Raw genomic sequence first — 1,153,433 nt, forward strand, 5'->3', positions numbered from 1 at the left:
TGGAGCTGAAACGTGCTTTCTTTAAATGTTGTTGGAAATCTTTCCAAAAAATATACCCAACAAATGTACATGGCAACAGCTGTGAAACGTTGTTACCATTTGGTAGATTTGCCAACAAAATTCAAAGATGTGGCACTTTTTATTCCATCACAAGGTAATTTTACATAAAAAACGAGTATACGCAGAATATTTTGCATCCAAGAATAAACACAAAATAAAATATTTCTACTGGTTTAAGCCGACCAGGAAGAAGTATAAAAGAGGAGAAATGAAATGAGCCATGCTGATACTCAGAAGTAACGGGATACTGTCCTTTTGTTCATCTGTAGCACAGCCAGTTTAGAAGGGAAGTCTCACGTTACTTGATGTGACATTACTTCTTAGTCAAAGAGTATTAGTCTTTGAAGGTTAAACTTAGAAAATTGGAGATAAGAGTAACGGAAACTTCCACATAATATTAGAGCCTTCGAGTCACTATGATCCACTTCTTTTTTGATTTTTTTTATGTCATGGTCCTTAGATAATTTTTACGATTATTTTATCGATATGATATGGAGGAAGTCATATTACAAGATATATATACACACATGAATAGTGCTAATATTAACACTACGACGTTCAGCGACACCACAGTGGTGTGGTGCTCGAAACAGCGGTCAACGGCCGGCCACACCACAGTGGTGTTGTCTGCATAGTATCACTCAGTGACCGGCAACAAAACAGTGGTGCCGGGAGCATAGTATCGCACAGTGGCCGGCGACAGCCCTTTAGTATCTTTTGCATCCTGTAGCGGTTTTGTTTAGGTAACAATAAGTTACACACGTCAACAAGTACGTGCCCTTTCATCATGGCAGACGAAATATACGATACGATTATTTACGATGAATGCGCGGACGTCTTGTCTGTCGTTTCGGACGACTTGGCAGAGCAGGAAAAAGACATTGAATATCAAAAGTATGAAAGTGAAACAGAATACGTCCAAGAAGAATTCGGCGAACGCTACGGTTTCCAACTGATTCGGATGAATCAGAAGAAGACAGTGGACAGTGCTCAGACTTTGATTTACCCAGGACCAATAATAAATATGAAGGATCTCCCAGTCCAAACACATTTCCCAAAAATACACAGAGCGTTGAGGATATCGTAGAATTGTATATTGGGAACGATCTATTTGTATATATTAGCGATGAAACCAACGAGTTCTACAGTCAAAATTGCAATAGAAGGGAACTGGATAAAAAAATGCCAAATTTTTCGACGTTACGGGACCCGAACTTAAAAAAAGGTTTGGGCTTGCTATCCTTATGGGAACTGTAAAAAAAGCAAGGATCGATGATTATGAGTCAACGAATCCGTTGACAGACACACCAATATTTCGCAAAACGATGTCCCACAACAGATTCAGACAAAAATCATTTTTACATTTTTCCGACGGCAACAATAAACCGGATAATGCCGACTGGCTTTTCAAAGTGCAATTTGTAATTGATTATTTTTCCAAATAGTTTAAAGAAACCTTTAATCCAAGTCAAAACATCTCAATTGATGAAGGAATGATACCGTGGTGTGGATGCTTAAATTCGTCGAAAATTACGAAATATGGCATACTCATTCGGATGCTGTGTGATTCGAGTATGGGATACATTTTCTCATTCAAGACATAAAGCAGTGTTGGAACTATTGGCACCTTCTGATGGAAAGTGGCATCACCTCTACATGAATAATTATTATAACAGTGTAGAACTTGCAAAGAAGTTACTTGAAAAGAAAATTTGAGTTTGTGGAACAATACGGCAAAAAATAGGATTTCTGGAAAAATTAAAGCCTGCAAAAGTCAATGTGTTTAAAGCTTGTCATCAACAGAAAGGCTTGCAGAGGTATGGAGAGCTTCGAAAATTAAAACGATACGAATAAGCTCTACAATACATAATGCCACTTTGACTGACACTCAAAGAAAATGCAGAAAAACCAATTACACAATTAAAAAACCCGAAAGTGTATTAGATTACAACAAACACATGAAAGGAGTGGATCGGGCAGACCAACACTTGAGTTATTACCCTATATACAGAAAAACTATAAAATGGTCAAAAAAGGTTTGCATGTAGCTCTTTAATTGCGTACGTGGAAATATAGACCACAAGGGTCTCAGATTTCATGATTTTTTTATTGAAAGTGTCTGATTAGTGGATAAAAGACCATGTACCTCCTTCTGAGCAAAACTTGAGGGTTACCACTACATCGCGTATGTCCCACCATGATCCAGCTGACAGTCTTTATGGTCACATAAAGCAACACCAGCTAATACTTATTTCCGAAACGAATAAACGAAAACGAAAGAACTGCCGTGTATGTTCCAAAAACAAAAAAGGAGAACAACAAACTAATGGGGAATTCTTGTGGAATGGCGTTACATGTTGGAGAATGTTTTGCTGTATATCATACGAAAGAGAAGTACTAAGTACCAAAGACAATGCAAATAAAGAAATGTATGAAACAAACAACTTTTGTATTTATTTACGTATGTATATCTTCGACATTTTATGAAAGTAGGGGAACAGGCTGTTGAATTTGTGAGAACTAACGACGAGATTAGTAAAACTTAACAATTTATATTCTCTCGGTAATGTCAAGAACGGCCGGCGACAAGCCAAGTAATCCGAACTAACGCTGCCGGCGCCAAGCGAATACATTTGTACAAGACATGCGGACGGTAAAGTGTTAATATTACTGAAATTTTTAGTTGTACACATGCAACTCCATTTAGATGTACAATTTTTTTTACCAGTTCTGAAATAGAAACTCGTTCATGGAATAGAAGATGTTGTCCAAAAGAAATGATTTTAAGCTAGATTTAAAACTTGGTCTGCTGCCTGCCAGACACGTTATGTTGTTGGGCAAATGATCGAAGATTTTTTTGCTGAATAATGTACTCCTTTCTGAGCAACTGACAGCTTCAATAATGGATAGGAAAAGGTCATTTCTCCTTCTGGTGTTCTATGTATGAGTATCACTGTACTTCGTAAACTGAGATGGATTATTTATAACGAATTTCATTAGCGAATATATGTACTCTGATGGTGCAGTTAAAATACCTAACTCCTTGAATAGGTGCCTACATGATGTCCTTGAGCGAACACCACTAATTACCCTCACTTTATGTCTAAGTGGTGAGTTATCTCATAAAACTATTCCATAAAACATTATTGAGAGGAAATATGCAAAGTACGTTATGAGGCTGATCTGTTTATTACCAAGACTAGTAATTATATGAAGAGTGAAAGAGGGTGAACGTAATTGTTTAAGAAGCTCAGTAATATGCTTCTTCCAGTAGAAGTTGTCATCAATGTGAACACCCAAAAATTTGGAGAAAACTACCCTGTTAACTGAGCCCTGTTCACATGCTACAGCAATTGTCAGTAAGACTCTATTCAATGTACAGAACTGGATATAGTGTGTTCTTTCAAAACTAAGGGAGAGTCCATTTTCTGAGAATCACTTAATAATTCTTTGAAAGACATCCTTAACAATGTCTTCAGCTGCTTTTTCTGAATGGGATTTATTATAACACTTGTGTCATCTGCAAAAAGTACTAGTTCTGCTTGCTGAACGTTAAGTGAGAGGTCATTCACATGAATAAGGAACAGCAGAGGACCCAAAATTGAACCCAGTGGGACTCCCTTTGTGATAACTCCCCATTCAATAGAATTTACCACCCTTCCAACATTATTTGTGTTATTCAGCACAACTTTTTGCTTTCTGTTCGTTAAGTATGATTCAAACCAGCTGTATGTATAGCTTTCAGTTCTATAAGACCTGAGTTTTTCTAAGAGTGTGAGATGATCCACACAGTCAAATGCCTTGGAAAGATCACAGAAAATACCAACTGACAATAATTTGTTATTTAAGGCTTGTACTGTTTGAAGGGTAAATGTGTAGATAGCATTTTCAGTCAACTAACCCTTCTGGGTTCAGAACTGTGACATGCTAAGTAAATTATTTTCACTTACATGTGAGACTACTCTTGAATGCACAACTTTTTCGAGTATTTTATAAAATGAAGTCAGTAATGGGATTGATCTATAATTATTTAAGTTAAACTTGTCCCCTTTCTTATAAAGAGGTTTGACAATTGCGTATTTCAATCTGTCTGGAAAAATTCTCTGTGCCAGTGAAGCATTACATATATCACTAAGGACACCACTTATTAAATTAGAACAACACTTCGAAATTCTTTTAGAGACTCCATAAACACCACATGAGCTCTTGTTTTTCAGTATATTTATAATTCTCTTAGTTTCAAAGGGCAATGTTGGTGCTATTTCTAAAGACCTAAAGTCCTGAGGAATGACATTTTTAACATACTTTTTTGCTTCTTCAACTGAATCCTTTAACCCTGTTTCTGCTGCTACATTCAGAGAGTGATTGTTAAAAATACTTGCAACTTGTGAATTACCACTCACATCATCATTTAGCTTTATTGCTATGGTATGCTGTGCACTGTCAGGCTGCCCTGTCTCCCGTTTGACAATATTCCAAATAGTTTTTTTCTTATCATCAGCATTATCAATTTCTGTCAGAACACATAAGCTTCTTGACTTCTTAATAACTTTCCTTAAAATATTAGAGTATCTTTTGCAGTAAGCAAGTAACATCAGATCCTGACTTATTCTGGCCTGTCCATGTATTTTCGTCTTCCTCTTACACGATATCTTAATCATCTTATTTATCCATGGCTTACATGACTTTGTAATGGCTTTTTTTGGATAACGTTTCAGCTAAGCAACTCTCAAATATTGAGACAAATTTACTTTGGAATAAATTTAATATGGCATCAGCATTATTTTCTGCGTATACCTCATCCCATTCAACCTCTTCTAGGCTGCTCTTAAAACTCTGTATCCTGAGTGCATCAATAATCCTCCCTGCCTTGTATGAGCCTGCCTGAAGCCTGTAAGGTGCTGTATGTGTTATTTCCATTAACTGTGCGTCATGATCAGATAGCCCTTTAACAACTGGATACAAATTAATTGTTTCTGCCTGAGCACTGTCTATGAAAATGTTATCGATAAGTGACCTACTATCCTGCTGCATATGAGTTGGAAAATTTACAACAGATACTAGATTGAAACAACCAAACAAAGATTCTAGCTCATTTTTCCTATCCGTATCTTTTAAGAAATCTACATTAAAATCACCACAAACCACTACCTGCTTCTTCTTGTCTGACAGGGAGCTCAATAATGCCTTAGATTTTTCAGGAATAGCTGAAAGTTACCTTGAGGGGATCTGTAGACTGTTACAATTACAGTAGAAGTATGTTTCAGTAGCAACTCACAAGCACATGATTCAAGTATCTGATTTACACAAAAGCTATTTGTTTCAATATTTTTGACTTTGTGTCCAGTTATCGCGAATCTCTTGCCCAACGTTAAGTCCCGAGAGACTGGAAAAAAGCGCAGGTGACGCCTGTATATAAGAAGGGTAGAAGGACGGATCCTCAAAATTACAGACAAATATCCTTAACATCGGTTTGTTGCAGGATTCTCGAACATATTCTCAGTTCAAATATAATGAATTTCCTTGAGACAGAGAAGTTGCTCTGCATGCATCAGCACGGCTTTAGAAAGCATCGCTCCTGCGAAACGCAACTCGCCCTTTTTTCACATGATATCTTGAGAACCATGGATGAAGGGCATCAGACGGATGCCATATTCCTTGACTTCCAGAAAGCGTTGGAGTCGGTGCCCCACTGCAGACTCCTAACTAAGGTACGAGCATGTGGAATTGGTTCCCAAATATGTGAGTGGCTCGAAAACTTCTTAAGTAATAGACACAGTACGTTGTCCTCGATGGTGAGTGTTCATCGGAGGTGAGAGTATCATCTGGAGTGCCCCAGGGGAGTGTGGTAGGTCCGCTGTTGTTTTCTATCTCCATAAATGATCTTTTGGATAGGGTGGATAGCAATGTGCGGCTGTTTGCTGATGATGCTGTGGTGTACAGGAAGGTGTCGTCGTCGAGTAACTGTAGGAGGATACAAGATGACTTGGACAGGATTAGTGATTGGTGTAAAGAATGGCAGCTAATTCTAAATATAGATAAATGTAAATTAATGCAGATGAATAGGAAAAAGAATCCTGTAATGTTTGAATACTCCATTAGTAGTGTAGTGCTTGACGCAGTCACGTCGATTAAATATTTGGGCGTAACATTGCAGAGCAATATGAAGTGGGACAAGCATGTAATGGCAGTTGTGGGGAAGGTGGATAGTCATCTTCGGTTCATTGGTAGAATTTTGGGAAGATGTGGTTCATCTGTAAAGGAGACCGTTTATAAAACACTAATACTACCTATTCTTGAGCACAGCTCGAGCGTTTGGGATCCCTATCAGGTCGGATTGAGGGAGGACATAGAAGCAATTCAGAGGCGGGCTGCTAGATTTGTTACTGGTAGGTTTGATCATCACGCGTTACAGAAATGCTTCAGGAACTCGGGTGGGAGTCTCTAGAGGAAAGGAGGCGTTCTTTTCGTGAATCGCTACTGAAGAAATTTAGAGAACCAGCAGTTGAGGCTAACTGCAGTACAATTTTACTGCCGCCAATTTATATTTCGCGGAATGACCACAAAGATAAGATAAGAGAGATTGGGGCTCGTACAGGGAGAGAAGATGCTAGTTGTGGTACGAGGTACCCTCCGCCACGCACCGTATGGTGGATTGCGGAGTATGTATGTAGATGTAGATGTAGTTTTTATATAAGTAGCAACTCCTCCTTTTTCCATATTGACTCTATATGAATAAGATGCTAATTTGTAATCCCTTAAATTTAACTTCTCCATCCCTGTGGTTACATGGTGTTCAGAGAGACACAAAACATCTACAGATTCAGAATTTACCACATTTTATAGGCATACAAGAAGCTCATCGATCTTATTTTTCAATCCTCTGGTGTTCTGATGAAACGAACAAAAGCGCTGGCAGGTCGATAGACACACAAACAAACACAAGCATACACACAAAATTCAAGCTTTCGCAACAAACTGTTGCCTCATCAGGAAAGAGGGAAGGAGAGGGGAAGACGAAAGGAAGTGGGTTTTAAGGGAGAGGGTAAGGAGTCATTCCAATCCCGGGAGCGGAAAGACTTACCTTAGGGGGAAAAAAGGACAGGTATACACTCGCACACACGCACATATCCATCCACACATACAGACACAAGCCTATATATATAATCACACCAAAACACACACACACACACATACACAGGACATAAACAAAAATAAATAATTAAATACAATAAAATAAAATAATATGACACCAAAACACACACACACACACACACACACACACACACACACACAAGCGCACACACAAATGCATACACGAACAGACCACTGATACTTCGATAGTTACACTCATAAGTTTGGCAGTAATATTCGATCTTTGGCAAAAACATTTGACAGTCGGCGACAGAAACCAAAACATTGCATTAAAAAAAGCGTTCAGTGCATAGTGCTGTGGAATGCAGAAAAAACAGCAAATTGGCGCTCATAGGAAGAAGAACAAGACCAAAAATGCAACAGGAGCATAATATGTAAGAAACTGTCTACGCAACCTGTAAGTACAGTTCAAAACATTACTACTTAATAGGAAATACCAACCACCAGAACTGTTTATAACCTATAGGCACAGTGACAAAAAATGTAAATAAAATAGCTAACATATGTACATATTACAGGCCACTGATGATGCCTTGCAGAAAATAAAGGCGAAACGCGTATGGCACTAAAATTGTGTTTTATTCAGTTGCTGTCAGACGGTCCATAAGTGAAAATCATCAACATACCGTACACAAATTTTATTTCTTTGGATACTGCTACAGACATTATGACACTGTTCTGTTTTAATCTCTTTCAATATTCTCTGTCTGTAACCTGACTGTAACCTAAAAAATGTGTCCCTCTGACTCCAGTAATCACAGGTACTTTGTCTTGTGTGCATGTGCTCCCTTTACATTTTCTGCAAGAAGATCAACTAATCTATCCTTTCCCCTCCAATTCAGGTGCAGGCCATGACTAGTGTAACCCCACCTCCCAATTGTATCAACAGGCACAGCGCAGAAATGAGATTTAGTTTCTGCCAACAGTAACCCCCCAGCTGTCTGTTAAGACAGTTGACAGCTGTATTAACCAAGAGCTAGTCATGGCTCTGCAAAACATCCACAAACCTCACACGAGTGTGATTTGTTGCTGCTCCTATTGCATCCAAGTCACACCTAATACTATAGTCCGAATTGCTAGCCAGGCTGTTTCCTGCTCCTCCTATTATAAGAACATGGTCCTCACCATCAAAATCTTTGCACAAGGCCTCTAGGTCTCCTGTAACCTGGCTCAGCTTAGCACTGGTTTTCACAATGCTTTGACCTAGTACTCGACTCCTAGCCTATCCTGTAGCAACTGGCCTACACCTCTTCCACGACTGCTACCTAACAGCAGGACTGTTTTCTTTCTGCTTAACTTTATTCTCGACCCAGCATTACAATTGTTACTACAAGTCCACTGCACCCTACTTTGCTCAAAAGTTGTTGCGAAACGCGTTAGCAAGACAGGAAGATGGAAAGTGTTTCAAAGTGTGTTTTTTATCAAGTGATTCTCAGAATGAATTTATTTCTAGTTGTGCCCATGATGTCAGGGCAGGGAACGAAACTCTCACAAAGCGCCACTGACAGTGTTGGAGGCAAGTAGGTTATAATATGCTATAGCTCGCACAGGATACAGTGACCGATGTACAGTGAGCAGTTTTCGCCAATAGCACTGGGTGAGTTTATTCGTTTGTTCGGAAGGGAAGCACGACAGATATTTTCCACCTTTCTGTTGGTCAGCGGTGACAGAATCGAGGCGCACGCCCTGTAATCTTTCTCAAACGATTTTACGGAAACTATTGCGTAAATTTTTTTTTGCTTTACTTATAGCTTTATATGTCAGGTTCATGATTATGTGCCCATAATTTCGTTAATGGTCATAGTTATTATGATATTTAGGTGGAACTAAGACATTTGGCGAAATTCGGAAAAGTGTGCAATGAAAAATAGAGGTTGCTATGATTTTTCGTTTGGTGTATATAACATAATATGTTCTTGTGTACGAAATTTAGCTAACGTATTGAATTTTTCTTTATACATGGGTAGAGGTATCTATCTGCCATTAATCTCGAGAAAATTGATCTGATGTAGCACATTCATTTGCGATCGCGCCACGTCAGCGATAAGGCCAGAATTAAATATCCACAATATTTCTCATATTTCATTAACAATTTGAGATATCGAAATGAGATTTTGGCAAGCGATAGCACACAAAGAGGAGAGTATTTTACCATATCATTATTATGAAAACATTATTAAAGCACTCCGTCTTCAGGCCGATGCGGTTAGGAGGGGCGTGTGGTCAGCACACCGCTCTCCCGATCGTTATGATGGTTTTCTTTGGCCAGAGCCGCTACTATTCGGTCGAGCAGCTCCTCAAATGGCATCACGAGGATGAGTGCACCCCGAAAAATGGCAACAGTGCATGGCGGCTGGATGGTCACCCATCCAAGTGCTGACCGCGCCCGACAGCGCTTAACTTCGGTGATCTCACGGGAACCGTTATATCCACTGCGGCAAGTCCGTTGCCAAAACGTTGTTACGTATTGTGTTATTCCAATAACTACAGAATTTTCTGATGAAAGAATGTAATCTGTAAGGGCCATCGATAGCAAGGGGGGAATGCTATGGATTTTGGAACAACGTATGTGAAGACATTAAACGTATTTTTGTACTGAGGATGTGGTTTTTCATAAGCTACTAACCTCACTTTTCCTCAGTTGCTCACTTAATAAATTAAATAAACCACTGTTTCAGAATTACCTCGCAGTTGTGTCTGCACAACATGTTAGTGAAGTGAGACTGTGTAAACTCCGCTGTGTTTTGGCAAAAAAAAGCAAATTTTGAAATGGCAACCAGAGAAATGTGTAGATTTTATTACAAATTCGCTAGTCATGATAAGCAATGCATTATTTTTAACTTGCACTGAGATGAAGGAAGCTGTATGTTGTAATTAAGTCAGGCAGTCAGTCAGTCAGGCAGCAGTAGCTGACCAAGACAGATGCAGCAACAGGGAAGTAAACAGCTTTTGTCATTTACGAGTTCCTAACCAGGAATGGCTTTTATTATATCATCTGCATGCTTTAATAGTTCAGTTTCTTGTGTTTCTGCGTGTAAATTTAATATCTAACAGCCACAGCTGTCGCATTTTTATTTGCGTCGGAAAGTAAACCGACTTTGTGACATATTAAAAGTTCCTAGTCAAGGGCAAATTATTTAGTTTCACCTGAGTGCTTCGGTAGATAGGTTTTTGAATATCTGCGTCTTACTAGACACAGTTTGTGCGTTTTCGTCAGGGTCTACATTAGAGTTGCACAGCACGTGCCGATAGTTTATCTGCCTAGTTTAGTTTTCCACTGCCTTTAGTATGGACAGGGATTGCGATTGTTGTGTGTGGATGCGAGCCAAGTTGATGACACGTCGCTCTCAGCTTCAGGCTGTGATGGCTTCGGTTGCACAGCTTGAGGCTGCAGTGGATGGGCACCACTGTTGTCAGCCCGCTGTGGGGATCCAACGGACGTCCAGCATGACAGAGTCCTTCGATCGGTCCTCACCAGGGGGCAAACCCAGTTACTGCTGGCACTGAGGCTGCATCCTCATCTGTGGTCGAGTGGGAGGTTGCAGCCAGGGCAAAGCAGGCAGCGAAAGACTTCCCAGGCGGCCACACGTAAGGCCTCCCCAGTTTGTCTGACAAACAGGTTCCAGGTGCTGTCTGTGGCTGACACTGTCGCTGAGCCAGATGCTGTCGCCTGCCCTGTTTCAGAGGAAACCACTCAGCCTGCAAGATCCAGGCAATCGCGGAGGGTGGGATTATTGGTAGAAGGGAGCTAAAATGTTAGGCATGTTATGGGGCCCCTTAGGGACTTGGCCAACCAGGAGGATAAAAAATCCAATGTGCACTCCATGTGCATACCAGGTGGAGTCATTCCAGATGTGGAAAGGGTTCTTCCAGATGCCATGAAGAGCATAGGGTACAGCCAACTGCAGGTGGTGGCTTACATTGGTACCAATGATGTGTGTCACTTTGGATCAGAAGGGATTTTCTCTGGTTTCGAGCAGCTAACAGAAGTGGTCAAGGCTGCCAGTCTTGCTTGCAAGGTGAAAGTAGAGCTGACCATTTGCAGCATAGTCGACAGGACTGATTGCGGACCTCTGGTACAGAGCCGAGTGGAGGGTCTGAATCAGAGGCTCAGACGGTCCTGCGACTATGTAGGCTGCAGATTCCTCGACTTGCGCCAAAGGATGGTTGGGTTTTGGGTTCCGCTGAATAGGTCAAGTGTCCACTATACGCAGGAGGCGGCTACACGGGTAGCAAGGGCTGTGTGCCGTGGACTGAGCGGTTTTTTAGGTTAGAGGGTCTCGGGAAATCACAAGAAGGGCTTCAGTCACAAAGGGTGCAGGCTGAACACGGGAAAAACGTAGATACAGGTATCATTGGTATAACAGCTTTAAATTTTCGTAGCTGTGTTGGAAAAGTACCAGAGCTCCAAGCGCTAACAGAAAGTACTGATGATCAAATCGTTATAGGGACTGAAAGCTGACTAAAGCCGAATGTAAGCTCAGCCGAAATATTTTTGCGAAGAAGCTAACGGTGTTCCGAAAAGATAGGCTAAACACGGTTGGCGGTGGGGTGCTTATTGCTGTTAGAAGTAGTTTATCTTGTCGCGAAATTGAAGTAGATACTTCCTGTGAGGTAGTATGGGTTGAGGACATTGTTGGCAACCGAAATAAAATAATAATTGGATTCCTTTACCGACCTCCCAATTCAGATGATACAGTTGCTGAAAGGTTCAAAGAAAAATCTTGAGATTGATTTCAAACACATACCTGACTCATACGGTAATGGTAGGTGGTGACTTCAATTTACCCTCGATATGTTGGCGAAAATACATCTACATCTACATCCATACTCCGCAAGCCACCTGGAGGCGTGTGGCGGAGGGTACCTTGAGTACCTCTATCGGTTCTCCCTTCTATTCCAGTCTCGTATTGTTCATGGAAAGAAGGAGTGTCGGTTTGCCTCTGTGTGGGCTCTAATCTCTCTGATTTTATCCTCATGGTCTCTTCGCGAGATGTATGTAGGAGGGAGCAATATACTGCTTGACTCCTCGGTGAAGGTATGTTCTCGAAACTTCAAGAAAAGCCCGTACCGAGCTACTGAGCGTCTCTCCTGCAGAGTCTTCCACTGGAGTTTATCTATCATCTCCGTAACGCTTTCGCGATTACTAAATGATTCTGTAATGAAGCGCACTGCTCTCCGTTGGATCTTCTCTATCTCTTCTATCAACACTATCTGGTATGGATCCCACACTGCTGAGCAGTATTCAAGCAGTGGGCGAACAACCGTACTGCAACCTACTTCCTTTGTTTTCGGATTGCATTTCCTTAGGATTCTTCCAATGAATCTCAGTCTGGCATCTGCTTTACTGACGATCAACTTTATATGATCATTCCATTTTAAATCACTCCTAATGCGTACTCCCAGATAATTTATGGAATTAACTGCTTCCAGTTGCTGACCTGCTATATTGTAGCTAAATGATAAGGGATCTTTCTTTCTATGTATTCGCAGCACATTACACTTGTCTACATTGAGATTCAATTGCCATTCCCTGCACCATGCGTCAATTCGCTGCAGATCCTCCTGCATATTTAATTCCGGAGGTACGCATAAAATGTCATCCGAAATTGTGCTAAATGCATTCTCTGAAAAGTATTTCGAGCAGTTAGTTCATGAGCCCACGTGAATATTAAACGTTTGTGAAAACACACTTGACCCCTTAGCAACAAATAATCCTGAGTTAATAACGAGCATCAAAACCAATTCAGGGATTAGTGGACACAGGTTTGTCGAAGCAAGAATGAATACTGTAATCCCCAAATCCTCGAAAAATAAGTGAAAAATATACCTATTCAAAAAAGTAGATAAAAATTCACTTGACGCGTTCCTGAGAGACAATCTCCACTTATTCCAAATTAATAATAGAAGTGCAGACCAGACGAGTATCGGCAGTAATTGAGAGATTTATACCTAATAAATTAACGAACGAAGGAGCTGATCCTCCTTGGTACATAAAACGGGTTAGAACTCTGTTGCAGAAACAACGAAAAAAACATGCGAAATTTAAACAGACGCAAAATCCCCAAGATTGGCGATCTTTTACAGAAGCTCGAAATTTGGCGCGGACTTCAATGTGAGATGCCTAAACAGTTTCCACAACGAAACTTTGTCTCGAAACCTGGCAGAAAATCCAAAGAGATTCTGGTCGTATGTGAAGTATGTTAGTGGCAAGAAACAAGCAATGCCTTCAATGCCTTCTCTGCACGATAACAATGGAGATACTATCGAAGACAGTGCTGCCAAAGCAGAGTTACTAAACACAGCCTTCTGTAATGCCTTCACAAAAGAAGACGAAGTAAATATTCCAGAATTCGAATCGAGAACAGCTTCCAACATGAGTAACGATGAAGTAAATATCCTCGGAATAGTGAAGCAACTTAAATCACTTAATAAAAGGAAGTCTTCTGGCCCAGACTGTATACCAGTTAGGTTCCTTTCTTAGTATGCTGATGCATTAGCTCCATACTTAACAATCATATACAACAGTTCGCTCGACGAAAGATCCGTACCCAAAGACTGGAAAGTTGCACAGGTCACACCAATATTCAAGAAAGGTAGTAGAAGTAATCCACTAAATTATAGGCCCAGATCGTTAACGTCGATATGCAGTAGGGTTTTAGAACATATATTGTGCTCGAACATTATGAATCACCTGGGACAAAACGGTCTATTGACACACAGTCAACATAGGTTTAGAAAACATCGTTCCTGTGAAACACAACTATCTCTTTATTCACATGAAGTGTTGAGTGCTATTGATGAGGGATTTCAGATTGATTCCGTATTTTTGGATTTCCGGAAGGCTTTTGACACTTTACCACACAAGCGGTTCATAGTGAAATTGCGTGCAGTCCGTAGTAACTGACGGAAAGTCATCGAGTAAAACAAAAGTGATTTCTGGCGTTCCCCAAGGCAGTGTTATAGGCCCTTTGCTGTTCCTTATCTATATTAACGATTTTGGAGACAATATGAGCAGCCACTTTCGGTTCTTTGCAGATGACGCTGTCGTTTATCGACTAATAAAGTCATCAGTAGATCAAAACGAACTGCAAAACGATTTAGAAAAGATATCTGAATGGTGCGAAAACTGGCAGTTGAGCCTAAATAACGAAAAGTGTGGGGTCATCCACATGGGTGCTAAAAGGAACTCGTTAAATGTCGTTTACACGATAAATCAACCTACTCTAAAAGCTGTAAATTCAACTAAATACCTAGGTATTACAATTACGAACAATTGAAATTGGAAGGAACACACAGAAAATGTTGTGGGGAAGGCTAACCAAAGACTGCGTTTTTTTGGCAGGACACTTAGAAAATGTAACAGGTCTACTAAGGAGACTGCCTACAGTATGCTTGTCCATCCTCTTTTAGAATACTGCTGCACGGTGTGGGATCAAAATGGCTCTGAGCACTATGAGACGTAACTTCTAAGGTCATCAGTCCCCTAGAGCTCAGAACCACTCAAACCTAACTAACCTAAGGACATCACACACACCCATGCCCGAGGCAGGATTCGAACCTCCGACCGTAGCGGTCGCGCGGTTCCAGGCTGTAGCGCCTAGAACCGCTCGGCCACCCCGGCCGGCTGGTGTGGGATCCTTACCAGATAGGACTGACGGAGTACATCGAAAAAGTCCAAAGAAAGGCAGCACGCTTTGTATTATCGCGAAATATGAGAGAGAGTGTCACAGAAATAATACAGGATTTGGGCTGGACGTCATTAAAAGAAAGGCGTTTTTCGTTGCGACGAATCTTCTCACCAAATTCCAATCATCAACTTTCTCCTCCGAATGCAAAAATATTTTGTTGACACCGACCTACATAGGGAGGAACGATCATCTAGATGAAATAAGGGAAATCAGAGCTCGTACGGAAAGATATAGGTGTTCATTCTTTCTGCACGCAATATGAGATTGGAATAACAGAGAATTGTGAAGGTGGTTCGATGAACCCTCTGCCAGGCACTTAAATTTGATTTGCAGAGTATCCATGTAGATGTAGATGTAGATGTAGATGCTGGGAGGACTTCATTGCAAAACGATTATGAAATTTTGAGTATTATCTTAGCAAAGCCACAACATGCAGTGTCCTACTCACTTTTTTCTTTCTACGGTATTATTATCATTAAATACAATAAAAGTTCCAAAGACAATCTATCACAGTCTACTCTCTTTCTGACTGAAAATGTGGAAATGAGAATGCAGGAAGTGTATGCCCAAAATTATTACACACTGGAGGCAGCAAATTTAACTTTCTGTGTCAGTTCTGTAATTAAGAAGCCTGTCTTTCCCCACTTTTAATATCCAGAACTAAGTAAACAAATTTCATAGAGGATATTCTGTGACAAACAGTAAATAACTTCCATAGTTGATGGTTTCTATGGTAAGAATAACAGCATCTGAAATCTGAGTGAGGAGCACTGGCTTTTATGCAGAAAACGAAGCATTTGCAAAGACTGCATTACTGACAAGTAATGTTTACATTCTTGCCCTCTAAAACATCAGAAAATCAGCAACAGTGACTCCAATACACCTATATATAAACTATCTACTCTGCGTCATATCACTTCACACTATTTCTTCGCCGTCACTAGCTAAATGGAATGTGGTGACATATCACAGTCTGTATAATTTCCTTGAATTTTCTGTTATACAGGACAACACTGCATCCAACATGCAACCAAAGTTAGTACTGTTAGTAATGGTTCGATGAGACACGTGTGTACACTAATGTGCACTTTGAATCAGCCAATTGATCCATGAACAATTGTTAATTCATTCGAATTCCTCCAGCAGTACCTCACGCAACACATAGTACCATAGTGGAAAAATGATCCTGTCAAAGCACAAACGGCGAACATGCCTGTCTTTAAAAGACTGACAGAAAAATGGGGGAACAGCTGCCTCAATCCTCATTCTGCTTTCCTCACCAAAGTTTTGGTATGGCAGTGCGTTTGTGCTCTTTTAACAAAGAACATTCTAAATCCTTTTATTCAGTCTCTCTTTGTAGTGAAGCCTTCATACTCAGCATCTCCCTCTTACTGCCACTGTCTATATCTCTCTGCCAATGTCTCATTTTTCTTCCATTGATTTACAGTACATCCCACTATCACTATCTATGCTCTCACTTATACTGTGTCCTTTTATCTTTCTTTGCCATTGCTACCGTCTCCACTATATCTCAACAGTTCAAAAATTCAGGGTTTAGAGTCCAACTGATTTCTTGCCTCTATACCCATTTGTTTAAAACTAGATCCTAAACGCACCCTCCCCTGAACCTACATGTTAAAGTTCGCCGGTGTGGGAGGGTCCAGAGCCCCCAAGGCTATGTATGACCTCCACTCACCTCTATTTTTCATTTGCGTTGCCTCCTGTCTCTTTTGCTCCCACTGCGTCATCTCCACCATCTACCTTTCTCTTTGCAAGGTGGCAGTCCATTTTAACCATCTTCCATGGGCATCTCCGCGACGAGACGATTTCAGTGATGTGTCAAATAACATACTTTGAGTGTAACAGACTTAATTTGGATATCAAATGATAATGAAAGTGTACTTGCCTGGTCAGAATACGATACTAGGTAATTCCTTAGTTATCCCTTGTCCTTTTGCATGTACTTACTTTAAGGTAGCAACGCAGACCTGGAAAAGGGAGGAGGCAATGAGCCACAACACAACAATTTTGTTTAAAAGATACTTTGCAGACCTGTGTCGAAGGGTAGGGATGGATCATAAATATCACACCTGCAAGGGACGCAGTGCAGATCTCGATAGAGTTGGGTAGCTTGTTTCACCACAGGGGGCCAACGGCGCCTTTACTGCCTCAGGTGTCTCAAAGGAGATGCACAGTCACACCAAATGGATGGGCTACATTTTTAGAGGTGGAGTGAAAATATGCTATATATATAAATGCTAGGAAGGACACGTCTTTTTGTAGAATGCTCTCTCATTGGCGTAACAGCCTGAAAATTTCGAGTGAAGGGAGTTTGCACCCTTTATGTCATTTCTTTACAGAGGTGGAGTTAGCGGATAGGACGACTAAAATTAATGTTTTGAGAATGGCAGAAATAAGTGCAGTAAGTAGCAGTTATTTAGTTGACAGACTACAAATTTGCAGAGGCAACGTTCTTCACAAAAGGGCAAGAAGTAGCTTGATATAAGCAATTTGCGGACAAGAAAGAACACTCTCTCTCCGAAACGTTGTGTTGATACACAGTGCTTAACGCTCCGTAGGTCGAGGAGAAAGATTTATTCTATGGCCACTTTGATCGCAATGGTCTCTAAATAGGTTAGGTTAAATAAATTGAGAGTATCGTATATTCTTTAAGTGGAGAGATAGAGAAGAGTTGTGCCAGTTAATCTGTTCTTCTAGGGACTGTGAGGGCATCGCTGTGCACGTCGCCCTACCAACCAGGCGGGTGTACACAGCCATTATAGACAGAGTAGAGACAAACAGTCTTCTGATTCACAGAAGAACTCAGTAAGAGTATATGATTAACAGTTCAGTCAAGAATAAGCAGTTTTGTAGGTTTACAGGCAGCACGGAGCAATGCAAGTCCAACGACACAAGTTGCTGGAAATGTAAATGACACACTGCACATTACGTATGATGTTGTCACAAGATGCTTCTTCATCCAGTTCAGTGTTTAGTTTGGAGTACTATGCTAAACCCTCCTTCGTATTGCGTGCATCCAAGCAAGATAGTAATGCTGAACGTCTACATCTACGTCTACATGGTTACTCTGCAATTCACACTTAAATCCCTGGCAGAGGGTTCATCGAACCATTTTCATTCTACTTCTCTACCATTCCACTCTCGAATAGCGCGTGGGAAAAAGAAACACGTAAGTCTTTTCGTTCGAGCTCTGATTTCTCTTATTTTATTATGATTTCTCCCTATTTTCGCATTCAGAACAGAAAGTTCATGATTGAAATTTTCTAAATAGATCGCGCCGCAAAGAAAACCGCCTTTGCTTCAGTGACTGCCACCCCAACTCGCATATCATATAAGTGACACTCTCTCCCCTATTGCACGATAACACTTTTTCGATGTCCTCCATCAATCCTACCTGGTAAGGATCCCACACCGCGCAGCAATATTCCAGCAGAGGACAGACAAGTGTAATGTAGGCTGTCTCTTTAGTGAGTTTGGCGCATCTTCTAAGTGTTCTGACAACAAAGCGCAGTCTTTGTTTCACCTGCCCCACAATATTATCTATGTGGTTTTTCCAATTTAAGTTGCTTGTAATTGTAATTCCCAGTCGAATTGGCAGCCCTTAGATTTGTGTGATTTATCGTACACCCAAAATTTATCGAATTTCTTTTAGGACCCATGTGGATGACCTCGCACTTTTCTTTGTTTAGTGCCACATTTCACACCATACAGAAATTCTCTTTAGATCACTTTGTAATTGAATTGATCGTCTGATGATTTTACTAGATGTTGATTGTTAGCTGTGCATGCCATATGCCACAGTGAATATACCGAAATGAAACTCAGTGAAATACAAGTTATTAATTTATTGAATATTCATTTTTACTTACAGATTTTCGCATTAAATGTTGAAAGTGTCCCCCTCGTTGTTGAATACACAATTCAGTTCGTCTAATTGGGTTCCAGACACAACCTATAATATTTCTTCTGTAATAGAAGCAGTGAAAGTGGATATTATAGTTTTCAATTCATCGATGGATTTTGAATGGTTTTTATAGACAGTTGCTTTCGCTGCACCCCAGAAGGAAAAGTCAGGTGGTGTTAGGTCAGGCCATCATGGAGGCCAAAGTCCCTGTGAAATTATGTGATCACCAAAAACATCAGCAAGCCGTGACATTGAAACGCGAGCAGTATGCACAGTTGCACCATCGTGTTGAAAATAACTGTACAGTATTTCACTTAACACAAGTTCTCCTATGAATGGTTACAGAATATCACTGCAGTTTCGTTGAAAAAAATGGGACCCACAATCATACGGCATGCACGGCTAACAATCATACAAAACTGCGGAGAGACTTTTTGAACACCCCATACATTTAAAGAGTGGGTTTTATACATACCAGTGTTTAATATTTTATTATATAATGGACTGCAGTATGGCTCCAACATGATGTGAACAAAGTACTGAGTAGGATCAGATTGATTAGTAACACGAATTCATTTGCATGTTTCAGGCATTTTTAATTTTTGATAATAAATGGACTGAAACCCTCAGATATTGCAACAGTGGCAAAATGCATTTCATGTGAAGTATACTTCAAGTAACATATTAGAGTTTTTTGCTTAAATATATATTTGTGGTAGGCTTATACATTGTTCAATAGCTCTGTGGAGTGTGTGTGAAACAATTTAGGGAGCAGCGATGGCCAATATTTATGTGATATGTGATTCCACTAGCTAAGCCCAGTGACAAATAAGGCACTTGAGCTATTAAGAGCCAAATAAAAACTGTAAAGAAAACCTATAAATCTTGCATGGAACATTATTGGGGGAGATGTATCTGTAGCAAAAAAATTTGCACTGGACTGGCAACTAAACTTACCTTAAACAAACCAATTTTTCATGGGATGTGATGGTAGCCTATGACAATTGATCCTTTTAGTACTTCTGGGTGTAATTTTAAATAAAAAAGGAGAAAATTTTTTGCTACAGAATTCTAAAATATTTGTAAAATGCAGATTCATCTTCCATGGTGTCACTGAGTGAGTGAAATTTCCCTTCTGTACCATGTAATGACGTCATTTTTTGGACTTGCACTCTTCTTTGTGTTGTTTCGCACTTTGGAGTTTCTCCTGTAATATAAAATCAATCCCCGTACTCTGCAAACCATGTGAGTCTGATAAATGTTATTTTCATTTAAATGTGGACTACAAGTTGATGCGTGCACTTTCAGCAAAAAAATGGTTAAGAATCACCTTGTGAAGACAGAAAATCCCACGAGAAAACCGTTGAGGAAAGCTGTGCGAGCTGAGGTCACATGACCTGAATTGACTTGATGTGATGGACAGTGTGAATACACCCTGATGTGAGAGTGCCATGACTTCACAGCATCTTGACAGCCAGTGTGAATTGGCCTTTAGTCTGGCTCCTCTGTAGTCACCTGTCTGGTATGGTTTGACCTGTCCAGTATAGTCCACTGTGTCCTCAGAGCACACAAGCCTCACCATCATATCAATATCACATACTCACAGCTTTTTGTTTTGCTTTTTTAATTTTTCAAATTTTTCTCTATTAATTATTTTTATAGTGCCATCTTTTTATCTTGTTTCACTTTTAAAAATGTTGTTTGATTTTTACCATTTTATCGTTTTTATAATTTTTTGTTCTATGGTTACACACATTATATTCACACACATATGAGACTGTCTACACAAACACATGAAAAATAACCGTAAATACTTAATGCAGTGCACAAAACAATAATAAACATAAACACTATGCCAAACAAAATGATATGATATGACAATATTATGCAGATAAATTTAAAAGGTGAATAATTCATGTGACAAAATAACAGATTATTGGACGGTATACCTCTTGTTATTACATCTGGCCTTAAAAGTCTTGACATTGCTCATTTAAAGTGTGCAATAATAGAAATTGTAAACCACAAAATCACCACTAGAAAAAGTCATGTGCATAATTTAGGTGGGAAATGTTGCAGTAACTAATTCAAATTAAGTATGAATATGACTGGTTGAAATAAGCAGAACTGTGAAACAATGTGTCCACAGCAAAATAGTATCAACTTTTCTGTCTTGTACGAAAATTGACAACTTAAGCTTGTTTTGTTTTGTACAAAATGTATTTTCTACAAGGTAGCGTAATAGTTTTTGACAAAAACGCAGTAAAACTTACTCTACTGCTTATAAATAAGTTGACCTTTGCCTGACAATTATTTTTATAGCAATTTTGGTCTTAGTAAGATTTCCTGTATAGTCACTGATAAGCTTTAAATGCACGATCGAACTTTATATAATTTTGTACAGGGCTGGGCATAACTCCAACTTGGTGTATGCATTGTTTTGCTTCCCCTGAGATTTTTTGATGATTTGGAGCCACTGGCAAATAAAATATTTATCATATAAACAGTGAAAAGATAATCAAGTATAATAACCAGTTGTTTAATTACATCAAAATGCAGCACTTAAAATGCAATGTATTTCTACAAAACATATTTTCATATGTAAATGAGTGATTATTTACATGTAAGACCCGAATGACAAAATACTTTTACAAACGCTTCTTATAATTACCATAAGAATATATTTTTAGTACCATCTGTATCACTTTACACTGTCTAAGGACGTGTGATTCGCTTAAAACCGGATGTTATGTACACCTTATGTGCAGCTTGAGAGTGTTATATTGTGGCAATGCATTAAGCGCTCACAAAATAGGACGACCATTAATTACATGTATTTGTCTACTTCTTACACAATTAAAAATCGAACAAAAAGTGTGTTTTTTGCAAGTAAATTCGGAATGAAGCTAGATTTTTGAAAGCAAGTTTTAAATTATACCATAAGATAGTATTTTTTAATTTATTTGATTCGCTTTAAACCGTTTCCATGCATTCAGTTAATGTAAGAATACGTTCTGTGTGCTACAGGTAGTTTCACTTTAAACCATCATATCTCGACCATAGGTGAACATTATTGGAGAAAAAACTTCGTTTTGACTTTATCCATTTACAGTCATTAACGTTTAATGGTTCAAATGGCTCTGAGCACTATGGGACTTAACTTCTAAGATCATGAGTCTCCTGGAACTTAGAACTACTTAAACCTAACTAACCTAAGGCCATCACACACATCCATGCCCGAGGCAGGATTCGAACCTGCCACCGTACCGGTCACGTGGTTCCAGACTGTAGCACCTAGAGCCGCTCGGCCACTGCGACCGGCATTAATGTTTATATCAACATTGCTTTTAACAATGTATTGGGCATAGCGGCGAAATTAAACGGTTCCATCTAAATCATATGTAAACGCTATCTTAAAAAAATCGCTTAGTATGACATCGCTTATTGCATCTTATCTCATAAAACGAGTTTTCGGAGAAATAAATCGGTTGTAGGGTGCAATGTTTATTTTCGTTTGTTACATATTTGGGGATTACTATTACACCATTCATCACAAGAATAAACCAGATGTAAACATTACGCCATGTATTCTTCCGTGTTTGCTTGAATCTCATTGGATTTCGTTTCACATGGAGCGCTAGTCAAGCTATGACCAGTACTGTTAAGTACGATCATAAGGATACGTTTTATGATATAAGGATACTTTTATGCTGTGTTACACGAACATAGACTGTGAGATAATGTGGCACAATAGCTTTACTGGCCCATTAAACTTGGACAGCACTGGCCAGCCAGTGGTCCAACTAACTTGGAATGGTGTGAGCAGTTGCAGTTCAGATGTTAAAAGAGACGAGCAAAGAAACATAGCTTTGAATGTCATTGACTGCCATGATGAAATGTGTTGCTATGCCAAATTTAAATTACGAATATTACTTCTGAAGCCAAATTGATATTTTGCATCAGATGTCTTCTTTTGAACATGTAGAATTAAGTTACTTGATAAAATGTCAATTTATGACTGATCTGGACTGATAACAGGCATGAGCCATATATGGCTCATGTGGCCCAACAACAAAATTTTAACACAACTATAATCTGCGGCCACATGAGCCACATGTGGCTCACACGATTTAAAACCACAATAGGTATAAAAAATCGTTTTCAAGAAATGATTCAAACACATAGTTTATTTGACTATATTAGCTACATATAATATTATTTACAATTTTTTACTTGGTTTGACAATAACGTTGATGAGATAAAGATCTTAGAATATTCTACTTCTTCAACACAACATTGTAAACGTCAATAAAACACTTGTTGCACATAAAACTGTCACGTTTATTGCATTTACTGCACACCTCTTCACTTTCTATCTTGTGTCCTTTGCAGGCACTTATAACAGCTCGAACATCTTCTTCAACTTCTGTGTTTTCGCCCCTCTACTGTTACAAGGCGATGTTCATGGAACGGTTGTAGTGTTTCTCATGGTTGTGGGTCATCCCTATGTGTGGTATAAATCACGAAATCATCTTTCCATTTGATCATGGAGATTTTTTGTTGCTCTGTGAACATACTGTTGGCCCTTTTTTCAGTTTTTCAGATATTACAGTTTGTGGGTTACCTTTTCTGTTGCTCCTAAGAGTGCCAACAAGGTGGGTAGAGGCATTTATTAGTTGTGCAGCCAATGATACACTACTGTACCAATTGTCACAATGCAGTGTCCTCCCATTGTGCAACAAAGGGTCAAGTAACTCCGTAAGTACTTTTTGTGGAACACAAACACCTGTAGTTGCTTCCTTATGAGCATAGACTCTGAGGTTCCATTAGAGCCAGATGGAAGGCAAAGTTTGAAGACCTTTACCCATACCTATGACTTTTCTTGGATACATATTGCTAAAATGACAGATGCCCTCTAAATGAGATAATTGTCTCATCAATACAAATTTCCTCTTGAGGATAAATCGTGTCCTTGAATATTGGTACTATCAGGTCTAAGAGAGGTTGGACTTTGCGGAGTCTATCCCCCTCAAGTCTAGTTTCATTATTAGAAGCATGAAATAATCTGAGGAGTATTTCGTACCAATTACGTGACATAATGGAGCTAACCTTGCTCCAATAGCAAGCTAAATTTGGCATTTTTACCAAGCCCATCAACATTATAATGCCACAAAAACGTTTCATGTCTGCTATATTTGTTTCTTTCCATTTCGTTAGCCTGGAACTGCGACTAAGTTGTTGAGAATAAATATTTTGTTTTGCATATCGATTTGTTTCAGCCACAAGAAACTCAAACACGTCATTATCAATGAAATGAAAATAGGCTTCTTCTGGTGAACAATTTCTCAACACATCCAAAACATCATTTGATAAAGGAGGGGAAAAGCACTAGGATATATCTTTGGCTCCTCAGTAGCATCTGCTCATATTAGTGATATTCCCATCTGGCATTTCATCAGAGTCATTTTCGGAATTGTAGCTGTCATGTATAACACGTCTGCAGCTCGTGGTCCTGCAGTAGCATTCTCGCTTCCTGCGCACGGGGTCCTGGGTTCGATTCCCGGCGGGGTCAGGGATTTTTCTTGCCTCGTGATGACTGGGTGTTCTTGTGTCATCTTCATCATCATCACTCATCCTCATTACGGTCGGAGGAAGAAAACGGCATATCACCTCCACTAGGACCTTCCCTAGTAAGGCGGTGCGGGTCTCCCGCACCGTTCCCCTACGCTCTGTAAAGAAGCATGGGACTTCATTTCCATTTTACATGTATAACACTCACATCCACATCATTTTGCAACAGTGCATGTTTTGAATAATTATGGTCTGTAGAGTGGGAAGGGTCTTGTGGGCCTAATGTATTTTGTGGAGAGATAGGATGAAAAGGAAAGTGTTATCTAGATTAGAGGTATCACAGATATTCAATTCCTCAAAGTCATTCTCTTTGAAATCACGTTCAATAAACTTCTGTTAATTTGTACGGTCTGTAACACAATGTTTATTATCAGGCTCATAATCAGAGTCGCTGTCTGTCTTATCAAAAATTTCACTTTCACAACTAGGTAAGCTATCTTGCGTAGCCTCACTCACTAGCTTTAAAGTTCTTCAAAGGTTTGTCTTCTTTTGGCCATAATAACAAACTAGGAAACTAATAAAATACATAAATGCAACCTGAACTAGCATACACAACCAATCAGCAAAGCTAACAAAGTACTACCATAGCTGAGTCGTTGTTAAGTATATCTCTGACAGTTGCAGTTAGGTATCACCATGGCTACCAACTGCAAAAATACACTCCTGGAAATTGAAATAAGAACACCGTGAATTCATTGTCCCAGGAAGGGGAAACTTTATTGACACATTCCTGGGGTCAGATACATCACATGATCACACTGACAGAACCACAGGCACATAGACAGAGGCAACAGAGCATGCACAATGTCGGCACTAGTACAGTGTATATCCACCTTTCACAGCAATGCAGGCTGCTATTCTCCCATGGAGACGATCGTAGAGATGCTGGATGTAGTCCTGTGGAACGGCTTGCCATGCCACTTCCACCTGGCGCCTCAGTTGGACCAGCGTTCGTGCTGGACGTGCAGACCGCGTGAGACAACGCTTCATCCAGTCCCAAACATGCTCAATGGGGGACAGATCCGGAGATCTTGCTGGCCAGGGTAGTTGACTTACACCTTCTAGAGCACGTTGGGTGGCACGGGATACATGCGGACGTGCATTGTCCTGTTGGAACAGCAAGTTCCCTTGCCGGTCTAGGAATGGTAGAACGATGGGTTCGATGACGGTTTGGATGTACCGTGCACTATTCAGTGTCCCCTCGACGATCACCAGTGGTGTACGGCCAGTGTAGGAGATCGCTCCCCACACCATGATGCCGGGTGTTGGCCCTGTGTGCCTCGGTCGTATGCAGTCCTGATTGTGGCGCTCACCTGCACGGCGCCAAACACGCATACGACCATCATTGGCACCAAGGCGTGCATCCGTGCGTCGCTGCGGTCCGGTCCCAGGTCGACGGGGGGCACGTGCACCTTCCGCCGACCACTGGCGACAACAACGATGTACTGTGGAGACCTCACGCCCCATGTGTTGAGCAATTCGGCGGTACGTCCACCCGGCCTCCCGCATGCCCACTATACGCCCTCGCTCAAAGTCCGCCAACTGCACATACGGTTCACGTCCACGCTGTCGCGGCATGCTACCAGTGTTAAAGACTGCGATGGAGCTCCATATGCCACGGCAAACTGGCTGACACTGACGGCGGCGGTGCACAAATGCTGCGCAGCTAGCGCCATTCGACGGCCAACACCGCGGTTCCTGGTGTGTCCGCTGTGCCGTGGGTGTGATCATTGCTTGTAGAGCCCTCTCACAGTGTCCGGAGCAAGTATGGTGGGTCTGACACACCGGTGTCAACGTGTTCTTTTTTCCATTTCCAGGAGTGTATTTAGTGCTGCGAACATGAGAGTGTTCAGTGGAGCCACCACTTTTAAACCCGTAGTTGAAACGCATTATCAGTGAGCCCTATGAGGCTCATGAGTCCTCTAAACACAACTTCGCATGTGAGCCAGTTATGGCTCACACTGCCCACAGGACAACATATACATGAAACAAATATGGCTCATGTGGCGTCACAACCTGTGTAACTGTGAGCCACTCGTTCCCACCTGATATAGTATTCTAATTACAAATAAGAGTGGTGAAAATTTCTAACTTAAACATAGGCTAATTTTTCTGAGCGAGCTGTGTGCAATGCGGAAGCATACTACAGGGATTTCACAGTAGTGTTGATTTCAGTCAGTGGTCTTTCTAAGATACTTATCTACCTGTGTGGTATAAAACGATGGACACAGTCCAAATAAAGAAGATTTTGTTTCTCATTTTAGCCTTAAAAATTAAATTGTTATGTTTTCTTAATTTAAGAACTTTTATAATGTCTTTCACAAAACATTGATAGTTAAGAATTTCTGTTTGAAATTAAAAAAGAAGTTTTGCGTCCAATATGTAGTTAGAAACAAGAAGGCGTGCATTATTCACGAAAAACAGTGATGAGTTTTATAATTACTAGATGCAGGTATTCAAAACTGAACGAGAAAAAAATGACTGTAAGTAGATTTGAACCAAATCATCATTAAGTGCATATGGTTACTATTCTAATACGTACAGACTGTGCAACCTCTTTTATTTGCTGATCTCATTTTGTTCGTTATTGTTTGTTGCATTTATTCGGAGCGGACGTCCCATAACACATGTTCAAGTTCATCATTGATCTATTCACTCAGTTATTTTATTACAGGGGCAGCTAACCCTCTGACCAAACAATGTGGATGTATGTATCAACTGTATTGCATACAGTGGCTGGGAAAACTTCAAAGCCGATTAACTCCGTAAATTTATGAAAACACTTTAAGAACAGCCTATTTCTCAGCAATTTTTAACTGTATTCCACACAGGTGTTTCACTGCAGAACAGAAAACAAACTGAACCATTTTCATATTCACATTACCAGCACGACAATCAGAGCATAAAGCAGAAGAAACTGTGACTGCACACGATTTTTTAAATAAAAACTACTTAGCTAAAGCGCGATTAAGAAAAACGATGATGACTCTTAATACATTTGAATATCATAGAATTTCATTTAACGTAACTTAGTGATAATATATCTAGTACACAAGTAGAACCTACTTCCAAGGGCGTAACAACACCAGTGTACGTGTGCTATGGCTTCTGACAAATCTTCTCGTATGTGTTTGTTTACATCATGTTTATTCTTATGATGAACGGATTATAACAACGTCACACTACTTTTAAACTCTTGTTTTCTGTAGATTGTTGGTTTCAAATTAGTGTGTCTGTGTCAGACAGACAATGCAAGCATCTCTTTAAATACGTCGTAAAAAGGAGGGAAGTATTTAATGTTGAAGAAAAGTTACACATAATACAGCAAATAAAAAATGTGGAGATAAACGTTAGCATCGCGGTGTTGGTTGTGCCACACTCAACAATTTCTACAATGAAGGAGGCGATATAATCTGAACACAAAGATATTGAAGAAGCTCTACTTACAATGTTTAAGTGAGAAAGATCAAATAATGTCCCACCGATCGATGGACCTAGTCTTCAAGTGAAAGCCAATAAATTTGCATGTCTGTTGGGAAACCCAAACTTAAATTACTCTTCATCTTAGATAAAATGTTTCTGAGTTCTCTATAATATTACTGCCAGGAAAATTTTTGGTGAGGCTGCTGGTGTACTTGATGGCGTAACAGACTTTGCTTTGCTTTGTGTGAAGGTTACAAGCCAGATGATATATTCACTGGAGATGAAACATGCTTGCTTTACAACATGCCTCTAAATAAGACTCTGAAATTTAAAGGTGAACAGTGTTTGGGTGGGAAAATGTCTAAGGAAAGAATCACTGTTATAGGTGATGCAAACATGGCAGGGTCATATAAAGAAAAGCTTTTGGTGATCGGAAAATCGAGAAAACTTAGATATTTTAGTAACATTTAGTCCCTACCTGTAGTTGATGAAAACAATGCAAAATCTTGGATGACGTCTGACTTTTTGAAAAGTGATTGAGTAACCAGACTCACAACTGAACGCAAAGAAACTAGAAATAGTTCTCCAGGTCGATAACTGTCCCCCCCTCATCCAGTAGTCGACAATTTACATTGTATACAGTTAGTAGTTTTATCATCGAACGTCACTTCAGTTCTGCAAACTATAGACCAGGGAGTTATAAAATTCTGAAAATACAGTACAGGACACTATAGGTTATGAAAATGTTATAGAGAATCGAAGAAGGTAAAGAATCAGTTCTCAACGTTCTTGATGTAATTTTAATGATATCGGTAATGTGGGAAAATGTCACCGAGAATACAGTTATCAGTTGTTTTAAACATGCAGGTTTCAGAGGTCGTTCTTCTCCACCCAACAGTGAGGGCGCCACGTTCTCAGCAACAGCTGATGGTGCTGATGATAAAGATGACGATGATGTAACTCTGATGGAATTAGTGCAAGAACTTTGTTCATGTTTGTCAACTTGTGAAATAGAAGACTTCACCTAGGTAAACAGCAGTCTTATTGTGTATGCCTCAGCAAGTGAAGAATAAATTGTAACTGACATCCATAGCCAACACATGACTGGTGAAGATGAAAATGAACAAGAAGAACAGTTACTTGTGCCATTACTTAAAGAAGTTCTCAGTGCAGTGAAAACATTACAAAAATTTCTTATTTTCAAAGACGAGTCTAACACAAATGACAATATCCATGTTTGAAAACGAATGCATTGTGAATGTGTATGCATTTCTTAAACGCAAAAAGGAAAGAAAGATAAATGATTATCTAACTAGGACGGTGTATTGTAGTATGTGTTATAGTACAGCATTTTAAAATTAATACAACTGGTTAAAAAACTAAACAACACTTTCCTTGTCTGTGATTGTAGAAAGCTAGAAAATTAAATTCCAATATGTTTTTATTTCAGTGCACAGAAGCAAAATAATAGTGTATTCGTTCTTGATGTTTTATGGTTATCTGTGTTGGATATTTTCGATGTGTTATATACAGTGCATCACAAACGTGCATCATTTTAAAGAGAAAAGTAGGAGAAAATGTAGGTCTTTGTGTCATTGTTTTTATAGAATACTGCTTCCTATTTTGGTACTGTCGATTAATTTTCACAATGCAGTTACTGGAACAAAGTTGTGTCATAAAGTGTTATAACGCACTTACAGAAAGTTACAAACATGCTCAACATTCTCTCTCATTCATTATCAAAGACAGCATTTGACTTTATTGAGCAATTTACATTCCTGCTGCTTCTGTTTTCTCTTATTCGACGTTTTTACATTTTGGTGGCAAGTTACTGTTGTATATACTGCATAAAATAAGAAAAATTCCTCGTCATTCCCTCTCCACAAATACTCTGTTGGAAATACTATAGGTGTACTATATTTTTGCTATGTTTTAAAGTTTTAATTCTATGACACCCTAAAATTCACAGATATGAAACTTTTACCGAAAAAAGAGGCAAACACCTTGTTTGTTCCACTATCAGCTGTAACGAATATAAACTGTCAGTGACTTTGAGATTGTTATAACCAGTTTCCATTGTATCTGTCTTAGTTCGAAGTTTGTACTGATACATACAATTTTAAAGTATAAAAATGGTGCACTTCAAAAACCTACCAAAAAAGTGTGTTTTTCCTTGCACATAAAATTCAAACGAAGCAAGATTTTTTCAGATGGTTAAAACATGTCTTACACCAAAATACGATACACCAGTGGACCGAATTTGAATCATCAGTCGTGCTCCAATCTGGAGGATGACTGTTTTCACATGTAATATCTGAATGGTGCATATACAAATAGTGCCATTAACTGAGCATTAATTTGAGCCCAATTAAAATCTTATGCAAAACGAATTAATCGATTCGCACAAGCTGCCTTGCCACCATCTTCAGTTTGTCATTCAAATATTTCTTAATATATCGTAACATAGCTACAATAAAACAGTTGCTCGAATGGCTATGTGAATGGCTGCTGCTCCAGGCTAAATCAGAAACTCTTTACCCTCTGTTCATCTCAAATAGTAACTGAGCATCAAACCCTGCTCCCCACCTGCCCCAAACTGCAATTCTGCACATGGACTTTTCATATGTATTTGTTACACAGTATATAAATAAACATACTAAAAAGAATGTAATACATATCATATACAGGGTGTCCCAGCTATCTTGTCCACCTAAAATATCTCTGGAACAATAACGGCTATTGGAAAACGACTTTCACCGGTATCAATGTAGGGCTGAGGCCCATGAATGCACATATTTGGAAACATTCTAAAACGAAAGCATATGTGTTTTTTAAGACAAACTTATGTTTTTTTAAATGGACTTCCTATATTTTTTCTTCAGCAATCCATAGCATGACAAAGCACATACACAATGGCGTAGGTTGCATCGCAATATTCCCATTACATCCCGAGATATTAAGACGCGAAGTTGACGCTTGAAACACCCGACATGCGCTGCTAGCGCACGTCCTGAGGCTCAGGCGTGAACCCCATGCCGCCCGTAATCGCGCAGCAGACCGTATTATTCGTTTCGGACCTCTTGATAAGTATGGAAGTGTGATTACGCATGTCAATCACATCGCGATTACGGGCAGCATGGGGTTCACGCCTGAGCCGCAGGACGTGCGCTAGCAGCGCAAGTCGGGTGTTTCAAGCGTCAACTTCGCGTCTTAATATCTCGGGATGTAATGGGAACATTGCGATGCAATCAACGCCATTGTGTATGTACTTTGTCATGCTATGGATTGCTGAAGAAAAAATATAGGAGGTCCATTAAAAAAAACATAAGTTTGTGTTAAAAAACACATATGCTTTCGTTTTAGAATGTTTCCAAATATATACATTCATGGGCCCCAGCCCTACATTGATACCGGTGAAAGTCGTTTTCCAATAACTGTTATTGTTCCAGAGATATTTTGGGTGGACAAGATAGCTGGGGCACCCTGTATATATATACACCATATGGTTCTACAGTAGGAATACAAAAACACCTGCGTATTTGAATGCAACACTGTGTAAAAGTTTCAAAGGAATCAGTGAAGAAATTTCTGTGATTTAAGATCCTGAACAAAGGATATATTTTGTTAGCAACTTTATATATATATCGTTAATCTATGAAAGTTCTTCACCAATTGCTTTAGACTTTCGGCAGAACATCAAAAGTCTAAAGCAATTGGTGAAGAACTTTCATAGATTAACGATTTTATACCAATGAACATTTACATATATATAAACAAATTGCAAATATTGTTTTGCTGAACACACACATCTGAACCATATCGGTCAAGACCAACATCGATATCATGGCGCAACATCATCTACTGATTAAATGTGCCTTTGCTCTTGTTCTTGCTATAAACTGAGGTTAATAGATCAGTGTCATTTAAGAAAACTGCATGTATGCATCAAAGATGTATGCATGAGCAGTACTATCAAATTAATGAGTTTGCAAGAGGTCATTTATAGGCATGAGAGAATGTGATGCATCCATCCAAGAAATTTTTACCCTTGTGGGATAAACGTTTTGGCAGTGCAACGAGTGTGTGCAGAATGATTTATGGAAGGCTGTAGAAAGCGACAAGATAGGTCAGGCTGCAGCACTCAGGCCACTCTCCATCAAGATCAGCAGCTCATCCAAATGGATCTGCATCCTCAGCTCTAGCACAACCGTGGAACAGCGTAACACATCATACACTATTGGGGGACAGTCTGTCGCAATTTATTATGGCATTGGTTACATGCACCTGGTCCACTATTCTGCTTATCTTTGGCGAATGGGCAGAAAAATGCTAGATGACAATGCTGTATGGAATGACATCACTGGGGACAGAAACGGTATCAGACAGTGTTTTCAGATGAATACAGGTTCTGTTTGTTTGAAAATGATGGCTGCATTTTGGTTCGCCAAGGACTGGGGGAGTGGCATTACAGTGACCGCATTCGCAAAAGACATACAGCGCCAGCTCAAGGCCTTGTGGTATGGGGTGCTACTGGGTACAGCTACATATCACAGTTGGTGTTTGTCCAAGTCACTGTGAGCAGTCTGACCTGTGTGAATGACATCCTGCGACTCATAGCCATATCCTTTCTGCACAACACCTCAGAAGTCATTTTTCAGCAAGACAATGTATGACCACATGTTGCTTTATGAATACATGCCTTCTTGATATCACAGCATGTCGGCCTATTGCCGTGGCCCACCAGATAACTAGACTTGTTGCCACTCGAATATGTGGGGGATATGATGAAACAACAGGTGCAGTCCTGTGACCACCTCAGATGAACTTTGGAACCTGGTAAATGCAGCATGGATGGCTATACCACAGGTCGCCATTTGCGTCTTATATACGTTGATGCCATCATGTATGGAACAAGTTATCGGGGCCTGTGGCGGATACAGTGCCTACTAGGCAACAGGACACATGCTCAACCAAAGTCACTGAAATGCTAATCATTTCTGCAGAACATACTGATGTACATGTCCTGTGAATATGAATGTCTTATCTCTAGTCATTCAAGGTGTTGTTTTCTTCTGAACATACATGTATTGCTAGCAAAATATTATGCTCTTTGTTAAGAATCTTAAAATCTCCAAAAGTTCTTCATGATTCCTTTGAAATTTAATGCAGCGTTGTATCCTAATATGTGATTGTTTTTATATTCGTACTATAGATCCAAATGGTTAATATATATTATATATATATATATATATAATTGTTATTTAATATGTATATTTACCATGTAACACACACACACACACACATATGCAGTTAGGTACTTCAGCAGATACATAAAAATACTTGTGAATTGGAATGCAACATTGTGTCGAAATTCTGAAGCAATTGGTGAAGAACTTTCAGAGATTAACGATTTTAGAGAAATGAACATTTACATACATATACATAAAAATGTAAATATTCGTTTGTTGAAAATCGTAAATGTCTGAAAGTTTTTCACAAATTGCTGCAAAATTATTCAAATATGTGCATGTTCTTATATACTGTGACCTATTTTGATACATCAATATATAAATAAAAATGTAACACACATAAAGGGGAAAAAATCTCAAAAAGTTCTTGACCGATTTACTTTGAATTTTTACACAATACTCTAATGAACATTTGGATAGATGTGGATTATATATTGTAATGTATTATAAAAGTTGTTAGCTAATGGGAAAGTTGTATTTACAGTTCATCAGCTGATGATTAGTATACTACTAGAGAATTTGACTATGCAATAAGAATGAACAAGTCTCAAGGTCACAGAGATGGAGGAGGGCAGATGGACAAAAGAATGGGAGAAAATGGAGATAGGAAGCAGAAAGGAGGAGATGGATAGAGGGAGAGACAGGAAGAGACAGAAAGTAAAGGAAAGGAGAAGATGGAATAGAAATGAGTATAAGGTAGGGACAGATAGAGGGGGAGAGAGAAGGGGCAGGAGGAGTTGGAGAAACAGAGTGGAGAAGAAGATGGGCAAATAAAGTGGGCAGAAGGTGATGGATAAAGAGAGGAAGGAAGGGAGAGGATATGGACAAAGAGAAGAGGAGGAGGAGATGGACTGGGATGGGAGGAAAAGGAGATAGGACATATATCCCATTCCCATACATGTTATAAACATGTGCTTTCTGTTTTCTTTCTTTTTCACTTAACCAGAATAAGCCACAGGAAGACATGCTTGGGAACAGCTAGTAGACAATAAAATTAATTTCAAACATAAACTGAAATCATACCCGTTTAACAACTCCTCTTACTCTAGAGAATAATTTTTAAGTATGTTCATGTGTCTGGGTGACGGGGAAGATGTTTTTGAAGTAGAGAACATAGTCAGGTAAACTCATTACACGTAAAAAAAAGAAATAACAGAAAAAGTAGCTTCAGACAATCATGTAAATGGGCAGGATGCTGCCAGTTTTTCACTGAGAAAAAATGTATCGTTGTAAAACAGGCTCATTACACTTCATTGATTGCATTTACGATTCCTACGGTCCCTAGAACATACGAATAATTAAACTATCCCAAGGATAATGGTGAATTTGGGTAGTACAGTACATGATCGAAAATCGTGTGACACAAACTTCACAGATTTAAGACTACAGACGAGAATATTAAAATAGCCATGAAAAAAACACGTTCCTTTGTTTAATCGAGGTAAATGTAGATAGAGATCTACGAAAATATCGCTTGTATATCATATACTTCTAAAAGTAAGAATAGTCTGTTTCTTTGAAAAAAGTCTTTGGTAAATAAAATACATGGAATCGTTCAAGCTATTTTCATTTATTGGAATCATCCAATGAATCTGTTCCATAGCTTTGCATATTGACCAGGACTTTGTACAAAGAATGTCCTGGTATCTGAAGTGGGCTTGAACAAAAATAGCTTCTAAGAAATGGCTGCCCCATCTGTCTTTATCAAAGAATGTTAAATTTTAATTTCGTTGTTATTGTACGTAATAAACTACTCCTGTCTGAAATAAAATTGTCGGGGTTATGCATATGCTGCAGTATTGTGGATTTTAGTATACTTACTATATGAATCTTCGGGCGTTCATAGCGTCATTGTTAAAGACTCTTCATTTATAGAGAAAAGTTTACTCCAATGATAAGATACTTTAAAGACAGTAAATCAACAATGGCCAACTGAGCTTGTTTCTGTAGCAAAAATGTCAGTATGCATACACCTCTCAGCGATTTGTACGCATATTCTTATAACGTTTTAGTTGATTATTGGAATAAAATGGTTATTAAGCATTACAGGCAATGAAGCTGAATTTGCTGTCTGTTACTTTCGCGAAGCAAATTAAATAGCTCATAAACAGATGAAATTCCAAAGATATTAAAAAGCGCTCCAAGATAAATCTCCATTACGGGTAACTTTTGAATGTAGTCATAAGTAATAAAGACGTTTTTCCACATGCAGCGAAAATGCACATACAACTTCCTACTCCCACACCGGGCAGTCATGAGGTCTGTAGGTACACTCAAGTGGCTCAGTGTCATGCCAGTTGTTTTGACAATAAGAAATATCTTCCGTGTAAATCTTTCACTGGCCACATGCATCACTGTCTAAGGTATTACAGATCAGCAACGTTAAAGATGTTACTATCAATTAGCTTCAGTAGCTACCGCTAGGTGGATCTGCTCTCGTGCGTTGGACAGTGTCAACTGTAATGAAGGGCGGGAGGGCACGCGAACTATCAGTATGTCGTGTAAAGAATATGAAGACAATGTGTTATCGTTAGCTAAAGACTGGTGCTCAGATGTAAACAGTGAAACATTTACTTCTTTGCTTCAAGAATTGATTTTTCATCTCAGTGGAAAACATAAAGGTTTGTTGACACTTTCTTGTGTTTTTTGACATTAGAAAGCGACATTGTTGAGAATGATATGTATTTCTGAAACACATCGTGGTCATTATTTCTCAGTTCCGTTTGACCTAGTAACTGTCTTGAACTGTTTGCAGTAAATTTTACGTTAGTCATAGTATTCTCAGTGAAAATTGAAAATGATTGTTGATGCCTTGATATGGGTACTTTCCGGTGAGATTTCATTTGAATGAAACAATATGTGTCTACTGAAGAAATACGGTTGTCTAGACGATTTGTAAACTTGAATTTTTGAAATTCGCCCCTTAACATACTGAAGTGACATGTTTTATTTTTGCTTGCTTCGGTTATGTCTGTTTGTTGACAGTATTGTTCTTTTTGTAAATGACAGTAGCTGATAATAGGTAGTCAGTTTGGAGATGGGCATTGATATGATACCCATTAATTTATTGTTTGGGAACTTAATTATGCGGGACTAGTGTAGCAGGGGATACAACCCGTCGGCTTTGGACATTGACGTCACAAGTCGCCAATCGAGAAGCGATTCTTCTTAGTGTTGTAGCTCCCTTCAGTGGCTGATAAGTGTTTTTTGGCTTTTTTAAAAAAAAAATCTCACGAGATAGACTAAACAGATCCACTTTATTAAGCAATCAGTAAAAAAACGAAACTGAAACATAACAGCAAAAGCGAAAATGGTAAACTGCTATCTGGCGACTTGTGACGTCATTGTCCAAAGCCGACGGGTTGTATCCCCTGCTGCACTAGACCCAATTATGCCCATTGCAGGCAGGTTTTGCGTAACCACTGTGGAATTTTATACGATCTGACATTAAATTTGTATTCCACGGTACGTGACTTGCCCCTTGGCCAGACGTATTCAAGTTGCGCTATTGCAATTTGCGTGACTCGCAGTCAGTGTACAAACTTTATCCAGATAGCTTTAATCCAGGGCAGTGGGATATATTGCCAAGAACTGGATAGTGAGCATGAGATCAGAGCTATATGGGTTTAACTTTTTGTTTGCATATGGAGTAAGTGTCAAGTAGGCCTACGTTGTAAGTTTTAGTATAGTGGAAAACGACTTGGAGTTTATCGTTTGAAATAACTTTTGCTTTTTTAACATAAACATGTTTGAAGGGTTTAGAGTTTCTGAATCTGAATTAATGAAGGACTGGTCAAGAATGTCATATGTTACTGAGTCCATGTGTAAATTTTTAAAACCAATATTTTATTTATATTACCGTTAGTGGAATAGTGTAAGCAAATGTGTGAGACTGTAAATGCAATATTCATGCCGAAAGTGTAATTGGGACACATTTTGCTCCCTTTACACCACCATCACCCCCACCCACCTCAAATGTGCCAACAGTCAGATGTTTAGTGTAGCTTGAGTTCTAGTTCTCGAGATGACTGGGTGTTGTTGTGTTGTCTTCATCAACATCATTCATCCACATTACGGTTGGAGGAAGGCAATGGCAAACCACCTCCACTAGGACCTTGCCTAGTAAGGCGGCACGGGTCTCCTGTGTCGCTCCCCTACGCTCTGTAAAGAAGTATGGGACTCATCATCATCATGATCATCGAGTTCTAGGTGGGATTGGAAGATGACAGTTTGGTTATGAGTTGCTGAAGATAACCTATGTGAACGTGAGATAAATTTGTGGTAACAGGTCGCATGCTTAGATTCCTCCGTTCACACCATATTGAATGTACTCTGCAAGCTAAATTCAGAAAAGCTACATTAGATGCTAAACAAATTTCTGACAGGCATTTCATTGTGTTTTGTTTACCACTGTGATAGGGGCCTACATCAAATCCAAAATATGCAGGGGGGGGGGGGGGCATAACGTAACTCTTACTATATTTACTTGACCTTGGACATGCAATGGTAATAGACATATCAAGCTGTGCAGTAACATGTAAATATAAGTGTAATCGCATAATATATGTGTTAAAAATGTTCAATTTTTTTCTCAAAACTCACAGTGACATAGGCTATATGTATTTCATGCTGTGCTACTTTGCTTGCATATCACTGTCCACACTTCACCTATTCTACTTCTCCCATGAAAGGCTGATTTCTGTGATTATTTGTGTACTTGCATGTGACTGAACAAAGAGAAACGTTAGCAGCAAAAATATTTTTTAAAGCCATGTCTTTAACACAGTATACATTTTTGTCTAGTTATGAAATTTATTACAAGAGCAATTGGTATATTTTTGAAGTGTGACGTCGTACATTGTGTAGACGGCAATATAGATGCTTTTGTTTGAAAGTTTCAGTGCGTATGTTGGCTGTGTTTAGTTTATGGTATGTAAAATATGAAACTTCGTGGCAGATTAAAACTGTGTGCCCGACCGAGACTCGAACTCGGGACCTTTGCCTATAACATCTCTTTATGGTATGTAGTTTATTTCTTTTAGGTGATGGCATAGATTATGTTGTTTACTGGAACATAGCTCAAATAGAGATGTGATCCATTGAAGGGACTGATGTGTTGCATTGTGTTATGTGCTAGATCTGTGTGTGTTTTTATGCTTCTCATAACATTCTGAGATGCAGTGTAGTCCAAGGCATAGGTTGGGTAGTCATGTCTTGTTTATATGCTTATAATATATTGCATAGTTACACTCATTACCCTGATTGAAACTGTATTTTCTCATTGTGGTCTGATATTTTTTTTGTCTCTTATGGGTTTGAAACCATTAATGACAAAATCATTCCCAGCTCGGAACCCCTTTTTATCCTGTAGATCTAGGAAATTATCGTATTTTATTTTGCTAATGGCTTTTAGGGACATCAACCATATGTTGTTTCTCAAGGTCGTTTTAATGATGTCAGTGTGTTGGAATGTTATCACGCTATTAACTAATACCAAAAGTTGACATTTTTGGTGTAGAGAAATGTTAGACACAAGTCCTCCACTTTGATTGGTGACATAGGAAACATACAATAAACTCTGTAAACAATATGGTGAGTGTAATGTAATGCTATTGGCAGTTTTTTCAAAAGGGCTAAGGTACAGATCAGTCTGTAAATCTATACTCAGTCTAAGCTACAGATCAATCTGTTTCGGTTTTTCGTTTGCCCACATTCATGGGCTTCGCCAATTAAGAACAAAACTATAATTATGTGCACCAAAAGTTACATGGCAGTAGCTCTTAATCTTTACGTCAGTGGCCAAAGCCAATGATCGAACATTGCTCTTGACCCAACATTTTGATTGCAGCAAGTCAGGTAAGCCAGTGAACATGGATGTGGAATGAAGATTATGGTAAATAATTGAGCTGTGACGTACCACTAAGCCTAGATTAGCCAATGTCATTGTTTTCTCCGTATTTAATTCTCATCATGATAAATATTAACCTTTTTTTGAAAGTATTAATAATTTCCAATGTTCACTTCACATTTAATGTGCACATTTTTTATAAGCAACTAAAATTGCAAGGTAAATTGAGAAACATACTGTGTAGGTGATAGGGAAACATTTGACAAGTGTTTCAGAACATATTATTTACCCTACTGGAAAATGAAAAAGAAACACTTTGACTTAAGTGATACGGGGGGGTTGTAGTAAGAGTAATCATTTAAAACAGATTTTTGAAACTTTGTTACTATACATTCTTGGGATAGTTTACGTCTTATCTTCGAGAGACTTCCAGTTCAATTCCTTCAGTATCTCTATGACAATCTCCTACAGATTAAACAAACCTGTGTCCATTTGTGCTGCCCTTCACTGTATATGTTCGGCATCCCCTGTTAGTCCCATTTGGTATGGATCACACACACTTGAGCAATATTCTAGAACGGGTCACACGAATGATTGTAAGCAGTCTTGTTTGTAGACTGATTGCACTTCCCCAGCATTCTACCAATAAACCTGCTTCACCCACGACAACCTATGTAATCAACCCATTTCACATCCCTACAAAGTGTTATGCCCAGGTATTTGTACAAGTTGGCTGATTCCAACAGTGACTCGTTAATATTATAGTCATAGGAAAGTATGTTTCTTCGTTTTGTGAATCTACAGTTTCACATTTCTAAACATTTAGAGTGAGTTGCCAGTATCTCCACCACTTTGAAATCTTACCAGTATCTGACTGAATATTTATGCAGCTTCTTTCAGATAGTATTTCATTATAGACATCTGCATCATCTGCAAAAAGCCTGATTTTATTATTCATAGTGCCTGCAGGGTCGTTAATATACAACCTGAACAGCAAGGGTCCCAGCACACTTCCCTAGGACACACCCGAAGTTACTTCTACATCTGGCAATGACTCACCATCCAAGATCTACATCCACAAGGATACTCTCCAAGTCACACTTAAGTGCCGGTCAGAGGATTCATTGAACTACCTTCACAATAACTCTCTATTATTCCAGTCTTGGACAGCACACAGAAAAAAACGAACACCTATACCTTTGTGTGTGATCTCTGATTTTCCTTAGTTTACTGTGATGATCGTTTCTCTCTGTGCAGGCTGGCGTCAACAAAATATTTTCACATTTGGAGGAGAAAGTTTGTGGTTGAAATTTTGTGAGAAGATTCCACCAAAGCGAAAAACACATTTGTTTCAGTGATTTCCACCCCAAATCCTGTATCGTGCCAATGGCACTCTGTTCCCTATTTCGTGATAGGCCTAATACAAAACATGCTACTCTTCTTTGAACTTACTCATTGTACTCTGTGAATCCTATCTGGTAAGGATTCCAGACAGCACAGCAGTATTCCAAAAAGAGGACGGAGAATTGAAGTGTAGGCAGTCTCCTTAGTAGATCTGTCACATTTTCTAAGTGTTCTGCTGGTATAACGCAGTCTTTGATTTGCTTTTAAGTTTTGTGTAATTGTAATTCGGGGTATTTAGTTCAATTTATGGCCTTTAGATTTGGTTGATTTATCCTGTAACCGAAGTTTAATAGATTCCTTTTAGCACTCATGTGGATGACCGTGCGCTTCTCATTATTTAAGGTCAATTACCAAATTTTGCATCATACACATATCTTTTCTAAATTGTTTTGCAGAGGGCCTTGGGGAACACCAGAAATCACTTATGTTTTACTCGATGACTTTCCATCATTTACTGTGAACTGTGACCCCTCTGACAGGAAATCACAAGTCCAGTTACATAAGTGAGGTGGTATTCCTTAAGCACAAAATTTCACTGCAAGCTGCTTGCGTAGAATAGTGTCAGAAGCCCTCTGGAAATCTAGAAATATGGAATCAAGTTGAAATCACTTGTGAATAGCACTCAACCCTTTGCGTGTGTAAAGAGCTGGTTGTTTCGCAAAAACTATGTTTTCTTAAATCCGTGTTGACTGTGTGTCAGTAGACCATTCTCTTCAAGGTAATTTATAGTGTTCGAACACAGTATATGTTCCAAAATCTTGCTGCATATTGACATTAGTGATACGAGCCTGTAATTTAGAGGATTACGCCTACTACCTTTCTTGAATATTGGTGTGACCTGTGCAATAGTCCAGTCTTTGGGTACAGATCTTTTGTTGAGGGAGCGGTTTTATGTTGTTGTTAAGTATGGAACTATTGCATCAGCATACTCTGAAAGGAACCTAATTGATATACAGTGTGGACTGGAAGATTTGCTTTTATTAAGTGATTGAAGTTGCTGCACTACTCCAAGGATATCTACTTCTAAACTACTCATGTTGGCAGCTGTTCTTGATTCAAATTCTGGAGTATTTACTTCCTCTTCTGTGGTGAACAAATTTCGGAAGGCTGTGTCAAGTAACTCCGCTTCGGTACCACTGTTGTCGACAGCATTTTTCATTGCTATCGTGCAGAGAAGGCATTGATTTTATTTTGCCTCTAGCACACTGTACATACGACGAGAATCTCTGAGTTTTCTACCAGGTTTTGAGACGATGTTTCGTTATGGAAACTATTATGAGCATCTTGCATTGAAGTCTGCACTAAATTTCGAGCTTCTATAAAAGATCACCAATCTTGGAGATTTTGCATTCATTTAGATTTGGCATACTTTTTTTTGTTGCTTCTGCAACATGTTGCATACTCCCTACCAAAAAGTTCTCAGTCCAGTCACAAATTTCACCTGATACCTCATTGATCGTACTTTTGACAGTAAGCATAGATATGGTACTGAATCAAATGCTCTTCGAACATCAAGAAATCCTGCATCTAACTGGTTGCGTTGGTCCAAAGTTTTCAGCAGGTCATCAGAAAAGGTGCGAGTTGGGTTTTACATGGTTGATATTTTTGAAAGCAGTGCTGGTTGATGGTTAGGAGGACATTCTGTTTAATATATCTCATTATGTTTGAGCTCAGAATATTCTAAAACAATCGATCTCAAGCGTATTGGAATGTGGATCATGTCTACTACCTTTCTTGTAGATGGGTGTGACCAGTGCCATTCTTAAATAACCGAGTACAGTTTTTTGTTCGAGGGATGTATGATAGTTAATAGTTAGAAGAGCGGCTATCTAAATCGCAAATCCAGTATAGAATCTGACAGGGAATACACTGGGGCCTGTAACTTTGTTCAGTTTTAACGACTTCCACTGTTTCTGAACACCGCTGACACTAATACTTACTTCATTCATCTTTTCAGTGCTACAAGGACTAAATTGGGAACACTTCCTGGGTGTTCCTTTGTAAAGGAACATGTGAAAACTGAGGTCCAGTGTTTCAGCTTTTGCTTTGTTACCCTCAATTTCAGTTCCTGTATCATTTTTTAGAGATGGGGCACTAACTTTGGTGCCAATAACAGCCTTTACATACAAACAGAATTTCTTTGAGCTCTGTGAAAGACCACTTGACAATATTCTGCTACAGTAGTCACTGAAGGTATCACGCGTTGATCTCTTGGCAGCCAAGTGAATTTCATGCAGCATCTTTCTATCAACTGCTCTATGCTTTGTTCTACACCAATTATGCACTAATCTCTGTTTCATTAGAAGTTTCTTTACAGCGACTGTATACAGTGGAGGTTTCCTCCCATTGTGGACTGTTTTGCTGGATGCATATCTGTCCAGTGCATGGTCAACTATTCTTTCAAACTTGAGCCGTAGTTCCTCTACATCCTCCTGCTCTGTGCTGAAAGTTTCAAGTTCCTCTTTGAGATATGACACTACTAGATTTTTTAATCTAGTTCACTGAACATCTTTCTGCTTGTTTTAATTGTACTTTGGTAATCATTGTTGCCACAATGGTGTCATGGTCATTGATACCAGTTTCTATGTGGACATTCTCAAAGAGGTCGGGTGTATTTGTTATCATTAGATCCAAAATATTTCCATGGTGAGTGGGATTCGTATCTGTGTGTTCTTGGTAGTTTTCTGAGAAAGCATTTAGTAAAGTTTTGCAGGATATCTTATCACTGCCACCACTAACAAAACTGTAATTTTCCAAGTTAATTATTGGATGATTAAAGTCTCCACCGATGATTACAGTATCATTGGGGAACTTATCTTCAAGTGAACTGAAGGTGTGTGTGTGTGTGTGTTTTTTTTTTTTTTTTTGTTACATCAGAAGAAGAGTCGGGTGGGTGATAGAAGGATCCAGTTATCATTTTATGCCCACCCCTGATATGGAGTCTTGCTTAGTCAATCTCACGTGCACATTCAGTTTCTACCTTTGTGGATTTGAGTTCCTTGTCTACTGTGACAAATACACCACCTCCATTTCCCATTACGTACCTAGTATAATGTAAGCTTCACTGCTTTTCATGAGCAATTCAAACTGGGCACTTTGAATGGTTTGGCAGTGTACCATTATGATTGTGGTTGTAGATTACGGTTTCTCAAATAAAATTGTATGGTATTTGGCAGAGGTATAACTTTTGAAAAAGACTATTTTTTTTTTATTTGAAGATGGAAGCACTGATAATTGAATCATGATGCAGACTGTTCAAATGGACAGTATAAAGCAGAAGATTGAGGACATCAGAATGGAACTAATTTTTAGGAAACTGAACAAGCTGCTGGAGATAACTAAGAGCCTGTAAGTTCAGAAGAGGTGAAGGAAACAGAATCTCAACAGAAAAACGATAGATTTACAAGAAAACCTGGATGACTACTAATAGCAATGAATGTAGGAGCATTTATTGGAAAATTTACCTCAGAATCTTGTAGGTGTGAAGGATCAGCATGATGAAGAAGAATGGGTAAAAGCAGTAAAGGAAGGATTTGACTCTGTCATCCAACAGAACTTGGGCTTATGTACCTCTTCGAAAAATGAAACAGCAAGTAGGTGTTCAAAATAAGCTTGAAATATTGAAAGATATGAGGCACGTTTGGTTATTAAAGGTTCTGCACAGTTAATGGGGTATAACTACAAGGAGACGTATGTCCCAGTTGCTTGACTCACTACATTGAGAAATTTTCTTAGCGTGATGAATGAACATGATCTTTTTGTGGAAAAAATGGATGTACATAATGTGTTCTTACATGAAGAACTAAGTATAAAAATTACATTAAAGTGTCCTATAGTGTTAAGAATAAGGAAAGACTTGTATGTAGAATCAATAAAGGAACTGTACATCTGAAAATTTTAGAAAGGTAATCGGTTGTCAACAGTCTGAAGTTAATTGGTGTGTCTGTGTTGAAAGCTCTGATGAGTCTGGTATGTATCTGCTGCAGTAGATATTCTAATTGCTGAGAGCTTTAAAAACATACTCACAGATATTAAAAATAAGCTAAAAACATCATTTGAAATGCGGGACATTGGTGAACCAAAATTCTTCCTGGGACTTGTGTAGAGAACCAATGGCAATCTGTTTCTTAGTCAGTATGTGTATCTTCTAAACTTATTGAAAAGATTCAATATGGAAGATTGATGGAAACCAAACTCATTGAAAATGCTTGTGGAAACATAGTTAAAAAAAAAAAAAAAAAAATCCAGAGAATTAATAGATTGTTTGATGGACGCTTGATGTCTCTGTTATGAGAAGGAAAACTCAAATTGCTCTTCTCTGCTATGCTAATTATGACGGGGAAAGGGAAGAGCACCAAAGTTCTGCAACAAGATACATCGTCCATGTTTTTGGAGATACTGCTTCTCAAGTTACAAAGATGCATACATCTGTTTCACTATCTTGAACAGAGCAAAATATATTACTTTGTCAACAGCTACAACAAAAGCTGAGTGGTTGAAAACTGTCCTTGAAGAATTTAAAATATTTGTGGAAACTGCAACAATTTATGAAGATATTTGCTCATGCATACATCTGTTACAGAAATAGGAACATAAATGAGAGAGGCATGTAGATATTGAAAATAATTTGATAGTTGTAGATTGAGGTAAGTCTGGCTGTTCAATATATCAGCTCCATGCAACAAATGGCAGATATCTTCACAAAAGACTTATGAATGTACATTTCAATAGACTGTGTCTTCTCAATATGGGAATAATGAAATTGAGAGATATTTGATGCTTTAATGCCTGTGCTTGTATTCATCATCATCATCAGCCAATTCAATCATTAAATGATGTGGCCTCTTCGAGTTGTGGATTCAGGTAGGCTTTCAGCAGTCTTCTCCGAGTGGGATGGTCTTGGGCAGTTCTCTGGCAGGTGTTACCAGCGATCTTCTTGATGTCTTTGTCCCATCTGTCTGTGGTCTTCCTCTAGGCCTCCGGTGCTCTCTCGGACTCCACTCCAGTACTAGTTTCGTTCATCTGTTGTCTTTTCTTCTTGTGATGTGGCCAGCCCACTGCCATTTCAAGGAACCTACTGTCTCTAAGATGTCATCAACCTTCGTCACAGACCCAATGTCATCTGCCCTCTTCCTATTCTTTCTTGTATAACCCAGCATTGATCTCTCCATGGTTCTCTGTGCTGTCGTAAGTTTCCCTTTTGTAAATGAGTTCAGTGTCCACGTCTCGCAGCCATACGACATCACAGGAAGAATGCATTGATCAAATACTGCTTTCTTCAGATTTACTGGCATTTTTGTTTGAATACTGCTGAATTCTTCCCAAATGCTTGCCAGCCAAGCTTGATGCGTCGATAGATTTATGGCCTTATGTCTCCCTTCATATTTATAATCTGGCCAAGGTAGACATATTCACTGACATCTTCTAGTAGACTGTCCTTGACTTTCACATCTCCAGCTGGGACCCATTTGTTGGTCATTACTTTTGTTTTGGAAAGGTTCATGTTCAAGCCAACCAGCTCACATTCCAATGCAAGATCTGTAACTAAGTTTTGGAGATCTGCGAAGTCCTTGGCCAGTAAGGCAATATCATCAGCAAATCTCAAGTTTGTAAGCCTTCTTCCATTAATTCTAATTCCCTTACCTTCCCAGCTCAGCTTTGACATAGTCATTTCCAATACAGCAGAGATCAGTTTTGGGGAGATGGGATCACCTTGCCTGACACTCCTCATTATGTGGAATTCTTGAGTTGATTCGCCGATGTTAACATAAGCTGAAGAATTCTCGTAGATTTTCCTGAGCACTTCACCGTATGTTGCTCCCATTCCTTGCTCACTCAAAGCTTGGAGGACAGTTACATGGCTAATGGAGTCAATTGCCTTTTCAAAGTCAACAAAGGCAATGCAGAGAGGCAGTTGGTATTCATTCGCTCTGCTTATCACTTCACTAACGGTCAGAATGTGGTCAATAGTGCTAAAATTGCTTCGGAATCCTGCTTGTTCTATAGGTTGGGCTGAGTCTAGGGTGGAACTAATTCGGTGTAACAAGATCTTTGTGAAAATTTTGTACAAAATTGAGAGCAAGCTGGTAGGACGGTAGTTCTTAATATTGTGAATACTTCCTTTCTTGTGTATCAAAGTAATCTTAGCCTTGAAGCATAGTGCAGGCAGGAAGTAAATACTTTTGCCAAGTGATTTATTGTTACCTCTCCTGTTAGTTTGAGGATGTCAACACTGAGCTCATCACCCGGCACTGTTCCCTTCTTCATGCTATCTAGAGCACACGTGACTTCCGATGGGAGTATATCTGGAACACTAGGTACATCATTTAATTTAGATACACTCAAATTTTCCCTTGGATTGCTATACAAATTGCTATAAAAGTCTCTGATGAACTTCAAAACCACCTCCTTTTCAGTGATTCGACTATCATTTCCATCGAGTGCGATTCTCTGCTTTTTACAGATTATGAGTTTGCGTTTGGCCGACTTTAAACTTGTCTTGTTCTCGAAGCTTGCTCGTAAGGTGTCTTCAGTGAATTTCTGTATGTCAGTTTTTAATTCTCTTCGCACTGCCTTACATAGTTTCGGAATATGCTACCATGTCGCAATTGGTTTTGGATTTTCATTTCTCTCCTCTGTTGTAAAAGGGTTTCAGTTTTGGCACTGAATTTCTTTGGTTGTTTGTCTTTTTTGGCGTAGGCCACCGACTTCTTGTGCACTTGAAACAATAATTTCCGCCAAATCACCATCTTTAGTTACGTGGAACTTGCTTTGGAGGACTTCTTGGAATTTCGAGGAATGTTCTTCCAGGGTTTTCAGGTTGATTACCCTTCTCTTCCCATTCATAAGTTTATTCCTTTCATTTCTTACATTGAGTTCGGCCCTTGCTCTCACAAGACGGTGATCACTGCCAGTGTTGAACTGATTTAGCACTGATATGTCTTTTACAATCTGCGGAATGTTTGACAGAATAAAGCCTATCTCATTTTTGACACTGAAATTTGGGCTCCTCCAAGTCCATTTTCGCTCAGGGTGCTTCTTAAAGAACATATTCATGATGGACATAGTGGTGTACTCAGCGAACTGGACTAATCTCTCACCTCTATCGTATCAGTCGTCAATCCCATAGTTGCCCACCACTGTGTCGCCTTGTTTCTTGGTGCCAACTTTTGCATTGAAATTGCCAATGAGCATCTGGAACGGACAATCGCTACCTTTTTTACAGGTGCTATCCAGACTTTCATAAAAGGATTCAATTTCTTCGTCAGGGTGTCTTGAGGTGGGAGCGTACAGCTGAACAGTCTGTATTTTATCCTATTCGACACCTTCAGGGCCATTCGAACTGTCCTGCTGGAAGTTCCTTCTAAGGCAGATACTCTATCAGCAATATTCTTGTTGATCAAGAGCCCAACTCCATTGAGTTTTGCTTCTGGGTCGCCACAAAAGTAAAACAAGTTGCCAGAGTGCAAACGGAGACAGTCTTCCCCTTTTCGACGTACTACGCTTAAACCAACAATACTCCAGTTGATTTTTGTAAGCTCTTTCTCAATCTCTTCTAGTCTGTCATTGCCTATTAGAGAGCGACAGTTATATGTACAGACTTGAAGAGTCTGTATCTTCTTCTCGGCACCTCTTGGTGTTTGGGACACCGAAGTTGCTCTCACCCGGAGATCCGACTGCGGGGCCATTACTCCGGAAAATTTAACATTAGTGTCACACATCATAACTCGAAGGTGAGAAGCATGATCGCCACGCTTGCTTCAGAACGGATTGCCGATATAATTTCCAGGCCGCCCCTGACATGGGGTACAGACGCCTTTGGTAGGCCGCTCCACTAGAGTACAGACGCCACCACATTGCTAGTTTTGATCCACCCTGCTTGTAGTATATCACAAAAAACATGTCATTTTTGAAACCCTTTAGTGAACCTATAAAATTGAGGGGGTGGGGCTCCTGAAGTACGACTCTTAATCTTATTCTCCTAGCCCCACAAGGCACAGTCAGTTTTTGGCTTCATCATGTAGCCTCCTCCACACAGCATTCTGTCCTTGGCATCTTCTTCCTTTGCTCCATTTATTTAAAGATCTTTGGCCACCTGGTCTCTCAATCTTATTTTTGGTCTGCCTAAAGGTCTTCATTCTTCAGGTTTCTTCTCTTGGCACTTCCCTCAATATTAATCCCTTCTCTCTTCTGCCCACATCAGTCTCTTTGTCTTGGCTTCTGCAACATCATCTAGTTTGTTATACAACTCCCTGTGTTCCCTGTCCTTTCCCTTCACTATTCTCCTTCCTCATGATGTCCAAATATCTTTCACAGCATTTAATTTTCAAATTTCTATATGTTACTCACTGTATATGTGTCTCCTTTTGCCCCATGTAGTAATACTGGTCTGATTATAGTTTTATATATCCATATTTTGGTTTCTCTGGAAACAATTTTCGGTGACTAGTTTGTTGAGTGAATGTGCCACTCTGGATGTAGCTTTGACCCTTCCTTCTCTTTCTTGTACATCATTTATGCCGTTTACTACTGCTCCCAGACATTTAAACTCATCTGTTTTTCAAACACATGTTTATCAATCTGCAGAGCTTCTCACCTTTTTGTCTTATAATGTCTTTCCCTCCTCATGATTTTTTTCCCTTATCATTTATCTGTAATCCAACTATCTTTACTGCTTTAAATAACATTCTTACAAGTATTTTCAGGTCATCCAGATTATCAGTGATTAGTGGTGCATCATCTGCAAAGAGCAGTATGTTCATTGTTATTCCTGTTTTAATTCGCTGTACTGCTTTGCTTGCTGCATCCAGTGCTTCCTATATTATAATGTTGAATAAGGGGTGTAATATTCCATGTCATAGTTGACCCCTGTTTTTATGACCAAGACCCTGAAATATTCTCCATGCATTTTCACTGTCCCTTTTGAGCTTTTCAGTGCAACATTTACAAGATTTGTAATCTTCTTTGGTATTCCTAACTTCAGCATTGTCTCTCACAACTTTTCTGTGTGTATACTATCATTGGCGTGCTTAAGCCCAACAAACAGTATTGTAATTGCATTGCTGTATTCACAGTATTCTGACATGGCATCTCTCAGTACATATATGTGGTCAGTAGTGGATCGATTATTTGTAAATTCCACTCATTTCTCTTCCATTATCTCTTTTAAATGTGGTTCCAAGTATTTTGTCGATAATCTTGAACAATACTTTGTAGGCTGTGCTAATTAATGAGATGGCCCTATAATCCCTGCATTCTTGTTTCTCACTTTTTTATGGACTGATACTTTGGTCACTTGTGCCCACTCATGTGGAATTCTTTTTTTGTTCCACATGTTGGCCACAAGTTTTTGTATTTCTTTCACAGTTGTATCTTCTCTCTTCCTAAGTAGTCCATCTGTTATTCCATCTCTCCCTGGAATTCTGTTTTGTAGTATTTTATTGTATATGTGCTGTCTCTTTCATTACTGGCAGTGCAACTAAGGGATCCGAGTTCTGATATTTATGCTGTTCCACCATTTCTGTACTTCCATCTTCAATATTTAGAAGCTCCTCAAAATATTCCTTCCAAACTTCCGTACATTTTGCTCTTTACAAAACTGTGTTGTCACTTTCATCTTTAATGCCATACATCCGTGGTGTATATCCTTTTCTGAAGAACCTAACTGACCTGTAAAAATCTCTTACATTCACTGTAGTTGTATCCTTTTCTGCTCTTTTAATTAGACTATCTACATGTTCTCATTATTTCCTTCTGAGCAAATTTTTAGTTTTCAATTCATATGCTTTTTTGTTTTTGTTGCTATCTTTCTGTAGGTGTTTGTCCTTTGCTAATCTTATTTTTTCACTTTTTGCTCATATCCTTATGAGAACTGTGGGTTTTTCTTCCTTATTGTCTTTTTCCATTCACTTCTACTGCTGCTTCTTCCACATTTGTTTTTTATCGTTTCCCACTGACCATCAGTGTCGAGATTGTCTTCCATTGTTAGAACCTCAGATCTGCTTTGAAGCTTACTGACAAACTCCTGAGCCTTGTCATTGTCCTTCATATTGTTTATGTCAGTATTCCATTCTTTTATGCCCTCTCCTCCCCTTGGATTTTATATATAGCTGTCCATTGACATAATTCTGCTGTGACTAAATAGTGGTCTGCACCTGTCTTGGCCCTGTTAGTGTGACCTATTTCCTCTTTGTTTTGCTACATGTATTTCTCTCAGTCTTTTATTTTAATTCAGTATGTTGTCATGTTTTTAGTATTTGCATACTTAGAGAAAGCTATTGACAGCGTTGACTGGAATACTCTTTCAAATTCTGAAGGTGGCAGGGGTCAAATACAGGGAGCGCAAGGCTATTTACAATTTGTACAGAAACCCGATGGCAGTTATAAGAGTTGAGGGCATGAAAGAGAAGCAGTGGTTGAGAAGGCAGTGAGACAGGGTTGCACCCTATCCCCAATGCTATTCAATCTGTATTTTGAGCAAGCAGTAAAGGAAACAAAAGAAAAATTTGGAGTAGGAATTGAAATCCATAGAGAAGAAATAAAAACTTTGAGGTTTGCCGACGCCATTGTAATTCTGTGAGAGACAGCAAATGGCCTGGAAGAGCTGTTGAACGGAATGGACAGTGTCTTGAAGTGAGGATATAAGATGAACATCAACAAAAGCAAAACAAGGATAATGTTATGTAGTTGAATTAAATTGGGGGAAGCTGAGGGAATTACATTAGGAAATGAGACACTTAAAGTGGTAGATGAGATTTGTTACTTGGAGAGCAAAATAACTGATGATAGTCAAAGTACAGAGGATATAAAATGTAGAATGGCAATGGTACGGAAAGCCTTTCTGAAGAAGAGAAATTTGTTAACATAGAGTATGGATTTAAGTGTCAGGAAGTCGTTTCTGAAAGTATTAGTATGGAGTGTAGCCATGTATGGAAGTGAAACATGGACGATAAATAGTTTAGACAAGAAGAGAATAGAAGTTTTCGAAAAGTGGTGCCACAGAAGAATTCTGAATATTAGATGGATAGATCACATAACTAATGAGGAGGTACTGAATAGAAATGGGGAGAAGAGGAGCTTGTGGCACAACTTGACTAGAAGAAGGGATCGGTTGGCAGGACATGTTCCGAGACATCGAGGGATCACCAATTTAGTATTGGAGGGCAGCGTGGAGGGTAAAAATTGTAGAAGGAGACCAAGAGATGAATACACCAAGCAGATTCAGTAGGATGTAGGCTGCAGTAGGTACTGGGAGATGAAGAAGCTTGTACAGGATAGAGTAGCATGGAGAGCTGCATCAAACCAGTCTCTGGACTGAAGACTACAACAACAACATGTTGTCCATAGTAGTGGTTGTGCTGTAATTGTGATTCTAATAAACTGTTATTACTTGTCAAACTGTGGCTTCCTATTTATTAACTAGAAAATATTCACAGAAGTTTATAGTTATAACAACAATGGGATTTATTTCGCATAGTTTTAATTCATTATTTTCGGTATGATATTCACATATATTTTATTAATTCCATAACAACAATGGGATTTATTTCTCGTAGTTTTAATTCAATATTTTCAGTATGATATTCACATATATTTTATTAATTCCATTTAGGGACAACATATTTCCTTAGCCAACCTGTATTTTATTTTAGTGTATCTATATGTATTCTTCCAGTATTTTCTTCTTGATGGATATTATGTTGCCTTGATGGGTATTATGTTGCTCATTTGGATATGATTTTCGTGTATCATGTGTCCATAAATTGTAACCCCCAGGAATTTATAGTTAGTTTTTGGTAGCCAGTGATAGTTCGGAAATGAGGGCATAATTTTTGCCCAATCAAATTTAAACTGGACTGTATGATTGTTGCCTGTAATCTCACAGTGGGTGAAAGGTGACCATTTCAGAATTTAGTCGTGTTTGGTACATGGATACCTACATGTTGTAATAGTAAAACTGCCAAACAGCACATTTCTAGCTCTAAGCACTTCTGATAAATTCAGGTTTTGAGGAGTCAAGAGTGTGTTGCTGGTCATTAGTCAGGCACCAATTCCCCTATTTTCCGAGACCTACTACTCAGTAATGAGATGACCTATGGACCTAAATTTTTTTCTGCATCTAGTATCTAGGACACTAAATTGATATAACATGTAAAAAGTAGGATACATCATTCAGATTTTTATATGAAAAATGTTGTCAAATGCACTTTTTTATCCTAACTACCTTTATTCATTGGTAAAAAATAAAATGAAATCACCATTTACACTTGCCATTTACATTCAACACCACAAGACACTGGTAAATAAAAACCAAGTGTATTCCTTGAAAAACTGTTCCTGAAATATTTGTGGTTGACCTGTAGATCACAACTGTAAAGAGATGAGAGCTGGAAAAGTTTATCAATCATTTTACTCTGTGTATATTTTGTACTTCACTATTAATTGTCTTTTCAGTGTGTGGAATTACAAGTGGCATCTTGGGTTCACAATAGAGGTGATATATCCTTATTCTGTTACTGTAAATATAAAAGATACTTCAGTGACACATAAGAAAAGGTGCTAGCAATAATGAGAGACACTAGCAACTTTACCGGTATATACAAATATAAAAATTCTGTGAATAAAAATTTCATAAACAAATTCTAATATAAAGAAGGAAACTGTAATTTCAAAACTCTTCTACCTTGCATATAACTTTGTTTTCCGTGACATCTTGATGCAAAAACAAAATGAGTTCACTTAAAGGTGAGAGATATGATTTTTTTCATGGCATTTATTGTCAAGCTTGTACAACCAAGCACTGTGTCTTTATAATGATACAGCCACCTTTCATATACCATTAAAGAAGGAAACCCAAAGAGCATCATTCATCTTGTGTCATGAAAGGAATTGTGATTCAGCAATAGGCATTCAGTTAATCTCAACATCTTTAAATTCATGTGATGCCTTGGTAATGTGTCCTGTGTACCATTTACTATTGTAATTGAAAGCTACATACTGCCCAACTTGCAGCTGTTTTACAAAACTTTTTCATGAACTTCCATTTGCATCTGTTAGAAATCTCTTCATTAGAAACGTGTTGGTAGCAGTAACTAGAAATGCATGGTATGATCATGTTCATGGAACTCTCTTCACTGTACTGTAACTGTGTTTTAAGAGAACTTCGTATGATTTGATCTGTGAAGAAAAGATCATCTTAATGCCTTAGCACATCAGCACAACCATTTTAACAATGTAACTGAGTTCCTTATACGGAAATATACAAGTCAACTCGCAGTCAACGGATTCAAGTTTCATCACTTGCTCTACCTTCGTGAGCACTGTCAGGGTAGCATCTACTAGTGGCATGACAGAGCACATGGTATGTGTAGGAAGAAAAGTTAAAGAGAGTAGTGATGTAATTGCTACTCTGGAACACAGAAGTGGTCAAAAGATGTTACCTGAAATTGTGAAACAAGATGTAATGACATTTTACAAAAATGATAATTTTTCGACACTTCGTGCAAGGAAGAAAAGATTGTTTCTGCCATGTTAAATAACTGGCAGATCCACATGAAGAAAAGTCTTATTTTAGTTAACCTGGAAGAGTTGTACACAAAATACAATATGTTAACGTGTTCTTTGTTTCTTTGCCTTTAGGCCAAATTGTGTGAAAGTTTTTCAACAAACAGTTACAATACAATAAGGACAGTTTCGGAAGATTGTCAAATCCTGTATTTCCAGTCATTGCTACTGACGCCTTTCTAATGAAGAGACTTCAGACATACATAAATGGGAGCACTGTTGCTGTGAACGCTTATGAATATGCTTTGTGGGAACAGCTGTAAGTCAGACAGAATTCAGCTTTCAAATACGATGAAATCTGTACGTGGGACACATTTCCCAGGCATCACATGGATTTAAAGATGTTGAGATTAACTGAATGCCTATTGCTGAATTAAAATTCCTTTCATGACCCAATAGGAATGATGCTGTTTGGATTCTCTGCTCCAATGTTATATGTAAGGTGGATGTCTCATCATTATAAAGACACAGTGTGTAGTTGTGTAAATTAGACAATAAAGACCACGAAAAAACCGTATCTCTCACCTTTAAGTGAACTCATTTTGTTTTTGTTTCAAGATGTCAAGGAAAACAAAGTAATATGCAAGATGGAAGAGTTCTGAAAATGCTTTATATTTGAATTTGTTTTTGAAACTGTTCTTCGCAGAATTTTTATGTCTGTATATACTGATATGTATTTAAAAAGTGTTAATGTCTCTCATTATTGCTAACACCTTTTCTTATGTTTCACTGTAGTATCTTTTTAATTTACAGTGAGAGAATAAGGCTATATCACCTCATTTGTGAACCCAAGATGTTACTTGTTATTCCTTAAACTGGAAAGACAGTTAACAGTGAAATACAGCATACACACAGAGAAAAATGATTGATAAACTTTTTCAGCTCTCATCTCTTTACAGGACTATCACAAATATTTGAGGAACTGTTTTTCAAGGCACATGGCGTTTATTTACCAGTGCTCTATAGTGTTGAATGTGGATGGCATGTGTATGTGGAATTTTCGTTTTATTCTTTGTCGATGAAAGGTTTTAGTTTTTAAAACTTATAAATATTCAGCATGTAGCCATATTTACAAATTAATTTGTGATGGGAAATGACTCATTCCACATCTTTGATTAGATTAGATTCTTCTCATTGGTCTGGAACAAGTCAGAAAGCATAACATTAAAACACTCAAACATCTGAATGAAATACTCACTTTCCTAATCATTTGTCAGGAGATTGCCAAAATATGTGAATATATTACAGTAAATTGGAACGGCTATTATCTACAGAATTAAGACACTGTCAGACCGAAACACAGTTATGAACTTATAATAAATTTATTATACACACGATACCTAGTCTTGACTGTTGTAACCAAACGCTGTCAAAACTGAAATCTATGTACTGAGCTGTTGATTGACTACACAGGGAAACCTCTACTTTACGTTTTTGTGTGGTCTACACCAAAACAAAAAAAAATAATTGCAAAATTGAGGAAAACACAACATACGAGGGCTATCCACAAAGTACATTACGTTTTGGAATTAAAAATAAATAAAGTATTGGAAATTGTTTTTATTATATACAGATGAAAGCCACACTTAAATACTACTTTTCTACATAGTTGCCATTTAAATTAAGGTACTTATTGTAGCAATGAACGAGCTTGGAAATTACTTCGTTGTAAAATTCGGCCGCCTGCGCCTTCAACCACGTGGTTACCTCTTCTTTTGGGACAGAAAAGGTGTGATTTTTGTGGATTTTCTGGAAAGAGGCACTACAATAAACTCTCAAAGGTATTGCCAAACTCTGCACAACCTCAGAAGAGCAATACAAAACAAGCGCAGGGGAAAGTTGGGCTCAAAGATCTTGCTGATTCACGACAACGCCCGGGCCCACACGGCAAATGCCACTCGTGAAGTTCTCGAATCTTTTAAGTCGGAGTTCGTTTCCTCATCCGCCGTACAGTCCCGACCTGGCACCGAGCGACTTCCACTTATTCCCAGCAATGAAGAAGTGGTTGGCTATGCAGCGTTTTGATGACAACGCACAGCTACAAGAAGAGGTAACCACGTGGTTGAGGGCGCAGGCGGCCGAATTTTACGACGAAAGAATTTCCAAGCTCGTCCATCGCTACGATAAGTGCCTTAATTTAAATGGCAACTATGTAGAAAAGTAGTATTTAAGTGTGACTATCATCTGTATATAATAAAAAAAATTTCCAATACTTTATTTGTTTTTAATTCCAAAACGTAATGTACTTTGTGGATAGCCCTCGTATTTTAAAGACTTTCGTGTTCAAAACTGACCTGACACAGTTGTAACAACTACATACACTCCTCCTGTATATACTTTGCACTGCACACACCACACACTGTAGATTATAAAATTGGCAGCAGTGGTAGAGGGCATGAAGCGAAACTGTAGCACCTGAAATTTCTTTCAAATTTATATTTTACACATTGTACAAAAATTCACTGAGCTGAGTGTTAATAAGCTTGTAATGTCAGTTACGGAAGTAAAGTCATTTCTTCACATCACTGTTTCTCTCATTTAGCATAAAATAACACTTTAATGATGGTGAGTACATGAAGTGCAGACCACAAGAAAAGCATTAAACAGTAACAGCAATGATGACAGAGTATGTCATCAAGCAGATGTCTGCATTTATGCTTGTCACTTAACCATTTAGCTGCTGTGATGTTTTTAGTTAATTCAAGATGTTCATCAATTTTTGCTTTTTTTCTGGGTGAGAACAAAGGATGATCTCTCAAAAACGTGTCTCTTGAACATAAAATTTGTGGTCATAGTATGTTGGAAAACAGCTCGATTACCTTGTGACCACATATCAATTTCAGTTTTTTGATGAGTTTTTACTTGCTGTTACGCATCTGTGATTTTTTAAAAACTGATGAAGTTCATTACCACAAATTAAAGTATAAACATTGTCTTGTACATTTAATGTCCTTCACTTGGACAGATTTTATACAAAGTGAGAGGATTGTGATTTTTAATCATATATGCCAATTGCATGGGGGGGGGGGGGGGGGTTTAAAATTTTCCAGAATTCTGCATTTTCCTCAATTTTGCATTTTTTTAGTGTAGACCACACAAAAATGTAAAGTAGAGGTTTTACTGTGTTGTCAATCAATAGCTCAGTACATAGATTTCAGTTTGGACAACATTTGGTTACAACAGTCAAGATTAGGTATCTTGTGTATGATAAATTTATCGAAAGTTCATAACTGTGTTTCAGTCTGACAGTTTATTAATTCTGTAGATAATAGCACTTCAAATTTATCGTAATATGTTCACATATTTTGACAATCTCCTGACAAATGATTAGGGAAGTGAGTATTTCATTCAGATGTTTGAGTGTTTTAATGTTATGCTTTCTGACTTGTTCCAGACCAATGAGAATAATCTCATTTTTGGGTCTATGAAACGAAAACAGAATCTAATCTAATCGAAGACGTGGAATGAGTCATTTCCCATCACAAATTAATTTGTAAATATGGCTACATGCTGAATATTTATAAGTTTTAAAAAATAAACAGTTGTGAGTTAGTAATTCCTACCCACCACCTTCTACACATTATAACAACAGAAATCCTTCTACGGAATAAGAGGAGTTGTCAAGGGGAATTTTTTTTAGTTTGTTTTCTAATTTACTTTGCTGTCTGCCAGACATTTTATACCACTGAGTATGAGATCAAAAATTGTTGTTGCAGCATTGTGGGGCCCTTTTTATGCTAAAAGACAACACTAATGTGTGGCAGTGAATGTTATTGTTTCTTTTGGTATTGTTATTATTCCTATCACTGTTCTTCAGAACTGCAGTCATTTAATTAAACAAACTTCATGAGGGAATAAGTATGTTGCTGTTGCTGTAGTGGGCTTCAGTCCAAAGACTGTTTTGATGCAGCTCTCCATGCTACTCCATCCTGTGCAAGCCTCTTCATTTCTGAATAACTACTGTACCTACATCCTTCTGTATCAGCTTAGTGTATTCATCTCGTGGCCTCCCTCTATGATTTTTACTGTCCACGCCTCCCTCCAATATGAAATTGGTGATCCCTTCACGCCTCAAGAGTGTGTCCTACCAACTGATCCCTTCGTCTGGTCAAGTTGTGCCACAGATTCCTATTCTCTACAATTCTATTAAGTACTTCCTCATTAGTATTGTGATCTGCCCATCTAGTCTTCAGCATTCTTCTGTAGCACCACCTTTCGAAAGCTTCTATTCTCTTCTTGTACAAATAAGTTATCATCCATGTTTCACTTCCATACATGGGTACACTCCATACAAATATTTTCAGAAAATACTTCCTGAGAGTTAAATCTATACTTGATGTTAAAAAATTTCGCTTCTTCAGAAATGTTTTCCTTGCCACTGCCAGTCTACATTTTATATCCTCCCTACTTCGACAGTCGTCAGCTATTTTGCTTCCCAAATAGCAAAACTCATTTACTACTTTAATTGTCTCATTTCCTAATCTAATTCCCTCAGCATCACCTGATTTATTTTGACTACATTCCATTATCCTCATTTTGCTTTTGTTGATGTTCATCTTATATCCTCATTTCAAGACACTGTCCATTCCGTTCAGCTGCTCTTCCAGGCCCTTTGCTGTCTCTCACAGAATTACAATGTCCTAGGCAAACCTCAAAGTGTTTATTTCTTCTCCATGGCTTTTAATTCCTATTCCGAATTTTTCTTTTGTTTCCTTTACTCTTTCAAAATACAGATAGAATAACATCAGGGATAGACTACAACCCTGTCTCACTGACTTCTCAACCACTGCTTCCCTTTCGTGTCCCTCAACGACCATCTGGTCTCTGTACAAATTGTAAATAGTCTTCGGCTCCCTGTGTTTTACCCCTTACTGCCTTCAGAATTTGAAAGAGAGTATTCCAGTCAACATTGTCAAAAGTGTTCTCTAAGTTTACAAATACTGGAGATGTAGGTTTGCCTTTCGTTAACCTATCTTTTAAGATAAGTTATAGGGTCAGTATTGCCTCACGTGGTCCAACATTTCTATGGAAACGAAACTGATCTTCCTTGAGGTCAGATTCTCCCAGTTTTTCCATTCGTCTATAAAGAATTAGTGCTAGTCTTTTGTAACCGTAACTTGTTAAACTGATAGCTCGGTAATTTCCACACCAATCGACACCTGCTTTCTTTGGGACCGGAATTATTATATTCTTCTTGAAGTGTGAGGGTATCGTCTGTCTCATTTATCTTGTTTACCAGGTGGAAGAGTTTTGTCATGGCTGGCTCAATCAGTAGTTCTAATGGAATGTTGTCTATTCGTGGGGCCTTGTTTTGACTCAGGTCTTTCAGTGCTCTGTCAAACTCTTCACACAGTATCATATCTCCCATTTCATCTTCATCTACATCCTCTTCCATTTCCAAAATATTGCCCTTACGTACATTGCCCTTGTATAGACCATCTGTATACTCCTTCACCTTTCTGCTTTCCCTTCTTTGCTTGGTACTGGTTTTCCTTCAGAGCTCTTGATATTCGTACAGGTGGTTCTCTTTTCTCCAAAGGTCTCTTCAATTTCTGTAGGCAGTATCCATCTTACACCTAATGATACATGCTTCTACCCCCGTGTATTTGTCCTCTATCCATCCCCACTTAGCCATTTTGTATTTCTTGTCGATCTCATTTTTGAGATGTTTGTATTACTTTTTGCCTGCTTCATTTACTGCATTTTTATATTTTCTCTGCTGTCTTCGCTATTGCATCTCTCAAAGCTACCCATTCTTGTTCTACTGTATCTCTTTCCTATGTTCTTGTCAATTGTTCCCTAATGCTCTCTCTGAAACTCTCTACAGCCTCTTATTCTTTCAGTTTATCCAGGTCCCATCTCCTTAAATTGCTACCTTTTTGCAGTTTCTTCAGTTTTAGTCTACAGATCAGGACCAATAAATTGTGGTCAGAGTCTACATCTGCCCCTGAAAATGCCTTGCAATTTAAAACCTGGTTCCTAAACCTCTTGTCTTACTATTATATAATCTGTCTGAAACCTTCCAGTGTCTCCAGGCCTCTTCCATGTATACAGCCTTCTGTCATAGTTCTCAGGCCTCTTCCACATATACAATCTTCTGTCACGGTTCTTAAGCCAAGTGATACTATGATTAAGTTAAGCTCTGTGCAACTACTTTCCCTTCTCTTCCTTTTCTTACTGCCGAGTTCCAGTCCCCGATGACTGAAATTTTCGCCTCCCTCAACTATCTGAATAATTTCTTTTATTGCATAATACATTTCTTCAAGCTCTTCATCATCTGTGCAGCTAGTTGGCATATAAACTTGTACTACTGTGGTAAGCATGGGCTTTGTGTCTGTCTTGGCTACAACAATGCATTCACTATGCTGTTCACAGTAGCTTATCAGTGTTCCTATTTTTTATTCATTATTAAATCTACTTCTGCATTAGCTTATTTTTTGATTTTGTATTTATAACCATGTGTTCACCTGACCAGAAACCTTGTTCCTTGTGCCACATAACTTCACCAACTCCCACTATATCTGACTTTAACCTGTCCATTTCCCTTTTTAAATTTTCTGACATACCTGCCCAATTAAGGGATCTGACATTCCATGCACTGATCCATAGAATGCCGGTTTTGTTTCTGCTGATAAAAACGTCCTCCCGAGTAGTCCCCACATGGAGATCCAAATGAGGGACTATTTTACCTCTGGAATATTTTACCCAAGAGGACAACATCATGCAGTAAAACTGCATGTCCTTGGGAAAAATTACAGCTGTAGTTTCCCCTTGCTTTCAGCCATTCCCAGAACCAGTACACCAAGGCCGTTCTGGTTGGTGTTACAAGGCCAGATCAGTCATTCAACTGTTGTCCTTGCAGCTACTGAAAGGCTGCTGCACCTCTTCAGGAACCACATGTTTGTCTGGCCTCTCAACAGATATTCCTCCGTTGTGGTTGCACCTATGGTACAGCTATGGCATGCAAGCCTCCTCAGCAATGGCAGGGTTCATGGTTCTTGGGGGTAAGGGAATAAATATACTTGGAAGAAATTGTCAGAATGCTCAGTTCCTTAAAGAGAAGTCTACATGGTACCCTAAGCTACACACTGTGTGGTGGCGTGCAGAGTATGTATGTAGATGTTGATTCTTGCAAAACATTTTTGGGCAATGGAGACTCCTTTTCCTTAAAGATTGGTTTCCATATGATATTGTTGGCTGACAATATGCAAGATATGTGAAGATAATTACTTGTCTCTACCAAGATTTGCAATGATTCTAAGTGCAAATGTGGCTGACCTAAGTAATTTAAGCAGTTTAAAAATGTGCCTTTTCCAGTTCAATTTCTCATCACTACGGACATTTAAAAATTTTGAAATAAGTGGTGTAGCACCTCTAGATGTGTCCTTTTAAAACTGAGAGTAAGACCATTCGCAGAAAAACCAGTCATTAACACTTTTAAGAACTTTTATTTACCATTTCTTCTGCTGCTCTGTCTGTGCTTGGTTATAACACTAGTGTCATCCACAAAAATAACTAATTCTGTTTATTGTATATTAGATGGGATGTCATTTACATGTATGAGTAACAATGGGGGACCTAAGATTAAGCCTTTGGAACCCCAAACGATTTCTCCTCTTTCAGAAGAATCATCCCTGATTGTGTTGGTTGAATTACTAAAATATGACGTTATCAATTGGTTACCTGTACCATCAGTTCCACAATGCCTCAGTTTAGCCAGGAAAATACTGTTGTGTCTCACAATCAAGAACCTTAGATAGGACACAGAAAATACCAACCAGGGGGTATTTTGTTATTTAATGCTTATAAAATTTGGTGCGTGGATGTGTAAATGGCATTGTCAGAAGAGCAAACATCAATTTACTGAGGATATTATTGCTTAGGTGGTATTCTAGAATACATAACCTCTGAAAAATTTTTGAAAATTTTGCCAGTAGTGAAACAGATTGGTAGTTTTTGGCATCTCTCCATATCAAATAGAGTAGTAGTTCCTAACCTGGGTAATTACCTGAGGCGTAAAAATAAAACAGTTTGATTGTGTTTGTCACGGAGTTAGATTATTAAAAAAAATACTGATATTACAATTTTTTAAGACTCTTATCACTGATTATATAAGTTACAATAATAATTTTTCTCATTTACCAGGATTAACGTGTGTCATGGTGTGTCGGAGGTTACAGCTTGTGAAACAAGGAGGAACTTCTTCTTCACATACTCCACTGACTACACACATGATTTGTGTTTGTATCATCCATCTGTGATAGTAAAAGTGAGACAGATGTGTATCAAATGCCAAATTCCCATGAAAATGAAAATGGCTTCTCTACCTTGTAGATAGCTCTTACAATGGAACAAAAATTTTTCGTCACTCACTTTGAAACAGAGAAATAAACTAAGTGACAGCACAACACAACAATAACTACACAATGGCTGCTACAGTGCTGTACACAGTATTATTATTATTATTAAGCAGCAGTGGTCCGACACAAGGCATTGGCAGAAGTCTTCTGATTTCTGCCAGTTAAGAAGTAAGGAATCCAGCAACACGTGTTTTATAAACGATAAGTACAGTGCACGCATTTTAGCCTGGGTGATTTTAAATGGGGGCTCAGGGTACAGGTGAAGCTAGTACCATTCAGGGAATATGGTGCAGGTAAAACTTTGTTTTGTAACAAGAGTCTTCCCTCCCTGTGCATTGTTAGCTTTTATTTATGAGGATGAGTTGAAAAATAAAATAAAAGAACTAAATAGTCTTGGAGCAAGACTTACAATGTGCACTGACTGCATATTTAAAAGGTTGTTAGGAATATGCAACAACAGTTGGCTCATCGATTCATTAGTTTGTCTTTTAAAACACATTAAAAAACTAAGTAGCATTTATTTTTTATTATCATAAAAATAAATGTTCAAAGAATTTTTTTCTGATTATGAAGATTAGATAGCTGCTAATGTTGGTATTAGTGGAGGGAGGGTGGGGTAGGGGTAGGGGATACTCATTGTACTTAGGGGTAATGGCTAAAGAAAGGTCGGGAACCCATTTTATAGAGGGATTTAACAATGGCATAGTTCAATCTATCCGGAAATATACCATGGATTACACCATCAAATCCAGATGAGCTTTTATTTTTAAGAGACTATATGATTTTCTTAATTTCAGAGGGAGAAGTTGTTGATACATTCATATGACTGAATTGTATGAGAGTTACTTTTTCAACATATTGATATGATTTTTCTCTTGAACTGTTTGTCTCTCTACTTTCTACTTAGAAATTATTATTAAAAACATTTGCTACCTGTCACCTATCATATATAGACCTTTCATTTAATTCAATAGTAATGTTACTATGTTCTTTGGCCAGTTGTCTCTTGTTTTACCACATTCCTAATAGCCTTTAGTCTGTTGTCGGAATTACAGATTTCTGACATTACATGCATGTTCCTTTTTAGCAGTTTGAGTATTTCTTTGTAGTGTCCCAACTACTGCAGAATTTATACTTGTTCTTGTTTAGAGAGACGTTTACCTTTTCTGTTCAAGATACCTTTAATTCTCCAAATGATCCATGGTTTTTTTTACATGGCTGTGTGATGTCTGATTAGCTTATGCGGAAAGCTATTTTCAAATAATAATATGAATTTATCATGTAATAGATCATATTTTATGCCAGTAGTTGGTTCATTATAAATTTCATCCCAGGTCATATCTCTTGTGAACTATTCTTAAAAAACATTTGTCTTCTACTGTGTGCTGACAACTAGTTACAAATGCCTAGTATCAATTATCAAATTTCAAATCCTGCTGAAGCTATTGCTTCCTCAGTGATTTTACAAAGATCGATTGCTTCATCACTATTTGAAACTTGATAGCGTAATAGATGTTTACCATTCACAACTGGCTGTCAATAAATTGTAAGCTGCAAGTGAGACTGTTTGCCTTTAAGAAGATGACTATTTGACAAATTCTCCATAATTAACATTAAAAAAAAAAAATCCACCCCATTTCCATTAAATTCATGAACTATCTTTTTGTCAAGTTGTTCCATAAAATTTCATAATATATTTGTTTTATGTCAACTGATTTTACTTCTGTTTATTGCATTTTGCTGTTTAAATGTCTTCAATGCAAAGGAATGTGTCCTATTACATAGTTCTGTTTCTGTTTGTTCATTTTGCACTGTTTCTTGATCACTTTTCTCATTTCCTGTTTGCACTGGATTCTAAAATAAATACAAGGACCAACTAATAAAATTTCATGCTATCATCGTCATCATCATCATCATCATCATCATTATTATTTATATTATTTATTTATTTATATATTTATTTGTAAATTGTGCAGTCGTTGTTGTTGATTGTGGTAGTAATATTAGATTCTCACTGCTAAGCTGCATTCATTAGTTATTAGACCAATTTATAAGGTTCTCCTTCTTAAACTTGAATATTATGTATAATTTTTCTTCCTATTTATTAAAAAAAGGGACAAACAAACCATAGCTCATTGTTAATCATAGCAGGGAGTGACAGATGTTTTTCTATTATTGTCTGTGACATGCTGTAGGATTTCAGTGAAATTGTTATTCAAACTATTAAATTATTGCAGAGTTTGTAAGAAATATCATTGAAGTTAAAAATCATTATCTTATTTTAAAGTATAGCATATTCAGAATTTTTTCCAGATCATGCTCACTAATTTGCTATTTTTGTTTATTTTCGTTCCCAGATGAAGTGTTCCGTCTGTTTCAAAAGCAATTACAAAAGCTTAGACAAGGATGTAGCTATGATTCACTGGATGAAGCTGACGAGTTCAGCATAGCAGAGGAAGTAAAAAATAAAATTGCAAGTAGTCATGGAGAGAGAGAAGCAAATCGTTTCTCTGGTATTTACCGGCATCTTCGAGGATGTGTAAGTAACAGTTCATAATATGTCACTTTTGTGATTCGTTTCCCCTAACTGTTCCCAGACCTGAAAATTGATGTACAATCCTTATTTCTACATTTCAGAATTTGAATTATACCAATCTGTTTATTTTGGTTCTTCCAATTTTTTTAAAAGTATGCATATTTTCATTTCCCCATTTTTCTTGCTCCTTGTTGCTGTGGCCACATGACAATAAAAGCAAGAAAATAAATTTGCAACATTAGCTACTCATCACACTTCCAACTGATGCAGTATAGTTGAAACATAATGTATGCAGTGAAATTTATATAAAGAGGAAGCAGAACTTTGATAATTTTCTTCTCTGTGCTGATATTGATTGGCTAAATTTAAAAATTTTATTCTTAATTTAGGGAAACTAGAAAACACCAAAAGATTAAGCCAGAGTAATCACTTGCTGTTATGGCCAACTTTAGTTATTGAGTCACAACAAAAATGTTCAAGTGGATTTGTGTGAATGGTGTGATGATGTAATTTCTATAGTTTTCTTCAACTAAGAGAAGCACAGAATTTACAAAGTTTCCCAGACAAATAGAAAAGAACTATATCCAGTGCCAGTACTTGGCAGACATGCAATGCTGATAAGTAACATTATTTTGAGCACTCATGCAGGAACCAGGAAAAAAGAAATGGCTGCTTTTCTGACCTAAGAACTCTTACCTTTGAGAAAAGTTATTTATTGACAGTTGCGATTTGTTTGGTAAACCTTGAATTCTCGGAGAAATTTATTTTACCTAGAAAAATCAAGTAGGCATAAGTCACAGAGATAATAAATTATTTTGTTACAAACGCCTTGTGAGATACTAGTTCAGAGAACAATGTGTTGTAGATACTTCACATTGGGAAGAAGTAGTAGTGCACTGAGTAGTCATAGTGTCCATTGCTTGGCTCCAACTGCCTTTAGTGTCCTCACGAGTCTTGGGAGTCTTCATTTTTGTGTCCAGGTACATATAGCTTTGGTTGATTGATGTTAGTGCCAGGTGTATGTTAGGAACTAGTACTTTGATTATGTGTTTGTTGAGAAGCAACCACCTTTTTGTTTCAACACATCTTTGTAAAATGTTATTTGTAATTGTTGCTGATTATTTCCAATTCCAGTCTCATACAGTATATTCAAAGGAGTATCAACATGAAAAACTTTATATTCTGATTATCCTGGTGTGCACATGGTTGCAGAATTCCAGTGACACACAAAGGACAATTCTGTACACGTAACAAGGAGTAGTGTGAAAATACATCTAGAGTTTACCAGCACTCCACAAATATATGCTTAACTCATATTTCTCAATTTGTTGTCATTTGATGTGAAACTGTTCTGGTATTTCAGCATAAAAGTCCATTTGGTTTCTACACATTGCCCTGACCATAATTTTGGTAAATGTTATGGAATAATTTGTGAAGCTTGAAAGAAATGTTCAAAACAATGACATTTATTCACATTAAGAGTAAAGTTTGTTTACTGAGGTTTCAGAACTCAGAAGAAACTGAAACTGGAGAAAACCAAGGTGACAGAATTCAATCAGTTTGAAGGAAAGTTTAAAGCAACGCATCAAGAACTGATCTAAAAACTATACATACAATTTTTGGTTACTTGTTGACAAAAGCTGCAGGTTGTCTTGCTCGCAGTTTGATTGAAGCTAATTCTGATTTAACACTGCTGAAGGATTTGTAACCTAAATATTGTTTTTCGAACAGTAATAAAATATACCAGTGTCGTATACAGGGTGAAGATATGAAAAAAAAGTTATTATTCCAATTTGTTTTCTCGGAGGGGTATATCCACTGATACCACCCCCGAGCTGCCACCCCACACCATGCCTGGGTGGCGGGAGACAACTTCGAAATCTTTAGCGGGAACCCTTGTTTTTTTATTGCAAATCACAATTCTACAGCAAAATCTACATACATTTTATCTGAAATATTTTCTTTATTTCACCACAGATGGGAGGAAAAGAAATGGATTCACAATCGTAATTTACAACATGCTACTCAGTGACCCCTGAATACCTAATGGCACGTGGAACCCCAACACCATGCTGTGAAGCTATTCATAACTTCTAATTGGAAAGCCCATTTGCAATGATTTATTTCTTCGGCATGTCAAAGAGGGGACTACTTGACGTGCACTGTGACTGTGTAATGAACTAAGGCAGATCATAACTGCAACTGGAGCTCACACTTCGTAAAGCGTGCAGACATAGGACAGATAGCGGCTCTAAACGTTACTATACTTGTGCAGTGTTTATTGCCTGCACACCTACCTGTGATTTGGAGAACAGACGTGCAAGTGGATGATGAATTTTGCAAACACAGAAGAAATAATTGAAATTATCCTGATTTACGGAGAATGTAGGAGAAATGTTGAGGCTGCTATTGCCTTGTATGCCAAGTGTTTCCCAGGGAAAGTTCACTCTTGCTCATTCTTTTACAAGGTTGTAAATGCCTTTATATCAGAAGTGCCCCACAATCCACGGATAAGAACCCGGCAATTACACCGTAGATAGTATTGCCACAATACTGCATCATCATAAGTATCATCCATACCATGTGACACTGCATCAAGAACTTCGTGGCTTTGAATTCCATAACCAGATAGTATTTTGTGAATGGGCACATCAACAAATGCAAATGACGCCCATGCTCTTTGCCAAGGTACTATTTTCCAATGAGTCTAGATTCACAAACCACGATAGTGTTAACCGGCATAACATGCATTACTGGAGTGTAGACAATCCTCACTGGTTATGGCAAGCTGACCATTGGCATCCATGATCAGTTAAAATAAGGTGTGGCATCATGAGGAACAAACTCATTGGTCTGGATTTCATTGACAGTACATTGAATGGATGCAAATACAGAAAACATTTGGAACAGGAACTATTGGTAATACTGTTGGATGTTCTACTTCACGTTTGACAAAATATGTGGTTTCAGCATGGCGGTTGCCCAGCACATTATGAAATTGAAGCATGGGAGGTATTTGACCATGTTTACACTAGTTGGTGGGCCGGCAGAGGTGATCTTATTAATTGACCTGCTAGGTCGCCAGATTTGACATTGCTGGATTACTTACTATGGGGATATTCACAAGATAAGGTCTAACAGCAAGTGCCAACAGGCTGTGAAGACGTGGTTGACCACATCAGAAATTCCTGTGCTGACATTCCTGCAGATATGCTTCAAACCTTTGCACGGTCATTTAAAATTGGATCACTAAGTGTATTGAAGTTGGCGATACTACATTGTAACACTTACTCGATTTGGAAAAGGACAGCAGCGTTCATCTCGAGCCATGGCCACAGTGGCATGTCGAGCAGCCCGCTCTTCCATATGTTGGAGGAATACAACATTGTGAATGGGGTTTCCAATTAGAAGTTATGAAGTATTGGCCTACCCTCGCAGCACGGAGGTGGGGTCCCATGTGCCATTGATCATTTGGGGGCCATTGACTAGCTTGTTGTAAATTACAATTGATTACCAATTTCTGTTCCTCCAATTACAGCATCATCTGTGTTGAAATGAAGAAAATACTTCAGAATAAATGTATATAGATTTTGCCGTAGAACCGTAATTTGCAATAAAAAAAAATGAGAGTTCCCATTGGAGATTTCAAAGTTGCCATCTGGGCACAGGATGGAGTGGTGGGTCGAGTGTGCTATCATTGGATGTTCCCCTCAGAGACAAACAAATTGGAATTATAACATTTTTTCATCTGATGATGTGTAGTTTTTGAGATATTTCAATGTCTTCAGTTAAAATGAACATCCTGTATATCTTGTTTCTGTCTTAGTTGGCCTTTTAATTTGCAATGTTGAGTGATAGTACAGGAAATCTTGGGCGCACACACAATGAAAATTCAAGGAATTTTAGTGTTTCTGGTTGGAAGAACACAAAAATCTAAGGGAACTATTTCAATGGAATAAAATTACAGTCAGTAAGCAGATCCTATGTGTGATTCATATAGTGTTATAAGAGTTATTGCTGTGTGTTGCATGGAATCACTGAGTTTAGTCACAATTGACATTTACGGTAAATCACAAGTTGTTAAGTCATTTTGTGAGAAGTGAAGACACTACTAGTATTGTGAATACACACACCCAAAGCTGTGTCTCTGAAAATTTCAGTGTAGCACCATATATTTTTTATAGAGAGAATACCTTCAGAGAAATAGACTAAAGCTCTTTTGGTACATTTTCATTGTGGGAAAAAGATTAAAGGTGATCTCATTAGTTCGACAGCTAATAAGAGGCAATATGAACTCAATACATGATAAAAGTTAAAAGATGTTGTTGAAATGTAAAGCTTTGACTTTGTGGTTTCCTTTTGTACAATGTTTGTGTAATATTAATTTTAGGAATTGGGAGACGAAACTCCACTGAAGCATATGTTAATACTTTTAGTTCTGGGCAATTAAGGTGTAGTTCATCTGGCTGATAGTATGCTTTTTCGTAGTTTTCTGAATTTTATGTAGCAGGTTCAGCTGGGCAGAATATAAGCCAGTTTATAGCATTTGAAAAGGAGGTTCTTTTTTCTACAAATCCCTGTGAAGAAACCTAGTTATGTCAATGATTTTTTTTCCTTACACGGAAATGAAAATGCTAAATCTACTGAGCAAGAACCAGCTTGTCTTGCCCCCTTTTTTATTAAGGAAACTACAGTAAACCACCAACAGTAACACAGTTTTCAAAACCAAAAATCAATAAGGATCCCTTGTGCGGATCAAGCAAATAACAACTAATTCCTATAATCTGAGTTCTCTCCCGACTCTATACCCGTACAACTGTTCCACATTGAAGTCGGCTGTTAGCAGCTGGTAGATAACCTAACACGACAGAAGCGACGTCTCACAATTGTTGCAGAAGAGAGGATGGTTGTGGTTGCACACCACTGGACCAGCCGATCTTCTCCACATTCGGCAAGTCGATAACTGCCTGCTGAATGGCCGGGTGCTGGATTATCTAGACCTGGGCGGAAGGTTATTTCTGGGTCTATTTGCACACACTTGACTACCAGGAAATAATTTGTTGATTGTTGCACCTCCTTCTGCTGCTGGTTGATGCCCTCTGATGGACGTTGGCTCTCCCTACATGTTTGTTGTCAACTGTGGTAATTGTTTGCAAACGCTCTTGCGTCGGCCAGACTTCGCAACAGAGTCAGCAACCCACATCGGTGGTTTCTCTGCAGAGTTACCACAGCAGTAGATGTCTGTGGTGACTGAGGCAGTCCTCCATCCCACCCCTCCCAGAGGAGAGGCAAAGGCACGTCTCAATGTCGGTCCCAGGTTCTGCTGGTGGAACGGGACCACAGGCGGTGGCGGAGGTGCCGGTGGCGGGGAGGGGGTCTCATCGACATCCATAGGTGAGTACTCGCCCATGGAGACTCTGCGAAAGCCTTTAGCGACGGCTGCAATGACAGCAGCTGTGGCGGCGGCAGCTGCAAAGGGACGTCCCATGAGCCTCCAGCCTCCCGGAAGACCCCAGACCGAAGGCACGGCACCAGAGACAATGGCAGTGCCGGGCTCTGCCCACGACAGTGCCATGGCTGGTTGAAGTTCTTCCAACAGAGGGAACCATCGTTGAGGACGACGGTCGCCGTGGTGCGGCAGAGAAGCATGGAGATTTTGGTGGGAACCCAGCGAGGCCAACCCTTGGGAAACACCAGTGCCCAGACTGGATCTTGCGGAGAGAATCACAGCCACGGTGAGACAGGAGCAACCGGATGAGGGGAAGCAGGGAACAGTAGCGACAAGGGCGTCCAATGAGGGCATCCGTGCGGCTTCTCCGCCAGAGAGGACCCTTCAGGACCAGAAGAACAATAAGTAGATGGGAAGAGGTAATGCTGACACAGTTTGGCCGTCTGCAATTTAAACGTGCAAACAATCCTTTCAGCCAAAGCATTGGATGTGTTATGGAATGGCACCGTATGGAGTAACTGGATGCCCAACATAGCACAGAAGGAAGTAAACTCTGCCGATGTCAGCTGCGGACCATTGTCCATCACAATTGTCTCCGATAGACCCTTGATGGTGAAAATATGAGGGAGGTCTTGAACGATGCGAGCGGCGGTCATCGAGGACATGTGTGCGACATACAGAAAACCATTGGCGGCATCCACCAAAATGAGCCAGTAGGCCCCTAGAATTGGACCTGCAAAATCCAGATCGAGCGAAGACCATGGGGCAAGGGTCGGAGGCCACGGAAGCAGGCATCATGGTGGCGCCGACTTCTGACGCTGGCTGGAGGCGCAGGAACCCACCATGTGGGTGATGTAACCTTTCATTCCCCACCAATAGGCATGTTGGTGGGCGAGGCGCACTTTGTCAGGACAATACCCCAGTGCTTGACATTTAGGAGCAGGAAACCCTCCGAAGGAGGGGGGACAGTATCACAACACGCCAACGATCAGTGTTGCCTAAGAGAACAACAACCCCGTAGCGGACCACAAAGTTGTTCCGATGAGTCCAGAAGCCCCAACCTCTAGGTCGAATACTGACGATCGGAGGGCCACCCAAGTTGAACGTGGTGCAAAATCGTCCAGAGAACTGGGTCCAAGGGCATGTGCCGTATGATGAGCCGGGCGTCCATTGGCAATGCAGCAATGGTGGAAGAATCCTCGGCATCCAGATGAAAACAAGCAACCGGATCAGCACTGACGCCAGAATCCGCCTCTACAGGAAGTCGAAAAAGATTGGCGTTGGCATGGAGGCCTGTGGCCCGGTAATGGATGTCGTAGGTGTACCCTGCAAGGAACAATGCCCAGCACTGCAGGCAGCGATGCAGCAGCGAGGTATCGGGGTAGGGATGGCGGATGTGGTGCCAAACATGGAACCAAGGGCTTGCAAAGGCTTGTGGTCCACGTAGAGCGTGAACCGGCAATCGTAGATGAAGTTGTGGAACTTCTTGAATCGAAAGACGAAGGCTAAGGCCTCCTTTCCGATGTGGCTATAGCTGTGCTGTGCATGTGATAGGGTTTTTGAGGCGAAAGCTCTGGGCGCTCGACACCAATAACAATATGAGACAACACAGTCTGCAGCCCATAATCTGACTCATCAGTGGCCAAAATAAGAGGCTTAGTGGGGTCATATGGGACGAGGCATGGTAGAGTGAGAAGGGCAGATTTGAGACGCTGGAAAGCCCGATCACATTCCGGCGACCAGGTCCAGGGAACATTTTTGCGAAGCAGGTGATGCAGAGGCTCCGCCAGATCCGCAGCGTGTGGGATGAAACACCAATAATTGTTGAGTTGACCCAAGTCGGATTTGAGCTGTGATACGTTTGCCAGAACTGCTGAATGGTCTCTAGGTATTGCGACTTTGGGCTAATGCCTACGGTGCTCAAGACATGGCCGAGAAAGGTCACTTGTGGCACCGAAAATGGACATTTGGCCCTATTGCCCCGCAACCCCACAGCCTGCAGAACCTCGAAAAGTTGCCAAAGATTCTGAGCCAAGTCCAGGGTCGAGATTACTGTGACTTAAGATGTCTAAGTAATTGGCAGTGCTGGGGACCTCCTTAGTCACAGACTCCACAAAGTGTCGAAAGATGGCTGGAGTCCTGGCAATCCAAAATGGCATGCAGTTGTACCAGAAGAGCCCAAAGGTAGTACTGATGACAAGGATCTCCTGAGAGGGAGTGTCGACCAGCAGCTGGAGGTATGCTTCCCTATGAACAATCTTGGCGAAGATCTTCCCATCTGCCAACTTGGACAGAATATCATCGACCTTCAGGATAGGGCAAGAGAGGATGACAGACTGGGCATTGACGGTGGACTTAGTCACCACATACCTGGAGGGACCCATTTGGTTTTTCGAGGATGACAGTGGGCGAAGCCCAGCAACTACATGGTGAACTGGTGTCAGAACGCCCGCCTCCTTGAGGTGACTCAGTTCCTTGTGGAGGCTGTCCTGCAGGGCGAAAGGCACTGGATGAGCCTTGTGAAACTTGCAAACTGCCAAGGGAAGTAGTTCTACATGTGCTTCGCAGCCACACACACCCGTAGAAGAATCAGGGAAAACATTGGGAAAGGAATCGAAAAGCTCAGGTAAAAGAGCGTCAGGGGACAGAGTTTGGACCGCCAGGGCCGAATCATGTATCTCAAGGCCAAGAGAATGAAAAAATACCACACCTGTGCCAGGAACCACCCCTGCATATGGATAATGTCATTACTATAGCTCTTCAGTTGGGTTGGGAACGGGCGGAGCATTGAGGCATCCAAGCAGCAGTGTGTTGCCATCAATAATAGTAGCCGAGGACCCTGTGTCCAACCTGAAACTGTGAGTAGCTCCTTTGATCTGTACAGTTAGATCAATGGACCCCACTGCGTGGGGAAGCACCGTCTGGACAAAGGAGACACTCGGAAGCTGGTCAGAATCCTCCAAGACCAAGTCCAGAGGGTCGCAACGCTGGTGGTCCACCTCTAGTGACGAAGAGGAGCGGCAAACGTCGGTTCAATGACCCTTCATCCTGCCAGCAGAACAGACTGCCCGCCGGAAATGACAACTACAGCACTGGTGCGTAACGAAGCAGTGACGAAAGGAGGGCAATCTCCGATATTGCTAAGCGCGATAACGCGTAACCTGGTCAGGAGGAGGAGGAGGCAGCGGCGGCGGCGGTGGTGGTGGTGGGGCGCCCGCTGCTGGCCATAGATGGGGTGGCTGTGCAGCAAAGACCTGTGGCGAGGCCTGGGGCACCACAGACAAACGGGAAGACTGTTCGTAGGGGTGAGTGACTGCCAAGACACCTGTCCAAGAAGGGTTCCTTCAGCTTCAAAAACGTGTTCAAGAAGGGATCCTTCAACAGATCCGTTTTCAGGGCATTGTCAGGAGCGTGGACATGAATCATGGCGCGAACGAGGGCTGAACCATACAACAGCTTACACCCTGGGGTCGCACAAGAGAACCAGCAGTCCCAGGAGAGCCCTTCAAGGCAAACAACCCATTCCTTTAAGACTGCGATGGACGCTTATGACAGCTGAAGAACTTGTGGCAAGCAGCTGCGACATGGACCTGCGCACCAAAATATTCCGCTAAACAGGTGGTCAGCTGTACGTAAGGGAGGGCATGAGGTTCTACCTCTGGATGCAACTGCTGCACTAAGTGCGCGCGCGCACACACACACACACACACACACACACACACACACACACACACACACACACTCTCTCTCTCTCTCTCTCTCTCTCTCTCTCTCTCTCTCTCTCTCTCTCTCTCTCTCTGCTTCAGCTGTCAGAAACTGCAGCCTTGTGTGTGTGCGTCGTTTATTTTTGACGAAGGCCTGGGCTGAAAGCTTGTTTGTGACAGTCTTTTTGTCGTGCCTATCTTCGACTCAGAATCTCACTATATGGTGGGTATCAACTTTTCCTTTTCATAATAATATAAGTACAATGAATTATGGATCTGTGAGGTATAGCATGCATGGTGTGCTCCTGACAGTGGAAGAAGATGAACTAGATAAAACTGGAGCTACATCTTTTATTTTTCACCTATATAGACAATTGATAAAGGTCTCCCATTTGAGTGTTCATTTACTACTACAAGTCAGAAAGACTTATAATTGAGACCATGGTTCAGTAATCTTGGCTTGGATTTCTGTAATTTGAACGAATCAGTGTATGTGTGGACATTGAGACTAGTTCCTTGTGCATTATTACTGCTATTTTTTTTTACAGTGCAGTGTGGGAGTATCCTGTGTGGTCCAGTCAGTCCGTACAGAATTACTGCAGTAGATAATGAATGGCTAAACTCTGTACATGTGTTGATGTCATGTACTGCTTATTCATATTAACCCCTTAACCTATAGCCATGCATGAGACTCATGGTACAGTATTCAGGGCAAATGTAATTATCACGAGGCTGACCTGTGGTACTTCGGTCAGGCAAAATGTAAACTTGATGTGCCTGGCCCATGGTATGACGGTCACAACTTGTGATGTGCCACACCACACAAGACACTGGCCATTTCAAGCTTGTGATAGATTATTATTACCTCTTCGTGTCACCCTCAGTTACATATTACTCTTAATCACGTTCACACTTCGAAATATCTGTTATTGAATATTAGAGGTGTATCCCACAAAATGTTTTCGAAACATAAATGTGATGAGGACAGTGAGTGTTATATGTTGATACTCCTGCTACCGACAGTGACGGTAGTGACACCGTAAGTCCTGTATGATAAAAATGCAGGTGGTTAGCTATTGAAGATGACACTGCTGATGGAGATCAACTACCAGAGCCCTGGATTTGGAAGAAATGTGAAATAGTTCAAAAATCTGGAACTGTGAACTGACTTCTGGCATAAAAGAGACAACTTACATCAGGTAGGATTAAATAAGGAACTAGATACACTGAAGAGCCAAAATGTAGTGTGAGGAGGGCTATGCGACAGGCGTTAGTTGAATTCGAAAGTAAAGTTCTATGTACTGACTTGGCAGAAAATCCTAAGAAATTTTGGTCTTACGTCAAAGCGGTAGGTGGATCAAAACAAAATGTCCAGACACTCTGTGACCAAAATGGTACTGAAACAGAGGATGACAGACCAAAGGCCGAAATACTAAATGTCTTTTTCCAAAGCTGTTTCACAGAGGAAGACTGCACTGTAGTTCCTTATCTAGATTGTCGCACAGAAGACAAAATGGTATATATCGAAATAGATGACAAAGGGATAGAAAAACAATTAAAATTGCTCAAAAGAGGAAAGGCCGCTGGACCTGATGGGATACCAGTTTGATTTTACACAGAGTACGTGAAGGAAATTGCCCCCTTCTTGCAGCGGTGTACCATAGGTCTCTAGAAGAGTGTAACGTTCCAAAGCATTGGAAAAGGGCACAGGTCATCCCCGTTTTCAAGAAGGGACGTCGGACAGATGTGCAGAACTATAGACCTATATATCTTAACGTCACCAGTTGTAGAATTTTGGAACACGTATTATGTTAGAGTATAATGACTTTTCTGGAGACTAGAAAACTACTCTGTAGGAATCAGAATGGGTTTCGAAAAAGACGATTGTGTGAAACCCACTTCACGCTATTCGTCCACGAGACTAGGAGAGCCATAGACACGGGTTCCCAGATAGATGCCGTGTTTCTTGACTTCTGCAAGGTGTTCAATACAGTTCCCCACAGTCGTTTAGTGAACATATGGACTATCAGACCAATTGTGTGATTGGATTGAAGAGTTCCTAGATAACAGAACACAGCATGTCATTCTCAATGGAGAGAAGTCTTCCGAAGTAAGAGTGATTTCAGGTATGCCACAGGGGAGTGTCGTAGGACCGTTGCTATTCACAATATACATAAATGACCTTGTGGATAATATTGGAAGTTCACTGAGGCTTTTTTCGGATGATGCTGTGATATATCGAGAGGTTGTAACAATGGAAAATTGTACTGAAATGCAGGAGGATCTGCAACGAATTGATGCATGGTGCAGGGAATGGCAATTGAATCTCAATGTGGACAAGTGTAATGTGCTGCGAATACATAAAAAGAAAGATCCCTTATCATTTAGCTACAATATAGCAGGTCAGCAACTGGAAGCAATTGTTGTTGTTGTTGTTGTGGTCTTCAGTCTTGAGACTGGTTTGATGCAGCTCTCCATGCTACTCTATCCTGTGCAAGCTTCTTCATCTCCCAGTACCCACTGCAGCCTACATCCTTCTGAATCTGCTTAGTGTATTCATCTCTTGGTCTCCCTCTACGATTTTTACCCTCCACTCTGCCCTCCAATACTAAATTGGTGATCCCTCGATGTGTCGGAAAATGTCCTACCAACCGATCCCTTCTTCTAGTCAAGTTGTGCCACAAGCTGCTCCTCTCTCCGATTCTATTCAATACCTCCTCATTAGTTATGTGATCTATCCATCTAATCTTCAGCATTCTTCTGTAGCACCACATTTCGAAAGCTTCTATTCTCTTCTTGTCTAAACTATTTATTGTCCACGTTTCACTTCCATACATGGCTATACTCCATACAAATACTTTCGGAAATGACTTCCTGACATTTAAATCTATACTCGATGTTAACAAATTTTTCTTCTTCAGAAACCCTTTCCTTGCCATTGCCAGTCTACATTTTATATCCTCTCTACTTCGACCATCATCAGTTATTTTGCTCCCCAAATAGCAAAACTCCTTTACTAATTTAAGTGTCTTATTTCCTAATCCAATTCCCTCAGCATCACCCAACTTAATTCGACTACATTCCATTATCCTCGTTTTGATTTTGTTGATGTTCATCTTATATCCTCCTTTCAATACACTGTCCATTCCGTTCAACTGCTCTTCCAAGTCCTTTGCTGTCTCTGACAGAATTACAATGTCATCGGCGAACCTGAAAGTTTTTATTTCTTCTCCATGGATTTTAATACCTACTCCGAACTTGTCTTTTGTTTCCTTTATTGCTTGCTCAATATACAGATTGAATAGCATCGGGGATAGGAAGCAGTTAATTCCATAAATTATCTGGGAGTATGCATTAGGAGTGATTTAAAATGGAATGATCATATAAAGTTGATCGTCGGTAAAGCAGATAGCAGACTGAGATTCATTGGAATAATCCTAAGGAAATGAAATCTGAAAAGAAAAGAAGTAGGTTACAGTACATTTGTTCGCCTACTGCTTGAATATTGCCGCCTACTGCTTGAATATTGCTCACCAGTGTGGTATCCATACCAGATGGGGTTGACGGAAGAGATAGAGAAGATCCAACAGAGAGCAGCGCGCTTCGTTACAGGATCGTTTAGTAATCGCGAAAGCGTTACGGAGATGATAGATAAACTCCAGTGGAAGACTCTGCAGGAGAGACGCTCGGTACGGGGTTTTGTTGAAGTTTCAACAACATACCTTCACCGAGGAGTCAAGCAGTATATTGCTCCCTCCTACATATATCTCCTGAAGAGACCATGAGGATAAAAACAGAGATTAGAGCCCACACAGAGGCATACCGACAATCTTTCTTTCCACGAACAATACGAGATTGGAATAGAAGGGAGAACCGATAGAGGTACTCAAAGTACCCTCTGCCACACATCGTCAGGTGGCTTGCGGAGTATGGATGTAGATGTAAATGTAGAAACTGGTACACCTGCCTAATATAGTGTAGGGCCTCCACGAGTGTGCAGAAGTGCCTCAACACAATGTGACATGAACTTGAATAATGCCTGAAGTAGTGCTGGAGGGAATTGACACAATGAATCCAGCTGGGCTATCCATAAATCCGTAAGCGTGCGAGGGGTGGAGATCTCTTCTGAACAGCAAGTTGCAAGGCACCCCAGATATGCTCAATAAGTTTCATGTCTTGGGAGTTTGGTGGCCAGCAGAAGTGTTTAAACTCGGAAGAATGTTCCTGGCGCCACTTTGTTGCAGTTCTAGATGTGTGGGTTGTTGCATTGTCCTGCTGGAATTGCCCAGGTCTGTCGGAATGCAAACTGGACATGAATGGATGCAGGTGGTCAGACAGGATACTCACATACGTGTCACCTGTCAGTCGTATCTAGACGTATCAGTAGCCCCATATCACTCCAACTGCACATTCCACCACCATTACAGAGCCTCCAACAGCATGAATAGTCCCCTGCTGACATGCAGGGTCCTTGGATTCATGAGGTTGTCTCCATACCCATACACATCCATCTGCTCAATACAATTTGAAATTAGACACATTTCCAGTTACCATTAGTCCAACGTCACTGTTGATGAAGCAAAGTGAGGCGTAAAGCTTTGTGTCATGCAGTCATCAGGGGTACACGAGTGGGCCTTCAGCTCCGAAAGCCCATAACAATGATGTTTTGTTCAATGGCTCACATCCTGACATTTGTTGATGACCCGGCATTGAAATGTGCAGCAGTTTGCGGAAGGGTTGCACTTCTGTCACATTGAACGATTCTCTTCAGTTGTCGTTGGTCCCGTTCTTGTACGATCTTTTACTGGCCCCAGCGATGGTGGAGATTTGATGTTTTACCAAATTCTTGATGCTGATGGTACTTTAGTTAAATGGTCACAGTGGAAAAATCCCCACTTCATTGCTACCTCAGAGATGTCGTGTCCCATCGCTCGTGTGCCGACTATAACACCACATTCAAACCCACTTAACTCTTGATAATTACATTGTAGCAGCAGCAACCAATCTAACAACTGCGCCAGACACTTGTTGTCTTATATAGGCATTGCTGACTGCTGCACTGTATTCTGCTTGTTTACCTTTCTCTGTATTTGAATACACATGCCTGTACCAGTTTCTTTGGCTCCTCAGTGTATATTTAATATAATATTTGATAACATGTTCTAGTAGAATATTGTAACCAAGACTAGCCAGTTCACAGAACAAATACGAACAAATCCAAACAGAGTAGGAAGAATTGTCAGCAATTGATTTCCTGTGAGTGGTAATGCAGGAGTAGGTTTAATAATGAATAGGAAAATAGGAATGCGGGTAAGCTACTACAAACAGCATAGTGAACGCATTATTGTGGCCAAGATAGATACGAAGCCCACACCTACTACAGTTGTACAAGTTTATATGCCAACTAGCTCTGCAGATGACGAAGAAATTGAAGAAATGTATGATGAAATAAAAGAAATTATTCAGATTGTGAAGGGAGACGAAAATTTAATTGTCATGGGTGACTGGAATTCGAGTGTAGGAAAAGGGAGAGAAGGAAACATAGTAGGTGAATATGGATTGGGGCTAAGAAATGAAAGAGGAAGCCATCTGGTAGAATTTTGCACAGAGCACAACATAATCATAGCTAACACTTGGTTTAAGAATCATGAAAGAAGGTTGTATACATGGAAGAACCCTGGAGATACTAAAAGGTATCAGATAGATTATATAATGGTAAGTCAGATATTTAGGAACCAGGTTTTAAATTGTAAGACATTTCCAGGGGCAGATGTGGACTCTGACCACAATCTATTGGTTATGACCTGTAGATTAAAACTGAAGAAACTGCAAAAAAAGTGGGAATTTAAGGAGATGGGACCTCGATAAACTAACTAAACCAGAGGTTGTACAGAGTTTCAGGGAGAGCATAAGGGAACAATTGACAGGAATGGGGGAAAGAAATACAGTAGAAGAAGAATGGGTAGCTTTGAGGGATGAAGTAGCGAAGGCAGCAGAGGATCAAGTAGGTAAAAAGATGAGGGCTAGTAGAAATCCTTGGGTAACAGAAGAAATATTGAATTTAATTGATGAAAGGAGAAAATATAAAAATGCAGTAAACGAAGCGGGCAAAAAGGAATACAAACGTCTCAAAAATGAGATCGACAGGAAGTGCAAAATGGCTAAGTAGGGATGGCTAGAGGACAAATGTAAGGATGTAGAGGCCTATCTCACTAGGGGTAAGATAGATACTGCCTACAGGAAAATTAAAGAGAGATAAGAGAACGACTTGTATGAATATCAAGAGCTCAGATGGAAACCCAGTCCTAAGCAAAGAAGGGAAAGCAGAAAGGTGGAAGGAGTATATAGAGGGTCTATACAAGGGCGATGTACTTGAGGACAATATTATGGAAATGGAAGAGGATGTAGATGAAGATGAAATGGGAGATATGATACTGCGTGAAGAGTTGGACAGAGCACTGAAAGACCTGAGTCGAAACAAGGCCCCCGGAGTAGACAACATTCCATTGGAACTACTGACGGCCTTGGGAGAGCCAGTCCTGACAAAACTCTACCATCTGGTGAGCAAGATATATGAAACAAGCGAAATACCCTCAGACTTCAAGAAGAATATAATAATTCCAATCCCAAAGAAAGCAGGTGTTGACAGATGTGAAAATTACCGAACTATCAGTTTAATAAGTCACAGCTGCAAAATACTAACTCGAATTCTTTACAGATGAGTGGAAAAACTAGTAGAAGCCAACCTCGGGGAAGATCAGTTTGGATTCCGTAGAAACACTGGAACACGTGAGGCAATACTGACTTTACGACTTATCTTAGAAGAAAGATTAAGGAAAGGCAAACCTACGTTTCTAGCATTTGTAGACTTAGAGAAAGCTTTTGATAATGTTGACTGGAATACTCTCTTTCAAATTCTAAAGGTGGCAGGGGTAAAATCCAGGGAGCGAAAGGCTATTTACAATTTGTACAGAAACCAGATGGCAGTTATAGAGAGTCGTGGGACATGAAAGGGAAGCAGTGGTTGGGAAGGGAGTAAGACAAGGTTGTAGCCTCACCCCGATGTTGTTCAATCTGTATATTGAGCAAGCAGTAAAGGAAACAAAAGAAAAATTCGGAGTAGGTATTAAAATTCATGGAGAAGAAATAAAAATTTTGAGGTTCGCCGATGACATTGTAATTCTGTCAGAGACAGCAAAGGACTTGGAAGAGCAGTTGAATGGAATGGACAGTGTCTTGAAAGGAGGATATAAGATGAACATCAACAAAAGCAAAACGAGGATAATGGAATGTAGTCTAATTAAGTCGGGTGATGCTGAGGGAATTAGATTAGGAAATGAGACACTTAAAGTAGTAAAGGAGTTTTGCTATTTGGGGGGCAAAATAACTGATGATGGTCGAAGTAGAGAGGATATAAAATGTAGACTGGCAATGGCAAGGAAATCGTTTCTGAAGAAGAGAAATTTGTTAACATCGAGTATAGATTTAAGTGTCAGGAAGTCGTTTCTGAAAGTATTTGTATGGAGTGTAGCCATGTATGGAAGTGAAACATGGACGATAAATAGTTTGGACAAGAAGAGAATAGAAGCTTTCGAAATGTGGTGCTACAGAAGAATGCTGAAGATTAGATGGGTAGATCACATAACTAATGAGGAAGTATTGAATAGGATTGGGGAGAAGAGAAGTTTGTGGCACAACTTGACTAGAAGAAGGGATCGGTTGGTAGGACATGTTCTGAGGCATCAAGGGATCACCAATTTAGTATTGGAGGGCACCGTGGAGGGTAAAAATCGTAGAGGGAGACCAAGAGATGAATACACTAAGCAGATTCAGAAGGATGTAGGTTGCAGTAGGTACTGGGAGATGAAAAAGCTTGCACAGGATAGATTAGCATGGAGAGCTGCATCAAACCAGTCTCAAGACTGAAGACCACAACAACAACGGTAATGAAATTAAGATATTTTGTTTTGTCCATAGTAATGACGCACTTGGGAATTCAACTGTTTTGGTCAAAGAGGGCTGTTATGGAAACACTCGTTTTTAGAAATTTAAGTGTAGTTCCAGCAAAAATGTTGTCAAAGAGCTATCCCAATTTGTTACAAAGAGAACACACTTATACCTTGATAATTGATACACTTCACCAAAATTATTTATGACACCATTGCAGATTTGTCCAGTACACTGGAATAGAAAGAATGTGCCCAAAGATTTCTGTTAAGTAAAATTAAATTGAAAGGATGGTCGGGGGGGGGGGGGGGGGGATGGGGGAGTACAGAAAGAGGAGCTGTGTTCATGTTACAATAACAAAACGAAAAACATTAGAAATGATGGTGATCCAGTTGGGAAAAAACAGAGTTACATCGATTATAGGATTGCAATAAAATCACTAATGAAGAATATATCAAAACCATATTGTAAAGGACAAGGATGATTATCATGCAGGAATTTACAAGGGAGACTGCATGCGAAACATTGGGCCATTTTCCTAAGCATATTCACCCAACAGCACAAAATCAAGACTGTAAAGTTTGCGTGAGAAATAAGAGGTAGTGAAACAACATGGAAGAGTAAAAGATGCAAAGTTCCATTACATGTCCCTATAAGTTTCGAATGATATCACACTCTTGAAGATTACTGATTTCTGTTTGTGCTTTTTGGAAGAGTGCTATTTATGTGCATTGTGAATGAATTCAGGTATTGGGGATACATGGTATTGATTTATATTATATTGTATTAATTGATAATAAATCTTTTGTGACATTCCTAACACAACAATTACATAAACTTGTAACTGCTTATGAAATATTTCATAAAATTAAACCAATTAAATCAGTTGGATCTTACACATGTACTTAACATTCCATAAGTTGTGTGCAGTTGCTATACTATGTTGTACTGGTTTGCAGAACCATTGAATGGCTCAAAGGCTAGGGGATGGTGATTATATTTTGGGTCCTGGCCATTGGAACTGGAACTTACATTGCTGATTAATGGGTTAAGGAATATGAAAGCTTGTTGAGAAATGGTTTTAACAACTTCGGAAAAGTGTGCTGAACATAAAATTTCTGAATTCAGTTTTCTCTATCTAGAAGTGTTTTTAGAATCTTAGCTTTTCAGCTCATGCAAATACCACAATAACTTACATTTTATTTACAATATATAATTAATGATTGTTTTGTTTCTTTATTACAGACGCTTCTAACCAACTTGAGAAACACCTTGGCCTTCATGCAGAGAAGCGCTGTACAAGAATCAGCGGATGATGCAAATTCATCATTTGACTCACAAAATTTATCATTGAGAAATATTACTATTCGTAGTTCATCACAGGTAGCTTCCAATGTCACAATTTGTCTTGCTAATTATACAGGGTGATTATAATTAAAGTTAAACTTACAAACCACTGTAGAAATAACACAACTGGTCAGAATGACGTCAAATTGCAATGGGCTATTATTGGAGAAGGTGGAAAATGTGTGGCAGAAGAAAAATAAATAGTTACAAAATGTAGCATCATTATTTAATAGTGGTCAACTACAAATGACAAATGAATCATAACAACAATGCCTAAAGTGTACGTTTTACGTTAAACAAACTACTACGTAGTGTGCGTAGGTGTACAGGTTTGATGTTGTTAGTTACGTAAGCCCATCCACCACGGCAAGGTCATATCACTTTGGATGGGAAAAACTGTTTTTAATTGTCCTGAGGCCAAAAACTGCACAAAAAGCATGTATCTAAATCAAATGAAATTATTGATTTCCATGTGACTGGCACAAAACATGTTCAGTATGCTGTCCACTGTTCTTTACAAACAGTTGAAATTAAGAAACAGCATGTTCCACAGCTGATCAAAGTGTTTCCAGGGTCACATTCACAATGTGTTGTGCAGTGCGTTTCTTGAGTGCAGGTAAGTTTGCAGTCAGGACACTGAACACATCTTTCAGATAGCCTCTCAGCCAGAAGTCACACGGATTAAGATCAGGTGATTGAGACGGAAAGGCTGTACAGAAACGGCAGCTGATAATTCTAGCATTTCTGAATTGGCGCTTCAGCAGCTGCTTAGCTGGATTTGCAATGTACGGAGGTGCGCCATCTTGCATAAAAATGATCCCATCCACATATCCCTGTTGTTGGAGAGCTGGAATGACGTGGTTGCGCAAAAGACACTCATAGCGCTTACCAGTGGCGGTACAGGTAACAGGACTGAAGCACCTGCCTCTTCAAAAAAATATGGCCCTATGATAAATGATGCCATAAACCTGCACCACACAGTGACCTTTTCAGGATGAAGAGGTACTGGTTGATTTGCATGTGGATTTTCCATTGCCCATATTGGACAATTCCGTGTATTGACATATCCTGTCAGATGGAAGTGGGCTTTGTCTGTCCACGGCCAGGACAGACAATCTTTGTCCACTTTCATGTGAACAAGAAATTCTAAAGCAGAGGTCTCTCTTGCTGGCAGATCAACAGGAACTACCTCGTGCACATGGGTAATTTTGAATGGACAGCAAAGAAGGATGTTTTGTAGGACTTTATGCACTGTGGTCACAGGTATGTCCAGTGTTCGGGCAGTTCTCTGTGCACCTCACGTTTGCACACCACCACTTGTCTCCTACTGCATTGCTGTGGCCACTACTTCCACTGATGTCGAATCAATTCATTTCCTACCTCTACCAGGTTACACACCAAAAGAACCCGTCTTTTCGAATTTCCGAATCATTTTTTCCAGACCCACGGCAGTTATCAGACCAACACCTCTTTTCGAACTGTTCAGTGTCCAGAACTTCTGCAGACTGACATGTGCACATTAATCGTTCTTATAGTACAGCTTTACAAGCAGAGCGCAATCCTGCATTGTGACAGTCATGGCGAACGTCGCGGATGCGAAAGGATGAAAAGCCTTGTACCCGGCATGTTTATACCAACTTCAGTGGGTCGTGCGCAGGACAGGTGTTTTCATTTACGTATTCTGACACATACAGCACCATAAATTGATCAATTTTCACACTATTTTTTTTCTTCTGCCATACGTTTAAAATCCATCTCTGATAATATTCCATTACAGTTTAACGTCATACTGACCAGTGGTTTATTTCTACACCGCTTCGTCAGTTTAATTATAATCACCGTATACAACTGATCATAATTAATATTTTTAATAAGTCATTTTTTGAATCTGGCTAGTTTTTATTTGAAACAAGACTTTATTGTCATTGAGTCAAGTATCTGAGTGTAGGATACAACTAAACAACAATGTACTGTCTATCAGTTTGTTGTTTTTGTATGTTTTGGTAACAGTGAAGAAATTGGCCAAAGTATATGGTTTAGTTCTAAAAGCTTGTGGCATTTTCTCGTAATTGCAGTATGACTCCCCCCCTCTGTTCTGAAGTAAAACTTTTTGAATGAAATAACTTTCTACAAAAATTTGTTTACTCTTTAGAACAGCATAAAATTGTCATGGACTGTGTAAAATCTCCAAGAAATGTGTAACACCTTTTAAAAATAGTGTAAAATCTCCTGTAACAGTGTTAATGTGATAATTGATTACAAAGCTGAATTCATTTCTTCAGGCCAACAGATAATCAACTGAGAAACAGATATTAATTTGCACCTTTTTAACCCTGTCACAGAAGAAAAGTAGACGTACTGCTCAGGGAAACCTTGTAGGATAATAAACTCTCCTGCCTTCCAGAACAAACAGTGGGATCTTTGTCTACATCAGTAAAAGATGAGATCTGTCTGTAGGAGGTGAAACTTTGGAAGAAAGAAAGCTACAAATGTGTAAGAATTTTTAATGACAGGCCAGGTGAATCTACTGAAGAAAGATACCTGCTTGCAAGAGGATCAATGTAAACAGGAGGACTTGAGAATGATGAACTGATAATTGTATAGAGCACAAAAGCAATCATTGTGGCGAGCATTAAATTGGCAATGTTACACTTCCACATAGCTTGACTAAGTATCAGCACACTGAAAACTTCGTTTGTGAGTTGGCTAGTCAAAGCAAAAAAAGGTTGTCTATTCTTAAGATTTAGAATAAAAAGTTCTCTATATATGCTCAGTTTGACATGGAACAAAAATAAGAAGAACTTAAGTAAAGCTTGAAATGAGATTGTGATTGCCAAAACCCTTTCTAATACCAAACACTGTGATTTTCTAATCTACATGATGCATTTATTAAGCTATAAGACACCCCTAATCATATTATCTTACTCTTCTGCTATTAATTTTGTCTTTGGCCTAATTGTGAAACTTGCCTCAAGTGTTCCTCCAGTATCACATGCTCAAGTTGCACATCTGACAAATCCTGTATTATCAACATAACAGTAAACGCATGTGAACTGTCAAGTGATCTGTTAGTTATACCCATAGTATGACTGGCACCAAGTACCACACACAAATAAATTGTTTCAGACAACTTGTTCTAGCAACATTAAAAAAAAGACTGTACTACCTGTTTCATCTGTTGGGTCATTGGGTCATCAGAATCCTCCCTTTGGTGGGTCCCCCCCCCCCGTGTGTGTGTGTGTGTGTGTGTGTGTCTAATCATCTGTCGCAGTGTCTGCCACCACCTTATTTCGTGTACGTACATAATATGTTTTTTACTTCATTTCTTGTATCCCAGCATTTGCTTTCTCGCACACTTCAGTCATTTTCATACATACTATTACATTTACTGTACCTACATTTTTCTGTGCAATTTTGTAATGTGTTTCTTGTTCATCTGTTCTTCCTCTTAACCTTTGGCTTATTATCTACAGTAGTCTGGAGCATGAATTTTTCTTGTTTATCCATTGTAACTCCTTTACCATGTCCTTTATTTTACATCTCTTCAGATCCAGAATGTATAGTTATCCTGTTGCTAATATAATAAATTTCTGTCTTTCTCAGACATGTTCCTGGTGATTATATTTTGGCATTTGGAGAGCATTATTTTTAAATTGGTAAAAATGTATGCACCCTTCAGTTTTTCAGAAATACGTGTAGAATAAAATAGTGTCATAGAGAATATAGCAAGCATTACAAATAACAATTATTTTTGTTTTAAAATTAGTGCTGTAGTTATGTGTGGATGAAATTAAACTCTTACATACACTGTTGTGATGAAATAATATTTATAGGACTAAAAAACTAAGGCAAATTTCTGTCTCTGTCCAACATGTTCAGTGGTTTGTGTTTTATAATTTAGATAACGAATTCTTTAATTTTTAATTATAGTTTGTTTGCATACTGTATAAAATTTATGTACTTTTGATCTGCAGGCTTCACGAACACCATTTGCATCAACATTGCAAAGACACCCAGACATGTTTGACACTGTGTCCTCTCTTCCATCCAATTTTGCTTCTAACACTTTATCAGGTAGGCTCTAATGCTTGTAAATTGTTGATTATCTCTCAGTTATGCCTGGTATGCAATTTAATAAACTACAGTCCTTTTAATATGAGAATTCTGTGCTATTTAATGTTAAGTCCAGTTTGTCTCGTGGAGAGAAGGTTGTTAATATTAGTTAATAACTATGCCATTTTTCATTAGTTTAAAATTCTGACTTGCCTGTCCCTTAACATAGACAAATGTAATGTATTGCGAATACATAGAAGGAAGGATCCTTTATTGTATGATTATATGATAGCAGAACAAACACTGGTAGCAGTTACTTCTGTAAAATATCTGGGAGTATGCGTGCGGAGCGATTTGAAGTGGAATGATCATATAAAATTAATTGTTGGTAAGGTGGGTACCAGGTTGAGATTCATTGGGAGAGTGCTTAGAAAATGTAGTCCATCAACAAAGGAGGTGGCTTACAAAACACTCGTTCGACCTATACTTGAGTATTGCTCATCAGTGTGGGATCCGTACCAGATCGGTTTGACGGAGGAGATAGAGAAGATCCAAAGAAGAGCGGCTCGTTTCGTCACAGGGTTATTTGGTAACCGTGATAGCGTTACGGAGATGTTTAATAAACTCAAGTGGCAGACTCTGCAAGAGAGGCGCTCTGCATCGCGGTGTAGCTTGCTCGCCAGGTTTCGAGAGGGTGCGTTTCTGGATGAGGTATCGAATATATTGCTTCCCCCTACTTATACCTCCCGAGGAGATCACGAATGTAAAATTAGAGAGATTAGAGCGCGCACGGAGGCTTTCAGAAAGTCGTTCTTCCCGCGAACCATACGCGACTGGAACAGGAAAGGGAGGTAATGACAGTGGCATGTAAAGTGCCCTCCGCCACACACCATTGGGTGGCTTGCGGAGTATAAATGTAGATGTAGATGTATTGTATTTGTGTTCTGTTATGTTGTCTTGTTACTGAATCCCATAAATTCTGTGCCACAATTCTGTTTATTTTCTCAAGATCTTAAAAAAAAAAATTATTTTTAGCTATTCTTTTTTTCTTTTTAAAGTCCTGTCTAGGTTTACGTTCAGTAAAAAGGGTCATAAATTCCCTTCCCCCTTTAGTTTTCCTGTCTTCTCCATATAATGAACTCTAAATTGAACAGCTAAAGATCCTTGCTATATTTTCCTGTCAGTTCCTTTATTGCTCATTACAGTTTGGCAGTATGCTTATACTCTCTTTCTATAATGTAATGAAGAAATACGCTTAATGCTTAATTGACCTTTTTTTCTCTCTTTGATTTGCAAATCACTGTCATTCGTGATATGTTTTGATCCTGTTTTACACAGATATTTCCTGTCCAATGGTTTTTACTTTGTATTAGTTCAACTGCACCATTATAAAAATAATTCGAACCACAAAATTGTTTTTGTTTTCATCATTGTCTTAGCCTTCACTGTCAGGGTTATATTTCGAATTTTGATTCTCCCACAGTCTTCAAAATTGACTGAAATATTCCAGGAGTTATCTCAAAATCCAAGAACTATATGTTGCTGTTTGGATACATTCATTTTCGTTCAACCTGATTAATAAAGAAATGAAACATCAGCTCTGTGGAGAGCAGGATGTGATGAGAGAAGCAACAAGCAGAGGATTGGATAAGTAGAACATTTCAGTGTAATAGATCAGCCCATTATTAGGGCTTTAGAAAAGGGAGCCACTTGTGAGAACTGTTGCTGTGTACCAGTTGACATGCAATGACTTCAGTTTTCTGTGATGACATGATCTTAGCTCGGAGAGTCAACATCTTTAACAGCCAGTAACCTGTTGCAGAGAATGACCTTGGCACTTCCTTAACCATTTGGTTGACTGGGATTCTTCCTTCAAGCATCGGTACACCAGAATTAAACAGGTGGGAACTTGCTCTACTGTATGTGTTTGGTTGCTGTTGGCCATCTGACCTCAGTTTACATTCATCATTTTTATTGTGTACCTTTGTTTCACACCTTTCACTGTCCCCTCTTGTTTCTCCCTCACCTCTTTCATTTCTGCCATAGCTCTCCTAACTCTTCATATTTATTTATTTTTCATTTTTTTGTTTCACTTTTGAGATGTTTTAGTAAATATTTTGTTTATTTAGTCAGGATGGCACATTACGTTTCAGCAAGTCATTACCATCGACAGATGTGATATGAATATTCACAGAATGTTTCATACAAAGCTATAGAAAATAAATTATTATATAAGAAAAACATCTACACAATTGTACACAAGTTTATTTAAATACAGATACGGTTCACTGATAATATGTTAAACTGAAAATGAAGCTTGTTAGTATAGCCTTAAAATGTGGTATCACAACAATGAGTGGGGAGGAAGGAGGTTAGCTAACATTCAGTGGCAAGTGGTGCATGATTAAATTTTCGTATTATCTGCCAGTTAGAATAATAAAATTTAAAGCAATGATTTAGTGAAAAAATGGATTATCATTAACAAAAAATAGTAGTGCAGATTCATGGTACATGTATAAAAAGTTTAGTATTAACCATTTAGAAAAATTATCTTGTCTTATTTTCTAATGACACTATGGAATAGGAAAAATACAGTAATGTAGTAAGGAAAGTTCTGGCAGAATACATGTAGCTTAGGAGTAACAGAGAGTACCCACCAAGTAGCAGAAACATTGAGTTGTCGAGAGGTGCACCACACAAAAAGGAAATGTCTCCGGATGGCGCAACTGTCTTGTAAGCAGCAGATTCCAAGTTCAAATCCCAGTCTGTAACACATTTTCAATCGTCGCCATTGATTCCTCATAATGCAGTGGCATCAATTGTTCCTCCCTTTCCCTTTCTCTCTCCCCCCCTTTCACTTATCAGCAGTCTCTTTCCATGTCCTCCATGCTTGCTACTGTGAGATTCCTGCAGGAGGTGGAATGTAATTGTGCATCTGCACTGAAAGGGGTTGATTCATTGTGAATGCGTGGTGTCTGTTTTTTCAGACATGTCTGGAAGAACAGACACTACACATTCATGTAACACTGAATTGTGCCACTGGACACAGGGCCAGGCTTGCAGTTTGGCAGATATATTGGGATTGACGAGGAAGTTGTGTTGGGTGGTTTGGGTGGAGGGAGAAAGAGGTGAGAAGTAGAAGGAGGTGTTGGGGAGGTTAGCAAGTGGCTTGCAGGGGGGCAGTAGGTGTGCAGGATAGGAATGGGGGAGGGGAAGAGGTGACGGATGTGTGGGTTAGCCATGTGAAACATGAGCACCAGATCCTTTAAAGATGACTGGAAGATGTTGATTGGGAGCAGTGAGAGAACAGAGTAAGGGGAAACTGTTGGGTAGATCATATGGAGGCTGTGGGTTATCAGAAACTGAGGTCATGAGGCTTATGGGAGTAAAGGATGTGTTTTGGCTCAGGAAAGCTGGTTTAGGAGGGAAGGAGCCAGGTAGCATGGGTTGTGAAACAGCCACTGAACTCTTACCATCTTGTGCTCAACTTTGTTCTTGGCCACAGCTTGGTGGTGACCATCCATTCTGTTGGACAGCTTGTTGGTAATGCCTATTGCCAAAATTGAAACCCTTGTCGTCCAACACCTGGATGAACACTCCAGCCACCACCTCCATAAATTTTAAAACTTGTTGGCATCCGACTCCTGCCGTGGATCATCATCTATCCTCCCCCCTCAGCCTCTGCTAACCCACTGCCCTCTCACCCCAGCCAATCAGTTTCCATTCCCTTTGTTATGTCGTCCTCTCCCAATCCACACCTCTATGCCATCTTAAATCATGTGGTGCACCTCATTGGCTCCAGTATCTGTGTGTCACATGTCTAGCTCGTGCATATGCCACCTGTCCCTCCCACAGTCCTAGCCTGCACATCAACTGCTCCCTCCGAGCAGCTAGCTCTGTGCCCCCAACCCTCCTCATACTTCCCGATTCTCTCTCCCTCTACCCACATGATACAAACTTCACTCTAGTCCATCTGCTGAACTGAAGCCTGGCAGTGTGTCTTGTGTTGGGACAATGTAGGTGTGTGTGTGTGTGTGTGTGTGTGTGTGTGTGTGTGTGTGTGTGTGAATATCATCTCGGTTATATGACTGGCTTAATGGTTCCTGTCAGGAAGGTCACAATCATAGTAATAGATAGGAAGTCATAAAGGGAAACAGAGGTGATAGTAGTCCACTAGGAAGTGTTACAGGCCCTCTGCTGTTCCTAACCAGTATAAATGATTTAGGAGACAGTATGAGCAGTCTTTGTGGATTGTTTTCAGATGATGATGATGATGATGATGATGATGATGTCATTTACTGAGGCAAGTAGCACAGTGGTTAGCACTTTGAGCCCGTCCGGCCACCCTGATGTATGTTTTCTGTGATTTCCAAAAATCAGTCCAGGTAAATAATGGGGTGCTTCCTGTGAAAATGCATGGTCGATTTCCTTTCCTTTCCTGTCCTTCCTAAATCCGAGCTTGTGCTCAGTCATTGTCAACGGGATGTTAAACACTAATCTTCAGTCCTTCATTTGATGCTCTCAAACACCAAATAGTGAAGTCGTTAAAAGATCAAGATATCTGTGTGGTGAAAGAAGTGGCAGATGACCCAAAACAATAAAAAAAGAGAGATCTGCCATGTGGTTACTAAAAAGAGTCCTTTAAATTTCAGTTGCACGAAGTTAAATGTTGTTGACTCAGCTATATTCCTAGGGATTATAATTACAGACAACAAACAACTTAAATTCTAACTGTCACATAGAAAATGTTGCGAGGAAGATGAACCAAAGACTGCATTTTATTGGCAGAACACTTAATAGATGCAGCAGATCTACTAAAGAGACTGCTGTGCAGTATGGGATTCTTGCCAGATAAGATTGAGGACACCTAAAAATTTCAAAGAAGGGCACCTCCTTATGTATTATCATGAAATAGAAGAGTGTGTGTCATGGATGTGATATGCGAGTTTTGGTTCCTGTCATTAAAACAGACATTTTTCACTACAATGAGATGTTTTCACGAATTTTAAGTCGCCAACATTATATTCCAAATGGGAAAAAATATTCGGCTGACTCCCACCTACGTACCTGGGGAGAAATGGCCATTGTAGTAATAATATGAGAAATCAGAGTTCGCATGGAAAGTTTTAGCTATTAATTTTTCCCATTTACAATTCTGGAATGGAAGTTGAGAAATAGCCTGAAAGTGGTTTGATGAAATATCTGCGAAGATGGTAAGTGTGAATTCCAGAGTAGTCATGTAGATGTAGATGTTCTCTGGCAGAAGACATCTTCTTACTGTTGCTGTAGGACAAAATCTTGTCTGTAGTGGAACAGGATACCAGCCCAGCTGAATGTTACTCCTGGCTCTGTTGTTCCCTCCCTTTTTCCCATCTGATAAACTTTTTTTTTCATATATATGGAACTATTTTCTGTAATTGTGGATGGTATTCTTAATGAATATTCACATTAAATGGCCTGCCCCCCTCCCTGACAAAAACTTAAACCATCCAGAAGGGAGGGATAAACAAAATGAAACTTGCAGTTTACAAAATCAAGTCCCATTTACAGAGAACATGGCAGTGTGAGTTCATTTACAGGTCAGAGGAGCAGCAACATCATACTGGTTAGGCATGCACTGATTATGTTAGGAAGAGTGTCATAAAGCCATCGGATCCACTCCTCAGGTAAGATGACCTTCAACTATTGTAACTGACTCTTTATATCCTGGATAATAATGGCACTAAGACAAAGTTGATTTCTGAGCTGGTCCCACACGTGTTCTATGAGGAACAGATATGGCGATCTTGGTGGCCACAGGAGTACCTCAACATCACACACACAGTTTATAGGGTTAAATGCCATGTGTTAATGAACATTGTCCTGTTGAAGATGGCACCACAATAGTGTCACACAAGAGGCAACACATGAGGATGCAGGATATCCACAATGCACTCTGTTCCCCAATCACTATCAACTGAGACCTGAAGTTATACCCGATGTCTCTTTACACCATGACGCCAGGAGTAACATCGCTATGTTTTTCCAAAACATTGGAAGAATGGGACCTCATCCCAGTTCGCCACTATACTTGCCAATGGTGATCATCTGGGGTATTGCAGCACTGTTGTTCAGTGCTGAATGCAAAGCGATGCCATTCACCAGCTGTCCATTGTTTCTGCTTACAGCACCACTTCAAGCACATCAATTGGTGGTGTGCTAGTGGCATCCTGGAACATGGCATGGTAATTCCCTAGTCCAGTTGTTACTAATAACTGATCAGTGGTGTAGGATGATGTAGAATGTTGCAGAGAGTTCGTTACTTGTTCTCACATGGTGGTGGTCAGATGTGGCTGACCTGAACCTTGATGATTAGTATGCCTGTCCTGTCTTTCCCGTGAAATTCAGCATTGGTTCACTGCCCCGCAAAGCTGTACATTGTACTATTCGACCAGTCAGCCAAAATTGAGGCATACCTTGAGGCCCCTTTCAAAACTGTCAGGGGCAGATAATTTTGTCTAAAATGAGTATGGGATAACTTCGTGTCCTTCATAGTGCTCACTCAACATCTGATGCTGTTGATGCTCTTTACCCAACCAAGCCTTGTAACAACAGTAAACATGAACAACACTTTTGCACTCTGGTGGGCATTCCACCTGTTATTCAGAACAGTAGCTCTGTTATAATTTATGTACCCACAAATAATACAAGGGTGATGTACTTGAGGACAATATTATGGAAATGGAAGAGGATGTAGATGAAGATGAAATGGGAGATAAGATACTGCGTGAAGAGTTTGACAGAGCACTGAAAGATCTGAGTCGAAACAAGGCTCCGGGAGTAGACAACATTCCATTAGAACTACTGATGGCCTTGGGAGAGCCAGTCATGACAAAACTCTACCATCTGGTGAGCAAGATGTATGAGACAGGCAAAATACCCACAGACTTCAAGAAGAATATAATAATTCCAATCCCAAAGAAAGCAGGTGTTGACAGATGTGAAAATTACCGAACTATCAGTTTAATAAGTCACAGCTGCAAAATACTAACGCGAATTCTTTACAGACGAATGGAAAAACTGGTAGAAGTGAACCTCGGGGAAGATCAGTTTGGATTCCGTAGAAATGTTGGAACACGTGAGGCAATACTAACCTTACGACTTATCTTAGAAGAAAGATTAAGAAAAGGCAAACCTACGTTTCTAGCATTTGTAGACTTAGAGAAAGCTTTTGACAACGTTAACTGGAATACTCTCTTTCAAATTCTGAAGGTGGCAGGGGTAAAATACAGAGGGCGAAAGGCTATTTACAATTTGTACAGAAACCAGATGGCAGTTATAAGAGTCGAGGGGCATGAAAGGGAAGCAGTGGTTGGGAAAGGAGTGAGACAGGGTTGTAGCCTCTCCCCGATGTTATTCAATCTGTATATTGAGCAAGCAGTAAAGGAAACAAAAGAAAAATTCTGAGTAGGTATTAAAATTCATGGAGAAGAAGTAAAAACTTTGAGGTTCGCCGATGACATTGTAATTCTGTCAGAGACAGCAAAGGACTTGGAAGAGCAGTTGAACAGAATGGACAGTGTCTTGAAAGGAGGATATAAGATGAACATCAACAAAAGCAAAACGAGGATAATGGAATGTAGTCAAATTAAATCGGGTGATGCTGAGGGGATTAGATTAGGAAATGAGACACTTAAAGTAGTAAAGGAGTTTTGCTATTTAGGGAGTAAAATAACTGATGATGGTCGAAGTAGAGAGGATATAAAATGTAGACTGGCAATGGCAAGGAAATCGTTTCTGAAGAAGAGAAATTTGTTAACATCGAGTATAGATTTAAGTGTCAGGAAGTCGTTTCTGAAAGTATTTGTATGGAGTGTAGCCATGTATGGAAGTGAAACATGGACGATAACCAGTTTGGACAAGAAGAGAATAGAAGCTTTCGAAATGTGGTGCTACAGAAGAATGCTGAAGATAAGGTGGGTAGATCACGTAACTAATAAGGAGGTATTGAATAGGATTGGGGAGAAGAGAAGTTTGTGGCACAACTTGACTAGAAGAAGGGATCGGTTGGTAGGACATGTTTTGAGGCCTCAAGGGATCACAAATTTAGCATTGGAGGGCAGCGTGGAGGGTAAAAATCGTAGAGGGAGACCAAGAGATGAATACACTAAGCAGATTCAGAAGGATGTAGGTTGCAGTAGGTACTGGGAGATGAAGAAGCTTGCACAGGATAGAGTAGCATGGAGAGCTGCATCAAACCAGTCTCAGGACTGAAGACCACAACAACAACACCCACAAATGGTGTGTACATGTACAACATTACATTGACATCCGATCATGTCTTCTGGGTGCCTCACAGGTTGTGTCAAATAGAGTATGTCAGTGACACTGACTTGCTGAAAACAGAAATGTGAATTTTATTGCTATTAGTGAAAAATAAAAAAAGAATTACACTAAAGACAAAATGGATCATACGATGTGTTAGTCCTTACATTTACCTACTTCATCTGTACCTGTAGTGTTTTTGCCATCATTGGCTGTTTCTCCTCCATCAATTTCATTTTCTATATTGTGTATTCGTTTTTACCTATTTTTGTTTTATCTGTGCTTCCACTTTTAGTATACCATTGCTCCAATTTATATTTTCCCAACTTCATTCCTAATCATTTCTAACTTGACAGGTTTTCAAATTTCGGCTATTGTTAATTTTTAACTTTAATTGTTGTTTTGTATGGTGCTGCCCTGCCGTGTTCCTCCAAACCTTTCGTGCAAATTTCTGTGACTATACATGAATAGTTTCATTTCATCCAACCCTTTCCTCTATGTTGTCAAATGTTGGAATTTTATCAACTACTAGAGCTTTGCGTAAACTTCTTTCTTTCTTTTCTTGTTTCCTGCTTTTTTTCGTGTGTGTATCTGTATTGGCCTATTAAGTAACGGTTTTATTCAGGTTTTTAGGCTCCTTGTTTAAATGCATGAACAGCTATGAACAATATTCTGTCTTTTTAATAGGAATCATTGCCAAATTAGATGTGGCATTTAGTACAAGTAAGTATCTCTGATATTATTTGAGTGATCGCCACTGTTAAGCTCCTATTTCATATTTGATGGTTAATAACTCGCATAATTTTTAATGCATGAAAAGTATTCAGTACATAAACTTCTCCAAAAAAGTTTTGCACCACTTGCCTTTCAGCAAACTTGTGTGGGCATAGAACCAAGGGGAGCATGGGATGCTGTAATGAACCTTAAGAAACTGTGAATTAAAAATAAAACCTTAACCATAACAAAGTCAATCTGTTTGAAAGTAGACATCTGTAAAATCAAAATTTACTGCTGAGTAAATTCATTTCCACGTTGCTCCACATGCTTAGATCTTCCTTGGCATATTGTTATTAAGGTAGTTAAGATGTTGCTGCCCAAGCCTATCCCTCTCCTTGATTGCAATTATAATGAAATCATCCAGTGTGTGACGAGGGTTCATACAACAACTCACTGCAAGTTTCTACTTGCACCAAGGATGCTCAGTTGAGTTTGTCAGGTATCACAGGCCTTTGTTTTGTTGGTAGCTGTCTCCTGGAGGAAGTTGTTCACAAGACAGGCTCTATCTCCTTTTTAATTATTGTCTGAAGAAAGATGAACTCTTTGCTGAAAATTTTACTGTAGAACTGACCAGTAAATTGAAGGATCTTGTACTCCACTGACCTGTAAGTACATTTGGTGGCAGTGAGCAGCTTCTGACATTCATAATAAAAAGGATTTGAATATAAATGGTAATTACACCCGTGTATAGTACAAGCTCTTCCGAGCAGTATGGTGGGGGGAGAGAGAGAGAGGAGTGAGGAGTGTGTGTGTGTGTGTGTGTGGGGGGGGGGGGGGGGGCGCGTGTTGAAGTGTGGTGTGTCAAGGAAGGGGAGCCAACTTGTTTGTGTTGTACTCTATTCTGAAAACGGTACAGCCATGAGTGAACAAAAGGTTCCTTTGCCTGCTGTGCAATGTTTTATGATAATGTTTTTGGCCCATGAAGGTGTTAAATCCTTGGACATTTTGACTTGTTTGATGGCTCGATTTGAGGATGCTGCACTGTTTATTTGGGTCAGACAATTTAAGGGTGGTCGAGAAAGTGTTGAAAATGAAGGTCATGTTCGATGCTCATGGTTAAGTCTCACAAATAGCATCATCTGTGCTGTTCGAGAGATTATTGAAGGTGCTCGCTAGTGCACAGTTGAAGAAATGGCAGCAGAAGCGGGTATCAGCATCAGTGAGTAGCTTGGCATTAAAAAAATTAATGTGCAATCGGTTCAGAAGTTGTAAATGGAACAGTAAAGGCAGGTCAGGTTGGAGATATGTGAGGCACTTCTGAATCAATTTTTGCAAGAAGGGGAGACTTTTTCGAGGCACTTCGTCACATATGGAGAGACATGGGTCCAGCATTACACTCCAGAATCCAAAAAGACGAGTAAGGAGTTGCGAAGAAAGAATAAAGCCTGCCCCGTGAAAGCGAAAACCCACCTCTTAACAGGAAAAGTTCTTGCAACTATGTTTTTTGACTGCAGAGGAGTGTAACTGATTGACTATCTTCACAAATGACACATGGTGAATGCAGCTTACTGCTGCTAGTTGTTAACCTCAGAAAATGCCTCCTACTGAAACAAAGATGAGGAATTGCATCAGAGATGTCAGTCCTCTCCGTGACAATGCTACGCCTCACACTGTGAATTTGACAAGGGACAAATTGGAGGACCGGCACTGGGAGACCCTCGACCACCATCCCTATAGTCTATATTTGTTCTCCACCCGACTATTTTTTGCTCACATCCTTGAAAAATCACTTGAAAGGTAACGATTTTAAAACAATGAAGACATCGATGAACATGAGCAAAATTGGTTGATGACGTGGTTTCAAACTTTTTATTAACCAGGCATGTTCAAGCTTTCAAATCACTGAAAAAAGTCTGTAGAGCATGCAGGAGGCTGTGTAGAGATAAACTGAAGGCTTCAGTTGTGTAAATGATTAATCATAAATGTACAAAAGTAATTATCATGTATATTTGAATCGCTCTCGTATGATATCAGCCAGAAATTTGACTGGCCCCTGAGGCATGTACACTTTTCATGACAGTCATCAAGCATCACATAAATTCTGCACTTGTTGGTGTAGAGAACCTGATGCCATTGACTTGGTTCCATTTTCGGTGTTCGCTTGCTTTTTTTCAACTTATGTATGCGTAATACACAATGTGGATAGATTGTTTCTGGTGTTGTTTGATAATGGATGCCTCAAGTCTAAATTGTGTGGGATGGTTGTGTACACTCTTGTGTCATCACAACCCTCCTAGTTGCCTCCAAAAACAGCAGCATGCAGTTCTGTTCCATTCTCCGGAGAGTGCTTATGGGCCACGGTTTGTAAATAGTGGTCATCGTCTAGTGTTACTGGCATGGTTGACCATTTCGAGACAGATTTTCATTGTTTTGTGTCTCACAGTAGCAGTTGAATATTAGACTGATTTATCATCTTGCATTCCAGTTTGGTAGCCAGCTTCTGGTGCTGACAATCTGCCTTACTGTAGAGTGACAACGCATACATGGCACAATCTTGAAATAATGCTTTGAGGCCTTTGATAGAATGTACAGTGTGCAAAAGCCGTATTGTCATGTTCATGAGTAGACACACAGATCACACCTGTAAACTGCACTGAGAATGCATTCTAACTTTAGTAACTTTTTCGTGTGGCGTAGATAGTAATTTCTCATGGTAAAAAAAATTAGAAAAATGTTCTCAAATGAAAAAGTTAAACAGGTCTTGAGAGTGGTGCAAAACTTTTTTTCCCAATGGTATTTCTGTTGTTTGTTGTATGTGAAATTTCTGTAAATGTTTTGCTTACTAAGTGCACTAAACAAATGTTATTCCGTAGATGCTTACCATTCATCCAGAGCCATTTCATATGCTCATGACTTGCCACAAGGAACCATTGCTCACCTAAATGGGTGTCCAGTAGTAATGCCTGTACCACCACCGTCCAGAAACCCCTGTAAGTATATATTTGCTCATAAGCAGTGTTGGGTCCTTAAGTCTCCTAATGGTTATGTATTGATTGCTTAAGTCTGTATTAATTTTCCAAACCTTATCATGTCATCCCTCCTTTACAGGCAGACAAACAAATCTGATAATGAAACATAGTGGGGAGATTTAAAACTGTTAATGCATACTATCTGAAGGGTAGAAACACTATAGCTATGATGAGTGCAGTCTTTTTTTCAAATTGTCAGAACATAGTAACTTCATTCTTCACAAAATTACGTGTATTAAATCTCTCTAAATAATATTTGACTGCAAAAATCCAAGGCTATAGGAGTTTATGATGTCATGGTGGAAGCTCTTTTTCTCAGTGCCATATATTCCCCCCTGATCATAATTGTATGCAGTGAAAAAGTACTTGTTGCATATAGAAGAAGTGTTCAGACGCAGTTACTGAATGATGACAAACAAATAAGCTGAGGATTATTCAGATCAGAATATCGCTGTTATAACTAAGTATCATCTTTATAGTCTTCAGGGCAACCTCTGATTGTGAAAATTGGCAAATACTGTGGAGTCCAATTAAAGCAGAACGTATGTGTGGAAGGTTGTACAAGTTCTGATTTTCCTTATTTTATTGTGATGGTCATTCGTCCCTACCTAGGGGAGGCAGCAAATATTTTGGCATTTGGAGGAGAAAGTTGCACATTTTAGAAAAGATTTCAGTCATTTGGCTATGAACTGACAGTTCCATTAGAACAGGTTACTCTGTAGCTATGACTTATGATCAGTAAATGAGAATATTGCTTGAAACTGCTCATTTTGATATAAACAGTGACCGGCAGACAGAAAATAAGCCTACTTCCAGTCTATCTCAGTCATTGATAAAAGCAACCATTGGATTGTTACAAGTATTTGCTAAACCCTTCCAAGACAGACACTAGTACTATGCATAAACAACTAAAAGATCTCTCATTTGTTCTCCTAAACGCAACACATATTTTGCCTAAGCAACCCCTGAACTAAAATCCCAGTCAGACATGTTAACTATGTAATCATAGCCGACTGTCTGTTCAGATATATTAATAAGTCTGTCGCACAATAGTAACACATTTCAAGAAATGATCATCAACAATTTATAATATATGCGAGAATAACATTGTTTACCCACTGTTTTTGTTTGCCGTAAGAACATTTCAGATCTGGATAAGTTCCTCAATACATCCTAAAGTTGGATAAGGGCCTTTCCACATGAAGTGTCCTAGGGCTTCCAGTTCAACCATCTTCAGTTTTGATGAATTTTGTACATGATGTACCTTAGGCCCCTACATGAACTTATGCACAGTTTCAGGCTCACCCGTAACTTGGTTGAGATGCTAGAACCACTTCTGTGAAGACCACTTTTACCAAGACCAAAAAGTCGTGAAAAAATATTCAAGTTTGGCATTCCACTGTTTCTAATGTGAAAGAGCTAGACTCTTGCTTCTGGGTATAGTGGTACAACTTTTTGTGCTCTACACACAAATGATGGAAGCAGAGTTCAGAAAGCAATGCATTTGGCATAATCTCAGTTCAAAGTGGGCAACAAATCATGTCACGAGCAATGCGTCCCATACTTTAACGAGGCATAAGTAGTGGAGAAAGTGCGCTATGGACCTGGTCTTTTGCCAATTACTGTCTGTCTGAGTGTTTAATATATCACAAATTTGGGCCTGGCTTGTGTGTTTATTTACTGTGCTACTATTCTGTAAATTTGCTAAAAAACATGAATGTATCAAAATATACCTGTGTTCAAAATCATGTGTCTCAAGATGGACACTTACCACATTACATTCATTAACACCATTCAACAGAGCACATTTCATTCTACTGAAAAACTTATTTTCATTTTGGTGTCACTTTGGGTAAGGCGAAAAAATTGCGGCTTCAATTTGAAGTTTTGTTGATTATGTCTGCAGTGTTTAAATATTCATTTTGGTATTTATTTGGTGATTTTAAACCTGTTTGTGACAGATTCCTTGCTAAATTTAACCATTTAACTGTACTAGAGACTGCTACATAATTTTTGTTAAGATAATTGCTTATTAATTTTATTTCTTTTCTTTATTTAGGACTCAACAATTTGATATTAGTGCCTGAAGCATATCAAGTTGTTGCTAAAATGGAAAAACAAGATCAAGTTAATGTATTTCAAAATATGAATGAGAAAAATTATCTGTAATTTGGAAATGAAGGATTGCATGATTCATCGCTGTGAAGTATATTCAGGAACAGAAGCTCTAAAGAAATATTTGGAAAGCGCTTTTGCAGATATTGATCCCGAGGATACAATTCACTTCAAACAGTGGACTAATACTGGCAGAGATGCACTTCAAACTAGAGAAATGAAAGTTGACGAATTCATAGAACTATTAGTTACAAAACTTTTGGCCCTTTCTACTCACCACAAGATTGCAAAGCACTAGAGCAAGCAATTGCAGTTCACTAAAGAAGGTCTCAAGCCAAGAGAGTTGATTATATTAATGGATTTTGCTGAAAATTACCCCTTTATTGTCCAAAACGCAGTTCAAGGATTCCATTGGGAAACTAGTCAAGCTACAATACATCCATTTGTCATTTATTACAAAGATAATGAAGACCTAAAAAGTGTCAGCTACTGCATAATCAGTGATAGCCTTCGACATGACACAGTTGCAGTGCACATGTTTTAAACATACTTCATCAAATCCCTAAAGTGCATTTTTAAAGAAATTAAGCATATTCATTATTTTAGTGACGGTTCTGCTGCACAGTACAAAAATTTTAAGAGCTTCCTAAATCTTTGCCATCGTAAAGATTTTGGCATTACTGCATAATGGAATTTTTTCAGAACGAGCCATGGGAAATCACCATGTGACAGAATTGGGGGCACAGTTAAGCGTTTAGCAGCAAGAGCTATCCTTCAGCATCCATATGACAACCAAATCTTAACACCAACTGATAAAAAAAAGAGGCATGGCACTGAATTTATCTATATTACAAAATAAATTATTGAAGAAGCAAAAATTGATCAAGAAAAATGTTTTGAGGATGGATACTGTCTTTAGTACAAGAAACTATCACCATTTTGTGCCAATTGATGAAAAGCGACTTTAGATCATAGAGTATCAAATGATACAATGTCCTTTATAGCAAATGTTAACTGATATGCTAAAGCTGCTACTAAACATGTTGCCATTACTGAACTGCAGCCTGGCCAGTATGTCGCTTGCGTTTATGATGGAAAATGGTGGATAGGAAATATCTGTGAACATTCACGTGAAGGAAAAAACACCTTGATTAATTTCATGCATCCTCGTAGAGCTGCTCAATCATTTCACTGGCTAGCTAAAAGAGACATATGCTGGATTCCACAACAACAGATAATTGCAGTCATACCAGTTCCAGCTGCTTCAATGATGGGGTGGCAATACAGTTTGCCAGAAGCAATAGTTTTGGACATCTGCAACAAATTTAAAGCATCTAACAGCTAAAGAATTCTGCATTATGGCTTGGAAACCACAAAGAGACCCAAACGAAGCCTGGGAATCTGCTAGATACCCACATTCAGGCTGGGAACCTGAAGTAAAAAAAAAAAAAAAAAAACTATGGCTGACCTTGCATGGCTATGGGGTGTGGCCCATTGGCGATGGGGCTACCAGATGGACCAATGAAAGGATTTTTCTTGAATTACAAAAAAATTCAAAAGTTTAGGTGCAATTTTTGCACCTTACCCAAAGAGACACCAAAATGAAAATAAGTTTTTCTAATAGAATGAAATGTTGAATGGTGTTAATGAATGTAATGTGGTAGGTGACCACTTTGAGACCCATGGCTTTGAACATGGGTATATTTTGATGCATTCATGTTTTTTAGCAAATTTACAGGATAGTAGCACAGTAAATATACACATAAGCCAGACCCAAATTTGTGATATACTAAACACTCAGACAGTAATTGGCAAAAGACCAGATCCATAGTGCTCTTTCTCCGCTACTTATGCCTCATTAAAGTATGGGACGCATTGCACGCGACATGATTTGTTTGCCCACTTTGAACTGAGATTATGCCAAATGCATTGCTTTCTGAACTCTGCTTCCATCATTTGTGTGTAGAGCACAAAAAGTTGTACCACTATACCCAGAAGCAAGAGTCTAGCTCTTTTACATTAGGAACAGTGGAATGCCAAACTTGAAGATTTCTGGTCTTTGTAAAAGTGGTCTTCATGAAAGGGGCTGCAGCACGTCAACCAAGTTACAGGTGAACCTGAAACTTTGCATAAGTTTATGCTGGGCCCTCATGTACATATTGTACAAATATAATCAAAATTGAAGATGGAGCTGGGACGTTTGACACGGAATGACCCATAACATAGCAAAAACTCTCAAGCATGCGGTCCACAAGTAATCCTATACAGTCTTGTGTACATTTCCCATCTTCATAAAAGCTTATTTGACTTTCTTTGAGTGTGTAAAATAATTTGATCTCCAACTATTACATCATTATTGTAGTTGCGTGACATTTTTCCCTCTAAATACGTCTCTTCCTGCACTTGTTTTGTTAGACTGGTGACAGCTATTCTTTCCCTTTCTTTGAGTGGTAGTTAAGCACAGTTACGTTTTAGAAAAGGTTTCATCCATCTGTTTTGATCCTTGTTTTCTATTACATTAATTTGTGTAGTGAGTAGCCCATAAAATAGGTTGTAGACATACATTCTTGCATTTATAACTTGCCTTCATGTTCTAGCATTGTAAACAAGCTTTTAAGACGTTCTGTATCGGTACTTCTCCACATGTTATGGAAGTACCAGTTTTCGAAAATATATTTATTCTCAATATGCTTAGGTGTGCATGCTAGTTATTCAATTGTTTCAAGCTTTGTCTTATAAAGTGATGCACATTGAGCTTGCTGTTCAACTCATAGTTTAGCTGATGCTTCACCCGAAACCAATCAGTACATGCATCTTTCACCTGACTGACTTTTTTGCACACATCCAAAATATATATATGGTATTTTCCATCCCTCATCAACAAAATCCAATGTCAGCATTTGCTTGTCTGTGATAGATATTTCTGGTGAACTTTTCAGTGCATCTGTTAACTATATTCTGCCCTCCTCTAATGTAAACAACCTCTAAACTGCACTATTCAAGATATAGAGACCATCATCCCAGTTGAAAATGCAATAATTTGTTTGAGATTCTTGTATCTGTATCCTGCATGCAGGAGAGCATCTGTGAAGTTTTGAAAGTAGGAGACAAGGTGCTGGCGGAATTAAATCTGTGAGGACAGGTCGTGAGTCGTGCTTGGGTAGCTCAGTTGATAGAGCACTTGCCCGCGAAAGGCAAAGATCTCAAGTTCGAGTCTCAGTCCGGAACACAGTTTTAATCAGCCAGGAAGTTTCATATTAGCGCACACTCCGCTGCAGAGTGGAAATATCTTTCTGGAAACATCCCCCAGGCTGCGGCTAAGCCATGTCTCCGCAATATCCTTTTCTTCAGGAGTGCTAGTTCTGCAAGGTATGCAGGAGAGCTTCTGTGAAGTTTGGAAGGTAGGAGATGAGGTACTGGCAGAAGTAAAGCTGTGAGGACGGGGCGCGCGTCGTGCTTGGGTAGCTCAGTTGGTAGAGCACTTGCCCGCGAAAGGCAAAGGTCCCGAGTTCGAGTCTTGGTCCGGCACACAGTTTTAATCTGCCAGGACGTTACCTTTCAATATATCTACAAAGCATGCCTTCCCTGTTGTATGGTTTTGATTTGAAAACTTTTTTGCATTTTCTCATGCATGTCATATGATCTATATTTCGATAGGAATGCATGCTCAAATTAGTTTGACATGTGTCAGCTCCTGTTGCCCATAAAGTGGAATCTTGTTGCGTATAATCTCTAACAAATCTGATCTTTTATTTTCTCTCCAGTTTTGTGGCAGTACACACTGGAAATATTTTATGAAAACCATTGGGTTTGCTTCATACCTCCTGGCCTGAGATATTGTCTTCCAGAATGTTTGTTGTCACAAGTTGTCCTACTTCTGTACAAATGGTAGTTCTTGCAATATTTCCTCCATTTGTGTTATTGCCTGCTTAAAACCTCAACTGATTCAGTTCAGATCAGATACTTGGTATTGTGAAGTCACAGACTTTGGAGTGTTGGGACGCCTTTTTCTTTCGCTTGGGTTTAAGTTCACTGACATTTCATTTTGTATTGTCCATTTCATTTTAAATGCAAATATTTTAGACTAGGCTTTACTGTGACTTTTACTGATATCAAATGAAACAAGTTTACTGTTACCAGTCAGTGTTTCTTTATCTCCATCACACATAAATTGTAATAGTTTGTAAACAAAGATTTTTTGTTTACAAAATATGACAGTTTACATTTGATGTGCTACGGCAGTGAAAGGAACCTGTGACCACTGAACATAGTGTCACAAGTTCCCCAAAATTGTAACACAACACACACGTATGTCATGTACAATTGTAAATCCGCCTGATGATGGAGGTTTAAACCTTTGGAACGCATCTTGGAGATAAATAAACAGTGACTGGTAACAGTAGAGTAGTTGTTCCGTTTGTTATACATTTCAGCTGTGACTGCATTTTTGGCTGTTTTTCAGTTTCTTGCCAATGACCTGAATCCTATCCGCATTCTCCAATATTTTGTGTACACATTCCTCGTTTGTTTTCAAGTGTATCTACTTGCATTCTGATAATTTCTACAACACATTTCTCCATCCTTGTCTCGTAATCTTCAGACCTCTCCTCAGAATCACTGTGCAATTCTTTGGCTTGTGACTTCCCCACTCGGAGAATTTTTACTTCTTTTTTAGTTAGGTATTGTATTGCTGATATTGCTCTTGCCTTCTCCAACTCAATCTTCTATCACAAGCATGTTCATTTCAGGATACTGGCCCACAAACAGTGTGCTAGGATCATTTCTTTGTAATTCTTTTAGAAGCAGTGACATCAAGTGACAATGTGCTTCAGACAACATTGTAGTAACTGGTGACATTCAGCCTCTTACAAATGGGATAAAAGTGAAGGCCTCTACATATTGGTTGTTGAAGGGTCCATAAATACCCGCCATTATTCCAACAGCATACAGTATACATTCATATTGATGAATGAACATGTTTTACAGGTTGGTTAATTACATCTTTTGTAGACCTACCTCTCTGGGAACTGTATTGCCACTCATTATTTTATATACTATTTAATGGCACTGCACTATAAGATGTGTGATCATAAAAGCAATGGGAATATTTTAATATTGGGTCATTCCACACCAAGTGGTCTAAAACTGAAAAAAGTTCCCACCATCATGGTCTCCAATTTTCGTCAAATTTTAACTGTAGCTTTAGTCAAGTGTTGAAGTAAGTTTCCCAAGATTTCAGGCCTCTAGCTGCAATAGCTGCTGATCTAGACCCCCTTGTCTGAAGTGTACTTAGTCCGTGTGCATGCAACATAAAAAAAATGTCATATTTGGAGTCTAATAAAATCGAAACTAATTCATAAGAATGGTTAGTAAGATGCGACCCTGTACAGTTTTTTTTGCTGATTCCAACGAAATTATGTATAACATTACTCATGCAAACCCCGGTCAAATAACTCGACTCAAAGTATACTTCAAAATTTGTCGTGACACAACGCGACAAATTTTGACCAATATTAAGACTGCAATGATTTCCTTGCAGTTGAAGATATGGACTTGAACTTTTGGCCAAGCTTCATGCTTGTGCTAGACATAATGCAGCCGGATTTGCAATGATCCAGGCCATATGGTCGCCCTGCAGTATCTCTTCAAATTAGGCAGTGTCAGCACAAACGGTAAAATTTACCAAAGTTTCAAGCCAATTACTAAAAAATAGTTGGCCTGAATCTGCTTGTGAATAGTATCACCTAAAAGAGAAACTCTTGCTCTACAAGACTGACATTTGTTTTTTTTGCAACGCGACCATTAAGTACTCATTAACTCACATCAAAGTTGTTATATTTTGTATGCGCGATGCACTAATTTTTCTTCATTTCTAGGAATTTGAATCTTAATAGTCGCTTAGAATTACTGATATAATTGGATATTTCATTCGTGTTTTATTCAGTGATTGGCCAGTGAGAGATGTCAGAAGTTAATGAAGAAGAAGAATCGTTGGCCCCCTGTTCAATTGGAAAAGATGCTGCTGCATCGAAGTGCCATGTTATCTTCTATGCTAAGAAGACTGGATTCAAAGCGTTTAGTGATTTCACAGAATGTGACCAGAAATTGCTTGTTTCGCGTTCAGAAGCCAAACTTGACGAAAATTCCATCATTTGCTTCCACCATGAAGCCCTCTTCCTACATGAATATCAAGCGATGCAAAAGAAATGTTGCAATCCATTCAAGAAGAGGAATCACAATGTAAAAGCTGGACTTAGACTGCTTGATAATGAAACAGCTGCCAAACTTTGCCTGTTAAAGAAAAAAGAAGTGATTGATATAAAACCTGGTCAGAAGCTTTGCCCTCGCTGCATGTCGGCACTGAACCAAAAGCTAGAAGATTCATCATCACTATCAACCCAATCTGAACAAGATTTCACAACGGATGAAACTGAACCAGCCATCAACAAAAGTTTATCATTTATTGGTGCTTCACCATTGAAAAGAAGACAACTAAGTAAAAGAGATAAGCAAAGCTATGCAAAAAGAAAGATCTTGGATGCACAAAGTTTAATTGGGAATCAAATTGCTGCTGCTGTAGGAATCAATTACGATGAACAGCCAAGTTCAAGTAAAAGTCGCCCATGCAATAATTGTGCAGATCTTGATAATCTTATAGAAGAGTTGAAAGAAAAATGTAAAGTGTCAAATCGTAGGACAAAAGTTCAAATATTGACCTTGGTTCCAAGAAGCTGGACAATTAAAGATACGACAACAGCATTTAATGTATCAGAAAGAATGGTAAAGCAAGCGAGAAAACTGAAGAATGAGCAAGGTGTTCTAGCTTTTCCAGCAAATCGGCAAGGAAGGAAGCTTTCAGATGAAGTTGTCCAGAAAGTACATGACTTTTTTCAAGATGACGAATTCAGCAGACTTTGTCCAGGGAAGAAAGACTGTGTGCCTGTGAGAATTTCAGGAACAAAGGTGTACAAGCAAAAGCGGTTGTTGCTTTGCAATTTGAAGGAAATGTACGTGTCTTATCAGAAGCAAAATGGACCAGAAATTGGCTTCTCAAAGTTTTGCGAGCTTAGACCAAAATGGTGTGTTACAGTTGGCTCTGCTGGAATGCACTCAGTTTGTGTCTGTACAATACACCAAAATGTCAAGCTTATGCTCACTGGTGCATCAATCAATGAAGACTACAAGGAAATTCTTAGCAAAGCTGTTTGCAGCTTGGAAAACAAGGATTGTATGCTTCACCGTTGTGAAAACTGCCCTGGTCCAGAAGGTGTAGAAGCAGTTATTGCAACATATTTTGAAGATAATGACCCTGAAGAACTGATTGAGTACAAACAATGGATTCATACCGACAGGGATACTTTAGAAACAAAGCAGCTTTCAACAGAAGAGTATGTTGAAGATATTGCAGCAAAAATTTGGAACCTGTCTTGTCATCACTACATTGCCAAGCATCAAAGCCAGCACCTGAAAGCTCTCAAAACTGATTTGAAAGAAGGCGAATTCATAATACTAATGGATTTTGCTGAAAACTATTCATTTATTGTTCAAGATGCAGTGCAAGGCTTTCACTGGGAAAACAGTCAAGCAACAGTTCATCCATTTGTAGTCTACTACTGTGAAAACGAAGAGGTGCAATGTGTGAATCTTTGTGTTATTAGTGACTGCCTTCGACACGATACGATTACTGTCCATGTTTACATTGGAAAAGTAATCAATTACCTGAAGATGCAATTTTCCAAAATAAGCCACATCCACTACTTCAGTGATGGTTCAGCTGCACAATATAAGAATTTCAAGAATTTTCTCAACTTATGCTATCACAAAGAAGATTTTGAAATAACAGCAGAATGGAATTTCTTTGGAACAAGCCATGGAAAGTCGCCTTGTGATGGCATTGGAGGCACAACAAAACGGTTGGCAGCAAGAGCAAGTTTGCAACGTCCATATGAAAACCAGATTCTAACACCCAAAGATCTTTTCAACTTCTGCAATGATAATATCAATGGAATCAAATTCTTTTTCATCAGCAAAGAGGAAGTTGAAGAAGAAAAAGCTTCTCAAGAAGAAAGATTCCTGCAAGGGCACACTCTAGCTGGCACAAGAGAAAACCACCATTTTTTGCCCATTGATATGACGACAATTAAGGTCAGTAGAGTTTCTAATGATGCGACATCTTTTTTGGCCAAAATTAGTGCTGCTGAAGTAGTAGTTCAAGTCATGGATCTTCAGCCTGGGCAGTATGTTGCTTGCATTTATGAAAAGAAATGGTGGATTGGAAACATCGTTGAAATCTCAGTCGAACAGAAAGATGCTTTCATAAGCTTTATGCATCCTCATGGTCCTGCAAGTTCATTTTATTGGCCCTTAAGACGTGATACTTGCTGGATTCCAGAACAACTTATCATTGGTGTTATTCCAGCTCCATCAGTGACATCATCTGGTCGGCAATACAGTTTTCCTGAAAGCATTCTCTTGCAAATCAACGATGCTTCCAGAATGATGAAGTAACTGAGGAAGACAGGCTTGGGAACCTGCATAAAGAAACCCACAATCAGGCTTGGGATCCTGTGGTAAAGACACCCTGTAATCAGGCTTGGGAACCTGCAGTAAAGATACCCACCCGTGGCTGTTACTGCATGGCTATCGGGCGTGGCCCCTATGGCGATGGGGATGCTGGTTTTATTGTGATAACCAGTAATGGCTCAGCCATCATGGACCAACGCAGGGCACTGCGCACACAAAATATAAGATACTTTGACCTGAGTAAATAAGCACTTAATGGAAGCGTTGCAAAAGAAAAATATATCCATCTTGTAGAGCAAGAGTTTCTCTTTCAGATGATACTATTCACAATTAAATCCAGGCTGACTATTTTGTAGTAATGGGCTTTGAACTTTGGTAAATAAAGCCATTTGCGCTGACACTGCCAAATTTGAAGAGATTTTGCAAGGCGACTATAAAGCCTGGGTAGTTGGAAATCCAGCTGTATTATGTCCAGCACAAAGATAAGACTTGGTAAAAAGTTCAAGTCCATATCTTTATCTGCAAGGAAATTATTGCAGTCTGAATATTGGTCAAAATTTGTCGCATTAAGTCACGACAGAATTAGGGGTACACTTTGAGTCGACTTGTTTGACCGGATTTTGCATCAGTAATCTTATAATTAATTTCGTTTGAATCAGCACAAAAAACTGTACAGGGTCTCATCTTACTAACCATTCTTATGAATTGGTTTCAATTTTATGAGACCCCAAAAATGGCATTTTGTCTGATGTCGCGCGCATGCGAACTTACTACCCTTCAGACAAGGGGGTGTAGATCAGCAAGTATTGCAGCTAGAGGCTTGAAATCTTGAGAAACTTAATTTAGCACTTGACTAGTGCTACAGATAAAATTTGAAGAAAATTGGAGACATGATGGTGGGAAGGTTTAGACCACTTGGCATGGAATGACCCTATTGTGGGATTTATATATCTAATTTTTAATTTTATTTTGTCTTGGTGGTACACTTGTCCCTGATGAGTGATTGCATCTTCATCTATTTTGAATATTAAGTTTATTGTTGGTGGTTGGAAAGGTTGCATGTGACTTTGAGTGCTCACTGAATTTTTCTTTCGAAGAGGATGGATCAGAGAGTCTGCATTATATTTTGCTTGAAAATTGGAATACATGTAATGACTGTGTCCTTTGACGAATCTTCTGTGAGTAAGAGAGTTAATGAGTGACATAAATGTTTCAAAGAGGTTGAGACATGGTTGACGACGACTGCCCTGGACACCCCAGCGCATCAATTCCTGATGATGATGTGGAAGAAGTAAGGAAAATAGTTCCAGCAAATCGCAGAGAAGTTGCTGATATCAGCATGTCTTTGTCTAATGCCAAGCAATTTTTTCTGATGTTTTGGGCTTGAAACGTGCAGCTGCAAGGTTTATTCCAAAATTTTTGAATTTTGACCCAAAACTCTATTGTGTAGACATCACTCAGAAATTGCTGAACGAAATCAACAATGATCACAAACTTCTAAAAAAAAAAAGGTTATAACAGATTTGACATCGACAGCAAGGTCCAACTGTTCTATTGGAAACTGCCTGAAGAGCCAAGACCAAAAAATATTCAACAAATTCGATCACCTGTGAAGGTTCTTCTCACTGTTTTCTTTGAATAAAATGGGATAACGCATCACGAGTTCCTGTCTTATGGTTGAATGGTCAATGAGGAATACTACCTGGAATTATGTGCTGTTTTTGTGAAGCAAATCCAAAGAAAATAACCAGAATTGTAGCGAAACCACTTGTAGAAATTGCATCAAAATAATGCTCACGCTCACATCTCAGTGCTTGTTTGTGATTTTTTCGGAAAAAATAAAGCGTTACATTGCACAAACCACAGCATTTACCGGTCATGGCCTCCTGTGACTTCTTTCCATTCCTGAGGCTGAGGAGAAACATGAAAGGGTATTTTTTTGCCACCATTGATGAGATAAAAACAGATTCGCAGAAGGAGCTGAACACCATAACAAAAAGTGACTTCCAGAAGTGCTTCCAGGATTGGAAAAAGTGCTGGCACAAGTATATTGTATCTGAAGGGGATAACTTCGAAGGGGACAAAGTTGATGTTGATAAATAAAGATTCTTTAAGAAGAAAAGAAAAATTCTCATTACTTTATCACACGTCATGTGGTCAGCATGCTTAAAATTTTTCTGCCAACAGAAAAATATGCTATACAACGATCCGTTTGACAAACATTCTGAGGGATCACTGTCTGAAGGCCTATCTGTCGACATACAATCAGTTTTACAGGATTGGGAAAGTTAAGACATAGAAGACACATACTGTTCATTGAGGGAATGGTGTACAAACATGGAAATTTCATAAGCATTAAAGATTGAAAGAACTTCATTTAGGATGACGTTGTCCAACTTGAAGGCTTGCAGTGCTACTTCCTTGTCTGGATCATAATGAATTACGATTTCACATGCTAAAGATTCTGAATACAACTGTTTACAGTCGATTGTCACAAATAAAGCGATACTTTTGAGAGAGATCTTTCAAATCTGCCACCCAAGCCACATAAGTTTGACAGAATTGCTTGTGACGCTGCAAAATTAGAGCATAACAGCAACCAGAGGACACTTTTTCTCATAATAGGAAGACAACCTATTACAAATTACTGTAAAAGATAATATATCTTAGATTCTAGAAGAGGATACAATATATTAAGGATAAAGAGCTACTTGAGATTATTAGCTGGAAACAACTGCACTGAATAACAACCTGAGAGTGGAGGAGATATCTGTGATGGAATCTGTGCTAGTCTTCTTCTTGGTCAGGTTTGGAGGTTGCTGCACTGGAGGGGTGGCCTGCTGTGTTAGTAGATTCTAGTAGATTGTTGTAGGGAGTGGTCTTGTGTGTGTTGCTCAGTCTGTTGCTGCCATTGCAGATGCCACAACTTCAAGATTTCTAAGTCCGCTGTTGCAGACATAGAGCAGAGTTTAAATCCAGTTGATGCTCTAACTGGAGTCTCCATCAGCACTGATGTTTTCGACACTGAATAGGTGAATACTCTGTTTTATTCACAAACACAGTCAGAGTACAGTAAGTACTGTTCATGCTGAGTCAAAAGTCCACTAGCACCCTAAACAGAACAGTATGTTAACCAGAAAGTCCAGACATCTAAAGCCAAATTATTGTACGCAAATAACAAAGTCTACCAAAGTTGCAATCCAGCTAGAATCCAAGTCCAGTGGCCATTGCAGGTTTGACGAACAGGCAAGTGATGTCACAAACTGCTACACAGTTTGAAGGAAGTGGAATGGCCGATGCTGGCCCCTTAATATTGGCCATGCTCCGTAATTGAGGGCACCACTGTACTCACTGCAAATGTCTCCTAGTGCTGGCTGCGGTGCCTTGTGAGTGCTGCCTAGCACTGGCAGTCTTGTACGTCAGTGATAGTGGAGTCTCCTTAGCAATACCTGAGTTGGAGCCTAAATCTCCATTAGGCCAGGATAAGAGCGTTCAACTTTATGCATTTGTACCCAAAATGATATTCACGAAAATGAAGATAATTGTACAATTTGATTTGTAGAGGATAAAGAAAAATGTTTGTGCTGAAATTATAGTTCAGTTTCTTTGTACTAAATTATTTGATTTTGGCGATTATTCTACTTGCGATTATGTTTACTGCTACAGAAATAGCGATTTGATTAGTTCAAAATCATAGTAAGTGTCAAAAATGTAAGTGTAATAATATGTCAAACAAGGGAAAGGCAACCTTGCACCTAGAGCAGATCAATGCCTGGAACTCAGTAACACACAACAGAAAACAGCATTCATACTAGCTTTTGAGCACTAGCTCTTTGCTCAGTAATAGTACACACATTCACACACACAACCACACAGACATCCAAACGCATGTTCCTGTGGCCATGGCAAGAATCGCTAAGTTTTCATCTCTTATATCGAGAGCTGTGTTCACATATTTCCAACTGGTGAAATAAGGATAAGGTTCTCCATTTAATATTTAGTAGGAAACACATCTTAATATTCTGCAAAATTATATTTCTGTGGCCATGAACCAGTTTTTGGCTCCCTAGACCATTTCTGAGAGTCATGACTAAATAAATATAATTTTGCAGAACATTGGGAAGTGTTTGCTAATTATTATTATTGTTACTACTACTACTACTATGTTCTCTGCTAAGAAGTGACAGAAAATACAGTTCCGCCCACCCCCATATGCGAGCAAAAAGCTTTTCCTCAAATATTTTCAGTCTGCAGGGTAAGATTATAATTTTATAAATTTGTAGCGAATGGACATCATTTGGTGTTCCATAAGCAACTGATAACATTCTCTTGGCAGTGCAATGTACATGTGTGTAACACACAACACTTCTTTCCTGTAGCATAAGTGTGTAAGATATGCTGTTGGAGATTCCTCACAATATACTATTGTATAATATTCACATTGCAGATAGATGAGGTGCTTATTTTATTTGCTAAGAATTCAACATTTGGATTCCAACTTACATTCATAACCAAGTTTAATAACAAGAATTTGGTTGCTTAATAGTAGCTTCTATTTCAATAACATATGGTACGTTGTGTGGTCCATATTTGTAAAGTTCTTGTTGTCGTCTTGTTATATGCTTCTAACCATTTATTGCTGAAGAAAATCCCACTGATGCTCCCATCAGTGTTCAGGAACTTCAGAATGCTTTCATGAGTGGTTGCCCTATATCTATACATGCTTTGTTAACTGAATTTTCTATCAGTGCTTGACAGGATGTGACAATAATATTGAATAGGCAACACTGTAATGTGTTATGTACACTCCTGGAAATGGAAAAAAGAACACATTGACACCGGTGTGTCAGACCCACCATACTTGCTCCGGACACTGCGAGAGGGCTGTACAAGCAATGATCACACGTACGGCACAGCGGACACACCAGGAACCGCGGTGTTGGCCGTCGAATGGCGCTAGCTGCGCAGCATTTGTGCACCGCCACCGTCAGTGTCAGCCAGTTTGCCGTGGCATACGGAGCTCCATCGCAGTCTTTAACACTGGTAGCATGCCGCGACAGCGTGGACGTGAACCGTATGTGCAGTTGACGGACTTTGAGCGAGGGCGTATAGTGGGCATGCGGGAGGCCCGGTGGACGTACCGCCGAATTGATCAACACGTGGGGCGTGAGGTCTCCACAGTACATCGATGTTGTCGCCAGTGGTCGGCGGAAGGTGCACGTGCCCGTCGACCTGGGACCGGACCGCAGCGACGCACGGATGCACGCCAAGACCGTAGGATCCTACGCAGTGCCGTAGGGGACCGCACCGCCACTTCCCAGCAAATTAGGGACACTGTTGCTCCTGGGGTATCGGCGAGGACCATTCGCAACCGTCTCCATGAAGCTGGGCTACGGTTCCGCACACCGTTAGGCCGTCTTCCGCTCACGCCCCAACATCGTGCAGCCCGCCTCCAGTGGTGTTGCGACAGGTGTGAATGGAGGGACGAATGGAGACGTGTCATCTTCAGCGATGAGAGTCGCTTCTGCCTTGGTGCCAATGATGGTCGTATGCGTGTTTGGCGCCGTGCAGGTGAGCGCCACAATCAGGACTGCATACGACCGAGGCACACAGGGCCAACACCCGGCATCATGGTGTGGGGAGCGATCTTCTGCACTGGCCGTACACCACTGGTGATCGTCGAGGGGACACTGAATAGTGCACGGTACATCCAAACCGTCATCGAACCCATCGTTCTACCATTCCTAGACCGGCAAGGGAACTTGCTGTTCCAACAGGACAATGCACGTCCGCATGTATCCCGTGCCACCCAACGTGCTCTAGAAGGTGTAAGTCAACTAGCCTGGCCAGCAAGATCTCCGGATCTGTCCCCCCATTGAGCATGTTTGGGACTGGATGAAGCGTCGTCTCACGCGGTCTGCACGTCCAGCACGAACGCTGGTCCAACTGAGGCGCCAGGTGGAAATGGCATGGCAAGCCGTTCCACAGGACTACATCCAGCATCTCTACGATCGTCTCCATGGGAGACTAGCAGCCTGCATTGCTGCGAAAGGTGGATATACACTGTACTAGTGCCGACATTGTGCATGCTCTGTTGCCTGTGTCTATGTGCCTGTGGTTCTGTCAATGTTATCATGTGATGTATCTGACCCCAGGAATGTGTCAATAAAGTTTCCCCTTCCTGGGACAATGAATTCACGGTGTTCTTATTTCAATTTCCAGGAGTGTATTTAATACTAGATTGTTACTCACCACATAGAGGAGGTGTTGTGTCACAGGCCCATTGAAAAAGACTGCTAAATTATTAAAGCTTTTGGACTAAGTCCTTCTAAAAAACACACACACAGAATGTCAGTGCCCCAAGGCAATTTAACCGGACTGCTACTGTTCGTTCATCCTTGACCTTCCACTGTTTAATATTAGATTGTGTATTACTCGAAGTACAGAGAAGTGTGGAAACTTATATATTAGGAACTCGTAGCCAATCTTACTACTTGTCTACAACTTAATATATCATCTTAACTATTAGAAATCTTGTCTGAAGTGAGCAATCGTGTGTGTAGAGGGACTAACATTTATTATATTGTTTTGTTTGATGATGTGAATATATCAATTTTGTTGTACTTGTTGTTCACTGAAACATGTTTTTATTTTTCTAAAAATATTTGAATCTTCACATAATTCCTTCAGTTATAAGCTGTTTAGTTTCATTCTTTGAAAAGTTGCTTTAATTTTTCAATTGTAATATTTCAGATAAGATGTCAGTATCAGAAACTGTCTTGATCCAAGAACTGATATATTGCTTTCAAGGAATAGGAGGAAAAATCTTAATAGAGGATCCTGTCTCTCAAGGCTTCAAAATAGATCCAAAGGTATGTTAATCCAAAAGCTGTGACTAGAGAATTCATTAACCTCGAAGGAATTACATATTTTCTTAAAGAATTTCTTTAGTTTTGTTTATTTCTGGATGTTGGTGGAAAATTGTTCGTAGCCATTTGTAATTTTGTCTTCATTAGATTGGTAGTAGACATCATTATACAAGAGGGAGTTACCAACAGATGCAGTGAAAAATATAGCTGTTAATTGTTTAGAACTGTAATCCTGTGGGGGAAAGATATATGTTGGTCTTAATGCAATAAAATATTTTAATGTGTTACTTCTTCTAGTAACCTGAATGCAGGTCTTCATTTTCTGATGCAGCACTGAATTTGCATCAATCAACACAAAAACACTGCAGTTTTTTTGAACAATATTGACAATCCCCCCCCCCCCCCCCCCTCCCCTTCAGTACCTGCTGCACTCCAGGCTCTTAGTTCTGTTATAGAGTCCACTGGAAACCTTTTCATTCAAAAGTTTTGTTTATAACTGATGCAAGGGCACAAATTTGCAGATTTATGAATAGAGTGATAATATTCTTTGAAACATGGGTTTGGCACATGTAAAGTGCTAGCAGTTAACAGCAAAATAACATGAGTAATACTCCTTAGAAAGCAGTGTCTACAAAAATATTGAAAATTCCTGGATGGAATAATATGTACGGCAACCACTCATTGATAGCAGATTGATGCATGGAGCTTAGGAACACATAACAGAAAATAGCATTCACACTTGCTTTTGAGCATTAGGTCTTTTTCAGCAGAAATACACACATTCACACTTTCAGCCAAACAGACATCTAAATGTAAAATCTAATGAACAGAGCAACACTGATTATTGATAGCACTTGCCCGAGGTAATCATTATTCATATTCTTGTGATTTCCAGCATTTCAGCCACAAGTATGAAGAAATAACATTAAAATATTTATCTTGCGCACTTTTGTCAAAACGTACTTTACCTCATCATTACTAAATCCTTAGACTGCATAAACCTGGGGCCATTGGTGGTGTTATATGCAAGCTGTGTTATCGCTGTGTTAGAATGATCACCACAGAGCTTTATAAAGAATAAAAACACATTTTACGACATGTATTGTAACGTAAGTCGGTAGGTTAGTGGGCCCTGCAACACAGAGTTCAGGCTCTTCCTCTTAAGTAAGAGCTCCTCATTTGTATTTCTGTCCACAAATGGTGTAATGCAGTGAAATAATTGTAGTATGCAAGATACATGTGCAAAATTATGAGTGCCATTTGCTTTTTTTCTCCATTCCAATGCTACTGGTACCTATCAATTCACATTCTTGAAAGATACTGGCCAAGGTATTTTATGCATTGAAATTTACTACGTGTGTACAATCTTCCATGTTGTAATATGTGTTGTTGGCTGGGGTGAAGTGTTTTGAGTTGGTTATTTTCTGTTATGTAAATATTTCCAAGGAAAAGAAAATACTTTGATGCATGCCTTATGACTTTGTTTGCTCATGAAAATACAGTAATTGATAACATTTTGTGGACTTACTGGACAAAAGTAAGGCAGAAGATACATAATGTAGAAAACACCTTTGAAACTATAGCGTTTGAAATTTTTGAACATTCCTCCTCCAAGAAAAACCACAAGGTTGGAAATCATGAACAAAAAGGGTAAGTTATACTTATATAGTGGGGAAAAAAGTTCTTATAAACTTTGGATCAAGACAGGCACAAGGCGCAGGGAAAAAGACTGAAGTAATAATTGACATAAGTGTGGAAGTTGTTTAGTAGAAATAGGAAGATTAGAAAATTTGGAAAATACATGGAAAGATCTAGAATACAATGGACAGATAGGCAGGAACAAAAGTGGAAAGATAGATAAGAACAGAAGTGTTCACAATTTGTAACGCAGCCACTCACTCTGACCAAGTTAATCATTTAATAAAATGTAATAACGTGCATAAGCATTTGGAAACAAGGCATTGGTTCTGAAAAGTATTGGATAGTAAAGGCAATGCCTACAAATAGCAGCCCAGTTCGCAGCTCTGTTAATTAAGGGTATTGTCATAGGTGTTGATTAATAGTGCAGATAACAAAACTGAAATGCTTAAAAGTCCTTACAGATTCAATCAAATAAAGGAATAATGGCACTTTCAGACCAAAATAGACAACATAATTGTTCAACTAGTTACTTATTGAGTGGTATAAGTAATTGGCAAGTGCACATGCTCTGCAAAACCACTTAGGTGTAAGAAAATTTACAATTGCATAATCATTCTAGGTGAGCAGCATTTTATTTGTGAGTATATTGAGTCTCATTTCTGAAGGCCCTTTGTACCTATGGTGGTAACAACATAGCTGTGAAATGATATTTTTCTCTTCACAAATTCAATTTTTGTTTCCAGCGTGAGTGCCATTTCAGCACTGTCTACCACACTGAACATTCGTGTTTTCTTTTCGTGTGATATGCATAGTAAATCATTAAGTGTAGATCATAAATTTTGACCCTTGGATGTTTCCCAAGAAATTATCAAGTACAATTATAAACACGAACTCCGCAACTTGTAATATGAATGGCATCATGTTATAATGATAATATTTTCCTGCAGAGAGGACTGCAGTTTAATTTCGTGATTCTGCCCAGATGATAGTTGCCAGTGTCCATGTGTAAGAACTAATAGGGTCATACACTGTGAAACTTTTGCAATGCTTGATATAAGTAGTCCGGTTGGTCTGCCACTCATTTAACAAAGGCATGTGCATTAGTGACGACACTTTTATTTGCTAATATAATAAGTTTTTGGTTGTTAAATAGACAGTTGGTCCATTCCACTACACCCTTTCTGCCATTTTATTGATCTCCTTCTACACCACCTCTGTTTTGGTTAAAGATACAGGGTTCAGTTGTACATAATACATTTTCTATAGCATCTAGAAAATACTTGTAGTCATGCATTAATACTTGATTTTTCAGGCAAAATCACATTTGTTTTGCAACAATATCTGATACATCTTCTAACACTTTTCCATTGTGATGTCTTGAACATTACTTCCAATTTGATGAACTTCATTATATGAGTGGCGATCCCCATGCAGGTTTCCGACACAGTAACATTATTCTCCATTATCTAAACCAACATTTCTTGGTATCCTCACAGTGTGGATAGATTTGTATGACTATCTTCCCAAATTATACTGTTTATTAAATTTTACATTTATCTGGTTGTCCTGACTGCAACTCAGTGCTCTAATTTTTTCAACTAATAATCATTTGCTGATTAAAAAGTTTTGGTTCCCAAAATTTTGGTTGTGCTCTAATTTGGTACAGTCATAAACTTGTGTTCAAAACCCACATCATTCATCTTTATAACAAAAAAGACCTGTTTTTTTATTATTTATTGATTTGCTATTACTGTCAGTAGTAACTGTAACTTAAAAACTTGCATCGGAGACTTCTGCTGAAGCAAGTTCTTTAAAACAAGGATAACTTGTGTGTAATGGTGCAGATATCTTTAGCAATGAAAGTTAAAATGTCCACATTTACTCTATATATTTTCTTTGGGATTCTGTTTAGTTAACACAAATCTGTACTTGACTTGTTACCTTCCCGCAGTAAGTCTTGTACAGCAGTAACATTGCTCTACGAGGGACCACATAACTCTATTTTGTGTCTAATGTGCAGGTTTCTTCACCCTTGTTTCCACGACTATTGTAGCATCCATCTATTGGTACTGCATAAGTTTGTTATGTAAGTTAATTGGTTTTCCGTCTTCTTTCTCTACCATGTTTTTTGCTCTTTTGAATTTATACAAAAAAAGGAAGAAAAAATGACTGGAATCAAAATTAATGGTATTCATATTGACTACATTAAATCAAGAGATAAAAATTACGGAAGCTAAAAAATAAATACCAAGAAGACAGAATTATTAATGATTATAGACATGAAAAGAGGTGGATGTAAGAATGACCAAAATAGGCAGTGAACAACTGAAGAAGGAAGCAACGAAATTTTACTATCTAAGTAGCACTGTGGAGAAAAACAGTAGATGTCTCGAGGAAATCAAGAGAACAGCACTGGCTGAAAGTACTTTCCAGAATACGAAGAACATTCTGTTGAACAAGGACATCATCTTCCACACTAAGAAAAAAAATTATAAAGACCTTCGAATGGTTTGTCCTGACATGCAGATGTGAAACCTGGATGTTAGCAAACAACAGGGGAGAGCTCACCTTTGAAGCAGAATTAGAACAACTAGCTGGAATGACAGAAAAATGAATGAGATGGTTCTACAAGAAATAGGAGAGAAGAAAGAACTACTGAAAATTATAGAACAACACAAAGAAAAGCTCGTTGGAAACTTAATTAGACATGATATTTCTTTATGTAACATTTTTGAAGACAAGACTGTAGGTAAGAAAATGAGGCGACATCTGAGAACATCATATTTCAAATAAATGTGACCAGTGAGATGATGTTTTCTAAGAAAAAGAATAACAATTCATGCTGCATCTGCCTACAACTTTGTTGAAGCCACAATGCAGTAATTTCACCATATCATTTCATAAACTTTATAATCTACATTTTCCTGGATGATTTGTACCTAGTCATCAAATGTGTACTCATTCTGGCCCACAGCACTAGTCTGCTCATGAAGTCGTCATTACTTACTTGGTGTAATTTGACTGTGACTTAAACAAAGCCTGTAGATGCTTCTCATCTGTTAGATGATGTACTTGCCCTCATTCTTGCTAGAATCATTTGGGATGGGTACCATCTTCCTTTGATCACTCCTTTCTTCCCCGAATTAGATTCCTCCCTGTGCCCTTGACACACGTAGCTAACTCGTCATACACCTGTGTTGCCTCCACCAAATAATAGGATCTGCCACTTCATTATCCCGAATAATGGATGTTTTCTTCATTTTCAGATCTTGTACAGTAATCCACATTTTGTTGGACAACCCTGTTTTCATTCTCATTTACTACCGTTTCTATTTTGCTTCAATTTTGTGCATTTTTATTTCCTCCACTCTGTATTTTGGGGTCGTCTGAGATCTGTTGGTTGCATTTTCCATGTAGCTTTCTCATACCTCCTCTTTTTTAAGCTTTGGTTGGAGCCCATAAATAGTGTAGCTGCTGTTTTTGTGTTTGTCTTCCCTCAAGTTTGTAACTCTTATTTTTAAACTCTATTCTAAGAGGTGCTTGAGTTCACCATCTACTTCTTGCATTTTTCTCCTTCCTGTATTTGGTTGGTTGTTCCCTCGTTTGTTCCTATTATTCCCATTTCTGTCTTAACAATTTCTTTGTCTGTGATTTTCAGGCCAGTCCTTCCCTATTTCTAATTATCACTTTTCCCTGCCAAATTTCTTTGTCTTCCACATGTTCTAAAAACTTAGTGAAATACTTCTTCCTCTCCATTTTTCATTTGGAATCATCTGCCAGTTTCTACCAGGGATTTAAACTCTGACTCTGATCTTTTGTCATATGAATTGTCCACTTTCTTTAACCAGCTTCTCAAAAATTTGTTTTGTGTTATCATTTGGTCTGTCAGCACAAATTCTTCAGGAACACTTCGATTCTACTCAGATCAGAATTCTTCTAGAAAGTAGTCTCTGAATTCATGGAAAGTAATTACATTCATAGATGGGTTTAATCCCCACCTCTTTATTGTTCCCTCCAACAATGACATTAATATTTTTTGACCCAGTCACAATTTTTTAAAATAAAAATCAACAAGGTACCATCTACCCAGTTTTTTTTTTTCCCCCCGTGTAGGTTGAAACCACCACCTTCTGAAAGTACAGTGTATGATTTCTAAAAGATAAAAGATTGCCACAAAATGCTGTTATCTTGCTTGATAACCCTCCTGCGCGTCCCGATGAGAGAATTCTTATATCTGGCGATGGTCTCACTGTACCTTAGTTTTTACCTCCTAACATTACTGCTGTTATACAGCCAATGGGCCAAGGTGTAATTGCATCAATAAAATGGCTCCATAGTGTTATTCTACTGAGAATGCTGGTTAATAAGAGTGATTTGGTGGCATTCAGGAAGAAGTTGACAATTCTGTATGTCATACATGGTATTTCTGATGACTGTCAGGAAGTCAAGCCACATAACACTGGCTTGATCTTGGCGACAAATTCCTCCAGATATAGAAGAAAGTGGTTTTCAAGATTTCAGCGATGAGTAAATAACAACTGCACAAGTAATGAATCAGACTATGGGTTTAAATGGTTTTTCAGGTGGTGATGAAGGCAACTTGAATGAGAGGCTGACAATTGATGCTTATTAACCTGGCTTCCAGTACATGAGTTATGCCAAAATTGTGACTGCTGCTTCACAACAAAACAAAGAAGAGGACACTGGACGTGAAAGTGGGGAACAAAGTCAGTGACATTTTCAGTCATTGTACTGCATTGCAATGTGTTGATGTCCATCTAAATTATATGGGCCACAGGGTTTCAGTAAAATGACACTATTGCTGCAAGAAAAATTTGAAATGCCAGGCAAATAAATATGAACTTCTATCAGAAGCAGACCAACCTCGCAGACTATTTTAAGGAATAAACAGGACTACATTACGTACACAGAGAGCTTGGATAAACTTTCGAATAAAACTGAATGTAAGAAAATATCTTGATTATTTGTGTTTTTCGGTTATTTGTGCGTCTTCTCTCCCACATTACCCCAAATAATCAGGAGTAAACAGTATTTTGATGCAGTGCACATAGTAAACCAATTATGTCAAACTCATTGATTGCACTAGGTTTTCTCCATGTTGACCACTTCGGTCTTAGTTCCAGAATGGTTACTGGCAGCACATCTACTATTGTGATTTTCCATTAACATAAATACAGTTATTTGTTGACTTAAGAATGCAGTTCTGAAACATTGACATCTGGTCACTTTATATCAGTAACATTGCCAAACTGAGATTAACATGCTGACCCCTTGAAGGTACAGGGTAGAGCCCAGTAAAAAGAAGACTCATTTTCTTTGGCACTTCTCACCTTCGTTTTTTGCTCAGTCTGTGTAAGGTGCATACTTTTATCCCTACAGATTGGCAATGCCTACAGTAGTCTGGGCAGTGGAACATACCATTTGTACATCTAGTCACACTGAGCCACAAATACCATCAACCCTATGATCAGGTTAATCAGTTATGGCTAATAGGGTGCCTATTTGTTTGGAAATAGTCATTGTTCCCAAAATGTAAAGGAAGTAAAGGCAGTGCATAAAACTTGCTGTCAGATGGACAACTGTCCTGCATTAAATTTAGAGTGTTTACCATAGCTTTTAATAATATTGATTAATTATGTAGATCACAACAAAACTGAAAATTGTACAAAGTGCTCACAATCGCAGGAAAATAAAAAAAAGGAAAGAATGATGCAGACAGCAGTCTAAACTGAACAGCCACACAGTTCATCCAATTAATAGTGGCATTAGTGATTTGAAAGGGCAAGTGCTCTGCTGTATGTGCATTGCATTTCAGGAGAACTTTTAAATCAATGATTTCATTATTTTCTATAGTAAGCTTGAGACTGGCAGTCTCATACTCATACAGAGAAGTATTGAACCAGCTCAGACTACAGTTAAGAGAATATTTGACCAAATTACTGTATTTATTAAATATTTGTTTCATGTGTGAAATATTTTTTTGTATTTATTGATGAATGGTAAAAATGAATGAAGAGTAGTGATACTGAAATTACAATAATAAAGTTTTTATCAAAACTGTTATTCAAAAACCATACAAAATTATCATTAAAAGTGCCTCACACATTCTGTTATGTAATTAATCACCATCCTTGTTGATGATGATTGCCTCTTGGTGGAATAGATGATTATTGGCAACAGTAATAACACTGGGTCCTATAACCGGGCTGCTGAAATGTGTCATTTCAAGGTCATTCCCCAAGCACCGTAAAGTTGGCAATATAACCGACAAAGCAGTAGGGAACGTGAGGCGCTGTGTCTTCTGAACCAATAACAGCACCGCAACAAAAGCCAGCTCCGGCGTTGACGCTACCACGTTGCCGGCTTCCGTTTAAACATTGTATAAGATGTGCTACTTCAAGACTTACAAGATACTGAAACTTTTCTCAGGGGGGAAACCGTTACTTAAGATGGCAGTAAAAAGTATTGGCTTATGTTTTTAAAAGTTAGGACAAAACATCTTACTTGAGAAAGCTCACGTCGTTGCAGCTCACAGCATTTTTTTACGCAAAATAGTGGGAAAGGATATACACTCGGTCATATGGTTACTCAAAACTTGGGTCAATGCTGGAGAATCAGTTGATAAATGCTGAACAGATGATACTCCAAATAGCAGTGGTCATCAGCCCAACAGGAAGAGGATTCCAGTTAATTGTGGCCCATGCTGGATCTTCGAACGGCTTTGTGCCTGAAGGAGTTTTAGTTTTTCAGTCGAGAAAAACCAGTGACTAACATGGGGATATGGACCACCCATGCTCTCTACAGTGGTTTAAAAATTTGTTGCTCCAGTTTAGTTTTCTGACAGTCTTTGTAATGGACACTGCACCATACCATCTCGTAATTTTAGACAAAACTCCCATCATTAGTGTCCGTAAAGAAATGATGGTGCAGTGGTGGCAGGCGAGAGACATTGCTGTGGACATTAGCATGACAAAGCTGTTGTTATATTTGCTCGTAAAACAGACTAAGCCTATGACACCTAAATACATCAAAGATGAAGTTGCAAGTGAACAGTGTCATGTGGTAATTAGGCTACTGCCGTATCACTGCCATTTTAATCCAATTGAATTGGTTTGGAGTGATGTCAAGGCATACATTAGAAGCAACAAGACCTTTACAATAACGGAAGTAGAAAGACTGATATGCAAAGGTCTTGCTATAGTAAATGTTGCCTCACGGAAGAAGAAAATAGACCATGTTGCTGAACTCATAACAGAAGCACAGACTATAGATGGAATTATAAATGAAGAGAAACAGCTCATGATTTCTCTAGACAATGATGATAACAATTTCGGCGCCAATTCCGATGATAGTGAAGGGGAACTGTATGGAATTGTGCCACTGACATTGTAAATTAGTGAGTGTAAATGTATACAGAATTAATTCTTTCGCTCTGCAACCGAGTAGGCTATGCATGTTTTGCTTAATTTCTTTCTCCAAGTTTGGATACCGTGTTCTTTGGTATGCTTAGATTTACATTATCAATACGACATTTTATATGTAGCTATCATCGTAACAATTTGGAATGACTTTTCATAGATATTGCCGTAACTTCGGGTGTTTTTTGTTTCCTGGTTTCATAAACTATCAAACGCTTCGTCTCCATTGCTGTTCTCTCCATTGTTAGAAAAACATACTTTATTGTACTTACGTACAAACTTTGATTGTAGTTTACATTTACAAAGTATACTTCAGAGCTGTTGGCGTTTGGGGTGGAAGCTATTGCAACCTCGCAATCGCAGTATAGCCGATAACAAGCGAGCTGTCAAGTGACACGTTTCACCGGCCCAGGTATATATATTTTACTGGCCATGATGGCCCACTGCAGTGAAATATGACAAATTTATTGGGCCTACTTCTTCAAAAGTCTTGCCCCCTCACTTATCATGATGTGCTCTACACTTTTTGCGAACAGCTACTGGTGATGTGAGTGTAAAGTAGAACGTGAAGAAAGAACCACAGTTAATCTGAGACCAGGCATACCTAACCTATGGTCAGAAAGGGATCACAAATGAGAAGACTGAATTATTTGTGATTCCCGAAGTGCTACCAGCAGTCCATTTAGCACATTGACTAAGCATATGGAGTTAAAAAGAAAGGGATAGAATGGTTGAGCAGCTCCTTGTAAGAGACACATTTATGACGTCAGTGAAAGTTACGTTTGAGGTGGGATAAAGTGTGATGCCACTTGACTCTGTGGATAACTTTAAACGAGTGATTTAGAGTGATAATCACAATATAACCCATGCAATCTGATGGAAGGGTTCAGATTTAGCGAATACCTGGATAACATTATATGTCATCATGTATAATGTTAACAGTGAAATAAGACTCGAGGTGGTTTTATAGTATGGGGGTGTATTTTTGTTCTTAGGGTTAGGTCCCCATACTGAATTTAATGAAACGATAAATGTGGAAGGATATGAACACCCTTTATAATATTGTATATTGTCATAAAGCAACGTCTGTGAAGCAACAACATTCTTGAAATGGATTAGGCTGCCCAGAGTCCTGACCAGAACCTCATGGAACACCTTTGGGATGGAGCTGGAATGTTGTCTTTGCTCCCGACTCCAGTGTTCAACATAAATATCTTCTCTGGTTCCGGGTCTTGAGGAAGGATGGGCTGCCGTTCCTCCACAGACATTCAGATACCCCATTAAAAGTGTCCCTAGTAGCGTTCAGGCCCTCAGAAATATGATGGGTGGACACACCCCATATTATTTTCCACTGGCAAGTGTCCAGGTGCCCTTCTTGATCAGATATTGTATTTTATGCCTCATATCTATATGCGATTGGAACATCTTTTTATTCCCACTAGAGAATGCAAACAATAGCACAAGAGTTCAGGGGTGTGACCAGTAAATGAAGCAAAGCACAAAGGAAGTTTCAACCTCAAAACTGCAATGATGATGATAAAAAAAATTGAAAAGAAGTTTTCTGAAATTAATATAGAAAAACATTGTGAAGTGATGGACAGATGAAGTTACTGTGGAAATTTATGACACTGCATTTCCTTATAGTTACTAATATATTTATCTTTCTGGCTAGACTTCTTACTATGTGTTGTTGCCATATTGATTGCATACCTGGAGGTACTTAATTAATGTTTAATAAATCTTTATTGATGACACTTCTAAAATTCAGAGTTTTCTCCAGTTAGGAGACTACAGAATGTTCTTCGCCCTGTGAAACACTTTTAACACAAAGTTTTCTTTGTCATCTGACTTATTTAAAGATGAAAGTTGTAACATCCAACTTATTTTTCAACAGAAGATATATGTAAATATAGAGTCATTAGGACTGACAAGATTCTTTCTGCAGGTGGACCTCCGTCCATCGGTCCGGCAGCAAGTACTCCGTTTGGCGGAGGTTGGGTGGCTGCACAACCAAGTGCGACAGTTCTGTGATGCTACGAGACCGGCTGGACTTGTTAACCAGAGCCTTGTAGCTGCCCTACATGATGAACTGACAGAATACTACAGATTGATTGCTGTACTGCAGTCTAGGGTATGAGTCTCAAAAATTTCTCATGATGAAGTACTGTTTATCCACAGGAAGTTGATATTCAAAAATGAAATTGTTATCAAACGTACTTGATATTGAACATGTTAAAATATTTCAATAATTTGTCCTCGAACGGGAGTTAAGATGATCGAATTTCCTTGTGCATAGATCCATGGCCATAATAAGCATTTTGATTTTTTCAGTGTGTCTATCACAAAACAAACTTTTGCCATCTTTGGCTGTTTAAAATTTTTAAAACAGATATTCATTAGTTTCATCATTAATTATGCACTGACTTTGTTATGATAACCCCACAAGGTTCCAGCTTTTAACATGGAAAGTGGTAGACATTTTCAAGACTACAAGATTGAAGAACACACATAGCATTTACAACATAGAAGTAATTTCGCAGAAGTTTGTTTAAAATCCATCACAAAAATACCTCAATTTTTAGTATAGTGAACATGCTATCATTAAATGTATGTTATTCTGCTCAGGAGTATGCCACGCTGATCTTGATTCTGTTTTTAATCCAAACATATCTTGATTGATTTAGTCTTACAAAGAGACAGTGTGAATGTGCCCACACTGATTTGATTCGTATTGACAGGGTATGTAGGACACGACTAGGACTTTAACATATGTAAATAGGAAGATGGAACTTTCAACCATTTTTGAGAAAATTGGTTTGAAAATCATAGGCGTGCTTGTGCTGTATGCTTTGTAGGGCCTCTAGTGTTAAGAGGATCCTCAGCCAAGCTAGTAAGTACTTAGTTTCATATGTGCGAGGTGTCTGCATCAATTCTCACTGCCAGTAGTTTATTTTTCAGTTCCATGTAATTCTAACAACACATTTAATATGGGTTTGAGAAGTATCAGTATTTGGTCTTTCATTTACTTTTTTCCTAATCTGTAACATGAAGAAAGCAGAAAAAGGTTTTTTTTCTTAAGGAGATTGGAAATCGAAAAATGATACACTTCAACTTACAATCAAATCATTGTATCCATTTTATTTATATTACTGTATCTAATTTGTGACAAGTATAATGTATAACCTATGCAGCACTGCACAAATCAGGTTGATACTGATCGTAGAAACATGGAAAACAATAATTATCATGACATATAGAATATGTAGGGGTTGCTGAACTTTTGTATGTCCGTGGGTTTTTCAGTGTGTCTGTTGCAAAGCAAACTTGATTTACATTCAGAAACAGTTCTCGGGCATCACACAATTTCACAGCATATCATGTATATCGAAGCATAGTACCAAATGTTGGTGTAGATAACACTCAAAAGGTAGTAGCACCTGCAGTGAGATTCGATCTAGATACTTCGCGCTTATGAAACTAAGCGCTTACTCATTTGGCTGCAAACTCATTGCTTATTAATGACCCTGCGAACTATATAAGCAAGCTAAAATTTTCAAGCCCTTTTTTCCTCCCTGGTTGAAAGTTGTACTTCCTTCTTACACAAGTTAAAATCCTAGTTGTGCCCTATACTTCTTGTCAATACAAATCAAATCTGAGAGGGTAGGTACATATGGCTCCCTTAATAGTGTAATCCAGGACTTGCCCTTAGTCTTGGAACTATTGTATTTTGTATAAGGAAGAAGACACTAATAAACAGATTCTGTAATCTCTGCAATGTGTAATCAAGATATTCCTTGAATAATGGGTGAATAGTTACAATCTAAGGGGTGAACCTGTAGTGGGTGAGGCATAAAGGACGGATGTTTTTTTTTTAAATAAAATAATTTTAAAATTTACTCAAGCTTCAAAAAAAAAATTTTGTTTTACACCCAGAATTTAACTCCAATGATGTTGCCATGTTACAAAATTAATGCTTGAAAACATAATCTCCCAGGTGAAGGCCATTTTCAGCTTCTCAAGCCACTCTTAAAAGTTGGCATCCACTCTCTTCATCATTGCTCTGTCAATTTGAACAACACACACGAATCCTGATCACACTTCAGACTAATGTGCATGTAACAGTAATGCACCAGATGACTGCAGCATGCCAACGAAACATGTCATGCTAATAAATATTAGTAAAAGGTGACTTGATAGCAGTAAAAATTATTTCGTAAATGTATAATGCAGTTGTTGACCTATATATAGCTACGTTCAAATGTGCTTCTTCAACTGAACCTATGAGTTGAAACAAACGTATCTCACCCATGCATGTCAACTGAAAATAGCTTGTACATGATGCATCTTAAAGATAAAATATTATAGAATTGTTCATGTAATTGTAAATCTTGTGTGTGCACATGTAGCAAATATGTTTGTAAGATTTGTTTCTTAAATTTTCGTATCCTTAACCCTTTCATTGATACAGACATGCTTGCTACAGGCCATGCCAAGTGCAGTGTCATTATGACCTGAGCAGACTACCTGCACCAGGACTCTCTCATCCATGGCCACTTCCTGCATGCTGCATTACCTGTACCATCCATCTACATCTACATTCATAGTCCGCAAGCCACCTGACGGTGTGTGGCGGAGGGTACCTTGAGTACCTCTATTGGTTCTCCCTTCTATTCCAGTCTTGCATTGTTCGTGGAAAGAAGGATTGTCGGTATGCCTCTGTGTGGGCTCTAATCTCTCGGATTTTATCCTCATGGTCTCCTCGCGAGATATACGTAGGAGGGAGCAATATACTGCTTGACTCCTCGGTGAAGGTATGCTATCGAAACTTCAACAAAAGCCTGTACCGAGCTACTTGAGCGTCTCTCCTGCAGAGTCTTCCACTGGAGTTTATCTATCATCTCTGTAACGCTTTCGCGATTACTAAATGATCCTGTAACGAAGCATGCTGCTCTCTGTTGGATCTTCTCTATCTCTTCTATCAACCCTATCTGGTACGGATCCCACACTGCTGAGCAGTATTCAAGCAATGGGCGAACAAGCGTACTGTAACCTACTTCCTTTGTTTTCAGATTGCATTTCCTTAGGATTCTTCCAATGAATCTCAGTCTGGCATCTGCTTTACCGACGATCAACTTTATATGATCATTCCATTTTAAATCACTCCTAATGCGTACTCCCAGATAATTAACGGAATTAACTGCTTCCAGTTGCTGACCTGCTATATTGTAGCTAAATGATAAGGGATCTTCTTTCTATGTATTCGCAGCACATTACACTTGTCTACATTGAGATTCAATTGCCATTCCTTGCACCATGCGTCAATTCGCTGCAGATCCTCCTGCATTTCAGTACAATTTTCCATTGTTACAATCTCTCGATATACCACAGCATCATCCGCAAAAAGCCTCAGTGAACTTCCGATGTCATCCACAAGGTAATTTATGTATATTGTGAATAGCAACGGTCCTACGACACTCCCCTGTGGCACACCTTAAATCACTCTTACTTCGGAAGACTTCTCTCCATTGAGAATGACATGCTGCGTTCTGTTATCTACGAACTCTTCAAGCCAATCACACTATTGGTCTGATAGTCCATATGCTCTTACTTTGTTCATGAAATGACTGTGGGGAACTGTATCGAATGCCTTGTAGAAGTCAAGAAACACAGCATCTACCTGGGAACCCGTGTCTATGGCCCTCTGAGTCTCGTGGCTGAATAGAGCGAGCTGGGTTTCACACCGTCTTTTTCGAAACCCATACTGATTCCTACAGAGTAGATTTCTAGTCTCCAGAAAAGTCATTATACTCGAACATAATACGTGTTCCAAAATTCTACAACTGATCGACGTTAGAGATATAGGTCTATAGTTCTGCACATCTGTTCGACGTCCCTTCTTGAAAACGGGGATGACCTGTGCCCTTTCCCAATCCTTTGGAACGCTACGCTCTTCTAGAGACCTGCGGTACACCGCTGCAAGAAGGGGGGGCAAGCTCCTTTGCGTATTCTGTGTGAAATCGAACTGGTATCCCATCAGGTCCAGTGGCCTTTCCTCTTTTGAGCGATTTTAATTGTTTCTCTATCCCTCTGCCGTCTATATCTGTATCTACCATTTTGTCATCTGTGCGACAATCTAGAGAAGGAACTACAGTGCAGTCTTCCTCTGTGAAACAGCTTTGGAAAAAGACATTTAGTATTTCGGCCTTTGGTCTGTCATCCTCTGTTTCAGTACCATTTTGGTCACAGAGTGTCTGGATATTTTGTTTTGATCCACCTACCGTTTTGACATAAGACCAAAATTTCTTAGGATTTTCTGCCAAGTCAGTACATAGAACTTTACTTTCGAATTCATTGAACGCCTCTCGCATAGCCCTCCTCGCACTACATTTCGCTTCGTATAATTTTTGTTTGTCTGCAAGGCTTTGGCTATGTTTATGTTTGCTGTGAAGTTCCCTTTGCTTCCATAGCAGTTTTCTAACTCGGTTGTTGTACCACGATGGCTGTTTTCCATCTCTTACGATCTTGCTTGGCACATACTCATCTAATGCATATTGTACGATGGTTTTGAACTTTGTCCACTGATCCTCAACACTATCTGTACTTGAGACAAAACTTTTGTGTTGAGCTGTCAGATACTCTGAAATCGGCTTTTTGTCACTTTTGTTAAACAGAAAAATCTTCCTACCTTTTTTGATATTTCCATTTACGGCTGAAATCATCGATGCAGTAACCGCTTTATGATCGCCGATTCCCTGTTCTGCGTTAACTGTTTCAAATAGTTCAGGTCTGTTTGTCTCCAGAAGGTCTAATATGTTATCGTCACGAGTCGGTTCTCTGTTTAACTGCTCAAGGTAGTTTTCAGATAAAGCACTTAAAAAAATTTCACTGGATTCTTTGTCCCTGCCACCCGTTATGAACGTTTGAGGCTCCCAGTCTGTATCTGGCAAATTAAAATCTGCACCCAGAACTATAACATGGTGGGGAAATCTACTCGAAATATTTTTCCAAATTATCCTTCAGGTGCTTAGCCACAACAGCTGCTGAGTGAGGGGGCCTATAGAGACATCCAATTACCATGTCTGAGCCTGCTTTAACCATGACCTTCACCCAAATTATTTCACATTTTGGATCTCTGTCAATTTCCTTCGATACTATTGCACTTCTGGTGCTGTGCTGAATGTTTTCTAGGTAGCTTGCAAACCTAACACTGTAGAATCCATGTACCCACACTCCCCGTTTGTCTGTGCTCAAAGTGCATGCTAGCACAATAATTCAGACACAAACTCTTCACAAGGGAAATGAATTGCTTGTGGGTAAACACTTCTGATGCATCTGAATACATTCCAAGTACATAAATAAAGTTATTTGTTCTCTAGAAAACTTCAAGGCTGGAAATCAATGTTTCCAATTATGAAATCTTTCCTTTATGTCAAAAAAATTTGATCAAGTTGTCGAGAAATGTATCTGTAGACCTTTTTATTAACTGATGCTGTGTATTTACTTTGTGCATGAAATAGATATTGCTGCATATAAAAAGATCGGTCTGTCTGTTGCCAGCACACTATTTCATCTGGAGAGACACTTCAAGCTTGAAACCTTTTAGCTTTTGAATTCTTTCCACAATGTGCAGTATTCATTTTCAGTCTTTTTATATGTCCATTGACAACTTTCCCCGTCAAAAATCATGACACCTGAATATTGTAGTCTATATTATGTAATATGTCTGTGTGTAATGTGTGGCTGCCGGAAGTTTCATTGTTGTGTTTATTAGTTATTGTCCAGTGCTGTGTTGAATAGAACATTGTGTCGCTCAGTTTGCGAATTTCGAGATGGAGGAACACATCTGCATTAAATTTTGCATTAAACTCAAGAAAACTGTACAGAAACACACCAAATAATGCAGGAAGCCTGCAGTGATGAGTGCTTAAACTGTACTCAGCGCTACAAGTATGGTTCACACGGTTTAAAAATGACTAGACAGAAGTTAAAAATGACCCTCATTCAGGATGCCAGATGAATACGTAGAATTTTTGTTGTGCTGGTGCAATGGGTGCTGTGTAATTACATCGTGAACAAAATAGATGTAGCAACATCTGAAACAGAATGTGTGTTTCTTGCCACCCTGCTTCATCATTTGGAGGGACGCTCCAAAGTGAGGAAATTTAATTGTTTGAATACTTTTCTAAATAGTCAGTATGTATTCCCAGTCCTTCCTTATGTGTTCATACGAGTATCATAGCCAGAAAATCAGAGTAAGTGAAAATAATTGTTCGACACAGTGGAATAATTTCACGACATTGTAAAGTGATGAATAAGCATAGGTTTTGTTTAACTGGCGGAATGAATTCTTCTTATATATGTTGTGTACAGAATAAATATTGTAGCATTTGAAACACCACATCTGTTTGTCGCCAGCATATTTGATCTTCTGGAGCATCATTTCGGACTCGGAAAGTTCAGCTATTTAAATACTTGTTTAAATACACAGTATCTATTTTCAATAATGATCTATATTCCTAAGTATATTTCACCGTAAAAAAAAATCATAATATTAAAATTTAATTTTATATGTTCAGTGGTAATAATTTTAGTGCATTGTAAGTAAATGTATATTTGAGTTTTTTTCCCAGCAAAGTGTATGCTGTGAAAGTACATTTTGTACAGAAAATATATTTTAGCATTGGAAACACCACGTCTGTTCACTTGCCAGCAAACTATTTCATCTGTAGGAACTGTTGAAATACTTTTTGTGCTCATTGTATTTCATCCTTTTTTGGACAGTCACTGAGACAGTTAAAATAGCTTTTCATATTGTCTTTTTCTACATTTTTGTATTTTTTTAAAAATAATTTATTGAGAAATGTCAAATATGAGATCTGTTCAAAAAATTCCAGAAGAGTCATAATTTCACACCAATGGTGTGTTGGAGCAAAAGGCAGTCGGCATCCCTGCACACATCTGTGTTTAATGCGTAACTCCTGGAAGTTCATCATGTGTCTGTTAGTTATTGTTCAGTGCTGTATTGAACAGAACGTTGTCGCACAGTTTGTGAATTCCGAGGTGGCGGGTTTAGAGGAGCAACGGGTCTGCGTAAAACTCGAGAAAAGTTCACAGACACACACACACCAAATGATGCAGAAAGCCTTCATTGATGAGTGCTTAAACCATACTCTGTGCTATGAATCATTCTCATGGTTTAAAAATGGCCAGACAGAAGTTAAAGATGTCCCTTGTCCAGGACACCATTAGATGTCTATTGACAATGCTCGTATCAAGAATGTCAATGAAATTGTGCTTGTAAAGGTCTGTTCAAAAAATTCCAGAACATTCAAAATTTCACACCAATGGCGTGTTGGATCATGTCATGAAATCCTTACACAGCATCTTGTAATGCATCTCATTGCCACCACGTTTGTCCCACTGCTCATTAGTCGAGACCAGAAAGACCTTTGTCTTGCAGTCTGTGAAGAGCTTGTGGATCACGCAAACGAGAATGAGATGCACCTTCAGAGAATCGTAATTGTTGATGAGACATGAGGCTACAGTTATGATATTGATACAAAGGTTCAGTCTTCATAATGGGTCGAGAGAGATAGATTCTCTAAGAACAAAAACAGCTGATCAGGACAGGTGAAACGTCAAAATCATACCGATAGTTTTCTTTGACTTCGAAGGATTAGTTTATCATAAATTCGTACCACAGGGAGAAACTTAATCGATGGTACTATCGGGACGTTTACAAAATTCATCTTTTGATTTGGGTTATATTACTAAGTAAGTTGTACACTAATGAGTAGACAAAGTAAAAATGCCATGTTGAAGACACAGTTCTTCTGGCGGTATAAATTACAGAATATTTTGCTGTGGCAATTGCTGGTGGTGTCATTGGGCATTGCACTGACTGAATGATACTCAATTATTATTTTATTTCATTTATATAATACTATGGGACCATACAAGCCAAAGGTACTTGGAACTATTTGGTACATAGTTTGCAGAATGCTGCTTTGAAAATTTATAAACAAAGAATTAAGGAATTAATAAGCCACAGAAAAATAGACTACAAATAAATGACACATTGCAGAGAAAAGTTTTCAACTATTGTGAGACACTGTGCAGAGTAGAAGTGGGGTGTCACAAGGAAACCTTTTAACTTGCATTTGAACACTTGAGGTTTGTATTGTTGACAATAAATCTCATGATAGAGTATACGTACAGTGACAGTAGAATTAGAATTCCAGGACTCTGTAACAACAGCCTATATAAAGTTCGTGAACCAATGCTGCTGGTCAGCCTGACCATCTGTTGCCTCAAAATACAGTACCATGTACGATAATGGAGTGAAAGTAAACAGGCTTTTGCACCTCGGTGACAATGACAGCTGAGATATTACGGTGAAAAGTCCACAGCTCATGCTCTAGTGGCTAGCGTTGCTGCCTCTGGGTCACGGTGTCCCGGGTTCAATTCCTGGCCAGATTGGGGGTTTTCTCTGCCTGGGGACTGGGTGTTTGAGTTGCCCTCATTATTTCATCCTCCTCATCATCATCATTCGTGACAGTAGCTAAGATTGGACTGTGTAAAATTGGGACTCTGTACGAGCGCTGATGACTGTGCAGTTGAGTGCCCCACAAACTGAATATCACCACCACCACCACCACCATCACCTTTTGGTGAAAATAGCAGCATTCAGTTTCAGCACAAGCTCATGAACATAATGCTTCCAAGAAAGCGTATCATGTACCCACAGTCATAGGAATTTAAAATTGTTTACAGTTAAGTATTAACCTATTCTCAGAAAGCAACATACTGATGTTACTGGCTACACATTAGCTACATCAAAATATTACATTCCATGTCTTTCATGGTAACACTCTTTGTCAGCTGCAAAGAGAAGAATTTTTTTCACTCGTGTATCTGCAGTTTGTTTCCTATCACTGCACCATCATAATGATTGGGTTCTGAAACACTGCTACAAAATGAGTTAGTAAAATGTACAGCGAAACTCATTTATCGCAATACACACAAACCATAACACCCAGGTCAGGTTAAACACCAAAATGTATCAGTCTTAGCTGAGATTAAGTCCTGTACACTGTATAGTCACTTCCAGGAAATAAAGACTGTCAGGAGCCAAGTCAGTTACCAAAGTCACTTACAACGTAGTAACATCGACTGTAGTTTGTAGCCACTCCTCAGTAGACCCTCCTCTCCATCCCTCTGAAGCTGAAAGTTCACAAAAGAATGGGATGGTGGTGTTCAAAAATCTACACAACACCAGTAGTTGAGTTGATATTAAAACACACTTTAGTTCTTACATAATCCAACTATTAACTACGATGAAAAGTTTTTACACTACAAAACATATTTAGCATAAGTTCACAGGCCAGCACTCAAAATAGTGTTGGCAAGTAATTTGTTCTATTGTGGCACAAGATTGCCACTTCACTTTTATCCAAAAATGAGGCAGTTCAACTTTAGCACAGTTTCCAGATGAAGCACGTGAAAAAGGAAGGGTACCCGTATAAATACAGACGGAGCACCTGACGCATAGCAATGGCTACCTGGTAAAGCATAAGTGCTAAGCTGACGACTCAAACCAAACTACTATAGGTGTATCGTCATTTATTCAACCTAAATTGTGTCTCGTATTACAATGGACCAACTTTGTTTCAATTTTGAGATGCGGCCTTAAACTTTTCTCTCCCCTTGAATTTCGAGTCTCAAATTTCGGGTGCGGCTTAGATTCGGGAAAATTTTTTTTCCTTGATTTCGAGTCTCATTTTTCAGGTGCGGCTTAGATTCAAGTAAATACAGTATGCATTTTAAAACCTGCGCTTACCAGACTTCTTTGCTTCAAGTAATCATTCTTGTCATATCCCTGAATACGACTTCATCATGTAGACAAAGACTATTGAACCACCAGTGTAGACTTCGTCCTATGGGTAGGGACTGGAAAATGAAGCATATATTTTTGGTAAAATTTACATCTATTTTTTATAAAACAGGTCTATTTTTGTCGAAATTTACATCTTTTTTTTATTTAAAAAGGTTGTCATGCTACATAAGTGAAGGCAAACAAAGCCGTGGTTCTTTGAAATTGACAGTTAAAAAAATTGCTAATAGGGAACTTCTTGATTGGAATGTTTGATTTCGTTAAAACTTCAACACCATTTTCTACCGAAATGGCCTTTTTTTCATTCAACTGTATTTACCCATTCAAAACTGGTTGTTTTGTTGAAAAACAGCAGCATTTTCCCTCGTGTGAACTGAATGTGTCTCCAATTTAAGGTGTTTCTGGGCACAAATTCTGCAGACTATTTTGACATTTCATGGACATTTCTAGCTCTGTAACCCATGTGTGACAATGCTACAGGTAGAACTGACAGCATAGAAGTTGAACCAAACGTGCGGTAACTCTTATTTTAGCATTAGGGGAAGAATTATGGCGCAGTCAAAAAACGTTACTGGTTTCCTTTTCCAATCACTACAGCGCAGAGTGAGAACTACGGGTTGTGGTGGCAGATGGTCACAAACATAAACATGTGAGAATTTTGACCACCAGAGGGGATAGGAGAGATGGGGCGAAACAAGCCTCTCCCTTTCTCAGGCATCCACCTGCAGCAGAACTGGCACATTGTCAAAGTCAGAGAGATTGCCAATATCTTCTGATTGCCAGATGACGTACAATACCAGCAACTGAAAATTGGTTAAATTTTTTACATTTATGCGCAAAAATTAAAGCCATTTCAAACTCTAATCTCTGATAAAATACTTCATCTGGATACAGTTCACTATCAAATTGTGACTATTCATTAATTTTGCATTTTCAGGCAGAATTAACATGTATTTTGCATTTATCGTAAAATGTGAATTTTTGCAGTCCCTACCTAAGGGTCATGACTTTTGAATAATTCTGTATATCAAGAAAAGCAATAGACCCAGAACAGAACCGTGTGGCACCTCCAACTTTAAATGGCCCCAGTCAGATTCAAATCTCTTCGTTGTTGACACTGTAGGACATCCTTCTGCGGCCTGCCTTCCATATATGAATTAAACCATTGTTGATTTTTTTCCTAACCCCATAATGTTCAAACTCATGCAAAAGTGTTCCATGGCCTACAGAGATTTTGAATGCTCATTGTTGCCAGTTAAGAAAACTATGTTCTGTGATTCAAAAGCAATTGTGTTGTAGTTCACAATGGGAAGTATGTCCACCTGACAGAAATACCTATTGCAAGAATAAGAATAACAATCGGTGGCATATTTCCATATGTCTGCTTGTGTCTGTATGTGTGGATGGATATGTGCGTGTGTGCGAGTGTATACCTGTCCTTTTTTCCCCCTAAGGTAAGTCTTTCCGCTCCCGGGATTGGAATGACTCCTTACCCTCTCCCTTAAAACCCACTTCCTTTCGTCTTCCCCTCTCCTTCCCTCTTTCCTGATGAGGCAACAGTTTGTTGCGAAAGCTTGAATTTTGTGTGTATGTTTGTGTTTGTTTGTGTGTCTATCGACCTGCCAGCGCTTTTGTTCGGTAAGTCACCTCATCTTTGTTTTTTTTTATATATATATATATATATATATATATATATATATATATATATTAATGTACATGACGATTTCAGTTTCGTTTACGAACATTTAAAGTGAGTTTTACTTCCAAGCCTTTCGTGTAAGCATGACGTGCAATTTGTAGTGCCGGCACTGTAACTGGTAGTCGTGCCTTGTCCCCCCCCCCCTCCAATGGCTCCTCTCCCCTCGCCAGCCAATGCTTGCTTCCTCCTCTCCCTACACTCCCCTCACAACTCTGCCATCTTACAGTTAACGCACTGTACTGGTTTTCCTTCTGAGCTCTTGATATTCGTACAGATGGTTCTCTTTACTGCAAAGATCTGTTTAATTTTCCTGTAGGCAGTACCTATCTTATCCCTAGTGAAACATGCTTCTGCATCCTTACATTTGTCCTCTAGCCATCCTTGCATAGCCATTTTGCACTTCCTGTCGATCTCATTTTTTAGAAGTTTGTTTTCTGTTTTGCCTGCTTCATTTACTGCATTTTTATATTTTCTTCTTTCGTCAATTAAATTCAATATCTCATCTGTTACCCATGGATTTCTACTAGCCCTCATCTTTTTACCTACTTGATCCTCTGCTGCCTTCACTATTTCACCTCTTAAAGCTACCCACTCTTCTTGTACTGTATTCTCTTTCCTCTGTTCTTGTCAATGTTTCCTAAAGCGCTCTCTGAAGCTCTCTACAATCTCTGGTTCTTTCAGTTTATCCAAGTTTTAGTTTAAAATTTATATCCACATCTGCCCCTGAAAGTGTCTTACAATTTAAAATTGGTTCCTAAATCTCTGTCTTACCATTATGTAATCTATCTGAAACCTTCCAGTGTCTTCCAGGCCTCTGCCCTGTATACAATCTTCTGTCATTATGCTTAAACCAAGTGTTCGATACGATTAAGTTATGCTCTGTGTAAGATTCTACCAGATGGCTTCTTATTTCATTCCTTACCCCCAGTCCACATTCACCTACTACTTTTCCTTCTCTTCCTTTTCGTACTATCGAATTCCAGTCCTCCATGACTATTAACTTTTCAACTCCCTTAACTATCTGAATAATTTCTTTTATCACATCATACATTTCTCTAATCTCTTCATCTGTGCAGCTAGTAGGCATATAAAATTGTACTGCTGTGGTAAGTGTGGGATTTGTGTTTAGCTTGGCTACAGTAATGCATTCACTATGCTGTTCATAGTAACTTATCCGTGTTCCTATTTTTGTAATTCATTATTAAACCTACTCCTGCATTACCCGTATTTGCTTTTGTATTTGTAATCCTGTATTACTTGACCAGAAATCTTGTTCCTCATGCCACTGAACACTAGTTCCCACTATAACTTTAACCTATCCATTTCTCTTTTCAAATTTTCTAACCTACCTGCCCGATTAAGGGATCTGACATTCCACCCTCCAATTCGTATAATGCCAGTTTTGTTTCTGGTGATAATGAAGTCCTCCTGAGTAGTCCCTGCCCTTAGGCCAGAATGGGTTAGACCAGAATGGGGGACTATTTTATCTCCAGCATATTTTGTCCAAGAGGACGCCATCATTTAACCATACAGCAAAGCTGCATGTCATTACGTCTGTAGTTTCCCTTTGCTTTCAGCCGTTCACAGTACCAGTACAGCAAGGCCGTTTTGGTTGATGTTACAAGGCCAGCTCACTGTCATCCAGACTGTTGCCACTGAAACTACTGAGAAGGGTGCTGCCCCTCTCCAGGAACCACATGTTTGTCTGGCCTCTCTAGAGATATCCCTCCGTTGTGGTTGCAACTATGGTATGGCTATCTGCTGAGACACGTAAGCCTCCCCACCAGTGTCAAGGTCCATGGTTCACAGAGGGATCTTTTAACATATTTGAAGAAAATCCAAGCTGTTTGACAACCCTGTTGAATTGCATTCCGCCTGCAGATCACTGCTTGAATCTGAAAAAGCTCCTCTTCATTGGGCAAGAAATAGAATGTAGGGACACGTAGTGATTGGCGTGGAGTCCATCCTGATCTAGGGAAAATTAGAGCAGTCACAGATTCATGATGTAATTAGTTTTCTCAGAATGTGCTTGTACTATTGGTGATTCATAAATGATTAATTTATCAAGAAACATCTCTTGCAAGAACTACTGCAGGGAAGTGCCAAATTTTTGTGGAACAAATGACAAGAAAGACCTTTCCATACATTTCCAGTTCTAGCATTGTTTCACTGAAATACCGAGTCAGAACTTCACACTGACACTATAGGTTTTTTGGATAGTAATAGTTCTAGCACAGATGCAAGAAGGTGCTATAAAGGTGATTGCTTGTGCTTGCAGAGTACACTCGAGTTCTTAGATGAACTAATCCGCAACTGAGAGAGAATCCCTTGCAACAAGTTCTTGCAGTATTTAGTTGCCAGATTACTCACCATTGTGACGGATCACTATTATGTATGTTGGTTGACTCGTGAGATGGACACTAAAGTTTCAGGAGTACGTTGTCCCAGTGGTATACAAAAATTGCACAAACAAAAGGACACTGACTATCTTCTTGAGGTTTCCTTCAGTGGAACATAGCATTGCAGACAAAATCCCAGTCATCACTGCGTTAACTGATATTGCTTCTGAACAGAGGGAAGATCCAGCATTTCTGAAAACCATAGATGCCTGTAAGAATGTGGAACTGACCAAAAGAGGGTCCCAATTAACAAACAGAACATTTTGTAAGAGAAACTATGACCCGATGGGGTGGAAATGGTTTCTCGTCATTCCAGCTCATCTGTGACCAGCGAACATGAAGTATTTCCATGATGCCCTAACATCTGGTCACCTGGAATTTTTGAAAACTTAAGACAGACTCAGACACAGGTATTACTAGCCCAGTTGCTTCTGAACCATTAGACTCTATTTGAGCCACTGTTAAGAATGTCAATGATAGAAGCATGTGACACTGTTGCCTATGGGCCATCTGCTGCCAATACTGCCTGGAGCAGCGACATTCCACTGAATGGGATTTGATTTCTTGGAGAAATTCCTGAAGTCAACAAATGGGAATCAGTAGATAATGGTCTACACTGACTACCTTGGCTGCTATGGAATCACCAAAGCTGTATTGACTCCCAAAGAGACAGAAATTATTAAGTTGCATGCAGAACACATCATTTTGAAGTATGGAGCACCTCTGAAAAAAGTTTTCAGCCAAGACTATATCAGAGATAATTTCGTGTTGCTACATCACCCTCAGGATGACAACTGCGTACATACAATCTACAAATAAATGCCTTCATAGAAGGTTTTAATAAAATGTTGGCAAACATGCTCTCAATATACATTAATGTTGAACAGAGAGAGTGGGATACAGTACCGCCCTTTGTGACATTTGCATAGAACATAGCAAAGCAACACACTTCAGGCTTCACACCATTCTTTGTGCTCCACAGTCTTGAGGCCAAAACAACAATGGATACACTGTTCCAATTTCAACCGAATGATTATGTGAAGCACCTCACCACCAGAACTGAAAAAACAAGGCAGCTGGCTCGCATACGGACCCGTAATGCCCAGGAGAAAGATCAAAGTTGCTGTAATACCAAGTGCTGGCCAGTGAGATACAGCCTGGAAGACTTGGTATGGATTTTTATGAGACTGTTGGGAAAGTTACCAAAGCTTGTCGGACATTACATATGAAGTAGAGGATTATGATCCTTTATCAAGGAAGGGGGGGAAAAAAGAGCCCAAAGACATAGTCCATGTCCTCCACATGAAACCATATTATAGTTCAGAGGCTAAGATCGATGATGGGGCGGTTCAGGGAAACTAAAATTCCCTTCAACAGTCGCAAAGCTTTTCTGGAAGGGGCTACCTTTGAGGATCATCATAGTGTAGATGATGTAACAACACGACCAGGACACAAGGATCCACTAGTGCACCATGCAGAGGACCATTGACAAGATCTAGAGCCAGGGTGCTGCGGTTTGCTCCAATGAGAACTTCTGAAACAGCAGGTTGCTGCAAGCAGAGGAACCAACGCCGTGAGAATTGGTGCGTGTAGTGTAGTGTTTAATGTCACTACTTAGTGGGGTGTTGCGGGTTGCGAGATCAAACTTGAGACCAGCAATTACTTTTTTATAGTGTTTATCATTTCTGGAAGATTCTTGAAGTAACTTACACAGTGCGATCAAAAGTATCCGGACATCCCCAAAAACATAAGTTTTTCATATTAGGTGCATTATACTGCCAGGTACTCCATATCAGCGATCTCAGTAGTCATTAGACATTGTGAGAGAGCAGAGTGGGACGTTCTGTGGAACTCAAGGACTTTGAACATGGTCAGGTGATTGGGTGTCACTTGTGTCTTATGTATGTAAGTGAGATTTGCACACTCCTGAACATCCCTAGGTCCACGGTTTCTGATGTGATAATGAAGGGACATGTACAGCCCAAAAGTGTACAGGCTGACTTCGTCTGTGGACTGACGGAGACCGCCAACAGTTGAAGAAGTTTGTAATGGGTAATGGGCAGACATCTATCCAGACCACCAGACAGGAATTCCAAACTGCATCAGGATCCACTACAAGTACTATGACAGTTAGGCGAGAGGTGAGAAAACTTGAATTTCATGGTCGGATGGCTACTCATAAGCAACACTTCATGCCAGTAAATGCCAAACGACGCCTTACTTGGTGTAAGGAGTGTAAACATTGGACGATTGAGCAGTGGAAAAAGGTTGTGTGGAGTGATGAATCATGGTACACAATGTGGCGATCCGATGGCAGGGTGTGGGTATGGTGAATGCCCAATGTCGTCTGCCAGCATGTGTAGTGCCAACAGTAAAACTCCAGAGGCGGTGGTGTTATGATGTGGTCGTGTTTTCCATGGAGGGGGCTTGCACCCCTTGTTTTGCATGGCACTATCACAGCACACGCCTACATTGAGGTTTTAAGCACCTTCTCACTTCTCACTTCCCACTCAGAGCAATTCAGGGATGGTGATAGCATCTTTCAACACGATCGAGCTCCTGTTCATAATGCACAGCCTGTGGTGGATGGTTACATGACAATAACATCCTTATAATGGACTGGCCTGTGCAGAGTCCTGACCTGAATCTTATGGAACTTCTTTGGGATGTTTTGGAATGCCAACTTTGTGCTGGACCTCACCGACCGACATCGATACCTCTCCTTGATGTAGCACTCTGTGAAGAATGGGCTGCCATTCCCCAAGAAACTTTCCAACACATGCTGAATGTATGTCTGTGAGAGTTGAAGCTGTCATCAAGGCTAAGTGTGGGCCAAACCCATTTTAAATTCCAGCAATACCAGTGGAGGGTACCACGAACTTGTAAGTTATTTTCAGCCAGGTGTCCAGACACTTTTGATCACATAATGTAATACTATCTCCACACCATATAATTTTGCAGTCCGACTAGTCAGTCAGTATCAGTGGAATGTGTAATTACAATGCATTTGTGCTATCAATCCACAGTTGTACCACATGCATAATTAACCATAAATTTGCTGACTCAAGAAAATCTGCCACTCCCATACAAAAAATGAAGGGTGATTTTTTTTTCCCACCACCTGCAAACTCTAGGGATTGATCAATGAGAGGGTATGAAACAAATAAGGTCAAATGAACTTATGTTCAGAAAGCCTTGATTTCTATTCGGAGTCTGTTTATTAAATCATACACTGTTACAGAGACAACAATCTAAAATGTGCTGTACAATGCAGCCACAGTTACAGTATGGCTTGAAAATGGTTTCCATGTGCTTCAATGCATGCATGTACAAGCCATAGCATATTGTGTCTCACATGTTCACATTGGCCAGGCTGCATCCGAACAGTGTCAAAGGCAGCTGCTCCAGTGTCTCCACATCTGGAATTGGCTGTGCATACACGATAGTTTTGAGGTGGCTCTATAACCAGAAATCGTGCAGGTTGAGATCTGGTGAACGAGCAGGCCATGCAACTGGACCCCGTCGGCTGATCTCTCAATCAGGAAAGACACCATTGAGATGTGTCCGGACATTAATAGCAAAGTGGGCTGAAGCATGATCATGTAGAAGCCACATAACCCTTCGAATCATCAATGGCACTTCTTCCAGTGTGGGAGGCAAAGTCACCAGCAAGAAACACCTATAGTTCCAGCCTGTTAGGTGATATGGAAGGATTATGGCCAGGACATGGTCGCCAGTTGTCCTGGGCCCACACATTCTGGCTGCACGGATGCTGATGATTTGCTGTCACCATACCATGGGGTTTCTGCGTACAGTGCTACAGATGACTGTGTAGTGGCTGTTGCCAGGAGGTAGAATGTGCTGTATTAAAAGGCGAGAACTTTACAAATGATTTATTGTCCTCGTTGCCTCCGTGCTGCTCCGAGGAGCCACTGAGCGGCCTGCTGACAACTGCAACTGCAAGATGGTCTTCTCTTTGTTCCCTTGCCGGCGTGGCTTAGGAGGCAGCGACGACAGGCACCCGCGATCTGCAGCCAAATCTGCGACCCTCAGCCCAGATGTCACCGGTGGTAGTGAGCTGAAGAGTGGCCCGCTGCTGGCTGGCTATGGACCCTGCGTGGGCCTCAGAGGGTCGAATCTACGACCGCCATGGACTGGAATGCTGGTGCCCCATCTGCTGCTGCGTGTGGCTGGTGGTGTGACACATCCTGCCATTCAGGAGAGCTGCCACACTTGAATGAATATCATTAGAAAACAGCACCTATTCATACTCGGCTGTGCGCCTCTGTTTTGCTAAGCGTGCCGCTTCACGTCACATACTCATGACATGCTAGGTTGGGCAGTTGCCCCTTCTGCCTGCGACTTGCAACATGAAAACTGCTGTGTGTGCCCTCTCTGGCTGTTCTACGCCCCTGGGGCCTCTATTTGCTTTTGGAACTGCTGCTATGTGTAACTACTGCAATCCGGCCCGCACCTGGCTGTACCTTGTTCTCAGAATATTGCACAAAACTAACTATCCCTCTCCTAAACGGTGGTGCCGCTACATTATTCCCCTCTTCGGAAAGACCCGGTGCCCGTGTTGACCCTTAAGTAGCTCTTAACTTGTTTGGGTCGGCACCTATGACATATTTCCTTACTACTAGAAAACTTAAATGTGGTCTAGTGCCCTCTTAAAACCAGGGAGGGAAAAAATAATATTCCTTACTGGACGACCACTGCTCGATCAACCCCTTACCTACATGTCTCACACCCTCGGTATCCAATCCACTGGGACTTGGACTACCCCTGATTTCCTTTTGGACTTAGCTCTCCACTTGATCAGAAAGACAACAACACTTAAGAAAGTTAAGGCTGCGGTGACACTTGGCACAGAGGTGTTCAAAATGATTGTTATTTGCCGTTGCCTTTCCTTATACTGAGCGACATATTGCACAAGCTGTTCGGCTGATGTGTGCCCCGTCATGCTCTAAAATAAACTGGTTTACGAATCTCAACAGACTTGACTCCAAGGTTTGATTTAACAAGATCAGATTCTGCCTTGGCAAAAACTATTAAAGTGGCTTCTGACCAGTTCAGCTGTGGCTGTGTAACATTCAGTTGCGAGACTCCTGATATTGACCCTGGCAAATGGAAGGTGGTACCATTATGTTATGCTTACCAAGGGAGGCCACGACATTGGAATGCGGATTTACTGCAAACTTCGTACAATCGTAGTACTCCATGAGGACAACAAAATGTGTAAGCAGTAGTGCGTACTTCTCAAGCATTATTGAGAAAATCACAAGAAAATTTCGGTCATCGAATATATATCTGTGCGTGGCCAGTTTAACCATGAAGCGGCTGCAGCCGAGCCGTGCCAGCGCGGTAGCTCAGCGTGTTCGGTCACAACATTAGCTACCCCTTATAATAAAAAAACTAAGGTAACGGATCGCCGAACAAACTGAACGGGTGTCATCGGACGGCCGCCCTGAACAAATTCAATGAACATTATACAGCAAATTTTTTTTAAGTGTTTGGCATTCAAGTCGCTGGATCGAATTATATTACAATTGATATAATGGGGAAACTATGTGTAATTGGATGAAATTTTATTAAATTTACAATGTTATTTGGCAGTCTATTAATTTTTATTATTGCAAATAATATAATATTAACTATCGACTAGTAAACGACCAAATGCATAAAGTCATACTGAACATGTATGCTTGTCCGTGATTTGAGAAATCCCTTATACCTGGAAGGAGCCCGAAACGACTTGTTGCCTCCAAGTTTTGACCGGCACAGACGGCTTTCGAAAGATGTACAGTTAATCATCGCTAAGACATTACAAATACAAGTTGCAGGATGGTATTTTTCGTAAAAACATGGAAAACATGAAGTTAAACGGCACAAGCTGCATTGAATAAATGCTATGTTTCCGCATACGCAAGGTCTTTTGACATTTTCTATGGTAAAACAAACCTTGTTAACATTTTCAAAAACCTCTCTTTCAGATGATAGTTTAGAAGCAAACCATGCATAACGCAGTATTTTCTTACAAATCGGTGCTGATAATTGGTTATGCAGTATCAAGTGTATTTTAATAGCGTCTTCTGAGAAGCAATTTGTCGTTCTCTTTCGATTAAATATGAACAGTTTGGAAGACACGGACAAGTATACATTGTCAATATCACTTTATGCGTTCGGTCGTTTACTAGTCGATAGTTATGAATATTATATTATTTGTGATAATAAAAATTAGTAGACTGCCAAATAACATAAATTTAATAAAAGTTTATCCGATTACACATATTTTTCCCATTATATCAATATTTATTGTTCAGGGCGGACGTCAAATGATGACACCCGTTCAATTTGTTCTTTCATCCATTCAGTTTTTTTTTTTTTTTTTTTTTTTTTTTTTTTTAATTAGAATATTGGAAAGGGAAGTTAACGCTCTGACCGAACACGCTGAGGTACCATGCCATCACCACTCGGCTGCAGCCGCTTCATGGTTAAAATGGCCTCGCACAAATATATAACGCTCTGACCGAACAAGCTGAGGTACCATGCCATCACCACTCGGCTGCAGCCGCTTCATGGTTAAAATGGCCACGCACAAATATATGTTCGACGACTGAAATTATCTTGCGATTTTCTCAGTAACGCTTGAGAAGTACACGCTACTGCTTACACATTTTGTTGTCCTTATGGAATACTACGAGTGTACGAAGTTCACAGTAAATCCACATTCCAAACGTTGTGGCCTCCCCTTGTTAGTTCCGTCGATTAGAATTCCGCTCCCCTCAAACTCTGTACGTTTCGTTTCTGCAAATACTACCCGCTGAAAACAACTTGATACTCCTACCTAATTCTCGTAGGTGGAGAAGATCCAATGCATCCCGAACCGTTGCAAGCTCAATTTTGGCTCTGTGATAATGTTCCTTGGACAGTCTTTTTCCTTCCCCCCCTGGCTAAAAGTAACTGCACCGTGCATGTGCCCCATATTTATAGCTTCACAGATTTTTCTGCAACATTCACTATTTTTGATCCAAACCCAACACAGATTGTGTGACTACTTTCATCGTTAAATTTACATTATATGAACTGGTGCAGTAAACATGACTTTCCTGACCCAACACTGTCGATAACAAAAAATTTAAACAGGAAATCGTACAACACTGACATGTTCAACACATATTTATTACGGCTTTGTTGCAAAATTTACTCAGACTCATTTATTTCTCCAGAACTGCATTTGATTTCTCATCCAACAACACTCCACATACATTAGATGATATACTTCCCTTTTCAGTGACCTGAGGACAGGGATCACCATCACCTTTCCTCCCTCTTCAAAAGAACTGCTGTCCACAGCAGGCTATATTCGAAAATACATACAACATATAAAAATACAATGCCTAATTAATCTATGCAAACCCAATGATACATAACATGAAAACAAATCAAAAAGAAACTACAAATACTCTACTACTTCATGGATTGCAAAGCATACGGTACTTCATGCTGTACTGTATCTTCCTAGTTTTCTCTGTGCTTAGCACCTCTCTTTACTCTCTCTTTCTTCCTCTTTCCTTTCTGTGACATGCCTGAAATCACATTCGGGCAACCCTTTAATGGCCGTAACTGCCCAATGTGTACTATAGTCATTCTAGTTGGCAGCTGAAGCTTAACATGTGATTTCAATAACTTGGTAGGGCCCTTGGTACCTCGTGAGGAATTTATTCGTTTTCCCTTTTTGGGTGTAGGGGCTGGACAACATTACCCATTGCCCCACTCTATATTGCGATAAACTTCCTTTCTGCTTCACTGTGTCTCCCTGCCTTTGGAAAGCCTTTGTAAAGCCTTTGTATTTGCCTTTTGTACCCGTTTCGAAACACCCCGAATTGTCCTTGCGAATTGACATAGAGATTCATAGGTCCTTCCTTTCTGTAGCTTCACTAAATCAAACGGTGATGGCATTTTCTGTCCGTACCACTACCTCATATGGAGACAAACCGGTATTTGTATGGACTTTGTATGCGCATACAATATGCTTCAAATACTCGTCCCACTGACGGTGATGAGAATCCACATAAAAACTCAGCATCTTCCTGATTGTTCTTGTACTCGTTCTGTCTTCCGTTCGCCTGTGGATGCAACACACTCATCCTCAACTTCTTTACGTTCAACAATTTACACAGTTCCTTCATTAAATCAGACATGAAGTTGGTCCCTTGGTCAGTAATTATTGTCTCTGGTACACCAAACTTCAAAAGTCATTTGTTTACTAACACTTGTGTGACCATTTCTGCCTGTTGATTTGGCATAGCCACCATCTCCACATACCTTGAAAAATGGTCTATTATTGTCAGGATGAATCTGTTCCCCGATGGTGTTCCCCTAAAAGGTCCTAAGACATCGATCCCCAGCAAAGAGAATGGACATGTTGCTTCTGGTAATCGTCGTAGCTGTATCTGTTTCTGACTCAAATCTGCTTTCTGTGCACATGGTACACAATTCTTGACATACTGACCCACATCTGCTTTCCTACCTCTCCACCAATATCTCTCCACCACTCTCCTATTTGTCGCTCTACACCCTCCATGACTAGATAGCACGTGATCATGTGCTTCCTTTAAAACCTCATCCCTCAACTTCACTGGCACTACTACCCTTGGCCCTAACTTCGTTTCGCTGCACAGAAGACCGTGGTACATATTAAATTGTGGCTGTGTCCAATACAATTTACAATCGTTGTCCGCGTCCTGTAATTCTTGCCATACTGCTAGGTCATAACCTATGACTTCTACTTTTGCCACCTTCCTACTTAGTGCATCCACATTACCGTGCTTCTTCCCAGGCTTGTGCACCACCTCGTAGTCAAATTCACTAAGCCTCACAGCCCATCGAACGAATCTAGTGGACGGATCCTTCAACCTCAACAACCACTTCAAAGCAGCATAATCTGTCACTACCCGAAATCTTCTCCCATATAAATAACATTTAAAATATGTGATTCCATAGATTACGCTAAACATCTCCCTCTGTGTTGTTGAGTAATTCCTCTCTGCTGCAGTCAAGTGCCTAGACGCATAGGCTACAAGATTTTTTTTTTTTTTTCCCATCAATTTTCTGACTAAGAACACACCCCAATGCTTGATTTGATGCACTGCATGCTAGTATAAACTCCTTTTCAAAATATGGAAACACAAGAACTGGACTTGATGCCAACACTTCTTTCAGTTTGTCAAACGCTTTCTGACACTCTTCCATTACAATCGCGTCAATGGCAGTACTAAATCTGCAAAACCCTTCACAAACTTTAGATAGAAATTGCAAATTCCGGTGAATGACTACAGTTTCTTAACCGTTTTCGGTTCCCGAAAATCCCTTACAGCCTGTACCAACCTCGAATCTCTTCACACTTCATCCTTACTGATAATATGGCCCAAATATATTACTTCTTCTAGTGCAAAATGACATTCCTCCAGGCTCAATGTCAAATGAGCTGCTCTTAACATCATAAAGACTTCCCTGAAACACTGTCTTTGTTGCTCCATACTACTTGAAAACACTATAATGTCATCCAAATAGACAAGACATTTTCGTGGTTTCAGACCCCTCAAGACACTGTCTAGCAACCTCTGAAACGTTGCCGGAGCATTTCTCAAACTGAGTGGCATTCTAATGTACCGGTAATGGCCTCCAGGTGTAGGGAAAGCAGTTTTTGGATGATCCTGATCCTCTGGAGCCATCTCTTACTGATGATTACCACTTGTCAAATCCATCACAAAAAAGTACTGGCACTGTCCTAAGTGATCCAAAGTCTCTGATATGTTTGGAATGGGGTATGCGTCAGTTACTGTCTTATTATTGAGGTATCGGTGATCACAACAGAACCTGTGTTTCTTAGTTCCATTAGTAGATTTTTTAGGCACAAAGACAATGCCCGCTCCCCAGCAACTATTACTATGCTCTATAATACCATCCACAAGCTGCTGATCAATGAAATCTTCCACAGTCGGCTACAAATACCTCGGTATTCTGTATGGTTTACGGTAAACAGGTGCTTCATTCCCTCTTGGTATTCTGTGTTGAACTAATGGAGTTGTTGGTAACGGACCTTGTGGAAAAAACAAATCCTTAAATTCCCACAATAATTCTTCCATATGCTCTCTTTCTCCTCCTTTCAGATGCTTAATTTTGTCACGCAATGCAGTTGTGGTTGATCACTTCGCCTGCCTCTCGAACACCTGTCTTTGTCGTCTGGCACATCCAATTTTGCTACTAAAACTCCTTTCCTTAAATTCGCATCTACAGCGCTAAAATTGTCCACATTCACGGGAACTACTCGCCCGTCGTTTCCCTCCCGTACGTGTACAACACTACGTTTCACAAAACAACCCAGTGAACCCAAAACTTCATTATCCTCCAATGGTTCAATAACACATACTGTACCCACAGGCAGATTCGGCTCCACACTTACCCAAAGTGACTTCCCGGTGCCACCAGACACACATTCATGTGAATTAAGCCTTAATGCTAATGTACACTGTTCAGTTGGTTTGTTCATTACGTTCAACGATCCTCGCGACAGCTCTGCATTGACAACAGTTTCTCCTAGCGGAAATAACATTCCACCGTATTCCACAGTTCGTTGTCCAGGGTCAATTTTGGCATGGTGTTGTTGCAAGAAATCTACTCCTAGGATCATATCGTAGCCCTTGCTTACCCATGGAACTGCCTCCATGCATGCATGAAATCGGATTTTCTCTATTCAAAAGTCAACTGTCACCGACCGCAAAGGTGTGACCACCTTATTCCCCACTCCATGCAACCTATAATGTGGTGGGTCTAACTTTCTCCGTCCCATTATATTCCTAGTAGCCACCGACACTTGCGCCCCTGTGTCCAACAAAATCTTAAACTTTTTAGTTCCTATGGGTCCTACCACTGAACATTCCACCTCTGCATAGGTATTCGTAGCATTGAAATTAAACGGGAGCTCCCTTAGGTGGGTCTTGGGGCCCCCTCTGCCGTTTAGCGCTTGTCCACTTCTCCTCTCTCCATCTTCCATGCTGCTGATTTCCACTCCTTCCTCTATTCCTTGGTGACTGGGTACATTGCCTCTGCACATGTCCTGTATGACCACACTTATAACATTTTATACCCGCTGTAAACACTGTTTGCCTCTCACGTACACATGTTGCCATGTCTATTTCCTCACATTGAATTGCCAGCTGAATGACTGAATACACTTCTCGTGACATATGCGCCGGTAACCCTCTCAAAAATACATAAAGTGCTCTTTCCTCGGCCTCCTGCAACTGAGCACCATTTGCCTCATTACTCTGATCCAACTCGTAAGTATATACATTAATTTCCCTTATTCTGTCCGCAAATTTCTCTGTCTGTCTCTTCGTCATTGTACTCCTCAACTTCTCCCTAGAGTACAGAGCCCTGTTCTATTTCTTGCACCTTTGTAAAAGCCTCCCCCCCCCCCCCCTCCCCCTTCAACCACTTAAACTGTCCTACCTTCCTTAAGGCCTCAGAACACCTTACAAATATCTTCACATCACCCGTTAATCTAATCTTGGCGACATGTAGCAACTGTTCATCAGACCAACATTCATCACAGCTGAAATTTCCAAGTCCTCCACAGACAGACGCACATCCTCAAATGCCTTGCCAGAAAACGGAGTAATCAAACTAGCGGCAGCTGGATCAATCTCCTGCACCCTAGGCAACAATGACTAATCAGATGCAGTTTCCCGCTCACTTCTAGATGTGAATTCATTTCTCAACTGTATATTGTCTGCTGTCAATTCTGCTATCTTTTCCATCAAAATCCGCACCGCTTCTGGTTTCGACACACCTTGCATCCCGGACTCTACCATTGTGTTGGTTTTGTTCCCATTTAGTCCTGAAACAAAACCTGATTTCCTATAGCTCTGTATCATCATACTCAGTATCATCATAAACCAAAACAAAAGTAATTAAATGCCACGAAAAAAAAAAAAAAAAAAAAAAAAAAAAAAAAAAAAAAAAAAAAAAAAATCTTACTGCCCCAAATACCCTAACACCTACTCTGACAACAAAAAAATACTATGCCCATGCAAAACACCTAAATTGTGGCTTGACAGGAGCCATACTCGAAAAAACAAAACAAAGGCAAGAAAACATCCAATACTCAAAAGAAAACTGGTCAAAACTCACCACATCTTGTGAATGTAATGCAGGTGGGCTCGAATGTCGTACTTGACAGACGACGTCCACTATTCTGACACCAAATGTAGTGGGTGATGCCAGGAAGTAAAATGTGCTATAATAAAACTTGGCGGGAACTTTGCAAATAATTTATTGTTTCCAACCACAGTGCCCTCGTACACCTCAGTCTGCGTCACAGGGCCCCGCAACGCTGAGGAAGCACCCCAGCGGCCTGTGCAATGCAATGTTGTGTCGAGCCGGCCTTGAACGCCAGCAGAGTTGCATCGTCATCAGGGTGCCGCAGTTAACTCAGCGGTCTGTGTCCTTGCCAACTCAGCTGTCCCCGTCCTCGTTGCCTCCGCGCCGCTCTGAGAAGCCACCGAGCGGCCCGCTGACAACTGGGTCAATCCATTTAAAATCGCCCAATATGAATAAAATTTGTTGCTCAACATTTTGATTTTCTTGATTTTTTTTTTTTTTAATCGTGACTTCCCTATAGGCAGGCATTCACAAAACACTGTTTTAAAAAATTTTATAAGTCATAGTTTTTTTCTGGCCTCAATTTTTACAATGGCAATTGGGCAAATTTTAGTGGAAATCGACGTTTGCGGAAAGTTTAATTGCCAAGTTATTTTAAAAGATATCAGAATAATTCAAAAACCAGTGTGCTGAGCACGAAATGAACTTCAGGCATAATTTTTTTAAAATTTTTCTATCATGCAAGAGAGACACTCAAACTCTTTCTGTAAAGACTCTGAAACAATTTATCAATCTTCACTTTTTAAGGCCTTCAATTTTCATGAAGGAAGAGAGAGTCACTAATAATATGTTATCCCTGCGTTGTGCATTTACATAACTACCTGCAGTAAAAGTTGCAGTCCTGAGAATGCATTCTTGTTTTTTCTAGAGCTTTTCAAAAATAGCCAAAACCCTTCTAACGTCAATTTTCGCAGGTCAGTATCTAAAAAGGGACTGAATGTTCTTTATTCTCATGGGAATATCTCTCAAAAAAATTATGACTGAGACTCAACTACATTGAGAGTAATAGAGCAGCAAATTTCAGTAAAAACGCTACCCCTCTACATGCTCGTGCAGTGCCAAGTTAGCAAACAAGGGCTTGAAATTATTACAGTTGACATTGGTCAAATGATGTTTAAATCATTACATACAATAAATGACCAAATATTTCTACTTTTAAATAACAATGGGCAGAGATAACAATTGGTAAGAGTTCTAATTCTTAAAATTAACGGTACATTTGTTGTACTACACTTGCGTACAGAATACACATAATAATGTTTCTCCATGTATACAGATTTAAAACTTCAGTTGTAACTACTTGCCAGCTGCAATTTTCATTAGGGAGTTAAACAAACACGATATTTCATTGCATAGTTTATCTGTTATGTTGTGTGTTCTACCAGACACTGTTGTTAGTTTCAGTGGAGTCATCTTTCGTACTATTTTATTTGCAGGCACCCAAGCAGTGTCATTTTTGGGAAGTTGAAAGGCAATTCTTGGACCAGAAGGGTGAAAGAAATGCACTAAAACATCATTGTTATCTTCACTTTTCTCTTCAATTTTTCCAAGCCACCACTTCTCATCATACATACAAACAACTAAATCGTTATTTGTAAAAGATGATACATTTGTAAAAGGCATTGAAGTTTGATGATCATCAGAGTTGGAGCCTTTGGAAGTAACAAAACATCTTATTTGATTGTCGCTTATGGGAACATATCTGTGATAGCTTCTTGTTTCTTTCAATGGTGAACAACAATCAAATCTCTGTCAGCTTTGTTTTGATTTGTTCAATTTCAGTTGAAGAAACAAATATATATCGAATTCCAGTAATATTCTGTTGACAGTATTTGAACAAATCATGTGGAGCCAGGCTTTGTTCTGTGTAAGGCCTTTGAAGGGAAGCTCGTGTAACTTCTCTTTTTGTTGTTCCGCCTATCCCATCGCAAGAATTCTTTCCGTGTGATGAGGCAAAGAAATTCCACTCTGCTGGTAAACCAAAGTCATTTTTGTGTTGGCAGATATTAAATAAGTTTTTCTTATTTTTGTACTGGCTGCTTGCACCATCACTAAAGTAGATTATCTTTTCAACATTATGTATGATATTCGTAATTTCTCTAATGAGGTGATGTTGAAATGCATACACAGTCGTGGTATTATGTTCTAGGTGGTCATTAATTACACAAATAGATTTGCAACACACGTTGTCTTCTTTTTTAAAGTGGATGACAAATGGATGCAGTGTCGGTAAATGTATAGTTTTCTGCAAAATCACCGATCACTAAACAGTGGGTTTCTTTCAGGTTTTCTTTCGTTTCCTTAAAATATTGGGCTTGGGCTTTTGAGATAAAGTGATTTTAAAAGCACCAGCTTATCGACAAGAGACTGTAAAAATTCCTCACTGGGCATTACCTGTGTAATAAGCTCAACTCGTATCAGTTTGTACCCATTGTTTGAAAACTACTTCATCAGGCAAGATGTCAAGTTCATTTTTTAAGATATCAAGTAGGGTATCTAGTCCAGGACATCCTGCACATATGTCAAGCATACATTTTTCATTATCAATATCACATACCATGAAAGCTATCAGGTCTTTATAATTTGCATTAAGCTTTGCTCCTTCCATCATAAGCTTCGTGTTTTGATGATGCTTGCAAACGCATACAGTACGAGTTCCTGATGAACCTGGAAGAACACACAACTTTGGTCGTAGAACACAAAACATAGAGCGGCCAATTTTGTTATCTGGGTGTTTTTGTTAATAGAGGCTGTAGAGCTCATTCAGCGAGAGAAGAATTAACCTTTTCTGCTTCTGCACCTTAACATTGGGTCATTCCATGCCAGGTGGTCTCGAGGCTCCCACATGACCGTCATGGATTTTGATGAAATTTTGTATGAACATTCACACATGTTCTCAATGAACACTGGTAAAGTTTCAGTTTCAGAAATTCAATACTTTCGGAGATAGTCACTTGTTTAAGACCATAGCACAGCTTTCTATAGTGCGTCCTTGAATTTTCAGCAACTTTGAGATGAGATATCTCTCTAAGTATTTGCATGAAAGAAACAAAACTTGGCCATCTTATACAACTTTTAGAGCTCTATAAAATAAAAATTAAGAAAAGGATTTCTGAGCAATTTTCATATAGATAATTTGAAGCAAAGTTGGGCAAAAAAATAGCTGTTTAAAAAAAATTGCGAACTTTAGTTTTTTGTATCTCCAAAAGTAATTTTGGGATGTACATGAAACTTTGCACACCATAACTCACCAACACAAGGTCTTAGAATATAAAATTTCATTCTCCTATTGCTTTCCATTATTTCACAAATCTAGGGTAAAGTTGACAATTTTTCAAAAAGTGCTAAAAATGGGTATTTTTAGTCAAATTTTTCAAAAAAGTGTTTTCTCCAGACTCTTCTAAACTATGGTCATTAGAAAGAGCATATTCTAAACTGTCTAGAAAAGTGGATTTGGTTTTGCAATGCAGGCATATAAGGCCCTAAAAAGTAGCATCATCAAAGAGGCGCACTGGAAGTTTGAACACATTTTTCTGGCACTCAAATTATACCTGAAATCTTTTATTTTGCCTTATACATGTTTATTAATCTCTGGGATAAGTGAAATAAGAAGTCCTGATGAATAGGACCTAGCTTAAGTCCGAATAGTAAAACAATAAAAATAGAAACAATAATATTTCTTAATTGTCACCCCCCCCCCCCCCCCCCCCCCCCCCCCCCACACACACACACACACACAATTATTATTAAGAATGAATGTAAATCGTAAAATTTATTTGCATAATCATCTAATTATTAGTTGCCTGTTTAATGAACAACACCAGCTTGCTGATGGAAAAGAAGTGTATAAATGAGTTGCTATGGTCCATGGTGGCTTAACCACTGCTAGTTTCATTTCACCTGAGGAAACCAGCATTCCATTGCCATAGGGGCCACGCCCAATAGCTTAGCAACAACAGCCACGGGTGGGTTTCTTTACCACAGGATCCTAAGCCTGATAGTAAAATTATTTAAGTGCCATGTGTAAAATTAGAAGGCACTCTTTGGTTCCTTAGAGTGTTTCCTCTAACCTATTTCAAATTTTGATATGCTACATTAATTTTCTGATGAATATCAAGAGGAATGGTGTATTGCTGGCCAGACGAATTTACTGGTGGAGCTGGAATAACTGCAATAATGTGGTGTTCCGGAACCCAGCACTTTTCACTTCTTGGTGGCCAATGAAATGAATTTGCTGGACCATGTGGGTGCATAAAGTTTATTAATGCACCCCTTTGCTCTGTGGAGGTCTCACAGATATTCCCAATGCACCACACGTTTTCATAGATGCATGCAACATATTGTCCTGGTTGGAGAGCAGAGATTAATATTCCTCCTTCATTACTGTGATCCATTTTAGCTAGAAAAGATAAACAATCATTTGAAACTCTGCTGACCTGAATTGTTGTTTCATCAATAGGTAAAAAGTGATGATTTTCTCTAGTGCCTGCTACAGTTTGTCCAAGTTTAAATCTCTCTTCTTGTGACACAATATTTTTTTCAATTTCATCTTTACTGACGAAAACAAATTTAATTCCATTAATGTTTTCAGAGCAGAATTGAAACATATCTAGGGGAGTAAGAATTTGTCCATTAACTGGCCATTGCAAGCTTGCTCTTGCTGCTAACAGCTTTGTTGTACCGCCAATCCCATCACAAGGTGATTTCCCGTGACTAGTAGCAAAAAAATTCCATTCGGCTGTCATTCCAAAATCACTCTTATGATAGCACAGATTTAGGAAATTCTTGAAATTTTTATATTTAGCACCGGAGACATCACTGAAATAATGAACGTGGGATATCTGTGCAAACCGTGCTTTTATATATTTGATGAGCTCCTTGATAAAAACGTGAACTGTTATAGTGTCATGCCGCAAACAACCACTGATAATGCAAAAACTTAAAGATTCTACTTTCTCATTTTCACGAAAGTAAATAACAAATGGATGAATTGTTGCTTGACTATTGTCCCAGTGGAAGACTTGCACAGCATCCTGAATGATAAAAGAATAATTTTCTGCAAAATCCATTAGGACAACAAGTTCTTCGTCTTTCAGATGATATTTAAGGCCTTTAAGATGCAAGCTTTGATGCTTGGCAATGTAATGATGGCATGACAGACTCCATATTTTATTTTTTTTATCTTCAATAAATTCATCCACTTCCATTTGCTTCGTGTCCTGTGTGGCCCGATCGGTATGTATCCATTGCTTAAACACAATAACTTCCTGTGGCTCATGATCTAGGAAATAGCTGGCAATTTCAGATGATATAACTTCGGGCCCAGGACACCTTTCACAGTGATGTAGCATGCACTGTTTGGAGTTCAAACTGTAAACTGCCTTGCTGAGAATCTCCTTATAATTTTCACGTATACCAGCTCCGCTAAGCATAAGCTTAACATTTTGGTGAATTGCACAGATGCAAACTGCATGCATTCCAGCTGATCCTACTGTTACGCACCATTTGGGTCTAAGTTCACAAAACTTTGAGAACCCTGTTTCTGGACCATTTATATTCTTATAGATAACATACATTTCCCGTAAATTGCAAAGTTTCTGCCTGTATGTCTTTCTATCTAAAAGTCTAACTGAAATACTATCTTTTTTTCCAGGGCACACCCTACTATACTCATCATCTTCAAAAAAATTTCGCACTCTACTAGCTACTTCTGTTGGTAATTTCCTGCTTTGCCTATTTTTGGGAAGTGCCAGAATGCCCTTCTCTGCCTTAAGATTCCAAGCATTTTTCACCATTCTTTCAGACACGCCTAACTGAACTACTGTTTGTCTGACTGTCCAACTTACAGGTGCCAAGGTTAAAATTTGCATCTGTTCTTTATCAATTGCATTGTGCATCTTGGCTTTCAGTTCAGTCAGCAAATGTGCATAGTCGGCACAGTTTCCACATTCCTTAATTTAATTTCACTAGCATCTTCAATTTGTTGGTTTACTCCCATTGCATTTACAATTCTGTTTTTAATCACATTTTGAGCCTTTTGAATTTTCTTCTTCACATATTGGGGCTTATCTCTGTGGCTTGCTGTTCTCTTCAGGGATGAAATACCGATAGACAATAAGCTACTATTTAATTCTTCTTTTGGTGTAAAGTCCTCATCAGAATGTGATGATGAGGCTGATAAAGCTTCGTCCAAGTGTTTATTTAAGGTAGTCCTGCAAGCCGGACAAATTTTCTGACCTGGCTTTATGTTAGTATCAAGCTGCTTCTTCAACATATCAGAATCCTTATTAGCTGTTTCAGTATCAAGAGTGCGAATTCCTGCCTTAACATTGATCCACCTTCCCAAAGGGATTGAAGCTTTTTTTTTTTTAACCTCTCATATTGTGTCAATAACAGGGCTTCATGGTGTAGGCAAACTTGAGAGGTATTGTCCAGCTTTGCTTCAGAACGTCGGACCAACAACTCTTTTTCCTCATCACTAAAATCCGCAAACCACTTTAAAGCAGCTTTTTTGGCAAAGAAAGTGACATGACACTTTTGTTCCACCATCTCCTTGCCCAATTGAGCAGGAAGGTATGCTGTTCCCTTCTGCATCCATCTCTAATCAGTAACTAAATAATGTATTTGGCCTCTAAGTGCAAATTATAATCTGCTTAAATTTCAGACAAATTGCTACTGAATGAAATTATACACGATGTATAATACCAATGAAAAAATCTAATAAGAGATATATGCTATAAAAGACAACTTTTTGTAAATTAGATTACAAACTTTGATGGTCTTACGAATCACTTAACAAGCCACACTTTCCACAAATGTCGATTTCCACTAAAATTTGCCCAACCGCCTTTGTAAAAACGGCTGCCAGAAAAAAATTATCACTTGCAAAAATTTTTAAAACAGTGTTTTGTGAATGTCTGTCTATAGGGAAGTCATGGTAAAAAAAATCAAGAACATCAAAAATGTTGAGCAACATCACCTGGGTGATTTGAAATGGATTGACCCAACTGCAAGGTGGTCCGCGCTGTGTTCCCTTGCCGGCGTGGCTTAGGACGTGGCGAAGACAAGTGACCGCGATCCACTGCCAAATCTGCGACCCTCACCCCGGGTGACACTGGTTCGTGTTGGAAGCCTGGACGGCTGCCCATGGTAGTGAGCCAAAGAGTGGCCCGCCGCTGGCTGACTACGGACCCCGCGTTGGCCTCAGAGGGTTGAACCTACGACACGCTGTGGACTGGAATGCTGGCGCCCCATCTGCTGCTGCGTGTGGTTGGTGGTGTGACACGCCTCGCCGTTCAGGAGAGCTGCCACGTTTGAATGAATCTCGTTAGAAAACGGCGCTTATTCATACTGAGCTGTGTGCCTCTGTTTTGCCAACCAGACCGTTTCACGTCACGTTCTCATAACACACTTGGTTGGCCAGTGGTCCCTTCTGCTTGCGACTTGCAACATGAAAACTGCTGTGTGTGCCCTCTCCGGGTGTTCTACACCCCTGTGGCCTCTATTTGCCTTTGCAACTGCTGGTATGCGTAACTCTCTGCAATCCCGCCCACACCTGGCTGTAACTTGTTCTCAGAATATCGCACAAAACTAACTTTCCCTATCCGAAACAGTGGTGCCGCTACAACTGTTATGAACGTTGAAGATACCTCTCCATGTGAAGGTGGCTTCATCTGTGAATACGATGGATGACACAGATCCCCGAAATCACAGTTGCCTGGTGAAGAAACCATAGACAAAACTGCTCCGATGCGGAAAGAAGTCTGTCGCTAATAAGCTTTAACGTGCTGTAAGTGATATGGTTAGCAACAGTTGTCATGGAGAATGATCCACATGGTTGTCTGGCTAATCCTGTAACAGCAGTCCAAGTGCCTTGTACTGACATGTCAGTTGCATTCCACAGTATTAATCACATTTTCCCCCAAGTCTGATGTCTGAACATTTTCGGTATGTCCTTCATGATTTCCTGTTTCCTGAAATGACCTTGCCTCAGACAAATGGCAAAATACTGCTGCAAACATTGAACACAGTGCTTTTGTCGGCGGGTATAGATCTTACGATACAGCCTTGCTGCCTGCCACCCATTGCTGTTTGCCTTTCTGTAAGTAAACACCACGTCTGCAAGCTCTCGATTCGAATAAGGAACCGTTGTGTACAACACTTTATTTCATCTGCTACAAGGTGAATCAGTAAGAGAAGTGACTCAGGCACAACATTACCAATTACTATGGCAGTAGAGAGTGCTAAGGCATGGCATATGAGGAACAGTGATTGTTTCTAGGAGGAAAACCATGCATACTGTGACTGTGGCTGCATGGTACAGCACGTATTAGAACACAGTCTCTGTTACAAAGTATGACTGAATAAATGGTTTCTAGCATGGAATCCATGCATTGCCGGTCCGTATCCTCTCATCAAACAATCTCTATAGTTTTATACAGGATTTTTTCAACCGTTTACATTGCGTAACAATTCTGATAGTGCACTAAGATACTGCTGAAGTTAGTAGTAAATGAACTACACAAGTACACAGCAATGTGACAGTATTACAGACCAATAATACTGACCTATAAAAAATATTCACCATCTAAACAGACTCATATTCATAAATATCACCATGCACTTCATTAATAAAAAAACTCTTATCGCTTGAAATAATGTATGAATACTGGAATGTTTCATATCACGTCAGCACTGTGGTAATGCAGCCAAAAATACACAAACAAGCAAAATTGAATTAATTGATAAACAGCCAGAATACTTTTACTTTAATAATTACTGTTTCACATTAGCAATTTTTAGAATGATGGTTTCTTAGATATGCAAAGCAATTCAGAAACCAGATCTGATTCCAAAACTACATAAAGTACTGATAATTTTTGTTTATTGGAATAACTAGGAGACAGTGGCAGGTGGGGAGGCATCAGAGAGAATAGATCGTCAAAGACAATACTACAGTGGTAGCAGTGTGCCACTTTCAATCCAGAGATGATGGGGACGGAGTGAGAAGTAAGATAGATTATTAAGACCTTTGATCTGGTGGTATCCTAGTGACATGATTTATGATACAATTTTAAAGATATCATGTAACATGAAGAATCACAATCTGTCATAACTTTCAAAATCAGTCCCCATCCCCTCCCCCTTCCCACACACACACACACACACACACACACACACACACACACACACACACACACACACACACACACACACACACACCCTCTAAAATATATGAAAACAATGAACGAATTGGCAAAAGTAAATGACACCTGTTCTAAGGCTTTTGATCCCAGTGAAGACCTACTTTCAGCAAAATAATTCACCAGTCTATGACAAAGCAAGCTGGAATATTTTTTACTTCCCCTCTTGTTTTACCATCTGCCTCCTTAAAATTAATTTTTTTTTATGTCTGACTAATTAACATACATGAGTATAATCTGCATTTTCATAAAAGAGAAAGGTTGGCCCTCAGTATTAAAAAATATACAACTAGATCTAATTTTGTGCTTAGTTTTATGTATGTTATTGATTTTCTAATTTATTTTGAAAATTCCTAGTTACTATCTTTCATTATTGGGCAATATCTGTAATTGTTTCGTAACTTAAATTCTATTATTGTTGTTGTTGTTGTTGTTGTTGTGGTCTTCAGTCCTGAGACTGGTTTGATGCAGCTCTCCATGATACTCTATCCTGTGCAAGCTTCTTCATCTCCCAGTACCTACTGCAACCTACATCCTTCTGAATCTGCTTAGTGTATTCATCTCTTGGTCTCCTCTACGATTTTTTACCCTCCACGCTGCCCTCCAATACTAAATTGGTGATCCCTTGATGCCTCAGAACATGTCCTAACAACCGATCCCTTCTTCTGGTCAAGTTGTGCCACAAACTTCTCTTCTCCCCAATCCTATTCAATACTTCCTCATTAGTTATGTGATCTACCTATCTAATCTTCAGCATTCTTCTGTAGCACCACATTCTCTTCTTGTCCAAACTATTTATCGTCCATGTTTCACTTCCATACGTGGTTACACTCTATACAAATACTTTCAGAAATGACTTCCTGACACTTAAATCTATACTCGATGTTGACAAATTTCTCTTCTTCAGAAATGATTTCCTTGCCATTGCCAGTCTACATTTTATATCTTCTCTACTTCGACCATCATCAGTTATTTTGCTCCCCAAATAGCAAAACCTCTTTACTACTTTAAGTGTCTCATTTCCTAATCTAATTCCCTCAGCATCACCCGACTTAATTCGACTACATTCCATTATCCTTGTTTTGCTTTTGTTGATGTTCATCTTATATCCTCCTTTCAAGACGCTATCCATTCCATTCAACTGCTCTTCCAAGTCCTTTGCTGTCTCTGACAAAATTACAATGTCATCGGCGAACCTCAAAGTTTTTATTTCTTCTCCATGGATTTTAATACCTACTCCGAATTTTTCTTTTGTTTCCTTTACTGCTTGCTCAATATACAGATTGAATAACATCGGGGAGAGGCTACAACCCTGTCTCACTCCCTTCCCAACCACTGCTTCCCTTTCATGCCCCTTGACTCTTGTAACTGCCATCTGTTTTCTGTACAAATTGTAAATAGCCTTTCGCTCCCTGTATTTTACCCCTGCCACCTTTAGAATTTGTTGACTTACAAACAAATATAAATTCTATGACAATTATAAACATTCGGAGGAACAACTGATAGTATTCTTAAAGGATCTAATTGTTTCTATTCAAAGACATGTTAGCAAAGCTAGTCCTTAATTAATTCCAAAGTAATTTCCAGTTTTGTCAAAAGTATTGTTTGCGTAACTATTATGTTAATTTCATCATTTGAACAAATACTTCGGCCTAAACCTTGTAGTAGAAGAAACTGTTAAAAGGAACGAATTTTTCAATGTATTCAGTTAATTTAATGAGTTAGCTTTTATTTGTGATTTCTGTAACTTAAACATCAAACAGTGTTTTGTTTCAGTGCCTATTATTGTGATAATATATAAGGTCCCGATTTTTGGTTCAGAGACAGTCAGTCCACAGCCAAGTTTCACATGAGGATCCTGTATTGGTTAGATCAACAACAGTGTCTCCGTGAAATAAGTGTAACACAATTAGGCCATGTGATAAAACAGTGCGTGTCTGTTTCATACGTACCTTATTATTTTACAAGAACTGTGAAACGTGTGGTTAGGTTTTTACTGCTCATAGATGTTCAATAGTAAACTATTGTAGCAGTATGTGGATGTTTGCCTGCGAACTATTAATGAAGCTTATTGAAAGTTAAATAATAGTGCACTGGCCATATAACTGTGTATTATTGGAGGGGGGGGGGGGGGGTGAACAGAGAAAGTAAATAACTGTGAAACACAAATGTGCACCTGTCATCCACCTCATTTAATATAGACAGTGTTGAACCCCCCCCCCCCCCCCCAAGTTTTCAGCCAATATAGCAACACAGAACCTCGACACCGAGGACAATCAACGAAGAAATAAAGGAAACGAATGTCACAAGTCTATCAATTGTGACTCATGTCAGAATGATTTGAAATACTCAATAGGGGATGCCACGATGTTGGGATAACAGATTTACTTTGAACTTTGTACACCTTTTGTAGGCATTAAAACAGCAGAATGTGAAAGTAGTAAGGTGCACTAACCTGGCAATTTCGAAACAATCACAAAAGAAGTGTTACGCATGTATTTTGTCAGTCGTGTATCTGTGCAAAAGGGGGATAGTGTATGAATTCATTATGGCCATGTGGTTAGAATTCGCGCGTGGCAAGAGGGTCGTGCATGAGGTGACCGTTTGAATCCCACCAACACTTATTTCTTAATCTATATTTTATTTATATGACATTTGAGAGGTAATAGAATGGAAAAAAATGCATTTTCATGATGTGGTAGTGAATTTCATATGTTATTTGATTATCTACTATTTGTAATTAAATTTACAGGGACGAGGGACAGGCTTGGAAAGCCCAGGTTAAACCGCGTAAGTAATGATGCAAATGACATTATTCACCATCAGTAATATAGTAAGTCACAGTATGCCAGACCAAGAGAATCACTTGTCGGATGTGTTTCCGACATCACACGTTGCAGTATGTTGTTTGTCATGCAGGCATGCAAAACATAAATTGAAACTTCATGCAAATACACATGCTTTTTTTCCCCATTACATTACCTCTCAAATGTCATATAAATTAAATAACAAGACCAGTGATGAAAAAAATATAGATTAAAAAGATAAGTGTTAGTGGGACTCAAATCATCACCTTGTCCATGTCCCTCTTGCCAGGTCTAAACGCTAACCACATGGCCACAGTGCATTTTGGCACTTGACCCCTTTGCACAGATATGCAATTGCCATAATAGATGCGAAATACTTCTCTTGCAATTTTTTCGAAATTGCTAGAGTAGTACACCTTACTACTTTCACATTATGTTGTTTTAATCACCTACTAAAAATGTACAAAGTTTGAAGTAAATCTGTGGTTCCAACATCATGGCCTCCACTTGTCAGTATGCATGTAAAGGTACATCCCCGGATTCCAGTATCACCTGATCTCAATGTTGTAGAGGGAGACACGTGGCATAGATCCTGTTTTGACATTCTCCTTGAGCAATATCAGCATAGCGTGCAAACACTTCTGCTTTGTACCGACTGTACTGAGATCAAGTGACACTACGTTTGAAATGAGAGAAGGTGAAAAGAGAAAGCGGGGAATATATAAAATCTTGAGGAACAGTGCAATAATTAAGAACAATTTATATGGGCATTAGTTTTCAAATTATGGCAGTGCACATGCCTAGGAAGTACACTCTGAAAACAGGACTAAGTCACAAGAAATCAGCACTGTTGGAGAATGGTGTTGTGTAACAGTGTTTTTCTGGTTGGAAAATCTTGAGGATGATCACATCGTAGAGCAGGATATATGAGGATCATTTCAAAAGTCCTGCATATGGCACATGTGCTACCATACTGTGACATGATCGGGTTGGAATTCATGTAAATTGTGAGTGAGACTTTAGGCATGATGGTCTTGTATGTGTTTTGTGGTTTGCATGGGAAGATGAAACCAGCAGTTGTACCTCAAAATTGATTCACTATGTGGAGAGAAACCAATGTAAATTTATAACACTCTGGGACATGTGAGTGGGAATAGCGTAGTGTATCACAGCCCGGTATTATCACAGCCCGGTATATCTCAGTAATGGGCTCATTTCCGTGAAGTTTGGGTGAGCACTGAGGGCAACCCAAGTAATGGAAGGCCATGAGCTGCAACAGACTACATCTCTCAGGTTATTGTTAATCACCTGGTGGGAAAGACTCACCAAATACATCCGAGGAAATTACATATGAGGCTATAATGTCTGTCACTTCAGTTTACAGAATCATAATTGAAAAGTTAAAGATCGGAAAAGTTGCTGCCAGGTAGGTTCCGCATGATCTGAATGAAGAGCAGAAAGCAGGTTGCAAAAGTATTACAGAAGAATTGCTTCAGTGTTATCAAACAGAAAGAGAACAGTTTCTGAAAGGAATTGTTGCACCTCTATGGAAAACATCCTCATACGATTGAGGTGACCTGATTAACCAGACAACTCAACAGTGAAGTTGCACTGTTTGGAATATGGGTGTTGACAAAATGCTGGTAAGCTGTCATAAGCAAGAATGGGGATTATATTGAAGGACCGTAAATGTATTTTATGAAATAAATTATTTTCTTCAGTTCTATCTTACAGTGGCAGTACTTTTGACATTGCTGTTGTATGAAAGACAGTGAAATGTATCAGAGCAAGTATAGCTATCTTAAGCTGATATGCTACACTGTGGTTGATTCACTTGTGTTGTCTTGACAGCTGTCGGTGGTTAAAATATTGCACATATAATTGCCGTTTTTAGGTAAGTATCTGTTTGCAGTGCTGCTGTAAAACTAAAACTGTTGGATTTGTTCATTGTATCTTTGGCTAGATACTGAAATTTCACTGTCTATGAACTAAAGCTAAGGCAGCTTATTGATGGAAATGAGTCTTAAAAGTGCCAGTTGTTATAGGCTTTTTATTCCTAAGAGTAGTACTATTGACATGGGATGTTGAAACTTTGCTTTATTATCACGAAGCAGAAAAAAATGCAATCCATGCAGTGGCAACTTACATGCTCTCCTAACAAAGAGAAAAAAATTAAAAAGGTATGTAGCACCTTGTGGTGGAAAAGTTATGTTAGTTGTTCAATGCAAACATTATTAGATACAGCACTACCACCTTAGTGAAAACACACACACACAGAAACTGGGGGCAGTAGTTGTTATATGTATGTCTCCAGTTCGCAGTTGGTAGCTGAGGCTGCATTAAAAAAAATCTATTGTTTCATAATCAAGCCAAAGCACATGTGTTACCACTGTTCAACAACTTCCATGTCCACATCTCACGGTCTAGTGGCTAGAGCTGCTGCCTCTGGATCACAGGGTCTCGGGTTCGATTCACAGCTGGGTTGGGGATTTTCTCTGCCGGGGGATGGGGTGTTTGTGTTACCCTCATCATTTCATCATCATCATCATAATCATCATTCATGACAGTGGCCGGATTGGATTGCAAAAAAAATTGGACTGTGTAAACATTGGGACTTTGTATGGACGCTGATGACCGCACAGTTGAGTACCCCACAAACCAGTTGTCGTTATCATCATCCATTTTAGATATTGTATCATTCGACTTCCAGTTCGTTGTTAGTTTGCTTTGGACTATTATGTTTTTGGCAACTCTTAGGTGGCAAATGTTTCATAATAATGACTAGCTGATGTGGTACTTAGTGATTCTGTGTGCAACTAAAAATCTAGTATATTCTTTTAAAGCTGTGCTGCTAAAGAGGTTTGATGAATGACAGCATACTTGTGGAAGGAAAGTGATACAAGTGGTGGACACATGGTCTTCAGAAGTCACCTCTAAATTGTCTTCATAGGTGCATAATTTACTAATAAAGTTAAATAATATCTTCAGTGTAGACATGTTGACGGTGCATTTATAGTGTGGCCCCGTGGTGAAAATAAAGTACAAGAATTTTTAAACCATCTGAATTCCATCCATAGGTATATCCAGTTTATAATGGAAAAAAAGAGAGGATGCGTTCCACTTTTAGATGCTTCGGTTTGGTGCAAAGATGATGGCAATATATTGGAAACCAAGACATACGGATTTATATTTAGGTTCAAATAGCTGCCACTATCTTTCCCAGATGATGATGATGAAAGCAGTCTGCGGGATGAACTCCTACACTTAAAGAGGGTTTAAGAAGCCAGTTGATGTTCTCCACAGCAGAAACACAACATGCCACGAATGAAACCGAAGGCTGGCATAAGGAATGCAGAAGAAGACACAGAAAGATTTAAATTCTTGTTTTTCCTGCCATATTTGGGTAGTCTATTCTCAGCAAACACAGAGTGAAAGTGGTTTTTTGCCCGCCATTGAAAATAGCAGCACTCTTGAGTTATGTTAAACATGATTTGATATCCATAAAGCTGAGGCTTACAAGATCCCTTGGGGGGTGTGACCTTTCATAAATCGGACAGACAACTCTTAAAGTCCGTGAAAGAAGCGTGGAACACTACAGATACAACCGGCTCTTGTAACAGGGCACTCTATTGATACTGGTCACTCTGTATTGCATGAAAAAGTCGAAATTGTTGTGTATACTTCTTCTTTATTCAAGATGAAGCAAAAGCTTGAATTAGGAAAACCTGAGGAAGGAAATTGGCCACACCCTTTTCAAAGGGACCACCCAAGCGTTTGCTGTAAGTTATTTAGGGAAATTAAAGAAAGTCCGGATGCTCAGGACAGGGATATGACCCATCTTCCTCTTGAATGCTAGTCCCATGTACTAATCAATGCCCCACCTTGCTGATGTTCACTAAAGAGTTCATGGGTCATCCAATTCTCTTCAGTTAATGTATATCGCACACATTTCACTAGATTTTGCCTTATGCTTTGTGTGGACTACAATTTCTTGTTACAGTAAATCATTCCTAACTGGACAGTAGCCATTCACTCCCAGTCCTACACTGGAACGTGGTCATACAGAATCTCTTGGCCTTGACAGTGGTATAATGATCACTTTGGCAACACTTAGTACTGGCAAACAATAAAAAAGAATGCTCACAGTGCTTGCACTGCTGTTTACAAGATCGCCAGTATCGCCTTCCATACATCATACAGACAACTCGCAAAGTCCATGAAAGATGTGGAGGACACCACAGGTATAACGGTCTCTTACAACCCAGTAATTCAGCTGTGACAAAGTGCGGTGTTGGTACTGGTCACTCTGTGTTGTACTAAAGTGTCAAAATTTTAGCGTCTACTTCATCTTTCATTGTTTTGGGTCTCGGTGATGAAAGAAGCATTTGAAATTCATTTGGTGATGAATTTATTTAATAACAGTAGTGGCTTCAACTTGAATAAGTCATGGAATCCAGCACTTTCTGTAATAAACTTTCAAATACCTCACCACAGTGCGGTTTACAGTGATACAGCCACATCTCGGGAAGGATCGACTGTGCAGCCACGGATATTATTCATGCACATGTGTATTTCTTTGCTGCTGATCAACATCGCTGGCACTTGTGTATTTGTGGCCACATGTGCAATGGTGTGGTCCATGAGTTTAAAAGGATGGAGTAAGTATTGGCGCGTCAGTCTGAAAATGGCTGAATGATATACAGCTGAAATATTAGAAGAAGAAGAAGAAGAAGAAGCAAGAATAATTTATTTGGCTGCACAACGAGCATGTAATGGAGCAGTTATTGTGCTGCATAGCATCAGTGTTTTTTCTGACAACCAGTTTTAGTCAGTCTTCACAGAATTCATCACTCACAAAAACATGTTAATGATTAAATTCTGCAAACCAGTTGTAATCAGTCTTTTCTGATGATGATTGATTACCAAATGTTGGAAGAAGCAATTCGTGATGGTTGTTGTTGAGTTAGGCTTTTATGACAGCAAAAACTTTCACAGTAAATTTCAATTTTTCACAGAATATTTCTTTAAATGCTCTTTATAAATGAAGTACTCTGCAATTTATGAGCTTCCATTTTTTATAGTAACAAATTTAAAACAATAGTAATGTCACATTTAAATAGAGTTGCATGCTTGTTGTTTGTAAATTAAAATATCAAGGCTACATTCGTATTCAATCATTTCATTGTATTCTCTTATCTCTCTTCCCTTGCATTCTTACAGCCCACACTATAAACCCAACCACTTGCGTGCCATGTCAGATTGTTGCATTCATTGTAATGGCAGTTTTCCCGCAGAAAGAGAACAAAGGAAAAATAATTTGGGCAATTAATTAACTGAAAGTAGGCAACAGGAGAACACATGAAAAGATACATAAGTGTTAAAATTAATTGCAAAAATTACTGTCAGGTATGAGAGAATGACAATCTGCATGCCAAGTGGCTGTAGAAACTGACACATAGTCAGGCACAATAAATATTAACTTTAATAACCAGTGCCATTTTATATGATACCTGCCCTTGATGATAATATCATTTTACTGGTTTTCTGTACAGATATTGTTGTCAGAAATATGTCATTTAACTTGTTGGGGATAGACTAATTATTATTATTATTATTATTATTATTATTATTATGTTATGGTTAGTCAAATTAACAACTGTGAGTCTTTGATAAAAATACTCTGTATTGTATCCAGCTTCAACATGCTAGAAACTTTTTGACATTGTTGTGCCCATTTTTACCTAAAATTTAGGTAATGTATGACTGATCATTAGTAACCATAAAGTTTAAATAACGCTTCTTTGAGAATCAGTATCCTTAGTTCTGTTCTATTTGAAAGTTGTGAGACTAGGTCAGAGCATGGAGTCATGCTCTGCGTTTGTAGATAGCACACCGTGCCTCGTACATGTCCACTGCAGCGCTCGGGGGTCACAGCACCCAGTTACGACACCTGAAGATGGGCATTTAAGAGCCCGAAACCGGTCGTGTGATAATAAAAGAACTTTCCATCTGTAGTGGTATTTTCATCCTCTGCTTTTTTATGATTAGTTTCTCATTTATTCTGTGTACACTTCTGTTTTATTTTCACAAAGTAAACTCTCTTTTCTTTATCTGAAAGTTACAGAAGCAGTCAGAGGCTGTAGTTGATTCACCGCTAGCAGAAGAGCAACTGCCATCACTAACATTGAGTCAATTGGCAGTATGTGTACGGAGCCCCACACTGAGGTTGCAGCTGTTGCTGTCACTGGCAGAAGCATGCCGTGGCCGTCGTGGTGGTGCTCTGGCATCCTGTGTACATAGTTTTTTGCAGCACGGTGATCCAAATTTACGCCGTAGTGTACGCACACTCTTGGCAGCAGTAAGTTATATAATTTTGTATTGAACATTTTTCCTTCAATTTTGTCGTAATTCAGGAAAAATTGCCTTGTACTTTAAATTTCCAAGTGTGCTCTATAATTTATCCAAACCCACTAATATATGAATGCTGCATGAAGACAATGTTCTGACTTTTGAAACTTCAGTGTGTTCAACAAAAACTTAAACCAATTTTAAATTTGTATTGTCAGAATTGTACATCCTGCTATAATGGATGAATGGTCGTGAAATGTATCACCTTGCAGACATCCACATTACCCATAATGACAAACATAATTTATTTAATTTTAATTAATTTTGTTTTTATTTAATTATTTCCAACACATATGTTGGGGCAGTAGTCATATTGACATGTAGAGAGAAATATTAAGTAACCTACCCTTCTAATTCTGAACTTGGGGAATGGACCACTTAAAGATGGTTATTCTTCATATTATAAAACTATCCCCATCATTGTGCATACCCAAGTCTTTGAAACTTAAGTTCACTTTTGTATATTTACAAATTAAAACCATGAAGGTAGTAGCTAAACTCACTGCAACAGTATACTGATTTTTGCTCACTTTCTCCATTTATTAAATGTTGACTCTCTGGTTTTAGTTATGCATGCTAGTCAAGACTGGTTGCCTTCCCAGATCGACCAACAGTTGCAGTTGCACTTTTGATGTTGTGCCGAGTAGGCGTGGGCTTGTTTAGATAACCCTCTGATTGATGGTAGCCACTGTTATCGATGATATTTCTTGCCTCCTCCTGTCTCACACACACACACACACACACACACACACACACACACACACACACACACGGGGTGCCTCAAAATAAAATGAACGGTACAACTGCAAGGTGTTACAGCATCCAAGCTAACTAAATTATTCACGCCCTGTTTGGCTTATGTGAGACACTATCTCACAAAAGTTTTTATGCCATTCAGTCAACTTCAACATGGGTGCCTTTGGTGACATGCATGACATCCAGTCTGTATTCAACCTCTATCCACACTCTGTGCAACACATCTGCATTAGCTGTGGCAATGGCAGCAATGATTCAGTTTTTTAAAATCATTGAGTTGGTTGATAGGCTTTTGAAACGATCCCCATAGAAAGAAGTCCGTTGACTCAATGATTTAAAGAACTGAATCCTTGCTCCCCAGTTCATCTTTGGATTTCTGGGAGGCACTGGTTTATCAAACAACAACAGGATCTCATGTCCCTTCGTGTGATCACAAGAGCAAGGAAGTGCAGGCATACAAGTTCACACTTCTTTAGCAACAATGACAGAAGGATATATATGAATATGTGGTAACCAAATAGACCATCTTGTGACGAAGCAAGCTGGGATAATTTTAATTCCCTTCTTGTTTTGCCATCTGCCTCCTTAAATTCATTTTTTCACTTATAAAAATTTACCATTAACATACATGAATATAACCTGGAAACACTTGGTTTAGAACATCTTGCACAGTCTGAGCCCAGTGTAACAGTGTTGTTGGAAAACAGCTGTCTTGGAGTCAGCCGGTTGTAATGCAAACAGCTCCAGCATGTCTAGCTAACTGTTAGAATTAACTGTTTTAAAGATAATAAAAATGGTCCCACAATGCTATCAAACATCAAACACCCCACACATTGGGCTACCACTTACCTATTCTGTCACAATATGTGGATTGGTTGTGTCCCAAATGTGAACATTGTGTTTGTTTACCTTAGTACCTTTGTTGAATGTTGCTTCGGCGGAAAATGTTCCATTTTTTAGAAAATTTCCATCCTCCTCTAAACAGTGAAGAACATCCACAGCAAATTGTGTATGTTACAGCTTGTTGTCTAGTGCCAATGCGTTCAGCAGCTGCAGTTGGTGTGGGCACATCCATAAATGAGTCCGAAGGACCCGGTGAAGGGTCACTCGAGGGATTTGCAGCTCCTACGATGCCCTCTGAACAAACATTCTGTGGTGAATGTTGAAAAGTCAACAGTATCTGTACTGTGTTGGCTTCACTTGTTCCAGTATCACTAGCATACTGAAGTCTGTGACAATGGGTGCTTCCTGTACTGTTATTAGGAAGTTCCTTTGAATCTGTAGGTCTGATTTGATCTGAATAAACTATTCCACCTACTGAGCTTTTTCTTGAAGTGGTGTCTTTATACTTCAGTCACGTCAACCTTGAACACAAAGAAATGAAACTTAATGAGCTTGTCTCCACATAAGCCAAACGTGATGTGAATATCTTAAATGGTTTGGGTTCTTAATACATTGAAGTTGTAGCATACCTTTTGAGACACCCTTTACTTATAGCAGGTATTTCTTCGTTTGTTGTCCTCAGTGTCGATGTACGGGCTGCTACACTGGCTGAAAAATTGGTTGTGGAAGTACAACTACAGTCTGCTATAAATGATGTAGCCAACAGTTGCACAGTTGCGTAATACACAGTTATTTGGCCAGTGCAGTATTGTTCTAACTTCTGATAAGCCTCATTAATAGTTAGCAGGCAAACATCCACATACTTCTACAATAGTTTCCTGTTGGACATCAACTAGCAGTAATAACATAGCTATGGAATAACCAGGTGCATATGGTACAGACACTGTCATTGCTGTAACACATGGGCTATTACTGTAACACTTATTTCACTGTTAAGTTGAAATGTTGTTGTTCTAACCAACATAGGTTTCTTGTCTGAAGGTCGGCCATGGACTGACTGTCTCATGGCCAAAAATTGGGCCCTTATATATCCTCACAATAATAGGGGCCGAAACTACACATTGTTCGAAGTTAAATGTAGAGAAATTACAATTAAAACTTAACTTCTTAAATTACCTGAATACATCAAAAAATTGGTTCTTTTTAACAGTTTCTTCTACTAAAAGAGTTAGGTCTAATTATTTGTTTAAATTGTGAAATTAACAAATATAGTTATGCAAACAATACTTTTTACAAAACTGTCAATAACTTTTGAATTAATTAAGGGCTGGTTTTGCTAATATGTTTCCGACTAGAACCAAGTAGATACTTAAAGAATATGAGTATTTCGCCTTCCAAATGTTTACAATTATTACAAAACTTATATTTGTTTATGTGTCAACAGTAGAATTGAAGTTACGAAGCCATTACTGATTTCACCGTATAACAGAAGATACTAACTAGGAATAGTCAAAATAAATTAGGAAATCAATTACATACATAAAACTAAACACAAAATTAAATCTGGTGTTATATTCTTTAAAACTGAGGGCTAATCTTTCTCTTTTATGAAAATGCAGGTTATATTCATGTATGTTAATGGTAAATTGTTATAAGTGAAAAAACGAATTTAAGGAAGCAGATGGCAAAACATGAGGGGAATTAAAATTATCCCACCTTGCTTCATCACAAGATGGTCTATTTGGTTACCACATATTCATACATACCCTTTGTCATTGTTGCTAAAGAAGTGTGAACTTGTGTGCCTGCACTTCCTTGCTCTCGTGATCACACGAAGGGACACGAGATCCTGTTGTTCTTTGATAAACCAGTGCCTCCCAGAAATCCAAAGATGAACTGGGGAGTCAATGCCAGTACGCCAGCTTGATCAGTTGTATCTCCCGTGGAGTAATATGACACAATTTTTGTTATTTTGGTAACACTCCACAGGACTGCCATTTTTATTCTAATTGCCACTTAACCCAAAAAAAACTTTAAAAAAGGGAAATATCACACTCACTACATTTTCTTATAAATGACTGTGAATATTAATAATAGGTCTTGGTTTAAGTAACAGACCAACTCCTGTAGTGAAGCAAAGCAGTTTATTTCCTATGATTCAGTATACAATTAACATTTTTCTCAATAATTATATTACTATATATCTTAGGAGAATATCTCTTATTGTTGGAATAGTCAAGGTAGAGGCTTACTTCTATGTCTACATATCCATTTAGTTTGATATGACAAGATGTTTGAAATATGTTGGTTATTATTATTATTTTGCATCACTGGTAACACGTTTGTCCTACTCTTTTATCTTACAATTACTAATAAAAGAGGAAAAGGCTAATGATAATAATAACAGTAATTAGAAAAGAGCTGTATCATTTATTGTGCTTTTAGTGTAGTTATGCTCCAGATGTGTTCAGTAAGAAAAGCTACTTACTTTTGCAGGTATGTCGTCCCATGTATGTAATGCTAAGTCGGTGGATTTTGGATGGGGAATTGGAGGATCCTTATAATGAATTCTTCATAGCTGCAAATCCTGATGTGAAAGGAGACCGCTTATGGCACGATAAATATTATGTTCAGTAAGTTTTTATATATAGTATATGGCTTAGGTATTATTATCATTGAAATGCAGTTAACTAATATTAACTTTCTTTTCCATACAGGGAAGCTCTTGTACCAAGTTTCATATCTTTGGCACAAGCTCGCAAAATTCTTGCTACGGGCAAGAGCATAAACTTCCTTCGTGAAGTGTGCCAAGACCACACGCCTATAAAAGGCCGTGAAGCCCTCAGGCTCGCTTTGGAAAGCACCAACGGTATAATTTTTCTTACCTATTGATAAAAAAAGGCCAAATAAATTACTTAAAGACTTGTTAATTGATAATTTGTAACATATGACACCTCAAGCAGATATGGAAATACTGCTGGGGCTCATGGATCTGATCATATAGAGTTAATGTCAGACATAACATTAAGCAAAATCAACTTTATTCTTCTTTTCAGTTTTTGAATACTGTTTGAGGCATTTTTATTTACTGTGTCTGTGAAATTAGTTGTTAGTCAATTAATGTGAATAGCTTTTTACTACAGCTACATCTGTTAAAAGCAACAGATGGTGTTCTCAGATAGTGAAAAGAGTAAAGGGAAACCATTACTTCATTGTTGTGGCAGTGCAGCTCATCTATCTAGCCATATATTGATGTAGTGTTCTCAGTAATTTAGTCTATTACAGTGCAATAGTAATGCTGTTGTCACATTTTTGTCATCAGGTAAATTATCAAAACTATTTTATTGCCCAGTAAATTTTTGTTGTGTATACAATGCTTGCATACATGAACCTGAAATTGTGTTGGCTGTTATGGTGGTGCTGTCATAAGCTCCATGGTGTTCATCAGTCAGTTGTATTAAAGCAGTGAATATGTGTCAAGAAATGGAAAGTCTGCAGTGGAATAACAAAAATGTGAAAAAGATAATTTCTTCTCACCACATAGAGAAGGTGCTGAGTAGCAGACAGACTGATGCATTGTTGGCTCCAGTATAAAATGAGAGAATTTGTGAAAATCAAATTAGCAGATGTTTATAGTCTCTTTCTGAATGAACAATCAAGCAAATGTCTTTGTTGATGGTGGCGAGCATTCTTCCTATTGCATTGGATACACATCTACAAAGAATGCATTGATTTTGAAATAAAATTAACTCCTGAAGTTCCTATCATTTTCAAGCCATAATAATTAAACACAACCATGTATTCTGTGGACAAAAGTGAGAGCAGCAGACTCGTAGTTTGAGACAGTCTCCAGATCATATGTAGTTTGTGCTTGCTCAAAATGATTGCAAGTCACTGTTAAATGATCCACAAATAATCACAGGGACACGCCTTTCTTATAGCTGAACGAAATCAGTAGCTGAACACGAATTGCATTTGGCACTTTGCATCTCTTTACCATGATCTGCTGAGCTCACATTTCCAGCTAGCTTTTGTGAAACAAATATTACAAAAAAAGTCATAAAGCATGCACTACTTTATAATTGCGTGGAGTACATTACATTTTTTGAATGAAACACAAATATAACCTGCTTTAACTTAATTATAAATCAAAACTAATTCTACTACAGAGAGATACGTCTGCTCAGTTTGATGGAGTCAAGAGAAAAGAGTACCATTTATTGAGAGGAGCTTTACTCCGTGCTTATATTTTATTATAAAATATTTGAAAATACATTTCCTGCAATTTGTTTCAGCCAAAGGCTTTTCTCTGATATCGTTGATCTGAATTCACCGTTCACACATCCTTTATTACATTTTTCTTAGACATGAAGTGTTTACTTAAGGAAAGAGCACACATTCGCACAAGAAAATTGCTTTGAAATATTTTTTATTTTGGGCCATTCCGTGCCAAGTGGTCTAATACTGAGAAATGTTCCCACGTGACCGTCATGGATTTTGATGAAATTTTGTATGAACATTCACACATGTTCTCAATGAACACTGGTAAAGCTTCAGTTTCAAAAATTCAATACTTGCAGAGATATAGTCACTTGTTTGAAACCATAGCACAGCTTCCAATAGTGCATCCTTGAATTTTCAGCAACTTTGAGATGAGATATCTCTGTAAGTATTTGCATGAAAGAAACAAAACTTGGTCATGTTATACAACTTTTAGAGCTCTTTAAAGTAAAATATTAAGAAAAGGATTTCTGAGCAATTTTCATATAGATAATTTGAAGCAAAGTTGGGGAAAATAATAGCTGTTTAAAAAAATACGAACTTTAGTTTTTTATATCTCCAAAAGTAATTGTGGGATGTACATGAAACTTTGCACACCATAACTCACCAACACAAGGTCTTAGAATATAAAATTTCGTTCTCCTATTGCTTTCCATTATTTCACAAATCTAGGGTGAAGTTGTCAATTTTTCAAAAAGTGCTAAAAATGGGTATTTTTAGTCAAATTTTTCAAAAAAGTGTTTTCTCCAAACTCCTCTAAACTCTGGTCATTAGAAAGAGCATATTCGAAACTATCTAGAAAAGTGGATTTGGTTTTGCAATGCAAGCATATAAGGCCCTAAAAAGTAGCATCATCAAAGAGGTGCACTGGAAGTTTGAACACATTTTTCTGGCACTCAAATTAGACCTGAAACCTTTTATTATGCCTAATAAATGTTTATTAGTGCCTTGAATAATTGAAATAAAAAGATCTGGTAAATAGACAGTGAGACTGTCAGAAAAACTTGAAAACTATGAGAAATAGCCCTTCTGCATAAAACTCTTCTCATTTGTAAAAAAAGAAAGAGAGAGATCGTAAAGAATTCAACGAATAATAGCTTCATATTTTTTGTACTTATCAAAATTGTAAATATTTACAAGTTGAAAATGAAGACCTAATTTTTGGATTCAATTGTATAAAACATTTTTCCAAAAAAAGAATCGGTTTGCTTGAATCGTGCATCAAGTGTGTAAATTTTCCAATCAATATTGCAGAGATTTTAATACCTAGGTGTTGTAACCTGTGAATTTTTGTCTTAAAGTTGTTAGGGAAACGTGTGAAATTGGTTGGTTAAACATCTAAAAGTTTTAATTTTGTATTTAATCACACTTAAATGTAGCCTACTACCTTGGTAAATACGTAACCACTAGTTTCACAGAGAAAATTCACAAGAATCACTGTTTATAGAAAATATAATGGCAACAATTACTTTAACAATCAGATTGTTTCATTATTGTGAGCCTTGTTTGAACAATCAGTATTTCAGTGGTGTGTTTGCAGCATAGTGAGTGGGTTCTCTTGACTCAGTGTGGCTTGTTAAGTGATTCGTAAGAACATCAAAGTTTGTAATCTAATTTACAAAAAGTTGTCTTTTATAGCATATATCTCTTATTAGATTTTTTCATTGGTATTATACATCGTGTATAATTTCATTCAGTAGCAATTTGTCTGAAATTTAAGCAGATTATAATTTGCACTTAGAGGCCAAATACATTATTTAGTTACTGATTAGAGATGGATGCAGAAGGGAACAGCATACCTTCCTGCTCAATTGGGCAAGGAGATGGTGGAACAAAAGTGTCATGTCACTTTCTTTGCCAAAAAAGCTGCTTTAAAGTGGTTTGCGGATTTTAGTGATGAGGAAAAAGAGTTGTTGGTCCGACGTTCTGAAGCAAAGCTGGACAATACCTCTCAAGTATGCCTACACCATGAAGCCCTGTTATTCTATTTTTATTCTTTTGCTATTCGGACTTAAGCCAGGTCCTATTCATCAGGACTTCTTATTTCACTTATCCCAGAGATTAATAAACATGTATAAGGCAAAATAAAAGATTTCGGGTATAATTTGAGTGCCAGAAAAATGTGTTCAAACTTCCAGTGCGCCTCTTTGATGATGCTACTTTTTAGGGCCTTATATGCTTGGATTGCAAAACCAAATCCACTTTTCTAGGTAGTTTAGAATATACTCTTTCTAATGACCATAGTTCAGAAGAGTTTGGAGAAAACACTTTTTTGAAAAATTTGACTTAAAATACCTATTTTTAGCACTTTTTGTAAAATCGTCAATTTCACCCTAGATTTGTGAAATAATGGAAAGCAATAGGAGAATGAAATCTTATATTCTAAGACCTTGTGTTGGTGAGTTATGGTGTGCAAAGTTCCACGTATATCCCACAACTACTTTTGTAGATATAAAAAAACTAAAGTTCGCATTTTTTTTAAACAGCTGTTTTTTCGCCCAACTTTGCTTCAAATTATCTATATGAAAATTGCTCAGGAATCCTTTTCTAATATTTTACTTTAAAGAGCTCTAAAATTTGTATAAGATGGCCAAGTTTTGTTTCTTTCATGCAAATACTTACAGAGATATCTCATCTCAAAGTTGATGAAAATTCAAGGACGCACTGTAGAAAGCTGTGCTTTGCTCTTAAACTAGTGACTGTATCTCCGTAAGTATTGAATTTCTGAAACTGAAACGTTACCACTGTTCACTGAGAACATGTGTGAATGTTCATACAAAATTTCATCAAAATCCATGAGAGTGATGTGGGAGCATGGAATGACCCTTTTTATATTCAAGAGAGATGGCTTTCTTCAATTAATTCTTCAAGACACAACAAAAAGACTGCTGTATTTTTTGCTCATGGACAAAAAAAGTCCTGTTTCAGACAGAAAACGATCTCTCACACACACACACACACACACACACACACACACACACACACACACACACACACACACACACACACAGAGAGAGAGAGAGAGAGAGAGAGAGAGAGAGAGTATTCGATATTCTTGTCCGTTCCTACACCCCTGTCCCCAACCCCTTGCCTCATGACTCATATCCCTGCACTAGATTTAGATGCAAGACCTGTCCATACATCCTCCCACCAACACCTACTCTGGTCCTGTCACTGGCATCTCATATACCATCAAAGGCAGGGCTACTCGTGAAAGTAGCCATGTGATCTACAAACTAAGCCACAACCACTGTGCTGCTTTCTGTGTGACCATGACAACTAAAAAGCTGTCTGTCCACATGAATGGCCACTCCCAAATTGTGCCCAGGGGACGACTGCTGAACAACACATGGCCCAAAACGATCAGCTACACTTCAGTGACTGCTTCGGATCCTATGCCATCAGGATCCTTCATAACACCACCAGCTTTTCTGTGCTGTGCTGTGCGAACTGGCCCTACAAAATATCCTTCATTCTTGTAACCCTCCTGGTCTCATCCTTTGATAGTCCCCATCATTCAATCCCTTCCCTCCCCCCACTCAAAACTTTGCAAGCCTTCTATTCTGCCAGTGCACCTACTAGTCTCTTCCCCTTCTCCATGCCTCCCTTCTCCTCTTTCCCCTTCTTCCACACAGCCTCCTGACTCTCCAACTAGCATTCATATCCTTCCCCTACCACATTCCTACTTGCTCTCATAGCAGCACAGTGTCTCCCCACCCCTCCTCTGCTATCCCTCCCTCTTCTTACCCCATGCCACTTCTGTACTTCTGCCACCCACCCTGACTGCTGCTCACCGCAGATGCAAGCAAAGCCTGCAGTCTGGTCTAAGCAGCCATAGACAGTAGCTTCTGAAGAAGGGTGTTTCTGTCTGAAAGCTAAGAGTTTAACAGTCTTATCATTGTGTGTATCAGCACCTCCTTTAAGAGATGAGCAATCCATCATATTCATATTGTTGAAACTATATCTATGCTGTTAAAGTAGGTGTATCATTTAAGATGCATAATGTGTTTTTTTTTTGTATTGTCGTTACAGAAGAAAATATTGAACTAGTATTTGCCCTATATGATGTTTCAAAATAATATGGCAGTTGAAATGAGCGGATAAAAAATAAGTCCAGACTCGCATTTGGGAGGACGGCGGTTCAAATCCGCAGTTGGCCATCCTGATTTAGGTTTTCCGTGATTCCCCTAAATCATTTCAGGTTAATGCCGGGATGGTTCCTTTGAAAGGGCACAGCCGATTCCCTTCCCCTTTCTTCCCTAATCCGAGGTTGTGCTCCATCTCTAATGACCTCATTGTCCACGAGACGTTAAACACAAATCTCCTCCTCTTCCTCCACTTCTAGCAATCATGTGCATAGAAGCATTTGGGTTTCATTTCTGCATTCTAATGCAGCTTAAAGATAACAACTCAAGTTGAGACATTGAAAGGTTGATAGGCGCTTAAATAAGACAAGCTTTTGGATGATGTCTTCCATCAAAGCTAGCCAATACAGAAAACATTGTCCCAGCTGAGTACATTGTACGGGCTCAAGTTGATGAGAGGTTTCACTGGGTTGAATGGACGAAGGTGAGAAAGAACACAAGGAGAGTTGGAGGGAAGGGTGGCTGAAATCTGGGAGTAAGTGCAGGATATAGGAATGTGGCACTGGTGAGTTCCCTCTGGCGTGGGCAGGGAAAATTACATGTGTTGCAAAGTTATGTGGAGAAGTGAATTGGGAGGATGAGATAGAACAGAGGAAGAGGGAGGTGGAGGAGGAAGAGGTCTGAATGTACAGGGTGACAATTACTAACCTACGTTAAATAAAACTGTCATAACTTCCGAACGGTTCGTATTAGGACATTCAAACTGCATGGTGGGCTGCGGGGCATGTAGTAGGAAGATAGCTCAAAACAGAATGTGAACAACCAATGGATCACTTTTCCACACTGTGTGTCATCATCCTAAAGAAATGCACTTAATTGTTACATGTTCTTTGAGGGTTCTGTGCATAGCAGCTCTTCTGCACTAAAGGTAAAGCAATCCTCAATCTGAAGGTGGGTTTGAATTCTCGAGTGGTTTCCTAGGTATGGTTCTGTTGGAGACTGTATCTTGTTGCCTTCCTCCAAGTAGAGAACTTTCTTATCAGTCAGTTGTAGAGGGACCTACAGCTTAATGTGGACTCTGAACCACAGTATGACATGACACACATTCACTTTAAAAAGTCATTACTGAAAATCAAAGAAGAGGTAAGTGACACAAAAAAATCCTTGTACCAATTGGGGATTGAACTGTAGACCAAACCAAAAATTCTTTTACAGTATCTCAAAAACATACAGTTTCAGTTTTGTTGTCATTGCTGTGTTATAATTATTCCAATTACAGTTGGTATTGCATTGGACACTTTCAGTTTTGCTTTACAATGATTTACTTGTTTCTGTTGGCAGTGGAAGCACTCTTTGTTGAGGACCAGGATGGAGAGCTGCAGGCAATGCTAGAACAAGCTTACCGTGAAACGTCTCGTCGTGTTTTGGATGTTCTCAACACTCAGTACAAATTCATGGACCACCTGCAAGCTTTAAGGAGATATCTCCTGCTGGGGCAAGGGGACTTCATTAGGCACCTTATGGAGTTACTTGAGTAAGAGAAAAAGTTTTTTGAACTTGCAAATTCTAGGAATTCAGTTGTCTCACTATTTAGTAGTTCTTGCTCTGTCTTGTTAGATGAATTTATAAATAACAGTTTTTTTAGTTATTCTTTAGTTTAAATTTGATTGCACCTTCTAAAAGAAAGGCAAACTAGAAGTTCATAGGTTATAAATAACTTAAAACTCCAGTAATGGTCTAGGAACTGTTGGCTGAATTTAACTGTATTCCGTAAACAATTGTTGTAACATTACTATAAGTACAAATGAGTTATATAAATGTAGGTGTTGTGAGTAGGGTTCCCATTTGCCCTGATTTTTCCTATAACATTCCTGATTTTAAACAAAAAGTCTCAGTGTCCCCAAATCCTCTTTGTTGGGGATCCGTTCTTAACTAATCACCGGTCCTGACACAATGCTTTGCCAGAAGTTTTGCAAAATTGGCATTACACTCCATTCACATGCAAAAACTAAATTTTATTGGTTCTCAAGTTTGATGTAATACGTAGATGCTTTTGGTAACGCAGTGGCTCCCTCAATCTTTTAAACAGTTGTATGTGTATTCTAATTTTGGTGTGTTGTATTGTAGTATGGTAGTTTAACATTCCCATTGCTTGCAGCAGTGGCTTTGATAAACATTATTTTAATGTTATCTGTGTTAATCATGGGAAAACGCTGTGAGAATTGGCATTTATGAAAGGACATATGGTGAGTGCTGAATGTACAGTTTATGGTGCCAAATTTAGCGTTGGGCAGTGAGGATGAGCTTACACAGTATATCACATGAATTCCAAAAAACATAAAGCTGCACCTCAGGTAAACTCTTCAAGATCGAAAATTTATAACTGCTCATCAGTGAAGGTAGTTTCACAATGGATAGGTAACATTTGGCACAAGAAACCAAATTTGCATATCTTGCAGTGATGTGCCACCAAAGTTTCAGATCCATGGACTGCACCACTGACATAATTAAACCACTGTTTAATAAGTAGTTCTTGTGTTGAAGATGAAAACCATTAAATTATTGCAAACAGGATTGTGCTATTTGCTATGGAGCAGATAGTGAAGAAACTGAAAGAAAGACAGTTTTTCTCGATGGTGATACAGTCTTCCAACGATGAAAACTACACTCTGATTCTTTAGAGGTTAGATTGTAACATCAGGGTAAACACATTGTAGTGATAGTGTTGGAAATTATGAACTCTGATGTTGGAAGGAAGTGTAGAACATTTGTCATTGTGTGTCTTAGAAGTGTTGAAAAAGTTTGATTTTAACGAAAAGGTTGTTGCAGTTCTGCCTGACGATGTAAATGTGAATAATGGAGGAAAGAAAAAGAAAGGTAAAAACGCTCTTTATTTTAAGTCACAAGAACAGAGTTAAAATAATTTAATAAGTTAGGATGTCCAGCTCAAATTATGCTTAGTGCTGTGCAAACTGGCACCGATGGCATATCAATGTGTACACGGAAAAACATTCTGTGATTTCACTGAATTGGTATACAGAAACTTTTAGATCATAGTAAGATTAGATTGTTGGTTATCTCTTCTACAAGCTATTGAAGGGGTCATTAATGTTTTCCAAAGCATTAAAATCGTACTTCCTACCCCTTGACGCGTGTCCTGTCACTCTGAAGAGTTTTGCCTAAGTTGACCCTCCTTCATCACCCTCAGAGACTTTCAAGTTGGTTTGTGCTTTCTCCAACAGTATTTTTGCACTGACAGGGTGTATTCGCCCCGGGACAACTGGGAAATCTGGGAAAAACCCGGGAATTTTTTCATCTGGGAGAAAACCGGGAAAACTTGGGAATTCTTCAGAATTCCATGAACTTTTTATTGTTTTAGTTTTCAATTAAATTTCTGTAATTTTGACTGGTAAGAATTGATTTTCTAACAAATAATATTACTCTGTTCCGAAAGCAAATGCGCCATTTACAGTAACAAAATATTGTGTGCAAACAAGTGTCTGCCAACAGCAAAATGTGTCAAAGGCCGTAGGACAAAGACTATGTATGCAACAGCCCGCCTGGCTAGCAGTGTGGTCTAACATGCTGCTTTCCGAGCGGGAAGGCGTGCCAGTCCCTGGCTCGAATCTGCCCAGCAGATTAGTGTCAAGGTCTGGTGTGCCGGCCAGCCTGTGGATGGTTTTTAAGGCAGTTTTCCACCTACCTCGGTGAATGTGAGCTGGTTCCCCTCATTCTGACTCAGTACGCATAGACCATAATTACTCTACCATGCAAACATTTGGGGTTACACTCATCTGGTATGGGACGTTCCCCAGAGGGGAGGGGGGTACTGGGGGCCGAACCACACAATAACTCTGGGTTCGGCAACAGGCAGTGGTGTGGCGGGTGTTTCAACTTCACATGGAGTACATTGTCTTCATTTTATTAGATGAACAAATGGTTTCACTAGGCAATGTTTGAATTCTTCAATAGATACGGAGAAATCTCTTCTAATCCTGCAAATTTTTTGTTTTTGAAGCTGTCAATAAACTGCAACTGTCATCCATGCATACTGCCTGTAGTGTGCAGTAGTTCTGTTCATTAGTGGACTCAAATTTGTGTTGTGTATCTATCTGTGCAGACATCATTTTCAACAGTATCTGTAAAGTAATTATTGTAAATATTTCTAACCAAAAGGCGATCAGAAATTACCATATTTACTCGAATCTAAGCCGCACTTTTTTCCGATTTTTGTTATCCAAAAAACCACCTGCGGCTTAGAATGGAGTGCAAAGTAAGCGGAAGTTCTGCAAAATGTTGGTACGTGCTGCTACAACTAACTTCTGCTGTTGAATATATGTAGCGTTACACAGGCATGCTTTGCAGGCACAAAGGTAAATACTGGCGCCAAAATCTCTACTTCAGTAAATAAATTTTTAAAAAAAGGGCTAGAAGACGAGCTGTTTTCTCCACCCCGAGTTTCGACTACCTGCATTTTCATACATTATCCAACGAAGTAAATAGAAATTCCGTATTCTACAGCTTTGAGTGTAGTTGTCTTTCAAATATTCATAGCAACAAAAATAAATTTCTTTACACTAAAATACCAACAATTCACAAGGCTTTAGGATTGTTGCACGAGTTGATACGCTGGGGCTCATTAAGATTTCACGTAGCGGCACCTATTGCTTCGTGGAATTTTGTGAAGAACTTTCATTATAGTGCCAAATTCAGGAGGGGAGTTATTTCTTTTGCGGAACAAAGTTCTAACTGTGCTGCAGGTTAGTGATATGGGATTGATGAGAGCAACGTCAGGTGATGGCGACTGCAGAGAGACAAATTACTTGAATGTTCAAGTAGCAGGAAAGCATTTAGTCGCCAAAGTGTGACCAATATCATGCACTAGAAGTGATTTTAAATGAATTTGTTCAGGAACAGCATCAGAAATTCCTGCCTGTGAATGATGAAATTTTAAAAATTAAGGCACATGAAATTGCTAGAGAGCAAAAAATCAAAAATTTTAAGGCTAGTCGCAGCTGGATTGATCTGTTTATGAAGCACTGGGGTTTTACACTTCGGATGCAAACTTCAGTTGCACAGAAGCTGTCGAAAAATTATGAAGAAAAACTTGTGGAATTTCAGCGCTTTATAATTAGGCGGCGCACAGAAAAGCAATACCTTCTTGGTCAGATAGGAAATGCTGACCAAACTCCCATATATTTTGACGTGCCGTCAAATTATACGGTTGACACCAAAGGAAAGAAAGACATAAGTGTTCTTACAACAGGGGGTGAAAAACAGTGGATGTTCGTCATGCTTGCTTGCACAGCATATGGACATAAATTACCCCATTCAGAATTTTCAAGTGAAAGACTTTATCGAAATTGGAAGTGTTACTAAAATTTAACTTTAATTGTACGAACAAACAAAACTGGGTGGTTTTCGAACAACATGGTGCTGGAATGGATTGGGCGTGTGTGGAATCGTCGTCCTGGTGTAATGCTTGCTTTACGCAGTCTGTTGGTATTAGATGCGTACGCAGGCCATACAACACCTGCAGTAAAACAAAAATTAGAGGAAAGCAAAACGGACTTGGCAGTAATTCCAGGTGGGATGACTTCAATTCTGCAACCACTTGGCGTCTGTTTGAATAAACCATTTAAGGGCAGGCTTAAAGGCATGTACACAGACTGGCTTTCGAAAAGCGACAGACAACTGACGCCAACAGGACGTGTAAAACATGCAAGTATGTCGCAAGTGTGTCAATGGTTTTATGATGCCTGGAAGTATGTTCCAAATCAGACTGTGCAACAAGCATTTAAAACATGTTCGATATCCAGTGCACTAGATGGTACGGAGGACGGTGCTCTGTATGAAGAAATGAGCAACAAAGAATTGAGTGATAGCGATTCAGAATCGTGACTGAGATTTTAAACATTTCGTATCAGATTTATTACAAACCTAATAAAATTTTGTTTTAATTTTCAGCATTTAATTTCTAAGTTATTTTCATTCTTATTTTATAAGTGTTGCACAGGATAGAAAAGTGTGGAGTGCTGCATCAAACCAGTCTATGGACTGAAGATGACAACACACTTTGCGTTAGAACTCATCACTAAAAATCTACTACGAAAATCTAATTGGCAAGACTGTTTGAAATATATGTCAATATGGCCAACTCTACATTCTGAATTTTTTTCCTACCTGTGACAAGAGACAGTTGCTAATACGAACTTTCATGAATGGTGAATCACATGCAGTATTCTCTTCACCATAAGAATTATATGAATGTAAACACTATGCCATGTATTCTTTCATGTTTGCTGCTATCTCATTTAAATCCTGTCTGCCTAATAAATTACGAAACTAGAGTGAGACAACAGCAAACGCGGAAGAATATACATATCATGTCATGTTTATATTCGTATTATCCTTATGCTGAATAGTGATACAGTCAAAAATGAAGCATGGCAACTGACTAGATTTTTAAATCTAAGAGGATTCTAATTTCTGTGCAGAATGTAATGTGCTAAAGAGGTCTGCAAAGATTTTCAAATGGAGAAACATTTTCGCTGTTTCACTAATGAGACAATTCCTCTTTCTTTTTTTAAAAAAAAGTGGCGGTAGCGAGCACAAAAGCAAGCCATGCTGCAAGCAGTGAGAGGTTGTAAACACACATAATAATGTGACAAACAACGCATGACACACTACAATAATCCATTTTCAGCTTAGAGTGATGTAAACACCTTATCAGATCAAAGCAAAATAAGCAATTGATTCAAACCAGACAAAGCACATGAAAAAGGAAGGGTACCCATATAAATACAGATGAAGTGCCTGACGCATAACAATGGCTACCTGGTAAAGCTTAACTGCTAAGCTTACGACTCTAACCAAATTACTGTAGCTGTATCTTCATCCATTCGACCTAAATTGTGTCTCACACTACAATGGACCAACTTTGTTTTGATTTGGAGGTGCGGTCTAAAATTTTGAGTCTCAAATTTCAAGTGCAGCTTAGATTCGGGAATTTTACTTTTTATTTCGAGTCTTATTTTTCAGGTGGGGCTTAGATTCGAGTAAATGCGTTATTTCATTATTCACAGTTAACTCTTCATTACTAATTTTAGTTTTTATTACATTGTTTCTGATTTCAGTTACATCTGACCAGGAAAACTTCGCCCGTGTTTCATATCAGATGGCAAATTCTTTCTGCTTTAAATATCCTGACTTTTTTCTGGTACTGATACTCGCACTGCTTGTAGAGTTCTTTATGTAACTCGGGGTCTCCTTCTGTGTGACTTGCATTTACTGACAGGAATAGAAATATTGTTGACTGCTTAATGAGAGAAAAATAATTTAACACTTTTGTAAATCTATACGAGAGAAGGAAAGTTGCTACTCACCATATAGCGGAGATGCTGAGCTGCGATAGACACAATAAAAAGATTCACACAATCATTGCTATCGGCCATTAATGCCTTTGTCAACAGTAGAGTTTCAGCTCTCTGAGACTGCAGATGTGTGTGCAAGTTGTGCTTACTTGTGTGTGTGTGTGTGTGTGTGTGTGTGTGTGTGTGTGTGTGTCTACTGCTGACAAAGGCCTTAATGACCAAAAGCTATGATTGAATCTTTTTATTGTGTCTATCGCGGCTCAGCATCTCCGCTATATGGTGAGTAGCAACTTTTGTAAATCAGATACGCCTGCAATTTGAGAATGATGCTCGATGTAGTCGTTAGTCATGGCGCACAAAAGGGATTTACATTAGTGGGAGAAGTACAAACAGATTATTCCCTTGTGCCATGTTGCATGATTATGGTTAGTTTTACAATCTAGAAAAATAAATAAATAGATATGTCTTGCTTGAGATCAGTATGCCGGAGGCACAGGGTCTCTCTGAGGAGCTGACCTGGAGAAAACTATTATTCCTTTTATGTTCATGAAATCGGAAAGTTAAAAACTGCAAGCTATTGAAAAGGATGAGAATTGCCCTATTTCTTTATGTACTGCACAAGTGGCAATGTTGACAAAGTCCAAGCCAGCTAGGAATTAATTCGTTTTCACTTACTTCCTATTACAGCCTTGAAGAACCACTAAACCCCGTCACCTTCTCTACAATAAAAGGTACCATAGGACAATAATAATTTTGTACATTGATTTCTTCACTTGAATGGTTATTATTAAATAATGAATGGACATACTCCCAAGCTCTATTCAAAGTAAAAAAATTAAAGATACCATAAATACATTACATTACCATATCTACTATTTTTCTAAAGATATCATAATATTCCATCTGGCACTGAAATTATTTATTGTAACATTTTAATCTCCAAGTATGATGAGATGTACATTTTTGTGACCTGACATTTACTCAAAACTCCATTGAGTGATTTCAGGAAAACTTAAAAATTTCCACAGGAGGATCTATACATACCTACAACCAAGAAATTTACAGCGCAAATCACAAATTTTGGTATTGAAATTTCAGATTTATAAACACAAAATTGTTCACTCAAAGCACTTCTTCCATGTAAGTTATAAGCTTCCATATTTTTGAGTAAATGACAATGACAAAACCTTCATTATGTATCTACAATAGAATGTTTCTAGGGTATAGCCTTCCAGTTTAAAATAATGAATATTATCTACTGATTTCTGGTGTTCTGTAAGAACTACAACACGTTGGGCTAATCGTGTGATAAATGATTCAAAAACATCTATTTTCTTTCCTAAATCCTGTACATTATAACGCAAAAATCGCGGATAATTCTCATGCGAATTTCAGCCTGTATGAATCACATACACTGACATTGTGTACTGTAACACAGCGGGAGAGTTTTATTGTACTAAAAAACATCACTCTTGTCCTGCCAATGTATTGCGCCACTGACTGGGAATTTCATGATTGATTCTGCCAAGAGTTAGGTAATTTTGTCCTTGAGAAGAATGGCCACTGGCAGAACACTGCAAATTCAATTTACTGTTTCCTCTTTCTTTGATCCATGTTATCATGAAGTCCTTCCCTAATCTGTTAGGACGGAGACCAGAGAGTTTGTGGACATTGGCTTGACTGTTCAGACACAGAGAATTAAACAAACCTCTGTAAGAACAATCCTATGATGCATTATATGGCTGTTAAGATTAACAGCAGGAAACCTGTGGGGTACTTGCCTCACTGCAGTTTTATTAAGTGGAGTTGACTTCCGTACCATCTTGGGGGACTACGAAAGGATCATTAGAAACACATGTGCGCGGGCCAAGGCCTCCCCCCCCCCCCCCCCCCCCCCCACACACACACACACACACACACACACACACACACACACAATGAGTGCTGAAAAACAAATCAAACATACTCTCAGTGGATTTTTTTCCCCCATCAGGAAGTGCCACAAGCCACAGAACAAACTAGTTTTGCAGAGAATAGTGTAAGTAAAAAAAAAAGTATAACAGAGCACAATGCAAGAATGTGTATTTACAAAATTTCAAGGCGACGCAATAGCTTGTCAGTATTTACTTTCAGGAGACAGAATTCTAAATACTGCAGGTAGATATGCAAAAAACTATCATAGCTTTCGGAGCTGCTAGTTCAGAGTTTCAAATTCATCACACGGTTATTCAGTGGCACACATCTTGGCAGGAACTGTTGACATCATGCCAGAGAATGGTGCTTTTTACAGGCCAAGAATCCGGGCCAATTTCCCCTAATAATCAAAACAGACAGCAGCACCTCAGCAAGGCTATTGTAAGCTTTAAAGATAGCATGGATGTGGTCACAACAAAACTACAAAAGGTCTGGAAGTGGCAGGAGACAGAGAGATGAAGAACATAATGAAAAAAATCAGCAACATCAAAAAAGAGAGGATGACCCAAAGAATAAACGTAAGGAAATGAATTCTGTATGTTGCAGGCAAAAAGGAATACAGGGCTCTACAGCCTCCTGCTTTTGCAACATCTTTTGCATCAACCTTAACGAAGTTAGTAAGTGAAGTCAACATCTCCAAACAGACTAAGTAACAGAAGACTGCAGAATCAGCTGTGCCACAAGTGTGCATGCAAAACTACCAGGACAGTGAGTATATAACCTTTCACTGTGATGCCAGTAGACACCAATCCGCTTCCTTTCCAGTGGTGGCCCTGCTGGACGATGACCACATGCTTCTTCTCCCCTTTTGCTATATGGGCCACAAAATAAGTGACGATGGCCGAAATAAAGAGGAGATGAAATGCACACTGGCAATAAAAAGAATACGGCTCTGAAAAAGATGGATATTTTAACATCTACAACAGATTTGTGTTAGGATGTTTTTTCTAGGAATATTTGTGAGGAGTGTAACCTTGTATGGAAGTGAGACATGGATGAGAAGCTGTTAAAACAAAAAGAGACTAGAAACTTCTGAAAAATGGAGCTGTAAAAGAATATTGGAATACATTGGTAGATTGAATAACAAAGAGAGGCTTGATGGAAGTTGAGTGATAAACATGGGCTCAAGGTATCTCGGGCTGGAGAGGCAGGTGGCTGCTGACCCTGACCAGGGTGGCAGAGACAAAATTAGTTTTAATGACACTGCAGAATGCTGTGGATGGAGGCCACAGTATTTAACATGGACCTGTAGTGACCATAGTTTATCACATGGATCCAGGTTAGGGTGCATCCATATTGCAGGTCCATCCAGAAAGGGGAGCGACAACATGCACTGGTTGTGGGAGCAGCATGTCGGTGCGAGTGAGGTGAAGGATACCATGAAGCCACTCTGACAGACTGCAGCGTTTTGCTCGAGTGGCCCTGTAAGTTGGCAACATACTACAGAGGGCATTAGGTACAGTTTTGGACACTATTTCCGTGGGGAGTTGGGTCTTGAAAATGTGGACAAAGTATTCTGCATGACTGTTGGAGGCCGGATGAAATGGAGCAGTTAGAAGGTGTTGAATTCCATTGAGGCACAAAATTGTTTGAAGTCATGAAATGGGAGTGCCATCCCCTTATCAGAAACCAAAGGGCGTGGGGTACCTTCAGTGGTAAAGATATTTTCCAAGGTCACGGTAGTAGTGGGAGAAGTGATCTGGAATACCTAGAATTGAAAAAAATTAACGTTAACAACCAACCGCTTGCAGCCCAGAAGGGCCAGCAGAATCTCTGTGAATATGCTTAAATTGCTCTGCAACATTGGGCCAGGCAGAGAACTGCGAGGGAGACGCAGTTGATGGGCTTGATAGGTAGGACATCAGTGGACAAGGTTCAAGATGTAATATTGGGCCAGAATAGGTATTGTTGCATCAAACGTTATATCCTGGATGTGCTCCAGTGCACAGCGTGCAGGAGATGCAGCACTCATTGCTGAAGAAAGAAGCAATTGAGACACAGCAATGGACATTGCCAGAGAACCAAACAGAATCCCTTGATTTGTGTGCAGTTGATTTCACCATAGACAGAGGGTCAAAGCTCGGGGTCAGGAGGTGTGCCTGTCCGCCTATATTCCACAGAGTGAGTGAGGCAGCCTAATGTTGAGTCTTCAGGTGGCAGCTGTGTTGTCGTATTATGTTATGGGCAAAACTGAAAAGGCCGAAACCAAACCTGAATGAAGCTGGAAACACACCACTTGGTATTGGTCAAAAGCTACGTCAGGTTACATAGGGGATTTGGATAGGGTGTATGCTTTAATGTGTAATGTTGCTACCCAATAGTGGACAGAACAGTGAACATTAGACAGGTAAAGCACACAGTGCTGCAGGCAATTCCCAGTCCATTCCGTTGAGCTACGCTTAGGGCCATAGATTGTGAGCGGTGGTTAGTGATCCATGACAAGATGAAATTTCTGTCCATTAAGGAATAATCCAATTTTTGGGCTGTGTAGATTATGGCAAGAGATTCCTGTTCTGTCAGAGTAGCACAGCTGGAAAGCAGGTAACATCTTAGTATCACATGCAATAGGGTGCTCTGTGCCATCAGGATATTTATTGGGGAGGACGACATCTTATACAGGCCGGGGGACACATCAGTTGCTATTACCAGCAGCGTAACAGGTGTTGTCATGGATGATAGCTGCTTAAGGCAATCTTTCCAAGTCTGGAAAGTATATTGACAATGAGGTGAACATCCGAAACGCATGCCTTGGTGTCATAGCTGGTTCACTGGGTAAAAGAGCTCAGCTAGAATTGCAGTGAGAGGCCATAAGAGTTGGTCTTACCCACAGACACTTCAAGATCTTTCACATTTGCAGGTGGCTACATGTTATCAGTCATGTGACAGAATGTTCTGTTGGTTTGAGTCCTTGGGCAAGAATTTGAATCCCAAGTATGTCAAGAACAGTTTCTTGAAAGAACACTTGTTCATCTGAGTCCTTTTGCTGCCATCCTCTGGAACAGGAGTTCGAGGTTGTGCAGGTGGTTCTGAGGAGTATAACTTGAAACGAAGATATCATCAAGGTATGCAGCACAGTTTAGAATACCTTGTAGTAATTGATCCATGAAGTATTTTAACATGGCAGGGACTGAGGAAATTCCAAAAGGTAACTGATTATACACTGAGGTGACAAGTCATTGGGTGAGGGTGAGTCCTCACATGGTCCAGTGCGGTGCAGACCACACGAATCCATCGACCTAGATTGTCACTGTACAAGCTGGTGGTGGCTCCATAATGGTGTGGGCTGTGTTTACATGGTACGGACTGGGTTCTCTGGTCCAACTGAACTGGTCATTGACCGGAAATGTTTATGTTCAGCTACTTGGTGGCCATTCGTGGACTTCATGTTCCCAAACAACAATGGAATTTTTATGGCTGGCAATGCGTCATGTCACTCGGCCACAATTATTCATGATTGGTCTGAAGAACACTCGGGACAATTCGAGCAAGTGATTGGCCACTCAGATCACCCAGTATGAATCACATCAAACATTTACGGAACATAATTGAGAAGTCATTTCGTGCACAAAATCCTGCACCAGCAACACATTCATAATTAAGGACAGCTATAGAGACAGCATGGCCGTGAGGATAGGTTGTGAGTCGTGCTTGGGTAGCTCAATTGAAAGAGCACTTGCCCGCGAAAGGCAAAGGTCTCAAGTTCGAGTCTCAGTCCGGAACACAGTTTTAATCAGCCAGGAAGTTTCATATTAGCGCACACTCCGCTGCAGAGTGGAAATCTATTCTGGAAACATGCCTCAGGCTGTGGCTAAGCCATGTCTCCGCAATATCCTTTCCTCCAGGAGTGCTAGTTCTGCAAGGTATGCAGGAGAGCATCTGTAAAGTTTGGAAGGTAGGAGACGAGGTACTGGCTGTGAGGAGGGGGCGTGAGTCGTGCTTGGGTAACACAGTTGGTAGAGCACTTGCCGGCGAAAGGCAAAGGTCCCAAGTTCGAGTCTCGGTCCGGCACACAGTTTTAATCTTCCAGGAAGTTTCATATCAGCGCACAGTCCGCTGCAGAGTGAAAATCTCATTCTGGAAGCATGGCTCAGTATTTATGCAGAGGACTTCCAGCTACTCATTGAGTCCACACCACATTGCGTTGATGCACTGTGCCAGGCATATGGAGGTCCAGCATGAAAAAGGAGGTATCACATGACCTTTGCACCTCAGTTTAATGGTCGAGACAGTGTGACCTGTTCAGCAATAGGTAATTTTGTGATGTTGCGTTCAAGGGAATTTGAAAATATATCTCTGAGGTCAATTTTACTTAATAAGGTGCTGTGGCCTAATTTTGCAGGGTGTTCATTTGGGGTCAGTATGGGGGTAAGTTTCCACTGCAGCTTTTGCGTTTATCATTAGAAGTCAACAAGATTACAAGAAGTCTCAGAGTGCAGTTGGGTTAGTTTACTGTTACCAGTGGTGTGGCGCTTTGACCATGGAGAACAGGCTTTAACACATCTATGAGTGAGGCTGTTCATTTCTGTTGTGAGGGCATCCTTTAGAGCCAGGAGTGCCAGGTGAGATTTGGAGGATCACTGGATAACTATCTCTTGAGAGTCGTGAGCTTCGAAATCAGTTCCTTTCCCTAGCCCAGGTGAGAATATTTGAGCATATCTGCCACAGGGAGTCTTTGGAATGGTGCCAGGTCTTCCGGATTACAAGGTGTGTGTCGTCTGATGAACTGTGAACCTGTAAAAGTGTGGAAAGAGTCTACCCCAAGAGCACTGTCACATTGTGGTCACGTACCATAAGAAAATTTACTGAATGAGAAACATGGTTGTGTGTGTGTGTAAAACTGCATAGGCCCATGTGTTTGTTTCTGTTGCCTACAGAGATGGTAACCCTGAACTTAAATCGATGGATTGGTTTAACAAGGTCACATAAACACCACTGGAGAGGTGTAACATCACTGAAAGATTGCCGACAAACACACCTGAGTATATTGGGCTGCATTTTAAGAAGTTTGCCCTTCCGTAGATTTATTTCCACAGATTGGGGTGTGTTTGTGGTGGGGCTACTAAAAGTTGCCAGAAAGCTGACATCACATCTTCCATCGTCTACTAACTCTGGCCTGCATGGGCAGTTCATAGGTTTGAGCTATCTGCTTACTTCCACCAGAGACCTGCAGAATGTGTCTCCTCAGTGTGTGGTTCCCCACTTCCAAGTTGGGAATAAGGTGCATTATAACGTCCTTCATTGGAGAGTCAGCGTACTTCTGCTCACACACACATTCAAAATTGCAATTCCTACATAATCCTTATCGATCGGTGGCCAAACCCACTTCAGTTTGATTGGAGCTGTTTTTTTGCTGCCAAAATTCTAATTAGTTGCAATAACATGTTTCTTCATCGAAAAATGTTCATGTAGTTACGATAATATTCTGTGAAACTCAAGTTATGCTGGATTCATTAGTTGCTGTAGTTTCTGTATTGGATTACACACCTCAGAATTTCCTGCAAGTGTGTTGTCATTTGTCTTTCCACGTCAGAAATTTTGGAAGTCATAAATTGTAACTGCAGTTGTTTGTGATAATCGTCCCACTCTTCAGTCGGTTTGTTGAAGGATGGAAAAGCCATAAACATATGTATGGCACAGAATACATACCTGTTGCATTTGCTAACGATTTTATTGCCTATAAAATTGCTGCCGCTTGCTCTTGAAAAACCCACATTGTTTGCATTATCAATAGTTATAGTTACTTCGTGATTGAAGACTCGTTCAATTGACTAATCACAAAGTGTTCACAAAATCCAAATGGCACATGTCACAGATCCTGAGTCATCTCGATTTTTGTGAAGGTGATCTTCACTCAAAACTAATGGAGACTCGCCCTCGTTTATTCTAAAAATTGAGATATGTTAAAGAAAGCTCCCCAGAGTAGGTGGTGGTGCAGAAGGCCATGGGTGAAGACCACGGAATACAACATGTACCCTTTGTAGACAGAATTTGTCCCGGGGATGCAGATTCAGGGGCATCTGAAATAGCAGGGCCACCCACAAAGGAGAGACCTCAGTGACAATGGACATTGGTGCCTGGTGCAACATGTCCGGATGGGTGTGATGAAGATGGCTATGAAGCCATTCTGCCAGACTGTGGCCTTCAATTGGGGTGGCCCTATAAGTTATCAAGAAACTACATAGGGCAGTGTTGTACATTATTTCTTTCAGGATCTGGGACTTGAAACTGCGGCCAAAGCATTCCACGTAACCGGGTGAAAGGGCACAGTATGGAGATGTTAAAACCCATTACAGGTAAAAGACTGTTTGAAATCATGGGAGGTGAACGCTGTCCTGTTATCTGAAACCAAAGTGCAAGTATGCCTTCAGTGGGTAAGATTTTTTCCAAGGCCAAGGCAGTTATGTGAAATTTGACCTGTAATATTCAGAATACAAAAGGGAAATGAGAAAACAAATCCATCACAACCAACCCCATGGATTTGTGAGCACTTCACTATGTCAACTCTGTGATAGAACTGCAAGTGGCTCAGATTGATCCTGGGCTGGCTTATAGGCAGAATTCTGATTAGGTGTGGTCTCTTCAGAGGGTGGTCCTGTGACAAGCACCATTTGACTAGTGGCGCCACAGCGGTCGACAGTAATGTTACACCTGCTATTCAGTGTCCAAAGTGACATTGGATGACACCACTACACTTCCAGTCCATCTGTCACTAATGTGTAATCATTGTTTGTAGTTAATTTCAGCCATATGTTGTTTCAGTGTGCGACCCTGGTCTTCACAAAATACAAGCAAGCCCAGTGGATTCAGTGTGTAAGCATCTACATCTACATCTACATCCATACTCCGCAAGCCACCTGATGGTGTGTGGCGGAGGGTACCCTGAGTATCTCTATCGGTTCTCCCTTCTATTCCAGTCTCGTATTGTTCGTGGAAAGAAGGATTGTCGGTATGCCTCTGTGTGGGCTCTAATCTCTCTGATTTTATCCTCATGGTCTCTTCGCGATATATATATAGGAGGGAGCAATATACTGCTTGACTCTTCGGTGAAGGTATGTTCTCGAAACTTCAACAAAAGCCCGTACCGAGCTACGGAGCGTCTCTCCTGCAGAGTCTTCCACTGGAGTTTATCTATCATCTCCGTAACACTTTTGCGATTACTAAATGATGCTGTAACGAAGCGCGCTGCTCTCCGTTGGATCTTCTCTATCTCTTGTATCAACCCTATCTGGTACGGATCCCACACTGTTGAGTAGTATTCAAGCAGTGGGCGAGCAAGCATACTGTAACCTACTTCCTATGTTTTCGGATTGCATTTCCTTAGGATTCTTCCAATGAATATCAGTCTGGCATCTGCTTTACCAACGATCAACTTTATATGATCAGTCCATTTTAAATCACTCCTAATGCGTACTCCCAGATAATTTACGGAATTAACTGCTTCCAGTTGCTGACCTGCTCAGTCCATTTTAAATCACACCTGATGTGTACTCCCAGATAATTTATGGAATTAACTGCTTCCAGTTGCTGACCTGCTATTTTGTAGCTAAATGATAAGGGATCTATCTTTCTAAGTATTCGCAGCACATTACACTTGTCTACATTGAGATTCAATTGGCATTCCCTGCACCATGCGTCAATTCGCTGCAGATCCTCCTGCACTTCAGTACAATTTTCCATTGTTACAACCTCTCGATACACCACAGCATCATCTGCAAAAAGCCTCAGTGAACTTCCAATGTCATCCACAAGGTCATTTATGTATATTGTGAATAGCAACGGTCCTACGACACTCCCCTGCAGCACACCTGAAATCACTCTTACCTCAGAAGACATCTCTCCATTGAGAATGACATGCTGCGTTCTGTTATCTAGGAACTCTTCAGTCCAATCACACAATTGGTCTGATAGTCCATATGCTCTTTGTTGTTGTTGTTGTGGTCTTCAGTCCTGAGACTGGTTTGATGCAGCTCTCCATGCTAATCTATCCTGTGCAAGCTCCTTTATCTCCCAGTACCTACTGCAACCTACATCCTTCTGAATCTGCTTAGTGTATTCATCTCTTGGTCTCCCTCTACGATTTTTACCCTCCACACTGCCCTCCAATGCTAAATTTGTGATCTCTTGATGCCTCAGGACATGTCCTACCAACCGGTCCCTTCTTCTAGTCAAGTTGTGCCACAAACTTCTCTTCTCCCCAATCCTATTCAGTACCTCCTCATTAGTTACGTAATCTACCCACCTAATCTTCAACATTCTTCTGTAGCACCACATTTCGAAAGCTTCTATTCTCTTCTTGTCCAAACTGTTTATTGTCCATGTTTCACTTCCATACATGGCTACACTCCATACAAATACTTTCAGAAACGACTTCCTGACACTTAAATCTATACTCGATGTTAACAAATTTCTCTTCTTCAGAAACGCTTTCCTTGCCATTGTCAGTCTACATTGTATATCCTCTCTACTTTGACCATCATCAGTTATTTTGCTCCCCAAATAGCAAAACTCCTTTACTACTTTAAGTGTCTCATTTCCTAATCTAATTCCCTCGGCATCACCCGACTTCATTCAACTACATTCCATTATCCTCGTTTTGCTTTTGTTGATGTTCATCTTATATCCTCCTTTGAAGACACTGTCCATTCCGTTCAACTGCTCTTCCAAGTCCTTTGCTGTCTCTGATAGAATTACAATGTCATCGGCGAACCTCAAAGTTTTTATTTCTTCTCCCTGGATTTTAATACCTACTCCAAATTTTTCTTTTGTTTCCTTTACTGCTTGCTCAATATACAGATTGAATAACATCGGGGAGAGGCAACAACCCTGTCTCACTCCCTTCCCAACCACTGCTTCCCCTTCATGTCCCTCGACTCTTATAACTGCCATCTGGTTTCTGTACAAATTGTAAATAGCCTTTAACTCCCTGTATTTTACCCCTGCCACCTTTAGAATTTGAAAGAGAGTATTCCAGTCAACACTGTCAAAAGCTTTCTCTAAGTCTACAAATGCTAGAAATGTAGGTTGGCCTTTCCTTAATCTTCCTTCTAAGATAAGTCGTAAGGTCAGTATTGCCTTACGTGTTCCAACATTTCTACGGAATCCAAACTGATCTTCCCCGAGGTCGGCTTCTGCCAGTTTTTCCATTCGTCTGTAAATAATTCTCGTTAGTATTTTGCAGCTGTGACTTATTAAACTGATAGTTCGGTAATTTTCACATCTGTCAACACCTGCTTTCTTTGGGATTGGAAGTATTATATTCTTCTTGAAGTCTGAGGGTATTTCGCCTGTCTCATAAATCTTGCCGACCAGATGGTAGAGTTTTGTCAGGACTGGCTCTCCCAAGGCCGTCAGTAGTTCAAATGGAATGTTGTTTACTCCCGGGGCCTTGTTTCGGCTCAGGTCTTTCAGTGCTCTGTCAAACCCTGCACACAGTATCGTATCTCCCATTTCATCTTCATCTACATCCTCTTCCATTTCCATAATATTGTCCTCAAGTACATCGCCCTTGTATAGACCCTCTATATACTCCTTCCACCTTTCTGCTTTCCCCTCTTTACTTAGAACTGGGTTTCCATCTGAGCTCTTGATATTCGTACAAGTGGCTCTCCTTTCTCCAAAGGTCTCTTTAATTTTCCTGTAGGCTGTATCTGTCTTACCCCTAGTGAAATAAGCCTTTACATCCTTACATTTGTCCTCTAGCCATGCCTGCTTAGCCATTTTGCACTTCCTGTCGATATCATTTTTGAGACGTTTGTATTCCTTTTTGCCTCCTTCATTTACTGCATTTTTATATTTTCTCCTTTCATCAATTAAATTCAATATTTCTTCTGTTACCCAAGGATTTCTACTAGCCCTCGTCTTTTTACCTTCTTTATCCTCTGCTGCCTTCACTACTTCATCCCTCAGAGCTACCCATTCGCCTTCTACTGTATTTCTTTCCCCCATTCCTGTCAATTGTTCCCTTATGCTCTTCCTGAAACTCTGTACAACCTCTGGTTTAGTTAGTTTATCGAGGTCCCGTCTCCTTAAATTCCTACCTTTTTGCAATTTCTTCAGTTTTAATCTACAGTTCATAACCAATAGATTGCGGTCAGAGTCCACATCTGCCCCTAGAAATGCCCTACAATTTAAAACCTGGTTCCTAAATCTCTGTCTTACCATTATATAATCTATCTGATACCTTTTAGTATCTCTAGGATTCTTCCATGTATACAACCTTCTTTTATGATTCTTGAACCAAGTGTTAGCTATGATTAAGTTATGTCCTTTGCAAAATTCTACCAGATGGCTTCCTCTTTCATTTCTTAGCCCCAATCCATATTCACCTACTATGTTTCCTTCTCTCCCTTTTCCTACTGTCTAATTCCAGTCACTCATGACTATTAAATTTTCGTCTCCCTTCACTACCTGAATAATTTCTTTTATCTCATCATACATTTCATCAATCTGTTCGTCATCTGCAGAGCTAGTTGGCATATAAACGTGTACTACTGTAGTAGGCATGGGCTTCGTGTCTATCTTGGCCACAATAATGCGTTCACTATGCTGTTTGTAGTAGCTTACCCGCACTCCTATTTTTTTATTCATTATTAAACCTACTCCTGCATTACCCCTATTTGATTTTGTATTTATAACCCTGTATTCACCTGACCAGAAGTCTTGTTCCTCCTGCCACTGAACTTCACTAATTCCCACTATATCTAACTTTAACTTATCCATTTCCCTTTTTAAATTTTCTAACCTACCTGCCCGATTAAGGGATCTGACATTCCATGCTCCGATCTGTAGAATGCCAGTTTCCTTTCTCCTGATAACGACTTCCTCCTGAGTAGTCCCCGCCCGGAGATCCGAATGGGGGACTATTTTACCTCCGGAATATTTTACCCAAGAGAACGCCATCATCATTTAACCACAGTAAAGCTGCATGCCCTCGGGGAAAAATTACGGCTGTAGTTTCCCCTTGCTTTCAGCCGTTCGCAGTACCACGACAGCAAGGCCGTTTTGGTTATTGTTACAAGGCCAGATCAGTCAATCATCCAGACTGTTGCCCCTGCAACTACTGAAAAGGCTGCTGCCCCTCTTCAGGAACCACACATTTGTCTGGCCTCTCAACAGATACCCCTCCGTTGTGGTTGCACCTACAGTACGGCTATCCGTATCATTGAGGCACGCAAGCCTCCCCACCAACGGCAAGGTCCATGGTTGATGGGGGGGAGGGGGGGGGGCATATGCTCTTACTTTGTTCATTAAACGACTGTGGGGCACTGTATCGAACGCCTTGCGGAAGTCAAGAAACACGTCATCTACCTGTGAACCCGTGTCTATGTCCCTCTGAGTTTTGTGGCTGAATAGCATGAGCTGGGTTTTACATGATCGTCTTTTTCGAAACCCATGCTGATTCCTACAGAGTAGGTTTCTAGTCTCCAGAAAAGTCATTATACTCGAACGTAATACGTATTCCAGAATTCTACAACTGATCGACGTTAGAGATATAGGTCTATAGTTCTGCACATCTGTTCGACGTCCCTTCTTGAAAACGGGGATGACCTGTGCCCTTTCCCAATCCTTTGGAACGCTACGCTCTTCTAGAGACCTACGGTACACCGCTGCAAGAAGGGGGGCAAGTTCCTTCGCATACTCTATGTAAAATCGAACTGGTATCCCATTAGGTCCAGCGGCCTTTCCTCTTATGAGCGATTTTAATTGTTTTTCTATCCCTCTGTCATCTATTTTGATATCTACCATTTTGTCATCTGTGCGACAATCTAGAGAAGGAACTACAGTGCAGTCTTCCTCTGTGAAACAGCTTTGGAAAAAGACATTTAGTATTTCGGCCTTTAGTCTGTCATCCTCTGTTTCAGTACCATTTTGGTCACAGAGTGTCTGGACATTTTGTTTTGATCCACCTACCGCTTTGACGTAAGACCAAAATTTCTTAGTATTTTCTGCCAAGTCAGTACATAGAACTTTACTTTCGAATTCATTGAACGCGGCCCACATAGCCCTCCTCACACTAAATTTCGTTTCGTGTAATTTTTGTTTTTCTGCAAGGCTTTGGCTATGTTTATGTTTGCTGTGAAGTTCCCTTTGCTTCCGCAGCAGTGCCTGCTGTAACAGTTGATCATACATAATTGGTATACTGTGCGGTAGCATGGCTTGATTATAATGGTGCCATCAACCACTTAGTAATTATTATTAGTGAGTGGACAGTGACCAGAATGTAATCAATCAATTGTACTTTTTTTATTTTATTTTATTTTTTATTTTTCCTGTTTGTGCACTTACATTATAGTAAAGACTGAAATAATTGGATTTACTGTTCTAAGCAACTTCACACAATACATAACTTTAATATCCTTCTCTGAAGAAAACAAATGGGAGTGGGAGAGCTAACATTATCAAGTTTCAGGGAGAGAACTGTGTATTAATTTATTTTTCGTCATTATAATGGAATGAGATTGAAGAAAATAGTTCTCAAAACAGACTGAAGTGTGTATTGGACCAGGATTCAAACACATAAAAGGTGTGTTCAGAAACTATGAAACTTCTTCTTTCCACTATAAACCAGTGAAGTGTGGAAGACTTTTTGTAGTGGATTTATAGTGGTGACATTCATGTACAGTTGTGAATTTTTCCCACCAGTAGAAAGCATCCTTAATTGACAGTCAACCTATGAGTTAGCTTGTGTAGTGAGCACTCAACTGATTCCAGTAAATTGTAAAATGATGGAATAAATTGAGCTGCGATATTGCATCAGATTTTATGAAAAGTTCAGAGATACCCAGGCGTAAGATTCAACAGGTTTTCGGTGACGATGCAGTGTGCGAGTCATGGAAAAAGGAGTGGTACATTCGCTTCAGGGATGGTCATTCATTACCGGACAGTGAACCATGTTTAGGCAAACTATCAACAAGCTGAAATGGCAAGTCATTGAGCAAGTTTGGACTTTGATTGTGGATGACCATCATATCAGAGCACCAAGACTAGCAAATGAGATGGGGGAAAGCACTGGATTAGTATGTTCAGTTTTAACAAATGATTTGTGCTTGAAGAGAGCGTTCACAGATGTATGTCTGCCAACCAAAAGTTGGCTACTCTTTGTGCACACTTGTTTTAAGTGCCTTTCACAGGAAATACTGTTACTGCTTGACTATCCACCCATAGCTCATAACCGGACTTAAAGCATCAGTCTACCCGACTCTGTTAATTTCCAAACTGCACAGGCAATTCCTGCAATTCTAACACAGATTGTAAGCATTGGCGGATGGAAGCTTTTGAGTTAATTGTGCTGTGTGCTTAGGCAACTCAGCTAATGAGAACATTCCTACTGACCCAATCAAGGGTTCAGATTTGAATCTCTTAAAATGTGTTGCAGAGTGAAAGATATATTATGAAAAGAATCCTATATTCTTCAAAAACTATATGATTGTTGATCTCATTTCATCATTAATGTTATTTTTATTACCTCTCCTCTAGTAAGATTATTTAGCACCATCAGATAGATCTCCCTTGCTCCTAAATGTAAAAATAATAGAAAATGTTGGTCAACAGGTACTGTAGAACCAAGGACAGCTTTCCAGATCCATGTGAAAGAACTATCAAAAAAGAACAGTGCTACCTGAATGAAACTTCTGCATGCAAAAAATGTGTTGAGGTTGTTTTAAGGATCATGCCCTCTCATATTAAGGTCAAAAATATTTGAAGACTGCCTATGTCTTTGTTGTGTGAGGAATGGAAGTCTCAGTGTATGCAGTTTACTTCTGTGCATCAAAACTCTCAGCCTATAAGGAAATTTTGTGAGCTGTTGCACATTGTGTTTCAGACCTGAGTTGGCAAAGCCTGCCTCACAGTTGTATCCTCACTGTTTATCGGGGATCCTGGACTCTGCTGTTCGTTCTACTAATGCCCAGTACGAAGATGAAGATATTCTTCAGAGGTTGGATGTGAGATTACTCGAAATGTCAAAAGGAGATACTGGTTGGGATGTTTTCACATTGGACTACCACGTTGTCGGTCCAATAGGAACAGTAAGTCTTCCTTATTGTGACTTTTTTTTAAAGTTGTTGCTTAGAAAATGGCCATTAATGCAATTAGAATTATTTTAAAAATGTTTTAATTATTTGGTTCTTGATTCCAGTTGCCAGCTGTTGCCACTCGTATTTATGTTATTAAATATGGTACTTCATAATTAGTGTCATGGTGGAATATTTATAGTAGATATTGTCATTTCCCTCTTCTCTCAGTGTTTGATGCAGAGAGCTAATTGCAGTATCTCTTATCACAACTTTATAGCTGATAATGTAGACAGTGGGAATTCATGTGTCTATTTCTTTCCGACTTATATGGTAGGTATAAGTGCAGCAGGGTGATTCCACAGTGAAATTACAACTTGGATAAAAGTGTAACATATAGTCCAAGGAGATCATTACACAAGTTGTTGTTTTTTAATATATTCTAATTCCTTGTACATTAATGCACTGAACTCAACATTGTATATATAATGCTGAGTTCTATGCATTAATGTAGAATGGAATAATGCTGTGGCATACCATTTAACAAGATGCACAAGGCAGTATAGAAATGTCACTTCTGGAAAGATATCTGGTTGAAAGTTGCATCCTGATTGTAGTCTACCAGCTTCCACAGGAATTGAAACTTAGGTTTTTGTCCCATTTGTAGTACATAAATCTTTAAAAATCTTGGCTGTGATCTGTGGGATATAAGGTACAGTAGTGTGCAGCAATCTGCCAATGGCATATTTCGTTTTTAGGATTCCTGCTTTCGTTTCCATCGTTGTTGAGCATGTATTTACCAAATATGTAAAATGCATGAATGGCAATGGGTGCACCAGGAAAATTAATATAGGTGCAGCCCCATGGGCAGATGGTATTTGCAGACTACAGAACATAATGTCAGACTGGAGCTTCCTGATTGGCTGTGTAAATTTCAAAGTGGCAAATTAGCATTCAGTGGTTGTTTTTTGCTCGCAGTGAAGGAGGTGCTTAATGCAAGATAATCTCCAAAGGGTGTAGTTTAATAATTGAAGGCTTTTTGCTCATACTGCCAATGTAATTACTACTCCGTTTGTAGTGATATGACATCTTCAGTCCCTCAGGCCGTAGAGCATTTGTATCTGTGGAGCATTACTATTTATTTTAGTTCTGCCATATGGGCCTGCTTCAAAATTAGATCCTGATCCATTTTACTAGCTAAGCAGGCAGCTTTTATAATGAAATCCTGTAATGCCTCCATTATCTTTGTAGGGCTCATATGTATCACATATTTCATTTGGCTCTGCTGGTAATGTTAACAGTGTGTTGGCATTTGTGTACTGTTGTTTGGCCGGTGATGGAATTAATGGAAACACACGGGATCATCAATGAAAGGTTCAGCTCCTTGAACGCTTCCTCATACCGAAATTCATCAAACTATGACTGTGGCCTCCCTTTCACTATAATGTAGTTGGCAGTACAGCTGTAGACTCTTATTTAAGGGTTTTGACGTCGTCGTTTATCTTACCAAGAAACATATACACATAACATACACATGTAACATACATAACGCGGTTAAAAAGAATTTGAAAGTTTTTAATGTCCTGGATAAAGACGTCTATGGGTTGTGTATCTTCTTTTTATAATATGTAGTCTAGATATAAATGTTGTATGGCCTTTTTGCAGTTTTCATCCCAATTAATTTGATTTTAAAGTTACAAATAGCAGTGCACGATGTTTGGACATTCGAGACTGTTAGTTGATAGTACTCATGGAATCTTCACAGATATTCAGTGCATCATTTGGTATTTTGATCATGACAACTCAAATGGTCCATTAACTGGTATAGAATTGCTTTATAACTCCCATTGGTTCTACTGGTTGAAGTTAGCCCTAAACTAATTAGTTGTGATGTTATGGTGATGATGATTTCTGTAAATGCTTATAGCATCCTATGTATTATGTGTACTGGCAAACGGCACATTCTCACAACAAAACTTCAAAATGCAAACAGCACAAAAAATCTATCTTTACACAAAGGAATCAAAGAATTGACTACAAAGATGCTCATAAGCAGCTGAAATTGTCCTGACTACTGTCAACCAATTGGCAACTGCTGCGAGTCGCTGTGTTGGGAAAACTTACGAGAGTTGTGCACCTGTGATACCGGTACCAGAGGTACGTCAAGTACCTGTCTCCTCTGCAGAAAATAAAGGATCCGTCATAACTCGTCCACCTGACTGCGAGTGACACATCAACGGTAGATCAAGGCGTCCTGTACAGGAAGGAGATCAGGGAGGGCTCAGGGTTTTGTACCGAACCCCCTAACCAACAGCTTTGAGGTACTGTCTCTCACTGAAACTGAGCAAGTGGACTCACTTGACCTGTTTTGGGAAAACCTGTTGCATCCAGAGTCAAGAGGAGGCAAACACAATAGGGGTCTATTAATTATTGTCAGTTCGAACATACGACAATTGATGGTACCCCTTAGGGAAATGGTAGCAAGAGACAGGAAAGGACACCATGTGCACTCAGTGTGTATGTCTGGGGACCTCATCCAACATGTTGAAGAGGCTACACCAACAGCCATTAACAAAACACGGTGCAACCAACTGCAGATTGTGGCACACGTTGGAACAAGTTATGCTTGTCGTTTGGGATCCAAGATCATACTTGGGTCATTTCAGGTACTGGCAGAGAATATTGAGAAAACCAGCCTTGCACATGGAGTTTCAACTAAGCTCACAGCGTGTACCATTGTCCCCAGAACGGATCGTGGTCCTTTGGTCCTGAGGCGAATGGAAGGACTGAACCACAAGCTAGGCTGCAACTTCGTGGACCACCGTGGGGTTGAAAACTGTAGGGTCTCCCGAAATGGGTCAGGTGTGCACTATACATCAGAGACTCAGATAGCTGACTGTGTGTGGGGTGTACACAAGGGCTTTTTAGATTAAGTGACTTTCCATCCAATCCGTATAAAGATAGCTTTAGGAAGCACAGAAGTATCAGTGTAAAAGCGAAAGAAATGCCTCCCACAGGTGAGAATATTAAGACCGTAATGGTAACCTGTTGAAGCATGTGCAACTGAATGCCAGAGTTTGAAATGTATTTGGAAAGCAGTGAAGCTCACATAATACAAGATACAGAAGCTGGTTGAAACCTGGAGTTGATAGCATCAAGATTTTGGGGGGAAATTTAAGTGTATATTGAAAGGATAGGCAAATGGGAAATGGAGGTGGTGTATTTGTTGCAGTAGATAAGAAACTCATATCGATCGAGATAGAAATTGAAACTGCATATGAGATTGTTTGGGCAAGACTCAGTATCAGGGACAGGCATAAAATGATGATTGGATCCTTCTGTCGCCCAACCGACTCATCTCCTGATTTAACCAAAAACTTTAGAGAGAACCTTAGTACATTTGAATGTAAGTTGCCCAGTCTTACTGTAAACAATGGTAGAGACTTAAAGCATCCAACAATTAATTGGGAAATTTACAGTTTTGTTAGTGGTGGCCATGATAACACGTGCTGTGAAACATTACTAAATCCCTTCTCTGGAAAAGTACCTAGAACAGGTAGTTAGAAGCTCCACTCATGATGGAAATATATTGGATCTAATGGCAACAAATAGAACTGATCTCTTTGAAGATGAAGATGTACACATCGAAACCAGTATGAGCGACCATGATAGGGTTGTGGCGACAATGATTACCTAAGTACAAAAGACAACTAAAACAAGCAGAAAGATATATAAGTTCAGTAAAATAGATGAAAAAATTAGTAGTGTTATATCTCACTGAGGAACTTGAAACTTTCATTACAAGGCAGGAACTTGTAGAGGAACTATAGCTCGGTCTAAAAGAATAGTTGAGCCTCCACTGTATATATACTGAGCAGAACAGTCCATAATGGGAAGGAATCTATGGTATGCAACCACTGTAAAGAAACTTCTAAGAAAGAGAAATTACTTCATAATACGTCTAAAACAAAGTGTAGGGCTATAGATAGAGAGATGCTGAATGAAACGCTTTTAGCTGTCAAGACAGCAGTGCATGATGCCGTCAGAGACTACCATAGCAGAATATTGACCAGAGTTAGTGTCCAGTCCCTAGCAAATAGACAGAAATTGAAATTGAGGATAGTAAAGCAAAAGCTGAAACATTTAACTTTGTTTTCAAATTTTCCTTTAATTAAGAAAATCGAGGAGAATTGCCCCAATTTAATCCTCATACCGCTGAAAAAATGAATGAAATAAAAACTAGTGTTAGTGGTGTTGAGAAACAGCTGAAATTGTTAAAATTGAAAAAGGCTCCAGAGCCCAATGGAATCCCTGTCAGATTCTATACTTAATTGTGGCTTAGTTAGCCTCTTTTCTAACTGTAATCTGTTGTAGATCCCTTGAAGGAAAAAACATGCCTTGTTCTTGGAAAAAAAGCACAGTTCACACTCATCTACAGAAAGGATAGTAGAAGTGACACACAAAACTACCATCCAGTATCCTTGACATCAATTTGGTGTAGGATCTTAGAACATATTCTGAGTCCAAATGTAATGTGGTAACTTGAACAAAACGATCTCCTCAATGCCAGCCAGCAAGGATTACGACAACATCATTCGTGTGAACCCACTTGTGCTTTTCTCACGTGACATTCTGAAAACTCTGCATTAAGGCAGACAGGCAGATGAGGTATTTCTTGATTTTGGAATAACATTTGACTCAGTACCTCAGTTATGCATATTGCCAAAAGTACTGTGATTGGATTAAGGACTTTTTGGTGGGAAGGACGCAGCATGTTATCTTGGATGGAGGGTCGTCATCAGATGAAGAAGTAACTTCAGGTGTACCCCAGGGAAGTGTGTTGGGACCCTTGCTGTTCCTTTTGTATATTAATGACCTTGCAGATAATATTAATATGATGGGGGATCAAATATAAACGGGATTTTTGTTCCTGAACAGTTGGTAGGACTGCCCCACACCTCCGCTATGCTTAGGCAGGACTGTTGGAAGTGAGGAGAGTGTGCTGTTAGATATTTCCTGCCATTTCGTCAGTTACACTCGTGATGTCTGAGCAACAGGTGCACCCCTTCATTGCACAACACGTAATTATCAAATTTCTTGCTCATGAAGGAGTTACAGCGGCGGAAATTTGCCAAAGATTGACTGCACATTTTGGTGATTAAACATTATCAAGGTCGCGTGTGTTTGCTTGGCATAAAAAGTTCAAGGAAGGACAAGAACGTGTGGAAAATCAGCAACACGATCGCTGTCCTCGGACCAGCATTACAGACATAAACATTTGTGCAATTAAAGACAATTAAAGACATTATTGGCGATGATTGACAGGCGAGAGTATCAGAAATTGCACAAAAAGTCAGAATCAGTTATGGGAGTTGTCAAGCAATCATCACAAACAACCTACATTTCCGTAAAGTGTGTTCCAGGTGGGTCCCTGAAGTTTTGACCAAAAATCTAAAGTTGAGACGTTTGGAGATCTGTCAGAGGCTTACAGCAAGATTTGCGGAAGAAGGTGATGGATTTTTGAGTCGGATTGTCACCTGCGACGAAACATGAGTTCACCACTACACTCCAGAATCCAAACAAGCCAGTAAGGAGAGGCGGAGGAAAGTGGAGGTAGCACTAGTGAAAGCTAAGACTCGACTGTCAGCTGGCAAGGTTCTTTCAACCGTGTTTTAAAATGTTGTCTTTTTTTTTGCATGAGCAACACACAATCAATGTGATATTTTGCATGAGTGATGCACAGTCAGTTCTGCATACTACTGTGAACTGTTGAACAAGTCGAGAGTTGCAAATTGTCGCAAAAGACGAGACCAATTGATTTGACAGGTCATCCTCCTCCTCCATGACAATGCGCAACCCCATACTGCAGCTCTAACTGTCTCCAAGCTACAGGAAATGAAATGGACTGCATTTGATCATTCTCCTTACAGCCTGGACTTGTCGCCCTGCGATTCCTATTTATTCGGACCACTTAAAGAAGCTCTAGGAGGGCGACGATTTGTAGATGACGAGAGTGTGGAAGACTTCATGCACAACTGGCTGGTGACACGACCCAGTTCTTTTTATGATGAGGACATCAAAAAGCTGCCCATACGCTAGATCAAATGCATTTCCAAGGCAGGAAACTATGTGGAAAAATAAATTGCAATTGCCTTGAGTTTTTCAATAAATGAAATTAAATAAAAAATAAAATCTCATTTATATTTGATCCGCCCTCGTAGTAACATCAGGCTTTTTGCAGGTGATGCAGTTATCCATAATGAAGTACTATCTGGAAGAAAGTGCATAAATATTCAGTCAGATCTTGATAAGATTGCAAAGTGGTGCAAAGATTAGCAACTTGCTTTCAATGTCCAAAAATTTAAAATTTTTCACTTCAGAAAATGAAAAAGCATAGTATCTTATGACTATATCAGTGAGTCACTGTTGGAATAAACCAACTCATACAAATTCCTGAGTGTAAAATTTTGTAGGAATATGTAATTAAATGATCACGTAGGGTCAGTCATGGGCAAAGCATGTGGTAGACTTCAGTTTATTAGTAGAATAGTGGAGAAATGCAGCCTACAAAGGAGATTGCTTACAAATTACTCGTGTGAGTGGTTCTGCTGCTAGAGTGTGTGGGACCCCCAAATAGGACTAATAGGGGATATTGAACATCTTCAGCGAAGGATAGCACGAATGGTCAGGTTTGTTAAGCCATGGGAGGGTGTCACAGAGATAGTGAAGGAACTGTACTAGAAGATTCTTGAAGAAAGACATAAACTATCGCGAGAAAGTCTATTAACAAAGTTTCAAGAACCAGCTTTAAATGCTTACTCTAGGAATATTGTACAACCTCCTATGTATCGCTCACGGCATTGTGGTCATAGAGAAAAAAACATTGGTTTAATGTTGTACGATATTGTAGAATATTTCACCTTCCCCCCACCTCCCCCCTTCCCCCCTCCACACACACACACACACACACACACACACACACACACACACACACACACACACACAAAAAGAATTTGCACTATTTGTACAGATGTAATGTATTTTGTCTTCTAAATTGACACAAGGCTTCACAAACTTAGAACAACAACCAGGCACTTTCAACAGTTGGCAGAATTCTCAGTACTGAGACAGAAATGGAAACACACACATTGTGGCTCTTAAGTTTTCAATCCTCAATCCTGAGCTGTGTTCTGTATGTAGTAATTCCTTGTACATATTTTGAATATTTTTCAACAATTACATCTGCAGAATATTTAAGCTACAGAAGAATAACCAATAAACTGAGTTTTCGAGGTTCTCATTCAAAAGAGAGTAACATGACACAAGAAAACTGAGTCCATTAGCCAGTAACTACAAATTCAGCACACATGACTTAACAAAGAGCACCATTCACATTCTTTGTAATAAAAATGTTGTTTGCCAGTGTTACTCCAAGCCATACTTTATTTACGTATATGTAAATCATATGTGAACTAAATTAAACAAGTGCCAAAAATTGGGCACTAATGTTGACCAACATTCCTTGATATTCCTTTCTGCACCATGACAACACATATATAACTCTCACAAGTGTGGATGCCATGGTTGTATTGCCTGTCACTCCTTCAGCAGCATTGGTTCATTGTTGGTGCCCATTAGTGACTGCCCCTTGTAATCTACTCAGCCCTTCATACTTCCTTCTATTGTCCACATTAAAATCTTTTATGAATATTTGAGAGAATCGAAGATTACCATAAACTTCCTAGTTTACATAGCATGTCAGGTTGAGTTGACTCCAGTTCTTCTTGTCTAGGGGTCTGATTCAGCTGAAAATGTCACACCTTGGGTCCTCACGGTTGGATTAAACTAAATAAATTTGAAGATCGTTGTTGCACAATTTTAGTTTTTATGTAACTGTATTTTCTCACATTTTAGTATATCATACAGTCTTCTGATTTTTCACATTAACAAGGCAGAAATTACATTATTCGCACAAAAATACGTCCAATCACATCAGAGACATGCTTAGGACTCCCGTAGTCTGCAGAAATAACAATATTCCAAAGGGTTTACAATTTTTCTTAAAAGATGAATTTCTACTTGTTACTGTTACATTATTAATTTCGATTATTAGTTCATAATTAAATCCAGAAATAAACATAGTAAACAGTACTGGATGTGTAATTAATAATAGAAATTTTAAGTGTGCCAATATTTCATAATTTCAAATGTTTCTAAATAAGAATAATTTTAATTGTACATTAAGAACTAGTTCTTATCGATTATAACATCGAAACTAAAATATTTTATAAAGTAATTCCTTATTGTAAATTTCGCTTGAAGTATAACGTACTGTGTATAAAATTATTTGAAAGTTTTCAGAAAAGCAACTGAGATAATATTGACCTGTCCAAAATTGAAAAAATAATACTGGTAATGACAGCTATTGTTGAGGAAAAGTAATGCTAGAGGAGGGTGTCCCATTACACTGTCCATATCCCCTCATTTTCGTGAGGAGGATGGGAAAGAATGCCATCTGCAGGTTTCAGAACCTTTACTATGTTATCCTAGCCGAAAATAGTCCATTCTGCCTAGCCTACTTAACAAATGCCGTTTATATTATTTATAAGTCATTAATAAAGTATATCTTTTTATGCTTCTATGAATAGGACAAGTGCGAGTAGGACGCACAGTCTGAGTGTTCAGCGCAAACTTAATTAACAATAATAATTTCGTGTGGTTCCATAGCCTGGTTGTCACTTTGCTGACTTGTGTGTCTCTAGCCTAACCAAGTGTTGTTTCCGGTGACTCCACAAGTCTTTGAGAGACAAAGGCTAGGTTAAAACAAAGACTGAAAAATCTGTGGTCTGATTAGAGAATCCACAACCTCTTGGTTTCCAGGTATGTGCATTACTGCTAGACCACCAGGCCTGAATGTCTAACAACAGTTCCGTCTGTAGGTTGCGGTGAATGAGTTTGTGAGTGTCAAATTGTCTGAAATATGTGACCATATAATTTGATTGCGTTGACTTAGAAGCTTAAATTATTTACACCACCAAGGGACCTCAGGTCTTAGTATTTGACATAAATTTCAACTTTATACTTCTACCCGCTCCTGAGAAAAAGGGGTCTTAACAGTCAGACAGACAACTAAATGTTCCTATAAGGGTTCAGTTCGTACGGAACACTAAAAATTAAACCTTTATTGTGTCAAAACAGTGATCTGTTAAAATATTCATTTGTACGAGGATGAGTCAAATGAAAATCTTAAATTTGTAAAAACAAATCGAAATTTCGCGCCATTACCCTGTAAGTTAGTGTGCTACAGACAGCATGCAGAATGGCCTGTAGCTGGCAGCATAGTGCAGATGCACACATACCGTCGCAGTTTCAGTATAAAGATGGCTGCCTCGCTTGCAACTTGCACCAGGGAAGAACAGCATTCTGTTATTCGGTTTATGCGTAGTGAAGGTGTGAAACCTATTGAAATTCATCAACGAATGAAGGTTCAGTACGTTGATGCACGTTTGTCACAGCAGCAAGTCTACGAATGGAGTAGGAAGTTCGCAAATGGTGTGACTTCAGTGGAAGATGCTCCTCGTCCAGGTCAGGCACAACGAGTTGTGACTCCACAGAACATTGCAGCAGTTGCAGCCATAGTGAAGGAAAACCGCCGAGTGACATTGCAGCATGTTTACAGATTAGTCACGGGTCAGCACATCACATTGTACATGATGCGCACCAGTTTCACGAAGTGTCTGCAAGATGGGTGCCACGACAGCTGACTCCTGAAACGAGAGAATGACGTGTTGATACTTGTGAAGAACTTCTTCGGCACTTTGAACAAAAAGGTGATGGCTTCCTTGCAAGAATCGTCACTGGGGACGAAACCTGGGTTCACTTCCACCAACCGGAAATGAAGAGAGCGAGCAAGGAATGGCGCCATTCCTCATCACCAAAACCAAAGAAGCTTCGAACAGAACCATCAGCAGGGAAGGTTATGCTGACTCTCTTTTGGGACATAAAAGGCGTCATTTTGGAGCATTACATGCCTAGAGGCACCACTTTCACCAGTGCATCATATACAGATCTCCTAAAAAATCATCTGCGGCCTGCAATCAAATCAAAGCGAAGTGGATCGCTGTAAGCAGGTGTCCTTTTGCAACATGACAATGCAAGGTCCCCTACTGCCCATACAACAGTCGCAACAATCACAGACCTGCATTTTGAGTGTCTTCCTCATCCACCATACTCACCAGATCTTGTCCCAAGTGATTTCCATGTGTTTGGACCACTCAAAGATGCAATGGGAGGAAAGAAGTTCCATTCTAATGAAGAGGTACGCCACGCGGTGCACGAGATTACCAAAAGAATTTTTTTCTAAAGTAATCTATGCACTTTGTAAGCACTGGAGGACTTGCATTGAGCGTGGGGGAGATTATGTTGAAAAGTGATACAGCTTTGTACCACTTCTGCACAATAAATAATATCTATAAAAAATATTTAAGGTTTTCATTTGACTCACCCTCATAGAATACTTACTTATTTACAAATCTACATCTACATCTACATTTATACTCCGCAAGCCACGCAACGGTGTGTGGCGGAGGGCACTTTACGTGCCACTGTCATTACCTCCCTTTTCTGTTCCAGTCGCGTATGGTTCGCGGGAAGAACGACTGTCTGAAAGCCTCCGTACGCGCTCGAATCTCTCTAATTTTACAATCGTGATCTCCTCGGGAGGTATAAGTAGCGGGAAGCAATATATTCGATACCTCATCCATTTCCTCATCCAGAAATGCTGTGTATCGTTCCAAGACTGGTTTTCTTTCCCACCTTGGACACACTGAGTTACTAGTGAATTTCAAGCAACATTAACAGTTGCCAGTATAATATTGCTAGCTCAAATTTTTCTGAATAATACCCTGAGTTGACATATTGTAATGTATTTAGATCAATTAATACTGTAATACACAAAAAAATCAAATCTCTTCTTTCTAGACACACTTTTCACTCATGTTTTAATACTTATTTTAAAAATCCCTCTTTATATTACGAAGTCATAAGTATTTTATTCATTTAATGTCCTTTGATAATATTTTTTGTAATTACGCCCTCCATTTCCATCCACATTCTTCAAATTACTGAAATACTTTGTGCATCTTACTCATTACTCTCGACATTAGCCTGTAAATCTTCTCCTTCAATGACAGCATCAAGAGCATAAGCATTTTTAATTATAGGTGTATAGTACACCAGAGGAGTAACTAATAGCAGAGAAATAAAAATCTGGAATTTGCACTGCCGCATTTTGAGGACCTCTGCTCACCAAGTACTCTGTGTTCTTTCTCTCAACCAGACCCACCACATACCTCTTTAGATCTAAATCCTGACAGGTTCCTATATTTTGTACATACAATATTGACCAATATTTCTTATCAAGTGATTTACCTGCCATCTGTAATGGATTGTTGTACACACCATGACAGCCTTCAATGCTCGTAAACTAAAGTCCTTTTGATTCCATCCCTCATTGTATCTTGCCGTGGCAGAGACATTGGATAGGGTTTCACATGGAAAAGTTTGAGGCATTTTACTTGTAGATGAAACTTGGAAACCTTTGCTGTTTGAGTTTCCTCTGAGAACGAAAATTCATTTCTTCCATTGTAAGTTCATCAAGGTATGCAGGAGAACTTATGTGAAGTTTGGAAGGTAGGAGATAATGTATTGACAGATGTAATGCTGTGATGGCAAGTTGTGAATTGTGTTTGGATAGATAAGTTGATAGAGCAGTTGCCTCCTGCGAAAGGCAAAGATCCCAAGTTCAAGTCCCAGTCCAGCTCACAGGTTTAATCTGCCACAAAGTGCCAAATCAATGCACGCTCTGCTACAGAGTGAAAATTCATTTTGGAATTTATTTTGTGTTGACTCTCTAAACAGATATTCTTGTTGTTGGTTTGTTATCCCTTGTAGCCAATCAAACTCGACTTCTGCAGATGGGATTTAGATGGTTCATGGCTTCCATATCTTCTAACAAACGTGTCGCAACTTGGGTTTTTAGGGTCCAACTCATCATCTCCATTACTAGTCAAATATTAGCCTTTTCTGTAAACTATTTTCAGCTGTCCTGTAGTGATTATTCCCCACTCTGAAAATGCTGTTTGTATACTTTCTGTGGATTTATTAATGTGACGAACTGCATGCTTTCAGTTGGATACGATGAAAATAAGTTACCAGAAAATTTGCTTAAAAACTGAAATACATGGTATTGATCTTCTACAATAATAATTATTTTATGTAACTGGCTTTCAGCTTTCTGGACCACCCTCAGAAAACTTGTACAAATACTGTATACTTCAATTTTTATTTGTCTTTGTCCTTCCAAGTATCAACAAAATATTCCCTGAACGAAATCAAAAAGATCTTTGATACCATAATATTTGAACTTTTGTCGAAAATTGTGACTGCATTATAAAAGGCTTTTAACAAGTTGCAACATCACTTTGTTAGTTAAGTCCTGTTTTGTATAATTTGTAAATTTAAAAATGGCATGTTCTGTGGAGAGAGCCCCATCAAATCCAGATTGAGACTAAGTGTTTCATTTCAGAATAGCATTGTTATTATTCTTGTGCAGATAATCTTTTTCACTACCTTCTAGAGGGAGGTAAGCAGTGGTATTGGTTGATGATTATTAATCATCTCTCTTATTTTTCTTGTGAAGGGGTCTAACAATAGCATGTTTCGGTATTTTTGGAAAAATATGAGGGTTGTCTGTAAAATACAGTTCCCATAGATCTACAATCATGGGGAACGCTATTACACGGGATCCAGCAACACAAGCATGTAACTTGGTTCTACCTCTGGTATTTCCTGCCCCGGTGAGCTGTCTGCAAAGCTCAATCTTGGCTTGCCAGCCATTAGAAATGGAGATCCCTCTCATGTGTCATGCCACGTGCGAATTACGCTCTATGATTCATTTCTTGTGTGCAGAAAAGACTGCACCAGTCCACATTCATTCCCAGTTGTGTGAAGTATGTGGAGAAATGTGTATGAGCATACAACGTTTGTGCAAATGGTGCATAGAATTCAAAGATGGACCTACAGACGTCCACAACAAACAGTGCTCTGGACGGGGATCAGTTTCGGGTGAAACAGTTGCGAAAGTGGAAGAAGCAATGCTGAAAGATTGAAGGTTGATGGTTTGGGAGCTCTTTGAGATGATCTTTGACGTTAGCAAGACCAATGTTGACAAAATTTTGACCAACCATTCAGTATATTCCAATGTGAGTCCCGAGAATTCTTACGGAAAATCACAAACGGAAACACATGGATGTGGCCTGCAAATTTCTTTGCAAATGAACCAGCAGAAACATCCAGCCTCACCAAAGCTGCAGAAGTTTAAATGAACACAGTCTGCTGGCACAGTAATGGTGAGCATGTTCTGGGACAGAAAGAGGCTATCGTTGGGTAGTCTTGCCTACCGGAACAACAATCAGTGCAGACCACTGCTGTGAAATGGTCAAGAACCTTTGCTGCATGATACAAAATGAGGGGAGGCATGCTCACGAAGGGAGTGTGTTTCCATCAGGACAATGCTTGTCCACATATCACAAACAATCTCTTCAACAAATTTGGATGGAGTGTACTTTCACACACCTGCCTTGCAGCCTAGACATGGCCCTCTCTTTCCTGAATTGAAGAAACACATGGGTGGGATGCATTGCACAACCAGAGAGGAGCTGAAAGAAGAGGCTTTACACTACCTTTGTGGCATGGCAGGAGAGTTGTATGATGCAGACATACAGAAAATGGTACACCATATGCGAAAATACATTGATCTCAGCTGTGATTGTATTGACAAATAGGTAAAAGTTTGAGTGTAGCATTCCACACATGTATTATATATTGCCAATAAACATGTTTTTCATTGTGAAAAATAATTGGGAACCTCTTTTGTTATGGACAACCCTCGTACTATGTATGTATCGTGTATGTGATTGAATACATTGCATTAAAAGGGGGGGGGGGCATTTTAGTTAATTCACTTATCTTCAATTTCGCGAGAGTTGTGGATTTAACAAAGTAAATTTTTGATGTGTTGAGTTGTCAAAAAGCATAAAACTAGACGGAAAATATTGCTAGTTCATGGACGGATCTTTCTTCAACGGATCTTTCTTCAGAGCTAGAGAGTCGGATGGCTACCATGTCATGGCTCGTTACTTCGTACCAGCACTGCAGATCAACTGGAGTTAGGGTTTGTTTTGTGTAGAGTGAGTAAGGAGAGAAATAAGGTGAGTAGGGGGAGAGACGGTTGGAGAAGAGTGACTGATAGTCAGGAGGGACAGGCAGCAGATTAACATAATTGGAATGCCACACCAGTGGGCTCATTTTGGTCATTTGGGGGTGGAGTTGTATGCAGTGCATAGTTACATGGAGGAACGGATTAAGGAGGTGGAGGACATAGAACAGAAGATGATGATGCAAGTATAGGATGAGTAAAGTTGTGGGCATGGGCTAGCAGAGATGAGGCTGGAAGGATTATAGGCTCAAAGGATGTGACCCAAGGTTAGCTTCCACCCATGTAATTCAGAAAAATTGATGTTTGGGGCAAGGATCCAGACCATACAGGCTATGAAACAACTTTTGAAATTGATAAATCTGCAAAATGTTTTGCCGCTGGATGGTGAACTCTGTTTGTGGCCACAGTTTGGTGGTGCCGATTCATCCATGTGGATAGCAGGTTTGTGGTCATTCCTAAGTAAAATATTTTGTGGAAGTTACAGCATATCTGCCGGCCGCTGTGGCCGAGTGGTTCTAGGCGCTTCAGTCTGGAACCGCGCGACCACTATGGTCGCAGGTTCGAATCCTGCCACGGGCATGGATGTATGTGATGTCCTTAGGTTAGTTAGGTTTAAGTAGTTCCAAGTTCTAGGGGACTGATGACCTCACATGTTAAGTCCCATAGTGCTCAGAGCCATTTGAACCATTTACAGCATATTTCATATATGATATTGACATGACAGGGATTACACGTTGCCCTGCCTCTGATAGAGGAGGACAAGTTTTGGCGGAAATATAGCATGATATGGTGTTGGACAGGTGTTGCACCTGGATCTTCCTCAAGCATATGACCCTTATGGCAAGACATTGAGAGCAGGTGTATGAGGGCTGTCTGAAAAGTTCTCACCCTCGCTCAAAGATCGCAGCACTTCTCACTTGATATTGTTTTTATTTTTTTTATTTTTTATTATTTTTTATTTTGCCCCCTGTTATGTTGATATGTTTGTTAGTAGATGGCACGTAAAACTGCAAGTCACTCAAGGCAACAGTTGACTGTAGGCAGTCTTTTGAGGCAGTTGTGGTGTGTGGTCCTAAAAAATGTAAAAAAATCGACTATCATACTGTGATTAAATTCTTCCTAAAAGAAGATTTAACATCAACCAAACATTTGTGGCTTGTAAATGTGTATGGGAGATCTTCATCTTCAATTTCCACCATGAAAAAATAGGCAGCAATTTCCCCCATGAAAGCATAGGTGGCAGAGTTTAAATGTGGCCGTGAAAGCATCCAAGATGATCTATGCCAAGGACGTCCAAAGAGGTGCAAGCACACTGGAAATCACCGACAAAGTGCATGATATTATTTTGGAAGATCTATATGTAAAGGTGTGTGACATTGCTAATGCTTTAGCAGTACCAAAGGAATGTTGGTCACATCTTGCAGCAGGAACTGAACATGGAAAAAGCTTTGATCAAGATGGATGTTGCATCTGCTCGCAGTCTATCACAAACACATTTGCATGACATTTTCCGAAAAGTGCATGGTACATTTTAAGAACATGATAGTAAATGAAAAATAGATTCATCACTATGCACCTAAACTGAAACAGTGGTTTATGCAGTGGATAGAATCCGGTTCTTCAGCTCCAAAGAAGAAAAGGATTGTATCTTCAGTGGAAAAGACCATGGCAAAAATATTTTGGGGGTGCAAAAGGAATTTTGTAGATTGACTGCCTTGAAAAATATAATACCATAGCTGGAGAGTACTATTTGACTCACCTTATATCTAGACTGTATGTGAGGATTCATGAAAACAGACTCAGATTAAAGAAGAAAAAAATTATCTTCCATCAGGATAAGGCACATGCTCACAAAAGCATTGTGGCATTGGAGAAACTGAAGAATTTGCACTATGAAGTGCATTCATCTTATTCCTCAGATTTAGCTTCCTTGGACTTCCACCTATTCTCAAAACTTAAGAAATTCCTCACTGATCAGCACTTTTCATCCAGTCCAGAAGCCATTGCGGCTGTAGAAGGGTAGGGGTACTTTGCAGCACTTTCGGAGAACACTACTGAGAGGTGATAATTGCAATGGAATACTGCTGGATGAAGTGTATTGATATTAGAGGAGATTAGATTGAAAAATTTTCTCTGCAGAAATGGGGTGCTAAGTTATGGTCCTCTATGTTTAACATGTGATTCTCGGTATTTACACGATGCACAGACAGACATAATACATCCACTTGCTTTTGACATTCTAGAAATCTAGATGATATAAGCAGATAAGTAGTTTGTTAACTTTATTTTTTAGTCCTCCAATCTTCTGTAATTGTAAAGTTATTCTAACACAACATTAATATCTTGACAGTAAGAAAATATGAAATAATACATCAGTTTTATTTAAATTGTATGTAATGAATGACAGTTTAAACAACAAATACTTTGAAAGGTGGACATCTTTTCAATACTAGTAAATGATAATGTCTTTCCTCAACAGGTTTTTGCTATGAACATGTCTTCCTACTTGATGCTGTTCAATGCTCTTTGGCGAGCAAAACGAATGGAATTTGTGCTAAGTCTGGCTGTCAAGCGACAGCTAACAGCTGCTAAGCAGATGAGATGTCTGCCTGGAATGAAGCCTTTATTGCAGAGATTACATCTCCTTATCTCTGAAATGGTGCACTTTGTACATCAAGTGCAGTACTACACACTATTTGAGGTGCTGGAATGCTCCTGGGAGGCATTCAACAAAGAAGTCCAGCAAGCAGAAGGCTTGGATGATGTCATTAGAGCACATGATGCGTTCCTGGCAACAGTTCGTGCGGGGGCTTTCCTAGATGAAGGAACACAGGTAAGATATTGGAAAATGAGAGAATCTCTGCTCTCGTAGACAAACACCTTCAACCTATTACCTGGAACCTATCCTTCTATATAAAGGATACCAACCATTTCCTCGACCGACTCTCCACAGTTCCTCTCCCTTTACCACTCGGTGCCCTGCTCGTCACTATTGATGCCACCTCCCTGTACACTAATATTCCTAATGCCCATGGCCTTACTGCATCGAACACTACCTTTCCAGATGCCCTATGGATTCCAAACCAACAACCATCCTCCTCGTCTCCATGACCAACTATATCCTCACCCACAATCACTCCTCCTTTGAAGGCATTACCTACAAACGAATCTGCATGGCACCATCCTATGCTAACCTATTCACGGGCCATCTAGAGGAATCCTTCCTAAAAACCCATAATCGTAAACCCCTCACCTGGTTCAGATTCATTGATGGCATCTTTACTATCTGAATTGAAGGTGAGGGCACCTTATTCTTATTCCTCCAGAACCTCAATAACTTCTCCCCCATTTACTTCACCTGGTCCTACTCAACCCAACAAGGCACCTTCTTAGATGTTGACCTCCGCCTCAGAGATGGCTACATCAGTACCTCCGTCCATATCAAACCTACTAACGACAAGCAACACCTCCACTTCGACAGCTGCCACCCGTTTCACACCAAGAAGTCCCTTCCGTACACAGCCTAGACACCTGTGTTTGTCACATCTGCAGTGATGAGCAGTCCCTCTCTAAATATATCGAGGGTCTCACTGAAGCCTTCACTGATCGTAATTGTCCTCCCATTCTTATACAAAAACAAATCTCCTGTGCCTTATCTTTCCAGTGTCCTACCACCTCCCAAAGTAGCACAGTCCGGCCAGAGGAGCATTCCCCTCGTAACTCAGTACCATCCGGGACTGGAGCAACTGAATTACATTCTCTGCCCCTGTTTCGATTACTTCTCACCGTACCCTGAAATGAGAAATGTCCTACTCACTATCCTTCCCACCCCTCCTACCAGGGTATTCTGTCATCCACCGAACCTACACAATACAGGGTGAGTCACCTAACGTTACCGCTGGATGTATTTCATAAACCACATCAAATACTGACGAATCGATTCCACAGACCGAATGTGAGGAGAGGGGCTAGTGTAATTGGTTAATACAAACCATAAAAAAATGCACGGAAGTATGTTTTTTAACACAAACCTACTTTTTTTTTTTTTAATGGAACACTGTTAGTTTTGTTAGCACATCTGAACATATAAACAAATACGTAATCAGTGCCGTTTGTTGCATTGTAAAATGTTAATTACATCCGGAGATATTGTAACCTAAAGTTGACGCTTGAGTACCAATCCTCCGCTGCTCGATCGTGTGTATCGGAGAGCACCGAATTACGTAGGGATCCAAAGGAAACAGTGATGGACCTTAGGTACAGAAGAGACTGAAACAGCACATTACGTCCACATGCTAACACCTTTTAATTGGTCTTTTTCACTGACGCACATGTACATTACCATGAGGGTATTTAGTGGAACATAATCTCCCTGTAGAGTAAAGCGATGAGTTGCCTCACATTTCATCTGTGGGACTGATAAATAGTGTGCTTCCAGGAGTTTAGCTAAGTTAGTATTTCTGTTTTTGCACGATATTCTGTTGAATGACCCACCCGCCTCCCTTAGGTGGTGTAAGTTGTGCTGTTACGTGTACTTGCTGCCTGGTTTACAACCAGATTGCGAACAAACAGTGGCATGAGACCAATAATAATTCACAGTATGACTAGTCCACGCAGCAAGTACACAAAACATAACTCACAGCACATGAAGAAAACAATATGGTTGGTTGCCAAAATATTTTGCAAAAATTAAAATACAAACTTAAACTGAATACTGAGAAGGACCCATTGATCAACCACACTAAGAAACATGAGAGGTCACGTCTCACTGTTTCTCCTGACAAATGCCAACTTTTTTGGAAAATAAACAATTTCCTGTAATCCCTTTTGCTGCTCTACATCCATGTTTGTCAACAGAGGATATGACAGAGCACCACCCAAAGAAAAAATAATCAGTTAACAACAGATAGTTGGTCACAAGATGTAAGTCAAATACACAACTGCTCACATTTCCACAGAATTGAATGTTGTTGCTATTTACAAAGACAGATTTTTGTAATGGAGACAGTTATCACTTACGGCTGCAAATCAGATCAGTGTAATTCAGAGTTGCTGTACAGGAAAGCCATTGAGGTAAATCAGACAACAAACTTATTTGTTTGGTTTCAAGTGTGTATTCTGTACTACACACTTGCCTCTGATCCAGAAATAAAAGATACTAACTTTTTCAACTTAACTAATGGTGAAACTGAAACATAGCAAAATACTTTCCTTTTGAAAAGTTTAAAATTCCTTATTTTGACAACTTGCTTTCCTGATAGCTGAGTCTCCATAACAAGTCCTAATCAAACACACAAAAAGATAAATACATTACGTAACTTTTCTAACGGAGAACTAAAAAAATTGTTTATTATGACAAATTCATTTTTCAATATCAAACAATGGAAAATCCAGGATGGAATATAACAATACGAGAGAAGGAAAGTTGCTACTCACCATATAGCAGAGATGCTGAGCCGCAATAGGCACAATAAAAAGATTCACACAATCATTGCTTTCGGCCATTAAGGCCTCTGTCAGCAGTACACACACACACACACACACACGCAAGCGCAACTTGCATACACATCTGCAGTCTCGGAGAGCTGAAACCACACTGCGAGCAGCAGCACCAGGGCATGATGGGATTGGCGACTAGGTGGGGGTAAGGAGGAGGCTGGGGCGGGGAGGGGGAAGGATAGTATGGTGGGAGTGGCGGACAATGAAGTGTTGCATTTTAGATGGAGGGTAGGAGAGAAGGTGTGGAGAGGGGGAGGAGATAAGTAGCAGAAAGGAGAGAGATAAAAATATAAACAAAAAAAATAAAAAGTAAAACAAATTAAAAAGACTGGGTGTGGCGGTGAAATGACGGCTGTGTAGTGCTGGATGGGTGAGGACAGTGACTAACGAAGGTTGAGGCCAGGAGGGTTACGGCAACATGGGATGTATTGCAGGGAAAGTTCCCACCTGCGCAATTCAGAAAAGCTGGTGTTGGTGGGAAGGATCCATATGGCACAGGCTGTGAAGCAGTCATTGAGATGAGAGGTATCATGTTTGGCAGCGTGTTCAGCTACAGGGTGGTCCACTTCTTTTTTGGCCACAGTTTGTCGGTGGCCGTTCATGCGGAAACACAGCTTGTTGGTTGTCATGCCTACATAGAATGCAGCACAGTGGTTGCAGCTTAGCTTGTAGATCACAGACTGGTTTCACAGGTAGCCCTGCCTTTGATGTGATAAGTAATGTTACTGACCGGACTGGAGTAGGTGGTGGTAGGAGGATGTATGGGACAGGTCTTGCATCTAGGTCTATTACAGGGGTACGAGCCATGAGGTAAGGGATTAGGAGCAGGGGTTGTGTAAGGACGGATGAGTATACAGGGTGAGTCACCTAACACTCCATCAGAAGAAATGTCAGCTTCTCAGTACACTGGCTTTGAGAGATGAAAGACTCCCAGCGAGACAGGCACTGGTTCAACAGGTCATTTGGTGCTGAACGGCACAAGTCCTGAAACAAACAAACATAGCTCGTGAGGAGGTAGCATGTGAAGCCGTCCATTTGATCAGCAGCCTACATATTCACTGTTGGTAGAATATGAAAAAACTAATCCTGCTTTCATAAGGGCAGTAGGTTGTCGAGAGTTTTTGCCAGTGGTTTTCCCTGGATGAGTGGCCTTACTGGCCCACGCATAATGTGGGGGTGCTGCCATGGCAATAACTGTTTGTAGACATTAAGTCTCATTATGATATCAATATAATAGAAGGAAACATTCCACATGGGAAAAATTATGTATAAAAGCAAAGATGAGGTGACTTACCGAACGAAAGCGCTGGCAGGTCGATAGACACACAAACACAAACATACACACAAAATTCAAGCTTTCGCAACAAACTGTTGCCTCGTCAGGAAAGAGGGAAGGAGAGGGGAAGACGAAAGGAAGTGGGTTTTAAGGGAGAGGGTAAGGAGTCATTCCAATCCCGGGAGCGGAAATACTTACCTTAGGGGGAAAGAAGGACAGGTATACACTCGCACACACGCGCATATCCATCCACACATACAGACACAAGCAGACTCTACTTTCTGAATTTTTTCCTACCTGTGAGAAGAGATGGTTGCTAATAGGAACCTGATGAAATGTGAATCACGTGCAGTATTCTCTTCACCATAAGAATAATACGAATATAAACATTATGCCATGTATTCTTTCGTGTTTGCTGCTATCTCATTTAAATCCTGCCTGCCTAATAAACTACGAAACTAGAGTGAGACATCAGCAAACGCGGAGGAATATACGTATCGTGTCATGTTTATATTCGTATTATTCTTATGCCTAATAGTGATACAGTCAGAAATGAAGCACGGCAACTGACTAGATTTTTAATTCTAAGATGACTAATTTCTGTGCAGAATTTGATGTGCTAAAGAACCGGCCGCAAAGATTTTCAAACGGAGAAACATTTTCGCCTAACTCTCGTTCAGAACATGTTCTTATAATACGCAGTCTATTATTTGGTTCTTGTTGATCATTATCAAAGAAAGCAGCAGTGTAAGTAACAACAAATAGCAGTCTCTTGCCATTGTTTCGCTAGTGAGACGATTACTCTCTCTTTTTTTTTTTAATTGTAAGCGGCAGTAGCGCGCACAAAAGCAAGCTATGCCGCGAGCGGCGACAGGCCGTAGACACGCACTATCAGAATGCGACAAACAATGCGTGACACAGTACAGTAATGAATTTTCAGCTTAGAGTGACGCAAACACCTATAACAAAGAAAACACCACTTATCAGATCAAAGCAAAATAAGCAATCGATTCAAACCAGACGAAGCACGCGAAAAAGGAAGGGTACCTGTATAAATACGGACGGAGCGCCTGACGCATAGCAATGGCTACCTAGTAAAGCTTAACTGCTAAGCTTACGACTCGAACCAAACTACTGTAGCTGTATCGTCATTCATTCGACCTAAATTGTGTCTCATTATTACAATGGACTAACTTTGTTTCGATTTGGAGGTGCGGCCTAAAACTTTACTCTCCCCTTGAATTTCGAGTCTCAAATTTCCGGTGCGGCTTAGATTCGGGATTTTTTTTTTTTTTTTTTTTTTTTTTTCCTTATTTCGAGTCTCATTTTTCAGGTGCGGCTTAGATTCGAGTAAATACGGTAGTTGTTACTACTTGAAACATCGGTGTACTCTTTAATGCCCACTTTTTGCTGTGGATATGGGTCTCACACAGAGAAATCTCAAAAAGAAATCCACAAACACGATCACTAAGTAAGTGCACCTCAACCTGTACAGCAGAGTAGCTGTGTTGAACTATGATTCATTGACCAGAAATTGGTGTATTTTGTTAGAATCAAAACGTGCAATACCGCTAGTGCATCCATTTCACATTCTGTTCCCTAGGATGTGTCTTATTTTCCAAGGTGATTTTTTACCCCTAGTTTGGTTCACACGTATCAAAAATGAGTTATGTGTAATTTGGGTTCCATAGGAAAAGGAGAAGCTGAGCCCCTAGGCCCCTACATTTGAGGGAGAGTGGGAGGAATCGCGTAAAAGTCTCGTTTACTTTTGTCTGAAGCAATATTACATTATAGTAGCTGATTAACCAACTACTTGCAGTATTGTTGTATTAACTTAAATAATTCAATTTATGAATTTCTTTGTGTACAATTTGTGCAGAGGAAATAATATGAGAAAATAAAATTTTCTTTTATAAATCCATATGCTTTGATAAAGGTTGCTTTTTATGCCCTGGCAACTTACAGTAACATGCAACCTGAGGGGCATACTGCTTCTGTTTCTGGTTTTTAATTTTTTTCTTTATATATATATATATATATAAAAACAAAGATGAGGTGACTTACCAAACAAAAGCGCTGGCAGGTCGATAGACACACAAACAAACACAAACACACACACAAAATTCAAGCTTTCGCAACAAACTGTTGCCTCATCAGGAAAGAGGGAAGGAGAGGGGAAGACGAAAGGAAGTGGGTTTTAAGGGAGAGGGTAAGGAGTCATTCCAATCCCGGGAGCGGAAAGACTTACCTTAGGGGGAAAAAAGGACAGGTATACACTCGCACACACGCACATATCCATCCACACATACAGACACAAGCAGACCATATATATATATATATATATATATATATATATATATATATATATTCCTTCCTGAGCTAGATGGCTCCTCCTTATTTTAACTTTCAGTGTAACAATTAGTTCTGGAATGTTGATGAAATCTCCATTTTCGTGCCACTGTGAAAAATCTTTCTTAAGGAGCTCATCATTCAAGCCCAAACAAGGAAAACAAACTGTTCAACCCCATTATTTATAATTTCTGTGATTTGATTGAGTCCTACTTGAACCCTTTTAATACTTTCATCTGATGGGTCATCCTCCTGATTCAGTGCAGGGCCATTTTATTTTTGAACAAGAAGACAAATTAGCATTAAAAACTGTAAGGTTAGAGATGCGGGAGACAAGCACCATAAATTATATTACAGTTTGTATAAGGTGGCATGAAAGACATATTACAATTAACAACCTGATGTTTATAAAGCTTTGAAAGAATGCTAAAATCAGTATATAGTGCTTTGGCTGCAGAAGCAGCAAAGAACAATATTCTCTCTCTCTCTCTCTCTCTCTCTGACAAGGAAAGTACTGATATCACAAATATCACTCTTTTCTTGTAGTGATAATTCAAATTCATGATGCAACACAAATGTTTTCCAGCAGTAAATGTATTTTGCCATCAATTTGTGTGATGGATAGCCCCTGAAACAAGTAAATATACTTGGGAGCTATCGTTGCTTGACATCCTCTTCTGTATGGGGATGAAATTTTTGAGATAGTATTGTCAGCTGGTGTTCCTGGAGTTCCATCAAAATGAAGTAACTGCGACGCAACAATACTGAACTTGATGTCACCAGTCCTGATTGTATTTACTTTGACACAACACCTTAATCATACTACAGTACATCACCTAAAATTCTGCAGAATTATCAGCAGGTGGTTTGTACTTACACTACTACATTGTTGCTTACTTCCATCTGATTCAGAGTGACATGCATAGTGATGTTGGTTGGGCATTTGCTCAGGGATTTTTCCAAAGCAATTTTAAATGCCCAAAATCTTGGCATTTATAATAAAAGTACTTTTTAAAGTTTTCAGTGGTAGAATGTATAATTTACCAAATAAAATAAAAGATGGCACGATACTCTTGATATGAGAAATTAGGAAATGTTTACATTTAAACATACATATATCATTCATTGCCTTAATTACAAAGGACGAAAGGAAATAAGAGAGAAACGTGTTTTTCAACTAGCATTCCAACTTGGTTGTACCAAGGAATGGCGCATGTTACTGAATGCTGTTTATCATTTACAGTGTTCTTTTTATTTTTACCAGTTCTTCTCTCTCTCTCTCTCTCTCTCTCTCTCTCTCTCTCTCTCTCTTACACACACACACACACACACACACACACACACACCATGTTGAAAAGGTTTTCAGTGGGCGGGGGAGTGCTTTATTGTCAGATGTAGCAACATTTTCAGCAGACTGTAGTTTTCTATTCTGCTCCTTTCTTTATCTACTTTCATGTGTGTGCACTGCTATGAAGATAAAATGGAAGCGCTAACATAAAAAAGGTTTAATAACAAAGAATCAATGCCCAAGATACTGGAATGTTTTGATTCCAATACTATGCGATTCCTACAGAATCGCCTATTCTTGAACTTGAGGATTCGGAAACTGCATTTGATTTATCCATAATTAAAATCAGTATGAATAAACATTTTTTTACTCTGATTTTTTGCAGTAGTATAGTGTAAGTAAAAGTAATAACCTACAGGCTACCTACTTAATATAAACTATACTTTATTTCATGAATCACTTTTAAACTTGAGTTTTATTTTCTTTTCTTGTTGTGTACTACCCCAAGAATTGACGTCATTAAAATGTATAGTTATATTTACAGTCCAACAATGGAAACTCCCGGATGGAATATAAGAACAAGGTACCCCTCCATATCAAACCTACCAAACCACTTCAACAGCTGCCACGCACTCCATACCGAGAAGTTCCTTCCATACAGCCTAGCCACCCATGGTAGTGAAGACTGATCCCTCTCAAAACACACCAAAGGCCTCTCTGAGAGCTTGATAGACCGTAATTATTTTACCCCATCCCCAGCCTTGTACAAAAACACATCTCCCATGCTTTATCTCTCCCCAGTCACCCACCCACCTACCAAAGTCCTATCGTCCAGCCACAAAGGAGCATTCCCCTCATGACTCAATACCACTCAGGACTGAAGCAACCGAAATACTTTCTCCGCCTGGGTTTCGACTATGTCTCCATTGTGCCCTGAAACGAGGAATATCCTACCTACTATACTTCCCACCCCATCCACAGTGGTATTCAGCTGCCCACCGAACCTACAAAATATCCTCGTCCATTCCTACACAACTCCTGCTCCCAACCCCATGCCTCGTGGCTCACATCACTGTAATAGACATAGATGCAAAACTTGTCCCATTACATCCTCCTACCACTACCTACTCCTGTGCGTTCACAAGCAACACCTATCCCATCAAAGGCAGGGCTACCTGTGAAACCAGTTGTGTGATCAACAAGCTAACCTGCAACCACTGTGCTGCATTTTTTCACGCACATGACAACTAACAAACTGTCTATCCACATGAATGGTCACCAACAAACTGTGTCCAAGAAACAGCTGGACCACCCCATTGCTGAGCATGCTGCCCAACACAGTGTTCTTCATTTCAGTGAGTGCTTTACAGCCTGTCCCATCTGGATCCTTCCCACCAACACCATCTCACCATTTTTTGTGAATTGTGCAGGTGGGAATTCTCCCTGCAATATACTCCCATAGCCTTCCTGGCCTCAACCTTTGTTAGTCTTTTACCATATGCTCTAACCTCTTCCCTGTTCCCATTTCAGCACTACACAGTCTTCTACTCCACCAGCACACCCACAGTCTGTTACATATCTCCTTTTCCGCTAGCCCCCCCCCCCTCCCCCCCTTTCATGTAACCTCCCTTTAATGTCCCCCACCCCTATCCAGCTGTCCCTCCAACTCCTCGCCCCACCAGCCTCCTCCTTAACCCCACCATCTGGTTACATCTCCCATCGTGTGCAGCTGCTCTCAGTGTGGCCTCAGCAGTGAGAGACTGCTTTCTGTGTGTGTGTGTGTGTGTGTGTGTGTGTGTGTGTGTGTGTGTGTGTGTGTGTGTGGTGGGGGGGGGGGGGGGTGTTCTACCTCCGCCAAAGGCCTTGTTTTCTGACAGTCTTTTTTGTTGTGCCTATATGCGACTCAGCAGCTCCGCTACATTGTAGTAGCAACCACCCTTCCATAATATTATTATATTTACAGTCAAATTTATTTCCCCTAATAAATCTTTCCTAACTCTCGAGTAGCTTTTTCAGCTTGGTTACTCAGCCACTACAGAAGCAGTGTTGCAAAACTTCTTTTCCAATACAAAATGTCAGGTTAAAACTTTTTTACAAGTGCTGCTTATCAACCTTTAAAATGCTTAAATACCTGGGCATTTGTGAATTTTGAATATTTGTTCCACCGAACTTCCAGGCATTTTATATCACTAGACATGCCTGAATCCACGAATGGACCACAGGGTGGCTATTTGTTACCCATTATACTTATGTTATTTACTTCAGTTTCCTTAAATGGAAGTATTCTCATGTCACAGATCACATTAACTGAGTGATATTACCCAAAAGTGTCCCAAAGACAGGTAGAGAAATGGCAGCACCAGCTGACCCATTCCCTTTCACGATCCGACAGGGACCGTCCCACAGTCTTTTACTTTCAGGAGAAGGTAGCAGTCATAGCAAGAACGTCTTTGTCATCAGTTCATTTATGGAAGAAAATTTATTTTTCTTAAGTATTATTCTTGTGAAATAACTGCAAGCAAGCAGCCAAATGTTAAACAAACGTTAAGGTTTTTTTTCTACAATTTGCTAGTGTATAAACTAATGATGCATTGAAGTGCCTCACTATATGTGCAGGATGTGGTGATTTATTGGGAAAAGGCACAATTTTCAACACAGAAGATGATAAACTGCGTACCAGATTTAGAAGTTTCATACCAACAACTTGTTATCCTTCAAATCATTTTCATCATTTTCTCTCAAATTAAACTGCATATGGAAACATGTAGAAAGATATAAAACTGCTAGCTTTAAGAACCAGGGGCTCCTCCTTTCATATGAGAAGAAAGGATTGAAGGTAAAGAGACTGATAAAGCTTAAGAAATCAGGATGGGTGACATCAAGTTTCAGTAATGTTGTATCATAGTTACTTCATGTAGAACAAGTGCCAGGAACATTAGCTGACAGCACTGTCTCAGTCAGAGAAGGTAGTAGACAAATCATAAACAAGTGGAAATACATCATAAACAACCCATAAGAGGGTGACCACAAGATACAAGAAACTGGTTAAAGAGCATGAAAAAGTAAATAAAAGGAAAAGAAATGATCAAAAAGTAAGTAGTTCAAAAAATTACTGTGAATTGTGACCACGTAGTTGGTGAGAACCTAGCGCATACTTCGGAGCAAGATTTCATATGTGAAATTTGGAGGCAGTAGTATTGAGGAGGAGTATTCAGGTGGCGCATGTGGTGAGACAGCCAATACAATCACAAATGCCAGGTGAACAGCAATCAGTTACTTTACTATTGATTTGATGTAGCCAATCGACCAAACTTACATAGACAAAAGAAAAAGAAAAACAACTGCACATCTGCAGATGTATGATGGGCCACCCCAGACATAAAAAGATCAGAAAATAGTTTTGGGGTGTTTCTTCTTCTAGTGTTTCTGTGCAATACTGACCATTTATCTGCACGTGAATGGTGACTTAACCTCATTTATAGCTCTTCCTCATACTTACTATCTTTATTTGCTAGAGTAGCTGCTGCTGTTACCCAAAATGCTGATTGAGAATATTGTGGGGGATTGGATTATATTCAATGACAGAGTCCCTAACATGGCTGTATAAAAGTTGTCCCCCAGAAAATTTAATTAAAATTTCCATTAGTATTGAATATCATTGACTCATCATACTCAAAAATTATTGTGTGTGTGTAGAAGAGAGGGGGGGATTCAATAAAAACCAATGATTGAAAGCGTTCAGCAGACACCTATGGCTGTTGGTTTCTTCTGCATAAGGCAATTAAGATTAAGCAAATTATCTTGATTTGGTAAAATAGCACAAATTAAAAAATGTATAAGTTACTTAGTTTGTCTCTTCGTGATAGTTCTCCCAGAAGTTCCTTTTTGTTTGCTGAATATCCAGTTCAGTGGTTCCTGGCGTGAGAGGAGAGCTGCAAGTATTCCAGTTCATGTATTAATTTTTTGGCGTGATAAGCTGCAGGGCTTTCTTGTAGTCATTATCTGCATTATTTGTTGTTACATTTAGAATACCACAACACATCACATAAATAACAAGTTTCTTTTCCATATCAATGCGCAGTGCCTAGCAACAATCTTCCTAAAAATGGCCACTTGCAACCTCCAGCCTCCAAGCAGAACTGAGAAGTGTTACCTAAAACTGAACTGGGTTGATACTTGCAAAAAAGTTACATAAAGACTAACAATGATTATTTCACTGAACAAAGGTATTAAAATGTATTGATCTATACATGCAAAGATAAAGTGATGTGTGTTTATTATAAGGGGATCAAAAAGTTAAATTCAGGATGGAATGAAACAATATTACAAAAAGGAAAGTTGCCACTTGCCATATAGCAGAGATGCTGAGTCATAGATAGGCACAACAGAAAAGACTGTCACAAATAAATCAAGCTTTTGGCCTTTGTCAAAAATAGACCACACACACACACACACACACACACACACACACACACACGGGGGCAACAGAAACCACACTGTGAGCAGCAGCACCGGTGCATGATAGGAGTGGCAACTGGGTGGGGTAAGGAGGGGGCTGGGTGGGGAGGGGGAGGAATAGTATGGTAGGGGTGGCAGACAGTGTAGTGCTGCAGGTTACACAGAAGGCAGGGGAGAGGGAGGGGGGAGTATTGAAAAAGGAGAGAAGTAAAAAGACTGGGTGTGATGCTGGAATGACAGCCGTGTAGTGCTGGAATGGGAACAGGGAAGCAGGTGGATGGGTGAGGACAGTGACTAATGAAGTTGAGGCCAGGAGGGTTACAGGAATGTAGGGTGTATTGCAGGGAAAGTTCCCACCAGCACAATTCAGGAAAGCTGGTGTTGGTGTGAAAGATCCATGTGGGAACACAGTAGATACGACAATGAAAAATGCACTACATTGTAGAGCATCTCAAAGAATTTATTTATTCATCATCAACACACCTTTACATGTGAACCATTTATAGCACGAAGAATACAGAGTCCATATTAAAGTTCTTTGTAACATTTCCTCTGTTATTGTTGCAATCGCTTTAGTGATACGATGTTGCAACATAGGATTATTGTCCTCTTCGGTCGCATACACGCGGTCCTTCATGAATCCCCACGTGAAGAAATCAATCGACATAACATCGGGTGGCTAGGCAATGGATCCTTCACGTCCGATCCAACGATTGGGAAATTTCCTATCCAGGAACTTGCGAACAGCCATTGACCAATGTGACGGAGCTCCATCTTGTTGAAAAATGATGTTGGGTTGCAAGTCTTGTATCTGAGGGTACACAAACTCCTCCAAAATGTCCACATACACTGACCCATTCACAGTTTGTTCCATAAAGAAGAACGGTCCAACAATCCTGTCATGCATTAGCCCGCACCAGACGTTTAGTTTAGGGCTATCACTAACATGTTCAATGACAACGTGCGGATTTTGCGAACGCCAAATCCAAACATTATATCTATTAAACCATCCTGATAGATGAAAGGTTGCCTCATCTGAGAATAAACATCTTTCCAGGGAGCTGGCATCCATATCAATACATTGCAGCAGATCCACAGCAAATTGTTGTCAGCGTGATTTGTCGTTTGGTGTCAGATGTTGCAGAATTTGCACTTTGTAAGCACACATACAAAGACGATGGTGAACTACACAATGCAATGTTGATCGAGGTACATCAAGTTGCCTTGATGGTTGACTAATTGACTTACGTGAGCATCTGAGAAATGTTTGTCTGATGTCCTCCACTGTCTCTTCTGAAACTCTGTAACGTGCACCGTCAGAATGTTTCAGATCACTTCCTGTTGCCAGAAACTTCTTATATCACTCCTTGATTGTTTTCACATAATGTGGATCACATTCATACACACGACGATAATTTCTTTGAACAGTAAACAGTGATAGTGTTTCTGCAAACAACACTACCGCTTGCGCATGCTGCTGTGGAGTCACCATTTTCACTTCATGCGACTGTACTGTGCTCTGGCGATCATACTGCACTCTGGTGACCATACTTGGCACTTCTGACGCAAGAATATAAATTCTTTGAGATGCTCTACAATGTGGTGCTTTTTTCATTGTCGTATCTACTGTGGTTTTTCTCTCCTGGGTCCTTCAAATCAGGGAGGTTTGAGTGGAACACCCTGTATTTTAAAAATTTACACGGCGGTCACTAGCTCAATCTAGTTTTGATGTCTCACAGATTGACCACAACCTAGAACTGCATGCAGTCGCTAACTGAGGGGCCACTGCCTAGCAAAGTCATTACAGAAGAGGAACAGGAACAGGCAGACGGAGTCAATGTCCCTGTGTGCGAGCCCCCGTTTAACCTCCTCCGCTGACATACCGAATGCGTCGGCAACAGTTAATTTAAACTACGCGAGCTTTTAGTGGCACGTCCATTGTTTGAGTTTAGCTTTCTATTTACTTGTACACAGTTGAACGTGTTAACGTGTTGTGCACCATGCTGCCCGAAAAGATGAAACATTGTTTCGTGGATAACTGACCATCCTGGAACATTTACATTTGACGGAATTTTTTTATATTATCGAGTTTGGGAGAAAAACTTTTCGCGCAAACAAAAAGTTTCAAATAGACCAGCATGTCAAGACAAGTCTTCATATCGCAGAAATGCAGAAGAAAGGACCATAACAACAACTTCTGACAGCAGCAAGTTGTTGTAGCAGGGATTTGTCCAGAGGTAACCAAAAAAGTTGGTTTAACATGGATCTGTGCGAAGCATTCATTGCAAGCAATATTCCTCTTTACAAACTTAACAAACCTTATCCTCAAACGCTTCCTGCGCAATTATTGCTTAAATCAAAATATACCAGATGAATCAACATTGTGTGAAAATTACATACCAACAATTTACATAAATGTTCTGGAAGAAATACCCAATGAACTCGAGGACAACATTATCTGGATTTCAGTTGATGAAACTACAGACACTTGTGGCCGTTACATTGCAAATTTAATTGTTGGTGCTTTAAAAAAAGAGCCGCCTTCTTCCTATCTAGTGACCTGCAGAGACATTGAAAAAGTAAATCATTCTACAATCGCCACATTTGTGAATGAGGGTATTAGAAAAATATTTCCAGAATCTCCTGCAGATGAAAGGGTGTGTGTTTATTTCAGATGCCGCTGCCTATAGGATCAAAGCAGGAAAAATCCTCAGAGTATTTTATCCCAATTTGATTCATGTGCATTGCTCAAGGAGTACATCACCTTGCTGAAGAAGTACGTTCCACATTTGTGAATGTAAATAAACTGATTTCATCCACAAAGAAAGTGCTCCTAAAGGCTCCTGCTCGCATCAAGACCTTGAAAGAAAAACTATCAAATGTGCCTTTACCTCCAAAACTAGTGGTAACTCGTTGGGGTGGAGGGGTAGTAAACGACTTTGATAGTTCAGAGGCTTTGGCAGTTTTCCAGTGCAGGGGAGCTTTTAATGATTCCATTATTAAAGAAGACATTGCTGTGATAGCGCTCATTTTTCCCATATGCCTGCAAGTAATAAACAACTTGAAACTCAAGGTTTGGTGTTGAATGAATCTATTCAGTCAATGAATAAAATTATTCTAGTGAACTCCTCATTACCGGAAGTATTTCCAAGAAAACTTAAAGAAAAGTTTAAAATGTTTTCAAACAATAATGCAGGCTTTGAACACTTGTGCCGAATTGATAGTTTTATTAATGGGATGGGTAAACTTTTACCATAAACAATAAGTGCCAACATAGCACCCAAATTCAAATACTGCCTAGTTACCTCAGTTGATGTAGAATGGTCCTTTTCTGCATATAAAAATGTTTTGAATGATCGAAGATACAATCTTACTACTGGACATTTGGAACAGTACTTGGTCGTTTATGTTTACAGTAGAAAATGTAAAATAAACTAATGTCTTAGTCCAATAGTATTAATTAAAAGTTAATGCTGTTCAAAAAAATTCAAGATATTATTTTTAAGTAAAATATTAGAGGTTTTGAGTGTGCACCTTTGCGTGCGATACATCTCGAAGTTCATCCTGTATATATAGATAGTTTCCTTGTGACTCACTCGCGTTGCATCTGCTTTTTACTGACAACAATAGCAAAGAAGGAACAATACTTGAAACACAGTATGCATCCCCATTCCCAAATTTTTAGAAAATAATTGCAGAAATCCCCTCTTCCTAACCTTTACCAGAAAGTGCTCCCCAAAATTAAATTATAGTGGGCAGTATTTCAACTACTAGAAACAATATAACTATTACTTCTTAGTGAACACTACAGTAATTATAGTAAAGCTGCCTCAGATTATTAAACAAAAACTGCTGCAATTTGATTCCAGAGTTTGGCAGCCCAACTGCGGTCTGTGTATGACTTGATGCTACAGCTCCAAGGCCTAGAAGAACAGCTACACAATAGAGCATCAGTGGAGCTGGAAGCTCGTAAAGAGTATGAGAAGCTAGTTGAAAAATCTGGCACAAACATATCAATGGAGGAAAGGGAATCTACACGAGTTAATGAATTTACAAATAAATACCTGCCTCACATGCGCACTCAATTGAGTGTACTGGCTAAAAGCTATCAGGTAACATATTTTAGCATTGATAAATGATGAGAACTAAGTTTCCAAGCCATCCTTATAATGTAGGCATTCAAATTTGGTTGTGTGTGTTGAGTGCACTATAATTGTAAAACTGGTTGATTCAATGTCAAGAGGTCACATTTATGATCAACAGAATGTGCAGATATTTAAATTAAGTAACTCACTTACTGAGATTTTTATGAGCTGTTTGTTGTTTATAAGTTTCCAAATCTATAATCAAATATTGAATATTTAGTTCCATGTGCTTTGCCAAATAACTTCGCTGCCTTCATTAGCTGAGGTGGTGCAAGGGTTCTGACAGTCTTGAAGTCAATTTTGGGTATGTCAGTCAGAACCTTTGCCACTGTCAGATGTTTTTCATGTACAATTAGGTAACTTCTACTATGAAGTAAAAAGTTGCATACACAGAACAAAGTTTGGATTTATTATCCAATTTACAACATGAACTCAAACACTTTGACATAGAAAACCTGACAGTTCTGGTTCCCCTTTTTGTATTATAACATTAAAACAGAGAACTTCTTGAATTGTTGTGAAGTCAAACCACAGAACTTAACTGTGGAGGACTTCATAATGCAGCCCATGGTGCTACAGACTCCAGGGAATTACATTGAGTGGCAGTCTTTCATCACATCACAACGATCCAGGAGCACCTTAAACATAAAATAAAAAACACACAAATCCAGAATCGTATTAATACTTCAGCTAAGAATACCCGAACCTATTTGAATGTCCTATAATCAAGACTATTCATGATTACTCAGTTGTACCCACAACAGGGGACCAAAAAGTTTCTGTTCGAAGGTTGTGCAGTCCAGAGTTGGTATGCCTGTCAGGCAAAATTGCCGTGAGGATTGAGGCAATTGTCCCACCAGTGCACCAGGTTAGAGATACTTGTTTGGTAAAATATTGTGTACTGCTACATGAAGAAGTTCATTATATCATCATCAAGGGTACAGTTGTTTTACTCATTGCCCCCAGTTTATTACCAAATTTTACAGACTAAAAGAAATACTTCTGTCATCGAAAAATTGCCTTCAAAATTCAGGAATATCTTATACTCAAACTTAATTAAAAAATGTCCAGTGTTTAATTTAAAATTCCCATTAATCTTAAAAATGGCCATATGTTTGATGCTGTGGGAAATCTGTCTCCATCTGCCAATATTGAATTCAAGTGGCAGCAGCAGTGCGTCGATACAACCAACATGAGTTGTGGGGATTCACAAACTTGCTAATACTGTCTCCCTCACACTCCACCATCACAGATCCAGAACACTGTCTAGCCTATGATGCATCATTGCAGTCAACAGAGCCAGTGAACTTGAATTGAAAGTGATTTGTGTTATCGGTAACAGTAGGATATTTTTGTTAGTAGCTAGTTTCACAATGGAAAAAAATAGAAGGTATTCATATGATATGGGCTGTTAATTGAAAGTAATAGCATATGCAGAACAACATGGATACAGAGTAGCTGAGTGGTGTTTCAGACCTCCACCAACAGAGGGGGGGGATTGCGGTTGGTGGGCTACTAAACAAGAACTGATAAAAAAAGAGGGAGACTAAATATGGAAATAGAGGACTGAATACAAAATGGCCAAAACTTGAAGATGACATATTAAAATGAATTCAAGGACACCATCAAAATGGGATTGGAATTAATGCAAAAATGATTCCGATACATGCTTGTAAGATAGTGCTAGAGTGGAACTTAACAGACCTTAAGGGTGCTACAGGTCTATGAAGCATAATGGACTTAACGTGCAAACCAAAATATCTCAGAAAATTCCACAAGAGTATAAGAAAAAATATTATCTTCCATCACTTTATTTTTCACCATCGAAAGAAAACCAGTGTGGAACTAAGCCAAATAGTGCATATAGATGGAAGTCCTCTGGCATTTGATGTGCCGAATAACAGAACTGTTGCCTTGAAAGGTGCTAAAACTGTATCTATAAAAACAAGTGGACATTAAAAAATGCACTACACTGTTGTCCTTTCATGCTGTGCTGACAGTACTAAACTTAACCCAGTGATCATTTTCAAGCACAAAACAGTCAGAACCTTCCGAAGTACTGCTAGGTGTTGTTGCTCACATACATAACAAGGTTTAGATGGGTGAGGCTGGTATGAAATTATGGATTAACAGTGTGTGGGCGAGAAGGAAAGGTGTTTTATTGAAGAATAGTTCTCTTCCCATGCTAGATCGCTTTAATAGTCATTTGAAAAATTCTGTGAAAGAGAAATGGAGACAGAGAAATACAGAGCTTGCTGTTATTCCAGGAGGACTTATTTCACAATTGCAACCTCTTGATGTGTCAATAAATAAATCATTTATAGTGCATATGAGAGAGAAAGGAACAAATGGCTGATTTATGAAACACAACATTAATTCATACCAAAAATTAAAACGGCATGCAATCAAACAAGTGTATCAGTGCATAAAACAGTCATGGTTTAAAGTGAAAGAAGACATTGTTGTTTAATCTTTCAAGAAGTGCAGCATAGTGATGCTCTTGATGGCAGTGAAGACAATCTTATACATGAAGAGGACAACGAAGAGGAAGAAGAAAGTTCAGATGACGATTTTCAGGGATTTTAAAGGTCAGTTTGGTTTTATTAACTAACTTCTTGTTGTTTAGTCTGTCTTTGCGGTCTAATGGTAACATGTAAAAATGTTACTTCTTAAAAAATTACGTAAAAATTAAGACACTTCCTATAGACCGTAGCGTCTTATTGATCGTAAAATACAGTAATCCTTTTGCTGCTAATACACTTGCTCTCTGCATTATGTGCTGAGCACGAATTCGTGCTGTACTGTTCACCAAATGCTGCTAGCTATGCTGAGAGACAGCTTTCGTGCTGTTATGAAGCACTTATCATCTGATTCTAAGAAAACTATGTGGTGAAAAAGTTGATTTTCTCTCATCTTACAGTCCAATATCTTCAGTCTTTGAAGGAAGGACTGAATTTCTTTTCGTTATTCATCATAGTTACTGCACTGCATCAAATTAAGTAAAACATTGCATGTAATTTTAAAGACATTATTTGGTTCAGTATATGTCAGACGGTTGTGTGCAATGCACCCATTTTCGTCCATGTACGTCAGGAATCATGTGGTCAAAACAATCATCATACTTAATAAACAGTTCAAGACAGTGAAATGAAGTTTCTTTGCAAATGTTAGCATGAACAGAGGCTTGTATGCTGTATGACATGACTGACAGACAAAACTTTTTATTTGCTGAGATTTGGAAGTTACTTGCCCTTCAGCAGTGAGTATGATGAGTTAACTTGTCAACAGCAGCCAGAGGTTTAAACACACCTGCACACCCCCTTCCCGCTGAGGGAGTCTACAACTCGTTTGTGGATACGTGCGCGGCAAACACGGAACCCCAAGCTTGTGCAACTATCTTTCTTTTCTGGGCTGCATACCTTCCCTCTCCACATCCCTCCAAGGGCCCCCCCCCCCCCCTCCCAGCCCTTTCCCTTCTCCCTCTCTTTGGGAGTGCATTTTATGCCTATGCCCGGAAACAGATGCTTGTGACCGAATGAAGTGGTTTCTCTTCCTTTACCTCTCCAATTAACATATCTATCCTTACTTTGTTCTTCTCTTTCCTTGATTCTTCTCTTTCCCTGATTCTTCTCTTTCCCTGATTCTTCTCTTTCCCTGATTCTTCTCTTTCCCTGATTCTTCTCTTTCCCTGATTCTTCTCTTTCCCTGATTCTTCTCTTTCCCTGATTCTTCTCTTTCCCTGATTCTTCTCTTTCCCTGATTCTTCTCTTTACCTGATTCTTCTCTTTACCTTCTTCACTGGTGCCGCATTTGAGAACTCTTTCCTCCCTGTGCATCTCTGAAGCCCGACTCGTGTGTTCCCAAGTGTAGTCGATGATGGAGTAATTCGCAATTCCCCGCCCCGGGTACATACCACCTAATAAAGGCCAGGCCCAAGGAGGGGTGATTACTCGAGCTGCTACCCTCCGAACATGCCGATTGGTCCCTCCGTCTGATTCTCAGGAGGTGTGACGTAAGGTGTGGACAATCACCTAAGGTGGGAGTGCCCTCACAGAGGGCCCCCGCTAGGAAGGAGCATGGCATCGGAGATGCCGGTAATTATGGGGGATACTTTCGCAATGGTTTCTTCTACTTCTACTACTTCTGCCCACGAGAGAAAGGTAGATGATTCTCAGCCACAGAAAATTCTTCCATCAGTTCCTAGTTGTTTCTCGGCCTGACGAAGGTCAAGACTTGTCAACAGTCAACCCTTTCATTATTCAGAAAGGTGTTGACACGATTGCAGGTCCTGTAAAGTCATGTTCCCGGTTACAAAATGACACCTTGTTGTTAGAAACAGACAGTGCCCTCCAGGCACACAAATTGCTTCGAACTATACTGTTACACACCTTCCCTGTCCAGGTGGAAGTGCACCGTACTTTAAACTCATCGTGCGGGGTGGTTTATACAAGATCTCTCAATGGATTATCAAATAAGGACAGTCAAAGTTACCTGTCTGATTAGGGAATAACGGGCGTACATCGAGTAATGAAAAGGATTGCGAAGGAACTGGTACTAACTCGCACTCTCTTCTTGGCATTTGACAGAGTTTAGCTCCCATGAAACATTAAAGCGAGGTATGTGATAATTTCAGTTTGCCCTTACATCCCCAACCCTACGTGTTGCTAGTGGTGTCAGAGGTTTAATCATACCAGCCAGTCGTGTTCCAATACGGCCAAATGCGTTACCTGTGGCAGGGATGCCCATGAGGGTGATTGTCTACCTCCATCCCCTCGTTGCATCAATTGTGTGGGCGACCACGATGCTTCCTCTAGAGATTGCCCTGTTTTTAAAGACGAACGAATTGCGAGGAAATCCAAGTGAAGGAAAAGGTGTCCACCTTTGCTGTTGATAAGTTACTTGCCAGCAGAAAGCTCACTGTGCTCCCAGTGCGTAAATATAACACTGTCCTTGCCTCTCCTCGACCTACTAAGGAGGTAGCCATGCAGACTTGTGATCTCACCTTTAGCACCACAGTCGTCAGATCAGCCAACCCAAAGATCGCCTGTTCAACCTCCCCACTATCACCCGCTCACTCTAAGGCTCAACCTTCATCGGCTCCTGCTAAATCACAGGCCCCAAAATTGGACACCCAGGCTTCCAAAAAAGAGCCTACTCATGAAGATTTTTTATGTGCCCAGGCCCCACAACCACCAACTCCTCCTCCATCTCAACGTCCTGCTTCCAAGATGTCTCATAATAAAAAAAGTTCCTCTCCTTCTCTGCCATGGCGTGTCTCTTCTACAGTGCCAGCCAGAGGTAGCCAACCTCGACCGTCCCTCGTGTCGCCGAGATGCACCGCTGGAGGCCGATCAACCAGATGATCACTGGCAGCAGGAGCTGTCCCCGGACAACCTATCGATCAATATCTTCTGCCTCCTGCTGAATGCCACTCCATGCCACCGGCCACCGTCTCTCAGCGATCACTGAGTTGACAGCAACAGTGGTGTGATTTTCCCTTTTTTTTTTTTTTTTTGTGTCCACACTATGTCAATTATCCATTGGAATATCTGCAGAATTTGCTCCAATTGGGATGAATTGTCAATCCTCTTACGATCCTACTCCCCGGTCATCTTCTGTCTTCAAGAAACAAACCTACGTCCCCATGATAGCTTTGTCTTCCCTAATTTCCAATCGATCCAATTTGATCTCCCCTCTGTTGCTGGCTTTCTGGCACACGGGGTCTTATGATTCTTCTCCATGATACTATCCATTATCACCCAATCCCCTTACACAGTTCCTTCCAAGATGTCGCTGTATGTTTTTTGCTTTCCTGATTCACCTTCTCTCTTTGTACCATATATGTTCAATTGTCCACACCAATGGTAAGAGCCGATCTCCTTTGGCTCCTTGGTCAGCTCCCACCGCTTTATTTGCTGGTTGGAGACTTCAGTGCCCACCACCTCCTTTGGGAATCTCCGGGTCTGTATCCGAGAGGTCCCCTATTGTTTGACCTCTTCCACCAAGCAGATCTGGTTTGCCTCAACACGGTTGAAGCTATGCTATGTTTTTGTCTGCCTCCACGTCAGCCTACTGTCATTTGAACCTTTTGGTCGGTACAGATCGGCTAGCTCGGTGCTTTAAATTGTGCGCTCTTGCTGATACACACATGCGTGACCATTTTCCTTGTGTCATTCAATTGTAGCCACAACTGCCATCTCTGCACCCAAGATGCTGGAAGTTTTCCCATGCCGATTGGACACTTTTCTCGTATCTAGTAACATTTGATGACCGTGAATTTCCTAGCATTGACAATCGGTCGCTCGTGTTGCAGAACTTATTCTTACAGCTGCGGAATGTTCAACACCTTATACCTCCCCTTTGCCCCGGTGCCCCCAGTTCCTTGGTGGAACGAGGCGTGCTGTGACGCAATACACGAGCAGAGATGTGCCTTTGCATTTTCCACCATCATCCTACATTGGCCAGCTGTATTGGCTATAAGCAGATACATGCACAATGCCATCTCATCTTATGTGATAGCAAGAAGGCAGGCTGGGATTTCTTTACCAGCTCCTTTAATACCTTCACTCTCTCATCTGTACTTTGGAGTCGAATTCAACGGTTATCCAGCACATCTAGTTTTTCCACGATATCTGGGCTAACTGTCGCACAAGATACCTTAGTGGACCAAGGCGCAATTTCTAACCCATTGGGTCAACAATTTGCTGATACTTCAAGCTCTTCTAATTACCCACCAGCCTTTCTCCCAAAGAAACAAGCCATGAAAGTGCGACCTCTTGCTGTCTCCCCTCAAAATCGCGAAAGCTATAATACCGTTTTTTCTATGTGTGAACTCGTGACACGCACACTCTTCTTCTCACTCTTCTGCCCCAGGACCAGATGGCATCCATATCCAAATGTTGCTGCATTTTTCATACTCTTCTCTGCATTTCTTCCTTCGCCTTTATAATCGAATTTGTACCAACAATTTCCCATAAGATGGTGGGAAGCTATCATCATTTCTGTTCCAAAACCTGGAAAGGACAAACATCTCCCCTCTAGCTATCGCCAAATCTCTCTCACAGGTAGTGTATGTAAGGTTTTGGAGCGTATGATGGCTGGAGTCCCGAAATCTTTTAACAAGTGCCCACAGCAACTGCGTTCTGCAGTTGACCATCTTGTTACTCTATCAATTTATATCATGAACAATTTCCTAAGGAAACGACAAACAGTAGCTATATTTTTTTATCTGGAGAGGGCATACGATACCTGTTGGAGAACAGGCATCCTCCGCACACTGTTCTCTTGGGGCTTTCGAGGTCTGCTACCCCTTTTCCTCCGTGAATTTATGACAGAGTGCACATTTAAGGTGCGAGTGAACTCTAATCTATCCTGTACTTTCTCCCAAGAAAACAGAGTGGCCCAGGGCTCAGTGCTGAGTGTTGTACTGTTTGCCATTGCCATAAATACAATTATGGAATGTCTCCTTCCTGATGTCTCGGGCTCCCTCTTTGTTGACAATTTTAGAATCTACACTCATTTGCATCACCTCGGTTCTGAGAGTTCCGGAACCTGTACAGAAGATTGGAATAGAGATCAACATAAACATCATTTCCGCCCTTTGTATTGCTCATGAAAACCACACATTGCTTTGTTGTACCACCATACAGTGAGACCTACAGAGGTGGTGGTCCAGATTGCTGTCCACATACCCAGTAGCATGTCCTCTTGCATTGATGCATGCTTGTATTCATCGTGGCATACTATCCACAAGTTCATCAAGGCACTGTTGGTACATATTGTTCCACTCCTCAACGGTGAGTCTGTGGAGTTCCCTCAGAGTGGTTGGTGGGTCACGTTGTCCATAAACAGCCCTTTTCAATCTATCCCAGGCATGTTCAATAGGGTTCATGTCTGGAGAACATGCTGGCCACTCTAGCCCAGCAATGTTATTATCCTGAAGGAAGTCATTCACAAGATGTGCATGATGGGGGCACGAATTGTCTTCCATGAAGATGAACGCATCGCCAATATGCTGCCAATATGGTTGCACTATATGTCGGAGGATGGCATTCACATACCGTACAGCCATTACAGTGCCTTCCCTGACCACCAGTGGTGTACGTTGGCCCCACATAATGCCACCCCAAAATATCATGGAACCTCCACCTTGCTGCACTCGCTGGACAGTGTCTCTTAAGTCATTCAGCCTGACCGCCTTGCTTCCAAACATGTCTAGGACAACTATCAGGTTGAAGACATATGCGACACTCAGCGGTGAAGAGAACGTGATGCCAATCCTGAGCGGCCATTCCGCACGTTGTTGGGCCCATCTGTACTGCACTGCATGGTGACGTGGTTGCAAAGATGGACCTCCCCATGTATGTCGGGAGTGAAGTTGCGCATCATGCAACCTGTTGTGCACAGTTTGAGTAATAACATGACATCCTGTGACTGCACGAAAAGCATTGTTCAATGTGGTGGCATTGCTGTCACGGTTCCTCCGAGCCATAATCCATAGGTAGCGGTCATCCACTGCAGTAGTAGCCCTTGGGCAGCCTGAGTGAGGCATGTCATCAAGAGTTCCTGTTTTTCTTTATCTCCTGCATGTCCGAACAACATTGCTTTGGTTCACTCAGACACACCTGGACTCTTCCCTTGTTGAGAGTCCTTCCTGGCACAAAGTAACAATGTAGATGCTATCAAACCGTGGTACTGACCGTCTAGGCATGGTTGAACTACAGACAACACGAGCCGTGTACCTCCTTCCTGGTGGAATGACTGGAACTGATCGGCTGTCGGACCTCCTCTGTCTAATAGACACTGCTCATACATGGTTGTTAACATCTTTTGGCGGGTTTAGTGACATCTCTGAACAGTCAAAGGGGCTGTGTCTGTGATACTATATCCACAGTCAACGTCTGTCTTCAGGAGTTCTAGGAACTGGGGTGATGCAAATTTTTTGTGTGTTTATCTCTCAACAGACCAGCCTTCTTGAATGACATCTTCAGGGGTTCTTTGATCGCCTCCACTCATGGAACATTGAAACCGGCTTCCAATTTTCTCCCAGTAAGACCGTCTGTGTAAATTTTTGGTGTCGTACAGAGTATTATCCACCTTCCCTTCATCTAGGCCCTGTTGACCTTCCGTTTGTGGATGTCGCCGAATTCTTGCGACTTATATTTGCAGAAAACTGTGTTGGTCTTTCCATGTTGCATATCTTTCAGCTTGCTGTCTGTGATCCCTCAACACCCTCAGTGTTCTGAGTGGTACCTCCTGGGAAGCGGACAGAGTGGTCCTACCTACTCCACCTATATCATGCCTTGGTGCACTCAAAATTGGACTCTGGAAGCATAGTTTACTCCTCTGCATGGCCGTTTATTCTTTGTCATATACATTCTGTCCACCACCATGGATTGCATTTAGCGTCTGGAGCTTTTTACCCTAGACCTATGGGGAGCCTTTATGCTGAGACTCCTGAACCTCTGCAGTCCAATCGTCAAGCTGTTCTTGTGAGTCAATACGCTGTTCATCTGTTTTCAGTGCCTCCTCATCCAACCCATGCCCTTTTTTTCGGCACCTCCTTGGATTTAGAGTATGCAGGCAGCCATCCCTCTCTGCTACCACCGGGAGTCCGCTTCCATCAACTGCTACATTCACTTTCCTTCCAATTTCCTAAATTTTTCCTGACAAATGGGGGAATGACACCACCTTGGTGGACTCGCATTCGGAAGTATGACGGTTCAATCCAGTCTCCAGCCATCCTGATTTAGGTTTTCCGTGATTTCCCTAAATCGTTTCAGGCAAATGCCGGGATGGTTCCTTTGAAAGGGCACGGCCGATTTCCTTCCCAATCCTTCCCTAACCCGAGCTTGCGCTCCGTCTCTAATGACCTTGTTGTCGACGGGACGTTAAACACTAACCACCACCACCTTGGCTTCGGCCCTGGTCCTGCCTTCTCCGTGCTCTTTGTCAGCCTCCCAAGGATGGTATCCCCCCTATAGTTTATTGTCAGGTATTTGCTGCTCTATGCGCGCAAATGGAGGATGCCACGTTTATTTACATGGATGGCTCCAAGGCCACCTTTGGTGTCGGGAGTGCCTATACTATTGACGACAACCCTATTAGATTTCGGCTTCCTGACCAGTGTTCAGTTTTACTCTGGAGCTTTACACTGTTCTCCAGGCTGTCCAATACATCCATCGCCATCAGCGGACACAGTATACTGTATGCTCAGCTCTCTTTTCAACATCCAAGCTCTTTATCCTGCCCACCCTCTCGTCCACAGGATTCAGGCTGCCTCCACATGGTCCACTTGGAGGGCATCTCTGTGGCATTCCTCTGGGTCCCAGGGCATGTTGGTTGACGAAGAAACGAGGCAGCCAATATAGTGGCAAAGGCTGCTGTCTCTCTTCCTTGGCGCGCTGTTCGCATAGTTCCCTTTGCCAATCTGCAGACCAGTGTGTGTGCCATAAAAGAGCAACACTATGACAGATCATCGTGTTGCTCTTTTATGGCACACACATTGGTCTGCAGTTCAAAGTAATAAATTGCAGGACGAAACCTCTTCCCTGTGCTTGGACCTCTTCCTCCTGGCCTTGTCATCGGAAGAGGTCATTTTAACTATACTCCGGATTGAGCACTGTCTTTTTAGCTATCGACATCTTTTAAGTAGCGATCCTCCCCGCTTTGTCCCCACTGATCTCAATTGTGGACAGTGAGACACCATATACTTCAGTGCCCCTATTTTAAATTGCTGCTCACCCGTTTACAGCTGTCGCCTGATATATCTTTCCTTTTAGCAGATGACGCGGGCTCAGCCGATTGCATCCTTGAGTTTATTAGTGTTAGTGAGATGACATCGGTCATTTGAAGCTCTTTTTGAGGAAAACATCCCCCCTTCAATAGCACTTTTCTAAGATTTCCATCCGTTTTTAGCTTCGCTTCTTATTGAGTTTCGCTCCCACTGCTGCTGATTTAAATTCCTGTTTTCACCCTTCACTTGAGCTACGGAATGGGTGCTTACGACCATAGCTGTTTTGCGCCCTAAAACCATAATCAAAAACACCTGCACCCTTACAGTGCTAATGTGTCCTAATACATTTGATGTTACCATTTAATACGGTATTGATAATGTATTTACTGTGGAATGAAACTTCAATGCTACAGTGGAATGTGCAACACTGTATTCTGTTGGACTTGAACCCAGATAATTGTCTTCAACAAAGCTCAGACCATAGCTTGCTAGTACGCTCTTAACAGCAACGGCACTTTTTGGCATCATATGGGGGGTGAGCATGTTGGTTGAGTGTGCAGTTTACTGCATGCACTGACATTTCCCCAGGCATTCCTGAAATGTGGAATTGTTTGTGTTAAAAGTCTCATGTTATTGTGTAGGCTATAAATAGTGAATATATAGTGTATGATTTGCTGGATTTATTGTACTTGAAGATTATCATGTAACTGCAGCCATCTTTTAATGAAGGTAAGCAATACAGAAAGTATATAAGGTTGAAAATGTTGTTACATTATTTGCTTTTGCACTTAAGTTCTGTGCATCACTGATATTGTTGAACATTTGTGCTAAAATCCCATTGATCCCATGACATTTACAAACATCCCACCTAGATCAAAGAACAAACTAAACTTTGAAAAGCTTCAATGACTGTATTACATATTGCAGTGAAACAATACTCCAACTCATTCACACACAAAAAGTTTATAGTGATTTATAATTTTGACTTTGTTTGGTTTAGGCTACTAATATCCAAGCAGGTATATTATTACAAGTATCAAAATACCAAGCAGTTGTGACACACAAAAATTTCACATAAACTGGATACATGAAAATCATATTGAAAGATATAACATTCTGTGAAAAATAAAACTCAGTAAATGTGTAGGTATATTAAGCAAATAATGAAAGGTGTGTTTGTACAAATTCAATTTAGCCATGTTAATCATTCAGAACTCTAAATTATGCTAAGTACTTTTCTAAACATGAATGTCAAGTGTAAATAACCAAAATGCTCAAATATTGTTCCCTGTCTTAGAAAGCATATTATGTGCAAATAATTAAAATTGAAATGTTAATGTAAGTTAACAGCATCAACATTGGCATGAGTTTATAGATGACACAGACAGCATCCAGAAATTGCATAAATAGGATATTAAGCGCCTACATCTATTTTCTTGCCTTTCATTTTACATTTTAAAATGTTCCCAGCCAAAATACTATTACTAGACAAGATAATATATAGAGAATGATAAATTAGGCCTTCTCAGTGAAAGTGTGTGCTATGAGAGAGAAAAGAAATATGCAGATAGACACTCACCTGCATTATAATGCTTTGTCCCTTTCTTAATACTGGACTGTACTCACATTCACTGCACTGACTAACACTGAAACTTCTTGGCAAAAAGTTGGCGTGCGGGAATTTGCAAGTAGCTTCCTGTAGTTGGGGTGACACTGAAGCTTCAATCCGTTAGCTGTGTGGCATTAGGTGATTGTATTGGCCCCATGAAGTGACCTCGTAGTATGGTAGTGAGTGCCCCCACTTTTTGCACAAGCTGTACTTTTATCTGCAAGTGTGCCCCGAATTATACATGAAAGGGCACAATCCATCTTTGGTGATGTAGTCAATGAGCTGCTGCTCGTAGACGTGTGTTGTCATTTAATGAAAGAGAAGGTGGTGTCTCTCCCCCCCCCCCCCCCCCCCCCCTTCCCAGCAGGAATGTGTGTGTTTAGGCAGCACTAAGCATAGTCAGCTGTTGATCTGTGGCTGTCTGCTGATACTCCCCTGTGCCCACCTTGCACGCACCTGACATCATCTCACTTCTCCAGTGGGCTCTATGAAAGCATCATGGTGCCAGATAGTTGTGTACATGACACATCATGACCAGCTACTCCATCCATGCTTGTTCTGTAGAGCTACCAAGCAGTTGAAGTACCACAAATGCCAGCTTTCGTGTAACTTTGGTGCTTACGCATGCAGAACTAAATTAACTTACTTTCTCTGGCTCGGTGAGCTCAGTTTACTACAGCATAGTGTGATCACTGCATAGTATGTTCCTAGCTCACAGTGGTCCAGTATGGCTTAGACCAAACACTCCTTACAGATCTTCCTGTCACAAAACTAAATCTTAACTAGCTTCGCCTGGGCATTGCTGCTACTGCCTAAACTGACATTAAATACTGCAAAGTTTGTACCTGATGACCATCTCTTGTGTACAAAACCAGCAGCAGATTAAATGAGATCACGATGTTTTCCTTGTCATGCTAGCTGTATACAGTTAATTGTGCAGTGTCACTTATTTCCTTTATTCGCCCTTTGCTTTGAATGTCTTGGTGCAATCTTCTTCTTCTTCTTTTTTTCCACTTTCTCCTTGCGAGTATCACATGTGTCCACATTGCTCTTTTACATCTGCATTTCAGTTTATTTTGTATCTTCTTTCGTTGTTGTGCCTTTCTCACAACCCCATTCGAAATTTTGTTGTCCACCCTCATTCCACTCTAGTGTTCCAACTTAATGCATTCGGAACTGGTGGTGGATTTTGCAGTGTCATCTTTCTTCCTGTATTCTTACTATTTTCAGTCACTTTGTGTAGATAAACCCATTCCCTTTCCAACTCTTTTATCTTTGGTTTAGCTGTTCCTTCTTTTTGATAGAAAAATTTGTACTTTAATATTTATTTGCCTCATATAAACCTCTCATTTCTTCTGTTTCAAATTATCATACTTCTTTTTCCTAGCTCGGATATTTTTTTCAGGCCATTGAAACTTTTCTTTAATTTAGAAAAGTCAATTAGACTTGATTGTTGTGGTGCAGCATTCAGCTTCCACATGTCTAGTTTGCCAGTATTTGTGTTATCTCGATACCACTGTTCAGTTGACATTTGTGGAGTTGCAGTACCCTCTCGATTTACCGCTACTGCCTACCATCATCATATGAGGGTCAAAGGATGGTCAAAAACTGCCTGAAACTGGTTACTATATCAAAATAAATGTTTTTGTTGTCAAGATTGTTTGTCTACATTTTTAAAGTACTTTTAGCCAGACCGCTGTTTCTCCACGAGAAATGTCCTCAAAAATTAATCATAAATATTGGGAATTTTTTTAACATCCCCCTTGTGGAGTGAGGGTATATTCTCATTGAAGAAGCCACTCACTGTAAAGTGATTGCAGTTTAATCTTAAAAGGTTTGTTCACAATGATGTCTATTACATGAAGCTTTTAGATCGATCTTTGAGGAATTATTACCTTGCCATTAAACCATTAACTTCCTGTGTGAGATGTCCCCTGAAAGAATCGAGTGCCATCATTTTCCTTCTGTTATGAAAAGAGCCTGGTATTCTGCTCCAAACAGTCTTCAGCTGATCTACCATCAGGTCATTTTTCATCCATCCCATTTCTTGGCACCTACAAGTAAGTCCTGAAAGCTGTTTTCCTTTGACGCCATTTTCTTGTGAAAAATCACACACGCGGGGAACTTTGTTCCATGTGATAGTGCACCCAGCATTATTGTTATTCTGGTCCTTGGAATGCCAGCACTTTTAACACCCTTCATATCAACAGTAAAATTTGAAGACATATAAAAAATATATGTCTGATAATTGCCACAGGACGTTGCTGAGATAATGTAAGCCCACCATCATTGTCACGCACCAGCCAGTACTTTGGTTTCAGTAACACATCCAGTTGGAAAACTCCCTTTATTTCTAGCACGTACTATACGGTAATATCTTAAGTAATTGGGAAGTCTTCATAGTGTTTCTCCTACACATACTTAACACCAAGCTACTCCAATTTGTGGAACCTTCCCTGCTTCGGCCCCATGGAAGTTTGGTGTGTGGAACTGGTTTCCTTTAATTTATTATTTATCTGATGTCTCCTGTGAACATTTGCTTCTGTGACACCAAATTTTCTTCCTGCTACACAATTGTTTGTGGCCTCTGCTTCATGGATAACCATTAACTTAAAATTAGTATCTGCCAGAGCCAGTTGTGGACCGCAAAATCGAATATCTTCATATCTCAACAGAGTCACAGCTGTATTTGTGCCAATTATTGAGTGCTATGATTTACTTCTGCACTGATAATATAAGCAGACTGAATTATGACAGTACGCTGTCCACTCAACTACCTACAGCTGAATCACCAGAACTCGTGTAGCATTTCAGATTAACACTGTAGGTGGTCTTAAAAATCAGCCGTGCCATAGAGTAATAGCAGCTTTGGCACTGTTGTTGAAGCTAATGCTCATTTGTTGTGATGCTTTTCAAGTGTTCTGTACAAACATTTTACAAATTATGAATTTGGGAAAAAAAACTTGTCTTTTAGTTAGATAAGTACAGCAAGTGTATTCTCACTATATATGTGTAAATAACCTTCTCAGTATCAAAACCCTTTTGAAATCCAAACTGTGAGTGTGGCAATATATTATTTGAAGCCAGCTGGTTAAGGAGCCACTTGGATATTTTTCAGCGTAAGAGTATTTGTTAAAACAATGCTTAGTTTCTCAAAGGACATTAATATGAATTTTGTTGATAATTAGCCAAAACCTTTCTCAGAAACTTATTACTCATGCTAAGTAATAGTTCATACTTGCTGCCCATTCTATAATTTCATTTATGGCTTGCCTGTTGGTTCATTGTACTACATCCTCTTGTAAATTTTTTTTGTTGTTCCTCTGTGGTTGATGATAAATTTAGTGAACCTTGTCATGCTGAGACTGATAAGTATAGTTTGACTTCTCTGTATCCATTAGTAGAGCAATTACAGCACTGTTTCAGTTTTGGGGAATTCTTGTCCTTCACAAATACTCAGTAAAATTATTTATTAATTCCTTTTGTATTCCTTTGCCTTTAGCTATAATCATTTCAGTTGAAGCACCATCGTCTCCAAGCACTTTTGCCTTCTTCATACATCAAATGGTAATATACACATCATTTGGCATATTTCTCGAGCCTAATTATTTTCATTGTTTACTGTCTGTTTTTTATTCACATCCTGTAGTACACAAACACATAAAGATCTTTGAATGCTTGTACCTTTTTATTTTATTTTTTTCTGTTAGTTACTGTGCCAACTGTCATGTTAATCTTTCAAGCCAGTTGTTTCCATGCTCATGCCTAGCCTACTGGTGCTAGTTTATGAGGCAGCATTTTATTTAAATTACTCAAACAGATAGATTATTTGTCAGAAAGTGATTAAATTTTCAGGAATTGTTAACAACTGGTCTTTATTACGTTTAAACCGTACATGATTACTTAAAATGAATTTCAGTGTAGTATTCTTACACTCTTCAAAACATAAGTTTATGCCACAGTCTTTTACTGTGAGTTTTCCTACAGTTCTATTACGAGACACAGCCTAAAATTTTTTTATACATCTGTTGTTTTCTGAATGGACCATTAAGAAAATAAATACTTCGTGCACTAAAATATTTGTTGGCTTTCTAAATATTTTCATTCACCAGTCTATACATTTTTTTTTTCCACAAGTATAGTTTGTAGTTCCTGATTTCTTTCAACTTGCTCGCCATCCAACAAATATCTTAATGGTGCATCAGCACAGGTATCACTACACTTAACCGATAAAAGTTTTACAGTAGCTTCTGGTATATTTTCAAAGACGTTATGAATATATTCGTATAATTCGCCATATTCTATCGTGTACCTACCACCTCTTTCTTAAAACCCCTACCTTTTCTTTAATAGTTGGCTTCCTCTTTTTGAAATTTTCTTTGCATCACTTCATCTAATAAACTGAGCCCCAAAATTAATTCCACTGCATTGAAAAATGATGCTACTGTTACACAAAAATGACCTCAGAACAGAGAAATAACTTCGGTAGCTCTGAACCTCACTTTAACTTGCTTTCAGTCATACTGTCCGCTTTGTGACTTAAGAAACTATCTTCCCACCACCTGTTTTGTGACTCAAGAGACTATATAAAACTACGTACTGATGATCTGTTTAGAATTGAATCTCTGCATACTTGTAGAGGCATAACAACCACACTCAATTATTGCATTATCGTTTTTGTCATCATCATTCCAAAAACTGCTTTCAGGCAGCCCTCCACACTGGTCCATCCTGTGCAGTCTTTTTCATTTCTGCATGACTACTGAACATTTGCAACCTCCGTGAACTTGAATGTGCTTACAGTACTCAAATCTTGATCTGTCCCAAGAAATTTTAACACCTTTCACCCTCCCGTCCCCTACACACGTTTTCTTTCATTACCAAACTGATAATTCTTTGATGGCTCTGAACCTGTTCTTAAAATTGACCCCTTCTTTTAGTCAAGTTGGTGCCACAAACATATTTTCTCCACGTTCAATTCACTACCCCTCCATTAGTCATGTGATCTAAATTTGATGAATTATTATGCTGTCTGTTAGACAGAGGTATGGGATTATTAATTTGTGGTGATTTTAGTGTACATTTCTTGAATGAATCTAGAGGATATCGAGGTTCTTCAGACCATGTACAGTTTGATCAGCCATAAATTTCCGTACAAAAATTGCTCAAGATAGTCGTACCCAGATAATGTACTAATTCAACAATCAGACATTAAAAAAGACACACACCTATCTGTGATAGATTATTCAGATGAGAGTGCGCAGTTAGTCACATAGCATAACTTAGCTCTATGTACAATTCGGACACAGTCTGAGAAACAAGTGAGGTTGATTAATGACAAAACTACTGAATATTTTAAAGAAAGCTTAAAATATGTTGACTAAAATAAACTTAAATATAAATTCAACATTAATAGTGTGTTCTGCCAAATTGTTGTTGCCATTTTATGCACAATATGTCGACGACTGATGCAGCTGTCCTCTATAGGTGCTTTGAGTTTTGCTCTTACATATACTCACACCACTATTTATAGCCAAGTTCTACAGTTATAGTGTGGCTACATGGAACAGAAAAGCTTCAAGAATTTGTGGAACATTTAAATTCCATCCATTGTAATATAAAATTCATGACTGAACATGAAAAAGAGGTCCAACTGCCATTCCTCTATCTGTTAAGTAAGAGAAAACAGGTGGATCTACGGATTGTAGTGTGTTTGAAACCTACACACACTGACCTATGTCTCCATGCCTCGAGCCGTCATGTTCTGTCACAAAGAAATTGGGTGCTAAAGACTTTGGTCTCTACAGTTTGAAAGCAACAGTGAAGGAGAAATGCAAGGTACATCAGCAACATACCTGAGTAAAACAACCAAGCAAATCAGCTGTCTCTAAGCACTGCTTCAAATACAATCATGAAATGAAATAAAATAAGATCAGTATTGTGGTGCAAATGCCAATGTTCAGGGGCAGCATTATTAGGGAGTCCATTGAAATAAAGCTGTCAGAAAACCTAATAGACAGGAACAGTAGTTTTCATTTATGTAATACTTGGGGTCCGGTATTCAATTTATTAACATCTCATTGCCCATCACAGCCACCAGAGTTGGATAATGCTGAGAGAATTTGTGTTACACAGAATATCAATGCGAGTTCTAAAAACCAAGACATCAAAAGGTGTAATGGAATCAGACTCTGCTATAAATGGCATTGTGAGACCAAAAGTAGACCACAGTCTGGTCGGAGTTCAGGCAGTAAGTGCATGTAACAGCAAAACTCACAACACTTGAAGAAGACAGCTGGGTAAGTTGTTCAAATATAGTGCATAAATGGAAACAACAACCTGGCAGAACATCAGGAAGCACCCTACTTATCAATTGCACCGAGAAAAACCTGCAAGATCATATCACTTAACTCCACAGGTAGGAGATGTTCCACAATGTACTTTAGTTGGACAAGTTCCACCAGTAAAAAAGGTCAACTTCTCAATACATTGACCTTCATAACAAGGTGTTGGGATGAACAAGTTATAGTTATGTTCACTATAATCAAACATCACATTAATACACCAGTGACAAATAGTAATATGCACTACACAAGCTTGGCTCTAGTGCAAGAGAGAATTTGGGACACCCGACAAATGCTAGATGTCACTTCAAAAGAGCTTCTTCCTGTCTATCTTAACCATGACAGCTGAACACTCTGCAGATTCCTGGGAATGGTTGACAATATGACATGGTCACCAGCAGAATCAGTGCAGGTGAAAAGGTGTACATGCCAGAAAGCAAAATTTGATTGCTTGCACAAAAAGCCAAGACAAAATGCATGGAGCCATACTGTAATTAATCTCAGTTAAACACCAGGATGAGGATACAATGAAGATCCTTGTGAATGGGCTAAATTTTGCACCCACTCCGAAAATGCTATCAATAGCACATTACAGCAGAACTGTGGAGCATGTTGTAGCTTCTCTCCCACCAAAAGCAGCAGAAGTAGTTCACAGCAAAACCTTCAGAGGCCTTACCATGGTGGCAATGCTAAGATCAGACATCTTCAAGGGAAAATGAGTAGCATTGACAAATCTTCAGGAGGACAAGGGAACTGTAGTTCTACCAGTTGACAAGAGCAACTAGATGGTCCTAATAAGATGATTTTTGACCTTTTGAATGACTTGCGTAGGCCCTATGAATAAAAGTAAGAGGAAGATGATGACTCTTCCCATTGAGTGAAGGTCCCCACATAACATCATTAAGAGTCTTAAATACACAAGTAGCAGTGCCCCCATGACTGTATGGTCTACCTAAAATACACAAGGAAGAATTCCTCTAAGAGCTATAATTAATAATACAGGTGCACCTACATACCAGCTCACAAAATACCTTAAATGCATTCGTACAGAATATGTGGGGAATGCAAACACTACATCTGCAACTCCACTGAATTTGTACACCATCTCAGTCAGTTGCAGTTCCAGGCTAAATATGTTATGATTAGCTTCAATGTAATCTCCCTCTTATTAGAGCTCCACTTGGATTCGTTGGAACTAACCACAGAAAATTCCTATGATTGTTTTGCAGAAAATTTTTGGGATTTTCGGGCATCTACTTATTTCCTATTTCATGAAAAAATATTATGACAAACCGATGACATGGCGATGGGTAATCCGTCATCACCTAGTCTTATCTTGTGGCAATTGACAGTGAAAAAGATTCTTATTATCGTAGGCTTTAATATTCGACATGCATAGCAGGTTCATATATCATCAGATTTAGTCTGAGTAGTGAATATGAAATTCTGCCTTCCAGATCAGATCACAAAACTTATCCTTTTTCTGTCTTAAATATTTCAGTGATAAGGATGAGGAAATAATTCACACAAATACTTTAATAACAAATGTCTGTGGCTTTATTAACAGTAAAATTAAAGTCCGTCAGCTTAGAATGCTTTCCACGTAGTTATATCGCAAAGATAAATTAAGCTTTTGGCTTGAAATAATATATTCTAATAGTCAGTGATTAGAACGAAATTGACTTTAGCATTGTTTGAATTATGTGTGGAAATGTCCCTGGAATCTTAACTCGACCAATAGTCAAAGATATGGAAAACGCTTAAAATTACTTGAAATACATGATTTATTATAATTTCCCTGATGTGTTGGTTAAGAGAAGAATGGACAGATCCTTGAGTCACATTGTTGTTGTTGTTGTGGTCTTCAGTCCTGAGACTGGTTTGATGCAGCTCTCCATGCTACTCTATCCTGTGCAAGCTTTTTCATCTCCCAGTACCTACTGCAACCTACATCCTTCTGAATCTGCTTAGCGTATTCATCTCGTGGTCTCCCTCTACGATTTTTACCCTCCACGCTGCCCTCCAGTACTAAATTGGTGATCCCTTGATGCCTCAGAACATGTCCTACCAACCGATCCCTTCTTCTGGTCAAGTTGTGCCACAAACTTCTCTTCTCCCCAATCCTATTCAATACTTCCTCATTAGTTATGTGATCTACCCATCTAATCTTCAGCATTCTTCTGTAGCACCACATTTCGAAAGCTTCTATTCTCTTCTTGTCCAAACTATTTATGGACCATGTTTCACTTCCATTCATGGCTACACTCCATACGAATACTTTCAGAAATGACTTCCTGACACTTAAATCAATACTGGATGTTAACAAATTTCTCTTCTTCAGAAACGCTTTCCTTGCCATTGCCAGCCTACATTTTATATCCTCTCTACTTCGACCATCATCAGTTATTTTGCTCCCCAAATAGCAAAACTCCTTTACTACTTTAAGTGCCTCATTTCCTAATCTAATTCCCTCAGCATCACCCGACTTAATTAGACTACATTCCATTATCCTTGTTTTGCTTTTGTTGATGTTCATCTTATATCCTCCTTTGAAGACACTGTCCATTCCATTCAACTGCTCTTGCAAGTCCTTTGCTGTCTCTGACAGAATTACAATGTCATCGGCGAACCTCAAAGTTTTTATTTCTTCTCCATGAATTTTAATACCTACTCCGAATTTTTCTTTTGTTTCCTTTACTGCTTGCTCAATATACAGATTGAACAACATCGGGGAGAGGCTACAACCCTGTCTTACTCCCTTCCCAACCACTGCTTCCCTTTCATGTCCCTCGACTCTTATAACTGCCATCTGGTTTCTGTACAAATTGTAAATAGCCTTTCGCTCCCTGTATTTTACCCCTGCCACCTTTAGAATTTGAAAGAGAGTATTCCAGTCAACACTGTCAAAAGCTTTCTCTAAGTCTACAAATGCTAGAAACGTAGGTTTGCCTTTCCTTAATCTTTCTTCTAAGATAAGTCGTAAGGTCAGGATTGCCTCACGTGTTCCAGTGTTTCTACGGAATCCAAACTGATCTTCCCCGAGGTTGGCTTCTACTAGTTTTTCCATTCGTCTGTAAAGAATTTGTGTTAGTATTTTGCAGCTGTGACTTATTAAGCTGATAGTTCGGTAATTTTCACATCTGTCAACACCTGCTTTCTTTGGGATTGGAATTATTATATTCTTCTTGAAGTCTGAGGGTATTTCGCCTGTTTCATACATCTTGCTCACCAGATGGTAGAGTTTTGTCAGGACTGGCTCTCCCACGGCCGTCAGTAGTTCCAATGGAATATTGTCTACTCCGGGGGCCTTGTTTCGACTCAGGTCTTTCAGTGCTCTGTCAAACTCTTCACGCAGTATCATATCTCCCATTTCATCTTCATCTACATCACATTGTTTGTGCAAAACCTACACACACTGACTCTTCTCCACACCGCAAGCTATCACCAACCCTTACAAAGAAATTTGGTGCTAAAGACTGGAACACAAAAAGAAAAGGAGTGCTCGCCAAAGAATTACAACACCTGCAAATAATTTTTCAAAGGAATGGGTACTCAGGTCATCAAATGGAATGGGCAATGCAATCAAAATGAAGAATGTCTGGAAAGAGGTTGAGACTGAAACTGAGGAAGAGAAACCACTACCTTAACCCTGCACTATATCCGGAAAGTTCCATACATTTGTATGGAAACATGGCAGCCAGTGTGTTTTGCTCCTTTCATTTAAGATAAAAAGTATTTTTTGTAATGGTGAAGACAGTCCAAGTCTCCAAAAGCCAAGTGTGTGTTGTATTCCGTACAGATGTGGCATGTCCTACATGGGACAGACTATCAGAACAGTAGAGGAGAGATGTAAAGAACATCAGTGACGTGCCTGTGCACGACTAAAACAAGCAAGCAAATCAGCTGCCACTAAACAGTGCCTCAAATATAATCATGAAATGAAATATGATGAGATCTGTACAATAGTGCAAACACAGTTTCTGGGACAGCATAATTAAGAAGTCTATTGAAATAAAGATGTCAGAAAACCTAATTAACAAGGATAGGGTTTTAAATTTAAATGATGCTTGGGGTCCAGCAGTCAGTTTATTAAAATTTTGTCAGCCATCACATCCACCAAAGTTGGAAAATGGTGAGAGAGTGGGTGTTTCATAGGATATCTGTGAAAGCGCTGGAAAAGAAAACAGCATCAAAGGGGGATAGTGGGCGACAGGAATGGAACTCGACTGTAAACAGCAGCATGAGACCAACAGTAATTCACTGTTTGGTTGGAGTCCATGCAGCAAGTGCACATATCAGCAAAACTCACAGAGTTGAAGATGATGCTAGGTCACTTCTCAAAATATTGTGCATAAAATGGAAACAACTCAGTGGATCACCCGGAAACGCACTGTTAATAAGTCGCGCTGAGAAAACCTGGCAGATATAATAAATTCAACATATTTCTTCAAGAGTTTGTACTCATTTTTGAAAATAATTTTCCTAAAAAAGGTAATTACATGTAATAATAGGAAATTATTAAAGAAATCTTGTGTTGAAATACAATTATCAGAGTCTCTTCATAACGAAAAATGGTTTTGTACAAAATAGCCAGCGTAAGTAATGACCCAGAAATATTTTCTTATTACAAACAGTACTGCAACATATTAATCCTTTTGCTGTCAGCCATTTTCAATGCTAAAAGTGTCAAATGTTGTTATACTGTCATGCAGTGTTCTATTTAAATTGCCATATATTATGCTGTATTAAATTTAAAAATGTGAAAAAACACTACTTACACACAAAAGTGTGTAGTTTATTACGGTATACCCAGATTATTATACTTCTTCAGTTCAATTGTTCGTAACTGATGAAATAAAAATAATTTTCTTAAAAAAAATGTGAATTTGATTTTGTTTCCATATAATGAACACTGCACATGATTTAAGGAAAGCTCACCAGCTTTCCTAAAATACATAATTTCTGAGTAAAATGGCATAATAAACATGGAATGATTGATATTATTTACAGGAATAATAACAATCTGCATGATGTTTGCAGTTCTGTATAGCCTAACATTTGTGTTTTGGATCAGAATATTGTTTACCAAATCATGTAAATGCCTTAGATGGTTTTGTGCTTCAGTATGAAAACAATGTAGCTCCATCTTTGAGTCCTGTATTCAGTAACCATGCTATAAAAACCCTTACCTCAGCTATTGTGACAGTCTTCTTTTTTTATGTGTGCTGGGCAAACAAGCAACATGTTTAGAAATAAATTGTTTAATTGAGTGACTTGTTCTGGTAACAGCTAGTTGAAGTAACACTGCAGTGAAAAATAAGTTGAAATATTCAATTGCTGAATATCCCACTGGTGGCATATGCTTTGGTCAAATTACTTCGTGAAATGGATGTGGTATCAGCTGCAGTGTACTGTGTGTTTTCCAGTCTGCCTTCACTTTTAATCAGAATACCAGCAGGGATATCACTGTTACTTTCTGAACCAGTGCTACTTTCACTAAAATATTCTGTATCACTAATATTTTCCAGTTACTCACGAATTTCATTGTTGGACACATTTTTAAAAAATAAATCATGAAAGTGTATCAAATAAACAGATTGAATAATTAACTTAAAGAAAACAATATTAAATAACAATACTGGACATAATCAACAATGTTGGATGAAATAACGAAAAGTAAACAAGTATCTCAAAACACAATGTCGTCGGCAAACAAACAATGTAGTAGCAAAGTTATCGATCGACGATATTTCACTGCAACAATACTCAGAAGTTGATAACTATCAATGTAAATGTAAATCAGAACCTTGGGTTTCAATAATGAGCACAGTAGCTATTATAAGCTAAGAAAAGTAAACAAAGTACCGACGAATTGGCACTCTGACAGTACTGTCATCAGTAGGAAGTAACAATAGAGTGTTACCTTGACATTCAGAGGGCTAAGAAAGATTGTTAAAGAAATATAGGAGTGTGCATATCTTGTCTGAATATGATGGATCAGACAGCAAAATAAAATCAATATATGAGAAGGAAAGTTGCTACTCACCATATGATGCTGAGTCACAATGGGCATAATAAAAAGATTCACACAATCATAGCTTTCGGCCATTAAGGCCTTTGTCAGCAGTAGACACACATACACACACACTCACGCAAGCGCAACTTGCACACGTCTGCAGTCTCAGAGAGCTGAAACTACACTGCGAGCAACAGGGCATGATGGGAGTGGCGACTAGGTGGGGGTAAGGAGGAGGCTGGGGCGTGGAGGGGGAAGGATAGTATGGTGGGAGTGGCGGACAATGAAGTGTTGCATTTTAGATGGAGGGTAGGAGAAAAGGTGTGGAGAGGGGGAGGAGATAAGTAGCGGAAAGGAGAGAAATAAAAATATAAATAAAAATGATAAAAAAGTAAAAGAAATTAAAAGACTGGGTGTGGCGGTGAAATGACGGCTGTGTAGTGCTGGAATGGGAACAGGGAGGGGGCTGGATGGGTGAGGACAGTGACTAACGAAGGTTGAGGCCAGGAGGGTTACGGGAACATAGGATGTATTGCAGGGAAAGTTCCCACCTGCACAATTCAGAAAATCTGGTGTTGGTGGGAAGGATCCATATGGCACAGGCTGTGAAGCAGTCATTGAGATAAGGGATATCATGTTTGGCAGGTGTTCAGCTACAGGGTGGTCCACTTCTTTTTTGACCACAGTTTGTCGGTGGCCGTTCATGCGGACAGACAGCTTGTTGGTTGTCATGCCTACATAGAATGCAGCACAGTGGTTGCAGCTTAGCTTGTAGATCACATGACTGGTTTCACAGGTAGCCCTGCCTTCGATGTGATAGGTAATGTTACTGACTGGACTGGAGTAGGTGGTGGTAGGAGGATGTATGGGACAGGTCTTGCATCTAGGTCTATTACAGGGGTATGAGCCATGAGGTAAGGGATTGGGAGCAGGGGTTGTGCAAGGATGGATGAGTATATTGTGTAGGTTCGGTGGATGGCGGAATACCATGGTAGGAGGGGTGGGAAGGATAGTGAGTAGGACATTTCTCATTTGAGGGTACGGTGAGAGGTAATCTAAACCCTGGCAGAGAATGTAATTCAGTTGCTCCAGTCCTGGATGGTACTGAGTTACGAGGACAATGCTCCTCTGTGGCCGGACTGTGCTACTGTGGAAGGTGGTAGGAGACTGGAAAGATAAGGCACGGGAGATTTGCTTTTGTACAAGAATGGGAGGACAATTACGATCAGTGAAGGCTTCAGTGAGACCCTTGGTATATTTAGAGAGGGACTGCTCATCACTGCAGGTGCGATAAACACGGGTGTCTAGGCTGTATGGAAGGGACTTCTTGGTATGAAACGGGTGGCAGCTGTCGAAGTGGAGGTGTTGCTGGTGGTTAGGTCAACATCTAAGAAGGTGGCTTGTTGGGTTGAGTAGGACCAGGTGAAGTAAATGGGGGAGAAGTTATTGAGGTTCTGGAGGAATAAGAATAAGGTGTCCTCACCCTCAATTCAGATAGCAAAGATGTCATCAATGAATCTGAACCAGGTGAGGGGTTTAGGATTATGGATTTTTAGGAAGGATTCCTCTAGATGGCCCATGAATAGGTTAGCATAGGATGGTGCCATGCAGATTCGTTTGTAGGTAATGCCTTCAAAGGAGGAGTGATTGTGGGTGAGGATGTAGTTGGTCATGGAGACTAGGAAGGAGGTTGTTGGTTTGGAATCCATAGGGCGTCTGGAATGGTAGTGTTCGATGCAGTAAGGCCATGGGCATTAGGAATATTAGTGTACAGGGAGGTGGCATCAATAGTGACGAGCAGGGCACCGTGTGGTAAAGGGAGAGGAACTGTGGAGAGTCGGTCGAGGAAATGGTTGGTATCTTCTATATAGAAGGATAGGTTCCGGGTAATAGAGATTCTCTCATTGGGGGCACAATAACTGGCCACAATGGGGTGTCCTGGGTGGTTGGGTTTATGGACTTCAGGAAGCATGTAGAAGGTGGGAGTGCAGGGAGTGGTAGGAGTAAGTAGAGAGATGGACTCTGGGGAGAGGTTCTGGGCTGGGCCTAAGGATTTGAGTAGTGACTGGAGATCCTGCTGGATTGCTGGAATGGGATCACTGGCATGGTTTGTAGGTGGAAGTATCTGACAGCTGACGGAGTCCTGCTGCCACGTAATTCTTGCAGTTCAAAACTACGGTGTTGGAGCCTTTGTCTGCAGGTAGAATCATAAGATCGGGATCAGTTTTTAAATGGTGGACTGCGGTTCTTTCTGCGGATGTAAGTTTAGTATGCATGTTGAGGGATTTGGGGAATGATGGTGAGGCAAGGTTCGAGGATAAGAAATTCTGAAAAGTTAACAGAGGGTGGTTTGGAAGCAGTTGGGGTGGATCACAGTTGGATGGAGGAGTGAACTGAGTTAGGCAAGGTTCAGTGCTGGTCTCTGGTTGAGTCTGATTGGTCAGGTTGTTGGTGAAAAAGTGTTTCCACTGTAGGGACCAGGAGAAGGAGAGAAGGTCTTTAACTTGTTCTGCATAGTTGAATTTGGGAGTGGGGCAAAAGGTGAGGCCTTTGGAAAGGACTGATATTTCTGTGGGACTAAGGCCCCGGGAGTAGACAACATTCCATTTGAACTACTGATGGCCTTGGGAGAGCCAGTCATGACAAAACTCTACCATCTGGTGAGCAAGATGTATGAGACAGGCGAAATACCCACAGACTTCAAGAAGAATATAATAATTCCAATCACAAAGAAAGCAGGTGTTGACAGATGTGAAAATTACCGAACTATCAGTTTAATAAGTCACAGCTGCAAAATACTAACGCGAATTCTTTACAGACGAATGGAAAAACTGGTAGAAGCGGACCTCGGGGAAGATCAGTTTGGATTCCGTAGAAATGTTGGAACACGTGAGGCAATACTAACCTTACGACTTATCTTAGAAGAAAGATTAAGAAAAGGCAAACCTACGTTTCTAGCATTTGCAGACTTAGAGAAAGCTTTTGACAACGTTAACTGGAATACTCTCTTTCAAATTCTGAAGGTGGCAGGGGTAAAATACAGGGAGCGAAAGGCTATTTACAATTTGTACAGAAACCAGATGGCAGTTATAAGAGTCGAGGGACATGAAAGGGAAGCAGTGGTTGGGAAAGGAGTGAGACAGGGTTGTAGCCTCTCCCCGATGCTATTCAATCTGTATATTGAGCAAGCAGTAAAGGAAACAAAAGAAAAATTCTGAGTAGGTATTAAAATTCATGGAGAAGAAGTAAAAACTTTGAGGTTCGCCGATGACATTGTAATTCTGTCAGAGACAGCAAAGGACTTGGAAGAGCAGTTGAACGGAATGGATAGTGTCTTGAAAGGAGGATATAAGATGAACATCAACAAAAGCAAAACGAGGATAATGGAATGTAGTCAAATTAAATCGGGTGATGCTGAGGGGATTAGATTAGGAAATGAGACACTTAAAGTAGTAAAGGAGTTTTGCTATTTAGGGAGCAAAATAACTGATGATGGTCGAAGTAGAGAGGATATAAAATGTAGACTGGCAATGGCAAGGAAATCGTTTCTGAAGAAGAGAAATTTGTTAACATCGAGTATAGATTTAAGTGTCAGGAAGTCGTTTCTGAAAGTATTTGTATGGAAGTGAAACATGGACGATAACCAGTTTGGACAAGAAGAGAATAGAAGCTTTCGAAATGTGGTGCTACAGAAGAATGCTGAAGATAAGGTGGGTAGATCACGTAACTAATGAGGAGGTATTGAATAGGATTGGGGAGAAGAGAAGTTCGTGGCACAACTTGACTAGAAGAAGGGATCTGTTGGTAGGACATGTTCTGAGGCATCAAGGGAACACAAATTTAGCATTGGAGGGCAGCGTGGAGGGTAAAAATCGTAGAGGGAGACCAAGAGATGAATACACTAAGCAGATTCAGAAGGATGTAGGTTGCAGTAGGTACTGGGAGATGAAGAAGCTTGCACAGGATAGAGTAGCATGGAGAGCTGCATCAAACCAGTCTCAGGACTGAAGACCACAACAACAACAACAAGGCTTCTGGAGGAAAGGTTCATGGCTGTGTTGCGGGTCTGTTTAGGATTTGAGTTCTGTGTGGTGGTGGGAGGGAGTTTCGGAGGGTGGGGTAAGTGTAGTAGGTCTGCGAGACAAGGTTTGTCAGCTATGAGGGGTCGTGAGGGAGGTTTGGAGGTTGTTGTAGAAGTGGTGGACAGTGGTACTCCAAGGTGGGAGTAGGAAGTGAGCAGGATGGAGAGCTTTTTTAGGTGGCATTGTGCATGTTGCTTAAGTTCCTGCAGGGAAAGAGTTTCAATGTGTGTTATGGGTTCCAGGAATTTGGTATTACATAGCAGGAGTATTTTGCGGATGGAGAGAAGGTACTGCAAGAAGATTTGGGCTTGGTTGATATGGTTTTGCAGGACTATGTTGGTGAGGGCTAAGGACTGGCGGAATCTGAACAGGTGGAGGTCATTGTGGAAGGAGGGGTGGCAACCAGGGATGGGTAATTTGATGGTAAGGCCATTAAGGGGGATTTCACGAGTCAAGCAACAACGCAGGAACAGTATGTGGGACTGGGATCTGGCTAGGGATAAGGAAACTTTTCTGTATTGACGCAGATGAGAGGAGCAAGGATCCATGTTGGTGCAAAAATGTGAAAAAATACGTAAGAAAGTAGAATTCTGTCCGAAAAATTATCCAAAATTACACCCAAATATGTGTAAAAAGTACTAAATGGATGCACGGGGGAGGGGGGGATTAAATCTTAGGAAGACAACGATAGTGGAATGTGAAAACTTACTAAAATTGGTGAGAAGTCACAAAGGTCAAAGTAGAGAATAACTAATCATTAATAAATATATGTATATTACTGTGGGTAGCAGGTTTGAGGGTGGATAAGCGTAGAGAAGGGGGACGGCAGATGAGGTGGATTTTGTGGGTGCGAACAGGTATAGAACGGAGAAAGTGTGGGGGATGGGGAGGGGTTCGTAGATAGAGATGTAAGATCTTGTGGCACAGGAAAAGTGCGGGAGATAACCTGCAAAAATATGGGCACTGGCACAGGGAGTGTGATCAGCTTGAAGGTACAGGCTTAATATATTGGTGGGAGTAATGTGGGACATCAACATTGTGCCTATCACGACTCAGCATCTCCGCTATATGGTGAGTAGCAACTTTCCTTCTCTCGTATTGTTACATTCCATCCTGGATTTTCCATTGTTTGATTTAAAATCAATATGTGATATTTTTAAAACAGAGACAGAGAATGGGAGCATTACAAAAGACAGTTCATGTATAGCATCAGAAAGTTGGTGAAAGTGGTCCAGAACAGGAAACAAAACAATACACAAGAAGCAGTACAGAGGATGTTCTGTTGTACATTTGATACAACCACAAGAGGAGATTTTACTTATCGCCAACCTTAACTATTTGTAGTGCACTGAGGGAAACACTGTGAGAGGAGAACACCAAAACATTGATAATGATAATTGACAAGAACACACACAAATCGGCTCAGACAGCACATCCTGAAGTTCAACTACTATTCCAGAAGGTAAGGCTGGATAGTAAGCAGCTATTGTCCCACTAGAATTTTCAATGGAGACAGGCTGGTATGGGCTCACTACACGGAGACAATGCAGCACAAAGTACACAAGTAGAAGACTGTTTTCTTGGTAGACTTCGAACTACCTGCCCTGCTGTGGGGGCTTACTCATATCACTTCTCTGCCGCCACTGCCACTGCGACCTCTCGGTGTGGCAGTTGTGCTATATGCCATCTCTGGAGTGGGTTGCCAACCTATATTGATGTCTGTGGGTGCTGCCTAGTGGTGCGTGCTGTGTTTATGATACCAATGTCCTGCCCCCACCCCCCAAATCTCCTGGCCATGGTTATGCTGCAAACTGACGGTGAGGGGAAGGTCCAGGTACAGGCGCAGCAGATTGGACAGGCTCCTTGGCATTTGGCAAACCATAAAGAAGGTGCACATGTGCATCCAGGGTTGGAGTCTCAAACCCTGGAGGACCCCCTTTCAGAGAGGAATGCTGCAGGGTGCAGCGATATCGCCTAAGGCAAAATGGACTGTTGTGATTATGGCATCAGGGATGAGGTCATGTCCACTTTCATGGGAGACATCGACCTCCACCTCTGTGGGAAGTGCCTCAGGCTAAGAAGCCATCTGGTCCGTGGTGAATGGTTGCAAGCCTTACTTCTGGCTGCATACTGAATCTATAAAACGAAATGTAGTGGCCGTATCACAGAATCTCAGAGGCTGCAGCTGGTTCCGTTGTCTTTTGAGCAGTGATCCTGCACGGAAGGAAACCGAAAAATGCCCCAAATCTGAAAATAAGAATCTTAGTGCTGACCGGTGCTCCTCATTGGTGGGTGCAACATATTGAATAGGGTGCAGTGCCAGCGGCCGTGCATGAGTTCAGCTAGGGAAGGTTTATCTGAAGGCATTGCATGGTTGGTGGACAGGAACAGTTGCAAGGCGCGCTCCCGTGAAGGAGTTCCACGGAATATACTCATTTGCGCCTTGAATGTTTGCACAAAAGGTCCAGCTTCACCATTCAATTGTGGGTGGAGCTGTGTTGTGGTCTCTCACTCAGTATCATTGGCCATGCAAAATTGTTCAAATTCCTGTGAGGGGAACTAAGGTCCATTATCGGACACTAACACTTCCGGCAACCCCTCAATACAAAAAATAGAAGTATGTGTTCTGACAGTACCAGTCGACATCATACAGTTCATCGGAACAAGAAAGTGAAAATGACTGAAGGCATCCAGTACAATAAGCAATAGTGTGTCCCAGTAAGGTCCAACAAAATCAATGTGGATGCTTGTCCACGACTGCTGGGGTGTGGCCAGTCAGAAAATTGTTGAGCTGGAACTGCCTGTTGCACCACCCAAGCGGTGCAGCTTGACATAGTGTCTTCAATCTGGACATCCGTCCCTGGACAAGAATTATGGTGCTGAGCAAGCTGCTTTGTCCTCACAATGCCCAGTATTCCTAATGCAGCATCATGCTGAAGGATATGTGGGATGATGACCCGGGCCGTGTCATTCTCAGTGTGTAACAATTGTTGCACTGACAAGGCTGACGGTGAGTGAAGTATCGACATACTTCTGGCCGAACAATGTCTTTCACTCTCCTTGGCCACCCTGTGCACATGTAATTCAGTACAGTTCTTAAATCTGCATCCTACTGTCTATTGTGCTATGTGACAAAAGTTCATGGGAAAACTGTGAACTACTGAAGCGTCCGGAGCATCTATCTGACAACACAATGCTTTGGAGTAGTTGAACTGATCATCATTGTGCACTGGTAACCTTGAGAACAGAGCAGCATTGGAATGTTGAGCTGTAGGGAAGTACAAGATTTTGTAGTTGTAGTTCAACAGCAATAAAACCCATTGTTGCAATTTCTGCACCATATGTGGCAGAATAGGCTTGGTTGGGTGGAAGAGTGAAGTGAGTGGCTTGTGGTCTGTGACCAGTTTAGGGCTTCCACAAGTTCTGGAAATCAGGGAATCTCAAACGTGTTAGGGAAATTGGGGTGGGGGTGGGGGACCACTGGAGAAATCTTGTTTTCGTCTCTGTAGATGATACTTTTGTTTACTGAGATGTCATGCATCGTTGCTGACTGTGCGCAACTGAGTACGTGCACTGCTTCCCTTGCTCCCTCATTCATAATGTTTCTCTTCTTACCACTCCCCTCAGCTTGCGGTCAGTGCTCTCACCATTTCTTGTCACTAGCCTAACAGCTGAGGCAGGGAGGCATGGGGAGTGGTTTGTTTGGCTCTGATTCTCAGAGACTGTCGATGCAGTGGCTGGAGATGGCGGTCATGTGTGGACGAGTTGTGTCAGGGTGATTGTGTGAATGTGTGTGTGCTCTCAGTTTCTGACAAAGACTATGGTTGAAAAATTAGTTATGAGGGTGCGATTGTCTTTCCTATGTGCCTGTCTGCAGCTCAGTGATCATCTTAGTGAGTTGATACCTATCCTCGTTAGTATTGATTCTCAGAGTATTTGCGCAAGTTATCTGTTGCGTGGGTTGATCGCTGTGGTCTCATTTCGTCAACATGGTGTCTGTGACGTGAATAGCTGGCCACATGCGTGGACTTCTACGACGAGCCAACTCCACAGGCCATTTCTGCAGGTTTCTTTAACAGACTGGGCCTGCTGATCTGAAGCTCATAATTTCCCCCTGATGTACAAGCCCTGCTCGTCAGATCAAGTCTGGTCAATCTGGCCGGGTGTGTTTGTATGTGACATAATGCGGCAAACTTTAATGTTTTATCCGTGGATCCAGGACTGTGGTGCTCCTTGGCAGGCCAGAGACCATGGGCAATGGATTCCAGGAATTGCAACTGTCTCAGCCTAAGTACATTGTACAGTGCAGTGTTCTATATACATTTTATTTATTCTAGTACATTTTGGCACTTCGAAAATAATTTATATATTAGAAAGCGTGGACGATAAGTAGAAGAAAATTGTGGCAGTCACTGGTGGTATGCATGCTGTGTGCTCATATATTTCTCAAAAGAAAAATCACACGATACCTGTAAAATAATAGACATAACACAGTGGGTAATAACTGACAATAATGAATATAGTAGAACCAACATTTTATTGGTGGTCACCCTATAGTGTTGGTATAAACAGCTCTTCCCTGCCTTATACACTTCTTTCAAGAAGCCTACTTTTTCTGAGGTCATTTTTGAAATCAGGGAAGGTATTTTAAATCTGTCTTGCAACTCCCAAGGAAATACGTATTTGTGTCACCAAATGTGTTTTGTTTTATTGAAATAACGACAATGGTCTTAATGAAACACACAGACCATTTGTCATGCTTTCTCCAACTAAAAACAGTTCATTACAAAAGATGTTGATGTTAGTACGTAAGATTTTTGCTCACAAAGGGGAGAAAGACAGAAGTCCTTACGTTTTTTGTCAAATTATGTCTTTACATACCCTTGAGATCTGAAAATTTCTCGGGGGGAAATGCAAAAGCTTGTCTGGAAATCAGGGACTTATCAGGGAATTTCACTTGGGGAAGCTTGTGGCAATCCTGCAATTAGACCTTCCTTGCATAAAGATAATGATGGAACTTGGTTACACTGTAAATGATCGGCAGTGCTGCTTTGCCTGGGTGTTAGTCAGAAGTTTGGAGGCAAATGCTATTGTACGATCTCCGACATGATGCCACAGAATAGTGCCTAGGCCAATAGAAGCAGCATCAACTGTAAACACCACAGGTTTACCCAGATCAAAATGTATGAAGCATGTGTTACTAAGTAGCACTCATTTCAATTGATCAAAAGCCAACTGACATTCCATAGTCCATGCAAATAGGACATCTCTCTTCATCTACATCTATGCTCTGCAAATCACCATGAGGTGTATGGCAGAGGGTACATCCCATGGTACCAGTTGTTAGGGTTTCTTCGTCTTCCGTTCACATATGGATAGCGGGAAGAATGATTGTTTGAATGCCTGTATGTGTGTGCCTTACAGCTTAACTTGTGAAACGTAGCTGTGATCTGAGATGTGTGAGGAATGAATATGAAGTATTAGTTCAGTTTGCCTAACAATGCTTGCAGTCCCTTTTGATTTTTGGGAGCCAGCAAATCTTTGATGGCTCGCAGATGGGTCTGGGTGGGGTGAATACCGTGCATGTTAATGACATGTTTCAGATATTCTGTTTGTGTCTTGGAAAAAAGAGCTCTTGTCTTTGCGACACACGAAAAAGTCACTCGAGACTGCCTAAATGTTTTTCTGTAGAACGTCCAGACATGATGATGTCATCCAGATAATTTGAGCAAGAAGGCACCTTGACAGCCACTTATTCTAAAAAGTGTTGAAAGATTGCCGGTGCTGAGGCACTGCTGAAGGGCAAGTGTTGAAAGTTCCTAAAACTGGAATTTCCTGTCCAAGCTGACAACTCGTGCATAGCTGGACTCAGTATTTGTGAACCTAAGCATTCATAAGTAAGTTTGTTCAGAAGTGTAACTGAAGCACCTGTGTCCAGTTGCAATTTTACATCTTTCTTAGTCGCTGTCAAGGTAACAAGCACTTCGTCCCGACTATGTTCCACATCTAAGAGAGAACTATCGCCTCCTGCTTGTTGCTGTGAGCCACTACAATGTGTGACAGGTGAAGTGGGCAAACACTTACTAGTGGACCAGTGCTGCATTGGTATGATTTGTTTGGCACGTGCAAATCACCCAACTGGTGTTTGCTAAGTTTTGTACGTGGTGCGACCTTTCACACATTTACTGCAGCCACTGTCACACTGCTCCAACAAATATAACAATGAAATCAATCAATCTTTGACAACTATGGATAGATAAAAATTCTACTCACTAAGCAGCGGCAGGAGACACATATAAAAGGAGGTTATAATTAGGCATGCTGTCGGAGCCAGTGGCTCCTGTTTCAGGCAGAAGGGTTGAAGGGGAAGGAGAGGAATGAAGAAAAAGGGATTGGTGAGGTCTAGGAAAAGAGGTAGATTCCAGGAAAGTCACCCAGAACTGCAGGTCAGTGGAGACTTACCAGATGGGATGAGAAGGAAAGACTGGTTGTTGGGGATGGCACTGGATGAGATTTGAAAACCTGAGAGCTTAAAGGTGCAAGACAGAGATTATTGCTTAACATCGTGCATGAGTGAAAAGCTTAGTGCATTGTACATAACAGGTTGAAAGGGGGTGGCAAAAAATAGGTAAGATAATGGAAGTTGTAGAAAACTAAAATGGAGTGAAGAAAGGAGTAGTTACTGTGAAGAAATGCTGAGACAGAAGAAATTAACATAAATTAAGGCCAGGTGGGTGGAGAGAACCGAGGACATGTCGTAGCACTAGCTCTCACCTGCAGAGTTCTGAAAACTGGTGTCTGGGGGAAGAACCCGGATGGCCCATATGGTGAAACAGGTATTGAGGTCATGATTATCATGTTGTAGAGCTTGCTCTGCAACAAGATATTGTGTGTTGCCAGAATACACCCTCTGCTTATGCTCATTCATCCTAACTAATAATTTGGTGGTTGTCATGCCGATTAAAATGCTGAACAGTGTTTACATAATAGCTACTAGATGACATATCGTTTCATGGATGGCTCTCCTTTTCATAGTATATGTTTTGCCAGTTCCAGAGCTGATATAGGTGGTGGTAGGAGGGTGCCTAGGGCAAGTCTTGCAATGGGAATAGGATCACAGGGGCAGGAACCATAGGGTAGGGAGATTGGTGCAGAAGGAGCATAGGGCCTGACAAGAGTATTGCGTAGATTAGGAGGGCGGCGAAAAGCTATTCTAGGTGTGGTTGGCAAAATCTCAGACAGACTGGATCTCATTTCAGGGCATGATTTTAGGAAGTCATGGTCTTGTCGAAGTAGCTGATTCGTACATTCCAGACCAGAATAATACTGAGTGACCAGTGGTGTGCTCTGAAGTTGTTTTTTGGAGGGTCAGCAGTACCAGGGTTGACCTGGGAAATATGCTTTTGAACTAGGCTGGTCGGGTAATTACTTCCAGTGAAGGCTGAGATGAGAATGGTGGTGTATTGGTGTAAAGAACCCACATCTGAACAAATATGTTTGTCTTGAATGCCAAGGCTGTATGGGAGGGAACATTGGACATGCAAAGGATGGCAACTGTCAACACTTAAGAATTGTTGTTTGTTAGTAGTTTTAATGTGGACAGGAGAATGTAGCAGGCCTTTGGTGAGGATGAGCTCAACTTCGAGGAAATTGGCACAAAATTCTGAATAGGACCATGTGAAAATTAATTGAGAGAAGGTATTCAGAGATTCACCATGAGTCCATTTGGTAAAGATGTCATCAATGTATCTAAACCAAACCAAGGGCTGAAGACTTACGGGTCCCCGGAAAACCCTCTGCAAGCGACCCATGAAACGGTTGGCATAGGAAAGAGCCATCCTGGTTCCCATGGTTGTTCCCCTGATCTGTTTCTGCATCAGCCCCTCAGAGGTGATGTTGTCGTTGGTAAGTATGAATGTGATTAAGGTGAATAGGAAAGACATCATAGGTTTGAAATCAGGTGGACAATGACTGAGGAAATGTGCAGCAGCAGACAGACCGTGTAAGTGGGGGATGTTGGTATAGAGAGAGGTGGCGTCAATGGTGACGGGTTGCTGATCAACTAAGGCAGATATTGGTTTGGTGGGTGGTCTGAAGCCAGCAACTATAAGACTGCCAGGTTGAGTGGGTTTGTGACTCCTTAGGAAGAAGATGAAAGGTGGGGGTGCGTTTTTTGGGTGGGTGAGAAGTTCTATGGTTTGAGGTGTTAGTCCTTGTGGGGACCTGAGGTTTCAAGGAGGTACTGCAGGTCAGTTTGAATTACAGGGATGGGATCTTGATGGCAGAAGCTGTATGCAGAGGTGTCAAGATAGCTGGCATAGACCTTCACTAACATACTCCCTTTCCCACAGTGGGAAACTAGTGCTATAACATGTCTTTGGTTCTTGCCACCCACCTGACCTTAATTTATGTTAATTTCTTCCATCTCAGCATTTCTTCACAGTAACTACTTCTTTCTTCCCTCCGTTTTAGTTTCCTACATCTTTCATTTTCTTACTTGTCTGTTTTTCGCCACCCCCTTTCCACCTGTGTTATGTACAATGCAGTAAGCTTTTCACTCTTATTAACTGGTGCACGATTTTTAAGCAGTAATCTCTGTCTAGCCTCTTACCTTGTTTTCCACCTCCAAGCTCTCAGGTTTTCAAATCTCTTCAGATGCAGTCCCCAACAACCAGTCTTTCCTCCTCATCCCGACTGGTAAGTCTGCCCTGACCCACGGTTCAGGGTGACTTTCCCGAAATCTACCCCTTTTCCTATACCTCTCTAATGCTTTTCCTTGACCCCTCTTCATTCCCCATCAACTCTTCTGCCTGAAGGAGGAGCCGCTAACTCTGAGAGCTTTCGTAATTATAATCTTCTTTTATGTGTGTGTCCTGCCGTTGCTTGATGATAAGATTTTTTATCTGTCCAGTTCTATTATTTTGTCAAAAATAACAAACAGCATCCCAACTGAGTATGCTTATGGCGACTAAAGCACTTTGGGCAAGACTTTTCTGTGTTTGTCTGTCTACTGTTTGTATGTGACATCACACACTCTGTCACACAGGCTGGGCAGGCATGGAACTTTTTAAATTCTACAACACTACTAACACGGTCACTATGCAATTCATTAATATTTGACATTTTCATCTTACACTTAGCTAAATCGTAAGTGCCCTGAGCCTCAATTAACTGTAACCCTGTATCTTAAGATGGATCAAATTGTTTCAGAATATCAGCACAAATTCTGTCCTCACAAATATTTTGAGGTATAGTGTCATTCAGTATGACATCGCTCTATGATTGTCCATGACAACACAAAAATATGCAATGCATAGTTAAACTTCATCAAAGTGCTAAGTAAATAGTCAAACTCAAACTATCCTTGTTGTTTGTCAGGAAATAATTTCACTATGAGCCTGTAAACTTCATGCAATTGGTGTGCCTACATATGATTCACCAGTTGATTAAAGTTTGTTGAAACTGAAGAATGGTGGAATGACTGGCAGAGGCTGTAGCTGGAGCTGCTTGTAGATTCTGCTGCTGCTGCTATTGTTGTTGTTGTTGTTGTTGTTGTTGTTGTTGTTGTGTTAGCTGCATCACGGCTTGCAAGAACTGCTGAATTTGTTCGCTTTGTAACTGAATGGCACGCATTAGAGAACCATCTTATGACGCAAAAACCAGCATGTAAGGAATTTTGATTATTCACCGCGTGCAAAATAAAACTCTCATCTCAGTAGTAGTGCCCATCCTGAGTCAGAAGTCCACACTCTAATGTACTATACATAAAAAAAGAAATAGCAAGAAATGAATGACAAGTAACAAGTGTGTATGGGCTGGTAAAAACAAAAATTAATCCTGTAACTTGTACAGATCCCTTCTCTTCATGGCATCAGCCGTTGTGTTGTACTTCTGATACAACCACAGAAGGAGATTTACTCGTCGCCACCTTCAACTATGTGTAGCGTGCTCAGGGAAGCACTATGAGAGAAGAATGAGAACACCAAAACAGTGATTATGATTAGTGGCAAGAACACACAGTCATTGTCGAATACTCAACCATGTACAGATGGGCTCCTAAAGTTCAACTACTATTCCAGAAGCTAAAGCTAGATAGTAAGCAGCTCCTGTCTCAGTAGAATGTTCACTGAAGACTCAGTAGAAGCAGACAGTGTGGCACAAAGTACACAAGTGGAAGGCAGTCTTCTTGGTAGTTGAGCTGACTTGGAACTGCCTGCTCTGCTGTGGGGCCAGCACATATTACTTCTCTGGTGGCGCCAGCACTGCAACTTCTTGGTGAGGCAATTGCTGGTCTACATAACATCTCTGGAGTTGGTTGTAGACCTATCAACGCCTATGGTGCTGCCTAGTGGTACGTGCTGTGCTTAAAACACCACAGAGGACATTGGGTGAATTAAGAATTAATCTCACATCTGAAATCAGGAAGATCATCAGGACTAAAACTAAAAAGTTCGTCTGGGGTGGATAATACTTCCAAGAAGACACTTACTTTTTGTTGCTCAATTATGCATAATGTTATTAGTCACATACATAATGCATCATTAACTTGAGGTGTTCTCCCAGAGGGATTGAAGTAAACCATTGTTAGACCCTTCTATAAAAAGAGTTACTTTACAGACGTCAATAACAACTGCTCATTGTCACTCCCCATATCATTTTCTAAAATGTTTGAGAAGGTTGTCAGCCACCTGTGTAGTAATGGGATATTTGGCCGATCACAGTTGGTATTTCAAAAGGGCCGTTATACTGAGTCACCTATTTAAACATTAACTCAGCACATAATAAAAACTTTAAATCAAATGATTAAAATACCACCATTTGGAATATTCTGTAGCATATCAGAGGCATTTGATTGTGTCAGTGTTTTATTAGAGAAGTTAAGTTTTTATGGAATATGTAATTCGGCAAATGCCTGCCTTAGTTGTTATTTAGGAAACAGTGCAGAAAGTTACCTGTTTGAGTAATACAGAGGGGCTCCACGCCATAAGCATGGGGAGAAATTACAATCTTAGTCCCACAGGGTTCAATCACTGATGCACTACTGTTCCTGCTTCATGTTAATGATCTGCCATTTTATTCAAATCAGGAAGCAGAGTTAGCCCTTTTGTAGACCATACAAGCATTGTTGTGAAGCTAGGCAAAGAAGCATCAACAGAGTAAATATTATGTTTCTTTGAAAGTTGCTGTGTGGGTTTTTCGCAAATGAGCTAGATTTAAACTTTGAAAAAACACTGTTAATCTCGTTTTGTACTGTCGGAAATGTCCAACCTCCTGTTAACACAGTACAGCAATAAGAAGCAGTAAACAGCTTAGAGAGTTCCAAGTTCTTGAGTGTGGGTATTGATGAAAACTGAAACCGAAAAAATCATATGGTGGGCATGCTAATAAGTTCGGCTTGGCTACTTTTACCCTAAGAATTTGGTGAGAAGTTGCTTAAGGGGCATTTACACCTGCATGCCTAGTTGCAGTGCAGCTGCGCTTACCCTACACACAAGTAGAGTCATGTATGTTGGGGCATGGCTCTTTCTCAACAAGTGCATATGAGTGACTCCATTCACACTCAGAATGGAACCACACACATACTACTCCAGTGATGAAGCTGCAGCTGCAAGTTAAAAGTGCCTGTGTGGCTGGTCAGTGGGCATAGCCAGTCAGGCGTACTGGCAATGTGCACCCATGGGACTGCAGCATAAACATACTCTAAAGCTGTGCTGAGTCCCACCTAACATTACTTAGTGTGAGGACTAAAACACTTTCTAGTCTCTTAACATTTATAATCAACAGATAAATATAAACAAGTACATGCTTTTATTTATCTCACAAAACATGTAAGTATAATTATGGATTCTGAACACGAGAAAACTTTAATTAAGTGAAAAACTACCAACACCAAATCAACAAATTTGTAAAGTCCTTCGTTTTATATCATAAATACATAGTTTTGTTTCACTTGAAGAGCTCATAGGCTGAAACATCACAAAGTGTCTTAAATATATTGATATTTTTTGTTGCTTTGATGAACTGGATTTGCTGTCTAAGCCAGATGTGTTGGTAGTTGAAATTTGTGAAACATTACAGGGAGTCGTTTTTACAATATATGGATATGCAACATACATGGTCTGGTGGCAGCTAATGAAGAAATACCAGACATTGCATGTCACATTTCTGATTCCATTATTTATTCACTTAAAAAATTTCTTATTGCCAATCAATCTAAGTCAGAAAGTAACACAGATATTTACAAATACAGCACTATAAGGAAAAATGATAGACATTACTCTTTAATGACTGTATCCTCAGAACAGAAAGGGATGACATATGTAGCTGTAAAACTCCTTGACAGTGTACCTATGGAAATAAAATGTCTGACTGATATCAAAAGTGTTTTCAAGTGTAAATTAAAGATGTTTCTTCTTAACAACTCCTTCTATACATGAGAGGAACTCTTGAATAGAAATAATAGGTCATTTTAAAAAATTCTTAACTGGCCAGCATGTAGCCATATAAATACTATTTTTTCATTGTGTGTCAGTGTTCTATGTTTAAATAGATAAAATAAGGGCAACACAATTATTCGCCTACAGAAGACTGATGTGTGGCACATAGAAACACCTAGCAGAAAACAGAGTTCACTAACTTTTGAGCTCTGGCTCTTTTTCTAGTAGAAAGTACACACATACACAAACAACTTCACAGACACCCAAAACCACACTGTTCTGTTGACACCTTCAACATCATAATGTTTATCATGAATTTAATCTATGGAACAAGAAACTGATCAACTCTTCCCATCTAATCTCCAGCATTCTTCTGTAACACTACATTCAAAGGCTTCTATTCTTATACGAACTACTTATCATCCCTGTTTCATCTCCATACATGGCTACACTCCTGACAGATACTTCAAGAAAAAGTTTCCCAACACTTAAATTTATATCAAACATTAAAATATCTCTTCTTTTAATAGCTCTTAAATCTCTCTATTCGGAATTGTTTTGTAGCTATTTCCAGCCTGCATTTTATATCCTCTCTACTTCAGCCATTGTCATTTATTTTGGTGCCCAAATATCAAAACTCATTTTCCAAACATCACTTTCGGTTTTTTTACTGCATTCTCGATGTGCAGATTGAATGACACGGGGGATAGGCTCCATTATATTTACAATGTGTGAAGTTCAGAATTGAAATATCAATCTTCCAAATCAATCAGTGGAACTCCCAAAAATTCTTGATAAAATCGCCCTCGTGTTGCCAAGATTGTTTCAGTTATGCAGCAGAAATTTCACTGGGGAGCCCTTGCAGGTTCCCTATACAGTCCCAGTCTCTCCCCATGTGATTTACATCTATTTGGAGCCCTGAAGAAAGACATGGCTGTGAATTTGCTTTGAATGAAGAGTTGCATGACTGCGTACAATCTTTGCTCTGTAGGCAACCCGAGACATTTTTCCATGAAGGCTTTAGCCATTCTGTCCCTCAATGTGTTAAAAAATACATCCGGTGCACCATTAAAAAGTTTTATTGCAAACAAAGTATATGTCACACAGGTAATGCCATTGGCTCTTCCATAACACAATCAATAACTTCCAAAGAAACAAACAAACTAGGGTCTTCTTGAAGTGAGTGAGTAATGACAAAAAACTTCAAAGTCCCACAAAGTTAAAGTTCATAAGTTTGACCAAATTAAAGTCTAAAGTGTAATGTAAAGTTTCCCAATTACTTGAACAAGTTAACTTCGGAAATATGAACCAAAAGTTAAACTCCGGAGTCTTAGGTGGATGTTAAAGTATACAAGTAATGGAGTCAAAACACGTGGAATTTCTTGGGGTCGTACTTCGCTTATGAAGTTCTAATAAGAGAACATGAGAAATTTGTCTAAATTGAATTGAAGAATAGGGAAGCAGTGTATACCAAGGCCTCCCAGTACGACACTGTTATGTTGACGAAGTCTGGTCCCTTGGTGATGTACATAGTGGAGAGGCATCTTCGTCGCAGCAAGTGATCTCCTAGTGAAGTCTTTCCGGGGCTGGTTGCTGCACTGGAACTGATTTCAAGAGCCAGAGGGCAAGGGTAAATAATTCTTAACTGGAATGATACCCCATGTGTTAGTGGCTCCTGTCGATTTCTGTGAAAGTAGGAAATAGTTAGACTGTGTGTACTGATTGTATCTCTGTGCTTGTCTCGGTGTGCTGACCCAGCCTTTGGTACCGGTCCCTGTTGGTCTGGCATTGGCAGTTCACCTGTTTGAATGGCCTTTGGTCTGTCCGCATACGGTCCTTCATACTGCCACTGTGATACATGTTGTGCGGGTAGCTGGTAGTGCCTGCTGTTTGTATTGCAACAGCATGTGGTACATGATTAATATTAACATTAAAGAAAAAATTATTTTTTAGTCCTTTTCATGTCATTACACTTACAAACATGTTTCCTTTTTTGTACCAATTTTTAAACAGAAATTTGTCCATGGAATAAGAGTTGTCCAGGAGAAATGATTTTAGGTTAGATTTAAAACTTGCTTTGCTAGCTGTCAGATATTGTATGGTATTGTACAAATGATGAAAAATTTTTGTTGCTGCCTTCTGAACTCCTTTCTGAGCCTCTGACAGCTTTAATAGTCATTTTTTGCCAATGAAGACATTACTGAGTGAAAATATACAAAATGTTTAATAATATGCTTCTTCCAGTTAAAATTTTCATCAATGTGTTTACCAAAAAATTAGGAGCATTTTACTGACTCCTGTTAGTTTTACATCAGTTGCTGAGGAGACACTATTTTCTGAACAGAATTGAATATAGTATATTTCCTCAATATTGAGAGATATTCTATTTTTCAACACCCACTTAATAATTGATTATAAAATATCATTAAGAATCTGATCTTTTGCTTCCTCTCAAGTGGTACAGTAGAGTCTCGATTATCCGACCTAAACCGGCTGCGGCAAGGTCGGATAAGTGGGAAGGTCAGATAACACGGAAAATAATACAAAAAAAAAACACAAAAATTAAATTAAATTAGGCCAAATGAATTAAACATTTAATACAATACAAATCAAATTAGACTGAATAGATATTTACTGTGTGAAGAAGTTAGTAATTGTCTTTTGTTTGCCTGCTGTTTGCCGTTTTTTTGCCACTAAATCACGTAGTCTCTTACGAAGTAAAACCTCGGTAGGCAGTGTGTTCTCCAGTTGCTCTACATATTTTAAAGCAGTTTCTAAGGCCTTGTGTCCTTCGTTGTGAGAAATCTTGTGCGCACTGTCCTCCACTACATCCGCTTCTTCGTCTTCTTCTTTTTCATTTACCATGTTGACTATTTCTTCATCTGTTACTTCAGATTCTTCATCTTGGACAATCCATTAATTTATGTCATCTTCTGTGGCGTCAGCACATTCCAGAACTTTTCGTAACAATGAAAGCAGGGTAGTATTTTCTGGTTCAGTCTGTTGCTGTAGATTTTCATCATCTGGAGAATTTTCATGATTTTTCCTGTAGCAAAATTTTCCAGGATTTTGCAATTGTATTTGCTCCAACACTCTCCCGAGATTGGGCCACGTCATAAGCCACGTCTTTCAAATTAATACAGCACAACTGCTCTAGCATGTCCTCTCCCTTGTCCATAACATTAATTAAAAAGGAAAGCAAGTTTCTGTGGTAGTTTCTCTTCAACGTCTCTAAGGTCCCTTGGTCCATAGGCTGACATAAGGATGTGACATTTGGAGGCAAAATCATGGTCTTTATATCTTGATCTTGATGTTCATCTTCATTAGGATGACAAGTGGCATTGTCTAGAACAACAGTGCTTTGTGGGGCAAGTTGTTGGCTTTCAAAAACTTTTCAGTTTGTGGCACGAACTCGTTAAAAAACCATTCTTTAAAAATGTCTGAGCTCATTCAAGCATTTTTTTGGTTGTAACATTTCACCGGTAAAGTTTTTAAATGCTCTTGGTTTTTTTTGGCTTACCTATCATAGACAGTTTTATTTTCAAATTTGCTGTGGCGTTACTGCATGCAAGAATTGTCACTCTTTCTTTGCTACGTTTGTAGCCTGGCACTGCCTTTTCAGCCTTTGACGCTAATGTTCTTTGCAGTAACATTTTGTAATTGAGACCAGTCTCGTCGCAGTTAAAACTTTGATCGCCTGTTAAGTTTTCCTTGTTCAATACCTTGTGAAGTTTATTCCTAAACAATTGAACAGCTTCAAAATTTGCTGAAAGCTTTTCACCATAGACATTAGGTTGCCGAATTCCGTATCTTTTTTTTCCATCTATCGAGCCAGCCTACATTAGCTGTGAAATCAGCTTCACCTTCGTTTAGTTCGTTGCTAAACTTGTAAGGCTTTTTCCTGCAAAATAGGTCCCGACATGGGTACACCTTTATCTCTGTGTTGAGTAAACCATAGGAACAAAGCTTCACTTACTTTTTCATAATCACATTTTTTCATGGTTTTCTGATCTTCCAAAACAGCCGAGGTTGCTCGCTGAGAACACCACAATTTCATTGCAGTTCCTTTGCCAGTCTCCAACTGTTGTTTTCTCGACATTATAATCTTGCGCCACTTTTAATAAAGTTTCACCATTGTCTATTCTTTTTGAAGCTTTAAGTTTTTCTTCCATTGGAATGACCACTTTTTTCCATATTGAAGCCATCACCACAAATTTTTACAATAAACAAAATGCAACACGTCCACTCCACTACAGATCTAAGTTAGCACTGAGTAGTACAAGACGGTGACAATGAACTGAGTATCAACAAACAACACGTTAGTCACTGACCTGTCATCAGCTGGTGCACAGCCGGCGCAGTGAAAGGGTCGGATAACCGAAGATCGGATAATCGAGACTCTATTGTATTTATCATAACACTAGTGTTGTCTGCAAAAAATACCAATTCTGCTTGTTGACTGTTACGTGGACGATCATTCACCTACATAAAGAACAGGAAGGAACCAAAATTGAACTATGTGTGTGTTTTCTTCCTATCCACTAAAATTTTTGAAATTCAGCTCAGATTTGATTCAAACCAATTGCGTGTAAAGCCAGCAGTTCCAGATACCTTAAGTTTTTCTTAGAGTTTAACATGATCTACACAATCAACTGCAGTGGAATGATCACAAAAAATACCAACTGCCAATATTTTATTATTTAAATATTACATTGTAATAATATTCAACCTGATTTTATAGTCTTAAATGAAATTATATGACAATCAAGGATTTGAGAATTTCAAAAAACACCCAAATGTTCTACAGTGTCTGACAATTAATTTCCCACTTTTTCCTCAGGTTTGAGTAACAACCCTTTTCGTTATTGACTTTTCAAAGTAGTTATTGCATTTTCAGGATTTGGTGAAGAAGTTTCTGCTCATGTTGACAAGTCAACCAGAACTAACATTGCAACTATTGAGTTTCCGTCTGGACTTCAATGAGCACTATCGAAGATCAGATTCAAGGCTAAATGCACCTCTTACGTACCAGCATCGTCGTCTCAGTGAACTGGGAGGCAAGCATCTGTCTCCAACATGCGTCAAATGACAGTCAGCTCCAGTACCTTCTGCTGAGCTTCAGAAGGTAAAGAGTAAGTCTGAGAAATCTGTTCATTATAACTTAAATAAAAACCTCCTATTGCCTCACATAAATTGCAATGAGCTTAAAAAGGCCACAAACATGTTTATAAAACATGTACACTGTGAGAATGCATTTAATTCAATCTGTACTACTCAAAATGGCATGTATTGTTTTACACACACGTGTCAGCAACCTGAGCAGCATGTTCCAGAAAATAAAACTATGTTAGATCAAACTAACTTTGAAACTAGCACTGGTGTAGATAGTTTTCTCACATTTAATTCATTTGATGGTGACACAACTAAAACTATGGAAGATCCAAAAATACTGTCTGCAAGTGACACCACATGCAATGAACTTTGTGTTGTTGAAAACTCACGCGTAGCCACACCCAAACATGTAAATACATCTGAAACTTCTCTACTAAATTCTGTTTTTAGTGAGCAGAGCATACACACTAAACCAGACAGTATCCTTAACCATGCAACTGACATCTCAAAGACTAAGTGTGTAAATGTTAATGATATATACAATGGTACATCTGCTGATATTAACAGTTCATTCAGTAGAGAATTGGACCAACAGCATTTTGTTAAGGACATGAAATTGGATGATTTATTCTGTGAAACAGCAGTTGATCTAAGAAGCAATCACAGTTTTACAGGTCACTCATATGAAGCAACTACTATAAGCTTCAGTGATCATTTTGATTGGTCAAATCAAATAGATTTTGCTGGAGGGGGTGAAATGTTAGCTGAGGAGACTTCAGATGTTATGAAATCAGTTCATTTTAAGCCCCATAGTGCTGGAAATGTAAGATGCCATATTACAGATTCCACATGTTTGACAAGATCTAGATCAACAAATAGTATTGCTGTTGCAGACAGTGCAGCTCCTGATAATCTGCAGTGGGATATGGATGAAATCAGTGGTAATTTGGGAACAGAAGACAATAAATTAAACATTGATCTATGTTCCACCATAAAAATCAAATCACCTTCAAAAACTAAGGAACAGAGTGAGGAAACAAATTTCATTCAGGATGGTGGCCCTCTAAACAATACATGCACATCTCTGAGCCATAGCATCTTTCAGTGGTGTGGCAAGGTGAATGTTTATGGTGAGATGTCGGAAAGAAAATTTGAGACATATGCTCAGTCTCTCATTGATGAGGTTGGTATAGACACAGATATTCTGCTGAATAAAACATATCCTGCTGATTCCAAACTACCTGAAGGTAGTCCTTTAAATATCCAGAGGAATATCAGTGTATGTGAAAGGGAAAGTAGACAAGAATTGATAACAAGTGAATCTGTGAATGAAATTTCTAGAAGTGAAATACCTATCAAACTTGGTAAGGAAATAGATAAACAGTCAGCATACAAAAATAAAAGTGTTCAGAAGAAAAATTGCAACCTTGTGGCACATGAAAGCAGAACAGTAGATGGAAGCCTCCAACGTATAATGAATGCATTCAAATATTGTAACGTAGAGGATGGAATTAAAGAGGGTAATACATTTTCTGCAACGAGAATACTCACAGATGAAGAGCACAACATAATCTCCCTTGATAACAGGCCAAATACTGTAGAAACTAGTAATAGTAAACAAAGAGGGATGTGCACAGTCATTGATTTAAGTGTAGAAAGAAATGGTAATGAAATCAAAGATCTACCAAAAAATAAAAAATTAGGGATCACATGATGCTGTCTGTGCTGACAGAACATTCAGCCATAGTTGAAGGGCGTGTAATTGTTTGCATATAAGTGGCATCATGTTGAAAAAGTCTGTTGTATCCTTTCATTGGGGCATAAGCTTGTCATAAGATGGACAAATCGGTGAACAAAAGTAAATTATAAACCATAACCAGATCCCCTTAATTTACTTCATAATGCATTTCAATGCTTAAAAACTCGATATTCATTTTTCACCTCCTATATGAAAGTGAGATTGTATTGTACAAAGTTATTTCATAAAAATAACTGTAGTTGAGTCAGCGTAAGTTGATCCTTGACAGTTGCAGTGCGCTGGGTGTGGCAACTTTATGGGACTACTGCACCCACTAACATAATGAGATTTTGTAAATGTCCCTTTGCAAATGCCTCTGTGTTCTCAGAGCTCTGTAGATGACTCCTGTTTACACCCACAGCCATTAGCGCTTTGCAGTTGAAAGCTTGCAATAGTGCTGCAAGGTGCCGGGGACCTTCTTACGCCACTGCAATTATAGTTACAGTATTGATTTGCCTTTAATCTGTGTTGTTAAACACTCATGGGTGGGATAAGAAACTGTATTTGGTATGAATGTTTTCAGTCATAACTCTATAAGAATGAATGTTTCTCCTTGTTCCTAATTATTTATTCTTGTGTGGTTTGTCAGTGATATATCAAACATTTTTCATAAGTATTGTGAACATTGAAGCTCAGCTTTGAAAGTTGGATACTGTAAATAATCTCCAGGATTAAACTTCTCATTCATGTGCCTAACTGTTGTGCAACTCTGTTAGAATTGTTGTAATTGTTCCATTTTTTATATTCCACTTGGGATTTTAAACCATTGTGTTAAGACGTTTTTATGTTAGAAACATATAGAACTATTTATACATATTTGCAATTATTGATTTGGGGTTTTAAAGAAAAGTGTATTTACAGCAATTTACTTTAAAGCAAAATTGTGTAGGCTGTGTTGAATGTGTTCAGGATAACATGACCATTAAATAGAATGTACTTTCTAACACTGAACTTTGGACAAGTCACTTTCATTTTTCTGAAGTTATCAGTTGCCTCGGTTGCTTGTGAGCTTCCAGCAACTGCACTGTAGTTATTGTTTTATCTACCACTGTCTTATACAGAATGATAGGGGCTGAAAGTGTGTTATGTACAGGTAGACTACTTCATAGTGAAGCTTTTGCGTGTGTGTGTGTGTGTGTGTGTGTGTGTGTGTGAGAGAGAGAGAGAGAGAGAGAGAGAGAGAGAGAGAGAGAGAGAGAGAGAGAGAGAGATCTAATTAAACATATATTGGAAGAAACTTCATTTATTGAACAGCATTTCCCCTGCTGGCTAGTAGATACCCCATACAATACCCCCCCCCCCCCCCCCCCCCAGCACTAAACCGATCTGCACAACTATGGGCCCTGATTATAATGAGCACACTATCACTGGATTCCATTATTTGATGGAGAAATTCATCTGTGGTAGAGGCAGGTGACCCTTCAGATTTGGTACAGCTTTGAAATATAGGAAACACTTGATCTCGCAGTCCTTTAAAAAGCATTACATTGTTCCAAACTTTCATCATCCCACTGAAGCTGTGGAATAAAGTGTACAATGAAATTAACGATAGCAAATATGTACATAGTAACATAAGTATGCATCTTAATGCTCCATATGCAGGAATTTCAGTTAGTATCATATTTAGATTTAAATCAAATTTTAGTAAAAAGCTCATAAAAGCGAGCACATAGAATGAGTATAATACAGATCTCATCTCATATAGGCATATTTGACAGTGCCTAGTCTATTTGAAGACAACCAGTGCCTGACTGACTGTGGTGATTAAGCTATCTTAAAAGTGAGCAAAGGCTGGTAGGTGGCGTTGGTATTAATAATAGAAATGAAGTCCAAGAGTAATTTTATAAACAACTAAACATTGTGATGAACAACATGTCAGAACCTCATGAACAACTTGACAAAGATACATTTATGCTTCTTTTCTGGAGGGGAAACTCTCACACTGACAACGTGAAATGTGCGTCATAAGGTAACATTGTGAACTTCGCAGAAGTAGTCTGTAGTCAGTAATCAAAAGAGAAGACATATTTGCAGCTATGACTTGGTGTGGTACAATGTAAACTTATTAGCAGTATGATTGCCTTGGCACCAATTTTTTGTGAACTAATGATTTTAACTCTACACCCTCAACCACCATATGCTAAGATGTTTTTTGGGTGTCCTCTCGTATCTACTTCAAGCTAGGCTGTTATACATTCCGATGATGTACTTTCACACCTTTTAGTATAAGATAAAGGAAAAGGGAAAAAAGAGAAAAGAAAATTGTAATACCAACTTCTATTTCATTTCAAATTGTTGCGACTTACCTTGGTGTACTGATTGGGTGTATTGTATGTCATCCATTATTTGGTAGTCTATTGTAATATGACTGCAGTTGGTCATACTCTTGTAACTTTTTATTTTGTGATGGTTGTAAACTGATAACAGCTGAAAAATTGTTAAAAAAACTTTTTAAATAGATTAAAAAATCCATTTTATTGTAATAATAGTCCCCCTTTTTATGTGTGCTTGTTACCAATAATATAGGGTCACCAAAATGACTCTGTTGTATGTCATTTATTATATGTTTAGTTGTTGTAATATGACCTCATTTGGTGATACATGTTTGTTTTGTACCACACCAGTTAATAGCTGCTAATGTGTCTTATGTTTTGATTATTGACTAACGATTATTTCTGTGATATTGTTCACAGTGCTACGTAATGACGCACATTTTGTGCTGTCAGCATATGAGTTTCTCCTCCGTAAAAGTAGCATAAGTGTAGCTTTCTCAAGTTGTTCACAGTATTCTGACATGTAGTTCATAGCAATGTATAGTTGTTTGTAAACTTACACTCTAACTTTATTTCTGTGATTAATGCTAGAGCCACCTACCGGTCTTCATTTACTTCTTAGATAACTTAATCACTACAGTCAGTTTGGCACTGGTTCCCTTCAAATAGACAGCAGCACTGTGAAAATGCCTGTATGAAATGAGAACTGTATTACATTCATTACTAAATTTTTATTTGGAAATGTAAATACGATACTAATTGAAATTTCTGTGTATGGAATACTAAGCTGCCTCCTTATGTTACTATGTACATATTTGCTATAATTAATTTCCTTGTACACATTATTCCACAGATTAAGTCTGATGATGAAATTTTGAAACATGTAATGCTTAATAAAGCATTGTGCAATAAAGGGTGTTCTGTATTTAAAAGTTGTGCTATAATGATACTGATTGTCTTATTGGGCAAATAGGGAAAATCAGTCCATTGTTTCTTCTAAAATTTTCCACATTAGCACATTATTATTTGTTTTTTCCTATGTCTTCACATTATGATTGTAGGTTACTCTTTTCTAATAAATGTTAAACATTATCTACGACCATGACTTATTTACAGCTTGGCTTTGTGTCAGTTAAGTAATGCTTTCTTACAAATAAGTAACTTAGAATTCCAACAACCTTTTGTAATTTTTTGTGGGTTGCAGTGTTGCAAGTCTAACAGTTAATCATTTTTCATAATGCTGTTTTCATACCAGTGTACTCTGAAACAAGCACATGCATGTGACATGCTTCACAACTTTCTTTATGATTGTAGTGGTCTGCAGCAGCAGCATGTGTACCTACATGTTGTGCAACAAAGACACAAATTTTTCTTCTGAAAATAGCAACAACATGTAAAGGATAGATTGCATCACATAGAGGAGGTGCTGAGCTGTAGTCAGGCACAATGAAAATGACTGCTAAAATATTAAGCCCCCCCTCCCCACACACACACATTTGGACAAGCACATTTTGCACACCCATGAACACTGTGTCTGGGTGCTGGAGCCTAATGTGCACTTGCACCACATCTGCAACTAATGTGAACAACGCTCTACCAGGGTGGGTAGTGGGTGTAAGGAGGACATCTGGGGCAGGGAAGAGGAGAGATAATGGGGTAGAGGTGGGGGAACATACTGTACTGCCTATGGGAAGATACAGGGATGTGGTGGGGACAGGATAGGGCTGCTAGGTGCAGTGTCAGGAGGATGTGCTGGGGTGGGGGAGTAGAGAAGAGGAAAGGAATAATGAGAGCATTTGTGGAATAGTAGTGTGTATTGCTGGAGTGGGAGCAGGGAAGGGGATAGGTGGGTGAAGGACAGGGACTAGTGAAGTTTGAGGCTAGAGGTGTTAAGGGAATGAAGGTCTGTGTTGTAAGGAGAATTCCCACTTGCGAAATTAAAAAAAAAAAAACAGATAGCACAGGCTGTGAAGCTATCATTAAAGTGGACCACATCGTGTTGGGCAGCATGTTCAGAAACTAGATAGTCCATCTGTTTCTCATTCTGTCATGCTGATAGATGGCTTGTTAACAAGTTGCCTGGTTGAATTCTTCTTACCAACCCCAGCTTTTCTGAATTTGCAGGTGGTAACTCTCGCTACATGTCCTTCATTCTCTTGACCCACGTGGCCTCTACCTTAGTTAGTCCCTGTCCTCCACCCACCTATCCCCTTCCCTGCTCCGACTCGTATAATACACACTTCTTCTGTCCCACCACTACTCCTACCAATGTTTTCCCCCTCCCTCAGTTCAGCCTCCGAACACTGCTCCTAGGAGCCCTCTCCTCTCCCCACTGCATTCTCACATGCTCCCACTGTAAATACAGCATCTTTCCCCACCCCTACCCTTCTAACCTTCCCCTTCCCTGCTCCATCCTGCCTCCTTACCCCCAACACCCTCCCCAGCAGATAGCTGTTTGCCTCACAAGTAGATGCAGTTGCCATCAGGTTCCAGCACCTGGAGACAGTGGCCATGTGTGTGTGAGTTGAGCTCATGTGAATGTGCGTATGTGTTCTTATTTTGGAAGAAGGACTTTGTCCAAAAGCTTAATATTTTAGCAATTTTTACCCTTGTGCCTATCTGTGACTCAGTGCCTCCTCTGTGTGGTGAGTAACAAAAGTATCATTTCGATATTGTTGTTATTCCATCCAGGACTTGATATGTGAAATAGTTGCATTAACTTAAAAGAGATTCTCCAAGATGCAGGGGAGCTTTAAAAATATTCTATTTGTTTATTAACAAAATTTCAGTTATTGTGCTAAATATTTCAACAACTAAATGTTTCACATGTTTGTGAGAAGGTGATGAGGAAATGAACATAGGTATTCAAATGCAAAAGCAGTGGGCTAGTGATACACTGCCTGAGTACAAGTAGATCTTATCATCTAAGCTTGTATTCTGACCTTGTTTGCCAACATACATTCCGAACTTGTTTCAAGCCAAGTTTTTATTTCTGCATGATCAGAAGAGGATGCACACAGACATTGGTTGAATAAAATCTCTAGAGAGGTTCATATTCCTGTCTAAGTATTTGTATTTTTTCATATACTGTGGTAGCACATTCAACGATCAACATATAATTTCCCAACATGTAATTATACCAAATCATATCCAGAAAATGTGGTTTTGTTGTCTTTAATGTGTTAATGCCTTAAAACAGCATATTTTCATAGCATCCTAGTTCCAATACTAAAGCCATCAAATACAGTACTCCAGATACAGAAAGTCATATTTCAATATGTGATCTGTTTGGTTCAGTGTGTGATGCAGAAAGCAATCTTACATTGTATTGGTTCACATTTTGTAGCACTTTGCATAAATCTGACAGAAGTTATTCTGTATTTCATGTTCAGGAATGCTCAAAAAAAATTCCCAGTTACGGTGTCACAGATGTTCTCTGTTTTCATGCCCACATTCATGTCCTGTGTGAGGGGCAGGTTTATATTATGTTATTTTTGTGCATCATGTATTTAATCCATTGTTTCTCTCAGTCTACACTGCTGAGTATCTTCACACTTCATAATGTCACTCATTTTCAGTGATTTCAAAACTTTCATCATTTATGCTATGTTAGTTACATGCTGTTGTCAGTAAATAGCAAGACTGCTGTGACCACTTCCTACTATTTTGCAACATGTCTATACTTTCATGACTCACTTTATCTATAAGAATCAGGAATCCCAGTAAAAACTGTTAAGACAGAAATGAAGTCAATAATATACAAGCTGACCCTAAACCTCTTGCCTGTTCTCCCAGTAGTTTATCCCAGTCTCTCCATTGACTGGTACTCATACATGAAATATTTCTATGACTAGCTGAAACCACAACAAATCACAAACATGGAAAATAATAACTACACTACAAATAAAATACATATTAGTTAAGATAATCAGTTTAATTTCAATATCCTTTCTAGTTCCATTTCTGTTTTAGCCAACACATTAACCTGAGAGAACCCGACACATTGATCTAAGAAACCCATCTTCATTTCCACATGTATTTCATCTTTCTGAGTTTGCCATTGGACACACTAACTTGGCATAAAATACCTACACATAATCAGTCCTTGTACAGCACTGTTATTACCATCTCCTTCTGGAACCACCATCTTCCCCAACACTGAAAGATATAGTAAGTAAAATTTCACATTCTACTGTATACATTTACCAGCCATGTGTGTGTTTCTCACATAGTTTTCCACTTCATTGCACAGAGAATCATCTCACTTCTATCTGTTATGTACACCACAGAATTCTCACATAGCTAACATTTTCAAGTAAAATACTGTACTGTTGGCTATTTCAGTTCTGGACTGTAGAGTGGATGAGTAGTGTCACCACGTTATGTTTGGACATAGGCTACCTCACAATTAACGATTTGTGACTGCATGAATTCTCATAATGAAGCATCTAGGTGTCAGTGATCTCCCTTCAACTGTGTTGATGTATATTTGGGCATTTTTGTTATGCAAAAATCCAACTGTTATCATGGGTTGGTTCCACCTCCAAACATTTCAAGAATTCGTTATTGACAGGTCATTGGACTGTGTTCTTCTGATCGTCTGACTACACCTTTGTCACCAACTATGTACACACCTGTAGCATTTGGTCACATTATTATTGGTTTGGGGCACAGCAGAAGATCTAGCATGATGGTTGTCTTTGAATGACTCCCTGCCACCATTGAGGTGCCCCCCCCCCCCCCCACACGCACACACACACACACACACACACACACACACACACACACTCAGAAATACTTGCTCTGGACATGGCTTCATATTTGTAAGTGTCACGGATCATATCAAAAGTTTCCATACCAAATTGATTTGGTTAGATTTGAAAATTTGATGACATAGTTCTGATTGATGGTCAGCTGTCTGTTGACAGTAGGTGTGAGCATTAAACACACTATAAACTCCAAAGGTTTGGAGACAACTAAGCAAGTCCTATTAGCTCATGTCTTTATCATTCATCCTTCCCATTGAGACTGCTTTTGATACTTACTGCAAGCACCCCCCCCCCCCCCTCTCTCTCTCTCTCTCTCTCTCTCTCTCTGTGTGTGTGTGTGTGTGTGTGTGTGTGTGTGTGTGTGTGTGTGTGTGTGTGGAGGGGGGGGGGGGGGGTACTGGTATGATTATAAGGCCTTCTTTCCATTTTTTTTAACTTCTGCAATTGTAGATTCATTAGTTACGAGGACGAATTTCAAAGTGAGTCGCAAATCTAGTTAAATTTCTTCTAAGCATACCACCTGAAACCACTTAATTTATCACATAATTAATTTCAGACATTAGAAAATGAGAGCCGAATTCCTGAAACGGGTATATTCTGAATGTAAGCTTTAATGGTGGCAAGATGTATTTCAGTTTCCTTCTGCAGTTGCACTTCATTTTAGTTTTATTGCTTTCTATCTTCTCTCTGTGAACCTCTTTTTCCGTTTTGCGTAATTCCATACTAATCTAAACTTGCTCATAGTTGTCCTAAATGCTGCCATCAAAATTATATGTCAGACACTCTTATTCCTCTTCATATTTTTCCTGCAGTTACAATCTGCCAGGTGTATTTATTTCTGATATCTCCTTGCATCTTACATCTTTGGCATGAGATGGCGAATATAACTTCTCACCTTACAGATTGTCCATTAAGTATTGCCAAAGTAGTTAAGTCATTGTTCATTGTCTGAATAAGCTTTCCTCTAATGGCCCGCCTGTCAGAGAGCAACTGATAAACCTGCAATCTTAGTGGCTGCCATAGCTAAGATCGTTTTCTGTGGTTTTGCAACTTGTATACATATTCCTCACTTAATTGATTTTTGTGGGTTGGCAGCCTCACTAAGAACTGCATTGGAGAAGGAAAATGAAATCTTAGTTACACAAATTGGGCCCGTCATCAAGTGTCATAAAATTTGCCTCAATCCACTGCATGATAGAGACAACGGCGATTTTTAAGACATCCTGGAATTGTGCAAAATCTTATATGTAGGAAATAGTAAATATGCCAGAAGTAAAATACATTTATTACCAAAATAAATAGTTTAACACTAATACACTTCCTGGTTTTATTCCCATTTTCACTGAAATATCAGTTAATGTTTTTGGCCCCTCCAATCTAAGAATTCATTATGGGAAACTCATTTATAAATACACTCATTTATAAATACACTTCAGCTTCTCAGCCTACTGTTGACAACTAATAATTTGGTACTTAAATGCCTGTACTTCATCAGTAATCGAACAGAACTTCTAATACCAAACACCATCTGCTATTTTCTGTCTGCGCTGTACAACATGGTAATTGCATGTGGTTACCTAGCTGCACTCCTGTCAATCACTTTTTGCTCCAACCTGTTGCTTCATCAACAAGACTCTCATGTCAAGATATGCCTCAAAACTGCAAATTTCTTCTCTTGCCTGATCTTCCTCCCTGCTTTTCCACCCAATTATCAAATTTTCAAAATTTCCATTTGAAATGCATTACTGTTGGTGGTTAACTCAAAGCCCTGGGAAGCACTAGCAGAATTAAACAATTTTTTTGGAGTAAAGGTAACAATTTACCAAATAGTAGAGTGTTGACTCATCAAAAGGCACACAAACAAGGCTGAAAATTTCACTAGCTTTTTGACATATGCTTTTTTGAGATGGAGTACGCATATGGATGCCCATGCAGATGCCAGATGCCTCCCCCCCCCCCCACACACACACACACACACACACACACACACACACACACACACGGCTTATAACTGCATTATACTGGCTGAATGAATTGTGCAGGGTCTGCAGATTGATAGAATGTAGGGTTTTGGCGGCTCAAGTGAGTGAAGGGGTAAAGGGAGCAGGAGGAAGGGAAGGGGGACCAGTGAGTTGGTTCAGTGCCAAATGACAGAGCATGGAGAAGTTGAATGAGAGTCTATGAAAGAACAAGAATAAGGGGAGATTGCAGCGAAGAGGGTGTGGGCGCAGAATGAATGAAGTTACGGATGTGGGGCAAAAGTCTGGCAGAGATTGGGGCCAGGAGGATTATGCGAATGATGAATGTGCTGCAAGAGCAACTCCCATCTACATAATTCAGAGAAAATGGTATCCTTTATATGCTAAACCCACCTTACACATCTAACCAATTACATCATCACACTTAAATACTACTTATTTGAGGGGGAGGTACACAAACAAAACTGCAGCACGTTTATGGGTAGTCATGTAGCACTCCTCCTATGCCAACCTGTTTATGGGACATCTAGAGAAAACCTTCCACACTTATGCAAACCCAATTATCTGGTTCAGGTTCATTGATTATATCTTCATGATCTGAACCCAGTGCCAGGATACGCTATCCTCATTCCTCCACAGCTTCATCTTGTCCTCTTCAAGGGACTGATGACCTCAGCAGTTTGGTGCCCTAAGACCGTACCACAAATTTCCAAATTTTTTTGTCCTTTTCAAACCAATGTGAAACCTTCCTGAACTTTGATCTCCACCTCCCTGAAGGCTCCATCCATACCTTGGTCCATATCGAGCCCATTAACCATCAACAGAACGTGAATTTTGATAGCTTTCATCCCCGCCACACCAAAAAATCACTCACCTATATAGACTTCCTGCCTGTGGATGCCAGAGCTGCAGTGACAAAATTCTCTTACCCAGTCTCGCTAAAGTCTTCACAAAGAGGCTATATCCCTCAAGCCAAGCCCACAGACATATTTCCTGTGCCATAATCCTCACACACCCCTAATGCTCCCACTCCTCCCAATTACCAGCTCCAAAGGATCATCCCCCTCCCTCCCCGGTTTCCTATTACTCAGTAGCGCCCAGGGCTGGAACAATTGAATCTCATTCTTCAGCAGCTCTTCTTTTATGTATTAACATGCCTGGAAATTAAGAACATCTTAACAGCATAGCCACAAGCCTCCCCACCCTGTCTGAAGAGGTATTCTGCTGCTCACACACAACATCATGGTTCATCCTTATGCCATACACACTCTCAACCCTTTGCCACATAGGTAATATTCATGTGGAAAGCACAGATGCAAGATCTGTGTGGTACACCTAATTAGTATCTCCTAGACCAGTGCCATCACAGGCTTATCGAATGCCATCAGTGCCAGGGCCAACTGTGAAAGCAGCCAAGTCATACACCAGCTCTGCTGAAATTTCTGCAGAGCACTTTGTGTGGGCACGAAAACCAAGCTGTGGCCAAGGACAGAGTAGACCACCCGTACACGGAACTTGCTGCTAAGCACAACATTCTCAGTTTCACTGACTGCTTAACAACCTGTGCCTTCTGGATCCTCATGCAACAGCAGCTCTGTCACCCAGTCCCAGGACTCTTAACTGCACCTACACTCTCCTTTCCTTCAGCCTCCTCTTCCTCTGTTCTGTGAACCTCTCCCAACCCCACTCCTCAATGTCATCATCATGCTCTTGCACAGAATCGCTGGTGCCAGTCCCCCTGTTGCATTCTTATGCCATACATACTGCCTCTCCCTCCTGCATTCCCAAATGTGTGTGTGTGTGTGTGTGTGTGTGTGTGTGTGTGTGTGTGTGTGTTCTTCTGGTGATTGCTAATCCTGATCCTGCCACCTATTCCTAATGTTTCAGAAGTATCTTCCAATACAAATGAAGACATCATTCATTATTCCTTGATATATTATATTTTCATTGTTCTTGTTTGGATTACATTTCCCTCAGACAAAATAAAAGTTCTCCGTGTTTATTGTTCTTCACTCTATTCTGTTCCTGGTAGTGATGTCTTTTTAAAAAAACTGAATGGACAACTTAACCGTTGGGCTACACAAATCGTTCTAGTTGTAGAAACACTTCACCTTGCACTCCTTCACACTTTGTGGAGCCATTGCTTTCCCAAATTTCCAAGAGCAACCGGCGTGCCCGTTATTGTACCTTTTTACTGCGAGAGCTTCTTATAAGGCCACTTTTAACATTCTTCATGTCAACCATTGCGTTTGACGTCACATCGACATGAACAACCATGTGATTGGTGGTGCCCATAAAGCCTATCAAATAATCCCAGCCGGCCACTGTGCCTGAGCAGTTCTAGGCGCTACAGTCCAGAACTGCGCGACTGCTATGGTCACAGGTTCGAATCCTGCCTCCGGCATGAATGTATGTGATGTCCTTAGGTTAGTTAGGTTTATGTGGTTCTAAGTTCTAGAGGACTGATGACCTCAGATGTTAAGTCCCATAGTGCTCAGAGCTGTTTGAACCATTTGAAATAATCCCATTGTTTCATCAGACTGATTACTTGATGTTAATATACTATTAGATTTTCATTGAACACTGCAAAAAATTCTCTGTTCTTGTTCTTTGCTTTACCTTCTTCATTCTCATGTGCCCTACTGTGTGAAATTTTGACATTGCCTCCATTCTGATAACTTCTTGTGTAATGAGAAACCCTCATTGTGTTTCTTTCTCACACAATCCACGACTCACTACTTCAGTTCGTGAAACCTCTTCCACTTAAGTCCCTTAAGAGTTGTGTATTTATAACTACATTTCTGTAATGTGTTCTTCATTTATTATTTTATTCATAGCAGCTATTTTTCAGCAACTGTAGTATATATTTCATAATAAAATCCAGTCATCAGTTGCAAGTGTATTTTTATTTTGCTTTACTAGTTTTGACAGTGTAATTTGTCTCTTCAGAAGCTTAAAAAATTAGGGCTATTATAAATCAACAATATAGGAAAAAATAGATTGCTTGCTATTTACTATAAAGAAGACACATCAAAGTTGCAGACGGGCATGATTAAAAGACACTCACATGTAGGTTTCGGCCACAGCCTTCGTCAGTAAACAAACAAAAACACAAAAACACACATACACACACACACACACACACACACACACACACACACACATTTAATTCAAAAACTAGTTGAAAATACTAATTTAAAATCAAAACAACAGTGCCTAGGAATTTTTTCCTTTGGTGCAAGCCATTATTGTAAGTTCTCGGAACGGAATAGAAAAAAGTACTTATATTGCTCCGACTTTTTTATTTTTCAATGTAGTCTCCTTGTAGATCAATGCACTTGGTCCAACGATGGTCCAGTGCCCTGAACTCATCTCAAAAATGAGTTTCCTCCAGGCCTGCAAAATAGTTGTCAATTCCGGGGCTATCAGTTGAATCATTTGAAGTGAATCTTTGTCCACCAAGAAAAATTTTCAGTTTTGGGAAGAGATGGAAGTCTGGGGGAGCCGTATCATCTGAATAAGGCAGGTGTGGCAACAGTTCATACCTTAATACGCCAGCACATGTGTGCGGGCGTGCGATAAGAATCTTGGCACCTATCTTGCAGATATTTTTTTCATTTCTAATTCTTCAGTTAAAATTTGATGTAAGGTGACATCTGGCAAGCGTGAGCAATTTCATGCACTTTCAATCGGCGATCCTCTATGAATATTTTGTGCACTTTTGCAACAATTTCAGGAGTAGTGACACATCTTGGCTGGCCACTGCGCGGATCATCATCTAAGCTCTCCCGACCAAATTTAAATTCATTTGTCCACTTGACAACAGTTGAAGGAACAGAGTCCTCCAGTGTATTCTGCAAATTGGCATGAATCTCCTCATACCTTTCTTTATGAAGTAGTTAATGACTGCTCAAATCTTGACAGTTTTTCATCTTTGCAAATCACTACACAGGAACAACAACAGAGCCACATCACTGCCACAGCTATCTTCCAAGAGCACTGACGTGGCACATGTTTACAGGCAACAGTCCAATTAATATCACATGAACAACTCATTGCACTAGCGCTGACCTCTCGTGGTGATTCTGAGAACTTTTCAGACCACCCTCGTATAATATGTAACGTTGACCTCAACCATTTAAGCTTTGTTTGAGAATATAGCACAATCTCGGGTGTACTGAGCAAGGTAGCATAGGAGGAGCGAGGGTAAAACTCTTATCCAGATTTAGGTTTTTGTGGCTTTCCTAAAACACCTAATGTGAATGACAGGTATTGTTCCTTAGGAAACAACACAGATGATTTCCTCCACTACTCTAATCTTATGCTTCATCTTATATGATCACATCATTTACAGGAAATAAACCTTAAACTTTCTTCGTATATCTGCATGTTTTTGAAATGAAAAAATTTGGGAGGAACCTCATCTTATTATGGGGTAAACATGATAAACTGTTCCAGATAGTGAGCACACATTTTCAGAATGAACTGATTTTGTCATTAATCTGCAGGTAGTACTGACTATTTAAACCTGGCAGTGTATCCCATAAGCAGTTGAGTCATCCAAATATGTATACAGTATCAACTGTGTTCTGCCATAATTGTGTGGGTGTTAAATGTCTAATGTGTAAATATTAGTGAAATTATTTGTTATTTGCTTTATTGTTTTTAAAATTGTTGTAGACATTTACCTAGCACATTCAGCAGCCGCCACCAAAATTCTTTTGTTTCCTGTTAGTTACACTGTAGCATCTTCCCCCCCTCCCTCCCCCCCCTCCCCCAAGTGTATATAGAACTTGTATTACCTTCATGTGGCCATTGATTTGAGTTACCTGGAATATCAATTAGTGGGAACATGAGCAACCCAGGCATACTGAAAACTAAGTTGTTACATTAATAATTATTCTTTTAAAGGCGTGGAGAGTTCTGTGTGAACAGTGAAGTGTTGGTCATACTACACACCTCATTAATATGTGACAGGGTCATAATATCTGTATAATTCTCCAGTTTCTGTTTTCTTTCAGTTAGTCAGATTTGTTGTTGTTGTTGTTATAACATTAATACATTGTACTTGAATGCTACCTGTGTGCAGTGTGTTACAGTTGTTATTTGTTGTTGTAAAATCCCAGATGTATATAATTGTAAGAGTGTATCATATTATTTGTGAAGAGAGTAAAAGCAAAGCGGGAAAATATTTATTGCACAATTGAGGTTTAATCCCACAAAGTACTTCTTTAAAAAAAAAAGTGTAGTAATCTTCACAGGATAATTTACATTTTGTGATGGACAGTGCTGCAGCAGTTCAAAGAAGAAGAAGAAGCTTTTCTGCCAGTCTGTGTTTCTGTAAATAACATATCATTTGTGTAGTAAACAATATCATATTTTTTAATATGTGAGCTGAAGAAAGAAGAACTGTGTACAATGGTCTGATAAAGTGTTATGCTACTCACACGTTCTGCCATATGGTGGAGGTATATGTTTATTATTGTCTGACTGATAGTGCTGTACACATTGGTATTATGTTGTTTCATACCTTTATTCTTTTTTGAATAGCAGAATAACTTGGGCAAAGAATCAGGAGTAGTTCTGTACAATATTTTAGTGGGACTGAGTTTAACTTGACAGTTGAAAATGTTTAGAATTCAAAGTGTGCAGTTAATGAAATAAATAATAACTATTGTTCTCCTCCACTGTTAAAAGTTTGGTCTCTGTGTCAGTTTTGTAGGGAAAAAACTGCATTGCTTAATAAAGTATGCAGAAAGAAAAAAAAATACCCATGGAATTCGAAAAATATGTACAGTAACATTCCATTGGGCATAACTGAATATTCCTTGTTAATGGAAAATAGTATTGTACTATATGTTAAATGGCACATTTTGTGTGTGTGTGTGTGTGTGTGTGTGCGAAATATAACTGCATCTCACAGCAGTGAACTGTTCTGAAAAAAATTTAGTTACCTCATATATAATGGAGGCAGGGACCACATGTGAAACATAACATATTATATCTTAAACCCTCTAGCCTTAAATATGTGTTATTGATCATGCATAACTTGCATGTTGCCCAGGAAAAAATGTAAATTCTGTTAAAAATTTTCTGTACAAAATAATTCACTTTTCTTTCTTATTGAAACATTGTACTGATTTTTGAAAATGTATAAATTCATATCTGTTTGATTATTCCAATACTTTTTTTCTTTTTTAAAACTCATCTGCAATTAAAGAAATCATTTCAGCTGATTCAGTGCTATTTTATGAAACAGAAATCCTTAAGATGTCAATTGGCGTGTATGTAAGTCTTTAGATTTCCTATACTCCTTTTTGGTGGACTGATTTTTCATTGCTTAATATGCTAAATAGTAAACTAATTACTTTTCTAGACACATATATTGTAGTTTGTGTCAGATTTATTCATTTGCCCCTAAATATCATACATCTTCAAATCTGTTGATGTCCTATAGCTTTGCCAATTAGTTCCAGGTATTTGAATCAGAACCGTATGAATGAAAAGTTGATCACAATCCATCAGACCTATGTTAGCACAGTATTTTGTACCTCCATTGGAAGTGTGACCATAGGTGTGAACACATTCAAGAGTCTGTACACTATACCATCATGGCTCTGAGGATTGGGTGCTGAAGGTTGGATGCAGAAGATGTAGGTGCAGATACGGTGCCTGTGCCCTGTCACTCTCAGTGCGGTTATGGCTGTGTGTATAGGTGGCTCTATGTGAAATGAGAAAGTGTTTATGATCAGCTACTCTGCTTCTATTTTTGATGCAGGGCGAAGAGAAGTGATCATGATATGTTGTGTTGACCAAAAGGAATGAAGCTTCCTAATGTGAAGTGTGGTGCATTGATGTGTACAGTGTTTATGTGGCACTGCTTCAGTGGCAAAGATTGTCACATGTTGCTGGACAGTAGTTGCTGACATAGATGGGATCTGGGCAATGGATGGGAACTTAGGGAGAGTTTTCACAACAGAAAACAACATAAGCCACTTTAATAGACCCACAAAGTCAATGTGGAAGCTGTCCATGACTCGTCAAAATTAGGCTATGGGAGACACATCGTGCATGTAGGTCCGTCTGACACACTCATTGATTTTAATGCCGGGGCAGTAAACATAATACCTTTCCATTGCCTTTGTTCTCGACATTCCCAGTAATGTCTCTTGTAGCAGGTTTAGGATGTGGGCCAGAAAGTAGTTTGTGTCACCACCTGATACTCTTGTCTCTTCTGTGCCCAGCACAAGGACCCCCAATAACACTGAATCTGTATTGTACAAAAAAGAAGTTCCCAAGATATGCATAACATGGTGCTTTGCAGAGCATCATCTTCTGATCTGTGAGTTAGGCACCTCCTGGGATTGTGTGGAAGTTGTGATCAGAATCCATCAGTAGATGTGGAAGGGCAGTAGTGTTGTTTTGAGCACTGGGCCAGTATTATACCTCTTAATGGTGGTTGCCCAAAAGCACTGGCCACTGCTGTACTAGTTGTGCTGTCTTATATGGTAGACTCACTTGGGCAACCAAAGAGCAAAATTATTGGCTAGCAGTCTGTGATCAAACGGAATTTTGTTCCGCATAGGAAAACATGTAATTTCTTGATAACATTTATAACCAGAGTGAAAACTGCTCAAAGCACAAAGAAGATGATTTATAACCTGGGGAGAGTTAGCGATGTAAAAGAAGGATTAACTTTTTGAATTATCTGGTAGCTTCAAAGACATTTAATCAAAACATGTTGCATATTCACACTTTTTTACTTGTTGGGCTAATATAACAATGAAAACAATCAATTTTTGACAAAAATCGATTGATTAATTCAAAAATCTATCCAATTACATTATTTTTTACTTTTTGGTATTAGTACCCGTGTCATGTAATATAATGCACCCCGTGAAGTAAAGAAATATGATACATTATGTCATCCCCCAGGAACAAATCCTCCCCCAGAAATTTTAATTTTTATCATCACACACACACACACACACACACACACACACACCAGAAAAACTTTTTTAGCTATTACATGTTTGCTCTTCGAGCATATGATATTACATATTGTTTGCTATGGCTGATGAGTCTTCTGGGTTTTGGGCACAGTATCAGGGTCTTTAGTGTATAAATATCAAAATGCAGGTGTGCCAACACCTTGCAGCTAAGAGAGATCACTGCACTAGGGAAGTAGGGTTAACTCATAGAAAAATTTGAGTATGTCATTATATTTTGATTTAAATGTCTTTGAAGCTCCCAGATAAGTTAAAAAGCTATTTTCCTTCTTGTACATCCCCAACTTTGGCTTTCATTGAAGAGCTTGGCTTCAGGAGATAGGCTCATATCAATCTCTCAGTTTGTGTCTTCGTGTGTATAATCCAAGTCTACCATTCAGATTTACATTTTCTTTTATTTTGGTGGACACTGTGTATGCTATTAAAATGTAACAACTGAATAGGATTGGGAAGAGCAGATAATATAATACTCATATTGAATAAATGAGATGTTTAGGCAACACAGTTTACATCATCTACACATTGGCAATGGTAATTCTTCTCCATACACTCTCTGCATCCATTATTCATCTTGACTTTTATCTAATTCCCATTGATTGCTAAGGATTACTGCCCTTTTCTTTACCCTGTTATTGCTGCTTCTGATAGAGAATGTAATATGGTCATCATTGAACACTGTTCAAAGTGTCTTCATTTTCTGACTTCTCTTAACATCCTTATATGGATCAGGCCAAAAACTCAGGTCTAGCTTACCCAATATGTAATTGACTGTTCCTGTAACAATCTTGTTAATATCTCTCACTGTAGTTACCATTACCACCCAAAAAAGCAAATCACTCCATCCTCCAATTTATTGACTGTAGCAAATGTTCAACTGAACCTACATCATCAACAAATTGAGAGATACATATTCTTCTGAACTCCTTACATATCAGACCCCACATTTTAACTGAGAATTATGCTCTTTTTGCTTAACCTAATATGCATGCACTCACAGCTGTGTAGTGTGTTTTGCAATCCACCATTGTTTCTAAATCCTGGCAAATGTTCTCAGTATCCAGCAGTAAAAGGAGATATACTGCCCTACATAAACTGAGCATATCACTGAATTGGCTATTAGTGGTGATCATTTCCATGCTCAATCCATCTTTTTCCAACTCCAGTACATAATAAGCTTCTTGTATATCATAATTACCCAGAAAGAATGTTTCCACTAATTAATTCTTAAGTTGAAAGAATTCAAGAAGGTAAGAGCCATGCTGTACAAAATATTTTTCTAAAAAAGCATTGCAACTTTTCAGTGTATGTTGTAAAACATATGAAACTAATTGATTGCCACCGAGGGAACAGACCACAGTCTTATTTCCAAATTTTCAGTAATTCTTGTAAGTTATAATGTACCTTTTTAATACGCTGATGTAAGCACTTGCGAATATCAGCAGTTGTTTAATAAATATCAAAATAGAAAAACCATTTGCAAAGCATTCCATTTGAAGAGCTATTACCATATGCTTAATTGATAATTCATAAATATTCATCATTTCTTCTTAGTAAGAAGTGTGTGAGCTTCCAACCCTCCTTGCATTGTGTTTGAGTCCATATCTCTCTTCCACACAGAAGCCTCTTCATTTGTCATTGTGTACATCACACTTTCTGAAATTGTATGTTTTCATTTCTACTGATGATGAGTTATGAATGTCTCTCATTTTTCAGGACAAAAATAGCCAGTACGTATCACTTGCTATGCTGCTATTGCTATAGATAATTGTTGTTGTGGTGTGATGTAACTGTCTACTTTATTTCGGCTACACTTGCTACAACCAGTATAATTTAGTACTTGATTTGGGTTCCTATATCTTGTCAATTAATTTATGGTTCAACTTCTATGCAGATTACTTAGCTTTCTGGGTTTGTGCCTTTCCCTGTGCTTGGTTGCTGCGTAACTCTTTTATATATGGTGACTGTTTGTTTTTCTGCATACTGTCATAAGATTACACCCATTGATTCACGTTATTGTATTAACTTTCTGCATCTTTGCGCTGATTAATGTTCTTAATTGCAGTGAATGTATTTGTTGTTATCTATGCCTAATTTTCATTGTCCTTTAAATTTAGTGTTTTTCATTGTATTTGCATGTTTTAGCAAACTTTATGTTGTATGTGTGGTAAGGTACTTGTTTGAATATTCCTTGCATAATGCAAATGTGATTTTTTTTTTTTCACTACCCTGCAGTATACAGAGATTATAATGTAAATTGTGATTGTGTACCTGTCAGATTAATCTGTGATCTTTCCACTGTTAATAGCAGTTTTAATTCAGGAATTCATTAAATTTTATTCTAGTGACAGCATCATAATTTTACTTTATAGAGTTGGCCTCTTTAATGTCCTGAGTTACCAGGTACTGGTACTGAGACACATTTTCACTTTTAAGCAGTTTGTAGTTTTTTTTTATGAAATATAATTGTTCTGTGAGCAAATACACTGAACTAGACGAATGTTAACATGAATATTAAATGTAGCCTCACATTAAATGCAGGGTGAAATCGATGCAGCTGTTTATAGAAACTTATTGGACTATTGTATTCAAATTGTTGCAGCAATTACGATCATAAGTTTACGTGATGAACTACTCATACATTGTTACGGCATTTTTATTTTATGTTTGGTGCCTACTGTCTTTGTATGTCATCGACATTTTAACAAAAACCCTTTTAAACTATTGAAATGGTACAGGATTATTCTTTGATAGGTTATCGGGTAGTAATATTAGCTCTTCGGGGAAAAACTTGTTCGCTGGTTCAGTCATTGAGAAGATAGATCTAGATGTGTTGATAAAAATTTCAGTTTATTTGTTTTACGTCTTTGGCAGCAAGATAAAGTAGCTAAAGCCTTTGTTCTGTTCTGTTTGCAGAATGGCTATGTTGAGCAAGTTGTGTGACAAAACTGGATTTGTTCAGGTTGTTAAGACAAGAGTGCATTCATATGTTCTTTGAACCAGCCAGTCAATGATGATTCTGTTAAATGATGTAACAGTGGTGGTGAGACCGATAGGAAATTAGTTTTAACATGCATAGTCTCTAGTGCAGAACCACTAGGTGGTCATAATAATACTCACATTCATTCAACAAGCAGAAGTTAAAGAAACACATGTCTATCCTGTCGTAAACAGATTGTGAAATCATGATGCACAGTCAGTCACATTTTCCAGAAACATGCAAAGAAAACAGTGAGGCTAATTAACAACAAAAGTACTAATTTTGAAGAAAGCTTAAAAATATTAACTGAGCTAAATTCAACATACTTATTAATTAGTTTGTATCTATTTTTGATAGTAGTTTCCCTAAAAAAAAAAAAAAAAAAATGGTTAAATGCAATACCGACAAGTCATTAAAGAAATGTAGGATTACTACAGGTACTACACTTCACAACAGAAAAGGGACAAGGGACATGTACAAAATATCCTAAACAGTAGTGATCCAGACAGAAGAAAGGTTGTAAAAAATCCAAGAGGCTTAAGTTCACAGATTAGGCAATAGAATCAAATCAATATGGAATACTATTAAGACAAGACAGGGAAAGAAGTCATTGGATATGATGAGGGGTTGTGTTGGGTGGAGTGGGCAGGAAGAGAAAGGAAGTGGGGAGTGGGAAGGATGCAGTAGGTGTACTGCATAGGATTGCGGGAGGGCGAGGCCAAAGGTGCATGGAAAAAGCATGTGGCACATGGGTGCCAGCACTAATGAGTTCCTGCAGTGCATGATGATGATGATGATGATGATGGTGTGAAGGCAAGTTCTATAACAGAGGACTTGGGAGACTGTGGGGAAGAGAGTGTGGGTGTAAGAGTATGGAGTTAGGGTCCTGGGGTAAGGTGGAGGTGGTTGTGAGGCAGACATCTAGCGCAGGAGAACTACGGGAATAAAGGAAGTGTTGAAAGGGTAACTCCCGTCTGTATAGTTTGAAAAGTTGGTGCTATGGGTAAGGGTCAAGATGGCACGAGTTGTGAAGCAGCCATTGATATCAAAGGTGTGATGCTTAGCAGAGTGTTTTGCCAATGAGTGGTCAATACTGCTCTTGGCCACAGTCTGGTAGTGACCATTCATTCTGGAGGAGAAAAAAATTAAATGATAGTGTGGCATTGATAGCTGGGAGGCCCCATCCGGGGAAGTTTGGCTGCCAGGATGCAAGTCTTATTTCAGGTGACGCCACATTGGGCGACTTGTGTGTCGGTGATGATGAGATGATATGTGGACAACACAATACTCTGTCCGCAAGTGGAGAAAATCTCCAGCCTGGTAGGCAAACACGTTACCACTCAGCTAAGCAGGTGGACTCTGGTGGAGAGTGAGTTAGTGACCATGCCCACATTATACGCTGTGGAAGAATTGGAGCAAAGCTGGTTTATAACATGGCTGCTTTGATGGGGCTCTGTCTCTGATGGGATTGGATAAGTCTGTGATGAGACTGGAGTAGAATTTTCTGGGTGGGTGAATCAGACAGGTTTTGTACCATGGTCTCCTACTGGGAGTTAGAAGTAGATGTGACATAAGAGATGGATCAGTTTATTGCATAGATAGAGTGAGTGTGTGGCTGAATACGTAGCATAGAGATGCATCAGTTGATTGCATAGATAGAGTGAATTTGTGGCTAAATACCACTTTAGGAGGGGTGGGAGGGATCATGATGTAGTTCAGCATGATTATAGATAGTAGAAACCCTGATAGAGTATATGGTTCAGTGTTTCCAGTCCAGAATTATATTGGGTGATGAGGGGGGTGCTCTTTTGCTGCTGGTTATTTGGTTTGTTGGTAGGATTAGGAGTATGTTAAGCCGTTATGTGGGAACTCTATCTGCAGACTTTGGTTTGATAGTAGTGCCTGCCTGCGAAAGCCTTAGTAAAACCTTTGGCATACGGGTATAGGAATTCTTGTCATTTCAGATGTGCTGTCCACAGGTGTTCAGACTATATGGGAGTGATTATTTGTTGTGGAATGGATGATAACTGTCAAAATAAAATTATCATTGATGGTTAATTGTTTTGGCATGGACAAAAGTAAGCATGGATCCATCATGGAGGTGATAATGTCCAGGAATGTGGCACATTGGGCTCAGGAGAATCAGGTTAAGCAAATGCGAGACAAAGGGTTGAGGGCATAGAGGATTGCGAATAGGATGGCTAGGCTGTAATGCCAGATCATGAAGATATCATCAGTGAATCTGAGAGGTTTGGGGTTCTGGGAGGCTAGAATGGTTTCCCACTAGATGACCCATAAACAGATTCACATTGGAGGGCACCATGCCAGTGCCCACAGCCATGTCATAGTTTTGTTTGTATATTTTCTCCTCAAAGAAGTAGTTGTGGATGAGGATATAATTGGTTAGATGTTCGGAAAACAAGGTGATGGGTTTGGAGTCAGAACAACATTGGGAGAGGTAGTATTTGATATTAGCGAGGCCATGGTCCTGGGTATGGCAGTGTATAGGAATGTTGCATCAATAGTGGCAAGTAGGGATCCAGGTATAAAAGCGATGGGGATGGTTGAGAGTCAGTGAAGAAACTGGTTTATATCTTTAATATGACGTGCTAGGCTATAGGCAATTGGTTCGAAGTGTTGGTAGACAATAGCGGATATTCTGTCAGCAGGAATACAGTAACCAGCTGAAATGAAGTGTCAAGGATATTTTGGGTTTGTGGATTTTGCGAAGCACTTAGAAGGTGTGGGTGTTTGGAGTGAGAAGGTAGATTTATTCAGGGGGAAGATTCTTGAAACTTTAAGGATTTGAATATGGACTGGAGGTTATCTGGACTTCTGGGATGTGATCACTCTAATGTCAGTGCTGGAGAGACTTTGCTGGAAATATGATTGAGTCAGTTTCCGTCTTGAGGTTACAGATGTTTTCATCTTTTTTCTGTTGTGAGCTTTGTGTTCTTGGGAAGGGACTGTGGTTAAATGATGAGGGCAAGTTGGAGGCAAGGAATCCCTATGAGGTAACCAGGGGGCGGTTAGGTGGAAGAGGGGAAGGATTGCAGTTGGATGAAACATCTGTAGGATTGAGGTTTTAGGTGGATAGGTTGACAACAATACTTCGGATATGTTCAGGTCCTGGATTTTGTGGGCTGTCGGGAGGGAATTTTGGAGAATGTGGGTCTCAGAGGGTGGGAAGTTGTTGATGGTTAAAGGTGCTTAAGACACGAATAGGATATCAGTAAATTTAGTTAAGTTTTCAAGATTATTAGTGATGTGCTCTTCTAGGTATTGGAGGCAAGGGCTCCAATTTGGACGATACAGTGCAGGTAGTTGGCATTACCCACTAACAGTGTCTTGCAGAGGGTGCACAGATGGTTCAGGTTAGTGAAGGGTAGAATGTAGTAGAATCAGAAAATTTGAAGGACGTGGGTGGGGAGTGGTGACACACAGAAGGCAGTATTTATTGTTAAGCCATTTGGGGGAGAGGGACAGTTAGGCAGCATTTAAGGAACAGGATGTTGGACTGGGCTGTAGCTGGGGGTAGGGATTCTGAATGGATAGAGCAGGTTCAAGTTTGAATGAGATGTCTCTAGGTAGGGGGAAAGGATTGTAAATGATGTCAGTAAACACTGAGGGATATTAGAGGTAAAACTGTGTGGTGCTTGATGAGGGAAAAGATGAAAAAACTGAAGTAGAATCATGAAATAGGCATGAGAGATAAACAAATGAAAATGTTAGGTTGTGTTGTGTTGTGTTGTGTTGTGTTGTGAAGTGAACTATTGACAACAATTTCTGGGTTCGAGAAATTAAAATGCAGGAAGGAATTGTGGGTCTCAGAGGGTGGGAAGTTGTTGATGGTGCTTAAGAGAGTGAGTGTGTGGCTGAATACGTAGCATAGAGATGCATCAGTTGATTGCATAGATAGAGTGAATTTGTGGCAGAATACCACTTTAGGAGGGGTGGGAGGGATCATGATGTAGTTCAGCGTGATTATAGTGCTGTAGGATGGTTCCGTGACATTAGGATATTCATTAGAATGTAAGTGCTTGTCATGCATGGCAAAATAAGTGTCAGACCATAAATTATGACAGGAGCAGCATTTAGAGATGAGATGGATTGATTTGGAGGTGAAATGTAATTTGCTACTTGATCGGGTGCATAGCATGAATTGCTGTTGATGCAGTCCTGACTGGTGCTACAGGGTGCCAAAAAAGTCATGCACAGCCATGCTGGTTGGGTGTAGCAGATATTTGTGCAATGTATTTTTTTTTAAATAGATGAGAAATTTGCTGCAAATAATTCAGAAGAGAAAGCAAAACAGTACATGAACAAGAAATGAAGAGAACAATTAGCAAAATAAAAATCAACCTCTTATTCCCATCTGAAATATGTAAGATCATCATGGCTCTAAAAAGAAAAAGTTCGTATTGGGTACATAATATTTGCAAAAAGACACCTAAAAGATGTGTACCTCTAAAGTTTAATAGTGTTTTCCCAAATAGATTGAAATAGGCCATTGCTAGGCCTGTCTATAAAAATGGTGTCTCCAAAGGTACCAATAACTACTGCTCTGTGTCACCCTCCCACATTTTCTAAAATTTTCGAGAACACAATGAACTCTGGGGTTGCCACACACCTGTGTAGTAAAGGGATACTGAACCAATAACAATTTCGATTTCAAAAGCTTAGACATTTATTGAACATATAGGAAAATCTATAAGTGATAAAATAACACCATTTTGGATATTAAGTGACTTATCAGAGGCATATGATTGTGTCAGTAATAATATACTATTAGAGAAGTTAATTTTTTATGAATACATAGTTCAGCACAACTGGTATAGTTCTTCTTTAAGAAACAGGATGCACAGATTTACCTTATGTTGTTGTAGCAATACAAAGACAAATACTACATCATGTGCATCGGGAGACATTATTATACTTGCATAGGATCCAATCATTGACCCACTACTGTTCTTTCTTTATGTTAGTGATCCGCCACTGTAGTTGAATCAGAAGGTAGAATTAGTCCTGTTTGTAAATGATACAGGCATTGTTGTGAAAGAGGAGAGAAAACAGTGGGCTAACTTCAAACTTTGAAAAAATACAGCCCTTGTAATTTTGTATCGTCAGAAATATCCCATCTCCTTTTAATCTAGTATGCTAACAAGAAATAGTAAACAGAGTAGTTTTAAGTTGTTAGGTGCGCAAAGTGATGAAAACTTAAAGTGACAACTATATAGTAGACCTACAAAAATGTTTAGGTTTGGCTACTTGTGCCATAAGAATAATCGCCATCTTTGTGTGTACAAAACATAGTAAGTTAACATATTTTGCATATCTTTATTCAGTGGTGCCTCATAGGATAATATTCAGGGGTAACTCATCAATTATGCAAAAAGTATTCATTGCACAAAAGAAAGTAATGAGAAATATTTTTAAGGTTCACATTTGTACATCTTGCAGGTGTGTCTTTAAAAAGCTGGGATTATTAACCACAGCCTCACAGTAAAGTAATTCACTTATGAAATATGTTACCAGCAATCCATCTGAGTCTGAGAATAACAGAGATATTCAGAGGTACAAGACCATTTAGATTTGCAACTAAAATGTCTCACAGCGGAAGTAGAAATAATTAGTCAGTTTTACAGAAAAAAACGCGTAAATGTTTATCATGAATAATAGGTCATGCAACTGACATGATGATAAGCTTAACGCACTGACCTGTGGAGATGATGGGGAAGTGGCCATGATGTGAACACATCCTAGTGATGAACAGAAGCTGTCTTCTACTACAGATACAGTCTTTAAATATTGATTTTTTTTTATGGGGGGGGGGGGGGGCAGTTTTAGATAAGGGTACTACCAGCCTTTATACTATTTTGTTTATTTCCATGGAAATATGTCCTGATGCATTAAAATCAGGATCAACCAAATGCCCATTGTTCTTTGCTCCTCTGTACTCATTTTACGGTATGCCTTGGTGCACTGGTATCCAGAGAAAGTTCGCAGAAATTCCTTGCCTATTTGGCTGGACCACTTTCTGCATTGTTTTCAAAAGATTAACATCGTTGTCTCTCCATACTGCTGAGATTTTGGAACCAACAGTTCACTTCAGGTATGACAAGTATCTCATTCAGTCATAGTGACTTGACAAACTGGAGAGTTGCAGCGATGGCCACTCCCTCTATTGGAAAGAATGACATATTCCATGGGACAGAGTACATTCATTCTGCACAGTGATCAGGAAAAGAGTCATTACGCCCATATGGTTGATCAGTCACTTTTGATTCACCACTGAATATTTTATTTGCATCTGGTCACTGCCTTTGAACAACTGTTATGAGTTCATTTTTAATGTTTGGTGTTTCTTGTTTGGGGACCTGATGGATGTTGCAGGAAGTGAGTAACTGAGAAAATGGGATTTTGAGGTCTTGATTTGTCTCGTGAACTTTGTAATAAGGAAATATTTCTGATAAATAATGGTTACTATTGAGCTGCAAGCTCTTAGTTTTAATAGAATAATTTTTCTGAAGAATCTGCTTTAGGTCTGCTAATTTCTTATCGGTTTGGCGCACCAGAGTTTTGATTTTCCACAACATAAATTTATCTTCCAGGTACTGGCACGAAATCAGTCGAGGTAATTTTGCTGCTTTCAAGAGTAGAGAATTGGTTATTGTGGTTAGCATTGATGACATTGGTCCGATGCAAATTCTAATGCTGCGTTATTAAATTTTGTTTAATTTTGAGAGTGCCAACTTGATACTGCTGTGGTAAAAGAGAGCTCTAACTGTTGCAGTCAGTAAATGGTGAGCACTGTCATGAGATGTGCACCCCACCAACTGTGGGCTAACACATGAAGAACAGTCATTGCTTGTGCTATACTTGGAAAGAGACATCTGACGTAGGCCTGGTAAATCATCTGTGAGTCATTCATTAATCCTAGTAATTGCACATAATCTAATGTATGGCAGGTATCATGGTAAGATGTGACTCTTGAGTAGAAAGTTACATCATCTGAACACTGGAAAAGTTCAACATTTGATTGTAGAGCTACTTCAGTATTAGCAGTACATAGAGTGGTGGAAATTAGTGTAAATGCTTGTGGTTATTTGGGAAAAAACAAGTTTAGCTATTTATTTGGTGTTGTACGTATTTTGCACGTACAGTTTACAACAGAACAAAATAAAATACATTGTCATTTCACCACCAGAATTAGACCAGTCACTTAAAAATTGAAAAAAAAATGTGATCTTTTGGTTAGGGAGGGGCAGAAGTTGGTATAAAGCCAGGTCCACTAGTTGACACACATAGACATGGATGTCAGCAGGGTATTCCAGTTGTGGTGTTATTGACAATTTTGTCAGATTGGGTACAAAATGGCAATTATGACCTGACATGAAAATCATCAGCAATCATATAAGCATTTCATTATGTGTAAAGAAAAAAGTTGACCATTTTTGTTCCTCTAAAATCGTGGCTGATCTGCAGTTATTAGTCGCTTCCAGATGCATTAGACAAATCCCGCCTCAAGACATGACTGTGGCATTCAAGAAATGGCTCCACAAGGCACCTTTAAACACCGTGCGTACGAAAGCTCAACTGAAGTTTGTGGAAGAACATAAGCCTTGGACTGTAGAACGAAACAAAGTACCTAATTTTCAGTGATTAGAAGTAGTTTAATTTGGATGGGCCAGATGGTTTTCAATATTGCTGGCATGATCTAAGTACAGAACAACATGTTAAGAAGAATAGAAACTTTGGCAGTGGCAGCATTATGGTGTGGGCAGCATTTTGTGCTGACAGCACATCTAACAAAGAATGGTATACCACAAAATGAAGTCCAGTGATTATAAAAGAATGCTGGAAATTGAATTGGTTCATATGTACGAGGAATTCAGTGATGATAATTTACTATTCGAACGTGATAATATTGGAATTCACGGGTCTGCCAAGACAAAATTTTGGTTTCAGAATAACGGAATTCCACTTCTGAGCTGGCCATTGAAAAATCCAGATTTAAATGCCATGTAGAAACTATGGAGGATCTTCACATGGTGTGTTTATCGCAACGGACGATATTGTGAGACTGGCCGAGCTGAAAACGACAATTCAAACAGTGTGGACGTCAGTCCTGGAAGAAGAGATCAGTGCCATTACACATTCAATGCCCAAGAGAATTTTTGTATTTATTAGAGCATTGGAGATTTAACTAAATACTAAGTCCATAAATCATTGCCTCAAAGATGCTGTTTTATGACTGTGCATTGTCACGCTGATACAACCAGTAATCATCTCTGAACTGTTCCTCTCCTGTAAGCAATACACAATGCTGTAAAATGTGTTAATATCACTCTGCATTTAGCATTCTTTTAAGTGCAGTAAGGGGACCATGCCCTCACCGCGAGAAATACTCCCATATCATAATAATCACCTCTTCCGTACTTCACTGTTCACACTACACGTGATGACAGATAACATTCTCCAAGTATTTGCCAAACCCAGACCCTTCCATTGGATTGCCATAGTGTGTAGTGTGATTCATCACTAGAACACTCGTTTCCAGTGATCCACTGTCCAATGGCATCACTCTTTACACCATATCAAGCTTTGTTTAGTGTTGACTATAGAAATGTGTCGCTTATGAGGAACTGCTCAGTGATCGTACCTCATTCTTTTTAGCTCACTACACACAAGCATTGTGCTAGCTGGATTTCTGGTAGCACTTTGAGCTTCGCGAGTTATTCCTTCCACTGATTTATGCGATTTCTTACAAACACCCTTCACATTTTTCAGCAGTCTTGTTCCATCAATATGAGTAAATGAAGTCTGCCTCGTCTTGGTTTAACTGTGGTTGTTCCTTCACATTTCAAGTTTGCAGTCACAACAGTCGACTTGGATAGCTTCAGAAGGGTTGAAATGTCCTTGACTGATGTGGTACTTTAAATCCAATGACTAGTCGAAAGTACAAAGTCGTTGAGCTCATACCTATTCTGCTGTAACTGCTTCTCTACTATCAACACAAAACTTACCGCCACCTTTTATACTGGCAGGGCCACCTCTGCGTTACAGAGGAGATTTCCAAATACTTTTGATTGGCTAGTGTATGTGCATAGTGTATGAATCATTCCAGTAATTAAGGTGCCTGGAATCCAAACAGCATGTAGCTTGTATTTTATCAGCTAAAATGAGGACTGAAATACACAGCTGCTCTGGATAAAAGCAGCTAAGGTGTGAATTGTTAATACTTCAAGGTATCTTATGTCCTCTTTCGTGTTTCGAAGCCATTTTTAATGCTAAGCAGTAAATAATTTTGTCCCAGCTAGCATTTTAGTTGTATTTTAACAATTGTTTCCGGAGTTTTGTTGCCACATTACCTTCGGGAAATTGACCTGTAAGACCAGTGTCATTTAGCTCTTTTTCCTCTTTCAGAATGATTTGTGTGATTCACATAATTGACAAATTCCATAGCCACATTTCAGTATAAAGATGCACAGTGGATATAATAATGTTTCTGATGGAAAATATTTTAGTTTCAGATAGAAAATGTTTCATTCCTGGATGGGTCTCAGTAGAGATTTCCTTGATTGCCAGTTGAAGCTCCCTTATAGTGTTGGGATGCATAGAAGGTCATCCTTCACCATGAGATCAAATGGAGTTACTTGGGTGTTAACAAGTGGCAAGGTGACTGTCTTTTGTGCAGTCTGTGCTTTTGTCTCAGATGTTTCTCCTATTTACATACTGCTTAACTTACCACTTATTCATGATAACATTGTGGGTGAGTGAGGCAAAGAATGGCATACAAATATCTGTTCTTTAATTGTTACAAGTGTCACCTTACTTTAATCCTGATGTGTTTTTATTTTAGGGCCATTTTCTATGTGAGCTGCTGCATGAATTCTTTTAATGCTGCTTCCCTTAAAGCAATAGCCTGAAATCATTCTAGATTCCACCATACTGTAGGCTATTTATTGTGGAAATAGTGGACAGTATTATTGTGAATGGTTACAGACATTGCTATCCTCAATGTGTTAATGAAACAGTTATTTCAAATGTCTAAGAAATTGGAAAGCGAAAATGTTCACTTATTCTTTTACCTGTGCCGGCCGCGGTGGTCTAGCGGTTCTAGGTGCTCAGTCTGGAACCGCGCGACTGCTACGGTCGCAGGTTCGAATCCTGCCTCGGGCATGGATGTGTGTGATGTCCTTAGGTTAGTTAGGTTTAAGTAGTTCTAAGTTCTAGGGGACTGATGACCACAGATGTTAAGTCCCATAGTGCTCAGAGCCATTTTTTTTCTTTTACCTGTGTCAACCTTTCCAATCAGTTTTGCCCCTGTACTGTTTGTCTCATCCAATTATTTGAAATGGAGGAGGTGAGTTTGATACGACCCAAATGTTATAAGGTGGTGACCTCATGGGTATCTAGAGACTCTGCAGTCACGTATTGGAGCAAGAAATGAAGAACACACAGGTATATCAAAATCTGAATGTGTTTGATAAGGTGAAAGTACCATCATGGGTGAATTTATTTAACAGCACAAGTTTTGCATTTTGTATTAGTAAAAGTCTCTTTCCTGGCAGCTCCATGTTATACCATGAGCATTCAGATTACTGAATGCTAAGTAAAGTGGAAGCTTTTAAGACCACGAGATTTTCATCTTGTATTTGTAAATGTCTTTTGCTTGGCAGATTTACACTGTAGCTTGCAGGTTGCTGAAAATTAAGTAGGCTGGATGGGTATCTGTGACAGCTTTTGGCATGCGGCATTTGATATGGCTTAGTATCATTTGTCAATAAAATGACAAAGTAGTAAATGGGCCACATGTTTGGTTTGACACTTGTTGCCACAAACTAGAGTGATGATAGTGCCACACTATTTTACGCTATACACTTATGGATGAATAGGATCATTGTGCCCTTATTCCATATTATATTGTTTCTAGAGATTCTATATTGGAAGTACGGCTGAAACTATGCCACTATAATCTCAATTATTGACTGATAAAAAAGGTTTGTGTTGCTTGGAGAAGGGTTTCTCTCTCGAGTCTCATTGATTGTGGATTCTTTCAGAATTGTGTGAAATATCTAATACATAGAGCTATCAGATATGTTAATGCTAAAAAATAAAATTTGGCCATTAAGCTACAGTAGGTTATGCCATCTGCTGTGAAACTGGGGAATGTGGGTTTTGGACAGTATGAGACAGTGGGAATTGTGACAGTATATATTGTGTTGTTTTGGTTTTGTATGACTATTGGTGTTGCTGGATTATCTGATGCCATGTTGGTCTCCTCTTGTTCTGTCAATTCATAACACTGGCTTATGGTGTCATTGAAGGTGAGCCTCGACTTTCGCTTGCATTGTAGGAAGTTGAGGGCTGTGGTGGCTGCAGTGCCAAGAATTCTTGTTGACAAAAATGTCCATACCAAACACTCTAATTTGGCTGTTGGTAGTGGCAGTTGGAGCAGGGAAGTAATGCGGACCACTCATAACTGTCTTTGCGTATGAAAGTTAATCCATTGTAACCAACCCTTCTTTATTTTGCGAATAATGCTCTGGATTGGGTGAGGTATCCCCAGAAACAGTTTGTGAGGTCTCTCTTATCCCTGACTTCCTTAATTTTACGCAGTGCCTCTCCCTAACATCTTTATTCTGTCATTCGTTGTGAACTGAATGAGAAACCGACATCGGTCTCAGAGTAGTGCAGAGTGGCCTCGCACAGCACTCCAAGCTAGCGACATTCTCCTGCCCAGTCTGCCATATTCTACGTGGCTGCTTAGTAGCCCGTGCCTCTGGACTACATCAGCCCACTGCACTGGATGGGCTGTGTCACAGTTCGCCAGCCATGCTGTGGCGCCAATGATAGTCAGACATACCGCAATACCGAGGGAGTACACATGACACGCCAAATGTTGCTACGCTGCATGCGCATCCCACCGTCACCCGCTCTCGCTGAAAGATATTTTTATTTATAGGTGTCTTGCTCGCACTTGTTTGATGTATTTTAAGGAGCACAAAGACTGTTTTAATACGACTTCAGTTGTTACTCTCGTAAGAAGAACAGGATTTTTAGTTCTGATTATGACTCATTACACTCAAAACTGGTTACAGTAATACTATATGTAATAATTATGATCAGGAGACGTGTGAATAAAATTTACATTTTTGTAAATACTAACTTTAAAACATGATAAGTTGAAGCTGATATAAAGCTGCTAGTATTAGCCTTGCTGCTCAACAATGTTTTGGAAATAAAGCTAGTTTTATTTCATATTAAAAAACTAAACAAATTTGATAAATAGTGTACGTAAATCAAACATACGTAACAAAATGTGCAATAAAGGAAAACTTTTTCACTGCTACAAACAACGAAAAACGAATCATAATGTCCAAGCAGGATGTCACTCATTCGTCTCTTATAGAATTACTACAAATAAAAAAAAGAGCATCAACATTGCCAGAGTGTAAAAGTGATCACCTTACGTTAAGAATGAAACCATCACAACTAAAGTTTCTTGCAGAAGCAGAGCTAGATGCTTGTATGTACAATATTTTTCTGTTCATCTTCTGAAGATTCAGAAAATTTTGTTCCCTAATTTTGCCATAAGAAGCTACATTTTCTTCCATGTTGAAGTTTTTATTTAAATATTTCTACAACACATCTATTGGAGTGAGACTATCGTCGACATCTGCCTTCAAAGCAAACTTCCTTACATTTGCAGGTAGTTAAGGTTTTGAGGAATTTGACAAAGAATTGCCTCTTCGTGACTTGTACAACTCTTTGACCATAATTTTTTTTTTTTTTTTTTTTTTTTTTTTTTTTTTTTTTTTTTTTTTTTTTTTTTTCCTGATTGGGAAATTACGCAAACTTTTTAATATGTTATTTTGCAAATCCACACCAGTGGGATTCGTTTCTGGCTGTGTGAACCTGATTAAGTTTTCTTTTACTTCTCTTTTTCTCCACATGCTCTCCTTCCTAGGCAAATCACATTTAATTTCTGCAATCATTTTGTGCATTAAGAAAAAAATTGAGGAACTGCACCAGTCCACTAATGAGGAGAACAGGGCAAGGTGCCATAACCCAATTTCCCAAAAACTTCACTCAGTGGATGAGCGGTCAAAGTAAGTGAACACGTATCTCAGCTTATCTGTAGATACTAAGCTGTTTCTGAAAAAACGATGGTCGATGTTTTTGAGGTATGTCATGTACCTTTTACCGCGCGATATCCTCAGACGAAATGGCAGCACAGTGGTTAGTGTCGTGCTTCTTCATTTTGCGCTCCATGTTCGAAACTCGATTATTTTTATCATTATTTTTTCATTTATATACCCAAGTCTGTAAAAGATTACTAAAAGAATATTTTGCAGTATATTGATATAACGTTGTACTTATTCATCTACTAATTGTATGTCAGATGAAAGAATTAAAAAGAGAGAGAGACAGAGAGAGAAAATTATTTGCAATTATTTTCAGTTAAATGACATTAGCGTGTCATAATTCAGTTTCCGGAAAAGTGACCCATTATGCATGATTTGCCATGAAATTATTGCCAGTGTGCGAAATCTTCACCAGTGTCTTTCCCAAGTGAGATCCATAAGCAGAAATATCACTGTGGCAAACCTACCTTCACTTCATGCTCGTGGTGTTTGGAATATATGTGTTTCGAATATATCTACGATCATTATGTACCAAATGTTCGTGAGGGGATAAACAAAGAATAAAATATAAGATTTGATATGAGAATGAAATATCAGAATATGAGAATCTAAAAAGATTCAAAACACCTCAATATATTGTACACACATATATAATAAATGTGTAACACTTACTGTGAAATCCAGTTGTAATTTTGCAGTTAGCATAATGCCCATGCATTCCATATTTTGATAAGAAATATTCTTGTAGTAACCTTTTGAGGACATGGGTGGATACATCAAAACAAGAAATAAATAAAAAATAATGTGTCAAACAAAGAGGGTAAAATTAAGAAGCGGCGCCGCTAACCAATGAACCACCATTTTGCCTGGGGATACCATGCAGTAAAAGGCACATGAAGTGAAGTGTCTCAAAAACTTTGACCAATGTTTTGTCAGCAAATGTTGCGTACAGATAAGCCAAGACATGTGTTAACTTATTTTGAACCCACTTGCACTGAGCAAAGTTGGTGGAAAATCGGATGATGGCACTTGCCATGTTCTCCTCGTAAGTACTGCTCTAATTGCTGTTCATAGACAATAGCTTGCAGTATGTGCTACCACTAGCCCATAGGCCACAGCTATCAGTATTTGGGCACAGTACTGCTCGGCCCTGCAATGACACCACAGGCTTTCCTCATCTGACACTGTTGTAATCCAATGCGGCTGTGGGCTAGCCCTCTGTGCATGACTGTCGGTGGTACCCCCCAGTGTGACGTTCAACTTCGAAACCAATTGCAAATTGAAAAATTTTGGCAAGTTCTTCTGCCAGCAAGTTTCAGAGAGTTATTGTTGATCATTGTTGTCGTGGTCCAAGTTATTTTACAAAGAAGGACTTTGAACCCAGCTCCATTTTTCCAACCTTGCCATACATTCTAACATGGTGTGGATGGAATGAGAACACTTATTTAATAATCAGCTACAACAAGAGCCAGGCTGTGAGTAATGCAGTGCAATGTTTTGGGGCATGTCCGTACAAGCTGTGCACCACCGGGCGAAGTAGTGCGTGGACTAGTGATCTTCAGTTAAGCCAAATTCCACGATTCGGAATTATCCAAGCAGTAAATATCATCAGCAGATTGTATGGCATTGCAATTCAGATAATGAAATGGTGCTTGAATTTTGGAGTGAGATACATTGTTGACAACTATTAAGTGGTATTTTTTGTGATCTTTCCAAGGCATTTTATTGTATAGATCATGTTAAAACTGAAGTTTTATGGAATTGATGACTTTACAAACAACTGGTTTAAATTATATGTAAAAAACAGAATGCAAGTGGTTGTGCTGGATGGTTCTAACAATGATGGAAGGATGTAAAATTTTAGTTACCAGGGGAAAAAACACACACACACACACACACACACACACACACACACACACACACAGTCCTACTGGGTTCAATTTTGGGTCCCCTTCCTGTTCCTTATGTATGTGAATGATATTCCACTTAACATTAATCAAGTGGAATTGGTACTTTTTGCAGGCATATTAATAAATCCTGTTAGAGAGACATTAACAGAAGAGATTGTTAATGATTTTTTATTTCTTTCAGAGAATTACTAAGTGCTTCTTTGTAAATATACTGCCATAAATTTTGATAAAGTACCATATTCAGTTCTGCACAACAAATAGTCATACCAACAATTAATGTACACAAGAACAGCTGTCAGTAAATATGGTAGAATGCTCCAAATTTTACTTTAACTTTAACAGAAAGAAGCAAACAATTAAGTTCAGCTACTTTTCTTGTTTGCATAATTGTTAATCTCGGAAAGAAACAAATCACCCTCCTAATGTATTTTGCATATTTCCACCCAATATTTTATGTAATATCTTTTCTTTTTTGGAGGGGGGGGGGGGGGGGGGGCTGATCACTTAAAAGTACTGATTGCACAAAAACAAGCAGCAAGTACAGTATGTGCTATTCACCACAGTCATTTGTAGGTACCTCTCCTAGAGCTAGGCATTTTAATTGCACCATACACGTATTCTCTAATGCAATTTCTCATCACAAGATGAACTAAAATCATTTCTTCTCAACAACTTGTATTCCAGAGCTGAATTTATATTTAAAAGCTGGTAGCATTTTAGTCAGTTTTTAAGTGGAGTTGCACGAATAGGACTGAAAAATAATATTTTAAAACTACCGATGCATATACGCACTATCCAAAATTTTTGTGACTGGTGCTGCCATCTGTTGAAAACCTTACCTTTGGACTAATGGTCCCATCACCCTCAAAGTAGTTCCTATCTGCATGTACACACCGGTCCCAGTGCTTCTGCCACTGGTCAAACCTTTTTTGGAGGTCCTGTTCTTTGAGGCTGTTTATCAATGCCAGCAATGCTTCTTGAATCGCACGGTGCCAAATCTGGTGAGTACGGTGGGTGGGATACAACGGCCATGTTGTTTTTTGCCAAAAAGGTCATGGTGACCAAGGACGTGTGACAAGGCGTGTTGTCATGATGCAGCAGCCAGTTCCCTTGACGCCAAAGTACGGGCTGTTCTCGCCACGCATTTTCACGGAGCCATCGCAAAATGTCACAGTAGTACGCAGAATTCACTGTTTGGTTGGTTGGGACGAATTCTTTGTGCACAGTTCCCTTGGTATCCAAGAAAATGACGATCATGGTCTTCACTTTGCTCTTCACCTGTTTTGCTTTTTTGGGTCTTGGAGAGCCCGGGCTCTCACTGGGACGATTGTTGCTTTGTCTGTGGCTCATAACCATAAATCCAGCTCTCGTCGCCAGTGATAACCTGTGACAAGAAGGTTGGATCATCAGATGCAGTCTGACAAAGGTCCGTGCACACTTCAACACGCTGTGCCTTCTGATCGGCAGTCAAGATCCTGGACACAAATTTTGCAGTGACACGATGCATTCCCAATTTATCAGTCAGCATTCCTTGACATGTCCCATAAACAATATCCACTTCATCCTCAAGGTCTTGATTGTTTCTACATCGATCCGCACAAACCAATTGTTGAAGTTTGGCAACAATGTCTGGTGTTGTGCAGCTAATGGGTCTTCCAGTATGAGCATCATCTTCGATGTCTGTACGGCCGACCCTGAACCGAGCATACCCCCTCACACACGCGCACCGCTCATGCTCTGTCCCCCAAACACTTGTTGAATGATTTCAAGGGTCTCCGTAGCACTTTTACCAAGATTTGCACAGAATTTGATACACACGCGCTGTTCTGTTCATGGATCCATCGTAAAATCACCATACACAGAGTATTACGGAAATCTCTGTGGGCATGCAACGTGTCCTCCCAGCTGAATGCCACTCCTCACACTCACTCATCAGATATGCAGCTCTCGCCACCTAGCGGTGCGAAGATCTACTACTCCTACTTTCCAGATGGCAGCACCAGTCGTGAAAATCTTGGATTCCACATTGTACATAGCCTGCAAAGTGACTCATTCTACATCATTTCAACGAAAGAATTGTTAAAGTTTTCTTTGGAATATTTAACTATCTAAAGCAAATGCCTTATGAATCACTGCTTGGTTAATTTGTATCAGACATAATTGTGTTAAATATTCGGTTTTCACCTAGCACAATCTTTCTCTCTCTTATCTCAAACATTGTTTGCGTCATCTGTCCCTTTGTACTTTCTTTTAATGTTATTATGAAGCAGGAATATTGTTACTTTAAGTACCATTTTCCTAGAATATTACTATAATTATGTATTGTTGTTTTCAAGGAGAGGAAACCCTGATGTGTCAATCTACAATTTGGTGTATCATTAATGTTTCATTATGATTTGCTCTTTTGTTTATTTTTCTCATTGATTTTATTTTGCTTACAGCTTTCAGTTTTTTACCCATGGCACTACCTCCCAAAGAAGGAAAATAAACTGCTCTTTTTTGTGAGTGAATATGGTGGATTGATGAACCAGTGGCTGATAAAACATTGATGCTTTTACTGTAGATTGTGATCTGTACAAAAATCTCTCTATATTTTTGTACTGAAATCATAAGTGAAGCTGCACTTAAGAAGAATGCTGCGAACCTGCTAATTTTTGGCTCTCACCAAAAGGAAAAATCACTGTATCTTGTGTATACACGTCTCAAATTCATTTAGGGTTTAGTATTGTTCATTCATGTCGGGTCTCGTGCTTTTGTTAATTTCCATTCCTTGTCAAATCATGCGAAATAAGTTAGTTATGATAAAAATGTAGTATGTAAACTGTAACACAGTGTTAACTGTCAACAGAAAATTCTGCCGTTTGATATTACTCGGTAGCAAGTAAGATTTTATGTTGTTACTCGTTTACAATCCTGAGTTATCTGTTTTTGAACATCTACAATAGTCTTCAATTTTCTTGTTTCAGATCTCTGTTTCACTGTGATGTGTAAGGCTGATATTTACCAGATACTATTTATTTTCCTTTATCCAGTATGTCAGACATTAGTAGCATTTTCTGTATCTGTTGAATTATATTTTATTTTAAATTGTAGTCATTTATGTTGATATGTTTCTTGTTTTTTTTATTTAAGAATTTACCTCACTGTTGATAATAATTTAAGGTCACTAAAGAAATGTTTCTGTTATTATGTACATTCTTTCTTTCTTTGAACAAATTCTGTTTTTCTAGTGTCAGGTACTGATAATGTTGTTTTCCTACTCCTTTGTAAATTCTGTATTTCAATTTTATATTTTCTGTATTTAATTGGCTTGTGAATTGGCAGTTTTTGTGGATTTATGACATTTTAATTTTTTTTTTTTTTTTTTTTTGCCGCAATACCAGCTATTGTGAACTACGTAAGTGAAAACTTCTATTCCTTGCACTTCATAAGCTGCAACAACCCCCTTGTCTAGTTCATTAGAAGTCCAACAGTCCTTCCCAGTTGCTATTACTCATTCCCTTTTCTACATCCTTCAGATGTTCATTTGTTTCCTTTCTAACTTTTTCTGCTGAACTTCCTGTCATGTGTTTGCCCAGTACCAGTTTCTTAAATATTCCAATTTTCTCTTCTTTTCTCTATCTCGAGATGCCTCAAGCTTGATACTCTTAATATGTGCAGAGGCAGTTTACCTATATCACACAGGACACGCAGCTGTATTGCACAGCTTTTTGGAAAAGTTAACTTTTAGCAGTTGTGAATTGAAAGTAACAGTACTGTTTGGGACTATTTGTGCATGATTGTGTAATATTTTTAAACCATTGTAAATAATTGATCATTGAAATGTATATATTTTCACATATTTGATAAATCAGTTCATTGTAATATGAACTTTTCACAATAGTGCCGACACATTGTTTGCTTTACTTTGTTAACAAAGATCACCTGCTAAAAAGTAAAAATTGTTTGTTCCTAAGCTCCAACAACCCCCCTTGTGTTGTTCATTACAAATTCCTCACACAGCTCAACATTGGCCACTTAAGTGAAGCAGTTGGTCAACCAAACTGCAACCAAATGTGTATTCGAATTAAGGTTAGTGATAATCTAGTTCACTTAGAACTGTTTTTGTATAGTACCTCACATTGCTTCCACTAGTTTCAAGTTCAGGCACAGTGAACCACAACACTAGCCACAATGGAAATCGAACTTTCCCTGTTGATGTATCACAAAGTTTTACTATGTCACCAAATTTTGTTTAACGTTATAAGCTTGTAATACTACACATTTTACTTTTCAGCATGAGCTGTAATAGTTTCTCATCGATTTTGAGACACTACAATTCAGCATCTGCAGTGACAGGGAACTATCAGTCCTGCTTGCCATTAATTCAAACAAAAGTAAAAACCTCGATCAGTGCTCAACTTATTCCTCGCATTTAGTGGAAATGGCCAAGAAAACACCAGCAACTTCGTTAGTTTCAGTACATACATGTCCTAAGTAGGTATGCTCCTAAAATTTTATTTCAATTTTGTGATTTTATTCATAAAAGTCCAGCTGAATAACGTTTTTAGAACTCTGATAGTGTTAGTCCAGCTGCATGTAATGAGAAAGAAAATTCTGGTTTTTTCTTCAGCATTCAAAAATAACATACTGTATGTCATCGCTACAGTGCTGAATAATTGCAGTGTGGGTACAAGATGCCGATCAAAAAAAGTTAGGTACGAGATTCAAAACTGGATTACCTCCTTTTAACAAGCACTTGAACTAACCAGTTAAGCTACATGAGCAACTGATTCAAATCCTCTGTCATGCGTTTTCACAAATTTTCTCCAAATGTAAATTCAGCATTAAAGACCTGACTTTTTAGTTGGCTGTGATCATGCTTAGTCCTGTCCACCTACGACACATCCCTTATGTTGTACTACTCCTAAGTTTCTTGAAATGTTTGACTATTCAGTTGGAAAAATCAGTGTCGAAAGAAACGGACCATATGAATTCAACAGTCTGGATAGTATGCTTAGATGAAGGCAAACACTTGCAAAAAATGAGAGAACAGAATTCAACTCCTATGTATGGCACAAATTTTCATTTGTCACATTGTAATCATCATAATGCATCTTCAGCCTTAACAAACCTGTTTTCTTCAGTTTGAATAATACAGTATTTGTAATGTGGTTTTATGTAGTTGAACACTAACAAATTGGAAACCCATGTGCCTTATATGTAGAGTTGTTTCACTAAATCACTCAAAAGTTGCCGAATAACGTTAAGACATATATAAAGTAATCACTTTATGCAGCATAGAAACTAACAGAATATTTTGAGTATCTTTTGGAATCACAAAATTAATCAGTTCAAGTGTTTGTAACATGCGTCACAAGGCCACATATGTCGAACACACCAGGTAAATCACAATAATTTTAATGATAAATCAAACAGTGGAAACTCCCGGATGGAATAACAATAATATGGAAAGGATAGGTTGCTCACCATACAGAGAAGGTGTCGAGTCGTAGACAGCTACAATGAAAGAGTCTGCTAAAATATTAAAGCTTTCAGACAGAGTCGTATTCCTGTAGAACACACACACACACACACACACACAACTACAACTCTCACACAAATGGCCACTGTCTCAAGGCTTCAGGGGCCAAATGCAACTGCACCTGACAGGTCAGTAATCAGGCATGGCTAGTGTGGTGCGGGAGGCATACCCGAGTTATGGATGGGGGAAGATGGTAGTGCTGCCACTGGCATAACTTGCAAGACTTGGTGAGGGCAGAATAAGATTGTTAGATGCAGTATTGTCAGGGAGTTGGGTTCTGCTGGGGGGGTTTAGAGAAGGAGAAAGTTCTTGTAGGTACATTGGCAGAATAGACAACTTGTAGTACTGTAGTGGGAGCAGGGAAGGGGATGAGTAGGTGAGAGACAGGGATTAGCAGAGAGTTTGAGGCCAGAGGAGTTATGAGAACAAAGGATATGTTGTAGGGAGAGTTTCCATCTGTACAATTCAGAAAAGCTGTTATTGTTAGAAAGAATCCAGATTTCTCAGGCTGTGAAGCAGTCAGTAAAATGAAGCACATCATTTTGGGCGGCTTGTTTAGCAAGAACTGTTAGATGTAGTCCCTTGGTCTCAGTTTGGAAGTGCCCATTCGTGCAGACTGACTGGGTTAGATATCATACCCACACAGAAAGCAGCACAGTGGTTGCAGCTTGATTGAAAATAGATGGCACTTCCTACATGGGCGTAGCAACTAACAAGCTGTCTGTATAAGCGCAGAAAGAATCACAACACAGTTATCTGGAAATGATCATGCAACCCACCGCAACTTAAATGAATGTACGGAATTGCTCAAAAACCGTGTTAAGGCTGACCTGCAGAATTGTCTTGTAGCAACCTGGGATCAAATGGACAACACTTGCTGTCAGAGACGGTCTTGACACATTACTGCATAGCCACCTCACGGGGTTAACAATTTTCTTACTGGTAAGAGATAAAACACAGGGTAACCTTTAACTACAGGGTGGTGCACAAAATGTCATGCATTGACATTGCTAACCTGCAAATTAAATATTTATTAGACAATGTTGAAATGTTGTGAGGAATAGCTGTGGTTCATGCATGGTTCAGCAGAAGACACATGCATGTCACCATCACTTCACTTCAGTAAAATGGCAGACAAAGGCCAGTTGACACTAGAACAGAAAGTGAACACTGTATTGTTTTACATGGAAATAAAGAGTGTAGCAGAGACTCAATGACGTTCTTGTGTCATTTTTGTATGAAGTACGCGTGGGTGCACTGCAGACAAACAGTGTATAGGCTAACCACAAATTTAGAAAATTTACAACAGTACTTCAGATCAAAAGCAACCCTGTGCAAACATAGTTTGCCCTCCATAGAGTATTTAGGCTGTGAGAGTGGCTTTGATACGAAGTCCTAGGAAATCAATCAGGCAAGCTTCAGCCAAATTTAAGATCTCACATTCTTCTCTTCAGAGAGTACTTAATGCTGGTGTGGAATTATTCCCATACAAAATGACAGTGTTGTACCAACCGATGGAAAATGACAAGGTGTGATGATTACAGTTCGCAACCTCGGCTCTTGCAAATGGTGATGCCACGATTCATAACACATGGCTCTATGATGAAGTGTACGTTCCTCTGAACAGTAGCGTCAAATGGCAGAATTATCAGGTCTTGGACACGAGAAGCTCCTGATGTTGTTCATGAAATTGAAAATTATGTAGGGAAAGTGAGTGTATGAAGGGCTATTTTCAGCCATATAATCACTGGGTCAACCTTTTTTGACTGCGCAGTTAGTAGTGCTTGCTACAAAGACCTGTTGCAGAACAATTTTGAAACTTCCTGGCAGATTAAAACTGTGTGCCGGACCAAGACTCGAACTCGAGACCTTTGCCTTTCGCAGGCAAGTGCTCTACCAACTGAGCTACCCAAGCACCACTCACGCCCCGTCCTCACAGTTTTACTTCTGACAGAAGCCAACTTTAAGCAACAGGGTTAACAGGCGACACATTGGTTCATGCAAGATAGACCTTGTCCTCATACAGTAAATATTTACTGAAATTCCTGCATGAACAATTTGGCACTGTGTGATGCCCATCAGTATCCTGAATGTTTTCAGCACAGTTCAGTATGGACACTACACAACTCAGATATTAATCCCTGTGATTATTTCTTTTGGTAACATTTGAAGGTGACAGTCTGCTTCGACAGGCCACATAATCTAATACTGTGAGTGGCTATCACAACAGTTTTCTAGAGAACCACAGAAGACTTGTGTCTTAGGATGACTGTAAACATTGCGTTTCGTCTCGAAGAGGTGGTACTTCAAAGTAGATGTATTGACATTTACTACACGCCCTCTGAGCGTACACATTTGATGATTAAATGCACCAGTAAAAAGAAAACAAACGATGTTTTTGTTTGTGAAAAGTTAGATAAACAATTTTCAATGTCTGACATTTCATGCCCCATCCTGTACTTGTTTAAACAATGACTTGTTTAGATTTGTAAATGGAGCTGCTAAAAATGACTGTCATTCATAGTTTCAGCATTTTGACTGATGTTAATTGTAGTCGTTAGATAAAGACTAAAAAACAAAGATGTATTGCATCTGTTAGTGCTTAAATTGATTAAATAAAATTTTAGTGGACATTACCATAATGTATTATATGGAAGTAAAACAAAAACTGGTTGCTGAATAGGGCCCCTATAGTTCATCAGGGCTATGGGGCCCCAATTAACTTGTTAACCAGCCCTACCTGGGCTACCTAGTGCCTTACAAGTGGACATAGTATTGTGTTTCTTGCAGTCTTGTGTGTGTTTCCTTTCCCCCCCATTCTCTTCGCTTGAATACTCCAGACAACTCATCTGTTTAAAGATGCATTCAAAAATCACCGTGATGGAGAATCTTCATGGTGCAGAACAAGTCAGGTAATACATTAAAGTCAGAAAAAGCCACAGCAGACCACTTCTCTGAGGTATACTAACAACAGAATGTGTCCTTAGGATAAAAAGCAGCTACTTTGAAAGAAGTCACAGAGACCAATCTTAGCTTCTTATACACTGGCAAAATCAAGATCTGTTTAATACAAACATTAGAGTCATGCTGAACTTGCACCCCTAAGTGCAATTATGGTGACAAATTGTGGAGGAAGTGGGATATTTTCTTTTGTTTTTGAACATCTTAGGATTTTCAGTTTCCTGCATTATGTCACTGGCAACCTGTTTGAGGATTTTGCCCCAGCATATAAAACTCCACTCTAAACCGTAGAGGGGGATGTATACTTAATTCCGTGATTATTTTTGCTAATAGCATTATGGTTATGACTTTCACAATTCATCCTAAATTCACTCTTATTGTTAATGTGTGCATTAGGTCCTCAAAGAGAATTTTGCTGGATGTTTTGTTATCAACTTTATACAACATTCTTACTGCACACTTCTGTAGAATAAATAAATTCTTGACCATAGCTGTAGTGCCCCAAAAGATTAAGTTGAAGGACAGTACTGGGTGAAAGTATGCAAGCAGCTTAGTCTCAGAATTTCAAAGCGCAACGCAGACAGAACTGAGCTTTTTGATAAGTTTCTGGTGCCACCTCAACTTATTATATGTCTAGGAAACTAACACATGAACCCTCAACCATTTCGTGTACATTGATCTCTATTTTTGAAGCCTCTTGAGATGTGACATAAAAATGATCAGTTTCCGTGGGATACCAATAGACAGCAATTTAGTGGAGCATTGTGTAATATAATGTTGCTAACTCTTTCTGAATGAAACTGTTGCCTGAATACAAGGATAGACAAATATACAGAAACATCAAAAACACAACACATTACCATGCCTAATATAGTTTAGGAAGTCCACTGGCATTCAAAATAGCTTTCGGTCATCTCAGAATGGATATCTATAGGTACTGTATGGTTGTCAAGGGAATCTTCCACCATTCTCCTGCAAAATAGTGGCATGTTCAGGTAACAATGATGGAGGCAGATAGTGATCACACATCTTTCTCTCCAGAGTAGATAACAAAGACTCAAGGTGGCAGAGGTAAAATACAGTGAGCGAAAGGCTATTTACAATTTGTACAGAAAGCAGATTGCAGTTATAAGAGTCGAGGGGCATGAAAGGAAAGCAGTGGTTGGGAAGGGAGTGAGACAGGGTTGTAGCCTGCAAGCAGTAAAGGAAACAAAAGAAAAGTTCGGAGTATGTATTAAAATCCATGGAGAAGAAATAAAAACTTTGAGGTTCGCTGATGACATTGTAATTCTGTCAGAGACAGCAAAGGACTTGGAAGAGCAGTTGAACGGAATGGACAGTGTCTTCAAAGGAGGGTATAAGATGAGCATCAACAAAAGCAAAACGAGGATAATGGAATGTAGTCGGATTAAGTCAGGTGATGCTGAGGGAATTAGATTAGGAAATGAGACACTTAAAGTAGTAAAGGAGTTTTGCTATTTGGGGAGCAAAATAACTGATGATGGTCGAAGCAGAGAGGATATAAAATGTAGACTGGCAATGGCAAGGAAAGCGTTTCTGAAGAAGAGAAATTTGTTAACATCGAGTATTGATTTAAGTGTCAGGAAGTCATTTATGAAAGTATTTGTATGGAGTGTAGCCATGTATGGAAGTGAAACATGGACGATAAATAGTTTAGACAAGAAGAGAATAGAAGCTTTCGAAATGTGGTGCTACAGAAGAATGCTGAAGATTAGATGGGTAGATCACATAACTAATGAGGAGGTATTGAATAGAATTGGGGAGGAGTTTGTGGCACAACTTGACTAGAAGAAGGGATCGGTTGGTAGGACATGTTCTGAGGCATCAAGGGATCACCAATGTAGTACTGGAGGGCAGCGTGGAGGGTAAAAATCGTAGAGGGAAACCAAGAGATGAATACACTAAGGAGATTCAGAAGGATGTAGGCTGCAGTAGGTACTAGGAGATGAAGAAGCTTGCACAGGATAGAGTAGCATGGAGAGCTGTATCAAACCAGTCTCTGGACTGAAGACCCGAACAACAGTAATGTGCTCACAAAACCAGCCCTGGACGATGAGAGCTATGTGAATAGGCCATTTCGTGTTGGAACATAGCATTATCATTGGAGACCAACATAGTACCGTGGGGTGGACGAACATAATCAGCCAAACTGGTCACACAATCCTCGACAGTAACACGACCTTGTAGAGCAACCACGGGAGCCGTGGAACACCATGATATGGCTGCCCAAATCATTACCAAACACCTGCCATGTTTTCACACTCGGGTTATAAACACACCCAAAAGTTGCATCTGACCAAATTACTTTCTTCCATTGTTCCATGGATCAGGTTTTCGCACCATGTTGTCCTATTATGAACATTTGCATCACTGATGAGAGGCTTAGGAATTTAGTTCATGCAGCATATGGTACTATCTGTGTGATGTTGTTGTGCCAACAAGGTCTGCTAGTGCAACATTCAGTTCTGCAGTGACTTTTGGAGCTGTCATTCTCTTATTTATGTCTCTGGTGTAGCAACATAAGCTTACTACGCCAGAAATGCAGTACAAGTAATTAAATCTTTGACATCACATACTGTTGCTTACTGACTTCAGTCTCACACAGGAAGGTGAAAATAAATCATGTTTGTTGAGACATTTTGCTAGCTAGACATGAGTTATTGTTCAGTGTGATTAAGTCATCATTTTGTGTACAGAGATTGAAGACAATCAAAAATCTTATACTCGGGTAAGCATGACAAAACGCACTGATATAATTTACACAAAACACTGTTCTGACCATGTTTGACACTTGCAACGTGTTGAGGACATTGCACTGGCACCATTCATGTTCAAATACAACAGTGCAACTTTCAGGCTTGGCTAGCATCTGCATTTATGTACAAGTGTCATTTCTAGTGGTCTTTCCATAATTTTGTCCAACCCATATACATAATTAATTGGATTTATGAAATTTTGTCTTTGACAAAATAAAATTTAATATGATTCATAACATTTGTATTAATTAAAGTTATTGAAAATCTATTAGTAATAGTATGATTTACATGTTTGTAATGGAATAGCATATTACAGTTAGGTTCCTTGTTTATGAATCCTCTCTTTTCTTGCTTTCATTGAACCAGTAAATTAATACTACACTGTAACAAATCTTTACATGTAATTGATAGAAAATGTCCGGGATATTAAATAATATCAGTGCTTTTTGTATTGCTTGCCAGAATATAAGATTTCTTATTGTCTTCAACCTCCATACCCAAAATGACAGCTTAATCAAGCTGAACAATAACTCATGTCTAGCTAGGAAAATGTCTCAAGATAGAATGATTTATTTTTGACATCCTCTGTGAGACTGAAATCATCGAGCAATAGTATATGTGATGGTAGAAAGTTAAATTATCTGCACTGTGTCTCTGTTGTAGCAAGCATACACTGCCAGAGCAGACACGTAAATTACTTTCTCTAAAAACAAAGCCACTACAGTACAAAACATATAATGGACGTTATACTAGTAAATGCATAACAAAGGTGTCAGACTTTATGAAAGACAACACTGAAATGGAATTATTGCTACTCATCATGTAGAGGAAGGCATTGAATAACTGACACGCACATTAAAAGTACCGTAACCTAAACTTCACAAATTTTGATGTACTTTAAATTCAATTGTTCTGTCGTGGGTAACAGTCTATCCAATTTCACTGTTGTAGGCTTCTTGAAAGAGTAGTCCATAGCTTTAAGGCTAATACTGTATCTGTTAGGCTGTTGGAGACATGATGCTTCTTTTGAAGAACTGACCACAACATTCCTGTGTAGTGTCAGTTGTGTATCAGTCTTGATGTTAGTAGTCTAAGGAAGATGCACATGCTCATTTTAATGGTTCTAGACTGCATTAGAATATGTAATTTTGCTATTATTGGCACAGCAGAAAAGCTGTTAGATGCTGCTGGTCACACTGTAAACACATTACAAATTTAAACCAATTTTACACCATTGTAGCTAAGGTCACCAAGAACCAATGCTCTCCACCTCCATTGCTGTAATGAAAGACACAACTAAGAGGATGAATGGTGCAAAGTTGTATATAGTTAATAGACCGGATTCTGTTTCGGTATTAGTGATGTCATTGGCAGGTGCAGCAATGAACAGGTGAACTGCAACTACAGAAGCCTCTCAGGCAGTGATGTACAATGGAAATACAAGCATCAAGGTGTGGAAAGCAGTAACGCAGAATGGCCTTACACTTAATTTAATAATTGGTGCCACACTATAGCAGATGTGCAGAGCATTGATCTCATCCTCTTGGTGTTCCTAGAATGACAGGGAGACATGCTCTTACATTCTTCTTGCTGCCCACAAAAAGACTTGTCATATTACTCAGCATGCCTTCCAAAATGTTCATCAAACCCCTGGCTAGTGTCAACCCAGACCTTACCTGTGTTCAGCATTTGTGGGACTTAATGTGACTTTTCTACTGCTTTGTATTAGAGGCATACAAAACTGTAATTTTTCTACATCTTCTCATAGAATAGGCATATTTTCAAAAGAGAAAACAGTATCCATGTTGTAAACAAAATTAAAGCAAATTCTTTTGTTTGATTTTTCAGCTGCAGTGTCACATTATTTTTGTCATTACAATGTCATCATTAAATGACATCTTTGGAAAAGAAAAAAGGGGCCAATAGTTAAATAGAAAAGAAATTACAAACTGAGGCCATTTTCCATTTATAGATACACAAACTTTAGTATTTTTCATAGTGACTTGTCAAAGTACAACTCAACAGGCCAGGAGTGGTGCTTGCAGTCTTCATGTACCTGCATTCTGAGTGGCGGAATTGAAGGTGTCAGTTAACTGCATAATAGTGTGAAGCTTTTAAATCGCAAATGCGAGATTAAAAATGTTCACAGTATAAATTTATAAAAAATGTTCCCTTCTCAGGGAAAGTAATTTACATAAAAAAAAAAACATATTTAATGGTACATCTGGTGCTTGGTAACACCGTGAACAGCCACATATCGAGGTGTGGAAGAAAATATCTTTCTCTCTCCACTTGCCATAATTTGTGCCATATATATATATATATATATATATATATATACATATATATTTTCCCTTCCATAAGCGAAACGTGTACTTTGAATATATGAAATCTCCAAATTCTTGTGTGTGTATTTCACTAAATGTTGTTATTCACAGCATAGTGTACAGAGTGCTGATGGTAACTAGCATCGATTAGTTCATGTAGAAACATTTTCTGTGACGACATATTCTATATTTCCGATTCCCTAAAACCAGGTGCTCTTCAAGATTCGACCTCACTAGTAAGTCATTTGTTTAAGGGTTGCTTTACCTTCTTTAATAGCACTCACTGAGCGAGGTGGCGCAGCGGTTAGCACACTGGACTTGAATTCATGAGGACAGCAGTTCAACCCACATCTGGCCATCCAGATTTAGGTTTTCCATGATTTCCCTAAATCGCTCTAGGCAAATGCCAGGATGGTTCCTTTAACAGGGCATGGCCAATTTCCTTCCCCATCCTTGATACCATCAGAGCTTCCACTCCCTCTCTAATGGGCTTGATGTTGATGGTACATTAAACCCAGTCTGTCTCCTTCAGGAATGAGTGCTATTGAAGACTCATTCCTATCTTTATGAAGAACATTATGTTTTCCAAAAACTGTGTATTTAAAAAGCTGTACTTAATCAAAATTATCATACTTGGAAATGTTCAAATCTTTAAACGTAATCCTATCAAAATTCTGATCTGAAAATCACTGACATTTCTGATTCCAAAAACTTCCCTAGAATGAAATGTTAGTTTGTGTAGTGGTTAAATTAGAAAATTTGAGTTTTCAAGTAATTCTAGGTGTGTTTAAAAAGTCTCATTGCCCGTAAAAATTTTCACATCAAAGTAGTAACTACAGTTTTTGCTAATTTTTGATTAGTTGGGCCATAGTTAAATCAGGTTACTTAATTAGGTATTTGATGTCTATATGTCTTAAGTATTTTCTATCTTTTACATAATTATAGAAGGTGTAATGGCTTGTGTTTTAACATTCTGTGTATCCTGTACTACACGTATCTATAAATCGCAGTCAGCGTGTACCCCCAGCAGTTAACACGTGAACATCAATGTCAGTTCAGAGTCAGTCATCACCCATCCTACAATACGCAAACTTTTATGTCAGTAACAGTTGTTGTCTTGCAGCCAAAGAGTGAAGTTACTCTGTTAATTATCTGTGTTGCCACTTGTGAAATTTTGTTAGGCCACTGATATCCTAAGTAAGCTACTGGCCTCCATTATACTAACTAAAAGCTGATCATCATGCGTTTAAAAACAATAAATTGAATGAACTCAACTGTGTTGTGTAACTTTTAAAGAACCTAATAATTATCAGAAGGAAATAGGTCAGTAACTTTACAAGTTCTTTCTGTCAGTGTATAAAGGTGTAGATCCAGCAGAGCTGAAAGGGGATAATAGCTCACATGTTTAACACTTTTTGTGAGATGTTACGCTGAATTTCTGACACTGGTCATACTTCCCAAACGCATACATCACTTACTGGCTGAAGGAAATGGCCATAGTTCTCCTTGATATTTTGAATTTTGAGCAACTACACAGTCAACTGGCCTGCAGCTGAAGTAGTTTCAGATACAAAGGGAGGAAAAATTTTTTGCTTGTGCCAGTGCCAGTTGAGTCTATTTTTTTTAAGTCCACAAAAATTGTTAATGTATTCTGGCCTCCTATTGCTATAGTTATCAGAGTGCTCTTGTGGTTGAATATTTGTTCCATATATGACCTGCCTTTTTGGAAACCAACTTGATATTATCCAAAGAAGTGAACAGTTAGCTCTTCATTTTGCCACAGTACCATTTTCACCTGGTTCCTTGTTATCCTTGAGCTCTTTGATCACCTGCCTGATTTCACTAAGGCTTGGTGGTATGCAATGTAGCTTATTGTGGATTTGTTTCTGAGCATACATTCTTTCCTGAGGCTCTTCACAATTTAGCAGCACTTTGAAATAGACACGATTTATTTGCCATTTGTAACTACGCTTCTATCCATTCACCCAAAGCACAGATTTGGTGGTTAATATCCATGCAGCCTCTTTTTGAAGATCATGTACAACTCCCTAGTGGTGTCCTTTTTGAACTCTTCTTCCACATTTTCTACTTTACTGTTGCCATATCTCCTCTTCTCTGCTCTTATAACAATGGATGTTTCTTTGCTTTCCTTGTGTGTTATTTTAAACTTGCTTTTTTTGTTTTTCCATTAGTCATCTGACTTGTTCAATGAGGCTTGCCATTAATTCCTCTTCTACCAACCTCTTCATCACAGAGTAGTACTTACACCCTCCATTCTCAATTATTTGTTGAATGTATCCAAATCTCTGTCTTCTCCTACAGTTTTTATCCTCTACAGTTCCCACTAATACCATGGAGGTTATTCCCTGATGCCTTAATACATGTCCTGTCATCCGATCCTTCTGGTTGCCGGCATTTTTCCATATGTTCATTTCTTTGCCACTTCTGTGCAGAAGTCAGTAAACCTAATTTCCTACATTATTCTGTAGCACTGCAACTCCAAAGATTTGGTTTTCCCACGGTCCATGGTTAACTACGATAAGTGCTGTGCTCCAAATATACATTCACAGAAATTTCTTCTTCAAATTGAGACCTATAGTTGATAGTAGTAGACTTCCTTTTACAAATTAAAGGCACTTACAGACAAAAATGTCACTGATTGCTTTAAGTATGTCTAAATGATTGATTTTCAGGTTCAGATTGTCTATATCACATTTTTTTTTCAAACATATTGGGTAGACAGGCAGTTGTAAAATACACACTAAACACTAGAGATAGTACATTTAGAGTGGCATTAATAGGATACGTGTATGAGACAGAGAAACTGTTTCGCGTTCGTCATACATGATATATTGAAGGCAGGTCTCCTTTTTGTCAGTTTATCTCATTAAAAAATAATATAATTCCTTGGCAAGACAATTGTACATTCCACTTTCATCTTAGTAAGCAACAACATCTGTATGAAACTGCCATGCCATTAAGAAGAGACTGGCTGACAAATTGGCCTTTGGTTCTGTAGTCGGTACGCCATAGAATTTCTTTTTGTGTGCTACAGATTATGAATCTTTCAGGACTACTGTACACATTTCAGTGTATTTTAGACTGAAATTTGATCACACATGTTGTGTTATGCTACATGCATGTTAATGAACAGGCCATGGGTTTATTTTATACCTTGTGAGTTAGTATCAAAATTAGAAAATTTCATTGTAGATGCCATTCATTAACACAAACTTTGTCTGGTCTGCATGCTGTTCAAAGTCACCTATGTGTTGTGACTTACAGTCTGACTAAAATTACTTGTAGTTCACACTTCATTCTTAGTAACCAGATGTGTCGACATACTATTTGTTGACGTCCTGAACCAGATCTTCCTAATTCTGGATTTAACAGTACAGAACCTGAGCGTAATTTTTCAAAAAAGAGTGTCATTTTATTAGGAAGTGATTGTCACGCTGTGCTGTGTCAAACCAGTGAGCCTATGTGGAGGGCCATCATTGCATGATGAAAGTACAGCCTTTTCCTCCCACATTGTGTGTCTACCTCAGGTGCCCATGTGTTGAGAATTGATGGGCAGATCTTGCTTCCTCCACTCCCTAAAGCCTTCCTGGGGGTTTGTTCAGTATGTTGTGAACAAACTATCTGCCATTGCAAATGCACCTCAACAAAAATCATCAGCTTGCTTGGTGGTACAGTTTACATATATAATCCATTATTGGGCACTGCCACACCCCATTTTACTGTCATGGGCACAGTCGCAAAAAATGAATTCTGCCTATGTTGACAGTTCACTTCCTGTTCTCAGAATGTAAAATGATATTCACCTGACACTCAATGTGACAAACATCAAATAATAAATAATTTTTATTTATTTATTATTAATTTTTATTTATATTGTGTTCATAAATGTCTTATGTATTTGTTAGAATGTGCTTGGTGGAGCACCATTTAAGAATAAGGGTAAAAAATCATAACATCAGGTGGTGTACTTACTCTGAAAAAATTATATAGTATATCACCTGAACTTTGTAAATGAAGTTACCTTTATCATAAGAATGATACACAACTTTGCAAATAAGTAGCTTGACATATTTTGCACGTTTTCATTCACTGATGATGCTCTGCAAGATAATATTTTGAGGTGACTAATCCTTAGCAAAATGTACCCATTGCACAAAAGAACAAAATTAGGGTTCTGTGTTGGGTTCATAGATGTACATTGTGTAGACTTCGTGAGGCGTTCACTTTATAACCTTTATTGCAAATATTATATATGTAACTAATTTACTAAATAGCTTTATTTACTTTCAACAACTTTTGACTGATTTTATAGCCTGCAAGTCTGGAGTCAATCTGTGTCTCAGAGTATCTGGAGTTTACTGTTCATGATATTCTCTGCTATCATCCTGGGAGAAAAATTAATCAATGTTTATGTTGTAGAAGAGTCCATTTCCCATTTTTATACGACTAAGTTGAGTTTCTGCTGTTCCTAGGGACCTTGATGAGATGTTAAACTGTAAGCTTCTTTTGATTTCTCTCTGTTTTACTCTTTCGGTCACATGCACCACGGAATTTTGGTTCCTCTGTGCCATCACTAACCACATGTAAGTCTCTCCTGACTTTCAATAGTTGTGCCTGAAATATGTAACTCTTCATTTTGTACTTCATTGTAAATTTGTTTCTGGTGCATGCCTTGAACTACTAAAATACTGTCCCTTTATCTTTCTCATGTTCTCCCTACTGAAACTGCCCTCCCCCCCCCCCCCCCTCCATTTTCCATTCAGAGGTAAATTTCAAATAATAATAATTAAAGGCAAAAGTTTGATGAACATCTGCTATCTGTGAACAAACAGTAGTAACTTATAGTATTCCTCCCTTGAATTCCAGTGGGGTGAATAACTGTTCATGTGTGTGTGGATAGTTTTTTATCCTAGTAGTACAACTAGATCTTTCAAAATGTGCGTTTCATTATGTGGATCAACAGATAAAGTGCTTAAAAGCTTTGCACCACGCGTATTTCTTTGAATGTATGTGGACTCCTTACTGGACATAACCTTGCAAGCAGGGAGTGACAGTGTTATGAAACTAATTAATTTAACTTTATTGGAAAATAAAAACAAAACATTTATAAAAATAAATGCACCCTGTTCAAAACTGGGTGCATGTGAAATGAAAATCTGTTGCTGGTTAATATTCAGTAACCGTTACTTCACCCTGTACATTGTAACATGTTTGGATCCTGCACAAGGAGGTCGAGATGTCACTGCTCAAGGTTGTCCCACTCTTCTTTGGTAGCCCTTCTGAGGTCATCCAGTGTGTGAGAAGGGTTCCAGCTACTGTGCACTACAAATTTTTAGCTGATGATCAATTGGGTTCAGATACTACAGGCCATTTCATTTGGTTCTTTCCTACCTCCTGAAGGGACGTGTTCATGAAGTAGGTTTGTACGTCATTGTCTTCAAAGGTGAACTCATCACTGAAATGTTGACTGCAGGGCTGGCCAATAGGCTGGAGAAACTTGTCCTGAAACTTCGCAACCATAAAATTATGCTTAATAGTGATGACAAGTTTTTGACATCTGTACATCACACTGGCCCAAAACATGATTCACCCAACCCCCTGCTAAAGCTGTAGGACTGGTACCTGACTGCCTCCATCTTCTACAATTATCATCACTTGCTACACACATCTTTGCACTCAGTAGTGAAGACAGCATGATCCCATCGAGCCAGATTCCATTTCAGATGATCCCTTACTCACATTCTTCGTGTGCCATAGTACAAGGGGAGTGATTACTGTTACTCATAATGGATTCCTAAAGGGCAAACTGATCATTTGGAGACCCAGGACCTGAGCTTGGAAGGTGGTAGGACTCATTAGCTCCACAGTAAGTGATGGAAATGTTGTGACATTCCACAATAGATGGCTGGGTACAATTCTTACTAGTACATATCCGTTATTTGTTCTTATTTTCTGCAAAGACAATGTTGATGATTTGTGGCAGGTGGTGCTCAACATTGTGGTCATCAGCACCCTGACGAAAAGTCGTCATGCCGGTCTCATGGGTGGGGATGAAGGATGCCCCCACATGGTGGGCACTTTATTAAGTATTAAGTCTGCCTCCCTTCCCCAGCAATTTAGGGATGAGGCCTGACAGTTCATAAAATTTCACCACTCCTCTAACACTGCAATCAGTATCTTCGAGGACGGTGAGCAGATCTCCATCAATATTGAGGGCTACCCTAATATCAGTATATAAGACACACATTGCAAAATACGCTGACCTGAAAGTTGCACACAAACTTCACAGGGTGGTGGATCCTCGTGACAGAGGAGGAAGTCATGTGTTAAAGGCCTTTGTGTCCAGTGCGCAGTCTGGTAAGCAGAACCTCCTTTCAGCGATGAGTTTGACATGAAATTAAGTCTACCATGCATGTGTGGTCGATTTGAGTGAACACAGTTTGTTTTCTGTCACCTGCAACCACTCAGTCTCCCACTGACGCATGATGCGTCTGTCGGCAAATGAGATGATGGTGTGCAACAGGGTGGGACATTGATGGGCAGCACCATCCTGACATGCTTCCTTGGCAACTTTGTCAGCGATGTTTCCCTGTATCCTGATGTTGCCAGCTACCCAGCAAAATGAGTCGTGGATGAGCTAGTCTACTGGATACATTTGGTTCAAATGGCTCTGTGCACTATGGGACTCAGCTGCTGAGGTCATTAGTCCCCTAGAACTTAGAACTAGTTAAACCTAACTAACCTAAGGACATCACAAACATCCATGCCCGAGGCAGGATTCGAACCTGCGACCGTAGCGGTCTTGCGGTTCCAGACTGCAGCGCCTTTAACCGCACGGCCACTTCGGCCGGCGATACATTTGGTGAAGTCCTTGTAGTGCACTAAGCAAGTCGAAGCAGATGTCCATGAATTCTCTCCAGTGCCATCGGAATGCCATATAATTCTGCATTGTAAATTATTCTGGAAGATGCACTTTAAAAACCCTATGAGGGAAACCAGCAGAACAACGGAGGACATTATGTTGCTGGGATCCAGTATGTACTTAAAGAGGATGAAAACAAAGTTGTAAAAACCTAATCTGGAGTGCAAGTTTCCTTGTATCACGTCAAGCTGAAAATTGCGTTGGGACTCTTGAAGAGACCAAGGCAGCAATGTGTTCTATCCCTAGCTGTGTATTCGGATGTCTCATGGACCAAGATCCTTGAGACAGTTGGTAGCATGTATCCCAAATGGCTTGGTCGCGTGGGGCCAATTCCTGGACAGCAGTTCAAAGGTTGGTTGGAACACTGCACTAAATACCAAATCCAGAGTGGCGGTCACCTACCTCTGCACACAGACTGGGAACTGGGCTGGTCCAAAAGGCTATAGTCAATATCCGAATACCTTCATGGTGGATAGTGTCTAATATCTTGAGGTAGGAAGTAAGGGCTGATCTGTAGACCATGATACCATAATCTAAACGTGATCGAACAAATGCCTCATTAAACTACAGCAGAGGACCTGTCACCTCCCCACTTTTTACCACTAACGCAATTTCAAAATATTCAATTACTGGAGGCATTTTGTTTGTAGGTCTTTCAGGTATGGGTGCCAAGTTAATTTAGAGTCAAATAGTAAACGCAAAAAGCACACAGTTTCTTGACAGCGTAAAATATTGTCCCCCATTGTGAGCACTGGTTGGTTAAAATTAACAAATGTAGTTTTCTCTGGTGAGAACCGAAAACCAGTTCCTCTGGCCCAAGTTTCCAGCCTCCTAATGGCCAGCTGTAGCTGCCCCGTCGTCGTCGTCGTCATCGTCGTAAGGTCCAAGGAAGAGCATTTGACAAGACTCCTGACTGCAGAGGAAATGCTATTAATAGTGATGGCAGACATCTCCTTGGGGGATCCCATTCTCCTGAACATAGTAGTCAGACAAGGGTTTGCCAACACGATATCGAAAATGATGGTCCTTGAGAAAGGATTGGATAAGAAATGGCAGGTGTCCAAGTAGTCCCCATTCATGAATTTGGTGAAGGATGTTGTATCTCCAAATAGTTTTGTATGCTTTTTTGAGATCAAAAACCACACAGATCGTATGGTTTTGGTGTAAGAAAGTCTCCTGTATTGCCGTCTGCAGTAGAATTAAGTTGTCAAGTGTGGAATAGTACCATCTGAAACTACACTGGAAGCAACTCAGGTGACCTCGAGATTCAAGTAGGCAGACAAGGTGGTGGTTGACCATGCGTTCAAGACTCTTACCTATACAACTGGTAAGAGCTACACTCCGGTAACTTTTAAGAGCGCTACAGTCCTTGCCTGATGTCCGGAATAGAATTAATATTGCCTTCTTCCAAGTCATGGGTTTCTGTCCATCAAACCAGATCTGATTGAAACAAGGGAGGAACTGTCCTTTCGCTTCAAGACACAGATGATGAAGCATGGCGTAGTGGATCTCATAAGGTCCTGAAGCAGTGTCTCTGGCGGCACACAAAGCTGATTCCAGTTCCCACATAGAGAATAGAAGGTTATAGACTTCCTCATTATGCGAGAAGAAATTGAACTTCCTCATCTCCGCAGTCCTGTGGAATACTGAGAAGCAGGAGCTTGTCTGGATGACGTAGTGACACTAAAAGTGTTCAACTAAAATCTGAGTCATGTCTTCTGGCATGCCCACCAAGACCACATTACTTTACAAGGCATTAAGGGGACGTGTACTACCATTGCCTGAAATCCATTTTATTGTGTCCCAAATTTGCGCAGTAGAAGTGGATGGACTAATAGAAGTCGAATTTCTTCCAGAAACCCCTCTTCCATTCTTTTATCACCCACCTCACATTTTCTCTCGCAGACATGAACGCATGGAGGTTTTCTGTAGTTGGATGATGTCTGAAGTTCCGCAGAGCTGGTTGTCTGGCCCTGATTGCCAATCAACAGTTGTCATTCTACCAAGGTAGTTGTCATTCTGCCGGCTGGCGGCGGCAGGTGCCCCAGAGATTGCCCACTGAAGACTGCTCTTTAACTCTACAGCCATTCACCTTGTTATCAGGGCTTTAAAATGAAGAAGTAAAATTTTCAAAATATAATTAAACATAAGGGGTCTACTTTGATGTTATCAAGGCCTATTTTAAGATCCACAATCATATTTTTCTACAACATTTTTATCTGAAAAGTTCAGCATTAGATTGTATTTAACCCCTTTTTCCAACAAGGCAGTTTCTTCTGGTGTAAAATCTGTTTCAGTCTTATTCAGCGTTCTGTTGGAAAAATTTCTCGACAAACGAGGGTAGCTTATGATGTATGTATTATTTTTGAGAAACATGCAGTTAAAAACTCCTGTCATCGTGATTGCGATAAGACATGATTAAAAATATTGTCAAACTAAAAGAAAACAATGCCGTAATAATGAAGTCGGACAAAGGAAATGCTATAATCATTGCTATTCTGAATGAATATATGTCTAAAACTTTACAATTTTTTGAGGAGAACAATGTTTCAGAACTAGATGAGGACCCGACTCCCATGATACGAAAAGGAATTAGGCTTGCCGTTAACAGCGCTACGCGTTTTCTCAAACCGTTTCATAAAGAACAGCTTATTAATATGAATCCACAAACCCCAAAATTGCGTTCCCAGTTTAAAGTACATGAAAATCACCATTGATACGTCTGATTGTGAACAGCTTGAGTAGTGCATATCGTGAGTTAGCAAGGTGTCTTCACGAAAAAAAAGAAAAAAGTAAAATCAAAGATCTGCAGTGTGACCAAGATGCTAAATTGTTTTCATTAGATATGCTCATGGAGGTAAGAATTACCTCCATGGATATACTGAAGCGCCAGAGAAACTGGTGTAGGCATGCGTAATCAAATACAAAGATACTCTGGACTCTCGCTAATCTGGCCCTCAGTAGTCCGGCCTCTCAGTAACACGGCACACATCCAAAAACACGTGCACAATGAGGTATCGTGCGCAGCGGTGCTTAGTTAAACAATGCTTTATATACTGCATTTGAAATTGTAGCTTTCTATACAGTTCGGAATCATGTCTTCTAATTGGAAACAGGTTATGCTAGACCTCAAGCAGAAATTCGAAATTTTAGGCAAGTTAAATCGAGGTTCTTCGCAGAAAGCCATTGCTGCTGAGTTCAGTGCTGGACAAGCTACTATTTATGACATCAAAAAGAAAGTTGATGATATTCGACAGTCCTCAATACAAATGGATAGTGACCTGGGAAAACTGAAGGTTATGCATTAAGAGTGAGACTGAAGAACTGGAAGTAGCTGTTTGTAGATGGTTCATACAACAACGCAGTAAAGGAATTCCAGTGGGAGGCCCGATTACAAAGGAAAACGCAGCTGCATTTAACAAACAACTTGGCGGTAGTAACTTGTTTGGAGCGAGCGAAGGCTGGCTATCAAACCGGAAAAAACGACATGGCATTCGGCAACGGACAGTCGCTCAGCTCATAAGGATGCTGATGGTTTCTAAGCAAGATACGGAAGTTAATAGAGGAAGAAGATTTAACTGCTGATGCCTTGTATAATGTTGATGAAACAAAAACATTAGCTGCCAAGAACGAGAAGGAAGCTCGTGGTTACAAACAACAGAAACAGCGCATAACATTAATGGCATGTTGTAATGCAAATGGGAGTCACAAACTACCGCTTATGGTGACTGGAAAATCCCAACATCCACGTTTTCAATGCACTGACATAATTCTCTACCAGTGCAGTATTGAGCTCAGAAGAAAGCTTGGATGGACAGACAAATATTCTCTCGGTGGTTCCATTAAACGTTTGTACCAGCTATCCTTATAATTGGCAATGCTCCCAGTCATCCTTCAGTATGGTGGTATACAAGCACCCTTTCTCCCACACAATGGGACAGCCCTTATTCAGCCCACGGACCAGGGAAGTTTGGAATCAATTAAACGTCATTATCGACATTCACTTCTCGTGTCCTTGCTGAACGAAAGTGAAAACGGCTCTATCGAGACTATGCTAAAGGCGTGGAAAGCAATTAATATTCGTGATGATGTTTTCCAGGCAGTCGAAACATGGGATAAAGTGGAGAGCGCTACCATAATGAAGAGCTGGAGAAAATTGTGGCTCTCTATTGATGCAGAGTTGGATCCACTAGTGAGTGATAGCGATGAGCCAGTCAATTGGGAATTATCAATTACTTTGTACACTGACATGTTCCACAACCTTCCAGGAGGAGAAGAAATTGATGATGAAGATGTTACTAAGTAGCTGAATGAGGAAAATTGTGATACCGACTAAACTTTAACAGATGAAGAAATAATCAAAAGCGTGCAAGGAAGTCATGATGAAAGTGATGAGGAAGAGGACACAGGAGGAGAGAGCCTGAAGAATTCTCACACTGCTGGTGCTGAAGCTGCTGAGGTCTTCCTGGAGTACATATGCAACAACCAGATACATCCAGTACCGACGTAATGGTTGTAAAGCGGTTGCGTGATAAAGCATGCCACCATCGCATATCATCATTGCGACAGTTAAAAATTGGGGACATGTTTCATAGTGAGTGATACGACTGTATAATTATGTACAGAATACCCTCAAGGACTAAGTTTTCTTTGCAAATTAATGTGTTTTTGGATTTAATAAATAATATCCTCTATGTCTTAGAATTGTGTCCTTCTGGTTAATAAAGTACAGTACACTATACCCCCTATGTTTTCAAAATAAATGAAAAACAAAGTAAATGAATGAAATAAATTTCAGATACTCAATAATTCAGCACTTCCGCTAATCCGGCACCCATATGTGCCAGGAATGGCCGGATTAGCGAGTCTAGTGTATGTAAAAACGCAGAATACGGCGCTGCGGTCGGAAACGCCTATGTATGACAACGTCGTTAGATCAGTTGCTGCTGCTACAATTGGAGGTTATCAAGATTTAAGTGAGTTTGAACCTGGTGTTATAGTCGACGCACGAGCGATGGGACACAGCATCTCCGAAGTAGTGATGAAGTGGGAATTCTCCCGTACGACCATTCCATGCTTGTACCGTGAATATCAGGAATCCGATAAAACATCAAATCGCTGCAGCCAGAAAAAGATCCTGCAAGAACTGAAGATAATCATTCAGTGTGACAGAAGGACAACCCTTCCTTAAATTGTTGGAGATTTCAATGCTGCGGCATCAGCAAGTGTCAGTGTGCGAGCCATTTAAAGAAACATCGTCGATATGGGCTTGATGCACGACACAAAGCTTTACGCCTCACCTGGGCATGACAACATCGAAATTGGACTGTAGATGACTGGAAACATGTTGCTTGGTCAGACGACTCTCGTTTCAAATTGTATCGGGCGGATATACGTGTATGGGTGTGGAGACAACCTCATGAATCCGTGGACCCTGCATGTCAGCATGGGACTGTTCAAGCTGGCGGGGGCTCTGTAATGGTGTGGGACGTGTGCAGTTGGAATGATATGTGATCCCTGATACGTCTAGATACGACTCTTGACAGGTGACACGTACGTACGCATTCTGTTTGATTACCTGCATTCATTCATGTCCATTGCGCATTCCAACGGACTTGGGCAATTCCAGCGAGACAATGCGACACCCCACATGTCCAGAATTGCTACAGAGTGGCTCCAGGAACACTCTTTTGAGTTTAAACGTTTCCGCTGGCCACCGAACTTCCCAGACATGTGCATGTGTAGGCTGCCTTGCAACGTGCTGTTCAGAAGAGATCTCCACCCCTTCGTAGTTGTATGGATTTATAGACAGCTCTGCAGGATTCAAGGTGTCAGTTCTCTCCAGCAGTATTTCAGTCGTTTGTCGAATCCATGCCACATCGTGTTGCAGCACTTCTGCGTGGTCGCGGGGTCCCTCCATGATATTAGGCAGGTTTACCAGTTTCTTTGGCTCTTCAGAGTGTTAGGAAACATATATACTAACGTACCCATTCAAACAGACATTGGCATTGTTGGCAAGTAACTTGCGTATACAGTATATTTCTGATGAACAAGTCACTGACCTAATTCGTTTGCTAAGAACAGTAGGGAAATACAACTATTCTGTTTTCAATGGCAAATTATATCATCAGCCTGGCGGCCTGCAATGGGTAAACCACTGGCGGGCATCTTTTGATTAATTCGCTGGAAGAGAGATTCTTCAATAACTTTTTAGCTGCTGATCTTGATACTTTGTCGTATGCTTGCTACGTAGATGACATTTTGATCTTATACAGTGGGTCACGTGAAGGAATTTAGCATTTGTTTGAAATTTTAATAGTCTTACGGAAAAAAAAATTAGCGTCACTTGTGAGTTAGAAAATGATGACCGTCAGCTCAATTACTTGGACCTTACTATATCTATTAACAACGACGACTTTCGGAAAATTTTCAAAAATCCACTAATACAGATCAAATTGTGCCCGCTAGTTCAGTGCATCCTTATTCCCGCAAGAAAGCATCTTTCCATTCATCGCGCAGTCTCTGTACCTTTGTCACCTGACAAGCTTAGTGAAGATATGAACGTAATACTTTTCTTTTTTCCTTTATTGTTATTTTAATACCTTGTACAAAAGGTAGGCCGGCAGCGGCCTATCCAGGCCGCTCTTCGGTCACAGAAAACCATAGAACAGATAACATGGAGACAGATATACAGAAAATGTGAATATGAAACAACAGGTGTCCGCAACTCGTGGTCGTGCGGTAGCGTTCTCGCTTCCCACGCCCGGGTTCGATTCCCAGCGGGGTCAGGGATTTTCTCTGCCTCGTGATGACTGGTTGTTGTGTGATGTCCTTAGGTTAGTTAGGTTTAAGTAGTTCTAAGTTCTAGGGGACTGATGGACCATAGATCTTAAGTCCCATAGTGCTCAGAGCCATTTTTTTGAAAAACAGGTGATACACATAATGATGATAACGAAGACGTTCGAATGAACGTAATAAAAACTATTGCAGTTAACAACGGCTATGACCCAACGTTAGTTGACAAGATCGTCGAAGTTAAAACTGGCGCTAAAATAACCACTTTATGCCGCAGTGTTATTCACTACAGTAATGAGTACAAAAATGTTTTCTCTATTCTACTTTTAGGCTCTATTTCGTATAAAATTCGTCGTCTTCTAATTAAAAAAAGTTTACTTTTCCACGAACAATAACTTGCAAAAAAATCTCATTCACAACCTCAAGTCCACAATAGCTCCGATACACAATTCAGGGGAGTATAAAATCACCTGTGATACGTGTCGCGTTTATTATATAGGACAAATTGGAAGGTCTTTTAGTGCCAGGTACAAGGAAAATTTGTTGGTAAAAAGGGGCACTAATGTACACAATTCCACTTCTGCTGATCATCTGCTAATTTCCGGACACAAACCGATATGCGTTGAAGAAATTTTCGTTTTACATAGAGAAAAGAAAAGGTCGCTGGATCGATGTACTCGAAGAGCTGGAGATTTTCAAGCATATTTCTGAGAACGGTGGCTTCATCCTCAGTGAACAGTTACAAGTACGTAACAAATTTTTTTCAAGTATTTTAATCCACTGCTCACGGAATTTTGATTCATCAATTTTTTACCGTATTTTTCCCTGCTTCTGGATCCGAAACTTCATTTCCTTTGAATCTCAAGGATATGTGCTGCTGAGGTTGCCTTCATGCAAATATTTTCTGGATTGTACAGCTGTTCGTAAAATTTTTAATATATCATTCTGTACTTTACGTAATAGTAATTTCTGTAAAGCCTAACAGATAGCTCTGTTACACTTAATCTGCTAGACTACTGTGTATTTTCAAAAAGACATTAAGCTCTCTTTCTTTATATTTTTTAAAATTAACTATCATTCTTTTCAATTTTTTCTTTTATTATGTTTCAAATGGGCTCATGTCACTGTCCGCACCTGATATGCGGCGCAACTCCTATTGTTTTCGTGGCAGCAATATAAGCCACGGGGCCGGACAGTTTGATGTTATTCCCAGCTGGGTTCGCGTGGCAAAGGCTTGAATGTTTCATTTCACTTTTGGCTTGAACATAGCTGCTCTAAACTCTGACAGTTGCATTTTAACAATGTTATTTTTTGCAAGTAACCTTTGTACGTCATGAGAATTGTTATCTTGGGTAATGTGTTTTTTGTCATACCTACTTTTCTGTGTATTATTTTATAGAATTTATCGTAATTTTATTCTGATGAAGACACTTGTATTAGGTGTCGAAACCTAGGTCACTGTACCTACCAGTTATGTGCAACGAGTTGGCTGTATGATCGTTTCTTGAAACTAGCATATACACTCCTGGAAATTGAAATAAGAACACCGTGAATTCATTGTCCCAGGAAGGGGAAACTTTATTGACACATTCCTGGGGTCAGATACATCACATGATCACACTGACAGAAACACAGGCACATAGACACAGGCAACAGAGCATGCACAATGTCGGCACTAGTACAGTGTATATCCACCTTTCGCAGCAATGCAGGCTGCTATTCTCCCATGGAGACGATCGTAGAGATGCTGGATGTAGTCCTGTGGAACGGCTTGCCATGCCATTTCCACCTGGCGCCTCAGTTGGACCAGCGTTCGTGCTGGACGTGCAGACCGCGTGAGACGACGCTTCATCCAGTCCCAAACATGCTCAATGGGGGACAGATCCGGAGATCTTGCTGGCCAGGGTAGTTGACTTACACCTTCTAGAGCACATTGGGTGGCACGGGATACATGCGGACGTGCATTGTCCTGTTGGAACAGCAAGTTCCCTTGCCGGTCTAGGAATGGTAGAACGATGGGTTCGATGACGGTTTGGATGTACCGTACACTATTCAGTGTCCCCTCGACGATCACCAGTGGTGTACGGCCAGTGTAGGAGATCGCTCCCCACACCATGATGCCGGGTGTTGGCCCTGTGTGCCTCGGTCGTATGCAGTCCTGATTGTGGCGCTCACCTGCACGGCGCCAAACACGCGTACGACCATCATTGGCACCAAGGCAGAAGCGACTCTCATCGCTGAAGACGACATGTCTCCATTCGTCCCTCCATTCACGCCTGTCGCGACACCACTGGAGGCGGGCTGCACGATGTTGGGGCGTGAGCGGAAGACGGCCTAACGGTGTGCGGGACCGTAGCCCAGCTTCATGGAGACGGTTGCGAATGGTCCTCGCCGATACCCCAGGAGCAACAGTGTCCCTAATTTGCTGGGAAGTGGCGGTGCGGTCCCCTACGGCACTGCGTAGGATCCTACGGTCTTGGCGTGCATCTGTGCGTCGCTGCGGTCCGGTCCCAGGTCGATGGGCACGTGCACCTTCCGCCGATCACTGGCGACAACATCGATGTACTGTGGACACCTCACGCCCCACGTGTAGAGCAATTCGGCGGTACGTCCACCCGGGGTCCCGCATGCCCACTATACGCCCTCGCTCAAAGTCCGTCAACTGCACATACGGTTCACGTCCACGCTGTCGCGGCATGCTACCAGTGTTAAAGACTGCGATGGAGCTCCGTATGCCACGGCAAACTGGCTGACACTGACGGCGGCGGTGCACAAATGCTGCGCAGCTAGCGCCATTCGACGGCCAACACCGCGGTTCCTGGTGTGTCCGCTGTGCCGTGCGTGTGATCATTGCTTGTACAGCCCTCTCGCAGTGTCCGGAGCAAGTATGGTGGGTCTGACACACCGGTGTCAATGTGTTCTTTTTTCCATTTCCAGGAGTGTAGTTGCTGAGTAACAGCTGTGTTTAAAACAATAAAATGCGTACTCGTAATATCATCAAAAACATGTATCCATCAGCCTCCTTCACAATGAACCTCCATGGCATGCAGTAACTGTAAAGAAACTACTAAAACAACAGATTACTGCATAATATGTGTAAACCAAAGTGGAGGGCTGTATAGAGAGAGATGCTGAATGAAATGCATTTGGTTATCAAGAGAGCAATGGATGATGCCTTCAATGGCTACCGTAGCAGAATATTGTCAAATGCTATTTCGCAAAATCCAAAGAAATTCTGATTGTATATAAAGGCTGTTAGTGGCAACAAAGTGTCCAGTCCCTAACGAATGACACAGGAACCGAAATTGAGGCTAGCAAAGCAAAAGCTGAAATGCTTAATGCTGTTTTCAGATGTTCCTTTATAAAGGAAAAACCAGGAGAACTGTCCCAATTTAATCCTCGTACCACTGAAAGGATGAATGAAATGAGTATTAGTGTCAGTGGTGTTGAGAAACGGTTGAAATCGTTACAACTGAACAAAGTTCCAGGCCCCAATGAAATCTCTCTCATATTCTATACTGAATTTGAGGCTTAGTTAGCCCCTTTTCTAACTATAATGTATCGTAGATCCCTCGATTAAAAAACTGTGACCAGTTCTTGGAAAAAAGCACAGGTCACACCTGTCTACAAAAAGGGTAGTAGAAGTGATCAATAAAACTACCGTCCAGTATCTGTGACATCGATTTGTTGTAAAATCTGAGAACATCTTCTGAGCTCAAACATAATGACGTATCATGAACAGAATGACCTCCTCAATACTAACCAGCGTCGATTTCGAAAACATCTGTCATGTGAATCTACTCGCACTTTCCTCACATGACATACTGAAAGTTTTGGATCAAGGCAACCAGATAGATGCAGTATTTCTTGACTTCAGAAAAGCATTTGACTCAGTACCACACCTACTCTTATTGTAAAGTACGGTCATGTGGGGTATCAAGAAATTTGTGACTGGGATGAGGACTATTTGGTACAGAGGACACAGCATGTCATCTTGGATGGAGAGTCATCTTCAGGTGCAGAAGTAACTTCGGGTGTGCCTCAAGGAAGTGTGTTGGGACCCTTGTTGTTCATAGTGTATATTAATAACCTTGCAGATAATATTAATAGTAAAATCAGGCTTTTTGTAGATGGTGTAGTTATCGAAAATGAAGTACTATCTTAAAGAAGCTGCATAAATATTCAGTCAGTTCTTGATAAGATTTCAACATGGTGTAAAGATTGGCAATGTGCTCTCTATGTTCAGAAATGTAAAATTTTGCACTTTACAAAGCAAAAAATATAGTATCCTATGACTATAATATCAATGAGTCACTGCTGGAATCGGCCAACTCATACAAATAATTGAGTGTACCACTTTGTAGGAATATGTAATGGTGTGATCACATAGGCTCAAGTGTGGGTAAAGTAAGTAGTAGACTTCAATTTATTGGCAGAATACTGGGGAAGTGCAATACTCTACAAAGGAGATTGCTTACAAATCACTCATGGGATCAGTTCTACAATATTGCTCTAGTGTGTGGGAACCGAACCAGAAAGGGCTAACAGGGGATATTGTACGTAAATCGCGAAGGACAGCATGAATGGTCACAGGTTTGTTTAATCCGGGGGAGAGTGTTACAGAGATACTGAAGGAACTGAACTCGAATTCTCTTGAACATAGACATAAACTATCCCGCGAAAGTCTGTTAACAAAGTTTCAAGAACTTGCTTTAAATGATTACTCTAGGAATATAGTACAACCCCCTATGTATCGCTCACATAGGGATTGTTAGCATAAGATTTGAATAATTACTGCACGCGCAGGGGCATTGAAGCAAACATTCCTCCTGTGCTCCATACGTGAACAGAACAGGAAGAAACCATGATAACTGGTACAGTTGGGGTACCCTCTGCCATGCACCTCACGTTGGTTTGCAGAGTATAGTTGTAGATTTAGATGGCTTGTCCCATACCTAATTTATCTTGCACAAAATGATGAGTAGGGGGAGGAATGATAAGAGCGAGACACAAAAATTGAGAATCAAATTACGCTTAAAAATGGCACAATGCCATACGATAACAAGGTATAATGTGCTTCAGTATGCGCAAAATAATACAGTTGTGTTTTATAGACTCTTCTCTCATTTAAAAAAATAAAAAAAAAATTAACGTGTCTCACTGTACCAATGAATTTTTACTAGTGAGAACAGCAATACAGTGTCTCAGATCATTGCGAACATTATAAGAATCAAAATTTACCTCAAATTAAATACCAAAATTCTACTAAACCAGAATCACACAATTTGAGCGAGTGCTATAAGTCTTTAAAGGTAACAAATTCTGTCTCTGGAAACAGCTGTGACAAATCACAGTTCTCAGCATCTGAAGAATCGTGCAAGATTAATTCACTTTCATGAGTATCACTATCATCATGTGTGATTAATGCCCAATTTGGCTTAAGTCTCTTAATACCATTTGGTTTTCATTTGCAGTTCATTCCTTGCTGGAATATCTGTTGCAATCATTGTTTTTCCTTTACGTCGTCAATGAGTGACTTAGCATTTAGGAAACTCTATACATCCCCTGAAGAAAGATAATGCACAGGTGATTATCTTTCTTGTTGTTGTGAAGAGCTGATCACTGTAGATAGTGTTTCACTAACAAAATATGATGGATGTTGTACACCAGTTTATGTACAGGGACTGTGTGAGGTGCTATGAGTAACGGAAGATGACCGAAAATCGTGTTCATTGAACACTTGGCGACCAAATGGAAAATGACTGTCTTCATAAATCCAGCAATGATATTAACTGGAGTCATTCTTTGAGGATATTCCCACACAATGAGCAATGCTGTAAACTGAAAATGTTTTGCCTGGATGCGACATCATCCACAGCAGCATTGTAAAGTTTATGAAATGACACTGATGTGAAGAGGCTGCAATTTATTGGCTCACTGAAGTGGAATCGTCAAAATCGTTATCCTGTTCTCCATGCATAGATCGCATGCTGACAGAAAATTTGAAGTGCTGAGTGACCCTCAGAAAACATCCATTCATCCAACCTCCTTTACTGGCAAGACCGAATGTGCCAGTAGGTGCACAAGAGTAGTGAGACGAGATCAGTGCGGCCCACTCTCCATTGTTGCCAGATGTATCCAAGATGGCGGCCTGTAGACTTGGCAACAGCACATGACATCATCCAAGATGGCGGCTGTGACATCATCCAAGATGGTGGATTTTCGCAGGCAGATAGGTCAATTGGGCTACCTCTGCTAACGTAAGTCATCTGACCACCACCTCTTCCTAGGAACTGTTGGGAAGTTTGAATTTTGAAGGAAAGATAGGTCAATTGGGCTATCTCTACTAACCTAAAATATTGGCAGGAAAGAAAGGGCAGTTGTGTCACCTCCACTAACCTGAGTCATCCGACTGCCACCTCATCCTAGGAAATGGCAGGAAGAGGACTCGACCTGTGCTGGACATGTCTTTATTTTACATGCACTATTTATTTAAACAATTAGAGGCAGTATCACCATCAAGTGCAGTCGCCATTGGGTCTGAAGTCCAACTGACCTAGTACACAGTACTGCCACCAGAGGGTGCTGTCATCCATTCTGTGACATAATCGAGATGGTGGGGGAAAATGGAGGGAAACACTGTGGTTGCCATGGTTTCTGGAGTCCAACTGACCTAGTACACAGTACCTCCACCAGAGGGTCCTGTCATGCATTCCATGGCGTAACCCAAGATGGCTGTCTGGAGGGGAAAATGACTCAGCCTGGGCTGGGCTACTGGAGAGAGGAAGGAGTGTACTTTATTTATTTTGGAACAGTTTATTTAGGGATGGATTTTAGATAGTACATTTATCACACTGATACAAAACACATGCTCTGACATGCTTGGGGTCACACCACACAGCCTACAGACCAGTAAACTACTCATAAATTACAGAAATAATGCTCTGCAACCGCGCCAACAACTCCTAAATTACCGAAATAATTTTATACACAGCATACACACACATGCAAACTCCTCCTAAATAATGTAGTACACTGATGTGCAGACACAAAATCGACTTGTAAACTGTCCAAATAATGCATAGTACAGCCTACAGACCCACTCACAAAATAATGAAACAGATACACAAACAATGTGCGCAAACACCGCCCGCCGTCCCCTGTCGACTAGACCACACAGGACGCTACCGCACGCGCTCCCAGAAGTCGGGATGCACCAGCAGCTGCCAATCTATGCACAGGTAGCCATTCGGGTCCTTCAAGCATGAAGCAGCAGCATCCCTTACATACTTGACACCTGACAAATTCCTCTCGAAACACATGATCACCTAAGCACCATTGCTGACATGACCAGATGGGAGCGAAGACCTAGTTGCAGAACGTAGATGCTCCAAGGGCACGCATGTGTCGTTGCTGCTGCGTGCCACCGCAGGACACTGGCCAGCGTGAGCCATCACTCTCACACGGCTGCTGCCTACAGTGAGCAGATGAAAGTTAGGTCTATTTTCATGTATACAGTTAGAGTTCTTCGAGTATTACAGTGACGTCACAGAACTCCAAGGCGCGCTCACATCGGTCCCATACACGAGACGCCTCTGGGCAGCACGTTTGTTTACCATTGCGATACCTGTGGATACTGACATCGCAGAATAGCACAGGATGCATTGTTCCTAGCAATCCTAACAGCATATGTGAACTGTGTCTAGACATGCATGCGTATCCAGCCCGGCTGACGCAACATGCGAATATTCGTCCTGCTATCAATATACATCTCAGAAACTTTAAACGTTCTTACCACTAAAAGCCTGTGTACGCTCGCAAAACACTGTTAATCATAAAAGCATTCTTGTTGTTTGGAAAGAGAGCACTCTCTAAGCACAGACAGGGGGGATATCAGAACAATTACACGATCAGTATTCGAAGCACTGTCTTACAGACGAGAAAAAAAAAGGCTGGAATTTTCGATATCCTACAGCTACAGTTCTGGAGATGTCCATTGGTGGATGAGTGTCGACATCCCTGCCAGAGATGGATGGTCTGCTTCAACTTGTCTTTGAACACTTGCTTTCTCAGAACTTCGCTTACATACCTTGCCTCAATCTTGTTCGAATCAGTTTGTAGACACTCTTCCATCCCGGCACAAAGGATGTCTTGTGACTGAATAGAGCATTGTGGTTGTATTTTGTACAGATCACTATATTCCACCGACAATTAAACCCTGCAAATTGGCCTACAGATCGTCAAATACAGAAAGACTCTTACTCAATTACACTGCTCTCCCACTGAGGACAGGAGCTTAAATATTAGAGCACGAAACATATATCCAACCCAGCAATATATCACGTACCATGTCGATTTAGTAAACATACAATTCGTATCCTGTGTCATACAAAATCAGCCCTTTTACATCATACGTACATATACCGCAAAGACAGACAGCACCGTATACACTCCCCACAGCACTAAATATTTCCGTACCACGTCGGCGGTCATCCACCCCCGGTGGGTGACCAGAGCGCCCTCATTGGACCAAAGTCACTCTCAAAACTGTGCTACAAATTTGGGCTAGTTCCCCCTCGGCACAAACGCGTTACTGTGTCTGGTCTGGACCTGCTTGTTTGCTTGCTTTTTCTACACCCATCTCCAGACTCTGGGATTGCAAGAACACATGTATTTTTGCACGATTTGCCGTAATATTACACCATTTTCGCGGTACTTCTCGACATCAAGCACATAGCAGTATCCTACTGATCGCTCGTACAACATAATTCCGAAGATATAGACTGGAAATTATTTCTCTACAAACCCGAAACTTTACCTAGGTGTGGCGTGCTGTAAACCACTGACTAACTAGAAACTTTTCACGTCTGTGAAGACATTTACGTGAAACTCGAAAAAAATAGAGAAAACTGAAATTTCCACTTGCGAATACCAATGTCGGTGATGTAGCAGATTCCAAATCATCCCTATAATTTAAAGGTCAACTAAGTTGTTTCTCATGTCTAGAGAACTGGCAAACGTGTCTTCCACATGCTAGATTCACACACCACAATCGAGCTTCTCTCAACTAAAGAAAGGCGCGAAATGTGCAGAAGCAGTCAACCAAACAATTTACATGGGAGGGAATAACGATCCAGTGCACACACACGTCCATATTGAATCTTCTCAAATTTCCACGTGATCACAAAAGCTATCCAACACATACTAAGTATTAGTTCGCTATTCGGCCGTCTAGTGGACAACACGGCCAAGTCAGCTACATTCCTACACTCCAACAGCCTTTACCATTCGGATGCTCCTCCCTGCCGTTAACGGGAAACGTGAATCATCCTTGCACAGGTCACCGACGCTGCACGCCAAGCACGCACAGGTAGAATCATCATCCTAAGAAACTGGTCACATATATATTTGATCCTTGTACTTACAACTAAATGTTACGATCGCGTTCTCAGTTGAACGACATTCAACAATGAGCGAAGTATCAGAAATACACCCAGTTGACAGCTGTGGCTCTGGAAATAGAAATATCAGTACCATTCTTATGACCTGACATACCCTTCCCTTTGCTATCACAGTACTCGACATCAAATCCATACCTTCCTTACAAATGGACATAATCATTTCCTTTGCACATGTCGAAACAGAAACACGTGCTTTATAAGCCTGATACTCAAGGTGAACCCATCACGCACCCGCTACTACTAAGTATAATACTTCATCAATAACTGATCGCTGGTGATACAAAATAATACTGACCGAAAATCAACGATGGGTGGACATGTCTCATAAGTTTTTCTTGCGTGTGCTACCACCGTGTCTTACAAAGAGAGGTTTAATCATCTTACAAACCGACAGATGTTAAAAAAATTACGATCCCAACAATTACTGTTTGTTACTGTCACAAGCGATCTTGGTTCTACATGTGCACACAAGTATCCATGTTAAAAGCTATATCGGCTTTATAAATCCACATATGGCATTACATACAAATCGTGTGGTTTTTCCAGACAAATACCGAGACGGTGATCACTGGAGTGTATATTATCAGTCCAGCAGTCCGGTTACACGTAGCCCATGATGCAACCTCGTCATAAAATCGCTGAATTTTGAAAGTAATTCGTCTAAGGAACATGGTATGAAATCGCTATCTGCAACCCCCTCCACTAGATATTTCTCCAGTATTTGTAACGTATTCTGTCTCCATTCCATGTCAGAGTTTCTGCAATATATCCACTGAGTTATAGGCGATGACCGATTGAGAAGGATCGCAAACAGTAATAGATGGTGTGCTGATTGAGGTCATAAGAAGTGTACACTAGCTTTTCAGACCTTTAGTGCTACGCTACCCGCTAGAAATGATGTCTATGATGTGGAATCAAGTCTTTCCAATCAACCACATATATTCGTTGGTTCCTATGGAGAAGTCTTTTAATGAGTACAGCCACAAGTGAATCATATTTCTGGCACTCTCATATCTCAAAACGAGTTGTCCTTCTGGAGCCTATCTGCTACAGTAAAATTCCCACCTCGTTTTAGGTAGCTCCTAGGCATCCTGCAACTGCCCCCTCAGACTCTGCGGTACCATCCCTGCAGCTTTGCCCATGTGATCGTTCCAATGTAAGTCGGAACTGAGTAGGGGTCAGAGGAGAACTATATCTACCACCTCCTGCAACTTGTGTAGAAACAGGCGAAGCTGAGTTACTGTGACAGAACTGTGTTTTGACCATTTGACAGAAACAAAGCTTGCTCCTGCAACACGGGGCAGTATAAAAGACAGTACGGGAACTGGGGGAAGGACATGAATTTAGATCCAGGTCCATCAGGGCCCATTCACGTCTATCACCCCAGCATTCTACCATCTTTATTCTATTCCATCCACCAGAGAAAAATTACCGACTATAAAATCCCCACCAACTTCATCCGATAGAGAATTCAATAAAATTTTTACCACATCTCTCTCCTCCCATATATAGAAAACAAATACCGCATGTGTACCAACATTGAACACATGTGACGATGCTATTAAATATACAGGTATTGATCCACTGCATAGATCAGTTTAAAATTTCATCACCTGTACTGTAGGGGGATGACCATATCCCGCAGACCGCACTGTAATACGCAAGAGATGGTCCCTGTGACCCTGTGTCATTGTTTGAAACATTGTTTTTTTCTGCTGTAACATGCTTTGTACACTGCCATACAATTTGTTTTTCGGCCAGGACTTTGAGATCTGTGTCAGGTTCTAAACTGACATTAACACGTTCTGAGCCATTGCCTCTTGCAGAAAACTAGACGTCGCACGGTGCATAAATCATCTTGGTACTCCAGGTACCATAACACACCGGAGACGCTGAATGATTTTAAATAAAAGACACTTACAACATAAGGAAACTGGAAGAGTTTGACAGCATTATGGAGAATTTTCAAATGGCTGCCCGAAAGTGATTGACGACCTCTACGTTTAAAATCATCTGTCACAGTGATAGAATAGCTGATTATTCTGCATTCCATTTCGACTGATTCCTCATATTACGGTCATGTACACGATCACTGTTTTGGTGCTGTCAGTCGCAAGAAGGTGTTGTCCCTCCACCAAAACTCTTTCTTCAACTCAAACAGGAGATATCTCCCGTCCGGTTGCATCACCAATGGTGCCTAGGTGACGTATTTTGAGAGGAATTTCTCAGGTGTCAAGTATGTAAGGGATGCTGCCGCCTCATGCTTGAGGGAACCGAGTGGGCACCTGTGTGTGGCTAGGCAGCTGTCACTGCATCCCAACTTCTGGGAGTGTGTGCGGTAGCCTCCTGTGCATCTAAAATTCATCACTTAATAAATAAAGTACACTCCTTCCTCTCTCCAGCAGCCCAGCGCAGGCTGAGTCATTTTCCCTCCAGACAGCCATCTTGGGTTACATCACGGAATGGATGACAGCACCTTCTGGTGGCAGTACTGTGTACTAAGTCAGCTGGATAAGTCAGCTGGAATCCGGGCCCCATGGCGACCACACTGTTTCCCTCCATTTCCTCCCACCATCTTGGATTACGTCAAGGGATGGACGACAGCACCCTCTGGTGGCAGTACTGTGTACTACGTCAGTTGGACTCTGGAGCCCATGGCGACTACACTTGATGGTGGTACTGTCTCTAATTGTTTAAATAAATAGTACATGCAAAATATAGACTTATGTCCAGCACAGGTCGAGTCCTCTTCCTGCCATTTCCTAGGACGAGGTGGCAGTCAGATGACTTAGGTTAGTGGAGGTAACCCAACTGCCCTTTCTTTCCTGCCAATATCTTAGGTTAGTAGAGATAGCTCAATTGACCTGTCTTCCCTTCAAAATTCAAACTTCCCACCACTTCCTAGGAAGAGGTGGTGGTCGGGTGATTTAGGTTAGTATAGGTAGCCCAAGTGATCCATCTTCTGGCCATTTTCTTCGGTTAGTAGTGGTGTGTTGCACTGTCCTGATGGAATTTGAACTACCCGCCATTTTGTGGGAGAGGGGAAGGGAGGGGGGTTAGGGGGCTTGACTAATCGGTCCACCAAAATCCGCCATCTTGAATGATGGCACGGCCGCCATCTCGGATGATGTCATGTGCTTTTGCCACATCTACAGTCCGCCATCTTGGATGATGTCATCGCTGCCATCTTGGATGATGTCATCGCCGCCATATTGGATACATCTGGCGACGGCTGAACCCGTCTTGTCCACCTTCGGCTGATACACTGTTCCAGTTGATTCGACATTGCTCAAGCCAAACTTGCCCCGACTCATAGTGGTAACTCACTACCCGTTGCGCCATTGTTGTTTACTGTATGGTTGTTTACCGGTAAATGTTGTTATTGCTTGTCTGTTTTAGTGTTCCATCTTCTACTGTATTGTTTCTGTCGTCGTTCATGTTTTTTGTATAGTACTCCACTATGAAGTTTTTAGTTTAATGCTGAGTGGTTTTACGATATTGCTCTTCTGTGTTTGTTACCATGCTGTATCTACTTGTTTTGCATTGTGGGTACTGTACAGTTTGTGTGTGTTTTTTCAAATGTCAGAAGAGAAATGTAAACACGTTACTCCCGTTAAATGAAAAATTTGCTGTGCTACGAAGACTGGATGAACGGGAATCACTTCAGAAAATTGCCAAGGAACTCAGTGTAGGCATTACGACAGTAAAGTGTTGGGGGGGGGGGGGGGGGGGGGGACAGGAAAGACGTTGAGTCATGTTCAATGCCGACAGAATGTTAAACGCTCTTAAGAATCGTGAAATATTGAAAAAGCCTAAATTTGAACTGCTCGACAATGAATGCATTAATCATCTTGAGGTTGAAGCTCTTTTGTCTATGTGTGCTTTAATAACATGTTTTTGGGTGGGGTCTGCCTTAACCAAAATACAATTTTGTTTTTTGTCCCAGACATGTTCCATTGCAGTTGCTGTAGCATCAGTGGTTTTTTATTTTATTTTATTGCTGTTAAACATAAGGAATGTTCTTTACTGTTTATATAGATGTTAATATTAGTTTATAAATCGGAATTACAGATTTTTGAAGAGCACTTACAGCTGGTAAACAGTGACAGTGACAACTCAGTACACAGAACTTGGCAGTGAAGAAGATGAGGAAAAACGAAAACGTAAGCGAAACATAAAGTAAATAGACACACACACACACACACACACACGCAACCTTACACACAAAATTAATTAATTTCAGGCATAGCCATAATAGTTTATAAATCTTATTTTTTTGCGTAAATATTTTGTCTGCATTAAGTTATATATGGTTGCAGATGACAAACTGTAAAGAAAAACAGACACTGTAAAAAGTAATACAGCTTGAAAACCACACCATGTGGTACGAAGGTATGATTACATATTTTATGTGCTCTTCAAAAATCTGTAATTACGATTTAAAAATCAATATTGACATGTATATAAACAGTAGAGAACATTCCCTATGTTTAACAGCAATAAAATTAAAAAACCACTGATGATACTGCAACTGCAGTGAAACATATTTGGGACAAGAAAACAAAATTGTGTTCCAAAAACATATGTAATGAACGCATTGAGAATGTGATTCCATCAAGAAAGAAGGATAGGAACCTCGATATCTGGTTCCATCGTAAAATAAAAGATGATAACTGCGCACGAAAAACTAGACGTCGGAAATGCGTTCACAGCTAGTTAAGTCTGGATTCCTCGCTGAAGAACCCCTCATGGCGTTCGGTTTGTTTCAATTTCTTGTGAAAAACTATCTGGTGATGGCGAAGTTGATAAGGAGTTGTCTGTGAAGTTTCAAGAAACTGTCAAAGAAAATTAACTGTTACCTTGTCAAATCTGTAACATAAACGAGTTAGGCGTAAACTATAAAATGCTGGCAAACAACACTCTCTCAGCATCAAATGAAACAGTGACAGGAACGAAACTTTATGAAAATAGGCTAACCAGTGTCCCTTGCAACAACAGTGATGATACGCCTAAGTTTTCCCTGTTCGTTACTGGCAAAGGTAAGAAGCCTAGGGCATTCAAAAACATTACTAACTCTTCTTCCTTGGTGGTTTATTAATGTAATCAAAAATCTGAATTTGGGCGCTATCTGCGGCTGACGAAGAAGTCCCTGAGCCAGATAAAGTCGCTCGCTATGTTGCAGAGGAAGCCATTCAGTCCAAAATATCTGGGAATTCACGGAGTCAGAGGGTGATTTTACTTGCAGTTGGGAGCTCCAACGTTAGGCGCATGATAGGGCCCCTTATGGATATAGCTGCCAAGGAGGGGAAGGACTATAGTGTGCACTCTGTGTGCACACTGGGATGAGTCATGCCAAATGTGGAAAGCGTGCTTCTGGGTGCCATGAATAGCACAAGTATAGGTGATGGTTCGTGTCAGAACTAATGCGTGTCTCGCGTTGGATCGAAAGAGATTCTCCCTAGTTTTGTACCAATAGCTGAAGTAGTAAAGACTGCCAGCTTTGCTTGCAAAATGAAAGTGGAGCTCGGCATCTGTAGCATCGTCGACAACACTGACTGTGGTCCTTTGGTACAGAGCCAGTGGAGGGTCTGAATAAGAGGCACAGATTGTTCTGTGACGGTGTAGGCTGCGGATTCCTTGGCTTGCGCCACAGGATGGTGGGTTTTTGGGTTCTGCTTAATAGGTCAGGGGTCCTCCACACATTGGAAGCCCTTACATGAGTAGCGAGGACTGTGCGTAGAGGACTGACCGGTTTTTTAGTTTAGAGGGTCTCAGGAAACTACAGAAAAGGTATCAATCTAAAAGGGTGCAAGGAAAACACAGGAAAGTAGACTTAGAAACAATTGGTACTGTAGTTGTAAACTATCATAGCTGAGTTGGAATAAAACCAGAGCTCCATTTGCTAATAGAAAGCTCTGAAGCTCAAATCATCACAGATACGGAAACTTGGCTAAAGCTGGAAATAAATTCAACAGAAATTTTTACAAAGGACCTAATCGTTTGGTGGTGAATTGTTTATTGCTGTGAGAAGTAGTTTATGGTTCAAATGGCTCTGAGCACTATGGGACTTAACTTCTGAGGTCATCAGTCCCCTAGAACTTAGAACTACTTAAACCTAACTAACCTAAGGACATCACACACATCCATGCCCGAGGCAGGATTCGAACCTGCGACCGTAGCAGTCGCGCGGTTCCGGACTGCGCGCCTAGAACCGCTAGACCAACGCGGCCGGCGAAGTAGTTTACCTTGTAGCGAAATTGAAGTATATAATTCCTGTGCATTTGCATGGTTAGAGGTTATAATTGACAACTTCAGTGATTAACAGTTGACTCCTTTATATCGATCACCGACTCAGTTGATAGAGATGCTGAACAGTTCAAAGAAATCTTGACTCTCATTTCAATTAGATACCCCACTCATACAGTAATAGTTGGTGTGTTGACTTCAGTCTACCGTCGGTTAGTTGGTGAAAATACGTGTTCAAAGTCGGAGGTAGCCATAAAACGTCGTCCGAAAACGTTCTGAATGCCTTCTCAGATAATTATTTTGAATAATTAGTTCAGAAGCCAACTGGAAGTGCAAATGGTTGCTAAAATATACTTGATCTCTTAGCAACAAATAATCTTGAGCAAATAGGGAGTATCATGACAGATACATGAGCCAGTGACCACAAGCTTATTGTAGCGAGACTAAATACCGTGGCATCCGAACTCACCAAAAATAAACTCAGAATACATCTATTTAAAAAAAGCAGATAAAAATTCGCTTGAGGTTTTCCTAAGAGACGGTCTCCACACGTCCCAGTGTGAATATGCAAGTGTAGACTAGATATGGCATAAATTCAAAGAAATAGTATCGCCAGCTATTGAGAGACGTAGACCAAATAAATTAGTAAGAGACAGTATTGATCCCCCGTGGTACACTAGACGGGAGAGAACTCTGTCGCAGAAGCACCGAAAAAAGCATGCCAAATTTAAAAGAATGCAAAACCCTCAAGATTGGTGAAGTTTTACAGAAGCTTGAAATGTAGCAGGAACTTCAGTGTGAGATGCTTTTTATACTTTCCACAACGAAATTCTGTCGCGAAATCCGACAGAAAATCCAAAGAGATTCTGGTCGTATGTAAAGTACACCAGCAGAAAGACACAGTCATTGCTTTCACTGCGTGATAACAATGGTGATGTTACTGATGACAGTGCCACTAAAGCAAAGTTACTAAATATAGTTTTCCGAAATTCCTTCACCAAAGAAGATGAAGTACATGTGCAGAATTTGAACCAAGAACAACTGCCAACATGAGTATCTTAGAACTCGATATCCTCGATGTATCAAAGCAGCTTATATTAAAGGCACGGCTACTGTCCTGATTGTATGTTTAGGTTTCTCTCGGTGTATGCTGATACAATAGCTCCTTATTTAGCAATCATATACAACCGGTCGCTCGTTGAAAGATCCGTAAAAAATGGAAAGTTGCACAAGTCACACCGATACCCAAGAAAGGAAACAGGAATAACCCGAGAGCCATATTGCTAACGTCGATTTGCAGTAAGATTCTGGAACATTGACTGTGTTCGAAAATTATGAGTTATCTCCAATAAAACGATTTATTGACAAACAGCTAACACGGATTCAGAAAATATCGTTCTTGTGTAACACAACTAGCTTTCTATTCTCACGATGTAATGGGTGTTATTGGCAGGGGGATGTCAAATTGATAATAATTATTAGATGTAGAGAAGACTTTTGACACTGTAACTCACAATCGACTTAAAATCAAACTGCGTGGCCATGGACTATCATCTCAGTTGTGCGACTGGATTTGTGATTTTCTGTCAGGAAGGTCAGAACTCGTACACTACTGGCCATTAAAATTGCTACACCACGAAGATGACGTGCTACAGACGCGAAACTTAACCGACAGGAAGAAGATGCTGTGATATGCAAATTATTAGCTTTTCAGAGCATTCACACAAGGTTGGCGCCGGTGGCGACACCTACAACGTGCTGACGTGAGGAAAGTTTCCAACCGATTTCTCATACACAAACAGCAGTTGACCGACGTTGCCTGGTGAAACGTTGCTGTGATGCCTCGTGGAAGGAGGAGAAATGCGTACCATCACGTTTCCGACTTTGATAAAGGTCGGATTGTAGCCTCTCGCGGTTGCGGTTTATCGTATCGCAACATTGCTGCTCGCGTTGGTCGAGATCCAATGACTGTTAGGAGAATATGGAATCGGCGGGTTCAGGGGGGTAATATGGAACGCCGTGCTAGATCACAACGGCCTCGTATCACTAACAGTCTAGATGACAGGCGTCTTATCCGCATGGCTGTAACGGATCGTGCAGCCACATCTCGATCCCTGAATCAACAGATGGGGACGTTTGCAGGACAACAACCACCTGCACGAGCAGTTCGACGACGTTTGCAGCAGCATGGACTATCAGCTCGGAGACCATGGCTGCGGTTACCCTTGACGCCGCATCACAGACAGGAGCCCCTTCGATGGTGTACTCAACAACGAACCTCGGTGCACGAATGGCAAAACGTAATTTTTTCGGATGAATCCAGGTTCTGTTTACAGCGTCATGATGGTCGTATCCGTGTCTGGCGACATCGCGGAGAACGCACATTAGAAGCGTGTATTTGCCATCGCCATACTGGCTTATCACCCGGCGTGATGGTATGGGGTGCCATTGGTTACACGTCTCGGTCACCTCTTGTTCGCATTGACGGCACTTTGAACAGTGGACGTTACATTTCAAATGTGTTACGGCCTGCGAAACCCTACATTTCAGCAGGATAATGCACGACCACATGTTGCAGGTCCTGTACGGGCCTTTCTGGATGAAGAAAATGTTCGACTGCTACCCTGACCAGCACATTCTCCAGATCTCTCACCAATTGAAAACGTCTGGTCTGTGGTGGTCGAGCAACTGGCTCGTCACAATACGCCAGTCACTACTCTTGATGAACTGTGGTATCGTGTTGAAGCTGCATGGGCAGCTGTACCTGTACACGCCATCCAAGCTCTGTTTGACTTAATGCCCAGGCGTATCAAGGCCGTTATTACGGACAGAGGTGGTTGTTCTGGGTACTGATTTCTCAGGATCTATGCACCCAAATTGCGTGAAAATGTAATCACATGTTAGTTCTAATATAATATATTTTTCTAATGAATACCTGTTTACCATCTGCATTTCTTCTTGGTGTAGCAACTTTAATCGCCAGTAGTGTAGTAACTGATGAAAAGTCAGCCAATAAAATAGAAGTAATATCTGCCCTTCCGCAAATAAGTGTTATAGGCCCCTGCTGATCCACTTCAGCGATTTAGGGGACAATCTGAGCAGCACGCTTTGTTTGTTTGTGGATGATGATGTAATTTGCCTTCTTATAAAGTCATCAGATGATCAAAACAAATTACAAAACGATTTAGACAAGAAATCTGTATGTATGATATTACAGTACCTGTGTTATTGCAGTTCCTTTGGGCAAGCCTGAATGTCCGCAGGAACTTTGCATCGTAATTCGGGATAACACAAGCATTGCAATATCGCACTCACACGATGACACTGGGCAAGCGACTTTCAAGTAAAATGTCTCACTTGTACGAGAATATATGTATGAATACAGCTTGTAGACGCATTGTTGACGACATATGGAAGTTTAGGTCTGACATAGAGTAAGGTGACCGCTCACGATAAACGGGAAATTCAGGTTCGAGTCCGTGTCCGGCATAAATTTTACTGTCGTCATTCCATTATGCAGCTGATGGTTGTCCATATTCGCAAATTCGAATATATTTCCTGTATAGAAATCTGTATGGTGCGAAATGTGGCAATTGTTCCAAGTAATACAAAATATGAAGTCATCCACATGAGTACCAAAAGGAATTCTCTAAATTTCGGTTACACGACAAATGTCACAAATCGGAAAGCTGTAGATTCAACTAATAATTTAAGGATTGCAATTATGGATAACTTATATTGGAACGATCACATAGATAAGAGTATGATTTATTGGCAGAGCGCTGAGAAAATGAAAGACGTCTCCTAAAGAGACTGCATACACTGTGGTTGGAGGTCTTCTTCTGGAGTATTGCTGTGCGATGTGGGTTCTGCATCAGATACATCAACGGAGGACATCGACGACGTTCAAAGAAGGCAGCTCGTTTTGTACTGTAGTGAAATAGAGGAGAGCACCTCGGGCATGGTGCATGAGTTCGGGTTATAATCATTAAAAAAAAAAGATGTTTTCTGTTGCGGCAGGATCTTCTCATGAAATTTCAATCACCAACTTTCTCCTTGGAGTGTGAAAATATTTTGTTGGCGCCGCTTACATAGGGAGGAACAATCATCAAAATAAAGTAAGAGAAATCAGAGCTTGCACAGAAAGAATTAAGCGTTCGTTTTCCCCGCGCGCTGTTCGAGAGTGAAATGGTAGGGTAATAGCTTCTGTGAACCCTCTGGCAGGCACTTAATTGCAGTGTATTCATGTAGATGTAGATGGACTGCAATCTTTTCAAATCTTGGTTTTTCGGCGATTTCGTTCCATACGTTTAAAAAGACGAAACAAAAAAAGTTCCCTCTTCGTGCTCTATTGCTGTTGGTTAACGCTCCATTACATTCATATGAGGAGGTTTTAGTGAAATGGGGCATAACAGCTATCTTCTTTCCACCAAATGTCACATCAATTATCCAACCAGTGGATCATGGAGTGCTAGAGTGGCTAAGGAGATGGTATTGCAGAAAGTACAGTGCGAGGCAAAAGGGTTGCCCAGCCGGAATAATTTAGTCCAAGAACAGAGCATTGCGCATTTCCAAGTTTAGAAGTGCCAGTGTTCACAACCCTAGCGGTCTGTGCAGCTTCAGCTTGGTGTTTACATAATCAGATGAAAGCAATGAGATAGTTAGGATACAGAATATGCCGAGATCCACTGCAATTTAAGTCATCGTATCATTTCTATTGAAAATCACGGTTGAAATATAAGAACTCCACGTTGGTAGAATTACGACGACGACGAGCGTTTTACATGAGTTACAATAGATGAGTGGATGCGCGGCCACGGGAGCTCAGTTTGTTCGGTCAGAGTTCCGCTCTCGGAGTTGTTTACTTCTGCATCACAGTATTTGTGTTTTTGGGAGTCCACTACTCGTATCGGCCTTGCCGCAGTGGATACACCAGTTCCCCTGAGATCGCCGAAGTTAAGCACTGTCGGGAGTCGTTGGCACTTGGGTGGGTGACTATCCAGGCTGCCATGCACTGTTGCCATTTTTCAGGGTGCACTCATCCTCGTGATGCCAATTGAGGAGCTACTCGACCAAACAGTAGCGGCTTCGGTCAAGAATACCATCATAATGACCGGGAGAGCGCTGTGCTGACCCCACGCCCCTCCTATCCACATCCTCCACTGAGGATGACACGGCGGTCGGATGGTCCCGGTAGGCCACTCGTGCCCTGAAGACGGAGAGGGAGTCCACTACTAACATACGTCATGGCGCACTCTTACTGCCGTGCGACGATCGAAGTAACGTTTCACGCTGAACATCCACGACAAAGAGCCTTTGAAGCTGAACAGTTCATAAGAGGATTTGTGTTTGAACTCCCTGGACGTGATTGGAATACATTTTTCTATCACAGTACGTGTAGAATACATCAAGATGTTGTTGGAGGCCCTATCTTGTGAAGTTGTCCAATGAGATGCCACAGTACTAAAATTTAAACACTCTGACGGATATGTAGGTGCAGTGACAGTGGACCACGCGGGATTCGATGTCGGAACATCCCGGGTGTTTGAGCTCCCGTTCCAGGTGCCTCGAGAAGTAGTCGTTGCCACTTTTCAACCTTGTGGCGACATCTTGGTTCACCTCGCGGAGAAGTGACAAACATTTTCGACATTTCCAGTGTTAAAAGTCGTCCGGCAGACCGAAACGAGCTGACGGAACACGTTCCATCGTACTTAGTGATTGGTGGTGTGCGGGCCATCGTCATGTACAATGGCCAGCCACGAACATACACTCCTGGAAATGGAAAAAAGAACACATTGACACCGGTGTGTCAGACCCACCATACTTGCTCCGGACACGGCGAGAGGGCTGTACAAGCAATGATCACACGCACGGCACAGCCGACACACCAGGAACCGCGGTGTTGGCCGTCGAATGGCGTAAGCTGCGCAGCATTTGTGCACCGCCGCCGTCAGTGTCAGCCAGTTTGCCGTGGCATACGGAGCTCCATCGCAGTCTTTAACACTGGTAGCATGCCGCGACAGCGTGGACGTGAACCGTATGTGCAGTTGACGGACTTTGAGCGAGGGCGTATAGTGGGCATGCGGGAGGCCGGGTGGACGTACCGCCGAATTGCTCAACACGTGGGGCGTGAGGTCTCCACAGTACATTGATGTTGTCGCCAGTGGTCGGCGGAAGGTGCACGTGCCCGTCGACCTGGGACCGGACCGCAGCGACGCACGGATGCACGCCAAGACCGTAGGATCCTACGCAGTGCCGTAGGGGACCGCACCGCCACTTCCCAGCAAATTAGGGACACTGTTGCTCCTGGGGTATCGGCGAGGACCATTCGCAACCGTCTCCATGAAGCTGGGCTACGGTCCCGCACACCGTTAGGCCGTCTTCCGCTCACGCCCCAACATCGTGCAGCCCGCCTCCAGTGGTGTCGCGACAGGCGTGAATGGAGGGACGAATGGAGACGTGTCGTCTTCAGCGATGAGAGTCGCTTCTGCCTTGGTGCCAATGATGGTCGTATGCGTGTTTGGCGCCGTGCAGGTGAGCGCCACAATCAGGACTGCATATGACCGAGGCACACAGGGCCAACACCCGGCATCATGGTGTGGGGAGCGATCTCCTACACTGGCCGTACACCACTGGTGATCGTCGAGGGGACACTGAATAGTGCACGGTACATCCAAACCGTCATCGAACCCATCGTTCTACCATTCCTAGACTGGCAAGGGAACTTGCTGTTCCAACAGGACAATGCACGTCCGCATGTATCCCAATGTGCTCTAGAAGGTGTAAGTCAACTACCCTGGCCAGCAAGATCTCCGGATCTGTCCCCCATTGAGCATGTTTGGGACTGGATGAAGCGTCGTCTCACGCGGTCTGCACGTCCAGCACGAACGCTGGTCCAACCGAGGCGCCAGGTGGAAATGGCATGGCAAGCCGTTCCACAGGACTACATCCAGCATCTCTACGATCGTCTCCATGGGAGAATAGCAGCCTGCATTGCTGCGAAAGGTGGATATACACTGTACTAGTGCCGACATTGTGCATGCTCTGTTGCCTGTGTCTATGTGCCTGTGGTTCTGTCAGTGTGATCATGTGATGTATCTGACCCCAGGAATGTGTCAATAAAGTTTCCCCTTCCTGGGACAATGAATTCGCGGTGTTCTTATTTCAATTTCCAGGAGTGTACTTAGGATGTGGACAAGAAGGACATGTCCAGTCCGAAAGTTTACTGCAATGTTTGATACAGACACCGCTGAGTGGAGTGACCATAGCATCGACGTTCTCATCCCTACTCACCACCTACGCGAGGGTAGCACAGAAATCTGCCACACAACTTCAGGATACGCCTGAAGCCTCATCAATGATACCCCCTCACCACAACACTCCAATGAGATTAGCATGGCATAAGCCCCAGTGCTCACACCGGGACCATCCAATGTCAGGACCTTGACAGACGACCCTGCTCGAACCATGGACGTCGAAATGGATGTCCTGCTGACTTCTGCCTTTATCCAGATGGGTATAGCATTGGATGATGGGCAACCACATTCTGATTTGGAACAACACAATAGGAAACAGCAGTCGCCCAGGAAGCACAAGAAAAATCATTGCACACATTACGACAACACCCTCCTTCAGATGGCATCACAAGATGACGACCAGATGTCTGATGGTGACCTTCCATATTGCATCCAGTCGCAAAGTGTGACCACTCTTGATGTCCCTTCTGTAATGGATCCTCTCTCTATCCAGAACACGTACCCAATGTTGTCAGTACATGAGGCTGACAGGTCCCTCACAGCTTTTGTCACAGGACCTGCTTTCCTGATCCAAATGTAAACAACTACCAGATGTCTTCGACGTCAGCATCCTGAGCTGATAATGTTGAATAAGAAGCGGATGAGACCACCAGCGTGGCCAGAGCGAGAGCATCCTACAGAGGCACCTGAGCTGGTGCCTTGCCAATAATCATGACCACTGCAGCAGACCAGCAGGTCTACACCTGCAGGATGCTTCCATTACACATTTTGTATCGACTGCAAGGGACCATACACAGCAACATCATGTCGCCACAATGAATCTTGCTACCATCCAAGCCCTACACAGACTTGCCATGATCCGAGACACCATCTATTCTGCAGATGCTGAAATTAGACTCCTATAGGAGGTGTTCGTTACTGACTTCCAAGTCCCCACTGGGGTACACTGCCCATGTTTCTCATGCCTCGAATACTGGTAGTGGCGTCGCCATCCTTCTATGCGATGGGCTCCCTGCAGAGGATGTCGCATATCTCCCCACTGCACGGTGTATGGCCCTCACCCAATTTGGCGTGCGTTTCATTAACATATACGCACTGTCTGGATCTAGCTGCCATCATGACTGACATTCAGTCTATGCTGAGAAGGTCACAGCACTCTTCTCAGACCCCCAAGATGATTTGGTGCTTGGTGAGGACTTCAATTTGACACAAGGATCCACTGACAAACTCCCACAGCATTCACCTTGTGTGGCTCTCTCTGTGTTTCTGTGATGACCTGCGACTCATTGACACCTGGACGAAACTCCATGGAACCCAACTGGGTTACACATTTTACACTACTAATTCATCAAGCTGCATAGATCACATCTACCTCACCTGCCCACTTGCTGATGGTACCCCCCATGCACAAGTCTGGCCTATGGCCTTTCCAGACGATGAAGCATGTATTTGCAGCGTCACTCTTGCCCAACAGCACATGTAACATGGTCATGGTATGTGGAAATTCAGTGTCGCCCACCTAACCTCCCCAAACTGTCGCCATATAGTCAAGATGCCTGGGCACGTTGTTGGCATCATCAAGATGTCTATGACTCCACCTTATCCTGGTGGTTTTCCTGTGCAAAGCCGTCCCTCTGTAAAGCATTGATGAGCTATGCTAAGGAAGCCAAGGCATGGAATAGTAACACCTTACACTTTTATTATTCCATTCTTCGTGACTATGCTTTGATGACTCTTTCGCCAGGCAGGCAGATGGTGGTACACCAAACAAAGGTGCAGATCTCCTTGATCATGTGCTGTTACCTGGAAGGCAATGTAGATTGATCTCAGACATCTAATTGTGCACCGCAGGAACATTCGTCGATGTACTACCTCCTACAGGAAATACAACGGTGATGTAGGGCTCGGCTGCACTGATGCAGAAGGTCATTGGCACGAGACCCACAAATCACTGGCCACAGTAATATCACCGGATTGTATGCAACTGCACGGCATTCCATGGAACTGATCACAGAGATGACTAACTACGAATGCTCGCCCGGTGGAGGTAGTGCATGAATTCCAGGGAGATGTGACCTAAGACGTACTACTCGATGTTATCAAGGCAGGATCTGATAACAGATCTCCAGAGCCTGATGGTATTCCCATCGAATTTTACAGAAGTTTCAACTCCTTGTTGGCTTCCACATGGACGACCACCGTACAAGACCTGATGTCCCCGATGACAATGGTTGCTAACACCTTTCTTGATGGCATCATTATAACCATTCACAAACCACACAGGCGATGGTGCGTCCATGATTGTCGACCAATTACATTGCTCAACAGCAATATGAAAGTACTAACATTGCTACAAAATTGTTAAGGCTTTTGTGGCCACTTGTTGACGAACTGGCTATTCGCTTCTGTCTCAGGTTCTTCGGCCAACGTTCATCTGATGATTTTACTGACATTTCGCCAGCCACTCGTGCTGGCGAAACTCAGTAAAATCATCAGATGAACGTTGGCCGAAGAACCCGAGACAGAAGCCAATAGGCAGTTTATCAACATTGCTGCTGGCATCGCGACTCAAGATTTTGCATGTTAGGCTAGGCGCAAATTGAGATGCGTATAGCGCATCTTGCATGGCGCAGCGCAGCGCGCTTTTTTGTAACATCACAGATTCAAATGGGACCGCGCAAATTGCGACGCGACGTGAATGGAACGCGACACACGCCCGCGCCAGGTCGCGTGGCGTTGTGGTTGTGGCACAGTTTCTCTCGTCACGGGAGCATTGCGGGAGGGGTGAGGCGGGGAATGGGAAGGCAGTCCTGCCATATGCTCACTTTGCCATGGCGCATAAGGGCAGCGGAAGTGTTGCCCACCCGGAAAATCAGCCTTACCATATTTTATTGTCACTGAGTAGTGTTTCGTTTTTCGCCATTAAAGCGCTCCATCTCTTTCTGATAGTAGATAATAGTTTTCAGTTATATATATCTGTATGCTTTTTCGTTTTGTTTATTCTTTTGTCGAGAACAATGCGCAGTTGTGAGGCATTAGCCACTGAAATTATATCATCTGCTTCCACAAAGTTTTCAGATCATAAGGGACAGACGATTCATCGTAAGAGTAGTGAATAAGGAAGTAAGGAATATTATGAAGTTATGTGATCTAGAAGCAAGGCAGGAAAGTATGACAAGGTTATGTACTTGCTGTCTGTTGTGCTGATGTATCTCTACGATCTGTTACAAAAGGTCGAAAAGGGGTTATTTCCACAGTTATGACCCTTTTGTGCTCCTGGTAAAAAGCCTCCGAAATGTGAAGTACGTAAGTTTCACTGTCATTATTTGGATATGGATGGAATAAGAGACATTATACTATATACATGTGGACATCATATTTCCACTGCAAGCTAGAAACAGTCGAGAAGCCCTCACGAATAACGATATTTTAATCGGCTTGTCGTGACGAGAAAAAATCATATCAGTGGTTGAATACACACTATCAGCATTAATAAACTAATTATACAAGAGGCTACACAAAAGAAGTTATGGTCGGCATTATTCCGAAAGTATGAGTATGCTGAAAGAGTGTGGTGATTGAATATATTTAATTTGTTGAAATGTATTGCTGACAAAGACAGATCTAGTTTCATGACAATGTTTTTCGAATGACGTGAACTTTTCCTCTCACAAAGCACACTTGGCTAGCTTACTTTTCTCAATAACAACTATTTCATTCGCGAATCACACATTGTCAGTGTGGCAATGTGCATGTCTTTCCGCCTGAAGGGTACGTTCGTCGTTATTTTAATACTGCTCAGCTGAAGAAAAAGAGTAAAATCCTTTGGAAAGTTTCCATTTCAGTCGCTCAGTGTTAAAAATACGATGGGTTACGGGACTCAACCATAATTCCAAAGGAATTGGCGATTTATTTTTGTGTGAATTGTTAACCTTTTGCCGGCCGCGGTGGCCGTGCGGTTCTGGCGCTGCAGTCCGGAACCGCGGGGCTGCTACGGTCGCAGGTTCGAATCCTGACTCGGGCATGGGTGTGTGTGATGTTCTTAGGTTAGTTAGGTTTAAGTAGTTCTCAGTTCTAGGGGACTTATGACCTAAGATGTTGAGTCCCATAGTGCTCAGAGCCATTTGAACCATTTTTTGTTAACCTTTTCTCATTCGGAGATGCGTTACCATTTACGAGTAACGGCCACATTTCTCTTGTTGACAGATTTAATTTTACTTCTTTTGCCGAAACACAGTATATTTTGCACAAACTCATTTTTGCAGCAGCTTTTGTGACAGAGTTCTGAACCAGTGTCTCATTAAACAAGTAACTGGCGACCAGAGAGCTCAAAACCCACATTGTGTCGGTTTGCCGTAACATCGGAGAAGAAATTTCATGTTGAGTTTCATACTGGGCAACTCTTGTTTCACTAGTTGTCGATAACTCTTGAAGAACTACATTCACTGGAATGAAAAAAATAAAATAGAAAGTACAACTTCTGATATATGGCCATGGACAAGAACGTCCTGTGTGTTAACGAAATGGCAAAGTACTCTCCTGCTTGTGTGCCATCATACGCCAAAATCTCGTTTCGATGTAGAGCGGTTTAGGAGATATAATGGATGTTGTGAATATTTCGTTCCCGCGGGCGTGAGATCTGGAGTGAATACGCTACATACGATCCATTTTCTCGAGATCGGAGACAGATAGATACCTCCTCCCAAGTCTAAACAAAAATTCAGTATGTTAGCTACATTTCATACGCAGCAACATATAGTTTAATACACACCACAGTATCATACGGTCCCTATTTTTCATTGCAAACTTTTTGAATTTTGCGTAGCGTCTTACTAAAATGTGTCTTTCACAGTAAATATGACAATTAGCGAGATGATGGTCACTTCGCCACGAAGCTGACGTATAACACTACAAGTAAGGCAAAAATCAAATATTTTCACTGAATAGTTTCTGTAAAATTGTTTGAGAAAGACTACAGGGTGCGCGCGCCTCGGTTCTGTCAGCACAGAGCGTCGCAAATCGGGTGCGTGCGAAGTAAGTGTACGTGTCGCAGTACGCGCAGGACCAGCATATGTGCGGAGCGTGCGCGTCGCGCTGTAGTGTCGTGTCACATCACATGTGCTACACTCGTCTCAATTTGCGCTTAGCCTTAAAAAAAGTCAGGCCTTCGACCGTTCAGACCACTCCTATTTGCGGACAGTTCTTCAACATTTGGCTTTCCCCGGCGGTTTTGTCATGGAAATTTTGCGTCTTTTGAGTGGCGCGACCTCCAGAATCATCTACAACGGCCGCCTCACGCCACCGCTGGTCATAACACGATCTGTCCGAAAAGCCTGTCCCCCTTCCACGATTTTTTATGCTTTCGCTTTGAAACCCCTGCTCCAGGGACTGCACCAACGTTTGGAAGTTACGAAGTTGCATGGGCACTGTTGCTGTAGCATGGTCTATGCAGACCACCTCGTTCTTTATCTGAGCTTTCAGGATGAAGTTCGGGCAGTCATGAGATGGGTGGTGACATACGGCGAAGCTTCGGCAGCTCCCTCAACGTGTCTGAATCCAAGATCTAGCTCATTAGTGAGGGCCTACCGGAGAGAAGTGTCGCCCCCCTTAGCGTAGCCGCCATCGTTCGATATCTTGGCATTGAATTCACGGCCAATGTCCGTCGTTCAGTGGTTGTTAACGATAGGCGCCTGCTACAGATCGTTAGAGCTAGCCTTACAGATCACCGGCTACAAGCCTTCGATATTATCCAGCGCCCAATATGTGAACATCTATCATGCCTCCCATATACCACATGTGGCTCAGGTACTACCAGTCCCTACTCTCCTGGCCTGGCGTCTGTTGAAGGCATTGGGCTCCTTCGTTAGCTCAGGAATGTTATTCAAAGGCCAGTATGACTCCCTTGCACTTCCATCAAACCGTGGTGGAGTGGGACTAGTACATGTGCCGACCAGAGTCACGACGCTGTACATCAGCTCCCAACTCAAAACTCTGGCATTGTTGTCCACAGAGTCTCACTAGACTCCTATCCAAGGCTTTGCACTGGTCTGTTTGTCCACCCTCGGTTTGATATCGACAATCCCAACCTGCTTTTATCGTATCCGGAAATTTTTCCTGGGCTTCAGTTTCGTCTACCAGTCTTTACCACTTACACGTTTGTTTCAGACGAAAACAGTTTACAAAGTGTTACAATGTGCCGCCCACCCAACCGCATCGAAATTACGTACCACCAGTGCGTGTGGCGGCACATATGGAAAGCGATCCACGCCTGCTTTCTCGAATCCGACGTCCAATCAGCGTGGTATATACAGTGAACGGTAAACAAGTAAACCGACATTGACTACATCGCATTCACCTAACTGGCTCGCCCTTCTGCACCCACTGTGGTGTGGACGACACAGACGACCACTGGTTCCACTGTGGTCCAGCGTCCGATGTCTAGACATGTGCGCGGCGTATTTTGGCATTTCTTACACGCCAAACACTCGCTCAAGTCGACATCTACAAATTTTTATTCCCGGAGGGGACTTTTTACCCCACCACCAAAACTCACTCTGTGAATTGGATCTGTGGTCACAGGATCCATTATCTTTTTAATCCTGGCCGTAAGCCAGTGCTAGGATATTTGAAGTGACGAACGACACTGCGTCCTAACACGCAACCCTCGCTATCAGCATTACTTCTCCATTTCTTAGCGAGCACCTATAACGATCCGCCTCGCAGCTGGAACGTCCAAGCCAACCTATCCGATCCGAACAGAACTGATAACTGAATCTACGCCCACTCAAGGAAAAGACACTCTTGGATGTGCTGGCCGACGCAGGATGCAATACTCAAGGCGTTCATACATGTATATAAAACAAAAAAATAAAAAAACAAAAATAAAATAAAATAAATAAAACTATGTTTAATTTACATGGCTCCCATAGGGTTTCCATCGCTTTATCCTTCTTCGCTCCCTCATAACTCTAGGTTAGGCGTACTGGGAGTGGGATAGCGTCTTTGATTCATTTAAAAGAGCTTTGGAGGACTTACGGTCAAATAAGGCAGAAGGGATAGATAACATTCCATCAGAATTTCTAAAATCATTGGGGAAGTGGCAACAAACCGACTATTCACGTTGGTGTGTAGAATATATGAGTATGGCGATATACCATCTGACTTTCGGAAAAGCATCATCCACGCAATTCCGAAGACGGCAAGAGCTGACAAGTGCGAGAATTATCGCACAATCAGCTTAACAGCTCATGCATCGAAGCTGCTTACAAGAATAATATACAGAAGAATGGAAAAGAAAATTGAGAATGCGCTAGGTGACGATCAGTTTGGCTTTAGGAAAAGTAAAAGGACGATAGAGGCAATTCTGACGTTACGGCTAATAATGGAAGCAAGGCTAAAGAAAAATCAAGACACTTTCATACGATTTGTCGACCTGGAAAAAGCGTTCGACAATATAAAATGGTGCAAGCTGTTCGAGATTCTGAAAAAAGTAGGGGTAAGCTATAGGGAGAGACGGGTCATATACAATATGTACAACAACCAAGAGGGAATAATAAGAGTGGACGATCAAGAACGAAGTGCTCGTATTAAGGTTGTAGTCTTTTGCCCCTACTCTTCAATCTGTACATCGAGGTAGCAATGATGGAAATAAAAGAAAGGTTCAGGAGTGGAATTAAAATACAAGGTGAAAGGATATCAATGATACAATTCGCTGATGACATTGCTATCCTGAGTGAAAGTGAAGAAAAATTAAATGATATGCTGAACGGAATGAACAGTCTAATGAGTACACAGTATGGTTTGAGAGTAAAACGGAGAAAGACGAAGGTAATGAGAAGTAGTAGAAATGAGAACAGCGAGAAACTTAACATCAGGATTGATGGTCACGAAGTCAATGAAGTTAAGGAAATCTGCTACCTAGGTAGTAAAATAACCAATGACGGACGGAGCAAGGAGGACATCAAAAGCAGACTCGCTATGGCAAAAAAGTCATTTCTGGCCAAGAGAAGTCTACTAATATCAAATACCGGCCTTAATTTGAGGAAGAAATTTCTGAGGATGTACGTATGGTAGTGAAACATGGACTGTGGGAAAACCGGAACAGAAGAGAATCGAAGCATTTGAGATGTGGTGCTATAGACGAATGCTGAAAATTAGGTGGACTGATAAGGTAAGGAATGAGGAGGTTCTACGCAGAATCGGAGAGGAAAGGAATATGTGGAAAACACTGATAAGGAGAAGGGACAGGATGATAGGACATCGTCTAAGACATGAGGGAATGACTTCCATGGTACTAGAGGGAGCTGTAGAGGGCAAAAACTGTAGAGGAAGACAGAGATTGGAATACGTCAATCAAATAATTGAGGACGTAGGTTGCAAGTGTTACTCTGAGATGAAGAGGTTAGCACAGGAAAGGAATTCGTGGCGGGCCGCATCAAACCAGTCAGTAGACTGATGACAAAAAAAAAAAAGTTCTAGGGGACTGATGACCTCAGAAGGTAAGTCCCATAGTACTCAGAGCCATTTGCGCCTTTTTTTAAAATGTAGAACCTAGAAAAGCCTACAACTGCACAGTTTGTAGCGACTAATATTACCCGCACAGGTCTAAATAATAAAAAAATGACAGTTGACACTAGTTAGATACGAACGCTCGTCCTTTACGTTCCTAAACCCTCGGCCTATCCACTTTTTCTTTTCTTATTTTGTTCGTTATTGTTCGTTTGCATTTATTCAGGGCGATGTCCCATGACACCCGTTCAAGTTCATCGTTGCTCCATTCATTCATTTTTTTTCTTATTACAGAGGGTAGCTAACCCTTTGGCCGAACACGCTGAGCGATCGTGCCGGCAAAATGTAAGCGGTCGGGGGGTTCGAGTCCATTTTACGGCTCCACGCTGTAGCGGAGAGGCACTCGGGCGAACGTCATTCAAAATCGGCGCCGTGCGCCAGATGCCGCATTCACTCAACCACTGAAACACATGTGAAGCGCTCGTCGTTGTAGTAATACCTTCGTTGTAGTGCCGACCAGTACTTCTTATATTTCAACCGTTTCGACGTGCTCGAACAATGATTTTCAAAAGAAATGATATCATGAGTTAAATCGCAACGAACCTCGACATATACTGTATCCTAACTATTATATTGGTTCTATTTCACGATGTAAACATCAAGCTGAAGCTGCAAAGATCGCTAGAGTTGTTGAACATTGACACTGCTGAACTTGGACATGCGCAATGCTCTGTTCAGACTAAATTATTCGGGCCGGGCAATATTTTTGCCTCTCATTGCACGTCAGTACAGTTTTAGAGAAGTCCTAAGAACGTTGTAACGTACCTGAAGCTATAAAATCCCTCAAAGATGCTATTTATACGATTGCCGAGTCACGGGAGGAAGTAAAACCTGACACTCTACGAAAATATTGGAATAAGCTTTGGCCGAAACTTATAACCGAAAGTGACCAGATCGTACGCAAAGAAAACAACGTCACGCAGGAATCGTTAAAGACCTACAAACTGCACTACTGAATGTCCCTGCCAATGAAAGTGAGAACCGGATTGCCCAGTGGATAAAAACCGTGAAACCAGTGGGGAGCTGAATAACAACCAGACTGTTACCGATGTTTTGGAAAAAATGGTGAAGAATCTACGAACGAAGACTTTCACAGTGATGGTGACGAGCCCCTGCCCGACGCTAAGAACGCTTTTGATACTGCCCTTCAGTACGTCGAGCAGATTTCAACCACAACGCCTATGGACATTTTGTCGATCAAGAAATGGAGGAACACTGCAGTTAAGTTTAGAATTTCATCCGCTAGACAAGAATCTATAACTGACTTTTCCCTAAATATTTTCTTACTTGTGTATAGGCTAGCTTCAGTTTTTACAGTACTGTACATATGTACAGAACCATACAGTAAATACGTACTGTACAGCGTTGCTCTTTTTCGGCAATTAATAATAACAGGATTTTGTTATTTATTGCAATGTTTTTAATGTAGAGAGCAATATATATCCCGTGCAATAGTGATTATGAGTTCAGAGTTTATTTATTTTGTTGTAAGCTGGTATTTTTCTGTACTTCCTGGTAATCCGATCTTTTTTGCGTTCCGACCTATACTTTAGTCCCTAAGGTGACGCATTACGGGGGCTGTACTTGAAAACGGTAGCTCTAGACAGGTACCGTCCTTCTGGTGTTCAAACAGGCAACTGAAGAAATCTCTGTCCTAAACTGTCATCCACTCAATGGTTGCTTCCTCATTATCAGGCCATCTTTTGGGCACAAGAGTGTTATTTTTAATCCTTAATTCGTAAGCTAAGCTATGGTAGACTCTCATAGTAAGTCCATAAAACATTTTTGAGTACACAATTCACACAGACGAAGTTCCAATTCTGGTGGGAAAATGTGATTCACTGAATTGTTGGGGCACATTTTTGCAGTATTATCCTCACGATATTTCTTGACATATCGACTGACAGTTTGAAAGGATAAGCTGCTCTTATTAGATGTACTCCTGGTGCTCAATTTACTTTCGATCACCAGCATGATGGCTTCCTCTATTGAGGATTCTGAACATTCTCCTATTTTCATATTATTCTTCTTTCTCCTGGGCTCTGTATACCTAAAAGTAAATTTTGCAACTAAAACTACTAAATTCACTGTTTTATAAAGTAAGCAAATAATGTCCGAAGCAAAGAACAAACATGTCTCACTGTACACTCATCATTCATGTCTCACTGTTTCTACTTACAGACCATTTTTTTTTTTTTAAATGACTCGAAACAATCACAGCCTGTTCCAACATTGCATGACTGGTAGTTTGTGTGTAGTGAAAAGACTGCTTTTGAATGATAAACTATAAGTTTTGTAAATAATTGCTAGTCTACACAGAAACCAGCAACTTCAGCTGTCGATGGAATCACAAGAACAATACTGAGGTGAAATATAGAAATACGGGGTGCAAATGATAGTTACCACAGCAGATACCAATAGCCCTGACCAAATTTTCGGAGATAATTGTCTCATTATTCTCACTGCTTCCACTCTTCCCCTATCAATAAAATGCACTGCGATACTAAACTTCATAGCACTCATAAGATAGAGATTCCTGTAACATGTTTAAGTAGAACCTAATCTAGAACTAGTAATTTTAGTGGGCCACAAATTCATTTGTGAGATTATTGAAGGGTAGAACACAGGAACACAGAGCTTATGTTTGAAAATATTCATGAGAATGGGAAGTGATACAGCTAATGTCAGAGGGTAGAAATTCCAGATACAATAATCTGATAATGAATTTAGCATTGCTGCACTTAAATTACAGGCTGAAGAGTAGAAGAAATATTTCAGAATTACTATAGTAGAGAAGGGCTGAGCACTTAATCGCAATTATTCTAATAATCGATTATGGAAATATTGATATTTCTTTCACATTAATTATACGTAATTTTTACGATTAATTATGTTCTGCAAATTTTCCTTTTTTGTTTTGAAGCCCTGATAAGAAGCAACCGAAGAAATCAAGAAAGTTTTGACGGTGTTGTTGGTATGGGGAACTAGTCGTTCGTCTGCTAACATCGGAAATTAACCATTTTCACTCATGTTATAGGAGTGGATTGCTTGCTTTTTTATCTTCTTAATCTTTCTTTTATTATTTTGCTTTATTTTCGTGGCAAATGACAAATGTTCCACGATAATGTGGATGTTTTTTCCATTAAATATTCCCCCCTAAGTGACGCCAGATATCGGAAAATAAAAAATGATATAGATTTCACACTAAGAGAACACAGCTGACGCCTACACTGTGTATAAACAAGAACAAAAGTTGATGAACCAATTTTTATTAAGTAACATTTCTGTATGGAAAAGTTAGCTCCATTAAGGCAGAAACTACAGTTGTTTATGGAGTTATTTACTACGTAAAAAAGTAATGGATAAGGTAAACAAGCTCTACTTATTCCTTTAGAATTATTGTTGGATGTAATTGCGTGCATATACTTTCGGTAGCAGATAAATGTCAATGTTTTGATACGCTGTTTTACTCATCAGCACTTTACCACACAAATTTTATCAAGAACATCCGTCATACACTTTGCTTTGGCCATTGATAAATTTTATTGTTGTTACTTCCTCACTTCCGTAACTATACTCTGAGCTTTTATATCATGGGTGTTATCTCATAACCTCACTTTCACCATACGGTAATTGGCTTAAGGGAACTGACGTGACGCAATATCCATCGTGGATACACCCTGATGTGACTTGATGTAACGGTCCTTTGAGACGTCTAGTGCGAATCGAGCTTAAAAGGAAGCACCGCAATACTATTTGTTGCCGTGAAAGTTCATGGACAAATATTTTGGCACCAGAACGCCAGAAAAAGAATCTGCAAGAACAATACCAAAGACGCTTCCAGCACGTTGAGAAGAAAACTACGGCAGTCTACTTCACCAAACGGCGCCTTCCTCCGCCACAACATCAGTTGCAGGCATTCGGGTCTCGTGGTCCGCGGATACGAATTATCTAGGTGCGCGGATGGATAAAAAGCTGCTCTTCCATTGACATGCAAAATACGTCACCCAAAAAGGACAGAAGCTGATAAAAGGTTATACTCACTCTTCAACAACAGGGTTAACTTCGAAACCAAGTTCTGACTGTACCGGACAATTGTATATCCTTCCCTCACCTACGGCTCCTCCAGTTGGGCCACGATTAGTATTATATGTTTTTTTTTTCTTTATTCTATTTCGATTCCCCTCCAGAGGGGTGGGAGGCGAGCTGGCAGCAGCGTAATACGCCGCTCTGCAGCCTACAGATAAAGTTAAAAAACATAATGAGAAGATCTAACAATAGAAAGAGGTGATAAAACGGTGACTGTTTAAAACTGGCGCATGGCGAAATAGTTTTGAAGAAAACATAAAAAACCATAGGGGTACTGATGCTGGTTAAAAACACTTAGGAAATAGACAGGCACAATTAAAAAACACCGCAGCAGTCAGGTTTCTGTTCACAACACTTTAAAAAGGGAAAGCACAACATGAACACTCACGCAAAACACTGCACTGTAGAGTACGAAGGCATATGAGTATGGATGGGGGAGGGGGGGAAAAGGGGGGGAGGAAAGGAAACGCAAAAGAAATGGGGGGGGCAATGGAGGGAGAGGGCACAGAAAAAGGGAGTGAACGGGGCAGATGCGAGATAACAGTGGTGGGGAAAGAAAAGAGGGGGAGGGAGAGAATGGAGTCAAGGAGTGGGTAGGTGGAGAAAAAATAGGATGGAAGGGGGGGGAGAGGGAGCCCGGGAAAAGGACAGATGGAGGGAGGGGTAGGTGAGGATCATAGTTGACAGGAGCGATAAATGGAGGGAGAGAGGGCACCATCTGGGAGGAGCGGATTTTCCTCCTTTCCCCCGAAGTCTTTGCACCCCCTCCTCAACTGTGTCCCTCCCACATCCTTCCCTCCCCGGCCCTCTTTAATGCGCCCCATCCCATCTCCCCTCTCTCCACCCCTCCCTCCCTCCTCCCCTACTCTCTCATCTCCATGCCCTTGGCAGATCCTGTGTTTGCTCATTGTCATCAGTGTGCTACATCAGTGTTGTGTTTGGTGCTCTTCTCCTGTGCGTCAAGAGCTGTGATTTTAATTGTATGCTGGACTTGTACATAGTTTTACTGCCAGTGATCGTTATGTGCTAAGCCGTCCATCGATACTTTTATGTTCCAGCCACACTTCACCTTGTGTTCTTTTAACTGTCCCAGTGTAAGGTTTTTTATGTGCAATACCTTTTTAAGATTTTTATCTCCATTTCACAGTCGCCCCCTTTTGGGCTGTTCTCTTCCATTATGTTCCCCCTTTTTATATTTATGTGCGCCTTTTCTCCTCTGTAATTTTAAATGTCTTATATTGTATAATTAATGTCGTTTGGCTGAAGAGCAGCGCGTATGCTGCTGCCAGCCCGCCCCAGATAGGGAAGTGAAGTACTCAAATTATTATTTCATCGTCTATGAATTCTTATGTTGAATAGTAGAATATCTCCCACAGAATCTGCTGTAGCCTCGTTTTTAAAATTCCTGGCTTCATATTGAATATGTTTTTGCCCATTAACGTGTTCTATATTGTCATCCCCATATGCTGTGGAGCCCATGCATGTAATTTCAACTGGTGTGTGGATGACACAAAATTATTTTTATTTCTTGTGCTATATATGTATGGTTAAAATGATTCTCCTCAAATAATTTTTGTCTGCTGTGTAGGAAGGTTATAATTTCATAAATGTGTGTGGAGGGAACAGTTAGGCTTTGTAGTTTCTGAAATAATGGGCGACAAGATTCTGTTTGCTTGTGCAGTACACATATATCGGACAATTTTCTTTCACAGTTCCAGTATTCGAGATACATTACTTGACAGATTCAAAAGAACCATGATAAGCAATTTTTTGTGTACTCAAATCAGTGGAATTTGCTAGTATTTGCATCGCAAATGCAAAACTGCTTTGTTTGTTCGATAGGAAGTCAATATGTGTATTCCAGCTTATGTTCTTGTCCACATTTAGTCCCAGATTGATTGTGGTGTTGTTAAGTACAAAACAATACTTACAAACTACTCTTAGCTCAATGAATAGCTTAGAAGCTTGATATTATGATGGTCTCCGGTTGAAAACTCGCTTTACACCACACTTTTTTTAGTACTATTTAAATTCATTCTTTTCTGTCACGTAGAAAATGTAATAAAGGAATACTGAATTATGATTTTCTTATGAAAATATTATTTTATTTTCAATTATGGATCGCATGAAACAAATTAAAATTTGATGCATAAGTGTAAAGTGATTTATATACATCAGTAACAATCCAGAATGAATTTCTACTCTGCAGCAGGTGGGCGTTCAAATGAAACTTCCTCGCAGATTAAAACCATATTAATCTGCCAGGACGTTTCATCAATAATACTGGTGCATTTCATACCCTCGTTTCCCCAAGCAACGAAGAAATTACTGGGCATTAGCAGTAAATAGAGAACAGATAGAATAATCAGGAAGAAAATACTTTTGCAGTTGACCAGAAGATCTTTGTGCAGATACAGTACAACCTTTGTATTTTTACGTACGGTACTAGATTATACTAGATTACTTACGTGAGGGATTCGTGACATGATATGTGTTTGCTTTTTCGTTTCCTCTCTCAGCATTTTAGGTGATTATATTAGTTTGTGTAAACGTCATTTGTTCCACCAAGTATGGAAACGTACTGATTTTTTGATGGACTACAGATCTTTAAAATCTACTACGACTACCATACTTCATGAAGGCTGTATCCTCCAGTCATCGCTGGTGACAAAAATTTTCAATCACAGTTTTATCACGATCCAGACTACCAAGCTTTGCTTCGGTTTCGCTATTACCACTGACTGCAGCGCTGATATACTGTGAGCACATTTTTTTTTTTTCTCGCATATGTAATCGGTTGCTGTTGCGCTATTTACTGTAATAAGCGTCTGCTTGAAGAAATTTTGCTGAACAAATCGCATGGACAATACTTTAGACTGCAAAGGTTGTCGAGTCATGACATAGCATAAATGTAGATTTACTGTTTAATTAAGACATTAATATTTGTTGTGCAGTTTCATATAATCCGACGTAATGTGTGTTTCATGTTTCACTTCTTGCACTTGATATGTAAAACAAATCTTAAAAATCTAAATTTGTAGTCTCTGTTGTCGTTAGTTCAGTGATTTGTCTCCCGAACAAGCTTCAGACCATACATGTGTAGGCCTACCTGTATAAATACCTTTTACATTCTCAGTATTGAACTCCATATGGTGTTAGTATAAATGACACAAGGAAGATACATTATTGGACTAGTAAGCATACAGTAGCTCAAAACATGTTTACTAGCGTATTTTCCGCAATTTGATCTTATGTTTTTGCCTCAATACCAGTGGTATAACAGGGGAGTTTGCACTCGGTTTCGTCCGTTCGTGCGTGCCGCCAAGCTTAAAGACGACTCGTTCAGTGTGACATCTACGTATTAACAGTGCTAGCTATCTGGTGGCGTGACGTCACGAGACGCGACCGCAGAAAGCTCAGGGTTCAACGCCGAGTTTTGTGAGACATCTGTTTCAACACAACAGGAACAGAGCTTGTACCACATTAAAAGCAAACAGCCAGGCTTTAATCTCTGAAGTTCAATTCTATGTACAATAACCTGTATTCAACAGAAAATCATCTCCTCCTCAGTTCAGGAAGGACAAAAGGGCCAGTTTGTCCTGTTCTACATGGTTTGGCTCTTAAATATCTGGCAATAGCGACATCCCATGTTCCTCCTGAAACTGTTATCTAAAACAGGGGACACAGCAACAGTTATGAAAAGAGGAATTTAGGCGTCACAGCATCATTTTATTTTTTTGTAGAGCGAAAAATTTGTGTTATCGGAATGCATTATAATATCTACACAACAATCGATTATTATGATAAATTAATCGATTTGAATCATCGATTCATTTAAATAATCGTAAAGGCCAATTAATCAACTTTTCACCATAACTGCCCAGCCCACTATAGAAGAGTCAGCAAAAGAAGGAAGCTGACAGTTGCAGTAGGCTAGGTGCAACTGGTTTGTGCGTCCACCTCAGACAATCACGTAATGCGATTTTGTAGACGTCTCCATGACAATGCCTCAGTGTTGTCACGGCTCTATTGACAGCTATTCCTTCCGCTTGCAGCCGCCTGCACTTCACAGTTGAAAGAAAGTGAAGTAACCAAGATCCAAGTGCGTTTGGAATTCTCGGTTGGAGGAGTTTCAGTAAGAATTAAAGAAAGGAAGTACCACACAAGTCATAGTAGAATGAAAAACGACGCTGACATTCGATAAAGATGTCATAGCTATAAATGATCCGAGAGAAACTTAACTGATACATCACTATTGACGAACTTTGTGTCTCTTTCCGTTTGACAGTCATGGTAATGAAGGCGAAAACACACAAGTTTAAAGCAAAAGCATGAGAGCTTTTCAACATAAAATCATGTTGTTGTTGTTGTTGTTGTTGTGGTCTTCAGTCCTGAGACTGGTTTGATGCAGCTCTCCACGCTACTCTATCCTGTGCAAGCTTCTTCATCTCCAAGTATTTACTGCAACCCACATCCTTCTGAATCTGCTTAGTGTATTCATCTCTTGGTCTCCCTCTGGAATTTTTACCCTCCACGCTGCCCTCCAATGCTAAATTTGTAATCCCTTGATGCCTCAGAACATGTCCTACTAACCGGTCCCTTCTTTTTGTCAAGTTGTGCCACAAACTCCTCCCCATTTCTATTCAATACTTCATCATTAGTTATGTGATCTACCCATCTAATCTTCAGCATTCTTCTGTAGCACCACATTTCGGAAGCTTCTATTCTCTTCTTGTCCAAACTATTTACCGTCTATGTTTCACTTCCATACATGGCTACACCCCACAAAATCACTTTCAGAAACGACTCCCTGACACTTAAATCAATACTCGATGTTAACAAATTTCTCTTCTTCAGAAACGCTTTCCTTGCCATTGCCAGTCTACATTTTATATCTTCTCTACATCGACCATCATCAGTTATTTTGCTCCCCAAATAGCAAAACTCCTTTACTACTTTAAGTGTCTCATTTATTAATCTAATTCCCCCAGCGTCACCCGACTTAATTCGACTACATTCCATTATCCTCGTTTTGCTTTTTTGTTGATGTTCATCTTATATCCTCCTTTCAAGACACTGTCCATTCCGTTCAACTGCTCTTCCAAGTCCTTTGCTGTCTCTGATAGAATTACAATGTCATCGGCGAACCTCAGAGTTTTTATTTCTTCTCTATGGATTTTAATACCTACTCCGAATTTTTCTTTTGTTTCCTTTACTGCTTGCTCAATAATTGCCATCTGCTGAATCGGGCGCTAAAGACTACACATTTCATCAATTCCTTCATCATCTGCAGAGCTAGTTGCCATATGAACTTGTACTACTGTAGCAGGCGTGGGCTTCGTGTCTATCTTGGCCACAATAATGCGTTCACTATGCTGTTTGTAGTAGCTTACCCGCACTCCTATTTTTTTATTCATTATTAAACCTACTCCTGCATTACCCCTATTTGATTTTGTATTTATAACCCTGTATTCACCTGACCAAAAGTCTTGTTCCTCCTGCCACCGAACTTCACTAATTCCCTGGCGTATTGTGACAAGCCAGTTGCCCGGCCACCATTGACCAGACGTTTTCAGTTGGTGAGAGATCTGGAGAATGTGCTGGCCAGGGCAGCAGTCGAACATTTTCTGTGTCCAGAAAGGCCTGTACAGGTCCTGCAACATCTGGTCGTGCATTACCCTGCTTAAATGTAGTGTTTCACAGGGATCGAATGAAGGGTAGAGCCACGGATCGTAACACATCTGTTCAAAGTGCCATCAATGAGAACAAGAGGTGACCGAGACGTGTAACCAATGGCACCTCATACCATCACGCCGGGTGATACGCCAGTGTGGCGATGACGAATACACGCTTCCAATGTGCGTTCACCGCGATGTCGCCAAACACGATGCGATATTCATGACGCTGTAAACAGAACCTGGATTCATCCGAAAAAATGACGTTTTGCCATTCGTGCACCGAGGTTCGTCGTTGAGTACACCATCGCAGGCGCTCCTCTCTGTGATGCAGCGTCAAGGGTAACCGCAGCCATGGTCTCCGAGCTGAGAGTCCATGCTGCTGCAAACGTCGTCGAACTGTTCGTGCAAATGGTTGTTGTCTTGCAAACGTCGCCATCTGTTGACTCAGGAATCGAGACGTGGCTGCACGATCCTTTACAGCCATGCGGATAAGGTGCCTGTCATCTCGACTGCTATTGATAGAGGCCGTTCGGATCCAGCACGGCGTTCCGTGTTACCCTCCTGAACCCACCGATTCCATATTCGGCTAACAGTAATTGGATCTCGACCAACGCGAGCAGCAATGTCGCGATAGGATAAACAGCAATCGCGATAGGCTACAATCCGACCTTTATCAAAGTCGGAAACGTGATGGTACGCATTTCTCCTCCTTACACGAGGCATCACAACAACGTTTCACCAGGCAACGCCGGTCAACTGCTGTTTGTGTATGAGAAACCGCTTGGAAACTTTCCTCATGTCAGCACGTTGTATGTGTCGCCACCGGTGCCAACCTTGTGTGAATGCTCTGAAAAGCTAATCATTTGCATATCACAGCATTTTCTTCCTGTCGGTTAAATTTCGCGTCTGTAGCACGTCATCTTCGTGGTGTAGCAATTTTAATGGCCAGTAGTGTACAACTCAAGGATACATTTCCAAGACTTGAACATTAGATCTATAAAATAAAGGGGACTTGACATGAGCATAATTGTGGCCATCATTTTAGAGCACATGTTTATGAGATAATTTTTTCATGTTTTGGTCCTTTCTACCTCCTCCGAAAATACGGAAAGCAAAGAGCTTACAGTAGAAGGGATTTGTTTCTCTGTATCGAAGATGTAGAAGTGCTCATAGCTCTTAAGGTACCGATATGCATTTTAGAATTTATGTTTACAAGAGCTAGTCCTTTTTGTTCTGAATGATGGTTCTTGTCATATCCATGAATAGTGACCATTCCTCCTGAGATACCTTGTATTATACTGCATATTGTACAACGAAAATATTGACTATCTACTTTGAAAAGAGTTGTCCTAAAAAAATTTAAAAAAAGTGTGTAAGCATATTAAATGCTCCTAAACCCCACGCTATAAATCCGATCAACATATCACGCAGAAAAAGCATCAAGGAACCTGGAGGAGAGCTGTGTTAAATCACATTACAATTTTAACTGTAAAATTCCAAGCGAAATCATAAAAAAACAACATGTAGGCAGTTTCTATTTCACGACGAGTCGATTAGAGATCGAAAGCAAGTTCAAATTGCGTAAGGTTATGGATGGAAAACATCTGTGGTCTTCCAGAGGAACTATCTACCGTCTTAAACAGTTTGGAGAAACCACAAAAAATCTAAATCTGGGTGATGGGAATATGAATCACAGTTTTCCAGAATACACGTACAGTGCTTTACCACTACACGTATTTTCAACAAAAAAGTAAATTATTCCTGCAACAACATAAAAATTATTTCCCTCTAAAAACAGAGGCGGGAAAGTTGAACCAGGGAAATGATAAATTTTAAGGTAATTATGAACTGATCAAAGTTAGTCACTATTGTGAGCACTATCAATAAGTCCTCCTTATGTAAGTAGCGAATGATTTAATTCTGAACACTTTCTTAGTGTATAGGTTACAGTTTCCAGCTAAATACGTTAGAAAATAAGTTTAATACAGTTTTAACTCTTGTTTTATTACGAGTATTAGACGACACACGGAGTTTTGGTAAAAATAGAAGATATTTTTCCATAACAGAACTTTCTGACATAGAGGTGTCCGAAATATTGATCGAAATCGCTAGTAGCCTATATGACAGTTGCAGGCGACAACTGATCACGACATTGACATTGCCAGCAACACACGGCTCGTATGTGGACACGCTGAATGAGCTCGCCGTCGATAGAACTACTAATGTCAGACAGGGATACACGATGGCACCAGATTCTCTTTGCTACAAATAACGTGCAGTCACGGAAAAAAGGTACTCATACACTGTTGCTCATGTAGAACAACTTTATTTATAGGAATTAAAGACCACAACCAGAGGCGTTAGTTGGTAAACTAACGGTATTGTGTTTCCTTGCTGATCTGTACGTCTAAACTCTAAAGGATGAAGAGTCAAAGAGACCGGCAACACCTACCTAATGTCGTGTACGGACACCGCGAGCATGCAGAAGTGCCGCAACAAGAATTGGCATGGACTCGACTAATGTCTGAAGTAGTGCTGGAGGGAATTGACACTATGAATCCTGCAGGGCTGTTCATAAATCCGTAAGAGTACGAGCGGGTGGAGATCTCTTCTGAACAGTACGTTGCAAAGCGTCCCACATATCCTTATTAACGTTCATGTTTTGGGTATGTGGTGGCCAGCGGAATTGTTTAAACTCAGAAGAGTGTTCCTGGAGCCACTCTAGCAATTCTGGACGTGTGGGGTGTCGCATTGTCCTGCTGGGATGCTCAAGTCCATTGGAATGCACAATGGACACGAATGAATGCAGATGATCAGACAGGATGCGTACGTACGTGTCACCTGTCAGAGTAGTATCTAGGCGTATCAGGGGTCACATATCATTCCAACTGCACACGCTCCACAGCATTACGGAGCCTCCACCAGCTTGAACAATCCCCTGCTGACATGCAGAGTCCATGGATTCATGAGGTTGTCTTCATACCCGTACACGCCCATCCGCTCGATACAATTTGAAATGAGACTCGTCCGACCAGGCAACATGTTTCCAGTCATCAACAGTCCAGTGTCGGTGTTGACGGGCCCAGGCGAGCTTTGTGTCGTGCAGTCATCAAGGTACACGAGTGGGCCTTCGACTCCGAAAGCCCATATCGATGATGTTTCGTTGAATGCTTTGCACGCTGACACTTGTTGATGACCCTGCATTGAAATCTGCAGCAATTTGCGAAAGGGTTGCATCTCTGTCACACTGAACGATTCTGTTCAGTTGTTCGTCCTGTTCTTGCAGGATCTTTTTCGGGCCGGAGCGATGTCGGAGATTTGATGTTTCACCGGATTCCTGATATTCACGGTACACTCGTGAAATGGTCGTAACCGATCTAACAACTGCGCCAGATACTTGTTGTCTTATATAGGCGTTGCCGACCGCAGCTCCATATTCGGCTTGTTTACATATCTCTGTATTTGAATATGGGTGCCTATACCAGGTTTGTTTTTTTTTTTTTTTTTTTTTTTTTTTTTTTTTTTTTTTTTTTTTTTTTTTTTTTGGCTCTTCAGTGCAAATTAGTCTTCTGCAACAGTCTCGGCTGGCTTCACACAATGGGTTGGTTGGTTGTTTTGAGGAAGGAGACCAGACAGCGTGGTCATCGGTCTCATCGGATTAGGGAAGGATGGCGAAGGAAGTCGGCCGTGCCCTTTCAGAGGAACCATCCCGGCATTTGCCTGGAGTGATTTAGGGAAATCACGGAAAACCTAAATCAGGATGGCCGGACGCGGGATTGAACCGTCGTCCTCCCGAATGCGAGTCCAGTGTCTAACCACTGCGCCACCTCGCTCGGTACACACACAATGGGGAAAAAGTATTCATACACTATTACAAACTTAAAAATAGAAACAACTAACGAACCACTTGCCGCAAGCAACGCCTCCAGTGGCAGGCTGACCCCGTGCTTGTTGGCTCTAATAAGTAATGTATGCCGTGCAAGAGCAAAAACGGGCCAGAAACTATTGTAGAGGAAAAGCAAATAGTTTGTCTCCCGGTGAGAAAAGCGAAAGTCGTTTTCAGAAACAGCTGATAATACTGGAAGAAGTCGGTTAACTGTGCAGCCCATAGTAACGCGATTTAGTGAAAGAAATACTGTCACCAATAACGAAAGAAGAGGTCGACCACAGAAGGTAACGCTAAGCGGCGAACGAAATAAGTTAATAAGCATGGTCAAAAAAGATCCTAAATTGATGGTTTCTACATTGTCTACGCATGTTAATGATCAGTTTGGGAAGCAAATCATACCAAGGGCTGATCGCCATATTTTAAGTAGTACAGGGTATGGAGCTTCGGTACCTATAAGAAAACCATATATCAGCAAGAAGAACAAGAAACTGACACTTGAATTTGCTCGAGAACATATAAGCAAGAACTTAAGCTTCTGAGACAAGGTATTGTTAACAGACGAAGATAAACATATTTGAGGAGGGCTTTACAGGAAGAATTGGTTAAGTCTATTTTATAGGTTTTTCAGGGGAGCGATTTTTAAAGTTTGGAGTGTTACAGTGTCAATGTTTATTGACAGATAACGAAAACCCATGGAGAAACTGGAGACTTTTTGCCATGGACGGGTTTGTTGAACTGCATTTCATAAGGTCTGTTTTCTCTGTATCCTTTTCAGAAACTTTTTTCTACTTCTTTTAGTTTTCCATTTCTACATTATGTACACTGCAAATAAATGTATTGTACTTACTAAAGGCATGAAAAGGAAAGAAAAAGAAATTTGAGACTGCAAACAAATTTCCAGGAAGGGATGGTAAGGCGTATACGAGAATTTTGTATATAAAATTAGATACTTTTATTATTTTACAGTTGATGGTCCATATGTGGTGTGGTGATACTCGTCGTATAAATAGGAGAAGCAGTGATTTTCTTGGCAACTTGCAGCTTTTTTTCGATGACATGATTGTTTTAAATTTTTTTTAGAAAAACAATACTCTCACTATGTTCTCACAATATTCTCGAAAAACTCGGTCTAGAGCTAGCGGGCGAATAAGTTCCGTAGCCTGTAGCTATCATTATCCCCAACGGCTGATAGCCGATTTTGTCTACACCGTGAACTACTGCTCGTGTGCAATTGTCGAGGACTGAATCTAACGGAATACGAAGCGATGTACACATTAATTACAATGCCTTTTTGGCATTGCAGAGCCCTCATGGACGTTGTAAATACTTTCTTTAAAAACTTATTTGCAATCCTAAAATTTACTTTGTCTTTCACCATATAGAGGAGATGCTGAGTTGTAGAAATGCGCAACAAAAAGACTGTCAGAAAACGAGGTTTCGGCCAACAAGGCCTTTGTTAGAGATAGAACACACACACACCCACACACACACACACACACACACACACACACACACACACACATTGGCCTCAGCAACCAGAGGCTGCAGTCATGCATGTGTGAGTTGCGTTTTCGTGAGTGTGTACGTATGTTCTATCTCCGACGAAGGTCTTGTTGGGCTAAAGCTCGTTAGTCTTTTGTTGTGCCTATCTCCTCTATATGGCGAGTAGTAACTATCTTACAGGGTGTACATAAAGTCCAGGAACACTTTCAATTATTTATCGCACAAGAACTAAACATTGTACAGATGTCATACATATTGCATTTTGAAGAGAAACTTGCAGAACCGAATTCTTGCCATACCCATCCCAGCATGGCATCGTCAATCTGACTGGGGAGCCCATTTCATGAAACAGCTGTCCCCTTCTCCCCGTCCACATTGATGTCGCAGCTCCGTGTTCAGGTACCCACGAACTTCACGATGAAAATGGCGTGGAGCCCCATCCTACTGAAAGATGAACGGAGAGTCCGATTGCATTTGAGGCATCAGCCATTGTTGCAACATGTCCAAGTAGGAATATCCAGTGACAGTGCTCTTGGCGAAGAAGAATATCCCATACAGTTTTCGACGTGACAAGGCACAAAAAACATTTACCTTTCGGGAATCACACTCAAATTCAATGCATTCGTGTGGATGCTTTGTACCCCAAATTCGAAAATTGTGCCTGTTCACTTTCCCATTAGCGTGAAAAGTGGCTTCGTTGATAAAAATTAGGCGATCAACAATGTCATCCCCATCCTCATTCAATTGTTGCAACTGTGAACAAAATTCAAAACGTTTGTCTTTGTCGTCGTCATTGGGCTTCTACACTAGCTCCAATTTGAATGGTTTCATAGACAGTTTCTGTCAGAGGACTTTCCACACTGTCATTGGAGCCATTTCGAGTTCATGGGATGCACGACGAACCGATTTCTTTGGACTCCTTATGGATGTCTCTCGTACGCGCTCCACATTCACTTCACTCACACTGGGACGGGCGCTTCTCTTTGCCGGGCACAAGCAACCCGTCGTAGCGAATTTGTTGTGCCACTGATAAAATGGCCTTCTTTGTTGGTGGCTTCTTGCTGTACTTGGTTCTAAACATCCGTTGAACAGCTGTAGCACACTTGTTTTTGTCGGACTCCAACACACAGAAAGCTCGCTCCACACCTGAACTCGCCATGTTAGCGACTAGCGCTGACTATCGACAAATTACCAAACTACGCTTTGGCGGTACACATGAAAAAAAACTTTCAGGATTTCTCTTCAAAAAGACAAATGTATGATATCTGGAGAATGTTTGGTTCTTGTGCAGTAAATAATTGAAAATGTTTCCGGACTTTATGTACACCCTGTATTGTTACATTCCAACCTGGATTTTTCATTGTTGAATTTTCATTTGTCTTCCTCTTCAAGCGTTTTATGAAAATGTTTGTTAATATTAATATTAATTAATAAATATAATTAGCATTATTTCGGTTTATTCTCAGCGTAAGTAAAACAAAAACTGGAAATAAAAGAACTCCCAATGGAGGGAATCGAACCCACGACCCTGCGATTACCGTTTTTTTTCCTTTTTTTCGTGTGTGCGTCAACCCACAAAAATACAATGAAAGGAAGGGGGGAAGAGTATTTCTAGTAGGGTGTGGAAGGTAGTTTATTATTTTTTTATTTTTTTTGTTTATTTTTTTATTTATATAGATATCAATGTGCGAACAGTCATAGTTAATAAAGCCTGGAAAACTAAAACTGAATGAAGACACCATCGAAGATGGTAAACATAAATAACATGAAAATAAAGCTACCACTTCGTAGTTAGGCTTCCCAGGGACTGCACCCACTGATAAAGATAGTTCAATATATGATCGTTTGCAGTTCGTTCTGACCTCATCTACCACTGCCTGGAACATTCTAGCTACACGGCGGGCTGTGAAAGGCACTCCATAGGTAGTTTGCGAAGCATTGTCGATATCTGGTATGCACGGAAATAGCATGATGTCTTTCTTGGAAATAGAGCCAGAAGTCAAGTAAATTCTTGTGTCTGTCACGATAGAGGTAATGGACCGCATGTCCACGTATCCAAGTGACGGAGTTGGTCCGAGTCTTGGGGTAAAAGGTCTGATCCGGAAACAATAACGTGCGTGCAGATATATGCTCCGGCCTAACTCGCAAGAGATAAGCCAATATCTGCCGCACTAGGTGCCAAACCGGTTCCGCCTCTCCACAGCTAAGGCGGTGCTCGTCAGAATCTAAAGTATTACAACTCACACAATTCGGAGATTCTGCCATGTGGATATTGTAGAGTCGTTCTTGTCACCAGCTTCCCATTAACGACTACGTACCATTGGGAAATAACATCAGAATCAAGCATGGCATCGTGTACAGTCTTCTACACCACGCGCCACCATACATCAGGATATTTTAGTTCGACCACATTTAGGGGGCGGCGTTCTAGCATGTCGTGATATAGGCGTCGAGTTGTGGCCATTCGTGTTATCGTGAGCGCTACACTGGAATAACTTTGTTCTAAATAGAAACGTCCTATAAAAAAGAGAGGCGCTGGGATGTCTTGTAGTGGCACCGGCTCTCTTAGTGAAGCAGGTCGTAGCGCCGTCAGACGCAAACTCATGATGCTTGTAGGACAACGGCGCAGCAGACATAAATGTGAGCTAACATAGAGGGCAATGGCCCCTATCATGGACGTTAACTAGGCCGAGGCCACCGTTTTCCTTGGGGAGGGTAAGAGATACGTATCTGATCTTCAGTAACATACCAGCAGTGACGAATTATCCCAGCGCTGCCATAATGCTACGCGTCAAGGGGTTCGGAATGGGTAGCGTTTGGGCGACATGCGGTATGCGGGACGCAAGGTATACATTGGCATAATACGCCCGCTGAACGATGTTGAGGGATCGCAAGCGATGATTTGCAATTCCAGCCTGAATTTGGTTAAGAAGGCGTCGATAATTGAGCGTCGTCGCGCGTCGCATGTCGTTCATGAAATCTAAGCCCAAGCAGCGGACAGTATCACTGTAGCGTAAGGGGGCAATGTGTTCTTGCGGTAGCCCAATCCCGATGCTCAAGGCGACGGACTTGTCAACATTGATTTGGCTACCAGAAGCTGTACCGTAGGTTGCAATCCAGTCCAAAGCCGCCGCCATATCGTGAGCTCTACGTATGACGATCATCAGATCATCCGCACATGCGGTGCAGCGATAGAGGGAGCCACCGAACTGTATCCCAGTGAGCCTGTCTCGGAGACCACACAACAAAGGTTCTAAGGCCAATGCAAATAACAATGTTGATAATGGACGTCCCTGCCGTACTGATCGGCGGATCGGCATGGGTGCCGTCAATCTTCCATTAACAAGAACTCGAGAAGTAGCACCATGCAGATGGCGTGTCAACACTGTGATAAAAGAGTCAGGGTATTCCATGCGCCGTAGAACGGCCGTGAGGACAGTGTGGCCCACAGGGTCAAAAGCCTGGCTAAAGTCGATAGACACCAGGGCTGCCGGCAAACGTCTCACCCGTGCAAGGGAGATGAGATCTCTGTGACATAACGCAGCTCTGATGTTGTTGGGTCCCCCCAAGGACGTCTGATCGCTGGACAGGACGTGCAATAGTGTGCCAAATGTCCATAGAAGGCTTCTGCTATATCTGTTTGTTCTACCATGTGTCGACCGTCATCCGTTGTCATGTCGGTTACCAGTGCCCTACGGCGCCTCCTGCGCTCTAGAAGCACGTGGTGCATAGATGGCCTTTCTGATTTTATCATGTCTGGAGCACGCGACCGTATAACAGCGCCCTGTAAATGATGGCATGCTAAGGAGACGAGCTGTGCTTTCGCGCGATTGACCATGATCTGCCTGTCAGGTGAGGGCTCCATAGCAAGACATTCCCGTAGGACGCTGTAATAAAAGTTTTCTGTGCTCCTCCTCCATGCCGCCGCTTCCTGGCCGCAAGCCATGAAGGTGCGCCTAAGAGCAGGCTTTGCACATTCAATCCACCAATTGAGGGTCGATTGGTAACGACCACGACGCTGTAAGGACGCGTTCCATGACTCTTGTATAGCACCTTTACATGCCGGTTCGTCCAGATGGGCGACGTTCAGTTTCCAGGGGGGCCTACTGCGCCACACATGTGCAGGCTGGAGGGCAATTGTGCAAATATAGGCTGTCTGGTCGGTGAATGCAGTGGGCCAGAGCTCTGCTCCTCTCGTCGTCATCGAAAGGGTGCTTGTGACATAAATACTATCTAACCGACTGTACGAATGACTTGTATAATGGGTGTAACCAGCAGCTGGGCCGTGGATGCGGCGCCACGTGTCCAGCAGGTGGAGGTCACGCACTAGCATTTCCAATACCGCACACGGGACATGATGTGGCTGCTGATCAGACGGAGATAATGTACAGTTAAAATCTCCTGTGATCACCATATCGTCTATGCGGCCCACAAATAGACGCATAATATCTTCCGAAAAAAAGCGGGCCTGATCTCTCCGTCTTCCTGATCCTGAAGGGGCATATACATTGATGAGTGGTACACCGTTGACAGTTACGGCCATGGTTCTTGTACTCGGTAAGTACAGTACGTCCATAGCCGCCAAGCCTTCCCGTAGCAGGGGAGCCACACCACAATCGGTAGAAGAGGCGTGGGAGATGTGGGCGGTATATCCGTAGAAGTCAGGGAAACTAGCGACACATACGTCCTGTAAGAGGGCCACGTCGATGTCCGCCGCATCGAGCATGTGTTGTAGCATTATCAGTTTGTGTGGTGCCCTTATCGCGTTGATATCGATTGTGGCAAGGCGAAAGGTGTGCTGCCTAGCCTCTTCACCTAGGGTAGACGCCATGGCAATCGAAGATAACCGCAAGAGATGCCAGACCCACCGAACCCGTTGCAAATATGAGTCTTTCACGCTAGGAGTGGCATCCTCCCTGCCACCCGTGCCCTCTCCAGGAAGTTCCTCAACATCGTCCGACCACAGTGGGTGCAACAGGATGCTGTGTAGCTGATCGGCACCTAAATCTCTCTCATATACGTCGTCTTTGGTAGAGGTAGACGGAGCGCCATCCATCGACGCGACCTGCTGCATCTGTGGTGCAAGAAGTAACTGGGCACTCGTAATATGTACAAGTGAACCACCTACACCACTTAGATCCTCAGCAGGCGCAGCATCCATGCCGTCTGATGAGATGTCATCTTCTTGACCGGCCGTGTGTGGGACGCAATCGTCAGAAGAGGTCCGCCGACGTCACTTGCGTCGTCGAAGCGAACGTTGCTTCCGAACGTGGACATCCGTATCCGAATGTGGGAGGCAATCCAGCATCGTATCACCTTCCGCTAGGAAAGCCGCGGTCGGGACAATGTTCGCGTCCACGTCCATCTCGTCCTGAATGTTATGTTGCGTCTGGATTCCGTGGGACTGTTGCTGCTGTTCTTGCTGTGGAGGGGGCGACATGTGGGTTGGCATCGGGGGTCCTTCCTCTTCCTCCCTTGATCCTTCTGACGTCGATGGATGTGCCCGACCGCCCATTTCGTCCTCATCTCTGGTGCACATCGTCGTCTCAGCGTACGTGAGAGGCAGGATTGTCGTCCCTGTCGGAGAAACGGAGTCTCCCACTGGTGTCTGGGTAATTCTACGTTGTAAGCACATCGATCGAACATGGCCTTCCTGCCCACATCCGGAACAGGTACGCAGTTGACCGTTGTACATTATGATTGCACGACAGCCACTGATGTTCAAATAGGACGGCGCATGTTTCTTGAGCTCAAATTCAATTTGGCGCAACCATTGTAGACCTTATACGTCGAAAAAGTTTGCCACTTTTCTGCAACGTGGCTGATGACATTACCATATGGTCGGAAGGCATCCCTGACAACTTCCTCTGGGACCTCGAAGGGGAGCTCAAAAACCCTTATAGTCCTTAGGCCCATGCCTGCATGATCCACCGTCACTGCACCAATATGCCCGTCAGAATGTTTGAATCTGAGTGAGTTCGCGTATTTAGGCACCACTGTCGCGCAGACCTCTGCACTGGTCATTTTAACATAAACCACGCTCGCCGTTATAGAAAAATGTATTCCGACGACAGTCGCCGGATCTAAACGTAGATCGTCGCGTATGAACTGTTCTATTTCATAGGCTCGAGGACGCGCGTGATCTGGTTGGAAAGTAATTTTGATCGTATCGTGGCGCCATGTGTGTTCCATAGTCGCACTGAACTTGGAACAAATACAACTCGCGCCGCGAGAAGGTAAACACAAGCAAGCGCTCACGGTCGCGCACGGCGGGGCGCAGCGGACGTCCTCGCCCCACCGCAGCCGTAAGCAGATTGATTCACTTCACTTACACTGGGACGGCCGCTTCTCTTTGCCGGTCACAAGCAACCCGTCGTAACGAATTTGTTGTTCCACTGATAAATGGCCTTCTTTGTTGGTGGCTTCTTGCTGTACTTGGTTCTAAACATCCGTTGAACAGCTGTAGCACACTTGTTTTTGTCGGACTCCAACACACAGAAAGCTCGCTCCACACCTGAACTCGCCATGTTAGCGACTAGCGCTGACTATCGACAAATTACCAAACTACGCTTTGGCGGTACACATGAAAAAAAACTTTCAGGATTTCTCTTCAAAAAGACAAATGTATGATATCTGGAGAATGTTTGGTTCTTGTGCAGTAAATAATTGAAAATGTTTCCGGACTTTATGTACACCCTGTATTGTTACATTCCATCCTGGATTTTTCATTATTGAATTTTCATCTGTCTTCCTCTGCAAGCGTTTTATGAAAATATTTGTTAATATTAATATTAATTAATAAATATAATTATCATTATTTCGGTTTATTTTCAGCGTAAGTAACACAAAAACTGGAAATAAAAGGACCCCCAATGGAGGGAATCGAACCCACGACCCTGCGATTACTGTTCAGAACGTAGTTTTTCCGCTACGTCAACCGCTGTCTGGCAACTGCGCCAACGTAAACGGCTCATCACTCTCTCGACTCGCGCCAAAAATATTGTTTTCTAAATGCTTTGCCACATGGGGCTCCCGCTTCTTTCGCTTTCATTTCTGGCCAAGTCCTACAGAAATCACAAATTTGGACGAAATCGGTGCCGGCAGCGGTGGTCTCGCGGTTCTAGGCGCGCAGTTCGGAACCGCGCGACTGCTACGGTCGCAGGTTCGAATCCTGCCTCGGGCATGGATGTGTGGCATGTCCTTAGGTTAGTTAGGTTTAAGTAGTTCTAAGTTCTAGGGGACTGATGACCACAGCTGTTAAGTCCCATAGTGCTCAGAGCCATTTGAACCATTTTTTTTGACGAAATCGGTGATGACGAGTAGGCGTGGTTCCCTTGTTAGCCACCAGAAAATCTGGAGTGCCATCTGCCAACCCAAGTAAGTAGTCCTTATCAAACGGGGCGTAAGTGAATAAGAGCGCCGGATATCTCGCATTTCTTGAATCAATGACGTCACGCCCTGGCCCCGTTTTTTTCTGTTATTGCCAAACGGTCCGATTTTTCTGCCGTTTTTCTACAGAGTCCCAATTTTTTTCCTGCTGAGCCGTGGAACGAGCATCTTTAGGCTCAGGTTCTAGCAATAAGAGAGGCACTCAGATATGCACTACATAATACCAATAATATTCTGATAATAACAGATTCACGGTGCACCCTTGGAAAACTAGAACGTCAATGCTGGAATTTAAAAACGAGTTATTACCTCCTCAGTGTACAGGAACTTATCCACTAGTATGTCAAGCAAAACAAAAGCGTTCAACTTCTCTCGGTCAGCAGGCATTCTGGCATCAGAGACAACAAAATAATAATTGACCAATTAGTAAAGAGTTGCATCAAGGATGGAGTTCCTTTCTTTGCACTTGTACCTTATTCAGACTTCGTTACCCCTGTAACCAAACGAGCATTTGATGTTTGGTACCGATTCTGGGTAAACTTTCGGCTAACGAAAGCACTTAACTTCGCACGGGTTCAACAGTGCATTCCCAAAAGTACGTGGTATTCAACATTTAAAGTTTCACTACGATACAGCACGTCAATCATAAGAATACCAAATGGAAACGGGTGTTATCCAGCACATCTATGTAAGTTTTAACCCCCCCATAGTGTAAAGATCACGCCCTCAGAAGTAGCACAGGGCAATCTTTTTAAGGCAATCGTCAAACTGGGATTTCCCCTACACACAAGCCTCACGAACCTATCCCAACAGCCAAACATCTGTGCCCACATTGTGAGATACTTTCACAAGATGGACCTAAGATGTGAAGACACCGGCGGATAACAGCCGCGCCGCGCGGGATTAGCGAGCGGTCTCAGGCGCTGCAGTCATGGACTGTACGGCTGGTCCCGGCGGAGGTTCGATTCCTCCCTCGGGCATGGGTGTGTGTGATTGTTCTTAGGATAATTTAGGTTAAGTAGAGTGTAAGCTTAGGGACTGATGACCTTAGCAGTTAATTCCCTTAAGATTTCACACACATTTGAACATTTTGAACATAACAGCCGCAATGCTTGATTGACTCCACATGTACAGTCCAGGGACTACTAACGGAGGAAGTAACGGCTGCAGTCATTTAGCTATTTTGTAATTGGTTTTGTGCCCAGCGTTAATGGCTAAAATGGTTCAAATGGCATTGAGCACTATGGGACTTAACTTCTGAGGTCATCAGTCCCCTAGAACTTAGAACTACTTAAACCTAACTAACCTAAGGACATCACACACAGCCATGCCCGAGGCTGAATTCGAACCTGCGACCATAGCAGTCGCGCGGCTCCAGACTGTAGCGCCTAGCACCACTCGGCCACTTCGGCCGGCGCCCAGCGTTAATCTCTTGGCCGATAAGTTAGTTAATCTCAGTATTGGACCTTATAAAACTTATTCCAGTGAAAAATGTTGGTCAACGTTAACACCATCAGCACAAGAATAAAGAAGTTTATATGTTTATATTACTTGTACTGATAGTATACAGGGTGTTTCGCAATGTGTAGATGATTTCGAATTTGAATAACGCACGCTAAAAACAAGATACAGTGAAAATGGTGCTGTCTATTAGTAATGTCGAGTGTCAAGTTTCAATCCATATACCGGTCAGCAATCATGTCGTACTGGTCGAAGCAACATGTTGCGTTCGTGGTGGCGTACTATTTTCAATACTGCGAATCTGTCGTGCGCGTGCAACGTGCCTTCCGTAAGCGTTTAAAGATTCAGCCGCCATATCCAATTCCTGCTCGTGGAATAATATTGAACTGGGTACGAATTATACGCACAGCTGCCAGTGCATCGAAACGAAAGTCAACCGGCCCTCGGAAAAATTTCCAAACTTCCAAGAACATGGAACGTGTGCGTAGCAGTTTACAGGCAAGCCCTCGTCATTCGTTACGAGAACTTGGTTCCAACAAGACGGCGCGACATGCCGCACATCCAACAAGACCCTGCAAGTCCTCCGTGAAGCGTTTGGTAACTGCATAATTTCCAAAAGCGCTTGTGTCGAATGGCCGCATCGCCCGCCTGATTTAATCGCGCCAGGCTCTCACCTATGGGGTTATTTGTAGGCGAGAGTCTACTCATACCGGCCGAGAAGCTTGGAACAGTTAAAAGATCGAATTCGCAATGAAATTTCCAGAATTCCTCCAGAAGTTAGGAAAGATATGTTCGAAAAATGGGCGAAACGCCTCGAGCTTTGTGTAGCAGCGAGTGGTCGTCATTTGTCGGATGCGTATTTCATAAGTAAACTCTAATAAATGTTGTACCTTCTGTAAAATGTTCTACTTTGTTTCGCGAATGGTATGTGTAGTATTCAAATTTGAATTCGTCAGAACATTGTGAAACATCCTGTATAATTAAGAGAGAGATGTATCGAGAATTCTATATTAACATAACAAATTTGATGCAATTGTTTTTTAGGGGGGGGGGGGGCGGGTCATCGGTCTTCTGATTAATTCGGCGCAACTCGCGGCGAATTCCTCTCTTGCGGTAACCTCTTCCTCTCAGACTAGCACTTGTACCCTACGTTCTCAATTATTTATTCGATAGACTCCAATCTCTGTCTATCCATATAGATATTACTCTTTAGAGCTCACTCTAGTACATGTCTTAAGACATGCCTTATCATCTTGTGCCTTTTCCTTGTTGGTATTCTTTACACGTTCCTTTCTTCGCCGATTCTACAGGGAACCGCGTCATTCTTTACCTTATCAGTCCAACTAATTTTCAACATTCTTCTGTAGCACCACATCTGAACCACTTCGATTCTCTTGTGTTTCGATTTTACCACTATTCATGATTCACTGCCATATAGTTCTGTGCTCCAAACGTATATTCTCAGGAATTTCTTCCTCAAATTAAGGCCTATGTTTGATACAAGTAGACTTCTTTTGACCAGGAATGCCCCTCTTTTTTTGTATTAGCCTGCTTCTTGTGTCCTCTTTGCTTCGTCCGTCGTGGATAATTTTGCCTCCAAAGTAGGAGAATTCCTTAACTTTGTCTTGTTCATGATTACCAATTTTGAAGTTAAGTTTGTCTCGATTCTCATTTCTGCTACTTCCCATTTCTTTTGTCTTTTTCAGATTTACTGTCAATCCATTATTTGTACTCATTGGACTGTTCATTCCGTTCAACAGATCCTAATGTTCTTTATTTTCGCTGAGGATAGCAGTGTCATCGTCAAATCTTATCAGTGATATCCTTTCACACTGAATTTTAATCCCACTCTTGAACCTTTATTTTACTTTCGTTAGTGCTTCTTCGATGTGTACATCGAGCAGTAGAGGGGAAAGACTGCATCCCCGTCTTACACCATTTTTAATCCGAGCATATCGTCCTTGGTCTTCCAGTCTTATTGTTCCCTCTTGGTTTTTATACATATTGTATAATACGCGTCTTTCCTTATAGCTTCAATTTTCCTTAGTATTTAAAACACCATACACCATTTTACGTTGTCGAAAGGTTGTTCTAGATCGACAAATGCTATGGCCAAGTCTTGTCTTTTCTTCAGTCTTGCTTTTGTTTCAAAGTGCAACGTCAGAACTGCCTCTCTGGTGCCTTTACATTTCCCATAGTCAAACGGATCGTCGTCTAACAGATTCTCATTTTTCATTTCCATTCTAGACGCCAAATAAAAAGAAACCTTTGTTTGACAAACGCAAGCATAAATTTTCAGATACGTTTATCAAATCAGCAAATAATCAAAATTTTCTCAAACACGTCAACACAGTATTTAATTTGACAAACGGGTCAAACAAAGCAGCACATTGCCAAATACACCGAAGAGCCAAATAAAGTGGTACACATGCCTAATATCGTGCAGGGCCCACGCGAGCACGCAAGAGTGCCGCAACACTACTTGGCATGGGCTCGACTAATGTCTGAAGTAGTGCTGGAGGGAATCGACGCCATGAATCCTGCTGCGCTGTCCTAAATCCCTTAGAGTTAGAGGGGATGGAGATCTCTTCTGAAAAGCACGTTGCAAGGCATCTCAGATATACTCAATAATGTTCATGTCTCGGATGTTTGGTGGGCAGCGGAAGTGTTTGAACTCAGAAGAGTGTTCCTGGAGCCGTAACAATTCTGGGCAATTGTCTTGCTGGAATTTCCCAGAGGACATTAATGGATGCAGGTGATCAGAAATCATGCTTACGTATGTGTTACCTGTCAGAGTAGTATCTAGATGCATCAGGGATCCCATATCACTCTAATTGCACACGCCCCACACCATTGCAGAGCCTCCACAAGCTTGAACAATCCCCTGCTGATGGAGGGTCCATGGATTCATGAGGTTGTCCGTATACCCACACATGTCCATCCGCTCGAAACAATTTGAAACGAGACTCGTCCGACCAAGCAACTTGTTTCCATTCATCAACGGTCCAATGTCGGTGTTGACGGGCCCAGGCGAGACGTAAAGCTTTGTCTCGTGCAGTCATCAAGGGTACAAGAGTGGGCCCTCAGCTCTGAAAGCCCATATCGATGATGTTTCGCTGAATAGTTTGCACGCTGACCCTTGTTGATGGCCCGCATTCAAATCTGAAGCAATTTGCAGAAGGGTTGGACTTCTGTCGCGTTGAACGTTTATCTTCAGTTGTCGTTGGTCCTTTTCTTGCAGCATATTTTTCCAGCCTCAGCGATGTCGGAGATTTGATGTTTTATCGGATTCCTGATATTCACGGTACAGTCCTGAAATGGTTGTACGGGAAAATCTCCACTTCGTCGCTACCTCGGAGATGCTGTGTCCCATCGCTCGTACGCCGGCTGTTACACCACGTTCAAACTCAAAAATGGTTCAAATGGCTCTAAGGACTATGGAACATAACATCTGAGGTCATCAGTCCCTAGAACCACTTAAACCTAACTAACCTAAGAACATGACACACAACCATGCCCGAGGCAGGATTCGAACCTGCGACCGTAGCAGCAGCGCGGTTCCAGACTGAAGCGCCTAGAGCCGCTCGGCCACAGTAGCCGGCCGTTCAAACTCACTTAAATCTTGATAACCTGCCATTGTAGCAGCAGTAACCAATCTAACAACTGCGCCAGACACTTGTATTTTATAGGCATTGCCGGCCGCAGCGCCGTATTCTGCCTGTTTCATCCCTGTGACTCAATACGCATGCCTTTAGCAGTTTTTTTTAGCGCTTCAGTGCAGTTTGAGAGAGACGCGCCGGCCGCGGTGGCCGTGCGGTTCTAGGCGCTTCAGTCTGGAACCGAGCGACCGTTACGGTCGCAGGTTCGAATCCTGCCTCGGGCATGGATCTGTGTGATGTCCTTAGGCTAGTTAGGTTTAAGTGGTTCTAAGTTCTAGGGGACTGATGACCTCAGATGTTAAGCCCCATAGTGCTCAGAGCCATTTGAACCATTTTTTGAGAGAGACGCGGAATTTGACGAACTGTTTGTCTGTTTACGAGCGCTTTAAAGAGACACAGCCGTTGACCAGTTCATGACTTGTCAAGTGACGCCGCTTGTTGCACTCCTCTCATATCTGCCTGAAGATTATGAGACATAGGCCGCGGCAGCCGGTAGTTACGCAGTGGGCAGCGACGGGGCAGGGAGGCTAGCAGGAAGTGCGCTTAGCGACTCGGCCAGTAGCTGCCAGGCCTCTCATGCGGCACAAGGAGCCCACCCTGGCGCTGCTGCTGCTGCTGCTGCTTGGCTTCGGGGCGCTGGCGCTGGCGTCTCGCCTCGGCAGCTTCTGCGAGCACCTCATCGCCCCAGGCCCCAGTCCGCCAACCATCAGCACGGAGCTCAACAGCGTAGACACCGCGTACCTGACCAAGTACAAGTCGCTGCACTGCTGCGCCAGGGACTATGACACCATCGAGTGGTAAGCGCCGACTGTCAAGCCTCATTTAGACCGGAGCGAATGGAAGCAAACGCGAGCAAACGAGCATTCGTCGACAATTTGCTAGGGTTCACTATCATACGCTTGTAGCCGCGAACAGGCGTCGCCACTGGAGGAAATACGAGAGAACGAGTATGACGTGCCAGCCCTACGAACGCTGCGTTGTTGCTCTTCTGGCGCTAATGGTCGCCACACGGAAAGAAAACAATGCGAAACTTCGTGAGTCAGATGGAGGTTGGTCTGCAAGACGAGCACGCTGTTTTTGACGGAACAACCAAACTGGAGTGGGAAAAGAAGAATGTAACCTGAAACATGGTGCGCTTCACAGATGTCTTCGTTAGGATTGTTCCAAAACCTGGTACATATATCGGTTGATGCTTTTTGCTGGCTTCTCACTACAGTAGAGGAGGAAATATGAAAGTAGAACACTGACGACTGACGAGTAACCTGAGAAAAGTCGAGAATTTATGCTCTGGTTAGCAGCAACTGGAAATGTTTAGTTTGGCAACTGTTTCGCATTTAAAACCTGGCTTCTTATTATAATTGAAGGGGAAGTTTAAAAGCTCCGCCACTTCCCCTACCTTCCGCTCAAACGCCTTAAGTCACTATTAGCAATGCCAGCTCGGCACGCACTGCTTGGCTCCTCGACTGGCTAAGTCCAGTTCAAGGTCACGCTGCTACTAGTGCCAGAGTGCATAAGTGATTTTGTTTGTTTGTTTGTTTGAAACATGGGAGAGATAAGGAAAGGAGACAGGGAATTTTTATTGTCTATAATATAACATACAGTCACCAGTAATCTTTATTTTACAATTATTGTTCCCTACTTTGGCCCATGTAAACAGATACTCGTCTGCATTGTGCTTCTTCTTTTTTTCTTGTGGACAAAGTAAACTGCTTGTCTGGCACCAAAGTACCATAGGGAACCCTTGCGAGTAGACCAGTACTCTCAGCTATACTCCATGTTTCCAAGCCAAAATGTTTGCATCATGGAAAGCCTCAAGGTCTCCATAATCAGCATGGTTACCCCGTACAACAGCCAAGGTCAGCCATGTACTGCCTCCAAAAACGAGCTTCGACATCACACGTGAACTGCATTCGTAGCCCACGAAAAACATTTGGACCAGCCATAAGCTGCTGCTTATCGAATTGACCAGCCAAGTCAATCTCTATTGCTCTCAATGACTTGTATACCGGAACGACGATGATATCCACGTTTCACAGGCATTGCCGAGGCACATCAACAACATCTAAACTTTCAATTAAAAATTCCGGACTGTTAATCCCTAGTCGATACATAAAACTGCTTCCAGAACTTGAGGTATCACCGAGTATATAGGCGGTGTAGAGGGCACTACAGTCCATCCTATGATGTCGGCTACGACCTTAATGCCAACACACTCGGTGTAACGTTGACATCCAAATTTTATCTAATGTAACAGCTTCCTCTTTACTGTTACAATTATTGTGATGTTTATAAATCTCAGTAGCTTCCCTATACATGCGAACTTGATGGTTGGTTGATTTGTGGGAGGGGACCAAACTGCGAGGTCATCGATTCCATCGGATTAGAGAAGGATGAGGAGATTTAGGGAAATCTCAGAAAACCAAAATCAGGATGGCAGGACGCGGATTTGAACCGTCGTCCTCCCAAATGCGAATGCCGTGTGCTAACCACTGCGCCACCTTGCTCGGTCTGTAGTTGGAGTTTAAAATGGTAAGGGAAATTTTTATACCCGGGCGTTTTTAAGTGAAGTCGGTACATGCCGTGAAAGCCCACATTGTATGAACATCTAAAATAACAGTGATACGTCAGCCATGTACTTACAGCTACCGGACAATAGACAAGACGTAGCAGGTCTTTCTTATGCTACAAAAATGTTTATTCTGCACATGTGCGAAGTTTCAAACAAGTATGGCTGATGGCAGAACTGTAGTGAACCAACAAACTGGCGACGACGCAAGACACTCATTACGACAACGTGCTGTAATTGAATTTTTGATTGTAGAAAAAGAAACGGTGGTATACATCCATAAATGTTAACTCGAAAGTATATAGTACTGATGCGGTTGAAAAAAGTACTGTTGGCGATGGACAGAAAGAGTTAAAGCGTCAGTAAGTGCAGAAACTGTGATGTGCTCGGTCTCATTCATGACGTCAGCATCTGTCACAGCCAACACTGGGATCACAATTTGAAGATGACGAGAGCTAATACATGCAACGAAAACATGGCTACAAGCAGAGGACAAGAGCTTTTACCTACAGAGAAAACATGCTCTTGCACAATACCGACGTAAGGCCATAGAACTTGACGGAGACAATGCAGGAAAATAGTAAATGTAAAGGAGATGTTGACTAATATTGTCACCAAATTCCAGCTCTTAATAAAATACTTCCCGGTGGAGGTACAAGTCCTCCCTCGGGCATGGGTGTGCGTGTTTGTCCTTAGGATAATTTAAGTTAAGTAGTGTGTAAGCTTAGGGACTGATGACCTTAGCAGTTAAGTCCCATAAGATTTCACACACATTTGATTTTTTTAAGAAAGTATGTTTTCTGAGAAGAGGGGCATTATTTATTGAAAAACATTCGTACATAATTTAAGTAGTGTGTAAGCTTAGGGACTGATGACCTTAGCAGTTAAGTCCCATAAGATTTCACACGCATTTGATTTTTTTAAAGAAAATATGTTTTCTGAGAAGTGGGGCATTATTTATTGAAAGACGTTCGTACATACTCGCACATTTACTTTCAAGGAAATTTATTGTGCTGTTCCTTTTTAAGAAAAACAAATACAAGGCTTGTGCTTACACACTTACCTTACGGTAACAGCTAATGTAGGTATTTATCGTCGTTGTTCTGTAACACCACATTTCAAAAGCTTCTATTCTCTTCTTGTCTGAATTCCTTACCATCCATGCTCTAGAAAAATACCTTCAGAAAAGATTTCCTAGCACTTAAATTTATATTGGTTGTTAATAACTACTGCAGTCTGATTCCTGTACAAGTTATAAACGATCTTTCACTCCCTACATTTTATACCTGTTTCCTTCAGAATTTCAAAGAGTGCATCCAAGCACCATTGTCGAGAGCTGTCACCAAATCTACAAATGCTGTAAGCGTAGGTATGATTTTCTTTAACCTACCTTCCAAGATAAGTCGTACGGTCAGTATTGCTTCGTGTGTTCTTGAATTGCTCTGGAACCCAAAATGATCTTCTACCAGTTTTTCCATACCTCGATAAATAATTTGTTTCAATATTTTGCACCATGATGTATTAAACTGATGATTCGGTGCTATTCACACTTTGTCAGCACCTGCCTTCCTTAGAACTGGAATTATCACATTCGTCTTACGAGCGAGGGGATTTCACCCGTCTCATACACCTTGCACGCCAAGTGGAATAATTCTGTCACGGCTGGTTCTCACAAGCGTCTCAATAGTTGTGAGGGAATGTTGTCTACTGCCGGAGCCTTGTTTCTAATTGCGCCTTTCAGTGCTCTGTGAAATTCTTCTCGCTGTATCTTGTCTCCTGTCTCATCCTCATCTACTTCCTCTTCTCTTTCTACGATACTGCCATCAACAGTGCCTCTATATACCCTTCCCATATTTCAGCCTGCACCTCAGTAGATACAGGAAAGCGAGGCGAAACCGCGATAAGTGACCAGGAAATGGCGGACAGCAGTGCCCGCCCCAACGTTGCACACTGTTCAACAGGCGCTAAGGCTTGACAGGCAATGAAGTCGACGCTGTTATAGCCCTGCTACAGATAGCACCTTTGTTGCATTATTTACCTGTGATGCAGGTCTCGGATAGTTATTTAGGATTTTTAGGCCTTGAGAATACCGAGAGAGAGAGAGAGAGAGAGAAACTTTACATCTATCATTGAGTGTGAATATCTGCCACTCACAGTTTTTTTTTCGCTTTCCCATGCAATAAAATACTGCATCAGAGCAAATAGTGAGTTTTATATACACTATCGGATCAAAAATATTCGGACACCTACTTGAAGACATTGATATTGATTGTCTCCATGTTTCGCTTTTACGACAGCTTGAGTGGGGACAGTTTCAGCGAGTTGTCTGAATGGCTGTAGGGGAATGGTAGCCCATTATCCCTCAAATTCCGAAACCGCAGAAGATAGTGATGACGGACACTGAGGTCTGGAGCGAAGTCGACGTTCTAACTCATTCCGGAGGAGTACCTTTGGGTTCCAGTTGGAACTCAGGGTGGGCCAGTCGATTTCAGGAAAGGTGTTGTTCACAAAACATTGCCTCATACATGCTGCTTTATGACAGGGTGCATTGTCATGCCCATGCAAACAATCGTCTGTCTCCAAACTGTACCTCTGCTGTACACAGGACACAAAACCGTAAAATGTCCACATATCCTTCCACATTTAGATTTTTCTTCAGCTAAACAAGGACCGTGAAGGTGCCTCCATACTATAACACTACCTCCTCCATACTTGAGTGTTGACACATATGGCAGGGAAGGTTTCCAGGCATTTCTTAAACATAGATACTTCTATTGGGTTGCCACAAGATATAGGATAATTCATCACTCCATATTACATGTTTCGTAATCCACCATCTAGTAGCATTGCTCTTTGCACTACCTCAAGCGTCACTTAGCTTTGACTACGGAAATGCATGGTTTATGGCCTATTAGACCATTGTACTCCATTCTCTTTACCTCCCTACGTAGAGTAATTGCGCAAGCTTAACTGTTGACAGCTATCTGGAATTCATGATTCCTTCTGCGGATTTCATGTGATTTATTTCAAGCCCACTCCGCAATGCTCTGTGGTACCTGTTCACAGAGTAGCGGGGTGATGGGGGTTTGAGGACACGGCATCACACCGCCTCCACTGCCTGGAAATGACGGGAAATTTTGGCGGGAAATAGGGAAATTGGGCTAATTCCAATAACCTAACTCTCCCAACCCTCTCCCCACTCCTATGACGTCACCCAACCCCCACACCTCCTCTGATGCGACCTCTGGAAATGGTAGGAAGTGGTCAGTCTCTGTTCAACTGCTGAAGAGGAAAGTTAGGTTACTGCACTTTATTTATTTTTGATGGGAAACAGCAATTCTGTGCTCGGAAGGAAGGCAGAGACATGTGTCTTCAGCTTGACACAAGGGACCAGCTGAGCTAAGTCGCACTACATCCCCAAGAGAGTGCCATTGGCCTTCCCCTCCTCCCGCCTACCCCCAAACCTATGTCACTCCCCAACCACCACTCCTCCCCTGGAAATGACAGGAAACGGTCAGTCTGTGCTGCACTGCAGGAGGGGAAGTTTAGGTTAGAGTACTTTATTTATTTTTGATGGGAAAGTAGAGTACATTCGCTCCTAATTGCACATCTGAGTGCCTAAATTCGCAATACAGCTCTAAATTGACGATGTCCCACAGTTAGCGTTATCCTGCTGCACGAAAAATTCCGTATACCATTCGAAAGTAGGAGCAGGCAAACTCAGAATAAAGGACGCTCCATCCCCTACAAGTCGAAATACAAGTAAACCTCTATGTTCTATGTGTGAACTGGTGCAAAAAAGACTTGGTCTAAAATGACAACCCCCCTAAACCGATATACTGAAATTATAGAGTGTTAAAATAAAGCGATATCTGCAGTGTGTCGTACGTCCGACCTTTGTATCTGCACAGTGAGAGTACTAATGTGTGCAAACTTAACTTACCACTTAGCGCACAAATGGACAAGACCTCTGAACTGTCCTCTCAAGCCCAGGATGTCAAACAAGCATTCTACATAAATATGGCCCTAGCCCTGTAAGGCAGCTAATATCAGGGGCGAATCGTAACAAAAATCGTTAGAAATGCTCCTGTCAAGTACCTAGAACGCACGAATTAATAAAAGTGAAAGTGGACATACTGCCCATAAACCTGTACTTGAGTCTCATCTGTAGAACAGCACATCATTCTTTAGCAAATAATTCTGACGAATGTCAACAGAGTTTTTGTCTTTCCATTTATGTTTGATCCTTAACACCTCTGGGTCTTTGTTCTGTTCGTTTGAAATGTTTGAGAAAGCTGTTGTTATTTAGTTTTCAAAAGATATGTAATATATAAAAAAAATTAGTCTTCATCTGCGAACTTCTTGTTACTTGGGGTTGCATCTTGTGGACACCGGGAAAGAAAATCTGCTGAGGTGTTTGCCGGCCCTGGTATATGTTTCACATAGAAATCATACTCTTGCAAGACAAAAATCCACCTTGCTAGCTTATCATGTGTCAACTTTGCTGTGAGTAAAATCTCAAGAGCTTTATGATCTGTGTATACAATAGTTTTCCTTCCAAACAAAAAATACCTAAACTTTTGGAAACTCCAGACTACCGCTAAAGCTTCCAGCTCTGTAATGGAATAATTCCTCTCACTTTTGGATAACACACGACTGGCAAATGCAATGGTCTTATGCGTCATCTGTCCATCTTGTTCGTAGCATTATAATAATACTACGCCTAACCCAGTCTTGGCGCTGTCCATTGCCATACAAAAATCTTCCGTAAGATCTGGGTGTGACAGTATCGGTGCTTCCGCTAACGCCTTTTTCAACTTCTGAAATTCTTGTTTTGCAGTATCATCCCATATACATGGAGTGTTTTTACCGGTTAAAATGCATAATCGGGGTGTAGCTAGAGTGTCTATACATATGAACCTTTTAAAAAGCGTTACGAGTCCCAGTAAGCCTCTGAGTGCCTTCCTACTATATGGTGTTACGAAATTTCTTATTGCCCCTAGTTTTTCTGGGTTCAGTTTCATTCCCTGTGCAGATGTGACATGTCCTAGGAAGTCTATGTGTTGTGTTCCAAATTTCGATTTTTCCAAGTTTACTGCTACCCCATGTTCTTTAAGTGTTTTCAGTAAGGTATACAGAATTTCATTATGTTTTTCCGATGATGGCTATGCTATGAGGATGTCATTCATATAACATGTCAGTCGCTCCTGTAGCTCCTTAGGTAGAATACTTCCCAGACCTCGAATAAAAGCTGCAGATGAAATGTTTAATTAGAAGTGGACTCTTTTAAACCTTTAACACCTTCCAAAAGCAGTAAATGCAATATATTATCAGCATTCAGGAGCTAATTCAATTTGCTAAAAGCTATATCATAAATCTAGTGATGAAAATAATTTTACATTATGAAACTTTCGGAGAAAGTCTTCTATTCTCTCAGGATGATCTGTTTCTGGAACTATGATTGTGTTAATTTGTCTGGAATCTAACACCAAATGTAGCATTCCATCCTTTTCTTCCACAACACATAACGGGCTGTTATAAGCTGACAGCACCTCTTCAGTGACACTATCTGGTTTCCTCTTATTTAACTACAAGAATACAGCACGTCGGTAACTCAATGGGATGTTATACGGAGCTACACTGGAAGGCTTATTGTCTTTAACCTCGAATCTGTATTGTAGATCTTTAATTGCTCCAGGTTTCGGTTCAAATAAAAACGCATGCTTGTGTAATATTGTATCTAATTCCAACCTCTGCTGATCTGTTAACCCCTCTAGACTTCGTATTTTTTTGATCTCTGTGTAAATGTCTTGAACTGTTCCCAAATCCATAGGCACTGGTTCGTTCATCCATAGATATTGCGGAATATTCTGACAACCAATATCTCCATCTACTTGCATTTGTAACTGTGTATAATTTCCACACATTTATTCATGTCTCAGGTTCTCCTCGAATTTCAAGGTGATTTCTCCTAACGTGACACTTCCTCTGCCCCATATCCAACACAGCTTTATGTTGATTGAGGAAGTCAGCTCTGATAATCATATCGACTGATATCTTTGGTACTATGACAAAATTCGTTTCTATTACATGACCCTGGCTGTCAAATGCAACTTTTCTCTGTCTTATGATGTTCGACGAACGTCCCATAATTGGTCCATGTACTTTGTCCTTTCGTGTTTTTAACACTAATAAGTCATTGTCGCAATTGCAACGGTTGAATAACGGCTCTGCTATCACCGTTAATACACTCCCACTATCAACTTTTGTGTTAACGACTGTTACACGAAGTATCGGGCTTATCTCTAAAGTACTCTCATCTTCGACTTCCTCCATTAATATGTCCTCAATTACTTCATAATTTAACCAATGTATGTGTTTTTGTTCTGTCACAACTGGATGTTTATGGACATCCATAGCTGCGTCATTTTCCATTAACATTTGATGGTCTTTATCGAGAGTTTGGGGAGAAGTACTTCCCTTTTTTAAATTGTCCAATTTTAGTCTCGCTGCTTCTAGATCAGCTTCTAAAGTAACCATTCTATATCTTAAATCCTCATTTTCACTCATTGCTACTTCCTTTAAATTTGTTTCCGCGTCACACATCTGTGTAATCTGATTTAATTTGGATTTTAGAGCCTGGCAAGTATTCTGTAAGTGTGAAAGTACTTCACTCTTAGATTCTGGGGAGTCAGATTCTACGTTAAGTGTATCTGTCTGTACTCGCACCCTAATTCAACTCGTTATCATATTTGCTATCTGCCAGTTGAGAGTTGCAGATTCAAATTTTCAGGTTACAGTAGGATATGTATTACCCTGCTGAAAATCATTTTCCGTCTGTGCACAATAAAACATCTGCACCATATACATTAATGCTTCGTCATAATCAAATGGTTCATTACTAGGTAATGCTGGGAGTTCATCCTCATCGTAAGTGTCAACCCAGCCTATCTCGTCCCAACACTTCAGTTGCGACTTCCTCCCAATTTGTAGTATCTGTGTGGATACCCTTTATGATCTTTCTGTCGTTCCTGTTCCCAGTTCCGACTCTTGTACGCCACACCTTAACCTATTTATTGCAGAGGACGCCTTGTCATCCCTTTCTGCAGAAAGTGTGTTATCTGCTTGAACTCCAGCAATACCTAACGTCAGTCAATCCTCACGTTCCCCAGGATTCGGTGGTCGTAATTCAACCTCCATCTGTGGTTCGTTTCTCCGGTAATTACCCAAAGTATTTGCCTATGTCTGCGTTCTCGCACCACCTCCCCATCTGCTTTCTCTGCATGGACATGTAGACCGCTGACTAAGTCAGTCTGTCGGTTATCTCGAGTTCTCCAGTTTCCATTCCTGTTTTCGTCTATATTCCGCCTGTTCCAACCACTATTAAAACCATTACTCTGTGCTCTAGTGTTTCCATTACTCCCATTTCCGTAATTATTCCCATTTCTTCCAAAATTCAATCGCAATACTGGCCTACCATCGCTACCATTATTGTTATTCTCCTTACTATTACGTGTTCTTTCAGAAATCTCTGTCCTGAATCGCGACGTCTTTGAGCCTCGTTTTCACACATGGACTCTACTTCTCTCCAAACACCTTTGAAAGTTTCTACATTATCGCCCCCACGTCCTATCAAGGCTTGTTGATACTTCATACGTTTTGCATATTTGAATCAATTCTCCGTCGCTATATGGGTTATCTAAGTAACGGTTCCTTTTAGCCATATTCTCAAAGAATTTGACTGCTGTTTTCTCACGCAAATTTTCGAATGAGATGTTTTGTAATAATCCATATTTTATTCTCATTTGAGCCTCAGGAGACCAATATCTTGCTATAAAGGCAGCTCTAAACGAATCATACGAATCGCAGGTTTCTGCTATTTTCTGCATACTTTCAGCAACGCCTCCCTCCATATGTGCGCAAAAAAAATCTAACTTATGTTTCAATGGCCAATGTGTCGGTATTCCTACTTTAAATTGGTCAATAAATGTGCGGCGGTGGAGAATACTTGCATCTTCCTTATAAAGCTGGTAATTCTGCATTGTAAGAAAGTGGTTATCATCAAAACCTCTCGCTTCTCTCTGTAATGTACCTACTGGGTTTTGAAGACTGGAATTCTATCCTTGGTTTGCGTCAAATCTACGCAAACGTGTGCAACTTGGTTAATTCTCTGACATTTCTGCAGTAGAATCACTTGCAGGTCTCAGTGCGCAATATGCGTGCATAGCGCCCTCTACCGGTTCTGTATCTTGACGTGCAAGCAAATCTGGCTCGTTAGACGAAGTACTGTAATCCGTCGGTATTCGTCCTACAGGTGTTGTGACGTTGCATAACGCGTCACTATGGTTTGATCAGCGTATGTCACACTTTTGTGCTTGAGGTACTGAACCTTGCTGCAAACCACGCTCTTGCATTCCCGATTGACCTGTTATTCTTTCGTGAACAAGTGGTCGCAATCCAAACTGTTCCCTACAGTTACCGTGATGTTCTGGCACACGCTGGTTTGGACTAATTTCCCGTTCGCGGTTTGCGGTTTCGGACTGGCATCCACATGTGCTTTTCCGTCTTACGTCAAACGTAATTTCGCGTGCACTTTCTGTCGTATTATCAGCAACTGTTGATTTTGCAGTATTTACAGTAGTACCTACCGACACTAAAGTGGAATCTGTCGTCGTCAGCGATTCCTCCCTAACGCTGTCAACGTCACCACGACTTTCGATCGAACACAAAATTTCCGTTCTCAGCCGTTGAAATTGGTATTCGTTTTTTTCTTGCATTTTTAAAAATACGAGCATCGAATTTCTTTAGTGCTGCATTTGTCGTTCTCTTGTGAGACGTCGTCTCAGCAATAACATGTTTCGCCTTCGTCGTCGCTTTGATGGCAAAAGCTTCGACCCTCCTGTCAAGTACGTAGATTGCATGAAATAATAAATGCGAAAGCTTGGGGTCTATTCTAGAAAGACAAAACAGCTATTCCCTTTTTTATTCTACATATAATTTATCAGCTGCTGTTCCTTCAGGGGTCAAGTGATAAACAACAATCATGTTCAATTGCTTTTGATAGTCAATAACAAAATATTTCATTGCTGGACATATTGAAATGACAATTATTAAAATCGTTATCTCTACAAGTGAAAATTTTTTTAACACAGGAAAGAATAAATATTGAAAATTTCATCAGCTCATTTAAATCTACGTCATCGTAGCTGCTCAATGCACCGAGTTGGAGAATAAATTTACTTTTTGAACCAATGAAAACACACTCATGTACTCAATGGGAGGGTAGGTTAGTATCCTGGCTTTTGATATTCAGTGGTCAAAGTATATGCAAGTTGGAGTTAGCAAAGTGTAGACTCAACATTTACTGTGGCCTAATGCATGGTGGTATTTGACCAAGCGGAATCTGCTAAAGCATACTCTCCGTGTTGGATCTGAAATGCTAATTCCCTACTCTGGCCTTGATTGAATTCACTCAGTCGCAACTTTTCTGCTTTCTGTAGAACGCTAATCTTTCCCTAGTCGAAATAATGGTTACTGCACATTTGTTATGGGTTGGAGCGATGTACACAATTACTTTGCCCAAATAAATTCCCACAGGAATATTTAACTACCACTTTGCTATATGTCGCCATGATACGTGAAGCGTATTTTCCTCTCTTCACAGAAAGCAAATTCTCAACGCCTACACTTATTTCCACACTCTTGTGTGGTCTGCCGCAGGGCAAGAGAGATAGAGAGAGAGGGAGAGAGAGAAAGAGAGAGAGAACCTTAATTTTAGGTCTCGAAATGCTTTTATAAAATGGGATATCCCCACCGTGTCGCATCCTCATTGCCAAGCATGGCTTCAGCCAATCACCATCTCGCTAGAGGTGAAGATACATTTTTATTTTTCTTTCTGGCTCGCGGCATAGCCCTGTTAATGAAGGTCCTGGCCTTATTTACACTAAAAGGAATAATGTATTGTTATAGCCTTATCCCCTTCTACGATGAAGCTCGCCGTTCTATTGCTAATGGGAGTTTTATGGTATTATTAGACACCTGTTCGGATCGTCTCCAATATGAGTGACCCTTTAACATTTTTGTTTCATGCCACTGTCCATATAACGGTAGAGATTGTTTCATTAGTTTTCGGGTACATGATATAACTGCAACTACCTTTTGTTTATATAATGCAATTATTATTTTCTGAGGATCTTATACTGCATCGTACTGTCGTTATGGATAAAGTTCTTGTGTTGTTGTTGTGGTCTTCAGTCCTGAGACTGGTTTGATGCAGCTTTCCATGCTACTCTAACCTGTGCAAGCTTCTTCATCTCCCAGTACCTACTACAACCTACATCCTTCTGAATCTGCTTAGTGTATTCATCTCTTGGTCTCCCTCTACGATTTTTACCCTCCACGCTGGCCTCCGATACTAAATTGGTGATCCCTTGATGCCTCAGGACATGCCCTACCAACCGATCCCTTCTTCTGGTCAAGTTGTGCCACAAACTTCTCTTCTCTCCAATCCTTTTCAATACTTCCTCATTAGTTATGTGATCTACCCATCTAATCTTCAGCATTCTTCTGTAGCACCACATTTCGAAAGCTTCTATTCTCCTCTTGTCCAAACTATTTATCGTCCATGTTTCACTTCCATACATGGCTACACTCCATACAAATACTTTCAGAAATGACTTCCTGACACTTAAATCTATACTCGATGTTAACAAATTTCTCTTCTTCAGAAACGCTTTCCTTGCCATTGCCAGTCTACATTTTATATCCTCTCTACTTCGACCATCTTCAGTTATTTTGCTCCCCAAATAGCAAAACTCCTTTACTACTTTAAGTGTCTCATTTCCTAATCTAATTCCCTCAGCATCATCCGACTTAATTCGACTACATTCCATTATCCTCGTTTTGCTTTTGTTGATGTTCATCTTATATCCTCCTTTCAAGACGCTATCCATTCCGTTCAACTGCTCTTCCAAGTCCTTTGCTGTCTCTGACAGAATTACAATGTCATCGGCGAACCTCAAAGTTTTTATTTCTTCTCCATGGATTTAAATACCTACTCCGAATTTTTCTTTCGTTTCTGCTGTGTTGGCAGAAGAGCCAACACCGTGTTGCTAGAGGAGGCCGAAATGCACGCGTTTAATTACACTCAGACTGGCGTGAGGTCTGGAACAGTTAAGGTTATTAATAGTAGCAAATAAAATACGTAGTTGATGTAATAGTTAACTTTAATCCATAAGTGGTGTACATCGGTCTGACGGTACAGGCATCACAAGTTAAATATCTATTGATAATGGCGCCTTGCTAGGTCGTAGCAAATGACGTAGCTGAAGGCTATGCTAACTATCGTCTCGGCAAATGAGAGCGTATTTGTCAGTGAACCATTGCTATTAACGTCGGCTGTACAACTGGGGCGAGTGCTAGTAAGTCTCTCTAGACCTGCCGTGTGGTGGCGCTCGGTCTGCAATCACTGACAGTGGCGACACGCGGGTCCGACGTATACTAACGGACCGCGGCCGATTTAAAGGCTACCTCCTAGCAAGTGTGGTGTCTGGCGGTGACACCACAGTTTCCTTTACTGCTTGCTCAATATACAGATTGAATAACATCAGGGAGAGGCTACAACCCTGTCTTATTCCCTTCCCAACAACTGCTTCCCTTTCATGTCCCTCGACTCTTATAACTGCCATTTGGTTTCTGTACAAATTGTAAACAGCCTTTCGCTCCCTGTATTTTACCCCTGCCACCTTCAGAATTTGAAAGAGAGTATTCCAGTCAAAAAGTTCTTGTAAGGTCGGTTAAATCTGGACGCCTTACAAGTGTGTTAAAAAAATTGGAGTTCACACATACCAGTTAATGTTATGTTCATGACTTTCCTGAAATGCTGGGTAGGCTTAGTTTGTATTTGCTGCTGCATCAGAGATGTTAAGGCATTTATTTTTTATTTTCCTCACTTTTCGAAGCACAGTTCTACAATGGGAAAACCACACTGGTTTGTAAGCACAGATGGGAAAATCAGAATAAACACATATTTGAAGTTTCATGACATATTTCGAAACGCACAACAGATCGTGAAAAAAAAAGAAGACACATAAGAGATTGGAAGTCTAAAAGATTCTCATAGCATTCGAAGCACTGCCCTACAGACAAGAATAATGGCTGGAATTTTCGGTGAGTTTTCGATGCGCTACAGCTGCTGGTTTGGAGATCCTCTAATTCCACAATGATGGGTGAGGGACGCATGCCACCCGTCCAAACTAAAGGCGGCTGATCCCCTTGGACATGCCTTTGATCGCTCATACAAAGAAGATGTTATTTGACTCTCTGATGTAACGGAACTTTCTGTAGATCTCTTGTTCTGCTCCTGTCTTGTTCGAACCAGTGTCTAGAGACACATATCTCCCCCACCCTGACAAAAGATGTCTTGTGACTCTCTAACGTCATGGAACTTTCAGTAGATGCCTGTTTTTGCCCCTATTTTGTTCTAATCAATCTGTAGAGAGGCCTATGCTCCTCACAAACGATGCCTTGAGCTTGTCTGACATCATGGAATGCTCTTTAAATGGAGCAGCCTGATTGGATTTTATTGAATTTACCCGCCAAAATGCTGCTGATGTTGTGGGAGCACTATCCACCACTTTCTACAGATGGACAAATTACGAGAATATCAGCGGAAAACTATTTTTGTACAGTTCGAAAAAAATACAGCAGTCATATTGCACTGACAGTTAAACTCTGTGATTGGGGGACCCCCTGCGAACAGTAACCACTCTCTGAACTTGTGTAGGAGGGCTGGTCTGGTTCGTCCGACGCAAAGGCATCTGCTGACACTATTGTTTCCAGTCTGGCCTGCTAGCTGCCACGGTTTTAGCAACGAGTTGCGACCATCTCCAGATTCTGGGATTACAAAACCATTTACTTTCTAAGCTCTGTCGACGAGAAATGCTTCGTCATTAATTTACTGATCTTGGAACCGATATCAGCTGCAATATCCGAATTTACATGCCAAAACACGATGGTATTGCGAGACTTTTGTACTGAAATCATCGAGTACCATATGAAAATTTCCATAATTTCGTGTCCTTTCATATGGTTTGCTATAATATCACACTATTTATGCGGGTTCTCTCGATGTCAACAGCACAGGAGTATGCTACTGATCACCTGCACAGTATAATTCTAAAGACAGAGAGTGGAGATCATATATTTAGGGAGCCAAAACTATAGCGTGGGACGCGGTGCAAACCACTGAGTAACTAGAAACTTATCTTGTCTGCAAATATTGTTACGTGAAAACTCGAAACTAGAGGAAACTGGCAGTTCCATTCGTATTTTGTCTACGAGTACCGATGTCAATGGAATAATAGATTCCGGATCATGCTAGTATGTTACAAAGTAAACTATGGTTTTAGTACCCATCATCGTGTGTGTTTCTAATGTGTAGAGAACCAGAAAATATATCTTCACCGGCGTTTCACCGTCTCGATGCAAACAACACATGACAGTCGATGTTCTCTCAGCCAAATAAAGGCGGGAAATCTGTAAAATTACCTCACAGTCGATCAAGAGACTTCAGGAGCTCTCCCTTCAAGACAGAGAGAGAGAGAGACTTGTAACAATTTATCTCACTGTAGCCCCGACAAAGACGTGTGACGTCAATGTTCACACCACCTCACAGTTGAAAAAGACTCAAGAACAGGACGCTTCCTGAAAATCATTAAACGTATTTCTTGGAAAGGCTATCCCCCCTAAAATAACAGCGATGTGCTTTCATATGTTCTGGATGTTCTGGCACTGTCTGAAGGTGCTCCTCAGGTAAGTAAAATCAGGCTCATGTACGAAAAATATTATGTTGGTCAAAGCTACTCTGGTGCTTCTCACTGCTGATGCATCTATTCCTCCCTCTTACCTATACCTGCTGGAAACCTTTAGCACTGAAACATGGTCTCTTGTGCGTTTGCCCATTCGCCAGATTTAGTGTTACGCAGTAAATGAGTGTTGTTTCGTCTTAATATTTTCCAGAACAATTTCTCTGCATCGCTTCAGGTAGTGTGTTAGACTGGTCAAAGTTATTCTCTGTCGCTGTTCACTGCTGATACCTTCATACCTATTTCCGCCAGAAACTTTTATTGTCCATCGTTTGTTGGATTTAGTATCATGTGACCAATGTTCACAATACCACGTTCGAAAAAATTGGCGGGAATGCTGCATTGTTGTATAAAATAGTCCACATGAATATGACGACCGAGTTCACTCGAAAATCATTCCTAAGCGCTCCTACAGATCGTGTGCAAAGATTGCACAGTGAACACATGTAGAACTGCCCGACCCGAGTCCAAGACAGTGGCCGGTGAAGGTGATCTCAACTGCCTTGTGGGACACTATGTGGAGTCCTGTTATGAATTCATAAGAGTGACATGGTCCATTCTGCTGGATCCAAACACAAATATGCACTCAGCCTCATGTACATAGATGGATGAGATCAAACAGAAGCGGTCATTGGTCTAGAACAATATTATTCTTTCACAACATCTGTGTTTGTGTATGTGTGTGCGTGTGTGTGTGTGTGTGTGTGTGTGTGTGTGTGTGTGTGTGTCTGTGTGTGTGGTATGTAACCAGTGGTCCTCTCAATTCGTAAATAATGGACTCTTCGATCATTTTCATCGACAAAATCCTTCCTGATATACAGCTCTCTAACCTCTATGTCATAGAAGTCAGAACTATAGTCTATGTCATAAACTATATACTATTTCTGTGACTTACCAATTTTGAGCCATATTGCAAAGTTAGGCACTGTGCATGTAGATGTGTAATTAAGAGCAATCTTTACTTCAATTTCCCACCAAAAGTAAATAAAGTACACTAACCTAACTGTCCTCTCCTGCAGCGCAGCACAGACTGACTGTTTCCCCCATGTCCAGGGGAGGGGTCGCAGTGTGGGGGTGGGTGACATCATAGGAGTGGGGGAAGGGGTGGGGGAAGAGGGGAGAAGCCAATAGCGCCCTCTGGTGGATGTAGTGTGAACTAGATGAGCCGGTCCCTGCATGTCGAGACGAACGCATGTCTCTGCGTTAGTCTAAATTAAATACCCTGCCTTCCTCCCCAGCACAGAATTTCCATTTTCCACCAAAATAAATAAAGTGCAGTAACCTAACCGTCCTCTCTGGCAGCTGGACATCAGCTGATCGTTTCCCACCATTTCCAGGGGTGACATCATAGGAGGGGGGGGGGGGGCGTGAGTGAAATTATAGAGGCAGGGAGAGGGATGGAGGTTAGTGAAGGTAGCCTGACTGCCCTATTTCAAGCCAAAATTTCCTGCCATTTCCAGTGGGTGGAGGTGGTATGATGTCGTAGTGGTGCTGAAAACCCAGCCACCATTTTGAATAAATTATTTGTCCTTGTACCCCCAGTGCCCCACTACTCATGAGATCTGCCTGGTTTTTGGTTTAGTTATGGTTATTCCTTCGCATTTCCACTTCACAACCACATCACCAACAGTCTACTTTGTCTGAGATGTCGAAATGTCCCTGATGGATTTATTTATAAGGTGACATCAAATGATTAGTCCACATTTGAAGTCACTAAATTCTCCTAACCTACCTATATTGCTCAGATACTTTTGATCAGATAGTTTATTTGTTCAGCTAGTTAAAAAAGAAGCAGCAGTTTTTTGTCTTCTACTATTTTTCTGCTGTTTTTATCAACTATCTCATGCCAAGCATTTATATAACTTACTGATTTCACACATAACACCATCTGCTGTCCATCTAATTGAAAAGATATAAAAGTACAATATTCCCATTATTGTTAACATATTTAGATCCCTAAGTATAAATATTCTGATAAATTGTACAAAGAGATGGTGGTAAGGTATTTGAAGAATGTCATGTTTTACCACCAAGCACTGCTGAAAAAATTTCTTTATTGAACGACCAGTTTTTTTATTCACAAACAATCATCAGGTTCATAAAAACACTTATATCATGATGCTAGGCCATAAAGTCAAAGGCAACAAACAATAAATTCCAGGAATTCATGGACTTTATTATTTGATGCATATGAATTTATATCCTAATGTCTTAGTATGAACCAAAAAAATAAAAAAAATGTAAATGTGTATGAATTTCTAAGGGAGCAACCTGCTTAGGTTATCGGTCCCTAGAATTACACATTACTTAAACTAACTTATGCTAAGAACAACACACACACACACACACACACACACACACACACACGCATGCCCCAGGAAGGACTCAAACCTCCGGCAGCAGGAGCTGCACAGTCCGTGGCATGACACCTGAAACCACGCGGTCACTCTGTGGAGCGAAAAATATAAAAACTACTCTAGGCGCACCATATTTGCTTTCTTCACACTTTTATCATTGTTCTGTTGATTTACCATTTGATTGTTTGGTATATTTAGAAATAAATAAGAGAGCTTTTATGTGGCTTAGTGAGTGACAAAAGTACAATTACAACAGCATAAATTAATATTTTTTGAATTTCTTGAGTATATATCAAAACAAAATATAAATTTTATCTGCCATAAAAATTATAGTAGATTGATCTACTATCGTAACGATATTATGTTACATAGTACAATGAATGAAATTATGTGATATATACTAAAACTACTGCACTAATGCATATAATGTTTACTATCTTCTAAATTGAAATAAAACAACAATAAAATCGACATTATCATATATATTATATCAGGTGCGAAATGACATCGACATCATTATGATCATTACATACATCCTCTGACTTAAATTTTGAAATTATTTTAGTGCTTGGCTCGAATTGATGACATCTTTCATTCATCAAATTTTCCAGCACTCTAATTATGTAATCTGCTGAGCTTGTGTGCATTCTGTTTTTTCGATTTCTTTTTTACCACATTCATTATATAGACAATACTCTCGCCACACTATATAACACTCGAGAACGGCAGCCTCAAAACTCCCATCACAAGGCTGCTGGTAGTCGAGAATTTCTGCTCTGCAGCAGCATCTTCAAAGGCTGGTGCTTTGCACCAAAATGCCTCTGCTGTTCAATTAACGTTGTTCCATTGTTATTGTTGGAATGGGAGAACTCACCATTCATCCAAAGTGCTGTCAACATTGTCGGCTCCAAGCAATTCTTTAAAATTGGCCATTGTATCTCCTCACATTAGATCGAATTTGGTTAGTGGGTGAATCGGCTGAGAAACAGGACATTTTTTTTCTAAGAGTTGATACACACCATTCTTTGACAACTTTTAAATCGTTTTGTTCAGTACCAACTGTCGCTTCATTGAAACTAAATCCTACGTTGTTACATTCAGTACTTATCACATAATCCCTGAAATTGAACCCTGTCATTTCCTGTCTCTTTATATTATTTAATCGCTCTGGGGGAACGGAAATTGGCAGAGAGTTCAGCAGCAAACTGTGTAGTTCTGATAACAGCTTAGGAGGTTCAACGTTATCAGCCTGAAACATACGATTTGAGTCAGTGTTTGATTTTAGTGAGTGTTTCAAAATTAGAAGATATAATTCATTGGATTTTAATAAAAGTGTAAGACGTATTGTCCAGCAGTATGCCATCTTTCTTTATCATAGCCATTTTAAAGTGAAGCTCTAAAGCAACTGCAAAAAATGGCTCTGAGCACTATGGGACTCAACATCTTAGGTCATAAGTTCCCTAGAACTTAGGACTACTTAAACCTAACTAACCTAAGGACATCACACACACCCATGCCCGAGGCAGGATTCGAACCTGCGACCGTAGCAGTCCCGCGGTTCCGGACTGCAGCGCCAGAACCGCACGGCCACCGCGGCCGGCTAAAGCAACTGCAGTAAGCCACTTTTACCTACTGCCCACTTTTGTATCCCAATTTTCTAACCAGCCACTGTCTCCATAGTAATAGTGAGTTATAAAGCAGGAAAATAACTTTATAGAAATTACAAAGCAGAGCTACAGCGAGTTAAAGCATATAATAATAGTTACATACCAAATAGTTACTTTACGTCAGCTTTTTATAAAAACCATAAAAGTCAGAACGCCCTCTCGTGGGCAGTAACAACAAGGTTGACTACCATTGCTGTAAACCATCGTATTGGTCAAAAATTTTGGTAATGGCTACTGTGCGAGCCAGCCAGCACGTTCCTAACAACTTGCCTATTTTGAGCAGTTTCATCCTGGGCGCCAACGGCCTTGTCGCAATGGTAACACCGGTTCCCGTCACATCACCGATGTTAAGAGCTGTCGGGCTGGGCTAGCACTCGGATGGGTGACCATCCGGTCTGCCGAGCGCTGTTGGCGAGCGGGGTGCGCTCAGCCCTTGTGAGGCAAACTGAGGAGCTGCTTGATTGAGAATTAGCGACTCCGGTCTCGGAAACTGACATACGGCCGGGAGAGCGGTGTACTGACCACATGCCCCTCCATATCCGCATCCAGTGACGCCTATGGGCTGAGGCTGACTCGGCGACCAGTCGGTACTGTTGGGCCTTCATGGCCTGTTCGGGAGGATTTTAGTTTTAGTTTTTTTTCTTACTGGCCACTGTTTCATGCTGCAGGGAATTTGCCGCTTGGTACTGCATGAAAACAAGTTACGAACTTCTCTAACTATGTATTCGAAATGCGAAGATAACAGTTTGCAAGCGTTTTCTGCAACAAGCCGCAATGACTGTGACACACTTTTGACTACAGTAAAATGAGGCAGAGATTCTTTCAGAATGGAAGAGAGTGAATGATGCTCTCCTACAACACTGGCGCTCTCCCCACCTATATCTATCAACTCGTTTAAATCAAGGTCATCTACTGCTAGCTGCTTTTTAAATGCATTAGTGAAAGAGTCAGCATCACCACCTTCTATTGCCAGTATTCTACAGAAAATTGCTATGATATTTTTCCTATTTTGGCTAAAATAACGCACTATAATGTACAACATTTTCTTAGTGTCAATGGTTTAAAATGGTTCAAATGGCTCTAAGCACTATGGGACTTAACATCTGAGGTCATCAGTCCCCTAGACTTAGAACTACTTAAACCTAACTAACCTAAGGACATCACACACATCTATGCCCGAGGCAGGATTCGAACCTGCGACCGTAGCTGCAGCGCGGTTCCGGACTGAAGCTCCTAGAACCGCTCGGCCACAGCGGCCAGGAGTGTCAATGGACGTATTGCTATCTGCTATCTATTATCACCGAATAAGGACTCTTGCCAATTACGTCGTTTACACGGGGCTCCAAACACCGGATTTCGTAAACCAGTTTCCCAATATCGCTTCTGGCGGTCATGTAAACACTTCAAAATCTATTCTGGAAGTCCGCTTCTGGTTGCCGGTTTTCCAATTCCTCAATCGATTTTCGCTCCCATATTAACGCATCCGGTTTTGAAACGTGCTTGGGGTGTCCGATTTCATCTTGTTTTTAAACATTTTCAGTTAATATGGACGGAATGGCTCTTTGTACAGTGAAGGTTAAGTAGAAATACTAGACTGAAGATATTTACGACTCGTCTACTGGAAGAGAAATAGCGATTGTGCTCACTAAATCATGTACACTCCTGGAAATGGAAAAAAGAACACATTGACACCGGTGTGTCAGACCCACCATACTTGCTCCGGACACTGCGAGAGGGCTGTACAAGCAATGATCACACGCACGGCACAGCGGACACACCAGGAACCGCGGTGTTGGCCGTCGAATGGCGCTAGCTGCGCAGCATTTGTGCACCGCCGCCGTCAGTGTCAGCCAGTTTGCCGTGGCATACGGAGCTCCATCGCAGTCTTTAACACTGGTAGCATGCCGCGACAGCGTGGACGTGAACCGTATGTGCAGTTGACGGACTTTGAGCGAGGGCGTATAGTGGGCATGCGGGAGGCCGGGTGGACGTACCGCCGAATTGCTCAACACGTGGGGCTTGAGGTCTCCACAGTACATCGATGTTGTCGCCAGTGGTCGGCGGAAGGTGCACGTGCCCGTCGACCTGGGACCGGACCGCAGCGACGCACGGATGCACGCCAAGATCGTAGGATCCTACGCAGTGCCGTAGGGGACCGCACCGCCACTTCCCAGCAAATTAGGGACACTGTTGCTCCTGGGGTATCGGCGAGGACCATTCGCAACCGTATCCATGAAGCTGGGCTACGGTCCCGCACACCGTTAGGCCGTCTTCCGCTCACGCCCCAACATCGTGCAGCCTGCCTCCAGTGGTGTCGCGACAGGCGTGAATGGAGGGACGAATGGAGACGTGTCGTCTTCAGCGATGAGAGTCGCTTCTGCCTTGGTGCCAATGATGGTCGTATGCGTGTTTGGCGCCGTGCAGGTGAGCGCCACAATCAGGACTGCATACGACCGAGCCACACAGGGCCAACACCCGGCATCATGGTGTGGGGAGCGATCTCCTACACTGGCCGTACACCACTGGTGATCGTCGAGGGGACACTGAATAGTGCACGGTACATCCAAACCGTCATCGAACCCATCGTTCTACCATTCCTAGACCGGCAAGGGAACTTGCTGTTCCAACAGGACAATGCACGTCCGCATGTATCCCGTGCCACCCAACGTGCTCTAGAAGGTGTAAGTCAACTACCCTGGCCAGCAAGATCTCCGGATCTGTCCCCCATTGAGCATGTTTGGGACTGGATGAAGCGTCGTCTCACGCGGTCTGCACGTCCAGCACGAACGCTGGTCCAACTGAGGCGCCAGGTGGAAATGGCATGGCAAGCCGTTCCACAGGACTACATCCAGCATCTCTACGATCGTCTCCATGGGAGAATAGCAGCCTGCATTGCTGCGAAAGGTGGATACGCACTGTACTAGTGCCGACATTGTGCATGCTCTGTTGCCTGTGTCTATGTGCCTGTGGCTCTGTCAGTGTGATCATGTGATGTATCTGACCCCAGGAATGTGTCAATAAAGTGTCCCCTTCCTGGGACAATGAATTCACGGTGTTCTTATTTCAATTTCCAGGAGTGTAACATGTAACTGTCATAGTGTACAGTTACAGTTACACATCTTCTGACTTGCACTCATCCACAGTATAAATGTGAACTGATATATCACGGTTCAATGTCTCAAATTTATGAATGTCCTGGAGTTCTATTTGGAAGTCGATACCATCAAAATTATAAAAACCACAGTATAAATGTGAACTGATATATCACGATATAATGTCTCAAATTTATGAATGTTCTGGAATTCTATTTGGAAGTCGGTACCATCAAAATTATAAAAACCGCAAACATCAAGATTATGACGATATCGAGATGAGCATTTGGATGCAATTTATAATTTCTCTCGCAAGCCAGGAGTGACCACACAAAGCAATACTGATCACCTTACACTGATATTAATACATGTCTTCTTATTACCAATATCATCAGAGAGTTTGATGTAGCTGGACCCGCCATGGATTGTATCATGGACATTGGTATTGATGTTGAGGTGTATTACTTAGCTGAATGCCTTACCAGAGCCTCTAACTTCATCTTGTCTCGTATAGCACTCAAGGGAACATCTTCAAACCATGCAGCGATTGAGGCGCTGTGTGCTACCATTCCATTAGTTCTCCCTCAAATTCAGACAATGCTGCTCTCCTTTAGAGCACCACTGTGTTTTGAGGGATCCATGAGACCACAGCAAAGCACTGCACTGCACTTAATTGAGGGGCAGTGATGGTTAACGAGGTGAGTGAGCTCCCTCTCCAGCAGGTGAAAGAAAGAATTTAGTAACCCTATTGGATCTTTATACCCCCTTGCTAGGTTCTCAGTTCTGGAGAATGAGATATGTTCATCAGAAGCATCCACAATCACGAAATAATTTAGCTAAGACAATATTATCAACCTGATGCCCATCAATACTATGATGGGAGAGGAAGCAGCTGCCAGCTGTTGGAACACTATAACCATCGTAACTGTAACAGAACTGTAACAGTTCTTTCCCAGGCGCCATATTCAACTGGGGTAGCAAATCCGCTTCGGACCCTAATATGTACACAAGACAGGGAAAAACGGTTTCCGAAATTTGGGTTTCGTCTTTCGGAAGATGTGTCGCATACAAACGTAGTGTATGTCTTCAAGGAGGTCCTCAAGCAAACATGGTGAAATCATATTAGTAATGAGCGCTGCACATTAACGTATTTGGTTAGGACCTAGGAAGTTAGAATAACGGGGAGATGGCGTTTCCTATGATGAGCACAGACTTCAGTAGAAGTCTGTCCCACATTCTGGTGAGTCCTAGAAGTCTGTTTCTCCTTTAAAGCCCTGTGTTAAATCTGCCTTCTTATCGTTAATGTGTTGAACTGACAGCTCTGATAATGTACTTTGCAACAATATACTTTCGTCGATGGATACTGTAAAGTAATTGTTACGTTGACGGCTCATCTCAAGCTTTAAATGAAAAGCACGAAACACTGTGTTTTAGAAGTAGCTTTCTTGGTTATTTATTCTGCAACTGTGCATTTATACATCTCAAGTACACTAGTTTTGTTCGGACTGGTGCATCGGACTTTGTGAATACAAAAACAAGCAGGTTCTATATAATTACTGCAATTAGTAGTTAGCTATCTCAATGAGATAGTCGTAATGGCTGCTAAACCTCCAGGCCGGCTAACAATAGTCATGAAACAAACTACTTTCAAAAGATGCACTGTAAATAACATACTTTTCGAGCTCAGTCATTACTTTTCATTGCGTCTTACGTTAGGAGTCCCTGATATGCTTTGGACTGGTCATTTTATTTGTATCTTGCAAGATTTTCAACCAAGCTATGCAAAGAATGATTCGGCCATTTGCGTACTAACAATGACGTCGTTGTGCGGGCTACACCAGTCGGACACAGGCCGCAGGAACATTTAAAAGATTTCGATGGTGGTTAATTTCCCATGTATGTTGCATTCTCAGCTTCACGCCGATCTCGGTACGAATAATTGGCTGTATAACCACGATGAGTCGTACGCGCAATCACCGTCCGGTGACACATACCCTTTTCTTTAACTTACATGAAATCTTTGAAATTATTGTTTTTGAATCTACTTCAGGGTAGTAACGTGCCACATTGGTGTCAGAAAAATGAATAAGTACAGTACGTCTGTTTGATCGAAGTTATCATTATCGAAAACGACTTACAGAATTACATATATCCTTACAGATAGAGGCTAGGACAAGAACAGAAGACGAACGAAGTGATAAGAGAATGTAGCGACATAAGAAAAGGAGATAGTTACAGAGTTACCAATATTTTATGCTTACGCACTATTTAAGTTTCTTTTTATCAGAAAATAAAATATTTGTTGTGTGGATTAAATAAGTTACAAAAGAAAATTGTGTCTCTACTCTGCCCATTTGACTGCAGTACGAAAATGACAAAAGGTTTCATGGCGAAATAAACTACAGATGCTTTTCTCTATAAAAGTGTCTAGGGAACACAAATAGTAAGATAAATGGTTCACAAAAACATGTTACTTGCAGATGTCAGAGTTCTACTTAAAGGTGTGGGTCAATATATTCCACTCAGGGGCTTAACTGATTAAACCCTGAGAATAAAAACTGCGGCGGGACCTTCAGACCTTACTCACTTCATATAAATGTTCGATTTTGGACTAAATCAGTTCATACAGTCGTTCAGTTATGGGCTAAATTATTTCATATGATTGTTCAATTGTGGGCTAAAGCCAAGTCTTTTACGGTGTCCTTTGTTAACCCATACACTGTACAAATATATACGTAAATCAAAACTAAAGTTTTCATCACACTTAGTTTTTCAGCTTCACCAAACGTTTTGATTATTTTCGAAACTAATCTCAATCACATAACTACGGCAAAAAATTTCTTATCCATTCAGTTTCTATGATCACTTATTACTTGACATAACCGTACAAATTATTATTTGAGTTTATTGCAGTTTCTTTCTTTAAAAGAGATTTAGGTAAGGTGGTAAGTTCTTTTATTTATGTCAGTTTTACTGGAAGTTTCAACTGGAAGGAACTGGTAATGATTCCGTTGCTGACGATGGACGCGACATGGAGGGTTGCAGGCTCTGTTGCATGACGAACCAAGATCCCTTATCGGAAGCCACGACCCTTCAAGAAACGTTTTCGGTGTCAGTGGACAGGACACTTCGGGGCAGCTCAGGTTAGAATTCCAGGAGGCCATGACGACGTCAACATTTAGCGTACGACATGAAAGGATATGTATACACAAATTACATACATGTGTGGAAAGAAAAGTTTGTTTTAGGGTACAGGTTAATCTGTTTTCTCTTACTGACCCAGGTCAACGTCATTTGTTATCAAAATTCATTGAGAATTCTGGTAAGTTTAGCTAGAGGGAGGGACATCATTCCATTACTATGACGGATGTAACTTTGGCACATTTTATTTATGGGACACCTGTAGACAGTTTCAAATCGACTTTATTAGTTAATGACCAGTCTGGAGATAACCAATCACAGGCACTACATACAGTGCCTCTGTGGTTGATTTTGTCCATTTTTAAACTCCTTTCACTTGTTCGCTGAACGTTAAAAATGCAGACCTCTGCAACCGAACGCCGACAACATTGAATTTAAACTACCGCAAAGGGCGGCTCACAGTCCAGATTGCTCCACACTGCCCCATCGGCTACATATTCAGTGTTGATCAGCTTGTCATTCCGGACGCGTGTGCATGCTATCAGCGATTTCGCGAGACTTGCTGTTACTCTTCATCCTCGATTATTTGCTGGATGTATTCCAGTCTCTGTATTACTTCACGCCTCCCTCTAGTATGGTGGAGGTAATACCCTGGTGTCTTATAACATGTCCTACCATTCTGTCCGTTCTTCTGGTCAGTGTTTTCCATATAATCCTTTCCTAGCCGATTCTGCGGAAACCTCTTCGTTTCTCACCTTGTCAGTCCACCTAATTTTCAACATTTTTCTGTAGCATCATATCTCAAATCCTTCGATTCTCTTCTGATCCAGTTTTTCCACAGTCCATGTTTCACTGCCATACAATACTGTGCATCACCGCCTCTGTATGTTTCTTCTTTTTACGAGCCACCGTGCGCTCAGGTTTGACGCGTTGTTGGTAGCGAGACCAATTACGCAAGATGAGATCTTTGCAATTCAGATTGCTGCACAAGAGAGTGGTCAGGCGTCGCAACAGCTGGGTCGACACGTTGAACTTCCTGGCCTTCAGTCACCTGAATGGGTGATATCAAGGGAACAGACAAATTTAGGGGCCCCTCAATTTGCTACTGTTGAATCATTGGAACAACAGATGGCTCAACGACTTCCGCACCTCAACAAAGGGAGGCATACTAGAAGAAATACTAGAAGCTACAGCAAGAATGCAGGATGCAGCACTACAAGACACAACAACCGACAAACACTTCAGGGAGGATTGGGTGAGGAGTAGACGTACCCGACTCCTCACCATTCTGCGTACGACGTCTCTTATGTTGCACTGCCGGCTTGGCAACAATTCCACGACCGTGCTACTAGGGTAAAAGCGGGAAGTCGGGAGCAGCAAGCAGCAAATCCCCTCGCTCTAATGCACCCGGGGCACCAACTTCATGAGCAATAGAGACGAGACCAGCTAACGGCAATTTTGAATGTTGTTCAAATGGGGACTTCAGTACAAATACCCGCCACGGGCAATCAGATCTGAAATGGCCAATTTCATTGTAGAGTAAGCACGTCCCCATTTGCCCCTTACAAGTTATATGAATGTGGGAACATCAAACCTGTCGATGGGAAGGTCTGACTACCATTTCCACTGAAATGAGTCCGCCACAACATTGCAACTGGTGTTCAATGGACCAGAGTTGGCATACTGTGCTCCAAACATACAGTCTCAGAAATGTTTTCCTCAAGTTAAGGCCGATGTTTGATACTAGCAGACTTCTCTTGGCCAGGAATGCCCCCCCCCCTCCCCTTCCCAGAGTTAGTCTGCTTTTTAACTCCTTGCTTTCTGTCGTTGGTTATTTTTCTGCCTAGCTAGCAGAATTCAAAACTTCGTCTACTTCGTGATCCCGAATTTGATGTTAAGTTCCTCACCGTTCTCATGTCTGTTACTTCTCATCACTTTCGCCCTTCGATTCACTCTCAACCCATATTCTGTAGCCATTAGACTGTTCATCCCATTCAACAGATCCTGTAATTGTTCTTCACTTTCACTTAGGATAGCAGTGTCATCAGCGAATCTTATCATTAATGTCCTTTCACCTTGATTTTTAATCCCACACCTGAATCTTTCTTTTATTTCCATCTTTGCTTCCTCGTTGTACAGATTGAACAGCAGGGGCGAAAGACTGCATTCCTGCCTTACACCGTTTTTAATCCTGGTCTTCTACTCTAATTTTCCCCTCTTGGTGCTCTTTCACATTGTACGAGTATATTACCCGTCTTACTATAGCTTACTCCTATTTTTCTCAGAATTCCGAACATCTTGCACCATTTTAAATTGTTGAACGCTTGTCCAGGTCGACAAATCCTATGTACTTGTCTCGATTTTTCTCCAATCTCGCTTCCAGTATCAACCGCAATGTCAGAATTGTCTCTTGTCTGCCTTTACCTTTCCTAAAGCCAAAATGATCGTCATCTAACACATTCTCGAGCCTCTTTTCCATTATCCTTTATAATATTCTTGTCAACAATTTGGATGCATAAACTGTTAAGCTGATTGTGTGATAATTCTCGCCCTTGTCGGTTCTTTCTACATTCGGAATTGCGTGGATTATGTTTTTGCCGAAAGTCTGATGGTATATCGCCAAGCTCTTACTGTACACACCAACGCAAATAGTTTGTTGCCACTTCCTCTTTGACGTTACAAAGTCTGTTGGAATGTTGTCTATCGCTTCTGCCTTATCTGATCTTAAGTCGTCCAAAGCTCTTTTAAATTCCGACTCTAATACTGCATTCTGTATCTCTTCCCTGTTGACTCCTATTTCTTAAGTTCTACCCTACATGGAGGCCATCAGCGTACTCTTTCCATCCATCCGCTTTCACTTTTGCATTTAACAGAGGAATTCCTGTTGCATTCTTAATATTATCGCCCTTGCTTTTAATTGCACCGAAGGTTGTTCTGGCTTTTCTGATGTCAAATCAGTTCTTCCGGCAATTATTTCTTTTCCGATTTATTCACATTTTTCATGTAGTCATTCTACCGTAGCTTCCGTGCACTTCCTTTTTATTTCATTCGCAAGTCACTTGTTTTTCTGTAGACCTGAATTTCCCTGCACATTTTTGTACATCCTTCTTTCGTCGATCAGCTGAAGCATTTCTCCTGTTACCTATGGTTTCTTCACATTTACCGTCCTTGTACCTACGTTTTTCGTTCCAACTTCTGTGATCGCCGTTTTTAAATATGCCCATTTCTCTGCAACTGAACTGCTTACTGATCTATTCATTATGCCTCATGGAACTTCAAGCGCGCCTCTTCGTTCCTTAGTACTTCCGCATCCCACCTTTTGGTGAACTGATTCTTCCTGCCTAGTTTCTTAAATTTCAACCTATTTGTGTCGAATGGTACCACATACCCTCATGTCAGGTTCTGGGCCAATATGATGATGATGATGATGATGATGATGATAATGACGAATGCAATCTGGCAACGTTCATTCTCCTCGGAGCTTGCAGAAATTTATATATGTATTGTGATGTTGTACACAGAACTGAGTCTCATCTGAAAAAGCGATGTGGTGTCATTCCTATGCACGGTGTTGTGTGTGTGCATCTGTTTCTGTCGCTGTGTCAAGGAAAGCTGCCACAATTGTCGCCTTACTGACAGTCCACGGCGCTGCAGACATTGTCATACTATCCATATGAGCATTTGTCTTGTTTCCTGACTAAAGGTACGTGGCGTGGCCATGCGGTCCTGCACAGCCAAGCGAACAGTATGTCATTTCTCTCAGGCGCTAGTCGAGTGACGCCACTGAGATCCTGCATGGCGTTGAGTATGGCCCTCCTGATCCCATGGCTTTCACATTCACACTTCGTGGGATCCCGACCAAAGCGAGCAGAAATATTGCGGAACGATGACCCTCAGTATCGATAGGCCACAAACCTGCAGCTGTCGAATTTCAATACGTGCTGGGAGACACTTCTTCTTTCTTACAGTGGGCATAATACCATCTTTTCACAACCAACCAACATTCAAATACGACTTCTGAATGAGAAACCCTGTGCGTAATATTTCCTTGTATAGAGATTGTATGCACATCCAAGTATCTAGTACACTTCATGTCAATTAAATGTTTGCCGCATGTCGCCTACATGGTGTGGTGATTTTAATTACTAGCTGTGAACTTACAGGACCTTAGCTGCATTGCTCCAGAAGATTGTGCTACTGGTCAGCGCTAAGTGAAAGTGTACGTAATATGCAGATCAAGATAATGGGGAAAGATATCTAAGAGAGCAAAGCAGGCAGAAATGTCCATTGTCGTGAACTTACGAGGTACGACAATAAAGTAATGAGACTGATGTGAAAAAAAAATGTTGCGTACTGTTTTAGTCTAGTTTAGTGTTGTCTCCTTGAAAGTAGTTCCCTTCTGATTGCACACACTTTTTCCAGCGTTTCTGCCATTGATGGTACATTTCTGGAACTCATATTCTGTAATATCCTCCAAGACCCTCGTCACAGCTTTTTGGACATCTTGTGTTGTTTGAAAATGGTGTCCCTTGACCGCAATTTTGACTCTTGGAAATAGAAAAAAATTGCACAGAGCGATATCTGGTGAATAAGGTGGCTGTGTTAGTAGTGAAATTTTTTTTGAGGTTAAAAATAGCTGTACTGACAGAGCAGTATGGGATGGCCCATTATCGTGATGCAGAATCCAGTTATCTTCAATGTTGGCATGGATACGAAGAACTCTTTTACAAAGTCTTTCTAAAATTTCTTTGTAGTAATATTGGTTAACTGTTTCTCCAGGAGGCACCCACTCTTTATGAACAATACCCTTGGAATCAAAAAAGCACACAAGCATGCATTTCACTTTTGTCTTTGACATGTGAGCTTTTTTTGGTCTGGGTGATCCCTTTGAGCACCATTGCGAACTTTGGCGTTTTGTCTCTGGATCGTACTGAGAAAACCAACTTTCATCACCAGTGATAACACAGCTCAACAATTCTAGATTGATTTCCGTTTGCTCTGACAGATCAGCTGCCACATTTTTCAGTGTTTCTCACTGTTGTGGTGTGCGATTTTTGGGGACCATTTTTGCACAAACCTTTCTCATACCAAGATCTTCAGTTATTATTAGACGAACCGTTTCTCAATTGATGTTCAGTTCTTCTGCAATCATTTTCACGGATAATCTTCAATCAGATCGTACGAATTCACGCACCCTGGACAAGTTGACATCGGTCCGTGAGGCTGACGGTCGTCTACTCCGGTCTTCATCTTCAATATTCGCTCTGCCTTCACTAAACATTTTGTGTGAATGAAAAACTTGAGCTCTTGAAATAACCTCTCTCCAAAGGCCTTATGAAGCTTACCGTAAGTTGTCATCGCGTTTTCACCCAATTTAACGCAAAAAGAAATGGCATACCACGGCGCAATATTATGCGGTTAAATTTCCGTGAAGAGAGACACAAACATGTGTTAACTTATTACAGCATAACCCACGACTGAGCAGTTGCATCGATGTGCCACTTGGACTAGAAGCAGCTTATAGACCAAGGTCAAAGATATTGTGCCTACGCAAGCCTGCAGGGTTGCCACATCTTGTCGCACCTCGTATCCATGTGTTGGTGCCATCTCAAACCATCTGAATGCTAGAATTTCACCCAAAGAGTTTCATTTAGTGTTGTCAATTTACCTCTATCTGTAAGTGACTTCTATTTGCTTGGAATTGCATGAGTTTTTTTGTAAGACGAAAGGTTACGCTGTTTACCGTGAACCACTATTCGATTATTCTACATCTACATCTACATACATACTCCGCAAGCCGCTGTACAGTGCATGGCGAGGGGGAGCGGGGTATACTGTATCTCTACAAGTCCTTTCCCTTGCTATTCCACTCTCAAACAGAGCGAGGGAGAAACGGCTATCTATATGTCTCCATATGAGCCCTAATTTCTCGTCTCTTATATTCGTGATGTATATGCAAAATGTATGTTGGCAGCTGTAGAATCGTTTTGCAGACAGCTTCGAATGCCGGTTCTCTAAATTTTCTCAGTAGTGTTCCTCGAAAGAAAACGACGGCTTCCCTCCAGGAATTCCCGTTTGAATCTCTGAAGCATCTCCGTAACACTCGCATGTTGGTCGAACCTACTGCTAACAAACGTCGCAGCCCGCCTCTAAATACCTTCAATTATTCTACATCTACACCTACATACATACTCCGCAAGCCGCTGTACGGTGCGTGACGGGGAGGGGAGGTATACTGTACCACTGCAAGTCATTTCCCTTGCTATTCCACTCGCAAACAGAGCTAGGGAAAACGGCTATCTATATGTCTCCGTATGTGCCCTGTTGCGGATCCCAAATACCCAAGCAGTACCGTACTCAGGGACAGGTTGCACTAGTGTCCTATATGCGATCTCCTTTACAGATGAACCACACTTTCCTAAAATTCTCCTAATAAATCTGACAATTCGCCCTCCCTACCATAAACTTCATACCCTCGTTCCATTTCATAACGCTTTGCAACGTTACGGCCAAACATTTAAAGGACGTGAGTATGCCATCAGTACGCTACTAATGCTGTACCCAAACATTCCGGGTTTGTTCTTCCTACTCATCCCCACTGACTTACATTTTCCTACATTTAAAGCTAGCTGCCATTCATCACACCAACTAGAAAACTTGTCTAAGTCATCTGGTATCCTGCTACAGCCACTCAACTTCGACATTTTCCCATACACAACTGCGTCATCAACAAACAACACAGATCGCTGCCCATCCTGACAGACAGATCATTTATGTGTATAGAAAATAATAGTGGTCCTATCACACATGCCTGGGGCGCTCCTGACGATACCCTTGACTCTGATGAACACTCGCCATCGAGGGCAAGATACTGTGTTTTTTTAGTTTAATAAGTCTTCGAGCCACGCACATATCTGCGAACCTATTGTGTATGTTCGTACATTCGTTAACAGTGTGCAATGATGCACTGTGACAAATTCTTTCCGGAAATCGATAAATATGGAATCTGCCTGTCGTCCTTCATCCATAGTTCGCAGTATATAATGTGAGAGAAGGGCAAGCTGAGTTTCGCAAGAGCGAAGCTTTCTAAAACCACGCTGATTCGTGAAGCTTCTCGGTCTGAAGGAAATTTTTTATATTCGATGTGAGAATATGTTTAAGGACTCTGCTGCAGCCTGTTGTTGGATAAATTGGTCTGTAATTTTGCGGGTTCGTCTTACACCTTTTTTATACGTAGGAGTTTTTCCAGTCGCTTAGACTACGCACTGGGCGAGAAATTCGCGATAAATGCAAGCCGGGTAAGGAGCCAGTGGTGTAGAGTACTCTGGCTGTGTCTGGTATGGATATGTTCGGATGTTTTATCAGAACCTGTGTCAACAGTAGACATGTCATAAAGCATTCGCCAATATCTATGGCAAATTGTTTATGTGTGCCAGGAACATCATATTTAGTTTTATTCATATAACATCATTTGTTAATGTGAATGTCTGTTTTCTTAATCTGAAAGCATTAACCTCTCTGCTAACATCTGCAATACTAATCTTCATTCCTTTTTGAGTAAACTTGAGATTTTTGATAAAAGGTGGATTTATCAGGAATTTGCCTTTATAACAAACACTCATGTCTCTAACGAAACATGGAAGATCTGCTTGGAGCTATGGCGAATCGCTTAAGTCAGGATTGGGGTTGAGATGTAGATTTATAACCACATTAAATGTGCTAAACGCTAATTGGGACATTAAATAGGATCGTTTGTCTCAATAATGTGATTTCGCATTCCTCTTACTATACCGGTGTGAAAAATTTGATGTGAAAGTAACTTCCGTTTGATGTACCATTGCTCACAAGGGAACCTCCCCATCGCACCCCCTTCAGATTTAGTTATAAGTTGGCACAGTGGATAGGCCTTGAAAAACTGAACACAGAGCAATCGAGGAAACAGGAACAAGTTGTGTGGAACTATGAAAAAATAAGCAAAATATACAAACTAAGTAGTCCATGCGCAAGATAGGCAACGTCAAGGATAGTTAAGCTCAGGAGTGCCGTGGTCAGCGTGAGCAGCTGCGAAACGAGGGTCCTTGGTTCACGTCTTCCCTCGATTGAAAATTTTAATTTCTTTATTTTCGCAAAGTTGTGCTCTGTCCGTACGTTCATTGACGTCTCTGTTCACTGTAATAAGTTTAGTGTCTGTGTTTTGCGACCGCACAGCAAAACCGTGCGATTAGGAGACGAAAGGACGTGCCTCTCCAATAGGAACCGAAAACATTTGATCGCAAGGTCATAGATCAACCGATTCCTCCACATGAAAACACGTCTGATACATTCTATACGACACTGCTGACGGCATGTGCGTCACATGACAGGAATATGTTGTCGATCCACCTAACTTGTACACTTGGCGAATGGATAAAAAGATTCTTCTGCCTTGCCCGATTTAGGTTTTCTTGTGGATGTGATAATTACTCCCAAAAAAGTGATGAAAACATAAGAGTTGGTCACATAAACTGCAACAAATGAATGCAACAGTTTCACAGTCGCAAAGTTTTCCCTGTGCTCTGTAAGATAATAATTGTCCGAAAATAAGAAATTAAACTTGTCACTATAGGGAAGACTTGAACCAAGGACCTGTCGTTGCGCTGCTGCTCACGCTAACCACGGGACCACGGCGCTCCTTAACTCACGCTGTCCTTGATGTTGCCTGTGTTTCGCATGGACTACTCAGTTTGTACATTTTGCTTATTTTTTTCATAGTTCCACACAACTTCTTCCTGTTTTCTCCGTTGATCTGTGTTCAGTTTTTCAAGGCCTATCCACTGTGCCAACTTATAAGTAAATCTGAAGGGGGTGCGATGGGGAGGTTCCCTTGTCAGTTACATATATTGATGAAACTTGTACCATACATAGAAAGAACTGCTGCGGTAGTACTGAAGATAAATGAAACAAGTACGTAAAGAGACGAACAGAAATGACATTTTGTATCCAAAGACGATAATTATACAGAAGTCACCACGATTTACGGTGGTCTTGTGGACATAACAAAAGATGCAACATGGTTCTTAATAGCGTGTGTGACCACTATGCACGGCACGGCACGTGCTTCCATGCTGATCACAAGATTGGTAAAGAACTCCTGTAGTAGCGAGTTCCATTTCTTCATAAGAGCGGTTGATAACTATTGGATGGTCATCTGTGAATGTGAACATGCTGAAATACATCTCCCCAACTCATCCCATTCGTGCTCAATGGAGCTTACGTCGGGGGGAGTGGGAAGACAAGCCCATTCGCCGAATATCCTCTCATCCTCGAGCTCCTCCACTTAAACTGTTAGATGCGGTCGCACATTGCATCCACAAAAATCAAGTCAAGGCCGAAGGCACCTCTAATAAGACATACGTGGCGATGGAATACAGTGTCACAATAACTTTGACCGCGTTCAAAGATTTGTACATCAGTAGCCCAAACAACTTTGTACCTCCCCACACCATAGCACTTGGACCACTGAAACGATCATTTTCGTCAATGTTGATGGGTGTATTACATGAGCCCACCTATTGCCATATGAGAGTACGTTCAGAATCACTATTGAGACTGAATCTGTTCTCATCTGAGAAGAGCACGCAACCCCACTGTTCATTAGTCCAGTTCCTATGCTCTTTGCACCATTGTAACCGGTACCGCCGATATGCGGATGTTAACAGAACACAATGTACGTCATCGGACAAAGAAATCCCCCACTGGATGAGAGAGTCAGTCTGTCTTGCATTCATATTAATTGTTGTTGCAATTGCATCCGCTGATTGACGTGGGTGTCTTCTTATCTGTTGCACAATGTAGCAGACATTTGTTGTTGTAGTTGACCGCGGTCGACCACCTCCTCTCCTTTGGGCAGCAGTGTCTCTGGCCCGGGCCATTACCCATACACATGGAACAATGATATGAGCAATACCAAACCGCTGGGCTACACTCGTCACATTTCGTCCTTCTTCGTCGCGTGAAAGCACCAAAATGTTGTCTCTGGACTATGTTGTAATAAAGAACTACTACCTGATGGAGACTCGTGGTCTGACTGCCGTTCCTTGAAATACCTCGTTTTGTGGGGTTAGTCCCATTTGGCGCTGTCGTCACACTGACCTCACGCCATGTGACTCCAACTTTCTGTGCACGACTGGAAGAACTCTGGCAATATGTTTCCGTAGTTTCATTCATTTCCACGAACTAATTAATATGTTATGTTACTTTATTTACAGGGTGGCGCACGAAATGTGTTACCAATTGTTTCTTTCACAATTTACGACGCACATTAGATATCCCGCTGGGATCTCTACAGCAGTACCAGCAGAGCTTGGAAAAACAAATGAGTTACGAAATGACTAATTCACGATACTGCCGCTAGGTGACTAGTAATCAGCAACGGCTGACAATGGAAGACTGACGACACAGCAACGATCGGCAGTTGTGTTACTTTTTCATGAAACGAAAAGCCTTGTTGTGACTCAGAGGCGTTTCCGACAACAGTTTAACACACGATGGGTCCCTTGCAAGAAGACGATCCACAGGTTGTACGATAAATTTGTACAGGAAGGAACAGTATTGGAAGCGAAGCGACCTCGGCCTAAGCCTGTTTGTTCGCCGGAGAATACTGAAGCAGTACGAGTTGCTGTACAGAGAAGTCCCGGGAAATCGTGTAGAAAGACAGCAGTGCAACTGGGAATATCCAGACGCTCCGTTCAACGCATTCTTAAAAGTGACCTCCATATGTACCCATACAAGATGACCTGTGCACAGAAGCTCACTGAGGAACACAAGCAGCAGAGACAACTGTTTGCTCGGTTGGCGGAGGCTAGGGAAGAAACTCTCAACAACGTTTGGTTTTCAGACGAGGCGCATTTTCATTTAGACGGTGTGGTTAACAAACAAAATGTACGCTTTTGGGCCACTGAAAACCCACAAGTGCTTCATGAATGACAACATTATGCTCCGAGGATTACAGCGTGGGCAGCAATTTCCAGTCACGGACTTATTGGACCCTTTTTCTGTGAAGAAACTGTGAACAGCGAGCGTTATTTGAGCATGCTTCCCAACAGCTTCATTCCACAGCTTCTTGCTACTGTCTTGCCCTTCAACACGCAGTGGTTCATGCAAGATGAAGCAAGGCCACATACTGCAAACACTGTGTTGGAGTTTTTACACGAGCATTTCGACATGCGGATCATTTCACTCAGTTTTCCAGGTCGCTTCAATGTCGGACAAAATTGGCGCCCCAATAGTCCAGACCTCAATCCATGTGATTTAATGGAGCTCAGAAGACTTATTCTTCAAGCTTGTAGTGAGATTACGGAAGACATGTGCCGTAGGGTAATCACTAACTTCAGCGTTCGTTTGAAGGAAGTTAGGAAACGAAATGGTGGACGTATTGAGCATGTGCTGAGTTAGAACAAATCTCCATGGACGTCTCTTCATTGTAGTATATGTTCCTTTCAGATTGCATTGACAATAAAGTTTATATTCAAAAACAAAATGGTAACACATTTCGTGCGCCACCCTGTAGTTCGTTCTTAAGTTTTGCAGAGCAGTGATAATATAAAATGACGGTCAGTGTATAAAACTAAAGCTAGAATGGAAGAAAATCTCAACAATTGACATCTTAAACACATTTTCTTCTGTTATGCGTATTAAATGGTTCTGTTACTAGTATTCCACCACATGGTGTTGTTTTTCATGGCACTTTTACATTTACCATATTTGTATTTCATTTTAGTTATTTTAACAGGACTGACAATGTTGGAATTTTGCACGAAGCCAGTCGGTAATCATTATTAAGGCAAATGCGACAGTAGAGTGTAATGAAACTACAGGACACATAGCCTCAGTCGTAGGTAAGGCAGGTGGCAGACATCGGTTCATTGATAGGATACGGATACGCCTCGTTGCATTGCCGGACTGGTACATCTCATGTGTTATACACAACTGATTTAAAATCATTACTGTCTGAACTGCATTCCAGCAATTAATAAAATAGTAAACACTCGTAATCAATAACGTCATTGATTGCCAGGATTAAGCCGTCTAGTCCCATATTAATTCCTTCTCTTTCCTGGGGGCTGCTTTGCGTGTAACTTTCTCTGTAGTTTAGTTGAGTACGTGATGAGCCAGGCTGGGTGCAGTGGACCAGGCCAGTGACTTGGTGGTCTGACCGACGGCCCGCCTTTCACAGGGAGATGAGCTTATTTCTCATGACTGGTAGCGGCCAGCCACCGTGCCATTGCCTGAAAGTCGCATTCCTCAAGTTTTTCGCATAATCCTCCCTAATCAATATGTGGTCCAAGGCTACATTCACAGATATCTTGTAACGTAGCATGATGAACACCTACACCCGTGGAAAGTCTCGATTTTTATAAGCAATACCATTGGCCAAAACACACTTCAAATAAACTTTGTTTTGTGGCATCGAGTTGCATTCCGAAAACAGTGGGCGAGGGAAGACAGCATCATGCATGGCAGCTCTGGTTGTGTTCCCCCAAGGGGAGGACTATGACAAGTAAAGGTCTGGACGTTCAGCGAGGAGCAACGCACCTGCATTGTTGCCATGGATCCTTTTCTCTTTGAACGAGTATGAGCCGACTTCTCGGCGCCGTTTTTCATGAGCTGAATAGCCTCTGTAAGGCAGCTAATCTAAAAGAAAAATAGCAGATTAGGAGAAATGCAGACGTGGAGATGAGCATATTGGCAGAAGTGAAGAATTAGCTGAGGAGTGGGAGACTAACTCGGAATTCTTTGTCAGCTGTGTGCATGTGTCTGTAACGATTGGTTAATGATGTAAAGCTTTTGCGAGAAGTGAAGATAGTTGTCTTTTTAGCAAAAATATCATTACAGATATTAGCTACCAGCGGATATTTATTATCAGTGGGGCAAGTTGAAAATTTGTGTCGGGAAAGGATTCCAACCCAGTTCTCCTGCTTTCTAGGTACGTGCACTGACCACTGTGCCATCCGGACACAGTGATCACCACAGTCACACAGCCTACCGTAGCACGCCTCCTGTTAGATCCAAATCTAAACTTATATCACATGCTGCTGATAAACTGCCCCTGCTCATTGGCCTCAATGCTCATGGCATCTCGCCTAGTCCCACAATAGTCCGAGCCTGGTGTGCATCTGCAGTGAAGGGATCATTGGCGTCATCACCATATTTATGTATGTGATGTCCGGAGCAACAGATATCACGTAATAATTAAGGCGATGACGGCCAATGATCCCTTTAGTGCAGATGCACATCAAGCTCGATCTCCTACAGGAATCGGCCAGATGACGTGAGTAATGAGGATAATGAGCAGGGGCAATATATCAGTAGCGTGTGGTATAAGTTCAGAATTTGTGTCTAACAGGAGGCGTGTTACGGTAGTCTGTGTGACTGCGTCTGTGTGGTGTAGTGGTCAGCGCATCTTCCTAGTAGCAGGAGATCTGGGTCCGAGTCCCGGTCTGGCACAAATTTTGAACATGCCCGCCGGCCGGTGTGGCCGAGCGGTTCTAGGCGCTTCAGTCTGGAACCACGCGACCGCTACGGCCGCAGGTTCGAATCCTGCCTCGAGTATGGATGTGTGTGATGTCCTTAGGTTAGTTAGGTTTAAGTAGTTCTTAGTTCTAGGGGACTGATGACCTCAGATGTTAAGTCCCATAGTGCTCAGAGCCATTTTTTTTATCATGCCCATTGATATAAATCAATGCCCACTGGCAGATAATATCTTTAATTGCTTTGTGTTTTGATTCACAATGGCAGCAGGAACAAAATGGCATCTGTTCTTTTGGACATGAATAAAAATATCATTGCCCAGCATTTTGCAGAGCATTTTCACTGGCGCATGGAAATTGTGTGAACTTGTACAGGGGAGAAAGAACTCTGTGTCAGAGGAGAGGGAATTTTGGCTTGGGACATGGTGAAGACTTTATCTTGGGACATGATGTCAAATGAAACACCTTTCAGCCGTCTAATTTCCGAACTGTTATTTTATTAGGCTATCAGTTTTGGCGATTTACCACGCCATCTTCAGGCCCCCTGACCGACGTGTAGGAACTTCCAACCTCGGTTCCGGTCAAAATAGGGACCAGAATTCAAATACTGGTATCTGTAGATTTCTCTTTGATACAGTGATCCTTCAGCCATCATCTGCTGACTGGAGTAATAGCTGTTTTAAGCGTAAATCTACAGATACCAGCGTTTGAATGTTGGCACCTACTTTGACCGGAACCGAGGTTGGAATGTTCCTGCACGTCGGTCAGGGGGCCTGAAGATGGCGTGGTAAACCGCCGAAACTGATAGCCTAATAAAATAACAGTTCGGAAATTAGACGGATGAAAGGTGTTTGATATGATATACTGTACTGAACAGCAGAGTCCCGCATTTCCTCAGCATGTTATAATCTTAGGTGGAGTTTTCAATTTATCAGATATAGACTGGGACACTCAGATGTTTAGGATGGGTGGTAGGGACAGAGCATCGAGTGACGTTATACTGAGTGCACTATCCGAAAATTACCTCGAGCAATTAAACAGAGAACCGACTCGTGGAGATAACATCTTGGACCTACTGATAACAAACAGACCCAAACTTTTCGACTCTGTAAGCGCAGAACAGGGAATCAGTGATCATAAGGCCGTTGCAGCATCCCTGAATATGGAAGTAAATAGAAATATCAAAAAAAGGGAGGAAGTTTTATCTGTTTAGCAAGAGTAATAGGAGGCAGATTTCAGACTACCTAACATATCAAAACGAAAATTTCTGTTCCGACACTGACAATGTTGAGTGTTAATGGAAAAAGTTCAAGCCAATCGTAAAATGCGTTTTAGACAGGTGCGTGCTGAGTAAAACTGTGAGGGACGAGAAAAACCCACCGTCGTTCAACAACAAAGTTAGGAAACTACTGCGAAAGCAAAGAGAGCTTCACTGCAAATTTAAACGCAGCCAAAACCTCTCAGACAAACAGAAGCTAAACGATGTCAAAGTTAGCATAAGGAGGGCTATGCGTGAAGCGCTCGGTGAATTCGAAAGTAAAATTCTATGTACCGACTTTTAGGAAGTTCTGGTCTTGCGTTAAATCAGTAAGTGGATCGAAACAGCATATCCAGACACTCTGGGATGATAATGGCATTGAAACAGAGGATGACACACGTAAAGCTGAAATACTGAACACCTTTTTCCAAAGCTGTTTCACAGAGGAAGACCGTACTGCAGTTCCTTCTGTAAATCCTCGCACAAACGAAAAAATGGCTGACATCGAAATAAGTGTTCAAGGAATAGAAAAGCAACTGAAATCACTCAACAGAGGAAAGTCCATAGACCTGACGGGATACCAATTCGATTCTACACAGAGTATGCGAAAGAACTTGCCCCCTACTAACAGCCATGTACCGCAAGTCTCTAGAGGAACGGAAGGTTCCAAATGATTGGAAAAGAGCACAGGTAGTCCCGGTCTTCAAGAAGGGTCGCCGAGCAGATACGCAGAACTATAGGCCTATTTCTCTGACATCGATCTGTTGTAGAATTTTAGAACATGTTTTTTTGTGCGGTAGCGTTCTCGCTTCCCGCGCCCGGTTTCCCGGGTTCGATTCCCGGCGGGGTCAGGGATTTTCTCTGCCTCGTGATGACTGGGTGTTGTGTGATGTCCTTAGGTTAGTTAGGTTTAAGTAGTTCTGAGTTCTAGGGGACTGATGACCATAGATGTTAAGTCCCATAGTGCTCAGAGCCATTTGAACCATGTTTTTTGCTCGCGTATCATGTCATTTCTGGAAACACAGAATCTACTCTGTAGGAATCAACATGGATTCCGGAAACAGCGATCGTGTGAGACCCAACTCGCTATATTTGTTCATGAGACCCAGAAAATATTAGGTACATGCTCCCAGGCAGTTGCCATTTTCCTTGACTTCCGGAAGGCGTTCGATACAGTTCCGCACTGTCGCCTGATAAACAAAGTAAGAGCCTACGGAATGTCAGTCAGCTGTGTGGCTGGATTGAAGAGTTTTTGGCAAACAGAACACAGCATGTTGTTCTCAATGGAGAGACGTCTACAGACGTTAAAGTAACCTCTGGCGTGCCACAGGGGAGTGTTATGGGACCATTGCTTTTCACAATATATATAAATGACCTAGTAGATAGTGTCGGAAGTTCCATGCGGCTTTTCGCGGTTGATGCTGTAGTATACAGAGAAGTTGCAGCATTAGAAAATTGCAGCGAAATGCAGGAAGATCTGCAGCGAATAAGCACTTGGTGCAGGGAGTGGCAACTGACCCTTAACATAGACAAATGTAATGTATTGCGAATACATAGAAAGATGGATCCTTTATTGTATGATTATATGATAGCGGAACAAACACTGGTAGCAGTTACTTCTGTAAAATATCTGGGAGTATGCGTGCGAAACGATCTGAAGTGGAATGATCATATAAAATTAGTTGTTGGTAAGGCGAGTGCCAGGTTGAGATTCATTGGGAGAGTCCTTAGAAAATGTAGTCCAACAACAAAGGAGGTGGCTTACAAGACACTCGTTCGGCCTATACTTGAGTATTGCTCATCAGTGTGGGACCCGTACCAGATCGGTTTGACGGAGGAGATAGAGAAGATCCAAAGAAGAGAGGCGCGTTTCGTCACAGGGTTATTTGGTAAGCATGATAGCGTTACGGAGATGTTTAGCGAACTCAAGTGGCAGACTCTGCAAGAGAGGTGCTCTGCATCGCGGTGTAGGTTGCTGTCCAGGTTTCGAGAGGGTGCGATTCTGGATGAGGTATCGAATATATTGTTTCCCCCCACTTATACCTCCCGACGAGATTACGAATGTAAAATTAGAGAGATTCAAGCGCGCACGGAGGCTTTCCGGCAGTCGTTCATCCCGCGAACCATACGCGACTGGAACAGGAAAGGGAGGTAATGACAGTGGCACGTAAAGTGTCCTCCGCCACACGCCGTTGGGTGGCTTGCGGAGTATAAATGTAGATGTAGATATTCTCAAAATCCTCGATGATGACACCTGTGTACAGCATGTATTGGACATCATACATTGCCTCGTTTGAATTACCTCGAGGAAGAGTGACTACAAAGTACTCTAAGGTTTTTGGTTTGGAAATCACACATCAGCTTCTGTTAATCCGAGATCGTGAAGTTCTTCTTTGACTTCTGCTGCAGGGAGACGTTTAATTACAACTCGCTCTTTGTTGAGTGAAATGGGGGATATTATGTAGTTTGAAGAAATCCAGCGCTTTCCTATTGTCTGCCAACGAGTCAAAATGGTATTTAATAGTATCGTCTCTATATATTCCCTTGACTGGCTCCTCTAAATGTGTCTTGCGTTCATAATTTAATTGCAGATGGTGTCCATTAAATGAGATGGTGAAAGAAGCACTTTTGGTGGTTTGGCGGTCAGCGTTCTCTGTTTTGGTGAAGTTGTTTTGCGATTGGCCGCTGCTGACTCCTGGTTTGCTGAGGTTGCATTCTGATTGGTCGTTTCTGGTGCTCTCAATGCTGTGTCGTGTTGTGATGGAGCGGTTTCCATCACTTCTATTGTGTTGTTTAGAGATTCGTAACGGTTTAACGTTTCGAAAGTAGGTGTTTCGAATGTCACTTCTGTCTTTCTAGAGATTTTTTCCCGCTTCGGATTCCTTTTTGCCGTCACAATGGTAATGGGGTTGTCTTCATCGTACTCGGTTTTGTTGTGTAGCTCATGTAGTGACGTAACAAGACTGTTACGCCACACGGTAGTAGCCGAAAGAAAGGCACGCGTACACACACGCCGACGGGCGTCAAGTCTGGAACAGGATAACTATTGAATGCTAATAAGAAAAGTATGCAGCTGCTTTATACTTAACTTTAATGTCTCCTTGTGATACATCTCTCTTGACTATACAAATGCGACTCGTAAGATACATGCACTGTTACAATTGGCGCCTTGCTAGGTCGTAGCCATGGACTTAGCAGAAGGCTATTCTAACTGTCTCTCGGCAAATGAGAGGAAGGCTTCGTCCGTATTGTCGCTAGCAATGTCGTCGTACAACTGGGGCGAGTGCTCTATCGTATATCGAGACCTGCCTTGTGGTGGCGCTAGGTCTGCGATCACACAGTGGCGACACGCGGGTCCGACATGTACTAAATGGACCGCGGCCGATTTAAGCTACCACCTAGCAAGTGTGGTGTCTGGCGGTGACACCACATTCCTCCCCCGCAAATCGGCGAACGGTCGTGTGATAAGGCTTCCGCCCGCCGTGGGGAGGACCCAATGTTGACGTATGCGATGAGGTGGGGAGCCTAACAACAGGCGAGGCTGTGCCACCCGCACCCGGCCATTCGGTCCGAGGGGAGCTAGGAAACGCCTGAAAACCTAGTCCAGGGTGCACGTCAACATGCGGTGTACGCGCCCGTAAAGAAACAGGAGGGGCCGAAGGGTCGACCTCCATTGCGTCGGGGGAGCCGACGCGCGATGACGTCATGTGGTCCGGAGCGGGCAAGAGGTCCATTGCGGAGGACGGCTGGTCACGGGAAGCGATCGGCGGCGCGCGACCCAGGGCGGCGCTTGGCGGCTGCAGCGAAGCGTCGAATGCGGGCGGCGCCGGCGGGAGAACAGGCGGCGACGGCGGCGGCGGCTGCTGCGGCGGCGCGTCGCCATGGGGCAAAATTGAAGGCATCGTCGGTAACACCTGGGGATGAGGCGAGCCAGTAGATGGGTCCCCAGGGCGCAGACCGGACGGCACCGTCGCTGAAAGCAGACGGGGAGCGGCAGAACCCGTGCGACGACAGAGGCGCAGCTGATTGAGATGCCGACGCGCCTCACCAGAGGCCCCCAAAACCAAATACATCGCGCGGCCGAGGCAGCGAAGAATGCGCCCTGCGAGCCAACGCCGTGAACCTCGATAGTTGCGATAAAATACAACGTCGCCTGGAGCAAAAGCAGGAGTCTGCCGCTGCACAGGAACCTGATGCGGCGGATGCAGCAAAGACCTCAAGGTGCGATGAGGACGACCGTGGAGCAACTCAGCCGGCGAGCGACCATCTCGGGGCTGAGAGCGATACGACGACAAAAAGAGCAACAATGCGTCCTCCCGAGAATGCGACTCTTTCAACTTCAACATCTGTGAATTGAAAGTCCGGACCAATCGTTCAGCGGCACCGTTTGACTGAGGCGAAAACGGCGCGGATGTCAGATGTTGAATACCATTGGCCTGGCAGAATGACTGAAATTCTGCGGACATGAATTGTGGGCCATTGTCGGAAACAATAGTCTGCGGAAGACCTTCAATGCAAAAGATACACTCCTGGAAATGGAAAAAAGAACACATTGACACCGGTGTGTCAGACCCACCATACTTGCTCCGGACACTGCGAGAGGGCTGTACAAGCAATGATCACACGCACGGCACAGCGGACACACCAGGAACCGCGGTGTTGGCCGTCGAATGGCGCTAGCTGCGCAGCATTTGTGCACCGCCGCCGTCAGTGTCAGCCAGTTTGCCGTGGCATACGGAGCTCCATCGCAGTCTTTAACACTGGTAGCAAGCCGCGATAGCGTGGACGTGAACCGTATGTGCAGTTGACGGACTTTGAGCGATGGCGTACAGTGGGCATGCGGGAGGCCGGGTGGACGTACCGCCGAATTGCTCAACACGTGGGGCGTGAGGTCTCCACAGTACATCGATGTTGTCGCCAGTGGTCGGCGGAAGGTGCACGTGCCCGTCGACCTGGGACCGGACCTCAGCGACGCACGGATGCACGCCAAGACCCTAGGATCCTACGCAGTGCCGTAGGGGACCGCACCGCCACTTCCCAGCAAATTAGGGACACTGTTGCTCCTGGGGTATCGGCGAGGACCATTCGCAACCGTCTCCATGAAGCTGGGCTACGGTCCCGCACACTGTTAGGCCGTCTTCCGCTCACGCCCCAACATCGTGCAGCCCGCCTCCAGTGGTGTCGCGACAGGCGTGAATGGAGGGACGAATGGAGACGCGTCGTCTTCAGCGATGAGAGTCGCTTCTGCCTTGGTGCCAATGATGGCCGTATGCGTGTTTGGCGCCGTGCAGGTGAGCGCCACAATCAGGACTACATACGACCGAGGCACACAGGGCCAACACCCGGCATCATGGTGTGGGGAGCGATCTCCTACACTGGCCGTACACCACTGGTGATCGTCGAGGGGACACTGAATAGTGCATGGTACATCCAAACCGTCATCGAACCCATCGTTCTACCATTCCTAGACCGGCAAGGGAACTTGCTGTTCCAACAGGACAATGCACGTCCGCATGTATCCCGTGCCACCCAACGTGCTCTAGAAGGTGTAAGTCAACTACCCTGGCCAGCAAGATCTCCGGATCTGTCCCCCATTGAGCATGTTTGGGACTGGATGAAGCGTCGTCTCACGCGGTCTGCACGTCCAGCACGAACGCTGGTCCAACTGAGGCGCCAGGTGGAAATGGCATGGCAAGTCGTTCCACAGGACTACATCCAGCATCTCTACGATCGTCTCCATGGGAGAATAGCAACCTGCATTGCTGCGAAAAGTGGATATACACTGTACTAGTGCCGACATTGTGCATGCTCTGTTGCCTGTGTCTATGTGCCTGTGGTTCTGTCAGTGTGATCATGTGATGTATCTGACCCCAGGAATGTGTCAATAAAGTTTCCCCTTCCTGGGACAATGAATTCACGGTGTTCTTATTTCAATTTCCAGGAGTGTAGCAGACAACGCTTGGATGGTGGCGGAGGACGTCGTGGAAGACATCCGGACAACAAAAGGAAAAGTACTGAAGGCGTCGACCAGAACCAACCATCGAGCATTCCAGAATGGACCAGCAAAATCAATGTGCAAGCGTTGCCAAGGGGAAGTGGCTTTTGGCCATGCAAAGACTTTCCGCGGCGGTGCGGATTGTTGTTCGACACACGCCATGCAAGAAGAACACATATTCGTAATCGCAGCATCGATTCCGAACCAAGTACAGTGCTGACGAGCAAGTTGTTTCGTTCGCACTATACCCCAATGTCCTTGGGGAAGAAGCCGTAAGACAGAGGACTGTAACGAACGTGGGACCACGACTCTGGACTGATCATTATCAGAACGCAACAACAAAACACCACGACGAACAAAAAGTCTCTCCCTGTGAGCAAAAAATCGGCGAACCAACGGATCCTCGATCCGAGACTTTGACAAAGGCCATTGCGTAGCAACAAAACGCAAAACAGTAGCAAGGACAGGGTCAGCAGCTGTGGCTGTAGCTACCCGACGAAAATCAATCGGAAACGATTCGACCACTTCATCGGTTTCCGAATCAATGAACATGCAAGCAAGTTCGGAAGAATCGAATGCGTTATCCTCAGCAACAGGCAAACGGGACAACGCATCGGCGTTTCCGTGCTTAGCAGTGGACCGATACAAGATATCGTAGCGGTACTGCGAGAGAAAAATAGACCAGCAAATGAATTTCTGCGCTGTACGCGGAGGTACAGGCTTGTTCGGATGAAAAAGCGATGTCAAAGGTTTGTGGTCTGTGATGATGGTAAAGTGACGACCATACAAGAAATCATGGAACTTAGTAACACCAAACACGAGAGCCAAAGCTTCTTTCTCTATCTGTGAGTAATTTCTTTGCGCAGATGAGGGCAATTTTGACGCAAAGGCAATAGGGCGATCATGCGAGTCAACTTTGTGCGCAAGCACAGCACCGATCCCGAAATCCGATGCATCTACCATCAACAAAAGGAGTTTCCGGGGATCGAAAGGCGTGAGGCAAGTATTAGAAAGCAACGCCGATTTCAACTGGCGAAAGGCGCGTTCGCATTCCGTCGTCCAGACGAACGGAACACCTTTACGGCGTAAGCGATGAAGCGGAGCTGAAATGGAAGAGGCATTGCGCACGTATTTATGATAATAATTAATTTTACCCAACACACTCTGTAGCTGTTTCAGATTTTGGGGGGAAGGCAAATCTTGTATGGCACGGAGGTGCTCTGGACTCGGATGTATGCCTTGGGCATTGATGACATGGCCCAGGTATGGTAAGTCACGAGCAAAAAACACACATTTGTCCTTCCTCAAGCGAAGACCATTTTGTCGCAAGACCTGAAATAACGTTCGTAGGTTCGCAAGATGATCTTCTTCTGTCTGTCCGGAGATCACTATATCGTCCAGATAGTTTGCTGCAGTAGGGACCGACGCACAAATAGTTTGTAAATATTGCTGAAACAATGCAGGGGCGGATGCACACCCGAACGGCAGTCTTTTGAACCTGTACAATCCAAGATGCGTGTTAACCACCAACACGCGCTGGGATTCGTCGTCCACCGGTATGTGCAAGTACGCATCAGCGAGATCCAACTTTGAAAAATATTTTCCCGGGCACAGTTGAGCAAAAAGATCTTCCGGGCGGGGCAAAGGAAAAGTAGCAGTCACTAGTTTTGGATTCACTGTGGCCTTGAAGTCCACGCAAAGTCTCAATTTTCCGGAAGGTTTTGGCAAAATTACTAAGGGTGAGGCCCAGAGAGAAGCTGGCACACGTTCAATTACACCTTGTGATTCGAGATCGTTTAATGTCCTTGCGACCTCATCACGCAAGGCGTGGGGAACATTGCGCGCTCTGAAAAATTTCGGTTGCGCGTTTACTTTCAGTTCCAAATGTGCTTCATAGTTTTTAGCGCAACCTAAGCCCAGTGCAAAAATGTCTGCAAATTCGTCACACAGACGAGAAACACTGTCTGAAGGCACAGTTTGATTCACTGATAGGACCTGATTGACAATAGACATGTTAAACAACTGAAATAAATCTAAACCAAACAAGTTCACTGCAGAAGCAGAACGAAGAACGTAAAATGACACAAGTTTTGTTTGTCCTTTATATGTTGCAAGAAGAGTGCACTGTCCTAACACAGGAATTGTCTGTCCGGAATATGTAGTTAGCTTAACATTTGCGGCACGCAACGGAGATTTGCCCAGTTGTTTGTACGTGTCGTGATTGAGCAATGAAACTGCAGCTCCGGTATCGAGCTGGAATGGTATCACTTTGCCTTCAAAGTCTAAGTCCACAAAAAGTTTATTGTCCTGCTGACGACAAGAGCGACTGTTTTGTGCAATTTGAACAGACACTGGTACAGAATCACTTGCTAATTGACGTGATTTCCGGCGACGTCGACGCACAGTTTTTGTGGGACGAACACAGTCACTGTTAGAGAAAGTGTCACTGGACGAATCGGAATGAACGACATGAATGTCCATGGGCAAAGGTCCATGAGCCGGAGTGTCCTTGGTTCGATTCCGGCGCGAAGCAAAGGGCCTGGAATTATTGTGATTGTCTGATCGGAGCTTTTTCTGGCAAACACTTTGAACATGTCCTTTCCTATTACAGAAAAAGCAAATAGCTTGGCGTGACGGGCAATGTTCACGCGAATGTCTAGTAGCACACCGCGGGCATGATTTCACTGCATTTGTAGGCTGGCGCGGCACACGTGGCTGAGAGCGCGGCGGCAGCTGCGTTTGTTTGCGCGAGGGCAGTTGACCGGGCCGCGCAGCTCGCCCGGTGGGCCGGTTAATGTTACACACTGCTAGCGAAGTTTCAAAAGATTCCTGAGCACAGTCAAGTGTGTCTTGTCTATCCAATATGTCTATCACTTGTTGAAGGGAGGGATTAACTAGTTTCAAAATTTGCTCCCGTATGCGAACATCAGAAACGTTCTGTGCAATTGCATCACGCACCATTGTATCTGAATAAGAAAGGCCACAGTCACAGTCAAAGGCACAGTCCCTAGTAAGTCCTTGCAATGTTGCTACCCACTCCCTATTAGTTTGACCGGCCGTACGTTTTGTACGAAAAAACGTATACCGTTTTGCAACCACATTAACTGTTTCTTTGAAATAGGCATCTAAAGCAGACAAAATTTCCTCGTAGGACAGAGTTGCTACGTCGTGTCGGGGAAACAATTTCACTATCACACAGTAGGTGGACACACCGACACAAGAAAGCAAAAACGGCTGCCGCTCATTACCTTGAATTCTGTAGGCGGCGAGATGGAAGGCGAATTGACGGGACCACTCTTGCCAGGACTCGTGGGTTGCATCAAAGGGTCTGAATTGAGGTGCAACAGCATGTTGTGGCTGCGGTAGCGATGAAGCGGCGGCGGCCGCATCGGTGTGCAGCGCACGTTGACCCTGGACGAGCTGTCCAAGGGCATCCAATAACGCCTGCGTCTGCTGATTCTGCAAGCGATAAAATTCGGACAGTACATCTGGAGAATGTGGCGAAGCCATGACACAAATAAATCAGAGCAATCAGAAAAAACACGTTTCCTTGAAGCCTCGTCGCCAATCTGTAGTGACGTAACAAGACTGTTACGCCACACGGTAGTAGCCGAAAGAAAGGCACGCGTACACACACGCCGACGGGCGTCAAGTCTGGAACAGGATAACTATTGAATGGTAGCAAGAAAAGTACGTAGCTGCTTTATACTTAACTTTAATGTCTCCTTGTGATACATCTCTCTTGACTATACAAATGCGACTCGTAAGATACATGCACTGTTACAATTGGCGCCTTGCTAGGTCGTAGCCATGGACTTAGCAGAAGGCTATTCTAACTGTCTCTCGGCAGATGAGAGGAAGGCTTCGTCCGTATTGTTGCTAGCAATGTCGTCGTACAACTGGGGCGAGTGCTCTATCGTATATCGAGACCTGCCTTGTGGTGGCGCTAGGTCTGCGATCACACAGTGGCGACACGCGGGTCCGACATGTACTAAATGGACCGCGGCCGATTTAAGCTACCACCTAGCAAGTGTGGTGTCTGGCGGTGACACCACAGCTCAGAATTTGAACTGCTAGATGCAGAGAGATGTCGCGATTTACACGATCGTCGCTTTGTGGCATGCTTTTAAATTCTGCTCCGCCTGCCTCTCTTCAGTTATTGTATTTTCTGTTCAGTTACCTTGGAGCAGTGATCTCGAGTATCTTCGAATGTGAGACTAGTTTTCTGGCCCTGGAAACTGATCTGGCCCCGAGAAGGACGCGGGCTTGCCACCCGCAGGTGAGACACGGGCCCTTCAGCGTCCCCTATGCTGTCCAGCCCTAGTGTCGCTAGTGCTGAGTATCTCGTCTCTCTCTATGTCGGGCTGAGAAAGACGACACTTATTTTGCTTTGAACCACCAAAACGCAGCTTAATAGTTACCGTTCTAGCAAATATAAGTTTCGAGACGTACAGGACTTCTACGGGAGCTTCGTTCGCTAAGGAAGTCCAACCCTTTCTTGCTTTATTAATCCGAGGCTTCGTGTTTACCATGAAAAGGGACGTGGTAGTGTTTACACGTTCCTACTTACTGCAGTTTCGACACATTGAAATACTAACAAAATGAGTCAGTCAGTCGTAAGGAAACCTGATAATGTATAGTTTAGTGATAAGTTATTAAATGCGAAGTAATCGGATTTTTCCACTCATTTTGGCACAAGTAGTTTTATGGACATCCTGAATATTCAGTTCGATAATAACTGCTCTTTCGTCAACAGGTAAGTCGACAGATCAAATCTTCCAATTAGGACTCTAAATACTCCGGCCCTGCTATTTCGCCACCATAGGCGCTTACAAACAGTAGATCACTTGGCTATAAAAATTTCACCCACTAAATTATGTCAAAGAGACTGCTGTACATTTTAGCGCCAAACAATTTAGCAAAGTGTTTAAGTAAGATTACAAGTCTTTAATTCTTCATTTCAGATGGGACACAGAGTAGTATGAGGCACATCCACTCCTCATTCGTGTGAGAACGTTCATTCGTAATAGTGCAATACTGAACGAAAAAGCGAATATTTAAAATAAAGAAGTCTGATAACTAAGTGACAGTTTCAAAACTGATTAAGTTCAGAAAAGAATTGAAATGTTGCTGGATTGGTAACAGGCACTTATTAACGTAATGTTTTACTGACTTTGTGCTGTAGCCTACAGCCTGCGAAAAAAAGAAATGCGGCCCAGTCATATGGTCGTCTAAAGATACGTGCGCTGTATAGGTATAGATCTTCAAATATCGTGTAGAAATGGCACTTCATTATCCATTGGTTAATGAGTGGACGAATCCCACACTTTCTCACTGCTTCCGCACACCTAGAGTGCATAGTAAGATTTCCTCCCTGAAGTTTATTTTCTGGTGCCGCTCGCAATACTAAAACGAGCTGGCGACAAAATAATGTTTGAATTTGTCTACTATGCGTTAACAGGAAACTTTTCACTTTCGCTGAACAGGAAAAATAAGTTTATTTATGTTACCCTTATTGTATTTGAGAGTTACTTAGCGTATCAAAAGGTTCTATGATTTCATGTTAAAAACCGATTATTATAAACGCAGCATGATATTGAAACCAACCGGTAGGAGTTACAACAAACTGTTGACGAAAATATGAATTTTCAAGAAAATTGAAAATTGCTTTTGCTTGGACCTCGGCGCTGCCATGCCACACTGGCATCCGACAGCAAGTGACAGTTAAAATTATACAAAACGTTGATAACCGTCTTGTGTTTTTGCTGTATAATATGAAATAAAATAATCTGACTAATGTGTAGTAATGGTACTAATTATTATAGTTTATTATTCGTGGAAACTAAGATGACAATAGGCATGGTACCATAGTTACACAACATTAATAGTAACTATGAACAACGTTAATCATAATATACTTGTGAGGGATTAATGAGACAATAAAATTTGAGAGAGCTCAAATTGGTGCTCACAAAGCAACAGTTCTTGTTTATTGAATTGTCAAAACAGGGTAACCAGCCTTACATACAAGCTTTGTGTTGTAGAGCTAATAGTTAAGCACTGATTTCAATGAGAAACGTCTAACTGATTTTTCGAGGTGTCAGCAGCGTATTACAGTAATACAGTATCAGATTTATTTATCAGTGTTTGCGAACTTCAGCAAAAATACAATCTGCCTCCTCAAAATTTTACTACGTTATACGTCAGAAAGTACTGTGCACCAAAGTATACTCTAGGACAAAAAAAAAAGACACACCTCGAAGGAATTATCAAAATGAGACATAAATCGATAGATGTAATTTGCTTGTATAGACAAACAAATGATTATAATTTCAGAAAAAATGGATGATTTATTCAAGAGAAAGGGCTTTATAAATTGAGCAAGTCAATAATGCGTTGTACCACCTCGGGCCCTTATGTAAGTAGTTATTCGCCTTGGCGTTGATTGATAGTGTTGTTGGGTGTCCTCCTCAGGAATATCGTGCCAAAGTCTACCAAACTGCGGCGTTCGATCTTCAAAATCCCGAGCTGGTTGGAGGACCTTATCCACAATGCTCTAAACATTCAGAACTGGGAGAGATCGGGCGACCTTGCCGGGAGAGGCAGGGTTTAGCAAGCACAAAGTCAAGCAGTAGAAACTCTCGCCATGTGCAAGCGGCTATCATCTTGCTGAAATGTAAGCCCAGGTTGGCTTGGCATGGAGGGCAACAAAACAGGATGTAGAATATCGTCGACTTACCACAGCACTGTAAGTGTGCCACAGATGACAACCGAAGTGGTTGTGCTATGAAATGAAATGGTACCCCAGACCATCAAACTTGATTGTCGGGCTATATGGTGGGTGGCAGTCACGTTGGTACCCACCGCTGTCTAAGACATCTCCAGACACGTCTTTCCTGGTCATCGGGGCTCAATTTGAAGAGGGATTCATCGCTGAAGGCGGTTCTACACCAGTCACACAGTGAGATTCCAGGCTCAATGTGCCGAACACCACTGCGAATGGACTTGTTGGTGTACAGAGGTCAAAGATAGTCAGTGTAAGGGGTGTTGTGAGCTCAGGCTCAGCACCCTTTCTGTAATCACCTATTAATGGTCCTTGTGGCCGCTGAAACACCATTTAAATGTTGGATCAATGATAATAATGAATCCGAGGCTCTGAGTGCCTCGCTGATGGGTGCTCGGTCCTCTTGTTCAGTCATCCCTGTCAGTTAATGCTTCCTTCTTGATGCTGTGTTTGGCCCTGGTTCACCCATTCCTTCTAGCATCGTCAAATAGTGGCATCACTCCTATTCAAATTTCAAGCGATTCGCTGATTACTCCAAATGGCTTCCTTGAGCACAACCACACACCCTCTCTCAACTGCTGACATCTGGTATACGATTCACGCACCTCAGTGCAAGGCGTAGTTACTGTCCAGCCAGTACACAGAATGAAAGTCACAAGGACTTTATGCACTGGTATCAACATGTTCGCTGTTTACTACCCTTACCAGCTGTACATGAAATTGTCCTGCAGCATCACACATTTGTACATCGGCTGCCTAAGCTTACAGCTTTTTTTGTATAATAAACATGGAAAATGTGGTATATATAGAAGCAGAAACGTAATGTAATTGAATATTAAGATTTAAAACCACACAGCTTTCTGCTTCCTTAAGTGAATTAGAAAACAAGTAGCCCAGTTTTTCATACTGTAGGGATACAAAACGCCTCCTCACATGAAGCTCTAGACCAGGGCTTCCCAACGTGTGGTCCACGGACCCCTTAGGGGTCCGCCGGCTCTTTAAAAGGGGTCCGCGGCCACCTTTCACCAAATCGTGTAAAATAATGAGTAAAATTATTGAATAAAAATGTGAAAATCAAATTCATCACTATTTTTTTCGTGTGAAAAACAAGTGTACATTTACTTCAGGACGTATTCCCAAGCAGCCTTTGCGGTTCCTAAGTGAGAAAGCATACACAGTTTAGTGCCGGAGAATGCGGCTTCTCTGATCGTCTGTTTCGCAACAATATGGGGGTCGTTTGTGCGCCGGCTCACGGCGCTAGATGCACTGAAACCTTTTACGCATGCGCGGAGCGACCTTTGACGACCAATCACAGCGCTCGCTGGTACATATGCGGCCCCAGGCATCATTAAATGCTAAACTTGCTTTGTCAGTGCACTACCTATTTCATAAGTCGATTTTTGACCAGTTTATTACTTCTAACATGGATCGAAACAAGGCCTCCAGAGTAGACAACATTCAATTAGAACTACTGACGGCCTTGGGAGAGCCAGTCCTGACAAAACTCTACCATCTGGTGAGCAAGATGTATGAAACAGGAGAAATACCCTCAGACTTCAAGAAGAATATAATAATTCCAATCCCAAAGAAAGCAGGTGTTGACAGATGTGAAAATTACCGAACTATCAGTTTAATAAGTCACAGCTGCAAAATACTAACGCGAATTCTTTACAGACGAATGGAAAAACTAGTAGAAGCCGACCTTTGGGAAGATTAGTTTGGATTCCGTAGAAATGTTGGAACACGTTGTAACTTCCCCACACGAAATTATTAAACAAATTTAAATATTAACAATGAATGTGATTCTAATTTAGTGTAACATCTCTACAGAAATTCTTTTTCATTTATAACCTCCCTACAGAAATTCATTCACATTTAACCTCCACACAAAATTTGTTTCCCATTTAATGTACCCACAAAATTCTTTTCTCATTTAATGTAAGCTCGAAACAGAAAAATTCCTAAACCTCGTAATAAAAAATAAATTCAGTAACCTGGTAAAATTTGGACGACAGCAGTGCTGCGTCATGGCCCTGTAAGATCATTCTGAATAAAAAGCAAAAAATCTCACCTCGATAAAGTCGGCAACTATTTGCTCTTACAATAGCTCTTTTCCGGCACAGCTCTATGCAATGCTGGCCTATACATTTGTTATTTATGAAAGGAAGCAAATGATTTTTCTTTTGCAACAATCACAATGATCATGCATTGAAAAAAAATTAAATTCTTTACATTGAAATGACTGCTTGTTAGAAATTAGACAAAGATTATCATTAGCACATTTTTAAAAGATTTACATGTGAGTTTACATAATATTACTAGATATGCGCGAAGCTGTTTTTTTTTTTTTTACCTTATACAATAATACTCAGGCTCCGGCATCGCTGCACCGCGACCGGCCCAGCCAACATGATACACCAGACTAGAGCAGACTCCTGACCAGACACACACACTGGCAACAACTTACTGCTACTGCTACACAGTTCGTACAGTCAACACTGCTCTCTGGTCAGCGATTCTCTTATACCTTGCATATCGCAGGCAGCGCATGAGCAATACATCGAAATTACATCTGCTCCGACCTCTTACATAAAATTACATCTGTATTACATCTGCTCGGACCTCCTACAACGTGAGGCAATACTGACCCTACGACTTATCTTAGAAGCTAGATTAAGGAAGGGCAAACCTACGTTTCTAGCATTTGTAGACTTAGAGAAAGCTTTTGACAATGTTGACTGGAATACTCTCTTTCAAATTCTGAAGGTGGCAGGGGTAAAATACAGGGGGCGAAAGGCTATTTACAATTTGTACAGAAAGCAGATGGCAGTTATAAGAGTCGAGGGGTATGAAATGGAAGCAGTGGTTGGGAAGGGAGTGAGACAGGGTTGTAGCTTATCCCCGATGTTATTCAATCTGTAGTGAAGGAAACAAAAGAAAAATTCGTAGTAGGTATTTAAATCCATGGAGAAGAAATAAAAACTTTGAGGTTCGCCGATGACATTGTAATTCTGTCAGAGACAGCAAAGGACTTGGAAGAGCAGTTGAACGGAATGGATAGTGTCTTGAAAGGAGGATATAAGATGAACATCAACAAAAGCAAAACGAGGATAATGGAATGTAGTCGAATTAAGTCGGGTGATGCTGAGGGAATTAGATTAGGAAATGAGATGCTTAAAGTAGTAAAGGAGTTTTGCTATTTGGGGAGCAAAATAATTGATGATGGTCGAAGTAGAGAGGATATAAAATGTAGACTGGCAATGGCAAGGAAAGCGTTTCTGAAGAAGAGAAATTTGTTAACACCGAGTATAAATTTAAGTGTCAGGAAGTCGTTTCTGAAAGTATTTGTATGGAGTGTAGCCATGTATGGAAGTGAAACATGGACGATAAATAGCTTAGACAAGAAGAGAATAGAAGCTTTCGAAATGTGGTGCTACAGAAGAATGCTGAAGATTAGATGGGTAGATCACATAACTAATGAGGAAGTATTGAATAGGATTGGGGAGAAGAGAAGTTTGTGGCACAACTTGACTAGAAGAAGGGATCGGTTGGTAGGACATGTTCTGAGGCATCAAGGGATCACCAATTTAGTATTGGAGGGCAGCGTGGAGGGTAAAAATCGTAGAGGGAGACCAAGAGATGAATACACCAAGCAGATTCAGAAGGATGTAGGTTGCAGTAGGTACTGGGAGATGAAGAAGCTTGCACAGGTTAGAGTAGCATGGAGAGCTGCATCAAACCAGTCTCAGGACTGAAGACCACAACAACAACAACATGGATCGGTGGCTGAAGTCAGGATCATTGTAGAAGGGTGCAGTTTCTCCATCGCCTCCACAACAAGGGAAGTTTCCAGTTGAAAGGAATGAGGAGGGAGGACGACCAAAGGAAGAAAAATCACAAGAAGCTCCACAGCCGGATTTATTATGTGAAAACGTTGCAAGTACTCCACTGGATGCAATATCCTGTGGAAGTGGAGGAACCAAGAAGCTATTTAGAAATGGGCTTTATGGAGACAAAGGAGGGTAAAGCTCAGTGTGTAATTTGTTAGCGAGTCCTTAAGAACAGTTCAATGGTTCCAGTTAATGTGCGCGGTCATTTTGAAGGTACTCACCCGGATTTCCAGGCTAAAGACACCGATTCTTTCAAAAGGATAGTGCTGAACTAGCTGCTTCCCAGCATTGCATGAAAACTCGTGCAAAAACAATTAGGCCAATTAAAATTCATTTAAAGCTTCTTTCTTGGGTAGTTATCGAGTGGCAAAAACAGGAACAGCTCATACCATTGCAGGAAATCTCATAAAGCCCTGTGTTAATGATATTGTTTCTTGCATGCTAGACGAAAAGACAGTAAAGCTTGAATCTTCGGTGCCATTATCAAACAATACTGTCAAGAGAGGCATTGTTGACATGTCAAATGTTGTGAAAGACACTCTTGTTTCTCACATCCAACAGAATTCATTTTCGCTGCAGATAGATGAATCCACTGATGTTGCAGGATTAGCGATTTTATTGGCTTTTGTCCGTTATGAATATTCTGGATATTTTGAGGAGGACCTCTTATTGTGCAGGCCACTACCTGCCAACACGACAGGTGCTGAAATATTCTGTCTTTTGGATGATTTTTTAAGGGCTAACGAAGTTTCATGGTCTAATTGCATAGATTTGTGCACAGATGGTGCAAAAGCTATGATGGGTCCTACAGTCGGAGCAATAACGAAAATAAAAGAAAACGACAAGAATTGCAGCAGTAGTCATTGTGCTCTCCACAGATACACTTTAGCTACGAAACAAATGCCTCTTTCGTTCAAGAAAGTCTTAGACGAATCCATTCAAATCATTAACGACATAAAATCAACACTATTGAAGTCAAGACTTTTCACAATACTGTGCGAAGATATGGGAAGCCTTCATTGTTCCCTCCTTCTCCACACAGAAGTGAGGTGGCTTTCAAGTGGGAGTGCACTATCTCGGTTGTACGAATTAAGATTGGAAGTCATAGCTTTCCTTTTGGAGTATAACACCAAATTAGCAGACCTTATTAATGACGAAAATTGGCAGTGTATTCTTGCCTATTTGTCAGATATTTTCTCCAAAATGAACGAAATGAATACTTCACTCCAAGGGCAAAGTGAAACAAAGGTCACTGCTATCGACAAAGTTCGAGCATTCAAGAGGAAAATTAGTTTTTGGGCAGAGAGTGTCGAGGAGGGGGAAGTCGAGTGTTTTCCTCTTTTCAAGAAGTTTTTGAAAAACAAAACATTGGCGCTTGGGGAGAATTTGTTTCATCAAATCCTGGAACATCTCCACAGCTTGAAGTCATTGTTGGAGAATTATTTTCTAACAACTGAAGATGAGAAGCTGCAGAAATACAAATGGGTCGTCAAATGAATATGAGTTGTTGATAGAAATTGCCACAGACCCTACCTTGAAATCAAGTTTTGACATTGACGGTCACTCACACTTTTAGATCCATTTGGATAACAAGAAATACTACCCCCTTGTTGAAAAGGCAAAACGTGTACTTCCGTTTGCCACCACATACATGTGTGAATCTGGATTCTGGATCCATGCTGCCCACAAAACTAAGTACCGAAGCTGTCTAGATGCAGAAGCAGACATCCGTCTCCAGTTGTCAAGAATTGAACCCAGACTTTAAAAATTGTGTTAGCAGAAGCACCCTCAACCATCACATTAGGATTCCATTATTATTCCTACAGATTCGTCCATAGTAAAGAAGAAAGCATTTTTCTTCGTAGATGCTCAGTGAACGTACCTGAACTATAACTCTGTAGGAATTTTGTTTCTGTCTTCTATCATCTACAAAATAATTATTAATTGAATTCTGTTGGCATTGATATTTTTGTTACGAAAATTAAAATGATCTCTAAAGCTAATTTCTTTCCTTTATAATATATTCCGTCCTCTCAGTTAAAGATATGGCCTATTACAATTACTTGCTATTACTCTGACACTATATTGTGGCAACTGGCAGCGAGCGTAAACAAATGAGGACTTTTCACGTGCCACCTTGTAAGAAGTAAACCTCCTCTGCCAGAATTGCTTCCTTTGAGAAAAAAAGTCTTACGTTCTGTGAAATGTTTTGTCTTCTTATATAGAAATAGCAGAGTCTGTTTGTTTGTTTTCCTAATTTGTTTACAGTCGGGGCTGAGTGCCACGATATAGTGTCCAAATAGTAGTTGAAGTTGTCAGCTGTGGCTTAACTGTTGCCACGCCGCCTGCCAGCTACCAACTGACAGAACACTGTTGCAACGCCGCCTTCTAGCTGCCGGCTATGGACTGACAGCCGCCGTTCAGTAGATACGCAAAGACATAAAAATAATTAGACTTTCCGAGCTGTTTACATGGGCACCAAAATCGATTTGGAACTGGAAAACGGCTTTATAAAAGCAGATTTCCAGAATCGATTTTGAAGTATTTACCTGACCAACCAAAAGCGGGGGGGCATCGGCTTACGAAATCCGGTTTTGGAAACGCATGTAAACTGGGTGAATGTATTCCCACACATTGCACAACAGATGTCACAATAGTCCTTTAAAGGCAATTCCTTGGCCTCTTTTCTTTCGTGATGTGTTTGTATCCCGAATCATGGGTCTGCCTCTTTTCTTCACAGCCACGCGGAATGGCGGGCAGTGTAGGGCATGTATGTGTGTGTTGTCATTAGCGGAAGTTAAACTTAGGTTAATAGTGTGTAAGACTAGGGACTGATGACCTCAGCAGTTAAGTCCCATAGACTTTACATACATTTGAACATTTTTCTTAGGATTTCACGAAAAACCACACACACACGACTGTTACGAAATATGCATGCTCGTCACACAACAGTAGCCAAACAGTGGAATTGAACAGACCACAAGTGGCAGCTTGCCAAGAGTGAACAGTTTGGAGGTGACGTTGATTGCTGTTGGAGGATGGCAGCTCCAACGTGTGAAATGCCAGGTACCAAGAAATTTTAATCAGGCTATAGTGTGTTGAACATAGGGAGTAAATCCACTAGTAAGTGTCTGGATACAGTGGGAATTCAAATTGGATCATTAATTTCAAGTTGTTTTCATTCATCTCTAAACGTAAGACTATTGATACTTAGTAGGGAGGGGGGGGGGGGGTCACTGGGAACATGGCACTTGAATTAAGAAGCTTTCAGGTCCAATGGGTTTGGCTCTGAAATTTAAAGTTACTGTGCTCTTGACTGATTAGGGGTCCGCCATCGATTTTCGACTGAAGAAGGGGTCCGCCAGTTGTAAAGGTTGGGAATCCCTGCTCTAGACCAAAGAGGCTTTCACTAATTTGATTACACAGTTTGTGCAGCCATTCCTCGTATGTAGGGGGCTTTCATCTGCTGTGGTGCTCAGCATCTATCTACCTCAAAGGCAGAGCTATTGAGAGAATCTTAATGTCACCAAATACAGTGTGTTTCGGTTATGGCACAATCTGTATGTCTGGTGTTGCATGATATGATGGTAACCCTCTTTCCTGATTGGAATTAGCACTTACCATCCTCTAAGCTTTCTAATGAGGTGAAATAAAGTTACATTAATGGTTCATTGGATTGTGCTCTAACTTGTATTCGGTAAAAGTTTGCATTGCTTCTCAGTTTCTTACACAAGTTGTGGTCATTGTCAAAGCAAACCAAGTTTATCTATATTTAAACCTCTTCTCAGTCTACTAGTTTTAGATATTTGCATGTCACAATGTGGTTGTGATTAGAGCACATTAAAAAAGAAACCTTTATTTTCTTTATTAACTGTAAGAATGTAAACTGAACATTATAAAATTATTCAAATGTAGACTTCAACGATAGTATCCCAGTGTTCATTATTTAATTTATAAGTTTTATGTGCCAATGACTGAGCATGTAAACTTTCAGTGAAGAACTCGATCCTCTGCAAAAGGTGTTGTACTCTCTGATACTTGACCTGATTCAGTATCGAAGTACCTGAACACAGTCTAAAATGTTATACTCGGAACCAGTACTGGACAGACAGACATTGATCACCAGTAAAGATGCTGACCATTCCTTGGAATCTGGCAGCTTGAGTATCAGCTTTAACTGAACTATGTTCGTTAGGAGTGATGTGTGAGTAGCATCTCCTCCCAGGGCTGGGCACAAATAGAAACTGAGCCTGTAAAAAGTAATGGTAGTGCATCAGCTGACTGATTGAAATACTTGCTCAAGGTCGGTATTGCAGCTGACACTTGCAGTCTGTATGTGATGAAGATTATCAGGACCAGTAAATAGATGTAAAAAGGCATTGGCATGTTGGATGGCATTGGCATGTTGGATGGTGGGTCAATAATACATCTTACACTGAGGTGATGAAAGTCATGAAATATCTTCTAATATCATGCTGGACCTCCTTTTGCCTGGCATAGTGCAGCATCTAAACATGGCATGGACTCAACAAATCATTGTAAGTCCCCTGCAGAAATATTGAGCTACGCTGTCTCTATATATGTCCATCACTGTGAAAGTGTCCCTGGTGCAGGATTTTGTGCATGAGCTGACCTCTCAAATATGTCCCATAAATGTTCAATGGAATTCATGTCAGGTGGTCTGGGTGGCCAAATCATTCCATTAATATTTGGGAACATGAAGTCCATGAATGCCTGTAAATAGCCTCCAAGTAGCTGAACCTAACCAATTCCAGCCAACTACTGGTTCAGATGTCCCAGAGGACCCAGTCCATTTCACGTACACACAGCCCACACCATTATGGAGCTACCACCAGCTTGCATAGTGCCTTGTTGACAACTTGGATCCAGGACTTCATGGCATCTATGCCCCACTTGAGCCCTACCCTCAGCTCTTAACAACTGAAATTGGGACACATCTGACCAAGCCACAGTTTTCCAGTCATCTAAAGCCCAACTGATATGGTCACAAGACCAGGAGAAGTACACATGTAATGTCATGCCATTAGTGAAGGCACTTGCTCAGTCACCTACTGCCATAGCCAATTAATACCAAATTTTGTCACACTGTCCTAATGAATATGTTCGTTGTATGTCCCACATTGATTTCTACAGTTATTTCATGCATTGTTCCTCATCCATTAGCACTGATAACTCTACACAAGCAACACTGCTCTCAGTTGTTAAGCGAAGGGCGTCAGCCTCTGTGGTGTCGGTAATTGCACAGAATTGACACCTGCTGCTTTAATTTTTCTGATGTCTTACTAGATATGTTTGCTTGGGGTCCAAAGATCAAAATTAACAGCTAGTGTTCCATGACCAGGTGAATTTTATTCTGTGTAACAGAAATTAATTGATACTATAATTAACAGGAATTAATTGATACTATAAATTATAGTGAGTGCCTCCCTTTCTATTTAGATATAGTTCACTTACACTGTTGTTATTGTATTAGATGCTTAGGCAGTTATTTATTCCATTCTATCAGGACCATGGGTGACAGCATGGTGCCTATTTAAAATTGTCTGCAATAAATGAGACCAGGCAGAGAGAAGAGGTCAAACACCTTTTAAGCTTCAATAACGCTAATTAACAAGTGACAAACCAGTGATATTCGACTCCCTTTTCCTGAAGCTGATTGAAATGATATGTTATCTGCATGTAATTCAGTATATTTTCCTGTCATAATTTATATCTTTCCCAAGAAGCATTAGAATTCCAAATCACCATACCTAAGCTACTCTAAATATTTTTAAGTATTGCAAAAGAACTCACAATGCCAAAAGGTTTACCAGTAGTTCTTCTGGACAGAGTTTCAGGTAAACTATACATTATATTGAGCATTGATAGTTCATTTAAAATAGCCAAACTCTTGAATTCTTTTTGATTGTGACTTGAGTGTCACTCAGTGACTAGGTATGATCAGTGTAACTGCATCTGACACCTATAAACAATCTGGTTCTGCTTTAACTATTTCCTTCATAGTAAAGTTACAGATATAACCCAGAAAAAGAATGGGAGTGTCATTGAGTTTTAATGATATGAGTGCTTCAATATTTTGTGCATATAAATCAGTGTTTTCCTTGCATAAAACAACCAAATCACTGGATGAAATACTAACTCCAGATTGTATTAACTAAATCTTGTATTTGAAACCCAGAGCCTACAGTCCACAGTGAAACTGTTAATTGACGTAGATGAAGGCACTGTAAAAAGAAACTGTATTTGTCTACATCCATGTTTGTAAATATCATTACCATTTAGTTGTGACCAAAAATGGTGAGTTGGCACACCAGTATGTTTCAGCATTAATTTGGATACAGAAGCTCCTTTATCAACAACTAAGATTTTCACAACTGGGTCACAAGGTATCAAGTGACAACCTAGTAAGTTGCATAGTGAACCAATTATCTCCTAGAAGATAACAGAAAAGCAGGCTGAACATGAGTGTCAGATATGTTGTTAACATTGGAAAACAGCAGCAACCATACGACATATGTGTTTCAAGTTTCATTTTAATTGTCAAATGCTTGAAACCCTGTTGCTTATAACGATGGCATAGATACCAACACTGTTGGTAGAGCATTGTCCCACTTTGCTATGCAGTGCAGGAAGTTGCTCTGCTGTTTCTGTAGCACATTTACCTTTCACTAAATTTGATGTTGTTGCTGTTGCATTATCAGCTACTGCTACCACAATTCAATAAAGTCTGCAGTATTGAAGGCACTAATAACATTGTAGTCTGATACTAAACTAGGAAGACCACTGGTGTGTATCTTGTAACAAATATAGAAAGAAAGATCAACACTATTTCAGTAGCTGGAAATGGAGTAGAGAGTAATTGCCATGATTACAAATAATATGATCCCAAACCAGTACCAATGAATGAAAACCAGAATCATCTTATAGAACATCACGCACTCCAGCAGAGCTCCAAAATCAAAAGCCCGTCTCCAGAAAGTGAAATAATAGCTTTATTTGAGAGTTGGTATAATTTTGGTATCAATAAAAAATACTAAGTGCTCAGTTTGCTCACTGTGCTGGATATTTATTTCCAATAGAAAGTCAATGTGATGTGTCTGTTGTACCCATAGTCTTATGGCTGCTGGAGGGAGAACTATGAGCTATACAAATAATACCACCACCACTCTCTGGGTCCAGTTCGTCTTGCTGAAGTAATGGGATGTAAGACATGTAATGTTATATACCACTGTGTATTCTATCAAAGATGATAACAGTATTTTATTTTCATTTTGTCCTACATTGATCTGAAGATGGGTAGTTAAATTAACGGACACTGGTAATTGGTAAAAAAATGACTTATGATACTGATGAATGATAAGTATTCTGTTCTATGATTGCTACTGTTACTCTATTTATTGTCATAAAAGAAGATTCAGTTGGTAGAGAAATGTAATTAACTTTGTCCATTAGCATGGTATTGCTGCCTCAGTTCTTGTTGTAGTAAGCAGTCTCAAGTAATACATAGCTAATAATGTTCATTCATTTTATGGTAAATTATTAGTTTTATGGTTTTCTTAATATGATTTGTTTATGTAATAGAAGAGAATTGTGCTGCTGAAAATCCATTTCCTAAGAAAATGAAAAGTTGGAAATCCAAAAGACTAATTTACATTCTGCTGAATCCCTCAAAATCAATGGACATCATACAGACAACAGAATAGGTAAAAAATTATATGTGTCCTGTGTTTAAACATAATTTTATAGATATTTTATTTTTTTATTCTTTCCTTTTATGTTCTTATTTGATATTGAACAGAAAAATGTTGTAGAGTCACTGTAGTAAAGCATTTACCACAATATTAAAATAGATATATGACCCACTGTAGGTAACAAGTGCGAAGGCTATTTGATAGACCCAATAAATGACAAAAAATGTACATTTTGTGGCAGAGAAGAGTACTGCTAAATTATTCAGGTTAGTCACGAGTATGGGCAGCAGATGTACCATTTATAAATCTGAAATGAAGCAGACAAAGACAGAGCTTTGAGGCTCCAGGAAGTTCAGTTTTAGGTATTCCAGCAGACTTTGCTTTCATTAGGGACCTCTATGACCACACAGACATAAAAAGTGCTGTGTAGTAATATTTTTGTTGTAGACTTATAGAAACTGTTTCTTTGACCAGGTATAAGGACGGTGAACCTCTTTCACCCAAGCATTCAACATTTAGTATTTCTGCAGTTGATCAAAATCAGACGATTGAATCAACATATGTTCAGGATGCTGATAAGGGAAACTACACATGTGTTGTCACAAATAGCACACAACCTGAACCAAAAACATTCACCATCAATTTAGTAACCAAATGTAAGTAAATATTGTTTGTTTTATTCATAATTTTTTACTTTACAATGAGTTTTTAATGGACTAGTGAACATGGTAATCACTTAGTTACTGTAAGTTCTTATGTATTAATTTTCATCTATGTGTGTGGGTAATCATGAAGGAAAACATGAATGAAAAGCTGTCAGAACACTACAGATGATTCAGAAACAGTGATCACATAAGAAATAAATGTGAAATAACAGTAACAATATTATGAAAAGGATAGTTGCTACTCACCCTATAGTGGAGATGCTGAGTCACAGATAGGCACAACAAAAAGACTGTCACAAATAAAGCTTTCAGCCATTAAGGCTCCGTCAACAATAGATGTAGACACACACACACACACACACACACACACACACACACACACACACACACACACACACACACACACACATAAACACAACTCACACACACAACTGCAGTCTCAGGTAACTAAAACCACACTGCGAGCAGCAGCACCAGTGCATGATGGGAGTGATGACTGGGTACGGGTAAGGAGAAGGCTGGGGCGGAGAGGGGGAGGGATAGTATGGAGGGGGTGACGGACAGTGAAGTGCTGTAGGTTATTGACAGAGGGCAGGGGAGACGTGGTGAGTGGGGGAAGGGGGGGGGGCAGTACTGGAAAAGGAGATAAGTAAAAAGACTGAGTGTGATGGTGGAATTTCTCATGAGAAATGTCCTGCCTATTATCCTTACCACCACTCCCACAGAGGTGTTCTGCCATCCATCAAACCTACACAATATGATCATCCATCCTTACACAGCCCCTGCTCCCAACCCCTTACCTCATGGCTCATGCCCCTGTAATAGACCTAGATGCAAGACCTGTCCCATACATCCTCCCACCACCACCTGCTCCAGTCTGGTCATGAACATCACCTATCCCACCAAATGCAGAGCTACCTGTGAAACCAGTCATGTGATCTACAAGCTAAGCTGCAACCACTGAGCTGCATTCTATGTGGACATGAGAACCAACAAGTTCATTGTTCGCATGAATGGCCACTGACAAACTGTGGCCAAGAAACAAATGGCCCACCCTGTTGCAGAACATGCTGCCAAACATGACATCCTTCATTTCAATGACTACTTCACAGCCTGTGCCATATGGATCTTTCCCACCAATAACAGCTTTTCTAAATACACAGGTGGGAACTTTCCCTGCAATACATCATACGTTCCTGTAACCCTCCTGGCCTCAACATCCGTTACTCACTGTCCTCACCCATCCAGCCTCTTCCCTGTTTCCTTTCCAGCACTACACAGCCTCCACCATCACACTCAGTCTTTTTACTTCTCTTCTTTTCCACTACTTCCCCCCCCCCCCCTCCTCACCTCTCCCCTGCCCTCTGTCTAACCTGCAGCATTTCACTGTCTGCCACCCCCTCCATACTATCCCTTCCCCTCACCACCCCAGCCTCCTTACCCAGACCCAGTCACCATTCCCATCATGCACTGGTGCTGCTGCTCACAGTGTGGTTTCTGTTGCCTGAAATTGCAGTTATGTGTGTGAGTCGGGTTTGCATGAGTGTGTGTGTATGTGTGTGTGTCTACATCTATTGCTGACAAAGGCCGTAATGGCCGAAAGCTTTATTTGTGACCTTCTTTTTTTGTGCCTATGTGCGACTCAGCATCTTCTCTATACGATGAGTAGCAACTTTCCTTTTCACAATATTGTTACATTCCATCCTGGATTTTCCATTGTTTGAAAAAACAGTAAAAGAGTTTTAGCTTAAAACACTGTGTGAACACTGTCCATAGCCAATAAATAAACCTACAGCTGCAATAAATTATAGCAATCTGATTCATAAGAGAGTGCAGAATATCATAGGGGACGTTATATTACGAAGTCTGTTCAAAAAATTCTGGAACATTCATAATTTTCTGCTAATGGTGTGTTGAAGCAAAATTCAGTTGGCATCCGTGCACATAGCTGTGTTGAATATGTAACTGCCAGAAGTTTCATTGTTGTATGTCTGTTAGTTATTGTTCAGTGCAGTACTGAGTAGAACGTTGTGTTGCAGAGTTTGTGAATTTTGAGATGACAGAGTTAGAGGAGCAAGACATCTGCATTAAATTTTGTATGAAACTTAAGAAAACCTTTACAGACACACCAAATGATGCAGGAAACCTACAGTGATGAGTGCTTAAGGCATACTTGGTGTTACAAATGGTTCACACAGTTTAAATAAATTTTGTATGAAACTTAAGAAAACCTTTACAGACACACCAAATGATGCAGGAAACCTACAGTGATGAGTGCTTAAGGCATACTTGGTGTTACAAATGGTTCACACAGTTTAAATGTGGCTAGATGGAAGTTAGGAATGACCCTCGCTCTCGGCGCCTATTGATATTCATGTCAGGAATGTCAATGAAATTGTGCATGCCAATCAAAACTGACTGTCAGACAGGTTCCAGAAGAATGAAACATTTCAGTTGGATCATGTCATCAAATCTTGACACAGCATCTTGGTATGCGTCATGTTGCTGCCAAGTTCATCCCACAGCTCATGATTCAAGACCAGAAAGACCTTTGCCTTGTAACCTGTGAACAGCTTTTGGATTGTGCAAATGAGAACAAGATGTTCCTTAATAGAATCATTACTGGTGATGAGACGTTGGTCTTATGGTTGTGAAGTTAAGGCAAACATTCAACTTTGTTGGTGTGCGACTATTGCACAAAAGACGATGTCACTGTGCTGCCTCATCCACTGTACTCTCCAGACCTGGCCCCTGCAGACTCTCTTTTATTTCCAGTGTTGAAAAGCCCATTCAAAGGACAAAGATTTTCAAAAATAGACGAGATAAAAGAAAATTTGCAGACGGCATTTTGTATGATCTGGCAAGAGCTGTACCAAGACTGGCTTCCAGTAGTGGAAACAGCATTGGGAGCAGTGTATCAGTTGTGGAGGAGAGTATTTCAAAAGAGACCATGCACAATAAATAAAAGGTAAGTGTAGAAAAAATGTTGTGGGCAAGGTTCCAGAATTTTTTCAATAGACCTCGTGTACTAGCTGCACCCTGCCATGTTACCCACAGTTAAAGATTTATTCATAAAAAATGGCTGGGTCTGTATTTATTCCAATCTTCTATTAGACCATCTCCTCCTTCCTCCTCCCTCTATCCATCTTCTCCCCCCCCCCCTCTTGCTGTTCATCTCCTCCACCCTCCTCTCCCATCCAGCTCCTTCTCCTCTCTTTCACTATCCATTTCCACATCACTTTCTCTCTGTCCATCTCCTACTCTCCCTATCTCTGTCCATCTCCTGCTGACCCCCTATCTGTGTCCATCTCATGCTTCCCGTCTCTGTCTGTCCATGTCCTCCTCACCCTTCACTTTCCACGATGTCACCCCCACCCCAATAGAAAGCTATTGGTTCTCACGCCCACAGTATTACTCTCCAGACAGTAACAAACAGTCTACTAAATTTGGTTGAAATCATCCTAGGGGTTTAGGATGAGCCTTTTATCTGTGGTTTGTCCACATACATCTCACATCTCAAATATATCCCACTTGTATTCAACATATTTCACACATATTTGTAAACATATTTAAACTGTTTCTCTGACGAATTTCTCCATGCATTGCCATTTTTATGCAACTCAATGTTTATGATACTGTTATCTCCAGATTTATGTGTTGTACAATGATATAATCCTGCAGGTAAATCCTGTGGTATATATGGCTACTGTCTGTGAACTATGTTATGAATAGAGTTAAAAGTGTAGAAGTAATAAATTAAAATGTGATGTATGATGTGGCAGTTTTTCATGTATCTCAGTATTTGACATTATATCTCCTGATCTTACTGTCATACAATGATATTTTTGTAGGAACATTCTACGCTATACATGGGTACTGTCTGTGAAATGTATTGCAAATAGAGTTAGCAGTAAAACAGTAATAAAGTTAAACATCATACATGATGCAGTTTTTCACACATCTTAGTGTTTGACATCATATCTCCTGAAATATGTGTCCTACAATGATATAATTTTGGTGGTACATTCAATAGTACATGTGAATACCATCTGCAAAATGTGTCATGAATACAGTTAGTAGTAATGAGATAATAAATTAAAATATCTTGTTTCTTGCATCAGTTTCACTGCATGAACAGTGAAAATGTAGTAAGCGATAAACTTTTTTCCTTTCATGATTTTGTGGGGGTTGTCAGCGAGTATAAAGTTTGGTGATTGGCACATTGTGGGCTACACTTATTTTTCACACCCACCCCTACCCCTTTGATAGGTAGGTGTAGATAACATAGACTATGTGTGATTCTGGGTATAAGCTATCTCCATTCCAATTTCAGAAAAATCCATCCAGCCATTTCAGTGTCAGCGTGAAAGAGTAACAAACATTCTAACACACACACACGTACACACTCACACACACACACACACTGACAAGCTTTTTCATTTATACTATATATAACAAAATAGATTAGTACATAATAAAACAATTTCTCAATACGAGATTCAAACCAATTGAATCATTAACCACTGAATATGGAACCAGGATTCAGCATATGAGATTAGAAGAAAAATAAAAGAGGTAGAATTATAATGAAACAGAAGCAGAAGATTGGGCAATGCTAATAGATGTAAAAAGGTAACATATGGAACACAGAGGGTGTTTTCTCAAATCCCTCACGAGAAAAGATGGGGAAAAAAAACAGTGACAATACTCAGGCTCTCAATTTAACAGCCAATGTTAATATTTCTGGTTAATTAATAGCCAAGCAAACATTAAAGTAAAGGACTCAAATTTTTTTGGAATTCAGTATTCCTTCTCCTGCAAATATTATGAGAACTATCATAAATGAGATACAAATTTTCAAAGAGTTAGACTCAGATGGGAAAGTCACTGAGTAGTCTGCTCAGAAGAAACAACAGGACAAAGTAAGAAAAAAAAGTAACAATCAAATAGTTAGTTCATCCTTCTATTACTTGTCTTCCTTAGGTTGGAGTCCTGTGGGAATCTACTGTCACAGTCATTAAAAACTCTTTCTTCTACATCTTGCCTTCAGTTCTTACATCTTCTTGTCTTCTTATGTCTTCAGCTATCAAGTTGGTTGATTGGCAGCAGCTTGAAATGCTTTTCTATCCTCAGTCTTCCTCTTCAAAGCAGTATATAGGGGGTGCAACTGGTATCCCCCGTGATCTGGTTGATGTATTTCAGTCTTGATCCACCTCTTTTGTTCTTCCCTTCTACTGTACTTTCATTGCTTAGCAGATGCCCAATGCATGTGTACCTTCCATATTCAATATGTCCAAACATATCGCTTCTCTTCCTCCACTCTGTGGAGTGCTTCTTCATTTGATACCTCGTATACCCACGTGATCTTTACCATTTCTCTGTAGCACCATATCTCATAGGCTTTTATTTGCTGTTTTTCTGCTTCTCTGGGTGACCTTGTTTTGCTTCCATGCAACAGCACACTCCAGACAAACATCTTTACAAGGTCTGTGCTGAGATATTTGTCTGCACAGCTGAATATGAAAAGGTTTCTTCTCTTGATAAAAGCAGCCTTTGTCTTGTAGATTCAGCTTGTAATACCCTTCTTTGATTTTCCATCTGATGTAATTTTACACCCTGGATAGGCAAAGGATTCAACAGTCTCCAGTGACTCACTGTTAACTGAGCATTGAGCAACAGTTTTTTTGTCTACTCACCACTAATATTTTTGTTTTAGCTTTATTAATTTTTCATGTTATGGGAAGATCTTAGGGCAGTTTCCACCTGTGCTAGCTTCACTTATAATTGTTCTGCATATTCACTAAACACCCTGATATAGTTAACAAATCACAACATGTCTACTTCCTTATTGCAGTATGTGCAATACTGTGCCCCAGTTTATTTGACCACCACATTCACAGATATGTTTTGCATGCCAGGTACAGCCCCGGCCTTACTTTGGGAAGTGTTTTTCAACAGAAGAGTTGCTGAGATTTATACAGCCAAGCCTCCTGCAGCTGCCACAGTGTCTGGGGACACAAGCTGTGCCAATATGTGTCACAGAGGTCATGTCGTGCTGCAGTCACATGGCCATGTTCTCACCTGACACCATGCCTGTGTTTTCCTGCTGGTAGATACTTGGGGCATTACTCAGCCCCTCAATGGCCAGATCAGCTCTAGACTCCAGACCAATCTCCAGATGGCCTCGAGCCTGTACTTTGTATCACCATACCAGCTGCTGCTACCCATCAGACACTGCTGTCTCATGCCTTCACCAGCATCACAACCACTGGATGCCCATCAGCTGCTATGGAAAGCCGTGCTTCACTAGACCTGCCTCCTGACTTCCCATGAGCTCACAGCCTCATAGGACTGTGTCCCTGCACACCCATGGTACCTACCTGCTCATCCCCACTACCAACAGTCATGGACTTCCTCATAGGGGGCACTCATTATTCATCATCATAGAATGACTTTCTGTTGTATTCAAATACCCCATCCCTAGAAGCTGAACTTAGTTTAGTTAATGGTTAATAAAGTAACAGCTATTATTCCAACATAAGCATATCAATCACTGCCTCAGTACATCACTCGGCCAAGGGTACTTTGCTTACAAAAGAGCTGCCTTACCAGCATTTCCCATGCCAATGGTGAACAACTGACATGCTTGCCCGAGTGAGATAACTGTTTTAGTCTTTTGTGCCAACTTGAGAAAGAGACTCGCCATGAAGTGCAGTGATGGTATTCTGGACATGATGCTGGTGAGCCTGTACTGCATGCTTATGCTGAACAATGATTGCTAGCACCTGCAAACCTCGCTGAGCGCTAGTGGTAGAACATTAGAATTTTTTTCATACTGACCAATTTGGGATTGATGTTTTCACACCACCCCCAGCAGTTTCAAATGATCAGTAGGCTATGGCAGTTTCAAAGGATTGGTAGTCTACTTCCTCATTACAGAATTCTAAGTAATGATTTCGTTATAATGGATAGTGTGCCGCTTGTTGCCTGATTGCTGTAGTCTACCACATGGGTGCCCACAAGATTACTTTTCTTGTATTTTCTGGGTATGGAATTGCTTTGTATGATTTTCAACATCTACGATTTCTTACTTGCCATTCACTGAAACTTTCAGTTCCGTGAGGCTACAGCATGCTATAAGAATTATTTCCATTGTCTCCATTTTTACTGATATGTAATTATATTTCAGTGATGTCCACCTGCCAATTTTTATGTGACTGTATCTCATTCTAATTAAGGAACTAAAAAATCAATAGCACTTTCTGTGTCCTGTTCACTTCTTGTTCCCGCTACTACCCGTACATACTAGTCCACCTTAGGGTTATGTGTGCAAGGATAGTGAGGAAAGCATTTCCTAAACATCTTTATTGTATGCAGATGATCTGAGTTTCACTGGCCATATCAAACAGATAACTGAAATTTCTGATGGCACTGGTATTATTATTACAGATGCTAGGCAGACTGGCTGTTTCTTATCAGCATATATGTTACTATTGTAGGTAGTATGCTAGTTCTTTCTTTAAAACAAAAACAAATATTCTTCATTAAAAAGACAGTATCCATCAGCTTTCATATAACTCATCAAAAGGAGTATAATTACCAGTTCTTGCAAATAAGACAAGTTTAAATATATTTTCTCCCAAATCTGAAGGACAGATTATCATATATGTGTTTTATGCAGTGGAGTACAAATATACAACAATGTACTAAAAATAAAACTGGGAAAAACTGATACCCTGTTCAAAAAGAAACTGAATGTATGGACAACAATTTTTACTTGGGAAATTAATTTCTACTAAATGAAGAAACATATGATGTAAAATTAGTAGCTGTGTCACCCAATCTTGTACTTCATATGACCATACAGTTTTTATATGCATATTATTGGAGGCTAGGTGGAGTGCCTCATGAGGCATCTGCAAGCAAACAGAGCTTGTACAGTAGTTGTTAATGTTGGTGGTGGTGGTGGTGCTGGTGCTGGTGTTCACAGCCTACAGTTGTTCAGCTTTGACTGTTTAGGCAATATATTTGAATGTTAGTTACTGACTGCATTGTTACTATTAATATTACCATTTTAAATGTTGCTGTGTAGCACTAAATTGCACTTTAACTTTCTTGTGACTTAGATATGAACTGTACCTCAAGACGCCCCGTGATAACGCACTATCCAACCAATCAATATGCCCTGCCAGGAGAGTCTGCCCAGTTTTACTGTGAAGCCCTGGTTGGTGAGTAAATTATCTATATATATTTACTATTACCAGGAAATTCATCTGCCTCTTTCTGTGTAAAGCTTTTGTTTGTGTACTGTGAGAACGAGATTTTCTTTTAGTTGGATAAATTATATTTTCTTTTATCACATTTAATTGCTATGACAGTATACTATTTTCGTTTCCCTTTTTTATTTCTAGGGTGTGGAGAAGTAGCAAAAACAGCTCATGTGTACTGGGCACCAGCTGATCAGCCACTTCACTTTGTTAAGAGTGCGAGAGATGTAGTGATTTCAGATGTTCAGAGGTATGTCTCCATTTTGTTTATGGGGTGACACAAATGTAGTACAAGGCTCAGTCAGATATTACAGCATGTAGACCAATTGTTTGAAGGCTTCACAAACATGGATCATGTAGTGATAGTGGATGGAGTACATAGCAGTTAGATAAGAATGCTATGTATGTTTTCAGTACTGACCTCATGTAAATGACTTCTGAGACCTTGAGACATATTAAGTTGGAATTACTCCATCTGTTATGATTTTAAATCCTGATAACAACTATTTTTTCTCTCTGGTCTCTGTCCTACCTGGAAACAGTTACATAATTTATATGTGGCATATGCGTGAAAGTTTCAAAATGTTATCTAGGTTGAATTTTCTTAAAGTGATGCTAATCAAAAGGTAAGGATAATTGAACTTTTTACATCAGTATGAGTTAGCAAATATCACGTTAGCTACTACATATTTATGGACTTGGTGACACCACTCATTATGAAGACTAGCATTCTGAGATACTGATATCAGTAATAGTTCAAATTCTGTGAAACTAATTCACTTATGAAATAATTAATGGTCATGTGCAGAAGTAGTTAGATTTTCCATTGCAAATTTTGCCTCTGTGCTTGTCAGAGTCTGAGTTTTTCTCTTATATTTTTGTTGATCTAATTTTTGTGCACAAGGTGACATACTTTATTAATTGATGAAGCCACTAACTAAGAACTTTGCATAATTTACCATAATTTACAATATGGCTCTTGTAAATAGGATACTCCCAGTACCAATGCATAACATGCTTCCACAAACTTCCTAAATTCCTGGACCACAAACCAAATTTTTATCAATACTTATAGACCATCTTGAGTAGCAAAAGCCTACCTAGCAGTTCCTGGAATGATGACATAGTTACCAAAATAACAGTTTGTGCCTACACCAGTCTTTAAATAGTCAGACCTCACCCAAAATGGTCAGTCTGCATCCAGCAAGTAACTGTGTAAAATTTATGTGAAAGTCAGTACTTGACTGTGAACGTGCTGACACCTCTGTGAGGGTCGCAGTCAAGTGAGTAAACAAGCAAACATTTGTGTCATGCCTGCTCCCAGAAATCACAAAAGTGATAACTGTGTGCAACCTGTCCACAAGAATAAGTGTACAGCGGAACCTAACATAGCAAGCACAATTTGCTCCAGAATCTTCTCTAATGTATTCCATGCAGAAAAAGTACTACAAGTTTTATCTTATTCATGCAACTTATTCAAAGAAAATTATACATACAGTATTGTGTACTTCATTATTCATTTACATCTACATCTACATCCACATCTACATGGTTACTCTGCAATTCACACTTAAGTGCCTGGCAGAGGGTTCATCAAACCATTTTCATACTACTTCTCTACCATTCCACTCTCGATTGGCACGTGGGAAAAAGGAACACCTAAATCTTTCCGTTCGAGCTTTGGTTTCTCTTATTTTATTATGATGATCATTTCTCTCTACATAGGTGGGTGTCAACAAAATATTTGCACATTCAGAAGAGAAAGTTAGTGATTGAAATTTCGTAAATAGATCTCGCTGCAAAGAAAACTGCCTTTGTTTCAGTGACTGCCACCTCATCTCACGTATCATATGAGTGACACTTTCACCCCTGTTGTGCGATAACATGAAACGAGCTGCACTTCTTTCCACTTTTTCGATGTAGTCCGTCAATCCTACCTGGTAAGGATCCCATACCGCGCAGCAATATTCCAGCAGAGGATGGACAAGTGTAATGTAGGCTGTCTCTTTAGTGGGTTTGTCGCATCTTCTAAGTGTTCTGCCAACAAAGTGCACTCTTTGTTTCGCCTTCCCCATAATATTATCTATGTGGTCTTTCCAATTTAAGTTGCTCGTAATTGTAATTCCTAGGTATTTAGTCGAGTTGACAGCCCTTAGGTTTGTGCGATTTATTGTATACCCAAAATTTATCAGATTTCTTTTAGTACCCATCTGGATGACCTCGCACTTTTCTTTGTTTAGCGATAATTGCCACTTTTTGCACCATACAGAAATTCTCTCTAGATCATTTTGTAATTGCAATTGATCGTCTGATGATTTTACTAGATGGTAAATTACAGCGTCATCTGCGTGCTAAAAGAGTTACTTTTGTGGGTTATATTATATTATATATTCATTTAATGTGACTGCAAAGAAATAAAAATATATCTAGAACCTTGCTTATCTACTTTCTTTGTCTATTCTGATAAAAAATAGTGCTCTGTCAAGGTAATAGGGGCCCCATTATCCTAATATGCCCAGGGCCTCCAACAGGTTAAAGACAGCCCTGCACAGAACTATCAACAGAGTAAACAGTTCGAGCTATAGTTGCAACAGTGAGGAACCACACAACTGTCCCATCTCCATGTAAGAGCTGTATTCAACATTGTCTACCATATGTGACATGGTACCTTGTCACAGTAAAATGCATTACACCATGCTGTGCCACTTCATCGGAGCAGAAAAAAACCTCTTTGCTCTGTTCCCAAATTCATGAAAGATTATGTGTTATAACTCTGCTCAAAATTGGTGGCAGACTGTACATGCCTTTGTGGTTATCATAGTGCCTCAAAGGAATGATAAAATGCAATTTTGTTTGTTTCTGTCTTTGAGATAGTAAGCAACACCTTAATCACTGCCAGTGTGAACCCAGGAGACATTACTCATTATAACATCACTCTACTGTTGGCAACAGTACAGAAGATATCACCTGTTAGGTATTTTCTTTAATACTGAAAGGACCTGTTATTTCCAATTTGAGGGACTGTATCTTCTGGTAGTTCTATCAGCTGATTTTGTAGAGACATCTTCCCTTCTTTATAAGAACCTTTCTGTTTGAATGAAAAATTCTCAGTTTAATGCCAGACTGTTGAGTTCAGCATGGACAATATTCCAACAGCAGAATAAATTTTATCATTGGGAATTCTCGTAGACTGATGTGATGAGGCTTGAACAGTCTCTCATTATACTTGCAAAAATTTCACAATCCTGACTGCATACATTTTGAAAACATGGCTTTAATTTTAAACTGAACATGTTTTGCAGAATTTGTAAATGAATTTGATACTATTTGTACCTATGGACTCTTAAGTGAATGACTTTCTTTAGGGACATTATTACTGGTCTACCATCATTTATCTTTGATATGTTAAAATTTTAAAAATTTACATATTTTTCTTAAATAAAAATGTATGAAAATGAAAAAAAATGTACACCAATCAAACTTGCATGTGAAATTTTGTACATCTAAACTTGCAAATAATTTGAAATTTGCAAATTGTAGTGGGTACAATGAGAAATCTCTAGGTATATTACCACTGTTTACAATTTAAAGGCAATTTTATGGGCCCAATGATAAATCAGTCTCATTACAATTCAGTCTCTCTGTTCTTTTCATTAGCTGGTATTTATTTCCTCCTCATAATCTCTCTTTTACTATTTGTAAAATGATCCCTACCTCTATTTACTTATTGGGAACTTTTCTTGCATTTCTACATCCTGCATCTCTGTCCTCATTCTCCATATTCTATGAAGCCTTCCAGCCTTTTCACATTACTTCATCCTCCTTGCTTTGCCACAATACTCAGCTCAAAGATGAACAAGTGTTTAAAAGCCCAGCTGTCATCTTTTCCTTTTTGTGCAAGATGAATTATAACATGCTATGCAGTCATTAATTACATTATACTATGGTTTTTCTTAAATGCAGGGAAAAAGACAAGGACAGGAAAAAGGAGAAAAGGACAAGAAAAGAAAAAAGTTAGTTAGATTTGCTTTAGAGAACCAGCATTTGAAGCTGACTGCAGAACAATTCTATTGCCACCAAGATACATTTCTAACAAGGAGCACAAAGTTAAGATGAGAGAAATTGGGGCCCGTATGGAGGCATGTAGACAGTTGTTATTCCCTTGCTCTATTTGTGAGTGGAGCAGGAAAGGAAATGAGCAGTAATGGTACATGGTATCCTCTGTCATGCACCGTACAGTGGCTTCTGGAGTATGTATGTAGATGTAGGTATTTCAAATCAGGAGAATTCACTTGAGAATACTTTATATTTGTGAGCTCTGGGTCTCCCAGTTCAAAATCTAGGAAAATGTGTTTTCTACTGTTAATGTGTCTATCAATAGAATTTTGCCCCATGAAGATAAGTACTAGCCAGCCATATTGTCTCCGTAAGTTACATGGTACTTATTTTAAGAGCCATTGGCACATAAATGGAAAATTAATCAGAATACTTTTTATGGTTCCTTTTAAATTGAGGACCATTTTTTCAAAACTGAACATCTACAAAATTTTCACTTTTGAGTTATATATGAATTCACATATTTTTAAAACAAGAGGAATTGATTTGCACTTGTGAAATTTAATGAAGCCTAACATGTACTGCATTAAACACATATGAAATATTGCAAATTTTTACAATATTTGACATCTATTGAAAGAGAAATTTTCCAAAACTTAACGCCTACATAACTTTCTGTTTTGCATCCATTCTAAAGCAAAATTTATCATGCTTTTCCATGTTTATAATTCTTCTATTGACAACAATGTGTGTGACAGTTCAACAATGGCAAAATATTGCTATTGGGTGATTTTCTTGCTTAACAAAGGCACAAGTTTAGAATTTGCTTGTTCTTCAAAGACTAAACACCAAACACAAGTATAAATTTTATATGTTAATACAGAAAAATTAAGTTACTTCCTTTATTAAAATTTTATAAACCTCAATGATTATGCTACTTGGGGGTCTGTGCATTTCAGTGTGGTCTAAAGCAGAGAGACTGATATATTATTTTTGTCTAGTAATTATTTTATATGGATTCAGAATCTACAAGTGAAGCAGATTGTTCATCTCTCATTCAAAAAGTACCTATTGGGTGTAAGAGGAGGAGGAGTTGATGACAAACCAAGCAGATGAAAGAGAAGTATTCGTTACACTCATAAACCTGATTTAGCCTGTACTCATGGTCTGATAGGCATAAAAGAAGCCCCAAACAGTGTTGTTGTCTGACAGCAATGCTTTTGCAAAATGACATGTCAGAATCTCAGCACAGGAACTACTTTAATGATAAAATAAAGTAAGATATATTTCTTCTGAAATGTATTAAGATTGCTGAACCTTAAAGATGAACTGTTCCAGATGATAAGGCAAAACACAAAAGATATATTACCTTAAGCTATTTAATAGCAAAAATAATTGGAGAGGAGATTCAAGTTTTTGCTGCCACATTTAGGAAGGTTGTGTGGGTACTAGATGCCAGAATAAGAAATGAAGCTTGAAAATACCTCCTTGGTGAAATGCTGAAAGAAGAAAGAGGGGGAAGAAGAACAACTAAAAGAGATGAGGAGATGACAGAAGCCATTACAATATATTTTGTAAAATACCACTGATGGGAGAGTCATTACTCAAGAAGGCAATGCTCATGGTCCTACTTGAGTCCAGCATTAAATACAAAGAAAATGTGGAATTGGTTCTGTACAGATCATATCAAAGCCGGTCACCTAAAGTGCTTCCTTTCCAATCACATAAATATCTTTTACAAATGTTTTTAACGTATCTTTTTGCAATCCTAATTCTGACATGTGCTCTGTTTGTGCAGAAATCATGTTAAAAATTAAAGCTGCCAAAGAACCAGATAAAAAAATTACATAAGAACACATTACAGGCCTCACAATTCCATGAAATTCTTAAACTAAAAGAAACAGATACCTTCAGCGGATGTTTTCATTGCCAGCAGAACCAATCCCTTCCAAACTGTCTATTTGGGAAACATTTGATTCATGACATACCTGGTTATATAATTGTACCATAATGGAAGTAAATGGAGAAAAGCAAGACACTTGCCATTATACACTGCTGAAAACACAAATGTCACATGAAGCCAATCTAACTGCTTCTATTTTATGACTTTTTAATAAATTTGGAAAAGAGACATCAAAAAGTGAAAAATCAGAAGCTGACATTAAGAATTTTGTCAGATTCAAGCGGTTCACAAAATAAAAATTCAGTGATGATGGCTATGCTCCTTTGATTTTGTGAAGCCTCAGAAGTTTTCACCTGCATTACTTTACAATCAGGGGCACAGTTATAGGCCTCCTGATGTGGTATTCAGTGCAGCTGAGAAGCAATTGAGACAACTAGAGAATATCACAATCCCTTCACAGTCCCATGATGTGCTAAATGTGTCAGTTGAGTGGTAGGTCTACTTGAGAGAGACTGGCAAGTTCAAAATATGAAATCCATGAGTAACAGTCATTAGAAATGTTACTATTCAAAATAAGCAAAGCAAATGTTCTCGTGTACCAGAAGCCTGGAAAAAATTGTGTTGTATGCAAAGCAAAAAATGTATATTATAGATCTCCAATCTTGGTTGAACTTGAGAGATATCAACAATGCTCCATTGCCAAGATTAAAAAACAGAGTAAGTGATAAGAAGGTTGATGATGTTAAGAAGCTACTCTAGTGTTTTGACAACTCTTTGGATGATACAGAAGCTCTTCAAGGGTGCAATAACAATGACAATGACAGCAATGAAGCCATAATATGGTAATACTAGAATGATTATGTAAATTAAATTGAAGTTATTCACAAATAACAAACTGTTAGTCATTTTGAAGAATGGCGATACTGTAGTTGTTCAGTGGAAAAAAACCCTACCTACATTTTTTGTGGTACTTGTAGAAATATTTGAATGTGCTGTCTCTCTCTCTCTCTCTCTCTCTCTCTCTCTCTCTCTTTCTCTCTAATCGAGTTATGAGGAAAATGTCTAATGTGATTTAAGGTGTTTTCTGACAATTTTACTTTTAGTAGATACTCAGTTTTGCAAAAAATGATTCTCGAGTTATTCTTTTCCAATTTCTTTTGTGTGTGGAAGGTTTGTTTCCTGAAACACTATATCAGGGGTAACTGTCACATATTTGGTAACTTATTATTTTTAAAACACATTACCTGACTGTATTTTGTTTTTGTTTCAGGGATAATTACTCTATAAAGGGAAGTTTCCTGATTTTCAAAAAAGTAACTGTAGAGGATTATGGTCACTACACATGCCACATTGATAATAACATTCGTGATCCATGCAACTTCAATGTATCTCTCATATACGGAGGTATGTCCCTTTTCAAAGAAATAGCCTATAGTTTAAGTTATGGTTAAGGTGAAACTGAAGATAATTGACTGCAGTTCAGTGAAACACTCCCATTTGCAACATTAAAGTGAGTAAAGTATATTATCTAATTTGTGTAGTGTTTGAGCAATAAATTACAGCATTCTTGGGTTTGTTTTTCAACTCTACATGTACCACTTCAGCCGCTAGTCCTTTGAGTTTATTCCATAGAGGCAGTGCTTAAATCTCTACTTGAACAACAGCAGACACTGACATTTGCTATTTCATGTTTAATGTATACATTGGCACAACCTGCAGCCCCACCAACAAAATATCTGCCACCAATTCCAGCATACAACAATGCAGCAGAAGACTGGGACACTTACAAAGAAGTCTGTGGCAACATTTCCAGGTATTTGGGGTAACAGACGTAGACTTGTGCAAGGTCCTTTTTTTGCTATGGAGTTCACCTCACGGATAAAACAATTGTCATGTCAGCTCAATCCATTGTAAGAAGCTTCTAGTCTTTCTTTTGGTCGGATGTGTGAGGTAATTTCTACTTATCACTGCAAACCTTCTCACATTATTGCTGCTTCTGTGGAGATTTGTCGCTGCCAAAATTGGCCAAAGCAGTCATATAGGGCATGGGCAGCAGAACTTCCTGGACTTAGCTATCATTGTAATTTTGTGACAAATATTCATCAGGAATCCTATGCCAATCAAATGGTTTGTGATGCAATCATACATTTTGCTCCTGATGGGTAAGTTTGAGAGCAAGCTCTACAGTGTGAAAATCCTGTGCTTATGGAAGTATTGAACATAACTCAGTCACTTAAAGTTCCATTGGTTGCAGGTAGATAGACGATTGGTTCGAAGTTCCAGAAATCAGTTCCTCTCACCCCTCCCAGCCTTCAATTATTTTGCAAGGGAATGTAAACACTATTGCAGCAGTCCAGCAGACATCTCAGTGTTGTAAAGGCAATTGGCATTTGTGACAACAACAATCTGAGTCACAACAGCAACCGTATCATGCTCTGCTGTCTTCATGCCCATACTGCTTCATTCAACAAGAATGAACTGCATGCCCAAGCACTGGGCAATGTTTAATAGATTGTATAAGAAATGACACATCACTTCTGTATTTAACTCCTTTCCAAACATGAATGAGGATGAAATGAACATGGATGTGAACAGTGTGTCAGCAGTGATGGTGTCTCAAAGCAAGGTATACACTGAGGTGCATGTGTTTAACAAGTCATTGAGATTGCAGATGGACATAGATACAGCAGCAGTGTTGGTGAGTTCTCAGGCTTATGTGGACTTTGGTTCTCTCCCTCTGACTCCAATGTCTTAGAGGCTGGTGAGTTATAACAAACAACAGATTCCCATTCTTCCACAGTTCTATGCACCTGTGACTTACAAGTCTGTGGTTTGTTCATTAACATTCCTTGTTGTGGACAGTGCTTACACTGAAAATCTGCTTGGTTTGGATACTTAAAAACGGTTGGAATTCCCCATCAATGATGAAGTGCATTTGGTTCCATTTCAATAGTTAGGTGCTCTGTGCCCTGAATTTTCCTCCCTATGTTCTCCAGGACTAGGTTGTGAACAGAATTTCTGGCTCGTATTATGATGAAACAGTCTGCCCTCCCCCATTTTTTCCAGTTCTGCTCAGTACTGGTAACTTTACGGGATCAAATACATTCAGAATTAGATCATCTTCAATCTGTTGATGTTATTCGATCCCTTTCTTCATGCGAATAGTCAGCACCACTGGTGACAGTCAAAAGACCTACCAGTAAATTATGTCACTGCAGTGATTTTTTTAAAAAAACTATTAATGCACAGTCAATCATTGATAGCTATCCTTTGCGATGTCCTAATGAGCTGTTAGCACATCTATCAGGGGCCTTTATTTTTCAAAGACTAACATTACAGAAGCATATTTATAGCTGCTGCTCAATGAGGAATCTAAACACCTTCTAGTTATCAATACCCCACTCTGGCTTTATCAATACTGGTATTTGCCTTTTGGTGTGGCAAATGCACAAGCTATTTTTCAACACTTTTTAGAGCAACCTATTGCATCAGTTCCAGCCTGCATCAGCTACTTATATGACATAGTAGTGCCTGGTGCCTTTGTTTTTTGTTTTACAGTCTGTAGGGTTAGAGTGCAATTTGGATAAGGCACAGATTTTTCAACTGTCTAGTACTTATTTGAGTTTTGAAGTGTCATGTGCTGCCATTAAACTATAGCACCAGCATGCTGATGTTGTTTCTGTGTTGCCACACCACACATCTATCAAGGAATTACAGGCATTTTTTAGGCAAAATTGCATACTACCACATATTCATACCAGACGCTTCTACTATGGCACAATCACACTATGCATTATTATGTAACGGTATTCCACTGTTCCCCAGTTTGTGACCAGAAATTCAGGTTGTTGAAATCTAAGCTGCAGTCGGCCCCCTTTTCACTGGGCCAGCACCTTGTCTTAGCAACTGGCATGTGTCAGTTTGGCCTTGGTGCCCTGCCTGCTCATAAGTATGTGAACAGTTCTGAACACCTTTCTGCATATGCCTCTAAATCCTTAAATTTAGGGCAACAGTATCATTCTCATGTAAAGAAAGAGGATTTGGTGATTGTGTATGCACTTAAAAATTTCACGTTTTTCTATGTGGGGTCTAAGTTTTATCTGATCACAGACCACAAACCACTGGCGTCTCTTTTTATCCCTTCAGCATCCTTGCCAAAAAAATTCACACATTGCTTGCAGTGGTAGAGTCTTTTCCTGTCATGATACAATTATGAGATACATTTTTGAACTACGATGCAGCATACATATGCTTATGGCTTATCATATTTGGCGATTGATTAGGATCCAGGGTTTGATAGAGAGGAATTACTTTGTTTTCATTTAGATGTGGAAGCTCAAAATGTTTTGGTTGTTTTCCTTTTAATAGCACTAAAATTGCAGCCACAGTAGCTGAGGGTCCTGTTTTAAGTAAAGTTCTTTCTTTTGTGTAACAGGGCTGGCTGGACAGACCTTCTCGTCGTGCTTCTGATCCCTTGAGAAATGTCTTTCTGTTTGGGACTGAGTGCTGCTGTTAGCTACAAAGGACACAGCTCCTTGGATCGTAGCCCCGTCCCCCCTTCAGCATCAGGTTATGCATTTTTTACATGTGGATCACTGGGGAATGTCACATACAAAAACATTAGCACACAAACATGTTTTTTGACAAGCATTGATTGGGAAATAGTGCAAGTTGTTGCAGCCTGTCTACACTGTGCCACCCACCAGGCATATCCCAGTGCTTCTTTGTCACCATGACCAGATCCACAGTAGCCTTGGGAATGAAATCATGTAGATTTTGTGGGACCTTATTTGAGTTTCTACTGGCTTGTTATAATTGATGCTTATTCTGAGTTTCTCTATGTGGTATGTTGTCTGTCTATTTCTGTGGTGGCAACAATTTATGCTTTGTCAAATATTTTCGCAATGGAAAATCTTCTGTATACGTTAGTTACTGACAACAGCCCCCAGTTCATATCTCATAAATCAGAAGATTTTTGTAAAAAATGTGGTGTTCACCATGTCACAGCAGCTACTTTCCACATTCAATCAAACGAGGAAGCAGAATGACTAGTATGAACATTTAAGACTCAGATGAAAAAATACATTTTGAGTGTGTTGCTGGAAGTAGCTCTTGACTGGTTCCTCAGTTGTTGTAGGTTTATCCCTTTTGGTGATAGGAATCAGGCTGAGTTGTTGGAAATTGTCAGCCCTGGACACTGCTACATTTGCTTCAGCAAACACCAGGCCATCTGTCAGCATTGGCGCTGCATTGCTTTCAGCCTTTCACTGCTGTTTGGACTCATGGGTTTGGCTGCCGGACACAATGGGTGTCGACAGTAATCGAGGGTACCTGTGGCTGAAACCTCTACGTTGTCCATATGGCTGAGGGGAAGGTATCACGACACATCATCCAGCTACGACCTCGCGTGGGCGACTATGTACCGGGTGTTCTTCTGCCACCCCACATTGTCTTTCGCCCAGTCGTCTCCACATCATGGCCAGTGCCATCAACTTCTCCACCACTGCTGCTGATGTTTTCATAACTGTCTCCTCTGTTGTGGGTGCCCCCGTCAGCTGTCAGGGGCCACTGGGGACTGCAGCTTCCACACTGTCACAGCCTCCACTGCTGCTGCCTGTGTAGCAGCTGGTGCCGCCTGTTCCACAACCTTCGCTGCAACCTCCTTCCCTGGAGTTGCAATTGGATGTGGATGGTACTGCCATATGGCCTATGGCCTCTTACAGGAGGGCGAGTGTTGCATCTGTCGCACTCGCACCACTTACAATGCTACACACTGGTGACAGTGTGCCGCATGACACAACAACCTACATTGACCACAGAAGAAATGGATGTGAACACAGTGCTCACTTCTTAGTGAAGGAAGAGGACTGCTGTAACTACCAATTTACAATGTGCACCACTTCAAAGTTCACATATGAAGCTTGTGCTTGATTTGGCCACTAGAGGCCACCCAGTCTGCTAGAATGACAGCAGTTGTGTGTGAGAAGTAATGAGTGTACAGGCAAGAGTGCAAGGATTTAACAGCCACATGTTTATTGCTAATTGCATTGTACCTTGTCTTCCATGTGTATGTACTGTTTGAGGAATAAATTACAGTGTTCTTGGGTTAGAACAAGAAAATATAAGGGGCAGTCAAATGAAAATCAGTCACATGGACAAAAGGAAAATAAACTGTTTATTATTGTAAACTGTGGCATAATTAGCAAAATTTTTTGGGGGGGAGGGGTGGAGGGGGGCAGGGGCTAACTTTCATTTTACAATAGCTCAAACTGAAAATTAATTTTATTGAACAATACTAGTTTAATCTTTAAAATTATAATAATAAATTGAGTCATTGGTTTAAATTTGTTTAATTAGAACACTAATGACAAAATGAAAATTATTTTTCGAGGTTATGAATTACATCATAAAATAAAGTTTATAATGTTATGATGGCTGCTAACAGAATCATGATATTTTAGGATGTGCTCTTGTTGTCAAGTTCTTGAATCTTCCCCAGAAATGACACAACCAGATATTTCCTTGGAGTCTTTTACACTGCAAGGATGCTTAGTCCATCTAGTGAGTGTGGTACATTTCAGACTCCTGACTCAAACAACAGATAATTATTTGAGGGTATCATTAGAGTTGGCCTATGCTTTGGTAGCCCAAAGTAATTACATACCATTTTCAGTGTTCCTAGTAAATTCTTAATAAATGTATATGTTGGTGACTACCAAATTAAAATTTTGAATTGCACAAAAGAATATACAGCTAAAGGATAGTTCTATTGTATGAATGCATGAGCTCCATGGGCTTGACCTGACAAGGAAGCAGCACTGTCATAGGCCTGTCCTTGTGAAAATAACATATCGAAACCAAATTTCACCAAGTTTTCGATTATAAATCCAGCTAATCATTTGCCAGTCATATCAAACACTAGAGCAAATTGCAGGAAATTCTTCTACATCTATACCTATACTTTGCAAACCACTGTGAGGGGCATGGCAGAGGGTATGTCCCATTCTACCATTATTAAGGTTTCTTCCTGTTCCATTCAAGTATGGAGCACGGGAAGAATGATTATTTGAATGCCTCTATGCATGCACTAATTATTCTCATCTTATCTTCACTGTCCCTGTTGAGTGATACATAGGGATTGTAGTATGTTCCTAGGGTAATAATTTAAAGCTAGTTCTTGAAACTTTGTTCATAGAGTTTCTCCTGATAGTCTATGTCTATCTTCAAGAGTCTGCCAGTTCAGTTCCTTCAGTATCTCCGTGACACTCTCCCACAGATTAAACAAACCTATCAACCTTCTCTGTATATATTCAGTATCCCATGTTATGCCTATCAGGTATGGGTCCCACACACTAGAGCAATATTTTAGAACTATTCACATGAGTGATTTGTAAGCAATTTCCTTTGTAGATTGATCGCACTTCCCCAGTATTCTACCAATAAACTGTAGTCATGCCACTTCATATCCATACAAAGCATTACACTCAGGTATTTGTGTGAGTTGGCTGATTCCAACAATGACTCATTGATATTATAATCATAGGATACTAAGTTTTTAAATTTTGTGAAGCACAACATTTTACATTTATGAACATTTAAAGCAAGTTGCCAGTCTCTACACCACTTTGAAATCATATCGAGATCTCACTGGACATTTATGCAGCTTATTTCAGATAGTACTTCATTATATGAGGGTAGTCCCAAAAGTAAGGTCTCCTATTTTTTTATAAGTACATGGACCTGTTTATTTCTACAGTGGTTTACATCAGTTTACAATTTGAACATTTAACTATTTTTCGACATAATCACCATTCCTGTCGATGCATTTTTGTAGACGCTGTGGCAGTTTTTGTATACCTGTGTCATACCAGCTCGCCGCCATGCTGTTCAGAAAGTCATGAACCTCTCCTTTCACCTCGCCATCAGAGTTGAATCACTTTCCGGCCAAATTTTCTTTTAACCTAGGGAACAGGTGATAGTCAATGGGTGCCAACTCAGGACTATTGGGTGGGTGGGTGATTATGTTCTTCTGAAACTCTTGCAGGAGAGCAATGGTTTGCCGAGCGATGTGTGGGTGAGCATTGTCATGGAGAATGTGTACGCCCTTGCTCAACGTTCCTCTTCTCCGCCTCTGAATTACCCGTCTGAGTTTTTTCAGAGCCTCACACTACCTGTCAGCATTAATTGTGGTCCCAGCAATTCAGCTCTGATGACAAGGTGAAAGAAGAGGTTCATAACTTTCCGAACAGCATGGCACCGAGCTGGTACGACATGGACATACAAAAACTGCCACAGCATCTACAAAAATGCATTGACAGAAATGGTGATTATGTCAAAAAATAGCTAAATGTTCAAGCTGTAAACTGACGTAAACCATTGAAGAAATAAACAGGTCTATGTACTTATAAAAAAAATAGGAGACCTTACTTTTGGGATTACCCTCGTAGATAACTGCATCATCTGCAAAAAGCATAATTTTTCTACTGATATTGTCTGCAAGGTCGTTAATATACAACATGAACAGCAAGGATTCAGCACATTTCCCTGGGACACACACGAATTTACTTCTACATTGGATAATGACTCTCCATCCAAGTAATATGTTGCAGCCTCCCTACCAAAAAGTCCTCAATCCAATCACAAATTTCACTTGATACCTCATATGACTATACTTTTTACAATAAGAGTAGGTGTAGTACTGAGACAAATACTTTTCGGAAATCAGGAAGTACAGCATCTACCTGATGGCCTTGATCCAAAGCTTTCAGTATGTTATTTGAGAAAAGAAATCTTTATGAATATTGAGATTTGGAGAAATATAACGGGCACAAAGAGAGATTTGTTGTATTCCAGCAATGTCAGCAGTTTCATCTGCAAGAATAACAAAATCTTTGGCGTCATTAATGTGCCTAGAGTTGGTTATTGATATAACTGATTAACTGATCTGGGACTGGGGCATTAATGTAGTTGTTGCATTTACCAGTTCCTTCCAAACTTGCTTTTAGGTTTTCATCACCTTTTACACGATATTTTGCAATGGTTGAAAAGTCACCCATGTTCTTGTCATTTTGTTCGTTAACTTCAATAGGCACACAGTCCCTTTAATGCAATCTCCTGGTTCCCACACGGAATCATGATCACATTGATAAGAACTAAGTGTTTTCTATTTTTTTTTTTTCATCCGTTCCAGCAAGCTTTGGTCCAGGCAATGTTTTATGTCTTTTGTTTTGTTTATTGTCATGGGAACAAAATTGTCACATCAATTACATCAGCCTTATGGTAAGCATTGCTCACATGGACATTGAAATATTCAAGGGCATGCTGACACTTCAAAAACTTGGAGGTTACCAGGGCTCCAACATTTTGATGACTGCTTTTATCCAAACTTGTCTCAGAGACACTATCCTCTTTAGGAGAGTATAGTAAAAACAAAACAAAAATTTCTCCATATAGCTTAGGTTGAACTTGTGATACTTTTCAAAGTGAGGGGAAATTTGTAGGTTGCATTGGGCACAAAAGGGCTTTGGAAATATTGTAGCTTCAAGTGGCCATCAACTGTTTCATTATTTGATAGCAAACAATCATGTAAATCATACTTACAGTCAGATGGTGAACTGTCAGACCTTGATTTTGCTTCAGAACCTGAAAAACGTGATTTTGAATTAGCAGTAATGCTTGTATTGTTTGTAAACAGTAGTGTCAGTTACTGTGGTGGATTACCCATTTTCCCAGCTTGAGAGGACCGAGCTTCTTCCAGCCAAGGTGCCTTGGAGAAAAATGGTTCAAATGGCTCTGAGCACTATGGGACTTAACATCTGTGGTCATCAGTCCCCTAGAACTTAGAACTACTTAAACCTAACTAACCTAAGGACATCACACACATCCATGCCCGAGGCAGGATTCGAACCTGCGACCGTAGCAGTCGCGCGGTTCCGGACTGCGCGCCTAGAACCGCTAGTGCCTTGGAGAAGTAGTTCAGAATGTTTCCACTTTTTGTTTTGCGATGTATTGTCTTTGAAATCAATACCTCACTAAACTAGCTTCAGTAATACTGGTATTCAAAACAGTGTCCTATCAAAAATTTGACAACTGGTAATGCAGAGAATTCCCTATGAAACATACCACAACATTTCCTGATCATCACATGCTACAACAATGTGTCCAGCACCTCTATAATGTACATCATTTCTGTATTCATTAACATTTATTTATGGATACTGTAATATGCTGAGACTGAGCTTTTGAATATTGTATTTAATTCACCATTGATGTTAAACTGAAATGTATTACTATAAATGAAAACATGTGATTTTACTACGTAATGAACCATGTTAAAAAAAAAAAAAAAAAAAAAAAAGAGCTTTAATGCTTAAAAAACCCTCTATTTACTACTAATCAGTCATGATGTACAACCATGCCATTTATCACCAATTCTCTTTTGTGTGAAGATTTGTTCATAAATAGTCTGTCATTGGCATATTGTAGCAGCATACAACCCAGTTCTTCACATACTGAAACACAGGTGTTGTTAACACTTGTTTACTGCCCATAGTCTCATAGTATTATGATATTGCGTTCTGGTGTGTAACAAGAACATGTCTATAATTCCACTTCTTTTGGGGGGGGGGGGGGGCTTAAGCCCAGAAGCTCCCCTTAGATACATCACTGATTCCAGAAATAAGGACCATAACTGTTAGTACACTTGTTGCCAAGGTTGCTTCAACTGCACCGCAAAAGTTTTGCTGGGAAGCCCTTACACATCGTCCATAGAGTTTCAATCCCTGCCACTGTGATTTCCATGTTTTTGATGCCCTCAAGGGAGACATTAATGGCTGTCGATTTACTTCAGACAAAGAGGTGCATGCCAGGGTACAATAATGGTTCTGCAGGCAACTGCAAATATTTTTCTATAACGAAATTGACCATCTTGTCTCACTGTGGGATAAATGTATTAACAGTTATGATGATTACTTTTGAAATAATAAACAATTTACTTACTTTTTTTCCATTTCTCTTGTTTTCATTTGGGCGGCAAAATCTCTTTCTGGAAAAGATTGGGATGTAATGGTGATTATCAGCAGCAAGGAGGCTAACATCGAGCAGGAAGCCGGATACAGTGAGGACAGGGTGTCCTCAAACTAGGTCCAGAACTTAAAGATGCCAGCAGCGACAAGACCTGGATCATTGGAGATGTTTGTGTGTGATGGTGACATAATATAGAGCATTAGGGCACCATATGTTAAAGAGAGGGTTGGTAAAGAAAGTAGCCAATGTCTGATATAGAAGGCAACAAACTGAAGGTATTGGTTTACAAGAACAATTATTTCAGTAGAAGCACAGTAACCAGACACGATAGCGCATCCTGGTTAGTTGGGTGTACAAATCTTGAGAAGCACATAGGAAGTATGTGTCTGGAGAGAGTGTAGCAGTTCCCTCCTTCTCTTCTACTGAAAAAGATCAAATACCATACATTACTACATCTACATATGCTAACAACATAAACTGTCCCACATGTAAAGTTGCATTTGGAGGACTGCATTGGGTAAACTGCAGGGGTAAATCGAATCAGTGTGCACTCAGGGGTTCGCTGGTTGTTTGAGAAAAGGGCTTTTTGGCTCATATCTTCTCATGCATCTTATTGTCCAGATTGCTATGTATCTCCATAGGTCACACAGCTTTCAGCATTGCTATTTTTAACAGTGAAATTCAGTCTGTATTTTGCGATTGCTTCTACTGTCACTACAACTATGTTCCAAATCTGTACTATAAGAAAAATTAATGTCACTTTCTCTATTTATCCACATGAAATAAGGTTCATTTACATATGTCATTATAAGAAAATCAGTGCTGTGTGAGAGTCAGTGAAAACCCATTAGTCAGTGCAATGATAGTGAAGTCTAATCATATTATCTCTAGCACCACAAATTTTAAACATAACTTCATTGTCTTTACTTACAAATATGTTATTATCAAATCAACATCGCCCAAGTCAAGCTTACCATCTATTTCATTTTCACTTACAATAACATAACTAGTCTGTTTGATAACCGATTATATGATCATACTATCAATCACTGAGCTGCACTGGGTGGTACATGTTCACATAATGGAGACCAATTGATAAATACTTCTACTTGTTTCTAGCTTGCCCATAGAGGGCCCATTTTCTTGATATTTTGGGCATCTCCATCAATATTTGTTATAGTAATCTAATTCATTTTTCATCTTTTGCAAATTTATTTTTAATAAATAAGCTTTCCCACAGTCTGGATCGAGGTGTCTTGACCATCTGTCAATAACTGAGTGTCTCTCTATTGGCATGTCTACTCGAGCAGTGAATGAATTCTGTATGTTCATCAAATCATGACCTAGTAGGTGACATAAATGCTGTGCATACCCTACCCTAACCAAATTGATTGGCAGTATTTACAATGAAAGTACATTGTTATTTTTGACTGAAGAAATTTTGAAACTGCAATTACTGTTTTGTGTCCTAAGATGCTCACCCCTATTGTCTGTAAAATATTACAATGATTATAAACATAGATACCATAAACATTAACTTTCTGGGTTGCCTGTTGGCTTTTTAGCATAGGATGTAAAAATAGTTGAACAAATATGGCACTACATTATAATCACAGAATATTCAAAGACGATATTAATAATTCTGGTTAATGTATATGCATTAGATATTAATTATTTTAATCACTTCTAGTTTTCTACAGAGTATATTGTTAGAGTTCTTGCTTGTTTTTCAGTTCTTGTTACTTTTCTCACTACCCACAGTACAGCCACTTCATTTGTTAATGAGACAACATCAAAGTGCGCCTTCTCTGTTTCGATACACAGAATCAGTCATTACTCCACTTATTGAGTCAGTGCCTCATTTGCAGCATCCCATCTTTTCTTTTCTCATGTATAGTTTCACGTGAAACATACATTAAATAAGTATTCATTACATTCATTATATTCTTCCAGAAAATGGTAGTCATAATAGGTATTGAAAATATTAAGAAAGTGAATGAACTTCATATGTGACCAGTTACCATGACATTTACATTATTAGTACTATACTCTTGATGAGTGCTTCCTACATCGTTTCTGTTATAAAAAAAATTCACTTGAGTCAATGCATAATTCCTCTGTTAAAGAAAAGAAAACAGTAAAACTTACAATGGTGCAGCATAAAAATCCACCCCCTGTCACCTGACTCTGCACTATATTTGTCCTGTTAACTGACTGTCTCCTGTATGTTCTTGTGCAACAACTCTTATTAGTGGGGTGGCTACCTACTGACTCATATGTTTTGGCACTATGTCGGACTGTTGATGCACCCATCAACTTTCATTTTTCGTCACTGCCATTATGTCAAAGTTCACAAACATACTCTTCTGTACTTTTTAGACTTATAATTTACTTATGAAACATAGAACATAAGTGTCCTGAGCCTCAGAACATTAGCAAATTATTATAGTGCTCAGTTTGCTTATCACTGTTCGTTTATAAAATGGTCTAGGTGTTCTACTGTGAATTTATGTTTTTTGCTTTGTGTGGAGCTATACAAGTCACTGAGGATCAGAATACATACTTTTCTTGCTTGGAATAACTTTTGTGGAAGAGAAACTTATGAATTTTGCCCTAATACCCTCCTCATATGCAGTCCTTAACTTCAGTTGCAATGATATTTTTATTATGTTTGAAACTTACCTGGTTTGCTTAAATTTTTATTTTGATGATGAGGATTATTCTTAAAGCACCTGCTTCTGTGTTGTTTACTGGTCAAAAGCGCCTTCTCCTATGTATTTTTTTTTTTTTACTTAAAAGTTTTTCTTCCATTAACAGTCTTGACATGAAGGAGATTGAAGTATGATGATCGGACTGGGTTGATTCTCATGTGCTCAAAAAATGATTGTAGCTCACTGATTACAAAATTAATAGTTTTTTGACACCCACAGAGGTAAAAATATTTTCACCTTCATTCTTTAGATGGTGAGCAAAGTCTTTTAATTGTGGAATATACAGGATGTTTCAAAAATGACTGGTATATTTGAAACGGCAATAAAAACTAAATGAGCAGCGATAGAAATACACCGTTTGTTGCAATATGCTTGGGACAACAGTACATTTTCAGGCAGACAAACTTTCGAAATTACAGTAGTTACAATTTGCAACAACAGATGGCGCTGCGGTCTGGGAAACTCTATAGTACGATATTTTCCACATATCCACCATGCGTAGCAATAATATGGCGTAGTCTCTGAATGAAATTACCCGAAACCTTTGACAACGTGTCTGGCGGAATGGCTTCACATGCAGATGAGATGTACTGCTTCAGCTGTTCAATTGTTTCTGGATTCTGGCGGTACACCTGGTCTTTCAAGTGTCCCCACAGAAAGAAGTCACAGGGGTTCATGTCTGGCGAATAGGGAGGCCAATCCATGCCGCCTCCTGTATGTTTCGGATAGCCCAAAGCAATCACACGATCATCGAAATATTCATTCAGGAAATTAAAGACGTCGGATGTGGCCGGGCACCATCTTGCATAAACCACAAGGTGTTCGCAGTGTCGTCTAAGGCAGTTTGTACCGCCACAAATTCACGAAGAATGTCCAGATAGCGTGATGCAGTAATCGTTTCGGATCTGAAAAATGGGCCAATGATTCCTTTGGAAGAAATGGCGGCCCAGACCAGTACTTTTTGAGGATGCAGGGACGATGGGACTGCAACATGGGGCTTTTCGGTTCCCCATATGCGCCAGTTCTGTTTATTGACGAAGCCGTCCAGGTAAAAATAAGCTTCGTCAGTAAACCAAATGCTGTCCACATGCATATCGCCGTCATCAATCCTGTGCACTATATCGTTAGCGAATGTCTCTCATGCAGCAATGGTAGCGGCGCTGAGGGGTTGCCGCGTTTGAATTTTGTATGGATAGAGGTGTAAACTCTGGCGCATGAGACGATACGTGGACGTTGGCGTCATTTGGACCGCAGCTGCAACACGGCGAACGGAAACCCGAGGCCGCTGTTGGATCACCTGCTGCACTAGCTGCGCGTTGCCCTCTGTGGTTGCCGTACGCGGTCGCCCTACCTTTCCAGCACGTTCATCCGTCACGTTCCCAGTCCATTGATATTTTTCAAACAGATCCTTTATTGTATCGCTTTTCGGTCCTTTGGTTACATTAAACCTCCGTTGAAAACTTCGTCTTGTTGCAACAACACTGTGTTCTAGGCGGTGGAATTCCAACACCAGAAAAATCCTCTGTTCTAAGGAATAAACCATGTTGTCTACAGCACACTTGCACGTTGTGAACAGCACACGCTTACAGCAGAAAGACGACGTACAGAATGGCGCACCCACAGACTGTGTTGTCTTCTATATCTTTCACATCACTTGCAGCGCCATCTGTTGTTGAAAATTGTAACTACTGTAATTTCGAAAGTTTGTCCGCCTGAAAATGTACTGTTGTCCCAAGCATATTGCAACAAACGGTGTATTTCTATCGCTGCTCGTTTAGTTTTTATTGCCGTTTCAAATATACCAGTCATTTTTGAAACACCCTGTATGTGGCTTTATCACATGAAACATTCTTCTTAAGCATCATGTACACCAGCCACATCAAGCTGTAACACACAAAACCAAGGAAAGATGTTTGTGTACCACAGAATGCCTAGGGCGGATGTCAAGCTGTGCCACTCTGTGCAATAATAAACAAGTTCTGTCCAGTGTTCGTACATGGAAGAAATGGTTCATTTGGGCATGCACTGTTTGAATGGAAATTCTCATTTTCCATTTTTATTGATGTGTGCACATGCACACTGGAACTTGTTCATGCATCTACAAACACTCTGCACAGTTCTGCTGTGGTCTGCACCGTTCTGTTATGTTCTGTGCTGTGCATTTATGTGCAGGGCTACTTTTCTGTTTGTAAATTGAAAGACGTTTAATCATCATTACAGCTGAAATTTCACAATTAATTATGTGTAGTGTTGGCGTCCCCACCCACCATGGCACAGATATGAAATTTCCAGGCTGATCAGTCTTAAAGCCTCTGAGCTTTGTAATTCATGTAATGGTACTTTTATGGTTTTGTTAACACTCATGTGAGAACACATCAGTGAATGACTATGTAACTGGCTAAAGACATACATATTTCACAATATGATGTATCATCTGTATGTACTTTATATACAGAAGCTATCACATTATTGTGGGGGTTAGCATCAACTAATCTGAATGTTTTCAAAATGTGTAACAAATTGTAATTGTGCCCCGTGCTCAAATAACAGTACAGGAGAACGAAGGTTCTACAACACTCCAACAAATTAGTAACAAAGTCACACAAATGAGTTAAAAAGATTTAGTTATCTTTGTGATTTGTTGAAAAATGGAGTCTGCAACACTGCTTGTAATATAACACAAAAAAGACCCTCAATGGCTAAGCACAAATAATCATAGTTAAACTTCACAGTACATAGCAAATGCAATTTACCATAACTATCTGTTCACTTCTAAGAATTCACTAAATGATGTTGCCTGTCTAAGTCAGCCTTGTATAATTGATATACAACCAAGTGGGTGAGAGCTGCTCTTCCATCTTCTGAGTAGACTTCTGTCCATTGTTGTCCGGTCATTGGTGGATTGTACTCGGCCAGTAATTGGCTGAGGAGAAGTCGATATCCTCATCCTCAGTGCCGCCTTGGTGCTGGTGGAACTTGTAAAGGTGTGAGTCTCTATGGCACTGGCACCAGCTCGCATCTTTTCGCCTGTGGTGCTTTTGCCCTGGCTGTGTCTCGTTCAGACGACACAGCACTGTAAATGTTCCTAATCACAAATCTCTTTCAGTTTTTGACTGAGTGCTTTGAAATTTTGACACAACATTGCATTGAATATGCATGTGTTTTTATATACCTATTTTTTAAAATATGTAGCAAATAATTTTTTTAATAAATTTAATAACAGGGAAATACTGTTACAAAGAAATCTCAAATGTTATTCCATATTAGAATGAAACATTGTGTCAAAATTTCAAAGCAATTGCTCAAGTACTTTGGGAGAGTCATGATTTTGATGAAAATTGACATTTTATTTATATAGATTGTTTTGATCAAACAGTATGCTGTTTTCTCTTCCTCAAAAAACTGATCATTTCACAATTTAAAATTATTTTAGATTGATAACTTAGTCTCCAAGGTTTTCTGGTCTACGCTGTGGCTACAGAATAGACATATTTCAGTACAGAGCCATAATTAACTCTCGCTATTTATTTAACAACAGAACCAAATTCAGCTATTAGAACAAGAACTTCCTATCCACTTGGAAAGGAACCTTTTTTATACGAAACAATTTACAGCTGTGGCCAAATTTATTCTATCACTGGCCAGAGGAAACAGTAAAGTTATAATTAATTACATAATGAACTATGTTTGTAAATATCTGTGTTTATATCATGGGTTCCCAGAATATTTTTTTATTTTCACTCATCTAGAAAATTTCACTTTGCTCTCTTGTCACATGGGTGCAAATGTAAAGTATCCAATTAAGAGCAATAATTTGGTACAAAGGTCTTATTCATATTTGATTGTGATGTTTTTGTTGTCACTTATCATACTTTGTAAAATGAATAGTTCTCATTTTAAACATTCCTGTGACTTAATTTATTTTTATGTTGAAGTGGATCCAGATGCCAAAGTCATACACACATATAAAACTACTGTCATCATTGTCTGTGTATTTGTTGGTGTCACTACACTGACTATAATGTTTGTCATTCAGTGGCATCTTGAACTGCGGCTGTTTTGGAAAGATCGTTTTGGGAAAAGTGAAGAAAATGGTAAGTAAATGAAATACAAGATTACAAAATTTTACTAATCTCTTAATCAAAATCCAACCAACTTTGCAAAAGACTATTTTCCGTTAGCACAGTTTCCTTTCTATCTGTCATTTCTGATTTATAAACCAATTTTAATAGTGGAAAAAATTATCTCAGTTCCCTTGTGGTATTAGGTTTAAGTATTATCTCAAGCTTTTGGCATTTTTCTATCATTATGATCAGGAGCTGGCTTATATAACTGGTGCTTGTTAGTTTTAAATATAGCAGTCTACCAGATTATGCCATGATCAAAGGCCCAGAAATTTAAATATACTTCCAGACATAATGTTGACATATGCAGTAGAGACATGCTTGTCGAAACACAAATCTCATAGTAGAGTTAGCACTTTGGCATTGACAGCTGATGATGTGATTGGGTAGACTGATATTAACACCTTTCTTGATGACAAGCTCAGTAGATCAATACAAAGGGCAAGATTTATGTTTCATCAAATTAAGTCTACTCTTGTCCATAGGCAGTGCTTTGCAGCTACTGAGTTTTCCTGACCTTAACATTTATTAAAACAATGGAGACTCCAGGTTGGAATATCAACAGTATTAGGAAAAGAACAGATTGCTACTCACAGTAAAGGTAGCATGTCAAGTTTTTGACAAGCACAAAGAAAGGACTGTTACATGTTTAGCTTTCAGCCAAAGCCTTCTTCAGAAAAGAAAATACACACACATTCCCACAAGTTAGCGCACCTCATGCACACATGATCACCACCTGCAGCCTCTTGCTCATGTCCACTTTTGCTCAATATTCAGTCCTACAAATTTTGTGTTTGTTATGCAACCTATTTAACTTAACTGTCATTTTGTCTCACCAGATTAAAATTTGTGGCATTTCTGCCCTTTATGGTCAATGTAACTACATCGGTTGTTGAACTGTTGTCAACTCCTTGAAGGGTATCATTTGCTTCCTATGCATGTAGTTCCCTAGATTTTTCAGTGACTGTAATATAGCTTTTATCAGCAAAGAGAATTTTTTCCCCATGAGATTTCAGATGCACTGAGCAGATTACAGTTGGAATGAATGAAACAGCACTGGGTGAATTACAAAAATCAAACAGTACAGCTTTCATAGAAAAGTTGAATTTATTACTACTCATGTTGTCCAATGTGGCCAGTAAAGCTAATAATAATAATTATTATTATTATTATTATTATTATTATTATTGGAAAAATTATTGATGTATGTCAGGAAGAGTATTGGTTCTAATGTGCTACCCCGGGGAACTTCTTCATTAATATACATACATCAAAAATAGTTTTGCATTACCTCGTTTCTGAGGATTCTGGAACCTGTACAGAGAAATGGAATAGAGATCAACATAAACATCATTTCCACCCTTTTTTATATTTCTGATGAAAACCACACGTTGCGTGTTGTACCACCATACAGTGAGACCTTCAGAAGTGGTGGTCCAGATTGCTGTACACACCGGTACCTCTAATACCCAGTCGCACATCCTCTTGCATTGATGCTTGCCTATATTCATCATGGTATACTATCGACAAGTTTATCAAGGCACTGTTGGTCCACATTTTCCCACTCCTCAATGGCGATTTGGTGTAGATCCCTCAGAGTAGTTGATGGGTCACGTTGTCCATAAACAGCTCTTTTCAATCTATCCCAGGCATGTTCAATAGGGTTCATGTCTGCAGAACATGCTGGCCACTCTAGTTGAGTGATGTCATTATCCTGAAGGAAGTCATTCACAAGGTGTGCATGATGGGGGCGCAAATTGTCATCCATGAAGACAAATGCCTCGCCAATATGCTGCCAATATGGTTGCGCTATCGGTCAGATGATGGCATTCACATATCATACAGCTGTTACGGTGCCTTCCATGACCACCAGTGGTGTGCGTCAGCCCCACATGATGCCACCCCGAAACAGCAGGGAACCTCCGCCTTGCTGCACTCGCTAGACAGTGTGTCTAATGTGTTCATCCTGACCAGGTTGCCTCCAAACACATCTCCAGTTCAAGGCGTATGCGACACTCATCAGTGAAGAGAATGTGATGCTGGTTCTGAGCGTTCCATTCGGCATGTTGTTGGGCCCATCTGTACCAAGCTGCATGGTGTTGTGGTTACAAAGATGGACCTCACTATGGACGTCGGGAGTGAAGTTGCACAAAATGCTGCCAATTGTACACAGTTCGAGTCATAACACAACTTTCTGTGGCTGCACAAAAGCATTATTCAAGATGGTAGTGTTACTGTCAGGGTTCCTCTGAGCCATAATCCATAGGTAGTGGTCATCCACTGCAGTAGTATCCCTTGGGCAGCCTGAGCAAGGTATGTCATTGACAGTTCCTGTCTCTCTGTATCTCCTCCATGTCCAAACAACATTGCTTTGGTTCTCTCTGAGACACCTGGACACTTCCCTTGTTGAGAGCCCTTCCTGGCACAAAGTAACAATGCGGACATGATCGAACCATGATACTGACTGTCTAGGTATGGTTGAACTACAGACAAGAGCTGTATACCTCATTCCTGGTGGAATGACTGGAAGTGATCGGCTATTGGACCCCCTCCATCTAGTAGGTGCTGCTCATGCATAGTTGTTTACATCCTTGGGCAGGTTTAGTGGCATCTCTGAACAGTCAAAGGGACTGTGCCTGTGATACAGTATCACAGTCGACATCTATCTTCAGGAGTTCTGGGAGCCAGGGTGATGCAACACTTCTTTGGATGTGTGTGTTTTGTTTCTCATAAGTATGTAGGAATTTGGTAACAAACAAGAAGTTCATGATGTGTAATGACTGTCAATGTTACCAATTGACGTACACAATATTTATTTATACACATTCTATGGACATATACAACTTAACCACTTGGTGTCTCAGAACACACTACCCAAGGTCCAGAGATACTGTTATTTGGCCCTCACCCAAAGGCATGGAGTGCTGAAATGTGTTGTGGTATGGTGCAGGTCATCTCTGGAGATGCTGTCTAGCTCGTACTCATCTAAATGTCTTGGTCGGCGCAGCAGTCTGTCTGTTCGTGACGTCGGTACTGGCTGAGTAGGTGGTACTAGAGGTTCCATCGTTAGGTCATCCGCCAGTGGTTGTACATGATCCTGTGATGGGGGTGTAGGTTAATCCTGTGTCCGGTTTTCCGTGTTGTGATCTTGGGCTTACACATGTAGGAAGGTAGATAACAGTGCAGCTGTACTGAATGACTGTGGTATCGGTGTGGAGTGGTACAATGATCGTGACACCATGCTGTTGCCAACCTGTCAGTTTTTGTACGTGGCAGATATCATGATCGTTGTGTCATGTAGAGACACTGTGATATCTTCAGGAAGATAGTGCTTGACATTGACTGTGATGGCAAAAGGGGTTGGGTCATGGCATGGGGTCAAAGGGGCAGTATTGTTCCCCAGCATCTCCACCAAAGTCCATGCTGGCTTCAGTCAGACACAGTAATGGGTTTGCCGGCTAGCTTGATTTGAATATGTTGGGTCCCCATCCTAGTACTTTATACAGTCCACTGTATGCTGGGTGCAGTGCTGGCTTGATAGTGTCTGTGCATAGCATTACACGAGTGAAAGTCTGTAGGTTTTTGTGCACAAATACAGAGGGTGTTGTGTGATGTGAGGGCAGTGGGACTCTGATGCTGAGTATCCATTCTCTGACCCTTTGTAGGAGGTCAGAGTGATCCTTGTTGCCTTCGTCCATTGTCCATGTGACAAATTCCGCCAGAAGGCTAATTGCTTCACCATAGAGGCTCTTTGCTAGTGAGGTGTCGAGGTCCTCTTTGTGAGCTGTTCTGATACCCAGCAGCACCCCCTCTGACCATTCGCTATTGTGGCACACCAGTGCTCTTTTCAGTGTGCGGTGCCATCGTTCCACGAGGCTGCTTGACTGCGGATTGTAGGCTGTGGTATGGAATCGGTGGCAGCAGCCGAGGTGGCACAGTTCCATAAAGAGTCAATTCAAATTGTCTGCCCTGATTGGTTGTTAGTGACTCAGGGCAGCCAAATCTCACTACCCATAGATCGATCAAAGATCTCCCAACTGTCTCCACTGATAAGTCCCTGAGCGAAGTGGCCTTCACCCACTGAGTTGTTCGCTCATTGACCGATAGGATATAACAAAATCCATTAGATTTAAGTAGTGGCCTCACTATATCTATATGTGCACGGCAAAAACAGCCCTTCGGGACAGGGAAGCTCCCTAATGGTGGCTGGTTGTGTTGTCTTCTGGCAAGGAATGCATGCTCATGTCCAAGTGGCACAATCTCTCTTCATATTCAGCCACACATAACACTCTGAAACTAGTTCTGTCGTGGGGCACACTCCAGGATGAGCTAAGTAATGGAGCAAATTGAATATTTTTTGACGATAGTTGACAGGGACGGAAGGTTATTGCCTCCCTGTTAACATATCACACCAAACTAGTTTGTTGGTTCCAGACACTGAGCATTGTTGTAGTTGTAATCCCATGTTTCCACTTGACAAGAATTGTCCCAGGTCCGTATCTGTTGCCTGTGCATCCCCAAGGTTACTGAAATCCAGGTGAATGGTCACGGCTGCTAGGTGGACAGGTAGTCTGCAACCATATTGTCCCCTCTGTGCACTTGGTGAACATCTGTTGTGAACTGTGAGATGTGGTCCAAGTGCCTAAAATTGTGCTGTGTGGCATTGGCAGACAGGTTCTTTACTGCAGCAGCTAATGTTCGATGGTCTGTATAGATAGTAAGTGGTCTCCCTTCAGTATCATCACAGAAGTAGTGCACTGCTTCATACATGGTCAGTAGTTCTTGGTCAAAGGTTGACCACTTCCTTTGAGAGTCTGTCAGTTTCCTTGAGAAAAAATGGAGAGGTTGAATCATCCCTGGCACTTCTTGCTGTAATACAGTGCCTATCGCTTGATCGCTTACATCTAATCTAATAATAAAATGAGCATCTGGTGAAGGTAGTGTGAGGGTGATGGTGTGGGCTAGTTGAGCTTTAATGTTGCTGAATGCAGTTTGCATCTCGACTGTCCATGTTAGCTTCATCTTTCCCAATTTATTTTTCACTGTAGAGTTTCTGTGATGGGAAGTAGTGTTTCAGCTGCATGGGGCAGGTGTTGTTGGTACAAAATTGACAATGTCGAGAAATTTACATAGTTTTTGGTAATTTGTGGGAGGGGGCCAGTTAGTGATTTGCTCAATTTTGTCCTGTGTGGGCTGCATGCCTGTTGCATCGACTAGGTGGCTGACGAACGTGATGCAAGGCTGTCGCAGTTGGCATTTGTCAGTATTAATTTCTACCCTGTGTTGTGGCAGCTTGTTGTATACTCCTTTAAAGTGTTTTTCATGTTTCTCTGTGTATTTTGAGAATATAATTAAATTGTTTAAATAGCAGTAACAGAGTGGCACATTGAAAAACAACCCACAATGAATCTTTGCCATGTCTGTATGGCATTTTTCAACCCAAATGGCATGAATAGAACTTCATGTAAACTGAATGGATTGATAATGGCCTTTTTGTGAACGTCCTCCAGGGCCATAGCTATTTGGGAGTATGCTGTTTTATAGTCCAATACGCTAAAGATGGTTGCCCCTGCCATCTCATGTTCAAAATCTTGAATATTCGAGAGACCGGGTAGCTACCTATAATTGTTTTGGCATTGAAGTACCAGTATTCGCCACAGAGGCGCCGTGTACTCTCTTTCTTTGGCCACATAGTGATAGGTTATGCCCATTCACTGTCCAAAGGTCTGATTATATCATCCTGGAGAAATTCTTCTATGGCTGCGTTGGCCACCTTGAGTTTGTGGGGGGACAGGCAGTGGGGGCGGTAGCGTAAGCTCGATCCCAGAGTCGTATTAATTCTATGGACAGTGCCGTCCACAACTATGCTAACTGTTTTGTTTGGTAGCGGTGGCCCAGGGGGCGCAATCCTGTTGTCTTATCTGTCCACAAGGGTGGTGGCCTTGTTGGTGGGTAACCTGCTCACAAGAGCAGAAACACTGTTGCTATTTGACCTGCTCGTGAGAGCTGCATCACCAAGTATAATAGGCACTGTACTAACTTACGTATCCATGCTAGTGGTTGTGCAATTATCCTGTGGCTCTCGGGTGCACTGGGCCATCTGTAGTTGCTGCCAGATTCATTGCAGTTGGTTGTCCAGTTCATGATGATGGCTGCATAGGTGCTCATTCTCTGTACATGTTTTGTTGTTCTCTTTGCAGATGATCTTTTCGTGGAGTTCGTTGCACTGTGTTGCATGTTGTAATGCAAGATCTGCTGCAGTCTCAATGTCTAGTGGTGCAGTGCAGGAGGGGGGGGGGGGCATGGTGAACAGCAGACTGTCACTGCAGACACCTCCTATAGGGTGTTGCCTTGTAATAACAGAGCCCCACTAATGTCCAAGATGAGGCAGTAATGATGGAGGAAGTCTACTGTCCACTCCGAGCACTAGTTCCACCGTTTCAGCCACAAAGAAAGTCCACGGACTTGGTGTGTGGTCATCTAGCCAGAGCGTCACATAGGCTGTCCCCACTACCAGTATTATTGTATCATTTGCCACTCAGAGTTGTATGGTTGAGGGCTTGTAATCTCCTGTGGTGAGATATGGGGGCAGTATGCTGATGTCCGTGCCCATATCGTCTAGCAGGTACTTGTGTAGCCGGTGCATATAACAAACGGTTGTGCACCATCTGCCTCTGTGTGTGGCATGTTATGTGCTTTGGTATCTCCAGTAGAAAGTTGGCTTGTTGTAGGGAGGCAGGCTGGTGTGCCAGTGTAGTTTGGGTAGCCACACAACTGTCAGAAGCGGCGTGCATTGGCAACAAATCACGCATGAAACCAGCAGTAGCCGCTCATCATTTTGTTTTGGCTGGGCTGTGTTGTAGCGGCCCGGGTGTCGGCCATCTCCCTTGTTTGTTTATTTCCTGCAGGTGCTGAGTCCATGCGCCATGACTGTTGCAGTGCTGCAGGGGTTGCAGCCTGTAAGGTGAGTGGGGTCCACTTGCGGGGGGGAGGAGGAGGTTGCCTCGGGTCTGTACACAGTGTCTGCCCCTGCTGCCCTCGTCTGTTGTGTACCGTATCCATTGCTGGTGCGGCAGTTGTAGATGGCTGTCCTGGTGCTGATCAGTGTCCCGTGGTGTGTGAGCGCCAGCATCCTATCAGTCACTTGTAGACGCATTTCCAGTGGTGTGTCCCCATGTACTAGATGTGGTATCTGTATATGCTCTGGGAGCTTGAGTAACCATAATGACCACAGGGCCCCATCTGATAGTAGGTTGTTATCAATTTTCAGGCACAGTTTGTGCCATAATGTTGATGGTGTGTCGTCACCCAGCATCATGTCGTTTATGACAAGGTGCAGTTGTTGCTCTGGCATGCGTGACAATTGTTTCAATATTACTGACTTCATAGTCTCATACTTGAGCGCAGTCGGGTTATTTAGCAGTAGATTGCTGACGAGATCCGCTTGCTCACCGAGATGGTTGAGAAGTATTAACAGCTTGCTCTGCATAAGCCAAAGCACACTTCTGGTGAGTTTGTGTGAATGGGCGGCAGGTGGAGTTTGATATATGGTGGGTGGTTTCCATAGTGGTCGTTTTCTGTTGTTCCCACTGAATTGCCCCTGTGCAGGGTTGCTTGGACCAACTGTGGTGGCCTGATGAGGTGTGGCCATTGTCTGTTGTACTTGTCGGCATGGTGTGTGTGATATTCCGTTTGGAGCTGTGGTGCGACATGTGGCACAGGCGGCTGGGCAGTGATGTCACACCCTTGAAGTGGCGAGGGTCACAGTGCACCTGATACCTCTGTGCCGTCACCTGTGTGACATATAGAGGCATCAGCAGAATGCGGAAAAATATAATTCCATTGGATATCACAGTTATCTGGCAGGTTTGTCCGTGTGTCCACTGTGCACAGTGTTCCGTTAGTCATGTTGCGGCCGTCGCAGTTACTGTGGTGGTGTCGGTGTAATGAAACATAGCGCGTGGTGCAGGTGGTGTATCAAGTAACTCCATGCTAACAGCGTTACACCCCTTGGTCATAACGCGTGTTGTAGTAGGTGGTGTGAAGTCACGGTCGTTCAGAGGGCATCACAAAGTGGGAGGTCCTTGCGTTGTGCCCATAGGATCAACAGCATGCCGTGTAATCATCGCCAGCTGGATAAAATCGTGGTAGAATGTCAGTCAATGTGGTATGGTGTTGATGTCTGGCTCGAACTTGATGCACTTCGATGTGAGTGTGGTTGGTGTAGCAGTCAGGTTGTAATTCTGATATGCATCTTGTGGTCATAGTGCTGTTGATGTGTCTGGTGTGGTATCCTGATAGCTGTTGACGTGTGGTCATGGTAAAACAGTCATGTCGTGCATCCATACCAGCACATAGTGAGCGTCAGCATATCCCGGTGCAAGCTGGGTTGTGGGGATTGGTGTGGCCGGCGGGTCTGTGACGTCACGCCCAAAGTGTGTGACTTCACCCACGTGATGTGTGAGAGCAAAAGTGGTGTGCAGAAATATGCCATTCTGTTCAGAATCACTGTTAACCAGCCTCTCTGTCCCTGAGACCACCAAATACACTGACTTTCATGTTGTCACTGACTGTTCAGTGCTTGTTACGTAACTGTGGTTGGTGTCCGTAATTAGCCTGTCAATGCCTGACATCTCAATAATGGTAGAGACACTAGGTTGATAGGGAGACTTGCGAGTAGCACTTTTATTAGTTGAATGTATAGCAATTGGAATATTGCACTCAAGAATGGCAGGGACGGCAGGGTAGCACCATTGTTCATTACCATCGATCATCGTTGTCCCTTCTTTATGTAGTCTGATGTCCGCCCCAGTAGCTGAGTGGTCAGCGTGACGGATTGCCGTCCTCTGGGCCCGGGTTCGATTCCCGGCTGGGTCGGAGATTTTCTCCGCTCAGGGACTGGGTGTTGTGTTGTGTTCATCATCATTTCATCCCCATCCGGCGTGCAGGTCACCCAATGTGGCGCCGAATGTAATAAGACCTGCGATATGGCGGCCGGACCTGCCCCGCGAGGGGCCTCCCGGCTAATGACGCCAAACGCTCATTTCCATTTCCATGTAGTCTGATGAGGTTAGTGTCCACATAAGCACTCGTAGCACTACTTTCAGTGTTCAGTAAAGACACTGTGGTCGATAGAAGTTTAATATCACAGTCATTATGTGTGTGTTGATGTGACAATGGTTGCATTGTTGTGCACATATTAAACCCAGAAGTAGTGGAATTTCCATCTTGTAGTGGTGAAAAGTCGATAGATAAACATTCACAACACTTGCTGGCTGACATTGGTGTTTGTAGGATCCACATTGGCAAGGTGTTGTATTCTCATGTTGGGTGGAAGCAGAGCAGCGTGTCACACGAAAATGTTGCAGCACGGGGTCAACAATGTAGGAACTGGGTAACGAACACGATGTTTGTGATGTGTAATGACTGTCAACATCACCGATTCACATACACAATATTTATTTACACACGTTATATGGAGGGATACAACTTAAAAACTTGGTGTCACAGAACGCTCTACCCAAGGTCCAGAGATACTGCTTTTGCAACGATATTCTTGGGGAAGGAAGTCCATAGAGCTTGTGTCCCCACAAGTTTTTCATTAAAATCTGCTAGGCATGACTGGCACCAGTTGTTAGCTACAGCACATATTCCTAGTGATTATAACGTACACACATCATAAAAAGTTTTGCATCATGTCAGTTATGACAGTTCCGGAACCTGTACAGAAAATTGGAATAGAGATCAACATAAACATCATTTCCACCCTTTTTATTGCTCATGAAAACCACACGTTGCATGTTGTACCACCATACAGTGAGACCTTCAGAGGTGGTGGTCCAGATTCCTGTACACACAGGTACCTCTAATACCCAGTAGCATGTCCTCTTCCAGTGCTACATGCCTGCATTCATTGTGGCTTACTATCCACAAGTTCACCAAGGCACTGTCAGTCCAGATTGTCCCACTCCTCAACGGCAATTCGACATAGATCCCTCAGAATGGTTGGTGGGTCACATCATCCATAAACAAACCCTTTTCAATCCATCCCAGTCATTTTTGATAGGGTTCGTGTCTGGAGAACATGCTGGCCACTCTAGTCGAGCGATGTCGTTATTCTGAAGGAAGTCATTCACAAGATGTGCAAGATGGTGGCACGAACTGTCATCCATGAAGATGAATGCCTTGCCAATATGATTGTGCTATCGGTCAGAGGATGGCATTCACGTATCGTACAGTCATTACAGCGCCTTCCATGACCACAAGTGTTGTACATCGGTCCCACATAATGCCACCCCAAAACAGTAGAGAACCTCCACCTTGCTGCACTTGCTGGATGGTGTGTCTAAGCATTCAGCCTGACCGGGTTGCCTCCAAACATGTCTCTGACAATTGTCTGGTTGAAGGCATATGCAACACTCATTGGTGAAGAGAACGTGATGCCAGTCCTGAGCGGTCCATTCGTCATGTTGTTGGATCCATCTGTAACGTGCTGCATGGTGTTTTGGTTGCAAAGATGGACCTCACCATGGACATCGGGAGTGAAGTTGCGCATAATGCAGCCGTTTGCACACAGTTTGAGTCGTAACACAACGTCCTGTGGCTGCACGAAAAGCATTATTCAACATGCTGACATTCCTGTCAGGGTTTCTCTGAGCCATAATCCATAGATAGCGGTCATCCACTGCAGTAGTTGACCTTGTGTGGCCTGAGTGAGGCATGTCATCGACAGTTCCTGTTTCTCTGTATCTCCTCCATGTCCAAACAACATCGCTTTGGTTCACTCCGAGACGCCTGGACACTTCCCTTGTTGAGAGCCCTTCTTGCCACAAAGTAACAATGTGGATGTGATTGAACTGCGGTATGGACCGTCTAGACATGGATGAACTACAGACAACACAAGCCATGTACCTCATTCCAGGTGGAATGACTGGAACTGATCTGCTGTCGGACCCCCTCCATCTAATAGACACTGCTCATGCATAGTTGTTTACATCTTTGGACAGGTTTAGTGGCATCTCTGAACAGTCAAAGGGATGGCAAGTGTAGTGACATCTCTGAACAGTCGAAGGGACTATCTCGGTGATACAATATCCACAGTCAACGTCTGTCTTCAGGAGTTCTGTTTTTTGTTGTGTGTATTCTTCATGATATACAGGGTGTTACAAAAAGGTACGGCCAAACTTTCAGAAAACATTGCTCACACACAAAGAAAGAAAATATGTTATGTGGACATGTGTCCGGAAACGCTTACTTTCCATGTTAGAGCTCATTTTATTACTTCTCTTCAAATCACATTAATCATGGAATGGCAACACACAGCAACAGAACGTACCAGCGTGACTTCAAACACTTTGTTACAGGAGATGTTCAAAATGTCCTCCGTTAGCGAGGATACATGCATCCACCCTCCGTCGTATGGAATCCCTGATGCGCTGATGCAGCCCTGGAGAATGGCGTATTGTATCACAGCCGTCCACAATACGAGCACGAAGAGTCTCTATATTTGGTGCCAGGGTTGCGTAGACAAGAACTTTCAAATGCCCCCATAAATGAAAGTCAAGAGGGTTGAAGTCAGGAGAGCGTGGAGACCATGGAATTGGTCCACCTCTACCAATCCATCGGTCACCGAATCTGTTGTTGAGAAGCATACGAACGCTTCGATTGAAATGTGCAGGAGCTCCATCGTGCATGAACCACATGTTGTGTCGTACTTGTAAAGGCACGTGTTCTAGCAGCACAGGTAGAGTATCCTGTATGAAATCATGGCGGTGAATCGAGGAAGTACAGTACATACTGACGAAACTAAAATGAGCTCTGACATGGAAATTAAGCGTTTCCGGACACATGTCCACATAACATCTTTTCTTTATTTGTGTGTGAGGAATGTTTCCTGAAAGTTTGGCCGTACCTTTTTGTAACACCCTGTATTGTGCTTTTCACAGTTTGCTTATTCTGTTATAGCACATAGTTTCTTTCTTCTTTATACATCACAGTTTTTCCTAAATATTTAAATTTGCTATGATTTTGATGTACTATTCTCCTACTATATTTACAGGTGGTGAGTTAGTTAACATAACTTCTGTTTTTCCAAAGCATATTCTGAGACCACTTTTCTGCACTATTTAACATGTTCAGTTTCCTTATTGTTATTGGAAGAAGGCCAAGATCACAAACAAATTTCAGGCAGTTTAAATTTGTGGTGACTTTGGATCTTCCAGTTTTGAAGTTCTCTGGGTTACCTTGTATTATTGCCAATTTGGTGTATTGATGTAATGAGCAGCAGAAACTGAGTCATGACATCTTCTGCCAACCATGAAGGAATGTTTGCATTAATGTGCTCCTGTGTGGGTTTATTATGAAATTCATGTGTTAACAACATGAGGCCTAATGGTGCAATCTACTTAATTTTCAGTGCACTAAATGGGAGTGAGTGATAAATAATGGAAGAACTTCTTCAGTTACAGATCAAATTTATTACCTTGGCCTACCATTATAATCTTCAATTTCAGTGCTAATATAATCAGATGAGCAAGTAAATTGATGATTTTGAGCCACTGGTTGACTAAATGAACAAAATTCTTTAAATGTCTGACTGTTTTTACATTCCCCAGATTAGATATTACATTCAAATTCATTAAGCACTCTCATATAGCTGTCCTTACATTTCTTTCTAGATACATTCAGCTTTTGTTTATCAGCAAGATTTCAGTTTTATGTGAATCTCTTTAACGCTTCTCAACTTAAATTCTGAGTCATTCAGATAAAGACTAATCATTATTACTATGTTGTCAGTCATGTTGCCAGTATAATCACCCACATCATGGATTTGAATCTGTGTATTCCTCCCTCTTTCTTTCTCCCTCCCTTCCCATCCCTCTCCCTTCCTCCTTCCTCCCCCCCTCCCTCTAACTCTCTCTCTCTCTCTCTCTCTCTCTCTCTCTCTCACACACACACACACACACAAAGAAATGCACGAACATTTTCTTTTGTGTTACTATATCTAATACTGACAAAAGTGATAAAGGTTAATACTGAAAATAAGGTGATTTAGAATTTTAATTTTTCTGTAGCTAGTACCACTCACACCCTCTTAGTGAATGACAATCTAATGTAGTGTTTGAGTTAATAAGAAATTTTTTTTATATGCAGTAATGTTAATTATGTATTTGTTTTCCCTAAAGAGTAATGTACAGCACGTATAGCTCTTTTTTGTTAAAACTGTTTACATATGTACGTTGGAAAGGTAAAATGGGTATTAGTCAGTTTTTTATGATTGTACTTTTATCATCACTGATAATGGTTGTATATTTCAGATGACAAGGAATATGATGTATTCATCTGCTATGATGAACAAGATTCTGATTTTGCACTAGATGTTTTAGTTGCTACACTGGAGACTTCATATGGTTACAAATGCTTTGCTTTTCAGCGTGACAGTCTAGCTGGTGACTGTAAGTAGCAAGTGTATTTATAGATATTAGCAGGCCTATATTTTAAAATATGAACACAATAATTTTAATCACATATGTTTCATAATCACCGAATGCTAAATGTCACGTGACATAAACATATGCATAAGACTCGCTAAGTGGCAAAAATTTATTCTTTGTTGTCCATAATAAACGATAACCATCTTTTTGGTAGTTGATAAAATTTATTCATTCATTTAGATGTGGACCAAAACAAAAGGTCAGACCAAATGACCAGAGAAAAACTTGTCAAGTAACCTTGCATGGAAAAAGAAGACATAATGAAAAAAAGACAAAATTGTATACATTAAAAATGGGCCATTCTTTGCCTGTAATGAAAGAGGCTTCAAAATTGTACACCATTGTGTACAAGTGTTTTTGTCAACAGAAAAAACAGGTGCTGGAAGAGAGAGAAATACAAAGTGTAGAGTCATTTATTCTAGAATGAATACTCAACTATGAGTTATTTCACTCTTTGATAAAATATATAAATAAGTTTTTTGTCAATTACTACAGTAACACACAGATGATGTTAATGTGTGTCGATGAAAGACAATTGCTTCAGCAGGAATGAAGAAGAAAAAGAGAGAGAGAAACATTTTGAAGAGAAATGCCATGACGTATTTTGGGGGATGCGCAAAACACAGGACAGAGTGAAATTCAAATTAAAAGCATACTGCTTTATAACAGCCTGTTGATTGATCTCCTGGTCAGTTCTTGAGGTAGAAACCACATATTTCAAATACAGCTTCTTCAGAAACAAGCCCTATTGCTGTTTTTGTGTTTAAGCAGTGATGAATGAGCAAAGAGCAAATATATGTAGTAACAATTCGTAATTTCAAATACACAGTTTGCTATTACTATTGCTGACTCTAGTCACAGAACCCCAACACTGAAAAATATGCTTGCATTTTGTAGCATTTCCAGCCCTGTGCAACCTGCCTACCATTTACTGCTTATATTATGCCCTATTCTTCCTTCAGGTTACTTAATTCAGCCTGGCTGAATATTTTTTTGAAGGTTCATGAGTTGATTCATTTGTTATCAGAGTTAGTGTGATGTTTAGAGTGAAATTGTTAGGTATGTTTCTCCTGTATAACAACTTAGAAATATTTTATGATATTAACTGAAAAGCAATATTCGCTCTAATGTAATTTCACTTTCATTGCCATGTGTGTGCTACTGACCTTACTATGAAGAAGAATGTTCATGGTGGTGCAGTTACTTGTGAATAACAGTAAAGGAGCTATTAGTATAAACTGTCTCAGTATGTCATTTTAACTACAAGCTGCCATTAATAATTGTCTCATTATTTTATTATTAGATGCCAATGACATGCTAAAATTATTGTAAGTAAATAATGTAATTAGTAAGAAAACCAGTACTTTGAAAAAGTTGGTACTTGTCTAGCTATTCAATTACTTTTAACAGATACTGCCACTTCATAGTTTTGTGACATATAAATTATGATGTTTCTCTTTCATTTTATTATTCAAAATGTTTTTCAAGACATTTCATTTGGAATTAATCCAACAATAAACGTTTCTAAAATCTCTAAATTGTTATTATTTTTTAGATTAAATAGCAGTTCCAGTTGCATTATTGTTTGTCTGCCTTCACATTGAACATGAATCACCAACCAATAATGGTTCATTCTCATTTATATAAATACATTTTAATGAGAATACTTTAATATTTTAAATAGTGAATACAATATGCCATCCCATAATCTGCCTACTGTTTTAGTCCAGTTAGGATTTAATGCAAGGAAATATTTCGAAGTAAGCTATTAAGAAGATTTACATTAATAAATAACTTAAGGAGGTAAAAGGTCTACACGTAAAAAAATGCTGAATTGTTGATAAAAAACTGAGAATTTTGCTACCTTTCAGATTAATCAGAGCTAGAGAGTGCGCACACGTGTGCGTACACACATGTACATCTATGCGATACAAAGCTGGGTTTGTTGGGTAGAATCCAGATGGAACATGCTGTGAAGCAGCCTTTGAAATCAAGCACCAGACTCTGAATTACGTATGTAGGAGCTGCCCTAGAAACACATCCTTCGATTGCATAATCTTCCTGATTTTGTTCTCTGCTAACCCGCATTCCATACTCATCTCAGATTTGCACAATGCCTGTAACTTCTCATCCTGCTCCCTACACCCTCTTCCCTGTAGTCTCCCTCTTGCTTCGTTCTATCTTCTTCCAACACTCATCCCCCAAAAACCACTCCTCCATGTCATCATGTTGTTGTTGTTGTTGTGGTCTTCAGTCCTGAGACTGGTTTGATGCAGCTCTCCATGCTACTCTATCCTGTGCAAGCTTTTTCATCTCCCAGTACCTACTGCAACCTACATCCTTCTGAATCTGCTTAGTGTATTCATCTCTTGGTCTCCCTCTACGATTTTTACCCTCCACGCTGCCCTCCAATACTAAATTGGTGATCCCTTGATGCCTCAGAACATGTCCTACCAACCGATCCCTTCTTCTGGTCAAGTTGTGCCACAAACTTCTCTTCTCCCCAATCCTACTCAATACTTCCTCATTAGTTATGTGATCTACCCATCTAATCTTCAGCATTCTTCTGTAGCACCACATTTCGAAAGCTTCTATTCTCTTCTTGTCCAAACTATTTATCGTCCATGTTTCACTTCCATACATGGCTACACTCCATACGAATACTTTCAGAAATGACTTCCTGACACTTAAATCAATACTGGATGTTAACAAATTTCTCTTCTTCAGAAACGCTTTCCTTGCCATTGCCAGCCTACATTTTATATCCTCTCTACTTCGACCATCATCAGTTATTTTGCTCCCCAAATAGCAAAACTCCTTTACTACTTTAAGTGCCTCATTTCCTAATCTAATTCCCTCAGCATCACCCGACTTAATTAGACTACATTCCATTATCCTTGTTTTGCTTTTGTTGATGTTCATCTTATATCCTCCTTTCAAGACACTGTCCATTCCATTCAACTGCTCTTCCAAGTCCTTTGCTGTCTCTGACAGAATTACAATGTCATCGGCGAACCTCAAAGTTTTTATTTCTTCTCCATGAATTTTAATACCTACTCCGAATTTTTCTTTTGTTTCCTTTACTGCTTGCTCAATATACAGATTGAACAACATCGGGGACAGGCTAAAACCCTGTCTTACTCCCTTCCCAACCACTGCTTCCCTTTCATGTCCTTCGACTCTTATAACTGCCATCTGGTTTCTGTACAAATTGTAAATAGCTTTTCGCTCCCTGTATTTTACCCCTGCCACCTTTAGAATTTGAAAGAGAGTATTCCAGTCAACATTGTCAAAAGCTTTCTCTAAGTCTACAAATGCTAGAAACGTAGGTTTGCCTTTCCTTAATCTTTCTTCTAAGATAAGTCGTAAGGTCAGTATTGCCTCACGTGTTCCAGTGTTTCTACGGAATCCAAACTGATCTTCCCCGAGGTTGGCTTCTACTAGTTTTTCCATTCGTCTGTAAAGAATTCGTGTTAGTATTTTGCAGCTGTGACTTATTAAGCTGATAGTTCGGTAATTTTCACATCTGTCAACACCTGCTTTCTTTGGGATTGGAATTATTATATTCTTCTTGAAGTCTGAGGGTATTTCGCCTGTTTCATACATCTTGCTCACCAGATGGTAGAGTTTTGTCAGGACTGGCTCTCCCACGGCCGTCAGTAGTTCCAATGGAATATTGTCTACTCCGGGGGCCTTGTTTCGACTCAGGTCTTTCAGTGCTCTGTCAAACTCTTCACGCAGTATCGTATCTCCAATTTCATCTTCATCTACATCCTTTTCCATTTCCATAATATTGTCCTCAAGTACATCGCCCTTGTATAGACCCTCTATATACTCCTTCCACCTTTCTGCTTTCCCTTCTTTGCTTAGAACTGGGTTTCCATCTGAACTCTTGATATTCATACAAGTCGTTCTCTTATCTCCAAAAGTCTCTTTAATTTTCCTGTAGGCGGTATCTATCTTACCCCTAGTGAGATAGGCCTCTACATCCTTACATTTGTCCTCTAGCCATTCCTGCTTAGCCATTTTGCACTTCCTGTCGATCTCATTTTTGAGACGTTTGTATTCCTTTTTGCCTGTTTCACTTACTGCATTTTTATATTTTCTCCTTTCATCAATTAAATTCAATATTTCTTCTGTTACCCAAGGATTTCTACTAGCCCTCGTCTTTATACCTACTTGATCCTCTGCTGCCTTCACTACTTCATCCCTCAAAGCTACCCATTCTTCTTCTACTGTATTTATTTCCCCCATTCCTGTCAATTGCTCCCTTATGCTCTCCCTGAATCTCTGTACAACCTCTGGTTCTTTTAGTTTATCCAGGTCCCATCTCCTTAAATTCCCACCTTTTTGCAGTTTCTTCAGTTTTAATCTACAGGTCATAACCAATAGATTGTGGTCAGAGTCCACATCTGCCCCTGGAAATGTCTTACAATTTAAAACCTGGTTCCTAAATCTCTGTCTTACCATTATATAATCTATCTGATACCTTTTAGTATCTCCAGGGTTCTTCCATGTATACAACCTTCTTTCATGATTCTTAAACCAAGTGTTAGTTATGATTATGTTGTGCTCTGTGCAAAATTCTACCAGGCGGCTTCCTCTTTCATTTCTGTCCCCCAATCCATATTCACCTACTATGTTTCCTTCTCTCCCTTTTCCTACACTCGAATTCCAGTCACCCATGACTATTAAATTTTCGTCTCCCTTCACAATCTGAATAATTTCTTTTATTTGATCATACATTTCTTCAATTTCTTCGTCATCTGCAGAGCTAGTTGGCATATAAACTTGTACTACTGTAGTAGGTGTGGGCTTCGTATCTATCTTGGCCACAATAATGCGTTCACTATGCTGTTTGTAGTAGCTTACCCGCATTCCTATTTTCCTATTCATTATTAAACCTACTCCTGCATTACCCCTATTTGATTTTGTGTTTATAACCCTGTAGTCACCTGACCAGAAGTCTTGTTCCTCCTGCCACCGAACTTCACTAATTCCCACTATATCTAACTTCAACCTATCCATTTCCCTTTTTAAATTTTCTAACCTACCTGCCCGATTAAGGGATCTGACATTCCACGCTCCGATCCGTAGAACGCCAGTTTTCTTTCTCCTGATAACGACATCCTCCTGAGTAGTCCCCGCCCGGAGATCCGAATGGGGGACTATTTTACCTCCGGAATATTTTACCCAAGAGGACGCCATCATCATGTAATCATACAGTAAAGCTGCATGCCCTCGGGAAAAATTACGGCTGTAGTTCCCCCTTGCTTTCAGCCGTTCGCAGTACCAGCACAGCAAGGCCGTTTTGATTATTGTTACAAGGCCAGATCAGTCAATCATCCAGACTGTTGCCCTTGCAACTACTGAAAAGGCTGCTGACCCTCTTCAGGAACCACACGTTTGTCTGGCCTCTCAACAGATACCCCTCCGTTGTGGTTGCACCTACGGTACGGCTATCTGTATCGCTGAGGCACGTAAGCCTCCCCACCAACGGCAAGGTCCATGGTTCATGGGGGGGGGCATGTCATCATATCTTGTGCAAAACTCCTCCTGCCTGCAGCTAGAATGAGTTTACTCCCAAGTGCAACATTCCAATCCCAAGCACCTGCTACCTCTCCCTCCCAGCCACCCACCACATTTCCCCAACCCTGCCTCCCTCCCTCTCTCTGCTTTCCTGTCTTCCTATGTGCACTCAACCCAACACAACCCTTCAGCTTAGTTGTGTTACAGTAATGGTACAATGTTGTGAGCCAGGACAATGTAGCTGTACAGGTGTGTTGGTGTGTGTATATGTGTGTGAATTTTTGTGGGAGGAGGGGGCAGGTGGGGGAGGGGGGGGGGGGGTGTAAATTCTAACTCTGAAGAAGCATTCACCTGAAAGCTAGACAAGTTCTCATCTTGTTCATGTGACGATCGGTGACTTAGCACCTCAACTTATTTGGTGATTTCTTACCAAGGTCTTTCCATTACCATAAGAAAATTTACATTATTTTTATTTGTTACAGGGATCCCTGAGACATATGCAAATGCTGTCAAAAAGAGTCGCAGATTTCTTATGGTACTATCGCCAGCACTTGCGGCAAACAACTGGTGCATTTATGCCCTTTATATTGCAATAGAAGCATTACTTAATCTCCATTCTAAAATAATTTGCGTAGAACTGCAGGTAAGTAGGTAAGTGATGAGATAGCCTACCATATTCCCACAGAATTTAGATTTTCTGCATGATAATAGACCTAGGTTGAAGGCACAAACTTGGCTGCCATTTATTGAAGAAGTAATAGGTTAAAAGTCAATATTCACACTTAATCTTTCAATTGTATGAGTCTCCATATCATAACTATCATGTAACAAATCTTGTTCAGGGAATACTCACCAAAAATTCCTCTTTAAAAAGTTATTTCTTATTGTGAGCCCTGTTCTTGACTTTCAGCTTAGTAAAGTGTGGTACAATGCTGCCATGCCTCAGATATTTTCTGCCATATGTATGGAATTGCAAATGTGACTTGACATTGTGCTGTTTGGGTGTTGTTGTTACCTGCTACTGATTGTTGACAGCTGAACATAAGTTCACTTCATCTTTATTAAATTTCCTGAAATACAGGGTGTTTCAAGGTCCCATCAACAAACTTCGAGTGACAGTATGTTGCACACAGAGGATTTTTTTTAAATTTTATATTGAAAATACATCTTTTTGTCTCAGTGTTTCTGAACAGTGGTCATCAGTGAGGGACACAGAGAGTTGTTGTTCTGTTCCTAAACCTGGAGTGATCCTTGTCATTTGTCTGTAAATGGTTCATTCAGGATCCATTTAGGATTAAAACTGTTTTAACTTCTCAGGTCTAGTTATATTCTATGATGAGGTCAGGGGAAGAATAGATGATGTCCATACACAGTACCCTTGATGCAGATTAACAGCAATTATGAGAAAAGAAGTTGCCATCATGAATATGTTGGCAGTGGAAGGCATGATTTGAGGAGACTAGATTTTGAGGATATGTTCGGCTAGCACATGTGTCAGCCACAGTACACCATCTGGAAGGTATTGCAGGATTACAGTCTACACATATGCTACCTTCAGAAAATGCAAATACAAGAATTATCCAATTTTGCATCCCATATAGAATTTTTTCACTGGTGCCTTCAACAAAATGCCATTCACATACAGATGTGTTATTCACAGATGAGGCTTGTCTTATGCCTGCCAGTTATTTTAATGATCGTTTTCCTGACTTACTTGAACATACATCATTGCACAAAAGGTTACATCCATGACAACATTCAGTGTGTGGTGGAGAGTATTTCCTGCCTTCCTGTTAGATTAGACTAGATTAGTTTTTCGTTCCATAGATCCGTGTTGAGGAGATCCTCCTGGATATGGAACGTGTCACTTTTTTTTTTTTTTTTTTTTTTAAAGAAAAGCTGAAATAACAATACTAATAGTATGAATATATACAATACATCATTTGTTTCTATTAAAAAATTCGTCAATGGAGTAGAAGGAGTTGGCCACTAGTAAGTCTTTCAGGCTCCTTTTAAACTGATCTTTATTTGTAACTAAATTTTTTATGTTTGTTGGCAAATTATTGAAGATGAGTGTTCCTTAGTAGTGGACCCCTTTTTGAACTAAAGTAAGTGCTTTTAAGTCCTTGTGCAGATCATTTTTGTTCCTGGTATTGTATGTATGAACTGAGCTGGTTGTTGGAAAAAGAGATATATTATTTAGGACAAATTTCATGAAGGAGTAAATATACTGAGAGGCAGTAGTTAGTATACCCAGTTCTTTGAAGAGGTTTCTACAAGACGTCCGTGAATTTACTCCACAAATAATACGTCTTACACGCTTTTGGACTCTCAAAACTTTTGTTTGACTTGAAGAGTTACCCCAAAATATTATACCATATGATGTTATGGAATGAAAGTAGGCAAAGTATGCAAGTTTTCTCACTTTTATGTCGCCTATGTCTGCTAACACTCGAATTGCAAATACAGATTTGTTAAGGCGTTTCTGCAGTTCTGTGGTGTGCTCCTCCCAACTGAATTTATTATCAAGTTGTAATCCCAGGAATTTAAGACTGTCAACCTCTTCTATCTGCCCTTCTTTGTACTTTATGCATATGCTGGGTGGAAACCTCTTACAGGTTCTGAATTGCATATAGTGAGTCTTTTCGAAGTTTAATGTCAGTGAGTTGGCTTTAAACCATTTACTAATATCCATGAAAATATCATTAGCAGATCTTTCTAGAACTACACTCGACAAACTATTTATTGCAATACTTGTGTCATCTGCAAACAAAACGAACTCTGCTTCTGGCAGTGTAACGGATGAGAGATCATTAATGTACACAAGAAAAAGCAATGGCCCTAAGATGGATCCTTGTGGGACACCACATGTAATTTCTTCCCATTCTGATGATGACTGATGACTTAATTCACTAGTCCCTTGCACTGACACCCCTTGTTTCCTGTTAGCGAGGTATGACTTGAACCATTTTGCAGCACTGCCCGTGACACCATAGAGTTCTAATTTATTTAAAAGGAATCACAGAAAATACCTGCTGCTTGTAACTTGTTATTTAATGAATTAAGTACATTTTCACTGTAGGTGTAAATAGCCTTTTCGATATCAGAACCCTTCAGAAATCCAAACTGTGTTCTTGATAATATATTATTTGTGGTCATATGGTTGAGAAGCTGTCTGTACATTACTTTTTCCAAAATTTTTGAGAATGCTGGCAAAAGTGAAATCGGTCTGTAGTTTGATGGCATCTCTTTCTCCCCTTTCTTGAATAGAGGCTTAACATCTGCATATTTCAGCCAGTCAGGAAATGTCCCAGTTATAATTGACTGGTTACACAAGTAACTTAGAATTGTACTAAACTCACAAGAACATGCCTTAATTAACTTTGTTGATATTTCATCGTAACCACTAGAATGCTTTGTTTTTAAAGATTTTATTATGGAAGTTATTTCTTTTGGTGAAGTGAGTGACATATTCATGTACCTGAAGCTATTTTTAAAGGCTAGTTTCAGATATTCAAGGGCATTATTTACTGATCCTGACAATACCATTCTATCAGTAACGGATATAAAGTACATGTTAAATAGATTTGCCACACTACGCCCATCGGTTACTAATGTGTCATCTACCCTTAGTGCTATTTGCTCCTGTTCCTTTCTGGTTCTACCAGTCTGCTCTTTCACTATATCCCATATTGTTTTTATTTTGTTCCCTGACATTGCTATCTTCTTCTCGTAGTGCATTTGTTTAGATATCTGAATTACTTTTTTTAATATTTTACAGTATTCCTTGTATTTAGCTAAATCATCAGCATTGGAGCTATTCTTGGTCAACAGATACATTTTCCTTTTTGTCTTACAGGAAATCTTTATTCCTTGTGTGATCCATGGTTTTATAATAGACTTCTGTTTAATTTGAGTAACTTTTAGAGGAAAACAGTTTTCAAACATGGTACTGACATTGTTTATGAATGTGTTATATTTTTCATACATGTCATGAGCACTATAAACATCTTTCCAGTTCATATCTATGATCAGCTTTCTAAAACACTCAAGTTTTGGTTGATTGAATACTCTCCTGTACTCAGATTTAGCAGTCTTGATAATCTGCTTAGAATTTACATCTAAAACAAGGAGCTGCATGTCATGATCTGATAGTCCATTTATTACAGGTTTTATGATATGATTTTGTTCCTTTGATTTGTCTATAAAAATGTTATCAATGGCTGTCCTTGAGGATTTAGTGATCCTAGTTGGAAAGTTTACAGTGTGAGTTAGATTGAAAGACAAGATTACTAGCAGTAAATGTTTACTGGAAGATTGCATTAGAAAATCTGTATTAAAGTCACCAGCAATCAAAATTTCTTTGTTACTTCCTGTTAAATAACCCAAAAGAGCTTCTAGATGATTTATGAATAGATTATAATTTCCTGCAGGTGCTCGGTAAATAGTTACTATTATATAGGATCTGTTATGGAACTCTACTTCTGTTGCACATGCTTCTAGATGCTGCTCTAAACAGAATTTATTAACTTTAAATGCGAACATTTTTAGGTTAGGCTTTACCGTGACTGTTACTGACATCAAATGAAACAACAAGTTTACTGTTACCAGTAATCGTTTTATTTTTTCCACGACCCGTTTCGAAGGTTTAAACCTCCATCATCGGGTGGATTTACATTAGTTAGTATTACATATGTGTGTATGTTGTGTTACGGCTTTGGAGGAACTTGTGGCACTGCCTAGTGGAGAAACAAGACACTATTTCAGAATATGGTTTTGGATAACTTTTGACAAAAAATTAAACTGATATCTAATGGTAAACTTTAATAAGTAAACTAGAGTACCTCCAGTGGTCACAGATTCCTTTTTCTGTCGTAACACTTCACATGTATACTGCCACATTTGTAAACAAATATGGCGTCTGGAATCAGCTGGGTGCAAGGTTCATACAGCAGAAGAGAAGACATAATCGCAAAGTGAAAAGAAAATACATCGTAACAACATTATTACAGAATAATCATTTAAATCATTTGGAGGTGTTTGTTTTGAGGTGTCAAATATATGTGTGTGTACTTCAGGTGGTATATAAATCCAATTTTGAAAGGTTAAAACAGCTAAACATTCGTACTCGTTTATGCAATCAGGTGAAATGTTAAAATGGCTTAAACTTCATACTTGCTAATAACAATTAGGTAAAATGTTACAGGCTTGAATTACAATGATCATATTGGCTACAGCAGTAAAATCATACATAGATGACACTCTTAGAAGAAAGACAGAGAGGAGAGAGAGAGAGAGAGAGAGAGAGAGAGACAGAGAGAGGAAGGAGTGATTATATGAGAGCAAACATTTACATGGCAAGGAGTCTTAGGATTACATGTTGCATATATTAGTTGCCTAAAGGTTGGGGTAATACACTGGTTAATGTTATAAAGTATGCAGATAAATATACATTTGTGCCAGTAGTTGATGTACATACAGTTTTAAGCTGACAAGGGGTACAAGCTGTTGGTGTGATGGATTATCTGTGAATGAGGTCAATCTCTTGTACTCTTGGCAGGTGTCAATATTTATGGTAAATATTAGGATGTGTGCACATGTGTGTGTGTGTGTGTGTGTGTGTGTGTGTGTGTATTTTAAGAGTGTAGGCAGTTGCTGAAAACAGAGATGATACTATTGTAAGTATTGTCATTTTTGTCATTTAAGATGGATTCTAGTTGTTTCATTTGGTGTTTGTATATTTGGAGTGTTTCAAGGATGTCTAGCTTCCTGCCTTTTGGTTGGATGTGTAGGATGCTAATACTTGTGTTGTTAACATGGTGATTTGTTTCATGTAGGTGGGTAGCTATTGCTGATGTGTGGTATTTTTTGTTTTTTAGTGCTGCCATGTGTTCCTTGAACCTTATCTCAAATGATCTGCCTGTCTGGCCTATGTAGAAGCAGTCACAGTCCAAACATTCAATTTTGTACACACCTGTGTGATGAAGTGGGTTTCGTGTGCCGATGTTGTGGGGTAACTTCTGTCCAATCTTGTTGTCTGTTGTAAAGGATATGCTTATGGCTTTCCGTTTGAAGACATTAGCAATCTGGTATGAAATGTTACCCAGAAAGGGGATTGTAAGGAAGATGTTATTTTCTTTTTGTTTTTTGTGTTGTGATTGCTTTGCCATTATTGAGTGTTTTAGAGTGTCTACTATGGAGCTGTTATAGCCATTTTCAATAGCTGTTTGTTTTATTATTTCAATTTCTTGATCACATTTATCTTCTGAGAGTGGTAGCTGGATAGCTCTATTAATCATGTGCCGGTATGCTGCCATTTTGTGTGCTTCGGGGTGGCAAGAGGAGTTGTGGATTGTAGTATGTGTTGTGGTAGGCTTCCGATAAATTTCAAACTAATGTCTGTTATTCTTTATTGTAATGGTAAGGTCTAGGAAATTTATACTGTCATCTTTTTGGTGTTCAACTGTGAATGTTATGCTTTCATGGGAGTTGTTGAAAAACTGATCAACTCACTGATGTCATCTTTTGTACCTTTGATTAAAATTATATCATCTACATATCTGTGGTAGTAGATGATATTTTTGAGGAGGTGGTGATTGGAATTCAAGATTTTGTCTTCTAGGTTACTTATAAATATTTCTGCTAACAATCCGGAAAGATTTGAGCCCATTGCCAGACCATCAGTTTGTTTGTAGATTTTATTGTTAAATTTACAATAGTTGTGTGCAAGTCTGAATTCAAGCAGGTCAATTAGTTCTTTAATGTGAGTTGAAGGGATTTTTTTGTGTTTATGTAGGTTGGCATTAATTATTTGTAGTGTGGGATCTATTGGCACAGATGAATAAAGGTTTTGTATCTCGAATGAGGCAAGTGTGGCTCCATCAGGTACTTGTATGTTTTTGACATATTGTGTGAATTCTGTTGTGTTTTTAAGTGTTCTCTCCTTATTGAATGTGTATGCCTGTTTGAGAATTCTGAAGAGAATTTTATTGAGCTTGAATGTTGCGCTGTTCCTACAGTTCACTATGGGCCTGATGGAGGTCCCATCTTTGTGTATCTTAGGTTGTGGCCTAAGGCAAGGTGCTTGTGGGCTCATTGTTACAATGTTTCTTGCTTCTTGGATGGTGAGTAGAAAGTTAATGTTGTTTGAAATGTGTTTAATCTCCTTTTGTATTCTGGCTGTTGGATCTTTATGTTGCTGGTTTGGAAGAAGTCTAAAGTTTTTTCTGTGTATGTTGTTCTGTCCATTACAACAGCTGTGTTGCCCTTGTCAGCTTTTACAATTATTGCATTATTCATGTTTAATTTAGTCTTAATGGTACATGTAACGGCTTCTTCTCTTTTCTTGTATGCTGGGAATGGTTTTGCAATTTCCTTTTCAATGATTTCGTTAATTTTGTGGCAGGCTGATATTCTGTCGGTTTGCTTGTTAAAGGCGATGGTCAAGATCTGTGTGACACAAGTGATGAGCTTCTCTTGGTTCTTTTGGTCCAGCGGAGCTTGAACATTGTGTTTTAAGCCTTTGCAGAGTAGTGCCTCTTCTTCTGCAGTGAATATTATGTTCGTGTTGTTGAGGAAAGGTGTGTAGAATGTGTGCTTCTTTTGGCTGTTTTTGTTCGGTTTGGGAGGTAATTGTTGCTTTATAAGATTGGCCAGTTTTTTCTTCTGTGTAGCTTTCGTTTTCTGTATGATGAACTCAGTGTACTCTTTTGACTTTTTTGGTTATGGAATCATATTCTAATCTATGAAGCAACTTTCCCAATTGTAAGTCTGCATTATAAAGCTGTGTGTTGAACTTTTCTTTTTTAATACAAAGTTCTTTCAGTTCATTTTTCACCCAGAGTTTTCGTGCGATCTCCAGTATTTTCTTCGCAGTTGTTGTGCTTGTTTTGATGTCAATCTTGACATAATTAGGGATGACGTTCTTCTTGAGACAATTCCTATTGAAGTGTATGTGTTGTGTCGTCATTGCGACCTTTTCTGCACTGTTCTTGTACACGAAAATAGCCTTGATTGCCTGACTGGGCAGATTAACTTCAAATGCGAACATTTTTAGGTTAGGCTTTACCGTGACTGTTACTGACATCAAATGAAACAACAAGTTTACTGTTGCCAGTCACCGTTTTATTTTTTCCACACATTCATCTGTGCCAATAGATCCCACACTACAAATAATTAATGCCAACCTACATAAACACAAAAAAATCCCTTCAACTCACATTAAAGAACTAATGGACCTGCTTGAATTCACACTTTCACGCAACTATTGTAAATTTAACAATTAAATCTACAAACAAACTGATGGTCTGGCAATGGACTCAAATCTTTCCGGATTGTTAGCAGAAATATTTATAAGTAACCTAGAAGACAAAATCTTGAATTCCAATCACCACCTTCTCAAAAATATCATCTACTACTACAGATATGTAGATGATATAATTTTAATCAAAGGCACAAAAGATGACATCAGTGAGTTGATCAGTTTTTCAACAACTCCCATGAAAGCATAACATTCACAGTTGAACACCAAAAAGATGACAGTATAAATTTCCTAGACCTTACCATTACAATAAAGAATAACAGACATCAGTTTGAAATTTATCGGAAGCCTGCCACAACACATACTACAATCCACAACTCCTCTTGCCCCCCCCGCAGCACACAAAATGGCAGCATACTGGCACATGATTAATAGAGCTATCCAGCTACCACTCTCAGAAGATAAATGTGATCAAGAAATTGAAATAATAAAACAAACAGCTATTGAAAATGGCTATAACAGCTCCGTAGTAGACACTCTACAACACTCAATAATGCAACGCAATCACAACACAAAAAACAAAAAGAAAATAACATCTTCCATACAATCCCCTTTCTGGGTAACATTTCATACCAAATTGCTAATGTCTTCAAATGGAAAGCCATAAGCATATCCTTTACAACAGACAACAAGATTGGACAGAAGTTACCCCACAACATCGGCACACGAAACCCACTTCATCACACAGGTGTGTACAAAATTGAATGTTTGGACTGTGACTGCTTCTACATAGGCCAGACAGGCAGATCATTTGAGATAAGGTTCAAGGAACACATGGCAGCACTAAAAAACAAAAAATACCACACATCAGCAATAGCTACCCACCTACATGAAACAAATCACCATGTTAACAACACAAGTATTAGCATCCTACACATCCAACCAAAAGGCAGGAAGCTAGACATCCTTGAAACACTCCAAATATACAAACACCAAATGAAACAACTAGAATCCATCTTAAATGACAAAAATGACAATACTTACAATAGTATCATCTCTGTTTTCAGCAACTGCCTACACTCTTAAAATACACACACACACACACACACACACACACACACACACATGTGCACACATCCTAATATTTACCATAAATATTGACACCTGCCAAGAGTACAAGAGATTGACCTCATTCACAGATAATCCATCACACCAACAGCTTGTACCCCTTGTCAGCTTAAAACTGTATGTACATCAACTACTGGCACAAATGTATATTTATCTGCATACTTTATAACATTAACCAGTGTATTACCCCAACCTTTAGGCAACTAATATATGCAACATGTAATCCTAAGACTCCTTGCCATGTAAATGTTTGCTCTCATATAATCACTCCTTCCTCTCTCTGTCTCTCTCTCTCTCTCTCTCTCTCTCTCTCTCTCTCTCTCTCTCCTCTCTGTCTTTCTTCTAAGAGTGTCATCTATGTATGATTTTACTGCTGTAGCCAATATGATCATTGTAATTCAAGCCTGTAACATTTTACCTAATTGTTATTAGCAAGTATGAAGTTTAAGCCATTTTAACATTTCACCTGATTGCATAAACGAGTACGAATGTTTAGCTGTTTTAACCTTTCAAAATTGGATTTATATACCACCTGAAGTACACACACATATATTTGACACCTCAAAACAAACACCTCCAAATGATTTAAACGATTATTCTGTAATAATGTTGTTACGATGTATTTTCTTTTCACTTTGCGATTATGTCTTCTCTTCTGCTGTATGAACCTTGCACCCAGCTGATTCCAGACGCCATATTTGTTTACAAATGTGGCAGTATACATGTGAAGTGTTACGACAGAAAAAGGAATCTGTGACCACTGGAGGTACTCTAGTTTACTTATTAAAGTTTACCATTAGATATCAGTTTAATTTTTTGTCAAAAGTTATCCAAAACCATATTCTGAAATAGTGTCTTGTTTCTCCACTAGGCAGTGCCACAAGTTCCTCCAAAGCCGTAACACAACATACACACATATGTAATACTAACTAATGTAAATCCACCCGATGATGGAGGTTTAAACCTTAAAAACGCGTCGTGGAAAAAATAAAACGGTGACTGGTAACAGTAAACTTGTTGTTTCATTTGAGAATTTATTAATGTCAATGTTCTTGAATTTATGGCAGTTTTTAATAAATGTGGCAACTCCTCCTCCATCCATATCTACTCTGCAGAAGTAGGAAGCTAGCTTAAATCCTGAAATGTCTAACATATCTATACCAGTGGTTACTTGATGTTCAGAGAAGCAGATTATGTCAATTTGGTTAGATGAATTTATTTCATTGATACAAATGTGTAGTTCATCAACTTTATTTCTGAGTCCTGAAATGTTCTGGTGTAATAAAGATAACTGATACTGCATACTAATGGGATTATAACTGCTTTAGTGAAGATGAACTGGCAGTTTCTGATTACTTTCTGTTAAACATTGTTTAAATGGAGGCTGTATGCTAAAATCTGACTCCTGTTCATCTGTTTCCTCAAACTGAGTGTGTCTGCCAATCTCTCTTAAAACTCGTTTTCTATCCCCCTTCCCTATCCTAAAAAAGGCATCCCTCTGACAACTGTGACCACTGGTATTTTACCACTTGTGACAGTGTCCCCCCTTAAGTTTTCTGCAATCAACCCAGACAGTTTTCCCTTCCCTTTCCTACTGAGGTGAAGGCCATGCCTAGTGTAGTCCCACCTATCAATAGCATCCACAGGAGTCAAACCAATATGGGATCATATATCCGTCCTAAGCAGCCACTCCAACTCCAAGTTCACCCTCCCTACAGAAGAGTTCAAATGAGGCCGATCATGGCGTCTCAGCACAGACACAAATCCCACACTCGTATGCTATTCACCAGGTCACTCTCTATGTCTATGGAATATTCAGAGTCTCTGTCAATGCTATTTCCCGGACCACCCACTATAACCACAGCATCCTCCTTCATGAAATCTTTGCATAAAGAACCTATATCCTCTGTTACCTGACCCAGATCTGCACTAGGCTTGAAAAAGTTTGTGACCTGGTACTCTGGACCTAGATTTTCCTGCAGTAGTTGGCCAACACCTCTACCATGGGAACTACCTAACAACAGAACTTTCTTTCTCTTTACAAATTTTCCTACCTTTTTCAAGTCCTTGAAAGCTTGTTGTGCCCTTTCTACAGCTTCAGCTACATGAGGCTCATCCGATTCTGACTGACGCAACAGGTCAAATCTATTTTCAAGATTTATCATAAAGCTGTCTGATGCTCTCCTTTGCCTGTTCCCCCTATTACCTGTTGCCACTTCCCACCTCTGTTCACCCTTCTCCCTCTTTAACCTGTCCAGATCCTCCCTTGCCTTGTCTAGGTCAGCTTGAAGAGCTGCAATTTTCCCTTACTGTTCCAGTATTTTCCAATCTCTACTGCAGATCCTACAATACCACTGGTGAGCCTCATTTATGTCCCCATTTCCCACACCACTACATTCGCCCCAATGAAAGAAACTACAACACCCATCACACCATACCCCGGAACTAACGATCCTACGGCATGCCACACACTTCTCACTCATGGCAAAAACAGAAATCGTATAAACTGATTTAAGTACTGACTAATACGTAAACAAAGGACCCTAGAAACTATTCAGGCAGATATAAATAAATTGAAAGAGTAATGAATAAAAAAACTGGTGATTACATATAAGTTAAGTCACTGTTTACTTACGATACGCGCGCATGAAATTAAGCCTAAAATCTGTGCTATAGGAGCGAGAAGGAAAATAAACTTCTTACCCCTTTTAATCTTATTTAACATTTCACTAACACTTCCACTAATGTAACACCACGCACGTGAAATTAGGCCTAGGATTCGTGCTACAGGCGCGAGAAGAAAAATATGCTTCTTACACCATTTAATCTTAATTTATACTTCACTAACACTTCCACTATTTTAACAACACTTATATTATATTTATAACACCTGTAGACATTTAAAAATAGCTTAATAACAACGCTTTTTATAATTATTTAGTGCAGCAAATACTCAAAGAGTCCGCGTTGGCACAGTGTTGCCAACAGTGTTCCTTGTATGAATAGTTCATGTGTAGAAAGAGTGTCAGTAAGGGTTCAGGGAGTTCAAATTTCTCTGATTTTACCAACATGACTATTTTAAAAGATTTATATAGGAGGAAGTAGCATGTGGCTTCACTTTTCTTGAAAAGTGTGTGTTCTCAGAATTTCTCCATGACACATCTCCATGGTGCTCATGCTCCTACTAAATCAGCCCATGACAAAACATGTTGTTCCTCTCTGGACCACCTCTGTATCCTCTATTAACCCTTCATGGTAACATCCCTATATTAATGAGCAATACTCAAGAATCGGTCAAATGACGGATGTGTGTGTTATGATTGACTCTCAGTTCCTTAAGATTCTTCCAGCAGCTATTCATTAATAATGGACCTTTCCACCTATTTGAGCATAATGTGTTACATTTGTTTATCCAGGTATTTCTATATTTTATTCCATATTTCAGGAATTACAACTTCACTATACACAACATCATTATATGTGAACATTCTCAGAACTTCTGCAATTATCCAGTGGACTATTTATATATATTATGAGCATTTCTGCTCTGCAACACTCTCTTGTAGTATGGCCAAGGTCACTTTCATATCTGCTCGTTTCTCTCCATTGATTGTGATGTGCTAAGTTTTAGGTGCTGGAAATCCTCAGTCCAATCAGATACCTGCTCTTATATTCAGTATTTTGTTCACTAGTCAACAGTGTGGAACTCTATTGCACACATTCTGAAAGTCAAAGAATATGGCATCAACCTGGGTACCACTGTTTACTATTTTTTGGATCTCATAGATGAACATAATGAGTTGAGTTTCACAATAGTGTTCGCAGAATTCATATTGATTCACACAGATAAGATTCTCAATCTCCAAAAAGGTACTAAAGTGTGAGCATAAAATCGAGTATTAGGGTTAGGATTACATTTACATCTATACTCTGCAAGCCACTGTACAGTGCATGGCACAGGTTACTTCACACCAATATAATAAATTTTCTCTCCTGTTCCATTTGCGTGCTGCAGAAAGTGAAAATGCATCTATACACAACCTAATCTTCCTTGTCTTTGCCTCATGGTCTATATGTGAGAAATATAGTGGTGGCAGCACAACGATTACACAGTCTTTGAATACAAGTTCTATAAATTTGCTTAACATAATGATGTGGCAACTACATCATCTTTCTTCCGAAAATTCTCATTTCTGAGCATTTCTGTTACACTTAAGTATGGGCTGTACTGACTTGCTATCATCCAAGCAGCTTATTTTTGAATTTGTTCAATGTCTGTTGTCATGCCTAGTTGATAATGACTCCAAATTCTGTAACAATACTGTAGAAGTAGTTGTAGTAGTGTTTTGTGTGTAATGTCTTTCCCACAACAATCCGAACCTTCCCTAATACTAATTTAATGTGAACATCGCATTCCATATTGCTTCATGGTATTACCTCTAAATACTTATACAGGGTGATAAAAGTAGCCTGTGTAAGCATAAAAGAAATGCAGTGAAATTACAAAAATGAAGAGAAAAAAAGAACTTACCATTTATTTACAATGAAAAATACAGTAAAAAATATGTTTATAGAAGATGCTGAAAGTGAACCCCTAGAACATCAATACACAGCTGCACACATCTAAGCATATTAGATACACTCGGTGTAAAGTTCACATATTGATGGCAGCAACTTTATGGATGATGTTGTCTTTCAGTTCTTGTATTGTATGTGGATTTCTTTCATAGACTATGCTCTTCAAGTGGCCCCACAGGAAAAAATAACATGTTGTTAGATCCAACGAATCTGGTACCCATAAATGTTTGCTGACAGTTCGTCCCTCAATGTGGAAGACATCAGGAACTCACTTCAGGGATACCTCAGATATGTGGCATGTTGTCCATCTTGCTGGAGGAAGCAGTATCACCATTCATATTCAGTGAGATGAGCAGAAAATGTATCAAAATTTTCCATACATGCAACCGCGTTGAGGGTAGTGTCAAAAAATATTGGTCTAATGATGCGTGTTCCTGTTCCACCACACCAAATGCCAATATTTTTTCCATCATGGAGTGGTTGCTGACATGCTATGTAATTAGGGTTCTCTGTTGCCCAGTATCTTTATGTTCTACAGGTATGAACTCTCATGACCAGAAAGATGAAACATGCTTCATCACTCATGATGTAATGAAAAGGGTCTAACAAACCATCATTTATGTTATTCAAAAGCCAAGAGTAGTAATCTACACTTTTCTGACTGTCACCCTTCTGTAACTGCTGCACAACTATCACACGATATCACTTCAAATTAAGACCTTTCAATAACCACTGGCAACTCCATCTACTTATATGCTCCTTTTGGGCCAATTTACCTGTAGACTCTTTGGGTTCTGAATAATTCTGTGGTGAATGTCTGCAATAACTTCTGGTGTGTGAACTAAAGGAATTCTCTGTTGTTTTCAGTTTTTGCACAGAACCATAGGTGCCCCAGTTTTTATACAGACTTTGTATTGCTCTCTTTGCTGGTAGTCCACTATCTGGATAACTGACCCCAAACATTTCATGTTTCCTTAACTGAACCTGTTATCACATTTGCTTCCACAATTTCAATTCTTTCTTCAATCGAGAAAGTCATTTTTCAGACCGCAGGGAGAAATGTCTAACTTCACTGATGAAATAAACTGAAATGTTTACAGAAGAACGCTAAGAATTGATTATTGCACAAAACTGTTAATTGTAGTAGCTGTTTATTTCAAAAGTCAAAATATAGCATTCGCATTAAGGGGAGGCGAGCTACTTTTAACTGCACCATCCTGTACAATGCAAAATGCTCGATACATTCACTGCTGATTATGTGATTATACCTGGGTACGTTTGGTTTCTTTCTCTTTGAGATAAACATTATCTTATATTTATCCACAACTAAAAAGAGGTGGCACTCATTGCACCAAGTGGAAATTTTGTCCAAGTCTTTCTGCAGATCCTACAATCATCCAATTATCTGTAAAATATTAATTTTCATTGAACATTCACCGTCCAGTGCAGCATACTAGGTTCTATTAGTCAAATATTTATTGAGCCAGTCACATATTTGCGAAGATACTATGTATGATCATATCATTGTTAGTAGCTGAGAATGCACTTGGATGTTGAACATATTTCAGAAATCTAAGAATACAGGCTTGCAAGATGTGTGTGAATAAAGCAAGCTGTGTTTTCCTGAATCTGTGCTTATTCTTTGAGAGAGGCTTGTTGTCCTACAGGAACATTGTAATGTGTGTGCATAGAATAAGCTGCAGGATCTTTCTACAGATGGACATCAGTGATATTTGTCTCTAATTCAATGCATTTGATCTTTTATACTTTTTGTGAACACCAGTGACCTACACTCATTTCTGTTTACGGAAGACAGTTCACTACATAATATATTCCCAGTGAATATGAGGTAGGAAAGAAGCTAACTGCTTGGTGTATTCAATGTAAAATGTAATTGGAATTCAGTTAGGATCTGATGTCTTGTTCACTTTAAGCAGTGATTTCCCCCCCCCCCCCCCCCCTCTCCCCCCGTTACTGGGGTGCTAATATTGATAATTGTCATTTAAATGCAGCATTCCACATTTCTGTTTCCTGTCTGCTGTCTGTTTCAACACAAGATGGATCCATGAGAGACTGAGTGGAAGTTTTGGACCCATTCATTCTGTCATCTGAAAAGTCCACCTGTTGTCACTCACTGGATGTCCAGTTGTGGCACTGATGTGCAAATTCCAGCCTTCATTGCCAATGAACAGCAGTCATCGTGGATGCATGTACCATGCTCCTGCTGTGGCAGTGCATAAACATCAATGCTGGTGACCACTTGATTGATCTGTACGGTCAGTTGCTCAACAGTTGCACAACGCCACAGACGTCATTCACCCTTGCCATTTATAGCCCATGGTACAACAAAGTTGCCTTGGTGCCACAATAGCACAATTTTGCCATGCACAGCGTACTTTAACCACTGTGGCATGCTAAAAATTTTCAAGCGTAACCATTTTGGAAATGCTTCCACCCTTGGCCCGAAAGTCAATAATCATGTCCTTTTGGACGTCAGATCAATCACTCCATTCCCACATCCCCCCAATGCATGCTTTACATACTTTTCACTGCTAGTGTTGCCAGCTGCTGTCTGTGAGTGGTTATTCTTTGCTGACGACAAACATAGGCAATGGTCACATCAATGTGACTGGACCATGTACAAATGCACTTTTTGACCAATTTTGGCCACAAAAAATTAACAAGCAGCTTTACCTGTGTGGCCATGCAAATAACAGTACATATTCACATCAAAGAAACTTCAGCTATAGTATTCATTTCTTAGATCAAAATGGAGTAATGATACTGCTAATGTTTGGAAATTAACCATTGTTTCTGAGATAACAATGTAACCCTCTTTGATTGTTGAATGTTATTATATTCACAGTTCTCGTATTTCATGTGAAAGGGTAGACACAATTTTTCCCTAACACAAGGGGGAAATTTAGTTTTCACCGGTGAGTGTTAACCTTGCAAGGAAAACGTCAACAGACTCCAGAATTTGGTGCAGTTATGATGCAAACTTCAAACTCGAGGTTACTTGTTACACGAAAAGTGCATCTCATAAAGAAAATGGCAAAAATTATGGTTTGGATCAATCTAATGCACGGTATTGATTGCATTTGAAATGAGCTGCACACTGCAAGGAGGTCTTACAGAGGGTTAAATGCCAGGAAATATCCTGAACTAAGTTCAAGGCTGTGGCTTGGATGGTAGCTAAACACTTTGGGAGATGAGTAATGACAATACCGATAGTGATGAATCATAACACAGATAGAGTTCTAGAGTAGATACAGTTGGCTCACAGATTAACACTTAGATGTGGCCCCCGTACCCAACAAAATACTTCATTAGCGCAGAGACTGATATGAGATATTGCAGAGAAGCTCACCAACTTCTAGAGGCATGTAATCAAAATCTGGCAGTAGCATTCTGCCCTCTGCACCAGACTGACAACACCAGTGAGATGCCCATCTTTCGTAGCTGAGCAATACAACAGTGAGTTATAAATGGAACAACAATACCAGAAAGGAAAGTTGCTACTCGCCATATAGCAGAGATGCTGAGTTGCAGTAGGCACAACAAAAAGATTCCACAATTAATTATTAGGAACAACTGGAGATGAGAAACAAAGAATTCCCGTTATGTTAGATGTTACTGCAGATGTAAAACTTTGCCCAAGGAAACTTTCCCCAAGGGGTTAGTGATCCATTGCCAATAAAAAAAAAGACTGGATGGCAACAGAATTAATGATGGAGCGCCTAGCCTTGTTGCACTATTCAGTAAGAGAGCTATGTCAGTGCTGGATGCCTTTAAAGGTCACCTCACACCTAAGTACTGAATAAAACAGTGAATGCAGATCTAATTTTTGATACCTACAGTATGACACCAAAATTGTGAGGGCTTGATGCTGTTATGAACAAGCTATTTAAAGACTGTCCATAAAAACATAACTGCAATCACTGAACCTTACATGTGATTGGATTCATCAAAAGGTTTGATACTGGTAGTGAAGTTAACAGTGACATCTGTGAAGACTATGATTATAAGGCTGGTCTTTGTATGTAATTTATCTACATTACAACATAAAAATGTGATCAAATGTGACCATACTGTGAACATTTTTGTAAAAGTCTCATGTGACATAATGTTTCTCCTTGGAGTTTTCTTCTGTTCCCCCCTCAATATTAAAGGTGTAGCTTACACTCTGGTGTGCCTTATATACAAGACAATGCAGTAAAAGTTACCAGTTCATCCTTTAAGTAACCTGATAGTGACTGTTTTTCTCTTCAGCCAATATAAGCATTCTTCTAGCTTTCTTGATGACTTTTCTTTTTACTTTTGTTGAATATTGCTCCTAATTTAATCTGATCTAATCTAAGGGCATCATGATCTCCAATACCTGTGCCCTAAGTTATGTTCTCTTAAAGACTGAGTCTGTCTGCAGACAGGAGGCCTAAAATATATCTTTTATGTGTGGATTGTCGGACTAATTGTTCGAAGCAGTTATCAAACAGTATATTCAGTACTACTTTGTGAGACTATCTATCCTCTCCACCAATAAGGTATGTGTAGTTTTTCCAGTCAATATTGGGCGTGTTAAAATCACCACCTACTGCAACGCTATGCTTGGTGTATTTCTGTGCTTTCAAATTTAGGCAATTTTCTAACTACTGTACGACCACTATTTCTGATGTGGTAGTTGGCAGAAACATCTAATTATTAATCTAAGTCTGCCTACCTCAGTTACTCTAATCCATATTAGTTCACAGACATCAGTTCACTTTAGACCTCACTAGACATAATGTTTCTCCTTGTTGCCACAAACACTCCTCTTCGTGGACAGTCTACTCTATATTTATGATATATGTTCCATGTGTTGTCACATATTTCCCTAATCTCTACTCTGGAATTCACGAACTTCCAGTCCCTACTAGGATGTGGGGGCGACAGCTGTGTATGACACAGCTGAGGTCTGCAACTCCTCTGTGAATAGTCTGGCAGTTGACAACTAATACTCTCACTCTCCACATTTTCTATACAATCATTTGAAATAATTTGTTTAACTGATGCTAGTGTTTCCATTGGGTCTCAAGAGTTTCATCTAAAATACATACACACACACATTCTACACAAACCCTGACATACCATAGGATTTGGCTGTTTGGTTGTCACAACACAACATCTGTTATTGTTACCACACAAGCACTCTTGATGTACTACAATGTCAAGCAAAAAATCTCCCTTCCCTTAACAGAAACAAAATCTTAAGTCATTAATCCTCACTCCTAAAAGCAAGTATTCTGGATGCTGTATAGTTATTGTGTTTAAGTCTCTGAGAGTTATAAGGCCATGTGGTGTAATTTTAGTGTCACATTAGCCACTGATATTTGTCTTCAAATTTTGGCTCTTCGTTTCAGACTTGTTCATATCTATTAATAGTAGCAGCATGATTATAGCTGACTGAAATCAATATCTTTTATCTTGACAAATTAAAATTTTTCTTTCTCAGTTATTCCAGAGAGATAAGACACAAACATACTGTTGTTGGCCATCATACTCTGTAACTACAATTTCATACACTTTGTGCTGAAAGGAAAATTCACTTGAAAAAACTATAAAATTGCAGAAAGACAGAATTGCTTGCCAGTACTTACCTTCAATAGCAAAAATGCTAAGTACTGCCAATAGACACATATAAAAGTAATGGTACCTATTGTATCCTAGTTTTCCAAAGTGAGAAAGGAAATACCAGTTCTTTCTACTTTTATATGTTTCTAATGGCCAGGGTTAGTTTAAAGTCTGAGCGACACAAGCCACCACATCGGGTGCCAAGCTCAGACGAGCACCAGAAGTACCACAATGGTAAGATTTATATACAAGACATATCACAGTTAGTATCAGCCGCTTGGGATGTAAAGCTATACAGTGTGCTTCACAATTAGTAGTGGGAAAAGGGGGTGGAAAATGTTCTTAAATTGGCCATACTAATGGCAGTACTTAAGAGTTTTGCCTTGTGGAGTTAAAGAGTGCTGAAGTGTTGAAGTGATCAAAGAACAAAAAGTTTGGTTTTGATCTTGGATGGATGGGTTCAAGCACCTCTGCAACGTGAGAGAGACACTGTTCTGAGTACCACTTCTGAATAATGAGTTCCTGAGAGCTAACTGCTACATATTTTATTGTTCTTTATGGTAGACACAAGACATATTAAATTCAGCTGATACAAATGAAGATCTATAAAAATGCAGCCAATATATCATGTAAAAAGGGAATACAGATATCTAAAAAATGAGATTGTAAAAAAGTACAAACTGGTAAACACAGTATGACTGTAGGAAAGATATCTACATCTATCTACAAACTCAGCAAAATACTGTGAAGTGCGTGACAGAGAGTAGTTAACATGATACCACATGCTAGGGTTTCTTCCCATCTTTATCACATATGGTGCATGAGAAGACTGATTCTTTAAAAGTCTCTGTGCATGCTGTAATAACAGTAGTCTAATTTCATCTTCACAGTCACTCCAAATTCAGTTAAAGTAATTAATGACTCCAGGATAAACATTTTTAACAATAATTGATAAGAGGCAAATTGGGATGAAATTTTTAACGAACCAAATGCTGACAAAAAGTTTAATCTACTCCATGATAAACTTACATTGTTATTTGGAAATAGCTTTCCTTATAAACTAATCAACAAGGACAGAATGCAGTCATTCTGTCAACATACTTAACTCCATTTGGAATGTAGTGAAACACACCCAGAATAATATAACTACTATTTTAAATGAAAGGGTTATGAATTATCAGTCAGGAAGCAGGTCTGTTTAATAATACTATAGGTATGAGTGATGCAATACTGTGAGAACAATTTGGCACAGTACTGACAACCCTCACTAGAAACCAGACACCTGAAGTTGAAAACATTTCATCAGAAATATTAAAATCTTTGGGAAGACTAACTGTTTCACCTCATGCACAGGATATATAAGACATGTGAAATACCCTCAGACTTCAAGAATATACTAATCTCCATATCTAAGAAGCCAGGTGTTACCAAACATCATATTAATAAGATGTGGTTGCCAAATAACATGAATAATCTACAGAAGAATAGAATGACTGATAGAAGCTAATCTGGTAAAAAATAAGCTCGGTTTTGTGGAAATGTGTCAATGTGTGATGCAATATAGACCCTTCAGTTTATTTAGAAAATAGGCTGAAGAAAGACGAACTCACATTTATAACATTTGTAGATTTAGAAAAAGATTTTGGCAATGTTGACTGGAAGACACTGTCTGATATTCTGAAATTATCTGGGATAAAATATAGGGAGTGAAAAGTTACCTACAAATTATGCAGAAACTAGACTGCAATTATAAGAGTTGATAGATATTGAAGGATGGCAGTAGTCGAGAATGGAGTGAGGCAAGGTTGTAGAGCGCATACTATGGTATTCGTTATCCAGCATCCACAGCCTCCGAGAATTTTAAACACACATCGATCACTGCTCAGTACTTCAGTATCCCACTCCATTGCACTTCCTGATGATTCTCTCAAATTTCAGTCTGTTACCATGATTACTAAATTTTGATCTGAGTCTACTCTTGTTCCTATTTTGTTAGACTTTCATCTCTGCTTACATGCTGAATTACCTATTTATTTCCCTCATATATTCTCTGTCTTCTGCTTGTGATGTTGGAATATTGATACAAGCTGTAGTAGTTGGTGATGGTTTGGTTTTGATTATGCTGAGTATAATCCTGCTGCAGAACTGTTCACATTACCTCACTCTTTGCCCTACCCTCCTACTTACAACGAATCCTACTCTTGTTACACCATTTTCTGGTGCTGTTGTTATCATCCTATATTCAACTGACCATGTATCTTTATTTTTTTCCATTTCACTTCACTGGCATAAGCAGGTTAAAATGGGTGTATTTTGCAGTAGTTATGCACAGAGATAAAACCGTGTGCTCAGGACAGACTGGTATAGAGAGTGACATCAATCCAGTCTTGAGACTGAAGACTTCAATAACAATATAGTGAATGTAAACACCTACCATTCTCATCTTAAGCAGAACAGGATTTTCAGACCACCTGATTTACCATTTCTTTGGAACATCACAGTAAGAAAGATAAGTTTTATCATCCATGTTATTCACACAAAGAGCTGGAGTACTTTCAAAATTTCTGAGCGGTTCTTTCAGCCTAAGTCCAGATGAGATGTGCCATCTGCTTCTCTATTAAGGAGTGTGGATTGGTAAAGAAGAAAACTTATTTACTTTAATGTGGTCTTTTTAACAGCCGAGGTATGTATTCAGACGGCCTTTCTAATAGTAGGAGATGTGTATTTCAGTGGGTCCAAGGATGTCTTTTCCTGGTGCAAGACACACTTTGCTCTTCCTTCCTACTTTCTGTTCTGCAACTACATTCACTTCAGTAACCCTCCCAATGATACACTGCAGCTCTGTTGTAGTGGCCGCCACTGGAGTTTGTTGAGCATCTCTGTGACACTCTCATGTTTCATAAATGGTCACATGATTAGGTGTGCTGCTCTTCATTGGATCTACTGGTAATCCTATTTGGCAAGGATCCCAGAGTGATGAAAAATACCCCAGAATCAGTTGAGAAAAGTGTTTTGTAAGCAACTTTTTTCATGGACGAGTTAAATTCCCTTTAGATTCTCACAATGACTCTCAGCCTGGCATCTCATTTTCCTACAATTAGTATTATGTAATCACATCACTTCAGGTAGCTACAGATGAATACACTTAGGTCTTTTATGGTTGTTACTGTTTCCAGTAAGCTTTCACCAAAAGTGCAATCGAACAGTAATGGATCTCTTTTCCTATTTACACACAATATGTTGCATTTATTTACACTCACGGACAACTGCCAGTCTCTACATCAGTCATCATTCCTCTACATGTCTTCCTATTTTTGCTACAGTCTTCTGATGTTGCATCCTTCCTACAAATAGCACAATATTTACAATATACAATATAATATACAGCCTTCTCCAAGACATGAAAATAATTCCTTAGACATCAACCAACTATTAGCTGTCATTAAAAACTGCAGTTTGAAACTATTCAGCACTCTTTTTTTTTCTTTTGTGGTGACATGTATTGCTGCTGAAGGACCAACAGCTATGACAAAACAGATACAAACAGGTAGACCCTTGTATAAAAAGACCTTCTCATATACAGACGTATGTTGTGAACTGTTCTCATGGAGTTTCATAGTACAGTACATTATTTTCCATAGTATTCTTTGTCTATAACAAACATTCCTTTTTTATTCTGTCTCTGATAAAAACAATAGTATTTTATTTGCATCAGTTTCAATATTTAATAAAAATTTTATGTATTATACTAACAGTGTTTTGTTTCTGCCTTAGAATATTTGCTGGGATGTGACACTCAGCAACACTAACATAAATGATACCACACTGAGGCATGTCCTCAATGTAATAAAGAAAATACGCTGGAAGCCAGGATGCACACCACTGGGTGTATCTCCTGATGATGTAAGTTTGCATGGTATGGAATTGTATGGAAAAGGTTCACAAGAATTCTGGAAGAGGCTAAGATTACATTTACCACCAAGAAGAATGCTTCATAATGCAGCGAATCATGAAATTGTACAACCAAACTTTTCATCTCAAGCATCAACACTCACATTAATAAATCACAGTGCTTGAAAAATGGCAATGTGTCTATTAGTGCCGCCATCTATCAAAACCTTAAGTGGATTGTATTAATTCAGTTGTGTCAGTAACACAAAAGTATACACACATACTGCACAGAAAAACTTTTTGTTTTCATTGTATTTTCCATTGTCCATCGAAAATTCTTCAGTGTATGTGCCACCTTCTTTTTACAGGACTTCACATTACATTAATGAAACAGAAATTATGTGATATTTCAGTGCAGTAGGAGGCTACAAAGCCCTTTGTGTTCATACTCAACAACACATGCAGCGCAATCTAATGTATTCAAGGAAAATGGCTTTTCTGTCAAGTTTATTTACATGAATGAATAAATACATTTTATGGAAGAATGAGGTTTTTCTTTAATCCTATAATTATACTAAAAAATACTGAACAAAATAACAATGAGGCAGAATTACAAACATCTATCACAAAATATTACATACAATTTTATCAAACAACATATTTTGGGGTTTTTCTCTTTAAATCAAGATATTTACATGCATAATTTTACCAGAGCAACCAACCTGACCCCACATATTAATGTATCTCTGAAAATTTTCTATAATGCCATTTTAAATGTTTTAGTAGCAGAAATGAAACATGCAAATACTATAGTTCTACAATGGAGTCCATAAGCTAAAAAGACTCTTAACACATCAAAATAAAATTTAAAGAATACTTTTAAGCTTCATAATTACTTACAGCTTAGAAGAAAATTCAGTCTTGTTTTATCTCTCTCAGGTATTTTATGCCACTGCAGTGAACAATAAATGCCACAAAAGAGATGTGTGTTAAATACAGGCTTAATGAAACAAAGTATGACTTCTTTCATACAGTTATGAAATACAATTTGGTATCAAACAATTAAGTACGCCAACCATGTCATAATTAACACTCAAGACAATTTGGCAGGTCCCTTTTGAATCTGGTTCGGAAAGATCCAGCTCTACTAGAACTTTGCGCAGCAAGCAGTATGCTTCTGCAGTGATGGAATATATAGTCTCAGACAGAAGGCAAATTGTGTGTTAAGCAAGTGCTTGGCACTTCACAATATGAAGCACATTTGTTCTTTTGTATGGATTGAGATGTAAGTATTTTATCGTCAGAAAAACAATACTGGACATCACCAACATGAAAAAACAACAAACATGAAGTTTTATCATTTCAAACACGTTTGATATAAAACTATGTTCATTTCACTAAGCAACTCCATTCTGAAACAGAACTGCAGGTATTTCAAAATATTTTTTTTAAATTTTGAATTATCTGTCAAATTAATGTACTAATTGTTCTTTATTTTTACCAGTATATATATCAGAATGTTTACTTATCAGGTATTCATTTATCCAGACATACTATTTTGGTGCATCAAGTTTGGAAAATACTTTTTCACTGTTCAGTTTTCATTACTTTACCAAACAAAGCTCTATGTTTATGGATTTAAATTTCACACGTAACCCTTCATTGAAGAAAGTATTATAGTCCATACACACAAACACACGTGTGTGTGTGTGTGTGTGTGTGTGTGTGTGTGTGTGTGTGTGTGTGTTCCTTTTCTTTTAGCAATATACAATAATAATTAGCTACCTTCACCTTTTCTAGCTCACATTGCTTTATTCTGGCACACATATAGTACGAAATTTGGCTGCTCAATAAGAATCATAATTCTTGGGAACTCATTTCTTTATACATCTTGTATTCATCAATACTGAAATTTGTTTGTTAGTCTAAGGACTGAAAGCTGCTTTTATTTTGTGAATTCAATCAGGTTTTTCTCTTCTTAGCTGTCTGACATTAAACTATCAATTTACTATTGAAGACATACACTAATCACAAAACGAGAATAACTGTTAAGTGTTATGTATTGGCAAGACTAGCACATTCACGTTGAAAATAATACACAATTTCCTTATGCCAACCACCGAACAGGATTTAAAATTTCCCCATACATTTTTGTTACAGCGTAAAAATTGTGCTCTCTCTGATAGTTTAAGACGAAAACAGCTGCATCTTGCAACTGTGAAATGTAATCAGAACACTGCCAAACACTTCTTTTAGCAATGATTCATCCAATTTATTGTAACTAATTACAGTAAGAGAAAAGGAAGCATTTTAGTTATAATAAATTAATGACTCATCAACAATATCTGAAGATTGTAGGTTACAGTAACAAAAATATATCTGGCACAGTCACGTTAGTACAATAGTCTCAGTATATTCAAAATGATTATGTCCAAAACTGTAGTTAAAAACAAATATACGAGTAATACCTGACACACACACTATATTAAACAGTAGCAAAAGCAGGCAACTGAATCCTGACATAAAACAAATGATAAAATTAACAAAGCATTATTCCATATGATAAGATTAGATTATTGGACTTCTAAGTCAATCAGATCTCCTACAGAAGACCAGAAAAACAAAGCAATACATTTTCAGGTAAATGATGCTTCATTTCAAAGATACAGTATTGCTCAGCACTTAGATATTTGTTGGCTAATATTTTATCTCATCTGTTACATTCTTTATTTATGAAGGATCTTTGTTTTTGTTTTTACTATGAAGAGTTTCTTCGCATACTGCTAAATGTCTCCACAAGAGAATATGTTCTCTATGTTGACACATATGAAAGCAATGAAACATTCTGTAACTTACATAATAATATTTATTATTTGTAACTATAAGGTACAGAAGATGGTCTGGTTTTACATGCAAGCTAAGAGAGCTGAGATCAGTTTAGGTTGATATGAATTGTATTAACAATTATAAGCATGAATGAACAAGGTAACAATAGCTGACCTTATAGATGTAATGCTTTAGAACCAGTGTCTCTAGATCTAGACTAGAACTTCAAGGCTCTCGTGTGAGTTTGTTCGAATTGCTCGCTTTGCAGGTGGTATCACAGTTATGTGAGAACTCTGCTGACGGTTTGCGGATGCAGGAAGAATCACAGATCCAGTAGCAGGTGTATTATGGTGTGCAGGGAGCTCAAGCCGAACTGTTTTCCAGAAATTACGCCGAGCACGCTCACTAATTCCTTGCCACATGATGACTTTGGCCTTACGGCATAACTGCTGTAGAGTCTCGCCATACTCATTCTTCACTGTTGCACCTTCCTTAGGTAGTGCCTGCAGAAAAAATAGATTGTAGTAGTACATATTTCTCACTTGAATTAAGAGAAAAATGATACTGATGTAAAAAAAATGACACTCAAGTTCATGAAATGTTGGTAATAAATGAACATGCAAGTACTACTCCCATGCAAGTTGATAACATTTCTTAGCAGCCACCCTGAGCATTTCTTCATCGTCTTGTGGGATCATTATTAGGTTATTCTAGCTCTAGAATCTTAACTTCTACATTCCACTGCTAATCTTCATTCTCACTTTGTTGTATATCGGTACATCAACATTTCTAATTAACTTGAAGAGAAAACTAGAAACAGACACAGAAGGCAACATATATCAAGATAAAGTGAACTCTAAATGCAGTTAAAAAATAGATGATGTGTGATAGAAAAGCATTTCTCTTTTCATTCACTCTGCAAGGAAGTATGTGCTGTAACAAAACTTCCCAACAGCTTGTTGAAACAGTCTGCTGAATTAAGGCCAGATCCAGACTAACTGGCCGGCCGGAGTGGCCGAGCAGTTCTAGGCGCTTCAGTCTGGAACCGCACGGCCACTACAGTCGCAGGTTCGAATCCCACCTTGGGCATGGATGTGTGTGATGTCCTTAAGTTAGTTAGGTTTAATTAGTTCTAAGGGACTGATGACCTCAGAAGTTAAGTCCCATAGTGCTCAGAGCCATTTGAACCAGACTAACTGAACTATCAAAGTATGCCTATGCGCAACTTAAAAGTTTAATCTACTGCTTTGCATCAGGACTTGCAAGGTTCTACAAGCAGATAAGAAATACTGGCAGACTGAAAACTTCAAGTTGGGCTGAAGAGGCGTGTCTGGATTGTTCAGTATTTCCTGTTAAAGGCGAGGGTTTGAATCCATCGATTAAAGAATTACTGTCACCTTGAAGAAGTTAATGGTTGTATGATCATTGTAAAACTCTCTCAGACTACAAGTACTGACTACTTTCAGAAAATTATGATAAATTAAAATATTTTGTTTTGAATTATGCACACAAGTATGTCCACACTATAACAAAGTGTTCTCAAGTACGTCTAGAGGTTCAACTGGATGATGCCATTTACTGCTCAACTTTGCACACATGCTTAATGGAAGCCCAGTTAAAAATGTTGTAGTTTCTGGAACCATCACAGAAATGTTTTGTATTCAGATATGAAATGGGTAGGCTACTCAAACTTGGATGGAAATAATTTGTGTTGAGATAAAGAAGCATTATTGCTAGCCTTAATCTCCATTGGCATTGTTTTATGCACAGTTTTCTAGCAGAATACCAAAGTCTTCCAGTGACATTTGATTGCACAGACTTGGAGGCAATGTGTGGATATTTTAATACATAGATATTCATTGCAAGTATTCAGCTGAAACATTCACTTTTGTACAATGTGTTTGCACAGGTGCGAGAGAAAAGAGGCATTATGTTCCTTAACTGGATAACTGAAGGTGGTTGAAGAATAAAAGAATTGTTATAATGCTCTAAAAAAGCAACAGACATTACACAATAAAGCTGTGCCACGTGAGATGTGGCGTTAGCATTAATCATCACAACGAATAAGTACATAAAAAAAATTGTACACTACAACAACACATAGGAGAGCACAACGTCTGCAGGTGTTGTTTCCGACAAATTTTCACCAAAGGTGCCTATTGTATTTTCAGAGAATAAAAGCAAGAGTTTATTAATAAAAATGCCAATAGTTTAAAAACAAATATTCTATATGTGTTAAGTGCCATATCAGATTTTATGTGCCACCACATCATGAAATCCTCCCCACTCCACCAAGAGTGTCTTTCCGCCGTCCACCTAACCTTCGTAACCTCTTAGTTCATCCCTATGAAATCCCCAAACCACCTTCCTTACCCTCTGGCTCCTACCCTTGTAACTGCCCCCGGTGTAAAACCTGTCCAATGCACCCTCCCACCACCACCTACTCCAGTCCTGTAACCCGGAAGATGTACACAATCAAAGGCAGAGCCACGTGTGAAAGCACCCACGTGATTTACCAACTGACCTGCCTACACTGTGAAGCTTTGTATGTGAGAATGACCAGCAACAAACTGTCCATTCGCATGAATGGACACAGGCAGACAGTGTTTGTTGGTAATGATGATCACCCTGTGGCTAAACATGCCTTGGTGCACGGCCAGCACATCTTGGCACAGTGTTACACCGTCCGGGTTATCTGGATACTTCCCACTAACACCAACCTGTCAGAACTCCGGAGATGGGAACTTGCCCTTCAGTATATCCCCTCTTCTCATTATCCGCCAGGCCTCAACCTCCACTAATTTCAAGTTGCCGCCGCTCATACCTCACCTGTCTTTCAACAACATCTTTGCCTCTGTACTTCCGCCTCGACTGACATCTCTGCCCAAACTCTTTGCCTTTACAAATGTCTGCTTGTGTCTGTGTATGTGCGGATGGATATGTGTGTGTGTGCGAGTGTATACCTGTCCTTTTTTCCCCCCAAGGTAAGTCTTTCCGCTCCCGGGATTGGAATGACTCCTTACCCTCTCCCTTAAAACCCACATCCTTTCGTCTTTCCCTCTCCTTCCCTCTTTCCTGACGAAGCAACCATTGGTTGCAAAAGCTAGAATTTTGTGTGTATATATGTGTTTGTTTGTTATATATATATATATATATATATATAAAAAACAAAGATGAGGTGACTTACCGAACGAAAGCGCTGGCAGGTCGATAGACACACAAACAAACACAAACATACACACAAAATTCAAGCTTTCGCAACAAACTGTTGCCTCATCAGGAAAGAGGGAAGGAGAGGGAAAGACGAAAGGATGTGGGTTTTAAGGGAGAGGGTAAGGAGTCATCCCAATCCCGGGAGCGGAAAGACTTACCTCAGGGGGAAAAAAGGGGTATACACTCGCACACACTCACATATCCATCTGCACATACACAGACATACATACATATATATATATATATATATATATATCAATATAATGGAAGGAAACATTCCACGTGGGAAAAATTATATATAAATACAAAGATGAGGTGACTTACCGAACAAAAACGCTGGCAGGTCGATAGACACACAAACAAACACAAACATACACACAAAATTCAAGCTTTCGCAACAAATTGTTGCCTCATCAGGAAAGAGGGAAGGAGAGGGGAAGACGAAAGGAAGTGGGTTTTAAAGGAGAGGGTAAGGAGTCATTCCAATCCCGGGAGCGGAAAGACTTACCTTAGGGGGAAAAAAGGACAGGTATACACTCGCACACACGCACATATCCATCCACACATACAGACACAAGCAGATATGTCTGCTTGTGTCTGTATGTGTGGATGGATATGTGCGTGTGTGCGAGTGTATACCTGTCCTTTTTTCCCCCTAAGGTAAGTCTTTCCGCTCCCGGGATTGGAATGACTCCTTACCCTCTCCTTTAAAACCCACTTCCTTTCGTCTTCCCCTCTCCTTCCCTCTTTCCTGATGAGGCAACAATTTGTTGCGAAAGCTTGAATTTTGTGTGTATGTTTGTGTTTGTTTGTGTGTCTATCGACCTGCCAGCGTTTTTGTTCGGTAAGTCACCTCATCTTTGTATTTTTATATATATATATATATATATATATATATATATATATATATATATATTTTTTTTTTTTTTTTTTTTTTTTAAACGCCTCCCGAACAGGCTATGAAGGCCAAATGGTGCCGACTGGCCACCGTGTCATCCTCAGCCCATAAGTGTCACTGGATGCAGATATGGAGGGGCATGTGGTCAGCACACTGCTCTCCCGGCCGTATGTCTGTTTCCGAGACCAGAGCCGCTACTTCTCAATCAAGTAGCTCCTGAAGTTTGTCTCACAAGGGCTGAGTGGACCCCACATTCAGTTTGTATAAATCAAAACGATTCATTACTTACAGCATAGGTGGCAAAGACTTTGGGAAGGAAACGTTATGGTATGGAGGATGTTTAACAACTAAAAGAAATATCACAAGTGAACAGGAAAAGCTGAAAGAATGCTGATCCTGAAAGACAATTTTTCCAAGTTGCTGGTACTTATATGAAAAGGGGGAGGAGGCAGAGATACAAAAACTGTCATATCACGGAAACAAGGATAGAAAAGATGAGGATGATGCAGTACAAATATTGGGAAATCCTGTTGCGCATTGTTTAATCCGACCTTCACATGGTGAAGAGATTTGTTTTTCAATTTCCATATGTTTTCCGTACCTGCAAGGATATGCAGATGGTATTTGGATGTATTTGTAAAAAGATGCGCAGTACTTTCATGAGGGCTGCACATGTCCAGTTATTGTTGACAACAGGTGGTGACAAAACAACCATCAGCCGACGACTCCGTTCCGCAGTATTGTATATCTCATCACAGCCTGTGAGCAGAAATATTCAGTAATGTTATGAACTGAAATGAAATGCAAAATTTATTCTAGGATGTACCATATTAGATATAAGAATGCCTTATTTGCCTGATTTTTCTTTTCTCATACTGCTTCTGATTTTTCAATTTTCTAAGTTCTTCCATGAGAAAGTAACCCTTGTGGGGAGCAGTAAATTTCCTCAGTTGCCTATCATATGCAAAAGTCTGCTATTGTACGATATAATGAATTCAAAATTGACAAACTGCCTATTGGCTTCTGTCTCGGGTTCTTCGGCCGACGTTCATCTTATGATTTTTCTGACGTTTCGCCAGCACGAGTGGCTGGCATTGTCAAAGCTTCACCCTCCATTGCCGGTGGTGAACTGGAGGTGAGCTCGCGGCCGCAGACTATATGTACCTGGCGCGCCAACGTCCGAGGGCTTCTCCGCGGTCATTTCCGGTGCGGTTCTCCTCTTGCTATCTGCGACCGTCGTTCGCTGCAGTACGGGAAGCCAGGATCCGATTACCTTAAGGCTTTCCTCTTTCTTGTTGAAACTGTTTGCGTGTTTTTGGATTTCTACAGCTTCTCTGAACAAAATTCATTTTGCAATCTGGCCATAATGACCATACACTAGTGACTGGCCACGGTATCACCTCCTGCATAGCACCATTCAGTGCAATATGGTACGACATGTTCTCAGTACAGCACTTGCTCAACTGTTGTCAAGTTTTTTAGCCTCATGTGGCTGATTGTGCCCCATTCTGCTCTGTCCACCAAAGACAACAGACAAATAATTCTGGGAATGAAACCAAAGTCCTCAGGATGGCAGTTAAGATACATGAATTTCTCTGTTGTGTTTAGACACACTGATTGCTCAACTATGGTGGTGGACTTGAATTCAAAGAAGTGACTTTCATTTATGAAACTAGATTCCATTTAAATTGTAAAGAGCATTTTCTGCTGCATGAATACTGGACATGAAAACTCAGTCTACAAGTTGTCTGACACATATTTAATAGATTAGATTATGGCAGTATGGTAATAATATGGCATAGCACAACCATTTAACTGTAGGAGGTTGTAAGTATCAGCAATAACATCTTGCAACATTAGCTGTGAGATGTGCTTAAATGGCTCAGTTGATGGGGCATGGAATGTGAGCCAAGGACTCAGTTGTGTTTGTCATTCCTCCACATCAGAATAGACACCTCATTGCTAGGTAAATAACATGTTCAAAGCTATCAAATGCATATGTAGTGTGCACTTCATGGATCAGTTTTATGGGAAAGGTACGAATTTGGGTGCTATAATAATCTAAAATTTCGATTGTGAGTTACAGAAAGTAATAAAATAAGAAGCAAAGCAATGATGTCATATTTTAATCCTTTAAAAATTGTTATAAAGACACCGCTTCATTTGCAGTGATTCAGTTGAAGCTCTTTCACAGCTAGCTGGAAATACTACCTTCTGATTTTCTCCTATATGCTTAAGAAACTAAAATTTTCATTAAAGGAATTACTTCCTGAAAGTACTAGTCTAAAATATACAACAAGACTTCTCACAACAAGAATTACTTCTCACACAACCAGCTAAAGCATCACAACCAAAATTACCTTTAGAAAAATCAACATACACATAATATTAAAAACAATGCGTAACCTCCTATAAAATTCACTGGATATTACAGGATCGTATGAACTCATCTTCTGATACTCACATTTACTGTTCACTGCTGATGCCTTGAGCAGTTGAGAACAACATCGATAGCCAAGTTTATTTTCCAGCATGGGAATTAGTACCCCCAGTGCAAATTCAGTGTCTTTCTCATCATAACAAACTAAAATGTCAAAGTCCTTTCCATCTGAAAACAAGAACAACAACTAATTGTTTCTCAAATTTGCAAAAAGAAAAGCATATTTAACTTTTTTCCTTATTCTCCAGGTGTTATCTGTCTTGAAGTAAGTAAGTATAAGCGATTTTTTGCAGTTTGCTGTTTTACTGGTATTTCCCCTTCTAGTAATTTTTAATGCACTACCTATATCAAAATGACAGCATCGACATGTCAAGAGATTTTTACTACATATAAAAAGAAAATACAAGCAAATTCATGCTTTGTTAAAAAAGAACCTTGGTACCATATTCACAAATTTATATCAAGAGCAAAGGACTGTATCATGATCAAATACAGATGTCTTGTAGATCAATTTTTGAACTAAATTGAGTGACTGTACAATATTCTTAAAACAAATAGCCATTGTTTCAGCTGGATTTGTTGAGAAAAATGTATTTTTTTCCTCACCATTGTCCTCTCTAGGTCCAAATTTGTCCTTATAGAAGAGTCTAACTGGCACTGCAAACCGCAGATACAGTGTGACAACTGTGATTATTGAGAGTATCACAAGACCAATCACAAGGAACATCTGACTGTACGGAATTCGATGGGTGTCTGCAGTTTGTGTTTCCCCTGTAACGAATGACAATAGCACATAAAATAGTTTGTAACACTTTCACATTACTTAAAACTTTCAATCAAGTCCGTCAAGATACATGCCACTGGTTCATTTAATGTAAATGAAGAAATAGTTACAGCAGAATAATACAAATTGTTTTGTAGATCCTAACTGATAAATCTGCAATAGAAACCAGCACATTTACAACATGGTTATAGAACCCTAGAGCACGTGTCTCCTCTCATACTCTTATTTTTTTCATTTACTCACAAATAGTGTTCTGTTCTTCTTATGTACCAACACAGAGTATGTATGATGTTTACAGATGAGGAATAAGTCAGTTAAGTTCTATCCAAAAATGTCATCCACCATAATTTCCTTATAGCACTTGTCCAACACACTATACGAAGTAGAGAATATTTAAAACTAACCAAACTTGGAAAATGACCTGGCTGCTTTACAAAGACTTTCAAGAGCATTATACAATATTTTACATAATGAACCAATAAATTGTAAAGACATCTCAAAGATTTCCTTTGGTATGTTGGAATATTAGCACACTTGGAATGTAACATAAATATAGAAGAATAAATTAAACCAGCAATAACAAAGAAGAATTACTGAAGTAAATACTTGGTAGTTATTATGCTGTGTTTTGTACTTAACATAATTAGTGGCATATTTACCTAGCTCATGTAGCTGGACAGGCATTTCTATTATCTGGAAGCCTGTGTTAGAGATACGACATACATATTGCCCAAGATCATCATGACGAATATTGTGGATGAACAGATATGAGCCTAAAATCAGGCTATCTTCCCTGTGAAACAAATCAAACGGTAAACAGCATATTTCAAATTATGTCTTACATTAAGTGAACATTTCACATTTTATCAAATGCAACACATGAATATTCATTCTATCGGTATAATATGTAAAAATTACCAACAATATCTACAGTACATTTGTAACTACACAAAATGAGAAGCAATTACATTTTAAATACTTTTATTCAGTTATCAAAATATCATCAATTGTTATCACATCCAAGTACATGCCTCCTTGCTTAAAATCTCAAACATCTGTGTGATAATACTACTATGGATTTTATGAAGGCACTAGTCATGCCAACAGTAGCACCACAATGTAAAACGGAACAACTTCACATAATATTAAACTTCTTTCATGTGCTCAGATGACAAAGTCTATTAGCAAGTAAAACATAGTAAAATTACAAGAAAAAGATGAGGAAAATGATCTGAAAACATATGCCACAGTTAAGTTTGCAGCTGCTAGACCCTCAGCAAAATCTTTATTCCACACTGTCAGTTTCCGCATTTATGGCATTTTCAAATACTTGGAGTGTGTACTAGGTATCAACCAAACATGAGATTACATGCCATGTTGTCATCAGTTTTTTATGTAATGTATCTTAAATGAAAGTCACATAACTAGCAGGAGAGCTGTGACAGTATAATGTCTTTTGTACAGACTATTATCATCAGATTCATTTATTTACAATAGTAATATTTTTTCTTACCTTGCAACTGTGTGCCAATACTGGGAAGGAAGAGGTGTACCATTGCGTAGCCATACAACTTCATTGTGAGCATCAGGAAGATCAATGCGACCTACACCACAGAAATAAAATAATGTGTGCATTACTCACGCAACAAATATGCAGCAGTAATAATTAAATCTGCTGGATGCAGACTTGTGAATTGTTTCATCACTTGCAGATATTCTTTGTGAATTATAAGATGTTGGCTGACAATGAAAACAGTTTTAAAAACAAACATAACAATTTTGTTTGATTGTTCTTCCATTTCATACATGAATTTCTCAATTGACAATATCTGTCTGTGGTTGGCTTACATTTCTTACATTTAATTTTAGATCAAGTTTAGTGAAAAATCATATCTTGTAAATGGTCAGTATGTAGCTAAATTTTATTTTTCATTGAGAAAATGTATAATACCTGTAAACCTAATGTCATGTTCTTACATCATATCAATTGTCACACATATAATTCACCATACAGGCAAATAACAAAATTGTGGCCCAACTATTTGTCTTCCCTGTATTTCCCAGAAGAGTTTTCCATTGCTCTCCCAACTCCAGGAACATCCTTGTCGATATGTTCCTCCTTGAGTCATTTTCTTGGTCTGTGATTACTGTTCTTGTGATTATCCAAGATTTGTACTCTGCACCTTTCTACCACTACCTATTCAAGATATCATCGTCAAGACTTATTCCATGAAATGGTGAGCCAACTGTGAGATAATCCATATCACATACCAGCTGATGTGGAATCAGTGTTCAGCTTTTTATGTCAGCATAAACAGTCTCAACGTGACCACGAAAAAGGATAAAGACCGACTGTCATTGCACACAACAGCTTATCCCAGAGCATGATCTGCAACACAGTGTTGCCTTTTTCATCAAATGGGCAGTTTGTGTTCTTCCTCCCAAAATCAATATCCCTCCCACATGGGAAATTTCTTTATAGCTATATTTGGTATCTTATGCTCACCTGTCTCTCTGTGCTAGTCATTCCTACTGATGGCAACTACTTTTAGCTCTTTTCTGTCCAATTCCCTCAACCTGTGGTAAATGCTCCTATTGTTACAAATCATCGCTTAGATTCTCCACTCTCATCACTACGTTACTTATTGTCACTGCTGTCACTGTTCTTTGTGGCATGTAAAGTTCAAGATATATTAAAGGCATCCAGATATATGCCACTACCCACTACCCATATATGTGCTATTATTTTAACAAAGACAAGAAGCATTACAATTTGGATACTCTGCACTTCTACATCTACCCCATCCACATCTACACCCTGCAAACCACTGTGGGGTGCATGGCAGAGGGTATGTCCCATTGTACCAGTTATTGCAGTTTCTTCCCATTCCATTCATGTACGGAGCGCAGGAAGAATGATTGTTTGAATGCCTCTGTGTGTGCAGTAATTATTCTAATCTTATCCTCAGGATCTCTATGTGAGTGATATGTAGGGGGTTGCAGTACACTCGTAGAACCATCATTTAAAGCCAGTTCTTGAAAATTTGTTGATAAGACTTTCTCAGAATAGTTTACATCTATCTTCAAGAGTGCACCAGTTCAGTATTTTCAGTATCTCTGTGACACTCTCTCACATATCAAAGCATTCGTGCTGTCCTTCTCTGTAGACATTTAATATTTCCTGCTAGTCCTATTTGGTATGGGTCCCAAACATTTTATCAATACTGCAGAACTGGTTGCACATGTGTTTTGTAAGCAATCTCTTTTGCAGACTGATTTCACTTCCCCAGTATTCTAGCAATAAACCGAAGCCTGCCTCCTGCTTTACCCATGACTGGGCCTATGAGAGCATTCCATTTCATATCCACACAAAGTGCTACACCCAGATATTTGTATGAGTTGGCCAATTCCGACAGTGACTCACTGATATTATAGTCATAGGATACTACATTTTTTCCATTTTGCGAATGCACAGTTTTATATATCTGAATCTTCGCTCAACTTTGAAATTGTATCAAGATCTGATGGGATATTTATGCAGCTTCGTTCAGACAGTACTTCATTACAGACAACTGCATCATCTGCAAAGTGTCTGAGGTTAGTATTAACATTGTCTGCAAGGTCATTAATAGACAATATGAACAGCAAGGATGCCAACACACTTCCTGGGGCACAGCTGACGTTACTTTGACATCTAATGATGACTCTCCATCCAAGATAACATATTGCTTCCTGCCTACCAAGAAGTCCTCAATCCAGTCACAAATTTCAGTTAATACCCCATATGATCGTACTTTTGACAATAACCATAGGTGTGGTACGGAATCATGATGCAGAACTGATATTGTTCACAGTTTCCGGTATTTTATTATTGATTTTTCTCTCGTCCTTCACTGTTGCCTCATGCTTGACCATAGGTTAGTAACTTCTCATTAATCCTTGAGCAGTCACATTTCTTGCAACTGTGACATGTCATTTATTGGTTTACTGGATGAAGGAACCTTTATTGGAAAAATTAGTGTTTGTATCGCTTTCGTTCGTTTGTATTTAAAAAGAAGAAAAGAAAAAAAATACGGAGAGCCTTATTTTCTTTCTACGAGCGTTTACCCCATTTAGTATGGGCTCTGCTGAACTCAAGTTTGGGCAAAAATCTGTAAACTTTGACCTGCACGTGGCCGTATTATAATTGTTTCTATATCCTTTTTTTCTTTTTTTAATTGGACCAAACGAGTGTGGGAAACCCTCGGTGCACCAACCACAGACGCTTCCCCGCCGTGTGGATTCGATCCTGAGCTGGCTCACATTCCTGTTTCGCAAGCTAGCACGTTGTGTGTTCAGTATCAAGATTGTTAAAGACTTGTTACACGGAACGATTTAGCTTACGTTAACGTGGCGCTCTACGAGTTTTGTGACGTCACTTCCGGCTAGTCTTTCGTCATGTGAAACACAAAATAAGTTCCGCGATATTTCAGTGACGTTCACGTACTAGAACCAATAGGAAACAAAAACACTACCTCCGTCACCTGCAGAAAGCTCGAGGCCCACGAGAAAGACAGACCATGTCGCGTACGTCACGAAGGTAGGCCTGAAGTAGCACGCTCGCTCAGCCCAGAAGACAAAATGCGTTTCTAAATCTGTTAATTCGCAGCTGGGCGTGAACGTACTACTGCTATTATGAAGTCTTGCTGATTAACAGTACTATAACAAAATTTAAGTTAAGATCAGTACTCGATATAAATGGCATACCGGCTTGTTTATAGCATTTAGTCTCTTCTGCATAACAGTCCTCATTTCGTACAAGAAGTGGTGCGTTACGCAACTGATAATCATTTCGGCATGTTTTTAATTTTATTGTACCGCAGTACAGCCTAACAAATTATAAGTAGGCCTATGGACTTCCTATCTTTGTGGTAACAATAACAGTAAGACTTCATAATAGCGGATTCCAGTAGAAGATAGAGTCCTCGTTTGTACATACACACCAAGTTACGAGTTAACATGTGTAGAAACGTAGTTATGTCTGCTGAATTGAGCGAGCTGAGACCTGCCTTCGTGACGTACGCGTCGCGGCCTGTCTTTCTTGCGGCCCAGAAAGCAAGACACCATATTGTACTTGTTTTGTTCAGTAGTTATACTTTACACCACATTAGCATCTGCTGCTTCTAAGCACCAGGATATTGAATGTATCAACCGTTATTGGTACATTTGTTGCAATAAAACAACGGGAAACGTCATATTGGTGATTAAAGAAGTTTTGTATTTAGTTATTATCGTGTTGTAACTCGCATGTTATCAGAGAAAGCCATTTTAACGCAACGCCATGTTGAAGACTCATGAAAAACGTACCGTTCTTGTTAAGATTTATTATACTTAAACGTAAATTAATAACATATTAGTGATAAATCGGACGTCTCTTACAACGAAGTGACAGCCTAGGATGCCGGTACGGTAGCTCAGCGTGTTCTGAGTGAAGTATTCAACAATCATCCCATCAGTTTGAACAGGTGTCATGTGACGTCCGCCCAGACCAAATGGAGAGAACAATAAAGATTTTTAAAAAAAGCGTTGTATGCAGAGGCATCATGTTAAAGTGCGGGGATTACGGCAGCATAGGGTTCGAGTCCGATGGCATCTAATTTTTTTTCTTCATTTTCATGTTTTCTGAAGGCTGTGAGGCTTTGTAACGAAATTAATAGAAATAATTTCTGTAATACTTAATGTTACGTAAATGTGAGTTCGTTCTCTGTCTGGAGCGATGTCCTTACTGACTCGGACATGTACTTTTCTTTTTTGTCTTATTACTTGTTCACGGATATTGAAGTTTTTATGTACGTATATCACAGGAGAACAACACGACTAGCATATGGACAAGAAGTGTGTGTGCGTTTAAACAGAGCTAACGTACGAACTTTTCGCGCGTCCATTTTCATGCACAGATACAACCGACAACTGCGCTGGAAAGAGCAAAATCATGTTAACCAGCTCTTCCCGTGTGTAGACGGCGCTTTGCCTCATGATGTTGGATATACCGTCTACGTGCACGTCAACGTTAGGTGCTCAAACGAGCAAGTCGTGTGCGACAGAGCTTGGTAAACATAAATTTATTTTCCTTTATTTGAGTACTGTCTCATCTTAGAAATCCTTATCCTTATGGGTAATAATTTCAAAATCGCAACAGTAACGGCACAGATGCAAGAAGAATAGTGCGAAAGACATTTAGTACTCACCGACGAAGGCTTCGCAGAAAAGCCTGGCGTCATCCCCCAGCGGCACGTACTGGTCTGTCGGCCGGAAGGTGGCCAGCGGGCGGCCGGAGTACCCGGAGCTGTCTGCAACATCAACAAACAACTAGTCTGTGGTATTGCAACATCATGCAGGTGGCAGTCGTGCAGCGACATCGAGCGAGCTGTAATTGATGAGGAGGAGGGTGGAGGGTTAGGGGAAGAGATCATGTGCGTTAAGGACATACGATGAACTCCACTGACAATATTTCGAAGGTTGTTCAGGATCTTTTCTGAGTACTTCGGTACGCGACATTCCGGGTCTCCGCTGGCTCTTTGCAGAGCAATAACGTAATTACGATTTATTCCGTATGTTACCGAAATTACCTATGTTTCTACACTACTGGCCATAAAAATTGGTACACCACCAAGATGACGTGCTACAGACGCGAAATTTAACCGACAGGAAAAGATGCTGTGATATGCAAATGATTAGCTTTTCAGAGCATCCACACAAGGTTGGCGCCGGTGGCGACACCTACAACGTGCTGACATGAGGAAAGTTTCCAACCGATTTCTCATACACAAACAGCAGTTGACCAGCGTTGCCTGGTGAAACGTTGTGATGCCTTGTGTAAGGAGGAGAAATGCGTACCATCACGTTTCCGACTTTGAGAAAGGTCGGATTGTAGCCCATCGCGATTGCGGTTTATCCTATCGCGACATTGCTGCTCGCGTTGGTCGAGATCCAATGACTGTTAGCAGAATATGGAATCGGTGGGTTCAAGAGGGTAATACGGAACGCCGTGCTGGATCCCAACGGCCTCGTATCACTAGCAGTCGAGATGACAGGCATCTTATCCGCATGGCTGTAACGGGTCGTGCAGCCACGTCTCGATCCCTGAGTCAACAGATAGCGACGTTTGCAAGACAACAACCATCTGCACGAACAAACAGTTCGACGACGTTTGCAGCAGCGTGGACTATCAGCTCGGAGACCATGGCTGCGGTTACCCTTGACGCTGCATGACAGACAGGAGCGCCTGCCATGGTGTACTCAACGACGAACCTCGGTGCACGAATGGCAAAACGTCATTTTTTCGGATGAATCCTGGTTCTGTTTACAGCATCGTGATGGTCGCATCCGTGTTTGGCGACATCGCGGTGAACGCACATTGGAAGCTTGTATTCGTCATCGCCATACTGGCATATCACACGGCGTGATGGTATGGGGTGCCATTGGTTACACGTCTCGGTCACCTCTTGTTCGCATTGACGGCACTTTGAACAGTGGACGTTACATTTCAGATGTGTTACGACCCGTGGCTCTACCCTTCATTCGATCTCTGCGAAACCCTACATTTCAGAAGGATAATGCACGGCCGCATGTTGCAGGTCCTGTACGGGCCTTTCTGGATACAGAAAATGTTCGACTGCTGCCCTGGCCACCACATTCTCCAGATCACTCACCAATTGAAAACGTCTGGTCAATGGTGGCCGAGCAACTGGGCCGTCACAATACGCCAGTCACTACTCTTGACGAACTGAGGTATCGCGTTGAAGCTGCATGGGCGGCTGTACCTGTACACGCCATCCAAGCTCTGTTTGACTCAATGCCCAGACGTATCAAGGCCGTTATTACGGCTAGAGGAGGTTGTTCTGGGTACTGATTTCTCAGGATCTATGCACCCAAATTGCGTGAAAATGTAATCACATGTCAGTTCTGGTATAATATATTTTTCCTATGAATAACCGTTTATCATCTGCATTTCTTCTTGGTGTAGGAATTTTAATGGACAGTAGTGTAGTTGTAAGTTCTATGGGACTGATGAGCTCAGAAGTCCCATAGTGCTCAGAGCCATTTGAACCAAACCTGTCCGTTCTATCTCATGCTGGCCGGCTGCACACAACTGTGACTCGTACAATGATGGAACGTGCGGACGCTCTCATACGAGGTATCGACGGATCACAATCAAACACCTCGCTGCACAAGTGGACGTGTCTGTTGGTGGTCCCGTCCGTCAGTTGGGATACTGAAAGCTGTGTGCCCGCCGGGCTTCTCGCCGCCTAACCGAAGAACATAAAGAGTAACTAAGGACCATCTGTGCGGAAGTAATTGTGCTTTGAGTGGCCGATCGTGCCAATTTTTTGTCAAACATTGTCACACGCGGTGAAACATCACGTCGAACCGGAAACAAAACGGCAATCCACGGAGCGGCACGACACCACCGCTCAGTTGGTCTTCTGGAAGTCTGAAGAAATTAGTCTGTTTGAGGTCCTCCCTCATGGTACAACGACCACCTCAGGAGTGTATTGTGCTACCGTCAGGAAATTGAAGAAACGACTTCAGCGAGTTTGTCGCCACAAAAATGAAAACGAACTTCTCCTTCTCCATGACAACGCTCTAGACCTCGCACAAGTCTGCGCACACGAGAGATAGTCACAAAACTTCATCGGACTCTTCTTCCTCATCCATCCTACAGCCTGGATCTCACAGCTTCCGACGTCCATCTGTTTAGTCCAAAGAAGGATGCACTCTGCGGAGAGCTGAACGTGGATGGTGGGGAGGGGAGCAAGACCCTTCGCTCCGACGTTCACCAGCTGCAGACATATAAGCCCTCCACGTAAGATGGCGAAAGGCCGTCGCATTTAACGGACATTATGTTGAAAAATAGGATTCTGTAGCCAAGAGAGTGGGGAATAAGAAGGTGAATTGCAATCCTGAATAAAACCAACCTTCTTTCAGAAAAAAAAATGTTGCATTACTTACCGAACGCACCTCGTACATCAAACTGTATGGTCATCTGGAAGAAATTATTCAGACAGAACTAATTTCCACTGTTGTAACACGATGTTGCAGAATTCTTTTTTTTTTTTAATAGTGCTGAATTCTACACATCTGTAACGCGATTAAATGAGATCTATATACAAGGTGTACATCGCGATAGTTATCACTTTCCTTTCCTCATGCTTTCCTTCTCTGAGGTGTTTTGTAATAACTAGGTGAAATTAGTCTCACCAAAAACTGTTTATTGGCTGATAGAAACGACGCTCTGACTATGTAAGGTACCGTTTATATTTTCAATACTAATCAAACTTTTAAATCACAGTCGGTAGAGCAACCTAATGCGATACTGCATCTAAGGATATTATTTAACGGTGGCAGTAACACATGAAAAACAGTCAGTGTCTCAAATACTAGCTGCAACGCCGCGCTACGCTGCTAGTGTCGAGAGACTAAGACGGTATTTTAGTGCATAAAAACCGGCCAATATAGGTAGACATTCTAAAACAGAACTTCTTCAAAACATCGGAAGTCTAAATTAAAACATTTCCTGAAATTATATTTTGGTGTTTACACTGTTAAGTAGATCTAGTCAGACATCTATCGTGTAAGAAAAGAAAGGCACTTGTGTTCAGAGTTTTGTCTGTGGCAGAAAGCATTTACCAGTTTCACTAGCTTCTCGGATGCGAGCCATCTGCATACGAACAGCCAGCTCAACAGGTGGGGAAAACAGAACAAAATGCCTCTGGTCGTGGTAATTTCCATATCTAATACCTGTATTGTTCAGACTGTTACGTGTCATTTGTAGAAACATGTCTTTTACCGACGCAGTGAGTTCATATAAGCATTGATTTTTTTTTTTCATCTTAGTGGTTGAAAACGTAGTCATACGCTACTTAGTCGTATTGCAAAATTTCTCCTTAAATATTTTTCGTGGTGCCAATTCTATTTTTAACGCGCACCGGCAGGTAAAATTGACACTCGTTCTCTTATCATACAATTTCCTGGAATATGTCGTACTGTCACGTACGTACACTTTTATTGTGTTGGGAGAGAAGCGAGAGGAGGCACCGGTGTCAATCTTGGTGTGTAGCAGAAATAAAAAAAAAAAAACGTAATAAAAGACTGTGATCGCTTGCCTTTCGAATTGAACCACCGGACACACTCCTGTTGACAGGTTCTACTACGCAGGGCCTATAAAACCATTTAAGCCTCTTCTGCTTAGACTGATGTAGAAGATGAACATTTCGTGGCCAGATGAAGCTAACCCTTAATGATACTTTCATTATTTTGTTTATCTCGTCTCAGATGTTTTTGACGAAAACAAACAACTGTATTGTTCATTTTATTGCTAGATTGTAATAATGCCCCCGTGTGTCCCAACAGCATGGTGCAAGTCTTCAATTGGACGCCACTTCGTCTACTAGTGTGCTCCTTAATATACTCCAGTAACTCTGCCTGGAAAGAAGTCCCACAGCTTAAGATGAAATGCGAACAGCGTCTCGTTCCGAGCGAATATTCACGTCACTGGGAAGTAACGGCTAAGTTAAAGGTAGTCTGCAATATTCTACAGTCGGACCAGGATTCGATCTCGCAATCTTATGGTTATCATTCACGTGCTTCATCACTAAACCACCAGGCACGACGACTGCTAGGTGGTAAAATGAAACTGATGTAACGCCTCAAAAAATCGGCCAATGTAGTCTTCGAAAAAGGAGTTGCAGACCCGAAACGTGCTAGATACAACGCGTGGACGCTCTTACTAAAGTTGTTGATCACAACGGTCTGATTCTAGTCACGATACACTGGGTTATCCACAAGTATCTCCGCGTTTTCGGGAGATGACTATGCGAAAAATGCAAGACAATCAGAAAATAGACACATATCAGTGAATAGAGCACCACTCCAAGCTTTTAACTCACATCACAATATGGGCAATGTTTGTCAGAAGGCAAAGTCAATACCTGCGTTCAGTTCATTGAAGTCGATGCTCATGGACTGTGCGGCTGGTTCCGGCGGAGGTTCGAGTCCCCCTTCGGGCATGGGTGTGTGTGTTCGTCCTCAGGATAATTTAGGTTAAGTAGTGTGTAAGCTTAGGGACTGATGACCGTAGCAGTTAAGTCCCATAAGATTTCACAAACATTTTTTGGAAGTCGATGCTATTGCTGCCTGAGAAGGTGGAACAGCAGCAGTCTGCTTTGGAAATCGGTTCAGTGGGTGGCCTAGCTGCAGGCGCCCACTAATTCATTGTGACAGCACAAAGTGGATGATTTGTGTATAAGGAGCAGTCAACTGAAAACCGAAAACTCGCCACAACGGGACCATGACATGGTTCTATTCAAAAGTAATCACCACACGTGTTAAGACATATATACCACTAGGAGACGAAACGATCAATTCGTGTTTCAAAGAACGGGGTGGGCCTCTGACGTATCCACAACCGCACGCACTCTTGCATTTACTCTTCCTACCGAAACCGACGTTCACCCCCGTCTTTCTTTAGGTCGCCAAAGATGCGAAAATCACACGGTGAATGATCTGGGCTGCAAGCAGGATACTGTAGTGTTTCCCAACCAAATCAGCTGAGTGTAACCTCCATCCGATATGCAGTGTGGGGACGGGCATTATCGTGCAAGAGGATGAAAAAAAAAATGGCTTTGGGCACTATGTGACTCAACATTTGAGGTCATCAGTCACCTACAACTTTGAACTACTTAAACCTTACTAACCTAAAGACATCTCACACATCCATGCCCGAGGCAGGATTCGGACCTGCGACCGTAGCGGTCGCGCGGTTCCAGACTGAAGCGCCTAGAACCGCTCGGCCACGCAGGCCGGCGCAACAGGATGATTCCGTTCGACAGCACTCCTGGGCGTTTTGACTTTAGGCTGCGTCACATTTTCTGCAAAGTGTCTTCACAGCGCTTTGCATTGATTGTGGCGGGGGAGAGAAGTGAAATTTTTCCACTTTTGGCTTTCCCGTTTGGCCTCTGGCTGTCGGAATGCTCTCGGACGAAATCGTCCTGTAACACGATCACGCCTGCCCCCACACTGCCAATCGGACGAAGGCTACGCTTCAGGGATTTGGTTGAGAAACCTTGCAACATCCTCCACACAGCCCAGATCTTGATGACGTGGAGAAAGACACGCTTGGATAACGGTCTCAGTCAGACGAGGAAATGAAAGAGGGGGTGCGTTGTGGAGCTATCTGTAGCTCAAAAAATGGTGCAAATGGCTCTGAGCACTATGGGACTTAACTTCTGAGGTCATCAGTCCCCTAGAACTTGGAACTACTTAAACCTAACTAACCTAAGGACATCACACACATCAATGCCCGAGGCAGGATTCGAAACTGCGACTGTAGCGGTCGAACGGTTGCAGACTGTAACGCCTAGAACCGCTCGGCCACTGTGGCCGGCCTATCAGTGGCCAACCGCTTTCTACGAAACAGGTATTAATAGTCTCGTCCCGCTGTGGGATAAATTTCTTAACGCGTGTGGTGCTTACTTTTGAATGAAACCATTCCACGGTCCTGGTGTGCCACGTTGGCCCCGTAAGGCAACTTCGCCATGGCGCATGCTACTAATCGAAACGTGGCGAGTTGTTCTGTCCACTGACATGTGTCATTTTCCTGTAAGGCTAGTGGCTTTTCCATAGTCGTCTTCTGAAACCTCGGAAATACCTACGAATAACACTGTGTAAGCGTACTGTCATATCGCTGGCTTAGTTGTGGAGTATCTTTGCGGGCAGCCGCGTCTGTAGAGAGTCGAGCGCGGGACACGGTACTGTTATGTTGTGTAGTGTGTAGCTCTGCAAGTGAGAGGCATTGTCAGCATGGAAGTTGAAGTGTTGCTACAAGTGTTATTACAGTAAAGTGATAAAATAAGTAAATGATTCAGATGAAAGTACGTCAAGAAGTAATTTAAGAATGGGCAGTGCTGCTGTTAACGTATTTGTGTATCCTCTCGTTGCGTGTCGTACCATACTGTATCAATCATCCGCGCCGTGTTCGATCTCCCAGAATGAACTGATGTGAATCAGTAGAAATTAGTCACCATCAAAGAGTGCGGTCAAGTGCCAGTGTCTTGTAGCGAGCGTGAGGACGTGCGTTCGATCATCGCGTTTCCGCATTATCAACAATCAACCGCGCCGCGACGGTTACGCGCACACTCGTACAAGTGAGAACTGAGAACTGAAGAATTAACTAGTGACAAGGAGGACTATTACCAGACATCTGTATGTGTGACGAGCGTAAGAACTTTCGTTCGATCTTTCGGCTTCCGCATCATCAACAATCACCCGCGTCGTGTCGGTTACGCGTACGCTCGTCTAAATGATATTTTGTGGACTGTTAATCATCCATTAATTGGGATAACACTTCTGAATTAGAATGTAAACAGTGCAACCTTCGATTTCCCTTTCATCGTCTCAGAATATAGTTGTTCATACCAGTCGTCGAACAGTTTTGTGTTTTAACGTTGAGTGGCTCCCCTTATTCGCTTGCATATTTCGATGGATAATTTCACGCAAGCCAGCAGCAGTGTGGAGCAGAAGAGTACGACCGCCGCGGGATTACCAGGTACATGGTGTGGACAGGGCGCACGGTCAAGAAAAGCGAAACGACAACCAGTATAAAAGGTCCCCCACACCCATTCGTACTCCCGGGCGTGTTACAACTGTATTGTTTTATTGCTGACTTGTTTGAGTCAACCTCTATCAAAGGTGGACCGAATCGTATTAATTTCTGTGTCCTTAGTGTTGAGAGTAGCGAGTTTGAGGAGTACTCACCGACCACCTTGAGCTCGACGTGGTGCTCCAGCGTGGTGGACTCGTTGCGCACGCGGCACGAGTAGCTGCCAGCGTCCGTGTCCTGCGACGCCTGCGTGTAGATGGTCTGGTTGCCCGACTCCGGGTACAGGATCAGGCTGGACGTGCTCGCCGGCCACGGGTACGGCTTCCCGTCCTTGTACCTGCAACAGCGAGGGACGTCCTGCATTTAGCTATACGTACAGGGAGCTCGACGAAAATACAGTGATTAGCGTTACTTTCGTAACCAAGTTCATCACCGTCAAATGAAATGTCAGTAGAGTTTATTCACTGATCCCTATACCATCAGGATGTAGATCTCTGATCTCAGAGCATGGAACTTTCTTATCATCTGTATAGTCTGCCACGTTGTAGTGAGGCAAAAAAAAAAAAAAAAAAAATCCACCGGTGTGTACGTCATAAAGAATTCTTTACTTATTTCTGGCTTTAACCCTTATATCAGTACGCGATGTAATAGAATGATGTGGGAGCAGAATCCAAAAGTATATTCATTTTGCCTTCTCGTGGCATTTCATGGCAACCACGTTCTAATTAGGCAAGAAACGAAATACGAGCAACCTTGGCTGGCACCTTTAGACAGCTAAAGTTCGACGTCCAGATGGTACACACTCACTGAATTTATTTCTTTTTTTTAACATGGAAAACAAATTGTGATGTGTCGGGAGGCATCAGTGAAATTAAGCATTATCTTTGAAGTAAGTCACTGAATTTTCTTTTAATCTCTTCTGAAAATAATTATCTATTCCTTGCTCATCTGTCTATTATGATTATCTAAGACGTGCAACAAATGCTCTCAACTACACTCTCACCATTAACATTGCTACACCAAGAAGAAATGCAGATGATAAACGGGTATTCATTGGATAACCATATTGTACTAGAACTGACATGTGATTACATTTTCACGCAATTTGGGTGCATAGATCCTGAGAAATCAGTACCCAGAACTACCACCTCTGGCCGTAATAAAGGGCTTGATACGCCTGCGCATTGAGTCAAACAGAGCTTGGATGGCGTGTACAGGTACAGCTGCCAATGCAGCTTCAACACGATGCCACAGTTCATCAACAGTAGTGACTGGCGTATTGTGACGAGCCAGTTGCTCGGCCACCATTGACCAGACGTTTCCAATTGGTGAGAGATCTGGAGAATGTGCTGGCCAGGGCAGCAGTCGAACATTTTCCGTATCCAGAAAGGCCGGTACAGGACCTGCAACATGCGGTCGTGCATTATCCTGCTGAAATGTAGAGTCTCGCAGGGATCGAATGAAGGGTAGAGCCGCGGGTCGTAACACATCTGAAATGTAACGTCCACTGTTGAAAGTGCCGTCAGCGAGAACAAGAGGTCACCGAGACGTGTAACCAATGGCACCCCATATCATCACGCCGGATGATACGCCAGTGTGGCGATGACGAATACACGCTTCCAATGTGCGTTCACCGCGATGTCGCCAAACACGGATGCGACCATCACGATGCTGTAAACAGAAATTGGATTCATCCGAAAAAATAACGTTTTGCCATTCGTGCACCCAGGTTCGTCGTTGAGTACACCATCGCAGGCGCTCCTGTCTGTCGTGCAGCGTCAAGGGTAACCGCAGCCATGGTCTCCGAGCTGATAGTCCATGCTGCTGCAAACGTCGTCGAACTGTTCGTGCAGATGGTTGTTGTCTTGCAAACGTCGCCATCTGTTGACTCAGGGATCGAGACGTGGCTGCACGATCCGTTACAGCCATGCGGGTAAGATGCCTGTCATCTCGACTGCTAGTGATACGAGGCCATTGGGATCCAGCACGGCGTTCCGTACTACCCTCCTGAACCCACCGATTCCGTATTCTGCTAACAGTCTTTGGATCTCGACCAACGCGAGCAGAAATGTTGCAATACGGTAAACCGCAATCGCGATAGGCTACAATTCGACCTTTATCAAAGTCGGAAACGTGATGGTACGTATTTCTCCTCCTTACACGAGGCATCACAACAACGTTTCACCAGGCAACGCCGGTCAACTGCTGTTTGTGTATGAGAAATCGGTTGGAAACTTTCCTCATGTCAGCACGTTGTAGGTGTCGCCACCGGCGCCTACCTTGTGTGAATGCTCTTAAAAGCTAATCATTTGCATATCACAGCATCTTCTTCCTGTCGGTTAACTCTCGAGTCGGTAGCACGTCATCTTGGTGGTGTAGCAATTTTAATGGCCAGTAGTGTATAAGAAGTACCAATATATGGAGTTGATAAAGAGTCATGTGAGAAAGATGGTAAATATAAGAGACGATGCAACGGTTTGGTTATGTAATCACTCTGACGCATGGCCTTGGCGGGTGCGTTTCTGGATGAGGTATCGAATGTATTGCTTCCCCCTACTTATACCTCCCGAGGAGATCTCGAATGTAAAATTAGAGAGATTCGAGCGCGCACGGAGGCTTTTCGGCAGTCGTTCTTCCCGCGAACCATACGCGACTGGAACAAGAAAGGGAGGTAATGCAGTGGCACGTAAAGTGCCCTCCGCCACACACCGTTGGGTGGCTTGCGGAGTATAAATGTAGATGTAGATGCCAACTGAAGAGCTACCTGATTGAAAAGTAGCGCCTCCAAGGTGTGAACGTGGACACCGCCAAATACTGCGATGTACTAACCCCATGCTCCTCAGTACCGCATCCGATGGTGAATGGCTGCTGAACATGACACGGCGATTGGTCGACTGTCGCGCGATCTTCACGGCCTGATCACCGGGCTTCCGTATACGGACGCCGCGATATCATGATATGAATTTTTGAAAATACACCAAAGACGTTGTTCCTGCTATTTGGCAGCGCAGCGTAGCTCGTTTGTTTCCAGTGCTGTAATGTGACAGAGCATTCTGAGAGTTTTAACTTAACGCCCTTGGACTGCCGCGGCTAATGGTTTACTCGCGCTTTCGTTGGGCACGGAGGACAGTGAGCGACGAGCTGCAGTGTGCTAGTGGCCGGAGGCGCTCTCATCTCTCCGGCAGCAGGCGAGGCGATGGCGCTTAATTAGAGGGCGCAAGGAGGGGGAGGGGCAGGACCCAGGCCACACGTCGCTCATTAGGCCTGCGGCCACCGCCCCCTCTCTTCGAGGAAGCGGCGCTTGCCCACGCCTTCCTCCGACGGAGGGCTCACTTCTGCATCTCGCAGCCATGTCCAGCATAGGCCTCTCCCCGCACGGTACCTGCTGCTTGATAGTGGTCGCAACATTCGTGGCGGCTAGCGTCCAGGGCTCACATTGCGTCCTCTGCCACACAAGCGACTCGTAGTGAAATTGCATGTGTGTCATTTCTCTGGCGCGTTGCGTATCCGGCACTATCGATGGCGACTTGTATTTCTGTTTCCGTCTGGCCGTTCCGTTTTGTGATGTGGCAGCAGTCTGATATTTTCATGTGTGCTTGTTAAGTTGCTAGCAATTGCTTTTAGCTTTGTGCTTACTTATTTTTATTTAAATTGCTGGGCATTGTCATTTGCCTGTTCTTTTACCTTTATTTATTTGTAGTGTCAATTAAGCCTAAGACGATGTCCAAGGTGATAGCAACTGATTTTAGCCTCGTGTGGACTTAGTCCTATTTAAATTCTTGGGCATTGCCATTTGCTTGTTCTTTTACTCTTATTTATTTATTGTGTCAGTTAGCCCTAAGATGATGCCAGACCTTGGTATCTGTCAACCTTATTTTGGCTACTAGCGCTCAGATGCAATATTGCGGGCCTATCTCGGATTTTGTCATTAATTGAGATCCTTTTATACTGTATTTTTAGTAGTAGCTTTCGCAAGTCCACTTGCGTATAGTATTTATTACGTGCCCCCCCCCCCCCTCTCTTCCTCCTTCGTGTAAACTGATTTTGGTAAGATTGCTAGGTGGCCTGTGTTCTTTTATTACCTATGTAAGTTTGCCCGCTGCCGCAGTCGTAACATGTTTTCACCGGCAAGCGGCCCATGTTGGCTAGAGTTTGATGTGGTCTGCGCTGTTGAAATCAGCACTTTATTATTTCAGCTAGTCATGTACGTGTTGTTGTGTTAACGTTTTAGTGCATTTTTAATTGAGATACCTTTTGGAAATTTTATCACTCTTTTAAAGAAGGTATAGGAAGGAGAAACTTCGACTGAAAATTTAATTGTAAATTATACATTTGTGCTCCACATTATAAAATTTAACTGTATTAGGTGAATTTATTTAGTTAAATGCGCAATGATTATTTGTTAATGTATCAAATCGCAAAAAATTGGTTTGGCAGTGATTCAAACGACACAAATAAGTTTCTCCGTTTACCTGTGGCATATAACATTTTTATTACCTCATATTGTAAGCAGTTTGATTTCTTTGTGTCACTGTAATTTGTAAGCCACAGTGTAATTTATTACAATTAATTAATTGTTTTGGGGAAATAAACCTTGAATTGTATGTCCCCTTTTCATTAACCGACTCCCATCTAAATCGTCCGCTCAGCGTGCTTGTGGAATATCGTTTCAGTTATGAGATTGGATTTGTGATTTCCTTTCAGAGAGGTCACAGTTCGTAGTAATTGACGGAAAGTCATCGATAAAACAGAAGTGATGTCTCGCGTTCGCCAAGGTAGTGTTATAGGCCCTTTCCGTTCCTTATCTATATAAACGATTTGGGAGACAATCTGAGCAGCCGTCTTCGGTTGATTGCAGATGACACTGTCGTTTATCGACTAATAAAGTCATCAGAAGATCAAAACAAACTGCAAAACGATTTAGAAGAAATATCGGAATGGTGCGAAAAGTGGCAGTTGACCCTGAATAACGAAAAGTGTGAGGTCATCCACATGAGTGCTAAAAGGAACTCGTTACACTTCGGTTACACAATGAATCAGTCTAATCTAAAAGCCGCAAATTCAACTAAATACCTAGGTATTATAATTATGAACAACTTAAATTGAAAGGAACATATAGAAAATGTTGTGGGGAAGGCTAACCAAAGATTGCGTTTTACTGGCAGGACACGTAGACAATGTAACAGACCTACTGAGGAGACTGCCTACACTACGCTTGTCCGTCCTCTTTTAGAATACTGCTGCGCGGTGTGGGATCCTTACCAGATAGGACTGACGGAGTACATCGAAAATGTTCGAAGAAAGGCAGCACGTTTTGTATTATCGCGAAATATGGGAGAGAGAGTCACAGAAATGATACAGGATTTGGACTGGAAATCGTTAAAAGAAAGGCGGTTTTCGTTGCGACGCAATCTCCTCACGAAATTTCAATCACAAACTTCCTTCTCCGAATGCGAAAATATTTTGTTGACATCGACCTACATAGGGAGCAACGATCACCCCGACAGAATAGGGGCAATCAGAGCTCGCGCCAACCTTGTGTGAATGCTCTGAAAAGTTAATCATTTGCATATCACAGCAGCTTGTTCCTGTCGGTTAAATTTCGCGTCTGTAGCACGTCATCTTCGTGGTGTAGCAATTTTAATGGCCAGTCGTGTATATTAGCTTGACTGCAGATGATGGAGTACACCTGCCACTTACTCGGCGGCAGCGAAGGGAGCTGCGGGAACGCAGGGCGTCGCTAGGAGTTGTGGATTTGTGGCTGGACGCTGGCTCTGGTTTTCCACCGTGTTGGCACTCGCCTCGGCGCTGAGCGGCCGCACCTGTAGTGACGTCGGCAGGCGCGCGGCATTCTCGCGCCACTTTCCGCCTCTTCCCACGGTTCCGTATTCAGCTGCGAATACTCGCCCTCCTCGTCTCTTTCTTCTCATTTTGAGTGGAGGCGCATTTAGAAAAGAAAGGCCCCACTTGCAGCAGGCAGCGCCGCGCTTTGCGAGACAATACTGCGCGCGGAACGAGAGCGCCACAGCGGGACGAGAGCGCGCTGCCGAGCCGCCACACTTCTTTTATATATGTTTTATATTCTTCGCTGAATACTCTCAAAGGCGGTGTCCTACTTTTATTAATGACAGTTTTCAATGCTTCGGTGTATTTTCTCAGTCGAAAAGAGACTGTTACAGAAAATTGTAACAGGAGCGTTCTATAATTACGGCGCAGTCACTTTTCTGTAAATAAAATAACAGGGCTCTCAGGGTGTGGAGATACAGCAAATCTTAAAAAGTAAGGCGGTTGCCACTGCAGACATGGTAATCGTGTTCAGAACTATCGCGTGCCTCGCAATAAATGCAAAATCTCTGTTCCTTGTAATGAGACTTACCTTCTCAGAACTTTCGCATGTTAACTGAAATTTTCGATACCCTATAAACGCTGACCACAATTTGGTTAATTTTCTTACTTACATTATATATTTCTCATCTGCAGTTGTTTCTGAATATGTCCGACTAGCAAAAAACTAATTTCCTGACAACATAATTATTATTATTCGTATCGATCCATTTCTAACATCAATCTTGTAACGTGAAAATTAATAATCACAATTGCTAACTTCAGTGATTTAAAAATAAATGTATAGTACAGATAATGCTGTCATGCTTCAGTTTTGATGTACACAAAATTGCTATCTTTATTCATAATTTTTCTAATTTTACCATCGATAATGAAGTCGATTTTATAAAATAACAGAAAGAAAATAACAGAAAGTTGTTATTTTTCATATTGTCAGAATTAATTAAGGCTATAAATATTCACTTAAATAATTATTCTCAGAAAACAATACACAAATTCAGGCCACCGGTTTTGTGTGTCTTTCGCTCGACTGTGGTGAACACGTAGATGTAACACGTGCTGCTTTAGTAAAATGTGTTTCTCAAGCATTTTCTACAAATCGAAACCCGAAAGTTTTACGAATGTTATACGAGAGAGAGAGCGCGCGCAGCCGACTAACACGGCAGAGTAGAAGTCAGTTCGTAACGCATTCGAGTCTCCTCAGATTTTCCCCCTAACCTTCCACCAAACAGTTATATTGTTACAACTAATCACGTTTCTTCAAAAAGGAATAATAATAATTATTATTATAGCCATAGCTAGACATTCGTGGCCTCAACAAGGAATTATGGTGAAATGAACATTTATTTATCGAAACACTGATGCGTGTATTGCAGTGACGTCATAACGTTCTATATCTACTTCGAATAAAGTACATTGCATTTGTACTGGTTCTGGAGAATCAACAGAAAGCCGGTGCGTCACCTACTCGTGGAAGAGGCAGCGGATTTTCTGCTTTCGCACCTGCTGCGTTTCAGATCGTTTCTTTTCGACACTAGAACCGATCGAGTTGTTAGTCAACAGTCCATAACCGCTAGACACGCTCGTTCGATTCTGTACACTGGAAAGACACATTTACTGTGTTTTTGATGTGGGGCTTTTAGCAGGATATACAACGGCGTTTGAAAATTTACCATACGATTCTTTGATGAATATCAGAAAAGAAACATTAAACCCCTGATTATTTAAAGAATCTAATTCCCGTGTATAAGAAAACTTCAGTCGTCTGACAACTCAGTTGATGTGTTAAATACTTGACATTAAGCATGTAACCTGGAGGAAGTTTCGTAAAGGTTTGTAATTACGCTTACAGTTGGTTGCAAGTCGCTAAGTGCTCTCATCCTCAAATACTGAGTGAATAAACGTCGAGTATTTTCGCGTCGTCTCTTATGTTCCCTCAAGACAAACACGCATTCTTTAACTGTTATACTTGTCTTATTATGTTAAACTTATGACGACAGCATCTTCAATTTTTAAATCCGATCGATAACTACGTGAAATGTTGAAAATCAAATTTTTGTTGCCCCTGCAAGCCTTTAGATAGGGAACTTCTACTGTTACTGGGTTCCGGGATAGTCTCTTAGTAGTATATAGGTGACGAGATTTCTAGTCTGCCGCGTTCAGCCCGATTCAAATGCGTCAACGGAACGGAACGTCGGTCGACGTCACCATCAATCGTTGGTGTGTCCACATCAGACGGGACATTAACAGGATGTAACTTGCTTAGGCCAGTACGGGGAACCGGAAGTGAAGTTATAAAGTACCATCTGTAATATAAAAGGCTGAATATACTATCAAAGCTAAGGAACTACCAATGATAAAAATGTATTGACGCTCAAAATAAAATTCATAACGAATGTTCTTGGCAAAGATTGTACGGTACATTGCTGAGAAATGAAACAACAGGTTCAAATGATTCAAATTGCTCTGAGCACTATGGGACTTAACTTCTGAGGTCATCAGTCCCCTAGAACTTAGAACTACTTAAACCTAACTAACCTAAGAACATCACACACATCCATGCCAGAGGCAGGATTCGAACCTGCGACCGTAGCGGTCGTGCGGTTCCAGACTGTAGCGCCTAGAACCGCTCGGCCACCCCGGCCGGCAAACAAAAGGGAAATTGTCTCTAAAATTTCAAAACACCAACATTTATTTGCTTGACAAAATACTACATGTAAACACATCAAAAACTATTTTGAAGACAATACAGGATTATTCATAAGTACCCTCAGAATTCTGGAGAACGACTGCACGAAAATTACACAATCTTATGTTCGATGTCTACCTGAAATAACGACGCACAGACGGGACGGCAGGAGGCATCATTATCAGTGGACGGCATATAGAACGGATGGATTTACGCAGCAGTCGCCTGATTCATGCACCAATGCTGACTGCTGCTCATAGGCGTCGAAGGCAACTGGGCGTCCACTGAGTGGCGAAAGGTGGCCTTCTCAGGCGAATCGCTTTTTATGCTCCGTCAGACGGATGGCCACGGGCTTGTACGGCGCGAAACGTGTGAAAGAACAACGATCGTCGGAAGGGTCCAGGCCGGATCAGCACAAAGATCTATCTATCCTTGGCGATCATATTCGGACTTTGGACATGTGGTCACATTAATCTGACTGGATAGTGTATACGAGACATACTAAAAAGAGAGCTGTACAGTGGACAGTGCGCGTCTTCAAGTTTCTATTCGTATTACGCGTCGTAGCATAATAGCAGAGCGCACCACTAGGGGCCAGGCCTGTCAGAACACCCAGACAAATCATCCACTCCGTGTGGTTGCGTCGAACTATTTCGCCCTGCTGATAGGCAACCAAATAAACATGTTTCCAAAGCTGGCTGCTGTGTCGCCTCCCAAGGGCAGCAGCACGCTGAATGAACTGACGCACGAACTGATATTTTCCGCATCACAAAACATGCCCACATTGAGTACCTGCGATGCGATGTGACGTGACTTTAAAATTTGAAGAGGAGCTCTGTCGACTGATGTGTGTCTGGTTTCTGTATTTCTTGTAGTTTTCAGGCAGTCGTCTTCTGAAAGCCTGGAGGTACTTATGGATTATCATGTACATAGATCCTTTCAACCTTTTCCATCGCTTCTAAGTACCAAATAATGCCAAAGTCAGCATTTATCTCCTCCACTATTCAAAAAAGCTCTGTTTACTGTAAACTGTTTCACGAATTTATTATCTTATTTATGCACTGTGCAGACGTTTTTTCGGGCATTGTAAACCCTATTTTTCGCTTTCAGTTATCTAGTCTCTTCCGTAGAAGAACACTCATGGAAAAAATATCCAATATGTCACGAGAACATTTTCCATGCATAGTGAAGACAAATCACACAGTGACAAGAAGACAAAGAACGTGAACTTGCAGAGAGGCTCTATCCAATGGTATGTGTCTGTTTTGTAGTTTTCATGCAGTCATCTTCTAAAATCCCTGGAGTTACGTATGAATTACCTTTCCTGGAAGAACACTCGTGGAAAAAATATCCAAGTCGTCAGGGGAACATTTGCATTGCGTCGTGAAACAAAGCACACAATAAAGTGAAGACTAAGAAAACACAAAAGCATGACATCCGTTACTACCACACGAATGGGTGCGTCTAGAATAGGTAAAGTTCCGTTGTTAGCAGATGGCGACACTGGTCCCACACCAACGTCAAAGTCAAAACTTTCTTACCCGAGAACCTTAATGTCGATGTCCCGTTCCGTTACGTAAACAGCGTATGTGATTTGAAATGCATTGTGGAATGTTTTTGATGTCCCGCTCCATTCTGTCAAGTGTGAATATCATTTAGTCTACAATTTACTGTGCGAATACAGGTTGATTTCCTTACGACCGACAGGGCATGAGATTTTAAAGAATGTATGTAGCAAATCGTTATACCTGTCACAGACGTGACGGACAATAACTTATTACACAGAAATAATTTATAGGTGATAGGTATATTGCGACGTATATCGACCGGAAATATAAAGACGTTCTTTAACAAAAAGCGGTTTAGTTCATTTCAGTTTATTAGCTTGTTTAGCTATTATTAGCAGCAAAATTGTTTCGACTGTAACTGAGTCACGCAAAAATATACACGTCTACAGTAAACTATGTGTGAATAAAGCCAGTCTAGGATTCTGTGAACTCTCATACGAAACTTACTGAAAATGGATTAGTGGCGGAAATACTACTCTTCAGTAAGACATTCTGTGGTGAATGTAACTGCAACTCATATATACATATAAACCTTGATCATGAATATTTTAAATAGGCCAGCAACGTCAGTTGCGAATGCCACTTAAAATACATACATGTTTATAAGCAGTAACTTTATTTATGATTCTACACGCTTTTCACAGGTGAGTTCAGCTAAAATTAATGTATCATAGACGTTGGTTTTATGAGTACGAGTTTTCGTGTCCATTGTAGCGCTGCCTTTCTGTGTTCACATGCTGCTTTTCATAATTGTGCACACAGAACATGCTTCGCCTAACACAAACTTACGATATACGACATTTAACTGAAATCACATGATCACGAAGGGTATAACACTCTGGAACAAGTTGAGGAATCGTAGATAAAGTTTGGCAAAACGAAAAGCTGTACGGAAGCTCTCAGACAGCGTGACTTCTGACGTTGTTCAACTGCGGGATAATCATGAGAGTACGACAGAACTGCAGCGTCTGTGAGCTTTAGGCAGAGCTTTCACATTATCTCGAAGCATTAAAACAGCTAGACCCATCTTGGTAGCCAGTAAGTAGTTTTATGCATTTATACAGGGGAGATACTGTATAGTGTGTACACGGCGCCTCAGACGTTTTCAGTATCGTATATCATACGAAAATCAGTCAGCATTATCTTCCTCGCATGTAGTTATCAACGCAACAACGACTGCCAGAACACTTTTTTCATCTTATAAAAACTGGAACTGCAGAAGATAGTATTGTTTAATGAAATTAAGGGGTCGTTTCTAAGTTCTTCTATTTCTCAGAAATCCAATAATTCACTTTCGATATCTCGCCATACCTTATGATTGGCAAGGATCAGACATCCCGTCTGTCTTGGGCTAGTCTTTGTTAAGCATAAACTCAAGGAAGAAAGATGAGTTTGTACAGTAACTCGACGCATTAACAATCTAGGTAACTAACTTCCTGCTGAAATTAACATCAATAAGCATTACACTATCTTTCAGCAGGGAAACTCCTCTTTACTATTGACGTACACAAACATTCCAGAAACGCAGACCATAGCAGTAGGAAGGCGACGGTGTGTGGATAGGATGTAAAATACAACGTGTCATAGCTTATAAAGAAGACCGGAAGTTCGAAATCGATTCCGACTATGTCTTAAATAAATAGAGTCAAAAGCAGTGGCTAACTGATATTTCAGTTTCACTACAACAAAAAGTTATCTGAAGGATCAACAAGTCCTTTTTCGATATGGTAACTCTAATCGTCAGCTAACCCATGAAATCAAGATTGTACATTACAGATATTCTAGAACACGTAAGTGCGTATTGTATATAAATACACAGGACTGCGATCAATATTTGTCTATTCCTATAAACTTCCTTTTCGAACATACTGATGTGACATCTCTGTTCTCGCAGCGTGATGCCGCATACTGGCTTGCGGCAGTATAGACAGCATTATAGCTAGTATCCACCTGGCATCTTCCATTTTAATCGGCTAGTGTCCACAGATTAACCACATTTCACTTTAAATATAAATACTGATCGTCACCAAAAATTTTATTTTATGTTCGTGGTCCTTGCGCGACATGTACATTGCCGGTAGTAGGATCGTTCTGCAGTCAGCTTCAAACGCCTGTTCTCCAAATTTTCCCAATAGCATTCCTCGAGAAGTACGTTGCCTTCCGTGCAGGGATTCCAATCTGAGTTACAGAAGTATCTCCGTAATACTTGCGTGTTGATCGAACCTGTCGCTAACATATCTAGCTGCACTCCTCCAAACTGCTTCAAAGTTTACCTTTAAACCAACCTGGTGGGGAATACAGATACGCGAGCAGTATTCAAGAATGGCTTGCACTAACGTTCTACATGCGGTATCCTTATCTTAACGCTTCCAACAAACCGAAGTTGACCATTGGCGTTGCCCACTACAATCGTTACGTGGTCGTTCCATTTCATATCGCTTTGCAGTGTTACGCCCAGAAGTTTGATCGACCTGACTGTGTCAACCAGCACACTGCTGATGCTGTATTCGAACATAACGAGACTGTTTTCCCTACTCATCTTCACTGACTTACATTCATCTACACTCACGCTCATAAATTAAGGATAATTGCAGAATGTGGTGCCACACAACGTGGCACTACAAAAAACTGGCGCTAAAAGCATTGGTACATAGGAAACACACACAACACAGTTAAGTTGAGAAAACCGTCCCGAAACACATGTGCTACAAAACGCCACTGTTTCCTGCGCATGTACTCCGACATCAATATGGGATATGATCACCATGCACACGTACACAGGCCCCACAACGGGTTGGCATACACTGGATCAAGTGGTCGAGCAGCTGCTGGGGTATAGCCTCCCATTCTTGCACCAGTGCCTGTCGGAACTACTAAAGTGTCCTAGGCGTTTGAAGACGTGCAGCGATACGTCGACCGAGAGCATCTCAGACGTGCTCGATGGGGTTTAGGTCTGGAGAACAGACAGGCCACTCCATTCGCCTGATATCTTCTGTTTCAAGGTACTCCTCCACGATGGCAGCTCGGTCGGGCCGTGTGTTGTCATTCACCAGGAGGAAGGTGGGACCCAATGGTGCAAAATGACGTCTTGATACACATGACCTGTTACAGTTCCTCTGTCAAAGACATGCAGGTGTGTACGTGCACCAATCATAATCCCAACCCACACCGTCAAACAACGACCTCCATATAGGTTCCATTCAAGGACATTAAGGGGTTGGTATCTGGTTCCTAGTTCACGCCAGATGAAAACCCGGGGAGAATCGCTGTTCAGACTATACCTGGACTCGTCCTGGGACCACTGTTTCAATGACCATGTACTGTGTTCTTGACACCAGGCTTTATGGGCTCTCCTGTGACCAGAGGTCAGTGGACTGCACCTTGCAGGTCTCCGGGCGAATAAACCATGTCTGTTCAGTCGTCTGTAGACTGTGTGTCTGGAGACAACTGTCCCAGTGGCTGCGGTAAAGTCCCGAGCAAGGCTACCTGCAGTACTCTGTGGCCGTCTGCGGGCACTGATGGTGAGATATCGGTCTTCTTGTGGTGTTGTACACTGTGGACGTCCCGTACTGTAGCGCCTGGACACGTTACCTGTCTGCTGGAATCGTTCCCATAATCTTGAGATCACACTTTGTGGCACACGGAGGGCCCGTGCTACGACTTGCTGTGCTTGGCCAACCTCCACTCGTCCTAGTATTCTACCCCTCATAACGTCATCAATATGTGTTCTTTGAAATATTTTCAACACAAGTCACCATTAGCACGTCTGAAAACGTCTGCAAACTTACTCGCTGCACCGTACTCTGACATGCACCAACACACCTCTGCATATGTGGACTGCTGCCAGCGCCACCGTGCGACGACCGCAGGTCAAATGCACCGCTTGGTCATACCCCGAGATGATTTAAACCCGCGAACCGCCCACCAGAGCGTTGTTTCACCATGTATCAGCATTATCCTTAATTTATGAGTATGAGTGTACCTTTTAAGCTAGTTGCCATTCATCACATCAACTACAAATTTTATATCCTCATACAGTCAAAAGCGACGGCACCTTCTTGCACACTACAGCATCATCGCCACGATGCCCTCGTCTTTGATGAACAGTCGCCATCGAGGACAATATATTGGAGTCTATTACTTAAGAAATCTTCGAGCCAGTCACATACCTGGGAGTCTATTCTGTATGCTCGCACCTTGTTTAACAGTCTGCATTGGGGCACTGTGTCAAAAGCTTGTCGGAAATCTAGGGATATAGAATCTGTCTGTTACCCTTCATCCATAGTTTGCAGGATATGTGAGAAAAGGGTTAGCTGCGTTACGTACGAGTGATGCTTTCTAAAACCGTACTGATTTGTGGACAGAAGCTTCTCCGGCTCAAGGAACTTCATTATATTCGAAACGGGAATATGTTCAGGAGTTCTGCAGTAAACCGATGTTAAGGATATTGGTCCGTAATTTTGTGGACCAGCAGATGTAGATAAATTCACCAGCAAACAGCACGTGGCGTGCAAGCGCCGATACTACCGCAAACCGTCACTGGGCATTCGGCTACGAAAATAAAGGCGTTATTTGTGTGTGCGCCGTCCGAAGAGTAGCCTGAAACTGTTCAAAAACTACTTAATGATAATATTACATTAACTAAGCCATTGCTATACCTCAAGATGTTTAATTATACACTACTGACCATTAAAATTGCTACACCAAGAAGAAATGCAGATGATAAACGGGTATTCATTGAACAAACATATTATACTAGAACTGACATGTGATTACATTTTAAAGCAAATTGGGTGCATAGATACATAAAATCAGTACACAGAACAATCACCTCTGGCCGTAATAACGGACTTGATACGAATGCGCATTGAGTCAAACAGAGCTTGGATGGCGTGTACAGGTACAGCTGCCCATGCAGCTTCAACACGATACCACAGTTCATCAAGAATAGTGACTGGCGTATTGTGACGACCCAGTTGCTCGGCCACCATTGACCAGACGTTTAAAATTGGTGAGAGATCTGGAGAATGTGGTGGCCAGGGCAGCAGTCGAACATTTTCTGTATCCAGAAAGGCCCGTACAGGACCTGCAACATGCGATCGTGTATTATCATGCAGAAATGTATGGTTTCGAAGGGATCGAATGAAGGGTAGAGCCGCGGGTCGTAACACATCTGAAATGTAACGTACACTGTTCAAAGTGCCGTCAATGCGAACAAGAGGTGACCGAGACGTGTAACCAATGGCATCACGTACCATCACCCCGGGTGATACGCCAGTATGGCGATGACGAATACACGCTTCCAATGTGCGTTCACTGCGATGTCGCCAAACACGGATGCGACCATCATGATACTGCAAACAGAACCTGGATTCATCCGAAAAAATGACGTTTTGCCATTCGCGCACCCAGGTTCGTCGTTGAGTACACCATCGCAGGCGCTCCTGTCTGTCATGCAGCGTCAAGGGTAACTGCAGCCACGGTCTCCGAGATGATAGTCCATGCTGCTGCAAACGTCGTTAAACTGTTCGTGCAGATGGTTGTTGTACTGCAAACATCCCCATCTGTTGACTCATGGATCGAGACGTGGCTGCACGACCCGTTACAGCCATGCGGATAAGATGCCTGTCATCTCGACTGCTAGTGATACGAGGCCGTTGGGATCCAACACGGCGTTCCGTATTACCCTCCTGAACCCACCGATTCCATATTCCGCTAACAGTCATTGGATCTCGACCAACGCGAGCAGCAATGTCGCGATAGGATAAACCGCAATCCCGATAGGCTACAATCCGACCTTTATCAAAGTCGGAAACGTGATGGTACGCATTTCTCCTCCTTACACGAGGCATCACAACAACGTTTCACCAGGCAACGCCGGTCAACTGCTGTTTGTGTATGAGAAATCGGTTGGAAACTTTCCTCATGTCAGCACGTTGTAGGTGTCGCCACCTGCGCCAACCTTGTGTGAATGCTCTGAAAAGCTAATCATTTGCATATCACAGTATCTTCTTCCTGTCTGTTAAATTTCGCGTCTGCAGCACGTCATCTTCGTGGTGTAGCAATTTTAGTGGCCAATAGTGTAATTTAGCAGCTCCTATGGTAATGGTTATGGGAACATGTAGACCACATGGCACGGGTCCACTACACTTCGGATGTCGTGGTAGCCAAGCGCCCGGAGACTGCCGAGTGCCCCCAGTAATGAGTAAACGAGAGAGAGGCGAGCAGTTCGCCTTCGCGGGGCAGAACTGCGCGCCGTGCAGGCGGGCTCCAGAGGCGCGGACGCTGGGTTTGGCAGAGGGCCGGCCGATCGATACCAACCGCTGTGCCGCTGCCGGCTGCCCGCGCGGCTTTCTGCCTCTGTAACTCACCGCCCGAGTTCCGCGCCAGTGGCGGACTCCGTTGTGAGCTCATCGCTGACGTAGTGAGAATGAAGTTTCGCTTACATAGAATGCAGGGTTCGGAAACGTCCTCGAGGAACGTTCAGCTGTGCTGTGTGACCAGTCTGCCGAGAATATCTCCTGCTTTTTATTCGGGACGAAGAAAAGAAAGCAATCGCACTGAGGATTCGACACAATAGAGGGGAATTTACCTAGTCACTGCGGCAAATTCATTCCCTGAATGGTAAATATGCGGCGCAGATGAAAGTATCGGGTTCAGAAATAAATCGATCCCTTCTCTTGCGTTAACTTGGACGCTTCACAAAACATCTGTGCCACCTAATGCGTGGTAACAGTGAGATTTTTCCCCTGTCGAGTAAAAGGTTGGTAGAAGTCTTGAGTTCGTCCTAGGAAACTGTGCAGGCGACTTACGAGGATTACTAAAGTCTGGTAGATTTAATCTATGAATGGGAAAAGAAGTTTTGGAAACATTTCTAGAACCTATGTCGAGAGGAGATTCTTCAACCATCATGCCTCAAGTGTGACACACAAAAGTGAGAAATGTAGGCATACAATTCAAAACACAGGCATACATTCTGCTCTTCACTGCATTCGTGTATGAAAGCTGTGTGTATGTGTTGCGTAAAAAGCAGTGTCCTTTGCTCTTATCGAATGCCACGTGCATGATGAATGATTAAAATATCTCATTCTCAGGATGTAGCTGTTGCTGTTAGTTTGACACGAGTTCTCACGTTTGAATCGAATGGAGCCCAAACCATCACACTCGCGTCTGTCTACTATGTTTGTCAGCAACACAAGGTGCCAAACTGCGGCCACCAACAAGTATGCAGCCATCACTGCAGGCGAAGAAACATTACAATTTGCCACTCAGCAAGCTAGCAGCATGGATATTAGGATGAAGGTATGTTTCGATAATGTTAATACCTGTATTTCGTAGAGATGGTATTCTGATGCGAAATAAAATTATTTGCAATTGTGTGTGTGTGTGTGTGTGTGTGTGTGTGTGTGTGTGTGTGTGTGTGAGTGCGTGCGCGCGCGCTGGAGAGAGAAGAGAGAGAGTGCGAAAGAGAGAGAAGAGAGAGAGAGTGTGCGAAAGAGAGAGAAGAGAGAGAGAGAGGCGCGGGTGAGGGGGTAGAGTTTGTGAGAGAAGTTGTTGCAATGTAACGGTGGGTGTGTATGTATGCGCATGAGCAGAATGACACATCGTTTGCCTGGATTACAGTTTGTTTGTCGGGAAAGACTATAAGATTATTCTTACAAAATTTTGGAAAAAAGAATGTATCAATTGTAACCAAGCGTGGATCTATTTTTACTGGATTTATGTTTCATTTGACTGTTCTGCTGGTTCTGTACTGCATAATGGAAAGGTAATTCTCGTAGTTTCGATGGTATGTGGTGTAATGTTCCCTTATGTTGATAATTAATTTTCTCAAAGTTTGGCTTTTGTGAGCGTGGTTGCATAGCTTTAAGCCCGTCTCACACGGAGCAAGATCCGCTGTAAGTTTCCGAGCTGGCTCGCGCGACGGCTACCTTGCGGGCTCCGTCGTCTGCTAGCGGGCTACCTTGCTGGGAACCTTGTAAGATTTCCAGGATAGGTCCGGTGCTATTTTTCTTGTAAGGTTCCCTGCGTGCTACCTGCGTTGGCCAATCATGAGACGTTTCGTTTGTGACTTCAGTCGCGGAAAGCTTGGGCGGGAAGCCTTTGTTGAGAGTCGCTTTTCTGCTGTTGTGAGGTGCGGTAGGAAGTTCGTATAATTATTAAATAATGGCACCGCAGTGGTCCAAGGAAGCGATTAAAGCATTGATATGTACTTATAGGGAAGAACAGTGTCCGTACGTCATGAAAAGCGCAAACTACTATAATAAACACTTGCGTACAGAAGCACTCGGAAGAGTTGCAAGTGACGTGTGTCCTCTTCGACCATATCCATACGTATAAAATTTGCAAAGAATGTACGATCTTCTATCCTATAAAATAAAGTCGTATATAACAGTCATTATTGGTATATTTATAAAGTCAAACAGTAATGAAATGGTGATACTTTTCAAACAAAAGTAGGTATTATGCGAACTAACCTCAACTCTTTATGAAGCATGGAGAGCACACCTTTTCCAGCGTTTCTCCTCTTAATACAGTTTTTCGTCAATTCTTTCTTTCTTCTTCCCTCATTAGCATGCATTTCTGCATCGTTTAGCACCAAAACAGCTAATAATGGCAGTTTGCTCTGAACATCTGTACGTGAAGCAGCCATCTTCGTTCGATACAACATGCAGCCGATCACAACACAACTAGCTGCCGATCTTGCACCGTGGGAGAGCTTCGACATGGAAGAGAGCCGGCTCCCTTCCCTGCAAGCCGGCGAGCACGCACGCCATCTCGCAAACTTGCGGCGAACCTTGCTCCGTGTGAGACGGGCCTTACGGACTTCTTAGAATACTGCACTATGTCCTGGGAGTTACGTAACATAGCGCCATATCCAAACAAATACTACGACTTTCTTCAGATAAGTGGGATTTCCGCAGGAGCATTACAACGCTTTATTTCTACACATCTCATATACGAATAAATTACAATCTTCTCTTGTTTATTCTCAAAATCGGTCCCACAATTTAGACTGGGGCATTCCTTCCAGGTTCGAGGTGTCACTCCAACCTTGGCCGACGATGCATGGCGGCACCTGCACAAACGCTCCCGTCCCACGATACCACTCGACACATGCAAAAAAACGACTAAATCGCATACCAAGAGCGCTCTCATATATATTAGTCTATTAAATCACTTTATTTTTCGAGAGTATCATTCGTCGGAAGGATTACACATCATTCCTGAGGAGTGATGTATAACATCACAGTGATTGTGCTGGCGAAAATCTTCTCGTGTTGCGACTGCACTGCATCTGCCGCAAAACGACAATGGCTATTTGTCTTAAGAGGATCCGCACTGGGTTGCACATCAGATTCCGTAGTAGAAGTTACATCGTGGCCTCCCAAAGGTGAAATAGCTTTTCTATTTAACAATAAGGAGGAATCAGCAAAGAAAGGTAAAAGACAAAATATCGTAAATGAACTAAGAAGACGACTTTCATCGTTTCACCACCTTCTCATAAATTGGCATCGTCGCCGTAGCAACGCATGTAGATTTACAGAGCATGGTGCTCTGTACTATGTCATGTCAGCGTATGACATTTTAGAGGCGACCGATCATTCTGCCACGTTCGAAATCACTCACTTACCAAATCATGATGTCTTTTGACGTAGCGGATGAGTTCTTGCACTGCCTAAGGTAGTTTTTTTACTACTGCAGAACTCCACGCCGACATGTTCTTCATCGAAGTTGAATACAGCAAGATAAGCGAACGAGTGAATAACGATCTAGGCCTTAATTGCGTGATGCGTATCAGGCAACTAAACTGCCCAATAGGCAAGCAGTATCTTGGCAGATGCAGGACATTAGACCGCAGGCACGATGTAGCTGCTTAGATCGCAGGCACGATGTGCACTACTGGCCATTAAAATTGCTACACCACGAAGAAATGCAGATGATAAACGGGTATTCATTGGACAAATATATTATACTAGAACTGACATGTGATTACATTTTCACGCAATTTCAGTGCATAGATCCTGAGAAATCAGTACCCAGAACAACCACCTCTAACCGTAATAACGGCCTTCATACGACTGGGCATTGAGGCAAACAGAGCTTGTATGGCATGTACAGGTACAGCTGCCCCTGCAGCTTCAACACGATACCACAGTTCATCAAGAGTACTGACTGGCGTATTGTGATGAGCCAGTCGCTCGGCCACCATTGACCAGACGTTTTCAATTGGTGAGAGATCTGGAGAATGTGCTGGACAGGGCAGCACTCGGACATTTCCTGTATCCAGAAAGGCGCGTACAGGACATACAACGTGCGGTCGTGCATTATCCTACTGAAATGTAGGGTTTCGCAGGGATCGAATGAAGGGTAGAGCCGCGGGTCGTAACACATCTGAAATGTAACGTACACTGTTCAAAGAGCCGTCAATGCAAACAAGAGGTGACTGAGACGTGTAACCAATGGCACCCCATACCATCATGCCGGGTGATACGCCAGTATGGCGATGACGAATACACGCTTCCAATGTGCGTTCACCGCGATGTCGCCAAACACGGATGCGACCATCATTGATGCTGTAAACGGAACCTGGATTCATCCGAAAAAATGACGTTTTGCCATTCGTGCACCCAGGTTCGTCGTCGAGTACACCATCGCAGGCGCTCCTGCCTGCGATGCAACGTCAAGGGTAACTGCAGCCATGGTCTCCGACCTGATAGTCCGTGCTGCTACAAACGTCGTCGAACTGTTCGTGCAGGTGGTTATTGTCTTGCAAACGTCCCCATCTGTTGACTCAGGGATCGAGACGTGACTGCACGATCCGTTACAGACATGCGGATAAGATGCCTGTCATCTCGACTGCTAGTGATACGAGGCAGTTGGGATCCAGCACGGCGTTCCGTATTACCCTCCATAACCCACCGATTCCACATTCTGCTAACAGTCATTGGATATCGACCAATGCGAGCAGCAATGTCGCGATAAGATAAACCGCATTCGCGATGGACTACAATCCGACCTTTATCAAAGTCGGAAACGTCATGGTACGCATTTCTCCTCCTTACACGAGGCATCACAACAACGTTTCATCAGGCAACGCCGGTCAACTGCTGTTTGTGTATGAGAAATCTGTTGGAAACTTTCCTCATGTCAGCACGTTGTAGGTGTGGCCACCGGCGCCAACCTTGTGTGAATGCTCTGAAAAGCTAATCATTTGCATATAACAGCATCTTGTTCCTGTCGGTTAAATTTCGCGTCTGTAGCTCGTCATCTTCGTGATGTAGCAATTTTAATGGCCAGTAGCGTAGCCGCAGTCTGGGCGACCGCTGACCGGTACATGCGTTACGTGACGCATTTTTAATGGAAGCATGGGAAGCGCCGTGCGGAAGCGAGTCTGCCGCTCTTAAGTTCCACTCTGTATTGTGGGCAGAACGGCATCCTATGCCGGGTTCCGCATCGCGCTAAGCGGGACAGAGACAAGGGACAAGGCACGGGGACAGCGGCTGCGACACAGGGGCGCGCAAAAACCTCCAGACGGCGGCCAGCGCGGCTAACTGGACATCGGCAGCCTGGGCTGGGCTGCTGCCGCCGCCGTACGCTACACAGGCGGGGGTCCCATCAGTACTGTCCAAAACGTTAAGTTCCACACGACGCTACATATAGTTCTAGTCTACAGTCACCTTGACAAATATTCAGCTCAACATAGTAAAATGAGTCATAGCACAAGTAAACGCACATGTAAACTGAGTCAACGTCCATTAGAGTCAAACTGCCGGACCAAAACAAGGGGAAGCACCCAGACGGCGAGGAGGGCACAAAACTCACGGACTGAGAAGGTGTGTGATGTTATTTCAGCTATTACAAGGCCAAGTCAGATTCACAAAGAACTTGGTATTACACGCCCACTTATCACTATGACGTTGCGCCCCATATGGCCTGGATGTATGCACTAATTCGGTTGGGATGGGTCTCATAAAGCCGTTGTATCCTGTCCTGATCCAAGCTGGCCTAGAACTGGACTTTGATACGCTGTGTACTGACTCTGGGACGGAGTTGATGTCCGAGCTGGTCCCACACATGTTCCAGAGGGCACAGACAGATGTGGGGATGTTGCTAGCCACAGGAGTACTTCAGCAAAAAACAGACAGTTTTGAGAGACTAGTGCCATGTGTCGACGAGCATTGTCCTGTTGAAAAATGGCACTCCGATACTGCACGTGTGGCCGAGCGGTTCTAAGCACGGTCGCAGGTTCGAATCCTGCCTCGGGCATCGATGTGTGATGTCCTTAGGTTAGTTAGGTTTAAGTAGTTCTAAGTTCTATGGGACTGATGACCTCTGATGTTAAGTCGCATAGTGCTCAGAGCCATTTGAACCATTTTGGACGTATCGTTGTGCCGTCACTGCTGCCTCAGTCACTAACAGCCGTGACCTGAAGCCACACGCGACAACTGCCCACACCGTGACGCCAGGAGCAACACAGCTGTGCCTCTCCGAAGCAGTGTAACAGTGGGACATCTCCCCAGGTCGCCACCGTAGGCACCGCGATGGTCATCTGGGACAGCGGAGAGCCGCGGTTCATCGCTGAACACAGCGCGACGCCATCCATCGGCAGTCCGCACTTCCTGCCCACGGCACCGCTACAAACGCAGCCGCTTGTGTCGTCGCCTAAACGGCAGTCTAAGCGCAGGACAGTAATTCCCCGGTCCGGCTGTCGCTCGTCTCCGACCACTGGCGCGGGGTGACACAGAACGCTGCAGGGACTCCATTACTTGTTCTCGGATGCCAAGCGCAGATGTGAAGGGATTGCAATAAGGCGATTCCCCCTGGCACTGGCCACACGTTGTCTACCGGAAGCTTGACCAGTCGACTCAACTGAACTGAAATGGCATAATTTAATCGCAACGCGATGCCGCCAATAAGACGGGACACTAAAGGTTGCAGAACCAGCAGTGCTACAAACCAAAAGAATTTTTGACCTAGTCGAACTGTAGCACAACACAAAGAACGAAATGTAATGAACGGAATCGATTATCACAAATATGTTCAGCATGTACACAAGGGAAAAAAAAGAAAAAGAAAATGCAAACGAAGATGATATGCATAGAAAGACACATCACGGGTCAGTAGAAACATTCGCGCGATAATGAATCTGAAGACAAATACACTGAAGCGCCAAACAAACTAGTACAGGCATGTGTAATCCAATACAGACAAATGTAAACAGGCAGAACACGGCGCTGCGGTCGGCAACGCCTGTACAACAATAGTCTGGCGCAGCTGTTACATCGTTACTGCTGCTACAGTGGCAGGTTATCAATATTTAAGTGAGTTTGAACTTGGTGTTATAGTCGGCGCACGAGCGATGGAACACAGCATCTCCGAAGTAGCAATGAAGTGGAGGATTTCCCGTACGACCATTTCACGAGTGTACCGTCAATATCAGGAATACGGTAAAACATCACATCTCCGACATCTCTGCGTCCGGAAAAAGATCCTGCAAGAACGGGACCAACGACGACTGAAGACAAATCGTTCAACGTGACGCAACTGCAACCCTTCCGCAAATTGCTACAGATTTCAATGCTCGGCCATCAAGAAGTCTCGGCGTGCAAGCCATTCAACGAAACATAATCGATATGGGCTTGCGGAGATGACGGCTCAGTCGTCTACCCTTGATGACTGCACGACCCTTGATGACTGGAAACATGTTGCCTGGTAGGACGAGTCTCGTTTCAAATTGTATCGAGCGGACGGACGTGTATGGGTATGGAGACAACCTAATGAAAGCATGGACCGTGCATGTCAGCAGGGGACTCTTCAAGCTGGTGGAGGCTCTGTAACGGTGTGGGGCGTGTGCAATTGGAGTGATATGGGACCCCTGATACATCTAGATACGATTGTGGCAGGTGACACACACGTACGCATCCTGTCTGATCACCTTCAGCCATTCATGTCCATTGCGCATTCCGACGGAATTTGGCAATTCCAGCAGGACAATGCGACGCCCCACACGTCCAGAATTGCTACAGAGTGGCCCCAAGAACACTATTCAGAGTTTAAACACTCCCGCTGGCCACTAGACTCCCCAGACATGAACATTATTGAGTATATCTGGGATGCCTTGCAACGTGCTGTTCGCAACAGCTCTCCACCCCTCGTACTCTTACGGACTTAATGGACAGCCCTGCAGGATTCATGGAGTCAGTTCCCTCCAGCTCTACTTTAGACATGAGTCGTGCCCATGCCACGTCGTGTAGCGGCACTTCTGCGTGCTCGCGGGGGCCCTACGCGATATTAGGCAGTTGTACCAGTTTCTTTGGCTCTTCAGTGTAAATGTTGCGTTGAATACTCATCGAGCTGCATTCCGTTACAACGTGGCAATTGATTAATGCGCAGACCAATCCGTTGCTATCGATGATGATTTTGTGCCCACACTGTATGGCATTGAAACACAGAAATAAAACCCCTGGATTATACAAAGTCTAATTGGTGCCACTGGTACCATCATCAGGGTCATTACGTCCATTGGTTTCTGGAACACGAAGAGATTCCACACATTCTCTTAAACATGTCATTTCATTCATTTCGCATGTGAAGTTTCCCACTGTCGTATTTCTGAACCTACATCTCCCGAAACCGAATATCCATCGCGACAATCGTTAATCGATAGAATCATCAGTCATATCATATTAACTTTATTCACTTTCGAATAGCTTTCCACAAATTCACAATACGATGACGACCAAATTGATTGAAATTTGGGCAGGACAGAGTCCATCGGGTCAGCTAGTCTATAACAAATACAGTTTTGCAGTAATCGTTGGAGATCGTATTGTCACCCAATCAGACACACACACGCATACACGAAAGTTTACAAAGAGGTACGGAGACAAGCTCAAAGTCATAACGGTACTGATCTTAAGGTCCGTCGAACTGGGGCCTCCATAGACTGGGCGCAATTGAGTCGACGGGTAGCCTATCTCACAGTCAGATTCATTGTAATCGAAATGTTGAACTTCAACTTTAGATATACGTGCAGGTGAAGGCAGATTGAGAATCTTGTGTGTTATTCTTCGTATTTTGCGACTTATGCACGTCTACATACTCTGCTTGGGGCGAAGTGTACCCTCTACTACTACTGGTCATTGACTTTCCTGTTCCACTCGCAAATAGAGCAGTGAGAAACGAGTCTATATGCCTCCGTTTGAGCACTAATTTCTCGTACCTTATCTTTGTGGTCGTTACGCGAAATGTATGTTGGCGGCAGCAGAATCGTTCTGCAGTCCGCTTCAAATGTCGGCCCTTTAAATTTTCTCAGTAATGTTCCTACAAAAGAACGTCGCCTTCCTTCCAGGGTTCCCCATTTGATTTCCGAAAGCGTGTCCATAATACTTGCGTGAGGTTCGAGCCTACCGATAACAAATCCCGACCAGGTGCGCGTCCCAAACACTCGAGCAGTACTCAAGAATAGATCGCACTAGCGTCGTATATGCGGTCTCATTTACAGCTGAACCACACTTTCCCAAGATGCTTCCAATAAACAGAAGTCGGCCACTCACCTTCCCTACTACAATACTCACATGCTCCTTCCATTTCATACCGCTCTGCAACTTACACGCCCAGATATTTAAACGACGTGACTGCGTCAAGCAAGACACTCTTAATGCTGTGTCCAAACATTACGGGATTGTTTTTCCTACCCATATGCATTAACTTACATTTTTCTATATTTAGAGCTGGCATTCATCATCCCAACTAGAAATTTTGTCGAAGTCATCTTGTACCCTCCTACAGTCACTCAACTTCAACGCCTTCCCGTACACCAGAGCATCATCGGCAAACAACCGCAGACTGTTGCCCACCCTGTCCGCCAGACCATTTGTGCGTATAAAAAATAATAGTGGTCGCATCACAGATCCCTGAGTACTCCCGACGATACCTTTGTCTCTGATAAACACTTGCCATCTGTACAAAATACTGCGATCTATTACTTACGAAATCTTCAAGTTACTCACATAACTGGGAATCTAATCCGTATGCTCGTACCTTCGTTGACAGTCTGCAGTGGGGGTGATGACAGGTGAATGGCCGACTTCGGTTTATTGGGAGAGTTTTGGGAATGTGTGGTTTATCTGTAAAGGAGACCGCATATAGGACGCTAGTGCGACCTATTCTTGGGTACTGCTCGATTCCTTTTTGGAAATCTAGAAATACGTAATTTGCCTGTTGCTCTTCATGCATAGTTAGCAGTATATCATTTGAGAAAACGGCAAGCTGAGTTTCGTACGGCCGTTGCTTTCTAGAACGGTGCTGAGTCGTGAACAAAAGCTTTTCGGACTTATCGTTGCTATTGGACTGCCATCGACACAGGAAGCGACGCAGAATAAAAGTGTTATCTAGAAAGAAAAAAAGTCATACGTTCCGTACAGCGGCTTACAATCTAAAGTCACTCATGCATTTCATTTGAGAACTGTAGCGGGTTACAGGTCTGTGAAACAGAGGCCGCAGGGTAAGTGTAATAGTAGTGCAACTTGGCATAGTGAATGCATAGTGCATCCAGAGGTATGTTCATTACGTTATAATGATGGCTGCTCGATGCCAACGGCCTTGCCGCAGTGGTAACACAGGTTCCCGTCAGATCACCGAAGTTAAGCGCTGCCGGGCTTGGCTAGCACCTGGATTGGTGATCGTTCGGTCTGCCAAGCGCTGTTGGCAAGCGGGGTACACTCAGCCCTTGTGAGGCAAATTGAGGAGCTACTTGATTAACAAGTAGCGGCTCCGGTCACGAAAGCTAACAACGGCCGGGTGAGCGGTGTGCTGACCACACGCTCCTCCATATCCGCATCCAGTGACGCCTATAGGCTCAGGCGTTGTTTTCCGAAATTCCTTCACCAGGGAAGACGAATGGAATATTCCAGGATTTGAAACACGAACAGCTGCTAGCATGAGTTTCTTAGAAGTAGATACCTTAGGGGTTACGAAGCAACTCAAATCTCTTGATACCTTCAAGTCTTCAGGTCCAGATTGTATACCGATTAGGTTCCTTTCAGATTACGCTGATACAATAGCTCCCTACTTAGCAATCATACACAACCGCTCGCTCACCGATACATCTGTACCTGCAGATTGGAAAATTGCGCGGGTCGCACCAGTGTTTAAGAAGGGTAGTAGGAGTAATCCATCGAACTACAGACCTATATCATTGACGTCGGTTTGCACTAGGGTTTTGGAGCATATACTGTATTCAAACATTATGAATCACCTCGAAGGGAACGATCTATTGATACGTAATCAGCATGGTTTCAGAAAACATCGTTCTTGTGCAACGCACCTAGCTCTTTATTCGCACGAAGTAATGACCGCTATCGACAGGGGATTTCAAGTTGATTCCGTATTTCTAGATTTCCGGAAAGCTTTTGACACCGTTCCTCACAAGCGACTTCTAATCAAGCTGCGGGCCTATGGGGTATCGTCTCAGTTGTGCGACTGGATTCGTGATTTCCTGTCAGAACGGTCGCAATTCGTAGTAATAGACGGCAAATCATCGAGTAAAACTGAAGTGATATCAGGTGTTCCCCAGGGAAGCGTCCTGGGACCTCTGCTGTTCCTGATCTATATAAATGACCTGGGTGACAATCTGAGCAGTTCTCTTAGGTTGCTCGCAGATGATGCTGTAATTTACCGTCTAGTAAGGTCATCCGAAGACCAGTATCAGTTGCAAAGCGATTTAGAAAAGATTGCTGTATGGTGTGGCAGGTGGCAGTCGACGCTAAATAACGAAAAGTGGAGGTGATCCACATGAGTTCCAAAAGAAATCCATTGGAATTCGATTATTCGATAAATAGTACAATTCTCAAGGCTGTCAATTCAACCAAGTACCTGGGTGTAAAAATTATGAACAACTTCAGATGGAAAGACCACATAGACAATAATGTGGGCGAGCCAAAGGTTGCGTTTAATTGGCAGGACACTTAGAAGATGCAACAAGTCCACTAAAGAGACAGCTTACACTACACTCGTTCGTCCTCTGTTAGAATATTGCTGCGCGGTGTGAGATCCTTGCCAGGTGGGATTGACGGAGGACATCGAAAGGGTGCAAAAAAAGGGCAGCTCGTTTTGTATTATCACGTAATAGGGGAGAGAGTGTGGCAGATATGATACGCGAGTTGGGATGGAAGTCATTAAAGCACAGACGTTTTTCGTCGCGGCGAGATCTATTTACGAAATTTCAGTCACCAACCTTCTCTTCCGAATGCGAAAATATTTTGTTGAGCGCAACCTACATAGGTAGGAATGATCATCAAAATAAAATAAGAGAAATCAGAGCTCGAACAGAAAGGTTTAGGTGTTCGTTTTTCCCGCGCGCTGTTCGGGAGTGGAATGGTAGGGAGATAGTATGATTGTGGTTCGATGAACCCTCTGCCAAGCACTTAAATGTGAATTGCAGAGTAATCATGTAGATGTAGATAGATGTAGGATGACACGTCGGTCGGTCGGTACCGTTAGAGTCTCTCGAGGCCTGTTCGGACGGAGTTTTAGTTGTGAAGACTTCTCGATAGTTCCTATTATCAATCGGTGAAGGACTCACAAATTATTGACATTGAGCGAAGTAATAATTGTGCTAGCGTGTAAAAAATGGTTCAAATGGCTCTGAGCACTATGGGACTTAACATCTATGGTCATCAGTCCCCTAGAACTTAGAATTACTTAAACCTAACTAACCTAAGGACATCACACAACACCCAGCCATCACGAGGCAGAGAAAATCCCCGACCCCGCCGGGAATCGAACCCGGGAACCCGGGCGTGGGAAGCGAGGTAGCGTGTAAGGTAAGAGGAACTTTAGATATGACGTGTATTGTGGGGATACAGTTGTCAGGGCGTCCATTAAAGAGACAAAATAGGTATCGGAAACGTTGTATATTCCTGCTTCAAAGCTTACTGGCTATACAGTAAAAAGACAAAAGCTGCATGCAGCCCCACAACGCCGTGTTGTCCTTTCTTTAGATCACCCGGCCCTGCCCCTCATCTAATCCCGCTGCGACAGGTTAGCTCCCCAGGCATCTCCGGGCAGACGCTACGATGTCAGTCTGCGTGATACCACGCGTTACAGGAAACAGTGGGCGGCCTGCGAAATTCTCCGGATTCAGTCTCTCCCTGGCACTGATTGGTTCTCTTCGCTTCCGGGAATATAGACTGACAGAAATCATTGTGCTCTTCGGCGAAGTTTATTGGCTACCTATTTTCGCGTTTCCGAGTATCGAGTCCCACCTGTTCTCGAGCGTCGCCTATGCGCGCACAGGCGAACACTAATTACTGTAACGAGACGGCACGACGAATGCTGCCCAATTAATCGTAGACTTCTGCGTCATAGGTATTACAGGAAATCAGAAAATGGTTTCAGCACTGTTTGGGGAGCTTAGGGTTCAGAAATAATTATTAGTATTAGTTCCATCTGCCTTTTATTTCTCAGGTAGATTTAGCAGTAAAGAGATTTACAGCTTCCTTGCTACACATTACACCTGCGATTAGGCTTCATCGTTGAACTGCAAACTGTTCTCTCGCCAGTACTCAAGTACAATTGGAATTTATTTCTTGAATAGCCGAGGTGAGTGCGACGAAAAAAATATAAAGTACTGTCTGCGTGCTACTATGTATTGTTCCTGATTTTACTAGCGAACAGTTATAATGTGAGTGTCTTTCACTATATTCATTTGGTTCAAATGGCTCTGAGCACTATGGGACTCAACTGCTGAGGTCATTAGTCCCCTAGAACTTAGAACTAGTTAAACCTAACTAACCTAAGGACATCACAAACATCCATGCCCGAGGCAGGATTCGAACCTGCGACCGTAGCGGTCTTGCGGTTCCAGACTGCAGCGCCTTTAACCGCACGGCCACTTCGGCCGGCACCTATATTCATTTCTTGCATAAATTTCGAACTCCTCTTCGTGCACACATTTTGCGTGTCATGATGCAGATTAAGCCCTTCTGCTGTTCATTGCTTAAAATATTTTATATTCACTTTGCCACCTAAACTCGCTGTTTACCAACTGAAAAGTATACTCCTCAAATTAGAACCATCGCAAGTAGATTACTGCCTGGCTTCCCGTTAAACGGCCATACTACTACTATTGCTACTAAACCATCGTAAAGTTTACTACTTCACATTTTATCAGACACAAAGTCATAATTTATAGGTTATGCGTCAGTTAATTACTATTTTTGAGATCTCAAGTGGTATGTTACATACCAGTTAAGTACAAAATGTCTTGTTTCATTCCCTGCTGCAATCGTAAATTTACGAGGGTTTAGTAATCTTGGGTTAAGAACAAACACAGATAATATGGCTACGGTTGTTAAGTCCGAGTATGTGCTGTTTCCCAGTAACAAGGCCGATCTCAATAGCTTCCTGTTCCTCGTAACGTCTCCCAGAGTACTCCGTTAGATGTTGTGAAGTCTGGATATTTAAATCTTTTCAAACGTGGTAACGGCATTCTTTAAACAGAGATGCAGGGTAGGACGCTACCGTTCCTACTAGGTTTCTTGTCTTTAGTGACAAATGTAATTCTTTCAGTGTGCATTCCTATATATTAGGGTTATACATGAAGTACGTGTGCCTAGGTATGAAACAGAAAACATACTTCTCCGGAAACACTTATTGCGACAGATACAACAACCGTTCGATTACTTCATCACGTTCATTGCCAGGATTCACTTACAGTATCGTGGCATAAAATTCTGTGTTACTGTGCCGCAGAGCTGGAATTTTCAGCTGTACAGACGTCTGCTTCTTTCTGTCACTGCGAAAGTCTAGACAGATTGATACTGGTAATTTCGTAGCGTTATTGTTCGTTCTCCTAACTTTCACGAGGACAGAGGAGGAGAACAGGTTTCTGCAACGAGTGAGCACGCCTCAGCTACTGAAGATTCACACAGAATGCTGTTACACATTGGTGTTGTTGTACAACTCGTAGCCAATTAAATAAAACACGCCGGGTTGATGGAGAGAGCACAGGAATGTAAGAATACCTGTACTGCTTACTCCTGCGTTGTTATCCTTGAATCTCGGAATGTTGTGAGTTGGTGACGTGGCGAAGTGCCGCATCCACAAATAGATGACGACTCAGTCAACGTTAATAGCGTACACATTCCTGACTGTCACTCGGACAGTTGTATCTCGCTTTTTTGTAAAGAAAATGCAGGTGTCTAGAGAATTAATAGAATTCCAGTAGCTGTCATTTCAATACACGCCATTTTATTAAAGGAAAAGACTCTGCTGGCGAATTTTCCCGAATGTTCATGTCGATATTCCAGTTAAAACAACACTTCAGCGCTAAATTTTCCCACTGGTATTACAATATTATCAAGTTCACCGAGAAGCCCATACAGCGAACAGTTAGAAGTTGAAACAGTACCCTGGCCAACACTGACAAGATCACCAGTCAAAATGGTTCAAATGACTCTGAGCACTATGGGACTTAACTTCTGAGGTCATCAGTCCCCTAGAACTTAGAACTACTTAAACCTAACTAACCTAAGGACATCACACACATCCAGGCGGGAGGCAGGATTCGAACCTGCGACCGTAGCGGTCGTGCGGTTCCAGACTGTAGCGCCAATAACCGCTCGCCACACCGGCCGGCTCACCAATCAAACCTGTCTAAAGACGAGTAGTTGGCTTTCCGTTACAGTAGAGAGTTCAGCGCTCAGAGACGTGGTCGTAACCAGGAAACTGCGTGGCAACGGACAAACATTATGATGATTTTACCGTTACTTAAAAACACATATACAGTATGTAGAGTTATGTCATAATCTAAATTAATTTCGAAGACTGTCGAAACACATCACGCTGAGATAAATATCTTGTAAGTCTACTCATTTTAAGTTTCCCGTCCCTAAAGATAACGTCGTCGACGGTTCATTAGTACTTATCTTCCTTCCTTCCTTACTGGTAGAATGGTGGGTTTGTTTTCATTTGTGTGTATTTGCTTGAAGATAATGACGACATCTGTATTAATAGTATGTAGCTGAACTGCGGTGCTCAAACTTTGTAACTGGTCTAGTGAACCGTGTGTATTATCCACGCGATATTTCTTCGCAAATACTAAAGGAGAGTACGTGCAACATTAGAAGAAAGCTTATAATTCAACGTTTGTCGACTTTCAACAGTGCTCCAAATGCTTGAAACTGTAATATTCATACGAGTCTTTGATCGAAATAGCCTTTATTTTAATTGATTTTTTAACCGGGCGAGCGTTAAACTATCCGAGCTAATTCAGCAGTGTGGTGTCGAAACCAGTCTTCGGATTGATATTATTTTAAGAGGTTAAGTCAAGGCCACGGATAAATTTTGCTGCAACGAAACTGAGTGCCACGCCAGAGCTGAAACGAGTATCAAATATGAACACTGTAATCTACGGTATCAATGTCTTCCAAAGGCTAAATAGGCCAACTTATATGAAAGCGTACTAGAATTACGTATGATTTTTTTTCTGAAGTCATGTTTATAATATACCTAGCCACTGTCGAGAACTACGAAGAGCAGGCAGCGAATCTTCCGTCAGGAAGCTTTCGCTTGACCTGTTTAGGGCTGGTAAAGCCGCTCCAGCAAATGCGCAGGCAGCGTCCATAACGACTTGCCGGCAGACTACGATGAAGACCGGCAGGCACGCTCCCCCGCCTTATAACCACTTCTGCTGAATACGGAAGTATCCGGGACAGCATTTACAGTGGCAACGATCTGCTACACCAGTCATTGTTATCATATTGTCCTTATAGCATTACGCGATTGTATCAATATTATTTATTTGGTACACGTGTTTTAGGCGCGATGTTGAAATTTTGATAAAACTGGAGTTAAGCAAGGTAGCCTCTGAAAAACGTCATTTTTCTTCTTCTTTCGCTGCCTATCCATTAACGAATGTTGGCAAAACACACGATGCGTCTTTATTCTACGAAACTGCAGTGTGTAGCAGTTGGTCTGCACCTTGTAATCCTGTCCACTAAACAAGATATTCTTCTTCCCCTTTTCTACTTTTACGTTCGATCTTATATTATCAAATGTACCCGTATAAGCGGCATTAAAATGAAAATGAGACGTGTATAAAAATTAAGTAAACTGTTTGCTATTTCACAAGTAATCGCCATAACCATTTATGCATCTACCCCACTGTGAGACAAGACAGTCACTGCCTTCATGGACTCCAGTAATATGGAAATCGCATAGGGAGAGATAGGGACTGTAATGAGTATGTGTAAGGGCTTTCAAGCGAAACTTGGGAAGAGTACCCGAAACAACACTGGCAACACGTGGGCGAAAAACATGATGTCGTAAGCAACCACAAACATTTTTTTTTTTCTGTTGACACTCCTGTTTCACAGTCGAATAAATGTATTAACAGTTACGGCGATTACTTTTGAAATAACAAACAGTTTACATATTTTTTCCATCTGTCTCGTTTTCATTTGGTTGCCCCTTGCAAATATTTGGTGTTCCATAAGACATGTTCTAGTTACGCAGTTTTTTTTTCTTTTAATGTTATTGACATTTCTCACCGTTTATGTATTGTTTGCGATACTTAGCTGTCAGTCACTCTTGCTGTCCATGATATTTTAAGGATTGTGCGGTAAATCCACATTTCAAAGGCCTCGATCTTCCGTGCCGTTCGTACATTTACTGTCCATTCTTCAGAACCATATCGAAGTATAGACCACATCCAGTATCTTCTAAATCGAGCTCGACGGCTTTGGTCTACGTCTGCACTTGTGAGAATTTTCTCGAATTTTATGAAAGTTTTACGGCCGTTCTCTATGCAACGTTTACCAATATGTCTGGTCTTCAATCTTTACGAAGTCACGTTCCGAATTATTTAAATTTTTCTGCTCTTTGCATTAAGCTGTCACTGAATGTTAACCCTGCATTTATAAAGGAGACGGGCTCTTGTGTGACACTCATAAAATGTCTGTTTTTGTTGATATTCAGACGTAGATTCTGCAGTTATCTCCGACTATGCTGACGAGCTGTTGAAGGCAATCTAAATCGTCAGCCTTGCGAATGTTGGTGATGAAGACTCCGTTAATCTTTGTGCATTTTTCTTCCTGAAAGATACTCTCTGAGTACAAATTAAATAACAGGGATGATAGAACGTTATCAATAATCACAAAAAAGCAGCTGGACTCTTTATGGACGAATTTCGATTAGACAATCATCTTTAGCTGAGCGGGGCATATAGAGGAACACGTAACTTAACATTGTCTCAAAAACAGTAAGTGTTCACGGAAGGTGTTATTACAGTAAACGTTTACGAAAAAGGTTACTCGCATGAAAATATTTTCAACGTAAAATTGCCCTTTTTTCGGATGGCTTTCAGTTAATAATGGATGACATATTGTCCCGAGAGATTCCTCAGCTGTTTAATTTTTTAAAAAACATTTATTACAACGGTCTCAATTGCTAACAGTCGCACTTGATAATTCGTGGTTCATCAGATATGCAGATGATCATTAAATGTGATCGAAACCCGTTATCAAGTGTAACTGTTTCCAGTTGAAGACTGCAATAATAATGATTTTAAAAAGAGGATTTCATTTAGTTTCAAGTGAAACATATAACTTCGATAAAAGGATGAACATGTAGCCGCCAGAACGAGCTGAAAGCCAAACAAACACAGTGGCACACGGTCATGAACTTTTCTTTTTGTTTTTTATCTTTGTCAGTAACCCACTTCAGAGAGTGTCAATTGATGTGACGCTATAGCTGATGAACTCACTAATATACAAGTATTTGATAAAAGAAGTTTGCCCCCAACTAGTTCAGAACGAGGGAAACATGTAAAGTTTTCTCTATTCTGCGTTGTTGAGATGAGTAATCTTGGTAGCATGGTTGCCATCGACTCAGAGGTAATGTGCTCGGGTGACGATAGCGTAAAAAAGAGAATGTGCACATGACTGAGACCTGGCCGGTGAGGGTAGGGTGCATACAGACGTACAATTTTCGCCCAGCACAGAATGCGTTCATCTCCTGTGCCCAGCTCCACTGGTCTCCTCGCTGTCTGTTGATGTGAGAGCATAAAACGATACCGACGGGCACTTTTAGGGTATGGTGGACTCTACGCACTTTTCGCGAGTAGCAGGCGATGTAAAGCATATGGTTTAGCTAAATTCTTCTTTTGATTTCTGTTCTTTTTCAAAAGATAAAAAACGCAATACACTTGGAAGATACTCACTACTATCAACCATATACTACATTATCACACGTATATGAGTCCATATAAAACAAACTTGGAAGAAGGCAAGGCCATCCTAGTTAGTAACGCAAGATGCAAATGTGGAGTAATTTCACACCCACACCATACTTCATATTGGCTTAGAAAGTCACCATCACGAACGTAATAAAACTCCATGTACATCTTAACTAGGGAATGTAATTTGCGTCTACGCAGTTTTTCAGGCGATTTTTTCAATCTGGATATTTTGGAAACAATACTTTCCGTCGATATTATCGCTAGATAGTTCCATCGATTAAAATCACATCAAGTCCAAAGCTGAACAGTTTGTATGTGAACAGGGTTGTGTTAAAAGCAGATGCGACGCTTTGTGGGATATATGGAAGGAGAAAGGGAGGGAACGAAGGCGACCGAAACAGAACAGTGTTTCAAATGGGGTACAAGTTTTCCCTATATGGAGCGCAGACTCTTTATCAAGAATTAGTCACTTCAGTAACCTTTTCCAATTATTTGATTAATGTTTAATCCCTAATAGAGCTTTATCAGAATGACTCCGCTCACTTTCTGAGGTAATCAGTGTAGAAATAATTATAAGGAAATTTTTTTTATTTGTATGGCATCCACTACTGTTCTGCGGCATATTCATGGAAAACCTTCACAGTTGTAAAATACTTTATCGTGCGAAGTCTTGCACGACTGAAGTCGCTATACACTACCGCGCTTTTGGGGTCTTAGCCCCATCATCAGCTGTATCTGACATCTAGCAGTAGTAGGACTTCATGTCAAGCAAGATGTAACTGAAGTGCCAGGAAGGCGAGGACATAGCTTTTACAGCGAGCGTCGTGGAAGTCCCTTTCTACAGGAAGCATTGAAATTTCTGAGGCCATTGTTCACTTCAGTTAAGCGTAATATCTCATGACAGTCCTGTTTAACTTCCTTTAAGTGATTCTGCGCTTCACTGAAACACAGGGTCTCGTACATACGCCGAGTACAGGTCTTTAGCTTTTTTTCGCCTCGTCACATTTCCCTTTAAGTGAGGCTGGAAGTAATTAAAACACAAGACGCCAGGCAGTCAGCGCTGCAGGGAACGTTCAGGCGAAGATTGAAAGAACGAGCAACGCCCTTTAACCACGACGGACGGGAAAGGATGCGCATTGAGCAGAAGAGCCAAAGGAAGCTGCTATTTTTGAAGCTGACGTGCGCTGAAGAATGCAGCCTCCAGGGAAGCATAGCAGCTAGAAAAGATCCTTCGGCGTATCTTTGCTTTTTTTCTACCTCATTGCGTTTTGTGCACGCACTCTTAGAAAATATACCCACGCCAGTTTTAATAAATGGTAGGTTCGGCTGGTAATGTCTCGTTAACGACGATGTAGAATGTTTACGGCGCATTAGGCAATGTCTGTAGTATGAACCGACAGCGGCGACTATTCTTAACACTTCCCTTCAGTCATGTAAATCAAGCGTTTGAAACCTCAATCTAATCGTAATTAGAAGCTCTAGTAGAACGCGTTAAGTGCAGATATTTTTGGATAACAAGAGTTTGGATACGCTGAGTTTGAATCCGTAGCTTGGAACAGACCAGGAAAGAAGTGTGGGAGACAGACTGTGTGTACAGCTATTTCCGTAATGTTTTCTTTCTTATAATTTTCTTTTTCCTTCCGTCTGACGTGACGCGCAATTACTGTACTGAAAAATAATAAATCGATATTCATGAGACTTTTGTACACAGCATAATCAGCCCGAATGGCACGTCGGTAATTTGAACGCCGCGTATCTTCGGAATGCGAATCCCTCTCTCGTTCAACCTGGTTCAGAAACTCCGGACTTGCGGTATTCTGAGATAAGTTGCGCCACAGTATTTGCAAGCAGTCTCCTTTGCAGGATTCTTGCAGTTTGTCCTTTACGCTGCTGTAGCATGAATATAGCATGAGAGCCAAACACTGATGCCAAATCAGAACTGTAGTTTCCACAGAAAAAATCCGTGTTATTTCCACTCATTCAACTCTGCATACGCTAGAGCACTCTTACGCGTGGCTTTTTGCTCCGGCGGTACGAGTCAGCAGTCTGTGACGCTTGTCGCCTATATGTCTCGGTACGTCGTATTTTAACTGAGTGAGTTTTATACTTCGACGAGACGGTAGCAGCAGACTTCAGGGGAGATCTGCCCTCACTATTTGCTGATGACGAAATGAGTGAAGCCCCAGTTTTAAAATTTTGTCAATAGTCCAGAATCCACCCTAAACTCTTATGCTGCTTTTAATAGGTTGCACAGAAACTGGCTCTCACTTTATAAGTGAGCCACCACGATTTCTGCTCTACTGTTTTATATCTGTCGTTGCGTCTCTTCTCTCTCAATAGGCGTATAACTGACGACTTTACTGATTTTAGTGCGCGCGCGTGTGTGTGTGTGACTACGATCTTGGTTTTTTGGACCCGAAATGTTTTAATTCAAGTTGACATTGTATGATTTTTTTAACCACACTCGTCTTTTAAAGATTTTTCGAAAGGATGCCTACCTTTTTTCACGTGCGAACGGTGCGTGAGAAGAATGATTGTCGTTAATCCTCTGTATAGTCTGAAATTTATCGAATTTTCTCGTAAGTAATACACGGTGTCCCAAAAAGAATGACCCGATTTTAAATATAATTATTTATTAGGAAGAAGGGCTTAACACAAAAAAATTGCATACTAAATTACTCGGAAAGACAGAAGTTTACAAAAATCCATCATAAATGTTCAATATATCCTCCATTGGCTGCACGGACGACATCTAGCCGATAGCAGAATTCATCCCAAACTGAGGGTAAGGTTTTTTTTTTCCTTTACAGAGGCGCCCTGTTTCTTCAGACTGTTTATACCACCGTCGAATGTTCTTTGGTGATGGTGGTTTAGTACGAAATCGAATATGAAACGCCCGCTGAACTGCGATCACTGATTGCTTAGGACTAAATTCAATAACCGAATATACCATCTGTTGCGCGTCACTGGCTGCACGCTCCGGGTCAGCGCTCTTAGCGACATCTAGCGGATTTTTTCTGAAACTCTAGACCATGCCGATTACATCTAGCGCTGTTTCAGTTACCTAGTGACATTTGTCTCAATATTATTACAAGTTAAAATCGGATCATTCTTTTGGGGACACCCTGTATGTTATCCGACTCTTCCCAGAAAGCGCTCTCTCGAAATTTCAACAGTAAACCGTCCGTGATACGCAACGCCTCTCTCCGCGTCCGCCACCGGAGTTTGTTGAGGCTCTCGGTAACGCCGTCGCGCCGACCAAACAATCCCGCGAGGAAGCACGCCTCTCTTCGTTGGATCTCTGCTAACTTTTCTATCAGTCCTACCTGGTCATGTTCACAGACTGATGAACAACACTCAAGAATCGTTAGAACAATCGCCTTGTAACAAACTTCTTTCGTGGATGAGTTACATTTCCTTAATATTCTTCCTGTAAGTTTGTCTGGCAGCTGCTTTGCCTACTACTTGTTTTATGTGGCGATTCTCTGAATTGTTACTCCTATATATTTTACGGTAGATGCTGTTTCCAGCAATTTGCCATCAGCAGTGTAGTTGTACAGTAGTGATCTTCTTTTTCTATGCTGCTGTTATTTACGTTCAGGGTCAACTGCCAGAGCCTGAACCATTAATCAGTCCTCTGTAGGTAATTTCGCAAACCGATAGTATCTTCTGGCGTTGCTACTTTCTTATAGACAACCACATCATCTGCAGACAGTCTACGATGTTTTCTACTGCATCATTTATATACGTTGTAAGCAGTAACGGTTCTATCACACTTCATTAGGGTACTCGGGAAGTTACCTTAACGTCTGTAGATTTTGTTCAGTTCAGAGCGACGTGTTGGGTTATCTGCAAGGATGTCTTGAACCTGGTCGAAAATCGGGTCGAAACTCGATAAGATCATTTCTCTCTCTCTCTCTCTCTCTCTCTCTCTCTCTCTCTCTCTCTCTCTCTCTCTAAACGGCCTTCCTAAAGACAAGGAATACAGCATCAACCTGAGCGCCGTTGTCTACAGTGCAACGGATCTCATACAGGAACAGAGCGAGCTGGGTTTCGCTTTTAAATATCCAAACTGCTACCAAACCTTCACGCCAAGGAAAGAAAAAAGTACATGTTATTTAATGTTAGTTCTCCGCACATGATATTTAAAACTGCCCAGTATTATCGACCGGAAAATGAAAAACATCTTAAACATACGGCTTTTCAGCCTGTAGCTTTTTGATTACATGTTCATTGGCCTTTGCCTCAGATTAGGAGACTGACTAAGACTACGATCTTGATTTTTTGGACCCGAAATGTTTTAATTCAAGTTGACATTTTATGATTTTTTAAACCACACTCGTCTTTTAAAGATTTTTCGAAAGGTTGCTAAAGGCCCAGATCTTGAAGCATATACGTCGTCTAAAGAGCTGAAAACATCTTAAAACCCTGGTCATCTTTCGTGTCGTACTTTATGTATGCAAAATTACTAGTCGGAATAAAATCAAAATCGTGTAAATTGCTTTAAAAGCCCCACCTCACAGGTTCAGGAGTTACATGTCACGCAGTCCCAACTTACTGCACGTAGACAGCTATTGTCTCAGTAGCCGAGAAAAAGGAGAATATGAATAACAAAACTAAAGTTCTTGAGTCATACAGTCACGTCACCATTTGTTGAATAATAAGTGAAAGGGAATATACAACTTGAAGAGACACCTGACAGCAATTATAAGGGTCGAAGAAAACGAAATGAAAGCAGGAGTGAGAGCCGACTACAGCCTATCTTCGACGTTAGTCAATCAATACACTGAGCAAGCAGTAAAGGAAACCAAAGAGGAATTTGGAAATGGAATTAAAGTTTAGGGAGAAGAGATGTCATTGTAATTCTGTCAGAAAAGGCGAAGGACTTAGAAGAGAAACGAAATCGATAGTGTGTTGAAACAGAGGTTGTAAGATAAATATCAATAAACTAAATCAAAGATAATGGATTGCAGTCGTATTAAATCAGGCACTGATGAAGGAATTAAGGTAGGAAATCGCTACTGAAAGTATTAGTTATGTATTACGGGGAGAAAAATATCTCACGTTGGTGGAAGCAGAAAGGATATAAAGTATAAAGTAGTAAGAAAAGCATTCCTGAAAAATAAAACTATTGACATCGGATATGTATTTGAGTTAGGATGTCTTTTCTGAAAGTATTTGTTTGGAATGCAGCCTTCTACAGAAGTGAAACATCGACGATAAATGGTTCACATAAGAGGAGAACAGAAGCTTTTGAAATATTCTGCTACATAAGATGTAGAAAATTAATGGGTAGATCGGATAACTGATACTAAGATGCTGACTGCAACTGAGTAGAAGAGAAATTTATGGCACATTTGTACTAAAAGAGGGGATCGGTTGATAGGACACACATCCCGGCGCATCAAGGATTCGTCCAGTTGGTGACTGAAGTGCGGGGGGGGGGGGGGGGGGGGTAAAAATTGTAGAGGATGTAGATTGTAATAGTTGTGCAGATACTGAGAGTCTTGCACATGACAAACTAGCGTGAAAAATTGTATTCACCAGTCCCCTGACTGAAGACCGTGACACAATAAGATACTTTGATAGCGCTCACTATTCTAATTTTAGTATCGCCTACTATTAAGAGACTAAAGAGGTATTCTTCGGAGCGACAGGTAGAGTTGAAAACGGAAAAAAGAAGGTTCCCAGAAATTTTTAACAATCAGACACGTGCTGACTGTGCAACGCAATATATAAAGCGGTTGGTGGTGCTGTAGGATTGGTTAGTGGTTACAATTGCTGCAATTCCATGTCGTCCGCTCCTTTTTCAGCAACTTTTATTTCGTGTCTGTGACAATAGAGCGTTTCCGCGAACCGGTTCCACATCTGAAGTACCGTACCGCACTACGGATGTACAGCGCCTCGCTTTTTGTAGTGGGCGGTCGTATTGGTGCGTTCGCAGAAGCTTCACCACACAAGAGCCGCACACACACACACACACACACACACACACACACACACACATGACCTGCAATCTGTACACGTCTCACAGCAGCCTGCCCATTATGTCGACAACGATTGTGCTCTGTAATATGCGTAGCGACCTCCTCTCTTCTCAGTTTAATACATTTTACATTCCTTCCTCCCCTTTCACTCTGTGTGACTCAATACGTCTAAAACACTGTTGCCCATTAATATCACAACACCAGAAAGGATACCAAATAACAGAATTTCACTTATTGTCCGTATACAATACAACAGGAAGAACACATTATTAAATTTGCATTTGAAATTTAATGTTCAAAGGCTCCGACCCAGCTGGCCATAATGTCAAATGGAGCTTATATGACTGAGACAGGAAAGTCATTCACGCTACTTCACTCTGCGCCAAAGTTCATTAATCAGAGTGGGTGGCCAGTGATGGCGAGACAATCCCTCGTCAATCCACGATCATACGTTTCCATCATGTGAGAGATCTGGTGATGGTAACAGTCGGGACACCTCCTGAGAACTTGAAGGTAGAGCACAACCAACGGCTATAACACATCACAAATGTAGCGCAAGCTTTCCAGTTTTAAAAAAGTGACACTTGCCAACCGGAAGTTAGCGACCATTGTAAATATTTTTATTATTTATCGGTTTCGGCAAGTAGTTGCCATCTTCAGGAATTCTTAATCCGCTAAAATATTTCAATGAATGTAATATCACTAATTTCTCTCCTGTGCTAATCTTCATCTCAGAGGAGCACTTGCAACCTATGTCCTCCGTTATTCGCTGGATGTATCCCAATCTCTGTTTTCCTCTACTGTTTTCACCCTTCACAGCTCGCTCTAGTACCATGGAAGATCAGTCAACATTCGTCCGTAGGACCACATGCATGTGGCAACTACATGCCGGAACGGAAATGTGAATATATTATACGCAGAGTGAAGAAGAATTCGCGCACTCGGACATGGCAGCGCTATTCCTCACATACTAGCGATACAAAAAGTCTCACAAAATTTCGTCCTGCTCATATTTCGGCCTTTAAATGTGCGTTAAAGATTGGCAACCTGTTAACACTATAATCACGTGTACGGTAACTACTTCTGTCAGGATACTGCAGTAGTGATGTTTGGTGCAGTGGATACAGTTTTGGGTTAGTGTGCAGAAGATCAACGGTTCGATTCTGGGTCGGGGCTTTTTTCTTTTTATTTGCTAAAAGTAGTCTGCGTGGTACGGTATCTGGCTTCTTAATCGTCATACAGCGATAACAATGGGTCTTCTACAAAACATTTTCAGTTACGTACTATGAACACAGAAATGGAAAGACAATCATTTTCAATGGTCAGCTTTTAGAGAAATATTTTGCATCTCATGGACGCGAATTGTTTTGCACCACTGTATCTACACCCCCCCACCAATGGTCCCATCGATCAGTACCAACTATTGCTCTTGCCACGTTCAGATCCACTACATTTCGTTAGGGCCTTACGTCACCAGTAAGGCTAGCAACATGATTAACAAATAATTTCGATGGGGCCATTGGGTGATGGTGCACAGAAAACAGGTTTGGAATCTAGTAGACGCAGTGGCGCGAAACAATTCGCGTCCACGACACGCAAAAGACTTCTTTAAAAGCTGACCAATGAAAACGATTGTGCTTCCGCTCCTGTGTTCGTAGTACATAACTGCAAATGTTTTGGAGATAACCCGCTGTAGTCGCTGTATAAGAATTAAGACGCTAGATACAGTAGCACGCAGACCACTTTTAACAAACAAAGAGAAATAAGTCTCGACGCAAATCGAACACTTGACCTCCTGCAGGCTAACCCAAAACGCTATCCACTGCACCAGCTGCACAGCACACATGTATGTCATGACAGAGGTAGTTACCGTACATGTGATTACAGTGTTGCCAGACTGCCAATCTTTAACGTCCATTAATTACTGGACGAAATATGCGCAGGACGAAGTGAGGAATCGTGCTGCGAAGCCTGAGTGCACAAAATTTTCTTCACCCTCTATATGAGAGTTTGATGTAGTATGAGGGGCAATCAAAATGTTTCGGTTCGAATGTCGTACAGTCCATAATCGGTATGCCAAACAGGCAAAATCGCCGTGAGGATTGCGGCAATCACCCCAGCGACACATCAGTTTGAAGATACCCGTTTGGCAAAACGCTTTGTGCTGCTGCGTGAAGAAGTCCGTAACTGCCTGCTGCGCGTCCTCGTCCGACAGGAATCGTCGGAACTTGAAGGCCTTTTCAAGGCACCGAAGGCGTGATGATGATGATGATGTTTGGTTTGTGGGGCACTCAACTGCGCGGTTATCAGCGCCCGTACAATTTCCCAACCTTTGCTCAGCCCAATTTCGCCACTTTCCTGGATGATAATGAAATGATGCGGACAACACAAATACCCAGTCATCTCGAGACAATTGAAAATCCCTGACCCCGCGAGGAATCGAACTCGGGACCCCGTACTCGGGTAGCGAGAACGCAACCACGAGACCACGAGCTGCGGACTAAGGCGATAATCGCATGGGGAGACATCAAGACTATAGGGTGGGTGCTCGAGTGTCTCCCACTCGAGTTGGCACTTCTGCATTAGTCCATTTGTTATATGAGGACGTACGTTATCGTGAAGCAGTAGCACCCCATGGCGCACCATTTCACGACGGTTGTTTCCGACAGACATGATGCCTCATACACGTTCTTCATTGTCCGATCGATGGTTCAAATGGCTCTGAGCACTATGGAACTTAACATCTGAGGACATCAGTCTCCTACACTTAGAACTACTTAAACCTAACTAGCCTAAGGACATCACACACATCCATGCCCGAGGCAAGATTCGAACCTGCGACCGTAGCAGCAGCGCGGTTCCGGACTGAAGGGCCTAGAACCGCTCGGCCACAACGGCCGGCTTCCGAAGGATGTCACTGGTGTTCGTCCTTAGGCAGCCAGTAACAGACTATCAGCATGTTGGTGCTGTTTGGACACATTTGGAATTAATGTCCCCATAGTTCACGTTTCCGCATTTACCGTACGAGCGTGGGAAAGACACAACTGCCACACTAATCCCTTGCCTACATTCGGTGCTTATGAACCCGCATCGGAGCCGCGCTACGTTGCATATACGAAGCAGCAACGCCCTCAGATGTAAACTTTTTGAACGTCCCTTATGAAGTATTATAAAACGCTTTCCAAGATACGCGCGATGCGAACAGCAGATGAGAGCGTTGTGTACCCAATGGCACTCCATATCATTATGTCAAGTATAGAGCTCGTGTGGCAACGACGAATGCAATTTAGCAACTTTCCATCTGCAAGTCTATACTCACGGATACGTCGATGGTGATGCTGTACACAGAGCCGACACTCATCTGAACTGAACACACTGTGTGATGCCATCCTAGCGCCCAATGTTGTCGTTGGTCGCAGCTCTGTTGGCGCACCTCTCTCACCGTCACACTGACCGTATCGAGGCCCACGAGAAAGACAGGCTGCTGCGCTTACGTCGCAGCACGTGTCACTGAAGGTCTTACGTGTGCCAGCAGCCGTCTCCGGATAGGAGTTTAATAATTTTTAACTGCACTTTTAAATGCACGGAACTTCTCGAAACCACACGACAAAGTTGAGACCTTTAGTGGGTACCTTTCCATTGATATGCTGATTTCCCGTCAGCCCTGCACGGAAACGAGCATTGGCGAAGTATGGCGGACGCGGTGACTGGTGTGACGTCACAGGTTCGTTGCGGGGCCCGTATTTCTCGTGGCTCGTATAAGCTCTTGTCTTTCTGCAAAGAAGCTTGTTTCCTGATTCTATCCATGTGACGTCGTTTTACGACCCCTCACGGACGAGTGAAAAAAGGTGCCTGTCCTCTTAAGGCGCTAGTCGCGTGGGGGCGCTGCTCCCATGGCTTTCGGGCGGTCCTCGTGAACCCATCAACTCACCAGCAGGTAGCATTCAGATGTTATCTCTGAATGAGCAACCCGCAGTGTAATCTTCCCTTACATACATTAGATGACGTTACAGCCGCCTGCTTCGAACGGCTGCAATGGATCGTTTCCATATCCCACCACATAGTACACTTACGCCAATTTGATTGTTGCAAGCCAATTTCATGATGTAAATTCAATGGCAAGGTGTGTAGACTTACCGCTGGCGCTCTCGCATGATATCCGAAACGGTCATCGAACTTATAACCTCGATTTCTCGAAAACTGTCGAGAAGTGCATCGTACCAGAGCAACATTCATAACATTTATGGATGTGATACAATCGTGCGAAAGATGGGCAAATCGGTATGACCCGCTGAGTGTATGCAATGCTTCCCTTGTTAGCCAACTTGTAAGATAACACTTTTATGTGTGAGCTTTTTTCTTTCTCTGGTCGTCATTAACGGCTTTCAATAGTAAGTTGGGTGTAATTTTTCCATAAAAGATACAGGTATCTTCTCAGCACAAAACAGAAATTTGAATTTAACGATTTTATTTTGTAAGCTAGGTAGCAATTAAAGGAATCTAAGTTTTAGTACTCCGACGGTAGTAAAAAGCGAACTGCGCGATGAAATATTGTTCGGGGTTGTAAAAGAGAGGGACATTCTGTTTTGTTGTAGACTGCAATGTATTGTATGTTAATGAAAGAGCCACATCTATTTATGTGCCAGATTGCAACCTGCTGTTCCGAAAATTTTCAGTTACGGAGAAATGACTACAGGATTTTAGGTTTTCTAATAAAGTGGATATAACTGAAAACTCATTACAAGGATCACTTAATACCATGTATTTCAGCCCCTGGACTCGATAAACGTCTATATTCGGTTAGGATGTGAGTGCACAAGGTTGTGCGACAATGTCTCATGCAGGTAAAGCCACTCGCTGAGTATCTGATCCCTCATTTCCATCAAATTGAGGGAACGCTGATGTCGGCGTTTTACCCGCTGCTTCAACGTGTTCCACAGATTTTTCATGGGGTTCAAGTCAATTCTTTTTGCAGATCAATCGAGATGCAATAGGGTGGGGGAACGCTCAGAAAACCAGTCACATATTCTTCCAGCCCAAATAGCTTTGCTATTGTGGTCTTCATATGCCTGTGTGAGCAAGGCTTCTTGCGAGTGACCGACACCAAATGTTCACTGTTTACGGTTCCCGTCGCAATGTTCTCTCGCCAACAGGTGGGGATGGGCCTTCTTTCTGTGTCTGCAGCAATGCCTGTCGGGTTTGGAAGCGATTTTTAGTCACAAGCCGTGAAACGCATCTCCGGTTCCTCTCGGTCAGCATCTTTAGCCGGCCACAATTGCGACTTCGTGTTTCGTGGCCACGTTTTTTACTACACCACTACTTCTTGCAGGCGCGTTGCACAGTCCGCCGCGAAACACCATAAAATCCAGCAACTTCGAAAACCGTATGGCCACGGCCAAACGCGCTTTCCCATTTTTGCCAGTCTGTCACGTCCTTACATTTACCCGTGTTGGGTTACGATGGCCGCTTCATCACTGATCGCTCCTACTTAATGCTCGTTTAGGGACATAGTGTGCGCGATTGAGCACGTGACTCGACCGCAGCGCCATCTGCAAAAGCTCAACGACTCATCCTTGCGTGAGCACTGGAGTGACTAATTTTTTGTACGGTGGGCTCGCTTTCCTGTAATTTGCATTATTTGTAGAGGTAGTTGCCTCTTAGTGTATGAAACTGGCGGTGTAGTTAATTTTAAACTCGAATACATTTTTCCAATCTGCGGAGAGCAGATTGTTACTAAAGTCAAGCTACCGCACAGATACTATAAAAAAAGGGCATTTCTCGTGAAACACACACCATAAAAGATACCAGTTTCACTGATCACTCCCCGTTGGAATCTGTACCTTCTGCCAGGAAACGTTTTACACTGAAGCGCCAAAGAAACTGGTATAGGCATGCGTATTCAAATACAGATATATGTATACAGGCAGAATAGACTGCGGTCGGCAAGACAAGTGTCTGGCACAGCTGTTAGATCGGTTACTGCTGCTACAATCGCAGGTTATCAAGATTTAAGTTAGTTTGTACGTGATGTTATAGTCAGCGCACGAGCGATGAGACACACCATCTCCGAGGTAGATTTCACGAGTGTACCGTGAATATCGGTAATTCGGTAGAACATCAAATCTCAGACATCACAGCGGCCAGAAAAAGATCCGCAAGAACGGGACCAACGACGACTGAAGTGAATCGTTCGTTGTGACAGAAGTCCAACACTTCGGCAAATTGCTGCAGATTTCAATGCTGGGCCGTCAACAAGTGTTAGAGTGCGAACCATTCAACGAAACATAATCTGTATGGGCTTTCGGAGCTGAAGGCGCACTCGTGTACTCTTGATGACTGCACGACACAAAGTTCTACGCCTCGCATGGGCCCATCAACACCGACACTGGACTGTTGATGACTGGAAACATGTTGCGTTGCCTGGTCGGATGAGTCTCGTTTCAAATTGTATCGAGCGGATGGACGTGTACAGGTATGGAGACAACCTCATGAATCCATGGACCCTGCATGTCAGCAGGGGACTGTTCAAGTTGGTGGAGGCTCTGTAATGGTGTGGGGCGTGTGCAGTTGGAGTGATATGAGACCCCTGATACGTCTGCAAGGTGACATGTACGTAAGCATCCTGTCTGATAACTTGCATCCATTGATGTCCATTGTGCATTCCGACGGACATGGGCAATTCCAGCTGCGCAATGTGACACCCCACACGTCCAGAATGGCTGCGGAGTCGCTCCAGGAACACTCTTCTGAGTTTAAACACTTCCGTTCACCACCAAACTCTCTAGACATGAACGTTATTGACCATATCTGGGATGCCTTGCAACGTGTTGTTCGCAACAGCTCTCCACCCCCTCGTACTCTAACGGATTTATGGACAGTCCGGCAGGATTCCTGGTGTAAATTTCCTCCAGCACTACTGCAGACATTAGTTGAGTCCGTGCCATGTCGTGCTGCGGCACTTCTGCGTGCTCGCGGGGGCCCTACGCGATATTAGCCAGGTGTACCAGTTTTTTTGGTTCTTCAGTGTATTTAGAATACGCGTCTACTAGCCATTGGTGGCCGAATTTTAACACAGTTTATTTAAAACAGTACCTGGTTCGCTTCACGGACGAAATCTGATGCTCGCAGTTATCATCGTGCACTTACTACCGATGCAGTAGCTTTACATGTGACACAGCGGTTGTACCGCGTCCGGCAAGTAAGAAGCGATGCTTAATGTGAGAAGAGGACCAGAGAGCGGTGAGCAGAGCGCAGGTGGACGCTAGGCCGCGCGCTGCCCCTGCCCTGCCCTGCCCTGCCTCCGTGTCCACGCTCCCAGGAACGTGAGACGCGGCTTCGCAGAAGCTGCGCCTGCGACACGCGAGACGCGAGCCGAACCCGGCGTGCCGGCACGGACGCGGCCGCGGGCCGGCTTGCGCGCCGCGCTGGCACGGACGGCTCTCATATCGCCGCGGTCCCCGCCTCAGCGCGACGCTCTCACACACTGTGTCTCAAAGACGGGATTCGATGTGCAGAACGGTCTGACCACGAGCTTCCAGTGGAATGGCAGCTGCTACTGGGCTTACAAAACGCCACACGGAACGAAACATCGTTGATGTTGCATAACTGGCCTCCACCGTACTTACATTACTGGCCATTAAAATTGCTACACCAAGAATAAATGCTGATGATAAACGGGTATTTATTGGACAAATATATTATACTAGAACTGACATGTGATTACATTTTCATACAATTTGGGTGCATAGATTCTGACAAATCAGTACCCAGAACAACCACCTCTGGCCGTAATAACGGCCTTGATACGCCTGAGCATTGAGTCAAACAGAGCTTGGATGGCTTGTACTGGTACAGCTGCCCATGCGGCCTCAACACGATCCCACAGTCCATCAAGAGTAGTCGTTCTGAGTACTATGGGACTTAACTTCTAAGGTCATCAGTCCCCTAGAACTTAGAACTACTTAAACCTAACTAATTTAACCCTAAGGACATCACACACATCCATGCCCAAGGCAGGATTCGAACCTGCGACCGTAGCGGTCGCGCGGTTCCAGACTGTAGCGCCCAGAACCGCTCGGCCACCCCGACCGGCTCAAGAGTAGTGACTGGCGTATTGTGACGAGCCGGTTTCTCGGCCACCATTGACCAGACGTTTTCAATTGGTGAGAGATCTGCAGAATGTGCTGGCCAGGGCAACGGTCGAACATTTTCTGTATCCAGAATGGCCCGTACAGTACCTGCAACATGCGGTCGTGCATTATCCTGCTGAAATGTAGCGTTTCGCAGGGATCGAATGATGGGTAGAGCCACGGGTCCTAACACATCTGAAATGTAACGTCCACATTGCGATGACGAATACACGCTTCCAATGTGTGTTCACCGCGTTGTCGCCAAACAAGGATCCAACCATCATGATGCTGTAAACAGAACCTGTATTCATCCGAAAAAAAAGGACGTTTTACCATTCGTGCACCCAGGTTCGCCGTTGATTACACCATCGCAGGCGCTCCTGTCTGTGTTGCAGCTTCAAGGGTAGCCGCAGCCATGGTCTCCGAGCTGATAGTCGAACTGTTCGTGCAGATGGTTGTTGTCTTGCAAACATCCCCTTCTGTTGACTCAGGGATCGAGACATGGCTGCAGGATCTGTTGCAGCCATGTGGATAAGATGCCTGTCATCTCGTCTGCTAGTGATACGAGGCCGTTGGGATCCAGCACGGCGCTCCGTATTACTCTCCTGAACCCACCGATTCCATATTCTGCTAACAGTCATTGGATCTCGACCAACGCGAACAGCAATGTCGCAACAACGTTTCACCAGGCAACGCCGGTCAATTGCTGTTTATGTATGAGAAATCGGTTGGAAACTTTCCTCATGTCAGCACGATGTAGGTGTCGCCACCGGCGCCAATCTTGTGTGAATGCTCTGAATAGCTAATCATTTGTATGTCACAGCATCGTCTTCCTGTCGGTTAAATTTCGCGTCTGTAGCACGTCATATTCGTGGTGTAGCAATTTTAATGCCCAGTAGTGTACTTCTTTCCGTTTTATTGTAATTTCATCCCCGCCATACGCACGTGATGTGGGCTGTCGCGGTACAACATTACGCTCTTCACCGGAAACCTTTAGAAACACAGGGTGTATCTAAAAGAATCATCCGATTAAAAAAAAAAAAAATCGTTACTACTGTGTAATGTTATTTGGGATATGTGAGTGAACAACGTACTATTGGAAAGAGCAAATTCTCGAGTTTTACATGCTCGCCGCTAGGTAGCAGTAGTGTACACCCACTACAGTTCTATTAAAAATGGTGTTAGGACAACAGAATGCGTTTTGTGGTCTACGTTTTGCGCAGTGCAGGTCATTAATAACTGTTCAGCGTGTCTTTCGTATTAGGTATGATGCGGATCCTCCTACAGCACAGAGCACTAGACGATGGCATGAACAGTTCCGTAATACAGGTTGTTTGTGAAAGGGCAAACCTCCGGGCCGTCCCCGAGTGTCTGACACAGACGCCGTGCATCAGCCATAGTTTCACAAGGAGTCCGCAGAAAAACGATCGCCGTGCAGTTCGGCAGCTCAACATGCAGGCAACATGAAGACGTTCAACGAACGAAACCGGTCGCAACACAATAAATGTGTACTAATAGAGCTGAGGTGGTTTTCATTAATCATTAAAATTTATGTTAGCTGCAGTGCTCAATAAGATCAAGATTATTTTGCTGACAGCGTATTACAGGCATTTTCACTATTGTGCACGTATTTTCACAGAAAGGAAGATAACTCCGACAGCAAAACAGAAGAAGTCGTAACTACTTTATCACTCTGCAACGAGCCGTCGGACGACACACATGGCTTATATCAAAATACGCAGAAAATATCGCTGAGCAGTCTCCGGAATTTTGTCGGTGGAGTTCTGGTTCACGCCGTATTACCCGTACCGCCGTGTACGTACACGCACGTGGCTCGCCTAACCTGTGTATATGGCGGACTGGAGCGCCTAACCGTCAATCCATCCGCCTCGCTCGGAAGATGGCAGCAATATTAGAAGAAGACGAAGTGTGGATATGGCTGAATTCCGGCAATTTTATGGATCAGCATACGATAAGGATTGCAGGTCTCTATGAGATGTCTCCGTAGGTGAATGGTCAGCGAGTTTGACTACCATCTGGAGCACCCGGATTCATTACCTACTCGTCGGAGCACTGGAGCCCAGCCTCTCCGACTGTCCATGAGAGGGAAGGGAAGCAATTAACCTGCACTCACTGCTTTCTATCTTTATACTCTGATGTTCTATTCTAATGTAATCGAAGTCCTTGCATTGTGCTATATGTATGGTTAGCGTATTTTATTTCTACCTGTCTATTGAAGGCGTTGTATGCAACGGATGTTAACTCTGCGTCTATGACCTAGTTGACAAACGTTTTAGATCTGGTGATATTACTTCTGCAGTACAGCCTGGTACGGTAGTCTACAGGGTAGCTTCTTTGTATCTTTGTGACCAATTAGCCGTTACTCTGTCAGTTATTAGTCCTATGTTGTGTGCTCCATTTCTCTTCCGCTGCGTCGGTTATTACACGTGGTGCTTTCAAATTGTATTTATACCTCGAGATTTTCAGAGAAGACAGATCGAATGCCTCCAAGATCTTCAGAAAGCCAAAAGCCAAAGATGTGATTTGCAACCAGTCTTCGACACTCGCAAATTTATAAAGAATCAACGTATAGACGCTTAAAGAACAGAGTCATTAACGTACCAATGAATGCAGTAGATACGTTGAAGGAATTAAAAGTTGCCGGCCGGGGTGGCCGAGTGGTTCTAGGCGCTACAGTCTGGAACCGCGCGACCGCTACGGTCGCAGGTTCGAATCCTGCTTCGGGCATGGATGTGTGTGATATCCTTGGGTTAGTTAAGTTTACGTAGTTCTAGGGGACTGATGACCTCAGAAGTTAAGTCCCACAGCGCTCAGAGCTATCTGAACCATTTGAAATAAACATTATTAAAGGGATAGCAATAAATAATGGGTGAGATATACAGATGAGGAATCGTCTTATCCATTGGGGCGAGAAGACACGGAAAGAGGAAATTGCTAGGGATAAAAAGATCGTTACTGTACCCCCTTTTGGGAAAATTTCTTAGGAATTGGCAAACATTTTGCAAACACATATATGAGACTTGCACCACCTCAAAGGTATAAAAAGAGAATTTATAGGTAATGTACGTAGAGAAGAAAAGAAGGCAACTTGACCTACTCGAAGAACTTGAAACAGCAATCCACCGAGTTAGATTTGGTAATATTCTTAATGCACAAACGAGAGAGAGTGGTAATGCTTTTACTGGTTTTTGGGCTCTTCTTTAACGTTAGCGATAATATGGCATATGTCAGCAGTTTTGCGTGTTGTCTATTCATGATTCTTTTCACATCTCTGGAATACTACGGAACGGGTTATGGCGCAGTGAAGTATGTTGTATCCGTATACATGGTTACCGAACCAGCCGATGCACGGGAAGGCAGCTGACGGGACTTGTAGGTGATGTGACTGGCGTTTACCACTATCGGAAAGGGACGTTTTCGTGGGTGGGCGATAACATAGATAAGCGGAGCAGTGAGTCTGCTGTTCCCGTTTTCGAAGTAAGGCAAGGACTTCATGTCCGAACGACTTCATATGTTTTCATTTTCTTCTTAGTTTGTGTGTTTTTAAGTGCTTGTTTATGTACGGTTAACATAACCGGATGATGGGTTGTTTGACACCGAAGCGCGTTTTACATCTACATGGATACTCTTCAAATCACACTTGAGTGCCTAGCAGGCACCGAACCATTTCCAGAATATTTCTCTATTATTCCACTCTCGCATAGCTCGCGGAAAAAACGAACACCTACATCTTTCCGTGCGAGCTCTGATTTCCCTTACTTTGTTATGATTTAGGTCGGCGTCAACAAAATATTTTCGCATCCAGAGGAGAAGGTTGGTGACTGAAATTTCGTGACAAGATTACGCCGCAACGAAAAACGTCTTTTTTCAAAATTATGTCCACACTAAATCCTGTATCATTTCAGAGACACTCTCTCCCCTGTTTCGCGATAATACAAAACGTGCTGCCTCTCTCTGCACTTTCTTACTTTGGGCTCCGTCAATCCTATCTGGTAAGGATCCCACACCGCGCAGCAGTATTCTAAAAGAGGACGGACAAGCGTAGTGTTGGCAGTGTCTATAGTAGATCTGTTACATTTTCTAGGTGTCCTGCCAACAAAATGCAGTATTTGGCTAGCGTTCCCCACAACATTTTGTCCATCCCCACAACGTTTTCTGTGTGTTCCTTCCAATTTAACACACTTTTCGTTATTTAGGGTCAAATCAAATGGCTCTGAGCACTATGGGACTTAACTGCTGTGGTCATCAGTCCCCTAGAACTTAGAACTAATTAAACCTAACTAACCTAAGAACAACACATACATCCATGCTCGAGGTAGGATTCGAACCTGCGACCGTCGCGTGGCGCCTAGAACCGCTCGGCCACTCAGGCCTGCATTTAGGGTCAATTGCCAATTTTTGCACCATACAGATATCTTTTCTAAATCGTTTTGCAATTTTTCTTGTTCTTCTTATGACTTTACTAGTCGATAAACGACAGCAGCATGTGGAGACAAACTAAGACGTTTGCTCGGGTTGTCTCCTAAATCGTTTATATAGATATGGAACAGCAGAGGGCCTGTAACACTACCTCGGGGAAACGTCAGAAATCACTTGTTTTATTTGCTGACTTTCCATCAATTACTACGAACTGCGACCTCTCTGACACGAAATCACGAATCCAGTCACGTAACTGAGACTATATTCCATAAGCACACAATTTGATTACAAGCTGCTTTTGAGGTACTGTGCCAATAGCCTTCTGGAAATCTAGAAATACGGAATCAATACGAAATCCCTTGTCAATAGCACTTTACACTTCGTGTGAGTTAAGAGGTAGTTGTGTTTCACAAGAACGATGTTTTCTAAATCCGTGTCGACTGTGTGTCAATAGACTCTTCGAGGTAATTCATAATGTTCGAACGCAATACATATGCGTTGCTGAGGATCATGTTCCGAACACTAGTGGCTGTATGCTAATTGTATCGCACTGTTGATTCCCCACAGGTCAGCGGTATCTTCTCAGAATTGCTGAGAGCTTCTACCGTAGTGTGTCTCTCTGCAGAGGCCGTAACCATCGCGACGTGTGCCGGCAGACAGAACGGGAGCACGAGCTCGGAACGAAGCGACAAACAGTGCAGGCGCCCGCCTGTTGCCCCCGCCAAGCCGTCCCCGGCGCCGCTCCCCCGCCGCCGACACTCTCCGCTCTTCCCGGAACACCGGCAAATATTTGCCAGCGGCACGGCTCACCTGTCGACGCGCCTAACCCGCCGGCGCCGTAGATTAACCGAGCTTCGATACCGCATGCACAGAACCGTATCCATTTGGGATACAACGGTGACGTGTCCGGCCAAACACTGCTGTGCAGAGTTCCGCACGTAAACTAGGCGTCTCCTCTTTAACCCTTTGAGGTCGAGGGCCATGAAATGACGGACAAAATGAAAGCGTGTCCTCACAATGAGACAAAATAAAAATGTAAAGCTATTCACTATCATTAAATTTTTGTTTTCTTTGCCGTCGTCCCTTAGTTGCTTCTACGAGGGTGACTCAAATGAAAACCTTAAATTTGTAATAACAAATCGAAATTTCGCGCCGTTATCCTGTACGTTGGTACGCGTGCTACAAACAGCGTGCAGAATGGCCTTTAGGTAGCAGCATAGTGCAGATGCACACATACCGTCGCAGTATCAGTATAAAGATGGCCGCCCCCACTTGCGACTTGCACCAGGCAAGAACAGCGTTATGTTATTCGGCTTTTGCGTAGTGAAGGTGTGAAACCTATTGAAATTCATCGACGAATGAAGGTCCAGTACGGTGATGCATGTTTGTCACAGCAGCAAGTCGACGAATGGAGTAGGAAGTTCGCAAATGGTGTGACTTCAGTCGAAGATGCTCTTCTTCCAGGTCAGGCACAACGAGTTGTGACTTCAGTGGAAGATGCTCCTCGTCGAGGTCAGGCACAACGACATGTGATTCCACAGAACATTGCAGCAATTGAAGCCATAGTGAAGGAAAACCGCCGAGTGACTGAATGACATTGCAGCATGGCTCAGCACACCACATTGTGCATGATGTGCTCCAGTTTCACAAAGTGTCTGCAAGATGGGTGCCACGGCACCTGACTCCTGAAGTGAGAGAACGACGTGTTGATGCTTGTGAAGAACTTCTTCGGCGCTTTTAACGAGAAGGTGATGGTTTCCTTGCAAGAATCGTTACTGGAGACGAAACCTGGGTTCACTTTCACCAACCGGAAACGAAGAGAGCGAGCAAGGGATGGCGCCATTCCTCATCACCAAAACCAAAGAAGTTTCGAACAGAACCATCAGCAGGGAAGGTTAAGCTGACTCTCTTTTGGGACGAAAAAGGCGTTATTTTGGAGCATTACATGCATAGAGGGACCACTGTCACCAGTGCATCATACACAGATCTCCTAAAAAATCATCTGCGGCCTGCAATAGAACCAAAGCGACGTGGATTGGTGTCAGCAGGTGTCCTTTTGCAACATGACAATGTGGGGCCCCACACTGCCAGTACAACAGTTGCAACAATCACAGACCTGCATTTTGAGTGTCTTCCACATCCACCATACTCACCAGACCTTGCCCCAAGTGATTTCCATATGTTAGGGCCACTCAAAGACGCAATGGGAGGAAAGAAGTTCCATTCTGATGAAGAGGTACGCCACGCGGTGCACGAGTGGTTTGCGCGGACTACCAAAAAAATTTTTTTCTAAAGGAATTTATGCACTTTGTAAGAGCTGGAGGACTTGCATTGAGCGTGGGGGAGCTTATGTTGAAATGTGATACAGCTTTGTACCACATCTGCACAATAAATAATATTTAAAAATATTTAAGGTTTTCATTTGACTCACCATAGTATACTCTTATATATGAAATACGAAAATATTCCCTCTACCTTCCCTGAGCATCTAATACAGGAAGGACGTGAACCATCTATCTTGGAACAGGATATTGCATATCATATAAAGCAATATTAAACTACATACAGGTACCACAACACAAACAAAAGACGAACGAAAAACACACAGTGACTTTTATCAACAAAACATACAATAAACAAACCAAACCAAAACACAGTCAACAGCAGATGTGACGAGCCAAGTCGAAATGTGTTCGTAAAACTCGGTAAGTCGGACATCCTGGGTACGCAAGCCCTCTAGGTGCATCTCCAAGACAGCACATAAGCACTAATAAGACCACAAATAGCAAGTAGAAACAAACAGTAATGTAGCTCATCAAACTTGAGCTTCAACAAAAGAATAACGACGGCCCAAGAATATTCAATATCATCAATTTAGAGCTATAATATATAACCTTACCAACCAAGTTACCTCATGAAACTTGAGCTTCAACATAGTTTCAAGAATATTCAATATTAACAATGTGGAGTTATAATATACACTATGCGATCAAAAGTATCCGGACACCTGGCTGAAAATGACTTAAAAGTTCGTGGCGCCCTCCATCGGTAATGCTGGAATTCAATAAGGTGTTGGCCCACCCTTAGCCTTGATGACTGCTTCCATTCTCGCAGGCATACATTCAATCAGGTTCTGGAAGGTTTCTTGGGGAATGGCAGCCCATTCTTTAAGGAGTGGCGCACTGAGGAGAGATATCGATGTCGATCGGTGAGGCCTTGCACGAAGTCGGCATTCCAAAACATCCCAAAGGTGTTCTATAGGATTGAGGTCAGGACTCTATGAAGGGCAATCCATTACACGGATGTTATTGTCGTGTAACCACTCCGTCACACGCCGTGCATTATGAACAGGTGCTCGATCGTGTTGAAAGATGCAATCGCCATCCCCCAATTGCTCTTCAACACTTGGAAGCAAAAAGGTGCTTAAAACATCAACGTAGGCCTGTGCTGTGATAGTTCCATACAAAGCAACAAGGGGTGCAAGCCCCCTCCACGAAAAACACGACTACACCATAACACAACCGCCTCCGAATTTTACTGTTGGCATTACACACTCTGGCAGATGATGTTCACCGGGCATTCGTCATACCCACACCCTGCCACCGGATAGCCACATTGTGTATCGTGATTCGTCACTCCACAAAACGTTTTTCTACTGTTCAATCGTCCAATGTTTACGCTTCTTACACCAAGCGAGGCGTCGTTTGGCATTTACCGGCGTGATGTGTGGCTTATGAGAAGCCGCTCAACCATGAAATCCAAGTTTTCTCACCTCTCGCCTAATTGTCAGAGTATTTGCAATGAATCCTGATGTAGTTTGGAATTCCTGTGTGATGGTCTGGATAGATGTCTCCCTACTACACATTACGACCCTCTTCAACTGCCGGCGGTCTCTGTTAAGTCAACAGACGAGGTCAACCTCTGCGCTTTTGTGCTGTACGTGTCCCTTCACGTTTCCACTACACTATCAGATCGGAAACAGTGGACCTAGGGATATTTAGGAGTGTGGAATTCTCGCGTACAGACGTATGACACAAGTGACACCAAATCACCTGACCACGTTCGAAATCCTCGAGTTCCGCGGAGCGCCCCATTCTGCTCTCTCACGATGGCTAATGACTACTAACGTCACTAATTTGGAGTACCTGTAATTGGGTGGCAACACAATGTACCTAATATGGAAAACTTATGTTTTTGGGGTGTCCGGATACTTTTGATCATATAGTGTATAACCCTGCCAACCCAGTTCCGATTCCTTATTTCTTTTTGACAGACCTAATACAAACACAGCTGTAGTATATTCAAATAATAGTATATACGTTAATTTTTTTTTTGTTTCTAGACTTTCCATTGATAATCAAAAGAAATAACAAACTTGTAGCTAAATTAGACCATAGTCACGTATAAGAGGGTATCTCAGATGAAACGGTCAGTATTCAGGGATAGACAGGAACGATCAATTGAAGTAAGAACTTCATATGGACATACGCCCTATTCCGCGCCCCGTTCCGAATGGTTTCCAAGACAGAACTGCCATTGTTTACAATGTACCCCAGTAGCGTAGCGGAAGCCGAGACGAAAAGTTTTATACAGGTCTCGCGTGGTCTATCGCTGGGACCTACATCAAATTGGTACGCAAAAACTACCTACGCTACAACGCATGCGCGTCCGCGAGATTTTCTAACATTCTCTCGCTCTCTTCGCGTAAAGTACTAGTCCTAGAGAAAAAGCGAATAGGGCCTTTTTGTAGTCCGCAGCTCGTGGTCGTGCGGTAGCGTTCTCGCTTCCCACGCCCGGGTTCCCGGATTCGATCCCCGGCGGGGTCAGGGATTTTCTCTGCCTCGTGATGACTGGGTGTTGTGTGCTGTCCTTAGGTTAGTTAGGTTTAAGTAGTTCTGAGTTCTAGGGGACTGATGACCATAGATGTTAAGTCCCATAGTGCTCAGAGCCATTTGAACCTTTTTGTCGGAGACTTAACGCAGTTTAATGCCGTACTCCGACACGTTTTCACTAGAGGCCGCGGTTTCCGACTTATTAAAGAAAAACATACCATACTGACATTAAATGTGTTGCTTCACCGGAAACCATTGAAAATAGGGCATATGTCCATATGTTTTCCAGTCATATACCTGAATCCTAACCATTTCTCCTGGGACAGCCTGTATATTTATAGGCTGAAATACAGTGGCAGTAATAGCCCGCAAGAAAACAGCGACTAAATCAACTATCACATGTAATGGAAAAGTATTTTTCTTTTATTGTTGAGCATAGCTGGATCTTACTTTCCAGTACGGAGATGTTGGACCCAATAAGTACTCGCGTTTCTTACACAAAATTAACTCTGGATTTTATTATATCCATTATGGATCTTGTGAACATCACTGCCGTTAAGGATTTTTGGTGAATAACGCAACGAGATACAATTGATTTGTAATTTTTTTTTATTACAGTGCCACAATCGGTTTCGGGCTGTCATGCCCATCTTCAGATGGCTAACGTTTCTGATTACACTGACGCTTTGGTCAGCAGCAAATCATTCGCGCCTGCAATATGTGCCAATGCTTTTTCTTGCTACAATGATCAGCCAGAACATTGTAACCACCTACCTAATAGACGATATGTGCACATTTGACATGGATATGTGGGGTGAGGCGTCGTGACATGGAAGCAGTGAAGCCTTAGTACGAGGGTAATCCAAAAAGTAAGGTCTCCTATTTTTTATAAGTACATAGACCTGTTTATTTCTACAATGGTTTACATCAGTTCACAGCTTGAACATTCAGCTATTTTTTCGACAGAATCACCATTTCTGTCGATGCATTTTTGTGGACGCTGTGGCAGTTTTTGTATGCCCATGTCATACCAGCTCGTCGCCATGCTGTTCAGAAAGTTATGAACCTCTTCTTTCACCTCGTCGTCGGAGCTGAATAGCTGGGACCACAATTAACGCTGAAAGGTAGTGCGAGACTCTGATAAAACCTTAAACGGGCAATTCAGAACCGGAGGAGAGGAATGTTGAGCAAGGGCGTACACATTCTCCATGACAACGCTCGCCCACACATCGCTCGGCAAACCGTTGCTCTCCTGCAACAGTTTCAGTGGAACATAAGCACCCACACACCCAATAGTCCTGACCCGGCGCCCAGTGACTATCACCTGCTCCCTAGGTTAAAAGAACATTTGGCCGGAAAGCGATTCAGCTCCGACGGCGAGGTGAAAGACGAGGTTCGTGACTTTCTGAACAGCATGGCGGCGAGCTGGTATGACAAGGGCATACAAAAACTGCCACAACGTCTACAAAAATGCATCGACAGAAATGGTGATTACATCGAAAAATAGCTAAATGTTCAAGCTGTAAACTGATGTAAACCATTGTAGAAATAAACAGGAGACCTTACTTTTGGGATTACCCTCGTAGGTCGGTGGAGCGAGATGGCACCACATCTGCACATACAAGTCACGTAATTCCCGTAAACACCAAGGAATGCGAGGGGGAGGGGAGGCGTGAGCTCCGCCGCTAGCTTCAATAACATCCCAGATGTGTTTCATTGGGTTCAGATCTGGCGAGTTGGGGGGGGGGGGGGGGGGCAGTACATCAATTGGAACTCGCCACTGTGTTCTTCGAACCACTCCAATAGAAGAAACAAAAAAAAAAGTGTGAAATCTTATGGGACTTAACTGCTAAGGTCATCAGTCCCTAAGCTTACACACTACTTAACCTAAACTATCCCAAGGACAAACACACACGCCCATGCCCGAGGGAGGACTCGAGCCTCCGCCGAGATCAGCCGCACAGTCCATGACTGCAGCGCCTCAGAACGCTCGGCTAATCCCGAGCGGCAAAATAAGAAACATGATCGTCATGAAGGTTCAAAAATGGCTCTGAGCACTATGGGACTTAACTTCTGAGGTCATCAGTCCCCTAGAACTTAGAACTACTTAAACCTAACTAACCTAAGGACATCACACACATCCATGCCCGAGGCAGGATTCGAACCTGCGACCAAAGCGGTCACGCGGTTCCAAACTGAAGCGCTTAGAACCGAACGGCCACACCGGCCGGCTTCGCCATGAAGGGGTGTACGTGGACTGAAACCAGTGCACGATACTCCTTGGCCGTCATGGTTCCTTGCATGAGATCCACTGGACCCATGGATACTGACATGGATGTTCTCCAGAGCATGAAGGAGCCGCCGCTCGCTTGTCTCCGTCCCGCAGTGCAAGTGCCAAGGAGCGTCCCCTGGAAGATGTCGGATTCATCAGTCCATGCAACAGTCTGCCACTGCGCCAAAATCCACTGCTGACGGTCACGTGTCCATTTCAGTTGTAGTTGCAGGTGCCGTGGTGTTAACGTGGGTAGTCGGCTGCGGTGGCCCATCGCTAGGAGTGTTCGATTCACTATATACTCAGACGCAGTAGTACTCTGCCCAGCATTAGGGTCTGATGTTAGTTTCCCACAATTCGCCGCCTGTCCTGTTATACCAGTCTGGCCAGTCTACGACGTCCGCCATCTGTAATGAGGGGTGACCGCGCAACTCAACGACATCATCTGGACGTGGTTTCACCTTGGTTTCGCCACGTGTTGAAGACACTCGCCGCAGCACAACTCGAACACCCGACAAGTTGTGCAGTTTCCGAAATGCTCATACCGAGCCTCCGGGCCATCAGAATCTGCCCTCACTCAAACTCAGATAGATGGCGCGCTTTCCCCACTCTACACACGGACAGTACGCTCACTAATACTATATGCACCGTGCGTGTGTCTGACTAGCAGTCATTCCTCGCCAGGTGACGCTGCTATCGTCTGGAAGCTTTTATATCGATAGTAAGTCAACGGTCATAATGTTCTGGCTGATCAGTGTATAATCCTTACGCTTTTTCAGACCTATTTATAGGCTGTTCCAGTGCAAACAGCATACATATTCTAAATAAATCACTGTAGCACACGAACACTTCATAATATTCTTCATGTCAATTTCAAGCTAAGACATGTACTTCACCTTCTGTGTTTTTGTGTACAACTGGTTGTTCTGCTTCCTCCAGCTTCCGGCAACCTCTGCTGGCATTAGCCAACTTTTTAACACTCTGTAGTTCCCCCTACTTTATTTCGTCGTGTCTGTAACAGTCTCGTGTCGTGTGTCCGTTCGCTGACACACTATGTCGGAGTAGACTGGACTCGCTGCCGCAGTAGGTTCTGTACCACCTTAGGCCACACCGAACGGCTGTTAACGAATTAATAAATTATGGATATTACCGCTTTTATCAATATGCGGTTTCTTCCTGTTTCTCATTTACATCCATACTCTAACGTAAGGCGCGCTGTTTCTGATTGGGACCATTCTAGTCAAAGAATTGGGAAGGGAAACGTCCGGAAAACTACGATCAGAAGCGAGCGACGGGGACTATTTTCACTTTATTTAGAGACTACACGCGCCAAGACAATATAGGAAGGGCTAGTGTGTATATGTGCAGCTGTAAATGTGTTTAACAGTGTGAAATAGGTAACTATCTCCTTAACGTGTAATGCAGAGTACGTGTGTCGTCGATCGTTCGCCATGAAGTATTACATCTTCTCTTCAGCTTTTATGTTACTCTCCTATAAGAAAACCGAGCGAGGTGGCGCAGTGGTTAGCACACTGGACTCGCATTCGGGAGGACGACGGTTCAATCCCGCGTCCGGCCATCCTGATTTAGGTTTTCCGTGATTTCCCTAAATAGCTCCAGGCAAATGCCGGGATGGTTCCTTTGAAAGGGCACGGCCGACTTCCTTCCCCGTCCTTCCCTAATCCGATGACACCGATGACCTCGCTCTTTGGTCTCTTCCCCCAAACAACCCCCCCCCCCCCCCCCCTATAAGAAAGTTCTCACGAATTTTTAAAAGCGCCTATTTTTCCGAGTTCTCGTAAAAATGGAGCAAGAGACATAGTGCTCGTATTAACGCATTCCCTCTATAATCTTGTTCATTTGTCAATGCTTAAAAAGCGTCATACACGGATTTTCATCCTTATCCTGACATTATCTAATGTTCAGGTGTTTATCTGAAAATTAGCACTCCTTTAGAATTAATAAGCGTTGATAGCTGGTAACGTTAAAACTGCTACAGATGTTGCGTAGGACCGTACGAAGATAATGATGGTATTGGGACACCACTGTGTCATACTACAAGGACTGTCTTGGTTTCTGAAAGTATAAATATACTACATTTTTCTACTCTCTCGCACGTGCTGCAGTGCTTCATCTTTGACAATCCTCACACCACAACAAAATGGCATGTAAAAATACCTTGCTGAGAACGTTACCGCGCGGGAGATCGAAGAAGAAATGCCGTGAGCGACGGAACTGGAATCTTCCCCCGTAACAGCTCAGGACGACGTCACTAGGACGGACGTCACGTAACCAACGTCTGACGAAACAGCCACCTGCGATAAAATCGTGGTCGCCTACTGCTGACATCTGGCAAAAGGACTAACGCAAACAATGATCCATGCCATGTGTCCATCATTTGTACGCTGGCAACGTGTCGTTGCGAAATCAACAGCACTCAACTACAGTTTAACAGCACCTCAGTTCACACGGCTACGCTGAAACTTAGCGAGCCGTGCATCCGGGTGAGATCAGTTTGCTTGTGTACTGTATTAACAATCACCGTTTCCGAAGTCACTGTATGAGCACTACCCAAACTTCACATAACTTCGGTCGAAGTACAGTACTGCTGTTCATTTGTAGGAAGTACAGACTTTCATAACGATTCTTCGGTCTGTCCATTGCAGAACGGAAAGACAAATTTTCATATTTTTCTGGTATCTTTCAGAAAAGAAAGGTTACAGTCTAGCTTCTTGTCGTAGACGACGCAATTAGATACAGAGAACCAAATCGGTCGCGATAAGTATACAGCATGAAACCGGCAGTGTTCTTTTCAAAGGAATCATACGTAACTTAATGGAACGACAGGAACCCATATCTTCCGAATGCGAGGCCAATATGCTGAGATACGACGTCTATCTGGTCATTAGTACGGTTGTTCGGCTACATCACTCGGGATCCAATTGTTGGAAGTTTGAGGCCATGTTGAAATGTAATGCCTCCGAATTTTTTATTCTGTTCCCAACATGAGTTGAAGTATTACGTGTCATGCATATTACTCAATCGACTTCCCGTTTCGCTGACGCAATTTGCAGTCCTCTGCCACTAGAGGGTTCCGAATTGTTGCGTGTAAAATGGCGGTGTCACGTAACTATAACGGTGAATGAGGAACAATGTCGTGTAATCGAATTTCTAATATTTGCCCTTTAAAGATCAAGCGTACGCGTACTGAAACATTGCCGGCTGGGGTGGCCGAGCGGTTCTAGGCACTACAGTCTGGAACCGCGCGACCGCTACGGTCGCAGGTTCGAATCCTGCCTCGGGCATGGATTTGTGTGATGTCCTTAGGTTAGTTAGGTTTTAGTAGTTCTAAGTTCTAGGGGACTGATGACCTCAGAAGTTAAGTCCCATAGTGCTCAAAGCCATCTGAGCCATACTGAAATATTAAATCGCTTCCCGGTACTCCATCCGAGTAGCTAACAACTCTCTGAGCTTTTCCTAAAAATTATATCTTTTGCCTTTTCCTCACTGAAAACGTACCAACATATCTATGAAACTGTGCCCATAGGAATTTTTCTGACTGACTAAATTTTGTTTTTATTACTTATAAAAGGTATTCAGAATTTCCTACTAAGTTACTGGTGACGTTATTGGTTGAAGGACCTCAAATTTGAGTCAGTCAGATTTCTCATTATGACTGACTTACTCAATCCAGTCAATAATTTCAACTTCCGAGCTAAAGTGATACCAAGTAATCCACAATGATACGACGAAATTCGGGAACAATTCCCAAAGAACGCGAAGTAAAATATCGGCAAGTATTCCGATCCAGCTGTATATCAGTTACCGTCTTTTGGAGTATGCTGATGCTATAACTCCATACTTAGCAACGTTTCAATTTATAAGCCTAAGTCACTGTTCGAATCCGGATCGACAAAATTTAGTGCGAGCGTGGATGTCCTGGCTAGGCGTAGTGTTTTGCATTGCTCGCTTATGAGGTACCAAAGAATTAACTAAATAGAAGCAATATTAAACCATTTTTGCAACAGTAAAATACTTAACTGCATCCTCGCCAAGTAGCCTCACCACTCCGCTTGGACACTCGGTCAGTGTGTAGCACATACGATGACACGCATTTCAGTTGCATCTACAGATCATGGCCACAGAATACCAACTACTTTTCTAATATATATATATATATATATATATATATATATATATATATATATATACTGCGTCAGTCCTTCCGACATAACATTCACAAACATGATTCTGTGCCAAATTAAATATATATATATATATATATATATATATATATATATATATAGAGAGAGAGAGAGAGAGAGAGTACAGAATCATGTTTGTGAATGTTATGTCGGAAGGACTGACACAGTATATATAAAAATCGAAAACACCTTCGATGAAATTAAAAGCAAGGGCGGCAACATCAAGAGCGCAGTGGGAATTCCACTGTTAAATGAAGAGGAGATAGCAGGTAGGTGGAAAGAATACATTGAAGGGCTTGCCTGATGACATGATACAAGAATAAACAAGAGTCAATAGGGAATAGATAGGGGATCCAGTATTAGGATCAGAATTTAAAGGAACTTTGGAAGACTTAAGATCAAATAAGGCGCAAAGGATAGATAACATGCCATTGGAATTTCTAAAATCACTGGGGGAAGTAGCAACAAAATGTCTATTCACATTTGTATGCAGAATATATGAGAGTGTCGATATACCATCAGATTTTCGGAAAAACAACATCCATACGGTTCCGAAGATAGCAAGAGCCGACAATTGAGAGAATTATCGCACAATCAGCTTAACAGCTCACGCATCCAAGTTACTGACAAGAATACTATACAGAAGAATGGGAAAGAAAACTGATTCTGTCAAATGACGATTTGGTTGGCTTTACTAAAGGTAAAAGCACGAGAGAGGAAGTTCTGACGTTGCGATTGATAATGGAAGCAAGACTGAAGAAGACTCAAGGCACGTTCATAGGATATGTCGAATTAGAAAAAGTCTTCGACCATGTAAAATGGTGCAAGATGTTCGAAATTCGGACGAAAATAAAGGTTAACTATAGGGAAAGACGGGTAATGCACAATAACTAAGACAGAACAATGAGGGTGGATGACGAAGAACGAAGTGTTCGGATAAAAAAGGGTTTAAGATAGCGCTGTAGTCTTTCATCCCTACTGTCCAATCTATACACCGAAGAAGCACTGACGGAAATAAAAGAAAGGTTGAAGAGTGGAACTAAAGTTCATGGTTAAAGGATATTAATGATAAGCTTCGCTGATGACATTGCTTTCCTCAATGAAAGCGGAGAAGAGTTAGAGTATCTGCCGAATGGAATGAACAGTGTAATGAGTAAAGAATGTGGATTCAGAGTAAATCGAAGAAAAACGAAAGTAACGAGAAGTACCAGAAATAAGCACAGTGAGAAATGGCTCTGAGCACTATGCGACTTAACTTCTGAGGTCATCAGTCGCCTAGAACTTAGAACTAATTAAACCTAACTAACCTAAGGACATCACACACATCCATGCCCGAGACAGAATTCGAACCTGCGACCGTAGCAGTCCCGCAGTTCCGGACTGAGCGCCTAGAACCGCTAGACCACCGCGGCAACAGTGAGGAACTTAACATCAGGATTGGTGATCACAAAGTGGATGAAGAATTCTGCTACCTAGGTAGCAAAATAATCCACGACGGATGGAGCAAGGTGGACATAAAAAGCAGACTGGCAATGGCAAACAGGGCATCTTGGCCAAGGGAAGGGAAGTCTATTAGTATCAAACATAGGTCTGAATTCGAGTAAGAAATATCTGAGAATGTACGTTTGGAGCACGGCATTGTATAGTGAAACGTGTACTGTGGTAAAAGTGAAACAGAAGAGAATTAAAGCAATTGGGTTGTGGTGCTACAGACGAATGTTGAACATTAGGTGGACTAATAAGGTGTGCAATGAGGTGGTTGTCGGCAGAATCGGCGACGAAAGAAACAAATATACATTTTTCGGAGTATTTTTATATCTTGATTCGATACTGATCATGAAACTTTCTGGATGCTTAGAACTGTCGCCAATTCGGTGTTCTACCTCATCATCTGGTAGCTGTTCAGGCACGACTTACTCGAAAACTACCTTACATTTGAGCAAATTTTTAAATGGTGACGCTGTAAACCGTTTAAACATGCAACAGCACTTTACTCCGAGGAATGAGAAACGTTCTGTTCGCTGAGACACTACTGAAGGTGAGCTTTTTCGTAAATGGGCAGCGGATGATTTGGCTTAGCGTGCCGTGGCCTTTTTCGAATTAACAATCCCGGCTTTTGCCGTCGACAATTCAAAGTAACCACGGTAAATTTAAATCTGCACTGCCAGAAGGGATCTGGATCCCGCTGTAACCAAATGAGGGCCTCAAGGAAACTACTTTAACCTCTTAATCTGACATTATTTTACTAACATTTATTTTTAACTTAAGACATTTTAGTACTTTTACTTTTTAACAGTCATCGCAGGCCGAAAATCTCCAGAATCTTTATAACTGGAAGCGAATTGGTTTAGAGAAAAAAGCTCATTAATTGTTTCTATCAAATAATAAAAAGAAACAAAGAGAAAAAACATTAGTTAAAAAGTGTCCAGTTACATTTCCGAAAAGGTGGATCCGCATTTTACTTTTAGCATCTAAAATCGGAAAGCTGTGAAGAAAATATTACAAATCTCTTTTATGATTATTATTTGTTAAAAGAAGAATGATTTTTATTTTGGAAAGGAGTATCATACAACGTTGATGTAAGAAGAAGTTAATTTCTGTATGATTCTCAACAGAGAAAAAATAAACGGTATAGAAACCAGACTGCGAACGCAGATTCTGGGGAGCGAAAAAGAAGGACTGAAGGGGAATCGGAGGCCCAGCATGAAGAAGGTGGATCCAGCCAGAGTCTTGACCTCTGCGCCACTTCGATGAACGAATAGGAAGGGGACACGCGGCTACGACTAAGATTTGTTGCGCTCGCCGTTTGTAACATACAATGTCCTCAGATACTAAAGGTAGTTCCAGAGAAACCACGGGCGAGGCGGTACAGAGGTGAGACTATCTACTGCAGGAAGGTAGAGCAAATCCCGTTACTCGACCGAGATGTATGCTTCTCATGTTTTTTTCAAAATCACTGGAGGCGAATGCTGGGATTGTTCGTTTCATATTCACACGGCAGTCTTCTTTATCATCCTTTCTCTAAGTCTTGTGCTCTCGAATGACAGCATCGTTAAACCTGAAGCCACTCTTATATGACCATAAGCCATGATTTTAAATAATTTCGTTAATATTTTTGTATATTTGTGAATTATTTAAGAATAACAACTTCAAAAGAATGAGTAGTGTACTAATAACTTAGACGTAAGATGCTATAGTTTCGTCAATTTTTGTTTTGTAAGTCTATAAATAGTCTCTTGGTCTAGTTTTGTCTCATGTCATCTTGTCTCACGTTGTTAGCTTGTGTGAGCGCTTATGACGTTTAACTGTGAAAATGTATAGTGTGAAAGTATTCGTAATTTTAATTCCAGAAGTATTCCACCTTATATGAAAGTAATTATCTTTGTGAAAGGGAAAACTTTTATTATTAAAACTAGCTGATAATTAATTTTAAAGGAAGTTGAAACTGTGACAAATTTAACTATTTTCGACTGCTATATCACGCAGCACAGCACAGTGCAGCGGTCATCATTTTTTCATCAAATCGAACGAAAGTTAACACTGGAACAGGATCTTTGACTGTCAGCATTAATGAACACTGACTTTACAATAATTCCCAAAATAACTTTTGAAGTGAATTTAATCCTTAATAGGAAGAATTATTTTTGTTTCTTAACTGCAAATATGTGTCTGACAGACCTGGTAACAAAAAACAAAAATTTTTTTCTGGCAAAGTCGTGTATTAATATATTAGTACAATGAACAGACTGAAAATAATTCACTGAACATTCGCATCAATAAGAATTCCAATACGTGCGACTATTACTTTCATGAATACTCATATAACGTAATTCTACAAAAAATTATAGACTGTGTGAAGAAATATCTGGGATAAACTTCAAATTCACAAGTATTTTTAGTTACTTAATCCATTAACCACATGACATATCTTTCTGGATCAATCCAGCCATACACATCTATCACATTCCATACACTTTATATTTACTATTCCTGTTATTCTGGTAAGGACAAAGCCTTCTGTGCTTACTTTTCAGGTGTACTTCAGTCCTGTTTCTGTATTGCTGCAGTTCAATGTTTAACCATTTCACAATTAGTTCTATGAGATCAACAACAAAAATCATTGACCAAATATCTTCTATCTTATTGTTATCACCTGAATTTTTAATAGTCCTTGTTATGCCCAGTATTACCTGGATTATGCTATCACGAGATTCCTGTCTAGCTTTAATATCTTCTTTTGATTCCAAACAAAATCCTTTTTTTTCGTTTGTAAACAAAAGGAACTATAAACTCCTTATTTGCTTGGTCACCTGTGCTCGTGTCACCGTCTGAAACAGTCTTGTTTATCAGAGGAAGAGCTAGATGATGATTTATCAGAAGAAAACAAAGGGTCACAATCGGAACCGCGACAAAATAAATCCACTACATCCATTTTCTCTCCATGTATTTCTTTCTGAATCCTGGCAAATTATTCTTCAAAAATTTGGATCATCCCCGCCGGCTGCTGTGGCCGAGCGGTTCTAGGCGCTTCAAATCCGGAACCGCGCTGTTGCTACGGTCGAAGGTTCGAATCCTACCTCGGGCATGGATGTGTGTGGTGTCCTTAGGTTAGTTAGGTTTAAGTAGTTCTAAGTCTAGGGGACCTAAGATGTTAAGTCCCATAGTGCTCAGAGCAATTTGAATTTGGATCATCCCCGCTCGATACCCCGAATCGGCTTCTTTTTCGTGACGCGGATGAAACCTACTCCATTTTTTCCCACTTGTAAAATATACTGCAAAAATGCTAGGCTTTGTAACTTAGAAGAATGTCTAAAGGAAAATGCAATCAGCTGCATCTAGTTATAATCGCCAGAAAAAAGTATCACTTTTGGAAATACCTGTCTGTGATATTTGAGAAAACATCTGTTACTTCATGTATAAGCGTCATGATCAACGATTACTCGCACCAAAAGACTTTCAAAGAACTTTTATGACGCTACAGAGACATTCCCGCCAATAGTGCAAACAGCATCCTCAATCTACCTAAAATAAAAATGCATCCGTGTCCCTCTTACTTTTAAGGGTTAACTTATTTGCAAGAGTGGTAAATTATTTTGGACAGGATGAAGATCGAAAGATACCACGAAATATTCAGTTCCATCACCAACCCCGTTTTACGACGAATTTTAAAGACAATAAATTGTGGCGTCTTTTCGCAAAGAAAATTAACAACTAACACGCCCTGAGATCAGAAAGAAAGAAATATTAACAACGACTAACCACTACCAACTAGAAAAGAAATATCAGGCTTACGAGAGCCGTCATAAATCCTAATCTTCCATCCGTTTTTTACAGTGCCGCTTCGCTCGAGTCGATGCGCTTCAGTTTCCACCACTGGTTTCGATATCGTATTTCTGAGAAAGAGCGCTACGAGTAACTGTACCCGGAGTGGTTCTCGGGAGCCGCGCTCAGAGAAGGAGGAGGCGGGAAGCCAGACCACACATCCGCGATAACATTAGCGAGAGTGCATTAATTGTGCGTTGAACTGGTTCCTCATCTACCCTCTTCACCGTACTCACCGCAAGTGACTTCTTCCTATTCCCTAACTTGAAACTTTAGCTTGCTGGTAAGATAAAGGAAGCGGCGGTTGCAGTCAGCAAGAATTTCGCAGATTTTGACAGACAATTTTTCCGACGGGATGAAAAAACCGGAGGATCACTGGAACAAGTGTATATCCCCTCTCAAAGGAAGGAGATTATGTCTACAAGTATGGTGAGTTATTTACGAAACAAACATGTTTCCTTGCTCCTCTACGGGTTTATCAAACCATCCTCGTACTTCGTACGTACACTCCGCCACACTTGGTTTTCTGGGCGTAGATGTACACGGTTATACAACATGTATCGTTATCGAAATAATGAACTGTCATAGAGACTCGCATAAGCCAGAATTTTTGTAATACTTTATAAGTCGTAAGACATTTCTGACAAGTTAACATTTAAAACGCATAATAAACGTTAGCAAAGAGCGGAGAACAGAGCCATAATGAGCCAAAAATATCGGAAATAAGACAACTGTCAGTGTCAGTTCCTCTCTGACAAACTGCACAATGCGCACGTTTCAGCTAGTGCATCTTAACAGCTTCAGAATGTTCTCGTGCTTAACTGCAGTGTAGAGAAGAATACTAGTTGAACGGTCAGTGGCGAATATGAAATGTTATTCGGCTTAGAATAGAATACGTTCTTTTTGACGGAACCTCCGTGAAGCGCGTTGCGTCACTTCCCCGTAAGAAATACCAGCCGTTACAACGGGGAAGGCCACAAATAGAAAGAAAGGGGGGGGGCTGCACTGGGTGGTGCTGGCTGGTACGTCCATCTTGTTCGTGTCACCACCAGCAGCACGGGACCGGCGACACGCTGCCTGCAACGTCAAGATTTATGACCGTCCTGGGGTGTGGCGGATTTTATTCCTGGAAGGCGTCCCGAGTTTAATTGACTGTGTCTTATATGCGAAGAGTTCCTGAGAAAATTAGATGCGAGGAAAGACGACAACAAATGGGTTACTGCAGTACTCTCTCTCTCTCTCTCTCTCTCTCTCTCTCTATCCATCACACACACGCACGCACACATGCACACACACACACACACACACACACACACACACACACACACTCACTATCTTTTAGTCTATATCCGTCTCCCGCGTGGCGTTTGTATACGTGCGTCTACAGCTACGTGTCTAACTCAGAAACCATTTTATAGTGTGCGGTGCAGGGTACCATTGTTTCCGCCTTGCCTACTGCATTCATTGTACGTGGGACAAACGACAGTCATGTCGGTATCAGCTCTCATCTATCTAATTTTATCGTCGAGGTCATTTCGCGGGACGTATATGGGAAGAAGCGATACGTTTCACAACTCTTCCTGGAACATCGTCAACATATTGTGAAGGCTGTGTCTTTCCGCTGCAACCATATTAGCCTCTCCCCTGCTGTGCGTTTCAAGTTCAGCGTACTGTCTGAATTTAAGTCTACCCATCACAGAATAGAGACATTTACGCGGTCTTTCTCCTCCTTTCTCCCTTAATACTTTCCTTCCAATAAAGCGATTAAGAAATTGTTGAGACGTACGGCGCAGGAATTAATTTTCTTGTTCTTTTTTTCCTATGTTAGCGATCAATTCCCTTGTTTCATCTATTTCCTTAAGGACCCACTCGTTCGACTTTTCCTTGCTCCACCTTCTAGGTGCTGCATATTCTGTTGCATTAGGACGCAAGTTTCATAGTCATATAAGAAAACACTCCAGACAAATGTTTTGATGAATTCTTTCCTAGTTTTAATACTTTAATACTTTTGTGTCTTGTTACTGAAGGCCTGTTTAGCGAGGGCAGGTCTCCTGATTTCCGTGATACACCGATTGTCTGGCGATTTCATTTTCTTTCTTGATGTTTACCAGCTTCTCTTCATTGGATTTTTCGACAAATGTTACTTTGTTTTTGAAGTGTTCATTTTTAATTTTGCTTCCTAAAGTGCTGATGATAAGCGTCGCAGCACTTTACTTAGTTTCTTCTCCGAAACTGCCGTTAATGCAATGCCTTTCGTCTTTTGCATAAACTTGGATATGGCTTCCGCAACCAACATTTTGAACAATTACGGTGATAGTGCGCAATCTTGTTTCATTCCCCTTATAAACGGATGCAGTCTTTACGTTTCTATTCGCGTCAGTTGTGTGTTTGGCTTTTGTACATGAGTACAAAGAGTCTTCCGTAGCCTCAGACCGGTCTCATGTTCTTCGTCGTCTTAAATAAGTGCTTCCAGTTCACCTTATCGAAGGCTCTCTCAGTATCAGGGATTCGCAAACTTTTCCTCTGACAGAACGTTTAAGAATCCTGGTACTTGAAGCAACACCATGTCTATTTGGAAGGTTCATTAAATTAATAAAAATTTTTAAATGAGAATAACGTTTCTTGTTCAGTAATTACTTCAGTTTCAAATCATTGTTAAAACATATAATTCGTAATAAAATTTTTGTAAAACAAGAAAAATGTCGAAAAAAAACGCCATGTTATTATTGGTCTTTTTCGGAGCACTTACTCACTTCCGGCGGAACACCACTGTTCCAAGGAACACAGTTTCGGAAACTCTGCTCTATATGTACCAATGCTGTGCTTGTCTTCCTCTTACCAGTATTGTTTCTGGAATAATTCTGATTTCGAGGAGAGCTTCTCTAGTTCCCTTCCTGTTGTGAAATCAAACTGATCATGAGATGTATGTTGCTCTTTTTTTTCTGGTCTGGAACATACGCTGATCAGCCAGACCATTACGACCACCTACTAACAGCCGGTATGTCCACCTTTGGCACGATAACAGCGGCGACGCGTCGTGGAATGGAAGCAGTGAGGCCTTGGTAGTTCGCTGGAGGGAGTTGGCGCCACCTCTGGACACACAAGTCACGTAATACCGGGGAGAGAGGCGATGAGCTCTGACGCCACGTTCAATCACATCCCAGATGTGTTCGACCGGGTTCAGATCTGGGGAGCTGCGGGGCAAGCACATCAACTGGAACTCGCCAGTGTGTTCTTCGAACCACTCCATCACACTCCTGCCTTTGTGATATGGCGCATTATCTTGTTGAAAAATGCCACTGCCGTCAAGAAACATGATCGTCAGGAAGGCGTTACGTGGTCTGCAACCAGTGTACAATACTCCTTGGCCGTCATGGTTCCACGAGCTCCACTGGACCCATGGGTGCCCACGTGAATCTTCCTCAGAACATAGTGGAGCCGCTGCCAGCTTGTCTCCGTGCCGCAGTACATGTGTCAAGCAGCTGTTTACCTGGAAGACGACGGATTCCCGCCCTCCCACCGGCCTGATGAAGAAGGTTATCAGGATCAACCAGACCATGCAACGCTCCGCCACCATCAATTGCCGATGGTCAAGCGCCCATTTCAGCCGTAGAGTTCCCGATGTCGTGGTGTTAACATTGGCACATCTATGGGTCGTCGGCTGCGGAAGCCCATCGTTTGGAGTATTTGCTGCACTGTGTGTTCATACACACTTGTACTCTGTCCAGCATTAAAGTCTGTTGTTAGTTCCGCCACAATTCGCCGCCTGTCCTGTTTTACCACGCCACAATTCGACGCCTGTCCTGTTTTACCAGTCTGCTCACCCTACGAACCAATCTGTCCATCCTACGACGTCCGCCATCTGTAATGAAGAGTGGACGCCCAACCCCACGACATCTGAATGTGGTTTCACCTTTGATTCGCCACGTGTTGAAGACACCAGCTACAGCACTCCTCGAACAGCCGACAAGTCGTGCAGTTTTCGAAATGCTCGTGCTGAGCCTTCAAGTAATCACAATATGCCCTTGGTCAAATTCAGATAGATCGCGCGCCTTCTCCATTCTACACACGCACTGTACCTTTCAACCTGTTAGTAGACAGGTCGAAAACAGACGAAGGCGCTGGGAGCGGGGTGTACTGGGTACAGCCTAGACTAGAGAGCGCACTGTCCTAGGGAAGCTTGCCGAGGTATTCCAGGCAGAAATATCCCCTATCGGGAGGAGTATTTGCGTAGTTGTTACAGAGCTCGTAGCATCTGTATTTATTTAGACAGCCACGCAGCGCTGAAACCTTTATCAGCCCCTGCAACGAGATCCGAGATCATCTAAGAATGCCACGAAGCCATTATCAAACTAGGGAAAAGAAACAGGGTAAACGTGTTGTGGGTCTCGGGTCACTCAGGAATCGGTGGCAATCAACAAGCTGGTAAAGACAGGTGCGACGACTCGATGTATTGGACCGGAACCTGTCCTAAACACCAATCAGTCCATCAGTCACTCAAACGTAGCCTGTTCAGAAGGCAACATACATAGTATTGGACAATGATACAAAAACAAAAACCAGACTATGTCTCCTACACAGTGTCGTTGTTCGTTCTTCCACTGCTCCCTACTTACAATTAGGTCTGCTGATAAAACATCGATATATCGATATTTCTCAAAAAAATATACCAGGTATAGACAGCACAAAGAGATATTTCTAAAAAAAATACAGCAGGTTAGATGGCACAAAGAAGAAGTCAGATTGCACTTGAGCGGAAGGGGGGGGGGGGGGGGGGGAACTGATGAACAAAAACCTAAATGACAGAACTGGTCTATGCGGTGGGCGGGGACGCGTGAGGGAAAATGCTGAGTTTAACTTCATCACTGCAATTTTGACACTATAACTGCTAGATCGCTGGCGTTACCAGGACTGAAAGAACAGGGAAGTCGACATGAAGTCTTCCAGACAAATCCGATGTGTGACGAAACCGAACGATCGATCCATAGGACACCTTTTACTGTGCCACTTACCTGAAGTTTCCATTGTTAGCAAAGTGGTTATCGCCAAACGTCAACGTGTATTGTTTTCTTTCCAATTCTTGCTCTAAGGGGGACACGCAGGCTGCTAGGTCGTTGACGTACAGAATATCTAATAATAAATCAATACTTAAGATATAAAGCTCTAAAACTGGCAGTAAATTTACTATGTGCATCCGATATTTGTTTTAGCGGTTGCGTCGATATTTTTTCCGTCGATACATGGATAGCTTTTTGATATGTCGAAGGCCGATACCGGTATTTTTTTTAATATCGATATATCGGTTCACTGATATTTTTAAACATATCAGTAGTCCTGCTTCCAATCGTTACACTGAAAGGTTTATTTTCGGACGGTTATTCCCGTATTTTAGGGTTGTGATTGTTGTTAGTGATTTGTTGCCAATTGTGTTCTCGAACAGTAGCGGATTTCATGCCTATTTATATGCGGTGCTAATACTGCCTTGTTGACTAAGACTCAGGCGATCATTGTAGGCAAAACCACACCTTCCTTCCGTCTCCTCGACTTCTATGTCAACATTTATGGCCGTCCTATCGCCATCACCCCCACCCTTAAGTACCTTGGCGTTACCCTTGACCGTCGCCTCTCCTGGACCCCCCATCTCCGGACAATCCAAGCCAAGGCACGCCCCCAACTCCGTCTCCTCAAGCTCCTCTCTAGCCGCACATGGGGTCTGGACCCCTCCACCATCCTCCACATTGCCGGCCAGAGTGGCGAAGCGGTTCTAGGCGCTACAGTCTGGAACCGCGCGTCCGCTGTGGTCGCAGGTTCGAATCCCGCCTAGGGCATGGATGTGTGTGATGTCCTTAGGTTAGTTAGGTTTAAGTACTTCTAAGTTCTAGGGGGCTGATGACCCCAGCAGTTAAGTCCCATAGTGCTCAGAGCCATTTGAACCATCCCCCACACATATAAGTCCATCATCCGCCCTATCCTCTGCTACGCCCACCCTGCCTGGATCTCCACTCCTCCAACCTTTTACAAATCCCTTCAAATCCTAGAACGCCATGCTCTCCGCCTCGCCTATTGCATCCGTCTCCCGTCCCACACGCGGATGCTGTACGACCATATTCCGTTCCCACACCTCCTCATTTTCCTCGAACGGATACAGATCCTCTACACCTCCCGTAAACTAGATCCCCCTCACCAGTTTATCTCTCCCATCCTCTCCCGCCCCCGTCCGCTGCCGCGCCTGTATTCCCACGTCCCACCTGCTCTCCATCTCTCCACACCCTCTCCCAAGGTAGCTTCCACCAGCTGCCCCTCCCTGATGATGCCCTCCTCCCCTCCACCTACCCCTCCTAACAACTTTGATCCTCCTCTTCCAATTGCTGTGTTTTTTCCTCAGGGCACCCTTTCTCCCTTCTCTCCCTCTTCCCTTCCTGCCCCCTGATCACCCGGGCTTCCGCTACCCCCCATACCTTCTTTCCTCCCCCCATCTCCTCTGCCACTGGCATCTTCACTCTCCCTCCTCCCCAACCTTTTTCCCCTTTTGGCAGGCCCTCGGACTCGCACACGTCCCGTGTACATTAGCGCGCCGGAGATCATCGCCATCGGTTTTGTGTGTGTGTGTGTGTGTGTGTGTGTGTGTGTGTGTGTGCCGTCGTGTTTGTGCTTCAGTGTTTTCGCCGCCACGCTCGTTCGTTCATATGTGTCGTCTCAATCATCAGTGTTTGTGTACAGTGCTGACAGTTTCCTTGTTTTTCTTCGCGCATGAACGGCTTGGTGTTTTTTAATTACTGTGTCTACTGTTTTTTGAACACCGTTATGTTACTTCTGTGTCTTCATTGGTTTTCTCTTTTTGTACTGCCTGTGGCTGAAGAGCGGATTAACGTTGCTGCTGCCAGCCCACCTTGAGTAAAGCGTAAAATGACTATAAAGAAAAAAAAATGCCTTGTTGACAGAACTAAATCTTCAGTTTCGATAACGGTGGGCACGGCATATCTAGATTGGACAGCAGATCAATGGAAAGATGTTATCTCAATCCAGACGTACACCGCGCCACGGATTCGGGCTGGTGGGGGAGATTGATCTGCGTTTCCATCGGACCTGTGATAGTAACAGCAGGCGCGATGACAGCTGTGAACTACGTGCACACTGTTGCGAACGACCTGCGTCCCTTTGTGTTTGGTGTCTTCCCAGCGGGTTAACTGTCTACCTCACAAGGTCAGAATCGTGCAACAGTGGTTTGTGAAGCACGATAGTGAATTCGCGTTATACCGTGGCTACCAAATTTGTCTGCTCTGAATCTTATGTAACACATTATGAGCCGCTATCAGCCGCGAGCTTCGCGCCCAGATACCACCAAGAATTGCGTGACCTGTGCGTTGGCGTATGGTGTCAAATACTTCCCGAAACCTATCAGGGACTTTCCGAATCCAAGATACACAGAATCGCTGATGTATTGCTTTCCTAAGGAGCACCAACACGCGATAAAGCATTGGATCACTATGTTTTGCCTAGAGTTGGTAGGATAACGTAGACTACCATAAGTAAGCGCAGACTACGGTAGTCTTCCTAGTAGCCTTGGTCAGTTTAGGGTCGTAGCAGCGTTACCTGTACGTTAGATGCGTTGCAGACCTATCGGGCGGTATCTCGTTGCGATCGCTTTGTTTGCGTATGTGATCATTGTCTTACTAGATTCCCCTAGAAACCGGAAGTGGTGAGCCGTCTAGAAATTGAGTGAGGATATACAAACGACAGAGTAGGCTACCGAATATTTTTGTTATGCATAGTTATCCTCCTGTCTGTTACTTAGAAATAAACAGTCTGTTTAGTGAAATTGAAACTATCAATATGCAATTCAGATTTTATTATAAAATTGTTGTTCTGTAACGTGAAAGAGAGATGTTGCAGTAAAAATAAAATAAAAACACTATCCGATTTCCTCAAACAATAAGGTACAATTAGTTTAAAAAAAAGCAAACATATCAAGCATCACTTCAATACGTCGTCGAGCTTTTATAAAACCTGTTTCTGATATTCAAAAACAACTTTCGCACTTATCCATGATAACAGGAAACTCTCGTATTTGATCGTGATGCGTTCTATTGAGCACAAAATGACAACAATAATTATACAATTTTTTATGTTTTGTTCGTGTAAACTGTCCTTGCATCAAAAGTAACTGTTCTGCTTGCATAAAAGCGCATAAGTTACGCGAGTAACTAATTTTTATTACTTATAAAATGCAATTTATATTTTGTAAGAATGTAAAATACACAACTGACTAACACTGAACGATGTGCGGTTTTAGTTATGTGAAAAACAAACAAACAAAAAACACAGAGCAGTCGTCAGCTCCCAGTTTCTCGTTCATACATTCATTTATACTTCTTGCCCTGCTAATGCTACCGGTAATCCTGTCATTTACTACGTCACTTATGTGGAACCAAAAGTAACGAACCGTAGTTTTGGAAGAGCGCAACTCTAGCTGTGTCTCATCAGTTTGTCAGAGTAGCGGTATAAGTTTCGCACCTGTAAATGTCGAACGTTATGTTTGTTGTCACTACAGATCATAACACGACTGACAACATGCCTCGCCTGTTTTTACAATAATGAATGTCATCAGCATAAGAACAACAAAAGATGTACAGGAGAAGCGCCGAATGTTCAGTTCGAAACCCCGGCTTCCCGAAACACGCAAGAGCCTAAAGTTACTACCAAATAAGTTTTGGCACATGTAATTGAGCTTTTCACGTCAGCACGGCAACACATTTACATTCACGTGATTTGCAGCTGCAATAGTTGCGCCGGCAGCAGTGGCCGAGTGGTTCTAGGTGCTTCATTCCGGAACCACGCGACTGCTACGGTCGCAGGTTCGAATCCTGCCTCGGGCATGGATGTGTGTGATGTCCTTAGGTTAGTTAGGTTTAAGTAGTTCTAAGTTCATGGGACTGATGACCTCAGCTGTTAAGTCCCATAGTTCTTAGAGCCATATGAACCATTTTTTTGCAATAATTGCTATAATACACATATCCGTGGTCACTGAATCGTGTTGCACTATACGATAGCCGGAAAATCAATGGAAACAGTTACATACGTTAAATATAGGGCAGCAAGCGTGCAGAGCGATTAAAAGTGGAACGACCTCATAAAACTGGTCGTAGAAAAGACAGATCGCAGATTCGCTAGAAGAATCGTCAGGATGTGTTGTCCACCCACAAACGATGGAGATTACAAATCACTCATTTGATCAATACCTAAATGTTATTCGTAGCTCTGGGAAACGTACCATATAGGACTGATAGAGGGAATAGAGAAGATCAAAAGAAGGGCACGCATTTCGTCTAGGATTCGTTCAGCAAGCGCGAAAGCGTCACAGGGATCCTCATTGTATGCTAGTCGTAAGTGCTACAAGGGCGTCATTGTATATCACAATATGGTTTACTGTTAAATATCCAGGAACGAAGATTTCAAGAAGAGTCAAAATTTCCAGAACAAGCTGTAGCTCTGCTTGAAATTTGGCTTTTCCATGAAACACGCGTAAAATTGCCATCGTACAAACTCCTGTTGTATTTAAATTACTTTACAACAAGAATTGTCGTACAGTATTAACGTAGATCGCATAAGGATCTAAAGCCCGAGATTGAAGCAGGATTGTCATCATTTATATATTTATTTATTAGAGGCTATGTTCACATACGTCTGCACTCTATAAACAAAGCTCGAGCAACCCCCTAGATTTCTTGAGCTGTGACGTCAAGTGCTCGAACATTTCGAGTCGTGCTGAAGCACAGCATTGTAAAAAAAAAAAAAAAAAAAATACATATAGTATATACTCTCCACCATACATCGTAAGATAGCTTGCGCGGATCAAATGACACTTGCGCTATTGTGCGACAAGTAATGTTCAAATGTGTGTGAATTCCTAAGGGACCAAACTGCTGAGGTCATCGGTCCACACTCATATCCATGCCCGAGGGACGATTCGAACCTCCGGCGGGAGAGGCCGCACGGTTTGTGACATGGGGCCTCTAACCGGGCGGCTGCAAGTAACAAAACTAAATTTTCGCTAAAATGAAGCTGTTTTCGTGGTAGACAGAGAAATGTTCTTTACTGTTTACGTAAATCTTTTTAAGTGTGCGCATCGCCTCCTTCCTGGCGAGCGCCACGAAACCTCAGACCAAACGAAACTGGAGATGATACACGCGGAACTTTACTCCAACTTGCGCTCCTCCGAAGCTGACGTGGACGGTGTGCTGTTCAAAGGACCCGAGGCCAGTCCGCGTGAAATAAAACGCGCGAGGCGGATTGGCGGGAACAGCTGTGGGGAAAACCGCTGACCGTCGCCCTGTGCAAAGAGTTCGCCGGGAAAAGTGCGCGCAGTTGGCGACCCTGCGGGCGGGGAATCCCGGGTTATTTGGACAGCGCGGCTCGCCCGCCAAGCGCCAGAGCCGACCGGCTGCTCGGCTGTTTGTTTTCCTTCTCGGGTATCTGCTCCGCTCTATAAACGTGCCGTTCACACCGCTCTCACACAAACTGCTCTGTTCCGCGTACAGCGTATTCCGAGTACGTAGCTGCTCTTATTAGCACCGACCCCAAAAACCTTTTCGGCGAAACGCGGTATCGCAGCGCTGAAGTATAAAGTCGTGTTCAGATATCGTACTTGTTATTCTGATTTAAATTTTCTCTTTACGAGAGACGCGACTAAGGGAAAAGCTTCATAGAATACAATTCACGGATAAAATATTCTATTCTTTATAGGCTTATATGCAGATGCACTTTTTATTACCCAGAAAAGCCAACAGAAGACCTCGCCATGGTGGCAGCATCGTCGGGTTTTCGCTCGAGAAACCTGAAGCAGAGGTAGCCTACACTACCGTATTCTTACAGGCGAAGCACTGTGACCCGCTACACATCTTGTACGTCAATGCACCGCATAGAGCAGCAAATGAACGGCCTAGCACTTTTGTTGATAATACTCACATTATTCTTACAGGCGAAGCTCTGTGACCCGCTATACATCTTGTACGTCAATGCACCGCATAGAGCAGCAAATGAACGGCCTAGCACTTTTGTTGATAATACTCACATACCATTCCTGTGACCACATTTACTCAAAATGTAAACTGTACTAGCCCAAGTTTCGCCTGAATAAACCAGTGACCCCTTTAATTCTAATGCTTCATTGTTTCATAAGACTCTAAAGTAGAGGGTGGGTATAATTAGACTCTGTATTTGAAAGAGCCCCCATCAAACACGAGTGATCGTCGGACAATGAAACTTTGTGGAAACATTTGTAAGGCCACGCGGAAGAGAAATAATGAATAAACCATTGAAAAAAATGGTTCAAATGGCTCTGAGCACTATGGGACTTAACACCTCAGGTCATCAGTCCCCTAGAACTTGGAACTACTTAAACCTAACTAACCTAAGGACATCACACACATCCATTCCCGAGGCAGGATTCGAACCTGCGACCGTAGCCTTCGCGCGGTTCCAGACTGAAGCGCCTAGAACCGCTCGGCCACCAGCGGCCGGCAAACCATTTACAGAAACACATTTTAGTTTGTACACGAGGGGATAACGAATCGCGCATTGCGTCTCAGATGTGGCTACAGTAACTTCTTAACAATTTGTGGCGTAATTGGCTGTCGGCCTGTCCAAGGAACAATTCCGAAATCACAAGATAATTCGAACTTCCGAATCATGTTCTTCAACTCTGGCGCGGGAAATGGGCATCTCTGTGTTCCTTTAACGCGTCGATACTCATGAAGATCAGCAGCACTATTGCTGGTACAAGTGAAGTCCTGCTCACCTTGTACAGACCCACGTTGACTGCAACTACAGTGCACACTGATGCTTGTGTTTCTGCCCTACATTGCTGTACCAGCAGCAGCGCCTAACGGCGCGTCAGGACACTAAATAACGGGGCGTCAGGACACTAACATTGCGCATATCCTACATAGCACAGTCTGAATATATTCCTAAAAAACTGGGTGCCCTTATACAGCAAATATCTTTTGGTATACAATGGCGCAAGTAGCAGAAGCTTATTATAACCACCCTGCAGTATGGTGTATTTTTTTTAAAATTATCATCGTCTCGTTTATTCAGGCACCATTTAATGCCAAATGCCATAAACAGAACAATGTTGTGAGTGTATCCTGTCTGGCTTTGAAGTCCAGTACTATGCGCCAAAAGCTGTGTGGTTTTGGCATAATTGGTATATCTGTGTACTGCTCACAATCAACAGTCAACCTCGTCGGGGAATTACTTACTGTCTGCACTTTGCTTCTTCTTGGGGGCAGACAGCTGAATCCCACTCCACTCACCGTCGTTTCGTTCTGTCGTGAATCCACACCAATGACTTCACCCTGCTTCGACATTCAGCATGCATGGTTTCAGTGAGCGCTGTCACTCGTTTAGTCTTCTCATCAATAATAAATTTAATGACGTCCATTTAGTATACGGCAGTGATCGGGAGTCCTCGCTCAGCCAGAGAATCTATATGGAATACAGGTTAGAGATACCTGGGCATTATACGCTGAAGAACCAAAGAAATATTACACCTGCCTAATATCGTGTAAGACCCCCTCGAGCTCGCAGAAGTGCCGCAACGCGACGTGGCATGGACTCGACTAATGTCTGAAGCAGAGATGGAGAGAACTGACACCATGAATCCTGCATGGCTGTCCATAAATCCGTAAGAGTATGAGAGGGTGGAGCTCTCTTCTGAACAGTACGTTGCAAGGCATCTCAGATATGCTCAATAAAGCTCATGTCTGAGGAATTTGGTGGCCAGCGAAAGTGTTTCAACCCAGAACAGTGTTCCTGGAGCCACTGTACTGCAGTTGTGGGCGTGTAGGGTGTCACATTGCCTGCCGGAATTTCCCAAGTCCGTCGGAATGCACAACGGACATGAATGGATGCAGGTGATCAGACAGAGTCGTATGTGGACGTATCAGGGGTCCCATATCACTCCAACCGCACATGCCCCACACCGTTAATGAGCCTCCACCAGCTTGAACAGTCCCTTTGTCGTCAAGTCATCAAGGATGCACAAGTGGGCCTTCGGCTCCGGGAGCCCATATCGATGTTTCGTTGAATGGTTCGCACGCTGATACTTGTTGGTGACCCAGCATTTAAGTCTGCAGCAGTCTTCGGAAGGGTTGCACTTGTGTCACGTTGAACGATTCTCTTCAGCTGTCGTTGGTCCCATTCTTGTAAGATCTTTTTCAAGCCGCAGCGATGTCGGAGATTTGATGTTTTACCGGATTCCTGATATTCGCTGTACACTAGTGAAATGGTCGTAGGAGAAAATCCTCACTTCACTGCTACCTACCTTGGAAATGCTGTGTTTCATCGCCGACTATGACACCACGTTCAAACTCATTTAAATCTTGATAACCTGCTATCGTAGCAGCACAGCAGTAACCGATCTAACAACTGCGCCGACACTTGTTGTCTTACATAGGCATTGCCGACCGCAGCACTGTATTCTGCCTGTTTACGTATCTGTATTTCAGTACGCATGCCTATACCAGTTTCTTTCGCGCTTCAGTGTATTTCGGCCGCAGCCGCAAACGTGTCACGTCAAGCCGTCCGCTGACGCGAGACAGCCTGTTAACACAGCGACCCGCGGTTGCCAGCCAGTCTCATGCTTGTCATTGAAGCATTCAGTACGAGCTATTGATCGCAGTGTGTTGGCCTGCTCATGTTGCAGTTTTGATTCGGATTGCTCCGTGGGCTGTTTTTGTACGCTATAGACGACTTTGCTGTACTCTGCACTTAGGTTCAGGCTGCCATACATCAATCCATAAAAATGGAACCCTTCTAGGATCGCTTTGTTGTCTGTCTGTTTGTCCGAATGTTAAAACCATTTTTCTCAGGAACGGACAAACGTATCGAATTGAGATTTGTGCCACATACTAAGGTCCCATGGCACTGTAAAAAAAATCTGCTTCTAAGTAAATAAAATTAACAGATACAGCCATTTACGACACACGTTTTGATACTCATAAACTCACTCATTAAAAACTATGGCGTACGTCCCGTGTCCTAGAATAGTGAAATTTGGCAAGAAGCAGGGTTTCGCACTACAAATAAGGAGAAAAAATCCGAAAACTGTAATTGTATCGCACAAAAAAATCTTTTTGCTCTTAGTAGTTACAGTACATTCATATTCGTCAAACTTACAATAGAATAATATTACTGCATGCTAGCATAAAATGATAACGTGTAGTAATGTGTCCGGAAACGCTTACTTTCCATGTTAGAGCTCATTTTATTACTTCTCTTCAAATCACATTAATCATGGAATGGAAACACACAGCAACAGAACATCCCAGCGTTTGACTTCAAACACTTTGTTACAGGAAATGTTCAAAATATCCTCCGTTAGCCAGGATACATGCATCCACCCTCCGTCGCATGGAATCCCTGATGCGCTGATGCAGCCCTGGAGAATGGCGTATTGTATCACAGCCGTCCACAATACCAGCACGAAGAGTCTCTACATTTGGGTTGCGTAGACAAGAGTTTTCAAATACCCCCATAAATGAAAGTCAAGAGGGTTGAAGTCAGGAGAGCGTGGAGGCCATGGAATTGGTCCGCCTCTACCAATCCATCGGTCACCGAATCTGTTGTTGGGAAGCGTACGAAAACTTCGACTGAAATGTGCAGGAGCTCCATCGTGCATGAACCACATGTTGTGTCGTACTTGTAAAGGCACATGTTCTAGCAGCACAGGTAGAGTATCCCGTAAGAAATCATGATAACGTGCTCCATTGAGCGTAGGTGGAAGAACATGGGGCCCAATCAAGACATCACCAACAATGCCTGCCCAAACGTTCACAGAAAATCTGTGTTGATGACGTGATTGCACAATTGCGTGCGGATTCTCGTCAGCCCACACATGTTGACTGTGAAAATTTACAATTTGATGAATGAAGCCTCATCCGTAAAGAGAACATTTGCACTGAAATGAAGATTGACACATTGTTGGATGAACCATTCGCAGAAGTGTACCCGTGGAGGCCAATCAGTTGCTGATAGTGCCTGCACACGCTGTACATGGTACGGAAACAACTGGTTCCCCCGTAGCACTCTCCATACAGTGACGTGGTCGACGTTACCTTGTACAGCAGCAACTTCTCTGACGCTGACATTAGAGTTATCGTCAAATGCACGAAGAATTGCCTCGTCCACTGCAGGTGTCCTCCTCGTTCTAGGTCTTCCCCAGTCGCGAGTCATAGGCTGGAATGTTCCGTGCTCCCTAAGACGCCGATCAATTGCTTCGAACGTCTTCCTGTCGGGACACCTTCGTTCTGGAAATCTGTCTCGATAAAAACGTACCGCACCACGGCTATTGCCCCGTGCTAATCCGTACATAAAATGGGCATCTGCCAACTCCGCATTTGTAAACATTGCACTGACTGCAAAACCACTTTCGTGATGAACACTAACCTGTTGATGCTACGTACTGATGTGCTTGATGCTAGTACTGTAGAGCAATGAGTCGCATGTCCACACAAGCACCGAAGTCAACATTACCTTCCTTCAATTGGGCCAACTGGCGGTGAATCGAGGAAGTACAGTACATACTGACGAAACTGAAATGAGCTCTAACACGGAAATTAAGCGTTTCCGGACACATGTCCACATAACATCTTTTCTTTATTTGTGTGTTAGGAATGTTTCCTGAAAGTTTGGTCGTACCTTTTTGTAACACCCTGTATATAAACTGAAGTCCTCTGCTCGCTTGATTATGTATATCCTCGCTAGTCTCAGGAACTACTGTAGAAATGCGGTCTTGGAATTCCCGGGACCTACATCCTCCCAGTATCTATATCGTCCAGATTCGCGATTCCCGGGATGGATGTACTATATATACACACATAATTTAGTTGGTACTGAAGCCTCAAAGCGCGACTCCCACTCGCGCTTCGCTAATATTTGGTTAGCCGTTCACTTCGTGAACTCTACTGTCACCAACTTCAGGAAGCGCCTGTTTGTTCCACCGGTCCCTGCGTTACCGCCAGAGTAAGTGATCATAAATTGTGTTCTACCTACGTAGAGCAAGGTATAAAAGTACACAGCAAGCCACCACAACTGCCAGCGAAAGCGTTTTTCACGGTCACTTTCCATGGTTGCTTTGCGAGATAACAACGCGCGGTATTTTAAACTCAAACATGGCTGTACATAGTCACGTGAATGACGTGGCAGCAATGGAAACACGCTAACAAAAAATACCACTGGTACAGAAAAATGAAATTTGACTTTCGTTTTTTGCATTTGTGTTTCTGAATTGGCCTAAATCCACATCGACAAAATTAGTTTACGTTAGTGCTTTTATTAATACGTGTCAATAAGTGAACAAATCGGACATTAAAATTTCTACGACGTATAAACTTGCTTCACTAAATGGCCATGTTCAAAACAGCGTCATTACTGCAGACGACGTTTATTTTTGATAAGGAAGAAGAGCTTTTTCTTTTGGTTACGGGGACTCGCAGACAATCTCTTCGTGCCAGTATTTTTCCTTAATTTCAGCTGAATTCTTTATTGGTAGCATCACCCTAGATTCTTATGAACTTCTAAACAATTTGCAAGTCCAACTGATCAGCTATTATTTTCTCCACTTTCCAATGCGACGTAAGAAAACAGTTACAAAAGCATCGCTGGTGTCACCCATGTTTCTGTTTTATTGCTTCTGCCTGAAATATAATGAAGTAAAAGCTAATACATAAATAGCATCCTGTAGAGAAGGGACTTATTTTCGTCTCTGATAATCTTGGAGAACTGAGACCTGTTCCGCTGTGAGAGAGCGACTGAAGGACCACGGTCATTAGCGAAAACGATATATCGGCGAACCGCCGATTTGCAGACAATCCGATAGGTCCCGCCGCCCATACAGAACTTAACGTCAAGCTGCCACAGAGAATCACGTACATCACCAACAAAACCCACACGATAATTTAAACTGACCGGACGATATCATCGAACTTGCCTCGCTGGTGATGAGTTTGGTATGTCAGAGGCTCGCTCCAGCTGTGGTTGGCGCAGGACACAACGCCGGTGGCCAACGAGGTAGGTAACTCACCCACCACTAGCAAACACAGAAGTTTCTTCCCACAGCTCACCGTGGCACTTTTTTCCCTCTGCCCTAACCCTTCAAATGATGAGTAACTTGGAAAAAAATCTCCTCTTTATACCCGATGCATGTTTATTTGAACGATTTTCGAAAATATGTGCTATTACTATTGTTAGAATCTACGGAAGGAACGTCTCTTAATGAACTGTATCTAGTACTAGGACTTAAAGTACTGGGGGTGGTCATAAAGTTTTAATTATCACCTCGAAAAAGTAAAGCTGCGTATTTAATTCCTTGTTCGTTTGCAGGTACGGGTCCGCTGTCTCGGTACACACTGAAATCCCCGCGCCGCTGTTAAGCAGTACGCCACTAGGAGAGCGAAATGAGTGTGCTGCAGCCTATTCATAAAGTGGAATATCATGTGGTAATTCGTTTCCTGGAGCTGTGTCAGCCCAATCATACTTAGCCATCCTCCCACGGGACGTGATCAAGCGCGTGGACGAGGAGCCGGTGACGTCACAGCGTGCAATTCCACGTTCCACTACATTGTGGAGCGTGAAATGGAGAATATGGCAAGCCAGATTATTGTATCGTACAGAGGAACGAAACCATCGAGATGCGACGTTGTTTTTCTCCTTACAAGCATAGGAGCTCCCATATTGTAAGCGATTAAAACCTTGTTGTTGGTAGGTTTTTTTATGATAAATTACGTGATATGAATGCAGTCCGTTTCAAAGCGTCATCGCATTGAGGATCTCTCGATAAAGAGTGTCGTATTAGTTACGATTCGTTATAATAAAATGACAGGAAACTGCATATCGGTAGGTAAAGACTTCCTGTATGTAGGTGGTTCGCGTCCAAGTGCTTCCAATATTCTTTCCAACTTTTGTTTTGTAAACGATTCCGGGTCTTTCTTACTAACTTAATAGAAGTATTACCTGCAGTAGCCGATGTTATTCATTGTAAATAGTGTATATGCTGCAATTCGTGTTAGAAAGACATATACGGTGGCCGGAATCCTGCCGTTCTGTGTCAGAACGTAAGTTGTACACCATTACTACACTTCCTGTAAAATATATATACCTACTTCTGGGTGTATGTTATGGCTGATTTTTGTATCTTGCCAGAGGCTCGCTCCAGCTGTGGTTGGCGCAGGACACAACGCCGGTGGCCAACGACGTAGGTAACTCACCCACCACTAGCTAACACAGAAGTTTCTTCCCACAGCTCACCGTGGCACTTTTTTCCCTCTGCCCTAACCCTTCAAATGATGAGTAACTTGGAAAAAAATCTCCTCTTTATTCGAATTAAATTACGAAACTAATCTCGATGATCTTGAAATATCAGTGTTGTTGTTGGTGTGTGTGACAGAGAGAGAGAGAGAGAGAGAGAGAGAGAGAGAGAGAGAGACCCGGTCGCTGTCTGGTATCACAAATGGCAAAGACGGTCCATGGAAACACGCAGAGGTTCGCACACTTCATTTCGACCCTGACACCACTTTTGGTGGTGTCTCGAATGCATTGGTATTTAATCTGAAATCGAACGCTAAGTACGGTCTGATCGCAGAAAATGTGCCCCCCCCAGCTGGAATCCGCATTGTTGGCGAAGGCGGTTTGGCAGGACGCGGCGCAGCGGAGAGCCAGCGGAAGTCCGCCGTGGCAGTGGCGGGGGCAGCGGGCCGCGGCTTCCCAGAAGGCGGTCCCCCACAAAGCCGGCTTTCCAGCGAAAGCGGCCGCGGGGTCGACCCGCCCCACCACGACACACAGGCCGGCTTTTGCAATAAGCGGATACAGCACTGTCCGCACGCGTCATACCGTGTCCAGGCGACCGCTGCAGCCGGAGGGAACTTCCCGCCAAACGCCCAAAGTGTGCAAATTACAAAAATAGCTATTCGCTTTGGAGTAGTACAACAACTATGCACTAAATTCAACCAACAAAAGAAAATCATCATAAATGTAGACTAAAAACATGGCAATCTTTTGCCATAATAAGATAAGAAAGGTAGTGCTCAATCTCCAGGAAAAGTATTTTATACAGAAAACCATAAATAAACAAAAATGGCCACGTGCGGCAAGGACTCGCGCTCTGAGGGTTCCGCACGAACTTAATTATGTACACAGACTGCTCATCAGCCGGCGTGTGTGGCCGAGCGGTTCTAGGAGCTTCAGTCTCGAACCGCGTGACCGCTACGGTCGCAGGTTCGAATCCTGCCTCGGGCATGGATATGTGTGATGTCCTTAGGTTAGTTAGGTTTAAGTAGTTCTAAGTCTAGGGGACCTAAGATGTTAAGTCCCATAGTGCTCAGAGCCTTTTGAACCATTTTTAGACTGCTCATCGACCGTGGGAATCGAGAATCCCGACGACTTTTGCCTGTTATGTACATTAGTACTGCCAACATATCAGTTCCGGGAGTTCCAAGACTTTCTAGAATATTTAAATTTTGTCTGATAAATAATGAAAAATAATTTTTTGTGTGATACAATTGCAAATTAACAATTTTCGGATTTTTTTACTTCACTTGTACCCTGAAATCTTACTACTTGCCAATTTTCATGATTCTAGGCCAAACGAAAATGCCCTACAGGTCTCGTTGAGTGAGTCTGAGAGTGTCAAACAAAGTGTGACATAAACAGACGTATCTTTTAGCTGCACTGACTTAGAACCTGACACTTTTTACGCTCGCAAGAGACCTTAGACCTTAGTACGTGACATAAATTTCAACTGACATAAATGTCAACCTGATATGTTTACCCGTCACTGAGAAAACAAGGGTCTTAACAGACGAACGGACAGACAGGCATTCAGATAACAAGTCACCAAAATTTTTTTCGTGTGATATAATTAAAAATTAAAACTTCTCTGATTTTTTTTCTTTCGTTGTCTCATGGAACATTGCTTCCTGCCAAATTTAATGATCCCTGGCGAACGGGAAGTACTCTATAGATTTTGATGAATGAGTTTGCCGGTATCAGAATAATTCACATAAACGGCCGTATCTTTCGATTGCATTGACTTAGAAGCTTCAGTGTTGTACACCGCCGAAGGGCAAGAGACCTTATTATGTGACATGAATTTCAACTTAATACGTCTACCCGTTCCTGAGAAATAGGGTTTTTAACAATCGGATAACAAAGTGATTCTATAAGGGTTCCATTTTTACCGATCGAGGTATCGAACTCTAAAACTGAATATATATGCTAAATGATAAACCAATAACAAATGGACAATATTCTCGCTAATTCACAACTTGCCATTCAAAACATAACTTTAATAAAAATGGATAAACAAAAAAGAAATTGTTGTGTCCACCGCTGCTACGGTGCATAGCGCCACCCACTGTGGGCACCACACACTGGACAGTCTAGAGCGTTAGCCACACAGTATACGTCTGCCAAGTTTAGTCTGACGTCATAGAGGGCACTGATATTAGAAACAACTTCCTTTTCCGCCAAATAGTAGAGAGATAACATTATCCAACCAACCGCATATACAAGCGGCCGCACACTTTCACTCGACCAATTGTCACAGTTCCAGTTGCAGTTATTAAGGAGTCACCAGCAGTTATCAAACATTATCGTCGTTACTTGCCATAGTCATCACCCAGTGCCGCAGTGTATATCTATTAATACCCAGAACTAAGATACTATCACCGATAGCAGTTTAGGCGGAACAACTATCAGATGAACTAGTCATCATCCAAAGAGAGGTTAGACCACTGTTCAGGACTGTTAATTCACTGTTACGTCTTTTCATCATACTAAACCGTCCTGTCACTGCAGCGTGCAAACACGCACCTCGCTCCAGCAACTGATTTCTGTGGTGGGACGTTCGCATCTTGCTACCTTTATGCCTGGCGCCAAACTTAATCGATGAATACAACAGTAATAAATACAAAGAACGTTCACACAATCCCTCCCCCTCCCCTCCACCCACTTTCTCTCACGGTACGCCGCCACTCACCCGTCTTCAGTCAACCCCACACTACTTTTACCTTCATCTACAGCCCCCACGATTCCTCACTCACACCAACAGCAAGTGAGCAACAGCATGTGCAGTGTCTAACAGGAAAGGTTATACACTACTGGCCATTAAAATTGCTACACCAAGAAGAAATGCAGATGATAGATGGGTATTCATTGGACAAATATGTTATAGAACTGACATGTAATCACATTTTCACGCAATTTGCGTGCATAGATCCTGAGAAATCAGTATACCCAGAACAACCACCTCTGGCCGCAATAACGGCCTTGATACCCCTGGACATCGAGTCAGAGCTTGGATGGCGTGTACAGGTACAGCTGCCCATGCAGCTTCAACACGATACCACAGTTCATCAAGATTGTGACTGGCGTATTGTGACGAGCCAGTTGCTCGGCCACCATCGACCAGACGTTTGCAATTGGTGAGAGGTCTGGAGAATGTGCTGGACAGGGCAGCAGTCAAACATTTTCTGTATCCAGAAAGGCCCGTACAGGACCTGCAACATGCGGTCGTGCATTATCCTGCTGAAATGTAGCGCTTCACAGGGATCGAATGAAGGGTACAGCCACGGGTCGTAATACATCTAAAATGTAACGTCCACTGTTCAAAGTGCCGTCAATGCGAACAAAAGGTGACAGAGACGTGTAACCAATTGCTCCCCATACCACCATGCTGGGTGATACGCCAGTATGGCGATGACGAATACACGCTTCCAATGTGCGTTTACAACTATGTCGCCAAACACGGATCCGACCATCATGATGCTGTAAGCAGAACCTGGATTCATCCGAAAAAATGACGTTTTGCCATTCGTGCAACAGGTTCGTCGTTGAGTACACCATCGCAGGCGCTCCTGTCTGTGATGCAGCGTCAAGGGTAACCACAGCCATGCTACTGCAAACGTCACGAACTGTCCGTGCAGATGGTTGTTGTCTTGCAAAAGTACCCATCTGTTGGCTCAGGGATCGAGACGTGGCTGCACGATCCGTTACAGCCATGCGGATAAGATGCTTGTCATCTAGACTGCTAGTGATACGAGATCGTTGGGATCCAGCACGGCGTTCCGTATTACCCTCCTTAACCCACCGATTCCATATTCTGCTAACAGTCATTGGATATCGACCAACGCGAGCAGCAATGACGCAATACGATAAACCGCAATCGCGATAGGCTACAATCCGACCTTTATCAAAGTCGGAAACGTGATGGTACGCATTTCTCATCCTTACATGCGGCATCACAACGACGTTTCACCAGGAAACACCGGTAGACTGCTGTTTGTGTATGAGAAATCGGTTGGAAACTTTCCTCATGTCAGTACGTTGTAGGTGTCGCCACCGGCACCAACCTTGTGTGAATGCTCTGAAAAGCTAATCATTTGCATATCACAGCATCTTTTTCGTGTCGGTTGAATTTTGCGTCTGTTGCACGTCATCTTCGTGGTGTAGCAATTTTAATGGCCAGTAGTGTATGTAGTGAAATGTATAAATGTGTCTTATCAGTTGGAAACCTGTACTCGCGCAGTTCTGGCGCTGCAGTCTGGAACCGCGAGACCGCTACGGTCGCAGGTTCGAATCCAGCCTCGGGCATGGATGTGTGTGATGTCCTTAGGTTAGTTAGGTTTAACTAGTTCTAAGTTCTAGGGGACTAATGACCGCAGCAGTTGCGTCCCATAGTGCTCAGAGCCATTTGAACCATTTGAAACCTGTGCTGTGCATACAGAGGAACCCTGGCATACATGAAAAGGACAGAAAAATGAAAGCAACTCAGAAATCGCAGCAATGCATTTGTAAACAGTAGCAGATGCTGCAAGAAAGACGTTCTGTATCACGGTATGGTCTACCGTTAATTTTCCGAGAGCTTCCGTTCCTAGAAGAGTCAACCAGTATGTCGTTTTCTCCTACGCGTATCTCGCGAAAAGACCATGAAGATAAAATTAGAAAGATTCGAGCCCACACGGAGTCTAACCAGTAATCGCTCTTTCCGCGAACACACGCGAGTGGAACAGTAAGAGGGGGCAGTGATAGTTTTACACAAAGCACCCTCCACCATACACCGTCATGTGGCTTGCGGAGTATTGATGTAGAACCGTGTTAGATGCAATATGTGTCACGCAGAGTTTAAAGTGGCAGCTTTATGGGGAGGAGGAGGAGGGGGGGGGGGGGGGGGGGGGAGACGAGGAGAGGACTTGGAACTGTGATGGTGTAAGACACCACCTCAGCAAGCAAACGAGGGGTAACCGCTGCCAAATGCTTCGTGCACTCCAAAATGGCTTTAAGCACTACGGGACTTAACATCTGAGGTTATCAGTCCCCTAGAATTAGAACTACTTAAACCTAACACATATCCATGCCCGAGGCAGGATTCGAACCTGCGACCGTAGCGGTCGCGTGGTTCCAGACTGAAGCGCCTAGAAACGCTCGGCCACCCCGGCCGGCCCTAATACGTTTCTCAAAATCGTTTCCATCTGCCCTTGATAGAGAGACATGTGACAGGGGTAGAAACTTTGTCGATGGAGAATGAGTAGGACACTTGCCTGACTCATGCCACTTCCTCGTGCGATTACGCGGGAACTAACGTGCGGATCAACTGCACCGGCAGCAAGAACACTAATTTCCCCCTTTTGTGTCGTCACTTGTTTCTGTCTTTTACGTTGCCTATGTGTTATACTACCACTTTCACGTAACTGGTTGAAGATGTTGCTAAATAACTGCCGAGACGGGTGACGTCTGTTGGGATATTTTGCCGCGTACACCGTACAGGAACAAAGTGCATTCCTCGTACGCTCTGCATACACAATGACCTTGTCGGCTTTTCCTGCATTGCTGAATCCTATCGTCCGCTCACGACTTACTGCTTGGACTGTCACACATAAACTGACTAATAAAGAAATGTCGACGTGAAAAACTTCCCAAAATATATCTCGTGAACGATTCGTACTAGAATCCAGGAAATAAACAATAATGATCATCATCATCATCATCATCAGTTATCTGCTATATTAGCAGGTCCTTTCCCTCTCCATTTTCTGCGATCCATTGATTCCTTCTTAAGGCTGCTGTATGTTGCACCGTCCATCATGTCATCCAGTATCTGGAATCTCTTCCTTCCTCGCTTCGTTTTCCGTTCTACATAACCTTCTAAAACTGTTTTTATCAGTCCGTCATTCTTTTTTAATCTATGCCCAATCCAATTTCTTTTTCTTCTCTTTATTACATCTAGTAACTGTCTTTTCTCTCCCATTCTTCTCAGTACCTCTTCATTTTTTTCTCTGTCCGTCCAACTTACTCTTTCCATTCTCCGCCATGTCCAGATCTCAAAAGCCTCCATCCTTTCTCTGTCTTTCTTCCTCATAGTCAATGTTTCAGTGCCATATAGAAGAACACTCCATACAAGACTTTTATGAGTTTCTTCCTGAGTTCTCTGTCCAGACCTCTGCAGAAAATTCTCATTTTCTTATAAAACGCCTCTTTCGCCAATGCTATCCTTGTTTTAATTTCTGTGGTGCACTTCCAGTCGGTTCTTTCCTGTTTCCTAGATACTTAAAATTTTGCACCTGTTCTAGTATTTCTCCATTCAGCATAATTTTTAATTGCTTATTTCCTCCTAGTGCCAATACTTTTGTTTTATTTGTGTTAATTTTCATTCCATATTTTTCCGTTAGTTTCAATGGTGTCCACCAAACTCTGTAATTCTTTTTCCCCTGTGGCTAGAAGGACCATGTCATCAGCAAACCTCAAACACCCTACTCTTCTTCCTCCAATTTCTACGCCTTTGTCACCTAATGAGCATTTGTCAATCATATTTTCCAAGTAGAGGTTGAAAAGAGTAGGTGATAGGCAGAATCCTTGTCTTTCTCCTTTTCCTAGTCCGATCCAGTTTGTACTTTCTCCTCTCAATTTAATTGAGACTTTTTGATTAAGATATAATGAGTTTACAAGTCTTCTGGTTTTCCAGTCCACTCTCTTTTCCCTCATTATAGTCGCCAGCTTGTCCCAAACCACATTGTGAAATGCCTTTTCTAGATCGATGAAGCACATATATAGGTCTCTTCCTTTTTCAGTAAACCTTTCTTCCAAGATTCGTAGGAGCCCTATTGCATCTCTGGTGCCCGTATTCCGTCTAAAGGTTCAAATGGCTCTGAGCACTATGGGACTTAAGGGGCTCCGGAACGCCCTATACTTGCAATGTTAAAATAACGCTTATAAATTACATCTTTCCTCACAAAGTATTTGAGGTAGGAAGTTGAACTTTTTACAGATTATTTATTGGAATATGGGCTACAACTTGACACAGGGATTTTACAAAATTATAGTTCAGTTATTAAAGATGATTTTTTTCAATTGTAATAAAAATTCACAACATTTTTTTGCAATTTTTTATTTATATATTCAAAAATATACAGTTTTTTTGGAAAAAGGCTGTGTTAAATTATGCAGAAGGTACTGTGTAACATTTACTGGAAGTTTGAAACAAATATGTTTGGAAGATCCTTAGAAAACATGTAATTAGTATGAGAAAATTAAAGTTTTGGGAATCGAGCGACAAAGATTGGATTAACTTTTTAGTGCATTCCAGGTCCATAGGATGGATTATCTTCATCCTCTGCAAACTCCTCCTCCAGCTTCCTCTTGTTCCTCCTCGTGTTTACTCTTGCTTGTATTTCTAGACTCTTTACAGCTCTGTCTGCAGCCCGAAGGCGTTCCTTGTCTAAAGCAAGCATCGCTCGTTGTTGTGTTCGTAGATTTTGCTACCATTTTCTTCAGTTGCAGTTACTGCAACACTGTTCCAAAAGGTGGTCATGTATGAACACTTATCACATTTCAGTTGTATTTCACTAGCAAGTCCTACGTGCTTTATTATAGAGTGTTCCAGACCAACTTCACTACAATGAATACATCTTACACAGTTTGAAAAAATTTCTTTGAGAACCGACATATCAAATATTTCATTCACATCCGATTCGCCCATAAAACATTCATAGTTTTCACACATTGAACCAAGCTTCTTCTGTGAAGTATTTTCTTTCCCACTTTGACTGCTATGGGCAGGTGTACTTGAGAGGTTAGGTTCACTCACTTGGTTATCGTCTTTATTGTTTACAGTAATAACACATACCTTTGGCTTTCCAACATTTCTCCTTTTCTTAAAAGCCTTCAGAGGATTTCTAATAACTTTACTTTTACTCATTATTATACTTCAACAAAACAGAGACTCAAGAAACAGAAATAATTACGAATATTTTCGAGATAACGACAGAGTAAATAAACATGAAACAATCGACAATCGCCCGCATCTCGTGGTCGTGCGGTAGCGTTCTCGCTTCGCACGTCCGGGTTCCCGGGTTCGATTCCCGGCGGGGTCAGGGATTTTCTCTGCCTCGTGATGGCTGGGTGTTGTGTGATGTCCTTAGGTTAGTTAGGTTTAAGTAGTTCTAAGTTCTAGGGGACTGATGACCATAGATGTTAAGTCCCATAGTGCTCAGAGCCATTTGAACCAATCGACAATCACACCAGCGATATATATTGAACCATCACAGGTTAGCCACAACACTTACTTTATCTCACATCACTAAAATGTACCTGATGGACACGGACGTTAATAATAACACCATTTGACAGCAGTTTAACAGCGCCACAGTGGGTCACGCCCATGTAGAACACATTTCAAAAAAAATTTAAAAATAGTTGTAGTCTTCGGAATTGAATAAATTATATATCTATTAAAAGGTAATAGTCTGCAGATTCAGAAAACGCAAAAAAGTAAAAATTGAACTTTTCATGATTTTGAGCCTTTCCGGGGCCCCTTAACTTCTCAGGTCATCAGTCCCCTAGAACTTAGAACTACTTAAACCTAACTAACCTAAGGACATCACACGCATCCTTGCCCGGGGCAGGATTCGAACCTGCGACCGTAGCGGTCGCGCGGTTCCAGACTGCAGCGCCTAGAACCGCTCGGCCACACCGGCCGACTCCGTCTAAAGCCAAACTGTTCCTCGCCAAGATTCTCCTCCATTACTTTTTCAAGTCGTTTATTAATTATTATTAACATCACTTTGGCTGCATGTGAAATAATGATATTCTATTCTAATTCACCCTAGTTTTATTCAGTCAATAGGCATTGTTCCATTTTAGAAAGAGTATGTTTGCACAAAAAATACATTGTCTAAGTAATATTGCAATCTATTTATTGACTACCAGTCCATTCTGTGAAAACCGCACATAATAGCACTTTCCATTTCCGCAATACTTGGGGTGCAAGTTTCGACTATTCATCCTGTTTACGTGGATGTAAAGGAGTACAGCTGTTTTGTCGCTGGAGTCAATGAGCCGTCAGAGGCCGGCGGACACGTTGAGCATTCGCGGCGCTGGCGCCCCGGCACGCGTGCGCGACGTGACTGGGCTGCCGCCGCAGGCAGCAGTGGCCGCGGGCTGCTTTAAATGCCCGCCGGGCCGGCGCTACGCCGCTCATCGTCGCTCCGTCATCGACGGCTCTCGCCCGCGGCTGCTGTCATCGATACGCCGGCGCGACGCCTTTCCTGCAGTGAAAAAGTTCGTGGCTCGGCATACCTAAGGCGCTAATATACCAGTGATATCTTGTTTTTGTTCCGATGGCAGGCGTTACGTAATAACGTACGTCAATTTCCATGTAGGTCTGAAGCATAGTTTGGTTCATATAGCTTCTTTTGGAATAGTCGCAGTCCGAAGGAACACGACAGTTTAATAGGGTAAAGCAAAATTTGTATGTTATAGTTCTACATGTTACTTTTCGACAGTAATAATAATGGTCGCCCAGAAAATACTGCCACACTTTTTTTCCTCAATCGACAATGACGTTCCGAAGGCGAAAAGTTCGGTATGAATTTGAGGCACTGACAACCATAACAGCCCAAAGCGCAGACACACACTGTCCATTGTTGTTGTTCTTGTTTTGATCTTCAGTCCTGAGACTGGTTTGATGCAGCTTTCCATGCTACTCTATCCTGTGCAAGCTGCTTCATCTCCCAGTACCTACTGCAATCTACATCCTTCTGAATCTGTTTAGTGTATTCATTTCTTGGTCTCCCTCTACGATTTTTACCCTCCACGCTGCATTCCAATACTAAATTGGTGATCCCTTGATGCCTCAGAATGTGTCCTACCAACAGATCCCTTCTTCCAGTCAAGTTGTGCCACAAACTCCTCTTCTCCCCAATTCTATTCAATACCTCCTCATTAGTTATGTGATCTAGCCATCTAATCTTCTGCATACTTCTGTACCACCACATTTCGAAAGATTCTATTCTCTTCTTGTCCAAACTATTTATCGTCCATGTTTCACTTCCACACATGACTACACTCCATACAAAAACTTTCAGAAACGACTTTCTGACACTTAAATCTATACTCGATGTTAACAAATTCTCTTCTTCACAAACGCTTTCCTTGCCATTGCCAGTCTACATTTTATATCCTCTCTACTTCGACCATCATCAGTTATTGTGCTCCCCAAATAGCAAAACTCCTCTACTACTTTAAGTTTCTCATTTCCTAATCTAATTCCCTCAGCATCACCCGACAGTTCGACTCCATTCCATTATCCTCGTTTTGCTTTTGTTGATGACACTGTCCATATGAAAGTGAAAATTAGAAATATCGCCGAGACAGCTTTCCATGAATGTTCATATACAGGTTGATTCAAAAGACATGTCCCACAAGGCCCGCATCTCGTGGTCGTGCGGTAGCGTTCTCGCTTCCCACGCCCGGGTTCCCGGGTTCGATTCCCGGCGGGGTCAGGGATTTTCTCTGCCTCGTGATGGCTGGGTGTTGTGTGATGTCCTTAGGTTAGTTAGGTTTAAGTAGTTCTAAGTTCTAGGGGACTGATGACCATAGATGTTAAGTCCCATAGTGCTCAGAGCCATTTGAAACATGTCCCACAGGACATATGGGGAGGGGGGGGGGGGGGATTTACAGGAACTCCACCGCCAAGCTTTCAGAGGTAACAGCATGGACTAAAAAAAAGAGACACACCCGTCCAGGAAAGTAAAACCATAAAGCGCGTACCGTATTAGCGATGAGCACTTTTTCAGTAGATGAGATATGTTTTACACTAGCGAAGATGAATAAGTGCTCATAGCTCTTAATGCATGCATTTTAGAACCCATGCTTCCTACAATTTTTTACTTTTTAATTTTGCTGCAACTCTTAAAGTTTGTCGATGGAATCACCCTGTACAGAGACATGACTCTTGAGTCGCCCTGTATATTATGTGGCCCTACAGCACAGATAACGCTGGTTCACCATATGATAAACAGATGTCAGGAGGATGCATAAATTTTCCATTCTGAAAATCGACGATGGTGTTCTTTAGGGGCTTATGGTTCTAAGCGCATCAATTCTTCCTGAGTGCACGCACAAAATTTTCTTCTCCTCTAACAGGTAGCGTAGATGTAGCAACGTTTCAAAATGAAGGCTGTAATTGATTGGTGTTACAGGCAGATTTTCAGGACTGAATTTCTCACTGTGTAGAAAGAAACTGGGGAAATTCCCAAAGTTTAGGTGTGCCTATTGGACCATTTGCAGTCCACAGGGAGTAGTGCTTATAGCTGGGCACAGAGGTGTGTGGACCATCAGAAGGCGGCTCGGCGGAGCTCCATGACTTGCAGCGAGCTGGGAGGGGGTCATTAACAGCTGTCACACCTCACGTCGGAGCGTGCTATGGGAAGTGACGCATTATTACCCGGCAGCTGGCGCCACTTTGTCAGTCAGTAAAGGAACTGCGGATGCGGATATCCGCGCTCTTGGGTACTCAAAAGTGGGTGCAATATAGGTTCCGTGCTGTCTCACGGTGGAACACAAATCTCACAGAGAAAACAGTTCTTCTGAGTTGTACTAGGTTGTGACAGATGATGACAGCTGGATACACCATTTTGAGTCAGAAACAAAAAGACAATCGACGGAGTCATTTTCACTTTCCACAGAAGGAAAAATTCAAACCAACTGCCTCCGCCAATAAAATCGTGATAACTGTCACAGTCTGATTACATCGCTCTGATGACAAGACGCAGTACCATTATCCCTTCCAGACTTGAATTTCTTCTGGGGGAGGGGACATTCTTCTTTATTCTGTAATGTTCCTAGATGATTTTTTAATGCTTTTAGATGCAAAATTTATACAAAAATACGAACCCATCTTCAAAATATCCTTTGCACACTTGGCTTCTTTCTATGGACTAAAAATTAGTTTTGAAATATTCACTGTTGTAATAAATAAAATGATCATGCAATAATTACAACGCAAAATTAACAATAATAATGTTCATTTATACAGCGGAATTTTAACTAACCACCCTCTTCCGTCTATTCTGGCGGTCACAAACAGCTGCGCACTGCTACACTTAGTTTTTAATATTTTTATAGTGAAGCCCAACAGTTGGCAGCACTTGTACATGATAAAAAGAACGCACATTCACTAATGTGTAATTGACGTTTCCAACGAGGAAGAAAATTTCTGTTCCAACTAAAAGATAGTAAAATTTACAATTCTAGCCGGAGGGTCTGAAAGGGTTAATTCGGAGTCATACGCGAACACATTAACCACACTCAAGAAGCGTTTCCAGGGACTTCGGTATGTTTTCATTCGACTCGACACGATAGCACTCCACCTCAGGCTTCTTTGAGGACGGGACTTATGAACGTATCACGAAACGGGATTGGACTCGGATTGGCACTTGTGTGGGCCAATAAAGGGCAGCATCCGGAAAGACATTTTGAGGCTGACGAGGAGGTGATTCGCTCAGTGAAGAAAAGCCTTCACGACCAGAACGAGTGCAAACGACAGAGCATACACGCCCTTGTTTCTCACTGGGGGAATACCATAACGGGGAAAAACTGGGTTTGTACGTAAAACATAATTCTTTCATATGTGTAATTTTGACTGGGTAGAATAAATAACCGTTGAAGAAAAAATGTGGGGCTTACTTTCTTGACGATCCTCTTAGGCGGTAGGAGAGAAAACTTGGATTTCATGGTCGAGCGGCTGCTCATAAGCCACACACCACGCCGATAAATGCCAAACGACGCCTCTCTTAGTGTAAAGGGCGTAAACATTGGACGATTGAACAGTGGAAAAACGTTGTGTGGAATGACGAATCACAGTACACAATGTGGCGATCCGATGGCACGGCGTGGGTATGGCGGATGCCCGGTGAACGTCATCTGACAGAGTGTGTAGTGCCAACAGTAAAATTTGGAGGCGGTGGTGTTATGGTGTGGTCGTGTTTTTCATAGAGGGAGCTTGCACCCCTTGTTGTTTTGTGTGGCCCTAACACAGCAGAGGCCTATACTGATGCTTTAAGCACCTTCTTTCTTCCCAGTGTTGAAGAGCAATTGGGGGACGGCGATTGCATCTTTCAACACGATCGATCACCTGTTCATAATGCACGGCCAGTGGCGCAGTGGTTACACGACAATAACATCCCTGTAATGGACTGGCCTGCACAGAGTCCTGACCTGAATCGTATAAACACCTTTGGGATGTTTTGGAACGCCGACTTCGTGCAAGGCCTGACCGACCGACGTCGATACCTCTCCTCAGTGCAGCACTCCGTGAAGAATGGGCTGCCATTCCCAAGAAACCTTCCAGCACCTGATTGAGCGTAAGCCTGCGAGAATGAAAGCTGTCATCAAGGCTAAGGGTGGGCTAACATCATATCGAATTCAAGCATTACCGATGGAGGCGCCACGAACTTGTAGGTCATTTTCAGCCAGGTGTCCAGATACTTTTGATGACATAGTCTATGCGGATAGTAGACTCAGATGGCAAGAAAATACTTGTTCACAACACTACAGCTTCACACAAACGTGCTTTGACAACATGAAATATTGTGGTTTTTAAATCTGTAACATTCACTACATTAACCAAATTTGACATCCACTAATTTCCACCAATAGCCAAACACAAGAAATTGTATTGAATGAAAGGAACAGGATATCACACCATTAATGGGCACCTTCGCAGACTTTGCAGACATACTCCCTGGAAAAATGCCAGAGAAAGTCCATGTACCCGTAACTGAGCTACGTCGTAAAATAAGTAATGTGTTGAGTAAAAATAAGTCTTTCACAGCCACACCGAGAACTTTTCTCCTTGTACTGTACGGTTTATATGTAGGATAGACTTGCAGCACAAATCTTTCACTTTTCGACTGAGTGTACGATGCAGCGCCTTTCATCAACTGGGCCGTTTGAATCCCTCTGGCCCTGTGCAGAGGGTGACTGAAAGGTGACGGATGGAAATACCAAACGCTTTCATAGCTCAAAACTCAATTTCTGTCAACGTGGTGCAAATTTTCAAACATCGATTGCTTTTTTTTCTGAGATAATGACTTGCTGAGCTCTTCTTATTCACTTCGCCATGTGATTCTTCTACTGTTTTAAGAAGACTGTACTCATTCATTCTGGCTGCTTTCCATTCCAGGCAAAGTTAACTTTCACGTGTGTTATACCTCTGTAAAAAGCCATTTGTTTTTCTTGTGGCTGCCTTCAGTCCGAAGCCTTGTTTGGCGAAGATCTCCGCGGTAAAATTGGATGACCTGACGGGGACTCGAATCCCGGTCCTCCCAATTGCGAATCGAGGAAGTGAACTACCGTGCCACGTTGTTCCCTTGAGGTAACTGAGGAAATTTACGTAACTGACGAAGGCAAGCAAGTAGAGGCCTAACTTGCTTCGAATACGATCCATTTACTTAGGATTTAAATCTTTCGTCTGTATGGTCGATTGCCAGAGGACACTAGCGGAGTTTAATAATGAGGTGTCCCAGAAAAACACCTGCAGGATTTAGGGGCAGGTTCCTTACACCATAATAAAAAAAAGTCTAGTGAATATGGGCTCCAAAATGCGTACATTAAGACTTGTTCGTCTTTGAAGACTTGTTCACCTTCGACGCTACGGAATACATCTCTTCTACTTCAGACTCTTTGCTTCCCATATTTTGGGAGGTGATAGCATGGACCAAAATAAGAAAAAAATTGTAGTAAAGTTCCCCTATACGGAGCTTGCCGACGTTTCTTTGGGACACCCTTTAAGTGTCCTCTAAGGTGCCTTTTTTGGCAGCCTATATACAGGGTGTTACAAAAAGGTACGGCCAAACTTTCAGGAAACATTCCTCACACACAAAGAAAGAAAATATGTTATGTGGACATGTGTCCGGAAACGCTTACTTTCCATGATAGAGCTCATTTTATTACTTCTCTTCAAATCACATTAATCATGGAATGGAAACACACAGCAACAGAACGTCCCAGCGTTTGACTTCAAACACTTTGTTACAGGAAATGTTCAAAATGTCCTCCGTTAGCCAGGATACATGCATCCACCCTCCGTCGCATGGAATCCCTGATGCGCTGATGCAGCCCTGGAGAATGGCGTATTGTATCACAGCCGTCCACAATACCAGCACGAAGAGTCTCTACATTTGGTACCGGGGTTGTGTAGACAAGAGCTTTCAAATGCCCCCATAAATGAAAGTCAAGAGGGTTGAGGTCAGGAGAGCGTGGAGGCCATGGAATTGGTCCGCCTCTACCAATCCATCGGTCACCGAATCTGTTGTTGAGAAGCGTACGAAAACTTCGATTGAAATGTGCAGGAGCTCCATCGTGCATGAACCATATGTTGTGTCGTACTTGTAAAGGCACATGTTCTAGCAGCACAGGTAGAGTATCCCGTAAGAAATCATGATAACGTGCTCCATTGAGCGTAGGTGGAAGAACATGGGGCCCAATCAAGACATCACCAACAATGCCTGCCCAAACGTTCACAGAAAATCTGTGTTGATAACGTGATCGCACAATTGCGTGCGGATTCTCGTCAGCCCACACATGTTGATTGTGAAAATTTACAATTTGATCACGTTGGAATGAAGCCTCATCCGTAAAGAGAACATTTGCACTGAAATGAGGATTGACACATTGTTGGATGAACCATTCGCAGAAGTGTACCCGTGGAGGCCAATCAGCTGCTGATAGTGCCTGCACACGCTGTACATGGTACGGAAACAACTGGTTCTCCCGCAGCACTCTCCATACAGTGACGTGGTCAACGTTACCTTGTACAGCAGCAACTTCTCTGACGCTGACATTAGGGTTATCGTCAACTGCCTCGTCCATTGCAGGTGTCCTCGTCGTTCTAGGTCTTCCCCAGTCGCGAGTCATAGGCTGGAATGTTCCGTGCTCCCTAAGACGCCGATCAATTGCTTCGAACGTCTTCCTGTCGGGACACCTTCGTTCTGGAAATCTGTCTCGATAAAAACGTACCGCACCACGGCTATTGCCCCGTGCTAATCCATGTATCAAATGGGCATCTGCCAACTCCGCATTTGTAAACATTGCACTGACTGCAAAACCACGTTCGTGATGAACACTAACCTGTTAATGCTACGTACTGATGTGCTTGATGCTAGTACTGTAGGGCAATGAGTCGCATGTCAACAGAAGCACCGAAGTCAACATTACGTTCCTTCAATTGGGCCAACTGGCGGTGAATCGAGGAAGTACAGTACATACTGACGAAACTAAAATGAGATCTAACATGGAAATTAAGCGTTTCCGGACACATGTCCACATAACATCTTTTCTTTATTTGTATGTGAGGAACGTTTCCTGAAAGTTTGGCCATACCTTTTTGTAATACCCTGTATACATGAAGTTAAGAAATTGTACTGTGTAGGCTGCCAAATAATCCGATGGGCGGAGCAAGGAGGACATCAACAGCAGACTAGCGCTTGCGAAATGGCATTCTTGGCCAAGAGAAGTCTACTAGTCACACACATTTGTGGAAGAAATTTCTGAGAATGTAAGTTTGGAGCACAGAGTTGTAGTGTACTGAAAATAGACTCTGGGAAAACCGGAACAGAATAGAATCGTAGCATTTGAGATGAGGTGCTACAAAAGAATGTTGAAAATTAGTTGAAGGTAAGGAATAAGGAGATTCTCCGAAGAAGCGGTGAAGAAAGGAATACGTGAAACACACTGACAAGAAGAAGATTCTAATGGTTCAAATGGCTCTAGGCACTAGGGGACTTAACATCTGAGGTCATCAGTCCCCTAGACTTAGAACTACTTAAACCTAACTAACCTAAGGACATCACACACATCCATGCCCGATGCAGGAGTCGAACCTGCGACCGTAGCAGCCGCGTGGTTCCGGACTGAAGCGCCTAGAGCCGGTTGGCTACCAAGAAGAAGAGACAGGATGATAGGACACCTGTTACGACATCATGGAGTATCTTCCTTGGTACTAGAGGGGGCTGTACAAGGCAGAAACTGTAGAGGAAGAGAAAGATTGGAATACATCCAGCAAATAATTGAGGACGTACGTTGCAAGTGCTACTCTGAGATGAGGAGGTTGGCACAGGAGAGAAGTTCATGGCAGGCCGCATCAAATCAGTCAGAAGACTGATGATACTAAAAAAGAAATCTCTGCGGTTGTACCTTATATCCCCCGGCTGTGGCGGCTACATTCTTCTCTACTCACTAACGAGCGTAGCGTTTGCGACATGTGAATGTACTGGACATTCATCCTCGTTCGGAGACTAGAGGTATCCCGTCGGGGTGTTGACGTTTCGCCAGTACAGAACAGCTGCTGGCGCGGCTTGCAGCAGACGTACTGCGCGTGCCGTGAAAGTAAACAACAGGCCTACGGGCCAGCAACGATCAGCATGCGTGGCCTCGTCCCACATGTCTGCCTGCGCTGTACTCAAACCGGGATCTCTCAATGGAAGACGGGGTCCGCGCTACGCAATACGACTCGCTGGAGTGACTAGCCCTTAAAAACTTGTGTCACCGTGACTCTCAGCAAAGGAACAAACACAGTTATTTACGTCTAGGACGTGCCGGACTGATATTTTATACAGAACCGTTTTGTTCGTGTTAGGTGTTTTGTTGTAGGCAACCACCACGCGCCACACATCACGCAATGTGCTTCTGTTGTTGCACAGGTCGTTCTCGGACACAATATTTCGTGATTTGCGTTGTAATTTATCCTGGGCGAGATAGTAAAAACATAAGCAGTCAATCTTTTCTCACTTGTCCACTGCGTTTTTCAAATAAGTGCTCCATTATCACACGATATTCGAACCATTTGCAGTTTTCCTGCACCAGTTTATGCTAGCACACCATATTTAGTGTATATTATAGATATAATGAATAAGAGTAATACCGCTACGAACTTACAAAGAAGAAAGACGTTTCGGTAATATAGGCTTCTTGTGATGGTTCAAATGGCTCTGAGCACTATGGGACTGAACATCTGAGGTCATCAGTCCCCCAGAACTTAGAACTACTTAAACCTAACTAACCTAAGGACATCATACACAGCCATGCCCGAGGCAGGATTCGAACCTGCGACCGTAGCAGTCGCGCGGTTCCGGACTGAAGCACCTAGAACCGCTCGGCCACCAACATTCACAGTACGTCAGTCGTTTGTTCGTTGTTAACGCTTCCGTCGGTGATTATCTGCAATTGTGGAAGAGATTTCACATCGACTGCAAAGCTGAAATGCAAAGCTTGCTATTGTTGGCGACAGCTGTGGCAAAGTGTAGCCCAAGACTATCATATTGGCAGTGGTTATCATACTGGACTCGCATTCGGGAGGCCGACAGTTCAATCCCGCGTCCGGCCATCCTGATTTAGGTTTACCGTGATTTCCCTAAGTCGCTCCAGGCAAATGCCGGGATGGTTCCTTTGAAAGGGCACGGCCGACTTCCTTCCCCGTCCTTCCCTAACCCGATGAGACCGATGACCTCGCAGATTGGTCTCTTTCCCCAAACAACCCAACCCAACTATCATATTGGGGTTCCGACCTCAGTTCCCGCGCTTGCAGAAAATAATAACGAATTACGGATGGGTCCGCCTTTCTGCAAGTGCACAAATTATTGTTTTGTTTTAACACTCAAACATATTTCACAACAGTTGTGGCATTCTCAGTGAGTTCTTTCTCTTATTTTTTTCTGAAATCCATAATACAGATTATGTTTCGGTTAAGAAATACACTGCATCGGATTGTGTTGTTATTTATATTATATACGCATTTCACCTTTCATATCACACTCTGTGTGTGCTGTGGCTGCTAACCCAAATTAGTCACAGGTCTAAATTAGTATACCACATCGACTGCAAATATGAGGGGCGTTCGGAGATCATGTTTACAAATATAACAACAAAATTCGATGCAAGATATTTCCTAACCTAAACACAATCTTTATGTACGTATCTCAGAAAAATAAAAGAAAAAACCCACTAGGACGCCACAGTCGTGAAACATGTTTGGGTGTTACAACAAAATAATAATTTGTGTACTTGCAAAAAGGCGGATCTATCCGTAATTCAGTACTGTAGTACATGAGGATGCTGAATAAATTCTGAAACGCGAAACTTTTGACAGCGTTGACCATTTAACCAACATCACAGAATGTATGACAGATATTATTTCGTGATTTTCTGTTATTTCCGTACTTCCAACGTAAGACTGGTGAGAATGAAATCTTTATGAGAAAATGGAGGACACTTATGTATTTCTGATATCGGTACATTTCAGAAATCCCTATCTGAAGAGCTCACAACAGTAAAATGTAAGACATTAGGCCGCATTGCAGCCAAGCAATCAGCGAAAAACCTGGTTCTCCGAAATGAAGCTATCTAGACGTCATACTACTACTGTGACGCGTATGAGGTTGGACCACGGCTGTTATCCTTCACATCTTTATAAGATGAAAACTCAACCATCCCCATACTGCGGAGTCCAACCAACTGAGGTTGCAGGTCTCAACCAGGTGATACTAGGCCGTTCTCGGTATGACAGACAACGCTATGAGTTACTTAAGACCTTGATCAGAGCAAGGAATTCCCCAACCCACGTCTGTGGCGGACCTGTTTCGACGGCTGTCCAAGACAATGTCAGTATTGCCCGTTTCTGCAAGAAGCGGGTATCCAGTTCGACACAAAGGACCCAGCATAAGTAGTTGTGACATATGAACTGTGTTGAGTGTATGAGTGTACAAAGTGTAGCACGAAGTTTACCTGGAATCAATGTAATTTCTAATGTCTATGCTGCGTATAAGGTATTGTGTACCAAATCCTTGAGTTTAAAACTCGCGACATGCTCGCGGAAGGAAGCAGAGCCTTAAACTTCAGACACGAAAAAATCTCTGGGTTCATAATTAAAAAAAACTTTCTTACTATGCAATTCCCACTGTGGCAAAGCCACGGACCCCGCCTTGTCGTCCGCCACGGTTCTTCCCGTGAAATGGAGCATACAGCAAACTGAGCAGCGCTGCGCTGGAGGTTGGCAGCCCTGCACCCGTTTCCCGAGGTTTTTCAGGCCGGCGGGAAGCACGGTGCTCTTGTTTTCGGCTCGGCCGGCGCTGTTCTCGTTTTATTGTTATGCTGAGCGGCGCGGGACCACTGCGTCACGGCGAGTTACCGGTAAATACGCCGCAATTGCGCGCCGAAAGCCGGTCGAGACGAATCCAAATTACTCCAACGCCGCCTGCGACGAAACGGCGATTGTGCCGCCCGGCCTGCAGCGGGGCGCCCGATCGGGGCCCACCGCACGCTGGGTACAAGCGCCGTAAATAGTTTTCTGAAGGTCACAACAGAATACTTTCCAACCTAACAGGTTTCATTATTGTTATTGCTATTATTATCTTTTTACGGACGCCACATTCTTCTATATCTATACAGATTCACTTAATTTGGCTATGATTATAATACTAAAAGAACTTACGACAGTTCTATTTTCCCGTAATGCCTATGTTGTTCATTCTCACGTCGGCTTGGCATCTAATCGCGTTTGCGCTGAATTCTCGTTTTGAATTTGTTGGTCGTAACTTTTCTATTGATTTTCGGTCTAGATCATGAGACTACTTTCGAAGTTAAATGTACCACTTTGACTGCAAGATTACGACATCCAGTAGGGGGCCAAGTTATTTTGGAGATGGACATGCGTTGGGCGTTGTACACAAATAAATCTATATTCCGCAAGCCAACTTACTGTTTACAGCGGAGGGTACTTTTCTGTAAATGTGTCGCTTCTCCCTTTTCCAGTCGCGAATGGTTGCTGTGTGGGCCCAAATCTCTAATTTTATCTTCATGGTTTTTTCGCGAGACATGTGTAGTATGAAGCAATATATTGGTTGAATCTTCTAGGAACGTACGCTTTCGGAACTTTAACAGTAGGCCACACTGTGTTACAAAACGGGAGCATCTCCGTGACGCTCTCGTGCTCACTAAATGAAAATGTAACCCGAAACGTGCTGCTCTCCTTTGTATCTTCTCTATTTCCTCCATCAGTCCTGTCTGGTATGGATCTCAGACTTACTACCAATATTCAAGTATTGGTCGAAAGAGTGTTTTGTAAGCTGCTTTCTTTGTTGATAGACTACATTTCCGGAGGATTCTGTCAATGAATTTCAGTGTGGCATATGCCTTCCACGGGATTAATTTTATGTGATCGTTCCACTTCAAATCGCTACGTGTCAACAACGCGAGATTTTTCGAGCTGAACGCGAGTAGAATACAGGAGGGTGACACGAGGGGAGGTAGAGAGAATCTTAACTCAGGAGGTATGGTCTCTGAGAACTTGCAAATGTGTACGTGTGACGCGTCAAGGTGCTGTAGCTGAGGGCTGTCGTATACTTGAGTATTAAACGAAGGGTAGCTACATTGGTCTCAACAGAATGACGCCAAAGAGGTAACAAGATGAAATGATGGAATATACTGATGGTGATTAACAGACCTGCTGCCCTAACTGTAACTTTTCCGCAATCCTTCCAGATAAATAATAGTTTACGTGAAATGTCTTCCTGTCTCCACTGTTCTTTCTTTGTGTGGGCTCTATGAAACGGTCCCTATGGCCTCACCACTTATCTAGGAAAGATCTAAGAAGTGTCTTAGGTTTACAGCACTGTTCACTATGCTTCTACACTTCACATTACCTTAGCACAAATAATTCGATGTTGCAACTATTGAAGAAGCGTGAGCAAAAACAGCACTATAGGACTTAACATCTGAGCGGTCTCGCGGTTCCGAACTGAAGCGTCTAGAACCGCTCGGCCACAACGGCCGGCCACACGGAAACAGTAAATCGACGCTACTAAACTGACGAACAGCCAAACCTAGTGACTTGTTTTGGGCACCGGTCAGACCAAGCAGGTGATTTGCTAAAAGCAACAACGAACTATCGGTGGAAACCTGCCATCAGCGCCCGCGACTCAAGAGGACGGCTGCGTAGACCACAAGGCAACAGCCGATGAAGAAAACGTATTTGGCGCACTTACTCCACTACGTGGAATCCACCTTGTAGTTTGAAGGCTAATATTTAACCACCGCTCATGTTTGAGAAAACGCACAAAGCGTAAAGCGTAGCGGCTGCGGGAACCTTTTCGTGGAACTGTCTCTTTCTCTTTTTCTCTCCCCGCCTCCTCCCCCCCCCCCCTCCCTCCAAGTTCAACGTAACAACGTTCTTGTGAAAATGGAGTAGCGGATGAGTTGCCTTATCCACGCCAGGCGAGAGCCTGTTTCCACACATCTGCTATTTTGCTTCCGATAAACACACACACACACACACACACACACACACACACGCGCGCGCGCGCGCGCGCGCGCGCGCTGATACACACGAGCGCAAGCATGCATCACGTTACTGAAGCTGTAAGTAGAATGTACAATAATGGCTGCAACTGGCAGAAAAAAACCTCGTTCTAGACGTAAGCTACCAGTGATGACTCCGAATTTTTATGTGAAAACTCTTAAAGCTTTTTAAATAAAAAGCTATTAGCATTCTACATCTTTACTCCTCACTTCTACATTTTTGCAGCACTCTGTCGCTAGGTGGCTCCGATTTGTAACGAGTATCACGGCACTGAGTAGCGGAAACAGTGTCGGTGCATGAGAAACATTGCTGTAATCGGGTTTCCAGTTAGCTGAGTTCGTCCACGCACGGAGCACCCTGTTCTTCAGCATGACAATGCCAGATCACACACGAGAGCTGCGGCATCTGTTGCAACCCAACCCCTTGGGATCACTTATCATCGATCATCTGCCATGTTGTCCCGAATTTGGCCCCATTCGGTTTTCATCTGTTTCCAGAACTTAAAGAACACGTTCGAGGACTTCGATAGTGATGAAGTGGTGCAAACGGAGGCGAAGTTTGTGGATCCATCAACAAGGTAAAAAATTCTACAGTGATGGCATCAACAAACTGGTCTCTCGTGGGGAAAAATGCAGTAACAGAGAGGGTGACTATCTCACTATCTTCATCATTTTCCTTTCAATGGAAATGAGCGTTTGGCGTCATTGGCCGGGAGGCCCCTTACGGGGCAGGTCTGGCCGTCTTGGTGGTCTTATTTCATTCGACGCCACATTGGGCGACCTGCGCGCCGGATGGGGATGAAATGATGAAGACATCACAACACCCAGTCCCTGAGTGGAGAAAACCCCGACCCAGCCGGGAATCGAACCCGAGCCCGTAGGACAGCAATCCGTTCCTTTCAATGATTAGGATGTTGCCTACTCAACAGCCTCGGATACGGGTGACTGTGTTAAGGAATAAACAGGTAAAAACGAGGAATAAGGGCATAGAATGTTAATAACGTTTGTCTTATTTAAAAGACATTAAAACATTCACACAAAAAATTCGCAGGCATTACGTTTCAGCACGTACTCGCACATAATCTTTGCAACATACGACTGGTCTTCTTGAACACAAGATAAAAATCCGCAAGGGTAACATAGAAAAGCAAATTTGAAATAAAAGGTATCCGGTTAAGTATAGCTTCGCTATGCAATAGATAATTCCAAAAGTATGATCTTAGAATGAAAGGTAAGAAATCGCAATAAACGGCGAATTAATGAATAAATTGGCGATGAGGCTTTCCCGTCACCATTTACGAGCACGATGTTGGGTGCGTCGTTCATTCACCGCGTATACCGATTGGTCCCTAAATACATATACTATAACAACATAGCCAGCCTAGAAACGCGGCTATGTCACTATGCGAGGGACAAGGTGACCCACTATTCGATCAAGTAAAGTGTGTTTGCAGATCCAGCCAGCAAACAGATATTGGTCGTTCGGGCGAAGGTGGAAGACTAACTGGATTTTGTGGTGTTTGAGAAGGATATGTGCCGTAAATCTGTAAGCAGATACCTCAACCTGCCTATAGATGGTGCCTATTGTATATTCGAGAACTTTCGTGGGTATGATGTATCGAAATTAGGGTAAAATGTGTGAAACGATGTACCAGTCAGCGAAAAGGTGTACAGTGAGCTTACTGGTACGTGCCAGCAAAATCTGCTTTTTGATGTGACTGCCCGCTCAGTTTCATTTTTTGACAAGTTTGTTTATTTTGCCCGTTCAGTTCAAAAGTGGTCGATGTGAGAACATTTCACTAGCAGTACTGGCAGCGCACCAAACCAACTGGACGATTAACTGGAAAATGGCGTGTTGGTCGCGATGTTTATTCCTTGGCGCATAAGGGGCGGTTTGGCCACTGGATCTATTGTGCCGTGACCGGTATCTGCAGTGAAAACAGGGATCCTGACTTGCAACGAGACGTCCCCAGGCGTGGAATTAATTTTTTGAAACCATATGTTCAGTGATGTGGGCTAGGGCTCCGGGTATAACACCCTGGAGGCAGTCGTGAAAATAGGCCTTTGTTTACGAGAAATTGACGCAAAAACATTTCGGGATTTCACATGATGCTGTAGAGCAGTGGTCGTAAAACTTCTTTACCCAAGAGCCAATGCTGACGTTGTTGGGCGGTACCTGACCGCATAAGTACCGATGCCATTATTAATTTGTAATACATTATGTCCCTAAGGGCGCGAGAAGTTGACTGTCGCTTCCCACCTTATTCTCCTACTTCTCCTTACTTTCCTCTTTGTTCGACTTACTCTCAGTCCATATTCTGTTCTCATTAGGCTGTTCATTCCATTCAACACATCCTGCAATTCTTCTTCACTTTCACTGAGGACAGCGATGTCATCAGCGAATCTCATCACTGATATCCTTTCACGCAGAATTTTAATCCCACCCTTGAACCTTTGTTTCATTTCCCTCATTGCTTCTTCGATGTATAGATTGAATAGTAAGGGGCGAAAGACTACATCCCTGTCTTACACCCTTTTTAACTCGAGCACTTCGTTATCGGTATTCCATTCTTATTTACCCCTCTTGCTTCTTGTACATTTGTATATTACTTCTTTCCCTACAGCTTATCCCTATTCTTGTCAGGACTTCGAACATTTTCCACTTCGACAAATCCAATGAACGTACAATAATATTATCTTGGAACTCTTCCATTTGGTCTGTGTTTGCATAGAAAAAGAGTAATGTCAGAAACTGAGTCCGCCTTGATGCAAAACACCTTGTTACTCGTTTATTTCTTTATTATCCCAAACTAGTTTCGGCGACAAATGTCACCATCATCAGTGGGGTTTTTTACTCTAAAACATGCAGTAAACAAATACTAAAGGCCGCTCACATGCTTGCAGATGACACGATGTTCGCTAAGTAAAAAGACGGCAACAGGAAAAAAAGAGCACAGAAAATATGTCGCAAACAGCGCCAATAATTGCCTAAAACATGCTGTAACATACAATAAATAAGGTAGTATGAAAGTATCAATAGAAGACTATATTTCAAAAGACGAACTGTAAAAATGTAATAATGTTTTACTGTCTTTGTACAACCATGCCATTTTCTGCATATTTTAGAGTAAAAAACCCCACTGATGATGGTGATACTTGTCGCCGAAACTAGTTTGGTATAATAAAGAAATAAACGAATAACAAGGTGTTTTGCAGCAAGGCGGACTCAATTTCTGATATTGCCCAATGAACGTATCTTGATTTCTCTTCAGTCTTGCTTCCAGTATCAACGCACAATATTATTGATAGTCTAGGGACCACTTTATGAAGCGTTCCAGTAATTTGTGATGGCCCTGTACACTTTTTGGCACCGGCCTTGCCGCAGTGGATACACCGGTTCCCGTGAGATCACCGAAGTTAAGCACTGTCGGGCGTGGCCGGCACTTGGATGGGTGACCAAACAGCCACCATGCGCTGTTGCCGTTTTTCGGGGTGCACTCAGCCTCGTGATGCCAATTGAGGAGCTACTCGACCGAACTGTAGCGGCTCCGGTCAAAGAAAACCATCATATCGACCGGGAGAGCAGTGTGCTGACCACACGCATCCTCAACCTAGGATGACACGGCGGTCGGATGATCCCGATGGGCCACTTGTGGCCTGAAGACGGAGTGCTGTACACTTTTTAGAGTCGTATGAAAGCAGTGTGCTTGCACCTGAAGACGCAGCCAGGGGGCGTGTTTCCTGGAACCCGCTGGCGGCGCCTCTGTGCCCAGAGGTGCGGCCTTTCCTGCTGCGCTGCGCACCGATCCGTATCGGTGCGAGTGGAGGCGCCGAGGGCCCATTAACGTATCCAACGGCCATCTGTAGCGCTCCCGAACTGCCGACAGCGGCGGGAACAGGTGTCGGCTGAAATATTGGACCGGTGCGCAACATCCGCTTCGTAACGACGCCTTAATAGCGGCAAAACCACTGCCCCGAACGTGTTCTACCCAAACCCACTCGGCGTTAGCCAGATTTTATCGATACCTACCGGCCTCAGGGGAATACGCGACAAAAGCCGTGTAAGCGAGCGCGCTTTCCTGTTGGATACAACACGTGCCCAAAGGCTTTAAAAGCTGGACGTGAAGGGCGGAACAATCACAAATTTAGGTTAATAGAAAGTTGATGGCTGCTTCCCAAATGTGTATATATCGTACACACTGTGGCGGGTGTTTCTTTGAAGACATACTGTGTTCTTTGAAGACATACTGTGCAAGATTTTCGTATGTTTTCTGTCATTGTAAACAATTTACCTTCCCTGTACTGGGACAAAGATGATGGGCGCACTGCACGAGTAGTTAGTAAGATCCTTGACATAGTGTTTAGTTTTATCTGTGGTTCACTTGCTAGTCAGCCAGTTGAGGCATAGTACCGAGCAGTTGAGGTTTTCAGATATGAGATCTGTTATTTTTGAATTTGGTTCAAATGGTTCAAATGGCTCTGAGCACTATGGGACTTAACATCTATGGTCATCAGTCCCCTAGAACTTAGAACTACTTAAACCTAACTAACCTAAGGACATCACACAACACCCAGTCATCACGAGGCAGAGAAAATCCCTGACCCCGCCGGGAATCGAACCCGGGAACCCGGGCGTGGGAAGCGAAAACGCTACCGCACGACCACGAGCTGCGGACTTTGAATTTGGGAAAAACTGTCTGGAATACTTTATTATGGTTCAAATGACTCTGAGCACTATGGGACTTAACATCTGAGGTCATCAGTCCCCATGGACTTAGAAATACTTAAACCTAACTAACCTAAGGACATCACACACATCCACGCCCGAGGCAGGATTCGAACCTGCGACCGTAGCATCCGCGAGGTTCCGGACTGAGCGCCTAGAACCGCACGGCCACCGCGGCCGGCCTTTATTATGGAGGTGAAAACTAGTTTATAAAGCTATTTCGTTCTTTGTATCAATGTAGAACATTTTTGGAGCAACTTTTAAAGGTAACCCATGCATGCACAAGAATCAGATGTTTGTTTATCAGAACTACTAATTGAAGGAAATGTTTGTCCCTCAGATAACTAATAATATTTAGAATCACTTTTAAGTTGATTTCTTTGTTTTCATGGTGACAAATTGCGCAAATGGTTGGGATGCGCATCATTTCTGTAATGAGACCATTTTGTGTCAGAGTCCTCTCACGCTGTACAGTCCTTTTTGTCTATAATCAGAGTTTCATTTTACAAGATCGATTTTCTTTGAAGTAAAACCCATCTTCACCATTCTTAGTGAAGTTATGAACATTTTGTCGCGTGTGCATTGCACCTTACGCCTCATGCAGCACCGAGTGAGGTGGCGCCGTGGTTAGCACACTGGACTCGCATTCGGGAGGACGACGGTTCAATCACGCGTCCGGCCATCCTCATTTTAGGTTTTCCGTGATTTCCCTAAATCGCTCCAGGCAAATGCCGCGTGAAAGGGCACGGCCGTACCCAACCCAACCCAAACCCCACATCCTGCAACAGATTATTTCAGTTACATGCTTTTCACTGAGCATACAATTAGTTTCTTTTGGCAGTTAATCAGATTCACTTTACTATTTCAAATTCTGCATTCCGTTAAGTTTCTTACACGAGGAGAAAATTTTGGAAAACAAAATATTCACTATTCACAAATACAGACAATTTTTTTTTCTTTTACAAAACTTACAACTATTTCAGTTCACATTTCCGAAATTATGAAACCATTCACTCAGAACGGAGTTGAACAACGAACTGCTGGTAGAAGAACACTACATAATGCTGTAAAAATATCTGAAATACCTGCTAGAAGAACTAATTTACTAATCTTCATCATATTGTCGGTTTTAAATTCAATACAGTTAAAATACTGTGCCACTGTCAGACCGCGCATACATAATATCTATATTCTCGATATTGCACTGACTACACTCACTGTGAAGTAACGTACTTCACCACGTAGATTTCAATACTGAGATTAGTTTCATAATTTCATTTGAATGAAAAATGTGATTTTTTTCGAAGCTGCTCGCCATCACTGAAAAACATATTTATCAGCATCATACAAACATGAGGCAGCCAAAAAAAAAGTATACACAAAGTTTCATAATATCGAAAGCTTTCAGTGTATAACTTGTGTTTGCCGGCCGCAGTGGCCGAGCGCTTCTAGGCGCTACAGTTTGGAACCGCGCGTCCGCTACGGTCACAAAAATACAAAAATGGTTCAAATGGCTCTGAGCACTATGGGACTTAACAACATCTATGGTCATCAGTCCCCTAGAACTTAGAACTACTTAAACCTAACTAACCTAAGGACATCACACAACACCCAGTCATCACGAGGGAGAGGAAATCCCTGACCCCGCCGGGAATCGAACCCGGGAACCCGGGCGCGGGAAGCGCTACGGTCGCAGGTTCGAATCGTGCCTCGGGCATGGATGCGTGTGATGTCCTTAGGTTAGTTAGGTTTAAGTAGTTCTAAGTTCTAGGGGACTGATGACCAAAGAAGTCCCATAGTGCTCAGAGCCATTTGAACCATTTTATAACTTGTATTTACTTTGTGACACAGACTGGCAGTAACGTTTAATACATACATCAAAAAAAGTTTTGCATCATCGCGGTTCCCAGAACTCATGAAGATAATGACTGTCGATATTGTATCACCGGGACAGTCCCTTTGACTGTTCATAGATGTCACTAAACCCGTCAAAAGATGTAAACAACCATGCATGAGCAGCGACTGTTAGACGCAGGGGGTCCGACAGCCGATCAGTTCCAGTCATTCCACCAGGAAGGAAGTACACGGCTCGTGTTGTCTGTAGTTCAACCATGCCTAGAGGATCAGTACCGCGGTTCGATAGCGTACGCATTGTTTGTGCCAGGAAGTTCTCTCAACAAGGGAAGTGTCCAGGCGTCTCAGAGTGAACCAAAGCGATGTTGTTCAGACATGGAGGAGATACAGAGAGACAGAAACTGTCGATGACATGCCTCGCTCAGGCCGCCCAAGGGATACTGCTGCAGTGGATAGCCGCAACCTACGGATTATGGCTCGGAGAAACCCTGACAGCAATGCCACCATGTTGAATAATGCTTTTCGTGCAGCCACAAGACGTCGTGTTACGACTCAAACTGTGCGCAATAGGCTTCGTGATGCGCAAATTCACGCCCGACGTCAATGTCGAGGTCCATCTTTGCAACCACACCATGCAGCGCGGTACAGATGGGCCCAACAACATGCCGAATGGACCGCTCAGGATTGGAATGAGGTTTTCTTCACCGATGAGTGTCGCATTTGCCTTCAACCGCACAATCGTCGGAGACGTGCTTGGAGGCAACCCTATCAGGCTGAACACTCTGCTGTTCTGGGGTGGCATTATGTGTGGGCGACGTACGCCGCTGGTGGTCATGGAAGGCGCCGTAACGGCTGTACTATACGTGAATGCCATCGTCCGACCGATAGCGGAACCATATCGGCAGCATATTGGAGAGGCATTCGTCTTCATGGACGACAATGCGCGCCCTCATCGTGCACATATTGTGACTTCCTTCAGGATAACGACATCGCTCGACCAGAGTGGCCAACATGTTCTCCAGACATGAACCCTTCGAACATGCCTGGGATGACTCGAAAAGGGCTGTTTATGGACAACATGACCCACGAACCACGCTGAGGGATCTACGCCAAAACGCCGTTGAGGAGTGGGACAATCTGGACTAACAGTGCCCTGATGAACTTGTGCTTAGTATGCCATGACGAATACAGGCATGCATCAATGTAAGAGGACGTGCTACTGGGTATTAGAGGTACCGGTGTGTACAGCAATCTGGACCTCCACCTCTGAAGATATCGCTGTATGGTGGTGCTACATTCAATGTGTGATTTTCATGAGCAATAAAAAGGGCGGAAATGATTTTCATGTTGATTTTTATTCCAGTTTTCTGTACAGGTTCCGGAACTTACGGAGCCGACGTGATGCAAAACTTTTTTTGATGTATGTATTTCTGGCCTCTGCGGGAACATTCTATTCGTTGGCCTGTGCTAAGACAATTGCAGCAAATACATTATTCAAAATACAGGTAAATATAATTAACTATGCAGATTTGTTATTTAACTATGACAAACTGCATCTAAACGACACGCTTTTCATAGATCATCATTGCGCCGTACCACTGAAACGGTTTAGTATCATGCCCAGACGTCAGGACGCCTTCAACTATCAATATGTAGTTTTCTGTCATTTAACTGTAACAAGTCTTAACTGAACGACACGTTTTCGAGAGAACTTCAATTTGCTGATGCTTTGAAATAGCTCATAATCATACCACACAGTCTTTAATTAATTTTAAAAAAATGGTCACGTTTCCGTCCACGAGACGTGCCAGATTCTTCAGTTCACGCCCCGCAGTGTAGTGGAACGTGGAGTCCCACGCTGTGACGTCGTTCGCTCCTCGTCCATGTGAGAGGACAGTTTAGGATGGGCGCTAATTCGACGGGCGAAAAACATTAAAACCGAATGTTACGACTGAAAGTAACAACGAACAAAACACAATCCGTTCGAACGACAACACACGATTAAACAATCCCAAGTCAACGTCTGGACCAAGAAAGGAGAAAACAGTTTTATTCGGACATCAGCGTGACGGAGACTTCAATGGTCAGATATCAATCCAGCGGCTGGGCATTCATTCCCTGTAGAGTGTCAACGGCCGTCTCCACATGTTTTTTGGGCGGACGCATGGAGTCGAAAATGGAGCTATGTGCCGCCACAAAGATACTATCGTCACCACTGTCTCTATAGCGCTGGAATAGCGAGATATTACAGTAGCGGCAGACAAAAGCAAAATTGGTTGTACTGCCAATAAAGAGAGTACATATACCTAGTTAGCTATGATAGCACACGCGGATCTTATTTATAGTGGAAACGTCATGATGTCAAGTAGTACTATGTTACCTGTATTAGTGCGTGTAGTTTCATTAGTAACCTTAGTGAAAGTGTAGTTTCATTAGTGGACTAAATCTAGAAAAAATGCAGTAACCTAAGTAGGGATGAATTTCCACTTCACTCTTGTTTGTATGAGGTTGTCCTCCGTGTTCTGACCACGATGTCCACGGAACGCTAGTCTCTGTCCTTCCTTCCTCCACTCATATTTCAGTTACTTACGTAATGAATTTTTCAGAGGTAAATAGGGAATCATTGTTCGGACTGAAGTCCACAATAACGACTCCACAAATGGCAACTATAGCATAACTGGCCAAACTGATTTGGAACGCTGCCTGACTAACGGTGCTCAAAGCCAAAAGTTGTTACTCTGATGCGACAAGGTGATTGGCTGACACTTGTCTCGCTTTGTATGTATTAGACGAGGTATTCACTTCTTTTCTATTCGTAGCGGTTTCTATTTCATCTTCTCTCTCTCTCTCTTAGTCCCGATTCACAACCTTATTTATCTTAAGTGTGTTTTGAAAAGAATTCCGCCTTTACGAAATACAGTTTTGTAGTTTTGTCACTCATACTAGTTTCAGTAAAATTCTACCGTCATCACTCTTATTATTTTTCCGTCCAATAAATGATAAAAAGATGGATCCTGAATAAATATAATTTATACAGTAATAGCACATACTGCTGGTAAAGTAGCTGACATTTCCATTGCTGTTAATATTTTGATACAGTTTCTCATCTACAACTAATAAGGATATCTGTATACTACACTGATTTTCGGAACGATAAAAAATAGACTTCAAATGAAACTATTCGCAATGGATAACGTATCCGTACCTATACTTAAATTGTAAATGGTTAATCGTAAGCTGTGAAAAGTAAAAAACAAAAAATCAAATGAAAGAAGACACTCATTAAGTGTAAAATAAGGGGACCAGCATAATAGCAGACGTAGAAGCATTCAGTGGTGTCCAGCATTTTACTAATTCCATTTTCCGTCGTACAGATCCAAGTTTCACTGATGATGGGTGGGAAAGGGGGGTTAGGAAGGTGGCACGGGGGATGGTTAGGCAACTAATAATGTCGTCGAATTAAATCGGGTGATGCTGCGGGAATTAGATTAGGAAATGAGGACGCTTAAAGTAGTAAATGAATTTTGCTATTTGGGGAGCAAAATAACTGATGATGGTAGAAGTAGAGAGGATATAAAATGTAGACTGGTAATGGGAAGGAAAGCGTTTGTGAAGAAGAGAAATTTGTTAACATCGAGTATAGATTTATGTGTCCGAAAGACGTTTCTGAAAGTATTTGTATGGAGTGTTGCCATGTATGGAAGTGAAACATGGACGATCAATAGTTTAGACAAGAAGGGAACAGAAGCTTTCGAAATGTGGCGCTACAGAAGAATGCTGAAGATTAAATAGGTAGGTCACATAACCAATGAAGAGGTATTGAACAGAATTGGAGAGAAGAGAAATTTGTGGCACAACTTGACTAGAAGAAGGGATCGGTTGGTAGGACATGTTCTGAGGCATGAAGGGATCACCAGTTTAGTATTGGAGGGCAGCGTGGAGGGTAAATCGTAGAGGGAGACGAAGAGATGAATACACTAAACAGATTCAGAGGGATGTAGGCTGCAGTAGGTACTGGGAGATGAAGAAGCTTGCACAGTAGCATGGAGAGTTGCATCAAACCAGTCTCAGGACTGAAGACCACACGATCACCAATTATTGTGTAACCAACATATTGTCTACAAGACCGGCTAAAATTATTTTAAAACTGATAACCTATTTGGATAAATGCACGTAATATTAATACGTGAGGCATCTCGTGAACATTAATAATGAAGTTAAAACAGTGTTCTTAAATACTGAAAGCACGCTGCTGTCACTAGAGGGCGTCTGAAGTATATGAGTATGCGTTGTGCTTGCGTACGTTGGGTTCAGGTTGTCCGCGGCCGCGGTGCCTCGCTGCAAACTAAAGGTCGTCTTCCGTTGAAGATTGCTGCAACAAGCATGCAGGACTTCTGCTGTCTGGGCCGTCTGACTAAGTCATCAAAATTCTTGAAGTCACACTGAAGAGTCCGTATTTTAGATGGTTCTCTCAGGCGATGTCCATGGATTTCAAGTTCTTCCAGGATGTTGGAAAAAAGTCCTTCACCCGCCGTATGCAGAATTTTACGATGTGTCTCTATCGGCCTTACCGAGTGTTAAACTTCAGCTAATTTAAGTATTTTTAACATTTTCAGTCTGTATTATGTACTTAAATAGACACTAATTAATGTTTTATTTTAATTTTTACTTCTGACGATGATCATTAAGTGATCGAAACTGGATAATCATTTGTGAACATTTGAACTGAGACACATTGCAACAAATATTTCAGTAACGGTGAGTCTTTGCGTTATTTTGTTAATGTTATTTGCTGATTGGTACTATTTATTTGTTTATTTCTGCTATCTGCCTGTCAAGACAGCTATGTTAATTATGTTTACTGGTTACTAGATTATAGTAACTGCTTTCAAAAAATGTTTTTGTATGTTGATTTTTAGGACATGTTACGCGTAAAGGCTTTGTAAAGTTGTTGAGTGTGGGAAATGTACTGCATTATATGTATGTTCAGTTTGATCGTAGGTTTAATTATTGTCTATAATTACGACAAGGAAACGACGCTTTACGATATAATTTACATATTTCATTGTTCCTAAGCCCATTATGCACCTTTAAACTCGAATTATGACTTCCATTTTCTCGCTGGAGCCTTGTTCCGTGTTTCCCTATACTGCATATTCGCCATTACCTGCAGCACCGCCGGCCGGAGTGGCCGAGCGGTTCTAGGCGCTACAGTCTGGAACCGCGCGACCGCTACGGTCGCAGGTTCGAATCCTGCCTCGGGCATGGATGTGTGTGATGTCCTTAGGTTAGTTAGGTTTAATTAGTTGTAAGTTCTAGGGGACTGATTACCTCAGAAGTTAAGTCCCATAGTGCTCAGAGCCATTTTTTGAACCTGCAGCACCCGACATCGACTGGTCTGAAAGCACGGATAATGGAAGCCGGTCTCACGGGGCAGCTTCAAAGGAACAATTTAAATGAAATGTTACAAGAAGAGAATGGGTTCTCTTTCGCCAAACGCAGCCATTACAGTCTGCAAACAGCGACCCACCCGCGCTGTCTGCCGCACCTGCAGGAGTGCAGACGGACACACGTAACACCCAGCTGAAACAGTGTTGCGTTTCACGTGTCCCTGAGTGCCTGACGCAGTTTTTTCTTGGAAAAAGATCTGCAACAGAAAGCGGCGCGCCGTGAGTAGCGAGAAGGGCTTTGTATCCCGCGTGCGCATGCGCGCCGGCGTATTGTGCTGCATCCTGTTGTACGCGCGCTGCTCGCTCTATCCGCAATCCCGTTGCCGCATTGTACGCGGCGACAGTGAAGCTTCTCCGCTGTCAAGAGTGAGTCGGACCACCAGTGAAATGCGAATCTTCCTTCCGGGAAGTCGTCCCAGATATTAATGATTCAAATGGCTCTGACCACTATGGAACTTAACATCTGATGTCGTCAGTCACCTAGAACTTACAAGGGAACCTCCCCATCGCACCCCCCTCAGATTTAGTTGTAAGTTGGCACAGTGGATAGGCCTTGATAAACTGAACACAGATCAATTGAGGAAACAGGAAGAAGTTGTGTGGAACTGTGAAAAAATAAACAAAATATACAAACTGAGTAGCCCCTGGGCGATATAGGCAATATCATGGTGACAGTTGGCACACGAGCGCCGTGGTCTCGTGGTAGCGTGAGGAGCTGCAGAAGGAGAGGTCCTTGGTTCAAGTCTTCCCATCAAGTGAAAATTTTACTTTCTTTATTTTTGCATAGTTATTATCTGTCCGTTCGTTCATTGACGTCTCTGTTCACTGTAATAAGTTTAGTGTCTGTGTTTTGCGACCGCATCGCAAAACCGTGCGATTAGTAGACGAAAGGACGTGCCTCTCCAATGGGAACCGAAAACATTTGATCGCAAGGTCATCGGTCAACCGATTCCTCCACAGGAAAACACATCTGATATATTCTATACGACACTGGTGACTGCATGTGCGTCACATGACAGGAATATGTTGTCGACCCACCTAACTTGTACACTTGGCGAATGGGTAAAAAGATTCTTCTACCTTGCCCGATTTAGGTTTTCTTGTGAATGTGATAATCACTCCCAAAAAAGTGATGAAAACATAAGAGTTTGTCACATAAACTGAAAATAAAAAAATTAAACTTTTCACTCGATGGAAGATTTGAACCTGTCACATAAACTGAAAATAAAAAATTAAACTTTTCACTCGATGGAAGATTTGAACCAAGGACCTTTCGTTCCGCGGCTGCTCACGTTACCACGAGATCACGGCGCTCATGCGTTTCCGGCGTCATTGATGTTGCCTATCTTCCCATTAACTACTCAGTTTGTATTTTTGGTTATTTTTTCACAGTTCCACACAACTTCTTCCTGTTTTCTCAATTGATCTGCGTTCAGTTTTTCAAGGCCTATCCACTGTGTCAACTTATAACTAAATCTGAGGGGGGTGCGATGGGGAGGTTCCCTTGTTAGAACTACTTAAACCTAACTAACCTAAGGACATCGCACACATCCATGCCCGAGGCAGGACTCGAACCTGCGACCGTAGCGATCGCGCAGTTCCAGACTGAAGCGCGCAGACCGCTCGGCCACAGCGGCCGACCCCAGATATTAACCGCATTGCGTAGAGGTGTCGGGCAATTATATAGATTCTAGGTTCTCGGCCATTTCTACAACTCCATCTACATACATATCTCGGAAGCCATCTCTTGCTGCATTCATTTTCTGCTCTATTCTCAATGGGAAGAAGGGAAAAACGACTATCAGCTTGTATCCGTACGAGCCCTAAATTCTCTTATCTTGTATTCGCGGTCCTTACGCGGAGTGTACGTCGGTGGTAGTGGAATCATTATGCAGTCAGCTGCAAATGCCAGTGCTCTTGCGCATAAGTAATATCAGAAACACCAGCCATCCATCATCTTCAGTATCTTTCCTCCATTACTAAGGCGGTGAAAGAATCTTTTCCCAGTCGCAGACATCTAAGGCTTCCCAGCGCATAGTGCATAAGGTACTACTATTTGTGTTTCCCGATAGTTAACAGACCGCTCGTTTAAGTGTTGTGAGCATCTGCCTCGTAAGCAAGAGACCCAGGTTCGAATCCCAGTCGGGCACAATTTTTTGATGGGTCGTTGAAAACTATGTCCTAGTGATACTAAAGTGAAAGAATAAGTTTAAAACAATTTATTGATTACTTTTTGCAAAGTTCTTCTTGTCTTCGTTGCTTACTACGACGATAATAAATGTTATTTTTTTAAAAAAAAATTGCAATTAAATTCGAAAGTCTAACGGCCTCAGAAAATTTTTTCCCCATTCTTTTACTCGTCAGCAGTGTGAAGAATTTGCCACACAAGCTCTATCAGGAACATGTACGACGAAGTTCTTCATTAATACGCTCTTATCATTGTTAGTTCCTTAAAGCTGTTACTACATTCCGTCGTTTTGTAAGACGGACGATCTCTCATTAGCTCATTTTCAAGGGGCGAATTGAAAAGGAAACACGCTAAGGACAGACGTAATTTTGTCACCGGGGGAAAGAAGACTATTACTCATTAAAAGCGAATTGTAGAAGAATATCATGTCAAGAGCGCTACAGTAAACTCGCTTGTCACGAGTAGTCGATTGAGACATAGAAGTCGCCGGTGTAAAAGGGGTTTTACAGCGCAAAAGTTGCTCTTACACAGGGCAATGTGGTTGCTTGACAACATTGGCCATTTTGATAGCAGTAACTGGGCTCGGAAGTTAAGCTCCACTATCCATGGTACAAGTGTAGCTACTCACAAAGGTAGCCAACGACCTTGACACAGTGGTAACACTGGTTCCCGTCAGATCACTGTTTTAGCACTGTCGCACTTGGATGGCGCTTTGATGGGTGACCACTGGGGGTGGTACATTCAGCCCTTGTGAGGCCGATGGAGGAGATACTTGATTGAGAACTAGCGGCTCCGGTCATCTAAACTAACACCGGCCGGCGATGACACAGAGATCGGTCGGTAGCACTGGCCGTTTCAAGGCCTGTTCGCATGGATTACTCACAAAGGTGTTTGCGGTAATTCTCGTAAGGTAGCGAGGCTTGGTAGATATTGTAATGTTTTAATGTGGAACCGATTTACGCTAGAAAAAAATAATTAAAATCTTGGTCACCGCGACCAAATTTCACGCTGTGAATGTATGGAAGACGTATAGAAATGTTTCCATATACGATGGATTAGGAATGGGATGTGCGCAGGAATGGTCGAACAAATGAGGAAGGTATAATGCAGATTTTATCATCAATCGTTGCTTACGCAGTTTGTTCGATCTGAGATTCGGAGACGTCGACGAGATGCTGTACAGCGCCAGATTTGCACCTGGTGGTCAAAGTTGGAACTAACTTTTTTCCAGCGTAAATCGGTTCTGCTTTAGCGGATTAACGTATCTACCAAGCTTCACTGTCATGCAATAACTATACACTGGATCTCCGTGAGTAGCTGCAGTTTAATTTTAACCATCTGGTAGATCAAGCCACTAAATAAGTAACACATTGGAAAATTATATTTTTACCAAAGTTATAGGCCGAGGCTAATACAGTTGCTCCACACAAGTCACAGTGTGAGGGTACAGAGTTCGGACGTACTGCCGCTCGCTCTGACGCGACTGCGCGCCGTCCAGCGCCGCCGCCGTGACCGACTTGGAAGCGCCGCTAGCTGGGAGGCTGCCTCCTGTTTGTGACGTCACCAGCGCGGCGAGCGAGCAGTACCGGCCGGAGTGTTTTGCGGCGTTTGGGGTCGCCGCCTGCCGTAAGCACGCGCGCACACACGCACGCCGCGTCGGTCCCGTCACAGCCGCCAGTCGTTCTGGCGTAAGGAGCACTGACAGCGCGTCTTACGGGACGGCCAATATTCGATCACAGAACCACACAACGACGTGAGCATTTCAAAATGCACGAACAACTTCCAGCAAGCCAATGTGTGACTGTAAATACATAAAGAGAGGAGGCAAAGAATAATTATGCCCTGTCCTGTCACATTAACGTGACAACCTATCGAAAGCCTGGATAACCACCTTTTCCAGCGTGGACCGGTGTGTGAGAAGTGCAGGAAGAGTGACAGTCAAGTTCTAGAAGGTACTGTGGTGGAACCGGTTTGTAGTATTTCGTGACTTTAATTACTTATAAACCATATTTCAGGTAGATCAATATATATTCTAAAGGTGGCAGGGGTAAAATACAGGGAGCGAAAGTCTATTTACAATTTGAACAGAAACCAAATGGCAGTTATCAGAGTTGAGGGGCGCGAAAGGGAAGCAGTGGTTGGGAAGGGAGCCTCTCCCCGATGTTATTCAATCTGTATATTGAGCAAGCAGTAAAGGAAACAAAAGAAAAATTCAGAGTTGGAATTAAAATCCATGCAGAAGAAATAAAAACTTCGAGGTTCGCCGATGTCATTGTAATTCTGTCAGAGACAGCAAAGCACTTGGAACAGCAGTTGAACGGAATGGACAGAGTCTTGAAAGGAGGATATAAGATGAACATCAACAAATGCAAAACTAGGATAATGGAATGTAGTCGAATTAAGTAGGGTGATGCTGAGGGAATTAGATTAGGAAATGAGACACTTAAAGTAGTAAAGGAGTTTTGCTATTTGGGGAGCAAAATAACCGATGATGGTCGAAGTAGAGAGGATATAAAATGTAGACTGGCAATGGCAAGGAAAGCGTTTGTGAAGAAGAGAAATTTGTTAACATCGAGTATAGATTTAAGTGTCAGGAAGTCGTTTCTGAAAGTTTTTGTATGGAGTGTAGCCACGTATGCTGAAGATTAGATGGGTAGATCACATAAATAATAAGGAGGTATTGAATAGAATTGGGGAGAAGAGGAGTTTGTGGCACAACTTGACAAGAAGAAGGGACCGGTTGGTAGGACATGTCCTGAGGCATCAACGCATCACAAATTTAGCGTTGGAGGGCAGCGTGGAGGGTAAAAATCGTAGAGGGAGACCAAGAGATGAATACACTAAGCAGATTCAGAAGGATGTAGGTTACAGTAGGTACTGGGAGATGAAGAAGCTTGCACAGGAGAGAGCAGCATGGAGAGCTGCATCAAACCAGTCTCAGGACTGAAGACCACCACCAACAAATATATATATATATATATATATATATATATATATATATATATATATATATATATATATAAAACCAGTTGCCTATTGTCAGCGCCGGCCGTTGCGGCCGTGCGGTTCTAGGTTCTAGGCGCTACAGTCGGGAACCGCGTGAACGCTACGGTCGCAGGTTCGAATCCTGCCTCGGGCATGGATGTGTGTGATGTTCTTAGGTTAGTTAGGTTTAAGTAGTTCTAACTTCTAGGGGGCTGATGACCATAGATGTTAAGTCCCATAGTGCTCAGAGCCATTTGAACCATTTTTGAACCTATTGTCAGCGTAACAATTCGTTTGATCTCAAAAATGATTATCCCGGCTAATATTTGTCACTCTGCTGAAGAAATTTCCACTTGACGTTCGGTAGAAATGTTGTCTGTAAAGTCGTGTGAGTGGCACTAAATTGCATATCATTTATCAGATTTTACAATTATTACTGAAGATGGAAGCACTTTTCTCTAGCAAAGGGAACATTTAGTCACAAAATACTACCCGCGCACAACACTGACGTATGTCTCCTATTAAAATATTTCATGTAAATCGTCCGAAATAATTAAGCTTCATACATCAGCAAATAAGAAATTGATATTACATAACGTGCTGTGAGCACTGTATTTAAGGATTCAATCTGAGCTGAATTCTGTCTTTTAAAGCAGATTCGGGACCACCAGGGCATATTTACTTCCATTCATTTATATCTAACAACATTTACGTTTGTTAATATTCTCGATTCAAAACTGCCGCGGAGATATTTTTGCTAAGATGGCGGCAGACACACGATAGTCAATTTGTCTATTGTTATTCTCGATTTATTTTATCAAGGTAATATATTTAGATAAAACTATTTAAGCCTTTTATCTCTATTCTTTAGCATTTAATATTACATTCAATGATAAATACCGACATATTTTTTATACCAGCTACTACTAAACTCTTTTTTTATACCAGCTACTACTAAACTCCGCTGGGCTTACTAGCGCTAACGGCTGCGCTCCTAATTGCGGAGCTGAAAATTAACACTTAAAAACATTAATTAAATTCGATTACAACTGAAATAAATACAAATCCACGTCTAGATAATAGCTACTCTTTTCTTCAAATAATAATTAACAATATATAGTTACAGGTTTTCTCTTTACAGACCTCACACGTCTCACGTCCGAACAATTCATCGGTTACCACAGGAAGAACAACTGAACCACAATTATCACAGATTGTTCTCTGATAATTTTAATTCACATAGAAATTAAATTATTACAGAAATAATGAAAAAATTATCGTCATTTATACACGATACAGTTTTTTTTATACGTAGTCTCGATAATATTTGTTGAAGTTTGTTCACTTAGTTCATTTTAACATCATGTGGCTAGAACATAGTGTCGTGGATATTATAGTACCGATATGGAATGTGGAGCCATGCCGACTCCAGTGCAGTGGCTAGCAGCGCTAGATTTCTCATTTGAGGATCCGTGGCGCGATGGACTCGATAGAGGTGGTCCCACAGTCTCGACTGGGCTTAAAACCAGGGAATTTCGTGGCCGGGGATTATGGTTAATTCATTCTGGTGCTCTTCGAACCACACGGTACACAGTGACATGTTGCGTTGTCCTCCTGGCAGATGCCATCGTGCCGAATAGAAACAAACTGCATGTTCCCCAAAGGAAGAGCCATACTTGTGTTGATCACGCATGGTGCCTTCCAGAATGGCAGGACCACCCAGGGATTGCCTTCCAGACAGGGCCTTTCCAACTATTGCTCCAAGGTAGCTTCATGTCATCTGTCCAATGGAGCACAAAACGTGATTCGTTATTTATTCACCTGCCGCCACATAGTGGGCGCGAAGTCGCCGTACTGGCAAATGGAGTCCAGCCTTCGTCAACGATGACCAGCAGTCTGCATGGGTCCATGAAACAAGTGCCTGCTGCGGAGGTCCATATGTAGCAACGTTTACTGAACGATCGTTAAGTAGACACTGTTGGCTCATCTCGGCGGTCAGTTGCTTAAGAGTTGCACGTCTATTCGTCTCTACACACGTTTGCAGCAGTCGTTCACCCCTGTCATCTAGGGCCCATGGTGCACCACGATCGCAGCGGCGCCTGATTTGTATAGCGCCAGTTTGTCATGCACGGTATAACTTAACCACGGGGGCACGTGAACAGTTTAAAAACTTAGCAATTTCGCAAATGATTCCACCATTGGCCCGAAAACCAATGATCGTGTCCTTTTGGACGTCAGATAAATCGCTCCGTTTCCGAATTACGACGACTGCACTGATTTCCGACCCCCCCCCCCCCCCCCCCCCCCGCCTCTGCTATTGCTGCTATCTGCCGTCTGTGAGTGTTTATTGCATGTTGACATAGAACATAGGCGATGATCACATTAATTTGACTGGACGATGTAGAATATATAAAATCAGTACGTAAAAGTTGGTAAAAAAGAAAAAAACTATACTGTTCGTCCAAAAAGTTCGGGAACTGTTTTTATTTCTGGCGAGTAAGCGACATCAGAGCAGGGACTACGACGGTAGATTTAACTAATGACTGTGAACAACAGCATTCGATCAGTTAGTTGTGAGCAGGCAGCGTCAAGTAGTGGATGGGCTACTGTAGTGTGACAATATTGTGTTGGGTCACAAATCGCGATGGCGCAACACCTCTAAATCATGTGTTGAAGACATTCTGTGGAATGCAAAGTTTGTTCCCCCATAGCTTGATTCCCGGAAAAATAAAGATGCGTCGCGCCTGCTGCTATTTCATTGAAATTCAAAACATGCACAATTATTTTCTGAAAAAAATCATCATTGAATGGTGATAATAATACGAACCTACTATAGAAAGACAAAGAGCAGAAATTCACATGACGAATCGACGCTTTGACTACATTAACGACATTCCAGTCAACTCTTGTGGATGCTAGTCAGCTGGCTCCAGGGAAAGCACAAAAAAGGAAACGAAACGAGACTTACGCGCCCGGGTAACCGCGCGTGTTAACTCCGTCGCTTCCGGGACAGGAAGATATGTCGGCCCCGGATTGAATCCGCCCAGCGGATTACTGACGAGGGGAGGGTGCGCCAGCCAGCCTGGATGGGGTTTGTAGGTGGTTTCCCACATCCCATTAAGTGAATAACGGGCTCGTTACCAGGTTCCGCCTCAGATACACTTTACAAACATTTAGTACACTTTCTAACACCTGTACACAGCATCTACTCTATATGTTACTAGCTGGGCTGCTTCTGTCCTTGGCGGGAGGCGGGGGGTGTGGGGGGGGGGGGGGGGGGAGTTGAACAGCACACTGATGATGACCACCGCTGTTTGGTTTCAAACAATCAGCAGCAGTCCAACTTTTTTGGTGCTGGTATAAGAAACTGGTGCCATAGCAAAGGAGGACGTTGTGCAAACATGAAGTAATGACTTCTATCGAGACATTATACCAAGACGATGAAAATGGTGGCAGCAGGAATGATGTTAGAGTTTAAGGTACTGTCCATGACGAGATCAATAGGAACTGAGCACAAGTTCGGATTTTATAAGATTGACAGGCGAAATCGCCCGGATCTTACTCAAATAAAGCATTCGAACATTCTCGATTCAGTCCTATCTTTGCTCAACAGCAAGCAATTTCCGAATGAAAATGAGGAAAGGACGAAGTAACTACGGTGCATTTTGTTAGAGGATTGTACCAGCCCCGCTGAAACGCAAATGTTTGATGAAGTGTGCACGAGTGTGTGTGTCGGCATATATGCGCAACTGACTTTGCTGCGTGTGGACGAAGGTCCCTGAGGGCAGCCGTGGTTCGCAAACCGAGGCAGTTTAAACACAGCATTCTCACACGAGCGGAGTCAAGCTGCACGTCCCCCTCCCATGTGATCTGCGTACCTGCTCATCACATTAGCGCTGCGCAGTGGAACACAAGACAAACAGAACGGCGCGCTGCGTGTGTGACGTCACAGAGACGTACTTTTTGGTTTCGCATGAAGGGATTCACTAGGCGCAGGAGGCAGATGCACTGTTTCCGCAGAGTATCCATTCAGAGAGGGCGTGAGTAAACTCGGCCAGCGGCCGCGGCGCGCTACAAACTGCTCTGACAACACGGCGGCCTCCTCTGTGGTCCGTTGGTTTGGTCAGCAAACAGACGAGACCTCCCGTCCGTGTGTTCTGTACCTGCGCCGCTGACAACACTAGCCAGATGCCAGGGCTAAAACCCCTGGTTGTATGGGGACGAACGACGCGGAATAACTTTGGACTGTCCTCTTCCGGTGTACTATGGCGAGATGATGGTTGATAATCACAGAATAGGAACACGGCGTCTATTTCACGCGTCCGGGCACCACAGCCGAGGAGCAACAGTTTAAAACATTTTCTGATTACTGAAACAGCTCATTCTGACTGCAGTGCCGTATTCACTATGCCTAAACATCCCAGCAAGGCAAGTCTCAGTTCTGTTGCTAATATTATTATTAATATTTTATCGAAATTTGATTGAAATTTGGATCGGCTTTGTTATGTATTAAAAGCTAAGATCACCAAATTTGGTGTGACGTTCTAGTTAGACATTATATTCTTTAGGTTAGATCCGTTTTGTAATCGGAATAGCGGTTTTTTATTTATTCGTGTTTTGTTTCCTATTTTGACCGTATCGCTGTAGATCATCCAGTATCAGCTTGTGCCTGGGGTTAAAATTATTAATGGCGCTGTGTAAGGCAATTCAAACGAGGAGTCACTGTCTAGTTTGAGGCCGATAATGCCGGACGTAGGAATTTTTGAAGGATCTCTTGTAAGTCGTAAATATAAAATTTTGCAGGTTAGAATATTCCTAAGGGCACTGTTTTATGGATAGCGGTCCCCTTTGCACTAAAGAGAAAGTAAGTAATCTCCTTTCCAAAAAATCATGTAGTTACCCCGAACTGCCTAGCTCAAATGGTTCAAATGACTCTGAGCACTGAGGCCATCAGTCCCCTAGAACTTAGAACTACTTAAACCTAACCAACCTAAGGACATCACACTTATCCATGCCCGAGGCAGGATTCGAACCTGCGATCGCAGCGGTCGCGCGGTTCCAGACTGAAGCGCCTAGAACCGCTCGGCTACATCGGCTGGCAACTGAGTAGCGGGAACTGATTGCATACCACGTCAGGGGAACGCTTGCCCAGTAGGAGGTAGTGCAATAGTAAAAACCGACAAGCGTTACGTATGCGATCCGCTCCTAAGAGTCGCCAAACGCATTTTCTCTGATGATTCGGCAGATATTTGCTACTCAACCCGAACAAACACTGCCATTACGTGTTTCTTGCTACACCTAGTGTCGACCTAAAGCGTTGGTTTGTATCTCATTACGAACAAAATGATTTTTTAAGTGGAATTTTACGTTCCCATTCGATATGGCGGTCCCAAATTAGTGCGATATTTGTTTTAGCGGTACGTATTAAGGGAAGAGTAAAACACGGATATTAACCAGTATTTCAGCACAGTCGTGGCCCGCGCTGACTGCCACCGCCAAACAGAGGCGCTGCTTATTCTTCGTGTTATACACAGAGGTTGCAATATATGCATATAGAGATGGCGCTAGTAACGCGTACATGACGTATAGAAGGGCAGTGCATTGGCGTAGCTGTCGTTTGTGCTCAGGTGATTTACGTGAAAAGGTTTCCGACGTGGTTGTGGCCGCACGACGAGAATTAACAGAGTTTCAACGCGGAACGGCACTTGGGGGCCAGAGGATTAGGATATTCCGTTTCGGAAATCGACAGGGAATTCCCGCGATCCTCAGTATCAAGAGTTTGCCGAGAATTCCAAATTTCACGCATTACCTCCCACCATGGACTACACAGTGGCCGACGACTTTAACGACCGAGAGCAGCGGCTTTTGCGTAGAGTCTTCGTTGATCCATTATGGATCGTGGGACGACGTCTGGCATGAACTTCTTGATGCAATAATTTACCAACAGCCGTATGTAATGTAGAAATTTATTTTATTTTATGAACTTCTATGTGCTACCAGTTTCGGCATTACATTGATGCCATCTTCAGGCCCCACTCGTCATAGTCGTAAAATCGCTATACACAGAAGGAGCCATATAAGTGGATCCGTGTCGCCTGGCCACCAAGCGCTGTTACAGGACGATTTGATTCACGGATCCAGTTATATGGCTCCTTCCGTGTATAGCGATTTTACGACTATGACGAACGGGGCCTGAAGATGGCATCAATGCCGAAACTGGCTAGCACATAGAAGTTCATAAAATAAGTTTCTACAATACATACGGCTATTGGTAAATTATTGCATCAAGAAGTTTACGTAGAGTTGTCAGTGCTAACAGACAAGCAACACTGCGTATTAATAACTGCAGAAATCAATGTGGGGGGTATAACGAACGTACCCGTTAGGACAGTGCGGCGAAATTTGGCGTTAATGGGCTATGGCAGTGACTCCTCATTTGAATTGCCTTACACAGTGCCACTAATAATTTTAACCACGGGCAGAAGCTGATACTAGCTGATCTACAGCGACGCGAGTGCCTTTGCTAAAAGCCGACATCGTCTGCAGCGCCTCTCCTGGGCTCGTGACACTTGGGACCTACACCGACTGTAAAACCGTGGCCTCGTCAGATGAGTCCCAATTTTAGTTAGTAAGAGCTGATGGTAGGTTTCGAGTGTTGCGGAGACCCCACTGTGCAAGCTGGTAGTGCCTCCATAATAGTGTGGGCTGTATTTACATGAAACGGACTAGTCCTCTGGTCCAGCTGAACCGATCATTGACTATTTCCAGTCATCCATGGACTTCATGTTCCCAAATTTTTATGGATCTCAGTACACCATGTCACCAGGCCACAGTTGTTTCGCGACTGGTTTGCAGAACATGCTGGACAGTTCGAGCGACTGGTTTCGCCACCTAGATTGCCCGACATGAACCTCATCGAACATTTATGGGACACAATCGAGAGGTCAGTTTGTACAGAAAATCCTGCACCGGCAACACTTTCGCAGTTATGGACGGCTGCAGAGGCAGCATGGCTCAATATTTCTGCAGAGCAGTTCCTACAACTTGTTGAGTTCGTGCCACGTCGAGCTACTGCGCTACGCCGGGCAAAAGGAGGTCCCCACCCAATATTAGGAGGTATCCCGTGTGTTTCGTCACCTCAGTGTTTTGCCCTTGTTAATACACAATGGTACAACAAATATTGCATTAGACTAATCTGAACCACTGTATCCAATGGGCACGGAATGGTGAGTGTACTTCCGTAGCAGCGAAAGGGTTAAAAAGGAATGTCTACCATGGTGCGACAAGTTTTACTGTATGTTCTGTGAACTCCTGTAAGTGGATATACATTAATCAGAACAAAAACACAAACACACAAAACCGGAGAGAGGGGGGATGGAGAGAAAGAGATAAATAGAGAGAGAGAGAGAGAGAGAGAGAGAGAGAGAGAGAGAGAGAGAGAGGAGTGGCTGGGCGGCTTTGGCAGACTGGGCAGGCCACAGCTATAGACAGAGACACGCAAGCGCCAGCGAGTTGTCACGCCGGCCTGCCGGGGCCTGCCGCGTTGAGTCACAGCCCAGCACGCTGGTGACGTCACACCACTGACGGGCCCACCTGTTGATTGCCTGTTGCTCTGCCCGCGAGCTGCCTTGTTGGCGGCCGAGATTATCGCGCCGTGGTCCCGCCGCCAGCCGTGGGCCTCGCCTGTCCGGGAGAGCGGCAAATCGCAGATGTTAGGTGGCGCTCGAGCCGGAGTCAACAGGTTCGAGCCCGCGTGGCACACATGTCATCAACGAAATATGGCCAGCGTGTGAGAGAGAACTCGCGTAGCACAATTCGTCTTCGCCTGGTTAAATCCATGCATCTAGTCCTGAAGCTTCCCTCAGCTGTATCACGGGGAGATTAAATAACATGCGCTGCTCTGAAATGAAAATTCTACTCTACAGAGAAGTGTACGCTCAGAATTGGGCAGTGAGACAATCTCAAAACATTACTCTTGCGGCGTATCACGATTACACAGGGTATCGCACACAACGTTGTAATCCTTATTCAAGAATTTGAAACTAGATGTTCAAGAAATTATGCCGCAAAAAAGGTGAGTATTTTAGCTTTCTAGATGATACTTTTGTCTTTCCTATCTATCGAGAAAATTAAGGAAAGAGTTTTTTTATTTTCTAAATGTATGTTATCATGGCACATGAATGCGCAGCTTCCCTCTCTGTTGTACAAATATTGCTTAATGGGTTCGAAACTATGCATTTGCCGTCGAAGTTATTACAATTCTCCAGCTTTTTTACAAAATCTTTGTAAGAGTACATGAAATTTACATCACTCTGCTCTTCTTATGAATAGCTTACGAAACCTGTCACAAAAATGCGTCATTTCTTAAAAAAAAAATCCCTTAAAGAAACACTTGGCCGCTGGCCTGTCGCTCATTCCCTGACCTTTAATCTCCTAGATACCAGATTTCTTGTTAGAAGTTATTGGCACAGTTAACGAACAACTGAAATGCATTTATTCTGTATTACTTACAATGTCTCAGAGTTGCTTCTAATATGGCAATGACTCTCCTCCACAGTTCGTACGGCAAATGATGTACCCAAAGCATTAGACGGAGCATTAAACGTCGTATGAGAAAGAAAGTGACCTCTGAATTATTGCGAGGGGTTTGAGGCCCGATGTGTTTATAAATATATGTCTGGTGTGTTATTGCTTCAGCCGGCCGGTGTGACAGAGCGGTTCTAGGGCTTCAGTCCGGAACCGCGCTGCTGCTACGGTCGCAGGTTGGAATCCTGCCTCGGGCATGGATGTGTGTGATGGCCTTAGGCTCTGAGCACTATGGGACTTAACAGCTGTGGTCATCAGTCCCCTAGAACTTAGAACTACTTAAACCTAACTAACCTAAGGACATCACACACATCCATGCCCGAGGCAGGATTCGAACCTGCGACCGTAGCAGTCGCACGATTCCGGACTGCGCGCCTAGAACCGCGAGACCACCGCGACCGGCTGATGGCCTTAGGTTAGTTACGTTTATGTAGTTCTAAGTTCTATGGGACTGATGACCTCAGAAGTTAAGTCCTATAGTGCTCAGAGCCATTTGAACCATTAACACTTTCTCCCCTTGAACTTTCCTCGGGAGTTCGTTGCGAGACATTGGGCGTCTTTCTTTGAGTGTCTGCCAATTAAGGTTTTTCGATGTTTCTGTTGCACTTTCTCTTGCATTTGCATCTACATCCATACTCTGCAAACCGCTGTGAACAGTGCACAGCGTACTTCCCACTGTACCAGTAAGTGTGGCTTCTTCCTGTTTCTTTAAAAACCTAGAATTTTAGATTAAAGTTTACGATAGAATTTTAGATTAAAGTTTACGACGGAGTTTTCGTCTGAAGCAATCAATTTTGAATGGCTGGTGTTCTTGTAATCGATCTCGTTTTTGTGAAAACGGCAGCGAGTCCAACAGAACTGTGTCAGGAACTTATTAACATGTGCCGTATCAACAACGACCCTACTACAGCTCCCGCGGCACGTAAGACGCTACTTACATTAAGAAAGATCGTGATGAAATCTTTTCAGGCTCTCTGCGGAGTCACAGCGTCAAGTTGTAGCAAAGCTTCAAGTTGTAGCAAAGCTTCCACGAGTTTCCTAGTCGTCGTCTTCAGCCAAAGAGTCGGGCTCTCACTTTTTTTTTCGTCGTTTCATTCCTTCGTCGGAGGGAAGAAAGCGGGGTGTTCGAGTACTTTACTGTGCACTGTTCAGCCATATGGGGATGCAAAAGGAAACATTTATTTATTTATTTATTCAGTTTTCTTGCTGCAGTTTATGGGAAATTGGTCTTTGTGATTTTCTCTGGCTCTCTGATCTCGATTTGCTGGGACTGGGGATTTATATTTCCCAATTGGGAATTTCTTTGCAGGAGATTTGTGGGGAGAGAGCTTCGGTATTCGGTTTAACTGCCAAGGAAAACATCCAAACCTCGGCCAGACCTGCTAGCGTTGCTACCGCACTCCTGCTGTTGTTGTTGTCTTGCATTCGGCGATAACACTAGTCAACAGCCATTTTGCGTCAGGGATGTGATACATCAACTAGTATGTATTTTGGTGTGTAGAATCCGTATATACGTTTCAAATTGTTCTAGCACTTATACTATTTTGAGTTTTTAAAGGCTTTTTATTTTTCGTATTCAGTATTTCGCTTTTTGCTGTTCTTCTGTTTTGATGTATAATTGTTTGTTTTTGATTTGCAGAGAAGAGCTAGAAGATCTACAAATCGTCCGTAAATGGTTGTTGTGGTAATCCAGCGGTGTGAAAGAGATCCTCAGTGAGTGTTCCCTGTGAAAGATAGTGCAAAATTTTTGTATTAAAAACTTACACTAAGAAAAATGGAAACTAGTAAATCTCGTTGCTGTCTAAACGACCCCGACAACTTTTGTTATATGTGCAGGAAATTCACTCCTAAAGCCCAAAGAAAACCAATCACTGATTTGGTTAAGAAGGCATATATGAATTGTATTTTGATTGTCCTGTTGGTGATCAAGATAAAAATTTTGCACTTCATATTGCCTGCATAGCCTGTACTACAGCCTTAACCGAGTGGTTGAAAGGAAAACGCCGAGCCATGCCATTCGCTGTTCCGATGGTGTGGTGTGAGCCTAATGACCATTATTCAGACTGTTACTTCCGTCTCACAAATATTTCGGGATATTCAAGCAAAACTAGACATAAAATAAAGTATTCACATGTATCTCCAGTGCATTTGCCTGTGCCCCATGATGAGGGGTTGCCTGTTTCTGTCTGTAACTTGAAAGCCACGGAACCAGACACCATGTCTAGTGAACCAGAAAGTACTGAACATACAGAAGAGTACTGCCCTCAATATCATGACACTTCGCCTCGGCTCTTTAATCAAAAGGAATTTAACTATTTGGTTTGCGATCTAAAACTTTCGAAACAGCAAGCTGAACTCTTGGGGTCGTGACTGCAACAACGGAACCTTCTAGCTCCGGAGACAAAAATTTCCTGTTTCAGATCAAGCGATGCTTCCTTCGATCCATATTTCGATATGCAGAATTCAATGTGTCTATGTATAGATGTCAATTGTGTGATGATGCAGCTAGGTGTACAACATAATCCACAGGAGTGGCAATTATTTATTGACTCCAGTAAAACCAGCTTTAAAGCACTACTACTGCAAAATGGCAATGCATTTCCATCGGTACCTTTGGCTTACGCAGTAGACATGAAATAAATTTATCAAACCATGGCTTTGCTGCTAGAGGCAATCAAATACAAGGATCATGAATGGCAATTTTCCTGTAATTTAAAAGTTGCTGCACTCCTTACAGGTTTACGGACTGGATTCACGAAATACTGCTGCTCTTTGTGCCTTTGGGACAGCCTTGACAGCAAGAACCATTATACAGTCAAGGAATGGCCTGTAAGGAAGTCATATGTTCCTGGAAACGTATATGTGATTAATACCCCATTGGTTGAGCCCGATAAAATTATTTTGCCTCCCATTCATATCAAGTTGGGCCTTATCAAGAACTTTGTAAAAGCTCTGGATGAAGAAGGTGAGGCCTTCAATCACTTCAAAGAAAAGTTTCCCAAATTAAGTGAGGCAAAGCTGAAAGAGGGTATATTTGTTGGACCACAACAAGAAAATTACTGAAAGATCCAACCTTTCATACCAAACTCACAGATATCCAATTAGCTGCTTGGTCTTCTTTTAAAGAGCTTTTTGGGTTAACAGAAAAGGCAAAAGCTATGTCACCATTGTGAATGATCTGTATAAGAACATAAGGTGTAGAATGTCGCTTAAAATTCACTTTTTACATTCTCACCTTGATTTCTTCCAGGAAAATTTGGGAGCCGTAAGCGATGAGCATGGTGAACGCTTTCACCACGATATTCTTACCATGAAACGCCGGTACCAAGGCCATTGGAACCCTTAGATGATGGGTGACTACTCGTGGCGTCTTGTTGGGGAGAGTGATGAAACGGCAAACAAAAGAAGAGCTCCGTCGTCGCATTTTCCAAAAACTAAAGACGATTATCTTCTGAATTAATTTGGACCTTATATTGGCATCATGCCCATACATACATACAAATCAGTATTGATTTCAATTGTTCTGAATGTGTATTTTTGTTTCCCGTAACTGTGTCAATTTTCGCTATTACCATTTTTTATTCTGCCGTGTATCTAGGAAATGTGAAGTCATAGAGAAAAACTAATTTTACCAGCGTACTCAGCACCCCAAAATTAGGAAAATCCACCCATTTACAATCCAGTTGCAGAAAAAAGTTTAAATTTGTCAACTAGTGTAATATTCGTCCTTGCGGTTGAAATCCCTTAGCTCTCGAGGGCTCATCGCTGCCAGTAATGGCGGCGGTGACAGAGGGGGGAGAAAGCGGGGATTCGACCGGGTTGGGTCCCGGCATCGACTGTCTCATCTGTCCGCTGCCTCCGCCGCTTTCACATGAAAGCATTCCTGACGTGTTTTTACTAACGCCATATGCTATGCGGAACTCAGCTGGAAACCACTGTCCCAGTTTACAAGACCGCCGTGGACTCTATCTCTACTGCCTACCATCTACATCTACATACATTCTCCGCAATCCAGCATAAGGTGCGTGGCGGAGGGTACCTCGTACCACAACTAGCATCTTCTCACCCTGTTCCACTCCCAAACAGAACGAGGGAAAAATGACTGCCTATATGCCTCTGAACGAGCCCTAATCTCTCTTATCTTATCTTTGTGGTCTTTCCGCGAAATGTAAGTTGGCGCCAGTAAAATTGTACTGCAGTCAGCCTTAAATGCTGGTTCTCTAAATTTCCTCAGTAGCGATTCACGAAAAGAACGCCTCCTTTCCTCTACACATTCCCACCCGAGTTCCTGAAGCATTTCTGTAACACTCGCGTGATGATCAAACCTACCAGTAGCAAATCTAGCAGCCCGCCTCTGAATTGATTCTATGTCTCCCTCAATCCGACCTGATAGCGATCCCAAGCGCTCGAGCAGTACTCAAGAATAGGTCGTATTAGTGTTTTATAAGCGGTCTCCTTACAGATGAACCACATCTTCCCAAAATTCTACCAATGAACCGAAGACGACTATCCGCCTTCCCCACAACTACCATTACATACTTGTCCCACTTCATATCGCTCTGCAATGTTACGCCCAAATATTTAATTGACGTGACTGTGCATCATCAGCAAACCACAGCATCATCAGCAAACAGCAGCACATTGCTATCCACCATATCCAAAAGATCATTTATGTAGATAGAAAACAACAGCAGACCTACCACACTTCCAGATGATACCCTCACCTACGATGAACACTCACCATCGAGGACAACGTACTGGGTTCTATTACTTAAGAAGTCACCGGGACAGTGGTTTCTTACTGAGCCCCGTATGGGGTATGGCATTAGTGAAAACGCGTCAGCAACGCTTTGATGTGAGAGCAGGAGAGGCAAACAGCAGAACAAACAGACTGCACCAGGAGTAGCAGGACTAGACCCCCCCCCCCCCCAAAAAAAAAAAAAAAATCGCGCCTGGTGGGGAGAGCAGTGTCCAACCACTGCCAGCAGCACCATGTCCTCCGGAGGCACCCACTCGCTCAGCACTAGGCAGAGGGTTGTGCTGTCCAGCGGCTACAAAAGAACGAACCAGACACGAACCCGACACTTTGTATGACGATGACGGCTATGAAACTCGTCGAAACGCTCCGACAACATGGCGCCACGACTCGTCTGATAACCCTAGGAGATTTCATCAATGAAATTCGCCGAGAAAACCTGTATTCCCGAGAAGGATCGCGACACACTTTGCCTGAGGTGAAGATCGCGAAAGCGGTAAACGATTGTAAAGAGACCACAAAGACGAAATTGCTTCTGGCGCGCCGAGGTGGCGCAGCATGACACAGCTGCCCGAGAGGCGGCCGCCACCGACGCTTCGTCGAGTCGAGTTCCGTAAACGGCGGCGACAGCTCCGCTCAGCAGGGCAGAGCAGAGGAGAGCCAGCCTCCGGGATACGGTGTCGTGTCGAAAGCTTTTCCCCGAAGCGGCCACAGCTCAGCACTTCGTCGAGCTGCGCTGCTTACGGAGCCTCTGGTAGCCTATACTGTCAGCGGCAGGGAATCAGTCTAATTCCAACTGGCAGCTGTCTTCACATCGGGCGGAGTCGCTTTCAGCTGGATGCGTATCTGTAGCTGCCACGGAGACACATTTGTAGCTTCCGCGAACTGTCCTGTTACTCCGGCGGTGAAACTCCCGCCGATCGACTGAGTCGGCGTGATGCCGTTCTTGTACCTCTTGAGTCGGGTTTCTCCTTCCACTCGATTGACGTTTTCCACGGAAGTTGTGCAGTCAATGAGCGCTCTTCACGCTCAGTGGTCTATCTAGTGAGCCAGATCCAGTTTGCAGGAAGTAGGGACATAGCGACTGGTGGTTTACAAAATAAGCTGAATAAAATCCTAAATGCCCGCACAAAAGAAGAAAGACAAGAAGATGCAAATATTGTATAACTTGATAAGTACTTTCTTACACGCGGTCCAGTCGCGTTAATGTGATCACCTATCAAAAGCCTGAATAACCATCTTTTGTAGCGCGAAGTTCAAGAAGAAAGTCAATGAAGTTCTGTAAGGTACCGACAGAGACGTGAGCCATGCCGACTCCAGTGTAGTGGCGACCTGCGCTAGATTTCTCAGTTGACGATCCATGACGCTTACAGCCAATCTGAGGAGGTCTCACAAATTCTCGACTAGGTTTTAATCTAGTGTATTTGTTGGCCAGAGGAGTACGGTAAACTCGTCCAGGTGCTCTTCAAACCACGCGCGTACACTACGAGCTGTGTGACACGTTGAAATGTCCTGCTCTGGGATGGGCATTTAGGGATGGGCATAGTCCTCAAGGGCAGATTCATATTTTTGTTGATGTATTGTGCCTTCCAGAATAACGAGATCACCGAGGAAATGTCACGAAAACAATCCTCAGACCACAATGCCCCTCCCCCCTCCACCAGCCTGGACCCTTTGCTTTCAGACGTTTCACGCCGTACACGCCAACGGACGTCTGTCCGATGGAGCATAAAACGTGATTCATCTGAACAGGAACCTGTCGCCACTCAGTGGACGTCCAGTTGAGGCACTGGCGTGCAAATTCCAGCCCTTGTCGACAATGAATAGCAGACAGCATGGCTGTGTGAACCAGGGGGCCTGCTGCGGAGGCCCATACGCAGCATGTCACTGATGGTGGCCCATGAGGGCGGTCAGATGGTCAACAAAAGAAAAATGGCTCTGAGCACTATGGGACTTAACATCTGAGATCATCAGTTCCCTAGAACTTAGAACTACTTAAACCTAACTAACCTAAGGACATCACACACATCCATGCCCGCGGCAGGATTCGAACCTGCGACCGTAGCAGTCGCGCGGTTCCGGACTGAAGCGCCTAGAACCGCTGGGCACCGCAGCCGGCAGGTGGTCAACAGCTGCACGCCTATTCGTCCATACACGTCTCCCCAGCATCTTTCGCCCCTGTCATTTACGGCCCGTGACGCACCACAGTTGCCGCTGCGTCGGTGTTGGAGAGCGCCTTTTTGCTGTGCAGGGTATATTTTAACGCCGGCGGCTCGCGAAGAGTTTACAAACTTAGCCCTTTCGGAAATGCTTCCACCGTGGCCTGAAGGCCAATGATAACGCTCCTTTGGACGTTAGATAAAACGCTCCGAATCCGGATTACGGCATTGTTTTTCGTCCCCCCCCCCCCCCCCCCCACTTCAGTTTGCGGGTTTGCGGCCCTCCCAGAAACGCTTTATATACCCACCACTACTAGCCCTGCTACCTGTAGTGTTTAACAGGCTGTGAACAAAATTGGTACTACACTAACGGTTGGCGGGGAAGAACGAACGTTGGTAAGCGTCTATGTGATCTCCGATCTCTCTAATTTTTTTCTCCACGGTACTTTCGCGAAAGCAGGCGCAGGAGGAAGCAATATATTGGTTCACCGTCCTGGGAAGGTACGCTCTCGAAATTTTAACAGTAAACCACACGCCTCTATTGTGACGTCTCTGACTGCAGTACGCTGAGTGTTTCTGTAACACGACGACAAAACAAACCCGTAGCGAAACACTTGTCTTAAATCTTATCTCCATCTTCCGTTAATTCAAGTGTACAGTCGGTAAGGGCGCCATACCGACGAACAACACTAAAGAGCCGATCGAATAACGGTATGGGCAAACGATCTCTTGCTTCGGTGAATTACAAGACTTTGGATTCTTCCAGAAAATCTAACATCCTACACCTTAATTCCCCATCCTGGATACTTGAAGGTCTTGATTTATTCCACTGACTGATGGCCGATCGCGTAGTCAAACGATATCGGATCTTTTCGCTTATTCAGGCACAGCGCATTACTTTTATTTTTATTTACTGTCTACTGGTAATCTTTGCAGAAAGCGTTAATCACCTCTCTACATCTCGTAAGTCTGTGACTACGTCACCTCTCCGAGTTTCTAGCCTCCCAAAAGTCTTTAAGATTGGTTTAGGGAAACGACATAAAACCTAAATCTGAATTTATGAAACACCAAACTACTTTCTCTGCAGGTGACTATCTGTGGAGGATTATTGAATCTACTGTGTAACGGTCTACTTAACTTACATGCGGTTTCTTTAACTGCCGGGTAACGTATTAATTTCAAATATAAGTAACGAAGAATATTAATTTCAGATTTTTACTAACTGGTGAAATAATTTTACTAATGATTCGTGCGAAAATATGTAACACATCAACAAATAAGAACTTGCGAGCCTTACCTGCCTCGATTTCCGGGGAATGCAACACCGAGCAGACTGACGGACAATTGAACGTGTGGTGTAGGCGCGTAACAGTCTGCCTAACGGCACGCACTTCTTGTTGCTTTACCAAAAACGAGAAGAATTTTAAAAATTCTATTCGTCAGTACTGGGAGATCTGTATCTATTTGGGACCGATGTATTTATAGTTGCGCCAAACTACGACTATTGTAGTTTATATCAACTGATTTCCTTTTAAAGACTGTTAGCAATCAAATATTACAACGCGGAGTGCCTGCATTATTCTTGAAAGAATATACCATTTTATTTGTTCTCAGCAGGTAGTTGCTTTTACGAGTTGAACTAAAGTGAAATCAAATTATTTTATTTTCAATCAACTGCAGTGTATGCAATTCTTTTTTAATTGCTACGTGGAACTGAGATAATCATTTATTCCATGATTCATCAGTCAATGTTATTCAATGTCTAGCCACGCCTGGAGCAGTGGAACATTATTCTCATAATCAGATGCATATTCTAGGGCCCCAGTCATGATTTTCATGTTGGTTGATTAACATTTCCAGGAGGTTTTCATTTTAGGCCCCTAACAGCGAAAATCGTTCTGGTGTCACCGATAATGGAATACATGTGCCGGTAGGTTATTGTACGGTAGATAACTTCCGCAGATGGTAGCATGGATCAAAACAAGAAAAACTGTCTGGTAAATATGCACTGTACAGGAGTTAAGAGCACTTATTCAGGAGAAGGTGTGTCTCACACAAACTTTCCTCCGTGGCGTGGTCCCTTTCCTCAAATTGATAGTTTACCCTCATCCATCATCCCAGAAACATCATCACGGAATCATCCTGAATTTTTCGCTCGATATCGGAAATGGGGTCGGCCTTTCAGACACGTACCTGTGGATAACGATATGTAAGCATGCAAAGTGGAACCGTTACACAGGTTCAGTTGTGGACAAAACAAATGTTACACTCGTACTTCGATTTGTAGATAGGAGCATGAGAGACTCCAACTTCTTTACAAATGGTCTTTAAAAATTCATGTATGGAAAACTGGCGTCATTTACATCGCAATAGTTCTCTAGAGCGTGACCTCATCTTTGCTACAGTAAAACACATCTCTTCTCCTTCATAGTCCTTGTTTACAGGACAGATGTTTTGGCCCAGGGCTGTGCGAATGGTCACAGGTTTGTTTCATCGAGGAGGGAATGTAAAAGAGATCCTGAAAAACTGGGAGAGACTGGAAAAGTAATCGTCGTGAGAAACAAACGTTAAAGCCTGCGCGGTTGCCCCCACTCCGCTCTAGGGAGTAATGTCAATGCGACATTCACCACTTTGGTTTCGTGGCGTTTTTCTTCTTATATTGTAACTTGCAGAATGCCGTTTGCGAGGGAATGGCACATTCAAGATTTATCACAAACACGTCAGCCTTGGTACCAATTATTGTAATCAGTCAATGACGCATTGGTAGTAAAAGGCTTCAGGATATGTATACGTCAACAATAATGTTGACTATGGCATGTCCTCATTGTGATCGTAAGGATGAGGACGAGTCACGGTGTCGAAGAAAAAGGCGGATTCGTGCCCAGTGGTGTATTATTATTATTATTTTTTTAATCTTTGCCTTTTGTAACAGGCTCTGAGACCAAAATAAGTAACTTTTAGTACTGAGCTCAAGCTGGAACTTAGCACTGAACATATGTAGGATGAAATTTTTGCTGGCTTCTCATTACAATTGAGGAGGGAATTTAAAAGGAGAACACCAATTGCTGACGACCAACGTAACTCGAAGAAGGACTAGCATTATTAGTAACCGGAGACATTTACATTAGTGACTGTTACGCATTTCAGTAGCTGCTATATATGATGTAGTTTCAGACGTCTGCTGTGTCATATGCGAAGTAGTTCAAGGATTTTATTAAAGTAACTTATTCATCTGGAAAATAATGTCATTCAAATAAGATTAATGAAATGTGAAATAGACATACGACCTGTCACATAGGTTACTTGCTAAAAATCTGCTATACAGTTTGTTAAAGGCCAGACAGCATTATCCTGGGTAAACCATTTGCGTTTGTCATCAAAAATCTCTAACACGACGGTGATACATCAAGCTTGCTATTACAGATAGCATGAACGTACATAACAGTTAATGATCAGGTCTTTTGTATGTTTTTAATTTTGATCAGTTTAATAGACACAAATTCGCACTCGCTTACTTTCACGGAAATTTATTGTGCTTTTATTTTTAATAAAAGCGTGTGTTTATTTACTCCCTTTCTGCGTGGTGCAAGCACCCATCAGGAAATTCATCGTCTTTCTTACGTCCCCGATTGGACCAAATTGCTGCGAGTGAAATATTTAGCTGTTGTTTCTGCGATTTCCGAGGGACCGCTCGCCTTAGGAGACAAAGTGGTGCCTGCTTCACGCTCAGGTGACTCGAAATTGGCTGCTGGACACGTATCCGTCACTCTGATGTCACTTTCGGGTCTCCCGAGCCGCGCAGGCTTTAAGTTCATGTTCACGAGATGGCTCTGAGCACTATGGATGGGACTTAACATCCGAGGTCATCAGTCCCCTAGAACTTAGAACTACTTAACCTAACTAACCTAAGGACATCACACACATGCATGCCCGAGGCAGGATTCGAACCTGCGACCGTAGCGGTCACGCGGTTCCAGACTGAAGCGCCTAGAACCGCACGTTCACGAGATGCCGTGGCGGGTTTCCTATTGGCGAAATGCAGACTGTATGGGTGCTGCCAGCGCGAGGGGTGGTGGCCGTCGTGGGTGGTCGGAGACGCGCCCGCCCTGTACAGCCCACAGCCCAGACACAGCGGGGGCGGCTGGGGTGCGGGCGGGAGCTTTGGTCCCCTGGGCTTATTGTGGGCCAAACAGTGGGCACTGATAGTACACTTCCGCCCCTGCTCGCTCTCAGCGGGCTCAGGTAGCTGCCTGAAGGTCGACACCGAACTTCCTCACCTGCACAGGACGGAGCCGACAAGTCGAAACTCGAGCAGATTCAGTCTAGCGCCAAAATCGAACAAGGCTAGGGTGGCCAAATAATTTTCGGAGAAAATTGAGACACAACCAGCCGGGCTAAAATGGCCCCTCCCCCCGGCGCAAATCTACACGTTTTTTAATGTTTTTGAAAATTTTTAATATTAACGTTTGGTTAATACATTTTATTTACCCGATGTTAGCCAATTTACCATTAGCAAAATGGCTAAAAACTAATTTACCCTGATTTACTTCTACAATATATGTTTAACGAATGATAACACTTGTACATGTTAAAAAACAAATTTATGATTTTTCAAGCTGACTGAGCACATTTTAGATAGGGTTGATTTTGTAGTTGAACAGGATCTGCAGGACTGCTTTAACAAAATTCATCTCCAATCTATTCCCTTCATCAGTCCACTGGATGTTCACGAACGAGAAACATCTTTCTATTTTGGCATTATGAGCTGGTATTGGAAACAAATACTTTGGAATTATTACCATGTCGGAGTACTACTGAAGATGACCGCAGCTTGAGGGAAAAAAAAAAAAAAAAACCCTCGCTCACCTTTCATGGCACTGCAATGGTGCTACGTTTTCATAATTCCACTTCTGAAGATTTTCGTCAACGAAATTTGCCAGTATCTCAAACTGCTCAAAGAGAATAGAGTCATCGGTTTCACTACTTTTCCTCTTCACATAACAAACAAATACTTTGGAATTATTACCATGTCGGAGTACTGCTGAAGATGACCGCAGTTTTTTTTTAAAAAAAGAAAAAAAACTCACTCACTTTTCATGACACTGCAATGGTGCTACGTTTTCATAATTGCACTTGTGAATATGTTCGTCAACGAAATTTGTCAGTATCGCAAAATGCTCAAAGAGAATAGAGTCATCGGTTTCAATCTTTTTCCTTTTCAAATAACAAACTGTCTTTTCAATACTTTCCCGTTTTTGGCACTCTACCGCTACAAAATCACATAAAATAAATTATTGTTTCAGTATACCAATGTTGATACTGTGATACGAGGTTAGAGGAATAAGCTAAAATGTATATCGCGATTTATCTGGTAATAAATATGCAATCAGTCGCTTTAGTTTTTTGAAGCGATTTATTCTACCATGAAAATATTTTCGAGCCACTGCAGCCTCATGACTACAGGGGAGTGTTACAAGAATATTACGCTGTGGACCAGGTTTAGCTCAGGTTATAGGGGTCTTAGTGGTGGCAGCTTGAACTAACTTTAAACAACGGATATACATTCATGTTTTTACTTTTCTATGGAGTCACGTTCGTATAAAACTTTCTGAAAGATATAACCACCACTTGACTGTTCAACAGGTTTTATTCGATGTTCCAGATTTCGGCCTTAGGGTACACACTCTGGTGGACGATTGTGTCAGCCCTATCAACAGTGACGTCCTAACAGTGCAGCGAGGTGTTTGATTGTGATACATCGATCACATAGAATGAGAGTGTGTCCGCAAGTTCCAACGCAGCAGCAGTCACAGCTGTGTGCGGCTGGTCGGTACGCGGGAGAGCGGACAAGTTTGTGTGATGTTGCGATTGTGAAAAAAGCCACACCAAACGACCCACCGTGCATTTGTGGCTCAAATGGTTCAAATGGCTCTGAGCACTATGGGACTTAACATCCGAGGTCATCAGTCCCCTAGAACTTAGAACTACTTAAAACCTAACTAACCTAAGGACATCACACACATGCATGCCTGAGGCAGGGTTCGAACCTGCGACCGTAGCAGTCGCGCAGTTCCGGACTGAAGCGCCTAGAACCGCTCGGTCACCACGACCCGCTCGTGCGTTTGTGGACTACCAGATCCCCGCAGACATTGTACTAGCGCATATGAATATCTGCGATGCCCTGGTTTTCCGCCACAGGAAACTTTATCTGCCATGTTTTCGCCAAAGTATAGCACATTCATACTTGTTTACATATGAAACACGATGCGAGTGCCGATTTCTAATGAAACATATCGAAGAATTCGTCGTACATTTGGGTGTACTTCTGTCACATTGAACGATTCTCTTCAGTCGTCGATGGTCCCGTTCTCGCAGGATCTTTTTCCGGCCGCAGCGATGTCGGAGATATGATTTTTTACCGGATTCCTGATATTCACGGTACACTCGTGAAATGGTCGTACGGGAAAATTCCCACTTCATCGCTACCTAGGAGATGCTGTCTCCCTCAGTTCGTGCGCCGACTATAACACTATGTTCAACTCACTTAAATCTTGATAACCTGCCATTGTAGTAGCAGTAACCGAACTAACAACTGCGCCAGACACTTGTTGTCTTATACAGGCGTTGCCGACCGCAGCGCCGTATTTTGCCTGTTTACATATCTCTGTATTTGAATATGCATGCCTCCACCAGTTTCTTTGACGTTTCAGTGTAGGAGCTCTAGCCACCACAGTTACCGCGCTCACGTCGGTTATACGCAAGGAATAAAATCATTCTCGGAAGTTTCTGGGCGGGCGTTGCATTTAAATGTTACAACAACTGAACTTCAGGCCATTCGACAACTATATATATGTACGGAGTTATTCACACGTCACACAACGCCAATAAATTCGGTGCATATTCCCCAAGTAAGTACGCACAGAAAATTGGTTTGTATATTTTTCGAAGGCATTCACTAATATATTTTCGCGCAAAGCTAATCTGAGGAAGTACTGAGTCACAAAGACACAAAAATGCAGCAACAAATCTGGGGGATATTTTATGCAACGTTTACACACTTTAATATTCTTCACAGAAACAGGCTCGGGCATTGTTTCGGCGAATAGATTAGCACTCCTCAACGCAAAAAGGTGAAATGGGTGTAGGATTTCTTTCAATACTCTCCCGAGTAAACAAGCAGGAAACGAGGTGACATAAAAACAGCTTGAGCTGTCTCTGCTGAATCGAAGACTACGTGGCGTTTTCCAGAAGAACTGTTAGTAAGAACGCCAAGTGAACGGAATGGCGTGACCAATGCTCGAGCCGTGGTCTCCCGACTTCGAGAGGAGCCTTTCACGGGCGTGCCAAATACCTCGCTCGACGGTGAAAGTATCGACCACCATTTCCTTCGTCGTCACCATAGTTCTAGATAAAGGCAAGTTACTTAGTACGGTGCGACCGTTAGCAGTTTTGGGTGAACTCCAAGATGAGCGACAACGCTAAATGCGAGAACGAGAAGGTCAGTGTTGCTGGCATTTGGTCCGTTAGTTTACGTCACGTGAGTCTCGGAAGAGCGCTGAGACAGCAGAATCCAAGAAGTTGGAGTACTCCGCACCGTGACGTGCACTCTTTGCAAACACCACCACTCAGTGTCAAAAGTTCCCATACGTGCAGCCCTGTCTAACCTTTAACCTATAAGGAAAGACGAAGTTTAATTTGACGGATATAATGCTTAAAGACTCGCACAAATAAAAGAATTTTATTAGCCATGGTGAAGGTTACTTGTGTGATGTCGTATGCTTACAACTAGATGAATAGCGTACTATCGATCACATAAATTGCCAGCTACGGACTTACTTAGTCCAGTTCTCTTCGACCTACGATGAGGCCGCACGAGATATATCCCTCGTGGGGTCTCATTTCCTATAGGCTGCAGTCGCAAGATCAGTTCTCTCGATAACCATTACTCCTGCAAAGCCTCTTCAGTTCCGTTTTTCCAAGTCTTTACACTCAGTCATCGCTCATTCTTACCTTCAAACGTTACTTCCTTCATAGCCTCGGCAAGTTAGGATCCGTCACTCGCTGGAGGTGGGTATCATTATTATCATGTTTATTTACCAAGGGGTTTCAATCCGTGAGGCTACCAATTTTTTTTATCAGCCTATTTCGGTAGAAAAAATGCGGAATTTTTTGTAGGACGTCGTGGAAAATTCCCGCTCCAGCCCCTATAGTTTCATGAAATTCCGATAGGTAGCGGGGCTATACGCATCCTTCAAGCAGAGAGCTGAGTTTCTTTTGGCGGAAAACCAGGGCATGGCAGTTATTCATATTCGCTTCCAGAATGTCAACGGAGACATGGCAATGAACAAAAGCACGGTGAGTCGTTAGGTTTGGCGTTTGTCATCATCGCAACGTCATACAGAAGTGTCCTATCTCCCACGTATCGACCAGCTGTACACAGCTGTGACTCCTGAAATGTTGGAACTTACGGACACACTCATTCGAGGTGATCGACGTATCACAGTCAAGCACCTCGCTGCACAACTGTACCTCACTGTTGGTAGTGTTAACACTCGTCCACCCGTTGGGGTACTGAAAGGTGTGTTCCCCGCCGCCTAACAGAAGACCATAAAGGGCAACCAAGGACCACCTGCGCGGACTTGCTTGCGCGTTACGACGCAGATAGTGACAATTTTTGTCGAACCTCGTCACTGGCGATGAACATGGATTCATCACTTCGAACCGGGAAAAAAACCGCAGTCCATTGAGTGGTGCCACACCACCTTACCTCCAAAGGAAAAGTTCAGAGTCGCACCCTCAGCCGATAAAGTCACGGCGACTGTTTTCTGGAATTTGGACTGTTCTCTCTCATCCACTCTACAGTCCGGGCATTTAGGCCCTCCCAGTAAGGTGGCCTAAGGACGTCACACTGAACGGATATTATGTTCAAAACTGTGGTTTTGTAGCCAAAAGAGACGGAATGAGATGGTCTGTTGAAATCCTGAGTAAAATCAACCTGCTTTCAGAAAGAAAAACTTGTTGCATTATTTATTGAACACCTCTCGTATTTCCTCTTGAATTTTCAAAAAAATGGTTCTGAGCACTATGGGACTTAACATCTGAGGTCATCAGTCCCCTAGACTTAGACCCACTTAAGCCTAACTAACCTAAGGACATCACACACATCCATGCCCGAGGCAGGATTCGAACCTGCGACCGTAGCGGTCGCGCGGTTCCAGACTGATGCGCCTAGAACCGCTCGGCCACGCCGGCCGGCCTTGGATTTTCACGTCGTTCCGGCGATTACAACGTTAATTTCGGTTGCAGTTGTTGAATAACATTTTTGCTCTTTGCCATTTGGTTAGTATAACAGTGTTTTCTACTGTTGGATGCGCATAGTGAGGACGACGGTTCACATCCACCTCCGGTCATCCAGATTTAGGTTTTATGTGATTTTCCTAACTCTCTCCAGGCAAATCCCGAGAAGATCCCTTTGAAAGGGTACAGCCAAGTTTCTTCCCCATCCTTGAACTAATCCGAGCTTGTGCTCTCTCTGTCTCTAATGACTTCGTACTGTTACCTGGGTTGTTTACGAATTTGGCTATAAACATTATCATTCTATCAACTGAAAGCGTACTGCTATAATTTTCTTACTTGCTTACGGTGTCTGGATGCTGTGAAAGTAATGCGTGTACGATTATACATCCTCGAACGAAGTTAGAGTCGGAGAACAAGGGAGAGTGAAAGAAAGAAAGAGAGAGAGAGCTGATCAAATGATGGAAAATAAAGAGAAACAACTGAGCAACATCCACAAGTGTACCACGAATATATTCATTTGCTTTACGAACACTGTGATTGACGAATTGGATCGCCATTGATAAATGGCGTAAGACATGTTTTATTCTTTCAGTTTTCTCTCGAAGAAGATACGTATAGAGAGAATACCTTTGACAACAACCGAAACATTTACGAAGATTTTTTTCCCCACATAAGGGGATTGTTGTTAATGCCTGCTACCTAAACAATCAGATTGTTCCACATAACAATCTAATGGCATGAATGTTCTACAAATCAAATCAAATTCTTATTGTATGTCAGAGGCAACGAAAAAGTGATTAATTTTCATATTTTCAGATATACAGGATGAGTTTTTAACGCGTGCGTAAGCTTTACTTGCCGAAAGTACAGGTAATTTGCACACAAAAACTGCTCTTCCATTTATTTATTTGGGCAACGGCTTAGTCAGTAAATAAGATTCAACAAGCCGCCTCTGACCGGAACAGGCTACAGCGCAGGTATTGTAGAACAGACAGCCGCGCAATAGATTTCCTGGGTCGTATTGAAAATAGGCGGCGGACACCTTCCTTCCTTTCCGGTTCGCTCAATGAAGTCAGTGGATGGTCGGGAATGGTACACTTCCCCTACTTTGCGGAGAACCAACCATACAGGTACCTGAGCTATTACGATCACATCGTCACTCCCAAAGGCCATTGCTACCTGAGGCGGGACGTTGGTAACCAGCCCGGTATTCACCCGGTAACTATTCAATATAATTATACAAACCGAAACGGCAGCTTTGAAGATTATGTTTTACTGCAAGTGTGAAACAGCCACCGACACTGTAGACAGGAGCTATAAATCTCCATTTTTTTTTCGCTGGGAAGTGGTCACCTTTCATTTAAGCAGGGCTGGTTGCAGACCTCACGATGCTGCTTGACCAGTGGTTTGCTAACTTTCTAAGACCATTACCCCTGAGTATAATCAGATATTAGCTAGTACCTGTCCTACTAACATCAATATTAATGCCTAACTAAACTTCAAAATGAAAAAGAATTTCCGTTGAACATTTTCATTTTTAAAATGACGAGATATATATTACATTTAATTTTTGTACGTGTTTTGTTAAACCACGTACTAATGAACCAATGAGACAAGTGGTACTGCTTCTTTTAATAACTGTTTTTATAGAATAATGAAGCAATTATCCGTGCATCACTAGTGCTACCTACAGCTCCTTCTCAGAAAAGAAAGCTAACTATCCATACTGAGTGTAGAGACTCGGTACAACAAAACACACATCCTCTGCACCACTCCTCTTCCTACCGACATTTGATCCAGCCACACGCCCTTTTAAAAATTAACCAAGTTCCCTTTTAAAAATGAACCATGTTAAAATGCATGTATTATTCTTATTGTTTGTAAATCGCTTGATTGCTCGACTCATTTCTTCCGAACTGCCTTAAATTTTCATAGGCTGCCAATGCTTTTGGTCTGATCACTGCCACTAATAATGTTAATAATAATAATAATAATAATAATAATATAGTGTAGGCCCTACAGCAATGTACTGGCAAATTACACAGTTACTGTTGTGCTGTCAGTAAGTTCGTTTATCTGTTGTGAAGAGAGTAATGAAGCAATTTCTGGTCCACTGCAGGAGCTACTTACAACACGTATGTCTCAATTTTACTGTCATCGATGCGTGGTACAAAGTATGTGTGCAGTTGGAGGAATACGCGAGGAAGATGTTGTTCATACATTACTTTCAAAAGCCATAGCCGTCACTAAATTGTACCACGCATTAATGCTAGTACTTAAAAAAATGTAACCAACGGAAAAATTCTCCTATTGAGTACAAAGAAGGCTGACATTCTCCTATTTTGAAAACTCACTGAAAGTGCAGTAGCAACTGCCTCATTTCACCTTCCTCAGCACCTTTAAAAATTTTGGTACGTAATATATTCGCGCTTTTTTAAACACGCACAAGCTCCCCTAACTGTTACTCACACCCACTAGACAATCGCTGTCAAGTCGCTCATACCCATCCACTCCCAGCTGCCTTTCACACTCACACCTTCAGCTCCAACCTCAGTTTCCAGTATCTATTACTTCTCCGTCTCTTTCCTACTGCCAATGTCTCCTCTCTCAGCATAAAAAAGCGCGAATACTTTCGGATGCCAGAGTTTTAGGGAGAATTTTTGAAGAGAGTGAGAAAGATATGATGAAGCAGCCGGTATCCCCAGTTTTCAGTCAGAATAAACCGCAAGACATTCGTTTTCTTGCGGCAGCAGGGCATGTAACGCATGTTAATAGTAATATATCGGTCAGTAAAATTTGGACAGTTTGTTCATGCGAAATTTAAAAAACGCAGAACTAATTTTACATCTCAGACCGGAATTTACGTGCAAAAAGTTCTGCATGTGCTTTAGTAATACAACATGGGGTTCCCAGATGATAACGGAGACACTTTACAGCATATTTCTCCAAGCTACGTCAATTTATAAACTCTCACCGGATTTCACGTGTGTATTTTACGTGTACAAATAGGGTAACTAAATGGTTCAAATGGCTCTAAGCACTATGGGATTTAACATCCGAGGTCATCAGTCCCCTAGACGTAGAACTACTTAAACCTAACTAACCTAAGGACATCACACACATCCATGCCCGAGGCAGGATTCAAACCTGCGGCCGTAGCAGCGGCGCGGTTCCGGACTGAAGCGCCTGTAACCGCTCGGTCACAGCGGCCGGCTAGGGTAACTTGGAACCTCTGTATCTCGGAAGATAAGAAGATAATTTTTACGATTGTTCGAAATCTGGATCTGACATTTGTCGCTGCCCTTTAATCACCAGTAGTACCTGAGGTATGAGCACTGGAAATTTCTGTTTTTATGCGCGGCGTTTTGCAACGTATTAGGTACGCATGCTGTCGTATGCATACCGGTTATTAGTAACTTATGTAATCAGTATTACAGTTTTACGAAACAGTGACAATAGTAGCAATGATCTTTTAAAAATAATTTAGTTTCGCGACCGGAACACAATCGAACGCGTTTGTTTTTACCCATCAGAAAATTACATTTTACCGCCAGGCTGCAGGCCAGTGGGATAGACTACATACTCTGATGGAAAAAAAATCGCAGCACGATGAAGAAGTTCTGCGACATAAACTAAAGTAGGCAGGATGTTTCTCCATCTGAAACATGACGTCTATTAAGATTTTGATGTCTACTAAGATTTCGCGCCAGTCCGTTAAGAGCGGGGCTACCAGCGACATTACTAGGATGCAAATTACGTTTGCTTTCAATACACGCAGTGACGGTCGTTGCCGTTAGTTACCTTTGAGAATGGACGTGGTGAGTTGATAAGAGTCAAGGATGGCTCTACGACGCCGACGCCAAACTGAGTTTGAACTAGATCGTGGGATGGTGCTACGAGAAGCTTGATGTTCCTTCTGCGATACTGCAGAAATACTTGGCAGAATGTAGCTACTGTACATGACTGCTGGCAGCGGTGGTCAAGAGAACGTACGGTCGCAAGGAAACGGGGCTCCGGACGGCATCATGGCGCTAGCGACAGGGAAGACCATTGTGTTCAGCGTATGGCTCTGGCGGCGCATAGTACTGCACCCACAGCAGCAATTTGAGCAGCAGTTGGTACGACCTGACCCAATGAACTGTTGCTTATCGGTTACTTCACGGACAGCTCCGAACCAGGCGCACAGTAGCACGCTTTCCATGGACCCCAAACCACCGCCATTTACGATTTCAGTGGTGTCAAGCGACAGCTCATTTGAGAGCAGAATGGCAGGTCTGTTGCATTTTTTTTATGAAAGCTGGTTATGCTTCGGTGCCAGTGACGGCCGTTTGTTCGTTAGGGCCGGCCGGAGTGGCCGTGCAGTTCTAGGCATGGGCGTACCGAGTGAGGGGCAGGGGGGGGGGGGCATCTGCCCCCCCCCCCCCCCCAGCGGATATTCGCAGTTTTTCACTAGTTTACTGCTTTATTTAATAAGAAATGCTGCATGTTTTCTCGGATTGTACAAGTGCATTCTTGTATTTAAAATGTTTATTAAAAGCAGTTTTTCACTGGTTTACTGTTTTATTTAATAAGAAGTGCTGTATGTTGTCTCGAGTCCTTGTTTCCTGAGACTAGTATGACATGCCCCCCCCCCCCTCCCCCAGTTCAGATCCTGGGTACGCCCTTGGTTCTAGGCGCTGCAGTCTGGAACCGAGCGACCGCTACGGTCGCAGGTTCGAATCCTGCCTCGGGTATGGATGTGTGTGACGTCCTTAGGTTAGTTAGGTTTAATTAGTTCTAAGTTCTAGGCGACTGATGACCTCAGAAGTTAAGTTGCATAGTGCTCAGAGCCATTTCAACCATTTTTGTTTGTTAGGAGGCCAGTTAAGGGCTTGCAACCAACATGTCTGCATGCTAGACACACCCGCACCTGCACTTGGGAGTTAAAGTCTGGAGTCCGATTTCGTATGACAACAGGAACAGTCTCTTGGCTATCTAACGCACCCAGACTGCAAATTTTGTACGTCAGTCTGGTGCTTCAACCTGTCGTGCTGCCATTCATGAACAGCTTTGCAGCAAGTGTTTTGCAACAGCTCCAGCGTCATCCACAAACGGCATTAACCGTGGCTGTATCGACCAACCAAGTGCAACAAGCATGAAACGGTCCATCCCAGATACTGACATCCGGCACTTGTACAACAAATGCATGCGTGCATTCAACATTCTGGCGCTTCACCGGTTATTAATATACCAGCATTTCAAATTTGCAGTGGCAATTCTCACGCTTACGTCAACCTGTGATCCGCAATGTTAATCATTTACATATGCTACCTGTCTAAATTACATAGTTGTGTGGAGATAACAGCGATTGATTTACTTATTATCAGTTATTCAAAATGACAGTCACAATCGCATTATTTATTTTGCCGGCATAGTTACCAACCGTGCACAGGCAGGGTGACGACTCCAGCAAGCGACCAAATGGAGTAAATTGCCCTGAAGATGACCCCAGCGCCGGTTGAAACAGGTTGGCGGCAAAATAAATAATGCTATTGTGACTGTCACTTTGAATAATTGATTAAATGTATTCCTGAAATTCCATTACTCTACATTAATTATTTCCCGTCAGTGTAGTACGGCTGCTCGGCGCTGAACTGGGCGCGGAGAAAGCGTTTAGCGAGCGTGCGCACAGCATCGCCCGCCTGCTAACGCGCTAATTCACGCCGCTCAGCGCCGCTCATATTGGAGCCAAAAAGAAAAAAAAAATCCGGTCTTTCCACGGCCAGGCCGAGACCGCGTGGGCCGTCTCCCACCTGCCACTAACCAGTCATACCTCCCAGGCCCCGCTGGACTTTTACGTCTGGCCTTCACGTTCTCCGCCTCTGGAACCGGAAGCCGCACCGACCTGGCTTAATGTGTAGGCACCTACCATTTTATCCGCAACGGAAAATAACGAGCAACTAAAACACGTACGATACAACTGACGGTCGGGTGAAATCTACCGATTAAACGTAAGCTTAAGGTCAGTTTAAATTTTAATACATAAAACTGCAACCACTCACTTTTTTTAATAGTTATTTACTACATAAACTGGTATTCCAACGTTTTCAAGCTCACCTTCAGACGGTGCACTTGGGGTTACATGACGGTTTCAAAGCGTAATGCTGAGTGCTAGTTTTGTGACCAGGAATGTAACACCCTTTGTTACTTCGGCATGAGAATTCTCCATATGGCGATGTGGCTTCAAAAATGAAGTCTGTACTTACTGCGACAGTGTGGGTGGCATTATTGTTAATATTCAACTATCAGCTTCCGTTCTTACATTAACAGACACACATCAAAAAACGTTTTGCATGACACAGGTTGCCAGAACTCCTGAAGATAGAAGTTGACTGTGGATATTGTATCACAGACACAGTCCCTTTGACTGTTCAGGGATGTCACTAAACCCAAAGATGTAAACGGCCATGCATGAGCAGCGCCTATTAGACGGCGGGGGTCATTCCATCAGGAAGGAGGTACACGGCTCGTGTTGTCTGTATTATAACGGTCAATACCGCGGTTCGATCGCGTCCGCATTGTTAGTTTGTGCCAGGAAGGGCTCTCTACAAGGGAAGTGTCCAGGCGTCTCGGAGTGAACCAAAAAGATGTTGTTCGGACTTGGAGGAGATACAGAGAGACAGGAACTGTCGGTGACATGCATCGCTCAGGTCGCCCACGGTCTACTACTGGAGTGGATGACCGCTACCTACGGATTATGGCTCGGAGGAACCCTCTCAGCAACACCACCATGTTGAATAATGCTTTTCGTGCAGCCACAGGACGTCGTGTTACGACTCAAACTGTGCGCAATAGGCTGCTTGATGCGCAACTTCCTCCCGACGTCCACTGCGAAGTCCATATTTCCAACCAAGACACCACGCAGCGCAGTACAGATGTCGAATGGATCGCTCAGGATTGGCATCACGTTCTCTTCACCGATAAGTGTCGCTTATGCCTTCAACCAGACAATCGTCAGAGACGTGTTTGGAGGCAACCCGGCAACACCTTAGACACACTGTCAAGCGAGTGCAGCTGTTTTGGGGTGGCATTATGTGGGGCCAACGTACGCCGCTGGTGCTCATGGAAGGCGCTGTAACGGCTGTACGATACGTGAATGCCATCCTCCGACCGATAGTGCAACCACATCAGTAGCATATTGGCTAGGCATTCGTCTTCATGGACGACAATTCGCGCCCCCATCGTGCACATCTTGAGAATGACTTCCTTCAGGATTAAGACATCACTCGACTAGACTGGCCAGCATGTTCTCCAGGCATGAACCTTACCAAACATGCCTGGGATAGACTGAAAAGGGCTGTTTATGGACGACGTGGCACACCAACCACTGTGAGGGATCTACGCCGAATCGCCGTTGAAGAGTGGGACAATTTGGACCAACAATGCCCTGATGAACTTGTGCTTAGTAATCACGACGAATACAGGCATGCATCAATGCAAGAGGACGTGCTACTGGGTATTAGAGGTACCGGTGTGTACAGCAATCTGGACCACCATCTCTGGAGGTCTCGCTGTATGGTGGTACAACATGCATGTGTGGTTTTCATGAGCAATAAAATGGGAGAAAATGACGTTTATCTTGATCTCTATTCCAATTTTCTGTACAGGTTCCGGAACTCTCGGAACCGACGTGATGCAAAACTTTTTTTTATGTGTTTATAATAGAAATGAGACACAAAATTATTTTAACTCTGTTCTTGTAGTAATTTTGTTTTATTTTCGAGCATTTATGCCAGTGGCGGGTCCGATTAAAGTATTTGCCCATACATCGCTATTATACATGCAACAAAAACAAATAATAGCTCTGAGTAAAGTAGCCCTATGTTATATCTTCGTATGAAGATCTTTGTAACATGCAACTGTTGTACAGCACATTAAGAATGCTGGCATGTTTTGTAACTACGGTCAACATGCATACATATCCTGTGAAAAGTGAGTGATGTGTCACCAACTGTCGCAGCATGGACAAAAACTATTTGTCGATCCACATCGTTATATAATCAATACTCATGGTGATGTATTAAAGGGTGTTCAATCTTTTTATCACAGAGCCTCCACCCAGCATTGCGCTTTGAAACCTCTACACCATCTGAAGATGAACCTGAAAAGGTTCGAAAACCTGTTTGTGGATTAAATAACTATATCAAAAAAGTGACTTTTTGCAGTTTTCTGTATGTACGAGGGCAGTTCAATAAGTAATGCAACACATTTTTTTTCTCGGCCAATTTTGGTTGAAAAAACCGGAAATTTCTTGTGGAATATTTTCAAACATTCCCGCTTCGTCTCGTATAGTTTCATTGACTTCCGACAGGTGGCAGCGCTGTACGGAGCTGTTAAAATGGCGTCTGTAACAGATGTGCGTTGCAAACAACGGGCAGTGATCGAGTTTCTTTTGGCGGAAAACCAGGGCATCTCAGATATTCATAGGCGCTTGCAGAATGTCTACGGTGATCTGGCAGTGGACAAAAGCACGGTGAGTCGTTGGGCAAAGCGTGTGTCATCATCGCCGCAAGGTCAAGCAAGACTGTCTGATCTCCCGCGTGTGGGCCGGCCGTGCACAGCTGTGACTCCTGCAATGGCGGAGCGTGCGAACACACTCGTTCGAGATGATCGACGGATCACCATCAAACAACTCAGTGCTCAACTTGACATCTCTGTTGGTAGTGCTGTCACAATTGTTCACCAGTTGGGATATTCAAAGGTTTGTTCCCGCTGGGTCCCTCGTTGTCTAACCGAACACCATAAAGAGCAAAGGAGAACCATCTGTGCGGAATTGCTTGCTCGTCATGTGGCTGAGGGTGACAATTTCTTGTCAAAGATTGTTACAGGCGATGAAACATGGGTTCATCACTTCGAACCTGAAACAAAACGGCAATCAATGGAGTGACGCCACACCCACTCCCCTACCAAGAAAAAGTTTAAAGCCATACCCTCAGCAGATAAAGTCATGGTTACAGTCTTCTGGGACGCTGAAGGGGTTATTCTGTTCGATGTCCTTCCCCATGGTCAAACGATCAACTCTGAAGTGTATTGTGCTACTCTTCAGAAATTGAAGAAACGACTTCAGCGTGTTCGTAGGCACAAAAATCTGAACGAACTTCTCCTTCTTCATGACAACGCAAGACCTCACACAAGTCTTCGCACCCGAGAGGAGCTCACAAAACTTCAGTGGACTGTTCTTCCTCATGCACCCTACAGCCCCGATCTCGCACCGTCGGATTTCCATATGTTTGGCCCAATGAAGGACGCAATCCGTGGGAGGCACTACGCGGATGATGAAGAAGTTATTGATGCAGTACGACGTTGGCTCCGACATCGACCAGTGGAATGGTACCGTGCAGGCATACAGGCCCTCATTTCAAGGTGGCGTAAGGCCGTAGCATTGAATGGAGATTACGTTGAAAAATAGTGTTGTGTAGCTAAAAGTTTGGGGAATAACCTGGTGTATTTCAATGTTGAATAAAACAACCCCTGTTTCAGAAAAAAAATGTGTTGCATTACTTATTGAACTGCCCTCGTATATTGAATAAACAGTCACGGGTTCTTCGACATCCATAATGGACAAGCTTAAACAAGTCATTCTGTTTCCACAAACTTTATTTGGCATTACTATTCGTTGGCTTTCAACTTTACCTACAGTCCCAGATCTTCGTTACACTACAGGTCAAAAGCAAACCGACCGATTACACTTAGTGACAAGATATCGGGTCTTTTCGTCTATTTACGTGCATTGCATTATATTTATTTATATCGAGCATCACCAAGCAGTCTTTGCATTAGGTGTTGATTACCTAAAAGTGTCTCAGAGTTTCACAACAAGTGTCAGTTGTTCGATCCTTTTCTCAGATCAACTCCAGGCTTTTTTTCGCCGTCGGCACACGGGACGCTGCAGCTAAAGTTGACGAGATATCCCACGTCACGAGACACAGCGCCGCTGGCACACGGTGCGACATAGTTTACGTGATATTGGGCTCTCGGTGCTCTCGAACGGCAGCAGTCGGCTTTATTTGGTTCACAAATCATACAGTTTGTTCAAGAAAATGAACGCACGTAGACTTCCTACGTTAGATCTATCGAAACACGCATTTCCTTCCTTATCCATATGCTAGTCACGTTGTTTTGTCTGTGGTGTACATAAACAAAAACTTCAATATCCGTGAAGGTATAATAAGATAAAGATTGACAGTCAAGATGGTATACTCAGTAATAAAACAAAGCAGCAGGCTTTTACCAGAAATATTGACCCTTAGACAATGTGTCTAATAGTGTATTTTAAATACGACTGTATGCCAACTTAGGCACTGTATAACATTAAAACACTTGATAATGGCACTTTGAAGCCGAAATCATGATCGTCTAAATGTAACACTGCAAATAAAAAACAGTTTAATGGCGGTACTGACTTTAAAGATATATATTATGACTGTGGCCCCACATTATGAAAAAATTATTAAATACAGTATGACATCTTGCTTTCTGCTTGTGACGTAGGGAGCGTTATTTCTTACGTGGCACTTTGCCGAAATATGGCAGAGCTTATTTTGTGTTTGACGAAAAGAAAGGGCTCCTCAACGTGAAATAGCAACAAGTGACGTCACAAAACTTGTAGAGCGCCATGTCAACGTTGCCTAACTCCTCCGGCGTGCCGGCGGATTCACTACTGTCCTACGTCTAATTTTTGTATCGCTCTCTTGTTCGGTTTTAGGAAATCAAACGAAGAACACGTTTGGCGACACCGTCTCTGGCGGGCCGCTTGAATTGGCGCGCACAATGGCCTTGTTAGCTAACTTCAACGCAAATGCACTTGAAAAAGGTGTAAGGTATCGAATGTTTTCCTTAGCAATTATTTCTCAGCACGACCGACCTTGCAACACCGTTACAAGGTTTTCAGACTGTTTCCAAGCACCCTATAGAAAACTGTCGCTGCCTGGCGGATTTGCTACACGCTGCGAGCCGGCCCACACCGACCAGGTATCCCCAGTTCGCGGAAACGTTAATCCTCTCAAACGCCGCTAGCCGCCTGCCCTCCACTGAATGAGCCAGACGAAACGGCCACACAAAATCCCGGGGCCCGGCAGGTTTCCCGAGCCCTGACCTGCCCTCTCCTCGAGTAGTCCTAACGGAAGCTTTGGCCATGACTCGGCTGTTCTGTCTGCTAACTATGCGCAGATTCCGTACCGAAAGATGCATTACCAAAACAGGAACTGGTAACCCCAGTAATCATCAACACAGCATTAAAAGGATAATCTGCATACCACGTTACCAAAGTGATATGTGTGCTTAACAAGAATGAAACGCCACGCCGGCTGCAGCCGGTCGCGTTTCAGAGTATTTGGTTTCCCTGATGGCAGCGCGAAACTGCATCGAAAGCTTTTTGGAGATCGAGAAACTTGCCATCCATATGGCTTCAGGCCAGCCACAGTCCTCTGAATCTCGCGAGCTAGCCAATATTTTCAAAACTTATTTATGACAGAGCTTGTACAGCTGATCAGTTACTTTCTGAAGACAATTTTGTTTGCGTTGCATTCTGATTTAGTCGTCGGCGAAGAAAAGTCTTGAGAGCGGCTCAAGATGTTCGAATACTGGAACATTCCCTCGGGCGTATTATGTTATCAGCAGTTACATTAAACAGAAGAGAAGACAAGCTAAACCTTTTGTAGTAAGACTGTTAATACTTGCGTTCTTTTATACTTGTTTTAATCTGCTAATAGTTTTATTTTTATGCATCGTAAAGAACTTGGATGTCAGAGACTAGATGAAAGATATTCTGTATTTTTTGTATTACTATTTACTCAGACAAAAGTCTTCTTCTAATAATCCAGAAAAACATGACCAACCTCCTCTGAAACCCATTTGACCCTGTACCGTAGTTACTTAAACTGTTTGTCAAAATCTGGTGTTAACTGAAGCAACATAAAACTTATCCGCAACTCATTCCTCTATAGTTCTCACAGCTGCTGCGAAAAACAAAAAATAAGTATGTACATAACACTAAGGTCATTGTAAACAGATATGTACGGATGAAAGAAACGATATCCGTATGCGCAGGTCCCTTATCCGAATGCGCGGCTTGTGCTTGGCCTGAAGTGTCTTCTGCTGAAGCAGAACCCGGTAATTTACTTTCCATTGACTAAAAAGTGGAGGTCGATCATGATTACGTCTTAATACACCATAGCTTAGCAAGTTCTTGATACATACCGTAAGTTGCGGTTTTCTATCATAATTATTGAAAACTATTTTGTGAATTTTTCTGTGGAACCTTTCCACGACATTGGAAAGTGACATGAAGTCGTTACAAGCTGTAACATATTACATACCGTCAACTGTTCGTAACGTAATTCATTTACGAAATGTACTTTATTATACAGAATGTATCAAAAATAATCATCCGATTTTAAAAAATCGTAACTATTATTTTGAGATACGTGCGTGAACAACGTACTGTTGGAGAGAACAAACTCTCGAGTTTTGCATGGTTCCCGATGGGTAGCACCAGTGTGCGCCCACTTCAGTTATAGTCAAAATGGTGTCGGGACAACAGAAAGCGTTTTGTGTTCCGCGTTTTGCGCAGTGAAGGTCGGCAATAACTGTTCAGCGTGACTTTCATATTAGATATAGTGTGGATCCTCCTACACCAATAGACGATGGCATGAACAATTCCGAGAAACAGGTTGTTTGTGCAAAGGCAAATCACCGGGCCGTCCCCAAGCGTCTGACACAGACGTCGAACGCATAGCCATAGTTTCACACGGCACCCGCAGAAATCCGTTCGCCGTGAAGATCGACAGCTCAACATGTCTGTCTGACGTGTGTTGCATCGACGTTTACACATGAAACCGTACAAAATTCACCTACTGCAAGCTCTTCGTGAAGGTGACAAGCAACAAACAGGCAGAGTTCTGTAATTTCATTCTAGGCAAGATGGAGGAAGACAGTTTTCTTCCTCGCTTAGTGTTTAGTGACGAGCAACATCCCATTTAAATGGAAAGGCGAACCGTCCCAATGTGAGAATATGAGGTATGGATCAACCGCATGTAGTTGCCCAACATGAGAGGGGCTCTCCAAAATTTAATGTATTACGTGCAGTTCCACAGGAAAAGGTGTAGCCGCGCGGGATTAGCCAGGCGGTCCAGGGCGCTGCAGTCATGGACTGTGCGGCTGGTCCCGGCGGAGGTTCGAGTCCTCCCTCGGGCATGGGTGTGTGCGTTTGTCTTTAGGATAATTTAGGTTAAATACTGTGTAAGCTTAGGGACTGATGACCTTAGCAGTTAAGTCCCATAAGATTTCACACACATCTGAACATTTTGAAAAGGTGTATGGTCCATTTTTCTTTGCCGAGAACACTGTTACAGGAAGCACATATTTCGATATGCTTGAGAACTTTCTTTTCCCACAGCTCGAGACTGATTCGAACGACCACTACCAACGGTTCCATTTTTATAGGCTGAGGCATGGTATCCTTCAACAAATCCAGTACTTACGAGCTATGACCACCTGATCATATTCGCCACTGTGAAACATATCTCTTCTGCTGCAAGCTGTATGCTATTACGAACGCCCTACGGAATGCAATAAACGTGAAGCAGCAGAGCTTCTAATATACTACAGTGCGTTAAATATGGTGTTCTTAAACATTCTTCCGGATGCGCATCGTTGCGTATCGGAAGAGACAGTGGAAAACGTCAGACAAACATTTCTCAGAAGCCCACGAAAGTCAGCCTGACAGGCATCTACGCAACTTAATGTACCCCGATCAACATTGCACCATGTGTTACATCAGGTCTTCGCTTGTATGGTTGCATCGTGTGGTACAACGGCGTCTTCGTTTGTATGCTTACAAAGCGCAAATTCTGCAAATGACCAAAAATGACTATATGCTACGGATATGCTGCAGCGTTCGTCAGAACGCCACCTTCCAGGAAATATCTTTATTCTCAAATGAGGCAGCCTTTCATGCACTTAGGAACGGTTAATCGGCATAATAGTCGGATTTGGGGCTCGCAACATCTGCACTCTATCACTGAACACGATCGTGATAGCCAGAAACTGACATCTGGTGTGGGCTAATGCACGACATGATTGGTGGACCGTTCTTCTGCGCAGAAAACACAATGAATGGTCAGTGTATCTGGACATGTTGGAGCAGTCTGTATACCCACAGATACCAGACTCGCAACCCAACATCTTCTCATACCTACGTTAAGATGTCGCATCACTGGTGCGACTTAAACAGTGATAGGGGACATGTTACGAAAAACATGGCATGAAACTGAATACAGACTCGATATTCTTCGTGCTAAAAACTGTCCTCGTTTGTTGATGACATAATTCTCGCAGAAGCAGCAAGGGAAAGAGTTGAACGGAATGGGCAGTGTGTCGGAAGGAGGATATACGATAAACATGAAAAAAAGCAAAACACAAATTATGGGAGGTACTTAAATTAATGAGACGATGCTCAGGGAATTAAATTAGGAAACGAGACACTTAAAAGTAGTAGCACTTTTGCTATTTGGGCAATAAAATAATTGATGATGGTGTAAGTAGAGAGTATATAAATGTAGACTGACAATGGGAGCAAAAGATGTCCTGAAGAATAGAAATTTGTTAACATCGAATATAGATTAAGTGTCTGGACGTCTGTCCTGAAAGAATTTATTTGAAGTGTAGCCATCCAAGGAAGTAAAACAAGATAAATAAGAAACTTCCAGGCAGATTAAAACTGTGTGCCCGACCGAGACTCGAACTCGGGACCTTTGCCTTTCGCGGGCAAGTGCTCTACCATCGGAGCTACCGAAGCACGACTCACGTCCGGTACTCACAGCTCCACTTCTGCCAGTATCTCGTCTCCTAACTTCCAAACTTTACAGAAGCTCTCCTGCGAACCTTGCAGAACTAGCACTCCTCATTCCAGATAAATAAGTTTAGACAAGAAAAGAATTGATGCTTTTAAAATGTACTCTTGAAGAATGCTGAAGATTAGATGGATAGATCACATGACAAATGAGGAGGTGCTGAATAGATTTTGGGAGACAAGAAATTCGTGATACAACTTGACCAAAAGAAGAGATAGGCTGATACGACATATTCTGAGACATCAAGGGATCATCAGTTTTGGGTTAGAGGGGAGTGGGGTGGGTCAAAAATCGTAGAGGGAGACCAAGAGATGAATACAGTAAACAGATTCAGAAGGATGTAGGTTGCACTAATTATTCGGAGATGAAGAGGCTTGCACAGGACAGAACAGCATAGAGAGCTAGTACATCACACTAGTCTTCGGACTGAAGACCACAACAACAATAGTGTCATTACGTTTCCTTTAGGCAGTAAACCTAATCTGTGAAAGTAGGATGATTATTATTGCGGATGTTGGCATCTGCTTTTGTCCACCAATTGTTATTCCGGATATCCACGTCAATAAAAAGCTCTAATTCGATATGTTAAAATAATTGAGATATATTTTTACTCCAACACGGAGGCATTTATGAAAAAACTGTTTCACTTCTGTACGAAAAAGGAGAAAGGGGTTGGCGTAAAGACAGCTTGGTTTGCAGGTGCGACTGTCGGAACTCGGAAGCGACAGCGAGCCAGCAGCGTGGCAGGTGGCGTTATCGGGAACAGCTTCCAGGAAGCCGGGCGGCCGCCCTATCTGCCCTTTGTGCACGTCACACGCTGGCACACCACCTGTCGCGGCCCAGCCACTGTGAACGCTGTCGCTTGTCGCCTGCAGCGGGGACACTGTAGCTGCAGAAACAGCCGCTTGTCTGCGGCGGCTACACAAGGGGAACGACGAGGGATGCCTTTTCAGAATTTGTTCAAAAACACTGTCGAGCTCACCGAGTATCGGACCAGCTTTGTGACTGGAGTCAGGTGTTTCCTGACGATAGACTTAACGAAGCAAGATCAACATATGCACGGATAATTTCGGGAGAACCCCAGAGGATAGATTGATGTTCCAAAACGTTATGAGCACTGCCTACCCATGAGACTGAAAGCCGCGAGCATGTGACGCGGCAGATATGTACGCATCAGCACTAGCGACGATATGAGGCGGAAATGAGGTATCCACTGACATAATCGACTTTGTCCAAGGTCAGATTGTTATGGCTTGGCGCGTGGGAACGAGCATCGCGGAAATTGCGAAACTGAACGGGTTGTTCGTAAGCTGGTTTTCACGAACTTCTACCTGTTGTGCACTACTTCGTACGTCACACAGGGCGGACGGAATACCGAATGGTGCAGCAGCTATTATCGTAGCGGAGCTAGACAGGAGGAGAAATCATTACCGAACACATGAATAAAAAGAAGTTTTACTTAACTTGTAGCTTTCTCTAAATGTTACAAAGAAACTTTACAGAAGAACAAACGTCAATGAAGTCCAACTATTACTACACAGCATCGTGCAGTGTGGGGCTCCCACTGCTAATGCACAAACGTGCTGTCGAAGGTTGGCTAGGATTGAAGACTGTGACTCAGACGGTCGAAAAATGCGATTGACATCGGGCGGGTGGTATCGATCCGGGTGGTATCGATCTATGATACCGCATTATTAAAAGTGTACGCCGGTTAGTCAAACCACGATTAGGTGACACGGTGTTGGACGTGCATCCCTCATCACAGAACGAAGAGGTCGAGGCTTGTCTGCTCTATAAAGCTGCATAGGCGGCGATCTATGGCAGCTCTGACAGAATGTAGTGGTGGTGGCAGGCACAAGTGTTTCGGAGCACACTTTTCGGTGCATACTGTTGAACATGGTGTTTCTAACTGACACAGTATCATCGAGTTTGCCGGCCGCGGTGGCCGAGCGGTTCTAGGCGCTTCAGTCCGGAACCGCGCGACTGCTGCGGTTGCAGGTTCGAATCCTGCCTCGGGCATGGATGTATGTGATGTCCTTAGGTTAGTTAGGTTTAAGTAGTTCCCAAGTTCTAGGGGACTGATCACCTCAGATGTTAAGTCCCATAGCGTTCAGAGCCATTTGAACCATTTACGTTTCATGTTACACCAAGTCAATGGCCATGTCTGGATACCCCGTCGTCCAGGCGGACGGCTGAACCAAACATGCACTGCGCCACGACTCACGCTGGTGGCGACAGTAGGACGTTTCCTGGATTTCCATGGAACGTCTAGTATTCAAGTCTAGTATACTGCGTGAACATTGTTGCAGACTACGTGCATCCTCTCAAACACGTACAGTGGCTTTGGGATGACGATAGTGAACTCACAGTGATGTCTTAGCCACCAAATGCGCCTTACATGAACTTGATAGAACACATCTAGGGCGAACGTACAAGACCTGTCGTGTAACACAATGCTTCGATAGATTCAAAATATCTTTATAAACATCTGGTGTAAAGTGGCAAATGGTGAATACTCTGAAAGCGAATACTCATATTTTATTAGTACCTTGTATTTTCTATGTTCCACATCTATATCTCTACTCCGCAAGTCATCATACAGCGTGTGGCTGAGGGTACTTCTTGTAGCAATAATGTTTCTTTCCTTCCTTGTTCCATTCCCGAATGGCACGTGAAAAATAATGATCTCTCATTAAAGCTCCGTGTGAGGTCTGATTTCTCCGGTTTTCTCGTTCCCGTTTAAAACATATGAGTTTATCAACAAACGTTTATTCACACACATATTTTTAAATAAAAATTTGTAATTCACAAAATTTAACACATCTATTCCCACAATATTTATTATAGTGTGCTGTTTTCCATCACAGGTTTATCTTAATTAAAATTAATGCTCATCCAATGTAAATTGCGTTTACTGGAACATGTAGGGCTAGACTGCTTCCTATTCTAACATTTGTGCACATATTGTACCATATTTGACAGATACATACTTTTGTCTTCGAAGTCACTATACGCCGTTTGTGAGTTCGGGGAAAAAATGTTCAGTCTTTTGCGTTGATCCGTATTATATGCGACCCTTCAACAACAGTCAACAGCACTATAACAGCCGAACGTTTCTCAAGCAGCACAAAACGGTTGTTACGTTAGAAAATTGTTTATCTTGATTTAGGTCCTCATAACATCTGAGTAACGTAAGAAAAAATTAAACATTAGTTCTTGCTGAAGGCACTACCACCCATAAAAGTTCTAGAACTACAAATAGCCGTCGTTTTGTGTGTAGCATGATTTAAACGTGGACTCGTATTCGAGGGAACGTAGGTTCAGATCCGCGTCCAACCATGCAGATTTTGGTTTTTCGTGGTTTCCCTAAATCACTTCAGGCATATGCCGTGATGGTTCCATCCCTGCAGTAATCTGTCTCTAATGACCTCGATGTCGATGGGATGTTAAATCGTAACCTTCCTTCCTTTCTACGATTTAAATGACAAGATAAATATGAACCATTGCTAATGACGAACCTGTCGGTTTGAAACCAATAACGAGTCTATATTTAATAAGCAGCATTATTAACAGTTAAATGAATGGGTGGTGTCTGTTTTTTCGGACATATCCGAAAGAGTAGACACCACGCATATAATTGATTCGTATCGATAGGCAATGAATCAACAACATTCAGTGCGAATGCTCTTACGTTCGACCTCCTGTGAGAAGCTAAAATCAGCGAGGACTGCAGACAGGTGAGGCTAGGTGGGTGTGGGAGATGTCCGGGCAGTGCTGTACTCCTAACAAAAATAATGGGTGGACTCACCTAAAGAAGATCCTATATGTTGGAGTACCAGTCAGGTTGCTGCACGTGTAAATATGCCTTCTTGCACTGGTTGTTTCCTCGGCATGCCTATGGGCTTTGATCCATACTCTGACGTAATCCTCGGGGTTCCAGAGATGTAGCGGAGGCTCCAAAATTGAAATAAACGTTAAAGATGAGAGATGGCAAACACAAAGCCAATTCTGTATTGTTGTCATAACTAAGTTTATTGTGGTGAATCCTTTTTCACAGTTCGATGAGTGAGTATCAACACAACAAAAACTAGTACCAGATTTTCAAGAATGTTCTCTCCACTGGTGTCTATACAATATCTGAAACCTGTTACATTCGGATAAGAAAGAAGAAAACGGTTACAAACTTTTCTTAGATTTTCTTCTCTTTCCAGCCATGGGCTCACAATGTCATAGTGCCATTGTTTACTGTACAAAATATCGATCTCTTCCATAAAGGCTTTGAATTTTGCACTGTCATTCGAGATTAGCATTTGCCTTAAATTGTCGCTTAGACTATGACAGAACTGCTTCTATTAATTTGGGTAGTCATCCTGCTTCATTCTCTTCTGGGAACGAGAAATTTCTTTGAAGTACCCTTCAGAAATAGCTTTTCCTGCTTCCTTCGTGCAAGTACCTGGCATTTCCTTCAGTTGTTCAATGCCTCTTATTGGCTACGTAACTGTCCTATATGATGAGGGAATACTAACACCGCCCCTTTGGAGGTACTGTGAGAGGATACTAATCTCATCAAGAACATGGGAAAACAGTGTAATGCTGCTCACGAACGCAGAGCTTGATGGTGTTTTCTGCAATCCCTTGAACTCTTCCCTTACAACTGAGTTTCTAATCATGTCATTCGAACATCTGTTGAAATGAGCATTCAGAGTCTGGTAGGAATTCCATACTATTTGCACTGCTCTAAAGCTTGAGGCCACCCTAAGTACTGAGAATACTGCACCTAACTCTTGCGCATCAGCTGACAGTTCAGTCTTTGGAGATTGATGATACAAAGCACACAACTTGTTAAAAAAGTGATAATGTTACTCACACCAGGAATGCCTTCGATTGCATCAGCAAGTCCTAATTCAATTCGGTGGCACAAGCAATGCCATTTGAATAGTTTGTTGTACTTGTTCTGAAGTCGTTCTAAAACAACTGAATACCTACGTGCATGCTCCAATCAAACTGGCAGTCAAATAACTTGAGGAAAAACCATGCTTCGTGAGACATTTTAGAAGTTCTGCTCCTATTGTTTCTGCATTTGTTCAACACATCACTGATTTCAACCTAAAATACACAGTTAAAACTGACTGTGAAGGAACAGATGAAGACTCATCAATGAGTACAGAGACCTAGGAATTCCTGGGTATTATGGACGAACAGAGTTTCTTCCTCATAGAGTCCGCAATGCAGTCTATGATGATGGCACAACTGAATTTACTATGAAGTGTTTTGCCATTGTGGAGACCATTTTGAATTTGCAAATCCACAAGGTTGTGAAAAGTCTAAATATGGTTTGGTACTGTTTGCTACAAAATATGTTGTGCGAAACAATTTCCCAGAACTTTCAAAACCGTCTTTCTGCTGTTCAACTACAAGTTTTCCAGAACATTGTCTGCTCTTTCTTTTAGTTGTCTGCATGCAGTTGAATCCGATCCGAAATTCCTATGTTTATGCATTTTTCTCAATGATGTTAACTGAGGTTGTTTACTTCCTTAAACTAGACTCTCCGAAATACATCTCCATTCTTCAGAAATGTACACTCCCTGTGATTTACTCACTCCGATATTTTGCACATCTTTTACGCACTGGGCAACCCAACTTGCCCTCTCTACACATTAATCACTCATATTCTCTCCATGTACTGCCGTTCCAAGAACAAGATAATTAGATACGTTTTGGGAATCCAAATAACGAGGAATTGGCTTTTATCTTCAACAATATCTGTTCCGGTGCTGCTATTCTTATATAAAGTAGATGGGCCACGTTCTTTCGAACCACACGAACCAACTTCCGTAGTTGAAACCCCAGAACTAGATTGACTGAAATAATCTACTATACTGCGTTTCATACTGAAAAATTATACCTTTCAATTACTAGTATAGTTTATACACTTTTCACATAAAATGTAATATGCCAGGCTTTAAAACGGCAACAATGCCCGCGCCGGCCGTGGAGTGGGTAACGATTAATGCTGTTAATAATCGAACTGTAAACGCATAAACGAAAGCCACGACAATGACACAAAATAATAGATAGATCTACTGTGATAATATCATAGCAGAGCGTAAGTCACGAGCCGACATTCGATATTGTGGCTGAATCACTGAAGATTGCAATATCAGCAGAAGGGAGCGGGAAATGTTTTTATTTTACTTATATCTTAACTTCAGATTCAGAGGGATGTAGGTTGCAGTAGTTACTCGGAGATGAAGAGGCTTGCACAAGCCGACTGGACTCGCATTTGGGAGGACGACGCTTCAGAACCGCGTCTGGCCATCCTGATTTAGGTGTTTCGTGATTTCCCTAAATCTCTTCAGGCAAATGCCGGGATGGTTCCTTTGAAAGGGCACCACCGACTTCCTTCGCCACCCTTCCCTAATCCGATGGGACCCATGACCTCGCTGTTGGTTCCCTCCCCCGAATTAACCAATCAATCTATAGATTACGTTTCAGATAGGCGTCAGGTTTTGTTGTAGCCTTTAGATGCTCGCGCAATGTGAAGCAACGTTAGGGGCTTGCGCGGCGGCATTTACACCGCCACGAATCAGTTTTAGTTTTCGAATGCCAATACATCATTACATCGGACTATATACACAAAAATATATCAGTGTCAAGGTCACGCGCCATAAGGCGAGTCGATAGATAACCAACGACAGCTCGTGGTCTTGCGGTAGCGTTCTCGCTTCCCGCGCACGCGGTCCCGGGTTCGATTCCCGGCGGGGTCAGGGATTTTTCCTGCCTGAAGATGACTGGGTGTTGTTGTGTCGTCTTCATCATCATTCATCCCCATTACGGTCAGAGGAAGGCAATGGCAAACCATCTCCGCTAGGACCTTGCCTAGTACAGCGGTGCGGATCTCCTGCATCGTCCCCTACGCTCCTCGGAGTATGGGACCTCATCATCATCAACACCTGATAATCAAGCGCGTAAATTGTTACATGTTCAAGAGGCGGTGGAAATGCCGCCCAAGAGAGCACTCGAAGGTTAAAGAATACTACATTAGCGTGCCGAAGAAGGGATTTAAGTGTTCTTAGACATCATCATCATGTCACGCGACGTGAGCATCTAAAGGCGAGTCGACATCGGGTGTACGTCGCTCAGACCTGCACGGAGCAGCGCAGAACTGCCAAGAACTGAGCAGAGTCTTTGTAGGTGCACAGCAATGCTCCAGTGTATGTGCGCGTATGGGTCTATAATAATGGCAAACGACAATGGTGTCTGAACAGAGCGCGCATTTCCTTTGGTATCCCGACACTGCACGGAACTTTTCATTGTTGTGCAGAGCGGCGCCTTCTGACGCCCATACCTGGCGCGCTGTGCCGCACCTCCTTCGCGTTGCACGGATGCCCGACCACACGCGCCTAACGTTCATTGTTCTTTTTTATTGCGTTGTTTGTGTGGGCCATTTATCAAAGCTCAGCTGACTTCGACGCTAATACCTTCTATGAGTTATAACTCAGAATTGAAGATAGTATAATTTAGAGCGACGATTAAAGAGATTCACTGTAATAAGAAAATATTTTACACGTAAAATAGGGGACGGTGTACCCCTCGGAAAAGAGTGAGAGAACGGCGTCCACCCGCGCTTCCCCTCCAATACGGCCCTGCGGCCGGAAAGAGTGTCGAGATGTCCATGCATTTACGATGAACACTGTGTCCGGGTGGCGCAGCTGCCTACTGCCTAGTAAGGAGGAGGTCTCGAGTTCGAGTACCAGTTGGGCACGCATTTTCATCCGGCGTCGCTAAGTCCCGATGTTGGTGATATCATTAGTTCCTTCCCTTTACTCTCCTTTCTTCCCCCTCTCCACTGAATTCACATAATTAAAAAAAAAAAAAAAAGAAAGTGCTCGAACTTCCGCCGGGACCAGCCGCACAGTCCATGACTACAGCGCCTTAGATCGCTTTTATTTTTTTAAATCTCATTTTGTTCGTTTTCGTTCGTTGTATGTGCTCGGGGCGGACGTCGTAAGACACCCGTTTCAGTTCGTCGTTGATCCATTAACCCAGTTTTTTTTATTACAGAGGGTAGCTAACCCTCTGACCGAACACGCTGAGTTACCGCGGACCGTTCGGCTAATCCCGCTCGGCGCTGGTTGCTACTTTTTTAACATGAATTTTTACACAGCCACGATCTCAATTATCGACAAAATTGTGAAATGAGGGAGTAACAGCTCAGAAGTGGCTAAAAACCAGACAGCTTTAAAATTGATTCGTTTACTAAATTGCATCTAGCGCCATTTGCAAGACAGGTAGAAGCAGTGCCAATCGACGCGTCTTTTAACGCCGCGATGTGGATAAAGCGAGGTGTTTCGTGCAGGCGCGCCTGTGGGATGGGATTTAATTGAAAGATTAACATCTCGGCCGGCCTGGGACGCTCGCTATTAAACGCAGAGGCGGCGTAATGGACGCGCGCGGCCCACTTAACGGCATGAGGCGCCGGTCACGCAGCCCGGCTCACAGCATACACAGCTCTGCTCGCAAGTTGCCAGGCACCCATCCAGCGACACTGTTCAGAATTACTTCAGGACTGCAGGTGGAGGCAAGGGGGCAATCTTACTTGATTCAGCTCCCTCAAACTCGGAAACTATTTATTCAATTCTCGCTGAAGGAAGCCAGTCAGCGTTTTCTGAAATAGCTGTATTGTGTTTCTACCGTAGTGTTATTTATGGGAAAACATTTTAAGACAATATATGAAAATTTTACGCATTTTCTGATAACGGTAGGTGAAAATGTTGTGGCCTTCGTCCACAGACTGGTTTGTTGCAGCTATGCATGCTACTCTATCCTGTGCAGGCCTCTTCATCTGCTTATTGTATTCATCTCCTGGTCTCCGTCTACGATTTTTATCCCTCACATTTCCCTCAGTACTAAGTTGGCGATCCCTTGATGCCTCGGAATGTGCACTATTAATCGATCCCCCGTCAGGTTGTGCCACAAATTTCTTTTTTCCCTATTCTCTTCAGTACCTCCTCATTAGCTACGTAATCTACCCACGTAATATTCAGCGTTCTTCTGTAGCGCTACATTTCAATAGCTTCCACTGTATTCTTGCCTAATTTGCTGCTATCAAGCAATTTTTAATTCGGCCTATAGTGCCAAATAATGCGTAACAATATACAGGGATCTCGACGCACGATACTAGCGATGATTCCAGCCTTATGGAAACGAACCAGCCAGGTAGGTTGCGATCCGACCATTTTCTGGGACAATGCGGCAGTTGGCGTATCGGTTTTAACCGAGAAAAACGAGTTACGATCGAACTTCAAAAGAAGAAAATCTTTCAGCAATTATGACCGATGTGTGCTTACCATACCATCCTCCCACACAGGTCTGCGCAGGCTTAAACTGAGACGATATTCGAAGTCAGTACTGCAAATGCAGTCTGTGCATGATGAAGAGATTATTCCTGAAACGCTTATTATTTTCATGAAGATAGGCCGCATTTATCGGGTTACGTCAAATGGCAGAACACTCTACGTTGAGGTTCTCAGAATCGTTATCAGTTGTACCACGCGCCTCTGTGTGGCGTGAAAACAAGAAAAAAGTAAGCAAGAATAACATATTTCCTCCCGTCGACAACGAAGTCATTAGAAGCGGAGCACATGCTCGCCGACAGCCGTGACCTATCAAAGGAACCATCTCGGAATTTGCCTGGAGAAATTTAGGGAGAATCTAAATGAGGATAGCCGCACGGGGCTTCGAACCGTCGTCCTCCTAAAGATAGTCCAGTGTGCTAACCACTGCGCCACCTCCCTCAATTATGTGAAAACATGAAAGTGGTATGCAGTTAGTGTAATATCAATTACTGGACCCATCTTTTTCCAGCAAACAACATCTCCTAATACTACATGTATACTCCATAAGTCACTGTTCAACTAATGGCGAAGAGTACACCGTATCAATACCATCGATTTTCGTTCCTGTTCCATTCAAGTATTGACCGAAGGAAACAATGACTGCCTGTACGTCTTAATCTCCCTTACTTTCTTCTGATGATCCCTACACCAGGAATACGTTGGCGACAGCATACTGATCGCACAGTTTTTGTCGAATAAAGTGTGTCTAAATTTACCTAACAAGGTTACCCGCGAACTACGGCGTATTTCTGTGAAGAATTCCCACTTAAGTTAGCCGCGCATTTCTGTTGCAGTTTCTTTACGGTCTCTAACGACCTGTTATGACACTAGAAGTGCGTCTCTGAATTAGTTCGACGTCATCATGCCTACATATTACGACTCCTAACACTGGAAAAATGGAACTGTTCATACTAGTGTCTTGTGCGCGATTTCCGTCATAGTTGCAGTGCATCGTTCCAGAACCATTCCAACAAATCATCTAACAGGTATGGTGAACAATAAACAACTTTTCTTGAGAAAACTAACGAAAAGAGCTACTGTTACCTCACGCAGGACAGCGCGGGAGCGTACACCGCCTATGCTTCTACGATACGAGGGGACTTCAAAAAGTGACATTCAGTCACCAAGTATCTGTAAACGACGGTCATAACGTTCTAATAATAGATCAGTTCCTTGACGATGGAACTTCACTCTTCGGTCATGGAGCCATTGGAAAACCATTGTGTGCAAACCTAACCATCATCGAAAAATTTGCAGCTGCTGCGAATCTGTTCCTCGATTCCGGGGCATTGTCGTCTGTGCTCAATGTCCATGGCCCTCCTTCCCCGTCAGCATTACTCACGTCTGTGTGCGGCTTGGTCAAATTTTTGCTACCACTTTCTTACGGCTGCACGTGACATTGCATTTAGTTCAATACAGCCAGAATGTCATTGTGAAGCTATATGCAGGTTGGCCATTTTTCCGACAAGACTTGTACTGTCCCGCGTACTTCATCTTTGAAGTACGTTTCCAGTGGCCGCAGCATTTCATTCCCGCACTGCGATGCACCAGTTATCGGTAGCGCAGGAGAACTGTGTCCGCAGAAGACGGGTAACACGTACCAGGGGCGTTTGAAAAGTCCATGCAAAAATAAAAACTACTTACGTGTTTGGGGTAAACCTTTTTTATTTTGCGACATAGTCTCCTTTTAGACTTATACACTTCGTCCAACGCTGTACTAATTTGTTGATCCCTTCCAAATAAAAGGAATTGTCCAAGTCTGCAAAATAGCTATTAGTTGCTGCAATAACCTCCTTGTTTGAATAAAATCTTTGTCCCGCCAGCCATTTCTTTAAATTGGGGAACAAATAGTAGTCCAAGGAAGCCAAGTCTGGAGAATGGAGGGGATGTGAAACGAGTTTGAATCCTGTTTCCATTAATTTAGCGACCACAACTGCTGAGGTGTGTGCTGGTGCATTGTCGTGATGGCAAAAGGACTTTTTTGTGGTCCAATCGCCGGCGTTTTTCTTGCAGCTTGATTTTCAAACGGTCCAATACTGATGGATAATATTCACCAGTAATAGTTTTACCCTTTTCCAGATAGTCGGTGAGGATTATACTTTGCGAATCCCAAAAGACAGTCACCATGACCTTTCTGGCTGAAGGAATGCGGACTCTCCCTTGGTAACTCATTGTTTAGATTGTTGTTTGGTCTCAGGAGTAGTCCGCAGCTCGTGGTCGTGCGGTAGCGTTCTCGCTTCCCGCGCCCGGGTTCAATTCCCGGCGGGGTCGGGGATTTTCTCTGCCTCGTGATGACTGGGTGTTGTGTGATGTCCTTAGGTTAGTTAGGTTTAAGTAGTTCTAAGTTCGAGGGCACTGATGACCATAGATGTTAAGTCCCATAGTGCTCAGAGCCATTTGAACCATTTTGAATCTCAGGAGTACAGTAATGTATCCATGTTTCATCCATAGTGACGAAACGATTCTTAAAGTCCTGCAGATTCTTCCTGAACAGCTGCAAACTATCCTTGCAATACTTTACATGATTCCGTTTTTGTTCAGGTGTGATCAATCGCGGAACCCATCTTGCCGATAGCTTTCTCATGTCCAGTGGCAAAATTTTATGCACCCGTTCATTCGAGATGCCCACAGCACTAGCAATTTCAGGCACCTTAACCATTCTGTCACCCATCACCATATCCTGATTTTATCAATGATTTCTGGAGTCGTACGTAACCTCCACAGGGCGTCCAGAACATTGCGCATCACTTGTGCCCATATGGCCACTCCGAAAATTTTTAAACCAGTTATAAACTGGAAGGTGCAGAGTCACCATAATGTTTATCAAGCTTCTCTTTAGTCTCCTGAGGCGTTTTGCCTTTCATAAAGTAATGTTTAATCACCACATGAAATTATTTTTCGTCCATTTTTTGACAATCACTCGACTTCCTTGATTTACATGAATGCCAAACAAAAAGAAATGGACCAACATGGCTGTAACTTGGTGTTCGTTCTTTCCAAAGATGCTACTAACTACATGACCTCGATACGTGCCAATGGTGCCATCTGTCGGACTTTGCACGGACTTTTCAAATGCCCCTCGTATTCTCTTCCGACAATGCGCCACTCTTGTTGCGCAATGGTCTTAATGTGGGGCGTCGTGTGTAACTTGTTATGATCCGTCGGAACTACAGTCGTCCCACAATATCCGTGGGTTGTTTGACTGCTTGGGCAGAGGACTCATCAGAACGACAACATATGAAATATTAGTTCACTTTGTTAGCTGAATGATGAAAGAATTTACTTAACTTGACACAATCCTTTGTCACAGGAGTTCTTAAAAAATTATAGCTGTCACTGACTTTTAAAGCATCATTTGATGCACTAATTAACAAAGTATTATCTTGAAGTACAGTGTTCAACATTTCCAAAAGTACATTTCCATCCGAGTAAATAACTCTTTAGTCCTACTCGATGATGCCGTCTGCTTCAACTGAGGGCACAAACTAGGGCTGACTACTTCCATGCTCGGCTCTATATTGACCTCCGTTGAGATGAGAGAGAAAGAGAGAGAGAGAGAGAGAGTAAGGATGTGTCTTCTTCAGCCCCTCCTATTCTTCGCTGCGGATTGCAGCGAGACTTCGCTAATGTCTGTAGTATCGATGTGCGTTGCCGATTTCGGTGTAGCGCGGCAATCTTTGGACGATACCACATAAATCTTGTAATATTGCCGACGTTTTTAATGACAAGGGCTGTCCTATACAGTGGTTCTATCTCAGGTAATACGAAGGTGAGTCAAATGAAAACCTTAAATTTCTAATAACAAATCGGAATTTCGCGCCGTGTGAAGCCTATTGAAATTCATCGACGAATGAAGGTTCAATACGGTGATGCATGTTTGTCACAGCAGCAAGTCTACTAATGGAGTAGGAAGTTCGCAAATGGTGTGACTTCAGTGGAAGATGCTCCTCGTCCAGGTCAGGCACAACGAGTTGTGACTCCAGAGAACATTGCAGTAGTTGAAGCCATAGTGAAGGAAAGCCGCCGAGTGACAGTAAATGACATTGCAGCATGTTTACAGATCAGTAATGGGTCAGCACACCACATTGTGAATGATGTGCTCCAGTTTCACAAAGTGTCTGCAAGATGGGCGCCACGGCAGATGACTTCTGAAATGAGAGAACGACGTGTTGATGCTTGTGAAGAATTTCTTCGGCGCTTTGAACGAGAAGGTGATGGCTTCCTTGCAAGAATCGTTACTGGGGACGAAACCTGGGTTCACTTCCACCAACCGGAAACGAAGAGAGCGAGCAAGGAATGGCGCCGTTCCTCGTCACCAAAACCAAAGAAGTTTCGAACAGGACCATCAGCAAGGAAGGTTATATTGACTCTTTTTTGGGACGAAAAAGGCGTCATTTTGGAGCATTACATGCCTACATGGAGCACTGTCGCCAGTGCATCATACAAAGATGTCCTAAAAAATCATCTGCGGTCTGCAATCAAATTAAAGCGACGTGGATTGCTGTCAGCAGGTGTCCTTTTGCAAAATGACAATGCAAGGCCCTACACTGCCCGTACAACACTTGCAATAATCACAGACCTGCATTTTGAGTGTCTCCCTCATCCACCATAGTCACCAGACCTTGCCCCCAAGTGAGTTCCATATGTTTGGACCACTCAAAGACGCAATGGGAGGAAAGAAGTTCCGTTCTGATGAATAGGTACGCCACGTGGTGCATGAGTGGTTGCGCCGACTACCAAAAGAATTTTTTTCTAAAGGAATTTATACACTTTGTAAGCGCTGGAGGACTTGCATTGAGCGTGGGGGAGATTATGTTGAAAAGTGATACAGCTTCGTGCCATTTCGGCACAATAAACAATATTTAAAAATATTTAAGGTTTTCATTTGACTCACCCTCGCATTAATGGAAGCGCTGTAGTATTGAAACAAAGATGATGGTTGTGGCTGTTTTACTTTATCACCTTTAGGAGACATTCTGCCCTCCTGGAACCGTTTGACCAACCAAAGACACTGATTTCCAAACGTTTTAGGGATGAACCAGAATCATGAAGAATCGATAGTACAACTGCATCAGCTGCACACACTATTAGTTTTCGTTATTTGTCAACTAACTGCTCACGCTTCACTGCTCTTTGCATCAAGGATCCCCACTATATGATATCCGAGCAGAGAGCAGCAGCAAAAGAACTCTCACTGAAGGGTGAGCTGTGCTTTCCTGCAAGCGCGAGCATTCTGCAGAACTGCAGAATCCACAGAAGCGGCACTCCTGCCCCTCGGGGCTGCGGCGTTTCTTTTGGGATTGCTCATCCCTGAAGTGCTCTGCAGAAGCCTGATGGGGCTTTGCTGTTACAGCTTAAGCCTAACCAGACAAAGAGATGGCAGTAGGGGATAGAGGCAAAGGGACACCGAGAGAGAGAGAGAGAGAGAGAGAGAGAGACTGCCTTTGATGCGAGCCAGTAGGCAAGTCACTGGAAGCGCAGCGCGGCGCCTTGCTCTCTTTTGTGGCGCTGGAGACTGGCGTCTGGCGAGCGTGCGCGTGAATAGGGAGGCACGGGCCGCCTTGAGGGTCCGGCGCTAATGACGCGGACGTCGCCGGCAGGGAGAGGAGAGCGTTAATGCGGCTGCACGGCAGCGCCTCGGCCGGCATTGATTAAATAAACTGCGCGCGTCCGCGCTGAATGGTCGCCGAGAGCCGGCGAGCAGCGGTGCGTTTCACATCCCGACAAACGCTTCAAGTCCACCCCAGCCCACGCACCTGCATTGTCAAGGAGAGCTGACGTAATCGGTAATAGCCCTGCTCTGTGCCTGGGGATGGATCACTGCGAAAGACGTGAGGTCACTGGAGGGTGTGCCGTCGCGAGCCGCGAGAAGAAAACTCTTGGATCTGCAATTGTATTCCTCTTATTTCACTTCGGGCGTCGCTGTAGTTGCCCTGTAAGTCGCATTCCTCACCGTCTTTGCTTCTCGCTGCACACGCTATCTGTGTGTAATTGTAGTTCAGTTAAGGTAAAGCTGCCGTTAACCCAGAGGTTGTTTTAAACACCACACTACTTTGCTACACAGACAAGATGTTGCTAGAGGTCGCCTTCCTCCCACCTTCGAATCGACTTACTCAGTATAACGCTAACCGTCAATAATGCCTTGAAACTCGTGTAGTAATAGGTACTGTTTACTTTCGATATTTTGTGGGCCGATGTAATCGTTCAGTTCTTTGCCAGTTTGGCGTTAAATTACGACTTTTTGAATGTATGCAGTTGTTTGGGCCAATACAAACCACCGTCGAAACATATGTAAGTAGGCTGTTTAGGTTTTTATGTTGGTAACGTCACGTAGCGCTCTGTATGAAAATCACTGGCTGTGCAGTGTGCAGTCTGTGGCTGGTTGGCATTGTTGGAATATTCGCTATTGTAGCGTTGGGCAGTTGGATGTGAACAGCGTATAGCGTTGTGCAGTTTGGAGGTGAGCCGCCAGGAGTGGTGGTTGTGGGGAGAGAGTTTTGAGAGGGCAGTTGGATGTGAACAGCGTATAGCGTTGCGCAGTTGGAGGTGAGCCGCCAGCAGTGGTGGTTGTGGGGAGAGAGTTTTGAGAGCGGATGATCTGGACGTGTGGCCATCAGAGAGAGTAAATTTGCAAGAATGGATGTCATGAACACTATTAAGGTAAATACATTGTTTGTTCTCTATCAAAATCTTTCATTTGCTAACTATGCCTATAAGTCGTTAGTGCCTTCAGTAGTTAGAATCCTTTATTTAGCTGGCAGTATTGGCGCTCGCTGTATTGCAGTAGTTCGAGTAACGAAGATTTTTGTGACGTAAGTGATTCATGAAAGGTATAGGTTATGGCCATTCTTTTGTAGGGATAATTGAAAGTCAGATTGCGTTGCGCTAAAACTATTGTGTGTCAGTTCAGCGATGATCAGAATAAGTAAAGAGAGAAATGTCTGAGTACGTTCAGTTTTGCTCAGCTGTTTGAAAATCAAATAAGTAAGAGGTTTATCAGCACAGTCATTTATAATTTTTGTAAGGGGACGTTTCACATATATTTCACATTACTCCATTTGAGACAACGCTGCAGCACTGCCCCAACGGGAAAGACGCCGAACAACATCCGTCTGGGCATCTCACCATCTGCTTGCGTCACAGTCCCAACATATAAAATTGTTCCCCTCCAAAATAACAGTAATTTTTGTAAGTTTAACACATGCTGACAGTCTAAGACATTCGTAAATGCTAAATTTAGTTCTCCTTAATGGAATACAATTATTCCATTCTACTCAAAGGAAAAATTTTTCCACTATATGTGGCGTACGAATACAATGCCCAAGAGCTCAGGTTTACAATGACGCATGGCGCATGAAACAGAACCCAAGATCACAGATTTCCACTGGAATCGAAAATATCTTTTATCTATAGAGCTTCTGGGGTACTGTCTGTTAGTAGTTACCGACGTCACTGTAACGTTATAACAGCCATTTTGAAAAGGAAAGGTCCAGACTAGCTGCAAGAAGTGTAATATTCTTTACGACGGCAGTTTCGGCTTTACTGCCATTCTCACGTAGCGTCTAGTTTGATTTGACGTCCATATTGCATCTATAGTAAACTGCTGTTGTCTAATTTGTAGTGACTACGTGAAATGTAATAATTATAAAGGTAAGGAATACGTTTTGACACTTCGTTGAGGGAGCATCTTTAGTAAACGAACAATCAAATAAGCGTCAAAACGTATTTCACACGTTTATAATTACTACACGTCACATCACTACGAATTAGACAATGACTGTTTACTACAGAAGCAATATGGACGTAAACTAGAATTTACTTGAGAATGGCAATAAAGCCGAAGCGGCTGTCCTAAAGAATACCGACCATCGCAGCTGGTCTGCTTTCTTTTCACAATGTTTATGACGTACGCTAAACTGCGGGTAAAATCGAACGATAAAACTATACCAGTCAGTTACAAGAAGAGCTATAAATTACCGTGGACCACGCTAAAAGTCCGTATTTCTCACATTAGCAAACATCGCTGAGGTGAAGAACTGTTGCCGGCCGGGTGGCCGAGCGGTTCCAGGCGCTACAGTCTGGAACTGCGCGACCACTATGGTCGCAGGTTCGAATCCTGCCTCGGGCATGGATGTGTGTGATGTCCTTAGGTTAGTTAGGTTTAAGTAGTTGTAAGTTCTAGGGGACTGATGACCTCAGATGTTAAAAAGTCCCATAGTGCTCAGAGCCATTTGAACCATTTTGAAAGAACTGTTAAGTGATAGATAAAAATCCTACGACTAGCCAGAGATCGAACCCCAGACAGGTGACTTCGTAGTCTGGCACTTTAACACTGAGCCACCGAGTTTAGCCAAGGATCAGTACATAAAGCTGTCATCGAGTGAAAATTTACTGTCATCTCATTGCTTAAATATGTCGATTTTTTCACAACCAAAGTCCATTTTCTGAGTTACGTACGAGCGTTATAACCCGATGAAAAGTTACAAATATTTCTGGAGTTCAGATTTATGCTAAATATCAATTCAGTTTTGTCACAATCGAATCTGCAATCGAATTTCGATTATCACCCGCAGTAGGTCCGTATCTGGCAAATCATTCACTGTTCCACGAACCTTAGGGTTCATGACCTGCTACACTTTGGTAATAGCAATTTCAAACGTGCAGTGTTTATCATTCTCATTCTGTCTCGACGTCTACAATCTGCTAACTCTGTCGAGTGCGTGGCAGAGCTTTCTCCCGTTGTACGACTAATTATAGCTTCTTCCCGTTCTATTAGCATATGGGGCCCGGGAAGAATCATTATAATGTCCCGGTATGTGCTGTAATTAATCGTATATCTACAGGAGCGTTACGCATAAGGTTTTTGTATTCCTAGATTCATCACCTGGAGGTGCTTCTTGAACCTTTGTAAGTAGGCTTTTACGAGAGAGATAGCGTCCATCTTCGAAGGTGTTCACTAAGGAATTCCTTCACTATCTCCCTTGGGTCAAACAAACCCGTCACCATTCTTGCTTTCCTTCTTTATAAACCACATGTCACCCTTCTTTTTAAGATGCGTCTTTTTCTTCATTCTTTTGAGTTCTGCCGCCTATCCCAGAATAATAAGTACTACTCCTGCTCCATATCTGTATTTCTTGTAGTCAAATTACTCTACTTAGTCTTGATACTCTACTATGTCGCCTGGTGCTTCCAAGTATATCAACTTCTCTTATAATCCTCAATGAGAGTTTCAACCTGTAGTATGAAGTATTGCTGCATATATATAAATGTATGTTATCCTGATCGTGCAAGGTACTATGCTACGATGTATGTGAGCCATGACAGTGAGGAAGACGAAACCAACATGAAACTGAAAAATTAATTTTAAAGCGAAAGAGAATGGCATCAGCCATTTTTCCGGACGGCAGAGGGAACCAGTGCTTTAAACGGAAGTGATTACGTTAGCTGTGTTACTTATCGCGGACTGTTCATTTCCGTCTTTGTCTTCCCTGACGCTTTCCAAAGTGGTCACCAAATCTTGCCATGTCGTCAGGACTACACATCAAGCTGATCACTTGCCTCACACAGGATTCTTATGCAGCTCCAGTAACATTTCCTAGTAGTCCGGCCACAGAGTACGACCCAGGAAGGAAGCATTTGCTGTCAGAGGAAAAGAGGAAGCTCTGTGTAGTAACAAAGGAAAAAACCACAGCGAAAAATCCGATGGGAGCGATAACATGGTTCGAAATGCTGATTTTCTTTGTATCCTACCATCTAGATGCCTCCGAGACATTTAGTGAAGGTGACGTTTAAGAAAAGTTTAAACAAAATACGTCCATTTCACTTCCGTTATCATAAAGAACTTTTTCCTGGAACTCCAGTAAATGCTTGGTGCAACCGTCCGGCCGGCCGCAGTGACCGAACGGTTCTAGGCGCTACAGTCTGGAACCGTGCGACTGCTACGGTCGCAGATTCGAATCCTGCCTCGGGCATGGATGTGTGTGATGTCCTTAGGTTAGTTAGGTTTAAGTAGTTCTAAGTTCTAGGGGACTGATGACTTCAGATGTTAAGTCCCGTAGTACTCAGAGCCATTTGAACCATTTTGAGCAACCATCCGGGACAATGATATCAACGATTCTGTTACTCGGTGTTTGACGACCACGCGCAGTGACTATCTTTCAGAGAAAGCGACCAACTTCGAAAAGTACGGCAGTGAAGACTAGAAGATACGGCAGGAGTTGTATACACGAGACAACACAGGAACAAAAAATTACTCACGGCCACGTGACGCTAATACCGTGTAGCACTGTCTATAGCCTTGGTAGTGGCCTACAAGTTTCTTCAGCAGTGCCGTGTCTAGCTGTAGCCACAGACTGTTGACCAGATCTGGTAGAGCTACCAAATTCGTGGGATGTTGATTGCTATGTTTCACATTTGGTTTCAAACAGCTCAGAATATTTGCTATGGAGTCTAGCTGCGATTGGGTGCGTGAATGTTGGACAAACCAGGAATGTGCGTACGCCGGCCGGAGTGGCCGTGCGGTTCTAGGCGCTACAGGCTGGAACCGCTGACCGCTACGGTCGCAGGTTCGAATCCTGCCTCGGGCATGGATCCTGCCTCGGGCATGGATGTGAGTGATGTCCTTAGGTTAGTTAGGTTTAAGTAGTTCTAAGTTCTAGGGGACTGATGACCACAGCAGTTAAGTCCCATAGTGCTCAGAGCCATTTGAACCATTTGAATATGCGTACAACCCTATGAGCACTGCTAATGTTTTCTAGGAAGATCGGGTCCGCAGCTCGTGGTCTACTGGCTTTAAGTAGTGTGTAAGTCTAGGGACAGATGACCTCAGCAGTTCGGTCCCTTAGGAACTCACACACAGTTGAACATTTTAGCCCCCGTCGGAGGTTCGAGTCCTCCCTTCGGTATGGGCATGTGTGTGTGTGTGTGTGTGTGTGTGTGTGTGTTAAAAAATGATGCCGGCACGGTAGCTCAGCGTGTTCGGTCAGAGGATTAGCTACCCTCTGTAGTACAAAAAAAATAAAAAAAAATAGTGAACCGATCAACGAAGAACCTGAAAGAATGTCAACGGACATACGCCCCGAACAAATTCCACGAACAATATAGAACAAAATGAGGTAAAAAATGAGTGGCTAGCGTTGCTACCTCTGGGACACGGGTCCCGGGTTCGATTCCCGGTCGGATTGGGGATTTTCTTTGCCCAGGGACTCGTCGTCATCATCCGTGACGGTGGCTAGACTGGATTGTGTAAAAATTGGAACTTGTACGGGCGCTGATGACCGCGCAGTTGAGCGCCCTACAAACCGAACATCATCATCATCTAGGAAGATTGGAGTGCCCACAGCATGCTCATAATACAGATGTAGAAGAAAGGGCTGCACCTGCTCATCGAAAATGCCTAAATAAATGTCCTGGTTGACGTACAAGGTAACATGAATGAGTGGGCCCAATTGATGGTGCGAGAAAATCCCCCTAATGATAATAGAAGCACCTCTGCTCTGAACTGCACCTTCAGGTTAACCACCTCATATTCTCCATTGCTAGTGCTGCCACCTGGCCGGCAGGTGTGGCCGTGCGGTTCTATGTACTTTAGTCTGGATCCGCGTGACCGCTACCGTCGCGGGTTCGAATCCTGCCTCGGGCATGGATGTGTGTGGTGTCCTTAGGTTAGTTAGGTTTAAGTAGTTCTAAGTTCTAGGGGACTGATGACCACAGATGTTAAGCCCCATAGTGCTCAGAGCCATTTGAACCACTTTTTTTGCTGCCACCTGCCATTTGTTAGTGGTTATTATACGCTGACACCGAACATAAGCGGGTGATCACATTAATGTAACTGGACCCAAACGGACGGGCACATCGTAGTATCGACCGCATCAGTGCCACGACACACGTCAGCGGTGAGAGTGACATAATCGCTTGGTACCAGTTTTACAACATCTCCAGAGCAGCAAATCGACCAGTGTGCACTTTTAACGGGGCGACTAACATGTTGCCAGGCGACCTTATTGTGCTTCGCTACAGAACCTTTAGTCCTCTTTTGTCGGACTACGCGACTTCGAGAAAAAATTTAACGAGAGTACGGGTGGGGGTGGGTGGAGGGGAAGCAGCAGACAGCGAGGCGCGGGCGGCGCTGACGTCGCCGAGAAGCGGCGGTGGCAGCCGATGCTGTCGCAAGTGGCAGTTTGTCCGGGGAAGAATGCGCCGAGCCCACTTCCAGGAAGCCAGCCTCGCCGGCGCAGTTCGCGTTGCCGAGCCGCGGCCTGCAGCGGCGCTCGGGTTTCACCACCGACAGCGCTGCGAGACTGGCACTGAGCGGGTGCGGGAGTCGTGCCGATCGGACTGAGCCGCCGTAAGAGGGCGCACACACACAAGCAGCGGGGTGGTGCGTAGCTGCTCCTACGTCCGGCTTCGCGAAGACTACACGTCTGCGCGGAGAAGACAAATGTTACCAGCACATAGGGTGACGAACTCTTCCGTTTTTCCCGCGATCTCCCGTATTCTAGCAATACTTTTGTAATGCTCCTTGCTCGCTTATTGACCGTCTGTTTCTGCCATATATTTCGTGACGCATCACTGTTGTAAATACTAATACCGCGAAGTACTATCGATTGCTCGTTTCATAACCCAAATATCTCGAAAAATTTTTGTATAATAATCAATGCTATTGTCGACATGTAGTCTGTTTCCTATTCGTGCTTATACGGATACAGGACGGATTGGCTCAACGGAATGCGAGGAACATGGAAAGAATGGCATAGCCAACGCGTCTAGAGGGTGAATGTTTACTTGCTTTTTGATCAGTACTGGCAACCCACGGATGCGCTCGCAACCTACCAATCAGCAGCTGTGGTACTACAAGGAAGTAATAGGGACACGCGAGAGCGGATTATAGAGACGTTCATGTTTAAACACGCTCATTTCGTTATTTATTCCTCAATTGGCTCGCACAACACAACATCATTTCGCAATGATTTGAAAGACCTTTATCTCTTAAGAACAAAATGTGGAGTGATCAGAGAAACAGCAGCAGCTCAGAACTGATTAAGTCAAAGCTTATGATTGAAATAAATTGATTATAACTGCAAAGAATTGTTTTTAAATTTGCGCAGGAAGATAGAAAATTGCAGAGATCTACAGCTTCTATAAATAAGTACTAGTAGGGAACACATAATATAAGTGTCCAAATTTATTAAATTTTACTCTGATTAGATTTGTATATTATATGCGATAAACAAATAAATATTTTTCCATTAGATTAGATTTACATTTAATTCCGTAGACCCAAAAATGAGAGGTTCAAATGGCTCTGAACACTATGGGACTTAACTTTTGAGGTCATCAGTCCTAGAACTTACAACTACTTAAACCTAACTAACTTAAGGACATCACACACATCCATGCCCAAGGCAGGATTCGAAAGTGCGTCCGCAACGGTCGCGCGGTTCCAGACTGTAGCGCCTAGGACCGCTCGGCCACTCCGGCCGGCCAAAAATTAGAGTATTCTCGTAGGTGTGGAACATGTCAGAAAACATACGAAACATATTTAGAAAGCTTGACTATAATACTCGTTTCTGAATTTGCACCACAGATGAGTCTTGTTAGACAATTCTTCACTCTAACAGCTTTCTCTCCGGTTGTGAAGTTACCCCAAAATATGATACCGTATCACGTAATACAGTAAAAGTAACCAAAATATCCCAGTTTTTTTTAAATATTTATATCTTCGTTGTCAACCATTCCAAGAGAATGCAACGTAGTTGTGCAACTGAAGTTTATTGCAACCAAATCACTCTTGAAATCATGATCAGAAATTCGTCATCTCTCTTAAAACAATGATCGAATGTTGATCGCACTATCCGCACACTGCTGACAGAGTAAACCGAAGAAAGGTGGAAGAAATGAGGAGTACCATAAATGAGATTAGAGACAAACTGTAAGGTCAAAATTGGGAACCACGAAGTAGCCAAAGTGAGATCACTCTGATCTACCTTGCAAGCAAAATAACACGTGACGCACGAAGCAAAGCGGACATAAAAAGCACATCAGTACATCAAAGATAGGCCGTAATTTGAGGGAGACAAAACTGAAAACGTGCGTTTGGAATGCAGCACCGTGTGCAAGTTAACCATGGACCGCGGGAAAACTGGAAAAAAAGAGGATCGAAGCGTTTGAGATGTGGTGCTACAGAAGAATGTTAAAAATAAGCTGGCCTGATGTGAAATGAAGTTTTGTGCAGATTCGGCGAAGAGAGAAACGTCCGAAAAATATTTACATGAAGGGACCCGACGACAGTACATGTAATGAAACATCAGGGAATACGAGTATATGAGGACATGCTGAAAAGCAATGCCTCCGAATTTTTATGTGAAAACCCTTAAAAATTTTTAAACAATTCTACATCTTTATATTTCATTTCTATATACTTCTCAACATAGTCACCCTGGCTTTATCACTATCAAAGTTTAAGTCCTCGAAGGTGTTCTTCAAGCATCGTTCGGGGCCAACTCGGGATCGTATAGGAAGATGGTCGATGACCAAGATGTTGAATTTTTGCGGATGTCTTAGTGCTCTTGTGTGGTCTGGCATTGTTATGCTGAAGGAGAGAGAACTTCAAGTGTGGACGAACTCATCGAATTCGAAATTCGATTACAGCAGGTTATTGCTCATGCACCCATATAGTCACCTTATACACTGCCACGTTACACACTACAATTTTGAGCCCTCTAGCGGCGAAGAGCTGCAAATATGTAGACATGACTAACAAAGATGCAGAATGTTAATAACGTAGTTTTATTTAAAAGGCTGTAAAAGTTTTCACATAAATAATTCGGAGGCGTTACTTTTCAGCACGCCCTCGTAATTAATGACGTTGGCTGCATGCTGTACTCTGAGATGAAGGGGTTGATGCAGGAGAGGAATTAGTGGCGAGCTGCATCAAACCTGTCTGAAGACTGAAGAACCAAAAAAAAAAAAAAAATCCACTTTAAGCGGTTCGGTACGCTGGCGATAGAGTTGCGCATGGAATGAATAATTTTCGTCGGCTGAAGTTCGCACTCGGGTTTTAAGCTTTGCTGTGAATTAACTGGACATAAAGTATTTCAATATCACTCACGCCAAATTTAAACTTATTCCTTTCTGTATCTAAGAGTCACAGAATATTATTTTGTTCCTTATTTATGCTTAAGGCCTTTTTGTGAGAAGAAATTTCGCATCCGCTTTTTAACATTTTATGTTCGCACTTCCTATTTTACATTAAGTAGAATATGGAGACAGACTTCGATCATGATCACGATTTAATGCAATATAGACTGTCCTATTCTCGATACGTTCGACAAATTATGACTTTATATCGCAATTGTTGAAACGGACGTTATGAAATTTCTGTGGAACATTTCCGTGACATTGGGAAACGGAATTAAGGTCGTAGTCCAAGTAGTCGCAAGTTTATTCTCCATAAATTTTAACGGATATCCACAGATATACCCGCAGATGTCCACATCTTTGCAAGTTTTTATCAGTAAAATAATTGTTACTACCAATATCCACGAATATCCTCATTTGCACAAGCTTTTATCGGGAAAGTAAGTACTACTGCCGTTATCGACGGATACTCGCATCTGCGCGACGTATTATCTGCAGAGTAACTATTACTGACGATACCCACGCAATCGGCATCTGCGTAAGCCTTTATAGCAAAGTTAACTATTACTGCCGATATTCGTGGAAATTCGCATCGAATTCTTTCCTTTCTCCACTCGGGAAAAACACGGTTCAAATCACCGTGCGGTTATATGGAACTGTGTTGCACACAGTTTCCCGAAACCGTCTCAGGCGAACGCCGGGATGATTTCTTCATCAAAATCAAGCCCGTCTCCTTCCCTAATTCTTGCGCAATTCGAGGTAATTGTCTTGACAGCTTTGACGCCAACAGATTATTCGACTGTAACCACTATCCCCCTATTTCTTGTACTCAGTGGAAATTACAATTTGGTCTGAAATGGAGATTTTCAGAACTGCGTGGTTAAAAAGGTATTAAGGTGTAACTATTGTATTCTTGGTGCAGTATACGCTGCATTCGGTACCTGTGACAAGTAGAAGCTTAGCTCCAGTCTGGGTTACAGGCTTGGACACCTGAATTTCGCAAAAGGTACTGTTCCTATCGAGTCACCAATCTGTCCTTGGCACCTTTCAATATTTTACGATGTGCACGATAAGTCATCACAAATGGTATTGAACAAGCGTAACTACACAGCAATGTGAAGAAATATGTCATTACATCAAATCGTGATAACAATCACTCATAGCAGTTTGATTACGAAACAGTACATAAAGAGACGTATGCTTCGCCCCACCTTCAATAAGATTATGCCTACAGGAAGTTATTGTAAAATTAAAACTGAAATTCTGGATCGTGGTTTTACTGCTTTACTTTTATTCGAGGATCATATTCCGTTGATGGTTGTATGATGAAATGTGCTCAAGTGACTTTCTAAAACCAAAAAAATAATCAGGTATTCAGTTGAATTGGGAAAGGGCAACGAACTGGTACCTAATCCTGAAGTATAACTGCTCAATTTATCACGAAGGCCTAAAGTTGTAACGGAGTTCGATGACTTCCCTTAGCTTCAGAGCAACCGTATGGTCACTTCTAATTCCTTTTTTTAAATCATGTATGAGACCCAAAATTCGATCACCCTTTACGCTTCCCGCCATACAGCCACCATTCCTTCGGCACGACTATTAGTCACAGTTGAGATCTCTGTTACGAGACTTTAGAGAGAGAGAGAGAGAGAGAGAGAGAGAGAGAGAGGCGCGCAGTGATGAATGTTAAAGATTAATGTTCTGTCCATGTGGAGGTTGTTCATTTCGGAGACCCTGCTCAGTGGCACCAACACTGGACATGAAAATGACCACTTCCATTCTTTAAAAATAACGGGGCAGAAGTGAAATTAAGATGGACACTACACCTTTTGAATAGGAGCCTATTGCTGTAAACATTGCACCACTTTGTTCTACGTCTTCATAACTTGGTATCAGCAGCACAATCGTAGCAGGCAGCACATTTTTTTTTTTTTCTCCTTTCACCACGAACGGTTGTGGTCTTCAGCTGTCTTTATTACCACAACCAATACATTCTTCTTCCACTATTACACATATACTGTACACTCCGTCATACATACTGTTACATAAATGATAAGAAGGTAAACGCCCCACAGGGATGACGTCATCAGAAACTGTGCACATTCGCCGGCGCGATGGTGCAGAAAGAACGGATAATGGCTGCGTTCGTACGAGAAGTGCTGACTGACCAGACTTATCTGTGCGCTGTGGAATGAGTCAGGGTGGGCGTGGCTGAGCGCAGCGCCTCGCCAGATAAGCCGCCAACTCGCGGCTCCACAGCTCGCTGGACGCCAGCCACACTCACAGTATATTATTCCCAGACGAAAAAAAATGCTCCTATTCGAGCACAAAAAATGCGAATATGTTCCTGTTTAAAAGACTCTGAACGAAAGAGAGGGGCGCAATGGCAGTGGAACAGTACTACGAAAGGAGTGAAGGAGATAATGTCAGATGGAGAGGAATAAAGAGAAGATGAAAATGGGAGCGGGTGAGAGCCAGTGATAACGAGAGACATGCCAGATGGAGAGGAATAAAGAGAAGATGAAAGCCAGATGGAGAGGAATAAAGAGAAGATGAAAATGGGAGCGGGTGAGAGCCAGTGATAACGAGAGACAGTTTATGACAATGGCAACGGCGAAGAAAGACATGGTGACAGTGAAATAAGACAGCAGTAGTGGGAATGAATGAATGAGATATTATGATAAGAGTGAGTAAGAGGAAGTCAGTAATAGTGAGAGGAAACAGTAGTGGTAGTAGTAGGACAGACGGAAAGAAGTTGTGGCTGTGATACAGGAGACATTCACACTTACAGATACACAAAGAAATAATGACAATGAGTTGGGCTGAATGAATGGGTGAGAATAGACAACTGGGACTAAATGGGTATGAGTGACTTACAGCGATGAACTACTGGGTGTGAGTTACAGTTAGGGGAGTTTGTGAAAGTGAGAGTTGCATGAAGAGCGCGATATGTTAGCATGCCAAAACTTCTGGGAAAATTGTTAAAGCCGGCCGCGGTGGCTGAGCGGCTCTAGGCGCTCCAGTCCGCAACCGCGCGACTGCTACGGTCATGGATGTATGTGATGTCCTTGGGTTAGTTAGGTTTAAGTAGTTCTAAGTTCTAGGGGACTGATGACCTCCGATGTTAAGTCCCATAGTGCTCAGAGCCAACCAAAATTGTCAAAGGTGATGAGGAAGGTAGAATGAATCAGCTGGTATCGCACTTTTGAGCCAGAGCATTTTGAACAGGAGCATATTCGCCCTTCTCTGCCCCGATTGGAGCATTTATCCGCTGGTTCTTTTCCCTGCTACAGCAGAGCATATGAAAAGGACTTTGTGGGTCAGTAAAATTTTGATAGTTTACTTATGTGAAACAGAAATAACGCGAAACTAGTTTTACACCTCAGACCGGATTTTACTTGCACAAAAAAAAATTATGTGCTTCAGTACTACAACAAGGGATTCCCAGAGCCCTTCTGATGATAAGAGGAGACACTTTAAAGTAGCTTTCTCGGTGCTACGTCAGTTTACATAAACTACGTTTCCACCTCACGCCGGATTTTACGTGTACAAGTGGGGTAACTTTAGGAAACAGAGGAAGATATTGAGAAAGTTTTCAAGAGTGTCCGTGATGGGTGTTGTGTTGTGTTGTGGTCTTCAGTCCTGAGACTGGTTTGATGCAGCTCTCCATGCTACTCTATGCTGTGCAAGCTGCTTCATTTCCCAGTACGTACTGCAGCCTACATCCTTCTGAATCTGCTTAGTGTGTTCATCTCTTGGTCTCCCTCTACGATTTTTACCCTCCACGCTGCCCTCCAATACTAAATTGGTGACCCCTTGCTGTCTCAGAACATGTTCTACCAACCGATCCCTTCTTCGTGATGGGTTTTGGTACCAAAAAACTTTTTCGGATTTCTTCAGGAACTATCCACGAACGAAATGGTGCCTCAATAAGCCCCTTAAGGGGCTCTATGGATCATATATAATGCAAAGAGAGCCAGGCCTAAGCTGGAGGAAGTGTGTAATGTTCAAACTATGACTGCACTGCGGGATAGTTATAGTAAGAATGGCTCTGAGCACTATGGGACTCAACATCTCATGTCATAAGTCCCCTAGAACTTAGAACTACTTAAACCTAACTAATCTAAGGACATCACACACACCCATGCCCGAGGCAGGATTCGAACCTGCGACCGTAGCAGTCCCGCGGTTCCGGACTGCAGCGCCAGAACCGCACGGCCACTGCGGCCGGCTAGTTATAGTAAGACAAATCTCCTGTTGGGTATACAAACGGTTCCTAGCGCAAGAGCTATCCAAAACACTTGACTCTACCTCCATAACACCAATAGAATTGGAGGTATGAGCCCGGAAAAATCCCGTTTTTTATGCGCGGCGTTTTGGAACATCTTAAGTAGCGAATTCTGTCGTATTCCCACGCCAGATTTTTCCTCGGTAACTAAGTAATGTTTTTGTCGAGACTGCTGTCTCAGTACATACCTAAACGCTTATATGTAGTCCCGCCTTCAATCAAATGATCGCCGTTAAGATCTATGCTTTACACTCTGCCCCCTGACTTGTCAAGTACAGTAGCCATAGCAGCTAATGTTCTGTTGGAGTACTGTATTGGTGCTAAAAGCCTCATACAAAACTTACAGGTGTCCGCAACCCAAGGGTTCGTTTGAGAACAAAAATCTTTCTCTAGCCCCACGGCTAGTTACTAGTGCTGGTACGTTCGTGCCTCCTTCTATCGCTGAACTGACTTTCCCAGCACGGACGTTGAACTTTTCGAATTCCCTGACATATCTGCCGTGCTACGTCACGGAGACGTTCAGCCAAGTCGAGTGGCAGACGGTACAAGAGAGGCGTTGTGCATCGCGCTTTGATTTACTGTTAAAGTTCCGAAAGCGTACGTTCCTAGTAGAGTCAAATGAAATATTGCATCCTCCTACGTATATCTCATGGAAAGACCATGAAGGTAAAATTAGACAGATTTGAACTCACGCAGAGTCTTGGCAGCAATCGTGCCTCCCGTGGACCATTCGCGACTGTGTAATATATCCTTCGTCCGGCAGAAATGAGCAAGTGTAGAAAAGGTAAAGTTAATTGAATCTGCTGAGTAGTATGCAATGGATAAAGCATCAAAGGTTAGCCGTCGGAAGCACACGTCATGGAAGCGATAGCATGACGTATTGGATTTACATTCAAAGCTGAAATTTTTAACTATACCACTGAGTATTAACTCGATTACTGTACCGAAAATGAAATGGCTATCGCTTACTGACCGGTGAGTGTATCAGGCCATGGGGGTATGTGCCAGTGTTCAGTTAGAAGACCAACTGTCAAAATTGCTACCGTATTTTCCACCTTTAAATAATGGTAGAATAACTGAACGAGACTTCGTATTAAAAGACGCAGGTTATATCTGTAATGCAATGTTCAAACAGCAAGACGCGATCCACGATCGGTCTGATTGCTTTCAAACAATGTAAGTTACCTTTTCTGAAAAAAAGTCACTAAAACAGAAAATACGCAGCATAAAAACGTATGTTAGGGATCTCCAAGTGGTTACATTAATGATACACTTTTGATGAATAAGTCAAGTTATTATTCAGAACAATACAAAATACAAGATTTGCCAGTTGCACGCGCCTTACATCTATAAAGCAAGAAGAACGAGCGAGAATGTTAACACGCAGGTCCTTCTTCCCTCAACAAACTTCTACTGTTTTAACAACTGACAGATAGTTATACGTAACGATACGTTTATGTGAATTTATTGAATTAAATAAATATTGTTTGTTTTGTACTCTTGTTGAAGCGCCTATTTTATTTTTTATCTTACACTTGGATGAGTACATTTTATTATAGATAAACGAAAAATTGGCCCGGTGCTAGTAAGACTATCGCTTGAGGATTCCGTACAAACTTTACTATGTATACAGACACTTCAACCATTCCGGGAATCTCCACGATTTTTGCTTGTTGTCGACATTGATACTGGCTAGACATCGGTTCCAAGCCTTTCGAGAATGTTTTAATTTCAAGTCTGACGTCGGATAACAAATGACAAAAGTAATATTTTTTCGTTTGGTATAATTAGAAAAAGAATTTTTTCTGATATTTTCCCTTTACCTGTACTGTGAGACCTTGCTTCTTCCCAAATTTCATGATTCTAATCAACTGAAAGTAACCCGCAGGGTCTTCAACAATCGGGCAGACAGACACATGGACAGTAAAGGGTTCAGTTTTTATCCACGGAACCGTAATATGTCACATATCTTATTCCGTATGTTTAAGTGAAAGAGGAAATGGAGCTGTGTGGCTATGGTACATAAAGTACCCTCGACCACACGCCATCAGGTGGTTTGCGGAGCACAGATGTAGACGAGGATACGAACACCACCAGTCATGTATTAGCAAGCGCCATTGTCAGTGGCTATCGGAGATGATTGCAGTGAGAGGCAGAGGTGGAGGCCCTCCGCTACTCCCACGCTTCCGGTGCACGCCGGGCTGTCGAAGGCCGCGGAGAGGTCGTTACGCAGCAGAGTGCAGACAATGGCCCATCGCGGGTGCTGACTCAGCGCGTCTGCCCTGCTCTGCTCCCAATCATACTGGCGCCAGACAAAGTCTGCCCCGCCGCTACCTCGCATCTACAGCCGCGGTGCGCGCGCACTGCGTTTCATGTCGCCGACGCGGCGCTGCAGAATGCCGCGCGCTGCCATCTTCTCAGAATGTCAATCACAGAGAGTCTACTCCACCGCACCTTCCACGAGCGAGCCGTATCTCACTAGGCGGCAGCCCACTCTCCCTACTGCAGTCTGTGCGTCCTTCAGCATAATCTCGCAAAGTTGTCTGTGTGACGGACTAGCGAACCAGGCAATTCTTTGTAACTGCTAAAATATGCACAGTAATTAGATAGACGTGCTGATCCCCTTCTTCCCCCTCCCACCCCCTCTCCCCAGCTCTGTCCAACTTCTCCTCTCCCTTTGTTTACCCCCTCTCCCCAGCTCTGTTCAACTTCTCCTCTCCCTTTGTTTATCTCCCTCCTGTCTATCCATCACCTTTCACTGATGCTCCCCAACTCCTCCACACTCCTCTCAGTCTCCACATTCCTCCTTTCTTTGTGCACCCCCTTCTCTCTCTCTAACCATTTCTTCTTTCCCCCTCTCGCTGACCCGAGCCTTGTTTATTGTTATAGCTAACAGCCGACGAAAACTTGATTGGGAATTGAAGCCTCTTAAAATGCATGCTTAAATCGGTTGGGATCATTGGTAGGTATAAGGGATATGAGATCCCTACTGCTGGCCGTGTGAGGTAGTAGCTTCAATGACAGAATTTCTCATAGCTTTGATCTGCGAAAGGGTAGGATTACAAAGTTTCAGATGATTCACATTCCATGTCATGAATACAACAATGCTCTTTTCTGTTAATATATGTCCGCCCGAACGTTTATTAGTCCATCTTGTAAAAATTAAGAGTAAATCGGCCAAGAACTTTTCGAGATTTTTGGTAACAAAGTTAAACAACGACTTGTCTTCATACTCGTGTAGTAGTACAGGTTTGCGAACTACTTTCTTTCTTCCGAATTACGTCAAGCCCTGACCGCGCAGAACTTACGGCTTCTTCGCCTTTCTTTCCCTCTCTTCTCTGAACCTCTTTCGTTCTTTCACTTCTTTTTTATCGCTCCTCATCGGAAATGTGACTTAAGGATTTCCTTGTTTATCTTACAATGATTTTATGCTGTGACTTTGTTTCTGAATTCTTCTCTGTTTTCGGTCATCTCTATTGTAAGACCATTTCTTGTGTACCACCTTGACCTCTTCTACCCACTTAGAGGTGGAGCTAAATTATGTGATGTAATTGAAGAACTTCTTGCTCCGTCGGTGTTCGTCCATTCTTCCTCTATGTTCCATAAAATTTCAGTCATGAGTTCCGCATTATGTGCGTTAATTTTATGGTGTACCTGTAGAGCTCATCGTTTTTCCTCTTCTTCAGAGTCCCTTCAATACTCTTCTGATGCTCCAGAATTTTCCTGAGAATCACCCTTTCTTTTCAAGTTCTTCCAAGTGACCCTATTTTATTTCGACGCTCGGAAGCATAGAGTCCTTCTGGTTTTATGACTGAATTATAGTGCCTGATTTTAGCTTTGCAGGACATTGCTCATTTGTTGTACCTGTGTACTGAGTTAAGTTTGTAAACAGTGTCTTACTTTCTGGATCTTCCTTCGACTGCCTCTTTACTCAAATGTAAGACCCCTTCTGCTGAAACTTTTTGTGTGTGTAAAGTTCTGTGTATGCTTGCGCGAAAGGAAATGTAATTGATATTCTGATTCACGATCAAAGCGTCCATATGCCAATATTTATACTACCTGCACAAATAAAAGAAGGAGCTTTTTTTCTTTTTTCTTTAAAGGCAGCTAGGAGATGGCTGGCTCTTCGATTTTGTCTTTTACCATCCTGACTTTGTCGTGGAAGCATCGTTCTCTGCAGCTCTGAGTAATGTACAGTATATTAAACTAACTTTTATTCAAAATTTCTTCAAATACTTTATTACGTATTTATGTTAATAATCACTGTACTGCTAATTCCATTTTTCAGCTTCTTGTGGGAGAGATGGAAAATTTCGACGTGGCACCGATCCACCATTGGCGTTACTTTGTTACTAATTTTCAATATATTTTTTTCTCTTATCATACAACTTCTACCTGCAGTCATTCGAACAAGAAGTCCGAGAATCCTAACTAACTGAACAGCACAGAGCGGTTATCAGAACGTGATATGCAATTTGCATTTTCGGTACTTCCACCTGTCCACCTATTCAGCTGCGCAGCTCCCAACACCACCCTGAGATTATTACGACGTGCAGTACTTCATTGTTTCGGTACGTACTTCGTGAGCGGAGGTGGAAGTCAGATCACACAGTCTTTGCGACTTGCATAATTTTTTATCCATTTCGAATTCCTCTAAAACGCTAAATAAAGTTTGTCTGCCAGTTGAGTTGTACGCTTTTCTTGAAATCGACGAATATTATTTATAAATATCAATATTCATTGTTGTCACGAGTGTTAACACTTTCGAGGCCGCTAATCAGGTGGACCATCTTAGTAAGTAGCCACTTTGATTGTTTTTTGTATCCAGGGTAGCAAAAGAATCTGTGGTTGACTTCCTGGATCTCCCTGCACGCTACGTTTACATGAAACAGAAAATTCTGGAAGACAGCAACAGAATTTCGCAAACAGCTTTCCGCTGTTGTGCTACACCGACCAAGTATAGGTTTTTCGATAGTCTGTTGTTTTACAAACATGGTCTCTGGAAATCTGCAGTTAGGGTGCGTGCGAAATCGCAATCCATAAGTGCAGGTGTGCGCCCCGTGTGTCTAGTAGGTAGACAGGTTGGTTGCTGGTCCTCAACTGGCCTGCTTCTACCAACACACGGCCATCACTGTCACCGAAGCAGAACCAGCTTTCATCAGGAAACACAACAGACCTCTACCCTGTCCTCAAATGAGCTGTAGCTTGAAACCACTAACGTCGCAAATGACGGTGGGTTGGGGTCAACGTAACGCATGCTGCAGGGCGTTTGGCTCGGAGCTGTCCTTCAAGTACACGATTTGTAACAGTTCATTGTGTCACTGTGGTACCAACTGCTGCTCAGATTGCTGCTGCAGATGTACTATGATGCGCCTGAGCCACACGCCGAACACGATGGTCTTCCCTCTTGTTAACGCCATGTGACCGTTAGGAGCCCGGTCTTCTTGCGACCGTACATTCTCGCCTACACCGTTGCCATCAGTTATGTACAGCGGCTACATTCCTGCCAAATCTTTCTGCAATATCGCAGAAGGGACGTCCAGCTTCTCGTAGCCCTTTTACAAGACCTCGTTTAAATTCAGTGAGTTGTGGATAATGACGTCTTGGCCGCCCTAATGGCATTCTTGACTAACATCGACTCAACACGTCTAATCACAAAGGTAACGACCTGTCACGACTGTTACAGCGTGTATTTAAAGCAATCCTGATTTCCATCCTCATAGTGGCGTTACTAGCGCCACTCTTATGTGACTGGCGCCGCGAAATCTGAATCGATATCAGCTTTTGGATGTTGAAACACACCTACCAACTTTCGTTTATGTCGCACAACTCCTACTTGGCGCTGCGATATTTTTTCCGTCAGCGTATATAACAAGAGCGGACACAATATCGACCCCTATGGTACATTTGTAGTGGTTATTCCCCATTCTGAAGATTCTGCTTTATTGTGTGCTCTCCCTGAGTTTGTTAATGCAGGACTCTGCATCCTTTAGTTAGCTACGATGAAACCAAGTATCAGCAAGAAGTCTTACATTGAGTTTCTCTAGGACAATACTGCGTACTTTACCTCGACCAAACCTGTTACATTTAACTTCGAAATATAATCAGTAGTGACTCTCGACTCCTTCCATCAGTGAGTCGTATTTTCATGACAATTTGTGTCAGGCATTCAACAATCCTAGCACTGCATTATATATATATATATATATATATATATATATATATATATATGGTTACGTTATACGGCTGTATAAAGATCGCAATTATGTATAGAAAACTGTATGGCTCCGTTTCCATGCATGTTTCAGTGTTGTTATTACAAACATCTGCGGCCACCTAGAATCACGAGAGCGACGATTTCGGTTCTTCCGTCCGTAATTAAGAACCTCATGTCCCAGACGTATACATCGTGTAAAGAAGAGCAACGATAAACAAAGAAGCACGCCAATGACTGGGTAAACATTCTTATGTGACGGAGAGTGACGAAAGGCTGACGACTGACGATGCTTTGTAGTAAATGAGAACGAATGCGGTCGTACCAGTCATTTGTTTCAGTTGCAAAACCAACCACAACCAGGACATTAGCAGAGGTGTCAAAAACTTCGCAGATTAGAAAAGTATTCCAGCCTGGGTTCGAAACCAGAGCTGTGGCTCTGATGTTGCAGCGCGCCTGACAGACCGACTAACGCTTCACCCAGGCATTTCCGTTGCCGCCGAAGGAAAAGATCCGGATCCAGCCCGGTCCAACTCATTATTACCCGCCCAAGAAGATTTTTTCTTTTTTTCAGTTCCCCAAGAGAATGGGCGATTCGTCCAGGTAGAAATGCTAAGCCACAGCGTTGACACACATACAAACAACACTCGTCTAAGTAATTATCAAAGCTTGTACTGAACAGTCCAAACTTTTCGTCTGGGCCTAACGTCTGTGGACAAATGAACAGTCCACAAAACCAGAGCCAGAGAATCTTTTGCTACCCGTCTGCAGGCCAAGACTGCGCGGGCTAAACCATGGTGTATACCAAAACTGTCTCCGTGGGTTCGACTAAATTAAATAATATCTCGTGAATCTTCGATGTAATAGAGGATATTCTGTACCGTCTGTGTGCAAGGTCTCTGCAGAAGAAATCGTACAGGGACGGTCTACAGGTTTTTAAGAGAGCCAGAATGTGTTGCATTAGGAATAAGGTCCTTGTAGTACTTACATATGAAGCAGATTATCTTCAGCGAAGAAAACTTGTTCTTTAATAAATGAGCTTTCTTAGATTCAAATGTTGCCATGGAGATTGAGGACAGCGGAGCACAGTATTACGTGGAAGTGAAACTTGGACAGGGCCACAAAATGTTCGGCAAATGTGGTGCTGCGACAGACTAATGAAGAGGGATTATAAAACACAGTTACAGAAAGAAGTTTACGGATAAATTTATCAAAACAGATAGGATAGCGATATGTGCATTCATAAATAGTTTATTTGGATCTGGAAGGAGTTGTACGGGGGACTGGTGCATCGAATAACCAAGAATGTGCGGCTTATTAGATATACTGAGAAAAAGATTACCTTGAGATAGTAGAGATGAAAGACGGTACCAAGCCAGTGCGAGGACGGATGAAAAAAAAAGAGAACAAAGAAAAAGTGGGTCCGTATGCCCCTACACCGTTGTTAGACCTCTGCCTGGAACATTCCTCCTGACGGCGTATTGCCGTAACAGCTGTTATGAATCGGTTCCCCCTCTCTGAAACAGTATGAAGCTACGCAAAACATACGAAATCATTACATTTATCGTTTAGATAAGTGTAACCAAGGCTTCAGTTCCTTCCATAATTCCAGTTGTTATCGAATAAAGATAGGTGCTCGAATTGTTCAGCAAACTATCCTCAAACGTAGAATGACTGTCGCTATGGCAAGACACTCACAAATAATGCCACTGGCACCGAATAGCTACGTCGTTGCATTCACACCTTATTAGCGAGCTCCAGTCACGCTACGATATATATATGCGCTTTTATTCTAGATTTGTTCAGTGGTTGTACTTGCCTTACTGAAAATTGTATTTCAGAGCAGACAAGCAGTGCCACGAAAATTTCTGCGATTCCAGCAATTTGACATCCACCTCCGTAAAGTAGACTTACCTGAAACAAAAAAAATCTCATGAGTACAAAGAAAATAAATGTCTACGAACAAATAAAATATTATTTCCCCTTGCAGTAGAACTACACTAATGATTGGATGAAAATTGATGGTTTAGATTAATTATGAACAGCAGTCTTTTAGCTCTTGTATAGTGAGAATAAGACATACAGTCATTCATATTCGTTTTTTATATGCTTACACACAGAGTGAAATTATCAGAAAATGTCAGTGGGTTAAAATATTATTTGGAATTTAAAACAAAGAACATACAATATAGTTAAACATTGCTCTTTCCTCTTAACAGCAGTCAAATAGTTTTTCATTTATTGCGATTGTAATTTCGAGTATTACCAATCATCATGAATACTCGAAACTACAATCACAATAAATAAAAAATGAAGCCGTAAGTAGACCCAACCACTTCTAATAATTTTCCGACGGCTGGGGATCCGTCCAACACCTAACTACACTATACTAGTCGTTACTGCAGTAACTCGCCTGTTTATTAAATCACAAATTGACATACTGAATGGTGCAAAAACCTCGCACATTAATATTCCTTCAGAACATTTCCATGAATTTTACTATTTCAGTAGCAATTTTTATGAAGCATACCTTGTTTTATGAATTAATTCTTTTGCTGTTGATTTCATGGAACTGTAAATATATTTTTATCACTTCATAGAATAATTTAATTTGTAATGTAATTGTTTTTGCTTCTAATGTTCGGAATTTGTCGAATATATCTATTATTGTCGATATAGGACGTTAAAGCCTGCGCGCCACCATTAGGTGGTCCTATGTTAATGAACAAAGTTTGTCCGGTATCCAATGTGGCAAGTTGTGATTTAGTGAACTGACAAGTTACTGTGGGAACAATTACAATGCCTGACACAAACAGCAAGGCACGCTAAAGACGCGGTTGGATGTTAATGTAACTTCCTACACGTGCACACCATCGGTGAGTAGGTAAAGGATTAAGATTCGCGGTTTTCTATGACAGGCAGAACGGTCATCGGAGTGCATTAGTGTCGCTCGTGTTTCTTGATGTTAACAGGCTTTGTAGTGCGCATAAAGGGCGTGAACAACGTCAGATGTCGGGCGTTGACTGTGAAGGACACAGAGGTGCTTTATCAGCATCTGACAAAATATGAAAAGGTCCGGCTGGTCGACTAGTGCACTATCCAGATTTGAAAGGAATTCGGTTGTGACAATGGCCCTGTGTTGGACTGTATGGGAAAGTGAGGGCAGGCATATTAGTCGTCAAAGTTCCGGTAGGCCAAAGGCGTTTTCGTTGCGGCGGAATCTTCTCACGAAAGTTCAATCACCAACTTACTCACGAATACGAGAATATTACATTGGGAGAAACGATCACCATAATAAAATAAGGGAAATCTCACCTAGCACCGAAAGATATAGGTGTTCGTTTTTTTTCCGCGCGCACGAGATTGGAGTAATAGAGAATTATTGTGAAGATGGTTCGATGAACGCTCTGCCAGGCACTTAAATGCGATTTGCAGAGTATCCATGTAAATGTAGCTGTTTTATATAGTTCATTATTATTCATCTTCAGTGTTATGTTACCCGTCAATTTTTTTCTTTAGCATATACTGTTCGTCAACTGTACAACGTCATGTGTCTTCGGCAATTTTGTTCCTGCTTTTGCTTTTATATAAGCAGAAGTTGTTTATTTTAGAGGCTTACTGATATATTCAGTTGTGCGTACATAACAAGTGGTGAAAGAAGCTATGATGAAAAGAATACGCCGTAATACTTTGGAACGCTGATACCGGCGCCCCTTTTAAACAGAACAGTCGCTGAATGTCGGTAATGGACTCTCAGAGTACATTTAGTGCCCACGACTGGGACAGTGAAATATGTGAAACTTGCAGCGGTCGACGGGTTGGATGCAGCTCGAGAATTTGACAGTGATTGATCGCGATGTAATGCGCGGAAATTAAAGCAGAAAATATCACCGCAGCGACGCAGAATGGTTCATATGACGCTGGTAATCACGCATCGCGCATTCCTCGGTGCTGAATGCGTCCTCGCTGTTGTGGACAGCAGGGAAGCATTACTGCTACACACGAAACTCCAGTAACCTGTTTATTTCTCTCTCTCAGTCTCCTAGTCGTAGGCCCTATTTCTGGAAGGTTTGTTGTTGAATGTAAGTGCTAATTAGAAACTGCAACAATAGGTAAAAATTCAAGTTCCTGACGGTATGATAGTTTAAAAAATGGGAATAATCACAGAAAAATCTGACACAAAGAAAAAAAATGGATAAATTTAAAAAGCGTGGGTACGTCTAAAGCAACAGAGAAGAATTGAAAGGAGTTGATACAAACGAGGAATATATCGCGTGTCGGTGATTTAAACCGCGGTTTTACGTGGAAATGTAACATCTGGTGATGACTAGGAGGTGCTCATGTTGCTAAATAGCACATCTATAATCGCAAGTTTTAAATCTGAATGTGTTCGTGGATGACATTCGTATAGCCTACCTACCGAAGCAGAAAGTATGTTCATGTTCAGTGCGTTGGCTCTCACTCAAAACATTTCTCTAGGTTTATTTCAGCAAGCATTCCGTTGTAGGACGAAAAATTCCAAGTGGATCCAATTCTCGACTTGTTGCCAAGGATACTATTCGTAATATTGCTTCTTCCACTGAAACCAATCAGACTTAAGTTCGTTTCATTAGTGACATGAGTAATAAGAATAATCCCTCATTTTTGTTGTATTGGAGTCACTATGCTATTTCATAGTGCGTAAATGGCCGGAATGACACAAAATCATATTCGAATTGATGACTCGTTTCACAGCATTTCGATAGAAATTTTATGAATGATCTATGCAAGATAAATAAACAGAAAAATCATGATATGTAATCCATAGCACGAATGGTAGTGGGAGGGTTTGGAGCTGCACAAGGCATGGTCGAATATTTCTGCTGGTGGGATGATGCCATTGGCAGGCGGCGATTGGAGTCGATGCGAATTTCAAAAAATAAGTTCTCGGGTTGCATCATATCAATATGAGTACAGTCGACTGCAGTCACCATGAAATTCCATCTCATAATTTTGCTACCAAGGCGATGAAAAGTGCAATTTATGGAGAAGGAGGAGGAGCGGCAATCTGACAAAAGCTGTTCTCCGTGAACGACGGAGCAAATGCCATCATTTTCTGATTACAGCCGGACAGAAATGCAATATTTGTAATATAAATATAAACGTTATTTGTCTACTTTAGTTTATAGAAGGATATGACCGTTTTTGATTGTCCTAGCAATCATCTTCAGATCATACAATATCGTTACACAGTATAACACGTCACATTTTGTACAATGAAGTACTGACCCAGCTTCAATGACTCAGTACTTGATTGTGCAACAAGTGACGTTTTACGCCCCGTAACCATATCTTATGATATGAAGATGATTGCTAGCACAATCGAAACCGGTCATATCTTATCATAAACTAGCGATCTAAACAAATAAAGTTTAGATTGAAAATTCGGATCGCTTTTCCACATTCTCGACCATGTAAAGTCTTGTAATAATATCTGACGATCAAGCTTTGGATGTCAAGCAGGAACTAACTTCAGAACACCGGAAGGAGAAAGCAGCTTAAAGACTGAAGCAAGGCGGTACATGGAAAATCTTTGGCGGTAGCAAAAAGGATCTACACTAGTGTAATAGAAAATGGATAAATATTAAGATGGTGCTTGCAGTGTTTCAAGTGTTCTGCACAGTCTGTCGCACTAGAGTAAAACGAAGGTGTTTTTTAAGATGTTATTCAGTTAGCGTGTCACATTATCTTGAAAGTCGGTTATGTCCACAAAGAGTTGATCCTTCATGCGAATTTCTGCAATTTGTCGTTTTGTTGTAGGTTCGCATTGATAACACCACCTGTGATGATTTTTTCCAGAAAAGAATTGTCCGAGTTTTGCACTTCAATCAAATCGCAGCAGGCTTCCACGCGTCGTTGTTTTTGTTCAGGAGTCAATTGTCGCGAAATAAGGGAGAGAGTGTCACAGAAATGATACAGGATTTGGGCTGAACATCATTAAAAGAAAGGCGTTTTTCGTTGCGACGGAATCTTCTCACGAAATTCCAATCACCGTTTGGGAAACGATCCGCATACAATTGCGCATCTGCAGCGTAATTGTTATGGCATTCACATAAGATTAACATCATATCAACAATCTCTGTAGGAGGATTGTCAGCCATGTTTCGCTAAAGAATAATTTACTTCCGTCAGTTGATGTTTACGGTTCGCAATCTGAAAGTGAAGTGACGTCTGATCGCATTGCACCGACCTTTAGTTCCATAATTCCCAGTTTGGTCACAGTAGCGCCAAAGTCGGGTGAGTTACGCAGTTGTGTAGAGTTCCCTAACGGGATTTTAATACCATTCCGCCTCCTTCCATCAAAAACTGTGGCGGGTAGGACACATTATGTAAAAAAAATGCTTAATTTGGCGTAATGAAAGAATTGGTGCACATTTTGTATCGATTTGATGCGTCCTTCTCGGATCATTCTAAATAAATCGGAGTTCTTCCCCAATTTTAATTTTTCTCGATTTCAGTGCCATCTTTCAATGGCTTAAAACATGTTTCAGACAAAACTTGATTACTTTTGATGGAGAATGAGAATCTGCAATAAAAATGGGGGTTTCCATTTAAGACTTAAAAGTTGCCCCCGCCCCACCCAAAGGGGCGGGGGCTGGGGGTCACGTGTAGTATCGTTTGATGTCCCCCTTTGAGCTTACGAACTTGTCTTACCCACTATTTTTACCTGTGTATAGTTTTAGAGATAATAACATCCGAAACTTCAGATGGACCACCGTGTATACACTCCAGAGGTAGATTGCTTATTCTTTTCTGCTGACATGTCATGTCAGGCTCTTCATCGGTGTTATGTTCGCCCAGTAACGCTGGTTTAATAAAATTCTTGTATTTCACACTGGGTGAACTGGAGTGACGACTGCTCAGCCGAGCAGAGCTACTGTGTCCGTGACCCCGCCATGCATTCTGCTGCTCTTCCCCACGGCGTCGCTCGCAGGCAGCCGGTGAGACAGGCAGCCAGTGAGGCAGCGACGGTAAGGTCCCGCGAGCGGTGACGGCCATCCGTCTGGAGGAGAGTTCATCTGGGGAGATTACAGGCGAGCGTCGACCTGCAGGGGGAGTTTTTTGTGGTCGGCGCGGCGCGGTGGGGCGCCCCTTGTAATGCATACGCGGCCCGACCCGCTGATGAGTCGGCCAAACGGGGCGAGATGGATGATAGGCCGAGGCGCGTGATGAGCGCCATTGTCGAGTTAACTGGGCACGCGGAGGCATGCGACGCGCGCTGTTTATTTACGGCCCGTGTTATCGCATTAAACGGACAATCCGCGGGGGGCCATTTTCCCTAATAAAACAGGCGTTAGGCGGAGCCTCGGCGTTGGGAACACTTCTCGACACCGGCTCTGCAGGTAGCTCATTGTAAAGCGCCTGCTCCTTATACGCAGCGTTGGGACGAGTGGAGCAGGGGTATCACCGCGCAACATTGTCCTCAAAGATTAAAACATGACTGCCCGTTCCCCTCAGCCCCTCCCAATGCCGAAGGCTGCAACATCGCGGTACCACGGCTGAAGCCTGTTCCCATGAATTTATTGCCTTCTAGGTCTCTACCAGTACAGCCATCTATGTACAGTTTTAAATCTTAAGTACTTAATTCTTACAGTTTCTTAGCATTATTTTAAGCTGGTTTAGCTAGATTGCATAAAACATCGTTGCTTTAAGTACAGTTTATGGAGAGATACAACTAGTTACAACGAAGGTTCAGAATCATGCAGAACACGGGTGTGTCCACCCTTCGACTTTATAACGCTTTGGACTGTGCTCCCAACACTTTTAGTGAGATGTCTGAAGGAATCGCATCCCTTTCTTTCCCAAGGACCGAACTAAAGAAATTAGTGATGTTCGATTGAGGTCTGGAACGAAGTTGTTCTAACTCATTCCAAAGGCGTTGTACTGGGTTCAGGTGGGGACTCTGGGATAGCTGCTTAGCTGTTGGTAAATCTTTCGGGATGTGAGGTCATGGTCCAAGAAACTCTTCTGTTCCTGACGTTTCGTCCAGGACTGCGCTGGACATCCGGCGTAGGGAAGACAGCGGAGGAGCGCCTCACGAAAAATTTACCAGCAGCTTTGTGACCCGGTCGTAAAAGCCTTCAGACTCTGGGACAGCCAGTCCGTTTCAGGAATGTTATTGTCCACAAACTATTGCTCAAAGATGCGGCTTTATGGCAGGATGCATTACCTCGCCGCTACAAACAATCATCGTCTCCGAACTGTACCTGCGCTGCACGCGGTTCACAAAGCTGCAAAATGAGTTCGTGTTCTTTAGCGTTTTCTTAAGTACAATAATGCAACCATACGCTGCCCAAGAACACCCGCCTATCGTAACACCAGCTCCTCCGCATTTCGCTGTTGGTACAACACCTGACGGCAGGTAACGTTCTTCAGGCTTTCTCCAAACCCGAAACTAACCTAAGGACATCACACAACACCCAGTCATCACGAGGCAGAGAAAATCCCTGACCCCGCCGGGTCTTTTTTACTTGTTAAACAGACTGTGTTGTTTTGAAAATCCGCAGTATGCAAATACTATCTGCTTCTTTTTATTGACCCAGACATGTTTCGACATCTACAAGTCATTTTCTGTGGATCAAATTTTATTTGTGTAATGTATAATATATAAAGTTTACAACCATGTATCTACTGTAGGCCTAGAATTATGAGATGAGCATTTTGTCTGACTTTCGATTGCTCCCATGAAAATTACATTCCTACTGACACTACGTTATTAATCATGGGTTTTTGTGTCCTGACAGTATGTCATGAGCAAAGTAGTCATGAAAATTCTTCTGAACGATTTGTTAGTGAGTAGTGATTGAGTATGTTACTGTATTTACTTTTTCCATCCTGTTGCGAATCTCCGGTGGATATCACAACTTTACCTCACACGTATTTTCCATAAAATGTGATTTGAGCTGACACTTCTACCTTCATGTTCACTGAGAGGCACTGTTCACTTGTTCATCTTTTGTCTTATGGTTAATGTGGCGCTAATTTTGAACGTTTCGTGAGGAGAATTAATGTGGTGTGTCATATGTCACGTGATGTGTGTGTGTATGTGTGTGTGTGTGTGTGTGTGTGTGTGTGTGTGTGAGAGAGAGAGGGGGAGAGAGAGAGAGAGAGAGAGAGAGAGAGAAAGAGAGAGAGAGAGAGAGAGCTGGAAAGAGGGCGGAGGGAACTGAGAAAACAGATGTTTGTGAATGTCTGATTTTTATGTTTTATGTGGGGGGTCGCTTTGTGTAGTTCATTAATAACAAATGTTTCCTGTGTAAGACAGCGACAGCACTGGAGAGACTGCAGATGATCCCTTCAGACTGGACATTGACAAAACGATTAACTTAATTTGATTATTTTTAAACTATTTTAAAAATTCCAGTTACTCGACATCAAAACTCCCAAATTTAAAGGGATTATAGGCGTGACGAACAGTTTTCCGGTAATCACTTTCACTGTGTTTGAGTGACTTTTACTCAACATCTTCTGAAGAAGTTGACAAGTTTTTATCGAAATAATGTGGAACCATTTTGTTTACAAATTATGTATATTGAATTAGTTTAAACATAGAAACTCTCCACTTAAAAATAGTTGGCGCTAAAAACGTTAATTATTTGGCATCGTTGTCTGGGACACGCCGAAGGATTTCTCTGACACATAACTGGAAAAGATTTCTTTCCTCGCGCACGATGACACCTTTCGTTTGCGTAATGGGTCTTAGGTACGTTCTGTCCCGTTCAGTCTCACATATGTGCTACTGACGACAACAGAGACCAGGGATAGGGTTAAACCCCGTCCAGCACATGGTCTGCTCCACTTCAGTACCATCAGCAGGGGCGTCGCTGAGCTTAACGTCATCAAATGGTGATATTACTACACGATTACTCTTCGATTAACATTTGTCTGGCAGAGAGCTCATAGAGCACTTACAGACAATTTTTCCCGAACAGAACGGCGGTAAAAATGAAACCTAAATCTTTCCGTGTAAATTCTGATTTCTCTATTTTATTGCAGTGATCATTTCTCACTAACTAGGCGGGAGACAACAAAAAATTTTGGCATTCGGAGGAGGAAGTTGTGATTGATATCTCGTGAAAAGATTCTACCATCCTGCTGGAACGAAATCGCCTTTGTTTTAAATGACTGCCACCCGCACCTTGTTATTACCGTGGCACTCTCTCCCCTGTGTGATAATATAACAACGAACACTCCTTCTACGAAACATTTCGATGTCCCCAATCAGTTGTATCTGGTAAGGATCCCACACTGCGCAATAATACTCTAGACGAGGACGGACAAGCATAATGCACGACAGTCTCTTTGTTCCATAAAACCTAAGTCTTTGGTACGCCTACCTCACAACATTTTCTATATGGCAGTCGAATTTAAGTCGCTCGTTATTGTAATCCCTAGGTATTTAGCTGAATCGACAACGTTTATAATTGTGATTCTTCGTCGTAACCAAAATTTTTTTTATCATTTAAACAATGAAAAACTGCAACAGTACCGATTTCTTCATGCTTTGCGTTTCGAAAATTTACTCTCATTTTCAAGTGCATTTTTTACATAAATATTTTGTGTAACGCTTACGTGTGTGATTTTCTGCCTCTTTTGCAGTGTAGTTGTCTTTTGGAGGTTATAAAGTATGAGAATGGTTCAAATGGCTCTAAGCACTACGGGACTTAACATCTGAGATCATCAGTCCCCTAGACTTAGAACTACTTAAACCTAACTAACCTAAGGACATCACACACATCCATGCCCGAGGCAGGATTCGAATCTGCGACCGCAGCAGCCGCGTGGTTCCAGACTGAAGCGCCTAGAACCGCTCGGCCACCGCGGCCGGCTATAAACTGTCATGCCTCCTCCATTACACAGACGACCTCACACACGCAAATCATCACTGACACTTTGTTTCTGTAATCAAAATATGTTACAGAGAAAATATAAATCACAAATTTTTTAATGTAAGTAAATACACTTCAAAATGAGAATAAATTTTCGAAATGCGTTGTTTAAATGATAAAAAAATTCCGTTAAATTTCGGTTACACGAAGAATCACACAATTACGAACGTTGCCGATGGAGCTAAATACACCTTGGGATTACAATAACGAACAACTTAAATTCGACTACTATATAGATAATGTAACTGATGGAGTTTCTGATTATTTAAACGCTGAAAAGCACGACTGCAGAGGCTCTCCAAAAACATCGATTATGACGAACGAATGTACGGAAGTTTTTTAGTATTCATGAGGAAGATCTGGGTCATATGTGGCTTCACGACACAACGCGGAAAGGTTCGGAGGATAACTCTGGTGATCAACGACTGTACGCCTCCACATCGCCTATCGTTCCCAATGGAATACTGTCAGTGACTTTTTTCCTCCACCGGAATTGGAAACGGCTATTTCCGAGTCGACCGCCACCGTAGGAGCATGCGTTGCCACTTCGGCTGGCTGGCGCTAATGCCCTCAGCTCTTGCACTATCATGTTAGCGCTCCACTTCTGCAAAGTTGAGTTACCAAGTATGGTGGTAAGGCCTTTGTTTAGGTTTTGTCTGCGTCGTTAAAAATCACGAATGCGAAACTGGAATTAACTGGCAATGTCCTCGGTATTGAAATTACTTGTAAAATACACTGCTATTAGAGATTGGCGATCCCCGCTAATCACAAATTTCCCGAAACTCATTAACGAGGATTTGCAACACTTGCGGTTCAGGCAAGTAGCAACTTAATCTTCTTCAGTCAAGTGGAGATTTGGAGCGTCAAGTTCGAACACTGCTGGAGCACTTGCATTTTTGCAGCGATATCTGTTGCTTATCGCAACAGAGTTTAGTTTGATCGAGCAAACTTCTCCCCGCTTTTCTGTGGAAGGCTTATAACGTTATTCTCTCGTATCGCTTATTCTGCGTAGAGCCAATAAATCGTTCCGGGAAATTTATTAAAAAGCTTCTCTCCGAAACTTTGATTCTGTTTCCACAGGAATAAGTCATTATGTCGGAACATCGTTCTGTCCGCCAATATCATCAAGAAATGAAAATTTTTCTGTTATAGTTTTTTATGCATATGATTATTTTTACTCTCGTTTCCAGCGCAATGATCGTGAACGTCCTCCTAAAGAATACTTTCTCGCTTTATGACTAAACTACTTACACTCTACTGGCTTTCAGCAACTGTGCTCTTCCTAGCCAACACCACACAATTACTGACTTTCTTTTAAGAGTTGAGTCACTCTTGTTTTCATAGGCATCAACGCTCCCACGTAAAAAGTCAGTTGACGGGTGACATCACTAAATTATTGCTAGCTTAACCATCATCTCAAAGAGGAAACGCATTACCCAGTTACATTCTGCGTGATCTCAACGTATAACATGAGGGAGATACAAGAGATTTCAGACTCCCAATATTTTCTCTGTGGCTACAATAAGGCATCTCCTCAATCATGACAATATCGTGGAATACTGTGAAACCTTGACGAAACCACCCCTTATTCAATAATGCATATACACTACCTTCAATCGCACAATTCTTTACGGAGACCGTTGTGATGGAAGGAAGAGCGGTAAAACAAGAGATTAACGTCCCGTCGATATAGTGGTCATTACAAACAGAGCATTAGCTAAGTTAGAGTAAGGCGACGGACGAAATCGGCAGAGGTATCCTTGAAAGAACCATACTGTCATTCGCAAGAAGTGGCTTATAGAAGCCACGAAAATTTACACTATATGATCAAAACTATCCGAATAACCCTGTGCAACGCAGAACTGACCACTAGGTGTCACAGAGGCAGATCCGACAGTATAAAAGGCGGCGGGGGTACTGTGCTGCCGCTGGAAAAGCAGGAGAGGGCCAAGAGAGCTCAGTACTTCGAAAGTGGACAAGTCAGTGGATTAAGACACAAAGGAATTTTTTGTGTTCTAGCACTCTCGTCTAATATAGGGAGTCTAGAAAGCTGTTTTCTCAGATCGCTAGACAACAATTCAAGCAAATCGTCTTGGTGGAGATTATTACAGTAAGTTAAATTGACAATACTTAACTTGCGTATTCACAATGGTGTGTCGCAAGCAAATGGCGACATGCAAATAATCAATGACCTTCGGTGTATAGAATTTAATTGCAAGCAAAACAATACAGTTCTTAGGACACTGCTGTGGCGTCTGTGTGACGGCTCGCCTTGCACTCCGCTGCCGGCCGTGGTGGCCGAGTGGTTCTAGGCGCTTCAGTCTGGAACCGCGCGACCGCTACGGTCGCAGGTTCGAATCCTGCGTCGGGCATGGATGTGTGTGATGTCCTTAGGTTGGTTAGGTTCAAGTAGTTCTAAGTTTAGGGGACTGATGACTTCAGATGTTAAGTCCGATAGTGCTCAGAGCCATTTGAACCATTCTCTCCGCCCGGACCTAGGCTCCACTCCACCCGCGGCTCTTCCTCTTTTTTTTTTTTTTTTTTTTTTTTTTTTTTTTTTTTTTTTTTTTTTTTTTTTTCCCCCGAATGGGGCGGGCTGGCAGCAGCTTAGTACGCTGCTCTACAGCCCGCGGCTCGGCGGAGAGGCGCTTATATTCTCTTTGTGTAGAGGTCGCTCCTGTCTTGATGTCGCCCTAGAGAGGGGTTCGTCAGCGTACTATTGGCTGAAATCGTCTCACGGCCCTCTCTGCTCTTCCGTTCTTGATCGTCGTGCCAGCGCTTTTCGTTACGCCGGAACAGGAATTAGAGACTTTGGCTGGGAACAGGCATTGACTAAAAGCAATGGGGAAAGTTCAAAAATTTGTCCCAGACCCGCATCCTGCTTACTACGCAGTTGCTCTGATCACTAGGCCATCCGGACACAGTGGTCACTGCAATTGCACGGACTACCCTACCACCCCTCCCGTCAGACGCAAATACTCAACTTATCCACGCACTACTAATGTAGTGCCATTTGCCCATTATCCTTATTACTCTTGGCGGTCCGCGGATTCCTGTAAGAGATCGAGGCTGGTGTGCATCTGCACTGAAGAGATTGTTGGCTGTCTCGCCTTTACATATAGTATAAATACGTACGGTGGATGTCAACTAAATAATAAATCCATCAGGGAGATTTCAACGCTTCTAAAGCTGCCCAAGTCGGCCGATGTTGACTTGCATGTCAAATGGACGTGTGAGGGAACAACCACAGGTAAACCACGGCCAGGCAGATCTCATCTACTGACGGACAGAGACCATCGAGCATCGTGGAGAGTGGCTGCAGAAAGTCGCATGAAATCAACGGAAGGAAACACGCTTAAGTTCGAAAATGCTAACTGCAGTACAACTAGCAGAATGCCTGTGCGTAGTGTGTTACAAACACAAAGACACTAACGTCCAGTAGCTCCTCATAAGCCACACATTTCTGCAGTCAATCCTAAACGATATTTGATGTGGTGTTAAGAGCGACGCACTATATAGTGGATAACATTACAGGGAACCAGTGATTTGCAGTGATGAATCACTCCGTACTCCGTGGCAGTCTGATGGTTCAAATGGCTCTGAGCACTATGAGACTTAACTTCTGAGGTCATCAGTCCCCTAGAACTTAGAACTAACCTAAGGACATCACACACATCCATGCCCGAGGCAGAATTCGAACCTGCGACCGTAGCGGTCACGCGGTTCCAGACGGTAGCGCCTAGAGCCGCTCGGCCACCCTGGCCGGCAGTCTGATGGTAGGGTTTGGGTTCGGTGAATGGCCGGAGGACTAGAGTTACCAGATTATCTAATGGAAACGTAGTACACACTGGTAAAAAATGTAGGACAATTGTCAAAAATGTAGGACATTATCGCTCAATGAAAAAAATATGTAAATTTCAGATTTAAATGCTATTTATAGTACCCAAATTTGGCATTTAGAAATTAACACTCTTTAAATAATCGCCACAGCAATATGCCCATCAAAATCAGACGAACCACACACACACACACACACACACACACACACACACACACACACACACACAAAATCTATTTGATAGCCTTACCTTTGTTTGCAACAGAAACATGTTCCTGGAGGACAAATAAGGAATGCATATTCGCCTCTTCCTGCCTTGAAACACTTGTACTTTAACGACAATGCGTCACTGAATTTGCATTTTCGTTTCGCCACTTCGGCTTGTAAAAAAAAAAAGAACTGTGAATTAACTGTTGACTTTCCACAATCTTAATCTTCGATAACCAGACTGCAAATGGAAGAGAGAGAAAATCAAGTCATTGGTTCTTCACATCTGTATTTTGATTCGTTGTCTCGATTTCCCGTCATTCATCTCACCGTTACCAACATCTGCACAGCACGCAGATACCGAAGTCCATTTTAACCTAGAGTTCAAATGCTGTGTAGCCACATCCATCGTTCTTTGTTGCTATGGAATGTATATGCTCTATCACTGTAGCTGTGTTGCCATACCAACTTGCAGTTGCGGCTAATGAGCAATTATTCGTTTCTATTTTCACAGCTACCAGTTAATTTCTAACGATCACTGTTTGTTTCCGAAAATGTAGGGCATTAGAGACTTTTCAAAAATTCCCCGCGGACGCCGGGCAAACGGTTAAAATGTAGGGCATGTCCGGGAATTCCCGTACGTCTGGTAACTTTACGGAGAACGTTATCTGCCGTCATGTGTAGTGCCAACAGTGAAGCAGAGAGAGATGATGTTACTGTATGGGTGTGTTTTTCCTGGTTAGAGTGTAGTCTCTTCATTGCACTTAAGACAGTGCGGGAGATTACGAACACAGTTTACATCATTGCGCACTTTGTACAGTAGAGGACGTTGCTTGTTTGTATTAGCACCAAAATGCACCCTGTCGTAAAGACTCATCTATGAGGCACTGGTTTGTGGATAATAACATTCCTGAAAAGGACTGGCCTCTCCGACATTTGAGATAAGTTAGAACGTCCAGACCCGGGCGTTCAATATCATTACCTCGCCTGGCTTCGGCTCTACGAGGAAGAATGGGCCGCCATTCCTCCACAGACATTCATTGAAAGTGTACCCAGCAAAGTTTTCGCTTTCATAAAGGCGAAGGGAAGATGCAACCCACAGTAATGTCAACAAATAATTGTCCTGATACTTTTGATCTCGAAGTGTATATCTGAATGACCGGACGATATTTAAACAAGTATACGAGCGTTGTGTCTTAACTAACACGCCGCCCTGTACGCTCAAGAGATGTGTGACCCGTAATTTCTGTAAAACATACCAATTTTGCGCACGGAATCCACTGCACATGCTTCCCCTGATGCTTCTTTATTGTTTATGCCGGAAACTGCTGATTCGTAGCGTACCGTGGGGCACTTCCGCAGACTTCTTCCAATTGGTCTGCACTCGCACTTGACCTGCGCATACTTCTATTTGATGACGGATGCGTCCTGTGCGGTGTTATTAGTGGCAACTTCTGATTGACACCGCCGCTGTTTTAAGGCATTCAAACTGTCAAAATGGTCGTCGACCCGCATGAGCATTGTTTCTTGGCGCGTATTTAAGCTTGCACAACCTCCGGTCCGCTGATAATACTGTTATATTATTCGACTTTGAGAGTGCGCACCATGACATATGTAAATACTAACTTTGATACTTCACAATTCCACAATTAAGATAGTACTATGAATCCTCTGTTTTCGTCAAAATACGAGGTGTTCAAAAAGTCTTTCCGCAGTGCCGTATGACTGTTCGCTTGCCTGGGTTTTTCAACGGAACAATAAACGCACAACGATACTGCAGTGATATTCTGTTACTTGTGTTAATTGAACTTGTGTTAATTGAAATACTGAACGGTTATTTTCAACAAGATGGTGCAACCGCGCATACAGTTCGCGTTTCAATGTTTTTGGTGATCGCATAATTTCACAGGACTGGCCTCCACTATCGCCTGACCTACCACCACCTGACTATTTCTTCTGGGGTACAGCGAAAGGTACAGCGAAAGCAACTGTCTATAAAAACCGTCCAAAATCCATCGATGAATTCAAAACTGCAATATCCACTTTCACTGCTTCTGTTACAGAGGAGATGTTACAGCTTGTGTTTGGAAACATGATTAGACGAATTGAATTGTGTATTCAACAACAGGGGGGACACATTCAACATTTAATGTGAAAATCTGTAAGTAAAAATGAATATTCAATAAATTAATAACTTGTATTTCACTGAGTTTCATTTCGGTATATTCACTGCGGCATACGGCACTCGCGGCTAACAATCATACGGCACTGCGGATTGACTTTTTTGAACACCCCCTACAACCTTACGAAAGGGTGCAAGGTTTTACAGTCATCATGTGCATTGCAATTCAATATAGAACGCTGTAATAATATTTATTCTGTTCTACTTATTTAAATTCGTGACCTGCTCATATATGAGGAGCGTTCAGTAAGTAATGCGACACATTTCTCCTGTCGCCGAATATCGGTTGAAAAAAGGAACGAAACGATTTTCGGCGGACGGACTAGCCTGCCCGTTCCCTCCACTTAAAGCGCGTCGAGCGCACGTGGGATGCGTTAGGGAGACGTTCTGCAAATACACCCAGGCCGAATAACCGGCTCTACCGCCCACTATATCTGCCAGGACGAGCGCACAGACGCGCCCTGGAAATCTTGCTCTGTATGTTTCAACATGAACTGTAAATTTAACCCATACCCATGCCCATGCCGATGGCGAGATTCGAACCGCACTCCTCCACATTTTGAGGTAGCGACGATTGCCCGTGGTCGCGCAGGTCGGAAGGGCTACCTGCACAGGAAATCGCTGTGATTCTCCGTCGGTCGCCTTTTTGACTCGTGTCTGTAGCCAGGGACGTGCCGTGGCGTTTTCTTTTGGAGCAGCAGTGCTCCAGGGCCGCCCAACCCATCGGCGACATCCGGCAGCGTGTCAGACGCAAAAGCCGCGGCGTCGCGTGCAGCGCTGGTCAAACAGCGCATTAGGTGCGTAATGAGCCGGCGCCGGCGCGGCCTCAAAGCACACGGCTCGGCTCCGGAGCCCGCGTCCTCGCCGCGGGCTCTGTGCAGCGCCCGGCTTTCGGCACTCCCCTCTCCTCCTTTCACTTCCAGGCTGTCTGTCCGTCCGGTCGTCATCAGTGGAATGCGTTGGCAGCTACTGCCCTAGCACTCTATACACTTGTTCTCTTACTGTTATCATTATTTTAGCATCCGGCCCAACAGGAGCTCACAGTCATCCTCTAGAATGAATCCAATCTGCTGCGGGATGTCCACTGTTTCGAAACTTCCTGGTAGACTGAGACAATGTACCGGAAATCTTTCGCGAGCAAGACTCTTGCCGACTCAGCTATCCAAGCACACAGTCACTCTCCACTCCTGTCAGTACCTCTGCTACTTTACAAGCTTCACAAAGTTCTCCTAGATACACTTCTGATCAGAAGTACCTCGAGATCCTTATTTAATGCGGAATTGACCGCTAGGTGCTGCGGAAGGGAACCAGCCAGTGTATAAGAAGACGGGGAACATTACATCGTCCGTAGAGACGCAGTAACAGCACAACTGGGCGATCAGGAAAGTTCAGTGACTTCGAACGTGCATTAGTCGTTGAATGTCTCCTGAGTAAGGAATCGATCAGGCATATTTCAATTCTTCTGAAATTGTCAAAGTCGACTGTTGGTGACGTGACAGTGATGAGAAAACGCGAAGGAACAACCGCAGCTACACCAAAACCAGACACACATCAATGACAAGCAGGAGCCGCGGATCACTGAGGAGGTCGGTTATAAATAATCGCATGAAATCAGCTGAGTCGTAGGTTCAAAAGTGCTACCAGCGGTCCAGATACCACTGTGACTGTGCGTAGAACGTTAAGAAACAATGGGATACAACAGTGGACAAGCTCGTCATAAACGACTCATTTCTGGAGCCAGTGCTGAGCGACACTTGAGATGGTGTACAGAGTGACGCTACTGGACGGAGGATAACCGGTTATGACTGATTTGCAGTAATGATTCACGTTATAACCTGTGGCAATATGATGAGTTCGTGTTCGGCGAATGCCCTGAGAACGTTACTTGCCATCATGTGTAGTGCGAACTGGGGAGTGCACTGGAAGTGATGTTCCAGTATGGGGTCTTTTTCGTGGCTATAGTGTGATTCCCTTAATGCACTTAATAAAACGCCAAATGAGGAAGGATATGAACACATTTTACAGAACTGTATACTGCGTACAGCAGAGCAACAGTTCCGAGACGATAATTGTTTCAGCATGACAGGGCACACTTTCATGAAGAAGAAACTCTGCCGCAATCAAAAATGTTCAAATGTGTGTGAAATCTTGTGGGACTTAACTGTTACGGTCATCAGTCCCTAAGCTTACACACTACTTAATCTAAATTATCCTAAGGACAAACACACACACCCACGCCCGAGGGAGGACTCGAAACTCGAACCTCCGCCGAGACCAGCCGCACAGTCCATGACTGCAGCGCCTCAGACCGCTCGGCTAATCCCGCGCGGCCTGACGCAATCGTTTGTGGACAATAACAATCTTGAAATGGATTGACCTGACCTGAGTCCCGACCTGATCCCAACTGAATAACTCTGGGACGAGCTAGAACGTCGACTTCGTTTCAGACCTCGGTCCAACATCACCTTCTCTTGTTTCGGCTCTTGAAGAAGTATGGGCTGCCATTCCTCCATAGACATCCAGATGTCTCATTGGATGCGACACCAGCTGAGACCAAGGCGTCATAACAGCGAAGTGTGGACACAACTAGAAGATCCGATCAGGAAGTGTACATTGCGTAATCAGCATTCCCGGAAGAAAGTCTGTTATTGACAAATGGGTCAGCCACAGCCCAGGGGAATGTCTCCGGACTGGCTCTGCAGGATGGGCTTCCCTGTTTTACAACTCTCTCACAGATTAAAACTGTGTGCCAGACTGGGACTCGAAACTTGGCTTTCGTGAAAAGCAGGTGAGAGGTACAGGCAGGAGCGAAACTGCGACAGTGTGTCCTTAGTCCGTGCTTCAGTTGTCCAGTGGATAAAAGCATTGCCCGCGAAGGGCAAGGTTCCGTTTTTTTTTTTTTTTTTCAACTAGCTCTGAGCACTATGGGACTTAACTTCTGAGGTCATCAGTCCCCTAGAGCTTAGAACTACTTAACCTAGGACATCACACACATCCATGCCCGACGCAGGATTCGAACCTGCGACCGTAGCGGTCGCGCGGTTCCAGACTGTAGCGCCTAGAACTGCTCGGCCACTGCATCCGGCGTTCCGGGTTTGAAACCTTGTTAGATATACAGTCTCAGTCTACCAGAAAGTTACACAGCAGTAATTCCAACCGTACAACAACATGAACACTTGTATAATGTGGGACAACGACAAGTAGTCGTCTCATGCAACCACCGTTACGCAGAAATTGATAACTACTGCATTGTTTTAAAAGCACAAGAGTTGGCAGTGGGTACCCATGTCTTTTCATGGATGTGACATTCCTATCCAGTCCTCGGATAATCTTTTTTACTTCTACTTCCTACGAAAAGAAGCCGACAAAAATATTGGCAGTGGTGAGATGTATGTATTAGTTTACTCATGATAGCAACTATTATCCGCTTGCGCTACTTCCTGGGATGCTAACTGTAATAGGAACACGATTATGACGGTGTCTTACAGGGATGTAGAAATTTCGCAGACTCATAAGCGATGCTTACCATAATTGTCTTATGACTTCACGTGTATTTCAACATCGCCCAGGTTGACGGAGACCGTGTAACAAAGCCGAAGTACGGATACCAGCATAAAACTGGAGAAAGCAGTGGGAACTGAAGTGGTGCAGTGATGAGGCGCCGAACACTACGGATGGTTTTACCTGCTGGCTCACCGTGGTCCTCGTCTATTTATAGCGCTGTGCTAAGAGGCGGCAGAGGAGTGGAGGAAGGATTCTTTCCTGGTGGCGTCGGAAATTGGTTCCCAGAATTTGAGGCAGCGTGACATACTGGAGTTCGTCTCTAGCGCATGGTATGTAGGCGGGTTACAAGGGCTTCCAAGGACCACGTGATGCCGATAGGTCGGGGCCGGTGTAGCGATTAAAGTACGTGCAGGAAGCACAGTTTGTACTGCAGATATTTTTGTCAGTTTCTATTGATATGAATCCAGGAGTAAAAAAGGTTATCTCACAACTGGAGACGAATGTCACTTTTACGCATCGCGATGAATTAAGGAAGGCAAGATAAACGAGAAGGAACTAGTTTAGCTCACCTTATTTGGAGAGAACAGCAACGAAAATGAAATACTGAGGGGAAAAGGCTGGGTAGAATGAGTACTCAGAGACGTAAAAGAGTCTGTTCCAGTAAGAAATCATTGTTCTTCTACCACTTTCCCCTTACCAACTCTCTACTCACACTTCATCCAGTCGAAAATGCTGATATCGAAGGACTGTTTCTACGGACGTCTTGATAGGTACTTATCAGCATAAGAAACTGTAACAATAATAATTTCCTACATGTTTTCAAGAGCTGCTTCAAAGAGAAGCTAGGCGATACCTTCGTTATGGGTAGTATAAGTTTCATAACAAGAATTGTGTATTTCTCAAAGGTCAACGTTTCGTCTAATCTCTTGTGAGAAAGAGTTATCGCGTTCTGCAATGCATATTAAATGTATTGAATCTTAGTGACAGTAATCAATATGACCGCTCTCTACAGACAGGTAGCTATCTTCAGACCCATTTCATCATTAGTGGACTCCTTCATGATGTCAGCCAATACCTATCTGCCGTCTTCATAACTACCACACATGGGGCCGCCAATTCTAGATACGGACTGACAGGTTACAGGGGTCAACTACACTGGTGCCCACAGTTACAGTAACTAACAGAAATTTTGTAAGGTTGCGTTTATTTTGCCACAAAAAAAAAAAAAGGTGTTAGTAATATAGAAACAATGTAAAGAATACACAACCTAATCAACTGCGACATGCATAACGGTAGACAAAAATGTTCTTTTTTTTTCAACTTAACGGATTTGCACAAACATTCTGACAAGTCGTTAATGTGCTCAGTATGGGGTGTGACCGTCTCTGGCACCAATACAGGCGTGAAAACGACGGAACATGCTGTGAATGATGGATGTCATCAATCTCATTTTGAGGCAGAACTGTTCACAATCCTGGACAGTGATTCGTGAATGCTGGCGTCTTGCAACCCGGCTCCCTAGTGTATCCCAGACATGCTCTATGGGATTCAAATCGGGAGAGCGAGCAGGCCACGTCATGCGTGCAATATCTTCCGTTTCCAAAAAAGCATTAACCACCCGTGCGCTTTGAGGTCGAGCGTTATCGTCCATCAATACGAATTGTGGGCCCACAGCACCTCACAAAAACCGCTCAGAAGATCCCATGATCTCCTTACGGTACCTGAGAGCAGTTAAATCTTGCTGATTCACCCGTACTGGAATCAGTGGTCAACACAATCCCTACCCACACCATTAGGCATTCTCCTCGATATCAGTCTCTTTCCACAATGATCGGGTCCCCAAATCGTGTTTCATGTGCCTTCCAGATGCGAAACCGTCGAGAATCACTCTCCAGACCAAGTCGGGACTCATATGTGAAAAGAACATTGGCCCACAGTTCGAGTGTCCAGGTGGCATATTGACGGCTCCGCTCTAGACTATCCCTTCTGTGAAGACACGCCGGAGGTAAACAGGCAGCAGGTCTCCAACAATAAAGGCCACTCTGCTGAAGCCTTCTGTACACCGTTTGCCTCGATACAACACGTCCAGGGGATGCTGCGAGGTCAGATGCCAGTTGGAGTGCAGTACTAAGGTGCTACCGCCGTACCCTTACAGCCAAATAACGGTCCACCCTTTCTGATGTCACACGTGGTCGGCTCTGTCCTGGTCTCCGGGGTACAGTTTCTGTCCCTATAAACTGTCGCCTCATCCGATAAGCAACAGAATGATTCGCTTTAAGCCATCGGGCCACACCAGTTTGCGACTCTCCTGGTTCCATTCTTCCCACTGCCCTCCTAAGCAGAGTATGTAGGTGTCTTCTCTGTGGCATAATGCACCGTCTGTGACTGTACATAGCGATGGTGGATGTGGGACTACTCTGCAAACACTACCCCGCTTGATAGGTGCCCTGACGTCACTGCTGGCGTGATTGTCCGCTGATTGGAACGCCATCTTCCGAGCAGAACACGATCGTAACGACAGTTAGTATGATTATATAGTGGATTAGACACATGAAGGGGAAATAGCAGTTTGCTGCTTTAATTTTGGACACCAGTGTAGTATGATACGGTTGTTAATAGTACCCGAAACAGGCCATAAAAGTGATTGTTACGATCCAGAAAACCAGTAAATTTGGTGGAAAATTCTATTTTTGTGTTGTTCAAAAGAGAAGATTTGGGTCTTGATTGGAAAGAAAGTCAGGTATTATGTTGAGGGTATCGAAATCGCTAGATTGTTCAAATGGCTCTAAGCACTATGGGACTTAACATCTGAGGTCATCAGTCCCCTACTTAAACCTAACTAACCTAAGAACATCACACACATCCATGCCCGAGGCAGGATTCGAACCTGCGACCGTAGCGGCAGCTCGGTTCCGGACTGAAGCGCCTAGAACCGCTCGGCCACCATGGCCGGCGAAATCGCTAGAGCGGACAACTAGTTAGTCCGGAAACATAAGGCTGTAGAATCGACCATTACTAAAGAAAGAAAGGGAAAAAGAACACTCCAACAATCGCCCGAAATTATTTTTGAAAACTAAGCAAAATGTATTTCAGGATGAGGATTCGAATCGCACACTCCGCTATACGAGTCCAATTCTTTAATCATTGCGCCCCCTCGCCGTATTTAACTGAAGTAGTATCCAGAATTTTTTTTAGGTAATCTGTTAAACTTTCTGTTTCCAGATGCTCCCGTTTCATTCGAATGACGGTTGAAGGTCTCACTAAAACCATAGGCGTCCCCAATTTTGTAGAACGGGTGTTCTGACGAAATGTTGCAATTCATAATATTCTAATTTCAGTTGTGTCTTCCTTTTAATTGATGAGAACTGCGGCTTACTTCGAAGAAACAACACAAATGATCTGCACTTGCTAAGCTGCAGCTCATGGCACTCACATGAATGACCAGATTTCTGCATTATCATAATCCTCATCGTCTTCATCTCATTATTTTAATAAGAATCGGCGCTTTCCGTCGTCATTTCGAAACAACGACGTCAGTTGCAATGCTATCCCAGTAATTCAATAAAAAGCACTTCGAACGTAGGTTCATTCAAATGTACTTCAAACACTTGGCTCACAGGGAACGATCTTATGTGGACGTGGAACTCTCTTCCGCAGCTGAGGCCCTCACATCGCAGTGGTGATAGGCCCGGATATGGAAGGGTGGAATTCCACACATGAAATGACATTTTATCACTGGAGTATCACGGCATGGGAAAAGGGGGTAGTCCCATGCAGTTTCTAATCTCCAGACTGTGCGCCATAGTTCTTTCTTTAACTCCTGACGTCACCGCAGCTTCTGAAAAAGCGACGTAACACAGAACAGTCTGCGTGTTTAATCTTCTGGGAAAAAGACAAACACAAATTGGTCGATGTTGTCGGCTGGTAGTCGTTACCCAGTTGACTGCACTGATCCTATCTTCCATGCTGATGCAGAGGTTTCATAGAATCTCTGCCTCTTTGTTGATGTACGTGTATCAACTATTTCAGACACACTCCGCGGCTGCCAGGTTCTCCTAGTTTACATACATGCAATGATGCACTAACTCACTTTTTCTTCTCGCCGCTTACACTTTTAGTGACGTTTAAAAAATATTAATTATCCTCTTTGAAAGTAAAAATCAAATCAAAATGAGAGAAGGCCTACAGCAATAGCAAAATCGCTACATAAAACACAACATGTTTGCTTGTATAGCCTTGCAGGACCGTTTGTTTTGATGGCGACAGCTATTTAAAAAAATGCCGAGAGTGAAAAGTTTTCATCTGTTTAAGTGCTGAGTCTGTAGCGAAGCCATATTCTCCAACAATGGTTCAAATGGCTCTGAGCAATATGGGACTTAACTTCTGAGGTCATCAGTCCCCTAGAACTTAGGATTCGAACCTGCGACCGTCGCGCGGTTCCAGACTGTAGCGCCTAGAACCGCTCGGCCACCGCGGCCGGCCACATTCTCCACTGCGTTTATTTTACAGGAGATACTACTCCCACATCATGGAAATATGTCTGTGCTGTGCAATTTGGAAGGAAGCAGTTCATGTCGAGGCGTAGAGTCAGTCAAAATTTCTGCTCTATGGGCTCGATGGGAAGAGGGATGTCCACGGTTCGCGACCACTGCAGTGTAAGATCGCTACATAAGAACCACTGTATTAACACTAAGGTATTGATTCTACACTCCTATTCCAACAGCTGCCGGCCACACTGCATAGTCCTAGTTCCAGACTCGGGTTCAGGCGTAGCCGAGTTCAGATCTCTGTACGATTATCCGTATTAGAGGAAATTTGTGGTAAGGTCTTCTGCGACCAAACTGGAGAGGTCATCGGTCTCTAAGCCTACACACTACTTAATCTAACTTAAACTAACTTACGCTCTGGACAACACACACACCCATGCTCGAGGGAGGACTGGAACCTCCCACTGGGGGAGCCGCATGGGCCGTGACAAGGTGCCTCAGATCGCGCGGCCCGTATTAGAACTTCTCTGATTTCCATACAACCACATTTCCTTTTAAAAGACATGTCCGATTTCCTTCCCCATCTTTGCCCTGTCAGAGTTCGTCCTGTGTCTCTAATGACACCATCGTCGACGGAGCAACTGATCTACTAATCTTTCAAGCTTACTTCTCCTGCGGTACAGGTAGCAAGATCAGAAAGGGTAGTGATTAGTGAACATGCATCTAGCCCTGATACGTCTTTCACTGAATGGGGACTTTTAGGCCTCACTTGCTGCTACTTAGGAGGACAAGACTAAATATCTGCATCCAGTATCGCCACCATTAAGTCAGTTTTATTCTTATTCAAAATACGAAGGGAGTTCAATAAGTAATGCAACACATTTTTTTCTCTGCCATTTTCGGTTGTTAAAAAGCTGAATTTGGTGTGGGACATCGTGGCATATTCCCGCTTCAGTCCCTATAACTTCCATGAAGCTCCTATAGGTGGTGGGACTGTACGTAGCATTCAAAATGGCATCTGTAATGGAGGTGAGCTCCAAGCAGGAGAGCCGTCACTGAATTTCTTTTGGCGGAAAACAAGAGTATCAAATGGTTCAAATGGCTCTGAGCACTATGGGACTTAACATCTGTGGTCATCAGTCCCCTAGAACTTAGAACTACTTAAACCTAACTAACCTAAGGACATCACACACATCCATGCCCGAGGCAGGATTCGAACCTGCGACCGTAGCAGTCGCGCGGTTCCGGACTGAGCGCCTAGAACCGCTAGACCACCGCGGCCGGCTCAAGAGTATCACATACATTCACAGGCACTTGCGGAATCGGTACGGTGGCAGTCAACAAAAGCACAGTGAGTTGTTGGGCGAGGCGTTTGTCATCATCATCACAAGGCCGCGCAAACTTGCTCGATTTCCATCGTGGCGGCTGACCGGACACGGCTGTGGCTCCTGCAGTGTTGGAACGTGCGGACACTCTCATTCGAGGTGATCGGCGGATCACAGTCAAACAGCTCGCTGCACAACTGGATGTCTCTGTTGGTAGTGCTGACCCACTCGTCGTCCACCAGCTGGGGTACTCAAAGGCGCGTACAGTCCCTCCCAGTAAGGCCGCGCTTTGAACGCAGATTATGTTGAAAAATAGGATTTTGTAGTCAAAAGAGTGGCGAATAATGTGGCCAATTGGAATCCTGAATAAAACAAAACTGATTTCAGAAAAAAAGTGTTGCATTACTTACTGGATGCTCCACGTACGTCAGACATATTCTTACACTTGGGGGCACTAATTTGACCTTTCGTACTATGTTAACACAGATAAGGGATCTGAATGGCAGCACGCATCGGTACGCGCCTCAAGTTCATCCCTATGGATTGAGCTGTGAAAAGGGGGGGGGGAGGGCTTTGGATTGCCACAGTCTCCGGCACTAAACACGGTTAAATACTTCCGTGTAACTCTATGATAGGACCTGTTTTAGACAGTTCTATTTTTCATGACTGTTATGCCAAGTAATTGACATTCACAGAAATTTTTGATATACATTATTCAAAAATATACGATCAATGTCTTATTTTTACTTGCCTACATGAATGCGTACATCTGTAATATGCAGTACACACAACTGAAGAGAAAATAGAAAAAAGTGAGACGTTGTAATGTGCGCTTGTTAGCACGCAGACGGTTTGTTTTACACAATCAAAACAAATCTTTGCTATAAATATGTTGTATATTGACTGCCCTATGGAGATCGCCACTTCGATATCGCTACTAAACGATGAGAATAAACTGTGTTTGTTTCAAGATAAACAATGCCTGAATAAATAAAATGTTTCATCACATGGACACAATAAATGGAAACGTTATTTTCGCAGAAACAAGATGTAGCAGTACAATCGTACCCGCGTTTGAAGTTTTCCTTTGCGTTTCGATAATGAATTAGATTTCTGATACAACGCAGGCAGGAGCATTCAAAGCTGAAATCTGACACCACTTCCTGGTGTTTTCTTTTCAGACCGGAAACTTTTTGCGCGTTCCTTGTAATTTGTCTTATACACAGTCACGACCAGACACTTCAAACTTCCACTCCTTGCAATTCGTGGCGATGTTTACGTCGCAATAGCCAATTTTGATCCCCTGCCCTTTCAATTTCAGCACATTTCTCGGAAATTTGAGACAAACGGTTGAACGTCAACATTAAGGAGCTTTCTATCACTGTACCCGTCTTGCCGTTAAAAATATTGTTCCATTAAAAATACATTTGCTTAAATACTTCCAGTTGATACCGGAGTTAATAGTGTTGCCGATAAAACAAAATTACTTCCTCCTCTGCTTTTATGCTTTGCCAAAAACCTCGTTTTGATATCTCGAACCATTGACGAGCTAAAAGGGGTTCGAGTTTTACATGACACCCTAAATATAAATGTGCAGACCTTATGCAGCGACCTCAGTGAAGTGTTATAGCTGTACCACTTCTCACCCGAATGAACAGAAGTTTCTCCTACGTGTAGGGCGAGGGTACCACTACTGTACGCGTATAGCCGCAATCTTTCTCGCATCAGGGAGAGGGAACTGGCTGTTACGTGACCAACAGCCTGTAGCTGAGTTACCACTGCGGCCGGACACCTTAGTTCGCTGAACTCTGGGTAACTGGAGCAGCTGGCTTTGTTTATGGCTGATGGTGGGCGGGAGGGGGGGGGGGGGGGAGAGAGGCCTGCCCGCGAGCGCGTCACTGGTTTACTGCCAACGGAAGGCCTTAACTGCCGACGCCTAAGAGACTTTTATACTTCACCATAACAGCTCGAGATGCCCTCAACGCAAACAAGCAGAGTTATTCAGCGACAGACGTATCTCGACAGAGGGACTAACCCTAGGTGCGGCAAAGGTATTGCTACATTCATAGGCCAAATTAGGTGTGGGCTCAGCGAAGAATGCAGCAGTGCGCCCTTTTTGCCGACTGTGAGAGATGGCGTGATCTACTCGCAACAGAACGTATGAAGCATTTAGCGCTATGTGTTCCATAATATTGTACACATCTTTAGTTTCTTCCGAGCCGTAAAACAAAAGGAAACTGAAACTTCCTGGCAGATTAAAACTGTGTGCCCGAACGAGACTCGAACTCGGGACCTTTGCCTTTCGCGGGCAAGTGCTCTACCATCTAAGCTACCGAAGCACGACTCACGCCCGGTACTCACAGCATTACTTCTGCCAGTATCTCATTCTGGAAAAGAAAACTGATCAAACAGAGATGGGAATACTGGACTTCAAGCAGCTGCAAAACGTATATTTGTCTTCAAAGGCACACACTCCTCCTCTGGAAGCATAGATCAAGAGCGGAAGTAACACCTATGGGAAAATTTAAAGCGCTACCTGGCCCTGCTGTTGTGAGGAGACAAGGGGAAGGAGCAACCTGTCATAGCAACTAAGGAACTAAACCATGTACCATTACCTCGTGGCTACAGTCTTGCTACTGAGGCGGAACGTCCATCAACAGAAGGAATAATGGCTGGAGGTGTAGCACAGCTACGGACAGTAACAGCCACGCCATGGCGTTCCTCCTGGTGAGAGACAGTAGATGAAGTCTCACCCACCAGTCTCCTTACAAATCACTGTCGGTCGGAGGAACCTCCCGTTTGTGGTGCCTACGTCGAAACCATACGAAAGTATCGTCTCACGGCTGACTTAAACGAGGCAAGAGAATTTGTTGAGAGACAGGCGTCTGCCCTCCCACAACTAGAATTGAAGTGGCCGTTCCACATTAAACCGCTTCGTACAGGAACTCCTGGATACTTGAAGGATGCGACTGATTCGATTGACTAATCACCGATCTCGCAATCAAACGACATCGAATAATTCGTCTGCTTACAAGCATTACTTCACACTCACTTATGCAATCAGCTGTCAGTCTTTGGACCAGGCGCTAAGTATCTGCAAGTCTCTCTGAATTCCGCATAAAGTTTCTAATGATCGTCACCCCCTTGTAGAGTCATAGAGCTACATACATTAGTCACCAGGGCACTGATATGTAACGCGAATAGCCGGCTGCTGTGGACGAGCTGTTCTAGGCGCTTCAGTCCGGAACCGCGCGCCTGCTACGGTCGCAGGTTCGAATATTGCCTCGGCCATGGATGTGTGTGGTGTCCTTAGGTTAGTTAGGTTTAACTAATTCTAGGTCTAGGGGACTGATGACCTCCGATGTTAAGTCCCGTAGTGGTTAGAGCCATTTGAACCATTTGTAATGCGAATAGCAGTGGTATTTGGCGAGGTACCCGCCTCCAGAAGTCCGCTGCATGCACTTCGTTTCGCAATATTCGCTCGTAAACAGGATGAGATGGCCCTGTGTCCTCTGGCAGCAGCAATTCCAATCGGGTTCATAGTTACTCTTTTCTGCCATCCAATCGCGTCTCCAGGTCGACCCATCTTACTGCGCCGATTCCACGAAACCGACTGATACACACACACACACACACACACACACACACACACCACATCACTGCCATGGCTTACATCAACGATGGAGGAGATGACACAGATTCCACGCCATCCACAGCGCTCAAAACCGAACAGTTTACTCCATTACGACAGTGACTATTATCTTGCCTCGTGAGCTTATGCACGGAAGTTTTTACTGTGAAGAACTACCTAGCTAATAAGTGCGTGCATTGGTACTCTCTGCTCAATGTGGGTCACATGGACATCTTTTCTGCTGTCGCTCCCGTTAAGTCAGGAAATGTGCAGGTCCAGCAGGGTAATGCAATTGCTAACACTTTTCGCGATGACCAATGCTCTCTCCAAACTGTTCAACTGGTCCAATCTGTCACAAACAGCATATTTTGATTAAGTGAGCCATCAGATGGAAGTGCTGTGATAACACACTCTCCCAGCATGACATCTTGACACCTCCAGGTACCCGTGCGTGATGACACGACTGCAGTGTATGCACATGACTCTGCTGCTATGATCATAAAGTGTACATGAAAAATACCACTTCTACATCACCCCGCAAAACCACCATAGGATGGGTTGTCGAGGGTACTTTGTGTACTTTCCCCTTTTCCTGTTCCAGACGCGTTCGTTCGCGGGAAGAACGATTGCGGGTAAGCCTTCGTGTGGGCTCGAACTATCTGATTTTATCTTCGTGGTCTTTTCGCGAAATATACGTAGGAGGAAGCACTACATTGGTTTTGGCTTTTCTATGAGGGTACGCTCTCGGAAATTTAACATTAAACCACACCGTGAAGCAGAATGCCTCTCTGGACACTTGAGTTGGCTGCGCATCTTCGTGACGATTTCGCGCTTTCTAAATTAATCTGTAAAGAAATGGACTGCTCTTCTTTGGATCTTCTGTATTTTCTATATCAATCCTACCTATAATCCGTTCATCATAAGAATATACCTATGTAAACAAACACAAACGCGATGATTGGTCAGAAGCCGTACACACGTACACTGGTGGTGTTACGCTCTTGGAAGGAAGTCCTATTTATGTATTAGATATCTTATTACTAAGTTACGTTAAATGAAACTTTAAGATATTCAAATATATTAACAGTCATCAATATTTTTCTCAATCACGCTTGAGCTACGTAGTTTTTATTTCAAAAATCGTGTACAGTCACGGCATCTGCAGCGTTGTGCTCGGATTGACGCGCTGTTAACGCTCAGTATAAAAATGGTTGGGCTGCTTTCTGTTCCGTAGTGAAACATGCGCGAGGAAGACGGGTTTAAAGTGCAGAGAAATGGTCTGTTCTTAATGTTTTTCATAAATTTACGGAGATAATCGGCTTTGAAGTTTTCCGTGCGCTGTATACACTGGAGCTCATTATTTTATGTAGAACGGGAAGCGCAGTCGGTGGCGTAATGGAGTGTCACCCAGATGCGGTTATTCGTGCGACGGTTCAATTCTCACCAGTATCTTTTTCCTTTTTTTTCCCCTCGTTGAATTTGAATTGCCTAAATTTCTTAATTATAAATCTCATCATAATTTTTTATGAATGATGCAAGTCTTCTTGTTTCTAATTACGTACTGGACGCGAATTCCTGTTTCAATTTCAAATACAAATTCTTAACTATCGATATGTCATGGAAGACTGCTCATAAAAGCTGTTTAAATTAAGAAAACAATTTAATTTTTAAGGCAAAAATGAAAAACCAAATCCTCTTTATTTGAACTATGTCCCACGTTTTATAACACATAGATAGATAAGTATCGTAAAAACATGAAAAACAATCATTTTCACAGCATCGAGCACATCGTACAAATGCTGCATTTTTACATTTGCTGCTGTACCATCACAATATGAACCAAACAGAACTGATCTGGAACCAAGTTGTAGGGATTTGGCTAGAGAAGTAACAAGACTGTTACGCTGCCAGACGTACTGCAACTAACGCACGCAGCTTTTTCACACTTCACTGCCGAACGCTGGCGGAATATAGAACGGCTCGTCATATAAGAAGAAGAAAAAATGCTGCGCCTGGTTGGCTTCGTGGATTCTGTTGTTGATATGGTCGTTATCAACGTTCCAGGTGACACTTTTAGAACTGAAATGTATTTCTCGGATTCGGATAACGAAGGAGGTAAGAGATTACCAGACGACTGACTGTAAGTAATACCTTCAGTGGCTTCAGTATTTAACTATACGGTGAAATCCTTCAGTACTCTCTTGCGTTACAGACAGTTTATGCAGAAAAATTACCCTGTGATTAAGTCAGGAATTTTCATAATTCGTGATTTTAATTACAATAGTACGTAACCTAAAAACGATAACGTGTTGCGGTTTTCGTCTAGTCGTCTAAGGAGGGTATTGTGGGACATCTGCAGTGTATCATTTCATTCTGCTTAAAAATTAAATGACATTCGAAGCTGTGTTGCTCCTCTCCTCGTCTCCGCAACGTACAGCACAAACGTACCCTTACTATCGTACCTGACAGTACTCGAGACAGCTTGGCTGCACTCCCACATGAAACGGGAATCCTATGAGGTTCCAGCAAACTCGGAAGAATACATAGTGCAATTTTTACATCAGATTTATTCTTATGACGAACGGATTATCCCAGATTGACGAGAAATTTTCAAGTTCTGATCGAACGAGGGTTTTGTAAGCTACCGTCTCCTTGGGTGGATTACATTTCTTGAGGATCCCTCTAATGAATGAATATCAGTCTGGCATATGCCTTATCTGCGACTACTTTTATGTGGCCGTTCCACCCTATATTACGCGGTCTGGAGTTCCACTTCAAATCGCTCCTGCATTCTCGTAGATATTTTATAGAACTGACTGCTTCCACTCATGTATTCTTCCTGTCTGTGTATTCGCAATGTGTTACATTTCTTTATGTTGACGGCCAATTGCCAATCTGTGCGCCAAGTTTCGATCCTCTGCAGATCTTCCTTCACTTCACTATAATTTTCTGGCGTTGCGGCTTCTATGTATACAACAGCATCATTCCCGGAAAGTCTCAAGGAACTTCCGACGTTATCCACGAAGTCATGTAATACGTGGCGCGGTAACATTGGTATGATACCTTTCAGAGGTCTGAATAACCAACTTTTGCAGCGCGGGCGTCCACGAAGAAAGTCAATGAGGTTCTGGAAGTACCAAAAGGGATATGGAACCATGCCCAATGAGGTAACCAGCTGCGCTAGTATTCTCGGCTGAGCATCCATGCCTGAACAGCCCGATATACGTAGTCCCAGAGAATCTCGATTGGGTTTGAATCAGGGGAGTGTACGGTAAACCCGGTCTGGTGCTCTTCAACAATGCGAGCTGTGTGACACGTTACACTGTGATATTGCTAGGTGCCATCGAGCCGAGGAAAAAACAAACTGCACGTAGGGGTGGAAATGGTCTCCATGGATCCATGCTTACTTCTGTTGATCCATTACGCTTCCAGATTGACTAGACCACACGGGAAATGATACGAAAATATTCCCCTGCCCATAACGCTCTCTCCACCGATCTGGACCCTTACGACGATTGTTGCAGGGTTGTACACGCCTACAGCGATCTGTCGGATGGAGCATAAAACGTGATTCATCCGAAAAGGCCATCTGTCGCCATTCAGTGTGCGTAAAGTTGCGGTATTGGCGTAAGAATTCCAGCTTTTGTCGCCGATGAACGGCAGTCACAGTGGGTGCAGGAACCATGCACTGCTCTGGAGGGCCATACGCAGCATTTTTCGCCGAACGGTCGTTGAGGACGTGCAGTTGGTAGCCCCTTGGTTCATCTGGGCGGCAGTTGCTCCACAGTTGCACGTCCGTTCGCCCGTACACATCTCCGCAGCCGTCGTTCATCCCTATCACACATGGAGCGTGGTACAGCACAATTGCCTGGACGCCGGTTTTGGATAGCACCACTTACCCTCGGCGGCACATGAACGGTTTACAGAACCAGCTGTGATTCCATCCTTGGCCCGAAAGCCGATGATGATATCCTTTGCCGTGCGGGATTAGCCGAGCGGTCTCAAGCGCTGCAGTCATGGACTATGCGGCTGGTCCCGGTGGAGGTTCGAGTCCTCCCTCGGGCATGAGTGTGTGTCTTTGTCCTTAGGATAATTTAGGTTAAGTAGTGTGTACGCTTAGGGACTGATCACCTAAGCAGTTAAGTCCCATAAGATTTCACACACATTTGAACATTTGATATCTACATCTACATTCATACTCCGCAAGCCACCCAATGGTGTGTGGCGGAGGGCACTTTACGTGACACTGTCATTACCTCCCTTTTCTGTTCCAGTCGCGTTTGGTTCGCGGGAAGAACGACTGCCGGAAAGCCTCCGTGCGCGCTCGTATCTCTCTAATTTTACATTCGTGATCTCCTCGGGAGGTATAAGTAGGGGGAAGCAATATATTCGATACCTCATCCAGAAACGCACCCTCTCGAAACCTGGACAGCAAGCTACACCGCGATGCAGAGCGCCTCTCTTGCAGAGTCTGCCACTTGAGTTTATTAAACATCTCCGTAACGCTATCACGGTTACCAAATAACCCTGTGACGAAACGCGCCGCTCTTCTTTGGATCCTCTCTACCTCCTCCGTCAGACCGATCTGGTACGGATCCCACACTGATGAGCAGTACTCAAGTATAGGCCGAACGACTGTTTTGTAAGCTACCTCCTTTGCTGATGGACTACATTTTCTAAGGATTCTTCCAATGAATCTCAACCTGGCACCCGCCTTACCAACAATTAATTTTATATGGTCATTCCACTTCAAATCGTTCCGCACGCTTACTCCCAGATATTTTACAGAAGTAACTGCTACCAGTGTTTGTTCCGCTATCATATAATCATACAATAAAGGATCCTTCTTTCTATGTATTCGTAATACATTACAATTGTCTATGTTAAGGGTCAGTTGCCACTCCCTGCACCAAGTGCCTATCCGCTGCAGATCTTCCTGCATTTCGCTACAATTTTCCTTTTTTTTCCTTTAGGACGTCAGATAAATCACTCTATTTGCGAACTATGACAGCGACTGCACTGTTTTGGCGTCCCCCCGACATCCTGTATGTACTGTCCACTGCTAGTGCTGCCACCTGCTGTCTGTGAGAGGTTTCTGCATGTTGACGTCAAAGTAGACGGTGTTCACAGTAATGTGACTGGGTCTTGTACACTGTGAAAATTAATGTTCGTATAAGACTCCAGTGGTGTACGCCAGAAGTTACTTTTACGTCTGAAGGCTTCTCTCCATCGCTGTTCTGATATTCCGTACGCTCGTGTTTTCTTCATTAGGCGGCATTGCGGAACTGTGTCGAAACCCTTCCGGAAGTCAAGGAACAACGACAAAAGGCTCGACGCCCGCATCTACTGCTTTCTAGTCTCGTGGACGAACAGATCGAGTTGGGTTTCACACTTTCGTCGTTCCAGGAACCGATGTCGATTGCTTCAGAGGAGATTTTAGGTCTTCAGAAAGCTCATAATACTCGAGCGTAAAACATGTTCCAAAAGTCTACAACAGAGACGGCAGGTGTGGCAGAGCGGTTCTAGGCGCTTCAGTCCGGAACCGCGCGACTGCTACGGTCGCAGGTTCGAATCCTGCCTCGGGCATGGATGTGTGTGATGTCCTTAGGTTAGTTAGGTTTAAGTAGTTCTAAGTTCTAGGGGACTGATGACCTGAGATGTTACGTCCCATAGTGCTCAGAGCCATTTGAGAGTGATTCGGGTGGGACCATAGCTCCGGATCGCTTGCCACTAGTGTAGCAGCACTACAGCTTTCGTCGCCGTCACCTCACTACTGACACCTGGGGCCCTGCGCTGAGGGCAGCTCTGCGCTGAGGGCAGTTCTGTCCCAGCCGCCCGCCCGCCGGCCTCGCCAGAGAGCGCGGGGGCGTGGCCAGCGCCGGCCGCGGCCCTGCTCTCGGCGCCGTTAATGGTCCAAAGGCGTAAATAATGACAGAGAGCCGCCGTTCTCGGAAACATAGCCGTAGTTCGGCCGGCAAAATAACACGAGGAGACAGTTCTCCAATTACCGGAACCTGCCGCAGAGCCAGTCAAACAAAAAGGCGGCGCTATTCTCGGAAACAAAACTTACGAGTAGAACCTTCATGTCGCCAGGTCTGTCAATGAGGAATATTTAGCTCCTGTCGAACATTTCGTGACGCACGGAAGGTTTGACCAAATAGTGGTGAAACGAAAAAAGTGTCCCAGCTCCAGCGTATGTGTTACTTTAACTTTATTGTGGTCTTAAGTTTTTTTATTTTCTCTTACTTTTTCGCAAGGAAACGTGGTAAACAGTTTACACCTCTAGCTAATACGTAATTTCTACCTCAAAACATTACCATTTGGTTATAATCGTCACTAAATCGTGTAATGCCTCAGTTTTATGACAATTTTTACCTTCGCTTCTAAGAACTTAGACATGTTTGCTTTTCCGGTGTTAGTTAGTGAGAGCCGATATACACGTCGATGTCTTTTATGTTATTCAGATGAGAGAAGTGGAAGAAGCCTGTTCCGATTAAAATAAAATCGATAGCAAATGGAAAGAAACCAAAGACATAGGTAAAACGGAAATGTAATAGAAACTCGCATTAAATCTATTTAATATTATCCATTACAGATGTAAGATAACTGTTGTTATGGTTTCACAGTAATAATTAGTAGCATTCGACCCTTATTTTTGTCCTACAGAGAACCAAAGTTCTCATATCAGGTTCTAAGACTTTAGGTCTTAAGGTTAGAACAGCCGGCCGCTGTGGCTGAGCGGTTCTAGGCGCTTCAGTCCGGAACCGCGCTTCTGCTACGGTCGCAGGTTCGAATCCTGTCTCGGGCATGGATGTGTGTGATGTCCTTAGGTTAGTTAGGTGTAAGTAGTTCTAAGTTCTAGGGGACTGATGACCTCAGATGTTAAGTCCCTTAGTGCTTAGAGCCATCTGAACCATTTGAGGTTAGAAACCCTAAATGTATATTAAGACAACTGCGGCATTCACAGTATAAAATGGAATAAAAACACATTGGACTGTGTCTCCTGGTCTTATATTCAAATGGAAGCCTTGTGTGTGTGGCCGTCCCATCTGACACGGCACACGAACCGAGCCGCGTCCTCATGACCTGCTGTGGGCGCCAGTAATGTCAAGCCGACGCTTATGCAGGGCTCCGAGGGTAGGTGTGAAGTGACATGTCCGCGTGTTACTGCGTGTGCACAGCTATCAGATCAACCGTAATGCTGTCCTATAGGTCGCTTACTTTTTCTTCATTTCCTAAACGTACGGTCATTAGATTATAAATGGTTCGTCGAAGGGGCACTGCAAATTTATGATTAAGTATCTGCCTTTAAAAGAAGTCGAGTTTCCCCCCTTTATTTACTATGTGGAAGTTTCCTAACTCTTCTTCTATTCCCTTATGGGGTTGCCCTGTTTCGTATATATGATTCGCAATATCTGATTTGTCGTAATTATTTGTTTGAATGGATCTTTATGTTCCTTGTATCTGAGCGAAAATGTTCTTCATGTCTATCCAACATATGTTGCATAACAGGATGCACATCTTTTTACCAATGTTAACGGACAACCACGGTGCTCTGCATAAGGGTTAACTCGACACTCTTGGCGCCCCCCGATGTAAGTCTGTTTTAATGTACGACGGGGACAAATATTCCAGTTTATTTTGTAAACGCCGCAGTTATGATGGTATAACTTTTAGCGTTTTAACCTCACGAGCTAAGTTCTACATGTTGAGGTTGGGTTGTTAGGGGGAAGGGACCAAACAGCGAGGTCATCGGTCTCATCGTATTAGGGAAGGACGGGGAAGGAATACGGTCGTGCCCTTTCAGAGGAACCATCCCGGCATTTGCTTGGAGCGATTTAGGGAAATCACAGAAAACTTAAATCAGGATGGCCGGACGCGGGATTGAACCGTCATCCTCCCGAATGCGAGTCCAATGTGCTAACCACTTCGCCATCTCGCTCGGTCCTACATGTTGATGATGAAAGCACTGTCTCTCGAAACGCGATGTTGAGCATTGTGTAGCACAAAAATAACGGTTGAATAGTACCAATTATACGTATCAAATCCATGTTGTGTGTTATCGACCACGTGCCCGATAGGTTTTACAAGGGAGTCATTTTCACAATGATTCCGTATGTTTAAACTGCGAAGGTTCATTGTTAATTCCAACATACCCAACATGCAAGCAATCAAAGAGGTACGCAAACAACGCATCTGTTAATAATGGTGACTGTCGAAAAGACAGCGCCGACTAAGACAGGCGAGAACGAACCGCTAATCGTTAGGGTTCAAACACCGTCTGATCATCCAGATACACACTATCTGATCAACTAGTGGACTACTGGACATGAATATCGGTTGTGTCTACTCTTCGCATTTATGACGAGTTGAACTCTGCTTGGACACTTTCGTCGATGTGTCTGAATGTCTGTGGAGGAATGGCAGCCCAAAATTCCTTGTGGAGGCGCGAAAACCACAGAAGGTTGGATGTCGGTGCCCGGAGCGAAGTCGAGTTTGTAACTCATCCCAATGACTCCACCGGCTTCAGGTCGGGACTTTGGGCGGGGCAGTCCATTTCGACGAACCATTGTCTCACTGATGCTGGTTTGTGACAAGGTGCACTGTCATGCTCATACAAACAATTGTCGTCTCTAAACTTTTCATCTACTGCACGCAGTGGACAATGCTGCACATAACCTACCACAATTAGGTTTTTTTTTTTTTTTAAGCGCAATAAGGGTATCTCACGCTAACCGCGAAAAGCATCCCCATACTGTAACACAACCTCCTCACTACTTCACTCTTGCCACTACCCATGATGGCAGGTAACAATCTGAAAGTATTTCACACACTCAAACTCTTCCTTCGTATTACGATAAGGAACAGCGTCAATCATCAGTCCAAATGACTCATTTCCATTCATCTGCTGCCCAGTGGTGTCGCTCTTTACTCCACCTCAAATATCGCTTGGGACTGACTACTGAAATTTGTGGCTTAAGAGGAGCTGCTCGATCATTGTACCCCATCTTCTTAACTGCCTACCCATAGTGATTGTGCTAGCTGGACTGCTGGTTTCATGCGATTTTTTTAAACCACCCTCTGCTACGCTTGGCGGTCCCTGTCAGTCAGTACAAGAAGTGTGGCTGGTCTCGGTTTAGCTGCGCGTGTCCCTTCAATGTTTCCTGATCACTACCACGCCACCACTTGGGCAGCTGAAATGTCCTTGACGGATTTGTTACTCAGAAGGCATCCAATGACTAGATCACATTTGACGTCACTAAGCTCTCCTGAGCGACACGCTCTGCTGTTACTGCTTGTTTACTGACAACACTATAATCCCCGCCTCCTCCTATACTGACGGACCCGCCTATCGTGACATTTTGCGGTCAATTCTGCATTACATACATGTGTCCGGATACTTTTGGTCATACACTATAAGTATAGAACGTAAGCAGAGAGAAATGCATTACTTGATACAGGTTAAAATTGTAATAGCAGTCTTAACGTACAGTTTTACGGTTGCAAAGCTGTAATGGGAGATGTCCTACGCTGACCACAGACCAAATTACTGAGCGCAGGCCTAGGCTGCTTCGTGCAGCGAGGAAGTGAGGAGCAGGTGAGCGCCTGCTGCCGGGCAGGCCGGGCCGAGCACGGCGGGGCGTTTCCTGCCCCTGGACCTGTCGCGCATGCAGCACAAATATTTTGTCCAGGGAGGCGCCGCAGTTCCAGGAACACCGCTCGTTCGGAGGAAACAGCCTCAGTCGTCCTCTCTCTCTCTCTCTCTCTCTCCGGGGTCGGAATGAGGACTTACGACCTCACTAACCTATTGCTAGTCATTCTTCACTTCCGTCCACCGAAAAACATAACTATGTACCGAAGGTAAGACTGAAAAGTCTCTCTTTTTTTTTTTTTGTCCAGCTAATCGTCTCTCTAATAGTTTCATGTTGTTCTCCGTCTCCCGCTTTATTGGGGAAATCTTTTCATCGCTACACACCTGCCTCCTCCAGCATGAACGACAATGTGGCTTAAGGTTCAAAAATGGCTCTGAGCACTATGGGACTTAATTTCTAAGGTCATCAGTCCCCTAGAACTTAGAACTACTTCAACCTAACTTACCTAAGGACATCACACACATTCATGGCCGAGGCAGGATTCGAACCTGCGACCGTAGCGGTAGCGCGGTTCCAGACTGTAGCACCTAGAACCGCTCGGCCACTCCGGCCGGCGTGGCTGAAGACCCCCATACCTGCATGGAGTAGCCGGCTGATCCGCCGGCCTGTGTGTGGGCGATGGATTAGCGGTCGGGTCCGTGGTCTGGGTGTGCCCGTTCGAGGAGGAGAAGGGGATTAATATTTTAACGTCCCATTGACAATGAGGTCATTAGAGAACGAGCACAAGCTGGGATTATGGAAGGATGGCCAAGGGAGTCGGCTGTTCCCTTCCAAAAGAACCATCCCGGCATTTGCTTGAATCTATTTCGGGAAATCAGGATGACTGGACGCGGATTTTAACTGTCGTCCTCCAGAATGCGAGTCCAATGTGCTAATCACTGTGCCACCTCGCTCAGCGTGTGGGTCCCACCAGCAAGCCTGTATCTGCTAGCTGCTATTGGTGCACGCGGAACACTACTCCTCTTGCCTGTCTATGTAGCACTCATAATGAACACTATGAAGGCAGTCAGCACTCAGCACGGAACACAATGGCTGAAATAGACAGGTAGAACTTCCGAACGCAGCACGACCCGCACAGAACGAAGACAAGAATGTCATTGGCGCGCGATTGGCGGTGAGTCACGCGGTACACTTCCGCGCATCCGACCCTCACCCGCCTTCGTAGCTGCTCCGCACTTTAGCGCCGACCGCTTCCTGCCACCCCACACACCATCCGTGCAGGCAGGTAGGGTCCTCCAAGCAATCGCAGGCGTCCACACACCGTCGGACGGGTATGCGAGCGAGTCGGCGAGTCAGTCAAGCTGTGAATGAGCGGCTTTACAGATTTTAATGTTCGCCTATTACTACAATTTTTCTTCTCTGCCGTTTTATGAAGTCTTTTCTACACTTGTTTGTCCAGAGAGTAACCTTGTACAGTAGTAAAATTCAGATGATAACAATTCAGTCACACGAGAGCAGAAACTTGAAATATGTTGCTAAGGAAGACTGCTGACGATGAGACGGGTTGATCGGAAAAGTAATGTGGGCATACTGAATCATACATGGAAAAAGATAAATGTAATGCAATACTGACTCAAAGAACGTGTCAGCTGAGAGCACGCATTAGGAGACGGTTTGGTAATGGAAGGAAAATTGGAGAGTAACAATCCTGAAGGGAGACCAAGGCTTAACTACAGTGATGCAAGATGCAGTAGTTACGTTGAGATAAAGAGGCATGTACAGGACAGACTAGTATGGAGAGCTGCTTAACAGCAGTATTCAGACTGAGGACCACAACAACAAACCATCACTTCTTCTGTCCGGTGTACTGCTCATAGGACATTTAGATGAAGACGGTCTCTCTTCTTTGACAACAGTTTTCTAAGGATCTAATTTCTCCCACATTATTTCTCTCTTTGACTTCTTATGTCATCTAATACATCATTTTCTGATATTCTTTTATAACTTTACATTTTAAATGCCTCTAGTTTGTTTTCTCTGACATTGTTGACTCGAACGAACTTTCATTTACACACCACGTTTTGCCACTGCACTGACATATGGTGTCAGAACCACCTTCCTCAATATCTAAATCAACATTTTATAACACCGTCTAACTCTTCGATTACTAATCAAAGCGTTCTCGGTCCCAGGTTTGAACCCCATCACCGCTTAAATTTTGAATAAAAATCATCAGCAATTACGACCGAAGACTTCCGGCATAAGAAGTCACCCTCATTCAGCCCAACGGCTTCGGGTGGGAAACTGCCCGTGAAGGCAGAGGAGTCAGCAACGATCAACGGCATGAGAATGCAGAAGGCAATGGAAACTACTGCATTAAAGACACACGAAGCGTATCCACAGAACATGTGGCCTGTAACTGAAAAAGTATCACGCCGATCTCTCCATTGGCAAAAGATTCCGTACTAGACCTCTTTTCGGATCTCCGGGAGAGGACTGCCAAGAGCGAGATGACCACGAGAAAAAAATTCAATAACCAACTAAAGGATAACATCTACGAGTCGGGGCGTGCAACGTCATAAGTTTGAACGAGGCAGGGAAGCTACAAAATCTGAAAAGGGAAATTCTAACGCTCAATCTAGATACAGTTGGGGTCGGTGACGTGAAAGGGAAAGAAGACAAGGATTTCTGGTCAGGCGACTACAGGATAATACCAACAGCAGCAGAAAATCGTGTAACAGGAGTAGTATTCGTTATGAATAGGAAGGTAGGACAGAGAGTGAGTTACTGTGAACAGTTCAGTGATAGTGTTGTTCTCATCAGAATCGACAGCAAACCAACGCCGACAGTTCAGGTATATACGCCGACATGGGAAGTCGAAATGAAGAAATGGAGAAAGTATATGAACATATTTAACTGGTAATTCAGATTCAGATCGCAAATTCGTAATGATGAACAATACGCTGAGGGTTAAGAGACTAGGCAGGAAAAATCAGTGCCAAAGAAGTAAGATATAGACGTACTAAGGAGCGGGAAAATACGCTTGAAGTTCACTGAACCTATAACACTGCGATAGAAAATAGTTCAGTGGGCAGTTCAGTTGAAGCGGAATGGGCATCTCTAGAAAGGGCAATCACAGAAGCTGGAAAGATAAACGTACGTACAAAGAAGGTAACTGCGAAGAAATCATGGGTAACACAAGAAACACTGCAGTTGATAGATGAAAGAAGGAAGTACAAAAATGTTCAGTGAACTTCAGGAATACAGAAAAACAAGTCACCTAGGAATGAAATAAATAGGAAGTGTAGGGAAGCTAAGGCGAAATGCGGAATCTCTTAAAGGGATGATCATCGGATGTCCAACGTCGACAGCATCAAAACTCATGCTCCAATAAAAAACCAAAGCTGTGTTATAATTGACTCAGGGCCTAAGGAGTTGACTCCTTATTAAACCTGACGCCCTTTAAAAGAGAAGTGCAGATAGCACATGCATTGTCTCCGTCAGACGTTTACTTACTGCAGATACTGAAGATTTTTCGTCTGTCATCGTGCCGTATTCCTATTCCGTTCAAAATTTCGAACATCTTGTTCCACCCTAGAAGATCAAAGCAATATCTAATTCCACAAATGACAGAAAGGTAATAAATATCAGCATGCTAATAGTCGAGGTACAGTACACAATTGCAGGAGCCACAACGCAGAATGTGTCACCAGCTTGCTGTAAGCTATTTTTTTTATCAAATATTCACATACAGTTACCACATTCCGAGAGATAACTTATCTCACAGTTTATTAGGCTATCACTCTTGCACAATCACATTTCTGGATCTCAGGACTTACTGGAAAGAATGCTGAAGCTGAATCCGCTGTCAATGTTCAATTCGCTTTTGAACGGAGAAGCACCCAACTTACTTCCACAGCGATGGAACATCGATGAGATGTTTGGTTTGTGGGGCGCTCAACTGCGCGGTCATCAGCGCCCGTACAAAGTCCCAAGCTTTACACAGTCCATTTTTTTTTTTTTTTTACACAGTCCAATCGAGCCACTGTCACGAATGATGATAGTGATGAGAATGAAATGATGAGGGCAACACAAACACCCAGTACCTGGGCAGAGAAAATCCTCCAACGCGGCCGGGAATCGAACCCAGGACCCCGTGATCCAGAGGTAGCAACGCTAACCACTAGACCACGAGCTGCGGACTAAATGAGATTTGTACATCACAATGAAAATGGATGGAGGTTGTCACAGCATATAAGTAAATTCGTATAGCATGTTTGGCCGGGAGTCCCTCAGGAGGTCTGTTCAGTCGGCCTGTTTCCTACTTCAATGAGTTGAGCTCCCTTATCCTACTCCGGTAATCTTACTAGTAAAAGGGGACATACAGTTTAACGTGGAATCTGAAGCACTTGTCGTCCGTGGCGTATCTCCACATCATTAAGAAATGAACGCTACGTGAGAAAGACTGTAAAATTCCGGTGATTGACCGAGATTCGAGCCCGTGACCTTATAGTGTCCAGGATCGTCCTTTATCACTGGACCACCTTGCTCGATGTTACAGTATATAAAGTAGACCCTCTAGTTGCTACCGTTACAGCGTTATTGCCATTTCTGGAGCTTATTCCCGTAAAACATCTTTTAATGCCGCTGAATCCCATTAAACTCATAAGAAATCGTCCTCAGACCCTCTAATAACTATCTCCGTGAATGGAATGATTTAAGTTTTTGAGACTAGCTCCGTGAATGGAATGATTTACGTTTTTGAGACTAGAAGTGGGCGGAAGCTCTTAAAAGCGCACCTCAATAAATATACGTAACTGGTCATGGTTTCATCGAAAACAATTTCCGTAGATATGCATGACTGCTGCTTCAAGACGGCGAGGAAGTCCATCATAGTGATTTACCTTGCGCTCTGACTGAATGGCGAAGGCGATAAGCTTATCATAAAAACGGGTTGCCACAAGACCAACAGCGATAAAAGCCACAAGAGAACTTCCGAGAACAGATAAAGCGAACGAGGCCTTCTCAGAGATAAGCCCTGCCAACGTGATGCCATGGAGCAGCGGATCGGGAAACTTCTTTCCGACAGTGGACTTGTGAGCCATTTCTGTACCGCAATTTGCATCGTATGAATCGTTTTGGGCTCTTTTTCTTTCGTTGAGGTATTGAATAGACGAGCAACAAGAAGAGATCAACAAGAATCAACGCAACCCACCTGAAATCAATGCAGCGCGAACGTGAACGCAGTACGGTGCAGGTAATTACAAAATGAACCACCCAGACATCGAACACCTGTTGATACATGTGGGCACTTGCGCTTTCTCTCTCTCTCTTTCACTCACTCTCTCTCTCTCTCTCTCTCTCTCTCACACACACACACACACATACAGAGAGAGAGAGAGAGAGAGAGAGAAGGTGGCGGGGAGTGGTATAGAGAGCAAGGAATGAAGAACCGAAGAGAGTAAAAATAAAACACCTAATGGAATGAAGATTAACGATGCAAGATATGGTGCTATAAAATGTGCAAGACAATCAGCGCCACAAGCGTTGACGATAGTGAAATATGGGAGGAATCAGAGCAGGGGCGTGCGCACACACCCTGACGGACGCGGAAAACAAACACATGGACCGCAGAAATTACAGCAAATAAAGATGCATTCTTTCAACAGACTGATAAGTATTTTTTGATCTTCAGGAACTTATATTGCAATCAAAGTTGTTATTTATAGATTGCTGGCGGCGTTGTTATTCAGTAAAACGAAATGGTTATGGTGATTAAGCGACACTTATTATTCATTGCTACACTACTGGCCATTAAAATTTCTACACCAAGAAGAAATGCAGATGATAAACGGGTATTCATTGGACAAATATGTTATACTAGAATTGACATGTGATTACGTTTTCACGCAATTTGGGTGCATAGATCCTGAGAAATCAGTACCCAGGACAACCACCTCTGGCCGTAATAACGGCCTTGATACGCCTGGGCATTGAGTCAAACAGAGCTTGGATGGCGTGTACAGGTACAGCTGCCCATGCAGCTTCAACACGATACCACAGTTCATCAAAAGTAGTGACTGGCGTATTGTGACGAGCCAGTTGCTCGGCCACCATTGACCAGACGTTTTCAGTTGCTATCTGGAGAATGTGCTGGCCAGGGCAGCAGTCGAACATTTTCTGTATCCAGAAGGGCCCGTACGGGACCTGCAACATGCGGTCGTGCATTATCCTGCTGAAATGTAGGGTTTCGCAGGGATCGAATGAAGGGTAGAGCCATGGGTCGTAACACATCTGAAGTGTTCAAAGTGCCGTCAATGCGAACAACAGGTGACAGACGTGTAACCAATGGCACCCCATACCATCACGCCGGGTGATACGCCAGTATGGCGATGACTAATACACGCTTCCAGTGTGCGTTCACCGCGATGTCGCCATTCACGGATGGCTGTAAACAGAACCTAGATTTATCCGAAAGAATGACGTTTTGCCATTCATGCACCCAGGTTCGTCGTTGAGTACACCATCGCAGGCGCTCCTGTCTGTGATGCAGCGTCAAGGGTAACCGCAGCCACAGTCTCCGACCTGATAGTCCATGCTGCTGCAAACGTCGTCACATTGTTTGTGCAGATGGTTGTTGTCTTGCAAACGTCCCCATCTGTTGTCTGAGGGATCGAGACGTGGCTGCACGATCCGTTACAGACATGCGGATAAGATGCCTGTCATCTCGACTGCTAGTGATACGAGGCCGTTGGGATCCAGCACAGCGTTCCGTATTACCCTCCTGAACCCACCGATTCCATATTTTGCTAATAGTCATTGGATCTTGACCAACGCGAGCAGTAATGTCGCGATACGATAAACCGCAATCGCGATAGGCTACAATCCGACCTTTATCAAAGTCGGAAACGTGATGGTACGCATTTCTCCTCCTTACACGAGGCATCACAACAACGTTTGACCAGGCAACGCCGGTCAACTGCTGTTTGTGTATGAGAAATCGGTTGGAAACTTTCCTCATGTCAGCACGTTGTAGGTGTCGCCACCGGCGCCAACCTTGTGTGAATGCTCTGAAAAGCTAATCATTTGAATATCACAGCATCTTCTTCCTGTCGGTTAAATACTGTGTCTTTAGCACGGCATGTTCGTGGTGTAGCAATTTTAATGGCCAGTAGTGTATCAGTTTTTCAGTAATTGCGCAGCTGACAACTGTATTTATCTGTTAACGCTACCCGTCTGGTAAAACTCCGTGTCCTGCTGCGTCCAGAAGTCCGTAAAGGCCTGTTACACAAACTCGTTGGACAGCAATCGTCGATCCTTCAAGGCCTTTTTAAAGGGACCGACGGCGCAATAATCGCATGGGGGGAGATTAGGACTATGGGGCGGTTGCACAAGTGTACGCCGCTAGAGCTGGCGTAACTTCTGCATTACGACGTTAGCGATGTGGGGGCCTGAGTTACCGCGAAAGACCAGCACCGCTTGTCCCCATGCACATTCTTCATTCTCCGACGGATGTGTCTACTCGTGTCTGTCCTTCGGCAACCAAGAAATTAGTAGCAGCACGTTGGTCCTGTTTGGACGCATTTGGCGATAACGTTGCCATAATTCAGGTTTCTGCATTTGCCGCACGCACGTAGAAAAGACGCAGATGCCACACTAATACCTTGTCTACATGTCGGTGCTTATGTATCTGCATAGTCGCGCTAAGGCCTCAAATGGAAATATTTGAACGCCCCTCATACTTTAATTTAAATCATATTTTCATTAACAAATGAAAATGTTGATTAACAAAATACTGAATCACTGTTTCTAAGAAAAGAGCACCTCTTAGTTTTTAATTACTAATCGCAACAAAATGCAAGATTCTCAAGAAAAATTAATTATGATACAAATAACCGAATTATCAAATGCAAAGTACAATACGTTTTTATTTCTAGGGATCGAACAGTATTATTGATGTACAATGTATCAGCTTTTTTATTTAACACTAAGATATTTTGCTTCGTTTTATCAAATCTTATTTTTATTAAATATTTTATTATAAATATTGTTGTCTTTGTTTAGCTCTTAAGCCCGATCGTTGTTTTGATGGACCTCTTCACGCTACTCTATTCAGTGTACGACTCCTAATTTCCGAATAGCTGATAACTCCATTTGAACCTGATTACCTTATTCGTCTCTTGGTCTCCTTCTAAAATTTATACCCTCGACACTTCCCTCCGCCCCCTTTTCGCGACTGCGTATAGACCGGAAAAGTGATGGTCACCTGAGTATGTGGCTTTTATTGCCGAGAAACCGGTAGTGATCTACAAATAAAGGACTAAATATAGGTGAAGCTATTTAGTAATAGCCAATATGAATACTCATAGGGAGACCAAGAGATGAATACTCTAAGCAGAGACGGCCGCGGTGGCCGATCGGTTCTAGGCGTTTCAGTCTGGAACCGCGCGACCGCTACGGTCACAGGTTCGAATCTTGCCTCGGGCATGGACGTGTGTGATGTCCTTAGTTAGGTTTCAGTAGTTCTAAGTTCTAGGGGACTGATGACGTCAGAAGTTAGTTAAGTCTCACAGTGCTCAGAGCCATTTGAACCACTAAGCAAATTCAGAGGGATGTAGGTTGCAGTAGTTATTCGGAGATGAAGATACTTGCACAGGATAGAGTAGCATGGAGAGCTGCATCAAACCAGTCTCTGGACTGACGACCACAACAGCATGAATACCGATAGCTGTGGTTGCCATACCTACACAAGGTTGTCTGTAAGCTGAAGAGTCATATCAGAATGTGTCCAATCAGAGTTGTAACCGGATGGCGCGGAATGCTGACGAATGGCGTCGCATTCTGTTCAACGATAAACTGCTGATCTGCATGACCATTGTCGGCGAGTATGGCGGCTACGTTGGGATAGGTCCACTCTTCCTACGTTTTGCAGAGGACTCCTACTATCATCGTGTGTGCAGCCAGCGGGTATGATTTTAGGTGACGACTGGTAGTGTTAAGGAAAGTCTGACGGAACAATAGCACGCGTCCTCATCTTTCACCTGTCATGCGACAGTATATGGTGCCATTTTTCATCAGGACAATGCTCGTCTCTACGAGCCTTTGCCTGATGTTGAGGTATTCCTGTGGTCAGCAAGATTGCCAGATCTGTCTCCGATAGGACAGACGTGGAACTAGATCGCACGTCAACTCTGTCCAATTGTCAGTATGCATGATATCAAGGACCAGTTCTATCAGTTGTGGGCCAGCTTACATCAGGGGAGGGTATAACGGCTTTATGACATCCTTCCTAGCCGAACTGCACGCATCCAGGCCTCTTGAGTGTGCAACGTCGTACTAAAAGAGAGCTCATACTGCCAAGTTCTTTGTAAATTTGACTCGATTTTGTTATCACCGACGTAACATACAGTACTGGCCACAAAAATTGCTACACCACGAACATGCTGTGCTACAGACACAGTATTTAACCGACAGGAAGAAGATGCTGTGATATTCAAATGATTAGCTTTTCAGAGCATTCACACAAGGTTGGCGCCGGTGGGGACACCTACAACGTGCTGACATGAGGAAAGTTTCCAACCGATTTCTCATACACAAACAGCAGTTGACCGGCGTTGCCTGGTCAAACGTTGTTGTGATGCCTCGTGTAAAGAGGGGAAATGCGTACCATCACGTTTCCGACTTTGATAAAGGTCGGATTGTAGCCTATCACGATTGCAGTTCATCGTATCGCGACATTGCGGCTCGCGTTGGTCGAGATCCAATGATTATTAGCAAAATATGGAATCGGTGGGTTCAGGAGGGTAATACGGAACGCCGTGCTGGATCCCAACGGCCTCGTATCACTAGCAGTCGAGATGACAGACATCTTATCCGCATGGCTGTAACGGATCGTGCAGCCACGTCTCGATCCCTGAGTCAACAGATGGGGACGTTTGCAAGACAATAACCATCTGCACGAACAGTTCGACGACGTTTGTAGCAGCACGGACTATCAGGTCGGAGACCATGGCTGCGGTTACCCTTGACGCTGCATCAGAGAGGGGAGCGCATGCGATGGTGTACTCAACGACGAACCTGGGTGCATGCATGGCAAAACGTCATTTTTTCGGATGAATCCAGGTTCTGTTTACAGCACCATGATGGTCTCATCCGTGTTTGGCGACATCGCGATGAACGCATATTGGAATCGTGTATTCGTTATCGCCATACTGGCGTATCACTGGACGTGATAGTATGGGGTGCCATTGGTTACACGTCTCGGTCGCCTCTTGTTCGCATTGATGGCACTTTGAACAGTGCACGCTACATTTCAGATGTGTTACGACCCGTGACACTACCCTTAATTCGATCCCTGCGAAACCCTACATTTCAGCAGGATAATGCACGACCGCATGTTGCAGGTCCCGTACGGGCCCTTCTGGATACAGAACATGTTCGACTGCTGCCCTGGCCAGCACATTCTCCACATCTCTCAGCAACTGAAAACGTCTGGTCAATGGTGGCCGAGCAACTGGCTCGTCACAAAACGCCAGTCACTACTCTTGATGAACTGTGGTATCGTGTTGAAGCTGCATGGGCAGCTGTACCCTTACACGCCATCCAAGCTCTTCAAATGGTTCAAATGGCTCTGAGCACTATGGGACTTAACATCTGAGGTCATCAGAACTTAGAACTACTTACACCTAACTAACCTAAGGACATCACACACACCCATGCCCGAGGCAGGATTCGAACCTGCGACCGTAGCGGTCGCGCGGTTCCGGACTGAAGCGCCTAGAACCGCATGGCCACACCGGCCGGCCATCCAAGCTCTGTTTGGGTCAATGCATAGGAGTATCAAGACCGTTATTACGGCCAGAGGTGGTTGTTCTGGGTACTGATTTCTCAGGATCTATGCCCCCAAATTGCGTGAAAATGTAATCACGTGTCAGTTCTAGTATAATATATTTGTCCAATGACTACCCGTTTATGATGTGGATTTCTTCTTGGTGTAGCACTTTTAATGGCCAGTAGTGTACATAGTCTCCCAACTGGTGAAGTCTCATTTTGTGTCCTCATGCCATCACGGCTGCTCCACTTTTTTTGTGAGGCGGCTTAGTCAGGCCAGTCAGTGGTGGGCCACTCCTGCCCGTCTGTCAATCGGCGGCCAGTGGCGGGGCGCGCCCTCAAAGGGTGGCGCCAGATCGATGGCGGGGCATCGACCAGCCGGCGCGGAGGGCCACGCCGGGGCAGGGCAGGGCAGGGCACGCCGGTCCATTAGTCAGTCCGCCGCTCTGTTCTGGGAAGCCTGCGTTAACCCCGCGTCACGCACCCCACCCCTCACCACGCCCCGCGACAGCCAAGCTTCTCGAAGCCCCGACACCGCCGTCCGCCGCCCACAACGCGCCGCCTCCAGGAAACGCGTCCACACACACACACACACACACACACACACACACACACACACACAGAGAGAGAGAGAGGCAGTGAAACACAGAACCTCTCCTCAAAGCACTACCCACGTCTTTGATGACGGTTTCCTGCGAAACGGACCTCTGTTCGTCCCGAAACCACACTAACTTCATCTTGACCATTGTCACGCAACTCCCTCTTTGTGATCCTCTCCAGCTTCTCTGAAGTGTCTTATCGAACGACGTTCGTCCAAAGCACAAAAACAATTGCTGAGTCTCGAATCAGTCAAACGCACAGAACGGAATAATGCAGTGGGCGTCAAACTGTTTAGCTCAACAGCCAATACTGACCTTGCAGGCCGGCACTTGCGGCCGCATACGTACCAACTCATTATTAATTGATAACGTACATAAACTGGTACGGTACGAGCACCCAATAAAATAGCTACAGTAAAGGCGAGGTGAGCTGACTGCCGGCGCCCAAATAGTGATCATTGAAAGTTGGCACACTCCGCGTCGCCTGTTCTCTGTTTCAGATTGCTGCTGCCCTTCGTGACCCCAGAGCTGTTACGCTGTAATTGCCTGACGAAGTGCTGTTGTACTGTCTGTGTAACCGGATCATTAACTGATTAATTTCACTAATCGAACTTATGTTTAAATGCATTACGAGACACACAAATGAAACTTCCCGGCAGATTAAAACTGTGTGCCGGACCGAGACTCGAACTCGGGACCTTTGCCTTTTGCGGGCAAGTGCTCTACCATCTGAGCTACCCAAGCACGACTCACGCCCCGTCCTCACAGCTTTATTCCCGCCAGTACCTCGTCTCCTACTTTCCAAGCTTCACAGAAGCTCTCCTGCGACCCTTGGAGAACTAGCACTTCTGGAAACGATCACAAATGTTTACTAAATGTTTTGAATATCACTTTTCTAAAACTTATTGCGTTGAATTACAACCGCCCCAATGGAATTTCATACTCCTTGCTCTAAATATGTACTACATTTGAAGATGACCGTCTCTGAAATGCGCATTCACGAATGCATGTTCCTTCCGTATCAGAATTTATACCATAGCAGTTGTTCGGTACGAGCCGCGCACACACGTGAGTTGTCAGTACTGGAAGGCAAACAACAGAACATTTCCACTCAGATATGCCCTAACACCAAGGTGAACGCACGACTTACACAATCCGCCGCTCATGTAAGCGGTTAACTTCACATAATTCGTTGCCGAATTCACCAACTAAAATTAGACAGCGGTCTAAGGCGCTCCAGTCATGGACTGTGCGGCTGACCCCGGCGGAGGTTTGAGTCCTCCCTCGGGTATGGGTGTGTGTGTTTGTCCTTAGGATAATTTAGGTTAAGTAGTGTGTAAGCCTAGGGACTGATGACCTTATCAGTTAAGTCCCATAAGATTTCACACACATTTAAACATTTTTTTAAAAATTAGACACATCTTTTGTTTGTCATTGAGTAGGAAAACTAGACTATTATGAAGCTCTTAACGTTAGTTGAAGTTTTTAGATTCGGCTGTTAATTACTAGATGAATATCATTATAAAAACGGTTGAAAACCGCGGCCGCACGAACACTTGGTCGAGGCCGCAGTTTACCGACCACTTTTTTTCACATAAACATCTCGCCAGGAAACAAACTTCTCATCCCCAGGAGACATCACGCTAGAATACCCCCGCCTCTAGCCCAAACTTGACAAAGGAAAAAGAATCCGCAAGTTTCCTCAGGTATGCCACATCTAGCTGACGCTACTCATTTACTTTTATATACTGTACACAACTTACGAGAATGTAGCCTAGTGACTTCTTCGACATTTGCCGCTATTTTGACAGCTGTGCACGCTGCCGTTTTCAAGGTACAAATCCAATAGAAAATTTCTGAGAGTATTTTTAACAGCGGCTGAAATGCCGTAATTGACACCTCCGCAATTGCGTAGCTCCATGTGGTGTGTGAAACTTGACTTTTTCGCAGGGTATAAAATGTTCAAACAACTTACGGAAAGGCATATTTTCTCGGCTGTTGTACGTGTGACTGACACGTGTGCTTCGTGATACTACGGTCAGACGATCATATCCGTGGAGGGTGATGTTCCGAACATAAATATATAAACAGATGCTGCTTACAAGGAACCTCCCCATGCACCCTCCTCAGATTTAGTTATAAGTTGGGACAGTGGATAGGCCTTGAAAAACTGAACACAGATCAATCGAGGAAACAGGAACAAGTTGTGTGGAACTATGAAAAATATAAGCAAAATATACAAACTGAGTAGTCCATGAGCAAGATAGGCAACATCAAGGATAATGTTAGCTCAGGAGTGCCGTGGTCCCGTGGTGAGCGTGAGCAGCTGCGGAACGAGAGGTCCTTAGTCCAAGTCTTCCCTCGAGTGAGAAGTTTACTTTCTTTATTTTCGTAAAGTTATGATCTGTCCGTTCGTTCATTGACGTCTCTGTTCACTGTAACAAGTTTCGTGTCTGTGTTTTGCGACCGCACCGCAAAACCGTGCGATTAGTAGACGAAAGGACGTGCCTCTCCAATGGGAACCGAAAACATTTGATCGCAAGGTCATAGGTCAACCGATTCCTCCACAGGAAAACACGTCTGATATATTCTATACGACACTGGTGACGCCATGTGCGTCACATGGCAGGAATATGTTGTCGACCCACCTATCTTGTACACTTGGCGAATGGGTAAAAAGATTCTTCTACCTTGCCCGATTTAGGTTTTCTTGTGGATGTGATAATCACTTAAAAAAAATGATGAAAACATAAGAGTTTGTCACATAAACTGTAACAAATGAATGCAACAGTTTCACAGTCGAACAGTTTTCCCTGTGCTCTGTCAAAACATATGTTTTTACCTCGCATCGGACGGACGGACAGATAATAATTGTCTGAAAATAAAAAATTAAACTTTTCACTCGAGGGAAGACATGAACCAAGGACCTCTCGTTCCGTAGCTGCTCACGCTCACCACGGGACCACGGCGCTCCTGAGCTCACACTATCCTTGATGTTGCCTATCTTGCGCATGGACTACTCAGTTTGTATATTTTGCTTATTTTTTTCATAGTTCTACACAACTTGTTCCTGTTTTCTCGAATGATCTGTGTTCAATTTTTCAAGGCCTATCCACTGTGCCAACTTATAACTAAATCTGAGGGGGGTGCGATGGGGAGGTTCCCTTGTTAGAATCCTGCCATCTCCATGTCCTCTTGTTAGAACAACGGAGAGACAAGAGCTGTTACCTCGCCCGTTCATAATCAATATTCACTAACGGTTACCTCTGACGTTGGTCATCTTTCGTCATGTTTATGTTTACGATTGTGTGTGTGTGTGTGTGTGTGTGTGTGTGTGTGTGTGTGTGTGTGTGCGCATACCGCTCTCTCCCTATATTTGTATCCATACAGCGAGCTGCACGTGGATTAGCTGTAAGCAGATCAAGTGTTTACTTGACAAGCAAGAAAAGTGGAATCCCTACATTCCCAAGTTGTTTCAGGCGACGAATGTCGACGATACGGAGAGGCATCTCGAATTTAATGAATTGATTTGCAATAATGAACACTTAACTGGTGTCAGCATTCGGTCTGATAAGACGACGTTTAAAATGAAAGGAACCAGCAATAGCCACAGCTGCAAGTACTGCGCAAGAGATAATCCAAATGTTACGAAAGATCGAGCTTCTTCCTGGGTTATCTGTCGTGTGGTATGTTTGTCAGAGGTCTTGTAGGGCCATTCTTTTCTCATGGAACAGTTAACCATTGGGGAAGTACGGCAACTGTCGAGAGGTGGATAGGATGACGAGGAAGTGTTGAGTTTCCACTCAGATCTCACGACCCGACGCGGTTAGACTTCTTTCTGTGATTGAACATGTTCAACAGAAAACATCGTCAGTAATGTCGTGAGCATCTGTGAGACTTAAAAATTCATTTTTTTATTATTTTTGTTTGAGTTATCAAGTTCAAACAGCGTAAACCCCTGTTTTTATAACAATAAGGTTACAGCACGCAGTACTGTGCGCAGTTCCTCGGCTCCCCGTCGGCCGTGGTCCACTGCGTCTACCGCGAGACGTACCTGCGGCAAGAGGTGGGAGGAAAGCGGTCCTATGACGTCACACACTTTCTCGAGGAATGCCTCTGCGGTGAGTGTGCGAGCCAGGGGGATGTTGGCGACGTCAGCCACTGAGCGCTGCACTCTTTGAGCAGCTGTTGGCGTAATCAGGAGGAAACGCAAACGCGCCAAGCCAAAACCGGCAGAGCCGAAGACCGCCTCTCTAGCGAATAAATTTATGTCCACAAATGAAAGGATTACTACGTCTACGAGTACACTCCGCAAGACAACTCACGGTGTGTCATCGAGGGTTGTTTTGGTATCACTATCTCTCCCCGTCCCCTTTCAACTTCTGTTCGCAGGGTGCGCGTGAAGAATGTCGGCAAGGCATCACATGAGATGCAGCTTATCTGACTTTCACATCGTGATCATTTCATTAGACGTACGTGGGAGGGGAGGGGGGGGGAGAATATTGTATTGTCCGCCCCTTGGCGGACACACGCTCTCGGAATTCCAATAGTAAATCTCTTAGTGATAGACCAGCCCTCTCTTGTAGGGTTTGCCACTGTATTTGGTTGAGCATCTCCATGATGCTGTCGCTATACGTAAGTAATGCCGTGACGAAATGTGTCACACTTCGTTGAATGTTTTCTGTTTCTTCCATTAATCCAGCGTGGTAAGGTACCATAAAGACGAGCCATACTCAAGAATTAGTCGAATTAGCGTTCAATAAACAATTCAGTTCGTGAAGAAATGACATCCCCTTAGGATTCTTCCAATGAATATCAGCTTGGCATCTGCTTTTCCTAGAAACTGTTTCTTGTTGTTTTTCCACTTTAGTTCTGTCTTACGCATTTTATGCTAGTTACCGTTTCCACCGATTTGTCGCCAACAGTTTAAAAGAAAGGTGGTGAATGTGATCGCCTCTTTATGCACAACGCGTTGCATTTATCTGTGTCCAGGGTTGACTGCCACTACCCGCAGTGATTGTTGAGCCTCCGAAGGCGTTCTTACATTTAGCTACAATATATAGCGTTGCAACCTTTCTATCAACAACTGTTTCGTCTGTGAAGTCTCGTGGAGCTTCGTACGTTCTACATTAGATCATTTACAACTGTAAATACTACCTGCTCTATAACAGCTCAAGACACTATCGAAATTAGATTTTAAGAGATTAGCGGTAACGAGCCTAGGCTACTGTGCTGAAGCAAGGACATCTTTCTTTATTGATAGGCACAATTTGTCTTTAGCTCCCGTTATATTACATAGAAGTACTCTGTTACTGACTGCAGGAACGTTTTAATGAGTCTAACAGTTCACTTGTTATCGTCACTGGTAATGTAACTGTCTTGTCTTCTATCATAAAAGTACGGAATAGTTTCAAGAGAACCACGAGAGGGTCCAAAAAAGTAGTGCCCCCGCATTTTTTATGTGAAAACTCTTAAAGCTTTTTAAATAAAGAATAAAAATTAACATTGTACACCTCTCTTCTTCATACCTGCGTATACATTTCCCACCGTACCCACACTGGCGATGAACACATCTATACGAACTAGAGACCAGTTTACTGGTACCGACACTGCAGAATTTTTGACTTTGTTGACAAAGCCACAATCTCACCTCTTTTTGCACCGCTTTATCACTATCAAAGTGAAGTCCTCGAAGGTGTGGAAACAGATGAAAATCGGATGGGGCCATGTCAGACTATATGGTGAGAAACCATCCGGATATCAGAGGGGTCTAAATCACGGCTTTCCTGAGCGGGAAGGAGCGCCTGGTCCCAAGTCCCGTAAGAGTTCGGACATGTCCGAAAAAACAGACACCATATCCATAAAAGTATATAGTTCTGGCAACACCGGCCATGACCTTCTTCTTCAGTGCGGATGGTTCAAATGGCTCTGAGCACTATGGGACTCAACTGCTGAGGTCATTAGTCCCCTAGAACTTAGAACTAGTTAAACCTAACTAACCTAAGGACATCACAAACATCCATGCCCGAGGCAGGATTCGAACCTGCGACCGTAGCGGTCTTGCGGTTCCAGACTGCAGCGCCTTTAACCGCACGGCCACTTCGGCCGGCTCAGTGCGGATGCATACATATTCCCCGAACTCTTACGGGACTTGGTAAGAATGTCTTCCACGAGTAATGACGAGGTGGGACACTACGAATGTAGTGTGTGGACATACAAGATGAGAATGTGGGTCTCGCGGGAGGCGTGCGCGAGATAGTCCCTGTAATCGCGCTGTCCTCTGTGCCCTCTGTGGCTCAGATGGATAGAGCGTCTGCCATGTAAGCATGAGATCCCGGGTTCGAGTCCTGGTCGGGGCACACATTTTCACCTGTCCCCGTTGATATATATCAACGCCCGTTAGCAGCTGAAGGTATTAATGTCATTCTAATTTCGTTCTTGATAGCTGCAGGTCATCAATGGTGTCTGTTCTTTCGAACATGTCCGAAAAAGCAGACACCATATCCATATAAGTATCACCGAAGGATTGGTTACACGGAAGACGATCAAACGGCGGAGCGGAGTAATTTTCAAATTCTCCATTTGGTTAATGTATAAAAAGCTCAATATGGCGAATTTCCGTTACAGTTCCAGGCCGTTACATTTGAATGTAAGGTTCAGATACGCGGTGGCGTCGGATTACCAGTTTTCTCTCGTTCGTGGACTTCACGTCCAAACAGATGTCCCAACCTAAGAGGCAAAGAGGCCGAGCAGCCCTCTGGGACGAGGCTGTACCAACAGTTCGTTCTCTCCCGTTCTCATGTTGGCTGCTGGGAACTACCTGTGAACTGCGAACGCACAATACGGCGCGGCGCCCGAGTTTACAAATAACACCGAATGCTACGCCCCAGTCCATTCGGTTGTAAATGGCTCTGAGCACTACGCGACTTAAGTTCTGAGGTCATTAGTCGCCTAGAACTTAGAACTAATTAAACCTAACTAACCTAAGGACATCACACACATCCATGCCCGAGGCAGGATTCGAACCTACGACCGTAGCGGTCGCACGGTTCCAGACTGTAGCGCCTAGAACCGCTCGGCCACCCCGGCCGGCCATTCGGTTGTAAATCTCGGACGTTTTCACTACGCGGACAATAGTGTTGCGGAAGGTACCGCCATGTCGTTACTGAAGTGTGTCTCTCCTCACCTTGGGAGTGGCTAGATGTTAGCGCTGTCCGTGTGGATCAGCATGATTCGCGTTCGGAAGCTTCCTGCAGTCATGTTAGTTGCTACCGAGCAATGACACCGCTTGCATAGCGGCCACCGAGCATCACGACCTCACAAGTCGTAACGAGGTAAGCTGCGACGTTCGGCCCCTGCTCCTGTTTTTGCTATGCGGATCTCACCTCTACATTTATCATTCTCTCGTTCAACCATTCCTTACTCTCGGGGGACTGGACGTATTTGCGTTGAACTTCAATGTGTTTTCTTGTTTTAAATTCTTGTGCTACAGCAAGGTGGTTTCGTGCCAAGTCACCACGGCCGATGCAAGGTGTTTTGCCGCCCTAGGCGAGAACTGAAAAATTACGCCCCCTCTTTTTTACTATCATCGGTCTCCCCAATATCCGTCCCATCCCTACCATCCAACTGCACAAAAATGCAAATCTCCTATTCTACTTTTAATCATTGTTCTGGGGACAGTCCTCAATTTTTGGAATTTCTTAAAGTAATTGAAATAGAAGAGCACGTGGGCATTTTCAACTAGATCTCGATTGAATATACCAGTGCATCCAAATTTGGCATCAATTACTTATTTTATTTACTGCTACAAAATGGACTAATAAAGTTGTGGAAGTATTTTCAGGTGACAATGAATTTTTCCTTTGGCGATGGTACACATGCCGAAGCATGAGACTAGGTCATCTGGATAATCGTGGTATTATTTCGTTTCTGTTTCAATTGAAATATTTTTAGAATGAGGAATAAATCCAATCTTCTTTAGCACTGTCTTTCTTGTGATTAAATAGAGAAATTATGCCTTGTTTATATTTTCTATTGAGAGCTCTACAGCTTTTATTAGGCCCTCTGGTGGCGCAGCGGTCTAAGCGATTGGCTACTGCTCAGTGCTCGACAGAGATGAATCAATGTCATGTTTGTTTCCGTTTCGTACTCGGTAGCGGCTGCTTTAATTTTGAGGTAGATAGAGGCAAAGTAAGTAACGATTTATTAAGTACATGTTACGTAAACTTTTGAAAAAAAAAATAGCTGTATAATTTTCCCTCTAATTTTTCCTCTTTTGCAATTTTTCTCCGCATCTGCTCAATTTTTTCATTGTTTGATTTGAAATCAAATTTTTCCACCATTTGCCGCCCTTAAAATTTTGGACGCTAGACGGCCGTCTATTCTTACATAGTGGTGGAAACGGATATATATATATATATATATATATATATATATATATATATATATATGCTTATTTTATGTGCTGTCCCTTTGTCATTAAATGAGATATTCTGCTAGGCGGCGAAACACCCGAAGAGAAGTCCAACGTCTCTACGGTCCAGGGAGCGCACATCAGCAAGTGAGTGCCTGAGAGGCGATAGGCATAAGAACAACATACCGCACCAGTCACCCAGTTCAAACAAAAAGACCAACATTTACAAGCTCTGAAGTTAGAATCTTTGTGTCATATTTCTTCAAACGATAGACGTTTTGATCCCTGCTGTTGGTTCTTCATGTGTCTACTGTAGATTGAGCACTGTCGGATACCAGTGTCGCATTCTCTTATGAAGGAGGGAGTTTTCCCACGTTTTTGCTGCAGGAGTGGGTTTCTTGGGTAAACAACATCTTGGAAGCAGTGACGGATTTTTTAAAGAAGACAATGAAGGCCAATAGTTACAACAAATATACAGTAAGCTAAATATGAATTGTGTTAGTTGGAAGAACGAGGAACCGCCATCCCACACTGTTCAGTTACCGTTTGTTTCTGGGATCAGTGGCAGCAAAAGCAGAATTCTAAAGAAAAATTGCATTGAGACCACTTTCTTCAATCAAAATAAAAAGTAAAAGACTTTTCTACGACGGAGAAGGGATGTACCTGATTGCCTTCACACTGCGGGCGCCTATGAAATGACGGGTGTCTGCGGCAAATTGTATCTAGGCGAAACAGGAAATACTGTTAAGGAACGTGTCAAGGAACACGAACGCAACATGCAGCAGAAAGCGGCGATAGCGGAACATAGCGAGAACTGTAGCCTTGATATCGATTTCAAACGTGTGTTGGCTAAGGAAACCAACATTTTAGAGGAAATGTCCGAGAAGCGATTGAAATTTCTAGGACGGCGTGTAACTTCTACAGAGAGGACGGCTATAGGTTTCAGACATAGTGGCTCCCGCCATAAAGGAAGTGAATTAGCGGCCGTGGCGTGCTGGCAGCACAAACAACGCCCTGGAAGCTACATATGCGGGCAATCAATGTTGGATAAACATTCCCTCTCTTACGCTCTGCTCGTTTCGCTTCTAGCCAATGATGTGGGCCCATCAACAGCAACAGGAGAAAATTTATCCTGTAGGTCTCTGACAATGTGACCAATCTGCAGTGGACACCTGAAGATCCCGATTGTTTGAAGAACCATGACGCGGCCTAACAACGGCGAAGATTTTAACTTCAGTGACACGGACACGAAAGCCTGAAGATTTACATACACTACTGGCCATTAAAATTGCTACAACAAAAAGAAATGCTGATGATAAACGGGTATTCATTGGAGAAGTTGGTTGGTTTGTGGGATTAAAGGCCGGCCGCGGTGGTCTAGCGGTTCTAGGCGCTCAGTCCGGAACCGCGCGGCTGCTACGGTCGCAGGTTCGAATCCTGCCTCGGGCATGGATATGTGTGACGTCCTTAGGTTAGTTAGGTTTAAGTAGTTCTAAGTTCTAGGGGACTGATGACCACAGATGTTAAGTCCCATACTGCTCAGAGCAATTTCAAATTTTTGGGATTAAAGGGACCAGCATTGGAGAAGTACATTATACTAGAACTGACATATGATTACATTTTCATGCAGTTTCGGTGCATAGATCCTGAGAAATCAGTACCCAGAACATCCACCTCTGGCCGTAATAACGGCCCTGATACGCCTGGACATTGAGTCAAACAGAGCTTGGACGGCGTGTACAGGTACAGCTGCCCATGCAGTTTCAACACGATACCATAGTTCATCAAGAGTAGTGACTGGCGTATTGTACGAGCCAGTTGCTCGGCCACTATTGACCAGACGTTTTCAGTTGGTGAGAGATCTGGAGAATGTGCTGGCCAGGGCAGCAGTCGAACATTTTCTGTATCCAGAAAGGTCCGCAAAGGACCTGCAATATGCGGTCGTGCATTATCCTGCTGAAATGAAGGGTTTCGCAGGGATCGAATGAAGGGTAGAGCCACGGGTCGTAACACATCTGAAATGTAACGTTCAATGTGCCGTCAATGCGAACAAGGGGTGACCGAGACGTGTAACCAATGGCACCCCATACCATCACGCCGGGTGATACGCCAGTATAGCCATGACGAATACACGCTTCCAATGTGCGTTCACCGTGATGTCGCCAGGATGCGACCATCATGATGCTGTAAACAGAACCTGGATTCATCCGAATTAATGCCGTTTTGCCATTCGTGCACCCAGGTTCGTCGTCGAGTACACCATCGCAGGCGCTCCTGTCTGTGATGCAGCGTCAAGGGTAACCGCACCCACGGTCTCCGAGCTGATAGTCCATGCTGCTGCAAACGTCGTCGAACTGTTCGTGCAGATGGTTGTTGTCTTGCAAACGTCCCCACCTGTTGACTTAGGGATCGAGACGTGGCTGCACGATCCGTTACAGCCAAGCGGATAATATGCCTGTCATCTCGACTGCTAGTGATACGAGGCCGTTGGGATCCAGCACGGCGTTCCGTATTACCCTCCTGAACCCACCGATTCCATATTCTGCTCTCATTGGATATCGACCAACGCGAGCAGCAATGCCGCGATACGATAAATCGCAATCGCGATGGGCTACAATCCGACCTTTATAAAAGTCGGAAACATGATGGTACGCATTTCTCCTCCTTACACGAGGCATCACAACGTTTCACCAGGCAACGCCGGTCAACTGCTGTTTTGTGTATGAGAAATCGGTTGGACACTTTCCTCGTTGTCAGCACGTTGTAGGTGTCGCCACCGGAGCCAACCTTGTGTGAATGCTCTGAAAAGCTAATCATCTGCATATCACAGCATCTCCTACCTGTCGGTTAAATTTCGCATCTGTAGCACGTCATCTTCGTGGTGTAGCAATTTTACTGGCCAGTAGAGTATCTACAAGTTCAGGAACAGGTGCAGCTGCAGCAGCAGGAGAATCAGGCAGGCCTCGCGAGACGCACGGCGCCGCTAGTCATCGACCCGCCAGCGGCGAGCACGGCTTACGTCAGGCGTGCGCGAAGCATCCGTGCCTCGCAGCCATCCAGCCATCCGATAAGGATGCAAATACATAGTAGGCGGCGGCCCGGGCAAACGTGCACAAATAAAGGAGTGCGGGGTAGAGAGTAGGGCTGGGAGGAGGTGATGTGCGGCTGCCGACCGCCCACGCTGGACGGGGGGCTGCCGGAACAAAGGAGCGGCGCGCCAGAGATGCGATCTCAGCGCCGCCTGCAGGATGCGAGCGGCCGCCCCCTGACCTCGCGGAGCGTGCAGGCGCCGCGGTCAGCTGCGCGTCGCAGGCAGTGTGCACCAGCGGCCAGGGGGCCTTCCACTTATTGTTTACCGAGGGCACATCGAGTCGCTGAAGGGGGGCAGGACGTCAAACGGGCCGAGTTGGAGCAGGAGAGGCATCTCAGGACATTTTAATTTCCAGTGTCTTAGAAATAAATGCATAAAACTACACTCCTGGAAATTGAAATAAGAACACCGTGAATTCATTGTCCCAGGAAGGGGAAACTTTATTGACACATTCCTGGGGTCAGATACATCACATGATCACACTGACAGAACCACAGGCACATAGACACAGGCAACAGAGCATGCACAATGTCGGCACTAGTACAGTGTATATCCACCTTTCACAGCAATGCAGGCTGCTATTCTCCCATGGAGACGATCGTAGAGATGCTGGATGTAGTCCTGTGGAACGGCTTGCCATGCCATTTCCACCTCGCGCCTCAGTTGGACCAGCGTTCGTGCTGGACGTGCAGACCGCGTGAGACGACGCTTCATCCAGTCCCAAACATGCTCAATGGGGGACAGATCCGGAGATCTTGCTGGCCAGGGTAGTTGACTTACACCTTCTAGAGCACGTTGGGTGGCACGGGATACATGCGGACGTGCATTGTCCTGTTGGAACAGCAAGTTCCCTTGCCGGTCTAGGAATGGTAGAACGATGGGTTCGATGACGGTTTGGATGTACCGTGCACTATTCAGTGTCCCCTCGACGATCACCAGTGGTGTACGGCCAGTGTAGGAGATCGCTCCCCACACCATGATGCCGGGTGTTGGCCCTGTGTGCCTCGGTCGTATGCAGTCCTGATTGTGGCGCTCACCTGCACGGCGCCAAACACGCATACGACCATCATTGGCACCAAGGCAGAAGCGACTCTCATCGCTGAAGACGACAAGTCTCCATTCGCCCCTCCATTCACGCCTGTTGCGACACCACTGGAGGCGGGCTGCACGATGTTGGGGCGTGAGCGGAAGACGGCCTAACGGTGTGCGGGACCGTAGCCCAGCTTCATGGAGACGGTTGCGAATGGTCCTCGCCGATACCCCAGGAGCAACAGTGTCCCTAATTTGCTGGGAAGTGGCGGTGCGGTCCCCTACGGCACTGCGTAGGATCCTACGGTCTTGGCGTGCATCCGTGCGTCGCTGCGGTCCGGTCCCAGGTCGACGGGCACGTGCACCTTCCGCCGACCACTGGCGACAACATCGATGTACTGTGGAGACCTCACGTCCCACGTGTTGAGCAATTCGGCGGTACGTCCACCCGGCCTCCCGCATACCCACTATACGCCCTCGCTCAAAGTCCGTCAACTGCGCATACGGTTCACGTCCACGCTGTCGCGGCATGCTACCAGTGTTAAAGACTGCGATGGAGCTCTGTATGCCACGGCAAACTGGCTGACACTGACGGCGGCGGTGCACAAATGCTGCGCAGCTAGCGCCATTCGACGGCCAACACCGCGGTTCCTGGTGTGTCCGCTGTGCCGTGCGTGTGATCATTGCTTGTACAGCCCTCTCGCAGTGTCCGGAGCAAGTATGGTGGGTCTGACACACCGGTGTCAATGTGTTCTTTTTTCCATTTCCAGGAGTGTATGTCAGCATCACCAGGAAGGATTCAGGATTCACACTCATTGCAGTGCAAGTTCGAAAATATAACAAAATAATTTTTTTTACGTGCGAAATTTCATCGTTTTTTTCACTTACTAATGGCTGCATTTGTTGCTATAGGTACACTTTTCTTCATAAGTTAGAGAGATTCTTCGATGAATTTTGCACAGCATACATACCATACCCACAGGTGTATGAAACTCTAGCATTTATTTAATTTATGAAAAAACGAAAGAACTGTTATATTTTAAACTTCATGCTTAGAAAAAACACAAATTTTATAGTTAATTACCTCAATTTTTACCACAGTTAATAGATTTGGAAAATTCTATAGTTTCATACACCTTTAAGTATGGTTTGTATGCTGTGCAAAATTCATCGAAGACTCTCTCTAACTTATGAAGAAATGTGTACCTATAGCAACAAAAGCTGCCATTAGTAAGTGAAAAAATTTATGAAATTTCATACGTAAAAAAAAATTACTTCGTTATGTTTTAGAACTTCCACTGTCATGAGTGTGAATTCTGAATCCTTCCTGGTTCAAATGATTCGCTCTGAGCACTATGGGACTTAACTTCTGAGGTCATCAGTCCCCTAGAACTTAGAACTACTTAAACCTAACTAACCCAAGGACATCACACACATCCATGCCCGAGGCATTCTGGACCAACCTGTTGGAGCCACTGTTCGGCAGCATGCACAAGGGAGTCATCATCTTCAAACCTTGTTCCACGAAGAGAGCCTTTCAGTTTCCCAAAGAGATGATAGTCACATGGAGCCAGGTCAAGACTGTAAGGCGGGTGTTTCAGTGTTGTCCATCCGAGTTTTGTGATCGGCTCCATGGTTTTTTGACTGGCATGTGGCCGTGCATTGTCGTGCAACAGCAAAACATCCTGCTTTTGCCGATGTGGTCGAACACGACTCAGTCGAGCTTGAAGTTTCTTCAGTGTCGTCACATATGCATTTTATGGTGGTTCCACTTGGCATGATGTCCAAAAGCAAGAGTCCTTTGGAATCGAAAAACACGGTAGCCATAACTTTTCCAGCAGAAGGTGTGGTTTTGAATTTTTTTCTTGGGTGAATTTGCATGATGCCACTCCACTGAAAGCCTCTTCGTCTCTGGTGAAAAATGGTGGAGCCATGTTTCATCACCTATCACAATTCTTCCAAGAAATTCATCTCCACCATTCTCGTACTGCTCCAAAAGTTCGCTGCATACCGTTTTTCTTGTTTCTTTGTGAGCCACTGTCAACATCCTGGGAACCAACCTGGCACAAACCTTTTTTAACGCCAACACTTTCAGTATTCTGCAAACACTTCCTTCCCCTCTCCCAACGTAGCGTGACAATTCTTTCACTCTAATGCGTCTTTCAGCAGTCACCGATTCGTTAACTCTCTGCACATTGTCTGGAGCGTGTGCAGTACGAGGCCTGCCGCTGCGAGGACAATCCTCAATATTGCCGTGCCCGCTTTCGTCACATAACCTGCTTGCCCACCGACTAACTGTGCTACGATCGACAGCAGCATATCCATACACCTTTTTCAACCTCTTGTGGATGTTTCCCACTGTCTCGTTTTCACAGCACAGGAATTCTATGACAGCACGTTGGTGATGACGAACGTCAAGGTTAGTAGCCATCTTGAAGACAAACTGCATTTTTACAAAAATAGTGTGCATTTCTTTTGGTGTGACCCTCGTATTATGTACAAAAATGAGCTATGAGGATGTACATGGTATTTCTAGCGATTCGCCATCAACTGTCGTGTCACTTCTGCGACGTATTACTGAATTCCGTGTTCGCTTATTTTAAAAGCTGTAAGCTGTGAGCTGGAGGATGAGGCGGGGCTTGTCTCAACAGCTAATGTGCAACGAACCGACCGCACCGTCCGCTCAGAGGCCAAGTAAAAGCGTATATTTCGATGCATCGATACTATAGATCGAGCACTTCTAATACTCGGCGTATGTGGTCTGTCCCTCGGCCACAGCGGGATTTCGGCTGCGAGCAGCTGCGGCGTCGGGGCAGGTGCGGACCAGCTGCGTGGAGCGGCGGCAGCCGCCACAAAACCTGGACTCGCCTGGACTGGACTGGACAGCCTCCTGGACCGCGGCAGACCGCCTTTGTTCCAGCAGCTCCACGGCCGCCGCTACCGCCTTCTGTTACTGCAGCGTTCCTCCGCAGACCGTTCAAGAAGCCACGGCTCGCGTTGTGGCCCGACTGCCGAGTGTCGGAGGCCACAGTGTCTCCTCCATACATGGTGAATTCCGTAATTTTTGCTCTTCGCTGTAATTACTTTCGGAACCGCAGGGAGAATACACAACTTATCTACTGATACGTAGTATATTCCGCAAGCCACGGACGGAAATTAACCCCGTACCAATGTCAGTCACTCCCTTTTCTACCCATTCTACGTCTACATCTGTGCCGCGTACACTGCAAACCACTGTGAAGTACGAGGCAGTGGGTACTTCCCGCTGTATCAATTATCGAGGTTTCTCCCCATCGCCGGCCGCGGTTGTCTCGCGGTTCTAGGCGCGCAGTCCGGAACCGTGCGGCCGCTACGGTCGCAGGTTCGAATCCTGCCTCGGGCATGGATGTGTGTGATGTACTTAGGTTAGTTAGGTTTAAGTAGTTCTAAGTTCTAGGGGACTGATTGAGGTCATGTTAAGTCCCATAGTGCTCAGAGCCATTTGAACCATTTGACACCGATTTCAAAGGACACTGGCTAGGACGTCGTGACCCCTTTGAATGGCCAGCAGGGAGCCCTGACTTAACGCCTAGCTATTTATTCCTCTTGGGGTGAGCGAAAGACGAAGGTTACCGCACAGAACCAAAAACTCTTGACGAACTGGAGGAGCGAATTCGCGAAGTTCATCGAAACGTACCGCTGTATTATCTGCTGAACTCTGTCGCAAACATCCACATCCGTTTACGGAAATTGGTAGGTTATTGTGGTACGTCCGCTGAATTTGACCAATGCATAACAGTTCTACGATTGTAAGGAACAAAATGTTTTTGTTTCATGAAAACTGGTTGAGCATTAAAAACTAATAAATAATTTTGAATAGGAAGTTAAATCTCGCCCACCCTGTGCTGTATTCCTAGATTCCTCACTTAAAGTTGTTCCTGAAAGTAGAGAGTAGGGGACAGTTTCCGTCTATCTTCAAACGTCTGACAGTACAGCGTTTCCAGCATCATCGTAACGGTCTCTCATCGGTCAAACCAACCTGTCACAATCGCTGCTGGCTTTGTTTTTATATCGAGATGGAAGATAACAATTTCGTTTCGCGTTCCGTTTTGGTCGAATAGTGATCCGCCGCAACGTAAGAACGTGACGAGAACAGCAGACACGTACCGTAGTCGAGCACGAGGGAGACTCTCCAGACCTTTAGGTTTTTTGTGCTTTTCGCCGAGTAAAGATTTCTTGCGGAAAAGATTAATAGCGGAAACGCGTAGCGGGATATGTTGAAGATCTGACTGCGCTCACTGCCTGCGGCCTGGCCGGAAGCGCGACACAGACTTTACCTCACCTTCAATTGTTCTTCGCTCTCATTAGGCACGAATGAAAAATGAGCTCAGCTGCCGAAGAATGAGGGAGAAACTGCCCTTGCTCTTTAAAAAGGACCCTCTCGGCCTTCGGCTTAGGGGTTACAGGAAAGTCCCGAAAATTCAATTGACAGCACGGGGATTTGAACACTGCGCTTCAGAAGTGGAATAGGTATTTTAAACATCTCTCTCGGTGCGCGGGATATTCTGACAGCCGTTTGTGTCACGAGACGTTTGTCCCTGTTATAATAGATGTACTGGCCCAGTATACAGAGATAGGAAGAAATGAGCAGCGATACCTTGCCCGAAAAAGCAATTTGCTTTCTTATCTAGTACCCCAAAAAACACTTGACAATTTGCGAGTTCTTATTTAGTGATGGACAGAAAAAATGCATAGGAAGTACCACACCTTCGTATGTCTCTGCGGGCCTTTTTCAGATTCGTAAAAACCTTTTTAGTGCGTGGCTGTGTGGTGGAGTGACACACTCGTAAAACTTCGTAGGGACCTTCGTCAGCTGCGCTTTAAAATAACACCTCTTACGCGTGATAAAATAGATAAATGACGTGTTTTCCTCGAGAATAAGGAGCTGAAGTTTAACGAAGCAGCTTGCAAATCATAGACAGTGTCTACTAATAGTAGAACTCCATAGGGGGCAACAACGCCAGAAACCAACGGACTAGCCGCTTCCTTAGACAGCGTCGATCGAAACGCATTACTGTGCGGTACGCAACGTAAACTTCGTATCTGTCGCTATTCTAGTACCGTATGAGTTGCACGAGAACCCTTGGCAAAACATTCGCCAGATGAGTGCTTTATCTAAAATTCTATTCGCGTAAAAAGTATATCTTGTCAAATTTTGGGACTAGATTGCCTTTTGTTCAGGTAAGCGTGGTAATTATTAAAAAACGTACTGCGGCCTGCTCACGCCAAATGCAAGGAGCTCTACATTCTTAGGTTTGGAGCTTAGGGATCAAGGGAGCGCGTTCCCATTCCAAGTGGTATGTATGTGTGCGTGTAGGTTGGGGGTCGCGTGACAACGAAAAGGGGGGCAGAGGTGGGGTGGAGCTGACAACCGCAGCAGTGCAATTAATTACGCGTGCTCCAGCGGATGACGCACGGCCGTGCGTTGAGGACGATCAACTGGGGAGCACTGGTGAGCGGGGGAGCGAACGCATCTCGCCAGCGCGTGTCGCTCGAGCCGGCACAAGTGATCGATCTTTTTCCATTGGTTAAGGAAGAATTCTTTACTGAAGCAAAACACGAACAAGACAGTGCGAGGGACTCTGATGCTTTTGTAACATAGCAGCAAGGATATTCTGACTACTGCTCCGCCATCATCATAGCCACTACGCTCAACCAGGCTTCCTCCTTTATATACAGCGTGTCTTAAAAGTCTTTGCGTCAAATGTCTAGGGGTGACGTATCACGCCATGGGAAACAACTTTTGTTAGAGACGACGCCAGGCGTGTTTTATTATTGGTTATGCCACTGAGAGGTGGCACTCTGAGGCGTGCATGTACGATGTGTCTTGTCAGTCATCTGCTCCGCGTGAAAAGGAGCATGCCGAGCACGATCTTAGAGAAACTCATTCTTAAGGTTTTCCTGTTGAAATTCACTCTATCAATTTGCTGGGGTACGTAATATGCAGCACAATTGGTTGGTAGTGTTAGGTAAAACCTCGTCGTCCCCGGGCCGGCAAATTCAAAAAAAGGGCTCCTATCGTCGCTGGGAATCGTCAGCAAATATTTTGTCCCTAACGGAAGTTGTTTCTCATGATATGATATATCACGCCAAGATGTTTCAGACAAAAACTTCGGAAGACACCGCGTACAGGCCGATTCCACTGCCCCTACCACTGCGTTTAATGCAACACCCGCTACGTATTCAAATACCACACGTTAGATTTTCTGATATTCGCGCCCGCTACGTCCAAATTATTAGTCCTATAGAAAAAATGAGCAAGACCTTATTGTACCAAATTTATTGTAGTTAATTTTATACTGGGATACGTGTTCCTTAGAGGCCGTAGTTTCCGATAACAGTGACAATGATTTATACATTTCGATGTAGTCTAATAATAATGTTCTTTCGTTTTCTTTAACTCATTTTCCACACAACAACAAACGTAACTTACACTATCCACCTTGGTCCGTGTGGCACGCTAGAGACTGTCAAGGAGATTACCAGTACTTGCCACAATGACGTAATATTTTCAGGCAGCGATATTTATTTTCAAAGTTTTTGATTCTTTCAAAATTATTCCGTAACATTTCAGTCTCGCTCTTAGACGGTCAGTATTTCTGCGCATCCGTGAAATACTGAGCGTCTACGGCAGAGATCGTCAATCTTTTTTTCTCGAGAGCCAATACATTCTGGGGCGCCACGCCAGGCCAAAAATAGACGGATGTTTTTATTAACTGGTAACCTACTTAAATTAATGTGTTCTGAGCTCCCAACTAACTAGCCACAGTAAAGGAGCGATGAAATGGCTGCAGGTCCCGAAGTACTGATCGATAAATGTCGGCGCAATTCGGCACACTTCATGTCCACTGTTTTCTCTTTCAGATTGCTGCCCCCCCCCCCCCCCCCCCCCCCCAGCGATCGCAACTTCTGGCACTGACATTGTCTGACAAACTGTTATGTGTTGTCTGTGTGTTTGAATGACTGATTAACAGCATCAATTACACCTATACTTACATGCATTAGGCAAATGTTTACTACAAGTTTAAAACGTAATTTTCCCGAACTTTTCAAAAGCGACCTTCAAACGCGCTTTTCTTGCGTAACTCGAAAACTGTGGCCTCCAGCGAAAACGAAACCCACTACAAAATTTAACTACAATAAATTTGCTACAAAAAGGTCCTGTTCACGTTTTCTGTAGGACTAATAGTTTGCACGTAGTGAGTGAGAGAATATTAAAATCTTGCACTCGGTATTTGAAGGCATTGCAGGTTGCATAAAGCCCAACCCTGTATAATGTTACGATAGTAAGTATCCATGTCTTATGGAGCCAGAAATACTATTGACAGACATTGCTGTTCCAAGGAGACCAGCTATCCAGTTAACACCGCAAGCGAACTATTAGAACGTTTAACTTCTGGAAATGTTTTCCCAATTTTGATACACTGCATTTGCTTGCACCTGTTAACAGGTGCCGGCCGAAGTGGCCGTGCGGTTCTAGGCGCTGCAGTCTGGAACCGCGAGACCGCTACGGTCGCAGGTTCGAATCCTGCCTCGGGCATGGATGTGTGTGATGTCCTTAGGTTAGTTAGGTTTAACTAGTTCTAAGTTCTATGGGCCTAATGACTCAAATGCTTCAAATGGCTCTGTGCACTATGGGACTTAACTACTGTGGTCATCAGTCCCCTAGAACTTAGAACTACTTTAACTAACATAAGGACATCACACACATCCATGCCCGAGGCAGGATTCGAACCTGCGACCGTAGCAGTCCCGCGGTTCCGGACTGCGCGCCTAGAACCGCTAGACCACCGCGGCCGGCGGGAGGGGGGGGGGGGGGGGCTAATGACCTCAGAAGTTGAGTCCCATAGTGCTCAGAGCCATTTGAACTATTTTGTTAACAGGTTGTTGAGTATATTCATCTGATTCGTAACAGATGCTCCATTTCACACGCTACATTTCCGGGACGGCTTTGAGAAGCAGAGTCCAACAAATACGTACGACGATTTTAGGTTCATGGTGCCATACTACTTGGTTTCTGAACGGGAGCATTACCAAGCTTACAGATAAAGTCCGATTACAGAGTATTGCGACAAATACAACCAATGTCTATAACGTACTGGTAAACACTCTCATTTTTGTGGCGTTCAAAACTAATGCTACGAGTTAAACAAATAGGAAACGGGTGGTACAGGTGTCACAGCTGCCTCTTACGGGATACGCCATGACGTACTGGCAGTTAGTTTTAACATTTAACAACGATCGCCAGCGATGTCAGTGAAATCTTGAGATTATCAACTGAATGACGCAGCTTCATTGCTGACAGCACTGTACCCATCGGGTCCTCCGTGAGAAATTGCGAGGTCATTCGTCCAGTTTCTCTGTGGGTACTGCACCCGAATTCGAGTGTCAAAGCTGTTTTCGGTTGTTCAGCCAAGTTGTTGGTTCCATTTTTATTCACAATACTAGCTGATAAACCCGCGATCGCCCGAGTGTGTCTTTGTGTAAACAAGTTTGAAATTATGAAACAGTCGTACAAATAAATAAGCATAAAGCACAAATGCGTAAGTACAACTGTTTTGCGTGTCTACAACACGATTTTGTAAGCGTTTCATGCCAACGCTTCTTAATAGCTTTATAGACGGCTATTGTATTCGCCTACAGCCATTTGCGTTTCGCAGTTCAAGGCAGTCGAAAGCGCTGCTAGATGTCGGGGATTTCCTTAAATTTACTCGACTGTAGGAATGACTTAGCAGTAAAGAATAAACGCATTAAAACATCGTGCATGAAGCGGCATTTTTTCATGCAGCACAGTGTTTATGACGTCATATCTCTTGAATTATGTGTCATCCAATACTGTAGTTATATGATTGCGTAGGCTTCAGAGGCCACAGTCAGTTGACATGAAAGTTTTTTTAGTATCGTACCGCGTCATAGCTAAAAAGAACTATAATCGAGAAAGCAACGTTTCGGCCACCTTTACATTGCCCTTCTTCTGGGTTTACATTATGACGCGGTACGATACTCAGGAAACTTTCATGTCAACTGTGGGTAAGGATTTGTGTACGTAATTCTGCGGGATGTGTGGATGCTGTTTGCGAAATATGTTGGGGATAGAGTTAGTAGCACAGAAGCAAAAAATTTTAATGTCATGTATGATGCGCACTTTTTCACGCATCTCACTGTTTATGATATTACATCTCCTGAACTATGTGTGGTACAGTGATATAATTTTGGAAGTGCATTCAGCGGCATATGTGGATACCGTTTACGAAATTTAATAGAGTTAGAAAAAGTAAAGATTTTAACGTCATGCATGAGGCGGCTGTTTTTCACATTGTTGTTGTTGCGGTCTTCAGTCTTGAGACTGGTTTGATGCAGCTCTCCATGCTACTCTATCCTGTGCAAGCTTCTTCATCTCCCAGTACCTACTGCAACCTACATCATTCTGAATCTGCTTGGTGTATTCATCTCTTGGTCTCCCTCTACGATTTTTACCCTCCACGCTGCCCTCCAATACTAAATTGGTGATCCCTTGATGCCTCAGAACATGTCCTACCAATCGATCCCTTCTCCTAGTCAAGTTGTGCCACAAACTTCTCTTCTCCCCAATCCTATTCAATACCTCCTCATTAGTTATCTGATCTACCCATCTAATCTTCAGCATTCTTCTGTAGCACCACATTTCGAAAGCTTCTATTCTCTTCTTGTCTAAACTATTTATCGTCCATGTTTCACTTCCATGCATACTACACTCCATACAAATACTGTCAGAAATGACTTCCTGACACTTAAATCTATACTCGATATTAACAAATTTCTCTTCGTCAGAAACGCTTTCCTTGCCATTGCCAGTCTACATTTTATATCCTCTCTACTTCGACCATCATCAGTTATTTTGCTCCTCAAATAGCAAAACTCCTTGACTACTTTAAGTGTCTCATTTCCTAATCTAATTCCATCAGCATCACCCGACTTAATTTGCCTACATTCCATTATCCTCGTTTTGCTTTTGTTGATGTTCATCTTATATCCTCCTTTCAAGACTCTGTCCATTCCGTTCAACTGCTGTTCCAAGTCCTTTGCTGTCGCTGACAGAATTACAATGTCATCGGCGAACCTCAAAGTTTTTATTTCTTCTCACTGTTTATGACGATATATCTCCGGAACAATGATAGTTAAGTGGTTCTTACCCCGACAGCGATTGTTGCCTGACAGTAAGGGACGTGTGTAGCACATTTGGTTGAAATCGGTCCATTGTTATAGAATACACAGACACACACATACACACATGCACAAACAAACACACATACGTACATCCATTTTTATAACATGCATTGATTTCGACGACCGTCTCAGTCGTCTTTTTCAGCTCTGTCCGTACTCAGTGTCTGGACTCCAAGCAGTCTGGTACCACAGTTCCACTGAACATCCGAAAAAATCGCACCCATTAATGAACCACGCCGAGGAAACATGAAATATCAGTGCCGGTGTCGTTGCTTGTGAAGGGGTCAGGCCGACTCCCTGCTCCACCCTGGTCAAACTGGAGCTACTGATCAGACTCGGTGTCAACGAAACGTCTTTTCAGTCGTAAAGGGAGTGGATTCGATTTTCTCCGATCCTTATTGGCTTACTAATAAGGCCAACAGTTCGCTTCGCTCTTTCGAGGAAACGAGCTGTGTTGTGTTTCACATAACACTTTATAAACCACGCAAACGAGGTAAGTAGGTCCAGTAGTCCACAGTCGAATGGTTAACTTAACTTGAGATGCTCAACACGATATTTCTTGCTGCATTTCCAAGTAAAAAGCCAAGGCTAACTACACTATTTGTACTGCTATTACGAATGACAATTAGGCTGCTCTTTACGAGACACTTCTGCAGTAATACCCAGGTATACAAGAACACAGTCGTGCAACTATGAATAACTCAGTACCACTACTTTATCCTCTGGGTGGCAACAAAAAGAACGGAAAACATGTTCATGTAGTTAAGTTCACTTTAAAAAGCAATTATACCGAAGCCTTACGGCCTCACAACTCCACTACAACATGTGTCCGCGTTTTAATACGGTAACGCCATTATTCGTTCTCAGCTTGAGGCCCCAACGCTGTACGTGTCACCGCAGAAGTGCCGCAAGAAATCTCGGAACAGTTTGTTTCTGAACATGCCTGCGGTAATTCACGGGTAACTGATGGCTGCAATTGCATCCTTATCTGCCTCGGTGTTCGAGGTCGCTTAAGCTGCTCGCACACGGGACTTGTAAGCTAACGTCGGTGTGAAACGGTAACACTTTCCCGACTTCACTATGCGGAATTTCACTTTGAGAAGAATTCACGCGCGGGACTAACGCATTATGTCTGTCGGTTTTCGGCAGGTTAGTACAAAACCAGTAAGATGCAAAATAGGTTTCTGCGCCAAAGGCTGGCAAGAGTAGACCCTTTATTACACGGTCCAGTCACATCAATGTCAATTTTTCACTGGACACTATTTTGGCAAGACAAATGTCACGAACTCACACCTTGTGGAGGATCCTAATCTCTCTTCCTAGAAGACAGTGGATGAAATGAAGCATCGTTCAATGCATGTGATTGAACAGACGACCCTACGTGATCCCATGTTGACCTAACGAAAACGTCAATTCCTATCAAAGTGGACACAAGATTGTCGAGATTGGGTCAACGGAAATATTTCGCCTGGTCGTATGAATGACGTTTCTTGTAACACCGCGCCCATGGACGTGTCCGAATACGCCGATCATCCAGGCGAGGGCCACGAGCGCAAGCCAGTGGAGGAATTGTTTTACCATGGCGGATGTTCATCTGGGCTTCTATGGGACCTGTGGTACCAATCGAAGGCACTATGATAGCTGTGGGCTGCGTGAACGTTATTGTGGACCAGCTGGATCCCTTCATGCTTGATGCCTTACCCAACGGCGTGGCCTGCTGCAGTGGAATAACAGTCCGCCTCATGGGGAAAGAATCCAAGAGTGGCTTGAGGAGTGTTACAGTGGACACTCCTTAACGACTTGGGAACTAAATTTGCCTGATGTCAAGCTGACGGAAGACACCTGGGACGCTATCAGGCGCCAGGTGCAGACCTATCTATCACTGACGTATAATACACGGAAACTGCGCGCCTATTTTTAAACATATGGTGCCACATACCTCATCAGGAAACATGTGAAGGATTTATCGAATCCACGCCATGCAGAACTGTAGCTGTACTGTGTCGCAAGCGTGGACCAACACGCCACTAAGCAGGTCAGAATTGACGCTCTTGTGTGAATAACATGGCAAAAAAAAAAAAAAAAAAAAAAAAAAAAAAAAAAACCTTCCCATCGGAACAAAATCATCTTTGTCCATCGGTGATCGGTCCTTCTATGCGGCATGAACAGGACTCTGAAATGACCTAACTGAATAACATATCTAGCTTCAGAAGACATTTAATGACATACCTACTAAAGCAACAAGAAACCTCACCAATGATCTTGTACGCACTCGTTACCCTTGTACATCCCTCTTTCCAACAATGTCCCTAATTTCCCTGTATTCTTTACCGATTCAGTTTCCTTAAATATCCTTTTCCCAAGGACTCGCTACATCAGAAAACAACTATTTTGTTCACCTATAAATTCTTCTTATATTTGCCTTTCTCATTATTGTTATCATTGTCTTTATTGTTGCCATTATATTTATTACTACTATTGTCACTATCAGTGGCAGCACCTGCTGTAGTACAAGTACAGCCTGTATTAACTTTATTAGTTCATAGTATCATTTACTCACACTGCCACTTCACACACTCAGATCATTTTAACACTATTTGTCATGATAAAATTGTGATTTCTTAGGTAACTGCGTCGCGAATGCCGGTTCTCAAACTTTCTCTTTTACGAAAAGAACGTCTTCTTCCCTCTGGGGATTGCGTTCTCAGTTTAAGGAGCATTCCGTGATAATCAAATGTTGATCTGATCTATCGGTAACAAACTACCAACACTTCTCTGACTTGCTTCGATGTTTTTCTTTAATCGGACCTAGTGGGGGTCCCGAACACTCGAGCAGTACTCAAGTACGGGTCGCACAAGTATTCTGTATACTATCTCCTTTATAGAGCTACACTTTCCTAGAATTCTCCCAACAGACCGATATCGATCATTCGTCTTACCTACAACCGACCTTATCTGCTCATTCCATTTTCTATCGCTTCGCAACGTTACGCATACATATTTCAGCGACGTGCCTGTGTCTTCGCACTCACCGCTGGCGAATGAAACACGAAAGGGGGCAAATAATATGTGTAGGAGATGTACCCTCTGACAGATATTCCTGCTGGCTCAGTATGGATCTTCGATTCCGCTGCGACCAATCTAGGCGAACTGAGCGATCGTCTATATTTTCCCAACAAATTCGGTGTCTTTTGGGTTCGTTACCACGGTACGTCCTCGCCGTCATCGAGGCTGCTAAACGCTTTAATAGTAAATAATCTTGTTGACAAACTGTAATGACAAATGAAAATCACCTGAGCTGTATAATTACACATTTATTGTGCAACGACTGGTTTCGTTCTTAAAACACCTTCCGGTTACCGAGTAGTACTAATAGTTCGTTGGTATCTCTAATTCTCGAGTGCAAAACTGTTATTAACTGAACCAAGAAGAATCTTCAGGTGCCTGTTGCTTGGCATCCGTTGGCAGCAGTCTGAACTAGGCGGTATCCGGCTTGAGATAGCCAGAGACATTAACTAGCCAAGAAAGTCGTAGGACTTCCCGAAAGCACGAGAGTGGTAGCCCGTCGTTGCGCCAGCACTGACAGATACGCCAGGCCGCAGTCGCAGCCGCTGTTCCGGGGTTCCCAGTTACGTCACGTACCCGCTCTGCGGGTAGCGACCTAGCAGGGGCACGGAATGTTCAGTACGTATTATTCAGTACAAAGGCAGGGGCTCCCCAGCATCCAAGGCCCACGCCGAGTCGGGAAGTCCGACACACACTGCACCGCTCTGCTTGTTCATTGCTACTCAGGAACCTGCTTGTTCATTGCTACTCAGGAACCGCTAGGCTCAGCGAGGAAGTACGTGACTAGAAGTCCTCAGGTTCGAGACGAGATGCCCTATCGGTCCTACGGCCATGATTTGTTAACGTGGAAAACGCCAACTTGCATTGTAGGCCACCTAAAACTTCAGCCAGTCTTTTGACTGGTTTGATGCGGCCCGTCACGAGTTCATCTCCTGCCCCAACCCCTTCATTTTAGAGTAACACTTGCACCCTACGTCCTTAATATTTGTATTCCAATCTCAGTCTTCCCCTACAGTTTTTACCCTCAACAGCTCGCTCTAACACCATGGCGATTATTCCCTGATGTCCTAAAAGATGTCCTATCATCCTGTCCCTTCTTCGTGTCAGTGTTTTCCACATGTTCCTCCCTTCACCAATTCTGTCGAGTACCCGTCATACCTTATCAGTCCAGCTATTATTTTTCAATGTCTTTGTACCGCATCACACCTCAAAAACTTCGATTCTCTCCTGTTCCAGTTTTCCTACAGTCCACGATTCGCTGGCTGGCTAAGTGAGTTCAAATACTAGAGGAAAACAAAGTAGGGCCACAGCTAGTAAAGCACTATGGTGTTCAAATTTTTGGATGAAGGACGGCTTTAGTTACATTTTGATCTGATAAAAAAAGTCTGCGTGTGCCACAAAATACAATTGTATATTTTGTTCATAACCCTCGTGTCAAATAAAATGTTTATGAAATTTAGGACAGATGACATTGATCATTTTTATGTGGGAACTCAAAGCTTTTTAAAGAAGACAAACTTAATATTTTACATCTTTATTCTTTGTATCAACATAGTCACCCTGTTCCCCAACGATAGACCAGTTTATTGATACAGTCACTGTAGAAAGTTCGATACTGTTGACGGAGCCACAACCTTACCTCTGCTTGCACCGCTTCGCTACTATAAAAGTGAAGTCCTCGAAAGTGTTGTTTAAGTTTTGGAAACAGACGAAAATCTGATGGGGGCTAATTGGAGACTGTAGGGAGGATGATCGATGACAGGCGTCTGATTGTTGCATATGTCGCAGCGGTCGTGCGTGGTCAGGCATTGTGATGCCGAAGGAGATGGTGCTCCATGTGTGAGCGAACTCTTCGAATTCGTGCTTTCAGCTTTCTGAGGGTCTCGCAGTATCTTGCCTAGTTTATGGTAGTGCCTTTTGGCATGAATTCCAGATGCACTGCATCCTGAACATTTCAGAACCGTGTGAGCTGATGGCACGGTCTTGAACTTTTTTTTTCGTCGGCGGTACTGTGAGGCGGAAGTCCACTGACGCTCTCTTGTTTCCGGGGTCGAAATGGAGAGCACAGCTCTTACAATGTTTTTAAGGAACCCAACACCCTCACGTTCAAAACGCAAAAGAAATTGCTGATAAGTCCAATCTCCTCTGATTCAAGTCATGAATGAGCATTCGAGGCACCCAGCGTGCAGTTAATTTTCTGTACCGCAGTTCTGCAGTGATGGTCTGTACACGCTTTCGTGGTATTCCATGTTTACCTGACAGCTGTGTCGGTGCTACCCGACGATTTTATTTGATGCGTTCGTCAACCCTATCTCAATGGGTCTCGTCGGCTGCTATAAGCGGTCGTCCATTTCGAGTTTACTGAGGCCGCTATAATCATCGCCGTACACAGCTTTCATTCTTCCATGGATTTCAATTGGAGGCACATTTTCTGCAGTCAGAAACCCAATTATAGCACGCTCTTTCTCACGCACCGAAACAGTTACGTTACAAACCGCCACGTTATACGGTACAATTCGGAGCCGGCTGGTGGCAGATATTGAGAACAGAATTAAAAATTAGCAGACATTACTTTCTAGCACGCCCTCGAAGTTGCAAGCTCTCTTAAAATATCTTCAACGATTTCATTTGTGATAAGGATAGAATGAATTATACTATTTTTTTTTAAAGACAGTAATGATCAGATACGGCGTTATAGAGGAGAAAGAGAATTAATTTATGTGGAAACCAGAATACATCCAGACATTTCATACCACAAGTGCGATAACATTAGGCACATAAATATGTAAGCGCGAAACAGTACGCAACTTCCTGGCAGATCAAATCTGTGTGGCGGCCTGGGTCTGTAGCCAGAAACCTTCCTGCTTATTCTGTACGATGGGATAATATAAACATCGACATATCTCTGCATTCAGCAATGTGGGGCCACAGTTATATAAAACTTACGAAAAGATATAACCGCCCTTTGACGGTATGATATACTTTATTACACGATCTAGATTTCTGCCTTTAGCCATTTTCAAGAATTACAGCTAAAGTAAATGAATACACAACAAATGTGCAAATAGCAGAAAAGAAGGACAAAAACATAATTAACGTATTGTCGTACTTGAGCATGGATTCTGCCCTACTCTGGTAATTTGTCCACTTTCCTGACACAGACTACATTTGTTCCGTAATTCATATATATTGCTGGGGAGGATAATCATCTGTAGAATCTGTGATATTTTGTTTCTGCTGAGTTTATGAAAAGCTTTTTGTAGTCGGCGAAGTATATATGTAGCTTGTTTTCTTACTTACAAGTAAAAAATCATTTGACATCGTTAAAATATATGTTTTATTGACAGGATAAGGCTGTAAAATAAAACGAATGACCAAATCAAAGGTTTACACTTCGTTTCACTATGTCCGAGGAGCAGCCAACATGTATTTGACGATCATTTCACTTACGTTTATGTTGGCTGCTGTCTGTACACAGTGAAACAAAGCGTAAATTTGTGGTTTTATCACATTTTTCACAGCCTTATCCTGTTAATAAGAGTATATATATATATATATATATATATATATATATAAACACGATGACTTGTGTTCCACACAAGTCAGACTATTTTTGATAAGTAAGAGAACAGATCATGTTATCTTTATATTAGTTATATTTTTGCCCCAGCTTTCTGCTATTTGTGCTTTTATTGTGTGTTCATTTATCCCCGTTGTAGCACATTTGAAAGTGGCTAAGGCTGAAATCTAGATGGTGTAATATAGCATATCTTATAGTCAAGTGATCGTTACAACTTTCCGTAATGAAGGAAATCTTTCACGGAGTCCGCTGATTGCCGGAGAAAGCGAGGAAACTGATTTGAATGTTTAAAGTAGATTGCCTTAGATATTAAAATAGAACGAAAATAAGGAAACGAAAGGATAAATTAGTGAGATACAGGAAGAGATCTTGGTCTTTTTCGTGGTCTTATCCCGAATGTCGGAATGTCGATTTGAGTTTCGCAACGTTATAGGTAGAGGGCGGCCGGATGCTCTTCACGTGCTGGAAAGATATATAAATCATTTGTATCATGAAACGATACAAGTTACTAGACTAATTTTAATTGAAAAGCCTGTCTGGGTAGATAAATGAAACAGTCGGCTTCCGTCGTAGGCGGGACAGCAGTCAGGATGGCGGCACGCGTTGCGTCTGGAGCGCAGGTGCACTGGTCTCCTAGTACAGACATTTCTTGTACTTACACACGGTGTAGGTGTAGTGATTTGAGCGTGTGTACGAAGGTTCAGTTGTGGGCATTTTCGACGACAGTTTCCGAGCCCCTTTCCATATGGATCGTCTGCAGCAAGAACAGCGTTTACGTGCATGCCACGCATCGCGGCAAGAGTATGAAGCTTGTAATACGCTAAGGAACTCAGTGAGGGATAGGCGCAGTTGGTTTCAACACGTCTTTGAACAGGTTTTCGTTTTGTGCGCCCACGGGGTGTGGACTGTCCCGATGAGTTAATACTGTTGTTGACTCGACATCAACAGCATTTTCTTTTTATTGATTACCTGTTTGCTCCCGACTATCCAAACTGATTATCCGTCTCCGAAATCATCTTAAAGCACCTCCTGTCTTCAACACGTGTATGCGCGCGCCTGGCCATTAAAATTGCTACACCGCGAAGGTAACGTGCTACAGACGCGAAATTTAACCGACAGGAAGAAGATGCTGTCATATGCAAATGGTTAGCTTTTCAGAGCATTCACACAAGGTTGGCGCCGGTGGCGACACCTACAACGTGCTGACATGAGGAAAGTTTCCAACCGATTTCTCATACACAAAACAGCAGTTGACCGGCGTTGCCTGGTGAAACGTTGTGATGCCTCGTGTAAGGAGGAGAAATGCGTACCATCACGTTTCCGACTTTGATAAAGGTCGGATTGTAGCCTATCGCGATTGCGGTTTATCGTATCGCGACATTGCTGCTCGCGTTGGTCGAGATCCAATGACTGTTAGCAGAATATGGAATCGGTGGGTTCAGGAGGGTAATACGGAACGCCGTGCTGGATCCCAACGGCCTCGTATCACTAGCAGTCGAGATAACAGGCATATTATCCGCTTGGCTGTAACGGATCGTGCAGCCACGTCTCGATCCCTAAGTCAACAGGTGGGGACATTTGCAAGACAACAACCATCTGCACGAACAGTTCGACGACGTTTGCAGCAGCATGGACTATCAGCTCGGAGACCGTGGGTGCGGTTACCCTTGACGCTGCATCACAGACAGGAGCGCCTGTGATGGTGTACTCGACGACGAACCTGGGTGCACGAATGGCAAAACGGCATTAATTCGGATGAATCCAGGTTCTGTTTACAGCATCATGATGGTCGCATCCTGGCGACATCGCGGTGAACGCACATTGGAAGCGTGTATTCGTCATGGCCATACTGGCGTATCACCCGGCGTGATGGTATGGGGTGCCATTGGTTACTCGTCTCGGTCACCTCTTGTTCGCATTGACGGCACTTTGAACAGTGGATGTTACATTTCAGATGTGTTACGACCCGTGGCTCTACCCTTCATTCGATCCCTGCAAAACCCTACATTTCGGCAGGATAATGCACGACCGCATGTTGCAGGTCCTGTACGGGCCTTTCTGGATACAGAAAATGTTCGACTGCTACTCTGGCCAGCACATTCTCTAGATCTCTCACCAATTGAAAACGTCTGGTCTATGGTGGCCGAGCAACTGGCTCGTCACAATACGCCAGTCACCACTCTTGATGAACTGTGGTATCGTATTGAAGCTGCATGGGCAGCTGTACCTTTACACGCCCTCCAAGCTCCGTTTGACTCAATGCCCACGCGTATAAAGGTCGTTATTACGGCCAGAAGTGGTTGTTCTGGATACTGATTTCTCAGGATCTATGCACCCAAATTGCGTGAAAATGTAATCACATGTCAGTTCTAGTATAATATATTTGTCCAATGAATACCCGTTTATCATGTGCATTTCTTCTTGGTGTAGCAATTTTAATGGCCAGTAGTAATATATATATATATATATATATATATATATATATATATATATATATATATATATATATATAGTGTGTGTGTGTGTTTCATGTGTTCGTGTCCGTGCAGAAATAACGAATATTCCAACAGTAATGATCTGTTAATACTTGTATATTTTATGTATGAATAAGCTCACTGTATGGTGTGAAAGCTAAAGCCTAATAAAAATGTTTGAAACTGTTACTAGGCCGTCATTGAATAAGGAGACAGACAGCGAGTGACTCCATGGCTCACTTGTCGAGAGCGTGTGCTCTGCTATGGCGACGCAGTGCTTTTTCTTCTGATGGGGCGTGGAGTTGCGGTTTTTTCGGGGAATCTGTTTTGAGTCGCCAGAATCTTCGCGGAAGGCGGCCTGCCCCGAAAGGTGGCAGCGAAATCACCGGTGGGTTACGTCAGCCGGCGCTCCCGGCCGACTCGTTAGCCTAAAAGCTGGTCGGTGGCTGCCCGCTGCTAGCTGGTCGCTGCCGCCAACGCCAAACCCGCGCTTATCGTAGTCCCAGCGGGCCACACTGCCGCTATCATTCTCCCTGCTGTCCACTCTGGTTGCTACCGCAGATACACACAGTTAATGCAGAGATAAGTTAAAAACATTCTGCTGTATTGTTGTTATCTTCTGCCAAGCCTCTCTATTCAGGACATCCCACATGCATGCTCCGCGATGCTCCACTATTTCGTTGATGTGTGTCTGCAAGAATGTCATTGTCTGTCGCGTTTACGTCTGCCAGGCGGTTCCCATTCAAAAATTTTCTTTCGCCACCGATGTTCTGGCATTTTCAACAGATGCCCATACCACTTCAACGATTGCCTTTCAGTTTTATCTCTCACTATTTCATTTGCCTTCATCCTAGCTCCTACTTCACCTTTAGATTTTTTCTCGGTCCTTGATATCCTGGCGCTCCTTCGTAAATAATCCATTTCCATAATTATTATAATACTGTACGAACAGCATAGTGAACGCATTATTGTAGCTAAGATGGACACGAAGCCCACGCCTACCACAGTAGTACAAGTATATATACCAACTAGCTCCGCAGATGAAGAAGAGAGTAAAGAAATGTATGATGCCATAAAAGAAATTATTCAGATAGTCAAAGGAGACGAAAATTTAATACTCCTGGGGGACTGGAATTCGATAGTAGGAAAAGAGAAGGAAAAGTAGTAGGTGAATATGGAATGGTGGTAAGGAATGAAAGAGGAAGCCGCCTGGTCAAATTTTGCACAGAGCATAACTTAATCATGGCTAACACTTGGTTTAAGACTCATGAAAGAAGGTTGTACAGAAACCAGATGGCAGTTATAGGAGTCGAGGGGCACGAAAGGGAAGCAGTGGTTGAGAAGGGAGTGAGGCAGGGTTGTAGCCTATTTCCGATGTTATTCAATCTGTATATTGAGCAAGCAGTAAAGGAAACGAAAGAAACATTTGGAGTAGGAATTAAAATCCATGGACAAGAAATAAAAACTTTGAGGTTTGCCGACGACATTGTAATTCTGTCAGAGACAGCAAAGGACCTGGAAGAGCTGCTGAACAGAATGGACAGTGTCTCGAAAGGAGAATAAAAGATGAACATCAACAAAAGCAAAACGAGGATAATGAAATTTAGTCGAACTAAATCAGGTGATGCTGAGGGAGTCAGATTAGTAAATGAGACGCTTAAAGTAGTAAATGAATTTTGCTATTTGGGGAGCAAAAGAACTGATGATGGTCGAAGCAGAGAGGATATAAAATGTAGACTGGCAATGGCAAGGGAAGCGTTTCTGAAGAAGAGAAATTTGTTAACATCGAGTATAGATTTAAGTGTCAGGAAGTCGTTTCTGAAAGTATTTGTATGGAATGTAGCCATGTATGGAAGTGAAACATGGACGATAAATAGTTTGGACAATAACAGAATAGAAGCTATCGAAATGTGGTGCTACAGAAGAATGCTGAATATTAGATGGGTTAGATGGCGTTTTGTAGCACACGATCTGAGGCATCAAGGGATATTCAAATCATCAATTTAGTACTGGAGGGAAGCGCGGAGGGTAAAAATCGTAGAGGGAGATCAAGGCATGAATATGCTAAACAGATTCAGAAGGATGTAGACTGCAGTAGTTACTCGGATATGAAGAAGCTTGCACAGATAGAGTAGCATGGGAGAGCTGCATCAAACCAGTCTCTGGACTGAAGATGCCAACAACAAACTGTATTTATTACATTGTCTTCAACACAGTCATTTTGAATAAAATGCGCAACTGTACCTTACATCGCGGGATCCAATCATGGTCGGATAACAAATTTTTGAGTTTTTGTTCTAACCTTACCTTCACCTCTCAACGATGGGAGGAGTCGCTAGAAACGATACGTGGTTCGGATTCCGCTTTGAGCTCTAGATACCCTTTCCATGATTGGGACACGCAAGTTGCTGAAGTGGCGTCCTGCTGAAAGACTCCCGCCAGGACACCGAGCCACACGACATTATTATTATCAACATATAGGGTTGCTTCAGATGTGCTTTTCTTCTTGACTTACAAAATAATAAGTGAAACTAATAATTATTTAGATAAGTAAACATAAGGAAAATTACTTCCAATGCGGAATTGCTAACATACTTCATTTAAAATGGATTAAAAACATTCTTGACCACAACAAAGTACTTATTTACAGTGATTACCGGTTTCCGTCAGAATGTGACCATCCTCAGACGATTTATACCATGATAGTAGGTGGCAGCGGTGAACGGAGCAGGTGTTATCATTGTACGAACGTCATCTGTTTTAGTCCTTTCACCGCTACCGCCTGCCATCATGGTACAAATTGCCTGAAGATACTCACCATCTGGCTGAAACCGGTAACCGATGTAAATAAATATTTTTTTGCAGTCAAGGCTGTTTATAATCCATTTTGAAGTACTATCAGCCAGACCATTGTTTCTCCACGAGAAATGTTCTCAAAATTTAATGATAGGTTATTTAGCAGAGGGTTATAACAACGAGCTATAATTTTTTAAACAAAAAAGTTTTTCTATCTTGTAGCTGATGTATTTTAGCTAACTGCTTACAATTGAATTCCAACGGAATTTCTGACTGTTTTAGTTCAGGGCTACAACAGTTCAAAGTTTTAGGCGCAGAAGTTAAAATCAGTTAACCGGCAGTGAAGCTACGCTCGATTGTTTGATCCGCGGATGATAACACTGCAACATGTTGTAAAAATTACTTTGAACATTTTACGACAAGCTTCGGACTCTATTTCTGGAGAGTTGCTCCGAGAAGAGACTTAGCGTAGTTGCGTGGTCTGAACTGTATTGGCTAGTGGTGGACTTTGATTTTTGATTAGTTACATCGAGTGGCGGCATTAAATAACGTTGATAGACTTGTTCAAGTGCGGCAGTCTGAACATTTTCATGCACGTTTCCGTACAATAAAAAACGCTGGGCAGCAGTACCGAATCTCGCATATTTATGAACACAGGTGTTCTAAGGCGAGCAAGCATTTTATGGTGTTTCGTTCTGTAACGAATGGGTTGTCAAGATTTTGATAGATTTTGCATTGGGTTGTTCCGATTAAGAACTAGTGTATGTACTACAAGAATATACCAATTATTTTTTATCATACACTTTGTTTACCATTACAACCTAATCATTTTCCACATGTTCATTAATAAACTTTAGTTATGGTCTGTCATACGATTTTGGCGTTTCTTCAAAATGGTTCAAATGGCTCTGAGAACTATGGGACTTAACATCTCAGGTCATCAGTCCCCTAGAACTACTTAAACCTAACTAACCTAAGGACATCACACACATCCATGCCCGAGGCAGGATTCGAACCTGCGACCGCAGCGGTCGCGCGGTTCCAGATCGAAGCGCCTAGAACCGCTCGGCCACCAGCCGCCGGCTAGACGTAAGTCACACATCCTTAATATCCTTAATACGAGGCATGTCCGGAAAGTAAGTACCGTTCTGGAGAAAACACTCATATAGACAATTTTTCCAAACCAAAATTTATTTTTATGAGAGAGCATTTCTTGAACTATTTTTTCTACATAGTTGCCACCGTCATTCAGACAATTGTCGTGGTGAAAAACCAACTTTTCTATGCCCTCCTCATAGAAAGATACCACAAGTTAAAACAGCCACTGCCGAACGACGCTTTTTCCGTCGTCATCGCTGTCAAAGCGCCTTCCTACAAAATCAACTTAAAGTCCAAGAACAAGCGGCAGTCAGAAAGTGCGAGATCGAGGATGTGCGGCGGGTGATCGAACTGCTTCCAACCGTATTGTTGATTAAGGTTTTGAGTGACACCAATAGCATGGGGACGATCGTTGTCATGAAGCAACACAATGCCTTGATTGAGAATTCCAAGCCTTTTGTTTTGAATTGCGGGCCAAAATTTTCTCAGTGTTTCACAGTATCGTACCGCGTTGAGGGTTTCGCCTCTCGGAACTAACTCAAAAAGCGGAATGCTCTGTCTGTCCCAGAAAACAATGCACTTTTCTGGGCAGGCAACGTTGTTTTGTATTTTGGGGGGGGGGGGGTAGATCGACTGTTGTTTTGATTCTGGAGCGACATGACAAACGGCCTCTGATTAAGACAGCGATGACGACGGAAAAAACGGTGTTCGGCACCTTTCTATGAACAGGGCATAGAAAAGTTGGTTTCCCGCAACGACAAATGTCTGAACAATTGTGACAATATAGAAAAATAGTTTACGGAATGCAGTTTTTCGAAAAAATCAATTTTGGTTCGAAAAAACGTTTTATGCGTTTTTTCCAAAACGGTACTTACTTTCTTGACGGGGTCTCGGTATTTACATGTTTAAAATGTAGTTTCAAGATGCGAAGGCGACACACAGGGTTATGTTCTGTAAAGGGTTCTGTCCGAACGAGGGAGTCAGACACCACACACAGAGTATGAACTTTACCTAGGCGACCGCTACGGTCGCAGGTTCGAATCCTGCCTCGGGCATGGATGTGTGTGATGTCCTTAGGTTAGTTAGGTTTAAGTAGTTCTAAGTTCTAGGAGACTGATGACCTCAGATGTTAAGTCCCATAGTGCTCAGAGCCATTTGAACCTTTTTTTTATGCTGGTGAGACCGTTTTTCCTCCTGCAGCGTACAGACTGAGCACGCGCAGGCTACAGCAAACACTTGCTGCACTGCACGTGCCGAGATACATATTTTGCGGAGTAAGGTACGAGTGGTGGAGAGGAAGAAAGTGCAGGGTCGGAGACGGGAGGAGCCTCTGTGAAACGCGGGTGTGTGTTCCTGGAGACAGCAAGTTGGGACGGGCGGATGGGGCGGCTGCTTGTGGCCCGGTCTGTCCCGAGCCGCCAGCCAGCGACGCACTGTTTGCAGAACGGGGCGGACGCGTCCGTCACGACGTCGCGGAAGGCTTTTACTGCACAGCAAACAGCCGGCCGCTTTGTTTGACCGCCGCCAAGCCTCGCCTCACCTCGAGGAAACATCCCGTCTCTCTGGCTCGCGTTCACCCAGGCTCCGAGGTACCACTGCGCGTCTTGCGTATCAAACAACGGCAGTCATGACAACATATAAGTGACTCTGAGCAGCAAAAACACACCAGTAGACCCAAAGAAGACCACGGTTACAGTTGTTTTCGCCAGTAATACACTAACTGGCAATTCCTAAGGGACAGACACATCGTTGGACAGGAATAATCACAGGCAATGACGAACGACATGAAACAAAGCACATTCGTAAGAGTGAGGGAGTGGTACATTTATAACGAAAAATGGTACAGATTTCACCACATGAGAAAGCAGTGTAACAGACGTAAATAACGTTCATGTTTTACACAGCTCAAAGTCCCAACATAATATCCGACTCTCAGTAAGGAATATGGCCTCCTCGGGCACGAATGCACATTTTACATCTGCTATTCATACTGGATACTCAACTGTTGGGGAGTCCTTGAGGAATATTGTCCCACTACTCTCCCTAGGCGGTTTTCACTTCTTGCACGATTTGGGGAGGGAATGTTCGTTGAAAAACATGAGTGGCAAGCGCAGCCCAGGCATGCACTCTACGATTTAGGTCCGGTGAGTCCTCAGGCCTTCGATGTATTCAGTATCTTCGTTTTTCAGTGTGTCCGTCGCCTCGGCGGTTCTGTGTGGTCGAGCGTTGTCGTCTATAAACAGAAAGTCTTCATTTACCGAACACCTAAACAGACGGATAGGATTCAGAATAATCTCCTCCTCCGCTGTGCAATAACGGCACCTCCCGCAAAGATATGCAGCTGTGTCACACCATTGTGCATAACGCCTGCACACACCATAACGCCTAGGCCATATCGGTGACGTTAATGAACATTCTGTGGTGTTTAACGTGTTCCCCATTACTTCTCAACATTAACTAGTGCCACAATCACTCGCTACAGTGAAGCGGGATTCGTCAGAGAACATCACTCTGGACCACTGCGGCTGGCCCCAACCGACATGCTCCCTGCACCAACGAACTCTTTCTCGACGAAAAAGATTGAAGTGGGATGCATTTAACATGCTTCCGAGCACACCATCCAGCCTTATTTAATTACCGCGAAATGATTCTGGCAGAGTACGTGTACCGGTAGCGCTTGCAAGGCCTGCAACGACCCAATTAGGAGTGAGATGTCCGTTTCTTTTCGTCACTGGTGCTGCGTATCGATCCTATTGCGGTGTAACAGTCCGTCTACGATCTCCGGCATGCTTTCGCTTAACTTAGAACTAGTTACACCTAACTAACCTAAGGACATCACAAACATCCATGCCCGAGGCAGGATTCGAACCTGCGACCGTAGCGGTCTTGCGGTTCCAGACTGCAGCGCCTTTAACCGCACGGCCACTTCGGCCGGCACGAGAGAATAAACTCGCTATATACGCAAATGACCCCGTTTAGGATTCAGAGAGAAGAGGTCATCAACGCTACTGCTATTACACTCATTCACGATTCAGACAGAAGTGGTCATCGCTACTGCCATTACACTCAACTACGTCGAAAAAATGGTGCATCAAATACACGCAGGGAAATAGTGTTGTTCTACGAATGAAACGTGTATTACAATGGACTGCAACAATCGGCCAAACTTCACGTCAGACTATGGGAACAGGATATTCCAATCTGAAACACCGCCAGGTATTCGGATAGAAACCTGTTCTAGATGAAAAAGTCAGACAGCAGATGAGCATCGTTAGCTTAATAAGAAAAGGGCAAAATTTCTGGGCTGTGTGCTTCTACGAGGGTAATCCCAAAAGTAAGGTCTCCTACTTTTTATAAGTACAGAACTCTGTTTGTGTGGCAGTTGGTCACGCTGTTATGAAGAGTGCTTCACGCGCAGTGTGTAAATATGCGCACGCCGCGCTGAGGCGCTCATTCTTGGCGTGTCAGCCGTTGAGAATGGAGCTCCCGTTGGATGTTACCGCCAAGTGCGAATTGCGCGCAGTTATTCGGTTTTTGAACACAAAGGGCACTGCGTCGATTGAAATCCTTCGCCAACTGACGGAAGTGTATGGATGTCAAAAATATTCGTAAGTGGTGTAGAGAGTTTGCAGCTGGTCGGACCGAAATTCACGACGAACAAAGGAGCGGGTGACCGTCAATTTCTGAGGAGACAGTGTTGAAGGTTGAGCAAAGCATGCGTGAAGATCGGTTCATCACCCTGGATGATCTCTGCACGTTGGTTCCTGAGGTTTCCCGAAGCACCGCTCACAGAATTTTAAAGGAAACATTGAACTACTGGAAGGTGTGTGCAAGATGGGTGCCACACATGCTGACAGGACCACATGCTGCAACGACTTGATGCTTTCCGCGCATTTCTTCACCGCCTTGCAGCCGAACAGGACAACTTTCTGGACTCATATATTACGGGTGACGAAAGCTGGGCATACCACTTTACACCTGAGACTAAGCAACAATTACGTCAGTGGCGGCATCCTTCTTCACCACAGCAGCGAAAATTCAAACAAACACAGTCTGCCGGTAAAATCATGACAACCGTTTTTTGGGATCGGAAAGGGGTATTGTTGGTCGACTTTATGCCCACTGGGACCACAATTAACACTGACAGGTACTGTGAGACTCTGAAAATACTCAAACGGGCAATTCAAATCCGGAGAAGAGGAATGTTGAGCAAGGACGTACACATTCTTCATTTTACTCGCCCACACATCGCTCGGCAAACCGTTGCTCTCCTGCCACAGTTTCAGTGGAACATAATCACCCATCCACCCTATAATCCTGACTTGGCACCCAGTGACTATCACCTGTTCCCTAGGTTAAAAGAACATTTGGCCGGAAGCTATTCAGCTCCGACGACGAGATGAAAGAAGAGGTTCATAACTTTCTGAATAGCATGGCTGCGAGCTGGTATAACATGGGCATAGAAAAACTGCCACAGCCTCTAAAAAAATTGCATCGACAGATATGGTGATTATGTCGAAAAATAGCTAAATGTTCAAGCTGTAAACTGATGCAAACCTTTGTAGAAATAAACAGATCTGTGTACTTATAAAAGAAATAGGTGACCTTAGTTTTGGGATTACCCTCGTAGTAATATTTTTGTGTCCCATTAACATTTACAAGCAGTTATAAGCTCCAACACAGAATATGTGGCTTTTGATTGAAGAAACCTTAGCGCTGCAGGGAGAATGAACTATCAGATGCCGAGGTTCTTATACAAGAAACGACGAAAAGCTGCCATTAATAGCGATTCTGCATATTAGCTTCGGAAGAAATCCTGATACGCCAAGAATCATGCGTCACTAAACTATGGCCGCGACCTCAGTTCATCTGACCTGCCGATGGACTTCAATTATCTTGATAAAACAAAGGCAACACGAGACATTGTGATATAAATTATATCAACTATTGTTTTTCAAGTAATAGCAAATCTCCACACGTGCGGAGACCTCGTGGCTACTATGTGTCTTAAATTCACTGTTAGGGGCAAACAAAACGTTTCCGTTCGAAGACCAAACTAACCCCTTGCGCACAAGTCGATGTTGATATACCTGCATCGGAGTCGCATAAACGGTACGGCAAGTCTGCAAACAGAAATTTTTTATCCCTCTTGCACACTTAAGAAAGAAATTAAATAAATAAATAAACAAACGCGCGTCACAAAGGTGCGACGGAAATCGGCAGATGTGATGTACATGTACAGGCAAACGAATGATTAACATTTAAGAAAAAAATTGATGTTTCATTCAAGAAAAAGAGCTTCACAAATTAAGCAAGTCAATAACGCGTTGTTCCACCTCTGCCCGTATGCAAGCAGTTATCCGGCTTGGCATTGACTGACAGAGTTGTTGGATGTCCCCCGAGGGGTACCGTCCCAAACTCTGTCCTGTCCAACTGGCGTCAGATCGTCAAACTCACGAGCTGCTGGCGCGTCAGACCGTCAAAATCACGAGCTGCTTGGGGTATCCTGCCCACAATGGCCCGTACGTTCTCAAATGGGGAGAAATCAGCGACACTGCTGGCCAAGGTAGGGTTTGGCAAGCACGAAGACAATCAGTAGAAACTCCCGCGTGGGCGGGCATTATCTTGCTGAAATGTAAGCACAGTATGGCTTGCCACCAAACCCTACTAGAAAGGGGCGTAGACTATCGTCGACGTACAGCTGTGCTGTAAAGGTTGCGCTGATGACAACCGAAGGGGTCCAGCAGGGAAACGAAATGGCACCTCCGACTATACAGCTGGCTATCAGGCTACACGGCGGGCGACAGCCACGCTGTATGGGGCGTCTCCAGACACATCTTCACTGATCATCTGGGGCTCAGTTCGAAGCTGGACTCATCACTGAAGATAGTCCTACTCCAGTCAATGAGATTCCAGGCCGCAGACGTGTCTGAAGACGCCCTGGACAGCGGAGTTTCTGACCCTCGACCGCCATATGGCCCGACAACCAGGTGAGATGGTCTGGTGCGCCATTTCATTTCATAGCAGGACTCACTTAGTTGTTATCCGCGGCACTCTTACAGCACAGTTGTACGTCGACGATATTCTATGCCCCGTTGTGTTGCCTTTCATCGCTTTGTCTTCGTTTTGCGAAACTCCACCTTGGCCAGCATGACTACCGTATCTCTCTCCCCCCCACCCCCCCCCCCCCCCCACCCACCCAATTAAGAACGTATGGAGCAATATGGGCCGGGCCCTTCAGCCGGCATGGGATTTTGTGTGAAGCTCCTTCTCTTGAATAAATCATCAAATGCTTCTGAACTATTTCTCATTTCTTTGTCTAGACATGTAAATCACAGCTACCGATTTCCGTTCCATTCGGGTAATTCTTTCGTGGTGCGCTGATTTTTTTTCTGAGAGTGTATTATGACGATATGAACGTTTTCTTGCACGGCTAGATGGTGAGAGTTCGGTAATGGTGGTCCACGCCAGAAACGATAATGCAATGCCTGCCTGAGTTGCGTGGGCGTCTGTCGGGCACGGAGAGGTGAGGGAGTACCACGTAGCGTGGAGTGTCGTGAGGCGCGCACCTGCGCCCGTGTCCTCCAGGTTGAGAGCTTCCGTGCCTTCCGGCAGCGGTGACCACGGACCGAGTAGGTGGTGGCGGCGGCGGGGGCGGAGCGGGGGCGTGCCGGAAGCGGCCGCTCTCCGGAGGGTCGTGCGCTGCGCTGCGCTACGCCCAGCAGCCGCTTCTTGGAAGTAATTGGAAATGGCGGGCCACTACGCGGCCAACATACAGGCTCGCTTCCCCACCAGGCGGGACGGTCACGCACATGCCGCTGCCTTTGTTTCTGCTTTGTCGGAAGCCCCACGTCCCCTGGGACTGTCTCCTCCCACACCTCCCTATTTTGGTTGTGTGGATTAGTGATGGGTATGGCATCGAAGGAGCAGTGAACAGAAAAGGATAAAGAAAGACACACACACACACACACACACACACACACACACACACACAGAGAGAGAGAGAGAGAGAGAGAGAGAGAGAGAGAGAGAGAGAAAACAAAGGGAGGTAAAATAATTCACATTCGTCATCGACGAGGTTAAGAGAAGGGGAATTACCTCTTCGGGACATGGGTGTGGGAAGGACCAGATCATGTGTTTATATTTATATAAATGATATGCCCTCTAGTATTACCGGCAACTCTAAAATATTTCCGTTTGCTGATGACACTAACTAGGTACTAAAGGATGCTGTGTGCAACATTGGCTCGGTTTCAAATAGTGCAGTACATGACCTCAGTTCATGGCTTGTAGAAAATAAACTAACGCTAAATCACAGTAAGACTAAGTTTTTACAGTTTCTAACACACAATTCAACAAAACCTGACGTTTTAATTTCACAGAATGGACATATGATTAGTGAAACCGAATAATTCAAATTTCTAGGTGTTCAGGTAGATAGTAAGCTGTCGTGGAAAGCCCACGTTCAGGATCTTGTTCAAAGACTTAATACTGCCATTTTCACTATTCGAACGGTATCAGAAGTGAGTGATCGTTCGACATGAAAATTAGTCTACTTTGCTTATTTTCATTCGCTATTGTCGTATGGTATTATATTTTGGGGTAACTCTTCTCATTCTAAAAGGGTATTTTTGGCTCAGAAACGGGCGGTTCGGGCAATAAGTGGTGTTACTTCACGAACCTCTTGTCGACCTCTGTTCACGAGTCTGGGTATTTTGACATTGGCCTCTCAATGCGTATACTCCTTATTGTCGTTTCTTGTTACCAATATTAGTTTATTCCCAAGAATAAGGAGTTTTCACTCGGTTAATACTCGGCAGAAATCAAACCTTCATTTGGATCAGACTTCCTTAACTCTTGTGCAAAAAGGTGTGCAGTATACTGCTGCATCCATTTCAATAAGCTGCCACTCGAATTCTTAGCAGCAATCCACGCGCTTTCAAATCGAAACTGAAGAGTTTTCTCATGGGTCACTCCTTCTATTCTGTCGAGGAGTTCCTTGAAAAATTAAGCTGATTTTTATTGTATTGCTGATAGCGTTTACTTAAACTTATGGACTGACTTTTTTAAGGTTGATGAACATTTATTTTTATCTGTTATTACGTTTATGTTGTAATTTCATGTACTGAAACGTTCCATGACCTTGGAGATTTGCTCCTCAGTTTGGTCCTACGGAACTTGAGTAAATAAATAAATAAATTTAAGAGAGAGTCCCGGAGTTTACATGCTCTGACTTGCACGCAAAGTGAAGGTTGTGGTCGAGTGAGAAACGATGCTAGAAGTAAACGCTGGACTCGAGACTAAGACCCGCCGCAAACTGTACGCAGCAGAGTGAGCAGAGGCGCGGTAGAACAACAGAGTTTCTGCAGGTCAGCGCACACTGCCCGCAGCAGAGGCATGCCACAGCTCGTTGGTGGTCCAGCGCTAGCGAAGCACACAGCTCCCTGCAATGCCTACCAGGAGTCTGTCTTTCCGACTCTGATTCGGAACTCGGTAGACCTTTACGGTTTCGTAGGTAATGAGACGTTTTCGTTATTAAAAAAAACTTAATGCGATCCCCTAAATAGAGAGTAACGGCCAGTGACAAAAAATGAAGTACTTAAAATACAGACTTTCTCGTGCTTGTCAGACTGTACAGTCTGCGTTTGGTATAGTGTTTTTAAAAGGCTTTCTGGGTATAATTGGAAGGTGTGGGCAGAATTGTGAAGGCTGCAAGCATACTGCATAATTACTTGAGAACTGAAAACATCATGTCAAGTGATCTCACCGAGGAGAAGGAAATGGGACCTCCGAGTACTAACCAGCTTCTGCCCTATTCCAAGTAGGTGTAGAAACGTGAGCGGAGCTCTTCTTATGTGAGAAAGATTTAGTGAGTGTTTTAGCTCAGCAGAAGATCTAACGGCCGTATTCCGCTATAAAAAGAAGCCAATACTGAAGTGAAGAACTAAACATCAATAATATCACATGTTAACTGTGAAGATGTAAACATAACAAACAAACAAATAAATAAATCAGTACTTACAATTGTTATAATGTAATTCCTCCGCAACCTTCTTCAAATTTCACCCATCATTACTTCAATGAAAAATATTTGTAGTTGCCAGAATATCGCTGCAGATATGGAAATTTCGCATATTAATCATATGGCAAAATACTTTCCCCTGTGTGTGCTATAATTTGCCAAAATCTTGTTTCGATATCTCAAACCGTTCATGAGATATCAGGGATTTATGACTATTTCGTTCTGGCTTTCCCACTGTCGCTCGCGTTCAGGATGGAATGCTTTACGTACAACCCATTTGCTTGACATTGGTGACAGATGGCGATTTCCTTCCAAAAAAAAGTTCAAACGATAATTCAGTGTGTTAGTTACGTTTCACACGCAGCAGCAGTATATGACCTACCATACACCAAACGCAAATTCATAGCGACCTCTATTTTTCAATGGAAACTTTAAGAATTTCTTGTAGTACTTTTATCTAATCTCGAAATATCATAATAACTGCGACCATTAACGAAATTGTGGGTTCAAAATAGTTCAAATGGCTCTGAGCATTATGGAACTTAAATTCTAAGGTCATCAGTCCCCTAGAACTTAGAACTACTTAAACCTAACTAACCAACTACTTAAACCTAATTAACCTAAGGACATCACCCACATCCATGCCCGAGGCAGGATTCGAAACAAACTGCGACCGTAGCGGTCGCGCGGTTCCAGACTGTAGCGCCTAGAACCGCTCGGCCACTCCGGCCGGCGAAATTATGGGCAGTTGATCATTAAGCTGATGAATGAAGCTATGAGATGTGCAAGAATGATTAATTATCGAACAGTTTCTTTACAATCGTTTCAAAATATTTCAGATCGGCCGGCACGCGGGGTATGCAGTTCACGCAGTCAAGCGAGGCTATTACCTACGGCGACCAATCAACGGGTCCCGAGGAGATGAAACAAGCGGTAGGGCTGGCAGTTACCACTGAAAGAACTGGTTTTAGGTTATACCTCTTTTTCCATCCCTAGTTTAACCTGACTGTTAAAAGCGCTGAAAATAACCAGTTTCTCGAACAACCGGTTTTCGGTTTCTTATTACCATTATTAACAAAAACGAACATAGGACATTGATCAAAGATTGAAAACATCTAAGAGTGTCTCCCATTTTATAGGTAAATACACGAAAAACAGTTCATCCACCATTCGCGCGTTTCCTGTAAAAATAGTCCGTGGTTGCATACTACAAAAAATTCCCCAGCATTATCCCACTGATTCCAATATTTTTTAAATCGCTGCTCAAAAAGCTTGTTGTTATCGAGGGTCATACCACCTTTTGGACTTTACGGATGGACAGTGCTAAAGAGTGAAAACTGAAGTTGGATGACTTTCGTTTGCGTTAAGTTTGCTGTTTCCAAGGGTTACAAGCAGATTAAGGTATATTATGTCAACACAGGCAGCAGAGCAGCTACTTCCAATTTTTATTGGAAACTAGCTGACCCGGCGAACTCTGTTCCGCCTTAAAGCCAATAAATAATCAGATTTAGGATGTTAAGTTCAATTTTTTATTAGTAAATACAAAAAAAATAAGTATTTTAATGATTCTTTATGTTTTTCGGTGCATAGCTTCCACTCTTCAATTAAGTTCCTTGTGATACACGACATTTTTTTTGTTTTATTATCAGGCGCAAGAACAAACAACGCAGATGGTCTTCCGACCTATGAACATGCCGCATATAATTGATCAAGTGAAAACCATGGATATTCCAGATTTAAACCACAAACTTTCAAGGCTTGACCTTGTGATTTGTTAATGGTCATGATGAATGCAAGACGGATCGGAAATTGAAGTCTTTTTAAACACAGCCGGCCGGGGAGGCGGAGCGGTTCTAGGCGCTACAGTCTGGAACCGCGCGACCACTACGGTCGCAGGTTCGAATCCTACCTCGGGGATGGATGTGTGTGATGCCCTTAGGTTAGTTAGGTTTCAGTAGTTCTCAAGTTCTGGGGGACTGATGACCTCAGCAGTTAAGTTCCATAGTGCCCAGAACCATTTTTTTTTTTTTCAAACACAAACGGCATATCTGTTGGGATCATCGGGATCCTCGCAATGAGAACTTCCTCACCTTCGAATTTTCCTTTGAGTATCGTTGCGTAAATAACATTGTTCATCAATTTACTTACCACCAAACGCGTACCGTTGTACAGTTTTGGTTGGTTTATGTTTCGAAGCATTATTACTACGGAGCCAACTTTTAGGCGTAAACTGTGCGGTGGTAAGCCAGGCACATCCAAGGAGTTTAAAAATTCAATTGGATAATTGGTGGCTTCATCTTCATTTGTTACACAGGCAATAGATTTGAATGAATGCATTTTACCAATGATCTCATTCTGAAATATGTAGTTTAGGTCATCTACATTTTTATTCTTAGCCGCTGAAATTGCTCGCTCACTCAACCATTCATTACTTTTGTAGTTAGTAATGATGTTTGGAAATACTTTGTTGATAAGTTCGTCTTTCGATGAGACAAAGTTATAGAAATTATGATATATACTGATACTTCACCATAGACGTTTAGCTGTCATTTGCGTTTTGTTATTGCATGTGAGATGCGGTTTTGTTATACCACGTTTTATAGCCGTCGAACGGGATAAGAAGTATCGTATGTCCGTCTGCTGGTTCTAAGCTACCTCTCCACCAATTTTCAGCCAAGTCGGTCCCAGCCGTTCTTGAGTTATAAACAGTGTAACTAACACGACTTTCTTTTATATATATATAGACTAGGGATGAATTATGTATTTTTTAATATATTAATGTCGGCATAGCTTCCTTTCTCTTTTATTATTTCATAGGAATGATAGACAAACTATAAGCTTTTGCCTAAAATTTATTGTGTTCTTTTTCTTTAATTGTTTCGAATGAAAGACCGGATTTTTGTCAAGTATACACCTTTAGTTTTTATGGGGAATTTGAATAAATTGATTTCTTATTGGCAAAACGAAAATTGCTCTTTAAAAAAATTCAGGTGAACAGTTTCTGCAGAAGACGAAGTACTGCATTTACCAGAAACAATTACATGATGGTAGTTAAAATTTTAATCATGATTTAATCCATTGGTCAATATTTATGATCCAATCTATTCATAAATACTCGTTCATACTGTGTTGATCTTTAAGTTGTGTCATTTGATCAATGTCATGCAAAGACGAAACCTATCTTCCAGAAGCAACGGAACTTGCTACCAAACTCATTTATTTAAAGAAGTTTTATTTAGAAATCGAAATACCTGCTAAAAGCGAGACCAGACAACTACCGAAAAATACCAGTCATTCGTAAGTAAAATACCGGTATTGATTTTTCCCATCCCTGGCAGGCGGTCGCAGGTATACGTGCATTGTGCGGCCCGAACAACGGGACAGACACGGCTGCCCGAGCTGAAGTCCTTCGCTGCGCCTGTCCCGTTGTCCGGGCCGCACAATGCACGTATACCTGCGACCGCCAGCGTCGTCCCCTCGCCACCCGTAATCTCCCTAATCCCATCTCTGTGTGCAGTTCGCACCAGGCCGCCCTCGGCCTCCCAGCAGCACAATATGCGTCTGCGAAAATAGTTCACTTTCTCTCCTATCTAAAATGTTTTAGGTATGGAACACCTCATTCAGTTAGTTCAGGGCAATCCGGCGCTGTACGATACCACTCATCCAGACTACCCGAGGAGTAAACTGAAGGACAAAATATGAAAGAGGGTTGCAGCGGAATTACATTACAGCAAATGTAATTATTATTTATTACTTTATTTATTTATGTGATACGCATTTTAGCAATAAACGTTTAAGATTAACGACTAAGTTCTTCGGTTAACTATTGGCCTCTTTTTATAGCTTCATACTGCAACTGAACATAATCTTCCGCTGACAAAATACTCGTTAAATTTTTCTCTCGAAAGACAAGCTTCACTCGTGTTTCTGCATCTACATGGACCATGTGACAGAAGCTGGTCAGTACTCAGTGGTACTAGGCCGTCTTTCTCGGCGGGATGATTTGAGGAAATGTTTTCAGTTCTTAAGGCATTACGCAGTAGTCATGCAGCCGTCACAATTCAATCTACACTCTTTACACTGAAAAGACCGTTTAAAAAACACGAAAACTGGAACCTGTTGCACCAAAGGAACACTCTGTAGTTTGATGAGCACAAAAATCTCTAGTTAAAAACTTTGTTTTTGTCATTAGCAGTAGCTCTAGCTTTAGGGTAGGGTCCACTAAATTCTTTAATATCGAGAAAGGTTCATCACCTACGAAAACGTCTACGGCTCCTGAGTTCCGTATCAGTCAGAACTTACAACTTCACAGACGCATTCGCAGTGGCCACTGCAGGGCGCTCCGTGCTTCGCAAGCGCTACGCCACTGCTGAACTCTGCCATGCCATGGTTCTGTCTACTCCACAGTCTCCAGTTTACACTCAAAATTCCGTTGACACACACGAAATCTAGAACTCAATATAACGAATGCACACTCTACAGTATCACGAGCACGAAGAAAGTCTCCTGTTATGCCCTGACCACTAAATGGCGGTAAATGTTGCTACTAAGCCGTCGTAAATTTTATTAAAAGAAAGTCTTAATTTATAGGTTATTCTCTAGTTAATTTCTATTACTAGCTCTCCAATGGAATGTTACTTACCAAATAAATACAAAATGTCCTCTTTTATATCATACAATGACAAGTTTACTGCTCAAATTGTTCCTGAGAAAGAAGTTGTCATTTATGCTATGCACTAACTGCAGGGCTATTTTGCACGCAAAATCAGCACACAGTCTTCTGCTTTAGACACTGTTATCACAATCTAAGCAAGTTCTAGCTCGGTGTTCTGCAAAAACTGCTCCTCAGCAGTGGTTGAAGTCCTCATTATTCGTTTGATCGAAGGAGAAAACCAGCATATTTTTCTCCCTTGGAGTAACTGTAGTCTTCATTGAATTCTCGATTGTTTACGTTTTTATCAGCTTCTCCAAGCAAATCACCCAGTATGTTAGTGCCAACATCAAACTCGGCACCATTTTGGCCACAGGCAGGCCATTCGAGTGTTTCAAATGTAATGTGTTAATATGCATAAACACTATTAGCAAGCTTTTTTTAAAAATATTTGTACACGTATACTTTTGATGACTGAACTTATGGGCATCAGATAATTTAAACCACATTTCATTGTTCAATTTAAAAAGTTTAAAAGTCTAAATAGCATGAGCTTAGCATACATCGACTGTATTATATAGAAGCCAAACTGGAAAAATGTTATCAACAGTCAGACCGGTAATACTCGTCCTCACACGCTCAGTAGGTATTAGTAACGCTGCTCGTCGATATTTCTAGTACTGACAATACGTCGAAACTCCTCCTCAGACGGTCATTATATTGACTTGTTGACAACATCTGCAGCTGTGCTTACCATCACGCCTGATACGCTGGGTGCGGAATGGGCAGAATTGGAGTTTCGATTTGATGTATGCCGTATGACGAAGGTCCAGACTTTATAATTATTCTGTATGACTAGGCAAGTGAAAAGTAAGGCACAATTGCAATGGAATGTAACTATGTTCGCCGTCCGCCTTCCTCGCATCAGCGAAGAATGTTGATAAGAGAGCGGGCAGCTTAGTGTAACAGTTAGGCGGACAGAAATAAAGCCGTGACACGGGGTATACTAGCGCTGTAATGGCAGCGGCAAGGGGGAAGCAAGCAAGCGGGCGGCGGAAACGCGCTACGTTGCGAAACGTGGCGACGACTGCGGCCGTTCCGAGAAGCGGCCGGTCAGGCTCGCGTGTCTAATTTTACTGTCCGCAGGCCGCGAACTCACGCACCGAGTGTTTCTACCTGCCGGGCGGGCTCTCTGCTGTAACTTAAGTCTGCATCGCGCGCGCGCGCGCGCGCGCACACACACACACACAAAACACGTGCGCGCTGTTACGTAAAATAAAAAAAAAAATCGTGGGCTGTGTTTGGAGATGACAGTATCTGTCAGGTAAAAAAAGAATCGTCACTCCTGACAACCGGTTTCGACAGCTTTTGGTCTTCAAAAACATTTGTTACAAAACGTGTTCATTGTTAAGTCAGAATCTCATGTCATGTTTTCATTCTGGCCGATAAAATGTAGCACATTATACACAGGTTAGTTAGAAATGAAACATTACATTTAAGAAACACCCTGTCCGTATAAGTAGCGCTAACAAATGACTGTTAATTCTTAAAAATCACAGTATACAATAAAATGTACATCTGCACAACTGTTTACGTTTGCATGATATGTTCCATACATTGAGGATCCACCTTGGACCGTTATCGTATACCTCGTCTACGCTGTCACGCAAACGTAAACATCTGTGCAAATGTGCATTTTACTGTAAATTACGATTTTAAGAATTAACAGTCATCTGTTAGCGCTACTCATACGGATATTGTCATGTGCACAAAGTGTTTCTTAACTGTAATGTTCTGCTACGGTCGCAGGTTCGAATCCTGCCTCGGGCATGGATGTGTGTGATGTCCTTAGGTTAGTTAGGTTTAAGTAGTTCTATGTTCTAGGGGACTGATGACAACAGATAAGTCCCATAGTGCTCAGAGCCATTTTGAACTGTAATGTTTCACTTCTAACAAAACTTTGTTTTATTCAGCAGAATGACAACATGGCATGAGGTTCCAACTCACAAACAACGTTCTGTAATAAACACTTCTGAAGACAACTACATGTGTTGAAATTTTTTACCAAGTAAAACACGGATCACCCTGTGTAATTTCTCAACATGCGAAAATTCTGTCTATATTACTTAACGGCAAATGCGGTTCATGGTTCATGTTACCCGATGCCAGTTGCAGGCTGCATATATAATGGCTTCCAGGGACAACACTAATCTGAGTTTCAATATTTTGGACCATCAATGCCCGAGTTTAAAAATTTTCATATGTTCTCTTAATCTACTCGTTAAGAGATTTAATATTGTGTCACTTGTTTAACGTCAGAAGAGAAGTATCACAGTTATAATCTGCGTATATGTCGTGCGGAAACGTACGTCACGGCGCGCAAATTACCTAGACTATATTCATCCAGTATTTAAGAATGAGATCACTTAGCGATTTCCAACAAACTTAACACGGAATTTCACACACTTACTCGCTGACACGCCCCCCCCCGCAAATTGACGAGAGAAAAAAGTCAATTGCTTATATTTTACCTCTTCACGCAGTAGAACTTCAGCATCAAGCATAACGTTGCAATTCATTACTTCTTTGCAACTAACTCTATTCGCAACACACATTGTAGAAAATGTTCACATACACCACTGATGGATCTCCAAAATTGTCATTGTGCGGTACGTACATTATGAGATAATAAGTCATAAACACTGAGATGCGTGAAAAACTAGCGCACAATACTCAAGACCATACTCATCTAGTGTTTGACAATGAGATCATTTAGTTCCAGTCGCGGACAGTTCACCGTAAGAACGATAGACGGCAAGCCTCAGTGGGCGCTCGGAGCTTTATCTTCGGGAGATATACGTAGGAGGAAGCAATATATTTGCTGACTCTCCTAGGAGCGTACGCTCTTGAAACTTGCTAACAGCAAACGCCATCGTCAAGCAGAACGCCTCTCTTGCAGCGCCTACCACAGGAGCATCTCCCTGATGCTTTCGCGCTTACTGTATAAAGCTGTGGCGAAATGCGCCGTCCTTCTTCGGAGCTTCTCTACTTTCTCCGTCAATCCTGTCTGGTACAGATTCCATCATAATGACGAGCAGTATTCAAGTATTGGTCGAGGGAGTTTTTTTAAGCTACCGTCTCTCTTGATGTATTTCATTTTTTGAGGATACTTCCAGTGAATCATTTTGGTATCTGCCTTTCCTGCCATTTGTTTTATGTGGTCGTTCAACATTACATCGCTCCGTGCACACACTCCTAGATATTCTACGGAAGTAACTGCTTCCAGTGATTGTTCTGCAATAGTCTAATCATATGATAAGGTGTCTTTCTTTGTATACATAATATGTTATACTTGTTTGAGTGTCAGTTGCCAATCCGTGCACCAAGCGTCTGTCCCTTGCAGGCCTTCCTGCATTTCGCTACAATTTTCTAGCGCCGTGACTTCTTCGTATGAAAGCCTCATGATACGACAGACGTTATCCACTAGGTCGTGTACAAATATTATAAATGTAATGGGCCAACAACACTCTCTTGAGGTACGCCCGAACTCAGTCTGAATACTTCTCTTCATTGAGAATGACATGCTCTGTTCTGTTTGGTAGAAACTCTTCAATCCAATCGCATTTTAGGCTGATATTGCGTACGCTTGTATTTTGTTCCTTAGACGGCATAGCGGAACTGTATCGAATGCCTTACGGCAGTCAAGGAATACGGCATCTTTCTGGGTGCCACTACCTAACGCCTTCTGGGTCTCGTGGACGAACAGAGCAACTTGGGTTTCTGACGATAGTTGTTTTCGGAATCCATCTTGATTCCTATAGAGGAGATTTTTGGTCTCCAGAAATGTCACGTTAATGTTGTTGTTGGACGCACCACTACTGTTACGCCTTTCTGCTGCAGCGTCAAGGGAAGGCGCAACAATGGTTGCCGTGCAGACAGTCCGTGGCACTCCAGAACGCTGGCCCACATGCCTGTATGGCCGAGCGATCGTTATGTCCTCTAGGATGCAATAATTGGACTCACGGACGAGTTCAGGTTTGTTCCGCGCTCTCATGCCACGCATTCTCCAATAGTCAAGGAGATTTCAGTAACGTTCTAAGCGCTTTGTTGTGAATGTCGTAAACAATGCTAATCATTAGTATATACAACCATGTAGTACACTTATGCCAAACGACGTTTGTCGCACGCAGTCTCCATAGTGTTGCCAAAAGTGTAGCATGGCCCTCCGGAACGCGCCTGTAGCTTTTATGACTAGCGAGGTGTCTCCCTCTACTGCCGTGGTTTCTAACCTACGGGTAATTACACCCTGAGGGGTAAACAAATTTTCTGAGGGACAGGAACAGTGTTTTGGGCGTGCAACTAAGTTACATCTAAAAGATCATTACTATTATTACTATTTCGTAAAACTGTAATACAGGTAACTTAAATTCCCAATAATTGCATTTTTTTCAAAAAATTGAGACACATATGCTTAAATATCCTGTGAAAATGCCTTCTCAGTTTGAATAGTTTTCGCAATATCCTAGAAATAGTTTCTTTATTCACTTCACAACAATAAATTAACTACTTGACAGTACAATACAACGTTAACTGCGTAATGACTACTACACCGCTGCATTATTATTTTTAATGCTGGCAGTGTTCAAGTACGAATCATTAGCAACATGAAGTCTTCCAGTTTCTGTCAGTTCAGCTGTAAGAAGTCCAGTGATCAAGTCACTTGCAACAGTAAGAATAGTGGGCACACTTTAACTTGATTGATTTTAAATGGGGATTTAAGGTGTGAGTAAAGCAAGTATCGTTAGGAAGAGGAATGGTGGAGAGTAAACATACATTGTAACAACGCCTGTCCTCAGCGTCGATAACTAGCATTATTTAGTAAAAAGAATTAGTAGGTAGCACTCGCGATGCGCCGACAATTGCTTCATCGATCTATAAAAAAGGTTGTTAGAAACAAGCAGTACTAATAGTCCACTGACTCATTAATTCGAGCCGCGCGGGATTAGCCGAGCGGTCTTAGGCGGTACAGTCATAGACTGTGCGAATGGTCCCGGCGGAGGTTCGAGTCCTCCCTCGGGCATGGGTGTGTGTGTTTGTCCTTAGGGTAATTTAGGTTAAGTAGTGTGTCAACTTAGGGACTGAAGACCTTAGCAGTTAAGTCCCATAAGATTTCACACACACACACACACATTAATTCGTGGTTTAATAAACATCTTCAAAAACCAAGCATCATTTATCTTTCGTCATAGTAAAAATAGAAATATTTAAAGAAAATTCTATTTCATTCTAACGTTTAGTTAGACATTAATGCTGGTGATGATGGGGAGGAAGGAGGACGTGCTAGCCGGCCGGAGTGGCCATGCGGTTCTAGGCGCTACAGTCTGGAGTCGGGCGACCGCTAAGGTCGCAGGTTCGAATCCTGCCTCGGGCATGGATGTGTATGATGTTCTTAGGTTAGTTAGGTTTAATTAGTTCTAAGTTCTAGGGGACTGATGACCTCAGAAGTTAAGTCGCATAGTGCTCAGAGCCATTTGAACCATTTTTTTGATGACGTGCTAATATCTGACAGGGCTCAGGAGTAAGGGTCTCAGAAAGGATAGGAACCAATGCTTTATTATTTGTGACTGTAGGCGACTTGTGGGCCCCTCAGCCAGATATCAGATTAATTTTTGTATATTTACGCGACCTACGTAAAAAGAGTTTAACATTTTAACAACATACATCACAACTAGTCACAAATAATCAAAGCAGTACATATTCTGCAATAAGTGGAAACTTTCTTTCTGATCTTCTTCGTTGTTAGACAAGGAGGAAAGGCTGGCATGTTCATGCAGGGGGGAGAGTTTTTAAGGACAAAAAGAAATGCGTCGGTTTATTTATTTGGCATAGATTGCAGATTAGCTTGTAAGTGGGTCGGCAGCAGAAATGGACAAGTAACTTCAGAATATCTTTGTTTTCCGAACAGGCGCACCCAAGATACTAACCAAATCAGATTTTGTGACGCGATTACGATCTAAAGCGCGATGTGAAACATTAAGAGACACGCCCACTATCAAACTTCTCGAAGTAGCCATAGCGCGTGACATGACATAATCTGTCCATCTTGACTGGGCGTGTGACGTACTGACATAGTCAAGCGAGCGGACGTTGAACAAATCGCAGATTGGCAAATGTTAAATGAAACACGTTTTGAAAACAAATGAGAAATACTCCAAAAACCTAGAAATGTTGGTCTATGTAAAGAAATGGTAGTTTACAGACATTTGTTGATGTCAGAGACAGAAACCGTGAACGGTAAAGCGAAAGCAAAGATTCGGAAATCTGATTTCAAAGAAGAAAAGAACTCAGCAGCCGTATTACTGCAAAAGCGAATGATAAAAATGCGATATTATGGATATCCCACAGCAAATGAAATGGTTAAAACTCAAAAACTTTCAAAATCTCTGAGAGTGCATTTCAGGAGCTGTAAGAAATCAGCAACTGCTCGGAGATCCCTGGTAAAACGAAATTGTTGGGAGGCAGTAAACAAATCTACACAAATTGCAAAAAAGGGCAGAGGAACTTATCCACAGAACTACTATCCAGAACCACTCGCTTCCATTTGTAGCAGAATTCGAGAACATATTCTGAATTCGTAATTATCTACGAGAGAAAAATTGACTTTTTCCAGCATACCGGCACGTATAGAAAAGGGTAAATCTCTGCTTCAAGTGGGCACGAGAGTCAAAAATAACGAAAAGCAACGCATTTGAGGAACAGTGGCTCAGACGTGACTGTACTTTCGTTCTTGGCACGGTGCAGTCTCTTGTTGGCGTTTGCAACTTCAAGCCACAGGACGACTCAAAATATTTGAGGGTAGAAGTCTCAGACACCTTGAAACTGGACAGTAACAGACTGCGGACTCGGCAGCGTTGAATGTACGACTGCGCACTTCAAGGCATTGGCGACGGTTCTGAGACACAAAATGTCCGTACTAGGCCGCAACAAGATGGGCAGAGAGGAACCAGTCCCCGGCAGGACCGATATCTGGCCTCAGCGGTACCATGAAATCCAGCAGTATGTACGAGCCTGCAGATTTTAAAGCTGTCTCGGTAGCTGCAACACGGGAAACCTCACCAGCCCCGGACACCGGAAGGGTTGACAGATTGATAGCTCTTTCTTGATGGACCATTAATTATACTTTTTTTATTTTCTCTTCTCCCTAGTTCGTAAGAACTAAACAACATGTAGACAAAAAACGTATCTGTCAGCTTTCTATCAGTTTGTCGGTAGCCTACCTAGGGAAATCCACCACCAGCTCCACGCACCATCGCCGGCCGGGGTGGCCAATGATTTGAACCACACACCACTCCGAAAATTAGCCCCGAAACATCACTACCACAATGGGACGTAGTATACGAGGATGGGCTACTAATTTTAACCATAAACTCTGACTGTGACTGGTTGCAATTTCTCAAAAAAGGTTCAAATGGCTGTGAGCACTATGGGACTTAACTTCTGAGGTCATCAGTCCCCTAGAACTTAGAACTACTTAAACCTAACTAACCTAAGGACATCACACACATCCATGCCCGAGGCAGGATTCGAACCTGCTGCCGTAGCGGTCGCGCGGTTCCAGACTGTAGCGCCTAGAACCGCTCGACCACTGCAATTTCTCAGCAATCCGTCCAAATTATTGATCTGTCCGGTTTGAATTGAAAGGCTTATGTAAGAGTTAAATAGTGACTAATAAGTAAATATTATAATCCAAGTCTTACCAACTCTTAGGTAAATATCATAACTAACCCTTTCCTAACCGACGGGACTTAGAAGTGACGCCCTCTTCCTGGTCATAAAACAGCAGAGAGGTTTATGCACTGACGTTCTGTCGGGACAGGAATGTCTTTGGCTGTGACAGTTCAGTATCTCTGCCCACAGACGACAGAAAAATACGACAGACAGTCGTACAGCTGTGGTGTTCATTTCGTCACAATAGTTTACGGACCGAGCGAGGTGGCGCAGTGGTTAGCACACTGGACTCGCATTCGGGAGGACGACGGTTCAATCCCGTCTCCGGCCATCCAGATTTAGGTTTTCCGTGATTTCCCTAAATCGCTTCAGGCAAATGCCGGGATGGTTCCTTTGAAAGGGCACGGCCGATTTCCTTCCCCATCCTTCCCTCACCCGAGCTTGCGCTCCGTCTCTAATGACCTCGTTGTCGACGAGACGTTAAACACTAAATCTCCTCCTCCACAATAGTTTACGGGTCCTGCTGACATGAATGGACATTATTATGAGTGTTGTGATACTTATAATCTGGTTTCGCATTGTTTTCGTTAATTTAAACTGATGTTATGAATGCAGTAAGTATATTACCCGGTCAGATACAATTAATTTATCTAGATGAGACTCAGAAGTCTTATTTGTTTTTTGTATATAAATAAAATATATTTATTCCAATCCACTACTGTGTTCTTAGTTACATCGATAATATCCTCCCCATATCCCTTGGCACAGTTTTACATATATTGGGCAGGAAAGGGTTAAAAAGTACAGATTTTTCCTTGAAGTCATAACCTTGTAGATCCTTCGACCAATTTCTTCGTTTGTCACTTGCGATGCATTTTGCGAGTGTAGTAGGAACAGGCCATGTCATGGATGGAGCACTGTACCCTTCGTCTTGTAACAGCAGGGCTAACATCGTTATGTTAACTCGTACTAAAGTGCTTACCACTCCAAGATAAGAAAAATTCCCAGCTGGCGGGTATATCCTCTCATCAGGGACATCCCAGCAGTTAAATGACAAACGAGCTTCATTTACAGAACGGCGGCACTTTACCCAAAACAACAACACGGCTTCGTAAACACAGTTTCTTTCCGAGAAACGTGCCTCGCTTCTCCGTTGTAAAAATTAGTATTGTTTCCAGGTTTCAGTTAATTTTAGTGAGTAAATTAAGAATGTACGCTGCTGTAAATCAGTAATTGATCTTTCCTACCCTTCAAGAACTTGCCACTAATATAATATTTTTAGTTCTGGTGTCAGTGTTCGATTGGACCAATAATCAACTAACTATTATTTTTCTTCGGGCAAGTTGTGACCTGCCTCGCAACTTAGCATGGCTTTCGGTCTCAGCCTAGTATCGAGAACACAGAAAACACGGTTGCTTATCCGCTACAGGCGCTCTCGTATTTACAGTCGTATGTAATATGAATAATGACAATTTACGTATATGCAACATCGTACTCTCCATTTGACGCCGTGCACAAACTGAGGGACTGTCCGTAGTTTTTCTTGTGAAGACCTACACAGTGAAGGCGACAAATAAGACACATTGCCACGATGACGCACTTGACAAAAGTGTAAAAACTGAAACTGCCTTGGTCGGCCGGTGTGGCCGTGCGGTTCTAGGCGCTTCAGTCTGGAACCGCGTGACCGCTACGGTCGCAGGTTCGAATCCTGCCTCGGGCATGGATGTGTGTGATGTCCTTAGGTTAGTTAGGTTTAGGTAGTTCTAAGTTCTAGGGGACTGATGACCACAGATGTTAAGTCCCATAATGCTCAGAGCCATTTGAACCATTTGAAACTGCCTTAGAAAGGAGCACATAATCGTAGTCAAGGAAGTAAGAGGCTTACCCCGTCGCGCCTGCGTCCGCGATAGTATAGTGTAAGTGTAAACAGGACACACGCTCAGAATGGTCAAGGCTGGGGCAGAAAATCTGTTTTTAACTTGACGACAGCACCGAAGAGTTCTGCAGACAGAACTCAACAGGTCGCTCTTAACGGAAGAAAACGTATAGAGGTAATTTCCGGAGTACCCCATGGAAGTGTGACATGGTCGTTACTGTTTACAATACACATAAACGATTTAGTGGATAAAGTCAGAAGCTCCATGGAGCATTTTACAGATGATTTACAAATTTTATGACCAATGTAAACGTAAGTGAAAACTGCGTTTCCCTAGGTGTGGAATTTTATCGCAGCGTGCTGCGGAATACGCTTGCGTCTTTCGTTGTCGCAAGCAGGCAGCAGGACGCTGCGTGAAACGTTTTCCCAAGCGCGGGAGGTGCGCATCAGAACGTACAAAATGAAAGTTGTGTTTTTTAAAAATAATTTGACAGCTGTAAATGACTGAGTGATACGAGAACTACCTTCTGACACTTTCGTTTTAATTCAATGAAAATTTTGTGCAACTGAACTAGAGAAATATTTAAGCTGTTACGAGAAGTTGGTTTTTCGGGCAACTCGATATTTATCACGCCATGTTTCCTAAACTGTGAGATGTACAACAACTTAATTTATAGCTGGCTTCAGTAGCACATGTCGATAACGTGTGCAAATTTGATGGCCAATACACTCAGTAACAGTGAAGTAATAAAGTAAAACGTCACGTATGACGCTGAATTTTTAGCAAACCAGCACCCCTTTTCCTGTACACTTTTTGTGGAGGGTCAAAGCGAGAAAAAATTTCGGAAACGTTTGAATTTATTTTTGCTGTTTGTTGGAAGTCGGTGGGTGCTACTGTTTCCCCGAGACGAGAGCAGTATTGTGTGGTTCAGTGGCGCGACACGAGTTACAGCGCGGTGCGACGAACACGTTGCTGTTACAGTCGCGGTGCAGTGCTGCGCGACAGTACTAGCGGAGGCAGAAGAGGCGATACACGTAGCGCAGTGCTCGTTCTACAAACCTGTTAATTTTGGCACTCCGAAAGTACATGGAAGTTACGTAAGAGCAGAAAGACTGTATATCATTGGAAAGAACACACGGGAAGCGAAAAGCAGTCACACAAATGTTCTTACATCGTGAAGAATGGAGAGCGTATAACGTTGCTCGACGATGCGGAGGAATGCCTGTTCCCACTGCCTTACAACGCAGACGTATTAGAAATTAATGAATTGTCCAAGGACAACATGATACCCTTGGTAGACGCTGGCGTTATTCCGAAGCTGTGTCTACGACACACCAGTTACTATCTTTCAGTCAATTTAATAAAATTAGCTCAGTATATACCGAGATTGGTAAAGATACAAACGCCAACTTCTGCGAACAGTGAATGTTCTCAACAACTGCTCCCGAAATGATGTCCTGAGGTACAGGCCCCGTCTGGTTCCGCTGCGACCGAGCGGTTCTAGGCGCTTCAGTCTGGAACCGCGTGACGCTACGGTCGCAGGTTCGAAACCTGCCTCGGGCATGGATGAGTGTGATGTCCTTAGGTTAGTTAGGTTTAAGTAGTTCTAAGTTCTAGGGGACTGATGACCTCAGATGTTAAGTCCCCAAGTGCTCAGAGGCATTTGAACCCGTCTGGTTCGAAAAGTTTACCCAACAAAAATTTTCCTTGTATTATTCAGATTAAATTATTCTATTACAGTCACCTTTTTGAGTATTTCCAGGGACTTCTACACAATTATTGCATTTTAACCACTCTCACGAGCATAAGTTTTACTTTGACCTCTGCATTTATGCTTCCACTAATAGATTTTACAGCGAAGGTCATGTGTGCTGAAGTGTTACGGATGATTCAAACTACTATTTTCTATGGCATCGGTTCTTAATAAGAGCGTATATGTCAGATTTTTCAACGAGGGCAACCTGCGGAAATTTATTGTCAGTCAGCAGCTTCAACCAATTACACACTGCAAGCAGTATTGAAAATAGTTGATTACCTGTAGTATCACTAATCGCGTTTGGCTGCATGTTATGTCTTACAAGGGATCCTCCCCATCGCACGCCCCTCAGATTTAGTTATAAGTTGGCATAGTGGATAGGCCTTGAAAAACTGAACACTGATCAATCGAGAAAACAGGAAGAAGTTGTGTGGAACTATGAAAAAAAATAAGTAAAATATACAAACTGAGTAGTCCATGTGCAGGATAGGCAACATCAAGGAGAGTGTGAGCTCGGGAGCGACGTGGTCCCGTGGTTAGTGTGAGCAGCTGCGAAACGAGAGGTCCTTGGTTCAAGTCTTATCTCGAGTGAAAAATTTACTTTCTTTATTTTCGCAAAGTTATGATCTGTCCGTTCGTTCATTGACGTCTCTGTTCACTGTAATAAGTTTAGTGTGTGTTTTGCGACCGCACCGCAAAACCGTGCGATTAGTAGACGAAAGGACGTGCCTCTCTCCAATGGGAACCGAAAACATTTGATCGCAAGGTCATAGGTCAGCCGATTCCTCCACAGGAAAACACGTCTGATATATTCTATACGACACTGGTGACGCCATGTGCGTCACATGACAGGAATATGTTGTCGACCCACCTAACTTGTACACTTGGCGAATGGGTAAAAAGATTCTCCTACCTTGCCCGATTTAGGTTTTCTTGTGGATGTGATAATCACTCCCAAAAAAGTGATGAAAACATAAGAGTTTATCACATAAACTGCAACAAATGAATGCAACAGTTTCACAGTTAAACAGTTTTCCCTGTGCTCTGTCAAAACATATGTTTTTACCTCGCATCGGACGGACGGACGGACGGACAGATAATAATTGTCTGAAAATAAAAAATTAAACTTTTCACTCGAGGGAAGACTTGAATTGAACCAAGGACCTTTTGTTCCACAGATAATCGCGCTAACCACGGGACCACGACGCTCCTGAGCTCAGACTATCCTTGATGTTGCCTATCTTGTGCATGGACTACTCAGTTTGTATATTTTGCTTATTTTTTTCATAGTTCCACACAACTTCTTCCAGTTTTCTCGATTGATCTGTGTCAGTTTTTCAAGGCCTATCCACTGTGCCAACTAAATCTGAGGGAGGTGCGATGGGGAGGTACCCTTGTTAGAGGAAAATCGCCACAATGCCGTTTAAAGAATGCCCATAACCAGTGGCTTAGAACAAAGTAATATAAAAATGAGAAGATAAAGTGAACTCAATGACATCAGTGAAAATCTGCTGATATTTTTATGCTCTCGTGGAACGATAGGTCGAGACACCTTTTCGACATCCATACGTTTTAAGTTTTTTATTATTTTGCGATCTGTTTCAAGAGCTAATAATATAAATGGCAAATTGGTAATTTCGAGATCCCTTTAGACAAGGGTAGAGACTGAACAAGCGGGTGTAGTGTTACTATACGTTCCATTAATGCACATGACCTTCTCTCAGAAGCCTGGACCGCCTCTAGATGTGCAGGAAAAGTCAGTGAGGTTCTGGAAGCTACCGACAGGGATGTCGAGCCGAGCCGACTCCAGTACCGTGGCCAACTGCATTAGTTTTCTCGGTTGAGGATCCATGACACCAACTGCACAATTGAGCTGGTCCGACAGATCGTAGATTGGGATTAAATTCGAAGAGTCTGGTGGCCAGAGGAGTGTGGCAAACTCATCCTGGTGCCATTAAAACAAGCGAGCTGTGAGACACGTTGTATTGTGCTGCTGGTGGACGCCATTGAGCCGAGCAAAAGAAGACTGCATGTAGAAGTGGACAAGGTCCCCAAGGATAGATGCACATACCTGGGTTAATCCGCTGTGCCTTCCAAAATGACGACACACCAGGAAATCCCCTCCGTCCTGGATCCTGCCATGACTATTACAGGGTGCTTGCTTTCAGACGCCAATGACGCGCTGCCCGATGGAGCATAAAGCGTAATTCATCTGGAAAGGCCACCTGTTGCCACTCAGTGGAGTATCCAGATTACAGCCTTCGTCACTTTGGGTGCATGAACCAGACACCTACTGCGGAGGCCCATACGCAGCAAGATTCGCTGAATGATCGTTGAGGAAACACTGTTAGTGGTCTCTTGCTAGCTTCTTGATTCACCTGGAGGGTCAGTTGCTGAACAGTTGCACGTCTATTCGCCCGTACACATCTCCGCAGTCCTCGTTCACCCCGTGGTGCATCACAGCTTCATCGGCGCCAGTTTTGGATAACGCCATTTTGCCTTGCACGGAATACTTTAACCACGGCAACACGCGAACAGTTTACAAACTTAGTCGTTTCGACATGTTGGCGATACTAATTTTTTTTACACATATCTGTTATTAGTTATGATTTGAAATTGAAGTAATCGCTGACTAAAACAATTTTTCTCATTTTTTAAAATTATGCTAACCTTTAAGTGTTCCTGTGTTCGGAGAATGCTCAGGAAGCAAAGGCAGTTGCACTCGCGGTACAAGAAAGATCGGGAGAATGAGGACAGGCAAAAGTTAGTAGAGATTCGTGCTGCTGTAAAAAGAGCGATGCGCGAAGCATACAACCACTACCACCATCATACCCAAGCAAAAGATCTTGCTGAAAACCCAAGGAAATTCTGATCTTACGTAAAATCGGTAAGCGGGTCGAAGGCTTCCATCTAGTCATTCACTGATCAGTCCGGCCTGGCAACGGAAGACAGCAAACCGAAAGCTGAAATTTTAAATTTAGCATTTGAGAAATCTTTCACGCAGGAGGATCGTACAAACATACCGCCGTTTGAGTCTCATACAGATTCCCATATGGAGGACATAGTGATAGACATCCCTGGGGTTGTGAAGCACCTGAATGGGTTGAAAATAAATAAATCGCCAGGTCCTGATGGGATTCCAATTCGGTTTTTCAGAGAGTACTCTACTGCAACGGCTCCTTACTTAGCTTGCATTTATCGCGAATCTCTTGCCCAACGTAAAGTCCCGAGCGACTGGGAAAAAGCGCAGGTGACGCCTGCATATAAGAAGGGTAAAAGGACGGATCCTCAAAATTACAGACCAATATCCTTAACATTGGTTTGTTGCAGGATTCTCGAACATATTCTCAGTTCGAATATAATGAATTTCCTTGAGACAGGGAAGTTGCTGTCCATGCATCAGCACGGCTTTAGAAAGCATTGCTCCTGCGAAACGCAACTCGCTCTTTTTTCACATGATATCTTGCGAACCATGGATGAAGGGTATCAGACAGATGCCATATTCCTTGACTTTGGGAAACCGTTTGACTCGGTGCCCCACTGCAGACTCCTAAGGTACGAGCATATGGGATTGGTTCCCAAATATGTGAGTGGCTCGAAGACTTCTTAAGTAATAGAACCCAGTACGTTGTCCTCGATGGCGAGTGTTTATCAGAGGTGAGGGTATCATCTGGAGTGCCCCAGCAAAGTGTGGTAGGTCCGCTGTTGTTTTCTATCTACATAAATGATCTTTCGGATAGGGTGGATAGCAATGTACGGCTGTTTGCTGATGATGCTGTGGTGTACGGGAAGGTGTCGTCGTTAAGTGACTGTAGGAGGATACAAGATGACTAGGACAGGATTTGTGAGTGGTGTAAAGAATGACAGCTAACTGTGAATATAGATAAATGTAAATTAATGCAGATGAATAGGAAAAAGAATCCCGTAATGTTTGAATACTCCATTAGTAGTGTAGCGCTTGACACAGTCACGTCGATTAAATATTTGGGCGTAACATTTCAGAGCGATATGAAATGGGACAAGCACGTAATGGCAGTTGCGGGGAAGGCGGATAGTCGTCTTCGGTTCATTGGTAGAATTTTGGGAAGATGTGGTTCATCTGTAAAGGAGACTGCTTATAAAACACTAATACGACCTATTCTCGAGTACTGCTCGAGCGTTTGGGATCCCTATCAGGTCGGATTGAGGGAGGACATAGAAGCAATTCAGAGGTGGGCTGCTAGATTTGTTACTGGTAGGTTTGATCATTACGCGAGTGTTACGGAAATGCTTCAGGAACTCTGGTGGGAGTCTCTGGAGGAAAGGAGGCGTTCTTTTCGTGAATCGCTACTGAGGAAATTTAGAGAACTAGAATTTGAGGCTGACTGCAGTACAATTTTACTGCCGCCAACTTATATTTCGCGGAAAGACCACAAAGATAAGATAAGAGAGATTAGGGCTCGTACAGGCATATAGGCAGTCATTTTTCCCTCGTTCTGTTTGGGAGTGGAACAGGGAGAGAAGATGCTAGTTGTGGTACGAGGTACCCTCCGCCACGCACCGTATGGTGGATTGCGGAGTATGTATGCAGATATAGAAGTACAAGCATTCTCAAGGTGTTTCGCCTGAGGAAAAGTTTGGGAACTCTTGGTTTATGCTGACAGTGACCCCGCATTACGAAATAAAGTGTCTGCATTATTCATACTGTGAGTGGAACAAATGCCACGCATGGCTAATAATGTATAGCGATTATAGCGATATGTAGAAATTTCATACGTTGTTTCGTGGCGAAAGAGGAGCAGTTACACGTGTTATAACATTTTCTGGAACTCCAATAGACATTGGGATCTCTATGAAGGATCGCCCAGAAACCCTGGTACAGAAATTTGAAGTGTTGCTTTCAGATTAGTTGTGATTCTGGGATTTCAGGTTACTAAGGAAAGGAGTCCTCATCGATGAAACTGATTCGTGTTCAAGTTCTAAAGCCGAGCACACGATTCTCTGTTAACGAAGCGCTGCTTTTGTCGACAAAAGCCTAATTTGGAGCCAGATTTGCAAATACCACTTCGTTGAGAGGAACTGGTGTAAGTACAGACAGAAGGAGGGCCCTGGGAGGTCGACAGGACAGAAATTGGGGGCGATGCAGTCCTTAATTCTCACCGTATAAGACAAGAGGTTGGCAGAGTCCGAGGAATGCCGAGGACGCGCTGTTGGACCATCCTCTGCAGGTGCTGGAGCTTCAAGAGCTGCGAGAACAGTGGCATTTAAAAAGTCCTTCCGAGGAAGCAATTACCAACGCTAATTGCGGTCTCACCACTCGAGCGCCGTGTTCTTGCGTGTCTCGCCGCGTTGTTGTCGGGTTACGCAGTACAGCGGGCGGAAAACGAGCAGGTGAGCGTTGCACGCCGCAGGATATCATTACCGAGCGCTCTGACTGAGGGGAAAGGCGGAGGGGGGCGAAGAACCAAAGGTTTACTGCGTGTGCGCAGATTTTTACGTTTTAATATACTGTAAAGTGGTAGAAATATATGGACACCATAAAAACATTTATCAATACGAAAATTTCAGTAGATCTACATCTATGTACAGAGAGTCCTAGAATGAATGGTCAGTATTCAGGGATGTGGCAGAAACCCTCATCCGAAGCAAAAAACTCCGTTGCTTTCGACCTCTTTGCTCGAAATGATTTTCTGCCACAGAAATAAGACGGGACCCGAAACTGAACCCTGTTGGACACCCTTTGTGATTTCTTCACAGTCGCTAAAATTTTCTGCTTTTCGTACTGTTCGAATGACGCAGCACAACTTTTTACGATCTGTTCGTTAATTATGATTCAAACCAGTTGAGTGTAAAGCCATCAGTACCATAAACACCCGGTTCAGTGAAATTAATGTGACCACCGCCTATGTTCAACGACAACGTGCAATAACCACTCACAGTGGCAGCACCAGCAGTGGAGGGCATACAATTTGTGTTGGGGGAGATCGGAAACAGTTCAGTCGTTATCGTAATGCGGAAACGGAGAGATTTATCTGACGTCCAAAAGGGCATGGTCATTATTGATGATGTTTGGTTTGTGGGTCATCAACGCCCTTACAAAGTCCCAATTCTTACACAATCCGATTTTTACAGTCCAATCTTGCCACTGTCACCAATGATGACGATGATGAAATTATGAGGACAACAGAAACACCCAGTTCCCGGGCAGAAAAACACCCAACATGGCCGGGGCCCTAGATCCAGAGGTAGCAACGCTAACCACTAGACCACGAGCTGCAGGTGGCATGATCATTCGCTTTCCGAAACGAATAGGTCTGTAAACTGCTCCAGTGCCACCGTGGTTAAAATGTACCGCCCATGACAAGATGGCGCTATCCAAAACCGGCGCCGATGCAACTGTGATGCATCATAGGGTCAACGATGTTTACAGGCGAAAAGACCTGCAGCTGTTGAGCAGCTGACCGCTCAAATGAACCAAGGGGTTACCAAGAGCGTCCCCTCAATGACCTTTCCATTGAAAGTCGCTGCGTATGGGACTCCGCAGCAGGCGCCTGATTTATGCAACCACTCTGACTGCTGTTCATCAGAGACGAAGGCTGGAATCTGCACGTCATCACAACTGGACATCCACTGAATGGCGACAGGTGGCCTTTTCAGATGAATCACGTTTTATGTGCCATCGGAATGATGGCCATTGCCTTTTGCAACAATCATCGCACTGATCCAGGACGGAGGATGCGGTGTTATGGTCTGGGGAATATTTTCGTGGTATTCCCTGGGTGATCTTGTAACTGTGGAAGGAACGAGGACCATGTCCACCTTTACATGCAGTCTGTTTTTCCACCGGACGACGGCATCTACCAGCAGGACAATTCAAGTGTCACACAGGCCGAAATGTACATGACTGGCTCTTAGAGCGCCGAGATGAGTTTGCCGGACTCCACCGGCCACCAAACTCCCAGGATTAAAACTCAACCGAGAATCTGTGGGATCACCTCGATCGAGCTGTTCGCGTCATGGATCCTCGACTGTGAAACAGAGCGCAGCTGACCACGGCACTAAAGTCGACATGTCTCCACATCTCTGTCGGTCCCTTCCAGAACATAACTGACACTCTTCCAGCAGGTCTCGCAGAGGTCTGCACTGCAAAAGTTGATTATTAGGCTTTTGACAGTTGGTCACATTAGTGTGACTTGACATCGTAACAATGCACATTGTTCCTCTCATACCCCAGAATATTGACCATTTCTCCTCGGACACCCTGTATATACTCCTCCATCCACTACACAGTGCTTGGTGGAGGGTACATCGGACCAGTATTATCGGTTTTCTGTCTTATTCGCTTACAGTGAGTGAAGGAGCCGCGCGGAGTAGGCACGCGGTTTGAGGCATCCTGTCACGGACTGCGCGGCCACTCCCGCCGGAGTGTTTGTGTTGTTTTGTGTATAAGTTAGTTTAAGTAGTGTGTAAGTCTAGGGACCGATGACCTAAGCAGTTTGGTCCCTTAGAAATTCACACACATTTGAACATTTTTTTTTTTTTTTTTTTTTTTTTTTTTTTTTGAGTGCAGGAAAAAAACTGTCTATATGTCTTTGTTGTGTCCTAATTTCTCTTATCTTGCTCTCATGACCTCTGTAGTGGCAGCATAATGGTCGCACAGTTAGTTCATCGATTACAGGTGCTCTAAATTAGTTCTCCGAGCATTTCTGTAAACCTTCATAGTGCCGGCACGCTGTACAACCTGTTACGAACATAGCGGCGCATCTCTGAATTGCATTTCCCCAGAATCCTTCCACCAAGACTCCTCCATTCGCCGTTTTAATACTGATGTTACGTGATTTCATGTAACTTCTTAATATTATCCCTAAATACTTACACAATGTGAGGCGCTCAAGATGTTCATCACTAATCTTGTAATCGGGCTCTTTCTCTTTGTTACAGCCTTTATTTACACAGAAGACAGAAAAACTTGATGAACTGTGCCAGTCTTATTTGTGGACGCAACAGTGAAGTCACTGGCTAACATGCAGTCACATTTGTGATGTGGTCCACTCAGTCACAGTGCCAGGTGATCACAGTAAATGTGATCAATAATACAACCACAGTCCTCAACAGAGACCAAATGAGACGGCGAAGTTGACAAATGTCAGCAGGAGATGAAGCAAAGTTTCAACGTGCTGATCTTGCTTTACATTCATTTCTTTGGTCTACCACCAAGATGGATATTTGAAATTATCCGACATCGACTATATTCGCAATCCAACGAAATAAAAGCTCGGTGATCGCGGTATAATATATGAAGGAAAAATTTTATCTTTCTAAAACTTTCCACTGCGTGTGTGATTTACACGAAAATGTATACAAGCGACGTCTCAGTTCTTTTTATAGCCAGTGAAGATCCGCCTTCTTGCGAGTAACTATTTTGTCTTTGGTTTTTTAATATTCAAATACGCTTCGGCACTGTTGTTTTATCTGCAGTGATCATTTTTCGTTCATGTTTACAGTAACTCATTTTTCAATATAAAAGGAAATGATGCAGAACTTCCTAACTCTCCTTTTACTGAAAGAATAAACTTTTAGGTTTGGTATACCATGACTGTGGAAGGTAATAGCATAAATACAACTAACTGTTCACTGTAGCTACTGGATCATGTCTTGTGATTGTCTCAAAGCGGTCCGCCACTAATTCCCCTCTTGTGTCAACCACTTCATGTCGGAGTAGCAACTGCACCCTACGTCCTCAATTACTTGCTGCATGGATTCCAGTCTCTGCCTTCCTCCCAGTTTTTACACTCTACAGCTTCCTCTAATACTATGGAAATTATTCCCTGATGTCTTAACGTGATGCAAATTTTCCTCTTGACCATGTATATGTTCCTTTTTTCCCCTATTCTGCTAAGAACCTACTCATTCCATATCTTACCAGTCCCCCCTAATTTTGAAAATCCTTCTGTAGCAGAACATATTAAACATGTTGATACTCTTCCTTTCTGGCTGTTTCAACATATCTGTGGAGGTTTAATACCTCATCTTTAGGTACTCAGGTAACAGTATTGGTCTGGACACTTTCACTATGGCGGTTTCACAGAGAGCATTAAAAATACTTAACAGTGATCCCTAATCAGTACAAAGATATTCCACACATTTGGTGTGATGTGCAATGGATGATAAAAAATTTTCCGTTGGAAGGCCGTACAGGACAATCAGGCAAAATCGCCGAAGGAGTGATAGTCGCAGGGGGAGAAATCGAGTGTCTCCCACGTGATCGGGCTTAACTTCTGGGTTACGACATTTGCTACATGGGGACGTGCATTATCGTGAAGCAGCAGCACCCTGCACGGAACTTGGCGTACCTTTCCTTCGGTAGCCAAGAAAATGATAAAAGCACGTCGGACCTGTTTGGACGCATTTGGTAACAAAGTTGCAATTAGTTTTCGTTTCTGCATTTACCACACACGTCGCAAAGAATGGAATTCCACACTAATACCTTGCCTACATGTCGGTGCTTATATACACGCATAGTGGTCGCGCTACGTTGCAAATACGCTGCAGCAACGCCCGCAAACTGAAACTTTTTCACCGGCCCTTATATTTTCCAGAAGACGACCTCATTTAGCCACGAAGTGCATTCTATGAAATTATTGCACTGAACAGTAACTCGCTACAGCGTACAATTTGTGATTTTACGTGTAATTTCCATAAATTAATAATGTTTTAATCGTATAAAGCAAAACATATAGTGTAAATAAAATGGATTTGATTAATTGCGTTGTTGGTTCAAGAATTACTAAAATTATTTATACAGCAGTTATGGGTAGCCTGTCCACACAACTGAAGGGTTTGTTATCGGTATCAATTACTGTAATACACGTTTTTCTGTGTTATTGTATAAGTCGTGGAAGGTAATGCAAACGACCTAGCTAATAGGATAGCCGGTGACATCAGCAATGGGTTTCCGAGAACACATTAACACGTAACTGCAACAAAACATAATGCATGCAGTTTCTGACATGGTGTTGCTGTAACAGCAAAATCTCATTGTCCCAAGGAGGTGAAAACGTCTGTGATGCCGAACACTTCAGATTCTTAAGACTCAGGGTAGTTTAAAGCTTTCACGGAAGTGTCACGTTCAACGTCTTGTGTAAAAACTGAATGCTACTATCATCACTATGAGAATAATCTACACTGATTCTGGACTGTAACGCGAACGCTTGTTTACTTGGCTGACTTTCACTTTATTATCTCCTACGATATCAACTTTTCGGCTAACTCTAGCGCACTCACCAAGAATATACTTACTTACATGAAATGTATTCGTACTTGCAAATGCGAACAATGATCAACTGCATCGGGGAATAACGACAATAAAAATCTGTGACCGACTGGGTCTCAAACTAGGATGTTCCGCTTTGCGCGAGAGCGCGCCTTAATTGCTTTGGCTATGCATGCACGACTCATCCAGACTTCCATAAGTCGTCTTCCTGCGTCACATCCTGTTCTTGTACACACATCATTTAATTCCCGTCCAGGGGAGGACCTGTTTATTGAAAAGTCACTGCCCGGCATCGGCGGATAAATACGGTATGCAGTGGCTGTGTTGTACAGAACGATGCAATGTTCCTTGGCGCTTTACATACAACATATATGCGTGACGTTTGCGATTTGTCAGCTGCTGCACTGTTCTGATGCCTTTAGAATTCCCTGTTGGTATTTTATGTATAAACTCGCCCACATTATACAGCAACACAGAATTGACAGTCCACTGTTCACGTTAAAAACACAAACATACGATGACAAAAACGTTTCTGTTTTTAAAGTGTACTAAACTCCGCCCGATCAGCCCCAAAAGGCCGAAGGTTCTCGACCGACCGCCGTGTCATCCTCAGCGGATTCGCGTTCTCCGATGCGGATGATGGGCGGGGGGGCATGGATCAGCACACAGCTCTCCCGGCCGTTTCCACGTTTCGTGAAAACTGGAACCGCCACTACTCTTGTCAAGTAGCTCCTCAATTGGTAATACGAGGATAAGTGCGCCCCGATAGGTCAACAGCGCATGGCGGCCCAAATAGTCACCCATCCAAAGGCCAACCACGGCCGATGGTCCTGAACTTCGTTGATCTGACGGGAACCGGGGATACTGTGGACTGACAATTCTGCGTGTGGTGTATAATATGGATAAATTTCTGCTTGAGACAGCAACAGCACATTTTGGAGCACCAGATTTATATGAGACGGCAACAGCACATTTTGGGGCACCAGATTTAATTTATGTAGCGGCTCATACCTCGAAAAACACCACTAAAACCGCACTTAAAATGTGAATTATTTGGCGAAATGCGTCTTATAAGAAATAAATAAAGGTACATTGTGACTTTCAGCAACAAATGCTACAGTATAACAAATGGCTCTGAGCACTATGGGACTTAACATCTGAGGTCGTCAGTCCCCTAGAACTTAGAACTACTTAAACCTAACTAATCTAAGGACATCACACACATCCATGCCCGAGGCAGGATTCGAACCTGTGACCGTAGCGGTCGCCTAGAAGCGCTCGGCCACACCGTCCGGCACAGTATAACAAACAATATCACTGTTTCTACTGTCAGTCTTTCACCAACCGTTTCTAAATGAAAAAAAGGAAGAAAGATGAATGGACGGTGCAAAGGTAGTGCTTGTGGCTTTAATAAGAAACACCATGGAGGTGTCGGTTTAAGCACAAATGGGCGCGTGCTGCGGATGACAAAGGGTTGGGCGGCTCGGCGACACCTGTTCTGTGGTGCCACCGCCTGGGGAATGCTAACGAGACCTGCGGACGGGGCCTGAATGTACCGCAGTCGCTCTCCAGAAGACACCTGCGTCCAAGCAGCCACGGCACTTCCTCGTCCACAAGGGTATCTCCTTCACAGCGAAAAGCTCAAAACATACTACAAAAACCGCGACATCCAAAAACCAGAGCAAGCACTGCTGGAAGGAATTTCTGCAGCAATTATTTTATTACGTAATGTACAGTCTTTTGCAGTTAATGCTAATATCATCGTTGATAACAATACATGGTGGCGGCTGATTTGCCGAAAGGTCTCCCCGGAGATTTCTGAGATTTTTCCAGATTGAAATGCTAATTTTTCAAAATTTTTCCTTACTAGTTCTCATGGTAGCAAATTTTTTGAGTTGCCACATCACTTATTACTGTTTGCTCCGAGTTCAGTTAGGACTCACACTTCTGTCAAGAATTCAGTACGTAAGGTCACGTTAGCCCAAGAAATTCCTTCGTTACCGCCATCCGACACCTTTTCACTCTTTACTGTGCCACTGTGCGATAATTTATCTCTCAGTTATACTAGACCAGATTATGTGGTTTCCAGATTATTCGTGAGAAGTTCGACAACTTTTGAAAAAAGGAAAAGCGAAGCCGAAAATATCCTGTTACAATCAGAAATATCTATGAACGGATTTGAACAGAAAGTGATGCGGATACAGTGTACAGAGCACAGCGATTGATTACTCATTTATTATGCATACCGAGGCAATGGAATGTGTTGATCCGTTATTATAATACGCAAATTAGTTTGACTATACTGATGTTTTGACTCTCCAGAAAGTAAGAACAATCGCCGGAATAAAGTGAATGAGAAACAGAAACAAAAAATTAGTTCGACTGTTCCACGGATTTGAACTGAAAGTAAGGGATACAAACTACAGTGTGTTTTACGTGTTATTTTCTAAATACGTTGTCAGTTTCCAGGGAGCAACGCGTAAGTAATGCAGTTGATTTTCAAATTCGATATGCTACACGTATTCCAGATACGGTAAAAGGGCTATCGGGTGAAATAATAATTAAAAAACCATATTTTCGATTACCTCTTTAATCCAAACAAATGGGATTTCTGTGTGAAATCTACAAAATACGATGCTCTAATATTGGTCAGTATCTTCAATTTTTATAAAACTAAATAATTCCACCTCTGCCATTGTGGAAACAATTACGTGACGAATTCTCAGACATACAGTGCACTCCGTCGCACTCACAATAGTATGATGGGAAACCAACCAGTGGACCGAGAATCCGTGGATTTTCCAAGTCGGCGAGCCCGTTGGGAGTCACACACAATCGAGCAACAAACACTGCAACAATGCAATGCAGTTATTCACCTTTCCTTACGCGATAGCACAATCGATTTTAAGTAAGCAGGATCTCAGAGCGCTTTGCCACAAAATGACACAGAAATTTTTTTCCCTAACGAACAGTTCAACTCTCTCTAGAATGTCTCACAGTTCCCTCTGTCTTTCAATTTACCGTGAGATTTCCAGTTACTTCTGTTTCCTTGAGAATTCTCAATTTAATATTACACTCTTGTCTTGGTCGCTATATATTTTTTAATATTGTTGCTCCTAATAACGTTACAGAACCTTCAGATCAAGTTTGCGGTGCAGACAACTAACATTAAAAGGATGGACCAAACTTTTATATAATCAATGTTTAGAATAACTGAAGTGACGCATAGTTGTCACATAGTGTGTGGATACACAGTACCTAGCCAATGATCAAAAAATCTTAGTCAACATCAAAAGTCAAACTTTCGCTCTATGGCGCATTGCAAAGTAAACGTGTTCGGGCACCAGATGGATGTAGTAACGGCGTGTTGCAGATATACTTTTCCACTTGAATTTTTAATATGAAACAATTATTCCTCTCCTTAAACATTGTAATAACATTTTACAATCATTTTCCAGTGGACGTTATTACGCAGCGAAAATTGTGCGACTTTGATTCGCATGGCGTTGGATTTTCATACTAATTTTTTTACAAAGAAATAAGACTGAAATTGTTAGATGTGCATTGGTTCTTACTATCATTAGCCTATGTTATTACTGTCATTTTTTCGACTGATACTATATCTAAGATGTCGTTCATAAGGTTTCTTCCCTCTTCTCAAAATAAAGTTCCTTGTACATGTAAGACTGTTAGCGATAGCTGTTTGTTAATACTCAGTCCTAGGGGAAGGCAAACCAAAGACTGCGTTTTATTTGCAGAACACTTAGAAGATGAAACCTATATACTAAAGAGACTACGCTATGCTGTCGTCAGCTGGAGTACTGCGTGCAGTATGGGATACATCCCAGATAAGACTGACAGAGGACTTCGAAAAAGTCCAAAGAAGAGCAGCTCGTTTTGTGTTATCTCGAAATAGAGGAGAGTGTCACGGGCATGATACGTGAGTTGGGGTGGCGATCATTGAAACAAAGGCAATTTTCTTTGCGGCGGTGAGTTCTTTTCACGAAATTTCGATCTCCAACGTTCTCCCCCGAATGCGAAAATATTTTGTTGACATAGGGTCAAATTACAGCTCGAACGGAAAGAGTGAAGTGTTCGTTTTTCCAACGCGCCGTAGACCTAGCCTATATGGAGAGGTGTCGGCATCTTTCCTACTTGAACACTATTCCGCGACTGACAAAACAAAGTGGAGGGAGCCGACATTAACGCGTCAAACGTTCGTTTGCAGAGTAAAGATCTACATATTGTATATGTGCATTTTTTACATGATCGCGCATACGTTGATTTCAGTGTGTTTATTTGCACATCATTGCATCGTAACTACATGTGGAAAAAATAGTGACGGATCATTTTGTTGATTTTTAAGCAGTCCTGCTTTTACAATAATTTTATATATTGCACCATAGTAATCTCTTGCCTATATAGGCCACACTCGAGTTCTTTGAATCTTCGAAATCGCCCGTAAAGTAGTGTGAGATTTTGTGTGGATCATTACTGAGGACAAACGACAAAATTCTAGTATGGCCTTGATCCGGTGCAGGTCCTTTGCAGCTTGCGTGTTAGGAAATTGTTTGCATTCCATGTTAGAGCTTGAGGGTGGCCAGATACCCTTTTTGGCTCACCCTTTTTCTCCCTAGGACGGAATGTGTGTATTTCAACGGGCTCATGCAGTATTTTCACATGTGGAGATGCGCGAACATTTTCTAAATGCTTGCTAATCTTGTAACTGAGTGGGGACCTGGATAACAGAGTCGTATTCACCTAGTCGAAACGGACAAACCGCCTAAAAACAGCATCCAGGCTGGTCGACCCTCGTCGCTAATCCGCCTGGATACGATCCGGGACCGGCACGCCGTTCCGAAAGCAGCGACACAACGCGCGCTCCTATCCGTGCCGGTATTTCGATAAGATTATGTGAACATTATTATCTCTTTGTTATCTGGTTAGAGAATGGGTTTTGCTTCGCAATAGTTATACGGAAAGACGGTAAACTCTGCAAAATCTTTCACAGTGGATAGTCATAATGCTTTGAGTAATACAAGGAGCACTCACTATCACCAAGCTCCCTAAGTCTAAGGTGCAGAGGCGAGAGTATATTCAGGAATTGTTTTACCCTCGGCCGCAACGATAATTACCTACGCTTAATCGTGGCTACACTTTTTACTTGAAAACTAGTGTGCAACAAAACAGTATATGTTAGCGACATGATCACTCCTCATGCCAGATGCTTCGTATGGACGGAGCATCAACAATGCTTAGGCAAGGATTCTCCTTCTTCCAATCTCGCATTAACATAATGCGACAATCATTCCTAGAGAGAGGAATAATTTTCATTTTGTACAGGCGATTACAGTCTCCAAGTACACCCATAGAACAATTTTTATTAATGGAAATAAATCCGACTCTTCGGTCACAGCTCGAAATGAAAAGGGAATTTTACAATTTACGTGCCTTCGTTGCCATTTGCATGAGCTACGATGTATAATGAAATGCAAAATTCGGACTGTGCAACTGCGTCATTCTCTGTTACCTAGAGCCAGGAGTTAACATTAATGTAAAGTGATGGAGAAACACAAATATTCTATACTCCGTTGCGCAAAGGACGGCAGCATATTTATTTGCTAAACGTTGGTAGTACAGCTGGCATTGCAACTTTTGCAGGCATTTCGCAGTTCGCTTTGAATAGTAATGGTGTTACATAGTACATTTGTAGTGTAATTGGAATAGTTACAATTAGTGACAATTATTGTAACGTTATTCGAGTATTAAATGCATCTGAGAGGGGAATGTTGTAAGTTTGCAGTTTTTCGATCACATTGTGTAGCTAATAGTTTCAGTTTCTACTGTAATCCAGAGAACACGCACTGACTGGGCGGAATGACAGCAGGTACGACTTTTCGTTTGAAATTATCAGTTTATAGTTCTTACTGATGCGTATAACATCAACAATGAGTTTTCCATTGGCTACTGACAATGGATTATGTCTCAACTCAGCAAAGTAAATTCAAAACTCTAATACTCAGAGACAGAATTAAACAAATAATGACGTTCTGTGAAGAACGAGGCGCTTTTGTCGTACTTTTGCCCTGGCGTGTACTCACCATTCTATACTGTTGTAGCCTTTGGCGCAGCAGTGAAGACTCTTGAACTTGGTCTCGATGGCATACTCGCGATCACTGATCTCTTTAGTGAACTGCATCCAGGGTCCAGTCCGGTTGAAAGTGTCCATACGGCAGTAGTCGACTTTGGACTCTGCTGTTGTCGACAAAAGCAGGCATATCGCCGCCACGAAAATTGCGAGTGCCATTTCGCACGCTGTCGAAGATGTGAGTTCAGTGTAGTTGCTATTAGTTGATATCCAACAGCGCGTCCATGAAGAATTATCTCAAGAATGGAAAAGAGATCGATCAGTATGACTGTGGAACACGAGCGCACGCAGCGTGGCGCGGACCACGCGAAGCGGGCGTCAGCGGGAGCAGCAGCGGCACGATCCTCCCCCTTTCGCTGTCAGAGCGCGACTGAGCGGCGCGGCGCGGCGGGCGGCCGGCCCGCAGACTTCGGCTGCCGTCGGTAAAGTTCGGCGCGCATCCGTCGCGAACTGCGAAAACTTCTGAGAAGCATGACAGCAGCTCCGTTCTGCCCTGTTCCTGTTGCATCTGCCACCACAAAGACCGCTGGCTACGTGAGCGCGCGCGTATGTGTGTGCGCTTCTGAGGCGACGGAAGTGCCGCCTGTTGCCCCATCTGCGTCGGCGAGCTCGTGCTGGTCCATACCGCCACTGACACATCGCTACTCGGTTAACACAACGTTAACAGCAGTTAGCAAAATAATACAGAATTTGCTAACGACTTTTTTTTAAACGGAGATGTTCCTCATTATTTATGAAACTATTTTAGGTTAAGATTTTATCCCTACTTATCAGCTTTTTTAACTGGTAGTTAGTTATTTCATGCTTCATAGGAAGGCGCCATTCCAAGCCGGACATGTTATGTGGTCATGACCCCCACCCAGAAAGCAAACTACTATACTAACCAGTGACGTAAACAAAATATTCTGACCATACTAAAAATAAAACGTTTTAAATATTTTATTTTTATTATTGTTAAAATCTTAGACGTTGGCGGCATGGTAAACCTTGGGGTATTATGTTTTGGGAGAGGGGAGAAAGACAGTGAAAATTGGAATTCACGCACACCTGAAGACAACGGAAAAGAAGCTACATTAGTATACTATGACTACTCATTTATTCCAACCTGATTAGTGAAAGGCTGGTGTGCAGTGAAATCGTCTGAAGCTGAGTTCAGTAGACAATAAGCTTCTACTCGTGAAGTTTACAGCAGGGCAATAAATCGTTCTAGTTGTTTCCATATACAGGGTGTTTCAAAAATGACCGGTATATTTGAAACGGCAATAAAAACTAAACGAGCAGCGATAGAAATACACCGTTTGTTGCAATATGCTTGGGACAACAGTACATTTTCAGGCGGACAAACTTTCGAAATTACAGTAGTTACAATTTTCAACAACAGATGGCGCTGCAAGTGATGTGAAAGATATAGAAGACAACGCAGTCTGTGGGTGCGCCATTCTGTACGTCGTCTTTCTGCTGTAAGCGTGTGCTCTTCACAACGTGCAAGTGTGCTGTAGACAACATGGTTTATTCCTTAGAACAGAGGATTTTTCTGGTGTTGGAATTCCACCGCCTAGAACACAGTGTTGTTGCAACAAGACGAAGTTTTCAACGGAGGTTTAATGTAACCAAAGGACCGAAAAGCGATACAATAAAGGATCTGTTCGAAAAATTTCAACGGACTGGGAACATGACGGATGAACGTGCTGGAAAGGTAGGGCGACCGCGTACGGCAACCACAGAGGACAACGCGCAGCTAGTGCAGCAGGTGATCCAACAGCGGCCTCGGGTTTCCGTTCGCCGTGTTGCAGCTGCGGTCCAAATGACGCCAACGTCCACGTATCGTCTCATGCGCCAGAGTTTACACCTCTATCCATACAAAATTCAAACACGGCAACCCCTCAGCGCCGCTACCATTGCTGCACGAGAGACATTCGCTAACGATATAGTGCACAGGATTGATGACGGCGATATGCATGTGGGCAGCATTTGGTTTACTGACGAAGCTTATTTTTACCTGGACGGCTTCGTCAATAAACAGAACTGGCGCATATGGGGAACCGAAAAGCCCCATGTTGCAGTCCCATCGTCCCTGCATCCTCAAAAAGTACTGGTCTGGGCCGCCATTTCTTCCAAAGGAATCATTGGCCCATTTTTCAGATCCGAAACGATTACTGCATCACGCTATCTGGACATTCTTCGTGAATTTGTGGCGATACAAACTGCCTTAGACGACACTGCGAACACCTCGTGGTTTATGCAAGATGGTGCCCGGCCACATCGCACGGCCGACGTCTTTAATTTCCTGAATGAATATTTCGATGATCGTGTGATTGCTTTGGGCTATCCGAAACAGAGGAGGCGGCGTGGATTGGGCTCCCTATTCGCCAGACATGAACCCCTGTGACTTCTTTCTGTGAAGACACTTGAAAGACCAGGTGTACCGCCAGAATCCAGAAACAATTGAACAGCTGAAGCAGTACATCTCATCTGCATGTGAAGCCATTCCGCCAGACACGTTGTCAAAGGTTTCGGGTAATTTCATTCAGAGACTACGCCGTATTATTGCTACGCATGGTGGATATGTGGAAAATATCGTACTATAGAGTTTCCCAGACCGCAGCGCCATATGTTGTTGAAAACTGTAACTACTGTAATTTCGAAAGTTTGTCTGCCTGAATATGTACTGTTGTCCCAAGCATATTGCAACAAACGGTGTATTTCTATCGCTGCTCGTGTAGTTTTTATTGCCGTTTCAAATATACCGGTCATTTTTCAAACACCCTGTAGCACGCACTGCACTGACACACAGTCTCTTGTTCTCATGATGAGCTGTTTTAGTATATCATATTACATACGAGTCGAATACCGAATTTGACTCGAGGGGGGACTGTCCGTTATTTTAATTAATCTAAAGTGAGTAAGTGTGGTTCGAATGCAGAATGGGCAAGTTCAAAATTTCGGTGTTCGACCTCCAGTTGGGCTTAGGAAGTTTTTCATGTAACTTTTCTTATTCTTTAACTCTGTTGGTGACTTGTACCGAAACAAGTGATAGTGGGTCCACATCCTATTATACTGAGATAGGGACCCAGTGATCGGAAATGCATGTTTATTGCGTTATAGTTCAAATGGCTCTGAGCACTATGGGACTTAACATCTATGGTCATCATTCCCCTAGAACTACTTAAACCTAACTAACCTAAGGTCATCCCACACACCCAGTCATCACGAGGCGAGAAAATCCCTGACCCCGTCGGGAACCCGGGCGCGGGAAGCGAGAACGCTAGCACGACCACGAGCTGCGGACTATTGTGTTATGGACATACACATCGTACACTACGTAAGAACAACGTAGCTCATAGTTATTATTCAAGGCGACGAGCGCCTGTCTCAATGTATGTATTGCTCTACATCCTGCCACGCCGCACATTAAGGCTGCGCTTTGACATGCGCAGTTTAAACCGCGCGGTTTGAACCGCAAAATAACGCTATGGTAGGTATAATCTTCTGAGAATTGTTTAGTAAGCGGTTGGCGTTCGCAGTGTGCAGCGGGAATTGTCAGTGTCAAAAAAAGAAATATTGTGTTTACTCTGGTCGCTAAGAAAAAAAAGTAAATAAATAAAAAAGAGCGAGAGTAAGCAAAAGACAGTGTTGGGTGCATCCTATACTAAGTGATCGGCTCGTACATCGCCAATTCGTAACGTTGTATCCTACAATAAGCATGTACAGAGAAATATTCTTTGACTATTTGAGAATGTCTATAAATTCTTTTGATGAGCTACTTCAATTAGTCAGGGAAGATATTTCAAGTTTTGAGACACATTAGACGAAGCGTGTCACCGGAAGAAAAACTCGTAGTAACTTTGAGGTAAGATATTTATTTACTGCTGATCATCAATATCAGCGTATACATTGTTAACAAAAGTAGAAAAATGCGAGCTAGAGCTAAACTGGGATGCAGGAGACGGTGATGCTGGTACTATGACTGTACAGGCTGTTTCAGGTGCAGTAAAATATCCCTGTCCATTTGAATATTGTTGATTATGTCAGTATGCTGTGGTAGGTATAATCTGCTGAGAATTGTTGAGAAGCGAGGGTGGTGAAACTTGCCTTTTTTGTATCACCTGAAGCAATTCAATTTTCGATGCTAAACACCTGGTTTCTGGTACCTTCTTGAGTTCATTGTATAATGACAAGCAAAAAGGTTTGTCATCATCTTGTTTCGAAATACTATTTTCTTGTAGTTCTCTCTCCAAATTTTTTCTTGACTGGATTTTTTTTATTAGTTCACTGACTCAATCTTCCTTCGTAATCTTGGTTTTCTTACATTTGGTTACACACATTTTAATGGGTTTAGTAGCGTTAATTGCACTTGTCTCACTATTGACTTCACTGGCGTCATTATTGACTTCACCGGCGTCATTATTGACTTCACTTGCCTCATTATTGACTTCACTTGCCTCATTATTGACTTCAGTGTATCTTTTGCGACTTTCTCCTTGGTGCTTTTCCGTACTAGCAGTATTTTCTTTGGTGTCCATATTTTCCTGAAGAAAAGAAAGTCTTGAAAAATACAGATACTGTGATCCTTTACGAGCACCTGAACCTGAAGGAGCTGTTTTGATTTTCTTTAGCTTCTTATTACAGCAATCACGTATGTTTCTCCATTTTTTGTGGCGATACACCTGAAAAAAATACGCCATTATTAATTTCACTGTTTCAGATATCTTGGGACGTGTGAAAGGTGCCGGGGCTAGCAGTGTATTTAACACTAAATTCTTCTAGAATCTTCATATTGAAATGATGCTCTAAGCCCCCCCACCCCCACCCCCCTTTTATAACTCCGACTTTTGCTGTTGCACATGGATTAAGAAGAAACACGAACTGACTGTAATCGACCCTGCAAGTGGAGTAGAAAAGAGTTTGCCACCTGCAATAATTTAATTTGAGAGAAATTAATTAAATAAAGGAAAGTTTCATTAACGTAGTGAGAAATGAAAGGGTTGCTCTACCGCCGATTACCAGAATGAAAGTTTTGTCCAAAATAACAATTTGATTTATTATGAGTAAACTCAAAATAATAAACAAAACACATGAAACATTTACAATACATCAAATTGGATCAAACTGGTTACTCAAATAAATGCTGTGAAGGTGAAGGTGAAGTTGTCCATAAACTAGATTGTGAAATTTATGACGAAGTGGTATGTGGAGCCAAGTCCTTGCAACTCAAATCTTAAGAGAAACACCCAGTCAACCCAACACTAATTGCTGCTACAGTAGTGAGAATTCAGACAATGAACACCCAAGACAGAACAAAGTTAGAAAAGACGAACAGGCGCGCTCTGCTGAGCTCTGATTATCACCTAGCAAAATTCCCTAATCTGCTGGTGCTGCGGACATACATTACCAAGCTGTCTTCTTAACTGCAAGGACACGATCTGGCGTACCGGAAGCGATGGCTGGTTGCTTCGACGTCCCGTCGTGATGATGATAATGTCGCGAGTATAGCCCGAAACAAATTATCCTGGTCTGGTTGTTCCAGACTAAACACTTCCTAGCAATACAAATGCGCCTCTGAGGGAGACGAAGGAGGCCCGCCACACAATCACTGACGGTACAGTGATTGATTTTAACAAGCGAAGTCACACATTAACTCCGATACAGTCAACTTTAGCCAGAACTGCTCAAGGCAGACAACATAGGCCGCTTGTACGCACAACGCTCAATTGCCAACTGTAATCGGAAAGTTACGTTGAAGTCGCAACTTCAGCAACTTTGTCAAACAGTTACAATTAAATAAAAGTATATTAGACAGCCAACGGAAGGGAGGCTGTCCAGAGCAGCGAGAGCTCAGTCTTGTAACCTACTCCGACTGAAAGGTGAGAGCCGACTCTCTCAAGAGCACCCGTACAAGCCAAACACAGAACACTCCCGCCCCCACGACAGTTGTCGTGGTTAAACGTTCCAATCAGAAACTCGAAAACTGGCGGAAAATTCCACTCTATTGCTGACACACTACTGTTCCACCAATGGAGATCATCATCATCAGTTATGTGCTATATTAGCAGGTCCTTTGCCTCTCCATTTTCTGCGATCCATTGATTCCTTCTTATGGCTGCTGTATGTTGCACCGTCCATCATGTCATCCAGTATCTGGAATCTCTTCCTTCCTCGCTTCGTTTTCCGTTCTACATAACCTTCTAAATCTGTTTTTATCAGTCCGTCATTCTTTCTTAATATATGCCCAATCCAATTTCTTTTTCTTCTCTTTATTACATCTAGTAACTGTCTTTTCTCTCCCACTCTTCTCAGTGCCTCTTCATTTTTTACTCTGTCCATCCAACTTATTCTTTCCATCTTCCGCCATGTCCAGATCTCAAAAGCCTCCAACCTCTCTCTGTCTTTTTTCCTCATAGTCCATGTTTCAGAGCCATATAGAAGAACACTCCATACAAGACATTTTATGAGTCTTTTCCTGAGTTCTCTGCCCAGACCGCTGCAGAAGATTCTCCTTTTCTTATAAAACGCCTCTTTTGCCATTGCTATCCTTGTTTTAATTTCTGTGGTGCACTTCCAGTCGGTGTCTATCCTGCTTCCAAGATACTTAAAATTTTGCACCTGTTCTAGTGTTTCTCCATTCAGCATAATTTTTGTTCCCTTATTTCCTCCTAGTGCCAATACTTTTGTTTTATTTGTGTTAATTTTCATTCCATATTTTTTCCGTTATTTGCAATGGTGTCCACCAAATCCTGTAATTCTTTATCTCCTGTGGCTAGAAGGACCATGTCATCAGCAAATCTCAAACACCCTACTCTTCTTCCTCCAATTTCTACACCTTTGTCATCTAATGAGCATCGGTCAATCATATTTTCCAAATAGAGGTTGAAAAGAGTAGGTGATAAACAGCATCCTTGTCTTACTCCTTTTCCTAGTCCGATCCAGTTTGTACTTTCTCCTCTCACTTTAACTGAAACTTTTTGCTTAAGATATAATGAGTTTATAAGTCTTCTGGTTTTCCAGTCCACTCTCTTTTCCCTCATTATAGTCGCCAGCTTGTGCCAAACCACATTGTCAAATGCCTTTTCTAGATCGATGAAGCACATATATAGGTCTCTTCCTTTTTCAATAAACCTTTCTCCCAAGATTCGTAGGAGCCCTATTGCATCTCTGGTGCCCGTATTCCATCTAAAGCCAAACTGCTCCTCGCCAAGATTCTCCTCCACTACTTTTTCAAGTCTTAACATTATTCTTAACATAGCAATGGAGATACTTGCCGCCAATTTCTGCGCCGATTTTGCTACGTCACGGAGCTATCCCCCGAGCAAGCCAATCACAGTTACGATATTGCAGAAAACGCGGGAATTTGCCCGCCAAGACTGCCTGGGAACACAAGTCATTCCCACACCTCGCTGGTAGCCAGCCAGAAAGTGTTTTCACTAAGTTTCTGCGAAGTATCGGATTCTCTAGCCCAGCTGCTCCGTCAGGCCCCTGTGGGCGTGTCGCTCCCGCTCTTATGACAATGTCGGCATCTGGAAAGCATCCACTCGACTGCCTCACACCCGTCGGCTTAACCCTTTCAAGATCAGCAGACCCTGCCTGTCACCGGACCAGCCTAGTGACAAGAGACGCTGCGTGGGAAGTCCGCGTGTGAAGGAATAGCAACTTTTCACCGCATGCAATTAGAGAGGAAAATCGAATTACTCACAGTAAGATAGAAATATGAGATGGGGCTCATGCTTTGTCGTACTAGCAGTATTTTCTTTGGTGTCCATATTTTCCTGAAGAAAAGAAAGTCTTGAAAAATACATATACTGTGATCCTTTATGAGCACCGGAACCTGAAGGAGCTGTTTTGATTTTCTTTAGCTCCTTATTACAGCAATCACGTATGTTTCTCCATTTTTTGTAGCGATACACCTGAAAAAATACTACATTATTAATTTCACTGTTTCAGATATCTTGGGACGTGTTGTTCATTTGGAGACATTAGCTACCACTATCGCCTTGGAAAATCTACAGTAATAGGAATTGTCCACGAAGTATGTAAGACATTGTGAGAAAAGTTGGTGCATAAAGTCAAGACTACAGATATGTGGGAGGAAATAGCGGAAAACTTTGAAAACTATGCAAATTTTCCGAATTGCATTGGCGCCATAGATGGCAAGCATATCCGTGGTAGTGGGGGTAAAGCCTATGGATTCTGGTTCGTTGTGTTGTAACTACAAACATTTCTTTTCTATAGTGCTTTTAGCACTCTGTGACTCAAACTTACGTTGACATCGGAGCTTTCGGCTTAGCGGAAAATTTAATGCGACCCAATGGAGGCAAATGTTTTCCATATTAAAACGGATTTTTAACTATAGGTCATCGAGAGCCAGACATTACATAGAGTATACTTTCGGCATATTGTCAAACAAGTGGCGAATTTTTCATAGCCCTATAAATGTAAACACAGACTTTGCTGAAAATATAATAAATTCCTGTTGTGTATTGCACAACTTTGTGAGAAATAGAGATGGTATAAAGTATGAAGATTTTTATATACTGCACCGATGGATACTCTAAATACGTTGCATGCAAGAAGAGGGACGCTTTCAGCTTTGAATGTTAGAGATACAATTTCTGATTTCTTTGTGAGTGATGGGCATGTTGGATGGCAAGATACAAAAATATGATTCTATGTACGTTCTATATAAATTCATTTTTGTTCAATAAACACTTGCTTACCAAAACTATTCTTTTTTCCGACTTATCTTCATAATTTCCAAATATATCCATCAACTCTTGCCAAGCTTGGTTTTTGGCAGTTTTATTCGAATATCCATCGCTCTGAAGATCCCATAATGCAGGTCGTTACTCCACTTCAATAAATAATTCAGTTTTACAAGCTGCGACACTGTCGCGAATAAAACAGTGACCCGTACATACAATAGGTTTCCTTTAGTTTGTGACTAAAGTCACAAACTTTTTGTTAATAGATTATGGGTTTCGGTCTATAATGACCAACATCAGATCTGTTTTATAAAAACAGTACATTAGGACTTTGTTTTCATAAAACAGATCTGATGATAGTCATTATAGACCGAAACCGGTAATCTGTTAACAAAAAGTTTGTGACCATAGACGTAAATTAAAGGAAACTTAAATAATGCTGTGTTGAACCGATCCATTGTAAGGTTGCCGCAAAGAAACTAAACGCTCTCATAGGATTCCAAAGAAACAGAACCGCGCGGGCGCCGCGCGATTCTACTTTCCGGAGGTTTAAATGCGGCTTCCGCGCGATTGGACTAGCTGCGCGGTTACGTGTGCACCGTTAGGACGATGCTAAAGTAAATAAAATCCGCGCGGGTACCGCGCGATTCTGTAACCGCGTGATTATCGCCTTGTCTGAATACGGTATAATGCATGTCTCCCAATTCTCGTGTTACGTGTTATGTACTGCGTACAGTATGTCTGTTTGGTGGTCAGGGGCGAACGCTGTTTATCATCCGCTGCATGTTCCGGTGTACAACACACACGGGGTATGTTTGCAAGAATGCAGCATAACTGCATGCTCCGTTACATTGATACTGGAGGTCGTTGCTTTGAACAGTTACTATGAGCAACGTAGTTGGTTCAGATGGCTCTGAGCACTATGGGACTTAACATCTTAGGTCATCAGTCCCCTAGACTTAGAACTACTTAAACCTAACTAACCTAAGGACATCACACACATCCATGCCCGAGGCAGGATTCGAACCTGCGACCGTAGCAGTACCGCGGTTCCGGACTGTAGCGCCTAGAACCGCACGGCCACCACGGCCGGCTAGCGACGTAGTTATACGCTATACGCTGTGTATGTCCACAACACAATAAGTATGCATTGATTCTCTATCTCAATAAATCGGTTGTGGACCCACTATCACCTGTCTCACTTTGACCCAAAAGGTTTTCAACACCCTGTATATGTACAAAAAATAAGTTACTTCTTGTTTCTGAGTCTACGTTAACTGACTGGGTAAGTCAACTGACAGATCGGGAAATGGTTGAGGCAGACCACATACGATAATGTTTGTTGTAAAGAACTACATGGGACAGGATTCACAAGAGATGGCACAGTAAATTATCACAATAAGCACATGCGGATAGATGCAAATCCCCGAGCAATGAAGGATGTGTTATCAGGATAGCTTCAGTATCAGTGTGTGGACAAGAATTGTCGGTGACAGTTTCATAGGGCCATACACTTTACCAAACAGATTAAAGGCTGCTATGTATTACGGCTTCCCCATGAACCATGGACCTTGCTGTTGGTGGGGAGGCTTGCGTGCCTCAGCGATACAGATGGCCGTACCGTAGGTGCAACCACAACGGAGGGGTATCTGTTGAGAGGCCAGACAAACGTGTGATTCCTGAAGAGGGGCAGCAGCCTTTTCAGTAGTTGCAGGGGCAACAGTCTGGATGATTGACTGATCTGGCCTTGCAACACTAACCAAAACGGCCTTGCTGTGCTGGTACTGCGAACGGCTGAAAGCAAGGGGAAACTAAAGCCGTAATTTTTTCCGAAGGCATGCAGCTTTACTGTATGGTTAAATGATGATCGCGTGCTCTTGGGTAAAATATTCCGGAGGTAAAATAGTCCCCCACTCGGATCTCCAGGCGGGGACTCCTCAAGAGGACGTCGTTATGAGGAGAAAGAAAACTGGCGTTCTACGGATCGGAGCGCGGAATGTCAGATCCCTTAATCGGGCAGGTAGGTTAGAAAATTTAAAAAGGGAAATGGATAGGTTGAAGTTAGATATAGTGGGAATTCGTGAAGTTCGGTGGCAGGAGGATCAAGACTTTTGGTCAGGTGAATACAGGGTTATAAATACAAAATCAAATAGGGGTAATGCAGGAGTAGGTTTAATAATGAATAAAAAATAGGAGTGCGGGTAAGTTACTGCCGACAGCATAGTGAACGCATTATTGTGGCCAAGATAGACACGAAGCCCACGCCTACTACAGTAGTACAAGTTTATATGCCAACTAGCTCTGCAGATGATGAAGAAATTGATGAAATGTATGATGAGATAAAAGAAATTATTCAGGTAGTGAAGGGAGATGAAAATTTAATATTCATGGGTGACTGGAATTCGTCAGTAGGAAAAGGGAGAGAAGGAAACATAGTGGGTGAATATGGATTGGGGGAGAGAAATGAAAGAGAAAGCCGTCTGGTGGAATTTTGCACAGAGCGTAAATTAATCATAGCTAACACTTGGTTCAACAATCATAAAAGAAGGTTGTATACATGGAAGAATCCTGGAAATACTAGAAGGTATCAGATAGATTATATAATGGTAAGACAGAAATTTAGGACCCAGGTTTTAAATTGTAAGACATCTCCAAGGGCAGATGTGTACTCTGACCACAATCTATTGGTTATGAACTGTAGATTAAAAATGAAGAAACTGCAAAAAGGTGGGAATTTAAGGAGATGGGACCTGGATAAACTGACTAAACCAGAGGTTGTACAGTGACTCAGGGAGAGCATAAGGAAACAATTGACATGAATGGGGGGAAAGAAATACAGCAGAAGAAGAATGGGTAGCTCTGAGGGATGAAGTAGCGAAGGCAGCAGAGGATCTAGTAGGTAAAAAGATGAGGGCTAGTAGAAATTCTTGGGTAACAGAAGAAACATTGAATTTAATTGATGAAAGGAGAAAATATAAAAACGCAGTATATGAAGCAGGAAAAAAGAAATACGAACGTCTCAAAAATGAGATCGACAGGAAGTGCAAAATGGCTAAGCAGGGATGGCTAGAGGACAAATGTAAGGATGTAGAGGCTTATCTCATTAGGGGTAAGATAGATACTGCCTACAGGAAAATTAAAGAGACCTTTGGAGAAAAGAGAACCACTTGTATGAATATCAAGAGCTCAGATGGAAACCCGGTTCTAAGCAAAGAAGGGAAAGCAGAAAGGTGGAAGGAGTATATAGAGGGTCTATACAAGGGCAATGTACTTGAGGACAATATTATGGAAATGGAAGAGGATGTAGATGAAGATGAAATGGGAGATACGATACTGTGTGAAGAGTTTGACGGAGCACTGAAAGACCTGAGTCGAAACAAGAACCTCGGATTAGACAACATTCCATTGGAACAACTGACAGCCTTGGGAGAGCCAGTCCTGACAAAACTCTACCATCTGGCGAGGAAGATGTATGGGACAGGCGAAATTCCCTCAGACTTCAAGAAGAATATAATAATTCCAATCCCAAAGAAACAGGTGTTGACAGATGTGAAAATTACCGAACTATCAGTTTAATAAGTCACAGCTGCAAAATACTAACGCGAATTCTTTACACACGAATGGAAAAACTGGTAGAAGCCGACCTCGGGGAAGATCAGTTTGGATTCCGTAGAAATGTTGGAACACGTGAGGCAATACTGACCTTACGCCTTATCTTAGAAGAAAGATTAAGGAAAGACAAACCTACGTTTCTAGCATTTGTAGACTTAGAGAAAGCTTTTGACAATGTTGACTGGAATACTCTCTTACAAATTCTAAAGGTGGCAGGGGTAAAATACAGGGAGCGAAAGGCTATTTACAATTTGTACAGAAACCAGATGGCAGTTATAAGAGTCGAGGGACATGAAAGGGAAGCAGTGGTTGGGAAGGGAGTGAGACAGGGTTGTAGCCTATCCCCGATGTTATTCAATCTGTATATTGAGCAAGCAGTAAAGGAAACAAAAGAAAAGTTTGCAGTAGGAATTAAAATCCATGGAGAAGAAATAAAAACTTTGAGGTTCGCCGATGGCACTGTAATTCTGTCAGAGACAGCAAAGGACTTGGAAGAGCAGTTGAACGGAATGGACAGTGTCTTGAAAGGAGGATTAAGATGAACATCAACAAAAGCAAAACAAGGATAATGGAATGAAGTCGAATTAAGTCGGGTGATGCTGAGGGAATTTGATTAGGAAATGAGACAAAGTAGTAAAGGAGTTTTGTTTTTTGGGGAGCAGAATAACTGATGATGGTCGAAGTAGAGAGGATATAAAATGTAGACTGGCAATGGCAAGGAAAGCGTTTCTGAAGAAGAGGAATTTGTTAACATCGAGTATAGATTAAAGTGTCAGGAAGCCATTTTTGAAAGTATTTGTATGGAGTGTAGCCATGTATGGAACTGAAACATGGACGATAAATAGTTTGGACAAGAAGAGAATAGAAGCTTTCGTAATGTGGTGCTACAGAAGAATACTGAAGATTAGATGGGTAGATCACGTAATTAATGAGGAGGTATTGAATATAATAGGGGAGAAGAGGAGTTTGTGGCACAACATGACAAGAAGGGACCAGTTGGTAGGGCATGTTCTGAGGCATCAAGGGATCACAAATTTAGCACTGGAGGGCAGCGTGGAGGGTAAAAATCGTAGAGGGAGACCAAGAGATGAATACACTAAGCAGATTCAGAAGGATGTAGGTTGCAGTAAGTACTGGGAGATGAAGAAGCTTGCACAGGATAGAGTAGCATGGGGAGCTGCATCAAACCAGTCTCAGGACTGAAGACCACAACAACTGTCACTTATCGACTGAAGATGTTCTCGTCCGATTCAGATGAAAGCTCGGTATTTGTAGAAAGTACGATGTTGTTTTTAGTCACGGCTTTAGAAAATCATCCTGAGTTATTAGAGAAGTCACAACTTCCAGAGGCAAAAAGAAAGGAAGAAGAAGGAATCCTAAATGTTATACATTCATCTGAAACTACAGTAATATCGGCATTAAAATTGACAGGAAACAATTGCTAAAGAAAGTTAGTAACATGAAAACGAGACTAAAAAGGAAAACGGATAAGAACAGAACGGGAAATAAACTGATTGTTTTAAATGTTTGGGAGAAAAAGTTTTACAGCTTGGTATAAGGAGATGGGAATCCTACAATGAACCAGATACCAGGTAAGATAAATTATAAGCTCGTGTGATGTTAATATTTATTTATTTTCATTCGGTTAAAAAAGTACACACAGTTTGTAAATGTTAAAATGAGGGTTTTTTCCTTCAAATCGTTAAATATGTAAGAGCCATGTTTGCTATTCAGTTTCATTAAGTGCCATGGCTAGAGTTAACTTGGGCCGCGAACATTTCGTAACCCTTTTCGAAGGAAAGTTTCCGCTGTTATCTTTGTAAAATAAATCTTCATAAAATGCAAACACGCGTTAAGTTCTACCGTTGTATACATCTCTGGCATACATATGTGCTTCTAGGAACAGATGTTACACCTCGTGATGGCCCACCATCCTCTTCGTCTATAGCAAGTCCATATCCCAGGCCACCACCCTTGAAGAAAGGAGCAATGCCAGATACAGACGAGACGAAGATGCTCAGTACCACAGAAATACATAGGCTGGTGCTGCTAGAGTAACTGAAGCTCACTCGACTGCAAATGGAAAAAGAAGCTATGTTAATGAGCTTTCTTAATATAAAGATGAATGATGTAAACAGTTTGCAACCAGAGGACAATGAAAATAGTTTTAATGTATATACCGTTCTGTAGACTGTATTATTCCTGTTGTTGTAGACGATCAGTAGTTTTGTATCTTTTCATAAATAAAAAATTCAGAATCCTGCATTTTGTATTGGAGCTGCAATTTCTGTCTTCTTTGACGTCCTCTCCGAAGAATATCCGCTTCAGTTAAAGGCTCCTCCTCCTCATTATCACAATCTTCATGTAAATCCTGTGCCGTGTCTTCAAAATCTTCGCCCTGTTGATGTTTCGCAACATTATGCGGTATAAAGCAGCAAGCTATTATTGTTGGAACATTTGGTAAGGCAACTCTACACATATACTGTGAAACAAGAAACCGCCTCTTCAGCTAACCAAAGCAACCCTCTATCACAACTCTTTTTTTTTTTTTTAAAGGTTTATGAATGACTTAAGTTGGATTACGAAAGAGGTTCATCAGCCAGAACTCTAGGACATACCCCTCATCACCCAAAAGAACAGTGTTCTTACATTCACTCAGCACTTTCCAGACAAATTTCTCCATATTCGATTGTCATGTACTGACCCGGGCCAGCTAGCGTGAACACTAGTGAACTGTTCCTTCACATTACATGTAGCCTGCACATTTATACTAGCAAAACCCTTTCAGTTGATATATTCGTCGCCAAATTGCACAGGTTTTGGAATTCGCACGTGTGTACAGTCAATTACACCAATAGCACTTGGAAATTTACATTCTTGTAGCCACTTATTTTTAGCCGCAGTAATATCATGTGTTGATGACGGAATCTTGATCCACAAATCAGCTTTTTCCATTATCTTTTTAGAAACACTACTCCCTGTTTTATTCACTGTAGTTTGATGAATTCTCATTTATTCTGCTATTCCAGACTGGAATTCTTGACCAGCTACATACCGAAGGAAATCTTCATCTTCTGTTCCGACGATAGTGCTCCACTTCTTCTTTCCTTGTCTCTGTCAGAAAATGCTTTGCAATCCACTTAACATTTTCTTCGTTGAAACGATACAGAGTTTTTTCATGCTCTCCAGGTGGATATCGACGTGGTCTGTAGCATTTTTCGCGGCGTAAACGTGCAGCTATTTGAGCCAAATCTGCACTCTGCAAACGTGAACCTGCTACTAACCAGCCTTCAAGCTTTACAAGGACTTGCTTCCAGAATGAAGTCAGAGCTTCTCTTTATTCTTACAATTCATCTAATACCGAAGCAAGAACTCAAGGGGAAAGCAAAAGCTTTCATTGTTCTTTTTGTTCCCACAAGCAAAAGCTCTTGCTTCACGTATTATTGATAAATTCCGAAGTTTTAGCTGCAAAATTCGAAGGAAAAGCATTTGCTGCACTTTATTCTTACGGCCCCAGGGGTAGTGCTGTGTGTGTGTGTGTGTGGGGTACAGGTTAATGTGCCGGTGCGATGCATGCGGTCGTTATACGACACACGTGCTGTGAGCTACGTTGCGTACAGTATGTCTGTTTGGTAGTCAGGGGCGAACGCTGTTTATCATCCGCTGCGTGTTCCGGTGTGCAACAGACAACGGGTATGTTTGCAAGAATGCGGCATAACTGCATGTTCCATTACACTGAGACTGGAGGTCATCGCTTTGAACAGTTACTATGATCGACGTAGTTATGCGCCCTATGCTGTTTATGCCCATAACACAATAAGCTTGCATTTCCGACCATTGATTCCCTATCTCAATATAATAGGGTTTGGACCCACTATCACCTGTCTCAATTTGACCCAAAAGGTTTTCAACACCCTGTATGTGTACAAAAAATAAGTTACTTCTTGTTTCTGAGTCTACGTTAACTGACTGGGTAAGTCAACTGACAGGTCGGGAAATGGTTGGGGCAGACCACATACAATAGTATATGTTCTAAAGAACTATATGGGACAGGATTCACAAGAGGTGGCACAGTAAATTATCACAATAAGCACATGCGGATAGATTCAAATCCCTGAGCAATTAAGGAGGCGAGTCATCAGGATCGCTTCAGTATCACTGTGTGGGCAGGAATATGACAGTTTCATAGGGCCATAAACTTTACCAAACAAATTAGCGGCTGCTACGTATTACAGATTTCTGCACAATGAATTACCAGAGGTACTGGAAAACGTTACCCTTGCGGAAAGACAAAGACTGTGAAACGTCCCCTTTGAACAATTATACATGACTGTGCTTAAACTGACACACAGTATTTTAGGCGCAACGCAATCTGACTTTCAAAAATCCCTACAAAAGAATGGCCCTGACTAACATTAACCTATACCTTTCACAAATCACTTACCTCACAAAAATCTTGGTTACTCGAACTACTGCAATACAGCGAGCGCCACCACTGCCAGCTAAATAAAAGATTCAAACTACGGAAGGCACTAACTACTGATAGGCATAGTTAGCAAATGAAAGATTTTTATAGAGAACAAACAATGTATTTACCTTAATAGTGTTGAAAAATCATAATATACATAGCAGTTCATGACATCCAGTCTTACAAATTTCAAAACTCCGCCATTTCTCTCCCCACATCCACCACTGCTGGCGGCTCAACTCCAACTGTGCAACGCTACGGGCTGTTCACATCCAGCTGCCGCTGCCCAACACTACAATGGCAGACAACAATGCAAACTAGCCACAGGCTGCACACAGCACAGCCAGTGATTTTCCTACAGAGCGCTATGTAACGTTGCCAATAAGAAAACATAAACAGCCTACTTACAACTGTGGTAAAGACAACAACGACTGTGGTTTATGTATGTCGCGGCACAAACCTATTTTCGACGGATCGTGCCACAGTACGTCACCTCAAAGTTTCATGAACGATGGATTGGTCATGGACTTCTACTAGGTAACGCAAAATAGGTAGTTAAAGCTCGAGTTGGTAACATATAAAGTGTTGTCATTAAATCGTCGAATTATGAAACATTCTCTGCCGGGCATCCATAACTTCCCTTTAATTTTAATCGTTAAGGAACTCCCTCCTCTGATTCAAAAGGCACATTCTTTCTTCATACAAGTTACAGATGAAGCCGTTGCTTGCTATAGTATTTAACTTTTCTGACTGTAGTACCAAATGGCCATACATAATGCCAGTAATGTGTCCGCAAAGAGCTAAGTTTACTAATGTGGTTGCACCCACGCCATGTTGAATCATACTGTGATTGTCGATGTAGCGAAACAAATATTGCTCCAAGAATTGTACCATAATACCTGTCCAACTTCATTCGGGTTGTCTATTTGGGTACATCTAATTGTATATAAGACCACGAGTGTGTATTTGACAGTAAACAAAGCCTACAAATGTTCAAAATGCTCAAATGTGTGTGAAATGGTATGGGACTAAACTGCTAAGGTCATCAGTGCCTAAGCTTACACCCTACCTAACCTAAATTATCCTTAGGACAAACACACACACTCAGGCCCGAGGGAGGACTCTAACCTCCACCGGGATCAGCCTCCCAGTCCATGACTGCAACGCCTTTTTTTTTTTTGGTGTGTTTACATTTATTGAAAAGAAATAAAGTAGTTTTACTCAGTTTTCTTTGCCCGTGCCTTTTTGACAGGGAGCGGTTTCTGAGAACGTAGAACATCACTAGCCCTGCTCAGTGCAGCCTTCCTTATGTCACTCCTGAACCTTTTATTGTTTAGAAGCCTCTTCAACTTGTACAGGGAGTGTCGAGGTCCTGCTCTCATTGTCTTTTTACAACTGATTTTGCAGGTTTGTGCGAGACTTTGAACTTATTGCATACAACAGTGAAGCCCTTGCTATCTGGAGCAGCAACTACTCCAACACTCTTCCGGTGAATCAATCCACTGAATCGATACGAACTGACATTAATAACTTTGTTTGGCTCCGTACTGAACGGTTTGTTGATGTTCCTTTTCTTCAGGAGGTATGCGTTGTTGTTCCGGATGATCATCCATGATAAATGAGAAGACATTTTACTTCACACGTGATTAAAAGACACGATAATCCCAATTGCATGAAAAACACCATGTGGTACTATCATCCATAGTACCATTAGGTACTATTACAACAGAACTTGTTTACAACTGTTTACTTATAAAACTTGTAACGCGCCCCTGACCGCTCGGCTATTCCCGCGCGGCAAACAAAGCCTACGTTGTATAGCCTCTTACCTAACCTGTGTGTGACCTTAAAAAGCGGTATTGTTTCTATGATTTCCAGTTGAAACTTGTATACGCATTACAAAGTAACAAGTAACCGAAAAGAAGCAAAGGGAAAATGTACCTTAATTCAAGGGCACCCAATCTTTTAGGTTACCTGAGCCACGTCGGAAGAAGACGAATATTTTTGGGCCGCACGTAATATACTTAACACCAGAAACAAAGTATCGTGTAGCGGGAGTTTCAGATTGAAAATAGTCAGTTTATCGTAAGTTTACATAACCACTCCGTCTGTAGGCCACGAGTGGCCCATCGGGTCCATCCGACCGTCGTGTCATCCTCAGAGGAGGATGCGGATAGGAGGGGCGTGGGGACAGCACACCGTTCGCCCAGTCGTTATGATGGTATTCTTGACCGAAGCCGCTACTATTCGGTCGAGTAGCTCCTCAATTGGCATCACGAGGCTGAGTGCACCCCGAAAAACGGCAACAGCGCATGGCGGCCTGGATGGTCACCCATCCAAGTGCTGATCACGCCCGACAGCGCTTAACTTCGGTGATCTCACGGGAACCGGTGTATCCATTGCGGCAAGGCCATTGCCATAAATTTACATAAACGGACCTTTTATTTTATTTACTGGTCGTGTGACGAATGCTTACTTCTTGTGCCGCTGTGATACTTGCTTGGGGTCGATTGCCGCAAGACTGCCCGTCTCCTACCACTGAGTGACTCAGCCAGTAGAACTGCGGCCGTTGGCAAGGCCAACTACACGATCACTTCGATCCGGAGTTGCGTCTCTTTAATAACAGCTTCGTTAAAAAGAAATTTTCATCGCTTTTAATTGGTCGGGAAGGTAAGCGTTGTGGCTGCTCGATGTTCCTTGTCATCGTGTTGCGATACCATAGCCTGTATCAGGGCCAAAGAGCCTCAGTCTGCAACCGAGAGAAACTGCACAGTCGTTGGACAATGGACTCTTACTTGGTAATTCAGATCCCCATGTGGGGCTCCAAATTTAAATTTGCCGTAGTTTCCCCTAACTCGGTTAAGGAATGCTGTGATGTTTCCTTTGACAAGGTCACCGCAGTGATACTGTCTCAGCCTTCCCCAATCTGAGTTCGTGTTCCATCTTCAACAACCTCGTCGCCTACGGGATATTAAAAGCTAATCTTCCCTTCTCTTTTTTCCAAAGTGTGCTTGTCGAGCGAGTGAAATAGAAACGGCACTCGCGATTTTTCACTCTGCTTAATAACGTCTTCCTGATTTGTGGTACCTAGATCTGGCGGTGGTGGTGGACTTCAGGTTCTGCCTTTATTTTACTTCCGTACACATTCACAACAGCTCTTGAGTTCCCACTATAGCTAGGTTTCATCATTACATACGACTGCGCCTTACGCAGAAAATGAGTTGCAGAAATCGAACACAGTACAACTTTTCCCAGCACACTGTCTACCACTTGAAGACTTGTTATAGGACTACACATATGTACGTATAAGCCGAAAAATCCTGTAGAATATAAGTAATATAGTGCTTTTCATTCATCTGTATACTTGTAGATACGTTGAGAAATGCACGTTACGTAGCAGAGGGAGCACTTCTTGTCCCTCAGATTTACAGTTTTCGAATTCAGTTCACGGTTAGAGCACCATTTACCAGGACAGTGTATGTTTCTGAACTGAAACACGTCTTCACAGTCCCGACAAAAGCGGTCATTAGGAGACCGCAGAATATTTCTTTCATCCACCGTTAGAATCATTTTTGGAAATATTAGAACTATATCTAGATTCTAGCCACATAAATACAGTTTTTCTTGGAACGTTAAGCAGTTCACATTTCTTAAAACAAACTGCGTATGTTTTCGGCGTACTCACAAGATTTGACTCTTACAGTTGTCAAATATGACAGAGGTCTTTTAACCTCGAGAGATATTCCACCAGAGATATTACTATGTTTTAGAAGAATAAATCATAAAGAACTGCTTCTACTGAGTGTCCTATAAATACATCTTTACCTACGAACAGTATTCTATCACTTGCTTTATCCGTCTTAGCGTGTTATTTTTTTCAGAGAAAATCTGACTTACGTCATTAGTCTCTTAGTAATTCTGTACTGCAAGTCCCTTCATTTTACAATTCTATACATTTAGAGCCAGTTGCTCATTTTTGTACTAAGTTGAAGACGTTTTAATATCTGACTGACTGTTGATGCACATTTTTCGGGTATCACTTCATTATACATAACGATACCATTTTTACCAACTCTGAAATCCCAGATTATCTATAAAGTCATTAAAATATATAGCTTGATCTATAATGGTTCACTTACGTTTTACTGAGACTTACAGAAGGTTAACGTAGTGTCTGCTGATGACAGTGTGTTCATACGACGTGTTACATTTTGTTTGTCAGCAAAGAATTGAATCCAGTCTTCAGTCTGGCTGAATGCAGTAATTGGCTTGTTATAAAAAAACGTCATTGGGATACAAAACGTAACTCTCAAAACTCACACATTACGTATTACTCACAAACACTTGTAGACAAAATAAATCAGTAAATAAATAAATCGACGCTGCACGAAGGAGTTATCCGAATTGGCAGAAATCGGTAGATGTGGCGTACATGTACAGACAAACAAATGATTGCAGTTTCAGGAAAACTGAAAGCTTTATTCAAGAGAAAAAGCTTCACAAACCGAGCAAGTCAATAACGCGTTCGCCCACCTCGGCTGTTTTGCAAGACATTCCGCTTGACATTGATTGGCAGAGTTGTTGGTTGTCCTCCTGTGGGATATTTTCCATGTTCTGTCCAACTGGCGCGTTAGATCGTCAAAATCCCAAGCTTGTTGAAGGGCTTTCGGTTGGGGAGAGATTCGGCGACCTTGCTTGCCAAGGTAGGGTTTGGAAGGCACGAAGAAAGCAGTATAAACTTTCGCCGTGTGCAGAAGGGCATTATGTTGCTGAAATGTAAGCCCACGATGGCTTGCCACGAAGAACAAGAAAACGAGGCGTAGAATATCGTCGCTGTACCGCTGTTCTGTAAGGCTGCCGCGGGTTCGGGGCCCACAAGGAACACACGCCGTGGCGCGTACGTCACAGCACGTGACACTGCACGTCTTACGAGTGCCGGCAGCCGTCTCCGGAGGGGAAAGAGTAATTATTAGAGCGGAGTTTAGTAATTCATGACTGCGTTTTTAAACGAATCCAAGTTCTTGAAGGCACACGACAAAGTTAAGGCTTTTAGTGGGTAGCTTTTCAATTAGGTATTGTTTTCCTGTGGACCCTGCACGGAGCTGAGATTTCTCGAAGTGTGGTGGGAAAGCCGACTAGTGTGACGTCACAAGTTCTTTCAGTGCCCATATATCTCGTTGGCCCCGCGCGGATGAACCAAAGGGGTCCTGCTATGAAATGGAATAGCACCTCAGAATATCACTCCTGGTTCCAGGCTGTATGGCGGGTGACAGTTCTACTCCAGTCAATGAGACACCTGATCTAAGACGTGTCTGGGGACGCCCCGGACAGCGGTGGGATACCAACCAGACTGTCAGCCGCCATAGCGCCTGACAGTCAACAGTCATGGTCTGGGGTGCCATTTCATTTCATAGCAGGATCCCTTTGGTTGACTTCCGCGGCTCCCTTACAGGACAGCCGTACGTCGACGATATTCTACGCGCCAGCTTTGTTGTCCTTCATGGCAAGCCATCTTGGGCTTACATTTCAGCAAGTTAATGGCCACTCGCACATGGCGAGAATTTCTACTGCTTGTCTTCGTGCTTGCCTAATCCTACCTTGGCCAACAAGATTTCCGGATCTCTCCCCGATGGAGCATTATGCGCAAGGTCCTCCAGCCAGTTCGGAATTTTGATGCGCTCGTTGTATAGAATTTGGCACGATATCCCTCAGGAGGCTATCCAATCAATGTCCAGCCGAATAACTGCTAGCATAAGGGCCAGAGGTGGACCGACACATTATTGACTTGCTCTTCCTCTTGAATAAATCATCCAATCTTTCTGAAATTATAATCATTTATTTTTCCGTACAAGGGCAGCTGCCTTGCCCCAGTGGATACACCGGTTCCCGTCAGATCACCGAAATTAAGCACTGTCGGGCGTGGTCGGCACTTGGATGGGTGACCATCCGGGCCGCCATGTGCTGTTGCCATTTTCCGGAGTGCACTCCGGAGCCTCGTGATGTAAATTGAGGAGCTACTCGACCGAATAGTAGTGGCTCCGGTCAAAGAAAACCATCGTAACGACGGGGAGAGTTGTGTGCTGACCAAAAGCCTCTCCTATCCGCGTCCCGATGCAACCTGAAGTCGGAGTGCATTTTTCCGTACATGTACGTCACATCTAACGATTTCCGTCCCATTCCGATGATTCCCTCCTGGTATGTCTTTTTTTTTCTTAGAGTGTATTTTCCAACTTGTATAGCATGAATAGTCTACAGACGTTAAAGTAACCTCTGGCGTGCCACAGGGGTGTGTTATGGGACCATTGCTTTTCACAATATATATAAATGACCTAGTAGATAGTGTCGAAAGTTCCATGCGGCTTTTCGCGAATGATGCTGTAGTATACAGAGAAGTTGCAGCATTAGAAAATTGTAGCGAAATGCAGGAAGATCTGCAGCAGATAGGCACTTGGTGCAGGGAGTGGCAACTGACCCTTAACATAGACAAATGTAATGTATTGCGAATACATAGAAAGAAGGATCATTTATTGTATGATTATATGATAGCGGAACAAACACTGGTAGCAGTTACTTCTGTAAAATATCTGGGAGTATGCGTGCGGAACGATTTTAAGTGGAATGATCATATAAAATTAATTGTTGGTAAGGCGGGTACTAGGTTGAGATTCATTGGGAGAGTCCTTAGAAAATGTAGTCCATCAACAAAGGAGGTGGCTTACAAAACACTCGTTCGACCTATACTTGAGTATTGCTCATCAGTGTGGGATCCGTACCAGATCGGGTTGACGGAGGAGATAGAGAAGATCCAAAGAAGAGCGGCGCGTTTCATCACAGGGTTATTTGGTAACCGTGATAGCGTTATGGAGATGTTTAGCAAACTCAAGTGGCAGATTCTGCAAGAGAGGCGCTCTGCATCGCGGTGTAGCTTGCTGTCCAGGTTTCGAGAGGATGCGTTTCTGCATGAGGTATCGAATATATTGCTTCCCCCTACTTATACCTCCCGAGGAGATCAGGAATGTAAAATTAGAGAGATTAGAGCGCGCACGGAGGCTTTCAGACAGTCGTTCTTCCCGCGAACCATACGCGACTGGAACAGGAAAGGGAGGTAATGACAGTGGCACGTAAAGTGCCCTCCGCCACACACCGTTGGGTGGCTTGCGGAATATAAATGTAAATGTAGATGTAGATGTAGTAACGACCGTATCATACTTGCAATGCACCATATTTCCTGCCTATTATAATGCAGTCACAGTTAGTCGTTATTATTTATAACTGTATTGGGAGCAAATTACCAAGCGTAGTCTGTACCTACACAGTACGATAACACGGATCCACTGTCCAACTCAACATTCAATGTAAGTAACAACTATGTAATGGCCTGGATACGTATATTCGGCTTATTTTAGTAACATGCCCCCCCCCCCACACACACACACACACACACACACACACGCACATTACAAGACGACTTAAAAAAACAGTTGCCTGTAGAAACATATTACCTGTTTCATTACTCTTCTCTTTCAAGAAATTTTTATATCGAGAATGAAAAACATATGCCAAAAGATGATAAGAATTATGAGTCTGAAGTGCTGCTCAAAACAGATTTGTTGAAACTGATGAATTATTTAGGACAGGTGGAGACTTTATTTTCTCGGTGTTCAGCTGGTTCACCAACCACTGCAGGCAAACAAATTGCACTCAAATGTTACTGAAAGAGTCGTGGCCAGAAGACACGAAACACATACGTTACTATTTGTGAAAATTGCAGCACCCAAAAGGAATGGTCTGAATCACTCCAAAATCGGAGAATTTTTAGAACAGAGGAGCTGTAATATGTTATAAAGATTTCAGAGAGATGGCGTGCATGTAGGCCCAGCAACGCCCTCTTTCGTGTGACAGAAAAAGTCAGTGTTGTGCCACGCTCAGAGACCGCAAAAGGTGAAAATGGGCAAACCAGTGCCGGTATTCCTCATCTACGTCAAAGAGCGCAGTATCACCATACGAATGAGTTGGAACGGGACGTACTGGAAACGGGTTAGTAGTAGCATGACATAGCGGCTCGTACAGGGGCACGCTGCTACGACAGTGATGCATTTGTGAAACTACTGGTTAAAAGAGGGTCGTACACAGCGACGAGCATGTTCTGGACCACACAATTTGACCACAACGTGGGATGACAGCCATCTTGTCCGCATGACCATAATCGACAGAACAGCTTCGTCCACAGTGTTAGCGCGAAATTGGAGCACTTGCAATGGGTGTGTAGATGTCTACGTCGATGGTTCGATGTCTTCTCATGAGGGCTGGACTGGCGGCACGCATGCCGTTGCGTCGACTTCCATTGACCAGACACCGTCAACGCCTCAAATTGCAATGGTCACGTTGATAAAATCACAGGTGTACTGAATGACATGATGTGGTGTTTCCAGACGAGTCCTCCACCAGCTTGTGCTACAGTGACAACCTCGTACGTGTTAGCTGCTACCGTGGTAAACGCATTCGGGCAGACTGCATTGTTAGCGGCACAGCGGATCAACATCGAGTGTCAGAGTTTCGGGCGCTATTGGCTACAACATGCCATCTCACCTCCTACGTGTTGAGGCAGTTTGAACAGCAACATCTTCATCGTGAAGATTTCAGCAGGTAGCTTCACATTCCATATTTCAACAAGACAACGCCAAGACATGTGGCGAGGAATGTGCAAGCTTTCCTCGAAGAACGGTTGCTACCATGGTTCCATGGCTTGCACGTTTGCCTGACATGTCACCCATGGAACACCTGCAGCATGGTAGGTCGGCAGCTTTTTCATTTTGGTCCTCCTCCAACGATGGTCAATGTTCTGCGGACAGGCCTACAAATCGACTGGCAGTAAGGACTCCAGCAGCATATGCAGGTCCTTTTCGATCCATGTCACGAAGTCTAGAGGTTCTGACTGCAGTGCGTGGCGGCCTCACACCGTTCTGAATGGTCACGGTCAAAGTGCAAGTATAATTCTGTCATTCTCATCATTTGTGTATTGCCATATCCCTAACCGGGAATAAATTTCCTTGTAATCACTTCTCTTTCTTAGTGTTGCAATTTGCACAATGATTAGTGTTACCGTTGAGAGAACATTGTTTATATTATTCCAGCTGTATAATGGAGCTTGTTTTGTCCTAGGCAACTGCAGTATGTTAGATCTCAGTAGTTTCAGTCTGTACAAGGTTCTTAATGCTACTCTGAGACCCATCTTCTTAGACCGCACATTAGCACAAAAGAAATAATTTATCGACGGAGGAACTTGAAGAATGTGATATACATAGAACGCAACAGTGATGAGTTTAGTTTCAAGCTTAAAGAGAGATTGGTTAGGCAGTGTTCAAACAACACTGAAGACCCTTGCTCAAAAGTTTATTCGGCCGTCCAATCTAGATTTTTCTGCTGTTTACCTAAATCGCCTCAGACGAATTCTGCTGTCGTTTCTTCAGTAAGATGCCACGCCTTACGTTGTCCACGCCGCTCCACTGGCGCCAGTGTGCATTCTCTGTAGCCTTTAAGCCTAAAATTTATTGTGGATGAATATTCAGGCCCTGTGTGGGCCACATTCAGGCAAAACACGCGTAAACACAGCACGTCGTTTCGTCGAATCGTGCTTCAGAGCGACGCAGCAGGAGCTCAGCACGTGCTTGTCAGCGCCGTCTCTACACAGGCGTCGTACAGTGAGCTAAAGCGATACTCGATAATGGATATTAAGTATCCAAGGAAGTGATATCTTCGGCTTTCATTCATTTGTAGGGACCTAGAAATCGCATTTGTTAACTGATTCAGTCATTACATTCGGAACACCCCTTCTTGAAGGACTTCGTATTGAGAACATATGGCGTGATCGGTGTTTTTGTCTCTTTGAACACTCTGAATTTAAAATATGTTGGCTGTTTGCACACCTTTCCCCTAACCTATGAATAGGGATCCAGTCTGTGTGGGGTGGGCCGTGTTTCAACGATGCAGATCGACGTACAGTAGGTGCAACCAGAACAAAGGGGTATCCGTGGAGACTTTTCGTTACCAGGCGAGACGGAACAGGTTTTTCTGTAGTTGCAGAGGCAACAGGGCGGACGACTGATTGGTCCTGTCTCGTAACGTCAGCCAACAGCCTGGCTATGTTTTATGTCTTAGTGATGATGGCATTCTCTCAGACAATATTCCGGAGGTAAGATACCACTCATTCAGATCTCCAGGGGGGAATTAGGAGGATGTTGCCATGTGGTTGGAGAGGAGGGGGGGGGGGGGGGAGAACCCTCACTTTCGACGGATCAGAGTGTAAAATGTTACCTTCCTTAAATGGATTGGTAGGTTATAGAATTTAAAAATGTAAATGCGTAACTTGAAGTTATATATAGTGAAAATTAATGAAGTGCAGTAGCGGGAAGAACAGGACTCTTTGTCAAGCGAGTACAGGGTTATAAATGCAACATAAAATAAGGGTGATGCAGGAGTAGGTCTAATAATGAATAAAAAGTAGAAGTGCAAATAAGCTTCTATGAACAGCATGGTGAATTATCGCAGTCAAGATAGACACAAAGCCTACATCCACCACAGTAGTAGAAGTTTGTAAGCCAAGAAGTTCCGCAGATGAAGAGAATGAAAGAATGTATGATGAGAGAGAAGAAATTATTCTTGTAGTGAAGGGAAAATTTCGTGATGGGGACTCGAATCTGATAGTAAGAAGAGAAGAAAACGTAGAACATGGACTGTGGAAAAGGAATTAAAGGGAATCCCGCCTAGTGGAATTTTGTACAGAACAGGCCTGAAGATTTCAAATAGAGTATATAATACTGATACAGAGATTTCGAAACCAGATTTTAAGCTGCAAACCATTTCGAGGGATTTGAACTCGGGCCACAATTGCAACAAAAGAAGCAAGCGAAAGGGAATACATAGACTAAAGATGAGACTGACAGAAAGTGCAAATGGCTAAACAGGTTTGGTTAGAGGACAAACGCAAGGGTGTAAAAACATGCATGACTAGGAGAAAGATTGAGGCCACCTATAGAAAAATTAAAGAGACATTTGGAGAAAAGAGAAGTAGTTGTATGAATATCAGGAGCTCGTATGGCAAGCCAGTACTAAGCAAAGAAGGGAAAACAAAGGTGGAAGCAAGATACAGGATGTAACAGCATGAGAGCAGATATTTTTATATGTGGTACATTAATATACACATACATCAGCGTGTTGGTTGTTTTTTCTTTGCATTGAACAGTCTTCCCACAGATACATCACATAATTTACTACCCGATGTTTTCTGCACAGTCGTAACCACACCACTGAGTGGACTACACCTGTCGGTATAGACTTCCCGTTTTGCGTCCATGTGTCACTTCAACACATGGCCTGCTGCCTAGGGGAACTTATGCATTAAGGGTTTGCTCTTGCTACATATATTTGGAGGTACTAACCAACCTAAAACATGCTGCTCCTAATAGCTATAATTATTAGTCTGCACATGACAAATACTGACGTAATGTGTTCAGTGCACTGTCCTCAGACACCAATCTGCACTTACGCCTGTTACAACCTGTATAGAAGGAATATACTACGGAAATGAATCTCAAGGCAATATTACAAAAACTGAAGATGAAGCAAATGAAGATGAAATTAGAAATACGACACTGTGAGCAGAATTTCAAACGAGGTACCTCCAGAAGGCCCCTCAGAATTATTGACAACTTTAAGAGAACATACCATGACAAAGCTGTTCTACATGTTACACAAGACATATGGGACAGGCGAAATACCGTCGAAATTTAAGAAGAATGTAATAATTTTAATTCGAAGAAAGGCAGGTGTTGACAGGTGTGAATATCGCTGAACCATCAGTTTAATAATTCATCCTCGCAAACATGGACACGAATTATTTACAGAAGAACGGAAAAACTGGTAGAAGCCAAAGTCGAGGAAGATAACTTTGGATTCCAGAAAAACGTAGAAGCACAGGAGGAAACGCTGACCGTTAGACTTAGCTTAGAAGATGTGTTGTGGAAGGACAAAGCTCCAATTATAGTATTTGCAGATTTTGTTGACTGGAATGTACTCTTTAAAATTCTGATGGTAGCAAGGATAAAATACAGAATGCGTACGTTGTGAACAAACCAAACAGCGGTTGTAAGAGTTGGAGGATATGAAAGAGAAGTGGCAGTAGAGAAGGGAATGAGATGGGGTGGATCACGTTCTGCTGATGACTTTGGAATTCTATGAGAGATGGGGAAGGACTTGAATGAACAGCTGAACAGAGTGGACAGTTTCCTGAAAATAGGTTAAAAGCTTAATATCAACAAAAGTAAAACACGGCTACTGGGATGTAATCGAATTAAATCAGGTGATGCTGAGGGTATTAGATTATGAAATAAGACACTAAAACTAAGAGATGAATGTTGCTACTTAGGCAAGAAAATAACTGACGATGATACAAAATGCAGATAGCAATAGCAAAAAATGTGTTTCTGAAAACGAGAGGTTTGTTACCATCGAACGTAAATTTAAATGTTGGAAATCTTTTCTGAAATTTTTTTTATAGAATATAGCCTTGTACGAAAGTGAAACGTGGATGACAAATAGTTCAGACAGCAAAGGAATAAAAGCTTTTGAATTGTGGTGCTGTAGAAGAGTGAAGAAGATTATACAGGTAGATAGAATAAGTAATGAAGAGGTACAGAATTGAGTTGAGGAGTAAAAAAATTTATGACACAATGTGACTAAAAGAAGCATTCTGTCGATAGGAAACTTCCAGAGACGTCATGGAATCGTCAGTTTGGTAATGGTAGGAAGTGAGAGTGTGTGTGTGTTTTGGGGGGGGGGGGGGGGAAGGTGGGGTGGAATAAAAATTGTAGAGGAAGTCCACGTCTTGACAAAAATAAGCAGGTTCAGAAAGATGTAGGTTGCAGTGCTTAAGCTGAGATGAAGAGACTTGCGCAGGATAGACTAATGTGGAGAGTTGCCTCAAGACAGTTTTCCGACTAAAGACGACGACAACAACAACAACAACAACAACAACAACAAAAAGTGTGCAGTGTCACTAACTTACTCAGCACAGCTTGTAAACGCAATTATGCAAGACTGGAACAGAAACGTCATTGATCTGTTACTTAAGAGTGGCTGCTAGCAGGATTGCTTCATTAATTATTTCATTTACTTTCTACTACTATTTCCCTTAGTCACAAGCATTTAACTTTGTGAAGAAAAAAGTGCAGGAAAATATTTCATCAAACGTGGTTTTATCAAATGCAAGCGACTAAGGACAGATCAGTCTCATGAGCAGGTTTAGTTTTTATAAAAAGCTACAGTAGTTACTGTAAAAGTTATAGTAGCAAACCGCCAGAACGTGTACCAACTTACGCTCCAGTAAAGATATAATAAGTGCTGTGATAAGCTGAAAACAAGAAATGTTATCGGGCAGTTTGCATGCGAACTGTATCAACATGGTACACACATGACAAACCAACTAAAAAAAGGACTGTGGGTGTGAAGCAGCTGTAGGAGGAGACGTCGTGATGATCAGAAGGTCACATGTAAAAATACGTATAGCTGCAGACCAACTGAAGGACTTTCAGCCAAACTTGGCACATAAGAGCTCTGGACAATGTATAGAATGGTCTGCAATAGTCTGAATATCTAGTAAGAGTGTTGCAGGGTGTGCTGTGCTGAAAAATAATTGTTATGAAAAAAATTGATACGTTGCGGCGTTTCCGAGTCAACTAGCATTGGAAGTTACCCAATCAGGACATTGTGCACACAAAGTGGACCTCCAGAGACGGTGCTGCCGAACTTTTTTTCACTTAGTGTCCTAAAACCGATCAAGAGGGTGATACAGAAATTGGAGGTAGGATGCTAAAAAAAAGGATCAAACACAAGAGTAGCAGGACAAGTTTCGTCTCACCTCACACTGCATTGTTACCAAATTTATTCAAGATGGTGGATCCAAGATGGCGGCCATGGATGTGGCAACGTTGCAGTGATGTCATGGTGGGAAGTTCAAATTGTGGTGGAAAATGGGTAATTGGGCTACCTCCACTAACCTAACCCCCTCTCCTCCCCCCACCTCTCACTCCCCTCCTCTCACCACCACTCCCCTTGCCTTCATTCCTCCATCTGGAAATTGGCGGGAAAAAGAGTCCCACAGTGTGTGTGTGTGTGTGTGTGTGTGTGTGTGTGTGTGTGTGTGTGTGTGTGTGTGTATATACTGTGGGATTCGATTGTTCACTGCTTTATGCTCAATGTCAATACCATCACAGCTGCTGCTGCTGCTGTTGTTGTTGATGTTTGGTTCAAATGGCTCAGAGCACTATGGGACTTTACTTCTGAGGTCATCAGTCCCCTAGAACTTACAACTAATTAAACCTAACTAACCTAAGGATATAACACACATCCATGCCCGAGTCAGGATTCGAACCTGCAGGCGTGTGTTCTGGACTGTAGCGCCTAGAACTCCTCGGCCACTGTTGATGTTTGTTTTCACCATCAAGTGTTGGTTTTATAATGGTTTTATATTTCTGTTGCCAGGATTTTTGAGATCTTACGTTCATCAGTCAAATGCAGCATTTCATAGTACTTTTCCATATCAGTAACTGAATAATTTATAGGTGTTTTCGTGGGTCTTAGGAAAATAAGATTCATTAAGCCAGGTGTTCTCTCAAACGGCTTATCACCAATTTACATTGCTTCATCAGTTATTTTATGGCTGCACTCCCAACATGTATAGTTTTTCCCTGCTAACGCCAAATGTCCTACCTATCTGGCCAGGGGCACGATGGGTAATGAATTAGTCAATGCCAACACCATCGATATCATCTGGTTTTGTTTTTGCTGAGACTTGTCTAAGAGAATCAGTAACAGACTTAAAGGTCTCTCTTAGTGTTTGCTGTCGATTCATATGCCCTAGCCTTAGTAACCGTAGTTTCTCTCAAATGGCTTTGTGCACGTGAATGACCTTCAGCTTTGTTGACATCTCGGTTTATACTAATCAGACGTCTCTGCAGTGTGAGGCTTTGTATATTCGCTTATCTTCCTCTTATTATGTGCCTGCTTCCCCTTCTCAACAACAATAGCCTCAACATCTGTTTTCCTCTCAATAACTCGACGCTTTCAGTTAAGTCGGTTACTTTGTTACCGATTAGATAACTAACTCATTTAATGCGCTGATAATTCTCAAAATAGTCTGGTAATACGTCTCTAACTCCCTGCACATTCCTCCAACTTTATGCACGATAGTCTGAATTTTCGCATCCAAGTACAAGAGAAAGTTCTGTCTATGTACACCCCTTCTCTGGGGTTGAGAGGTACGCATGCACACGAATTTGTCTTTGGTGCTGCACATACTGATGTACTCTCCTCTCTTACTGGGCTATACATACAGACACTCTTGGAAGTCTCGCTTGCACCTATCACCGTTCAATTTTCTTGTTTTATCAATAACGAGAAACCCATACTGTGAATGATTCCAGCAATCGGCACATATCTTTACAAAATCATTGAATGACATACCAGTTCCTGCATGTGCATAGTAAACGTGTTTTAAATTCAGATTGTCTTGTTTAAAGGCTACAATGAGGTTTGCATTATCCCTAACCAACTGTTTCGGGATTCTGGAATATGTCTGGCTTAGATAAAATACATCAGCATCCATATGACGACCGAAACAGAAATATTTTCCAATTTGGTCTTGGTTTTCCACAGCAACATCGTCAAATATTAAGACAGTGTTTGTCTTTACTTTTTCAAGTTGGAGGGATATCACTGCTTTCACTGAATGTCATGCATGTAACGCGTTTTACACTGTGCAGTATCTCTGTAATTCCTGATCCTTGGGATGTAACAGTGTTTTTGAGAATACACAAACGTGTTCATATCTGACTACATCTACCTGTGTCAGCAGCGTCATGAAGACATTAGTGTTGCCACAATTGGATGGGCCTACAATAATTGCTCATATATTATAAAGGAAGGAGGATTTCATTCTTCTTTTTCTTCAGGTCTTCTTTCGCATCTTCACAGGACCAGTCACTGACAACGAAGTCCTTGTGATCAGAATGTTTCACCCACCCTGCCATAATACCGATTACATCAGGTACTGACAGGTAGTTTGCATATATAGGAAGATACACTAATAAGGATGGTAATTGTATGTCTAGCCACTATAGCACCATCACTTGATCAAGCTATATTGGCTACACACACAATTCAGGTATATATTTTACCTACGAAGAGTAACTTCATCATTCATTTTGTCAGTGACTGATGAGGTGTTTGATGCAACTGTCTGCTGCTGCATGATTATAATTGATAATAATGTCATTAATAAGTGTCATACCTGGACTACAGTGAGAGAGAGACATGAAATAAAACACACACAGAGTTTGCGATTATGCATACACATACTTCAAAAATCATCAGACACTTTCACTATCTTCTTCACACCTGTACAGTATTTCCCAAACAAAGCTTTTTGATATGCAATAAATTCCGCACATATCTCTTTCAAACTGATGGGTGCCTCACAATACTTGGGCTTTTCACACACACATTTCACCTCTTTCTCTTAACTTAGCGCTCTGCACAACATATTTCATCTAAGTTGAACTCAGAAATAGCCACTTTAACACCCTTCAATGCATTTTCAATTTCTATTCTCACATGCAACCCCCAGTCGTGATACACTTCTATACCCACATTTACATGCTAAATTGTATGTAGACCTGAAAAGCATGGGTACACTGGATATCTTCTTATCCACAGCATCTACACTCTGCACCTGCACTAGAATGGGAATGTTCTGTTGGGACCAGTATTGCCCTACAACTTGCTGTTGTTTAGGACCAGCAGCAGCATTTGATGTGATGGGAGCAGGCTGCGTGTCATCACACAAATCGATGATGGACAGACAATAACAGCTCTGTGTCCTGCTGCAGCAAGTGAGCTGTGTGTGCTACAGGATCCCGTGTGGTCACTACAGGTTAGACGCGCTGGAGGTTGTTGCTGCTGTAGGTGCAGAGGTTGATGCAGGTCTCGACAAGATGGTGGCTGAGGTTGATGCAGGTCTCGACAAGATGGTGGCTGAGGTTGATGCAGGTCTCGACAAGATGGTGGCTGAGATTGCTGCAAGTCCAGACATAGCAGAGGTCGACATGTTGGTGCCTGCCCCTGCAGGCTTGGATGTGTTGAAGACTACTGCTGAACAAGGAAGACAAAGTGTGACATATGGACCAAGACACAAAAACAACCAATAATAGTAATAATAATAATAATAATAATAATAATAATAATAATAATGACAAACCACTAATAGGGCTAACCCCCTTTTAGTGTGATTAGTTAGTTCAGGACGGAACTAATGAAGCCTCGGACAAGCGCCGTCATGGTCGGGGACGACGCTTGAACCCTATGCCCGTCCACAATGGTAATGACACTGCTAGCCAAATAGAGGTGTTTTGCAGGATATGCTTCCTGCAACCACTCTAGAACGAAAGCAAAGACAGAGGATGAGATGGTCAGATGAAGTTAAACGACATCTCATGTTCTGTTATTACCAAGCAACAACCTTAGGAACCAACACAACTGGATACAGATCACAAGTATACACAAATTTTATTACCAGATACCCAGAATTAAAATTTTTAACAGAACAATGACTAGCTGATCAGATCTGTGTAATAATCAGAAACAACAGGATACCCCAGTCGGAATTAGAAAACATCAAACAACGAGTACAACAAATACTGGAACAAAATAATGTGCAATCAGAAGAAGAAAATACAGTAATGGACTCAAACATCCCAGACCAAACAAACAACACCATGCATCAACTAAACAATCAGAGGAAAACGAAATCTTAAGACAGCCACCAGAACAAGCACAAATAGAACATGAAGTGACACACATGTTAGATATAGAAGAAAAATTTCAGCTAACATATATAGAATACAAAGACACACATACAGACATTAGACCATTCATGCATAGACCACCAAATATCCCACAAGTCGAAACAACAATAACTACTATCAACACAATCATACACAACAAAATAAATGAAAATACAACTATGGAAGAGTTATAACTACTGGTTTATATAGGAGAACTCACTACACTAAATATACACACTAGGCAGAGATCAGAACAAACCAACACACAGAAGAAACCCACAAAACCAGCATGGCAACACAGGCTACAGATCAGAATAGAAAAACTAAGAAAAGACATTGGACAGCTAACACAATTTATAAGAAATGAAATATCAGACAAAAAATGAAAAAGGTTAGGTAAAATCTCACAACAAGAAGCGATAGAGCAATTAGATGAAAAGCAGAAATTACAAGCATTGGCCAAACGACTTAGAAGATACAAAGAAAGTGAAAATAGAAGGAAACAAAACCAAACATTCAACACAAACCAAAAGAAATGTTATCAGACAATAGATAACACATACATTAAAATAGACAACCCACCAAACATAACAGACATGGAACACTTCTGGAGCAACATATGGTCAAACCTGATACAACATAACAGGCATGCATGGTGGATACAAGCAGGAACAGACACATACAAGATGATACCACAAATGCCCGAAGTGATAATTTTGCAATATGAAATCGCCCGAGCAATTAATTCTATGCACAATTGGAAAGCCCCTGGAAAAGATAAACTAGCAAATTTCTGGCTAAAGAAGTTCACTTCAACACATTCACATCTAACTAAATTATTTAAGAGTTACATTGCAGACCCATACACATTCCCTGAAACAATCACACATGGAATAACTTATCTGAAACCTAAAGATCAAGCAGACACAGCAAACCAGCAAAATATCGCCCCATAACATGCCTACCAACAATCTACAAAATATTAACTTCAGTCATTACACAGAAATTAATGACACATACAACACAGAACAAAATTATAAATGAAGAACAAAAAGGCTGTTGCAAAGGAGCACGAGGATGTAAAGAGCAACTGATAATAGATGCAGAGGTGACATATCAAGCTAAAACTAAACAAAGGTCGCTACACTACGCATACATTGATTACCAAAAAGCTTTTGATTGTGTACCCCACTCATGGTTACTACAAATATTGGAAATATACAAAGTAGATCCTAAATTGATACAGTTCCTAAACATAGTAATGAAAAATTGGAAAACCACACTTAATATCCAAACTAATTCTAATAATATCACATCACAGCCAATACAGATTAAGCGTGGAATATACCAAGGAGACTCATTAAGTCCTTTCTGGTTCTGCCTTGCTCTGAACCCAATATCCAACATGCTAAATAATACAAATTATGGATACAATATTACTGGAACATACCAACACAAAATCACACATTTGCTATACATGGATGATCTAAAACTAGTGGCAGCAACAAATCAACAACTCAACCAATTACTAAAGATAACAGAAGTACTCAGCAATGATATAAATATGGCTTTTGGAACAGACAAATGTAAGAAAAATAGCATAGTCAAGGGAAAACACACTAAACAAGAAGATTACATATTGGATAACCACAGCGACTGCATAGAAGTGATGGAAAAAACAGATGCCTATAAATATCTAGGATGCAGACAAAAAATAGGAATTGATAATACAAATATTAAAGAAGAACTAAAAGAAAAATAAAGACAAAGACTAACAAAAATACTGAAAACAGAATTGGCAGCAAGAAACAAGACAAAAGCTATAAATATTTATGCTATACCAATATTGACCTACTTATTTGGAGTAGTGAAATGAAGTAACACAGACCTATAAGCACTCAATACACTTACATGATCACAATGCCACAAATATAGAATACATCACATACATTCAGCAACAGGAAGATTCACATTAAGCAGAAAGGAAGGAGGAAGGGGATTTATCGACATAAAAAACCTACATTATGGACAGGTAGACAATTTAAGAAAATTGATTGTAGAACGATAAGAAATTAGCAAAATACACAAAGCAATCACTCATATAAATACATCGGCTACATCATTGCAATTTCATAACCACTTCTACAACCCTTTAGATCACATAACATCAACAGATACGAAAAAAGTAAATTGGAAAAAGAAAACACTACATGGCAAGCACCCGTATCATCTAACACAGCCACACATCGATCAAGACGCATCCAACACATGGCTAAAAAAGGTAATATATACAGTGAGACGGAAGGATTCATGATTGCAATACAGGATCAAACAATAAACACCAGATATTACAGCAAGCATATTATTAAAGATTCCAATACCACAACAGATAAATGCAGACTTTGCAAACAACAAATAGAAACAGTAGATCACATCACAAGCGGATGTACAATACTAGCAAATACAGAATACTCCAGAAGACATGACAATGTAGAAAAAATAACACACATCAACAACTTGCCATACAACATGAACTAATAAAACAACACGTTCCCACATACAAGTATGCACCATAAAATGTACTGGAGAATGATGAATACAAATTATACTAGAACAGAACCATTATAACAGATAAAACACCACCACATAACAAATCTGGCATCATACTCACCAATAAAAAGAAGAAATTAACACAACTAATCGAAATATCCATACCCAATAAAACAAATATACAGAAGAAAACAGGAGAAAAAATTGAAAAATACGTCCAACTGGCTGAGGAAGTCAAAGACATGTGGCATCAGGATTTAGTTGACATCATACCAATTATACTATCAACTACAGGAGTCATACCACACAATATCCACCAGTACATCAACGCAATACAGCTACATCCAAACGTATATATAGAACTACAGAAATCTGTAATTATTGATACATGTTCAATTACCCGAAAGTTCCTAAATGCAATGTAACATATACCGTACAGTTAAAAGGAAGTCATGCTTGATCAAGGTCTGCGTAACTTTCCATTTTTAACCAGACCTAAGGTCTGAGAAAGGAAAGATGATAACAATAATAATAATAATAAAATAATAATAATAATAATGATGATGACTACAGACAAAGATGTGATGATGTGATGTGGTATACTTACTTATCCATTTCTCCCTGTTATGCAGTTGCTGATGACAATACTTTTAGATAAGCTCAAGTACTGTGGTATTAATGGCAGAGTGCTCAAATGTTTTAAATCATACCTAACTGGAAGATTGCAGAAAGTTGAAATAAGCAGTTCACATAATGTGTAAAAAACTGGTGATTTCTCAATCTGGGGAACAATCAAGAATGGGGTGCCGCAAGGTTCAGTCTTGGGTCCTCCGCTGTTCTTAATATATATTAATGACTTGCCATTCTATATTCACGAAGATGCAAAGCTGGTACTTTTTGCCAATGATACAAGTATAGCTATCACACCCAACAGACAAGAACTAACTGGTGAAATTGTAAACTATGTTTTTCAGAAAACCATTAAGTGGTTCTCTGCAAATGGGCTCTCATTAAACTTTGACAAAACACAGTATATACAGTTCCACACAGTAAATGGAATGACACCGTTAATAAATATAGACTTTGATCAGAAATCGGTAGCTAAGGTAGAATATTCAAAATTTCTAGGTGTATGCATTGATAAGGGGTTGAACTGGAAGAAACACACTAGGACCTGCTGAAACGTTTGGGTTGAGTTACTTATGCTGTTAGGGTCACTGCAAATTTTGGCGATATACATCTTAGTAAACTAGCTTACCACACCTATTTTCATTCTCTGCTTTCGTATGGCATCATATTCTGGGGTAACTCATCACTGAGTGTTCATCGTACAAAAGTGTGTAATCAGAATAATTGCTGGAGCTCATCCAAGATCATGCTGCAGACACTTATTTAAAGAGCTAGAGATCTTCACTGTAGCCTCACAATATATATAGTCACTTATGAAATTTGTTATTAACAATCCAAACTATTTCAAAAGTAATAGCAGTGTTGATACGTCCCCTTAGAAAAATTATACATGACTGTGCTTAAACTGACACACAATATTTTTAGCGCAACACAATCTGACTTTCAATAATCCCTACAAAAGAATGGCCCTGACTAACAATAACCTATACCTATCATGAATCACTTACCTCACAAAAATCTTCGTCATTCGAACTACTGCAAAACAGCGAGCGCCAATACTGCCAGCTAAATAAAAGATTCTAACTACTGAAGGCACTAACTACTGATAGGCATACTAAGCAAATGAAAGATTTTGATAGAGAACAAACAATGTATTTACCGCAATAGTGTTCAAAAGTCATAATATATATAGCAGTTCATGACATCCAGTCTTACAAATTTACTGTCTCTGATGGACACACGTCCAGATCATCCGCTCTCAAAACTTCGCCATTTCTCTCCCCACATCCACCACTGCTGGTGGCTCACCTCCAACTGCGCAACGCTACACGCTGTTAACAGCCAACTGCCCAACACTACAATAGCGATTATTGCAACAATGCCGACCAGCCTCACACTGCACACAGCACAGTCAGTGATTTTCATATAGAGTGCTACGTGGCGGTACCAGTAAAAAAACCTAAACAGCCTACTTACAGTGTACATGGCTACAACACTAGGAGAAAGGATGATCTTCACTACTCAAGGTTAAATCTAATTTTGGCTCAGAAGGGGGTAAATTATTTTGCCCCAAATTTTTTGGTCACTTATCTAATAGCATCAAAAGTCAGACAGATAGCTATACAGCATTTAAACGGAAATTAAAAGAATTTCTTAATGGCAACTCCTCCTACTCATTACATGAATTTTTGGATATAGTAAATGGGTAATTTCATCAACCTCCTCCTCCTCCTCCCCCCCCCCCCCAAAAAAAATATTAATTGTCATGTAATATTTTGTCTAATGTAATATCTTGTATAGACACCTTCTATTAACCTGACACGTTCCACACCATTACGAAGTGTCATATTCATGATCTATGGAACAAGTACTAATCTAATCTAATCTACTTCATGGTTCTTGTTCTTCTGCTGCTGCTGCTGCTTGCTGACTGGGTGAGAATGAGGCTACAGAGCTGCTGAACCTGTCCTATATCCCCTCCAATAACATCACCAGATGCTGCCGACCTGTTGGCTGAAGCCTATAATGTAAACGGGTTCGGCATTCCTAAGAGTGCTCACCCTTTTTTTCTAGACCGCCATCTTGGACTACGTCATGGTAGGGGAGTGGTGGAGCGCCGACAGTACACTCTGACAGCAGTATTTTGAACAAGGCCAGTTGGTCTCCAAATCTCAAGGTTGAAACCTATGGTTCATTGTGAAATAGGATGTTAGGGAATTTAAAAAAAGGTAGGCAGTCCCAGTGACAAGCATCTATCTGTATGATCACTGAAATGCATGTTCACACCATCCCACTGCATTACCATTATTTGTTGAAAAGTATTCGCCACACGCTCGTCCATTATCTTTTCCTTTCACTCATTGTGTAGGAGGCTATGGATACAGTCCTTAGCTGTGCACTAGCGTGTAGTACACATATTAAATTCGTCTCTGCATATGGATGCTTGTGCCGGAGTGGGTGAATGTCTTGCCTTTCGCACTTCAGAAGAATGACTGGACTTTTGTAGAATGATCTACAGTTACAGCACATGCATTGATCAGTATGAGTTGCAAATGTAACTTAGCTCCATCCTGCTGCATCTTCATTATTTCATGAAGCGTATTCGTCTTCACCAAATATCGTTGATATCAAAACAGTCCTCATATGCGTGATTACAGCTAATATACCTGTTAAACTCTTCCTTCTCCATCACAGACATCTCATTCACTGAATACGGTAAACAATTAGGTCTGTATTCCCAGTCCAGCAGCTAGAGACAGATTTCCTTTCTCCCCATTTATTGCCCAGACCACCATCTTGGATTATGTCGTGGGAGGGGAGAGGGTAAGGGCTGACAGTGCTGGTGTTGTGAACTAGGTCAGTTGGACTGTGGACCTCATGGTGAACACATCGGATGGAGCAACTCTCTATGACAACTCAAATTGTTTAAATAAGCAATGGATACTTCTGTCCTACCCGGCAGCCCAGCACAGACTGTGTCCTTTCCCATCAATTTCCAGTTGGGGAGGGGAGCAATGCATACAAAATAAATACTTACATCTGTCCTATCTGACAGTCCAGCACAGCCTGAGTCCTTTTCCCACCGAATTCCAGATGGAGGAGGAGAGGAGGAGGAGGATAGGAGCGTGAGGGGGGGAGGAGGAGGAGGAGGAGGAGGAGGAGGAGGAGGAGGGGGTTAGATAAGTGGAGGTAGTCCAATTGACGTATTTTCCTGCCCTGACATCACTGGGACATTGCCACATCTATGGCAGCCATCTTACATCCGCCATCTTGAATAAATTTTGCAACAGTGCAGTGTGAGATAGCACAAATGTTGCCCCACTACTCACAAACTAAGGACTGAGTTGTCTTGTGTGCTATCACATATGCTATTAGACACTGATTGTATCTGGCGAGCCACTCGAATTTGCGCGCGCAATGGCCTGACTCGGTAACTTCAGTGGTGATTAACTCAGAGCGGAACAACGTATAGAATTTGTTTCTGAACTATACTCTCTGCCGGCCGCCATGGCGGAGCGGATCTAGGCACTTCAGTCTGGAACCGCGCGTCCGCTACGGGTGCAGGTTAGAACCCTCCCTCGGGCATGGATGTATGTGATGTCCTTAGGTTAGTTAAGTTTAAGCAGTTCTAAGTTCTAGGGGACTGATGACCTCAGATGTTAAGTCCCATAGCGCTCAGAGCCATTTGAACCCTTTGAACTACTATCTCTCAGCAGAACCTACCCTGCAGCACCCTAACAAGCTTTTCAGACTGTTTCTGATCACGCTGTATAAGAGGCGATCAAACAGTTCCCATTTTAAGGCGTTGCTGCAGCGTATTTGCAAAGTAGCGCGACTGCGATGCGCGTGTGTAAGCACTGACACGTAGGCAACGGATTAGAGTTGTATTCGTGTGTTCCCGATGTGCATGCGGTAAATGCGGAGACGCGAACTATGGCTATGTTATTACCGAATGCGTCCAAACAGGAACAATGTGCTGCTATTCTTTTCTTGGCTGCCTAGGGACAAATACTGGTAGATGTCCGTAAGAGAATGAAGAATGTGTATGGGGCAGCGTGTCTGACAAAAGCCACCGTTGCCAAATGGTGCACCAAGTTCCATGCCGACCACGATTCGCCACATGTAGAAGTTAGGCTAACTTGAGAGGGACACACTCGAGCACCCGTCCTATGATCTTGATCTCTCTCCATGCGATTATCACTCCTTCCGTCCCTCAAAAAAGTCCTTGAAGGGTCGACGATTCCTGTAGGACGAGGGTGTGCAGCAGACAGTTACAGACTTCTTAACGCAGCAGGAAACAGCGTTTTACCAAACTAGTGTCTTCAATCCAGTGCGTTGGTGGGATGATTGCTTCAATGCTCACGGCGATTTTGAATGACAGGCACACCGAATCTGGACGGTATGGCTTTCGATCGGAAACTTTTTGATTGCGTCTTATATATTGTTCAGTGTCTAAAATGAGCACAATGATCGCTTTGGAACGGTGGATGGGGTAGAACTGTTAGCAGGTGGTCACGTGACTTTCTACTGCTGACAAGTATCGGAAATGACGTGGTGTGTATGTCGTTAACTACATGGAATCATCCCAGACAGATGAATCGATGTGGTAACCTGACAGAACGGCAGTGAGTGTTTGGACGTGCCCACGCCCACATAGCGAATGAAGTTGCCCGATTTGTTGGTGTATCAGCGCGGAATGTCCAACATGTCTACAAGGAGTGATGTAACGCTTACACCCACGTATCACGGTGTAAAAGCAGTGCACGTAAAACATAATAACCGTTAGAGATCGGGAACAACTGTCACGTCACATCACTGATAATCGAGTGCGAACTCTAATGCAATTGCTGTTGTTAGTGAAAGCAGGTCTGTCTCAACCAGTTTCAATACGAACATTGCAAAGGGAACGAGTACCTCGTAAAAAGCCATTGCACGCGTCGGCACATGGCTACAAACGGCCAATCAGCGCAGGAAAACTCGACATCAGGCGTGAAGTGTAGTTTGATGGCTTTTGAGTTGGTCTCTTCTCAAATGACATTAGCGTCGAGTGCAGCTACCGTCCAATACTGCGTTTAACATGCAGTGAGTAGAGAGTGTTACTCAGACCGGAGGTGTATTGTTGGTTTCAAAGCTTGCTTTTTTAGGAGGGAGGGCGTTGGTATTTCGCACTATGAACTGGCTACCAGAACCCGTTGATTCGGGTTACTGTGAGCATCTAGTAGGTTGCGTATTGCAATATTCTCTGTGACCACGTTGAATTAGTCGTGTGTTTCCTATCTTTACCTTCTCTCTTTCAGCTGCATTTATCACATCTAACCGCGACGCCCGGATCCCGAATTTACTTCAAACTTTGTACACTTTTAGCAGTCCACAGGACAACACGCTGTACCGGTAGTAAGACGTACTGTTTAGGCCATTTCGAGAAAACTGCAAGAGTAGTTTTACGCTTCAGTAGTGTATCACACGTTGCGCCACTAAGCACGAGAGGACGACGGTCATGCGTTCAGCGTTCAAGCTCCGTAATTGGTGGGTCTCTGGATCTACTCCCGCTCATCTTTTTTTCTTAATTTATATTTTTTTCAACTCTAGTCACATTATTTCGTACTTACTAGATCTGAAAGGTAATATGATGAAAAAAAACAAGTGTATTGGCATGAACTTTTATTGAATTTACACTGTTATTTAGTAGTTTGTTAATTTTTACTATTACAACAAATATTATGCGACTTTTATTTCTATAGGCAATTTCAAAACTAACAAGCGCTCTCAAATTAGTTCATGACAACGAACGACAAACCGCTTCTGGTGAAGATGCTATTGAAATACATTCAATAGTACATCGCCAATTTTCGACACCGATGTTTACGAAAACGCGTTATGCGTGGTTCCCATCAAAATTGTATGAAGAAAGGGAAATTTTTCAAAATGTCAACGCGCTTTGTTTTTCTTTAGAAACTCTGAAGAATCCCTGTGTATGCGAAGAAACTGCATTCTTTTGATGTAGTGGATGCTGTTTTAATTTATATTTTCCGTGTCGAGTACGAAAAATATCATCCTGCAACTTGAAGTCGAAAGCACATCCGACGATCAATCGTACATTACTCTCATGTTATGACATATTGAGTTACTGAATAAAGTTATTTGCACCTTTACTTATCGACGTTTGACTTGGGATTTCCAAGCCTGTCCCTCGTCCTTGAAATCTGTGTCTGCAGACTCCAGGTGCGAAGCAGTTCTCGGTACCTTATCCGATGCGGGTATAAGGGATCTGAGAAATTGCGACAGGCATACGTCTTGGTCGTTTACTCGTCGATTGTTATAAATATAATATTTGTAGTGATAGTAAAAATTGGTGAACACCCAAATAACATTGGAAATTCATTACAAGTTCATGCGTGTATTTGGAAATAACATCGCCATCGCTCATGTTTTTGCATTTACCGCAAGCACGTCTGAAAGACACGAATGGCCCTCAAATCCCTTGTCTATAACTGGGTGCTTATACACCCACATTGGAGTCGCGCATATGTGTCTTATCATCAAAAATTCAAATGGCTCTGAGCACTATGGGACTCAACTGCTGAGGTCATTAGTCCCCTAGAACTTAGAACTAGTTAAACCTAACTAACCTAAGGACATCACAAACATCCATGCCCGAGGCAGGATTCGAACCTGCGACCGTAGCGGTCTTGCGGTTCCAGACTGCAGCGCCTTTAACCGCACGGCCACTTCGGCCGGCTGTCTTTTCATCGTGTTACCTTTCAGATGTAATATGTATTAAGTAATGTGACGAGTATTGAGAAAAATATAAATAAAAAAACATGAGTGGAATCCGATCAGGCCATCCACCGATTACCGAGTTTTGACGCTAGCCACGTGGCCGCAGCTACATCGTGTTCAGCGTCGCACTTCGCGAGTACGTCATTGACACGTAAAACTTCTCTTGCGATTTTCTCGAAATCGCCTACACAGTAACCCTTAATACTTGCATTTTATTTTGTCGTAACTGACTACTACAAATGTACAAAGTTTGAAGTAAATCCTTAATCTGAAGGTCGTGCCCTCCCCTTGTGAGACGAGCTTAGTGTAAATTATAAATCATCATTACAGTTCAAAATAAACTCATATTTGATATTCAAACGAAAAGGTTGGCACCTGGTTTGCAATGGAACACAGTTGCAGTGAGGCGGTGAAACTAGGAATGCAGGGTTTAACTTTGTTTTTATAGGATCACCTAACAAGGATCAGTTGCAGGACAATGGTTTGGTTCTGAGATTCAGGTCAAGATTGAGGTAATAAGTCGTTTATGTACTCAGAATATCGACGCATACCACATTAAAATGACAGAAAATAACTTCACAGCTAAATGAACATAAAGTCTCGTAATGGTGACTGGAAAAATGCTGCAACACAACAGGCACGAAGTCGTCTAAAATACTGAATCACAGAGCTCTCTAGGACCTCATCTTGATCATGAATATCCCGCTGACACTGTGGAGATGTAGCTATTTACATGGAAGACTGCTTGGGAAACGCTACTAGCTTTCTTAATCTGTGCAGCTCGCAATTGCAAAGTAAATCAAATTGTATGCTGCCCAGAAAGTGGATTGCACTAAAGCGAAACACAACACTCATTCAAAACTCAGCAGCCGTGTTCCAAAACGTGCCAGTCAACACCGAATAAAGACAATCAAGATGCGGCAGAGAAAGACTGCCCCTGACGACCTCTGAACCGTGAATGCCCCAGATAGTTTCCCCACGATAAGTGCCAAAAATTCTGCTTCTCTAAACCCAACTCCTGACTTTTTGAAAAACTGTACATGGAATGGATGGCTCCCAGTTACTGCCACAGTGATCAGTGAGAATATTGCTTAATTTACATGAATACAGGGGAACCTTGGAGAAAATTCCCATTTTTGCCTTACAGAATGCACCTTAGCATGCAGCAGGTTGATACTGGCTGCTAGCCATGTTCCGTTCTGGTTGAGCCCTTCGCACCTAAACTCAGTTGATTGGATAACAAGATTTGGAGGCAAAGGCGGATCAGCGCCATGGTGGCCCATTTTGCTGAACACAACAAGGAAACTAGTAATAAAGATAGGACACGCAAGTGCAGAAAATACGACGATAGCTGCTTAGATTTTGGTTTCATGTGCACAGTTGTGAACAATGAGGAACGTTCACAATGTGTTTTGTGTTTGAACGTACGTTCCGTTGAATATATGCTACCTAGCAAATTAAAGCATCATTTAGAAGGTGTTCATAAGAACGACATGGTCAGACAAAAACATTTTTCTAGGAAACTGAGACAAACGAAAGAAGAAAAATCATCATTTTTTGAAGAAGCAAGAATCTCGAATAAAGCACTTCTAACGTCCTACAATGTTCTTACGAGTAGCAAAATGTTAGAAAGCCCATGTCGTTCCAGGAGAACTAATTATACCGTGTGCTGTTGACATGGTGTCCATTATGCTTGGAGAGTCCACATGGAAAAACAGCTTTCACCCATTCCTTTGTCTGAGACTACAATTAGTCGTTGAATACAAGAGTTAGGAGAGGACCTCCATGAACAAATTATAGAAAAAATTAGATGGAGGGATTTCGCTTTGCTGCTTGTTGAGGCCTGAAAGCGATAGAGACGTTCATTTTATTTGTTATGTGCGATTTATTAGCGAAGAAAGTAATGAAGTAATGGAAAATATTTGTGGTGAAGTAAATGCAGATACGAGAAGCAAAGATTTGTTTGAAACAGTGGACAAGTTCATGGCAAAAAAACAAATTAACTGGGCTAACAGTGTTGGTGTGTATACTGATGTGTGCGATCCATGCCCGGGCGGTACAGTAGTCTACAAGCACTTATCCGCGGCAAAGCTCCCGATATTATGTGCTCTAATTGCATTTTCCACACAGAACACGCCCCTTGCAACATTTAAGTATTGGTGTGAATCAAGAACTGCAAACTGTCATAAATGTAGTGAACTTTATTAAAACCCGTCCTCAGAAAGCTAGACTTTTTTTACACAAATGTGTCAAGATATGGGGGCTGAACATACCTACCTCTTATTTCATAGCAGCAGTCGTTCGTTTTCCATGGAAAATGTATTACGTGCACTTTTGAACTTAGGCGAGAAACCTGTTCTTACTTAGAAGAAGTGCTTTCTTGACGCTGACTTTCTGTTAAAGGCAGCATGATTATGTGATGTATTTGAGAAGTTAAACTCACTGACAAAATTTTCGGCCTTCAGAAAGTACACTACAGGCCATTAAAATTGCTACACCACCAAGATGACGTGCTACAGACGCGAAATTTAACCGACAGGGAGAAGATGCTGTGATATGCTAATTAGCTTTTCAGAGCATTCACACAAGGTTAGCGCCAGTGGCGACACCTACAACGTGCTGACATGAGGAAAGTTCCCAACCGATTTCTCATACACAAGCCGGCCGGTGTGGCCGTGCGGTTATAGGCGCTTCAGACTGGAACCGCGTGACCGCTATGGTCGCAGGTTCGAATCCTGCTTCGGGCATGGATGTGTGTGATGTTCTTAGGTTAGTTAGGTTTAAGTGGTTCTAAGTTCTAGGGGACTGATGACCATAGATGTTAAGTCCCATAGTGCTCAGAGCCATTTAAACCATTTTCTCATACACAAACAGCAGTTGACCGGTGTTGCCTGGTGAAACGTTGTTGTGATGCCTCGTGTAAGGAGCAGAAATGCGTACCATCACGTTTCCGACTTTGATAAAGGTCGGATTGTAGCCTATGGCGATTGCGGTTGCGGTTTATCGTATCGCGACATTGTTGCTTGCATTTGTCGAGATCCAATGAATGTTAGCAGGATATGGCATCGGTGGGTGCAGGAGGGTAATACGGAACGCCGTGTTGGATCCCAACGGCCTCGTATCACTAGAAGTCGAGATGACAGGCATCTTATCCGCATGGCTGTAACGGATCGTGCAGCCACGTCTCGACCGCTGGATCAACAGATGGGGACGTTTGCAATACGACAACCATCTGCACGAACAGTTCGACGTCGTTTGCAGCAGCATGGACTATCAGCTCTGAGACCGTAGCTGCGGTTACCCTTAACGCTGCATCACAGACAGGAGCACCTGCGATGGTGTACTCAACGACGAACCTGGGTGCACGGATGGCAAAACGTCATTTATTCGGATGAATCCAGGTTCTGTTTACAGCATCATGATGGTCGCATCCTTGTTTGGCGAAACTGCGGTGAACGCACATTGGAAGCGTGTATTCGTCATGGCAATACCGTCGTATCAGCCGGCGTGATGGTATGGGGTGCCAATGGTTACACGTCTCTTTCACCTCTTGTTCGCACTGACGGCACTTTGAACAGTGGACGTTACATTTCAGGTGTGTTACGACTCGTGGCTCTACCACTCATTCGATCCCTGAGAAACCCTACATTTCAGCAGGATAATGCACGATTGCATGTTGCAGGTCGTGTACGGGCCTCTATGGATACAGAAAATGTTCGACTGTTGCCCTGGCCAGCACATTCTCCAGATATCTTACCAATTGAAACGTCTGGTCAGTGGTGGCCGAACAACTGGCTCGTCACAATACGCCAGTCACTACTTTTGATGAACTGTGGTATCGTGTTGAAGCTTCATGGGCAGCTGTACCTGTACACGCGATCCAAGCTCTGTTTGACTCAATGCCCAGGCATATCAAGGCCGTTATTACGGCCATAGGTGGTTGTTCTGGGTACTGATTTCGCAGGATGTATGCACCCAAATTGCTTGAAAATGTAATTACATGTCAATTCTAGTATAATATATTTGTCCAATGAATACCCGTTTATCATGTGCATTTCTTCTTGGTGTAGCAATTTTAATGGCCAGTGGTGTAGGTTCATCTTTGGAAGAGAAAAATGAAGCACAGAGAAGAAATGGACTACTTTCCATGTTTGCAGCATTTTATAAACGATAATGAGTAGGTCTCACTGACGATATTTTTTTACATAATTGAAGGTCGTTTATCTGAACTTCATGTTCCTTTTGTGATCTTGAGCGAGAAAGCACTGAATGCCTTTTGCAACTTCCTATATTTGCGACAGTGGGTTTTCGGCAGTGGCTGTAATTAAAATAGAGAACAGATCGAAACTAGTACAAGGAAATGAGGGTAGCTGTATCTCATTTGGTGCTAATATTTGACAAGTTCTGTAACAAGAAGCAAGTTCAAATGTTGCATTGACGTGAGTAATATTTTATTCGTGACTTTATCTTAATTATTTCAGTTTTTACGAAGTATCTTACAGGGGAGCCACAGAAACAACATAGTTGGTCAGGGTAGTCAGAACTCAAAAAGGTTGAAAACCATGGCTCTAGGGACTTGCAGTGGCACGCCGCCTTCCAAGGAGAAAACAGTATTTGCCGCCAAAGCGACGGACGGGGGCTTACGGCAATCCCTTCCACGAATTGTGGCGCCCTGTGGACCCGCTTCCCTCCTCCAGAGTCTCTGGTCCCCTGTTGTCAAGGCATACCACGGGGCGAACACCTGCGCCCGCTCGTTTTTTTACAAGATAATTTGAAGCCTTAAATTTGTTCACATTGTATGGATGTTATTTGAGGGCTGCGATCGCATTGTAAGATTTTTATGAAATGTATGTTACAACAGTCACTTGTACTAATAGTTTATTAGCACGACGAGTTTCGGCAGCATGCGGCCATCATCAGACGCATTTATAGTTAGTTTTACTCTGTAATATGCAGTGAGGTTGTTTCTTTTGCTATGCGTGTCAGTGAGGTTATGTGTCGTAAAAGACATCTGTTCAGGAGGATAAATATAGTGTGTACATTATGTGATAAGCATGATTATTCATTTTGTTAGTGCATTTACTTACTTTTTGGTGGTAATTTCGTTGTCTGGCACATAGAGCACAGTAACAACTACATAACAACCCAAAATTTCCTCAATCATTTGCTTACATCAATCCAAAAAGTCTTAAAAGCTAATACATGCCAGTTTCTGTACCTAGAACAGTGGTATACAGTGAAGATAAAAACATTTATATGTACATGTATTTATGTCATGCAAAGATTGGTTGAGTAGATGGTAAAGATGATTTTTTCAATGAAATAGATATTGAGCATTGGAGAAGTTTTTAAATAAGTTAATATTATTACTTTCAAATTTATCGTTTAGTAACATGTCTCTATGAACTGTGCCATGAATGAATATTTCCAGCTCTTCATATAAGCCCACTGGTGCCCGCTGTCTACTTCTTATGTAATATAAAAACATGTGTTGTTGTTGTTGTGGTCTTCAGTCCTGAGACTGGTTTGATGCAGCTCTCCATGCTACTCTATCCTGTGCAAGCTTTTTCATCTCCCAGTACTTACTGCAACCTACATCCTTCTGAATCTGCTTAGTGTATTCATCTCTTGGTCTCCCTCTACGATTTTTACCCTCCACGCTGCCCTCCAATACTAAATTGGTGATCCCTTGATGCCTCAGAACATGTCCTACCAACCGATCCCTTCTTCTGGTCAAGTTGTGCCACAAACTTCTCTTCTCCCCAATCCTATTCAATACTTCCTCATTAGTTATGTGATCTACCCATCTAATCTTCAGCATTCTTCTGTAGCACCACATTTCGAAAGCTTCTATTCTCTTCTTGTCCAAACTATTTATCGTCCATGTTTCACTTCCATACATGGCTACACTCCATACGAATACTTTCAGAAATGACTTCCTGACACTTAAATCAATACTGGATGTTAACAAATTTCTCTTCTTCAGAAACGCTTTCCTTGCCATTGCCAGCCTACATTTTATATCCTCTCTACTTCGACCATCATCAGTTATTTTGCTCCCCAAATAGCAAAACTCCTTTACTACTTTAAGTGCCTCATTTCCTAATCTAATTCCCTCAGCATCACCCGACTTAATTAGACTACATTCCATTATCCTTGTTTTGCTTTTGTTGATGTTCATCTTATATCCTCCTTTCAAGACACTGTCCATTCCATTTAACTGCTGTTGCAAGTCCTTTGCTGTCTCTGACAGAATTACAGTGCCATCGGCGAACCTCAAAGTTTTTATTTCTTCTCCATGAATTTTAATACCTACTCCGAATTTTTCTTTTGTTTCCATTACTGCTTGCTCAATATACAGGTTGAACAACATCGGGGAGAGGCTACAACCCTGTCTTACTCCCTTCCCAACCACTGCTTCCCTTTCATGTCCCTCGACTCTTATAACTGCCATCTGGTTTCTGTACAAATTGTAAATAGCCTTTCGCTCCCTGTATTTTACCCCTGCCACCTTTAAAATGTGAAAGAGAGTATTCCAGTCAACATTGTCAAAAGCTTTCTCTAAGTCTACAGATGCTAGAAACGTAGGTTTGCCTTTCCTTAATCTTTCTTCTAAGATAAGTCGTAAGGTCAGTATTGCCTCACGTGTTCCAGTGTTTCTACGGAATCCAAACTGATCTTCCCCGAGGTTGGCTTCTACTAGTTTTTCCATTCGTCTGTAAAGAATTCGTGTTAGTATTTTGCAGCTGTGACTTATTAAGCTGATAGTTCGGTAATTTTCACATCTGTCAACACCTGCTTTCTTTGGGATTGGAATTATAATATTCTTCTTGAAGTCTGAGGGTATTTCGCCTGTTTCATACATCTTGCTCACCAGATGGTAGAGTTTTGTCAGGACTGGCTCTCCCACGGCCGTCAGTAGTTCCAATGGAATATTGTCTACTCCGGGGGCCTTGTTTCGACTCAGGTCTTTCAGTGCTCTGTCAAACTCTTCACGCAGTATCATATCTCCCATTTCATCTTCATCTACATCCTCTTCCATTTCCATAATATTGTCCTCAAGTACATCGCCCTTGTATAGACCCTCTATATACTCCTTCCACCTTTCTGCTTTCCCTTCTTTGCTTAGAACTGGGTTTCCATCTGAGCTCTTGATATTCATACAAGTTGTTCTCTTGGTCTCTTTAATTTTCCTGTAGGCGGTATCTATCTTACCCCTAGTGAGATAGGCCTCTACATCCTTACATTTGTCCTCTAGCCATCCCTGTTTAGCCATTTTGCACTTCCTGTCGATATCATTTTTGAGACGTTTGTATTCCTTTTTGCCTGTTTCACTTACTGCATTTTTATATTTTCTCCTTTCATCAATTAAATTCAATATTTCTTCTGTTACCCAAGGATTTCTACTAGCCCTCGTCTTTTTACCTACTTGATCCTCTGCTGCCTTCACTACTTCATCCCTCAAAGCTACCCATTCTTCTTCTACTGTATTTATTTCCCCCATTCCTGTCAATTGCTCCCTTATGCTCTCCCTGAATCTCTGTACAACCTCTGGTTCTTTTAGTTTATCCAGGTCCCATCTCCTTAAATTCCCACCTTTTTGAAGTTTCTTCAGTTTTAATCTACAGGTCATAACCAATAGATTGTGGTCAGAGTCCACATCTGCCCCTGGAAATGTCTTACAATTTAAAACCTGGTTCCTAAATCTCTGTCTTACCATTATATAATCTATCTGAAACCTTTTAGTATCTCCAGGGTTCTTCCATGTATACAACCTTCTTTCATGATTCTTAAACCAAGTGTTAGTTATGATTATGTTGTGCTCTGTGCAAAATTCGACCAGGCGGCTTCCTCTTTCATTTCTGTCCCCCAATCCATATTCACCTACTATGTTTCCTTCTCTCCCTTTTCCTACACTCGAATTCCAGTCACCCATGACTATTAAATTTTCGTCTCCCTTCACAATCTGAATAATTTCTTTTATTTCATCATACATTTCTTCAATTTCTTCGTCATCTGCAGAGCTAGTTGGCATATAAACTTGTACTACTGTAGTAGGCGTGGGCTTCGTATCTATCTTGGCCACAATAATGCGTTCACTATGCTGTTTGTAGTAGCTTACCCGCATTCCTATTTTCCTATTCATTATTAAACCTACTCCTGCATTACCCCTATTTGATTTTGTGTTTATAACCCTGTAGTCACCTGACCAGAAGTCTTGTTCCTCCTGCCACCGAACTTCACTAATTTATAAAAACATAAAATAAAAAATTTTCTTTACCAACTACTCACCTAATACTTGCCATGGCGTAAACACATCTTAGACACAAATTTTTCATCTTCACTGCATACTAATGTTTTATCTATAGAAACTAGTTTAGCTTAGCTTTTGAGACTCTTTGGATTTGCGTAAACAAATAATTATGAAAGTGTTACGTTTCGATGTATTTGTTGCTGTGCTCTGTGTGTCAGACAACGAAATTACCAACAACAAAGTAAGTAACTGCTCTAACAAAACGACTAATCATGCTTATCACATAATGTACACACTATAACACGTGATAACGGCAGCATGCTGCCGAAACGCGTCGTGCTAATAAAACATAAGTAAGAAGTGACTGTTGCAATGTATATTATTTCATAAAAATTTTAAGGCTTACTCTGGCGTTAGCAAGCTTTGTATTGTCCTCAAAATAGCCGAGAAATGACTAGAAAAACAAACAGATATCGGTCAGAGATGTCACAAAGTACTGCCCATTTCTTCTGCACCTTTATGATGAGAATGATGCCCACACTCCGACTTCCAAAGTGTGTTCAGACTGTTGGAAGCGTACATTCTTGGTTTGACGAACACTCAGGAATCCTATTGCACCTCGAGGTGCCTACTTAAATCATCTGATCTTCACCAATAGAAAATGAATGGCCTGTTTGGAGGAGCCGGTGAAACGCAGCAATCAACGTAACGGCGATATGGTAGCTGTACTGAATGTAACACTGGGCGACTTCAGCTAGACACAGCATACCCGAAGAGACTTGTGGACTTACTCTCTCGCCAAAGTGAGGCCATTGTCAAGGTTAGGTGCGGTGTTACACGGTATTTGCATGGTGTCGCCTGAGGGGCACCCGTTTTTGGTTCAGTTTGCGTATATCACATACTTTCCCGAGAAAACGTGACTGTGAGCCTCATCACCAATCTATGGGTCTTACAACGACTGTGATTTACTAACAGGAAAAAATAACACTGTGGTGTTTAAGAACCTATAGTGTCCATAGCAAGGAAGTGAAGATTCTGTAATACTTGATGCAACTGGCTGATTGTTGGCAGTCGCAATGATGCCTGAGTGTAGTCGAGAAAAGCGATTGCATTGCTGGATAATGATTTAGAAGGAAATAAATATGCTACTATAATTCTCCAGTGTTTTTCCTCTGAAAACTGGTGATGAAGTATACGAGTGATACTGACCAATCATCTAGCCAAGAACAAAAGACGAAAGAAGCAACAAGTCAGAAAAACAAAGTAATTACAAGAAGACGGAATTTATTGTCATTACATAATTGTTACACAAAACTAAAACGTGTAACAAGGAGCGGTGTTCTTCCTTTACTTCTTCACATAGCAAATAGCTGCTTATTACCGAGTCGAGCAGAACTTGTTGCACTGGATAAAGAAGAAAGACAACTGGAGTAGCTACCCTGGTCGAATAGCGCCGAAGTGCTATTAACCCTTTGATACACGAGGCATAAGAACTAGCAGGTTGTAGACAGATGGCCTTGTAGTTGTTGATCCGTGTGCAGGAGACTACGTCTAGACGTGAATTTGGAGTGCTCCTTCGTCTCCTCCACGAAAATGCAGTGACGTTGCCTCAGAGATGCATCGACAAGCGGACTCTATATTCTTACGTGCTACACAATACATACGCCATATCGCTCCCTTGATTAACTAGGAATCTTTTGTTGGCATACCTGAATAATTACTTTGCACTTGTACGCTTACTAAATAGTTTTAATAACTGTCACCAGCTTCTGTAAGACCCGCATGACAAGGATAAAATTTTCACTATTCTAGCACCAACGTAAACATATAGTGTATAGCAATATAAGTGCATTCAGAAATATTCCGAGATGCGATCACTGTATTGGAAACCGTGCACCGCCAAGAGCCACTATCCAGCCTTCGACTGGTCTCTACTTCCGTAGATAATCTCCACAAATTGCAGAAATAAAAAGATATCACTTTAAAGCCAATGAATCACACAAAAAAAGCAACGCTTCAAGCATCTGTGGAAACAAACGTCTTTTGTGAACTTCAAATAACACTGGTCAAGTCTGCCTCTTCCTCAAAACACTACCACACTCTGTCGAACGCTGTGTACTACTAATTTGCGACATCAGAAACATGCAATACTTTTAATCATCATCTCCTCTCCAGAGGATCTTCCAATAGTCTCCTGTACCTAGAAACTGCTGCTGGCTATTTCCTCGATTACGCGAGATCCAAGCATCCCCCAAATATTCTTTAACATTCAAGTCATTCAGGTGCAGAACACAACACTCTTATTAGACATGCCCTGCTCCTCGTATCAGCACTTCATGCAAGACATCTCGCAGCTTTTTTGTTGTTTAAAAGGTGCCGGAAAAAACCTGACGTCACGGAAAATTCTTTAACCCTTACTAAGCCATGTTATTAGGCTTCGTTCAAAATACTCAGCCTGTACTGCTTTTCTTCCCCACAGCACATCTTACACGGAATAGGGAAAAACCAACACATTAGCTTCAAACTCTCAAACGCCAATTATTTATCTACATGTTTTTGTCACAGTACCCATGGTCTAGGGGTAGCGTCTTTGATTCATAATCAAAACGTCTTCGGTCCCGGGTTCGATCCCCGCCCCTCCCTAAATTTTGATAAATAATCAGCATTGGCGGCCGAAGACATCCGACATAAGAAGTCAGCCTCATTCTGCAAACGGCCTTGTCTAAGAGGGCGGAGGAGCGGATAGAGGTTCAGGGCACTTTCTTGTCCTAGGGGTGGGAATTTGCCCCTAAAGGCGGAAGAATCAGCAATGATCAACGACATGAGGATGCAGAAGGCAATGGAAACCACTGCATTAAAGACACGTAACGTGTATCCATAGGACATGTGGCCTGTAATTAAAGAAGTGTCATGATGATCTCTCCATTGGCAAAAGATTCCGGAATATTCCCCCATTCGGATCTCCGGGAGGGGACTGCCAAGGGGGAGGTTACCATGAGAAAAAGATTGAATAATCAACGAAAGGATAACGTTCTACGAGTCGGGGCGTGGAATGTCAGAAGCTTGAACGTGGTAGGGGAAACTAGAAATCTGAAAAGGGAAATGCAAAGGCTCAATCTAGATATAGTAGGGGTCAGTGAAATGAAGTGGAAGGAAGACAAGGATTTCTGGTCAGATGAGTATCGGGTAATATCAACAGCAGCAGAAAATGGTATAACAGGTGTAGGATTCGTTATGAATAGGAAGGTAGGGCAGAGGGTGTGCTACTGTGAACAGTTCAGTGACCGGGTTGTTCTAATCAGAATCGACAGCAGACCAATACCGACAACGATAGTTCAGGTATACATGCCGACGTCGCAAGCTAAAGATGAACAGATAGGGAAAGTGTATGAGGATATTGAAAGGGTAATGCAGTATGTAAAGGGGGACGAAAATCTAATAGTCATGGGCGACTGGAATGCAGTTGTAGGGGAAGGAGTAGAAGAAAAGGTTACAGGAGAATATGGGCTTGGGACAAGGAATGAAAGAGGAGAAAGACTAATTGAGTTCTGTAACAAGTTTCAGCTAGTAATAGCGAATACCCTGTTCAAGAATCACAAGAGGAGGAGGTATACTTGGAAAAGGCCGGGAGATACGGGAAGATTTCAATTAGATTACATCATGGTCAGACAGAGAATCCGAAATCAGATACTGGATTGTAAGGCGTACCCAGGAGCAGATATAGACTCAGATCACAATATAGTAGTGATGAAGAGTAGGCTGAAGTTCAAGACATTAGTCAGGAAGAATCAATACACAAAGAAGTGGGACACGGAAGTACTAAGGAATGACGAGATACGTTTGAAGTTCTCTAACGCTATAGATACAGCAATAAGGAATAGCGCAGTAGGCAGTACAATTGAAGAGGAATGGACATCTCTATAAAGGGCCATCACAGAAGTTGGGAAGGAAAACACAGGTACTAAGGAATGACGAGATACGTTTGAAGTTCTCTAACGCTATAGATACAGCAATAATGAATAGCGCAGTAGGCAGTACAATTGAAGAGGAATGCACATCTCTAAAAAGGGCCATCACAGAAGTTGGGAAGGAAAACATAGGTACAAAGAAGGTAGCTGCGAAGAAACCATGGGTAACAGAAGAAATACTTCAGCTGATTGATGAAAGGAGGAAGTACAAACATGTTCCGGGAAAATCAGGAATACAGAAATACAAGTCGCTGAGGAATGAAATAAATAGGAAGTGCAGGGAAGCTAAGACGAAATGGCTGCAGGAAAAATGTGAAGACATCGAAAAAGATATGATTGTCGGAAGAACAGACTCAGCATACAGGAAAGTCAAAACAACCTTTGGTGTCATTAAAAGCAACGGTGGTAACGTTAAGAGTGCAACGGGAATTCCACTGTTAAACGCAGAGGAGGGAGCAGATAGGTGGAAAGAATACATTGAAAGCCTCTATGAGGGTGAAGATTTGTCTGATGTGATGGAAGAAGAAACAGGAGTCGATTTAGAAGAGATAGGGGATCCAGTATTAGAATCTGAATTTAAAAGAGCTTTGGAGGACTTATGGTCAAATAAGGCGGAAGGGATAGATAACACTCCATCAGAATTTCTAAAATCATTGGGGGAAGTGGCAACAAAACGACTATTCACGTTTGTGTGTAGAATATACGAGTCTGGCGACATACCATCTGACTTTCGGAAAAGCATCATCCACACAATTCCGAAGACGGCAAGAGCTGACAAGTGCGAGAATTATCGCACAATCATCTTAACAGCTCATGCATCGAAGCTGCTTACAAGAATAATATACAGAAAAATGGAAAAGAAAATTGAGAATGCGCTAGGTGACGATCAGTTTGGCTCTAGGAAAAGTAAATGGACGAGGGAGGCAATTCCGACGTTACGGCTAATAATGGAAGCAAGGCTAAAGAAAAATCAAGACACTTTCATAGGATTTGTCGACTTGGAAAAAGCGTTCGACAATATAAAATGGTGCAAGCTGTTCGAGATTCTGAAAAAAATAGGGGTAAGCTATAGGGAGAGACGGGTCATATACAATATGTACAACAACCAAGAGGGAATAATAAGAGTGGACGATTAAGAACGAAGTGCTCGTATTAAGAAGGGTGTAAGACAAGGCTGTAGCCTTTCGTCCCTACTCTTCAATCTGTACATCGAGGAAGCAATGATGGAAATAAAAGAAAGGTTCAGGAGTGGAATTAAAATACAAGGTGAAAGGATATCAATGATACGATTCGCTGATGACATTGCTATCCTGAGTGAAAGTGAAGAAGAATTAAATGATATGCTGAACGGAATGAACAGTCTAATGAGTACACGGTATGGTTTGAGAGTAAATCGGAGAAAGACGAAGGTAATGAGAAGTAGTAGAAATGAGAACAGCGAGAAACTTAACATCAGGATTGATGGTCACGAAGTCAATGAAGTTAAGGAATTCTGCTACCTAGACAGTAAAATAATCAATGACGGACGGAGCAAGGAGGACATCAAAAGCAGACTCGCTATGGCAAAAAAGGCATTTCTGGCCAAGAGAAGTCTACTAGTATCAAATACCGGCCTTAATTTGAGGAAGAAATTTCTGAGGATGTACGTCTGGAGTACAGCATTGTATGGTAGTGAAACATGGACTGTGGGAAAACCGGAACAGAAGAGAATCGAAGCATTTGAGATGTGGTGCTATAGACGAATGTTGAAAATTAGCTGGACTGATAAGGTAAGGAATGAGGAGGTTCTACGCAGAATCGGAGAGGAAAGGAATATTTGGAAAACACTGATAAGGAGAAGGGACAGGATGATAGGACATCTGCTAAGACATGAGGGAATGACTTCCACGGTACTAGAGGGAGCTGTAGAGGGCAAAAACTGTAGAGGAAGACAGAGATTGGAATATGTCAAGCAAATAATTGAGGACGTAGGTTGCAAGTGCTACTCTGAGATGAAGAGGTTAGCACAGGAAAGGAATTCGTGGCGGGCCGCATCAAACCAGTCAGCAGACTGATGAAAAAAAAAAAAAAAAACAAAAAAAAAACAACAGTGCCAACTTAACATCAGTGCAGTTGTCACAATAGAATAATGATAAGACGGTGATGCACGAAGATAAGTTCGTAATATAAATGAAAAACACAAAATTACTACCCAGATTTCGAGGGGAGCCGGTTCCGTAGGGGAATGACATTCACAGCAACTTATAACTGAAAACTGGACAACGGCGTCGCTTACAGAGATATATCCTTAATACAAAGTAAAAACACAAACAGACATCCTAGTTTACGAACCGGGTTAAGACGGCAAGATTCGCACAACTTTTAGGTCAAAGTTGGTTGCCGGTGTCTTTTAAACAGTTAGCGAGGAAATAATACATGTTTATCGATGAAATAAAGGAGTTACAGTTTTAGGGAAGGGGTAGACCCTAGAAACCAATTCCTTGGGCAAGACCATCTGTGCGGGGCAATACTTGGCGCATATAGGCAATACGTGGTTCAGATCCGCCACCGCTGTTGTGTCCTGGTCACAGTCCAGAAGCGATGATTTTCAGCCGATGTTGGTGGGCGGGTAACACCCGTGTCCCAGTGTCATGTGGATGAGAGAGGTCACAAGACGTCTACTAAGCTTCACCGAGTGAACCGTGGCCGAGAAGAGACGTTCGGTTATATGGCCGCCTTTACAGTCGTGGGATACGTGGCGTTCACAACTCCACTCGCAGCGAGGAGTGGTCGCGCGGTTCGAGGCGACATGTCACGGATTGCGCGGCCTCACCCGCGGTGGTTCGAGTCCTCCCTCGGGCATGGATGTGTGTGCGTTGTTCTTAGCATACACACACACACACACACACACACACACACACACACACACACACACAATTCCAGTCGTGGCAAGAAGCTTTCCTGACATTCGAATTGAAATCCGCATCAGAGATCGGTGTTTGGCAGAACAGTTCTTCCGTGATGCTCCTCTTAGCGAGGCAGCCAATAGTTTCTGAGTTCCTTTGTGGAGAATGCCGTGATGCCCTTTTCTCCAAAGTAAGCGGACGTCAGTTTCCAGTGTGACGCGCCTATTATGGCTAGGCGATTCAGGCGGCAGTGCAAATATAAAATATTTGTTATGCGTCGCTAGACAGGCTGAAGTAGGCGTATCTCACTTCCACCTACCAAGCCAAATTCCATAGGTTCTCGGAAGCTGCGTCGAGCGTACCCAAACAACCAAGAGGACTTCTCCTCGGAGCGGCTGCATGTTGGGTCAGACTCAAAAGCTACTAAATCCCTAACCCAATTAATATACAACTCGGATAATTATTCCTCCAGAACCTCGTCGCAACACGATCGCATATTATGTATTTTAAACTGACCTCAAAAAGTGATCACACTGTCGTGAAATAAATTTTGTCGCTGCCGATAAAAGGGCAGTATCTTTTGGATTAACCCACAATCCGTTTCTTGCGGCCTGCGCTCCACCATGTTCACAGACAGAAACTGCTGGCGTGCCTAATGGACAATTTAAATTGGCTAATCATAGGACATCTGCAGGCTTTGGCACTTGTGAAGTGCTCGACAGAGGCAAGGAGGCTGCTCTGAGAATTGTTTTTGTTGTGTTCTTTAGCCTGAAGACTGGTCTGATGCAGCGCTACACGTCAGTCTATCCTCCACAAGACTCTACATCTCTGAATAACTGCTGCACCCTTTATCTGTTTGACTGCTTAGCGCATTCAAGATTTGGTTTCCCCTCACAATTCCTTCTATTAAGAAATTGCCTCAGCGTGTGCCCTATCAACCGACAACTCGTTTTAGTCACGTTGTACCACGAATTTCTTTTATCCTCAATTCGATTCAGTATCTCTTCATTAGCTATTGGATCAACCCACAGAATTTTTAACATTCTTCTGTAGCATCACATTTCAAAAGCTTCCATTTCCATGTTATATGAACCGCTTATCGTCCACTTTGCCTTTCAAAATTTCTCCCTGGTTTTCGTTATTGTTTGTTCATTGTAAAGACTGAATATCTAGGGAGAGACGATACAACCCTGTCGTACTGTCTTTTCGACTACTGCTTCCATTTCATACCCTGCATTTTGGTTTCTGTTACTAGCTGTACGAGAGCATTCAATAACTAATGCAACACTTTTTTTCTGAATGCAGGTTGTATTTATCAGAATTCCAATACACGATATTATTCTCCTCTCTTTCGGTTATAAAATCCTATTTTTCAACACAATCTCCGTTCAATGCGACGGCCTTACGCCACCTTACTGTGGGGCCTGTATGTACGCATATCCCACTCTACTAGTCGACATCGGACTCAACGTCTTGCTGCATCAGTAATCTCCCAATATCCACATACTGCTTCCCTCGGAATGCTAGAACTGTGGGATGGATGAGGAAGAACAGTGCAATGAAGTTTTGTCAGCTTCTCTCGGCTGCGCAGACTTGTGTGATGTCCACGTTGTCACGGAGGAGAAGTTCGTTTGCATTTTTGTGGCGACGAAGACGCTGAAGTCGTTTCTTCAGTTTCCTGAGGGTAGCACAGTACGCTACAGAGTTCACCGTGGCACCATTAGGGAGAACATCAAACAGAATAACCCCTTCAAAGTTCCAGAAGACCTTCGCCATGACTTTACCGGCTGAGAGTGCGGCTTCCATCTTTTTCTTTGGAAGAGAGATGGTGTGGCACCACTCAATGGACTGCCGTTTTGCGTCCGGTTGGAAGTGGTGAAGTCATGCTTCATCGCCTGTGACGATGTTCAACAAAAAATTTTCGCAATCAGCCTCGTAACGCGCAATCAGTTCCTTGCGGATAATTCTTCGTTGCTCGCTATGGTCTCCTGTTAGGCGGCGAGAAACCCAGCGGACACATACATTTGAGTATCCCAGCTGGTGGACGAGCGTGTCAGCACTACCAACATAGACGTCCAGCTGTGCATCACCTCGAATGAAAGTGTACGCACGCCCCAACATTGCAGGAATCATAGCTGTGTGGGGCCTGTTTGCACACGGGAGATCGGACAGATTTGCGCGACCTTGTTCCTGTGATAAAAGACTCCTAGCCCCACGACTCACCGTGCTTTTGTTCACTGCCAGATCTCCGTAGACATTGTACGAGCACCTGTGAATAGTTGCGAAGCTCTGGTTTTTCGTCAAAAGAAACACAACGACAGCTCTACTTCGAACCCACCTCCGTTACACATGCCATGCGGAGAGCTACGAATAGCGCCACCACCTATTGAAACTTCATGAAACTAATATGTCGAAGCGGGTATCCCGTAACAAATTCTGCGATTTTCAACCGAAATTGGGCGAGAAAAAAATGTGTTCCATTACTTATTGTACCCCCCTCGTAGATAGTATTTCGCTCCCAGTATTTTACTTATGCTTACTTTTGTTCCGGCGTATTGACAAGAGCCTGCACGAAGACGAAGAATGCAAGGCCATAGAAGGCGGTGAGACGACGCCAGCCAATAGCGCGCTGACCAGGACGTCACCACGATAGGAGCGGCATCTAGCCGAAGTGAATATAAGCGTCGCTCCTGCCAGCCTCGCCCAGACCATACTAGCAGAGAGCACTACGAGAGCAGTGATGTGTGATTCATATCAATTGCTTACATGGATATGTAAAGGTTTTTTATGTAAAGGTGTTTTTTTAAATTACCGCTACCAGTCACCAACTTTGTCAACTATTGTATTATTTATTTAGCGACATGTTTCGAGGGAACACCTCATCTTCAGGCTAAATGGCATTGCAAAAACAACTTTACAATAAGGTCGTACTGATGTTACATAGTCTTTTCGTAAATGCTGTGGTCATCTTTGTTCTTCTGGTGTGGCAGTCTCGTTGTGATGAGGTGATGTGTTTCCATTTCCGTGGCTCTCTTGGTCACTGTTCACAAATTGTCACTAACATGGCAGTAACTTGAAAACACGATCACAAACAGTTCTGTAGTGAGGTGGACAAGATGGCGGTCGAAATACAACTGGTTTCGATTTGACTATCGATTTGTCGATCTATATGGTGTCAGATGTTTACTTGTCTTCTGCACGTCTTGTTATCGTATACATTACAAATTGAGCAGAAATATGCAAAATAAATAGTTTATATCGTGCTGTGATCAATAATATTGTAACAGGTGCTCAATTTGTAATGTATTTCGTCAGCCTACATCTGTAATACATTAACAAGACGTGTAGAAGACAAGTAAACATCTGACACCACACAGATCGACAAATCGATAGTCAAATCGAAACCAGCTGTATTTCGACCGCCATCTTGTCCACTGCACTACAGAACAGTTTGTGATCGTGTTTTCAAGTTACTGCTATGTTAGTGACAATTTGTGAACAGTGATCAAGAGAGCCATGGAAATGGAAACACATCAACGCATCACAGAGAGACTACCACGCCAGAAAAACAAAGATGACCACAGCATTTACGAAAAGTCTATGTAACATCAGTATGACCTTACTGTAAAATTGTTTTTGTAATGCCATTTAGCCTGAAGATGAGGTATTCCCTCGGAACATGTCGCTAAATAAATAAGTAATGCAATAGTTGACAAAGTTTGTGACTGGTAGCGGTAATTTAAAAGAACTTTTACATATTTCTTGAGACAGTCACGATCGAAAAATAGTCAAAATGGCTTCAAAATGCTTACATGAACCTTGTATACAGCAAAGGACTTTGATTGTTTGCATGTCGCCCATCGCTTGCGACATCGTTGTAAATTTAAAGTATTGTGAATCTTTTTTATAATAAAAACTATTAATGTTATTTTGCTTGAATTGTTGTACTTCTCTCCGAGAATGCAGCATCCTTTAGGCACCCTATACGAGACAAGTGGGCAAGACTCCACAACCTTCAAAATACCCAAAAGTGTAGTCCGTCACATTGTCATAAGCTTTCTCCAAATCTGCCAATGCTATAAACGTAAGTATGGCACCTAAGATAAGTCGTTGGTCCGGTATGGCCTTTTTTTGCTACATTTCTCCAGTACGCTAACTGATCCTCCCCAAGGTCACCTCGTTCCAGTTTTCCCATTCTTCTCTAAATAATTTTTGCAACCATGGCTTTATTAAAATGATGATTCGATAATATTCACACGTCAGCATTTGCCTTCTTTGGAACAGGAATTATTGCATTCTTCATTGGGTCTGAAGCCATTTCTGTCTGATATTTCTTGTTTTCAGTGTTATAAGGATATCGTGATCGATACCTTTGCCAGTGAGCTACTTAGCAGCAGGCGCTAGCTGGGGAGCCTTAGCTTCTAGAACTTTCTACAGACCCCGCCCTTTCCGGCAGACAGGGTACTGTCGTGATGCGACTAAAATGCGAGTTTGTAGCGAGCGCACGAAGCAGTAGTGGGGCAGACTTGGTCGAGTGAACACGGCAGAGTCGTGAGTTAGAAATGCATGAAGTCGAATTATAAAGACTTCAATGGAGCATTAAAAACTATTTCGTTGGAATAGGAACGTCCAACCGTCTGTGGCTACTTCAGAATTTGTCAGTTTCCAAACTGAATGAGGTGCTTTTAACATTGTTTGAAGATGAATTAGTTAAGTTAAATGGCACAATCTTATTTCAGATGAATCTTAGCAGCTTTTGTGGTTAACTTTCTTCTTCTTCTTCTTTTCTTCTTCTTCTTCTTCTTCTTCCTCCTTGTTCAGTACCCTCATCTTACGCTGAGGTTGTCGCTCCATCTATTTCTTGGATAGCCAGTATTTCTTTCACCACCTGATAATTTATTTCTTACTATTTTTCCACAATCTTCCGTTCATCCATCCCGTCTACATATTCGTTCCATTTATGCTTTCTCTTATGTGCCCACTCATTAATGGCGTCCACTTTACATCTTCTTCTAATGCTTTCATTTCTCTCTCTATCTAGCAGTGTCCTCCCTGTAATCATTCACAGAATTTTTATTTCCGTGGTTTCCACAACTCATTTTGCTTTTGATGTTTCTGCTCGTGTCTCGACTGAGTATGTCTCAATTGTTTTGTATATTCTTGCCTTTGCATTTTTTCCTAAAAGCTTATTTTTCCAAATAGTATCATTCAAACATCCTGCCACTTTGTTTGCTTTTGCTACTTGGCCTCCAACTTCCTTGTCGACATTTCCACTGCTGGGCGGTTCAGTACCAAGATATTTTTCCTTCCAGTTCCATTTTCTATCTAACTGGTTCCACAGATGTGGTCATACATTTGGTTTTTTGAGTGGATATAACGACATTAGGTTTTCGGCAGCCACTTTAAATATATATAAAAGTTTCTGCAGGTTACCTTCACTGTTTGTCAGAAGACATGCATCGTCAGCATAAAAAATGATTTTTATTTCTTCCTCCTCTATTCTATAACCGCTGCCAGCCAATACCTGCTTTTCCACTTCCTCCATGATTATATTAAAAAATAGCGGGCTCACAGAGTCACCTTGTCAACACCACTATTAACTGCTATGCAGATAGTTAATCTGGAATCGGTTTTCGCATGGATGTAGTCGTTGGAATAACAATTGCTGTTAATACGATTTACTACTACATACATAATATGAAACGTTGTACTGCACCATGATCAACGAATATGTATGTTTAAAGTTTCCAGATAACACGTCTAAAATTCGTACCAAAAAATTGAACTTCATTGAAAAAAAAAGTTGGAATAAATGTCTTCAGTTGTTTTCATAGCGTTGGGAGGATTCCCCAGATTGTAGAGCTGGTTTACTGCACATGTTGACTGAATCCTTCTGTAAATCAATCAAAACAAGATAAGCTGGTCTTCTGTATTCAATGAACTTCTCTACAACCTGTCTAAGAGCGAATACTGCATTTGTGGATGACTTAAAACGATACCGTTTCTCCGCAAGGGTTGTAACGCTTTTTATTTCCTATTATTTTTGTTGTGAGTTTAAGAACTGAACTCTGTAGATTTATCTCTCTGTAGTTGAAAGGGCCTTTTCTTTTTGTATATAAGTCTTGTAGTACTAGTTCTCCATTCGTTTGGAATTTTATTATCAGTTATAACACTATTAACCAACTTGGTTAATTTTGTGGTAAAGAATTTCAGTAACGTTTAGTACTGTTGGGCTACAGTCTAGTTTTCTACACGATCGTGAGTAAAGTAAGTTTTAAAATTACGGGCGTGAGAACTTACTAGGTGGAATAGTTATATCATACCTGGTAGGTTGGTTGGTTGGTTTGGGGGAGGGGACCAAACAGCGAGGTTATCGGTCCCATAGGGTTAGGGAAGGCTGGGGAAGGAAATAGGCCGATCCCTTTCAAAGGAACCATCCCAGCATTTGCCTGAAACGATTTAAGGAAATGACGGAAAACCTAAACCAGGGTGGCCGGACGCTGGTTTGAACCGAACGCGAGTCCAGTGGGCTAACCACTGCCCCACCTCGCTCGGTGTAACACATGGATCACCCAGAGAGCTTGATAATTATAATGAAGTGTCATCTATTGCAGCGGACTTGATTCGACGTAGGTCTTGTAGAGGTCTGTCAAATTCTTCTCGCAGTACATTATGCCTCCTGTCTCCACCGAACGAACACTACTGTTAAATGTCGCCTGTCCCACAAACAGCAGAGACTTAGACATATATCAGAAATTTCTACCCAGAAAGCGATTATGTGACTCGCATGCGAACTGGAGGCTTCCTTTGTGTTAACATCGGCGTGGCTACTGCGTAACTGTCACCGGTAGGTATGGTGATAACGCATGGGGATCGTCACGCCACCGGTTGCAGCAGGTGCTTTCGGTCTGATGTGATCGCTGATATCGGTTACTGCGTTGTGAAATACTTTAGTGATTGTGTCAGAATGAAATAAAAGACATCTCTTCTTCTTTCGCTTTTTCCCGTTTCGTCTACGGGGACGGCTTTATTATCGGGGTTTTGTCAATGTTACTGACATTTCTGCGTCTAGAGTAAATCTATGTTCACGTGTCAAAACGTTTTCGAAATGTCTGCGTAGCATGTCTAGAGGAGTGGCGTGGGTACTAGCCCGGTCTTCACCTAGTTAGATGTGGGAAACCGCCTAAAAATCACATTCAGGCTGGACAGCCCACCACGAGGAGGAATCGATTCGGAAGAGGCTCTCCTCCCGTATCCCGGAAGCTGCTGATATTTAACGCGTTCGGTTATCTTGGCGGATAAGGAAATGAAAGATGTGCACTTAAGATCCTACGTGGCAAATAGAACTGACGTATCGCAGATCTTTTTACTCAAAATTAAACTGTCTCCACCATTACAACCTCCGGAGACATCTCGCTTCTTGTCGGTGTATCGCCGTTTCAGACAACCGGCACTGCCTCCACTTTAACAGGCTGCACATTATTCTTGGGTGGTCATTTGTGTACACTTTTAAGATACTACGTACGCTATTTTATATCTACATCCACAGTTCCACTTTACAAACCACCTTGGAGGAAACTTCTGGTACAATAATCATTTCCGCCCTATCCTGTTCCATTCACAAATCGCGCGTGGGAAGATTAACTGTCTATAAACGTCTGCATGACTAATTTCTCTAATTTTCTTGCTGTGATAATTTCGCCAGACGTATGGGAGAGGAAACGATACGTTGTCCGATGCCTTTCTGGAATTCAGGCTAGTGAAATTTCGACAATGAACCTGTGGTGCACCGCCCCTCTCTTGCAGCGTCTGCCACTGTTGTTTAATGAGCATCTTCGCAAAGCTCTCGCGTCAAGTAAACGATCCCGTGACGAAACGTGCCGCTCTTCGTTGGATCTTCTCCGTCTATTCTATCACTCATAGCTGGTAAGGGTCCCATACCGACGAGCAATATTCAAAGATCCGTCGAACAAGTGCCATGTGGAGGAGCTACATTTTCTTAATATTCTACCAGCGCCGCTATATGGATGCAAATCAGGTTTGCTTTAAATACACGCTGTGACTGTCGTGGGCATTAATTACCTTTGAGATCGGACGTGGTGAGTTGATGTTACTCAAGAATGCCTTTAAGAAGACAAAGACGCCATTATCAGCACCTCACTGAGTCTGAACGAGGTCGTGTAACAGGTCTACAAGAAGCTGGATGTTGCTTCTGCGATACTGCAGAAAGACTTGGCAGGAATGTAGCCACTGTACATGATTGCTGGCAGCGGTGATCAGAAGAATGTACGGTCGCAAGACGACCAGGCTCCGGTCGGCCACGTGGCACTACCGAGAGGGAAGACCATTGTGTTCGGGGTGTGGCTCTGGAGCATCGTACTGCATCTGCAGCAGGAGTTTCAGCAGCAGTTGGTACCACAGTGACACAACGAACTGTTATCAGTCAATTTCTTCAAGGACAGCTCCGGGCCAGAAGTCCCATAGCGTGCATTCCACTGACCCCAAACTGCCGCCATTTATAGCTTTAGTGGAGTCTATAGAGAGCTCATTGGAGGACAGGGTGGAGGTCTATTGTGTTTTCTGATGAAAGCTGATCCGGCTTCGATGCCAGTGGTGGCCGTGTATTGGTTAGGAGGAGGCCAGCTGAGGACTTGCAACTAACCTGTCTGCGTGCTGGACACACTGAACCTACACGTGGAGTTATGGTCTGGGGTGCGATATCGTATTACAGCAGAAGCACTCTTGTGCGCCCTGGCAGCAAAATTGTACGTCCGTCTGGTGATTCGACCTGTCGCGCTGCCATTCATGAACAGCAGTCCAGTCCGTGTTTTCCAACAGGATAACGCTCTCCCACATACAGCTGTTGTAATCCACTACGCCGGCCGCTGTGGCCGAGCGATTCTAGGCGCTTCAGTCTGGAACAGCGCGACCGCCAGGGTCGCAGGCTCGAATAATGCCTCGGGCATGAATGTGTGTAATTCCTTAGGTTAGTCAGGTTTAAGTAGTTCGAAGTTCTAGGGGACTGATGACCTCAGATGCTAAGTCCCATAGTGCTCAGAGCCATTTGAACCATAATCCACCATGCTCTACAGAGCGCCGACATGTTTCCTTGCTCTCCTGGGTCACCAGATCTGTCTTCGATCGAGCACACTGGGACATCATCGGACGACAACTAAAGAGTCATCCACAACCAGCATTAAACGTCCCTGTACTGACTGATCAAGTGCAACACGCAGGGAACTCCATTCCACAAACTGACATCCGGCGCCTGCACAACATAATGCATACACGTTTGCAAGCCTTCATTCAACTTTCTGGCAGTTACACCGGTTATCACTGTAGCAGAATTTCAGAATTGTAGTGGCTTATCTCGCGCTTAGATTGACCAGCGATCTTTCAACGTCAATCATTAAATGTGTCACCTAGATAAATGTGTTCCCGAAATTTCGTTACTCTACCTTAATTATTTGTATAAGATTTTTTTCAGTCAGTGTGTTACGGAGCTACGGCGTATTAATTTCTGTGCGCTTTAGCACCGTTCGTTGTTGCAATACATTTGCTTTTCCTACTATTTGTTTTATGTGGTCAAAAAATGGGTCAAATGGCTCTGAGTACTATGGGACTTTTCTGAGATCAGTCCCCTAGAACTTAAAACTACTTAAACCTAACAAACCTAAGGACATCATACACATCCATGCCCGAGGCAGGATTCGAACCTGCGACCATAGCGGTCGCGCGGTTCCAGACTGTAGCGCCTAGAACCGCTCGGCCACTTCGGCCGGCTTATGTGGTCATCCCGCTTTAGGTCGGGTTGGTTACTCCTAGGTATTTTACTGTAATTCCTGTTTCCACTGATTTATCGCCAGAACTGTAATCGAATAGTAGTGGATCACTTCGCCTGTTTATGTGCGGCACCTTACACTAATTTACGTTCAGGCGGACTGTCAGTTCCTGCACTAGTCGTCGATTCTCAGCATGTTATCACGCATTTCACTACAGCCTTCTGATGTTGTAACCTTCGTATACAGGGTGTCCCGGGAAGAATGGCCAGTTTAGTCTAGTGAACATGGGGTATAATGTGCATACCTTAAGACGTGTGAGCAGTTCTTCATCTTCGATGCTGTGAAACATGTCCCTTCTACTGCAAGCTCATTACTTTCCATATTTTGAGAGGTGGCAGTAAGGAGCAAAACAAGAAACAGTCGAATAAACACAGGATTTAACGAGCATACCATAAGTGCTGTGTGCAGCTGTTCATCTTCGGAACTGTGAACAACTCACAGCTCTTATCGTATGCATTTCAGAGCCCATGCTGTTTTTTGAGTTGTCGGTTTGGTGCAGCCCGCCATGAATTCCTCTCATGTGCCATCCTATTCACCTCAGACTAGCAGTTGCAACCTACGTCCTCAATTATTTGCACGGTGTATTCCAATCTCTGTCCGACTCTACAGTTTTTACCCTTTATAGCTCCCTCTAGTAACATAGAAATTATTCCCTGGTGTCTTAACATATGTCCTATCATCCTCTCCCTTCTTCTTGTCAGTGTTTTCCATACATTCCTTTACTCGCCGATTCTGTGGAGAACTTTCTCATTCCTTACCTTTTCAGTCCCCCTCATTTTCAACATTCGTTTGTATTACCACATTTCAAATGCTTCGGTTCTCTTTTATTCCGGTTTTGCCACAGTCCATGTGTCACTGCCATACAACGCTGTGCTCCAAACTTAAATGCTAAGAGATTTCTTCCTCAAATAAGGTGTATGTCTGATACAAGCAGACTTGTCTTGGTACTCCCTTTTTGCCAGTGCTTGTCTGCTTTTTATGTCTTACTTGATTCGTCCAGTGTGGGTAACCTGGGAACTTACGTACCATAATTCCTTAAATTTATCTTCTTCGTGGTTCCCAATGCCGATGTTAAGTTTGTCGCTGTTCTCATTTCTGCTACTTCTCACTACTTTTGTCTTATTTGGGTTTACTCTCATTCCATGTTCTGGACTCCTTAGACTTTTCATTCGTTTCAACAGATCCTGCAGTTCTTCCTCACTTTCACTGAGAATAGTGATACGCCCGCTAAACCTGCTGGACAGAACAGGTAATTAGGATTGTGGAAACGGCCAAATAAAATTTGGGTCAGTTTCACTTTCTAATTGTAATTTATTGTAAAGTAATAACACTTTTACAAGCAAAGCGGCACATAGCCGGACCTTTATCGATGCAACTCTTTCGCGACTGAATGCCTCCAAACAAGAAATCTTAAATCAACAAGATGAAAAAAAAAAAATTAGGATAGCTGTAAAATAATTACCAAAAACATCACAGCAAAGTAGATAGAACAAACATATGCAAGGTGCAATACCAATGGCTGAAAGCCACCGTTAAGTTTTAAAATTTTAGAATATATTACCATAGACTTTTAATGGCAGAAGGCCACAATATTTAAAAACAAGAAATCCTAGAAATCAACAAGATAAAAATGCAATTAAAAGGCAAATAAAAGAAATAAAGAAACATATCATGACTAAGCGGAAAGCCTCAAGGCAAAGCAGATAGAACGAACATATGCAAGGTGCAATACCAATGGCAAAAGGCCACAATTAAGTTTCAAAATTTTAAAATATATTACCATAACCTTTTAAAGACAGAAGGCCGGAATTTTTAAGCTTGAAAGATAAATTAAAGAATTAATTTTGCAAAATTTTTAAGAAAAAAAAATAACTATAAGCCTTAAATTTTAAGCAGCTGAAAATAGATAATTAAACACCGATGGCACTCAGAAGCCTCCAGGGAGATCGGTCTGCCCTCGTTCACTTAGGCGAGACAGGTGGTAAGTCCAACTACACTTTATCTGTCGGAACCCAACCAGACGACAGCCACAGACCGACCGACAACGACTTGCTTCCCCCCAGTCAGTTATGAGAACTCAAACAGAAAAGGTTACAAACGTGATAATCCACAATGGAGTATGAATTAGCTGTCAAAATTACACACCATGTTGGACAGCGACAACAGGTGAGGAAAGGACACTGTCTGAAATTACGTTAGTGCCCAGGGCAGGTAACCGAAACACTAACGGCCACAAGGCAGAAAATTCCACTGGTGCACCCTAATTGTAGTCAACCAAAATAGGTAAATACACCGCATGGGGGCTAAATTTCAGCAGTAGAAACACTCTGTTTTGTTCACGGGAAAACGTCCCCAATAGCAAACCACCGAAACGAACCACCACAACATGAATGGACGTGGCTTGGGTAGTTGAAACCACTACTCAACTTTGACGTCCTGGGTCGGTGAACCACAAAGCTCGTGGCGATCGGACAGCTCCACACATGCTCCGACACTGCACAGGGACCGCCAGTGGACCCAACCGACTGGACCGCGCGGAGACAACTTCCCTCGTCCGCAACAACCGACCGACTCCCCTCAGAGTGGCGACAACATCTAAAATGGTCGCCATTGGAAATAACGCCTACTACACACACAGGCTGATAAACACTTGCACGAAGACCTGAACGACACCCAACAGTAACTAAGCACACACGAAGACAAATCTGGAGACGATGAACACATACACCCAGCCGACTCATGAACGATCGGCGAGGCAAAACGCGTCTTCCGGTAGGACGACCGACCGACGATCCACCAAGACCGTGGCCTGGCTCAAGTGATGCGTGGCGGCAATGGTCAGCCGAGCCATGTCGACGCAGACCTCACTGCTGCTCCAACCCGATTGCACTAGTGCCACGTTGCAACTCCCCGACTGGCAGATCCTGACTGCGTTCCAGACGCGTTCCAATTGACTAGCAGCCTCGGACTCGCGACCGGGAAGTCATAGCAGTCGAGCAAAGATACTACGAGATGGGATATATTGATACGCGCTGCTAACGCCGCTCACGGCAGGCAAAGCAGCAACTCAGTGACAGTAATAATTTAAATTAACGTGGTGAGATGGGAGTATGTTAAAAAGAGGGTGTAAAATACATGATGGCGGGAACACGAGCCACGCAAGCCTCAGACAGCAATGTCATCAGCGAACCTTATCACTGATATCCTTTCCGTGAATTTTAATCCCACTCTTGATTTGTTTCATTTGAAGACATGCGCAGAAAAACGGGCTAAACCTCAAATGTAAAGGTTGGACGTAAGTGTTGCCATCTATTGTAGGGTACGGAAGCTATCAAATTTGACATTAGTCTCACCCCTAAGTGATATTTAGGGGTGAGGCCAAGTCCATTTAGACAGTTCCCGTATCCAGCAACACCCCGTGCGTTCTGCGTTCTGAGGCGCCTTGCCACTGTTTACGTGCCGCCCCCCCCCCCCCCCCTTCTTCGGAGGTTGCATGGGGGCTTAATTATAAATTTAACGCAAATATTTTGAATTTTTAGTAGTTGTCTGTCCGGTTACGCTGTCTCGTAAACGGTTGGCCCTGACTAGTTTTAGTACGCAATCTGACTGCATAGAATAACAAAGAATGAAATGAAATTTCCGTTAACACAATTAATTAAGTCCCCAGCAACTATAAAACCTACGAAACAACAAGCACAAATGTAGCTGTTCTGTGTGTGGAAGTATGATTCAACGTACACATCTGGCACGGTTCTTCTTCAATAAGACAAGAAATTTTAAATACCATTTATACTGAAGTAATTAAAAAAATAGAAATACTATAATTGCGCAAGGAAACCAGAATTACACTCTAATACAAGAACACAAGCCAGATGCTATGTTGACTGAACCAGTAATGACGCATTATTTAAGACATTGAAATAATAGAAAGGAAAGGGAATATTTTTACCTTCATATATATTGACGAAAAGCACTTATCATTACAATATCTCTATTCGAGCAACATCTGCTGTCTAGCCCATCAAACAACTGCATAAAACATGGAACAAGCACTCCCTACTACAACATCTCAACACCGACTCACTACTACCACACCTCGATAAGCACTCTCCACCACGACTTCTCGACAAGAACTCTTCACTACGACATCTCAGCAAGCACTGACTACTACGAGTTCTCGACAAGCACTCTCCACCACGACTTCTCGACAAGAACTTTTCACTACGACATCTCAGCAAGCACTGACTACTACCACATCTCTACCAGAACTGCCAGTGGAAGCGGCTGAATAATACTCTTTGGCGCAATCTCTGGCGCTGTGGCTCAGTGTAGCCACCTTTCATATGCCCTTCCTCCACGGGCCAGAATTTGATGGTATTTTTGCCAGCATTGGTGGTGAAAATACCACCAAATTCGTCCACAAAAATACAGACAAAAATAAAAGAATATTAATACGTAAATATCACATAATTAGATAAAATTTTGGCTTTGCACTGACCTTTCAATAACCTAATATATAAAATACAGTAAGCAATACAAATTCTTTCATACATGTGACTTTACATAATAGTTTACACAATACACAAAAAATCAGTTTATACAAATGTTCACATAAAATGCTTTCAATGATTAGTTCCAGCAGTAGCACCCAGCAATGGTCAACAGGTGCAAACAGCAAGAAGTAACATCATTTCAGTAGAAACAGTTCCATTTGTGGCACCCAGCAATGTTGAACAGGTGCAGACACTGACAAGTGACATCATTTCAGTAGAAGCAGTCCATCAGTGGCACCCAGTAATGTTGAACAGGTGCAGACACCAACAAGTGACATTTCAGTAGAAGCAGTTCCATTAGTGGCACCCGACAATGTTGAACAGGTGCAGACACCAACAAGTGACATTATTTCCGTAGAAGCAGTTCATCAGTGGCACCCAGCAATGTTGAGCAGGTGCAGACACCAACAAGTGACATTATGTCAGTAGAAGCAGTTCATCAGTGGCACCTAGCAATGAAGAGCAGGTCCAGACAGCAGTCCATAATATTCACTATCACTAATCACACTGTTCATCAGAGTTTATAAGCAGAAATTAAACATGTCCTAGTGGCACCAATCATGTAGAAAAAGTGCAAGTAACAGTCCATAATAATCACTATCACTAATCACACAGTTCATCAGCAGAAATTAAACATTTCTAAGTGTCACACATCAATGTTGAACAGGTGCAAGCACGAACAACAGTTTGAATGCACACACAATTGCTTTTACAAAATTATTATCAATGCTCTTACACTAAACATACAAATTATAAGAAAAACACAAATGATATCAGATAATTGTCATCTTAACTATTACAAATGCACAAATATCAGTAAACCTATAATATTTATGAGTGTCAGTGCAAGCCACTACAAACAAGTAAGATAATATTTAGGAGATAGGTCAGTACCAATTTGGGATTGGGAAAGGAAAACACATAAAACACACTCATCTTTCGTCCACATTAGTGCTACTGTGTAATTGAATAGTGTTAACTGTGTAAATGCAATTCTGTCAAAATTTGATGTTCATCATGTGTATCAAGTAGTAGTGGCAGCAATGTATAACAGTCAATAATAGTTAGTCAACGTCATAGTCATCATGTCAAGACCAAAGTTTGCCACGCAAGATCAAAATGTACGGTTACTGAACAACTATCAGTGTGCCAAGATACCCAAATACTTCCTCTCTCCAAAAAAAAAGTATATACTGTTTAGTGATTTAACAAAGTGTGTGTGTAGACTATCTTCCTGCTACTTGAGTGTTCTAGTCTGCCAACTTCTTCTTCTTTGTTCCATATAAACCAAAAAAAAAAGTATGCTCCTCACTTACTTTGCCTCTTATCCATCAAAACTCCAATAATCATCAGCATCACATAATCTTAATACTTCAATAATAACTCTTACGTCGATACATATAAACCTTATCATCAATAGCATTTACCTTACCTCTTGCCCACCAAAACTCCAATAATCATCAACTTCACACAATCTCAATACCTCAATAATACATCTTCAATACGTCGATACATATAAACCTTATTACCAATATCATTTCACTTCCATAACAACTCTTTCCTCTAGTCAGTCTCCTCCAGCAAGTACAGATAAAATCCTAGTGCAAACTTCAATTCATCATCCCATACAATCCGAAGACACACTGTCAACACACAACCTCTGTGTAAGCCATCTGACCCAAATCTTCTACTCATTATGAATTATAAGATACATTTTGGTTACCTTGTCCATCATTAAATAAAAGAAATGCATACATGACCTCTAACAGACTTTAGTTCGAATAACTCTCAGTAATTAAGTACGATTACGGAGTGTGAACGATCATAATATTTCACAGTGTGTACACCACTTCAAGAATAATAGCAAAACAGAAACATACATGTGGAGTATTTCTTGTGTCAAGTGTCACTTCCTATTTGAATTGCTCACGAAGAATGCAGTGTAATAACTGTCAATGGTCTAACCCTAGTGTTGGTATGTCATGTCGTTAGCTTCCTTCCTATTAGCATAAATTTATACAGCTTCCATAAAACCTCCAGCTCATGTGGCTTCTATAAAGTTTCTTGTACTAATGTCGTTCGTCGAATTATAGCAGTTCATTTTCTTATCTTAAAAATATCAGGCACTGAGCGTAAGCAAAACATGCAATAGCGAGTAAATATACCAGTAGAGAACAGAATGTCAACAAGTGGATGCAACACAATTCCTACAACGAGGCTCTGCCAAGCAAACAATCTATAATTAATACCATAGTGTGACCTAAACTATGTTTGTAGACAGTATATCAGCATTTCTATATACCAAATTAAAGAGTAGTTATGACAACAAACAGAAATGTATAAATATGCAATCCATACGCACAGCAGCAAACATATATCTTACGTAATAAACAGGTCATTAGCATCATATCAGCATAAGCAAATAAATGTTCCTATGTAATCTTAATAAGTAAACATGAAGGCGCAAGCAGATAAATCACAAAGTGTAACCTACATACATAACCACATCAGCACAATTAATCATGTGACAATTATAATTTAAATAAATAAGCACAGCAGGCACATAATAGAAAAATATGACATCAGTGAAAAAGCAGTGCAGCCAAGCGATGCATAATATACACAAGTAACAACCCTGTTCATTAATCAATCATTGTCAAAATCAGTTAACGTACGCAAGCATGTCGCTTCACAAGTAAATTCATAGAACATGAAATTAGCACGAAGTATCAATCACGTAATCGCGAGCAGCAAAATACGTCTGAAGTACGTACCTAAGTGGAATTCTGTTACCTGAAAAATAAACTCAATTAATCGTTACCTTTTTAGTTTATTACTTTCTTCTTCGAAATGACATTCTTCCTGAAATTTTCTCGATAGCAAGTCCTCTTGACGCCGGACACACACAGAATTTACCTGAAGTTCTTAAATATTTTACACAACCGTATCCTGAAAAATACTGAACGTTAATAACAATTTACCAAGTCACTATAGCTTCATACTGAATTTAATCGGAGAAATTAGACTGTATTTGTTTACGGCTGTCAGTGCATTCGCACTGAGCGCTCGATCAACTGTGGGCGCGTGACGTGGGAAGTGATTGTTTGCGGTCAACGACTGCCTTGTGCGGCGCGCAGACTTGACTGTTGCTTTGAGTATGTGCCGCCGCCAAAACACAGCGCGGTATCCTTGTACTCTCCGCATGTGTACATCTAGCTGTTAGTTTCTCAAAAGTATGTCATTCCACAAACATTTTTACGTTCGATATATGATGTATTCCCTTAGAGCGTCGAGATTTAAGAGTTTCTACTTCGACAGTGTTGTTATGAATAATTTTGCGAACTCTATATGGACCGTTATAAAGCAGAAAAAATTTGCGACACAAGCCTTTTCCTTTATGAGACAAACGGTGGGACTTAACACCTTCTGACCAACTGACAAGATTTTTAAATGACCTGGATGTTTCGCCGATTTCTCTCTTCTAGCAGCCGCAGATGCAATATTTTGCGGAGCCAGGTTCACAACTTCAGAATGCCGCAGTTTCCGTGTAGGCGGAAAAGGAACGATTTCAGAAATGCGATTTGTCGGTGCTTTATTTTTTAATATCAATATAGGCGGTAAAGAAGTTGAATCCTTAGGAAGTTCATTCAGAATGTTTTGAAAAATATGAAGATACTGATCCCACGTTCTGTGATTCTGATGACAATAAAGTAGACAATTTATTGATTTCCTTCATCCATCTCTCTGAATCGTTAGATTGAGGGTGAAAAAGTGAAATGAAAATTGGTTTAATTTTACGACGCCGTAGAGTACGAAGCCAAATTTTAGAGCGAAACTGTGATCCATTATCTGATATAACCTTATCAACATGACCCACTTCTTTAAGAAAATGTTTGATGAAAGCGTTAGATACTGAACGAGCTGTTGCTTTGCGTAAAGGTGTAAAACACACATATTTTGATGTCAATTCCACTGCTACGATAATGTACGCAAAACCATTAGTAGAACAAACCACTGGACCGAACAAATCGACTGCAGCCATCTCCTTTAATTTCGCTGGAATGATAGGAAACAACGGTGCTCTGTGGGAAATAGTTGGCGGCTTAGCCTTTTGACATAATTTGCATTTGGCAAGAACAGATCGAATACGTTTTTCCATATTACTGAAGTAGCAATTGTCTCGTAATTTATGAAAGCATTTTTTGGGACCAAAGTGTGCATAACTGAAATGTGTGTACCAAATCAATTTATTGGCCCACTCATCAGGAATACAAACTAACCAAACAGAGTTGTCGACCGATATTCATTTAAAAAGAATATCATTGCGAACTAAATAATACTGTCTAATCGCTACGCTTTCCTTTCTCCTCCACTTCTCCTTAATGTCCTTCCAGATTGGATCCTTATTTTGCTCCTTAGCGATGTCCTGGAGCGAAGACGAAATAAAATTCTCAAACGCAACACCTTGAATATACATCAAACAATAATTGTTTTCTTTGCAGTCCTCTTCAGCACTTTGTTTCAAACCCACAGGTGCACGTGATAAAGCATCAGCAACAATATTTGAAGAACCCTGTATATAAACAATACTAAAATCAAATTCCTGTAGGTACAGCGCCCATCGTGACAATCTTCCATGTGTTAATTTTGTTGACATAAGAAATTCCAGAGCTCGGTGATCGGTGTAAACCTTAGTATGTCTGCCATACAAAAATATGCGAAATTTTGTGAAAGCCCAAACAACAGCTAAAGCTTCAAGTTCCGTAATCGAATAATTTTTTTCTGATTTAGAGAGAATACGACTTCCAAATGCATTAGTCTTTTGTACTACAACGCCGTTTTCTTCTATCTCTTGAAATAAATGTGCACCTAGGCCTTTGTATAATAAATGTGCACCTAGGCCTTTGTATGATGAGTACGTCGCCAAACAAAAATCTTTAGATAAATCCGGATGTGAAAGAAGTGGAGCAGCAACTAAAGCATCACGAAGTTGTTGAAATTCTGACTGAGCTTCCTCATCCCAACACCAATTAGAATTCTTTCCAGATAGTTCACATAAACGAGGTGTGGCCAAATTGTCCAATCTAACAAAGCGTCTAGGAAAATTAGAGACACCAAGGAAACTACGAACGTCACGTTTTGTGGTAGGTACAGCATAATTACGAATAGCGTCTAGTTTCTATGGATGAGGAAGAATACCTTCTGTAGAAATAATGTGACCGAGAAATTTCACCTGAGAACGACCAAATTCAGATTTTTCCAAGTTCACTGTAATGCCAACTCGTGCAAAAATACGTAATAATGTATCCAAAATTTTGTTGTGTTCACTCCAAGAATGTTTAGCAATAAGAATATCGTCAACATATGAAGTAATATTGTCACGAAGATAAACAGGAAAATTTCCTTTAAACTACGAATGAATGCTGCAGAAGATATAGTAAGTCCAAACGGTAATTTCCGAAATCACTTTTGGTTAAAATAGTCATATCCGGTTATTGTTTATCGATTCTCTAGATAGATTGATAGTCGAAGAGTTGTTTTGACAGATGCAAAGAATAGTAAAAGAGTAAGCAGCGGTGCAGAAAACTAAAAGGGAAATAGCAGCACTACAGCTCGGGGCCCTATTCACGCTACGGCACATATTCACTTAGTGTAGTGAATCCCCTGAGGACATTAATTATTCGCGTCATTTCGCGGATCAATTTCTACGATTTGCACGTGTCTTTCTGAAGTTCTGTCACGTGGAGGATGCCAATTAGGTCCCTCCTGTCTGTTAGATGTAAATTCTTGGTTGTGTCTGTTATCAAAATTTCTATTTTCCTGTCTGTCTGCATGACTGCTGCTTGTGTAATTTCGACTGTCACTTCTGAAATTACTGTTAGACCTACTACCCTGGTTATTTCTGTAGTAAGAATTTCTATTATTGTATGAATAATTTCTGTCTTGATGATACCGATTACTGTTTCCGTATGATTGATCATTCCCGTAGGAATTACCGTTATTATAATTGTCTGTGTAATTTCTGTTAGAACGTCTGTTATTTTCATAAGGCTGGTATCTATTGTCCTGTCTGTTTCGTCTGTCATTCTGAAAATTACCGCTATAACGTCTGTTCCGATCACTATCCCTTTTCTCTGAAAATCTATTATAATTACTGTTACTGAAAAAATTACATGAAGTCCCGTCGTCGTTGTCATACTCAAGTCTCAATGTCGTCTTTACATCTTCCGGCTAAAGCAATTTGTCTTATTGATTGTGGCAGCTTAGTTAAACAAATGCGAATTAATTCAGTCGGGCTATAAGGGTTGGACAGGAACTGATTCTTTCGAATCATGTCTTCAATGTATTCTGCTGGCGTGCGGAACTCCGACTGTTTAAAATTACGCTGCATAGTAAGACTGTGTTTGACTCTGTCTTACGTGTTTTCGGACCAATCTGCCGATAGAAATGCATGATAAAAATAATTTAGATTATTACAATCTCTAATAAGTGCGCGCATGCGAGTCGCCGGTTCGTTTTCTAAATATCCATACGTAAATTCCAGTTTGTGACTTAGTGGCCAATTTGGTGGAAGTGCGTACGTAAATTGATCTCACCATGAACATGGATGTATGTCATTCTTAGAATTGCGAAAGATCTTAAATTTCCAAACAGTTAAGAAGTGTTTATAGTCAAAGTTTTCTCCTCGTGGCGACAAAGACCTACCGCGTCTGTTCCAGTCAGATTGTCGATTATTGTCAGGTTCGCGCGCCTGGCGCTCTCTTGTTGCATCCCGTAAATGAAACAAATTATTTTCTTCAAACCCCTCTGCTATCTGTGATTCTAAATTTCTTCTGCTGTCTTTTCCTACGATTTCGCCTTCAATTTGTTTGACTTGCTTTCGTAATGCCTCAAATTCCCTTTTGACGCGTTCATTAAATTTTCCCTGATTTTCAACATGCTTATTTATGTTCTGGTACTCTTCGGTTTCTGCAAATGGCAATGGTGCTGTATCATCTGAATCTCTGTCCCCATTTAAACTAAGACTTGTCAATTTGTCTGAAATCTTCTCAACTCTTTCCGATAGATCACCAATTTGTTCTGTTTCTTTACGTCTTCCGTAAGCGTCGCGACTCGGGTTTCAGTATTAACACATTTGGTAGTTAACTGTTCATATTGTTGTGTTAGGTTATTTATTCTGTCATTTGGTACGGATTCCTCGATTCTCTCAAATACTTCTTCCTTATCGTGTGCACGTTGTAAATTTAACTCTGAAAATTTTTGTACTATCACGCGATCTCTTTCTTCCTGTTCTCTATCCTGTTCCTTTTGTCTAATCTCTACTGCAATTAATCTATTATTGTGAGAATTCAAAATCGGTTGTACTTCTTCTGATTTCTTTCTTTAATTCATCTTTCATATTTTGAAACATGTCCCTATTCGTGAGTAACCGTGTTTCCATTGTTCCCATCTCAGTTTTAATTGTTCCTATCTCTGTTTTTAATTCAGATCCTAACTGTGATCCCAGTGAGTCTAACCGTGTTTCCATTGTTCCCATACCAGTTTTAATTTCAGATCGAAAATTTAATATTGCATTCGTCAACTGCTCCATATTAACTTGTTCGAAATTCTTTTCGTCCCTAACATTTCCCGTAAAACCAGTTTCCTTCGTCATAGCTGTAAAGCTATCTGTGTTCGATACTATTCCAGAATCTACTATCGTTAATCTCGTATTCTGTGAATTTTCTGATTGAGAAAAATTTTGAAATGGTTCCGGACTATCTTCCCGACTTATTAAATTGTCTTCAACTTCATTATTCATCATCCTGTTCTCCTGTGTTGGCGAGTTCGCCATGTTAACAATTTCGTCATTCTCACGATTCATCATTTTTGCCTTTTTCATCGATCGCGTAATCATTTACAAAACATACAAAACTCGTCACTGTACGCAAACTACACACAATGACTCTTTATCTCCAACAATACCATTCACACGAAATGTTTCCCTCAAACACGATTAACGAACAATTGAAATAATTGCACTAAATTTTCAAACCCGTAGACAAAACAAAAATTAAATTATGCAAAAAAAAAAAATACCATTAGAAGAAAGACAATTACCAAATCTACACATGCAATATAGACTACAATTACTAAACTACAAATTACTACAACAATACTACTGTCTGCTATTTTTACAATCAGAAGATTTCCAAGGGACGATCCGAAGCAGCGGTCGCCACGTGCATGGGGGCTTAATTATATAGATATGAAATGCAAATACTTTTAATTTTTTTTTAGTAGTTGTCTGTCCGGTTACGCTGTCTCGTAAACGGTTGGCCCTGACTAGTTTTAGTACGCAATCTGACTGCATAGAATAACAAAGAATGAAATGAAATTTCCGTTAACACAATTAATTAAGTCCCCAGAAACTATAAAACCTACGAAACAACAAGCACAAATGTAGCTGTTCTGTGTGTGGAAGTATGATTCAACGTACACATCTGGCACGGTTCTTCTTCAATAAGACAAGAAATTTTAAATACCATTTATACTGAAGTAATTAAAAAAATAGAAATACTATAATTGCGCAAGGAAACCAGAATTACACTCTAATACAAGAACACAAGCCAGATGCTATGTTGACTGAACCAGTAATGACGCATTATTTAAGACATTGAAATAATAGAAAGGAAAGGGAATATTTTTACCTTCATATATATTGACGAAAAGCACTTATCATTACAATATCTCCATTCGAGCAACATCTGCTGTCTAGCCCATCAAACAACTGCATAAAACATGGAACAAGCACTCCCTACTACAACATCTCAACACCGACTCACTACTACCACACCTCGATAAGCACTCTCCACCACGACTTCTCGACAAGAACTTTTCACTACGACATCTCAGCAAGCACTGACTACTACCACATCTCGACCAGAACTGCCAGTGGAGGCGGCTGAATAATACTCATTGGCGCAATCTCTGGCGCTGTGGCTCAGTGTAGCCACCTTTCAAGTTTCGTGCCTCTTTTCACGCATGGGTGTGTGTGTGTTGTCATTAGCGTAAGTTAGTTTAAGTTAGATTAAGTTGTTAGTAAGCCTAGGGACCGATGACCTCAGCAGTTTGATGCCATACAAATTTTAAAAAACTTCCATTATCAGCCGCAACGTGAGAACAGCCCCTCTGGTGTCTTTGCTTTCCTAAAGCTTTGTAATAGATTGTTAATTTTCTTTTCTGTTCACCTGCATGTTATTCTTGTCAGTAACATGGATGCATGAGCTGTTAAGCTGATTGTGTGATAATTCTCACACTTGTCGGCTTTGGCTGTCTTCGGAATTGTGTGGATGAGATTTTCCCGAAAGTCAGATGGTATATCGACAGTCCTGCACATTCTACATATCAGCTTTAATAGTTGCTTCGTTGCCACTTTCCCTAATGATCACAGAAATTCCGATGAAATGTTATCCCTTCTGCCTTATTTTATCTTCAGTCGTCCAAAGATCTTTTAAATTTTGATTCTAACACTGGATCCCCTATCTGTTCTGCATCAACTCTTGTTTCTTCTTCTATCACGTCATCGGACAAGTCTTCCCCTCATATAAACCTTACTGAACAGTGGAATTCCCGTTATACTCTTAATGTTACCGCCTTTGCTTTTAACTTTACCGGAGGTTATTTTGACTTTTCTGTATACTGAGTCAGTCCTTCCATCCGTCATTTCTTTTTCGATTTCACATTTTTTATGCAGCCATTACTCCTTAACTTCGCTGCGCTTCCTACTTATTTCATTCCTAAGTGACTTGCATTTCTATATTCCTGTATTGCCCTGAAAATTTTTATGCTTCCTTCTTTCGTCGATCAGCTGAATTATTTCTTCTGTTACGTGTTTTCTTCGCAATTACGTTCCTCTTACATATTTTATTCTTTCCAACTTACGTGATTTATCTTTTTAAAGACGTCCATTCTCTTCAACTGAACTGCCTACTGAGCTATTCGTTATCGTGGTATCTATCACCTCAGAGAACTTCAAGCATCTATCTTCGTTCCTTAGTACTTTCGTACTCCACTTTTTTGTACACTGATTTTTCCTGACTCGTCTCTTGAATTTCAGCCTTCTGTTCATCATTACTAATTTGTGATGTGAGAGTACATCTGCTCATGGCTACGCCTTACATGCAGCATCTACATCTACATCCATACTCCGCAAGCCACCTGACGGTGTGTGGCGGAGGGTGCCCTGAGTACCTCTATCGGTTCTCCCTTCTATTCCAGTCTCATTGTTCGTGGAAAGAAGGACTGTCGGTATGCTTCTGTGTGGGCTCTAATCTCTCTGATTTTATCCTCATGGTCTCTTCGCGAGATATACGTAGGAGGGAGCAATATACTGCTTGACTCCTCGGTGAAGGTATGTTCTCGAAACTTCAACAAATGCCCATACCGAGCTACTGAGCGTCTCTCCTGCAGAGTCTTCCACTGGAGTTTATCTATCATCTCTGTAACGCTTTCGCGATTACTAAATGATCCTGTAACGAAGTGCGCTGCTCTCCGTGGGATCTTCTCTATTTTTTCTATCAACCCTATCTGGTACGGATCCCATACCGGTGAGCAGTATTCAAGCAGTGGGCGAACAAGCGTACTGTAACCTACTTCCTTTGTTTTCGGATTGCATTTCCTTAGGATTCTTCCAATTAATTTCAGTCTGGCATCTGCTTTACCGACGATCAACTTTATATGATCATTCCATTTTAAATCACTCCTAATGCGTACTCCCAGATAATTTACGGAATTAACTGCTTCCAGTTGCTGACCTGCTATTTTGTAGCTAAATGATAAGGGATCTATCTTTCTATGTATTCGCAGCACATTACACTTGTCTACATTGAGATTAAATTGCCATTCCCTGCACCATGCGTCAATTCGCTGCAGATCCTCCTGCATTTCAGTACAATTTTCCATTGTTACAACCTCTCGATACACCACAGCATCATCTGCAAAAAGCCTCAGTGGACTTCCGATGTCACCCACAAGGTCATTTATGTATATTGTGAATAGCAACGGTCCTATGACACTCCCCTGCGGCACACCTGAAATCACTCACTTCGGAAGACTTCTCTCCATTGAGAATGACATGCTGCGTTCTGTTATCTAGGAACTCTTCAATCCAATCACACAATTGGTCTGATAGTCCATATGCTCTTACTTTGTTCATTAAACGACTGTGGGGAACTGTATCGAACTGCATCTACCTGTGAACCCATGTCTACGGCCCTCTGAGTCTCGGGAAGAATAGCGCGAGCTGGGTTTCACACGATCGTCTTTTTCGAAACGCATACTGATTCCTACAGAGTAGATTTCTAGTCTCCAGAAAAGTCATTATACTCTAACATAATACGTGTTCCAAAATTCTACAACTGATCGACGTTAGAACTGCACATCTGTTCGACGTCCCTTCTTGAAAACGGGGATGACCTGTGCCCTTTTCCAATCCTTTGGAACGCTACGCTCTTCTAGAGACCTACAGTATACCGCTGCAAGAAGGGGGGCAAGTCCTTCGCGTACTCTGTGTAAAATCGAACTGGTATCCCATCACGTCCAGCGGCCTTTCCTCTTTTGAGCCATTTTAATTGTTTCTCTATCCCTCTGTCGTCTACTTCGATATCTACCATTTTGACATCTGTACGACAATCTGGAGAAAGAACTACAGTGCAGTTTTTCTCTGTGAAACAGCTTTGGAAAAAGACATTTAGTATTTCGGCCTTTAGTCTGTCATCCTCTGTTTCAGTACCATTTTGGTCACAGAGTGTCTTGACATTTTGTTTTGATCCACCTACCGCTTTCACATAAGGCCAAAATTTCTTAGGATTTTCTGCCAAGTCAGTACATAGAACTTTACTTTCGAATTCATTGAACGTCTCTCACATAGCCCTCATCACACTACATTTCGCTTCGAGTAATTTGTTTGTCTGCAAGGCTTTGGCTATGTTTATGTTTGCTGTGAAGTTCCCTTTGCTTCCGCAGCAGTTTTCTAATTCGGTTGTTGTACCACGGTGGCTCTTTTCCATCTCTTACGATCTTGCTTGGCACATACTCATCTAACGCATATTGTACGATGGTTTTGAACTTTGTCCACTGATCCGCAACACTATCTGTACTTGAGAAAAAACTTTTGTGTTGAGCCGTCAGGTACTCTAATCTGCTTTTTGTCACTTTTGCGAAACAGAAAAATCTTCCTACCTTTTTTAATATTTCTATTTACGGCTGAAATCATCGATGCTGTAACCGCTTTATGATCGCTTATTCCCTGTTCTGCGTTAACTGTTTCAAATAGTTCGGGTCTGTTTGTCACCAGAAGGTCTAATATGTTATCGCCACGAGTCGGTTCTCTGTTTAACTGCTCAAGGTAGTATTCAGATAAAGCACTTAAAAAAATTTCACTGGATTCTTTGTCCCTGCCACCCGTTATGAACGTTTGAGTGTCCCAGGCTATATCCGGCAAATTAAAATCTCCTCCCAGAACTATAACATGGTGGGGAAATCTACTCGAAATATTTTCCAAATTATCCTTCAGGTGCTCAGCCACAACAGCTGCTGAGCCAGGGGGCCTATAGAGACATCCAATTACCATGTCTGAGCCTGCTTTAACCGTGACCTTCACCCAAATTATTTCACATTTCGGATCTCCGTCAATTTCCTTCGATACTATTGCACTTATCGCTATGAACACGCCTCCCCCTTCACTGTCCAGCCTGTCTCTGCGGTATACATTCCAATCTGAGTTTAGGATTTCATTACTGTTGACGTCTGGTTTCAGCCAACTTTCTGTCCCTAGTACTATATGGGCGTTGTGACCGTTTATTAATGAGAGCAGTTCTGGGACCTTTCTATAGACGCTCCTGCAGTTTACTATTAGCACATTAATATTGTTATTCCCTGTTGCATTTTGCCTACTCCTACCTTGCCGCGTCTCAGGAGGCGTCTTGGGGGCCTAGGGAGGGAATTCTCTAACCTAAAAAACCCCCATGTGCACTCCACACGTACTGCGCTACCCTTGTAGCCGCTTCCGGCGTGTAGTGCACGCCTGACCTATTCAGGGGGACCCTACATTTCTCCACCCGATAGCGGAGGTCGAGAAATTTGCACCCCAGATCTCGTCCGAGCCTCTGGTTTAAGCCTTCCACTCGGCTCCAAACCAGAGGACCGCGATCGGTTCTGGGAACGATACTACAAATAGTTAGCTCCAATTCCACTCCGCGAAATCTCTGCCTGCCCCTAAGGGCAGTTCCATCCCTGAATCTCTGTCCGCTCCTCCGCCCTCTTTGACAAGGCCATAGACAGAACGAGGGTGTCTTTATCCTGGAAGTCTTCGACCGCCATTGTACAGTACATTCTACATCTACATCTACGTTTATACTCCTCAAGCCACCCAACGGTGTGTCGCGTATGGTTCGCGGCATGAAAGACTGTCTGAAAGCCTCCGTGCGCGCTCTAATCTCTCTAATTTTACATTCGTGATCTCCTCGGGAGGTATAAGTGGGGGGAAGCAATATATTCGATACCTCATCCAGAAACGCACCCTCTCGAAACCTGGACAGCAAGCTACACCGCGATGCAGAGCGCCTCTCTTGCAGAGTCTGCCACTTGAGTTTGCTAAACATCTCCGTAACGCTATCACGGTTACCAAATAACCCTGTGACGAAACGCGCCGCTCTTCTTTGGATCTTCTCTATCTCCTCCGTCAGACCGATCTGGTACGGATCCCACACTGACGAGCAATACTCAAGTGTAGGTCGAACGACTGTTTTGTAAGCCACCTCCTTTGTTGATGGACTACATTTTCTAAGGACTCTCCCAATGAATCTCAACCTAGCACCCGCCTTACCAACAATTAATTTTATATGATCATTCCACTTCAAATCGTTCCGCACGCATACTCCCAGATATTTTACAGAAGTAACTGCTACCAGTGTTTGTTCCGCTATCATATAATCATACAATAAAGGATCCTTCTTTCTATGTATTCGCAATACCTTACATTTGTCTGTGTCCAGGGTCAGTTGCCACTCCCTGCACCAAGTGCCTATCCGCTGCAGATCTTCCTGCATTTCGCTGCAATTTTCTAATGCTGCAACTTCTCTGTATACTACAGCATCATCCGCGAAAAGCCGCATGGCACTTCCGACACTACTAGGTCATTTATATATATTGTGAAAGGCAATGATCCCATAACACTCCCCTGTGGCACGCCAGAGGTTACTTTAACGTCTGTAGACGTCTCTCCATTGATAACAACATGCTGTGTTCTGTTTGCTAAAAACTCTTCAATCCAGCCACACAGCTGGTCTGATATTCCGTAGGCTCTTACTTTGTTTATCAGGCGACAGTGCGGAACTGTATCGAACGCCTTCCGGAAGTCAAGGAAAATGGCATCTACCTGGGAGCCTGTATCTAATATTTTCTGGGTCTCATGAACAAGTAAAGCGAGTTGGGTCTCACACGATCGCTGTTTCCGGAATCCATGTTGATTCCTACGACATGATACGCGAGCAAAAAACATGTTCTAAAATTCTACAACAGATCGACGTCAGAGATATAGGTCTATTGTTTTGCGCATCTGCTCGACGACCCTTCTTGAAGACTGGGACTACCTGTGCTCTTTTCCAGTCGTTTGGAACCTTCCGTTCCTCTAGAGACTTGCGTTACACGGCTGTTAGAAGGGGGGCAAGTTCTTTCGCGTACATGGTTTACCACCATCGTCCCTGACGCTTCAGTAACTATACACTGCGGTCTTCTCTATGGTAGTAGAAAACTGGAGCCATAAAACTGTTTTATAAATGCATCACACGTTAAAAGTAACTTTGGCTGAAGGGAGAATAGAGTATTTGTGAGACAACAACCAACCGCTAAGTTGACGAAATATTTCAATAACTGGCATTGTAGATTCAGAATGAAACAGTCTATCGTAGAATGATTGCAGTGCATTTGTGAGAATCACTGATTGTTGTATGTAATTTGGAGCATTTATGTCTTCCAGTGAAAACTAATTTAAGTGGTAAAGGCTGAAAATGTTTCTGAAGTGCTATTGGCAAGAGATAACACTACGACAAATGTATTTTACTCACTCTGGAACTGTTCCAGTTTATTTTGCGAAGTTCCATATATATACGTAGCACTGCAACGCTAAAATATGGCAGTAAGTTATTCATCGTATTTCCTGATTTCGTCAACAGAATCACAATTGTAGCACACCGTGTCTGAAGCTGTACAGATGGGACAGAACAGATGTATACAGTATTTACAAGCGTCGTCTGATACAGGGTAACCGATATGTTGTCGAAAACGTCATGAATAATCGCAGCATTTCAATATGTCAGTCATGTATTTATCGGGTATAAATATCTTGTCAATTGTAGTTACATGTCTTTTCATTTCGAATTTTCATCATTTAAGAAAGGACATTGTGTGTGTAGACCAGCTGCTACACACTACCATTTTTGTCCTTCCTATAAGCTAACGCTCTTTTGACTCGCTTTCTGTTGCACCTTTGTTCGAATTAGGTGAACGCAGTTGCTCTTGCGTCGAATGAAGATTTATAGGGTTCCCACGACATCTTTTTTACTTTCACGTGGGAGTTAAACAATACGAACAATGCAGTCTAAGTAGCCATTATATATCACAGGGTCATAAATTAACTGGAATACAACGGATTACGTTGAAATAATTCTCATCGAACAATTAATCATCATTAGACAGTTAAAACAGTTCTTTTGTGAAGCCTGTAATTCAGAGAGTCGTGTTCCAGGAACTGTTTTCGGGCGCTGTTTTCGGTGCTCGCAGTGAATAATGAACGTGGCCCCGTGTTTGCCGGGGGCGCAGCTATATTTCATTATCACGCCGGGTATTCTTTCGGCGCAATTAATACACGCCAGACTGCGTCCGCCACGGCGGACCAAGCACCGTGCCCTGGGGGACCACCACCGCTGTTAGCTCGGGGACAGAGGTCACGTACGTGACCCCAACAGTTGCCTCCCTGCTCATTCCTCTAGTAACAAGAGACCAGCTGTGCTTTACCTTCCCCGAAGAATATCAGACTTTTTCTTTACTGAGCATCTCCCCTCGTAGTCTTAGCGCGTTGAGAGTAATTTATTCGGGCTAAGGACTAAAATACACAAGAACAGAATGCTCACGATGCAGGTGGAAAATTAAGAAAGACAGCTTTTTACTAAGGAGGACGTGAGAAAGAGCTACAGCTTATCCCCGCTGTTGCTGCTACTTCTGTCTACTACTAAGTACGTTCAGTCTTCGATTCTGATGGCACCTTACAGCAAAATACCGTTACATGGCAATGTGTTAATAGAAAACGAAAACAAGAAGTACAACATTTTTGCTTATAATTTGTGTAGTTGATCTCGACGAAAGTTCATTATAGGAGTTCCGTTGTAGTACTGAATTCATTTCAGTTTTTGTGCACTGAATGTGGTGTTGGTGGTTCTGGTTACTTAGAGGATTAACTTTGTTTTTTTTATAAGAAACATTTATTTATTCGATTTTATTTACAACTTGTTACTTTGGGCCTCAGTAATAAACAACTGACTGATTTAGGTGAACTCTACGACTGAACTCATACAAATTCTCGACACAGCTTTCGTTAAAACTGTATTCAGTGCTCAAAGATAGCAAAAGAAAGACATAAATTTAGTGATCCTTGTAGTGGCCATCCCCAAAGCTTCGAATATGCTTGGCGTTGAGCTCTTGAACATCTTAGGGTTGGAAATTTATGATGCTGAAGCTGCTATCAATGCCTTAGGTCAGAGTGCACATACCTGCAAACTCTGTTCCGCGTTTCCATCAGTAAACTGCTGCAGGAAGGTGCTGCGCTGTATCCGTCGAAGCTGTTCCTCCAATCAAAAGGTTTTGACTTAATTGGATGTTCAGCCTTTCTGCCCCCAATGTCAGGAGCTCTGAACTCTACAAGGGGTCATCATACTACAAGGAGATAATCGAAGGACAAGTGTTGTCATCTCTCGCATGCTACAACACGGAGTCCTCAACCTGCTTCAAGAGAGCTATTGTGGCATGGTGCATAGAAAGAGGCTAGCACACCAACTTGTCCACTGGCGCGGTATGGACTCAGACATGACAAACATGGTCACATTAGTACGAGGGCATGGGCATCTCACACCACTCTGGATTGCTGCCAAATTTATTCAAGATGGCAGATCAAAGATGGCGGCCATACACGTGGCATCGTCACAGAAACGTCACGGTGGGAAGCTCAAATTTTGGCGGGAAAAATGGTAAATTTGGCTACCTCCATTAACCTAACACTGCTTCCCCCCCCCCCCCCCCCCCAACGCTTCCTCCCCTGCCCTGCCACATCTGGAAATAGGCTGTAAAAGCACTCAGTCTCCACTGGGCCACTCGATAGGATGGATGTATGGTTGTTAACTCTCTATATTGTATGCATTGCTCCCCTCGTCCATCTGGAAATAGGTGGAAAAAGGACTTAGTCTGTGCTAGGCTGCTGGATAGGATAGATGTAAGCATGCATTGTTTATTGAAATACTTTGAGTTGTCATAGACAGTAGCTCTATCTGGTGTGCTTGCCATTAGCTCCAGAGTCCAACTGACCTAGTTCACAGCACTGGCACCAGATGGCGCTGTTGGCCCATACCCTTTCCCCTCCCATCACGTAATCCAAGATGGCGGCCTAGGGAAAAACGGTGGGAAAAGGACACTGTCTAGGTGCTCGACTGGGAGGACGGATGTAATTGTTTACTGCTTTCAATGGGGTGAGATGTGTGTGCTGGAGAAGTAGGTGTTTAATGGACATATTAACTGTAACTACGCAGCTGAGGCAGCGATATTTGGTGAAGACGAATAAACTTCATCAAATAATGAAGAAGCAGCAGGATGGGGCTAAGTTCGCCTCATGCTGATAAATGCGTGTGCTGTCACTACAGATCATTCGATAAAAGTCCAGTCAGTTTTTCCGAAGCACAAGAGGCAAGACATTCGCTCCAGCAGAGACTCAGGTAGGGAGTGTGCTGGGCTCCCTGCCCCAAGAGTCTCTGCACCTGCTAAAAGAGGACATGCAGTAGCTGTAGGGCAGCTGCTCATACTAGTGGGAAATACACACAGCCTCGTTCCTTCCTTCCCATCCCAGGTGCAAGGATACCTTCTGTCGTTTAACATGAACTGCTAGGGAGTTATTACATCTGGTGTTGTGGAATTCTGTCACATCTGTAACTTGAAGATGTCTCAGGAACTATTTGCAACATTGCACAAAGTGCATGTGCTTTGCACATGATGCGAGGATATTTAAACAATTACACATTTTATTCTAAGGAATACCACCATCACACCTGAATTTTGACTCAAAAAATTGTGAAACCACCCCCGAGGCACTTCAAAGAGCTTTTGTGGGAACTGATCCCAAAACCGATATCAGCTGCAATACCTGATTTTACAAGCCAAAACGACGATAAAAGTCGAAATACATATCTCTGCAACTCTAAACAGGAAGCACATCACTTTTCGAGTTTTGGCTGCTGTTTGAAGGCACTCCCAAAGACAAAAATTTCTGAGTCCTACAGCTGCTGTAGTGTTCATCACTTTTCTGAAACAGTGGGTGGGCTTAGTTTATATTTGCTGTTGTTGGAGTCAAGGACTCCTTACTTAAGGACTCTTGACTTCTCGAAGCACACACTGGTGTCCAAGCACAGACGGAAAAATCAGAACAAGTACACAACGAGAATTCGAAGCACTATCCTACAGACGAGAAAAATGGGTGGAATTTATTCGGTGAATTTTCGATGTTCTACAACCGCTGGTCTGGAGATGCTCTAAAGCCACAATGGCAGGTGAGAGACAGCATCCCTCCTGTCTGAACCAAAGGAAGATGGTCTGCTTGGACGAGTCTCTGAACACTTTAACAAAGAAGACATCATGTTACCCTCAGACTCACAGAACTTTCCGTAGATACATAGCTCCCATGTTTGAACCAATATGTAGAGGCTTCTATACCCACCACAAAGGATGTATTCTGACCCTCTGACATCATGAGACTTCTTGGGAATGGAGCATTTTAATTGTTTCTTACTGAATTTACTCGACAACTGCAGCTGCTGACAGTGAGGAAGCACTGTCCATTTTCTCCAGACAGACAAATTACGAGACTTTCAGCGGCGAAACTATTTTGTACAGATAAAAAAAAAAAACAAAAACGTACAAAGGCCATATTGCACTGACAGTTAAACTCTGCAAAAGTGGTCTACAGATAATGAAATACGTAAACTACCACCAAAGACATTTCCTCAATTACACTTCTCTGCTACTGTCATGGAAAGCTTGAATTTTTCAGCATGAAACCGATCTCCGACCAGGCTATATCGCCACATACCATACTGATGTAAACACAATTTGTATCGTGCACCATACAATCATCACTTCTGCAGCCTGCGTATACCGCGAAGACAGATACCAAAACAACACAAGCATATGCACCATATATAGTCCTCACAGAACTAGATATTTCCCATGAGATCGGTCGCTCATCCACTGTGGCCAACGGTCACGAGTCAACTGCCCCGGCACACACGCAGGCCCGACCCGCGACCGGAGTGTCGTTCACCTACAGCCGTCACTCTCTGAACTGTCGTACAAAGGTTCAAATGGCTCTGAGCACTATGGGACTTAACATCTGTGGTCATCAGTCCCCTAGAACTTAGAGCTACTTAAACCTAACTAACCTGAGGACATCGCACACATCCATGCCCGAGGCAGGATTCGAACCTGCGACCGTAGCGGTCGCGCGGTTCCGGACTGAGCGCCTAGAGCCGCTCGTACAAAGGCTGTGTTGGTTCCCCAGGCACATAGACTTTACTCTTTACGGTCCTGACCTGCTTGCTTCTTGTCATGCTTTCTGCACCTATGTCCATACCCTGGGATTACAAGATCATATGTATTTTCCACATGGTTTGCCAGAATATCATACCGTTTAAGCGATAATTCTCAATATAAAGTACATAGCAATATGCTACCAATTGCTTGTTTAGTATAATTCCGAAGATAAAGAGTGGAAATTATTCTCTAGAATCCAAATACTTTAGGGAGGTGCAGCGAAGTGGAACATGCTGCAAACCACTGAGTAACTAGAAACTCATCTCGTCTGCGAAGATATTTACGCGAAAACTCGAAAAATTAGAGGAAACTGGTAATTTCCCACGTATTTTTTTAACGAATACCATTGTCAATGCTATAACAGATTGCAAATCATCCTTCTACTTTACAAAGTCAACTAAAGTGTATCTCATGTCTAGAGAACCAGAAAACATCTCTTCCACGTGTCTTTCACCATCTAGATGCGCACAAGACACATGACAATCGATATTCACTCAACCAAATAAAAACGGAAAATGTGTAGAAGCAGTCTACTGGACAACTTACATGGGAGGGAATAACTGTCCAGCGCAAATACACGGCCATATTGTATCTTCTCAAATTTCCAGGGAGAACACACGCAATCACGAAGATGTCCAACACAGACCGTGTATTAGTTCGCTATTCGCCCGCCTAGAGGGCGACATGGTTAGGTCAGCTGCATTCCTGCACCTTGGCCTGGCTGTCCAGTTCGAACGGCTCCCGCCGTAAGCCGGAAATGTCAATCGTTCCGGCCACAGGCTACAGCCACAACGCGCGCTCTCACATCCCAGACAGAATCGTCCTAGGAAACCAGCCACATACATTTTATCACTCTACTTACATATTACGACTGCAGTCTCAATCTGACGACATTCAACAATGAGTGAAGTTTCGGAAATACCCCCTCCTGATGACTGTGGCTCTGGAATTATAAATATCTATATCCTTATTAATACTGGACATAATTTTCCACGTAAAAATATCTTTCATCCCCTTGCAGCTATTGCAATTTTTCAAGTCAAATCCATACCTTCCTTACGACAGGATATACTCATTTTCTTTGCACATGTCGGAACACACACATCCTTTATAAGCCTACGTATCACAGTGAATCTATCACATATCCGCTACTAAGTATAACACTTCGCAGATAACTGAATGCTGGTGATACCAAACAATATTGAGTGAAAATCCACGATGGATGGACATGCCTCACTTGATTTTTCTGGCGAGTGGTACCAGTGTGTCTGATTAACAGAACCGTAATCGTCTTATAAACAACCAGCTATTAATAAAACGCGAGTGCAACGGCTATGTTACTGTAGTCCTGCCTAAAGAGCAGTCTTGATTCCACAGGCATATTGCCAACGATATTCATGTTAAAAACTATAGAAGCTTTATAAATCGAGGTATGGTTTTGTTTCCGAATGAAGTGGTCTTCCACACAAATCCCATGACAATGAATGCAAACAGTGATCATGGGGCGTGTATTAACACACCAAAAGCGCAGTGAAGGCTCGTAATAAAATTCCTGAATTTAGAAAATGATTCGGCTAAGGAACATGGTATTAACCCGGTATTTGCAACTTCCTCACGCCGCCGCTAGATATTTCTCTAGTATTTGTAATGCATTCTACCCTGATGCCATGTCAGAGGTTCTGCGATATATCAACTGGGTTATAGGCGATGGTTGATTGAAAATGATCATGTACAATAGATGGTGTGCTATGGGACAAATCAGTTGAAAAAATGCAATGCTAGGTTGAGGTCGTAAGAAATGATCACTGGCTTTTCAGATCTCTAGTGTTACGCCTTCTGTTAGTGCTGTCTGCGATTTGGAATCAAGTCTCTTCATTCATTCACATACCTGCGTTGGAGCCTATGAAGATGTCTTTCAGTGATTACAGCCACTAGTGAATCACATTCGTGGCACTCTCATACCTCTAAACGAGTCATCTTTTTCGAACCTGTCTGCTGCAGTAAAACTTCAGCGTGGTTTTTAGACAGTCGGTATGCATCTTTTAACTGTTCCTCACTCTCTGCCCCGCCATATCTGCAACTTTGTGCATGTGGACAGAAGTCGGAGAGCGCTATATCCACCACCTTCTGTGTAGAAAGAGGCTGAGCTGAGTTAAAGCAACAGGACTGTGTTTTGACCACTCTGTGGAACTGGAAATATGTTGTCGTAGCTCCACCAACTGTGTACAATGAGTAAGGTAAAGGCCAAACGAAGCTTTCTCCTGCAACACGAGGTAGTAGTAGGAAAAGACAGTACAAGTAGTAACGGTAACTGGGAGAAGGAAGGGAATTTTGCTTCTGCATTATCGTATGTCTCCAAACTACATACAGGTACTGCAGTCCAAAGGAGATCTGCGTGTCTCAGGGTGCATTCACGTCTGTCACCCAAACATTCTCTCTATCATGTACCATCCAACAAAGAATACAACACTACGAACTATAAAAACCCTGATAACTTCATCCAACAGACAACTCAATAAGATTTTACCACGTTCCTGTCTTCCAGTATATATATCGAAAACAAATACCGCCTGTATGCTGGCATCGAGCAATGTGGCAATCTTATTAAATATACGGGTATTGACCCACTCAGTGATTGAAGTCACTTGTACAGACCAGTGTAAAGTTTCATTACCTGTACTATACATCCCGCAGACTATCAGTCGCAAGAGAGGGCCCCTATTTTCCTGTGTTGTTTGACATTTTGTTTTCTTCTGGCTGTAACACGTCCAACCAGCATAAGAGTACAGCTCTGTACACTGCCATACATTTTGTTTTTTTCCACCACGACTTTGAGCTCTGTGGTAGGTTCTAAACTGACATTAACACGTTTAGATCCGTTGGCTCTAACTGAAAGCTGGACATCACAGTGTAAATATTGTTGCTGCTGCTGTCACAAAACACACATACACAGGATGATTTCAAATAAAAGAGACTGACAACATACGGAAACTGGAAGAGTTTCGCGACGTTGTAGAGCGTTTCCAAACAGCTGTCCGAAGGTGATTGACGACTTCTACGTGTAAATTCATCTTTCTCAGTGATGGGATAGCTCATGGCTCAGTGTTCAGTGTTCAGTTTCGATTGATTCCTAATGTTTCATTCATGTATGCGAGCATTATTTCAGTGCTAGCCATCCCCGGTAGGTCTTGCCCCTCCACAAAGATTCTCCATCTCTAACAAGCGGTGTCAGTTAATCATTATGTGGTAATCAACAGCATACCAGTGGATGGGATGGAAAAGACTGTCGATGTACTGTAGCAAGCATCACAGTTGATGGTGCGATCAATTTTAGCAATGTTGCCAGTTTTTTTTCGTAATTTCAACGCCTACCAGTGGCACGGCAGATGGTTCCCAGTTTCTGTCTTATCACTAAAGCCACCCCTCCACTATTTGGCGAGTACCATTGCGAATGTAGATAGATGACTGTGCAGTACTTGCATTCATAGTTAATTCTGGAACATATATATATATGCCAAAGTATACCAGACAGCGTCCTACATATTTCTAGCACTTCGATCATAGAGCGTAATTTATGTTTACGATCGCCCACCTTTCCCTATGTCAATGGGAGTCACAGAGGATTTTCGCATTCTTAGGATAAAGTTAGAGACTGAAAGATCTCCTCACACTCCCTTTGACCAACACTCTCTGCAACACTGTCATCAATTTAATCTGCAGATGACCAGAAGTAGGCCGTTACATTCCACGTCTCGTGAAGGACCAGGGCGAGCCGAATCCATAACTGCTGTTCCACTCCAATCTTACTCACGGCACCGAACCAAGAGCGAATGTTGAACAGGTTAGCACCCCTTATCAAAAAATGGCTCTGGGCACTATGGGACTTAACATCTGTGGTCATCAGTCCCCTAGAACTTAGAACTAATTAAACCTAACTAACCTAAGGACACCATACACATCCATGCCCGAGGCAGGATTCGAACCTGTGACCGTAGCGGTCGCGCGGTTCCAGACTGTAGTGCCTAGAACCGCTCGGCCACACCGGCCGGCGTCAACACCGACATTGGACTTTTAATGACTGGATACATGTTACATAGTCGGGCGAGTCTCGTTTCAAATTGTGTAGAGCTGATGGACGTGAACAGGTATGGAGACAACCTCATGAATCCATGGACCCTGAATGTTAGCAGGGGACTGTTTAAGCTGGTGGAGGCTCTGTAATGGTGTGGGGCATGTGCAGCTGGAGTGATACGGGACCCCTGACATGACCTGATACGTCTGACAGATGACACACACGTAAGCATGCCGTCTGATCACCTGCATCCATTCATGTCCATTGTGCATTCCGACACACTTGGGCAATTCCAGCAGAACAAAGCGAAATGGCTCCAGGAACACTCTTCCGAGGTTAGACACGTATGCTGGCCACCAAACTCCCCAGAAATGAACATTATTGAGCATCTCTGGGATGCCTTACCCACTCGCTCTTACTCTTACGGATTTATGGATAGCCCTATAGGATTCCAGCACTGCTTCAGGCATTATTCCAGTCCATGCCACGTTGTGTTGCGGCACTTCTGCGTGCTCGCGGGGGCCCTACACGATATTAGGCAGGTGTACCAGTTCCTTTGGCTCTTCAGTGTATATTTCCAGTGGATGATACATATTCTCCTTGCACGTTTCTCTACGATAAACTAAGTTGACAAACTGTAAAATGAATAAGCTACTTCCTTAAAACATAGAACCTTTGTGATACACACACTATAGAGCTTTCCACAGGTTTATAGTGCCCAGTGTACATATCTGATCAAGGTTCAGAAATTATACTATACTCGCATAAGTCTTATAAAACGATCTTTAGTAACGGAGAATGTGTCTTAAAAGGAAAGAGACATATACATAGTAACGGTGTTTGACATGTGAAATTACACGTCATGCCGCCACTAACGCCATAAACATGTACACACAGGGATTGCAGTACCCCGCAAACACCTGTCACTAACTTAGAATAACCGTAGTTATGGAACTGAAACTCGATTTTATGCTCAAGATGCGGCAGAGGAATGGAGTAAGTCGCATACATCTCCGCTCGTCTAGAGGAAAGTGCCGATGGACATGTTTCATCATCATCATCACACATGAGGTGGTCATCCTCTGAGGACAAAGGTTTGCTGTTATCAATCGCGAGTAGACAGTGTTCTAAGTCACACACAGAACATGCAGCCGCATACGAGTCGAACGCAAGCTATGCCACACAACTGATGCACCCCAAGAGAACAACGGAAAAAGATGGTTAAATGACCTGCACCAACATCTTCCACTCTCTTTAGAATGCATCATCAGTCTACCATTAAATTATACCTCGTTACTACTGCATCTCAACCGATCACTGCATCCACTTCCTGTCATCCTTTAACGTAAATGCAAGCAAGTTTAGAGGCAGATTGTTCTCTTTTTTCCAGGAAAGCATCAAAGACAGTCAACTCACGTGTCATTACCTCAATAGGCACACAGTAGAAAGTTGACATACAAAAACTGTGTTAGCTGACACCGCAAGGTTGTGATTAGCGGAGAGTACAAGGAAGCACATTGTAAATACTGTTTGTTAGTATTTAAAACACAATCAGTCCTGCACACGGTCAAACACGCTAACCATTCTGTAATTGTATATTGCAGCCCCAGAGCTGGTAATATGTAAGAGTGTTGGGTTAGGTTAGTGTTGTTTAACGTCCCGTCGACAACGAGGTCATTAGAGACGGAGCGCAAGCTCGGGTTAGGGAAGGATGGGGAAGAAAATCGGCCGTGCCCTTTCAAACGAACCATCCCGGCATTTGCCTGAAACGATTTAGGGAAATCACGGAAAACCTAAATCAGGATGGCTGGAGACGGGATTAAACCGTTGTCCTCCCGAATGTGAGTCCAGTGTGCTAACCACTGCGCCACTTCACTCGGTATATGTAAGAGTGTCTGGTGGTCGATAGCTATATGGAAAAGCAGAAGTGATGATTTTGTATGGTGCAGGATATAAACAGTGTTTACTACATCAATATGGAACATGGTGATGTAGCCCAGTTCGAGATCGGTATCACACTAAAAAATTCAAGCTCTCCTAGACAGTGTTGGAACGGTTATGTAACGTCCCCTTAGAAAAATTGTACATGACTGTCCTTAACCTGACACACAATATTTTTTAGCGCAACGCAATCTGACTTTCAAAAAATCCCTACGAAAGAATGGCCCTGACTAACATTAACCTACGCGTTTCACAAATCGCTTACCTCACAAAAATCTTGGTTACTCGAACTACTGCAATACAGCGAGCGCCACTACTGCCAGCTAAATAAAAGATTCAAACTACTGATAGGCATAGTTAGCAAATGAAAGATATTAATAGAGAACAAACAATGTATTTACCTTAATAGTCATAATATATAGATAGCAGTTCATGACAAATTACAAAACTCCATCATCTCTCTCCCCACATCCACCACTGCTGGCGGCTCACCAACTGCGCAACGGTACGCGCTGTTCACATCCAGCTGCCGCTGCCCAACACTACAATGGCAGACAACAATGCAAACTAGCCACAGACTGCACACAGCACAGCCAGAGCGCTACGTAACGTTGCCAATAAGAAAAACAGCCTACTTACACGGTGTAAGTGAGGAAGTGCCTTTGGCGGTAGTTTCTGTATTTCATGATCTGTAGAAAATTTTTGCAGGGTTTAACTGTCAGTGCAATATGGCTGCTGTATGTTTTTCTTCGATCCGTAGAACCTAGTTTTGTTGGTGAAAGTCTCATAATTTGCCCATCTGCAGAAAAAAATGGCAGACAGTGCTCCCACAATGGCAGCAAGAGCACTTTGGCGGGTTTCACACCGAAAAATTCAAGCTTTCCTCGACAGTAGCGGAGCAGTGTAATTGAGGTGTCTTTGGCGATAATTTCTGTATTTCATCACCTGTAGACAACGTTTGCAGGGTTTTAACTGTCAGTGCAATATTACTGCTATATGTTTTATCAATCTTTACAAAATAGTTTTGCCACTGAAAGTCTCGTAATTTTTCCATCTGTAGAAAATGGCGGACAGTGCTCCCACACAGCCAGCAGCAGTGATTTCAGTAAGAGCCAATCAGAATGCTCCATTCACAACACATCCTTTGTGCGGGGTGTAGGGGCCTGTACAGACTGGTTCAAACAAGATGGGGAAAGGTATCTACCGAACGTTCTGTGACGTCTAAGAGTAACGAAATGTCTTTTGTAGAGTGTTCTAAGACATGTCCACGCATACCATCAACCTCTGGCAGGGTGCTGTCCCTCATTTGCCATCGTGGCAGACCAGCAGCTATAGGACACCAGACATTAACCGAAAATTCCAGCCATTTTTCTCGTCTGTAGGACAGTGCTTCGAATTCTGTTTGTGTAATTGTTCTGATTTTCCCGTCTGTGCCTAGACACTTCGAGAAGTGAGAAAAATAACATCCCCGACCCCAGCAGCAGCAAATATAAAACTGAGCCCATTCACCATATACGCCTCAGAAATTTTTCTCTGTCTGGCAGTGCCTTCAAACAAGCATCTGAAACTCGAAAGCTGGTAAGTTTCAGAGATATTAATTTCGACTTCCAAACATCGTCGCCTTGACGTCTAAAATCAGGTATTGCAGCTGATATTGGCTTCGGGCTCAGTTTCCCAGAAAAGCATGTGAGATGTCTTAGGGAGGTTTGACAAGTGTGCAGCGAACTTATTTTAAAGTCAGTGTTCAAGTGTGGCGGTATACACCGCAAAATTGGAGCAAACTACTGTGCAGAGATCTGAAAGTGTATTTAGGGATATATTCAGTTATATTTAGTAACCCCTGAGGCAGTGCGTGCTCAAGTTAGTGGTATTTCTCATAAAAACACATGAAGTGTCTATGGGATGATTTTACAAGTGTGCCGTGATTTCTTTAGAGTCTGTGTCCAAGTGTGGCGGTGGTGGTATTCCTCGGAATAAAACGCGTAATTGTCTAAATATTCTTGAGTCATCTGCAAAGCGCTCTCTCTCTCTCTCTCTCTCTCTTTGTGCAGTGGTACGTTTAGGTCCTGTGACATCTCCAAGTTATAAGTATGACAATATTCCGCAACAACAGACGTAATAACGCCTGAAGCAGTTCATGTTCAACGACAAAGGGTATCTGTGAGCCGGGGATGAGAAGGAAGAAGGCTACAGGTATTTTCAATGCAACAGGGAATGCCTATCACGCAGCCTGGCAGGTACCAAGTGGCGTACCGTGAGCCCGACGCGCTCCCTGCTCGAGTCTCCACGCCCATTGGAAGAGGCCATGCGCCGGACTGGGTGTATGTCTTGCCTCTCATGCTTTGGAAGACTGACTGGACTTTTTCGAATGATCTATGATCTACAGGTACACATTTGCATTTATCAGCAAGAGTTGTGAAGCGTAACTTAGCCCCATCCTACTGCTTCATTGTTTGATGAAGAGTTTTCGTCTTCACCAAATATCATGGCTAACAACACAGCCCTCAGCTGTGTGGTTACAGCTAATATGCACCTTAAACTCTTACTTCTCTGGCACAGACATCTCATCCATTGAAGACAGTAAACAATTACATCCATCCTCGCGGTCCAGCAGCTAGACCAGGGTCACACAAGGTGCATGCACTGGTGCATCACACAGTGCAGAGTGCAGAAGACAGCTGCGCTATGTTGACGATTTGACGATGGTGCAGACCCCCACTCCTCTGCTTTGGGCAACAGCGCTGCCTCTCATTTCCTTAGCTTGTGTCGCTCGCACCGCCTGTCTCGACCTGTTTCAAAGCTTTTACCCTGTTGACTTCGTCATTGTCAAATACTAATGTACACTAGGTGGAGAGCTTAGTTTGATGTACCAGTACAAAAGAGATTTATATAATAACTGTAATGGTAACAATTTTAAATTTGGTTTCAACACAAATGTATCTTCCTATGTGCTCTCTATTTTATTTGCAATTATGCTTCTGTGTTTGTGCGGCCCTGAGCTAGACACAGAATCCTTTTCCCAGCATTTTCTCCAGGCCGCCATCTTGGATTATGTGATGGGAGGGGAGAGGGGGAGGGCAAACAGCACTCTCTGTGGCAGTGCTGTGAACTATATGCATCTTGGATCAGTCATCTTGTATATATTTGGCAACAATGCAGAGTGTGGTTATGCTGCCATTGCCCAACTACTCACATTCTGCTTTATGTTTCAGAGCAAGCAGGCTACCTCAGCTAGGCATTACTTTCCCTGCCCAACCACCTCTTCTCCGTGGTGCAGAGTGCACTTAGATTTTGCCGGTCACTTTTTAGGAGCTTCATGACTTGTGGTAGGTGAAGCCGGATGTGGCTTCCCCTTTGTCACCAAGATGACTTCCACATCCTCTGCCTATACTGTACAAGTTCTTGTAAGCATTTCCACCTTAGAGGGCTTGCTTAAGTCCAATGTCAGGGACAATGAACCCCAGTCTACACTCACAAGGTTCACTTTCTTTTGCGCTGCCAGTGGTACACCAATTGCACTTCTTAATGGCCTAGCCAAGAGATTTATCAAGACTTAAGACACAATTGGCTAAACTCTGCCACCACCATTCAGTGGATGATGATCTTACCCTTTTTGTATCCTCTTACTGAACCATGCTGCAAGATTGCTCCTCACCCATAGAAAAACTTCATCAGTATCCTGCCCATTCGCAGTTCTCCATTATGCACTGTCAGGTGGCCTCACCTGACAGACTCGCTGACATCGTTTTTCCTTATGAGATCTTGTCTGGCCACCCTTCTCATCCCGGCGTGGGCCCTGGGGCTCCGAACTACCGTTGTAAGTTGTCAAACAAATAACACACCTTACTTGAATTCCTGAAACATTTCCGGTTAAATCGATATGCCACATGACAGTTATGTGAAAATGTACGAATTTTATTGATAGGCAAATCAAATAAGCAAGCCGGCATTTCGTGAATATAAACCACTAACACTGACACTAGTAATTGCACACAAGTAATTTCTCAAAACCGAGCTACGAGATGCAGTTCTGAGGAAAGGAGAATTCTACAATGGCGATGCACGTCACATGTTAGGCTGAAATCTTCACAGTGGGATATCCAGCAGACACAATGAGACGCCAGAGCCAGTGTGCAGCCCGTCAGCAAAAGCTGCCCTTGTCCCTGCTTTTAATGACGACTTTTCGGAAAGCCTTTCTACAGGAACACAGCTAGACATGCCAGATAAACTTCTGGAGAAATAACTCAAAACGTTGGTGACTCACTTTGGCCATCTGTTTAGAAACCCACATGGAAAAAAGCTGTTTAACTCAGTATTACGTAGCAGAACCTAAACTCTGCGCTACGAAAGAAACGACGCCTGTGATAGGCTAGAGAAACTCTAGTGGGTGGAGTTATAACAAGTACGAACGCTCTGATTGTCCAGAAAGAAAACATGTGGCCATCAGCTTTGATTTCAGCAAATTGCAGACAGAGAAATTCGCTCTTCTTTTGCAAAAATCGTTTAGTGTTTGAGCAAGACGACTCGCGCCGTTCTGAGACGATTGCGAGAGTAATTATGTGAACACTTGCTCACAGGCTCATCTTAACTCTTAACGAGTTAAGTCTCCTAGTACAGAGATTTGCGCCGAGCACTGACGGTTAATGATTGCGAGCGATTTGATGGCAATGGTGAACGCACTATTCCAGCCAAACAGTATGTACCATGCCAGTTAACTTAGCTACAAAATAACTAGTAGTCTCGGCTTCACCAAAGCCGTAAGAAATGTATCCGACTGATGTTTAACAGTCTACAGAGATTTAGAATAGATTCTCATGTTCCTAATTCCCAGAGCCGCTGCTGCCGACGAGAGGTAAACGTGTGATATTCTATTAACATTCAGAACTGCAGTCATCTCTGTCTCCCCTATTTTTTCGTACATTCAACCATGACCCATATTTAAATACACTCCTGGAAATGGAAAAAAGAACACATTGACACCGGTGTGTCAGACCCACCATACTTGCTCCGGACACTGCGAGAGGGCTGTACAAGCAATGATCATACGCACGGCACAGCGGACACATCAGGAACCGCGGTGTTGGCCGTCGAATGGCGCTAGCTGCGTAGCATTTGTGCACCGCCGCCGTCAGTGTCAGCCAGTTTGCCGTGGCATACGGAGCTCCATCGCAGTCTTTAACACTGGTAGCATGCCGCGACAGCGTGGACGTGAACCGTATGTGCAGTTGACGGACTTTGAGCGAGGGCGTATAGTGGGCATGCGGGAGGCCGGGTGGACGTACCGCCGAATTGCTCAACACGTGGGGCGTGAGGTCTCCACAGTACATCGATGTTGTCGCCAGTGGTCGGCGGAAGGTGCACGTGCCCGTCGACCTGGGACCGGACCGCAGCGACGCACGGATGCACGCCAAGACCGTAGGATCCTACGCAGTGCCGTAGGGGACCGCACCGCCACTTCCCAGCAATTTAGGGACACTGTTGCTCCTGGGGTATCGGCGAGGACCATTCGCAACCGTCTCCATGAAGCTGGGCTACGGTCCCGCACACCGTTAGGCCGTCTTCCGCTCACGCCCCAACATCGTGCAGCCCGCCTCCAGTGGTGTCGCGACAGGCGTGAATGGAGCGACGAATGGAGACGTGTCGTCTTCAGCGATGAGAGTCGCTTCTGCCTTGGTGCCAATGATGGTCGTATGCGTGTTTGGCGCCGTGCAGGTGAGCGCCACAATCAGGACTGCATACGACCGAGGCACACAGGGCCAACACCCGGCATCATGGTGTGGGGAGCGATCTCCTACACTGGCCGTACACCACTGGTGATCGTCGAGGGGACACTGAATAGTGCACGGTACATCCAAACCGTCATCGAACCCATCGTTCTACCATTCCTAGACCGGCAAGGGAACTTGCTGTTCCAACAGGACAATGCACGTCCGCATGTATCCCGTGCCACCCAACGTGCTCTAGAAGGTGTAAGTCAACTACCCTGGCCAGCAAGATCTCCGGATCTGTCCCCCATTGAGCATGTTTGGGACTGGATGAAGCGTCGTCTCACGCGGTCTGCACGTCCAGCACGAACGCTGGTCCAACTGAGGCGCCAGGTGGAAATGGCATGGCAAGCCGTTCCACAGGACTACATCCAGCATCTCTACGATCGTCTCCATGGGAGAATAGCAGCCTGCATTGCTGCGAAAGGTGGATATACACTGTACTAGTGCCGACATTGTGCATGCTCTGTTGCCTGTGTCTATGTGCCTGTGGTTCTGTCAGTGTGATCATGTGATGTATCTGACCCCAGGAATGTGTCAGTAAAGTTTCCCCTTCCTGGGACAATGAATTCACGGTGTTCTTATTTCAATTTCCAGGAGTGTATATTCACGATTGTGGGGCTTAATTGAAGCAGAAACGCGAGATATCCGATCTAACGAAAAGGACTGATCAGCCACTGCAGAGTGCTTTGTACACTGAAGTTACTGAACTGTTTTAATTGTGCTGTTATCTTTGCAGTCATATTTACTTACCATATTTACGCACCTGACACAGCCCCATTCAAATTTAGGAATTTTATTGTGCGTTTTTAACTTAATTGATATCTTTGGCCCCAATTGTACTTAATTTGTTTCTATGTATCTACCCCCAGATATGTTCATCAACCATCTTAGTATTAAAGAACCTTATAATAGCTAGGAATTTCGCTTCACAGTTGTGAACACCCAGTATCAATATTTTACCATCCTATACATATTACCATTATGATTGCTATGTCATAATGTCATACGTAGAGTAAAATCTAAGAATTTCGTTTTATTGCTAACATATAGTTACACGTGAACCCATACACTAATTTCTGTTAGCGATAACATTTCCTTTACAGGGTGCAAAGGGTCAACACAAATTCCTAAAACACTCACAGAGAATCCTTGTGCAACTGTCTCGGGAAGATAGATCAGAAAGTCTCACACATGTTAAACTGTCACAGAGCTCCTTGGCCAAGCCATGTTTGCATTTGAATTACACGATGGCCCCTACTGCAGGAAGCATGTAAATTAGGTTCTCAAAGGGTCTGAAGCCTCCTGCAGACATCAGGCATTGGTAGAACCATATGCAGTGTCCAAGTGGTTTAGGCTGCTGCGAGCTTTGCACATATGGAACAGAGGCCACAGGAAATCTGAGCTACAGAACTCTGGCCAGACGAGCAGGTGATGACAACAATGCTCTGGCCAGGCCAGCAGGCAGTATGCACAGTGATGGTAGGGATCGATGGCGTTCTGCATCACTTCCTGCACAGTGTGACTTGCTGGAAATAGGCCTGCATGTATCCTGCTGTGAGGCAGCTTTTTAGGTCAGCATGTGAGCTTAGCAAGGCAATTCCATCGCAACGAGCAACTGACAAGAATATTTAGGCAGCACTTCGCTATGGACTCTGCCACCAGATGCGAGGATAGCATGGCAGTATTGGGGCAAGGCTGATTCTACCTCAAAGTACCATTATCCAAGATGGCGGAGATGACATCATCCAAGATGACAGATTTTGGTGGGAAGTTTGAATTTTGGTGGGAAGGTAGGTCAAATGGACTACCTCCACTAACCTAACTCCCCCTCCCATCCCCTCCCCCAAAAAATGGTGGGAAGTTCAAATTCCCTCAGGACAATGCAGCATCTACTAACATTAGAAAATGGCGGGAAACAAAGGGCAGTTGGGCTACCTCCACTAACCTAAGTCATCCAATCGCCATCTCTTCCTATGAACTGGCAGGAAGTTTGAAGATAGGTCAATTGGGATATCTCTATTGACCTAAGAAAATGGCGGAAAGAAAGAGCGATTCCATTGACCTAAGTCACCCGACCACCACCTCCTCCTATGGATTGGTGAGCATAGGACTTGACCTGTGCTGGACATGTCTTTATTATTTTGCATTTGCCATTCTTTAAGCAATTTGATGCAGTACACTCATCCAGTGAGTTTGCCACGAGGACCAGACTCCAACTGACCTAGTACACAGTACTGCCGCCAGAGAGCACTCTCATCCATGACGTAATCTAAGACGGCCACTGTGATGTCAGCTGATGATGCGAGTACCATTATCGAAGATGGCGGGAAACAGTGTGTTCACCACGAGGTCTGGACCTAGTACACAGCAACATCATCAGAGGGCAGTGATGTCCGTTCTGTGATGTAATCCAAGATGGTGGGAAAAAATGGTCGCAGACAGTGTCCCCACCAAGAAATCTGGAGTCTAACTGACCTAGTACACAGTACTGCCACCAGAGGGCGCTGTCATCCATTATGTGACGTAGCTTAAGATAGCAGTCTGGGGTGGGGGAAAATGGTGGGAAGACGGCTCTGCCTGTGCTGGATGTAAGTCTTTATTTTGCAGGCAGTGTCTTGACCACGAGATCTAGAGTCCAACTGACCTAGTACACAGTACTACCAGAGTGGTGCCAACATCCGCTCCATGATGTAACCCAAGATGGTTGTCTGGAGCAGAAAATGACTGCCTGCGCTGCTGGAGAGAGTAAGGAAGGAGTAACCTTTACTTATTTTGGAACAATTTATTTAGGGAGGGATTTTGAGAGATAGTGTATTTATCACACTGATACAAACACTCGCCCTGATGAGCTTGGGCTCACACCACATAGCCCACATACCTGTAAACTACTTTTAAATAATGCACTACAAACAACTCCTAATTTATCGAAATAATTTTATTACACAGCATACAGACATGCACAACTCCTCCTAAATAATGCAGTACACTGATGTGGAGACATGAAATCAACTCTTAAACTCTCCAAATAATGCATAGCACAGCCTACAGACCTGCTAGCAAAATAATGCAACATTCACACAATGTCCGGAAGCACTGCCTGCTACCCCCTGTCCAGTAGACCGCACAGGAGGCTACTGGCAGCCCCCGCAAAGTGACGTGGCCATCAGCGTCAAACCATGCACAGGTACCCTCAAGCATGAGGCGACGACATACTTGGCATCTGAGTTATTCCTCTCGAAAATACGTGTTCACCTAGGCACTGCTGCTGACGCGACTGGACGGGAGCCTGGACCTATTTGCAGAGCACATCCACTTGACAATACAGGCCCTTCAGTCTGGAACTGCGCTGCTGCTACGGTCGCAGGTTCGAATCCTGCCTCGGGCATGGATGTGTGTGATGTCCTTAGGTTCGTTAGGTTTAAGTAGTGCTAAGTTCTAGAGGACTGATGACTTCAGATGTTAAGTCCCATAGTGCTCAGAGCCATTTGAACCAGCCATTGCTTGTCCCAAACCCATATTCCCTGTTATCTTTCTCTTGCACTCCTTCCTCTACAACCGCGTTCCAGTCCTCTATGACTATTAGATTTTCATCTCCCTTTATGCAGTGCATTAGACTTTCAATACCCTCATATACTTTCCCTATTTCTTCATCTTCGGCTTGCGACGTCGGCATGTATACATGAACTATCGTTGTCGGTGTTGGTTTGCTGTCGATTCTTGTAAGAACAACCCTATCACTCAACTGTTCACAGTAAGACGCTCTCTGTCCCACCTTCCTATTCATAACGAATCCTACTAACGTTATATCATTTTCTGCCGCTGTTGATTTTACCCTATGCTCATCTGATCGGAAATCATTGTCTTCTTTCTGTTTAACTTCACTGACCCCTAATACATCTAGATTGAGCCTTTGCATTTCCTTTTTCAGATTTTCTAGCTTCCCTACCACCGTAAGGCTTTTGACATTTCACGCCCCGACTCATAGAACGTTACCCTTTCGTTGGTTATTCAATTTTTTTCTCATGGTCACTTCCCCCTTGGCAGCTCCTCCTGGAGATCCGAATGGGGAATATTCCGGAAACGTTTGCCAATGGTGTGATCATGATGACACCTTTTCAATTACAGGCCACATGTCCTGTGGACACACTTTATATGTCTTTAATGCAGTGGTTTCCATTACCTACCGCAGGCTCACGTCTATGATCATTGCTGATTTTGGCGCCTTTAGGGGCAGTTTGCCACCCCCAAGGAGAAGATAGTGCGTTGAATCTCTGTCGACTCCTCCGCCCTCTTTGACAAGGCCGTTGGCAGAATGAGGATTTCTTATGCCGGAAGTCCTTGGCCATCAATGGTGATTATTAATCAAAATTTAAGTGGCGTTGGATTTTGAACCCAGGACCAAGGACGTTTGGATTATTAAAGTCACTACGCTTTTTTTTATACCTCTGCCTTTCGCTGGCAAGTGCTCTACCATCTTTTTTCCCCTTTGTCTGATACTGCAAATAACAAATGTAACAATTCTCTTCCACTTCACACTACTCCCGCCCTTAGACCACGGATTACATTGACGCTACTAGCCCGTTCTGGTCACCGATTTTCTCGTCGACGTTATCTGATTCGAATGTTCGGGTCTGTTAGTTACTAGTACATTGCTCTCACACATTCCCTCTCTAACTATCTGGTCAAAGTATTTTTCAGACAAGACATTCAGAACAATCTCACACGAATTGCTGTCTCTGGCACCCACTCTGTAGATGGCAAGCTGAAGCGCTCGTGGTATTTTCCACATTGTCTCTGATGCGCAGTTGGTGTATAAAAAGCATCCGTGTGACGTGTTTGACCTATCTTCTATGCTTACTTTTATCTAGACAGTTTCACATTCGGAATATGTTATAACCTCACTAGATACTATTGAATTCCTTATTGCTACAAATATGCCGCCACCATTGGCGTCTAACTTATCTTTGCGGTGTATGTTCCAATTTGAATCTGGCATTCCGTTTCTATTCACTTATGGTTTTCGATTCCTAAACTATCTGGTCATTCCAGAATGAATTTTCATTCTGCAACGAAATGTAGACTGATATGAAACTTCCTGGCATACTAAACTGTGTGTCGGAGTGGGACTCGAACTCGGGACTTTTGCCTTGCCTACGATAGGCAAAGGTCCCGTGTTCGAGTCTCGGTCCGGTATACAGTTTTTATCTGCCAGGGAGTTTCATATCTGGTCATTACTACCTTGAACAGATTTAGATGTAAAGTTGAACACGTAATTAGAACTGTGATGAAAATGAACCTTAGGTGACCAGGGTATATAGTGAAGCGAATGGATGGATGGTAAATGGTCCATGGAAGTTCTTTGTTTTATGAAGCGTAATGGAAGTCCATAATGGGAGGTGAGAAGTGTCAACAGAAAGCATACAGAAGGGACATCGATGCGTATGGCTCAACATAATTTGTGAACGAGTTTGTGATGATCACTTTCAGAAGTGCTTGCGTGATGTTAATATCCCACAGGGCCACAATAAATATCATGAGACTGGTTGTCCACACTAGCACCACCATTCTAATTCTTCAGGTGTAAATATGTCTTGGTACTTTATAAATGCAGTGATATGTAGTTTGCCCGCACTACCATCGCTGTTCATATTTTACAGGTATACGGCTCATGAATGAGATGATTTTCGTAATTTCTCTCTGATCAAATACAAAATATTAAAAATGCAACTAAAAACTCGTAACACTTGAAAGAAGTTTCTAATAATTGTTTGTTTAGTGAATTTTAGTTACTCATCTAAATCATTTTTGTGATATTTCGCTGAATAACGGAAAACCATAGCATCGTGTCTTACACGTAGATTACGGAAGGAAGGAATGGTGTGCCCCGCGATGGAGAGCTTTGTTATGCATAGGGACTACGGATTACGACTCGCTGCACGCCCACAGATGCCGGGAGCCGTGGGCAGCCATTCAGACTGTCTGACTCAGGGTTTCTCCACTGGCCTGGCACGCGCTCACTGCGAACACACTGGACTTGCCCCACACAGGTACGCTGAGCCACAACGGATTCGCAGCAGTACTGGATTCCTGTCCCATAGCTTTTATCTATTCCGTCTGTACACCGTTCAGTATCGAACGCTTAAGTGTAAATATGTTTCTGTAGAACGCTGAAATATTCGCCGAGGGTAGTAAAAGCTGCAGGGCACGGTCATTGTAGTCCATACAATGCATGCGTCCTTGGGTTACGTCACAATTAAGTTCCTAGTTTCTACTAGACTAAATGTGTTCGATGATTATAGAACAAAGTTAATCTCCTTCTTTTCGACCTCATAAGCGCCAATAACAAAAAAAAGAGAAAGAAAAGAAACAACATTATCCCGTGAAAGGAAACATCACAGTCAACGAGACAACATACATATACAGTTAACACACGGGGCTGAAGAAGGGGCACTATACTTCACTTTTTCCATGCATCTCATGAATATCCATTAAAACGAGTCACAAAGCTCGGTTTATAGCTGCATATTTCACAAAGATTCACCGAATGGATCTCCAAAAAATTTCAGCACTAGTTTTTTTAATCACCGTTTTGTACCTTAGAATCAAACGTAAACGGAACGTTATTCAAAGGCTGTATAGCGTCAACACAGTATTTCGAAAGCACTTTCGAGATAAACTCGAGACCACAAAAACAGATGCGCTTTTAACTTTCAAATAGGGCATTCATTTTAACTTTGAGTGAATAACGGTATAAAACTTCTCAATATGAGACGATGATTTAACACTTACAGCGATTATGATGTGCGAAAGTAATAAGAAATAATATTTGTAACTGTGTGTTTTTTTCTTTCTGTTTGTGCTGGAAGAGCCTGTATCTCTTTCACCATCTAATCCTTGGGTGTCCCACATTTATTCTTCATGGATGGTTATGCAGAAATATTTGCTTTGGTGATTCTTGACTCCAACATCTCCAAAACCACTCAACACGAAAGTAACCAAATGAAATCAATCTTTAAAGTTAATAATAATAATGTAGATGAAATAAAGTAAAATACAATAATTAACGATAAACGTGAAGGAAGAAGTTGCGTAATACCGGTGTGAGCCTTCAGTTGATCTGCATCAGTCTGGGTCTGCTAAGCGGCAGATCGATCCCCGAAACGCAATGCTTAATAAAAGTAACGCAACGGATCTCAGTCCCGCATTTAATTGAGAAGGTAAACCTAGCATTGAATTCTAGGTACTGGTATTCCCATAACTGACTTCTAACTAAGTTTATGAAAAGTATTTATTAATAACTAATGAAAAGCTTGTCGTTGTCTTCACTCCAGAGACTGGTTTGATGCAGCTCTCCGTGCTACTCTATCCTGTGCAAGCTTCTTAATTTCCCAGTACCTCCTGCAACCTACATCCTTCTGAATCTGCTTAGTGTATTCATCTCTGTCTTCCTCTACGATCTTTAACCTCCACGCTGCCCTCCAATACTAAAATGGTGATCCCTTGATGCCTCAGAACATGTCCTACCAACCGATCCCTTCTTCTAGTCAAGTTGTGTCACATTCCTCTTCTCCCCGATTCTACTCAGTACCTCATTAGTTACGTGATCTAACAATCTAATGTTCCGCATTCTTCTGTAGCACCACATTTCGAAAGCTTCTATTCTCTTCTTGTCTAAACTATTTATCGTCCACGTTTCTCTTCCATACATGGCTACACTCCACACAAATACTTTCAGAAACGACTTCCTGACAGTTAAATCTATACTCGATGTTAAATTTCTCTTCTTCAGAAACGCTTTCCTTGCCATACACAGTCTACATTTTATATCCTCTCTATTTCGACCATAATCAGTTATTTTGCTCCCCAGATAGCAAAACTCATCTACTACTTTAAGTGTTTCATTTCCTAATCTAATTCCCTCAGAATCACTCTATTAATTCGACTACAGTCCATTATCTTTGTTTTGCTTTTGTTGATGTTCATCTTATATCCTCCTTTCAAGACACTGTCCATTCCTTTCAACTGCTCTTCCAGGTCCTTTTCTGTCTCGGACAGAATTACAATGTTATCAGTGAACTGCAAAGTTTTTATTTCATCTCCATGGGTTTTTGATTCCTACTCCGAATTTTTCTTTTATTTCCTTTACTGCTTGCTCAATATACAGACTGAATAACATCGGGGATAGGCTACAATCCTGTCTCACTCCCTTCCCAACCACTGCTTCCCTTTCATGCTCCTCGACTCATAACTGCCATCTGGTTTCTGTACAAATTGCCGCGCGGGATTAGCCGAGCGGTCTCAGGCGCTGCAGTCACGGACTGTGCGGCTGGTCCCGGCGGAGGTTCAAGTCCTCCCTTGGGCATGGGTGTGTGTGTTTGTCCTTAGGATAATTTAGGTTAAGTAGTGTGCAAGCTTAGGGACTGATGACCTTAGCAGTTAAGTCCCATAAGTTTTCACACACATTTGAACATTTTTTCTGTACAGATTGTAAATAGCCTTTCGCTCCCTGTATTTGACCCCTGCCATCTTCATAATTTGAAAGAGTATTGCAGACAACATTGTCAAAAGCTTTCTCTAAATCTACAAATGCTAGAAACGTAGGTTTGCCTTTCCTTAATCTATCTTCTAAGATAAGTCTTACGGTCAGTATTGCCTAAGGAGTTCAATATTTCTACGGAATCCAAACTGAACTTCCCCGAGGTCGGCTTCTATCAATTTTTCCACTCGTCTGTAAGAATTCATGTTGGTATTTTGCAGCTGTGACTTGTTAAACTGATAGTTCGGTAATTTTCACATCTGTGAACACCTGCTTTCTTTATGACTGGAATTATTGTATTCTTCTTGAAGTCTGAGGGTATTTCGCCTGTCTCATACAGCTTGCTCACCAGATGGTAGAGTTTTGTCAGCGCTGGCTCTCCCAAAGCTATTAGTAGTTCTAATGGAATATTGTCTAATCCCGGGGCATTGTTTCGACTTCAGTCTTTCAGTGCTCTGTCAAACTCTTCTCGCAGTATCATATCTCTCATTTCATTTTCATCTACGTCCTCTTCCATTTCCATAATATTGTCCTCAAGTACATCACCCTTGTATAGACCCTCTGTATACTCCTTCCACCTTTCTGCTTTACCTTCTTTGCTTAGAACTGGATTTCTATTTGAGCTCTTGATATTCATACAAGTGGTTCTCCTTTCTCTGAAGGTCTCTCTTTAATTTTCCTGTAGGCAGTATCTATCTAACCCCTTGTGATATATGCCTCTATATCCTTACATTTGTCCTCTAGCCATATCCTGCTTAGTCACTGTGCACTTCCTGTTGATCTCATTTTTGAGACGTTTGTATTCCTTTTTGCTCGCTTCATTTACTGCAGCTTTATATTTTCTCCTTTCATCAATTAAATTCAATATTTCTTCTGTTACCCAAGGATTTCTACTAGCCCTCGTCTTTTTACCTACTTGATCCTCTGCTGCCTTCACTATTTCGTCTCTCAAAGCTACCCACTCTTCTTCTACTGTATTTCTTTCCCCCGTTCTTGTCAATCGTTCCCTAACGCTCTCTCTGGAACTCTCGACAACCTCTGGTTGAAATGGCTCTAAGCGCTATGGGACTTAACATCTGAAGTCATCAGTCCCCTAGACTTAGAACTACTTAAACCTAACTAAACTAAGGACATCACACACATCCAAGACCGAGGCAGGATTCGAACCTGCGACCGTAGCAGCCGCGTGGTTATGGACTGAAGCGTCTAGAACCGCTCGGCCACAACGGCCGGCTTCAACCTCTGGTTTTGTCAGTTTATCCAGGTCCCATCTTCTTGAATTCCCACCTTTTTGCAGTTTCTTCAGTTTTAATCTACAGTTTATAACCAATAGATTGTGGTCAGAGTCTGCCACTGGAAAGGTCTTACAGTTTAAAAGCTGGTTCCTAAATATCTCCCTTACCATTACATAATCTATCTGAAACCTTCGAGTCTCTCTTGGTCTCTTCCATGTATACAACCTTCTTCGATTCTTGAACCAAGTGTTAGCTGTGATTAAGTTATGCTCCGTGCAAAATTCTATCAGTCAGCTTGCTCTTTCATTCCTTACCCCCATTCGATATTCACCTACTACTTTTCCTTCTCTTCATTTTCCTAGTATCGCAATCCCCCATGGGTATTAAATTTTCATCTTCCTTTACTATCTGAATAACTTCTTTTATCTCATCATACTTTTCATCAATCTCTTCGTCATCTGCGGAGCTAGTTGGCATACAAACGTGTACTACCGTGGTAGATGTCGGCTTCGTGTCTATCTTGGCTATAATAATGCGTTCACTATGCTGTTTGTAGTAGCTTACCCGCATTCCTATCTTTTTATTCATTATTAAACCTACTTCTGCATTACCCCTATTTGATTTTGTATTTATAACCCTGTATTCACCTGACCAAAAGTCTTGATCCTCCTGCCACCGAACTTCACGAATTCCCACTATATCTAACTTTAACCTATCCATTTCCCTTTTTAAATTTTCTAAACTGCCTGCCCGATTAATGGATCTAACATTTAACGCTCCGATCGGTAGAACGCCAGATTTCTTTCTCCTGATAACGACGTCCACTTGGGTAGTCCTCGCCCGGAGATCCGAATGGGGGACTATTTAGCTCCGCAATATTGTACCCAGGAGAACGCCGTCATCATGTAACCATACAGTAAAGCTGCACGCCCTCGGAAAAAATTACTGCTTTAGTTTCCCCTTGCTCTCAGCCGTTCGCAGTACCATCACAGCAAGGCTGTTTTGGTTAGTGTTACAAGGCCAGATCAGTCAGTCATCCAGACTGTTGCCCCTGCAACTACTGAAAAGGCTGCTGCCCCGCTTCAGGAACCACACGTTTGTCTGGCCACTCAACAGATACCTCTCCATTGTGGTTGCAAACCTACGGTACGGCTATCTGTATCGCTGAGGCACGCAGGCCTCCCCACCAAGGGCAAAGTCAATGGTTCATGGGTGGGGAGCGGGGGGGGGGGGGGGGATGAAAAGCTTAGCTCAGTTAAATTCCCGTGTTTATTACGGTTCTTAGTGTGCACAATTTTACAAAGGACATTGTAAGATTTCTTAAGGACCACAGAGCAAACCATCAGAAATGAGATAGGATACTAAGTTGTGATAAGAAATGGTATGGTTGCTAAAGATACACTGAGGTGACAAAAGTCATGGGATAGCCGTATACACATATATAGATGGCGGTAGTACTGCGTAGACAAAGTATAAAAGGGAAGTACGTTTGCGGGGCTGTCATTTGTACTTGCCTGATTCACATGAAAAGATTTCCCGCATGATTGTAGGCGGACGACGGAAATAAACCCACTTCGGACGCGGAATTGTGGTTGGTTATCGAGGCTCAGTCTGATGCGGGACTCATCGCTGAAGACAATTCTACTCCAATCAATGAGACTCCAGATCAAAGACATGTATGGAGAAGCCCCAGACAGCTATAAGATCTGACAACCAGGAGTAATGGTCAGGACTGCTATTTCTTTTCATTGCATGATCTCTTTGGTTGTCATCCACGACACCCCTACGGCACAGCAGTATGCCGACGATATTTTACGCGCCCTTTTGTTGACCATGCTAAGCCATCACGGGTTTACAGTTCAGCAAGATAATGTCCGTCCGCACACGGCGAGAGTTTCTACTGCTTGCCTTCTTGGTAGTCAAATCCTACATTGGCCGACGAGGTCGCCGGACCTCTCTCCAACTGAGAACGTTTGGAGTATTATGGGCAGGGCCTTCCACCCATCGCGGGATTTCGCGATCTTACGCGGCAGTTGGTCAGAATTTGGCGCGATATCCCTCAAGTGGACATTCAACAATTATACCCATCAATGACCAGCCAAATAACTGCTTGCATAATGGCGGTAGGTGGGCCGTAATTGACTTACTGAAATTGTAAAGCTTTTTTCTCTTGAATAAGTTATCTGTTTTTTTTTTCTGAAATTCGAATCATATGTTTGTCTGTACATGTACATCACATCTACAGATTTCCGTGCCATTCGGGTACTAGCTCTAACCACCCGATGCCACTAGATATTCTCACTATTATGTACTTGCGGACGTGCAGACTAAGTGTTCAGTTGGAGGTCTTGCACCAATTTTCTCTGCAAGTGAACTCCAACTCCCTGCTTCTGTTGTCCAAGAGGATTCTGCTGTCATAATTGAAATCCGACGCCAGAGGAAAAAAAACTGCTACTCAGAGTGAATGCTAAGAGAGAGAATAAATGCCAGAATGCTAAAGTGAATGCCAGATGCTCTTCGAATCATCAGAGCACACCTCTCCTCTGCTTGCTTTGCTCAGAGTCGCCCTCGAAAAAACATTGCCCACCAATGAGAAAAATCGCTTGGTGCTAGTCATTCGCACAATTTTTATGTTGTTAAATTCTCTCACCATCGACTGCCTAAAAATCGTCCACCAATCGTCCGTTGTTCCGCTCGCACCATTCTGAAAATCACAGTAAGGCGGACCTGCGCCAAAGTCTCGTGTCTATCAGTCCGCAGTCTCCTCTCAAAAAATTTTTGAAAATGGTCAGTAATCTCCGTTTCTTAAGATTTCAGAACGCCCAAGTCGTAACTTCCACGACCGTGGAATACAAAACTTTTCTGTCACTCCAACTGCCTTCTTCGAATTGTCGGCCAGTGCCCTATCACCTGTGCAGAAACCACGCTGACAGAAGGTATACGCTGTAAAACATTATGCGGAAGGCAAGTCGCCACAGTTTTTTTTGCGTATTCGGTGGGAGCAGGTGCAGCTCCTCGATTTCCAAATTTCTCGGTAGTCAACTGCTGCGTCCGCCAACGCGGTGCCAGCAGAACGGTACGTTTGAACTTAGATTTATCCGTGTTGAAAGGGTACAGTACCGCCCGACATTGAAAATAGGTACAACATACTTCATTATTTTTGTCAGAACAACACTTTTTCAAAATAACTCAATTTCAATTAATACAGCGAAGCCGGATACCAGTGTGGGAAAGAATGACTATTTAATTGATCACATGTACACTCCCTCAAAATAAATCCCTACATCCAGTTTGGTGAGATCTGTGAAATGAATGAATGTATGGTCGTCTGCTAACCGCAGATAGTGAATGTGAATATATATGATCATCTTTGAGACGATCCTTTGGCCACCTTTGGTGGGACCAAAGAGATGAAATTTACCTGAGCTTTGAGCGCCTGAAATGTGGCTGACCAATACGGTAGCAAGGTGCTCCCCCAATTCGACAGAGGTGCGAGAGGACCCGAAGAACGGCCATGTTTCAGCACTCTGCTGCTGGATCTTGTGCTGTTAAGACCTGTCTTGGGTGTGCTCCGTAAAGACAAAAGAGTGGAGACATGGTATGCATGTGAAATATTTAGTTTGAAATAATAATTTCTCTATTTCAGGAACTTTTGTAGGGAGAATTAAATGTCAGGCAGGTAATATTAATGGGATCGTAGTAATCTTCGGAAGTGACCAACAGTCACAATGAAACCACGTGTAGCAGTAAGTTGAAATACTTCCGTGTGCTTAAGTTAAGCTGAATTACTAGCGTGTGTACAATAAGTTGAAATATTTAAGAAATAGCGTGTGTACCATAAGTTGAAATATTTAAGAAATGTCGTGTGCAGGACTTTAAATTAGAGACGAGTACTTCCACGTGGTGAGTACTGTGTGAGTCTCAATCTGTGTATGAGACAAAGCATAAAGAGAAGTACTCGTCCATGGTATCAGTTGAAGATTCGCGTGTGTGATTACGTTCTTAATATTACTTTGCGTGATATGATTCCGTGTGACGCTAGATTCAAACTGAGAGAGAGAGAGAGAGAGAGAGAGAGAGAGAGAGAGAGAAGCAAGGTGAGTCGGCCGTCTATCCAGCAACGCCACTTGGCTTGCATTGCACAGGGAGACGTGCATATATCTCCAGAGTTCATAGTAGGAAAGTAGAATTACGAAGTGGGGCAGTGTCGTGTGAAACTGGGATAAATATTAATTGAAGTGGGAAAGCTGAAAGTGAAAACGTTGTGACTATTCCCTGTGTAGCATTTCATGTTGGAGTGTGGTGTATGTCATGTAATTTAAGTATGTGTGGTTCGCATGGGAGAGTAGCAAGGTAGTTTCAGAGGTAGTGGGTATGCATGTTCCTTTTGTACCGCTCGGTCTGGAGGAAAGTTTCGTGATGATGGTTGTGAGAGCCGAAGTGTGAGATATAGCAAAAGATCCACCATCCTATCCAGAAAGTGCACTGTAACGTTAAATAATTACGAGACCATAAGATAGAGATTCACCAATGTAAAGCCATGCCCACTGGGCGGAATTTCTCATGTGTTATTGTTGTAGGTTATAGTATTTGTGTGTTTAGGTTATAGAATTTATCGGAATAAATAAGATAGTGAAAAGAAAAAGATTGGTGGCCTTTTCCTTCGAATTGTATGTTGTCATGATGTCCCGAATTTATAATGTGTGCGCCATTCATATTCAGTTCGGTGGCCACGTGTTGATAAAAGCCGTTAAATAAAAGAAAAATAAAATGTGGTATTGCCAGTGCGTAGTGAACAGTCAGAGTTCTGTAAATCACTGATAGATGTGCGTTTCCGTTGCGTATTATTCATACAGGAGGATAATTTGTAACTTAATTGTGAGTACGAGAGTTCATGTTACTCGATAAATAAGAATGAATCCACTCGCTTGGCAGACCACTCATCTTGCAGGCCTGACTGCTTGATGCCACAGTATGAGCAAGGCACGTGGGTGCCTCAGTGTTATATGGATATTATTTGAGGGCTGCGAAGACATTGTAAGTTTTTTGTGAAATAATGTATACTGCAACGTCACTTGATGCTAATATATTGTTAGCACGACGCATTTCCGTAGAATACTGCCGTCATCATAAGGTGAAAAAACAGTCTTTACCAACTACTCATGTAATATTTGCCATGACATAAATACATTTAAATGTAAATGTTTCATCTTCACTGTATAGGCCTACTATTGTTTTAGCAATAAAAACTAGTTTATGTTAAGACTCTTCGGACTGACGCAAACAAATGATTGTGAAAGTATTAAGATGTGATATATTTGTTACTGTGCTCTGTGTACCAGACAACGAAATAATCAACAAAAATGTAAGTAAATGCGCTAACGAAATGACTAAACATGTTTATCACATAAAGTACACACTGTAACATATTTATCTTCCTGAACAGGTGTCTTTTTCGACACGTAACCTCACTGGCACACACAACAAAGGAAACAAACCGAACTTCATATTAATTACAATGTGAAAGTAACTAAATGCATCTGATGATGGCAGCATGCTACCGAAACTCGTCGTGCTAATAAAATATTAATATCAAGTGACTGTTGCGACGCATATTCCTTCACAAAAATAGAACAGTACATTTCAGTGTAACTGCCGTTTGAGCGGCCAGAAGTACCTCCGACCTCAGTCAGCGTCTCGCTTTTAAGTTGCCCCAAGGGTTCCAAGCGACAGGGCAGGGTGTGTCGGTCATTGCCCTTTGCTCTGTTACCGCTGGCTGTTCACAACTTCAGTGTGCATGCGAATATTCTGCGCACATGCACCAACTGCCATTTACCAGATGGAAAGGAAATTAATAAAGATAGTTGCTATACACACTGTTGTAGTTGTCATTTGAATAAAAATTAATGAGTTGATCGGCCTACCCATGACTTTAATGGGTGTCAGATGTGGTTTGCATATAAATAAACGAAACAGTGGAATGACTTTCTGGTTTTTACAGTGCTGAAGACCGCATATAGTTTGGTAACACACTTAATGAACATTATACACTGAGGTGGCAAAAGTTATGAGATACATTCTAATATCGTGTCGGACTTCCTTTTGCTCGACTTAGAGCAGCATCTCGATGTGCCATGGATTCAACAAGTCGTTGGAAGTCCTCTGCAGAAACATTGAGCCATGCTGCCTCTTCAGCCGTCCATAACTGCGAAAGTGTTGCAGGCGCGGGATTTTGTGCACGAAATGACCTCTCGATTATGTCGCAAATATTCGATGGGATTCATGTCGGGCGTTTTGGGTGGCCAAATCATTCACTCGGATTATCCAGAATGTTCTTCAAACCAATCGCGAAAAATTGTGGCCCGAAAAATGTGCTGCTTCCTGATAACGCACCTCCGTTTGTCGCAAAATCGGTCCCTCAAAAAAGACTTAGGTCGGCGATTCCTACTCGGGAGAGGACGTGCGACAGGCCGTTACGAATTTCTTCCTGCATCAGGACACGGTGTTTTGCCGAATTGGTAAATTCAACCTGGTGCATCGGTGGGACGGTTAACTCATAGTCGCGGCGAAATTGCTTCATAGACATACCGATTCTGGACAGTACAGCCTTCTAATGGAAACTTTGTAATCGCCCCTTATACTTATTCAGTGCTCGCCAGTCTTCTTTAATTCACAAGAGTCTTCTATTTTATTTGACTATTGTTGAAAGTAGTCACTGTTAAGGGTAACTGGCAATTTATTAAGCGCTCGCCAGCCTTCTTTCATTCATTGGTGCTTTTTGGAACAGAACAGTGTTTAACGCTTTCAATGCTTGTCAAACTTGTTTTAGGCACTGGTGTTTTACATTTTCTTACAATAGTGTTTAATCCTGTTTGAACGTGTGTTATACAGGGCATATTGGCCGTTATTTAATGCCTTATTTAACAGGGGAAAAGCCAGGAAGAGCTTTGTTGTATGCTTCGGTCGGTCTGCTGGTATTTAGCAAATCATTTTGTAAATGCGTCATACACCTGTGGAAAAGGTATCTATTTTTGTAAGGTAGCTCGCCAGCTGATTATAGAGAGACCACATTACTTGTCATTTGCTATTTTCCGAGCTAGCCGCCTGTGTAATAATTATCTTGTGATTTGTTTATTTGCCGTTTCTGCCCACTGGGCTTAGTTTATTCTGTCTGTATATTTCGTTGACTACTGCCGCTGTATGCTTTCCTGTAACCGATGCAATTAACGTTTGCTTTGCTCTGCTGTTTTTTATTTCAACTGTGTATCATTTAATGTTATTGATTTCTTCTAAATCACTCTTAAGGAAAACTAAGCAAAACCGTCTAGAGGCGAGCTTTGGCTTGATTTTAATCTCGTGGTTTGGTTGGTCACTGCCTAGTGGAGCTCTTCTTCAAAATAGCTACTAGTTTCATGTAATTCAGGTAAATCCTGAAGCACCTTCGCCAGTTGTAAAGTTTGTTGCATGGTCGCCGGTCGTTAATTGAGTTACCCTATATCTGTCGTAATTGTTTTTAATGTTTCTTGAAATTATACTCACTTAACGAAAATAGTATGTAAAATTGTATTACTTGATATTTATCATTTGACCTTTAGCCCTTTGTGTAGCTGCTAAGTATAATTATTTGCTTGATCAACAGGCGTTCTTGACCTGTGATTTTCTTTTAACAACTTTTGGTGTTACTGCATGATGTTTTAAATTAGTTTGGCTTCGCCATGGAAGACATTTATCATTGTAGCCATATGCTTGATCCATCAATGTTCTTGAAAAGTCTGTTAATGAGCAAAACTATAGAACAGTTGGTAACTTGGTTGCAACTGATTAACACTATTTTGACAATTTCATTTTATCTCAGCAGCGTGGGGCGATTCTTGTTTTTTAATTATATTACTTCCATGCATTTCAAGGACTGTATTTAACTGTGTATTTTCTCTTCGTAAAAATTTTAGTTTTTTCTGTTAATTAATTACGGTTCAAGTATACTTTATTTCCCACTACACAGCCAACTTCCTACCGCTTCAGACAGTCACTGAGAAAGCCGTATACAGTATACAGAATGTAGATGATATGACAGGAAAACAAATTTTTTTTTCTAACTCATGTACATATCTTATGAGTTCTACGTACCTAATTGTAATGAAATGACATCCTGCCTCCTACCAGAATTCATTGTCTCTGTACGTTTGTTGTAAGTGATGAAACCATATACCTAAAATTTATTTTATCATTGTTCAGCTAGTTCAGAAATTAAAATGGTTTTACTCTTAATTTCGGCTTTTCAGTAAAATATTGCTATAGCACAATGGAAAGCAAAGATTTTTCATTGTTATTTTATGGCTTCTGTAGTAAAAATGTAGTACAAGTACAGCCATCCCAAAATGAGCGTAATACCCGAAACCTATACGGCGATAAAATAAAGCTCCTCAAAAGTATTTGTTGCGATCTTTCTCAAAAGTCTACCATGTTATTTTTAGTTGTATAAGTGGCTATAAGGTGTGTCTAGTGTAAGGATGAGTTACTTAAAGGAGTACTGAATATAATGGTCGGTGGGAAAGGAATGGCATCCATAAAATATTGCGATTTAAAATTGAAACTAAATCAAAGATTTTGTAAAGAATTAGCTTATTTTACAACTGAACAGTTAACCATATTAATGGAGTTTTCTGCCACATGACGTGACGAATTTTTGTTTCGTAACTACATATTTTTCAGCACTACAAAGGCTTTACTTCCAAAACCTCTGTCAATTTCAGAAGGCTAAGAAGGGTTTCTATCTACGGAGGATCCTATCATTGCAGGCAAATGCATTGCTCCATGCTAGCGGAGCTCCCGTAGCGGAATCCACGTGTTTACTGTGCTGCAGGGAATCTGATGGCCTCTTCTGCGATGTTGCTGCCACATTCGGTCGTTGACTTCGGTAGTGATTTCTTCTTGGGTCTCGGGAAGCGTGTCAAAACGAATGAAGTATATGCGGATGCAGCTTACATCATATGATGTGATGAAACAAGGACATAGTGGGTGTTAAGCAGTAAAATAGCAGCAACATTTCCTATAGATTTATGAAAGTAGCTGTGTTTTTTATGCAAGCCGTCGAATCAATTCTCTATGTCAAGCCACATGCACCATGAGAGAGCTGATGAGTGAGACACCAAATGCACTCGACGTGACCAGTTCATGGTCAACCAATGTATAAACAGATGTCAACGGTACATTTCCTTTTGATGATGTATACCTGGCACGATGACAAATAAAATGAAGTCCGCGTTATCTTCTCCTTCCAATCTCTTGAGTCATCAGTACGAGAGCGTGGTGTTTCGTCATACCATGTCGCGATTGTGCAAGAATCGCAACTGGCGAGACTGTACTGGTCACCCGCTTTCACTGTCGTTCCCAGAGATAGCAGACGTGCTCCATCCGAAGAACTCGCGAACCTTCCCTGGGCCCCTGGCTGACGCAGCGCGGTTAGCCCACATTCCTCACAAGGCCGGTGGTCAGCTTGTCAGCACCTGCCCGCATTCCAGTCCCTACTGGTCTGACTGTCCAGTTAAACAAAGAGAAGGCACACAAACTCCTATTCACAACTCAGCTACAAAATGCAGGTGTGTTTCACGCCAGTTGTGACACCACAAACTTCATAGTAATTGAGGCAATTTCTCTATACATTTTACAAAAATACATAATAGTTAATGACGTTTCCTGTAGTCAAAGATCAATACCTAAAGACCATTTATTTCCTAGAAGACTTGCTTTTTTACTTGTTTCTTTCGTCATCCACAATTTTGGTTTGGCTGATGGTAGAGTGCGGAGGCACTGCATTGTCTGACACTTGCCCTGAGGCGTGGCAGAAGAAATATCCGGTGATAAAGGACGTTAGTTGCTTTTAGGATTCTGCTCCTGCATCGGTAAAAACGGAACCCTTGCAATTTCACATTGTTGTTCCTTTGGTAATCTGTGAAGACCTCTCTTTCTGGGGAACGTGTGGAAATATCAGGTTGAATTTTATGTCAAATACTGAGGTTTCGGACGTATGGGATGTAAACAAAAGTAAACTTTTAAGTCAATGCAATGAAAAGAAACTGACATTTATGTTATCTACTTTGATTCTCGCAAACTCACTCATCAAGACCTGAAGGGTACTTCCCCTTGACCTAAAATTATGAAATTTGGCAAGAAGGGTCACAGTACAAATGAAGGAAGAAATCCGAAAATCGTCAATTTGTGATTATATCAGAAGAAAATTCTTGTTTTGTCAATTTTTGCCCGTCTGTCCTGTTACCACCCCTTTTTCTTGGGATCGAGTTGATATCAACTAGAAATTTTTCTCAAATGCTATGGTCTATGGACCCTTGGCGGTGTAAAATGTTTAAGGTTCTGTGTGAATGCATTGAGACGGTATGGCCATTTATCTCTCATATTTTGATACTCGCAAATTCACTCAACAAAACCTACAGATGAACTACGTATATAAATAATTATATTGTGCGGAACAACCAAAGCGCGAGTCCTACTACATTTACTTAATCTCTGGAATGTGATTGACGACATTTTCAGTCTTATCCTACCTTCTACAGTTACCTCTACTACCTCCTTTTATGCCCCAACAGCTTTTCGCCTCTAACCGTTCTTCCCTAGTGAAACTAGTCTCAATGTAACGATCATTCTCCTCGCTTACATTTTATCCCCCTGGCGAGAATTGTCCGTAAATTTATTTCATCGCTCATTCGCTCTGGTACCTTCTAAGCCAATACTTAACCTGTTCACTTAATTTTTAACAGAGTGAGTCTTTTTTGCTTTTACTCTCTGCAGAAATGTGAGGAAATCTTATTGCATCGTTTATCGGTACTTTCGATGACATAACACTTTAATAGCTAATACCGCCCTGAACATGACAAAATGCTTCTCAGATAAGTATCACATTCTCCATGAATTCATCAACTGAGTGCAGAAATTAATCCGATATGAAAGTTGCGGAACCGGATTATTTTCCACCGAGGATATCCTTTCTCCCAGAGAAGAAATTTCATCGCTATCGCTAAACAGACGATCGACCGAAAACATTCCGCCTGTAATTCTGTCTTCCTTGACGAGTGTCAGATGGTGTCATATTTCTTACGGATATCTTGCGTACGGAGTACTTTCTAGCTTACAAATATTAAAAATGTCATGGAGGCAGGAATATATTCTAGGAATATATCTAAAAATTGAAGCATGTACTTAAGGGGGCGATGTTCATAGTTTAAGAATTTCACACACTCGCCGATTCAAGAGAACTATTGGTAGCTCAAGTTAGTGTTGGACAGAGATCTGACAGACAACTGAAGGAAGGAAGACTAGAACGTTGCTTCGTCAACGTGGAGGCCACGAAGGGGGGCACAAACGGCAGAAGGAAGGAAAGAAAGAAAGCTACGATTTATATCTCATCGAGGAATATGTAAGCGGTCAGATATGGCGGAGGAAATATTCTGCCTCCTTTTCAAAGAAGCAGTCGCGGTAGTCGCCTAAAAACCCAAATTTGGAGGACTGAACAGAGATTTGAACCACACTCCTCCCAAATGCGGCTGCATTGTCTTGGTAGACTTAGGGATAATTAGAACAGCCGCAGCCTTCTTGAAATACCCACACCGCAATGTCCTGAAATAAAGAAAACTGAAAAACGAATTGCATGACCTAAACAACATTTGTTCGCCACTCCTTGTGAATGATAATTTACTGTCGTGAGCACGATGCCATCTCACACAGTGACAAACTCATACAGCTGAGTCGAGCTACCACAGAGCAGCGACTATTCAGTTACAACGGATTCACACAATGCAATCACGTACAACTACCGGGTGATCAAAAAGTCAGTATAAATTTGAAAACTTAATAAACCACGGAATAATGTAGATAGAGAGGTAAAAATTGACAGACATGCTTGGAATGACATGTGGTTTTATTAGAACAAAACAAAGTTCACAAAATGTCTGACAGATGGCGCTGGACAGCAAAACTGCTACCGTGACGGGTGAGAGGAACCCCGATATGTTACAGAATCTCATCATCCCCAGCCTGGCTGATAAACACCTGCTGGAACGTACGATGTTTATGCAGGATGGCGCTCCACCCCATATTGCTAGATGCGTGAAATATCTCTTGAGCGCGTCGTTTGGTGGTGATCGTGTGCTCAGCCGCCACTTTCGTCATGCTTGGTCTCCCAGGTCCCCAGACCTCAGTCCGTGCGATTACTGGCTTTGGGATTACCTGAAGTGGCAAGTGTATCGTGATCGACCGACATCTCTAGGGATGTCTAAAGACAACATCCGACGCCAGTGTCTCGCCATAACTCCGGACATGCTTTACAGTGCTGCTCACATTATTCCTCGACTGCAGCTATTGTTGAGGAATGATGGTGGACATATTGAGCATTTCCTGTAAAGAACATCATCTTTGCTTTGTCTTACTTTGTTATTCTAATTATTGCTATTCTGATCGGATAAAGCGCCATCTGTCGGACTTTTTTTGAACTTTTGTATTTTTTGGTTCTAATAAAACCTCATGTGATTCCAAGCACGTGTGTCAATTTGTACCTCTATCTACATTATTCCGTGATTTATTCAGTTTTCAAATTTATACTGACTTTTTGATCACCCGGTATTTGAGTGCATATCGTGATATAGGCAGCTGAAGTCCTCATCAGATCAAACCAATGTGAGGCGCTAATACGTCAACAAAGTGAACTTCAAACCAGTTTGGTTTCTCCCTGGGAAAATTTCGCACAGAGACGGTATTGATAAATTTTCTTGCTTCTACTTTTAATTTAATTAAGGTTAAAGGTACAATTAATTGACATCAAAGCGGACAGCTATATTACTGAATAATGAAATGAGGAACTTGCTAAATAGCAATCTCTGCTATCCATAGTTTCCGAAGGTTAATCCGCATGAGTTTTAAAATCGTTGTTTACCAGGTCTGCTTTTCTTAGAGAAAATGAAGGAATTATTGCAGTTATTTTCGCTATTGTCTTTCAGTTGGACTGGTACTGACTCTGATCGGTGTGTGTAAAAATAGAGGCAGACTGCCATTATATTGTGATGCATCCTGAGAATTTAATAAATAATCTTCTGAAGTTAATTTACAGTCTACTTCAGAGTTCTTATTGGGATCAAACCTGTGACTAACATACGGATTAAAACTGTTGCAGAAATTACCACTATATTTCATCGAGTGGGAATACGAAAAGAGTTCACAATAAGATTATACATATTCATATTATTTTGTCAACCAGATTCTAAATGAAAGAAGAAAGAAGCTGGTCCTTATAGGTTAAGGTTCATTTTAGAGATTAAAATTAACAGATAACTAGTGTGATGTGTCAGCACAGCAAGGAATTCAACCTTTTACACAACGACACAAGCTCAGCACAATAGGCTGTGGTGTGGCAGGACTGGACCAAGTGACATCAGGCAATCACCATCGACAATTGCACTGAACATTTATTTGGCACATTTAAACAAGACAATTAACAAATAAAACCATCAACGCATTTTTAAAATTACCACACATTTAAAATTACCAATTAGATGACAGCAAGTTACTTAAAAAAACATTCGTAAACCACGACACTTATGGCCTATTACACATTTAGTGAAATGAGTTAATAATTACTCAAAAACTATGATCAACCTGAACAATGTACTAAAATTTAACGAGAAATGTAGTCTTCCGTTACTGCAGTGATTGGTGTACCAAAGTAATTCTGAGTACAGGCAACAACAAATCAAATACCATGGTACACAGCCACGTTACTTAAATGGCAGGCACCCTACAATGCAGGATATAAAATTTCATGTGACCAAGTAACCTCGTGTGATTCAACAAATCACGCACAGAAGCGGACGCCCGCCCACTCAGCTGTTTCCAATACAGGCTCTGCATGGACCCCAGACTGACATCTGCCTTAAGTAACTAAAAACAATAATTCATTACACCATATCATCTGTAGAATTAATCAACCTATTAATGAACATCAGCTAAGCAGTACAAATCTATTATCTTATGTGCGTAAGGCCAATTATACATTAAGCCACGAGCGAACTAGATACACAGCCAGCCGGCACTCGCGGAGAAAGAGGGGCGGAAAATACACAATAACGCAAGCAGGACACAACCCAGGACCCCGCACCCGCTACCAAGACAAACAGCAGAAGTCCCGACAAAACGAAATCAAAATGCAAGTAACTAGGGTGCAGGCTAACGGTATATCGAGTCCGCCCCCCCCCCCCCTCCGATGCAAAACACAAAGCGACTTACAGAAAATAGCCACATTTTAATTTGTAATTAAATCAGAATTACAATATCCACATACTGTCATTGAAGGAATTCTTGTACTTTCTTTAATAGAATCAGTTTCAAACTATTTAAACACACACTAACAACTGGCCTCTCAGTAACTCTTAAGAATTTATGAAACTACTCTTTTAGAATTAGACACGTGTCTCTCAGACACACTATTACTTCAGATAGATGCTTAACAGTAATGTTATTGCAATTCAAGGCAAAATATATCCAGGGAAAATTTTATCCAAGTATATCTATAGCAACTGGCCAACTTATCTCCGTCGTGTAATACAAGTACAATAACCAGGTGGCACTTAGACAAGGACAAGCTAAACTTTTTTCAATGACGGTTAAACACAGTAGCATTCTACAATGTATTAGCACTCAAGGCCCTAGTAAATGTTAATCATCACATCACATACAGCTCTCACTAAAACCTTGCGTACTAAGCAAGTTGAAATTACACACATTCGAGGACAGACTCAGTAGGAGTAGCAACGGCCGGCCAAGAAAATGAAGTCAACAGCGCAGATATCAGTAGTCGATTCCGGCCACAATTTACAGTACAAGTAAGGCCATCACCCTCTTGCATCTTCGACGAATCCAGCCGTCGCAGATCCTGGTGCCAGGAGACATGCAGGAAGCGAAATACACCAACGGCTTCCCAGTAACGTGACTGCTTCCACGCCGGCGATATTTCCTACGGCGCAGTTACCCGGGTAAACAGCCCCTTTCAGATGTGCTCTTCCTGTTGCCCCGCACAGCACATGTACTGTCAGCCAGACTTGGCATACGACGTTACTGCTAGGCGTCCGAAAGCAAAATCCTCGCTACTTGCTAGAGCTTACTCCTCGGTCCCCGATCGGCCCGGTAGGTGGCGACACCGCGCGCTCTGCGAACACCACCGGAGAGATGACCCATGCCGGCGGCGGGAATATCGTTGATCGAGCCAAACGGCTCATTATGTTTCAATCATAATTTAAGCGGTCAATACTGTTCTGCATTTTCAGATTTAGCACTCAATCTTAGCTTCTCTTTCCTCAAAGAAAAGAATTACCTATTATCTGTGCCTCTTATATTTTATGTAACCTGTGGTCCTCTCATGTTTAAGTTCAGAATTGAATGTCATTACTAGAAAATATTTTGCGCTTATAATGACAGCATAAAATGTTATAACCCTTGTTCATTTCATTGCCGGTGAGACTACTGAGGACAGTAGCTCAAACGCGGCTTTATCACTGATGAGCGACGAATTTCCGTGGCTAATTAAAAGTATTCTTTTTTGTTAACAGTGACCTGTCACATACGCAGGACGAATTTTATTTTATACAACCGTAACCTATTACGATGCTCATTTGTACTTTTGATGGTGTGCACGTTAATTCATTCTACTGAAAATGGAAAATAATAAAAAGAAACTGTAACAACAAAATTAGCACAATGAACATATTAAATTAAGATTTATTTAAATTTTCAGCTGACAAACGGATACAGGACGTAACGGCAGAAGTGCAGATATTTTCATATGTGGTACTTTAACATATGAACACATTAGTGTGTTCGTTGTTTTTTCTCTGTATTCAGTCGACAGTCTTCCCACATACCCTTCAAATAATTTATTGCCTTATGTTTCCTGCACAGCTGTAACTGCATTACTAAGTGGACCACGCCTTTCACTATAGACGTCCATGCATCGAGATTGCAATACTTGAACCACTAGCCAGGGGAAAATAAGCATTCATTGGGTTCCTCCTGCCGCACGTACTTGGAGGTACTAACAAACTTCAAAATATGCTATCCCTAATAGCTATAATTATTAGTCTGTGAATGACGTACATAGTGATGTATGTTATTCAGTACACAATCCTGAGTCACCAATAAAAAAATCTTCAGTCATATCCGTTACACCCTGTATTTCGCGCCACAAGTTGCAGTTACATACAGACACTTAAAGACATAGTGCCACGAGTTAATAGAATCCAAACGGATAGAGGCTTGTTTCAACTTCAGTCGTCAGTAGGCCGTTCATGTGATGTGGTTGAGAAGAGATCTGCTCGAACCACTTAGTCACCCCGAACAAGGATCACGTTAATACCGTGTAACCCCGCCTCTTGCCTTGATAAAGGCCACTATACGGCAAAAAAAAAAAAAAAACTCGGTGAGTTTCTTCAGTTGTGCGGTATCCTGCTGAAGCCACTTATTGATGATCGGATACATCTAGCAGGACGACCAAATAGCGGGGATGCTGACTGGTACGTTTTACCCTCAGTGCAAAACAGTCCCCGGTATTTCTACGGGGTTGAAATCGAGTGATTTAGCGGACCTCTTGAGGTGACGTACGGTGCACGAGTGTTTGTCAAACCAGGCCTGTAGGCGTGCAGCCCTGTGAATTTGGCTCTTTTGATCTGGAAAGACGGGAGTCTCCGCAAAGATGTGGGAGAGAAATAAACGTCCTGGATCCTGGCCAAAGTAACAGTATGAGTGTGACCAAATCGTATTACGGAAATCATCACCAAAACTTCACAAAACTAACCCTGGCCTCAGCTACACACAGAACACACCGCGGGCTAAACGCCTTCCCCACTGGGCTGACCGCTAATGTCGCAGGTTCGAATCCTGCCTCGGGCATGGATGTGTGTGATGTTCTTAGGTTAGTTAGGTTTAAGTAGTTCTAACTTCTAGGGGACTGATGACCTCAGAAGTTAAGTCCCATAGTGCTCAGAGCCATTTGAGCCATTTGAGCCCCTGGGCTGACAGGGCCCTCTACGCTTCTCGTTATTTCAAAAGAGGCAAAATCGCGACTCTTCGGTCTACACTATACGCCTTTAGCGAGCTAATGCCGAGCCTCTGTGTTGTGTGGCCCAAGGACGACGTACAGGTTTAGGCCTCGCTCTAAGGATCTGCCTTTTGCAAGACATCCGATTCCAAATGTCCACTGAGCGTGGAAGTCTTCGTAATTACTCAGAAACTGATTGAGATGGGCTTACTTTTACTGACAGCAGCAATTCCCTTTGGGTTTAAAATCAGTTATTATTGACGACGCGTGACACCCGTCTCCGTTCCCGGTCGATTTGGATGTTTGTTGTAACAACTGTTCTGACACCGCGTTGTATGATTGCGACTCGTACACGATTCCTTGTGAACATGTAGGACAGTCCCCGTTAATATACCTGCAAATCGGGCAGCTGCATTCACGGTGTGGTCTTGGGCATGACCAAACCCGATAGCTCTCTTCTGTCGCGTTTCCATGTCAGCCCATTTACTGCGGTAATTTCATACAGCCGACTGTCACGAACAAATTAAGGGTTTAACTCTTCCTTTTTTGCTGCAGATGAGTTAAACTGACGAAAAGTGTAGAGACGGAAGTTTTAAGAGACCCAAAATATTACTCTCTCGGTATAACTGGTCTGCCTTCATATTCTCGCGACCGTGCAAGTTTGGTATATCTCAAGTCTACCAATTTTATTCATATGGGCAAAAGGTCTTCGTTAATTAAATTATATTAAGTTTCTGAGCGATTACTATAATTCCTATTTTATTTCCGTTCATACAGCATCGCAGTTTCACTTACTGATCTGTCAATAACCTATTAATGAGATGAGTGGTATCAAATAAAAGAACGTGAGACAATGCTTGAACGAAAAGGAGTAATTATGCTCACTTGTAGGAATTTGCATTGACACATACATCTTCACAGATCATGGCTAGGAGGAGAAAAGGTAACGAAGGAAGTGACAAAAGAAGTATGCCAGACAGAGATGGAGACTGCTTTACAATGCTAAGAAAGTTACGAAGCTTATTCCTCCTAATTTAAAACATTTTAACTGAATTTTTCGTCTGTGCTTGGCAGAACATGATAATAATATTGAAAAGGATAAACACTTCCTAATGTTCTAAAAAATTATATTTATTTGGTCATGAACCGGCTTTTGGCTTCTCAGGCCATCTTCTGATGATAACTGAATGTTGCAAACACAGATAAAAATGATGTGCGACTTACATAGATATCCTTTGCACAGAAAATACGAAAGTGACAAAGTGTTTACATAGGAAATTATTACAGTAATTACATTAAATAAAAAGAGGAGCGTAAACAAAGTTTTTATGTTCAAATGTTGAGAAATATAATGAACTTACAATTTGATTCTAGTATTTATAACGAAAACTTAATTTAACAAGGGGAATATGTAAACTGAGTCTGATTATATAATACTACGCTGGCATTCTCTGTCATGTGTTTGTTGATCTCCATTATTTCCAGAAGGGTCATATTTCTGTGTTTTTTTTTTTTTTTTTTTTTTTTTTTTTTTTTTTTTTTTTACAGAATGTAGAAGTTTACATTCTATATCATATGGATAATTTCCTACTAAAAAGCGATCAGCAAAGATCGAATCTTTCTTCCTTAACGGCCAGCTTCTCTCATGTTCACTTAGCGTAATTGTCACAGCTCTGCCTGAATGACCAATACACACTTTCTCACACTCTTGCAAGTGATTTCAGATACACCCTTCTGTACCAAAGGTTGCATTTTGTCTTTAATATTGAATAACAATTTTGATATGTTATTGGCATTATAAAATGCAGGTCTGCAGTTGCAAGACTGTTATGCAAAATTGTCCGAAATGTTGACAAGATACGGAATTTTGCACCAGGCTTCGAAACTATCGAGTGACTGCTGTTGGACTGCGTTCAGAAGTGGTTAATTTCATTCATTTTCCTTTTTTCGCAGAAATTTTTGTGAAGAACCTAAAGGTGTTCCGAAAGGATAGGCTAAACACAATTGGCGGTGGCGTGTCTGGTACTGTTAGAAGCAGTTTATCTGGTTGCAAAATTGAAGTAGATAGTTTCTGTGGGTTAGTATGGACAGAGGTCATTCCTGGCAACTGGAGTAAAATAATATTAGGACCCTTTTACCGACTTCCCAATTCAGGTGGTACAATTGCTGAAAGGTTCAAAAGAAAACTTGAGTTTAATTTCAAAAACGTACCCAACTCATATACAGGGTTATTACAAATGATTGAAGCGATTTCACAGCTCTACAATAACTTTATTATTTGAGATATTTTCACAATGCTTTGCACACACATACAAAAACTCAAAAAGTTTTTTTAGGCATTCACAAATGTTCGATATGTGCCCCTTTAGTGATTCGGCAGACATCAAGCCGATAATCAAGTTCCTCCCACACTCGGCGCAGCATGTCCCCATCAATGAGTTCAAAAGCATCGTTGATGCGAGCTCGCAGTTCTGGCACGTTTCTTGGTAGAGGAGGTTTAAACACTGAATCTTTCACATAACCCCACAGAAAGAAATCGCATGGGGTTAAGTCGGGAGAGCGTGGAGGCCATGACATGAATTGCTGATCATGATCTCCACCACGACCGATCCATCGGTTTTCCAATCTCCTGTTTAAGAAATGCCGAACATCATGCTGGAAGTGCAGTGGAGCACCATCCTGTTGAAAGATGAAGTCGGCGCTGTCGGTCTCCAGTTGTGGCATGAGCCAATTTTCCAGCATGTCCAGATACACGTGTCCTGTAACGTTTTTTTCGCAGAAGAAAAAGGAGCCGTAAACTTTAAACCGTGAGATTGCACAAAACACGTTAACTTTTGGTGAATTGCGAATTTGCTGCACGAATGCGTGAGGATTCTCTACCGCTCAGATTCGCACATTGTGTCTGTTCACTTCACCATTAAGAAAAAATGTTGCTTCATCACTGAAAACAAGTTATGCACTGAACACATCCTCTTCCATGAGCTGTTGCAACCGCGCCGAAAATTCAAAACGTTTGACTTTGTCATCGGGTGTCAGGGCTTGTAGCAATCGTAAACGGTAAGGCTTCTGCTTGAGTTTTTCTACATATCTGTAGTGTGTCGTGACCATATGTCAATGAATGGAGCTACAGTGAATTTATGAAATCGCTTCAATCATTTGTAATAGCCCTGTAATTATAATTGGTGGTGACTTTAACTTACCCTCGATGCGTTGGTGAAAATATGTGTACGCATAAAACATCACCCGAAATTGTGCTAAATGCATTCTCTGAAAATTATTTCGAGCTGTTAGTTCATGAACACACGCGAGTAATAAACGGTTGTTTAAACCCACTTGACCTCATAGCAACAAATAATCCTGAGCTAATAACAAGCATCAAACGGATACAGGGATTAGGGAACATAGGGTGGTCGTAGCGAGAGTGAATATGGTAACCCCCAAATCCTCCAAAGATAAACGAAAAGTATACCTGTTCAAAAAAGCAGATAAAAATTCACTTTGTCGCCTTCCAGAGAGAGAGAGAGAGAGAGAGAGAGAGAGAGAGAGAAACAGTCTCCGCTCTTTCCACAGTAACAATGTGACTGTAAAACAACAGCTGTGGCTCGAATTCCAAGAAATAGTTTCGGCAGCAGTTGAGAGATTTATACCAAATAAATTAACAAACGACGGAGCTGATCCTACTTGGTTCATAAAACGGATCAGAACACTGTTGCAAAAACAACGAAAAAGCATGCCAAATTTTAAAAAATGGTTCAAATGGCTCTGAGCACTATGGGACTTAACATCTGTGGTCATCAGTCCCCTAGAACTTAGAACTACTTAAACCTAACCAACCTAATGACATCACACACATCCATGCCCGAGGCAGGGTTCGAACCTGCGACCGTAGCAGTTGCGAGGTTCCGGACTGCCCAAATTTAAACGGACGCAAAATCCCCAAGATTGGCGATCTTTTACAGAAGCACGAAATTTACCGCGGACTTCAATGCGAGATGGTTATAATAATTTCCACAACAAAACTTTGTCTCGAAACCCTGCAGAAAATCCAAAGAGATCCTTGTCGTATGTTGTAACGCCGGAAATGCATATCCTCCTATTTCCATCTATTGTACTATAATTTGTTTTCCTTATTTTTGTTACCTGAATATATGACATTTCTGTGTCTTTACATATTGTAATTGTTTTACTATTTGTATATATATATTTATGCATTTATGTCGATGTATAATTGGTTTGTTTCGTAAATATTATTTGTATTTTTACGCTGGGTCTTGCCTAGGGAAAACTGCTATCGAACGGTTACATCGATAGGTCGTGTGAAGACTCAAAGTGTGTAGGATCTTTGGTAGTGTTAACTCTGCCGCGTGGAGCGCGGGCAGAGCTGTGGGAGTCTGGCTGGAGTAGCGAGTGGAACAGGTGTGTTGTGTGACGCTCCCGCGAGTTGCCGCGCTTTCGGGGTTTGGCAGCATGTAATTGCGCTCGACTCGCGATGATAGTATCTGACATGGTGTCGCGGACGGGAAGCATTAGCTGGCGCACATCAAGAGCCCGTTTCGTCTGGTGACCGTGTCGAGAAGAAGGTGCGCCAACATCCAGCTTCTGCAACAGCGAGGGCCGACAATGAGTGACTGTCGCCACCTCCTCGATCGACGGCTTCAAACCTTCAATCAACCAACAAGGAAGACTAAAAGCACGTAAAGTTTCAGAACTGTATGGCAGACCTCAGCTTTTCAAATTGTTCCATTTGCCTCGCAAAATTGCAGCAACTTAGCATGAACCTTTGTTGCTCATTGTCCCAATTGCATTGCCAAGCAGGGTCCCTTCCTTTTCCGAAATGAACCCGTGTGTCGTTGAAATTCAAACGCCAGCATAATTCCATTTCACTGCTTTAATTTCAAAGTTCAATTTAAGTATTCATAGCTGGCTACAATAGTTAGATTACACAAGCACAAATTAAGAGTGCGAGTTTTGTTACCGTATTTTAGCTTACCTGTGACTGCAGCTCAGCTTGGTACGTACGAAATTTTACTATTGTTAATTGTTCAGAATCGTTTAATTCAAGTTCAAAGTTAATTCTCTTCTTTCTAAATTGCGTAGATTCAAGTAGCTTTAGAAATGATTGTTGAGGTAGTCCAAGACTAACTGTATTTCGATGTGCTTCAGAAAGAAAGCTCACTATTAACTTCAGTCACTAAATTAACTTTCGATTTTCCGGTTTCATTAATTCTTTTGCTAAATTAAGTGTAGCGAAATTTACACTCCTGGAAATTGAAATAAGAACACCGTGAATTCATTGTCCCAGGAAGGGGAAACTTTATTGACACATTCCTGGGGTCAGATACATCACATGATCACACTGACAGAACCACAGGCACATAGACACAGGCAACAGAGCATGCACAATGTCGGCACTAGTACAGTGTATATCCACCTTTCGCAGCAATGCAGGCTGCTATTCTCCCATGGAGACGATCGTAGAGATGCTGGATGTAGTCCTGTGGAACGGCTTGCCATGCCATTTCCACCTGGCGCCTCAGTTGGACCAGCGTTCGTGCTGGACGTGCAGACCGCGTGAGACGACGCTTCATCCAGTCCCAAACATGCTCAATGGGGGACAGATGCGGAGATCTTGCTGGCCAGGGTAGTTGACTTACACCTTCTAGAGCACGTTGGGTGGCACGGGATACATGCGGACGTGCATTGTCCTGTTGGAACAGCAAGTTCCCTTGCCGGTCTGGGAATGGTAGAACGATGGGTTCGATGACGGTTTGGATGTACCGTGCACTATTCAGTGTCCCCTCGACGATCACCAGTGGTGTACGACCAGTGTAGGAGATCGCTCCCCACACCATGATGCCGGGTGTTGGCGCTGTGTGCCTCGGTCGTATGCAGTCCTGATTGTGGCGCTCACCTGCACGGCGCCAAACACGCATACGACCATCATTGGCACCAAGGCAGAAGCGACTCTCATCGCTGAAGACGACACGTCTCCATTCGTCCCTCCATTCACGCCTGTCGCGACACCACTGGAGGCGGGCTGCACGATGTTGGGGCGTGAGCGGAAGACGGCCTAACGGTGTGCGGGACCGTAGCCCAGCTTCATGGAGACGGTTGCAAATGGTCCTCGCCCATACCCCAGGAGCAACAGTGTCCCTAATTTGCTGGGAAGTGGCGGTGCGGTCCCCTACGGCACTGCGTAGGATCCTACGGTCTTGGCGTGCATCCGTGCGTCGCTGCGGTCCGGTCCCAGGTCGACGGGCACGTGCACCTTCCGCCGACCACTGGCGACAACATCGATGTACTGTGGAGACCTCACGCCCCACGTGTTGAGCAATTCGGCGGTACGTCCACCCGGCCTCCCGCATGCCCACTATACGCCCTCGCTCAAAGTCCGTCAACTGCACATACGGTTCACGTCCACGCTGTCGCGGCATGCTACCAGTGTTAAAGACTACGATGGAGCTCCGTATGCCACGGCAAACTGGCTGACACTGACGGCGGCGGTGCACAAATGCTGCGCAGCTAGCGCCATTCGACGGCCAACACCGCGGTTCCTGGTGTGTCCGCTGTGCCGTGCGTGTGATCATTGCTTGTACAGCCCTCTCGCAGTGTCCGGAGCAAGTATGGTGGGTCTGACACACCGGTATCAATGTGTTCTTTTTTCCATTTCCAGGAGTGTATTACTTCTGACAAACTTTCAGTTTTCACACTACACGTGTCAACCTTCAGTTGCCACGCTTCTAGTGCTAATTATATGTGTAATAACCTTTCTTTTTCAGTTATTATAGTAATTGTCCATAGGACTGGCGACCGTAATTTCCCCCAAATCTCAAATATCTGATTACCGCTAGTTGATTGTTAACGTAACGGCCGCACATTTACTTTCTTTATTAACTTTATCCCTATTTCAAAATTAATTTCCACCAGTTTCACTTGCATTTTTCCTTTCATTTAGATATAACCCTTTCCTCCCTCTTTACCGACAGGTTAACTTCGGTGACGATTGCTTTTCCAAAATTCCCATTAGGTACACGCGGTTTCATTTTTCACTGTCATTAAGGTCGATAAGTGAGGGGGAGGTTACAATGTGAACTATGCTATCAGCAAAGACACAGTCAATGCCTTCTCTGCGCGATAGCAATGGAAATACTGTCGACTACTGTGCTGCCAAAACAGAGTTACTGATCACAACCTTCCGACATTCCTTCACCAAAGGAAACGAAGTAAATATTCCAGAATTCGAATCAAGAATAGTTGCAAGCGTGACTAACGTAGAAATAGATATCCTCAGAGTAGTGAAGCAACTTAAATCACTTAACAAAAGCAAGTCTTCCAATCTAGATTGTGTACCAGTTAGGTTCCTTTCACAGTGCGCTGATACAATAGCTCCATACTTAACAATCATATACGACCGTTCGCCTGACGAAAGATCCGCACCCTAAGACTGGAAAGTTGCACAGTTCACACCATTATTCAAGAAAGGTAGTAGGTGTAATCCACTAAATTACAGGCCCATATCATTAACATCGATATGCAGCAGGATTTTGGAATATACATTGTATTCGAACATAATGCATTACCTCTATTGACACACAGTCAACACGGGTTTAGAAAACTTCGTCCTTGCGAAACGCAACTAGCTCTTTACTCACACGAAGTGTTGAGTGCTATTGACAAGGGATTCCAAATTGATTCCGTATTTCTAGATTTCCAGAAGGCTTTTTACACTGCCCCACACAAGCATCTTGTAGTGAAATTGAGTGCTTACGGAATATCGTCTCAGTTATGTGACTGAATTCGTGATTTTCTGTCAGAGAGGTCACAGTTCTTAGTAACTCACGGAAAGTCATCGAGTAAAACATAAGTGATTTCTGGCGTTCCCCAAGGTGGTGTTATAGGTCCTCTGCTGTTCCTTATGTATATAAACGAATTAGGAGAGAATCTGAGCAGCCGTCCTAAGTTGTTTGCAGGTGACGCTGTCGTTTATGGACTAGTAAAGTCATCAGAAGATCAAAACAAATTGCATAACGATTTAGAAAAGATATCTGTATGAAATTGGTAATTGACCCTAAATAATGAAAAGTGTGAGGTCATCCACGTGAGTGCTAAAAGTAATCCGTTAAACATCGGTTGCAGTATAAATCAATCAAATCTAAAGGCCATAAATTGAACTAAATGTCTAGGAATTACAATTACGAACAACTTAAATTGGAAGGAAAACACAGGAAACGTTGTGGGAAACAGTAACCAAAGACTGTGTTTCCTGGGCAGGACACTTAGAAAATGTTACAGATCTACTAAAGAGACTGCCTACACTACGCTTGTCCTCCTCCTTTTAGAATACTGCTGCGCCGTATGGGATCCTTACCAGATAGGACTAACGGAGCACATAGAAAAAGTTTAAAGGACAACACATGTATTAACGCGAAATAGGGAGAGAGGCACAGAAATGATACAAGATTTGGTAAGGACATCATTAAAACAAAGGCGTTTTCCGTTGCTGCAGAATCTTCTCACAAAATTTCTATCACCAACTTTCTCCTCCGAAGGAGATAACATTTTGTTGATGCCGTCCTACATAGGGAGAAACGATAATCAACTAAAATAAGGGAAAGCAGTACTCGCACGTTTTTTCCGCGCGCTGTACGCGATTGGAATAACAGAGAATTAGTGTGAATATGATTCGATGAACCCCCGGCCAGGCACTTAAATGTGATTTGCAGAGTATCCATGTAGATGTAGACGTGGATGAAGAATCACCGTTTCAAACGGAACTACAAACCATCAAAGAAATCGTTTCCAGCAATTCCTATAGCTCTTGATCACCAAAGACACAGTTTACAGTTAGTCCATTATAATAAGCAATGTTGCTAAAAATACTATTACATCGATATCCTGTAGCCTTCATTGAGGCAAGGAAATAATCATATTTACTTGACGAAACCAAAATTAAATGTCTTTCATTAACACTAAACTGTCCACGAATGATAAATATACAGGGTGGTCCATTGATCGTGACCGGGCCAAATATCTCGCGAGATAAGAGTCAAACGAAAAACCTACAAAGTACGAAACTTGTCTAGCTTGAAGGGGGAAACCAGATGGCGCTCTGGTTGGCGCGCCAGATGGCGCTGCCGTAGCTCAAACGGATATCAACTGCGTTATTTTCAATAGGAACCCCCATTTTTTATTACATATTCGTGTAGTACGTAGAGAAATATGAATGTTTTAGTTGGACCACTTTCTTCGCTTTGTGATAGACGGCGCTGTAATAGTCACAAACATATGGCTCACAATTTTAGACGAACAGTTGGTAACAGGTAGGTTTTTTAAATTAAAATATAGAACGTAGGTAAGTTTGAACATTTTATTTCGCTTCTTCCAATGTGATAGATGTACCTTTGTGAACTTATCACTTCTGAGGACGCCATGCTGTTACAGCGTGATTACCTGTAAATGCCACACTAATGCAATAAATGCTCAGTATGATGTTCGTCAACTACATTACATTTAGCAATACGTGTAACGACATTCATCTCAACATCAAGTAGTTCGCCTTCCGTAATGTTCCCACATGCACTGACAATGCGCTGAGGCATGTTGTCAGGCGTTGTCGGTGGATCACGATAGCAAATATCCTTCAACTTTCCCCACAGAAAGAAATCCGGGGACGTCAGATCCGCTGAACGTGCTTCGACGACCAATCCACCTTTCATGAAATATGCTATTCAATACCACTTCAACCTCACGCGAGCTATGTGCCGGACATCCATCATGTTGGAAGTACATCGCCATTCTGTCATGCAGTGAAACATCTTGTAGTAACATCGGTAGAACATTAAGTAGGAAATCAGCATACATTGCACCATTTACTTGCCATCGATAAAATGGGGGCCAGTTATCCTTCCTCCCATAATGCGCCACCATACATTAACCCGTCAAGGTCGCCGATGTTCCACTTGTCGCAACCATCGTGGATTTTCAGTTGCCCAATAGTGCATATTATGCTGGTTTGTGTTACCGCTGATGGTGAATGACGCTTCGTCGCTAAATAGAACGTATGCAAAAAATCTGTCATCGTCCCGTAATTTCTCTTGTGCCCAGCGGCAGAACAGTACTCGACGTTCAAAGTCGTCGCCATGCAATTCCTGGTGCATAAAAATATGGTACGGGTACAATCGATGTTGACGTAGCATTCTCTCCCACACCGACGTTTTTGAGATTCCCGAATCTACTGCAATTTGTCTGCTACTGATGTGCGGATTAGCCGCGACAGCAGCTAAAATACCTACTTGGGCATCATCATTTGTTGCAGGTCGTGGTTTCTCATGTGGCTGAAGAATTCCTGTTTTTGCTTAAATAACTTAACTATCCGGCGAACGGTGTGGACACTTGGATGATGTCGCCCAGGATACCGAGAAGCATACGTAGAACACGCCCGCTGGGCAGTTTGATTACAATAGCTATACATCAACACGATATCGACCTTTTCCGCAATTTGTAAACGGTCCATTTTAACACAGGTAATGTATCACGAAGGAAATACCGTCCGCACTGGCGAAATGTTACTTAATATCACTTACTTATACGTTTGTGACTATAACAGCGCCCTGTATCAGAAAGCGGAAAAAGTGGTCCAACTAAAACATTCATATTTCTTTACGTACTACACGAATATGTAATAAAAAATGGGGGTCCCTATTTAAAAAAACTCAGTTGATATCCGTTTGACCTATGGCAGCGCCATCTAGCGGGCTAACCATAGCGCCATCTGGTTTCCCCCTTCTAGCTAGACAAGTTTCGTTCTTTGTAGTTTTTTCGTTTGACGCTTATTTCGTGAGATATTTGGCCCGGTCATGATCAATGGACGACCTTGTATAGTGTTGCAAATGTATTAAGAGTTCAAATAAGTATTCATCTGTGGTCAAAAATTAAATCTTCCACTATTTTCTTTACCATGCCCACGCATTGTTCGGATATATACAGATTAAGGTATTACTGTTACTCATTATGGTGACTCGTCAATTGGTTCGATAGTTTTACGTTTCATTGAGACACAACAGTCGGGTAATTCTCACAAGTACTAGTTGTAGACTACACTTAGCTCTTCTGATTATTCAAAGCCGTAACACCAAAACAAAAATGGTTTGATTACGTTTACAGTCTTTTCTTTAAAAAGTCTGTATAAAATTTGGTGAGTTATATCATCCATTACAGCTTTAAATGGGAAAGTCAACTGAACAGGACGAGTGACGTGGATACGGCAGGCGATGGACCAGGAAGGGGAAACTTTATTGACACATTCCTGGGGTCAGATACATCACATGATCACACTGACAGAACCACAGGCACATAGACACAGGCAACAGAGCATGCACAATGTCGGCACTAGTACAGTGTATATCCACCTTTCGCAGCAATGCAGGCTGCTATTCTCCCATGGAGACGATCGTAGAGATGCTGGATGTAGTCCTGTGGAACGGCTTGCCATGCCATTTCCACCTGGCGCCTCAGTTGGACCAGCGTTCGTGCTGGACGTGCAGACCGCGTGAGACGACGCTTCATCCAGTCCCAAACATGCTCAATGGGGGACAGATGCGGAGATCTTGCTGGCCAGGGTAGTTGACTTACACCTTCTAGAGCACGTTGGGTGGCACGGGATACATGCGGACGTGCATTGTCCTGTTGGAACAGCAAGTTCCCTTGCCGGTCTAGGAATGGTAGAACGATGGGTTCGATGACGGTTTGGATGTACCGTGCACTATTCAGTGTCCCCTCGACGATCACCAGTGGTGTACGGCCAGTGTAGGAGATCGCTCCCCACACCATGATGCCGGGTGTTGGCCCTGTGTGCCTCGGTCGTATGCAGTCCTGATTGTGGCGCTCACCTGCACGGCGCCAAACACGCATACGACTATCATTGGCACCAAGGCAGAAGCGACTCTCATCGCTGAAGACGACACGTCTCCATTCGTCCCTCCATTCACGCCTGTCGCGACACCACTGGAGGCGGGCTGCACGATGTTGGGGCGTGAGCGGAAGACGGCCTAACGGTGTGCGGGACCGTAGCCCAGCTTCATGGAGACGGTTGCGAATGGTCCTCGCCGATACCCCAGGAGCAACAGTGTCCCTAATTTGCTGGGAAGTGGCGGTGCGGTCCCCTACGGCACTGCGTAGGATCCTACGGTCTTGGCGTGCATCCGTGCGTCGCTGCGGTCCGGTCCCACGTCGACGGGCACGTGCACCTTCCGCCGACCACTGGCGACAACATCGATGTACTGTGGAGACCTCACGCCCCACGTGTTGAGCAATTCGGCGGTACGTCCACCCGGCCTCCCGCATGCCCACTATACGCCCTCGCTCAAAGTCCGTCAACTGCACATACGGTTCACGTCCACGCTGTCGCGGCATGCTACCAGTGTTAAAGACTACGATGGAGCTCCGTATGCCACGGCAAACTGGCTGACACTGACGGCGGCGGTGCACAAATGCTGCGCAGCTAGCGCCATTCGACGGCCAACACCGCGGTTCCTGGTGTGTCCGCTGTGCCGTGCGTGTGATCATTGCTTGTACAGCCCTCTCGCAGTGTCCGGAGCAAGTATGGTGGGTCTGACACACCGGTGTCAATGTGTTCTTTTTTCCATTTCCAGGAGTGTATTTACTGAATACCTTAGTTTTTTAGGTAGTCTTTACTAGTCACTGACCAGTCTAGAAGTAACAAAACACAGGCACATTATACAGTGTCTCTGTGCATCATTCTGTCAGCTGTAAAACACTTCTTATTTGGCCGTTGAACGTTAAGAATGCAGGCGTCGGAAGTAGCGCACCGACGACAACTGAGTTCAAGGCGATCACTCCGGGCGACCTAGAGTTTGCTTCGCGCCATGCTGCCATGTTGACTGGAGCTAAGACATATAGCATTGATTTAGAAAACGCTCTGGACGTGTGCGTTATCAAAAATTTCACAGCACTTTGCACTATTCACTGAATGAAGCGACGACTCCTTTTGCGACTGGAATTGCCGTTCGTCCACACAACAACTCAGCACTGATAAGTGAAACGGACTTCTCATTTTCAGACAGTTTATTCAATGGGCGGCACAATTATATCGCGTCACCACCTATTACTGTTTACTTCTTATTCATCATAAATAGCTCTAGATGCACACATCACAAGCAATTGATAGGATCAAATAGGTTTATTCTTTCCTCCTTGTCTTACTTACATATATGCGCTTAGGCCTCACTTACGAGCAATGTAATTACTATTCAACTAAGAATTCATCTGATGCTTTTACATTGCGTTACATATTTATATTTAACTATATCTTCCTTTCTTTAATCGGGTAGATCATCTGATTGATCGGAGTAGTAATATTCTACGTCTGGTTTCCGCTCAGACGGGAACACAACTTAAAACATTTTGTGTTCTCGTCAACCACGCTTATTAAGGCAATGGCATTCATTCATTTATCGAAAGGTAAATGCAACAGACTGGTAATCCGCGAAATAGTTCGTGACAAGCACCAATGCGTGCAGAAATCAGTCTTACCAAAGGAGACAAAAAATGAAAATTCTAACTCTGCAGCTTACGGAAAGATAAAATAGAAGTAAAATCCATTTACCTGAGACTTTTACATAGAAGTCTGTAGTATCTCTAATTATTGGTCCGTGAAAATAAGTTTCAAATATTAGTACAAATCTACATTTTCACTCTAGTTATCCCAGGTGGCCTTTTAAAGGCATAACTTTGTTTTCTCACTTATTCAAATATAATATACTATTAACTTGTCTGGTGTGAGATTAGTTACTGTTTACAAATACGTGTATACACACTAACAAAAATTCTTGGAAATATAGTCCAATTATTATGTGCTATTCAATACTCTGTACTTTCTTCAAAATTTTAGTCAGACACATGTTTTTGACACACAGAGCATCATATTATTATTTATTGATTAACATTAATGGATAAATTGTTTATTTCCTATTACATACAGGACTGGAGTCTAGATTACCCAGTCAAGCAATGATTTAAATAATGAAAAACTGCACTAGTTATTTATTTTTTCGTGCTTAGCATAATGTGTTTCGAGAATTTATTCTCGTTCTCAAGTGAGTTTGTTTAAATGAATATTTTTGTTTGCCTACTTACAGGTATTGTGACTCCTCCACTACGAAGAACGTCACACACATCCAAATAATCACTTACACTGCTTATTTTTGTAATCAAAACATGCTGTAAATATTTCACAAGGAGTCTGCACACAGTCAGAGCAGTTAAAGTGTCCCTGTGCGTCCTGACAGCCGTTGGCTAATGAACGAAGGGGTAGTGTCGTGTAATCCAGAGGTCTACTGAAACGGATTGTTTAATATTTGATATATTATGACTGCACAGGAGACTGGATTCCTCCCAATTTACGTTGGTCAAGGGCCTTGAAGATGGTGTAATGGAACACCGAAATTGTTACGTAAATAAATTGAATGCAAAGGAGACGGCTGTAAGTGTTTTTAATTTCCATTTCAGGATCCGAACAGGCCACACCGTAACTAGGGCTACCAAACTGATGGGGCCTCGCCGTTTCCCTTGAAAATGAATATGAAGCAGCAGAGCAGGCATTGTCCAACAGTGCTCCAACAGAACACTGCCTGAGCAACTGTTAACTGGATGTCAAATATTAAGATAGATCAGTGGATGTGAAATGCTTTGTAAAAACTATTTTTTTGTTGTTGCAGAACTGGTATTTATTTTGTTCTTGAATCTATGGTTTATATTTCTTACATAAAATTTGTGATGTGTCACTTTGTTTTCTTTCATGTTTGTAATCTGATACTTATAGCTCTTAAATTTAGGTTTTTGAACTCAGTCTTCTGTAGGAGACACTGTATTTTCTTTTTTCTGTTCATCATAATATGTTTCGACATCTGTGAATCATCTTCTGTGGGTCTCGATTTAACGCTGGATCCACAATAATTATAAATGTGCCTCTGTACAGGTAAGCTTGCATTTGGAACATTTTATGGTCTGCCAGCACGTCATGTTTTCCGGCCCGTTATACATTTCTGGCATTTTGTTATTTGGTTGTAATTGCATACACCAAACATACACAACAGGACGAAGAAAAAGAAGTGCTGTCGAACCATAAAAAAGCTATTTTCTCAATTATTGTAGCTTCAGAAATAAATCGAGATTCCACAAAAGATGACAATAGGTGTGGATATGTGTTTGGATAAAATGAAAAAAGAAAATACATTGCCTTTTCAGAGGGAGGAGATTAGAAATCACAAATTTAATACACTCCTGGAAATGGAAAAAAGAACACATTGACACCGGTGTGTCAGACCCACCATACTTGCTCCGGACACTGCGAGAGGGCTGTACAAGCAATGATCACACGCACGGCACAGCGGACACACCAGGAACCGCGGTGTTGGCCGTCGAATGGCGCTAGCTGCGCAGCATTTGTGCACCGCCGCCGTCAGTGTCAGCCAGTTTGCCGTGGCATACGGAGCTCCATCGCAGTCTTTAACACTGGTAGCATGCCGCGACAGCGTGGACGTGAACCGTATGTGCAGTTGACGGACTTTGAGCGAGGGCGTATAGTGGGCATGCGGGAGGCCGGGTGGACGTACCGCCGAATTGCTCAACACGTGGGGCGTGAGGTCTCCACAGTACATCGATGTTGTCGCCAGTGGTCGGCGGAAGGTGCACGTGCCCGTCGACGTGGGACCGGACCGCAGCGACGCACGGATGCACGCCAAGACCGTAGGATCCTACGCAGTGCCGTAGGGGACCGCACCGCCACTTCCCAGCAAATTAGGGACACTGTTGCTCCTGGGGTATCGGCGAGGACCATTCGCAACCGTCTCCATGAAGCTGGGCTACGGTCCCGCACACCGTTAGGCCGTCTTCCGCTCACGCCCCAACATCGTGCAGCCCGCCTCCAGTGGTGTCGCGACAGGCGTGAATGGAGGGACGAATGGAGACGTGTCGTCTTCAGCGATGAGAGTCGCTTCTGCCTTGGTGCCAATGATGGTCGTATGTGTGTTTGGCGCCGTGCAGGTGAGCGCCACAATCAGGACTGCATACGACCGAGGCACACAGGGCCAACACCCGGCATCATGGTGTGGGGAGCGATCTCCTACACTGGCCGTACACCACTGGTGATCGTCGAGGGGACACTGAATAGTGCACGGTACATCCAAACCGTCATCGAACCCATCGTTCTACCATTCCTAGACCGGCAAGGGAACTTGCTGTTCCAACAGGACAATGCACGTCCGCATGTATCCCGTGCCACCCAACGTGCTCTAGAAGGTGTAAGTCAACTACCCTGGCCAGCAAGATCTCCGGATCTGTCCCCCATTGAGCATGTTTGGGACTGGATGAAGCGTCGTCTCACGCGGTCTGCACGTCCAGCACGAACGCTGGTCCAACTGAGGCGCCAGGTGGAAATGGCATGGCAAGCCGTTCCACAGGACTACATCCAGCATCTCTACGATCGTCTCCATGGGAGAATAGCAGCCTGCATTGCTGCGAAAGGTGGATATACACTGTACTAGTGCCGACATTGTGCATGCTCTGTTGCCTGTGTCTATGTGCCTGTGGTTCTGTCAGTGTGATCATGTGATGTATCTGACCCCAGGAATGTGTCAATAAAGTTTCCCCTTCCTGGGACAATGAATTCACGGTGTTCTTATTTCAATTTCCAGGAGTGTACACAGACACAGAAAAAACGTCAACAGTAGCCTTGAACCCCATCAAAGGTATTGTAGATCTTACTTCTCCATGTTGTTGTTGTTTTCAATCTAAAGACTGGTGTGATGCAGCTCTCAAAGCTGCACCATCCATGCAAGCCTCTTCATCTCAGAATAACTACTGCAACCTACATCCATCTGAATCAATTTAGTTTATTCAACTCATTGGCTCCCTCTACGATTTTCACCCCCCCCCTCCCCACTTCTCACACACTTCCCTCCATTACTAAACTTGAAGTCTCAGAACGTATCCTATCAACCGATCCATTCTTTTAGTTAAGGAAACGCTTTTCTTGCGATTGCCAGTCTACATTTTATATCGACTTCAGCCATCATCAGTTATTTTACTATCCAGATAACAAAACCCATCTACTGCTTTAAGTGTCTCGTTTCCTAATCTAATTCTCTCAGCATCATCTGATTTAATTCCGCTACATTCCATTATCCTTGTTTTGCTTTTGTTGATGCTCATCTTATATCCTCCTTTCAAGACACTGTCCATTCCGTTCAGCTGCTCTTCTAAGTCTTTGCTGTCTCTGACAGAATTACAATGTCATCGGCGTAAATTCTGGAACAAGTTCAAGACACTCACAGGACAAAACATCGACAGGACCTTCAAACTAAACATAGAGAACTCCCCTACAACTGACCCAACCCAAATAGCAGAAGCCTTCAAAATTGTCTTAGAAGACGCCCACAGATTTCCACAGGACCCCCTCTTCAACAAACTCTTCCACCATACAGTCGCTACAGAACTCCCCCTTCTACTCGTCTCCCCCACGGCCCCTACAGAAGAAGATACAAAACTTCAGAGTGTAATCACCGAGAAAGAAGTAGAAAATGCCTTCTTCTCAGGTAGGGATTAAGCCCCTGGCGAGAATGGAATACGGCGTATTCACCACCTCAACTGCCCCCTCAACACCATCATCCCCCTCCTTACTCTACTCTTCAACTTCTGACTTTCTCATAACACCATCCCCACAGCGTGGAAATCCGCCAAACCAGACAAACCCAAATCAGATCCCAAATCCTACCGCCCCATATCCCTCCTTGATGTCCTCCGCAAGACCTTTGAGAGAATAATTACAGACAGACTCACTCACTATACTGACGAACTCCAACTCATCCATCACCTCCAGTCCGGCTTCCGCAAACTCCAGTCCGCCAATGATCGCCTTCTCCGACTTACTTTAGACGTCAGGTGACACCAAAACCTTGGACAGTGCATGCTCGCTGTCTTCTTGGACATCGAGCAGGCATTCGGCAAAATTTGGCATGACGGACTTTTATACAAACTGCTAAAGACAGGCTTCCCACCCCAGACAGTACGACTAATCAAAACCCTCCAACAAGACAGACGTCGCCAAATCCACATCGACCACACCACATCCTCTTCCTTCTCCCCTGAAGCAGGTGTAGCTCAGGGTGGGATCATCTCACCTCTGCTCTACTCCCTTTACACCATCGACATCCCCATCCTGACAAGACCAACAGAACAATTTCAACTATACTCAGAAGACACAGCTTACTGGAACTCTGGACCCTCAACAAACACTATCAACAACTAGACAGCGATTTTCCTTACCAAACTAGAAGATTGGATGCGACAGTGGAGCATTAAACCCAACCCCTCCAAAACCCAGCTTATCCTCTTCAAGCACCATAACATCCCCAACGAAACCAATCAAAACCCTGACCACATCTCCCCCACGCTGTGGGGCATCCAACTCACCCTTTCCTCCTATACCAAATACCTAGGCGTCCATCTGGATAAATACCTAAACCTTAGCAGCCGTGTAAAGGAGACCTTGAATACAGTTCGACATCGCCAATCCCTCATAAGGCGAATACAACGCACATATACAGGCTGTAATGACAAGACTGCCATAAACACATATAAAACGTTCCGCCCACTCTTCGAATATGTAGCAGCGCCCCTTGCTTGCATCTCCAAAACACAAGCCGAAAGACTCTACCGTACCAAGAGATGGATCATACGCAGCATCCTCCGACTCCCCCCTCCACCTCCAGAAAAGAGGTATTTGAGGAAGCCAACCTAATACCCATACAATCCAGGCTAACTGACCTTAGAGCCCTATACGGAAAAACCACACTCGCCTCCCGACCTGACCTACACACAATATACACCCACAGAACCCAACACAGAAACAAACCCAAACACAAATACACCGACCCATACAGAACAATTATAAACAACACCCTCCACACCTTCCCTGACACAATACATCAACACGAACACTCAAGACAATGACATTCTCACCCCTCCCTACCTCCAGGCACTGAACCCCGACCGCCCCCCACCATAAACCCACCTCAATAAAGTGCAAATAAGACAACAAGACAACTCCACTACCACTGTCACCCTAGCAACAACCCAACCCAACCCATTATACATCATGTCCAGTGACATGAGCTCAACTCTAAATAAGTTATTGTAAAGCCATAACAGACCATCCTGCACTCATAAAAATTGTTAACCCACCCCATCCCTATTCCCACTCATGCCACTGATACCGAATAATTTAATCATGTACCATCAAAACACAAAAAATGTTACTAGTTTCTAAGTTAGCATTAAGTCCAGCAAAAACAAAACCTTGCATAACTGATAGTGTACAAGGAAACGATCATGTATTATTAAAACAACAAAAAGTTAGTTAAGGAAAATTGTAATTAGTTTATAAGTTCAGCCTAAATAAAGAAAAACAAAAAATACCATCTTCTGTGGCCCCATTAGAGCAATAAGCTCTCCAGCGGACCATTCGCATCCCTTCAGGAGCGGAAATGAATAGGTTGAAGGCTAACTGTTCTACGAGCTTCTATAGCAGCGACTTAGGAACTGTATCGTTTCGCCTGTATTACGAATCGTAAATACTGAAGAGATTTTCATATTTTGTCTGTCGTCCATTGCTTGCGACACACCATTGTAAATTCCTAAAGTTAAGTATCGTCCTTTACCTTACCGTTATAAAAATTCATTAATACGATTTGCTTGAATTGTTGTCTAGCAATTTGAGGAAGCAGCTTTCCTAGGCACTCTGTATTAGACGAGTGGGCAGGACACAACGTGTACAGATTGAATACCATCGGCAGTAGGCTACAATCCTGTCTCACTCCCTTCCTACAACTGCTTCCATTTCATGCCCCTCCACTCTCATAACCGCCATCTGGCTTCTGTAGCAGTTTTAAAAAGCCTTTCGCTATCTGTAATTTACCCACACCACCCTCAGAATTCAAAGAAAGTATTCCAGTCAACTTGTCAACAGCTGTCTCGCAGGTTATAAAGGCCATAACGTATGTTTCCCTTTCATTTTTTTTTTCTTTTTGAGCACTATGGGACTTAACTTCGAAGGTCATCAGTCCCCTAGAACTTAGAACTACTTAAACCTAACTAACCTAAGGACATCACACACATCCATGCCCAAGGCAGGATTCGAACCTGCGACCGTAGCGGTCTCGCGGTTCCAGATTGTAGCACCTAGAAGCGCTCCGCCACCCCGGCCGGCTTTCCTTTCATTAGCGTATCTTCTGAGCGAAATCGTAGGGTCAATATTACCTACCGTCTTCCTGTATTTCTCTAGACTCCAAACTGATCTTCCACCACGTCGGCTTCTACCAGTTTTTCCATTCTACTGAAAAGAAAACATGTTAGTATTATGCATTATTAGACTGACAGCTCGGTAATATTCACACTTGTCAGCACCTACTTTCTTTGGAATTGGAATTATTATGTTCTTACTGAAGTCTAGCGATATTTCTTCTGTCTCATATACCTTGCAGACAAGATGCAATAATTTTGTTGTGGATGGCTCTTCCAAGGATATCAGAAATTCTGACGCAATGTCGTCCACTCCAGATGCCTTGTTTCGACTTAGGCCTTTCAGCGCTCTCTCAAATTCTTCTCTTAGTATCGTGTCTCCCACCTCATCTTCATCTACGTCTTCCCTTTCCATTGTATTGTCTTCATCTCCTTTGTACCGACCCCCCTATATATTCCCTCCTCCTGTCAACTTTACCTTCTATGTTTGGTACTGGTTTTCCATCTGAGCTCTTGATAATCATACACCTGCTTCTCCTTTCTCCAAAGACTTCTTTACTTTTCCTGTAGACGGTATCTCTCTTCCCCCTAGTGAAATATGTTTCTAAATCCTTACTTTGTCCTGCAGCCTTTCCTTAGCTTAGCAATTCTACACTTCTTATCAATCTCATTTTTTAAACGTTTATATTCCATTTCGCCTGCTTCATTTGTTGCATTTTTATATTCTCTCCTTTCATCAATTAAATTCAATATCTCCTATGTCATGCAAGGATTTTTACTATGCCATGTCTTTTTACTTATTTGATCCTCTGCCACCATCATTACTTCATCTATTAGCGCTACCAATTCGTCTTCTACCGTATCGCTTTCCCCTGTTCTAGTTAATCTTTGCCTAATGCTCCCTGTGAAACCTTCAAGAACCTCTCCTTTTACCAACTTATCCAGGTCCCTCTCTTTATTTTCCTATCTTTCTACAATTTCTTCACTTGTAATCTATAGATCATAACCAATAACTTGTGGTCAGAATCCACACCTGCCCCTGGAAATGTCTTATAATTTAAAACCTGGTTTCAAAATCTCTGTCTTACCATTAGTGTAACGTCCCCTTAGAAAAATTTATTAATGACTGTTCTGGTAAACCTCTACGTTATTTGATTTTCAAACAGCTGAGAAAAACTCAACGTACTCAAACAGTTTTCTCTTTACTTATTCTGATCATCACCAGACTGACACACAATATTTTTTAGCGCAACGCAATATGACTTTCAATAATCCCTACAAAAAAATGGCCCTGACTGACAATAACCTATACCTTCCATGAATCACAAATCTCACAAAAATCTTCGTTACTCGAACTACTGCAATACAGCGAGCGCCAATACCGCCAGCTAAATAAAAGATTCTAACTACTGAAGGCATATAACTACTAATAGGCATAGTTAGCAAATAAATATATATCAATTCATGACGTCCATCTTTACAAATTTCCTTTTTCTGGCGGACATACATCCAGATCGTCCGCTCATAGAAACCTCTCAAAACTTCGGCGTCTCTCTCTCCACATCCACCACTGCTGGCGACTCACCTCCAACTGCGCAACGCTATGCGCTGTTAACAGCCAACTGCCCAACACTACAATAGCAAATATTCCAACAATGCCAACCAGCCACAGACTGCACACAGCACAGTCAGTGATTTTCATACAGAGCGCTACGTGGCGTTACCAACAAAAAAACCTAAACAGCCCACTCACATTATATAATCAATCTGAAAGCTTCCAGTGTCTCCAGGTCTCTTTCATGTATACAGACGTCTTTCGTGATTCTTAAACGAAGTGTTTGCGATGGTTAACTGTGCAAAATTCTTCCAGGTGGCTTCTCCTTTCATTTCTTCCCCCCAGTCCATATTCACCTACAGTTTCTTTTTTTCCCTTTCCTACTATCGAGTTTTAGTTCGCAAGCACAATTAAATTTTCGTCTCGCTTAAGTATCTGAATAATTAATTCCTTTTATTCGTCTTATACAGTTCTTCAATGTCTACGATATCTGCGGAGCTACTTAGCACATTAAACGTGTACAACACGTGAGATAACTACAGCCTACGAAGGGGATCAGGTAACATGTACCCTGCAGTAGATGTATCAACAGGTCTGAGTAACAAAAGAGAGAACACTCTGTACAATTCTGTCTAGGCAGCTAACGACAAGTTGATTAGCATAAGTGCTGGTAGCAAGTACTGTCAGCTGTATCTTACATCACATCTCTCCCATAAGCGCTGCTGACACAGTCCTGTCTGTGAAGCATTTCTTCTGCAGGCAGTTGGCGGCCCACGTAGCTCGGTGTGCGGTCATTTCTCAAAGGCGGCGCGGCGCGGCTCGCGACCGCAGGCGCAGCCAGAGGCGGTCGGTGGGAAAGACGGCCAGAGGCTGGGTTTTTGTGAGCGCCGCGGCTTCCGGCCAGACGCCAGCAGGTAATGACCGCCGCCTTCCTGGAAGCCATCGCCGGCAATTACGGCGCCTGCGCACTCGGCCGCCCGCCGCGTGCCCCTGCGCACATTGCCTGCTGCTTTTGTTTTCAGGGCCTGCTACAGCAGCTCTCGTGGTCATTCCGACCGTGGGTTTCTGACTCTATTGCTGGTGCCACTGTTTTACCGTGGCACTTCCGACCAGCCTGTTTGGCTGTATTTCCGACCGGAGCCTCCCCCCACTGCTGATTTACGCCAGTCGTTCACAACTAGCGGATGTGTTGTCAACAGTGCTTGATTTGCAAGCGTACACAACTGTACCCAGGATCGGTACCCCTGCCGAAAAAAAAAATATATATATCAAAACCGCAGATTCTGCTTGCCTGCTTGGTGCGAAACTAGACTATACTTTTATCTAGACGTAACAGTAGTGGGCAGTGCGATATGGCGGTGGACAGCTGACTCATCTTCCACCGCCCTGCCTGGTCCACTGCACTGTACGAGCTCCAATACTGCCAACTGCCATTAATCAATTCACTCAGTTTATTCCATTATGCTTGGTTTAGTGTGTCAAGTGCCCGCTCTACCTGTCGCTGTTCAGCTGTGTTTGCTCATTTATCCCGAGTAACGTTCTAAAATCGAAGTAGTTTCGGTCGCCGCGTACATTTGATAAAATAGCTCGTTATTTCAGTAAAAAACCTAAAAACAAAAACTAGACGAAGAACCAGAGAAATTCCCGATCCGCCAATGGACCCAGATAAAAACCGAGTCCGCACTGCCTGCTTCATCCAGCGTCACGTCATCTTCTTGTATACAGAACATCAAAGAAGATAATAAACAGTGGCCATACTGTTGGACGTTTGAGCAAAAGAGAGAGTTTTGTAAAAAAAACACAGTTGGGTTATCGTATACAACAAAAAATTGGACAGTATGTAGACTCTGAGGTCTCAAGCCCGCCCGGTTGGCCGTGCGGTCTAACGCACGGCTTTCCGGGCGGGAAGGAGCGCCTGGTCCCCGGCGGATGTGTGTCGAGGTCCGGTGAACCGGCCAGTCTGTGGATAGTTTGTAGTCGGTTTTCCATCTGCCTCGGCGAATGCGGGCTGGTTCCCCTTATTCCGCCTCAGCTACACTATGTCGGCGATTGCTGCGCAAACAAGTTCTCCACGTACGCGTACACCACCATTACTCTACCACGCAAACATAGGGGTTACACTCGTCTGGTGTGAGACGTTCCCTGGGGTGTCCACCGGGGGCCGAACAGCACAATAACCCTGGGTTCGGTGTGGGGCGGCGGAGGGGTAAAGTGGACTGCGGTGGTCGTCGTGGGGTTGTGGACCACTGCGCCTGTGGCGGGGACGGAGCCTCTCCATCGTTTCTAGGTCCCCGGTTAACATACAATACAATACAGTGTGGTCTCACGAACCCAATACAGATCGCGAGGCGAGGTTTGCTGCAGCTAGAAAAAAAATGGCTTTGAGAACTATGGGACTTAACAAATGGTTCAAATGACTCTGAGCACTATGGGACTTAACTTCTGAGGCCATCAGTCCCCTAGAACTTAGAACTACTTAAACCTAACTAACTTAAGGACATCACACACATCCGTACCCGACGCAGGATTCGAACCTACGACCGTAGCAGTCGCGTGGTTCCGGACTGAAGCGCCTAGAGCCGCTTGGCCACAGCGGCCGGTGCTGCAGCTAGAGATCAGGCTTTAAGCCACTCTTTGGAACCTCCTTTCGGAAGCGTGGCGTGACGTAACTCTGATCGAGAGTGGCATGCATTATCTGGTTTCTCAACACCTTTTTTCTCATACGGGCTTGAAGTTACTTCTCTCTCATAGAACCGGAAATTATGACGGAAATTGGCGAGCGAGCTTTTATACCCCGAATCCTGCTTATTTCTAACAGTTTGCCATTTTGCTTTCAATGTACACAATTCCCACTGAATTTACGTCATGCCATGATCATAAACAAAGCGCCATGCCTCACGCAGCGCGTTGCGGTTGTGGACCTTAATTTAAGTTCCGCTTCGTACGGCCATCTCTGCATGGTTCCCCGTAGAGCAAATAAACTCTTTGCATAAGGGTTTGAGGATTGTCACATGCTGATCAAAACCGGTAACAATTGAAATAAATGTTTTATTGCTGTCGAGACTCTTCGTAATCCATTTGTAAAGTATACAAAGAAGCTTTACAAGTCAAAAATAAGTTCCACGCATACGAAGTCACAGGCTCAGCTATAATTAAGTACCCAGGCAACGCCAGGTGTCTCTACTAGTTTATTTATAAATATTCAGTTTGCGTATCACTGGGTTGTAAGGATAAAGAGTACGCTCTTTATTTCATCTTTGGAACACTGCAATAGTGTAACTATTACATCACAATCCAAGATGGCAGACCAAGAATACCAGTACAGTCTAACTACCCTCCTCCTCTTGGCGCGAAATTTAGAAACTGGAGAAAAATTAAAAAAATCAGCGCGAAAATCCAAATTTTTCCCTCAGGCTGTGAAGCATGGGAGTTGGGGAGGGGTAAGTGCCATTGTTCGAGCGCTACAGTGGCTCTAGCCAGTCTCGTCAATAACTGTTGGACGTAGGGAGTATATTTTCGCTATTAGTCCAGCACTAGAGAGTTGGTCTAGCCGGTAGTCCTATGTGGGAAGGATGGGTAATAATAATAGTACAGCAAGCTGGGACTGAAGTGCAAAGGAGTAGCTTCCTGCCGATCTACAAGCGAAAGCTGCTGGGAGGGGCAGAAGGATGGGTAACAATGATAAGACAGTGCTACCATATTTTTCCTTCGCTCCATATGGGCAGGGTAGGGCTATCACCAGTACAATCCTCCACCGTTCAGCCAAGCGAATAAAAAAAAACTTGCAATGGGTACTATAAAAAAAATGGAGTTTTCTAATTTAAACTGAAAATCAGGCCTGTCTGAGGCCAACGGCAAGCGTGACCACGACGGATCGGCGGACCGGGATCCATGGCTTAGCCTCTCGCGACCGGCAGTTACAAAGGAAGGCTCCGTCTCTTCACGTCTACAATACAGTCAATAGTTGTCGCTGGACGAGACTGGAGATGACTAGTCAGTTTTTTCGTCTTTAGATGCCATGTTGAAATAAGATAACTAGCAGCACACATACAAAAATATCGTACGATGTACTTCCCACGTTTATGTTGACTAGGATGGAATTTGTGACCTGTAAATAATTGTGTTTCATTCTCCAGGGCTTCTTTATATAGGGGAAGAGATCTATAACGGCACTAATATAAGAAAAGTCCTATGCGTTTCATTGTATTTCTTTTTAGTATTTAAATTAGTGTTACGTTTTGCTGACAGAACTTCACCCATCCCTCGGGCCGAGGGGATGAATTAACAATTAGGAAAACAAGATATAGCTGCACGGGGATTACAGGTCGCTACCCTAATTTTATTACACATCCTTATGCCCCTCCGAGAAGTTATTAACTTGTAGATTAACAGGAAGCTGCTCCACTGCACTTCAGTACATTACACTGAAGAGCCAAAGAAACTGGTACACCAGGCTAACATCGTGTAGGGCCTCTGCGAGCACGCAGAAGGGCCGCAACACGACGTGGCATGGACGCTACTAATGTCTGCTGGAGGGAATTGACAGCATGAATAATCCCGCAGGGCTATCCACATATACGTAGGAGTACGAGAGGGAGATCTCTTCTGAACAGTACGTCGCAAGGCATCCCAGATATACCCAATAATGTTCGTATCTGGGGAGTTTGATGGCCAACGGAAGTGTTTAAACTCAGAAGCATTTCTAGGTGTGTGAGGTGTCGCATTGTCTTACTGAAATTTCCCAAGACCGTCGGAATGCACAATGGACATGAATGGATGCCGGTGATGACACAACATGCTTACGTACATGTCACCTGTCAGTCATATCTAGACGCATCCGGGGTTCCATATACACTCCTGGAAATTGAAATAAGAACACCGTGAATTCATTGTCCCAGGAAGGGGAAACTTTATTGACACATTCCTGGGGTCAGATACATCACATGATCACACTGACAGAACCACAGGCACATAGACACAGGCAACAGAGCATGCACAATGTCGGCACTAGTACAGTGTATATCCACCTTTCGCAGCAATGCAGGCTGCTATTCTCCCATGGAGACGATCGTAGAGATGCTGGATGTAGTCCTGTGGAACGGCTTGCCATGCCATTTCCACCTGGCGCCTCAGTTGGACCAGCGTTCGTGCTGGACGTGCAGACCGCGTGAGACGACGCTTCATCCAGTCCCAAACATGCTCAATGGGGGACAGATCCGGAGATCTTGCTGGCCAGGGTAGTTGACTTACACCTTCTAGAGCACGTTGGGTGGCACGGGATACATGCGGACGTGCATTGTCCTGTTGGAACAGCAAGTTCCCTTGCCGGTCTAGGAATGGTAGAACGATGGGTTCGATGACGGTTTGGATGTACCGTGCACTATTCAGTGTCCCCTCGACGATCACCAGTGGTGTACGGCCAGTGTAGGAGATCGCTCCCCACACCATGATGCCGGGTGTTGGCCCTGTGTGCCTCGGTCGTATGCAGTCCTGATTGTGGCGCTCACCTGCACGGCGCCAAACACGCATACGACCATCATTGGCACCAAGGCAGAAGCAACTCTCATCGCTGAAGACGACACGTCTCCATTCGTCCCTCCATTCACGCCTGTCGCGACACCACTGGAGGCGGGCTGCACGATGTTGGGGCGTGAGCGGAAGACGGCCTAACGGTGTGCGGGACCGTAGCCCAGCTTCATGGAGACGGTTGCAAATGGTCCTCGCCCATACCCCAGGAGCAACAGTGTCCCTAATTTGCTGGGAAGTGGCGGTGCGGTCCCCTACGGCACTGCGTAGGATCCTACGGTCTTGGCGTGCATCCGTGCGTCGCTGCGGTCCGGTCCCAGGTCGACGGGCACGTGCACCTTCCGCCGACCACTGGCGACAACATCGATGTACTGTGGAGACCTCACGCCCCACGTGTTGAGCAATTCGGCGGTACGTCCACCCGGCCTCCCGCATGCCCACTATACGCCCTCGCTCAAAGTCCGTCAACTGCACATACGGTTCACGTCCACGCTGTCGCGGCATGCTACCAGTGTTAAAGACTGCGATGGAGCTCCGTATGCCACGGCAAACTGGCTGACACTGACGGCGGCGGTGCACAAATGCTGCGCAGCTAGCGCCATTCGACGGCCAACACCGCGGTTCCTGGTGTGTCCGCTGTGCCGTGCGTGTGATCATTGCTTGTACAGCCCTCTCGCAGTGTCCGGAGCAAGTATGGTGGGTCTGACACACCGGTGTCAATGTGTTCTTTTTTCCATTTCCAGGAGTGTAACTCCAATTGCACGAGCCCTACACCATTACAGAGCCTATACCAACTTGAACAGTCCCCTGCTGTACACGTCCATACGCTCTATATAATTTGAAACTAAACTCGTCCGACCAGGCAACATGTTTCCAGTCATCAACAGTCCAATGTCGGTGTTGACGGGTCCACGTGAGGCATAAAGTTTTATGTCGTGAAGTCATCAAGGGTACAGGAGTGGGCCTTCGGCTCCGAAAGCCCGTATCGATGATGCTTCGTTTGGTGGATCGCACGCTGACACTTGTTGATGGCCCAGCATTGAAATCTGAAACAATTTGCGGAAGGGTGGCACTTCTGTCACGTTGGATGATTCTCTCCAGTCGTCTTTTATTTATTTATTTATTTATACGTCAAGTTCCGTTGGGCCAAATTGAGGAGCAAATCTCAAAGGTCATGGAACGTGTCAGAACATGAAACTACAACATAAAAGTATTAACACATAAAAATAAAATGTTTATGAGCCTAAAAAAGTTTAAGTAAAGGCAGTCAACAATATAACATAAGAATCAACTTAATTTTCAAGGAACTCCTCAACAGAATAGGAGTGACCTATGAGGAAATTCTTCAGTTTCGATTTGAAAGCGCGTGGATTACCGCTAAAATTTTTGAATTCGTTAGTCGCTTATTGAAAATGGATGCAGCAGTATACTGAACACCTTTTTGCACAAGCGTCAAGGAAGTGCGATCCAAATGCCGAGTACTAACTGAGTGAAAGCTGATTATTCTTGGAAATAAGCTAATATTGTCAACAAGAAACGACAGTAAAGAATATATATATTGAGAGGCCAATGTCGAAATTCCCAGACCAGTGAACAGGGGTCGACAAGAGGTTCGCGAACTTACACCACTTATTGCCAGAACCGCCCGTTTCTGAACCAAAAATATCCTTTTAGAATAGGAAGAGTTCCCTCAAAATATAATACCATAAGACACAGGCGGATGAAGATAAGCAAAGTAGACTAATTTTCGTGACGAACGATCACTTACTTCAGATACCGTTCGAATAGTAAAAATGGCAGCATTAAGTCTCTGAACAAGATCCTGAACTTGGGCTTTCCACGACAGTTTACTATCTATCTGAACAGCTAGAAACTTGAAATGTACAGTTTCACTAATCATACGCCCATTCTGTGAAATTAAAACGTAGAGTTCTGTTGAATTGTATGTTAGAAACTGTAAAAACTGAGTCTTACTGTGCTTTAGCGTTAGTTTATTTTCTCCAAGCCATTAATTTACGTCGTGAACTGCACTATTTGAAACCGAGCCAATGTTGCACACAACATCTTTCACTACCAAGCTCGTGTCATCAGCAAACAGATATATTTTAGAGTTACCCATAATACTAGAGGGGATATTATTTGTATAAATAAGGAACCGGAGTGGCCGCAACATTGATCCCTGGGGCAATCCCCCGTTAACTGTACCCCACTCAGACTCATCACAGCCATTCTCAACACTGTGAATAATGATCTTTTGCTGTCTGTTGTTAAAGTAAGAGGTGAACCAATTGTGAGCTACTCCCTGTATTCTGTAATGGTCCAACTTCAACTGTAATACAGGGTGTACATAAAGTCCAGGAACACTTTTAATTATTTATTGCACAAGTAGCGGACATTGTACAGATATCATACATATGTCATTCTGAAGAGAAATCATGAAAGTTTTTTTTTCATGTATACTGCCACAGTGTAGTTTGGTAACTTGCCAATATTGAACGCTAGTCGCAAAACATGGCGAGTTCATGTGCGGAGCGAGCTTTCTGTATGTTGGGGTTTGACAAAAGCAAGTGCGCTACCCCTATTCAACGGATGTTTAGAACCAAGTACGGTAAGAAGCCACTAACAAGGAAGGCCATTTACCCCTGGCACAAGAAATTCGTTACGACGGGTTGCTTGTGCCCGGCGAAGTGAAGCGGACGTCCCAGTGTGAGTGACGTGAATGTAGAACGCGCACGAGAGAGACATTCGTGAGGAGTCCAAAGAAATCGGTGCGTCGTGCATCCCGTGAACTCTAAATGGTTCCAATGATAGTGTGGAAAGTCCTGCAACAGAAGCTGTCTATGAAACCATTCAAATTGGAGCTAGTGCAGAAGCTCAATGACGACGACAAGACCAAACGTTTTGAGTTTCGTTCGCAGTTGCAACAACTGAATGAGGATGGGGATGGCATTCTCTCTTTCCAAGCATTAACCCGACTGTGCGGGGTCTGCTGTTATGGTTAACCGGATTTGGCATGTTAATTTTAAGGGATGGCTGGATGCCTTTCCTGTCGCCACCCCGTGCCCCCCAGGAAGGAATTAGTGTACGCCAACTGTCTGCGTCTAGTATAAATCGTGAAATAGTGCGAACGTGTTTCAAATGCCTGCGAACCGTGTAACTTAAGTAGAACGTGGGGACCAGCCCGGTATTCACCTAGCGGGATGTGGAAAACCACCTAAAAACCACATCCAGGCCCTCGTCGATAGTCCGCTGGGCGGTTTCGATCCGGGAGGATGGGAATGGCATTGTTGATCGCTTAATTTTTTGCGACGACGCCACTTTTCACACTAATTGGAAAGTGAACAGGCATATTTGTCGAATTTGGGGTACAAAGCATCCACAAGAATGCGTTCAATTTGAGCGTGTGTAACGTTGTTGCACTAATTTGTTCTGAAAGCGGTGCTGATATTCAAGACAATAAAAGCGGGTTAAAAACTGTGAGCTATCTGGGGAAGTTAACCTTGCATTACTGAGCAACTGTTTCACCAGGTATCCAGTCTAGATTACCAAATTTCCAACCAGACTAACATTAATTATAACCTTTTAGTAGTTATCTTACGATAACCGGTTATATATATATGAAAACAAAATTTAAATAAAAAGAAATAAATCAGTTTATATTTGGACATTTATTTTAACATTGATTATTGTTCCGTTAAAATTTCAGCATATTAAACTTGATTCATAACTAAACTGGTGCCTTATTTAGGATTGTGGAAATGTGAGTTTGTAATCTTACAGAACACATCAAATATGGAGCCAAGATTGGGAGACTGCATACAGCACTGCATTCATAAAATAACACATGAAGAACGTTGAAACATATGAAAGAGGAAATTAACCACAACCAACCGATTCAATTGCCACCCAAAGAAGTTACGTTCGTAGGGCAATCCTGTCCGTCATGAAATTACCAGACACTGGTATACTAAATTCATACTAACTCTCTGTGAAATCTTCACGAAAAGAATAGCTGAGGGCTACTTTGATGATTACACTACATGCTTCACGTGGTCAACTTGGTTTACACAAAGAGTGTAACTCCACAATAATTTTGATAATTAAAATAAATTACATCGAAACACAAATTACAAAAGAAAAACCTTGAATTGGTTACTATCATCTTACTATTAACCTGATGGGTCAAACAATTGTATAAGCACGTGGTACTGGTCTCACAAAGTACACCCCATGTGGGTTGAATATAAAGAAAAGTTGCTATATTGAAAAATATTGTCAAGATGAGACGTTATAATCTTACGCACATTCGCATTTAAGATTGATGATCTTGGTTAGAGTTACGGATCATCCACACGTGGTTCCACTTTACTCACAAAGTAGTGACAAAGCAACTACTGGAAGATATTCTGAACTTCACACTCAAGTTACTCGGCATTGCAATTTAAGATAACATTACATATTTTAGATCTAAACCGGAAATAAAGGTGATTAAATTTTCAGTTAGGCTGAACTTAAGAAATCCATTGTCCTATGGACTTAGCAGAGACGCGCTTAGCCGGAGATCTTACCACTTCAGACGCTCGCCGCGGACACACTGCCCTGGGCCCCTACCAAGGGTGCTTAACGGATACAAACGGAAGTGACCAGAGAGGAAGCTTCCTATACCAACATGACAAGGGACAGACAGGACCATACTAAGAATAGAAACATCTCTGCTTTTAGAAAGCGTAGCTACCTGTTCCGACGTTGGTCCTACTGTTCTCCAGCAGACAGGCTTGTCTGCTACCATCAAGCATGCAACCAGAAATACATTTGCCCATTCATCCTCTCACACAGAAGGGAAGGGGGATGACAGTATCTTATCACATACAGTATATAAAAGAAAGCGGATGTAGGTTCCGTATGAGACTGTGTGACATGAATTACATATAAACTGTGTTTTAAAGTGTAGTAGTGTGACAGATCGTTCTTGATTATGTGTAAAAGTAACACGTTCCACTGCTCAGTCTCCTCCCAGATAGAGTCAGAAACACAATAGTAAATTTAGAAGGGGAATGTATGCGTAAGTGACAACAGATTTAAGAAATTAACATGAAAGGAATCCAACAGAGACCTTTCACGTGTTTCCCAAAGGTAAATGTGTTTTGTACCTTGTCACGTCGAAAACTGTTCGAGCCATTCTTCTTCGGTGAGAGCACTGTCACTGGATATTCCTACTTGGTCATGTTGCTGCAATGGCTGATGCCTCAAATGCAATAGGACTCTCCGTTCATCTTTCAGCAGGATGGGGCTCCACCCCATTTTCATCGTGAAGTTCGTGGGTACCTGAACACGGAGCTGCCGCATCGATGGATCGGCCGTGCTACAGAAGGAGACAACTGTTTCATGAAATGGCCTTCCCGATCACCAGATCTCTCTCCGTGTGACTTTTTTCTATGGGGTCACATTAAAGATCTGGTGTATATGCCGCCGCTACCACGTGATGTAGCAGAGCTCCGGGAGAGAAAGCGGGAAGTGACTGTCACAGTCGACGATGCCATGCTGGGACGGGCGGGCATGCCAAGAATACGATTATCGTATTGACGTTTGCCGGGTCACTCATGGTTCGCATATCGAATGTTTGTATAAACAAATTTCAGAGTTTCTCTTCAAAATGCAATATGTATGACATCTGTACAATGTTTAGTTCTTGTGCAATAAATAATTGAAAGTGTTCCCAGACTTTGTGTACACCCTGTATTTTGTGATCAACACAATCAAACGCCTTAGTTCACTCAAAAAATATGCCTAGCGTTCGAAACCTTTTATCTAGCCCATCCAGTACCTCACAGGGAGAAGAGAATATAGCATTTTCAGTTGTTAAACGACTTCTAAAGCCGAACTGTATATTTGATAGCAAATCGTGTGATATAAAGTGATCAATTATCCTTACATACAAAGCCTTTTCAATAACTTTAGCAAACACTGATGGCAAAGAAACAGCTGTAAAATTGTCTACATTATCCTTTTCTCCCTTTTTATACAGCGGCTTTACTACTGAGTACTTTAATCGTTCAGGAAACTGACCATTCCTAAAGGAAAAATTACAAATGTGGCTAAGCACAGGTCTAACATGTGCAGCATTCTGCTTGGCACTCCATCATATCAATGAGTCCTTAGCCTTTAGTGATTTATTTATTGACACAATTTCCCCCTTGTCTGTCCTGTTCTTGCAGAATATTTTTCCGGCCGCAGCGATGTCGGAGATTTGATGTTTTACCGGATTCCTGATATTCACGGTACACTCTTGAAATGATCGTACTTGAAAATCCCCACTTCATCCTTACTTCGGAGTTGCTGTGTCCCATCGCTCGTGTGCAGTCCATAACACCACGTTCAAACTGACTTAAGTCTGCCTTTGTAGCAGCAGTAAGCGATCTAACAACTACGCCGGGCCGGCCGTAGTGGTCGAGCGGTTCTAGGCGCTACAGTCTGGAACCGTGTGACCGCTACGGTCGCAGGTTCGAATCCTGCCTCGGTCATGGATGTGAGTGATGTCCTTAGGTTAGTTAGGTTTAGGTAGTTCTAAGTTCTAGGGGACTGATGACCTCCGCTGTTAAGTCCCATAGTGCTCAGAGCCATTTGAACCATTTTTGAACTACGCCGGACACTTGTTGTCTTATTAATGCGTTGCCGACCGCTGCGCAGATTCTGTCTATTTACATATCTGTGTATTTGAATACGTATGCCTGTATCAGTCTCTTTGGCGCTTCAGTGTCTTATTATTATTATTATTAAATTATTATTATTATTATCCATCCTTCCTGCATAGGGCTGTTGGCTTGAGCAACTCTCTAGTGCTAGACTAACATTGCATCAAGCAGTTACTGACGAGACTAGGTAGAGCCACTCTCCACTGCTCGATCAATGGCAACTATCGCTTCCCAACTCCCATGCTTCACATCCAGAGGAAAAAAATTGAATTTTCCCGTTGATTTTTGAATTTCCCTCTAGTTTTCGAATTTCCTGACAGTTGGAAGAGGGGAGTTAGCCTGCACCAGTATACTGGGTCAGCCATCTCGGATTGTGACATAATACTTAGACTGTGCCAGGATTCCAAAGATGAAGTATAGTACACTACCTCCTTTCACCCCAGCGGTTTGCAAAATTTAATTTTTATAAATAAATAATATATTATTACTATTATTATTATGTTCTTCACAATGCAATGTAATTAGCATTTGAATTTACCACCAAAATTCGAATGAACCACAAAAATTTTATTTTCCTGCTGATTTTGAATTTCCTGACCATTTTTGAATTTCTCACCGTTTTCCTTGTGGGTGAGGGGAGGGTGGAGCCCCGTCTCCCGTAAACGAAATAAGAAATATGCAAATTGAATTTTGTAAATAAACCATATATCGTCTGCAGTGTAATTGACATTAATTTCTGTTTCATGTCGTGAGATCCTTCCAGTCCAATAGCTCAGCGCAGACGGAGCGATTTTTCCGCCAATTTTTTTTTCCGGGAGGGGGAGGTGTGGAGCGATGCGGAGGGTGGAAGTGCGGGAAATCTGGATATTTCCCAGACGCGGATGGGGCAGGGACCCCTGATGTGCTGGAGGCGTCCCAGGGAGGAGGGGCAATTGTTTGATCAATTTAATTAATTAGTAAATTAATTCGATATTAAAAGTGTGCTGCTCTTGTCTTCTCCCCTCAACAGCATTGTGATCTCGTGGGACGTGGATTTATTTGTATTACTTGCCATGTTTTATGCTTTTCTTAAGATGTGGACCAAGACGATTGCAAGTGTTACGCTTTAAAGGTAAAGTGTCAGCAGGAAGCCAGTTTTATGTTTATTTCTGTGGGTGACTACTGTGGAATGGACAGCTGAAACGAAATGATATGTTTCAGCAGGTATGCGGTATATTACGTTCTAATCCTCGTGTCAGGAGAAAGCGTTGATCAATGAAGTGGTTTGGCGAAGTTTATTAATGTTGAAATTTAGCTACTGTTTCCTTAGGCATCAAAGTACTTGATTTTGTGCGGCTGGCTGAATTGTACTTTTCAACCGTTATCCCGAGACTTTTTCTTCTTCTGATATTCCGAACAAAAAGACAGGAGGATTGGTGGAAACGTTACGTCCGAGAGACTTCGAGCACATTGCAAAAAAACAATTGGAAGTTGACTGTTCGCGGAGCTTTGTTTTCGGTCCGGTGGTCAGATATGGAAACTTTTGTCTGCGCGAAGAAAGTTACCACGCTGAAATCAGTGGCGCGGGATTTGTGTCTCGTCGAGATTGTTGCGCGGGCCGGAGCGAAGCCGACACCCATCTTAGATCTATTTCAGAGTACAGCACTTTAGGAGGTTGCTCCAGCGTCCTCCGATAAACACATACTTTATGCCCGAGGCGAAACATACGCCGAGTCGGAAAATCACGTGTTATGGAAATTAAAGAGGGAGATGGGAGAAAGTAAAGGAAGTGGAAGGAACTAATGAAATCAACTGCATCGGGACTTCGCTCGGGTTCATCGGAGACGAGTGAAAATGTGTGCCAGAGTGAGACTTGAACTCAGGAGTTCCTACTTACTAGGAAATTGCGTTAACCACTGCACCACCAGGACACAGTTTTTATCGCAACTGCGCGGTCTGTCTGGGCACCTTTCCCGCCCGACTTACACTCCTACCTAACACAACATATCTGCAGTCCCCGTCCATATCCTCCATGCTCGCTAATTTTAGATTCCTGCTGGAAGTCTAACGTAAATGTGCATCCGGTCTGAAGGTTGTGGATTCATTGCCCATCGAGGCGAATCAGTTACATGAATGCGTGGTGTCTGAACACACATGACGCATTCATAAAGTCGTGTCCGTCGACCCTCGTCTTTATCGAGTGAGAAGCAACAGCGGACTTAACTGTGCAACTAAACGAGAAGAAATTCTGCTGGTCGATAGCACAGATGTGAAAATAATAGATGTAGAAAGAGGTGAACACAAAATCTAAAGAAGCAGCCCAAATCGTTCGATAGAGCAAACCGTAGGACCTGATGGGATGCCCGTTATGTTATATATTAAATATACTGTTGAAATGCCGACGCATCTGGCATCAGTTCACCATAATAATGTCGCTAGAACAACACAGGGTATGATGTGACTGGAAAAAACGAACAGCTACATATAAGAAGGCTCACGTCGAGCAGAAATAATTCTTTCTGAACTGTGGAATATACAGAGTGATCCATTGATCGTGACCGGACCAAATATCTCACGAAATAAGCGTCAAACGAAAAACTACTAAGAACGAAACTTGTCTAGCTTGAAGGGGGAAACCAGATGGCGCTATGGTTGGCCCGCTAGATGGCGCTGCCATAGGTGAAACGGATATCAACTGCGTTTTTTAAAATAGTAACCCCCATTTTTATTACATATTCGTGTAGTACGTAAAGAAATATGAATGTTTTAGTTGGACAACTTTTTTCCCTTTGTAATAGTCAAAAACATGTGGCTCACAATTTTAGACGAACAGTTGGTAACAGGTAGGTTTTTTAAATCAAAATACAAAACGTAGGTACGTTTGTACATTTTATTTCGGTTGTTCCGAAGTGATACATGTACCTTTATGAACTTACCATTTCTGAGAACGCATGCTGTTACAGCGTGATTACCTGTAAATACCACATTAATGCAATAAATGCTCAAAATGATGTCCGTCAACCTCAATGCATTTGGCAATACGTGTAACGACATTCCCCTCAACAGCAAGTAGTTCGCCTTCCGTAACGTTCGCACATGCATTGACAATGCGCTGAAGCATGTTGTCAGGCGTTGTCGGTGGATCACGATAGCAAATATCGTTCAACTTTTCCCACAGAAAGAAATCCGGGGAAGTCAGATCCGCTGAACGCGCGGGCCATGGTATGGTGCTTCGACGACCAATCCACCTGTCATGAAATATGCTATTCATTACCGCTTCAACCGCACGCTAGCTATGTGCCAGACATCCATCATGTTGGAAGTACATCACCATTCTGTCATGCAGTGAAACATCTTGTAGTAACACTGGTAGAACATAACATAGGAAATCAGTATACATTGCACCATTTAGATTGACATCGATAAAATGGGAGCCAATTATCCTTCCTCCCATAGTGTCGCACCATACATTAACCCGCCAAGGTCGCTGGTGTTCCACTTGTCGCAGACATCGTGGATTTCCCGTTCCCCAATAGTGCATATTATGCCGGTTTACGTTACCGCTGTTGGTGAATGACGCTTCGTCGCTAAACAGAACGTGAGCAAAAAATCTGTCATCGTCCGGTAATTTCTCTTGTGCCCAGTGGCAGAACTGTACACGACGTTCAAAGTCGTCGCCATGCAATTCCAGGTGTATAGAAATATGGTACGGGTGCAGTCGATGTTGACGTAGCATTATCCACACCGACGTTTGAGATTCCCGATTCTATTGCAATTTGTCTGCTACTGATGTGCGGATTAGCCGCGACAGCAGCTAAAACACCTACTTGGGCATCATCATTTGTTTCAGGTCGTGGTTGACGTTTCACATGTGGCTGAACACTTCCTGTTTCCTTAAATAACGTAACTATCCGGCGAACGGTCCGGACACTTGGATGATGTCATCCAGGATACCGAGCAGCATACATAGCACACGCCCGTTGGGCATTTTGATCACAATAGCCATACATCAACACGATATCGACCTTTTCCGCAATTCTTAAACGGTCCATTTTAACACGGGTAATGTATCACGAAGCAAATACTGTCCGCACTGGCGGAATGTCGCGCGATACCACGTAGTTATACGTTTGTGACTATTAGAGCGCCATCTATCACAAAGCGAAAAAAGTGGTACAACTAAAACATTCATATTTCTTTACGTACTACACGAGTATGTAATTGGGGTTCCTATTTTAAAAAGTGCAGTTGATACACGTTTGACCTATGGCAGCGCCATCTAGCGGGCCAACCATAGCGCCATCTGCCCCCCCTCCCCCCTCAAGCTAGACGAGTTACGTTCTTTGTTGTTTTTCGTTTGACGCTTATTTCGTGAGATATTTGATCCGATCAGTATCAATGGACCACTGTGTATATGTTGCTGGCATGTAGTGACTCCTCTGGAGACCGAAATACTACTCTGTTCAAGTCAACATTGTAACCATCGGCACTGATCTTGTGAAACCCAGCTTTCTCTGTTCATTCAAGGTATCTAGAAGGCAATGCGTAGCGGAGGTCAGCTTGTTTCCGCGCCTTCACTAAGTAAACAAAATACTTACGAAATATCTGAACAAATACGCGACCGGAGTGAGGATTTTCTAGCTAACAGGACTCAATATGTTGTTCGTAATGTTCTTAATAGAGAGCTACAGTAAGAGGCACATCTCGCAGGAAACTGGGTTCAGCTAACATCAGTAATACGGCTGACCCCTGTTTCCTGCGAGATGCTCTGACCCTTACTGAACAACGCCAGAACAGCCGCTGATGTTGCTTCACCCTTAGCCATTTTCGACCGTCCTGGTTTCGGTTTGCTTGTGACCGAATTCCATGGAATTTCGCGAGGCGTTTCCCCAACACACTGTGGCTGATAGGTGATATGTCTAGATGGCGTTAGTTAAAATCGTCTGCGGTAACATGAGTGATCTTCACTCCCGCTATAACGACGATTTCAAGTATTTGGGCGTAAGTTAACACGATCAGATTACACGTCACTTGTAAGCTTGAAACAACAGTCGCAACTCAAGTATGACAAAAGCCCTACGTCAACAAAAGGCATAATTCTTTTTCTCGTGTAATCCTCTATCTGTTTGATTCGTCAGAGTCGCATCCAAGAAGGACATCGTATTGGTAATATAACGTTGCAAGTTTTCCGCACTCTCCCAGCTCATCCATTCATCCATCTCATTCGACGTGACTTTAAATTTCTCTCTCTCTTTTTTTTTATTTTTTTATTTTTAGAGGGGTCGTTCCACTTCTATAAACCACACTGCGATGCATCTTAGTATAAAATCAGAAAACGCCCGATTTTTTTAAAGAAGTGAACTCTCATGTATAAAGCAGCTTCAAACTTGCAGTTACTTTACGAAAGAGTTAAGTATTTGACTTTAAATATGTATGTGGGAAAAGGTTTTGGAAAGGGTATCAAATTCTGTTTAAATTTTCTTGGACGCCGCTAAGTGCTCTCATTATGAAACACAGGATGATTGTAGTCTGCGTAACTTGCCCTCCATTCTTAGAACAGCTGGTCTCTCGAGTATCTCAATGTTTATGACGTCATGTCTCCTGGAATATGTGTTACACAATCATATAATTTCGTAGGTACATTCAGTGTGGATATTGTCTCCAAAATGCGTTGTAATAGAGTTAGTAACAAACAAGTAATAAATTAAAACGTCGTGCTTGATGTTGAAGTTCCACTGTACAAACAGTGAAAATGTAGTAAGCGATAAACTGTTTTTTTCCTTTCACCACTTTGTGAGCGATGTGACCGAGAAAATGTTTCATAAGGGTTTAGAATTGTGTGTCAAGTTTGTTGGAAGTCACTAAGTGCTCTCATTCTCAAATACTGGGCCGATGAAGTCAGAGTATTCGCACGCTGTTACTTCTGTTACCTCAAGACAAACGCATAGTTTCTAATTGTAATACTTATTACCTTAAGCTTTAAACTTAAGGTTATATCTCTTAATTAACAGATTATGATAGCAATTAAGTTTTTTAAAATTCGTTTAATAACTACGCGAAATATTGAAAGTCAAATTTTTGTTGCCCCTAGAAGCTGTTAGATATGCAACCTGCAACTGGTTATTGGGAATGGATTCCGGGTTATCGATTTAGTAATATAGATCTTACGCCCAATAGCTATAATGGACATACGAGCGCCCTCCATTTTCCTGGGATCGGCACCTTGTTCACTGTACTGAGTCAGTTTTGAGGCAGACAGATGGGAAAACATGAAAATATAACACAAAGGCTAGAAGTGTTCACCTGGTCTTGATACAGGTCGAACGTGTGTGAGTGTGTGTGTGTGTGTGTGTGTGTGTGTGTGTGTGTGTGTGTTGTAACCAGTGACCAATAAGCAGTATGAATAAACATTCCACAGTCATTTTTTGAGAACGCTGGTGAATTTAAGAAAGCATTGTGCACAACATATAACTTCTTTGCTAGTTGAATCTACTTGTCCGAGCGGTAGAGATTACTTTCATTGTAAGCATCACATGCCGCCGTGTCAGATTACTCATTTCCATGAATTCCCCGATAGCTCTGTCATCCAGCAGAATACTTCCTTCCCTCGTTGTTGTACTGTGAAAGGTGTCTTTTATATTCTGAACCAATTTAGCTACGGGGTATACTTACTGAATGGTCTCTAAGGCATTAAGGAAAGCAAAGCAGACGATGAAATTATTCCATCGGTTGTTCCTCACTTCCTCTAGTGGCACTATTTTCGTCGTATTATGGAGTTCTTGGTATGTTTCTGAGAGGTCCACTCAATGGCTGATATGCAATTTGCGCAACTTGGATCGGACTGTGGTAGCAAAACCCTTTTTTTCCTAGATATTTGGTGTTACTTTATGTTACGACCTCTTCACGAGTCATGTTCTGTCACGAAACAAATAAACCACTGGAAAAAGTGAAAGGTCCTATGCCAGGGTGAACCAACTACTGATTTGGACATTTTGAGTTTGGTATGGCGAAAGACATAGAATATCATAAATGCTCATGTGCCATAACGATTTAAAGCTATGGTATGACAATGAGGAATATTTTTGATTGTCCTATCTGGCGTATGTCAGATCTACAGTAATTGCTGGAGCGAAAGTGACTAAGTCTGGTGAGAAGATGGCGGACAATTCTGTAGGTGAGAGTTGACATGATTCAAATGACAATAACGTTGACTGTGAGTGCAGTTCCAGTGATGAATACGTGTCGTTCTCAGGTCACTCAATTAGTGAAGCTAAACGTCATAAGCTTGGTTAATAAGTGTGTAAAATGGTTTCTTGTGGTATAGAGTTTTGAGCATCTACGGTCGTATGCGAAAATGAACTAATTACATGAGGGTGTATTGTGCTTCAACGTAGGCAATAAAATTGGAACTATGTAGTGGAACACACAAAACCATCGACGGTAATCCACGTTTTTGATCGATTATTACACCAGTTGAACATTGTGAACCTCAGGAATGTTATTGGTTCACTTTAGCATGTATCAAAGATAATCGTTTCGTTCCGCATCTGTTGTCAAAATGCTATGCGTACTATGTTCTTTTAGTGGAGATACAAATGAAGAACAATTATGCTGTAGGTTTAGATAAAAAAAATTTGTATTTTGAAGAATATGGTGAAACTGTGAAGGAGAAGCACAAGACTACTATACAAATGCGGCATGGACTTTTACTCCTCCCTCCTTTTGCCACGACTTACAGATCCTCGAACGTCATGCAGTCCGCCTAGCCTTTCGAATCCGCTTACCCTCCCCCACCCGCGTCCTTTACCATGTTATAAAAAAAAAATGTTCAAAGTATGTGAAATCTTATGGGACTTAACTGCTAAGGTCATCAGTCCCCCAGCTTGCACACTACTTAACCTAAATTATCCTAAGAACAAACACACACACACATGCCCGAGGGAGGACGCGAACCTCCGCCGGGACGAGCCGCACAGTCCATGACTGCAGCGCCCAAGACCGTTCGGCTAATCCTGCGCGGCTACCATCTTATAAAACTCCCCTCCTTCCTCTTCCATCTTTAACACCTCCGAATATCCTACTTTACCAGTAAACTCGACACTACCCACCCCCTAATTCAAATGTGTTGCACCGAAAGTGTTGTTAATAGGCTTTACATGTTGTTGGGTTATCCGTCCAGAGGATGCATCAGTGGAGAGCGTTTTTCTCCTGGCTAGCATCGCTTTCTCCCATTGATGTGACTGGAATGAGAAGGCGCGGCCGATTGCTTTCCACACTTCGTCGTGTTCGACCTTCTGCTCATTTCCATAATGACCCCATTGTCGACGGAATTCCTTTTTTCCTCCCTTGAACGTCAGAGGGTCGCTTAGTGTTCACTGCACTTGCTGATTGTACGTCTAATTACAAGGGGCACTCAATAAGTAATCCAACACAATTTTTTCCTCCGTCAGTTTCTATCGAAAACATTCGGAATTTCTTGTCGGACATCGCCGCAATAGTTTCATGAAGTTCAGGTAGCTCGAGGCGCTACACGTAGCCTTCAAAATTGCCTCTGTAACGGACGTACGTTCCAAGCAGAGAGCTGTCATTGAGTACCTTCTTGCGGAAAACCAGAACATCGCAGACATTTGTAGGCGCTTCCAGAATGTCTATGGAGACCTAGAACTCAACAGGAACACGGTGAGTCGATGGGCGAGACGTTTGCCATCATCGCAACAAGGCCGCGCAAACCTGTACGATTTCCCGCGTGCCGGCCTGCTGCACACAGCTATGACTCGCGCAATGCTGGAACGTGCGGACACTCTCATCCGACGAGATCAACGGATCACAATCAAACACCTCGCTGCTCAACTAGCCGTCTTAGTCGGTAGTGCAGATACACTTTTCCACCAGTTGGGGTGCTCGAAGGTGTTCCCTCACCGAAACGTTGGTTCATCACTTCGAACCGGAAACAAAAACTGAAATCAATGGAGTGGCGCCACACCACCTCTCCTCCGAAGAAAAAGCTCAAAGCTGCACCCGCAGTCGGTAAATCACGGCGACGGTCTTCTGGGACTCTGAAGCGGTTATTTAACATCAAACCTGAGGTGAAGTCACAAAAATGGAAACGAATTTCTCAGTCTCCATGACAACGCAAGGGCTCACATAAGTCTGCGCACCCGACAGGAGCTCACAAAACTATGCTGGACTGTTCTTCGACAACCACTGTATAATCGGATCTCGCACCTTTCAACTTCCATCTGTTTGGCCCAATGAAGGATGCACTCCCCGGCAAGCAGCACATGGATGATGCGGTCGATTGATGCAGCAAGTCGTTGTCTCCGCCGTCGACCAGTGGAGTGGTACCGTTCGTGCATACAGGCCCTCCCTGTAAGCTGGCGTAAGGTCGTCGCATTGAACGGAGATTATGTTGAAAAACAGGCTGTTGTATCTAAAAGAGTAGGGAATAACACGCTGTGTTGGAATCCAGAACAAACCAACCTGCTTACAGAAAAGAAATGTGTTGTATTACTTGTTTGACGCCTCTCGTATATAATGTGCTAATTCTCTTCAGTGCTATTGCAAATGACAGCGTCACTGTGCAAATGACAGTGTTAGGAATCAAGAAAAATGTTGGTGTCTGAAACACATAGGGGACAATCCTACAGTATCGACCGTTTTACAGTACTGGCCAGCGACAGTTCTCGTTTATAGTACTAGGTGGCAGTACATGTAAGGGGTGAGCTGAAAGACACCCTGATTCCACTCATGGTACGTCGGGCATTTTGTTTTGCACTCAGTTGGTTTTGAGGTGTGAGCGTTTAATGTTGTTTGCATGCGAGGAGCGCGCAGAATGATAGTTTCAAAACTGTGGTACACGTTTACGAGGCGGGTAATGGAATTTATTTTCACTTTTATTTTAACTGTGTTGTTTAAGGAAGCTGTAGCCGTGAAACTTTCAAGACATCATGCATTAAACAATACGCAATCGGAATCGTTTTTATTGTGTGATCGTAGTACAGTACCGGCTAGCCAGCTTTCTTGCAGTACCGACCAGTCAGGGGAAAAAGAATAATAACTCTTTCTCTTCACTTTACGGAGTAAAATAGCTGAGAGCAAGGGGAAAACGAAAGGAAAACGGGCAGAGAAAATGAAGTCAGAAAAACACCTGAGTCAAATAAAGCGCTCAATAAAGAAACGTCAGATGCATCGAACAGAAGCAAACAAGTAAATAGCTCAAATACTGATGCAACAAAAAGGAAACGACAAAAGAAACTGGAAATTGGAAGACACTGTAACAACGGACGAGAGCACAGTATGTGTAGCATGAATCGTTTGAAGAACAGTGGGTATAATGAACGACACTAGTGGCCATTAAAATTGCTACACCAAGAAGAAATGCACATGATAAACGGGTATTCATTGGACAAATATATTATACTAGAACTGACATGTGATTACATTTTCACGCAGTTTGGGTGCATAGGGCCCGAGAAATCAGTACCTAGAATAACCGCCTCTGGTCGTAATAATGGCCTTGATACGCCTGGCTATTGAGTCAAACAGACCTTGGATGGCGCGTACAAGTACAGCTGCCCATGAGAGGTGGCATGAGCCCCCTCTCATATTTCTATCTTACGATTTTCCTCTCTCATTGCATGCGGTGAAAAGTTGCTATTCCTTCACATGCGGACTTCCCACGCAGTGTCTCTCGTCACCCAGGTGGTCCGGTGACAGGCAGGCTCTGCGGATCTCGAGAGGGTTAAGCCGACGAGTGTGAGGGAGTCGAGTGAATGCTTTCCAGACGCCGACATTGTCAAGAGACACGCCCGCAGGGGCCTGAAGTAGCGGCTGGGCTAGAGGTTCCGTTACTTCGCAGAAACTTAGCGAAAACACTTTCTGGCGGGCTACCAGCGAGGTGTGGGAATGACTTGTGTACCCAGGCAGTTGTGGTGGGAAAATTCCCGCGCTTTCTGCAAAATCGTAACTGTGATTGGCTTGCTCAGGGCATAGCTCTGTGACGTAGCAAAATCGGCGCAGAATTGGCGCCAAGAATCTCCATTGTGGAATGGTAGTGCTTCGGCAATAGAGTGGAATTTTCCGCCGGTTTTCGAGTTGCTGATTGGAACGGTTAACCACGGCCACTGTCGTGGGGGTGGGAATGTTCTGTGTTCGGTTTTGTACGGGTGCTCTTGTGGGGTAGTCGTCTCTCGCCTTTCGGTCGGAGTAGGTTACAAGACTGAGCTCTTGCTGCTCTGGTCAGCCTGCCTTCCGTTGGCTGTCTAATATACTTTTATTTAATTGTAACTGTTTGACAAAGTTGCTGAAGTTGCGACTTCAACGTAACTTTCCGATTACAGTTGGCAATTGAGCGTTCTGCGTACAAGCGGCCTATGTTGTCTGTCTTGGGCAGTTTTGGCTAAAGTTGACTGTATCGGAGTTACTGTGTGACTTCGCTTGTGAAAATCAATCACTGTACCGTCAGTGATTGTGTGGCGAGCCTTCTTCGTCTCCCTCAGAGGCGCATTTGTATTGATAGGAAGTGTTTAGTCTGGAACAACCAGACCAGGACAATTTGTTTCGGGCTATACTCGCGACATTATCATCACCACGACGGGACGTCGAAGCAACCAGCCATCGCTTCCAGTACGCCAGATCTTGTCCTTGCAGCTAAGAAGACAGCTTGGTAATGTACGTTCGCAGCACCGGCAAAGCAGGCATTTTTGCTAGGCGATAATCAGAGCTCAGCAGAGCGCGCCTGTTCGTCTTTTCTAACTTTGTTCTATCTTGGGTGTTCATTGTCTGAGTTCTCACTAATGTAGCAGCAATTAATGTTGGGTTAGCTGTGTCTCTCTCTTAAGATTTGAGTTGCAAGGAATTGTCTCCACATACCACTTCGTCATAAACGTGACAATCTAGTTTAGGGACAACTTCACCTTCACAGCGTTTATTTGAGTATCCAATTACAGCCAATTTGATGTATTGTAAATGTTTCATGTGTTTTTGTTTATTATTTTGTGTTTAGTCTTAATAAATCATGTGCAACAGCAAAAGTCGGAGTTAGAATGGGGGGGGGGGGGGGGCTTAGAGCATCATTTACATATGTGGATTCTAGAAGAATTTTGTGTTAAATACACTGCTAGCCCCGGCACCTCACGCCCATGCAGCTTCAACACGATACCACAGTTCATCAAGAGTAGTGACAGGCGTATTGTGACGAGCCAGTTGCGCGGCCACCATTGACCAGAATGTGCTGGCCGGGGCAGCAGTCGAACATTTTCTGTATCCAGAAAGGCCCGTACAGGACCTGTAACATGCGGTCGAGCATTATCTTGCTCAAATGTAGGGTTTCGCAGGGATCGAATGAAGGGTAGAGCCACGGGTCGAAACACATCTGAAATGTAACGTCCACTGTTCAAAGTGCCGTCAATACGAACAAGAGGTGGTCGAGACGTGTAACCAATGGCACCCCACACCATCACGCCGGGTGATACGCCTTTATGGCGATGAAGAATACACGCTTCCAATGTGCGTTCACCACGATGTCGCCAAACACGGATGTGACCATCATGATGCTGTAAACAGAACCTGGGTTCATCTGAAAAAAAATAACGTTTTGCCATTCGTGCACCCAGGTTCGTCGTTCAGTACACCATCGCGGGCGCTCTTGTCTGAGATGCAGCGTCAAGGTAACCGCAACCATGGTCCCTGACCTGATAGTCCATGCTGATGCAAACGTCGTCGAACTGTTCGTGCAGGTGGTTGTTGTCTTGCTAACGTCCCCATCTGTTGACTGAGGGATCGAGACGTGGCTGCACGATCCGTTACCGCCATGCGTATAAGATGCCTGTCAAATCGACTGCTAGTGATACGAGGCCGTTGGGATCCAGCACGGAGTTCCGTATTACCCACGTGAACCCACCGATTCCATATTCTGCTAACAATCATTGGATCTCGACCAACGCGAGCAGCAATGTCACGATACGATAAACCGCAATCGCGATAGGCTACAATCCGACCTTTATCAAAGTCGGAAACGTGATGGTACGCATTTCTCCTCCTTACATGAGGCATCAAAACAACGTTTCACCAAGCAACGCCGGTCAACTGCTGTTTGTGTATGAGAAATCGGTTAGAAACTTTCCTCGTGTCTGTACGTTGTAGGTGTCGCCACCGGCACCAACGTTGTGTGAATGCTCTGAAAAGCTAATCATTTGCATATCACAGCATCTTGTTCCTGTCGGTTAAATTTCGCGTCTGTAGCTCGTCAACGTCGTGGTGCAGCAATTTTAATGGCCAGTAGTGTAAATGTAAAGAGTGGGCACATGTTGGTTGTGTAGCTCAAGAAAGTATATCTGCCAGGAAGTTTCATACCAGCGCACACTCCGCTGCAGAGTGAAAATCTCATTCTGGGAACATCCCCCAGGCTGTGACTAAGCCATGTCTCCGCAGTATCCTTTCTTTCAGGAGTGCTAGTTCTGCAAGGTTCGCAGAAGAGCTTCTGAAAAGTTTGGAAGGTAGGAGACGAGGTACTGGCAGAAGTGAAGCTGTGAGGACCGGGCGTGAGTCGTGCTTCGGTAGCTCAGATGGTAGAGCACTTGCCCGCGAAAGGCAAGGGTCCCGAGTTTGAGTCTCGGTTGGGCACACAGTTTTAATCTGCCAGGAAGTTTCATATCAGCGCACACTCCGCTGCAGAGTGAAAATCTCATTCTGGAAACATCCCCCAGGCTGTGGCTAAGCCATGTCTCCGCAGTATCCTTTCTTTCAGGAGTGCTAGTTCTGCAAGGTTCGCAGAAGAGCTTCTGAAAAGTTTGGAAGGTAGGAGACGAGGTACTGGCAGAAGTGAAGCTGTGAGGACGTGGCGCGAGTCGTGCTTCGGTAGCTCAGATGGTAGAGCACTTGCCCGCGATAGGCAAAGGTCTCGAGTTCGAGTCTCGGTCGGGCACACAGTTTTAATCTGCCAGGAAGTTTCATATCAGCGCACACTCCGCTGCAGAGTGAAAATCTCATTCTGGAAGTATATTGTATTTTATTTATCTTCGCAATAAGTGAACAATTATTTTTGAAATTAGTGAGTTTTGTTCATATAATGATGTCTTCCATGGTTTTAATTACTTGTTTAATGTTATTTATGAACAAAGCTTGAAAATCTTCCTGTAGATGCACTGGCCGTTACTGGAAGACTATTTCTATACTGACTGAAAATCCACCTATTTTTGCTTGTAGACGAAATGTGACTTTATTAAAATTTCAGAGAAATCGCACATGTACATCCATAACGCATTAGTTTAAGTACCAGATTACTGTATTAAATTGCAAATTTTTAAATATTTCACATTTTACAAACGGAAAGGTTAAGGTGGCTGGTACTATAGGACTCTTCCCTACATTTTTATTGATTTGATAACCATACTTTTCTCTCCATCAGAGTGAAATCTCACCAGGAACATATATTTTCCTTGTGTTTGGAAAAAAAGGTAATGACAAATACTTCTTCAAATCTCTTCGCCTTTGTTTCACGTATAATTATTTTGTTCCCAGCGTTACAAACAACATAGTCTCGCTAATTTCCAAAAGGTGAATGCCAGTGTACAAATGAAAAGAGGTGTCAGCTACAACTGGTAGTGTACTGTGTCTTTCTGCAGGTTAACATAAGGCCTACTGCTGTACCTGGCATACGTTCAGACGATCGCTCCATCAGTCAGCGATTGCGCAGTGTGCAGTCTACTTTAAGGCGCGGCAGATTTCTACCCTCGTAACGAAGTTCTTAATAAGATTTCCTAAATAATTATTCAAAGCGGTTGCAGTATTGTTGAGGATGTTGTAACTGAATGTTACCATCAGTTCAGCCCAAGCGTCCACGATAGTAGAAATTTCCTACTATGGTTCTATAAAAGGCGGCATCATGCACGCCAGTAATGTCAAATTTTTCACCTGCTTGACAGGACGTCACTAGATGAAATATAGCAACACAATTAAAAGCAATCAAAAACATTTAGTAATAGTGATGGTACAAAAACTTTACTTAATTTTGGTGACAGTTTGATGTGTGGCACTTGATACCCTATATTTAACACAATTAAATTCTAAATAACTTTGCTGTCTCTCGGCAATCTATGGTTTAGTGACAATGAACGTACCATGGTGACATTCGTAGCTGACTAAATCTATTGCTGTGTAAATAGCAACTGCTAAGTACAAGACCACGGCAAGTGCCATAACCCGATTTAAAAAATCGCCCGTGTATCTGTTTTTTCTACTTTATCGTACAGTACAAAAAAGTGGCTAGCGTTGCGGCCTCTTATTTTTGCGTTCCATGTTCGAAACTAAATTATTGCTCTTATTTTACTTGTTTTCATCTATGTATCGACGTTAGTAGAAAGTTACCATATGAGTGTTTCTTGTCAAGCTGAGGATGCAAAAGCGTTATGTTAATTGTAAACTTACAACTGGGTTTCACTATAAGTTTCATACATTAATGTATCGTATTTTGAGGGGTTACAATCTTTTTACATTCTGGTATTCTTATACATCATTCTTGTATCGACTCTTAATTCTTGTATGTTATTTTTATGTTTATTCTTCAGGAAAACTTTGTGTATTGCTATGGGAGATACCAATTGTAGAAACAATTGAACACCATAAGCATCGCCCTAAGGCGTGGTCACGGCGACATTTCTTCATATGAATCTTACTCTGGAAAGAAACGTCCTAACATTGCTGAACATTTCACGCGTTGACAATAATTCCGTGGCAAATCACGCAGAACGGACCACTTTCCGAAAACTGGCTCTTGCAGTTGATTATCAATCAAGGTACACTTCAGAAATTTAGAAATTTCACCGAAAACAGTTTCAAGTAATTTTTCCATTAACCTTTTTTAAATTCATTCATCGCACATACAATTAATAGACACATAAGTACAACGTTATTTCAGTATACATTGGGAAACATTCGTCCAGTAATCTTCTGCAGACACAGGTAGATAAGTGAAAAACAAAAATAAAAGTAATAATCGGGTTTCTAAGATGGGGCGCAAAAGTGTCAAGCCGCGATGCTAACCGCTGAAGCTTCAGTTGACCTATTTACTTGGTCAAAAGGACATAAGTTATCTCAAAAGCTTTGAGAGTGGTTCCCAGAAACGGTGGACAAATTACAGACAAGCCGAGACGGGTGTTCACTTAATTTGACCCCTTTGCCACCGAGCGGTATTGCTGGGAAATCGGGTTATGGCACTTGCCGTGTTCTCCTCGTAAGTCGGAACTGTCGTCTCCTGAACAGCACCCGCAGAACCGTGCTCTGAAGCGTAATTGCAGGAAATGCTGGTACTGTAGGAATGGTTGAAATGCTGGAACGTAAAGAGTGTCCACAGTGCAAAGTATTTTATGCTTGTAGGCGGACGGATTTCCATCCCCGCCAGAACTAGACGGAAGCAAAGTAGTCCAGTGAAGACAGCACTCTCTCTAGGGGCTGGAAACTCTGTCGGCAGACGAAAGCGATATGCTGATGGCTATCCCGATCAGTTGGCTGGTCTAAACTGAAAAGGCATTAGGCGAGTGGCTATGCAGTGTCGTGGCTGCCTCTCGTGGTATTACTCTGTACTTCTTGCCATCTACACAGCAAGTGTATTTGTTCAGAACAGTTCACATTCACACCGAATAAAAAACTTAGAGCTAAATATTAAAATCACTGTCTAACAAAGGGTACAGTTCAACTACCCACTTTATGTCAGAGCTCACATAAATTTTTCGTAACCACCTTATGGTGTTAAGGAACGTCCCTTTTTCACAGTCTCTATCAAACTATAGATAATATCATAAAACACGATATTTCATTTTACTAAAAGATGTGAAGTAGATGTTCCAGAACCGTCCTGAAAGCCTGCCTCTCCCTTAGACCTCTCGAATATAGTGTCTACATTTTATAAGCGATCTCATTCGTGAGTGAATTACAGTTTCTTAGAAGCCTTCCACTAAGATTGGAGGGAAGTAACATTAAGCTCCGGTAAGTGAAGGATTCTCAGGAGCGAAATACCTCATGACGCCCTCAGTCAGAGTTACGACGTGCATCGCTTGCGGAACGAGTCTCCAGAGGGCGAATTAAAGCCTAACGTTCTCACATCACGATCTTCATTGGATTCTTGAGACAGCATACTCCTCCATCTTGTTACCATTCTGGTGTTTTCAGAAATACTCGACTGTTTCCTATACATTTTTATTCGTAAACAAAAGGAAATCAAATGCAACGGGCAGGCACGCCAATCACAAAGCAAATTTAATAAATTCGTTTTTCCTAGGGAACAAAATAAATAAAAGCTGTCGAAAGAAGCAAAGCAATTACGTTAAGTTTTAAATTCAGAAAGCGTAATCAGTAAATCCGTATATACTAGCCATGTAAATTAGCTTTTAATTTGTATTTGTTAAGATAAGATTTGCGGCGCTTAATTCTGCGACTCACGCAAACTTCCGAAAATACATCTGTCACTGAGTTAAAAAATAACAGCGCCGTGATGATTAAACATTTGAAGTACTTAGCTGAGCAGACGCTTTTTACATTACAATATCTTTTTGTCGTGTTCGGTTTTTTGATGAAATAAAGCCTGTACGTTGCTGCAAGCTAGATTCAAGTTACATGTGCCAATACCATGAGAATTCGTCCAGTAGTTTTGGAAATTATCATGTTGGAAGAGACAGGCAGACAGATGTAACGGTTTTAGATAAAATTTTAATCACGATGCCTTTTTTCCGTTATCTGATTTTGATTAAATAAAGCCTGTATGTTACCCCAAGCTACGCTCAAGTTACCTGTGAGGATCCCATGAAAATTCATCTAATAGTTTTGGAGATTAGCGTGTTCAAATACACAAATAGACAGAGACAACAATTTTACAGTTTTATTGTTGGTATAGACGATGTATATATAAGGTGTTCGGATATTTTCGTTACAAACTTCTAGGACTTGTCGAAGGGAGTGAGTATATAATATTTTGAATAGGGCCCTGTGTCCATAAACGTACTATTTCCGTGTTACAGCCGTTGAAAATACACGCATCAAAAGAAGTTTTGCATCACCCCGGTTCCCAGAGCTCCTGAAGATAGGCGTTGACAGTGAATGTTGTATCACAGACACAGTCCCTTTGTTCAGAGGTGTCACTAAAACCGTCCAAAGATGTAAACAACCATGCATGAGCAGCGCCTTTCAGACGGGCGGGGGAGGGAGGGGGGGGTCCAACAGCCGATCAGTTCCAGTCATTCCACCAGGAAGGAGGTACACGCGGCTTGTGTTGTCTGTAGTTCAACCATGCCTGCTAGATGGTCATTACCGCGGTTCGATCGCGTCCGCATTGTTACTTTGGGCCAGGAAGGGCTCTCAACAAGGGAAGAATCAGGGCGTCTCGGAGTGAACCAAAGCGATGTTGTTCGGACATGGAGGAGATACAGAGAGACAGGAACTGTCGATGACATGCCTCGCTGAGGCCGCCCAAGGGTTACTACTGCAGTGCATGACCGCTACCTACGGATTATGGCTCGGTGGAATCTTGACAGCAACGACACCAAGTTGAATAATGCTTTCCGTGCAGTCACAGGACGTCGTGTTATGACTCAAACCGTGCTCAGTGGGCTGCATGATGCGCAACTTCACTCCCGACGTCCATGGCGAGGTCCATCTTTGCAACCACGACACCAAGCAGCGCGATACAGATGGGCCCAGCAACATGCCAAATGGACCGCACAGTATTGGCATCACGTTCTCTTCACCGATGACTGTCGCATATGCCTTCAACCAGACAATCGTCGGAGACGTGTTAGGGGACAAGCCGGTCAGGCTGAACGCTTTAGACACAGTGTCCAGTGAGTGCAGCAATGTGGAGATTCCCTGATGTTTTGGGGTGGCATTATGTGGGGCAGACGTACGCCGCTGGTGGTCATGAAAGGCGCCGTAACGGCTGTACGATACGTGAATGCCATCGTCCGACCGACAGAGCAACCATAGCATATTGGCGAGGCATTCGTCTTCATGGACGACGATTTGCGCCCCCATCGTGCACATCTTGTAAATGACTAATGTAGGTTGATTCTTAAAAAGAAGAAGACAGCAACCATCCACTATTAATACTGCTATTTATTTAAGTTCAAATGGTTCAAATGACTCTGAGTACTATAGGACTTAAAATCTGAGGTTATCAGTTCCCTAGAACTTAGAACTACTTAAACCTAACTAACCTAAGGACTTCACACACATCCATGCCCGAGGCAGGATTTGAACCTGCGACCGTAGCGGTCGCGCGGTTCCAGACTGTAGCGCCTAAAACCACTCGGCCACCCCGGCCGGCATTTATTTAAGTAAATAGCACCGTAACCGGTTTCGAACTGACAAGTTCATCATCAGACGGCTGTTCACAAGATTTGCAAGATACACTTTACATAATCTTCAGTTTTAGATTTTTATTCTTCCACTGTGGCGAAATATTCTTGGTGTATTGGTGCCCTACGGTAGAAAACAGTGTTGGAAGCGCCCTATGTGAACATAAATAACCTCCAAACGATGAAGTACGGAGTAAACAAATATGTGAGGTTAAGTGGTTAAGGTACTTACATCGAAAATTCCGCGCGATTTTGTTGCGAAGTTGCAGGATTGCATTTTTCAAATACTCCAAAATACACTCCTGGAAATGGAAAAAAGAACACATTGACACCGGTGTGTCAGACCCACCATACTTGCTCCAGACACTGCGAGAGGGCTGTACAAGCAATAATCACACGCACGGCACAGCGGACACACCAGGAACCGCGGTGTTGGCCGTCGAATGGCGCTAGCTGCGCAGCATTTGTGCACCGCCGCCGTCAGTGTCAGCCAGTTTGCCGTGGCATACGGAGCTCCATCGCAGTCTTTAACACTGGTAGCATGCCGCGACAGCGTGGACGTGAACCGTATGTGCAGTTGACGGACTTTGAGCGAGGGCGTATAGTGGGCATGCGAGAGGCCGGGTGGACGTACCGCCGAATTGCTCAACACGTGGGGCGTGAGGTCTCCACAGTACATCGATGTTGTCGCCAGTGGTCGGCGGAAGGTGCACGTGCCCGTCGACCTGGGACCGGACCGCAGCGACGCACGGATGCACGCCAAGACCGTAGGATCCTACGCAGTGCCGTAGGGGACCGCACCGCCACTTCCCAGCAAATTAGGGACACTGTTGCTCCTGGGGTATCGGCGAGGACCATTCGCAACCGTCTCCATGAAGCTGGGCTACGGTCCCGCACACCGTTAGGCCGTCCTCCGCTCACGCCCCAACATCGTGCAGCCCGCCTCCAGTGGTGTCGCGACAGGCGTGAATGGAGGGACGAATGGAGACGTGTCGTCTTCAGCGATGAGAGTCGCTTCTGCCTTGGTGCCAATGATGGTCGTATGCGTGTTTGGCGCCGTGCAGGTGAGCGCCACAATCAGGACTGCATACGACCGAGGCACACAGGGCCAACACCCGGCATCATGGTGTGGGGAGCGATCTCCTACACTGGCCGTACACCACTGGTGATCGTCGAGGGGACACTGAATAGTGCACGGTACATCCAAACCGTCATCGAACCCATCGTTCTACCATTCCTAGACCGGCAAGGGAACTTGCTGTTCCAACAGGACAATGCACGTCCGCATGTATCCCGTGCCACCCAACGTGCTCTAGAAGGTGTAAGTCAACTACCCTGGCCAGCAAGATCTCCGGATCTGTCCCCCATTGAGCATGTTTGGGACTGGATGAAGCGTCGTCTCACGCAGTCTGCACGTCCAGCACGAACGCTGGTCCAACTGAGGCGCCAGGTGGAAATGGCATGGCAAGCCGTTCCACAGGACTACATCCAGCATCTCTACGATCGTCTCCATGGGAGAATAGCAGCCTGCATTGCTGCGAAAGGTGGATATACACTGTACTAGTGCCGACATTGTGCATGCTCTGTTGCCTGTGTCTATGTGCCTGTGGTTCTGTCAGTGTGATCATGTGATGTATCTGACCCCAGGAATGTGTCAATAAAGTTTCCCCTTCCTGGGACAATGAATTCACGGTGTTCTTATTTCAATTTCCAGGAGTGTATATGCAGCACTTATATGATTTGCACATCACCACATCTCCAGGTAAACTGCACCCCCACCGGTTTCCTGTGCCACAGTACAGTTAGGATATTAAGCCAATTTAATCCTCGTTATGGACGACATTAAGCAAATACAAGTATCACGATAAGAAACGATAGCGATAGTTTTCCGAGCATATACGTTATTCGAGACAGATACAGACGCAGAAGCAATTTCGTCATGCGGAACATACGTCACAGCTGCAGGTCTCGGGGGAGAGAGCAGCTTGAGTCTGATGTGCTGCGACGCCGCGAAGTAATCTCCGTCTCCGTCTCCGTCTGCACGGGAAGCACCGCGCTGCCGCCTTCTCATCTGAACAGCTCTGCAGGGTGAGGCGGTACAGGGCAGGAGCTAGGCATCACTGGGAACATTGCTCCTAGAATTCTGAGAGACCACATCCCAGTATCCCTCCAGTATACGATTAGTGTAACGACTGTGAGAACTCACCTCATCTCGAGCTGGCTACAAAAGCTCGAGTGCGCTGCTTCTACGACGTTCGCGGTTTCGACCACATCACCACTGGCTACGAACGATAACCATGGCTGCCTGTCAATATGTGTGGAGACTATAATACGAGGGTGAGTCAGATGAAAACCTTAAATATTTTTTAAAAATATTTTTTATTGTGCAGAAGTGATACAAAGCTGAATCACTTTTCAACATAATCTCCCCCACGCTCAATGCAAGTCCTCCAGCGCTTACAAAGTGAATAAATTCCTTTAGAAAAAAGTTCTTTTGGTAGTCCGCGCAATCACTCATGCACCGCGTGGCGTACCTCTTCATCAGAATGGAACTTCTTTTCTCTCATTGCGTCTTTGAGTGGTCCAAACATATGGAAATCACTTGGGGCAAGGTCTGGTGAGTATGGTGGATGAGGAAGACACTCAGAATGCAGGTCTGTGATTGTTGCAACTGTTGTAGGGGCAGTGTGGGGCCTGGCATTGTCATGTTGCAAAAGGACACCTGCTGACAGCAATCAACGTCGCTTTGATTTGATTGCAGGCCGCAGATGATTTTATAGGAGATCTGTGTATGATGCACTGGTGCCAGTGGTCCCTCTAGGCATGTAATGCTCCAAAATGACGCCTTTTTCGTCCCAAAAGAGAGTCAGCATTACCTTCCGTGCTGATGGTTCTGTTCGAAAGTACTTTGGTTTTGGTGATGAGGAATGGCGCCACTCCTTGCTCGCTCTCTTCGTTTCCGGTTGGTGGAAGTGAACCGAAGTTTCGTCTCCAGTAACGATTCTTGCAAGGAAGCCATCACCTTCTCGTTCAAAGCACCGAAGAAGTTCTTCACAAGCATCAACACGTCGTTCTCTCATTTCAGGAGTCAATTGCCGTTGCACACATCTTGCAGACACTTTGTGAAACTGGAGCACATCAATCACAATGTGGTGTGCTGGCCCATGACCAAATCTGTAAACATGCTGCAATGTCATCCAATGTAGCCCGGCGGTTTTCTTTCACTATGGCTTCAACTGCTGTAATGTCCTGCGGAGTCAAAACTCGTTGTGTCTGACCTGGACGAGGAGCATCTTCCACTGAAGTCACACAACTTGCGAACTTCCTACTCAATTCGTAGACTTGGTGCTGTGACAGACATGCATCACCATACTGAACCTTCATTCGTCGATGAATTTCAATAGGTTTCACACATTCACTACCCAAAAACCGAATAACAGAACGCTGTTTTTCCCTGGTACAAGTCGCAAGTGGGGCGGCTATCCTTATACAAATACTGTGACGGTATGTGTGCATCTGCACTATGCTGCCACCTACAGGACATTCTGCACGCTGTTTGTAGCACGCTAAACCAACTTACAGGATAACGGAGCAAAATTTCGATTTGTTAATACAAATTTAAGGTTTTTATTCGACTCACCTTCGTACAATGTGTTTGCTCTATTGTCTTCTCAATCATTGCACTCCCTCTTGTCTTCAACTCTTGATCCATCTGAACAACAGAGAAGGAAGACCAGTTTTCAAAAAGGTCTATCTTCTCTCTCAGTACTCCCCCCCCCCCCCCCCGCCCTCACCACATACTTCAAGCTCTAGCTGTGAATGACAGGCGTTGAGATACAGTTCCTGTCGCCTCAAATTCACTTAGAGATATACATGATCTTAGGCAGACCTAACGGTAAAAATTTTGCTTTACATCTGCCAATCTGCGACTGGTATTGTGGTTAGTAGCCCTTTTTATTTGTAACTCAATTAAACTGTTGCATCCTTAAAGTTACCATCTGTCACACACTGTTAACCGTCTTATAACTCCAAATACATTCTGTACTATTCTAAGTTTCTGCTGTGACTTCACTAAGTCTAACCACATAGAAAACAGTACAAGACCATCTGATGGCTGGTCAGGAGAAAGCTAGAACCACTTTACTAGTAATTATCAGTTCACTCAGCTTCCTGGGTGGAACAAGAAACGCTTTGAGAGATCATGAAACGATTACTGGAAGTCTCATGATAGTTGTCCATAAGAAGTAGAAGTGCTGCGCAGCTTGGTTGGCGCCAGCAATTCAGAACAGTGTTTCCAGAATGAGATTTTCACTCTGCAGCGGAGTGTGCGCTGATATGAAACTTCCTGGCAGATTAAAACTGTGTGCCCGACCGAGACTCGAACTCGGGACCTTTGCCTTTCGCGGGCAAGTGCTCTACCATCTGAGCTACCGAAGGACGACTCACGCCCCGTCCTCACAGCTTTACTTCTGCCAGTATCTCGTCTCCTACCTTCCAAACTTTACAGAGGCTTTCCTGCGAACCTTGCAGAACTAGCACTCCTGAAAGTAAGGATATTGCGAAGACATGGCTTAGCCACAGCCTGGGGGATGTTTCCAGAATGAGATTTTCACTCTGCAGCGGAGTGTGCGCTGATATGAAACTTCCTGGCAGATTAAAACTGTGTGCCCGACCGAGACTCGAACTCGGGAGAGCTTCTGTAAAGTTTGGAAGGTAGGAGACGAGATACTGGCAGAAGTAAAGCTGTGAGGACCGGGCGTGAGTCGTGCTTCGGTAGCTCAGATGGTAGAGCACTTGCCCGCGAAAGGCAAAGGTCCCGAGTTCGAGTCTCGGTCGGGCACACAGTTTTAATCTGCCAGGAGGTTTCACAGAGCAGTGTGTTGGAAATTATGCCTCACGCGATCCAGCGAGACATTTCGCAGAAAATAAATTTCCTCATTACTGAATAACGGCAGATACAGCGAAAAAAGGGGGGGGGAATTCTTTTTGTACGTTGTGCTGAGTCTGAGACACTTGAAGTAAAAGAATTTTTTCTGGGTTCATACAGTCCGCCAGGACTCCAGGACACGAACGCTGGCCACCATCTTTAAATATAGCCTTTTAAGACTCTAAATAGGAATTACGTTTCTGCTCGTCCATTGTACTGATGGTGCAGTAACACTGTACATCTGGGAGCAACAAGGGTATGAAGGAAGTCCTTCAAGACCAGCAGCGAGCTAGAACATCCACTGTAATGAGCGTTGGATCTTGCACTACAAGAAAGACGTCTTAGACGTAATTCTGGAATCCGATGAAAAAGCAGGCGTGGACGATGCGAGTAGTGTAAACAGGGGCCCTGTAATCTTGGAACACAGCATCACCAGTGGGGAACCAGCACTGTCCGATGAGATAGTCCTGATCAGCAACAATGCTCACATAATACTTGGCAGTAATGCGGCCTTGCAGAGTAACCACTGGCCCCATGGACTACCACGATATGGCTGCCAAAATCATCACCGAATCTCTGCCACGTTTCACTCTTGGGACGTAAATTCGGCCAGAATCTGGGAACAGTGTAAAGCAAGACTCATACGACTAAATGACTTCCTTCCATTCCTCCACAGTCCAGATTTTATGGCTTCAGCTCCACGTTTTCCTGTTACGAACATTTGAATCATTGGTAAATAGAAGGAAACAAAACCAAACATTCAACACAAACCAAAAGAAATTTTACCAGACAATAGATAACACACATTTTAAAATAGACAATCCACCAAACATAACAGACATGGAACACTTTTGGAGCAACATATGGTCAAACCCGGTACAGCACAACAGGCATGCACGGTGGATACAAGCAGAAACAGACACATACAAGATGATACCACAAATGCCTGAAGTGATAATTTTGCAACATGAAGTCACCCAAGCAATTACTTCTACTCACAATTGAAAAGCCCCTGCAAAAGATAAAATGGCAAATTTCTGGCTAAAGAAGTTCACCTCAACACATTCACATCTAACTATTTTATTTAACAGTTACATTGCAGACCTATACACATTCCCTGATACACTTACACATGGAATAACTCATCTGAAATCTAAAGATCAAGCAGACACAGCAAACCCAGCTAAATATCGCCCCATAACATGCCTACCAACAATATACAAAATATTAACTTCAGTAATTACACAGAAATTAATGACACATACAACACAGAACAAAATTATAAATGAAGAACAAAAAGGCTGTTACAAAGGAGCATGAGGATGTAAAGAGCAACTGATAATAGATGCAGAGGGGACATATCAAGCTAAAACTAAACAAAGGTCGCTACACTACGCATTCATTGATTACCAAAAAGCTTTTGATAGTATACCCCACTCATGGTTACTACAAATATTGGAAATATACAAAGTAGATCCTAAATTGATACAGTTCCTAAACATAGTAATGAAAAATTGGAAAACCACATTTAATATCCAAACAAATTCAATTAATATCACATCACAGCCAATACAGATTAAGTGTGGAATATACCAAGGAGACTCATTAAGTCTTTTCTGGTTCTGCCTTGCTCTGAACCCACTATCCAACATGGTAAATAATACAAATTATGGCTACAATATTACTGGAGCATACCAACACAAAATCACACATTTGCTATACATGGATGATCTAAAACTACTGGCAGCAACAAATCAACAACTCAACCAATTACTAAAGATAACAGAAGTATTGAGCAATGATATAAATATGGCTTTTGGAACAAACAAATGTAAGAAAAATAGCATAGTCAAGGGAAAACACACTAAACAAGAAGATTACATATTGAATAACCACAGCGACTGTATAGAAGCGATGGAAAAAACAGATGCCTATAAATATCTAGGATACAGACAAAAAATAGGAATAGATAATACAAATATTAAAGAAGAACTAAAAGAAAAATATAGACAAAGACTAACAAAAATACTGGAAACAGAATTGACAGCAAGAAACAAGACAAAAGCTATAAATATTTATGCTATACCAATATTGACCTACTTATTTGGAGTAGTGAAATGGAGTAACACAGAACTAGAAGCACTCAATACACTTACACGATCACAAAGCCACAAATATAGAATACATCACATACATTCAGCAACAGAAAGATTCACATTAAGGAGAAAGGAAGGAGGAAGGGGATTTATCGACACAAAAACCTACATTATGGACAGGTAGACAATTTAAGAAAATTCTTTCTAGAACGTGCAGAAACTAGCAAAATACACAAAGCAATCACTCATATAAATACATTGGCTACACCACTGCAATTTCATAACCACTTCTACAACCCTTTAGACCACATAACATCAACAGATACGAAGAAAGTAAACTGGAAAAAGAAAACACTACATGGGAAGCACCCGTATCATCCAACACAGCCACACGTCGATCAAGACGCATCCAACACATGGCTAAGAAAAGGCAATATATACAGTGAGACGGAAGGATTCATGGTTGAAATACAAGATCAAACAATAAACACCAGATATTACAGCAAGCATATTATTAAAGATCCCAATACCACAACAGATAAATGCAGACTTTGCAAACAACAAATAGAAACAGTAGGTCACATCACAAGCGGATGTACAATACTAGCAAATACAGAATACCCCAGAAGACATGACAATGTAGCAAAAATAATACATCAACAACTTGCCATACAACATAAACTAATAAAACAACACGTTCCCACATACAAGTATGCACCACAAAATGTACTGGAGAATGATGAATGCAAATTATACTGGAACAGAACCATTATAACAAATAAAACAACACCACATAACAAACCTGACATCATACTCACCAATAAAAAGAAGAAATTAACACAACTAATCGAAATATCCATACCCAATAAAACAAATATACAGAAGAAAACAGGAGAAAAAATTGAAAAATACACCCAACTGGCTGAGGAAGTCAAGGACATGTGGCATCAGGATAAAGCTGACATTATACCGATTGTACTATCAACTACAGGGGTCATACCACACAATATCCACCAGTACATCAACGCAATACAGCTACATCCAAACGTATGTATACAGCTACAGAAATCTGTAAATATTGATACATGTTCAATTACCCGAAAGTTCCTAAATGCAATGTAACACATACCATACAGTTAAAAGGAAGTCACGCTTGATCAAGGTCCGCGTCACTTTCCGTTTCTAACCAGACATAACGTCTGAGAAAGGGAAGAGATAATAATAATAATAATAATAATACTAGGTATATCAATAGTTGATTGTTATTGCAATATACAATAAATATGAACTATAGTTTGCAAGTGGTTTCAGACAAAGTACAACTTCCCAGCTATGTGATACCTTTTTTCAAAATTAAAGAAACGAAATTGTTTCCAGGAATCTCTAAAAATAGCTCACATTCACGACTTAATGAACTACATTGTTATAGATTTACAAAACGCAGATTACGACTGAGGATAAGTATGAAATATCGACTACTTTCGTCCGTGGTGGCACTATTTCCTTCATCACTTACGCTGCTAACGGAAAGACATAGCATAATGTAAAAAAAAATTACGCTTGTTCGTGCTGATCCACAGATAATTAAAGAAAATTTTAAATAATGATCGCTAATATGGAAGCACAGTACTGTCTTTCATTTGTAACAACTCATATGCCTTTTGCCTTCCATCGTGGGTAGAAATTATCTTGTAAATTTTTAATAAAATGTTGAAGCAGTATTTCAGCGAGTAGCTTGAATCCGAGATAACGTGTACCAGTGAGTTACAGATTAGGATGAAATGTACATCTCAATCTACATTTTTGTGCTTTCCTTCCGTGGAGGGAGATTACATGTAAGCTATACTTGGATAAATAGTTCGACTCCGTCATTAACATGACACGCAGACAAATGATTTATAGTCCTCATTGTATTAAAATGAAGAATTAAGCGGACCTATCAGACATTAATTCAGACTAACTATATTAATGACACAAAACATTACACGTCATATTCTCAAACTTTTTTTACAACACTTGAAAAAAAAATCTACGGGAAATGTGTATATAAAATTTTATTATTACTTTAAAAACAAAATTATTTTCATTATTTCAAGATTCCAGCTCAACTCCATAGCCAAAATTATTGTTATAAGATTTGCTCGAGATTTACACTACTGGCCAATAAAATTGCAACACCAAGAAGAAATGCGGATGATAAACGGGTATTCATTGGACAAATATATTATACTGGAACTGACATGCTATTACATTTTCATGCAATTTGGGTGCATAGATCCTGAGAAATCAGTACCCAGAACAACCACCTCTGGCCGTAATAACGGCCTTGATACGCCAGGGCATTGAGTCAAACAGACCTTGGATTGCGTGTACAGGTACAGCTGCCCATGCAGCTTCAACACGATACCACAGTTCATCAAGAGTAGTGACTGGCGCATTGTGACGAGCCAGTTGCTCGGCAACCATTAACCATACGTTTTCAATTGGTGAGAGATTTGGAGAATGTGCTGGCCAGGGCAGCATTCGAACATTTTCTGTATCCAGAAAGGCCCTACAGGACCTGCAACACGCGGTCGTGCATTATCCTCCTGAAATGTAGGGGATCGAATGAAGGGTAGAGCCACGGGTCGTAACACATTTGAAGTGTTCAAAGTGCCGTCAATGCGAACAAGAGGCGTCAGACGTGTAACCAATGGCACCCCATACCATCACGCCGGGTGATACACCAGTATGGGGATGACGAATAAACGCTTCCAATGTGCGTTCACCGCGATGTCGCCAAACACGGATGCGGCCATCATGATGCTGTACACAGAACCTGGATTCATCCGAAAAAATGACGTTTTGCCATTCGAGCACCCAGATTCGTCGTTGACTACACCATCGCAGGCGCTCCTGTCTGTGATGCAGCGTCAAGGATAACCGCAGCCATGGCCTCAGAGCTGATAGTCCATGCTGCTGCAAACGTCGTCTAACTGTTCGTGCAGATGGTTGTTGTCTTGCAAACGTCCCCATCCATTAACTCAGGCATCGAGACGTGGCTGCACGATCCGTTACAGCCAAACCGATAAGATGCCTGTCATCTCGACTGCTAGTGATACGAGGCCATCGGGATCCAGCACGGCGTTCCGTATTACCCTCGTGAACCCACTGATTCCATATTCTGCTAACAGTCATTGGATCTCGACCAACGCGAGCAGCAATGTCGTGGTACGATAAACCGCAATCGTGATAGGCTACAATCCGACCTTTATCAAAGTCGGAAACGTGATGGTACGCATTTCTCCTCCTTGCACGCGGCATCGCAACAGCTTTTCACCAGGCGACGCCGGTCAACTGCTGTTTGTATATAAAAGATCTATTGGAAACTTTCCTCATGTCAGCACGTTGTAGGTGTCGCCACCGGCGGCAACCTTGTGTGAATGCTCTGAAAAGCTAATCATTTACATATCACAGCATCTTCTTCGTGTCGGTTAAATTTCGCGTCTGTAGCACGTCATCTTCGTGGTGTTGCAGTTTTAACGGCCAGTAATGTAACTGCATTTCCCTGGGGAATGAATCTCAGATGAGAAAAGCAGGGGAGGATCCTATCCAAATTCAATCGTTTCGCTCCATCTTTTGTACCTGTCGCTTTCTGTATGGATTCCACATAGCTACTGTAAGAAGGTTATAGACGCACTCTCCTTTCTGCGTAGTTCCTACACCACAAAGGACGGCTCCACTGTTCTCGGAATCTGTGGGAGGCATGACTACTCTGATCCCACGCAAAGCTTCGAGTGGGAATTCCGGGAAACTAGCACGATTGTCAACATCTAAAGTACAAAAACTAAAAGGATTATAAAGAGGTGTATTGGAAATTGTTACTAACAGAAGGAACAAATTTGTGGGCTTGTACCAAGATTCCTTGGCCAGTTAGTCTGTCACGGTTTGGGAATAGCAGTGGGGAAAACATTCAACATTTATGAACCGTAGTGAAAATTAAAGAGACATTTGGAGATAAGAGAACGACTTGTATGAATATCAAGAGCTCAGATGGAAACCCAGTTCTAAGCAAAGAAGGGAAAGCAGAAAGGTGGAAGGAGTATATAGAGGGTCTATACAAGGGCGATGTACTTGAGGACAATATTATGGAAATGGAAGAGGATGTAGATGAAGATGAAATGGGAGATATGATACTGCGTGAAGAGTTTGACAGAGCACTGAAAGACCTGAGTCGAAACAAGGCCCCCGGAGTAGACAATATTCCATTGGAACTACTGACGGCCGTGGGAGAGCCAGTCCTGACAAAACTCTACCATCTGGTGAGCAAGATGTATGAAACAGGCGAAATACCCTCAGACTTCAAGAAGAATATAATAATTCCAATCCCAAAGAAAGCAGGTGTTGACAGATGTGAAAATTACCGAACTATCAGCTTAATAAGTCACAGCTGCAAAATACTAACACGAATTCTTTACAGACGAATGGAAAAACTAGTAGAAGCCAACCTCGGGGAAGATCAGTTTGGATTCCGTAGAAACACTGGAACACGTGAGGCAATACTGACCTTACGACTTATCTTAGAAGAAAGATTAAGGAAAGGCAAACCTACGTTTCTAGCATTTGTAGACTTAGAGAAAGCTTTTGACAATGTTGACTGGAATACTCTCTTTAAAATTCTAAAGGTGGCGGGGGTAAAATACAGGGAGCGAAAGGCTATTTACAATTTGTACAGAAACCAGATGGCAGTTATAAGAGTCGAAGGACATGAAAGGGAAGCAGTGGTTGGGAAGGGAGTAAGACAGGGTTGTAGCTTGTCCCCGATGTTGTTCAATCTGTATATTGAGCAAGCAGTAAAGGAAACAAAAGAAAAATTCGGAGTAGGTATTAAAATTCATGGAGAAGAAATAAAAACTTTGAGGTTCGCCGATGACATTGTAATTCTGTCAGAGACAGCAAAGGACTTGGAAGAGCAGTTGAATGGAATGGACAGTGTCTTGAAAGGAGGATATAAGATGAACATCAACAAAAGCAAAACAAGGATAATGGAATGTAGTCTAATTAAGTCGGGTGATGCTGAGGGAATTAGATTAGGAAATGAGGCACTTAAAGTAGTAAAGGAGTTTTGCTATTTGGGGAGCAAAATAACTGATGATGGTCGAAGTAGAGAGGATATAAAATGTAGGCTGGCAATGGCAAGGAAAGAGTTTCTGAAGAAGAGAAATTTGTTAACATCGAGTATTGATTTAAGTGTCAGGAAGTCATTTCTGAAAGTATTCGTATGGAGTGTAGCCATGTATGGAAGTGAAACATGGACGATAAATAGTTTGGACAAGAAGAGAATAGAAGCTTTCGAAATGTGGTGCTACAGAAGAATGCTGAAGATTAGATGGGTAGATCACATAACTAATGAGGAAGTATTGAATAGGATTGGGGAGAAGAGAAGTTTGTGGCACAACTTGACCAGAAGAAGGGATCGGTTGGTAGGACATGTTCTGAGGCATCAAGGGATCACCAATTTAGTATTGGAAGGCAGCGTGGAGGGTAAAAATTGTAGAGGGAGACCAAGAGATGAATACACTAAGCAGATTCAGAAGGATGTAGGTTGCAGTAGGTACTGGGAGATGAAAAAGCTTGCACAGGATAGAGTAGCATGGAGAGCTGCATCAAACCAGTCTCAGGACTGAAGACCACAACAACAACAACAACAACAACAGTGAATGGCGTATTCATCGCACGCTATACATTATATTAGTGTACCAGTATGTGAGGATGAAAATTTTACATAAAAAAGAAACTTTAACAAACTAAAAAATTTCCTTCTTCTCCACTTCTTTCTGTTTCCTTTTAGCAGTGTTTATTACCCACCATACAGTCCAGTCTTGGCTCACTCTGTCATCCCTCTTCAGATAAACCGCTGGCTATTATGACAACATTTTGGCACGAACAACAGCCTGCAGTCGAACGTAGAAAATTGTCGGAAAGCACTGGTGGCTAACTTCTGTGATGTGGGTATTGGAAAGTTGGTAGACCGCTACGACAGATGACTGGATCGGAGGGGCAACTATATAGAGAAGTAGCTGGAAGGTGTGGCTAACTGTTGCTAATAAAACAGTTTTGATTTTCGCTTTGGTTTCAGTTTCGCGACCGAGCGTTCCTTGTTTTCCGATCACCCCTCGCACTTACACATGCACTCGGTTTTTAAGTAATACAGGAATTGTGTGTCTTATCAAAACTCATACGTTTCACGAAAGCTCTGTTTCCTTTGCTTAGTATGATTTTTTCAATTAGATTCATGGATTATTATTTTGTTTTTGTAGTTCTCTGCTGTAGAAACCTCCTGCTACAGGTTGCGGCATGCAATCTCCCAGCATATATGTTCTTGGATTTGAGTCCTGAACTGCACGAATTTTGAATATCTTGGTACATCCGTTGTGGTCCGCGTAATGTTTTCTACAACGTAACGAAGCTAGCGACAAACCCTTGGCTGGAACTGAACATAACAGGTAGTTAATATTCGTTGAGCAGTCGAGGTATAGTTTCCCTTCGGTAAATATGACCAGGACATGCTTACAATAGGAGACTGTAACTTAACGAGTGTTGGAAATATTCTGAGGCAGCAATGGAACATAAGAAATAGTTAACCTGGTTTCGAGTCCGAGTAAATATGGACGAAACTAGCTTTCGTCTAGAAGGTTGGAAATTGTTTCAGGTGCTGAGAGGACCTACGGACAATGAGAGGATTAGTGCAAGCGAGCGACCGGGTTGTGCCAGTACGGCGTTTACAGGCGGCTGCAGTTCAGTCGCGATGGACCGCGGGTAGCTGAACTCTAAAACCCCTTTTACACTATCGACTTTCTTGTCTCAATTGAATACTCGAGACAAGTGTGTCTACCGCAGCGCCCCAGGCGTATTATTCCCGTACTGACTGTTGTCTGTTTTGCGTGGCCACTTTCCTTTACACGTCAGCGCCAAAACCGCCGGTGTTGTGAGAGCTGTCTGCTGTGCAGTTTGGCCTCTGAATGATGAAAATGAGGTTATGAGGGACTATTCTTTTTTCGTAAAATTCCAAATATTGTAAAAAGGTGCAGGAACAATGACAATAGAGTTTACTAATGACTGAAACAGAATTCATAGTGCAAGTTCTAGTCAAATGTCGTGTGATAAGTTGTTCACACTAATGATGACTGAAAGATTAGGAGAAGTATCATCCAAACATTTCAGAACATATATGTTTATTTGCTCGAGAAAATATGTACTTGCAAACACATCAGACCATATGTAGAACACATTAAATAGTTGTTCAAAATCAGTAATAGATCCAAAAATGATAAAGTGGCTTATCTGCGCAGTGCAAAGTGAGCTGTATTTTTTGATGCAAACTGTATAAATCAAACAGAAATTGACCGCTTTCTGCGATACTACCATCATATAATATGAATACATCACCCACGTATCTATTCTGTAGAAGTAATCTACGAGCATACTGAGGAAGACTCATGCAAAATTGCTATGAAAGTGTTTTCCAAGAAATAGGCGAATGCTGAACCCATCGCAAGACCTTAGTCTTGAAAATAAAATTCATTTCCAAATCTAAAATAATTGGAAGTTAAGACGATCTTTAATAAGACTAACACTTCCTTTGATTCCATTGATGGTCTATCACAGAAACTGTGCAAATTCTCGGCTCTAATGTTTTGAACCTGATCCATTAGTACATTGGAATACATGTTTTTAACATCGCATGTCATCATACATGCCCTAGGTTGAATAGATAAATCCTGTACATTTACAATGACTTGCTTCCTACTTTCAATGTTAAAATTCATTAAATCATTGGATGCTGAAAATACTTATTCATATAGCCGGAAAGTAACCTTTCAGTCTCATAGGCAGGCCCCTCGCCGCCCCCCCCCTCCCACCTCCTCGCCGTGGAATAACAGATGGTCGGCTTTGGGGAGCTTTACTTTTTCCTTTTGTAATGTAGTTGTAGTCGGATGCATGGGAAATAGTTCGTTCTTTTTTTTGAGATTTCCTAGGAAACATTTCTATGTACCAAAGAACTTTAGGTTTGCTGCATATTTTGCCGAAAAATCGTGTATACTTTTAGTAATATTATTCATTTCGAAAAATTTTTGAACTTTATTTATATAACTGTTTCTGAAATCACTACTGCTGCTTTACTTCCGTCCTTATACACAATCAGTGCCTAATGTTCCGACAAGCATTAATAGATATGAAAATAAACGAGTGACAATTCGTATTTGTAGTTCCTTATCTTGTTTATTCCTAGACAAGAGATGGTTAACTTTCTCCGCGACATCGTTACGCTCAGAAATTGACAGTCGCGCCCCGTCCAAAGCTGCCTCCGTATGTGCTATTACATTAATAGTCTGCTTCTGTAAACCTTTTGATTTCAAGTTAAGGGACAAACATTTCCACGTTAACTCCTCTACTCTTCCTTCGAAAGTAATGTCACCTAAGTTATGTAATATGAGAGCAAAGTGAGAACGAATTTTTGGCGACATTGACCTCTTTATTTGCCCGTTTTTCCTATGCAGCCTTTCTAGTTTCTTGTGATGAGTGGAAGACAGGCTAGTCCTTAATTGTGCTGTCTGACAGGCCATATGTTCGTGAGCCAGATCATATTGATTTCCAATAAACTGTTTGGCAAAAGCAAGTTGTACCTGATACAAATATATGTTAATCTTACTACTTAGTGTATAAAGATCTGATTTCACCTGTAATGCAAAGTCGCATAACACGTCTGAGATTACCATCTGAAGTTACCAACCTTATTAAATGCTGTGTTAGCTTTTATAGTCACTAATGTCATATTTAAATTCAAAAAATTTTAGTAGGCCCTTTTTGCCGTGTAAGACATTTTATCAACCCTATTTTATACGCTTAATTTATTCTGCCTTATACCTACGATCGTGCACTATTTCCGTTAGTAATTGTGTTCTATGACCTATATTTTCGAAATTGGTTTTAACCTTATCCGCTGTTTCCTTTTCTAGCAGAAACTTGCACTTGGAATGAATGGCCAATATTCCAGTATCAATTCGATCTACCCGGCAATAGTCTTAGGAAATACTAAAGGGACCATCTTCTCAACTATCCTTCGTTCGTCTAGTTGTTTTAAGTTGTTTGACTAAGAGCATTGGGTTCACCTAGATCAGGTGTTCCCAAACCTTTCTTCTGATGGGACATTTTGAGAATCTTGGTCCTTTGATGGAATACCTTCTTTATTTTGAAGGTCAATAAAATTTTTAATAAATGAGAAAAACTTGTTTTATTCAGTGGTATTTCATTTTTAAATCGTAACTAAAAATACGGAAATCATAAAATAAAAAAAATTAATATCGATAAAACATAGGCAAAAGAAATAAACGCCACGTTATTAATACTTTTTCACTTTGCACTTATTCACTTTCTGTGGAGCCGGTTAGGGGGGCCGAGCGGTTCTAGGCGCTACAGTCTGAAACCGCGCGACCGCTACGGTCGAAGGTTCGAATCCTGTCTCGGGCATAGATGTGTGTGATGTCCTTAGGTTAGTTAGGTTTAAGTGGTTCTAAGTTCTAGGGGACTGATGATCTTAGAAGTTAAGTCCCATAGTGCTCAGAGCCATTTGAACCATTTTGAACTTTCTGTGGAACTCCGGTGTTCTGCGGAACATAGTTTGGGAAACCCTGACCTAGTTGGATTTACGTAAATTCTATGAGACTTAAGTCTTCAAATAATCATCTATAACAGCAGAACACTGCATTTCAGGATGCGGCTGTAAGTCGTGAAACCAGTAACGTGCTCAATTAAAGCCAACTTTTACCAGCTGTCAGCGGTGTTTCCATTCATCATTTTCTAAGTACATATGCAGCCTCAGTCCTAGTTAGACTATGCATGTTCGGAAAACACGTTAGTTACTGTTAATAATCATTGATAGACTTAACTGTTTTAGGAATATGCGATCATAACAGCTAAATCAGTCTGTTGATGGTCGTCAGTTCCTTTTGTGTGCTGTGCGATGCAGTTCTTCAGCTATTTTAGCTTGCATTTTGATTGCAATCAAGTCATCAACAAGATGAAGACCTTTTCAGAATAAGACATCGACAACAAAATATTATTTTATTCAATGAGTTATAAAGTGGAATGGGGAAAACCAAACAATCTAACAAAGATATCCTCGATAAAAAAAGGTTACATTCTGTAAGTCATGAAGTCTCACAAATCTTGGTTCCAGTGTTCAATAGCTGACACATATCTTGTTCAGTAACAGAATCGTCATGATCGTCACTATCCTGCTCCTCGGTGAGACCTATAACTGTTATAGAAAAGAACAAAATCATTCCATAACGTATTTACAGTCACGATCTTAATAGGAATATAATTGTAACGAACTGTGAACTACTACAAATTTCAATAAAGAAGAACTTACGATCAATGTAATTCCTTCTCTCTTCACTCAATCTTCTCGTCATTCGTGCTAACAGATATAGACTAACAGAAGTAAGTACAGAAGATGGACGCTCAACTGTTCCTGTTTATCTCACTGCATTCCTCATCATCCAGCCAACAACAACGAATCCACCTTGCATGAGCCGAAGTATACATCACCCACACACAAAACAGCGAATCCACCTTGCAGCAACTGAAGAGCGTACGTGTACAATAAAGGGAATATGAACTGATGACAAAGACATCCCTGCCGTCGTTGGATAAGCAGCTGCAGCAGCAAGTCGTATACTCCTAGCTCACTCGTTTGTTACATAGTTTAATTCTTAATTTCTTTGCGTGTTTTTGGTACTTGCATTGTTTAATTCATAAATTCGGGCGTATTATAGTATTTGAGAGTGTAGCATCGCGTTTTAGTACCTGAATAGTGTAATTTCGCTTAGTCTCCTTTCGCCGCCGAGCAGTGTCAGCAGTGCGCAAGTAGCAGCATTACTGCAATTACTAGGCAATCTTGTATTTTAATAACCGTTTAAATTTTGTCGATTTGTTTGCGCTCTCTGTAGATTAGTTCAGACGTTCTTTGCAAAACAGTTTTTAGCATGGATAGGGACTGCAACTGCTGTGTTCGGATGCAGGCTGAGTTGGCATCCCTTCGCTCCCAGCTTCGGGCAGAGTTGGCTTCGGTCACACAGCTTGAGGCTGTTGCCAACGGGCATCACTGTGGGGGTCCGGATGGGGGTTTGTCGGGGACGGCCAGCTCGTCCCACGCATCTCCTGATCGGACTACGACTGTGGTTGCCCGGGATACTGCCCGCATTGAGGCTGATCCCTCACCTGTGGTAGAGTGGGAGGTCGTTTCAAGGTGTGGCAGGGGGCGAAAGACATTCCGGAGGGCTGAACGGAAAGCCTCTCCAGTTTGTCTGACGAACCGGTTTCAGGCTCTGTCTCAGGCTGATACTGATCTTCGGCCTGACATGGCTGCTTGTCCTGTTCCAGAGGTTGCCCCTCAGTCTGCAAGATCCGGGCAGTTGCAGAGGGTGGGCTTACTGGTAGTTGGGAGCTCCAACGTGAGGCGCGTAATGGGGCCCCTTAGGGAAATGGCAGCAAGAGAGGGGAAGAAAACCAATGTGCACTCCGTGTGCATACCGGGGGGAGTCATTCCAGGTGTGGAAAGGGTCCTTCCGGATGCCATGAAGGGTACAGGGTGCACCCATCTGCAGGTGGTCGCTCATGTCGGCACCAATGATGTGTGTCGCTATGGATCGGAGGAAATCCTCTCTGGCTTCCGGCGGCTATCTGATTTGGTGAAGACTGCCAGTCTCGCTAGCGGGATGAAAGCAGAGCTCACCATCTGCAGCATCGTCGACAGGACTGACTGCGGACCTTTGGTACAGAGCCGAGTGGAGGGTCTGAATCAGAGGCTGAGACGGTTCTGCGACCGTGTGGGCTGCAGATTCCTCGACTTGCGCCATAGGGTGGTGGGGTTTCGGGTTCCGCTGAATAGGTCAGGAGTCCACTACACGCAACAAGCGGCTACACGGGTAGCAGGGGTTGTGTGGCGTGGGCTGGGCGGTTTTTTAGGTTAGATGGCCTTGGGCAAGTACAGAAAGGGCAACAGCCTCAACGGGTGCGGGGCAAAGTCAGGACATGCGGGAACCAAGCAGCAATCGGTATTGTAATTGTCAACTGTCGAAGCTGCGTTGGTAAAGTACCGGAACTTCAAGCGCTGATAGAAAGCACCGAAGCTGAAATCGTTATAGGTACAGAAAGCTGGCTTAAGCCAGAGATAAATTCTGCCGAAATAATTACAAAGGTACAGACGGTGTTTAGAAAGGATAGATTGCATGCAACCGGTGGTGGAGTGTTCGTCGCTGTTAGTAGTAGTTTATCCTGTAGTGAAGTAGAAGTGGATAGTTCCTGTGAATTATTATGGGTGGAGGTTACACTAAACAACCGAACTAGGTTAATAATTGGCTCCTTTTACCGACCTCCCGACTCAGCAGCATTAGTGGCAGAACAACTGAGAGAAAATTTGGAATACATTTCATATAAATTTTCTCAGCATTTTATAGTCTTAGGTGGAGATTTCAATTTACCAGATATAGACTGGGACACTCAGATGTTTAGAACGGGTGGTAGGGACAGAGCATCGAGTGACATTATACTGAGTGCACTATCCGAAAATTACCTCGTGCAATTAAACAGAGAACCGACTCGTGGAGATAACATCTTGGACCTACTGATAACAAACAGACCCGAACTTTTCGACTCTGTATGTACAGAACAGGGAATCAGTGATCATAAGGCCGTTGCAGCATCCCTGAATATGGAAGTTAATAGGAATATAAAAAAAGGGAGGAAGGTTTATCTGTTTAGCAAGAGTAATAGAAGGCAGATTTCAGACTACCTAACAGATCAAAACGAAAATTTCTGTTCCGACACTGACAATGTTGAGTGTTTATGGAAAAAGTTCAAGGCAATCGTAAAATGCGTTTTAGACAGGTACGTGCCGAGTAAAACTGTGAGGGACGGGAAAAACCCACTGTGGTACAACAACAAAGTCAGGAAACTACTGCAAAAGCAAAGAGAGCTCCACTCCAAGTTTAAACGCAGCCAAAACCTCTCAGACAAACAGAAGCTAAACGATGTCAAAGTTAGCGTAAGGAGGGCTATGCGTGAAGCGTTCATTGAATTCGAAAGTAAAATTCTATGTACCGACTTGACAGAAAATCCTAGGAAGTTCTGGTATTACGTTAAATCAGTAAGTGGCTCGAAACAGCATATCCAGACACTACGGGATGATGATGGCATTGAAACAGAGGATGACACGCGTAAAGCTGAAATACTAAACACCTTTTTCCAAAGCTGTTTCACAGAGGAAGACCGCACTGCAGTTCCTTCTCTAAATCCTCGCACAAACGAAAAAATGGCTGACATCGAAATAAGTGTCCAAGGAATAGAAAAGCAACTGGAATCACTCAACAGAGGAAAGTCCACTGGACCTGACGGGATACCAATTCGATTCTACACAGAGTACGCGAAAGAACTTGCCCCCCTTCTAACAGCCGTGTACCGCAAGTCTCTAGAGGAACGGAGGGTTCCAAATGATTGGAAAAGAGCACAGGTAGTCCCAGTCTTCAAGAAGGGTCGTCGAGCAGATGCGCAAAACTATAGACCTATATCTCTGACGTCGATCTCTTGTAGAATTTTAGAACATGTTTTTTGCTCGCGTATCATGTCATTTCTGGAAACCCAGAATCTACTACGTAGGAATCAACATGGATTCCGGAAACAGCGATCGTGTGAGACCCCAACTCGCCTTATTTGTTCATGAGACCCAGAAAATACTAGATACAGGCTCCCAGGTAGATGCTATTTTTCTTGACTTCCGGAAGGCGTTCGATACAGTTCCGCACTGTCGCCTGATAAACAAAGTAAGAGCCTACGGAATATCAGACCAGCTGTGTGGCTGGATTGAAGAGTTTTTAGCAAACAGAACACAGCATGTTGTTATCAATGGAGAGACGTCTACAGACGTTAAAGTAACCTCTGGCGTGCCACAGGGGAGTGTTATGGGACCATTGCTTTTCACAATATATATAAATGACCTAGTAGATAGTGTCGGAAGTTCCATGCGGCTTTTCGCGGATGATGCTGTAGTATACAGAGAAGTTGCAGCATTAGAAAATTGTAGCGAAATGCGGGAAGATCTGCAGCGGATAGGCACTTGGTGCAGGGAGTGGCAACTGACCCTTAACATAGACAAATGTAATGTATTGCGAATACATAGAAAGAAGGATCCTTTATTGTATGATTATGTGATAGCAGAACAAACACTGGTAGCAGTTACTTCTGTAAAATATCTGGGAGTATGCGTGCGGAACGATTTGAGGTGGAATGATCATATAAAATTGTTGGTAAGGCGGGTACCAGGTTGAGATTCATTGGGAGAGTGCTTAGAAAATGTAGTCCATCAACAAAGGAGGTGGCTTACAAAACACTCGTTCGACCTATACTTGAGTATTGCTCATCAGTGTGGGATCCGTACCAGATCGGTCTGACGGAGGAGATAGAGAAGATCCAAAGAAGAGCGGCGCGTTTCGTCACAGGGTTATTTGGTAACCGTGATAGCGTTACGGAGATGTTTAATAAACTCAAGTGTCAGACTCTGCAAGAGAGGCGCTCTGCATCGCGGTGTAGCTTGCTCGCCAGGTTTCGAGAGGGTGCGTTTCTGGATGAGGTATCGAATATATTGCTTCCCCCTACTTATACCTCCTGAGGAGATCACGAATGTAAAATTAGAGAGATTAGAGCGCGCACGGAGGCTTTCAGACAGTCGTTCTTCCCGCGAACCATACGCGACTGGAACAGGAAAGGGAGGTAATGACAGTGGCACGTAAAGTGCCCTCCGCCACACACCGTTGGGTGGCTTGCGGAGTATCAATGTAGATGTAGATGTAGATGTAGATATTATGTAGATGTAATTCCGTTCTGAGGTGCTTAGTGAGTGAATCGTTCCGTTCCGAGAAACATATTATGGTCACATCTCCAGACTTGACAGCAGCTGGAGACTGGAAAGCTTCTGAGAAGGCCTTGGCTACCCCAGTGTTAGACAGCATACATCTCTGTGAATGTTTTGTTAACTGAACAGCAACAGGCATAATGTTTGTTCTCAGGCCAGTTGCAGGTGGCACACAATACGACATGCTTCATGAGACCACCGCCTTGCATAGCAGATCAGTAGCGTGCTTTTGAATTTGTATTCTATAATGATCTATCATTTTCTTTACTGGTTTGTGCCAGAATGAATAAATACACCCAGAGCCGAAGTTTTATGCTCTTGCAAGCAAAATGTAGCGCCGCCACTATCTTTTGTACGCTGCTATGAAAACAGAAATGCAGAGAAGAGAGTGGATAGGTGGGAAGAGTACACTGAAAGCCTCTATGAGGAGGAAGATTGTCTGATGTGATAGAAGAAGAAACAGGAGTCGATTTAGAAAAGATAGGGGAGCCAGTATTAGAATCAGAATTTAAGAGAGCTTTGGAGGACTTAAGATCAAACAAGGCAGAAGAGATCGATAACATTCCATTAGAATTTCTAAAGTCATTTGGGGACGTGGCAACAAAACGACTATTCACGTCAGTGTGTGGAATGCCGTCTGACATTCGGAAAAATATCATCCACACAATTCTAAAGACTACAAGAGCTGGTAAGTGTGAGAATTATCGCATAATCAGCTTAATAACTAATGCAGTGAAGTTGCTGACAAGAATAATACACAGAAGAATGGAAAAGAAAATTGAGGATGTGTCAGATGAAGATCAGTTTGGCTTTGGGAAAGGTAAAGGCACTAGAGAGGCGATTCTGACGTTTCGGTTGATGATGAAGGCAAGACTAAAGAAAAATAAGACGGGCTCATAGGATTTGTCGACCTAGAAAAAGCGTTCGACAATCTAAAATGGTGAAAGATATTCGAAATTCTGAGAAAAATAGGGGTAACCTATAGGGAGGGACGGGAAATATACAATACGCACAAGAACCAAGAGGGAATAATAAGAGTGGAGGACCAAGAACGAAAAGCTCGGTTTAAAAAGGGTGTTAGACAGGGCTGTAGTCTTTTGCCTCTACTGTTCAATCTACACATCGAAGAAACAATGATGGAAATAAAAGAAAGGTTCAGGAGTGGAATTAAAATTCAAGGTGAAAGGATATCAGTGATACGAGTCGCTGATGACATTGTTACCCTGAGTGAAGGTGAAGAAGAATTACATGATCTGCTGAATGGAATGGATAGTCTAATGTTTAAAGGAAATGGATTGAGAATAAATCGAAAAAAGACAAAAGTAGTGAGAAGGAGCAGAAATGAGAACAGCGAGAACGTTAACATCAGGATTGGTGGTCACGAAGTAGAAGTTAAGGAATTCTGCTTTCTGCTACCTAGGCAGCAAAATAACGAATGACGGACGGAGCAAGGAGGACATTAAAAGCAGACTAGCACTTGCAAAAAGGGCATGGTAGTGAAACATGGACTCATTAACTCTGGGAGAACCGGAACAGAAGAGAATCGAATCATTTGAGATGTGGTGCTCCAGACGAATGTCGAAAATTAGTTGGACTGGTAAGGTAAGGAATGAGAAGGTTCTGCACAGATTGGTTGGTTGGTTGGTTGGTTTTGGGGAAGGAGACCAGACAGCGTGGTCATCGGTCTCATCGGATTAGGGAAGGATGGGGAAGGAAGTCGGCCGTGCCCTTTCAGAGGAACCATCCCGGCATTTGCCTGGAGCGATTTAGGGAAATCACGGAAAACCTAAATCAGGATGGCCGGACGCGGGATTGAACCGTCGTCCTCCCGAATGCGAGTCCAATGTCTAACCACTGCGCCACCCCGCTCGGTAGGTTCTGCACAGAATCGAATAGGAAAGGAATATATGGAAAACAAGGAGAAGGGACAGGATGATAGGACACGTGTTAAGACATTAGGGACTGACTTCCATGGTACTAGAGGGAGCTGTAGAGAGCAAACACTGTAGAAGAAGGCAAAGATTGGAATACATCCAGCAGATATCTGAGGACTTAGTATGGCAAGAAAAAGGAATAAAGGTGAGATAGTGTTAATACTTTCATCCTTCTTTACCTCCTCTGCATTACTGCAGCTGACGTGTCACTGAGCACATTTGTACCGTGCACGTGAGGTGCCTAGTTGTTTCCACTGCCCTGTGTGAAATACATAAGTTCTTGTACACTTCACTAACCTGCTGTCTTCATGATGATGATGTCCCCAGCGCAGAAAACAGCACGCAGGTCGTGGATTCTTTTTCTTGAGGCTGAAATTAAGTTCGCAAGGAACTGCTGCTGCGAATAAACTATAACTCATTTGGGATGCCACTCGCGTTTTTATTGATATAGACACGAGAAACTATACTTGATCACAACGTATTGAACATATCTTTCCACAGTCATATCTGGCTAAAATAACATGAAATACATCCTGCCACAGACAACATGTCTGTCTACTGGAACCGTCAGAACTGGAGAATAAAATTACATGATTCAAATACTACTATTACAGACAACATGTCTGTACCTAGCGACGGTCGGAACTGTAGTAAATAAAATTGCATGAAACAAATACTGCTATAACAGGCAACATGTCTGTCTACTGGAACGGTCAGAACTGGAGAGAAAAGTCTGCCCGAGACACTTCGCGCGCCAAGCCAGCAAGGCATGACCCGAACGCCACCGAAGTGCATTGGCAGTAATATCGTCAGTCTTTTGTTTTAGTAATACTTTGATTTTAATAATTTTGAAATGACTGATTCATAGCTGGCTGTTGAGAGATGTTTATTTAAAAAATGAAGTTATTTGGATGACAGGTTTAATTAATAATAGCAACTAAAGTTTAACGTTTTGGAGTCCTACCGCCGAACACAGCAGCCAATCACAGAGCAGCAGCATCATGCAGGCGGTCTTTCTCACGGGAATGGTACCGAATCTAACATCTGTCACCGGTACCTCATCCCACATTGCGTCATTTCTATCCCTCTTGCATCTCCACTGCCCTGGGAATAGCTTCCTGGAGCCTAATATGATCGCTGAATAAGCCAGAAATATTACAGTAGGTTGCAAGTGCTACTTTGAGATGAAGAGGTTGGCACAGGAGAGAAATTCGTTGCGGGCCCCATCAAACCAGTCGGAAGAATGATGACTCACAAAAAATAATGGAAACAGCAGCTCTGCCACAACAATTGTAAGAAGCCTGAGGAGTTGGCGGGAGTCAAAATGTCTTCATGGGAGTTGTAGCAAACATCTGTGCATTGGCAAGTCGAGCTGGGCCGCGCATCTCAGTGCCAAAGAGAGACGAGTTTGGGCCTTCACCAGCAACAGTCCAATTGCAGGCCCCAACTCCAGAGAGCAACCATTTGTGACCAGGACGGTGGAGCAGCTCGCCCTCCTACGCTTTTGCGGGCATCCTGGTGCCACGCACTTGCAGGGCAGAGTTCCAAGTCTGAGGACCGACGTCTCCAGCAAGAATTACAGTGGACCTTCGGACTGCTGTTATGCCTTGCTGCAAGCATCCTCGCCGTGCACGGCAAGTGCACAAGCCGCTGTGTGGACTCTAGGCATCAGCATTTCTCCTACTGCTGACATCACAGCTGGCCTCTGGCTGCCTGCTGGTCTCAGCAGTTCTCTGAATGTTGTCCTGAAGATGCTCGAAGGGGAGGGTGCGGTGGCCACAGAGCTGCACAACGACTGTTGTAGCTTCAGTCTGAATCAAGTATTTGATTACTGATGCTCCTTTCGTGTGTTACCCACTGCCAACATCGTGACAACGATCCACCGCCACTGTCCAACACTAGAATCGACCCCGGACCAATATGAATATTTCGAGAGTTATTAGCAGACTATTGGAAATTGAGGCTATTAAAGCTACGAATACTATACTGACTCGAAATGCAGTGAATCGCCATAACGTGCACTACAGGGCCGCAGGCAATCCTCGGTGGGTACGACCTGTCGACTGTCAACGTAGGTGGTCTATTAATGTATGGTGTGGAATCCTTGGGGATGAAATCATCATCCACACTACTTCCCAGGTACGCTGGAAGGTGAATTATATCGCGCGTTTATAGGCGACAGTTTGGGTGGTCTCCTCGAACAAGTGTGTCTACTCACGAGAGTCCATATGTGGATGCAGCACGATGCTCACTCAGCCCATTCTGCGCGTGCTGTTGTGGGAGAACTAAACAACAGGTTTTGCAGGAAGGTGGTTGGGGCGCCATGGTCCTCATTCATGGTCCGCAAGGTCGCCCGATTTAACACCATTAGATTTCTTTTTGTGGGGATATGTAAAGGATCGTGTTTATGTCACTGAGCCCACATCCCCAGATGATCTAAAACGGCGCATCGAGGACGCATGTTGCTCCGTGACACTGGCGATGTTACATCTCGTCCTCAGACCCTTTAGAAGGCGCATTGCATTGTGCATTCAAGAACATGGACACACATTTGAACATCTCATTTAAATCTACTTCCCACCGCCAGAACATCCATCATCCACTACACAGCCATGTATTATGTACAGCGTGCGGCATCTGCCCCTGAAAGTTTGAAGGGTTGTAGCTTTCAAACTAAAAGTGATAGGAATGTAATTTAAATTGATGTATACACAGCTGGTGTTACTGATTCCAGTGCATGATAGAAACAACTACTGTTCCATTAAAAAAATTGTATGTTTTTGCTGTAACTCTTTGGTACGCATTGCAAGGCAACAACAGTACACGTAATCTCTCTAGGCAGGAGCTGCGCTGTTAGTCATAACACTCGTCGATTCTCTACGCCACAAGCCTTTCATAGCTTTCCTGTGAGTGTATAGTGCACCATGTGTTTATGGAATTTTCACCAGATTTCGGTTTAGTAGTTGTAGTTTTTTCAGTCATTTGGACGGAATTCATAATAGCCGCGAAAAGGTCGAGAATGGACATCAGTGAGGACGTATTGGAGACCAACATAGGTAACGAGACAGATGGAATTTATTATGTGTAGTTCTAACATGTGGCAGCATTAGCCATTTTACTATCACGTTAGGTGTTCCCATTTTGACTCAAATCTATAACAAGTAGGAAACTAAGAGTTCCCCACACATTTTTATGGATACTAATGTTAGCAGAGACATCAGCCTCATGTAGTACCATCTCGGAACTGTTTTGAACACTGACCACAAGTCAAGATCTCGGCATCGACCGCTTTCTGGGTCTTGTGGACGAACACAGCAAGCTGAATTTCACACGATCAGTGTTTATGGAATGAATCTTGATAGTCTTTCTTCATTAAGGACATAAGAGGTGTTCGAAATTTGCATAGCCGACTGATGCCAGTGGTAGCAGTCATCAACTCGATGACGGTTCGCAGAGTATCCTCAAAACGTGGGAGAATTTCTCGGCGGTGAAATATGTATCCTGGGTTCTGATAGCCGCCTGAATACGTCAGAACTCAGTGTTAATTTGGTAATAGTTTAACAGCAGCCAGCACTCCTTACTCAACATCAGCGGAGACAAAATCCCACAGTCGGTCGAAGTTAGTGATGAAAGAATAGAGTAATTACATCATTATACTCATGGTACGGACAAGTTCACAAAGTCATCCATCCATAATTAGTGTGTACGTTGAAATGAAAATTCGCTCACTGACAGTATTAAACATCATACTACCGGCCTTGAAGCATTCAAAAAAATACCAAGGAATTAAATACTTATTCTCAAGCCATTCTAAGAATAATCAACGAGTTAACTGGATGGGTTTATGTAACTGAAAAGAAGACAAACGAGTTAACTTCAAACCTTGATGTAATTGAAAAAAAAGGCAAACAGGAGCGTACACATGTTGTATAACGTTACAAAGTCTGCTTAATATATAACAACTTGTCGACAAACGGTCGTTGAAGCACGTAAGCCTATCCAAGAGAAACTGCAGTTTTTTAAGTTAGGGCATTTGGAAAGAGACCAATCACTCAGACACACATGTTGGCCTGTCACTGAATGTCTTGAACGACTCTCAAAGGCTGTTGTTGCAAAAAAAAAAAAATTAGGTTTGTGGTTAGTTATGATCACAAGGTGACGAATCTTTGATTATGTCTCTTGATGTGAACAGTCTTTACAGCTGAGCAATGACGTAATATCTTCCAGCGCCCAATTATTTTTTTGACTTTCTACAGTATTGAAACTTTTGATGTGCAAAAAGTATTATGTGATTCTAACGTAGAATACTTTTTAGACGTCTGTCTCTAATATCCTGAGAATGTTCAAGATTTTAATTCAAATTTTCCCTTGTGCCCTAAAAATTATGGTTCCAGCCTCTGACAGTAACAAACAACAGAAATAACTTGGTATTATAAGAAAAATTACGTTATTCGCTATAGAAATCGAAAACAGTGTTTGCATCATAAGCAGGCGTTAAATAAGATTCGTTGAGTTTTAACATTTAGACAAGTGCCTGAATGAAGCCATATATTGAGATTAATGGCCAGAGACATATGAAAGCAAGCAATGATTTTGAGAAGAGTTTTTTTTTCAAACTTATATTAATAGCGTATTGGGTAAAACTATGCAGAAGTTAGGAAAGATGAAGGACATGAAATAAGCGGCATTTTGGTAAGGTAGATATGGAGCAGCTTCTGTGATTGAAAAAACCTTATGTTAAAGCAGCGATGTTTTTAACGAAAGTTTAGTAAGTATTGAATGAAACGGGCTTAGTACAGTGTCTGACAAGCCAGCAGCAGTAGCAATAGCTGCTTCAGATATTTCAGAGACCAGTCTTCTAGACTTTCTTTGTGGTTACATAATAAATAAGTTTCCAGCAAAGCATGTAGAACTGTGTTACACAGATACTAATAGCTTCATTTACCATATTAAAAGCTGAAATATTTACCACGCGATATCGTTTGATACTTCAGGTTTTCCTGTAAATAAGAGACGTAACACTCCACACGTAAATAAAGAAGAGGTTGGGTACTGAAAGACAAGTTGAACAGTGAATGTGTTACCGAATTTTTCAGTTTTTGGGCTGAATCGTGTGCACTCGAGACTGAATCGGGATGAGTAATGTGCAGAGAAAAGGATGTGCAACATTCATCTATTAAAGAGTTAATCATAGATGATTACTAGCACCGTTTCTTCGTTTCTGAAATTAAAGCAAATCTAGAGTATTTTATTCAGTTCAAGAGCCACGTAGTTTCTACTATTAAACAGCACAAAACGATATACAGTTTTATACGAGGGTTGGAACTAATAGTGGCAACTATTTATTTACAGCTCGTACAAAATAGATACGTGTTTCAAAGTTTTACTGACCTTCAAAGTAGTCACCAGCCTTGTGTATAACCCTTTGCAAGCGACGTGGAAGTCGTGGGATACTCTTAGTAGTGCCAGTTGTGTTGACAGTTCGAGCGGCGTGGCCTATTGCCCGAAGAATTTGTAGCAGTTCTGAAGCGAATGCCGTGATGTGTTTCCTTCAGCTTAGAAATCGAGTTGACCTCACGAGGGATTAAGTCAGGGGAGTGCAGTAGGTTGTATAGGACGTAGCATCCCCATCAGGCAAACATATCAGTAACAGCTTGCACTGTACGTGCTTGAGCATTGTCCTGCAAAATGATAGTAAGGTCCTGCAGAAAGTGTCATCACTTCTGTCTCTTTGCTGTTCATTTTTGGAACACAACATACGACCAGCTCAGGGCTGCGTAAAATATTGCTGAAAAATAGTTATGAACGATATTTATTTCCGTTCTTTCTCCTGAGTGTTTCTATATTTGTGACTTTAGCTAGTTTCACTCCAAACGTTGCTAGAAGTGAAAGTAACCTTAATGCCGGTGTCTGTGGCCGAGCGGTTCTAGGCGCTTCAGTCCGGAACCGCGGTGCTGCTACTGTCGCAGGTTCGAATCCTGCCTCAGGCATGGATGTGTGTGATGTCTTTAGGTTAGTTGGGTTTAGTTAGTTCTAAGTCTAGGGGACTGATGACCTCAGATCTTAAGTCCCATAGTGCTTAGAGCCATTTGAATTTTTTAACCCTAATGGCCAGGACAAGCCTGATTGTAATTCATATATACAGTGACGATCCTGTTGTTTCTTCGATACAGCACCATTAGTTACCAAATATTTCAGCATGGCACTATTGCATACTGTAGTAAGCTTACCGTCTGTCCGGTTTTTGCTGCCGCTAAGCTCGGCTTTTGAGGCACCCTGTGCTCCTCTCCGCTCCTGCTGAAACCAGTTCCCGGAATGTCAACAACGAATTCTATTTCGCTGGAATCCGGAAGCTCGCCGCCTGAAAGAAATTCAGATACTTAACTTCACTCGTTTAAGTTAGGGGTCTCCTAAACGCCTGTGTCCATCGTCTACAATGTGCAGCCATAAACACGAACATAATCGAAACTAGCATATGCAGAGTTATGCAAAAGCACTATTTCAGAAAGCATATATTGTAAATATTTACCAATGCTCCAATGCAACAGCTCTCTAACGCACTGAAATAATACACAGTTAGTGCATAAGAACCAGGGTAATAGTGACCGAATTGTTTAAATACCAAATGGAAAAATCTCATTTTTCATTTTAAAGTCATCGTTGTCTTACATACAGGTGTTGTCCCGTCTCCACAAAGGTTACACTGAGGTGACAGAAGTCATGGGATACCTCCTAATATCGCGTCAGACCTCCTTTGGCCCGACTTAGTGCAACAACTCGACGTGGCATGGACTCAACAAGTCGTTGGAAGTCCCCTGCTGAAATAGTGAGCCACGCTACCTCTGTACCCGTCCATAATTGCGAAAGTTTTACCAGCGCAGGATTTTGTAGACGAACTGACTGTTCGATTATGTCTCATAAATGATCGATAGGATTCATGTCGGGCTATCTGAGTGGCCAAATCATTCACTGGAATCGATCAGAATGTTCTTGAAACCAATCGGTAACAGTTGTGACCTGGTGACATGACACACAGTCTTCCATAAAAATGAAGTCCATGAGTGGCTGTAAATGGTCTCCAAGTAGTCGAACATAGCCATTTCCAGTCAATGATCGGTTCATTGGGACCAGGGAGCCCTGTACATTCCATGTAAACACAGCCCACACCAGTATGGAGCAACCATCTGCTTGCTCAGTGTCTTGTTGACAACTTGGGTCCAAGGCTTCGAACCCTACCATAGCTCTTATCAAATGAAATCGGAACTCATCTGACTAGGCCACGGTTTTCCAGATGTTTAGGTCACTAGCCCAGGACAGGCGCTGCAGGCGATGTCGTAATGTTATCAAAGTCACTCTCATCGATCGTCTCCTGCCATAGCCCATTAACGCCGAATTTCGCCCCACTGCCCTAACGGATACGCTCGTCGTACGTCCCACATTGATTTCTGTGGTTACTTCACGCAGAGTAGCTTGTCTGTTAGCACTAACAACCCGACGCAAACGCCTCTGCTCTCGGTCATCAAATGAAGGCCGTCAGCCACTGTGCTTCCATGGTGAGAGGCAATGCCTGAAATTTGGTATTCACGACACACTCGCGACACTGTGTAGCTCGGAATATATATGCGGGTATAATCGCGTCGGAAACTCTTCACATTAGTCACGTGAGTGCAAATGACAACTCCGCCTATCCACTGCCCAATTATACCCCGATTGTGCGATACTACCGCCATTTGTATACGTGCACATCGCTGTCCCATGACTATCACCTCAATGTGTATGTGCCGTTTCCTCGATCGACCTACGTCTCCCCTTCCTTTCGGGTTAACTTGAGGTTATCTTGGGTAATCTATCATCTTCCGCTTTCTTTTCGTCTTTATTTGTGAGCTGGATGGCTCGATCAGCGATATTCTCGCCGCCGGTGTGAGTCATCTTTCCGGTGGTGTGCGCAGAGCCCGGTGGCGCCACAGACCGGACCGATGGGGGAGCGACGGGTAAGCTCTAGCAAGTAGCGAGGATTTTGCTTTGGGATGCCAAGCAGTAACGTCGTTTGGGAAGTCTGGCGGACAGTACAGGTGCCGGTGCGAGGCAGCAGGAAGAGCACATCTAAAAGGGGCTGTTTACCCGGGTAACTGCGCCGTAGGAAATATCGCCGGCGTGGGAGCAGTCACGTTACTGGGAAGCCGTTGGTGTATTTCTCTTCCTGCATGTCTCCTGGCAACGGGATCTGCGGCGGCTGGCTTCGTCGAACAAGGAAGAGGGTAAGGGCCTTGCTTGTGCTGTAAATTGTGGCCGGAATCGACTACTGGGTTCTGTGCTGTTGACTTCATTCTCTTGGCCGGCCGTTGCTACTCTTACTGGGCCTGTCCTCGAATGTGTTTAATTTCAACTTGCTTAGTACGCAAAGTTCTGGTGAGAGTTGTATGTGATGTGACTGATAACATTTACTAGGGCCTGGAGTACTGATACTCTGTTTGTAGATTGCTACTGTCAGTGTTAACCGCCACTGAAAACAATTTGGCTGGTCATTGTCTAAGTGCCGCCTGGTTATTGAATTTATATCACACGACGGAGTTAAGCTGGCCAATTGCTATAGATATTCATGGATAAAATTCTCCCTGGATATATTTTGCTGCAAATTGCAATAACACTACTGTTACATTTCTATCTGAAGTAATAGTGTGTCTGAGAAACAAGAGTCCAATTCTAAATGAGTAGTTTCATAAATTCTTACAAGTTACTGAGAAGCTAGTTGTTATTGTGTGTTTAAATAATTTGAACCTGATTCTGTGAATGAAAGTACAAGTATTCCTTCAATGACAGTATGTGGATTTGGTAATTAATCCTGATTTAATCACAAATTTAAGTGTGGCTATTTGCTCTAAGTCGCCTTGTGTTTTGCATCCGGGGGGGGGGGGGGGGGGGGGCGGTCTCGATATACCGTTAGCCTGCACGCTAGTTATCTAGTTATTTGCATTTTGATTTCGTTTTATCGGGACTTCTGCTGTTTGTCTTGGTAGCGGGTGTGGGGTCCTGGGTTGTGTCCTGCTTGTGCTGTTGTGTATTTTCCGCCCCCTTTGCCCACGGGTGCCAGCTGGCCGTGTATCTAGTTCGCTCGTGGCTTAATGTATAATTGGCCTTACGCACATAAGATAATAGATTTGTACTGCTTAGCTGATGTTCATTAATAGGTTGATTAATTACAGATGATGTGCTGTAATGAATTATTGTGTTTCTAGTTACTCAAGGTAGATGTCAGTCTGTTGCAGATACCCACTATTTCTGGGATTTTTCGTGCCTATTCGTGACCGTTGCTGCTTCCGTTTGGGGGTCCTTGCCGAGTCTGTGTTGGAAACAGCTGAGTGTGCGGGCCTCATCTGGGCGTAGTTTGTTGAATCCCACGAGGCTGCTTGGACACATAAAATTTTATATTTTATATCCTACCTTGTAGGGTGCCTGCCATTTAAGTAACGTGGTTGTGTGCCATGGTATCTGATTTGTTGTTGCCTGTACTCTGAATTACTTTGATAATACCAATCACTGCAGTAACGAAAGACTACATTTCCTCGTTAAATTTTAGTAAATTGTTCTTCTGGTCGATCATAGTCTTTGAGTAAATATTTTTTTAACTCATTTCACTAAATGTGTGATAGGCCATAAGTGCCGTGGTTTATGAGTGTTTAAATTCTGAAGTAACTTGCAGTCACCTAGCCGCACGGCATTAGCCGAGTGGTCTAGGCGCTGCAGTCAAAGACTGTGCGGCTGGTCCCGCCGGAGGTTCGAGTCCTCCCTCGAGCATGGGTGTGTCTGTTTGTCCTTAGGATAATTTAGGTTAAGTAGTGTGTAAGCTTAGGGACTGATGACCTTAGCAGTTATGTCCCATCAGATTTCACACACATTTGAACATTTTTTTGCAGTCACCTAAATGGTAGTGTTAAAAATGTGTTGATGTTTTATTTGTTATTTGTCTTGTTTAAATGTGCCAAATAAATGTTCAGTGCAACTGTCGATGGTGATTGCCTGATGTGTCACTTGGTCCAGTCCTGCCACCCCACAGCCTGTTGTGCTGAGCTTGTGTCGTTGTGTAAAAGGTTGAATTCCTTGCTGTGCTGACACATCACTTTTCTCTCAGTTATTTCGTACATTGTACATTCAGTTCATTTCGACCATCTTCATTCTTTATTAAATATTGTCTTACGCTACCCTTTACTATCCTTAAGACTTTCATTTATGCTGTTTGTATTTTGCCGTGATCTTTCTTTTCTTTTCCATACAATAATAATGGTGTTGCCGTACTTTTGTTTAATTTTTGTATCTTTTCCGGTTTTGTAGTTAAGTTACCTGATAAATTTCCACATATTACTAGAAAGTTGTACAGCTTTTCACCTATATCCTTAGCAAGAATCCGGTTCTGGAATGACCCCCTCATTGTATCAGAGAAATGAACAACAGGTCCAGCTGTGAAAGACAATGACATACATACTAAAGCAACAATAATATCTGCCTTTGTTTCTGTACACATTCTTTATCTAATGATGTAACCTAATTTCCAATCAAATCTACCGCATTTATCAAAGCTCTCTGCAGGTGCAGTCTACCTAAATTTCTCTTGCTCAGAACACACTATCTCAGAAATACTACTTTTGTGCACCTACAAATACATTCTGTTCAAATGGTTCAAATAGCTCTGAGCACTATGGGACTTAATATCTGTGGTCATCAGTCCCCTAGAACTTAGAACTACTTAAACCTAACTAACCTAAGGACATCACACACAGCCATGCCCGAGGCAGGATTCGAACCGTAGAAGTCGCGCGGTTCCGGACTGAGAGCTTGAACTGCTAGACCACCGCGGCCGGCAAATACATTCTGTATCTGCTGCTATCACTGTCATTATTATTCGTCGCCATTATCTACATTATTAGCACCAGTGGCAGTAGTAATACTCCCGTTGTTATTAACGTTATTACATATTAGTCAGAATTGTTATCCACACTGTCACAAGAAACATCCAAATCATTTTTAATCCTATTATCATTTTATTATTATTTATCGTATTAAAATTATTTTCTTTCCTTAAGCAACCGTTCTGTCAAACAATACTGTGTCTATGAAGATTGTGGCTGAAAGTCCTAATCTGGTGACGTTAAATAGGTAAGTGAATAAATAAATCCCCCATCCCCTCCCTCCTTCGCGACCTATCAATGTTACTACATTTCTTATCCGCGATTTCTTTCACGCAATACATCGAAATGACAAATATCCTAAATCTATTGACCTACCAACAAATCCTTCCCCTAACTATTTACATCAGTTCGAAATTCAAGAAAAATATTCACCCCTTGTACATCTATTCCACACATGGTTCCATATAAGGATATAGCTTCTTCTTTTTCACTAAAAAGATTCTCATTTTACTTTAAAACTTTAAATTAATACATATATTGTATGTATGTCTATATTCTGATTAAACCTAGCCTTCAGGTGCTCCATTTGCTTATGGATTGGACCTTTCCAGAATTCAGTTCCAATAAATTCGCATCCTCCTCAGTTCTTGTGATCGGCTTCCGCGCTTTTAAGATGTAAAACTTGTGCTGCTTTTTCTGAGATAAAATTTCTACTTAACATGATAAAAAACCTTCTCAACTTATATATCTTCTGTTCAGTTACAAATATTATATGTACACTGCACAATAGAATTAAAGGATCACTTTTGGAAAACCCTTGGCTTGTATCCCTTTACAAAAGTTTGAAATTTGACTACTTACAACCTTCCCCTGTAATGATGCAGAAACGTGCCACTTTGCGACAACGCCCTCGGGCTCGCGCGAACCTTCAAACAGCAAGGTGTCGACACATGTGAAATAATGGCCAAGAGCTCAGTTCATATGAGGTGTAAGGTGGGCTAATCATGTTACACTGGTACAAAATTTCATTGCAGTTCTGCCCAATGCCACAGTGGACGTATCAGACGACGGAAAAATCGTAACGTCCCCTCTTACCTATATTTCACCCCTTCTTTTGCCGTCCCTGAAATGGAGATGAGGACCGCAACTCCCACGGTTGAAATCACACTGTTTTCTCGTGGGTTACCAACGAAATCATTTCAGATATACCGCCGCTCAGAAGTGACAAGAGAAGACCTCGGGAGGTGATATAAAGGGCGCCAATCAAACCACTGCTTTCCTTCGTGTGTTGACTCCCACACATTACGAGGTTGAAAACGACAGTTCGCAGTGCGATGAGCAACTGGACGATGTTCTTGACGGCCTTCGATACTGCTGGCACCCCTTCTTCAAGGACATTGTGGGCCTGCAACGACATTCCATGTGATCACATCCATTTGGCCTGTAGTGTGACCACAACTTTTGCTCTGGTATACAGGGTGGAACCACTAGCGACCGTTTAAAACCATTCGACGAAATTTGAACGTTATACATGCAGCAAAGGATGCTGTTGCTTTTTCAGCCCTCAGCTTTGCGTTCTCCTGTGGTGTGATCACAGAAGTAGTGCGACCCTGTCTTATGAGTTAATGAAACAGCAAAGGGTCCGTCTAAGATCCCCCAGTTCGGCAACACCCTTGGTGTCATCCACGTACCATTGTTCAACACTTTAAAAATGTATATGAATAGAGACAACCCACAACGAAGTCCTAGCCACCTCAGACAGGCAACCCCCTGCAACCCTCCGATACCGTTACTGCATGCCCACTAATGGGAGTTGATGCTGCATCTAGCCTGCCTGCAAACGCCAAGGACTCCATCACGTGTTGTCTATGTACAGGTATAGTTTTAAACTGCTCAACAAGTGTGGGAGGGTTGCAACGTTGGTGTTCCCGATTTGGACGACCTTAGGGGAACCATCTGCCGTTTTACTCACGTTTATGTCAACGTTGCAGCCACCTGTGATCATGCCACTAGAGAATGTAAAACAGGTGGCCTCAAAAGGCATAAGAACCTTTAGCTGCTCCAGGTCACGATAAAATTTCGTCGAATGTCTCTGAACGACCCTTAGTGGTTCCACCCTCCACACAGAGGAAAAATTGCATGTCGCGCTACTTTTCAAACGGCTGTGATTACGTTCAGTGTGACCGCAGGCCCACGACGTCCTTAGTGAAAGGCTGAATGGTCTGGGGGATGTCAGCAGTGTCAAAGGTTGTCAAGAAAGTCGCCCTGATGTTCATCACATGGCGATCTGTCGTTTTCGGCTGCGAAATGTGTGGGAATCAACGCTCAAAGAAAAGGGGTGGTTTCCCTGACGCCCTTAATGCCAATCCCTGAGTCCTTTTCTTGTCGATTCTGAGTGATGGTGTGTCTGAAATGATATCCTCGACCATCCATTAGAAAATCGCTTGATTTGAAAGCTGGGCGTCGCAGTCCTCATCTCCATTTTAGAGGCGGCATAAGAAGGAATGAAATGTTGATGAGAGGTGGTGTAGTTATTTTTCCATCGTGCGACCGGTTGACGGTGGCGTTGGGCAGAACTTGGTACCAATGTGATACAGAAAACTCGAGAGCTGTGAGGACGGGGCACGAGTCGTGCTTGGGTAGCTCAGTTGGTAGAGCACTTGCCCGCGAAAGGCAAAGGTCCCGAGTTCGAGTCTCGGTCCGGCACACAGTTTTAATCTGCCAGGAAGTTTCATATCAGCGCCCACTCCGCTGCAGAGTGAAAAATCTCATTCTGGAAACATCCCCAAGGTTGTGGTTTGGCCATGTCTCCGCAATATCCTTTTTTTCAGGAGTGCTAGTTCTGCAAGGTTCGCAGGAGAGCTTCTGTAAAGTTTGGAAGGTAGGAGCCGAGGTACTGGCAGAAGTAAAGCTGTGAGGACGGGGCGTGAGTCGTGCTTGGGTAGCTCAGTTGGTAGAGCACTTGCCCGCAAAAGGCAAAGGTCCCGAGTTCGAGTCTCGGTCCGGCACACAGTTTTAATCTGCCAGGAAGTTTCATATCAGCGCCCACTCCGCTGCAGAGTGAAAATCTCATTCTGCAATTATATACTGTTTTTTAGAAATCAGAGACATTAGGCTACTGGCTCACTTCTGTTCTATTCCTTTGACATATGTTTATTTAATTTGTTTATGTATTTAATAAAATGTGTTAGAGCGTGTTTATGGTCCAGCAGTAGGAATATATATTTAATTTCAAGTTATTTAAATGTAAATCCATTATTTCGAATGTATTTCATTATGTTTGTGAGACAGGGCGGGAGCGCTCTAGCCAATCACGAGATCGTTTCCAGAAAGGACACATGGAGAGACTGTATGGAAGTGGGGGAGGGGGAGTTCTGAACAGCGTGGCGCGAGGGACAGTCGCGGAGGACCGAGGAGTTCTGGGCTGTACGGGAGAGGACAGAAGAGAGTCCTGGACAGAACGGCGCGACGGACGCACGGTAGCGGCAAAGACTTGGAGAGTGGTGCAGGTTGCGGGGAACAGAAATATTTCGTAGAGTCGACTTGTGCACTTAAGACTTCTGTGGCTTCTGCAGTGAAGATGTAGTATGCGTTTAGAAGTGAACGTCTCGCGAGCTATGTTGTTGTTCATAACTAATTACGTGAAGTAGGAATCTATTGTTTCCCGGTTATTCAGCTTATATTTTATTTAATTGCTGGACTATCGGCACCAATAAGTGTTTTACAGTGATAAAGGGCATTCTTAAAGGTACTTCTGCTATCGTACTCATCATTTAAAGATTTTACTTAATTGCAGTCTTTCATTTATAAATTTCTATACAACATTCATAATTCGCAGTTGCTGACTGATAGGAACCTTCGACCATTCGAGTCATGTGCATATACATATTGTATACTGTAGGCTCAGCAGTATTTAGCTTGTAGTGCGGCAACTAGGTATCCCAGCCACTAGACAACGAAACCAACCGAAACTTTTAATATTTCATCTCGGTGTCAGAGGGTGCGTAGTTGAGGGCCATCACCACACCATAATATTTGAAAGCCCGTAACTGGTACTCATTACACGGTGTAGAAAAGCATAAGCTTTTATATAGTGAAACGTGAAGATTGTAGAATAGTTTTGTTTACATCTTGGACGTGACGTAACTCATCTGAAGTTCCACAAACACAGATATGAGGCAAGAATATCTTTTCGGAGCTAACAAAGACTATGATCCCCGGCAGAGAATTCAAGACAGGCTTATTTGCATGGAACACTAATGTCATCTGTAGAATCGTTTCGTGGTTATGGAGAACGTCCCAGGAAGGAGAAAACGTTCAATATTTCCATGTACTATCCGTGGATGGAATAGGACAGATGGTGGTGATGTCACTGGTAGACAGGTATCCTCTGTCACACACCATACAGTCACTTTCGTAGTACAAATGCAGATGTACTGCAGGACAGGCGAGCCACATACAGCAATCCAGTACCAGGAACGTTTCCCTGACATCAAGTGGCCAAAGACATCGAACAGTCAAAGCCTAAATATCTCCTGGAAGCCTTTGGCTGACACAGATTGTAACTGACACAGATTGTAACGTTTACGCTTTAATGAGTGAAAAAAGTAGATTCATTTTTCGTAGCAAATATTGGAGCAATGTTATGGCGCATAAGCCGCCCAGTGCTGGGTTATTTGTTGGGCAACAAAATATGCAAATGTTTCTGGGAGCTCGCTGAATGCTGCAAACAGAGAGGAGGCCTATATAAGCATTAAAAAGGCTTCAATATTAAAATGGAACTAAAACAAGTAACGATTAAAGTAAATTATAAAGAGACAAAGAAATGTAAATCATATGTATGTAAGACAGACAGTTTACTAGAACAACGCCGACTGAAGTAAGATGTGTGGGAGCCAACGAGAAAAGGTACATGGAATACCCAACAGGCGGCTTTGTCATAGTTAGCAGGGCAGAATGGTGGACAACGGGACGCTAGACGTGGGGTAGCTGTGGTGCATAGCGGACGTGACGGGTCGCGTATGTGAGTCCGTTGGTAGCATAGTGCAAATTCTTTTAACAATTACAGACGGTGTACGAGTCGTGATTGGAGCGTGAGTGTGAAGGTATAATTGTGCGCACTTTCAATAATTGCTTGTAGGAGTATAGCATGGGAAGTTCGCAGCAAGAACGGTGTTTACGCACTTGCTGCACAAAACTGTGAACTAACTCGTGGTACTGGTATGAAGCCTGTGATACGTCCAGCAATCCGGTGGAAATCACGCGCTTTTGGCATCAGCGCCTTGTTCGATAGGTATTGCTTTATGTATCCACGGATGACTTTCCATATTACTTAATACGACTGTTGAGTGCACATCGACTACCTTTTTGAACTCATTACAAACAGTACTATCCGTTTGTGCTTATCCAATCGTTAACCCACCTTCGTTTTAAAGCACCTATCCAGTACGTAGATTAAACAGACGTCGAAAGGTGAGGAGTTGGTGGGGGCGCAGTATGCAGCAGTCGTTATCGCCGAAGCCGCTGCGTCATCGAAATACGCATGCGTCCTTTTAAGTCGCCCACTTGCCATGCCCCTTCCTTTAAAATGGAATATATCTGCCAGATTTAAAATAAATTCGTGGCGAAAATTTCGTTTTACGCGTTAGATGTGTGGCTAACCTGTTTTACACGTCGGTATGTTCAGTTGTTTCAATAGATCGTCTGTGTGTTCTTTGTTAGCTTGTAAACATAAGTTTGTTGTATTTGAAATCGTGCTGTGCCCTGTGTAGATATATTTTGTGGAAAACAGAAAGGTGGAAGGAGTATATAGAGGGTCTATACAAGGGCGATGTACTCAAGGACAACATTATGGAAATGGAAGAGGATGTAGATGAAGATGAAATGGGAGATACGATACTGCGTGAAGAGTTTGACAGAGCACTGAAAGACCCGAGTCGAAACAAGGACCCCGGAGTAGACAACATTCCATTCGAACTACTGACAGCCTTGGGAGAGCCAGTCCTGACAAAACTCTACCATCTGGTGAGCAAGATGTATGAGACAGGCGAAATTCCCTCAGACTTCAAGAAGAATATAATAATTCCAATCCCAAAGAAACAGGTGTTGATAGATGTGAAAATTACCGAACCATCAGTTTAATAAGTCACAGCTGCAAAATACTAACACGAATTCTTTACAGACGAATGGAAAAACTAGTAGAAGCCGACCTCGGGGAAGATCAGTTTGGATTCCGTAGAAATGTTGGAACACGTGAGGCAATACTGACCTTACGACTTATCTTAGAAGCTAGATTAAGGAAGGGCAAACCTACGTTTTTAGCATTTGTACTTAGAGAAAGCTTTTGACAATGTTCACTGGAATAATCTCTTTCAAATCATGAAGGTGGCAGGGGTAAAATACAGGGAGCGAAAGGCTATTTACAATTTGTACAGAAACCAGATGGCAGTTGTAAGAGTCGAGGGGAATGAAAGGGAAGCAGTGGTTGGGAAGGGACTGAGACAGGGTTGTAGTCTCTCCCCGATGTTATTCAGTCTGTATATTGAACAAACAGTGAAGGAAACAAAAGAAAAATTCGGAGTAGGTATTAAAATCCATGGAGAAGAAATAAAAACTTTGAGGTTCGCCGATGACATTGTAATTCTGTCAGAGACAGCAAAGGACTTGGAAGAGCAGTTGAATGGAATGGACAGTGTCTTGAAAGGAGGACATAAGATGAATATCAACAAAAGCAAAACAAGGATAATGGAATGTAGTCTAAGTCGGGTGATGCTGAGGGAATTAGATTAGGAAATGAGACACTTAAAGTAGTAAGGGAGTTTTGCTATTTGGGTAGCAAAATAACTGATGGTCGAAGTAGAGAGGATATAAAATGTAGACTGGCAATGGCAAAGAAAGCGTTTCTGAAGAAGAGAAATTTGTTAACATCGAGTATAGATTTAAGTGTCAGGAAGTCATTTCTGAAAGTATTTGTATGGAGTGTAGCCATGTATGGAAGTGAAACATGGACGATAAATAGTTTGGACAAGAAGAGAATAGAAGCTTTCGAAATGTGGTGCTACAGAAGAATGCTGAAGATCAGACGGGTAGATCACATAACTAAAGAGGAAGTATTGAATAGGATTGGGGAGAAGAGAAGTTTGTGGCACAACTTGAGTAGAAGAAGGGATCGGTTGGTAGGACATGTTCTGAGGCATCAAAGGATCACAAATTTAGCATTGGAGGGCAGCGTGGAGGGTAAAAATCGTAGAGGGAGACCAAGAGATGGATACACTAAGCAGATTCAGAAGGATGTAGGTTGCAGTAGGTACTGGGAGATGGAGCTTGCACAGGATAGTGGCATGGAGAGCTGCATCAAACCAGTCTCAGGACTGAAAACCACCACAACAACAGCAACAACAATGCCACTGGCTAAAAAAGTGTTTCCTAAACGAAAACGACGCAACGACTAGCCGAGATAATTCAAATAAAAATACCAGTGTGTTACAAGAAACTGTTCCACATGTTCTTCCTTCTCCACCAAGCACGTCTAGAAAGAAGTTTTATAATAGGAATGAAAATGTAAATAGCCTAGTGTGGAACCACAATCCGCAAATAGTGGTACTGTCCTTATTAGTACTGATGGTCATTCCACATTTGTAAATAATAATACTAGTTGTAAATATTGTTAAGCTGCATGTTTTTGCAAAGCACAAAAGGGCTAGGTTTGGATTATGTAGCATTTTGGTGATTACACGTAGAGTTTGAAATGAATTTAATTTTACAAGAACTTCAGTGATAACGGATTAAGGATAGAACATATTTTTGCATGTTCACATATTAATCTTTTGTTTTATCACCGAAACATGTTTCACTACAATAGTGACATCCTCAGTGAGGTTTTCATTATTTGCCTGAAATACATTACTTTTAGGTTAAGAAATGTGATACATCAGATTTTGTTGTCGTTTAAACTCTATGTGCACTTTACCTTCTACTTTCAATTGTGTGTGTCTTGTGGCTAGCAAAGAAAAACAAGCCATAGTTCAAATTAAGACACCAAGCCATCCGCAAACATGAGGGATGTTAGAAAATTATTTGAATCTAATATTTTTTTGTTACGTCTCTGAGCAAATGAGGTCTATGCCATATCTTTTTGTCAAGAGCTTTGTTACAAGCAACAGGTGTACAGCAGATGCTGGATGCTGGCGAAGTTTCGTTGTCACAGTGTATATGAATACAGATTGTGTAAAAATGTGTGAAGTGATATATCAATTGGCCATCAAAGTGGAAGCAGACAGATGGACACTAACGAAAAATGCCGCCCATACTGTCACAGTAAATTCAATACTAAATTTACATCCATATCGACAGATCCTCCCTAATGACTTTGCTGCTGGTGGGGAGGCTTGCGTGCCTCAACGATGCAGATAGTGGTACTGTAAGTGCAACCACAATGTAGGGGTATCTGTTGAGAAGCCAGACAAACGCGTGGTTCTGGAAGAGGGGCAGCAGCGTGTTCAGTAGTTGCTGGGGCAACAGTCTGGATGATTGACTGATCTGGCCCTGTAACACTAACCAAAACGGCCTTGCTGTTGTGGTACTGCGAACGGCTGAAAGCAAGGGGAAACTACGGCCGTAATTTTTCCCGAGGGCATGCAGCTTTACTGTATATCTAAATGATGATGGCGTCCTCTAGGGTAAAATATTCCGGGGATAAAATAGTCCCCTATTCGGATCTCTGGGTAGGGACTACTCAGGAGGATATTGTCATCAGGAGAAAGAAAACTGGCGTTCTATGGACCAGAGCATGGAATGTCAGCTCCCTTAATCGGGCAGGTAGATTAGAAAATTTAAAAAGGGAAATGGATAGGTTAAAGTTATATATAGTGGGAATTAGTGAAGTTCGGTGGCAGGAGGAACAAACTTCTGGTCAGATGTCTACAGGTTCATAAATACAAAATCAAATAGGGGTAATGCAGGAGTAGGTTTAATAATGGATAAAAAATAGAAGTGCAGGTAAACATGTGACTACTTACTCAATGACCAAACTGAACTGAGAAACAAACTTTTCCTTCAGTATTTTGAAGACTTACTGGTTCAAAAAAAGTAACCACTCGACACTACACTACCTCCAGACCCCCCTCCCTCCCCAAACCATCCTCTCCCTATTCCTCTCCTTACATCCTAACTACACTGGTGTCAATGTAAATATCCTACCACAGAATAAAGCCCTCTACTGTTAACAAAAATCAATACTTTTATACATATTACTTCTAGTTGAAACAAACAGAATCTGCCTTTACTAATATTCCAGATCACGTTCATGTAAGAACATAAATAAGTCAACAGTTCACTTGAACTTTTGTTATTGGTTTTAAATATAAAGTGTACAGTCACAAAAATTGCTTTAATCCATAACAGACACTATAACTTTTACACCTACTACCTTTTGATTAAAATATTTGCTCATAAACTGTCTGTATTATAGTTTAATATACAAACAGAAATAATGCATCAGATAACTGGAAGTTTGTTCTTGTGGTAATTCATTCATTTTTTTATTTATTTTATTTTATGCTCTAATGTTAGCACCAGTCTGATTAAAATATTTGCCCTTACATCGACTTTAATGCATGTAAACAAGAAAAAATTACATCTGAGCAAAGTGGGCCTATGCCATATCTTTTTGTCAAGACCTTTTTTACAAGCAACAGTTGATATAGTCCATGCTGGATGCTGGCAATGTTTCGCTGTCACAATGTATATAAATATAGATTTGTAAAAGTTTGTCAACTGATATACCAACTGGCGATCAAAATGAAAGCAGACAGATGGATACTAACGAAAAACGCTGCCCCTACTGTCGCAGTAAGTAAAAAAATTAAATTTGCATCCATATCGACAGATAAACAATAGTCATGGTGATACATTAAAGCGTGTTCTGTCTTCTTGTCACAGAGCCAGCACCCAGCATTAGGCTAGAAATAACGATGTAACTTCCAGAAACCACCCGAAGATGAACCTAAAAAGGTTCAAAAAGCGGTTCGTGGAATAATAAATAATTATTAAAAAAGACTGGTTGCAGTTTTATGTATTTACATACAATTAAGTCACGTGTTCTAAAATAGCCATATTGGATAAGCTTAATTTTTTTATTTGTTTATTATCCAATCTTTAAAAAGTGTAGTGTGGTAAAATTCGATTGGTGATTTTCCAACATTCTTCATGATTTAGATCTGTGGTTGAATTTAGATGGTAGCCACAGGACACACACAACTTGAAAGTAATGTGTATATAATAATATCTGATCCATCATCTTCCTTAACCTAAAAGTAACATGTATGTATGTACTTCAGAAAAATAGTAAAAAAACCAGACAAGATGCCACAACTTTGGTGGAATACATTTGGGTTATAAGAACAAAACAATAATTTGTGTACTTACTAAAAGGTGGATCCATACTTAATTGATTATCATTTTACGGCAAGTGCGGGAATTGAACTCCAAACTCCAGTACAGTGGTAAGAACTTCAGTGCCAACGAGGCACAAATACTACGATATTAATTGATGAATGGTTTATGGCATGAGGTGCATTGGCGAAGGACAGCATAGGGCAGAATTATCCCGCAGGATGTCGAACGCACTATCGTCAGCATCCATGTTTTCCAATCGTTATGATGTAATTTTAAGAAACTTGAAAGATGTAAGTGAAGGAATATGAGAATTACTGCACAAGAAGCCGTAACAAATGATAGAGTGAAAGACCTTTGCGTAGCTGTCGTAGAAACGTGGCCATACCTTTCATCATGGTGTTGCTGATGCCATATCATTTCATGTCGGTAAAGTTATTGATACAGAGGTGCTACCAAACTGTTGTCGGGGGTGTAGTAATGAAGTGCGTAATCATAATGTATTAAAAATTGTGTTGGGTCTAGTGGAAGCATTGAGGTCCAGGGCGCTGTAGAAATTTTCGAAAGATCAGTACATGAACGTGGTGTGCGTTATTATAACATGCCAAGGTGACTGTCAGGCTTAAACCACGGCAAATGAATCCAAGCCCCATGCTGATAGAGCTGAGGTTGTAGTAATTGACTGTGTACCGCACGTCGGAAAAAGGATGGGAAGAAGACTACGAAAACTGGTCACAACTAAGTGGGAAAAAACTGAGTGACAAGAAGTAACTTGGTGAGGTTAGCCGACTTACAGACAAAGAAATAAATATCATGGCAATATCATTAGAAGTAATGTAAATTATCTAGAAGCTATGCAGGTTGCACATGGGCATCCTCGATGCACGAAGCTTCAACAGACGCAAAATCACAACGTATGCTGTGCCCTAAAGAAGTGAACCCTACTGTGGTTTTTCAACGGGCTGTTGTTGCTGGTGAAGTGTACAAGCATAATTACTCACTTCTGTAGGCTGTAATTCAGACAATAAAACCTGTATATAAGGAGTGAGTGATGAGAAGCGTCTGAAAAAGTGTCTTTGCTGTCGGGCCCAGAACTTGAAAGAAAGCTGAACAGATGACTATGGAAGTGTCTGCCAAAAACTGTTTGTTGAAGTAAAATCTATGCAGACTGGAGTGTATGGTGTTTGTGCTTCAATAGTGGCACCATAAGCAGAGCAAAAGTTTTCTGTAGGCTTGGAGTGAAGTCTGGAATGAAAACTAACGAAATTCTTCGCCAGACTGATAAACAGCGAGTCTATCGAGCTGCAGACGTTTCTTCAAATGAGGCAATAGTGAAGAAAGGACTTCCAAGAAGCTAAGAGCAATATGAAGATGGAAATAAAAATAATTATGGAGCTGGAATGTTCTGAGGAACCGATAACAAAAAGTATAAGTACATTTCTTTAGATTAGAATAGCTAAAAATTAAATTTTAGGTTATTTAAGAATGATTTTCTCACAAACTATGCTCAAACTTTTACATTTTTAAGTTTGTTCTTGTGGTAATTCATTCATTTTTTATATATTTTATTTTGTGCTCTGATGTTAGCACCAGTCTGATTAAAATATTTGCCCTTATATCGACTTTAATGCATGTAAACAAGAAAAAAGTACGTCTCTTAGCAAAGTGGTATTACGTGGCATTTTGTGAGAGAAGAGCAGCACAAAATTTTGAAATTTTTGCATCAAACAAAAAAATATAACAGATGAACTATTTATGCTAGGGACGTAATTCTTCCCCCCGTTTTCAAGAATATACCATAAAATACTTGTGTAAAGTTTAATAAAAATAGCTTTTATAATTTTTGAGGAAATGGTTCCTAAAGTAGACTATATTTTTATAAATAAAAATTATTTTTATATTTTGAATTTGAACTTAGAACCATGAAAATTTACACCACTGTTGCCTAAGATATATACTACGTGTAGTAAAATGTGCACTACATGGAATGATAACTGCTTTATTGGGCATTAATGGAAAGTTCGTGTATCCTACACGGTACCCGTTACTGTTACTGTTTCAAATAACCTGACCACTGGAGTACATCCTCCTTTTTCTTTAGCTTAGTAGGTAGATTTTTCTCTTTTTTTGCGTGGATGTGGCTCCAAACTTTTTCGTACCTAGAGAGTGTCTTTTTGCGCTGCTACTATCGACGTAGGTATTTGTCCATCGGAATCGAGCAGTTTGGAGTAGGTGGTGCCTGCACTGTCCCAAAAATTATGATCTGTAATTAGTTTTAAGCAACTGACCAATTATTTTGTTCGCCTTTCTCTGCGACTGTGAGAAGATTCGAATTACGCAGCAAAAACTTCGTGGATGCCAGGACCCCGGGGTTGTACAGTGTGCGATGAGGCCTAGGGAGGGGCTGTTAAAACTCTGCCACAACCGGCCGAGACATGGGTGATGTTGGGCAGGTTTATGGCGAATGAGCAAAACATTGGCAGCCTTGTGGCGGCCGAAATAGCGCGTTTAGGCATCCAGAATGAGATCATACATAAAATATAATATCAGTTAACTTCTGGATCCAAATTGGTTACGGAATTGATAGTGTTATCATTTGCAATTTAGATCTCCACATAGCCTATAATGAATTAGATCTAAATGAAAAGAGTGACAGAATTTGGCTGAATAATAGCGAAATAATTGTATTGAAAGTCCCATAAGGAACTGAAGAGCAGCCGAGACCGATCCTTAGAAGTCCCCATCAGACGACTTACTGTCATGGTATGGTTGCTCTGACTGCCCACTGACCCGAGCCATACACTCTCCTTCAACAGAGACGCACAGACGGCGGCCCACCATTGATCCGCTGGGGTCCTGCCTCTCCCAAGTACTGCTGCTACGCGACTACTGCCTGTCAATACACTTCGAAGTCGGATCGCGCAATAGAAGAGCTCTAAAAATACGCAGACAGGAAGAAGTTAATAGACACTATAAAAACGTAGTCGTATGGCATAACTGATGGGAAACACTCAAGAGTGATGTTCAATTGTCCTGTGCAATGGCACGTACTTCGGTGTCTTACGTGCCTCTTTACATACCCCAGTAATCCTTTTAGGGAAAGGGGACCTGCAATTTAACCTGGAATCCAAACCACGTGTTGTTCCTGGCATAGCTTTACGTCATTGAGAGACAAAAACAAAAAAATTTCAAGGTTTGACTAGGATTCGATACAGCGAGAGTACGGATTCCATGCAGGCCCTTTACCTGTAAACCATCAAGACCAGTAGTCAAGAAATAGTATTTCCTTCATAAGCACGAAAGAAAGCACTAAACTAAACGCTGTTTAGAGAGAGGCGGGTGCTGCTGCTTTCGCTGGGAGCTCTGCTTCACGTGGGCCGTGGAATACTGCGTATTAGGTGGGGACGGGTATTTTGTGCACTGCAGGGGATGTCTTGGTCTGCCTGGCCCCTGCGCCTGAAATTCACTGTATTCTGTAAGTTACAATAACGTGAAAACGCGTTGCTCTTTGTGGTAAGTCACGACAGGGAAGGAGGGAAGTTGTTGGTCTGCCAGCAGATCATAGGTGGCATCCCTGATGAAGGGGAATGTATAGGTCAAGTCAGCGAGCAAGCAGAGAAACCACACCCCACGACAGTTCGCCGTCTAACAGGGGATTGTAACGGCCGACCCCGGCTGCTCTGATATTGCTTATAGGGCTTTAAATATGATTAATTTTGCTGTTGTTAATTCAAGATTCCGTCAGTCTTTATACTAACATCTCATACATCGTTATAGGCAATATAGAGATTATAGTGCTACCACCTATCATCCGTTTCTTCCATTAAAAGACAGTAGTCCTCCAGTTTACCACGATACGCCTTTCTCAGCTATCAATCTCATTTTCTTCTCTTTGGGTTGATTTGATTTTTTCCACCAGTGTATACCTACAATAACTAACATCTTCGATAATCTCTTTACATATTCTAACCTTTGTCTTTCCCTAAAAAGTTTTTGCCTCTGAGCTTTTAGATCCCGTCATCAGTACTCCTAAATGCTTCAGAAGGTGTCGAACTAGTAGCGAAAGTAAAAGAGAAAGCAGTAGTTGCATTTTCTTCTCCCTCTTGGTACTCTCAAGGTGACAGGTCGAGTTCAGCTACCAGTAGTGTAGTGTTAATCGACTGCAACTATAGCGTTGAGCGTCAATTATTCAGGAAAGAGCCCACAACTTAATTTCAATTACACGTCATCACTGATAACCATTTCGCCGAATCTCACATAAATGTAACTAGTTTCAAACATGTGAAGATTTTTACTCAAAATTCAAAGAATTAACAACGTTTTGTATCCCCCAAGAACTTTTAAAAGAAACCATTAGCTTGTCCTAGTCACTTTCAATGCAAATATTAAACAGCTGGGGGCGTTGTTCTATACTCTTTCGATCACACTGTGCGCACGGTGCTACAAAGATAGTAATTAAACTTAATAACTTATTCGGGAGAGAATGTGGTGTTCCCTGGCTTGCATTCCTTAGTCTATGGCTGTTAGGGGAGAAAAGAAGGAATAGATTATACTTAAATTAGTTATCGGAAAACTATTAACCCGAAATACAGAGCTTGTAATAGTTTATACATTCGTCAATAATGTTATATATATATATATATATATATATATATATATATATATATATATATATATATATCTATGTTTTCAAAGTAAATAAAGTAAAATATGTGATCAAAAGTATCCGGACACCTGGCTGAAAATGACTTACATGTTCGTGGCGCCCTCCATCGCTAATGCTGGAATTCAATATGGTGTTGTCCCACCCTTAGCCTTCATGACAGCTTCCACTCTCGCAGGCATACCTTCAATCAGGTTCTGGAAGGTTTCTTGGGGAATGACGACCCATTCTTCACGGAGTGCTGCTCTGAGGAGAGATATCGATGTCAGTCGGTGAGGCCAGGCACGAAGTCGGCGTTCCAAAACATCCCAGGCTTCACTTCAGGACTCTGTGCAGGCCAGCCCATTACAGGGATGTTTTTGTCGTGCAACCACTCCGCAACAGCTGCTCGATCGTGGTGAAAGATGCAATCGCCATCCCCGGATTACTCTTCAGCAGTTGAAAGCAAGAAGGTGCTTAAAACATCAATGTAGGCCTGTGCTGTGATAGTGCCACCCAAAACAAGAAGGGGAAGAGAAAGTTGGTGACTGAAATTTCGTAAATAGATCTCGCCGCGACGAAAAACTTCTTTGCTGTAATGACTTCCATCCCAATTCGCGTATCATATCTGCCACACTCTCTCCCCTATTACGTGATAATACAAAACGAGCTGCCCTTTTTTGCACCCTTTCGATATCCTCCGTCAATCCCACCTGGTGAGGATCCCACACCGCGCAGCAATATTCTAGCAGAGGACGAACGAGTGTAGTGTAAGCTGTCTCTTTAGTGGACTTGTTGCATCTTCTAAGTGTCCTGCCAATTAAACGCCACCTTTGGCTCGGCTTCCCCACAGTATTATCTATGTGGTCTTTCCAACTGAAGTTGTTCGTAATTTTAACACCCAGGTATTTAGTTGAATTGACAGCCTTGAGAATTGTACTATTTATCGAGTAATCGAATTCCAACGGATTTCTTTTGGAACTCATGTGGATCACCTCACACTTTTCGTTATTTAGTGTCAACTGCCACCTGCCACACCATACAGCAATCTTTTCTAAATCGCTTTGCAACTGATACTGGTCTTCGGATGACCTTACTAGACGGTAAATTATAGCATCATCTGCGAACAACCTAAGAGAACTGCTCAGATTGTCACCCAGGTCATTTATATAGATCAGGAATAGCAGAGGTCCCAGGACGCTTCCCTGGGGAACACCTGATATCACTTCAGTTTTACTCGATGATTTGCCGTCTATTACTACGAACTGCGACCTTCCTGACAGGAAATCACGAATCCAGTCGCACAACTGAGACGATACCCCATAGGCCCGCAGCTTGATTAGAAGTCGCTTGTGAGGAACGATGTCAAAAGCTTTCCGGAAATCTAGAAATACGGAATCAACTTGAGATCCCCGGTCGATAGCGGTCATTACTTCGTGCGAATAAAGAGCTAGGTGCGTTGCACAAGAACGATGTTTTCTGAAACCATGCTGATTACGTATCAATAGATCGTTCCTTTCGAGTTGATTCATAATGTTTGAATACAGTATATGCTCCAAAACCCTACTGCAAACCGACGTCAAATCCTACTACCCTTCTTAAACACTGGTGCGACCTGCGCAATTTTCCAATCTGTAGGTACAGATCTATCGGTGAGCGAGCGGTTGTATATGATTGCTAAGTAGGGAGCTATTGTGTCAGCGTAATCTGAAAGGAACCTAATCGGTATACAATCAGGACCTGAAGACTTGCCCGTATCAAGCGATTTGAGTTGCTTCGCAATCCCTAAGGTATCTACTTCTAAGAAACTCATGCTAGCAGCTGTTCGTGTTTCAATTTCTGGAATATTCCATTCGTCTTCCGTGGTGAAGGGATCTCGGAAAACTGCGTTCAATAACTCCGCTTTAGAGGCACAGTCGTCGGTAACAGTACCATCGGCACTGCGCAGGGAAGGTATTGACTGCGTCTTGCCGATTGTGTACTTTACATACGACCAGAATTTCTTCGGATTTTCTACCAAATTTCGAGACAATGTTTCGTTGTGGAACCTATTAAAGGCATCTCGCATTGAAGTCCGTGCCAGATTTCGCGCGTCTGTAAATTTTAGCCAATCTTCGGGATTTCGCGTTGTTCTGAACTACGCATGGCCGGCCGAAGTGGCCGTGCGGTTCTAGGCGCTGCAGTCTGGAACGGCGAGACCGCTACGGTCGCAGGTTCGAATCCTGCCTCGGGCATGGATGTGTGTGATGTCCTTAGGTTAGTTAGGTTTACCTAGTTCTAAGTTCTAGGGGACTAATGTCCTCAGAAGTTGAGTCCCATAGTGCTCAGAGCCATTTTTGAACTTCGCATGCTTTTTCCGTTGCCTCTGCAACAACGTTCGGCCCTGTTTTGTGTACCACGGGGGATCAGTTCCATCTCTTAACAATTTATGAGGTATGAATCTCTCAATTGCTGTTGCTACTATATCTTTGAATTTGAGCCACATCTCGTCTACATTTGCATAGTCAGTTCGGAAGGAATGGAGATTGTCTCTTAGGAAGGCTTCTAGTGACACTTTATCTGCTTTTTTAAATAAAATTATTTTGTGTTTGTTTCTGGTGGATTTGGAAGAAACGGTATTGAGCCTAGCTACAACGATCTTGTGATCACTAATCCCTGTATCAGTTATGATGCTCTCTATCAGCTCTGGATTGTTTGTGGCTGAGAGGTCAAGTGAGTTTTCGCAACCATTTACAATTCGCGTGTGTTAGTGGACTAACTGCTCGAAATAATTTTCGGAGAAAGCATTTAGGACAATCTCGGAAGATGTTTTCTGCCTACCACCGGTTTTGAACAAGTACTTTTGCCAACATATCAAGGGAAGGTTGAAGTCCCCACCAACTATAACCGTATGAGTGGGGTATTTATTTGTTACGAGACTCAAATTTTCTCTGAACTGTTCAGCAACTATATCATCGGAGTCTGGGGGTCGGTAGAAGGAGCCAATTATTAACTTAGTTCGGCTGTTAAGTATAACCTCCGCCCATACCAATTCGCACGGAGTATCTACTTCGACTTCGCTACAAGATAAACAGACACAAAAACTCCACCACCAATTCTGCCTAATCTATCTTTCCTGAACACCGTCAGAGACTTCGTAAAAATTTCTGCAGAACTTATTTCAGGCGTTAGCCAGCTTTCTGTACCTGTAACGATTTCTGCTTCTGTGCTTTCTATTAGCGCTTGAAGCTCAGGGACTTTCCTAGCACAACTACAACAATTTACAACTACAATTCCGACTGTTCCTTGATCCAATTACGTCCTGTATTTGCCATGCACCCTTTGAGATTGCTGCCCATCCCGTACTTTCCCGAGGCCTTCTAACCTAAAAAACCGCCCAGTCCACGCCACACAGCCTCCGCTACCCGTGTAGTCGCCAGCTGAGTGTAGTGAACTCTTGACCTATTCAGCGGAACCCGAAACCCCACCACCCTATGGCGCAAGTCAAGGAATCTGCAGTCAACAAGGTCGCAAAACCGTCTGAGCCTTTGATTCAGACCCTCCACCCGGCTCTGCACCAAACGTCCGCAGTCTGTTCTGTCAACGATGCTGCAGATGGTGAGCTCTGCCTTCATCTCGCAAGCAAGACCGGCAACCTTCACCAAATAAGATAGCCGCTGGAATCCAGAGAGAATTTCCACAGATCCAAAGCGACATACGTCATTAGTGCCGACATGTGCCACCACCTGCAGCTGGCTGCACCCTGTGCTCTTCATGGCATCCGGAAGGACCCTTTCCACATCAGGAATGACTCCACCCGGAATGCATATGGAGTGCACGCTGGATTTCTTCCACTCCTCTCCTGATACCTAATGACCACTGGGGTCGCTGATATAAAGTACCTGGCAGTAGGTGACAGCACAATGCACCTAATATGAAAAACGTATGGTTTTGGGGGTGCCCGGAAACTTCTGATCACGTAGTGTAGATATATAGAAGGTGAGGATTGAATATTGATTTCTCTAGATCATTTCATGGTGTTGAAGTGGATAGATAACCTACGGGGAGGCGAATTGTGAGAAAGGGGCCAAGTGACTAACAATTTGCACAGAAATCTGATTTTACTTACAGCAGTTGGCGACCATTAGTCAAAAAGAAAGTAAATTGCACTCTGTAAGACTTTTCCGATCTGTGATTTTTACAAAATAGGTGTGATTATAATCGACTTCTTTCTTACGTATTCTCTGAAGTATCTCCATTTCAACTACACCTATCATAAATTACAAAAAAACTCGAAAATCAGGAATATAAAAACGTTGATTCATAAAGTAAAAATACTATAATAATAAAAATAGTAATAGTAATAAGTGAACGACATCTCCAACATGGAATGCGTGACCACTCATACACATATTAGACATTACAACATGGTGATCAAACATGGAGCTCTGTACGCGAGCGAAACTTTAATTCTCAGGTGAAAAGGCCTTTTGACAAAGATTCTATAGGAAGATCGAAGGAATGTGAGAAAAATTCTTGCGCCCAAAGAACTCTGAGAACGGAAACAGACTGAAGTCCGGTAAAGCAGTAGAGAAATTGCCAAACCTGTCAGCAGACATTAGGAAACCAGATAAAACTTTATGGAAATTTTCAGACTCCCGACAATGAACCCTGTACACAAGATTACGACGTAAATTGAAGGATACAGCATGGATCCAACAAGTAAGAAAAGACCACGAAAAACCTCAGTCGAAGCGGTAGACACGAATCTGCGCAGTCGGAAGGTAAGCTGTTGCGTAGTAGAGGCACAGAATGATGTTCCAAAAACATCAGGAACTACATGGGCTGAATAAAGAAAAACAATACATGGACAGAGAATGGGAGCCATATGGAAGATCAGGAAAGCGAATCCAAGAGCGCTGCTTGATCAAACAGGATCCATAAGCAAATAATAATTATAATAATAATTGAGTATAAGAGTTTACATTATTGTATATAAGTTAATCATGGACAAGGAAAACGGGACAATATATGTACGCATATTTTACAAGCATCAGCCTAATGCTCTTCCTTTAACAATAACTGTTTCTAAGCAGTCCCCCCCCCCACACACACACACCATGAACCATGATCCTTGCCGTTGGTGGGGAGGCATGCGTGCCTCAGCGATACAGATAGCCGTACCGTTGGTGCAACCAAACCGGAGGGGTATCTGTTGAGAGGCCAGACAAATGTCTTGTTCCTGAAGAGGGGCAGCAGCCTTTTTAGTAGTTGCAGGGACAACAGTCTGGATGACTGACTGATCTGGCTTTCTAACACTAACCAAAACGGCTTTGCTGTGCTGGTACTGCGAACGGTTGAAAGCAAGGGGAAACCACAGCCGTAATTTTTCCCGAGGGCATGCAACTTTACTGTGTGGTTAAATGATGATGGCGTCCTCTTGGGTAAAATATTCCGGAGGTAAAATAGTCCCCCACTCGGAACTCCGTGCGGGGACTATGCAAGAGGAAATCGTTATCAGGAGAAAGAAAGCTGGCGCTCTACGAATCGGAGCGTGGAATGTCAAATCCCTTAATACGGCAGGCAGGTTAGAAAATTGGAAATGAGTAGGTTAAAGTTAGATATAGTGGGAATTAATGAAGTTCGGTGGCAGGAGGAACAAGACTTCTGGTCAGGTGACTACAGGGTTATAAATACAAAATCAAATAGGAGTAATCCAGGAGTAGGTTTAATAATGAATAAAAAAATAGGAGTGCGGGTAGGCTACTACAAACAGCATAGTGAACGCATTGTTATGGCCAAGATAGACACGAAGCCCACGCCTAACACGGTAGTACAAGTTTATACGCCAACTAGCTCTGTAGATGAAGAAATTGATGAAATGTATGATGAGATAAAAGAAATTATTCAGGTAGTGAAGGGAGACGAAAATTTGATAGTCATGGGTGACTAGAATTCAAGAGTAGGAAAAGGGAGAGAAGGAAACATAGTAGGTGAATATGGAATGGGGGTAAGGAATGAAAGAGGAAGCCGCCTGGTAGAATTTTCACAGAGTATAACTTCATCATAGCTAACACTTGGGTTCAAGAATCATGACAGACGATTGTTTTCATGGAAGTGGCTTGGAGATACTGGAAGGTTTGAGATAGGTTATGTAATGGTAAGACGGATATTTAGGAACCAGATTTTAAAGTGTAAGACACTTAAAGGGACAGATGTGGGATCTGACCACCATCTGTTGGTTATGAGCTGTAGATTAAAACTGAAGAAACTGCAGAAAGGTAGGCATTTAAGGAGATGGGCCTGGATAAACTGACAACTAGATATTGTAGAGAGCTTCAGGGAGAACATTAGGGAACGATTGGCAAGAATCTGGGAAAGAAATACAGTAGAAGAAGAATGGGTATCTTTGAGGGATCAAATAGTGAAGGCAGCAGAGGGTCAAGTAGGTAAAAGGAGGACGGCTAGTAGAAATCCTTGGGTAACAGAAGAGATATTGAATTGATGTAAGGAGAAAATATAAAAATGCAGTAAATGAAGCTGGCGAAAAGGAACACACACGTCTCAAAAATGAGATCGACAGGAAGTGCAAAATGGGATGGCTAGAGGATAAATGTAAGGATGTATCACTAGGGGTAAAGTAGACACTGCCTAGAGGAAGATTAAAGAGACCTTTGGAGAAAAGAGAACCTCCTGTATAAATATTAAGAGCTCAGATGGAGAACTAGTTCTAAGCAAAGAAGGGAACGCAGAAGGGTGGCAGGAGTATATAGAGGGTTTATACAACGGCGATGTACTTAAGGACAATATAACGGAAATGGAGGAGGCTGTAGATGGAGATGAAATGGGAGATACGATACTGCGTGAAGAGTTTGACAGAGCACTGAAAGACCTGAGTCGAAACAAGGCTCCGGGAATAGACAACATTCCATTAGAACTACTGATGGCATTGGGAGAGCCAGTCATGACAAAACTCTACCATCTGGTGAGCAAGATGTATGAGACAGGCGAAATACCCCCAGACTTCAAGAAGAATATAATAATTCCAATCCCAAAGAATGCAGGGGTCGACAGATGTGAAAATTACCGAACTATCAGTTTAATAAGTAACGGCTGCAAAATACTAACACGAATTCTTTACAGACGAACGGAAGGCGACCTCGGGGAAGATCAGTTTGGATTCCGTGGAAATGTTGGGACTTGTGTGGCAATACTGACCCTACGACTTATCTTAGAAGATAGATTAAGGAAAGGCAAACCTACGTTTCTAGCATTTGTAGACTTAGAGAAAGCTTTTGACAATGTTGACTGAAATACTCTCTTTCAGATTCTGAAAGTGGCAGGGTTAAAATACAGGGAGCGAAAGGCTATTTACAATTTGTGTAGAAACCAGATGGCAGTTATACCAGTCGAGGGGCATGAATGGGAAGCACTGGTTGGGAAGGGAGTTAGAGCCGGCCGCGGTGGCCCAGCGGTTCTAGGCGCTTCAGTCTGGAACCGCGCGACTGCTACGGTCGCAGGTTCGAATCCTGCCTCATGCATAGATGTGTGTGATGTCCTTAGGTTAGTTAGGTTTAAGTAGTTCTAAGTTCTAGGGGACTGATGACCTCAGATCATAAGTCCCATAGTGCTCCGAGCCATTTGAACCATTTGAAGGGAGTGAGAGTGTTGTAGCCTATCCCCGATGTTATTCAATCTGTATACAGAGCAAGCAGTGAAGGAAACAAAAGAAAAATTCGGAATAGGAATTAAAATTCTTCGAGAAGAAATAAAAACTTTGAGGTTCGCCGATGACATTGTAATTCTGTCAGAGGCAGCAAAGGACCTGGAAGAGCAGTTGAACGGAATGGACAGTGTCTTTAAAGGAGGATATGACATGAACATCAACAAAAGCAAAACAAGGATAATGGAATGCAGTCGGATTAAGTCAGGTGATGCTGAGGGAAATGAGACACTTGAAGTAGTAAAGGAGTTTTGCTATTTGGGGAGCAAAATAACTGATGATGGTCGAAGTAGAGAGGATATAAAATGTAGGCTGGCAATGGCAAGGAAAGCGTTTCTGAAGAAGAGAAATTTGTTAATCTCGAGTATAGATGTAAATGTCAGGAGGTCGTTTCTGAAAGTATTTATGTGAAGTTTAGCCATGTATGGAAGTGAAACATGGACGATAAATAGTTTGGACAAGAAGAGAGTAGAAGATTTTGAAATGTGGTGTTACAGAAGAACGCTGAAGATTACATGGGTACACCACAATACTAATGAGGAAGTATTGAATAGAATTGGGGGGAGAGAAATTTGTGGCACAACTTCACTAGAAGAAGGGATCGGTTGGTAGGACATGTTCTGAGGCATCAAGGTGTCACCAATTTAGTATTGGAGGGCAGCGTGGAGGGTAAAAATCGTAGAGGGAGAACAATAGATGAATACACTAAGCAGATTCAGAATCATGTAGGTTGAAGTAGGTACTAGGAGATGAAGTTTGCACAGGATAGAGTAGCATGGAGAGCTGCATTAAATCAGTCTCTGTGCTGAAGACCACAACAACAAGCAGATTATGAGAGCGATTGATAGACTTAAGCTAATGGATTGTTTCACCATATTTTTTTAGAATAATTCCGTGGTTAAGAATTAAAATAGAGGTCTTGAATGTTCTACAACAGTAACGAGTTTTGAAGTTCCACTCATATCTACACTATGCAGGGCGGTTGCTTTCAGTGGAGACAGAGCAGGTATCATTCTGAGTAGCGACTCATCCGAAAATGTACCATTTCCGTACTGTATGAAGAAGTATGTGAAATAATATGTGTCACCTCCACCACATCTTGTGGATGGGAGACAGGCGGTAATATACCGTGTTACATTTGTAACTGAGTAATTACTGAAGCGACATTGTCCAGTGCTAAAGGACAAAAGAAGCGGGGAGAATTCAAGAGCTCTTTCTTTCACCGACGGTCAGTGCCTTGATTTAGTACTACTACGGCACTCTTACCATGTCAGATAATTGATTACAAAAGTGATTACAGCCTGAACTTCGGTAAATTACTACGGTTCATTTATCGAACGGACGCAGAAGTGGAACACTATTTTACACCTAAGCCTCTGTAGTTCAGTGCTCTCTCGGAGATGAGTCATTGTTCTAAATGATTGCTTCTCGCTCAGCACTAGAAGCGCTCAAATTGTGAAACGCCCTGTATTATTTGACAGGGAGTAGATGAAAGAAATTGGGGTCTACATAAGGTTACAAGGGAAGCTGAGGTACACTCAAGTGTATTTTGTCGTGTGATTGAATTAACTACTCAGTACTTACTACAGCATAGTACTCATCAAAACTAAATGGAAAACACTCACCTGACGATTAATGATTAGTTTGACGATGGTCATGACTCTCATGTAAACGAAAAACCGAGGTTTTGTTTGTTTGTTTTCATTCGTTTATAATGCGTAATTCGTGTGCGTCGAGACGATAAGAATGTTGGTGCTGGAGGTAACCACGCACCTAAAATACTGATAAGAGAAGCAGTTCGCCGTATTCGTCCTAGCCACGAGAACTAGAATAAGAAATGGTGTGGTACTGATTGTGACAAAGTGCCAACGGGGAAGCATTAGTACAGTCAATTTAAGATGGTGATTCACCCCCTTTCGCTACACACTCCTTATTCCCAGTAGCAGGCTAATACCTGGTCGACTTAATGTATCGTCCACTCTTCCATGACTGCTCATTTACAGCGGCGAGGTCGCAGCCTGCATGCGGCATGGTCGGAGCTCCCTAATGCAGGGCGCCTTAAATAGCCGTCCGTAGCCCCCTCCGTTCCCCCCAGTAGCAGATAAGTGAGCAATTTGGTCCTCGTGTAAGAGTGGGCTCCTAAAACAAGGCTTTCAGCTTCAACGCGGCCGGCGCTGTCAGCTCGTAAAGCTGTGCGGCGTGACGCGGCAGAAAAGCGGACCACACCGCACGGCAGGCCGGGGGAGATCCACGAGGCGAGATACAGCGCGCTCCCAGCCCTGTCTCGTACCACCAGACAGTAGGAGGTAACGTTTAGATTTAGCGTCGTGCTGCACCTGACTCCTTAGTAACAGGCACTCCCTCACTGACCATGACACGTGGGTGGCTTCACAGCTTTATTAGTCGGCAGAAAAGCAAAGGCAGAGTTCACCTTTAGAAAATCAATTCACCACCAAATCCCGTTTAAAGACCGAATTAAACAATAATTTCTTCGATTTCTTTTTATACAGGGTGGTCCATTGATAGTGACCGGGCCAAATATCTCACGAAATAAGCATCAAACGAAAAAACTACAATGAACGAAATTCGTCTAGCTTGAAGGGGGAAACCAGATGGCGCTACGGTTGGCCCGCTAGATGGCGCTGCCATAGGTCAGACTGATATCAACTGCGTTTTTTAAAATAGAAACCCCCATTTTTATTACATATTCGCGAAGTACGTAAAGAAATATGTATGTTTTAGTTGTACCACTTTTTCGCTTTGTGATAGATGGCGCTGTAATAGTCAAATGTATAAGCACGTGGTATCACGTAACATTCCGCCAGTGCGGACAGTATTTGCTTCGTGATACATTACCCGTTTTAAAATGGACCGTTTACCAATTGTGGAAAAGGTCGATATCGTCTTGATGTATGGGTATTGTGGTCAAAATGCCCAACGGGTGTGTGCTGTGTATGCTGCTCGGTATCCTAGACGACATCATCCAAGTGTCCGGACCGTTAGCCGGATAGTTACGTTATTTAAAGAAACAGGAAGTGTTCAGCCACATGTGAAACTTCAACCACGACCTGCAACGAATGATAATACCAAAGTAGGTGTTTTAGCTGCTGTCGCGGCTAATTCGCACATCAGTAGCAGGCAAATTGCGCGACAATCGGGTATCTCAAAAGCGTCGGTGTTCAGAATGGTACATTAATATCGATTGCACCCGTACAGTATTTCTATGCACCAGGAATTGCATGGCGACGACTTTGAACGTCGTGTACAGTTCTGCCACTGGGCACAAGAGAAATTACGGGACGATGACAGTTTTTTTGCACGCGTTCTATTTAGCGACGAAGCGTCATTCACCAATAGCGGTAACGTAAACCGGCATACTATGCACTATTGGAACATCAGCGACCTTGGCGGGTTAATGTATGGTGCGGCATTATGGGAGGAAGGATAATTGCCCCCCCCCCCCCCCTTTTGTCGATGGCAATCTAAATGGTGCAATGCATGCTGATTTCCTACGCAATGTTCTACCGATGTTACTACAAAATGTTTCACTGCATGACAGAATGGCGATGTACTTCCAATATGATGGATGTCCGGCACATAGCTCGCGTGCGGTTGAAGCGGTATTGAATAGCGTATTTCATGACAGGTGGCTTGGTCGTCGAAGCACCATACCATGGCCCGCACGTTCACCGGATCTGACGTCCCTGGATTTCTTTCTGTGGGGAAAGTTGGAGGATATTTGGTATCGTGATCCACCGACAACGCCTGACAACATGCGTCAGCGCATTGTCAATGCATGTGCGAACATTACGGAAGGCGAACTACTCGCTGTTGAGATGAATGTAGTTACACGTACTGCTAAATGCATTGAAGTTGATGGACATCATTTTGAGCATTTATTGCATTAATGTGGTATTTACAGGTAATCACGCTGTAACAGCATGCGTTCTCAGAAATGATATGTTCACAAAGGTACATGTATCGCATTGGATCAACCGAAATAAAATGTTCAAATGTACGTACGTTCTGTATTTTAATTTAAAAAACCTACCTGTTACCAACTGTTCGTCTAGAATTCTGAGCCACATGTCTGTGACTATTACAGCGCCGTGTATCACAAAGCGAAAAAAGAGGTCCACCTAAAACATTCATATTTCTTTACGTACTGCACGACTATGTAATTAAAAATGGGGGTTCCTAGTTTTAAAAAAGCGCAGTTGATATCTTTTTGAGCTATGGCAGCGCCATCTGGCGCGCCAACCATAGCGCCATCTGGTTTCCCCCTTCAAGCTAGACAAGTTTCGTTCTTTGTAGTTTTCTCGTTTGACGCTTATTTCGTGAGATATTTGGCCCGGTCACGATCAATAGTCCATCCTGTATACTTTGGGAACATTGAATGATGCTTGGGGACAAATCTCGGGAATATATTAGGCAGGTAATTATTTAGAGAGCTACGTCGTGCACTTTTGCT

The 1,153,433-nt window shown here is 42.1% G+C and overlaps 3 protein-coding genes, 1 non-coding gene and 2 pseudogenes across 7 annotated transcripts; 4 read left to right on the top strand and 2 right to left on the bottom strand.

Annotated features, from left to right (window-relative positions):
- The first annotated feature begins 35,546 nt into the window (after positions 1-35,546).
- On the top strand, positions 35,547-325,595 carry LOC124774886 (gamma-tubulin complex component 3-like). 3 transcript variants are annotated; one of them, XM_047249538.1, is made up of 16 exons: positions 35,547-35,755; positions 64,667-64,848; positions 83,191-83,328; positions 87,267-87,366; positions 99,240-99,356; positions 116,787-116,905; positions 127,928-128,113; positions 172,330-172,569; positions 176,715-176,851; positions 176,936-177,087; positions 183,926-184,118; positions 205,754-205,958; positions 222,701-223,054; positions 238,961-239,203; positions 285,357-285,591; positions 324,879-325,594. In XM_047249538.1, the coding sequence occupies exons 1-15, from the start codon at positions 35,629-35,631 to the stop codon at positions 285,546-285,548; spliced, it is 2,685 nt and encodes an 894-aa protein (XP_047105494.1). In that variant the 5' UTR covers positions 35,547-35,628; the 3' UTR covers positions 285,549-285,591; positions 324,879-325,594. The 3 variants fall into 3 exon arrangements, with proteins under 3 accessions (XP_047105494.1, XP_047105496.1, XP_047105495.1); XM_047249539.1 differs by having other exon boundaries at positions 35,548-35,755; positions 285,357-285,584; XM_047249540.1 differs by lacking the exon at positions 99,240-99,356 and having other exon boundaries at positions 324,879-325,595.
- An 83,891-nt stretch (positions 325,596-409,486) lies between these two features.
- Positions 409,487-550,583, top strand: LOC124776346 (X-linked interleukin-1 receptor accessory protein-like 2). Of its 2 annotated transcripts, none has more exons than XM_047251295.1 (9): positions 409,487-409,760; positions 475,273-475,454; positions 483,590-483,691; positions 483,875-483,980; positions 490,960-491,093; positions 507,361-507,519; positions 520,866-521,003; positions 527,054-527,214; positions 549,922-550,583. In XM_047251295.1, the coding sequence occupies exons 1-9, from the start codon at positions 409,540-409,542 to the stop codon at positions 550,222-550,224; spliced, it is 1,506 nt and encodes a 501-aa protein (XP_047107251.1). In that variant the 5' UTR covers positions 409,487-409,539; the 3' UTR covers positions 550,225-550,583. The 2 variants fall into 2 exon arrangements, with proteins under 2 accessions (XP_047107251.1, XP_047107252.1); XM_047251296.1 differs by having other exon boundaries at positions 527,054-527,222; positions 549,922-550,090.
- Positions 549,884-905,690, bottom strand: LOC124776347 (single Ig IL-1-related receptor-like). The gene is made up of 9 exons (XM_047251297.1): positions 905,289-905,690; positions 573,994-574,175; positions 566,427-566,528; positions 561,713-561,803; positions 560,859-560,992; positions 560,022-560,186; positions 559,440-559,583; positions 557,577-557,734; positions 549,884-553,367 (listed from the first exon to the last, which is right to left on the bottom strand). The coding sequence occupies exons 1-9, from the start codon at positions 905,492-905,494 to the stop codon at positions 553,077-553,079; spliced, it is 1,473 nt and encodes a 490-aa protein (XP_047107253.1). The 5' UTR covers positions 905,495-905,690; the 3' UTR covers positions 549,884-553,076.
- An 18,721-nt stretch (positions 905,691-924,411) lies between these two features.
- Positions 924,412-924,529, bottom strand: LOC124778904 (annotated as a pseudogene).
- A 3,434-nt stretch (positions 924,530-927,963) lies between these two features.
- LOC124778764 lies at positions 927,964-928,081 on the top strand (annotated as a pseudogene).
- A 201,079-nt stretch (positions 928,082-1,129,160) lies between these two features.
- Trnal-caa lies at positions 1,129,161-1,129,235 on the top strand. Its single transcript has one exon. It is a non-coding gene; the product is annotated as a tRNA-Leu (tRNA).
- Positions 1,129,236-1,153,433: the final 24,198 nt, after the last annotated feature.

The sequence above is a fragment of the Schistocerca piceifrons genome, chromosome 2, assembly GCF_021461385.2.
Source record: "Schistocerca piceifrons isolate TAMUIC-IGC-003096 chromosome 2, iqSchPice1.1, whole genome shotgun sequence".
Taxonomy (NCBI): Eukaryota; Metazoa; Arthropoda; class Insecta; order Orthoptera; family Acrididae; genus Schistocerca; species Schistocerca piceifrons.

What these genes read in the sequence shown, in the direction of transcription:
- LOC124776347 (XM_047251297.1), bottom strand. Translation starts at nt 905,494, where the DNA reads ATGGCACTCGCAATTTTCGTGGCGGCGATATGCCTGCTTTTGTCGACA. An exon ending in TTTCTGCGAAGCCTTCGTCG is followed by an intron (nt 561,804 to 566,426) that starts GTGAGTACTAAA and finishes TCTGTGGTGTAG; the next exon opens with GTCGCATTGATCTTCCTGAT. An exon ending in CCATCTGCATATCCTTGCAG is followed by an intron (nt 553,368 to 557,576) that starts GTACGGAAAACA and finishes TTTTTTCTGCAG; the next exon opens with GCACTACCTAAGGAAGGTGC.
- LOC124776346 (XM_047251295.1), top strand. Translation starts at nt 409,540, where the DNA reads ATGCGGCACAAGGAGCCCACCCTGGCGCTGCTGCTGCTGCTGCTGCTT. An exon ending in GACTATGACACCATCGAGTG is followed by an intron (nt 409,761 to 475,272) that starts GTAAGCGCCGAC and finishes TTCTTTGACCAG; the next exon opens with GTATAAGGACGGTGAACCTC. An exon ending in TGACAGTCTAGCTGGTGACT is followed by an intron (nt 521,004 to 527,053) that starts GTAAGTAGCAAG and finishes TATTTGTTACAG; the next exon opens with GGATCCCTGAGACATATGCA.
- LOC124774886 (XM_047249538.1), top strand. Translation starts at nt 35,629, where the DNA reads ATGTCGTGTAAAGAATATGAAGACAATGTGTTATCGTTAGCTAAAGAC. An exon ending in TACGCACACTCTTGGCAGCA is followed by an intron (nt 172,570 to 176,714) that starts GTAAGTTATATA and finishes TTACTTTTGCAG; the next exon opens with GTATGTCGTCCCATGTATGT. An exon ending in CGCTTTGGAAAGCACCAACG is followed by an intron (nt 177,088 to 183,925) that starts GTATAATTTTTC and finishes TTCTGTTGGCAG; the next exon opens with TGGAAGCACTCTTTGTTGAG.